Raw genomic sequence first — 1,153,433 nt, 5'->3', positions numbered from 1 at the left:
CACAATTCTCTCCATTCTAGGGTTCACCACTGGGTAGAAATAGTTAGGACCACGTTTCCATAGGAAACTGATTCTTTGGTTGGCTTATATCTTTGGCACCATTTGACATATCTTCCCATAACTTTCCAGAAAAAGTCTCATCCACATAAGCTCCTTCCTGGAAAGTTTTGGGGTGATCTATTTAGTAGGGTTTTAGAAAAAAGGAGGGTCCCAAAATGTGTTTTCCCCATGCAGTTTCCTGTACGAAAATTAGATACAGCTACAAACAAAACAGCTGAACACCAAATTTGGCAGAAAGCTAGGCTAGCTCTTCGTCCAGAAAGCCTGCTTTTTATGATTTGGTGTGAATCCGTTCAGTGGCTTTGGAGAAATTAAGATTCAAATGTAAGTACAGAGAAATTCCCACTTTCTACAGGTGGAATTTCTAAAATAGTAATGATAATGATGGTAATGATAAATCCAGCTTTACCAGTAAGGAGGATTTATCATTACCATTCTAAACATCCCAAATATGAAAAAGCTACTCCTCTCTGATCAGGAATTACCACTTAAAACTATAGAAGGGAAATTACAATGCTAGCCTATGAGAGGAGTAGGCCTCACAGTAGTGAAAAACGAAATAGGTTGCTTGTCGCTATCAGGGCATGCAAAACATAGAAGTACATTTTCTACCTTTTACTTACACAGCACCCTGCCAATAGGGCTACCTAGGGGCTACCTTACAATTGCCCTATGTGTAATAAAAGGGATGTTTAAGGCATGGCAAGTAGTTTTAAATGCCAAGTCGAGAGGTTTGAAAGGCTACTTCTGTGGGTGCCGCAATCCGTGCTGCAGGCCCACTAGTAGCATTTAATTTACAGGCCCTGGGTAAATGGTATACCACTTTACAAGGGACTCACAACAAGTAAATCAAATATACCAAACAGGTGTAAACCAATGACACCATGTTTGTAGGAGAGAGTACATGCACGTAAGCACTGGTTAGCAGTGGTAAAGTGCCCAGAGTCTGAAAGCCCACAAAAAGAAGGTTAGAAAAATCAGAGGAAGGCAAAAAGTATGGCGGTAACCCTGCAAAAGCGGCCATTTCCAACACAGGGAATTCTTTCCCACAGATAGGATCCTACCAGGTGGGAGCGCAAATGTTTCTCCCTGCCCACATGCTCGTAGGCAGGGAAACATAGAATTTCTCCCACCCAGTAGGAGCAGAAAGAAAAGCTGCTGTTGCCGGCTAGAAGCAATGCCGACTGCCGCTGCACCCGAGATGAGTGCTGGTAAGCAGCCATGGGCCTCCCCTGCTGCCTCGAATGTTAACAATGTTGTGAGGTGCCCCAGGTGTACAGTAGGGCACCTCCGTGATAAAAAAATGAAATGTCATGTTGCCAGCAGCTGTTTTGCCCCATGAAATGGGGGCTGCTTGCAGGGAGCCAGGGATGCCATAGGGGTCGTGGGGCTCCCTCCATGGCCCCCAACCTTAACAGGGCTCCTCTCAACCTTAACAATGTTGAGAGGAGCCATAGCACCAGAGCACCACAGAGGAAAATAAATAAAAATTGCAAAAAGTGTGGCTGGCTACGGCACAATCCCATTCCATGGAGCCTGCAGGGCAACAGGGGCACTGGGGCTCACCCCTGCAAGTACCAACAAAAGCTGTGGGTGTCCCGGGTGGGACTGTGACACCCACAAATAATAAACACATTTTAAAAAAGCACACAGGGGATGTAATAATAAAGGAGCACGCAGAGCCGCTCATTTATTATTCACAGTTCCTGGCAAGGAGCACTCTATAAGGCCCTTCAGGGGCTAATTTAAGTACATTTGGATGCATGGTGGCTCCCCAATCTGGGCTGGGACACCACCAGCATATTTCATAAGTGTTGTAGAAGTTGAAGGAAGTGCAGCAGCTCCCCACAGCTACTTTTGAAGAAAAAACAATGTTTTCTGGGGTCTATATAATATGACCTCAGGAAAAGTTATTGGTATTTTTAAGCCTTTCCTAAGCTGGAGCTTTTGCCTTCAGCTTCGGTGAGCAGGGACCTCTTCTTGTTAGTCTTATGGCTGAATTATATGGCCTGAGGACCTCCCAAGTATAAAATAAAAAAATAAAAAGACTGGTGCTTGTTTAATGTTGTTTTTACTATAAATGCTGCATTCAAGGGTTTATTGACAAAACCAATTGAATTGTCATTTATATAGTAACAGTAACTTTCATTAAAAACACTAAAAATGCACTGACAGGCTAAAGTAACAGTTGTAGCTAGATATTAAAAAAAACTAGAAGTTCACTGAAAAAAGAAAAGGTTAAAGTGACATTATAGTTAGGTGAAAATGTCAGTTAACATATACGATTTTAAACTGAAAAATAACACTACACTTCACTCGTTCCCTAACATGCACTCTCACCATGCTCTGTTAATTGCCTCACATATTACATTAGTTATGACTTTCTATTACAGCATTGATATTACCACTGCACTATCTGAAATTACATCATTAATAATAACACTGTGCATGACAAGAGCACGAGTTATAGATACTTGAAATAACTTTAACTAGTGAATTTCACTGTTTTTTTCAGTTTAAAATTGTACGTTTAAACTGATATTTTCCTCTAAAAATAATACTGCTTTAATCTCTGTTTTTTCACTGAATACACTCGCACACACACACACATTCTCACAGACACACACTCACTTACTTACACACATATACAAAGATTAGGAAAATGCACAATATATCACAATACGGCTTGATGTATATACCCCCAGAAAACAAGTAAACAATACTGTTATATAAACAATTCTAAACATAATGACATTACATGAGTGTGAATTCAATTAGGGAGGGAGGAAGGGGGGTAGTAGCTTTTCCTTCCAAAATTAAAATAACATGAAAACATCATAGTAAATATAGAAACATGTCTCTGTGCATATATACATATAATAAATAAATACAAATATAGTAGAATGGCCCACATGAAAAATATGAATGGGAATTTGAGGTTTTTTTTTACTATCAAAAATAGAATATTAATATATATGTAAAGATATTTCTTATAACTATGTGTGTAAAATATGTAGTTTGGGGGTATAGTTATAAATGGTGTGTGAATGGAAATAAATATATGACTAGAAACAGATTTACTTAGAAAAAACAAACTTAAATAAAAAGATGTTAAGGGAGGTTCTGATTTGCACATGGCTGAGTTCAAACTGGAATAGCATGGGGAGCAAAAAAACAATAGATTTAGGCCCAGATCTTTGTACTGGGGTGAATGTATGACATTGTTCTGCATTCTGTCCATCAATTGTTCTTTTTGCAGTTGTCACCCCTAGTGGGATGGGTATGCCCAGACGTGGGTCCCGTGCTTTCATGCCACTGGAGTCAAGCTATCCTGGCAGATGATAGGTGAGACCCCAAAACCGGTCCTAGGATGCTTGTTTCCAGTCTAGGGAGGACCTGGCCTGGCAGTTCGGGCTGGACTGTTCCCATTGGGCACAGGGTCAAGACTAATTTTCATAATGCTGGGTTCAAACTGGAATGGCATGGGGTAAAAAAACAATGGATTTAGGGCCAGATCATTGTACAGGGTTTATGTATGACATTCTGTCCATCAATTCTTCTTTTTTGGGATAAGGAAAGTTCAACATTTGTGAAAAGGTCTTTAGTCTGAATAATGCACTAGCTAAAAAAACAAGCATTTACAATGCAATGGTTTCGCCTTTTGAAAAGTTTGAGCTATTGGCATTGTAAATGACAACATTTTTATTTATGTGTTGGTTTTGAAAATAAATAAATAAATTGCATTGTCATTTACAATGCCAATAGCTTAATCTCTCGCAAATGGGGAAGGGCCATGACGAAGTTGTTGCTTTTGAGTAACTACACCGATTTTCAAGAAAATGATATAATGATACACTTAATTACATAAAATAGGGACCCGCCATTTAACGCTTTATTTTTAGCCCAAAATGATTCCAGCGCAGTACACAATTGTCAAAATAGCTGCTGACGCTCTGGTTGTTCTCATTGTTTTTACGCACTCTCGCTCTAATGGTGTTGGGAACTGCATCGTAATAATTATGTGATCTGGCGTAATTTTGGGAATTTCATACCAATTCCTGAAATGACAATGCTGTTGTTAAAATGTCGGCCGGGCCTAGTTGTTACCAATGGTCAAAATTAAGTCCAGCCTTCCCATTACTCGCTCTTTACGTGTGCCCGGAGATTTCACCAGTCGCCATCTTGTAAATGCTGGTTGACGTGGGGCAGGAGCGCAGAGTGTCGACCCATGTGTCAAGAGTTACAGTGGCCGCACACATGCAGCCTGCAAACGACGCTGTCTGGAAAAATGGTTGTCATTGAAATGGGTATCCCGCTAACTACGACCTGGCTAGCGCCTAGAGGCATTCAGCTGAACAGGCGCTTGATAAGTAAGTTGCCAGAAGTGCTCCGTGGCGTGCACCCAAAAGCACAGTTTACGAGACTGTTCCAAATGTTTTGTGGCAGGCCGGTTGTGTGGTTTGAGTTACACCCGCATTAGCGTCCCGGGGTTTCCAGGCTTCAGTGTCCGCAGGAGAGGCGGGTACTGGACCTCATAGTTACCTGTTGCTCTTGTCTAACTTTAAATTACTTGAGGGATTCCCCCAGCAAAATAAGAACTTTCTAAATAGTGCTCCAAACCGCTCTCCTGCCGCTTCTAAGCACTGTAAATAGCAGATGTTCCGGTCACCCCATGTAACAGGCTCAGTTTGCCGACCTCAGAAGGATGAGAGGCAGAGAGGCGTACCTGGGAAGTGATCCTGTGTCTAGCATGCTATGTAGAAGTTTCTGCGGCGCGGGCATTAACCCATTGAGCTCTCAGCATATTGAAGAGCTTGAGGCCTGCACATGACCAGGGCACACGTCCCCTCAGGCCGCACCAAGGGCTGCTCTGACAACAACTCGGCACTAATCCGATTAGTATCAGCAACTTAAAACCACAGGCACTCCGGGGAGAGGAGGGGGCGGCGGAGGAGGGGAGAGAGGGAAAATAAAGAGCGGGAAGGGGAGTGATAGAGAAGGAGGGAAGGAAGGGCGGAGAGAGGTTAATAAAGAGCTAGGAGACATTGTAAAAAAACAGAGGAGAGGAAGGGAGAGAGGGTAATAGAACGATGGAATGAAAGGTGCAACGAGGCTAGAAATATGGCGGGGTAGCAGAGCAACTGACATTGAACGGGAGAAAGAGATGGGATAAGGTTGAGAGAGGGACGAGAATAAATGATGAATAAAGACACCGCGGACGAGAGAAAATATGACAGAGGAGTGAAGTGACGATCTACTGGGATTTGTGGTGGGGGCACAGGAGGCGGTGGGGGGTGGGGGCAGGATGAACCGCGGATGGGCAGAAAGATGAATGAAGTGACAAAGGACCTATAGCTGATCTGGATAGAAGGCCCTTTTGAGAAGGGTACGTCTGTGGCAGCGCTCCTCAATTTAGCTCCCTGGAGCTGCGTGTCGAAATGAATTTATAGACACGTTCATAATTCGTAATGAAAGTATAATTAATAGACACAGACCGCACATGTACAATCGTAACAACTACTAACACGGACAGCGGGAGGGGGGCGGGCACACGGTGTCAGGTCCCAGTGTCCTCAGGATTGAGCAATGCTATAAAGGGTTCCACCTCTCGACAGCCCCTGGGTCTGAATGAGAACAGACTCACAGAAGTGGTCAAGCGAGGGATATCAGGAAGGACAGGAAGGGAGCAGCGGGGAGAGGAAGCTGAAATGAGAACAAGGCACTATGAGTCAAGCACACTACTAACTAATGATAATACAAGCTAGTAGATAAGGAACAGTCAACTTTTTATATGTTCTTATTTTACCTGGACGGAGAAAAGGAGTGGCTTTGCCTGGCCATCAAAGTGTAGAATTGGTATCTCTGATCTATAATACAAGAACCTGGAATTTATCTTCTTGAATCACAATCACATTGCGTAATAAACATACATAGGATATAAACGTACCAAGATAGTTACTGATTAGGCTTCAACAGAGGGCATATGGTAAATAGCCAGCCAGGCGAAGCTCAATAGCCCCTGTTGTAAGTTGCAAAAGAAAATAGAAAACAATAGTTATTCTCAAATAACTCTTCGTAGCCTTAGAGTTGGACTTCACCCCAAGACGACTTCTGCATCAGTATCTTAAAGCAACAAAGTAGATCGCTGAATGCTTCTTCAGCATAACTGGAATGTCACCCAAAATCCAGCCTGTGAGGAACCCTTAATCCAAGGTTCCTCCGCAACCAATATCCATTTGATAGATATCCACAACAGGTTATTGTGTCCTGAACCCCCTCTCAATGGGAGGAACATAAACAGTAGTTTCAAAGAAACGCTTGCAGCCCAACATGCGCAAACCACAAGTCCCACAAGTAATCCAGGCAGGAACCAACCTAGATCGTGGTGCACCCAAAACGAAATTGCACAGCAGCTGCCAGAAGTAGCAAACAGTCACAGAAAAACGCCTCCGTGGAGGCAAGTAACCAGAGCCTCAGCCGAGGACTCTCTGAGTTCAAAACAGGACCGTGGTCAGGATCGGTACAGCTCGTACCGCGCACACACAAGGAAACACAGATACAACGACGATCACCATAAAGGATACACAGGAAGCCCGGTGAAACAAGCCTACCGTGTCTTCTCTCCGGAACAAGTTTTCGATGCAGTTTAACTCCTTCAGATACCCATTTGCCTCTAGCTTGGACCCCGGGGTGAGTCTGCATCAATAAGTTAGGTGACCAGGAGTCCCGGGTTTGCCGGGATAGACCCAGGGTTTCACCAGCTGTCACTGTTGATTAATTTAGCTCATGTTCCGGTTTGTTCAAAAATAACTGACTTGAATCAGGGGGGAGGGGCAGGTTTTTAGGTGCTTAAAGGTAAGGCGAGTTGGCTGCTGTTTTCTGATCACAGTGTAATGAACCATCAGGTAAGGTTTAAAAGTTGCTTCTAATGTGGTTCTTAAGTACCTTCTTGTCTAGGTTTCTAAGTTGATGCGCGCTGTCAATTAAGTCATTTTGTGCCCCTCGACTGATGTAAAAGTGTAATCCTTCTATATTTGCTAAATCTCCTGGTTTCTGTTTTCTATTTAAAATCTGGGCACCTTATCTATAAGGAGACGTGGGGGCAGTGTCGACTTCTCAGGGCGAGCAGAGTTCAGATTGCTTTGCAATCACGTACGCCACAGCCATACGTAGCTAGTTGCCAAGGCTCAGACAAACTCACAGGCTCGCGGCTCGGAGGACTATGAGGCTCGCGGCACTCTGGATCAACTCGGGGCTGTACGGAGGAAGCTGGCGGAGCACAAGCACTCGGGGGAGGGCCGGTGGGCGCCCATGAACAAGCACCGAACTAGAGGCAGCGCGTACACGGGCGGGAGCCGGAGGCAGGCAAGAGAAACACAAACAACTTACCACAGTCATAAAATTTCAGGGGCTCCGCTAGCGAGAGAGGCCATAAGGCGAGGAGGCACAGGCTGACTGCCAGGACAGACATCTTCAGCAGAGGTAGAGGCACACTGCACGACGGCGGCGCTTGGGCTGCGGAAGTCGAGCACGGCAGAAGGAAGGGTCATGTGACAGACACGGCATGGCCTGATGGAGAGGGAGGGGCGGAGTGCAGTCACATGACAGAGGGGACGGGCTGCCTCGGATGAGTCATCGCTGGGCACGAAACGTAACACACCGAACAAAGGATGTCATTTTCTTTTACCGGAGGTTTAAATGCACCTAATGGGCTTCAGATTAAGGAGCAGGTGTCTGGGGCTCCGGACTGGGGTCTGATCCCTGCCTCGGCTACGTACAAGGAGGAGCGGCCCACCCAGCACAGTCCCTAGACCGGGGAGGGCCCAGAGCGTCACATGGCCTGCTGCCCCTCACGCGGGGGGTTGAGTCAGTCCCAGTCACAGCATTTTTACTCGTTGTGCAATACACAGCGCCGCCGAGGAAAGTGGGGAGAAGGGACCATCATGGCAGCAGAGCTGGGCGCCTCGCTCCACTTCTTGGAGCCTTGGGTAGAATATCTCATATCACTTATTAGAAGTATTTATTTTATTGTATGCTGTTTTATATAGCGCAAACTTTACCCAAAGGGGTCAGAGCGCTTTACAAAAGAACCAGGTAAGTTAGCTAAGGTACAAAAGATACACTAAACCAGGGCACAAGTCCTAAACAAGTCAGGTCCCGGCCCGGGCCGCGCTGTGATTGGCTGACGTCACGGGGGTGTCCCGGGCCGGCAGCCAATCACAGCGCGGCCCGGGAATGACGTCACGGGGGTGTCGCGGGCCGGCAGCCAATCGCAGCGCGGCCCGGGACAAAGGGGCGGGGCTTATAAAAAGCACCAGAAACGCCCCCGAATCGCGTTTTCGTGAGAAAGCGCGATTGACAGCCTCTGCCTCCCAATGGCTAGCCTCCATTTATGGAGCTAGCCAATTGGAAACAGAGGCTGTCCTAACCTCACTACTAAAAACAAAAGATTTCGACTGGGAGGGGCTTCGCCCCTCGCCAAAAGTCGAAACCTAAAAATGTTATTGTAAAAAAGAAATGGAAGTGTTTTTTCTAAATTATGTTTTTGAAAATGATGTTATCGCTTGGCACCTGTGAAACTAACCCTCAGAGAATGAATGGGCAGCTTATACTCTACACAAGGTCATTTTAGTGAAAAATTAAGATGTGCTAGAACAATGTCTTAAAGTTCTGACGTCCTGTCTGCAGTATTTGATAACTTGTTTGTTTTCTTCCTGCAGGTGGAAATACTTTGCGAACACCCCCGTTTTCGATTATTTGTGGATGGACATCAACTCTTTGATTTCTACCATCGGGTGCATACACTATCGGCAATAGACACAATCAGGATTAATGGAGACCTCCAGCTCACTAAACTTGGCTGAACTTGAGCCCAACATCAAGAAGCGTTGGTGCTCCGGGGGTGTGGCACTGCCAGAAGGAGCAGAGACAGCCAGGGGAGAACAACAGTGAACGAGCCACACTTTCCATCCCTTCCAATGAACTGATGATTAAAACTGTCCTTGATGTTACAAAGAGTGCTGAGGATTATTAACCACACAGACATGTATACCCCAACAAGACGGCATCTCAGATGGCAGCATTTCAGGCCATTCGCGAGTGATTTAGAGTCTTGGACATGGTACACAGCAACTATCGTCTTCTCAGTTTCTCAAAGATAAACTGCTAGTCCACAATCGGTTTGCCTAAAGAGTATAGTGGTAATAACTGCTGATGTAATATAACATATTTTATATTACAAGCACTCTTCCTACTTACCATGATAGCACTTAAAATTACATCAAAGGTTCCTTGTCTCTTCTCGCCATGCCTTTCATTCAAGACAGGCCTTCGTTCTCTCTTCTCCTCTCACTCTCCCCCGACTGTACATCCAAACCTTCTCTGTCTGACTGGTCCTTGCTGGGACTTATGCTTTACGAAACCAAACTATAAGCAGTCGTTGCAGGTCCTCCTTTCCTACTTTCCTTGCATTGACCATCCCTTCATTGCAGGGTCTGTCTCTCTGCTCTCATTTCTCTTCTTGCCTCCAATGTGTCCACTGCATTCTGTCTCTCTTGTCTATTATGCCTTGTTCTCCATCCATAAAAAGCTGCCTGCATCCATTCTCATCCTTTCCCCAGACTCATCACATGCCCTGCTTCCATTAATTCAGCATCCTATCCCCAGTTCATCACAGGTTTTTTCAGTATTCATCAGTTTATTCCTCTGTTAAACACAGACTTTCTTTGCTGACCCCATCCCTTCATTAATAACAGGGGGCCCGATTCCCAGAATGACCTTAAGACTCAATCCTAAACTTACTACTGTTTTGGTATTCACAGATTGCACTTACTACTTTTGGTATTCACAGAGTGAACTTACTACTTTCGGCATTCACAGAATGCACTTACTACTTTTGGTATTCACAGAATGAACTTACTCATTTCGGTATTCACAGAAGGTAGGACTCCTAACTTTAGGACTCCTAAATGCCTTCTGTGAATACCGAAAGTCCTAAAATTACGATTTTTCTCAATTTAGTAGTAGTAAAGTTAGGAGTCCTAACTTTACTACTACTAAATTGAGAAAAATCTTAATTTTAAGACTTTCGGTATTCACAGAAGGCATTTAGGAGTCCTAAAGTTAGGAGTCCTAACTTTACTACTACTAAATTGAGAAAAATACTAATTTTAAGACTTTCGGTATTCACAGAAGGCATTTAGGAGTCCTAAAGTTAGTAGTCCTAACTTTACTACTACTAAATTGAGAAAAATTGTAATTTTAGGACTTTCGGTATTCACAGAAGGCATTTAGAAGTCCTAAAGTTAGGAGTCCTAACTTTACTACTACTAAATTGAGAAAAATCCTAATTTTAAGACTTTCGGTATTCACAGAAGGCATTTAGGAGTCCTAAAGTTAGGAGTCCTAACTTCTGTGAATACCGAAATGAGTAAGTTCATACTGTGAATACCAAAAGTAGTAAGTTCATTCTGTGAATACCAAAAGTAGTAAGTGCAATCTGTGAATACCAAAACAGTAGTAAGTTTAGGATTGAGACTTAAGTTCATTCTGTGAATCGGGCCCAGGGTCTTTTTCCACATGTCCTATTCCATTATTGGCCCCAGCCTAACCATTCACTATGGGTTCTCTTTCTCTGTTCACTCTTTCTCTTCTTTCATCACAGGCTCTCTGTATCTTCTCACCCTGTCGATCCACTTATCGCATGTCCCTCCTCTTCCTGTCCCTTGCCTCTCCCGTAACTTTCCTCTCCAGGCCTGTTTCTATCACTACACTACAGTCCCTCCACTCATCACAGTCTCTCTCTACTCCCCTTCCCTTCAGTTATCAGAGGCTCTCTGTGTACCCTCACCCTGTCCCTCCACTCTTCTTACATGCTTTCCTTTTTTTTTGGTACTACACAGTATACATATTTATTACATAACATGAAAGTATTATTTCAGCATGGAAGATGACCAACAAGCACAAGTGATAGATTTTAGCCAGGGTATTTGCATAGAATGTAGATTGTTAAATGGTGTTTTGCACAGTGTACTTTATACAATTTTTAATGCTCGTTTCTTGCATAAATTATTTATATGATTGTGAGTAGAACTAGAATAATGTGCAATGTGGTTGGAAGATAATCAATATCAATTATGAATGTAGTAATGTGTGGGGTTCATTGAGTAAAAGTAAATCAACACTCAGTCAACCTGCCATTCGGTCTTAAATCCTGGAGCTGGTGATCTCTGTAGCTTGGATTATGTTGGTAAAAAACATTTTCTTATTGTTACCTGCTTCTGTATTATTAGTTTTTAGTATTTAAAATTCTGCACAGTTGCATAAATGCTGCCATTTTCTAGTTTATAAAAACACAGCCAATGTTTCGAAATGAGAATATATTCTTAAAAATAAAAAGCAGGAAACAAAAACGTTTTATCCTGATGAATGGTGCTCTGCCAACAATCAGTCTTATTGCTCCAGGATGGATATGAAGACGCATGTTTTTCTACTTGCAGTGTTATGCTAATATATCAAACTATCGACTAAAATAATATATTTGTAGCAAAAATGTGTAGAACCAAAATATTCTGAATGCAAGTATATGTAGTTAAGCATACTTTTACTATTTTACTCTACATCACCATACCTTGAATATATATCATCAAGGTACTTATATGTGGAGTTTATAGTAAACCTATGCTTACCTACATATTCTTATTTTGTCAGGACTTTGGTTGTTGTAGCACAGTATCTAAAACTTCCACTACCATACCCAGTGTTTTTGTCATCAAGAGTGAAATTCGCAATGCAAGTTTCTGGAGATATTCGCCTTACTAGGAGAACTATCGTATTATCTCATTTCATTGTTCAGTGAAGTAAATCTTATGTTCTCACTGCCAGTTGTATGTCATATGATCGAAAAAATTCTCAGGATGTTTAAGATGTCTGTGAAACTAGTTTATTCCTATGTATCTGTGTATTTCTTGGTGCTCAAACTAAGGCATGGCTTGTCAACGCAGAAATTAGAAAAACCCAGTTGGATTTTCACAATGACCACAAAAAGTTGCACGTAATCGATATTGAAATTTATTATATATCAGATTTTCTCCAATGGATTGATTTGACAGATCCTAAAAATCTGACTGGGATTTACTATTGGTTAGCTTGACAAGGCCAGTCCCGATGCAAGGTCGTAATTGACAGAAAAGAAGCACTCTTTTGTATATCCTGTTTTGATTCATCAGTGAACATTTTGATTTGCAGTGCACCCTTCAAGACGAACAGCACCGTGCACCTCTCAGGGTAGTTCATTGTGATGTAAAGTGTTCAGTTACAACTCCATACATTCAACCTATTTCATCTGGGGAGGTTGCAAAATGGTCACAGCCCACATGTAATAGAAAGGCTGTCCATGAAGTTAGTGACTAGACAGAAACGCACCCAACTTTAGCATCATTTAAAAAGTATTAGAGTTGTGAGGTATGAATGTTGAAGAAAATAGTTAAACCCATGTCTCATAACTACAAATAAATGAATAAAAAATGCCTAATTTAATTGAGGCAACATCTACCAACTTCCATCTCATAGGGAACCCTAGTCCAGAGCAATGGGGCTCTGGACTAGGGGCCATATGCATGAAAAACGCGTTTTGCGATTCTCAAATTGCAATTTTTAGGGAATTGCAATTAGAGAATCGCAAAATGCAATGTATGTAGGATTTGCTAAATATTTTGCGAATCCTACATATTCCTTATTTGCGAATTGCAAATTGAGATTTGCAAATAAGGAATACCTTCCCATTCATTCCTATGGGCTAGAAGGCCCATAGGAATGAATGGGAAGGCATTCTCAATTTGCGATTCCCAATTAGAGATTCGCAAATTGAGAATGCAATTTCAAGGTTGCAACGGTGTCTATAGGACCCCTTGTTGCACCCCTGAAATAAGCATGTGTGCACATGTGGCGCACATACATGCCCTAAGCTGGTGGTAATTTGAAGTTGGTGGTAATTTGCGATTCCTTAAGCCAAAATCGCACGACCTGGGTGCTTCCTACATTGCATTTTGCAGAGGCCGCCGCACCCTCCCGTAGGGGGGGGGAGGCTTGAAGGCCGGAGCCATAATCCTCGTGGTGCCACCAGTGGGGTAAACTGGTTCTGGGCGCCTTGATGCGCCCAGGAACCAGCGGAAGCGGGGTGCGCACCAGCCACCTGACCGGAAGTGACCTTTTGACCTGAGCGCCCCCAAAGGGCGCCCAATTGTCAACCTGGCATTATTTGAACCCCCCAATCAGGGGGACTCACCTGAGGCCTGCATGGAGGGCTCAAGAGGATTTAAGCGCCGCCGCCCTACCAGCAGAAGCACAACGCCTTCGAGGAACTGGGGGAACGGCGCAGCAGCAACAACGACTGAAGGGAAGGAGTCGAAGCGGTGAAGGACAAAGCTGAAGAAGGCGAGGCCCTGTCGGAGATCCAGGTCATCGTCGCCGAGGACGCCTCGTGGAGTACGGCGCGCCGAGCTAGCTCCCCCGAAGCAAAAATTAGCGCGAAGGTTTTCGAAGGCGCCAGATCGCATCAGGTAAAACGGCAGCAAGCTCAGAGCCCGGGGTGAGCACACGCATTTAGCTGTGCCCCAGCTGACGGCCTGACGCAGACGCGAGAAACCAAGAAGCCACACAAAAGTGCGCAGAGGCTCACGACATGTCGGAAGGCCAGCCAGACGAGATGGCAGAGGTACTGAAGAAGATCCGCGAATTATCGGCCATCCACGGTGACGACTGGCTCCACCCTCACTTGGGTAAAGGGAAGGAGAACAGACCAGTAGACCAGGCAGACGAAGAACCAGGGCCTTCCGCACCCAAGAAGCCCAAAAGCACGCTGATGGAAAGAACATCCAAGAGGAACCCTCCGAGGAAGGTGCGTCAGAAACCTCTTCCGTCGAGACCGGAGGGCAGCGACCAGGGTGAGACGACCGGCAAAAAGAAAAAGGGTGAGCATATTAGCAACATCGTAAAAGAATGCTTGAAATCGCTGGCACCGGGGTTACTTAATGGCACAGGGCAAGTATTAGCAGGGCCTAGGGGGCAGCGCGCAGAAGAAGCGGCAGGTCTGACGTGGCATATGGTCGACCCGGGGTGGGCCCGGCAGACAAGAGTGCAAGAGCAGGTAGGCTTGTCCGCCCAAGGTGAACAAATTTCCCCGCTACCCGGGTGGGGTTACGGCCCCGTTTCGGGAAGCCCACCTCCGGGCGGGCTAGTCAACGATCCTTACATCAGGCCATCCCCTGGTCCGGCGTCCCTGACTACGAAAGCCACCGGCTTAGCATGTCTCATCCCCCTTGCGGTTAAAGAGAGGATATGGCGCAAGGAATTCATAGACATATTTTCACTACTGGAAATACAGCTAGAGGGGCTCGATCTAACCACGTGCGACAGGAAGGATGAGGACAGGAGAGAAAGGCGCGGGGCCAGAAAGGAGCGCACCTTCGACAATTGGTTAGATGCATTCAGAATCATGGCATGCATTATAGTGGAAAGGTTCCCCCATTGCGCTGCTGATTTGTGGCTGTACGAGGCCAACATCCACCTAGTGCAGAGGCAGTTCCCTGGGGATGCCTGGTTAGAGTACGATAAAGGGTTTAGATTAAAAATGCAGAGGCACCCCGAAATGGAGTGGAATGAGGAGGATGTCTCGGGGTTCATCCACAAGATGCTTACAGCCAAAGAGGTTAGGGCCTGGGCGGGCAAAAGCGACCAGCCCTTTCGGAGCTCATACCAAAAGGGGAAGAATAGTACGTATCAGAGGCCGTCTACCGGGAGAGCTTACTCCCCAACCGCAACTAAGGCGATCTGTTGGAGATACGAGGCGGGGGATTGCTCATGGGGCTCTTCTTGTAAGTTCCAACACGCATGCGCCAGCTGCGGGGGCAGGCACGCTACCGTTGCATGCAAAGGTTCCAAGCACGAGTCAAAAGGGGAAAAGAAAGAGAAGAGCAAGAAGCGTTAGCCCCAATGCAGGGAGAGGAGGGGATATGGTGGACATTCGTAAATGCCAGCTGGCCAGATCCCCCATTATTACACAACAGCTGCGCAGATTGGCGAACAGATATCCGAACAGAGCAGATGCCAGGTTACTGGTGGAGGGCTTTGAGGAAGGTTTTGTTATCCCATTCCAGGGCCCACTCCCCTTAGCGGGGGCGAGCAACTTGAAGTCAGCAAGGCAACAGCCCGAGGTTGTTAGCGCTAAGATAGAGAAAGAATTGAACCTGGGTAGAGTCGAGGGCCCCCTCCCAAAGGAGTTGCACGAAGGAATAGTCGTCCCCCCGCTGGGCGTGGTCCCCAAGAAAGAAAAAGGGCAATTCAGGCTGATACACCACCTATCATTTCCGGAAGGTTCCTCCGTGAACAACGGTATTGACCCCGAAGCTTGCTCAGTGGGCTACGCGTCAGTCGACGACGCATTTGAGCTGGTGAAGGCGTCAGGCATAGGATCCCTCATGGCGAAAGCGGATATTGAATCAGCGTTCCGCCTATTGCCGGTCCACCCCTCCAGTTTTCACCTACTGGGTTTCCAATGGGGGGGAAGATGTGTTTATTGACAAAGCCATGCCCATGGGCTGCGCGATATCATGCGCCTATTTTGAGCAGTTCGCCACTTTCTTAGAATGGGCGCTTCATGACCGGCACCAGGAAGGTAGAAAACTGCACTACCTAGACGATTTCCTGTTCACAGGCCCGGCAGATTCCTCAGTGTGCGCTAGCACACTGGCAGCCTTCGAGGAATTAGCCAGGTCTCTAGGGGTCCCCCTCGCAAAGGAGAAAACGACAGGCCCGACCACGAGACTCACGTTCCTGGGCATAGAATTGGATTCTATAGCAGGAACGGCCAGGCTGCCTCCAGACAAAGTAAAGGAATTTCGCGAAGAGGTGTCGAAGCTACAGGGTCGGAAGAAAGCCATCCTGAGGGATATCCAAGGAGTGATAGGTAGACTTAACTTCGCGGCTCGGTTAATCCCTCCCGCCAGGGTATTTTCTAGGCGCCTAACAGGGCTAACGGCCGGCGTCACCCACAAACACCACCACATCCGGCTGAGTGCAGGTGTGAAACAGGACCTGCAGGTGTGGGACGAGTTCCTACAAGATTTCAATGGGGTGCGGATTTGGAAAGAGGGGTGGGTGACGGCCGAACAGATAGCTCTTTACACGGACGCGGCCGGAAGCCTGGGTTTCGGCGCGGTCCTGGGAAACAGTTAGTGCGCCAGCCAGTGGCCGGATTAGTGGCATGCGCAGGGGCTCACTAGGAACATCACGTTTCTCGAGCTGTTCCCGATAATTGTGGCACTGACCATCTGGAAAGAAAATATAAAAAACCTGAAACTCACGCTTTGGTCAGATAACATGGGAGTAGTGCAGGCCATTAACAGAGGCGCAGCGAGATGCCCTGACATGTTGAGGCTAATGCGGCGGTTAATTAAATTACAGCTGGAGGGGAATCTGGAGCTGAAGGCACGCCACGTGCCAGGGTCAGAGAACACGGCAGCAGATGCACTTTCCCGGTCACAAATGAAGCGGTTCAGAGAACTGGTACCCGGGGCGGACAGGGAGATGACCCCCTTTCCACCGTCCCTTTGGGACCTGGGGGAGTAGACTTATCCTGGCTAATAGGGCAATCACTTACCGCAGAGGCAAACAAGATACAGGACATACGCGAGCACGCTAATGAGAGTTGGGGGCATAAAATCGCTGGAAGACAGGGCGGAAACTCGCACAGCAGTCGAGAAATTCGTACAATGGTCATTCAAGTCGAAGAAAACGAGATCGTGGGCCCAGGCGCACTTGTCCGCCATCGCCCACTTTGCCAGGCTTTACACAGGCGAGGACCCCACTACCTCGGCCTATCTAAAGACAGCCCTAAAAGGCTGGAGAAGGGTTGAAGGGAAAAAGAAGGACAACAGGCGTCCCATCGATTTCGCCAAGCTGGGGCAGCTCCTAGAAACCCTTGCAGGCATAATATCAGACAAATACGAGCTGCTACTATTTAGGGCGGCATTCACCACGGCTTTCTTCGGAGCATTCCGAATCAGCGAATTAATAGCTCCCAACAAATCGGGCCCAGCGCAGCAATGCCTGCAGGCGAGGGACATCAAACCAATGGTGAAGGCTGTGGAATTAACACTGAGACAGTCCAAGACAGACAGGGCAAGGAGGGGGACGACGATACGTCTCCATTGCATCCCAGAGGCTGGGCTCTGCGCGGTATGCTGGCTATTTAAGTACATGGGGGCTCGCCCAGCTGGCGAGGGCCCCCCTCTTTATACATAAGCATGGAAGGAACCTGAGTAAGTTCCAGTTTACAGCCATAATGCGCCAAGGCCTTGGTAAAGCCGGGTATCGCGCGGCATCGTTTGCCTCTCACTCATTCAGGATCGGCGCAGCGACCTCGGCAGTGCAGCATGGCATGCCAGAGGACAGGATCCAGGCGGTGGGCAGATGGCGCTCCAGGGCGTACAAGTCGTACATACGCCCTCACCTCGTATAAGAAAAACAAAAAAAGGAAAAACCCAAGGGGGGAGAAGGGGAGGTAGTCACTTTGGGATGCCGCACGGCAGGGTGATAGCCCCCCTTAACCACACCCGGTGCGCAGAAGGCCACCTAATGGAATGCTTTCTCTCGACAGGGGGACGCCCGCGGCTGGTCTGGGTGGTGGGACATTCATTCGTGTCCCGAATGGAGTCTTGGTGGCGGCAAGTGGGTCACAGCACAAGCAGGCCCAAATCAACGTACATCCGCTGGATAGAGCAGCCAGGTATGAGATGGGAGCAGCTACTGCCGACGCTGGACGGCCTCATGGCAGATTCGGCCTGGCTGCCCAACGTCCTGATCATCCACCTTGGGGGCAACGACCTGACCCGGCTAGGGCGAAAAGCAGTCGGGCAGGCCATCCAAAAGGATCTCACCAAAGCAGCAGCGTGGCTAGGCCCCACAACGGTAGTCTGGTCCGAAATGATCAGCAGGAAACATTGGAGAGGTGCTGATTCCAACAAGGCCGTCGATAACGCAAGGAGGAAATTAAATATCGCGATGCACAAGTTTTGCTAAGCCAATGGCCTGGAAACAATCCGGCACGGCCTCATCCACCCGGGCCGCCTGGAACTTTACGGGCAAGACGGGGTGCACCTCTCCGAAAAGGGGATGAAGGTGTTCTGGGATAACTTGTGGGGTGCAATGACACTCGCAGGTTGCAATAAAAAAAAAATTAAAAAAAAAAAAATAATAAGGTGGAAAAAGGTGGGAGCCACGAACCAGGTGCAGGGGGGAGCCGCAGTAAGACGTGAGCCTCCCTGCGGCGTGGCGGAAATCCTACACTGGTTGGCTAAGAAAACACACCGGCGGGCGGTGTGTAAGAGGATGGCCACTCACTTTTTAATGCCGCACGGCAGGGTGACGTGGCGGCATAAAGGAGGGGAGTAACAGGAGGAGACGGCACTCGCGGCCCAGACCCGGCCGGACGGCAGGGCGCAAATGGTAGCGAGCTGGGGACCTAACTCCCGACAGGTAAGCTCCCCTCCGCAACACGCAGAAGGCGTGGGCAACCAACCACTGGAGCACCAATAGACTGGCAACAAACTGGTTTGTGTACAAGCCCCATTTTCGAACTAAGGAGGGCACAAAAAGACTGACACCTGTTATCACAAGATGGTGTCATAATTTGTAATATGCCATGTATGATTGATGATTACTGTTCGCAAAATGGAAGATTGCTTAAAACCAGTTTGTGTTATTAATATGTCTTTGGTTATTAATAAACTGCGGCCAACAACGACCACTACTAATACCAGTTATTGTTGGCTGACATTATTTCCCACCATTGGCAACAGCAGAATGCGGGGGCCGGTAAGTATGTATGCTTGGGTCTCCACGGAATAGGCACATGCGAGGGTTATTGCAGAGGCCGCCGCACCCTCCCGTAGGGGGGGGAGGCTTGAAGGCCGGCGCCATAATCCTCGTGGTGCCACCAGTGGGGTAAACTGGTTCTGGGCGCCTTGATGCGCCCAGGAACCAGCGGAAGCGGGGTGCGCACCAGCCACCCGACCGGAAGTGACCTTTTGACCTGAGCGCCCCCAAAGGGCACCCAATGGTCAACCTGGCGTTATTTGAACCCCCCAATCAGGGGGACTCACCTGAGGCCTGCATGGAGGGCTCAAGAGGATTTAAGCGCCGCCGCCCTCCCAGCAGAAGCACAACGCCTTCGAGGAGCTGGGAGAACGGCGCGACAGCAACAACGACTGAAGCCCACCCACCCACACCTAAGAAACAGCAAAGTCGCAGTGCTGGATAAGGGAAGGGGCGTTAGCGGAAATCCTACACTGGTTGGCTAAGAAAACACACCGGCGGGCGGTGTGTAAGAGGATGGCCACTCACTTTTGAATGCCGCACGGCAGGGTGACGTGGCGGCATAAAGGAGGGGAGTAACAGGAGGAGACGGCACTCGCGGCCCAGACCCGGCCGGACGGCAGGGCGCAAATGGTAGCGAGCTGGGGACCTAACTCCCGACAGGTAAGCTCCCCTCCGCAACACGCAGAAGGCGTGGGCAACCAACCACTGGAGCACCAATAGACTGGCAACAAACTGGTTTGTGTACAAGCACCATTTTCGAACTAAGGAGGGCACAAAAAGACTGACACCTGTTATCACAAGATGGTGTCATAATTTGTAATATGCCATGTATGATTGATGATTACTGTTCGCAAAATGGAAGATTGCTTAAAACCAGTTTGTGTTATTAATATGTCTTTGGTTATTAATAAACTGCGGCCAACAACGACCACTACTAATACCAGTTATTGTTGGCTGACATTATTTCCCACCATTGGCAACAGCAGAATGCGGGGGCCGGTAAGTATGTATGCTTGGGTCTCCACGAAATAGGCACATGCGAGGGTTATAAGGAATCGCAATTTGGGATTCCTTAAATGCATTCGCAAAATAGGGAATCGCAAATTTCATCTGCGAATTTCAGTGTTTTTGCGATCGCAATTTGGCTTCATACATATGCCCCATAGTTCCTAGCAAATGCTTGTTGTTTAATTTGCTGAAAAATGCTAAGTGTGTGCACCCTCCTTTTAGTCAGTCAGCCTCATGTCTGGAATAGCCCAGTGGCTCAGTTCCCAATATTTAAAAGTCAGTGGCAAAGAAGCTTCCTCACCTTTTCTCAGTACATCACAAAGTTGCCAAGTGACAAGTAGCTGCCCTGGCTAGCCATAGCCAAAAGCAGGCCTTCCTTCTTAAAAAAGAATCATGTGGCTATTCATTAGGGACAAGCAAAGTGCCAAGGTGCTTATATACACGCAGGATTAAAGTGCATCGTGCCTAACCTCAACAACTCCTGACGTCAACCCAGACTAATAGTGGGCCCCACCTCCTCAGTCCCTTCCTTTTGATATGAATCCTCTTCCTTGGGAAAATTGCCTTCTCTAAATTACAACAAGCTAGCACCCTGGCTAGCCACTGTTGGAACACTGGTGGGTTGCTATCTAGCCAGCCTGCTGCGATACATAGACAAAAAACAGTCATAGCAATAAAGATCAGCTCTCTGCTTCTTGCTGGGGTTGTATGACATTACAACGCATGCTTTTACTACGCATGCTTTTACATCGCAAGTTTTACAACGCATGCTGTTACAACGCATAGTGTTGAGGGGTGCTGGATAGTGAATAGTTTAATTTACTATTCTAACTCCAGGCCCCGTGGATAGTAGGAAAGGTGTTGGATAGTAAATTAAATCTATTCCCTATCCTAGAGCGCCCCCCAGCGCAATGCGTTGTAATGACATGCGTTGTAAAACTTGCGATGTAAAGGCATGCGTCGTAAAAGTTGCGTTGAAAAGGATGTTCCCCTCTTGCTGGCCTCTTATATTCAGATACTCCCAAGAGGATCACAGCAGGGGATAGAATTACCTGAATATTCAGTTTATTTGACAGGAATTCTGTTATCTGGATCTTAATAGTGGATAAGGACGAGTAAGTAGCAAAGATATGCACAATATCAGCACCCCTAAGATGACATCTAGGGCAACGAGTGCCTTTGCCATCCTACCATTTGATAATCCTATAGGGGTATAGTATAAATTAAAAATGTTTTGTAATATTGAACGTGTAGTTTGACTGATATGAATGATGTCTGACAAGAGAAAAGGATTCCCGGAAGCAGGCGTCTGAGATGGTCAGTTGTTCTTGCCATCTCTGCAAATGCTTATCTAGATCATTCCTCATGTATTTGTTGAGGAAGGAATAAATGAATCCTATTGAGGGTTTGCGTTCAGCTACCAAGGCAACCACCAAATTGCACTGTTGAAATTCAATTGCCCCTCCGGTCTTGCGAAAAAGAAAATCTCTAACTTGTAAAAACATTTAAAAAAATCGTTATGGCTAAGACCAAATTCTTCTCTAATTTCTTGAAATGGTTTTATCTACCAGAGAAAAAAGCACCACCTTGTTTAAGCCAATGTTAACCCATTTGTGACATATATTGATCGGAAATGATTCCTGGGATAATTAGATTATCCTTCAGAGGTGTGCAAAAATTAAATCAGTTTATGGACTGTAGACCAAATCTCAAAAGCATTCCACAAGGTCTTAAAAGGAACATGCTTGGAGTAGCTTAGTTCAATTTGATTCCATAAGTTCCCCCACGCCCCTACACTTATCAATAACTAAAATGGAGAGGGAAAATAGACAGCACCTGCTGGCCACAAAGTTTCTCTTGTAATAGAGGTCCAAGATTCTGTAGCACCGTAGCCCAGTAATACAACTTTAGATTAGGGAGCCCTCACCCTCCACAATCTTTAGGGAGCATCAAAAATGTTATGGCACGCCTGGGTTTGGAATACGCCCACACAAATTGGGAAATTATTTCATTTAGCTTTTTGAACCACAGATTGCCTATTCCTAATGGAATGGCCCAAAAAAATATAGAATCTTGGGAAAAAAATTATTTTAATAACATTGCATCGTCTTGCCAGGGATAAATGCAAATTATTTAGCCTCTGCAGATCTTTCTTAGATTTTTCAATCAAAGGCTCAAAATTATTTCCGATTATACAATCCACATCAGGCGTGATAGCCACTCCCAAGTATGTCACACTCGTAGCCACCTGTGAGTCCTGCCAAGATAGCGTACTATTTACCAAAAAAACAGTTTTATCCTTATTTAGCGAGTAACCCAAATTCCCCTGCTTCTTTCTTGATTTCCACCATTGCTGTAGCAGTCTTGGGCGTAATTACGGCAATGTCGTCAGCGTATGCGAGCGTTTTAGTACCCCACCGTTATATGTCATCAGGAAGATCTTTACATTGGATTCTAGCCTTCGGATAAAAGGGTCAATATAAAGACAGAACAGCAATGGGGAGCAGGGACAACCTTGCCTCATCCCTCTTAGAATTGAGAATGACTCTGAGAGTTCCTCAGCCACAAACACCCTGGCCCTTGATTTATAATATAGCGCCTTAAGTGCTTGCCTAAATTCGGGCCCTATATTTATTCATTCGAGCACTTCCCACGGGTAGCGCCAGGTGACCCTATCAAAAGTCTTCTCGGGATCTAACAAAATTAAGGTCATAGGGCCTCCTGCTACCTGAGTGGCATCGAACAACGTTATTACTCGCCAAATGTGGTCTATAGTGCTTTTCCCGGGTACAAATCCATGTTGCCGTCCACTTACTACTTTACTAATGATGGGGGACAAACAGGAAGCTAAGTTTCAGAATATATTTTAGTTTCCTCATTGATAAGCGTGATCGGTCTAAAAGACCCGAACTCCCTGACAGACTTGTTTTTTTAGGGAAAACTACTATCTTTGCTTGAGACCATGACGGAGGAGGTTTATTACCTTCAAAAATATTTTTAAACAGTCTCACTAGGCAGTCCCTAAGCTCCGATGAAAATGTTCTATGGAATCCTGTTGGAATGTCGTCTTCACCAGCGGACTTCCTGGTCACTAATGAGGAAATGGAAGTTAAAATCTCTTCCCACGGGGATCCCTTCCAGCATTGTCTGAGCTTCATCAAATTTCATGATAACACTTAGATCTAAATAATTAAAGATGTCGTCCTAATTCCTCGCACCAGTTTCCAGATACAATTTCTGGTAAAATCTTTTAAATGCAGATCTTATACCCACTGGATCAGAAATTATGCCCAGATCTGGGTCTCTAATCTCCCTGACTTCATTCTGGCCAAACTTTTGCCTGGTCCTTATAGCTAGCGTGCGCCCAACTTGTTCTCCGTATACATAAGCTTGCTTGCTACAAACAAAAAATCTGTGCTTCCTGACAATTGCCCCCTTGTGGTGTAGCATTTATTCATTTTTCTCTTCTTCCATAGCTAGTAGGGCATATAGCTCTCACATCTTTTGCTTTTCCTTCCTTACCCTAGTTAGCGAGAACTGGAGAGTTTCCTAGCTTTTAATGTGTCCCAGACTATTTCTAGTGAAGCGCTATCAAGATTTTCACTAAGGAACATACCTATCCAGGTTTTCATGTGAGTTAAATATTCGTCATTTACCAATAATGCCTGCTCAAAACTCCATTGACTGCCTTTTCTATGGGGCACACCCTCATTGATTACCAAGACTAGAGGGTTGTGGTCAGCCGACCTGGGGGAAGATTTCACTATCGCAGTCTTGAATTATAGCACGTGAAACAAAGAAAAAGTCAAGACCGGCGTGTGACTGATGGGTGAAGATAAAAAAGGTAACGCCATGTTCAGTTGGCTTCCTACTTTGCCATACGTCCATCAGGGTATGAACTTTACACATACTTTTAAGAGACCGGAATACCCTGGGCTTCCTGCCATAGTACATATATTGTTCTTCACACGACCAGCTATTAGACAAATTGATGTTCACGTCTCCGCATAGAATAATGGGAGCTGGCCAAGACACCAGTTCATTATTCAACCAATGATATAGCCCAGCATCATCTGGAATTGGTTCATATAAAGAACATAGTGTAAAAGTACAAACATTAGACTGAAATTCCATAATAGCCCATCTCCGCAGACTGTTGGTACGAATATGTGAAAAAAACTGAATCAAATCCCTTTTAGCCAAAATTGCCATCCCACAAGTCTGTGTGTTTTGATGTGTAACCTCAACCAGTTTAAAACCTAGAGTGTCCAACAAAGACAACTGTGCTCCCTTGATGTGGGTCTCTTGAAGGCATACTATAGCCGCCTCTAAAGCTTGCAATTCCAAGGTTACCCTGGCTCTCTTTTTCTTATCATTGAGGCAGCAGAAGTTCACTGTGGCGACTCTTAATTTACTCAGTGGCCCAGTTTGTAAAATTCCTTCTTACACATCACACGCTTAACAACTTGCCCCTAACCATCCACCAAAATATCTTCCTGTCCAAGGCACTGCTTTCTCTTCTATTTCATTGTGCCCAATTACCCTACCGTGTAGCAACCTTCCCGTCCCCCCCCAAACCCACCCTTCCTAAGGACACCTCCCTCCTCCCTCCACCAAATAAGCAATCGGGAATGAATGTTAGTGCCTATGCAAGAGTGCATCTCCGATTGCACCCAACCCGTGCTGAAGAAAAGAAAAGAAAGAGAAACCCTTTAACTAAATATCGCACTCTGACCGTATTAAATTATCCTTAAAGCCCACAGTGATTGTCGCCTAGCTGGCGGTTATACCACCATTCATTTAACCCGGGGACATGGAACAGGTATCCCTAACTGATTTACTACACTATATCTTATCTACTTTTCCTCCACCTATTCTTTCAGGTACTCCTGAGCACTAATTTCCGAAGTGAAGCTTTGTGTTTGTCATTTGTAAGTCACTTTTATGCAGGCATGATTTAGGAGATAAACTTCCAAGCTGTTGGAAAGGATTGAACAACTGTCGCATCCGCCACCGCCTCTCTACCGTGGCATGGGCAAAGTCTGGTCTTACAAAGAACGAAACATCCCCAAAAGCCTTCTTTGCGTTAGGATGAGCCTGATCATAAATTTCTTGCCGCAACAGAAAGTTCCCAAAATAAACCAACATAGCCCTATGTCTTTCAATATTATCAGATTGAGACTTCTTCTTCATTAGGGGGAACCTGTGGGCACGTTGAATCTCTGCGCTCCAGTCCCAATTAGTTTTCTCAGGGGAGGCACCCTTGAAGAGAGATATGATATCAGCACATACATCAGGGCTTTACACTCTCTCAGGTATCCCCAGGACTTTCAAATTGTTACGTCTCTGTCTATTTTCGTACTCTTTAAGCTTCCAGAGGACATCAAACATTGTTTCTGCCTGTGAAGCTTCTTGCAGTTTTAATGTCGTAACATCAGATTCCAGATGCTCGGTGCCTTCCTGCACCATGGTCAATCTGCTGGCAATATCTGAACAGGTTTTATTGATTTTTTCACAGTCCCATGCAGTTTTTTCGTAGCAAGCCGTGCCCGGAGACTTGAGCTCCTGGCTTCATCTTGAGCCTGCCTTATGGTTTGAAGGATTGTTGCCAGAGGTCCCTCTACCGAGGGAGATTGTGGTTGTATACCAGATGTTTTCATTATGCCTTTTTTGGTGGATCTTTCAGGTTCCCCCCAGAAAACGCGAGCTGAGACGCAGAGTAGTCCCAGTGAAGATTACTCAGTAAACCGTCCCCACTGCTGCCTTTAAAGGCTTCTCCAATTGCTCATCCTTTCCTAACCCTCCTCTTCTTCCCCCGAGATCCTCCCCCTGACTGCTTACATTTGGTTGCGAAAGTAAATTCTTCCGGGGCATTACTGGAGGAAGAATCTGAGGCTGGATCGTTGGTTAGGGAGGATGATGATTCTCCAATATTTGAGAGGTCTGATTCATCCGTCAATGAGGAAAAACTTGTCTCCGGCATCAGGAGACTTAGCTGTATGCATTGGAGGCAACTCCTTAGCCACCCTTCCCAGATCTTGCACCAGCTCTGCGGGAAACCCAGTGATGTCTTCAATGTGAGCCATTTGCTGGCCTGTAATTGCAGATTGGGTCGGGTATCACGCTTCCTTATACCCCACGCTTGCTTGCATCTGCTTGCTTCTGTCCTGGCCCCCGTTATTGATCACCTTATTGGGGCCCTCTCCTCTGATGTCTTCTGGGGTCGCCATGATAGGGGCGGTCTCTACAGGCACCCCTACACTAGTTATGGGGTTAGTTTGGGAACCATCAAGAAGGATTAAAGTCTCACGCTGCACAGGGCTGGACTTACTCGCACTCCACAAGTCCAATGATCTCCTGGGGAGGGGGCATCCGCCTTTTCCTCCCCTCCTCCCCTGGCCTGCCTGCTGTTTGAGGCTGTCCCTTGCTTAACTTCTGGTCCACTACTGTTGCCTTGCTATTGCCAGAGAACAAGGTGGAAATTAGGGATTACCCATGTGCACCAGTCTTCCCTGGTCGGATCCTTGTACCTCTCTCCAGGCTGCTAGACGTGGGCCCTCCTCTGTCCACACCTCCTTCTTGACCCCCACCCCCTCGCCTCTTTACAAGCATCCTTGGAGGAGGAGGAGGAGGAAGAGGAGGAGGAAGGAAACCCACCCTCCCGACAATCCAATATTCGGGCCGGTTGTTTGTGACCCATGGGCAGGAATCCGGATTGTTGTTGGAGCTCTGATTACTCCGCTGCAACAATGTAGCAGGGAGCATCGGAGGCGTGTGATCAGCATCAAAAGTCACGCAGCACCGGAGGAGCAGCCAGCCAGCATCCACGGTCTCTGCTTCGTCAATTGTAAGGCTCTTGGTGCGCAGCGCCTAAGCTGGAGAAACAGGTATGTTCCGGATATAATACACCGGAACAAGAGTTCTTATTTTTTGATTCTCTGGCCAATTGGGAGCTTCGCGGGTGGGAGCAATCTGGACCGTGTCTTACACAGGCGCCATCTTGCTTCCCAAAACCTTTGGTTAGGGATGGTTTCTAATGTATTGCTTTCCCTTCTTATGAATCATCACATTTTACGTTAATTTACCCTTACAAGACAACCAGATTGTCTTATTGTATGCAGTAGTCTGGTCCTCAGTTAATTAGTAGGTTTTTAACCTGCAATTTTTGTTGAGGTTACCAGGAGCCTCTCATCTTTATAATGAGGTCTCCCATTTCCCCAAAGCAGCAGAGATGGGGCCCCCACGAATGGAGCTCAAGCGTTAAATCAATCCCAAAGGCAAAGCTCTCATTGAATACTCACAGAGACTCTGCATCTAGCCACTTCCCTTTCCAGATGCTCTTTTTGGACCTCTCTTTCCCACTGCCAATTCCTTCTCTAGTTTCTTGGCAATGTTCACCACTATAACACCCTTGTTTTCTTAATGTTCAGCACACCCACACTGAAGGAAAAGTTCATGTCTCCAATACATTCTGGTCTAGGTTGTGTAACTGCAGGCAAATGCAGAATCCCCATTTTTTTTTAAAACTGGAAGACATATGTGTTGGTATGGAATTACCCCAGCATGGTAAACGAACGTGCACGCCTGCCCTGAGTCACCTGCCTGCAAGTCAATCAGTAATTCTGACTTTCTTTTGGGCCAGCACACGTGATATCCTGTGCGCGTTGAGGGCTAGGCCCGAAATTGACGATGAGCTTCAGAACATTGCTCTGAATTCAAGGAGGGTCACCAAAAGTGCACTCTCTAGTTGACACAAGGCTGTCGTCTGACTTTCTAGACATGTAGAGTGAACTGGGCAGGCAGCATACCATTCTTGAAGCCGTAGAGTTCCATTATTCAGGCCTAGAGCTGCAATTTATCAGAAATGTAGTCCAAGTTTTCTGCAGAAAAAGTACACCCTGCAAGGGAGGAGAAGCAGGTTAAAGTGTCACAAATGGAAGCCAACATGTTTTTAGTATGGAAAATGTACTTATTCAAACCAACAATATTCTTAGGTCACAAAAGAAGTAGTAGCCCAAGGCCACCTTTCTCCCAGTCATGATCGGGTACCTCAACAACTCTTTTGTACCACACCCTCAAGCTTTTTTGTCCCTATTTACTAAGGCTTTGTGCCAGGACAAAGTGATGCAAAGTGACACAAAGTGATGCAGTTTTGCAAGGGTATTTACTATTCAGTGCAAAATTAATTTTGAGCTGGAAAAGTGCCTTATTTCAAGCTCTAAAACACCTTTTGTATTACCTTGCATCACTTTGTGTCAAGCAGTGACGGCTAGTATTTGAAGGCGGTGGGGAGGCGTGTCGCAGGAAGAGGAAATGAAATGCATCTAAAAGAACACACCTGTCTGCCCCTGCCACCCGCCCGCTGGCGCCACCTCCTCCTCTCGGTCCTCTTCCCCGCTTCCGGGGCAGGAAGCAGGATGCACCCGGCACCCAGTCTCCTAATAGCCAATCACAGTGATTTGTCTGAGTGCTGCGGATCATCACTCAGCCAGAGAATGGCTGGGCATGTTCTCCATGTAAGCTGTAATGTAGCCTGCATGAAGAACATGCAAAGTGCGCATGAATGTTTGGCTGTCTGTAGAGGTCCAGCCAAACACTGATGCGCACTTTAGGGAGTGCAAACCACTCCTCCCCTCCCCTCCCGTGCTCTGTCAGCAGAGCAGCCCAGCCCGGCCCCGTCCGCAAAGCTGCCACAACAAGGCAAAAAGAAAATGATAATAACTTAGGGTTATTATCATTTTATTTTTCCTTTAGGGACACTGCTTAAAAGCAGTGAGGCAAGACACACCTCTGCCTTAGCAGAGGAGCCGCCACTGGTGTCAATGGGACATTACTGTAGCCAATCAGCACAAATAGCCATAGGTTTTGATGCAAAGCCCTCCTAAGATTGCCAGACAAGTCTATGCATCGAAAACTAGCGCCTAGTTGAAGCTGGCCTTAACGAGGAGAAGTGTGCTTAATTAAAAAAAAAGAATTTGTGAAGGATTCCAATACAAAGCCTGTGCTAGAAAGTGTGCTTTTAGTAATGAACAATGCTGCGAGACTGGGGGTTGCACAAGGCACTCTGTGTTTCAGCAGAGGGGATGACACCAGCCGCAGGCCAATCTTAGTAAATATGCTCTGTTTTCCCCCTTGTGCAATGTAGTAAATTTGGTTGAAAAATTAATTAATCTGGCCCTTCATATATCCTAGGCCACCAGTATGGTTTCATGACTTCTCTCTTAGTGGTGCTGCCCTTCATATTGATCTTGTGCGTTGGGTAAATTGTTTTACATCACATTCCTGCAAGTGTTATGACTTGGCCATGCTTATTACTTTTTAGTGGTCTAAGTCTCATCCTTAACAGATCTGTATGTCTGCACTCAGCAGGCGTCGAACCACAAATCGACAATGAACCTCTTTAAAGCACACAATCTTGATCACTCCTGCTGCTCTTGTCCATTCAGCCCACTCGCCATTACTTTTGTCCTCAGTCAACCTAACACTACAAGAATGTCTCCTGTGATTCCATCGCTATAAGGAGATTTTGAAATAAATAATCAGCAATTACACTCTGACGTCATGGGACATTTTTATTTTTATGGTAAATCCCAACTACTATTGTTCTCCATCTAGTAATTCAAAGGGTGGCACTACCTGACTTCTCCGTTGTCAATAAACATATTATGGACTTGTGATCAGTGTGAATGGCAGTAGCAGGCCACACTTATGGGCAGAGGGGCACTGCCCTCCCCCAACGTTTTTCAGACATGAATATTGCCAGTCAGGCTGAGCAAAGGTCATCCTGACAGACACTCTTCATGTTCAGGTCAGGGAGCCAGGAGCTGTTCATGCACTAAACGTGAGCTGCCTGAGCTGAACTTTGCCAGGCAGAAGACTTCACTGCCCTGTAGGTGTGACCTCCTCAACCTAGCACAGCACATGGAAGTCTTCCTCCTCATGATGAGGCGGCACGTCACAGATAGACTCTGACCTGGGCACCTCAGTTTTAAGGCCTGAAGAGCCCAAAGCTGACTGTCCATATGTGATGCTACGTCACAGAGTGGGTGGGGTCCCCCGTCTCAGTGACCTCATCCCACTCTGTGACAAGTAAAGGACTGATTCCAGCTTTCATTGGATACCCATAACAAGGTCAGGCATTGAGAGGAGGTGGTCGTCCCTGTCCTCCAGAAGCCACTGAAGCTTCCCTCCCACCACCGAGATCACTTCTGCGGTTCAGTAAGTTTATTTTATTTTATCTTGGTCCGTTTGTGCGTGTGTAGGTATGAATGTATGTGTTTTTGTGCATGTGTTGTGTGAATGGTGTGTATGTGCTTGTGAATAGTAGATGCAGTGGCTACTGCTACTTAACTGGTTGTGGGGCAGGTGGGAAGCAGAAAAAAAAATCACTTATCTGCAGACCAGCCACTGCCTCTCGGTCCTCTTTGGTCTACTGACTCCAGAACCAGGAATCAGAAAGCACACAGGCTCCCAGACTTCCCTAGCCAATCACAATGCTGCTGTCTCCAGCATGACGGCAGTGTCGTGTATGGTCTGTACGCCGTAGTTCTGTGCTCAGACAGGGGCTGGGAGCTTGTGCATACTCTCCACCCAGGCTGTGCAATACAGCCGGGTGGAAAACATACAAAAGTGTGCATGACTGTTTGCCGTCCCAAGACGGCCGGCCAAACCATCATGCTCACTCACTTAAGAGAGTGCCCACCATTCCCCCCCCCCCTGCTCTGGACAGCCCATCCCCAACCACACCTAGAACTGAGTCAGTATGGAAATTTGAATGTTAATAACATTGCGTTATTATCATAAAATGTTTCCTTTTTGAACTGCTCACAGAGCAGTTGGACGATGCTCCTCCGCCTTAGCGGAGGAGCTGCCACTGGGTAGGTGTATGTGTGCACCTGTGAATGGATGGGTATGAGTGAGTGTGAATGTCGATTGGTGAATGTAGGGTGTGTGTTTGTGTTTGGACTGTCTGCCCCCTCCCCCGCTCAAATTACTAGTCTCCACTGGTGAATGTTATGTTATGTTATGTTATGTTATGTTATGTTATGTTATGTTAAATGTATTTTTGAGCGCACAGCTGCCCCAGCGAAGGGGCGTCCTGGCGCTATATCTGAAAAAGAACATAACAAACAAGCAGAATAGGAAGCTAATAGGGCAGTGGGAAAAGATAAGTTTTCATAGCTTTCCTAAAAGCGAAAAGGTTTTCTAGAGAGCGAATGTGGACAGGAAGTGCATTCCACAGTTTGGCGGCCAACACCATAAACGATCGACCGCCCAATCTGCATTTACGAAATCGGGGAACAAGTGCCAGACTTTGGCCAGCAGAGCGCAGACTACGCGAAGGAATATAAAGAGTCAGGAGATGCTGAAGGATGGCGGGAGTGTCAGATTTCAGAATTTTAAAAGCAAAGCATAATGCTTTAAATTCGATGCGTCTGATGACTGGCAACCAGTGTAGTTTAGCAATTGTGCTGCGGACTGAGCAGACACGTGGGAGGCCTACCAGGGCCCTGGCTGCCGCATTCTGGACCCGTTGAAATCGCAGGACTTCCGCCTGGTTAACGCCCAGAAGCAATGCGCTGGCGAATTCGAGTCTAGATAGTACACTCGCTTGAACCACCATCTGGCGAGTGGGGGCATCGAAGAATTTGAGGATAGGCCTCAAACCACGTAAGATGCCGAAGCACATAGATGCCACCTTCTTAGTGTGGCACGAGAAGGTAAGTTTGGAGTCCAGCCAAACGCCAAGGTTCTTTAGTTCCGACACCGGTTTTGGGGGGGGTCCTAACTCCTTGGGCCACCAGTTTGCACCCCACAGATCTGGCTGTTTTCCCAGTACCATCACCTCGGTTTTGAGGGCGTTGAGCTGTAAGCAGTTGGCCGTTAGCCAGCTGGCAACTGCCCTCAAACCATCCGCAAAGTTGGGTGCCAGTTGGTCGGAATCTCCGTTAAGGGCCACCGCCAACTGGGTATCATCGGCGTAGGATACCATTGTGAGACCCCATCTCTTCGCAACCTCCGCTAATGGTTGAACGTAAAGGTTGAAGAGAGTGGGGCTCAACGCCGACCCCTGCGGGACTCCTTGGGTGATGGCACGGGATTTAGATCTAAATGGTGGTACAACCACCTGAAAGGAGCGTTCCGATAGGAACGACTGAAACCAGTCTAACGCACTGCCTGAAATACCAGCCTCCCTAAGCCTCTGGACAAGAATGGGATGGGATACAGTGTCAAAGGCGGCACTGAGGTCCAAAAGGACCAGTGCCGCCGTTTGACCGGCATCTAGTACAGAGCGGAGGTGTTCAACCATATATAGGAGTGCCGTCTCTGTACTGTGTCCAGGTCTAAAGCCATTCTGTGTGGGATCCAATAATTGAGCTGAGGTCAGATGTTTCGTTAAAAGATTATTCACATGGGCCTCTGTGATCTTTGCCACCCATGGAAGGAGAGAGATTGGTCGATAGCTCTCCGGCTTCAATGGATCCAGTCCTGGTTTTTTTATAATAGGCATAACACAGGCGGCTTTCCAGGCAGGCGGAACTGAACCGATAGTTAGGGATTGCTCCACAAGATGACGAATGGGAGGAAGGCAGAGGGGCGCTGAGTCCACAAACTGGGCTGGTCTTAGAGGGTCATCTGGCGAGCCAGATTTGACCTTGGCCACCAAGAGATTAAACTCTGATTCTGATGGTATGGGAAGAGTGGCCAAGCCTAGAAAAGTACGAGATGTTATGGTTGTACTATCCAGGTCAGCTTTGGGAAAAGAGCGATAGATAGCGCTAACTTTTTCCACAAAGAAACTGGCCAGACCCTCACAGTGAGCAAGGGAGCAGATCTCGTTATTAGGGAGTCTGTTCACTGTGAACTCCTTCAGGACTTTAAAAACCAGCTTGGAAGGGTTAGAGCTTGCCTGAAATTCCCGTGCATAATAATCAGCTCGGGCCCGGCAGACAGCTCTATGGTAAACCTTAACCTTCGCCAGGTAGAAGACTTTTAGGTCTTTCTCATATCTCTTCCTCCAAGCTCTTTCGGCTTGGCGACAGGTAGCTTTTAATCGCCTGAGGTCCTCCGAGTACCAAGGGTTAGACTGGGAGGAACGGTTCCTGCTCCAGGTGGCTGGTATCAGTAGGTCGAGCACTCGAACAATCCAAGCGCAAAAGGTGTGATACCCAGTTTCAACGTCGTCCGAATGAACATGGGGTGTAGTGGTCAGAGCACGATGGAAATCCTCCAATTTGAGCTTTTTCCAGGGGCGCCTGAAAGATGTTTTATCGGGCTTCCCGGTAGGGCGAGCTGCCGTAGTAATAAAAAGCTCAATGAGGTGATGATCACTCCATCCTATGGGTTTAGGGGGTGAGACCTCAGTCAATTGAAGGTTTGTGAAGACCGGATCTAAGATATGACCACCCTCATGAATCGGATGACGGACCAATTGGGTCAGCTGTACAGCTTCGAGATCGTCAAGTAGACCACTAACCGCTGGTACTTCTAAGGCGTCGAGATGGATGTTAAGATCGCCGATAATGGTGAGATTGGAGGTGAGCAGTGAGAGAGAGCTTACCAGCTCAGGAAGAGCTTTTCTAAAAGCACAATCACTCCCAGGAGGGCGGTATAGTACCAGACCTGAAAAGGTTTGGTTCGGGCTAGTGCTGATGGAGAATTGAGCACATTCAGCGCCCACCAGGTCCATAGGCTTCCAGGTGCAGGTGAAACAGGTTTTAAAAGCCATGGCGATACCTCCGCCTCTCCCCTTACGATTCAAGGTGTAAATAGCATAGCCTGGGGGAAGGGCCAGATTGATAATGGCCGAGTCCTCATCTCCTAGCCAGGTCTCCATCATAAAGAAGACATCAGGGCCTTCTAGAGAGATAGCTTCGTAAATATCTCGGTGGTGCTTAGACAGGGACCTGACATTATGGTGCCACAATTTAATGGCACTAGGGGGAGGAGGTACCTTATTCCGATGTAACATTGCCTGACTAGGGGCCTTCAGCGGAGCCGATAATTCCCAACGGCCACAAGGACAAGTATGGGGACCACACAGAGGATGTAGACCCACGTGTGGGCAGGGGGGCAGGGTATGTCTGATCAGATGTAACGATTCAGAGGAGTAATGATAAATCATTATTGCGGAGGAAATAGAGTCTTACCACAGTCCACGCGTCCTGACGCGGACGGGCGCAGACGGGCAGGACTCTGGCGTCACCGCTGCGCGAGTAGAGCGAGCATTAAGTAGGGCTCACCTGTGGTCCTAAGAAGCGCTAGAGCGCTCAACCAAGTGATGTAGGGAATACCCCCACCGAATGTCTTTATTTACGTAGATACCAAACTGCATACAGGTTTTGTGATCGTTGACTAAATAACAAATTTTGGGCTGATCTTAGGGTTCATGAAACTCAGGCATGTATTTCGTCTTTCAATTCCTGATACTAGATCACCTAAACCACCAGCATCGATGAACAGCCTCAGCATGTGCATACATCGGAACACAAATGTCTGAAAGGCAGTGTGACCCATTTCACCTTTCCAGAAGCTGCCTAGCTCCATGTCACTCAACTAACACAATGTGTCTTTTCCAGTATTTCCCATGGCTTCCATCTTATCAGAAAAATGTGGACTAGAGTTGGCGTTACAATCATTAAACCCCAGGAGAGACCATCAGAAGGCTTTTCCTTGAATGGCTCTGTTGACCAAATAAAGAACAAGACTTTCCTTTGCTTTGCCGCCCTCTCTGCGGATGGCGATTCATACATATGTTACCTTCATCGCCATGTTTTTATAATTGCTTTCCCATATTGTCAATATTCCTGACAAGCCCATCGGGGCCTGGGCAAAAACCTGCCATGATCTTCTTCAGACTTGCCATAACAGATAATGTCAATTGGAGAACACATTAAGCCTGTAATGCTCCCCTAACCATTTAGTCATATATCAATTGGAAATAGACATGTGGACCCTAGCCAGAAGGCATATACCAATAAGCTCGCTAACCGTTAACAAATGATGCCAGGTGCTTAGACACTTTTTGCCACTCAGTTCATTCATAAGCTCTTGTAAGCCTGAGTGTTGGAGCTTGAATGGATTGTTAGAAAATATACAAGGGTCCGATGGAACTGTCTGCTTTAAAGAGACAGGCAGAATAGCAGCAGCCTAGTGAGAGATAATGTTAAAGAAATTCAAAACAGGGGCACATTATTGAGAAGAGAAAAGGCAGCAGGGGGAAAGATTGTCTTATTCATGGGGATATATATTATATATGTGGAATTAAAGCTGCAAGAACTAGGCATTCGACAATTTTACAGGTATAGAGAGCTAAATAGGTGGATATTGGTATGTTTATATTTGATCCCCCTAGTATGTAGACTACACTTATAACCACTAATATCCAGAACCATGGTGCAGAACCCAAACGGGCTGCACGTCCGCAAGCTGCAATTTCCAATCCCATCATTCATTCTGCCTTCAAACTTTGTGGCCAATGTTTCATTAGGAAGAGGTGAACAAATGTCTCATGGCCAAGGCATCAGTGCATAGGGGCAGTCATGGAAATACTAGTGTTAATGTTTAATGGTGAACGTTGAACATGGCTGGCATAGCACAGTGGAAGTTGAGAAGCCTCTTTTTGGGATCACAATCAAAAGTTTGCAGAACAAAGATGGTATTCAGAGGTGCATGGCACAGCACCACTCCACCATCTAAGCGTTCAATGTGGAATCTGCCAATAGTCTACACGGCAAAGGCTTCAGGAGCAATGCACACTCCCTTCACTCTCTAAACAGGCACAGAATAAGCAGGAGCAAAACAAGTGTTCCTAACTCTCAAAGAATGGATCATACGCGTACATCATCAACAATACAAGATTTCCTGCAAATATAGAAAATGTACAGCAAGAGGTCAAGGAGCACAGCAATCCAAGCTTACCTCAGAGACAGACTGGCTGCAGCATGTGCAACAGAAAGCAGTAGGGACTACTGTGGTGGCTTCTGATCCCCAAAAGTAAATGTAGCCAGTGATGTGGGGCAGAAGGCTGCTATAAGGCTTTTCTGTCCCTGACCGTGTGCGTCAGAGGCAGGGCAGGAGCAGATGTATGCTCAAAGGTCCTCCTGCCCCAACAGAGCATGATGGAAAGAGGTTGGAGCAGAGACCACCTTGAACTGTTGAGCAGAGGCCTATTTCTTTGGCCTCATTCATCACTAGAACTCTGTCAAATTCCAGAGACCACTAGCAGGCATTTGAGCTCACAAAACCCGTTCTACTGGCAACTGGGAGTCCCTCTGCCAGCAATCGGTCACCCACAGCCAGCTGTTAAGCAAGTGTTATCGTATCTTGCTCCTTTTCTCCCTTTCTTCTCCTACATCTCCTTAGAAACTTTTATCTCTTTTTGGATCTCTCCCTTCTTATCTAAAATACTGCTGACAAGAATGAACAAGATTGCCGTTGGGAAGTGCAGGTTTATACCACCTCCTCTCACTGACAACTTCATCAACGATGGTGGCATACATGGCAGCTCACTTTCTATTGGATTCATGTGGATGTCTATCCAAATATAGAAGTATTAATTATAACTGCTTGAATAGCACCTGGTGGTTTGCTGTTACCTGACTCAATCATACAACAAGGGAGCTAGAGGTCTGCTTGCCATACATCCTCCATGCCACACAACAGGTATGGCAAGAGTAATATACCTATATTCAAATTTGTGAGCAAAGAGGCATGCTAGGCTGGGAGCGAAGCTACTACCCATAGTTGGTCCGCAGTCTGTAAGTAGAATTCACCCTCAAAATCAAGCCAATCGCCTTTCAATGCAAGGTGAGAAGATCCATTATAAGTGTTATGGAGTCATATAATCCCAATCAAGATTTGATAGTATTGAATCCAGGACCTGCAGGGTTTCTTCCAGTGCAATACCAGTATAGAATGCTTCCGCATCCATGCCAATAATTATTTATTTTTCAGGGTCATATCTCAAATCTGAAGCTCTTTGGTGTCTTTAAAGTACATGGGGGTTTGCTCTACAATTAGCCACAAGAATCAATCACATAATTTAGATACGGGATCAAGAGCAGAACTAATTTTTGATACCATTGGTCTACCTGGTGGTGGAAGAACCCCCCCCCCCCACCTTGAGTACCTTAGGGAGGATGCAGAGATAAGGGGTACGAGATGGTGGATTGCATTGGAATTTGGCCTCCTTGTTTGTTATCCAACCATTCTCTTGTCCTATGTTCACCAGGAACTTTATTTCTTTAACCACCTCTCTGGTTGGGTTCTTTGATAACTTTTTCAAATTTCTTTCCACTTACGACATGACACATAATCAGTTAGAATCGTATGAAATAAATGTTGCCGCGTATTTGTGTCCTGTAGCACAAAACGTATGAATGAACATGTGTGTCACAAATGCGGTAGGCAGTTAACTCCGTTTTTTATCATTACCTGATAAGTAGCAAAGATGCAGTCTGATCAGTATTGGTAGGCCGTTTTTCTCCGTTTTTTTTATCATGACCTGATCAGTAGCAAGAATGCAGTTTGATCAGTGTTCAGTAGGGCACATATATGTCGTGCCCATCCAGAGGAAGCAATGTTGGAGTGTCTTGCGATGAATCATGAACATTAATATGACCATTAGTACACGACTTAACATAAGACAAGTTTCTGCTAGAAGTCAAGCCTTACATAGCCATACTTCACCAGAGATGCTGACTATAACGGTGGAACAGCAAGAGAGGCAGACGCTTAGTGATGATACCACAATAACAACACAGATGATGACATTTTAAATGTCCCAATTCGATTTTAAGTTTTACTGTGATGAGTTATGACCTATCTGTCTACTATCACACAAGTGTGTGACAACAGGAGAGGTTCCACTTGGGTGTGACTGTATCGTATAACACCCGAATAATCGAGGATAAGTGACTACAAGAACTGTGCATGATTCACCAGTGTGGTCCCCACATATATTTGGCATGTGGGACTTCATGTTTTTGCCGCACTAGGTTCATGTAGAGATGATACATGACTCAATGTCTACAGGCGAAACAAAAAAGCTAAACAGTTCTTCCTCCAATTGCTCTGAAAGAAAAAAAAAACGAATTGACTATAATGATATTCATAATGTTTTATCCACAAGTGAAGACGGCGGACTGACAGGTAAGACTTATTCTTACCTGCATGCACATGACTGTGCATCAACAACTTACTATTGGGGAACCATTGCCTGCCGTGACGAAGGCCCTAGACACTCCCATGAGGGATCTTATGGAGGCCGAAACATATTGGCAAAGACGAGTTGACAGCATGCTCAAGATATAGGTTCCTGGTAGAATCCTCATATTTAATTTTTTAACCTAGCCGAGAGTACCCAAGACCAAGAGAAAGACCTGGGTTTACACTGAGGTTGTTTTAGAAAAAAGATCTGGACCTCATATATGACCGGAGAATTAATATTCTGATCCCCCTCCCCAATGAGGTTGAGACCACCCTGTTAGTATCATCTCAACATGGTAGGCTCGACTGGCCAATAATGAAGCATGCCACAAACAAGTGGGTGAGGCCATTCCATTCAAATCTTTGTGCTTTTTTGTGTTTGGTGTTCTCTTATGCACAGTTTTTCTTTTTAATTCCTGATATGAATATAGGAATATTACTCTTGCCATACCTGTTGTAGATAATCTGTTACCTGACTACCTGCCATTCTTCTCCTGTTTGTGTTGCTCACTGCATAGTGGTATCTAACGTCAGCAGTTTTCTGCAGTGCACTCCTTCATACCTGCCTTGTCCCGGAGGGCTTTCCTGCTCCAAACTCACTGCGCTGTGCCTTCACTGGTGAGCAAGTTCTCACAATGATCCCACTCTGTCCAACAGTCACTTCAGGGGGAACCATGCTGCGTAGACATCTGATTGACTTTGCTGGCGCCTTCAATGCTATGCTGTAGTGCTCTGTCTGAAGAACCGGGTTTTAGAACCCAGCGGCGCCCAAAGTCTTCGAGTTCACCTGTCTTAGAATACAGAGACACTGGATACTTCTCGGTGACGTCAAAGATCAAATTTATTGGCTGCAACCAGGAACAGAAGTCTACGAAGTACGACACAATTAGGTTTGTCAGAAACTGCTCAATTTTCGTATTGCGAGACATAGCTAAAAATCACATTCCGGACAAACACCCACTAGTTACAGTTTGTCCAATCAAAGGTAACATTACAAAAGGTATCGCATGACGACAAACCCACTTTTCAGTTGTCCAGCCCACCATCAATTACACGGAAAAGCCTAACATTCTTTCTTGAACAGGTCGGACAAACCCATAATAAAAGACCACAAGCCATACCATAAATAAGCCATAAAAGAAGGAACAGAAACAGATGAGAAGTAGGATAAGGGGTGTGTGCGTGTGCAATAAACTCAACAATGTCCTGTTCTTTGAGCTCTAATCTCGATCAACTACCGGACAAGGAACTGGCTTAGCAAGGTTAGCTTCAGGCAACAGGGTCAGTTCGCTCAGGTCATTCAGGAGTCAACTAAAGTGTACGTGTACTAAAGACTCGTTCGGCCGTAGTCATCGGCCTATCATGAGGGCAACCACAAAATGGCTGCCATGCACAAAATGGAACCCAAGGGTTCAGAACGAAATCCCTAAATACGTAGTGAATCCATCGGCCTAGCATGGCGAAAACACTCGAACTTGCCGCACTCACTAGTTACGGTTTGCTAGTATCAAATTCGCAACAAAATCATGACCTTTATGAAACGGGTTCAGAATTCACGGAAACTCATTTCTCAACCACATGCTGCTTCATCAACACTGTCTGCGGTCCTCTAGTACTCTGCCCAAAGTAGCATAGAGAGCAGGGCCTTCTCGTGCAAATTTTTCTTTTACAATTTTATTTTGCATTTTCAGAGGAAAACAAGTAAACATGACACATTGCACAGAGTTGCCAGAGGTAATAAATCAAACTCATACATGATAGGGAGAACAAATGGCATGCAACTGTATACAAAGGGAATTGTAAGCTGAAACAACTGCCACCCGTATCCCTCACACAGAGTTCGCATTTCTACAGAACCGTCATCTGATTCAGAGTAAGAGATGATGTGGATGTCAGATGCATGCATTATTTTAGACATCGACCTATTGAGCTCTCCTGTCCTTTGCTGTCAGGTAACATAGGTGGTGAAGGGGTGCCAAGTAGCATCAAATTTTGCCACCCAATGGCGGATGACAGCAGTCAATTTTTTCCATGGCATACAAACACCAAACCTTTCCCCACCATATACTTGTAGGAGAAAGTGGCTGTTTCCATAACCGTATCACACAAAGCCGTGCTGCCGGGAGAAGTTGGGATATAAGGTGGTCCTCGGAGGTCATCAAGGGAAAAAGTCTGTCAACCCTGGATTGCCCAACAGAATCGTTTGAGGTGTGACTCTGCAGTGTGCTCTCAACCCAGATTGGCTGAATTATAGGGCATGACCACCATGTATGTAAAAAGGTCCCCCTCTCTCCACAGCCCTTCCTACACAAATCAGAACTCCCAAACTTCTTGGACAAGCGAACAAGTGTTAGGTACCAGCAGGTCAGTATTTTATAGCCATTTTCTTTATAACGGCTATGGATCAACGATTGATTAGCTCTCTGCCAAATGGCCCCCAAGTGTCATCAGATATTCCCGTGGCCAAATCCCTTTCCCAGTATAGCACATAGGCATGTCTTTTGGGTGAAGTCAATTGCACTAGATATCGATATAGGCATGAGATGCCTTTGCGGTGCATGTTATTCAAGTAAAGGGACTCTTTAGGTGCAGCGTCCTGTTGAAATGCCAGACATGCATGGGGTCTGTCTGCCCAATAAAGTACTTGAGTCAATTTGAATTCCTGTCATTGGGTGAGGGCAAATTTGGGCATCAAGTCATCCCTCAATCGCAGATCGCCATTGTCAAAGAAATCCTCCAGAATGGTGGAAGGCCCCTGATTTCAGCCGAAGGAACTGGGATGAGCAGCACGTGGGAGGAAATCAGAATTATGCGCCAGAGGGGTCAGATTGAACACATACTACTGGTGCGGTGTTGTGTTAAACTGTTTGAATTCTATTTAATTGCCAGTGTGGGGAATGATTTTCACCATTAAGCCAACCTGTTTTTCTTCAGGTAGGTAAGTGAATACAAACCTCCCGAAAACCCCAGGGGAAGTATGGGTTGGGGAAGCTTCAACGTGTTTCAGAAAACCTTCAAGAAGTTGGAAGAGCATTTTAGGGGCAAAGTTAACATTATCAAGAAAGGCTGAAATTCCTCGGAAGAGTACAGAAAATGCTGAATTCTATTGTGGCCTTAAAACGTTTATCAAATGTGTAGTTTGGGGGGGATTGTGTGACTCCTTATTCAGAGATCAACTTATATGATGAACAAACATTCCTTACATACATGAAAGGTTAGTGGCAAAAAATCAGATTTCAAAGAAGCCACATTAGTAGCAGAAAGCACTGACAGTGTCAAGGATATGAAAACTCCTGGCAAACAAGTCAGTGTAATTAAAAAGGATATGAAGAGTGAAGATAAAATTGTAACCAGAGAAAAAGTGATGATATACTTGAATTCTTCAGTTGGGGTAATATTGGGTATCTTGCCAATAGCCTTCCCTGTTATATGAAATTAGTCTTACGTAGGAAGTGGGGGTAAAAGGGCATCTGGACGGTGTTTGTGGAGCCACCTTTATTAAACAAGTATGCAAATAAAATACATTGAAGGAGGTGTAAGGTCAATGATTTTCAGAGTCCAGGGTGAAGAAGAACTAAACCTCCCCAGTTGTGAACTATTTTGTTGTTGTTATTTTTATTGATTACATCAACATACAAAACAACAGTGTAGCACCCAAGATGATCCCAGTACAGTCTTTCCTCTCTTTGTTGTATCTGAAAGTTAACCCTTCCACTTCATCAGTTGTATATGGTGGTTGTTTTATTTACATTTCCCAGCGACCTCGGCCCTCTGCCTTTTACATTACGACAATAATTTCAATCCACAATACGTAAGAGTATTTTGGAATTCCATCTTCTCCCTAACTATTTAATATACAACATTTGGAGAAGGCGTCAATCGGGCCACCAAACATCTGAACCATACACTCATTTATTCCCTCCCAAAAGGGCCGTACCTCTGGGCAAGACCATAGGATATTTAAGAAGGAGCCATGAGGCAATGGTCACTGCTCTTTCACCCCATTTTCAATTGGACTATTATTGAATAGTACGACCTATGAAATATGCGTAGCTGTATTTGTCAGAAGCCTGATCATATTACCACCTCCCTTGGGGCCCTTTACCCCTCTTTGCATTCTTCCAAGGCTTCTAGATCTGCCTCCCATCTCCATTAGTGTCTGCATGTCTTCAGGTGAGATATTCATAATTGTTTTATACATTAACAGACTCTGCTTACTTCTATAGGGCTCGCTAGTTATCCTGTCTTAAAGTGGGACGCTAGTGTGTGCTTAACCTGCAAATATTTGTAATATCCTCTTTGCGGCATCTGATAGTACTGCCGAAGGGTATCAAAGGGAATCATCTCCTTACCTGACCATAGGTCTCCTAGTTTGCTTATAGCTATAGTGTCCCTTCCCATGAGTTTGTTCAGGGCTCCTACTTCTGACAGTGCATTACTGTCCCACAAAGGAGTGGCATCTGTGAGAGTTCCCTCCATCACAGAAACCTCGTCACCTCCCTCACACTGAAATCACTAGTTGTGAAATACCTCTTGATAGCCACACTATAAATGGTCATGCTGATTCCTGCTCACTGTATTCAAAAAGGATTTCCTTGATATCAAACCTGGCAGGTGAAACAAAGAATATATTTTCTTTAATGGCAAGTATCATTTAGAGGAGGGTACATGGTGGGGAAAGTATATATCCAGAGTTTTTTTTTATATAGCGTGAACTTGACCCGAAGGTACCAGGTATTACAGCTCTTTACATGAGCACCAGTTGCATTACACAAGGACAAACAAAAATATTTTTGTTAGGCACGGGTAGATTATGTGATTTGCCCAGAACCATAGGATGTTGAGCGTCATTGCCGAGACTCGAACCAGGTTCCCAAGATTGGAGGTCGACCGCCGTAGCCGTTCGACCACATCCTCTACAAAGAAAGACATTTTTATGGTGTAAACACCAAAATGATCATGGCATTGAATTATATCCTACAGTACATGACCTGGTATTGTTCGTGAAAATGTCACCATCTTCTAATGAAAGTTGTGATCAATACCCAAATGTTTTCTCTGAGAAGCTAGCAGTGGCAGCTGCAAGGGAACGGTGGGGGGCGGGGGAGGGAGGATTGAGGGGGATTAGAAAGAGAAAAAAAAGAAAAGACAAGTTTCCTGCCAAATGCTGGCGGCTACCTCTCCTCCATCCTCCTTCTGTTCCTGGCTCCCATCAGCACCCAGACTCACTAGCCAGTCATGACGCTGCTGATACCAGCATGTCAGCAGCATCGTGATTGCTCTGAGTGACCTGGTTCGGCGCTCAGACAGGCAGTGGGAGCCTGCCTGTGCAATACAGCCAAGTGGAGAACATGCTAAGTGCACGTGAAGATAAGAACTTCCATGGCAGGGTAGTCTGATTCATAATACTCTGGATCTAGATGAGCATACATCATCTTAGTGAGGAGTGAGAGATACCTGTCCATTTTCCTTTTCATTGAAGGGGTGTGATAAGCAAGATCACCCTGGGGCTATGGAAATCATTCTGGATGTGCTTTTTCATTGGGAGGATTCACAACAGAGTATAAGGTTTTAGCTTGTTGTAGGGTAATTAACCATTTAACATTCTGCCTGTGAGGCATTCTGTTTGTTATATGGACTGACCATGAACAGTTGACTTTCACTCTCTCCTCTAAAGGTTCTGAACGCAGAAAACCCCTCTTAGCTAGATGTTAATTAGGATTAATAGGTTTCCATTTCAGAATGGAATACCTGCCTGGGTTGAGAAATGTGGCAGCAGACTGTCTGTCCCATCTACCAATTTCATCAATGGAAGGAGAGGAAGGAACTTCAAGGGAGACTGTTCTAGCTGTCAATCAGAGTAGAGTATTAAACAGATACCACTGACCCATCTATGGAGTGCTGAGCTGTGGGCGTGTTGTGCAGAATTCACACTTGAAGACACAGAGACATGCACCTTACTGGAGAAATGTGGGTGGGGCTGAGAGCGGTTAAGTATGAGGCTGCAGGTAGAGAAGGTGCCCAGTTCTATTTGCATGGTTGCAATACCTGCCAGGAGTCCCAGCAACTCAAGCAATGCTGGAATACAAGGCATTAAATGAAACTCTGGGCACGGACAGGGAAATCGGTCAGAATGAGAACCAAACCAGGGAAGGAATACACGGATGGTGGTGCTGGCAGTGAAACATCGACATCGGGTGGGGTTGCAGAATTGCGAGACGCAAAGCGGTATGTTCTCTCTGATTACAGGATATGGATTATTTGTCCTTTTTTAGTTCACCGGGATTTTAAATCACTGAGATAGTGAGAGTATGAGTACTGGTCAGTCTGTCTGTCGATCTGTCCTACGCACCTCTGCTGAGTCTGTTTGAGTAAGCGTGTCTAGGACGGTACCTGAACACCATTCTGGCACTGGGTATCTACAGCTGGTGCCTGCTGTACTGTCTGCCTCTGGCAATTTCATTGGATATGCGTCCCCATGAACTCCTCCTGACCACCCTACAGTAGCCATCCAGCTGGCAGAGAGTGTGAGTGGGACTGGTAAGGAGGCACTGAACTTTAAAATATCTTGAGACTGTGGTCAGGAGGCTTCAGATAGCGCACAATATTTCCTATGCCCTTGTAAAATATCTTACTTGTCTGTTTCATCATCACCGGTGTTGTGTTTATGGTGCACCCCTGCGGTAAGTGGCACACTACTCTGACTAGTGAAAGTTCTAAACCTCTGCTACGATTGCAGGGTGTTCCTGCTAAATAACGATTCCAAATATATCATCTGGCCATATTATTGTGGGCAAAACCATTGTAACAACAAAAATATTGTGGACAAAAATATAGAAGGAAATAATTCTCTTCTTTTTAGCTTATTACAATAATATCGAAGTTCAAAATATAATTTATTACAATATTGTTTTGTATTGTGTTGTATTTTATTTATGTTAGTGTGAAATTTGTTTTCAAATTAATCTTTCATATCATAGTAATGTATAAAAAATGTCAGTTTGTTGGGTTTATTGAGAGGCTGAGTGCACATTTTTTTAAAGTACACAATAATTATTGTTGATCTATTCATTTGTTAATTATTTGATTTTTTAATTGTTAGTATATGTTTAATATTACTTTTATTTGTTTTCTTAATTTTATTTTCTATGTGACTTTTATTGTGAGATTAGGTTGGTAGTGTGTCAACTAAAATATGCATTAATTGATTATTAAATTAGGTATGCTAATTTTTAAATTGGTAAATATTTTCTATAGTTTGATAATTTTTTAATGATATAATTATTTACATGTTTTTCTTAATTATTTTATCAGTTTTTTCAGTTTGTGGGGTTTATTGGGGTTGAGTCAGTAGTGTTTTTGTTTTAAAGTATATATTAATAATTGTTAATTGTTTAAGGTATTCATTTTGTTTGTGGCCTTATAATTCGATCCTAGCAGCCTCTTGTCACTGGCTTAAGTGAAAATATTAGCGTTCATTGAAGGATCTGAATGTTTGTTGATGTGTTGGCTGTAGGCTGAGCAGGAAGATAGACATCATAAAGTGTTCTGTACAGTCTATGGGGAATTGGAGGCTTGCTCTGGCCGATTGGAGATGTCCAGAAGACAATATCTTGTTCACCCCAATAATATTGGAATCACACCCAGTGGATCCCCTTAGACCCAAAAGGTAAAGTGCCTTTTTGGAGGAAAGGAGAAATGGCAGGTTTCTCGCATCCCCTCTAATGAGTTATGCTCTGATAGGCAGGAAGTGTTGGAAGTGAGACAAACTTGTCAGAGAATCTCTTATCTGCAGTTGATAATAGAATAAAGCCTTGCTCCGATATCACAAATCAATATAAACTCACAAGGATTGGTGTTTCACAATTATATGATCACTGGTCATTTATTATACAGTATATTCCACATAACAAATGTATCAGAATGATTATGATTATTAGTAACTACTCAGCAGATAATATGCAAATTGTGACAAAGGCAGGGCCGGGCTGGGAACCGAAACTGACCCTGGCAAACTGCTCGGCCGGCACCCTATGTGGGGCGGCCGAGCTGTTGGCTAGGGCCGGTTTCAGCTGGTTTTGTTACAGGGGGGCGATATAGCCGGCCCCCCGGTAACAAAAATGGCCCCCAGGGGCCCAAAACCGGCCCTCGCCCAGGCAGCCCACCGGGAAAACGCCCAGTGCCCGCTACAGCCAGTCCAGCCCTGGACAAAGGTTAAGAAGGCCTTAATCATATTTCAACACACATTCTTAACTAATTAGACCATCCCTACCTAATGTATGTATAATGGTTTCAGCCATCCAGCCTAAATGGCTGTGTTAGTTCTCTAAGCCTAAATTATGTCAATCGATGATTTGTTTCCCTGTATAGCCTTTACTGATACTTTCAACGGGTCAGCAGTCAGAATTCAGCTTTTCAGCAGCTCGCCTCAGCAACCGGTCCCCTCCATGCACTATCAAACGAATGTAACGTTATTGCTAATGGTGGCTTATGTAGTGAGGAGGGGGCTACTCCTGCTCGGCTCCTGCTTTGCTACATAAATTTGAAAACATACAGAAGTTAATAATACTTTTCCTCTTTCAACTGCAGCACCTGCATCAGAGATATGGAAAGTTTTCTTTCTCTGTCTTGTTAATTTGATCAGTATCCTAACAAACATGGAGTTTCTTGACAAGACACATGGCGACCAAGCACACATTTGTTAGCATTACTATTCAAACAGTAAGCCCATTTTCAGGCTGAATGTCAATACTCGCATTCCCTAATTTTAAACGCAGTCATGTTTGCATGCAATCAGACCTGTTTTGCATGTAACTTGCATTATTAACATACGTCAGGATTGACAATCTCTTGCCCCCGATTAAAACTTTGACAAATGTAACTCCTTCAGGTTCTTCACACCATCAGTTTTTCATGCTGTTATTCTTCAGGAAATCAAGGGAACGCCGAGTTTCCTTCCTGGAGCGCTTCTGTTCAACAACTCTCATGTCGAAAATGACGCACAAGTCGTTTACCCCTTTCTTCGTTTGTTTCTTGATTCACACTTTTAACACCTTCTGTCATCTACTGAGCTTTTTTAATTTTGTGTGCAGAACTATTACATCACGTGAAATTCCAAACACTATAAAGATGGGAGCGAATCCAGCAAAACAACTGCACGTCAGGTATCCTACTCAGCCTGATCCAAATGGGTATATAATCTAATATTCCTGTATCTAACATTCCTGTACAGCCACGTTTAAAGGCGAAACTTATCCTGTTGTGATGCAAGATAAGTTCCTAATCTATACATGCTGGAGGGTAAGCTGTCTGTTATAACGGTGCTATTATTGTTGCACTATGTACAACCCGGGTTACATAATATTCATTTGCTGATTCTAAGGTTATTTCCGGTCTCAATAATAATAAAACTATGCTGCTTAATTTGTCAAAGCTTGCATACAAGAACTTATTAGTGTTCAACCAACAGTAAAAGTAGTTGTTTCTTAGGATGGAGGATCTAACTTGCAACCACAACACATCATTTCTCCCTCAGTTACTAGATAACTGTCTCTTCTTTCCAAAAAAAATACTTTTTCCTGAATCTCACTAAATCTGTACCATTTTTCATGACTATTCCAATTATATGTTGTCCTACAGACACCATCTGTGTACATAAGCCATCAAGACTAGTCATGTGGCCTTCTTTAAAGAAGCTAATCTCTTTGCATATGAGATAGATTCCCTGTGGACTAGAGCGTTCTTATACGTTCAAATAAACACGTTGTTCTTTTAATAAACAACATATTGAATATGGTATTCATAAAGAATAATGTAAAGATGAATTTGGCAATTGTGTATCGCCGTGTTTCTTATTTTAATACGCAACCTCCTAAATGTAAAAGTTTAATCTCTAAGGTAATAAAGCAATGTATCGACCATGTTTTTCACAAGGAGTAAATGGTGATATTCCAAACTCCTGTACATAGACTGAATTATAAGTTGTCTCATGTTTACTTTATATTTTCTAATTCTCATTCAATTTATAAGGTTCTAAATTCATGGAGAAGTTGATAAGGTTTCATGGCACTCTGTGCGATATTAATACCAGCAAAGAAGATAATGCAAATATTGTTTTGTATTGTTCCTGCTCATTTATAACGATCTAACATGTCCTTAGCAATGTTATAAGCAGATGATGCAACTGAGTATATTTTTCTTTCAGCATTCTACGGTCACCATCTATCACGCTGGGTGTTCTGCGAATATTCTCAGTGTCCATTTCTCTAATTTTCCTTGCTGCTTCTCTTCCACAATTAGCTGATTTGTGCATAAGGGACACAGAAATCCAGAATCTTAGATATATCTTAGATCTATCTTTTTCATTTGGGCTTTGAAGGGAAGCATTCACACTCATTTCTTCATGAAACGTTTCTATGTATTTTGTGATGGAGTCTAGTGAATGATAATGATTATAAATCCAGTGCAGGTGTAATGTGTCAATGCTGGAGGTGTTAATATGAACCACATCAGGTAAAACAACGAATCAGGTCTCTGTAAGTGTCGGGGTCAAGCCTGAACTTTGACGATGGTCTGAACTATAACAAATTAGAAACAAATCCAGGTTTATTCTCCCGCATCGGCACTATTCTCCTGGCATGACATATATGTATAAATCATTCAGCAAATCAATCACAGCAATACAAATGTTTGTAGGTGTTCACTGTCAGATGAGGATCTGCATCGTACGTAGAATCATGGGATCATTGATCTGCAAGCAAGTTCTTTCTAGAATTTCTCTCCCAGACACTGGTTAATGGCTCTGGAAAAAGAGGTCTTTTAGGTTCAAACTGAATGTGTGTGACATTTGAAGTGTCTCCACTGGACCCAGGATTTGATGTTCCAAGTCCTCACAGTAGACACCATCTTGCAGCGAGGTGGCTATTAGGTTACTTTGATACTCGTTCATCACACTCCTAGCGACTAAGCACAATTCTTCATGTTTACTTTGTTTTCATGCTGCTAAATCAGGATCCTCAATCTGGAACATACTTGCCATGCACCATCTTTATTAATAACACCAACATAGTTAGCCAAATCAAAAATGAGATCAATGTCAGCATTGTTCAGATGTACCTCCAGGGTTGCTTTGTGTATGTCTAAATTCAGCCCAACTAGTTCAATGTGGGCTTTATGGAACAGTTATTTCAAACCAATAATCTGCTTCCTCTATAGATAGATCATTGAGAGCAAAAGTTTACCACGCTGATACTTCTGAATCTGAATCTTGTAGGTCATGGGCACTTGGAGTACGTACACTCAGTAGGTTCTGAATGTAATGTTATTGGTGGTGCTGAAAGTGTGGCTGAAACATGTTTAGTCAATTCAGTACTCATCACTTGTTCTGTGATTGGAACATGTTTCTGTTTCTCTTCACTTCAATTTGAGGGCCTTCATACTGGGATACATTCTGTGTCATTCTGCACCATCAAAGGGCACAGTTTTCCACAGCTTTGTAAGCAGCACTGTCTGGCCGAACAGGATGGGCATATGATACGGTTTCACTAAGTTGGTGGACACCTGTTGCTTCTTTTTTCCCCTGATAACAGTGGTAGAATCACCATTCACGTTCCTTTGGCTGCTATTGCAGGGCACAGATTTCCAATAGACTGATTGAAATTCGTTTTGCTTTCCTAATCCTTCTATCACAGGTTCTCCCACCTTTGGTCACCAATCAATCAATGCAGAAGAAAAGGGGCTGTGGCAGCCTCACGTAAGTTTCACTGGATAAGGTGTAAATCCTGTAATACATATTTGGTCACTTGGATTCTCCCCTTCTGGAAGATCAGGGAAATAAATCTTTACTTTACATAACATTTCATCAGGTGTGCTGTTCAACAAAACATGTCTTGGCATTTCCCTATCTGAGTGTAGTGTATTTGTGGCTAACGCAAGCCATGTTTGCCCTGGCAAAAGTCTTAAGCGTATGCTTTGCATCACATGTGAAAATGTACCTTAGAATGTGCTCTATGTATGTTAAAGGCGCATGAATAAAAACTTATCAGACCCTATCTCTAAATTGATTTTTGTAGTACTACAAAACACACTAAAAATGCTATTCACAAACCTATGTGCGGAGTATATGCCTCTGCCGCTCCTATCTTTTTCAGTGTGGAGATTTCTGACCAGACTCCACACACACCAGTGTACGTTTTAGTATTAAATTTGGGAGGGACAGAGAGAAATGGCTGGAAAATGGGGAATACTCTCTATTAAAAGGGAGGTGAATAGGGAGGGGTAAGAAGGTTTTAAGGTAGGTCAGGGAAGGGTTTAGGGCGGGGCATATACCCACCCACAAAGGAGTAAGCCATTCCTTTCACAAACCACACCTATGAAGTTGCTACAGCCAAAAAGGACCCAAAATGGTCGTAAATTACTCCAACTCAGAGCTGAAGTACGTCCAACACCATACATGTCCAACCACTTGTATTGTGACACCCTCCCTTAGAAATTAATGGAGTTAGGGATTTAGAATAAAATACAAATTAAATAATAATCGAAATTCTTTTTCTGTAGTTTAAATTTGAAGAAGGAATATCCAACTAAAGTAACACAAAATATTTTTTGTTAAGCATTACTAATGATTAAATTGATGTATAGAATTAATTAAAAGTAATGTCATATTTTCTAAAATGATATTGTTGCATTCATTTTCAAATATATAAAAAAAGGTTATTACAATATTTTACAGTTAAATTAAAATATGTAGTATGTTTATGTATTTATTAATGTTAAATTATATGTATTTATATTTGCAACTATTTTTAATAATGTATCTCAATTCTAACATTATTTCCAGGAGGTGAGTATGCATTTAAGTCCCTGAATGCATTTTAGTCTGAGCGAGGGTATGGCAGTACCATAGGTTGGCAATGTGTAGTGTTAGACTTACTACCGTTCATTTTTGTAGTAACTTACAGTCGTAAGGTAGGCTTCACCCTCTTTTTCAGGGGCTGAATACATGTAAATCTACACTTTTGAGTAACTTTACACACGGATTTTACGAATAGCCAAAAGTAGTAATGTTACTCAAAACTGCAAGAGTAAATTTACACATGTAAATTGCTCATAAGTGTAACTTTCCTCTGTCAATAGCCTCGATGGATAGTAGCGGTTTGAGGTATTCATTACTGCATATTTTCTGAATAGCACAGCTGGAACTCACTAGAGTTGAGGAGAGAGAAACCTGCCAGTTGTTCTCCTTTGCTCCTAAAATGGCAATTTGCTTGTTGGGGCAAAGGGAATTTACTGGGTGTGACCCCAATAATACTGGGGTGAAGCCAACAAGGCACCCATGGCTGCTTAACGGATACAAGCATCTGCCCAAATCACTAGTATCACTTCCTAAGTCTTTGAGAGCAATGGTGGACAACTCTAAGGAGGCAGAGCTATATAAAATAGTAGTACTAGAGAAGGTGTGCCCTGTCCTTACTACCCATTTGAGGACAAGTGGATTCCCTTTAACCAGGGACGACAGTATATTGGTAGTTGAAAAAGACCCTGCATAAACTAATGAGGTATTTTATCCATGGTTTGAAATAGGAACTGCAGATGCAGCAGGGGGAAAATATGGTATTGTACAATGTACTTTAAATAAAGTTTCTTTTTTTTTTTAAAGATGCAAAAAGTGTCTCAGTAGTAATAATCATCTTTGGCAACCTGTATAGCAAGAAGAGATTAAAACAACATACAAAAGAACCAAAATGTACTACAGATGAATGTACTAACCTCCCTTAGATTATCCCCACACTAAAGGTACCCGTACTAATATTTTTTAAGTAAATAAAATTAGGTTCCTACCTGACCGACACAGCAGCATCCATCCGTCCTCGACCATTACTGTCCAACAACTAAAAAACTAAATGGAAAAGCAAAGAATATGTCAAGAAAAACAAAAATGGCCATAGTAGGAACTTCAAAAGTAAAATTTCGCCCATAGGAATAAATGGAAAAATGTGGGAAAAAGAACTGAGTCAGTTGCCTCATGCCTGTGAGTACCACATTCCTGTCTGCTGTGCTTCTTTAGCAGTGCATGCAATGCTGCCCACCAATGTCAACACACTCATCTTCACCCTGGGTCAAGCGTGTTCCCTCCCCCTATGCATGTAGGGCTACTTTTCCACCAGCATCCAAGGCCCAGCCGCCCTGCACAGCCAGACAGCATGGGAAGCAGATCAATCTATCTTTCTGCCACATGGCCGCTCTCCTGAATAAGAGGACTCCATGTCCTCACTGCTCACCTCATGAACTCTACCAGAGACATTCAGTGATGGACTCAACCCGTCTTCTTTAGCCCAGGCAAGTGTTCTCTCGCAATAGCCCTGGTCTTGGAAGAGCAAACTCTAATTGCAAAGACTGCATGGATTGCTACCTTCGCAATTTTTGTGTTCAATTTTTTCACCAACTGTCCGGATTCAGGCTCGACATTGGCATGGAATCAGGTGTAGGTTTAGTCGGGGCTGGAGATTGTGGGGAACAGGACATTAGAATCTGAAAAGACATGAACACTAGACTGCTAATAGACATGTACACTTCCACACTCACATCTCGGGTCTTTGTGCACTTCTGAGGCATAAAGAGTGGAGTCAATATTTGAGGCCACTTTGGCATGGAGTCAATGCCTAGCAATGTTACTTTCTAGTTTGAAGTATTTTGCATTTCTCACGCGTATTGTTTTGTTTCTTATTTTCGTTCCATTGTGTTCAGATTTTCTCCATTTCCCTCCATTAGTGTGCTTGCAATCATGCTTGATACCTTCAGGTAGCCTACCTCATTCTTACCTCCTCGGGTCCTGTCCTGGTTGGCCTGGTTGCACTGGCATCCCAAGGTTCCCATATTGTATCATGATTTGATGGGAGCTTGTCACATTAACATCTACTATTGGCAACAGTAAGCCTGAGCCTCTCTTATGCTTTGTGATCTCATTCCAGTCGGTAGCTGTGCACTTTTCTAACATCTGATTCAGTGACTTACTTCTACTCTTCCACTGAGGTTAGGCAATTCAGACTCTGCCTCTGACAAAGCCCTTTTTAAAACTAGATCCAGTCCAGTTTTTCTCTCTCACCTTTTCCCCGTTTAGCCCGACTTTACGTCCGTTTAGCGGACGTATAGTTCCTTCCAAACACCTGCTTAGGTATTCAGGGTTAGCAGGGGCTTCCAGCGGGTCTGCTCAACAGGAACCTGAATCCACCCTTCAAAATAGTGGTTATTACACGGAAGTTGCTATAAACTGGTGGGGTGTGTTTTCCCCCATACACCAGTGAGCACACTGATTTTCCTGCTGGCTATCAGCCAAACCTTGCGTGTCTTATGCCAAAACACACAAGTGCATAGTCTGCCGTCCCATCAATGCAATCTTTTGCGTTGGCTTTTTCACCCTCATCCCTGGAGCTGACATGGGAAATGTTAGGTAGAAGGTCTGGAAATGGTGCCTTTGATGTTGATGGTAACAGGAAACAGCCCTGCTGTTCCACCTGTTGGTGCAGGAATATTAAAGGTATCTTATGCACTTACAGACCAGCCCTTTAACTGTGTCAGCTGTCGCACACTCAGTGCCTATGTCACAATCATTGGGAAACGAGCTGCTTCTGCTGCGCCTGGCCAAACAAAAGCAAGAGTGGCCCATAGACTGCTTCTACGTTTTATTAAAAGAACTGGCCAGCACGTGCACTTTGCAAAATGAAAATGAAGAAAACAAAGCTTAAATTATTCACGATCCTGCGTCTGCCAAACTAGGGGACTCATCCTAAGAGAATCTCCAGTATGCTCATGCTGAGGCATCTGACTCCAGAGCATCTCACAAAGAAATGATTTTGCACATTGCCATGGAAACAGAACCATTTAATCAATTTTGCATGATCACTGGCAAAATCATATTGGCAACTGCAAAGGAAATCCTTATTCAGTCACTACAAAAATGCAGCTTGACAACCTCTCACCCACTTTTCCCATCAGCCTCCTCTCAGATCATGACAGTGCTTAATGTACAGCCTGTGCTCTCCATTCTTGAAGCAGCCATCAATGGAAATGTACAAACAGAGGCCCCTGCACGGGTAGTGTACAAAGTGAATCTATCTGAAGCCAAGCTTCAGAAATGACCCAAATGCAAAGTCCACCCTGGAGGTCACCTGGGATCGCCCTTGAAAGTCATCAAGTTCTTTGTCACCGAACCTGGCTCTGGAACACTCATTTACTCCTTTCTTCTGAGATCGCAGCAACGCGCGACGGGTAAGCTAGTAGTTCATAAACAGTATCCACACCTGTGATCTAGGTACTCTCCTGCAAGAGTAAGTCTGTAACGAGGGGCTGAGGGAGAACAGGACATGGCCCGGTATAGAGATGGAAGAGGATGGAGGAAGGAGTGAGGTCAACGCTCTAGTGGCTGGCCCGGAGGCCAAAACCTGGAAGTTGGAAGCATGACAGGTTACATGAAGGAGGATTCAAGGAGAAGGAAAAGACAACTTGGAAGATTGAGAGGAGGTGTTTGGCAGTAGAGATGGAAGGAAGTCTGTGGGTGGGAGAAGGAGATATAAGGGAGTTGCTGGTTTAGAAAGCGGCGGAGCTGGAGGTGCCTGAGGGTAGAGGAATAGAGGCAGCCTCTGCGGAGAAGGGAGGTGCAGCGTCGGAAGGCCTGACGGAGAGCTCTCACACCACAGTTGCTGTTCACGGGGGTGGCTATGTGGGCTGAATGAGCTGGAGAGGGCATGGGGAAATCTAACAGTGGAATACATACACCCTACATGGGTGAAGAGGTTGGGGAGCAACAACGACAACTGAGAAGAAGCATGGTGAAGGGAGTTTCATGGTGGTAGTAGCACCGGGTGCAATCTCCATAGTTTCAGTACTCAGTCTTTGTTCTGTTTTTCCTCCGAGGCAAAGACCTTCTGAAGGAATCAGTGGTAAACCATGAGCTGTCATCCAAGATAAGCACTGGGAGCTGAGAATCCTGGGAACCCTGTGACAAGAGCCTTTTTTCCTGACATTATATTGTCTTAATAACTTTCAATAAATAGCTCTGAAATCGCTTCCTGACTGGTGTGGTTTTTGCAGCCCTGCTACCGTGACATTATTTCATGGTTTTGGATGTCTGAAAACTAAAATCATCCCAGTACATGTTGACAGCACCGTCAGTCCTGTTGCGCTGTGCCACCAGTGTGTGCAATTTCGCTTGCGAACAAAGGTAGAAGCCACATAACAAAAGCTGAAGACATCTTTTACAACGCAACTTTTACCACGCAGTACCTTTACCACACAACTTTTACAACGCAAGTCTTTACAACGACTTGCGCAGGGGGCGCTGTAGGATAGGGAATAGTTTAATTTACTATCCAAAACCTTCCCTACTATCCGCGGGGACTGGAGTTGGAATAGTAAATTAAACTATTCACTATCCAGCGCCCCCCAACGCAAGTTGTTGTAACGACTTGTGTTGTAAAACCTGCGTAGTAAAGGCATGCGTTGTAAAAGCATGCGTAGTAACGACATACATCCCACAGAATATCAATGACTTGTCAAGCCACAGAGGAAACTAAGTCAGCTGAAACCACTCTGTAATACTTTGACTCAGACTCGTAGTTAACGGATGTTCGTTACCAGTTTGCAAGGGTGCCACAAAGCTAATCCTATTTATCTCCACAGAGAGACCATGATTTCCAATTGTAACAGAAACCACAGAAGCCCATACAGAGCGGGAAAGGGATATGGGAAGAGAGAGAAAACACTTCCTATGGAATCTGCTCTTCCTATGGAATCTGCTCAAGGAAGTCTGCAATGAAACATTACCAGATGAGAAAATGAACATTGTGAGAACTAATACAAGGCTCCTACACTTGGGGAGGGGCACCTCTGAGCACAACTTCGGGGGACTCAGACGGTCTTATTCCATATATCTGAGGATCAACATAAGTTCATTCCAAAAAGTTCATCCCAAAAGTACCATATAGTTCATCCAATGTGTGAAATTTATTAAACTTATTGCAAATTCATAGTTTAAGTGGCATCACGATGTTCAAAAGATTCTGGATGAATAATGCGATGTGACACATGTTAGCAAATCCCGATGCATTTCGGGCACCGCCCTTCCTCAGGGGATTACTCTTCAGTGTATTCTAGAGTCAATCTTCGTTTTTCTTAGACCTCTTACCGGTTTGCTCTCTGGACGCTGCTCCGGCTTTCTTCTCGCGGCTCTCGGGTTCCGTATTGAACATTGTAACATTCAAATCATATGAAATGCTTTTGTATTAATTACCTCAAGTAACAAGCCCCGTAACTCAGCCTTTTCTTCTCTAAACTTACACAATTTTCTCAATGAAAATTTAGGAAGAAAATGGTTATCATTTATTCTCTTGAAAATCCTTTCAGTTCAGTCTTTAAGTACAAATGTTATAGACTTACTAGAGATTTCAATGCACACAAGTTCAAAATGAGTTCCAGTCTTGTAAATCTAGGGAAAAATTATGAGCTGTACAATATCAACGATGAAACAGGAGAGACATAAGGTGCAAAATAAGAATGTGCATAAAAATGTTTTAGAAAATGGTACACGCACAGCAGATTAGGTACAAATATACAAGGCTTTAGAAATGGTAATGATTGTGAAAATTATCTGATTAGCCAGATGATGCAAAAAGTAGCTAGTCAAATGTTCAAATCCGGTCTTGCTACCGCAAGACACTGGACCCACAATGACCCTCTAACACCTGCCAAACACAAACTGCTTTGAGAAGCAATGAGAATTTTTTTAATCCTGCTTCCGGCGCGATTCAAGTTGGTTTAATTTTGGTTGCAGTGTTCACCTGCACTGACATCAGTTTTCCTTCGAGCCAGAATATCCTTATATCTCGCTCTCCAATTGCAGCAAGTATTTAACAAACACCTTTTGGACTTTACCCTTGACTCGACAATAATTAACTTCGCTATATTGTGTAATCGGTATACAGACATAATATCGACAACAAAAATATCGAGGTAGTTAAATATCGAGTTTAAAATATCGAGTAGACAGAATATAGATAAGACAGAATATAGACTACAAAAATATCGAATAGAAGGACAATAATATCGAATCAAAAATATAGAATGGACAGAATATCGAATGGACAGAATATAGACAACAGAAATATCGAGGGACAGAATATAGACAACAAAAGTATCGAGGGACAGAATATAGACAACAAAAATATAGATGGATAGAATATAGACAACAAAAAAATCGAATTTTAGGTAAGTAACTAAGTCAATTTATGGTATTTAATTTTTGCGTAATATAATTCTGGAGCGGGTTGTGGGTTTATAGGGGAATAGGGTGGGAAGTAATTTAATTATAAATAATTAAATAAAACATTTTTATTGCTATTTATTTAGATTTAATTGTAATTTAATTTGTAATTGGTAATTATTTAATTTTAATTGGTAATTAATTTTTATTAATTGATTAATTGATAATTATGTTAATTTTATGTATTTAATTTTTGTAGTGGGTTGTGGGTTTATTGGGGAATTGGGTGGGAAGTCATTTAATTGTAATTAATTACATTTATTATTCAGCCCTCAGCACTGCAAAAATAGACTGGGATGAGGGTCTAAAATTACAGCTGCCCTCGCTTGTCGAGACTCACAAACTTTCTGGCAGATTGTTAGACACGGCTCGGCCGAACCACTGGCAGCAGTCTAGGCCAATATAGCACCATCTGTATGGGAGGAACATTTCAAAAATTTATATGAACCACATAGCAGTGACCAGGGGACGAGTGAACCTGCAGAAGTGTCCCTCTCCATTAACAATAGTGCAATTCCCATGGATGGTTTCAGTACTGAGGAAATCACTATGGCAATCTCGTCCCTGCCTGCAGGCAAGGCGCCGGGCCTGGATAGGCTCCCAGGCGACCTTTACAAGCACGAACCTAAAATCTGGGCTCCCTATCTCGGGGTGCTATTTAATTCCATTCTGAAAGGCTTGCCAATCCCTTCGACCTGGCCAGGGGCCGAAATAGTCCCAATTTTTAAAAAGGGGTCCCCCCTCCTCCCGGCCAATTACAGGCCAATAAGCTTGATCGATGTATCCCAAAAACGCTTTTCTAAGCTACTGCTAAACCGCTTGCATGAGTGGATCAGGGACTTTAACATCCTCAGCCCCTTTCAAGCAGGCTTTAGGGAGAAGGTCTCCACTGTGGACCAGGTCTTTCGTCTTGTCCTCATTTACTGGAAAACGGTGCAGTTGGAGGGTGGCAGCCTCTACACTGTATTCGTGGACCTGAGGGCAGCGTTCGACCTGGTCCCGAGGAACAAGCTGTGGGAGGTTCTTGCTAAATTGGGGTTCCCGAAGGTCTATTGAATATGATAATCCGCCTCCATAGCACTAACTTTGCCCAGGTCAGATGTGGTAGGATGGGTGCAATGTCCGAGAGGTTCCCCGTTGGCAGGGGGGTAAGGCAGGGTTGTGTGCTTGCACCAACCCTGTTCTGCCTCTATGTCAACGGGGTAATCTCCCATCTAGCGGGTGTATCCAACTCTGACGCCCCAAAATTGGCCGCTGAAAGGGTGCCAGCCATCATGTTTGCCGACGATACACTGCTACTATCAAAGTCGGCAACGGGCATTCAGCGCATCCTCGACGGCTTTGTGGACTTCTGTGAGGCCCATGGATTAGAAATCAACGCCATCAAAACAAAATTCATGGTCCTTAACCCCCCACAGAAATTCCATTTTAGTCCAAGTATTGCACACATCAGGCTTGAAAGAGTGAAAACCTTCGAATATCTGGGCATTGTGCTAAATGACAAACTTACTTGGAGCACACACCTGGAGAAGGCAGCACTTAAATTGACCCAGCATTCGGGGGGTATAATGAAACTCTTGGCAAGCAATAAATCTTCAATTAGACCCATTGGCCCTCCAATTCAGATATACAAATCTCAGGCCAAGGGGGCTGTTATCTATGGAGCTGAACTCTGGGGCCACGATAAAACATCAATGCTCCTGAAGGTGGAAAATAAATTCATTCGCAACCTTGTTGGGCTACCACCGAGCACACCCCTCGTCCCCCTCAGGATGGACTTAGGCCTATGCCCGCTCGATGAGGATCTAGCCCTACGCCCACTGGCCTTCTGGCGTAGATTATGGACAACTCCAGAACTGGCCAGCTATAGAGACGGACTTCAGGAAGTTCTTGCTATCCCAGGTGCTGGGAAAATTAAATGGCTTAATTCCATCAAACTAGAACAGGAGGCCTTGGGTCTCCCAACAATGTGGTCTGATCCTTTGAACACATGCCATATCCTCTCTAAAAAGGAACTAGTCAAGTCATACCGTGACAGCAAACTTTTTTTGCTACTTAATCAACAAAATCTCGGGACTTTGACAGTTTCCTTTTTGTCCCACAAGGCCAACTATAACATGGAACCAACTCTGGATAAAATGTATCCCTCCATATTGAGGAAACTATACCTTCAGTGGAGACATGGGTCTCTCCCCATTAGAACTCTTACATCTAAATGGAGCGGCGATGCAAACAGCACTTGTCCAGCATGCAGAACTTTGGATGAAACTGAACTCCACATCCTTTTTTTCTGCCCTGCCTATCGAGAGATCCGAAGGTACTGGATTGCTCCCCTATGCAGGAATCTGGGATTTGCGAGGTGTCTGGCCGCCTTCAGAGTCTTAAAAACTGATTTGTCGGACCATATTGTGTTTGCCTTGGCCAAGTACTTGGGCGCTCTCTGGTCTATTAGAAGGAAATGTCTCAAAGCTCAGACTTGACTTTCAGTATACAAGGACTTTTGCTAGAGATGTTTTTATGAATTCTATAACTTGCTGTATAAATTATTTAAAATGAATCTGTTTTAAATGTATATTACAAACGTCTTTTATGGTAAGGTTTTACCGAAATAAAGATATTTTGAAATTGAATATATAAATTGGTATTTATTTTGAATAATTGTTAATTATTTTTAAATGTTTTAATAATTTATTGTTATTTGTAAATATTTTGTATTAATAGGTAATTATTGTTTAGTAATTAAATTAATTTTATTATTTTAAATTGAATAATTATTATAATATCTTAAATTGGGAATTAATTTTAATTAATCTGTAATTCGTATTAATATTTAATTTATTTTCAAATATATATGAAGTATTTACTTTCCCTACTGTTGCACTCACTGGAGTGGGAATAGTAATTTTTTCCCCTACACTATGCAACGCTTACACTACTGTTGCACTCTCTGGAGTGAGAATAGTAATTTTTACTCATATGCTATCCAACGCTTTCTCTACTGTTGCACTCTCTGGAGTGGGAATAGTAATTTTTACCCCTACACTATCCAACTCTTTCCATACTGTTGCGCTCTCTGGAGTGGGAATAGTAATTTTTACCCCTACGCTATCCAACGATTTCCTTACTGTTGTACTCACTGGAGTGGGAATAGTCATTTTTACCCCTACGCTATCCAACGTTTTCCCTACTGTTGTACTCACTGGAGTGGGAATAGTCATTTTTACCCCTATGCTATCCAATGTTTTCCCTACTGTTGCACTCTCTGGAGTGGGAATAGTAATTGTTACCCCTACGCTATCCAACGCTTTCCCTACTGTTGCACTCTCTGGAGTGGGAATAGTAATTTTTAACCTCCCACTATCCAACGCTTTCTCTACTGTTGCACTCTCTGGAGTGGGAATATTAATTCTTACCCCTACGCTATCCAACGCTTTCCCTACTGTTGCGCTCTCTGGAGTTGGAATAGTAATTTTTACCCTCCCACTATCCAACGCTTTCCCTACTGTTGCACTCTCTGGAGTTGGAATAGTAATTTTTACCCCTACGCTATCCAACGCTTTCCCTACTGTTGCACTCACTGGAGTGGGAATAGTAATTTTTACGCCTACGGTATCTAACGCTTTCCCTACTGTTGCACTCACTGGAGTGGAAATAGTAATTTTTACCCCTACGCTATCCAACGTTTTCCCTACTGTTGCGCTCTTTGGAGTGGGAATAGTTATTTTTACCCTCCCACTATCCAACGCTTTCCCTACTGTTGCACTCCCTGGAGTTGGAATAGTAATTTTTACCCCTACGCTATCCAACACTTTCTCTACTGGTGTACTCACTGGAGTGGGAATAGTAATTTTTACCCCTATGCTATCCAACGTTTTCCCTACTGTTCACTCTCTGGAGTTGGAATAGTAATTTTTACCCCTACGCTATCCAACGCTTTCCCTACTGTTGCACTCTCTGGAGTGGGAATAGTAATTTTTACCCCTTCGCTATCCAACGCTTTCCCTACTGTTGCGCTCTCTGGAGTGGGAATAGTAATTTTTACCCTCCCACTATCTAAAGCTTTCCCTACTGTTGCACTCTCTGGAGTTGGAAATGTAATTTTTACCCCTACGCTATCCAACGCTTTCCCTACTGTTGCAGTCACTGGAGTGGGAATAGTAATTTTTAAGCCTACGGTATCTAACGCTTTCCCTACTGTTGCACTCACTGGAGTGGGAATATTAATTTTTACCCCTACGCTATCCAACGCTTTCCCTACTGTTGCACTCTTTGGAGTGGGAATAGAAATTTTTATCCCTACGCTATCCAACGTTTTCACTACTGTTGCGCTCTTTGGAGTTGGAATAGTAATTTTTACCTCTACGCTATCCAATGTTTTCCCTACTGTTGCACTCACTGAAGTGGTTATATTAAATGTAACCCTCTCGCTATCCTACGGAACAAATATTGTATATGTTTTGTTAATAATATGAAGAGATATATATATATATATATATATATATATATATATATATATATATATATATATATATTCTCGCTCCAAGGTATATATATATATTGTTAACACCTTTCAGAGGAAAGATTCGAGTCGCACACACATCGCGTTTCTTTTCAGCTGCTTTATTAAAAGCTCCGTATCAGTTCCTAATGCATTTCGACCGTACAACGGTCTTCTTCAGAGGTGGAGCTTGGCGCATCTAAAGGGGCAGTGCTGCAATTACCTTGACCATATCGGTGCTTCAATTAATTGTCCAGCCCATCAATGGGCGTATTTTAAACAGCGAGCATCCTGGTCACTGTAGTTGCTTTGCCGCTGATGATGATTTCCCTTCAATGGGAGATGGATTTTGCCACGTACTTATGCTGACGCGATTCCCCAACAGTTCTTTTTCGTAACTGCTGGGACCTCTACCATAGTCCAGTCCATGGTGGCTGCCGCTACCCTGTAGCCTTGCGGCGGGAAACTCAGACGGTCAAATTCAGGCAGTTGCGGCGCTCTTCTGGGCGGTGCGGTGTTCCACGGCCAGACCAAGCCGTTATAAACTGTTAACACCTTTCAGAGGAAAGATTCGAGTCGCACACACATCGCGTTTCTTTTCAGCTGCTTTATTAAAAGCTCCGTATCAGTTCCTAATGCATTTCGACCGTACAACGGTCTTCTTCAGAGGCGGAGCTTGGCGCATCTAAAGGGGCAGTGCTGCAATTACCTTGACCATATCGGTGCTTCAATTAATTGTCCAGCCCATCAATGGGCGTATTTTAAACAGCGAGCATCCTGGTCACTGTAGTTGCTTTGCCGCCGATGATGATTTCCCTTCAATGGGAGATGGATTTTGCCACGTACTTATGCTGACGCGATTCCCCAACAGTTCTTTTTCGTAACTGCTGGGACCTCTACCATAGTATATATATATATAGAATCCAAACCTTTACTCGTCCAGATTAGAAAAAAAGGCACTGACTCCGTGGGCTTCACGAAAAGGGATTTATTCACCCTGCAGGAATGGCTTAACGCGTTTCGGCGGACACAAGCCGCCTTGGTCAAAATATATATATATATATATATATATATATGTATGATTTTTTTTTTGTTACAATAATTATTTAATAATTTTACATTTATTTAATTATTTTAAGTATGCTTAAATTAATTACATTTATTATTATATTACTTTTAAATTAATTTTAAGAAATTTAAAAAATTCGATATTTTGACAGTCTATAATATTTACAATTGATATTTTGGAGTCGATATTTTTGTACTTACCTATTTGTAGATAGGCAGTCGATATTCTGGCATTCTATATTTTTACCTCAATATTTTGGTAGGTCGAAACTTTGTCTGTCGATATTATGTCAGTGATCCTGTGTAATCATGACAGTTCTCCCCTTTATATGGTCTTCTTTAGGTTTTTCTGGGTTATCTTTATGAATTTGTTTTGCAGCCACAGGGGCTTGAAAAAGTTGCTCTGGTTCCCAAGTATTTTGCTCTACACCATAACAATTCAACTTTACCAAATATTGCAATTGCTTTATCACTATTCAAGAGTCCAAGAGGGTAATATTCCACTTCCTTTCTAAACTGGTTTTAATAAGGAAAGGTGAAAGGCTTTGTGGATTTTCATTGTCTCTGGTAAAATCAACTTCATAACCACCAGCCTAATCAACTTACTTATAGAAAAAGGTCCAATAAACTTTGTGCTGATTTTATTTTTTTTACTCTGCAATTTCATAGTTTAATATACTAAGTGGAAAGTCATACTGCATCTCCAATCTGATGCTGAAGTTCTTTTCTTCATTTTATATTTCCCTGCAGCTTCATCTTTTATTTGGCGTTCGTTAAATTGTCTATCACATACTTCTGAATGTTATTTATTCACTGAATTCTTTCTTTAATGGAAGGACAGTTAGAGCTTGTGAGAGATATATAAGTCAAGAAACATTGCATAATGTGAAATGGACTATGGCCAGTAGAGGGATGAATAGTGTTATTGAGATAACACTCAGCCAACCAAAAATAAACGAAATAGTATTTCTTAACTTGTAGTGTGGTTCCTATATTCCCAATAGCCACTGCACATTGGAATAATATATCCTATAGTTTAGCGTTAGGACTGAGGTCGACTAGGTCTCTATCGAATATATTAGACTTAATTGTGAGTGCCAGCTAGCTCAGAGGTCACTAGAAACTTTCTCGAATTCACAAGAAGGGATTAGTTTCTGACAACCACATAAACATGACAACTTTGTTTCCCCAAGATAAAACTGATCTTCAGAGTTGTGGAAACAATAGATACTTATTTCACTCAGTGAATCGTGCATGCTTTGTTTCACCAGAGTTGCAGAGAAATAGATAGACGGGCGTTTTATTAAACAGTCTTCTTTCTCAAGCATAAAAAATGAATGGCTACAATCGTAAAACTGGTTGTAAAATATAACGCATACAGTAGAAAAAGTAGAATAAAATAATACTGTAAGAGCATTGTATGGTTCCTAAACCATAGAAAAATACATACATAAATAACAGAGGTTAAAAGTAGTCAACTGGTGCTTCTAAAATACGCCTACCCCGGTGTACCTAACCTAAGCTTTAGTACGAGGGAAGAAGTAAGTGAAGTGTAGCATAAATATAGTATTCGTTTGCCAAGAATCTGTCCAAGATTTCTCTTAGGGTTTAATCAGCTCCGTACCTTAGTTTAGAATGGAGAAGGTCAGTCTCTGGACTCGATTTCCCAACAACCCGCAAGGGTAGCTTGGAAACAATGGAGCTGGATTTCTCAGCAGGAGAAAAGACAGCGTCTCTCTCAGTGCGTCTGCTGGAGGGTCGGCTTCCTTCGGCACTTACTGTAGCATGATGCGTCGGGCAAGTAGATAGTCGAACTGCTCCAAACCACAGTGTGTTTGCTAAGGCAAGTGTGGTCATATTTATACCTTGAAGTTTGGCGAGTTTGACATAAAGGTGGACATAATAACGTCATCAGAGAGTCTCAGTTCTTTGAAAACTCCATGAGTTCTTGGACAAGTCAGTTCTCGAGCAAGGGAAAGTCCCTAGCTGCTGAAGCCGAGTTTTCCAAGAAATCGTTGTAGATTTTCGGAACTAGTGGAAGTAGCCCTACCGTATTTGGACTGCATGAGATATGTCTAAATATGGTTATGATTTCTATGCCTATATAAGGATATGGTGATTTATACCTCTATAAGGGCAATATATCGGGAAAATTACAATAGGGTCCAAAAATGATACATAACACCCACTCCACGTTATCATGTTCATCTAAGTTCAAGCACTAAAATATATCATCTAGAGCAAGTGTTTACAACCCCCAAAAAATCATAAAAATGCATTTGAAATGGTTGCACACGGAAAACATGAGCATTTTGTACAGTACACATTTAAAGGCAATAATTTCATTGTAATCATATGATATGATATAATGCTAACCGAATGAATCACGAAATTTACATTTATGAAATGGCTCTACATACAGAAAAAAGGTCGAGACCATCCCATAACAGAATATATAAGCTAGTCTGATTTGTTTATTGGGTCAATATTGTTTCTAGGAGGGGGCGTGGCTAGCTACATGGCGGAGTAAGACGTGCCTCGGCAACGCTCCCGGCAGAGCTGCCTATGATCCGGCGATTTCTATGCCCTTAGCCTACAAAACTCGGAACAAAACACGGCGGAGGAGTGGGCGGAGGTAGGAGGTGCAGGCACGACCCTCCGGTTTGCCCTCCTGCTGTGGGGTGACCGACCTGCTCGAGAGCCTTCCCTCGAGACCCGAGGCGCCCAAGATGGCGGAGACGGCCGGAGCCGGGATCCGGAGCTGACGCGGCTACAGGGCTGCGACGACGACGAGCGGACCACTTCCCCTCCCGCGTGAGTGCGGTTGCTGCAGAATCGGCGACCGACGCCTGGGAGCCCCCCCGCTGACGGACCGCGGAGGCGGATTGGGGCCTGTGGAGCCGGGGACTGAAGTTGCTGGCCGCCGACCGCTCTCCCTGGAACGGGAGCCAAGTAAGAGGCGCTCGCGCCTGAGCGCAACGTTGTCCCGCCGGGGCCTGCACGGGGCTGTGGGGTGGTCGTCCCCCCCTTCCCCCCCCCCCCACCACCTCTACACACGGAGCCCTAGACGGGAATCCCGGACCCCAGTGACACACGGGCGCAATCTGTCATCTTACCTCCCTATCCCCCCTGAGACACGAGGGGACCCGGTGACGGCCTAGCTCGGGAGGAGGTGCCTGGCCCGCGACGCCTGGAGGTAGCGGTGGTGGGGGCATCGTAGCGGAGTTTGGCGAGACCCGGGGGTCAGCCTCGGGGGCAACACTGAGCCGATCTCCCGGCGGCCGGACTGCAGACATTGGGGCCCCCCCCCCCCCCCCGGGGTTCAAAATGGGTAAAGGGAACCCGCCACAGCGCTCCACCAGGCAGGGGTCCATTGAGTCCTTCACCACCACCCGGACCCCCAAGGATATAGCCGCAGGGGCGCGGGACACGCATGCGGACACCGCCATGCTCCTGGAGGCGATCCAGGCCTCCAGGACTGATATTCAGGACTCCAGAGCTGCCCTTGAAACGAAGATTGGAGAGGTGGGATCAGAAGTCCTACTGCTGCGCCAGGACCTTCGGAACTTGTCGGACCGCGTGGGCGCAACAGAGACCAGGATTACGGAGACGGAGGAATCTGTTTCCTCACTAAAGAAAGATATGGCGGAACTACAGGCCTCCCACAGACAACTACTGTGGCGGGTGGACGATGCGGAGAACAGAGCCCGCCGAAACAACCTGCGCTTCGTGGGCCTGAGGGAGGGAATCGAGAAGAACGATACGGCGGCCTTCCTCCACTCCTGGCTCAGGACCATGTTTCCACAGGCACCCTTCTCTTCGTGCTTTATGATCGAGAGAGCGCACAGGGCACTCCTGGCTAGGCCTCCGGAGGGGGCGAGACCCCGCCCGATAATTGCCCGATTTCTGAATTATGCGGACAGAGACCTTATCCTGAGGGAGGCCCGGAAAATGGGGGAACTTAAGTTTGAGAACACGGTTGTGATGATATTCCCCGATTATAGCCAGGATGTGCAGAAGCAGAGGCGCTCCTATGATACTGTAAAGGCTAAGTTGCGGTCCCTGAACATATCGTACATGCTTCTATTTCCCGCCAAACTCAAGGTTCTTTATAAGGGAAAATCGCTTTTCTTTGCTCGACCGGAGGAGGCCTGGCACTGGCTAGAGGAACGGCCCTTGCTGAGAGAGGCGGAAGAGGAGGGTCGTAGGATCCGGGAGGAGCTCGCGGCAGCTAACTTCGAACGTGCTCGCAGTGGATCGCAGCGCTCTCGCCAACAGCGAGTGGACAGGAAATCTCAACGGAACCCGTATCCATCGCGCCAGGGTGCCGCTGGTGGGAGAACGGGAGACGCAGGCGACGCAGCGGCACGGGACCCAGAAAGGGGATCAAGATTCCGGTGTCTGCTGAACGGGTCTGGCAATGGCGCGGACCACGAGGGAGAAGTGTCTGCATCGGATGCGGAAGACCGTACGGAACCGTCCCTCCACCCACTGGCCGTGGCCATCCGCGACTTGGAACAGGGTGGGCCACACGCCGTGGAAGGTACTGATCCTGAGACACAAGAGTCGCATTCCTGAGGGGCTAAGGACCTGAGATTCTGTTTTGGCAGTCCCCCTGCCGGGGACGCACAGGTACTGTTTGCTTTGCTCTGAGGGGTGGAAACACTCCGTACTGATACGTGACTTTGGACAACTAGTTACCCACTAGGTGGGTTTTGTTTGGAGGGTGGGCGACAGACCTTGCTCCCTGGTATCCTGAACCGTCGATGGTTGCACGGGCGGGATGGCCGGGTGGCGCAGGTGGGGTGGGGGTGGGGGGGATGGGGGTTTGTTTATGTTGTTTGGTTGTTCTTGGGGGGGATGTGGGGGGAGTCATGCTTAGAAGTCTGGAGAAATGTGTGGTTCCATCATTGCAAATGTGTGCCCGACAACTCGGCCCCATGTCCTGGGGTACACTTATCCTATCGCTATACACATGGCCCAAGCAGCGGAGTCTGGGAGGGCCGCACTTCTCACATCGAGCAACACAATGGCAGGTACACTAACTGAACCGTCCCGAGACGGGCCCGGGGTGAAGGTGCTCACGTGGAACGTGAACGGCCTGGGCTCCAAAATCAAGAGAGGCCTGGTCACGGCCTACATTAAACGGACAGCACCAGACATTATCTTCCTACAGGAAACGCATTTGAGAGGGAACAAGTGCGCTTTTCTGGCACGGGGCCAATACGTAGTACTAGCACACGCGGGGTACACCGCGGACTCACGGGGCACGGCCATACTCATCAGGAAAACGACCCCTTTCACCTCCACGCGCACATGGTTAGATCCCCAGGGGACGTTTGCGGGGGTGCAGGGGACCTGGAGGAGGCGCAGGTATACGCTACTGTCGGTCTACGCCCCACCCAAACTTCAGGCGCGCACAATGCAGGAGATCACTAACATACTACTGCACACGGCTGATACGGTGCAAATTATAGGTGGGGATTTCAACGATGTGATGTGCACGGCACGAGATAGGTCCGGCAACACCCATGCAGTAACAACAGACACGGCACTGGCACGTCAGATGAACACGCTTGGCCTCACTGATGTTTGGAGATGGCTCCACCCCACACAGACCGAATACTCTTTCTTCTCCGGGGCACACAAAGTCTTCTCAAGATTAGATTACATCTTCACCTCGAGGCAGGAGCTATCGTTGGGGGACCAGGCTGAGTATAGGCCAAGGGGCATTTCAGATCACTCACCTCTGCTTGCACACATAGGGCGTGATGGGGGTGGCAGACGGGCCCGCTGGTACATGTCGGCATGGGACATACAGACGCCTGAAATTCTGGGAGGTATTAGGGCGGATATCCGAGTGTATGTGGCGGAGAATGAGGGCTCAGTACAGTCCAGGGTTACATTGTGGGAGGCCATGAAAACGGTCCTGAGGGATCGCTTCCAATCTAGGGTGGGTGAGGCTCGGAGGAAGTGGGATGAGGCAATTGCAACTGGGGAGGCGAACATACTGTCTCTAGAGACCGAATACCATAGCACGGGGAGTGAGATAGACCTTAGGAAACTGCTAGACGCCCAAAAGATTCACAGGGAATTGGCAACGAACGAGGCACGCACGCAGGCATTGGCCACCCTACACCGTCTTTACGATGTGGGTGACAAATCAGGGAAACTTATGGCCTGGCTGAGTAGGCGGGAGAGAGCTGCTAGGTGGGTGGACGAGATCAGGCTCCAAGGGGGCGCGCGGGCGTCCACAGACGACTCCGTGGCGGAGGCCTTCGCGGCCTACTTTGAAAGTTTTTATCGGGCTAGAGACCTAGGGGGAGCGGAGGTAGTGCGGGCCTTTCTGGGAGATATGGAAGTCCCACAGTTGACCCCCGAGGATTGTGAGACCCTGGAGGCAGACTTATCACTTAACGAAATTACGGAGGCGCTGGCGCTTTTGAAGCCCGGGAAGGTGCCGGGCCCCAACGGTTTTCCGGCGGAGTTTTTCAAACGGACGGGAGACCTCCTCTCGCGCCACCTGCAGGGATTGTTCGTCGAGGCGTTTGATGCCGGGCGGCTCCCGCCAGATTTGACCCTAGCCACCATAGTCCCAATCTATAAGGAGGATAAACCCAGGGAGGAGTGCTCCTCCTACCGCCCAATCTCCCTCCTTAATATCGAGACTAAACTGTTGGCCACTATTTTGGCGCGACGCCTACGACAGGTCATTCCAGATCTAGTGCACCCGGACCAATCTGGGTTTCTCCCGGATAGGGCCACCAAACTCAACCTACGGCGAACCCACAATTGGCTCCAGGAGGTCTGTGACAGGGATGAACCCCACTGGTTCCTCTCCCTGGACGCGGAGAAAGCGTTCGACGCGGTACATTGGCCCTTCTTGATGGGCACGCTCGAACGCTTTGGGTTAGGGCCTAAGTTCTTAGGATGGGTGAAGCTGCTCTATTCGAACCCCAGAGCGAAGGTGAGGGTCAATGGAAGGCTATCCAGAGAGTTTGCGATAGAGCGGGGGACACGACAGGGGTGCCCGCTATCCCCACTGCTTTTCACCCTCACGATTGAAATCCTGGCGATTCGCATTCGGCGTAACCGGGACGTGAGGGGGTTTCACTGGGGGGAGTCGGACGCGGACCAGGAGAAAATCTCCCTCTACGCTGACGACGTTTTATTGTACATCACGGAGCCGACTAGGACTATCCCTGCCCTATTTAAGGAGCTGGGCGACTTCGGGGCAGTGGCCGGCCATACCATTAACTGGCACAAATCGGTCATATACGACCCGCAGGGGGCCCCTAGGGGGGAGTGCCTGCCCGAACAGCTCCTGCACACCACAGAGGGCTTCCGATATCTGGGGGTCTTCATCACCCGAGACGCCCGTCGTTCCTATACTGCTAACATTGACAGGATCCTGGTGGCCACGAAGGCGGAAATGGATCGATGGCGACAACTCCCACTCACCATCCTGGGCAGGGCCGCCCTGTATAAAATGATCCTTTTACCGAAATTCTTATACGCCCTCCAAAACGAATATTACCCGCTGCCAGCTGCAACTACACCGAAAATACACGCTGACCTCCGCTCCTTCCTGTGGCTGGGGAAACAACCGAGAGTGGCACTAACGACTTTGCAGCGGCACCAATACAGCGGGGGCATCTCGCTACCCAACTTAGAGGCATACTACTGGGCTGAACACCTGGCCCCAGTCAACGAGTGGATACATGCCCCCGCAGATCACCCGACCTATGCGCTAGAAAAATCCAAATGGGGCGCAAAGACGGTGCTACACTTCCTCTACGGGGGTAAGGGGGGACGTAGGCTTCTCCCGGCAACTAGAATCACCCTAACGGCGTGGCGTAGAGCTACGGTGAAAATGGGATGGCAAAATAGACCCACCCGACAAACCCCCCTGTGGTCCTGCAGCTGGCTGACCGAACTTCACAAACTGAGGGGATTCAAACAGTGGGATGACATTGGCATCTCTACGATCGGGGATGTCGTGGCGAGAGGGGAGCTGAAAACCTTCCAGGCACTGCAACAGGACTTTGGTCTTCATAACACACAATACTTCCGATACCTGCAATTGCGACATGCGTGGGGGGCACAGAACATCTCCCTTACTGACATTCCCCAGTATGCACCACTTGAGGGACGCCTGCTCCAGGAGCGGATACACAGAGGGGCGGTATCCATGATCTACAAAACACTGACAAACAATATGCTAGGTGACCTACAGGCTTTGAGGGAGAGATGGGAGGGTGATGTGGGCACGTTTGAAAACCTGGATTGGGAACTCATCCTCATGCACCCTAGGGAGGTGGCCATCAAATCACGGCTTCGCCTCATCCAGTTCAAGGTTCTCCACAGGGCCTACTTTGATAGGACACGACTCTTCCGGATGGGGAGGGCCGCTGATGCCTCCTGCCTGAGGTGCCAACATCCTCAGGGTGATTTTTACCATATTATTTGGGGTTGTTCCGTGATTCAGGGGTACTGGAATGAGGTCTTCACAGAATTATCAGCAGTTCTGGAGGTTGGTGTCCCCAGGGACCCTAGGCTGGCACTCCTGGACATGTCGACTGAGGTGGATGTCACACGATACTCACTTATCTTTCTGTTGTTGGCGCTGGTAGTCGCCAAGAGAGATATAGCTAGAATGTGGGGGGCACCAGGACGGCCGAATCTGGATGACTGGAGGCGAGGCTTAGACATGTACATGGCAGCTGAGAGGGTTACGTATAAAGCGAGGGGGTGCCCGAGGAAATTTCGAAAAATATGGGCCAAGTGGAGGCACTATCACGGACTCGAATAGGGGGGTGCACTGTGGAGGGGGGGGGGAGTGAGGGTTACGATATGGCCCACGGAGGTGGTCTCATGTACGAATGATTTGCACCTGTTGAACCTGGAGGACCCGGAGGGTGAGTCGAACTAATGCTTGCGGCTTCTGCCATGTGGGGTGTGGAAGACACTGAGATCCGGGGGGTGGGGTGAGGTATGGGGGACGAGCTGTTTGGGGGGGGGGGAGGTGAAGGGCGGGAAGGGGGACCTCGGATAGAGGCCTCTCAGTTGCCCGGGGATGTTCAGTGTGGAAGTTGGGAGGGGGGGTTTGGGGTGTAAAGATGGAACACGAAATGATCTTATCATGATAAATAACGTATGCTACTGTGTTCAAAAGTTGCGTATAACCGGGGGTTGCGGAATGTTGACGCCCCCCCCGGATTGCCACACTGCTTTTCTTGATGATCCGTATGATGCAACAATAAAAAGAAATTTACAAAAAAAAAATATTGTTTCTAGGAAGTAGTCAACGAATTCATGTTCTCTAAGAATAGTTCTACTTTAAGCAGATTACTTTGTGCCAAACTTCAGTCTGTTTTGGAAAAAAGTCAAATAAATCTGTAGTGGAATTAGATTTTCAAACTTTGGAAGCTTTTGTTTTGAAAAAGTGAAGGTCGAATTTCAGAGTTCCAAAAGAACGCTGTGTGATAATTTCAAAAGTTATTCTCGGTGTCAGGAGAAAACATTAAGTCATCAAGGCTGGCAAAGAAATCATCTACCACAGTAGGTGAAAGTTCGATCACTTCATTAAGAAGGTCAATTGTGCACAGATGTGAAGAATCGCCGTCAGCCACGTTAGCAATGTTCATAGCAGATGGTACCTGTGTGCCTGTTGGTCCGCGTATCTCACCTCCAGCTAGATTTGCCGGTGAGATCTCAATGAATGCCGGCATCAGGATTGGTAGCCGCTGGGGGCAACACAACACATTAGCCGTTACCCGACCCAGTAATGCATCACCATCCGTTGGCATAACCAATGGTAGTGTTAGACAGATATCCAACACAGATTCCTCTCCACAAAGCAGGCATCGTAGAACAGGTAAATGCAATCTTGCCAGATTGGTCTAAATGACAGGAACCATGTGGTATTCAGATCTTTCAAACGAGCCAAGCCAAGGATTTGTGTTATGCGTTCACGATAACTCATGGCCTGGAGCGCATCCTCCATGCTGACTTGGGTAACGCTGGTGGCTGGATTTGCAGGGGGAACAAAAATAAGATCCCTGCTACGAGTCCCAAAATGAGAGGCAGGCCGCCGAACACAGAGTGTACGAAATTAGGAAAAATGCCCAGGACTGCTTCAAAGGGTGCTAACAGTCCAGAAAAAATCGTCTTAAATACATGTGCAATACCGCTGGTATCAGACATGTTAAACATACGACCTAACATTTCTGCAAAATGTATTGGGCAGTTTGTTGATAATAATGCATGTATCTCTGCAGAAGTCCTTGTAACTTGCAGATCAGACGTCTCTTTGGACGAGGTCAGTGGCACAGTTTTATGCAAAAGAATGGCTTTCATTCTGCTTAAAGTATCAATTTGTATAGAAGAGATGTTCAGTGAAGGCCATAGTGGTGACTCCCCCTCTGTCTTGGTTTTAGGAAACAATACTTGCATACAACAAGTGACCCTGGCTGGCACCCAAACAGATAGCCTATTCCTGGCATCATTCCACAATAGCTGTGATCATTTAACATAATGTAGCTACCATTGGAAAGCTGCCTGAAAATTGGATCTATCACCGCTGTGGGCGAACCTTGCAGGTGGCAAGAAAGGTTATTGGAAGAACCTTTGCAGGCTCCATATAAATTAATACTTTGACACAATAGTGTACCGCTTAGTGAGTTTTCACAATTTTTACCACTATGAAATACCTCCTTTCCCCCACTCCAACATTTGTGTGTGTATGGTAAATCCCAGGTCGACTTAATGTATTCTTTAGCAAACCTTTCATACAGGCCTGCTGGTATGTGTTTTAAGCAATATGGAAACTGAAAAGTCGTCACTGGTATTGTGATGGTGCCATGTATTATCCTTTCAACTGATGGTTTCTCAGAAACGGTCAATGGTAATCTCTCCAGTTTTTCTATGCTCAGCACCGTATAGTCTGCTCCCTTCTGTGCCAACGAGATTTGTTTATCTGTAAGCTTAAACACAGTAAACAATGATGTAGTGTTGATTAAACGCCAAGGCACATAGCCAGATCGAAGGTTTTGCAACATCCAGCCTAACAGTACTATAGAACGTAATTGAGACTGGCCATGTTGTAACATCAGCAAGTCCTGTTCCATTATACCTATGGCAGAGGATACAATGCTGTCCAAAGAATATATCCTGGAAGACAGAGTTGTTATCCCATTGTCAACTACAGAGAGTGATTTCTCTAGGTTAATACGATCAATTTCTCGTATTCTTTCAGCTGTTTCAATTTGCGTGGCTTTCCATGCTTTATTGTATGCAGCGTATATACCAGCGTATATGAAACATTTATGACGTGGATTACGAGGTCCCAGTAAGAATTCTCGTAAATGAACGCCATCTTTAAGCAAAGATAAGTGTTGTTTTATTTCTGGAAGTGTGGATTTCTGCAGCCACTCAAGGTATAGTTGTCCTACACTATAAGTTGTTATTATCCCTGGATTTTGTCTTTGGATATATCTTGGATCTGGCCGAGTTACTCTGAACCCTTGTGTCTCAATCAGGAATCTATCTTGACAGTTATTCGTGTCTGTGGGCCAGATTAACCATTTTTTCCATTAAGGACTTGTTCAGTTTTGTTGTACAATATAATTTACGTCTATCTCCTCATCCGAAGTTAAATTACTATCAGGTGTGGGCTTAGGTATGGATGGTTTGTTTAAATCTTTTATCTTGGCCAGGCCAAGGCAAGATGTCTGTTGAACAGTGTCATTTAAGAACACTATTTGTTCTGGGATGATGCAGGCTCTAAACAATGCTTCTAAACCCTGTACCTGCCAGTCTTTTTTGCCCCAAACAGTTTTTGTCTCAATGTTGTCTTTCCAAAAGTCAAAGCCTAAGGTGGACAATTGAGCATAAAAGGCAGCAGAATAAATGTGTTTAGTATTTGTCAACATACTTTTCATGCCTGTCTTATTCACATTTTTAAAGTAAAAACTTTCTGGGTTTGTGACATTAAAACCTGTGAAATATGGACATTTTCCAATAAATGTTTTAGAACTACCTTTTGGAGGTGTTGGCCAATGTTCCCATTGATTATAAGTTAAAACATTTCTAGGGTTTGCAGATTTGTGCAAATAATGATGACCAAAATGATTAAAACAATACATTTCTCCATAATTTGATGAACCTTCTAAGTATTCATGTTTTGTAAATTTTGCTGACATTTCTAAGTCTGCCATCATGTTAATAACAGTCTCAAAGTCCCAATCATCAGAACATGTGCTGGGTGAAACGAAATCACTCAAGGAAACCTTAAATTGGTGTTGAATTTTCAGCAGCTCGACAGGGCCATAAATGTCATCATCAGTTGTATCTCACGCTATTCCACCTGGTAGAGGAACTGCTGTGATGTTCACTGATGACAGGTCTCATTGTTCACGATGAGATGATTTGTGTGGCTTCAGGAGAAAGTTGATGTTTTTACTTGCTGTGTCCATTTTAATGTGTTTTCCATCTGTCAGCTTTCCCAGACTTAAAACAAGAATGAGCCATAACAGGAGAAAAAATACATCTAACCCAATCCAAAATTCAACCCATGGTGAAACCAGATATGTTTTAGCAAGCTCTTGACCAAGTTCTGTTAATTTTTCCTTGAAGGTTTTATTTGCTGGCCTAGTTTCAGGTTCACTGGGATCCTCAGAAAAGTTATCAAAGTTCAATAAATAGCCAGAGGCAATTCTGTCAATAGTTGGTATTGCATCCGGATTCTTTGAAATCGCTGGAGTTGCTTGTTCCCTTGACATGTTTGTATAGTCAGATGCTACATCATTGTAGACGGGAGTTTCTTGATGAACTGTTATTTGAGTTTCAAGAGGCACAAGTTCCATGGCTTTGTTGCATAGTCCTTCTTTTCTCACTTTAGAATCTTCAAAGGTGATGTGTCTTTCAGTTTGAACCTCTTGGATGTAGCAAGATTTGGTCATCTGCTACATCTTGGGAGCCTACTGGGCCTACTGCTTATTATTGGCCACATGGTGTGGTTTTAGCAGGTCAATTGATACAGACCGGTTCTCCTTTCTTCCAGCAAGGGGCGGCAGTAGCACTGTTATTGATCCGTGGATTGCTAGTACAGGTACTGGTTTTCTGTAAGAAAGCCCAAATTCCTTCTCGTCCACTATTTTCTCCCTGACTAGATCCCCAACCTTTGGAATCCAGACAGGTCTTGCTGGGACAGGTGGTTTTTCTTCAGTGGTGGTTGGCTTTTCGCTGGTGTTGCTTAGACTTCTTCTTGTTTCCTTTAAGTCCTGTAAAACAGCCAAACGATCTTTGATATCAAAGGATTTTTGTTCCACCACTGAAGTGTGACAATTGAGATCTTCAACCAACATTCTAGTACCAAAAAGAATTTCATATGGAGTGATTTCACCCAGAGGATTTCATGGCAGGTTATTAAGACTACGTTGGACATTTATTAGATGTTTGACCCACCCATCACCCGAACCTAATACCTTAACTGTTATAGATTGCTTTATGTCATGTTTTTTTCTCTCCACAACCGAATTTCCCTCAGGATGGAATGTACTCGAAAACCGCAATGCAACGCCCAAACTGGCCATGGCCTCCTTGTAAGCCCTAGAGCTAAATGTAGGACCCTGGTCAGAATGTATCGTGCCGATTGCGTATGTGCCGATAAAGACTCGCAAATCTTTTATAACAGTTCGGGCATCAGCCGAGCGCTGAGGCCACATCCAAATGAATCTTGTGCATGAATCCACTGCAACTATGATGTATTTATAGTTGCCATCCCTTTGTAAGGGACCACAGTGGTCCAGGTAAACACATGCTAATGGTTTATCTGAAATTAGAAGGGGTGTCTGCGCCGGGCGTTTCACTGTTGAAACTTTCATTTTCTGGCAGATTTCACATTCCAAAACATAGTTTCTGGTTTGTTTCCTCATACGCGGCCACCAATATCGTTGTTTTAATAATGAAACTGTGGCAGAAAGACCTGCTTGTGCAGAGGCAAGACCTTCGTGTGCTGCTAAGATTAGTCCTAACCTGTGTTCCATGTTGGGTTTTGCTCTATCCCCCACTCCAGGGATTTGAGCAAACGGAACATTATTCGCATCAGTTATATAGGAGTACTTGAGTGGATAGCCTTTTGGTAGTGTTTTACCACTATCTTTTAGCGAAGCAATGACTGCTTGCATTATTACGCTGTCTATTTTCGTTTTTGAACGAGTAATTGCAGCTACGGAAGCCGTTTGCACAGCTGCCTTTACGGCTTCATCAGCCAATGAATTCCCTGCAACGTGAACACCATCAGGCTGATGACTCAGTGTATGGATCACGTGAGTCTTTCGTAGTTCTTTCTGCAAAGGAACTACCTGTTCCCAAAGCATTTTATGCTTTATTGTGCCACCTTTTGCGTCTTTAAAACCATTTTGAACCCAGTTCTCGGTGATATTCATTGTAAGACTGGATGCAGTAATACGAATCGCACACTATGAGTGTGGGGAATTCGCGATCAGTATTTTCAAGCGCCATCTTGAAAGCTTGGAGTTCAGCTCGCTGAGCTGTACAGTCTCCTAGAGATTGAGTTTTTGTGACCATAGGTCGGAATTTACCATCGCGCCAGCGACCTTTAACAATCGCGCACGCTGCACTATAAGCTTGTTTACCCCCAATCTCGGGCTGTGCTGATCCGTCTGTATATATTATACAGCCGTAATGTTCTAGAGGTAGAATTTCAGTAGGCAGAGGACATTCTTGTTCGTATTGGAGAAATTCTTGTGTCTTCAAGTAATGGTCAAAAACGTATTCAACGTCTGTTGCAGCAAGAGAATTAACCCATTGTATCCATCATGGATGTAGATCTTTTGCACTTGGAATGCTTGCCTTTGTCACTGCCTCTAAGGCAGGTACAGGTGTAACGACTTTTATGCGTTTACCCTGTGCGAGGGCTCTCTCCTTTGATACAGCAGTCTGAACCGCTTTCAGAATTTTTTCTGTTGAAGTGAATTTCATTTCAGCTTGTGTGTAGAAGTGTGATTTGTAAGCTAATGGTACCTTTTCACCTTCATTAAAGGTTAGGTATGTGAATCCGTATCTCCCTGGGATGATTCGGATTACAAGGTTGCGTACATTATCGCGTGTTTGTAAATGTTTTGTTGCCAACATGTCGGTTTGTACTGAACGCAAAATTTCTGTGTGTTTTTGAGTCCAATTAGTTGGTTTGAAATCAGGTTTGATTAGTTCGTAGAGAGATTTAACCCTTTCTGCGTAATTCAAAATGTAAGTTCTTCCGAAGTTTAGAAATCCTACAATTGACTGTAAGTTTTTCTGCGTTTTTGGTGGTTGGAGCAGCGCACATTTTTCTAAAAAGTTTGCTGCTAGGCTTTGCCTTCACTTGAAAGTTCGTATCCCAAGAATAGGACGTTTAGGTGGGCAATTCTTGATTTTTTAACGTTGAATTTATACCCTTCAGATGCAAATCCAAGTATTATGGTGTTCACCCTGTTCAAGTGTCTGTCCAAATCATCATCTGTAAGATAGATGTCATCGACATAAGATAATGCCTCATCATCATACGTTTGTAGTAACTCTGTTACTCTGGCTGAAAATAATCCAGGACTGTTCTTGAATCCCTGGGGGAGATGACAAAAGTGTTGTTCTGTCCCCATTATTGAGAAAGCGGTCAAATACTGCTTTCTGGTGCAATGTTTTGACAGAAGAAACCGTTTGAAATATCTAATGTAGTTTTATATTTTTTGCGAACAATGTTATTCATCAGTGCTGCACTGTGGGCATTTTGTAGTGCAAAAGTTTTGCAACAAGAGTTTAAATGTCTGTAGTCCAAAACTAGACGATATGTATTGTCTGGTTTGGAGACAGGAAACAAAGGATTGTTCATTGACGAAGTGCATGTTTCAATCACCCCTTACTATTCAAGTTGATCTAAGTTCTCCCTGACTTGTCTTTTAGCTTCCTGCTTTACTGGATACTGCCTCTGAGCAGTAGGTTGATTTTTCAGCTGGATTTTATGGTGAGGAGAGTCCTAATCCCATCCCACATGATTTTTATATAATGCTGGAGCCTGGGCCACAGCCCATTTCCTGGCATAGGTATATTTTTTATGAATAGGAATATGATTAGAGAAGGCTGCCAATAAACTGGATGAATTTGGACAAGCAATCGAGTACGTGAAAATGTTTATCACAAATGTGGATCAGGCTGTCCTACCCTTTTGTGACACTCAAAGGGCGTGTCACCACCTTATGATTAGTTCGAAATGCGCACCCGGAACGGAGCGTTGAAAGAGTGTATGCACGCCAAACTGAATGAGATGAGTAACTAATATTTTGAGATAAAAGAAAGGGTGTGCTTCAGGTTTCTTTTGAATTGAATAATTATTTCTTCGCCATGTGGGCACTCCCTGACAAATTCAGATGGCCAGTCTTTTTCAGCCAGAAGGATGTCAAAACCCTTAGTTTTTCCCAAAAGAGTGCTTTAATTTTTTTAGTTATGTCCCCCTCTATCAGGAGTGTTACTTCATATAACTTATGGGGTACACTAACCCTGGTGTTGGCAGTTTCAACCTGAATGTATTCATTCAGATTCACTGTCTCCAGATGATCTTTCAGGATCCTGCGAGCTATGGAGACCTCTGCTGCACTGTCCAGCATTGTCTGGGCCCACTCCCCGTTCTTGAGTTGTTTTTGGAGAATTGAGTTTTCTTATTTTTTGGAATGTGTTGATCGTCTTTGGACTTCACGCATTCTTCTTTGTGTTCTGATCGTCCTCATCTTTCGGATTTCTGCGAGGAAGTCTGAAAGGTACGAGAGGATTGTGTATCAGTATCTTGATATCTATCAGGTTTTCTTAAATTATCCCTATTTCTAAGGTTATACCTCTTTTCAGAGTGCTTCTTTTGAGGAGATCTACCTCTGGACTGTGAGCGCTTCTCTTTAGGAAGTGGCTGTCTACTATTTTACCATTTCTTTTTAGTTAGATTATTTTTGAAAAAAACTTTTTCAGGATTTTATGTTAGTTCAGGTTTTACAGGTTTCCCTCCCAAACTATCAATTTCTAGTTCTTCATAGGATTTTTCAATAATTCTGGCAAGTTCATACGGTTGCTCAGTAATATCAAGTTCTTTTAATTTTTGGCTGATTGCCACCAATGCTGCTTCACCTTTAATGTTAGCCAATAAGATAGCTGAGACCTGTTTGAAATCTTTCAGTAATTTCATACCAAGATTCAAGGCTGGTTCTGGACCATATTAATTTTGAATCTGTCTCAGACCGTCTCGTATTACCGCCATAGACGGGACACCATGTGTTTTTGTGTAGATTAAAGCAAAGACTGTACCCTAAGTGTCACAGTCCTCCAGGTGTGGTGCAATCCCCATTTGTAAACAGATTTTTAGAATCCTGTGTTTTTCATGAGGTGTACTATCCGGAAATACTGCCTCTATTTGAGTAATTTTCTGGGCTAACCAGAATGGAAATTGTTCCCTTTTTGCGGGCAATTTACCAATGACTGATTGTATAGTCTGTGGTGTGATTTTGTTTGTGTTCCCCTGATGAGGGATGTGTTTTGGAATTCTAATAGCAGGTTGGACCGTTAAGGTCCGCATGACATATTGTACCAATTGTCTATGTATTTTAATTAATTGTTTTAGCTGAGCTAACAGTTCTACACCTGACATTCTTTCTATTTTAGGATGTGGTGTATAGCCGGCCATGTTGCTCCTGATCTACCTAGTGGACCGAGCCTGGTAATGTGATTTTGATGTTGTAGGGCGCCTTTAAACCAGAGCTGATGCTCTTGGTAAGTTAGTGGAATTTCAGCGTCCTCGAAAGAAACGCATTCCGCTGGATGTTCCTCCATCTTGTAGAAGTGGAACACATGTGTTGTTGGATTTGCTTGTGGAAAGACAATCCATGAATAGAATACCTCTGTCTGCCGATATTCATGTGCCTCTATTACGAATATAACCGTACCACCTCTCGGTGATAGGCCATTTTCTATAAGCTTTATAGCTATGGCTTTTCTAACGTTTTCCGGGATGATTATAGCATCCCCGTCATCTTCATTAAACCCTGTGGTGTCTAAACCTGGTTGATGAGTTCCAGATCCAACGGCTTCGGTGTTGTCGTTATTCCACATTGTTTAATGAAAGCTTGCAGAGCAAGTTTCAAGGAAATAAAGATAAGGTGCACAATATTTTGGAACACTGTATCCTTCAACGTTGAACAAAACCAAAAACTAATACATAGGATTTTTCATCCTACTCAGTTTAAGGCGGATATTTTATCCTTTAACCCACTCCAGACGTCTATTGGAGTTTTTACAGGAAAAAGGGGTCTCTGTCAAAAGCACAACTGAGTTACTCTAGTGTCTAGCGTTAAATTAGTGCCTTACCAAACGTTGGGCGCCATGTAGTGTAGTTCCTATATTCCCAATAGGCTCTGCGCATTGGAATAATATATCCTATAGTTTAGACGTAGGACTGAGGTCGACTAGGTCTCTATCGAATATATTAGACTTAATTGTGGGTGTCAGCTGGCTCAGAGGTCACTAGAAACTTTCTCGAATTCACAAGAAGGGATTAGTTTCTGACAACCGCATAAACATGACAGCTTTGTTTCCCCAAGATAAAACTGATCTTCAGAGTCGTGGAAATAATAGATATATATTTCACTCAGTCAATCGTGCATGCTTCATTTCACCAGAGTTGCAGTGAAATAGATAGACGGGCGTTTTCAATCAAAGGATTTATTGAACAGTCTTCTTTCTCAAGCATAAGAAATTAACTGCTACAATCGTAAAACTGGTTGTAAAATATAACACATACAGTATAAAAAGTAGAATACAATAATACTGTAAGAGCATTGTATGGTTCCTAAACCATAGAAAAATACATATATAAATAACAGAGGCTAAAAGTACTCAACTGGTGCTTCTAAAATACGCCTACCCCGGTGTACCTAACCTAAGCTTAAGTACGAGGTAAGAAGTAAGTGAGGTGCAGCATAAATGTAGTATTCTTTTGCCAAGAATCTGTCCAAGATTTCCCTTAGGGTCTAATCAGCTCCATACCTTATTTCAGAATGGAGAAGATCAGTCTCGGGACTCGGTTTCCCAACAACCCGCAAGGGTAGCTTGGAAACATGGAGCTGGATTTCTCGGCAGGAAAAAAAACAGCGTCTCTCTCAATGCGTCTGCTGGAGGGTCGGCTTCCTTCGGCACTTGCTGTAGCAGGATGCATCGGGCAAGTAGATAGTTGAACTGCTCGAAACCACAGTGTGTTTGCTAAGGCAAGTGTGGGCATATTTACACCTTGAAGTTGCCGAGTTTGATGTAAAGGTGAACATAATAACGTCATCAGAGAGTCTCAGTTCTTTGAAAACTCCATGAGTTCTTGGACAAGTCAGTTCTCGAGCAAGGGAAAGTCCCTAGCTGCTGAAGCCGAGTTTTCCATGAAATCGTTGTAGATTTTCGGAACTAGTTGAAGTAGCCCTGCCGTATTTGGACTGAATGAGCTATGCCTAAATATGGTTATGATTTCTATGCCTATATAAGGATATGGTGATTTATACCTATATAAGGGCATATTGAACAGATCATTGGCTCTTATTTCAAACCATTGACATCTAGGCTTGATAGATTGGTCCCCACGATTAATAACTCAGGCCTAGGGAGACCTCAGCCGATCAGTCCATCAGGCCCTATCACTGTTAAGCCCATTCTTATTTCCAACCCTAAAATTCCACCAGTCGGCAAAAATAAACCAGCTGTACCAGCTCAGGTAACTGCAAAGCCTACCCCTGACTCTGTTTTACCTCCACCTAGGGCTGGAATAGTAGATGTTGGAAAAACCACAGTGCCGAGGGGGTCCACTGAAAACAGATCAGACTCATCGAACCGCCAACCCAGAGCTAGTAGAAATAGTTCAGAGGAGGGGACTCTATCAATTTTGCCCACCCTTGATCTTCCTCCAGAGTCCTTACCATACATTGTGGTCCTTGTTGGGGTCCCCCCATTAAGTCAGGGAAAAAGTGAGGATCACTTTGAAGTAAAAAACAAATGCATACAATGGCTTAACTCAAACAGGCCTCTCCCTTCTAACGCTTCTGGCGAAAGAAGGGTAGACTGGATTGGGACTGGGCCTAAAACTATCGCGGGAAACTGCGTTGTGATTCATTTTAGGAGCACCCTTGCAGTAGAATATATCTGCAGCAGGTCGCCATCTTGGTCAAACACCCAAATTTTCCCTCTGCACCTATCATATTTCTACCCCACCCCCATCGGAGATTTGGACAGAATAGAGGTATGCGACAGGAGGAGGGCCAGAACATTTTACCATCAAAAACTCAACAGGGAATAACATCTTGGGAGGTCTGCCAGCCATATTCGTCCTTACTTTCACAATTCCCACAAAGAAATAGGTACAGCATGTTGGAACAGGTTGATTGACGCCCTGTGTGGCAGAGTTCCTTACCCAAAATATGTAGCAGTCTGAGTATGTTAACAGGGCTATCGGTGGGTAATGGTGACAGTAGTACCCCTCAGAAGCTAACAAGTATAAGCGCAGATAGTACAGAGTTAAACCCTTGTAGGAGGGATGGGAATAAGGAGTTATAACAGCTGTCCCGGTAATGAACCAGAAGGTGATACAATTGCTCTCTTGGAACATTGCTGGGCTACAGAAAAAATTGGTCATACCAGATTGGAATAACTTCATCGACAAATTTGACATCTGCATGTTCCAAGAGACATGGAGCATGTTTCCTGTATACAAATCTGGGTATTCTACTTTTTACACCCCCGCAACAAGTTCTGGGAAGGGTAGACCAGCAGGGGGCCTCCATGTTTGGATCAAGATTGCATTAAACTAGGACATCACCATCCGCAAATCATTGACTGAGGACATTTTACATCTTTCAATCCAAGGGCAAGATAAGGACAGCAAGATAGACCTATATAATGTTTATGCAAAAGGGTCTGCTGGGGCCCAAATGTCCAACACAATAGCAGCTCTAGAGTTTGAAATAGCTAACAGTCCCACGCTTTCTAAAACCATCATAGTCGGTGATTTTAATTGCACCTTTGAACCTCTAAGTAGGAAGATTTCCTGGGAATAGAGGAGGAAGACACCAGATGGTCCATACCGGCCTCGACGTTAGCACCTATTAGAAAATGGTCCCCGAGGGCAATTCAGATCAATGCCCTGACCCTGGAACATAACCTGAGAGCGCTAAATGGTAGGACAAGCTCTGATCCAGACGGAGCAAATACCTTTAATAGGCTTAATGGCCCGTCACAAATAGATTACATTTTACTGGACATCAACCTGTGGCGAGATTTAATTGATATGGAGGTAATACCGTCCCAGGATAGTGATCATAACTAAGTATGGGCGAAATTTGCGAATTCGCGGTCCGTGAATTCATGCGAAATTGCAAAAAAAGTCAGCGAGTTCGCAAATTTTCCCACAAACTCGCGGATTTTTGTGCCATTTGCACAAATATGTGACCACGTGTGCCTGTAACTTTGCCAGCCCGCCAAAAGGCGCCGAGGTCCCTTGAGTGAGCTGGACATTATAGTGGGGACGGGCGGGAAGACGTTTCAAACCGCTAGTGTGTGGTGGATGGGGCCAAACGGGCGGGGCTTCTATGCAAGTTCACATGCATCTTGTTTATAAAGGGTCAGAGACCGAGCAGAGCAGCAGATGAGGAGAAAGCAGCCTCCTAGTCACAGGAGCCACACAGGGATGGCGCTCGGGAAACTCATGAATGCAAAAATACGTTTGGCACAGGACCCCAGAATCCTTCAGATGTCCAAGATAGCTCTGCTGCGCGTGTTGGTACAAAGCCATTCTGATCCTGCTCAGTGGGTTCAGGCGCATGCAGCTGCTGCTGCTGGACAATGTCCCATCTCATACTAAACTGCCCCGTACAGGCATATGCTGGCGCTGGGCAGTAGGGTGCAGTGGCATGCGGGTGCTCCATGCCTGGTACATGCGCATACCGGTGCCAGGGGGGACACGTTTTATTGGTGCTGTGTAGCAAGTTATGACTTTACATTTTGACTGCACCAGACAGTGGTACCACCTACACGGATCAGGAGCATCCAGGCACCAGACTTCATGGTGCAAGAGCATAATGGTGCTGTGCGGTATGGGTATATATGTACTGGGGGCAGGGGGACACTAAGCACAATGTGTGCTCACACCCAGAGGGTTCCCAGGCAATTGAGCACAAATGATTTTCACACTGAGAGGGCTCTGGGGCAGTTCAGCAGCACGAGGGCTCACACCCACTGGGCCGGGCAGTTCAGTAGCGCGTGGGCTCACAACCCCTTGGCAGCTCAGCAGCGCAGGGGCTCACACCCAAAGGGCTCCCGGGTAGTTTAGCAGCCTCACCCTCTGGTTCATCACTGCCACCCTCTGGTTCACCACTGCCACCCTCTGGTTCACCACTGTCACCCTCTGATTCATCACTGTCACCCTCTGGTTCATCACTGCCGCCCTCTGGTTCATCACAGCACCCTCTGGTTCACCACTGCCACCCTCTGGTTCATCACTGTCACCCTCTGGTTCATCACTGCCACCCTCTGGTTCATCACAGCACCCTCTGGTTCACCACTGCCACCCTCTGGTTCATCACTGCCACCCTTTGGTTCATCACTGTCACCCTCTGGTTCTTCACTGCCACCCTCTGGTTCACCACTGCCACCCTCTGGTTCATCACTGCCACCCTCTGGTTCACCACTGCCACCCTCTGGTTCATCACTGTCACCCTCTGGTTCATCACTGCCACCCTCTGGTTCACCACTGCCACCCTCTGGTTCAGCACTGTCACCCTCTGGTTCATCACTGCCACCCTCTGGTTCATCACAGCACCCTCTGGTTCACCACTGCCACCCTCTGGTTCATCACTGCCACCCTCTGGTTCATCACTGCCACCCTCTGGTTCATTACTGCCACCCTCTGGTTCCCCACTGCCACCCTCTGGTTCATCACTGCCACCCTCTGGTTCATCACTGCCACCCTCTGGTTTGCCACTGCCACCCTCTGGATCATCACTGTCACCCTCTGGTTCTTCACTGCCACCCTCTGGTTCATCACAGCACCCTCTGGTTCATCACTGCCACCCTCTGGTTCATCACTGCCACCCTCTGGTTCACGACTGCCACCCTCTGGTTCATCACTGCCATCCTCTGGTTCATCACAGCACACTCTGGTTCACCACTGTCACCCTCTGGTTCACCACTGCCACCCTCTGGTTCATTACTGCCACCCTCTGGTTCGCCACTGCCACCCTCTGGATCATCAATGCCACCCTCTGGTTCATCACTGCCACCCTCTGGTTTGCCACTGCCACCCTCTGGATCATCACTGTCACCCACTTGTTCATCCATGCCACCCTCTGGTTCATCACAGCACCCGCTGGTTCACCAGTACCACCCTCTGGTTCATCACTGCCACCCTCTGGTTCATCACTGCCACCCTCTGGTTCACGACTGCCACCCTCTGGTTGATCACTGCCATCCTCTGGTTCATCACAGCACCCTCTGGTTCATCACTGCCACCCTCTGGTTCATCAAAGCTCCCTCTGGTTCACCACTGCCACCCTCTGGTTCATCACTGCCACCCTCGGGTTAATCACAGCACCCTCTGGTTCACCACTGCCACCCTCTGGTTCACCACTGCCACCCTCTGGTTCATCACTGCCACCCTCTGGTTCATCACTGCCACCCTCTGGCTCATAACAGCACCCTCTGATTCACCACTGCCACCCTCTGGTTCCCCACTGACACCCTCTGGTTCACCACTGCCACCCTCTGGTTCATCACTGCCACCCTCTGGATCACCACTGCCACCCTCTGGTTTATCACTGTCACCCTCTGGTTCATCACTGCCACCCACTGGTTCATCACTGCCACCCTCTGGTTCATCACAGCACCCTCTGGTTCACCACTGCCACCCTCTGGTTCATCACTGCCACCCTCTGGTTCACCAAAGCTCCCTCTGGTTCACCACTGCCACCCTCTGGTTCATCACTGCCACCCTCTGGTTCATCACAGCACCCTCTGGTTCACCACTGCCACCCTCTGGTTCACCACTGCCACCCTCCGGCTCATCACTGCCACACTCTGGTTCATCACAGCACCCTCTGGTTCACCACTGCCACCCTCTGGTTCACTACTGACACCCTCTGTTTCACCACTGCCACCCTCTGGTTCATCACTGCCACCCTCTGGATCACCACTGCCACCCTCTGGTTCATCACTGTCACCCTCTGGTTCATCACTGCCACCCACTGGTTCATCACTACCACCCTCTGGTTCATCACAGCACCCTCTGGTTCACCACTGCCAACCTCTGGTTCACCACCGCCACCCTCTGGTTCATCACAGCACCCTCTGGTTCACAACTGCACCTTCTGGTTCATCACAGCACCCTCTGGTTCACCACTGTAGATTATGGGGAGAAAGCACACCTGCCCAGCCTCAACCGGGGGCTGGTTAATGTGTTACTGAATTTGAGCTTCAAGTCTGGCACCTGCTTCTTTATCTGTAAGTGCTTCCTGTTGTGGTTTATTTTTTGTTACAGCCTGGAGCATTGTGCCATACTTGTAACTATTCTCTGACCCTGCTTCGAGGGTCAGAGCAGGGTCAGAGAATAGTTGCAAGTAGGCAATAACTCTGGAGGCGCCGCTCAGGAAGCACTTACAGGGTTTCAGCAGGTGCCCAAGTTGAAGTTAATTTCTTTGTAACCATTTTGTAAATGGTTACAAAGAAATTAGCTTCAACTTGGGCACCTGCTGTAACCATGCAAGTGCTTCAGGGTCTTCAGTTTTTGAAAATGCGATTTTGCGGATTTTTCTGCAATTTCGCGAGATTCGCGGACCGCGAAATTGCAGAAAATCCGCAAATTCCGCGAACGGAACGGATTTTACGCCCATGCTTAATCATAACCCCTTCTGCATGAAGTTATGGTGGGGAACAAAAAAAGAAAACAGAATCAAAGCCCCTTTAATGCAAACTAAGGAGGTTGTTCCTTTCAATTCCAACCGCCGGCTGAAATGGGATAGGGTTCAATCCCAGGAAGGGAACCTAAGTAAGATTAGTGAGCACTTAGCAGAGACGATTGTAAACCTAGAGCAACTTGCAGCTGTAACAGAAAATTCTCAGGGCCTTTCCCTCACTTTAGTTTATAAAAACGCAATAGAGAAAGTGGGCCAATATTTCATTATACGGGGTAATAGTGGTAGACAGAACCAGACTCAGGTAAAATCAAGTAACCCCTGGTATATGTCTCAATGTAGGGGCAAAAGGAAGGCGCTAACTTCAGCCTTGCTCAAAAAGAATCCTTCACTAGTTAGAGCGGCCAGGAAGGATTATGCTAGGTCATTAGTGCTAGCTAAACGCGAATGGGAAGAACAACATTGGCAGGATCTTAAATCTTCATCCCAGAGGAAGAACTCCTCCCTATTCTGGGATTTAATCAATAAAGCCAGGAGAGGGGGAACGGAACCCATCACTAATCACATAACTGAACAACAATGGCACTCACATTTTTATGATCTGTATTGTGGAGCAGTTGTAAAAATGACTATTAAACATCTGACCCCGGGAAAGGCGGCAGGCCCTGATGGGCTTCCTGGGGATCTCCTCCTAAACGACCTTGCAACCTGGGCAAACCTCATCTCCCTAATAATGAACCTGATCTCAAGGGGCCACCCAGTTCCGGATTCTTGGAAGGGGCGGAGGTGGTAACAGTGTACAAAAAGGGGGCGAGAGATGACCCTTCCAACTACAGAGCGATCAGTCTGATAGACGTGGTCCAGAAGGTGGTTGGCAGGGTCATTATCTCTAGGGTAGGGTCTTGGTTAGAAGAGGAGAACATCCTTTCCCATTTTCAAGTGGGATTTAGGCAGAAGGTGGGCACGATGGACCAGGTCTTCCGATTCTTCACTATTTATTGGAAGGCCGTGACCATCGGGAAGGGAAGCCTGTATTTGGCGTTTATAGATCTTAAAACAGCCTTTGATCTAGTGCTACGCTCTAGATTATGGAATGTATTACAAAAGATGGGCCTCCCTATCACCCTTCTTGAATTTATCAAGAAATTACACGAGGGGAATTATGCAAGGATTAAATGGGGTACTCAGGGCCAGCTGACAGAGAGGGTGGCCGTGAGGAGAGGAGTCCATCAGGGATGTGTAATGGCGTCGACTCTGTTCTCCCTCTTTGTGAATTGGGTGGTGGACCATCTGAGGGAGGACCCAGCCGACGCCCCATCCCTGGTGGGGGAAAAAACACCTACCCTGCTCTTTACGGACGACACCCTCCTGATCTCTAAAAACCCCCGCAGGCCTTCAAAAGGTGTTGGACAGCTTTAGCTTGTTTTGTGAGGATAGAGGTCTTACTATCAACACTACCAAGACAAAGCTTATAGCCATCTCACCTTCAAAAAGATTTAAGAATAATGTCTCCCTTAATGGTACCCCATTGGAATTGGTAGACTCATTCGACTATTGGGGGGTAAGGGTTAATAGTCGGATGAATTCGAAGGACCATATGGCCAAAATGCTTTTAAATTACAAAAGAGTTACAGGAGCGATCCTACAGGAAGAGCGAGAGTCTATGAGCAAACCAGTATCCCCGGCTCTCGCTGTGTATGAAGGTCAAGCACTGCCCTCGGCAGTCTATGGATCCGAGTTGTGGGGGTTCGAGAATACAACCAACCTAGTGAGATCAGAAAATAAGTTCCTGAGTGAATTGGTGTCCCTCCTCCATCTCTACTCCGGTAAAACCCTTACGACAAGATATGGGTAGGCGTTCATTGAAACACATAGTTTGTCTGCACCCGCTACTCTTCTGGGTACGTCTTAGAAGGACTCCAGAACTTTCAAACTATGTGGCTATTTTGGATGAACTAATCTCACTCAACTCGGGCAACCAGATTAAGTGGTTGAGTAACCTTAGACAGCTGGTTTCAAACTAGGTTTGAATGAAATATGGGCTAGCCAAACACCACCCCCAAAGCAAGTAATGAAGAAACTATATTGGGACTGGGTACAGGAGGAGGACATGTGTAGAGGCAAAGGGGGTATCCTTACAGAGCGGTTCCTAGAGTTCAAACCCGTAAGGAAACTCAAACCGTTCCTTGACTTTATACAAAAAACCCTGGACAGATCACTCTATTTAAAACTAAGGTTCGGGACCCTCCCGGTGAATGAAATTACTGCAGGGTGGAAAAAGTCAAGTTCTCCAGTAAAATCTTGCCCTGGGTGTGCAGCCCCTAAGGAGTCTGTGGCTCATCTCCTTTTTGCTTGTCCAGCATACAGGGGTGCAAGAAAGACATAGTTAAAACCAATATGTAAGGAGCTGGACCTTAGGTGTCATAAGATGGCCTTGCTGGTTTTTTTCACTGATACGTCTTCCCTAGTTATGGTCTGTGGGGTAGCAAAATTCCTGGGCAGTGCCTGGCAGACTCGCCTGCGAAGGATAAAGCAAACTCCCCCATAGATGACTTTATATGGATTTATGGTACGCTGCTTTTATGTGATTATGTATTTCTGTTTTTATTGTATATACTATTTTTAAAGTAATATTTTTGTAATTTTAACGCACAGTTGTATGTAAGAATGGATTGGTGGTTTTTTTTATACTGTAAAGGATGTGTATACTTTTATGATAACATTTTATCGAATAAAGTACATACAACAACATATAAGGGCATGAATCGGGAAAATTACAATAGGGTCCTACAATGATACATAACAAACTTGTTTACAACTCTTAGTTAACTATTTCAGTTTGACCATCATAGCCTGAGCTCCAATTTTAAATGTTTACAAAAGTCTTTCCAAAATCTTGAGACAAACGGAGTTCCATGATGAGAAACCACTACAGCGGGCAACCCATGAAGGTTAACTACATGCTGTAAAAACAGAAGACTAGTCTCTGATGCTGATGACAACCCTTAAATTGGCATAAAATGAACCATCTTTGAAAAAGAATCAGCAACTACAAGAATGGCTCTGAAACCCTATCCCGTTGGAAGATCTACAAGTATCTATAATAAAATGAATGGAAATCATTTATTAAGGTTGTTTGGAGACTTCAAATGGTTGCAACAATCCCATTGGCTTGTTATGACATTCTTATTTCTGGAGAAAATGTCACAAGTAGAAACATAATCTTTTATATCTGTAGTCATCTTCTCCCACCAATGGCTGATTTCTCATCTCCAACGTAGGCCAAGATAAACATTGATTATACAAAAGTAACTGGTTTTCGATTCTACACCTCTTATCCCTAGCAGCCCAATCAACCACTTTCTCACAGGATATATCTCTTTATATTCTGTCATTAAAAGATAACATAACATTTTTTTCCTCTTGAATTATTGGATAAACCATTTGTTCTTTTTTACATCAGTTGAGATTTCTATGAGACAGCTAGTCAGCATTCTGCTTTTGGTGACACATTAAAAAAAATAACATAAATGGTTACAGTGATGCACTTGCACGTTCGTTAAGAATGACATTTTTTGATGTGGCCTGCCCATTAGCTAAATCTCTTAATGTTTGGATTAGAATCCTAATGGCAAAACACTCCGTTTTGTGTCCCAATGATGATATTTCAGAAAATAGACCAGAAAATCTGTACACTACTCTGGAAGGGCTCTGCCCCCAGGATGATTGTATTACGTAAGTTGCAGAGGGGAGTGTATGAGGAAGGACTTGGGGCCCTAGATGTCTGGCTGTATTACTGGGCGACGCAATTAATAGTGATCAACGATTGGGTCTTCTCGGTTCAGCAGGAACCCCTTTACCACGTGGATGTATATGTGATTGAACCAGGAGAGATATGAAATGGTTCTCTATCTGCGCCATGAACAGTGAAACCTGACAAGCAATTGGTAGTCAGGGCATGGAGGGAAGCAACACAATATTTAGGGTGGCGCTGTAGCCTAATGGACCGGACCGCACTATGGCACAGTGACTTATTAAAGGAAGTGGAGGGGGGCCCTAAAAGCCTTCTCAATGTGGGAACTAATTGGGATAGAATACCTAGGGGATATATGGAGAGGACAGGCTTTGATACCTGTTGCGGACCTCTGTCAGGAATACAACATGGCCGAAACTAAGCGCTGCAGATACATGCAACTGGGTCATGCTGTGAGGCGTCATCTACAGGAGGGGGAGGGTTTGCCAGGATCATCTCCACTGGAGGACCTGCTCTTGGTGGACCCAATGCCAAACACAAGTATCTCGTTGGTCTATAAGAAACTACTTAATAACTCCCCAGATATACTGTTACATTTACGTGATAAATGGTCAGAAGACCTGGGCGACATTGATGATGAGGAATGGTCTGAAGCCATACAAAGCTCCAGTCAAATTGCTACCAGTCCAACTGAGGATCTTGCACAGAGCCTATTATTCCAGGATGGTCCTCTTTAGGGCCGGAAAGGCAGTGTCCTCACAATGTCTACGTAGTTGTGGCCAGGAGGTTATATTTTTTCATATTTTATGGGCATGTCCCCACATCCAAATATTTTAGACACAAATTGCAGAGTTGTTGACCTGTGTTACATCCAACACAGTCTCGATGAATGAAAAAGAACTACTGCTGAATATATTGTGGAAGAGCCCAGGCGTACATATCAGAACATCTGGGTGACACTAGCAACTGTAGTGGCTAAGCGAAATATAGCCCGAATTTGGGGCAAGATAGAAACCCAGACCATAAGGGAATGGATGTCTGATATGGGCTGGTGTCAGAGAGCAGGGCAGGTGGTGTACCAGGAGAGGGGATGCTCAAACAAATGGGAAAAATATGGGAGGCTTGGAGGGAGTTTAGGGGATTTTGAAGACCAGAGAGGGCATGGGGTTTTAAGGGGCTAAGTGTGATGCATGTGATCTTTTAGTTTAAGTTGATTGCATGGAAGGTGAACATGATAATGTAACACATTGTGAAATGTTATACTTACTTTTGGCTCCTGATTGTCGCTTATGTTGTGCTGAATTCAGAATGTATTTATCACCCGTACATGCTGTATTACCCAAACGTCATTAAAAAGATTTTTTTTAATGTCTTGAGAGGAGCCTACTAAACTATTGCTCACCCTATACCTCCTCACGTCAGTTGAGTATTCTAGTTTTCCTGATGCCTTTTCACAGTTTTTTTCTTGCATTGCCTAATATAATGTGGATTAGAACGACAATGTAAACAGAACCCTTGCCCCTTTCTCTTCTTCCTTAGAAGAAGGTGAATGTACAATATCTAATTGCATAGCCTCAGAAGGGGGATGGGGGTGTTCTTACTACCTCGGGGTTACTCTGAAACACTTGTATACTAAAATCAGATCTCCTTTTTTAAATTGTCTATCTGAGAAACTTTTATCGGTTTTTAAAATGAAATTTCCTACACTTTTAAGGAGGGCTGGGTGATGAGACAGGATATCTTTCAATTCATCATGTAGTCCCCTCTAAAAAAACTGGTAGTTCTTTTTTCTTCAGGCCAATTCATTTTGACTATCAATTTCTAAATTCAGTCAAATACTGTAACAAACCTTTTTTTTCCTTGACTGACTATAGTCATTCATGATCAGCCCCTTGAGACAATGTTGTTCTATCAAAAATTCTCCCTAAAGCTTTCTTGAATGCATCTAGATTATACTACCCTCTGTTCTTTTCTATTAATGTCACAGACCAAACTGTAGCATGTCCTGCCTAATACGGTAAGATGAATGCAACCTTAGATTATGGTGTTGGAAAGGAACTTCTTGGCAGTTCAGGCTGTACTGTTCCCATGGGGCACAGGGTCAAGACTGATTTGCATATGGCTAGGTTCAAACTGGAATGGCATGGTGAGCAAAAAAACTGTGGCCCAGATCTCTCTACTGGGGTGAATGTATGACATTGTTCTGCATTCTGTCCATCAACTGTTGTTTTTGCATTTGTCACCCCGAGTGGGACGGGTATGCTCAGACGTGAGTCCCGTGCTCTCCATGCCACTGGAATCAAGCTATTCTGGCTGATGAGGGCTGAAAGCCCGAAACCGGTCCTAGGATGCTTGTTTCCAATCCAGGGAGGACCTGGCTTGGCAGTTCAGGCTGGACTGTTCCCATGGGGCACAGGGTCAAGATTGATTTGCATATGACTAGGTTCAATCTGGAATGGCATGGTGAGCAAAGAAATGGTGGATTCAGGCCCAGATCTCTGTACTGGGGTGAATGTATGACATTGTTCTGCATTCTGTCCATCAACTGTTGTTTTTGCGTTTGTCACCCGAGCAAGACGGGTATGCTCAGATGTGAGTCCCATGCTCTCCATGCCACTGGAATCAAGCTATCCTGGCTGTTGAGGGCTGAAAGCCCGAAACCGGTCCTAGGATTCTTATTTCCAGTCCAGGCAGGACCTGGCTTGGCAGTTCGGGCTGGACTGTTTCCATGGGACAGGGTCAAGACTGATTTGCATATGGCTAGGTTCAAACTGGAATGGCATGGTGAGCAAAAAACACTGTAGATTTAGGCCCAGATCTCTGTACTGGAGTGAATGTATGACATTGTTCTGCATTCTGTCCATCAACTGTTGTTTTTGCGTTGGAAAAGAACTGGTCTAACATAAAAATGGAAAGCAAATTGATTAAAAAAGATTTCTAGCTTTTTTGATTCGCCACTATGCTTTTCTGGAGAAATTAACGATGTAGGTACGTGGGAAACAGTCGGACCACTGGCGTTCTTAACCACACGTGTTCCGACTACACAAGCTAAACCACGCTTGCCATAACCACGTACATACCTTAACCACGAAAAGATCCATGGTAAGGTAAGTGGGGCTGAGCTGCAGTTTTCTGGGCTAGGGGTAGTTTTCAGGGCTAGGGGGTCAGGGGAAGTTTTATGGGCTGGGGGCTTGGGGTTAGTTTTCTGGGCTGCGGGGTCGGGGTAGTTGTCAGGGCTTGGGAGGGTTGGTAGTTTTTCAGGGCTGGGAGGTTCGGGCTAATCTGCAGGGCTGGGGAGTCAGGGTCGTTTTCAGGGTGGGGGTGGGGTTGGAGGTAGTTTTCAGGGCTGGGGAGGGTCAGGGCTACTTTTCAGGGTGGGGGGTCAGAGGTAGTTTGCAGGGCTGAGCATCTGGGTAGTTTTCAGGGCTGGCAGGATGTTGGGGTCCTTTGCAGGGCTGTGGGAGGCTCAGAGTAGTTTTCAGGGCTGGGGAGGTTTGGGGTCGTTTTTTTTAACTAGGGGTTAGAGTATTAGGCCTAAGGGCAGTGCAAGGGGTTGGGGTAGTTTTAGGGACAGCGTGGGTGGGAGGGGGTCGGGATAGTGTTTGTTAAGGAACAGGGTTTTAGGGCCCAGGGCAGAGGGAGGGGGAGGGAGAGGGAATGGGTAGTCGGGAGTAGTTTTAGGGCTTAGGGGAGGATGGGTGGTTTTTAGTGCTCGGGGGGATCAGGGAATTTTTCAAAACAGGGGTTTGAGTTTTAGGCCTGAGGGCAGTGGAAGGGGTTGGGGTAGTTGTATGGACCAAGCAAGGGGTGGGAGGTGGTTGAGGTAGTGTTTAAGGGTTAGGGACAGCATTGGGGTTGGGATTTGGACGTCAGGGCAGGGAGGGGGGACGGGAGGAGTTTGTAGTTTAGGGGTTGGGGAGGGGGTCGCGACTTTAGCCATGTACACCTATTTACCATTCATGCCTTTACCACGAAATTACGTGGTAAAGTCATGCGTGGTAATGGAATGCGTGGTTAAAACGCATCCGTGGTTTAGGCTACATGGTAGAGGCACGTGTGGTTGATCCAGTCTTGCCTCTATCATACAATCTGGTACAGTTACTACAATGTGAGGATACTAATCAAAGGTACTGCCTGTTCTAGTTTTGTTTTCTAAATTTTGGCATGATATTGTGGCCCCACGGCTACTCATTTGATTAATTTGATGTGACATTTTTTATATTTGGTAGTTAAGCAACTAGTTCTCACTCCTAGATTCCTCACCCCTATCCTTTCTTAAATTTTAAATTGCTTTCACAATATCATCTAGAGAAAATCTGGAGGGGTTTATGACAACTGGCAGATAAGCCAACTTGGGCTTCCCCAACGATTGTAGTCCACGGATTTTGATTTACCAGTCTTTAGGAGTACCACAAAGCTATGTCTATTCACCTCCACACTTCTAATTGTTACAGAAATCACAGCATATCATACAGAGGGGTATGGAATAGAGAGAGAAAACACTAGTATGAGGCATATCAAACTTCCTTTCAGACCGCTATGGAAGTTTGTAAAAAAGAATCTCAGATTAGTAAAGGACAATATACAATTCTCCTACCTAATTACCTGAAGTAACAGGTCCTCAAACAAAGCCCTTTCGTCTCTAAACTTAGATGCAGTTCTGAAATATAATAAACAATGATTACTAGTGTCCTTTGGAATCTATGCGGCCATGTTTTTATGTGTGATTCTGCAAATGTACTAGAAAGTTAAATGCTCAGGAGTCCAAGCTTGTTCATTCTGAAAAATCTGGGGAAATGACGATATGTACAATGACAGTGATGAAAACAGGAGAGACATCGAATGCAAAATGAGTTTGTGCCCAAATAAACAAAAACGTGATAAAAATAGAGCACGCAAATATATACATATCAATATACAAGACCTTGAAATCGTAACCAATACTAAGTACGATCTGAATGTGCAAGATAGTGCAAAAAGCAGGAAGTCAAGGTTCCAACCCGAAGTTCCTACTTCAAGATACTAAGGCCTAGAAGTATCAAGCCTTTTGCGATTCGTTAAGGCCGAAATTCGCAGAATTTCAGCCTTAAGGAATCGCAAACGGACATTTAGCATCTTTTGGGAAGTATCACACATTAGCAAAATAAGGAATCGCAAAAAATTGCGATTCCTTATTTTGCATATGCATTTAAGGAATCGCAATTTTGCGATTCCTTAAATGGCATGTATGAAACTTTTTTAAATTGCGAATTTGGGTTATGGAATCGCAAATTAACACCAATTTGAGGTTCGTGTTAATTTGCGAAATCCTTTTAAAAAACAAAATATGACTATTTTGAAGGTGGCATGTGACACACATACATGCCCATAGGGCATGTATGTGTGCCATATGCACACACATGTAAGTTTCAGGGTGCAGCATGGTGTCCATGAGACACCCCTGCACCCTTGAAATAATTCTCAAATTGCGATTAGCAAATTGCGAATTCGCAATTTGAGAATTACTGCACAATCATTCCTATGGGCCTCCTGGCCCATAGAAATGAATGGGAAAATTATTCCTTAATTTCGATTAGCAATTTGCTAATCGCAATTAAGGAATTTTAAGGAATCGCTAAAAAATAGCGAAATTCTACATACATACCATTTTGCACTTCTCAAATAGCGATTCCTTAACAATCGCTATTTGAGAAGTGCAAAATGGTTTCTTGATACATCTGCCCCTAACTCTCAGTAATCCTCTAACAACTGACAACCACTGACTGCTTTGGGAGCAAAAAGACTCTGACTCCATTTTGCTTTTGTATGATAACATCCAAGATGGCTGCTAATTCTGAAATCCTGCTTCCTCCAAGTTTGAAGTTTGTTTCGTTTGTTGTGGCATTAACCACTGAACAGGGTACCTTTCCTTGATCCTTATTATCATCACATCTAGCACTCCAATTGTAGTAAGCATTCAACAAACACCAATTTAATTTGTTATTTACTGCAAATCTAAAGTTCCTGACACCGCTATTTTGTGTAAATATCTCATTTACGTCCCAGGAATTTGAAAAAGGGCCGGGAATTATTATGTAATCCAGGGAGATTTACAAAACATAGGGGGTTTGAATACTTTATTTCTGACCCAATATTTACCAAACAACTTCACCTAGCACAAGATACACAACAATGTTCACAGCACGATAATCCACTTGTTCTCGGTGAGAAGAATGCACTTAAAATTCCTGAACCACACAGGAATGTAGTTCCCATGTATAAATAGCAAAAGTATAGGCAACATTTTAATCAACATTACAATGGAAATAACTCCAGTAGCAATACGATTTAATAGCCCTAGTGGTAAAAAAAAGTACACAGTACTACACAGTGCTGGTGCTGCTGGTCATTTTCTCAGTGTCTTCCACCAGCTCCCACCTTGTTCTCTGCCACTAGGGAGACCCACTTGAAGGCTTCTGGACTGCTTCTTGGTGCTGCCCTCCTGTGGTGGCCCCCACAGCGATTTCTTCTGGGTCCGAGGCCCAGGTGGTTCCTCCTGAGCCCTGGCTGTTCCTGGCTCCTTCCCTCCCTGTGGTGCTGGTGTTGACAGTTCGCCGGCCTTGCAAGCCAATGCCCGGAGTTGCTTTCTGGAGGGACTTGGCTGCTTCTTGAGGTACGGTGCTGGTGCTACCGCTGTGAGATTCGACAAGACACTGCCTGATCGTCTTGATACCCAGCCTACTTGTGGACTGCTCTACTGCTGGAGCCCCCAAGCTGCTCTTTTGCTGGGACCCTCACCTACTGTCGCGTCTCGTTGCCTCAGGGGCATTCCGTGTGGTGCCTCAGCTTGGGGAATCCAGTGGGTGCTGGTGCTGCATGTGCACCCTGGTGTCAGAGATGACAAATTGGAGCATTGAGCTATGGAACACTGAGAAGAAGCTGACGAACTTGGAAGACACAGTAGCAGGAATAATTTCTGCATTTTCAGGTTCCATGAGTCCTCTAAATTGCAGGACGTGTCCCAGTTCCTTCAGTTTTTTCTCTCATGGTTGTTGAGTGTTGTGATGCTTCTTCAAGCGTGGAAAGGACAACTCCGACAACGTAGGCCTTTCCAGGTAAGTTTTATTGGAGAAAGCAACCTGGCATCCGATCACCTCGACAGTGCAGAATAACTGTCAGCTATCGAGTGTCGTATGCCTGATATTCCACACAGAACACAGAGGATGAACAGAGCGTGCACAGAATCTTACAAACAGGTAAGATTCCAACATAACACATCCTCTTTCCTAGAGAATAAAAATAAAAAAATAAAAACTGAGGAAAAAGATTAACATAAATCAATACAGAATCCATCCCACTCCGAAGGGAAGAGAAAAAAAAACAAAAGAAAAACTAAGAGGTAACATAATCTTTAAGGTACGTTGGAGGTTTACATACTCTACGTCCAGCAGGCAAACTCACATCCTGAGAAGGAAGAACAACAGAATCACACACAGACTCTCGGGTACCAGAGTCACTGAAATCAGAGTCAGGCATGAACATCGCACCCGAGCAACCCTCACCCTTGGAAGCAGGAACATGAAGAGAACCACCTTTTTGATAAAGAGCAACATTCCTCAAATTCCATTTATCCCCACCTTCCACGATGAGAGAAAATGTGTTAACAGAAACGATGCGGAAAGGGCCTCTAAACTTATGCAGACCAGCTTTAGTTCTACCAGACTTAACTTTGACCCAATCGCCAATTGCAATCTTCCCAGCCACAACCACCAGAAAACTCTCACCATCAGAAAGTACCCAATCCTTCAACCAAGCAGGAACCGTTCTAGAACCCGGAGAACGCCCACGCATAACCTGGAAAGGTGAAAGATGAGTCACACTGTGAAGAGTGGTCCGGTACGACCAAATCATGTCCTGAACCAACCGTTTGGGATCTAAATTGTTGGCTAAAGCAAGTTGAATGGTACCTTTGATGAGTCTGTTGGACCTCTCGACCATACCATTTCCCATGGGATTGTACAAGGAAGTACGAGAGTGCTTGACACCACATTTCTCAAAAAAACATCTCATTTCGTTAGAGGTTAACTGGGTGCCATTGTCAGTTAAAACCATATTGGGGAAACCCTCTAGAGAAAACAGTCTCTCAAACACCTCAATAGTGGACTTAGTGGTGATATCTCTAAGAAACTCAACACAAAGCCATTTTGAGTGTACGTCAACAATAACAGCAGCAAAACGCATATCAGCAGGTAGACCAGAAAGAGGACCAATGAAATCCAAACAAAGGTTATACCAGGGTTTTCCAGGATCTGAAATGTGACCTTGACTGCTTTGAAGTCCAACTCTTAACCTCTTCTCACTCTCCTTGCAATAACAACAGTTTTCTACCCAACCGCGGATCACATCATCCATGCCTGGCCACCAAAACTCCTGCTTTATTCTCCTAATAGTCATGCCCTGACCAAGATGTCCCACATGGGCTAACTTGAAAATATGCAACCTTAAACCCACAGGTGGTACAAAACGATCTCCTCTCATTATGATCTCAGAACCAGAAAGAGACAATTCATCCAAGAGTTTCCAAAAGGGCTTGACAGCAACAGGCAAGATACTCTCTCTGGAAGCACCTCTCCTTATATGAAGAATCACTTCCTGCAAGGCAGAATCCTTCTTCATTTCAGACAACCACTGATCTTGAGAAAAAGCACCCAAGGAAGATTCGCACACATCACCAACCACAGCAACAGCCTCATCCACATTAGACCTCTCAAGATCCCGATCAATCAACTTCCAATCAACAGACAAACAAGATAAACAGTCTGCCTGAACAATAAAAACAATCTCATATAAGTATTCTTGCATTCTGGCTGCAAATCTTGCAAGTCGCGCAGAACCTTTGCCAGCACCACCACCGACAAAATCTTTAACAAAGGCTTGTGATCGGTTCTCAAAACAAACTTCACACCCCACAAATATACACGAAAATACTCAACACTCCACGCAGCAGCCAAGGCTTCTCGTTCTATGACCGAGTAGTTCCTCTCAGCTTGAGTCAAGGTCCTAGAAGCAAAAGCGATGGTTTTTTCAACTCCATGTTGAAGTTGTGAAAACACCACCCCAATCCCAGTTAAACTAGCATCTACAGTCAGGAAGGATTTGCACACAGGATCAAAAGGGGCTAAAATCCCTGCGTTGCAAATATTGTCCTTAATTCGTTGAAAAGAATCCTCTTGCAACTTTTCCCAAATAAATCTACTGCCCTTTCTCAACAACATTCTCAAAGGTTCAGACAAATTTGCGAAACCCTTGACAAATTTCGAATAGTATTCGACTAACCCTAAAAAGGATCGAAGCTGGTCTCTATCTTTAGGTGCTGGGGCTTGACTAATCGCAACCAAAAGGTTCTTCTTGGGAGCAATGCCACCAGAGGAGATAGTATAACCTAAATACTCAATACTTTCAGTTAAGAAGACACACTTATCTTTATTAACAGTCAAACCGGTATCTTCTAACTTGAAGAGGACTTGGCGTAAAGCCAAATTATGATCATTCACACTTTTCCCAGAGACAAGAATGTCGTCCTGAAAGTAGACAACCCCTGACAAACCTTTCAGCATGTTGGACATCATTTGTTGAAAAACACTCGCAGCCGAGGTGAGACCAAACGGCATACGAGTGAACTGGAACGTACCCTCGGTAGTAATAAAGGCAGTCAATGATTTGGAGTCAGGGTGTAATCTAATTTGATGGTATGCACTCCTCAAATCGATTTTGGAGAAAAATTTCCCCCCACCTACTGATTGCAACAACTCGTTGATATTGGGAAGGGGAAAGGTATCCGTTATTATTTCTTGGTTGAGAGACCTGAGGTCGATGCAAAATCTCAACCGACCATCGGATTTCAAAGTAATTACCACTGGAGAAATCCAGAGAGAAGCTTCGACAGGTTCAATGACTTTAGAAATTAACATGTCATGCAATAAATCCTTCAAACCCTGTCTAACAGAAAGGGGTACTCTCCTGAGTTTGTGTTGCACAGGAGAAGCATTGGGCTTCAAAACAATTTTATGAACATAGTCTTTGACGCATCCCAATTTATCTACAAATACTCTATGGGCAGCATTTAAAATATCTTTGACCTGAACATCACTTTCAATTACCATAACCACATCAGGTGAGTTGGGATTGATCACAATATTTAAATCGAACTGGTGCATCCAACCCAAAATTGGAGGACCTTCTCTGGCAACGTAAACCTTACCATTGATACTCCTGGATTTAAAAGCAATGGCACCAAACATGTAACCTAAAACATCAATGGGTTTACCTTGGTACCCAACAGGACTAATGTCTTTTTCGGTCAAAGAAACATCGTGCCATAAGGAAGAAAAGGTTGATTCAGGTATTATGGTAAACAAGGAGCCAGAGTCAACCATGAGTGAGACCTTATGACCACAAATAGTAAAAAGAGCGGAGGGTCTTGTTAACCTGGGAGAATCATAAGTTGCATTAGCCAGATCATACTCAAGTTGCTGAATCATTAAAACCCTGTTGCTTACTACATTCACTTTAGATTTGAGTTTGTCAAGACTATCAGACGGTTTGACTTTATCGTTACTCTCACCCTGTTTACACATTCTGAGATAGTGACCCTTGCGACCACATTTCCTACAAGTCTGGTCTAAAGCATAGCACTTTTTAAAATCACCTAAATGGAATTGGCTTCCACAACGCCAACACTCTTTGCTTTTGACCTTGGAAGGAAAGTTGTTTGGATTATTTTTGTTAAAACGTTTTGAAACTGAATTAATTACATAACCCTCTTCACAATCATCAAACTCAACACTCCCAATCTGTGAAGAAATCTTGTCTCTGCGTTCTAACTCTTTGATACACTTCTGTGACTCTTCAATAACCTTGGCCATGTCTATCGCATCTTTTAAGGAAGGATCTTTGGCAGCCCACAGCCTTTTCTGAATTTTCCTGTGTCGACATTGAACTATGAGCTGATCACGAATCAGCTCATCAGCCATGTTACCAAAGCGACATTTGATAGAAAGTTCACGTAACCTGGAAACAAAATCGTCAATACTCTCATTTTCAGCTTGTGGGTGAGTATAAAAACGGTATCTTGCCATAACTAAGTTGACCTCCTTAGCAAATCTAGTCTCGAGCCTTTTAAGGGCCTCTTTGTAAGCGTCATCCATAGGTTGACCATTGGGACCCAGAGCAACAGGTAAATACTTAAAAACTCTCTGACCTTCATTTCCATGTGTGCTTAACAAAAGTGCCTTCTTCCTTTTGGGGTGAAAGTTTTTTCCATCTAGAGCAACAATGTAATTATCCAACATTTCCACCCAGTCCTCCCAGTCTATCAAGGGTGTACCTGGAGAGGATAGAAACATTGGAGGCATAACAATATTTGAAGCCATGACAGTAAAATAAGGTTGCGGAAATAAAGAAAGGCACAAAAGTTTTAAAATCAAGACGTGCAAAGCAGAGTACAAACTTGGAATGAGAGGTGTGCAAATCACCGTGAAAGTGTCTGCAAAACAGGTGAGTAGATCACAGTAGCGATATTTTAAAACAAAAACGTGCAATCCAGTGTACAAACTTGTAATGAGAGGTGTGCAAATCACCGTGAAAGTGTCTGCAAAACAGGTGAGCAGATCACCGTAGCGATATTGACAGAGAATGGCAAGAAGAACTGCACGGCGTCAGGCTGAAGTCGTAGAAGGACAGTGGAACGCAGTGAAGAGCAGCAGCGGATGACGTGCACAATGCACAATGCCTATCAGGAGGGAGGGCGTTCCAACACGTAACAATGCCAAATGACGGTGCGTTTCAGTGACGATAGATCAGAGGCGTCACAGAGCGTCACAGAGTCAAAGCAAAACGTGAACGTGAGTAAGTAGAACAGCGTGTGCGCTTCACCCACGTCAGATGCGGTGCAGTGACGACAGATAACTGAAAGGCTTGGAATGCTGGGGGTTCAACAAGCGCAAGAGGTAAAATTTAAACGACAGTACCTTTAACGAAGGCAAAATCACTCGAAAACAGGAAGAGTCAAATTCAGGAACAGCAGGACACACAGCACTGAAGAAGATGACAAGCGATCACCAGGTTGCTTTTCAGACGGAAGGTCGAGCAGATTGCTAGACGGTGTGCCGAGTCAAACAAGTCCGTGGGAGAAGGAGAGCATCAGGAAACCGTCGCCAAAAATGTTGTGATGCTTCTTCAAGTGTGGAAAGGACAACTCCACACAGAACACAGAGGATGAACAGAGCGTGCACAGAATCTTACAAACAGGTAAGATTCCAACATAACATTGAGCCTGTCCTTCAAATTTTCCCGGGAGTTCGAATCGGCTCACCGAACGACCTCCCATTCTGCTTTCTCTCAACAGGGCCTGCTTCCTTCACCATCCGCAGGTGTGATAGCCCTCCTCCTTGAGGCCTGTGAGTGTGGCCTGTACTCCAACCAAATAACTTTCCCTGTGGAATACTCTTATGAGACCAACATGTGAGTGGGAAAAAAGGTTTCTAGCCTCACGGCTTGCCCTCCGGAGGTTGGACCTGTGCTTGGGCCTGCTGTAACTGGCTTTCATGTTAGGGATGGTCAATGGCACAGTGAAGTAATTCCAGGATCCTGCTGACTTGGAACTTTGGCTTGAGGTAATGGAAACTCAACAAACTCCTCCATGGATACCTCACCTACTCCCTTTCTCTCTTCTCCGACACTGCGGAGGCAGGAGGTGCCTTCCAGACCTCAGGACCTGAGCTGGGACACTCGACCGGATCATCGTCCTGACAGGGAAAAGTCCAGCTCCCCTCTTAAACCTTGGTGATACCTCACCAGTGTCAAGCTCTCTCCTGTAGTACTTTCTCCCCTTCCACTGGCTCTTCTCCCTGCATCCTCATGGAGCAGAGGACTCTCAAGTTTTTTTGTGCTTTTTGCCCTCTCCTCGTTCATTTCACCATGCCTCCTCATCGTTTGGCGAATCTCTCTTTTTGGTCGCTTAAATGTAAAATGGCATGATCCATTTCATTGACCGTAAAAAACTCACATTTTTAGGCTGTAAACATCTGGACATTGCTCTTCTACAGGAATGCACCTCACAGTGGAAGAATCGGCTAACCTCAAATGAGACTGGGTGAGTATGGCTCTCTTCTCTGCGGGATCTGACAAAGACCTGCCTGCATGGCTCTAGTACATCTCCCCCAGGAAAAATGACATGGTACTTCTGTTCCACAAGATGCTCTCAGTGTGCATTCTCCAATCCTGGTTGGACGACCATGGTCACTATATCTTTGCAAAAATCAGACTTGCAGATCAGACCCTGATTGTTGGCTGCATCAATGCCCCCATGGGAGCGAAATGCTCTTGGCTCTCTTGCCTTTATAGGCTCCTAACATAATTTGGCTCCCATAAGCTCATTATTGGAGGAGACCGGAACTTGATCATGTACTCCATTCTGGATAAGTCGGTTTTAACAGACATGCACCGGGATAATGGCAGGGCTGTTCTCTGAGACCTCATGGTCGGCCGCTTGATGTGTGGCGCATCCTTCATCCTACGGACAGAGACTATACTTACCTCTCTCTGGCACACGACTTGGAATCGCTACTAGACTGGTTACTGGTATTCGCTGTGGCCCTGACTGGCTCCGGTCACATCGATGCTGGTGCAGTCTCAAATCATGCTCCCATTACCATTGCTCTGGATCTTTAACTGACGCTACAGCTGTCCCACAACTGGCACATAAATACCCTGTAAATTAGATATCAAGAGGAGAAATCAAGACTTCAGGCTCTTCTTCAGGAATAACTCAAGCTTAATGTGGCTGGAGGCATCATCTTCTCACCTCCTGTGGGTTGTGGGAAAGGAGTACCTCTGGGGCATGTTGATGAGGTAGGCTGGCATTAGACACTCCGAAGCTGCTGCCCAAAAGACTACACTGGAAAATTATGTCCGCACTCTTCTGGAGGCCGTCTGTGCTTATTCTACCCTCTTGGCCCAACGGGCCATGCTGATGAAAAAACTGGAACGCAACCGCATAGGCACACTAACAGCAGAGAAGACAATGTCCCTCATATGACAAAACATGCATGAGCATGGCAAGAAGGTGGGAGGCTCCTTGGCAATGCAACTGAGACAATGGGAAGCTTAAACCGTGATTTCTTCGCACCTGTTGGATGCCGGGTCTCTTCTGACCCAGAGGCTGGACATTATGCAGGAATTCTCCACCTTCTTCATGGCACTTTACACTACAGCTTGCTTTGTTGGTACTATGTGGGAGCAGGCTTTCATGTTGGCTCTCCACCTCCCCACCCTTCCTGGAGTGATAGAAAGGTGTTGGATTCCCGAATATGCAATGGAGGTTGCAGAGGCCATCAAATCTCTATCTACGGCTAAGACCCCCAGGGAGGACTGTTTTCCCCTGGAATTCTACAAGGCTATGAGTGAACTACCGTCCTCCTTCTTACTGCAATGTCTGCTAGTTCCCTCTGCCTTCGAATTTAATAGAGCACATCTTCCTCAACTCCAAACCGGGGAAAGACCATCTCCGCTGTAGTAGCTACCGCCCCACCTTGCTACTGAACTGGTCCAAGTGATCAGGTCATTGATATGCGATAGCCAGGTGGGCTCTGTGCCCTACAGCTCTTCCGGTACCCACCTGCGCACCCTGGCGTATATCATTGGGTCTTCTCATCCAGCTCGGGATGAGCTTGCACTTGCTGCAGAGAAGGCCCTTGACTGGGTTGAACGGCCCTATCTTTTTTGTACCATGGCTCTCTTCGGTATTGGCCTCAAGTTTATCCATATGGTCCGCTGCCTTTACCAATCCCCTGTGGCCTTGATCAACTTTAACGCCCTTTTCGGATCTGGACTCCATTATCTGGGGCACCAGGCAAGGCTGTCCCCTCTCCCTCCTGGCACTGAAGCCATTAGCTGCAGTTATTAGATCCTTGGGTTTCAGGGATCCAAACGGGCAGGGAAGCTTAAAATTCTGCTGTACACAGATGATATTCTCCTGACTTTGACTGAATGAGGATGTCCATCCTGCACCTCCTGGATCTTGTGGACTCCTTTGCATACTTCTCTGGCTAAATGATCAACGGGGCCAAGAAAGAGGCCATGCCCTTGACCCCCCCAAACCACAGAACATTTTCTGCCACGGCTTCTGGCGGTATGGCTTCCGCATGGACCCTGCTACCTGGGGCCTCTTTGCATAGGGACTTTCACACTATGGTACAAAATTATATTAGTTCGCTCCAGGACTCAATGAAACAAGACTTTGCTAAATGTTTGAACCGCCACCTGTACATGTGTGGCAGTGTCCAGATGGTCAAAATGGTGACAGCCCTGTGGTTTAATTACTTCTTTGGCATGCTACCATTTCACATACCGGCTGGCCTTCTCCTGCAACTTGAATTGCTGCTCCGCAAATATGTATGGCGCTCTCTAGCTTGCCCTAGCTAAACTCTATTCTGCCATGTCATCCAGGGGGCTCCGTCTTCCCCACTTTCAATCTTACTATAGGGCCCTATCAGTTGGGCTCAGGTGACGTATCACCTCTTTCTGCATAGCAAAATTCCCCCGTGGGTTTGGATTGAAAACGCCTTCCTGATGCTACCACTGGCCTCTCTGGGCCCGATTCACAGAACTAACTTAAGACAAAATCCTAAACTTACTACCATTTTGGTATTCACAGAAGGCACTTGTCTCATTTTGGTATTTACAGAAGGTACTTACTCATTTCGGTATTCACAGAAGTTAGGAGTCCTAACTTTAGGACTCCTAAATGCCGTCTGCGAATACCGAAAGTCTTAAAGTTAGGATTTTTCTAAGTTTAAGAGTAGTAAAGTTTGGACTCCTAACTTTAGGACTCCTAAATGCCTTCTGCGAATACTGAAAGTCTTAAAGTTAGAATTTGTTTCAGTTATTCCTAAACTGAGAAAAATTCTAACTTTAAGACTTTCGGTATTCGGTGCCTTCTGTGAATACCAAAATGGCAGTAAGTTTAGGATTTTGTCTTAAGTTAATTCTGTGAATTGGGCCCTCTCTACGCGGGATCACAGGCTTCCCGAGATCCATGGAATCTCATGTTGTTGGCAATGCATGCGGTTTGGAAATCGACTCATGCCCTCTTGAAGGAAGATGAATTTCTGCACCCGAAGGGACTCCTGTGGAACAATGACTTCATCACATCAATCGCCTACCATTGTGGTGGCCCAAGTGGTCACGAGCCGGAATCTCTGAGATTTGTCATCTTCTGAGAGAGGATACCCTTCGGTCTTTTAAGAGCCTTGTTGTAGACTACCATGTCCTGCACTCTTATTTCTAGTACTACCTTCAGCTTTGACATTGCCTTAATTCTCATTTGTGCGCTGGGTCATTGCCCCTTCCTCTTCGCACCACTACTACCTGATGCTCTGGAGATCTAACAAAAACTGGTCTCTGGATTTTACGACCTGCTGGTGTCTAAACTGTTCTCTGCATCCCTAAAATGCATGCTCCAAATTAGCTGGCAGAAACACTTTGCAAGGCGAGCACTGGTCTCCAGCTAGGCTCCAGAGGGCACGGCTGGCCCCTACATCACATTGATGGCGATGTCAGACCTTGCATTGTGACATTCTTCATATCCTTTGGCCCTACCCAGTTCTTGCACTCTTCTAGGCTGGGGTCAATTGTCTCCTGCGGAACACGGGTATGCCATGCCACCCCCTCCAAACTCCTCTGGTGATCCTTCATGACGCGCAGGACCTTCCGGCACTTACCTCCCACAAGGTTCGCTAGGTGACTACGCTTCTGAATGCTACTAAGTTGTGCATCCTCTGCCGGTGGTCCACCCTGGCTGTCCTTACCCAGGAGGACTTGCTTGACAGTGTATCGATCACAGCGGCACATGAACACCTGTTATACCGCTTGAATGACCAGAAGCACCTGTTTCCAGTCATCTTGGCCCTCCTCCTTCACAGAGCTTGGTAAAGGGGTGCTGGCTCCTTCGGCCCAGCCCATTGGACATCCATTCATTATTGTTTCTTTTGTCCTCCTAGTTTCTTGTTGGGGTTTGACAGCTTGTATGTATGCCAATGTATATAGTCATGGCCCCAGCACTTTTACCCCTTCCCCTTTTCTGACCTCCCTCCTGTCTCTATCCTGCCACCCAGCCCTTTGATGACCCTAGGGTCTTGCCGCCTCTGCCATGCTTCCCTATGCCTGTGCTCTTATCTTTTCAATAAGGGCGTTTCTGTCTGGGGGGTGTCTCTCTTCCCCCCAAGTGATCATTCTCTCCCTATGGCCCTCATGCCCCTTCCATCCCAACATGCTGCTCCTTTAGTTCCTGGAGCCTGTCTGGCCTACGTCCAGTTTCCATGCCTACATACCTTCCACCTTGTTACGGTCTTTGGTGGTACCTGCATGGTCCCTGACACTCCTGATCACTGTGACTTTATTGCATTCAGGGTGACTGTATTGCATCTAATAACTGATTTTAGATGGGTTCCGTGTCCTGAAACTCAATAAGAAGATTTAAACACAAAAGGTGACTACGACTGTGTATTACCCATACTCTTGGGCCCGATTCACAGAACTAATCTGAGATAAAATCCTAAACGTACTACTTTTGGTATTCACAGAAGGCATTTAGTAGTAGTAAAGTTAGGATTTTGTCTTAAGTCTGTCTTAAGTCGGTCTTAAGTCTGTCTTAAGTCTGTCTTAAGTTAGTCTTAAGTCTGTCTTAAGTTTGTCTCACAGTACTGCAGGCGTATACACTCCGGCACCTGATGTGTCACTGCCACACAGTGCGGCCGACAATCCTCCTCCGGCCCTTGATGTGTCAGTGGCACAAAGTGCCGCAGCCAGTACTGCAACACCCACAGGTTGGGCAGAGCACACATCTGAGGATGAGGACGTGGATGGGACTGTTGTCAGAAGGATGCACTAATATCCATGTATGTATGTGTGGATGAATGTAGGCACAGTGATTCCACTCACGTCAATGATGCCCATCTAGTGGGATGCCAATCACAGTGTGCTACATTGCTGATTTTGTACCTTGTGCCGTGGACACTGCAACAGGGACACATGCATTAGTCACTTCCTGGTCCGGACATGTACTGAACCACACCCAGAGTCCCCAAGTCATAGTTGCAAGCCAGGCCAGACCACTCCGCTCACGCTCCGAGAGGGGCCCACATAGCTACCTGTCGCAGGTGTTCACGCTGGTGTTGTGCAGGTCACTGGTCTACTTGTCGGCATGTCACGGCTACTCCCTGAGGGCAGGTTTGCACACACACCACAGCCATCCGGCACAGGCGTCACAGGCCTTGTGACCACGCAAATATAATGGGCCAACAACGTCACATTCCCCTCTGCCGGTGGCGATTGGATGACGGATGCTCCACTGTGCTCAATCATAAAGGGCCCATGAGATGTTGTGCACAGGGATGGTGGCAGGCACCCGAGGCCTTGCGGCTATCACGGGCCTGCCATCACATGGCGCTGACTTGGGTTGCACAGAGTTAGTGACACTTGAGGCCTTGCGGCCGTCACAAGCCTGTCACCACATGGTGCTGACTTGAGTTGCACAGGGTTAGTGGCACTCAAGGCCTTGCAGCCATCACGGGCCTGCAACCATGTGGCGCTGACTTGGGTTGCACGGGGTTAGTGGCCCCCAAGGCCTTGCGGTCGTCACAGGGCTGCCACCATGTGGCACTTACTTGGGTTGCACAGGGTTAGTGGCACTTGAGGCCTTGCGGGCATCACGGGCCTGCCACCACATGGCACCGACTTGGGTTGCACAGGGTTAGTGGCACCGGACTAGCTGAGTGGGTGTGCAGCCTGCGATGATGACGTGTGTGCTGATATGGTCTCCGCCATTGATGACTCAGGACTCAGTGTCATGTGTGTGCCTGTTGCAATGCTGTGAGCGGGTCATCAGGAAACGCGAAAGTAGCCTAAAGACTACATTTCCCATGATCCTCTACACGCGACGTGACGTGCTCGCACTAGGCAGAAAAGGAAGACGGACCTTTTCTCCATGTCAGAAATTCTTCGTTGGTTTCGTGCCAGGAGGATGCCTTGCCTTTCTTGGGGATTTTCAGTGTGGAAGGGGAGCAGTGACCCGCTCTCCTTGAATCCTTCGCCTCGTTACCTTGCCGTTGTAAGAAGTACTCGCTTCCAATGTACCCCGGTGAGGTAGGGGTGTCTGGCACCACTAACAGGGTTCTCTTCCCTGTATCTGGATTTTCGTCCTTCTTCCAGTGCTCCTGCAGTGTCGGGTACAGCTGGGATTCTGGTGGTGTGTTCTAGGACGTCCTACGGCTTCTTGGGTAATTGGTGTGACTTTGTTTGCTCTCTGGTAATTCTCGCTTGCTTTGTATTACAAAGCCTTGGCGACAGCTCCTCAAAGGATTACTGAACTCCTAAGAATCCTTATTGAAGCCATTGAGGTCGTTTATGGCAGTGAAATGGTATCTTATGTTATTGGATGTATTGTGCACGTAGTTCCACAATTCTTAGGCTAAGGGACATGAGCTTAATGTTCCTGCTGTTTCTAATCGCTGTTCCTATTGCGTGATGTCTGGTTGATTTATGGGTGTATTGTTTTCTTGACTCCTCTTAACAGGGGTACTCGTGTGAGGTAAGGACTACCCTCGGTCCCCTGTGATGTTGTTAGGAGTACAAAAAGGGTATGTTTAGCATGGCATATTATGTATTCCCCAGGTATCACAAAACTGGTATCATGATGAAAGTAATATATGAACAGTGATAATTTATGTACTTTGTTACAGCACGCCAACACCATGCCAAGACATATAACCGTAGGAATTCTCTAGGAACCAAGCCTTGTCTTATGTTATATTTATTTACAGGTATATTACATAGGTTTCTGACTACATGTTTAACCACTGTTGGGAAATTGTTATTCATATATTGTGGAAGGAAACTGTGTGTGGATTATCTTTCTTGTTTTCTCAGATCTCCCTGCCAGCAGTGCCCTTCCTTTCCTTCCCCCACTTGATCACCTCATTGACCAGTGCCTTACGGCTACTCTGGCTTGGGGCTATTGAGAGGTGGACCATTCTCAGCTACAAACCGATCCTGAGGATATTTAACCTTGACAGTGCCCTGCTGGACCGCAGTGTAGGCCAGAGCCAACGGGCAGCGTGGGCCTACTGCCACACGGTGTCGCATCCGGGATCACAGAGTCAGTGGCACCTATTGGGCTGAGCGGGTGTGCAGCCTACGATGATGCCCTGTGCACTGATATGTCCTCTGCCATGGAGAAATCAAGGCCCAGCACCAAATGTTAGACCTGGTGGCCTGCGACGCGGGGCTGCATGATGTGGAGGGTGCCATGTCTTCATGCCCCGGGCTTGTGGCTTGCAGTGGCACGTGGTGGGACATTCGTTAGAGACGCCTGTGGCAGAAGGTCAGCAGTGAGACCTGGATGTACAGGGGCGGGCATGTTCGATGGGCAGCGGGAGGGGGTTGGGTGCCTCTGCCTGGGTGCGCAGGGGCGGGCATGTTCCAATGGGCGGCGGGAGGGGCTGGGGTGCCTCTGCCTGGGTGCGCAGGGGCGGGCATGTTCCGATGGGCGGCGGGAGGGGCTGGGGTGCCTCTGCCTGGGTGCGCAGGGGTGGGCAGGCGATGATATCTTGTGCAATTGTTTGTACTCTGCCATTCATGTATCTGGACTCTGTTTCAGATGATGGGTCTATCTCAGATGTGGAACCTGGTGAGCTGCACTACATACCGGCATGTGGTTGGAGACACACCGGTGGCAGCAGATGAGTAGTGTGGCCTGGGTGCGCAAGGGCAGCACTCTCTCTCTCTATATCCCCCTCTCTTCTTCTCTCTCTCTCTCCCTCTTCCCCCTCTCTTCTTCTCTCTCTCTTTCTCTACCTCTCTTCTTCTTTCTCCCTCTCTCCCTCTCTCCCCCTCTCTTCACTCTCTCTCTACCCCCTCTCTTCTCTCTCTCTCTCTCTCCCTCTATTCCCCTCTCTCTGTCCCTTGATGTGCCCAGGCCACCCCTTCTCATTCTGATTTTTGTCTTGCAGGCTGTGGTCTACAGATTGTCCGGAGGGGAGCTGCCATGTGTCTTCATTTCTGTTTAGTGTTTATTTTAATACATTTTAATTTGTTGCTTCGTAAGTGAATGTGTGCTGCTCATTTTTTGTGACGACACATGCATGTCACCAGGTGTGATTGTGTGACATCATGCAAATTATTTGGTACATGTTTGAGTGTAGTTGATGTGGCATGTCTGTGTTCGGGGGGTGCCAGTGATGGGGGTCCTGGGGGTGGTGGCTTTGGTTGTTGTGGCCGTCTTGGGGCTCTGAACTGCACCATCGTTGGCTCCATGGCATCTGTTGTCCTTCAGGTGTGGCTTTGGGCTTGGCTACCTTTTGTGGTGCAGGCTGTGGTTTGACTTTACACCAGGTCAGGGCTGGTGTTTCCTGGTGCTACCGCAGCTTAACGCTTGTTTTTGGTTAGCATCATGGATCTGGCATTTCGTTGTGAAAGTGGTGTTGTGTTTTGTTCGTGTGTTTTTGCACGGGAACGCCTACTCTGCATGTTATTAGGGTTAGTTGGTGGTGTCCACTGTGTAGGTAAATTTTGGGGCAGTTATCGCGGGAATACTGGCGATGTCCACAGTTTGCACAAGCTTGTCAAAGGTGTGTTAGATCAATCTCCACTTTTGATGCGGTAAGGTGGGGATAAATCGGAGTTACGTCCTTGTGAATATCCCCCTCAGAGTTACAGCCATTTGATATTCTGCCTGGAAAAAATGTTTGAGGGTTGCCTGTCTCTTGATGCAAAAGGCCTTCAGACACAGATTGTCTCGGTAGCCACTCAGGATTTTTAGTTTGTTCAGATTTTTCCGAGCATGTTTTCTTCTCTTTTTGAATTTTTATATAGCGTTGCTAACTCGACCCGGAGGTATCACAGCGCTTTACATGAGTGTTGGACAGGCCTCGTGAAAGGCTCGCTCCCTCCCCGCATGACAGAGCCTGGACACCGGCTCTCCCGGTGCCACCAGAAGAACAACCCTGACGACCCACAGAAGCAACCCGCAACCCGTCCCCTACGGGATGCCTGCTCCCGGACATCTCTGTATCACTGGCCCGGGGCACCGCCAGCACCATCGCCCGGCCCAGCCGCCATCTTGGACACTGCACCACGAGGCCGCGTGGCCTCAGCTCGACCCCAACCCTGGGCCTGGCCAGGCCCCGACATGCCGGCACCACCATCCACCCAGGAGGTGAACGGACCACTTGGCAGGTCAATGGGAGAAAGGAGTGTCGATGGCTCTCCCCCGCCAGGTGCCGATCGCCCCCAGCCTCCCCGGGCACTGGCTCCACCCCCCTGCTGGGTGTCTGGACTCCCTCATCCCGGACCTCCCGACCTCCAAGAGCGAGGGCCCGGACATCAAAGGGGGCCAGACCTATAACTGGGGCAGCTCCAGAGCAGGAAGGCAGTTGTATCCTGGAGTCGAGAGACACCTAGACGAACTCATCCTTGACGGACTGCTGGCGCTGCCGCAGCCCTGCCTTGTGAACCATCGTCCTGCCTGCTGGCGCTGCCACGGCATTCTGCAACCTTCCTCCTGCAACCTACATCATCCTCGGGACCTGCTGGCGCTGCCGCGGCCCTCTGCAACCTACACCATCGTCGGGACCTGCTGGCGCTGCCGCGGCCCTCCTCAAGTGAGACTTGTCATCCGAGCCTGCTGGCGCTGCCGCGGCCCGACCTTCCAGAACTCCGAGCTCGAGGATTGTGAGCCACCCATCATACCACCTCAATACCAGATCGGTATCAAGACTGTCCCGCTACCCCCTTTCCCTTCCAGAGACTAGAATTGAGGGGACCCTCGTGTCCTGATCTCACTGTACCGTGATACTTTGCTCCAAGAACTGCATATAAAAAGCGTTAACCTTATCCTTGTGTGGTGTCCATCTGTGGGGGGGAAGTTACTTGTCTGTACGATCGCTGGAGACGGCCCTCCCCGGAGGCCTCTCCCCTTGTCCTCGGCCGACCCTCCAGGTCCCCGTCTAACATTGGTGGCAGCGGTGGGATCCGAACCGACGCGTAATCGTACAGAGAGTAACTCACCCCATGACTCAACCACAATGACAACAAAAGAGAGCGGATCCGCAGAAAAATTCCAGATGGAGAAACTAGAAGAGTACAACCATCGAGAGCTAAAGCAATTTTGCATGGAACTGGGCATTGCTACCACCGGGCTGAGCACGAAAGAGGGCAGCCACGTAACCACCTACGAGCAACTCTTTAACCTCATGGTGTGGGAGCACCTCTCCAACAATTGCTTCGTCGAGCTCAGGCAGCACCTTCTCGACAGTAAATTGACTGAACCTCGGCAGCTCGCCGCTGAAGCTGACCGATGGGAAAGCACTCGAGTGGCCCGGAGTGGGCCAAGTGAACAAAACAGAAACAACCAAGGTCTCCATCGCCCCCAAGGAGGAGGAGGAGGCCAGGGCCGGGGCAGAGATGCCGTCCCGGCAGCTCCCGCCAGCAACACCCCGCCCCCGGCCGGTCGGGGAAACCCCCCGATGCGCCCAGGGTTCCGAGCCAACGTTACTTGCCACCGGTGCCAGCGAATCGGACACTATGCCAGCGACCCGAGCTGCCCGAAGAACCAGACTCCCGTGCCCCGCCAGGTCGCTGCCGCCGCTCTAGGAGAGGAGCAAACCTCCGAAGAGTATGAAGAGTACGAGCAGGGACAGCCCGAGCGGGAACCTGCCGCCATGATCCTGGCCTGCCTGGGGGAAAAAGACATGATCCCGCGGGCTCCCCTACCCGCCAACACCAGAAAATACAGCCAGTGGGTGAACATAAATGGGCACAAGGCCGAAGCCCTGCGCGACTCCGGGGCCAGTGTGACGGCGGTCCGCTGTTACCTGGTGACCCCGGAACAAATCCTGCCGAACGTTCTTTGCCCCGTCCGATCAGCCGACAATTCAGAGAGCCTGTGTCGGATGGCCTGCGTCCCCTTCGAATGGGGAGGAGTGTCCGGTATGCTAAAAGTGACTGTCCGCGATGATGCCCCCGTGGACTGCCTCCTGGGAAACGACCTCGAGAGTTCCCCGTGGGCGGCCGTTGAGAGAAGAGAGCACCTGGGGATGTTGGGCCTCCCGGACTGGGCGTGCGTAACAACCCGGTCCATGGCCGCCCGTGCCATCCCCAGACCCGAAGAACCCGAATGGCCAGCACCTCCTCCCCCGCTCACACCAGAGGAAGACACCCTCAGTACTGATCCCCCAGAGCAAACCCAAGAAGGGCCCACTCCGCTCCAAGATCTTCCAGAACTGGCTCAGTGGCGTCAAGAGGGTGGACCCACCCAGGAACAATTCCGGCAGGAGCAGAAGACCTGTCCCTCCCTCGAGGGACTCCGACAGCAAGCACTCGCCCAAAGCGCGAGAGACGCCGCAGGGGCCCACTGGATCTATTGGGACAATGACCTACTGTACAGCGAGCAAAGAATTGCAGAGTTGGGGGCCAGTCGGGTGCTGGTGGTGCCCCTCCGCTTCAGAGACTTCCTTTTGAACTTGGCACACGATGTCCCCCTTGCTGGGCACTTGGGGCAAGACAAAACGTATAACCGCCTGGTAACCCACTTTTACTGGCCCAAAATGCGAAATGACGTCTCCAACCACTGCCGGGCATGCCCCACCTGCCAGGCCAGCGGGAAGAGCGGCCGAAAAATCAAAGCACCCTTGCAACCATTCCCCGTCGTAACCACCCCGTTCGAAAGGGTGGGAATAGACATTGTGGTGCCCCTGGACCCCCGAACAGCACAAGGGCATCGATTCATCCTGGTCCTGGTGGACCACGCCACCCGCTATCCCGAGGCCATTCCTCTTCGGACTGTAACAGCACCAGTGGTAGGCCGAGCCCTAATGGGGATCTTCTCTCGAGTAGGATTCCCCCGGGAAGTCGTTAGCGCGGTTCGGCTTTTCCCTCATCACGTGACAGGGTTGTGGGAGGATTCAAATATGGCGTCACTCCCCACTCCCAGGCCCCAAATACGCGGTACATGAAAAGTAAGCGAAAACAAATTAGAAACACAGAAAAAATGAATACACTGTCCACCATGAATAAGCTTCACTGCACCCCTTACTGTGTAATATCTCTAGCATTTAGGGTTAATGCGGAAAGACAGATATGCAAAAGCAGCAGGAGCTGGCAGAGAGCGTGGTTAAATACAAGCGGCCATTTTTAGCAACAATGTGCATGAGCAACAATATCCCTCCAAATTGCGAGTGCGTCACATCACGTGGGTATGACCGACGCATGCGCAGACTGGATTTCTGCGAAGCGGCCATTCAGTAGTGCAAGCTTGTTATTATGGAAAAACACATAGGCAAGCCTCCTAGGGACACCCGCATGTTGGGGAAAAAGGCGAAATAAATGACGGACAGGTTGAATTAATATTATTACACGTTAGGCGAGGTTCTTGAGTAAGAGCAAGTCGCTTTACGTGCGAATCCTTGCTCCATCAATCCCCTCTTTGATGATATCTACTATCATCACTATAAAGGAAACAGATGCCAACTTCATTCTTCCAATTCGTTCATTTCTATTTCAACAAATTTATTGTTGAGCTTTCTCCCTGCATCCTTATTAGGGTGAGAGTTTTTAGCTCTCTTATAAATTTCGTTCTTCAATTCTTCTAATTCTAGCTCATCAACATTTCTCTTCACTCCTCTCTTGTTCACAGAATATCGTTTTCTGCACTTTTGACATTTGCAGCAGATAAATATAATCAGTACGACCACACCTATTCCAGCTATTGGCATCAGTATTTTCCATAAAAGATTTTTACCCAAGTTAGAAAACCAACTACCTACAGAGGAGAGACCATCAGTCAGTCTCGTCCAGGCACTATCAACCTCCAATGGTTTGAGTTCTTTTTCCAAACTAGTTATGTTTCTTACATATTTCTTTATTTCAATGCTTTTATCAGGAATGTAAGTGCAACAATGTTGCGCCTTCAACATTCGGCAGACTCCGCCTTCTTTTGCCAATAAGGTGTCAAGAGCAAGGCGATTCTGTAAAACCATTGATCTGATCGCAACCATTTCAGTATTGACCAGCAGGAATCCAGCAGCAGTGTCAGTTGATAACCGATCCACTACTGTAGACAATTTGCAGATACGGTGAGTATTCAGAACTACCCCCATTCCAGGTATCAGTGCACTAAATATATCACCTATAATTTCTCCTACACTTTCACGTTTACTACGCACTAAGCCATTAGTATCTTCATTGCTTCCAGCAGCATTGCTCACATGGTATATTTTCGGGAAAACAATGCCAAAATAGCAGCTTCCATACCAGTGATCTGGCAATTTGAAATAAGCCTTGTTTCCACATATATAATAGATTCCGGGAAACACAGGTTCTGACCCATTTTTGAAACCCCAACCTCCAATTACCTTGTAATTATGTTCACACTCGCTGGAACCGATGAATACGTTGTTATAATAACTAGTCTTTTTTCTATGAAGACAGAGTTTCCCCTTCCGTTCAAAATCCAGCAACAATGCAGGACTAGCTTCGCCTTCTGAGGTGCTTTCCATATTCTCTGCCCATCTAGGGATCCTATCCTTCTCGTCAGTGGCCTTTTTCTGAAACTTTTCTCTCCTCCTTTCTGCCATTTTCAAAAACATCTTTTCCTGCTCCGTTAGAGAACAGGTCAGATTATTTTCTCTAGCTTCATTTAAGTCTATGTCACCTATGGTCAGGAAATATTCTCCCATATAACGGGTTACCTCGCTTCTAATATGTACAATGTTTAGATTTCCTCGAACTGGAAGTTCTGAAAAGATTACGTCAGTGTTTGAGTAGTATTTATTTATTTTATTTGTGGTTTTATATAGCGCTAGAATCACTCCAACAGGCGTATCTCTGCGCTTTTGACCGGTAACTCCACGAATTTATTGATGTACTGTGAGATGTTTAGATTTGATTTTTAAATAACATGGTTTTTAGTTGCTTACGAAATGTTAGATGTTCACTACATTGTCGTAAGGTCAGAGGCAGTTTGTTCCACATCTTTGGTCCTAAAGTGGATAGAGCTCTACCTCCATGCCTAGCCTTTTTGACATGGGGGACCACAAGCAAAAGGTTGGTACTTGATCTGAGGGACCGCGCTGGGACATAAGAAACAAATCTCCGTTCGAGATAAGTAGGTCCCTGTCCGTTCAGACACTTGTGGATTAAGCAACAGATTTTAAATTTGGCCCTTTGTCTGACTGGGAGCCAATGCAGTTGTAGTAGTACTGTAAAGTGCTTCTATAGAATAAGCTTGCTAATATACTACAGGAAATTCCATAGGTCAGGGGTAAATGGTGATATGTCACGCTTTCAGCTACAGAAGTAGGTAGCTTCATGCAGACATAACAATCTTCTATTTCTATAGCTTCTACATAGTGCACTAAAAGATTAGCGAAGACATTTAACTGAGTTCTGTTTTTCATTTTGTGAAAATGCAGTCCACCCTCATCTGATGCATCTAAGTCAATTCGTTTTTGTGTCAGTACAGCAGTGTTGTCACGTCTTTCTACACTTCGTGGTGTTTCTTCAGTCTGTACAGTTTCTGTGTCTAGAGTCTCCGGGTTAGTGGGATACAAGTTAGGGTCTTTACTTATCATAAAAGGTATAAAAACTGTTAGTCCTATCCATATTATTATCAGTACGGCTATACTACAAAAACAGATCTTACAGCAGGTTTTACAACAGCTAAATTTGGATCTTCCATTTACACTCGAATCAGACATAGTTGCTTACAGGTGGTTTTCCAACCCCTCTTTGTTTCTCTTTACCAAAGGTTCTCTTAGGTTTTCTCAAGGAGGGTCTTCGTCAGAACTCCGATCAGTTATGGACTCTTCATCACTGTTTACCACTGTGGTTCGGCTCATCAATTTCTTCCAATACCAAGTAAGTCCATTCAGGGCTCCGATACAGTTTGTTTTGTTTCTTTACTCGTGAGCTTCGTCGGTTAGACTGGACTCGGGCTTCTTTTCTTTCACTGGCAGCCCTTTTTCGGTCTTCTAGTTTTTCTTCAACTGTTTTGATTCTCAGTCTCAGTCTTTTTATGTATCGGGGTTCATTCTTTTTCTTGAGCCTTTTAGTGGTCGAGGAAACTTGTCCTTCCTCGTGAACTCTCTTGTTTTCGCTTCGTTGTGGCACTCTTGTTTTGACAGTGTCTATTTCCCTTCCTGTCTGACAAGTTCCAGGTCTTTCATCAGTCTCTTCTGCCTGGTCTCTAAACTGGCCTTGTTCAGGTCTACTTTGTATCTGATCTTTAGTTTCAGGTGATCTGGACTCTGCTTCCTGAACACGTTCGTCTATTTCTATCTGTTCCTGTTCATGCATGAACTTCAGCTTTAACCACTATCTGTCCCTCTTCAGTTTCTGAAGTTTCAGGAGGAGTGTCGATGACTTGGTCTGTCCCTACTTGGCCTATTTCCTGATCAGGTTTGGTGTGTGTTTCGATGACCTGACCTTCGTCCTCTAATTCTGTCTCACCTTCACTATCCCACTCACTATCTAGGTAAGAATATTTTTGGGTTCTTATTGGGTCAAGAACTTGTTCGTCAGCAGAGAACCACTCAACGTCCTGACTTGAGCTCGGTAGTTCGATGTCAGCAAGATCTGGACTCTCTTCTGGAGTCTCCTCAGCCGCGCTACCTTCAGCTTCAGTCGCGTTTTCTCCTGTCACTGGCTTCGTATGGCTGGCATGGATCCACTTCGGCACACCCGCACACTTCACAGCAGTTGTGATCACCTGCCTCGGCTTTCCCCACTTTGGTCCAAGGCAACTCTTCCGGGTGTGTTTCTTTAACACCACCCAATCGCCAGGTTTCAAGTTATGTGCTGGGGATGTAGGCCATTCGACAGCAGTCTCTCCAATCTGGTGAGAGATAGAACGCACTTGGTCACCCAGCTGCCTGCAGTATTCTAGCACTAAATCATCAGAAATACTTAGCAGTTTGTGTCCAGGTACCCATGCCTGTCGCATTACTCTTCCCATTAGTACCTCATGGGGACTTAGGCCTGTTTTTCGATTTGGAATACTTCTCAAACTCATCAGCACAAGGGGCAAAGCTTCTATCCAGTTCATTTTGGTGGAGTCACACACTTTCGCCAGTCTGGACTTGATGGTGCCATTCACTTGTTCAACTATTCCAGAAGCCTCTGGATGGTATGCATGTTCCTGTGTTAGGACTGAGAGTGCACAATTGTCTCTTGTATCACAGAACAGTTCGAAGTTTTTGGAATAGTCAGGCATTCCCAAGGCAGGGGCGGAGCACAGGCAATTTCGCAATTTTACCCAGGCGTTCATGCTTTCATCATCCCAGCTAACTGGATCTTCCACCCCCTTCTTGGTCATTTTTATCAAGGGCTTGGCTAGAGCTGCGAATCCCACAATCCATTGCCTGCAGTACCCTACAACTCCTAGGAACATTCTTACTTCTTTCTGGGTTCTGGGTAGATCCATTGCTCGAATTATTTTGATCCTCTCTGTAGTAACTTTCCGGATCCCTTTTTCTATCTGGTGCCCCAGATATTTCACGGAATTTTTACAGAACTGCAATTTGTCTGGTGACACTTTATGTCCTCCCTTGCCTAGGTGATTCAATGGTATCAATGACACAGTCGGTTTGGCTTTTGGATGCTACCAGAAGGTCATCTATATACTGTACGAAAACAGACTCCTTTGGCAGTACTAGAGATTCAAGGCATTTCTTTAGGATCTGGTTGAAAATCGAAGGACTTTCAGTGTACCCCTGGGGGACACGATTCCAGACATAGATATGGCTGTCAAATTCAAAACTAAAAAGGAACTTGCTTTCGGGATGCAATGGGATGGAAAAGAATGCATGGCACAGGTCAATGACAGTGAACCATTCCGCATCCCAAGGAATCTGATACAGTATCACTGCGGGGTTGGGCACAATGGGACAGCAAGGTACAACAATTTGGTTTACCTTGCGCAGGTCCTGCACTACCCGGTACTTTCGCTAAGCTTTTTGATTCCAATCATGGGCGAATTACAGGGACTGCTCATTACTTCCTGTATGATGTTTGCTTCAAGCAACCTGTTTATTTCAATCGCAACTCCAGCTTTTACGTCTGCACTCATTTTGTACTGTCTGGTTCTGGGGTAAACAGCATTTGTTTTTATTGCTATTTTAACTGGGTCTACATTTGCCATTAAGCCTACATCTTTCCCAGTGAACTCCCACACTTCAGGAACCACTTTTAGCTGTAGTTCTTCAGGTAAGTCTTTAATGGACAGGAGGTTAACTTCTGTGTCTGGTTTTAGTAACATCAATTTGTACAGGCTGTCTTCATCTGGGGTCTGAATTTCGACACCGTTTGGTGTGCAAAAGATGGTGCAATTCATTTTGCACAACAAATCTCGTCCTAGCAGGTTCACAGGACTGGAGTCACAGACCACAAATCTGTGCATTTCCTTGAAATTTCCAATGGAAATCTCCATGGGTTCAGTTACTGGAGTACTGATTATTTGATTTGAAACACCCACTACTTGGATGGCTTCTCCCGAGAGGGGTAGGTTAGGAACATCCACTGTTCTAACAGTGGAACGGGTAGCACCAGTGTCCAATAGAAAGGTGACGTCTTTACCTTCAACCTTTCCTTCAATGTATGGTCCTGTCTGGTCTACCGGTAAGGAGGCGCCAAGTACGCACTCCTTGTCCTCCCCCCTCAGGCCCCGTCAGTATTGATCATCACAAAGAAAAGAATCGTTTAACAAAAACTGTGAAGCTGCTGCACTCCTTTCATTCTCTCCTTCCCACACTTCGGCCCTTTCATTCTGCTGAGCCTGATTTTTATAATTCTGTCTAGGAGCGCGAGGCAACGGAGGCTGCTTTACCTGAGGTTGGTTCTTCTGTGTCCCCTCTTTCTGCACCTGTGGATTTAAACCATTTACAGGGGCATTACCAGCCTGCAAATGTGGACATTCGTCTCTCCAATGCCCTATCTGACCGCACCCGTGACAGGGGAATTTCTTCATAGCCTCTTCCCGACTCATTTTTACCCGGGGTTTCCCTCCTCCCCCAGCAGTGGGACTTTGCGCATTATTACTATTCAATTTACTTAACTGTTTTTCTTGCTGTTCTGCCAATTTCACTTGTGCCCACATGACCTTTTCTTTAAGGGCTTTCTTTTTGTTCTCTATTTCATCTTCGCAATACTTGGCATATTTTAGGACATCATCTATGGGCTTACCTTGCCAACTGGTTTTATTATCTCGAATCCACTGTGATATCTCAGGTCTTAATCATAACACGAATCGGTAACTGAAATGGGTCATATCCTTCATGTCCACATTATCGATTCCACTGTAAGTTTTGAACACCTGTAGTAACCTCTCATAAAAGGAGTGGACGGTTTCATCGCGCTCTTGGGTAGTTCTATCTATCCGGGTCCAATCAGTTTCCTTTGCGGGCACCTTTTTCTTCAGGTATTGTATGACTTGATCATACTTTCTCATTACCTCAGGTGAGGGAGCTCCGGTTTTGGGGTCTCTCTCATATTCATCATTGGGCCAATTAATTTCAATTTTGCATTCAGTCCACAAATCTACAGGTACCACAATGTCGAAAAACCCATCCAGGTCTTTCAGAAGACATTTCTGAACTTTTATGAAACGCTCGACCTGTCTGTACCAGTCGACTGGTTTCTCCCGCAGTTTTGGAAAGTCATTAGTAAATGACACAATGTCTTGTCGGGACCAAGGGACGTGGACATATTTCCCCCCAGGTACCTCTCTCATGGGACACAATTTTTCTGCTGGACCTACTTCTTTTAGTACATATTCTGAGGTCGGGGTTTTAGCCTTATTATCCTCCCTTTTCTTTGCCCATCGGGTTTTCCATTTCTCCACGTCTCCCCATTTCTGTAGGATTTTCAGTAATTCCTTTATTTGGGTTTGTTTTCCTGACACGTTCATGTTCTCTAAGTCCCTGTCAGAAAAGTCTGCTCTGTAAGGTTTCTGAAGAACTTTGAAACGACTAACATCAATTCCCATGTCAGCGGCAGTGTCCATTAATCTCTCATGGAGCAATCTAGTGTTCCGGGTAAGGTTTTTGCTGATAAACAGTAATTCGTCTTCACTAAAGGAGTTTAACCTGTCCAATCCTATATTACCGGCCATTAGTTCCTCTATTTCTATCCTTAGTTTATAGATTTCTAAGGGTTTTGGTTGGGGTGTGTCCTTTTCTAACTCTTTGGTCCATCTATCCAACTCTTCTGGAGTTACTACAGTGGCACTCCTGACCCCTGAAGTGGTTTCAATCAGGACCTCTTTTGTTCTGGCTTGACTCCTTGCCCTTGGCACACTTGTTCCTGGTTCCCTTATGGGCAGATCCATTAAGGAAATCACAGACTCACATTCACTTTCTTGATCATCGACTATGAGCGGCTCTTTTCTCGGGGGAGGAATGGTAGGGGTTGGTACAATTGGAGTTATAATAGGAGTTCTTGGATTAGTCAGTCTATCCCCATAAAGAGGTATAGCAGGACCAATAGTTACCGGGATAGTCAATGAATCCGGACTGGGATTTATCTGGGCTATGGTCTGAATTAAATCAATTCGCTGTTTGTTCAGGGCTTCCCTTTCTCGCTCACGCAAAACCCTTTCTGAAGAATTGTCATGCATCACTTGGGGTACCAATGTAGGGTAAATATTTGGGGCAGTTGGAAGGACCAAACTTGGTCGGTCTTCCCCAAAAGGGCGATAATTTGGAATCGCAGTACTAGGTCTGCAAAACCCATGACCATCACTGGCTTTACTTTCAGTACCAGTTACGTCTGTCTCACTGGCCCTTCGATACCTGGGATATTTAGAGAACGGGTTCGGTGGACTCATAGGTTCGGACTCTGCAACATAGGGAGGGGGGTTTTTCATCAACAAATCCTCTAGGTGTTCATCTTCTGAGTCCCCCACGGTCATTAAGTGGCGGGTTTTCTCTGTACATTTCCCTTTCTCTTGTTCGAGTACCCCCATCATTGGAAACAACCCCTCAACCATCATATTCTGTCTCCACTGTTTCATTTTCTGCTCTTTGGTTTCTTTTTGGACCTTTGGATACCACTTACTCACTCCCTTATCCATTCGGGGTCTGTCTCGTTCTAGAGCTTCAATTTCCCACTCCTCTAAGGCTTCATATTGAGTTAATCTAGGTCGGGGATGCAATTCATTCATTCGGGTTCTTAAGTTAAACAGGATCCTACCATTAAAGGTACCATTAAGGGGAAATGCTAAGACCCCATCGTCTTCTGTGTACCTTACCCAGTTCTCCAACCATACACAGGTATGGTACCCTTTATCAAACATTATGAAGGAGGCGGGAGTATTTGGAGGTGGAATGATCACACCCTCCCTGGTTCGTATTGGCTTGTCTTTCTTGAAATAGTTTATAATCTTTTCGGCAAATGACAATTTTCTCTTTCCTCCGTACATATTGTAAGGTCTACCTCTTAGCATCTGCTCCTTATAAAAACCTAGATTCTGAGGATTAGGCAAGAATTCAGGATACCACATACACCTTTCCAGAGTCGCTTCTAACTCGGCTTGATTAATTTTGTTTACCTTTGTGCTTCCAATGCTAGCGCGACTTTTATTTCGCGACAACCAATCAACACAGTGATTACAAAAGCCCTTGTCCAATGGGTGCGCGGCCTTTCGCGAGACGCGGTCTCACGCTCCGGCACTCACCCCTCCCTTACAATTTCAGCTTCACTACACGCCCGCTGTCTTGACCAATACCAGCACGGCACGGAGTGACGTCAGAGCAGCCTTCCGACTGACTCCCTCCTTCACAAGGTAACGGAAACTTTGAACTTTTCTTAAAGTGCAAGTGCTGATTTTAATTGACAATATATAACGTTCGCCGCTGTGTCGGAGTGTCCTAAAAAGAAAGAAAGTTTTTCTCCCGCTACAAGCAAACCACTTCAGTCTACTTTTCATTCACTTCGGATAGACTTCACTGCCTAACCTTTCACACGAGCAATATAGAACCCGTTACTTCTCTGACTTATCCACTTATTTCCGGGATATATACTAAGTCAGGCTTTCACCAGCGGACTACCTTGCTTACCATGCAAGCTTTGGAGACCTTATGACCCCTTCCTCCTGTGACCCTTACTAGGTGATATCACAATGGAGGTTTTACACAATAGGACTCGTGGCTATCATTTATTCAAAATCACAAAAGATCCTAATTAGTGCTTCCAGTTCTACCTAACCATGCACTAATTTTTCCTCCTGACAAGCGACCTCTGTGCGAGATGGATTCTACTCACCACCCGCTATACAATTCCCCCGGGGTTTTCAGACAACATACAACAATTTACGGACAATTCTGTTAATATTACATATAACACTTAGAGCAGCAATGCAAAATCATTTACATATATAAAAAAAATTTAAAACATTTGCGCAATATTTGAAGCAATGCAATCAATATAAAATTCTTAGCAGCACATTTTTATTTTCACGGTTTATTTATTTTAACTATCTTGTCTACCTATCTTAACTAGTCCTAACCATAACTCTGCTACCAGAAAATTACTGATAGAGCGCGTAGTTCACCCGGGTCACCTTTCTACCAATTTCCACGCACTGGGCCCTGGCGTGCTTATAATGACAGTGTTTGCGTGAACCGGGTGATTTGCCACACGCTACTATGAGTAATTCGGGGGGGGTGACTCTCTCACCACTTACTATTCATGTACCTGACTTACCACAGGCACATTACTCCTGATGGGTCAGGAGCTAGCAGTGGACAAGTAGCAAGATTCCTACAAGGAGAAAAATACCTTACACATACAGTACATTTAATGACATTGGGTGATACGTAATGACCACAGACACCTGATGAGGTTTAAAGAGTTTATATGAATTTAGTTTAGAATGAGTATGCCATAAGTAACAGGCAGATACAAATTAGAACATCAATGATAAAAATCATAACAAGTGTGTAGCTATGGATTAAGGCAAGCACCATAGATTACTAAGGAATATTCAGGGTATGAGCAAATTGGAACATGCTATTCAGTACGATTTTAAGCTAAGGCAGGGGCGTGAGGCAGACCTAATAAGTGTACTTATTCTTAAACTAAGTCCTAAACCTTATGCTATTCTTACTAAATTCACAGCAACCATACTAAAGGGAAGGGATATTGGAACATGCTAAAATATGCAGTCAGTTTATTAATATCCTATAGGTAGGGGGAAAAATGGAACATTACTAATAAACAATTTGCATAAAGTTACTTTCGAAAGGGTGATAGGAGAATATCACAGGCAAGAGTACTTTATTTAGAAAAGGAAAAGTAAGAGTATAGTTAGACAGACACCCACATGTATATTTACCTAGGACAGAATGAGGAATAACCCTGGCCACGGGTCAGTTTGGGAGTGGGCAGGGACAAGGACCCTCAAAGATTCGGAAATGCCAGTAGGCGAGCAAGTACAGCTCAGGACAGTAAGGACAGGATACCCCTCAGGTTTTGGGTCAGGACTGGGCTCATCAAAGGGCACGACCAACACCTGCAGCTTCGGATGGAACGCCTGCGTTACCCCCTCTCTGCACGGAATCCGCCAGTAACCCCGATTGGGTTTTCGAATCTCCCAGCAAAGTGCTTCGCCAGCACTTAAGACTATTTCCACCCCTTGGAGTTTGTGGAAAATACGGACAGAGTGCTCCGCAGCGCTCTGTATCAATCACCTATAGAGTTCGTAGGGTCAGTGACAGGTCAGCTACTCGGACAAGTCGGATAAGCTAAGCTAAACTAGACTAGTTATACTGTTTTGGGACCCCTAGACCACCCACAAATGTTGCAAGCGACAAGGTCCCATCTTTCAATTGCTCAAGAGAGGTGGTTAGGTCATTTTCACCTCCCAAATTCTATGTTCCCATAATTAATATTCATTTTTCAGTACCCACCCCTTGCATTCCAGTTCCCAGGGTATGAGAAAGGTGTAAGACAATAGAACACACATAGGACTTATACATTTGTATCAAATGTAGTACAGCCGAATTCTCTTCCCAGAGCATGGAAGATGTTCTCAGGCGCATCTCAGCTTCAGGAGCCAGCTGGCTTGGGTTTGCTTCTGCGCGGTTCGGCTTTTCCCTCATCACGTGACAGGGTTGTGGGAGGATTCAAATATGGCGTCGCTCCCCACTCCCAGGCCCCAAATACGCGGTACATGAAAAGTAAGCGAAAACAAATTAGAAACACAGAAAAAATGAATACACTGTCTACCATGAATAAGCTTCACTGCACCCCTTACTGTGTAATATCTATAGCATTTAGGGTTAATGCGGAAAGACAGATATGCAAAAGCAGCAGGAGCTGGCAGAGAGCGTGGTTAAATACAAGCGGCCATTTTTAGCAACAATGCGCATGAGCAACAATATCCCTCCAAATTGCGAGTGCGTCACATCACGTGGGTATGACCGACGCATGCGCAGACTGGATTTCTGCGAAGCGGCCATTCAGTAGTGCAAGCTTGTTATTATGAAAAAACACATAGGCAAGCCTCCTAGGGACACCCGCATTTTGGGGAAAAAGGCGAAATAAATGACGGACAGGTTGAATTAATATTATTACACGTTAGGCGAGGTTCTTGAGTAAGAGCAAGTCGCTTTACGTGCGAATCCTTGCTCCATCAATCATGCAGCAGAGACTGGAGTTACGAGGCCTCACCATGGAGGAAAAGACGCTCAGGTTGTGTTGGCAAAGGAGTTTGAGGAGAGCGAAGGCGTCCCGACCGTATGCGCCGGAGATTCCGTTGGGAATGTTGACTGCGCTGCCGATTGGTCCCCGCTACTGGAGTGGGAGGAGCTGGGACTGCAGGTGGTGGGGGATCTGTATCTCGATGGGACGCTGGTCCCCTTCCAGACGCTGCAGGAACAGTTTGGGCTGCCGGAAGGGAGCTTCCTCTTGCATGCGGCTGTGGTAGCGGCCATGCAGAAGCACTGGAAAGGGGGGCTCATTGAACCGGAAACGACTATGGCTTGCCAGTATGTCGTGATGGCCGCAGGTACCTTTAAAGCGGTGACCTGCCTCCATAATAGGATGTTGCATGAGTGGTTGGATCCGGTACCTGGGCCTGAAATCGAAGTGGGAACTTAGCATAGGTAGGCCCATTCCGGACACGGTGTGGGGTCATATCCTTAAGCGTACGTGGAAGGGTACAAGGAACGCACGCTTTCAGCAGGTACATTTTTACGTGTTGCACAGGGCCTACCTGACCCCGGAGAAGATTAAACGGTATTTCCAGGTGCAGGAAGCGAGATGTCCGAGGTGCCTGGCACTGGAGGCTGATCTAGATCATTTGTTATGGGGCTGCCCGAAGCTGGAGATTTACTGGGCGGAGGTTGGGGAACTCCTAAATGCAGTGACCGATCGGGAGGTGGATTTTGACATGGCGGCGTGTTTGTTGCTCTGGTTCCCACACACGAAGAATACTAAGGTGACGAGTAAATTCATTGACCTGGGGCTGATACTGGCGCAGAGGGAAATCACTTGGCACTGGAAGTCCAGGGAGGGACCGTCTGTGAGGAGATGGATGAATGAACTGCTGAGGTGGTCTGAATGCGAGAGTGTGCTCCGTATGAGACAGGCAGTCAAGCTTGACAATGAAAAGAGCCTAGAAACAGCACGAGCGTGGGAGACGATAGTCCAGGCGTTGCGTGACTCCATGGTGGAGGACGAAGACTGAATTGATTGTGTATGAGGACTCCATGAGGCTTATGAGTATGGAGGTATTAATTGATCCGTAGCGGGACCCATAGTGGCGTTAGGAGCATGGCCCACATCATTAGCGGTTGCTGGGGGGGGGAGGGGATGGGGGTTGTTTTGGGATTGTTCGGGGGGGGTTAGGCACCGGGACCCAGGACGGGAGGCAGTAGTGATCCCCGGGGTTGGAACTGTCCTAGCGTGACGGGAGAACTGGATAGATGGCGGGGTAGAGACAGGGACCCATGGAACTGTTATGATAGGGGCCCACCACCAGAAGGACTGGGGGTTAGGATTGCAACATCGCCTATGTGACTGGACTGATAGGATATACTAGACGGTGTTGAGGGAGGGTTAGGTGTTTAGGGGGGTAAAATGCAGATACACAAAGCGATTATTGACCAATTGTCCCTCAGGGATGCTCACTGTGATGTTCTTGCTTGAAGTTTGGATTACTGCGCCGCCCGGCCTCCGGGATACGGGCTGAATGGCTGTGTACGATCTATGGTTTACTTGACCCATGCGGGGGGACACCATGAGTGTGCTGGTTGATTTATTATATGCAATGGTTTCTAATTCTACAATAAAAACAAATTTAAAAAAAAAAAAAAACATTTGCAGAGCAAAGAAACCAACTACGGAGCCCAAAGGATGCACTGAAAAGATTGACTGAATTTCTTTGTAATGGGGGGGAGATGTCATGTGTTCTAAGAACGGACATTGTTTTATAAGTAGCTCAGCAGCGCTAACAAACCAATCAAGGAGCCAAAAGGATGCTCACCTCATTAACAACCACTCCCCGCAACAGGACATTGTTATATAAGTAGGTCAGCGGTCTAGTTGATCCAGACAGAAGTGATATGCCAGGAACTTCCTGAGTGGATACAGGAAATAATGGTTTTCCCTCTCACTACATTGAGGGAAGCAGAGAGAATAGGATGGGTGGAGAGTAGCTCCACATCAGTAGGCCATGTATAAAAGCTGAGAAATGATCAAATAATGAGTTATTAGCCTGATGCCAGGTGCTGTCTTTTATGCAGAGTGTTATGCTTGCCAGTGTTGTGAAGAGAAACCAATCCAGAACTGGGAAATACGTACAGCCTTTCTTCCTTCCAAGATCAATATATTGTACCAAGTTGGATAACAATAAACATCTGTTATTTTAACACCAAGAGAAAATGTTTGCTTTGCAAAACAGGCGGTTATGCGGTCAGGGAAAAAAACTGAATTTCATCTTTCTCCGTGTCACTGTCCGCTTATCTGGCAAAAGTACATTCTCCATCCCGTGGGCATTTTAAGTCATGGAGTTGGGCGGCCTTCTAACAATGACAACAAATATATCAGTATGTGTTTTTGAAGCACAATGACATTGTATTGGCCGAGCAACTCATTAAACAAATACGTTTTACAACTAAATTGAATAGAACTGATAGAGGAATCTGGCTCAATCAATGGGGTTTAGACATGCAGACTGCAGAAACATCTCCACAGAAAGCACTTGGCACATTGAGATCTTAAGGGCATTCGTTTTCATGAATGCAGCTCGAAAATTCTCTCCCTGAGGCTGAAGCCTGGCACTGATAAAATGAGTAGTGTTTAGTAGACAAAGGCAACCCTATTCATACGCAACCAAGGCATATGAGAAATACAGAAAAAAACAATAGTTCTTGTGGGAAATACACAAATATATTTGGTTTCCTGATTGCATTTTTGCGTAAGCTTCTCTCTTTTAACATCCTTTACTAGCGTTATTAGACATTGTGCTTAAGTATTATCAAATATTTCTGTATTTCCCACAAGAACCATTGTTTTTCTGTATAATTCATAAAATGACTGCTCCACCAGTTTCCTGGTTGGCTTGACCGTCGCTGGTATGTCACTCCAAGACATTCACACAGCAGCGTGACCCGTCTTAATACGTCATATGGGCCAGCTCGTGGTTTGTGAACTATCGGTGCAAAACCTTTGGCACCTCTTCTTGGCAAATTTCATTACAAAGATGTTTGCTCATTGTGTAATAGAGGAGCAAATAAGCCTGACATAATTCCAAATGGACCTTGTATTGTTACATGTCAAGAAGGCTCTTGTGTCATTAGTGGAGGAACGTGTTCACAGGTTGGGCAATTTAAACTTATCATTAAATTATGGAAAGTGCTTTGCTATAGCACATGAAAATGTATTTGTTTCTAGGACTTGATCTTCGGCAACAACGCAATTCAGAGTACTGACCCACCCCCAAAGATATTTGACTTCACACTTTTCCTTTCATTTACATATTTTTTTTAAAGCATGGCATTTCTTGTATTAGGACGGACATAACTCAAAATAATATTGTGGTGCGAGTGCAGGTTCACTTCAAACAGGAGTTATGGGGATGCAGGACAGTTAACACTAGCATGGCTAATGCAAGCTCACAGTGAGACAACAAAATGTTGGTCTTTGGGAAACACAGGGCTGTCTGTTCAGTCACATGTTCCGTCCCATGATTGGAAGTCAGTGATGAGAGCTAATGAACTGTCTTTTAAATAGGTAACAGACCCGCAGGTCATACCGGTGCTGTATCTGTTAAATGTCACCCGCTGTCTTCTGTCTGGCCTACTGAGCACAGCCGGTGGTCTCGATGCTTCACGACTAAAGGCCATACCAGTAATACACGTCACGTTCACAGCCAGTGACATCATACAGGAGGCGGAAGTGATGTCACCTACCTTGTCCAGCCTCCAGTCCCCGCGCTTGGGGCTCTCCGAGGCTATGGTCTCGCAGTGAGACAGCAGCCGCAGGAAGTTGAGCTCTAGCCGAGAGCCGGCCAGGACGCCAGCGTAGCACCCGCTCTCCATCACCGGAAGCGGCCCACTAATGACACAATAGCGTCATGGCATCGGGGCAGTCCGGCAGGAGGAAGCATATGAGCATTTCCGAACTCTATACCCCGCCTCTCCTCAGGCAGCGCTTCTCTGATTGGGCCATAGATTCCATTGTCTGCGAGTCACCATTGGTAAATATAAGCGCGAAGAAGGACTTAGTGCAGACAGTTAAAACCAGTGGTGCGCGCACACTACGGAGGAACGGGGGCAAGGGAGCGCAGTAGCGCGGAACAGCGGGGCGAACACGCGCTAATGAGCGCCCTAGACACCGGTGGGAATGGGAGGAGCAAAGGCAGGACATGCACCCGCCTTTGCCCAATTGCGTGCCTTTTTAAAAAAAAAAACATGTGAAACTCAATGGCAGCCAGTGAGAGCAAAACCAAACGCACTAGCATGTGGTCAGCTTTCAAAACCCCCTTACAAGAGGTCTCGCGCTGCGTGACAGTGCAGCGCACTGCAACGCTAGGCGCGAGACCTAAAAAGGAAAGACATCGGATTTAAAGGCAGCAACATTGAACGCCCACAAAATAAAAATGTTGTGTGGCAGGAAAGGTGCACTTTTAACAGATTATCAGACTGCAGTGATCTTTTACATTTTAATTGAATATACCCACAACTTGACCTATTCAGATACTTATGTATTTTTGTAATGATGTGTACATGAATAGGTAAACGTGGAGTGGGAAGGGAACTTCTCCCAAGGGTGTGTGCTCAGATACACTGAAAACCATGTGGTTTCTTAACAGTTCAACGCGAAGTTCATGTGCAGTAATCAGATAATAATCCAGAAATTCTTTCAAAATGTATTCCAATGTTTTAATTCACATTGCATCAAGGTCAATTCGTAGCTTGATCTAGTAAGGTTTTTTTCAAATATCCAATGCATTTCGGGTCTATAGCAAGGACCCTTCATCAGGGGCCTGTGGAAAAAGAATAATACAGGACCAAAATAAATACTCACTCAATGGAGTATATTCAACAGTGATATCATCCTGTGACTAGCATGAAACAACAACATTTACGTGCAACAAAGAAAAATTGTGCTGAAAACGAAAACGTGCTAGATATGAAACCGAATGACTTGAAAAAATGACAGGTTTAAAGATGAACTACCTCGTGCAGTAAACCCGAAAATGTGCAGAAACAGAAAGAAAAAACGAGCTAGAAATCTAAAATGAAAATAGAGAGAATATCAAAAGACCCTCACAAGGGAGCCCATTTGTTGCGTGTCTAAACAACAGAAATAGACCCACCACCAAGATGTAGCGCGATCAGGTGCAAACCAGGAAACTTACATTAAAGCTGGACGCGAATCGTCTCAGTGTCAGCGTGCAAAACATCGGGGACGTAAATATTATTATTATTATTATTATTATATAGTATATATAATAGTAATTATTCTTTTTCCACAAACCCCTGATGAAGGGTCCTTGCTATAGACCCGAAATGCATTGGATATTTGAAAAAAACCCTACTAGATCAAGCTACGAATTGACCTTGATGCAATGTGAATTAAAACATTGGAATACATTTTGAAAGAATTTCTGGATTATTATCTGATTACTGCACATGAACTTCGCGTTGAACTGTTAAGAAACCACATGGTTTTCAGTATATCTGAGCGCACACCCTTGTGAGAAGTTCCCTTCCCACTCCACGTTTACCATTGTCGAAGGCACGGCTGGACTACGTGCGTCGGGTGTGGCGCCTACCCTAAACTTTGTTTATAATCTGAATATTCGTTCTAACCATTGAGTGCACCAGGATACCACCATTTGATGGTGTGTGTATGAATAGGCACATCAGCAGGGGGTGCATGAACTAATACTTGAAGGAAATATGTTAAAACGTCGCTTCCTTTCATAATATCGCATTGCATAGCTGTTTTTCCACTGAGTGGAGCACTCAGACCCTGTGTGGTTAGTTCTAGTCATTCAGCCCAGCTCCGTTTTAAATTTCTTCTTCATTGCATGGTACACAAAATAGATGGCATTTCTGTCTAATTTGGTGCAGCCTTTACTGGGACCTTTTATAAGACTTCAGATTAAGCAAACACTTAACAGCGAGGCTATATTTTAAAGTGAATATCTTGCAGCCAATGCTTTCTTACACCAGCTACATGAAACAGTGCGGTTCTATTGACTCAGCAGCTCACCCTTCTTCCCGCTCTCCTGTGTTGCCTCTTCTTTCTCACTTATCCTCCTTCCCTCAACTGTCCCAGGCACTGATTTTAGGCAAATTTATGGCGTGATAGAAGCTACTCCAGAAACCAACATGACAGCAGATTCTCGTCTTTCCTCTTTCCTGATGGCACCCTCTTTCATACCTCTTCCTTCCATTTTGTGTTCCTCAGCGCTTTGAAGTAGCTCTTTCATGTAACAAATGCAATAGAAGAAACCTTTATTCTGTAAGATTCTGATATCTCTGAATTTGATGGATAGTCTGTAGCATCCAGGGCCACTTGGATAATAAACACCTTACCAGGTTGTCATGGCATTCTGAGGCCCATCCTGTGGCCCTCAAACACCACCCGAAGGGCTTAACTGCAGACCCGTCCTTCCACCCTTCTTCCCACCCACCCTATTATACTCCAGTTATGGACGTTGGTATTGACATACACCCATCGAATGCAGATTCAGAAAACTCTTGGTCTCAGAGATGAAGTTAAAATATATTTTGGAACTTTGGGTCTGTGGAAAAAAAAAGTAGGCCGGGCTGGAGTGCTGGGCTGGTTCTCTTTAAGATGGTGCGGGGGATATGCAGTGATTGGCAAAATATATCTTTTGAAGCAGACTCTAATTTTTAAACATCCTGTCCTCCAGCTGTAAGACTTTGGTTCAGTAACCCTCTTTTTCTGCCCTCTACTTACACAGCTGGGGCTGTTTTGGCTCTAGTCCTCAGCATTTAGCAGCTTTCCATCACCACCAACTACGCTCCTGAAATCCTGGTTTGAAATAAGCCCCAAGTCTGCCATGGGCCCCGAATGATCCGAAACACTACCTGAGTCCTCTTAGATTACGACCAATAACGCCTAACAGAGCAGCTGCTAAGACAGCCTCGGGTCAGTCTTGATACTCTATAAGCTTACACTAATCAATAGTCCTGGGGTAGGAGAGTGCCAGGGCCTGCCCTTCAGCACCCTAGAAAAGATATCTGACTTGACGCCTGATGTCTCTGTTGTCTCTGAAGCCCTTCCTTCTCCTTATTGCTCCTTCCTACTCAATCTTCAAGTGTTGCCTCTGAACATCAAACTCTCTATTAGGATTGTAGAGAAGGGGTAAGATCTGTAGCCTCCATCAAACATTGATAAAGAGAATGGGAAAAGTGGAGTTAACTGTTTCCCTGGAATCTCTTTGTCTGGTCCAAGTGCCTTTCCTACCCACTGTCTCTCTGATCTCTAACTCACTGCCATACCATGAGCCCTCTTAGCCCTGATTTCTAAAACCTGGCCAAGCAATGACTCTGCTCCTTGTGACCGACTGCTTTCTCGTACACCTTCACCACTTGCTCTCTGCATGCCCTCTTTAGATCAATGTCTGTAGAAGTTTCAGTCCGTTGTGTGTGTGTTACTAGCAACCAACATTGTTTGAAATGACTGTTTTAAGCAGGTTGCATGCCACATACTGGAATATTAGTCCATTGAACTGGTGATGAGACATCTTTAGTGTTCTTTATTGTTCTGTATTAAATGATTGTGTGGGTTCTCCCAGTCCTTGGTGAACAAGGAATTACACAGTGTTCATTCATCTTTGTGGCATAGAGAGCCTTCCCTAGTGCCTTTTTCAGCACTGCATTAATGTGGTGGTGTCCCTTCTTCTGAGCAGTACTGCCATCTCCCACATCCTAGACAGCAATGCATTAAAGTAAAGTTCTACCATCTCCTCTGTCTCAGGCAATCATTTTATCTTTCTTACTGCCCTGGGGTAAACAACCTTTACAACGCAGTCAAAACACCTCAGTGCATCACAAAGCAGATTTTAAAACGCAAGTCGTTACCACGACTTGCACTGGAGGGCGCTCTAGACTAAGGAATAGTAGATTTACTTTTCCAACACCTTCCCTACTGTACGTAGGCTGGAGTTGGAATAGTAAATCATACTATTCCTAAGTCCAGCACCCTACAGCGCAAGTCATAGTAAAGACTTGCGTTGTAAAAGCTGCGTTGTGATGTACCGCGATCATTTTAATCGCGTGGTAACATCATACATCCCTTCCCTGGTACCCGCTCACCTTTAAAGTCAAATGCTTCCCTCTTCCTGTCCCCTCAAACGTTTGAGGTGGCATGTGCGCTATACAAGTAACCAACATAACAATTGTATTCCCTCTCATTCTCTCCTGTCCACCATTGCCCGTTCTCACTTCTGTTCCCCTTAACACTGTGAAGAAGACTTAGGGGTGGTCATTTATAGATTGGCAGAGAGAGTCAGCTACTACAAATTGGCAGTTTACTTCCCCAACCAAACTTGCTTTTCTCCTCCACCCAATTAGAGGTGGGATAACTTCAGAGTTAGCCCTGCCAGACTCTCATCTAGCTCTGTTGGCACAAGCCCATTGCCTTGCGGACTGTCCGTCACTGGAATGCAAGGCAGCCTTGGGCAGGGAAATAAATTAGTAACCCAGCACATAAGGAAAGAGATCACTGCACATCAGGATGACTGATTGTTCTTCAAAAACAAATTTACACTTGTAAGTTTATGTTTGATAAAAAAGAAACAGAGGTTCTGAGCTGCCCCAAAACAACATGTCAGCCTCTCAACATATCCCTCAGCCTACAGTGTAGCCATCTGTGTGGTATCCTCTCTGTAGTCTTAGAGATCCCTGCCAGGCATGAGAGAATCCCTAAATATGGGAGCGGTCCCTTCCCTGAGGGCAGGGGGAGGGAGAACCATAGCCTCTGCTGGCCTTGTGGGACGGTCCTCTGCCCATCAAGGACTAAATGAGGCTCATAGCTACCAGTCCCACCTTTCGTTTTCAGGGTGAAACCCACCAGTTCCACCTCCTGGATTTTATTCATTTGTATGGTGTTTAACACCCTTTTTAAAAAAAGATAACAGCCATTCCTCCATCCTATCTTCTCAGCCCTCGGTTGATGGATTAGCAAGTTATTCCTAGATCCAACTTCGGGTAGGGGGAAATCCAGGTTTCAGTAATGAAAAGGATCTCCCATTAATTTGATTCCATTAGGACATTAGATTCTATGGCATGTTTCACCAAAGAGCGTGCTTTTGGCATGCCACATTTAATTCCCTCCCCTCCTGCTATTATGCTAACAGGGGTGGTGGTATTAATCTTCACATGTTCATTGGCAAATGGTGGCTAAAGTAGTGGATCGCTGGCTGAGGCAAGGCAAATTATGTGATGGAAGTGATATTTTGGCACCATTTTGTGTGGTTTAGTCCTTGCTTGTGGATCTTTCTGAATGGCCTTGGTGGAAATTTGGGATTGATCTGAATTGACCCTTCCAGGCTCTGACAAGGAGGGAGGTTAGGATATTGTGGTTGTAAATTATTATGGTAAATGTCCAGAGTTCAATGTTGATGAAAGTGTGACTTTGAGTACTGTAATCAATTTTTTTAGGATGCCTTTTGTAAAGAGGGTGTTACTGAGCACTTGGTTACTGATAATAGGCCACAGATTGACCTGCATTAGGGTTTCAAATTATCTTGTCTGGTGTGGTGTGGAGCATAAAAGGAGTACTTCTTACCACCTTAATCCAATGGGCAAGTTGAGAATTTCACTTATGTTGTTAAGGAAGCTGTACAACTTCCAGCAAGTGGTGAAATAAATGGGAACAGAGCATTCCAATCTACATTACTTACATGGCCATGCTTAATTCCGTTATGGGTTTCACCATTTGCATTGTAGGGTGGATGGAAACAAGGTCTCGGCTAGCACCATGGAGGTTGAAGGAGATTGTCAAGGAACCTACACAGGAAGATCATTTTTGGGGGTAATACATAAATTTGAAGAATGTAAAAAGAGAAATATAGTTTATTTGGATGGAAAGAGAGGGCACCCATCTGAGAATCTGCTTGGAGTGTATGATTATGTAAGAAGCAGAAATCATAGGAGTTATAATAAATCACGATCTAAACTGTCTAATTCTGTATCAGTCACGAAGAATGAGCCATTTAGGTTAAAGGGGGTAATGTGTGGAATATGAGTGAGATATCTGTGTATACAGGGCACGAGTAATTTTGTACTATTTCCCCTGTTCCTGACAACGTCTTGCCATGTTTGCCTATGGATGATGGTGCTTTCTGTTCCTCTGTCCAAATGGAGTAGCTTTGGGAGACGGTGGATTTAGGCTTGTAGTAGAGTTAGGCAGTGGCGTAACGAAACTTGAGGGGGCCCCCCCTGCAAACTACATGGAGGGCCCCCCCCCACTTCCTCCGTACCATTCTAGAGCTCTCAGGCCAGAGACCCACCATACTGCAGGGGATGCGGGGCAATTGTTATGCCACTGTCACCAATACAGCCGTTATAAGTAACACTGGATGGTGGAGTTAAAGGTTGGGCTTAGTCTGCCAGCAGGCTATCATACGTGGTGGTCCATTCATTACAGGGTCCCTGCCATTGGTGGACCGGGGAAGTTTTCCCAATGTTAGGTGGGTTTTCTGATGCAGACTCCTGTCATGATATACAACACCGGGCCCACTCATAGTTCAGGTTTGACAAAAGTGCATCCACTGCTCCTTCTCGTTTCCGTTTTAAAACATTAGACAATGCGACAATGCAGTATTTCAAAATCAGATGTAACTACAAAGAGCACATTTTGATAATGCATTTTTATTAGTAGACAATAGCAATTTTAAGAGACATTGCATAGCTTCATACACACTTTGACCCCAATTCCATCACAGTCTCTAACTCTCTCTCTCTCAGTCAGTCTCTCTCGCTCAGTCAGTCAGTCTATCTCTCTCTGTCATTCAGTCTCTCTCAGTCAGTCTGTCTGACAGTCGGTCTCTCTCTCTCTGTCAGTCAGTCTCTCTCAGTCAGTCAGTCTCTCTTAGTCAGTCAGTCAGTCAGTCAGTCTGTCAGTCAGTCAGTCACTCAGTCTCTCTCTCTCTCAGTCAGTCCCTCTCTCTGTCAGTCCCTCTGTCTGTCAGTTCCTCTGTCTGTCAGTCTCTCTATCTCTCTCATTATGTCAGTCTCTCTCAGTCAGTCAGTCTCTCTCTCAGTCTCTCTCTCTCAGTCAGTCTTTCTCCCTGTCAGTCCCTCTGTCTGTCAGTTCCTCTGTCTGTCAGTCTCTCTATCAGTCCCTCTCTCGGTCAGTCTCTCTATCTCTCTCATTCTGTCAGTCTCTCTCAGTCAGTCAGTCTCTCTCTCAGTCAGTCTCTCTCTTTCTGTCAGTCAGTCTCTCCCTTTCTGTCAGTCAGTCTCTCACAGTCTCTCTCTGTCAGTTTCTCTCAGTCAGTCAGTCTCTCTCTTTCAGTCAGCCAGTCTCTCTCTATCAGTCAGTCTCTCTCTCTCTCTGCCAGTCTTTCTCTCTCTGTCAGTCTCTCTCTCTCTGTCAGTCAGTCTCTCTCTCTGTCAGAGTCTCAGTCTCTCTCTCTCTCTGTCAGTCTCTCTCTGTCAGTCAGTCTCTCTCTCTCAGTCAGTCTCTCTCTCTCTCAGTCAGTCTCTCTCTCTCTCACAGTCAGTCTCTCTCTCTCTCTCAGTCAGTCTCTCTCGGTCAGTCAGTCTCTCTCTCTTAGTCAGTCAGTCTCTCTCTTAGTCAGTCTCTCTCTTAGTCAGTATCTCTCTTAGTCAGTATCTCTCTTAGTCAGTCTCTCTCTCTGTCAGTCTCTCTCTCTGTCAGTCTCTCTGTCAGTCTCTCTCTCTCAGTCAGCCCCTCTCTCTGTCAGTCCCTCTCTCTGTCAGTCTCTCTGTCAGGCTCTCTCTCTCAGCCTCTCTCAGTCTCTCTCTCTCAGTCTCTCTCTCTCAGTCAGTCAGTCTTCCAGACAGTCTCTCTCTCTCCTCCTCTGTCAGTCTCTCCCGGTCAGTCTCTCTCTCTCTCTTAGTCAGTGACTCTTCAGTCTCTCTCTCTCTCTGTCAGTCAGTCTCTCTCTCTGTCGGTCAGTCTCTCTTTCTCTGTCAGTCTGTCAGTCTCTCTCTCTCTTTGTCAGTCTCTGTCAGTCAGTCTCTCTCTCTCAGTCAGTCTCTCTCTCTCCCAGTCAGTCTCTCTCTCTCCCAGTCAGTCAGTCTCTCTCAGTCAGTCATTCTCTCTCTGCCTCAGTCAGTCAGTCTCTCTCTCTCTGTCAGTCAGTCTCTGTCAGTCAGTCAGCCTCTCAGTCAGTCAGTCTCTCTCTCTCTCTCTGTCAGTCTCTCTCTCAGTCAGTCTCTCTCTTAATCAGTCTCTCTCAGTCAGTCAGTCTCTCTCGCAGTCAATCAGTCTATCTCTCTGTCAGTCAGTCTCTGCCTCTCTCTCTCAGTCTCTCTCTCTGTCAGTCAGTATCTCTCTACCTCAGTCAGTCAGTCTCTGTCAGTCAGTCAGTCTCTCTCTGTCTGTCAGTCAGTCTCACTCTCAATCAGTCTCTCTCTCTCTGTCAGTCAGTCAGTCAGTCACTCTCTCAGTCAGCCAGTCTCTCTCTCTCAGTCAGTTTCTCAGTCAGTCAGTCTCTCGGCCAGTCAGTATTCAGTCTCTGAGTCAGTCAGTCAGGCTCTACTCTCTCTCCACTCTCTTCACTCTCTCCATTCTCTCTCTCAACTCTGTCCACTCTATCCTTACTGGCTCTCTCTCCACTGTCTCTCCACTGTCTCTCTCTACTCTCTCTCCACTCTCTCACTATCTCTCTCTCTCTCTCCACTCTCTCTGCATTCTCTCTCCACTGTCTCCCTCCACTGTCTCACTCCACTCTCTCTCTCCTCTCTATCCACTCTCTCTCCACTCTCTCGCTCCACCCTCTCTCCCTTCTCTCTCTCTCTCTACTCTCTCTCCACTCTCTCTCTCTCTCTACTGTCTCTCTCCACTGTCTCTCTCCACTCTGTCTCTACTCTCTCTCCACTTTCTCTCTCTCCACTCTCTCTCCACTCTCCCCACTCTCTCTCTTGTCACAGGGATTCTACTCCTACACAGAACTGTGCATAGAGACTTGGAACCTCAGTGAATTAGGGTGTACCAAAACTCACCTTAGTATCCAAAATCCCCCACTAGACTAGCAATCAGTGTCTCATTGGTTCTTCCATACCCACAATGATTAGACAACCCAGAACGTGGACTTAGAACACCTCAGGTAACATGGAACACATGAACACTCTTTCGTTATACTATCACACCAGTCCAAAACGAGGAGTAAATGAAGACACGTGCAAGTTTGAAATATTTATTTCTAGTGCCGTGTTCTCAAGCACAGTATCTTAGCTAATACAAGCAAACATATTATAAGCAACAAGGTTACCAGCATAGTTACTATTCCATAAAATACAAAAGGAGAAAGCATGTTAAAATGCTAAAGGGGAGAAGGCTAAATGGCACCTCAGTCTTACCCTCCCTTGCTAGTATATTATATTATATCTACAGAAGGTCTCTTTGAGTTTACAAGGGCGACCCCATATCTCTAGTCCTAGTAGAAAGGGATCACATCATTTTCTACACCAGCTCTCTGCATGCAAATGTTCTCCAAACTGTGTGTGCATGCTCTGCGCAGTGCATTATTAAACGCACCAAAATCAGAGGTGGCCACAGCTGCATATGTGTTATGTCTAGGACATGCGAGGATCAGACCGAACTACATCCACTGTGTTGAAATAACCTTGAAGGCCTCAGCACTCACTGTTCAGACATAGCTTACCAAGCAAAGCTGATACTATAGGAAAACATGTTATTCTTCTGTGAAGCAAAATATTTTGCTAGACTCTAAACATTTATAATATTGTGTGCCATGTGCAAAAGCAGCAGAGAGTAGAAATGGTGTTTAAACTTCTAATAAGCTCATGCTAACTGAACACAGTGGAAAGGCAAAACCCATCTCCATGACACCCTCCCTTGATCCGAGAACGGATAAGATAAGAAAAGATAAGACAAGGGGCACATGTTGGAAAGCAGAGTTCAAGATCGACAGTCAGGACCAGTCTCAAATTTGTACAAGGGAAAGTCAATAGGTCTGGACCGGAGAAAAAAATTTAGAGGCTCGAAAAAAAAAAAAAATTATCCGATGTCCAATAAATGACCTCGGTCGTGGAAGAGAGAGAAGCGATGACATATCTCATCCCAACAATGAATACGCAAAATATGCAGCAACAGCCTCCAACAGGAAGTCACTGTTCTCATCTGAAAATATTTCAGCCATCCAATTCAACAAAGGGAAAGAACATACATGTTCCTCAAATACCGGAGCCTCTAGCACCATCAGAGGACAACTCGGTGGGTTTTCAATGAAGCTGTGTGCCAAGAAATCTTGCGCCGCTGCGAACACATTCCAATGACCCAGAACTCCATGCCTCACTGCAAAGGCCATAATCCCTCCACCAGAACAAAGCAATTCATGAGCAACTAAGGGGCTCTTAAGCTGATTATAATCCGCATCGGGAGACACCGCATTGCAGAGACACAAATCCAGGGCCCAGTCGAAATCGCAAGTCAGGCAATGAAAGACAGGCTGGACGCATGTAAAGTAGGAAAATCGAAACGATAATCCATAAGCCGCACTCAAAGTAGCAAGAGGCGGGGCGTGGCTAGCGGCCAAGCATGGCGGCAGCGTGAAGTGGGAGCTCCTCGCGGCATAATGGCCTTTCGTAAAATCCGATAATCTAATCCGTCACATTGCCTGCCCGAAGTGGCGGTACCTGCTCAGGAACCGAAGTAGCACCACCTGATCCGACTCTGACGAAAATCGAGTGCCGGGAACTGCACTTTCCAACTCGTGCGCAGTGAGGCCTACGGCGGACCGGCGACATCGGCCTGGCGTATTCATCGAACCCCGGCGGAAGTGTGACCTGCCCGGATTGAACTCAGTAGCGACTGCCGGCCCCTCACGGAAAGTGAAAGACACCTCAGTACAAGCACTACTAGTGAGAGTCTCTGGGGGGGTCGTTGAGACCCATGGACGAGGGCGGCTGCTCAGGGCGGCAAACACCCGCAGAGAAACCACAGCGGTGCCTGAACAGTGAAAATTTCCACACGGTGGGTGGCACCCTGGGACCCCATCAGGCGCCATTTTGAAGGTGAGGCCAGCTCGGTCGGAGGCCGATCGAGCTCCTGAGGCTGCAATCGTAGAGCGACCGTGTGCGAAAGAGACTTGCAGCGGCCACTGCTGCCGCCCATCCGACGCCTAAGCTCACGGGACAGTGAGACACGAAGCTGCTCTGCCTCGAGTCATGGCGGGCAAAGGGACCAGAAGCGCTTCGACGCAGGCAAAATTGGATAAATTTGCCTATAGCCAACACGGCCACTCACAGGTCAGTGGGCGACACTCCTCAGGCGCTACCCCGGACGTGGATGGTACCAAAAAAGTGACACTGGAAGATATTATGAAGACCCTCTCAGAGGTGCAAACAACAGTGGGCTCCATTTCCTCTGAAGTTACTCTGCTGCGGGCGGACTTCCAAAAGATGACCGAGAGGGTGTCTCAGGTCGAAGTGGTTACAAAATCACTTATTGAAGACACTTCCGAACTACAAATAGCAATGGAACGCATGGAAAAAGTCACCAAGATGCTACAAGAAAAGCTGGACGACCAGGAAGGGCGTTCCCGCAGGAACAACATACGCATTCTTGGCCTACCGGAAACAGAAGGAAAGGGAGCAATGGACCTCTATGTCGAGGACCTCATCAAAAATAAACTGCAGCCTAAAGGCCTGTCCCATTTTTTCTCCGTTGAAAAGGCACACGCGGCCTGTACTGGCTAGACTGTTTAATTTCAGGGACAGGGATGCAATCTTACAGGCGGCGAGAGTTTCACTGCCAGTCAAGCTCCAAAACTCCACTTTGGCCTTTTTTCCAGACTACACGGCAGAGGTGGCCAGGCGCTGAAAGTCCTTTACGGAGGTAAAGAAGACACTGCGAGACAAAGGCCTGCCATACTCAATGCTATTCCCAGCCAAATTGCGAATTGTAGCCGACGGAAAAGCATGGTTCTTCGATAAGCCAGAAGTGGCGCGAGACTGGCTTGATGGTTGGAGATAGGCGGGGCAACAACAGCGTCCACACAGAGAACGACCAAACCATCGTAACGACAAGCACACGGACAAACAGGACAATCGTCCTTCACAACACGCTGATGCTACGGGACTGGAATCTGACTTGGAGCGGGACCCTCTTGACTCTGGGCAGCCGGCCCCGATCTACAGGTGGACTTCATCAGAGGCAATACATACGAACTACAGGGACCTGGAGTTGGTTAAGCTGAGTAGGGTGGGCATTAGCGGATGCCTGTAGGGTACTCACCAACCCCACGAGCAAGTAAGATAGTAGGGAATGGGGTAAAGCACTCTGCCAAGTTGGGGAAGCGGGCGGGAAGCGGTCCGTGGAGCAGGGGAGCAGGGAGGGGGGACGGAAGGGGAGTTCAAATGTTAATGTTATTGTTATTTGTCATCACTTCTACTCTATGGTACGCTACAATGCCAAAAGCCACACGATTATGGTACACTACCACATGGCGCCGCATCTGTGTTGATGTCGGCCACCGCTCGTTTGCGACAATGATTACACAACCCGATGGCCCAACAGTTAAACGTTGTGCCTGCTGAGGGCGCTCCTGCGACGGCTGATGTGCCCCCCCTGCGTATGCTAACCTGGAATGTTCGGGGCTTAGGGGACAAAATTAAAAGAGGTCTGGTCTTCCAAGCAGTTAAACGTCAAGGACCTGACCTAGTGCTGCTCCAGGAGACACACCTTGCAGGGTCAACATGTAAAGCACTTAACAGACGTGGGTATGTTATGGCAGTGCATGCAGAATTCACAACGGGATCCAGGGGAACTGGGATACTTATGAAAAAATCATCCCCTATTCTGGTGGAGTGCCGCAGGGTGGACGATCAGGGCCATTTTGCGGCATTGCACGGACAATGGGAAGGAAGACCTTTGAATGTGGTCTCCGTGTATATCCCCCCGGCACTTCACTCAACGGCACTACCGGTGCTTGGTAAATTTCTCCTAGACCTCCCGGAGGGTGACACAATCCTTGGAGGAGACTTTAATGCAATAATAGACCACGCGTTAGACACCTTTCCCGTGAGAGACCGCCCGAGGGGTTCTGCCGCACTCCCTGGTTTTATAGAGGCGATGGGCCTTACGGATGTATGGCGACAGTTGAACCCAGCGGCTACCCACTACACATACTATTCTGCAGTTCACAATAGCCTTTCACGAATAGACTATTTTTTATTTCTGGGGGTAGGTCTGGGATCGATAGATAAAATAGATATCCTGCCTAGAGGTGTATCTGACCACTCCCCGATATCTCTGTCACTCACCACGCATTACTCCAAGCAATTCCACCAGACACTGATCTACCAGAGTCTTCACCACTAGAAGATTCGCTATTGACAGATTTTATGCCGCAGAGTGCAACTTCCCTTACATATAAAAAGTTAGTCAACAACCTGGCAGACCCCACATTACACCTTAAGGAGAAGTGGGTAAGGGAAATAGGAGAGGTTGATGAATCAGAATGGAATGAAGCGCTTGCCTCACCGAGGGAAGTAGGCATATCGGCGAAATTCAGATTAGTGCAACTCAAAATTCTGCACCGAGTTTACTACACTAGAACACTACTTCACAGGATACAAAGGACACCACACCTATTCTGCCTCAGGGGATGCGGGGAGGAAGGGAATCTGTATCACACCCTATGGGAATGCCCGCTGATACAAGAATACTGGAAACAAATTATGCGCACTGTCTCTCAAGCACTTAAGATATCTGTCCTGCCTGAACCTCGGAAATGTCTGTTGAACATTTGGAACCCCAATGATTTGGACAGGTATGGACTGTTGTGGGTCACGCTAGCCATTACAGTAGCCAAGAGGGACATAGCACAAAAATGGGGTGTTCCAGAACTACCTACAGCGGCTCCATGGGCCAAAAATATGGACTTGTTGATGGTAACGGAAAGGGCGGTGTGTGTGCTTAGGGCTTGCCCCCGGAAATGGAACAAGATCTGGGCTCCCTGGAACACTTATAGAGGAGAAATTTGTGAACCCTTGCCAGAAAACGAAGATCTAGAGTCTGAGGGGGAGGATGACTAGAAGGGTGGGAGTTTAGTTCTGCATGCACCGGGCTGTCACACGATTGTGGCTTAACCATGTACCGAATTGGAATTAATTGGAATGGCTGATAAATGTTGAAGTGTACAGGAGACATATTACACATGATGACAAATAGTTAGATTTTCTTTTCTTTTCTTTATTATTATCTTAAAACCTTTCACGCATTGTTGAACATGATATTGAGGGTTAGAGGGGTATACCTTATGTATAAATAAAACAGATTGGTAACGTTCCAACTACTGTACTGAGGACACTTACTGTTGCAAATCCATGTACCTGTTGAAACTACATTTACTACATATTAAGCTACGCACTATCATACTACATTACCGGTCTAATATTTCACAGAACCAAGTTGAATCCTCTTTGCAATACTGTATATGTCACTGATGCCTTCATGTCAATAAAGATTTTTAAAAAAAAAAGTAGCAAGAGGCAGCGCTCCATAGCACTCGAGCATTCGGTTGCGAAGCAGCACCAGCCGTGACTGCTCTTCTTGTAACACAGGACCTGCATCCATTTGGAATAAACAAAACAGTAAAAGAACGCCTGCAGCCAGAGTCAGCAGTATGGGAAATCCACCAAACAGGCTGTAAAAAATCGAATGACAAAATTCTGGGAACACACCAAATATAGTTTGAAAAGAAGTCACAAGGCCACTGCTTACTACTTTAAAAAAGTGTGCCAGCCCCGTGGTGGAGGATGCATTAAAGATAGTGTGAATTAACTCACCGAAATGCAAGGGCAAATCAGTATTTAATAAGGCATGTACCTCTGTGCGGGTGTTTGCCACGTGAAGGACGAATGTCTCACGAGCAGATGTGAGGGCAACTTCTTTCTGGGACAATAGAGCTTTTATACGACTCATCTTGTTGAACTCTGCTTTCAAGGTCGGAATCTTGGGCCAGATGGAAATATCAAGCTTCCCATGCGGAGGAGGATACATTTCATTTTTACAGCAAACCACACGTTCACTGACGGTAACGACATAAGCAATTCCCGCTACTAGCCCACAACAATCTTCATTATTTAAAAAGTAAATAACTCCTGTTTGCCAGTAATGTGAATGTGGGTACGATAGCAGGCACACGTGTACCTTTCAAAACATAGGCTAAATTCGGCTCATTTTGGTTACAAGAGCCATGTAATTGGATATGTCTACACATCAATGAATGATCTGGTGTTTCAGTGCAATCTTCACCATTCAAATAAACTTCTTTACCCTCCCTTAGGCATCTATAGGTAAATGGAAGCAACCAAGCTTCATGGAGATAAGCACTTCCAAGAGGCTCATATCTACCAATGGCAAAGTACTTCATACACGCCTCCAACTTGAATAGAGGAAATGGGAGAGTTATTAACCCGTGGATAAGCCACGTTGCTGAATTGACTTCAGCCACTGAAAAGGGTAAAGGTTCCAACCTCTCAATGTGTAACATAGAAAAAGATGCATCTTTCATTGACAGTAAACGTTGCTTGTCAGTCAAATTAAACGGGACAAATAATGATGACGTGTTCATGCAATGCCATGGCACCTTTCCAGCTTTCAAGGTTTGCAAAGTCCATTCAAACTGTATAATGGAACACAATTAATTTTGACCATGGTACAAAACAGACACTTCATCCTGCACAATATCAACAACAGACGATACAATATTGTCTAACCTGTAAATGCTGGAAGAGAGCGTGTCAATGCTGTTATCTACAACTGCTAGCACTTTCTCTAAATTAGCCTGATCTATGGCTCTAATGCGGGTAGCCCCCTCAATCTGGGACGTTTTCCAGACTTCGTTGTAAATAGCATATATCCAGCTTTTGGATCTGCCGTTACCAGGGCCTTTTATAAAATCATTCAGATCAATATCATCAGTCAGTTTAGATAAATGCAGGTTAACTGACGCCAAAGTGGAATGTTTGAGCCAATTCTGACATCCTTTGCCTACAGAGAATAGGTAGTCACAGAATGGCCACTTTCAAAATGAGGATCCACCCTGACCTGTGTAAAGCCATGAGCCAAACCCAGAAAACGATGCTGGCAAGAATCAGCACTTCTGTGCCAGAGCAACCAACCCTTGGGATCCAAACTGGATATGTTAAAGGAAGAATTTAGCAACAGAGTTTGTAACTCTCTGATCGAAAATTTAGTGACATTATTCCAACCGGAATATTCTTCTAATTCAGGAAAAGGAGCATTTAATTTTTTTGTAGTAGCCAATCCAAAGCATGTTTTCTGTGAAATCGTAGAATTCAAAAACAACATATGGCTCGGGATGAGGCATGCACAGTGCAAAGCCTCAGTGCCTTGCACTTGCCAGCTCTTAGAACCCCAAACAGATTTAAGATCAATGGTATCCTTCCACAACTTGTAACCCCCAACAGCTAATTGGTCTAGAAAGGACTTTGAATACAATAATTTTGTATCGGTAAGTCTAACCTTGGATATGGACTTTTCGGTCATCTTAAAATAAAATGCATTGGGATTTGACTGATTAAAATCGGTAAAATAAGTGAACCTTTTCAAAAAGGAAGCAGAACTACCTTGTAAAGGAGCTGGACAATGTTCCCATTGTGTATAATTGACAGTGTTCCTCCTGGTGTTAGCTTTATGCAGGTAGTGATTGCTAAATGTTGGTAACAATACAAATCACCGTAGTTAGCAGATTCTAAATACAAATCTTCAGCATCAAAGGCAGCATAGTATTTCAAATCAGAAACCAGAGCTTCTACGGCCTGAACATCCCAATCATCAGAACGTATATTTTGTTAAATCACATCCCCCATAGAAACTCTAAGCACATTAGGGACATTTATAACTTCAGTGGGCCTATGGATTTGAAATCGTACAGCATCCCACACAATCCCATCTAAGACAGGCCAAGCAGTTATTTTAACAAAATCCAGGTAAATCTTCAACCGGTGTGATGAAGAATGGGGAGTCAGTCTCTCTCTCAGTCTCTCTCTCTCAGTCAGTCTCTCTCCATGTCAGTCCCTCTGTCTGTCAGTCCCTCTGTCTGTCAGTCCCTCTCTCTGTCAGTCTCTCTATCTCTCTCTTTCTGTCAGTCTCTCTCTCAGTCAGTCTCTCTCTTTCTGTCAGTCAGTCTCTCCCTTTCAGTCAGTCAGTCTCTCTCTGTCAGTTTCTCTCAGTCAGTCAGTCTCAGTGAGTCAGTCTCTCTCTTTCAGTCAGCCAGTCTCTCTCTATCAGTCTCTCTCTCTCTCTCTCTCTCTCTCTCTCTCTCTGTCAGTCAGTCTCTCTCTGTCAGTCTCTCTCTCTCTGTCAGTCAGTCTCTCTTTCTGTCAGAGTCTCAGTCTGTCTCTCTCTCTCTCTCTGTCAGTCAGTTTTTCTCTCAGTCAGTTTCTCTCTCAGTCAGTCTCTCTCTCTCAATCAGTCTCTCTCAGTCAGTCAGTCTTTCTCTCTTAGTCAGGTAGTCTCTCTCTTAGTCAGTCTCTCTCTTAGTCAGTATCTCTCTTAGTCAGTCTCTCTCTCTTAGTCAGTCTCTCTCTCTGTCAGTCCCTCTCTCTGTCAGTCTCTCTCTCAGTCTCTCTCTGTCAGTCAGTCTCTCTCCCTGTCAGTCCCTCTCTCTGTCAGTCTCTCTGCCAGGCTCTCTCTCTCTCCCTCTGTCAGTCTCTCTCAGTCAGTCATTCTCTCTCTCTCGCATTCAGCCAGTTTCTCTGAGTCAGTCTCTCTCTCTCTCAGTCAGTGACTCTCTCTGTCAGTCAGTCTCTCTCTCTCTGTCAGTCAGTCTCTATCTGTGAGTCTCTCTCTCTTAGTCAGTTTCTCTCTGTCAGTCAGTCTCTATCTCTGTCGGTCAGTCTCTCTTTCTCTGTCAGTCTCTCAGTCTCTCTCTCTCTCTGTCAGTCTCTGTCAGTCAGTCTCTCTCTCTCAGTCAGTCTCTCTTTGTCTCTCTCTCTGTCAGTCAGTCTCTCTATCTCCCAGTCAGTCTCTCTCTCTCCCAGTCAGTCAGTCTCTCTCAGTCAGTCTTTCTCTCTCTACCTCAGCAGTCAGTCTCTTTCTCTGTCAGTCAGTCTCTGTCAGTCAGTCAGCCTCTCTCAGTCAGTCAGTCTCTCTCTCTCTCTCTCTCTGTCAGTCTCTCTCTCAGTCAGTCTCTCTCTCAGTCAGTCTCTGTCAGTCAGTCAGTCAGTCTCTCTCGCAGTCAATCAGTCTATCTCTCTGTCACTCAGTCTCTGCCTCTCTCAGTCTCTCTCTCTCTGTCAGTCAGTATCTCTCTACCTGAGTCAGTCAGTCTCTGTCAGTCAGTCAGTCTCTCTGTCTCTGTCAGTCAGTCTCACTCTCAATTAGTCTCTCTCTCTCTCTGTCAGTCAGTCAGTCAGTCACTCACTCTCTCAGTCAGCCAGTCTCTCTCAGTCAGTTTCTCAGTCAGTCAGTCTCTCGGTCAGTCAGTATTCAGTCTCTGAGTCAGTCAGTCAGTCAGTCTCTACTCTCTCTCAACTCTCTCCCAACTCTCTCCACTCTCTCCATTCCCTCTCTCAACTCTGTCCATTCTGTCTCTACTGTCTCTCCCTCCACTGTCTGTGTCTACTCTCTCTCCACTCTCTCACTATATCTCTCTCTCTCCACTCTCTCTCCACTGTCTCCCTCCACTGTCTCCCTCCACTCTCTCTCTCCTCTCTCGCTCCACCCTCTCTCCCTTCTCTCCCTCTCTCGACTCTCTCTCCGCTCTCTCTCTCTCTCTACTGTATCTCTCCACTGTCTCTCTCCACTCTGTCTCTACTCTCTCTCCACTTTCTCTCTTTCCACTCTCTCTCCACTCTCCCTACTCTCTCTCTCCACTGTCTCCCTCCACTCTCTCTCTACTCTCTCTCCACTCTCTCGCCACTCTCTCTCCACTCTCTCTCTCTCCATTCTCTCTCTCTACTCTCTCTCTACTCTCTCTCTACGGATTGGTGTCACTACAACGCATGCTTTTACATCGCATGCCTTTACAACGCGGTTTTTACCACGCAGTCCATTACAACGCATAATGCTTTTAGGCGCTGGATAGTGAATTATTTAATTTACTATTCCAACTCTAGTCCCCGTGGATAGCAGGGAAGGTGTTGGAAAGTAAATTAAATATATTCCTTATCCTAGACCGCCCCCCAGCGCAATGCGTTGTAATGGTTTGCGTTGTAATGGTTGTGATGTAATGGTTGTCAGACTCCACACTGCAGGATCCGGCTGATGCACATAAAACTCCACCTCCCGATCTCACCAACACACTGGCTAAAAAACACAGTGGGTTCGAGCGATAGGGCGAGGGAAAAAACAGGAGACCAAGGAAGGGAAAGGAAGGGGGCTGCTGGGAAGGGATAGCTGAAAGACAAGAAGACAAAACAATGCACAGGTTAGTACTGTTACTTCAAACCCCTGTCTCTCTGCTTCTTTTAGTACTATTTGAAAAGGGTTCACCTTTCTAGAATCAATGCTCTCTTCCACCTCCCTGTATATTCTGGTTGTGAATAGCCTCCTCCCTGTACAATGATGAGTTTGTCTGAACAGGTTTCCTAAGGATGGTAAACAACAATTAGTTCTGATACACACCTCCTGCTTTTGACGGTGTATACTGATAGTATAGAAACAGCACCTACCCCTCCTTGTTTAGAAAGAGTCTTTAAATAAACGTGTATCCTCCACCAAATACGTGTAGTCAAAACCAAAACAAAGTTATGCTCTTCCAAATAGTATTTTAGTGTCGCCCATAAATGCAAGGTTCTCTTTTAGGAACACGGCAAGACGTAGCCTCCTACTACTGTCCTCCGCTTCCTTCCAAATATCAACAAATGTCTTCAAATAAATATCACCGTTCTCCCCAACACGGCAAGATGTAGGCCTTCCCACTATCTTCCGCTTGGTTAAATGAACGCCTAAGACACTAGTGCCGTACTTCGTAGCGGCAGTGCGCGGAGGGTTCCCCACTGCACTCCGCTCTCCGGCGAGAACACTCACAGGATATAAATCACCAATGTCAGTTCTTTGGCACTCAGTTTTCCTTTCAGTAGCGTCACCGTTTACATCACCGCAGCGCGTTTAACATCACGCGCTGCGAGATTACTTACTGTACCCAAAGGCGCTTCTTCTTTCCTTGCCGCGCTTCTTCTGAGAGAAAGCTCCCAGTCCGCTGACGAGCGGCCAGATCAATCAGCGTGTGCTCAAAACAAAGATACGGGAAACTCCTTCCCCGCCGAAACTGGCAGACAACGGAACCCTCTGCAATTAGCGCGTTCCGAAAGCACTCGCGCTGGAGCCAGCAAAATACTCGGACAAAGCTTCTCAAAACACAGTCCCAAGAGAAGCCAGGAAACTAAAGTCTGGATAGCCACACAAGCACCGTAGATTACAAAATTACTAACAGGAAGCAATGGGTCCACCTGACTTTTATAGGACCCCGCCCCCTGTATAGGCATTGTGGGATTTGAAGTTCTTAGACTTTAGGTAGGCGCCTTGTTAGATCCTGACAATGGTAGTGCGTTGTAAAAAATGCGTTGTAAGTGATGTTTACCCTCTCTCTACTCTCTCTCTCCCCAATCTCTCCACTCTCTCCACTCTCTCTCTCCACTCTCTCTCTCCACTCTCTCTCTCCACTCTCTCCCCACTCTCTCTCCACTCTCTCTCCACTCTCTCTCTCCACTCTCTCTCTCCACTCTCTCTCGCTCACTCTCTCCAATGTCTATGTCCACTCTCTTTCTCCACTGTCTCTCCCCACTCTGTCCACTCTCTCTCTACTCTCTCTCCACTGTCTCTCTCCACTCTCTCTCTCTCTCTCTCTCTCTCCACTTGCTCTCTCTCTCCACTGTCTCTCTCCACTCTCTCTAAACTCTCTCCACTCTCTCCACTCTATCTCTCTCCGCTCTCTCCCACTCTCCCTCACAAAGTAGTGTGCGTTCCATTGGCGTCCGCAGAAATGTTTCCAGGGGGGGTGGACATTTTTTACTTTATCACCATCCCCCTTGCACCCTTCTCCCCTCTGACTTGCACCCTTCTCCCCCTCCCCCTTGCACCCTTCTCCCCCTCCCCCTTGTACCCTACTCCACCTCGACCTTGCACCCTTTTCTACCTTGCACCATTCTCCCCTCTGCCTTGCACCATTCTCCCCTCTGCCTTGCACCCTTCTCCCCTCTGCCTTGCACCGTTCTTCCCTCTGCGTTGCACCCTTCTCCTCTCTGCCTTGCACCCTACTCCACCTCCGCCTTGCCACTCTTTTCTACCTTGCACCATTTTCCCCTCTGCCTTGCACCCTTCTCCCCTCTGCCTTGCACCCTTCTCCTCTCTGCCTTGCACCCTTCTCCCCTCTGCCTTGCACCCTTTACACCCTCTGCCTTGCACCCTTTTCTACCTTGCACCATTCTCCCCTCTGCCTTGCACCCTTCTCCCCTCTGCCTTACATCCTTCTCCCCTCTGCCTTGTACCCTTCTTCCCTCTGCCTTTCACCCTTCTCTACCTTGCACTCTTCTCCCCTCCGCTTTGCACCCTTCTCCTCTCTGCCTTGCACCCTTCTCACCCTCTGCCTTGCACCCTTTTCTACCTTGCACCATTCTCCCCTCTGCCTTGCACCCTTCTCCTCTCTGCCTTGCACCCTTCTCCCCTTCCCAATTTCACCCTTCTCCCCCTCTGCCTTGCACCCTTCTCCCCTCTGCCTTGCACCCTTCTCCCCTCTGCCATGCACCCTTCTCACCCTCTGCCTTGTACCCTTTTCTACCTTGCACCATTCTCCCCTCTGCCTTGCACCCTTCTCCTCTCTGCCTTGCACCCTTCTCCCCTTCCCAATTTCACCCTTCTCCCCCTCTTCCTTGCACCCTTCTCCTCTCTACTTTGCACCCTTCTCCCCCTCTCCGTTGCATCCTTTTCCCCCTCCCCGTTGCACCCTTCTCCCCTCTGCCTTGCACCCTTCTCCCCTCCACCTTGCACCCTTTTCTACCTTGCACCCTTCTCCTTTCTGCCTTGCGCCCTTCTCCTCTCTGCCTTGCTCCCTTCTCCCCTCTGCCTTGCACCCTTTTCTTCTCTGCCTTGCACCCTTCTCCCCTCTGCCTTGCACCCTTCTCCCCTCTGCCTTGCACCCTTCTCCCCTCTGCCTTGCACCCTTCACCTCTCTGCCTTTGCACCCTTCTCCCCTCTGCCTTGCACCCTTCTCCTCTCTGCCTTGCACCCTTCTCTGCCTTGTACCCCTCTGCCTTGCACCCTTCTCCTCTCTGCCTTGCACCCTTCTCCTCTCTGCTTTGCACCCTTCTCTTCTCTGCCTTGCACCCTTCTCCCCTCTGCCTTGCACCCTTCTTCCCCTACGCCTTGCACCCTTCTCTACCGTGCACCCTTCTCCTCTCTGCCTTGCACCTTTCTCCCCCTCTGCCTTGCACCCTTCTCTACCTTGCACCCTTCTCCTCTCTTCCTTGCACCCTTCTCCCCTCTGCCTTGTACCCTTCCCCCCTCCGCCTTGCACCCTTCTCTACCTTGCACCCTTCTCCCCTTCACCTTGCACCCTTCTCCCCTCTGCCATGCACCCTTCTCCCCTTCTCCCCTCCGCCTTGCACCCTTCTCTACCTTGCACCCTTCTCCTCTCTGCCTTGCACCCTTCTCCTCTCTACCTTGCACCCTTCTCCCCTCTGCCTTGCACCCTTCTCCTCTCTGCCTTCCACCCTTCTCCTCTCTACCTTGCACCCTTCTCCCCTCTGCCTTGCACCCTTCTCTACCTTGCACCCTTTCCTCTCTGCCTTGCACCCTTCTCCTCTCTACCTTGCGCCCTTCTCCTCTTTGCCTTGCACCCTTCTCCCCTCTGCCTTGCACCCTGCTCTTCTCTGCCTTGCACCCTTGTCCCCTCTGCCTTGCACCCTTCTCCCCTCTGCCTTGCACCCTTCTCTACCTTGCACCCTTCTCCCCTCTGCCTTTGCACCCTTCTCCCCTCTGCCTTGCACCCTTCTCCTCTCTGCCTTGCACCCCTCTCTTCTCTGCCTTGTACCCTTCTCCCCTCTGCCTTGCACCCTCACCTCTCTGCCTTGTATCCTTCTCCTCTCTGCCTTGCACCCTCTTCTCTCTGCCTTGCACCCTTCTCTTCTCTGCCTTGCACTCTTCTCCCCTCTGCTCAGCCTTTCAACCTTCTCCCCCTTCGCCTTGCACCCTTCTCTACCTTGCACCCTTCTCTTCTCTGCCTTGCACCCTTCTCCCCCTCCGCCTTGCACCCTTCTCTACCTTGCACCCTTCTCCCATCTGCCTTGCACCCTTCTCTCCTCTACCTTGCACCGTTCTCCCCTCTGCCTTGCACCTTCTCCCCTCTGCCTTGCACCCTTCTCGCCCCCCCCTTCCACCCTCCCTGTGGACGCCCATGGCGTGTTCTAACAAGAGTGCTTACCTGAGGGCACAATTTTGCTGCCTCATCCCTTCTCATATCAGCTTTGCCCTGGAGAATGCTCTCTCTGAGGGCCCCACTCCCATCCTTGTCAGGGTCCCAAGCAGTGCTCTGTGCTGTCTCCTGCTCTTGCTCTCTGGGGCTGGGGCCCCACCCCATCCTTGTCCCTGTCTCTTCTCTTCTCTTGTGGGGTGGGCTTTGCTTATGGAGAGGAGAGAGTGGGGGCTGGGCTCTGTGCTGCCTTAGAGGAGCAGTGAAGACTGCTGTCTCTGGAGTCCCCACCCCCACCCTTGTCCCGGGCCTGCCCCGGCTCTGACTGAAGAGAAACAATGTTGATACTTTGTTTCTCTTTAGTCAGAGCGAGGGGGGCAAGGGGCTCAGAGCAGGCTGCACCTGCTTCAGACAGAGGGAGAGAGGCTTGCTTTAGCTCTCAGAAGAGCTGAGGGGCCGGCCCCCTTCATTATCTGTAGAGAGTGCCCCCCCTCCCCCCCCCCCCCCCACCACGGGGGCTGCGGGGGCGTGGAGCTAGGGAACTTTCTGCCAAGTTAATGGATTGCAATATGTTTTATAAGTTTAGGTTATGGTAACTTTAGATTTGTTTTCCTTCTTTTTATGGTAAGTGTTCCGCATGTGTGTTCCTTTTGTTATGTTTCTGTAATGGGTAAAGTGTGTGTTATGTGTTCTTAGAATCTGTGTATAGGAATGTGTGATGCTGGCAATGTGCCCTAGTAAATTGCCCTCCTAATTTCATGACCATGAGTAATGGAGCAGGGGCTGAAGCACCCAAGCTGGAGGGGATTGGAAAACCACAGGTAGTTGCACCATGGTCGAGGGCAAGAAGTGCTACTAGAAGAGTCCTGGTTCAGGAATCAAGAAAACAAAGTAGCACTGAAGACAGTGCTGGACAAGGAACGATTCCCTGTCACCTTAGCGATAACACTTGTGGTGCACATACCCTTGTAAATGGTACAAGTGTGGTCCATAAAACTCTGTTTTACAATGTTTTTATACTGCGCACTTCTCTGTTTTTGGACACCACTCTGTTCTAGTTTTCTGGGCATTGCAAAGGGGTGGGTGAGGTTGCTGTCTCCGGGGGCTATTGGAGAATCTTTCACTTTTGTGGTATTTCAAACCCTGACTCACCTGCCTCCCCTGTTCTCCCTGGTCCACCACCGGGTCTTCCGGATTGTTGTGGAGGGAACCGAGGGGTGGAGGTTACTTCCTCCATTTTCCAGCCCCACTTCCGGCCTGGCAGGGCCGACCGCCATCTTTTTGGGGTTAGCGCTCTAGTCCCTCTCCACTTCCTGCCGTAAATTCAGGAGAGGGACCGGACGCGTAGCGGACGCGCGCAGCTGGCGCTAAAGGCGCGCCTAAGGGAAGCCCGTCTGTGCCCGTCCGTGCCTGTACGGCGCCAGAGGCCAGGACGCCTGTCTCCTACAGAAGGAACTTCTTGCACTACACTATACTGGACTTATTAGCCATTGTTTCCCCAATGACCTGGGTGGTAAATCCAAGGAGTATATCTGCTCTGTGTGCAACTTCTCCCCCTATAAGGGTGGGGGGGTCAATGCGTGGTACCCAGAGAGCACATGTCAGTGAAATAGTAGAAGGACAGGCATACCATTTTGTGCTCCTCAATACCAGAATACTCATTAAAAATAAAATGGAATTTGCAGATTTTATACGTCAGTACAATCCTGATATCTGCTTTATTACGGAGACCTGGGCCAATGAGGGGTCTGACCCAGATATCAAGACTGCAATCCCGGAGGGTTTTAATATCCAAAGGCTGGATGGAATGTGTCAAAGAGGAGGGGGCTGGCCATTGTATATCGCAACACACTTGAAGCAAGCTTTAACCCTATGTTCCAGGTTAACTGCGAAGCACTTATGTTTGGGATCAATCTAAACAAATAATACACGTTTAATGGAATGCTAGTATACCGACCCCCAGGCCCAGGCAAGAGTTTTACTGATAAAATCCAGTCGTTTATGGAATCCTGTGCGACTCAGGCCAGCTTTACGCTGATAGGGGACTTCAATTATCACCTTGAGCTGACCTCTAACAAGAACTCAGGGCAGTTGGTCGACATGCTGAACAGATTAAATTTACATCAACTAATAGATGATGATGCTCCCACTCACACAGCAGGACATACGCTAGATGGAGTCATCACCAACAATACAGACCTAGTTATTGACAAGCTTCTGCCACTACTAAGGTCAGATCACAAGGCCATTTTCTTCTCAGTCACAATCGCAAGAAACAAAATAAATAGCACCAGCATTAACAGAACAATCAAATACAGGCCCTGGAAGCATACTAAAGTGGCAGCATTGTGTGAGGCCCTATCTCAATCAGCTCCTTTGCCTGAGAGTAATTTAGTCTGCGCCACTGCTAACTTCACACAATGGCTTGATGCGGCTTATTCTAAAGTGGTACCTGGAAAAATACTAAGGAGCCATAGGAAAAATCCTTCGGCTCCTTGGTTCTCACAAGCACTAAAAGCAGAACAGTTTAAGTGCAGGCTGCAGGAGCGTACTTGGAGGAGAGACTATGGGTTGGAAGAAAGAGTCAAATACAAGAAATGTCTCCTGGAGTATAAACAGCTAATCAAAACAGAAAAAATTAAATACTTCTCAGAAAAGATCAGGCTTGTGGCAAACTCCTCCAGGGAACTCTTCAAAACGGTGAAAACCCTGTCTAATTGGAACCATAGCAACGTTTTTGTACCAGATGCATCTTTCTGCAACAAACTGGCAGAGTTCTTTCTACATAAGGTCATCACTGTTGTCGGAGGGAGGGTCGGAAATGAAAGCTAGGAGGCCGTATAGGGAGAATACTTGTGTTCAAATCTTTATTAAATTAACTTTGGTACAGGACCGTTGACCAAGGACAATCAGAAAATGGGGTGGTTAGGTCTTGTTCTGTGGGTACAGTTCGTCAGGTGGATTACACCGTCCTCAGTACACAGGCTCTTCCCTTGAATCTCGTGCTCTTCCTCACTGGCAGTGGTGGTTCCCCCAGGATACTCGGAAGGAAAACAAACAATAGTGGCGGTAAGTATTCTGAGCTGTTTTAAAAACTCTGTACTACTCTTCACCTTCCTTTGGTGCTGTTTGTGCTATACAAAAAAATAACAATAGTGAGACCGGTGAGGGAGGGACATGCAGGGATGGAGGAAATAGGTCAAAGAAAAGTAATCCGACTGAGTTATTGTTCTCGGGCTCGCTTTAGAGAATAGGGTCTTAATTATTTGCCCCCCCCCCCCCCGGAAAGGGAAAGAAACACAGGCCCAACTGAAAAAAGAGTACATCTCCCAATACGTCAAAGTTGCCTTCAAATGAATCATAAAACACTAGGAGCAGTTTGTCCGCCCGGTGGCCAAGACTCAAAAATAGGAAATGCTTCTGGGTTACATGCACGCGGAGCGATTAAGTCAAGGCTCCATTTGTAACCTTCTGGGCAGTTATGAACAGTGGGTCTGCCCCGCTTTAAATAGCTGTTCCTTCTCGACCTCCCCTCCCCCTTTTTAGACAGGTCCCCCGTGAATTGTTCACTCACCGTCAGAGCCGTAACTCTCCAGAGTTGCGGCGGTAAGCTTGCGTCTCCCGGAGCTGTCCACCACTCCTTCCTCCACGTCTCTGGTTCTTCTGCGGTGGCATTGGTGGAGCAGTCAAACCGTGGACTTCCCTCCTCCGGTTCCAATGGCAGCCTCTGCTTCCTCCTGAGGTACTCTGCTTCGGCGTCTTCAGCTTCGGCGTCTTCGGCTTCCCAGACTTCCGGACTCTCCCCGCCTTCTTGTGAGAGGTTCTTTTTCCTGCGGTTGTGATTGGTCGTCTCCGATGACGCTTTCCGATTTGTCTTGCAGGGGAGAGGGTGTGAGGTGTGTTTTAACCCCGTTGTGACTGGATCCTGTCTCTTCTTTATGCGTGGGCCAAGCACCCGGGTAGGTGGCGCTGGCCCCCCATCTGGACTCTCCAAGACATTCCCCTACCCTAACTTTCCTGCTAGCAGGATACTGTTCAAGAGGATGTCTAGAGAGGAAATCAGCATACGCCTGCTCTTTGCCTTTTCTATGTCTGGCGGTGAAGTGAAATGGTTGAAGGGCCAGAAACTATCGCAGAATGCGTTCATTGTGTCCCTTGTTTCTGGCAAGCCACTCTAGAGGAGCGTGGTCTGTGTATAAGATGAATTAGTTTCCTTCCTTCTAGGTAGTATTTCAGGGATTCCACAGTCCATTTTATGGCAAGGGCTTCTTTCTCTATTACCGCGTATTTACTCTCTCTAGGGAACAGTTTTCTGCTGATATATATCACTGGTTTTTCTTGGCCTCGTGAATCTTCTTGCGATAATACCGCCCCAAGTCCTTTCTCTGAGGAGTTAGTTTGCAAAATGAATGGGCGGGTATAGTCAGGGCTTAAGAGAACAGGCTTGGTAGTAAGTAGGGTCTTTAGATGGGTGAAAGCGTGTAAGACACTTGGTGAGGGTTTTTAAAATTATTTTTCTGTATACACATCCTTCTTTAAGAGATCGGTCAAAGGGGATGCTATTTCAGATAAGTCAGGGATGAATCTCCGGTAGTACCCTAATATACCTAGGAAAGCCCGTAGATCCCTATGTGTTATGGGGAATGGTAATTTGGAAATTGTCGCTACCTTCTCCTCTAGTGGTTTGATATACCCTTCTCCTATGAGGTAACCTGGATATTTTACTGACTTGGCAGCCAGATGGCTTTTAGCAGGGTTTATGGTGAGCCCCCCCCTCTTTTCTGTGCCTGGATGGTATTCTCTAGGTGGAGTAAGTGGAGTTCCCATGTATTGCTGTAAATGACAATATCATCTATATAGGCCGAAGCATATTCCTGATGAGGTTTGAGGATTAGATTCATTAGGCATTAAAAAGTGGCCGGTGCCCCATGCAGACCAAACGGTAACATTTTAAAATGGAACAACCTTCCTGGAGTGGAGAAGGCGGTATTTTCCTTATCACACTCCCTAAGGGGAACCTTCCAGTACCCCTTACATGGGTCTAAGGTACTGATATACTTGGCCTTTCCTAATCTTTCAATCATCTCAGCTACACGGGGTAGAGGGTATGCGTCAAAGCGAGAGATCTTGTTAACCTCCCTGAAATCAATGGAAAAACGAATGGACCCATCGGGCTTAGTCACGATGACAATTGGGGAGTTCCATTCACTTTTGGAGGGCTCAATAATGCCCATCTGAAGCATTTGTAGGACCTCTGCTTCAATAGCACCCCTTCTGGCTTCCGGGATTCGGTAGGGTCTCAATTGTACTGTTTTCATGGGCTCTGTGTGAATGGCATGTTTGATGAGAGACGTTTTCCTGGGGGTTAGGGAGAACACTTCCTCAAGAGGTAGCAATCTGTCCCTCAGCTCCTCCCTTTGGGTAGGGGACAAGTTGTGGTCTATGCTCTGAATTAACAGGGGATCGCTCCCACCCTGATTGATCATGAGAGCCGGTCGTGGTCCCACCCACCTATTTAAAAGATTTACATGATAGATCTGCGTGTTTCTCTTTTCCTTGGGGTCTAACTCCAATCGGTATGTTACTAGAGTCACTTGCTCAATGACTCTGAATGGTCCCTGCCATTGGCCTAACATTTTATGTTCCGAGGTAGGTCTCATCACCAACACTAAGTCATCCACGCTTAGCTTCCTTTCTTTTGTTTTTTTATCATATTGTCTCTTCTGCTCTTCATGGGTTTGTTCCATATGGGTTTTTACTATATCTTTAATTTTGTAGAGTCTGGTTTTTAACCCCAAAACATAATCAGGTAGTGGTTTTGCTCCCCCTGGCTCCTCCTCCCATTCTTCCTTCAGCATATCCAAAAGGGTTCTGGGTTGCCGACAGTACAATAATTCGAATGTTGAGTAACCAACACTCTTCTGTGGTTTACAACAGAGAGCGAAAAGAGCTAATGGCAACTATTCCTCCCACGTTCACGCCTCAAGTTCCAGCAGTTTTTTAGGGTGGTTTTTAAGGTAGCATTGTATCTTCCACATAGACCGTCTGTTTGGAGATGGTATGCAGCTGCTTTAATCTGTTTTATGTTCAATTGTTGGCAGCCTTGCTTCATTAAATTCGATACAAAGGGGGTGCCTTGGTCGGTTATGATCTCTTTAGGAAACCTGACCCTGGAAAATATATTAATCATGGCCTTTGCAATCTGGGTTGCATTCGGTTGTCTCAATGCTACAGCTTCTGGGAATCGGGTGGCATATTCGACTATTACCAGAGCATACCTACAAACACTACAAGAAGGCAGGAGGGGCCCAATAATATCCATCCCTATCCGGTAGAACGGTTCTTCAATTAACGGGGGGGGGTGTAAAGGGACTCGCGGAGGCATGACCTGGCTGTTATTTTGGCATATAGGGCATTCCCTACAATATTTTCGGACCTGCTGGTATACTCCTGGCCAATAGAAGTGTTCCAGTATGGCCTTTTTGGTTTCGCCTCCCTCCCCCCCGAATTGACCACCCTTAGATGGCTATGGGCCAGATATAAAATCTTTTCCCTATGGGACCGCGGGACCAGTACCTGGGGTTTTGCTTCCTTCCCTCCTTTCCTATATAGTGGACCCTTATTCCTGAAAAACTGGGGACCGACTTGATCTGGGTCTTCCTGCTCTAGGGACCTATTCCAGGCTTCATACAATGTGGGGTCCTCCCTTTGTGCTGCTCTAAAGTCCCGGTCATGCTGCCATACCTTAGTGGTGGCTGTTTGCGTCAGCGCGACCAGGGCCCACTGATGTTTCTCTCTTCTTCTCTGTTTCCTGCTTTTACGGGATTTCCCACGACATAGTTCATGATCAGGTACTTGTGAGAAGAGAGCGGTTTGTCTCCATTCAGCTTCCTTAGGGACTGTGTCTAAGAGAAGTTGGTTCATGTGAGGATAGTCGGTCCCTAAAATAAACAGTTTTGGTAGTTGGGGAATGAGCCCCACTTTGAGTGGACGGTCTCTAAAGCTGGATCGTGTAGAACGAAGACTTGAGTGGTTTCATAGGGCTTCTGATCCCCGTGTATGCACTGTATGTTCACCATACCCGTATCAGACTGCACCCCTCCTGGAATAATCTGAGGTTGGATGACGCTTTGTAAGCATCCTGTGTCTATGAGAGCTTCCCTTCTTTCCCCGTTAACCCTCACGGTTCTGTGAAAGGGAGGGGTATTACTGGGGATGGGGTTACAAAAAAAGTCCTGGCGAGCCAAATGTCCATGGGCTCCTCCTTTTGGAGGCATACCCGCGCAATATGCCCTTATGCCCCACAATTAAAACACTGAGGGCCTAATACTGTTGGTGGCCGTGTCGAAGGTGGTGGGGTCCCAGTAACATAGTCCCTGGTAACATAGTTACAGTGTCTGTTTTTCTCACGGGTGGTGGTTTAGGGGTACGAGGATTATAATCCCCCCTCCCATGTTTCCAATGGCTCTCATCACGTCCTCTTTGGATGTCTTAAGCACGATAATAGGCACTTGCAATTTCCACAGCCTTTTCTAAGGTGAGGTCAGTATGCTGTCTGACCCATCGTTGTATGGGAACGTGAAGAGAGGTTAAGTACTGCTCCAGGTATACCTTTTCCATAATTTCTGATTTTGTAGAACGGTTGGGTTTTAACCATCTGTCCGCCATATCCCGAACCCTATAATTTGGGCCTGTGGTGTCTCTTAGGGTCCTTCTTTTATTTGACGCAACCAAATTCGTTAGGTCTCCTGGTCTAACTCCATACGTTCAAGGATGGTCCTCATGACATCAGAATAGGGCGTGATCCCAATGGGATTCACAGCCTGATAGGCGGCTTGGAGCTCCCCAGAAAGCAGGGGACCCAGATACTTGCCGAATTTCTTCAGGTGGATTACACCGTCGTAAGTACACAGCCTCTTCCCTTGAATCTCATGCTTATCCTCACTGGCGGTGGTGGTTCCCCCAGGATACTCGGAAGGAAAACAAACAATAGTGGCGGTAAGTATTCTGAGCTGTTTTAATCACTCTGTACTACCCTTCACCTTCCTTTGGTGCTGTTTGTGCTATACAAATAAATAACGATAGTGAGACCGGTGAGGGAGGGACATGCAGGGATGAAGGAAATAGGTCAAAGAAAAGTTATCCGACCGAGTTATTGTTCTCGGGCTCGCTTTAGAGAATAGGATCTTAATTATTTGCACCCCCCCGGAAAGAGAAAGAAACTCGGGCCCAACTGAAAAAAGAATACAACTCCCAACACAACAAAGTTGCCTTCAAATGAATCATAAAACACTAGGAGCAGTTTATCCGCCCGGTGGCCAAGACTCAAAAATAGGAAATGCTTCTGGGTTACATGCACGCAGAGCGATTAAGTCAAGGCTCCGTTTGTAACCTTCTGGGCAGTTATGAACAGTGGTCTGCCCGCTTTAAATACCCGTTCCTTCTCGGCCTCCCACCCCCCTTTTTAGACACGTCCCTGGTGAATTGTTCACTCACCGTCAGAGCCATAACTCTCCAGAGTTACGGAGGTAAGCGCGCGTCTCCCAGGGGTGTCCACCACTCCTCACTCCACGTCTCTGGTTCGGCGTTGGTGGAGCAGTCGAACCGTGGGCTTCCCTCTTCCAGTTCCAATGGCAGCCTCTGCTTCCTCCTGAGGTCCTCTGCTTTGGTGTCTTCGGCTTTGGCCTGTTCGGCGTCTTCGGCTTCCCCGACTTCCGGACTCTCCCCGCCTTCTTGTGAGAGGCTCTTTTTCTCCACCTCCTGCGGCTGTGATTGGTCATCTCCGATGACGTTTTCCGTGTCATCCTGCAGGGGAGAGGGTGTGAGGTGTGTGTTAACCCCGTCATGACTGGATCCTGTCTCTTCTTTATGCGCGGGCCAAGCACCCGGGTAGGTGGCGCTGGCCCCCCATCTGGACTCTCCCTGACAACTATCTTTCGAGCGTTCTCCTTAAACTCATGTAGATCTGATCTCTCCCCTCATCAGACTGAGGATATCACCTTAGTGACATCCTTAGGGGAAGAAGCTCCTTTGTATTTTGCAGAGTTCTCTTCTCTCTCACAGGAGAGAATTATCAGCCTTATGAGCTCCATTAAATCTGGTGTCCCCTCGACCCTTGTCCCCCCTTGATTTTCAACAAAGTGGCCAGCACAGTGGTTGGACCACTTAAGGTCCTACTGAATGAAGTGCTTAGCTCCGGGCACTATCCAAGTTGTTGGGGAAAAGCCTCTATTCTTCAATTGGTGAAGAAACCTTCCCTGGATCCAATGCTTGTATAAAGCTACCGGCCTATCTCTCGACTTCCCTTCCCGGCCAAACTCCTAGAAAAGGCTATGAACAAAGAAATTTTTGCATTTCTGGACGCGCGTCAGTTGTTAGATGCGGCCCAATATGGGTTCAGAGCTAACCACTGCACAGAATCAGCTCTGGTAGCTGCAGCAGAGGAGATAAGAATAAGAGTGGACAAAGGCGGAAGAGCAGCCCTAATTCTCCTGGATCTCTCTGTTTCCTTTGATACGGTCCACCATGCTTTACTTATAAAGCGTCTGTATGGTTTGGGTTTCAGGAAATCTGTACTAGCACTGATGAGCTCCTTTCTGGCAGATAGAACTTCACATTCTTTCTTGCTCCACGCAGGGCTCTGCCCTTAGTCCCACTCTTTTTAATGTGTATGTGACTCCCCTGGTACAATTGATTCTCAGTTTTGGCCTGATGGTACTGTCACATGCCGACGATACACAGATAGTGGTAACCATTTCATCTCAGGTTGAGAAAGACGCTGAAAATGTTTGCAGCTGTATGACAGCAATGGCGAGTTGGATGCAGACCAACTCCCTTAAATTAAACTTGGACAAAACAGAGGTATTACTCTTTGGGAGAGAGACCTCTTTCTGGAATGCATCCTGGTGGCCGGCAGAGTTGGGCAACCTGCCATAGCGGATGCAGAAGGCAAAAAAAATTGCAGTCTCTTCAGAATGCGGTAGCATGGCTACTTCTGAAAATTCCTAAATTCAAACCGGTATCCCACTTACTGCATGATCTGCACTGGCTGCCTGTTAAGAAAAGTGTGTCTTTCAAGGCACTGCCCCTTATGCACAAGGCGCTTTCTGAAACAGGCCCGTCGTACTTTCAAGAGCGGTTCTCCTGGTACGTGCTCAGCAGGTGCCTTAGATATAGCTCCACTTTTATGGTTACGGTCCCTAGAATTAAACAAGCCAACTGAGGTGGCAGAACGCTAGCCTATCAGGGAGGAAGACTATGGAACTCTCTCCCCCTGGCTCTCCGCACACAGCCGGCGCTGCAGGTGTTTAGGAAGCAACTGAAGACCTGGCTATTTCCACATTATGTCAAGGAGGTTACCTGGCGGTCTATCCTCCCCCCAACCCCATAATCCGATGACCCCCTTGTTCTTTTCCGGACGGAATCTGCTCAGCGCATAGGCACCCTCGGGTAATGCGCGCTTTATAAAATCATCTCATTAATTCATTCACTTACCAAGGTGCACTTTACAAAGGCTTTTTTATTGATTGATTGATACCTTTTACTTTACAGAAATGTACAATTAGAGATACGGGGTAATGCAGCGATTTGCACACAATAACACAACTTTTGTTCACGTGAAGGACCTGCTATTAGAACACAGGTTTCAGGTTCCAATGTCAAAAGTAGCATATATATTTTCGATTAGGAAGTAGGATGCAAGAGCCTCTGGCCAGTTAGCATGCTTCCTGTTCCAGTGCTCCACAGCCTAAGCCAGCCAACATGAATTAGTTTATGAATGTATCCATGGACTGGAACCAGCTTCTAACAGCCAATTCTGAAATGATTGGGTTTGGACTGTGGAGACAGGTGGCCTGAACAAGATCTTTCCATTGCTTCTTGTTGACATGCGCCAGTCACACTGTTTTTGGCCTGCTACAGAAAGGCAGAGCAGCAGGTTTATTTTCCATGTTCATGTACTATTGTCCACAAAAACCTATGTTAACATGTCACAGGCAGTCAAGGAATCCTGGTTGGGTCCATTCAACCTTTCATTCTTCTGAGATTGATTAATGAAGTACCATTAAATTGTATTCTACTAACATCTTTTATTCCTAATGCTTAGAATCTGGAAAACTGGTACTGTGGATTATATAAAAACAAGTAATTACTATTATTTTATATGTATATATTATTATATATAACCGGTTACGCGCACTCTGACATCCCATTTCTCTTTCCCCTTGGGTACCTTTAGCAGAAGAAAGCCAGCGTAAAAGCCCTAGCATATGTGCATTTCAAACACTCCTTTACCCAAACACCCCTATGTCTTTAAACCACTACTTGTTTACCCCACAGTCATTTGTCTTAGATCCACTCGATTTTCTTCTTCAGATGGTTCCTGTACTTCCTTAGTAGTGCTGCAATGACCAGCTGTCTAGCAAGATTGTATTAAGGATGTGCTGTTTTTCTGTGTCTTTCTCTATTGTCCCTTTGCCGTTCTAAGATTTTTTCTATTTTTCACAGGGGATTGAGACAGTCCATTACCTACTTTCTGCCCCTCCAAGGCATGCAGGAATGGGCTGTGCTGTAATTGGCTCCCCGTCTGCCGGTTTCACCAGCCCTCCTAACTTATGCCACCTGATTTAGCCACTTCTCCCTGGGCATCCTGGCCGTGCTAAATGTGTAAAAGTGTAAGTACTAGGGCCTAAGGTTTTCTTCAGAAACCCCTGGCTGGTGCTATCAAGGGTCGAGTTGTTGAATACCAAAGCTGTGTAGTCTTGATTCCATCTCATGCCTCTGAAATCCAAAATCAGCCACTGCTGCCTCTTAATCTCATTGTGGGTTCTTTTTCACCTCTGCTTTCTCCTTTTTCCATCTTTTTCTTTCTCCTTCCTTTCTTCTTTTGTGTTTTTCTCCGTCTTGCTCGAGGGTCAAAATACTTAAAAGAAAAATAAGTGCTGATCCCAAAATTGAGCGCCAGTGGGCCTACCAGCAACCACCTGCTACAATTAAGCACTGCATCCAGGTAAAGGGCGGAAGGTACAGGGTGTTTTCCAGCATGATTTTCCATGTTGGGGTCATGTTATGGCCAGGATCAAGAATCCTGTTCACTCTCCTCATCTCTCTGGAGGGGATCCATTCTATCCCCAATACACAAAAAAGGTCCAACTAATCAGCCTGCCAACTTCAGACTAATAGCCCAGATTGATGTAGATGAGAAATGCTATGCAAAAGTGCTCAATTCAGAGCTTGAAGAACGGGCTACAGCCAACGCATTAATACCGATCACACACAATCAGGCTTCAGACAAGGCAGTAGCATGGAGGATAACCTGGTGATTCTCTCTTCCCTGGTTGAGGCAGCAAATAAAAATCAGGCACCAACACTGTATGCAGCCTTTATTGATTACACCACCACACTTGATAAAGTAGACAGATTGAGGCTTATGGGAAAGCTCCATAGCTGGGCCATCCCGTCCACATTGTTGCGAGCCATCATGAGCCTATACATTAAAACCTGGGTGAGAGTCAAGGTCTTCACCAATAGAGTGACGCAACAGATCAGGACTTATCAAGGGCTGAAAGAGGGATGCATATTGGCTCCCCTGTTATTTAACCTCTACTTGGCTGACCTAAAAAACACACTAGCTGGTGTGAATGTATTTCCTCTCAAATTTGCGGGCTCTCATCTACAATGTTTGCAATATGCAGACGATACTATCTTATTTGATCACACCGCTGTTGGTCTGTAAAGATCGTTGAATGCCTTTTCTCGCTACTGTAATGAAAACTAAATTTCTATCCATGCCATGAAGACAAAAATAATGGTGTATGGGAGGAAGAAAAACAAAGTCACCTTCCATCAGACGAATATTGAGCATGTAGCCAGCTTTAATACCTTGGAGTCTACTTTAACCAGTGTGGCTTGTACTATGACTATTTCATAGGCACTGCGGTGGGAACACCAAAGAACAGCCCGCCAGGGCCGGAATGGCCATAGCGGGCACCGGGCAATCCCCCAGGGCGCGGCACGGGTGGGGGCCGGTTTTGGGTCCCTGGGGGCAATAATGGGCTTGATAATATGCTCTATGGAATTCCAATCGAAGCCCATGTTAGATGTGAAGACATCTAACATGGGCTTCGATTGGAATTCCATGGAGCATATGATCAAGCCCATTATCGCCGCTTTATCGATAAGCGGCGATAATTTTTTCGCCTTTCTTGATAATATGCCCCCAAATTTGTTTTTCTGAAAATGGACACTTACCGTATTTTCCGGCGTATAAGACGACTTTTTAACCCCTTAAAATGTTTTCAAAAGTCGGGGGTCGTCTTATACTCCGGACACCAAATTTTTATGAGTGGAAGCAACGCTCCACCGACTTTGAATTTGCACCCACGAACCCTCCAATATGGCCTCTGGGCTCTTACTCGCGCGTTCACACTCCCTGTGCCGTAGCAGGACTTTACCCGAAGGTGTCTGCCCGCTTCACAATAGGACCGGTAATGATACATGAAGAACAAATAACAAATACACGTTTACCGGTACATTAATCAAAAATTGCACATGATTCGAAAATAGTGCACAGTTACTTACAGTCCCGTAGTGCTGTAGTGCCGATGGGAGAGGGTCTCACGGGGCATTTCGGTATTTTCTTACTGCGTGTTCAGCCTAGAGACACAGCGGTATATGCGCTGATCTGGCGCCATAATCCTCACTTTCATCGGAAGGAGAGGAGCGTCACTACCGTACGTCATCTCCTGAGTTCATGGGCATTGAAAGGGGACTGCAGAAGGTTCCAGCCGGCAATACAGTACCGGAACATAATGTTTGGAAGTGTTGGAAGTGGGGGTAGTCTTATACGGCGAGTATTCTGTGAATGTGGCCTGGGATCGCTAGATCTCCAGGACTCTGGTGCGCACTACGATTATTTATTTATACAAATGAAACCATTAGTCCATGTTTTTCTTTTTTCTTAACTCAACACAAGTTTAGTCAATAAAAAACCATTCATGTCATTTTTAAACATTGCATCAAAAATCAAAAATTCAAAAATTCATACACAATTATTGAACACAAATTAATACAACACAATTACACTTATAACCCAATGCATTTCGGGGTCTACACCCCTTCGTCAGGGGTCTAAAGAAAAAGAAAAAGGAAACAAAAGAATAGGAAGCTCAATTAGTGTTGATGTTTTAAAAGAAATCTGCTGTTCAAGTTTTGAGTGATATATTAATCACCTTACCCTGGTAACTGGTTGCCTTTAGTGTATGCGTGTTGTAAAATGAAAAAATAGAATCTGGAAGATCAGGGAAACGGAAAAGAATGGTAAGTAAATTTTGTGGTGCAGTATAGGCAAATAATATTATGTGATGGTAATATTGGCGATAAATACCTGAGTTTCAGGATTGAACCAGATTATCTGTGAATAATCGAAGACATATAGGTCAGAGAGCACTCCTCTTAATGCTTGCTTAGTGCGTTTTACATTTAAAGCACATGGCTCACCTGTTCGGTTTTAATCACGTAGCCAGAATTGTGGATTCTATTGGGGTTTAAACGGATGAGAAAAAGTCTCGTAAAATAATTGACACACAGTTTGTTTATAGTAAATTGTGCTATGCAACATAATGATTTACCTGCGAGTCTAGAGTTTTGAGTTTAGGAACTCGCTTACGTCTTTTTCTTCTCACGCTAAAAAAAGGGGAAACAATGTTCGTTTTAGCGGATTGTTGGTCAAGCAAAGACTGTATCCTAGCTACCGCATTACGCGGGTTGGTATTTAAGCTTACCGGGGGGCGATGTGATCGGCTCCGTGCTAGCGTTCTTCCTGGTATGCTGTGATTGATAACGCGATAGCGTGCATAGTCCTTTTACTATGTTGAGTTAAATCACTCGATAATGAAGAGGGACTGCGGGCGAAAAAAAATTTTGGCGGCCATAACGGAATGGGATCACTCCTGACAGTTGTGTAAATGGTCATCAATAGCGCGTTAGCGCCTTATTGCTGATAATGCGGCTTATTATCGTACTGAAAGTGAAGAAATTAACTAAATTAAAATATGTGCAGTAAGCTAATGTATTTCTTATTGGAATCCTGTGTTTTCAGTACTCCAATTAGATGTTTGTGTAAAAACAGCGAAGCTGTGTTTTATAGGAAATAAGAAAAGTAAAATTAGAGGAGAGTGGAAAAATTGGAAAAAGTGAAGAAAATTATTGTTCCTGCCTTCATCTTAAACACATTAGAAACATAGGTTTCTTGTCAAATTTAAATGCCTATGAACAGCTCATATAATCTTTGCACATAATGACATTTTCAGTGCTTAAAACAATTTTTTTATGCATAATGTGTGTTATTACAACCTGTTGTGGTGTAACACTGCGTTAGTTTCTCCTTTGAGAATTTAGCTATTAATGTTTGTACATGAGATGGGATATTGTTACAAACTACTTTAAATGGCTCTATAATAGGATTCATACCTATGTAACTTAAATTGTTCGTAACCTTATTTAAGGTGGGGGGTCATAGAAAACATATCATGTCCAATTTATCATTGAGCCCATCAGGGGCCACAGTCTTAAGTTTTCGGATCCAAAAGATTTCCCTTCTGAGTAGAATTTTTGCATTGTCTTGTCCCAATCGTTGTGGAACTTGTTCGATTATCTGAAAGCGTATTTGAGCTATAGTGTGATTTTTTTCAGCCCAATGCTTCGCAAGTGGTGATGTCATATTTTTGTTGCGGATTCGGCTCTTGTGTTCTGATAAACGGATTTTCAATCTTCTATCAGTTTTACCGACATATAATAGCCCGCAGAGGCACTTGATTGAATATACGACATGTTCTGCGTTGCAGTTTGCTGAATGTCTTAATTTGATCTTCTCTCCTGTCTGTGGATGTTGCAATGCGTTCCCAGTGATTACGTTGTTGCAGTTTTTGCAATTAAAGCATTTTGTTGTACCTTTAAAGGCGAGTATAGCACGAAACCTACATTTCATCAAGAAAAGTAGGGGGTCGTCTTATACGCCGGGTCGTCTTATACGTCTTATACGCCGGAAAATACGGTACCTTATGTGCCTGACTAATGGCCTTTTTTACGACTAATCCTTTTAATTAGATTAGGGGTTTCCTTTATAAAAACAAGATTGTTGCATATACTGCATTCTACTTGTGATGTTCTATTTTATCTTATTTTGAAATATTGACTTCTAGACCATTTCAATCTGTTATAATGATGACTGATATTAGAATACTTGGGGCCTTATTTATGAGCCCTTGCGACAGTTTTGCGCTTCCGCTGCATGACGCATCTGCGCCGTAAAACATGCCCCCCTTTGCGCCCTATTTACAAAGTGACGCATCCAAGCAGATGCGTCACTTTGTAAACCCCTGCACTACATTATACCAGCATCGGGTATAATGTATGCAAGGGGGGGCGTTCCCACGCAAGTAAGCCTCATAGAAGTGACGCCGTTAAATCTATGAGATTTCATTGAGCCACTTCTAGGACGCAAATGCGTCAAACCCTTACTGCTGCTACGAGGTAATGCAGTTCTATATCCGTAGCCCTCCCCCTGCATTGCTGGAGTTGCGTTACGCTTCTGACACAACTCCAGGAATGCGTAATTTTTGCGCCCACAGATACGTCAGTAAAACTGAAGTATCTGTTATTCCTTGTGACATGATGCGTCATACAGTAAATATGATGCATCTATCATGTCGCAAGGAGGGCGGAATGAAAAGTGACGCAACGCTGTTTTAGCGCAGCGATACATCACTTTTCATAAATGAGGCCCTTGATGACTAATGATTTGGAGTAAATTAATTTGTTAATAAATCTGTATTAAATGCACATAAATTATGTTTGCCGTTTCCTGCAGAGCCATGTTGGTATTCACTGTTTATGGAAATGAATGTAAATAATAGCTCCTAGAACTCTCTACTTGTAAATGGAAAAAGGACCCTACGACCAGTGCCGGGGTTTGAATGATGATCATACCTGATGTCTGAAATTTAGGAATTCCCGCTCCAGCACAACCCCATACAATTAAAAACAAGCATGTCTTGAATTCTCATTTAAATGATTACAGATGTGGAATTTGGTACAAGAAACTTGGAATACAAACAATGAGATAACATAGAAGAAACAGGAAATAGTGAAAAAGAGGGCTAAACAAATAGACGAATACAAAGACGTAACACACTTAGAACAAGGATAAATATACTTGCTGTGTTGGGTGAGTAATCACAACACTCCTGAATTATTTACTTTGGACCAGGACGGGCAAGTCAGAGGTTTTGGTGGACTTGAGCAAACAAACTGAAGCAGAACTTTCAAAATAAAAGAAAAACTTTCCTGCAGGGAAAGTGAGAATACAAGAGAGCCAGCATCTGACACCAGCTACTGGTATTAGCCAAGTTAGCTGCCTACCCATTAAAAACAGAGGGCAGATTTGTTTTACTTTTTTTGTAAATAAATGCTGCAGCGAGAGAATAGGCCCTGAAAAGACCTGGGACATGTGGAGTAATGATTTCTCAGCCTCCTTCTGAGTCTGGGCATGGTAACTGCTGCAAGGCCAGATCAGTGGCAGTTGTGTGCAATACTGATGTCATGGAATATCTGTCATCTCTCACTCCCAGATGGATCATGTAAGTGGGTGCACTGTTCACCGTGGCCAGAGGCTCAAGGAGCAACTTTCATCAACAACAAGTTGCGAATAAACAACACTACATTGTGTAACATCTTAATTGGCACATTGCACTGAGCTGTGTACCTGAGACCAGTATAGGGAAATCTGGCAGTGCCGGATGGCCTGATCTCACAGGGTTGTGTGCGGGTCAATTTTTTGGCTGTTTGTGGGCCTCTTCGATAGTCTGTTGGGCTGGTTTTTACTGATTTTCCTGATAATAACAAACTTTACCTTTAGCAAGCTCAACTCCATGCAGTCTTCCATACCTTACAAAACACTGATCCAGTATATCTTTACAAATTCAAAACTGTCCCAATTTGCAAACATGGACCACTTTTTAGCTTTCAAATTCTCTAATGGGATAGGTACACTTTTATTTTGGTGCCCAGTATAATTTTCTGTTTCAGACCTATTCTGCCTGTTCCCCCCCCCCCCCCCCCAGAGAGTCACGGTACATAAAAGACATAAATGACACTTAGAGCCTGATGGCATGTAACCCGTTAAATTTTGATCACTGCACTCACAACTGATCAGAGAAACACTAAATACAATGCCATGCAAAACTGTAGAATTCGTGGGGGAAAAAGTAACTCTTCACTTTATAACTGATACAGTACTGCCATCTAGCGGCAATTTGTTAACATTATTATAAAAACCGCGAAAAGAATAGTAACGTGGATAAACCATTGTAGACAACTTGAAAGGCAGCAGCAGTTGACACTCTTTTAGCCACGCCCCCTCTGTCAGGCTGAGCAAAGGCCAGCCTTATAGACACTCTTTATTTTCAGGTCAGGCAGCAAGGAGCTAGACATGTGCTAAGTGGGCACACTCCTGGCTGCTGAGCTGAACTTTGCTGGGCTGAAGAAGTCACAGCTCCTGTGGGTGTGACATCTTCAGCCTAGCAAAGCACCTCAAGGCCCTCCCACTCATGAAGTCAATGATTTCCTTGGACTCGGGTGTGTAATTTCTAAACCCTGAAGTACCCAGGGCTGAGTTTCAATCACTGACAACTCTTCACAGAGTGGGGTGGGGGTCACCAGTCTCACTGACCCCATCCCACACTGTGACGAGTGAGGAACTGCTGCCTTCCCTCATTGGCTCACCTTAGGGATCTCCTGGGATCTCGGAGGCATAGCTACGCAGGTAAGTAAGATTGTATTTTTAATGGGTGGTGTGTGTGTGTGTATGAATATTTGGGAGTGAGTGATGTGAATGGATGTGTGTGTGCATATATGAATGCATGAGAGTGAGTAAGTACATGTACGTGTATGCCTCCAGCCTTCCGCCACCTGCTTCCCTCCCTGGTAAAAGCACTGGGCGATACTGCAATCTTTAGTTCAGTAAATTTACAGTGGTGCTGGAACTAGGGCTGTGAGGTTGCCCCATAACAAACTGGAAAGAGTTTAGATGACGAATAAACAATAAAGGGACTCTTCAAATGTTGTTCTTCTGGTAGCAATTGTTGTCTTTTCAAAGACAGACTGCTACATACCCCCTATAGGGCAGATTTATCAAGAAATCACACAGCGCAGCAAGCCACCTTGCTGCCATGCATTATAGGGAAAGGGCAGGAGAGCCGTTTTAACATTACATGGCGGATTCCTGTCTTTTCCTTGCGCTGCCACATAATGTGCTACCTAGCGCCAACGCAGGCACTCTTGCACCATGGTGCAAGGGTGCCTGCATTGTAAGCAGGATTGTTTATGTGCAGGATGGTACACCTTCCTGCACAAAAACAATGCCCTGAGGCATTTTCCGCTTATTATGTGTGCTGCAGAATACTGCAGAATGAAAGATCTTTCTCCATTTTACGCCTCACCTGGGACGGCGTAGCATTTTGACGCATTCTCAGGTCTCCCAGTAATTGTAAATCTGGGAATGTGGCAAAATCCATGGGTGGATGCGTGGAAACACTCATGCTCCTCCCATGGAGCACAACCCTGGGACAGAGTAACGCAACGCAGCAATTTGAGCAGCGTTGCCTTACACTAGATTTATGAAGCCACTCAGAGCCCCTCAAGGTGGCCTTGCGTTGCTTGATAAATCTAACTTAATAGTTGTGTCGCTCTTACACCCTGTTGCATAGCGCAAGGGCAACGCAACTCTTTTATAAATATGCCCCCATGCCTTTACGGTGGTGACATTACTGTAGAGGACCCCCACTTAAAACAATGTTCCATAACCACAGTAAATATATAGAATTACTTGATATTTTCATACATGCTAATATTTTCCAACACAAAAGTTGGAGATTTTGAAACAGATCAGGGAAATCTGTTTCCTCATTGACTTCTATAGAAGCAGAGTCCTTTATAGTGGGAGGCAGCTAAAGTGAGCCCACCTAAATCAGGTCTGTTAGTATGTATGTAGGGTTTTCGAGAAATGAAACCTGCTCGGATTGAACTCCTCATTGCGTGATTTATTAACTGAGTGATGTGTAAACTAACAGTACAAGACTAAAAGGGGAAAGATGAAAATTGTGTGCTGGGAGTGTTAGAGTAGGCCGCAAATGCATACGATTAATGGAGAAGATAATAGTCAAAAAGCTGCGAGTTTATTTTACACTAACTGAATAAAAAGAATAATGTTTAGTGTGCAAGAGCAAAAGCATTCATAAGGCATACGAGACACACAAGCGCCGCCACCGCCGAGAGTCACGTACGGGCAGAAAAGGCCTTACCTGATCCAGCCGCCACCGCCAAGAGTCACAAAGGCATCGGACTCTGCGCCGCCGCTCCGGGGGACTACAACTCCCGGCAGGCCTCGCGGCGGCGCGTGCAGAGTGACGAGAGACGCGCCAGAGAGCGCCAATGGGACAGATAAAGCCAGGAGAACCCCGGCAGAGCGGGGGAGAGAGACACACAAGCGCCGCCACCGCCGAGAGTCACGTACGGGCAGAAAAGGCCTTACCTGATCCAGCCGCCACCGCCAAGAGTCACAAAGGCATCGGACTCCGCGCCGCCGCTCCGGGGGACTACAACTCCCGGCAGGCCTCGCGGCGGCGCATGCAGAGTGACGAGAGACGCGCCAGAGAGCGCCAACGGGACAGATAAAGCCAGGAGAACCCCGGCAGAGCGGGGGAGAGAGACACACAAGCGCCGCCACCGCCGAGAGTCACGTACGGGCAGAAAAGGCCTTACCTGATCCAGCCACCACTGCCAAGAGTCACAAAGGCATCGGACTCCGCGCCGCTGCTCCGGGGGACTACAACTCCCGGCAGGCCTCGCGGCGGCACGTGCAGAGTGACGAGAGACGCGCCAGAGAGCGCCAACGGGACAGATAAAGCCAGGAGAACCCCGGCAGAGCGGGGGAGAGAGACACACAAGCGCCGCCACCGCCGAGAGTCACGTACGGGCAGAAAAGGCCTTACCTGATCCAGCCGCCACCGCCAAGAGTCACAAAGGCATCGGACTCAGCGCCGCCGCTCCGGGGGACTACAACTCCCGGCAGGCCTCGCGGCGGCGCGTGCAGAGTGACGAGAGACGCGCCAGAGAGCGCCAACGGGACAGATAAAGCCAGGAGAACCCCGGCAGAGCGGGGGAGAGAGACACACAAGCGCCGCCACCGCCGAGAGTCACGTAGGGCAGAAAAGGCCTTACCTGATCCAGCCGCCACCGCCAAGAGTCACAAAGGCATCGGACTCAGCGCCGCCGCTCCGGGGGACTACAACTCCCGGCAGGCCTCGCGGCGGCGCGTGCAGAGTGACGAGAGACGTGCCAGAGAGCGCCAACGGGACAGATAAAGCCAGGAGAATCCCGCGTCGCGGGACGCGAGCGGGACGCCCGGGGCTAAGCCCGGGCAAAGGGCGGGCCCTCTACGGCCCTCATCGGCAGGAGGAGGCTGGGCTGGGCCAGAAACGCTGCTGGAAAAGTGCCAAAGACGCCACTCTAAGTAAGACTTGCTTATTATTTGGCTATTTTGTTTAAACACTGGTCTTGAGTGGAATCTACTAACTATGCCTAAGAAACTAGAAGAAGTTCAGTCTAACACCATTAACAACTACCTGGTGCAGACTGTTAAAAAGATAAACATGCAAAGAAGAGAGTCTCTGGGACTGAGCCAATCCCCTGATATGCGATGTTTATCTCCTTCTGCAGCTATCTTGATTGATGACACTACCGTGCAAGAAGCTCACTGTGTGGACATTAGTAGTGGTCCTATTCCCCAAGGCTCTATTGACTTATCCATAAATGCCACCCCAGCACTTGAGGGATTAAACGAAGAAGCAGTGGGAAACACAGACATGGACACTGAACTTGAATTAGATAAACAGATTTGTGCCTCAGCGGACGAGCAGTCCCCCATAAGACACGATGCTAGGCCAAAACGTCACTGTACTAAATATCCACCAAAGTGGGTGGGGTTACGCTCAGGGGCAAAACGGAAGAGGGTTACTACCCCAAAAGCTAAGCAAGTAATTTGTGATGAGGATACACCTAAACTATCTCTTGAGGAAGCCTTTTACGAAAAAATTACTGAATTCCTTGAGATAAAAATTAATACTATCATCAAACCCCTAATATCAAAAATTGATAAATTGCAAGCAGAGGTAAAGAAGTTGGGTGGACTTCATACTTTGGTTGCTGATGGGGTAGCAAATATAACCACAATAGTTACACACCTAAGTAACAATACAGGGGGGAATGTTGCTGTTGATGATGTAACTGAACAAGTAGGTAATCAATTGCCAGAGGAGATTTTATCATCTCATTTACCAACATTGACGGTTAACAGCAAGGGTCATTTGCCAGTCAATATTCCCACAGATATAACCCCTCTGGTAAATACCCCCTCAGCACAAACGTATTCATCAGACCCCCTACAATTTTTAGTAGAAGCTACACCTGTGGTCTTAGTCTTAGCAAATGTCCCTCCATTGGAAGAGGGAATAGTGGAAAGCCCTACCTCCCTTAGTAGTAAGGCCCTGCACTGGCTGACCAGTAATACGCGGTTCGCACCAGGGGGAAAGCGTCATCTAGCTAGTGTTATCAAGTCAGTAACTAGGGTCCCCTGGTTGGGAAACCGTCCCAAAAAATTTAAAGGGGATTGTGTGGCAGTGAGTTTCTCGACAAATGATGTCGTTCCCAACATTCTCGCTAACATATTCCCTCCCCAACGCAGATGGGGCAATGTTGTTCCCTTGACTTTAAAGTTCTTTTATGGTGAACAGCAAAATGTCACTTACCCAAGGACCCCAGCCCCAGAGTGGGATAGTAACTGGGATTCGAATTTTAGATGGGACCAGGAATCAAGGCATAACATAGCAGTTTACCATCGTCATCCAGCACAGTTTAACCCGGTCACACAACCTCTGCAACTGTTCAACCGCTATGCTCCACTATCCTTTTTGGATCAAAACGATTGACTCTCCCCGAGACAAGATAATAGAGGCAAGGACCTTCAGCCCGCACTCAGTCCTTCAGCACATAGCTCCACAAGCAAAGAAGCCTGCAGAATTATGAGCTGGAATATCGCTGGACTTAGAGCCAAATTTAAAGATAAGAATTGGTTGGACGTAATTAGATCTTACGATATCCTTGCCTTCCAAGAAACATGGGAAACATCAGACAGCTTGGTTCTGGATGGTTTTTTCCATTTTACTGTTCCTGCAGACCCCAGTAATGCAGGAAGGGCAAAGGGGGGCTTGGCCATATACATTTCATTAGACCTTCGAGGAAAGCCAAGACACATTAAATCTAGCTTAACAAACTGTTTAGCGGTTGAACTATTCATACCAAATTCCTCTCCCATACTATTAGTTAACTTTTATAATTCCCCTGTCAGTCAAACTCCTAACGAGCATTTGGCAACATTAGAGGAATTTCTATCTACCCACAGTGAGAACAGTACCTATGGGTACGAGGTGATCCTCATGGGAGATTTTAACATCCATCCTTGCCATGTGGATTGCCACGTGGAATATGAGGAATTTTCCCCCTTTTCCTCCCCACCACATTTTGAACATACATTACGTGGGCAGATGTTGGAATTGCTTCTAGCCACTTTTAACCTTTATGAATCATCTTGTTGTTCTATAGGCCCAAGGTTACCGACATACGTGGGCAATTATGCAGGCACAATTATAGACTATATTTTCCTATCTTCTAGATTTTTACCTGAAGTTATCAACTATAAGATAGAAACGACAGTTTTTAGTGATCACAATCCTGTGATTTTAGAGACCATGGCCCACATGCATCATTGTTACATTTTGCACTTCCTAATTTGCGAAAAATAAGGAATCGCAAATTAAGAAGTGCAAAATGCTATGCATCATTGTTTTCGGTATTCATTTGGGATTCGGTAAAAATCGCAATTTTTACCGAATCCCAAATGAATACCGAATTCTTAAGTGCATTTTCGCAATTCCTATTGCTTCCTATGGGCCAAAAGGCCCATAGGAGTCAATGGGAAGGCATCAGCTAATTGCGAGTGGCACTTTGAAAATTTCATGGGTGCACCCGCATTTTTAGAATTCGCAACAATGTTACGAATTCTAAAATTGCTTCATGCATCCCAAAAAGCACTTTTACATTCGCAAACGGCCGATTTTAAGTAATCGCACCGTTTGCGACTACAAAAATGCTTGATGCATGTGGGCCCATATGTCAGGGAGTCTTGGGAAAAAGAAAGGCCGATACCCTATGTGTCACAGAATTAGTCCTAAAAGACCAGAATCGGAGACTGAAATGGGACCAAGTGACCCCTATTGCCTTCTTGCAGGAAACTCTGGCAAAAGTAGAGGGGGAGGTTGCAATTTGTCTGGACAATATGAACTCTGGCGCTAATATAATTGAGGCCTTTGATGCCATCTGCCGACAGGTCAATCTAGACCTGACCGTAAAGACAAAGGCAAACAGGTTCAGGGGCCCCAGATGGTTCGATTCAAACTGCTCCAAGGCTCACTCTATTCTCTTAAAGGCTTTAAAAAACAAACCTAGAGATAAAGCACAGATAGCGTTACTGAGGAGACAATATAACCACGCTATCAGAGTGAGGAAACTCGAGATAAAAAACGAGGCCTGGAGTGAATTATTATTGCCCGAAATACACCGAGATAGTGCTAAATTCTGGGCAATCATAAATCACCCATATTTCGTGGGACAAGAAAATCAGAGAGCAGATTGCATTATACCAGACGACAAATGGGTGACACATTTTAGTAACATCTATAGTCGCCCTCACACCCCCTTAGATTGCGAGATGCCATCTCTGCAATCAATAACCACAATCTCTCCCTTTACTCCAGAGGAGGTCAAGAAAGCAATTAATGACACACTCTGTAAGAAGGCACCAGGGCCCGATGGGGTCCCTGCAGATTTCTTTAAAAGTGCCCCAGAATTCAGTACCAAGATTCTTACTAATATTTTTAATGTTACTAGGGACCTTATTTTCCCCACTAGCTGGACAAAGTCTATAATAGTACCTATTTTTAAAAAAGGACAAAGGACAGACCCGGCCTGTTATAGGCCTATCTCCCTCATAGATTCAAGTGTTAAAATCTTGGGGAGAGTCCTTTTAGGAAGACTGACCCAGCTCATAGAAGGGAAGGACATTTTATCCAATGCACAGTATGGCTTCAGAGCCAAAAGAGGTACTATAGATCAATGCCTAAACCTGGAACTAATTTTAAATAAATATGTGATCGCCAAGGGGGGCTCTCTGTACATGGCCTTTATGGACCTCTCATCAGCTTTTGACCTGGTCAACAGGGCTAAGCTGTGGAGGATCCTTTTGGCCATGAGCATCAACCCCCCTTTGGTTGAGTACCTAGCAGAATTACACAGGGAGCTTAAGTCCTCGGTTAGAGTGACTAGGGAAGGAAGATGCACTTGCCACTTTAACTCAGAGAGGGGGGTTAGGCAAGGGTGTATCCTTGCCCCCCTCCTCTTCACTCTTTATATAAACGACTTGGAGAAAGTCATGGCTGCATCTCACATTGATATTCCGCGCGCAGGCGATACAAAGTTACCTGTCCTCCTGTATGCGGACGATGCAGTCCTATTAGCACGTTCCGGTGTGGCACTGAATAAACTCCTCTCATCCTTTGAAGATTTCATGACCTCGCTGGACATGAAAACTAACACAGAGAAATCCCATGTGATGATTGCAGGAGACGCAGGTAGGAAGAGAAAGACAAAAACATTTTTCTGCACAGGGAAAGAAGTTAGGAGAGTTCCATCTTTCCCATATTTAGGGGTGACCTTCGACGAAAAGGGCACTTGGGGCCCCCAGCACTCCGTTAAAAGCAACGCTGTTGCTAGAGCGGCAGCAGGGTTGCTTGGATTTTCTAAAAAATTAGGCGCCCGTCCCATGGAAAGTATTATCAAAGTCTACAAAGCAAAATGTGTGTCCATTGCCCAGTACGGCTCTGCTATTTGGGGGTATACTAGTCACGATAAAATTCAGAAAGTGGAAAACAAATTTCTGAGATCTCTGCTTTCTGTCCCCCAATCGACTCCGACTTATGCATTACATGTAGAGCTAGGTTTGGGCTACATAACGGACACCCTAAAATTAGCCCCAGTTATTGGATGGATGAAAACCTGGCTTAACCAGGAGCTCACATTAAATCATATTATTTTAAAAGACTGTTTAGCCCTGGATAGAGCCCTACACATTCCGTGGGTAAAATTTGTTCATATGCAGTTGACTCTTGCCGGACGCCCGGAGCTTTTTTCTTCACCAGACTTGATAACCCAGGATGATCTTAAAACAGTAAAAAACACCCTGACTGAGTTATATGTTCTGGAGAGGGAAGCTATAGAGCTAAGAAAACCCACGGTAAGGAAACATTGTATGTTGACATCTGTTCCAGGAATGGAACCATACCTTGTCTGGGTAACCAAACCATACCATCGTTTCCTTTTAACAAGATTTCGTTTTGATCTGATCCACTTTATTTGGGGCAATTATAAGATTTGGAGTAGACCTGATGATGCAGAACCATGTGACTGTGACCACTTTTCCACTCAGGACACAACACATTTTATTATGTTTTGTGGACATTATATCGATATTAGAAAAAAATATCTGCTTCCAATCCTGCGTAACCAAGGTTTTATTCAGGTTAAACCAGCTTTGATGTTTTTGCAACTCCTTCCAAATGTTAATGTAGCTTTCCATGTTGCTAGTTTCTTAGTTGCAGGAGCACGGATAAATAAGAAACGCACTAGACCTGTGGTACCTTACTGAATATTGAATATTGACTTCCCCTTTTATCTTTTAAAATTCCGTTTTTTGGAGGGTCTCTTTTTAACACTTTTTTAAATATCTCTTAACTTTTTTATATGTTTCACTTGTATATTGTGTTTTTAATGTTTTTTAAATATTGATTATTTGCTGAATTCTGTATTAACTTGTGCTCTGATGAATTGCTATGTAATCATGCTCGTTCTTTTATGATTTTTAATAATCGAATAAAGATAATTGACTGACTGACTGACTAGTGAGGTTTTATAAAAATGATAAATAGCACTTGTATTGGTTTTCCCTAGAAGTGTGTTTTTCTGCTCTTCAGGAAAAGGCCTGAGAGCCTTTTAGAATTTAGCATGGCATATTAGAAAGGAGAAACTGTGAACTGTCCTTCACGAGTTCCTGATGTTTGCCAAGGTTGCATGGAGGAAACAAATTAAATAATGAAACTTCCTTGCCTAGCGGTGCATGAGGACATTTGTAATACAAAGTTGATACATGAATGAGATGGAGAAAATGTACAAACCACGGAAGCCTGATATTCTATTTTCTTGGCCGGAAACTGATAATAATGAGTGAAATAGAACAATGGAACCTTCTGAAAGTTTGACACGTCAAGAGTGGTGTGATTGAACACCCCCTGATTGGACCAATGAGAATGATTTAAAACATGTGTTATGATACAATAAGGATTGGGCTTCTAGTGAATTTAGGGTATAACTACTAGTACTAAGAGGGAGGGGGTTAGGCACAATTTCCTACTTTGTGAGAGGAGAGAGCTGTGTTGCTGTTTCCTATTTCTATGGGCTGGCTGTATTTCTGCTGATCCTGACTCTTTAACTTTGCTCCTCAATTCTTCTTGGGGTGATCAGCATACTCTCATGGCCAGAGGGTAGCTTTCAGACTACTAGATCTTGTGAATTTGGGTTAGCATGATATTCTGAATTTGCATGAGTTTATTTTGCAAATTACTTAAATGTTTTTGTCTCTACACCTATCCACTCACTCATTGCGCTGACATTTGAGATGTTCTATTGATGTTCATTTGTTAATGTTCTCTCATGTGATGATCTATGATTCGAGTTGTACTGTCCTTGACGAGCATTTCAGATTTATCTTAGATAAAGCATTTTGACTTTCAAACAAAGTTTGGCCTTATTAGCGTCTTTGATTTAGCTATATTAATGTGATTATTCTTTATAAAGATATTTCTTGAGAATTCTGATGTTGTTTTGCCAATCCCTAACTATTAAATAAAGATTCATCACCAAAGGAAGAGGATAAATAAATGAGATAATTTGGTAAGTTTTGTATAAACTCTCCCAGCGTGAAAGGGACTGCTTGGTATTAAATTGGGTCCACATGTTAGGAATGTGTTAGTCTACAAATGCTGGATCATATGCATTCTTCAAGTGGGGGCTAAAATGTCAACACAGAAGAAACTGCGGGAATGTGGAAAGCAGTTCTTTTTATGTTTGTTGATGAATCTCCGAATAACATCACTGTTAAGAATTAAAGGCGGATGTATGACGTTACAACGCATACTTTTACCACGCATGCCTTTACAACGCGGTATTTACAACAAAAACCTTTACAACGCATAGTGCTTTGGGGTGCTGGAAAGTGAATAGTTTAATTTACTATTCCAACACCAGTCCCTGTGGACACTAGGGAAGGTGTTGGATAGTAAATTAAACTTATTCCCTATCCTAGAGCGCCCCCCAGCGCAATGCGTTGTAATGGTTTGCGTTGTAAAATTTGCGTCGTAAAGGCACTGCGTTGTAAAAGTTGTGTCGTAAAGGATGTTTCCCATAAAGGGCCAGATGTACAAACTTTTCTTGCGGTCGCAAACAGTCTGAATCACTGTTTGATACAGAAAAAACATGTTCTACTATGCCCTAAAGCTATTTTAGGAGTTGGTATATTTTTACTGATTCTGAAAATGGCTTTGTGGCTTTCTACCAAAAGCGCATCTTCTGAAGAGCGACACAATATGAGAAGTATCAATATTTTGTTGCTGAAACCTGATCGCAAAACTTAAAAAAATTACAGATTTCCAAGTTGGTGTAGTAATCTATTCACAAAATGTTGTAAATGTTAAAAAACGTTGGTGGGTATTAGGTAGTGTTCCAGTAGATGACTTCCAACACCAAAATAAACTTTTACAAAAAAATAAACTTTTATTTCCAGATGCAGCATAGTTTTCTTCAAGGAAAACTGGCTGCATTAAAAAAAGGTAAATTTACTTAAAGGTGATCACAAACATGGTCGTCTCCTGATCGTAGCAGGGAACCATCACTGATCACAGTGAGTTGCAATTTGTAACTTACCTCATTAGTATTCATGAGGTAGGTCAGATTGCGACCTACTCTGAATCTGATTTTAATATTAATTCATAGATCCGTTTGTAAAATTCTTTACTTATTGCAAAAATACTGCAACCATTGTTTTGTGGCCTGATTTTAGTATATCTGGTTGTAAATCTTTATAAGATAAGAACCTTGCTCAAGGTAAAATGCATATTAAATCATACTATTGACTAACAATTACCTGTCTTTTTCATAATTGTAAATATTCTATATGTTTAACACTGCGTAGCCAGAGGTTGGGCATTTCTAAAATATTCCCAAGTCACGTACTTCTGTGGCGTTTGGTCTCGTTTGCTGCAGTGCAGTCAGCTACATGGCTATTGTTTGTCATCACGGCACCACAGGAACATGCAGATAGAATGAAATATGTAGGCACATATCTGGAGCAAAGAGAAATGTATTAGAGCTTCTTGGTGCATGCACTGTCTGCAGTGATTGATATTGTTTGGGTTGGGTAAAAATATCCTATGGAATTGTAATTTGGTGGGCGGGATATCCGTCACATTTGTGACAGAGTAACCCTGTCCGCCAAGATCATAATCAGTCCCTTGTTTTTTTCTGATTTTGCTTTTATTTGAATTTATTCCTGTAATTGATGGCCTTCATTGCAATTGGTTTTCCATGTATTTCACTGATTCAATGAGACTAGTGCTGCATTTGCATTTTTCGGAATTTTCTTTACTGCACATGAATTTGTAATAAATCTTCATTCTTTTTCCTGAAGTTCTGATTTTCATCTCCATTTTTGAGTTAGCCTCTCTAATTTACTGAATTTAATTCTGTTTGAATCTTGTTTCCAGGAACACATTGCCTCCTAGTTTTTAAGGTTAACACCATCCTCAATAAATTAGGATCCAACATAATACTGATATTCCAAGTGCTAGGGAGACCACAGGAGATTATGGTCAGAATGGGTTTACAGTTTCACTTGTGATCAGGCCCCCTTCTGTGGGCGGTGGAGTGATAGGGACAACAATTATTCTTTGGTGACTGCTTTATGTTACAAATGGAAACATGAAATGTTTGCTATCATTAGTGCTGGCAGATGCATTCTTATAATCCACAGGGTTAACGGAGAACACCAATATCCGAGTACTTAGGGCTGGGACCGCTTTTGCAATTTCAGGTGCTGTAGATATATTTTTTTCTTAAATCGGCATGCTGACATGTTCATAGTGATGTGTGGCTCCAGCTAACAAGACAACTTTGGCTGTGAAGCTGGGGTTTGTGTTAAGTCACCAGATTCTGGTGTGCTGGTCTCTGATTGCAGAGATCATCTGACTCCAAAGTGTATTTTGGTAGCTGTCTGTATGGACATTTTCTTGCCCATGCTGTAACTATCAATTCAGTTGAACCTAATTATTGTGCTGACATGCTCTCTGAGTCGGATGTGTTATGTTATGTATATCTGTATAGTGTGCAACTCACCCAGGAGGGTATACTGGTGCTGAAGCAGGAGCTGTGTTGTCCAACCCAGGGTTGGGGCCAGGTGAAGAGCCAAGGCTTCAGTTTGTTGCAGAATTTAAGAGCTCAAGAGGTTTCTCTGATATGCAGGGGCAAGGCATTCCAGGCTTTAGGAGTGAGGTAGAAGGCACGACTGTTGGATCTGGTTCTGGATGTACACGATGGTGGGTGCAAGTCAATCTGACCTGAGGTGTCTGGTAGGTTTGTGGACGTTTATGTGGTTGTTGAGGTACATGTTATATATAATGTTATAAAAAAAATTTGTAGAGCGCTCAGCTGCCACAGCAAAGTGGCGTCCCGGCGCTATGTTGGAAAATAACACAACCAGATAGAAAGACCAGATAAGCAAGGGGACAGAATTAAAGTAATGGGAACAAAAAGGTTTTGATAGCTCTTCTAAAAGACAATAGATCCGGTAGGGCACAAATGTCAACGGGTAGAGTGTTCCAGAGACTCGCTGCCAGGACACCGAAGGAGCGTCCACCAATTCTGGTTTTCCTGAAGCGGGGGACACAGGCCTGGAATTGACCCGTTGAACGTAGAACTCTGGAAGGAGTATAGTAGGAGATTACCTGTGCGAGAATGGGGGGGGAAGAAGCCTTTAAGATCTTAAAAACCAGGCACAGGGCTTTGAACTTAATCCTCTGTCCGACTGGCAGCCAATGTAGGTCATAGATGGTACGTCTTTAAAGAGGACAAGGGGGAACCCATTTAATCACTCGGGACAATGGGTAGCAAGTATTTATCAAAACAACAAAAGGTCCTGAGCAAACAAGAATAAGGAAAAATTGATATATATAGATCACAATGGAACTCTATATAGTCTTAAAATTCCATGACCAGCCGGCCAAGGAATATTTATTGATTCAATTGTTTTATAATGTCAAAGTTACAGCAATTAACCCAAGCAGTAAGGGTTAAATTGGGGCACAGTCCTGTGCCATCCAAGAAAGGGGAGGGCAAGAGGGTAAAGGTAAGTGGGGAAAGTTATCAGGCAAACAAAGTGAGCTGACAGGTCACTGGCATTTAGTGTACATTTAGCAGTGTATCCTGAAGTCATTCATACACACAATAGTATTATGTAGGTACATGTATGAATTACTTTAAGGTCGACGTTTCGATCCCTAGCTCAGATATAACGGGATCATCATCAGGACAAGAAATTAATATTGCCTGAACATAATTATTAATAACACCTGTTTTGAAAGGAAAAATTGAAAAGGAAGAAAAACAAAGGTATACATAGTCATTGTTTGTACGGTCAGCGCTCACTTTGTAACAGTAGACGTTTCATTCGGAAACGCAGTGGTCAGTGTTGCCATGAGGCGTGTCTTTTCTGTGCTGAATCTCAGGAATTCATGCAATTTCTGGGATCTGTCATCCGTGATGGAGTGAGGTGTTTGTGATGGGACACACTGGAGTTGTGAGTCAAGGTGATGAGGGAATTTAAGTGAGCCGTGAGTGGGTGAGGCTTGTGTTGGTAGAAAAAATGGGCTTTGAGGGCGGACTATCAGGGCTCATGATGATTGTGGGCCTGTGGCACCTACCGAGTTGGTGACCCGGGAGGGTATTTGGCTTCAGTTCAGAAGGCCCTCTTGGCGGGGGTGCGCGAGCCAACGTGATTCTGCAGAGAATAATTGGTATTACTACCAGACTGTGAACTTAGAGGCAAAAGGGAACTTGATATTAAATGAGCCCGAGTACCTTAGTGGGTTCACTGTACTTCAAACTGAGGTTGGGTTGAAGTTCTGTCGAAGCGCTGGTTAAGGTTTAATGGCAAGCCCCAATCTGGAAATAAGGAGTTGTGTCATTTTCCTTGGAACACGCACATTTGGGGTGTTGGTCAGAGTGGGGGGTTGTTGAAAGGGTTACCTTCAGGGTTTGTTAATGAGGTTCCAAGTCTTGGGAATACTCAATTTATGAGCGTCTATGCCTCTTCAGTTGTTTGCTATTAGGCAGATCAGAGAGAGCGGGGATTAAATTAATTAATATTTACTAATGACATCAAGGAATATAAAGTACGGTGCAGTTACCATGGTTTCGAGTGCCAAAACCTAGATGTGGCATGGGTTCTAGGCGGTGAATGAAGTTGCTGGCTGATGCCTCTCAATCGAGCCTAACAGTATGGCCAATCTATATGGGGGAAAAAAAACAGTTAAATCGGGAGTGAAGTAGGGGTGGTAGAGGGTGCCGGTGGATCGCGTTATATTACCGGATGCCTACAGCGCGGATGGTACGTCTGGCAGAACAGAATTTAGGCAAGCCTACCAAAATTCTGGCAGCCGCGTTTTGCACGCGCTGGAGGCGTGTCAGTTCAGCTTGGTTAACGCCCAAAAGAAGCGAGCTGGCATAGTCCAATCTAGAGAGCACTGTAGCTTGGACAATGAGTTGCCTTGTAGGAGCATCAAAAAATTTAAAAATGGGTCTAAGGCTCTGAAGGACACCAAAACAGGTGCCAGCAACTTTTTTAGTGTGAGGGATGAAAGTCAAGTTGGAATCGAGCCAGACCCCAAGGTTCTTAGCTTCTGTCACAGGGATAGGGGCTTGACCTAGCTCCGGTGGCCACCAGCCGTCTCCCCAGAGATGAGCCTGCTTGCCCAGAACTAAGACCTCTGTCTTCGCTGCATTGAGTTGGAGACAGTTCTCCGTCATCCAACTGGCCACCTCCTTGAGGGCGGTCTGGAAATTGGGGGCATCAACCGCAGGTTCCCCATTTAGTGCAACCGCTAGCTGGGTGTCATCGGCGTACGACACCATAGTTAGACCCCATCTCTTAGCGACAGTGGCTAGCGGCTGCACGTACAGGTTAAAAAGGGTCGGGCTGAGTGCCGAACCTTGCGGGACCCCTTGGGAAATGTTGCGTGGGGCAGATTCAAAAGGAGGGGTGGATACTTTGAAGGTGCGTCCTGATAAAAAGGATCGAAACCATTCAAATGCTGTATTCTCCACCCCGGCCTCTCGCAACCGTTGAAGAAGGATGGAGTGGGAGACAGTGTCGAAAGCGGCACTGAGATCAAAAAGGATCAGTGCCGCCGTCTGTCCTGAGTCCATCATCCTCCGCAGATGCTCCACCATCGCCAACAAGGCCGTCTCTGTGCTATGACCTGCGCGGAAACCATTCTGGGATGGATCTAGAATGCCTGAGCTTTGGAGATGGCAAGACAGGATTTTGTTTGCATGTGCCTCCGCAAGTTTGGATACCCATGGGAGGAGAGAGATTGGTCGATAATGTTCAGGTTTTGATGGGTCCATAGTAGGCTTCTTTAAAATTGGGATGACCGTAGCCTGCTTCCATTTACTGGGAACAGTCCCGGACTCAAAGGATAACCCAATAAGATCATGCACTGAAGAAAAGCAGACCTCAGCGGATTCTTTGAATTGTGCAGGTCTTAGTGGATCGGCGGGGGAGCCTGATTTAATTTTTATAGCAAGAGATTTAAACTCTTCCTGAGATGGCTTAGGTATTGATGAAAGAGACCTAAAGGTCATAGGAATGCATTCTATGTTGTTAGCAGGCACAGTTTGCGGGGGGAATGTACGGTAGATCGCCTCGACTTTCTCCACAAAGAAGGCCGCCAACTCTTCACAGTGAGTCAGGGAGCGTTTTTCCATTACCGCAGTTTTTTTGCTAGTAAGATCTTTGCAGACCTTAAAAATGAGTTTTATGGGGTTGGGACTGTTCTTAAACTCAGCGGAGTAAAAGTAGCTCGAGCTTTGCAGATGGCTCGATGGTATACTTTAATACTGGCCAAGTAGGTCTGCTTAAGATCGGGCTCGTAAGTCTTAAGCCAGGCTCTTTCAGCCCTTTTACATGCCGTCTTAAGAAGCCTGAGGGAGTCGTCATACCACGGGCTAGAGGGGCCAGATCGAACTTTACTCCATCCTGCAGGGATTAAGGTGTCCAGGGCTTGGGTCAGCCACTCACAGAAATGGTCATGACCCAACGAGACATCCTTAGGAGGATTTAGTGGGTGTGATGACAGAAGCTGATGGAAGTCGACCAGTCTCAGTTTCCTCCAGGGGCACTTAAAAATCGGCGGAGTGGAGCTTTTAAAAGGAGAGATATTAGACATAAGCCGAACTTCGATCAGGTGATGATCTGTCCAGGCCATGGGTTTAGGTGGAAAAGTAATAACATTGTGGAGGTTCGTTAGAAAGGGATCCAGGATATGGCCGCCCACGTGAGTCTGATGGTTAATAAGCTGCTGTAGCTATAAGGCTTCAAGGTCTGCGAGGAAGCTACTAACTGCAGAAGAAAGAGGAGCGTCCATATGGAGATTGAGGTCACCTACAATACTAAAATTCGCCGATCTAAGGGCCAGTGAGGAAATAACCTCAGGAAGGGCGAGCCGGAAGGCGGCGTCAGGGCCAGGGGGTCTGTAAATGAGAAGTCCGGAGATGGTAAGATGAGGGTTAATGGAAATAGCAAAATGGGCGCTTTCACAGCCGGCTATAACAATAGCCTTCCATGAACATGGATAGCATGCCTTAATCACAGCCGCTATCCCGCCGCCTCTTGAATTACGATTTAGAGTGTACATGACGTAATCATCCGGTAGCGCAAGATTCATGGCTGCTGTGGCTGCGTCGTGAAACCAAGTTTCCGTTAAAAAGAAAATGTCAGGTTTTTCGTCTGTAGGTATTGTAAAAACATCTAAGTGGTGACAGACCAATGATCTGACATTAAGGTGTAGTATTTTAATTGTCATCTGACCATAAGTAACATCAGGGGGTCTGCTCCACTGAGGACCGTCTGTGGAGGCTGAGAGTCGGCGATAGGGAGGGGCAGTGGAAGCTTAAAGGAACACGTAGGGCATTTAAAAGGTCCACAGAGAGGGTCAAGCGTGCCATGAGTGCAAGAGCTTACCTTATGACGGAGACCAGGTAGGATGTCTCGGGAAAGCATCGTAAAGATGGCCAGAGAGCCCTGCCCTAGCCCTGCCTTAGCGCTGACGGGCGCAGACGGGCAGGACTCTGGCTTGACTCCGGCGCGACTCCGGCGCGACTGAGGCGCGCTCGCTGTGCGCGTCTGCTGCGCGGAGCTACGGCCGTTTATTTTTATACTCTAGCCTCTCGTCACCAGGGAGGCTAACCCTATCCAAAATGGCCACCGCCGTCTCTCCGACCGTGCCCCCGATGAGTCAGCCCTGAATCGGCCGGTCACTCAGGGGGGGAGGCAGAGGAGCAGAAATGCAGCGCTCAATACAGTGAGTCAAGTAAAGTATTTTAAGGGAGAATGCGGAAATGCCTCCACCCTCAATCGGTGGAGACAGGCAGCGCGATAATTCCGCGCGTGAAGGCGGGGGGGGATAGGACACAAAGGAGCAACACAAGAGCAAGTTTAAAATCAGCTAAACATAGGGGCCAATGTTATGCACAGCTTTGTATGTGTGCATAAGGAGTTTGGAGAGTGCACATTTGTTTTTTGTGTTTTCAGATAGTTTCATACAAAAAAACTCCCCTGAATGTGGTGTGGTTTATGGTTTCATTGATTGACTGTGATGAAATGTTCCTTGAGTCTTCGGGTGGTTTTGTTGTCATTACTCTTAAGATGTTCCCAGGGCCTCTTCCACTTGATGTTCTTCTTCGAGTTAGGGAGTTAGAGTATTGTTAACACCTGCCAGACTTGCTTGCTTTCGGGGCCACTTATGACCACATCTGTTGATGTTAAAAGGAGTTCCATGCACTATCTCTTCCAGTCGTGTAGGTCTTGTTTCTGTTGCTCCAGTGTGTGATTATCTGCTGCCTTTGAGTAGTCTATCCTTTTTGGTGTGCATCTGAATTCTGATTTCCAGAGAGCGGTTGCATTAATAAAAACATAATATTCTTCTGTCTACCTCTCTCCTACTTGGTTCTATGGTCTTGGTCCCTTTTGTGGCATGTACTGCTGCTGGGCACTTCCTCAGACGTGTCGATGAGACTTGATGTTCCATGTGACATGCAGCTCCTCTTAGTGCTTCTGTAACTCCATCGGCCTAGTCAGTGGTTAGCCAAGATTCTACCTTGCTCTCTTCTTGCAGACTGGTGTGTTTGTGTATCAGACGACGAACTTGTGTGTCATTCATTCAGTTGTGATGTCCCTTGACTGGCAAAACTTTGATCTATTGAAACCTTTTGTCTTCCCTCCACTTTGCTTTTCTCTCTGGCTCTTGTGTCTTCTTCTGTGGTGCCGGAGATGTCCTATTATTCTTGTTCTCATCTCTTGTATTGAGGTGTTATGCCTTATTTTTGGACAGCTCATTGGACCTTGCCCATGCAATGATGTCCATTAATGACCTGCTGTTGCCCATGCAATGACTCCCTTTAATGCAGCATTTGATGCAGTCTCACAACCCATCCTCATTAGGCGCCTGGATGAGATAGGCATCCAAGAACCTGCTCCTTTTTAACAGACAGAGCACAAGTTGTCAGCCTGGCAACCTACTCCTCAGAAGCCTGCAAACTCATATGTGGAGTGTCTCAAGATTCTTTGCTCAGCCCCACATTCCTCAGCGTATACATGATCCCTCTGGCCAACATCATCCATGCACACAACATCCACATACTTATGAGGGCTGATGACACTCAACTATTACTCTCCCTCTTTGAAATACCTCCAATACTGAAACAAGTACACCGCCTGCCTGTCACTAACTGGATGAAAGTCAGTTGTTTCAAACTCAACACCAACAAGACAGAAGTAATCTTTTGCAAAAACACCACACCATGGGACTTCAACGGATGGCCGACTGTCCGAACTCAGACCCAGACCCATTACCCATGCCAGGAACCTACGAATAATCCTTCACTGCAAACTGGACATGACTGCACAAGTCAACCCATCACTACATCCTGCTTCCACAACCTGAAGATGCTAGGGGAGATCTTAAATTGTTTAAATGGCCAGTCCCCTAGTCACCAGCCAGTTGTATTACGGTAACACCCTCTATGCTGGAATCACTAAGCAGCTCACTACAAGACTACAAAACATACGGAACTTAGCACCCAGACACATACTCAACCTCTCACACAGAACTTGCATCACACAACACTTCAGGGAGCTCCACTGGTTGCCAAAAAGCAAACGCACTCATTTCAAACTCCTCAAACATACACATCAAGGCACTACACAACTTAGGCCCCACCTACCTGAACAGCCACATCTCTTTCCACCAACTGCCCAGACACCTCTGCTCTGCATGACTCCTACTCTCACACATCCAACACATACACAGAACCAGATCAGGAGGATGGGTGTTCTCTTACATCGCTCCTAAAGCATGGAAGGGCCTCCTACTCCACATCAGAGCCTCCCCTCTCTTGAATTCTGCAAGAATCTGTAGATCTGCCTTTACACATTAACCAGTCTACCATAGGCAGGGCTAGGCATACATACTGGTCATCACGTGGATACCCTGCCAGATGAAAGTGCGCTTTACAAATACACATAATTTAACAATGGCTTTTTGAGGAGTTTGCATTGTGTTACTGTTGACAGGCATACCTCAATGAACACATTTGAACTGAATCCTCATTCGTAAACATATTGAAGATGCAATGTTGTACCACATTCTCCAACCTTGTAAGAAAAGCTGAGAAGTATTTATCCAGCTACTGGCATGCCAAGTGGAAAAAATGGCGTGCTTGTTCCACATTTCTTAGGTTTGAAATGCATTGACAATGCTTTTTTCAGTTTTTTTGTACCTCTCAATCTTTCTTACAGAAAATGCTCTAATTAGGCAAAGGTCATCAGGCCCCATTAGAACAATCAGAAGCTTCAGTGTTTCTTCATCTTGCGATTATCCTGTTGCTTCCAGAAAGTCATTCCGCGACTCCACCTACGTCTTCCATATTGGTTCCATATGTGTTGAATCAGCCTCTATGACCATGGTGGCACTTCGAGGTAGGGTCTTGAGTTGTGGGATGCTCTCTCTTCCGTCATGATGATGTAATGTGATGGCACTTTGCTGCTTGAATTGTTTGCTGCAGTGTGTCCTTCATGAAAATTTCTATTGGTGCCTCAATTTGCAATATCCTTTAACAGGGCTCTTTTGTTTCATGCTGTTTCACTGTTTTACAACACTTATAAGTGGTTGACAAGTGTATTCTCTTGAACTAGGATAGTATGTACACTATTATTACTTATACTTTTTGGTGTGGTTCTTTGTGACTTTTGCTTGTTGCCTGTTTCCCTAGGGATTTCAGCTTCTTTTTCAACTTCTCCTTCTCTTCACTGAAATTCCTTTCATTGACTCGCAGAAGATGAATGACTGAATCAGTCCAGCTGGTATGTGAATTTGCGACTGCCAGATTTGCAACAAGGGAAGTAGTACAATTTGTTACTCAACTTTTATTGTGTTTAAATGTTTCAAGACACATATGTCTATGGTTCTAGGTGTGACTCTTTGTTCTGCCTTTCAGTCTAATACGTGATGCAGGCAGAATTTGCCACTCTTCCTTAATCAAAACGTATTCAATTTATCAATTTTGGAAGTATGATTAGGTGATTTAGTCATGTCAGTGTTGAGGTCTGTGAATGATAGATCACTTGACTTTCCAGTGGTGAGCATTTTACTCTCTTAACAGCTCCGCATGCACATTTCTTAGTATCTGCTGTGGGAAAACTAGCGTCTGTTTGTTAGATCTGGGGGTCACTAGTTGGCAGAGGTAAGTACCTTAGACCAAGTAGGGACCCTTGCTTCTAGTCAGGGTGAAGGAATAACCCTCTGTGATAACCCCTGCTCACCCTCTAGGTAGCATGGCGCGAGCAGTCTAGGCTAAACAGAGGCAATGTGGATAACATTTGCACTTAACACAACAATAATCCCCAATCCACCACAAACTGAGACCACACCGGTAAGTATATTTTATAAAAATATATAACTTTATCTAGTTTCAGCAAGGTAAATCAAGCAGTTGCACGATAATTACTTCATTATAAAAACGTAGCACTTCATCTCAATGGTTGCACTTAATCTTTAAGGTGGTACTTGGTTTCAGGAAGTCTCATATAAATTGTCTCCAGTCTCTTGTGAATCAGTATTAACAAATATCACTTTGCCCTTATCTCAATTCAGCTCTCACAAACGAGTAAACTAAAATATGCCACTACTGTTGCTTGCAATATTCATCCTACCCGGTAATGGTCCCCAAGCGCGGGATCCGTGCCTCACCAGTTCCACAGGGGACTCCTTGTTTTCAGTCAGCGGGTCCTTGCGCCTCAGGCGCACCGCGCCGAGCAGAATGCCCTCGCTCTCAGCCCCGGCCGGTCCCCTTTCCTCTCCCGCCCGCTCTCGACAATCCAACGAGCGGCGGGGGAGGTGGTGCTGCTCACCTTGGGGGGGACGGCAGGCCAGGGGTGCGGGACGCTCCGAGATCCCTCGGCGAGGTCGGTCGATCTTCCCCGGTCCCGGCGGTGATTCCCGGCAATTCCTCGGCACCTTCCGCAGCTTCAGCGAAGGCAGCCAATCCCGTCGCGGCAAATGGGGCGAGCCTCCAGCAGCACCCGGGAGTCAGCCAATGGCAGTGCGGCTCCCGGGGCAGGCCAGCAATGACGCTCCGCTCCTTCGGCCAATCACGGCCCACCACCACTGATGACGCTGCCCCGCACGGGCCTATCCCGTCGCGGCGTTAGTGAGGGGGCTCGGCTCCCTCGACCAATGGGAGCGCGGCGGCTTCGTTCTTCGCCGCTTCAGCTCCTCAACAATCGGCAATCTTCTGGGTGTATTCCTGGCCCTGGGCCGCGATGGTGATTTGGCGGCAAAGGATTTTTGAGGGCGCAGGTCACGAATAGACCCCCCCTCTCGGCCTCACAACCCCTTGGGAGCAGACTTCACGAGGGGAGGCACCACAAGCCTCCGATCCTCGCTGGGAATGTGCCGATGAGCACAACCATCCCTTCCTCACGCTCCCCAGTCGAGTACCACACGTCCCAGGTCACCACAGCACGATCTGGCAGCTGCTTTTGGCAAAGCTTTAGGAACCTTTAACCCTGGGTTCCCAACAGGAGGCCAGCTCTTCTCAGGCCCTTGGAGACTCAAGTTGCAGACACAGCACACAGCAAAGTCTTGGCAGTTTCAAGCAGGCAGGGTCCCAGCACACAGCGAAGTCCCTTTCTCCTCCTCAGCTTCCAGTTAGACAGCAGAACAGGTCAGCCCTTAGAGCACACAGCAAGGCAATCTTCCTTCAGTTCTCCAGCCGTCCTTCTTCCAGCCGAGGTTCCTTCTTGCTTGTAGGATCTTAGAATCTAATCTTCTGTAGTCAGGGGTCCTTCCCTTATACCCCAAAAAGTCTTTGAAGCCCTTTAAAGTCTTCGTGCAAGGGGGCCCTGAGCACTGGAATGTTTCTGGTGTTCTTCTTCCTGTCAGCTTCAGGGTCAGAGGTGACAGTGGGCTGGCAGGAGAGGGAGCCAGCATGGTGGTCAGGCAGACACAGCCCGGCACTATCAGGCGCTTCTTCCTCCGCCTTCCCTGGCAACAGATGTTGCCTTTCACCCCTGGGCTGACTCCGACCCCCTCCGGGGCCCTGCAGCCCCTGTCCCACTCAGACCAGCCAGGCAATCCACAAACAGGCCCAGGCACACAGAAAGGTTTAGACAAGAGAACCGCCACTTTCTAAAAGTACTATTCTCAACCCCAGGATTTAAAAACAACCTTCACTAAAAGATGTGTTATTAAATTCTGAGTTCAGGGATATCAATCACTTATGTTCCATCTTGTTCCTAGGGGAAGATAGGCTGGGATCCAATGGGACCAGCCTCCCCCATGTTACTCTATGGAGCAAGACAGCCTTACAGCAGTGAGCACACAAAATGGCTGCTGCTCACTACCAGAGCGTGTTACCTGCACTAGTACACGCTCTACCTTATCCATACACTGCACCCGGCCCAGGGGGGGTACCTTGAGCCTTCCATAGGGGTGACTGATGTGCACAGACAGAGAAGGGTTAGGCCCAGCCAGTGGGGACACTGGCCAGGCAGACATGGCAGTCCACTGACTGCACACAGGCCCTGCGCTGGCAGGCCTGAGACACCATTTTAGGGCTACTTATGCAGGTGGCGCAATCTGCGCTGCAGGCCCACTAGTGATTCAGAAAAGGGGGGTGGTGATGAACAGAGTGTCTGAATTAAGCAGACCACTCTTACCCAGTCCAAAGATCAGGGCTTGATCCATCACCGTTATTTATCTCACTGCACCATCCCAGCTCAGAACCGGGCTATATGCAAATCAGTCTGTCCCTGGCCCAGTGCATCATGGGAACAGGGCAGACTAAACTACCAAGCCAATTCTTCACCAGAAAGGAAACAAGCTACCGGGGACCGGTTTCTGGCATTTCAGCCTTCTTCGGCCCGGCTTGCTTGAATCCTGATGGTGCAGTGAGAAAGGGACTCATGTCTGAGTATACCCTGCCACACCTATAGTGGCCAAAAACGATTCAGAAAAGGGGGGTGGTGATGAACAGAGTGTCTGAATTAAGCAGACCACTCTTACCCAGTCCAAAGATCAGGGCTTGATCCATCACCGTTATTTATCTCACTGCACCATCCCAGCTCAGAACCTGGCTATATGCAAATCAGTCTGTCCCTGGCCCAGTGCATCATGGGAACAGGGCAGACTAAACTACCAAGCCAATTCTTCACCAGAAAGGAAACAAGCTACCGGGGACCGGTTTCTGGCATTTCAGCCTTCTTCGGCCCGGCTTGCTTGAATCCTGATGGTGCAGTGAGAAAGGGACTCATGTCTGAGTATACCCTGCAACACCTATAGTGGCCAAAAACGATTCAGAAAAGGGGGGTGGTGATGAACAGAGTGTCTGAATTAAGCAGACCACTCTTACCCAGTCCAAAGATCAGGGCTTGATCCATCACCGTTATTTATCTCACTGCACCATCCCAGCTCAGAACCTGGCTATATGCAAATCAGTCTGTCCCTGGCCCAGTGCATCATGGGAACAGGGCAGACTAAACTACCAATCCAATTCTTCACCAGAAAGGAAACAAGCTACCGGGGACCGGTTTCTGGCATTTCAGCCTTCTTCGGCCCGGCTTGCTTGAATCCTGATGGTGCAGTGAGAAAGGGACTCATGTCTGAGTATACCCTGCCACACCTATAGTGGCCAAAAACGATTCAGAAAAGGGGGGTGGTGATGAACAGAGTGTCTGAATTAAGCAGACCACTCTTACCCAGTCCAAAGATCAGGGCTTGATCCATCACCGTTATTTATCTCACTGCACCATCCCAGCTCAGAACCTGGCTATATGCAAATCAGTCTGTTCCTGGCCCAGTGCATCATGGGAACAGGGCAGACTAAACTACCAAGCCAATTCTTCACCAGAAAGGAAACAAGCTACCGGGGACCGGTTTCTGGCATTTCAGCCTTCTTCGGCCCGGCTTGCTTGAATCCTGATGGTGCAGTGAGAAAGGGACTCATGTCTGAGTATACCCTGCCACACCTATAGTGGCCAAAAACGATTCAGAAAAGGGGGGTGGTGATGAACAGAGTGCTGAATTAAGTAGACCACTCTTACCCAGTCCAAAGATCAGGGCTTGATCCATCACCGTTATTTATCTCACTGCACCATCCCAGCTCAGAACCTGGCTATATGCAAATCAGTCTGTCCCTGGCCCAGTGCATCATGGGAACAGGGCAGACTAAACTACCAAGCCAATTCTTCACCAGAAAGGAAACAAGCTACCGGGGACCGGTTTCTGGCATTTCAGCCTTCTTCGGCCCGGCTTGCTTGAATCCTGATGGTGCAGTGAGAAAGGGACTCATGTCTGAGTATACCCTGCAACACCTATAGTGGCCAAAAACGATTCAGAAAAGGGGGGTGGTGATGAACAGAGAGTCTGAATTAAGCAGACCACTCTTACCCAGTCCAAAGATAAGGGCTTGATCCATCACCGTTATTTATCTCACTGCACCATCCCAGCTCAGAACCTGGCTATATGCAAATCAGTCTGTCCCTGGCACAGTGCATCATGGGAACAGGGCAGACTAAACTACCAAGCCAATTCTTCACCAGAAAGGAAACAAGCTACCGGGGACCGGTTTCTGGCATTTCAGCCTTCTTCGGCCCGGCTTGCTTGAATCCTGATGGTGCAGTGAGAAAGGGACTCATGTCTGAGTATACCCTGCCACACCTATAGTGGCCAAAAACGATTCAGAAAAGGGGGGTGGTGATGAACAGAGTGTCTGAATTAAGCAGACCACTCTTACCCAGTCCAAAGATCAGGGCTTGATCCATCACCGTTATTTATCTCACTGCACCATCCCAGCTCAGAACCTGGCTATATGCAAATCAGTCTGTCCCTGGCCCAGTGCATCATGGGAACAGGGCAGACTAAACTACCAAGCCAATTCTTCACCAGAAAGGAAACAAGCTACCGGGGACCGGTTTCTGGCATTTCAGCCTTCTTCGGCCCGTTTGCCTGAATCCTGATGGTGCAGTGAGAAAGGGACTCATGTCTGAGTATACCCTGACACACCTATAGTGGCCAAAAACGATTCAGAAAAGGGGGGTGGTGATGAACAGAGTGTCTGAATTAAGCAGACCACTCTTACCCAGTCCAAAGATCAGGGCTTGATCCATCACCGTTATTTATCTCACTGCACCATCCCAGCTCAGAACCTGGCTATATGCAAATCAGTCTGTCCCTGGCCCAGTGCATCATGGGAACAGGGCAGACTAAACTACCAAGCCAATTCTTCACCAGAAAGGAAACAAGCTACCGGGGACCGGTTTCTGGCATTATAGCCTTCTTCGGCCCGGCTTGCTTGAATCCTGATGGTGCAGTGAGAAAGGGACTCATGTCTGAGTATGCCCTGCCACACCTATAGTGGCCAAAAACGATTCAGAAAAGGGGGGTGGTGATGAACAGAGTGTCTGAATTAAGCAGACCACTCTTACCCAGTCCAAAAATCAGGGCTTGATCCATCACCGTTATTTATCTCACTGCACCATCCCAGCTCAGAACCTGGCTATATGCAAATCAGTCTGTCCCTGGCCCAGTGCATCATGGGAACATGGCAGACTAAACTACCAAGCCAATTCTTCACCAGAAAGGAAACAAGCTACCGGGGACCGGTTTCTGGCATTTCAGCCTTCTTCGGCCCGGCTTGCTTGAATCCTGATGGTGCAGTGAGAAAGGGACTCATGTCTGAGTATACCCTGCCACACCTATAGTGGCCAAAAACGATTCAGAAAAGGGGGGTGGTGATGAACAGAGTGTCTGAATTAAGCAGACCACTCTTACCCAGTCCAAAGGTCAGGGCTTGATCCATCACCGTTATTTATCTCACTGCACCATCCCAGCTCAGAACCTGGCTATATGCAAATCAGTCTGTCCCTGGCCCAGTGCATCATGGGAACAGGGCAGACTAAACTACCAAGCCAATTCTTCACCAGAAAGGAAACAAGCTACCGGGGACCGGTTTCTGGCATTTCAGCCTTCTTCGGCCCGGCTTGCTTGAATCCTGATGGTGCAGTGAGAAAGGGACTCATGTCTGAGTATACCCTGCCACACCTATAGTGGCCAAAAACGATTCAGAAAAGGGGGGTGGTGATGAACAGAGTGTCTGAATTAAGCAGACCACTCTTACCCAGTCCAAAGATCAGGGCTTGATCCATCACCGTTATTTATCTCACTGCACCATCCCAGCTCAGAACCTGGCTATATGCAAATCAGTCTGTCCCTGGCCCAGTGCATGCTCTACCTTATCCATACACTGCACCCGGCCCAGGGGGGTACCTTGAGCCTTCCATAGGGGTGACTGATGTGCACAGACAGGGAAGGGTTAGGCCCAGCCAGTGGGGACACTGGCCAGGCAGACATGGCAGTCCACTGACTGCACACAGGCCCTGCGCTGGCAGGCCTGAGACACCATTTTAGGGCTACTTATGCGGGTGGCGCAATCTGCGCTGCAGGCCCACTAGTAGCATCTGTCATCACCAGCCCTGGCACACACAGTGCACTTTACTAGGGACTTCATGGTGATACAAATATGCCAATCAGGTATACCCAATTAATATGACAATTTACAGAGGGAGCACTTACACTCTGACACTGATCAGCATTGGCAGAGTGTCCAAAGCATCTAAATCAGCAAAAACGAAATCCAGCACAGCATCAAAAATACATGAGTCAGAGGCAAAAAGATGGGGGAATAACCACGCCAAGGATGTCAAGTCTAACACGTGTCCCCTCCAGCTGAAAGTGGGGAGAACTACCCAACCTCTTGGGAGTCCTCATCACTAAGGCGGAAGAATCTGGACAGACCATCAGCATTGGCGTGTTCTGTACCAGGGCGGTGCTCCACCGTGAAGTCCATCCCCTGTAGGGAAATAGACCACCTCAACAGTTTTGGATTCTCGCCCCTCATATGCATTAACCATCTGAGGGGCCTGTGGTCGGTCTGAACACGGAAGTGAGTCCCAAACAGGTAGGGCCTCAGCTTCTTCAGAGCCCAGACCACAGCGAAAGCTTCGCTTTCGATTGCACTCCATCTCCGTTCCCTGGGGAGTAGCCTCCTACTAATGAAAGCCACTGGTTGGTCTCCACCCTCATCATTGACCTGTGAGAGTACTGCTCCCACGCCTTGCTCTGAAGCGTCAGTTTGCACAATGAACTCACTTGAAAAGTCAGGTGCCTTAAGCACCGGGGCTGTGCACATGGCAGTCTTGAGGGTGTCAAAAGCAGTTTGACAGGCCTCAGTCCAATTCACTTTCCTGGGCTGATTTCTAGATGTCAGCTCTGTCAAAGGGGCTACAATGGTGCCATAACCTTTGACAAACCGTCTGTAATACCCGGTGAGACCTAAAAAGGCTCTCACCTCAGTCTGGGTCTTGGGGGGTTCCCAAGCCAGAATGGTATCAATCTTCGCCTGTAGGGGCGCCACCTGGCCGCTCCCCACCTGGTGTCCCAAGTACACCACAGATCCCTGCCCTATCTGGCACTTACTGGCCTTGATAGTGAGGCCTGCCTTCTGCAGAGCCTTCAACACTGCGCAGAGGTGTTGCAAGTGTTCCTCCCACGTGGAGCTGAACACAGCAATGTCATCCAGGTATGCTGCGCTGAATTCCTCCAGCCCTGCTAATACCTGGTTGACCAGTCTCTGGAATGTGGCCGGGCATTTTTCAACCCAAAGGGCATGACACGAAACTGGAAGTGCCCCTCTGGCGTTGAAAATGCTGATCTTTCCTTGGCCCCCTCAGTTAAGGCAATCTGCCAGTAACCTGAAGTCAAATCAAAGGTGCTCAGGTACCGGGCAGCTCCCAACCGATCCACCAGCTCATCAGCTCTGGGGATGGGGTGCGCGTCAGTCTTGGTGACCGCATTGAGCCCACGGTAGTCCACGCAGAACCGGAGTTCTGGGGTGCCACCTGGGGTAGCAGCTTTCTTAGGCACTAAGACCACTGGGCTAGCCCAGGGGCTGCTGGAGGGCTCAATAACCCCTAGCGTCAACATCTTGGAAACTTCTTCCTTGATGCTGGCTCTGACCTTGTCAGCCACTCTGTAAAACTTCTGTTTCACAGGCAGACTGTCTCCAGTGTCCACATCATGGACGCACCACTTGGTGACACCTGGGGTCAGGGAGAACAGGGGGGCGAACTGACCCAAGACTTGGCGACAGTCCTGCTGCTGCTCTGGGGTCAGGGTGGGGGAGAGGACCACACCATCCACTGACCCATCCTGCTCCTTGACTGCCAGGAAGTCAGGGAGAGGATCACTATCCTCCTCCCCTCCAGCATCTGTAGCCATGAGCATAGTCACTTCAGTCCTCTCAAAGTGGGGTTTGAGGCGGTTCACATGTAGCACTCTCAGGGGTTGCCTGGGAGTCTTCAGGTTAACCAAATAGGTAACCTCGCTCTTGCGCTCCACCACCTCATATGGCCCAGACCACTTGTCACGGAGCGCACAAGGCTCCACTGGCGCCATCACCCACACTTTCTGACCAGGGTGGAACTCAACCAGCGAAGTGTTCTGGTCATACCACCTCTTCATTTCCTCCTGGCTAGCCTCCAGGTTCTCTTGAGCGAGCTTCCTGAAGCGCTTGGTCTGGTTGCGAATGGCCAGCACATAGCTGAACACATCCTGAGGGGTTTTCCCACAGGATTTCTCCCACCCCTCCTTCACCAGAGTAAGAGGCCCTCTGACAGGGTGGCCACACAGCAACTTAAAGGGACTGAGCCCTAAGGATTTCTGAGGCACCTCCCTGTAGGCAAACAACAGGCATGGCAACAAGACGTCCCATTTCCGCCTCATGGGCTCCTCTAGGCCCATAATCATGCCCTTCAAGGTGCGGTTGAATCTCTCAACCAGCCCATTTCCTTGAGGGTGGTAAGGAGTGGTGAATTTGTATGTCACCCCACACTCCGCCCACAGGGACTTCATATACCTAGAAATGAAGTTTGTCCCCCTGTCCGAGACTACCTCCCTGGGAAATCCCACCCGGGAAAAGATCCCCATCAGGGCACGGCCCACCACTGGGGCTGTGACTGTCCTGAGCGGGATGGCTTCCGGGTACCGAGTGGCATGGTCCACCAAGACCAGGATAAACCTGTTGCCTAGGGCTGTCTTGGGATCCAGGGGCCCCACGATGTCAATGCCCACCCGCTCAAAAGGGGTGCTCACCACGGGAAAGGGTTGGAGGGGTGCCACGCACTTCCCTCCTCTCTTGCCACTGGCCTGACAAGTCTGACAAGACTTACAAAAGGCAGCGACGTGCTTCCTCATCTGGGGCCAGTAGAAATGGGTGACAAGCCTGTGATAGGTCTTGTATTGCCCCAGATGTCCTGCGAGAGGCACGTCATGAGCCAGACCCAGTAGGAAGTTCCTGAAGCGCTCGGGCACTACCAGCACTCGGGCCGCACCGGGCTCAGCGAACTTAGGCTCACTATAAAGTAAGTCATCCTCCCAGTAGATCAAATGCTCCTTGGACCCCAGGCCTGCGGCCTGGTCAGCAGCCTGCTGCCGCACACCAATGAGAGAAGGGCACTCCTTCTGAGCCTGGCAGAATTCCTCCCTGGAGGGACCACCATCTTGCTGCCACTGGGACAGCTCAGGCAATTCCCCTAGTTTGGCCACCTGTTCCCCTGTAGGTTCCAGGGCATCCCCCTCAGGTTCTGCCTCCTCCTGGACCGTGGGAACAGTGGGGGCTGGTTTCCCGCGCCCTCTACCCTTTCCTCTCTTGGTAGGTCCCTGGGCCATTGTTCCAGGCTCCAGCTCTGCTAGACCGCCCTCTCCGGCGGTCATTGCACGGGTGGACACACAGATCCACGCAGGCAAACCCAACATCTCCAAGTGAGTCCTGTGCTCCACCTCTTTCCATGGGGAGCTCTCCAGGTCATTACCTAATAGACAATCTACAGGCAAGGCATCACTTACAACAATTTCCAAAATACCGGAGACTCCTCCCCATTCAAATGGAACTTTTGCCAACTTGCAGTAGCGCACTGAACTGTCAGCTGCCACCACAGGCCGGAGTACCTTGGGAACAATTTGCTCTTCAGACACCCACCGACACCTGACAGATGTCACGCTGGCCCCTGTGTCTCTCAGAGCCTCTACCTCCCGTCCATTGATGGTCACCTTCTGCCCGTATTTCTTAGTGTTTTAGGGCAGCAAAGTTTCCTGGGCCATCTCTTGGTCTCCTAGAGAGACAAGGGTCATCAATGCTAACCCCTTCTCCCCACTAGAAATCAAATCCCCTCCCAAAGCTACACTGGCTAACGCCGGTGCTGGCGCACCAGAGGGTGCTGGAGGTTTCTTTGGACATTTGGGGGCAATGTGCCCCACCTCCCTACACGAATAGCAAGTAGGCGGGGTCTTTTTGTCCTGTGTGCCTTTATGGGGCCAGGACTTCTTAGACTTGGGGGGTTGAGACACCTTCTCCTGGGAACCAGTTTGGGGCCCTTTAGAAGACTCCTTTTGATTACCCGTGTCCCCCCCACTCTTCTGCTGGGGACCCTGTCCACCCTTGGCTGGGGTACTTACCACCACCTTGTGGACCCTGGTGCTAGTCCACCGGTCCGCCTCTTTAGCAAGCTCACTGGGATCAGTTAACTTGCTATCCAAAAGATGCTGGCGCAGCTCGGGGACAAATAAACTACTTAAGTGCTCCCTACTAATCAAGTGACACAACCCCACATAATCAGTAACTTTGCTGCCCTTTATCCAACCTTCCAGTGCACGCGTGTACATACTCACACACTCCACCCAAGTACTTGAATCAAGTTTCTTGAAGTTCCTAAACTTCTGGCGGTACTGTTCTGCAGTGAGCCCATACCTGAGGCACAAAGCCTCCTTCATAGCGTAGTAGGCTAAAGCATCTGCTGCTTCTAAGGGTGCCAAAACATCCCTCCCAGAGGCCTCAAAATGCTTCCACAATCCTGCCCCCCAATTCTTCTCAGGCACTTCATTCATCCTTAAGGCAAGTTCATACGCTCTGAACCACGCATAAATATCCTCACCCCTCTGATAATTCTGTACCAGATCCTTTGGTATGTATACCTTACCCTCCTGTACCGGTTGTGCGCTGCCACCATTAGAACTGGACCCCCCTTGTTTTTCTTTGATGTCCAGCTCCCTCATGTTCCTCTCATGAGCCAATTGGAGTTTCTTCTCCTCCAAAGCGAGAGCATTTCTTCTCTCATCTGCTTGGGCTTTGAGTTTAAAAAGTTCAATCTCATGGGCCCTAGCTCTCTGATTATCCTCCATCTCCTCTGGAGAAATAACCCTACTGGAGTGGTCGCTGCCATTCTTAGACGCTGGCTTCCGCACTGGCAACTCACTGGGTACAAAAGCATTCTCCTGTGCGCCTCCCTCTCCAGTAACAACTTCTGGATCACCATGTTGGGCCTCCCACCAGGCCCTCAGAGCTTTCTGTAGCTCTTCCTTGTTTGCGCTGCCCTTCGCTGGGCATCCAAGCTGTTTGCAGAATGCTTTCAGTTGCTCCTTGTTATAGATGAACAACTCCTGGATTTCAAATTCCCCTTCCACTTCCACACTCACGCTTGGCGCTTTCCGAGACATGATACTTCCTGCCTTTTTCAACTAAAAAGGTTTCACTCCAAAAAGAAAAACTCTTGCGCAACCTGTGCTGCTAAACTAGACTAGTGATGTACAAGAATTCACTGCAGGTCAAGTGCAATTATTAGTTCAAAATCCCACCGCTGCCACCAATAATAGATCTGGGGGTCTCTAGTTGGCAGAGGTAAGTACATTAGACCAAGTAGGGACCCTTGCTTCTAGTCAGGGTAAAGGAATAACCCTCTGAGATAACCCCTGCTCACCCTCTAGGTAGCATGGCGCGAGCAGTCTAGGCTAAACAGAGGCAATGTGGATAACATTTGCACTTAACACAACAATAATCCCCAATCCACCACAAACTGAGACCACACCGGTAAGTATATTTTATAAAAATATATAACTTTATCTAGTTTCAGCAAGGTAAATCAAGCAGTTGCACGATAATTACTTCATTATAAAAACGTAGCACTTCATCTCAATGGTTGCACTTAATCTTTAAGGTGGTACTTGGTTTCAGGAAGTCTCATATAAATTGTCTCCAGTCTCTTGTGAATCAGTATTAACAAATATCACTTTGCCCTTATCTCAATTCAGCTCTCACAAACGAGTAAACTAAAATATGTCACTACTGTTGCTTGCAATATTCATCCTACCCGGTAATGGTCCCCAAGCGCGGGATCCGCGCCTCACCAGTTCCACGGGGGACTCCTTGTTTTCAGTCAGAGGGTCCTTGCGCCTCAGGCGCACCGCGCCGAGCAGAACGCCCTCGCTCTCAGCCCCGGCCGGTCCCCTTTCCTCTCCCGCCCGCTCTCGACAATCCAACGAGCGGCGGGGGAGGTGGTGTTGCTCACCTTGGGGGGGACGGCAGGCCAGGGGTGCGGGACGCTCCGAGATCCCTCGGCGAGGTCGGTCGATCTTCCCCGGTCCCGGCGGTGATTCCCGGCAATTCCTCGGCACCTTCCGCAGCTTCAGCGAAGGCAGCCAATCCCGTCGCGGCAAATGGGGCGAGCCTCCAGCAGCACCCGGGAGTCAACCAATGGCAGTGCGGCTCCCGGGGCAGGCCAGCAATGACGCTCCGCTCCTTTGGCCAATCACGGCCCACCACCACTGATGACGCTGCGCCGCACGGGCCTACCCAGTCGCGGCGTTAGTGAGGGGGCTCGGCTCCCTCGACCAATGGGAGCGTGGCGGCTTAGTTCTTTGCCGCTTCAGCTCCCCAACGATCGGCAATCTTCTGGGGGTATTCCTGGCCCTGGGCCGCGATGGTGATTTGGCGGCAAAGGGTTTTTGAGGGCGCAGGTCACAAATAGACCCCCCTCTCGGCCTCACAACCCCTTGGGAGCGGATTTCACGAGGGGAGGCACCACAAGCCTCGGACCCTCGCTGGTAATGTGCCGATGAGCACGCCGATCCCTTCCTCACGCTCCCCAGTCGAGTACCACACGTCCCAGGTCACCACAGCACGATCTGGCAGCTGCTTTTGGCAAAGCTTTAGGAACCTTTAACCCTGGGTTCCCAACAGGAGGCCAGCTCTTCTCAGGCCCTTGGAGATTCAAGTTGCAGACACAGCACACAGCAAAGTCTTGGCAGTTTCAAGCAAGCAGGGTCCCAGCACACAGCGAAGTCCCTTTCTCCTCCTCAGCTTCCAGTTAGACAGCAGAACAGGTCAGCCCTTAGAGCACACAGCAAGGCAATCTTCCTTCAGTTCTCCAGCCGTCCTTCTTCCAGCCGAGGTTCCTTCTTGCTTGTAGGATCTTAGAATCTAATCTTCTGTAGTCAGGGGTCCTTCCCTTATACCCCAAAAACGTCTTTGAAGCCCTTTGAAGACTTCGTGCAAGGGGGCCCTGAGCACTGGAATGTTTCTGGTGTTCTTCTTCCTGTCAGCTTCAGTGTCAGAGGTGACAGTGGGCTGGCAGGAGAGGGAGCCAGCATGGTGGTCAGGCAGACACAGCCCGGCACTATCAGGCGCTTCTTCCTCCCCCTTCCCTGGCAACAGATGTTGCCTTGCACCCCTGGGCTGACTCCGACCCCCTCCGGGACCCTGCAGCCCCTGTCCCACTCAGACCAGCCAGGCAATCCACAAACAGGCCCAGGCACACAGAAAGGTTTAGCCAAGAGAACAGCCACTTTCTAAAAGTACTGTTCTCAACCCCAGGATTTAAAAACAACCTTCACTAAAAGATGTGTTATTAAATTCTGAGTTCAGGGATATCAATCACTTATGTTCCATCTTGTTCCTATGGGAAGATAGGCTGGGATCCAATGGGACCAGCCTCCCCCATGTTACTCTATGGAGCAAGACAGCCTTACAGCAGTGAGCACACAAAATGGCTGCTGCTCACTACCAGAGCGTGTTACCTGCACTAGTACATGCTCTACCTTATCCATACACTGCACCCGGCCCAGGGGGGTACCTTGAGCCTTCCATAGGGGTGACTGATGTGCACAGACAGGGAATGGTTAGGCCCAGCCAGTGGGGACACTGGCCAGGCAGACATGGCAGTCCACTGACTGCACACAGGCCCTGCGCTGGCAGGCCTGAGACACCATTTTAGGGCTACTTATGCGGGTGGCGCAATCTGCGCTGCAGGCCCACTAGTAGCATCTGTCATCACCAGCCCTGGCACACACAGTGCACTTTACTAGGGACTTCATGGTGATACAAATATGCCAATCAGGTATACCCAATTAATATGACAATTTACAGAGGGAGCACTTACACTCTGACACTGATCAGCATTGGCAGAGTGTCCAAAGCATCTAAATCAGCAAAAACGAAATCCAGCACAGCATCAAAAATACATGAGTCAGAGGCAAAAAGATGGGGGAATAACCACGCCAAGGATGTCAGGTCTAACACTGTTGTCTTTGTATTGTATGGTTCTTCCTTTATTCATTTTCATCTTCTTGTCCTTGCGTTAATTGATGCTTGTGCCCAAGATAATCAATGAGCACTTCTCTTGTTTTGCTTTGAGTGTTTGCATTCAAGACATTTTATTTGTTGATAAACATTGGAATCTACAATCCCTGTATAAAGATCAGTCTCTAATTTCTTTATAATAGGCGACTTTTGATGCACCCTATCGCCCTATCACCTATTATAAAAAAATGATGTCAATACTCAACTTTAATAACTCATTACAGTTGTATCTTGACATCACAATGCCTGCTGCCAGCAACCCAGGGGAAAGGCAGGTCAGGTCATAGAGCACAATTTAATTCAAGCAGCTGTTTAAATAAAAATTAAAATATTGCTTTTCTCTCTTCTGTTCTGTTTTTAGGTTTTCCCTCACATCAACATTAAAACCGGCTTAAACCCCACCCATCACTTACCATTAATTACCACTGGTTGGCCCTGACGTCACTCTGGTTTTTTTCACTTCTAATTGGTCACAGCTTCTCCTTGCCTTGGCTTCCTCCTGGGGCTGCCCTGTTTTCCCTGCAGTGGAGCATGGACCAAATACAACTTCCTGTGTGCGGTCAGTGTCCTTCCACTGGATGCCCGCTCCTGCATGTACTCTTTTATTTTTTTGTGTTTAACTTTTACACATGCACTCTTATAAAGGGCATGTGCCTGCAGTCCCCCTCCCGCTACCTCCCAGTGTCTGTTGTGTTTCCTCTGCCCTCCTCCTGCTGTCTCTTCTGCTTCACACACCCCCGTCCTCATCCAGCTGTCCCTTCTGTTTCCCCCACCTCATGTACTCCTCCTGCTGGCCCTTCTGTTTCCCTCACCCCTACCCTCCTCCCGCTGACCCTTCTGTCTCTTTCTGTTGTTCATGCTTTTTTCCAAACCCTTGTGTTGCTTACTACGCCAACCCCCGTGCTGCTTTAAGACATATTGCACAGCAGCATGGGCTGCTGTGTCACATGGCTTAAAGGGAATAAATGTGCTATAATGCCATCAGCACTGGCCATGTCATATCACTTTTTTCTTACTTTAACCTATGTTGCACAGCAGCTAGTGCTGCTGTGCAACATGTACAAAAAAATTGACAGAGCCAATAGATCTCACGTAGGTGAAATCTATTGGCGTTTTCAATTCTTGTTCTAGCTTACAGTGACTGTGACTGTGTGTGATGAATTTTTTACATGAATGCATTTTTGTGTTGTTCTGTGTTCCTTGCCTGCATTTATGTAGAGCCCTTTTAGGTTGCAGCCTACCAAACAGAGCAGCTGTGTGGTATGTGAAAGACATCTTGTGGAGTTTCAGACAGCTGGCCTGGGAATGCATTTTACCTGCTGCTTGCCATTAGCTTTGTGGTTTGTAACTCATGTTTTCTTGCTTCCCATTAGCTGGCTTTATTTGCTTTAAGCTGTCCAGCTTGAGTTCGTACCTCCCCAAGCGAAAGCCATGTTTACACTGTTCTTCCACAAACTCGTTTTCTGTAATAAATAGGCCTGTAAATCATGTTCTTAATTCATCACATTTGCAGGGCATTCAAAGACTGAGATCAAATGTCAGGTACTGTCTTCCGAGGGAGCTTGTTTTTCTTGTTACTGAAACCAATCCTCCTCCTCTTGCCTTTGATTTTTTGATACATTGTACGCATATTCATGGTTTCATTTTGCCATAGAAGCATGCGAAAATTTACAGTTTGTGTTCATGCTACGTTCACTTCATTGCATGTTTGAAAAATATGTTTGTCATTATTTACTTTAAATCATGCGTTCACATTGGACTGTATGCCAAGATTGTGGTATTTTTTTAATTAGGTTCTGCCCATTTGGTTTTGACGAGGCCAGGAAATACAGATATAATTATATGTGATACGTTCAAAGAGATGGTGGCATAATGGCAAACTAGTCAGTTTCTCAACTGGGCTTGTGCCCCTGAGTGGCCAATAGGTGTCCGGTGTCTGACTCATTATATATGACAGACTCACTGCAGGCCGTTTGGCCTTTCCTCAAATCACAGATCAGTTTATGCGCCAGTGTGGCCGTGAGTACATCTAAGCAGAATGCTGCTAAACTACTGGGTTTACAGGATGATGACAGAGCATACCACAGAAAGCTGTCTTAAAGTAGTACATCAGTGTCTTCATGAAAGATGTTCCTCGCCATACAGGGGTTCCTCAAGAGAGAGTGATTTTTTTTAGGGCTGTCCACAAAGAAGCCTTGATTCTCCCATTTCCTTCTAGCCTCCTTGCAGTGATGAAGCTTCATTGCTCTTGGCAACTGCCACTGCATATGCCATGGAGCTCTCACATTTCAACAAAGGGGTGGAGGGTAGGGGACTCATACAGGTTAACAGGTCAGTTTTTAGAACAATGAAGACGTGCAGTAACCCCAAAAGGAATCCTACAGAGTTGTGCACAGTATGCTGTGATTAAAAGACATCTCCTGGAAAATGTAATATATATGCCTTCATTTATTTATCTGGAACAGGACTTGGCATTCTGAATGTAAGCGTCCCCCAGCCATTGCGTACCACCTAAGAATGGCCCTTTCTATAGTATATATATAGCCAACCAGTAACACTCAAAAGATGTATTAAAACCATTTCAGATATCAACTTCTAATACTATTTTGAGCAAAGCACCCACCAAAAACCTCACCAATCAATGATATGCCTGCATATCTAAGATCCAATTCGTTTACATATTGGTAGCCTGTTCAATTGCGTAGATACACTCACTCAATGAAAACAATCATTGGCAAAGCCAATAGGTTTTGCTTATGCGATATCTATTGACTTTGTCAATGTTTTTGTAGTCTTATTGGGCAACAGCGCTGGCTTCAGTGCAACATGGCTGAAAGTTTAAAGAAAAGCGATGTGACGCCATTAATGCTGGCTGTGTCAAACATATTTTTTTCTTTACTTTCAGCCCTGTTTGAACATGGCTAAGAAACATTGGCAAAGCCACTACATCTCACATAGGCGAAACCTATTGGCTTTGCAAATGCTTGTTGTGTCTTGTATTTACTTGGGAGTGGAAATTAAGCTGTTTTCCTTCTATCTAGTACTTTTGTACTGCTGGTGATGATTCAACACTTTCACTGGTACAATCACATTCTCTATTTATTTAATCGTGCACTTGCAGTTCTATATTCATTTGTCATGCATTTTCTGAAAATATGATGTCATTTAATTTGGCAAACACATTATGTTTTTCTTGAAGACTGATGAAATATTCAGTTCATGACCTATATGATGCCACAAGCAATTAAAGTCCACAAAATTGTTTCTTTTCTTGTTTTGTTTACACTTCTGCTTGTTTGTACTTCTCACTTTCCTTTCTGTTTACTCTGTTTGTAGTGTTATTCCTTTTATTTAGCTGTCGCGTTTGGCCCTTGTGATGGTCCCTAACTTTAAAATGGTTGTTCCACTCTTTCCTAGGGGTTGTCTGATTTCAAAATGAGGGTGCTAAACTTTGTTAAGGGCTGCCTGATCCTAAGATGGTGCCTTGCCCTTCTCTCACAAGATCTCAGTCTTCTCAAGGTTTCGCTCTCTTTGCCTATTCACCAACTCCTACTTTAAAAATGGAACACATGACTGATGAAACTCCACTGGCTTCATACATTTTATATATTGTCATTTATTATAACAGATTATAGAGTATGTACTGTTAATCTCTTTCCTTGTTTCTATTAATATGTATACATTTACTAATGTATCTATTTATTTATTCATATTTCAACATTTACAAATAATGATTTCTTATTTATCTTATTTCTTATATTATCCACTTCCATTTCTCATCATATTATTAAGTCTCTATTTGTCACTGATCTACCGTTTTATGAAATTGATATTTACTATGTATTTTAATATATAATCCAATAGAAAATTTCAACACAAAAAAAAACTCCACTGGCTGCCCTTGCTGGCCAGCACCATCTTTCAAACCAGCTGCACCATTTGCAGAGCCAGGCATATCTGATTGTTGATCTTACTATCTTCAGTGGTTCTCGGTAAACCGGAGGCCTGAACACCATTAAGCTGAATGGGATGAAAATGGAAAAAAGGAAAACAACAAGGCAACAAGCCTTCTCATTCAAGACACCCAAAATCTGGAACAACATCTCAGTATCAATCAAGACTGCTCCAACCCTGTTCCAGTTTAGAAACAAGCTTAGTACCCACATTTTTAAAGAACATCATATCAAAATGTAGCAACAGTCCACTCCTACTCTGAGATCCCAGCTACCTATCCATTCTCTAGCAGACTGTATCTTTACTTTACTTTAGACCCTGTACAGCACTCTGCTGCCATGTGGTTAGGTTTGTGCAATACTATACACATACGTTTAAAGGTAAGTACCTCATTAAATGTATGTTCAACGGGAAATGTATGCAAGTGAAAAACACTCTGTTGCAGACCACTGACCGCAGAAAGCATATTACAAAACAACTTCCACGCATCAACACTCCAAAGTGGCAATCACAAATAGCCTTTGGCTGTAGTTTTCAAATGCAAAATATTTCAGTATTCCTTCCATTGCACTGTGATGATGTAGTCTATCTTGGCAAATAAGCCAAGAAATGCCAGTCGACGAAGCAGACGATTTGAAGGGAGGACTTAGGTGACCTCCTTCTGGTGACTTCATATGACCGGGCCACGAAGCAGCGGTAAGGTGGGTGGGTGACCAGAATCACAGAGGCAGATGACCTCCTGAAGCATTCTACTAAGAAACAAGCAGAAAGAACTGACCTCATCTCCTCACACTGGAGCCTCAGTTAACGTGGAGACAGTGGCTCTATCAATGAAGTGACAAGAACTGTCTAGACGGGGAGACCTCGGGAAGTGAATCGGATCGGGTGGAAAGGCAATGCAAGGGCTAGGTCAAGGAGGATGATTAGATAGAAGTCCTCGACCTCTAGAATTTGCAAAGCATAAGTAGTTTATTTCTCATGATTTTTTTTACCAAGAATGAAATTGTATTTATTTATTTTTCAATGTTTTTTCTATAGCGTGGACCATATTACCGGGGTGTTGAAGTGATTTACAAATAAATTTGGAAGTAACCAATATAAGGCATTAAAGAAAGGTATAGCTAAAAGTGATTGCAGTAAGACCAAATGAATACGACTTCATGAGAAGAGTTGATAAAAAAAGGAGAGTCAAATGGAAAAGAACAATCACAGAGAGCTTAATCAGTGCATGAGTTATGGAGTCCTCACTCTTTAGCAGGTTAGCAAGTAGTATCTGGGGCACCCTTGTTTTAGAGGTGCTCACACGTCATCCGATTATAAGCGCCATTACACGAGCTTCCCACTCCTTTGCAGAGAATACTAAGGATATCAACGAGAGAGAAGATGACAGCTGAGACTTCACCTTTCATTAAAAAAAAACATAGGAAGTAATCAGCCGCCGCCCGTGCGGGTAAAAGCAGTGGGGCCAGGTTAGAGGGGGGATTTGACAGATGACCACGAGGAAATATTAAATAAATAATTAATTTTCCCTCATCATCATTTGTCGAACCCCCCCCCCCCCCCCCTCCTCCCTCCCCGACACACATGGCCCCACCGCTCTTACCTGCACGGGCCGCGGCTGGAAGTAATGTACATATTTCTGGAGAAATGGAGCTCCAAAGCTCCAAAGCTGGGGGCATTGACTCTTTAGACGTTCTATATATCTTCATTTTTAGAATTTCAAGAGGGAAACACTCTACACTCTTTATGCATGAACTCCTTAGACCTAAGATCCTAAGCTTTTTTGTTAGATTACTATGCAGCCCACATGAACTGCCTGTAGGTGATACAGGCTAGCTAGAGGAGGCCTCTGGCTTCAATTGGGAGCCAGTTCTGTTAAATTAGTTTGGAAGGCTGCTGGGTACATTTCCTATTACCTGAGGCTAATCATGTGCCACGTGGAGCACAGTTTGAGTGAGGATGAGGTGTTTTGGGGGATTTCAGCAAGGACTGAGTTTCAATAACACATTTCAAAAGCACTAAAGCTTGAACTGTCTCCTTAAAGTCTTCTTCTGCAATAAATTGTTTTACTCCTATCAGAAGTCTGGGTTGTAGTTGAGCTTCTTTGACAATATTGTTGGTGTGAGCTTGTAGGTTTAGGTATTTGCCTAAGATGAAACTGAAAGATTTCACAGAGTCAAGAACAGTGGGAGTGGTGCTTGGAATAGAGTTTTTTCTCTTCCCAGCTTGGATTGGGGTGGGGCAGTTGGTAGGGGAGAATTCAGATTTTATTGAATTGAGTTTCAAATGGAAAGCAAAGGTCCAGGACTAGATCATGTTTAGGACTTTAAAGAGAATCTCCACATTCTTGGGGAAGGATATGTTTACATATAGTTGAAGGTCAGCAGCATAGAGATGGTAGTTGATGTTGGGCTGACTGAGGATATGTGCTTTCCATGTACATGTTGTTTAGGGTCAGTGAGCGAAGCAAACCTTAGGGGACTCCTTGGCGCTGGTCTAAAAGATCAGGTAGAAAGTCGCTGATCTTGATTTATTGGCTATGATTTTCTCGAAATGATAAAAGCCAACTGAGGACTATCCCACTTATGCCCATCCTTTCTTTTAATATATTCAGAACGAAGTTGTGATTCTTAGTGTCGAAGGTCTCTGACAAATTTTTAAGTGAACGAGCAGGTAGGAATTACCTTCATCCAAGGTTAGCAGGATATATTCTATAATTTTTAGCGTGACTGTTTCTATATTGTGACGTACTTTGAAAGGTGGAGGGTATTGTGATCCTCATGGACTAATGTTTCCTTGTTTAGTAGAAGAGACAATTTCCCTATTTTAGACATTCACGACTACATCCTTGTTGGTGGAGAATGTAATTAAATAAATCTATTATAGAACTATTTGGGCATTAATTGGTTGTGTCAAGTTTGATAGCAAGTGGGTCCATCAAATGATTTCATGGTCACAGTCTGGAGATGATATTAAAAAATGTACTTCGTGTAATCCTATTAAAAATAACCGGTTGTTTGGAGTCATTCGTTTTCCTGGCAGTAGATCTTGGCCATTGTTGCTACAATGGACACTTCAATATTGTTTTGTTTTTGTTCTTCACAGTTATGGAAATGTTTTCACATTTCTTGGTCAGTCCTGTTTTCTCAATTTTTGGTCTCAGTTTACTCTATTTTATGCGCGTTACGCGTTTTTTAGGTGTTTTTTGCAGATTTGATCAGCGTTCTGCTGTAAAAGAATTTGACTTCAGAATTGTACTACTCAATTGCTTTCTTAACCCCTTCGATGCTCATGACGGAACGGTTCCGTCATGAGCATCGGTTGCGCTGTGCTCATGACGGAACCGTTCCGTCATGACCACACCCGCGATGGGAATGTTCTGCACCGGGGGAGAATCAGTGCCGCACGCAAGGTGTTAAGCTTCATCATATTTTCCAAATTGAAAGTAAAGTGTTGTTGTCATGAAGCCGTTTTGATGCTTTAGGGATTTTCATACCTTTGTTGTGTTAGTTCTTTTCAATACCAAGGGGTGGATTGGGTCAGTTTCATATTTTTCTTTTGCCAGGTTTCAAAAATATTATTTTAGACACTCTCAGTTTAGTCTTGAATTAATGCATTTTCACTGATCTCTCTATGTGTGCTATATCTGACTAGCACATCTTGTAGCAGTATTATGGAGTCCTAAATCACAACAAAATATGGCCTGGATACCCGTCACCCCCTCCCAACACAATCCCCAAGAATGGGAAGACGGATACAGTTCTTGAGCTTTTGGAAGGCGGGAGGGAGTTACCCTCCCGGCCGTATTTATTAAAATATGAAACAAAATTAAAACATTAAAATAACAGTTTCATATCATGTACAATTTCATTTATACATTACGATGTTTATTGGCTAACCTTAACATATCTCTAATACAAAGGTTCTCCTAGCCGATTCTAAAAACATCCTGTAAATGCATTTCTCAAAATTCAAATTGTACATCCTAACATTACGGGCCAACGGCAAGGTCGTAACCGGTGTCAGATCCCTAAACCAGACTCCCCCCCTTACTTGTGAGGGGCGGGTGCACAGAGGACTGTACCTCTGTGCCAAATTCCAATTTCCCTTGTCTTAACGGGGGCCCATACTTACTCGACGCCATCTTGGTGGTCGTCCGAGGACTCATGTGAGGTGTCTAGAAGGTAGCATAGACCCCCCTCCCACCCCACACTGCTTACCACATCCGCCGTCGCGGATGTCCTGGCCCCGGGAAATTCCAAGGAGGGGACCCGTAGCCCCTCCTCCCCAGGGAGGGGTCTTGACCGCCTTCCCTTTCGGCGGTCCCATCCTTAGAAGGGTACCGCCTCCCCGTGTGAGGGGCCAATGGCCGCCTCCCCCCGGGCGCTCCCATCCATAATGGGTGGCGCCCCACCTCTAGGGATCTTCCAATTACTGCTCACCGATCATGACCTTACCGCCCGACCAAAAATAAATACGACATTGTTTAATCTACTAAGAACGACATATACAGTTATACTAGCTTTTCAAGTATAAACTTTATCTCTACAATACACTTCTTTCATCATAGCTGCGATACTCGCCTGAGTTCGTGCTAAAAGAGCAACCATTTATTGTATATCAAAACATCAAACTTTATTAGAAACAACCTGAAAAAGAGACATCGCACTTTATTAAAAAACAACCTGAAAAAGAGATCATATCATCATCAATCGACTTTATTGCAATACAAAACGCTGTCATCAGGGGCTGGTGGGTGGGTCAAAATTGGCTCTTGTTCCGTCAAGGGCTCACGTGCAACGAGGAGGTGCAGCTTCCAAGCACAGGAACAAGAGGATGCTTCCTTGGATTGCTGCTCCATTTATTCTTCTCCGGGAGGGCGTGGACCCTCCTCCGACTGCCTACAGGGCGTGGCCAACGGTGTAGGTGTCTAGGACAGCCTCCTCTTGGGCGGGAAAAGGCGCGCCCCGGCTACGCCGCTTCGGGCATACCAGCCGTGACACGCCTCCCGCCCAAAATGGCTTCCCGGGGGGATCGAGGCACCCGACCATACGTTCGGGGGGACCGAGTGGTCGCCCCTTTCCATATGGCCTGGATACCCGTCACCCCCTCCCAACACAATCCCCAAGAATGGGAAGACGGATACAGTTCTTGAGCTTTTGGAAGGCGGGAGGGAGTTACCCTCCCGGCCGTATTTATTAAAATATGAAACAAAATTAAAACATTAAAATAACAGTTTCATATCATGTACAATTTCATTTATACATTACGATGTTTATTGGCTAACCTTAACATATCTCTAATACAAAGGTTCTCCTAGCCGATTCTAAAAACATCCTGTAAATGCATTTCTCAAAATTCAAATTGTACATCCTAACATTACGGGCCAACGGCAAGGTCGTAACCGGTGTCAGATCCCTAAACCAGACTCCCCCCCTTACTTGTGAGGGGCGGGTGCACAGAGGACTGTACCTCTGTGCCAAATTCCAATTTCCCTTGTCTTAACGGGGGCCCATACTTACTCGACGCCATCTTGGTGGTCGTCCGAGGACTCGTGTGAGGTGTCTAGAAGGTAGCGTAGACCCCCCTCCCACCCCACACTGCTTACCACATCCGCCGTTGCGGATGTCCTGGCCCCGGGAAATTCCAAGGAGGGGACCCGTAGCCCCTCCTCCCCAGGGAGGGGTCTTGACCGCCTTCCCTTTCGGCGGTCACATCCTTAGAAGGGTACCGCCGCCCCGTGTAAGGGGCCAATGGCCGCCTCCCCCCGGGCGCTCCCATCCATAATGGGTGGCGCCCCACCTCTAGGGATCTTCCAATTACTGCTCACCGATCCTGACCTTACCGCCACAGGCCGGATAGTTGACCGGCTATCTGGACCCCCCACAAAAGCTCCTACGAAAGGTCATGGCTACGTAAACTCTTTAACCAAGCTATGAAGTCTCCTATGAGTAAGACATTACCCTCCCGGGACAAATGGACCCCATCCTCCAAATACATATGGTCCCCCCGGATACATCCGTGTGGAATACAATGCAATTTACCTGTACGAAACAACCTACTCATTTTGTTATTAACCTTCTTTACCGACTGGTTCAAAGCCGACACTGAGAGGGCCCCCCGCCACACCTTCCTAGGAATCATGTGTGACCATGCAATTGTGGACCCCGGAACCCTTCTCGCCAACCAACTCACTGCGGACAAAATTGACTCGAGGAGTACTCGTCGACCAATGGTCACCAAATCATTGCCCCCAAGATGCACTATGATTACACATGGCGGTGACCTCGTCCGCCCTAACAGTCCCTCAATAAAATCTTGAAACTGGTCAATACAGAGCCCGCCCCTTCCGTGGAAGGTCACCCTGTACCCGTATTCCCCAGCCACGTGAATCATGTCACCTGCTTTGAATACGTCCGCGGCACGCCTCACGTATGAGTGGCCAACGACCCACACCACTCTTTCCTCAGCCGGTGATCTTTGACCGCTGGTCCCCAGGTGTCGGGTCAACTGCACAGTCCGCGCCGCAAAGCCTGCTCGCGAAACTGTAAACCAAACAGAAAACAAGAAGCGTGAGTTCATGACATAGGCTTCACAACATGTGCAACCGCACATACCTTTTATAACAGTTCGAGGACCAACGCCCCAACTGTTTCACCTTTTCAACACTCAGACCCCTGGCTGTAGCCTCTGTCGCAGCCCCTATCCGGAAGGAATGGGTCCCAAAATCGCTCGGGTTCTAGCCCGCTGCCGCGATTGCCATTGTTAACACCCGCTGAAATTGAAACCTAGTCAGTGGGGTGACGTCGGTGTGCCTCAGCAAGCTTCCCCCCCATGATGCCGCCCTCTGCGCTAAATACTCCTCTACGCATTTTACCGGGCACATGGGAGATCCCGGAATCCGCTGGACTACCACACTGTCCCCGATCGCTCCCTGATCGGTCTTGGACCTGGCTATAGAGACTACCATTGTCTCCCCCTGTATCCGAATGTGTTCTCGACACAGACCTCCCCCCGTATCCTGCTTGTTCCTCGCTACCAGTTCGCTTACCCGCATAGCCCCATGGAATGCTAATGCAAAAGCGGCCCGGAATAGCACCGTCTCAGATTGAGATGAACATGTCGCAGGGAGTACGGACAGTAACAAGGACAACCTTTCTAAACCTATCGGGTGCCTCTCATCCACTCTACGACCCTCAATGCGTTGCCACCCACGCAGGGCCTTTTGCACCAGAAAGGACGATGTGGGGTCCTGGATGCCATGAGCCCGTGCCATGAAAGAAATGGCGGCCCGGTGCCTATTGGCCGTAACCACTGATTTGCCTGCCTGATGTAAAGATACCAGAAATTTCAGGACATACTCCTCCTGCCCCCATTGCTCTCCCCTAGCTGACCCTAAAAAGGACCAATAAGAACGGAACGCCCCTTCATATGCCTTCCTTGTCCTGGGTGCTAGACTCTCTCCCACGAGGTTTTGTAATCCGGGGCACCGAGAGACCAGAGAGCTTCGGGAAATGGTGCCGCCACCAAGTCCGCTGTGGGCAGAAAACCCCGGAAGGCCTGCATATGGGAACGAGAGAGCGCATCAGCTGCCTGGTTTAGTACCCCTGGCACGTGTCTTGCCCTAAAGTGGACGTTTAGTCTCATACATAGCAGGACAATTTCCTTCAGCAATCTCAAAATCCATTTGCAGCGTGCTGCCTGACTATTGATACACTCAACAACGGTCATATTATCAGACCAGAACACCACAGAGCGATCCCGAAACCCCTCTGGCCAAGTTTCTAAGGCTACCAGAATAGGGAACAGCTCCAGAAACCCAATGTTAGCAGTGAGTCCATTATCGTGCCACCACTCAGGCCAGGTTCGTGCCGACCATTGAGTGCCGAATATGGCGCCAAAACCTACACTCCCAGCCGAGTCGGTCCACAACCCCAGTTCTTCCGAAGAAACTGGGGAGTCGGTCCACACGACACGACCATTGAAATCCGCCAGAAATGCCAGCCATATGCGCATATCCTGGCGAACCTCTGCTGACAGTCTTGTGCGGTGGTGCCCTTCCTTGAGGCCCACCATGGCTTGTGCGATAGAACGGGAAAAGGGGCGAGCCATCGGTATTACTCTCAGGGCAAAGTTAAGCTGACCCACAGCCTGTTGTAACTGATGGAGAGTTACTTTTCTCTCGCCGAGACATATTTTGAGCGAGGCCCTGAATTTCATCACCTTCTCTTTAGGCAAGCGGAAGCATCCCTCTACAGAATCGAGCTCAATTCCGAGAAACTCGAGTGTAGTAGATGGCCCTACCGTCTTACCTGGTGCCAGTGGCACACCAAATACCTTCATAAGATTACAGAATTCCCTCAAGGCCTGTGCACATTCCATCTCCCCGGCTGCCCCCAGAAACAGAAAATCATCAAGATAATGCATAACATGTGTAAAACCCGTGGCTCTTGTGAAAGCCCATTGCAAAAAGCTACTGAATTTCTCAAAATACGCACAAGAGATGGAGCAACCCATTGGCATACATTTATCCATGTAATATCGTCCTTGAAAGCTAAAACCTAGGAGACGCTGATCGTCTGGGTGTACCGGGAGCAACCGGAACGCTGACTCGATATCTGATTTAGCCATCAGCGCTCCGGGCCCCAGGCGACTCAAAATGGCGACGGCCTCATCAAAAGATGCGTACCGCACCGAACAAACTCCCGGGTCAATCGCATCGTTCACCGAAAGACCCCTAGGAGCCGACAAATTGTGTATTAACCTGAACTCCCCTGGGTCCTTTTTGGGGACCACTCCCAAAGGTGAACAAACAAAATCGCCAACTGGTGGTGTGTCATATGGTCCAGCAACCCGACCTCGGGCCACTTCTTTCCCAATCTTTGCCTGCACCACCGCCGTATTCTGCTGAACCGATAGTTGGTTCTTACATTGTGCTTCCCCCCGAAAATCCCCCGCCGGGATGCGGAAACCATATGAGAAACCGTCTCGCAACACCCCGGCGGAGATATGGTCAGGGTATTCGTTCAGCCAAGGGATCAGTGCCATGATATCAACAGGGGTAGGTAATGGCGCCCCTCAGTCCATTTCAGACCTGTTTGGCGCCTCCCCTACCTCCCGTATCACCAGTCTTGGCTCTGCACGTACTCTCGGGGTGCGAAGACTGTCCACACCCTGCACACTCATGCCTGAACTTGCAGGCTCCCTGTGGCCTAGAACACTTGCCTCTGTTAAAGCTCCAGCAGACCCCTTTCTTACCCGGGTTGCCATTATTCTTTGTGTTCTGATCACTGTTTTACCCGCCCGAAAGGGCGCCCCCAATGAAGGGCGGGAAGGCTCAACCTCGTTCCCGCCTAAAGATGGCGACTTCGCCGTGCTCGACCTCTCAATTTTCTGCCAGGAAATGGAGTCGAAACAATCCCACGTCAGAGATGAGTCGTGCTCCTTGGACTTACGAAATATGCTATCATAACAACACCATTGATTACCCCCGTACGTTTCATAAAATTCCATGATACGTGTCTGATAAACAGGCAATTCCACCAATAATTCAGGCCTACGTTCCCCCATAATTGCAGTGAACATTCCAAACGCTCTGGCCCAATTGGCGATCGTTTCATCTACTCTGAAACCCGCCATCTTTGCGCGCCATACACTAGGATGCAAAAACTCTTTCTGGTTTTTTACATGCTCAATCTCATAGTGATCGGTCAACAAGGAAAACATGTTCACATATTTATCCGCCCAAATCCTTTCTTTCACCTCAATCGGGATATGTTGAACGACTTTTTCCCTCCTCGAGGGGACCGATCTCTCCCCCGCCATCGGCAGTGGTTGCTTACCTGAACCGGTAGCTGTGACCGTTGTTGCTGCCGAACCCACGCCCGATACTGGTTGTTCCACGGGAACCTGCGGGGGAACAAGAGGACACGGTGCTTTCGCGGCATCCTTCGATTGCCGCAACTGCTTCATTATCGACCTGGCTTCATCAGCCGTGGCCCCCTCATTCTCTCTGCCCAACCATGCCGCCAACTGGGCAGCCAGCTCAGGAGGCATATCTTCCCCATTCACAGGAGTGACTACCACAGGGATCGGTTGTCCCGCGTTCGGGACCGGAACTGGGGCCTCGGTCGGGGTGACCGGGTTCGCTGGAGGTGGTTCGGGAACCGGGGCCTCCCCACCCGATGCCCCCCTCTTGGCTCTTCTACCTCTCCCGTTAGGGACTACTCCCGGCAATGCTGGTCCGATGACTCTCTTTGGTCCACCCGCACCATTCATTGCCGCCATCTGCTTCTTCATGTCCGCCATGTCCTTCATCAGCATACGAAGCATCTGGTCGGTTCCAACCCTCTTTCCGACCTTCTTGCCCGGCATCGTCTAGGTCCGAAAGCTTCGACTCGCTGAAAGAAGAAACACAAAAATTAAATTCTTCAAAATTGGCTCTTGTTCCGTCAAGGGCTCACGTGCAACGAGGAGGTGCAGCTTCCAAGCACAGGAACAAGAGGATGCTTCCTTGGATTGCTGCTCCATTTATTCTTCTCCGGGAGGGCGTGGACCCTCCTCCGACCGCCTACAGGGCGTGGCCAACGGTGTAGGTGTCTAGGACAGCCTCCTCTTGGGCGGGAAAAGGCGCGCCCCGGCTACGCCGCTTCGGGCATACCAGCCGTGACACGCCTCCCGCCCAAAATGGCTTCCCGGGGGGATCGAGGCACCCGACCATACGTTCGGGGGGACCGAGTGGTCGCCCCTTTACAGAATGCTGGTGTCCCACAATGGAAGTACAATGGGCACTGTCAGTGACGCACCATAAATCTACTATTGCAGGTGTCTAATCCTATCTTGTATGAGCAACAATTTGTTGTCTCACTCACACGTTCCTAATGAGAAGTGCTATACACTGCCCTGAAGAACTACACAAAGTCCAAAACAGCTACGGTAAAGCGGGAACATTACACAATCTTCCAAAATAGTTTCCACTTAAACAGTGCTGCCTGATTTAAATATCTCATTTACTAATAAATGAGAAAAGGGTGTGGTCAGGCAAGTACGCCTACATGGATTCTCAAATAAATTTTCAGACCCATTTTGTGCCCAAAATGCCTAATAAGGCTGGAGAAGTTAGAAAGGAAAGCCTGAATTCAGCCTAAAACACATAAGGTATGTATGTGAAGGCAATAAAAATAGTTAAGAATATAAATGGGCTACCGAAGTCAAGATGATGTACAGGAACAGTCTGGCAGTAATAGGGTTCCGTACTACATGGTACCATCCTTGCATACTGACCTTTTTAGAAACAACAGAGATAATCGTCCATAGCATTATCAGCATAAAATTCAGCTGAGCTTTGTGTTGGATAAGGGTGTCTTCAAGCTGTATCCTGACTTCAACCAATGCAATTTCACACATGTTCAGCAGCCTTTACTCGCACCTCATTCAGGTGTAACTTAAATGTGCTAAAAAGTGTTAGTAATGCAACCAGTGCAAAATCCTCAGGATGGTGGAGGTGTATCTTGTGGCCTTGAATCCTGAAAATCGGAGATTGTTGGCTCGTCTACAGGATCAACTGTAACCGCTTCTGCTAGAGTCCATCATGTAGAAGAGCTATGAGGTGGTGAAGTAGGTTAGAAAACGTCTGGGATGGCTTAGAATATGTGAAGAAGCTGAAAGGTTACTGATCATATCTTTGCAGTTTGGGGCGATTGGTAGATGAGGAAAGGTCTAGAGAATGTAATTATTATGAACTTATAAAGCTTCTGCAAACGAGCTTCCCATGATAAAATAGAAGGGCTCCTAGGGAAAACCCCTTTCTATTGTGGATTACTTTCCTGTATGTAAACTTCACATCAGGCCCGCCCCCTGCCTACACCACTGTGAAAACACGCCCGTGGAGTGTTTTAAGTTTAGGGATTAAGTCCCCTTGAGTCCTGAGCGTTCCTGGGGTCTCGGACCACCTCTCTGCAACGCAGCCCTGTGGCGCTTACTGGAGGTACCTGGTGGGCTAGTTGGCCCCCAGGGACCCTCAGGATTGAAGGGGAATGAACTCCTGACTCGTGCAGAAGTGGTCGCTCCCCACGCTCCCTGGTATCGTAGCATTCTGTGCATTGCTCACACTGACTGCATATTAACCTGTGCCTGAGTTAATTCATAGCGCTATACCGCATTGATTGACTGCTTATTGTCTTGTGCCATATCTATTTTGTAGCTCTATACCGCATTGACTGCTCATTGATTTGTGCCAATTTGATATCGTAGCGCTGGATTGCACTGCTTGTTTGACAATTTTTGCCTGATTGTGCCGGTGCCTCTGCCCATACCATTGCGACTTCCCAGACTGTGCCCCAATCTCGCCTAGTTTCGCTTTTGTTTCTGCTGCCATTTTGTTGTTTGTTTGCCTCCCAGCCTGTCCCTCCACCCCACTCCCGCCTCCCAGCTGCTCCTCCCTCGCTCCGCCCCCCCTCCACTATCTACATATGTCAGAGCAACAAACGCGCAGCGTTCACGCGCCCCATGCCAAAGGTAAGCCCGTCTACGCCCGTCCGCGCCTGGACCGCGCCCAGCGCCAGACCCCCTGGCCCCCGCAAAATCCACTCCACCCGCATAACGTACGCCGCCACCACCCTCTCATCACTTAACCCCGGCCAACTCCCAAACTGCTACCAAGCCGCCCCAGGACACACCCATGGACCCTTCACCTGCCACTCCTGCAAATTAGACTGCATCAGAACCCACACCAAACCCACAGACTCCAAACAGAGCTCAGACACTAACCACCTGAAGTGCAACCTGCTCAACACCCGCTCGGTCCACAGACACACCATCGAACTTAGGAACCTACTCGACACCACATCACCGGACAACGCCTTTCTTACAGAAACCTGGATGAACGCCTCCTCAGCCCCCGACATCGCCATAGCCATCCCGGACGGGTACAAGATCATCCGAAAGGACTGCATCAACCAAACAGGAGGAGGCATCGCCATCGCCATCGTCCATAAGAACACCATCCGTATCACGACCAGTTCCGATGACAACCTCACAACCGCCGAACACCTTCACTTCCAGACTCACACCGACCCTAAGACCACACTCAGAGGCACCCTCATCTATAGACCACCCGGACCCCGCACACAATTCAGCGAAGACATCACTGACTTCATCAGCCCACACACCCTCCCCTACGAGGACTACATTCTACTGGGAGACCTCAACTTCCACCTGGAATAGAACAACGACAGCAACACCACCACCCTTCTGGACAACCTCGCCAATCTCGGACTCAAACAACTTGTTGACACCCCCACTCACTATGCCGGGCACACGCTCGACCCAATCTTCACCTCCAGCAAGCACATCTCCTTTAATCACACCACAGCTCTCCATTGGACGGACCACAGCTGCGTTCACTTCAACTACAAAAAGACTACGACCCACAAACTCCCACAACCAGTTCCCCGGAGAAACTAGATAAAATTACCACCGACCCGCTCTTCACATCGCTTCACCAAAACCCTCCTGCTAAATCATCGGACTCAAACCAAGCAGCCACCAACCTCACACAATGGATCACCCACAGCGCTGACGAATTAGCACCCTTGAAAAACCTTCAAATCAAGCAAGGCAGCAAAAAAGCCCCCTGGTTTAATGACGACCTTAAGAAATCCAAGAAGATCTGTCGCACCCTCGAGAAAGCCTGGCGAAAAAACCCAACCACTGACAACCTGGCCACCTTCAAGAACGCTACCCGCAAACACCACCAACTGATCCGATCCACCAAGAAATCAGCATTCAAGGATCGACTCGACAACAACGCCCACAACAGCCAGGAACTATTCAACATAGTCAAAGAGTTTACCAACCCCACCGCCGGCACCAACGACATCACTCCCTCCCAAGACCTCTGCGACTCTCTAGCCTCGTTCTTCCACAACAAAATCGCTGACATACATAACAGCTTTGGACACCAGTCCACCCCACCCACCTCCGAACTAAAACCCCCCTCCAACAACCTCTGCGCCTGGAACCCAATCACCACTGAAGACACCATCCGCCTGATGAACACCATCCACTCAGGATCACCAACCGACCCTTGTCCCCACCACATTTTCAACAAAGCAGACTCCATTATCGCACCCCATCTCCGAGACGTCATCAACTGCTCCCTCAACTCCGCTACCTTCCCGGAAAGCTGGAAACATGCCGAACTCAGCGCCCTCCTGAAGAAACCCACAGCAGACCCCACTGAACTTAAGAACTACTGCCCCATTTCGCTCCTCCCATTCCCCGCCAAAGTCATTGAGAAAGCCGTCAACAGTCAACTCTCCGCCTTCCTCGAATCCAACAAATCCCTCGACCCTTCACAGTCCGGCTTCCGAGCCAAACACAGCACCGAGACCGCCCTCATCGCAGCAACAGACGACATTCGAACTCTACTGGACAACGGAGAAACAGCTGCCCTCATCCTACTTGACCTCTCCACAGCCTTCTACACAGTCTGTCATAGCACCCTTATACAACGCCTCAGCAACGTCGGAGTACAAGGAAAAGCATTAAACTGGATCATCTCGTTTCTCGCCGGAAGAACCCAGAGAGTACGCCTCCCCCCTTTTAGATCAGAGGCCACCGAAGTCATCTGCGGTGTACCACAAGGATCCTCACTCAGTCCCACCCTCTTCAACGTATACAGGAGTCCCCTCGCATCCATTGCGCGCCAACATAACCTCAACATTATCTCCTATGCAGATGACACCCAGCTGATCCTCTCCCTCACCAAAGACCCAAACACCGCCAAAACCAAACTACACGAAGGGATGAAAGAAGTTGCCAAGTGGATGAAGAACAGCCGTTTAAAACTGAACTCGGACAAAACGGAAGTCCTCATCTTAGGATCATCCCCCTCCGCCTGGGACGACTCATGGTGGCCACCGGCCCTAGGAACCGCACCCATACCAACGGACCACGCACGTAACCTGGGCTTCATCCTGGACTCCTCCCTCTCGATGACCAGACAAGTCAACGCCGTCTCATCATCATGCTTCAACATCCTACGTATGCTCAAAAAAATCTTCCGTTGGATCCCCACCGAAACAAGAAAGACGGTCACCCATGCACTGGTCACAAGCCGACTGGACTACGGAAACACCCTTTATGCCGGAACCACAGCCAAACTACAGAAAAAGCTCCAACGCATCCAAAACGCCTCAGCCAGACTCATCCTAGACATCCGCCGCCAAGCTCACATTTCCGGTCACCTGAAAGACCTCCACTGGCTCCCCGTTAACAAGAGAATAACGTTCCGTCTCCTCACCCACCTCGACAAAGCCCTCTACGACCTAGGACCCCAATACCTCAACACGCGCCGGTCCTTTTACACCCCCACCCGCCAACTACGATCGTCCAATCAAGCCCTCGCCGCAATTCCACGCATCCAAATATCCACCATGGGGGGAAGATCCTTCTCCTACTTAGCGGCCAAGACCTGGAATTCTCTACCCACCCACCTACGCCTTACACAGAACCACCTCTCTTTCAGAAAACAACTAAAAACTTGGTTATTCGATAAGTAAAGTCCCCCCCTCCCTCAAGAGCTATGAGACCCTCTGGGTGAGTAGTGCGCTATACAAATTTAAACTTGACTTGACTTGAATCCCCCAACTTAAAAAGCGCCATGAGGAGTGTTTGCACAGTGGTACAGGGAGGGGCGGGCCTGATGTGACAAGTGATGTCAGTGATGTCATTTGAGATGTCATCAGCGATGTCACTGACCATGTCATGAATGATGTAATATGTGACGTCATCAGCAGTGCATTGCAGGGGCACGAGTTATAGTTAGCTGAACTAACTATAACGGCAGAATTTCTATGGTTTTGTATGAGTGAAATGTCCAACTAACTATAATGTCCCTGAAACCTATGGTTTTTTCAGTGAATTTGTAAGGTTTTTTAAAATGCTAATTTCTAACTATAACATGCCTGAAACCTATGTTTTTTAAAGGGAATTTCAATGTTTTTTTTAAATGCTAATTTCTAACTATAACGTCCCTGAAACTCAGGTGCGCAACACCCATTGGACTCACTGGGCTTCAGCCCCCCCCGTCGTGTGTGGCAGCCCGAGATGAGACAGATTCCGAGCACACACACAGCCACACACAGCCACACACAGCCACACCCGGACGTTTTACAGGTCTTTAAAAGACCATTTGAATGTTAATTAGGCCTTGCTGTTGTTTCACCCCTTGTTGGAGGCCCTGCAGCTCCACTCTGCCTACTGATTAAAGGTTCAGCCCCACCAAAAAAAATCTTAGCCCCCCTCACAGGCAGGGGGGTAATTTTAATATTAACTTATGGGTTGGCAAAACACCTGCTGCAGAGTTGCTTGTGTGACTGAAAGTTTTCAGGCAACAATAAAAATGTGAAAGTCGCTCGGATGATTAATATTCCTGCTGGAGAAATGTTGAGTTTTGTCAAGTGGCAGTTCTGATTTATCATACAGTAGCACTGAGGGTTATTATGCCTGCTGCAAATAATGTGTACCGTGCAGATCACAGAACTGTATTTTATGTAGATAGCTCAGTGGGTTACTGCTTTTGTTACAGAGAGCCATTTCTTTTAACAGTTTAGAAGTTACAAATTTAATATGAAACAGTGACCTATGAACTGTCATCAAAGAGCTGCATGCAAAGTGCAAGGAATAGAGTTGGAATCTTATATTTTTCCCCAATCCTTCATTATCCTAATGTTGCTAAAATGGGTTAATTTGGGTAGAAGTACATTCTTATTAGTAAATCCAATCCCGGCCACAGTGGTATATTTTAAATCCAGAATGTGAGCTTCTTCAGACCAAACACTCTTATAATATACTACCTATTAGTGTGGATGACATGTGATTCCTACAACCTGTAATCCTCACTGTTTTATGTAACATTTCCTATAGACTGATTTACACACGTATGATTCATTGTCTCTGTATAATGTGTGTGTGATGTAAAGTGCAATGACATCCTACACTGGTATAAGTAATGCTATAAAACAAATTAAATGCATGTGAGAGAGGGGCAATGGATAGATGAGAGGCATTTTTGGAGGGTGGTAGGGAGGGAACCCATGGAGAAGAAGGTCATGGGGGGCCGCACTAAAGCCAGCCCTGTATATGTAAGGTGTAGGACCTCACTACTGACTCGTCTAAGAGCTCAGGAAAGTCAGGGCAGAATTGCAATCGTCTTTATCTGGATCGACAGAGATCCCCGGGACAAGTTGGAAATCTCCAAAAGTTGAATGAATCACACATTTTGCAGGCAGTAGAATGAGAGCGGATGAACAAGAGCCACCCAGTCTAGTGGTTAATCTGTCAGGCATAACACTATCATCAACCCAACTGACAGTTCTGGGAAAAGGATTAGGCTTTGTGCCTACACCAAGTTTGAGTAAATTTAAACTCAGTTGTGAGTGGAATGAATTAATTAAAAAAATAAAACTGGCAGTATTTTTTTTAGAACAAACCAATGATGGACACTCATAGTGGTGATACAGGCCTACATCAGAAATCAACCTTCACCCCTCCATCTGCCAACCATCGGTGGAACTCCTAGCCTTCGAAAAGGCCATCCTGAAGGAGGTAGGTGAAATCTACCATAAGATTATTCTATAACACCAGTAAAATCGAACAAGAAGCAATCCTACAATTAGCCAATGACACTAGAATCACAGTGAAACCAGCGGACAAATGTGGAGCCATCTTACTTCAAACTACAGAGGCCTACCGCAAATAATGCATGAGACTCCAGGCAGATGAGAGGAACTACCTCCACATCATAGATGATCCAACGGAACGCTTATGGGTAGTGAACGCCAGCATGGTTGGAGAAGCCACAGCACACAATTGGATTACCAAAAATGAAGGGGATTTTTTGGCTAATACCCACCTGGATACTACCTATTTTGATACTATACCCAAGATACACAAGTCATTAGAAGACCCACCTGGACGACCCATCGTTTCCGGCATAGGATCCATACTGGAACCACTCTCTAAATTTTGCGGTCGCCTTTTTACGCCCCTTGATACACGGAACAAGCATATATCTACAAGACACCAAGACAGTACTCTGTCTCCTTCAAGACCTCCAATTTGACTCAACAACCAGATTCTCATTGGGTTGGATGTGGAGAGCCTTTATACGAGCCTACCCCACAAGGACACCCTGGACATCATTGAAGAGGTCCTCTATGAACCAGAATGGACCTATCATACACCAAGACATCTGGTATAAGAGTGCTGCAAGTGGGCTTAACAGAAAACGTCTTCGGTTTTTAAGATATATTGTTCCGACAACAGCATGAGACGAGTATGGGCAATACTTTTGTCCCGAGTGTAGCGGGATTATACCTGCACCACCTCGAAAAGCACAAAATCCTATCAGGTACTAACCCACACTGCCAGCATATTCAACTTTGGAAGAGATACATTGATGATGTTCTACTGATTTGGGAGGGTGACAAGTCCAATGCCAATGAGTTCATCGAGTGGCTGAACCAACAGGACCCTTTCCTAAAGTTCACACATACCATGAGCCGATCCCAACTGATATTTTTGGACCTTAACATCTATGCTGTTGATGGCTTACTAAAGACAACCACACACATAAAACCCAATGCGAAAAACTGTTTACTCCTCTACGACAGCTTCCATTCGAGACATCTGAAGGAGAACCTCCCTTTCGGACAGTTACTCAGACTTAAGGACAAACTGCTCTGAGACTAAGGACTTAAAAGCACAAGCCAAAGGGCTATATGAGAAACTTCTCAACAGGAAATACCCCAAAAACCTGATATCCAAAGCCAAAAAGAGAGCAGAAAACAACAACAGAGAAGCGCTCCTGGAAACATATCAAAAAACAAATCAATGAAAATGAAAAAAGACATATATGAATCACAGCCTTCAACATAGCGTCCGACCGTGTCACAAAAATAGTCAAAAAACACTGGTACACCCTTAACAGTGAGAAACTGAACATCCCCACACCCATGTTCTCACACAGAAAAGGAAAAAACCTAAGAGACATCTTGGTACACACCCGCCCAAAACCCCAAACAAGAAACAATAAGACCTAACAAGTACTGAGTACCCTACAGATGGGCCACCATTCTTGCGGGAACTGCAGTGTGTGTCATCTGACCTCCACTACAAAAAAAGTAACTTTTAACAATAAGATGAGTTGGGAGTTAAGCAAATTCACTAACTGCAATACCATAGGGGTTGTGTACTTGATTACATCCACATGTAACCTACATTATGTGGGTATGCCCACCAGAAAGGTTAGCACCAGTATAGGAGAACACAGCAGCAACATCAAGTGCCACCGGGTCACCACAAAAATGGCATCACATTTCAATGAAGTGAAACACACCCCTAACGATCTACACTGGGTAGTATTAGAACATCTCAAACACATTGACAATCTAGAAAAAAGACTGCTAGAGAAAGAGCAGCAGTGGGAGTATGAATTGCACATGGACAATGAAGGACTGAATGATGATATCCTGTGGGGGCAGTTTGTTAAATGAATCAGGAATGCACCCTCTGCCAGACTTAGTAGATTGTTTGAGCATACCACTCTACTCACAATGTAACATAAGTAAAGGTCCAACTGCATGAGATACACACACCAACGTAAATCATAATGCTAATAACACATGGGTACCATTTCATCTAGAATGCCCAATTACCCAGGAAGGCCCCATCACCATTCCACTAGCGGCGGCTCTTTTGTGAACAAAAAACTACCTATCTGTGGCATTCAGACTCCAACTGACAACTACGAGTCTACTGTTCCATACATTATATCTTGCATTATTCAGCAATAAGGCACTTGTTGCGACTTCCACCTAACAAGACATGAGGTTTAGTCATTACATGATGTACATACAAACTATTCTGAGAAGAGTGCAATCCAGCTGTTAAGTCTAAGGGTCTTGCGTATACTGGTGTACTGCATTATCCAGGAATTTGACATTTTTCATGACTTCCCCTAAAACGACGTGAGGTTTAGTAATTTCATGATGTACATACAAGGTATTCTGAGAAGAGCACAGTTGAGCTGTTATGTCTAAAGTTCTTACGCATCAATCAGATGTGCCGTTGCGCTTCCAACATACTGCACAAATTACTACTCTACATTGTACTTGAGTGTCTAAATACACCCCTTGTAATTTTAACACCCTTGTTACTTTTATTTTACTTTCAGCCTTTAGTTTTCAGCCTTTTGTCCACAATACCCGACAATTTGGTCATTTGCCTAAGATGGCCCCGCTCTATTGCCTGTCATAGTGGCCATTTTGTGAGAGAGACGGTCTAGCTTTTTATGTAAGCATGACCAGGCTGATCTGGGTCTATTTCATTCGCCCAAGATGGCCCACTCCATTGGCAGTCACAGCGGCCATTTTGTGAGAGACATGGTCTATTTTTTTAAGTAAGCATGACTAAGCTGATCCAGGTCTATTTAATGGCCACAGGGAGACAGACTCGGTAAGATGCAGTCTCCAGAGGTGCCATCAGGTCATTTTCCAAGAGGAGTGCTGTGATGAAGTAAGTCCAGCCAGACCCGTTTGACCATATTTCTCATTTTTCAAAGGAAATAATAAGGTTTTTATTTTCTTTCCAGGATAAGCCAAGGCACCAGGAATTCTCTCCCTGGTTCCTATCTCATTTACCTTTGGGAAACTCTAATGACTATCTTTATGTCCCCATTATCATTTTAGGGTGCGACTACAAGCCCCTCTACCCCTGCAGATCATGAGGCATATTTCTGCCTAAACAAAAGTATGTGTCATTGATATGTAATACTATTATTTTGTTATATGTTGTATGTCACGTGGTGTCTTTTTCACGAGTGCTTTTAAACTGTAATTTGTACATAACCAAAGACATTGTGTGTGATTGATTTCTTCCACCACAGATGATCGCACAAAATAGCTGTTAAGTGCACCCACTATAGAGGAGTACATTGATCGAGATATGACGCCGCATATATAAAGGGCCTGCCAACTTGGCTGGTAGGCAGGCTTTTTAATTTTCCTTTTACTTTATTTCATACAGATACAGCGTGTCAGTGTACAATCTATATATTAAATAACAGGTGAACACACATAAGGTGTGCACCCCATTGTTTCCTATTTCACTGGATTCTTTAGGAGTGGTGCTCACGGGTCTGGCCTTCGTGTGGTCCTGAAGAAGAGCTTTAGGGGAAAGCTCGAAACATGTCGACCCAGTACTAGGGACACCATACTCATTTCAGTTAAGTCTTTCCCAAGTATTAACCCCCGATTTTAAAACATACCGACTAGGAGCAGGAATAAAATATTATCTCACTAGCTAGGTATTTTTTTTGATAGACACATTTTTATTGATTTACCTAGGTATTTTAACCTATTTTTCCCACTCCATATCACTGCACCACAAATATTTTCCCAAAACTAAGTGATCCTACGTAGTTCGCAAGTCGCAGCACGCCTCAATCCACAGCGGATTGGGAGGACCCCAATGATGAAGCATGCCACCTAGGGGTAACCCTGGTGGGTGAGGGGACTCCAGAAAAAAATGTGTCTTTCTGGAAAGAGGGTTTTTCACACATCTTCAGTGAAATCCCTGTTCTTCCTATGGTTAGGTTGCTAATTCTGGTATTCCGAATGTTGTGGAACTGAATACAGTAAGGAGGGTGAACCTAACCTTAACCTCTACCTCCCCTCGTTTTTTGATTGTGTTATTCCTTAGCTGCTGGCTAGTGCACACCAGAAAGATTATTGGTTTGAAATCTGATATACTTGTGCTACTGGTGTATGGCCCTTGCTGTGCACTTCTTATGCGGTTAATGGAAGGGTGCGCTGCTCCCGCCTTGAAATGATAAAAAGTGCCTTGTGCTAGTTGAACATGCATATTTTAATCTATCGATGGACTTGATCCAGCAGCTCATTGTTAGACTTCAGGTTAATGTACGCCATGCCGATTATAATGTTCTATGACTTTGCCTGTCGAAGGAACATGAGATCTGTGGCAACTCTAAGTGCTAATCTGATTAAATGTGTGAACATCGCCACTCTTGCAAGTTTACAAGTCTTGGTTTCAGTAAAGCACAAGTCCAGGACATCCTTACAAGTCCTCACTCCCATGGCCTGAAACTGGAGCAAAGCAAACTGAGGCGATATTCTGCCAATTTGGGACATCAACACAACAAGAGCAACCAAGATTCCTTGCGGTATGAGCATAACCTGCACAAGGCTGCTTCCCCCTTACGTGCCCAAACTGGGTTAAAATCAGTGATTCTTTTTTAATTGTTTTAAAATCTTTTTATTGGTAGTATGCATGTAAGGATTAATGTTACAAACATCAATACAATATACTGTTGCCCGGCAGTGACAGCAGCTTGGCGCAGTTCCCATCTCATGGAGCGCTGTCCTTAAGAGGTGTCATTCAGGAGTTAATCTTACAGTGTAAACTTGGCCATGTTGCTAGTGCAACCTTCTGGGGAACATTTATATCCCACCATCATAGTGGTCCGTTTGTAATTGCATACTGTAATCACATTACAACTTTTTGATTTGATGGAATTCGATGATACAAACTTCTATTGCTATTGGACAGCTTCAGGCAGAATGGGCGTCCCTCCATAGGTTGTAGTAGTGCATCTTTCTTTAGTGTTTAGGCAAGGTTCTAGCGTGGTACAGAGTCCCATATTTCAGACCCCTCTGTCGGAGATATGTCTGTGCGGGGAATCAGGGGGCCACGTGTGGAGAGGTGTATACCTAGGCTGGACTGGCAGGGGAGCCTAGCTCAGCTATGGGGCCGCCCAGGGGTCTACTGGGTCAGGGCATGGGAGTATATGTGTCCCCAAGATACTGCCTCAAAGTCCTAGAGTTAAAGTTGTTATATGCCTGCAGGGGGGGAGGTGAGGGTGCAAGGGGGGGAGGGTCCCATCAGAGGGCCATGTCATGCTGGTGGCCCAGTATCGTCCCCAGAGGAGTTAACACTGGTCCCGTTCTGGTGATCTGCCCCCAGTGCATGGTTCATCATAATACTCCAGGTCTCCAAGTCCCTGTCTGCAGTCTCATCTGTGCGAACCGATCTGAGTAGACACTCTTTCACTACCCCCCATTCACGTAAGTCCGCCCTCCATTTCTCCGGGGTGGCGGGGGTGGATCTGCTTTCCAGTGAATAGCAATGCAGCATTTCGCTAATATCAGCCCAAGCAAAGCAAATTTATTCTGTATTTGAGTTGTGGCCTTGGGGGTCGGGAAAAAGCGCCAATGAACGCTTCCACTCCCTGTTGGACCCGGCCCGTTGGGCAGGTTCACCCCTAGACTTTTTGCTTTTTCCTAGCCTGTTTATGGAACCTGGTGTTGGTAATTTTAGGCCTCTGCGCACTTTTCTCACTGTGGTACAGTGTAAAGTGCTTGAGCTCTCTGTATGTGTGGTGAGTGACCTGCCCTCCCATAGGAATGAATGGGGAATATGTATGCCCATGGTAGTTCCTGATGTGTGGGGAGTGCAGGGGCGATGTTGGTATGTATGAACTCGTGAGAGTGAATGCTGCAAAATGATGTATGCGGCATGACTGTGTCTAGTCTAGAAGTACTACTTTTGGAAGTTGGAATATTTGTGTAAGTTGGTGCTAGCGTGTGATTGGCTGGTGAGCCTGGCCCAGAGTGCCTGGACCTGCTTGTGGATTGACTGTCTGGTTTGAGGATGACAGGGGCTAGAGAGCCCAGGAGGTTGTCTGAAGTCAGCCCATGGATGAAAGGCAGCATCTGCTGCCAGGGAAGTGGGAGGAGATGGCACCTGATAGTGAAGGGCTGTTCCTGTGTAACTACAAAGCTGGCTCCACCTCCCGCTGGGCGACTGACACCTTTGTCCCTGATACTGGAGGGGACTTCCCTCTAAACCAGTCTAGCTGGTTCTCACACTGCCTGCTTCAAAGGACTTCAAAGGACTTCAAAGGATTTTCTGTGTATAAGAAGGGGCTGTGTCCCCTTCCAAAATGTTCTTGTTTTCAACTTGAATCTGCCAGGGGCTGCTGCTGCTTGAGCTCAGGGGAATCCCTGGCTCTGCCCAGCCCCTGGGCACCTGATGGACTTTCCTGGACTCCTGGGGGACCCCTCTGCCTTGCTGGGCTGATGGGGGGGACTTTGCTTTGCCCCCTGGGACTCTCTGGGACCTTTGTGCAGCATGGTGGAGCTGCACTCCTGGAAGGACCTGGGTACTTTGTGTCTAGCGCTTTGGGAGCGATTTATTGCCCCATAGCGCTTTAGAGCGCTTTATTTTGATTATGGCGCTGAGGAGCGCTTTGCCCGCCTTGGCGAGTGCCCACCTCGCTTATTCTTGACTTTTATTTAATTTCGGCTGCCCACGCCGTTATCTTTATTGCCTGCCAGCCTGCCTGACTGAAAACGGACCGCCCCCGCAGCCCGAGAGGAGTGAAGCTGCCGAGAAGTGATCACCGCCGGGCCCGGGGGAGAAGAAGAAGGACGAGTGATGGCGGCTGGTCTGCAGGGCTCCCGTGAGCGGAGGGAGCCCTGCAGCGAGAGGAGCGGCCGGCAGACACGAGCGGAGGGGGCGCGAGGCACAATGCCGGTGCCTGCCCCCACCGCGAGGCTCCCCGAATGGAGGGAGAGCCTCGAGTGCAGCTGAACTTGCAGGCGGGGCTCCGTGGTGGAAGAGGAGCCCCGCGCTGCCCAGAAGAAGAAGAAGCAGCCCGGAGGAGCCCCGCCCAGGCGAGCCCGGTGAGTTGAAGGGCTGGGGGGCTCCGTGTGGACCGGGGGAGACGGGGGCAGTGCTGTTGCTGCTCCGTGAGGGGGCAGATGGAGTTTTGTGGTGTCGGGGCACATTACCGGTGCCCGCCCCCCCCCGTGGGCTGCTAACATGTAGGGCGGCCCCAGATGGCAGCGGGCCGCCCCGCCGAAGAGAGCACTGTTGGTGTTGAGCCCTGAGAGAGGCTCGTGGGGGCATTTTGGTCTGTTGGGAGCCCGAGGGGCTCCCTGCCGCATTTCTTTTGCTCGAGTCCCCCGTGAGGGACTCCAACGACCCCCGCAGTTGAGAGAGCCTGTGTGGCTCAGAGGGGCCATATTTTGTCCAGAGCCTGTGTGGCTCCAGCGTGGCGCAGTTTGCGCCTGAGGGCTAGTGAGAGCCCTGCCGCAGTTCTGCATCCCAGCTGCCCAGCAATTAGTGGGCGGCTGCACCGTTTAGGCGCAATTTCAAGAGAGTCCCTGTGTGGGACAGAGAGGGCACAGTGGTGCCCGGCCTTCACAGTTGCCCAGCACTTTGTGGGCAGCTGCCACGTTTAGGCTTTTTTTGTACTCTGTGACTGGCGGTGCATGGCAGCGCGCCCTGACATTGGACTCAGGGCATCTTTGCCCCACAAGGCTAGTTGGCCTAGGGACTGCCACAGGTAGTGGCTTATGTAGTGTTGGAGCAATGTGATTTCTATGCTTTTTAATAGTTATTGCTTATGTGAGTTTTTGCGCTATTGATTTATTATGCACCTCTGAATGTGTTACTGCATCATGTGTCTTTCTTTCCATGCGCTGCACCTCTGAATGTTTGGTCATCATGTGTCTTCCTGCGCTGCACCCCTGAATGTATTTTATTGCATCATGTGCTTTATTCTTAACACCTCTGAATGTCTTGGGCGTCATGTGTTTTCTCTGTATTACTCCTCTGAATGTGTTTTATTGCATCATGAGTAAGATATTCTTTCTTAGACCCCTAAATGCTGAGTGATACTTAGGTGGTTGTCTTGTCTACTCCTCTGAATGTAGGTTTATTGCATCATGAGTAATGTATTCTTTCTTAGACCCCTAATGCTGTGTGATACTTAGGTGGTTCTTCTTTCTTAGTACAGGGGGTCCTAGTAAGGTCCTGGTTCCTGTTACCAGTGGTTACTGGTTGTTATCTTTGATTATTACTTGATATTCTACATTTTATCTAGAAGTGCTATATCTGAATATGACAGTGGCCCTTGTGGCCCTGTCTTGTGTACATAATCCCTGTGAATATTGCCCGTGCCAGTTGGCACCATGTATATGTGTGATTTTATCTGATGTGTTTTTACAATACAAAAGTTATTTTTATAATAACCTTGTGTGGAGTCTCTTTTGTGGTGGGCCTAGTATGTTGTCGCTGTGGTGCGCTGGCGCAAATGCTTTACACATTGCCTCCGAGTTTAGCCTTACTGCTTGTGCCAAGCTACCAAGGGGGTGAGCAGAGGTTATCTTGGCGTGTGACTTCCTTGCCCTAACTAGAATGGTGGTTTCTGCCTGGCTTTGGCGTCAGCCTTAGCCTACCAGAAATAGCCAGTTCTAACATTGGTGGCAGCGGTGGGATTTGGACTTGTGTTTGCGCAGTGCCATAGCGACAACTGGCTACATTACAAAACTCTGCAATTAGTTTTTTTCAGATAGTCACATGTATGGGATTATTGTTTTTGATTTTTTTCCTCAAGAGTGTCATTTTCAAATATGTTTCTGCGCTTTATGTTTAGTGGCAGATGAGAGAAAGTGACAGGGCGGGACGCCATTAGAAGGGGGAGGTTCCCATAGATTAGGAATCCCTTGCTGGGTCCTGTGTCCAATCCCAAATCCTGTCCCCATGTGTGTGTGTGGGTAGATAGGAGAGAGAAGGGGTGTGGAGGAGAAATGACTAGCTCAGGAGGGTGGTTGTTCCCTGAGTGTAGTGTGTGTCTGGATTCCCCAGTGTGGTAGGATCCAGTGGTGGCAGCTTTAATGTGTCCAGTGTGTTAATTCCCATTCCTCGCTCCCAGAGTTTGGTACCTGTGTCACGTGTGGTCAGGTTGAGTGATCAGGGGTGGTAGAAACTGCCTTACCAGTCCGAGGGGGGGGAGGGGGTGTGCGAATGAGTGATGTGCTGAACTGGAGGAGTTGGTGTGAGTTTTCTTTTTGTTAAAGAGCTTGCATGAGAGGTGTACCTCTGGTGGTGTGCAGGAGGTCCTGCAGAGGAACTGGACAAGAAGGTGGATGTCTGGCGGTGTGCTAGATGTCTTGCAGAGGCATTAGGGAGTGGTTCCAAAAGGAGTGGCTTGTGTATCTGATGATCCTGTAAAGGGGAAGAGGTTCATGTGTAACCCAGCTTGGTCCCAGTAGTATGGTAGGGGTGTAGAGGCTCACGCCCTGTCTCAGTGGAGGCAGAGTGAGTGTGGGACGGTGTGTCCCACGTTGGCCTGAAACCCAATCTCAGGGCCTGGAGGGTTCCCTAAGGGAGCGGCAGGTCAGGGGCCTAAGCTGTACATAGGTCATTTGAGGAGGATCTTCCTGTGTCTAGAGGACGGGGAGTGTCTGTAACCAGAACTCCGGCGGTCCTAGTGTTGGGCAGTACCGCTCCTAGTGGAGGGTGCAGAAGTCCTGGCTCGCTGAGCATTTGACCGTCTAGAGTGCTTGACCATTTGTGGGGCCTCTGGTCGTTCCCTGAGGAGGGGGGAAAGCCGGGTTGGGGTTGTGGCCTGACCTGGGAAGAGTACTGGAGGAAAGTGTGTCACTGATACGCCGCTGGCGTGTGCTCTGTCTAGCCTGGGACATACTGAGAATCACCCTGTGATAGGGAGTACTGGAGGAGAGTGTGTCGCTGATACGCCGCTGGCGTGTGCTCTGTCTAGCCTGAGACATACTGGAACTGGAAGGGGGTGCAGAGGGACGGTGTCCTTACTTCTGACCCTGGTGTAACCTGAGGGTTTAAATCTTAGGTTGGGAGATTAGGAAACTTCTAGGTCAAGAGGAATCTCTACCAAAGTGGATCAGCTGAAGAGACTGAGGGGGCTGCCCTTGCTGTGTATTCTGGGGCTCACCTGCAGTTTGTTGTTTCCACCAAGGTAGAGGAAAGGGGGCTTTGCTGTGTGCTGTGTCCCCCCACCTGCTTGAAGAGGGACTGTGCTGTGTGCTTTGTACCTCAGAAGTGGAATAGTTTCCAGGTGGTAGACCAGTGATGGAGTGAGGTCCTGATCTGGTAGGAGAATTGTGTTCTGGTGAGTGCTTCTCTGTGAGGGTGCGGAAACCCAGAAGTAGAGGTAGGGTGGGGCATTCTTGCCCGTGACCTCTGGTCTGCCTGAGGGTATGGTCCCTAGGTTGTTGGATCAGTGGTAGTTGTAGCTACACTGAGAGAGAGAGTGGAGAATGGCTATTGTATGCCAGGGGTTACTACCCCCCACTCTGTGGATTAGTTAGGACCTGTGATTTGGATGGCCTATGGCCTGGTCTTGGCTGTGGATGACTAGTGAGTACCAGTGGGGTATCCTAGTTATGTCAGAGAGTTATTGTTTGGAGGTAACCAGGTGGGTTCAGAGTGGCGTAAAACCGGAAGGTGTCCCTGCCGTGCGGGTCCGTGTCCGTGGTTTTGTCGCCCAAAGCAAGGAAGCCCATCAGTGGAGTGATTGGTCTACCCTGCGTTTTGGCTGGAAGGGGGTTGTGTTGGACCCGGCCCGTTGGGCAGGTTCACCCCTAGACTTTTTGCTTTTTCCTAGCCTGTTTATGGAACCTGGTGTTGGTAATTTTAGGCCTCTGCGCACTTTTTCACTGTGGTACAGTGTAAAGTGCTTGAGCTCTCTGTATGTGTGGTGAGTGACCTGCCCTCCCATAGGAATGAATGGGGAATATGTATGCCCATGGTAGTTCCTGATGTGTGGGGAGTGCAGGGGCGATTTTGGTATGTATGAACTCGTGAGAATGAATGCTGCAAAATGATGTATGCGGCATGACTGTGTCTAGTCTAGAAGTACTACTTTTGGAAGTTGGAATATTTGTGTAAGTTGGTGCTAGTGTGTGATTGGCTGGTGAGCCTGGCCCAGAGTGCCTGGACCTGCTTGTGGATTGACTGTCTAGTTTGAGGATGACAGGGGCTAGAGAGCCCAGGAGGTTGTCTGAAGTCAGCCCATGGATGAAAGGCAGCATCTGCTGCCAGGGAAGTGGGAGGAGATGGCACCTGATAGTGAAGGGCTGTTCCTGTGTAACTACAAAGCTGGCTCCACCTCCCGCTGGGCGACTGACACCTTTGTCCCTGATACTGGAGGGGACTTCCCTCTAAACCAGTCTAGCTGGTTCTCACACTGCCTGCTTCAAAGGACTTCAAAGGACTTCAAAGGATTTTCTGTGTATAAGAAGGGGCTGTGTCCCCTTCCAAAATGTTCTTGTTTTCAACTTGAATCTGCCAGGGGCTGCTGCTGCTTGAGCTCAGGGGAATCCCTGGCTCTGCCCAGCCCCTGGGCACCTGATGGACTTTCCTGGACTCCTGGGGGACCCCTCTGCCTTGCTGGGCTGATGGGGGGGACTTTGCTTTGCCCCCTGGGACTCTCTGGGACCTTTGTGCAGCATGGTGGAGCTGCACTCCTGGAAGGACCTGGGTACTTTATGTCTAGCGCTTTGGGAGCGATTTATTGCCCCATAGCGCTTTAGAGCGCTTTATTTTGATTATGGCGCTGAGGAGCGCTTTGCCCGCCTTGGCGAGTGCCCACCTCGCTTATTCTTGACTTTTATTTAATTTTGGCTGCCCACGCCGTTATCTTTATTGCCTGCCAGCCTGCCTGCCTGAAAACGGGCCGCCGCGCTGCCCGCGGTGACCCGGAAGTCCTTGGCCGGCCGGCCAATCGCAGCGCGGCCGGCCGGAAGTCCCGCCCCCGCAGCCCGAGAGGAGTGAAGCTGCCGAGAAGTGATCACCGCCGGGCCCGGGGGAGAAGAAGAAGGACGAGTGATGGCGGCTGGTCTGCAGGGCTCCCGTGAGCGAAGGGAGCCCTGCAGCGAGAGGAGCGGCCGGCAGACACGAGCGGAGGGGGCGCGAGGCACATTGCCGGTGCCTGCCCCCACCGCGAGGCTCCCCGAATGGAGGGAGAGCCTCGAGTGCAGCTGAACTTGCAGGTGGGGCTCCGTGGTGGAAGAGGAGCCCCCCGCTGCCCAGAAGAAGAAGAAGCAGCCCGGAGGAGCCCCGCCCAGGCGAGCCCGGTGAGTTGAAGGGCTGGGGGGCTCCGTGTGGACCGGGGGAGACGGGGGCAGTGCTGTTGCTGCTCCGTGAGGGGGCAGATGGAGTTTTGTGGTGTCGGGGCACATTACCGGTGTCCGCCCCCACCCCCGTGGGCTGCTAACATGTAGGGCGGCCCCAGATGGCAGCGGGCCGCCCCACCGAAGAGAGCACTGTTGGTGTTGAGCCCTGAGAGAGGCTCGTGGGGGCATTTTGGTCTGTTGGGAGCCCAAGGGGCTCCCTGCCGCATTTCTTTTACTCGAGTCCCCCGTGAGGGACTCCAACGACCCCCGCAGTTGAGAGAGCCTGTGTGGCTCAAAGGGGCCATATTTTGTCCAGAGCCTGTGTGGCTCCAGCGTGGCGCAGTTTGCGCCTGAGGGCTAGTGAGAGCCCTGCCGCAGTTCTGCATCCCAGTTGCCCAGCAATTAGTGGGCGGCTGCACCGTTTAGGCGCAATTTCAAAAGAGTCCCTGTGTGGGACAGAGAGGGCACAGTGGTGCCCGGCCTTCACAGTTGCCCAGCACTTTGTGGGCAGCTGCCACGTTTAGGCTTTTTTTGTACTCTGTGACTGGCGCTGCATGGCAGCGCGCCCTGACATTGGACTCAGGGCATCTTTGCCCCACAAGGCCAGTTGGCCTAGGGACTGCCACAGGTAGTGGCTTATGTAGTGTTGGCGCAATGTGATTTCTATGCTTTTTAATAGTTATTGCTTATGTGAGTTTTTGCGCTATTGATTTATTATGCACCTCTGAATGTGTTACTGCATCATGTGTCTTTCTTTCCATGCGCTGCACCTCTGAATGTTTTGTCATCATGTGTCTTCCTGCGCTGCACCCCTGAATGTATTTTATTGCATCATGTGCTTTATTCTTAACACCTCTGAATGTCTTGGGCGTCATGTGTTTTCTCTGTATTACTCCTCTGAATGTGTTTTATTGCATCATGAGTAAGATATTCTTTCTTAGACCCCTAAATGCTGAGTGATACTTAGGTGGTTGTCTTTTCTACTCCTCTGAATGTAGGTTTATGGCATCATGAGTAATGTATTCTTTCTTAGACCCCTAATGCTGTGTGATACTTAGGTGGTTCTTCTTTCTTAGTACAGGTGGTCCTAGTAAGGTCCTGGTTCCTGTTACCAGTGGTTACTGGTTGTTATCTTTGATTATTACTTGATATTCTACATTTTATCTAGAAGTGCTATATCTGAATATGACAGTGGCCCTTGTGGCCCTGTCTTGTGCACATAATCCCTGTGAATATTGCCCGTGCCAGTTGGCACCATGTATATGTGTGATTTTATCTGATGTGTTTTTACAATACAAAAGTTATTTTTATAATAACCTTGTGTGGAGTCTCTTTTGTGGTGGGCCTAGTATGTTGTCGCTGTGGTGCGCTGGCGCAAATGCTTTACACATTGCCTCCGAGTTTAGCCTTACTGCTTGTGCCAAGCTACCAAGGGGGTGAGCAGAGGTTATCTTGGCGTGTGACTTCCTTGCCCTGACTAGAATGGTGGTTTCTGCCTGGCTTTGGCGTCAGCCTTAGCCTACCAGAAATAGCCAGTTCTAACACTCCCCGTAGTTCAATGGCAGACGGAGAGTCCATTTCCTCCGTGTCTGGGACATGTCCAGTCTACCGTCCGATTTTAGGGCCTTGTATAGCCGGGATATTAATCCTCTGAAGGAGCCTGGGTCCAGGATCATGCACAGCGTGCTTGATTCCTCTGGCTCACTCGGGAACGTAGTCCAGATATCCCAGAACGTGTGGGTTATCTTTGCATATTGGAGGAAGTGACCTTTCGGGACCACGTAGTGTTCCTTGGTGTCCTGAAAGGATAAGAAGGAGTTGTTGAGGTAAAGATCTAACGCCATGACCAAGCCACCTGCATTCCAACTGGCCACATCCATAATGGATTCTATCTGGCGGTATCCCGGGAGCCCTTCCAGTGGGAGCACGCATGCAAAGGGGGCATTTCACAGCACCAGGGTCACCACCTGTTCCCAGGCCCTGGCAACCTGTTTCACTATGAATGGACAAGTCAGAGGAGTCCTGGCTTCCATCATCAAGTACTTAGGGAGGGCTGCTTCCAGACACCAGCCGGTCAACAATCTTTTTTCAGTGTTCGAGCCCTCCACGCACCTCTGTGCTGCATATTGGAGGAGACCCGCAATGTAATATAAGTGTATGTCCGGGAGCCCTAGGCCACCCTGATCCATGTCCATCTTGAGGAGGTCGAGCTTAGCTCTGCTCTGCTTGCCCGCCCAAACCAGCAAAACTAGTAGGCTATTCAGAGAGGTGAAGGTGTCATTCGGGATGTGGCAAAATGAGTTCTGGAGGGTGTATAAAAATCTGTGAAGCAGGACCATCTTCGCCAGCACTACCCGCCCCATTACTGAGAACGGTAACCGGTTCCAGAAAAGTATAGACACCTTCAGGTTGTCAAGGATTTTCCCTATGCTCAGGGAATATTGGGCTTCGGGAGAATGAGATATCTGGATCCCCAGATAGCACTAACATGGAAGAGTGACCATTTTGGCTATCGGTGGAAGTGCGGTCGCTTCAAGTCCCGACAGAACCGCCAGCGGGTACCTGATCTATTTTGCTGGATTAAATACCAGTCCGGTCACTAAACTGAAATCATCTAGGACGGTTAACAGGGCTGGAAAGGCCTCTGCCGTCTGATGCATGTACACCAGTGCGTCATATGCGTATAGGGATACAACATGGGTCTGTTTGTCTACCTCCAGGCCACAACACTCCTGGTCTGTCCGAAGACGATTTGGCTGCATAGCAATCGCAAATTGGAGCGGGGATAGGGGCCATCCCGGTCTCGTGCCCCGTTCGATGGAGATCAGTTCAGAGACCAGCCCGCCCGTACACACCCTAGCTGTGGGTCTCTGGTACATAAGTCAAACCCATGCCACGAACTCCGGGCCCCGCCCCATACTAAGCAGCACTTGCCACAGATAATCCCATTGCAGGGTATCAAAGGCTTTTTCAATGTCCAATGAAAATACTGCTGCTGGTGTCTCTGTACCTGCAACAGAGTGCATCACATGCACCAGCCTTTGTAGGTTTATGTGGGTGCCTCTGCCCAGCATGTACCCACACTGGTCCTCGTGAACAGGTGGGTCACCACACCCTATTTAGCCTAGACGCTAGCACCTTAGCTAGAATTTTGGTGTCCACTCCAAGCATAGAGAGGGGGCGGTAAGAACCTGGTGAGTTGGGGTCTCTATCTGGTTTGAGTAGCAATACTATTTGAGCTACTTTCATACAATTTGGGAGTAACCCCGTCTGTCTAGCTTCGTGCAGTGTCTCCAGCAGTCCCAGGAGGAGTTGGTCTCCATATGCCCTGTAGTACTCCACAGGGAGACCATCTGGTCCTAGGGGTTTCCCCCTGCCATGTCCTGCACAGCCTCCTGAAGGACTTCGAGATAAATCGCTGGCCCCAGCATCTCGCACTGCTCCTGAGTGAGCTGCGGCAAGGGTATACTATAGAGGAATTGCGCTAATGCAGCGTCTCCAGCCCTTTGGCCCCTGCTATATACTCCTGCTAGGTGGGCACGAAGCTGTACGTTTATGGTCGATTGGGTGTTTGTGAGGGTCCTGTCTGGCTGGCCTACAGATAATATGGTCGGGTGGGCATTCCCTCTTGAGGAGCCATGCTAGCAGCTTCCTAGTTTTATCGCATTCTTTGTGTAGGAGCTGCTGGTATACTTGTCTGACCAGACAGTCCAACCTGTCCCATAGTTCCACTACATGATCCTTCAGCTGATCTTTGTCTACCACACTAAAATTAGGGTTTGAACTCTGTAGCATGTGCAGGTCATTCTCGGCAGTTACTAAGTCTGCCTCAAGCCGATATCTCATCCCCCCCCACCTTGGATAAACATTCCTCCGGAATGTTTATCCAAGATATGTTTATCCCTTCGCCTGCCACTCCTGCAAATTTACGAGCATCAAGACCCATTCCACATCCACCAACCCCAAACACAGCTCTGACTCTAACCACCTGAAGTGCATCCTGCTGAACACCCGCTCGGTCCACAGACACGCCACCGAACTCTGGGATCTACTCGACACTACATCACCGGACGTCGCCTTCCTTACTGAAACATGGATGAACGCATCTTCAACACCCGACATCGCCATAGCCATCCCAGACGACTACAAGATTATCCGAAAAGACCGCACCATCAAAACAGGAGGAGGCATCGCCATCGTCCATAAGAACACCATCAAAATCACGACCAATTCCGACGATAACCTCACAACCGCCGAACACCTCCATTTCCAGATCCACACCGACCCTAGGACCACACTCAGAGGCACCCTCATCTACAGACCACCAGGTACCCACACACAATTCAACAAAGACATCACCGAATTCATCAGCTCACATGCCCTCACCTCCGAGAACTACATTCTACTAGGAGACCTCAACTTCCACCTGGAAAAGAAAAGCGACTGCAACACCACCACCCTTCTGGACAACCTGGCCAATCTTGGTCTCCAACAACTTGTTGACACCCCCACCCATATAGCCGGACATACGCTCGACCCCATCTTCACCTCCAGTAAGCACATCTCCTTCGATCACACCACATTTCTCCACTGGACGGACCACAGTTGCGTTCACTTCAGCTACAAAATCACCTCAACCCACAACCCCCCACAACCTATTCCCCGAAGAAAATGGAACAAAATAACCACCGAACAACTCCTCACATCACTCAACATAAACCCACCCGCCCCCTCATCGGACCCAAACCAAGCTGCCATCAAATTCAAACAATGGATCACTCACAGCGCTGACGAATTAGCACCCTTGAAAAACCATCACACCACACAAAACAGCAAAAAGGCCCCCTGGTTCAACGATGACCTTAAGAAATCCAAGAAGCTATGCCGCACTCTCGAGAAAACATGGAGAAAAAACCCAACCACCGACAACATGACCACCTTCAAAGCAGCCACCCGCAAACATCACCAGCTGATTCGATCCACCAAAAAATCAGCATTCAAGAATCGACTCGAGAACAACGCCCACAACAGCAAGGAACTATTCAACATCATCAAAGAATTCACCAACCCCACCGCAGCCTCTAACGACATCACTCCCTCCCAAGACCTCTGCGATTCATTATCCTACTTCTTCTACAACAAAATTGCCGACATACATAACAGCTTCGAAAACAGCTCCAACGAACAACCCTCTCCACCCCCCTCACAACCTAAACCGCCCTCCAACAACCTCAGTGCCTGGAACCCAATCACCACTGAAGACACCATCCGACTAATGAATTCCATCCTCTCTGGCTCGCCAACCGACCCATGTCCCCACCACATCTTCAACAAAGCAGACTCCATCATCGCTCCCCACCTTAGTGATGTCATCAACTGCTCCTTCAACTCTGCTACCTTCCCAGAAAGCTGGAAACATGCCGAAGTCAGCGCCCTCCTGAAGAAACCCACAGCAGACCCCTCGGAACTTAAAAACTACCGCCCCATCTCCCTCCTCCCATTCCCGGCCAAGGTCATCGAGAAAGCCGTCAATACCCAACTCGCCGCCTTCCTCGAATCCAACAACTCCCTCGATCCCTCACAGTCCGGCTTCCGAGCCAAACACAGCACCGAAACCGCCCTCATCGCAGCAACAGACGACATATGAACACTATTGGACAAGGGAGAAACAGTGGCCCTCATACTACTTGACCTCTCCGCCGCCTTCGACACGGTCTGTCACAGCACCCTCATACAACGCCTCAACAACATCGGCATAAAAGGAAAAGCCTTGGACTGGATCATCTCGTTCCTTGCTGGGAGAACCCAAAGAGTCCGACTTCCCCCATTCAAACAGGCCCGGACTGGCCGTTGCGGGCACCGGGCAATCCCCCGGTGGGCCGCATGGTTGGGGGCCGGTTTTGGGCCCCTGGGGCCGTTTTTGTCACAGAGCCGTTATGCTGCAAAAACAGCCCTGTAACAAAAACGGTAGTAAACCGGCCCTGACACAGAGCGCGGTCGCACCGCCCCCACCACCCTCCTCCCGGAGGGGGGGAGGGGGGGCCGGCTGAGCACTTTGCCAGGGCCGGTTCTGGTTCCCAGTCCGGCCCTGCATTCAAATCAGAGGCCACCGAAGTCATCTGCGGAGTACCACAAGGATCATCACTCAGTCCCACCCTCTTCAACGTTTACATGAGTCCACTTGCTTCCATCGCGCGTCAACACAACCTTAACATCATCTCCTACGCTGACGACACCCAGCTGATCCTTTCCCTCACCAAAGACCCCAACACCGCCAAAACCATCCTTCACAAAGGCATGAAAGAAGTAGCCACATGGATGAAAAACAGCCGCCTAAAACTTAACTCCGACAAAACGGAGGTGCTCATCCTAGGAACAGGCCCCTCTGCCTGGGACGACTCATGGTGGCCATCGGATCTGGGCTCTGCACCCATACCCACAGACCACGCACGTAACCTAGGCTTCATCCTAGACTCCTCCCTCTCGATGACAAGACAAGTCAACGCCGTCTCATCCTCCTGCTTCAACATGCTTCGTATGCTCAAAATTCCATTGGATCCCCACCGAGACAAGAAAGACCGCCACCCACGCACTGGTTACGAGTCGACTGGACTACGGAAACACCCTCTACGCCGGAATCACAGCCAAATTACAGAAAAAATTCCAACGCATCCAAAACGCATCGGCAAGACTCATTTTGGACGTCCCTCGCCAAGATCACATTACCAACCACCTGAAAGACCTCCACTGGCTTCCCGTCGACAAGAGAATAACATTCCGTCTCCTCACCCACGCGCACAAGGCCCTCTACGAACTTGGGCCCGAATGCCTCAACACTCGACTTTCCTTCTACACACCTTCCCGCCAACTAAGATCCTCCAATCAAGGCCTAGCCGCAGTTCCGCGTATCCAAAGATCCACCATGGGAGGTAGATCCTTCTCCTACCTGGCGGCCAAGACCTGGAACTCTCTCCCCACTCACCTCCGCCTTACTCAGCACCACATCTCCTTCAGAAAAGAACTTAAAACCTGGCTATTCGATAAATAATGAACCCCCTCCCCAAGCGCCTTGAGACCCTCCGGGTGAGTAGTGCGCTATATAAATCCTTGAACTTGAACCTGAACCACCTTTAATGTGTCCCACTCCGTGCCCCTGGCATCCATAGACAGCCACTTACTATCAAAGAAGTTGGTGATCAAGACCCTGAGCTCCGAGCTGAACTCTTGATCCTTCAGTGCCCTTGGCTGTAGCCTCCACAGAGGGGAAATCAGTGATTCTTAATGCAATGAGCCTCATGGCCAGCATCCGGAGCGAGCGGCACACGAAGACACTGAGGGCACCTAAATAAGATAGGGGCATTCTCAGATCCGGGAAGAAATACACATCTGGTGATGTGCTCAGAGCACAGCGGATGAACCATACTGTGGCGACATTGAGCCTCTTGGCACGTTTCACCAATCTCTCCTGTCTAGACAGGCTTGGCTGCAGGTCTAGGTTGCTCTCTTATACAGTCCTGATGAAGACTCGCTGCAACGGTTCAAACCCCTGAGTGTATAGTCGAGTCGAAACGTCGACGACTTCCCTTGATCAAGACCTGTACCTACTACTCACAGTACCATGATATTGGAATTTGCATTTAATGCACATTGACGTTTTACAGATTACTTGTAAACTCTCTATGGACAGGCTTGTTGAAACTGATCTTTGTCATCAGTATTTGAAAATGTGTTAAATTGTCTACATCTTATTCTTTGATTCACCAGCTTACCTCCCAACACCACTATTCTATCCTTTCACTTCTCCTTTTGCACACAACCTATGTTCATTTTACTAGCAATTAAGTTGCTTGTTAATAAATATCTTGAAATGTATCAGATATTGTGGTAATTGTGTTCATGTGTGGTCGGCTTACTTGTTTGGATACACAAATAAGTATTTTGTTAAGTGCACCATTTTTCTCATTTGAGGTTATTCATTAATTTAATTGCAATGGTTCAGGCAATTTAAACGCGAATTGGTTTTCCTTTTGGTCACGGACCACTGAGCTGACAGTGCATCACGTAGCAAAGGCTAAGCTTTCCCCAGGTTGTATGAGTACTGCGGTGATGGAATAGTGGTGAAATGTTGCCAAGTCCTTTTCAAACAAGCTGACCAGTACCTGCCAATTGCTTGCCCCAGCTTGGAGTGCCAGGGGGAGTCATCTTCCTTGAAGATAGTTCCCAATTGGTGTTTGAGTGTGTTTTCTGGGGCTCTCAAGACCCAGATGTTGAACTTGATTAGGTCCCCCTATAGCGCCAGATCTGGCCTGCCAAGACCAAGTTTCGGCCTAAGCCTTGCTTTTATGGCTTGTTGCGGAGCTGGCAGCACTGACTTGTTTGCTTTGGCCTTTGCTGCTACTATGAACTTATCCAGGGCACCCGCAGGGCTGCAGCACACATAGAAGTAACAAATCACCATTATTGATTGTTTATGTGTAGGAAGGAAACCCTTCCTGCACATAAACAAACATTCCATGCAATGCAGATCCCTTGCAGTATGGTGCAAGGGTGCATGCGTTGGCTCTAGGCAACTCATTTTAGAGTCAGCGATATGGAAAACACAGGGATGTGCCGTATTGTTATAAATGTGGCGCATCCCCGCGATATGGAAATGTCGGGGTGCCGTGCTGCCAAATTTGGCCCAGCTCCACGCTCCTACATTTCCTTGTACATATGCCCCTCAGTCTCTAGGTCCTGACCTTTGAAAAGTAACCTCATTCACTGCTTTCATGATTATTCTACGGCACACATATTCAAGCAATTCTTCGTCTAGCCTTATCTCCATACAAAGTCAGTCCTTTCTGGATCCCATTTTGTAGTACATCTATTTTCTTGCTGGTTCTCACCTAAAAGATGTAACTTGCTACTTCTTTCAGTCCAAATGTAAACATACTAAGAACTGCATGGGTCATGGAGTACTGTGCAAATGTTCAAATAAAATAAAACAAAATAAAATGAAGATGGGACAGTTGAGGCACATGGATGGAAATCCATAATCCATGTTTCCGACGTTTGGTGTTTGATTTGGTTACTGTAGAAACGTTTTTGAGGAGTAATGCTCAAGGAGAATCATGACCCATACTACAGTTAATTACAAACCATTAACCAGGGATCATTAGCTTGGGACATGTGTAACATGGAGTAGAAGGATATTGTGATATCACATAATCCATTCACAAAGTTACAGTCAATAGTATAGGCACAATTGTTCACACCTTTGCCTGTTTCCTACAGGTTAGGACACTGGACTGCCTTATTTGGAAACACTGATCTGATATTTAGTTATTTTTATACATAAAGGTTTTTGACATAACAATGGGTGTAAGAGGAAATTGAAGCAAAATTGAAGTAATCAGAACATCAGATCTAATATTGTAGCCAAACGTGGAAACCCCAGCAGGTGAAGTGTTGAACAACAATAGGCCACTCAACTCGCAGTAAATGTAAAACAAACAAGGATGGATCAAACAGAAAGATGCATGACGTCTGCAGAGACGATGACATATGAGGTGCAGGACAGGTGAGTCGGTATGCCCAGTACACGGACACATGCCTCCAAATCTTTTAATTAGATACTCTTCAGGGACCTTCTTATACAAATGGCTGTTGTTCATAAAATCCAACTCAAGGGTTTACTCTCCACCAGGCTTCGTAGAGGATAAATTGGACATGTTTTCAGTGCACACCATATTTTCGAGGAACAAGACGCTAATAAGCAGATGGTTTTTCTTGCTGTTCCAGCTCTTGTTAATCTGAATTAAACACCCTCAAGAGTGACCTGTTGGTGGGACGGACATGGTCAAGGGGGTCATGTCCTCCTTATTAGTTAATGTCCTTCACCGGCATACAGGCAAATAATTGAACCCCCACAGATTGCTGCTTTCAGTATGCCCAGCCCTGCTCTTTGATTAAAAGTCAAGTTGAGAGAGGAGGATGGCCACCCTTCTGGGGACGCAAGAGCCTGTGTAATGATTGGCTGCTAGAGACCTAGTGTGCTGAAAATGCTAGATACAGTCAACCGGCAATGAGCTTTACACCCAGCTGCAACCCAGCTTTCCTCACACTAGGAACTGCTGGCCAGATCTTGGCAGCCTGGTAAAGCATACTGTGGTAATGGTTTGTGAAGTATCTACAGTGTGATTTCAGGGGAACTAGCACATATCCTCTCAGTAGTGGGGGAAACCAGCGCACACAACAAGGATTATTGGAGGGTCAGGCATCCCGATTGCAAAAGTAGATATAGCAGCCATATTAAGGTCAGGCGGTGGAAAGCGAGCAAGAACAATTTGTGTGTGAATGAGACTTTTAACAGTGGATGTAGCAGCCATATTAAGGTCAGGTGGTGGAAGGTGAGCAAGAACAATTTGTGAGTATGTAAGACTTGCAAATACAGGCAATATAACTTAATCCTCGATGCTGTACTGGGGAGTACATCAGCAATGTTTTCATGGGGCTACACTGCGGATTAGGTGCAGTATTAGACTTTCTGCTTAAGGCACTTTTCCAACCTCCAAGACAAAAATTCAAGGAATCAGTAGAGCCCCGGTTTCTTTTTGCCAAGCATAACGAACCAATGGAGACCTTGCCAGGTTCGAACATCCCAGGTCATCTTCAACTAAGAATGTGCTTTTAGAAATGCTGTAAAAATATAGAACACCACTGCGGGAATAGATGCTATATTGAAACTGGAATGAAGAACAATGGCATTTAGGATAGTGTCCAGCATCAGCAAATGTAAGCTCTGGCAATGTTCTTGAAGGCTCAAGGGATAACAGAGCATATTGGTTCACTAATTAAAGAGATTATAGCATTGGAGCCTGCATGAAACTTCTGAGAATTATATAAATGATGCTAATCTGCTAGTTATTGGTTTTCCACAGAGCATGGGGGTCCTGATCTAAAGTCTCTTAGAGATCTCTTTGAAGGAACAGTAGTATTTTACACCTGAATGCTAGAAAGCAAAAAAAAGTTGATGGGTGGAATTCTTTCAAAAGTCTCAGTCAATGGCAGGGACTCAGGCTACATTTCAGTTCATCGCTTGTTTGCCCAATGCGACACTCCAGACAGGGAGTAAGAGACGCTATTCAGTCCTGGTCCAGCACCAATATGAACAGTGCAGTCTGAACTGCCAGGCCATGTACCCTCCGAAACAGAAAGCAGGCAGCACAGATTGTTATGAGCCTTGTTGGGACTCATCAGGGAGGTGCAGCTTTGATCCTGTGGCACAGAGGACACAGGACCGGAGCCTGGCTACACCATTCATACTAAGGGCACCATAGTAAAATCACAGTGATGGCCGGAATGCTTGTAAAAGTCGAACCCCTGCCAATGGCGCAGGCTGCATGTGAGTCAAATGTTTTGTGCACTACTTCCATCCATCACCATTTGTTGAGTTAATGTGGCTTTCCTGGATGTGTGTAGCACTACAGAATAAAAGTGTCTAGATTTGGAACCAATGAAGAAAGAAGTGTAGCCCCTGGAGCAGAAGAAGGTATTGTGTTTCTGAATTAGGAAATATGTTTTTGGGAATCCTGAACATGCCAGGTCTTTAGTAACAGAGTGGTAAATTATTGGAGCTGGGGTCACAATAGAGCAGGGCTGGAAAGTGAGTACTACATTAGCCTCCTGAGAAGATGCATGAAAAGTTGGCAATGATGATTTGTTAACTAGGTATTCCAAAGAAATTTGAGTTGGGAGTTTCTACCCATCCCTCTTCTTGGCCAACTTTAACAGTAGGACCACTGAGGGTACTGCAGAGGGAAAATGGGTCAAAGTTGGTCTAGTAGAAATTAGATTTGTGGAGTAAATGTCCTTGCCCCACATAAGCTGTAAATCAAGGAGGTGTTTCACAAAATGGTGGAGATTTTGTGTACTTAAATATTGGGCTGTACCAGTCTGTCTATTACATTCTTTGGAAAACAAAGATATAGTCTTTAAAAAATGGAGGTTAATGTGGATTTCTGGGGGCCAAAGTAAACATGTGGATAAAAGATGACCATTCCCGAAACTGAAATCTATTCTGGTCCGTCCCTTCATTGATTCTTCACTACCAAAAAGAACAAAATACTCCAGTCGTAAAATAAAACTTACCCGGTGCTGATCACTCCAGAGTGTACCCCTATTCACCTAATCCAGTGAACACAACCCCCTGCTCGCCTCTCTTAACTAACCCTGCCTCAACCACCATACATCTTAACTAACCCTGCCTCAACCATCATACACCCTCCAGGGTCAGTGATCAACACTACTCACCATATACTACCTGCTCCCTCATTCTTCCCTTCTGCTGGACTGTGCCCACATAACTCAAACATTCTTTTCTGTATACGTTGCCTTTACTGCTGGGATTGCACTAAATAAGTGCCCTACTTACAATCAACTACAGAAGTTAACACTGCCGTCTGTTTGACTCAACTGATGATGTATACTGGGGTTTGACCATTTACTTTCCGATTCCTTTAGTGCATGTAATAAGGAAATCATGTGTAAACTCTTGCAGCGATGTGTTCTTATATCACATGGACTTGATGTCATCTGTCAATTGTTGGAGGGGTCTTTTGGCCTGCTGAGCAGCCTTACGAAAAGTCCGACCTCACTTTCACTTCAGACTCTGCTCTTTCCCTGTGGTGTTCCAAACCTCAATATCGCCAACATAAAGAAGTGGCAACCCAATGCATTGTTTTTCTCAGCGAGAAAAACCTTTGTGATGTCCTCCAACTCTCCTTGCGAGATGAGGATTTGGGCAATTTTTTGGTATGAGGTTTAAAAAGGAGAGGGGAGCGAGTCATATTAGAAGGGGTTACCCCACTGAATTGGGGAGCTTGCTAATGTTGATTGATGTATTGGTAGTAACTCTGAAAGATGCTTTGGGGAATGTGGTTGGTATATTCTAATAAGAAAGTCAGTGTGTTTGCAAATAATGAAGTGATTTGATACAAAACACACTTGCAAACTTCCAAATGCTCATTAAAATGTCCTAATGCCCCCACTCCCTGCCCCCGAATGATGCATAGAGCTGCTGGAGTGGTGTTTCTTTAAAGAAAACAATGTTACCTTGCTAGTTCCCCATGGTATACACACAGTAAGGTTGATGGAGTTGTTTCTGGTGTTTATTTTAACTTCTGGGGCTATGTTAATGTAAACAACGGGTGTGAACAGGAAATTCCTCTCTAGGTGTTACTGTCTCAGTGGAAGTTGATTGGCCTGGACTGATGGGTCTGGTGTAAATTCCTCCAGAGTTTGGACAGAGTTCCCCTCCCTGACTTGTGGATACATTTGAGTTTCCCCCACCTGGCGGGGTTTGTGGCAACTTTATGATGGTCAATGCGATCAATTACTTTTCTGATAAAAAATATTTATTTATTTATATTCAAAGAACAGGATGTTTGAGTACCACATTGTGGTTCCTGCATGTCTATGCAAAAGGTCTATCAGGAGATGTAAGATTGGTGCTGAGCATATACATTGGAAGAGGTTATAAATGACCCTTCCCCTTGCTCCTTGAAAGGCATCTGGTTGCAATGCGTGTGCCTAGAGTGATTCAACTTGTGAACGGACAGGGTGCTTTCACTCACAGATAGCAAGATGAATCTGTGAAGGCTGTTGCCCAAGTCTGTCTGAAAAGAGGAGACATCATTCTATCTTCTGGGAAAAAAAGGGTAGGTCAGTCCTGAGAACTGGAGTCTAGCTGAACCTTTACCCAGAGGCGTCAGCAGAATCGGTATCATCATGACATGGATTTCCACCTTCATGTAAGGACAAGAATCATATCAGCGGTGAGCATCATGATGCCCACAATATGTGAGGAATTATCAATATTAGGTCAGGGCCAACATTATTCCTGGTATTTGACAAGAACAAACAAGAAACTGTATAAACCTGGCTCAATGACATGCAGCCTTGACGCTTTCAAGCCTCAAATTTCACCAAATGCCAAGTCACTTTGATTCACCCTGGACATGCCTCAATCCGAAGGAGCACATTCCAAAAACACAGACAGTTTGGTACCTGCTCTCTCTTTAAAAGAAAGTGAAACCGATTCTTCCAGAAAACATCTTCAGAACTGCCGATCAAGCTCTCATACTCTTGCATTTGGATGGTGGTAACGTCCTGTTGCATGGCCTCCACACTGGCACCCTTTAAGAGCATTTTATAGGCTGCAGCATGTGGTCTCATCCAGGGCCTGAAGAAAAATTATCACATCCCCCCCGTTCTGATGAAACTCCACTGGCTTCCCTTGCCGGCCAACACCATCTTCAAAAACCAACTATAGCAATTAACAAAGCATTCACAACCAGCACACCTGTTTACCTTGTAAATACGCTCACCATCTCAGATGGTTCTTGGCACAGCTACAGCCAAGATACCAGATGAAGGAGTGCAAAAAACAAAGCAGCAGTCATTTTCCATCGATGCACCCAGGATCTGGAGCAACTTTCCTGAACCTATCATGATCGTCACAACAATGCTACAATTTAGAAAACTGTAATTGTAATTGCATTTATATAGAGCTTACTACCCCTAACGAGGCGTCGAAGCACTTTTTCGGCAAGTATCACGCTACTCCGGGACCCATAGAGGATTACTGTTGAATTAGTATAGTGAAACATGTAAGTACATTTTAAGTGGTGGATAGGTTAGTCAGTTATTTAGATTTGGAATGATAGCAGAAGGATAGAGGAGGAAAAAAGGTTTGTATTTACATAGTGCTTGTTACCCCTGATGGATGTTAAAGCGCTTTTCTGGCAAGTAGCACACCACTTTGGAACCCATCAGGATTAGTGTTGAATCAGTATGGTGAAACATGAAAGTAATTTTAGTGGTGGATATGTTAGTCTGTTATTTGCATTGAGAAGGTTTGGCGAGGGGTAGAAAAGAGGGAAGAGTTTGAAAAGGTTTGTTTTGGGGGGATCGGTATAGTAAAAGAGTTGGGCTAGAGGGTATCTTGAGCGAAGTAAATAGGGAAGTGCATTGGAAATGCTAAATTAGAAGAAAGTGATAAATATATAGATCAGTAAGTACATTGAAAGTATAAAGATGCATGAAGGAGCTATGTATTTTGGGCAGCATTTCTGGCCCTGGCCAGTCTCAAACAGCCTCAAACAGGCAACTGCCCTTGACCTCTCTGCCCTTAACAGGCTCAAATAGGCAACTGCCCTTGTCCTCTCTGCCCTTAACAGGCTCAAACAGGCAACTGCCCTTGTCCTTTCCGCCCTTAGACTCGACGCCCTAACCCCAGCCTTTTATAGCCCTAGTAATCATGTGACCCCGTCAGCCAATAGGAACTCTAGCCCTAACACTATCCAATCACAACACTAGCCCTAAAAATCTAGAACAAATAGGAGACCAGGACCTTACAGCCAATCCTAGCCCTAGTCCAAGCACCCAATCAGTTAAAAAACCCTGAACTCTACGTCCAAAAGAGGCCCTAGCCCTACCAGTAGTCCCAGCCCAAGTCCAAGCCACCAATGGCACAGGAAGCCCTAGTCCCTACTTCCAATGGAAAGCGTAACCCTACTCTTAGTCCCACAACTAGTCCAGCAACCAATCACACCAGAAGCCCGAATAGCTACTTCCAATTAAAGGTCTAACCCTAGTCCCACCCGAGTCCCAACAATCAATAACACAGGCAACCCTAGTCCCTACTTCCAATAGAAATCCTAACCCTAGCCCTAGTCCCAACTCTACATTGATTGAATCACAGACCCAGACACCAATCACAACACTCAAATACCCAACCAATGTGGACACTAACCCTAATCCAATAGAAACATCAGATACAACCACCAATCAGTGTATACATGCACCAACTACTAGCAGACCATATAAGGCCCCAGCGACCTCAGACAAGATTTGCTGGCCAGGGAGTTGGAAGCTGCTTTTCCTGTTCAGAATCTCCTTGGAGACAGATAGGCTCAATCCACACTTTGGAATTCTGCAGGTAAAGGCCTCACTAACTTGAAATTTAACAATACTGTCTGAATACTACTTTACTCCCACTCCTGGCCAAAAAACGAAGTGCACAGTCCCTAGTAAACCCAGATTAAGCAGCTCACAGAAGCACCCTATGATGTAGAATATCCCTGTTGCTGAGGGGGGACGCAGGGGGGGGGGGGCTGGTTTCACTGGCTTGTGAACACAAAATGGTGGCTAGGGGTGCACTGTTTTAACATACACGTCTTAGCTCAGAGCAAAGGAGAAATTTGGAGGGGAAACTGAATAGCCACCAGGAATGAGACAGAAAAACTACAGTTTGGACTGCAAATTCAACAATTCAACACGTTAAATGGAAGCAATCATGGGCAGGAAAATCCACAAGTTTAAAACACAAAACAGGTGATAAAATATGCAATCACAGCCAGGTTAAAACTAAAAATTTTAAACTGTAACAATCACAGGCAAAGACAGTAATCACAGAAAGGGAACATCGTTTTTTTTTAAACTTTTGTTTTGGTGAAGAGACAGCACTAGTCTGCCTCCTTACCACTTCCTGGACCTTGGTAAGGTCGCAGTATATAGACAAAATACCAAAACATAGTTCAAAGTTAAGCAGAGTTCAGAAGTGCTTGAAAAAAACAAATTGGAAAAATTCAACCCAGAAATGTTTTGGGTGTGGTTTCAAATTTTGTAGTTTCACGGAAAACGTGATTAAGAAGAAGGTGGCAAATCCATCAAAGTATGTGAACTTAAGGATGCAATTCATTCCAAAAGGTCACCCCTATTGTTAGTAGAACAAGCATTTTCCATGCAATAGGTCTCGCATTATTAAAGTTTGAGCAGTTGGCAATGAAAATGAGGTGTTTTTTTTTGTATTTGAACGTGCATTAAGAAATTAAGTACTTATAAGCAAAGCAACCTATGAACAATTGTCAGTAATGCAAATAGATATAGCAGGTTATGCAGGTGATATTAAATATCTGGAAAAAATTGAATTAATTGTAATTTGTATACTGTAACAGTTATGCAATACTTTTAAGAATACGAAGATGATACATATTGGGTATGTTAATAGTAGTGTAATCTTTACATTAGTAAGAAATTGTTTAGTGTTATTTTTTATGCTGTTTGTTGTTAAAATATTAATTGTAATATTCATAACAAGTTGGCAGGTATGAGGGCCTGAGTGAACTTGTTCTCCCTCTACAGCAGAAAGTCACTATAACGGAGGCAGGGCTTTAAGCGGAATGAAAAGGCTTTGGGGGGGCTCTGAAAGGGCCGTGGCCGATATAATGAAGGGCGTTGCTTAAAAACCACGAACTGAAAACCAGTGCTTAACATAGTGCGTTGCCCCACTGATATTTTGCTGCTTCGTCATTCCATCCAGATACAACAAGTAACATTACACCTACAACAAGCCAGGACTGTTGGCTTTGTCAATGGTTGTTAGTTGCATTAGACAAATAAGCAACAATTATGGCTTTGATGCACATAATTTTGAAAATATAGGCATCATACTTCCCCATCAGCTTTGCATTCATTGTGATTGCCATGCGCCAAGATAACCATATTGCCCAATCAGGTTAATCCATTCAGCAAAGGCCAATAGCCCAAAAGGTGGACCCACAGAATGCACAAGATAAAGCAATCATCCCAGAATCGCAGAGAGCAGCTGTGGTTGCTTCCATTAAAGCTAATTCCAGTCTAATGATTCCCAGCATTGAGCACATATAGAATATATCGTTTTTACATGTTTTTTTTTACATTGTGCTCTTGTTGCTAACAGTAATCTAGTGATTTATATTTGAGAACAACTTGGTTTACATCAGCAGACTCCAATGCAAAGAACATGGGTATGCTATGTAGTGTGAAGGTGACGGGAAAATAGCAAGGAAGGCGCTTTGTCCTTGAGGCCTGACATTAAAAGCAATGTTGTTCCAAGTCAAAAGCAAATCTAGGACGTTTATGGGCATTCCAATATGCGTTAGACTGAAAAAGTGTTGCCAAAGTGCAAACTGGAGCTACAAACACTTTGTGCCATTAACAGAAGGCAGGGTCTCACACTGAAAGCTGCACCAAACTCTCATACTCAGGGGGGGCGTGGCTTGGCCAGCTGCAAGATGGCTGAACTCTAAATGGGCTCTGCCGGCCAAGCGCTTATATCTGAAAGAATCATGCTGGCATCATCACATTCACCGCACCACACTACCGATTCCAGACTCGGGGGAGCACCGCTCACCTACCTGTTCCACTTTGGTGCCTCTAGGTGCCCCCCCGGCCACGATCCTCTCCTCGTGGCTGGCGCTGGGCTCCTGCGCCGGGTGGCCGCCCGCGTCTCCGCAGGAGCTGCAGTTGTCTGCGGGGCCATAGAGATATCATGTACATACATATATATATATATATATATATATATATATATATACCAGCACTCTTCACCACCTCCACAGCTGCAGCGAAATGAAGAGAAGGACCCCAAGGCTGTTGGCAAGGTAAGATTTATTTTCTACCTCTCAACGGGCGACGCGTTTCGAGCATCACATGCTCTTGTTCACACATACCTGTGTTGTGAGCATAACACACTCATAGCCGCTTATATACACAGCATGACAGAAACAAAAATAAAATGTAAAAACTTGCCTTCTGATGGCTGGTTGCACACCTCTCAGGTAGCTTCATTTCTCACTTACATTACTTGGCTCCAGTTACTCCTTAGTCATGTTTCCATAGCACAGCCTGCCATGCATCACACATACACTGGGGCACTTCATTGCCTCAATGAAGATCATGTCCTTCTAATCACATTGCCAATGGGACGCAAAGCCTGGTAAAAGATTTGGATGCACAGTTCTCTCCTGTAGAGTTATAAGCAATGTTCTGAGGACCTTGCTCCCTCCCTCCACACGCAAAACCCTGGTACACGCCCTAGTACTCAGTCGCCTGGATTTCAGCAATGCCTTGCTGATCTCTGCCGAAGAGACATCGTTAAATAGTCTACAAGTCTTACAGAACACAGCAGCATGCCTTGTAACCAGTGCCCCTCCTCCACGAGTTGCACTGGCTCCCCATACTAAGAGAATACAATTTAAAATTTAATGCAAGAAAAGGTTTTGGTGCAAGTGAAAAATGGGTGCATAGCTAGAGATCAAAAGCGCATGAGTATGTAAACTAGCAACAATAGATTAGTGGTGCAACTGGGTGAATGGAAAACCTTTGAAACCACTCTGTGGTCAGACCAGCGAGCCGGTGAGACCCAAACGAAATAAAACAATTACCCTATGCACACACAATAGAGAGTACAATCAGTAGTCATATCATTGGATGAATAAAAAAATCACAAAAGGTAAGGTGGCAGAGAGTCAACAGAATCTTATGTGGACTGAAATCTTCAGTTCTTTATTTCCATGACAGAAAAACAGCAGCCAGCCGACACGTGTTTCATCGCTCGCGCGAATCTTCAGGGCTCGGACGCTACTGTATATGCAAGGAGGTCTGCCGACTGAGTAGAATTGGACAGGACTAATCATCCAATACCAGGAACATTGTGACCTGGGAGTTTTGTACTTCGTTGCGCACTTCGCGTCTATCGTTTTTACCGCGTCTTCTACACGAGAATTGGGGATTCTCCCATATAAAGTAAGAAGACGGACCGACATGACTCACAATATTTGACAGTGGGTTCACGTTTCCGTATTTGACATCCTTATCGTCACCACCTTTAAGCTCTTATTAGACCTGTCCGATTCTACTCAGTCTGCAGATGAAGTTAAATAATGTGACTTGATTGCACTTGTGCGAAACAAACTATAACACCACAGAAAAGATTATACCTACTGCCTGTTATTCTGACTAGCACGTAGGGCAGCAACAAAGGACCTCCTCTTCTGCCTGTGTTGGTTAATCTTCTGTTCGGTGCCCCAGCTGTGGCTTAGGGTCTTCATTTTTGTTTTCACAGTTTGCCTCAAGGTGTTCTTTGGCTTGCCTCACTTCTGTTTGCCTTCTGGGATCCAGTAGAGTGTTGTTCTTGTGAAGGAGTTTTGCTCTCTTATGCTAACATTTCCTAGTCATTTTTACTTAACAAGGGTGTCCATACTCTCTTGTTTGCATCTGGAGAGCAGTTCCCGATTGGAGATAGTTGACAGCCAGAAAATGTGCAGGATCCTTCTCAGCTTACCGGGGTGGAAGGCTGAGGGTTTGGTTAAATTGCTTGTCATCATTCTGACCATACAAGAATTTGTGGTCAGGTGACTAGACCAAATTTCAAGAAAAAATGCTGGATTTTTTCAGAAAACCCTCACTCACCCTAGCGGTGACATGCTTCATCATCGGGTCCACCTGGAGAGATCGAATACCTCCCCGGTGTGCTGCGACGCCAGGAGACTGCGGAGCAGGTTTTGTGAGAGTGAAGAGTGAAAAAAGTTAAGTGTGGTTAAAAATGTCTAAGGTTGTGCCAAAAAATCATTTATTAACTGGTCAACCCGACATAATAAAATTAAATTAACTATGTGCAGGGAAAACTAACCAAATAAAATATACGGGTGTTTCCCTGTTAGGGGAAGGTCAACATGTTTCTGCCCTTTGTATGTGTGAATTTACAGGGCTTTCATCAGGACCAATATGCGAGTGTTACCTTGACAGGTGTGGGCGCGCTAAGGCCCACCCTGCCAAAGGCTGTGAAAGTTAAAAATAGCACTATGTGTAAAAATTGTGCATAAAAAGTACAAACCAATAGGCTTGGGGAATTACCTCTGTTGCGAGGAACCTAGAAGTCTGTGAACAGATAATTAGACAGACAGACAAAAACACACAAAGCATAGAAACATAAAAATCAATCAATGTTGATCATTTCTCATGGCCATTACTCCAATATAGTGGATTGATACGTGCTGGCAAACCTATCAATGGCCGTGGCCGAGATGGATGAAATACGAAATAATGGTTGTGCCCAAAGCCGGAGTGATGGGCCTCAACTAGCGCAAAGAAGTGTAATCCAGCGCAATACGTTGCACATTGGTGAGGCAACAGGTATGTAAATGGAGACTTACAGTGTTAAGTCCAACCGTGTGGAAAGCCAGGCGGCTGCCCGTAATTACAAGACTACCTATAGTAGGGCGGCGGAGAAATAATCCCCGAGGTGTAAAGCGGAAAAACAGGGCTACAGTGTAAATACCGGTAGCCCTGCTGGCCGTGACTTTGAGTACTGTTAAGCACACAAAATACCGGAGCGTAAAAGTGAAACAATCCTCACTTGTACATAAAGTGAACCACGCCCCATAGATTCAGGAGGGGGGTGGGAGCGACAATGGCACACCCTGATTAGGGAAGGAAAACAAACACAAACGGAGGATTAAGAGACCTGGCAGGATCTCAAACACATAAACTTATCTTAGGAAGATGTCCAAAGAAGCGATCTTACGCCCGCAACGCTCTGCACCCTCTCGGCACCTAGCTGTCCCTCGCTGGATCTCGTGGATCCTGAGCGAAAGGCGAGCCCGGCGCTAAGAGGGAGGGTGCAGAGCGTCTGCCAATGGGAAGCGCTGAACCAAATCGAGGCTTGGAATGCAAGCCCCGTAGTCCCGCGTGCAGAAGGCTCGAGGCGGGATTCTGTTATAGAATGGAAACGAGGCTTGACAAGCAAGCCTTTGAATAAGAAGTGAAGAAGAGGCTTGGAGAGCGAGAGTCCGTCTCAGTTTCACAAAACCATGGCAAAAAGCAATAAGCAATAACAATGACAATGCCCCTAATTTGGAACAGAAATGAAAAGGTTGAATTTTCTGGCACCGCTAAATTATTATCTAAAAATAGATTTTTAGGTTAAATAGCTATCGATCTCAGCGCTGGTAGAGATGAGATATGTACCATACAAAACCAATCAAAATACTGCGGAGTGGGTGCTCATAAATGCCCATGCCATCTAAGTGCGTAGTTATAAACGCCAGGTCTTAAAAAATGTGTGAAAACCAGGCTCTAGCTACAGGTAAAAGGAAAAAGGGTACAGTAGCTGATTCATGGTAGTGCTAATGTTTTAGAACACTGGCCCAAGGTATTTGATCATTTAATCCCAGGATGTGTGTGCTGAGTCTATATACCCCGCGCTGTTCTTTCTCAAACAGGATGTTATCTCTGTTCCTGGGGTTGCTGACCTGTTCGATAACTGTCCAGGTCATGTCATTGGGGGTGTGATGTGCCTGCAAAAAATGTTCGCTGAGTTTAGTAGTCACCTTTTTACAACGAATATTGCTGCGGTGTTCGCGAATGCGTGTCTGGACTTTACGTGTTGTCATACCCACATAGCGTTTAGCACATGGGCAAGTAATCAGATATATCACATTGGCAGAGTTACAGTTGGTATGAGATTTTTGGATCCATACTTTGCCAGGTTCCAAATTGAGTTGTTTGGTGTGGGTGGTCAGATGACAAACACTACAGTCAGTACAGGGAAAATGGCCTGTAATGGGAGGTAGGTGCCAGGGTTCTGTGACAGACCTAGTGAGTGTGAATGGTAACGAGCATGATAAGGGTCTTGTATGAACCAGGGCATCTTTAAGGCTCCTGCCCTTTTTAAAGGAAAAAAGCGGTTTTTCCCAATCACTCATGTTGCTGGTGATAATTCTCCAGTTTTTATTAATAGATTTTTTGACATTATCTGAGAGCGTGCTATAGGTAGTCACACATGTGAGTGGCACATCAGTGTTTGTTTTCACGTTTTCCTCAAGGAGGGCATCGCGAGGTTGGTTACGGGCCCTGTTCTGGCCTTTGTTGAGGATTCCTTGCGGATAACCCCTTTGTTTCAATTTTTCGGTCAGATCTTTGGCCTGGGTTTTATAGTCAGTAGTATTGCTGCAATTTCTTCTCAAGCGGAGGAATTGCCCATAGGGCAGGTTTTCTCGCAGGGGTCTTGGATGGAAACTGCTGAACTCCAAAAGATTGTTCTTTGCCGTAGGATTATGATGAGTCACAGTAGTGAGAGATGTTCCCTCTATCCTTATTACTACGTCAAGGAAGACAATTGATTCTTTACTGTGATTGTGAGTAAATCTCAAATAGGGGTCAAGGGTATTGACCCAGCTCAGGAACTCAGTAAGACTGTCTTCATTCCCAGTCCACAGAAGGAGAATGTCATCAATGTACCTCCTCCATAGTCCTATGGAGGAGGCAAAAGGGTTGGTTGCAGGTAAGATGTGCTTGGTTTCAAAATCATACACGTACAACCCCGCTATGCTAGGAGCAAAGGTACTCCCCATTGAGGTCCCTGTGCATTGGAGGTACAGTTGTCCTTTGTATTCAAAATAATTTTCTCTGAGTGCCATCCTTGCACATTGTAAAATGAATTCCTTTGGCGTGGTGTACTCCCAGTTGACTGTGTCTAGTGCTTGTGCCAGTACCCGTAGTGTTTCTTCCTGGGGGATACTGGTGTAAAGACTCTCTATGTCCATGGTGACCAGTATAACAGAGTCTTGTGCAAAAGAGATGTCATTCAGTAACCTGAGGAGACTTTTTGTGTCCTGACTATAAAACCCAGGGCAAAGATCTGACCGAAAAATTGAAACAAAGGGGTTATCCGCAAGGAATCCTCAACAAAGGGCAGAACAGGGCCCGTAACCAACCTTGCGATGCCCTCCTTGAGGAAAACGTGAAAACAAACACTGATGTGCCACTCACATGTGTGACTACCTATAGCACGCTCTCAGATAATGTCAAAAAATCTATTAATAAAAACTGGAGAATTATCACCAGCAACATGAGTGATTGGGAAAAACCGCTTTTTTCCTTTAAAAAGGGCAGGAGCCTTAAAGATGCCCTGGTTCATACAAGACCCTTATCATGCTCATTACCATCCACACTCACTAGGTCTGTCACAGAACCCTGGCACCTACCTCCCATTACAGGCCATTTTCCCTGTACTGACTGTAGTGTTTGTCATCTGACCACCCACACCAAACAACTCAATTTGGAACCTGGCAAAGCATGGATCCAAAAATCTCATACCAACTGTAACTCTGCCAATGTGATATATCTGATTACTTGCCCATGTGCTAAACGCTATGTGGGTATGACAACACGTAAAGTCAAGACACGCATTGGTGAACACCGCAGCAATATTCGTTGTAAAAAGGTGACTACTAAACTCAGCGAACATTTTTTGCAGGCACATCACACCCCCAATGACATGACCTGGACAGTTATCGAACAGGTCAGCAACCCCAGGAACAGAGATAACATCCTGTTTGAGAAAGAACAGCGCTGGGTATATAGACTCAGCACACACATCCTGGGATTGAATGATCAAATACATTGGGCCAGTGTTCTAAAACATTAGCACTACCATGAATCAGCTACTGTACCCTTTTTCCTTTTACCTGTAGCTAGAGCCTGGTTTTCACACATTTTTTAAGACCTGGCGTTTATAACTACGCACTTAGATGGCATGGGCATTTATGAGCACCCACTCTGCAGTATTTTGATTGGTTTTGTATGGTACATATCTCATCTCTACCAGCGCTGAGATCGATAGCTATTTAACCTAAAAATCTATTTTTAGATAATAATTTAGCGGTGCCAGAAAATTCAACCTTTTCATTTCTGTTCCAAATTAGGGGCATTGTCATTGTTATTGCTTATTGCTTTTTGCCATGGTTTTGTGAAACTGAGACGGACTCTCGCTCTCCAAGCCTCTTCTTCACTTCTTATTCAAAGGCTTGCTTGTCAAGCCTCGTTTCCATTCTATAACAGAATCCCGCCTCGAGCCTTCTGCTCACGGGACTACGGGGCTTGCATTCCAAGCCTCGATTTGGTTCAGCGCTTCCCATTGGCAGACGCCCTGAACCCTCCCTCTTAGCGCCGGGCTCGCCCTTCGCTCAGGATCCCCGAGATCCAGCGAGGGACAGCTAGGTGCCGAGAGGGTTCAGAGCGTTGCGGGCGTAAGATCGCTTCTTTGGACATCTTCCTAAGATAAGTTTATGTGTTTGAGATCCTGCCAGGTCTCTTAATCCTCCGTTTGTGTTTGTTTTCCTTCCCTTATCAGGGTGTGCCATTGTCGCTCCCACCCCCCTCCTGAATCTATGGGGCGTGGTTCACTTTATGTACAAGTGAGGATTGTTTCACTTTTACGCTCCGGTATTTTGTGTGCTTAATAGTACTCAAAGTCACAGCCAGCAGGGCTACCGGTATTTACACTGTAGCCCTGTTTTTCCGCTTTACACCTCGGGGATTATTTCTCCGCCGCCCTACTATAGGTAGTCTTGTAATTACGGGCAGCCGCCTGGCTTCCCACACGGTTGGACTTAACACTGTAAGTCTCCATTTACATACCTGTTGCCTCACCAATGTGCAACGTATTGCGCTGGATTACACTTCTTTGCGCTAGTTGAGGCCCATCACTCCGGCTTTGGGCACAACCATTATTTCGTATTTCATCCATCTCGGCCACGGCCATTGATAGGTTTGCCAGCACGTATCACACCACTATATTGGAGTAATGGCCATGAGAAATGATCAACATTGATTGATTTTTATGTTTCTATGTTTTGTGTGTTTTTGTCGGTCTGTCTAATTATCTGTTCACAGACTTCTAGGTTCCTCGCAACAGAGGTAATTCCCCAAGCCTATTGGTTTGTACTTTTTATGCACAATTTTTACACATAGTGCTATTTTTAACTTTCACAGCCTTTGGCAGGGTGGGCCTTAGCGCGCCCACACCTGTCAAGGTAACACTCGCATATTGGTCCTGATGAAAGCCCTGTAAATTCACACATACAAAGGGCAGAAACATGTTGACCTTCCCCTAACAGGGAAGCACCAGTATATTTTATTTGGTTAGTTTTCCCTGCACATAGTTAATTTCATTTTATTATGTCGGGTTGACCAGTTAATAAATGATTTTTTGGCACAACCTTAGACATTTTTAACCATACTTAACTTTTTTCACTCTTCACTCTCACAAAACCTGCTCCGCAGTCTCCTGGCGTCGCAGCACACCGGGGAGGTATTCGATCGCTCCCGGTGGACCCGATGATGAAGCATGTCACCACTAGGGTGAGTGAGGGTTTCCTGAAAAAATCCAGCATTTTTTCTTGAAATTTGGTCTAGTCACCTGACCACTTACATCTGGCCTCATATCTTACGTGCTATAATCAGTTCTAAATGCTTCTCCGACGGACACTCTTCCTTTGTTTATTTGCTTACTGACTGGGGACTAAGAGTGCCCTTGAACCCTTTCTCTCCCTTTGTTGATTGATATCTAGCTGCACACAGCAGTGAGAGCCCCCCCTTCATATATCTATTTCTTCATAGGTACACTAAACTGTATCTAGTGATAGAAATTAAAAATAGCGATGGCAAATCTGGGAGTCACATACTCTACGGAGGAAATAGATGAACTACTGGCAGATCCAAATATATTTGCAGACCCAGCAATATCTCAAGCAGTGTCACACACGGCGGAATGGAAACAATTGACTGAACTCAAACGTGATAGAATAAGGACCATACTTCATGGTACCATACTTAAACAATACCTCACATCCAACTCAGCCCCAAAAGGGCTTTTGGTCACTAACGCTCCAAGGATATTTCTAAATGATGCAACGTTTAGAAGGGACTGGGCCATGACTGCATGGCACTGCACAAGAGATTGGCTAGTGTTGATCCAAAAAACAGCACTTCGCCTATCGGAAACTCTGCAGGTTGAGATCCAACAATCAGAAGCCCAGTTTAAAACTACGATAACTGGTTATAAGAAAAAGTTGGATGAAATCAATAGAGACCTCACAGAGTACAAGGACAATCTGATGCAGGCAAAATTGACAAAATTCCTAAAGGACCTGAAAAAATTTAAATTCGAAAGTGTTTACCCCTACTCCGACCCTAACTATAGTGTTCCAAAAAAGGACACTAATAAATCTGATGATTCAGACAGCCACTCTTCGAGTGGGAGCACCACGAGTAACCAAAGTCCTAAACAAAAAGGACGAAAAGGAGGGAGGGGAAGATTCAATTATCCGAATCAACAACCAAGATGGCAGAACTATGGTCATCCAAACAACGGCCCCACACCGTTGTTTTACCAGCAACCCCAGTTCCCGATGATGAACTGGAACCCATATATGCAACCTCTTTTTCCCCAAAACCACCCACCCATGCCTTTTTTAGGGAGAGGCGGACGGGGACGGGGACGGAGCAGAGGCAACACGCAAGTGACCTGGGACAAATCTCTCAAAGAAAGTTCTAACGCCAGAAGAGACGAAAGTCCTGGAAAAGGGTTTAGGTTTTGTCCCTACCTCACGTCCGGACAAATTCCGACTCCACTGCGAACTCGCACAATTCTTTAGAAAACTCAAATTAAAGGCGTTTTTTGAGTCAAAAGACCAGTCTTTAACAAATGAACAGGAGTTCGACACCAATTTCAGACTAAAGTCTACTTTCATGCCACCACCACATACAATACCCGCAGCAATTACTGCTTTTGAACAGGCTGTTACAAAAGACCTAGAAACCATTGAAAATCCTAAGCGGTTCAATAATTTCACGGCTGCGGAACATAAAGCCCTCAAGAACCTAAAAAACGACAAATAAATTACCATCAAACCAGCCGACAAGGGCGGCGGGATCGTAATTCAGGATACGTCTGAATATCATAAAGTGTGTTTGACACTTCTGAACGACAGAACCAATCACACGATCCTTACTACAGACCCGACCGCAGAAATGAAAGCACGAATAGCCACTTTTGTACGAGAGGCAGAGATGAATGAGCATATCTCCCCACATGAAGCGGCATACCTAATGGCAGGGGGTCCAACAATCCCCTATTTTTACACTTTGCCAAAACCACATAAAAATTTGCTACCACCTCCAGGCCGCCCCATCGTGTCTGGTATTGGTTCAGTGTTGGAACCCTAATCCACTTTTTGTGATCACTATCTGAAACCGATAGTGCAGAACTCCAGCACTTATTTGAAGGACACAAAAAGTCTCCTCAGGTTACTGAATGACATCTCTTTTGCACAAGACTCTGTTATACTGGTCACCATGGACATAGAGAGTCTTTACACCAGTATCCCCCAGGAAGAAACACTACGGGTACTGGCACAAGCACTAGACACAGTCAACTGGGAGTACACCACGCCAAAGGAATTCATTTTACAATGTGCAAGGATGGCACTCAGAGAAAATTATTTTGAATACAAAGGACAACTGTACCTCCAATGCACAGGGACCTCAATGGGGAGTACCTTTGCTCCTAGCATAGCGGGGTTGTACGTGTATGATTTTGAAACCAAGCACATCTTACCTGAAACCAACCCTTTTGCCTCCTCCATAGGACTATGGAGGAGGTACATTGATGACATTCTCCTTCTGTGGACTGGGAATGAAGACAGCCTTACTGAGTTCCTGAGCTGGGTCAATACCCTTGACCCCTATTTGAGATTTACTCACAATCACAGTAAAGAATCAATTGTCTTCCTTGACGTAGTAATAAGGATAGAGGGAACATCTCTCACTACTGTGACTTATCATAAACCTACGGCAAAGAACAATCTTTTGGAGTTCAGCAGTTTCCATCCAAGACCCCTGCGAGAAAACCTGCCCTATGGGCAATTCCTCCGCTTGAGAAGAAATTGCAGCAATACTACTGACTATAAAACCCAGGCCAAAGATCTGACCGAAAAATTGAAACAAAGGGGTTATCCGCAAGGAATCGTCAACAAAGGCCAGAACAGGGCCCGTAACCAACCTCGCGATGCCCTCCTTGAGGAAAACGTGAAAACAAACACTGATGTGCCACTCACATGTGTGACTACCTATAGCACGCTCTCAGATAATGTCAAAAAATCTATTAATAAAAACTGGAGAATTATCACCAGCAACATGAGTGATTGGGAAAAAACGCTTTTTTCCTTTAAAAAGGGCAGGAGCCTTAAAGATGCCCTGGTTCATACAAGACCCTTATCATGCTCATTACCATCCACACTCACTAGGTCTGTCACAGAACCCTGGCACCTACCTCCCATTACAGGCCATTTTCCCTGTACTGACTGTAGTGTTTGTCATCTGACCACCCACACCAAACAACTCAATTTGGAACCTGGCAAAGTATGGATCCAAAAATCTCATACCAACTGTAACTCTGCCAATGTGATATATCTGATTACTTGCCCATGTGCTAAACGCTATGTGGGTATGACAACACGTAAAGTCAAGACACGCATTGGTGAACACCGCAGCAATATTCGTTGTAAAAAGGTGACTACTAAACTCAGCGAACATTTTTTGCAGGCACATCACACCCCCAATGACATGACCTGGACAGTTATCGAACAGGTCATCAACCCCAGGAACAGAGATAACATCCTGTTTGAGAAAGAACAGCGCTGGGTATATAGACTCAGCACACACATCCTGGGATTGAATGATCAAATACCTTGGGCCAGTGTTCTAAAACATTAGCACTACCATGAATCAGCTACTGTACCCTTTTTCCTTTTACCTGTAGCTAGAGCCTGGTTTTCACACATTTTTTAAGACCTGGCGTTTATAACTACGCACTTAGATGGCATGGGCATTTATGAGCACCCACTCTGCAGTATTTTGATTGGTTTTGTATGGTACATATCTCATCTCTACCAGCGCTGAGATCGATAGCTATTTAACCTAAAAATCTATTTTTAGATAATAATTTAGCGGTGCCAGAAAATTCAACCTTTTCATTTCTGTTCCAAATTAGGGGCATTGTCATTGTTATTGCTTATTGCTTTTTGCCATGGTTTTGTGAAACTGAGATGGACTCTCGCTCTCCAAGCCTCTTCTTCACTTCTTATTCAAAGGCTTGCTCGTCAAGCCTCGTTTCCATTCTATAACAGAATCCCGCCTCGAGCCTTCTGCCCGCGGGACTACGGGGCTTGCATTCCAAGCCTCGATTTGGTTCAGCGCTTCCCATTGGCAGACGCCCTGCACCCTCCCTCTTAGCGCCGGGCTCGCCCTTCGCTCAGAATCCATGAGATCCAGCGAGGGACAGCTAGGTGCCGAGAGGGTGCAGAGCGTTGCGGGCGTAAGATCGCTTCTTTGGACATCTTCCTAAGATAAGTTTATGTGTTTGAGATCCTGCCAGGTCTCTTAATCCTCCGTTTGTGTTGGTTTTCCTTCCCTAATCAGGGTGTGCCATTGTCGCTCCCACCCCCCTCCTGAATCTATGGGGCGTGGTTCACTTTATGTACAAGTGAGGATTGTTTCACTTTTACGCTCCGGTATTTTGTGTGCTTAATAGTACTCAAAGTCACGGCCAGCAGGGCTACCGGTATTTACACTGTAGCCCTGTTTTTCCGCTTTACACCTCCGGGATTATTTCTCCGCCGCCCTACTATAGGTAGTCTTGTAATTACGGGCAGCCGCCTGGCTTCCCACACGGTTGGACTTAACACTGCAAGTCTCCATTTACATACCTGTTGCCTCACCAATGTGCAACGTATTGCGCTGGATTACACTTCTTTGCGCTAGTTGAGGCCCATCACTCCGGCTTTGGGCACAACCATTATTTCGTATTTCATCCATCTCGGCCACGGCCATTGATAGGTTTGCCAGCACGTATCACGCCACTATATTGGAGTAATGGCCATGAGAAATGATCAACATTGATTGATTTTTATGTTTCTATGTTTTGTGTGTTTTTGTCAGTCTGTCTAATTATCTGTTCACAGACTTCTAGGTTCCTCGCAACAGAGGTAATTCCCCAAGCCTATTGGTTTGTACTTTTTATGCACCATTTTTACACATAGTGCTATTTTTAACTTCACAGCCTTTGGCAGGGTGGGCCTTAGCGCGCCCACACCTGTCAAGGTAACACTCGCATAGTGGTCCTGATGAAAGCCCTGTAAATTCACACATACAAAGGGCAGAAACATGTTGGCCTTCCCGTAATAGCGAAACACCAGTATATTTTATTTGGTTAGTTTTCCCTGCACATAGTTAATTTAATGTTATTATGTCGGGTTGACCAGTTAATAAATGATTTTTTGGCACAACCTTAGACATTTTTAACCACACTTAACTTTTTTCACTCTTCACTCTCACAAAACCTGCTCCGCAGTCTCCTGGCGTCGCAGCACACCGGGGAGGTATTCGATCTCTCCCGGTGGACCCGATGATGAAGCATGTCACCACTAGGGTGAGTGTGGGTTTCCTGAAAAAATCCAGCATTTTTTCTTGAAATTTGGTCTAGTCACCTGACCACTTACATCTGGCCTCATATCTTACGTGCTATAATCAGTTCTAAATGCTTCTCCGACGGACACTCTTCCTTTGTTTATTTGCTTACTGACTGGGGACTAAGAGTGCCCTTGAACCCTTTCTCTCCCTTTGTTGATTGATGTCATACAAGAATTTGGACAGAATGCAGTTCTGGTAAACCTAATCTTGATCTTGGTGATGTACGGAGATGTGCTCCATACATTGTTCAGCATTCTGAACAAAAAAAATTTGTTGAGGCCCACTAGCACGGTATTTTTAATTCACTTACACCCACTCCACCACCACACCACTTTACACCACACAGTCTTTTCACAACAATAGTGCTCCTGCGTAGTCCGCTAGTCGCAGCACACCCCTTTTCGTAGAGAACTGGGATGGCCCCAATGATGAAGCATGTCACCGTGGGGAAACCCCGGTGAGTGAGGGGACTCTAGAAAGAAATGTTTTTTTCTTTTTTGGTCTGTACTGACATATTCTGAGCAGTGACCATAACACACAAACTAGGTCTCTGAATCCAGTACTTTGGATTCCTACATTTTTTTGCTAAGTTTATTTGGAGGCCGACCTAGGTTTGTTTATCCTCCTTCTCCCTCTGTCCTTCTACCGATCACTGCTGGCATCCACTTCCCTCTTCACGCTACAATGTTGCAGTGCGCATCTCCAGGTGCTGCCTATCATCAGTTGGTCAATCTGGTTTCTGCCTCTTCTCATAGGTATGCAAAAAGTTAGTTTGTGAACATCACGGGTGGGGGAAGAGAATCCTTCCTATGACCAGATCATTAATGGTGCAAATTCCGACAGTCTTTCAGTATTCCACAACCTTCCTTTCCCATGGCTCTGACACAGTTTGTGTGGTCATTTGCAACTTTATTATTAAAGTCTTCCATCACAATTTTGAGGTTGTGGTTCAGCACAGCTTCAAGCTCTAGTAGCATCTGTTGGTAGGCAATGCCCTTGAATGTTTCCCCTCCTCAAAGGATCATTACCTTAAAGTGGTCAATGGGCTAGCGCACCTCAGTGACCTGGTAAGCTACGCTGGGGAAGTTTAGCTTCCTGGGAAGGTTGACCAAGCAAGACCAATCAAAGGGTAGAGATCCGATGAAGTACAATCCACTAATCCTCCTGGGTAGGCACACAGCTAGCAACGTTGTCCGATAATAAACATTTGTTATAGACACAGAAGCAAGAACCGCTACATTTTCTGGGCACAAGGGACTTCCAGAATCTCTGCATGAGACATGAATCACTGCCAATAGTCAAAGCAGCAAGGAAACTACTGACCGGTTGACGGAAGTGCAAGACCAGAATTGGATCCTGGAATGTACTGACTATGCATGACACAGCTGGCTCTAATAACATCTGAGATGAGGCACTACAATCTGCACATACTTGGGGAAGAGCAAATGTAGACCACCACAGGAGAGACCGTACTGAAAGGGATGATGACCAACATCACGAAGAAGCAGCTATCACCCTGAGCAATGGGACAGAGAAATGCCTAATTGAGTGGAAACCAATCAGCAGCAGACTCATGACAGCCAGTTTAAAAGGTGGATACATCAACACCACCATAATCAAGTGCTATGCTCCAACAAAATTGGCAGAAAAGGTATAATTCAAGTTAAAGAAAAGCTAAGGTTATGGTTCTTCTGTCCCACATGGTACATATGCAGGGTTCAAAATCATAAAAATGTTACTAGTAGGCCTGCAGATCTAGCAACTAGGAAAACCTACTTGACCAAACTGTAATGTACTTAACCTCTGTCTCTGAAAGCCGAGCAAATGTGACAAGATAACAAGATTTAAATGCATCTTTATTGCTCATTCACTTTGTGAGCAAAAGATATGCCTTTAAATCTTGTCACATTTGCTCCGCTATCAGAGAAAGAGGTCATAAGTCAGTTTGTCTTTCTACTCGCTAGGAAAGGGCAAGTTGGCCCTAAAAATAGCTTGTCCTGATTAACTTTGTCTCACCATAGGGAGCGGGCGAGTGGATATTTTGAGCCATGTTACAGTTACACATGCTAATCACTTCTGAAGGTTTGCTTTATATGCTTGTAATCACATCAGGTAAAAATGAATGTCCACTGAATCTTATTCCTCTGCTGGGGCCAGTTTACGTTATCTCAAAAAGTCATTGCAACGCTCATCAATGGAATCACACTCCTTCTGCATTTAATATGGCTTCAGCTCAATCTTTAACGAACAATGACAAACAGAAATCAGCTTAGGTACTTCTCACTCCGCAGTGAGAATTACTGTTAAATCAAGAAAGGAAAAGTCAGGAGCCAAAAGTTGGAAGTCCCCTGTCAATAAGGTTGGCAAGGAAAACAAGAGTTGCCAGGGCAGAGACATACACACATAAAATAACGATTTTCTGAATAGATAAGTTAGGCAATTAAACAGTCCTCTCAAAGAATGGAGAACCCTCATGATGACAATGAAAATAGACAGCTAAGAAATATGTTGAAATCTACATAGGAAACACAAGGAGATGCTAGACGGAGCGCTGAAACTTTTTAGACACTCGCCCCCAGTCACAGATCTGGGTTGAATCCATCTTTATTTCACTTAGTCACCCCACTTCAGACCCAGCCATATGCTAATCAGTCTCTACCTTGTTCCTCATAGGAACAGTCCAGCCTGAACTGCCAAGCCAGGTCTTCCCTGGAACGGAGACAAGAATGCTGGGACCGGTTTCAGGGTAACACCCTTCATCAGCCAAGCTAGCTTGAATCCAGTGGCAAAGTGGGCATGGGAAATCTGCAAAGGGCCTGAGAATAGACAGAGGATACAGGCATATATGTTACCTGAAAAAAATGGACATCCCTGCTGCAGAGTAAAGTAAAACAGCAGGGCACATAAAAAAACAATTGCTAGACAAAATGCAACTGCCCATGAACAGCTGACCAATAAAGAGAGTCTAAGGAAGCGAAATGGCTCCTCGGGCCAACACTCCATACTGTTTTAGGCCAGTGGCTTGATTTTCAGCAAATAGTCAAGCACGTAGCCACTGTTAGACAGATAGAACTTAGAGAACTCTGAAGTCCGAAACCAGATCCCTGAAGCAGTACTGGAGCCAAGGGACTCCAACATAGTGAAGAAACAACTAGGTTATTCAATGAACGGGTATTTGCATCTGTCATTACACAAAAAGTAGCTAACATACCAGAACATATACTTTACATTTAATACGACTATACTAGGTATAACCAAATGAAGAATTACATTAAAACGTTTCACAGTTAAGTTTATTCTCACCAGTAAAAGACTATCTTCATGCCTAAGCAGGTTTTGACCATTTAAAAGAAATGCTTGTTGTTCTGAACACAAACTGCACATGTTAATGAAATTATAGCCATCCTTTCACTTTATAGCTCTACGGATACAAACTCAATACGATTTTTCCACGAAAAGGAGTTTGCGACCAGACGAAACTGCATGGAGTTGAAAAACAGTACTCTGTAAAAGAACAAATCTCTTATTGTCTAGAATATCTTTTTTCCTGTGCCAGCTCTAGCATCATAAAAGATACTGGAAACTGTAGAGCAAATAACGTTACCGCTGTTTGTCCTGTACATGATTTCCAGTAGTGTCAATTTTCGCTTTGAGAACAGAAAATCAAATACAATACAGGTTTTCATTCATCAGTAGGATTAAGAAAACATAGTTACCTTGTCTTAAAAGCAAACAAAACGTGGAAGTTTGTGTATGGGTACAATGTGCAGAAATAATTCCATGCAACATTACTGAGAAATTTATTATTCACTAATTTGCACATGTATTGTTGACTCACTTGCACAACTAAACGTAGTGCATTACGTTGGGTCAGTGACCACCACTTATAAAGAAAAGCAAACATGTTTGCAGTTCTTTCAATGGGGTAGAAATGTACATAAATTCCAGGTAAGATGTTCGAATTTCAAATACCCAAAGTACTGCAGATACACTTCCATTGAACGCTTATTTCAAAGACAAGGTCTGCAACAAAAATCACTGTTCAACAAAAGAGAGTAGCTAGCTTCATGCGATTATCGACATAAGCATGAAAATGTTCATTATAAACTTCAAGCAAAAGCATGACCCTTGAGTAGGTGTTCATATAACAATAACAAATGAAAACCAGACAGTTTTTTTTGAATGCGTGAAGGGACAGTCCTGGGTTTTCACCTTTAGTAGCACCTCTGGGGTAGCTTGGGTTCTTGCTACTGCTGGAACAGCTAATTTACTATTGTAACTCAAGTCCTAAAATGAGGTTCATTTTCATTGAACCTTCTTCACCTGTGAGGTTGTTTTTTTCTGTATACCAAGCTCAGAACATTTTGGTCTCTTGACCCAGCTCAAGTGGAACAAGGAATTATGGACAGTTGTTTAAAAGGCTTTCATGGCAGGCAAACCTTCATGTTATATACTTCAAAGCTTTTTACAATAAAGGATAGCCAATGACCGACCTCAACCCACCCTTCCCAAAACGCTGTTGGATGGACTTAAAGTGAAATACTAATGTCCTGAACATATTTCTGCACCACTTGTAGAAAGTCGTAATTTGTTTTCAAATCAGCAGAGGAACTGTTAGGCTTTGTTTTAACCAATATAGAAATGGGGCAACAATGCAATGTCATAACTTAGGTTGAGTGGGGATATCCATCTGAATCCAGCAGGCTACTTGGCTCCTCCCCAGACCATCATAAGCATAGCTGCTGATAGTTTGTCCTCAGGGTCCATTACAGCTGAGCACCGTCTGTAATTAAAAGCTGCTGCTTGGTATCCAGAGTGGTGCACTAGCAGGTCAATCATGCACCAGTTGCTGCAATCAGACATTTTCTCTCATTTCAGCGTTTTGTTTACACAAACTGTACCTTTTTGGGACTCCCCATAAACAACGCATTACCAGATTTCTGTAAAGCGCCTTTCTACAAGATACCTGATCAACACAGCTGATATACACCATTAGATAACTTGTAACAGATATCCTTTTTGTATACCTTCACTTTTATAAAGCTAAAACGATAACAAAAAAAACAATATGTAATTTAAAAACAATCTTCACTGTGCATGGAAATTTACCTTTCTTTCCAATACCTGGATGTGCTTCTGGAGCCAAGTCAAATGTTAAATGTAATGACACTTTCTATCTCATAAAGAAGGGGAAAGAGGTCCTAAAGACCCATTCTTCTGTCTTTCCTATCAAAATATTTCACACAAAAGAAGAACAGGGCTAGCCATATTTGAGTACACCAATTAGGGACAAATATGCCACTTGGAATTGGAAAGCCCTCACTCACTTAATTGTGGCATGCTTCATCACTGGACGTTGCCACACTTAAGTGGGCTACTGCCATCAATAGTAGGAGTGAGGTTTTTTTTTGGTATTACTTAGAGCGATTAATCATCGGTGGGGCATTTAGTAGGCAGCAATTGGGACAGTGGATACCCCTGAAAAATGTGGGTTTAGAGCAGCTAGCCTAATTGTGAGTGAGCAACTATAACACATTCCTTGCCACCAGGCATGTTATTTAGGATAACCACATGCTAAAGTAGGCTTTATGCACTTTTATAAAGTCTGAAACATGTAGACCAGTCCAGATGGAAGGGGACTAATAGTCCAAATCCATCATAGAGAACAACTTTGTTGTTATTCCCCTTTTTAGGTCACGCCTGAGCCAGCTCGCATGCACTGCTCTGTGAGGCTTCTAGTACGAACTTTTAGCTCGAAGCATACGCTTGTGCGTGAGCTTTATTTTTGGCTCACACGCTATTGGCCTTTGTGCACGTCTTTCTAAGGAAGACAGCATGCAATTGGCCAAAGGCAGGTGCATGTCCTGCCTTTTCTCTCCCCTGGCCTAGGGAGCCCGGGAGCGAGCAGCAGCGCGGCCGGGCGCCAGCTGCATACCTGACATTCCTTGCAGCATGCGCACACTGCGCTTGTGCTTTCTAAGCAAACCCATTTGAGCATCTAAATGTATGCAGACTGTAACTTTTACGGAGATTGTCAACGCACAAAGACAAATCTAAGCAGAAGTTTTCTCTACAAGTTTGTTTACCTTGTGCAACATCACTTTGCTTAAATGCCTTGATTTTCAACCAAATATAGTAAAGGTACTCCTTCATACGCTTTGTTGTGTTAAAAAGTGTTAGACGAAACTTTGTAAAAGTTGCGAAATATATCCTCTGCACAGTTAGGCCTGCTTTGATTTGGTGCTGAGTGTTGGAGGTCGGTGAAGTCATCTCACGACCTTCGACACCTGAAGACAGGGATTTCATTTTAAAACTGTGTTTTTGATGGTGCCAGATTGCGTCATATTTCAAAACACGAAGGCACTTATGAATGCCCCTGTTCCAAATATATTAGGTAGAAACACAACGCCCCACCCAAAAGCTTGGCGAGACCAAAATGACGCACCATTTTCTTCAAACTCGCAAATCAGTGTGCATCTTGAACTGCAAGTCTACGTGCCAGCCCGTGACAGGTGCAAATTAACTATGCACAATGTCCAACAATTAAATATACATTAACTCCTATGAAAACTACATCCGCTGTGTTCACCACTCGTCACACCCTACCTGTAGCTTAGAAGACAGGCGAGCAGATAATCTTCCCGACTCTACACCAAAACAGTTCTAGAAGCTCCTCTTTGTCTATGGAAAGACTCCTGTGCTGCATAGGTGAGGAAGCAACTTTCCACTAGAGCCTCGCCACGTGCAGTGTGCCCTCATCAGTGCTTTGTGCACGTGAGTTTCCATTTTGAGGACTGGCTCACCAGCTTCAAGCCAGCCCAAAAGATTCACCGCTTATAGGTTACACAGCTGATTTTATGGTCAATGGTCTGTGCCATGCCGGATCCTGTTAAAGGGGTGACAGAACACCAGCAAAGATCTTCAGGGCGTGTTTCTTCCTTCTCTTCGGCACCTGCAATCATTTTAGCTGTCATATCTTGTTAATGTGAAAAAAGCATGAACAGCATTGTGATGCAGTGCTGCCGGGCATACTAGGCGAGTACCGGTCAAGAATTTCCTCTCAAAGGCAGCAGCATGACTTTGCATACCCCAATAGCAGATAATGGTAACAGCCACTAGCTTTTTTAATCAATTTTGTAAGGAGAGACACCTGACCCTACCAATCATAAAACAAAAGAGTGCCCTTTTCTACAGTTAATTAAAAACAAAAAATAGGCCATTCATTGTCAGAAAGGATCTTAGGGAGTTAAAGAATTATGTACATACATCAACGCTATGTTCAATGTAATGATTTCTCCAACTGCATCTTTACAGCAATTCATTAATCGTGCATACATGATACAGGAAATAAAGTAACATGGTGGGTTTATAAACATAGATTTTCTCAGCTGTCTGTCTAACATGTAAGCAAGTACAGAGCAGAGGGAATAAAACACTTATAAGGTCCCAAAGGCGTGACCTATTGGCTATGCCAATGCTTGTTAATCTAGTCAAGGTAACCATAAATAAAGAATTGGAATTGGATTCCTGAAGATGCTTAACTTGTTTTCTGTGGCACAGAGAGACTCTTTGCTCCCTAAATAATAGCAAAAAAAACGTTCGCTCCCACGAAAGGTGGTAGTAGCAAACTTGAAATCAGGAGTTCAAGTGTGGGAATACCCAATGATGAAGCATGCTACGATTATGTGGGTGAGGGTCTTAAACTTTCCAGTGGCATATCTGTACCCAATAGGTATTTTCAGATATGATTAGGCTTGTTGTTCTGTTGAGTGTGAAGAATCATGTGAAGGCACACCAGCAATGAAACAATATCTGCTTTTTTCTTTTATAAAAAGGGACTTGCGCTGCAATGCAGAAGTTGAAAAAAAGCATTTTATGAGCGCATTTTGCTGCATTACAAAAATTAACCAGGGCAGGGTAGAAAGTTGTCACGCAATAATACCCAACATTTACATATGTGTTATTTGTATAGCACAAACCTATCCGCAAGGTTGCAAAGCGTTGTACAAAGTTAAATGTAAGGATACAGTTAGAAAGTAAGGATAGTTAAAAAGTAATTGGAGTGGTAGCTATTTTCTGGAAGCAGAAGTGCACCATTACTATATTATGATTTAGTGTTCTTTAAAGAAGTCTTTTCTAAATTGGAGCAGGGTTGGAGAGATCCAAATATATACAGCAATGATGTTTAAGATTCTGACATATAGATGGAAAAGGCCTATTGCCAAGAATTTTCTTTTTCACATTTATTTGCCCGCACTCTGATGTGGAATCCTGGCTGTGTGAAGGCCACCAGACATGGTTAGCTTGTTAGCCAGATAAGTTGGAGAACTCGTTGTGATTGCTTTATAAATGATGAAACTGATTTTGAATACTGTGTGGGCTGGACTGGGAAGCCACTGTAGTTCCATCAGGTTTGGGGTGATGTGATCATATTTTTTTTTTTTAAGGTCAAGGGTAAAATTTGTGACAAGAGTACAGGGGCAATGTAGGATCAGGAGGTCAATAGAGAAGTTAGTACGTTTTTACCACTCCCGATGCAAGACTCCGAGGGCTTCAAAAGTAGTTCAGAAGTTGCTGTCCAAAAGAACGTTTTCATTTTCTATAGTATAGAGAGAGCTGGAACCTGGCTGTTTTTGTTTTCTTTGCAAAGTGTTCCGAGATAGTGTGTTGTTTCCAGGATGAATCCAAGTGACAGGCTATGGGGTGAAAGTTGGAGTTTGAAGCTGTGAAGGATCATTTCACTGAACCAGTCTGGGATGATTTCTTTCTTGTTGTACAAGGCAAATATTAAGAATTCTGTCTTGGTGGGATTGAGTTTAAGGAAGGTGCTGCACATCTGACATATTGGTGAAATTTGATGCTGTTATCAGTGAGTAGAGCCCCAAAGGGTTCCATGTAGAGAATGAAGATGAACGGAAACAGGATGGATCCCTAAAGGACTCTGCAGGAGACAGGAATCTTCTGGGAAATTAAGGTGCCCATATGAAGAAACTGGTGGTGTAGGTTGAAAAGGTAGTAGGTGAACAATGAGGGACCTTACTGGTGAATCCAATTCGAAATTTTAGGGTGTGGGTGAGATGATAGATGGTATCAAAGGCAGCTAAGAGATCCAGCATTATCAGAAGTCAAGGACATCTTCATCTGTGCTCAACAAAGTGGTCTCAATACTGCAGAATGAGCTTAAGCCAGATTTTTAGTCATGTAGAATATAGCTGGTGGTAATGTGAGCTTGAAATTGATCATAGATCGCATTTTTAATAATCTGACCAATGAAGGGATGGTGAGTGATTGGCTGATCGTTTGAGAGGTCATCTGTTACTAGTTAAGGTTTCTTTAGGAGCGGAAGGATCTGTCCTGTGTTGGAGCTTCGGGGTGGTCGGGGGTGGGGGAACGGGAGTGAAGAAGGCATTGACAACAGTGCGCAAAAGTTGAGAGAGCTTTGATGAAGGATGAGCTTAATGCACCATCCTAATAGGTGGTGGCTTTGAGATGGAGTATATTGGGAGACCTGCAAGATATAGGGCTTCGAAGGAAGAGCAATGAGGGATGCTACGAGAAGGTGTGGGTCTGAGGAGAAGTTATCTTGGTACTGAGGATGTACCGTCAGATCCTATTTTTTTCACTGAAGAAAAAGGTTGAAGACTATATACTTGTCTGTGGAGTGTGTGATAGAACAGCCATGTAGATGGCTGATTCAGTGTTTGTCTTGAACACTTTCAGCTGGCAACTTCTTTGATGGTATAGCACTTTGGTTTAGCCACTGAGTTGTCTACATGTTGGTGGAGGCACTTTAGTGTAAGGTCATCAGGGTTTCTGCTTTTCTTCCCTGCCTGCAAACACAACATTTTTTTGTCAAAGAGGCCTTTGGAGTACCTGGTAGCTGAAGGTTTCAGTTTGCCATTGCGCTTTTTAGGGAGTGGAGGTGTTCATATATTTTTGGTTTTTTTTTTAAATGAAAAGTACATTTAGAATGATGCGGACATCAGATGTGGAATTGGCCAAGTGACAGATGAGTTCAAGCTTTAGGTGATCAATAGAGAAGTTTCTGAAGAAATTAAAGTTTAGCTCTTTTGGATCGACAAAATTAATAACCAAATAAAACAAAAAAACAAGGGTACAAATTGCCAGCCTCATAATCAAAAGTTTTTGGCTGTAGCCAAAATAATTTAACTATTGTTGGCTACTCGAGACTCTGTAATGTTAAGGAAGCACATTTAAGGTACAAGCAGCGTTGCAAACCGGATTGAACCAATAATGTGCATTAATTGATGCTACTAACTGGATGAAAATGGATTCCAACCCAAACTCTGGTGTACACAATTATATTTTGTATTTAAATTTAGGCATGATGTATTTCTGAAAAATAAATGTTATATGATGCAGAAGAAGAAGGTTATATGATCCTAGAAGAAGATTCGCAAATCTGTTTTCCACCATCTGCACTAATGCAGACGGTGGAAAAAAAGTAACATTTCTCAAATGTGCAAATAAATGGATTAACATGCGCACATTTGCATTAAAAAGAGCAGTGTAATACTACTAGACAAAATGTCTGCTCGCCAGTGGGCATGAGAGTTTGGCAGGAACATAGATTGTTATTTCACACATTTGCATTGGGATAAGAGGAGATATGCGCTAGATGTACAACCTCAATTTCATTACAATAATGCTTCGAGAATGACGGCCACAGAGGAATGCACTGACAGGAACCTGTCTCCTTTCAGAAAAACAAGTCTCATGTACTCTACTGATCATGAAAGCCCTGAGCAGCGAGGTACAAAATTACATTTCTAATCCTGCCTACAGGTAGTAGTGGAATTCAACATAGTGACATGTACAAGTCCACCAAGACCTATACATGTCAATGCACTCTAATGGGTGACAGGGAGAAGGAGCGTAAGCTTGCTAACATCAACCATCCTTGTACCTCCTCCTAGATGACTCAAGGGATCCAATGCATACTAGAGAGGTGGCAGTGCAATCACTGCTCTAACATACGATGAAGATGAGCCTGAATATGAAGGTGAACTGGCAGTCCTGCCAAGCGTCACGCAACAGGTGTGACACTCACACATTTCAGTGTGGTGATCCGCATCACCGCACTGAAATGCATGGTCACGCATTTTGCCCCCAGTGCCAGGCGCGCCACCAGCGGCGCCTGTGCCCGGGCTCTGACTGCTGCTCAAGACGTGCTGTGCTGCCTGAGTCCGAGTTCCTAAATAGTTAACTTCTCTCGGCCTCTGTGGAGTGGCTGAGAGCGATACAATGTATCTGAACTCTGCCCGGCGCCGCGGCTCGGGGCTTACTCATCACACACTGCAGGGGAGGGAGGGCAGCCCTCTCTCAGCAGACTCGATACTGCTGTCAATCACCGGCCGTGGCACCATGGGGGCCGGGATAATATCCGGAAGGGCCGGCGGTAGAGTGTGCCGTCACGTCCAGACTCGGAGGAAGTAGGCAGAAGCGGCGGGGGAATCTGCAAGCAGGAGCAGGGGACTCGGACTCACTCGGTCTACTACTTGGCAGTCCAAGTTTAAGTTAATTCTTCGTAGAGCAGACGCTCAAAAGAGCGGTAAAGAAAAACAATTTACTGCAATTAGCACGAGCCAAGCCCCACTATTGGCATGTATGCTGCCAAGTACCACGCACGCATAAAGGTGAGGCTCAGAAAACAACTTACGGGACACAGGCCTTTTGTAACCTTGCTCAGTCCTGCCGCCCGCTGCTTTTCTGCTCATGTGAAAGTTCTGCCCTCTGCAAGGTAATTTTTTCTACTTCGGCTCTCTCACGCTTTCATCAATGGTCGTCCAATGTCAGTGTGTTGAGAAGGGAGGTTCCACTGACAGGCCCTCTCACAGAATTGAAAAAACCTGTTTAAATTCAGATGAAGCCAACGTGAGCTGCTACGGCTATGCATACCACCCAGGCTCAACATAAACAACAACAGTGACTAGCTCGCCAGCAGCAGCACGTGGATCTGGCAGCGCCGACCTTGCCTCGTTTTACGACATCATACGTCATAAGGCTGCAGGCAGAAACTTTGATTTTTCTTTGCGGCGCATTCTGAAAGTAGGAGAAATGCATTACGTTCTGTGCCCTCTCTTACCCAGTGCTTCCCCTCCTATGTTAACTGCTTTGGCCCAGGGGCCTCATTTAGCACTCATTAAGGTCCTCAATCGATCCCAGGGGTCGGAGACCGATGCTCACCTGGTTGCTTTCTCCCCCCTGAATTCAATATCCATCACGGCTACATCAGGCGCTGTACGTGTGCCCAGCAAGCCCCCTGGGGGGCGGAGGGCAATGCAGCACCGAGGTCGGGAGGTAAGGGCCAGCTCCAGTTCTACAACCAACCAGTCGTCATTACAGCCTGCCAATGAGAGGCGGCTCCTTTCCCCAGCCAGGACAGATTTCACCGCATCTAACTCCAGCGGTCGGACATGGGACGAGCTGAGTCAGGAGGGGCGAGCTGAGTTAGGAGTTTCAGGAGGTTTTCTCCGCTAGTTTAGGGTAGGGGCTGAAATCAACCCCCCTCTCCAGTCTCATCGGGTCATTCTTCCCCCCTTCCCCAGGTGACTTGTCTCCCAGCCCCAGTGGTCCAGCCAGTCCCCTGCCGGCCCTGGATAAGTCAAGAGCTCACTTCTCACACCTGACTACCACGTGTTTGTTGGGGGTTGAGTGGTGGCGCGCACACAGTGTCTCTCCCGGCGCGTGCAATAATCAACAGCACGACCTGGGATCACCAGTCCAGCTTGCCACACCCCTGGTAGAGCAGTCCTCTGCAACGCGACTCCTCAGCTCTTCAGAGGATGGAGTCCTGACTCACAACTGACTGAGGCCCTGAGAGTCCGGTTTTGAGTCTGCCAAAACAACATGTGGCACGCCAGGGCAGCACTCTGAAGCTCAGAAAGAAGGTGCACGAGGTAATCAACCAATAAGTGCACCAGGCAGAGGTGGCAGTGTTTAGCTGCGCAGCAACATTTGTAAGGTTGCAGAGAGTAGTGGTAAGTAGTGGCCACGCCAATATTTTCTCAAGTTATGTTATGGTGGTGGGGCTGATAATGATTATAATTGTAGAGTTAAGAAGAGCTATCCTTGCAGTATTTGCCACTAAAAGCATAGTCAGTTGGTAAGTGTCAAGTGGGATGAGGCCTACTAATCCCTAGGTGATTTGTGGCAGAGGGTGGCTGGGCTGATGGCGTCAGAACACCAGAACTGTGTAATGGTTTAGGGTGATTTTCCTAATTTTTATACTTGCAAGGGGACTAGACTTCATTGCTTGATTTTGCTCACAAGAAGGTGTCACTCATAGTCGCTGAAATGTCACTCATAATTACACTGAGGTTATAAAAATGTCACACATAGCAATCTGAAACCTTGGCAGCTATAAACTGGTGCTTTGCCAGCACGCAGGTTCCAGCGGTTGAGCAGAATCTGCCGCTGTGCATTGTGAGGGGCCATTGGAGGAGTCCCAAATATCATGCTATAACTATTTTACACAGAGGCAGTCTCCGTTGTCAAGTTATGGTTCAGCCGCACTTTTCAATGAACGGCATTTTTGACTTGCTTATAACTTTTGACCTCAAGGAAAGATCTACACTAAACATAATAGCAGTATATATAGTTAGAGAAGGGTTTGCTACAATTCCTGAAAGCATTTGGCCACTTTGACCTATCACAGTTAGCGATATGAAAACAATTATCTTAGACTTCTGCTGTAATTTGGAAGTAACATCATTAATTGATTGGTAAAAATTTCAAGCACAGCATCTTCAATTCAGACCATAACAGGTTTGCTATGTGGATAGCCAACGTTACGAAAGCCTAGGTAGAAAAATAGAAAAACTCACTTCCAAAATGAGCAGAACCCCATTGCACACTTCTTTCCTTGTGCAGAACACAGTTTCTTATGGGCGTACTGTTCTGTACTTTAACCCCCCCCTAAAAAAAAAAACACTTTGCATACAATAAAATGTTAACATTAAGCATAAATAAGGAAGAACAGTTTTGGGGCTTTTAACTGTCGAAAGGCCACCAGTGCAACCAACAGCTCTAGCTAGTGACAAAGTGACCAGGGCACTTGTCCGTCCTGGACAAACTATCCAGAAACCGTTCACAGATACAAGTTGGAGAAAAATTGCAACATTCGGGTGAGAGTTCGAACATTACAGAACACAGTCATATGAAAACTACAATCACAGTAGTCTTAATTGGTGGCCGGACAGGCTGCAGTGAATGTCCCCACCAAAATAAGTGATATATCATAAGATTGTAGGCAAATAGCAAATGGCCAACTTGGGTACCTCAATTAACAAATTTAACTTCAAATGAATTTTATGCATGGAATGTAGTTTTCATCATTACAATGCGTCACCAAAACCTGCTTTGTCTAAACACCTACTTTAATGGCATTATTTCCAAAGCATTCACATTTTTTGAAAAATGTCCCAGGAGGCTTAAACAAAATAAATATATTTCCAAAAACAAGCAATTTTAAGAAAGTTGCATCTTTTGAAGGACAGAGTTACTAATTACAACAGGAAATGTGAAGCCCACGACTTCTCACTAAAAGCCCACCAAAACTTTTTCTATGGCAGAAAATGTCTCTTTACTATGAAACAAATTGGAGGTACCGCTCGGCTGTTATTACAAACAGAAATATGCATTATTTATTGTTACTTTACAAAGAGATCACAGATTATTGCACTTGGGCAAAAAGTGTCCATATCATGAACGTTTGTAGGCAGATTCATAGCTTGTTTCCAATGGCCAATTGCCTTCAATGTTCAGCATAACCAAAAACAGAGAAAATGCGACAGGAATAGAAATAAACTGTCTCTAGCTGGATTACTTTGGTGTGATCCAATACTAAGTCTATTATTTACTCTTGGTGAAGTCAAATGCATCAGCCAAAAAAACACCATTTTCCGTATCCACGCAACTTCAAGATTCTCTAAGCAGTCATACATATCAATGGTTAACCTACATATGACATGTTACCACTTTTGTATTCCAAGGGTTAATACATACGGGACGATGAAAATTGTGCTAATTTCTCAAAGTGGCCTGTTTAGCAGAGATAGGGACTCCTTTGTTGCACATGGTGATAAAGCAAATTGCAGATGGCTCTTTTGCTGGGTATAAAAATGATCTTCATTCGATAAGAGTTATTTTTAAAATAAAGCAAAAAAGACTCCAGATCAAACACAAGGTATGAGGTATTGAAAAGGAGACCGCTGTAGTGCTGGTAGAGTGTTGAGTCAAGTCTACACATTTGATTTGGGTGCCGAACTTAAAGGGATCTCATTCAGTTCTGTCCGCATGCAGAGATATTCCCCAATCACTGCCATAAGAGCAATACAGACTGTATTGACGAGCCACCATGTTAACGTAGCAGGAAAGTGAGAGTTGTAAATGCAGCATCCAAACAGGTGAAAAATGTGCATGGTTACTGTAAAGTCTAAACACTGCTTTCCCCGCCGTATAAAGTACAAAAGGCCAATTGCGCAAGTTAATGCATTGAGGATAAATGCCATGATAGACAGCCTCCCAGACAGTGAAGAGAAGCCCAAAATGTCATAGTTAAACATCTGGTCCAAGGATGGATTATTCTGTACGAGGCTGTCCACCAATGCGATCCAGAGTCCAAGAGAGCTGTAGTAAATCGCCTGCATGAGGATGATCTGGGATATGATGAGGACAGGATCCCAAATGTAACTCCTGAACTGTCCCACCATTGTCACTGCAGTTCTGAAGAGGCACTGGACTCGGAAGGGATTGTCCGCCAAGCCTTGCTTCATAGAAAGAAGAAAAACACATTAACAGAGTAAATGGTATCATTGTACTTGTGCTCAACGTAGATGAAAAGACACCCAACCCATTTGTCGACTTGAATCAACTGTGTCAAAATGTTACAAGTTATAATTACACTTTCAAAATCTTTGCGACATTGAATAAAATAAGTGAGTGGCTCAAACTATATAATGCACCCCACAAAAAAGTTAACATTCAATGATTTCTGTTAGGTTTTAATATGATTAGAAGAACTGTACATTATTAGCAACCGAGTGCTTATTTGGGATTGGCTACTAGCAAAAAGAGCAAACATATTAACTCATCGCAAGGAGTTGGAAATACATAAGACTTACTGTATTGCTAAGCTTTTCCATCGATAACTATATGTGTGTGTGTGTGTATATATATATATATATATATATATATATATATATATATATATATATATATATATATATATATTTTTTTTTAACAGAAGCAACGAGTAGAAAAACCACACGCTGGCGAGACTGTGTACCAGACAAATTAGTTTATTTGTCAACCCTCGGACGCGTTTCGCCTGTCCCGCAGGCTTGTTCACCGAAGTTTCATTACAAACATTCACCTTTTAAAGTGCAAGAGTGTTGGGTCACATGATCGGAACCAGGTTACAACAGTAGTAATGGAAGAAAGACTTCTAGTTACTCCCGTTACAGATTTAGTAAAATTACTGTTCAACAATTCATTGTTAATACACTCAGCAGCTTAAATATCACTTTTAAAGTGTTTTAAATTCATTGTCGCATTGTTAAAAAAGCCCGCATATGGAGAACAATTTTAACGAGAAGGAGGGCATTCCGACAAGGCGTGTGTATGCCGTCGGTTCAAGCGCTAATGTTATTTCCTCCTGAGTTTGCTAAAACTTTATTAACCCCAGGTAAAATTTCAAAGTGCTTACAATACTTGCACAATCTTGCTCGGACTTCAATACATCTGTCCTATTGGCTAACGCCCAAGTGGGCAAATAACCCCACAATTCGTGCAATCAATATATTACAATGCAACATATTTCAGAACTATACCTTATCTTTGCTGCCCGATATTACAGAGAATACAGCCCAAGTGGGCAGTTACATTTCAACTGGTTACCGGTGTTTGCCCAAAATACATGTGCCACACTTAAACCAAATTGTGCAATTAAAAACAACAACAACTTCATAGTAGGAGCGGGAATCATCAACCTGCCTCTCCCCATTTTCTAGAATTTGCACAGAACCCATAGATCAATTTCCTATGTCAATATAGACTCAATCACATCTTAGAGAGATCCCTCTCTAAAGATGTGTTTTTAAGTCCTCTTCCAGATTAAGGCCCCCAGGGGCCTTGGCATTGAGTTCCATGATGTACCTGGATTCCAAGCGCCTCAATTTTTGTAGGCGATCCCCGCCCCGTATGCTGTTCGGAATGGAGTCATATATATATATATATATACACACACATACATATACACACATACATACATACATACATGACATTCAGACACATGTTTGCCCACGGGACGCACACTCGACTCACAAAAGCAATTGTCCAAAATTGTTTTCAGTCATACAACTTGGGATCATTGCTTTTTTAAGGCGAGTCCAATGCGCAAACAGGTGTCCGGATGTGGATAGTAGAAGGGCTCCTCAAACCTTGGTGTGCACACGTGCCGTCAGGATCCCGGCTACGTGAGGATTAGGGTTGAAATGCATAATATATATGAGAAACAGAGAGAAAGGAGCTTTTTGGTGAATTTATAACAACCAGAGTATATAGGAAAGCAACTTTAGGTAATCCATCCTTACATGCTACCAGTGCTTAATTTGTAAAATATAAAGTCCAGGTGCTCAAATGTTTGTCAGAGGCCACACCCACGTTTCTTGGCTCCACCCACTGCCTCTATTGACTCCACCCACATACTCAACTGGCACTTCTAAAAGCCAGATGTAATACCCCCATCCAATTCTTGGGGGGTGTCCAGGCTGGATTGTGAAACAATATCTTTAATGCCCCCCACCCTGCTCACTGCCCAATTTGTGTATTATGTGTGTAATCCCTGGTTCTCGCAGGTGTGCAAACAAAACAGTTTTTTTCTGAGTTTGCACTGGTGACTCTTGAACCAGAAGCACATTGACTCAGCAGCTCAGCCTTCAAGGCTCCTACACTGAGAGTTAGAACACAGTTCGAACAGAACTTCAAATGCACCTACACCTGGGTTTCACGCAGAAAAAGGGTTACAACAGCACAACAATGGAGAAGAATGTACCTCGACAATCAGATTTTAACATACCATAAAATGTGCATTTTTACAACACACGTTCACCTTGGAGAAAGCCTCTTGGCGCCACTGGCAGGCATTGGATGTTTATTGATACCCAACTCAATGATACTGATTTCTTTTGATCTTTTTTCAGTTGTCATATAGTGAGAAGTGAACTTGTTCAAGGCCATTAGAGCTATTTACATAAGCACCAGATCACATTCCACAAAGTCTGTTTGTTTAGGCAGGGAAAAAAAGTGATTTGTCCAGAATCACAAAATGAGCCAACGCTGGACTCAAACCAGGTTCCCCAGTTCCAATCTAGGCAGCACAGGCCCTTTGGTCCAATCGCCTCAGAAAGATAAAAAAAAGTCTGAGAGGACACAGAGAGTACACGAGTTTCAAATCAGGCCCCTGCAGTGGATGCGCAAGTCCAGGGGGGGCACTGGGTGTAGCTATACCTCAACTGACTCAGAGAGAGCTGACTTTAGCTTCAATATTCTTGGAGCCCTGCAGTACCCAGAAAGGAGACCCACCGCGCTGTGTAAAACTCCCAAACAGAGGAATAATAAATACCTTGCCCCTCAGACTACCCCGTCCTAACTATTCAGCTGATGATGCAGGGGTCTGGGCCCCCTCACAGCACGGATCACCTTTAACTTCAAGTAACCCAGTTTAAACAGTTGCACTTCTTCCCCAAACAGCCATTTCTGCAGCAGCCTCTCAGCCTTACAGTGCCATTCCAGGGCGGGTGTGCTCTTATCCCAAAACACGTTTAGCCCATACTTTTAAGAAGACTTTAAACATTTTGGCATTGTGTTTTTCTCTGTACTTCCCCTACTATCAGTTTGTTGCTGGACAAGCGCACCTCAGCGCCGAAAAGCTCTGACCGGACTTGCTCCTCCAGATACAGGGAGAGCTCCCGGCTAAGCACCTGCAGTGCAGGTTCATCACGCCGAAAAAACCCACAAAATGCATAAATGATTAAACATAACATCAAAAGGCACGATCTGACATGAGGATGATGCACCTCAGAGATTGTCAGTAAGCTTACAGTCAAGATAACTAGTGCCGATTTCGCTTGACTCAGGATGCATTCCAATAATATAATTAAAAAAATAAGGCATGATGTTTATATTTTAAGCTGACAACATAATTTATTCAAACTATTACGATAACGTAGTAGCAGAAGACAGGATTTGAAACCACCGAGTAGCAACCAGCAAATTACGTCCTCAAATAAAGTGAGGCAAAGTTAAGGTTCCAGTAATCCTATGTAGGCACCGTGGCCTATACCCATTTCCTGCCTACTTTTGTCAGTCTCATTCCTTTTTAGTAGGCCCATCACCATCATCCTGCACCTCGGAGCCGGACCCGGAAAAGTCGTCCAGAGGCGCAACTAGAGCCAAATTTCGGGGGGGGCGGGGCTGAAACTTTAAGCAATAGGCAGAGTGGAGCTGCAGGGGTCTTAGAAGGTTTGAAACAACAACAAAGCCTCATTAACATGCAAATGGTCTTTTAAAGACGTGTGAAGTGCTCAGGTGCGGCAGTGTGTGTGCCCAGGAAGCGGTCTCATCCCGGGCTGCCACACATGAGGAGGGAGGGGGGTGGGGGGGGGGGGGGGGTGGAGGGGGTTTACAGCTGAAGCCCTTTGAGTCCAAGCGGGCACTCTTCACCGGGAAGAGTGACAGAATGGAAGTCAATAAATGATGTTTTTGGGACACGTTGTGCAGTCGTTGTAGATATAATTTGGCAAGCAGCAGGGCCAGACTGGGAACCAAAACCGGCCCTGGCAAAGTGCTCTGCCGCCGCCCACCCGGGGGGTTGTGGGTGCCGCCAAGCTCTTTCCCAGGGCCGGATTTTCGGCCGATTTTGTTACACGGCAGATTTTGCGGCCCTGTAACTAAAGCGGCCCCTAGGGGTCCCAAACTGCTCCCCACCCGTGCGGCGCACCGGGGGATTGCCCGGTGCCCGCTACGGCTAGTTCAGCAGTGACACTCGTGTCTAGACCCGACCCTGAGAAATAAGTGCCAGAAAGCATCGGCACAAATTAAGCACTGGCTTGTGCATAGCGGTGTATGGATGTTTAATGATTTTATGAAGCGTCTTATTACTGCTGTTCTTTTATGATTATTGTTGAATAATCAAATAGAGATATGATGATGAAGGTATTTGTCAGATTCACTACTGCAACAATATCTATTTTCTTTCTTTATTTATTTGAAGTTGTACATAGTCAGTGCTTTAAGCAGGCAGGTAGTCTCCAGTCCTGAGTACACAGGTATTCTAGATAGCGAGTACCTTCACTTTTATACTTCCATTTGACCCACTGTATATAGTGCACACCACATTCGGGTGACACCAGAGCCTTTTTTCAGGTTGACAGATGGAAAAACTCCCTATAGACACAGCGCACCTGGTTATGAATCGATATTAGATTACATTGTGCAAGTGTACATAAAGACAGCATATACACTAGCGCGAGGACACAGGTATGCAAGAGACGGGTGTAACTCATCATAAAAGTCAGGACTGTAGCCATTAGACGCAGCATAATAAAACTTGCGCTCACTGGAAGAAATGTTAAAATAACCCCATGACTGCCCCATGACTGCAGTCAGAGAGCCTGAAAATATTTCACCAGGGGGTCACATGAAAGGGAACCAAGAGTGAAGCAGCCAAGCCAGGTTTTCAGGATAACCGCTGCATGTTTCCCCTTCGGTCGGAGTTTACCAGGAGACGGATACGCCATAATCGACATTCCACTCAGGCAAGGACATTGAAAGGTTTGGCTGGCGTACACCTTCAAAATTCTAATTAGAAGCTGGATTTAGAAGACTCTGTGGACACATCTATTATCTTACAGAGCTGGATAATTTTTATAAAAAAATAAATAAATAAAAAAAGTCAAGAATCGTATCGCATGAAGTGATTACAGAAATCCAAATAGATCTCAGCAACAATTTACAAAGGGATCGTAAATTGGAAGACGTACACAATATGAACATCTAATCCTTTATTAGGATTACTTCATTAGAATTTTTCTTGAATCGCCAATATTTGCTTTTTTATATCCCCTGGATATTTGGGTTGTTTTATTGGAAGTTGCCCTGAAGAAGGTGGCCCTGAGCCGCCGAAACGCGTGTCGACCAAGTGCGGGGTCTCACATTGATCTTGGAGACCTGTATTCATGATTTTGAGATTGTTGTGAATGTGTGCAGATGTTGGTACTTTCTTTTTCTACCAGGGGGTTAATGAATTATGTATCAATTTGTAGCAACTTAATTTTGTATATATATCTTTGATATATATGCACTTTATTATGCTTTTCTCTGTTTAAACTATTTAAAAAAATGTTTTGTCTTTATAAAAATTGATAATTTCGTATTACATGAAGAACTGACAAAGGAATGTTAATTAATGCAAATTAATGGAACTTATATTTATAAACATGAAATAAACTATATATTTTTTGAAAGAATGCAAGTCATTGATGAGCCTCTGTCACCAAGATTTGATTAATTATTTGAAATACTGCTGTACTAGAATCATGTGGTAGGTAAGGGAAATTTGTTCTCTCTGTCATGTTCTACTTCCATTTGACCTACTGTATATAGTACACACCACATTCGGGTGACACCAGAGCCTTTTTTTTAGGTTGACAGATGGAAAAACTCCCTATAGACACAGCGCACCTGGTTATGAATCAATATTAGATTACATTGCGCAAGTGTACATAAAGACAGCATATACACTAGTGCGAGGACACAGGTATGCAAGAGACGGGTGTAACTCGTCATAAAAGTCAGGACTGTAGCCATTAGACGCAGCATAATAAAACTTGCGCTCACTGGAAGAAATGTTAAGATAACCCCATGACTGCAGTCAGAGAGCCTGAAAATATTTCACCAGGGGGTCACATGAAAGGGAACCAAGAGTGAAGCAGCCAAGCCAGGTTTTCAGGATAACCGCTGCATGTGAATTTGTCTCGTGTGATACGCAGAACATCTGGCATGGATCCAGCCGTCCTGGACCAACGCTGGACTCCATGACAGTTATAAGGGAGATGAAGTAATGGCGGTTGTGGTGGGCGTGCGCACATGGTTTTGCGGCTGCTTCACTTCTGGAGAAACAAAAAGCCCCACTGACATCCCGAGCGCCTAGAGACTATTGGGTAGCGAGCGCTAATCAATCAGTCAATATAACCTTCCTATCTTTAATGCAGAGGCCCAGTTGTTAATTTTAAACATCCTGGAACAATCATGAACACACATCTCCTGTAATGAAGTGTGGTAAGGTAAGGAGTACTTTATTTAGACAGTCAAGTCCACTAAAGTGGCAAGTGCAAGTGAAAGGTACACCAAGAGAAAGTCAGCAAGACAATACAGAAATGTAGCCAAGTTTATTAAAAAGTAAAAAAGTATATAATGTTAGAAAGGTGTCTTTAAAAATGTACCCTTTAATGGTTAATTGCGGCACCTTTAAAAGTGAGGGTATGATTAGCATAACATGATGGTCTAGCAATAGCGTGATCTCCTTTAATGAGTTACAGCCCACTGACTCTGGAATACATGTGGTTAGGAAAAGCATGTAATATTCTGCAAACCTCCACAGTGGCTGCCTGTCATGCAAGACACCTTTAGCCTGACCTGTGTTTTTTTTTGTTTTGTACTTACAGCACTTTGCATTCTGGAACTTTTAGTTTTGCTTTTGCCATTAAAAACATGGAGGCGCATCATCAAAAGTGCTGTTCGGTAAAAAGCCAGGACTGGAGAAAGGTGTTACAAGAAACCTGGAAGCACTTGGCAGCCAGGCCCGTATTATATTTGTATCATCATTGAAGTGGGTGTAACTCAGTCCTTCACAGCTAAAACAAAGCCAGTAGTGTCTTTATGGAGCTATCGAGCACACACCCACTGCTTTCTCAAGGTCTCACTGCCTGAAACACTTGCAGCCCACCTCTGGCACAATCCTAGAGGCAGCGCACAGAGTAAGGAAGCGCACTGACACTCAGCCTTCATTGCCACCTCCATCCTCAAGCAGCAGGCTCTGCTGGCCAACACACAATAAACGCTGCGGTGTGGGGAAGGGTGCACCTCCTCTCGCACAGACTGAGCGCCGTGAACCGTCTTTGTATCTACACAGGCCCATTGACAGCCAATCACCTGTGCTGCACTGGTACGTAATGTGTGCACTGGCTCTGCTACGTCATAGCACAAAATGATAAGACCATGGGTATGATGGCCCAGATACTCAGGCCAATGAACACACGTGCATAGTGCCTGGTAGCTATCATACGTGTAAATTGCCGGCCCCGTCGTTCTAAGGCAGCTAGACCTAAACCTCACTGAGAGAGCTCTGCCTCGGTGGCTGTGAACAGCGCGATTGCCTTCCCCGTCGCATTGTGCACTCTTCACCTACCTTCCCTGTCTGAGGCACCACTCTACTCTGCTCTTACCAATGTGCATTTCGGTCAATGGCAAGTACACAGAACTAGGCATTGCATCACATATCCTGTAAGATGGCCCACCCTACCGTGAACTCGCCGTCCCTATAACAAGGCAACACAGCGATACACTGTACTATGCACTTGAAGCATGTGGCGAACATCCCTGAGAGATGGAACAGCAGAACACTGTAGTATACGGTTGTAAATAGGATGGGGATAGATGACAGGATTTATCTAGTAGATTACATGTAATTTATTGTAGGACACAGCTGAGTACAAAACCTCGCCAGCTGACCAGACCATCAACTGACACTGGTAGAACACTCTGGTACAGATAATCAACTAGAAGCATCCTGTCATCTATCACCATCCTATTTACAACACATACACTCCCCCTTTCTATAGGACGGGCCACTGTGATTTCGACTCACCCTCTCCTTGACAGAGCTGTGTAACTCACCATTGGTACACAGCAGAGCACTGTACTCTGCACTCACATAACACGTAGCAGAGCGCAGTGTACTGTGAAGGCGCGTCCCTAAGACAGGGAGCGGCAGACACTATAGCATACACTCACGCTGTACCCTGAATTTACCCTCACATTACCAGAGCAGGGCAACTCATCATCGGTACACAGCAGAGCCCTGTGCAGCTCACCCTCAGATATATTGGGGCACTGTGCTACATAAGTGGGCAGCGTACGGGGCTCCACTGCTAGGCACCGTACCCTCACAGATGGGCACCATACCCTCACAGATTGGCACCATACCCTTTGCAGACATATGCGCTCACGGATTCCCAATGTCTGCCCTTGAACAGGCGCTGTAAACGCATCAATATTTGCGGAACGTGTTGTGCTTTAAAGCTGCGCGTCCGCACTGCCAGGCCCCGCTGCCGGATCTTTTGCTCTGCAGCTGGACACAGATCTCTGCACATAAATCCACTACCTGGCAGGGTCCAAACCCTAGAACACACTGATCCGACAGCATCCCGGTATGTGCACAATTCAGGGCCAGTTTGGCGCTTCCATGGGCCTCAGGGAGTCGAGTCAATGGGGGAGAGAGGCAAGCCAACCACAGAGATAGGCTTGCCAACCACCAGTGGGCGGCAGGTCTTTGGCAGCCGACCCTCGCTTTGTGCCTCTCCCCCAGTGAAGTAAGAAGATTGAGCAGAGGCGGGAGAAGACTCACAGCGGTGGGAACCCTACAGTCACCTCTGCGCCGCTTTGGTGCAGGGCAAGTCCTGGTTAGGCTCAAGCCAGGAGGTCACCAGTGCACTTCCGCCCTCCTGACCCAATCAATGAGGGGGAGGAGGGAAGAAAATAAAGACACAGAAGGCCGGACCCCGATCCAGGCTGGGAGCTGGTGAGCAGAGGGCTCGGAGGCAGGCGATCAGCCAAGTAGTCAGCTGCCCCAGTCCCAATGTGCCCTATACCTCGGGCGTCGCAGGCCTCAGTCGCTCACTGCCGCACTTCCAGGGGACCGCACTCCCTCCAACTCACCAGCAAGGGAACCCGGAAGTGTAACAAAACAGGTGCAGGGGCTCGTATCAGGCGGCAGCTTTACACAGCATGTTTTTTTCAGCCTGCATAACACAAACACAGCACACAAATCGTACAAATTAGAGGGGATGTTGTTTAAAGGGCAAAACTGCCTTGTTGTTTGCCTGCCTCTGCTCGTTTGTGCACTGTTTCATCTTTCTTCACGTCCGCTGCCTTCATTCATAACTATAACTTATGTAACTTTCATAGCAGCAATGGGGATTACGCACCATTAACAGGCCTGTATTTATTATAAAAAAATGTAAATGCCATTTTTCCAGTCAGGCTGATTTTCACGCTAGTTTTGGATGGCCATGTCGCGCTCGCTCGCCCTCACCGTGAGCAGAGCTTCTGTCCCAACGTCCCGCAGACTCCCGCTACTTTGAACGGCAGCATGCGTTCACGTTTTTTTTTTGCAGAGTTTTATACTTGACCCGAATAGGGTATCAGAGCGCTTTACATAGCACCAGGTACGTTACATGAGGGCACACACATTCATTTTTGGTAGGCATGGGGAGACCACGTGATTTGCCCAGAACCACAGGACGCAGTTCACTGGTTCTGGTGGTCAGTGGGGTGCGGCCGTGCGGCTATGCCGGGGCCTGCGTGCCGTGGCAAAAAGTGCAAAATCTGCGCACACGTTGCTGCCTCTGCCGCGCACACAGCTCCAACCCCCGCAGAAGACCAGCCCCCAGGCAAAGGCAAAGCCCTGCTGCCCAACTCAGTGATCCGCGGGGGGTAACAAACACAGCTCACGTTCTCTCTGTGCCAGTGTCATTTTAAATAAATCAATTAGCGGTGCACTTAATCTTAATCACCGGCAAGCTCCGGCTGAAATTAAGCCCTGCATGCTACCAGCTCACAAAAGGAGCATACCATACAGAGAATTATTGAGAGCCAAAATAATTTGCAGTATTCAAGAGGCATTCCTAGTAACTGAGAATGACATAACCAAGAGACTGAGAGCAAGGGGATATGATGAGGTGATCCTTCGACAAGCCAGAGAAACGGTCAGCACTAAATCAAGGACAGACTTGTTATTAACCCACAGCCTACTCCAAAAGCACATAGAGAAGAGAGGCCAACAGCAGAGGAAGTTAGTAAATCCACTGAGCAATGCAGGTTCATCACTACATACAGGAAAGAAAAGGAAAGAGAGAAGACCCCACGTGTTCCAGGGAACAGGGTACTGTAGACAATCAAAGTCAAAAGGGCTGTCCCTGGACTGGTTCAAAGATGATGATGATAACACTCACTAAGCTCTATTTAAATTACAATCCATTCACTGAGGGCATCACATTAGTATGTTCCTTGAATTACTGATCAGCTAAAATGTAACGTTCACAATCTTTTATTTAAAATTCAAATAAGATTGAATTTTAAATAAAAGATTGTGAACGTTACATTTTAGCTGACCAGTAATTCAAGGAACATACTAATGTGATGCCCTGAGTGAATGGATTGTAATTTGAATAGAGCTTAGTGAGTGTTATCATCATCTTCGAACCAGTCCAGGGATAGCCCTTTTGACTTTGATTGTCTACAGTACCCTGTTCCCTGGAACACGTGGGGTCTTCTCTCTTTCCTTTTCTTATATGTACAGCCGTGTGCTGGAGAGATCGTTTTTTTGAGGAAAACTTTACACTAAACCTAACAACGTGTAATCCAATTTGACAATAGATGCACTGAGGACCTTTGGCTTCAGTGAAGAGCAACTTAACAAAATTCTTAGCTCGAACAAAAATGGTAATTCGATAACTGTTATTCCCAATGGGGGGGGGGGATGGAATCAGTTGGTGAATCTAAAAAAGAAAGTAATTCGCACAGATCCATGTCGAATTTATGACACAATATGTAAGGGCCGGAACCATACCTATAGGGCTCCAAATAAGAAATGAGCCAGGGCTCTTTGTCAATAACCCAAAGTTTTTGGAGACATGGACATTCATCTCTAACCGATGCAGTAGAGATTGGATGCTTTTAATTATAGAAACAGCACAAAGCACCATCCTCATAGAAAAGAGAGAGATAGAGGAATTAGAAAAAATCCTCACCGATACAAATGCATTAGAAGAAGCCAAAAAAATGATAGATGAAATAAATCAAGACATGAATGGCTATTACGAATACTTAACCAATAGAAAAACCCAAAAGTTGAGAAAAGATATCAACAGGTTCAACCAGGAAGTAATATATCCATTCCTTAAGAAGGATTACTACACAGAGAAACCAGAACAGACTTGGGAAAGAGGACCAAGGGTTAGATTTCAAAAAAGAAGACCCAAACATATGAACTTTTCAGGGTCATCAGAGAGCAGGGGGGGGGGGGGGGGGGAAGAAGAAACACCACAAAGAGAGGAAGCAGCATATACTCACTCCAAAAGAGAATATTAGGATTTTTTAGAGCAGCGCCCACAAAGACCCCAACGGGGATTCTCAAACAGAGGAAGGGGATTATCAAACAGAGGAAGGGGTTCCTATACAAGGAAACCCATGATGAGAGAGCAGGATCAGGAATATCAGAACAACCCAGACCCTCAGGAATACAAAAGGACAAGGAACAAAGTGTATTGGAGATAGGGACAACCTCCATTATAAACCTATCTAGTAGAAGCTTGACTACACTAGAAGAAGAGGTGCTAAAGATGGGATTTAGTTTTGTCCCCACTGCAGGCATTAATAAATTCCAACTTGAAAAGGACTTAAGATTATTTTTCCGGAAAATTAGGCTTCGCAGGTTTTTTGAATACAGACCAGAAAGGGATCCCTCTACAGATTCAGGTTTGAGGGCAAAATCCACATTTACACCCAGCATAGGGATGGTAGATAAAAATATTGATATCTTTGAAAGTGTAGTGAAAATGGAAATTGGAAAACTATTAGAAAAGAAACATTACCAGGGAAATAACATCTCCAAAGGACAAAGGGAAGCATTAGAATCCCTGGCCCAAGACACCCATATAACCATCAAACCAGCTGACAAGAGGGGGGGGGGGGTCATGGTTCTGAACACTACAGACTACGACCAGAGAGTAATGTCTCTCTTGTCCAATAAACAACACTACACAAAAATATCCCAGACTAGCCTAAATGCTTTAAAAAGAGAGGTGGATACACTTTTATTAACTGCTAAAATGAACGGAGACATTAGTGAGGAAGAATTTAAGTTTTTACATAATGACAGTCCCAAAACACCAGCATTTTTATGGACTACCTTAAGTCCACAAAAGCATGGAGGATCCACCCCTAAGACCAATAGTAGCCTCCATTGACTCATTGTTAGAACAACTCAGCAAATATGCTGACAGGTTCTTGAAGCCCCTAGTTCAGAAGCAAAAATCCTATATAAAGGATACCTCTGATATGATAACCAGAGTGGAGGGAATGAAATTTGAAGGAGATAGTGAGTATATGGTGACTCTTGATGTAGAGTCACTCTACACGAACATACCCAAACAAGCCACCATAGAGGCAGTAAGGAATTTGCTGGAGGAAACCGATATTAGGGGTGCTAGCAAGGAGTTTATAGTGCAGTGTGTAACCATGGTACTTTTAAATAACATCTTCCTCTTCAAAAAGGAACTGTATATTCAGCGCAAGGGGACCAGTATGGGCGCAACTTGCGCACCGAGCCTAGCCTGCATTTATGTCAGTGTTTTTGAGGAAAGACATATCTACAATGAGATCTGTCCCTTTTACGAAAACATCCGTAATTGGGTGAGATTTATAGATGATATTTTCTTCATCTGGGCTGGAACAGAAGACTTACTCAAAGAATATTTATCCTGGATAAACTTAGGGGATGACTATCTAAAATTCACAGCTGTATACAGTAACCAAAAGGTAGATTTCTTAGACATTAGCATAAAAATTGAAAAGAATCAGTTAATGGTAGAACTCTTTAAAAAAAAGACGGACAGAAACACAGTACTGCACTACAAAAGCTACCACCCTAAAAGCCAGAAGGACAACATACCCTTCGGAGAATTTCTCCGATTGAGAAGAAACTGTACATCGTTAGAAGATTTCTAAAAACATGCTGAAGTAATTAAACAAAAATTTAGAGAGAGGGGCTATCCCAAAAAATTAATAAATCACTCCCTTAAAATGGCACGTTACTATAATAGAGACAGCCTATTTGAAAAGAAAGAAAAAGATTTGACCATGGACAAAATTGTCATGGTAAGTCAATTCTCAGGGATAGCCAACCAGATAGATAATGTGATAAATCACAACTGGAAGATTTTAAATGATGGATGTGAGATTAATCTTCCCAAACCACTGTATGCTTATAGAAAAAATAAAAACTTACGGTCGACATTAGTCCATACATATCGAGATGATTTGGTGGAAACACAAAGAACCCTGACAGGCAAAATAGCGGTAGGGAACAACAAATGCGGAATGTGTAGTATCTGTGACCTATGTCTGGTTACTAAGGAAGTCTGTTTGAATTCGGTTAAACACACCATCCACACACTAAATAACTGTAGGAGCAAAAACCTAGTACATCTGATTCTATGTCCCTGTGGCCAAGGATACGTAGGAGAGACTGGTAGGGAGGTCAGAGTGAGGATAGGGGAACATAGATCTGCCATTAGGACAAATAAAGAAAATGCCCCCTTAGTAAGCCACTGGAGAGAAAAAAAACATATAGAAACAGATATAAGATGGGTGGTATTAGAGAAAATTAAGGAACAAACAAACAAAGATGGGCAACAGTAAAAAAAAAGAAGGAAACAACAGGAACAATGTTTCATGATAAAGTTCAACACCATTAAATGTGGGTTGAACACGAGGGAAGACTGGGATGTGTTAATATGAGAATAGAACTACATGCAACCCAGTGAGACCCTGAACAGAACTATATGCAACTTAGTGAGACCAAGAATAGAATAATAAATGTATCTTATTTGTGATATTTTTATATGGTACGCCAGTTAATACAGATATATAAATATAGAAAGAAACAGGATAACCAATTTACTATGCTATGGCAGCTAAAATATACATGAAGTAGAGATAGTTGAGTATAGTACTGTCCCAGGATGGCTAAAACAAACTAAAGAATAGGGAATGACAGTGTATGAACGTTATCGCAGCCATAAGAAAACAGCGCACGCTCAGTTCATTTAGAATAGAATAATAAATGTAGCTCATTTGACATATTATGCTATGGCAGTCATATATATATATATATATATATATATATATATATATATTAAACAGGAGAATCAATTTACTTTACTTAAAATGCTATGGCATCCAAAATATTTATTAAGTAGAGATAAATAATCATAGTACTGTCCCAAGATGGCTAAAACAGACTAAAAAATAGGGTATGACAGCCCATGGACGTTAGTGCAACTATGAGAAAATAGCGCATGCATAGTACAACGGCGTAAATAGTGACAAAAGCAGAATGCATGCGCGGAAATATAACGTATCTTAAATAAATTAGTACAAATAGAGAAGTTGCGGGGTCTCTGCTATGGATATATAAAGCTAATAAAAATAGTTAATGCCATGTAAGATCTTGCCCCATAGGCTTGTAGTGCACTCATACGCGCCTCGGGACTTGATGACCGGGAATAGTAACAGAGCGTTTAAGTGTTTCAGAATGCCACGCTAAGATGGCCGCCATGGGTAACAGTCAAATATCAATAAATGGCGCATGCGCGGCAAGGCGGCGTAGGTCGGACAGCTGACATCAATTAAATCAAACTATCGGAAATAAAAGAAGGAAAGGGTTGTCCGCTTGCAAACGACAAGAACAAGAGATGGTACCCGAGTTCATGACGCCGGCAAGGAGGAATTAGGTGAGCCATGGGGACCAAATCTGCGTTAAAGGGAAAACTTCGTTCGATAAAGACGTTGAGGGGTAGACTCCTATATTTATAGATAAATAAAAGTAAGTTAGACCAGGGGACAAAGTATAGCGAATCATTAGAGGTCGCATTTACGCGAGTAATGCCGCAAGTCTCTTACAATGGGCACGTAAGAAACGGAGTGCCGTAATGAGTGAACAGTACAAGAGGGTGGTACGTTAGGCGGCAATACCCCCTATTATAGTGGATACAAGAGGGCGTCATATTAAAGTCCCGATAGATGTCAATATGAAGGGACTGCAGCGAAAAGAAAAATTCGAATCTGGCGCAGCAAAGTAGAATTTTAAGCCCCACGAGATTCCTTTTAATATGTAGTAGAGTGGCAATAGGGAACCAAGTATAGGACTATTAACCAAAGGGACCCGGCAGAGATAAGTAACAAGCGATCGCTTGTAACACTCAGGATTTAAGGATGTAGGGGAGCCCCGACTAGAACATAGAAAGTCAAAAAAATCTTAATAAACTTAGATGAGAAACTCCACGAATAGGTTGACAGTGGAATTAATAGACCTCATTTCCTCCTACAGAACATATCCAGTTCCATTTCCTATACTAGTGACGCATCGGACAGTCTACACCGGAAGTAAAATCTCGGGGAACAAAATACTCCCACAAATATAAGGTATGACGCACAAAGGGGAAGTAGTGAAGAGAGCAGTTAGATCCACCATATTGATAAGATGAGATCATAATAAGTCATCCTAAAAATTCTTCCAATATAGATCCTTAAAGAAAATAGAATACTGCGACGATCCATGAGCTAAGTGAAAGCCAGAAAAACACATGGAAACAATAGGACGAGAAACAATAGAAAAAGGTAATTATTTTATAATAACCAAGCAAAAAGGAAGTAATGAAAATACAACAATAGTTATATAAAATCTTCTGGGTGTCTGTCACATCTTTTTCAGACCCAATAACCAGGCTCCAATCCGGGTAATAACCGTCTATCACGGAACCTGATTAATAAGGAAGGTCTGCCTATGGTTGCATAAAGCATTATGAACATCCTATGCCAATCCTAAAGGTTAGTTTAGAAGTATATACTGGTATGAGTGATACACCCTTATGGTTGACCAACTAAAATGTAACAGAGGGTATTTATGACATACAAGATCGATGTCAACTGTACAATGTAAAGACATACATAAATAGCAGATGTGTACATCACAAGAGATATAAGATCGATGTTAACCGGACAATGTAAAGATATACATAAATAGCAGATGTGTACATCACAAGAGATATAAGATCGATGTTAACCGGACAATGTAAAGATATACATAAAGATTATAGGTGTACACCACAAGATTGCACCCTGGCCATACGAAGCATTAAGGGTGGGAGGGGAGAATCATTCCCATTATCCGTATAATGTCTAGTGCATTGTAATGGTCTGAGCATGTATTGACTGATATCTTTCTAATACACAGAAGGATACCGGTTACAAGAACATGATGACCCTTTTTGAAATTAATCTGTCCTGAAGAAGGTGTGACCACATCCACGGCCTTAAACACCGATACGCGTTGACGCCCAGTACACCATAGAATCCAAATAAAGTCTAAGGGACTGCAGCTATACCCCAATCTAGGACACTGGAAGTCACATGTGATTGTTATTAAGACTATTGGATCTGATTAATTTGTAGCAAACATCGTCCGCTTCATGGAGTATAAGGTTTTTTTTTACTTTCTCTTTTTTATTCTTGTTTATGTGAATATGCACGATTTGATTACACTTGACAATTAGGCTATAGGACTTGTGTTTTTCTACGTACATAGATACATGTTTTATTAACCTGATTTATCAACTTGCTGTACTATTGATTGTTTGATAGGATTTGTGTTTTTTTATGTATACAGATACATGTTATATTAACTTGACACATTATTGTTTTATTATATTTTACTCTATCATGAGATCTCTTAATGTGAATTGTTTTCCGAGAAATACTTTCCCTGAAATGTTAAAAAAATTTGGTGTGTCTCCGACTGGAAGGAGAATCTTATTTGAATTTTAAATAAAAGATTGTGAACGTTACATTTTAGCTGACCAGTAATTCAAGGAACATACTACTGTGATGCCCTGAGTGAATGGATTGTAATTTGAATAGAGCTTAGTGAGTGTTATCATCTTCGAACCAGTCCAGGGATAGCCCTTTTGACTTTGATCATCACTACATACAGTACAGCACATAATCAGATAAGGAAAATTCTGCACAGACACTGACACTTAAACAAGATCCTACAATAGGGATGGAAATGGAGGATATACCTGCCATAACCTAGGAGAACAAGTCTAAGACAGTATAGTTAAATACTCACATTCCTGAAAGAGTCACTTGACTTAAACCTGTGAAAGTATTCGAAAAATGCAGCAAGTGCAAGGCGTGTACACAGGGTATGAATGCCACAATACTTTACACACAGATTTAGGAGAAAAACATAACTATAAACAAAAACCTTAATTGCAAATCTGAATTTGTGGTATATGTACTACTCTGCCCTAGTGACAAAAAGTATGTAGGCAGCACTATATTGCAAGTGCATAAGAGAGTCCTACAGCACCTTCGGGCGATTAAGAACGTAGATGAGTCCTATCCTATGGCAAGGCATTTTAAACAACATCATGATTGTAATTCAAAACTTCTGTAGTATATAGTGATCGATCAGATCAAGAAATGACCCAGAGGGGGTGATAGAGAGAGCACTCAGGAAGTTGGAGTGCAGATATATTCTCAGATTGAATACAAGACAACCTGTTGGCCGAAATGTTGACGAAAAGATGTATACCTACATGTAACAATAGTAATAACTCAACCTTCCTCTGCAACTATTTTAATTTTTTTTCAACTTTTGCAGTTACAAGTAGAGAGTGGAAATATGTACATAGGGGAGTATGAGCTAACATTATGTTTGGACTTATACATTTCTTTGTATTTTTAATTTTTCAGGCCCTGGTCAGAGGTGAATGTCTCATTGGAGTGTGGATTTCCAGTTCATCGAGTGTGACGCAAAGAGCGGAGATATCGTTTCTTTTCCTTTATATTTTTCTATATGATCAGTTTTGCTTTCCCTGATTTAGTCAAGGCATTAAGAAGAGTATAATGTGTATAGTTTAATTTTAGGCTATAGTACAACTTGCATAACATGTTCATTTTGACGGAGGGGCAGAATTGAACTGCAACTGAATATTATTAGACCCAATGGGGTAGGATTGTCATTATTTTGTAGCCACACAGTATTAAATATAGCCAAAGACTTAAATGGGTTTGGTAAGACTACCCAATAGGGCATGAGATGTGAGAGAAGGCTTCAGTATTTATATTAATTGCCTTTTTTTGCACTCAATATCAAATGTATGATTATTAATTGCAATTGAATGTGATGCAATAAATTGTTATTATTTTATATTAAGATGCAATTTTTCACACTCATTGGGACAATTTTGACGCGCTTTCAGACCTAAAAAACATGTTATAACATGGCCGCCATTGTGTGCATAGAATTGATGAGATGCGCGCATATCCCTCTTCTATATCTAGTTATGTCTGCTTGAATAAATAATGCCCGGTAACTGGGAGTTAGCCTTGTGACAAAGGCTTCGCGCCGGAACGCGTAGACACTCTGTTATCGAATTGTTTTCTTGATGGAATAAACCACATTTTGATTCAAGCAAGCCCTGTGGAGTCTCGTTGCTTCCTGTCATGTACTCTGGGACGGAAGTGAGAGAGTGAGTGAGTGAGTGTTATATATATTTTTTTTGTGAATTAATATTGTGTAATACAAAAACTAATATACTTATCCACAATCTCCGGAGATAGTTGCAAATCTCACAGCAGAGTAAAAATTGCCTCATTCCTTATATGGGCTTTGTTTTGAAGGTGCAAAAAATAGAAACCACTGTTAAAAAACCCACCATTCCCTGAAATGGTACTCCACAAAACAGTATATGCTAGCAACCTTTTTTGTAGAGGACGGAAGCTACTTTTAACACTTTGAAAAGCCTCAATATTCAAAGCACAGCCTGACCATCGGGCCTTATCATCTTGAGAATAACGAGAACAAGTAATTGGCCAACACCATTAAATAAAGCAAATACCTAGTAGTGGAAAAAACCAATAGGTTTCAAGATGGGATGTTGAATACATCAAGGTGTGTAGGGGGATTATGAGAATTCCATCCTCACACGCAATGCATTTTTCCTGCAAACCAAAGTTAGAACTTCATGGGCACATTTGCTATTTCTCTAGTCACCACCCATGAGGAATATGGACTGTAGTTTATGGGGCTTGCAGTGAACCTGCTTTACTGCAAGGTGTTTGACAAGTTCCCTAGAGGTATCATATTAGCAGTAAGGTCTGTGAGAGTGGAGAGAGACAACAAATCTGCCAAAGCAAGGAGAATGTAGGATGGGGCAGGTTCTCATTCATCATTCATCATTTCTCTGATCTCAAGCTAGGCAGAAATTTAGAAGTGACTCCACTTCAGTAGGTCCTTGTTAGGGCACTGCATCTAGAAATTAACCTCACACCCTTTGCAAAACAAGTCTGGAGGTGTGAGTTAAGAGAACGATTTGAGACCCTTGCAGGAAGTTTTGCTCTTCCATTTGTTGTCAATGGATGCCTTGTCCATAGTAGGGTGCCCTGCCTACATGCATTCAGGTGTCTCCAACCATTCGATAAAAAGCTACCAGTAGCTCACAGACACATTCAGGGTAACTCACAGCCTTGAGTTCCTTATAAATAAGCACTGGGTCACATTTTCCTTTTAAATATAAAGGATGTCTGTGTTTATTTTACATTATTATCTTCAGGCTGCAGATAGCAGGGCCTGATAATGAGCAGTACTGCAGTCAGATTTATGACCCAGGGCATAAATGTGAATAACTGATGCACTGAGGTATTTAAATACTAAATAAAAGTCCTTGTCGAATCAATATTGGAGTGTAAGAAGAAAATGATGTTTCTGGATGCTTTTAAATGAGATGAATCTAAAATGAAGAGTTATCTGAATCATTAAGGTAACTCTTCATTTTAATTTTCTGCAATTCTAAATTGTCCCATTTACAAACAGCAGGCCTCTTGCTCCCAGTGGCCAGTAGACATGGTTTTATATTTATAACAGGCAAATACAGTCATTTTCTTTTTTTTAAGGGAGAAATTTAAAGTGAAGGAAAATATTTCTATGAAATATTAAGTCAATCTTTTTCTACAATTCCAATTAAGCCAATTACGTCTTAATATTTTATGAAGCATATTTCTTCATGTTAAGTTCCTCCCATTTAAACAAATGGCTGTATTTTTCTGTTATAAATATGACACCGTGTATACAGACCAATGGGTAAAACATGCCGATTTGTAAATGTGACACTTTGAAATGGGAGAAAATGTAAATAATGTGTTTTATTGAATCCATTTAAACATAAAGTTAACTCTTCAGTTTCATTTTCTTCCATGTGTCGCGTTCATACACAGCAGGCATCTTGCTCTCAGTGGCTGGGAGACAGGGTGTCATATTTATAAGTGAAAAATACAGCCATTCTTTAAGTGGGAGAAATCTAAAGTACAGAAAAAGTTCCATATTCTGAACATTTCTGCAGAATATTTGTATGCACTTTAGGTTTCTCCCACTACTACCAAATGGTTGTACGTTTGTGCTATACACGTAAAAGTGCTACATATGGCGAAATGTATGTCCTGTGAGACAGGTACATACGACACAGGCTTTCATTAACCCATACACGTATATCCCATTTATAGGCACACATGGTCATACATCCTCACAGACCAAGTTCTCACTGACACACGGCAGCCCTGTCACAGTGCACCTGGTCAAAGAATTTTGTTCAAACCATATTATCTGGCTCTATCAACGTTAAGTAATAAAGCTGGGGGTGGGGTTGTCTGGCAATACTGCTCAAGAAGCTTCTCCTTCAGTAGCTCGCAATGATATTCACTGATCTAAAGGAGCTCTCACTAAAGAAAAGGTTGGAAACCCTTGGTTTAGAGGGTTACAAAGAGTATCATTCCCAACTCAAATGCTAGAGACTAGGGGGGCATATTACATTGCTTGGAGATATCTAGGGAAAAATCTTAGCAAAACAACCAAAAAGCTGAACTCAGTATTCCTAAAGACTCATGGACACCTTTGCAGGTGATGTGACATGGTGATCAAGAACTTTTGCGTACCTTCCACAAAAGCATACTAAAGAGCTCACCCTTATGTTTTCTCAGGTCTGAAGTCCAGCCGTGTTTGTTTCAGTAATAGGACAATTTAGAGGAATTGCTGGTATCACTCTAGGAAGAACTACTTTGTAGCAGGGCTGCTGATCAGTAAAGTATGTTCAGCGTTCCACAGAAACGAACTTGAAAAAAATTGAAATGCCAGAAACTCTAGCAGATATCTGCCCAAGCAATTCAGGTCGTTTGGCTGAAATTCATTTGTATGGATCATCAGATACGTCCACCCAGAGGATAACAGCCCTTTCATCAAACTGGAAAACATGTTCTTGTGGAATTGTTCAGATGAAAGACAATTCAACTTTTAAGAGTCATTGCAGCAGACTTACAGAAAGGCCTCTCAAGATTATTTGGCTTTAGTGGCCAATGTACAAAGAATTTTTCCTCAGTGGTGCTCAGAAGAAGCACTTTCGCAATCTAAATTCCCAGTCCGGATGCACAGCATCAGTGACTGATCGAATTTTACATTCTGAAATTGTACCCACAAATGTAGCAATGCACCAGTCTGACGGAAAAGCTAAATTAATAAAAACAAAAAACGAAGGACTTAATGTTTCAATTAATCTAATGAGGCTAATAGAATTGTACCTGTTAACAGCAACCCGATACACTTCTGGATATTTTTGATATGAATCAAAGTCCTTTAACAACAGTGAGCGCTACAAAGCCTAAGAAAATCCTTAGTACGAAGACCAAAGAAACCGGAGATTTTCCAACAAGTTAGATCAGACATGCCAAAAGAAAGTAGAAGAGACATTATGCTTCAGAGGCCAAGAATACCTGTAATGCACTAAGTACCGTGTTAAAAAGGCAAAACACAGTATTTCAAACATATTAAGTGTGAGCATAATCTTTACAGAATGTCATTGTGCGTCCTAGCAGAATTACTATAAGAAATTGTTTTCTGACATCAAAATGAAAGAAATAACCCTCTACTAGCAGTTTGGACCAGGCGGCAGGGTATGCTCAGATGTGAGTCCCTTGCTTACTTTGCCACTGGATTCAAGCAAGCCGGGCTGAAGACGGCTGGAATGCCAGAAACTGGTCCTCAGAAGCTTGTTTCCGGTCCAGGGAAGACATGGCTTGGCAGTTCGGGCTGGACTGTTCCCATGAGGCACAGGGTCAGACTGATTTGCATATAGCCATGTCTGAACTGGGGTGGCAGAGTGGGCTAAAGAACGGTGATGGATTAAACCCAGATCTTTTACTGGGTGTGAATGTTTGATTGTTTCAGATGCTCCGTCCATCACCACCCCCTTTTGTACCGCTTTTGGCCTCCATAAGTGTGGCAGGGTATGCTCAGACGTGAGTCCCTTGCTCACTTTGCCACTGGATTCAAGCAAGCCGGGCTGAAGACGGCTGGAATGCCAGAAACCGGTCCTCTGAAGCTTGTTTCCGGTCCAGGGAAGACATGGCTTGGCAGTTCGGGCTGGACTGTTCCCATGAGGCACAGGGTCAGACTGATTTGCATGTAGCCATGTCTGAACTAGGGTGGCAGAGTGGGCTAAAGAACGGTGATGGATTAAACCCAGATCTTTTGATTGGGTGCGAGTGTTTGATTGATTCAGATGCTCCGTCCATCACCACCCCCTTTTGTACAGCTTTAACAAAAACAGAGGGATGAACAATTAACAAACAATATCCTTGTTTACATATGTGGGCAATCTGTTGGAAAAGGTGTATGATACAATTACAGCCCTTTTTGGAGAAGGATCCTCTTTTTGAAATGCCCCAGATAAGTTTCAGAGCAGGCCACAGCACAGTCTTGTGCCATCGGTACTGGATGGTACTTGGAAACTGGATGATGGCGGTTGTGTCCGAGTTATGATTTCAATAGGCTTCTGGCCTGGTCGCCCCCCTGCTCCTCTCCGCGCCTGCCACTGCAGCCCTGACTACCTGCTGACAGAGTTCCTTCGCCGACGCCGCCAGCAGCGCCCCAGCCGCCGCTGGGCCGCCCGCTCTGCCGGTCCTGTTCCCGCGCCTCCTGCCTGCGGCCCCGCCACACGATTGGTTAACCCCTTCCCGCCTCCCAGCGGACCCGCCCTCCCTGCTCCCCTCTTATGACGCCCCCTCAGCGGACGCGCGCAGCGGGAGCACCGATTGAGCGCCAAAGGTGCGCCAAAGGTAAACCCGTCTGCGCCCTTCCGTGCCTGGACCGCGCCCAGTGCCAGGACCCCTGGCCCCCGCAGTTCCCAGCCCACCCGCCGGACGTCCGACGCAGCCACCCTCATCGCACTCAACGACGGACGAGTCCCGGGATGCTACCGTGCCACCCCGAGACGCTCCCACGGACCCTTCTGCTGTACCGCCTGCATCCGGACCTGCCTCGCACCAGCACCCGCCAAGACGAACACCAGCAGCAACCACCTCAAGTGCATCCTGCTCAACACCCGCTCAGTCCACAGACACGCCATCGAACTCTGGAACCTCATCGACACCACTGCTCCGGACGTTGCCTTCCTCACGGAGACCTGGATGAACGCCTCCTCAGCACCCGACATTGCCATCGCCATCCCAGAGGGCTACAAGATCACCCGGAGGGACCGCACCGCCAACCAGATAGGAGGAGGCATCGCCATCATCCACAGGGACACCATCCGCATCACGACCTACACCGACGACATCCTGACTACCGCCGAACACCTACACTTCCAGATCCACACCGACCCGAAGACCACCCTCAGAGGCACCCTGATCTACCTACCCCCGGGACCACGCAACCAATTCAGCGAGGACATCGCCGACTTAGTCAGCCTGCATGCCCTCCCCTCCGCTGACTACATCCTCCTGGGGGACCTCAACTTCCACCTGGAGAACAACAACGATCGCAACACCACCACCCTGCTCGACAACCTCGCCAACCTCGGACTCAAGCAACTGGTCAACACCCCCACCCACCTCGCCGGACACACACTCGACGCCGTCTTCTCATCCAGCAAAGACATCGCCTTCAGCCACGCCACAGGACTCCACTGGACGGACCACAGCTGTGTCCACTTCACCTTCAGAAGAACGACGACCCACCACCACCAGCAACAGGTCGCCCGCAGAAGCTGGAGCAAGATCACAGCCGACCAGCTCGCCGCTTCCCTGAGCCAGCACCCTCCCGCCAGCTCAGCGAACCCCAGCCAGGCCGCCGACAACCTCACGAAGTGGATCAGCAACTGCGCGGACGAACTCGCCCCACTGAGGACCCCGCCCAGCAGACCCGGCAGCAAGAAGGCCCCGTGGTTCACCGACAAACTCAAGAGCTCCAAGAAGAACTGCCGAGCCCTCGACAAAGCCTGGAGAAGGGAGCCAACACCGGACAACATGACCACCCTCAAGCTTGCCACCCGGAAGCATCACCAACTGATCCGCGACACCAAGAAAACTGCATTCAAGGACCGGTTGGATAACAACGCACACAACAGCAAGGAACTCTTCAACATCGTGAAAGAGCTCTCCAACCCCAACGCCGGAAACAACGACATCACCCCATCGCAAGAACTCTGCAACTCCCTCGCCTCCTACTTCCACAACAAGATCGCGGACATACACAACAGCTTCAACACCCAACCGACGAACGCCACGTCCAACTCGACCGAACCACCGCCCCCCACCACCACCCTCCGCGCCTGGACTCCGATCTGCACCGAAGAAACCGTCCGCATGATGAACTCCATCCACTCCGGATCTCCAACCGACCCCTGCCCTCACCACGTCTTCAACAAGGCCGACGCCGTCACCGCACCCCACCTGCGGGACATCATCAACACCTCCTTCACCACCGCCACCTTCCCTGAGAGCTGGAAGCATGCCGAACTCAGCGCTCTACTCAAGAAACCAACAGCGGACCCCACCGAACTCAAGAATTACCGCCCCATCTCGCTGCTCCCGTTCCCAGCCAAAGTCATCGAGAAGACCGTCAACAAGCAGCTGGCCGCCTTCCTCGAGACGAACGGATCCCTCAACCCCTCACAGTCTGGCTTCCGAGCCAACCACAGCACCGAGACCGCCCTCATCGCTGCCACCGAAGACATCCGAACCCTGACGGACAACGGAGAAACAGCGGCCCTCATCCTACTAGACCTCTCCGCGGCCTTCAACACCGTCTGCCACCGCACCCTAGTGCAGCGCCTCAGCAACGTCGGAATCCAGGAGAAGGCGCTGGAACGGATCATCTCCTTCCTCGACGGAAGAACACAGAGAGTCCGTCTACCACCGTACAAGTCAGAGGCCACCGAAGTCATCTGCGGCGTCCCTCAAGGATCCTCGCTGAGCCAAACCCTCTTCAACGTCTACATGAGCCCCCTCGCGGCCATCGCACGCCAACACAACCTCAACATCATCTCCTACGCCGACGATACCCAGCTGATCCTCTCCCTGACCAACAACCCCGCCGCCAGAGCCAACCTTCACGAAGGAATGAAAGAGGTAGCCGAGTGGATGTCGACCAGCCGCCTGAAGCTGAACTCGGACAAGACGGAAGTCCTCATCCTGGGATCCTCGCCCTCCGCCTGGGACGACTCCTGGTGGCCCCCCGCCCTGGGCACCGCACCCAAACCGACAGACCACGCATGCAACCTGGGCTTCATCCTGGACACCTCCCTCTCCATGACCAAGCAAGTCAACGCCGTCTCCTCGTCATGCTTCAACACCCTGCGCATGCTACGGAAGATCTTCCGGTGGATCCCCACCGAGACCAGGAAGACTGTCACCCAGGCACTCGTCACCAGCCGACTGGACTACGGAAACGCCCTCTACGCCGGAACCACCGCCAAGCTCCAGAAGAGACTCCAACGGATCCAGAACGCCTCAGCCAGACTCATCCTCGACATCCCACGACACAGCCACATCTCCGGACACCTAAAAGACCTGCACTGGCTCCCGGTCAACAAGAGAATCACCTTCCGTCTCCTTACCCACGCACACAAAGCTCTTCACGACCAAGGCCCGCGCTACCTCAACAACCGCATCAACTTCTACGCTCCCAAACGACACCTCCGATCAGCCAGTCACGCCCTCGCTGCCGTCCCCCGCATCCGAAGAACGACAACAGGAGGAAGGTCCTTCTCCTACCTGGCCGCCAAGACCTGGAACTCCCTCCCGACCGACCTGCGCCTAACCCAAGACCACCTCGCCTTCAGGAAGAAGCTCAAGACCTGGCTGTTCGGGTAGCAGCAGCACCCCCCCCCCCCCCCTAGCGCCTTGAGACCCTCCGGGTAAGTAGAGCGCTCTATAAATGCCTATGATTGATTGATTGAATAGATCCTTAAGGGGCCTTTTTCAGCACGGACTACTTTATCTCTACTGGCAGGCTGGATGAAGCAGGTTTTTCTTGGTCAGTCTTAAATTTGTCAAGGTTGTTTCTGGAACATAAATTCCAGACTACCAGTGTGCCTCCTTTTGCAGCTCATCCCCAAAAGCTCACTGCGGGGTCCTGCGGTTGATCAATATACACCCAACCTATTTTTAATTTCTTTAAGAGCTCTTAAAATACTGCAGGGGCTTGAGTTCAACCCACTCTGTCCAACTGCCCCTTACTAACATTCTGATGCTGAAAACATTTTAAAATCTTACCAAACAAAAATACAGAAACTTTTCATCCCTAAGGGACCTCCAAAAAGGAAAAGGCCATCTGGCGACAGATTATAGATGCTCAAGCATGGGCATATGCTTATAGTAATAGTTATCACTTGAGAATCAATTCTTTAAACAAGTGAACAAATATTTTCTGCTACTAAAAATCTTGAAGAAATTGTAACCCGTTCTCGACCTGCAATTGCATACAACAATTTTATTTATTTTGAAAGTTTTATATAGCGCGAACAAGATCTTTGCAGATATCAGAGCGCTTTACAAGGACAAGGGGGTGATAGAATAATAGTATGTAATAGTTGAGGTAGTTAGGTACAAGGTGCATAGTTACATAGGTAGGTCAAAGTTGAGGTAGTGTAGGTACAAGGTGCATAGTCAAACAGATGCGCCAATAGTATAAAGGTACAAAAAGAAGGAGCATATACTTGTTTAAGCGTGCTTAAAATGCTTTTGGAGATAGCATAAAGGTAGGCATAGTTGAGGTAGGTGAGTACAGGGTGCCTAGTCACACAGGTGCATCAGTAGTACAAGAGTAGGAATAGTTGAGGTGGTGTAGGTACAGTATGCAAAGTCAAACAGGTGCGTCAACAATATAAAAATATATAAAGAGGGAAAGTATACAATCAAATAAGTCAATAATACAAGTAATACAAATAGTCCAAGGGGTCAGGCAGGTAGTACAGAGCGGATTCTTGAGAAATACAGAATAATAGATCAGGTGTATTTAGCCATGAGGATCGCTTTTACCTCTTTCTTAAAAAGTTTGTTGGAGGAGATGAGCCTGGTTTCAGGAGGGAGTGAGTTCCAGATCCTGGGCGCCATTCCTGAGAAGGAGCGTTTATAGGTTTTTTCCTTCCGAAATCTTAGAGGCTTCAGCAGAAGATTGTTTGTGCTTCTAGTAGTTCTAGAGCCACCAGAGATTGTCAGCTTTTGAGTGAGGTAGGCGGGTGAGTTCATGTGTACAGCCTTGTGTGCCATGCAGGCGATTTTCAGATGTATTCTGGCTTCAAAAAGGTAGCCAGTTCAGGGATTTAAAGTCAGGGGAAATATGAGAGTGTTTTTTTGAGCCAGTGATGAGTCTCGCTGCAGCGTTAAGGGTCGCTCTTAGGGGTGCCGTTGTAGTTAGGAGGAGCCCGCAGAGGGCGGTGCTACCGTATTCTATGTGCGGGATGACTATAGATTGCACTGCAGTTTGGAAGCCTTTGGCTGGAAGGAAGGGTTTAAGTTTTCTCAAGGTATTTATTTGGAAGTTCGCTCCTTTCGTTGCCTTGCTGATGTGCTGCTGCATGTTGAGATTGGCGTCAAGTGTTATGCCTAAAGATTTTGCTGAGTCTACGATGGTAGGTTGTACATTTAGAGCCGTTAGGTGCTTAAGCCATGTTTGAGCGGTAGAGATTTTTGCGGGAGGTGAGATCAGGAGGAACTCAGTCTTCAGCGCATTTATGGCTGCCACCATAAACCTTTTGTGCCACATGCAATCTGTCCAGAATGCTGATGCTAGGCTGATCCGACTTTGCGGATGGGTGCAGGTTCGAGTGTTTGGTCCTTGGATTTGCCGTGGCTTTGCTCTCCGAGATCTCTTCCAGAAGGAGCTGATTGAAGTACACATTTACCCCATGCGAACTGGCATACTCAATTTGGGACAATTTTAGTGGACGCCTTCATTTTTGAGGACGTGTACACTAGATGAGGAAGTGGCCTCGTTCACCTAGGATCCCCATAATTGTGGGCTTGACTTCCAAGTACCCGTGTCCTGATGAAGCCTAAAGAAATATTTGGCGGAAACGCGACCGCGACTGCGTCGACACCATTTTAAGGAGTCCCCATATATTGCTTTCTTGTGTTCTATTCCTGGCGCCTTCTTTCCTATATATATTGATGTGTGAAAAATAATGTATAACTTGGGCGCATAGAGGATCTCCTGTATAGCGTTATATCACTCTAAGGATATAGTGAATATTGTTTATCCTAATTCTTTTTCTTTGTCCTTGTTGTAGGGTACATAGTGTTTGTTTATATGTAATGTACATAAGGTATTAGTATGATGTGTGTCTATATATTGTAAATATGTATAATGTATACATTATTTTTGCTGTTGTGTGCCACCTTGTCCTGTGATGATATCTGTGTTTGTAAATTTGTGAAATTATATGCTTTGCAAATAATTGTACATTACAAGGTAATTAAATATATCTTGTGTATAAAAAGTTTTTTTGTTAAATTGATCCCTCTATAACCCCCTTTTTTCTACTTCCTCATCCTTGTGATGTCCCTAGCCCAGGTTTGGGAGGGTTATTTGGGCAGAACCCCTGCATAGTTTTTCTAGATGCTAGGCTGATCAGCAGGTGTTTAGGAAAAACTTGTGTTACAATGGTGCTCACAGCCCTGCACTAGCTCAAAACAGGATTACGTTTAAGATGATGAATAGAGTCTACAAGACTTCCTTTGCCAATATGACGGACTCAAGGGCCTCAAATTCAAGTGACAGTCCCAGGTCACTTGATAGTTTAAGTCAATAAGTGTATTTTGAATATTCTGAAAACGTTCTCAATGGCAGCAGCAAGCATGTTTATCTACTCCCACAAGCTGTACAAAAAGGGCACAATACAAACACGGTCAGGAGAAGACTTTACTTTTGTGCTCTATTTATTTCATTTTGACAGAACTTTAACTACTTTCTGAAACACAATTCTTGAGTTCTGTATCTGTTTAGTTAAGCTTGCCATATGTACACTAAATAATTTCACATAACACCCACTACTGGATGGGACAAACTGAGTGCAGATTACTACTGGACCTGCAGCAGAACATTACAGCTTGAACTGCTAAGCCACTTCCCGTGATCAGGACTACAAAGAACATTAGACACGCTTGAGCCTTATTGGAACTCATCAGTTACATGTAGACAGAGTATTATTGCACAGTGAGCTACGGAATTCACTGACAAAGCCACATTCACAGAGGCTAAGATGGGGCCATTTTGGATGGAGTATCTTCCAAAAGTAGGGGAAACGCCACAAACTCATGAGCGTCTGAATCTTCACATAACTTTCACAGGTGGGTTTCTCACCTTGTAAATACACGAACATTGCTCATATCAAAGGCATGGGCACCACACACATAGCATCCACCAGTGGGAACCCTCCACGAAAGGAAGGACTTAAGGATAAGTTTATCAAATTAGAGAGATTAAAGAAACAAGAGAACTCTAGGTGGTGGGACGGCACCACTCTCAAACAATACATTAGACTCAAACGCATACCAATAGGGCTCCGAGCCCAAATCTTTCCCACATACGATGATCTTGACACTGATTTAATGGGAAGAGACACTAACTAATAATTCCATGACGCTTATGGATATATTAATTGAAAGCGCTGATCGTAAGGTCTCTAAACTTCAGGCTGATATCTCTACACTCGAACAAGAGATTAAAGACCTAAATCTTCCCGAAGCCACTGTCAAGAACTACACAATCTTAGATGAGATTCTACTTAGACATCAGTCAGAGATCAAAAATAGAAAGGCTAGACAGCTTAGGAGAGACGAAACTGCCTACAGGGAGGGTAGAATTTTCACCTATGCCAAGAAATATAATTCTATGATTCCCAACCTCTCACAATCTAGTAGAACTAATAAGACAATGGCGGAACCCAGTTCTGTTTCCTCTAGTAACACTTCACTAAGTGCGACTAGTGTCAGTGAGACAGAAACTGACAACACAGACAGGACCTGGCAGTTCTGCTTTTTTACACGAAGTACAGTGTATCAGGAGAGGAAACAGGGGGTTACCCCAAGAGAAAAAATAGATCCAAGACCCGGAGGGGCAGAAGGGTTAAACACAAAGGAATACAAGAGGAAACTTAGATCAGGAACAGTCAAGAATTAACCGACTCTACAAACACAGAGGTTCAGGTCATTAATCTTTCCTCTCTACCCCTCATCACTGACATGACCTCTCTGCTAAGTAGGGGCCTTAATTTCAACCCCTTTGCAGTAGGAGACATTTGCAATATGAAAATTGATCTCTTTAAGTTTCAGAAACTTGAAACTTAAAAAACATTTTTCATGTACCAATATGATTAATAAAGCACCAATAAATATTCCTTTACCTGTGTATTCTGATACATTGTCAATAAAGGACATACAAGCAACACATCTTCTTTTGACTCTCACTGATCTAAAGGAAACACCATATGACACGGTCAGGCTTTTGGATGAACTAAACATTGAGTCAGACTTTAGTATTGCCAGCGGGCTCAAGTCAAAATCCAAGTGGATTCCTACCCTCCCTGGCGGCAATGCTATAGACAATTTTCACAAATGGCTGGCTGGTTCTGAAATCATTAAAAGTGAACTATAGTGACATTTGTGCAGCAAAAAAAAATTCTTTCCTGTATATTTCTGTTGGCTTTGTTCTGATGTACATTGTGTCCACACTGACACTACTGTTTATTATTCTAATGTTGTGTGCATAAGGTATTCCGTTAAGGTAGCAGAGCAGCAAGCATGTTTATCTACTCCCACAAGCTGTACAAAAAGGGCACAATACAAACACGGTCAGGAGAAGACTTTACTTTTGTGCTCTATTTATTTAATTTTGACAGAATTTTAACTATTTTCTGAAACACAATTCTTGAGTTCTGTATCTGTTTAGTTAAGCTTGGCATATGCACACTAAATAAATGCACATAACATCCACTACTGGATGGGACAAACTGAGTGCAGATTACTACTGGACCTGCAGCAGAACATTACAGCCTGAACTGCTAAGCCACTTCCCGTGATCAGGACTACAAAGAACATCAGACACGCTTGAGCCTTATTGGACCTCATCAGTTACATGTAGACAGAGTAATATTGCACAGTGAGCTACGGAATCTACTGACAAAGCCGTAATTCACGGAGGCTAATATGGGGCTATTTTGGATGGAGTATCTTCCAAAAGTAGGGGAAACGCCACAAACTCATGAGCGTCTGGATCTTCACATAACTTTCACAGATGGGTTTCTCACCTTGTAAATACACGAACATTGTTCATATCAAAGGCATGGGCAAATATGCTTTAGGTGCGGGGATCATCCAGGTACTTAAATGAGGAGGGCAAAATGAAAGTAAGGCACGGATTATTCCACGAGGAAAAATAATATTCAGAGAAGGAAAGAAGTTACTACTGCCAAACCATTTGTAAGACGCCTAATATAGGATTGGAGGTATGGATGCTCAAGAAGCCCACGGCCGACTCCACCGACCTCAAAAACTACTGGCCCATCTCGCTTCTACTCTTCGCAGTCAAAGTAGCAGAGAAAACAGGGAACGGACACAATTTATCGAAGAGGACGCCGTCCTCGACCCATCCCAATCCGGACTCCGAGCCAACAGCAGCACCACGACCACCCACTCGCTGCCACAGACGACATCCGCACCCTATTGGACCAGGGCCAATCCGCAGCCTTCATCCTCCTCGACCTGTCTACAGCATTTGACACAGTCTCTCACTGCACACTAATCCCCAGACTACATGACGCCGGCATATAAGGAACTGCCCTAGACTGGATCCGCTCGTTCCTCACCGGAAAAAGCCAAAGCATCAGACTACCGCCCTTCATTTATTCACCTCTGAGCGCGACCCCCTTTAACATTTACATGGCCCCCCTCGCAGACATTGTCAGACAACACTGGCTCAACATCTTATCCTACGCCTACATTCCAATGACATTCAGTTAAGCCACCCTATGATTTCTTCAAACTTTTTTTTATCCTTGGGTACAAAGCTTTTGCATATTACAAAGATAGGTATACACCTTGCAGTACACGAAAAGTAACATTTTTAGTCATTATTATTAGATGAGAGCTAATATAACCACCTGTTCACTTACCATGGACTCACTGAGACACACTACTGGTTTTGCATGGCAAAGCCAAACACTATATACTCACCTCAGAACCCACCTATCCCTCCAGTCACTTGCTTACTATATATTTACCTTTCACTATGTACAGCATCTGCTGTCTTTCGGCTGGGTTTGCATTATGTTGCTCATCCCACACTCTCCTTTAATTACCACTTGAGTTTTTCAGTCTGGCTAGTAGGTGTTGAAGAGAAAAATTGCACTCCCTTTTTCCTTTTCATCCTTAGAATATATGCAAGAGAAAATTGCTGGATGGGTAGAAATTTGTCGCCATGCCATCTCAGTTGGACAATAGAGGATCTGCACAAACCAAATATCACTTTTAATGCTATTAACAGCAGTGCATTTTGTAGTGCATTTCAAATCATTTGAATTAAGCCTCCTTCCAGATGAGAAAATTGGTGTGGAAGCACACTGCTTCACCTCCCAGCAGGGTCGCCCCTAAGCATCATGGTAGATGCAGTCTGACAAGCGAGTACACTTGCAAAGACTCTAGAGTGTTTCCCCAGGTGGGTGCAGATTAGAGCTGGCCATGTGTTTCTAGATTATTATCTGGGAGGTGAAGCAGTGTGCTCCCACACCAATTTTCTACTTGAAGGCTCCCTCTAGCCGCTGTGGGCTGACGAGCTCGTGGAGAGGCACATGCGCGCCTGGAGATATACTACATTCCAAGGATACTGCAGCCTGCTCAGCAACCCCAAATAATGCCTAATCACTGCTGATGACAGATAATAATATAGAAACATATGTCCAGATATGGCCAGCACTAATCTGCAACCACCTGGTGAAACACTCTAAAGACTTTGCAAGTGTACTGGCTTGTCGGACTGCATCCACCATGATGCTTAAGGGTGACCCTGCTGGGAGGTGAAGCAGTGTGCTCCCACACCAATTTTCTCCTTCCAGATGAGATAGCTGATGTTGCCTGGTGTGAATCATGTGTAACCCATCCAGAGCAATTAATTTGCACTGTGGTGCCTGAAATTCTGTATTTATAACATGAAACATACAAGTCACAGACTGTAAAAAACAAATAACAGGACTGGAGAGCTCATTCATACAAAGGGCAAATTGAGGGAGACAGTTTATTAGCTCATGACCTGATCTATGCATTCAATCAAACTACACTAATCAAAACAACGTTCCTCGGACTACTCTCAAGGAAAATGAACCCTGGGTGAGTTAATTTCCCTGAAGTTACAGTGGTGGTTGGGGAGTAAGGTCATCTTATTTTTATTATGGGATGCCTGCATTAGACAACACGCATTGCCTACACAGTCCAAACCACAACCTCATCAATTAAGCCACCAACAGAAGCAGAATGCTGTTGAACATAATCAAGCATTGCATAAAACCCCTGCCAGATCCACCTATTTCTCGCTTCACATAAAGTGCAGTCTCATCAACTCTTCTTAACTGGAAAAATACAGAAGCACTTCAATAAAAAGTCTACTTCATCTTTTATGTCCTCCCCTTCGCGCACAACCCTGCAATGGTTAACCTTCAAAGCCATTTCTTTACTAGATGTGGCTGATATAGTCAACTTGCCACTTTTTTTATGAAAATGCTGTTTTCCCCATTGCACTTCATCAAAGCTTTCTCTGGGGATGCTTCCTTACCCCAACTTCCCCATTATCAGGGCCTTTCTCACTCAAGGCATCTTCCCAGAACCTCTTAACACTGGCTGATTCGTTTAACTCCTAAAGAAACCTACTCTAGACCCTGACCACCTCGCCAACTTCTGGCCTGGTACAGACCAACCATTCATCAGTAAGATCATTGCAAAAGCAGTCTATGTTTAGCTCCAAGATCACATCAAGGGTAACCATATCCTTCACAATGACCAGCTTGGCTTCAGATCACACTACAGCAATGAGACCACCACCTTATACATCGAAAACAATGCCCTCTTTACCATAGATTAAGAGGATCGCTGCCTCCTGATATTGCTAAACATCTCAGGTGTCTTCTGCAAAGTCAAACATCCCACCCTTTATGTACCTTTGAGTCGCAAATGGGACTCTACTTGAAAGTCTCCTCTAGTTCAGATATCCAAGGCCTCAAACATTGCTTGTACATGATACAGACCTGGATGGTCAGCTTCTACTTAAATCTTCAAAACAACCAAGGCAGAATCCTATTATTTGACAGAACAATAAAGATACATTACAAACCTCTCTCAATGATATGAACCATGACAGCTTCAAACCCAAACTCTCACTGAATTCAAAGTCACTTGGGTTCAACTTGAACACTAATCTTACCACCGACGAGCACAGGTCAAAAAGGCTGCCTGGCACCAGCTCTCTCTTCCAAAGAAGGTCAAACGGTTTCATCCAGAAAGTGACTTCCGAACTCCTAACTGCTGTTAAAGCCTTCATACTCTCACATCTGATTGGCGGCAATGCAATACTCTACGGCCTCTTAGCCTCCATGCTGGCGCCACTTAAGAGCATGCTACACGCAAAAGCACAACTCATCCAGTGCTGGAAGAAATATGATCACTTTACCCCCATCTTGGCAGAACTTCATTTACTCCACTAGCTGGCCTGCACTATCTTCAAAACAACCTGCAACATTTACAAACCATCACGACCAACACCCCCGATTATCTTACAGATAAGCTCACCATTTCTGGTGGTTGTAGGCACAGTTGCAGTCAGGACACCATCAGATTGCAAACTAAGAAGTGTAAAAAAAGAAAAAACACAAGACAACAGACCTCTGCGCCCAGGATATGGAAAAACATCCTGTATCCATCAGGACTATCCCAATGCTGCTCCAATATAGCAAAGAGCTTCAAAAACCATCTTCCTCGCCTGTTGCAGGTCTTTGAACTTGCCGTTAACCATGTAAAGCGCTGGACAGGTTAGGCTAAAGAAATCCCAAATACATACATACAGCACCCCCACGCCAATTCGATTTATTTAGGAAAGAGTTGCACTCTCTCGGACTGTAGCTGGTGGCTATGCATTTTCGAGTCATAGCAGCACATCCCAGTTTCAACAACCTTTACTCACAATGGGAATTTAGATACTTAGTCTGTCGCATGACAGACACTCGATTAGAGCAAGCATGTTCGCGTGCAGAGTTCTCTGACTCGATTAATGGCCTTCGACCCCCGTTCTTCCTCGACTACTGCAATAGCCTGGTACCCACTTGCTGTCGTTCTGGCCCGAGCCGCAGCGGTGTATGCTGCGCCCCTGATCAAAGAACGCCTTCTCTCTGGTGGGCCACTGTATCTGTGAGTGCACTACCCACTCCCCGACTGTATTCTCTCCGGAAGCTAATCTGTGAGTGCACTACCCACTACCCGATTGTATTCTCTCCGGAAGCTAAGTAACAGTTACCGAGTTTAGACCTGGGTCCTCGCGGGCTGCAGGTTCCGTCGAACTCACGCAAAGCCCCCCATGTTGTCCAGGGCAAGTTCTTCTCCGTACCAGGGCGTACAGTCCAGTGAGATTGACTCCAATACAGACAACGTCCACTTGCCGCAGGATATGACGCACATGACATAACAACACACACGTACACTAGACCATGCTAGCCTGGAAGTGACGTTTCAGCGAGCTCCAGCCTCCAATCAGTTTCTGAACGCAAAGCCTCTTGGGAAGCAATGGAAAGGTGTCACAGCTTAACGGCACCATGTTACGATCAGGCGTTAACTCCCCTTTGTGGTTTAAAAAGAATGCGACGAGATTCGATTGCGCATGCCCTACGTAGTTCGCCAGCAGTAGGCCATATTGGAGCCAGGCAATGGCCATTTGAAGGATGGAATGTTATTGATCATATCTTGCCTGACTTTAATGTGGCTTTAACTTCTGCGCAGTTTTGTGTGCAGTGTCCACTTCTACGCAGTACCGGAAGTGACGCTAACAGGTGACAGCTGTCGCGGCGCCCGATGGGAGAGGCGAGTAGGGGGTACTGGAGGAACAACTGGAAGGTGCCGGGAGCGATGACTCCCCATTCGCGTGACTTCAAGCTCAGTCAGTGATCAGGACGGTGTCCGGATAAAGCGTTAGACCCTAAACCGAGGTGCCAGCCATGCGCTCCCGTAGCGGCGGTGGAGACTTGCTTGGCCCAGGTGAGAGCTGGTGGAAGGAGCAAGCTAACTAGTCTCCGCCACAAAAAGAGGCTTAAAACACCCTGGAAATGTGATTTCCCCTCATATGGCATCTCCTTTTGATTGGGTACAGTTCATGGTATGATATCTGGTGTGTATTTACCGTCCCTGTTATGGCAGTTTGCAGCTCTCCTCACTGAACTGGCCACAGATGGTGTTGTGTTCTATGCCTCATCCGGTTGTTGACTCGAAGCTCCCACGGCTTCTAGGTTACGCACTACCAAGTTTGTTTGTGTCGATGGTTGAGTTACAGCCAGTGACACTGACACCTCTTCACACTTGTGTGTATCTCGTCTGTCCTGGGTGGCAAAGCCGGAAGTCTCCCGACAGTTTGTGATCCAATAAACATACCTAACAAGTACATAAAACTCAGTGCATTTCCTGCTGGCCTCACTTGTCCCAGAGATGCATGCGACCCCTGATTCCCAACGCTCTGAAACAACAACTAAATAAAAATATAAAACGTCAAAAGGTCGCTCTTTTTGTTGCTCACGAAGTTTGCTGTGCAAAAAAGAGCACAGTCCCATAGTAAGGCCAGACTTTCACCGAGCCTTGAATAGGAACCCTCATGTTTGAAATTTGGACACCGTATACAACAACAACACATACTTCAAGTGACAAACATGTTATAGTGATCTTTTGTAATCTCAGAGTTAACATAGACACATTCATTTAGCAAGAAGCATTGTTCTTTTAGTAGCCTGTTCTTAACTTTCACTTTACAAATGCTGTTTACTTTCATTAGGGATAATACAGCACTAGCTACTCTTGATAGGTACGTATGGAAGGCATGGGAATGATATTAGGATTTTTGTTTACCATAGTAAAGTTACCAGACGAGATTAGAAATGTTGATCAAGTTTTATTTAGATAAATTTAAACGTCTGCAAAGCAATAGTTGATAAGTTTAAACAGTAACTCCTTGTTATTAGACAATTGGGTCTCCTAAACAAATACATATGTAACAGAATTATTATATGTAGTTGCGCATGATGCCCTTCATAAACAAGTGTTGCACAATTAAGGAAACATACATATCAATTATAAACTCAAATTGTGAATAACATTCAGTAACCTCGGTTGCACTCTTTTTTTTTTTTTCTTTCTTGTTATTGGTGCTTGAATTCCAACCAACCAGGTTTCCGAGTGCAGCAGAGAGTAGGTTTGAAATATGACATACATGTTGACTTTAGGGCCATTACAAAAATATATCAGCATTGAACGGGAATGGTTATATGTGAAGAGGTAAGTAAAAATGGTGTAGTTACATATGGCGACTGAGAGAAATGTCATCTTCATAGAATAGACATTGCCAGCAGCACATTGCTCTTATAAAATAATAAACAAAAACCAAAATATGCAAAACTAAGTAAATTGTCTCCTGTCAAATTATAAACATGAAGTAGGTTAGATATACGTGCTGTCAGTGTAGAACACAAATTTGCAGCAGCACAGTATTTTTCATAAAGTAATGAAAAACACATTTTCATAAGAGATCATATATTCTTATGGTACTTGTTGAACAAGAAAGCAATGTAGAGTAAGGTGGCCTGGAGTTAGGGAGCAAAGAAGGAGAGGAGGGAAATAAATATGATTGATTAAGGGAGCTTTAACATATAGCACATTTTTAGTTATGGAGAAAGAGAGGTGGGCACATATGTTTTAAACCACGAGGGAAGGCGACTCGAGCAGAGAACAGCTATAAAAAGATAATGGCAAAGAGGAAAATATTAGTACAGAGAAAAAGTATGCTGTTCCTATGGGTGTGGAAGGATGAAAGAAGTGACAGGCCATGTCTGTAATGGAGGTTTACCATAAGGCGCTAGACAGGACAAGGTAGGGAATGCTCGTCCGGGGATAGCTCCAATAAGGAGCAAGGGCCCTCACACACCCCGAGGGGTGTCATACTTAATCATAGGGTATCCCATCATTGGGCCGGCGCTGGAATGCCCAACGGGCCCCGCAGGGGGGCTCTTTGCCAGAGGTCTTCTGGGTTTGCCGTTGTGAAGCTAAATAGTATTATGTGAGGGTGCCTATGTGTAGTGAGTAGAAGTGGGAGAGTGTATTTGAAGTTCAAAAATTGCTCCTGGATTCTCCCAAAAATGTATTCTAGGAGTACCTGGGCCATGAGTAAAACAGACTAGATAGTAGTGGACTGAGGAGGGAGAATTAAACCTTTATCAGTCCTAGTGAGTTGTGCGGGGGGTCAACATATTTCTTGTCTTAATCAGTCCAGTAGGATCTAGGCAATTCTTCAGGATCTCTTTATCTGCATCTACTCTAAGGGGGCGGCAAGTGGTGTTTAGCCAAAAGGGAGCTAGGACTCACGTCCCGTTATGTCTGGATTGCACAGTAGTCCTAATATGTGAAAAAGTTATGTGAGGTATAAATATACCTTCTGGAAAGTTGTTTACCTAAAATGGGGATAGTATTGCTCCAGCAGGGTCAGGCCGGGATGTTCGCTTTTTGTTGCAAGAGGGCCCAATTTCAGTCCACGCGGTTCCTAGTGAGGGACGTACCCATTACAGTCTTTCCCTGGAGGAAAATGTAGCAGGTATAAGCTGGAGTTGAGAGAAATGGTGTGCACACACAACTTTACAACAAAGTGAGATGTCCAATTAAAGACAAATGAAAAATGTAGTAACAAAATGAGGGAATACATTACATCGTAAAGCTACAAGGTTGTTAAAATCGACAACAACTCAATTGGACAAAAACTCTGCTATAAAAGAACAACATTTATAGCAGATATACATATCGCCAAGTGTAAATGTATTTGAGCTTATATAGCGCACAGCTACCCGCAGTGGGTTTCCCGGCGCTTGCTTAGGGAACCCGTCCTGGTATTCCCCTGTGAGATAACCCCGGCAGGGTATCCACAAGGTGAAAGCCAGGCATCCCGCCGCGAGGGGCCGTTGTGGAGATTAAAATCATCTTTTCATCTTTTCTCGCAAACCGTACCCAGACGGTGAGGCTGGGAGGATTTTATTCACCTATCTCTGCTCTCCCCTGTGGAGTCCCACAAGGCTCCTCGCTAAGTCCAATGCTATTTAATATCTATGTAGCGGACTTGGCGAGGGTAATAAAGGCCTATGGGGTACGGCTTACATCTTACGCAGATGATACCCAGCTGGTCCTGGCTATCCACAGGGACAGCCTTGCTGTGGCAGCTAACTTCCAGAGAGCTATGCTTGAGGTCAGTACCTGGATGACCTCGAACTGTCTTAGGCTCAACTCGGACAAGACCGAGATTATGACCTTTGGAAAACTCTCCCCTGAATGGTCTTCCAGTTGGTGGCCGGAAAAGCTTGGCCTTCCACCTGTTCCAGTGGAAAAAGCCAGAAATCTGGGAGTGATATTTGATAGCAAGTTGGCTTTTGACCTTCACACTAACAAGGTTGTTTCGTCATCATTCTTTGTTTTGAAAAAAATAAAGAAATTACTGCCTTATCTTCCTCCCTCAGCTGGGAAGACTTTGGTCTCCACCTTAGTCTTCTCAAAAATAGATTATGGGAACGCTCTCTTTCTTCACACCCAGAAGCGTGTCATAACTAAGCTGCAATCCATTCAGAATGCGGCTGCCAGGATTCTTTTAAACATTCCTCGCCGCAAATCTACTACTCATGGCATTCGTCAGCTCCACTGGCTGAGAGTTGAGAGCCGTATAAAGTTTAAGGCCCTCTGTATTGCATATAAGGCAGTACATGGCATAGGACCCAGGTTCCTGACTGAAGCCTTTCAGCTTTATGTCCCCAGAAGGCAATTAAGATCGGCTAACATCAGTCTCCTCTCTGTGCCACGTACAAGAACGGCCACTTGGGGAGACAGGCGTTTTCTTGTAGCCACACCAAAACTTTGGAATCTTTTGCCACTTGCCATCAAAACTGCCCCTAATCTGATGAGCTTTCGCAGGCTCTTAAAAACATGGTTGTTTAACCAGTAAGAGGATAGCTGAATTTAGTAGCTCCACAGCGCCGAGACACCTCAGGGTATTTGTTGCGCTATAAAAGTTGCGTAAATAAATAAATAAATAAATTAAGCAAGCTATTGCCCAGAGTCGCAGAGTGTGAACCCGTGAGTCGAGAAGGCACCGGAGCGAGAATTATCGAGTCCGTGGAATTTTTAGCCCAAGACCCGCCGAGGCGTGGAATTGAACCGTGGTCCAGGGCCGATCTCAGCTTCCGGGTCTGCCGCCTTTAACTCCTGAGCCACAGTGCAAGGAGACAGCAACAAGTATAGTTGATTACGGGAGCATCCATAAAAAAACACCAATTTGGCCGTAGAGAAAGGGAACTGAAGGTTCGGGAAAAATTGGACTGTGAGAGCAAGTAATGGAAAACATCCATAAGGTAAAAAACCGTAGAAAGCAATAGCCTTACTAGATGCAGATTAACAGCACATGTAATAAACACAAATGTTATGCTGGTATCAGATATGGGAAATCAAATGGGTTGGCTGAAGAGCAGATACACTCCTATTCCTAGTTACTTCCAGGATGACACACATGCTTATATTTCTTATTTTCCTATGATAGGGGCATGCCATTAGAAAATGAGGTACATTTTCATTATCTTTAGACCACAGTAATGGTGATTAAAGCTGATACCCATGTCTTTACAGTGAGCTTGTTCACATTTGAGCGCCAAGTTAAGTCTCATTTTCAGAAGGGGCTGACATAGATGTGGATCCAGGGTGAATTTTAGAATTATCTGTGGCACTCTTAGAAAGATTCAGTAAATAGGCTGTGTTATTTCTCTGTGTACACTTCTCAACCTCTTAAAAGTGATAAGTAACTGGCAGCATTTTAACTTTTAACATTAAGTTCGGTAAATTCATTCATTGTTGTATATGATCGAATTGCTGTATCTTAATTTATTTAAATCCATAAAAGCATGCACCAGAATCATAAATACAATAAGAAAAAATGCATTTAAGATTGGTTGACACAAATAATCTTCCCACAAACTCCTCAATTTCTTAATAGCTTTTAAAAAACATGCAACATTAAAAATGATAAATTAGATGTTAACTGTAAAAACATGAGAGTTGGTCGAACTTGTAAAAATCCAATGGCTTTCAGGAATAGAGCAACAAAACATGATAAAATGTATTGTGTCCTGTAGAGACACATTTTTGCAGCCACAGGAATCCAGGAACCAGAGAGCATAACATATTTTAGGGGAAGCTAACCGCAGATTCAGTAGATTCAATCTAAACCTACTGAGCAAGAAACATTCCATATTATATTTGACAGTTACTAGTTAAGATTCCATCAGCTGGGTCGTAGTGAACAGAACATACCCCATATTATCAGTTTCAATAATGGTCTTCTCTCTAGACAGTGTTTTCTGTTCTAAGGAATTGTCCCTCACCCATTTACAGTCAGTCTTTAGCATAACCTCAGGGTTGTGAAATACCTCCGCCGCCCCATACATTGGAGTTTTTCCTTTATTTACCTGAGCCAATGAATTTTAAGGGCATGGTCTAGTGACAGGCAATCCCTCACGACCAGGCTGTTCAGAGTAAGGTCTTCTTTTATACATACCCTAATCCATCCAAGCAGGGGGCGAAGGACTATCAAGTCACTAAGATAATTAACTCCCAGGTCCTCATGAACAAATAGAGTCCGGGTACTCTGAGTGGCCCAAATTGGACTGCGAACATATCCAGTGGGTCACCTTGTTTTTAAGTTGAACATAAGATTCAGTCATACGTGCTTTCAAAAGCTGCACATTTCCTAAAACCAATAAGTATGAAGTTGCTTAAGGAGTTACGTCAATAGCAACCCCAATGTTTGAAAGTGGTAGGCGATCCAGGTTAGGATGGTGAGGGATAAGGTTAGGGAGCAAAGTGCCTGGACAAGTGGTCTACCTTAAAGATATACCCATGCCCAGGTCAGGATAATCCTCCTCACCCGATGTCCTTAAAAGATCCCTTTTGAGGCTGGTGCTGATAATCCTAGGAATGATTAGAATATTTTAGTTATATTAGTTAATGTTCAAATGTACTGCGATTGTCTGTTTAGCAATGCATGTCGATCTCATAAGTGATGTATATAACTGGGAATGAGAAATGACTGACAGGTTATCAATGCACATTGATCTCATAAATGCTGCTTGAAATGCCAGTGTGGACTTAATCGATTACCAGGAAATCATTCCCTCCTCTGTTGGGACGTCCTTAGAAAAAAAGACTTGACTCCGGTGTAAAGTATAAAATTAAAGGGTGTGGATTTAATAAAGCAATTTCCCCACATCCATAAGGTGTGTTAATATCTTTTGACAGAATCGGTCACAATGTTAAGGGTTGTTTTCAGAGTCTCTATTTTCCTCGCTAGTATTCTTTGCCAGCAATCAAGAATATTTCATAGTCTTTACTTCCTTGGTAAAGTTACTCCCTCTGCAAACAGGAATGTTTATTACAGTCTTTGTTGCCATGGTATGATTCTTATCCAGCCATTAGGAATGTATTACAGTCTCTGTTTCCTTGACAGAAGTTTCTCCTAGAAATCTGGACTATATTACAGTCTCTATTTCAATGGTTGGATGGTCTTCCAGCCATTGGGACTTTGTTATATTGTCAGTGTCCTTGGTTGGATTCTCTTCCAGCAGTCAGAAAGACTTTAGTCAGGACAATTCCTCTCCCCTTCCTAGGTTCCACCCCACCTCTCTGCGAGGTTTCCATTGCTTAAAGAATGGCAGTGCTGGTATTTGGTCTGCATGCCCGGGGACTGGACAGGAGATCCCGACATATAAGACTGTCTGTTCTCGCGACAGGAAGACCAAATTCCAAACCCTCTAAAATCTTCATCACCCTGGCGGGCCTCAACATCAGAAGAAGTGCTGCATTTGCCATTACAAGACACTAGGAAATAAAAGTTAGGGGGTTGGTGCAATCCTGCAGAACTACAGAGGGACTGGGAAAATGAACTTCAAAACATAATGTGGTGTGGGTGTCGGTGGGATGGCGGCTCACGGGAGGTTAGGCACAGTGCCAGGCTGACCGCGCCCAACCCCATTCCGTGCTTGGTCAAAGGCTATGCACAGCTTGACTTTTGGTGCTGCCGGGGAGTCGGGTGCAGGGCCCACGCCAAGAATGACCATAAGTCATTTGCGGTGGGGGGGTTGGCTGTTCCTTAAACCACTACTGCCATGTGCGGCAGGTGGTTGTGGATAGTAATGAGATCTTACTTTACAATTAAAAAAGCTATAAATTCACTTAAAAACCCAAAGTTAAAAGTAAGGGTATTGTTAGATATGGTAATATCTTACTTCACATTAAAAAAACAATAACTTGTTGCCCCACCAAGCTCTAATTAGATCACACAGGTTGCATCACTCATGACATATTCAATGGCAACATTAATGGCCTCACTTGCTACATTTCAAATGACCTAATTGATGACAACACTAGGCATGGCGAGGGCACAAGTTCTAGCTAGCTCAGTAAACTATAGCTGGTGAATTTCAGTAGTATGTTTTAGTTTAATATATTGCGTGTTAACTGACTTTTTTACTTAACTATAATGCCACTTTAACCTCAGTTTTTTTCAGTGAAATGTGTGTGTGTATGTTTGTATATAATATGTGTGTGTACTGGATGGAAAACAAATACTGAAGTGATGTCATAATTGGGTATGGTAAAATCTTAGCTTACATTAAAAGAAAATCATTGAAAAAACAAAGATTAAAGTGCCTTTGTAGCAAGGTGTTGAAATAATAGGAAAACTCATTTTTATAAATAGAAAACCAATACAAATTCACCAGATATAGTTTACTGAGTTAATTATAACTTGCTTCCCCTCCATGCACTGCTTATGACATTTAGTTTTTTCCAGTAAATTTCTAGAGTGGTTTGCAACATAAGCTAAGATCTTATTACCATACCCGAGTATAAGATCACTTTAACCTTTAGGTTTTTCAGTGAATTTCTTCTTTGTTCGATTAATGTAAGCAGAGTTCTTATTACTGTGCCTATCTTAAAACGTCACTTTAACCTTTTGATTTTTTTTCAATGAATCAAAGTTAAGTACACTCCTAACCCCCTTGGGAAGCCTGCAACCAACCTTCCTTTGCCTTTGGCCATCGGCAGCAAAGTATTGGCCAGAGGCCCCTACTCTGGCCGTGTGCCACAATGCGTGGCCGCAAGATCTGACCTGTGGTCTATCCCCTATGAGTCGCCAGCCTCCCGCTACACATGACCTTTGCCTTGCGCAGCAGGGGGTTTGGCCGGAGGGTCTGTCCCCAAGCTTAGCCCATGTACCCATTCCCTCCTTTTGCCACATGCAGCAGAGTTGGCCGCAGGGCCTGGTCTCTGGCCATGCACTGCACCCAACACTCTGCGGTCGCCAAACCAGCAATATTTTTTTTATGACCCTGCAAGCTTCTTCCAGGAAGCTTGGGCACTACCCCAGTACAGAGGCCCCTACTCTGGCCGTGTGCCACAATGCGTGGCCGCAAGATCTGACCTGTGGTCTATCCCCTATGAGTCGCCAGCCTCCCGCTACACATGACCTTTGCCTTGCGCAGCAGGGGGTTTGGCCGGAGGGTCTGTCCCCAAGCTTAGCCCATGTACCCATTCCCTCCTTTTGCCACATGCAGCAGAGTTGGCCGCAGGGCCTGGTCTCTGGCCATGCACTGCACCCAACACTCTGCGGTCGCCTAACCAGCAATATTTTTTTTATGACCCTGCAAGCTTCTTCCAGGAAGCTTGGGCACTACCCCAGTACTCTGTTTCAGTGAGACCAGGACCAGTCTCGCTGCCCCTAAGTGGTCGATTGGGGGAAAAACAAGCTTCTTTTGCCAGTAACAAGGCTTTATATATATATATATATATATATATATATATAAAGAAAATTGATGGCACAGGACTCCAGCAGGATCAATCGTCCGGATAAATCTAACTTTGTAATCACTTTAAGCCCAACCCAAGGTTCTCTTTAAACAATAGATTCACAAAATTACTGAACGGATATACACCAAATCACAAACGCCATGCTTTCAGGCTAAAGTTATAACTTTGTGTCAAATTTGGTATAATTCGGTTCGGCCAGTTTTTCTGCATTGGGGAACAAAGTTTCTATTGGGAATTAACATTTGAAATCAATGTTTTGGGAGTCTGTTCTTTTAAATGGCCTGCTTGACTTGTTGACGCAAAACTTCCATGAAGGCACTGAGGTGGGGCTTTTCTTTTGGAAAAGTTTTGTGCAGATTGATTAAGCTACGCCAAAGTTATGACCAAAACCAAACTGTAACAACGTTTTTCCTGTGGAATCTCTGACCTAAGTAGAACTGCACAAATGCAACTGTGTAATAGATGAAGATTTATAACGTATGTGTTTACTCCATGAAAGGACTAACATGAGGGGAAAGTTCATGTTAGCAGTGTATCAAAACTGTCGGTCATAAAAACTAAAAAAGACCTGAAAATATAAAATGATGGTCCTACCTTAACTTCTGTGTTCGCCATCAAGTGTGAAAGACTTGACATGAAACATGAGATGTAAGGAAGTTAGAATGAGTGTGTTGGTGAGTGTGCAATATTCTACATGATTCCCTCAGTACGTTAATGAGTAAGATTTCAAATACAATTGTTTATTGATGTCCGCTTTGATTTTTCTAATGATTTAAAAATATATTATTTAAAGCATCTGACATTGATGACGCAATTCATGGTATTTTTATGGTCATTAGGTGTTACTCAACATTGAGATATTCATTAAATGCTATTGTGTGATTGTACTTTGGTTATTGTAGCGACTGGCGATAATATGAGGCAAGTCAAGCACAGCTTCCTGAGTGAAGCTGTTTGTGATCTCCTCTCAATACCCATTGGAGTTTGTCCAAGTGAAGCTGAATCTCAACAAAAGGGCCCACAGGGACTAAGGCTTTGTCTATGGGGATGGGCAGGCTGTTTCATCCTGAATTGTTTTGAGGGTGATGGGCAAGAAACTTGATTTATACCCGCTGGTTTCTAGAAAATAGGACTGACCCTAATGTATCCCGTGTTGTGCAACAGGGAAGACAGCTAGTGAGGACACTAAGTCAGTTACGATGCTTAAATATATTCTTATGCATGCCTAAAACAGGCTTGTTTTATTATAGGACACACTTTTTTGTGGTTGTACTTTGTTGACAACGGAGATTTGTTTTCTTGTTAATAAACCTTTGAATCCTCAAAACGTTTATTTTTATGGTCTGTGCATTTCTTTGTAGCTCCTAGGATTGCATGCATCGTCTGCTTGTACACCTTTTACAATGTGACCTGTGAGTGATATGCGGCACATTAAAATACAGCAAGTCAAAATGGATAAATAATCCAATTTGTTTCTACCTAAAAATGTAAATTTTCTTGTATTCTTACGAATAATGTTTTATTTAATTAATGTATCTTGTTGGGAAATTTGCATCTCACCATTAGTCCCTGACCGACCTTTTTATTTCTAATGCTTTTGTGGTAACGGTTGTCCTGCAAGCTCTTCTGGTATTATTGTGTAGATCTGACCATTCCAGAGAGATTTGTGGTAAAAGTTTGAATGCGGGACTACAAGAATTCATTCATACGAAGATTGGAGTCTTACTTTTTATGGCAAGATGCAGTTCCAAATTGGTTAAAACACAGATTATCTCTACTATCTAAATACGGCTACTTTTTTTTTTGTTTCTTGTGATAACTGCAAACATATGGTCTGTGTGTTATTGCCATGGCACGATTTAAGTGAGATCTTAGGTCCCTCCTCCTTGCTTCCTAACAACTCCTAATATTAAAAGGTTGTTCTGAAGGACATCAAGTGTGTTTCGAATCACAAAGATGTGAGCAGACACAACCTTTCACTAGTTCAAACTGGCTTTTAGTGAAAGAGGACCCATGAAACCACTAAAGTTCTACCTGTCCTTGTTCTAAAAGACAGTCATGGTTGAAAGAATTGATTTAGTGCAGTTTGGTCATATCTATTCTGTAGTCTGTTCAGCTAACCAACAGCAGTACGTAATTTGCATAAGTAATTGTATGTCAGTGGTATAAGAGCTGTGCTCTGTTCTTTTTGCACCCCAAGCCCATCCGATTTTCAGAACAATATTTTTGTTGTTTATAGGGTGTGGTCAGCTTGACTTCCTCGTACAGGGTAGTCGAGAAATGTATTTTATCGAGAGTTATGTCATTAATTTCTAATTGTGAGATTTCCTTACTTTCTGCGATGCTGATTTTCAGAAAACAGTCTACAGAAGACAGGAAGGATACTGTTTAAGGCATGTACTCGCACTTTATCTTGCTTAGTCTTTTACAAATACTTAAGTCTGGCATTCATGGGAACACAAAAATGGTTTCACCTGTCTAGAAGGCAGTTCCTGTAAAAATAAGAGCTGATGGCCTTGCTTTTAGAAGAAATCCACACCTTGGCCAGTAGATTTCCATCGCCTAATCCCTAACTCTTTTTCTTTCATTATTTACAGACAGGTGTGGCTGCCGAGCCGGTACCAGGCAGTGTTACTTGTTCTTGGTAGGAAAATATGCCAGCGACCTGAAATAGTCGTGCTGTGCCTGATGTAATATATATTGTTTAAAATGTCTACAAGTTTCTTCTACATTTGTAGTGGCCAGAAATACAAAATGCCTTCGGCACCCGTCTTCGCATTAATTTCCATGCGCTTCGGATCTCTTACTGTGTTGTGGGGTGCTTGGTTGTGATGCTCTAGTCTAGGACATTATTGTATTGAATACATTCTGATCAAGTACATCAGCCACATTATGCCCAGTTGCAATACAAATAAGTTGATATTTATCAAGAGTTTTCAGATATAATTCTATTTTAGTAATTTTTCTCAGTGTGCAAAGTTTTAGCAGATGTTAGTTCTTTGTGGTAAGTGAAGGCATGATTTGAGTGTAGTTATGTGAATGACATATTATATTCACGTTTTTTAATCTATGTATTCTTAAGCTATTAATAGAAAACATGAAGCTCTACAGCTAGGGAATTGAAATTGCTGCTCATCTTCGTTGATCACCTTCCCCTGCCAGAGCTGGTTGTGCCATTTTATATTACTAACCATGTGGTGCTTCTGACTCTTGCATCTGTATCAGCAAGCAGAGTTATTTGTTGTAAGAAGCCGACTTAATGTAGAGTATACGTATAGGCTGAGAGCAAGTTCAAGATCTAAGCTCTCCATGTGCTGCTTATTGTGGAGCAAGACCAATGGTGGAACACTTGTCTTTCTACTGTCGTGGTAGGATGTATGTTTCTCAATGACTGAAGAGGGACGTTGGCTCCTTGAGAAGCGCTGGGTGTTATGAGCTTTCAGATATTGAGAGGTCACCCAGATTCAATACTTTGCTGGCTGGCATGTCAAAAAGGCTGTATGCCTAACTTGAATTGTGGAGATGCCTTGCTTAAATATTCCTCATTGTGCTTCACAGAATCTGCAGTAGCCAAGCAGGGGGACAAAGTATAAAGGAGGAATGCATGGGTGACTTGCAATCAGAAATTCTGGTGGCTACCAGAGATTTCTACTATTGATTGCACTATTTGTTTGGCTCATTGTTGGCTCTATTACGTATTTGTGTTCTGCAATGTGGAGAAAAAACAGCTAGTCTGGACAGGTTCTCGAGACGAAACTGTAGGTAGGGTCATGCGGATACATATCAGAAATCTGCTTGAGAAATCAATCACATAATAATGGGGCAGGCTAAGTACTGTCATGAAGTGAGCATGAGACTTCCTTAAATAAGATTCCTTGTTGGGATGTTAATGAAAACTCACCTGCTGGCTTATTCCCTCAGATGTGGACTTGAGCATTCCAAAGTTGTTGGCTCATAACCCCACAGTCTTGTTTGAGTGATTATGCTGACATTTTCTGAGCTTCTACTGTGGACTAAGGAGTTGTGTGGAATACTTTTTAGCCACTTGGTTGTGACTGAATTGAAGCTTCTACTTTTTTCTTCAAGGCCCTGTCAGAGTGTTGCAGGTTTTCAACCAGGCTAGCACAGGTCTATAAAAATTGATGCACACGTTGTAGTATCCTGATATGGATGCTTACTTTGTTAAAAACAAAAAAATAACTACCAGGGCTCAAATATTTCTAAGGCGGCCACTGCGGCATGAACCACCCACTGCCCCTACCAGCGCTGCTCAATGTTAGTACAAACACTACCCCCTAGCCATCACAATCTGAATAATGTGACAACTAGGACTATGCCATATCACCCAAAGAGGTAAGAATAGCATGGAATGCATTGGTATTATTGTTTTTTTAAAGGTATGTTGTAATTTTTAAGTCCTCTTATTTTCTCGGATCAGAAACTGTGAAGTACCGAAAATAAATAATACCATATAGAGCTATACTTACTGATAGCCCTCAGAATACCAATTACCAATAACCAGTCAGTTGGCAGTGAAGAAGATTCAATCGTTTATTATACAAAGACTCTGCCAAAGGAGCGTCCCGCGACCTAACCCCTCGAGGTCCGCCGAGAAGACTGCTGGCACATTATCATGACATCATATATATACTGTTACATTTCGAAACCGTTACCTAAGAAGGAAAAATACAAGTTGGTTCAGGTTGATAAAAGGAAGAACCATATATGGCACACAAAGCGGCTTCAGTTCGGCTCAGCCCATTATAGCAAGGTCGATGAGGGTGACTCCCTTTTGCCTATCATTCAGGAGGACTCGCACAGCGCCTCCTGGAATGTGCTTATCCGACCTACCCCCACCTATAACCTTGACAGGCCTAACATGCAGGAGCAGCAGTTCGTTACGGCTGTTATGCTATTTCTTGAAAGAGCAAACCTTACCGACTAAAGCGTGATGGGTTTTGCTAGTGCTACAGTCAGGCTAGGCCACAAAAATGGCGCTGGTCGGGTTAAATTATAAATCCCGTCAAAAGGTAGAAACTTATTTAGCAAGAGTAGCAGCCACTTAATATCGAATTATGTGATACCCATTGGTGCATTAGTGCTTATACTGAATTAAATAGATACATCACGCTAACTTCTAAACGTGCCCGTGTGTTTAAGACTTACTCATGAGGAATTCAGTTCCTCGACTGGCAGAGAGCGCCACCATGTGGTCAGCTGTTATAAATGAGTGCCAAGGTTAAGGATTAGGTGGTAGTGCCAAGCACCGGCAAACACCAGCACAAATTAAGTGTTATCATTTAGTGGTCACAAGCTCTCAGGCTAAGATTTTTTGACTTTGTGATTGACTTTTGATAAGTGGAATTTGCTTTCCATGTTTTAGGCCACTGTAAACAGTATGTGTACGCAGTTTGTGTCAGTATGCAGGCTATCTCAAAGCCTTAGTCTGTCTTTTTTTAAAAATTTTATGTCGTTCCTGGCAAGGTGGCAAAGGATGCAAGGTTGTACGAGATTGAATAAGGAAAAGAGAATGTTAACGTGCACTATGTGGTTATATATTTATATTAAGACACTTTTGTATTGGTTTCCCCAACTATATGTATGATAAAAATATAGATATTTTTTTTTACAGAAATGTCGGCGCTTGGTGACATATGCTGTTTTTTTCTTGTGCATGACTGAGACCCACTGCATGATGTAAGGGTGTAAGATTTTATGCTGAGTACTCTGAGCTAGTGAGATTGTGCTTTTGATTGGGACGGTAGGTACACTATTTTGGTAAAGGGTTTGGACTAAGAAGTATGGAAATATGGAGCCCATGGGTCGGCAGTATCAATGTGGATTGTGTTGTTGACAAAGAACTTAAATGCCAATGCCCCCAGAGAGATTTTTAAAATCTTTCAATCTCTGGTCGCTACTCCTAGGGCTACCAGTCCTGCTCCGGACCCTCAAACATTGCGAGGACCAAGCTGTTTTCTTCGCGTCCAAAGTGTCCAACATCTACTCTAGCTTTGTGACAACTCCATATACTCCAGACGAAATGGAGAGTGGTAATGAAAGGTCTGAGGGGGGAGCCCCTAACTTATTTGAAGATCTCAAAGCCTTTCCGCTGTTAGATCTCGCTATTGCTGAAAGGCTCCTTAACAACTTAAAATCGGGCTCTCCTCAGGATGTTGCTCCTCCGACGGTTCTTAAGCAGGTATCGGAAACAGTATGCCCGGTGATAATGCAGGTCGTCAACGCGTCTCTGGCCTCAGGAGTAGTACCCCCCAACTGGAAGAAGGCAAAGGTCCGGGCCCTGTTATAAAAACCTAATTTGGACCCGGAAGATCTGGCTAACTACAGACCTATTTCGCTGCTTCCGAGTCTCAGCAAAATAGCTGAAAAACACATTAACCAGGCCCTCTCTTCATTTGTTGAGTCTACGGGCTCATTACATTCAACCAGGACTGGATTCAGAGCCAAGCAAGGAACAGAAACAGCTCTGGTGGCGGTGGTGGAGGCGACTAGGGGTATTGTGGATTCGGGAGGCTGTGCTGCAGTGGTCCTATTGGACCTATTGGTCCTAAACTGGCAGAAAAGCACGTTAACACCACTCTTTCCAATTTTATCGAAGCGACAGGGGGCCTGGACCTATCCCAATCTGGATTCAGGCCCAACCACAGCACTGAATCGGCCCTCCTCTCTGTGACAGATCAGATCAAAATGTCACAAGACAGAGGGGGCTCCATGATTCTTGTGCTGTTGGACCTGTCCGCAGCCTTCGATACCGTGTCTCATAACACCCTGCTGAACCGGTTGCAAGGAGTAGGAATCGGAGGCGTAGCACTATCTTGGTTGGAGAGTTTTCTTTCCGGGAGATCGCAATCTATCAGCCTGGGCCCCTTTCGTTCCATCTCAAGGGGGCTCACAAAGGGGGTGCCACAGGGCTCATGCCTCAGCCCTACATTGTTTAATGTCTATGTGGCCCCCCTTGCTGAGATTGTGCGGAAATATGGGTTCATACCGGTTTCCTACGCCGACGACACCCAGCTCCTCTACCCTTTCAGCTCCCTTGGCCTCAAAACCAAGGAGAACTTAGCGGTGTCACACTGGATGGCGAGGAACTGCCTCCAGTGTAATGTAACAAAAACAGAGGTCTTGCTCTTTGGCAAAGCAAGTATCCTTTGGTCCCCTGACTGGTGGCCACTAGATCTTGGCCCAGTACCTGCACCCAAACCTCACGTTAAAAATCTCGGAGTGAAGCTGGATCAAAAATGGACCCTAAAAGAACACACAAACTACATTGCGGGTCTGTGTTTCCACACCATTGGTCTGCTCAGGCGCGTCTTTCCTTTTCTCCCTGCCACATGTAGAAAGACACTTGTACAGGCCTTGGTAACCAGTCGCCTGGACTACTGTAACGGCCTGCTAACATTAGCTAATGCAGATGCCGTAGGCCGCTTGCAGGTAGTCCAGAATACGGCAGCAAGACTGGTCATGGGTGTACCTGCCAGGACTCCTTCTAAGCCCTTGCTGAAAGAACTGCACTGGCTTCCCATACGGCAGCGCATCAATTTTAAGATCTGTTGCACGGTGCATAAATGCCTGTATGGAGCAAGTCCTAAGTACCTATCCCAGTCTCTGGAACTGTACCAGCCCAGCAGGTCCCTCCGCTCATGCAACCAAGCCCTATTAAAACCTCCCACCACAAAGAAAACTAGACAAGGAGACCGTGCTTTCTCCTCTGTTGGTCCCGCCCTCTGGAACAGTCTTCCCATTGACCTAAGAACTACCATAAACCACCTGTCCTTTAGAAAGGCACTAAAAACCCTTCTCTACCAAGAAGCATTTCTATCCATATAACTTCCCAGGCTGCTCTATCTAAATATCCCTCAGCTGGCAAAGCGCGGAGATACCCTTACGGGATTGATTCCTGCGCTATAGAAGAAACTAAAATAAATAAAATAAACAGCCTTCGACACTGTAAACCACTCTCTCCTGCTGCATCGGCTACGTCTCTGAGGGATCTCTGGATTGGCCCTTAAATGGCTCCATTCCTTTCTATCGGACAGATGCTTCTCCGTTTTTGAGGATGAGGTGTCATCGAGCCAGCTGCAACTGAGTCACGGCGTTCCCCAGGGATCATCACTCAGCCCCACGTTGTTTAACATTTACATGAGACCTTTGGCTGAGGTGGTGCTTCCCTGGGGAATCCAGCTTATCACCTACGCCGATGACACGCAGCTGGTCGTTTCTTTGGTGAGGGACGATGCCTTACATCAGGGGATCAACAATCTGACCCCGTGTCTCACCAAAGTTATGAATGGATGACCTCGTCTTTTTTAAAGCTAAATGGGGCCAAAACGGACATTATGCTGCTGGGCTACAAAGCCCCAATCAACCTGGACCCCTGGTGGCCTCATTGTCTGGGACCTCCTCCGGTGCCCAAGACCAAAATAAAAAGCTTGGGGGTCTGGCTGGACTCCGCCTTGAACTTCCAACATCAGGCTAAGAAGGTGGCCGCGACCTGCTATGGATTGATGCGAGTTCTAATAAAAAGTCCTAGATCTTCTTCCATTTGAAGCCAGATGCGTATTGGTCTAGTCGTTGATTCTTTCGCGACTGGACTATGCAAATGCTATTTATATGGGGGCACCAGCAGCTACCATAAAAATTCTACAATCTGTGCAGAATTGTGCAGCTCGCTTGCTTATGAAAGTCCCCAAATGATGTTCAGCGAAGGCCTCAATTCGGTTGCTTCATTGGCTACCAATTCAGGAAAGGATTGTGTTCAAGACTATGTGTTTGGCACATAAGTCCATCCACAATGCTGGCCCGTCCATTCTGGATTCCTTGTTTCGTCGCCATCAATCGGTTAGATCTCTTAGATCCAACCAACGAAATCTGCTGGTAGTACCCAGGGTGAAGTTGGCCCGATGGGCGGCCGCCAGCTTTCTGTTCAAGCAGCCAAAGGATGGAATAAACTCCCAGACAACATCAGGCATGAATCCAATCATCTGGCTTTCAGGAAGCGACTAAAGACATTTTTGTTTCAATAATGTCTATTAACGTCCTCTGGTCTTACGGCGCTGGGATGCTCTAGGGTAGCCATGCGCTATACAAGAAAGTACTCACTCACTCACTAGTCCCATTGGAGTCTATTTGTGCACTGACCGACAGTCATGCCCTTTCAGCTTGATTACTGCGAGAATCTATAGCTAGTAACTTAAATATTTCCTAATGAGTAATTTATCACGTGTTTGCAATGTTTTATATCTACACAGCTTGAACATTTTATTAAAAGTGACTATTTCAGGGGTGTGGAATTCCTATAGCCCAACGCCCAGGACATATTGTTTGGGGTCAACGGCAACAAGTTTTCATGTGAATTTTTGTCCTTGGTAAAAGTAGGCCCAACCCCCTGCAGCACAAACCCTTTAGCTGCCAGTTTGCAGTACCACATTATGGATCAGGGAAGGGCACTGTCTGCAGTTAAGATTTTTGCCCATATGTTAATGGTGTTCAAACTTGTATTTATGGACTATTAATTGAAAGTATTTATTAGGGTGAACGTTCTAAGTAAATGTTGTAAGCTCTGACTGCACTACTGACAGTGGTTCCTGTAAAAAAATGTGTACGCACATTTTCAAAGTTTAGCAATATGAGGCTATGTATAATGCTCCCAGAATGCTCTCTGATTTGATGCAAATATTTGCAGAAGCTTGAAAGTAAGTTTGATGATTCTTTGCTTTTAAAATAAAATGTTCACAAAAAACAAAAGCAGGAAAAAAATATTTTGCTAAACTACTGTAAAATTTCAGGTACCATTTCTTTGCTACATCATTTAGTAACCTGTTTTGACACATGCTAGAATTTACCAAAAATATTCATAATGGAAAATCAGTGTAACCAGTTTCAATAAGATTACGGGAAACAAAAATAAACAAACATTGGCAAACCAGTAGATCTGAAATTGGTGGCCAGCTTTTTAGTTTTGTCAAATTGTGACTTGTTTTGGCATGGTTTTTGTAAAATCTTATTGGTGTGGGAGCTACCGGGCCTTCACCGTTATACCAAACACTGGCAAAAGCAAAACATTTTTTGGTCTCAAAAAGCACACACTGCCACAGTAGTTACTGGCACTGAACAAAACTAATTTGTGTGCCGATATACTCCTTGTGAAAGAGCAGAATGCTGTCACTCACAGTGAAGCCAGTTGAGACAGATAGAGACAGAATTTTAATAAACGCAAAAGGTCATGGTCCATGCTAGGCCAAATTAGGGGCCCAATTGTTAAAGAAAGGCTCAAAAGTGCACCCATAGTATATGTCCTTGCATTAGGTGCAGCTATACAGCTTTCGTGAATTCCCAAGAATTTACAGAAGTAGGACAAGAAATGGTAATCCTAGAAAATATTTGTGAACTGCGTTTTAGCATGAGCAAATATGCACGTGTAAATTTGCTCATGAGAAAATCTGAGTGTTTTCAAGTTCACCTTCCCCTCCAACCACTTTTTTCACAACTCTGGAAGGAGGTTTACATCTGCCTTAGTTAAGAGTTGATTTCCAACATTTCTCAGTATGGGAAAAGATTAGAGAAGAGTTGTTGAAAACCCTTAAAACCTGCAAGTTAGTAGGTTGTCACAGACTCAAAAGGGCTTTCATCCCTGGAACTATTGCTTACCACTACCTTCAGCCCCAGTATGTAGATTGTGGAAACGTACCAACATAAGGGGATTGCATGTATTCAAACACTACTGTGGTAGGATGCCTGCCATAATCAGAGAGGCTATATCAGAGCTCCTATATAATGAGATTGCTGCCATAATATGTCGCCGCACTACATGGCAGCAAAGGGACAAGTAGATTTTGTTACAGGACAAGTAGATTTATGAAGCAACCTGCCCCATGGACAAGAAGATATTTTATTAAATTCCAAACCCCTGCTATTTTATTACAGATTTGCCACAGTTCTTAATAAATAGAACCTGTGTCCTGCCTGAATAAATACCACATCTCGATACCTTTAGTACCCCCCCTTAGAAATGTGGTTGATGATATGGGCTTGTGAGGCAGGGTAGTTATTTTTGGATACTATGATTCAACTCTACACGCTGTTCCTGTGCTTGACTAATTCGTTATTCCATTCATTTGGTGCAGCCATTCCAATAGGAATAGAGTAATAAAAGTAGAATCTCCGGTATGTGGCAATTTCTGCAATTAATCTGGTTTCCTTTTTAGGTCTCGGCTAGACAGTGCATGTGGTGTTTCTTCAATACATGTTGTTTTGTTAGTGGGCTACGAGGCCTCCCATTGCTTACCATTGGATGGCTTCAAATCCACTCAATTGCTTGCTTCCCACTGGTCAGCTTTGCGGTTGTCACTTCCCCCTTCTTGCACGTGGCCCTTTCCTGGAGCATGGCCCAAGTACGTGCTCACACTTTTGGGAGCAATTTTCTTTCTTTCAGTTCAGCCCCTCTATAGAGTGCATCTTTTCTAGCTGGGTCTGTCATCTGTTCCCTCCTGTTGTCTGTTTCCTTGGTTCTCTTCCTTCCCATTGTAGTGCCCCCACACAAGTACAATAAGTGAACCAGGAGGCAAGATTCCTTTTTCTTGTCCTCAGGCTTTTATTTTTGTTGCAGCTTTTGTATAGCGCAAAATCTGTCTGAAGGTGTTGGAGCGCTTTACACAAACACACATTTATTTGGTGTAGGCACAGGAAGATTAAGTGATTTGCCCAGAATCTCAGGATGTTGAGCCAGCGCCAAGACTCAAACCTGGCTCCCCAGTTCCACAGCCTACAGTGCCAGCTTTTATGCCACTGCCTCTCCAATTGTCAACCACACGTTTATTTGAATTGTTCCATTCGTCTCTTTCCTTGTTATTTTCTTTAATTAAGTTATGTTTCCTCAGTCTCTGTGCACTTACCGAAGCACCAGACAAATTGACTGGCAGTACTTTTGACCATACCAACATTGGAAAGAAGGTATGAACGTGCCACAGCTCTTCCATCCTTTCTGAGGCACTGGTCTGACTTTTCCCAACCCTACCCATATTTCAATAGCTAGTCTGACCAATTTAACCTGACAAGACATAATGTGGGACTGACTCCAACGTCCAGGAAATATTCCGTAGTTGGCAGTCTGTGATTAAACAATAGTTTTCACTACTGATCTCTCTTTAGATCTCAAGGGGACAGTGAGATTGCAGAGGGAACATGCATGATGCATAGGGCAACTCTACTTCACTCTATTATCTGAGTGCCTGTCTCTCCTCACACGCGAATATGTGGCCTAAACCGAGGTAGACCAGCTCAAGGGCTTTGAGTCTGTGATGCTGGCATGGAAGAGGGTGTGGCCTAATTCGAGGTAGACCAGCTCAAGGGCTTTGAGTCTGTGATGCTGGCATGGAAGGGGCGCAGTAAGAGGGGCATTAAATGAAGTAGCGCAACAAATGTTTGGAATTGGCCAAGTCATTGCTGAAGTCATATATTTTTGCACGGGAAGGCTTGCATTTGAATTCATCCCCTCCCGCCCCATCCCCCACCCCCCTTTTCTTCTTCTCCCACCTGCCACCCCGTCCCTGCTTATTCCACACAATGCCACTCCACACAATTCAACCCCCCCTGCTTGCCACATAATTCAATTCCACGTAATTTAACACAACACCACACAATTCTATGCCATGCAATTCAACAGCACTCAAATATGCACTGCATAATTCCACTCCACACAGCACATTTCAACATCTCACAATTCTACACCACACAGTCTAACTCCACATCATTCCTCTCCATGGCACATAATTCCACTTCAGATAATACCACTCTACTCCACATAATTCCACTCCACGCCACATAATTACACTCCACTTATATCCACTCCGCTCCAAAACACACAATTCCCCTCCACACACTTCCACTACACTCCATAACACATTGCAATGTTATTTATATAGTGCTTACTAACCCTGGCGAGGCATCAAATCGCTTTTCGGTGAGTAGCGCACTACTTCGGAACCCAAAAAGGATTAGTGGTGAATTAGTATAGTGAAATATGAAATTAATTTGAGCGGTGGACATGTGAGTCTGTTAGCTGGTGAAAAGGATGATGGAGGGATGGAAGAGAGAAGGTTCTAGAAAAAGTTTATTTGGAGATCATAGCAGTAGGAGGAGGTTTGGGATGATTAAATGAGAGATGGTGGTCTCTAGAATTGGATTAGGGAGAAAGATGAGGTCTCGAATGAGTCTAGGAGGGATACATGAGAGAAGGTTTTAGAAAAGCTTGTTTGGGAGATATGAATAGTAAAACAGGTTTGAGATAATGCAAGGAGCAGTAGAGGAGGGAAAAGTCTATAAAGGGTTAATTAGGGGGTTCGCAGTAGTGGAGTGGGGTTTGGGATGAGCCAGAGAGTGGCAGTAGAGGATATATTGAGAGAAGTATAGGGTAGTGCATTGGAGAGAGTAGTAAAATGAGATTTGGGATGAGTCAGGGAGTGAAGGAAGACAATATATTGAGAGAGGTTTCGGGTGAGATTTAGGGTGGTGCATTGGAGATGCTGAATTAGGAGTAAAGTAATAAATATAAAGATACATAAGCATACTGTAGGTACATATGTATAAGGAAAGTAATATATCTATATTTAAGTTGTATTTAATAAACTCAGATCTTCAAGTGTTGCTCTAATTTTAAGCTAGTTTATTTGTTTTTATAAAAATATTTCCTTTTAATAAATCAATAGTGAAGCAATTGTAGATAGTTATGATAAAAATGTACTTATTTATGCAGTGAACTATATGAAACTTAAACAGAGTAATAGAGCCATATGTAACAGTGGACATTTGTTTAGCAGACCTAACAAATATCTATATATATTTATAAATAAGTATTATACACATTTTTTATTTATTTTTTTACTTTATTTTTATTGTTGCATCAGGAAGCATAGTCAGTAAGAAAATCAGTAGCCGGCAGGGCGTCAACATTCCGCCTCTGTCCGCTGTTTGCGCAACTTTTTGGTTCCACAATCATTAGTGTGTCAAGTATATCTACAGCATGAACAAATAAACAACCCCCAAAAGGCAGCATACACCCACTCTCCCCCCCCCACTCCCCCGGACCCACCTTACATCTTCGTGGTCAAGGCTTCCTGCCCTCCCTCTAACATAGCCAGATTAGTCAATTTTCATAGGGCCCCTGTTGTTACTTCTGACAGATCCACTGTGTTCTAGGCCCTCCTGTCCCTCAGCTCTTTCCCTTATTGGCCCCCCTCCAAACCATGATATTGCCTCCATTTTGCCCACACTCTCCGGAACTTCTTGGGGCATCCTCTGGCTTTATAAGTCACTCTTTCAGCGGCCATATATAGGTCCAGGCCCCTCCTCCACTCCTCTATATCTGGCGTTTCCGCTGCCCCCCAATATTTTGCAATGTCCCTTTTTGCCACCACCAACGAGAGTACCAAGAAGATCAGCAGGGGGCGTGGTAGGTCCACCTCGGTTGTCATGCCCAGTAAAGCTAATTTAGGGTCGCGCGTCAGAGCCACTCCCAAGACCTCATCCAGCTCTGTGAATATGTGCCCCCAGTATGTTTGTAAGGCGTCACATGCCCAGATAGTGTGGAAAAAATCACCTCGTTGGTGGCGGCACCTAAGGCACACCGAATCTGCTATCCTCCCCATTTTAAGGAGGCGTACTCTGTCAAAATAAGTTCTGTGGAGCACATTCAATTTAATCGCCACCTCACGGGGATGCATGAGGACAATCTCCCAGTCCAAATCTTCCATTCCTCCCACGTCTGCCTCCCACACTCTCCGTAGCCCTGCCAAGTCGCCTAGCATGTGGTTTGTCAGGGTTTTACACGTGAGGGATACCGCCCGACCCATGACCTGTTCCTGAAGCAACCTACCCTCCAACGGTGCATAATCTGGAATATCTGTGAGCATAATGTTTTGTGCCCTCCATGCATGCCTCAACTGTGCATATTTGTAGAACTGAGTGTTGTGCAGCCCAAATTCGTCTCTAAGCATCTGAAAGGACTTTAGCTCCCCCTTGCAATCACATCCCCAATTGTTGAAATTCCTATATCATCCCACCTCCTAAAGCCTCGCAGTTTACTGAGTTCTCTCACCCATTGGCAGTGCCACAGTGGTGTCTGTCGGGTAGGCCTCTTGTCCCACCCCATGCGTCTAGTGGCCTTATTCCAAGCGTTCAGTGTGATCATCGTGGCCGGTAGAAGCGATGCCCGCACCGCCCCCCCGTATAGATAGTACAGTAGGTTTTTGGTGAACATTTTAAACCTCTCTAACGCATAGGTCGGGTGGTCCGCTGCTGCGTGTAACCAGTCATTGATTGGAGTAAGGTGTTCTGCCCAGTAGTATGCCTCTAGATTAGGAAGGGAGATCCCTCCGCTGTACTGATGGCGCTGCAGAGTTGACAGCGCCACCCTCTGTTGTTTCCCTAACCACAGGAAGGCCCGAAGGTCCGCATGAATTTTGTTCATCGTTTTAGCTGGCAGCTGGTAATACTCGTTCTGGAGCGCATACAGAAACTTCGGGAGGATAATCATTTTGTATATAGCCGCTCGGCCCAATAGGGTGAGCGGGAGCTGCCGCCATCTGTTCATCTCCGTTGTTGCACTGTCTATGATACGTGTTATATTTTTACTGAAGGAGAGTTCCCTATCCAGAGTAATGTGTATATACCCAGGTATTGGAAGCCCTCCGTGGTATGTATTAGCTGCTCCGGGAGGCACCTCCCTCGCTCCAGGCCCTGTGGATCATAGAGGACTGCTTTGTGCCAATTTATGGTGTGACCTGCCCTAGCCCCAAAGTCGTCCAGCTCCCTGAACAGTTCCGGAATTGTAGCGTCTGGCTCGGTGATATACAATAGCACGTCATCAGCGTATAAGGATATTTTTTCCTGTGCAGAATCGGAGTCTCCCCAGGAAAAGCCCCGAATCCCAGGGTTCTGTCTGACCTTCAACGCTAGGATTTCTATAGTGAGTGTGAATAGAAGGGGGGACAGCGGGCAACCCTGGCGTGTTCCCCTACCGATCTGGAATTCACAGGACAGCCTCCCGTTAACCCGGACCCGCGCCCTCGGAGCTGTGTATAGGAGCCGGACCCATTTCTGGAACTTGGGGCCAAACCCAAACCTCTGTAGTGTCGCCATTAGAAAAGGCCAGTGTACCGCATCAAAGGCCTTCTCCGCGTCCAGGGAGAGGAACCAATGGGGCGCACTCCTTCCCTGAACTTCCTGCAACCAATTATGCGTGCGGCGGAGGTTCAACTTGGTCGCCCTGTCTGGCAAGAACCGCGACTGATCCATATGTATGAGGTCTGTTATGACTGACCGCAGGCGTTTGGCTAGAATAGTGGCCAAAATCTTTACCTCCATATTAAGGAGGGAAATGGGGCGGTATGAGGCACATTCGTCTCTTGGCTTGCCCTCCTTATAGATCGGAACGATAGTGGCCAAGGCGAAGTCCGGTGGTAGGCTTCCCGCCTGGTATGTCTCTAAGAAGAGGGTTTTTAAATGGAGTTGCAGTAGATCAGTCGCCCGCTTGAAAAACTCTGCCGGAAAGCCATTCGGCCCGGGCGTCTTTCCCGGCTTCAGTGAAACTATGGCATCGGATATGTCTTCCAGAGTCGCCTCCGCCTCTAAAGCCGCGCTGGCCTCGGAGGACAGTACCGGTATTTCCATGCCACCTATGTAACGCTGAGCGTCCTCCCCCGTACCCAGGTCCTTGGCCTCATCGAAGCACTCAAAATAGGACGCAAATGCGTCTGCAATGGCCTCGTCTGTGTGTTCCTGCCTACCTTCTGCCAATGTGATCCGTTCCACCCACCTCGCCGCCCTTTCCTTCCTGCCAAGCCAAGAGTTTGCCGGACTTGTCCCCCACGTCATACAATCGGTGGAGGGTTGCCAATGATTGAGTACGTGCCTCATTAGAGACCACCTCCCTGTAATTTCTCTGTGTGTCTAACAGTTGTCTGAGTATTTTCACCTCCTTCCGCATTTGGTATTCCGCCTCTAGGGCCAAGATAGACGTTTCCATGCTATTTACCTCGGCCTGTTGTGTCCGCCGTACCTCCCCCAACCTGCTCTGTATTCGATCCCTCAGTACCGGCTTCATCGCCTCCCAGAAGGTGACCCCTGAGTCAACCGTACCTTCATTTTCGGCCACGTAGACCCTAATATCAGCTCTAATGCCACGCAGTATTTCCGGTGTTTAGAGGTCCCATGCCGCTAGGCGCCATTCAGCTCCCCCCCCCCTTCCCGTCTCCCGCCCCAACTGTACATATAGTGGAGAATGGTCTGATATTCCCCTCGCTTTATATTCCGCCATGTCACTCGAGGTAAGGTTCTGTCTGGATGTGAATATGTAGTCTAATCTTGAAAAGACCCTGTGTGCCCCTGAGTAAAGAGTATGCCGCTTGTGTAGGGTGGAGCCACCTCCAGACATCAGTGAGTCCTATGATATTCATCTATCGTGCTAAAGCTGAACGTGTCCCCACTTTACGTGCAGTCCCTGTACAATCCTGTGTTTCACACATAACATCATTAAAATCGCCACCCACTATTTGTATGGTATCCGCTGTATCCATGAGAATGGAGGTGATTGCTTTGAGGGTGCGCGCCTGGAGCTTTGGAGGTGCATATACCGAAATGATAGTGTACCTAAGTCTTTTCCATGTCCCTTGCACGCCTACATATGTCCCCTGCGGATCCAGCCAAGTGCGGGTGATACTGAATGGTGCCGTTTTTTTTATTAGGATCGCCACCCCCCTGGAATCCGATGTGTACCCTGCATGTGCTAGTACTACGTGGAGGCCTCTCGCTATAAACGCGCACCTATTGCCTCTGAGGTGAGTCTCCTGTAGAAGGATGATATCTGGCGCTACTCTCTTGAGGTAGGCATTCACCAGGCCCCTCTTGATCTTTGATCCCAGGCCATTCACATTCCATGTTAAAACGGTGACCCCTTTGTCACCCAATTGTGGGGTGTCTAGTGTACTTGCCATTGCAGAACGCGATTCTTTTCCCTGGTGAGCCCCTATGATGGAAGAGTGACATGGTGTGTCAAGGTGTGTTGCTGCTGCCCACTAACCGTCCCCCCCCTGCCTTCCCTTGTCCCTCTCTGACCCCAACTCGAGAGATTTCGATAACCTTCCCCCCTCCCCACCTCCCTCACCTTCCAGTCGCATCCCATCGTGGGACCAAACTATCCACGGGAGAAGGCCTGTCGCCCTCCCACACATCCCTCCCATCACAAACCAAAAAAAAGTAAAAGAAACTCAAAAAACTTTGAAGGGCGTGTCAAACTTGCGTGTTCCCCTTAGTCGAGCTGCAGTCTCCCTGGTCCCCGAGCACCATTGTTCATGAGTGTGAGTCCTGTGTGTCCATAGTGGGCACCTGTCCCGATGAGTCCTGCTCCAAATGTTGGATTTCTTTGACTAGCAGGTGTACTGAATCTCCCACGCCATCTTCCTCCTCTCCTCCTGAGGCACGGCCCTCTGAATCGTCCTCCTCATCTCCTTCCGAACTGATTCCATTCCGCAAGCAACTGAACCTAGAGCCAGCCACCGAGTCATTTCCCGGCGATGTTGATCTGCCTCCTCTCCTGTCACTTGTACCACAGGTTTGATACGGTGTCGCCGGTGTCTGTGTCTTCATCCTTCGCGTTTTCCGCCGCTGCTGTTTCGGAAGCTCCCAGCGCGACCTTTCCCGCAGTGATCTGTCCAGTGCTTCCCGTCCGGCAGCCTCTCTGCTATTCAGGATAGGACGTTCCTCAAGCCATTGCCACGCGTCCTCTGGGTGTGAGAAGAATATGGACTTGTCTTTGTAGAGCACCTTGAGCTTTGCGGGGAAAAGAAGCATGTATGTTATGTTCAAGGTCCTCAGTTTCGCCTTCACGGAATCGAATGAGCGGCTTTGTTTCGAGACTTCCTGGCTGTAGTCCGGGAAAATCATTATGGTCGTATTCTCCAAACTGATCTCCCCCAGCTTCCTGGCTTCTCGTAAAATCAAATCTCTGTCCGCATAGTTCATGAATCTCGCTATGACTGGTCGCGGTCTCGCCCCCTCCGGAGGATTTGCCAGAAGGGCCCTGTGCGCTCTCTCAATGATGCAGCACGTGGAGAACTGTGCTGTTGGGAAGGGGGTCTTCAACCAGGCGTGGAGGAAGGAGGACATGTTCTTCCCCTCGATTCCTTCCCTAAAGCCCACAAAGCGAAGGTTGTTGCACCGCGATCTATTTTCCGCATCATCCACCTTCCATTGCAACTGACGGTGTGAGGCCTGTAGCTTTGCCATATCCTTCGCCATATCCTTCAAGACCACTGACTCATTGTCAGTGAAATTGCTCTCCCACCCTCGCAGCTCCACCATTAAGTGAGGTGCCCCTGCCCCTGCACTCTTCAGTGTTGGTGATCGAGGCCCTCCTCCACCCGCAGGTTTCCCTGCGCCTCATCCCTGGTGGTCCAGTGGACCTCTGTCTCCTTTCTTTCTTTCTGCTCCTTCACTCGTTTTTCTCCCCTTTCTATCTTTCACCTTTCTGCACCTCTGCTCTTTTGCGCCTTATTTCTGCCCATTCTCCCTTTCTCTCCCTCTGCTCCTTCACTCGTTTTTTCCCCCTTTCTATCTTTCACCTTTCTGCACCTCTGCTCTTTTGTGCCTTATTTCTGCCCATTTTCCCTTTCTCTCCCTCTGCTCCTTCACTCGTTTTCACTCGTTTTTTACCCTTTCTATCTTTCACCTTTCTGCTCTTTTCTGCATCTCTGCTCTTTTGTGCCTTATTTCTGCTTATTTTCCCTTTTTTCTTTATCCCTTCTTTCCTCCCTTTACCTTTCCCCGCCGCTGCTGCCCCCACGGCCCCTCCCGCCCAGCACGACCGGCCCAATTCAGCTCCCCTCTCCGCCTCCCAGCTGTCCAGCCCTCCCAGACCCCTACTTAATGGCGGCCACTGCGGGGACAGGCGAGCAAGACCACTGACTCATTGTCAGTGAAATTGCTCTCCCACCCTCGCAGCTTCACCATTAAGTGAGGTGCCCCTGCCCCTGCACTCTTCAGTGTTGGTGATCGAGGCCCTCCTCCACCCGCAGGTTTCCCTGCGCCTCATCCCTGGTGGTCCAGTGGACCTCTGTCTCCTTTCTTTCTTTCTGCTCCTTCACTCGTTTTTCTCCCCTTTCTATCTTTCACCACCTCTGCTCTTTTGCGCCTTATTTCTGCCCATTCGCCCTTTCTCTCCCTCTGCTCCTTCACTCGTTTTTTTCCCCTTTCTATCTTTCACCTTTCTGCACCTCTGCTCTTTTGTGCCTTATTTCTGCCCATTTTCCCTTTCTCTCCCTCTGCTCCTTCACTCGTTTTCACTCGTTTTTTTACCCTTTCTATCTTTCACCTTTCTGCACCTCTGCTCTTTTGGGCCTTATTTCTGCCCATTCTCCCTTTCTCTCCCTCTGCTCCTTCACTCGTTTTCACTCGTTTTTTTCCCCTTTCTATCTTTCACCTTTCTGCACCTCTGCTCTTTTGCGCCTTATTTCTGCCCATTTTCCCTTTCTCTCCCTCTGCTCCTTCACTCGTTTTTTTCCCCTTTCTATCTTTCACATTTCTGCACCTCTGCTCTTTTGTGCCTTATTTCTGCCCATTTTCCCTTTCTCTCCCTCTGCTCCTTCATTCGTTTTCACTCGTTTTTTTACCCTTTCTATCTTTCACCTTTCTGCTCTTTTCTGCATCTCTGCTCTTTTGTGCCTTATTTCTGCTTATTTTCCCGTTTTTCTTAATCCCTTCTTTCCTCCCTTTTCCTTTCCCCGCCGCTGCTGCCCCCGCGGCCCCTCCCCCCCCCCCGAGCACGACCGGCCCAATCCAGCTCCCCTCCCCGCCTCCCAGCTGTCCAGCCCTCCCTGACCCCTACTTAATGGCGGCCACTGCGGGGACAGGCGAGCAAGACTACTGACTCATTGTCAGTGAAATTGCTCTCCCACCCTCGCAGCTCCACCATTAAGTGAGGTGCCCCTGCCCCTGCACTCTTCAGTGTTGGTGATCGAGGCCCTCCTCCACCCGCAGGTTTCCCTGCGCCTCATCCCTGGTGGTCCAGTGGACCTCTGTCTCCTTTCTTTCTTTCTGCTCCTTCACTCGTTTTTCTCCCCTTTCTATCTTTCACCTTTCTGCACCTCTGCTCTTTTGCGCCTTATTTCTGCCCATTCTCCCTTTCTCTCCCTCTGCTCCTTCACTCGTTTTCACTCTTTTTTTTTTACCCTTTCTATCCTTCACCTTGCTGCTCTTTCCTGCATCTCTGCTCTTTTGTGCCTTATTTCTGCTTATTTTCCCTTTTTTCTTTATCCCTTCTTTCCTCCCTTTACCTTTCCCCGCCGCTGCTGCCCCCACGGCCCCCCCGCCCCAGCACGACCGGCCCAATCCAGCTCCCCTCCCCGCCTCCCAGCTGTCCAGCCCTCCCCGACCCCTACTTAATGGCGGCCACCAGCGGGCTGCGGGCGCGCCGCTGGTGCACCGAAGGCGCGTCAAAGGCAAGCACGTCTGCGCCCGTCTGCGACCCGTCCGCAACCAGCACCAGGAACCCTGGACCTCCGCCCGCCAACGCTACGACCCAGCAGCTCTCCACGCACTCAACCCAGGCTGCAACAAGAACTGCAAGCTAGCATCACCAGCCTACACCCATGGACCCTTCAGCTGTCACCGCTGCCGGCACACCTGCAGCACTGCCAAGAACACGGATCCAGCACAACCCGCCCACAAGAACACAACCGAACCGAAGACCCTGCAATGCATCCTCCTCAACGTCCGATCCCTCCACAAACACGCAACAGAAATCTGGGATCTCCTCGACAGCACCACCCCAGACGTAGCATTCTTCACTGAAACCTGGACCAACACCACCTCGGGACCGGACATCGCCATCGCCATCCCCCAAGGATACAAGATCTCCAGGAAGGACTGCCCCATCCACCCATGAGGAGGAATCGCCATCGTCCACAAATCCAGCCTCCGCCTGAGCACACTCCCTGACGAGTCCACAGAACTGATGGAACACCTTCACTTCAAGATACTGGCCATCCCCACCGCCGCCCTCCGAGGAACCCTCATCTACCGACCCCCTGGACCCCGCGGACCCTTCGCCAACTCCATCACGGACATTATCTCCCCGCAGGCCATCGCATCCACCAACTACACCCTGCTGGGAGACCTCAACTTCCACCTCGACAATCAACTGGACCCCAACACCACATCCCTCCTGGACAACCTCCACAACATTGGACTCCGCCAGATCGTGATCGAGCCCACGCACTCAGCAGGACACACCCTCGACCCCCTCTCACTACAGGAAACTCCATCACCTTCAGCCACACCACCAAACTCCCATGGAACGACCATTGTTGCGTCCACTTCACCTTCAGAACACCCACCATCCACAGACACCAGCACCTGCTTCCACAAAGAAACTGGACCAAAATCACCGATGACCAGCTCACCTCCTCACTCAACAACTCCACCCCAACCAATGCGGAAAACGACGACCCCAACACCGCAGCCCGAACCCTGCATAGATGGATCTCAGACAGCACGAAAACCATAGCCCCCCTCAAGAAAAACAATACCCGTGCCAAGAAAGCCAGATGGTTTACCACCGAACTTCGAGAGTCCAGGCGCACATGCCGCCGCCTTGAAAAGGCCTGGAGAAACACCAAATCCATAGAAGCCCACAACAACTTCAGAGCCGCCACCAACGCCCACCATCAACTCATCAGAGAAACGAGGAAAAAAGCGATTGAAGACAGAATCTCCACCCACGCACACAACAGCAAGGAACTCTTCAGCATCATCAAGGAGTTCGCCCAACCCACCAGCGAGTCTACCGACATCCCTCCCTCACAAGACCTATGCGACAAACTCAGCATCTTTTTCCACCACAAAATCAAGGGCATCTACGACAACTTCGACGAAGACAACCAACACACTGAACCCTCACCAGACACCCGGAATCCAGCGATTGATGACTGGACAGCCCTCACCACCGAAGACACACTGAAGACAATGAAGTCAATCCACTCAGGGGCCCCCACGGACCCCTGCCCCACCACATCTTCAACAGAGCCGCCAACACCATCGCACCCATGCTCCGCCAAACCATCAACCGCTCCCTGGCGACCGCCTCGTTCCCCGACGACTGGAAACACGCCGAGGTCAACCCCCTCCTAAAGAAACCCTCAGCGGACCCCACCGACCTCAAAAACTACAGACCCATCTCCCTGCTCCCGTTCCCAGTGAAAGTCATCGAGAAAGCCATCAACAGCCAACTCGCCACATTCATTGAAGAACACAACATCCTCGACTCCTCCCAATCCGGCTTCAGAAAAAACCACAGTACGGAAACCGCCCTCCTCGCCGCAACAGACGACATCCGCACCTTACTGGACAAAGGAGAAACAGTAGCCCTCATCCTCCTCGACCTATCAGCGGCGTTCGACACAGTCTCCCACCGCACCCTAATACGCAGACTCTACGATGCAGGAATCCAGGACAAGGCCCTCGACTGGATCTGCTCCTTCCTCTCCGGCAGGACGCAGCGGGTCAGACTCCCCCCTTTCCTCTCGGACCCCACACCGATCACCTGCGGAGTCCCCCAGGGCTCCTCCCTCAGCCTGACGCTCTTCAACGTCTACATGGCTCCACTTGCCCCCATCGTCAGAACCTACGGACTCAACATCGTGTCATATGCAGACGACACCCAGCTCATCCTCTCCCTATCCAACGAGCCCAACACCGCCAGACGCAACTTTCGAGAAGGCATGGAAGCCGTCGCCAAATGGATGAAAAACAGCTTGCTTCAACTAAACACCAACAAAACAGAAGTACTCATCATGGGCCCAAACCCCGACGCCTGGAGCGACACCTGGTGGCCCACTGCCCTCGGAAACCCGCCAACCCCCACAGACCACGCACGCAACCTGGGAATCATCCTGGACTCCGAGCTCAAAATGGACCGCCAGATCAACTCTGTCTCATCTTCCTGCTTCCACACCCTCCGCCTCCTTCGTAAGACCTTCAAATGGATCCCCCTCGAACACTGAAAGACAGTCACTCACGCCCTGATCACCAGCAGACTCGACTACGGCAACGCACTCTACGCCGGAATAAACAAAAACCTCATCCGCAAGCTACAGAACATCCAGAACGCCGCCGCAAGACTGGTCCTCAACCTGCCAAAACACTGCCACATCTCCCAGCACCTGCGCACACTCCACTGGCTCCCCGTCGAGGCGAGAATCACCTTTAAGATGCTCACCCACGCACACAAGGCCCTCCACGGCACCGCACCAGCATACCTGAACAGCCGACTCAAATTCCACGCACCCCAAAGGACCCTACGATCAGCCCAGCTTTCCTACGCCGTGGTCCCCCGCACCAGAAAGACCAGATCGGGAGGCCGCTCCTTCTCCTTCCTCGCGGCCAAAGCATGGAACGCCCTTCTGCTCCACCTCAGACAGACAACATCCCTCCCCATCTTCGCAAGAAACCTCAAAACCTGGTTCTTCGACAGACCCCCTCCTCGATGGAATGGAACCTGCACCCACCCCTAGCGCCTTGAGACCCTTACGGGTGAGTAGTCTCGCTTTAACAAACTCCTGATTGATTGATTCTTCAGGGATGATATCGATGCATCGTTTTCGCTAATTCTCGTTTCCGTCGCTGCCACCCTGTCCGTCAGATTCCGAAAATCCTGACGCAGCAGTGTAACCTCGGAGCCGACTTCCCCAATCTTCACCTCCAGGGCTGCCCGAGATTCCTGGACGTCAGTTCTGGACGCCTGGATGGCCGCCATCCACATCACCTTGTCTGTCCGCGCTCCGGACAGCACCGACTGCTGCTCCGCCGCATGTCTTGGCGCCGCAAAGTTATCCATGGGGCCCTGCTTCGTGGATTTAGGGACCGGGTCTCTTTTCCCCATGACTGCCCGTTTCTCAGGAGGGGCTCCCGCAGTAGGATGCAGGCCACCGGCTTCTGGAATGCCCAAGGCGTGGTAGGGGTCAATCGGGAGGCGGCGGTTGTCCGTCCTTCAACACCGCATGGAGTGGTGTCTTGCAATATGGTGTCCCTCGGCGCCTCCCCACAGCGGAACCCTTGCCTCGTGGCTCCCCACAATACCCCGATCTCGGCCCAAGTCTCTGCACCGGTTGTGATGTGCTGGATGTGCCTCCGTGTACCGCGGTGACCGTCTCGCTTTGTCACCGGCCGCCCAAAACCTCCAACACCAGTTCCTCCCGCTGTTACTGCAGGATTCTCCTCAGCAAGGGGCCAAGCTGTTGGTGCAGCGAGTGCACAGCGCTCCGGTTGGGGGGGGGGACGGGTTTTGCCGGAGGGTGAAGTCCAGGCTCTCACCGACTGGCCGCCGTCGCTGTTGTTCGCCCCCCCCCCCGGGCGTCCACCAACCGCCGCCGCCATATTAGTACAGCTGTCTGGAGCTGCCAAGTGTGTCCCGGTCTCCCGCGCCTTGCGGTCTCTGCTGTTCGCCGCCTCCTCCCGCGAACCACACCGCCGCTCCTCCGGTCTCAGATTCCGCCGTCCCCCAGCCTCACCTCAGTGCGTGGACGGCAGCGAAGGCCCCAGCTCCTCTTCACCGGGTATTGATCTTGCCGGCCGCCATCTTGGTAAAGGCGGCCGGTCTTCGGCGGTGGCTCCGATTCTCCTGCGGGCACCCAGTAGCGGCTATACTGTACCGCTGGGTAGGGTTTCACGTTGCGGTGCCTCCGCTTGCGGGCTCTTCCTCCGTAGATCCGCGGATGAGCTCCTAGGCGCCTCTGTATCGGTCGGGCGTCACAGCCGCCATCTTGGCCTTACAGGGTTTCGCCGGTCCTGTTTTATTCTCTGTTTTCTGCCAACCCCAGCGTGGTTTCGCTACTACGGCACTCTCTCTAGTTGCCAGTGCGTCTTAGCCTCTGCTGGGTATCTTCAGTGCTTCATGGGGTACAGTTTTACGTTGAATGTCGGTGCAGCTCGGCAGGAGCTCCGGCAAGGCACGTCTTAGCCGGTCATGCTGCTGGCCACGCCCCCCTATTATACACATTTATACAAAGGAATACAAGTATCTAGATACATATAATCCAAATAAATGCTTATATACACAGGGATATGCTGTACATTTATGTTTGAATATGATGGTTATATGGGGAAGAGCCAACTCTTGAGCAGTCTTCTGAAAGATAAGATAGGTATCCGTAGATCTTATATTTGGGGGTAAAGAGTTCCATAGTATGGCTGCTTGAACAGAGAAGGATGTGCCACCTATGTTTTTTCCTTGTACGGTGGGATTTTGAGGCGAGGTGTCCATCTAGAGTGGAGATTCCTTTGTTGAATATATTTGATGAAGATGCAATGTGTTGCATGGTGAGTGTTATAAAGCAGGTTGAATGTGGATCTTCTGGCAACCGGTAACCGATGTTGGGCCTTCAAGGCAGGGGAGATGTGGGCTTATGGCTTTACATCAGGGAAGTGGAATTTGATAAAATATCTACTTTTCCATGGGGCATGTTGCTTCATAAATCTACTTGCCCCGTAAAAAATGTACACTTGTCCCTTTGGTGCCATGTAGGTCTGCTGCAAATTATGGCAGCAATTTCATTATGTAAGTGCTCTGATAATAGCCTCTCTGATTATGCCAGAGCTCATACCATAGTAAGATTTGAGTATCAGCAATCCACTTATTTTGCCACCTTTCTGCCGATCTACGTAATGGGGCTGGAGATAGCAGTAAGCAATAGTTCCCCATGGTTGAAATGCCCTTTTGAGTCTGTGCAAACCTACTAGCATGTTTTATGAGTTTTCATCAGCTAGTCTGTAATATTTTACCATACAGAGAAAGGCTGGAAAATTACTCCTGACAAGGGCAGAAGTAAAACTTCTTCCAGGGCTGTTGGGGAAAAAGTGGTTGGTGGGAAAGTGAGCTTGTTACTGCTCAACAGATTTTCGCATGAGCAAATCTACACATGCAGATTTGCTCGGGCTAAAATGCAGTTCACAAATATTTTTTAGGAGTATAATTTCCTGACCTACTCCTGTAAATTCTTGTGAATTTATGGACGCCGTATATCTGCACTTTCTTTAAGAATTGGACCCCTGTTTAGGTCCGGTGTTTACCAAAACCTTTTGTTTCAATGAAATTCTGTCTCTCTTTAGCTACCGGCTGCCTTCACTGTGAGTGACTGTATTCTGCTCTTTCTCGAGCCTGCTTAATGGCACGCAGAGTAGTTTTGTTCAGTGTCAGAAACTACTGCAGCAGTGTGTGTTTTTTTTCTTTTCTTGTGCTAATGTTTGTTATAATGATGAGGACCTGTCGGACCCCACAACAATAAAGTTGTACACAAAACATGTCTAATCGGATAGCATCCTGGAAGCATTATACGGAGACTCATGTTGTTAAGCTTTGCAAACGTGTGTACACATTTTATACTGGAACCACTGTCAGTAGTGTAGTCTGCACTCAGTATTTCCTTAGAGTGATCACCCTAATAATAAAGGCTTTCTATGAATGAACCATAAAGACAAGTTTGAAAAGCATTAATAGATGGACACAAATATTACTTTAACTGCAGACAGAACTCCTCCCTGATCCATAATGGGGTACTGTAATTTGGCAGTCTAAGCGTTTGTGCTGAAGGGGGTTTAGTCTACTTGTCCTAAGGACAAAATAAACATGGAAACCTGTTCCACTTGACCCCAAACAATATTCTATACCCCTGTTTACATGTAGGAATAGTCTAACAGCATAGTTCTGAAACAATTGTAGTCTTTTCATAGTTGTTAAAGGTGATCTGTGGTAGAGGCTAGTGGTGTAATCAAGTTTAGGCAGTACAAGAGAGATAGTAGCCTGGACCTTGTGTGGAAATCTCAGATGGGGAAGATGCGTTGCAGAGGTATGTTAATACATTTATAAAGCACTTGGGTGTCTTCATGCTGGCTCAGCATAACGCACTTGGAAATAAAAACAATATATTAGTTGTTTAAAAGCCAGGTTTTCAACAGTGTTCTGAAGACTAGTAGAGAAGGAGTGACTCTGATAGAGCACGATAAGGTATTCCAGAGTTTGGGGGCTCCTGAGGCAAAACAACTACCTCCCCATTTCTGTCTTTTAAATCCAATGGCGGGGACCTGAAGAGATCCTTTTGAGCGTAAGTCCCTTTGAATTCATACCAGGTTAGAGATTGTTTGAGGTGATCAGGGCCTGAGTTGTGAAGAGCTTTATATGTAAGATGGGGAGCTTTGAATTTGAGGTGCTTCCCTACTGGTAGCCAGTGAACTCCTTTCAAAGCCTTGAGAAACTGGCTGAAATTTTGGGATGTCCACTAGGAGTCAGGCGGCCGCATTCTGTGCACATTGCAGTCTATTTAGATATTGCTTTTTGAGATTAAGGTATAGTCCGTTGCAATAATCAAGTTTGGCTAGTATTAGTAGGGTGGCCACTGTTTTCCTTGAGTTGGGGGTATAAAAGGTAAGATTTTTAAAATAATTTTGAGCGTGTTCAAACATGAGGAGACAACTGCATTGACCGGTTTACTAAAGTTTAATTTTTACTAAAGTTTAATTTATTGTCAATCATAACTCCCAAGTTCTTTGCGCTTTGGACTGGGGATGAGTGTGCTCCTAGTTCTGTGGGCCAATAGGTAGGATTACAGAATATTGGGTTATTGCCAAAAAGGATAACCTCGGTTTTCTCTAAGTTCAGTTTGAGGCATTGTTTGCTCATCCAACTGCCAATGGCTCTCGTACAGTTATGGAATTGGAGATTAGGGTGTGTTTTTTTTATTAGAGGCTGAAAACACAATCGGTTTGTCATCTGTGTAGGACATTGGTGAGAAACCAGAGGACCTGATAAGAGAAGGTAGTTCTGTGACATATTTGTTGAAAAGTAAAGGGCAAGGTGAGGACCCTTGCAGGACCCCACAAGGAAGGGAAAAAGGTTTAGACTTAAGGTAATCCAGTATCGCGGAGTGGTCTATTCCTATCGGGAAGGATCCTAGCACGTGGGTCTGGTGCTCTCCATCCACTGGAGTCAAGCTATCCTGGCTGATGAGGGGTGAAACTCCGAAACCGGTCCTAGGATGCTTGGTTCCAGTCCAGGGAGGACCCGGCTTGGCAGTTCGGGCTGCCCATGAGGCACAGGGTCAAGACTGATTTGCATATGGCTGTGTTCACATTGGATTGGCAAAGTGAGCAAAAAAAACAATGGATTTAGGACCAGATCTCTGTACTGGGGTGAATGTATGACATTGTTCTGCATTCTGTCCATCAACTGTTCTTTTTTCATAATTCCACTTTGCATAATTCCACTCAGTGCCACACAATTCCATGCCACACATTTCAAATTCACACATTTCCACACCACACAACACGATTCCACTCCACAAAATTCTGCTAGACACCACACAAATCGATGCTGCACAATTCCACGCCAGGTAATCCCACACCACATAATTCCACTACACTACATTCCACTACACAACACATTTCTACACCATTCCACATATTTCCACCCTACAAAACATAATTCAACCCCACAACACACAATTCCACTCCATTCCATATAATTACAGCCCACATACTTTCACTCCACACCATGGTGCATACATAATTCCACTCCGCTCCATGTAACACAATTGCAATCCACATAGTTCCACTCACTGCCACACAATTCCATGCAACATAATTGAACACCTCACCACACAGTTCCACCCCACTCCACTTTAATTTCACTCCAGACCAAATAATTCCACTCCACAGGAAAAAAGGGAAAAACACAGGCAATAGTCTCAAAGGCAAGATGTATTGGCTTTATAGATGCGTGTTGTATTAACCCCTTAGCTGCGGCGGCTATTCTGCCGCAGTGCTAAGGGGAAGGGGGGCCGCGCTGCGCTCCCATGCTCGTGACGGAACCGCTCCGCCACGAGCCTCGGGTGGGCTGTTCTTGTGACGGAACGGTTCCGTCACGGCCCCGCCCGCCTAATAGAACCTTCAGCGCAGGTGTGGAATTCTCGCTGCGCAGGCGCGGCGAGCGGGCCGTGACGGAACGGTTCCGTCACCAGCACAGTCCACTAGAGGTTCGTGACGGAACGGTTCCGTCACGAGCACGCAAGGGGTTAATGTCTTTTTACGGTTGTTTGTAAAATGACAACTTTATAAAAATAAAGAACAGTTATGTTACCTATTTTATACGATACTTATGCCACTCTAAGGTTCCTTCAAAGCGCCGAAGGTGCACGATTGAATATGATATTATAATTTCCCTTTATGGCTTTGAGTTAAGTACCGTCGGACAAAGAGTCGATCGAGCAAAATGGTAAGTTTTACACTGTGTTAAGGATTCGTTGTACTCACTAAAAAGGGCCATTTCAAGTCGCTGAGTGGATGCATAAGAGTGGAAACCCCAGGGCAGAGCATCTAACTGAGATCCGATGGTGTTAAAGAAAGGATTCGGGAGTGGGCTATAGTTTGAATTAGTAAAATGAAAAGCGGAAATGCCTCATTTTGGGTAAAAGAAAATGAATATTTCCTTCAGAAAGAGCAAGTTGTTCCTCACTTCCTGTTATTTGTGTGGTGCGTGTCACTGTACAATGCCTGAGTTCATGCCCTGTCGAATGTAATCTACAGACACCAGGGCTATCGTTTTACTCTTCCATTGGCACACAAAAGCGTAATGAAAAATGCAGTGCATTCGGCAAGCTCTCTGCTTTCGTGTTCTTCGCCGTCTTCCTGCTTCACGCAAGGGCATTGCTACTCTATGACTCAACTTTTTATCTTTTAGTTTAAAAGCACATCGTGTGAATCTGCACGTACCTGCCTACTGTTTAAATTGATATACTAGCTAATACTTTTTTTCTGCGACGTTGCTGAGTTGCATCTCATCGCAACATGAGAGCAAAGCTCCTCTGATTGGAGAAAGAGGCCCAGGAAGTGTATTCCTTTTCTGGTGGGAACTTGGATTTCTGCTGTCCAATTACAGTGGTCTTGTGTTCTCGTTTGTATGTGGTATCAATGCCACCGTCTCGTGTGTTTCAGCAAACTGAGGAGGATGTAGTCTCCAGTTCATTTCTTCGTTTTAGGCATGTTGATTCTTTTTTTCATTCATAGTGTTTTTGCATTGTCTCATTGACGTCATCTATTTTTGGCTTTCTTCATGGGATTTTCGAAACCTCTTTAAAATGGCGAAGTTCATTAGAAGCCACACTTCTTTTCCTGTGGCTGGACATACTGATCTCTTTCTCTGTTACGACCAATCAAATCTGCTTTCATCCATCAGTACTCTTCTTGAAATATGCAGGGAGAAGAACACAGGCTGCGGTTCGGAAGCGGTGCCTCTGCAATGGCTTGCCGTCCATACTGTAGATCAGGTAAGGACATCCTTTTTCAACTGTCCTGGGGCATACTTTGTACCCCAACTCAGAGGTTTAGTTAAGCATCCCTTTAGGATTGTTTGGACCTTCCAGGCCTACACTGGTAGCTTTAGATATTGCAGTTGCTGAATTCTTAAGTCCTGAATGGTTAAAGTTAACAAAGGTGCACAGATGGGGTTCAAATTTGAGAATGAAGAATGTGCCGGGCGGTGTGGAAAATTAGTTCATATAGAATGGGAGATGCTCTGAGTATGCACAGTTAACTGCTGCAGTCACTTCACTCTTAGGAGGTTCATATAATATTAGATCTAAATTAATGGTCACATTTTTACTGCTGCACCCCCTCCTTGTGTAGTTATCTTCAATTCTCCATTTTAAAAGTATAACCAAATGATTGGTGCCAGTGTGGACGTATTAAAATGTAGCATCTGCAGAACGATCCTCTTTCTCAAATGTGATTGGGGGTTTGGGGGGTTATTTGGAGGCCTCCCCTAGTTTGCAGAGATCCACGGACCAAGTCCTCAATCCTCCGCAGATTAAAATAGTCTATATATATATTATATATGTGAGAAGGAGAAGGAGTGAGAAGGAGAGACTGAAAGAGGGAGAGAAGGAATGGAGAGAAGTATAGGGAGAGAGGCGAGAAGGAGAGCGAGAGAGAGAGAAAGAAATATGCTATTTCCAAGTTTCTACACATACTACTATCAGTCAAACACCCAAAACGTATCTGGACGTTGAGTTGTTCTTTCTGAAGTCCTGTTTTTTTTGGGGGGGGGGTTTCTGTTTGTTGGTCAGTTAGTCATAGATTTACTCTTATATTATGAATCGTTGTCCTGTTGCTTAGTCCACTTTCTGTTAAGCCTTTGCTGTATGGCAGACGGTGTCACATTTTCCTCTACAATGTTGTGTTGTGTTCTCTAAGCAACTTTCGTTTCATACCTCAGCAAAACATGATGGAATATCACTGTCCTAGAATGCGTGCACTATTCCTAGAAGGGAACGGTTGGGCAGTTCCTGAGGACGGGCTTGTTGTGCGGATCAATTTGATGTTGTTTTCCCAGTTACCATATAGTAAATAAACGATCCATTATTTACTACTTGGATGTGGCTCGAAGTATGCTTTGGGCATTTATCGGACAGACACACCACTCTGGTATAGAGAGGAATTAATAAAGTACTCCGTGATTGTGAGGTTCTTGTAGGTGCTTCGGCTGCAAACATGCCCAAATCATCAACCCCTCCACCATCATGCTTGCCGATCAGTGGGAAGTTCTTGTCATGCAGACGACAGTTTTCTAGAAGTTTTGTTGTTCATTCAGGTGCTGTTTTAGGAGAGGAGGTTTTCTCCTGATAACCTTTTCTTGAAAGCCGCATTTGTTCGATATTTTGCTAGTGATAGAATCATGAGTTCTAATGTTTACTATTTTGCAGAAGCCTGTAGATCACTGGAAGTAGCTTAGTCATTCTTTCCAATTTCTAGTAGTAGTATACGATCTGATAAATTTACTGGGACGCCAACTCCTAGATAGATTAGTTATGTTACACTAAGTGGATTTGTTAAGCGCTCCTATCACTATGCAAAGGTTCTCCCGCTGTCTAGAAATCTCCCAGACTAGCTGCAATAGCTTGAAACTAACAAGATTAAAAGAAAGTGGTATTACATTTATTTTTAAAGATTAAGCAGTTGGTCACTGTCCATATAAAGAGGGGAAGTTAGTTTGAGCCTTTGGCAGCCAGATATGAGAGGGAGCATCCAGCTGATCTACAATGGAAAACTCTTGGGTGTCATCCAGGTGTAGTATGGATGAGTGTAAGGCATAGGGGAGCCTAAGGAAGGAGAAGTGCATGTTTGTGCACAGTAAGCCTATGAAGAGCCCTTAGAGGAGAGGAAACCAATGCATGGGCTGAGCCACCCTGTTTTGCAGTTTTTAGGTCTCGCGACCTATCCATGCGCATGCGCATTGAGCGGAGCGAGAATTCAAGTGCTCAAAATACTCGTCAAACCAAGGGCTTTTTGGTGCGGTTTTCTTTGAGTTCACGTGAATCACGTGACCAAACAAGCACACGCATCAGCCTCCCTCCCTCCTAATTGCATTTTTTAACGGCCGCCACCACATCAAAGGGCTTCGCCCAGCGTGCGCTCTGCGGCTTCTCCTCCCCTAATTAATCATGGCTGGCCGGCCGTACTTTCAGTTTCCCGGCCGCTCTTGTTTTACTTGACATCAGCGAAGTGAGGTACAGGCCGTTGCGCGTGCACCACTCGCGTCTTTTTTTTTTTTTTTATTCTTTTCGCGTGCTTGTTGCTCATACAGCATACTTCTTGTTTTATTTTAATTAAACAAGCGTTTTCCTGGCTCAGCGTGGTGCCCACTTCATGGAAGCCGCGCTTTACCTTTCACTGACGCTCACTCTTCCTTCCCTCTCTTCGGGCTGCCTCCTCCTCCCCCTTGTCTATGTCAGGGGCGGCCACTGAGAACTCTGGCTCACCTCGCAGTCCTCTATCGACATCGCCTCCCCTGTGCAGTGTTCCGGGAAACCTCGCTCGGATGCCCGTCAGAGAAACTAGAGAAAATGAAAGGCTTCGCGTTTGATTAAAAAATAAGCTATGTGGAATCACGTTTACCTGTAACAGTTCTATATATGTATGCTTTTATTCTACCTAATTTTCATTTAGTCCATCTTGCTGCTGCCACCCTTCCATTTCTGTTGGCCCTTTGTTCTGTTTCATTCATGATCATAGCTGGAGCTTCCTTCACGTATCTCAGCCTCCCTTTCAGCTGCGTGCGCATTGTCCCCATTACTCCATTCTCCACCTATAGAATTCACTCCATGCCTCCTGGAAACTGTATGCCATCCCACGGAGTTCAAACGCTCCTCTCTCGCCCCCAAATCTTAGAGGGATCTGAAGCCAAAGGTGAGGGAAATCCAAGGGAATGCAGCTGAAACTTCTGAGTATTCTGTCTTTCACAAGTCGGCTCTGCTTCTAATCTCTGGGTTCTATCAGTTCATCTGTAGCTACTCAACACTTTTATGTATGAACAGTGCAAAGCGTGCCTAGTTAGCTTGTATAGTGTTACACCATAGAGGATGGTCTTTTGTTTTACATGCTTGTAGGTCTTCAAACATTGCCATGTCCTTGCAATTTTTAAATACTTTTGTATTTTATTTCTCACAAAATGTAATTGCGATGAAATACTATTGCAGCCTTGAAAAGGATTAAGTTCCATGTATGCCTTGGTAACATCTTTAAAGCGTATTTTGTAAAGAAATGTTCTTCCTCACCTAATTAAAAGGATCGTTTTGTCGGTTCCTGTAAATGCTTGTATTGTTCGCTCCTCCATCATGTCAGGGTTAAATAACCCGTATAAACCCTGGCTGCTTCCAAATATTCAAATCGTTAGCAGCCAGGCCTCCCGCCGCATCGGCAACCAATGCAGCCTGTTCATGCAGTGGCCCAAACTTTTTTTTTTAAAATAATTTCAGCGGAAAGCGCAATGGGGACGCAAATCCCGCCGAAATAAATTCTTTTTAAAAAAACAAAGCGCGGGGCTCCCTTGCTTCATTTACAACACCCCTGAATTCAATTAAGAGATAGACATCACCCTTGGGGGACTGTGTTTGATGAAAATACACAGGCGTGCTAATAAGAAGCATCTTAAAACCAGAGCGTTTATCAGGCAGCAGCCAGACGTGGGCACTCTAGTGGGCAGACTGCGGTGCTCTGAGGATACCTATTAAAACTCCTCCACTTCATTTAAGGATTTGGGTTTTATCATGGCAGAAAACTTGTGGGCCCACTAAACTTTACATATGGAACTGCTTAGGTCAGAGAAAATAAACCACAACAGACCTATACTGCTGCTTAGTATAAATGTAGAAAAAACAGAAGGGGGAGAGAAAAAAATTGCACCCCGGCTGATTTCCATGGAGTTTACAGGATAGAAGCGCGTGCTGCCCTTTAAACTCGAGCTTCAAGACGTCTGTGAGAAGTTGTGTGCATGGAGAGATGATTGACAAATAATTGCCTGGTTTTATTCACTTAAAAAAAAACACATATTCTAAGGTGGGTGAGTTTGCCATTTACAAATCAGTTTCCTGGAACTCTGCAGTCCTCGTTTTTAATGAAGTGTGCGCGTCCAAGCGGGCCAGGATTTTCATAAATATATCAAATGTGCCAGAGCTTTGGGGATCCCGCACAGTACGGAACCGTGCACAGTTAGAGGCACTGGTGCGATGGTTTAGCCTTGTTCCGAGATCCCGTGATGCCTGTTGGTGTTTGATTCCTGTTCTCTGTGAGAGGTCAGTCACAGGCAGGACTCAAGGGAAAGAGCTTCTTGGGGGGTTAAATGGCACCAACGGAAAGAGCAAGTCATCGCCACTAGAGATGGTAGGAAGCCGTGGCCTAGCGGAACCCTGCTTTAGCAGCTTCAGATAGAGTTTCACTGAACGTGGTGTTGTTTTATGTGTTGACAATGATAAACAAGCATTGGAATAGCCAATAGATGTTGCTTTTGGGACCTTATAAGTGTTTAGCCATGCAACAGTTGATGTTGTTGCACCAAGGATATTGTGCTGCATAACTAAATACATATAAGGTCCCAAAATGTGTCATTTACAATACCAATAGCTCAAACTTTCCTAATGCGAGACCTATTGGCAACGCCAGTGCTTGTTTTATTAGGTACTCTGGAGTACACATATAGAGGATATTTCGATAGTCCAGTCTGTTAGTAACAGAAGCTTAAATTACTCATTTTCTTGCCAGAATGGACAGTAAGATAAAGATATTCAGGATCATTTTAAGAATCCCAAAATATGATGCCGGCCCTTTCGTGACTTGGTCTTAAGGTGTTTGTCGAGAATGAACCCAAAGTTTCTTGCTGAGGGTTGGGGAGTGGGACCCAAGTCTCTGGCCAATACATGGTAGATTTTCCAAGCAGAATGACTTCTGTTTTGTCATCATTTAGCTTAAGGCAAATCTTTTTCATCCATTTGGCGACTTGTAGCCAGAGTCAGCTCTAGGGCAGTGCGACCAGTGCAACCGCACCGGGCACTGACTGCGGGTGGGAGCGTCGTGTTTGCAAGTATATTATGGTTTGAAAAGCCCTGCTGCCGTGTTCCTGGCCCCAGCAATTTTCAGGCAACAATAAAAATGTCAAGATAACTCTGTTGATTAATGTTCTTTATAGACCGAGATTGGAGGTTTGTGTAGTGGAAGTTTTGACTCATGATAAGGTAGTGTAGTGGGTTAAAATGTCTGCTGCAAAGAACGTGTACTATGGATATGACAAAGTGCTTATTATGTAAATAGGTCAGTGGGTCACTGTTTTGTCTGTCAGATCCTTTTGTTACTTGCCGTTTATAAGTTGAAATACTAACATAGAACAGTGAGCTATTAACCGTCGTCCAAGAGCTGCATGCAAACTACAGAGCATAGATTCGAGCGTGATGATTTTCCCCCCATCTTTTCATAATTCTAATGTTTGAAAAAGGGTTCATTTGAATAGAAAATTCTGATCATTAAGGAGAACCCCCCAACTATGATAACGTTTTAAATTCTGAGTTCACCTTGTAGTCCCCTGTCCTTCGTAACCTTTCCTATACACTGAATTACACACCTATGATTGACTGTCCCTGTGTAGTTTGTGAGATGTAAAGTGCTCTGAAACGGGGATGCCAACAAACATGGTCTCACTGGGCGCCACCAGCGCTAAAGCCGCCCTTGCCTGTAACTTATAAGAATAAAAATTGACTTGAGTGCCAAGGATGTTATTTGGTATTAAAATAGTAAGTTGTGTGTTGTCCATGTGAGATACAATATCCGATCCAAAGGATATGATGATTTTGGCGAGAGGGGTCATGCAGGCATTGAGGAGAGTGGAGCTCACAGAGGCACCCTGAAGTATTCCACAAACTGTCTGGGAGGTGTCTTTTTGGAAAGGTGCAAGCAAAAGGAATTGGGACCGATTTGAGAGCAATGATTTAATTCACTTAAGAGTGTCAAGGCAAATACGAAAAATGTTCAAGGACTTGAGCAATTTGGGATGTCTGACCTATCCAGTGCCACCTAGACAGATCAAGGTCACAGACGCTTGATGAACCAGAATGCAGAGTATGTTGTTCATGGCTGCTATAATAGGTTTCAGGACTGCTCAACCCACTGAAACAGCTGACTGATAGGGATCCAGCAGGCAATGGCTTTCCAAAAGTTTGAGATCCGCTTATTCACTAGCTTTTGCAGAACTATGACTAGGAAAGGATGAAATGAGAGTGGGCTATAGTTTGCCAGTGTTTTTGGTCCACCAAGAGTTTTTGGAGTAGGGGTAATACTTTGGTATGTTTCCATACTGTTGGAAAAGTTGCATAGGCCTGGGACATATTGTGGAAATTGATGAGCTAGGCCAGAGTTTCCCAAACTGTGGTCCACGGACCCCCAGGGGTCCGTGAGACATTCCCAGGGGTCCGCAGGACTCGATTACCTGTCGTAGTGAAAAATTAAACGCCCATGCGTCCTCACAGCACACAAGAGCTGTGACACAGAAGGCAGAAGGGCACAAAAACTAGTGGAACAGAGGGCAGAAAGGCACAAAAAAAACGAGTGGAACAGAAGGCAAAAGGGGCACAAAAACGAGGGAAAAACAAGTGGCACAGAAGGCAGACTGGCACAAAAAACGAATGGCACAGAGGCAAAATACAGAAATATAGGGGCAGCTAAGAACAGAAGGCAGAACGGGCAGAGAGGCACGGGGGCAGCGAGGGGAACAGAAGGGAAAACCGGGCAGAGACATGGGGCAGCGAGGGGTACAGAAGGAAAGACCGGGCAGAGAGAGCACGGGGACAGCGAGGGTAACAGAGGGAAGAAAAAGGGGCACGGACCACGTACAGGCAGCGGGGGAAGACAGACAACAGCAGTCACAGACACAACAATGAAAATACAGGCAATACAATAAAAGCAATAAAACGTTGAAAGGCACATGTGTATAGGTTACCTTTACTTGGCAGTCAGGTAAAAATAGATGCAGCCAGGATCAGCAGTAGGATTTTCGTGCTGCTGTCTGATTGCTCACTTTCCACAAGCCCTTGGGTACCACTAAACAATACACTGCTGTATGCATACATGTCCCCTTAGACCCAATTCAGGCTGTCTCCCTTTCGAAATTGCCTCTGCTTCAAAAGGCGTTTTGAAAAAGAAATTTAAATTGTACAAATTGCTTGGGGGTCCCCGGCTTCCAGTAGTGATTCAGTGGAGGTCCTCAGGAGTCAAAGTTTGGGAACCACTGAGCTAGGCCAATCTCTTATGGTTACATGAAAGGAACATACGGGCATATGCATCAAAAATCGGTAAAACAAGTCCCTATTTGCGAAAAATAAGGAATCGCAAATAAGGACTCGCATACTGCGATGCATCAATAGATTCAGTATTAAATACCGAATCGCAAAAAATTGCTAAATAAATCCGAAACTGCGATTGCGAGCCTCCAAAATAAAGATTAGCAAATACCGAATTAGCAAATACTGATTCGGTATTTGCGATTTCGGTATTAGCGAATTCACAAAAAAAAAGCTGCATCGGAAGCAGGTTGATGACATCACAATCAGGAAGTAACCCAGCCCATGCTTCATTCAGTGTCCTGAGTAGCTCAGAGGAGGAGGCAGAGCACAGGAGCTGAGGAGACATACAGTGACAGCACAAACAAGCTATTGCACTGCATTCCAGGATGGAGAAGGATGCACCCCAGGACAAGGACATGCCCAGGAAGAGGAAGAGAAAGCTTTCTGACAAAGAACTTGAACTTGTAATCGAGGAGGTGAGCAGCAAGCATGACAGGCTGTTTGGCAAGCTGTTCCTAAAGGTGCCTGAGGCAGAGAAGCGCAAGATCTGGCTGCGCAACAAGGATAGGGTAAATGCTGTAGGAGTCACCCACCGCAGCATAGATGATCTGAAAAAGAGGTGGTAAGGGCAAAGGAGAGGATTGCCGAAAGGGTGAAGGATGCAGCTGGCACAGGAGGGGGAACATCCAACGTCGCACCAAACAGCCCTTGAGGACCTCGTTGAGGGTACCATTGAGCGCAAAGCTGTTGTGGGGGTCACCCAATTGGACACTTCCGGCGCTGCTGCAGGAGAACAAGGTAAGATGCATGCTAGTTCAGATACGCAGCGTGTTGTCTACCCCTGCCCATTCCCCCAGGCCAAACACAGTGCACATGTAGCCGTGCCTAACTCATATAAGTTGAAACAATACAGAAACATTTACAAATAATGAAATAAAATAGGTATGAACAAAGTATACCTTACAAACTCCAATTGATATTGGTTTGTAGTTCTTAAATGTGAGACATGAAAGAAATGTGCAGCTGGTAATTCTTTGTATAAGTATTTAATGATGGTCCATCCAACTGCACGTCCCAGGACCTAACTCCTTATATTGAAAAAGATGTATCAATGTCAGCATGGCATCTAGGAATTTGTGGAAGAAGCGTGAAAGTGCGCTTTGCGACACGCCTCCGGCTGCTGCTATGACCCCTTGGAAGCTTCCAGACGCCAGCAGGTGCAGGCTGCATAGGACCTGGACATGGGCTGGGATGGCGTTGGTCCTACGGGTCTGGTGCTGCAGTAGTGGTTCCAGGTCAGCAATGAGGCGCATGATCATAGCCCGGTTCAGTCTGTACTTGTCGTAGATTAGTTCCTCTGTCTGGCCCAGCAATGTGATGCCCACCCTGTAAACCCTATCCTTGATCATCCTCCTGCGCTGTGCAAGAGCGTTGATTCTCCTCCTTCTAGCAAGCACTTAGGGGCAGCCATTTTGGTACACATACAGGGTCAAATAAAAAACAGAATAACTGTGGGTCAAAAAAAGTGGGTCAAAAAAAGTGTCTTAACGAAGTGTGTCTGGATGACTAAGTGCGTGCTAATGGGGTTGTTAGAACAGCACACAACAAGATATCGCACTATGTGGGAAGATATCCATCAGTTACTCGCCCTGTCATCATTTGAAACATTTCCCAAAGTGGAGAGTCTTAGTTGTTGCCACTTCAACAAGGGAAGGATGTTGTGCGGTAGGGGAGATGCTGTTTAGTAACTGAGGAGAAGTGCAAGAGTAAGTTTGTGAAAATCAAAAAAAGGGAAGAAAGTGCTCTATAATAAAATTGGATAATGAACGCTGAGACACTTTATTCTGGTACCGTTCATTTCCAAGGTTAAAAAACAAATCAGTGCAAAATAACCAGAGAGTAACCCTAATAGTCACTAGCTTATTGTGATGGTCGACATGTTTCTGCGGTAGTTTAAAGATCACTAAGTATCTCCCGCTTCTTCAGGACCTATGGTATTTGCTACTGCTCAAAGGTGCGATAAAAAGAATTTTTGATACAGATATCACCTGTTCACACCTGGTGATCCTCCTATAGGGTAAGAGGAACGTGCCACTCCTCGCCTGGCTACAGCTCAGGAAGATAGTGCACCGCTCTGCCCGTCTGTACACTCGGCAGCCGTCTGTGCTGTTTGGGGACAGGGTCTCCAGAGGCATATTTGAAGGGTTTCTGATTGTATGCACCTGTATTTTTTTTTCTTTTCTTCCTTCCAACAACTTTACCTCCAGTTTGAGATTCCCTTTATTTTTCTCATGCTAAATAGAGATTTTGGGCATTTTCGTAATTTGAGAATTTTGATGCGTATCGTTGCCACTTTTTAATATCGATTCATTATTTGCGGGGGCTGATTTCTTTCTGGGTATTACCGATTGGCTAATGTGCGATTCGGTAATTTACCGCGGGGTTATTTTGCGCTTCTTTATTTTTTGAGGAATTGGGGTTGATGCATTCGGTTTTCAGGTTTTGGTTTCGGTAACGGCCTGTTTTACCGATTCGCTATTTTACCGGAAACAATTTTGTTTGATGCATCTGCCAGGTAGTGGGGACAGGGATCGTTCTGTCATCATTACTTAATGGAATAGATGGGCACTTCCGTTTAAACCTGGGCAAACGAACGTTCTTTACCTTCCTCTATATGTAAATTACCTTTCTCACTGTCAAACATTGGACTTTATATTGTTTAAAATTGGCTTAAATACCCTTCCCAGAACGGTCAGCAGCACTGATTCTTTCAATGAGACTGCCACAGATCTATTTTGATCTAGGTATGATGGGTTCTCACAAACCTAGTGTGCCCCGCTAAAATGACTCTTTCTGATTTTATAGACAGGTGATGATGTTTTATGATGATCAGGTAATCATGTACACTTTTTTAACCAACACATGATTCTAATTTCCTTCTTAACTAATGGGAAACAGTAAGGCTGCACTTTTTCCCCCACACTAGACTTCATAACCCCTGGCTGATTATATTTTTATTTGATAAAGACAAAGTGAATTTTGGGTGTTATTTGCTGCCTGCTGTTGGACATGGTGAGAGCTAGAATAAAGGTTAACTGTATCTAAATCTGTAAAACCATAGAACTGCAACATCCATGCTTGAAGTGCTTGTGTGGTTAGCAGTCTAAGGTGCCGCGAACACCACACCACGTCTGTTGTGGGTGCTGAATCCACAAGGCGAGACCACACTTTGTTGGCCTTAAACGAAACAAAAGATTGACACTCAGTTTTTCGCAGAAGTCTATTCTGTTTATGGTTGCCATAGATTTGATATTCCGACTGCCTGGCTTGAGAGTTTTTCCGTGGGCCGGGTTAGTGGATTAGTCACATTTCATTTTGCTTTTATAATCAACCTAAATCATGTTGTACTAGGGCTGTACACCCTGTTGGTAGTAGTTTCCTCTTTATCACAATATTAATAGTATGTTCATAGAACTGTATCGAGTGTCTGTTGTATGTTTCTAGCTATGCTTATTTCAGTTGTCATATCAATTTGCATCAGATAAAAACTGGAAGAAAAAAAATGCGGAAATAAAATAACGGTTAAAAAAAAATGCTACTTGTATGTTACTAAAATGTGTTAAGGGGGTGTTCATGCACTATTAAAAGAGTATTGCACACTCCGCTAAATATCGGTACAGGAGAAAAGAGCAGATCTTAAAAAGGATCGCAAATTGGTATCGGAGCGTACAGAATGACAAGAAAATGATTAACTTCCCTAATCGTGCCTGGGAGGTGGACATTTATAATAAGTGTTGTTTTTATTGGATTTGGGGTGGATTATGATTTTTTAGCGATGTTTCACAAGCTGAAAAGACAGTAGTAAACATATGGGTTGAAAGTAAAATTACATTTTATTTTGAATATTCTAATGTCTCATAATATTTGCAGCAACATTGTAGGAAATATGCTGCGGAAGATCTTGCTTAGAGGAATTCCTTTCCTGCTTTTCTTTCTTCTATTTCTGCTGTACGTTCCTAAAGCGTTCACAGTTACCTCGCCAAGCACACCAACACCATTTATTATTTATAAGCAGTGAAAAGTCCCGGATGCTGCGGAGGTAATTCAATCGTTCATACAGCATGGAAAATTAAGGTGTGTTCGTTTATTTTCCATGTAGTTGAGTGATTGAATTACTGCAGCTGGCTCCAAAACTCGCCAAGACAGAACAACGAACCTTAGGGAGAACCTTAGGGAATGGTTAACATTCTCAGTACAGTTCCGACTAACCGCTTTTACATTTTTTTGTCGTTCAAATTGTGCTTATTATGGACAAAAACTGGCACATACATTTTGAGTGCGCTATAGAATAGATTAACCTCTCTTCCGCCCCCCAACAGCGATTAGGAGTTGAGAATACATGCCTGCCCATGAATAGGTTGAACAGTGACCTCAGCAAAGGTAAGCAAGCTCAGGTTCGTCGTACAGAAATGTTATAATTGCTGATTAACTCCTTAATATTTCTTATAAGTGATGCCTGCTGCGGAGTTGCCCAATGGCTGTTGCGGCTTGTTTGCAAATATATTATGCGTGATACTTACAGCCAGTCTTAACCGTAACGCTTTTTCTCTTGGACTTGTAGATCCACATTTCTGTTGTCTAAAATGGTGTGATTCTTAGAATACAAAGTGCTGCTGTTCGAAAAGGTAGTACTTTCTGAAGTTTTCTCGCTCATCATGTAGCCATTTTCCAGCTAAAATTCCAGACTTCTCTCTAGTTTCTTAACTTCCATTATAAAATGGAGAGGGTCCCTCTTTTCTTGTTGGTCCCCCCGCCCCTTAAAAATGTCAAAATTTCACAGACCGTGTATGTCTGAGTCAATTTAACATTGCTGCATTCGTCATGCTTGAAGTACCCATGGATTCGCGAGAACGCATTAGCTAAGTTATTAAAGTTTCCCCTCATCTGCAGTAATATTTTGTCACCAAGCACTTTCTGCACAGTGCTGGATTTGAACAAATGAGAGAAAATCTCCACTGCGAGGTTAAGTGGAAAAGATAGACACTTGAAACCAATGCATTACACAGGCCACCTTTATCCCTTCCCTCCTTGGATTTCCCTTATTAAGGTCTACACGTTCGGATTTTGTGGACATTAACACTTCATTGGCAGAAACGAAGCTTGAATTTATATTAATACTTTTTCATTTTTTTAGAGCTTTAAAGACTCCAGGCAGGGCAGGCGCACATACACAATGAGGCCAAAATCCACAATAAATGTAATAGGAGTGCAGATTCATAATATTTAATGAACACACAGTAGGTGGTAATCGGCTTCTATGGGCATACCCCAGAAAGTTATACTGACGAAGAGGCAACCATGCCCTAACAATGCTGAATAGAGGATAGATATAATTGGGTATAGATAGCTCTTTCAAGGTCATGTTGCTATGGAGAGGACTATCTAGTAAGCATAAGTAAGGGCTCTGCTGCGTACCGAGGAAACAACAAACCCTAAGAGAGTGCACAAAAGGGAAAAAAACAAACCCTAAGTGAAAAATAAGGATAAGTGGAGAGAGAGAAATTAGATGGACATCTTCAGGAGCAGCCGGTCGTTAGAAGGGGGGGAGAAAAAATTGAGAAAGAGGAAGACTCAACCTTAGTGCTGAACTTTAACTTAAACATTTCCAATGCAGTAGTCTTGTGATCTAAAGATGTTTATACTTTAAATTGAATTTTAATTGGTGTAAGACCTGGTGAACTGGGAAGAACCTCCTGTGACACTTTGTGCAGATGTCATTTCGCAGGCTGAATTCCATTAAAGCGAACCCATCTGTCCTGTCTGCTGACTTTCCTGCTCCGCATTGTTGCCTGCTGCTCTCTATTCTAGTCTTGCATACTGCCTTCCTGTTTGTGGTCATATTACTTCCTACTTCCTCATTGATTGAGTTACTGATCACGTGCTTTTACTTGCTTTTAACAGACCTCTTAAAAGGTTCTTATAAAGCAGCACCTCTTAACAATAGTCATATTTTGTATTATTTTGCTTCATTATGTACATTGAAGATCATGCCTCTTGCAAGGCCTCTCAAGAGCATCGATGGTTCTAAAATTCACTGTGTGGGTCCTCACCATCTGTAAGTCGGACTCACCGGTTCTCTTTCCCCTCCCGAACCCAAATATAAAATTCTTTTTTGACCCTGCATTCTATTTTATTTCTCCAGTGCCATAGTTGGTTGATTGGTCTATGCATTTTATTTCATCTTATTTTCCTGCATTGATTCACCACCCTCTTTCCTTGCTGAATATATGCTGCCAATGAGAAAAGGGGTTTATGAATTCCCATATTGCTTAAACACTCTCCTACAGCTTATGCAGAATGGAATGGGTCTGCAAGGCCAGAGACTGTATCCATTATGTCTTGATTAAGACCCTGTTGTAAATTAATCTGGGGTCGGAACATTTACAGACCCTTAGTTTTGGATTGTTTTTTAAAAGAAATAACAATTCTGTAGATGGGAAACTAACTTCAATGAAAACTTGTTACCAATGAACGTTGTATATTACAGCTGATAACTTTGATACCAAGAGTTGTTTTTATGTTTTCATTAGACACGTAATCACAACTCGCATGCACTGTGCTTCTCACTATGTTCTGGAGCTTCTTCTAAATTGATTTGAAATTCTTCATAATATTATCACAGCTTTGCATATGTATGCCCAACTGAGAGCTTTTTCACGTTTGTACCGTCTTATTGGGAATACATTTGTGAATACCAAGGTTAATGTTTATGGTTCTGTTGAATAACCCTGAATGAAGCATTGTTGTCTTTTCTGTGTAATGTACCCATGCTCGTCGAACATAGTTCTACATATGCACATGAATAAAATACAGCCTTACCTGTGGCTATTGCCTATAGAAGTCTGTCATGTCTGGGGGCACTATCATGTGGCGATCAATGAGAAATCAATGTTCTCTATTTCCTGTTCCAACATCTATATTGATTTCTAAAATAATTCACTGGTTGTTGGTGGTGTAATTCCTTCCCTTACAATTGTTGTTGTCTGACTTTATTGGATCCCCATGTGCCCACATAAGTGGCCCTTTCTAACTAATTTTCATTCCTTTCACTGTCCTAGAAATCTGATTCAGCCCATTGGTCAACGACTGCTTGTTCAAGCCCTAATTATATCTTGATGGATTGCATGCCTTACCGATCAGACTGTGCATACTGCAACTCCATCAGATCTGGCAGCCTCTGGGAGGATTTTTGTAGTTCCAAAGATTTTTAGAGCAGGTAGCAGATGCGGGGGGGTGGGGGGGATCACATCTCTAACTGCTGTATTCTAGGAGCTGTTGTCACTACCTCCAGATCCCCTTCCTTTCCTGCAGGTCTTTGCGGAGGTCTCTTTTTTAAACCTCTCTAACAAAAACTTAGTCTGGCCCTCATCTTTTCAGGCTAGGCTGTGTTGAATACTTATATTTGGAAATTGAGTCTGTTGATGCTTTTACTGTTGTCCTGTATTGTAGCAAAGATTTATCTAACTATTTTGCAATTTCTTTTATTCGTCGTTGTTGTTGACTCGGTAGATACCATGTTCAAGGCAGCGATCCCTAGGTTGCTGGCTTTCAGGCTACTGCAGAAGAGGGGTGGGGTAACCAATGTATAGACATTCTCCATATTCTTGAGAAGTGGATGGCCAATATCTTTGGCATTCTGTGCATTGAGACTGGCCACCATAGTTTTTTGGAAGAAGGAACATCTGTCTAACATTAGAGAATTGTTACATAGACTGTTGGACCCCCTGGAGATGGGGAAGATTTATATGACACCAGAACAGCAAGAAGAGGACTCTGAAGATGTATGGGCACCTTTCTTAACTTATTTAGCCTCTAAATGTCGGGATTGTGCATGCCCCTGATATTTGAAGTGGCTAAGATGATCTAAATATAACCCAAGACAGAATGATACTGTTTGTTGAACTGATGGGGCTACTCCCTAAGTTTGTATGATGCTTGAGCGTGACACAAATAATTTATTGGAGAGAAAGTGCATGGGATGAAGGGACTAAGGAGCAATGAGTGAGAGGTTCTTACATTTAGGATCCCTTTCTTGGTTTCTTTTTTCATGTCTGATTTCTTGTAGGTGATGATTTTGCTATGTCTTAACTTGAACTCAATTAATAGATTCATCCTTAAAAAAGCCCCAAAAAAATTTGAATTTAGCTCCTTTCAAAACAGAAAAAAAAGAAATGTGACAGACTGATTTCATAAGAGAATTTTGACACTGTCACTTTCAAGTTCCTTGGAGCTTCACCATGCTAGTGTGCTGAGCTGTACCAATCAAGACAGTTAATGTTTCCACTTTGTCGAGTCAAGATTTCGACCAATGGCACGTCTTATTTTCATGTTTTCAGATATAACGCTGTAGATCATTTTTGTTGCTTTATTCAACATTTTTTCTGTTTTCAAGGTTTTAATCTAGTTGTAAGGTTAATTTTTGCCCACTTTTTGTTTCTTATACCTTGCAAGCAGAGGGTTTCGAATCGGGCGGTAAAGTGCCTTGCAAGACCCTTTATCTTACTGCTAGGTGTGCAGTGTCTTTTCAAGAGGATCTCGTTGTACGGGCCCTGGTCTTCCTCATGGTTCCATGGGACACATGCTTGTCTTTCTCTCTCCACTGAGAGTGTGCCTTGGGAAGGAGTTGCTGTTTCTAATTTGGCTCATCGCTCCTGGGCCGAGTGTCAGAGTAGGAGCAAGATCTTAAGAGTACGCAAGAGTACAGCCCTTTGCCTCCTCCACGTGGTACTTGGGAATCATCAAGAGCCAAGCCTCTGATCTTTTCTTGAACCATTCACTTTCTGTGGTTCACTTACCTCCCAAAAATTTCCAGGAGACGGACTTCTGCTTCCAAAGACAACATAGCTTTCGTGCTGTGGACACTTTTTCTGAAAAGGGAAGAAATATACGTTATTTCAGTATGGTTGCCTCAAGCTATACTTGTGTTCTCTTTTTCGCTTCCTGTTCCTTCGTCACAGCTGAATGCTGTTTTACACCATAAAAGGAGTATCAACATGCTCAATTTATTGTGCTGGTGGGATTCTGCTTCCTGGTTACCTTGCTTCTCATTTCCATTTTTTCCATGCCCCTACAACATTGGTTCTTTTAAGGGAATTTCTTCATCTACATCTCTGGTATCCTGCCCCAGCTGGATCCCATCCTCATCAACTTCTCTCCGGTGTTAGTATATTCCTGGCTTCTCCACTGTTCTGGACTTGAAAATCTGCATGCATGCATGCATGTCTAGATTTTGTTTGCGCTACTTGGCATTTTCCTCCTTTAAGTAGCTCTTTATATATACACCTGTTGCTTCCATGTTATACTTTGAAGTGTTTAGCAACTCAGTGTGCAGGAAGGAGTTGCCCTTTACGCAGCCTCGACGGAACAGTGTGTGGCCATTGCATCCAACACTTGACATCTTTTCGATTCGTTACATGTTTCCCCCACAACCAGTGCTTAATGTGTGCCACTGGTTGCAGGTAAGGCCCTACAGCACTCATTGTTTGGGACCAGGACTTACTGTTAATTGTTGATGATGTACCACTAAGAATGTGTTTGCTTGTTTTCAGGTGAATTAATTACTAAAGGACAAGATTAGGGGTACCTTTGAGTGCCCTGACAAAGCCCCTAGACCCTCTTTTGCAAGACCTTACCGTGGCCGAAGCATGCCGGCAAAAGAGAAGTAAAAAGGATGTTCCTAGACTTAGATTCACAATAATATCCTCCAGTGTTTTTAATCTAGCCCTTTATATGCCAAAATAAGGGGAAAGCCTGAGGTTTACACAAAGGTTGTTTTTATAGAATCTTGACCCTTTGTATGACCAGAAGAATATTTATTCTGATCTCCCTTGCAATGAGGTTGAGACAACCATGAGTACTATCTTAACATGGTGATACGGACTGGCTGATGATGAAGCATGCCACAAAAAGTGGGTGAGGTCTTTCTTTCCAAATCTTTTTTCCTTCTCGTTTTCCCTTCGCTATCACTCTGCTATTCCAAGAAGAGCACATGAATAGGTACTTTGCCATACTTTAATGTGGCTTTTTGTTTTTGTGTGGAGGGTGCATGGCAACTAGACTTCGGTTGCTCTGTGTGAGTTATTTTTGTTTCTAAATTGTAGAACATTGAGGGTGAACAAAGGCTTCAGAGCCAAAGGTTATTTCAACCACCTCAGGCTATGAGAGGCCATTCTTTCTCTAATTAGAACATTCTGCCCTCATGGGACAGAATGTTCCAATAGCATTATAACCCACCGTAGCAGGGCTCGCTCCCTTGTTGAAGGCCCTCGCCTCGTGCCTTTAACGCTAGAGTGGGCGAGCCTTTAATGGCTGTTATAGCCTGCTACAGCGGGCTATAAAACTATATTACGCTGTTCTTAGTACATGGAACTTAAATGTACTCTGCTTTTTAAGGAGTTATTTAGAGCCCAGCTGATAGATTAGCCCCAATAAATATTTGTGAATTTCCTGTCCACTCAATGCCATGCTTGCCATATGTCCCCCGCCCGCACTAATTACAGTGTATACACAAAAAGGTTGGATAGTGTGTTTTGTGTATTCTGTAGAGAGCATAAACTTTCTGCGGTGAAAGGGGATATCAGTAGGACAGGTTGTTCTACATTCTTTGCTGTAAAGAAAAACTCTTGTTATCTGTCTGACCGTAGAGTAGCTCACCTTCTTATTGAAAGAACAACTGCAACATTACTTTTCGAGAACAGCTAGATCTTAGTTTCCCTTTCTTTCTATTTAATCAACTTCTGCACTTATTCACAAATCTTTAGCCTGTTTATAATTCCAATATTTCTCTGTATTGCCAAAAGGTCTTTAATATGATTTTAGGCCTATTTTTGACCTTGGGATGGCAATACAATTTCTGAAGTATCTTGCCATTTCATCAGGTCTCTTTTCCCAGTTTCAGTAAGGAAGAGGCCTACAGAGTGTTCTTTGGCGTAATACGATAAAACTTTACATTCACACCGAAAACTGAGCAACAAGATTTTTTTAAGAGAAAAGTTGTAATGGCAACTTTACCTTGGAGGTACAAGACATGCCTATCCTTAAGTAAACAAACGAGCAATCAAAGGCAGTTCTTACTAAAAAGCTTTATGTAGTGTTCTCTTATGGCGCGCAGCCCGCATGATGCCTCTATTATGTTAGTTGTCTTGCGCTGCCTGTTGCGCACAAGACTGTTCCCTAGAATGACGGTTGGTCCAAGATGACGTGTGGTGACAGTTGGATCTAACTCCTGAGGTGCTTGCACGCACTTGGAGTTTGTCTGTGGGAGATTGTATTTAGAAATAAACTTACTTCTAATACTCCACAATTTCTGCTGTTACTACATTCTCTTTGGTGACAAGTTTTCAGCAAGCTCCCACACAGCACCCACGCAGTTCAGAACGGCTTCCGAGTGGAAGATTACATGTCGAGCATCGAAAATTTGGGAGGAAAGAAGAAGGCATCGAAGAAGGCTCACTGAACATAGAACAAGCAAGTGAAATTCTTAGTGCCATGGTTTAATGCTGGTTGTCTCCACTCTCTTCTCACTAACGGCGATGCTCTCAGAAACGTCAGGAAGGGATTCTCCCGGAAGGTGTGCCGGAGTGCTCCGCCTGCAACTGACTTGCGCCTTGCTGGTAGGAGGAGTGAACACCATGTATTCCGGCAACCCTTGTCGCATCATCACCATGTGGAAAGCATTCTTCTGTCCTCAGCGGGGGCGTACACCAGCGTAACTGACAGCGAGATTTAACAGTGTATCTTTTTTTTCAGAACGCCGGGCAGCAGCCTTAGCCTTAGAGTGTGAGGTGAAATCTCGCCTCATGTTAGCTCCATGAAACCTTCTCTTCGAGGAAGATGGTAACAACCTGGTCACCCCATATAACGTGTTTCCTCAAACGCAAGCTATTCAGGTACTGCTTTATTTATGATTTATTTCACGATCCACAGTGCACACTCACCATCTCGGTGACACGCACACCTATGACTTTGATCTATGATTAAAAAAAAGCGGGCATCGGCATGCATACACGGTGACACGCACACCTGTTCATTTATAAATGAGTTTACAATCTTGGCCAATATATGACAAGCACACCTTTGCCTGTCTATTTATTCTTTACAGGGGCTTGCACAGTGACACGCATACCTAGTCCATTACTACTTGTCATCCATCCCTGGTGCCACACAACGTTTCTTGATTTCATATCGTAGTTGTCTAACTGCATTAACCCCTCATACTTTTAAAAAATGTTTTAAACTTCAGTTTGCATCTCTCTCTTCAGCATGCAGGCAGTCCAACCTCCACCACCTTTTCTTGACTCGCCAGGAGAACCACCTGTAAAATGGCGACATTGGTTAGATGCATTTGAGACCTATTTAGGGGCAATTGGCGCACACAGGTAAAGACCAGAAAGGAAGAAGTTCTTGCTTTTGCACTCACTAGGATTTGAGGGGAGAGCTACTCTCAAGCACTTACCAGAGGCAGAACCAGTAGAGGGAGAAGAACAAGATGAATATCCGAGCATAATTAGGAAACCAGCAAAGAGATATGATGTCCAGCCCAGTGTTGTAGTGTTAATCCATAAATTCTTCAAACGAGTTCAAAAGTGTGATGAAGACGTCGACCCATACATCACAGCCCTTAGAAAAATGATTGCTGATTGCGAATTTGAAAACTTCAGTGAGCAGTTGGTTCGTGACCACTTCATAAGCCAATGCTCCGACAGAACTAGCAGACAAAAGCTCCTATCGCTAGAAAACCCCTCTTTGGAAGAGTCCATACTCATCGCAAAAAGTATTGAAACATCACAAGTGTCAGTGAAGGAACTGGAAAACAAGAATTCAGAGGTTGTCACTCCAGTATTTCTTCCTAATAGCAAGACAAAAAAAGCTAACCCACAGTTTCGTTTTTTCAGAAGAACTGACATTTGTTTTAATGTGTGGTAATTCAGTGCATATAAAAAATGGTAGGCCAGGTCCAGCTAAAAATGTGGTTTGTCTGTCATGTGGTAAAGTGGGGAATTTTGATAAAGTATGCCAGGGTCATAAAAGGGAAAATGTGCGGGTTGTACATGTCAAAGACAACAGTGAAAGTGAAAAAGAAGATCCCTTAGAAGAATTAAAAGATATGATTCTTGTAGTAAAGTACAGCGCTCTCAGAACAGGTGACCCCAATGATTGTGTAGACCCCTATGTTAACGTAATAGTTGGAGAAAATAATTTACACCTTCTGGTGGATTCTCTATTCAAAGCAGATTGGGTTGAGAGGCCGTTACTTCCCCCAGATCGTTCCCCTGTTTCCTACGAAGGACGTAAAATTGATCTCCTAGGGTATTTTGAAGATGTTATGGAGTTCAAAAACAGACCTATTCATGGCAAAATATATGTCGCAATACATGGGTTGAATATTCTAGGGCGGTTCCACCACGGTTTGTTTTAAATGATGTTATGTCCAGGTGCAAAAGACCAGGTCGTAGCCATTCGTGATTCCACGCATGTGGAACAACTTCTTAACACATACCCCAAAGTCTTTTCAGGAGAATTGGTAAAAGTTATAGGCTTTGAACATAGGGTAAAGGTTAAAGAAGGTGCTACTCCAGTAAGACATAAACGGAGGAGTGTACCATTCAGAAAAGATCTGGAAAAAGAACCTGTGTCTATGCGTAAAAGAGGTGTGATCGAGCCTGTTGAATCATCCGATTGGTCATCTCCATAAGTCGTAGCGCGAAAAAAAATAACGAGTTGAGGATATGCATTGACTTGCTCAGCCTGAACAAAGAAATTTGGTTTGACTTGCACCCTCTACCTAACATCAGTGAAATGTTGGGCATGGTAGCAGGAGCCAAATTGTTTTAAAAACTCGACCTGGTGTCAGCCTATCACCAGGTTAAACTTAACAGAGACTCCGTCATCGCACAGCATTCAATTCTCCCTCAGGCACGTATCAATTCTGTCAGCTGCCATTTGTCTTGGCCACAGCAGCGTCGTTTTTTTCAGCTCCTCAAAGGTATAAAAAATGTGGCAATATTCCAAGACGATGTTCTCATATAGGCTGCCGACCAGACATGCGCGTTCTCGAAAGACTTTGTAGAGTACCTGGGTCACACGATCTCAAGCACTGGTGAAACCCCCAAACCCAGTCTTATCCAAGCCATTGTGAATGCTTCTGCCCCTAAAGACAAAACACGTGTGAAATCACTACTAGGGTTGACAGAGGTCTATTCCCGCTTCATACGCGATTATGCCACCAAAATAAGATCTATTTCCAATTTGCTCAAACATCAAACAGTGTTACTATGGGATGAAGAATGTAAATGTGCATTTGAATGGTCAAAACCCAACTCACCTCGGTCAAAGCATGAAAACCATTTAAACCATTGATACGTTGCACTTTGACTGTAGACGCAAGATGTTATGGTTTGGTTATTGTCCTAACCCAGCAAGTAGGTACAGAGGAACATACAATAGGGTTCACGTCTAGAGTACTTAGGGACACAGAGTCCACTACTCTATCATAGAGAAGGAACTTTTTCCCTGTTGGTGGGAACATTTAAGTGCTACTTATGGGGCAGGAAGTTCACCCTACAAACAGATCTCAAACCATTAGTAGCCATTTTACGGAACACCAATCATCGCAACTCAATACCACGGATAGCCCGCCTTGCATCTAAACTGCATCAATTCAACTTCGATGTCGTACACATCTCTGGAGGAAAGAATGTTAGAGCCTTCTTTTCCTAATGAGTCAGTGATGGGTGAAAAGCATATTGACGATGATGAGCATGAAGACTGCATAGTTGCAAAGGTAGAATTACAAAATGTATATTCTATTGTTGAAAGCAACTGGTATGCTGCCATGGACTCTGATGAAACAATTTAAAGTTGTAAAGCAATTCATGGTAAAAGGGTGGCCAAAAGAGAGAAATGTAAATGTTGATATTCAACCATTTGGTAAAGTATGTGTTGGGTTCTCGCTAAAAGATGGCCTTGTTTTTTTCAGACTTGATAAAATAGTCCCACCATTCGATCTTAGGAAAACACTGTTGAAAAAGGTCCATGAGGGACACCTGTGAGCTACCCTCACCAAACTTGGGATTTGTGAATACTTCTGGTGGCCATATATGGATAGAGACATTGATGCTTTGGTCCTTGAGTGTGTCATTTGTGCTGGTAGTGATCACACTACTTGCGTCCAATCCCCCCCTCACTCCCATACCTCTTCCTGAGAATCCCTGGGAGAAAGTGGGAATTGATCTTTTGGTTCCCTTCCACACCCTACCCCATCAGACACGGTTTACTATAGTATTAGTACACTATTACTCTAAATTGCCCGAAGTCCAGTTTGTACCCAAAGCTGACTCAAAAGAGATTCTCGAGTTTATGAAAGAAATCTTCATGAGGGACTGCTTTCCCAAGAGTGTCATCTCTGACAACGGGGTACAGTTGGTCTCGTCTGATGTCGAAAAATTCCTTAAAGAACCCTCTATCATCCACCTTAAAAGCTCTCTGTCATCCCCAAACTAATGGGCTGGTGAAGAGACTTAACAAAGTCATTGGGGATTGTATAATGTGGGCCATAGGACACAACAAAGCCATACCGACTGCTGTAAGAACCATGTGGTGGTTCTACAGGACCACACCCCATTCATCGACAGGTGGGTCCCCCTTTGAACTTCTCAAAGGCAGAATGCACAGTTCGGACCTTAGGCCTGCATGGATGTCAAAGTGGTTCAGGCGTAACACGTCTGCACAAGAACTTGATGTAATTGTTAGAAACAAAGTCAGCGATGTTCAATACAAGCAAAATAAATATTTTGATAACGGGAAACATGTTTCCAACAAGAAGTTTGCTGCAGGTGACGTAGTCAAAATTAGGAGACGGGGTTTTGTGAAAAGGGGTGATTCTAAGTTCAGAAAACCTGTCTCCATTGATAAAATTTGTGGCAGTGCTGTTCGAGTCAACAAGTTTAATTGGTGGAACATGAATAAGATTGTAAAGGTCGATGCTAAAGTTGGTGAGAGACCTAGGGAAGGTTCTGAGAACGCATATCACATTCTCCTGTCCCAGGATATCAAGGTTTTGATGCTCTCAACAACCCTCTTGATTCCCCCAGGAGGAGTACAAGAGTTGTCAGACTACCCCTAAGGTACAGGTGATTTCTCTGTCTCTCTCTCTCTCTTTCTCCACTTTTCTGCCTCCCTTCGTTTATCCTTTCCCTTTTAAGGAAAGGAGATATATGTAGTGGTCTCTTATCGCACGCTGCCCGCATGATGCCTCTGTTATGTTAGTTGTCTCACGCTGCCTGTTGCATGCGAGACTGTTCCCTAGAATGACGGTTGGTCCAAGATGACATGTGTGGTGACAGTTGGATCTAACTCCTGAGGTGCTTACACGCACTCTGAGTTTGTTTGTGGGAGGTTGTATTTAGAAATAATCTTACTTCTAATACTTCACATTTTCGGCAGTTACTACACATTATAAAACTTCTGTTTGATAGCCGAAGTTGTTTGCAACTTGGGGCCCCAGGTGTATTATGCTAACTTTACATCTACACCAGTACATATTATCCTCTACCCGACTACTAGACACAATGGTCACAAAGTGTATCTTGAAGTGGATAGTTTGTCTTCTGTATAATGATTCTTCTTCTATTGCCAAACATCCTTTGGTCCTAATCTTATCATGTATCGATCCTCAGGTGAATATACACTGAAGAACTCTTCAAGACGGGCTGTAGGACCACTGGTGCAATAAATCAAGAAACTGGGAGGAAAAGCTGATTGCTCACCTGGGGCACGTTCCAGCTGAAAAGAACTCTTTGAAGGACTACCTTGAATATTCTTTTGCTGAGTTTTGTGCTCTTAAGTTGCTTCTCCCATTGTTTACCTTAAATCCAGCCTGGTCCAAGTAGAGTGCACTATGATGATCCACTATATAAATAAGAAGGGAGGTATGACTGAGTGACTTCAAGTACAATACCAGTAGAGAGAAGGGTGGTACAGCTTCCACAACTCATAAGTAGATAAACTAAGAGGAGATCTAATTGGTCATCAATATATATTTTCTCTCTGACGTTATCTGCCTTTGAAGAGACCCACATTTGAATTGGCTTCCCAGTAATCCTTACATGCCTGCTCTCTGCATTCAAGTTCCCATATACCATTTCCAGAAGAAATGGGCTTTTGATAGAGCGGTCAAACAGATATATCCTTGTAAATTTGACAACTTCTGAAGGTTCTGTTTAATTTAAAACAGCTCAAGACTAAGATGATTGTCATTGCTCTTTATTGACAAGGCTGTTGGTGCGACCTTACATACATTTACATTTACACCTTTACTTTTTTAGAAATCACTCAAACATTTCCGTTCAGTTTGGATCTCCTCTACAAGTAGTCACTACTCCCTTCCATCAATGAACTATCTGTATGGTAATTTGAAGATCCTGTAAGATTACACAAATATTTTGAAGGAAGCTAAACATACAGCTATGAAAGCTTGGAATGTCTTCAAATGGAAAAGATAACTAGGTATTTGGGTAAGCAAGTTCGTATGAATATCTTCCAGTAATAGCAGACCTAGTATACTTGCATCTTTTGCTTTGTCTAGGCTCCAGTTTTTCATGTACTGGAGTACACTTTTCCTAGCCATCATCTTTTTCACAAATTGTTGACTAAGGATTTAAATTAAGGATTTTAAAAATCTTCCCATTGGAAGATCAGCTGTTTTTCGCTAATTGAATATTGTGTTTTCAGAATTAATGGGCTCCCCGTTTAATCTAATGTATAAGTCTGGCATTCAACATCTCTCATTGAAGGGGACTTTCTTAGAGGCACTTACATTAGCCAGGGAGGGTGACTGGCTTCCAAGCACTAGGCGCACATTAATCTTACTGAGGTTTTCATCAAGAGTTCTTTCCTCTGGAAGCCATTTTGGATTTTCACATAAACAAGGTTATTTACTCTATCCTCCTCACTCATCCTCCCCAGTGGAGTGCTGTCTTCATAAACTAGATGTAAGAGATCCTTTAGGTTTTTATTTCTAAAACACTAAAAAGAAGTATATATTTTTTTAACTATCGGTACATCAGAACGGGTTTGGCTTCGTCTAACAAATCCACATCTTGAAGGCTAGACTCCATATCAAACAGCTTTTATCCCCTTCTGGATCTAACACAGGCTTATTCCTTTAAAAATGGCAGCAGCTTTGTTCCTTTTATCATAAACCTCTGTATTCGTGACATTTGAAGTGCATCGGCCTGATGATCATTTCCTGCCTTTATTTAGCAAACATGTTTTGACTTAATTCTGATGCTGGAGTATGCAATGCTCCTCTTGCAGCTTGCTTGCTTAAATGATTTCCTATTGGTCATCTTTGCCCATAACCATCTCTTTTTCCCTCAGGGTTAATCTTGCTACCCTATTCTATTCCATGGGCATATCATAAAAGTTCTCACCATTCAGAAGAATATACCGATTTGTGTTCCTAGTTCTCTGCCATTGATATTTCAGTAGAATTCAATAACAAACCTCCTTGCTCCTTGTTAAACCAGAAGCATTGTTCGAAATGTATAATTGGGCTTCTTGCAGTGACATTTGGTCATATAGCACCTTATCATCATTTGCGATAAATGAGACCCTTGGAATACTAACGTGCAGTTTGAAAGTAGTGCCCATTTGCACCATTTTCTGCTTCATGCATCTTTTTTTAAAAGGGATTAAAGTGTGATCTTACAGGCCGAGGGCATTTTAGTGTAAAAGTTTTGGTTTCCTTGGATATTAAAAAGAGAGCAGAAGTTCTGAATACTCCTGTTTTCTCTAGGACATAAGGTTCTTGGATGTCACACATAGGCGGTGGAGATATTCCAATGATGGAGAACTTTATTAACTCCATTATAGACAGCCAGGATGACAAGTAAGTAAATGTTGTTGCTTCATCAAACTCTGTAGCACTGTGTTTATTAAACATGATGCCAGTTTGTTTAACCTTTACACTAAAATTGTGATTTTTAGCCCATGTTTTTATAGGGTTCATGTATATTCTTAGATACTTAGCATCCTCTCCATAACAGCCATCAGTGGCGCTGCCTATAAACAGTTTTATACCAGCCCCTCAAAGGAAGGTGAGGATGGATGTAGGCTCTAGGAAAAGATTAAATGATGGATGAAAGCATTAATGGATGACCTAGTGTAAAGATGAAATAGTGGATATCACTAGGTGGAGGGATGGGCGAAAGAATTAATGTATTGATGCATGGATGGAAGAGACGAGGAAGCTGTTCTAGGGAGGTTTAGCTCCTTTGCTTCACTTGCTTGGTGGCATCAGCGCTTTAGTTCAAAGTGGGCGACATTTAAATATTCTGGCTTACTTCCTTGTTTGGAAGGAATGTCCTAAACAAAATACTCATTTAGCATGAATTCATAAACTCAGTAACAATTTGGAAAACCTTTTCTGAATGGGTTAATTGGGGTTAGTGCATTTGAAAATGGCGTTAGTGTTTACAATCCCTCTCATTTACAGAATTGGAGGGTTTGCGATTGCTGAACACTTTGTACTGCTGGCCCATTGTATTTTGCACTCTGTTCAACTCCTTGCATGCCTTCGATGCTGCCAATGCTTCGCTCCAATTCTGATGAAGGTTTGCTTGGATTGCATACTGGTGACACAAAAAGTAGAATAAATACATTTGCAGACCTGGGCTTAAAAGTTAAGGCTCCTTTCAGCAGGGGAGGGCTCGAAGTCTCGCATGGGCTTAGTGTATTCTGGATAAACACTTTAATGGGTAAGTACATTGTAACCTTCCACTTATGTGCTAATTATTAAAAGTACTGTGTAATTTGCTCGACTGTACATGAACTGCAAAGCTTTTTAAATGATCCTATTAGTGTTAGCTGAATCTATTTAAATAGGCATGTGTGTGGTATAAGCACATTAGTTTTGGGAATCCTATTTACATTCTCTATGTAATTGTTGGCAAGTGTACCCTTTTAACCCTCACTGTAATGTGTTTATATTTTGTAGGCATAAATTAATGTGTGAAAACAAGTACCAGGATGGAACCTGATATTATTCGAATGTACTCATCCTCCCCTCCCCCTTTGGACAATGGAGCTGAAGACGAGGACGAAGATGAATTTGGAGAATTTGGTGGATTCTCTGAAGTGGAAGGCTCGTGTGTTGGATTTGCTGATTTTGACGCACCTGATTATTCTAATTCAAAGGAGGATTTTATTCCCCCAAACCACTTCATGCCCATTCAGGATTACTCCGATGTCAATAGCTATTCTTCCACCGAAACCAATGAGAACTGCTTTCCAAAATTTTCGGATTCTCCAATGGGACAGTCTGATTTATTAGAAACTGATACTTGCATTGAAGCTATCCAGTCAAGAACTTCAAATTCCCCATTTCAGGGAAAAACCAGTCCTGAATACGTAAGAAAAAAAGTACAAGAAAAAGAACAATTTGTTAAACAAGAGCATATCTCCCCAGAAGTTATTAGACCGCAGGTGAACCAGGAAATAAGTAACTGTAATGGTAATAAACTACCCTGTCCAGAGGTTCTTACAAATGGTTTTGCAGTTTTAGACTCTGTGAACCCTCAGGGAACAGAAGCTCTGGACGTTGACAGTAATGTAAAGGGAATAAAGACTATTGGCTCTCATAGTACAGAGCTGACGTTGGACTCTGTATCCAGACCAAATAAGGTGTTTGATTTGACCACTTTTTCAAGTAAAAACACTGAAGAAACAGAGGATCATGCACATTTGGAGTTGGATGATGCAGTATTGCCAAAGAGTCAAGATAACTGTTTCATAAACAGAGTGAATGATAGAAGCACTGGAATTGTGTTGAATTCCACCACTTCCGAAGATCAGTCTGAGCTGGAAGCTGCTCAGTTGTGCTTTTCTGATGCTAATGCAGTATGTCTAGAAGCAGAGCAACAAGGGGAACAGAATACTGCATCCTTGCAGTGTGAGACTTTTGTCAGCTCTAGTACACTGCCTGCAAGTTTAGGATCAGCCACAAATCATCGGTTAGAGGATATTGGAAACGCTGAAAAGAGTGACGCAGGACACAAAGTAAGGGAAGCTATCAATGTAGATGTTTCTAGGACTTGCAGTTCTACAGAAATGGTAAATGATCATAGTATAACAATCCATGAAGAACATAGACTTGAGCAGGCCAGAGACAGTGTTTGTACAAACAAAGTCAGTTTAGATGACTTTGGTGGTTTGACGAACAATGACCATAGTACTGAGTTTGCAACTTTCCCGGTCAGCAACACAAAGGATTTTGACCAAGTCAATACAATGCCTCCTTCTGTCGTTTGTGATATTCCGCAGCCTAATGGATTTATGTTTTTGGAAAGCACTTCAGAACAGTTTCCACAATTCACTAAAACTGTGGAGGAGTTTGGTGAGTTTGGAAATGTTAGCACTACTTTGGAGCCTGAATGCAAGGGCCTTGATCTCTCTAAAGAAACAAAGGCGGGCGCTTTGTCAGACCTAGATAGCACCCAAGGCAAGTTTTGTGATTTTCCAGCTAAGCCTTTTGCTGAGGTGGATAAAGATGATCTGGATTTTGGTGGTTACGACTCTGTGCCAAAAACCCAAGAGGTGAAAGATGCCTTTCAAGAGTTTGATGATTTTGCAGATTTTAGCTCAGCCAGCTATAACCAACCTGAGGGGTGGAATGCTTTTGAGGATGAACAAAAAGGGAGTACTTGGACAGCTTTTGGAGATGAGCCGGCAGTGGATTCTTTTACCTGTGAGGAGCAGCCACGGCAGCCCCATAGGACGGAGGTACCTATTGAGAATGAATCTGGCACACCCAATAAGGGCACAGTTTTGTCCAGTTCCCATAAAACAGAACTTACTGGACACGAGCAAGAAGCAGCAACTGCATTTCAGGTGATTTTTTTTCTTTTATAAGTTATGGCGTTTATATCAGACTTGTTGAGTTGCTTAGTTATTACTGTTACACCGACAAGGGAAATGTGAATATACTGTCCGAGTGATTGTAAATTATTACCTTACACAAGTTTTCAAGTCACATGTTACAGCATATTGCTTTGATTAGTTATATATTTTAGCTGTGACTAGTAAATTCGAACTGTAGTATAAAAAAGTAGTCTGATTCAGAATAATCTACTTCTTGCATAAGTGTGTCATAATGGAAACACTTTGATAACTTCTTAAACCTGTTGTCCTCACTTGCATTATTAGTTTGCATCACATTAATGATTGGGATAACTTTTTATACTTTTTTAGGGCTCCTCAAACTTGTGGACCCTTGTTTAAGAGCTCACCGTACAAGGCAATTTAAGAACTTTGTGCTGACCCTAGGTTTCTAGCTAGAACATATACTTAAGTATGAGCCAGAATATAGTGCTTGGAGTGAAAGAGAATGGGATGCGTAATAGAGAAAAAAGAGGGAGTGCAAGGGCTGCCTGCACTGTTTCCAAAGGCACTCCGATGGGAGAGTGAACTCCTGAATTATATTTTCATCACAAGGTATTGCACATTTCAAACAAGCGTAGTCAGTGGTAATCCTTTTTAACAGTTCGTTTAATCGATGAGTCACATATTACATCATAGTGACTTATTTGTAGAGCAATGTTTCAAATATGCTTTTTAAAGACATCCATTGATTAAAGCATCATCCCTATGCATTTCGGGCTGAGCCCTTCGTCAGGGGATAGCAATAGATCTGCAAATAAACATAATGGTATCAGGAAGGGGAGCTCGCAACCACGAGGTAAACAATACGGTCAGGAGAGTAAAGCAAAACCAAACATGCATATTCCTACACTGAAAGCAAAATGGAAGGGTTAAAAAGAGTCTCTGGATAGTCAGGTCAAAGGTGAGGAGGAAAAAAGAAACAATTGTGTGCTCGGTTAAAAAATGTGAGCGTGACAGTCGGAAAAAGTCAAAGAGGCTTACCCAGTGTTAAATGTAGCGGCGCACGACATGCGGGGCTGCCGAGGGTCAGTGTTTGGTTAGGAAGAACACGGAAGTAAATACGCGATCGTGGAAATGGAAAACGGACTCCCGTGAATGTTAGTGACCATGGGGACGTACCGGTGATTAAAAGGTCGTAAAGTGGAAAAATCAAAACATGACAATGGCCGTGGCCTGATACTGTACTAAACTTTGAAAGTATAAATGCGATAAACAAAACAATATGTGTGTCTGCGCATATAGACAGAAACATTATAGATCGATAGCGGCGGCATTGAAGCATGTCGTGCGCCGCTACATTTAACACTGGGTAAGCCTCTTTGACTTTTTCCGACTGTCACTCTCACGTTTTTTAACCGAGCACACAATCGTTTCTTCCCGAGTGCACGTAATTGTTGGGTATCACACACGGGAGATTGTCCCGTTTTGCCGGTTTACTCCGAGCTTTTTTCAGAGTCCAGCTTGCACTCAATGGGTGTTTGCAATAACCCTCACGTCATCGACACTCTTTTTTCCTCCTCACCTTTGACCTGACTATCCAGAGACTCTTTTTAACCCTTCCATTTTGCTTTCAGTGTAGGAATATGCATGTTTGGTTTTGCTTTACTCTCCTGACCGTATTGTTTACCTCGTGGTTGCGAGCTCCCCTTCCTGATACCATTATGTTTATTTGCAGATCTATTGCTATCCCCTGACGAAGGGCTCAGCCCGAAATGCATAGGGATGATGCTTTAATCAATGGATGTCTTTATGTATTAAATATTTATTGAGCACAGGCAAAGAAATGCACCTCCGAGACATCTGTAGGGGCCGTCTCCACTCCAGGGAGGCCTAGGTCAGCAACCCCACTGACACCCAACACGAGGCCAGCGGGAACATCATCTTGTTAACACAGCAAGCCGCCTACAACCCAGCTGGGCCGGCCGCGTCATAAGAGGTGCTACAACGGTGCAAGCTAATCAGAGCTAGCATAACTTTGAGAAACAAAGAACTGTAAACAACCCCCCTACCCTTCCCACCCCAGCCCACCCCTCTCCTTGTCCATTTCCGGGATTGCTCTATCGGCCGTGTTCTGCCACTAACAGTCAGTTGGCGCTGCGCGCGCAGGGCCCGTGCGTTTACGGGTGTGAGTATTGGGGTCTGGGAGAGGTGTTTCTGCCAGGCGTAGCAGGCGCAGGTAGCGTGGGCAGCTCACCTCCCGAAACTCCCCGGTAAGCAGGGCGAGGAATGGCCGCCAGAGTTCCGCAAATTCCGCCCCCCTCCCAGCTGCGGCCAGTGACAGTTTCTCCATCCCCAGGATCGCCCAGAGCCGGTGAAGCCACCCCAATTGCTGCGGGGCCTGAACCGCCCTCCAGTGAGCCGCAATGTTTTGGACCGCAGCCCCAAGCGCAAGCGCGATCAAGCGTCCTCTCCAGGATTTCAGAGGGTATGTGAGGGCGTTTGGGAGGCCTAGAATAATGTATGCTGGGAAGCGCGGCAGTTGCGTGTCTAGATGTGCATCTATGAGGTCCAGGATGGGGTCCCAGTAGGGGCGCAGCGCCTCACAGCTCCACAGCAGGTGTTCCAGAGTACCCAAACCCCCACACCCTCTCCAGCATCTGTCACTTATTCGGGCATCCCATTGATGTAGTCTCTCAGGGGTGTGGTACCAGTATGTGGCTACCTTAGTCAATGTCTCGGTAAGCCCGGTGTGGTGCGCCGAGTGTCTGGCCCTATGGTAAACCCCCTCCCATTCCTTCCGAGTGAGCTGTCTCCCCAGGTCCCTTTCCCACCGGACTTGTCCCGCGTTGTACGTGTGTGCCTGAGTGAGAAGGAGCTGCTGATATAGATCTGAAATCAATTTCTTGTCCGAGGTGCGTGTCAGCAGCCACCGTTCGTAGGGTGTGAGGTGCCGTTGGGCCCCGGGCTGGATCGAGGGGTGAAGCACCCAGTGGCGCACCTGCAGGTATTGCAAGCGTTCCGATTCGGCCACGCCGTAATCCGCCTTGACCTGCTGGAACGGGAGGATCCCCTTGACGTCGAACATGTGTCCCGCTGCTCTACAGGGTGTCGCCCGCCACGTCGTGAATGCTCCGGCGTCCAAGCCCGGCGAGAAGTCTGGGTTTTCAAAGATGGGAGTCATAGGTGAGGGGAAGGTGGTCAGCCCCTTGGCCACAGCCACTCTGTCCCACACTCGCAGGGCGGTACTAGTGATTTCAGAGGCGTACAGGTTAGGGGGCCGGTGTCGGCGTGGTAGGAAAGGCACGCCCTGGAGGGTACGGCCGGCCACGGCCTGGTCCAAGAAGAGCCAGTGTTTGCCGGACTCCAGCTGGAACCATTCCACAAAGGTGCGCAGCTGTGCTGCCTGGAAGTACAGGGTGAGGTCGGGCACGCCGACCCCCCCGTTCGCCGGGGGCAGAGCGGCGAGAGTGTGCTTAAACCTAGGCCGCCGGCCGTTCCAAATGAACCGCGACAGATCCGATTGGGTCTGTTGAAGCCATCCCTTCGGGGGGTTCACGGGGAGCGTCTGAAACAGATATAGGATCTGCGGCAGCAGTGTCATCTTGACTGCGGCAATTCTGCCCAGCCATGACAGCGTAAGTGACCTCCAACGCCGGAGCTGCTCCCGGAGCTTGAGTGTGAGGGCCTCGTAATTGACTCGCGCAGTGCCCCCAACAGTAGGAGCCAGGCGCACGCCTAGGTACGGGACGGTTGCGTCCGACCATTGAATCTTGAATTCCGATTTAATCTCGGCCACCACATCTGGGCTCAGGGAGATGTTCAGGGCTTCGGATTTGGCTTCGTTGATTTTAAACCCCGAGGCCAGGGCAAAGGTGTGGAGCTCCACAAAGAGAGCACGCAGGGATTGCATCGGGTCGGTAAGGGACAGCAAAACGTCGTCAGCGTACAGGCTGATCTTGTGCGTGTCGGCTCCAAATTTGATACCAGAGATGCGAGCGTGCTGCCGCACTCTTTGAGCCATCGGCTCCATATACAGTGCGAATAGGAGCGGTGACAGAGGGCAGCCTTGGCGCGTGCCTCTGCCAATGTCGAACCTCGGGGAGGTATGACCGTTCACCCTAACCGCGGCGTTGGGCCGGCGGTAGCAGTTGAAGATGCGATGGCGGAGTTTTTCCCCAAAGCCGAAGTGGCGGAGGGCCTGATCGAGGTATGGCCAATGCACTCTGTCGAAGGCTTTCTCCGCGTCAATGGTGAGGAGCATGCAGCCGGGTTTAGTGCGCGACCCGGCCTCAATGAGGTGCAGCACCCGCCTGGTGTTGTCGCTGGTCTGCCGCTGGGGGATAAAGCCCACCTGATCGGGGTCTACCAGCTGTTGCATATATGGTGCAATGCGGCTCGCTAGTATGCCAGTGTAGAGCTTCAAGTCTACGTTCAGTAGCGAAATGGGCCTGTATGAACCGCAGGCTGCCGGATCACGGCCCGGTTTGGGAATAACAGAGATAGACGCCTCCAGCAGGTCCGGGTGTATGGCACCAGGTGTGTCAAATGTGTTAAATAGGTCGCGCAGGAGAGGGGCAAGTTGCTGACAAAAGGTCTTGTAAAATGCCGCGGTATAGCCGTCGGGTCCCGGGGATTTCCCCACCTTGAGGCGGGCAATAGCCGAGATGACCTCCTCCAGGCCTATGGGCCGCTCCAGAAAGTCTGCTTGAGCTGGGGTAAGGGTGGGGAGCTCCGCGCCCTGCAAGTAGGCCGGACCGGCACTGGGGTCCAGGTGATCCGCGTCGTAGAGCGCCGCGTAAAAATTGCCGAAGGCCGCGGCAATTGCCGCGTCTTCCGTAATCTGGTCGCCATCGGCCGACAGGAGAGAGCGCACTTGTTGCCTCTGAGTCTGTGCCCGTAGCCTGCTCGCCAGAAGCCTCCCGCAATGGATGTCTTTAAAAAGCATATTTGAAACATTGCTCTACAAATAAGTCACTATGATGTAATATGTGACTCATCGATTAAACGAACTGTTAAAAAGGATTACCACTGACTACGCTTGTTTGAAATGTGCAATACCTTGTGATGAAAATATAATTCAGGAGTTCACTCTCCCATCGGAGTGCCTTTGGAAACAGTGCAGGCAGCCCTTGCACTCCCTCTTTTTTCAGTATAAGCAACAGTCCCTACTGGCCGGAAGGGACTATTTCCTGGCACCCTAAAATACGAATTACTCATCTTACATTATTCTACATTGGTGAACATTTCCTACCACGAGTACCGCCATCTCTCCAAAGCTTTTGATTTTCATGCGTAATAGAGACACATTTAAATGCCAGCCAAACTAGCTTCCAGTGATGGTCAGTGCCACCCATTAACCAGTACCAGTCTCACCCTTTTCCAACCTCTCTAAAGAACCAGCCACTCGCATCAGAGACATACCAGAATATAGGCACAACAAGCTGCTATCAGCTGCCTAGCTGTATTGCACAAGATCTCTATATGGTACCTGTGTAATTTGTGAGAGAAGCTGCCTCTGCTGTGATTGGGTTGCCTGAATACGTCTGCGCTTTGATAATAAATGCTAATGGGACCTGACCAGCACTTCCTAAAAGTAGGGTTATAGACTCTTTATGGTGTGCTCTAGCAGTGCATATTTAAATGTTCAGTGCAAGTTTTAAGTCACCATATTGGATCACATTAAACCTTCTTTTTCGCTTAGCAGTATACAGTCAGACAAGAAATACTAACTATTGTTTCTTATCTGTTGCTGAGAGTTAGGTATTGGTTATTAAATGGACTCGAATATGAGACCCCTATGTATTTTTCTAAGCCTGGCGAATTTGCGTAATTTCCAGTAAAATATTTTTTAGAAACATGCCCCAAAAAGCTTAACATTTTATCCTATGTTTTAGTGTGAAATGTGTCCTTACGCCTACGACACACTCTGTGGCAAAAAGTAGTGCAGAATTGATTATTATGTTAACAGCCGCTCATGGTCAGTTTGTTTGGGTTCTTCCTGTGCTCCAGGAATAGAATTGTTACCCAAACGTCTCAATTACACAATGTGGTATAATTCCATAATATCATGCATTTTGCGTGACAGTCATAACACAGACCTCTGGAAATTAGACTAGGTTACACCTACATAAACTACATTTATACTGACCCTAGTTCTTACAGTCTAGATCTCATAAGACTATATTCACAAGCTCAAAACTCTTATTTGAGTATCTACTGTTGCCTAAGGAGATGCGGGCAAGGATATTCCATGTGATGTTACCGTATATGACAGAGTAATGAGGAATTGGGACTTCTCGGTCTGTTAGACCCATGAGTGCCTCCTTCTGCCATCGAGGTCCTAAGGGAGAGGGACTCAAGGCTAGGTACTAGAGAAGAAACAGCGCCAGGGTAGTGAATATGCTGTCTGGATCTGTTTGCGCTGTCTAATTTACACAAGCATTGTGAATGGAACAGTATCTGCACGTGTAATAATGGCAGTTATACTTTTTATTAAATTGTGCCTACTCTTATAAACAAGGGGATTGTACCATAAATGGGACTTATCCAGCATGCCTATGCTCTATTGGCCAGTCCCAGCAGTTCTTGCCTCCCCTGCTACATATCTAAGAAGCAATAGCAGCACTTCTAGTACACTATCTTTTAAGGTTTCTTTACCTGAGCTGCTCAGCTTGCACAATAGTAGCACATTTCTGCTTGGGTTACCTCCCGGTCTCGGTGTGCGCTTATGGCAGCTTCTCCAGTGCCCTACCAGTCTACAACTGACTCTGTCGTCCTGCCCGTGCTGTCAGTTTTGTGTGTGAAATAAGGTAATTTTCGTGTGTGTGTGTGTGTGTGTGTGTGTGTGTGTGTGTGTGTTTTAAGCTCGTTCTCGTGATGCGTCTGAATGAATGAATGAATACATATTAGATTACATTATAGAGCGCACAGCTACTCAACAAGAGTGTCCTGGCTGTCCTGGTTTGTACGAATGAAGGTTACATGGCTGCGCCTGTGCTTTACCTGTTCCCTGTGAGTAGGGAAGCTTACACGTTTGCTGAACATGGTATGTAATTGTTCTCGGTTCAGGGGAAGCTAGTCCTGCATCTGGTGGGCTGTATCAGTTTTGTGTGTTTGTAAGCATGCACTCTTGCTGCCTGTGATGTACCAGCTCTGTGTAAGAGATATGCTTGCACTTCTGCTGCTTGTGCTGTTTGTTCTCTTTTGCTGCTGCCCATCCGGTGTATTATTTCTGTGTATGTGCTGGTGTGTGTGTCTTGCATTGCTGTTCCTTCTAATTCTTTGACTTATGTGAGCATTGAGCTGGTGTTACTGATAATGATGGTTCGCAGTGGTAGGTGTCTTTAAAGATAGAGAAGAGATCCTTCTTTGATTGTGAAAACCAGGTTTTACTACTACTCCCATTACTGCTTTGAACCTTTGAATTCGTAGACCCTTGGATGGCTTTTCCTTCACTTTTCTTGCAAAGTCCCATAGCAGAAATTAACATGCTCTGTTGTATTGTTCAATTTGGATTCGATTTATTTTGGAATCTGCAGACCATGATGGAAAGTTTGGATTTAAAGAAGCTTGTGTGCTGGTGCCTACCTGTTTCTGTATATCTGTGTGGCAGCTTGGACAGCAACTGCTTTGACAATCCCCCCGTGCTACCAGAGCTTCCTGCCAGACGTGACTGGCGCAGTGGCCCGCCAAAATCATTTTGGGCCCTTGGGGGTAAGACTTGTCCTCACTGCTCATCGGATGGCGGCTTTTCTTAGAAGTGAGGAACCGCATTGACTGTGTGTGCTGCGGCAGGGATTAGGCTGCTGTAATCTACATTGCAGTGTCAAACTATGATCTCCTGCTCCCCTCCTTTTACCTTCATTCGCTGGATTTAGCGGATCTCGCCAGCTGATCCCCTTGCTGCCACTGTTGGGACCTGGGAACAGACTTGCCTCCCTACTGCTCTCTTGCCTACTTGGGCAGCTAGGGGCTTATTCTTGGCTGTGCCGTGAGTGCTGGCTGGGTGCCTGATTATGTGCCTCTGGAGCTGGGGAATTCTCTTAGCATCTCCCATCTGCTGTTATCTATCACCCCTGGTGATATCAACTGACCCGGCGAATCTCTTAATTTTACTCTGCTTTGCAGAGTGATCCCCATTGTATTTGTGCCATATTTCCCAGCTGACTCTGGATGCTCTGCCTCGTGCTGAGCTTGACTACTTCCAGTGCCATTATTTGCTGATCCTCCTCCTGCCACTGCCGCACTTGCTGTCTGCATATTTCCTCCTTTCATACTTGTGCTTGGCAGTTCCTTTATGTGCTGCCTATTACTGCGGTTGGTTCTAGCGCCCTCTCCTTGGCAGGAACGGTGCACATATTCACAATGGGACAATGAGACCCGAGGCAAAAACAACTTACCTTCGAACCAGCTAGGACTCCTTGCCATAAACTCTCACCCTCTGATTCCACCAGTGCCTTGAAACATACAATGGCTGACCCTCTGTCAGATGGCATGACTACAATTATGGCTGAACTTTGAGCAGCTTTAAGTCTATTGACTCTAGATTTGACACCCTAATACGACTTTTCAGTGCCATGTCTGAAAGTCTCGATCCGCCATAATGTGAGGTGCAGAGTGCAGGATCTCAGAGATCGAGGACAGCAATTCCGATACTTGGGGGCGAGATCTTGTCGTAATAATATTCGTATAGCTGGCATATCAGAATCAACTAGAACAAAGCAATTGGATGTCTTTGTGGAACACCTTGTAGCTGAGCTTTTCAACAGGAAGTCCTTCACTGGTACCTTTGTGGTCGAAAGAGCACACTGAACATTTAGTCCCCGGCGAGTACCTAGGGTGCCGCCCGACAGATTATTACCAGGCTCCTAAATTATCGCAATACTGCATTACGGACAGCCTGGGACAGGGGTTCGCTGCAATATCGGGGAGTTGCAATTTTGCTATATCCCAACTATTCTCCAATAGTTCAAGAGGCCAGCCATAAGTTTACTGAATTTAAATGCACCCTCCAAAAGTTGGAGCTAAAATATGGGATGCTCTATCACAGGCCATAGCGGATTGAGCGGATCCATGGCCCCCGGCTTACATGGGTTCACGTGCGACTTTAACAAAACTTATAAACCACTTCTGGTCCCTCATTTATTAGATATGCTGTATCTCTTGAATGTGGCACCCTCCCTCCGACACTGCGGGATGGTGTCATTACAGTTTTACACAAGACTCCTTTCCACTGCTCTTCATATCGTCCAATTTCGCTTATAAATTTAGACACTAAAATACTGGCCACGGTCTTAGCTATTTCCCTTTCTTTATTAATGGATGATATAATTTCTCCTATGCAAATTGTGCAGCACAGTTCCACTTCAGTCAACCGTCGCACTTTATTCACAGTAATAAACGTAATCTCCCCAACCGCTCCCTCGTTAGTCGGGCTATTTGATGCTGAAAAGTCATTAGATTCATATGAATGGTCCTTTCTCCATGCCACTGTGACAAAACTGCGCATTCCAAATGGCTTTCGTAAACTGATTCGGTTGCTATACTAAAACCCTTTGTCCCGGTTGCGCCTCAATGGTAAACTCACACAACTGTTCCCCTCAACACTTGGTACCCGACAGAGTTGCCCACTTTCTCCCCTCTTGTTTATAATCTTTAGGAAAAACATCTTCATAGGGTCCTTAGATTTCCACGTTTGACACTATTATCTTCCCTTTATGCAGACGACATGATGTTGTTCATTAGTGACCATGCAACCAATTTACTTCCACTTGTGTGCAAGGAGCAGCAATAATGTGTTTTTTCTTCTCTGCATATTAACTGGAGTAAGTCAACATCGAGGAATCCTATTTCTGTTTTGCTCATTTTGCTCAATTTGAAGAGTTTGACAACAATGTAGTCGTGTTGCTGCGGTACATCAATGATGTTTTTATGGTTTGGAGAGGAAGTATTGACACAGCCAAAACCTTTGTGGGGAAACTGAATGATAACGTTAATTTGGTGTTTTCTGAGCAAATGAGCAAAACAGAAATAGAATTCCTCGATGTTAAGGTTATGATACAGGATAATACAGTGACAACATGTCTGTTCCGCAAAAAAACATCTGGGAATAGTATCCTGATGGCCAACAGTGCACACCCTCGGAACCTGGTGGACAGCATCCGATATGGGGAGCTGCTCCGGGCAAAGAGGAATTGTAGCACTGAATCAGCATTCCAAAATGAAAACGAAACAGTGTACAAAACGCTTCAAGGAGCGGGGGTACAGAAATTATACCATTGAGAAGGCCTGCACTCGTGTTGACTTAACTATTAGGAATGAACTACTCCATCCCAATAAGGTAGATGAGACAGATGATACTATCAAGATTTGTAACCACTTTTTCAGGGCAGACAAACAAGATTAAAAAGATTTAAAAAAAACACTGGCATGTTATATTTACAGATGAACATCTAAAAAAACATATCAGTAGTAATCCCGAAATTACGTTTAGAAACTGTAAATCTCCAAGAGAAGATTTGAGTCAAAATCATGTCACCAACAAAACCAAAAAGAAAGAAAAAGCAGGCTTTAGATGTTGTAGAGACTGCAAGGCTTGCAAAAAAAAGTGTGGATTGTGGTCTTTGGGAAATTCCTAATTCTGACAGAAGATTTGAGATCCGTAAAATGCTAAACTGTAACACCATGTATTGCATCTACCTATTAATTTGTCCATGCAATAAATGGTATGTAGGTAGCACCATACATTGTGCTAAGAAACGTGTGATGGAGCATGTGCATGCAATTAGAAACCACAACCCACAATATCCGGTTGCACGCCATTTCTTTGACTGTCTATTCCAAAACGAAAATCAATTGAGGATGGTGGTTATTGATATGGTGGAGTTGGGTGCGAGAGGAGGGAACAGAGCACGAACCCTTCATAAACTTGAGTCGAGATATATTATTGATTTTGATTGTATGACTCCAAATGGATTAACCTCGAGCGAAGAGTTAGCTGTGCATTTAATATAATGAATATCAAATTGAAGAAATAAGTAGATCTGCAGCCTTAGTTTTTAACATGTTTGTAATTTTATTTTAGGTTTATTGTGAGTGACCCTTAGTTTATGGCAACAATGAAATAAGGATATTGCACAATTTTTAAGTAGATACATCATATACGTGCCTTGATGTTTCTTTACTTGTCGAAATTCGCCCACTTGGGATTTATATGTTTGCTTGTTTTGAGAATAAGAGCCCACTTGAGCGTGATTTTCTACTTTAAGATGGATTGAAAAACTTTATTGAGAATTATCGTAGATACACATAAAGCGATAAAATCATAGTTGGCACAATATGTTAATATTCTGTGCAATACCATGTTCAAAATTGAAACATTGGAATAGCAATATGTACCATATGCTAAACATTGCCGCTTTCAAATAACAATTGTTTGTTTATTTTTTTGTAATGAGTGACAAACGGAACATGGCATGTTTATATATATTTTTTTGTGAAACTTATACAAATTGTTTTTATGAGTTATATAATGCAATTTGAGTAGTAAATGGGCTATATTTGTACATTTGCAATTGATTTAATGGTAATACTGCCCATTACAAAATGGCTGCCATGCTCGCTTGTTTAAGAATGCACTTTGTATATAAAAAAGCTTGTAGCATCATGGCGTTTGAAACGTGAGCAAGTCGAATGGTGAAACGCGTTGTTTCCTGCTATTAAAATTCACTTTTTGCACCAACAACCTTGTGGAGTCCGGATAGGTTGTTTTCTGATAACGGGACGTTGTGGAAAGCAAATTTTGAGCTACCGGTGGCCCTATTCCGGCCCGTCCGTGAGCTGGCCTGGCTCAGACCTCATACCGGAGCTGCTGTTATATATATATATATATATATCTATATATATATATATATATATATATACATATATCGTCCCAATCTCCAAGACTGCCAAATCATGCACAGTTCTGGAAAAACGAAGAGGGGAACCCAAAGATGGTGCCAAACAAGTGTGTTTATTTAAAGCTCAATCTCGCCCAGCATGCCCGCCATTATGCGTTTCGACAGTATCCACTGTCTTGATCACATGATGTGATCGCAAAGTTACATGGGAATTAATCCATCAAATCATTGACACAAAAGGTGGACTAAAGTGTAACCACCACATTCAAAACGTAATATTCCTTCAAAAGGGTACATGGAAACAACAAAAGGACTAAAACAATATTGTATAGCCCAATTCCATCTTAAATACAACCCATAGTGGGTGAAATAAACTGAAGTATATACATACATGTGCAAATACGCAAATAAATATACATGTATAAAAAACCTCATCAATAAATATATATATATATATATATATAATATTCCAAAGAAACTCCATGGAAGAAGGCACTGACTCGAGGAGTTTAGAAGAATCGGCATAAATTTATTCTGCAAGGTCGCCCTCAATCCAAGAGGTAAGGAGAGACACGTTTCGGATTTCTAGAATCCTTTGTCAATCTAGTTTGGCGCAAAAATACATACAAAATAAATAGCCTTCCCATTGGACCATCAGTATATATATCTTGACCCGAAGGTATTGGAGCACTTTACATGAGCACCAGTTGAGTTACACATTCAGGCACGGGGAGATTATGTGATTTGCCCAGAATCACAGGATGTGGATGCGACCCCTGAGGCTTGAACCTGGGTTTCCAGCACCAAAGGCGGCAATCTAGCCATCAGACCACATCCTCTCCCCTAGTGGTGACACAAAGCGTGGCATTCTCTTATTCTTTTATTATCCGAGATAAACATGTCTTCACATAGTAGAGCCTATGAAATGTCTGCAATAGAAAGTTGTTTCATTGTACTGGTGTTACAAAGCAGGCTCATTTAGGATCACAAATGTGATAGAGAGGAGTGGAGTAAATGTGAGCAAGAGGTAAGAGAATCTTTTTTTTTTTTTTAAATTTAAATGTAGTGTGTTTAGGAAGTAGGAGGAAGTCAGTCAAGCTCAATAGGAATGCTGTCCAAATGTTTCATTGACACAAATCTGCAGTGGTGTCCTGAGTCCTGCCAGGGTTTCTGGGTACCTTGTGAGAGATGACTCATTTAAAATTAATTCTTGAGGAAGAAAATGTGAAGGCAGCCCTGGTCGATGGGCAAATATTTCCATGTGCCAACATGTATGTGATCTGTCTGATCACCATAGTCCATCAATGTCTTCACCCAAATAAAGGCTATTCAGAAGACTACACTGCCCCATATTGACACATAAATTCCTGCAATGTGATATCCTTATCAAGTGTAATTATACTTCCTGTTTTAAAAGGAAAGGCTCTTGAAACTACCTATAAATGTTTGTTATTGGCACCCAGGTGCCCAGATTGTCCAGTCCTATTTTTTATTTAGTCTGATACCAGTGGTCCAGAGTTTGGGTTTAAAGAATGCTGGATGCCCAAAACGAGCCATCATAAAGTTTCAGTGAATTTCTGATGATGTGCCTTGAACATGCTAGCTGGAGTGTATGGATGAAGAAAATTAATGTTGTTTTGAGCCTCTACGTTCAGTCAGACGACAGTCGCAGTTTCGTGGACATTTGAGACTCACAAGTGAAATAATGAATAGGTTTGTGACAGTGTTGCATGACCTGAAAGAGAGGTGGAAGACTGTCTGTGGTGTTCCAGTGCAGCTGTGTAGTTCAGCCATTCAGCTCTTGATTAGCTTGCACTGCAAGTCAGGGGATCGAGAGTATATAAGGGAGTGTGTTGTAGTATTGCAAGGGGTGGAGAGAGAACATCTTAAATTGGGTTGAGATGTTCACAGCACCAACTAATTTCATGGAAGGAGGTTGTGAACCACTCGAACATGATGTGCAAATCACTTACTACTTCTCCATATAACACCATTGACCAGAGTTTACTTAATTCTGAAATTCATCATCCTCAGATAAAGACTCCAATGCTCCTATCTTCCTTTTGCGTCTTTTCAATATTTCTAAATAGCAAACGTGACTTGAATCAGCAGGTGTCGGAATATGTAGAGTTCCTAATGTGCTAAGTTTAAGGTATATGTGTGTATTGATTTAGACTTCACCAGCACATATTTTGAAGCATACTTTGATTTTATAAAGAATCTATAATGCAACTTTTTACAGTGTTTTCTTCCAACTCTGCCTATTCTTTGGTTTATAGATTCGGTGTTTGTACCGTTTGTTTTATTTCCACTTTTATTATTCTCATTACTAGTTGCCTTTCCTTAAAAACGATTTGTAATATTTCCAAATGCGGAGCAAGCACCCATAATACTTTAAAATAGCTTCTTCTTTTTTAATTTGCAGCGCAGTGAGTGATACTTTGGTGTTTGTTGTTATTGAAAATGTTGAAGATTGTTAGAAGAAAACATGTTCTCACTGATTATTTCCCTTAAATATACCTGTGTATTTAAATTCCCTTTCCGATTAGAAAAACCTACTGTGTGTATCATATTTCCAATTAAAATGACAAAAGTGTTCCTTTGGAGTAAACAGAACTTGTTCCCATATCCACAGAGACTGAACCTATTGTCCCCTTGAAACATACTATTGTAAAAACCCTGCATTTAGGCTGTGTTTGTGGTCGGCTAGTTGGAAGTTTGCTGTTTCCATAGTGTACACATGGGACTTGTGTGACTTCTTTTTTTAATATGGAGAGATTAAGAGTGCACAACGCTCAGTATTATTGAACTTGAAATTGCCCTACTAGAAAATGGTTGCAGTTTTCTTGAATCAAATAGATATTTTTTTACATCTTTAATAATTTAACATAAAGAGAATTTTTTTTAACTTACACAAGTTGCATTATTTTGTTCCAACTTTAGATTTAGGCCATTTTATTAAATATCTTTTATTAATTTAGAAAGATGGCAGCACATAAATAAAACACAAGGCAGTACAGCATTCCAGTATGCACATTATAGCCAGTTACTCGATCAAACTCGTGCTTAGGCAGTCCAGTTCGGTTCAGTAGATTTACACGGGTCAACACTTAAGAGCACATCCCTACCCCCAGCACAATGTTCGTTCAACTCCAGATTTCAATACACTTCTTATACTTTTTAGCTTAACAGTTCCAATCCATATCAGTTTGTATTTCGTCCAAAACTTTCAAGGTGGACGAGTGTCTAGTGTGTCAATTCAGTTCAAATACCCTATATTCGGCCAGATGAGGCCATAAAATACATATTTCAACACGATACAAACATAAAAGAAAAATAAAATAATCACAGAATGGTAATTAAAAGTCTTGTTTGTCAATGATGAGCTGCATAATTTCAGCCCATTTCATTAGGTTATTTGCTTACGTCTCGTCCGTACATGTGCTTTTTACATTCATCTTTAACGCTAGCAGCCTTCTAGTATATCTTCTTTCCAGTTGCCATAATTGGGCAGTGTGTTCTTTTTCCAATTGATTGCTATTCTGTTTTTCGCCTACACTGTCCCCAGCAATTTAAAAACAATATATATATATTCATCACTTGTCATGTGATCAAGGCTCCTGCGAGAGCTGAAACGCCTTATGCCGCCAAGCACGCAATAAAGGATTAAAATTTGCACCAGATCATGGTCCGGATACCTTGTTTGAGGAATCTAACGTGTTCCAGTTATATTTGGGGATATATAGACGCAAGAACATATATAATAAAATGAGGACAGAATACTTTGCCCTAATGTCTAAATTGAAAAAGAACAATAAAGTTATTATCAGGCCTTCAGACAAAGGAGGCAATATTGTGTTGATGTCTAAAGAAATGTACACAAAGGAGGCATACAATCAACTCAATGATAGAGACTGAGATGTAATGGGAGTGATTTGAAACAAATGTACAACTTGTTTAACAAAAAACTTTCAAGTTGGAAATCTGAAGGCCTAATAACAAGCCAAGAATTTAAGTTCTTGAAAAATGACTTTCCAGTGGTACCAACCATCTATTTTTTACCCCAAGCTTCTAAAAATCCAAATAATCCACCCGGCAGGCCGATTATTTCGGCAAGAAAAGGATGCTTGGAACAGGTCTCCCAATATGTGGATTTTTTTCTACAAAATCATGTCCAGAAGCTACCATCATATATAAGGGACACTAGTGACTTTTTACGTAAGATCAAGGACCTGAAGTGGGAATCAGGGTACCTACTCATGGCGCTAGATGTTAGCTCCTTATACACGAGCATTAATCACACTGATGGCTTGAGAGCCTTGGAACATTTTTTGGAAAGCTCCTTGGGTAATATGAGAAAGAACAAGACAATGTTATTGGAGATGGTTGAATTTTGCCTCAACAATAATATTTTTATGTTTAATAACCTTCTTTACAAACACTCAAGGGGTGTTGCGATGGGGGCCAGCTTCTCCCCCAGCTATGCCTGTCGACACATGGGCTGGTGGGAGAAGCTGGTCCTCATGGTGCAGCATCAGGGAGCCATGTCAAGTCATGTGAAAACATGGCTTAGGTTTATTGATGACTTGTTTATTATATGGGATGGAGACATGAATACGGCTAAAGAATTTGTGAAGGCTATCAATGATAACACACTTAATCTTCATTTCACTGCAAACATAAATCCAACATCAGTAAACTTCCTTGATACTGAGGTGTTTATAGAAGGTGATAAAGTTTATTTTATTTTTATTTTATTTTTTCCATTTGTATGGCGCACAGCTACCCAAAAAGGGTTTCCCTTTTAAACTCCACCGGAAAGCCACAGCAGAAAACTCCACACTTAACGCAAAAAGCTCACATGTCCAACATTGAATTCATAGCAAGGAAAATGACATACTAAAAGTCCAACTAGACAGCAAATCTAGATTCATTGAACGAGGTTACAATGAAAAAATAATCAGTACTGCTATTGACAAGTCAATGAAAAAAGATAGAGCAGATTTGCTAACAATGAAGAAAAGTAACCAAATAGGTGATGGAGATAAGACTACAACTGAAAGAAAGACAGGAAATTATGCAACACAAGACAAAACATTTAGGTTGGTGGCTCAACATAGCCAACAACATAGAAAAATAGAATCCATAATCAAGAAAAACTGGCCTTTAGTACTTAGCGACCCTGTTATAGGTCCCAGATTACCTAAAAAACCATCCATTACATATAGCAGAGGACGCTCAATGAGAGATGAACTGATAAAGACTAGCCCGGAAGTAATGGAAACAACTAATTGGCTTCAAATTCATAATGGATTCTATAATTGCAAAGTGTGCAAGGCATGTCAGTAAGGTACAAACAAAACTTCATATATTACACCCTTTGATCAAAAAGAACATAAAATTACAAAGCTATTGAATTATAAAACAGAATTTGCTGTTTGTTTTATCGTGCCCTCGTAACCTTCTGTACGTGGGGAGCACAAAGCTCCAAGTACATAAAAGGGTTTTACAACATATAAGGGCTATAAATAATCAGGATACTACCTATCCAGTAGCAAGGCATTTTAAAATTAAACACAAATCCAACAGTCGTGAGCTAAGATTTTTTGTAATTGACTGCGCTCCGGTCAGTAGGAGGGGCGGTAACAGAGAAGAAAAATTACGTCAATCAGAAACTAGATACATTTTAGAGCTCAATACAAAACAACCGTCAGTGTTGAATATGACTGAGGATTTGTCTACTTGCCTTTAACTATTTGATCAATATCAATCACATGAAATGTTTCTTCGAATGAGGTTTTATCAGCAACCAATAGTTCTTAAACTGTGTATATAGATTAAATATTCATATATTTATATATCTCTTTAGCAATTATATTTTTATGTACAAAACGTTTTTTTATACAAATTGTTCTTATACAACCGTATTATAAATCGGATCTTTTCTATTTTAGATGGAATCTTAGATTTTAGATAATTGCAAGATTACCACTAATTGGGTTGTATTAAATCCTGTGTACATATATTGCTTCTAAAGAGTAAACTACTTTTAGTCTTTATTCTATACATACATATCAGTCTTAGACCTATAATCTTGAACACAAGCAAAAACTCTTTGAAAACTGTGGTACTGATTATCTGGGATATTCATACCGAGATCACCCTCTTACATCTTTGATTGCCATATATAAAGTCAAAATCTATTCTTTAGAAAAAACTTTATTCTGCACATAGCACTTTAGTTGGGACCAATTAAACTTTAAGGCGGCTCAATAACTGGGGCTCCAGTAATCAAGCATGAACTAAAAAGTCTTTTAACAATGACTCACAATGTATTCATACAGTAAGTTAAAAACAAGGGTAAATAATACATAAGCATAATTATGATCTAATAATACCTACTTATATACAACTTAATACATCGGTTGGTGCACTGTCGAGTAACAAAGATCCCCGTTTTGATATACTACCCGATTGCAAGCTAGTTTTAATTACATTTAGATACAGTTACTTATGCGCTGTTAGAAAATAAAAAATAGTTTTGCACTTTACGCATAGCACTTTAGCACTTTCTGATATTTTAAATTCAAGCATTGGTGTTTCTTCCATTATTCAGGATGAAGAATGAGGTTTTAAATAATATAGGACACTTGGATTATTTATGTCTATATTTTAACATGAATTGCGACAAAGTAACTCTTTTATGTCTATGATTGTGAAATGATGAAAACGCAATGTCATGTTCTGATGAAATGTATTTAAACCAATGCTTATCGTTTCACTGTGTCATGTGATCAAGGCCCGAGGGAGGGGCCGAAACGCATAATTGCGCCAGAGCACTGAATAAACACTTAGCGCACGAAATTGTGGTCCGTGTCCGTTCTTCGAGGGTGATATTGACCCTGAACCGAGCGGAATTCCTTGGATATATATATATGTATATATAATCATTTTGTTTGTTTTTCGTATTTTGTATACACTCAACAGACAATTTTCCATAGTTTTATATATTAAGTTGCCCACAACTGTTTTAAGTATAATTATGAACCTGTCCCTGAACTTTCATATACATAGTTCTTGTCCAAACCATATGATTATTATCAGCCCTCTGTTCTCCACATTTACCACTTCAAGCATCAGTACCACATATATGTTTGCTAATTTCAAGGGTGTAAGGTAGGTTCTGTGCACATAATGACATTGTCAGTTTAAAACCAGTATTTTGCCCACCTCCAGTCCCTGTTTGTTATTTGCTTTGAAGTGTCTTTCACAGACATTTGCTGCACATGTTCCTCCTTTTCCTTTCTTTCTAACATCAAAGCCTTGTAGAGATTGGCCATAAGCTTTCCCCCACAGCAGTAGTCAGTAACGTTTGAAGTGTTTGCGAAGATTTTGTAGCATCTGGGGAAAGTTGTCCACAGGTGCCTTGCTAATTTGACAACTTGGTATGTTACCCTCTAACCACTCTGAAATATTCTTGCCCTCTAAAGTCACAAACGTATTATTGCTGTATAAATCTCCTGCTAATTCACACCATTCCTGCCTCCATTTTTGGATTGTTATATCTTTACCTATGTTATTGAATGTTTGCAGAAACCCATATTGGGAGTTCTGTAGCATATGGGGCATTTTTCATATCCCTTAACACTAGATGCCACACCCTTGCAAAATGCATTTTTTTTTTTTTACAAAATTAATGGTTTTATTTAGAGTCTATGCAAAACAAATGGAATGCCCAAGCTATTCAAGAGAATTTTACAACGCAAAGTTTAGGTTTACAGTTGTCATAAGATCTGCTCAAAAACCATATACAGATTCACATCTTTACAACAGTCACTGGTTACGAGACAATACAAAGTAAATCAACAGCTAAAACATTTTAAAAAATGCACCAAGCTTATGAAGTATTTAAACAAAACATTTCCAAAATGCAATGCTCCATACATTTCCTTTTGAAGGCTGCAGCGCTATTTCCTTTCATTTGACCTAGAGCGACTTCTAGATCTAGGGAATGAACGTGAAGGCTTGTGGTTACTCTCTCTGGATAAGGATCTTTCACGTCTTCGGTCTCTAGAGAGGGACCTGCTTCGGCTGCGAGAAAAGCTCCTTCGCCGTGGCGACCTACGACGAGGAAGCGGGCTTCTTCGACCTCTGTAGTCCTCTCTTGGACGTCTGCCCCCACCCCACGATGGAGGCTGACCACGGTCGTTTTGCGCCATTCGACAACTCAACTCTTAAACGGCAGCCACACAGTGTTCTTCCATCTAATTCTCTCACAGCGTCTGCTGCATCTCGTGGATCTTTAACTTCAACAAATGCAAAAACTGGTGGGTTTCGTGCCACCCACATGCTCCGGAGTGGTCCATAATACCCGAAAGCGCGCTCCAACTCTGTCTTGTTTTTGTTGTTCCCAAGGTTACCAACATAGACCTTACAGTCCAGAGGGCAAGAGTCGCGATGCATGGCCTCTCTGGAATGTAGTCCGCACTAGCTATCTTCAACTTCAGCTCCTTCGACCTCTTCTGCCGCGTCCCAATGACAAAATGGCCCAAAATTCTTAATTATATAATGTATGGGTGCTCCCCCAGACTCATGTTCCCCATCATTTATGCCTCTTATAGTGTACCTTGTGGATATGTGGCCTTCAGCAACCTCTTTTCCCAGTTATTTTGGCCATCAAACCAGTGAATGGCATTGTGCAGCAGTACTGCTACATAGCATAATAATATATGTGGAAGGCCCAACACACTCGTCTCTTAGAGTAACTTCAGTATCTCCAGTTTTACTCTAATTCTCCCTCCTGCCCATACAATATAGCTTAGGAGTACATTCAACTGTTTGAATACACTCTTAGGGATTGGGCATGTCGTGTTTACCAACATATAAAGACATCTAGAGAGGAAAATAATTTTAATCCGAGCTAACCCCTCTAGTCTGAACAGTGGGGATCTGTCCACAATTTCATGGAATGTTGGAGATCCATCACAACTCTGCCCATGTTATTATCATTCAGTTGGTGAGCTGAGTTTGAGGACACTCATATTCCAAGGTATCTACAGCTAGTTAGTTACCATTGTCTACCAAGTGTTGGTAGCCATCCACGTTCTATACCTTGCAGTGAGCTCAGAGGAAACTATTTCGATTTTTCTCAATTGATATGTAATGCTGATAACACCTCGAACTGGTATAATAATGTCATTAAAATGGGGATTTCTCCCTGTTGATTTTGAACACATAAGAAAATATCATCCGTGTACAGACACATCAAGTGTGTATGGCAGCCCAGTGTTATACCCATTCTGTTTTTTTCCTGTCTCAAGTGAAGTGCAAATAGCTATTTTGCCTAAGCAAAGAGCAATGCTGATAGGGCACAACCATGTCTTGTCCCTCTCTCCAAAATCCACTTTCATTATACCAGGCCCCTCAATACATACTCAAGCAGTGGTCTGTGCAAAGAAAAGCTTCACCAAATCCAACACTACCAAAGCCAGTGGTCTAACAGCCTTTTCCTTAGTGAATATTGTGTGGGTCAGTCGTATGTTGCGTTGTGTTCTGCCTTGCACAACCATTGACTGATCAAGATGTATTAGGTCAGGTACAAATGGTGCCAGTCTGTAAGCCATTGTTTTGCTCAACATTTTGGCATCAGTATTGGGCATGGTTCAACTACCTATGTGATATATGCTCAGTCTCGTCAGGTTTCACTATCCTAACCCCCATTTCCAACGCTTGTTCTCTCAGGCTAAGAACCACAACCAAACTCTTCTTAATATACCTCAAACCATTTATCTAACACCATACCAGACATTAGTTGATATATTTAACTGAGTAATCCACCCCTCGCCCCTCGCCCTTCAGACTTTTGCCTTTCTTCATGTCAATTAGCAATTTTTGCACCTCGCTTTTATCCAGTGACATGTTTAGCAACTCTTTCTGTTTCACACTGTTGTTAGGATCATTATCCCCTCAAGATAAGTTGTTATTCTAGCTAAATCTGGATTCAGGGTTTTACTGGACACTGACTCTAACTATTCCTGAAAGGCATGTAGTATATATTCTAATTGGTCACAACTACATCAGGCTGCACATGTAGTTTTATTATATGTGGGTGCTGCTGTTCTCTTCTAATGAGCCATACTAGTTGTTTCCCAGACTTGTCTCCCTCTACATGAAGTTTTGCCTGAATTGCATTCAGGTGTGTGTTACCAGTGTTGTCCAGTTATACTCTATTTGCTTTTAGGCTCCATTATCTGTGTCCATTTTTGAGGCTCTGATTTGCTTTGTGTCAAGTTTATGCAGTTCCTTATCTCACAATGTGTGAAGTAGTTATGCTTATATGAGAAATGTATCCACCATACACTCTCCTCTGAGGGAGACTTTCATCGCCCTCAACTCTAAACCCCAAGTTTTTAAAAATCAAATTTAATTTAAATAGGTGCATATATGGTTGACGAAAAGACCATCTCTAATGCCTTCTCTGTTCGTAGTCTCCAGGTTGGTATTTTGGCTCTTGGTCTTGCCAATTTCAGTTCCACAGCAACTTGCGTCTTCTCTGGGGAATAAAAGTGTAGGTGTGTGTGTATGTGTGTCTGTCTGTCTTTCTGTCAGTCTTAGGAGTACGTTCTAGCCCTGCCATGCTTAAACATCTATAAACTCCTGCTTTAGATATAATAATGATTTATTTAGTCATGTGGTGATCTTTGTGTCCATCCTGCATGAAGTTGAATTCTCCGTCACATATTGAAACTTTCACCAAGTTGTAAGTGAGCTTATAGAGAATTCCCGGGAAGAAGTCCCAATCATCTCTGTTGGGCATGTGCACATTTATTAATAAGACCAGCACCCCATCAAACCTTCCCAGCACCATCACAAATCGTCCCAAAAAAACCACTATTATCTCCATTTCCTTCTTTTGTAGTGTAGTTCCTATATTCCCAATAGGCTCTGCGCATTGTAATAATATATCCTATAGATTTGACGTAGGACTTAGGTCGACTAGATCCCTATCGAATATATTAGATTTAATTGTGAGTGCCAGCTAGCTCAGAGGTCACTAGAAACGTTCTCGAATAAACAAGAAGGGATTCGTTTCTGACAACTGCATAAACATGACAACTTTGTTTCCCCAAGAATTAAACTGATCTTCAGTTGTGCAAACAATAGATAGATATTTTACTCAGTCAATCGTGCATGCTTCGTTTCATCAGAGGTGCAGAGAAATAGAGAGATGGGCGTTTTCAATAACAAGATTTATTGAGCAGTCTTCTTTCTCAGGCAGGTAAAATGAACTGCAACAATCATAATACTGGTTGCAAAGTATAATGCGTACAGTAAGAAGAGTATTATAAAATAGTACTGTAAAAGCATTGTCTGGTTTCTAAACTATAGATAAATACATACATAAATAGCAAAGGCTAAAAGTACTCAACTGGTGCTTCTAAAATACGCCTTCCCCGATGTACCTAACCTAAGTTTAGTATGAGGGAAGAAGTAAGTGAGGTGTAGCATAGGTTTAGTTTTTTTGCCAAGAATCTAACCAAGATTTCTCTTAGGGTCTAATCCGCTCCGTACCTTGGTTTTAGAATGAAGGAGGTCTGGTAGCTCTGTCTCGGCACTCAATTTCCCAACATCCCGCGAGGGGAGCTTGGAAACACTGGAGCTGGATTTTGAGCACGAGAAAGGACTGTTTCTGGATCAGTGCGTCAGCTGGAGGGTCGGCTTCCTTCGTCACTTGCTGTAGCGAGCTGCGTCAGGCAAGTAGATAGTCGAGCTGCTCCGAACCACTGTGTGTTGGCTTGGGTAAGTGTAGGCATATTTATACCTTGAAGGTGCCTAGTTTGACGTAAAGTCGGAACATAATAACGTCATCAAAGAACCTCAAGGGAATGGTAGTTCTTTGAAAACTCCCTGATTTCTAGGACAAATCAATATTCAAGCAAGGGGATGTCCCTGACTGCTGAAGCCGAGTTTTCCAAGAAATCGTTGTGGCTTTTTGGAACTAGTGGAAGTAGCCATCCCTGTATTTGGACTGGATGGGTTATGTATAAATATGGGTATGATTACTATGTCTATATAAGGGCATGTGAATTATACCTATGTAAGGGCCTGAATCGGTAAATGATGCTTGGATTCTAAAATGCTGCACAACACCCACTCCACTTTATTATGTTCGATATTAATACATTTTAAGTATTTTAAACTTATCTAAAGCATGATGTGTAAAAAAAATCCCTCCCAAAATACATAAAATCCATTCGAAATGGTTGTACACGAAAGATGAGCATTTGTGCTGTACGCATTTTTAAAAAGCAATATTTTCATTCAAAGCATGTAGTGTGACATTCGAAAATGCTTATCAGAATGAGTTCTAAAATAACATTTATGAAATGGCTCTTAAATACAGAAGAAAGGTTGAGACCATTCCATGACAGAATATATAAACTGTGTAGGTTGTGGACAAGATCAAATATTGTATCTTGGAAGTGTTTAAAATAATTCTTGTTCTCTAAGAATAGTTCTACTTTAAGCAGATTACTTTGTGCCAAAAAAAGTTCAATTTTGGAAAAATTCAAATTGCAGAAAAATAGAGTTTTAAAGTTGGAAGTTTTGTTTTGAAAAGTGAAGGTCGAATACAGAGTCCCATAGAACGCTGTGTGCTAACTTCAAAAGTCATTCTCGTTGTTAGGAGAAAACATCAAAACTTCTAAGCTGGCAAAAGAAATAGTCTATCACAGTAGGTGAAAGTTGGACCGCTTCATTAAGTAAACCGATAGCACAAAAATGTGAAGCATCGCCATCAGAGTTATCCGTTTTAGCAATGTTTGTCGGAGATGGAGATGGTACCTGTGCGCCTGTCGATCCACGCATCTCACTGTCAGCAGATTGCGTCTTTGAGATCTCAATGAATGCCGTCATCAGGATTGGTAGCCACTGGGGGCAACACGATGCATGGGCCGTTACTGAACCAAGCAAGATATCAACATCCGTTGGCAGTGCTGATGGAAGTGTTAGACAGATGTCCAACACGCATTCTTCTCCACATAGCAGGCATCGTAGAACAGGTAAGATGCAATCTTGCCAGATTGGTCGGAATGATAGGAACCACGTGGTGTACAGGTCTCTTAAACGAGCCAGGCCCAGAATCTGTATCATGCGCTCACGACACTTCATTGCCAGGAGAGTTTTCTCTATGGTAATCTGGGTGTTGCTGGTGACCGGACTTGCCATATCTGAGCAGAAGGAACAAGAATAGTATTCCTACTATGAGTCCCAAAATGAGAGGCAGGCCGCCGAACACAGAGTGCACGAAGTTTGGAAAAATGCTGAGGACCGCTTCAAATGGGGCTAACCGTACCGAAAAAACTGTCTTAAATACATGTAAAATACCACTGGTATCGCACATGTTTAAGATACGACCTAACATTTCTACGAAATGTACAGGGCAGTTTGTCGATAATAAGGCATGTAGCTCTGCATAGGGCCTTGCAATTTGTAGTTTATACGTCTCTTTGGACGAGGTCAGTGGCACAGTTGTTTTTGTAAAAGAAGGGCTTTCATTCTGCTTAAAGTATCAATTCGAATAGAAGAGATGTTCATTGAAGGCCATAACGGCGACTCCCCGTCTGTCTTAGCTTTAGGAAACAATACTTGCATACAACAATTGACCCTGGCTGATAACAGTTACGAGATAGGGTATTCCTGGCAACATTCACCAACAGCTGTGATCATTCAACATTATATAGCTCCCGTTAGAAAGTTGCCTAAAAATTGGATCTATCACTGCAGCTGGAGAACCTTGCAGGTGGCAGGATAAGTTTGTCGAAGAACCATCACAGGCTCCATGAAAATTAATACCCTGACATAAGTGTACCGCTTAGTGCGCTTTTACATTGTGTACCACTAAGAAATACTTATTTTCCCCCATTCCAACATCTGTGTGTGTATGGTAATTCCCAGGTGGACTTTATGTATTCCTTACCCAACCTTTCATACACGGCAACTGGTATATGTTTCAAACAGTATTGAAAATTGTGACAGGCAGAGTGATTATCCCGTGTACTAGCCATTCTGTTGCAGGTTTTTCTGAAACAGTTAATAGTAATCTTTCCAGTTTTTCAATGCTCAGCACCGTATAGTCTGCTCCTCTTTGTGCCAGAGTGATTTGTTTATCTGTAAGGTTAAATACAGAAAACAATGACTTGGTGTTTATTAGACGCCATGGCACATATCCAGAACGAAGATTTTGCAACGTCCAGCCTAAAAGCATTACAGAACACAATTGTGACTGTCCAAGCTGTAGCATGAGCAAGTCCTGTTCCATTATGTCTATGGCAGAGGATACTATGCTGTCCAAAGAATAAATTCTGGATGACAGTGTCGTTAACCCATTGTCAACTACAGAGAGTGCTTTCTCTAAATTATTACAATCAATTTCTCGTATTCTTTCTGCAGTCTCTGTCTGTGTCGCTTTCCAAACCTCATTATAAATAGTGTGAATACCTGCATATATGAAACGTTTATGACATCGTTTCGCAGGACCTTGTAAGAAGTCCCTTAAATCAATGCCATCTTTAAATAAAGATAAGTGTTGTTTAACCTCTGTAAGTGTAGATTTTTGTAGCCACTCAAAGCACATTTTTCCTACACTATATGCTGTTACTATCCCTGGATGTTGTCTCTGGACATATCTTGGATCTGGCCTAGTTACTGAAAACCCTTGTGTCTTGTTCAGGAATCTATCTTAAATTGACCCAGTCCTGAAGGCAATAAATTAATGTAGAACTGTAAACAGCTATAGTTTGTCAGCTGATCCTTCTAATCATAACTCTAGTTATAGAGATTATTGCTCTGTTTCAGTCTGTTGCCATAAATAAAAATAGCCCATCTCACGGGCGCACCACCAATGGGACCCCTGGTGAGTACCAACCAGGGGTCCCATTGGTGGTGCGCCCGTGAGGTGTCATCTAGCTATTCACACTCTTTTTCAAATGTTGTCCTTCTAGTGGATGTCTGTACTGTGTTGTTTGGTTATTTGTTTATCAGAGATGGGCTATTTTTATTTATGGCAACAGACTGAAACAGAGCAATAATCTCTATAATTAGAGTTATGATTAGAAGGATCAGCTGACAAACTATAGCTGTTTACAGTTCTACATTAATTTATTGCCTTCAGGACTGGGTCAATTTATGATTAGTGCTTGATTGAGTGGAGGGCGACCTAGTCCTTTATGTCCCTCTCGACTCCTACTATCTGAATACAGGAATCTATCTTGACAGTTATTCGTGTCTGTGGGCCAGATTAACCATTTTTTCCAATCCGGATCAGTTCTGTTTTTTAGAAAAAAAAATTACGTCGACCCCTCCCTCTAAAGTGTTTTTACTATCAGGTGTAGGTATGGACGGTTTGTGTAAATCTTTTATCTTGCCTAGACCAAGACAGGATGTCTGTTGCACAATGTCGTTCAAAAACATTATTTTCAGGGATAATGCAGACTCTAAATAAAACTTCTATTCCCTGCACCTGCCAGTCTTTTGAGCCCCAGGCAGTTTTTGTTTCTATGTTGTCACTTCAAAAGTCGAAACCTAATTAGGACAGCTGGGCGTAAAAGGCTTCAGAATAAATTTGCTTGATATTAGTCAACATACTTTTCATTCCTGTTTTATTAACATTTTTAAAGTAAAACTTTTCCGGATTTGTGGTATTGAAACCTGAGAAGTATGGGAATTTTTCATAGAATGTTTTTGAGCTTCCTTTTGGTGGCGTTGGGCAATGTTCCCATTGATTAAAATGATAAATATTCCTAGGGTTTGCAGACTTGTGCAAGTAATGATGACCATAGTTGTTATAACAATACATTTGTGTATAATCTGATGAACCTTCGAAGTATTCATGTTCTGTAAATTTTACAGACATCTCCAAGTCTGACATCATATTATTAACAGTCTCAAAGTCCCAATCATCAGAAAATGTGCTGGGTGGAACAAAGTCACTCCAGGAAATCTTGAATTGATGTGGAATCTTCAACAGCTCTGCAGGGCCAAAGATGTCATAATCAGTTCTGTCCCATGCTATGCCACCAGGTAAAGGAACGGCTGTGACGTTCACTGATGTCAAGTCTCTTTGTTCACAATGAGAATATTTGTGTGGTCTCAGGAGCAAGTTGATGTTTTTACTTGCTGTGTTCATTTTACTATATTTTCTATTTATCAGTATCCCTAAAATTAACACCAGGATTAGCCAAAGTAGGAGAAAAAGTACACCTAGCACTATCCAAAATTCAACCCATGGTGAAACCAGATACGTTTTTTTAAGTTGCCGAAAAAGTTCTGTTACTTGTTTTTTAAATGTTTTATTTATTGGCGCCGTTTCAGGCTCACTGGGATCCTCAGAAAACGTATCAAAGTCGATGAAATAGCCAGAGGCAGTTCTGTCAATTGTTGGAATTGCATCAGGATTTTTTGAAATCACTGGGGCTAGCGGATCCTTTGTCATATTAGTATAGTCAGATGCTACATCATTGTAGACAGGAGTGTCTTGACAAACGGTTTTATTTGGGTCTCAAGAGGCGCAAGTTCCATAGCTTTATTGCTTAGTCCTTTGTTTTGTGCTCTAGAGTCTTCAAATGTGATCAGTCTCTCAGTCTGAACCTTTTGGATAGTGGCAAGATTTTATCTTCTGCTACATGTTTGGAGTCCACAGGGCCTACTACTTATTATCGGCCACATGATGTGGTTTTACCTGTTCTCCTTTCTTCCAGCAAGGGGCGGCAGTAATACTTCTTGATCCGTGGATTGCTAGCACAGGTACTGGTTTTCTGTAAGAAGGCCCAAATCCCTTCTTATCCGCCATCTTCTCTCTGAATAGATCCCCAATCTTTGGAATCCAGACAGGCCTTGCTGGGACGGGTGGTTCTCCTTCAGTGGTTGTTGGCTTCTGTATTGTGTTGCTGTGTCTTCTCCTTTTCTCATTTAAGTCCTGCAAAACAGCCATACGGTCTTTGATAGCAAAGGGTTTTTGTTTCACCACTGAAGTGTGACGATCAAGATCCTGGACAAGCATTCTAGTCCCAAAAAGGATTTCATATGGAGTGATTCCACCCAGAGAATTTCTTGGCAGATTATTTAAACTACGTTGGACACTTATTAGATGTTTGACCCACCCGTCACCCGAGCCTAATACCCTAGCTGTTCTAGATTGCTTTATGTCCTGTTTTTTTCTATCCACTACAGAATTTCCCTCAGGATGGAATTGGCTCGAATACCGCAATGCAACATCCAGATTGGCCATGGCCTCCTTGTAAGCTTTGGAGCTAAACGCAGGACCCTGGTCAGAATGTAGCGTGCCGACTGCATATGTACCAATAAAGACTCACAAATCTTTTATACCAGTTCGGGCGTCATCCGAGCGCTGAGGCCACATCCAAATGAATCTGTCCTAATAGTTATGGGACCGCATTCGTCCATAGCGACGTCTGCGGTAGAAAGGCTAATGCTATCTAAAAATGGTGTCTGTACTGGGCTGGCTACACTGTAGTCTGGTATCTGGCTGCGTTCTCTGCTGTGATCACTGTTGCATTCAGGGCAATTAATTACAAATTCATGAATGTGGGCATTCATCCCTGGCCACTAGTATGCCTCTTTTAATTCTAGAATGGATTTAGAGATCCCTTGATGTATCAGACCCTCTCCCATATGTGCTTTTTGTATTAAAGCTCCTCTACGTCTCCTGTTTGGAATTACCCTATCACCCACTCCAGGGATTCGAGCAAAAGGGACGGAGTTGGCATCAATTACGTATGCATATTCGAGTGGATAGTTTAGAGGTAACGCCGTACCGCTGCCTTTGCTTGTGGCATTGACAGCTAGCATTATTTCTCCGTCTATTTTTGTTTTCGAACGAGTGATTGCAGCTACGGAAGCCGTTTGCACAGCAGCCTTCGCGGCTTCATCAGCCAATGAATTCCCTTCAACGTGAACGCCATCACACTGATGACTCAGTGCTTGGATCACGTGAGTCTTTTGTAGTTCTTTCTGTAATAGAACTAGTTGTTCCCAAAGCAACTTATGCTTGATTGTGCCACGTTTTGCATCTTTGAAACTGTTTTGAACCCAGTTTTGCAAGTATTCATTGTAAGACTGAACGCAGTAATATGAATCACACACTATGAGTGTGGGGAATTCGCGATCGGTATTTTCAAACGGCGTCTTGAAAGCCTGTAGTTCAGCTCGCTGAGCTGTACAGTCTCCGAGAGATTGTGTTTTTCTGACCATAGGTCTGAATTTACCATCGCGCCAGCGACCTTTAACAGTCACACATGTAGCACCATAAGCTTATTTACCCCCAATTGTGGGTTGAGCTGATCCGTCTGTATAAATTATACATTCGTACTGTTCCAGAGGCAGAATCTCAGCGGGCAGAGGACATTCTTGTTTGTATTGTAGAAATTCTTGAGTTTTCAAGTAGGGGTCAAAAACGTATTTGTTGCAGCAAGAGAGTTAACCCATTGTATAAATCTTGGATGTAAAGCCTTTGCATTCGGAATGCTTGCTTTTGTCACTGCCTCTAAGGCAGGTACAGGAGTAACGACCATTATGCATTTTTCCTGTGCAAGAGCTCTCTCTTTTGCTACTGCAGTTTGAACCGCTGTCAGAATTTTTTCTGTAGAAGTGAATTTCATTTCAGTTTGTGTGTACAAGTGTGATTTGTAAGCAGTTGGTACTTTTTCACCTTCATTAAAAGTTAAGTATGTGAATCCGCATCTTCCTGGGATTATTCTGATTGCAAGGCTGCGTATGTTTACGCGTGTCTGTAAATGTGATGTTGCTAACATGTCTGTTTGCACTGAACGCAAAATTTCTGTGTGTTTTTGAGTCCAATTAGTTGTTTTGAAATCAGGTTTGATTAATTCGTAGAGAGGTTTAACCCTTTCTGCGTAGTTTAAATTGTATGTTATTCCGAAGTTCAGGAAAACCTAGAATTGACTACGTTTTTCAGCGTTTTTGGTGGTAGGAGCAGCGCACACTTTTCTAAAAAGTTGGCTTCTAGGCTTTTGCCTTCACTTGATAACTCGTATCTCAAGAAAAAGGACGTTGAGGTGGGCAATTCTTGATTCTTAAAGTTGAATTTATACTCTTCATAGGCGAATCCAAGTATAATGGTATTTACTCTGTTCAAGTGCCTTTCCAAGTCATCGTCCGTTAGATAGATGTCATCGAAATAAGATAGTGCCTCATCATCATACGTTTGTAGTAACTCTGTTACTCTGGCTGAAATAACCCTGGACTATTCTTGAATCCATGGGGGCGACGACAGAAGTGATGTTGTATCCCCATAATTGAGAAAGCGGTCAAGTTCCTGCTTTCAGGTGCAATATTTTGACAGAAGAAACCGTTAGAAATATCTAATGTGGTTTTATATTTTTTGAGCACAATGATATTCATTAGTTTTGTACTGCAAAGGTTTTGCAACAAGATTAAATGTCTGTAGTCCAAAACTAGACAATATGTATTGTCTGGTTTGGAGACAGGAAACAAAGGATTATTCATTGACGAGGTGCATGTTTCAATCACCCCTTGGTATTCAAGTTGATCTAAGTTCTCCCTGACCTGCTTTGTAGCTTCTTGCTTAACTGGATACTGCCTGTGTGCACTTGATTGAGTTTTTAACTGGATTTTATGGTGAGGAGAATCCTCATCCCATCCTACATGATTTTTATATAATGCTGGAGCCTGGGCTACAGCCCATTTTCTAGCATAGGTGTATTTTAAGTGTATTGATATGTGCTTAGAGAAGGCTGGCATAATGATGTTTTCGCCATGTGGGCAATCCCTAACAAATTTTGGTGGCCAGTCTTTTTCAGCTAGAAGAATGTCATAACCCTTTGAGAGCTTCTCCCAAAAGAGTGCTCTTATTTTCCTAGTTATGTCCCCCTCCATCCTGAGCGTTACTTCATATAAATTATGGGGTACACTAACCCTGGTATCAGCTGTTTCAACTTGAATGTACTCATTCAAGTCCACTGTCTCCAGATGATCCTTCAAGATCTTGCAAGCTATGGTGACTTCTGCTGCGCTGTCCAGCATTGTCTGGGCCCACTCCCCGTTCTTGAGTTGTGTCCTCAAGATTCTCTGCATGTCTGATTTTTAGACCTGCTACCTTCTTTTTGGTGAATTGGGTTTTCTTATTTTTTTGGGAACATGTTGATTGTCTTTGGACCTCCCGCGTTCTTCCTTGTGTTCTGACCGTCCTCTTCTTTCAGATTTCTGTGAGGAAGTCTGAAAGGTACGAGAGGAACGTGTATCAGTATCTTGATATCTATCAGGTTTTCTCAAATTATCCCTATTCCTGAGGTTATACCTCTTTTCAGAGGGATCCTTTTGAGGAGACCTTCCTCAGGACTGAGAACGCTTCTCATTAGAAGTTTGTTTAGTATTTTCCCACTTCTTTATATGAGTATTGAGAGTGTTTTTAATAAAGACCTTTTCAAGACTTTCTGTTAGTTGGGGCTCTACTGGTTTCCCACCTAAACTATCTACCTAGTTCTTCATAGGATTTTTCAATTATTCTGGCCAGTTCATATGGTTGCTCAGTTATATAAATTTTATCTATTTTTTGGCGGATCACCACGGATGCTACTTCACCTTTAATATTTGCTAATATTATAGCTGAGACCTGTTTGAAATCTTTCACAGATTTAAGCAGGTTCTGCCCCGTATTCATTTTGAATTTGTTTCAGGACATCTGGTATCACAGCCATAGACGGAACACCATGTGTTTTTGTGTAGATTGCAGCAAAGACTGTACCCCAAGTGTCGCAGTCCTCCAAGTGTGGTGCGATCCCCATTGGTAAACAAATTGTTAAAATTCTGTGTTTTTCATGAGGTGTACTGTCAGGAAATAGTACCTCGATTTGAGTAATTTGTTGAGCTATCCAGAATGGAATTTGTTCCCTTTTTGCGGGCAATTTACCAATGACTGATTGTATAGTCTGTGGTGTAATTTTATTTGTTTTCCCCTGGTGAGGGGTTTGTTGTGGAATCCTTATAGGAGGTTGGACCGTTAGAGTCCGCATGAAATATTGAACCAATTGTCTATGTATTTTAATTAGTTGTTTTAGTTGAACTAATAGTTCCGCACCTGACATTTCTTCAATGGCAGGGTGTGGTGTATAGCTGGCTACTACCGACCATGTTGCTTCTGGTCTACCTAGTGGACCGAGCCTGGTAATGTGAATTTGATGTTGTAGGGCACCTTTAAACCAGAGATGTTGCTCTTGGTAAGTTAGTGGAATTTCAATGTCCTCGAAAGGAACGTATTCTGTTGGATTATCCTCTACTTTGTAGAAGTGAAACACATGCAATACTGCATTTGCTTCAGGGAAGATCACCCATGAATAGAATACCTCTGTCTGCTGATATTTGTGTGCCTCTATGACAAAAATTACCCTACCACCTCTTGGTGATAGGCCATTTGTTATAAACTTTGTAGCAATGGTTTTCCTTAGGTTTTCCGGGATGATTATAGCTTCCGGGTCGGTTTCTTGGGAACCGGGCTGCAGCTCCACTGGTTGCGTTATTGCCAGCCGGTCCACCGTTCTAGGTGTCGGTATCAGACATTTTATTGACTGAAAGTTTGCAGAGCAAGTTTCAAGGAAACAAAGATAAGGTGCACAATATTTTGGAACACTGTATCCTTCAACGTTGAATCAAACCAAAAACTAATACATAGGATTTTCGTCCTACTCAGTAATGGTGGATATTTTATCCTTTTACCCACTTCAGATGTCTATTGGAGTATTTTACAGGAAAAAGGGGTCTCTGAGAAAAGCATGACTGAGTTACTCTGTTATCTAACGTTAAATTAGTGCCTTACCAAACGTTGGGCGCCATGTAGTGTAGTTCCTACATTCCCAATAGGATCTGCGCATTGGAATGATATAACCTATAGATTTGACGTAGGACTTAGGTCGACTAGGTCTCTATTGAATATATTAGACTTAATTTGTGAGTGCCAGCTAGCTCAGAGGACACTAGAAACTTTCTCCAATAAACAAGAAGGGATTAGTTTTTGACAACCGCATAAACATGACAACTTTGTTTCCCCAAGAATAAAACTGATCTTCAGAGTCGTGGAAACAATAGATAGATATTTTACTCAGTCAATCGTGCATGCTTCGTTTCATCAGAGGTGCAGAGAAATAGAGAGACGGGCGTTTTTAAATAAAAAGATTTATTGAGCAGTCTTCTTTCTCAGGCATGTAAAATGAACTGCTACAATCGTAATACTAGTTGCAAAGTATGATGCGTACAGTAACAAGAATATTATGAAATAATACTGTAAAAGCATTGCATGGTTTCTAAACCATAGATAAATGCAAACATAAATAACAACGGCTAAAAGTACTCAACTGGTGCTTCTAGAATACGCCTACCCCTGATGTACCTAACCTAAGTCTAGTACGAGGGAAGAAGTAAGTGAGGTGTTGCATAGGTTTAGTTTTCTTTGCCAAGAATTTAACCAAGATTTCTCTTGGGGTCTAATCCGCTCCGTACCTTGATTTTAGAATGAAGGAGGTCTGGTATCTCTGTCTCGGGACTCGATTTCCCAACACCCCGCGAGGGGAGCTTGGAAACACTGGGACTGAATTCTCAGCGCGAGAGAGGACAGCTTCTTGATCAGTGCGTCAGCTGGAGGGTCGGCTTCCTTCAGCACTTGCTGTAGCGAGCTGCGTCGGGCAAGTAGATAATCGAGCTGCTCCGAACCACCTTGTGTTTGCTAGGGCAAGTGTAGGCATATTTATACCTTGAAGGTGCCTAGTTTGACGTAAAGTCGGACATAATACCGTCATCAAAGAACCCCAAGGGAATGGTAGTTCTTTGAAAACTCCATGATTTCAAGGACAAATCAATATTCAAGCAAGGGGATGTCCCTGACTGCTGAAGCCAATTTTTCCTAGAAATCTGCCTATACTTGGACTGGATTGGTTATGTCTAAATATGGGTATGATTTCTATGTCTATATAAGGGCATGTGAATAATACCTATATAAGGGCATGAATCGGTAAATTACGCTTGGATTCTAAAATGCTACACAACACTTTGGGCCATTTAACAAAGTTATGCGTTTATCCTGATATTAAGATGTATTTGGGCTTTATTGAATCTACTTCTGCGTCTCCCTTTCAGTGTCTATTTTGAACAACACTGGTTTTGTATTATAACTAATGTTGATTACTCTCCCCATATTTAAAGGCCCGAGCTGTAGTATTATAACAAGGGAAGAGAGAGAATAGATAACCAGGATTAGCACAATCCTAAAACACACCCAAAATATGGTGCGATCTAGTACCATGGACATCCTCTCACTTGAAAGTGTGAATATTTTGGTGATAAAAACAGCTTTGTTCTCTACCTATACACAGACGGCTGTCTAGGCTCCTCCCTTCCCTCCCCTTACCTGTGTTGAAAAGAAGCCCAGTCAGCCAACGAAAAGAAAAACATGTTTCTTTAAACCAGGGTTCTCCTAAGCCTGTCCTGGATGACTGGATCCCTTCCAGATTTTTAGCATATCCCCATTTAGATAAATGTAGTTATCTTAAAAATCTGACATGGATCCGGCTCTCCAGGATTGACTTAGGAGGACCCCGTTTTAAACTGTTCCACTTTTTGTTGGCTGATTGGACTGCCCTCCCTCCAAAGCAATGGGAGGGGCCCGGACAGCCGCCTGTGTCCCAGCATCTACTAGGCAAGTGTGAGAGGGATGCTGCAGTTTTGTCACCCTGACATCAGAGGTTGATTATTCGCCCACAGCCCACCTTATTTGTCCAAAGGATTGACTTTGGGAAGTGAGCAGCCACAGAATGCTCTCTATGAAGACCTGTAATGTTAAGTATTACCAACAAAGGGAGCATTCTGATTGTCTAACCTCCTTTCAACGCTTCACTCCAAGAGCTAATTTTTAGGGCTCGCCTCTCAATGCGCAAGCATTGAGCGAGACTATAGGCGCTTAAACAAGGTTTACCTAGACTGGCGATTTGATGCTGTGACCGTGCGCTTTTAGGTCAATGCGCAAGCGCATTGACCTAAAATGCGCGTGCACATCATCAAATCGCCATCTGTTCCCCAGCAGCAGTCCTCCCACTCCTTTGAAGTGAAGCTTAGCTTCACTTCAAAGGCCCCTACTTCATCGCCGCTCTCCCAGCTCCGCCCCCTGCTGCGGCCGTATCGCATTTCTTCTCCCCCCTCCCCACAGCAATGCCCTCCATCTTGTTCAATAGGCAGAGTACATCTCCGAGGCAGGAGCTTCTCCTGAACCTTCACTAGAGTTCACTGCAGTGTGTCTGCACGTCTCAGATGCAGGCATAGTGCCACTAATCTTCGCATGAATTTAATGTACAGTCTTCAAAGCAGTGTGTCTGCACACCCGTAGGCGCGCTCTAGCATTGATCTAAAAATAATTCTGGCCCTCAAGGTCTAACTCGCCACATCAATGCCTGAGAGGTGTGAACTTCATTCAATAGAGACTGGAGTTCCCTCCCTCCAGCAGACCCCCGAACCCCCCCGGAATCCATAATGACTTGGACGGGAAGAAATATATGGCAGCCAGCAAAGGAAATCGGATTGAGAAAAGAAAATTTAAAAAAACACTAACACAATAAAGGAACCTGCAGCACTAACCAGAGCTGCCAGCATGCCACTAACTATAGCAATGTATTTTTTTAAAATAAAGTTTTATATACCATCACCTCGCCAAGGGATGCGTCCCATAACACGATGACCACGCCACGACTGACGTCATACATACATGACATAGAAATATCTCCCTCATAGGCTCAAAGCAAAGATAACACACTTCCCATGCCACGCCCACGTGCGGTAGCTTGCTACCCATAGTGTTAGAGGCTGAGAGCTCTACAAACGCCACACTACCGTGCAATACACCAAGTTCTCACTCGCCGAGCTCGTAGAAGGTTTGGCCGCTATAAATGAAACCAACATCAACAGATCGGCCTTGGGGCCAGGCAGACTGTAGAAACAGGATCCATCGCATGTTAGCTTTCATCATTTCCTTGCCTATCATTATTATAGTTATTAGAGTACGGAGGCAAGAGCAGCCTGTGAACATGAAGATGCCAAAGACAATGGTCAGAATAATTAAATCCGCCGAACCCAGATAAGTCCCAGGGCCATCGTCAGAAGGCCGCTGCAGCTTGAACCACCCATTGCCCCTCCTTGCTAATGACAGTGGCAGCACAACTAAACAGTCAGGCTCCAAGAAGTGTGACAATTCACACTGTTCCAGGCCCGGGCGGCAGGTATTAGACATTAGAAATAATAAACAACTGTTGCTGAGCTCAATACTAAATACGACACATAGCGCCACAAGTGCAGAGCCTAGGAATCCACCAGCTCAAATTAAGCATTATTCAGATGTCAATACTAAAAATAGATGTCAAATATGGTCAGACAGTCAATGCAGCCAAACAGCCTGAGTAAGAACTCCTGTCTACAGCATGAAATAAATACAACCAGTTTTACATGTAATTCGAACAGGTAAAAAAATACATTAGAATTCCCTCTTTGGTTCAAAATCTATGCACATTTATACTGCACTACTGGCTCTTTTCAAAAGCAGCAGTTACTTCAACAGGGCACTCCGAGTTCAGAACATTCTGATACGTTTTACTTCACGTTGTCTTTTAGTACTGTTCTATATTGCACCATTTCTATAGCACTTTCCCACATCTTCGTGAGGACCCAAAGTGCTTTATCAGCCGTGGGTCAGGGGATCTGATTTTTCGTACCTCCTAATAAGACACTTGCATCAGACATACGTGTGGTACAACATTATTCTGCTGGACAGTTTCTTATTGGACAAATTTGCCTAGAAATTTGCAGAGGTCGAGAGGGGACACATGGAGCGCGGAATTTGTTTTGTGTGAAAATATTCATTGGTTCCCCCCTCCCTGCCTCCAATCAGTGGTTAATCCCTCGGCTTCCTGCCAGCCCCCTCCTCCCAGGAACAAGGGGCAGGTGAGGGACTCCGGTCCAAGCCAGGAGGGCTCTCACAGTGTGGACGACCCTCGTTTTCTTTCTTTTTAGGTCTCAGGTAAACCACAGATGTGGCCTAACGACCAGAGCTGCCATCTAAGTCACGTAAATACAAAACATGTTGCATTACAAATGCTATAGGTGTCACATTCGAGAAAGTTATAACTATTGGCATTGTAAATGGCAAAGCTATCAATTTAGCTATTTTAAAAACCAACACATAAATAAAATATTTGTCATTTACAAGACCAATAGCTCCAACTTTTCTAATGCGAGACCTATTGCATTTCCAATGCTTGTTATTATTTATTGCTGATTGTTTCACCCCTATTTCATTATTTTTCCTTATAATTTGTTTTTTGCTTCATTAGGATTTCTACAGCTAGCTTTGAGCCTATTCTCCTTTGCTCTGTATATACTCCATATTAATAAATTCTATGTTCACCACAAAGTTTCTTACTTTGAGTGGAAAAAAGTATTGTGAAGGATTCATAGCTTAAACCTCTACTTTGAGGGGAAAAGCTCAGATTTTAAATATTTTTAAATGCCCGGTGTTATAGCTACATGACATGGAAGGTTATTCAAAATGGACCGAGTGGGCCTTTCATTCTTCTCATTTCAGATGGCAATGAGAAACTTGGAAGAGGGCTAGCTTGTATGTTTGAGTGTAGCATTGGCATAATAAGGCAAGATAAGATGTGAATGTCTATCCCTAGAAAATTGCCAAGAAGACAACCTTAAATTGGACTGCATAATTGAACATTGAGGATGAGAATCCTGGTCACATTCTTAAATTCAAAGTCTATTACGAAGCTACCCCGTGGTGGGGTAGGGCACCTCCGGGCACCGCACAAATGACTGCAATAGTCTAATTCACTTAACTGTTATTTAATGACTGTTAGTACATCAAAAGTTCATCACATGTTCAGCAATCCATTGGTTTCATGGCTTTTGCTATGATTCTCACAATAAATGATTCTAGAGTTACTGCATCCAATACAAGTAAATAGTAATTCTTATGTGTCCCAATGCATTTCGGGCTCTATTGTGGCCCTTCGTCAGGGGATATTCTACGAAAAGAAAAAGGGGGATAGCTATCAGCCGTAAGTATGAATTCGCCGATATTCATAAAATGTGCCAAGAGTGACTAACCATGGGTTCCAATGTAATCCAAACGTGCGTCAACCCGGCTGGTGCTTACCAAGTGAGAACATGCTGGTGACTGGAAATATAGAATCAGTGTACTCTGTGTGATTCAATAACGTGAACGAGCTGCCGAGTGAAACAAACCGTGAGCAGGCCAGATACATTTGTTTAGACCAAGTTGAAGACTCACATAAACTTGAAAGTTGCCGCTGAAACCTGTAATACATTAAGTAACGCGCCTCCGGTAAGAGTCCGGTTTTACATATATAAACGGTCGTGACTGAGGAGTCCTCAGATGAGGTACTTACTCTGGAGCTCGGTATGCCATTGTCTCTCCGTGTTGTCGGCGTGTAAAGTCTAGGATGGTGTTTGGATAAAATGTGCTGATCATGAACATAAACGACGGAATACGTCCCAAATGGCGAGCGCCATCTTGGAGTGGTGTAGTGGTATACCCATGCTGTACGAATGTAGAAGAGTGGCTAACTAGTGTGTGTCGATGTCTCAAACTAAATGGTGCAATCCTTAGTGCTATAATTAGCCCTCGGTGGGAACCAACTATAATTATCAAACAAAGCATGATTATCAAACATAGTCATCAAATAAAAATTAACAAAAACATAAACATGAACATTAGCACATGAACAAATATCAGCTGGTCATCATAACTCATAAGTAACAAAGGAATTCCATTCTATCATTCAACACATAGAGTATACGTTTTTTTCACTCGGCAGCTCTTTCACGTTATTGAATCACACAGAGTACACTGATTCTATATTTCCAGTCACCAGCATGTTCTCACTTGGTAAGCACCAGCCGGGTTGACGCACGTTTTGATTACATTGGCACCCATGGTTAGTCACTCTTGGCACATTTTATGAACATTGGCGAATTCATACTTACGGCTGATAGCTATCCCCCTTTTTCTTTTCGTACAGTATCCCCTGACGAAGGGCCACAATAGAGCCCGAAATGCATTGGGACACATAAGAATTACTATTTACTTGTATTGGATGCAGTAACTCGAGAATCATTTATTGTGAGAATCATAGCAAAAGCCATGAAACCAATGGATTGCTGAACATGTGATGAACTTTTGATGTACTAACAGTCATTAAATAACAGTTAAGTGAATTAGACTATTGCAGTCATTTGTGCGGTGCCCGGAGGTGCCCTACCCCACCACGGGGTAGCTTCGTAATAGACTTTGAATCGTATACGCTGCTTGGACAAGACAGCGATTCCTCCGTAGCACGCCACAGACCATTATTTGGAGTACAATTGATTAACATTAGGCAGTGCCAGCCCAAATTACTTTCTTTGTCAGTTCACATTCTTGAATTCCTCTGAGAACATAGGCTGACTTTTGAAGTAGTTGAATCTGGTTTAATAAATGCATGGGTATGTATAATACTGAGGCCTTTTTTTCTGCTCTCATATTCCCACCATGTTGATTTCTTTGTGCTGGGAGTGACCTTCAGCATCTTCCGCTCAGTTTTCAAGGAAGCCCCAACACCTCTTCCATTTGCTGTTTGAGGAATGCAGACATCGTCCCTTGACCACCAAACATAATTCGTCTGTTTAGATATTTTCAACATATTTCTGTCTAACAAGTTAATGTCAATAGCTATCTGGCCTCCAGTTCAAAGCATGTTTTGTATGCAGCTTTAATGATATCTGAAATACATAGGCCAATTATAATGAGCCATTGCATGAACAGGATATCTTTAGCCATGGCAGTGGGCTCTGGCAGGCAGATGGTGGATGGGGACGATCCGGAGGATCACAAATGCCATTGGTTACTTCGTTGAGCAGAACAGAGCATAAAACAGCACTTCCTCCTCACAAATTGTGTACACAATGTACCAAATACCCCATACCCTGCAATTTTTAATCTCCAGATGTTGCCTGTTCCAGGACCTGTGGATGAACATGACTACATGGCTGGGTGCTAAGCAGCTTGGTTCAGTCAGCCAGCCCCCAGTCCTACCGTGTCTTAGTATTGCCCAGTTCTGATATGTAATTTTTATGCTCATTATGTCAGTCTGATGTACACCCAGTGACATAGATGTAGATACACAAGCACAAACCTTGGCTTCGATTCCATCCACACCAAACCCACTAACTCCTCCAGGGGAACACAGAGGTCGTCACTTCTCACCTCCAAAGAGCTTTTTCATTACAAGCACCGAACACATGGGTTGTCAAAGACTCCGATCACTTCAGGACCAGCAGTTGGCACCCACAACACACCTGCAGTAGTGCCACACTGCTTCAAAGGCCCATACTTGAGAGTGCCATCCCACCCTTTCGAAGCAGAGATATTTTGACACCAGAATGTGCTGAATGACGTCTCCTCCTAAATACCGAAACAACCTCCTTGCATGGCAGGACAGCGTTTCTCTGCTGCATAGAGGTGCACCAGGATTGTCATCTACCTCAGATTCCAATACTTAGCTTTAAGCTTTCTCTTCAGTTATTTATTTTTGTTCCAAATGTGTAACAGAACTTTAAATAAACAATATTTGCTTTAAAATTCAAATGAGCGAAGAAGTACCATTAGTCCGGCTCCATCATTGTTCTTATCCCCTTCCAAGACCAGTATTCAGCCCAAACGCTCAAATGCGTCTTTTTGAAATCTCTCTCACTAATCTACAAGCCCTGAAAGTTGCCATTTGGGACTGGGTGACTACCCCAGGCTCAGGTATTTCAAAAACATTAGGATGCCCAGACCCACTGGAGCGCTGGGCTTATGCAAACTCTTCTGTCTTTTCATATACACACAGTCCTGACTAACGAAATCCTATTTTGTCTAATATGTATTCGAAATATTTTATGATTGTTACAACTTCCAGTCTAGTTCCTGTTTTTCAATATAGGTCCTAGGACATGACTTTGCTCTTTAAATACCTTCTTATTTTCCCTTTCTTCTTCTGGGTATAACAAACCTTTCTAATATTCCACTCTTAACGCCCCCTGTCTACTTATCACAAGGTCTAGAAGATCACACCATAAAATGCTGTCATGCCTTGCTTTATTAATAATGTAAAGGAAAGAACTCCGTCTATAACCTATGTGCCTTGCGAGTCTCGGTTTCTCTTGCAAACTCTGCTAAAAGCAACATGCAGCACTTCCTCTGTTAAAACCTTTGTTAGCGCTGCGTTCTTAACGTTATTTTGCAAAACACTTACCGCTTCTGCTTGTCACCATTTAATAGTCCACATTCTGTACTTCCTCTTAAGCAGCGTTTTTTAACCTTTGGAATTATGTGGAACCCCACGGAATTAATACTTGAATCCAGGGACTCTGATTCAGTCAGTTAGTCAATATAACTTTATTCGATTCATTTGAATCATAAAAGTTTGCATACATACATAAAATAATTTAAACATACATAAAAGCTTATGAAAAAGTCTGGCATAAAATACATATATATAAACTTTAGAGTTTAAAATTTTAAAACACAAACTTTGGACTCCTGTTACAATTCATAGCGTTTCCTAATTACTAAAGCAGTTCGAATGAAGTTGAGCACACCAATACAAATAGCAGCAGTAGATAGAGATTGTAAATTGTTAAAACCCTCTTTGTAAGAACAGGGACGAATCTCGCTCAACACAGGCTTAATAAAACGCGCCCTTGGGTCTTTGTAGAGCTTACAAAACAGCACAAAGTGCATCGTGCTTTGTTGGGCTGAGTTGTTGAACAGACTCTCACACCAACTTGCCTGTTTAGGAAAGGCCACAAGAACGCGCAATGTGCAAAGACAAAATCTGGTCATAAGAAAACGTGATTGTACATGAATAGTAAAGGACAAATAAAATTGCGGATGGTTTGGGCGCCCATCTACACAATTTTGTGTTCCACGATCCTGATTAGACATGCTTAATTCAGCATAATATGCATTTTTTATGATCAATTTCATATTCAAGCCAATACAATCAGGATTATCATAATAGTGCCCTAGCCGAATCTTATTAAAATTGTCTTTAACATATCGAAGCCAGGGGATAGCAAGAGGCTTTTCAAGGTTCAATCAATCTCTAGGATACTCCTTGAAAATGATAAATCCTCTCAGGTCCAAACTTTTCCCCAGAGGATCACTGGGGGGATGTTTATTCTATCTTCTACAAAATCCAACCCCACTTCTGGGTGGTAGAAAGATGTAGGGGAACTAGTCGGGATCATTAATAATCTTTTTAAGAATTTGTTTTTCAGGATTTGTATCTGAGTACTTTTATGATGCCCCATATGCCCGCCCGTATGTAGCTACTGACAGGCATTTGGATTTGTATAGGGTTATCATTTCTGCAACCAGCTTATGTCCCAATTTACAAGCAAAACGAAACAGCCCCTCTACTATTCTGCTAGTGTGTAGGACCCTAGCCGCAATCAGTTGCTCCCAACTCAGTTTATATTAAAAGCATTACCCAAGTAATTAAAATTGGCCACCTTATCAATAGTCTTTTCCTGCACCACAAATTTCCTTGTTTTGATTCGGTTAGGACCACACACCATAATAAAAGATTTACTAAAATGTTCTTTTTGGTCCTACTCCAACATGAAGTCAGTGAGAGTATTTAAGGTTTTTTGGAGGCTGTTGGCCGTCAACGCCATCAAAACAGTGTCATCAGCATATGATAACAAAGGTATTAATTTGGAAAATCTAATTGCTGCTCTAGCAAAAATGACTCCAAGCCATTTGTGTAGAAAAGGAATAACAAAGGGGCCAGTATACAACCTTGGGAACCCCCTCTGTAGAAGCAATTGACCTTGTCTTTTCACCCCCAGGACCATAACGCCTCCGAGTCATTATTGGAAGTTGGGACGCCCAACCTAAACAATGTCCATGATTTAAATTCCAAAACTATACACAAAAACAAGTGTACACCAAACAAATGTTTAATTATTGAAATATTTTCTTTAATTTGCTACCAAATACAGAAAACATTTTCACATTTAAAGTTTTGCTTCTTTATTTCTATATGCATTATTCATTTTAATATTTTTTATTATGCTAACACAGCCAGGTGCTCCCTGAATAGGCCTCGCAAAACCCTTCAGGTTTCCTTGGACCACAGGTTAACAAACACTGCTCAGTCAGTCAGTCAGTCAAAAATTACTTTATTCCGTTATTTAAAACCATAAAAGAATTCTACACAGTAAAACAAAAGTGAAAAACATAGTATGACGTTAGTTAATAACAGTAATATTGCACTGGTTACATACTCAAGGCAGACGTACAGTTTAAAAAACAACTTTAAAAAACAACTTTAAAACCCGATTGTTAAAAATGTATTGTTATGAACTAGGCCATGGGAATCACTCACTTTTTTTCCCCCTTATTCTGACTGCGTCTGTGAGGAAACTCGCTATGTTAAAGATTTCCCAGACATTAGACAGCATCTGTAAATATATTAGCGCTGGTTTCGCCTGTAAAAATCCTTTACCCTTTAAAACTGGGAGAATAAAACATTTCTGACTACCTTTTGGCTGAACCTTTTGCCCAGGACTGTGGTGTGGGCAGGGCACTTCGCCATCATTTGCCTGGGGGAGCGTGGAGCAAGTGGCAAGTTGGGGTGCTGCTTGCGTGGTCCCTGTTGTCGGTGGCGGTTGCGCGTAGGGTTGCCTTGGGCTACGGAGACTACATCTCCCAGGCTCCCCCCCGTCGCGCCCGCCAAGACCGTCATCTGGAAGCGCCCGGAGGCGCTTAAAACACTGCAGCGCCTCCCGCAGCGCGGGACGCGCGCGGGCAAAGCCCGGGACAAGGGCGGGCCCGTCTGTGACCGGAAGAGGCTATGCTGGGCCACCCCTCTTTCGTCCGGACTATTGTGTATCCAGGAGCTTGGGTTAGTGAACACGAACTCTAAGTGGAAACGTATTGGGGGCTGTTGTCACTGCCTTTTTTTCTCTTGTATCTGTTTTGAGCTATTTGTTAAAAATGAACAGGGACCAAACCAAAGGGGCTGGGGGACTAGGCGTCGTGGGGACCCTCCACGCCTTCTTTATCAGGGCCGAATAAGAACTACGCCAGGAGATAGAGAAGACCCAAAAGAGGTTGTCCCTAGATTATAATCGGGCCACTTTGGGAATACTCCAACCTGACCCCGTATTGGCAGTAGATACAGTTGAAACAAGGGAAGTCCGAAATGTTCATGAGGCCCAGATACACCAGTCAGCTTCTGCATCACCGGGTGTAGTATCGGCTGCCTCACCACTTGCGGTGGAGAATTCTTTTTCCAATCAACCTACCCCCACAAAAATTCTCACCGGTCAGCAACGACTAGCGCATGCAGGGAAAGGTGGGGCCGCGGTTAGTACTAGTGCCAAGGCGAAGAAAAGGAAGGCAGGCAGCACTCCATTCACCTCACACCAGGCTAGTAAGGTGCCAAAAACCAGAGGTACTCAGGGGAGGAAAGGGCGCTTGCTAGAGACTAACACCCCTAGCAAAAATGTCATCAAGTACGAATTCACAGTGCTCTCCTATACAGATACAGTCTGATCTGGAAGACCGCATAGTAGCCAACATTGAAGAGAAACTCCAGTCTATACTTAAACCTTTTCTTTCAAAACTTGAGGACATAGATAGCAGACTGAGTAAAATTGAGAAACCACTATCTTTGCCTCAATGCACTCTGGTGGGGGAAGGGTTAAATGGGTCAGCTGGCCGGACCAGGAAACAAGTCAAGGTACAAAACAAACCATCCACGGGCCCTGTCAGAGGGCAAATTATGGACATCCAAGCCCCCTAAGTAGAGAGATGCACTATTAACGCCACCCGTGCAGACACGAATAGTAGGTTGGAGCCAAGTAAGAGTGTACCTCGAGTTTTGGCCCAGGGATTAAACTACTGACCAAACAGAGCTAACCAGTTCAATCTACCCCATGAGGTCACTCCCTATACTGTTATTTTATCAAGCGCCCCCCCCTTGCAACAAGGTATGGAGGAACATTGGACATCCCTTAGAAATAAAGCCCTCCACCATTTGGATAATCTGGGCTTGGCAGCTGTCTGTTCAGAGATTTTAAAATGACACGCAGAATTCCCTGGATAGGGGACTCTGTGAAATTGAATAGTGGGGATTGTATGGTACTTAATTTTGGATCCCCGCAAATTGTCAATTTGATTTTGGAGAGGGGAGGGACAAAGAACCTAAGTGGTCTAGGTATTAACATTTTACCCCTAGGGTTCTTTTATCGACACAGCGCACCCACAGAAAGAAGTAGGATAGAGCTGACTGACAGAACACAAACCCAGGGCCCAAATTAATGTATTGCTCCAACACATAATAGATTTGCGGCACTCACTCATCTTGAGATAGATTGACTGGGTCCGCCTGTGCCAACAAAGATTAATATGGATAGTGGGTCAGTCCTAAACAAGGAGGTCCAAGTATTAAGCACCCCGATAAGGAACACTCATGTAGGGACAAGGATACTTAACTGAAACATCGCAGGTCCTAGTAATAAGTCCGATGACGCTAGGTGGAGGGATTGTCTAACTGAATGCGATAATATTGGGTTGCTGGAAACTTGGGATACTAACCAAATGTTTCATTTGGATGGCTATGCAGCCTATTGGTCCCAGGCAATCGCTTCCTCTATGGGGAGGGCTAAGGGCGGGTTATTGACCCTGATCTCCCTAAAAATCTAGGGCACTTACATCAAAGTGGAGACCGGCACACCTCATTGTTTGGCTGTACAAATCTTGACTAGGGATGCTGGCATTTGGCTCATTGTAAATTTTTATAATTCTTTTGAAAAATCTTTTTTAAATGAACATTTAGTCAGACTACTTGATTTCTTGGAAACATAAAGTAAAGGAAACGCAAATTGCTATTCGGTTCTTGTGCTGGGGGATTTTAATTTTCATTGCTGTAAAGGAAATTGTCATGTTTGGGACAGCTTGGGACCAATTGATCAGGAGAATATACATTTTGAGCACTCGGTACAAGGTCTTTATTTGGAGGAACTGGTGTCCGACAACGACCTGATTTACCCAAAGTTAACTGACGGGGAGTTGCTAGTTCCAACTTTTAAGGGCAAGGGCTCTGGGTCAACTATTGATTATATTTTTGTAAGCACTGTACTGGCCAATAGAGTAAGTGCCTACTGCGCATCCTGGTCTACGTTCAGTGACCACAACCCTGTCACACTGTCTCTGGTGGATGACTTAAAGAAAAAGGAAAAACCTAATAGAACAGTGGGCAACTCAGATAAACGGCCCACAGACCAAGCGCGCCGATTAAAATGGTGCCGGGTAGTGCCTCATGAGTTTCATGCTAACTTACTGGCTAAGGTTGGCCATGAAATGTCCATTTGTTTGACAGAGGGCAATGTAGATAAGGAGGTCCTGAAGGCATATTCTAAAATTTGTGCCCAGATTGATAAGGACCTTAAACTCCCTTGTAAACATCAAGCTAGGGCTGGGGAGAGATGGTTTGACCACAACTGTTCTGTAGCCCATCGGACGTTGTTTGCCGCACTGAAATCCACCCCAACGGATAAACTAGCCATATCCGGACTCAGGAAAATATCCAAATTGGCCTTGAAGAACCTGAAAAGGGAAATTAGGGAGGAGGCCTAGAATGAGCTTTTATCCATTGATGTTGTCAACAATAGCGTAAAATTTTGGGCAGTGGTCAATAGGCCCTACTTTCAGGACCCCTGTAAATGTGAGCTCGACTGTGGCATCCAGGAAAAGGTCTGGTACAATCATTTTAAACTAGTCTATGATGGGGAAGATATTAGTGTCAATGTTGATTTTAATATTGAGGACTATACCTTGTCCATTACTGAGTCAGCGGTGTTTGAGGCAATAACGCAGATGACGAGTAACAAGACCCCCGGTCCGGACGGCGTGCCGGCAGACCTTTTTAAGTCCAACATCAAGACATGGTCAAAAATGTTGTACAATGTTTTTACTAATGCCTGTCAACTGGGTCTGCCTTCAACGTGGTCGGAGTCCGGTATAGTGCCCATCTTCAAGAAAGGCAATAGAGGGAACCGCAGCTGCTATCGCCCTATATCTCTCATTGATTCTTCAGTTAAGGTACTGGGAAGGGTGGTGTTCAGTCAACTCATGGGATGGCTAGAAACAGAAACACTCTCAGCCCTGCAGTATGGTTTTAGAAAGAGCATGGGTACGACAGATCAATGTTTAAACCTACTTTTATTGATTGGAAAATACACAGTCGCCAAGAAGGGTGGACTTTTCTTGGCCTTAATGGGCCTGTCATCAGCCTTTGACCGAGTGAACAGGTACAAACTATGGACCATGCTCCTGAACTTAGGAGTTGCAAAAATATAGTCTACTTTCTCGCAGACCTACACAGGGACCTATCTGCCACTGTGAGGTATGATGAGGAGGGCAATCGTACCGAGGGAATACACATTGCTAATGTCGTCAGGCAGTGGTGCATCCTGGTGCCCCTACTTTTCACACTTTACATCAATAACTTGGATTCCACATTAAGTGTTGCATGTAAAGATATCCCCGTGCTGGGAAACGTTTGATTCCGGCACTTTTTTATGCGGACGATGCCGCTATATTAGCTAGAACTGCTGTAGGATTCCGGCACTTTTTTATGCGGACGATGCCGCTATATTAGCTAGAACTGCTGTAGGATTACAATCACTTTTAAATTCTTTCACGGCTTTCATGAGGTCCCTGGACCTTAGCGTACATTTTTCAAAATCCCACGTTATGGCAATTGGCTGCAGGACCATAAGGGTCAAAACCTTTCACTGTGAGGGGAACATTTTAACTAGGGTGTCCACGTTCCCATACCTAGGAGTTTTATATGATGACCAGGGATCCTGGGGAGCTCAAATTTTAGCTAAAAGAAACGTTATGACCAGAGCTGCATCGGCTGTTTTAAGTTTTGCCCGCAAACTGGGAGCAAGACCGTTGAAGGCCCTCCTAAAAATATATAGAGCTAAATGTGTTTCCATCTCCATGTACGGGGCTGATTTGTGGGGTATAAAGAATGTAAAGGCCATCCAGGTGGCGGAAGATAAGTTCTTATCTGTCCCGCAATCAACAGCTAGCTACATTACCCACCAGGAATGCGGAGCAGGTTTTGTTGAAGACTCAATTGCCATGGCACCACTGTTAAAATGGATTGTGACATAGCTAAACCCTGAACTAGGACTAAATCACGAAATCCTGAAAGATTGTTTGGCCCTCGATCATGGGCATCACATCCCCTGGCTCAAATATGTCAATAATTTGTCAGCAAGATTGGACAGACCTGAAATATATAAATCACCTGAAAGGTTGTTGAGGGGCAATGTAAAGTGGGTCAAAGAATCTTATATGCGAATAGCTTTAATGGCTAGAGAAGAGAGGGAGTTGGTAAAGCCGACAGTAAGGGCTCATCAACTGCGGAAGACCAACCTGACCATGGAACCATACTTGGATATCGTCACAAACCCCAATCATCGATTCCTACTGGTTAGATTCAGATTAAAACAACTTCATTTTAATACTAAATTAAACAGAAGACAAATATTTGGAGAAAAACTACTATAGGCATGCAAAGTCCTTCTCTCTTGAAAAATTCCTCTAATTCTCATGAATGTTGAGATCAGTATCAGTACTTGGTGGATGCATGTTGATTCTTATTTTGAAGAGGAGAGTTCGGCATAGAATTTAAATGTGATAAAAATATCATCACATCCACCTTGGTTTACTTTTGAGAAGGAAACAGTGTTCTAGCTCCAAGTAAGCAAGACCTCTGCTTAGACTCAAACACGCTAAAATAAGATTAGGGGAACACTTGCAATATGTCTAACCAATGACAATCACTTGGGGTAGCATTCCAACCCATCATTCTGTGACTCACTGTGCCGCCTCAGGTTGTACCCAGCCATAATCTTGACCTTGCTCACATAGTAGCAGTCCATCCGAACTACCAAGCCAGGTCCTCTGTGAACCAGAATACAAGCAACACAAGACAGGTTTCGCCCTTATTGGGGTTCTTCAGTCTGGCATAGCTTGGTTTCAGTGGCACTATGAGCACTGGACACACAATCCATAACGTTGGTGGTCGCGGAGACCCACAAGATGACTGCTGCCACTAAGATACAGTGATGCATCTGGAGTGTGTGTGTCAGCCCCTGTGGCTTGCAATGATTTTGGCCACAACAGGGGGCCTGTCCCCTAACAGTTGCAAGTATTAGTGGCAAGGAGCACAGGTGATCTGTGTAACTGCTATAGTCGGTGGAGCCCAGCAAGTACCCAAGTCAGTGCAGATTGAGCGGCATCCTGGGCCTTCCGTGAGGGATTCTGTTAGCAAGGCCAGCTGATCAGATCTGGACACAGACTGAAGGAGGAGGAAGCAGTGAGGACATGGAGTGGTAGGCGCTTGTCCCTGTGAAAGGGGTGAAAGGGTTTGTGGCTGTCTAACTGAGGCATGCCGTGCCTCCTGTTCAGGCCGAGCTACAGGAGGCTGGGTAACTGGCCCCCACGGGCGCAGCTCAAGGTTGGGAAGGTGTGTACTGGGTGGGGGTGATGTGGGAACCCAGAGGAGGGGGCCCCAGTGAGGTGGACACCCCATAGGTGACTGGGGACACCAGCAGAGGCCGGATGACTGGAACCCGTGTCCTGAGTGCCCATGTGATCACATGGATTTGCACATTTGGAGATGCTGTGCCCCAAAATCCTGAAGGTGGATGCCGGCTCTTATTCCCTCCCCCTCCCCCCACTCCAGCCAAGAAGTGGAGCTGCACAGTCATATGGAGGCAGGACTAGAAGCCCAGACAGCAACGATTCAGGCGACTGAGAGACACCAAACCTGCTCTGATGTCTAAAATTGATGCAGTGGCGTGGATATGGGCTCCTGCAGTCAAACCATAGGAAACTGGCAGACAGGGTGAAGAAGATTGAGTCCACGCTGACCCAGTTGGAGCCTACGATTGCAGACATCGCTACACATTTGCACTGTGCAGAAACACATTGAGCAGCTACAGGAGAAGGTGGAAGATGCTGAGGTATGGACCCGGTGCAATAATGTCAGGTTGGTCAGGGTTCTGGAATGTTTGGAGGGCCATAGTATGTAACTGTATTTGAAGGAGCGGCTGCTGTCAATGGTGCTGGGAAGTAAGGCCTCCACAATGTTTATGGTGAAAAGATTTCACAGGATGCGGGTAGTTCTCCAGGGGCACCACCCAGGCCAATCGTGGCCACACTGTTGAACTTCAGGGACAGAGACCATATCCTGCAAGTGTCATGTGATCAAGGCTTTTGGCAATTGGACAGTAAAACAGTGAGCATATACCCTGATTACACGACCACTGTTTCCCGGCAGAGAGAAACCTACATTTCAGTCAAACGCCAGTTACGGAAACAAAATCGAAAATGTATATTGTTTTTTCCCCCCCGAGACTGCGGGTTATTGACGACTATGGGTCAACATTTTTTGGCTTGGCTGTGGAGGACCGGGCCGGGCTTGAAGCGAGGGGCCACCCTCTACCTGATGGGTGGGAGAGGGTCTGGCCTCTGGCAAAGATGAGGCAGAATTCGAAACGTAAGTAAACGCAGGTAAGTGAGGACCAAGTGAACACTGTTGCTCCTTGGACTGTGACAGCACCTTGTGTGAGGACCCGGAGGAAGAGGAGGAGGAGGAGGAGGAGGCTGTCCCAGACTTCACCCCGATGACTTAGGATACAAAGGGCTGAGCACCTCGGGGTCTGCCAATGGCCCTCCATCGTACAGGACTAAGGCCAACTCAGAGATGTTTCGTGGCTCAGAGGGACACACAAGTGTTGTCCTAGCATTTCTCTGTGGGGCCACACTCTCCCCTACATTTATGTGTCAGTCTGTCAGAAATACTTTATTATATTATTATTAAAAGAAAATACACATTCCAGCCAAATACATAACAATAATATAATCCCACATATCAATCACAGTATTCATATCTAAAAACTTTCATAAGAAAAGCCAGTATCATATAATGGGCACTGTGCTCAAATAATAGACCAGATCCTTAATTAATATCATGTATAAAAATGTACCATAATAATCAAGAAGGGGAAACCTAATTGAGCCAGCAGACAACACAAAATTACTCTTACGGGAGAAATCTGTTCCTACGTCTAATGGCCCCCGAAACAAACCAGGGGTGATGCCAGCATTTGTAAATAGAGCAGAGTTGGCCTCACTTGGACAAACTGGCATTCTCTAAGTAAAGGGAGGATGTGCTGCCTACGCAGGGACTTATATTAGGTACAGAAAAACATTAGGTGCATGGTATCCTGTTCCGAGAAGTTATCACAGGGGCAGGGTTTTAACAATTCAGATTTTGAGTATCCTCTCGGGAATGCCAGCAGCCAGGGAACCATATTTAAACAAAATCTTGTTAAAACAAAACAGTGGTATGGTTTATTAACATAAGATAGATATGGTTGCAGCTGCGGGCCTAGGCTTGTGTGTTTCAGAGTAACATACCTTCTCACCGAGGACTTGCCTAACTCAGCCTCCTCCCTATGGCATTTCCGCCTATCAAATCTGTGATCGCAGACTTGCCCAAAGGCTTCAGGGTCAAAAACAAATCTGGGCACCCTAGTCTTTTTGTTTCTTCCCTTATATATTTAAGCCAAGGGAAATGCTGGGCTCTCTCTAGCGCCATACAATCAGAGATTATAAGTTGGTTTAGATTCGGGGTGGGGGGGGTTGTTGAGACCAGATTCTAAGCCATCGTAGCAGGGGGGAAACTGCGATCTGGTCTGCAATGTACCCCATCACAAATTCTTCATGCAGGAAATAAACAGGAGTAGCTCCAGGGACCGCAAGGAGTTTGCGCATAAAATTATTCTCTGCCACTTGTATATCCTTTACATCTTTGTAACCCCAGATATTGCATCCATACGCGGCCATGGGAATACATTTTGCAGTAAAAACTTTCAAGAGTGCGGACAGCGGTTTTGACATTTATGTGTCATCATAGTTTACTGCCGAAAATAATTGACCAGTTGTGTTTGTTGGGGCAACAGACACCTCTGGCATTGGGGAGGTGGTTCTAGTTTGGGTCCTGTGGCACAAGGTTGTTGTGTAGGAGTGTGAGGAGTGTGAGGGATGTAGGGAGAGTTTGGAGGCATGCTGGTTAGCGACAGAAGCATAGATAAGCAGCCAATGCACACAACACATGACGGAACACACAGAGCACATCCGGGAATGGCCCTTAAGATTCTTGGAATTTGATTGGCCTGGGCTTCAAATTAAACAGGGGGTAGTGTGGAAACACCAAACCAGGTCTGACCCAGATATCATCCTGTTACAAGAAACCCATCTGGGAGGTAATAACTGCAGTGTCTTACAGGGGAGGTACAAGCTACTGGTGCACGCAGGATTCTTGACATGATCCAGGGGAGTGGGAATCTTTGTCCGTAACTGGTTCAGGTTACCCATACCTGGGTTGACAGGCTGGGTTGTCAGTCGGTTGTGAGTGGCGATAGAGTGGGGAAGCCCTGTCACTGGTGTCATGGTATTTTCCTCCAGGGCCTCAAACCGATGGGCTGGAAAAAATGGGGAAGTGTGTCTCAGCAACACCAGAGGCCCTGCTGCTTGTCGGGCAAGACCGTAACTTAACACTACAGGGGGACCTGGTTAGGGTGATCCATCTGGTGAAAGACTCTGAGTGGATGCGCAATTGGCCTCCTTCCTTGACAAATTGGGAATGAATGGCGAACTTGTGGCGAGGCAAACACCCAGTGGCACGGCAATACTCCTATGCATCTAACAAAATGCGCTTACAGTCCAGGTTGGACTATTTCTTGTTGCTGTGTCACCTGTTGGGAAGATTTGGCGACACTACCCTGTTGTGGCGATGGATATCGTACCACTCGACTGTGGTTACATACTTACTGGCAGATAGCCCGGGGACAAGGGCCGAATGGAAACTTGACCCTTAAGACTTGACAGATTGGAACACTAGGAAGATGCTTACGGAGGCGACTAACACTATTTTCTGAAAAACACAGGCAAGAGGCCTCAGAGGTGGATTTCTGGGAGGTGTCTGCAACGTGATCCTAACCCCTCCAACCAGTCCATCTCGCAGTTGCCCGCCAGACCCTAAAAACCACCCAGTAAGGTTCAGGAGCGCTTGGGGAATCAATTATCCATATAAGCAGTCTGTAATAGTCTCCCATGACATGAGTGAGAGTTCCGTGTGATACACTGGATCTTCATGCCACCCCCACCCCCTAATGAAGCCAATCATTCAAGAACACCAAGTGAGAGGTCCAATAATAGAGCTGCTAGTCAGCTGCCGCCAGATCCCATCAAAGGTGAACCCGTACCTATTTGCTGCATGCTATACGTGTGACCCGGTGCTTCCGCAAGAAGGGACATATAGGGGCTTGATCGAAACCACATAATAGGGATGCTGTGGGGGGAAGTTCTGCAAGATGTATACAAACCAGGGCAGGACCATCTTTTTAAAAAGTGCACTTCTTCCCATGAGATAGAGGGGCAGGGAGGACCAGCGATCAAGATCTTTCCTCTTGCTCTACCATAGGTGTTCTGTTCTGTGACCAAACCAAGGGGGGGGGGGGCAGATGTAGATGCCAAGATAAAGAAACTCAACCTATGAAGAGGTATAGAGCCCAGCCAGCCATGATCCTGCAAGGGCCCGTCAATGGGATCTGCATGGATTTGGAGTGATTGATTTGGAGCTGGGACGTTTGGCCGTAGAGAGTGAGCATATGCAGTGCTCAAGGACCCAACAACAAGGCGTCATGCAGAAAGAAGACCACATTGTCGGCATAGAGCGAGATGCTGTCCTCCCACCCATCAACTCCCCACCAGAACTAGTAACCTAATTACAAGACAAAGTGAAAGTTTCAATACATGCACATACAGGAGTTTACACTGGCAGCTGAATTCCGAGTTTGGGCTAAACAATGCATCTCTGCAATTTTCTGTTGATGGATAACTTGCCAAAATGTATCCAGGGGCGGCCTTAGGCATGTGCAAGCTGTACACCTGCACAGGGCCGCCAAACCCCAGAGGCCGCCACGCCAATATATATCCTTAATATAATAATCCTCTGAGGATGGATACATATTTGCGTGGCGGCCCCTGGCAGGGATTTGGCGGCCTCCGGCTCTGTTCCACTTCCAAACACCCTGACCCCCGTCTTCACTGGCCTCTGCCCCTGGGTTCCTCCAGGGGCACCCTACCTACGCTCCCTGCCCAGGGCCGCCATGAGCCTAGAGCCAACCCTGATGTATCTCGCTATAATTGTTGTGGTGGGGTCGACTCAACACCGTTAAAATGATGTTGACTCCTATTATACTTTATATTATTTCTAACATTCCCATACCTATATCTCTTAAGTCCTTTCAAAAGATTAACTCTAGAGTCGCCTCATTCCTCTGTAACAGCAAAAAATCTCGTATATCGTTCCCAAGATTATCTCAATGATGGAATGGAAGTAGATGTACGTTTTTCAGATTTTTTTAAAGTATCATAAGGTGTTCTTGCTTCGTCAAGCTTCTTGATGGTTCTCAGATTCCTCTTTGGAATCTCCATTATGGGTTGACCTTGAAAAGTCCTTTCTTTCCCCTTTCTCTTTCCACAAATACTTATCTTTCATGCGCAAACCACAAACTATATCTACACCAGTTCTCAAACGCTCTTGTAAATTACTTCATTCTATACGTTATTTCACTCCTAAAGATCTTGGTACATTTCTTGACTCCACTATTTGGCACAATAATCTTATATTAATAAACAACATCTATTTATTGTAAGTCATGGAGAACTAAGGGTAAGGTAAAACCTTAATGGTATGCAGGAAAAAAGCAGAACTCCAACAAGACCGTGTCTTTTACCCACGTGGGATTTATTAACTTTTGAATGCGGACTCTGGGTGAAACTCAATGAGGGAACATGTTCTGTGCTACTACAGGAACCAGAATGCTGTAGTAACGGCCACGCCCACTGGGGAGGTTCACTGTGTATAATTAGCAGCACGCTTCACCTGGATGTTTTGCTGCATCGCTTGCCACTGAAGAAAGAGAAACCTGAAACGCATATGGCAGAGGTTGCCATTGACTTTTAAAGCTCGTCTTTGTTCATGCTCTGCTGCATATCATTAAAGAAAAGTGCTACGACAAACCTACCTGGCGGCTCTTCTTCAAGGGTAACCTTTTGTTATGGAGATATATATATATATATATATATATATATATATATATATATATATATATATATATATATATATATATATATATATATATATATATATATATATATATATTAATTAATTAAAGATGTGACTGACAGTCTTAAGCCAATAGTTGACATGTTCTTAGCTAAAGAAGCCATAGATATATATATATATATATATATATATATATATATATATATATTTTTTTTTAATTGGGACCAGACTTCTTTAGCTAAGAACATGTCAACTATTGGCTTAAGACCGTCAGTCACATCTTTAATCAGCCCACAGGAGTACATGCTTTTGCAAACTTGTGTTTGCATGCATTCTGTTGGTGACAGCCAACTTGCCTCCTTGTACGTTGGTCTTTGTAGTTTAATTTGCTTTATCCTCTTTTCTTGCCTTTAGTATTCGTAACTGTCTTTTCCTGCTACCTGTCTGTTCTTTCAGTGTTCATGCCTACTTGCCTCTTTTCTCTAATGTGTGAAGTTTTATCCACCTCTAGCCTCCTTTCCTGTCCCAGACCTAACGATTTGTGTGTTTGTCTCTTTCTGTTTTCTTTTTCGATCTCTGGTGTTCTTTCGTTTTTTAATTGCATGTTCTTTCCATCCCGTTTTTCCTTGTCTTGTGCCTTCATCATTTTGTCTGTGTTTTTTTCCAGTGATCAACCAGTTTGGTTGATTTGTTGCTTAGTATGAAGTCTGTTTCAGTCTCTCACACCTTGCCTTTAGAATCATGCAAACAGACATACAATATATAAATAGATGGTTGCATAGATAGATACCTAGATAGATAGGATTGCATGCATAGTGAAATGAAATAACGGAAATTTATAAAGCGCATAAATACCGAAAGAAGTGTCAAGGCTCTAAAGCCGGAAGCGCTTAAGAGAGACTGACCCAAAACGGGACTAATCCCTTTGAAAAGCACGGACAAGAAGTTAGAGTAAAGAGCCAGGTCTTCAATGCTTTCCGAAAACTGTTATGTTCCTCCAGATCACTGATCTCACGTGGAAGCGCATTCCAAAGCTTTGCTGCGGCCATGGAAAACGCCCTATTACCCCATTTGGTCTTACTAAATTTAGGCACACCTACAAGATTGTATTTTTTGGGAACAAGGATGGTGCACCAAAGACGAGTCCAAAAGGCTTCACGTATTTTCACAAATAGTCCTTTTATTTTTTTCAAAATTCATAAAAGGCCTCAGCCTGAGGCCTTTTATGAACTTTGAAAAAATAAAAAGGACTATTTGTGAAAATACGTGAAGCCTTTTGGACTCGTCTTTGGTGCACCATCCTTGTTCCCAAAAAAAAAAAACTTTTTTCTGTTTCGACAGTGAAGCGTCAGTGTGGCAAGCTTTGGATGTTATGTGCACAAACCAAAATTCAACGGACTGACTTTGAGGTGCTGGACCTTGGTCAGCCACACAGTTCTTTTTTTCGAAACTACAAGATTGTAGCTAGCCGAGCGAAGATGTCTGGTAGGAGTGTATCTCTGAAACATTTAGACAGCCTTTCGGACAGATGTTTTGCACTGCCCTGTGAATAATGCATAATGCCTTAAAGGTAATGCCCTTGTTAACAGGTAGCCAATGCAATTTGGAGATCCCAGCCAAGAATGATAGGTATTTGGGAATGTCAAGTATCTGTCTCGGAGCCGCATTTTGAACTAACGGAAGTTTAGCAGTTGGAGATCATGTTGATTCCAAAATAAAGTGCATTGCAGGAGTCTAGCCTAGAAGAAATCAAGGACAGAACTACCTGCGTGCAGGATTCCAGATGGCAAAAAGGAAACAATTACCTCAGTAGTCCAGAAACAAGTGGATACTGCACGATTAGCCTGAAGGTCAGATGATAAATTGGTATCCACTAGTACCCCAAGACTTTTGGTGAAGTCTGCCAGGGTAGGCAAAGCATCCAGTCTTTCTGGCCACCAGGAATTATTCCAGATGGAGGGCTGGTAACCAAAAATCAAGACCTCAGCCTCATCTCCATTCAGTCTGAGGTAATTGGTTCTTATCCAAGTCGCTACTGCTTGCATGCAATTCTTAAAGTTGGCAGCCGGGGCCTCAATGTCCTTAGTGATGGACATGATAATTTGCACGTCATCAGCAGAGGATAAGGCCTGCAATCCAAAAGACTGTAGCAGCTTAGCCAGTGAGGATACATAAAGATTAAACAATGTCGGGCTCAGGGAAGAGCCCCTGCAGTACCCTGTATGGCATAAGGATGGGATCGGAACTAAACTGGTTCATAACAACTGTCTGGGGCCTATCCTTCAAAAAAGAGGCTAACCAATCTAGTGCCAACCCGGAAAACCCCAGGTTCTGCAACATGTCTGCCAACAAAGCAGAAGAAATAGTAATCAAAGGCTGTGGAGAGATCCAACAGGATCAATGCAGCAGCCTGCCCTGCATCACCAACACGCAGATATTATCTATAGCCAAAACAGAACAGTTTCTGTCCCATGTTTAGTTCTGAAAGCAAGTTGAGAGGAATCAAACAGTTCATACTCCTCAGAAAAGCCACCAGTTGAGAATTGAGGTGCTTCTCCAAGATTTTAGATGGCGCAGGCAGAAGAGATGGGCCTATAATTTTTCAAATTAGTAGGATCCAGGTTTTCTTTTATGGAGAAGCTTGACTGCTCTTTTCCACAGTTCAGGGTAAATTTCAGAACTGATAGATATATTGATAGTGTTTGCCATAGAGATGGTTACATAGATTAATAGAGATGGTTGCATAGATAGAGATGGTTGTATAGATAGATAGAGATGGTTGCTTAGATAGATAGAGATGGTTGCATAGATAGCTAGCCAGAGAGGGTGGCATACATAGAGAATGTTGTATAGAGAGGGCTTCCGAGATGGATCGCCAGACATGTAGATCGATAGATATATAGACCGATTGATAGATGGACTGGCCGAGTGATGGCAGATAGGCAGGTAGTTAGACTGTTAGATCAGGCATCTCAGAGTGACTCGTGACCTACCAGTAGCTCTCCAACTACCTGTGAGCAGCTGTCTTGTGTGCAGCAGCCCAGACTACTAAATTTGGAGCGTTTGAGTGGTTCAATTATTATTTGTGTAGCAAAATAGCATCTATTCAAGACAAAATGTGTATATTTTCTGACCTCATAAGATGATGATTGGAGAAAAATGGTTAATTTTCTAATTTGATGTAATGATCTTATTTGAGTTGGAGAGATGTATTACTCATGTTATTATTTTGGTGCTACCGGGTTGAGGCTATGGATGTTGTGTATTACCCTTGTATAGGTATTCAAAATTGATAATGCTGTTTTACTTTATGGCAGTCAACCCTGCCTAATGCACTGATGTGATCACTGCTGACAGTCTTGGATGGTGTGCTCACTATCACATCACTTCAATCAGTAACTCAGGATGAATTTCGTTGATCATAATTAGGTCTTATTACAATAAAGGTTGGAGACCCCTGTGCTAGATACATAGACTGCTAGATAGGCAGGTAGATAGGCAATCAGACAAGTAGGGTTGTATAGATAGATAGATAGATAGATAGATAGATAGAACAGCAAATCGTAATAAACAGCACAGCTTCAATAAGTAATCTAATATTTAAATGTCTATATTACCTCAACATACAAGGTCGCTGAAAGCAAACTATAAAGCCACACAAGCGGGACATGCAGACTAAATTGTTTTACAAGTATACTTGTAGTCCTCACTTAAAATACATGCCAGGATCAAATACCGGAGTGGAGCTATAAATGCTTTTCATTGCATGCATATTAAAAAGAGGATAACCTTGTAAAGAACAGGATCAAATGGACACACACTGCTATGATGTGAGCTAGCAGTAGTCAGATAAGCAAAGGCCATTCCAAAAGAGTTTACAACAGCAGTAGCAGGAGATAGAAACTGATAACACTGTAATAGACCCTGGGCTCACTTGAAGAGCTGGTGGAAAGTGTTCTGCTATCACAAAAGTAATACTGAAGTAATAATAATGGAGAAAAAGACTGACACTGAAGGGAGCTACCGTGTGTTGAAGTGCTACTTGTACAAAGGCAACATCAATTCACCCAAAGAGAAGTTAGCCAGTGGCTGAAGTATGCTAACCCTACTGCCCTATGCTGTTCTCTGTAGTGGGAGGAAGCAAAATGTGAATGACACAGCAAACCATTAGATTAAAAGAGCTGGCCAAAAGCCTGTTTAGATAAGAGTATTCAACATATAATTTTAGTAAAATCAAAAGGTCTTGGCTTACACCAAACCTAAAAAGGAAAGATGAGATTTGAAGTAGGAGTTATATCAATAGCCAAGATGTCTAAATTATTTAATAGGGGATCGACCACCAAGAAAGCAGAAGAATGAAATGAGCTGTGCCACCACCGTGTTTTTGCCTTCCTAATGAGCGCAAAAAGCTTTGAAACCAGATAGATGTGAGGGGTTTATAGGTGTTAATTCATTAAGAGCCGCCCTTGACTTTTCCATTAACCAAGACTCAGTGATGCATACTACGTTGCAGGAATTATGAACAATAGAATTGCATAATTCGATAGTGTGTTTATGAATATGAGGAGTATTAAGTGCAATATTTAGGAAATAAGAACTGTAGGAAAAAGTGCTTTCTATGGCTTACGGAGTTTTAGTGGCACACCACAAAATGTGCCTACATATGAAAATTTGGACCGCAATCCTATTGGCTTTTGCACAGTGGATAGATATTGCTACACATCCAGTTATGTGGCTGCATTTGCTGTCTGTTGCTAAAGTCATATCTGCTTCTCATTTGGTCTTGCAACAGCACCACAGCCCCTCAATGTAGGGGACCAGCTTTAGAAATGCTTACTGTCCCTACTCACACGCCCCATGTTCTGATGTCCATTGCAGCAACCTCTTTCAGGTACAAAGGATCTGTGGTAAACATTGCTCAGCATGCACACACCCTCAACCAGGCAGACACTAGTCATGCTGTAAAGCAGTGCCTCTCTACACAACAGACGTGCATGTGTTAACATTACTATCACAGTGATACTATGAGGGCAGGGAAGTTCTGGGGATTCCCAGCCATAAATGTCCAGTACTAGGACTTCTTATATTTGCTGGTTTCAAATGAGTGGCGTTTGGGGGTCACCTAGAGCAACATAAAAGTTCATTTGACAAACTTATTTTTCAGGAAGAAGATATTTAAATGATTTCTGCTCCTGGTTTAGCTGCTGGATGTATTCTCAGTATTTTGGGCTGGCTCGGATGCCACAGATGATCCCCATAGTTGATTGTTGGACCTTGTAGTATGGTGACAGTAGCAATGGTTAGACCGCTCACCTTGGTGAACACGCTGTAAATGGTTTAAAGAGCCATCCATTGTGTAGAAAATCAGGTGCACCAAAATGCTGAGTAGTCCGAGGGAGGACGTCAACAGTGACAGGATAGCGATTTGTTAGCTTCTAGATGGACAAACCCGTGTAGAGAAGATAGAAACTAGACCTGGTTAGAGTGTTACCAACTCTGACGAGACAGGAGCCGTATGGCAGAGTGAGTGGTGCCAGATTTATCTGAAAGAGACACGTTAGTGATAGATTGCTTACCTTAGAATATCCCCAGGCGTCAGACTGGATCCGGAAAATTTTGCCTAGCAATACCCCTGTGCGCCGGCAGGCGTCGTCCGCGTCGGTCGTCTGTGTCGTTAGCGCTGGAATGACGTCGTCGGAGTACTTAGACGACTCCCATGCGCGCTGACGTCAGTTCTTCTTTTTTCCGCGCCAGCTAGCGCAGATCCGGAGAAGCTCTACCCCTTAGTCTTTTTTGACTAAACCTTTTGATCTTTTTGATCATTTCTTTCCTCGAGTCTTGACTCCTACGGTGCCGGTAGGGATGCCCGGGTTTAAACCCTGTTCCAGGTGCGACCGACTGATGTCGGTTACGGACCCCCTTCGCCAGTGCCTCAAGTGTTTAGGCCTCGACCCCGACGACCGCACCTGCTCCGACTGCCAGGCCCTGACGTCTAAGGCTAGGCGAGAGCGGTCTCGCAAGCGACTGGAGCTCCGGCAGTCTGCCCCGCGCCGCTCCAGGTCCCGGTCCCACGGGAGGTCGAGGGACCGGTCGCGGGACAGGTCGCGGGGTCGGAGCCCTCTCCGCTCCGGGAGTGGACAACGGTCGTCGGGATCCAAGTCCTCGGGTAAAAGGCATAAGAGGTCGGAGAGACATCATCGTTCCTCCGACCCACCCCGACGCTCGCACGATGCGGCCGGGGGTCCGGGTGACACCACCCGCGCGGCTCCGCCGGAGTCGCTGTCTGCCCCATACCTTCGGGTCCCTGGGCAAGACACGCCGCCTGAGGAGGTCGAGCGGTACCTCATGGCCAAGGGGTCCGCCAACTTTTCGGCCGATGTCCAGGCCACTCTGCTGGACATGCCGTTTGATGGCCGTCGCCTCTTTGGCGACAAGGCAGACCATGCGCTTGAGCGATTTAAGGACTCCAGGGCTACGGCCAAGTCCTTGGGCCTCTCGGCCCCTCGCCAGCAAACGGGTGCCTTTCGCTCCTTTCGTGGCCAAGGAAGGGGCGCCCCCACACGTGCTGCCAGCCACGCGCTGCAGAATGTCCAACAGCGAGGTGGCGGCCGTGGAAACCGCTGTGGCGGCGGTCGGGGACAACAACGCACCAGTCCACACCTTCCCCCGCAGCACCTGCCTCAAAACCCTCCTAGTCCGTGCTTTCAGGCCCATGTGACGCCAGTGGGGGGCAGGGTTCGCCATCACCTCTTCCACTGGCGCACCGTCACGTCGGACAGGTGGGTGCTGCAAATCGTCCGAAGGGGCTACTCCCTCCCCTTCGAGGCGACCCCTCCAGCCATGCCACCGCAATTCCACCGCGTGTCGGAGGATCACTTGCAACTTCTGCAAGAGGAAGTCACAGCCCTCTTGGCCAAGGGGGCCATCAAGCACGTTCCTGGGCCAGAAGTAGGGTGTGGTTGTTACTCCCAATACTTTCTGGTACCCAAGAAGGGCAAAGGGGGCCTACGCCCTATCTTGGACCTAGGTAACGTCAACGGCTTCCCCCGGAAGGAGAAGTTCAAGATGCTGACTCTGGCTCAGGTCTTAGCTGCCCTGGACCCAGGAGACTGGATGGTAGCGTTGGACTTGCAGGATGCCTATTTTCACATCCCCGTCCTGCTGGCCCACCGGCGTTACCTCAGGTTCACGGTAGCCCACGAGCACTTACAATTTACCGTGCTGCCCTTCGGCCTTACCAGCGCCTCACGGGTGTTCACCAAAGTGATGGCGGTGGTCACAGCCCATCTGCGCAGGTTAGGGGTTTCAGTCTTCCCCTACCTCGACGACTAGTTGTTGAAGGCGGGCTCGCCCCAGACAGTCGTCGGCCACCTCCAGACTACGGCCGATCTCCTGCATCTGCTGGGGTTCTCCATCAACGTGCCGAAGTCACACCTGCGTCCCTCTCTGAAGCTCCTCTTCATCGAAGCCGTTCTGGACTCGGCGCAGTTTCGGGTTTATCCACCCGAACAGTGGGTTTGGGATATTCAGACTCTGATTCCGATCCTTCAGCCTTTATCCCGGGTCTCGGTCAGGTTGACGCTGCGGCTTCTGGGGCTGATGGCCTCCTGCATCCTTCTGGTGCTTCACGCCCGGTGGCGGATGCAGGCTCTGCAGTGGGACCTGAAGTTTCAGTGGGCCCAGCATCAGGTCAACTTGTCCGACCATGTCCTGTTCTCGGAGGGCACTGCAAAACAGCTGCAGTGGTGGCTCACGGACTGCGACTTTGTCAGTGGCAGATCCCTCTCCCTACCCCACCCAGAGCACGTAGTTGTGACGGATGCGTCCCTCCAGGGCTAGGGAGGCCACATGGGAGAGGCGGAGATCAGAGGTCTCTGGTCTCTGGCGGAGTCCCGGCTCCATATCCACCTTTTGGAGCTGCGGGCGATTCGTCTTGCACTGAAGGCATTCCTCCCCTCTGTCCGGGGGAGTGTAGTGCAGGTGTTCACGGACAACACCACCGCCATGTGGTACTGCAACAAACAGGACGGGTGGGGTTGTGGACCCTCTGCCAGGAGGCTCTGTGCCTCTGGCAGTGGCTGGAACATCAGGGCGTGACCCTGGTGGTTCAACACCTGGCAGGTTCCCTGAACGCCAGGGCGGACGAACTCCGCCGACGGTGCATGATGGATCACGAATGGCGTCTGAGCTCGGACGTGGCGCAAGGCCTCTTTCAGCAGTCGGGAGAGCCTTGGTTAGATCTATTTGCCACAGAAGAGACCGCGCAATGTCATCAGTTCTGTACGTTGGAGTTTCCAAGGCGGCACTCGCTCGGGGACGCTTTTTGTCGCGAGTGGAGTTGCGGTCTATTGTACGCCTTTCCGCCTATACCACTTCTGCCCAGAGTGCTGAAGAAGATCAGGCAAGACCGGGCCCAGGTTATCCTTGTGGCTCCGGACTGCGCACGAAGATACTGGTATCCCGAGCTACTCAGCATGTCAGTCGATCCCCCAATTCGTCTGCCTCTTCGGGAGGACCTTCTGTCGCAGCAGCAGGGGACGGTCCTCCACCCGAACCTGTCCAGTCTCCACCTACAAGCTTGGAGATTGAGCGGCGACAGTTGAGGCCATTTGACTTGCCTCCCGAAGTCTGTAATGTCATTCTGGCAGCCAGGCGTCCCTCCACAAAGTCGGTATACGCCTGCAGCTTGGAACAGATTTGTGGCATGGTGCACAGCAAAGGCTGTGGATCCTCTCTCTGCCCCTCTCTCTGAGGTTCTTCTCTTCCTTCTTTCTCTTGCCCAGCAGGGCTCTGCTCTGGGCAATCTCAAGGGCTACCTTTCTGCCCTTTCCGCCTTCTTAAGGCTACTGGATCAGCCTTCTTTGTTCAAGTCCCCCATTGTCAACAGATTCCTAAAGGGCATCACTCATATGTTCCCTCTTGTTCCCTTCGTGATGCCCCAGTGAGACTTGAATCTTGTACTTGAGCCACTTCATAACTGTCCTCTCCGTCTTCTTACCTTGAAGACTGCTTTCCTGGTTGCCATCACCTCTGCCAGGAGAGTGAGTGAGCTCCAGGCTCTTTATTCTACACCTCCTTTCCTCTCTGTTCATCCGGACAAGGTTGTGTTGTGGACGAGACCTTCGTTCCTACCCAAGGTTGTCACGGCCTTCCACATTGGGCAGTCCATTACCTTGCCCACCTTCTTTCCACCTCCGCATCCCTCGAAAGAGGAAGAGAGGCTCCACCGTCTGGACCCAAAACGTGCGCTCTCTTACTATCTGGATCGCACACGCCAGTTCCGGGTGGATGACCAACTCTTCGTTGGTTACGTGGGCGCTAAGAAGGGAAAGGCGGTGCACAAGCGGACCATCTCGCGGTGGATCATCTTGTGTATCCAGGCGTGTTACTCCTTGGCAAAGAAGGATCTACGGGCTCATTCTTTTCGGGCCACGGCGACTACAACTGCCCTGGGCCGAGGAGTACCCTTGCAGGATAATTGCCAGGCAGCTATGTGGGCCTCGCTGCACACGTTTGCAAGACATTATTGCCTGGACAGCCAAGTCCGGAGGGTTGGTTTCTTTGGCCGTTCTGTCCTCCAGGACCTTCTGGTGTGATTATTGGTTCGCAGACCCACCACAGGGGTTGGTATTGCTGGGGTATCTATTCTAAGGTAAGGAATCTATCACTAACTTGTCTCTTTCAAATGCAGAAGTTACTACTTGTGTAACAATATATCTGTAAGAGACATTAGTTAGTGATAGATTCCTTACCGACCCACCCATCCTCCCCGTTCTGCGAACCGATATCTAGGGTTAAGGTCATCCCCTTTCAGGGCCCTGGTTTCATGGCACCAGTGTTGGTTCTATCATGGCTCTGCGTATCTGGCGCAGAAAAGCTGTGTATCAGAACTGACGTCAGCGCTCATGGGCGGCGTCTAAGTACTCCGACGTCATTCCGGCACTAACGACGCTGACGACTGACGCGGAGCCGCGGACGACGCCTGCCGGCGCGCAGGGGTATTGCTACGCAAAATTTTCCGGATCCAGTCTGACGCCTGGGGATATTCTAAGGTCATTAGTATAGAAGCGCTTGGCTGTGCTAGTTTCAATGTGGTTGGCGATCTCAATCTGCATTTTGACTGCACATCCCAACCTGCCATTAAGAGCTGTCTAGCCGATTTAGAAGCCTTGCAGCTCCTACAAAAAGTGTTTTCCCCTACCCATTCAGGTGGTCATACACTGGATCCGTTCTTCACCACCTTAGAGGATATAATCTTGTATCCATCCGTCCCGCTGACATGGACTGATCATATGCTGGTGAAGGCAGCCATTCCTATGGCAGACCCTATATTTGTGGCACAGAACAAAACCTCTTTTTCTCGCCAGTGGAGCAAATTAAAACTAGAAGATTTTCACTCTCTACTTGGAATGACTCCCTTACCTACCTTCTCGGATGTTGATGGAGGGTACGACTCTTTCTGCGCTTGGATTGAAACGGCCCTAGATTCCCTTATCCCCCTGGTGCGCTCCAAGTGCCGTACTAAGGCTCATAGCCCGTGGTATGATGAGACCCTGGCGTCTCTCAAGAGAGAGTGCAGGCAAGCGGAAAGGCAATGGAGGAAAGCCTACGACCCCGTGCGTAAATCCTGCTATCTCACTTTGTCCAAGGCATACCATAGAGCGGTCTGCCGAACACGTGCTGCATATTATGCGCAGGAGTTCCGGGACAGCCCTAATCCCTCTAAACTTATCTTTAAGGTTTTAAAAGAGCTGACGACTAAGAGGGCCTCTGCTGCAGAAATCTGTACAGACTCTCATTGCGAGAGTCTGGCCTCTTTCTTTGTCCAAAAGGTGCATACAATCTATCGCACCTTCCCAACTGCCGCGCATCAATTGGTCCTGGATGTCGGTTTAAAGGACAATACTCCGTCTTTGGATTTGCTGGCCCCCCTTTCTGAGGAGGGCTTCGATCTATTGAGCCAAAAAATTAAATCTGGCTCTCCAGCAGACCCTCTCATACCGACTCAGTTCAAAAACATGCTGACGTTATGTCGTGCTCCCTTGCTGGCCCTCATCAACACGTCTTTGACCTCAGGGGTGGTGCCCACCAAGTGGAAGCAAGCGGTAGTTACTCCGATCCTAAAAAAGCCTACCCTAGACCCTGTAAAACCCGAAAACTATCGTCCCATTTCACTGCTGCCGTGGCCTGCTAAAATCACCGAAGCCCATGTGAATAGGATCCTGGCTGACCATCTTGCCAAAGCTAACATCTTGGATCCCACGCAAAATGGATTTCGTGCAGGTCACAGCACGGAGACGGCCTTGTTATACATGGTTGAACATCTGCGCTCCGTGCTGGACACCGGACGAACAGCGGCACTCCTGTTGTTAGACCTGAGTGCCGCCTTCGATACGGTGTCCCACGAGATCCTATTGCGGAGGCTAGAGGAAGCTGGGGTTAGGGGCACGGCGCTAGGGTGGTTCCGTTCCTTCCTTACCAACAGATCCTTTCAGGTTGCGATACCACCTGGCAAATCCACCTCCCACCCGCTCACCTTGGGAGTCCCACAGGGTTCATCTTTGAGCCCCACTCTTTTTAACCTATACGTGAGTCCGCTGGCTGCGGTAGTCAAACGCTGGGGCCTGACAATGGTGTCCTATGCGGACGACACGCAGCTGGCGGTCACACTAAGTGGGGACTCAGCTGTGGACGCCCGCAACTTCTGTGAGGGGCTACGTGCGGTGGCCAATTGGATGAACCTAAACTGCCTCCAATTGAACACAAAGAAGACTGAGGTGATGGTGGTGGGAAAGCAACCTGGATGGTGGAACGACAACTGGTGGCCCCCGGAGTTAGGAACGATACCTTCTCCTGCCATAGAGATAAAAAACCTCGGGGTATGGCTGGACCCTACATTGAGCTTCATCTGCCAAACTAAGAGGGTGGCTGCCTCCTGTTTTGGCATACTCAGGGGCATCAGGCCGGTGCTCAAATTTTTTGATGCCCCCACTAGACAGCTTGTAGTCCAGGCTTCGATCCTATCCAGGATAGACTATGCCAGTGTCTTACTTGCTGGTGCGAACAAGGCAGAACTCATGCGGCTGCAACGTGTGCAGAATGCGGCCGCAAGAGCGGTACTGGGATTGCCCCGTTGTTGCTCGACATCTAGAGCATTGCAATCGCTCCACTGGCTGCCTGTCGCTCGTCGGATCGAGTTCAAGGTGCTTTGCCTAGCTTTTAAAATTTTGAAAGGTATGGCTCCACCGATTTTGACGGACTTACTGACCCCATATGTTCCTTCTCGATCCTTGAGATCGATGGGTCAGAATTTGTCTGTTGTTCCACGTTTTCTGCTGAGCAGGATGGGTGGCCGCTCCTTCCGGGTAGTGGCGGCCAAATTGTGGAACTCTCTGCCCAGTGAAATCCGAGCTATGGAGGATTTACTGCTATTCAGACGTGCCATCAAAACTTTTCTTTTTAACTAATTTTCCTGACTTTGCTGCATGCGCTTTGTGATGTTGTGTTTACCTTTCCTGGCGCCAGGACGCCCCTTTGCTGGGGCAGCTGTGCGCGGTATAAAAACCAATAACATAACATAACATAACGTAAGGAATCTATCACTCACTAATGTCTCTTACAGATATATCGTTACACAAGTGGTAACTTGTGCGTCCGGGGGGAAGCTGCAATGTCAAAGCACCGACAGTAAGACTTAACCACTTGATGAAGGCTACACACTGACACACATAGGAGGATTAGGACATCTCCTTGATTTAGATTTAGAAATGCAATGGCTGGGATTTATGATTTATTGGGTGTCTAACGGACAGTTTTCTTTCCCAAAAACCTTCAGTTGGGTTTTGTATTACGGATGTTGGTAGGTATTTCCTCATCTTGTTTCTATGCATCTCTTATTAGGATTTTAATGTTTTGTAATTTTGTGAATTGCAGTCCTGATGAAGCTTGCGAGCTAGCAGTGAAACGCTTTGGCTGCTTGGCTACATTTTATGAAGAAAATGTGAACAATAAAGAAATTAATTGTAATAACCTCCTCAGAAGATGTTTGAGCTTCAGTTTTGGAATTGACTGTGAAATGTAGAATTGGCTTTAAAGCGTTGCCTCTCTATGTTTTTCTGGGATATATCATTGGTTGTGATAATGTAAGGATTGTGGTTTTGACAGCTGATCCTGGAAGATGGGCAACTCCTTTTGTGTAAATAGTAGGGAAATCAACTGGCAGTGCAGTGGAATAGTCCTCAGCTGTCCATTTGGTTATTTTATGCACCATTGGGCATATTCTGTGGAAAAAGTGGGCATGTTCTGTAGAACAATGACAGACTTCCACTCTGGCACGTGCATTACCAATATTTGGTGACGCATACATTATCTATTCTATGGCATATCTATGCGTATTTGAGCATATGTCAGTAACAGGTGTGCTAATCCTTAGGCACAGATTTGTTTCTCAGACACAGTTGCCTTATTTCCTGGACAGTTCTGGTTGTCTAACCATTAGGATGGCTCCGTGAGTTATTGGCTCCCTGCATATATGTTTTCAGCACTTGCAGAACCCAAGTTTGAACCCCTGCGCTGATTCTCAGCCCGTTTCATCCTTTAAAAGCGAATACATTTTATACCATTACGTCAGATAATATTTGTACCTGCAACAGCGCTTCAAAATGGCACAATATAAAAACACATGAATTTGGGTTATTTTCGGATCCTTGTTGGCAATGTCCGTTCTAGTGAGAAATGGTCAGCAGCAAACCATGAACATTATTGCGCTGCTGTATGCTGAAAATTGCTCTTTTGTGCATATCATCACTGGCCAAATTAGTTGCATTTCCCTATAAATTTTCAGTAGAATCTTGGCCGTAAAGACGCGCAGTTTGGCCTGATCATTGGATACGCATCTCCTCAAAAGCTTTGCATCTCCAATCCAGTACAAATCTATCTGCTCATCACAGCAAATATATAACTAGGTGAATAGACTGCCCAACCTATGCACTCTTTGACGCTTCGTTCAACGTGGTTATATTTCTTATTTCCTGTTTTAAGGGGAAATTGAAGATTTTTGAGACAGCTGATTAATTGTTGGGATTTCTTTTGTCTGTAACAGACTTCCTTGATTGGTCGGCTGGAGCGAATATTCCAAGTCTGTTTTCCTTCCATCCCGGTCTCAGAAGAACAGAAAACAATCACCACTCTACAGGTATTTTTGGAAGATGGAGGAAAACAATCAAAACAGCAAGACAAATCAGGAGAGGGCCCTGTAGACAACAGGTAAGGTGGCCAATTAGAAAATTAATAGAACTATCAATTGGCAGTTGTAGCCACTCTGTCAGGACTCCGCTTGTTATTTTAAAGTAACTATCACAGTTTTCTAGTTTTTTTTTCTTTCTATCAGGGTTATCCTGAATGAAATAAGTTGAAAGACAGCCGCAAGTTGTTGCTGGTATCAGGCACAATTTTGCCCCTTTTCTGCTATAATTGGTTCGAGCATTTCCAGCTTTTTCCCAGCATTTAAATTAATCCTGCCAAAGCATTAACATTGAATTCTGTATAACATTTGACACTTTTCAGCTTAGAAACAGAACGATGTCCAAACATGCCACTGTAATTCTATCTAGAGTATTTCAGGTGCAATATCTACATGCTCCATTTATCTGCACTGAAGATGCTAGAGATGGCTGGTTAAGTTAATGACAGCTGGCAAGTTTGGCAGAGAGTATTCAGTGCACTAGAGGTCCTGGCTGTGTGTTCAATCAGGAACTAGATTTCTTCTTCATGGGATTTTTCTCTCTAGAATTCATATGCAATATAATGTCTGTAGACGATACAGGATCCTCAATTTATTTTTACAATTTGTTTATTTTAAAAATACCTCAACATAAAGAAAACATGCCCTTGCACTATTTTCATCTTATTTAACCCCTTGCATGCTGATGTCGGCCCCCATCCGTCATGCACTACGGCGCTCGTGTGCTGACGGCTGGGGGCCGTCATAAACCCGCCCACTCGCGATTTTGCCGCACAGGCGCAGAATCGCGGCAGCATGCAAGGGGTTAAATGAAACACTACCATTAAGCCACATGATTTATACATTTAATTGAAAACACAACTGATTTTACCATTTTAAACTGAAAATCACAAGGACAGTAGAGCATCTAACTTAGGTTGTGAACACAGTCGAAAGCTGGTAATACACCTTTTTAGAATTACTGAAATGCACTTTCCTTTCATGTACTTCCGGGTCAACCAAGTCGTTGATTGTTTACACTCACAGAAAAGAGCCCCTGAAGTAAATAAATTGCTTGGTTGGTCAACATTCAATTTGTGAGTTAGGTGCCCTTTAATCTGTTTTTACCTCAAGTTGTTAATGCTTATCTTCCTGTTTCCCCAGTATTGAATCTTTCATTGATTCACATACTTGAATCATTCTCAGTTCTCAAAGTGGGAGTCCCATGGTACATAGCTGGGGAATGCCTTTAAGCTTTCACTTTAGTAACATGTATTTATAATTTGAAAGTGACCAAACTTCAATCAGTCAGCAGCCTCTAGAACACTCCCCTCAGAGGCTTCGATCTCTCAGGTTTTCTACCGCACACTGTGCGAGGGAGTCTCTCCTGACTTCTTCTCAGTTCAACCTACTATTGAATCTTCAGAGAGATTTTATATAACTTTACTATTAGCAGGCTATCATCTGTTTCAATCAGACGCAATAATTCTTTATGGAGAGATGGGCAGTTCCCGACTGCTACCCGCAACTCGAGTGACACTATCGGCATGGGCATGGGCATGGGCAAGGGCGCCTAAAATTATGGGTTGGATGGCTCGGGTCACAAGGAGCACGCCGCTCTAGGAGGGGGCATGGTTTAAAGAGCTAGGGAAGCTCAGAGGATTTGGATCATGGGATCTCCTTGGGATCTCCACAGTAGGAGATGTCATAGAAAATGGCGACCTAAAAACATGGACAAAGCTCAAACAGGAGTATGAGTTGAATGAGACTCAATTTCTTAAATACACATAATTGCGCCATGTCTGGCAGAAACAGAGTTTTCCAAACTATCAACTTCCAGAGTACGCTCGCCCGGGGGGTAGGCTTCTGCAAGAGGAGCTAATTCGCAAGGCGGTCTCTTTTACTTATAAAACTATTAACAACATCCTGGATGGACTGGTGGGGCTTAGAGCAAGATAGGAGGGAGAGGTGGGACCCTTGGAGGACATAGAATGGGATGCAGCCTTAATGCACCCAAAAGAGGTAGCCATAAAGGCGAGACTTTGTCTTATCCAATTTAAGATACTACATCGCATATATTACGATCGAAATCGGCCACACAGAATGGGGTGGGCAGACTCATCACCCTGTCTGACCCGCCACGGGGCTAATAGTGACTTCTTCTACACGGTCTGGCAATACCCCGAATTGCAGATATACTTGACGCTGATACTTAAATTACTGGGGGACATTTTGGGAGTGACACTACCCATGGAGCCCTTTTTGTGATACTGGGGATACCGAACGACGTAGATATCACCAGAGCGCAACTGATTTTCGCTTTCTTGGGGCTGGTGGTTGCTAAACGGGACATAGCGCGGAAATGGGGGGTGGCAGACAAACCTACCATATAGGAAAGGGGAATGGACTTGTATATGGCGCCTGAACATGTCACATACAGCAGAGGATGTCCCAAAAAATTTCATAGGATCTGGGACCCAGGGAGACTTTACTTTGGGCTCGATATTGGGGACGACACACAACAGTCTGCAACGCACTCCACACAAGGAACTGCCATGGCGGGGTCAGGATGAGAACTGATGTTAAGCATATCACGAATGGACATTTGAACCACAACTAGATTTCTACTACACTTGTATGGTGGTCAATTGGCAACAATGGTGGTGTTTTTACGTTTACATGTATCAGCAAGGGGAAGTGAGAGTTCCTATGATATAAAAGAGATGTTTTCTTGTCAAAGACGTTTCATTTTTGTGAACATGTCCTGCAATGACTGTATTTTGTGAAATGTTCAGTTGAAAATAAATAAATAAATAATACATCTGACTCAATGTCCGAACTGGCTAAAAAATGTTTTTTTAAGACTATGTGGAAGCTTTGGTAAGAAGAGGCTTCAGTCTGAGGACCAACACAAGGACTGCATAGACCGCCTCTACCCATCCTACAAGGTAAAGGATTGTAAGATCGGACAAACTTTTCCCTCAAAAATCATAAAAGACAAAGAAGGGGTATTATTGTGGTGGCTCCAAAAGCTTACAGCCGGAGTAGGCCCTGTCTCTAGAGAAGACAGTGAGGACTTTTCTTTATCTTCCAAGAAGGTTCAAAAGAATGAATGGGAGATGGCAGAAGTTCGGTCACCTTATGAACCTGCAAAGAAGTCTTCAAAAAAAGACTCACCACAGGTTTTATAAGGAGTGCATTCCCTCTGAAAGGCCCTTTCACAAACATACGGGACATGATTTTTCCTCAGAAAAACCAGGAAAATCAAAATCTCAACTTTCTACACCTTCCCCTCAGGTTTCTAACAAGTAAAAAAAAAAAGAAAGAAAGAAATTGTCGACGAGTACACCATCGATGAAGAAATAGTCTACTGCACCGTTGGCAATGAAGGGGGCGGCTACAATGACGGTAACAACAGTGATTGTGGTCAGTTCATTGTTGACGCCCAACCCGTCGACTATTAAGTTGCTCTCTGCCTTGAGGACACCATAAACGGTCAAACCAATTTAATCTGCGGTGCCGGTCAGTACCACTGCTGGCAGCGACGTCATCGACAAAACAAGAGAAAGAACAAAAGAAATGGGGGTAAAACATATATTTGATTCCGTAGCTTACAACTCCAAGCACAGTATCACCCTTGCCACCCAGTCAGCTGCTGGATGAAGATGACTCGGGTGATGATGGTCCTTTTGGTGTGGCACATAGTCCATTGGAGCTGCATGTAAAGTATCAATAAGATGATAAAGAGGAGGAAGAGGAGTATTATGGCCTGGAATATTGCACTCTTCAGCAAGATGGCATACATTATTCAGAACAGTTTCAGCCATATCCACAGCAACAGTACCAGGAGGACGTGGTCTACGTCCCAAGGTCATTGGTGTCAGACCTACAAATTAAGTTTGCAGGTTACCACAAACAGTTTAAGCCTATAACTGCCTCACTTAGGCAGGTTACAGCACCTCCTAAAACTCCACCAGTGTAGCCTTCCACTCCCCAACTGGCATGATCCTGACAGCCGCCTCCACAAGGCATACACTACAATGCAGAACTATACCAGTGAGCGATAGCATGTCCTCAGATGAAGAAGGGAAAAAAGGGGAACTTGGAGATATCCACACTGAGTGGGATACTTATCTCATTCTGACTCAATCATTCCCAACACCACCACCCATGGATTGCTCTCTTGAGGATAATGAAGGTTTTCATAATCTCCTAGAGAGAGCAGCAAAGTGGTTTGACCTGCCAATGACTCAAAGAAATCTGACTGAATAAGCAATCTTACTGTTTCTTACACAATTTTAAAGAAACATACATTAAAAGGGTCAGAGCTATCTCGTTTGTGGATTACATATGGGAGGAAGGTATTAAGGAAATGAAAAACCTGGCCATAGTGGCTGCAGTGTTTCCACTCTTAAACAAGAAGTATAATGCCCCAGAAAAATCTCCAGCTTGCCTGATTGAACACCCTAACCCTGACTCCGTGTTCACCCTGACTGCCGAGCGCCTTTCGACAAATCCATCCGTTCCAATATCAGTGTCTGGCTGTTAGACCTGGCATCTTTGGCGTGGTTTCCCCCTATCTTTTTTTGATGCTGTGCTTGATTTCTCTTATGCTGGTTTAGATGGTTTGGACACTCTGCCACTGCTGATCAGTGACGGAGTGTAAGTGCTCCCTGTGTAAATTGTTATTATGATTGGATATACATGATTGGCATATTTGTGTCACCAAGAATTCCCTAGTAAAGTGCACTGGGTGTGCCAGGGCTGGTGATGATAAATGCTACTAGTGGGCCTGCAGCACTGATTGTGCCACCCACATGAGTAGCCCTAAAATGGTGTCCCAGGACTGCCACCGTAGTGCCTGTGTGCAATCTGTGAACTGCCATGTCCACCTGGTCAGTGTCCCCACTGACCAGGCCTAACCCTTCCCTTTCTGTGCACATTGGTCACCTCTATGGAAGGCCCAAGTTACCCCCTTGGGCAGGGAGCAGTGTATGTGAAAGGTAGAGCATGTACTTGTGCAGGTGACATGCCCTGGTAGTGAATTACAGCCATTTTCGTTTTAAACTGCTTCAAGGCTATCTTGCTCCATAGGCTATCATGGGGGATGCTGGCTACAGTGGCTACCAGCATATCTTCCCATTGGAACAAGATAGGACATAACAGTCTAGTATCCCTGAACTCAGAATTTAATAACATATCTTTTAGGAAAAGTTGTTTTTAAATCCTGTCTTTGAGAACAGCACTTTTAGAAAGTTGCTGTTCTCTTGTCTGACCTTACTGTGTGCCTTGGCCTGTTTGTGAATTGACTGTCTGGTTTGAGAGTGACAGGGGCTGGGGATTCCCCAGGAGGCTGGCTGAGTCAGCCCTAGGCTGAATGACCGCATTTGCAACTTGAGTGGTGGGAGGAGATAGCACCTGGGCCTGAATAGGGCTATGCCTGCCTTCCACAATGCTGGCTCCACCTCCTGCTGGGCAGCTGACGATCCTGCCCCTCACTCTGAAATGAAAGGAGAAGCCAGAAAAACAAAGTGCTCAAGGAACACCCAGAACTGGTTCAGACCGGGCTCAGAGCCCTCCTGCACAAAAGGGAACAAAGACTTTTAGGGGTATAAGTACAGGACTCCTGCCTACAGAAAATTAGATCATCCTGGAATCAAGAAGGAACCTCTGCCAAGGAGAAAGCTGAAACCGAAGAAGGAAGACTGTCCTGCTGTTGCTCTGCTGGAATGACCTGCTGTTGCTTTGTTGCCAAGGAGAGGGGAAGGACTTTGCTTTGTGCTGTGTCCACTTGCTTGAAGGAATCTCCACGTGCCTGAGAAGAGCTGGCTCCCTGTTTTGAAGTCCCAGGAACAAAAGGACTTCACCTCCAACTTCCCTGAACTCTACTGAGAGAGTTCTGTCCTTCCTGGAGTGTGTGGCCCATGTATGGTGTCTCTGGAAGTTGTACCTGTGTTGGGGAGCTGGAAACCAAGCTTTTAAAGACTTTCTGCATTTTTGTCGCATTGCTCGCTTGTGGAGCGCATCCCCGACCGTGCGAGGAAATTCCCGCCGCTACGAAGGCCGAGATCGGCCGTCGCATCCTTCGTTTGCGGGACGCACCAGACCGGTGCGGGAAAGATTACCGTCGCAGCGAGTGTCGTCGCAGAGCCTGTCGTCGCTGGGTGAGACCGCCGCACCGCTTGCTTGCGGACCGCATCACGTCGCTGCGAGTGTCATCGCAGAAGCCATCGCATCAAGGAGCTGAGAGAGAGAGATCATCGCTGGTCCACGCATTGTCGCCCCGGAGATCGTCGCAACTCCAAAGATCATCGCATCGTGCCTTTGCGAGAGAAAACTTCCTACGGAACCTACGCACCGGAATCCATACAAGTCTGCCTTCCTCCCCATACAGACCGGATTTGTCGCAATACGCCCGCTGCTGCAGCGGGCTTGTCGCATCGCCTCCCCAGGGTCTCAGGAGCAACGCATCGCTTGTTTTCCACCGCACCAGCTTCTGCTTTGCAACTTTGTCGCATTTAAAAGGTACTGTTGGCTAAACGTGACGCAACTGTGAACTTTTCACGCAACTGTGGATTATTTTATCGCAACCTTAAGAACTCTTTTGCAACCATAGTCTTGAACTGTATATGTTGGATTTTTATCGTTTTCGTCTTGTGTAGTTTAGATTAAATACCTTTTATTTTTCTAAACTGTTGTGGAGTCAGTTAGTGGTGTTTTCACTGTGTTACTGTGAGTGTTGGTACAAATACTTTACACATTGCTTTTGGATAAGCCTGTCTGCTTGTGCCTAGTTACCAAGGGGGTGAGCAGAGGTTATCTAAAGAGTTTCCTCCCTACCCTGACTAGAAGCAAGGGTCCTATTTGGACAGTGGTACCTACCTCTGGCAACTAGAGACCCCCAGTTCTAACACTGGCCAACATTGAAAAGCACTTCTCCTCGATGTCAGCATTAACAGTACAAGCAGTAATTCATTGGCAGTACTCAGGATAATTGACAGACAAATGTGGTCAGACATCTACCATATTTAGATCGTCTACCAGATGATGCCGAAGCCAAAAAGATTCTGCAAGAAGGAGAGCATGCCTCCTCAGAAACCATTGACTATGCCATGGAAATTGCATCCAAAGATTTTAGACAGCTAGCAGGAGTGGCAGTCTTACGGAGGAAGGGGTAGTTGAAAGGCACTTCTTTTCGACGAGAGGCGCAAAGCAAAATTCTAAACCTGCCATATGATGGGGGAAGCTCTTTCCGGTAAACACATTGATGAGGACCTCCAATCCATAAAAATGTATACAGATACCGCTAACTCGTTGGTTAATCTGTGGTACCGAAAAAATCCTTTTTGTGATGCAAAAGGAAGAGGGCAATTTGCTTACAGAGGTAGTTACCAACCATACAAGTATCCAACATACCAATTTGGGTCATAACAATTTTCACCTACAATACCAACCACAACATCCTCCTCAAGCAGCCTACACTAGACAGAACCAGAGACGAAAGCTGGGTCCACAGGGCAAGGACACAGGAATACAACAGTGACAGACTAAAGGCACCCACTACAACTCCATCTCCTCCGGTATGTCTCGGAGACAAAACATTCAGTCACCTCCTGAATGGAAGAAAATAACAGACCAGTTGGTATTGGATTTGATTACCTTTGGTCACACACTGGAATTCCACCACCTACTTCACCCCAGAAGTTCCCGCCAAAACTTGTGAATCTTCCCAGGTTAGAAGTCCAGACCATGCTCAACCAAGGGGCCATAGAACGAGTCCCTGGCAACCAGAAGGGAAAGGGTTTCTACTCTTGTTTCTTTTTGGTCAGAAAGAAGTCAAAGGAATGGAGGCAAAGCCTGGATTTAAGAATATTTAACAAATATCTCAAGAAAACAGACAATTTAAATGCTCACAATTCAAGATATCCTACAACTTCTGACCCAGGGAGATTATCTGACAACATTAGATCTCTAAGATGCTTATTTTCATGTCCCAATTCGTCTACACCATCGAAAAATGTTAAGGTTCACAGTAGCTGGCAGACATTATCAGTTCAAAGTCCTCCCATTCGGCCTGATCTGCCTGGCTCCAGTAGCAGATTTCCTAAGAAAAACACCAAGTATATCCATACCTCGACGATTGGTTGGTCTAGGCGTCTTCCTATCGATCTGCACAGAGGTCAACCAAGGCGGGCTTTCACCCTTTCAACAAACTAGGCCTTATCTTGAACCCACAAAAATCAGCCCTTCAGCCGTCCACAAGGATAACATTCCGGGGGGTGGCTACACTGGATTCAGTGCAGAACAAAGCATATTCAACTCCAGAAAGGCTAACAAGATTGCTGTGTTTGGCCTGTTTAAGGTTAATAAAAAAGTCACTTTCAGTTCACCTTTTCAAATCTCTGGTAGTCCCATGCATTCCTATGCCCTGTTCTGCCGACTCCGGATGCGGCATAAGAACTGAACAGACAGTGGATCCAAATGCAAGAGCAAACCGGCGATATCGTTAGTGTCTCCTCCAGAATATGTACAGCACTTTACTGGTGGATTCAAGAGGCAAATCTCTCCACAGGCCTAACATTCGTACCCCAAGTTTCCCGTTCATAATAGCAACAGATGCACTCTAGGAGAGCTTAAAAAGCTCAGTGACCTTGGACATTCTAAGCCTGGAACCTGCACTGGATTGCATCCATCCTCCCAGGCATGTTACACCCCTACCACTGATGGCACTGTTGAAGACAACACAGACTCAGTTCTTTGTCAGACTGGTGGATTTCTGCTTCTCCAGGACAAAAAGAATGCAAAGGTAGGCTCCAACGAGAACCACGTTTACTAATGTGCTGCAACGTCAGATTCTACTGTTCTTCAGCTCTCTTGGGCATGTACACCAAAGAACTGGTAACTTGCCTGAAAAACCTGCAAAGTTTAATACCTGCAGGAATATAGATCTTTAGGTAAACAGTGAAGAAAGGGATGATTGCCTCGGATAAGTCCTTCTGTGTTGCAAAAGTTTAGGTGGACAAGTTCTACTATGACTTTCACGGAAACATTTCTACTGACAAACATTACCGAGACTCCTCAACCACAGCAAAAAATTGTGGTCCTTACTTTCCTGCTGTTGAATCTTTATATCATAAGAGGATGTTGAAATTCAATACATCAATACATGAAAAATGAGACTGATACACTTAAGTTGGTTAGGTTTGTAAAACAGACAAAAAATCCAATTTAACGGCAATGGCAAGACCAATAAAAAGACCCTCATCCCATACTGGAAAATGCATAAAAGGAATAATAGGAGTCCCTTTGCTTTAAAGACAAGAAACGGAAACAGAATATTACCAGCTGCATCATTTGACCACCTAAGGGAAGGATTGTACCCCCGGAAATATTCTCCCTCGTCCTGCTGCCTATGATGAGTAGATCAGTGAGGGGATGTGGATTGGGAGTAATACTTCATCTGTTTTCCCTTGTTGCAGAAGATAATGAGAGATAGATGGGTACTTAATATTGTAAATAAATTGAGAACAAACTCAATGTAGTGTCCACCCTGCCCATTCACTGTTCAAGACTTAAAGATCGATTATCATGGGCCAACTGAAGCACACCTTTTAAATCCCTTTTCTGAAAGAACCTATTAGAGTTGGTTCCATAATTTCAAAGGAATTCTGCATCACATTCCTGCAGAAGTAGATGAATGTGAGAAATTGCCAAGAAATGAATGCACAGGCTTATCTGGCAAAATCACCCCTTTCGTTCTTTTCTACTGAAGTGTATCTCTTTATTTCTTCCATTTAGGGCTTGATTACGGAGTACCTTGTAAAATAACTACTCTTTTGCAAACCACTGTTCGCATCAGGTGTCAGAATTGTACATTTGTTGGATTTTACCAACATTCAGATTATTCACCCAATAAATTTCAGCAGTCCAAACCTGCCAAAATATTCAGTTTGAAAAAGGTCCGATAAATACCAGGACATTCTGACTTGGGTGCTATAAGCACCAAAATTTGCCTTTTATGGCTTAATTTTCAGGACAACAATTTTAATTGCCATTATTTGTCGCATCTGATGAATAATGATCCTCAGGATATCATTATTTATTGAGTTTGATGAATAAGGGTGCAGATACACAGGACTCTTAATACCCACATGCCTGTCAAATGTATTATTTTTCATTGTCCCTCGAACAATTATTTTTTTGAAAGCCTAAGAAAAGTTTTTACCCCATTCAGAAAGCCTTATTCTTTAGAGCTTAACGATGTCATATTAAAATGAATGGGCCTCTAATTTGTATAAGAACATTTTAGATATTGTCCTTTGTGGTATCTATTACGTCTACAAGTGGATTTCAAGTTCTCTTTCCAGGCGAACCTTAAATGCGGTTTCATAAAAGCAAGGCGCCTATTATTATATTTTTCCCTTCCTATGGTAAACTCAACTTTTCACCTAAATCATTACCTTTTTTGGCACAAACGGCCCTTCGTACAATAGAGTCTAAAAGTCCACCTTTGAAAAGGCAAGCAAATTGCAACAAACCATTTGCTATTATCACATACATGGTTTTCTCAGAGTAGACTAGGTGTACAGAATCCTGTATCATAGCATACTATTAAACAAGCATTCGCATAGCCAATAGGTCTCGCTTTTGGGACCTTATGAGTATTTAGTTATGCAGCGCAATATCCTTGGTGCAACAAGAACTGTTGCATGGCTAAACCTTGTACCTTATATGTGTTTAGCCATGCAACAGTTAATGTTGCAGTAAGGATATTGCATAACTAAATACTTATAAGGTCCCAAAGGCGAGACCTGTTGGCACATGCCGTATTCTGAGCTTCAACACAATACAGACTGTAGTTTGAATGAGTCCATTTTAAAAGCATGGTCTATCCCCAAACTTCAAATAACATGCAGTGAGGAATGGAATCTTCCAACTGAAACCGTGACCTTTGCACCCATTCAGATCATTCTATTAATTCATTGCCCCCCGGGATAGCGGGAAAGTGTTTTTTGTTAGCGACAAAAGCGAGATCTAAACGCTTATGTCCAGATTTTCAAGCCAGAGAACAATAGTTCCCGTTCTGCATCTGTTTGAAATCGATGCAGCCACCTGGATCACATCTGTTCTGAAACCTTTCCAGGTGCAGACAGCACCGTTAGTGCCAGTGTCGTCACATAAAGCAGTAGTAGAAGCAACAGTAGGGTTCTGAGCGGAAGCAATAAGGGATATAAGCCCACAGCTGTGCTGGCTGGGTTAAATGGGAACTGTGTTTAGGGCCATCAGTATTCAAATTGCATTCATACTTTGCTTTAGAGGAACTACATTTTGTTTACCCTTTTCATTTATCCACTGGAAGAAGTATAGTGGTTGTAGTTTGCATATTTCTCAATTGTCTCAACATTTGAATTGTTATGCTTCCATCACCATCCCCTTTTGTACCGCTCCTGAATAGAATCCAGCACAGTGAACAGGTTCCAGAGATTTTATGAGTGTCCCTGAAGGTTCTAAAGGTGTGCGAGTGGGTTGTATATGGGGGTTTTCCAATCTGTGGTATGAGCAGAGGGCGTTCTACTCTATCATGTAGTACAAGCCTAGGATTCAAATCCAACAAATTATTTTGGATGCACCTTTGAGGCCAGTGATCTGTTTGGTGTATTATTTAAATTGTGCATTTTTGAAGACATGTGGAATTTATACTTCAACTAATTGTGAAAATCCGCTGCACTCCTGAAGTAAACCAAAATGTTCAGTAGGGTATACCAGGAAGGTTTAAATCTTTTAGGGTGATCAGGATGCTGCCCTTACTGTCCAAGAAGGGCAGGAAGTAAAAGTACATGCAAAACCTTGTAAGCACAAGGTGGTTAACCTGAGCACTCCTATGTGCTGGATGAGCAAAAAAGGTAATCAACGGGTATAGTGATCCAAAGTTTTATTCACTTTTTCACATTGAATTAGTAGAAAATATATTCACAAGTTGTAATCCAAATGATCAAGGTGCTCCTCATGTAGAAATGACTGAAGCAAATGTTTTGTCACATCAAAGTGTCCAAAATTTCAATACAGTGGCATCATTTGCATAAATCCAATCCCCAATGCATTTCGAGCCGGTGGCTCTTCGTCAGGGGGTATATGCTGTGAACAAGTAAATAGAAGGTACATCAGTCAGGGGCCGAGAGTGTTAGAGAATAAACTTGCTAATAAGATCAGAAATGAAAACAGAAGAAAACCGGAAGAGTATATCCACATGCAGGTGCAAAAACGAAAAGTGGGTGATGCCAAAAACTCAGGTGAATTTAATAAAGAAATAGGAGAAGTTAAAGTGCGTCCTTCATCCGACTAATGCGTGAGGCTGCTGAAAAGGAAATCTAGGTAGATGGTGATATGAATGGAAAATACGTGTGCACGTGTACCCAAGTGTCACGAAGTGACCGAACATCAACAAATGTTGGTGAAAAGATACCACAACATGCTTCCGAAAGACGGAGGAAACTGACGAAACGCTGTGCGACAGAGTCACAAGGTGCGCAAATAAACGTATAACCCAGTGAGGTCCACACTAAGAAAATGCAGACTGTGAATTATACTAAGGACCGACTCGTGACCAGAAGTGCTTACCGAGGTTCTCGTGGTTAGTAGGTGCAATAACGGCTGCAAGACGCCATCGGGTGAACGCGTTAGCGATGAGTGATTCGGCGCATGCGCTTTAACGTGTAAGCTGAGTAGTAATCAAAAACGGACTCGTTCCCAAACAGTCCGGTGAATGAAAATAAACAAAGGAGTGGTTTAGTGGAAATGTAAACATAGAAAATGAAATTTAACGGAGCTGTGTGAAAAAGATGGTATGAAAAAGCAGTGTGAAGAATAATGAGGGTAAGAATTCTACGAGAAAACAGCAAAAGAAAAAAGAAAAAAGCTCGAAATAATAAGGAATAGTTGTGGAGGACAAAAATCAAGCATAAATGTGGTACTAGAAAGGGTGCAATCGAAAGAGAGAGTACAATTGAATATGTCTGGTGGGGAAAAAAAGTCAAAGAGTATAAACCATGATCTAACTTCAAAATAAAAGAAATAACAGTGCAATTCATATATGCATGCACAAAATGTTGAACAACCAGCAGGCAATATGTCGGTCCAGAGTATAAAGTTTTTCAAAGAAAGCTGCTAAATTCCAGACATTCGTTGAGTCCTTTTGGCACGGTCGTACCAAGTTTAAAAATCCAAAATAGTTCTCGTTGTAATAAGTATTTCTTGGGGTCAATGCCCTCCGGTTTGGCAACTGTTTCAAGAACCAAAAAACGAATTTGACTGTTGGTGTGGTTTTGCTGAGTAAAATGAGCGGACACACAAGATTTCAGATTTTTGTTTCTAATGTTGCTCCGATGTTCATTTAAACGTGTCTTTATCTTGCGCTCCGTTTTCCCAACATAGGGTAATCTGCATGGGCACTTTAAGAGATATACCACGTTTGTGGTGTCACAGGTTGCATTGGTTTTGAGTGAAATCTGTTTGCCAGAACTGGGATGGTTGATATTTGTCCCTGGAATGATTTTCAGTTTTCCCATACTTTCTAAATGAAACCTTATAACAGGTTCAATAAATGTTGTATAGTGCAGCGAAGGATATGTGTGGCAGATCACCACGTAGCTGCACAATTTTCTTCAACCTCCTTGTATGTAGTGGGTTGTTTGAAATACTTGAACAACCTTTTGTAGGTGAATAGCGAAAAAAAAATGCATGTGCCTCCTATCGATATAGATAACTTTGCTTTATGCTTGCCATACCACGGTGTGTGACTTTTACGGGTGACATCCTGCAAGAATCTTCCTGGAATATAAACCTTTGGGTGCCCTACTGAAGAATAAAGTAATATATCGAATATTAAAGATGCTGCTAAATAATGCACAGGGAGACGTAGTCCTAATGAGTGAATTTGATTGGGAGGAAGCACTCGTGTAACCTACGGAGGCTGCAGTTAAGTCCAGTTTCTGCCCAGTGCAGTTTTGACTCCTGCATAGTGTGCTAGTCCTTCGGTGCCAAGCTTCTTTTGCCACCTCTACTAGGAAATCTTCCTTGCTCGATAACAGTAATAAGACACCCTTATGCTTAGCCCGCGCTCCTCTGCCACCATATGCTGGCATGTCTGCAAGGGCAGACCCTACCTTGTACCTTTACCAACTGGGATGGCATCCAATAGTTGTCTCCCACTACATCCTGACCATTTCTTTTCCATCCCCGCTCCCCTCTTGGGCAGTTCCTCTCTGGGTCCTAGGATACAGTACTGCTCGATGCCACTCAGGGCCCAGGCTGGGCGCTGGCACAGGGCAGCCTGGGCGCTGGCACAGGACGGCGGCTGTGAGTTGTCGGCGGTTTGAAGCCGGGGTCTTAGGCTGCGCAGCAGGGAGAAAGTGAGCTCCGCTGTGTCTTCTGCGGGTGGGGCGGCAGTACTGGCAGCGCAAGCTGGCCTGTACTCAGTGTTTTTTTGTGCGATGTGATCCCGCAGGGAGGGGGGCTCGAAAAGCGCTGAAACTTGCAGTCTGCAGGAAGTTTTGACAAGGAAATTACCCAGAGGATGCTCGAAGCAATTTGCTGCTTGGCGCGGAGTCTGGAAATCAGGCGTGGAGTGAGAGTGCAGGGGTGTGCGCGAGGCAACAGATCTAATAAGGCGCATCTGCAACAGATAGAGTGGGAGGGGGCCCTGGTCTGACGGACACCGTGAAACTGGAACTATCACTGATGTTTGGTAATTGCAATTATATAGCGCTTACTACTTCCGTTCTCCGGTAAACCACTCCATGAATTCACTGCAGTTTTGTTGTAGCAGGTCAAATTATTAGAACATGTAACCAATCGGTAGGTGGAATAAAAAACAATCATTGGCCATAAAAAAAAAACGCGAGTGGTGACGCCACAAACATTGGCCAGCAGGGAGGAGGAGGGGGAGTGGCGTGCCTCACTGGTTAGAAGCGACAGACCCGAGAGCAGAGGACGGCCCGGGACCAGGGTTCAAATCCCGACGCGGCAGGGTCGTGGACCAGGGTCAGCGGACTCGATAATTCTCACCTCGGTGCCTACTCTAACCAGGGATCACACTCGGCAACTCTGGGCATTAGCTTGCCTCATCTCCACAACGGCCCCCCACATACGCCGGGGATGCCTGGTTCACCTTGGAGATACCCAGTAGGGACCATCTCACAGGGAAAGCCAGGACGGTTCCCTAGCGGTCTACTGCACAGAGATACTCCTTCGGGAGTCTATTCTAGCGCGTTGGAAACCCACAATTAGAAACCCTCAATTAATTAATTAATTAAAAATCCAAAGCTATTTCAAGAGGTCTTTTTGCCTATGCAGCGCATGCGCGCTACGTAGGCGATACCTAAAAAACAAACGGACCTTTGGCTGGCAAACTTAAGGCCCATTCTAGCAGAGGTTCTTAATGTTCTCATTCAAGACATTTGTAGGGAAGTCTCTTGTAGCACAGATCCTATATTTGATCTGCACTTTTCTGTTTCATCCGACTCTTAAGCTGATACCTTGGTGGGTTTTTCTGTTAGAACTTAAATTTCTTACTGATTGCATAGGACATGATAAGAAAGTGCTGTCTCAGGAATTCGTAAGGTGCTATGTCCACTTTTCAATTTAGTTACGGCCTCTATTAGAGGCACATGTTCCCTTTTGTTTCACAGTTTACAAAACAGTGGTGTTTACAGTTAAATTTACGCTGATTGATTTGACTTATTAGGTGTTTTTAAAATGCAACAGAAGGTAGAAAATGTTTGCCTTTTAGAGGTGTGTTTTATGTATTTTAGTGGATTTTCAAATTAAAAATATATTGTAAAAGTACTTGAGGGATTTCCTCCGTCTGTTTAGATATTCAATGTTTTTGGATTCAGAGAGAATACCCCTGTCGAAAAAGAAGCATTACATGTAAGGAACGTTTCCTACTACTGTTACAGACATCTAAATATATTTTAAAGTGCCATCTTTGTTACTTTCCCCACTGGTAGAAAGCCAAAGCAGTAGACTAGTGATGACATTGAGCACTATGCATGTTTTTGAATATAAAGCATGTTCAAATGTGCATTAATTCATTTGACAACTTGTTTGATCACATACTCTCGACGCACTTCTTGCTCAACCTGTCGATTTTGACTATACCTTATATTTTAGGAAGCATTCTTTGATAAACTGAAGTGTTTTCTTCAGCTAAACATGCATATGTATATGTCCTCCTAGGGGTATCCTCTCTGAAATGTTATTCCTGACTTGGTGAGATTGTTAATTAGTATAATTATGACACACATTGATTTAACATTTCTGTATTAATTATGAACTGGATATATATTCTTAGATAGACTGTTCTCTTCTTAGTATTGCCCTCATTTTCCAATTACTACAATTGTACTCTGGATTAACCAACAATATTGGGTCTCCAGGGTACCCATTGTTTATGCACGGTCTAATTAGAATGCATAATATATCACTCATATCAAAGTTATACACTTTCATTGAGTTTGTGAAGTCACATTCTGTTTGATGATTATTTAATTTGTGATTGCATATACAGGAAACAGCTGAACATGTGGATGGAGTTGCAAAATGTCCATGACGGCTACGGGTTAAGGTACCAGTGGGGTGGCTCCCATAGCAACAAAATGCTTTTGTGTTCCCTTGGAATCGACACCAGGAATATTGTAAGTGTACTAATGAAACGTCATAGCTAACATTTCAACCCCATTTTGCAGAGTCCTGGTCTATTCCTTTTTTTTTTTAACTCCATATCTCTTTATTGTAATTTTTTAATACAAGAAGTCAAGACGCGGCTGTGTCGCCACATCATTGCAACATACGTGGAGTACAGATGAGCTAGGTAAATTGCAGGAGACAAGACTCATCAAGTGCCTCACTAACCATTATTAGCAGGGCAAATTATCAGGTTGTCCATTGCATGGTAGGTCGCCAAATAGAAGAGCAAAGTACAAGAGGCCAAGAAACTAAAGGGGGCACCCGGAACATAGGTAGTGAAGTCCAGGTCAAGACTGGTAGTGTGCCGAGGTGTTTTGGCATCAGTGAGTTAGTAAGGTGTACCATCGGTGCTCCCTACAATAAGGTAATGGTGGGCCGAGTGGCTAAATAGAGCCCCAGCGGGGATGGCTCAACTTAAGAGCTGAAGCCACCAATACTCTGGCGGGTTGAAACAAGAATGCGTCTGAGGTATTGTTTCAGGGGGTCACCACACAGATTGGAATTTGGATTCTGTTCCATTTAAATTGTGGGAAAGCTGTTCCATCGCTGTGACATGCCATATACTAGACAACCACTGGGCTGCAGAGGGGAGAGTTATATTTTTCCACACTAGGGCCACAAGTTGCCTTGTGCCTTGGGCATGTAGCAAATAAGTGTCCAGCCAGCAGAGATCCTTGCTTTCAAGGCCAGGTTTTGAAACCCAAGAATGGCCGTGGTATAGGAAGGGGATAACCTACAGTGGCTTTGATATGGCTTATCACCTCCTTCTAGAAGGTAGCAATGAGGCTGCAATGCAAGACCCCCATATATGACAGAAGTCTCCTTGGTCCATTTTGCATCGTCAGCAAAGAGAGGACTTGCCAGGGTAGATAGTAGAGAGGCGGACTGGGGTGTAATACCTGTGGAACATGAGCTTATACGCCGTTTACCTGAGGGAGATGCTATGATATGTTTTGGGTATGCCGCGCCACAGTGAGTCGCATTGCTTTGGTGATGTGCCCTCCGTGGTATTGGAATGCCATGCCTACTGGTGGTAAGAGTGTGGGCAAGGGGGTGTATAGTGTTGGAGCGTGCAGTAAGTGTTAGAAATGAGGCCTTCCAAACCATCGTAGGTTCTCCCAAGCTTCTCGAAGGGAGCGGAGGCTCGCACGACCTAGGGGTAGACTGAGGGGTGTAGTGCCCAATGCCACAACTGAAAGTATTGTAGCCTAGCCGCCTGGGAAGGTTATAGTCTTCTTTGCACTGCTCGAAAGGCTCTATGGATGTTCCTGTGAAATAAATCCCGTCATGCCTACAGTCGCCATTAGTCCAGCCCTGAAAAGAGTGAGGGGGCAGCGCCGGGGATAAAGTCAGGATTGCGTGAGATTGGTGTACTGGGGAGGGAAAGGTAGTCAATCCCTTCTAATTGGCCAGTTTGTCCCATATGATAGAAATAGGGCTCTTGGGAGCACGTTTATTTTGACGACCAGGACCAGCTCCAACCATGAGAAGTGCAAGGATTTCAGTCTCTGAAGATCTTCCAAAATGGAATGGTGTAGGAGGGGGTGTCTATTCTCTTTAAAAATAGCCCGTTGATTAACTCCTTAGACCATATGTTTAACAAATAATTATATCTGTTTTAAAACACTGAAACTCCACTGTAACTGGGCAATGTTTTCGAAAACACTTGCCCTCTTTAGAATACGGGGTTTCAACTATCTTTCAAAAGGAAAAGGGTATTGTTGTTTATAAGCAGAATTGTAAAAATAAGCCTGTAAGATGTCAATCTGGTTGTGATCATTAAATTCATGATTAACAAATATCTGCAGCCAAGTGTATCAACCTGAAAGCACTTAACTGAAGACACATCTTCACTGTCGAAAAAAAACCTGGAAATATTTTAACATTACTTTTCTACAGCCATTGCCTATCTTTTCTAAAGTCTGAATAACATGATTATAAGAAACAAATGATCAATTGGATTAAATAAGTATTTCTTTAAATATCCTTTTTAAAAGGCAAAGAGGAATTCTGTTTAAAAAGGAAGCAGCCTTTTTAAAGAGGAATTTAAGGGGGCTGGTCCAAGGTGGCGCCCTTGAAGGAGCATTACCACGCCAATCACTAAGCTGCAAGCGGAACGGCGGGTTGTGCAGCACTTGTAAGGCGAGAGACAGAGACCGCCTTGTGCGGAGAAGGTGTTGTCTGTCCCGAATTGGCCGCTCCGGGCCTGACAGGCGAGTGGGGAAGGTGGAATGCCAAGCATGCGGGCCGCTACCACGATGGTGGCTTGAGTGCCCGACCTATACTGACGTGATCGTCTGAGCACAACGAACCACCAGACTGTCCCAAGGTGAAAAGGTGGAGGTGCACTGCAGATGCCTGTGGGGTTCGGGAGCTGTTCGGAGGAGGTGAGCAGTACCCAGGAGGATCAGAGGGGGTATGTTGCCCATCCTGAGGTGGCCTGAAATCTTTGTTGCAGTAGACTGGGCCTGTGGCGCCTGGAGGCCGCGACATCCGCACGCTTAGATGACTGCAGGGGTGCACCCTTCTGACTCCCAGCGTGGCCTGTGGTCCTACGAGGCACAGACGGGGGCGGCACATGACTGCCTCTGAGGTTCGGGAGCAGAGACCCCTCTTGCTCTGTTGACCGGTCGGGTGTGTTACCCGCGCCTATGGGTGCCAGAGGACGGGGGTTACCCTTGGTGGCGGCTCCCAGACAGAAATCTTACCCCCTGTATGCTGCCAACACAGAGGTGGCTTTGTCGCTCCTCTAACGTGTGTGAGGCCTGGCTGCTGGACATTGGGGAATGCTTTTGGGCAGCAGGCTAGAGACCTCTGGACTAAGTGATCATTACTGCACAGCAAACAGGATCCTTCCATTAGGAAGTTACTCTCCAAAACTCCCGCCAAAAAGCAGACCATGCAAAACTCCAGTGCACCGCCACACCGTTCCCTCCCCCCCCCCCGAATCCTCACAACCTACCAGTGTGGGAGACGAGTCGATGGCTACTCAAGGCTTCATTGAATCCCTCTTCTATACACTGCAAAATGATAGCGTGAATCTGTGCCAAGAGGTGGCCAGTGAAGATAAATAAATTTGCCAGGACGTGAACGACCTGGGACAGTGAGTGAACACGTTGAAACAAGGGGCTGATGCTAATGAGGAGGAGCTTGAAGCTTGCTGCAGCCAGATTCTCGAACTCCAGGACGAAACCCAGATCTCAATTACTATTTGGAGGACTTGGAAAACCGATCCTGCTGATCTAATATCCGTATTAAGGGGGTTCCAGTGCAGGCAGATGTGGGGAAGCTGGAAGATTATGTGCTCTGATTATTCCGTCATATCGTCCCTGACCATGCCAACAAGGAAGTATTCCTGTACCGCACTTACCAGGCTGGCCACCCTTCTGGAAAACCTGGGTTCCCGTAGAACATTCTAACAAGTCACCACAACTATCGCTAAAAGAAGTTGATTATGTCAGCAGTGTGGGTCTAACCCACATCCCGTTTTAAGGACCCAAGATCCGGCTCTACCAGGACCTCGCCTTCATTACATTTGCAACGACGCAGGGGCCTGAAACCCTTGACGTACAGACCATCGGAGGAGAGTCTCGGAGAGAGATCCACCCAGGTGACACAGCTTGCAAACAAGGGAGTGTCGACGGACTTGGTGGTCGAGTGAGGAATTGAAAGGTCCCATCCTTTCCGTGGTCACTACGCGATGGACACACTGATGTGTAGCCAGTCCTGCCAATGGACTGACCCTCTGTGCCGAGTAATGCTTGATTCCGGGGTGCAGTGCTTGTTGGTGCCCCCCTGGAGACTTGCATGGCATATCCCCCCCTTTCCCCTGTGGTGCAATTCTTCTTTCTACATATTTCCAGGGGGACGTCATTCAGGCACTCTCTGAGATTGTGGGCCGCTTGCTTTCCCTGTGCTTCTCCCTTCACAAAAAACGCTTTATGGTGGTATGCTTGTGTGCTCCTAACGATAACCAAGAATCCTTAATCAGCCAGGCGTTCGGGGACGTCCTTACTTCCGCAGACGCTAACTTCCTGATCAGGAGGTGCTTCAGTTTGCCACCAGAATCGCTTCCCAAACACTCCTTACAAAGGATAGGACCGACTGGGACATACAGCACACAAGGCTTTCAGTGGTTGAGTGAGGCGGGCTTGGTGGATGTGTGGAGACGCTTGAATCCTACAACTAGGGCCTACTCCTTTTTCTCAGCGGCACACTAATCTTCTGCTAGGATAGACTACTTCCTCACAACGGTATTCTTTTTTTTTTTTTGTGAACCTTTATTAGTAGTATTAGCATTTACAAGTATGGGCCTACAACCAACCCGGCCGGCCGCTAAGCAGAGCAAAAGTAAGGCAAGCAATATGAAAGTTCTAGCAGTTCGAAATCCGGGGTCATTAAAATACCAGGGTAGAACTTGTAATCCGGTGCACCAACTTGAAGCAGGATTTGAGAGGTTCATTTTCAAATAAGGAACTAAAAAAGGTGTCTCAGTCGCACACAGTCCTACAATACTGCGCACGAATCAGGATATCTACAAACAGTATAGGTACGACGGAAATATCGGGGGTAGGATACACAGAACATTAGAAATGCAGGCACATTCCCAGCACGTAGCAAGTCTAAACCCCACCCCTCAAAACTAAACAGATTGCAGAGACCATGAACGACGACGACACTAAAAAGTGAAGAGAGACTCAAGGGCCATAGAAACAAATACCGAACAAACACCCACCCCCCAACCCCCCACCCTGCACACCCTCAGAAGCCCATGGCCTACCCTCCCACAGCGTGCCTGTCGCCCTAATAGAGACCCGAAATATAGAAAGAGAGAGAAAAAGAGTAGATAAGCGGAGGAGGGCCCTCGATCTTGCCGCCCGACCCCGCCCCTCGCCCCTACGCCCAGGAAAATCCCAGAGACGAAGTAATACAGTAATGAGGAACATCAAGTCCCGGTCACAACAGTGATGAAATCCCGGTCAAACATACCCACTACACCGTCTGTCAATAATAAAGCCAATAGATTGTGAACCACATCATCCCTGACCCTTTCTGGCAATAGTACCGCCAGAAGTCCACTCTTCAATCGGTTCACAGAACAGCCCGGAAAGTCCAAACGATCTGGGCGGGTCGGGTCGGAGCATAGCCATGGAAAAATACAGCATCCCAAACCCATCCAAGTATCGGCAGCGAAGATCCGGTAGTATCGACGTCGTCCCCAAGAACCTCCGGAAGTTCACAAACAGTAGCACAATCCAGGAAAGGAGAGTCACACAGTCCGGCAATCGCCACGACATAGTTGGGACAGTCCGATATGGAAAATAGCATTTTATCTCCAATCGCCAGATGAACATGTGTCCCGAGGAGACAGCCACTTGTAGATCCATGTCGGCTCGAGCGGTCACGGGAACCGGGTCTTCCAGTGGCTCCCGGTACCCGGGCAGAACCGGGACTCCCTCCATGGACATAGCTGCGGGTTCATCTGCGGTCCCATGGGATCGGACTGCATCTGTTAGAGACGGCGAGATAGCGATGGCGGCCATTCTTCTACCCAGGTCCTGAGAATGCCAAATCAGGAACTCGTGCAAAACTGTTAGGGCAGCCAATACGTCCTTGGATGTGGGCTCCTGCGTATGTTGCAAGTATCCCAGCCCCCTCCGTGAAACAACTGTCCGACACGGACATGGACCGCATGGGGGCACCAGCCGCCATGTTAGTCAATGTGGCTCCGTCCCTCTTCACCTCACTCAGGGACCAGGCACCAGTGCGGGCCGCCACGGGACAGACCACCGGGGCTCAAAACAGTGAGGCAGGCTCCCCAAAGGAGAATCACCAAAAGGCTAAAATCCCTGCCGCACCCCGGGAGTCGCCCGCCTATATCGGGGGCAATCCTTGGTTATGCCTGGGCAAAGAGTTTGGGGAGGGGGCAGGAGTCATGTGCCCCCTCTGACCCCGCTTCGTCACATTACCCCTCAAGGGTCACCGTCAAGTGGACCGGGCCTTCGCCGCTATCAGTGGCCCTTCAAATCAACGGCACCCTCCGGCCGGCTCCTCACCGCCCCCCGCAGCCGTTGTTGTTGCAGTCGCGGCCGGATGCACGTCCAGGTCAACGCCCCGGTCTCTTCACCACGTGGGCCGCAGGGCAGTCGGGGACACTTCTCAGGGTCTATCGCACGCAGGAGCCGCAGGAGCAGATGGTAAGTGCTCGTTATTCTTCTCCTATTAAAGTATGCCTCCGTAGCTCAGGATAAACGCCAGGATATACGTGTAGGGCGAAAGGGTTCACGGAGCCGAGCGACTATGCGGCCATTTCGGATGCCCGCTTGGCTCCTCCCCCCACAACGGTATTCTTAATGCCTGTTGTGTCCCTCTCAGATATCGGGGTGGTAGCCCTTTCAGATCATGCCCAATCACTATTCCTCAATGCTTGTCCATTTGCAATATACGTTCACAATCATTGCGTCTTAAACCTAAACTCCTAACATATGAACCCACAATTAACGATTCGGGGCTATCTTGATTTGAATGACACCTTCCAGACACCAGTGGTTTTACTTTTGAATGCGCTCAATGCAGTGGTCAGGGGAGCATACATAACAGTAGCTGCACAACTCAACAAAGATTGTGAACACAAGCGTTCAGCACTTGAGGCTGAGGGAGCAGCACTTGAGAAGGCCCATAGAGAGACGGGCTCCCCCAAAAAAATGCAGGCAACTCACAATGGCGAGAAAGCAACTTGGGTTTCTAGACATGGATGCAGCGGAACACGCATTGCTCCGCACTGGACAGAAGCACCATGCACGGGTAACGAGGTAGGTAGAGTTCCCGCACACCGACCCATCACCGGCAGATCTCAAAAATCTCTACCTCCTTCGGCCAGGCAACAAGGGATGATGAAGAGATCGTGGAAGAATTCATCAGTTTATTCTACGCTGTACTCTACCGAAACACTCAATCCAACTCACATTGACTATTACCTGGTGCAGGCACACTTGACTAAGCTTCAGGAGAGAGAAGCGTCCCTACTGGACGGAGTCATCACTGTCCAAGAAGTTCTGGGAGCCATATTGAGACTCAAACCTGATAGGGCACCCGGTCAAGACTGGTTCACTGCTACCTTTTACAAGATATCTGCTCCCCAACTGACCCCCATGTTGACGAAGTTGTACAACTCCTTTACTTCCAAAGGCTCTATTACTGACATCATGAAATGTGCGTTACCAGCCCTCGCAAATCACTGCTCCTGCTTCTGGAAGAACTCTTAATGGTTTGGTAAGGCCTCAGGATTTAAGGGGAACCCCTGTAAGTCACTAGCCCCGCCCTAAATATCCCACAGATAAAACAGACTCCCCTGGCAGCGCTGTTTCCTTTTACTTGGGTGTCGCAAGGGATCCCATACCTATATATTCAACTCTTTTCTATCCTGGATAAAATAGCAACACACATATTATGAGGCTCTGCTTGTGGAGGCTCATTCCATGGTACAGTCTTGGTATGGGGGGTCCTATTTTATGGACCGCCCAGATAGCTGCGGTCAAGATTTCGCTGCTCCCCAAGATCCTGTACCTCATGCAGACTCTACCACTCCTGCCCCGCCAAATAGTTTACAAAAATTACGACCACTCATAGGGACCTTTGTATTGGGCAGCAAGTGCTCACGTATCTGCCTGTGGCAAAAGGGGGTCTTGGTATCCCACATTTGCTGAGATACTACCAGGTGGTGCAATTACGCTTCCTGGTGGAATGGAAGAGTTCGATAACTGAGAAGCATTGGTGACTATTAGACCAGGCAGAGGCGGGCGTCCACATTTGGAGATCCCGTGGCTCCTGCGAAAGCAATGACCCCTGGAGGTATATATCTCCCCTGTATTCCGAGGACACTTGGAATGTGGGATAAGTTGTGTGTCAGCCTTCTCCCCTCACGCCCGTTCTAAGGAACGCAGACTTTCCTCCGGCATTACATGGCATATCTTTCCTCCATTGGCATGAGGCTAACTATAAGAGTATCAGGACCTCTTGGACATTTGCGGCCTCGTTGGCACTATATCTCAATTCGCCATTGGGTGACACTCCTGCAGTTGCGTTCACACGCGATCAGACAACTTAGTTCCTTTGAGCGATGGCTCTTTTCACGGTAGGGTAATAAGCGCCTCATCTCTGATATTTACTCTTTCCTGCATGGGGACTCGAGCTCCTTCACCTCTCCTGCACAAACACGATAGGAGATGGAGCGCGAACGAAAAATCTCAGATAAGAATGGTTGGACATTCCAGAGCAAACATGAACATCTGCCTCCAGCGCATTTGGCAGAGAAACCTGTTTCAAGTTTACTCACTATTGGTATTTCACACTGGCGCTCATAGCTCGGTGGAGGTTCAGGATACGATGATCGCTGCTGGCGCCACATCGGTGGATCTAGAACTCTCACACATTTGCTATGGCACTTCCCTAAACTGCACCATTACTGGACAGACGTGCTTGTGGGCATTGATCAGATGTTTACCACAGAACTGCCCTGCTTCCAGAGTTACATTCTTTTAGACCTCCCTAACCCACTAACATATCCACTGAAGCCGAGGAGAGGAAGGGCTATTATCCTGGCACTTTGTGCCACTAAACAAGTTCTGCTATCTAAATGGGGCACAGACCTCATTCCCACCTACGTAGATTGGTTATATAAACTTTGGGACCTACTCAGTATGGAGAAGTTGACCTTGATCATGGAAAATACTATTCCAACCTTTGAACAGACTTGGTGACCATGTCTGAAATTTCTGTCTCGTACCCCTAGAGAACTTTCCTGCCCGGTGTATCTATGGGTACTTCGACCTCTGGTCACCTTGATTCCTCTCTAAGCCAAAATGGCGTCTAAACCTGGCTACTTAATGACCTGCACATATGCATCCTACTATTTTTATGTTCTTCTGTTCTCTTGTCTCCTATTGTTCCTCTTTGATCCTCCCCCTTTTCACTCTCCATCTGCCCTCTTATCCTCGTTGTCTCTCGCCGGCCACTGGTTCTAGGCGGGTGTATTGATTCTTTTGTATGTGCTAAAAACTCAATTAATAAATATTCAATCCTAAAGGAGAATTTAAGGATGAAGGCTGTCCCAGCAAGGCAGAGTAAAGTGCTCTGACAGTTCACCATATTTTTGTTTCCATTTGTGAATCGACGATCCCATTTACTGGGCTTCTGTCTTCCATGTATTTTTGCCTCCGAAGTGTTTTTGGTAAACCAGTTCTTATCTTCACTTGATTATTTCTCTGAATTAATAGTAGAGATGTGCATTTTAAGAGTATTTACTCCTACCTTCATTTATCTAGCATCATCTAAAGGTCCTTTTAGGTTTGGCTTGACAGTGCAACTGTTACTGGACTTGAGATAATCAGTAGAAAAAGAAGAAGCACTACTGAGAAGTGGGCTTTGGCACCACCCAAATGTTAGTTTGCCTAAGTACAGCATTTAATTGGGCAGAAGGTGTGTCCCTGCATATGTTTGTCTTAGGTAAAGCTTATACTCAATACCAAAGGATTGAGTTAGCTATGGTGACAACCCTATGATCAGGGCTGTAGGTCTCATCTATTTAGTATGCTAAGTTTTGACAAAGAAAACACTCATATTTATCCTGAAATGTATGTGTGGGGTGTGGGGGTGTGCGGGCCGGAATAACAGGCGTGGAGGCCGAATGTAGTGTGCTATGGTTAGCAAGGATTTTATTAGTTACAGAGGAAGTCAAATCCTTGGGCACGGTGTCCGGGTATGCTGCTTGCTGGTCCTGTTCCGGGTCCTCGAGAGGGGGTCCGAAGAGGGGAACACAGGTAGGTCTTCCTCCGCCGGGCTGGGGATCTCCTTCCTGCTGACGGGCTTCGGGGCGTTCCTCGGAGGTAAGTGAGAAAGACACAGGGCAATTAGTTCCCAAAGCACACGGAACTTAGATACCTGTCACCGGCACCGGGAGTGTAGGGAGGGAAATAGACGGTGAGGGAGGACGATAGGGTTGGGTAAGACGGGAAAGGAAAGGGAGGATTCGGAATAGAGTGGTTGTCGTGAAGGGAGGGGGGGGGTTGGTAGGTATTATACAGGGAAGGGGTGACTATATTACACAGTGCGGGTGCGCGTGATATCTGTACACGATTTACACTATTTACACTAATTACACAAGGTGGGGGAAACACGGAGAATGATAACAGATTACTCACGTGCCCCGCCGTAACTCTCATCCGAGTTACGGCCGCTTTCCAGCCACCTCCTGAGGATGCCACCAATCCTCGCACCACAATTCTTCCTCTTCTCCGCTCTCTCCTCGCGTCCGCTCTCCTACAACCTCCTCCGCTGGTCCTTCGCGTCTCGCCAACTCCTGCCACGAGTCCACCGCTGGGAACCAATCCACCTCTGTGTTGCCGGGCTTTATACGATCCCCTCGGGTCTCTGAGGAAAGGCTTCCGGGGTCAGGCAGGGTCACTTCCGGTCCTTTAGTGGCCGTTGCACTTCCGGGGTCAATCCAGGTCGTTTCCGGTCCGCTGGGCGCCGGCGATGCTGTCGGTACCTGCAGGGAGACAGAGAGAGGTGTAGCCGGTTTGGGCGGCAGGTTAGTGTTGTCGCCCCTATGGGCGTTCGTACGGGGTCGCTGCGACCTGGAGGTAAGCTCTGCCCCTTCACATCCCCTTTCCCTAGGATTGTTTCTTGTAGGGGTCAGGTTTGGTGGGTACCGGGAGAGATAGTCTGCGTTACCCTGTTCCAGCCCTTTCCGATGTAAGGTTCGGAAGCGAAAGGGTTGGAGAGAGAGGAACCACCTGAGTACTCTATCATTATTACCCCGGTTACGCGCCATCCATTCAAGAGGGGCATGATCTGTGTATAGAATGAATTCCCGCCCCTCCAGGTAATACCGGAGGCTTTCGATTGCCCATTTAATGGCGAGTGCTTCTTTTTCTACCACTGAATAATTGGTTTCACGGGGAAACAACTTCCTGCTTAGATATAGAACGGGTTTCTCCGCCCCCGATTCGTCCTTTTGCGACAACACTGCCCCCAAACCCTGGTCAGACGCGTCGGTCTGCAATATAAAGGGCTTGGAATAGTCAGGACTCATCAGCACGGGTTCTGAGGTCAGGGAATGTTTGAGGAGGTGAAAGGCCTGTAACAACAAGGGGGTTGGTTGTTTGAGGATCTCCTCCGCTTTCGTTGTTTTCTTTAGGAGATCCGTCAAGGGGGCTGCCGTATGGGAGAAGTTAGGTATAAATCTCCGGTAGTATCCCAGCATACCTAGGAATGCTCGGAGGTCTTTACGAGTTTGGGGAAAGGGAATGTCTTGGATGGTCCTGACCTTGCTGTCTTGTGGCCGAATATGTCCCTCCCCCAGCAGGTATCCTAGATACTTCACGCTTTGGGCAGCTAACGTGGTCTTGGAGGGATTTATGGTGAAGCCAGAGGCACCTAGGGAGGTTACGATTGCTCGTACATGAGACAGATGTTGCTCCCAGGTGTCACTGTAGATGACTATATCGTCTAGGTACGCACCCGAGTAGTGGGAATGGGGCTGTAGAACCTGATTCATGGCCCGTTGAAATGTTGCTGGGGCTCCATGAAGGCCAAAGGGCATAACTTTAAACTGGAACAGTCCCTCTGGGGTGGAGAATGCTGTTTTGTGTTTATCCTCGGCTCTCAAGGGAATTTGCCAGTATCCCTTGCAGAGGTCGAGGGTGCTTATATACTGGGCCCTGCCGATGCGTTCGACCATCTCGTCTACCCGAGGTAGGGGGTAGGAATCGAAGGCTGAAATTTTGTTTACCTCCCTAAAATCGATACAAAACCTGGTAGATCCATCGGGTTTTGGTACTAGGACTATGGGCGAATTCCAGTCGCTACGGGAGGGTTCAATGATGCCCATCTTTAACATTTGATTGGTTTCCTCTTTTATGACTGCTCTTCGAGCTTCTGGGACACGATACGGACGCTGCCGGAGTATTTTCCCCGGTTCTGTATGGATGGCATGCTCCACTACTGTAGTGTGTCCTGGGAGGGAGGAAAACACGGTTTGCACTGAGGACAGGGTCTGGCAGAGGTCCCGTTTCTTGCTCTCAGATAGCTCTGTATCAAAGCAGCATTCAAAGGGGAGGGGGCTAACACCAGTCAATACGGGTCGAGGACCCTCCCATTTCTTTAGGAGGTTGACATGGTATACCTGGGTGGACCCCCTGGTGCCGTCGATTTGGACTTCATATGTCACGGGAGTCACTTGTCTGGTGACGGTGAATGGCCCCTGCCATTGTCCCAGCAACTTATGGTCTGAGGAGGGAAGGAGCAACAGGACCAACTCCCCGGGAACAAAGGACCGGAGTTTGGTTCCTTTGTTGTATTGTTGTTTTTGAGACGTTTGAGCGGCCAGTAGGTTCTGTCTCACAATCTCTCGGATCTCTCCTAAATGGGTTTTCAGGTTGTTGACATATTCGGGGAGAGGACGGGTCCGATCGGGTTCGGCTTCCCAGGCCTCACGAGCCATGTCCAAAAGAGTTCGGGGGGCGCGACCATAGAGCAGTTCGTAAGGCGAATAACCTGTGCTACTTTGTGCCTTGCACCGGATGGCAAAAAGGGCCAAAGGTAACATCTCCTCCCATCTTTTGCTCTCGAGACCCAAAAGTTTTTTCAAGGTGGTCTTTAGCGTGGCGTTGTAGCGTTCCACCAAGCCGTCCGTCTGGGGGTGGTATGCTGGTGTTCTTATCTGTTTGATCCCCAGTTTGGAACAGACTTGGCGCATGAGGGAGGAGACAAAGGGGGTGCCTTGATCGGTTAAAATCTCGCGGGGAAACCCCACCCTGGAAAATATGGAAATAAGCGCTTTGGCTATGTTCTGGGTGGTTGGTTGACGGAGAGGCACTGCTTCAGGGAATCGGGTGGCGTAGTCCACCACTACTAAGGCATACCTACAGCCACTCCGGGAGGGTAACAGGGGGCCTATAATGTCCATCCCCACCCTAGTGAAGGGGATATCTATCAGAGGAAGGGGGTGTAGGGGAGCTCTCGGTGGTCGGTACCGGCTGGTTTTCTGGCACACCGGGCATTCCCGACAATAGCGCTTAATCTGCGCGTACACCCCGGGCCAGCAGAACTTCTCCAGGATCGCTTCTCCAGTCTTTTCATCACTAAAATGCCCACCTAACAGATGACTGTGCGCCAGAAACAAAACTTTCTCACGGAACAACCCCGGGATAACCAGTTGAGTATTGGCCTGGGCTCCTCCTTTGCGATACAAGAGTCCATTCCGTATGAAGAAGTAGGGACCTACGTGTAAGGGGTCTTCATCGGGGAGTGCCCGACCCCAAGCATCCTGCAACACTGGATCTTCTTGTTGGGCAGCTCTGAATTCCCGATCGGTTTCCCACGGATGAGGGTCCACCTGTGCTGGGCAGGCCAGAGCGAACCCCCTCTTTTCCTTTTTCCTTTGGGCCTTGGTCTTCCAGGGTTTGGGTATCTCGACAGCAGCAGGGGAATCACGGGAAAATGGAGCCTCTGCCCACCATTTCTTCAAAGAGTCTGTGGTGTCTTGGAGGAGATGCGGAAGACCACTATAGTCGCTCCCTAGAATTGCCTGTTCGGGTAGGTTGGGAACCAAACCGACTGTCAACAAACTTCCTGGGTCGGTAGGATGTTGTACACGTACTTGCGTGGTCGGGTAACATTTGGTGTCTCCGTGGACACATTTGATGGCCACTGACCCGGTCACGGGTCCCACGGCGTGGGGTAGTTCTTGGGGACGCAGAACACTGTGGCGACACCCGGTATCCGCAAGTGCCATCATCCTTTGTCCGTCGATCTGTACGGGACACCTGAAGGGTGGAGGGGTTGTTTCGGTGGTGAGACACACATAATTTCTCGTCAAGCCAATCTCCATGGGTTCCTCTTTCTGAGGGCATATGCGGGCGATGTGTCCATATCCACCACAATGGTAACATTGTGGTCCTGGCGGCGGTGGTCTGGGCATGACCGGATAAGGCATCAGTGGGGCTACTTCTGGTTTTCTTTGCACCGGAGGTGGTCTTGTTGGCCGGGGATGGTTGCCCCGACCTAGGTGGGTGGGGTGTTCTTCCCTCGCCCGCTGGCCTTCCTGTGCTCGATTATAGGCACTGGCTATTTCGACAGCACTGTCAAGAGTCAACCGGGCATGTTGGCGGACCCACTTCTGCGTAGCGGGATGTAGGGAAGCCAGATATTGTTCGAGGTATATCTTGGCCATTATTTCAGCCTTACTTGAGGTTGCTGGTTTGAGCCATCGGTCGGCCAAGTCTTGTATCCTGAACGACAATGCCCGGGGATTCTCTTGGGGCCCCTCCTTGGCCTGGCGGAGTCTAACCCTGTAAGTTTCGTCATCTATCCCCAGACGTTCCAAGATGCATTTTTTTATATCCGCATAGGGAGTCTGTCCCTGGATGTTGGCCTGCTGATAGGCTGCTTGCAGCTCCCCTGTTAGTAGGGGACCTAGGTAATGGCCCCACCGATCTGCAGGCCAAGCAGCGGCCTGAGCAAGCCGTTCGAAGTTGGTGAAGAAAAAGTCTGGATCTTCACCAGCCACATACTTCTGCAGGACTACCGAGGGTAATGATGCCATTGGTCTCTGCTGCCCCATGACGGTGGTCAATTTTTCCAGAGCCTGGTCCTGGGCTGTACCCTGCCCCTTCAGGACGTCGTGCAATTGGCCCCTGTCATCTTCTGCGGTCTTCAGAAACCTCTCCATCAGTTTGCCGAGGAGCTCCTGGCCCTCGGCCAGCTGTTTGACGGCGGCCTCCATGCTTCCGGGCGATCCCACTTCTGACACCACTTGTGGGGTGTGGGGGTGTGCGGGCCGGAATAACAGGCGTGGAGGCCGAATGTAGTGTGCTATGGTTAGCAAGGATTTTATTAGTTACAGAGGAAGTCAAATCCTTGGGCACGGTGTCCGGGTATGCTGCTTGCTGGTCCTGTTCCGGGTCCTCGAGAGGGGGTCCGAAGAGGGGAACACAGGTAGGTCTTCCTCCGCCGGGCTGGGGATCTCCTTCCTGCTAACGGGCTTCGGGGCGTCCCTCGGAGGTAAGTGAGAAAGACACAGGGCAATTAGTTCCCAAAGCACACGGAACTTAGATACCTGTCACCGGCACCGGGAGTGTAGGGAGGGAAATAGACGGTGAGGGAGGACGATAGGATTGGGTAAGACGGGAAAGGAAAGGGAGGATTCGGAATAGAGTGGTTGTCGTGAAGGGAGGGGGGGGGGTTGGTAGGTATTATACAGGGAAGGGGTGACTATATTACACAGTGCGGGTGCGCGTGATATCTGTACACGATTTACACTATTTACACTAATTACACAAGGTGGGGGAAACACGGAGAATGATAACAGATTACTCACGTGCCCCGCCGTAACTCTCATCCGAGTTACGGCCGCTTTCCAGCCACCTCCTGAGGATGCCACCAATCCTCGCACCACAATTCTTCCTCTTCTCCGCTCTCTCCTCGCGTCCGCTCTCCTACAACCTCCTCCGCTGGTCCTTCGCGTCTCGCCAACTCCTGCCACGAGTCCACCGCTGGGAACCAATCCACCTCTGTGTTGCCGGGCTTTATACGATCCCCTCGGGTCTCTGAGGAAAGGCTTCCGGGGTCAGGCAGGGTCACTTCCGGTCCTTTAGTGGCCGTTGCACTTCCGGGGTCAATCCAGGTCGTTTCCGGTCCGCTGGGCGCCGGCGATGCTGTCGGTACCTGCAGGGAGACAGAGAGAGGTGTAGCCGGTTTGGGCGGCAGGTTAGTGTTGTCGCCCCTATGGGCGTTCGTACGGGGTCGCTGCGACCTGGAGGTAAGCTCTGCCCCTTCACAGTATGTTATAGCATGTTGGCATTTAAGCATGGATTGTTAGGACACTATCGTAAAGCCCATGGACCTACATTGTGTTAGTTGGAATCTCACAAATTACTGTAGTAGTAAAGGAATTTGGTGTTGGACATCCACACTGACCATAGGGGTAGAGATATGCATTTGATAATCCTTGTTAACCCCTTGTAGGTGCGATTGTATATTGTTTTGCCAATTCATTTGATATGCTTGCAATTTTATGACTGGAACCTGATGGTTGCCTCATGGGAAAGCTTAAATGCAGTACAGTAGGCCATTGTCGGTTATGGTGACATTCCATTGACTAAGGCAAAATACATGATTGGTTCATTTGGAAAAGGAATGTCACATGCTTGTTAAAATTATTAGGCCTTTTTTAGGAGGGTTGTTGTTACACTTATTTAAAGCTTGTCAACAGGTATCTTGTTACATGGAACCTCGTAGATTAACTTAATGGGCAAGGTATTTGGTGGTGGATACCCCTTTTGACAAATGCTATAAGGTTGTACTACGATAATCCTTGCCAATAACTTATAGGATAGTCGGACATGTTGTCCCTGTAATAAAAAAAAGTCATAAAAATACGTATCTACATATACAGTCACGTAAATACACGGGGGTTAGCCCTCTTCTGTCAGTGCTCTTTAAGAGTGTCATTGTCGTTACTGCTGTTTCTGCCATAACTGTAGAAGAAAGTAGACCAGCCCACTTCATTTAAAGGCTCCTTTACAGTGAGTGATGCCTGATCACATGTGCACATCTGCCTAAAAATGAGTGTACTTTATTACCCTGGTTGGACAGTCTTTCTGTTTTTCGTTTTCTCCTTTTATTGGTCACTTTTGATTTCTTTCCTTCTTCTTCCCTTTTTACATTGTTTTAGTTTTTTAAGCCTCCTGCAGCTCCCCAGAGAGTTCTAACAGGCCTCTGACTTTCTGCCTCAGCTACTGTCCGTCACATCCTGTGTGGCTGCTTCTTCTAAACTGGCCATCTTGGAATGCATTGCCTCAGTGTATCATTATTTTACCCTTACAAGATGTTGCTATGTTTAAATCACTGTACGCCATCTTGGATTTGTACAATAGTGACACTATTCACAAATCTAATCTATGATGGTCGCACAGTTTGATGATTGAGTGGTCATCTCGAGTTGATATTGTGCATAGTTTATCCTTTTAATTTTTATATCCCGTTGGACCAATGCGTTGCTTCTAAACTGGTCAGCTGTGATGGAACTTTAAAGCAAACATTGCAAAACTGACGCTTTCTATTATTTTTAATATTATTGTCTACTGCAAGAATATGCATGCCATGTATAAGTGGCATTTTTTTCTAGTTTTGGTCTTTAAATTATCTTGCATATACTTGATATGTTTGCAATGGTTTTTTTAATGCAGGAATGAGTCGGTGGGTGGAAGAATGGAGGCATGAGTGCAAAGACGATTAACAGAGTACATGTATGTTGATGACTTATTGAGAGCCCAAACTTACCAGTCACAGAGGAGGATAGTATAAATTATAGGCATAACCTATTGGCATTGCAGATGCTTGTTTTATAAAGGACTTATTTCATTGTACTAGAATGTCATATAGGCCCGTTTGTTTCTGACAATGTTCATCATGGAAGGATTTTATTTAAGTATTCTTTTTTGATGACGTGATAGCAGTGATCCGTAACTGGGTGGATGTATGTATGTATGTATGCATGTATGTATTTCTAAGGATTCTGCTTCTCTGGAATAAGACTAGCACTGCAAATGTACCAGAGCTAGTGAGCTGCCTCTATTTAAAGCGTTGATACCACATCCTTAATCTCCCTATGTTCTTCAAGGATTATTCTTGGTTGATTTTGAAAGTTGTCCCTGAGACTTCAGTGTAAAGCTTTCAGTTGGGTCCTGGTCGCCTAAAATTCATGAAGCAATAACAGGAATTTCATTATAATGAGTCTGGGCCGTAAGTTTATGTACTTAAGTGATACAGAAGCCTTAACTTTCAGAAAACCTTGGAATCGTTTTGTCTCTTGATAGTACTCTGAAAACCACGAACCATTCTGCGTAACTGACCTGAAAGCATCAACACTGGAAGGGCCGTCAGCCACAAGGCCTGCAAAGTGAAAGATAACTGCACCACAGCATTTCTTGACGACACCAACAAGCACCATAGTTTAATGCGCTTCATCTTCTCTGGAGAGAATGCATATGCATATTACTCTCCTCTGTGGTTGCTTTACTGATTTTTTTCAATGGAAATAAATGGGGCATTTTTAATTGGTATCTGCCTCCTCCCCCACCCAGAGGAGAGCTATGTCTTTCTGCTGCCTAGTGAGTAAACCATACATTTTGAATCGTATGAATGACCCTTAACCCAGGGGTAGTCTACAAACACTGTATCTCTGGAACTGGGAGAATCTGACGGACATAATGGTGTATGACTGCCTTCTTTTTCCTTACTTTCACCATTTTATGATTGCAATAATTAGTTCCTTTAGAAACACCTTGAGCATTCTATATCAGTCATACATTACTGAATTGAGAATTTTGTGCAGTCTTCAGAAATAGGCAGCTTTTTGGATTTACTAGTGTAGGAGTTATATCTCCTTTCTGCACACTCGGTAGAAACTACAAAAATAGGAAATATAGACCACTCCGTTGGTCAAGATATGATTTTTTGGGCTGCCAGTATTTTTAAAGCTAGAAACCAGGCAATCATAGCTTAGGAAAACTTTTGTTGATGCCATTTTGAGAAAAAGAACCCCACACACTTCCTTGCACCTATTGTTTTCCCTCAAGGGTAAATCACAAAGCCTGTGCACCACAACCTCCGAATCTGATCCTTTTCCCTACATGTTGAGGGTTGTGCACCTTAACAATCCTCAGCATGTAGGAGATAGGATTAGATTTGACCTCAATATCATTTGTAGAAAAAATGTATGAAAGCTCAAAATTGAACTGCCTCAAATGTCAGCAAAGAGCTCAGTATTTGTTGAGAGACCCTCGGCACGTAATGGGTTAAAGTCCCTTGCCAGGTAATATAGGCAAAGACCATAATTAAAAGAATATTTATCTTGTGATATTTGAAAGACTGTAACCGAGTTCTTACTTCCTCTCCACACTACAACTGAATGGAACCTTGCTTGGCGCTTCTTTTTGGACTGCACGCTCATGTTTTTGCAGATATTGCATTTCTTCAACCCTCTATTCAAGTCTCTCCCCAGGCTTACCTTTTCAGTAGGGTGACCAAGAAAACTTTTAGTTATGTACATGCCACATCATTGCTAAATATATTTATATATACATGAAGCAGGAATAGCTGCAGGTTTTCTCAACTAAAGAAACAATTCTTCAGTAGAAGGCAACTCTAAAAGAGTGTTTAATATTGTGGTATTACATTTTCCTTGAACAAAGCATATATCGGCACTCCTCCAAAGTCGAATAGAATTGGTAAACACGCATTTCTGATAGTATAGCTGTCTTAATTGCTCTCAAATGGGTACATCATCTGTAAGGTAGTGTTCTTAAGTTAAAAAGAAACCTTGTAACAGTGAATGGATGACCATGCTTTTTTCTTGTTTCTAAGGTAATTCTAATAGTTTCTTGGTGGATTTTCTCTCAATCAGCAGCTATTTTAGATTGCTCTACTAGGAGAATGTTTTGGTAAGCCTAACATAGGTATGTAAAGGTTTTTCTGGACCGATGGTTTCCTTTCCAAGAATCCTGATAGGAATTCTGAATCACCTATCCAGTATATGAGAACTTTTTTAAACCACCCTTACCTTCAAGGAACACATTACCAAAAAACAAGATGGCCTGATATCGGCTCTCACTTATTATTCAGCTTATAGAGCGCCTTGTCACTCCAACAGAGTGTCCTCGCGCTAGAAAACCAACAACACGTCGGCCACTGGCCTGAAACCTCTCTCCATCCACCCAGCCTAAGGCCCCAAAAGAACAGGTAAAAGGCCTACATTCGGCCCCCCTGGGGGTGCTGGAAGAGCCAGGTTTTTAGTGTTTTCCGGACAGAATCTCCGACGTGCACCACCTTAGGTCAACAGGTAGATCATTCCAAGCCTTTACCGCAAGGAATCCAAAGGAGGTCTCTCCAGCCCGTACCTCCTGCACCTTATAAAGAAACTCATATCATTCCTATAAGAAAGCAAATTCAGAACTGCTGTTCAAGCTCGCTCCCGGGTCTCCCAGAACTAAACATTGGCTCCTCCTTAATGGCATCCTACATGCCACAACCAGTCTCATGCAGGCCCTAAAGAAATATGATCACATCATGCCCATCCTGATGGAACTCTTGGCTTCACTTGCTGGCCTTCACCATCTTCAACACCAGCTGCGTCATTTACAAAACCATCAAGGCCAGCACCTCTGCTTACGTTGCAGGCAAGCTAACCATCTGGTGATTGACTGCACACTAGCATCTGGACACCATCAGGCAGCAGACTCCGAGTCTGGATAATAAAAAAACAAGATAGCAGGCCTTTTTCATCTCTGCACCTAGGATTGGGAAAAACCTCTCCTAATCCATACGGCAACCACAATTCTGTCCCAATTTAGGGAAGAGTTCAAGAAGCACCTCTTTAAAAACACTGCATTACACATAGGAATAAGTGTTTCAGAATGTTCATACTAGTTTGGAATTATTCACTGGTAAGGAATTTTATGAAGATACTCGTTTTGTGGCACTAGGATGGCAAGTAAGTGGCATTTCCCTCAGTGCGGTGCGTTCCAATTTCTAGTGCAGTAGAAGGGCTTGACTGTGTTCTGCCTTCATGCTGCTTATCCTTTTGCACTCATAAAATCATGTTTTATTTCTTTTCAACTATAATCATCTAGAATAAGAGGCCTTTCTAAAAAAAATATCTCTGACATTTTTGTACTAAAACATGTACATATGTATAAAGGCATCATAGGAGTAGACAACACTTGGTTCCGTCAATTCTTGAGATTTGCAAAATCATCCAGGGTGTTACCCATGAAACAAACACTATTCCCCCAAAAATTTTACTACATATCTCAAATCAATGCCCTTATCTCACAGTATGCCCGAGGGGAGTTGTAGTTGCTGCCACATGTCAGACATCTAGATAAAGTACAGGAGACCATTATGCAACTTTTAAAGTAACAAACATCTCAACAAGCATGACATCCTGGGGTCAACATTTATGGTAGGAATTCAGGTTCCGCAGCTATGTGGTGACTATTACTCTCTGTTATATGAGGGTTTATGGGACTGATATGCGGCTGAGAGGGGGATTCTCCAGTCCTGACTAGATTTCTTTTCATCCCACTTGTCAGGACCCGAGGATGGAGTTCCGGGGCTCTTCCCTGTCTGTTCCCCAGTCTAGTTGTCTCTAGAGGGGTTCACCATACTATCTATCTTCCTGCCATCCCATGCTTTCAGCATCTCCGACCAAATCCCAGCTATTGGACGTTGCCACGCCCTTTGGGCATCCTCCTTCATCGATGCTCTTTCCTCTGCCCTGGCCCAAGCGTTCGCATCTCGCTCCCTACCACCACCTTAGGCCCCAAGCTCGTTCCCCATCAAATGGGGAATACGTCTTATTGCCAGGACCAGAGCCAAGTCTACAAATTTAGCACCCACCTTCTTAGCTTTAGGTCTGGGGAATAATCCCAGAAGGGAGACCTCTGCCATATAGGGCAATGAACGTGACAGCACCTCATTGAGCACCGCTACAATCATGAGTCAGTAATCGCATAGATTTGGACAATCCCATACCATATGCGCAAACCCCACATCCGGTACGCCATATCTTGAGCATTGCTGCCCTATGTTCCCATACATAATATTGAGTCTTGGCGGGTGAGATAGGTCATGTGCAAGAAATTGAATTGTGTAAATGTAAAGTTAGAGTTCCTAGAAATGTTCTTCGGGCTGCCCATAACTTTACCCCACTCCGCTTCGGTCAGTTCCCTGCCCAATAAAGCTCCCCTCTCGACTCCATAGTCCACATCGCAAGCATGACTGCATGTGTTCTGTTCTTGTCCGCCTCAGCCACAAAGCACATCAAGTCCCCACCAACGCGTGATAATGTAGGAACTGACCAGGGGGCAGGAGATGTGGAATAAGGTGCCTTCTTGACGTGGCTTCAACCTTCTCATTCTCTTTCTAAAATGCTTATTTTAGAGTGAGTTTTATTTACAGTGTAGAAATTTTTGGCTAATATAGCACTCAGATTTTGTACTGCACGAGTAGTACACTTTGTAAATTTTTGAGTGCATGCTTCTCAGTTTGTCCTTCAATCGCTGACATTTCTTTGGCAATGTAGAATGTCTTCTCAGACAGCTGTCACTCCCAGTATATGACTTATTTTGTTTCACTTATTTTTCTTATCTTCACTTTGTCCTCTGTTCCTACCCCCAAACCCTACAATAATGCCAATCTGATTTTTAATATAATTCTAGTGCATTACATGTCTTAAAACTAATCTTTACTCTATTCCTGAATTGACACTGTCCACCACCAAACCCTTCTACAGACACTTAGAAGAGCTTGACATATGAGGAAATATAATAAACTAGATCTCTTCCTAGCTCAACAATATACCATTGTTATGCATTTCATGGAAAGGTGTTACTGGATCTCCTCTGTCCTTTAAGGGTTCTTTCTCACAGAGGGAGTTGGCAGTTCATAGCAATTAAACTAAAAATATTATTTAGAAATATTCAGGATTGGGGAAGTAAACAGTCGTCTTGGATACATGTTCTTTGGGCTCACTACAGATTCCAGCCGATTAAAATTTTTAAAAAATAATCTCCTTCCTAGTTCTCAGAAAAGGACAGCATTGCAAGGATTAATTTGTTCTCTTATGTAAAACCAGGCAGGCACTTTGAATTAGGGCTCCCAACAGTATCATTTGGGCACTACAGCAATACCAAGAACTGCACTGGGAGCAGGCTAATTTCTTAAACCCAGTCACCTAACCTTAGTCCAACAGTCTTCAGCCATGGGTGCAGATATCTTTGTCATTTTCTTTAGATGTGGAGTAGAATCCTCCCCTCTGAGGCAAAGAACTGGGGGTCGGAAAGTAACAGTTCTGGGGCTGCACCAACAGCATATATTAATTCTTACAATAATGTAAAGAACACAGTCTTGCATCCCAGCTCTTTCCAGTTCTCTCATTGGTACTGGTGATACCTATTAGCGGGAAGGAGACTGCTTTTGCAGTTCTTTAGCCCCTTAAATGCTGAGGCTTTCAAATCCCACCACCCACCCACCCATTTATGGCATTGGATTTCCACTGTAACTTGGCCGATTTATAAAAGCAATATACCATTACTTCTGCTAGACCCTTCTAGTTGCGGGGATACGTAGGGTTTGTAGGTTGCCGAAGAACCCAAGGTGCCCAAAGCCAACATCTGAGCTGCACCTTGCAATGGTTTTTCATTGTATGCAGAATATAAACCTATTCATGTGGTCAAATATGTAGAAAATGGCTAATAAGGAAACCTACTTATTTCTGATATGGGCACCAGATATAGTTTATGAGTAGGAGTTATTTGAACATCTTTTAATTTGTGGGTACCTATGCTAGCACTTGATTCAGAGGGCATTTTTCAAAATGCCTCTTTCTTACACACTGGCTTACATTTCAAAGGCATAAATGCAGTTAATTCCAGTTGGTAATAACAAATTTGCTACTATTCTCTGTTCCCACATGTCTTTTGATAAATAATTGTGCCTCGCTTTGTGGGTAGGCCTAGTGCCCGCCACAGGAAAGAGCTTAAAATGCAACATGATTACAAAAAATGTTTCCACTGAAAACGGATCTCTTTTTTTAGAAAGTGCGTTGCTGTGGTTTGTGGGCCCTAGGTCAGCAGGCATTTAGTGAAACATAGTAAGCTTATACAATTTTGGTAACTAGACATCTAGGGAAATCCAGGGTGTGGTGCCTTGTGTGGCTCTCACTAGGTAATTTTACCCAGCAGTGCTACCAAACCTTAAACTTTGGTGGACAAAACAGAAATTTTTCTCACATTTCTGTGAGAAAGTTCTGGAATTTGAGTGGAGCCACAAATGTCCTGCCTTTCACCCTGAGCTCCTATGCGTCTTCCTATAAGAATGGTATCAGATTTGGATGGGTGGGACAAGAGACCACAGCAAAAGCACTACGTTGAGAGATGAGCAATAGGGGTAGCTGTGGTATTTGGGGTTGTGTTGTGATGTCACCAATGCAGACCTACTAACCACAGACATGTTTGAAACCTACACAACGAGGGTATTCCAGGGTGGTGAGCCTTGCATGGATCCCACAAGGTTTTCTTACCCACAATGTCCTGCAAACCGCACACTTTTCCTGAAATCATACATTTTCCTTACATTTCTGTGCAGAATCAGCATGAATCCACAAAAGTACCATCCAGCGTTAACCCACTTATGATGATTAAAACACTGCCCTCGACAGGTATTGGTCAAGCCAAGAGGAGCAGTTAACCACTTACACAGGTTAGTTTAGGCACCTCCAAAAGTGTTAGCTTCAAAGGATATATACCAATCCCAGCATCAGAATATTGAAGCCAACATTACTGAAGGTGAGTGATAAAGCCACAACTAGGCACCAACTGCTTTATCAGCCAGCTGCTTCATCGCCGATTCACACATCACACACAATACATTCATAACGCCAACACAGGCCCAATCCAACACAGCAGCAGATTTACATCATCATACCGCAGCCATTCCAATGGCGATCCAGAAGATCTAACTTTGCTGATAACAGTAAAACAAACAACCATCATGATAAAACTGAAAGCGGAAGGAGCATCAGGCCCCAATGGGCTTCCAAATGCTCTATTCAAATATGATCCCGATTTTTGGGCAAAGTATCTCACACCATTATTTAACCAAATATTCAAGGAAAAAAAGATACCGCAGTCCTGGCAGGGTAACATCTTCCACCCAATATATAAAAACGGATGTAGAATGGAACCGGGAAATTACAGTTTGATAGCCCTAATTGATGTCGAGGCAAAGCTTTTTTCATCTTGTATATTGATTCACCTTCGACAATGGATAAATAAAAACAAAATTGTTCCAAAATTCCAAACGGGTTTTATGGAAGGCACAGTTTTTACAACTAATCTGTCAGCACTGGCGCTGCTTATTGAAGGAGCAGGAAAAAAGAAGACCGGACTACTAGCTTGTTATATAGATTTGAAATCCGCGTTTGACCGCGTGCCAAGATACCGCTTGTGGAAAAAACTCAAAACATGAGGCCTCCCCCAGAAATTAATTGATATTATAATAGCTTTATATAGCGGAACGTGGGCAAAAGTAAAGCTAGGTGATAGGAGACGAATATCTGCAGAATTAAAAATAAGAAATGACCTCAAACAGGGCTGTGTGCTCTCGCCAAGCCTCTTCAGCATGTGCCTGGCAGACTTAAAAAGCCATCTGCACAATGTAAACGGACACCCACCAAAGTTAGCCAATGAATGCATCCAGTTCTTACAATATGCAGACGACATTGTGGTCTTAAGTCAAACACCGATAGGCCTCCAAAGAGTGATAACGAAATTAACTGAGTACTTTGACTTAGAAGGCCTGGAACTAAACATCAAAAAAACGAGAGTGGTGAGATTGGCGGGCACAGGCAGACGATTATTCAAATGGTACAACTAAGGACAAACATATTGAAGAAACAACATCATATAAATACTTAGGAGTCACACTAAGTAAAAACATGTCCATATTACACCAAAAAAGAAACATCAATGCGAGAGCCCAATCACTGACTTTCGCGTACAGAACACTCCAAAACAAACTTAAATGTCCGTCCTACGAACATCTTCTGAAGGTGATGGCAGCCCAAGTATTACCATCTCTGTCCTATGGGCTAGAAATATGACACGGGAAAGAAATCGACATTCTGAACACACTCAAGACAAAAATATACAAATCGGTGTTCAATCTTTACAAAGGATCAGCTCCAGCACAAATAAGATTGGAATTTGGCCTGCAAAATCAAACCTACCAAAGAAAAGCAGTCTTAGCGAAATGGTGCTGGAAGCTCAGATCAGCAGAACCAGGTTCACTAAATAATCTATGCTGGCTGGAAATCAAGAAGCAGTATGATCAATGCGGACCAAACTCTTGGGGTGAGGGTTTGTGAACAACCTTGGAAACCCTTAAAATAGAAGAAATATGGAACAGCCAACTGGAAGAAGCATCCTTTAAAAAGATCTGCAAATTAAACGCAAAAGCTCTTTCCCTGGTCGAAGATAAAAAGATCTTGGCCAAACGTCGACATGCATGGACTGTATTAAATTCATATAAACAATTAAAACCGCAACCTTATCTTGCAGCACATTTCCGTCTATCTTTAAAAATGAAATTTTTAGCTTTTAGACTCGGTGACCACTCTTGTAAAGATCTGATTCCATCTTGAAAAAATACACAACAAAAAACAAGATGTAGATTATGCGGATATCACACGGAAACCTTAAGTCACTTATTATGTATGTGCGAGTCAATAAAAGAGGAGAGAAGAACTTTGCTGAAATCAGTTCTAAATGCTCTTCAGATCCGTACCTGCAGGCAGACAATCACCAGCTGGATGGGTGCAGGCTCGAACATTTTAATATGCAGCGGCGTGAAATTTATGAAAAAAGTAGAGACTTTGCTTTCAAAGGCCGAACTAACTTAAGAGTGGGGACTGTAAAATAATGCTTTACTTTTAAAGAACCGAAAAAATAGAAATATATTTTAAGAAAATGAATTTTTTTTTTTTTTAATTGTAAATTGTATATGTATACTTTATGGTTGTGACAAACCAAATAAAGTTAATCTTGACTGACTGACTGACTGACTGACTGACATACCGCAGCCATTCAAGGGTCCGTCACATTCATATGGCACACAACTGAATCCCAAATCAAGCCACCTTTCCCAAATTCATCAACCAACTTGCATACAAACACACCACACGCAAACTTCAACATACTTCTGGCCAGACATGTTGACGGTTCTTCAACCTTCACAAATGGAAAAGTAAGTTGAACTATGTTTTTATTACCTGTTAAGTATCCGCTCCGTTCAACATTCTGCACATTACCAAACGTGTGCTTAGTAAGCCTTTACTAACGGCTCCCATGAGAGCCACATGAGCCTCAGTAAGACTTATTTCATGCACATTTAGCGCACTCACTATGTTAAATTCAACTCCTTCTAGTTTATGGATGCAAGTTAGGGGGTCTCCAAGAGTGATCTTTGAAGCTCATATTCTTGAAGGTAATGAGCATATCTACCTTGGAAACTAAGGAAAACATGCTGGTGACGACTGTCCTAAATTCCCTAAAGATCATATCCCAAACCTCAAAGAATGTTAGTTGTTGGCACTCTGGATAGTCAGTGAAAATATGATATTTTCCATCCACTGTTATGTGCTGTGACTGTAACACATTTGTAATGTCGCAAACTGAACATCTATGATCTGACGGAGGATGAACATGGGAAGCAGGACAAATTATATTACCCATACATGTAGCATTGGGTGGAGAGTTCTCTGTAATGTTATGAATTTTTGTAAAGTGTACTATCACCTGGGAAAATATCCTACCACCGACACAGAAGCAGTCCTGGATGATCCATGGACTCACCTATTTGAAGAGCTAAGTAGTCAGCCTGCAATAATACCATCTCTTACCCCTCCGGTATCTGTTTAACTTGTTCAGTCTGACCCTGTTGAAGTCTAGTGTAGGACATGAAGAACACAATATCCCCCAAGATGAAAATACCTCTTACATAGAGCAGAAGGCACAATCACTGGTGATTGTGAAGCATGCCCCCTAGCATCATAGCAAGTCTGCAGGCCATTTTGTCTTGGTGCTCCGTTTGCCTTAAGTAACAGGCTTGTGCTTCCTATTATGGTTGTATGTCTTTGCAATGCATGCCATTACCACACATATAAAACAATGCATTGACCTTTACAACATTGTGAGACACTACATGCATTTTTTGTGGTATAGCGTGAACACACACACACACACACACACACACACTCACACACTCACACACTCACACACTCTCTCACACTCACACACTCTCTCACTCTCACACTCTCACACTCTCACACTCTCACACACTCTCACACTCTCACACACTCACACACTCACACACTCACACTCTGGGGTTGCTCCAGCCATGTTTCAATAGGAAATCGATTTCTAGTTTTCCTAATAACGTGGATGCCATTTGACAAATCTTTACCAGACTTAAAAAGTGTATCCACCTCTGCTCCCTCCTAGAGAGTTTTGGGCTGATCTGTCAAGTGGGGGGGGGGCTGCAACAAATGGGGTTTCCCCATGCATGTTCCCATAGGATATTTAGACAGTTCTACAGCAGAAATGGCTGAATGTCATTTCAACAAATTTGGAAGAAAACTAGATCTTTACCCCAACATTTTGCTTTTTGTGATTTGGTGTAAATCAGTTCAGTACTTTTTTCTTCTTTTTTTATAATTATGTTGCAAATTCACAGATATCTAAAGATGCAGGAGTACTGCAAGACCAGCAGATCAAAAGATAAGATCTGATTGTCTCCCTCACTGAACAAACATGTGTGGCAGCCAGGACATTGGGACTCAGCCACTGCGTTCTAGAAAGAAAAACATAGGGGGAGGATAGTGATAGCCTGGCTCAATAAACCTTGTGCCCCTGGGGCCAGAGCAAATTTTTTTTGCAGTACTTTGGTAAAAAAAAATATTTTCAAAGGTCTTTCCCAGGGGCAGCGTGGGTTGAAAGGGGTCCCGAGACACCAAAGGATGAGGGGTGATGCTGCTGCGCATCCCCACATTGCGATGTGCCCTCCCACTCCCCCTGACCGAATGGAGCAGGCATGGAGAAGTAAGTTGCCGGCTCCAGGGCAGCACTAAGTGTGCTGCCAGACTCTACAATGCGGAAGTGGATTCCCAGCGCTGACACGTTTTTTTTTTTTAAACACATAATCACTTCAGACATGTTATATGACTTCCTTGATGACTTGATAACATCACTGATGGCATTTGAAATAACAATATTGATGACTGTGCATGGCTAGAGTGAACTTATTACCTCAGTTAACTATACCTGGTGAATTCAAGGGGTTTTTAGAGTTTAAAATGTTTTATCACAACTGACGTTTTCACCTACGACGTCATTCTAACCTTTGTGTTTTTTAATTAAATATATGTTTAGAACCTTTATGTACATACATATATATGTCTGTGTGTGTGTGTACCTGAAATATATAGTTTTCATCTTTTTAAAAAAAAAAAAATTTTGGAGGACCCACAAAACAGCCCTTCCTCTGTTATAAATTTTTTTTTTACTTCTGACTTCTAAAATTACCTATACCTCCTTTCCTTTCTTTATCTCTACCCTCTCGAACCGTAAAAGGAACCTGACCTCCCTTTAACCACCCCCTAAAATAACCCTTACCTCCCATAAAATCTACCCATCCCTTAACCCTAAATTCAACCTTGCCTTCCTTTACCTCTGCCCATGCAGTTACCTTTAAAAAAAAAAAACATGAAGAAGTTTATTTAAAAAAAACTTTTTAAAAACCTACCTAAGTGGTAAAGTTCTGCGTAGTAAAGTTAAAAACCTTTACAATGTGCTTACTTGCGTGGTAAAGACTGTATGGTAAATGTCCTGCTTATTAAAGACTCAGTTGTAAAGGATCCATCCCTCCTATTATTTGCCGTTCATCTATCTAACTGGTTACAGTGACCTCTCTATCATTTATTTACTCATTTGACTCAAAGAAGGTGATCTTCTGTAGTGTTCCTCAAGCATCTCAGCTGTCAATATATTCTTCAAGTTCATGGTCCTCAGATAGTGTTTATATGCTTTTGTTAATGTGTATTCCTTGTATACATTAATATGGGATATCACTCTGGGGTCGATTTAGAACTGGGGTGGCGAAGTGATCTAAAGAACGATGATGGATTCAACCCAGATCTGAGACTGGGGTTGAGTGTCTGAAAAGTTAAGCGCTCCGTCCATCATCTCCTTGTGTTTGCATCGATTTGGAGAGCCCCAGTGAATTCTGATATATGTGATTACTCACATTACTGCGCATATCGGAATTTAGTATTGCAGCCATTATCGCACACCCCAATCAATCACTAAAATTTGTATAGCGCGCTATTCAACCGTGAGGGTCTCAAGGCGCTTGAAGGGGGGGGGGGGGTTGCTACTGCTTGAACAGCCAGGTCTTGAGTTGTTTCCTGAAGGCGAGATGGTCGGGGTCAGCCGTAGGCGAGTGGGGAGGGAGTTCCATGTCTTGGCTGCCAGGTAGGAGAAGGATCTTCCTCCGACGGTGGATTTCCGAAATCGTGGGACAGAGGCGAGGGCGAGGCTGGCGGATCGGAGCTGGCGGGTGGGTGTGCAGAAAGTGAGGCGGCTGTTGAGGTATTTCGGGCCCGCGTCGTGAAGAGCCTTGTGTGCGTGGGTGAGGAGTGTGAACGTGATCCTCTTGCTAATGGGGAGCTAGTGCAGGTCTTTCAGGTGGGCAGAGATTTGGCTGTGGCGAGGGATGTCCAGGATGAGTCATGCTGAGGCGTTCTGAATTCGCTGGAGTCTTTTCTGGAGTTTGGCTGTGGTTCCAGCGTAGTGGGTGTTCCTGTAGTCCAGACGGCTGGTGACGAGAGCCTGGGTGACCGTCTTCCTGGTTTCGGTGGGGATACATCGGAAGATCTTTCGGAGCATGCGCTGGGTGTTGAAGCAGGTGGACGAGATGGCGTTGACTTGCTTGGTCATCGTGAGGGAGGAAACCCAGGTTGCGTGTGTGGTCCGTTGGCTTGGGTGCGGTGCCCAGGGCAGGGGGCCACCAGGAGTCGTCCCTGGCAGAAGGAGATGGTCCGAGGACGAGGACTTCCGTCTTGTCTGAGTTCAGTTTCAGACGGCTGATCTTCATCCATTCTGCGTCGTCTTTCATTCCTTCCTGGTGGCTGGCTTTGGCGGTGGCGGGGTTGTTGGTGAGGGAGAGGATCAGCTGGGTAGCGTCGGCATAGGAGATGATGTTGAGGTTGTGTTGGCGGGCGATGGCTGCGAGAGGGCTCATGTAGACGTTGAAGAGGATGGGGCTGAGAGAGGATCCTTGCGAAACGCTGCAGATGACTTCGGTGGCCGCAGATCGGAACGGGGGGAGGCGGACTCTCTGGGTTCTTCCGTCGAGGAACGAGATGATCCAATCCAGTGCCGCTCCTTGGATTCCGGTGTTGCTGAGGCGCTGTATCAGGGTGTGGTGGCATACGGTGTCGAAGGCTGCTGAGAGGTCCAGGAGGATTAGGGCAGCTGTTTCGCTGTAGTCGAGCAGGGACCTGATGTCGTTGGTGGCTGCGATGAGGGCGGTCTCGGTGCTGTGGTTTGCTCGGAAACCGGACTGTGAGGGGTCGAGGGATTTGTTGGTCTCGAGGAAGGCAGAGAGTTGTCTGTTGACTGTCTTCTCTATGTCTTCGGCTGGAAAGGGGAGGAGCGAGATGGGGTGGAAGTTCTTGAGGTCCGTGGGGTCCGCGGTGGGTTTCTTCAGGAGGGCGCTCAGCTCGGCATGTTTCCGGCTCTCCGGGAAGATGGCGGATGCGAAGGAGCTGTTGATGATGTTCCGGAGTTGGGGTGCGATGATGGAGTCAGCTTTGTTGAAGATGTGGTGAGGGCAGGGGTCGGCAGGGGATCCGGAGTGGATGGTGTTCATCAGGCGGGTGGTGTCTTCGGTGCTGACAGGGGTCCAGTGCAGATGGTGGTGGTGGGGGGCGCTGGTTCGGTGGTTGGGTGCGTGGTTTGTGCGCCGAAGCTGTTGTGTATGTCGGCGATCTTTCGGTGAAAGAACGAGGCGAGTGAGTCACAGAGGTCTTGCAAGGGTGTGATGTCTTTGTTGCAGGCGCTGGGGTTGGAGAGCTCAATAACGATGCTGAAGAGTTCCTTGCTGTTGTGGGTGTTGTTGTCCAGTCGTTCTTTGAATGCTGTCTTCTTGGTGGTGCGGATCAGCTGGTGGTGTTTGCGGGTGGCGTTCTTGAGGGCTGTCATGTGTTCTGCTGTCTGGTCGCGGCGCCAGGCTTTCTCGAGGGTGCGGCAGGTTTTCTTGGAGTTCTTGAGGTCGTTGGTGAACCAGGAGGCTTTCTTGCTGCCGGATCTGCTGGGAGGGTTCTTCAGTGGTGCGAGTTCGTCGGCGCAGTTGGTTAGCCACTTTGTGAGGTTGCGGGCTGCTTCGCTGGGGTCCGTGTGTTAGTGGTCGGGTTCTGACTGAGAGTGGTGGTGAGCTGGTCGGCGGTGACCTTGCTCCAGCTTCTGCGGGGAACCTGTTGCGGGTGGTGGTTGGTCGTGGTTCTTCTGAAGTTGAAGTGGACGCAGCTGTGATCTGTCCAGTGTAGTCCGGTGGAGTGGCTGAAGGAGATGTGTTTGCTGGAGAAGAAGATGGTGTCAAGCGTGTGGCCGGCGTAGTGGGTGGGGGTGTTTACCAGCTGCTTAATTTCGAGGTTGGCGAGGTTGTCCAGCAGGGCGGCGGTGTTGCAGTCCTTGTTGTTCTTGAGGTCCCCTAGGAGGATGTAGTCTGTGGAGGTGAGGGTGTGCGGACTGATGAATTGTGTGCGCGGTCCGGGGGGTCTGTAGATGAGGGTGCCTCTGAGTGTGGTCTTGGGGTCGGTGTGTATCTGAAAGTGAAGGTGCTCGGCGGCGGTGAGGGTGTCGTCAGTTGGTTGTGATGCGGATGGTGTTTCTGTTGACTATGGCGATGCCTCCTCCGGTTTGGTTGATGCGGTCCCTCCGGGTGATCTTGTAGCCGTCCGGGATGGCTATGGGGATGTCGGGGGCTGAGGAGGCGTTCATCCAGGTTTCCGTGAGGAAGGCGGCGTCTGGTGATGTTGTGTCGAGGAGGTTCCAGAGTTCGACGGCGTGCCTGTGGACGGAGCGGGTGTTGAGCAGGATGCACTTGAGGTGGTTGTTGCTGGTGCTCGGCTTTGCGGGTGCGGTGCTGGTTCGGAGGCAGGTGAATTGGCAGGCTTGGCATGTGAAGGGTCCGTGGGTGCGTTTCGGGCGAGCTTGGTGGCAGGCGGGGTTCCGGCCGGCGTTGAGTGCGTGGAGGGTGGCGTCGTCGTAAGTTCGTCGGGTGCGCTGGCAAAGTCGAGGACCAGGGGTTCCGGCGCTGGGCGTGGTCCAGGAGCGGACGGGTGTAGACTGGCTTGCCTTTGGCACGTCTTCGGTGCACAATCGGCGCGCCCGCTGCGCTTGACCGCTAAGCGTACGCGCGGGCTCCATATGAGGCGAAGTGGGAGGGAGGAGCAGCTGGGAGGCGGGAGCGGGGCGGCTAATGGGGTTTACAAAAGAAAAGGGAGCGGGGCCGCGAGGGATCAGCGGCGGGAAGCGGGGGAGCGGCACACCAGGGGTGAAATTCAATGAAAGGCACAAACAATCTAAGTACAGAAGGGAAAAACAAGTGCAGAATCTATTGCATAGACTATCTAATTGCAGAAGAAAATAAGCAGGTACAGTCACGAGATACCAAATGGGGGCAACAACTGCGGGGAGAGACAGAAGCGAGCAGCAGCGAGGGGCGCCGAGGCAGGGACGCTCTATAGCTGGTGAGCCGTGCGGCGTGGGGGGGGGGTCCTTTTCCTTGGGTAAATAGTTATACTTATTTATGTAGTTATCATTTTTTTCTAAAGCTCACTATTACCTCAAGATGTTTCCTGGAGCTATTGGAAATGGGTAAGACTGCTTGAGAGGACCAAAGGAGGTCCATCTAGGATGGCTGTGTAAATGAAGGTTTTGAACGTCCGTCAAAATAGAAAATGGCCATAAGTGAATGTTTAGGTAGGAAAAGGTTCGACCACCAACATGACTTCTGATGACATGAAGTTTTAAAGAATAGCGGGAGCGAAGAGATCTTTTTGAAGTGTCGTCTATAAGTTTGTCTAGTAAATAAGTGGGACGGACCCTATTTTGCGCCCTGTGGCAGATGTATAAGGTCTTAAAGAAGATGCATGTATGTACTGGTAGCCACGAAGCAAGTTCAAGTGTGTAGAAATGGAAGCCATGGCAGGAAGACCTAATATCAGTTGAGCTGTGGAAATCTCAACCAGTTGCAGTCACTTGATGGTAGATGAGGAGGCACAAGAATACAAGTATAGTAGTCCAATCTTGATAGAATAAGCAATTGCACTACTGATTGCTGTTGATTTTCTGGCTGGAAGAGAGGCACATTTCTAAATATTTTAATAAGAAGGAAGCAAGTTGAGGAGGCCACGAAAAAAAAACTAACGAGCATTTAAGATCAGCAAGAGGGAGCATATACAGATTTGAAAGGTGTAGGACTCTGCTAAGCCCTATGGCACTCAACAGATGAATATAAGAATGGCTTTGCCTGCCTTGTCCACAGTGAAACGGAGATCTTCTGTCATGACCAATTAATTCAGTTCCTGGTTCTGTGCAAAGGACAGAATCCAGACTGTTGTGGATCCAAGATTCTCTCAGTTCTTTAGAGGGCAGGAACAGAGCGTGCTGAATGTCTCAGAGGGATGGTGAGTATTTGAGAGACCTTTGGGATGTAATGTAGAGTAGGTTATCCAGTAGCTGGCTGAAACTTTCTCTACGACTGCTGGAAATATCTAAAAGGGAGGATGGGGGTCTTCAGGAGAATTCTGGTGGGATGAAAGGAAGATTTGTGAGTGTCTGTGTGAAAATAGGGAGTTAGCAATCTGAAGGCTGACTTAGCCTTAATGTCTTTGAGGGTATGTTGAGGGTGACTTGTTCAAATAATGTTAGGCTGGGCTAGAGTTGTATGAGCATGGCTTGGGGTGTCAAAAGGGGATGCTCTAAGGAAAGCTGAAAGCATAGAGGCAGAGGTTTTAAAGGGCCCAGACAAGGCTAAGGAACTGCTGGGGGTATCAAAAAGCAGACCACCAATCTCCAAGTAGTGTCTAAAGACAAGTTGGGAGTATCTGAAGACAGGCTGAAGGTCTCCGGTAAGGAACATCTTGCAGAAGGAGGGCTGAATGCTCAGGCTAGTTTTTAATGTGAGTTTCTATTTTCCGGCTTGCATATTTTGACACGCATCATTTTCAGTTGCAGAAATTAAATCCACAAAGTCAGCAAGTGGGACATTTGTGTGCATCTACATTTGTATTTTTTAATTTATCTGCAAAACTTTCGGATTGATTTCGCCTTATCTTGGGTGATCTGCGCAACTAGTCCTTTACCAACAACATAATTCTGTGATTCAGGGGTTATATTTTACTTCCGTTTCACACATCCATCTATGTAAGTCTTCACTCCTTTAGACAGTCTCTTGACTTTTGCCTTAATTGAACTAAAAAACGTAGAAGTTTTTTCTTATCTTTTGTCAAGGTATAATTGAAATTCCTATAGCAAGATTATTGTAGTATTCATTGAAAGAAACGAGCTCTGGAATAGTAAATGGAAAATGTTATATTTAAGTTCTATCTCCCAGTTCTGAGGTATATGTAGATTATCACATACACCTCGCCCCGCTGATTGCGAGCGGAGGCGACATTTCGGCAAACATTGATTTTTAAACTTGCCACTAACTTGTTTTTAAATTTATGCAGGTCCTGACATCCTTTTGCTTTCAGGGGTGAGCTGCCGGCTGGGGCTGATCGTGTTCTCGCGGGCTCCCAGCGGCAGCGGGCGCCATCTTGGCTTGGGCTTAGCTTTCCATCACAGCCCTGCCACTCCCCCGCCGCTTTGCCCCTATTTAAACAGGCAACATGAGGCAGCGCAGCGGACGAGCGCAGCGGTCGCGCCGGAGGCGCGCCGGAGTTGCGCCTGAGTTAAGCCCGTCTGCGCCCGGCCGGGGCCAGGGGCACGAGATGCTGCTGGTTTCATCTCCTATTCCCCGTCCCAGCTATGCCTTTATTGGGTTCCCGGCAGAATTAACCCCTCTACAACTACCTATCTACAACATCTCGGCCTATACACCTCCCCTCCCTACTCCCCCCCCTGGGGCAGTGTCACATCTAGCCTCACTATCTTTTACACCTCCCCCTACTCCCCCTTCACTCCCAGCCCTCCCTGCTCCTCTGTTTACCACCTCGGCTGCTCTCCTAAACACTACGTCCGCAGTAAATCATCAATACGAACTATTTGATTACATCGACTCTAACGGACCAGATCTCCTTTTTTTAACCGAGACCTGGTTCAAGACTGACTCCCTGCCCAATGGGCTTGCCGCCTTACCACCGACATATTCCGCCATTCGAGCGGATCGCCCAGAAGGCAAGCGGGGTGGAGGAGTGGCCCTAATTGCTCGTACTGATCTTAATTTTCAAATCCTCCCCTCCCCCACTATTCCTGATGTTGATTATCTTGTAGCTCGTTCCACTTCTCTCCAAGCCCCCCTCACTTTTGTCCTAATTTACCGCGCCCCCCCCAATCCACTCCTTCATTTCTTCCCAATATCCAGACCCTTTTGGCTACCCTGGTAATTAACAATTCATCTGTATTAGTTCTAGGGGATCTCAACTTTTGGCCTAATGATCCTGCCGAAAGCCCTCAATCCAAGGAGTTTACCAGCTTTGTGAACAGTCTGAATTTTGTGCCGCTTATTCACAGTTCCACCCATTCACATGGCCATATGCTAGACCAAATCTGGACATTGAATGTTCCATCCACACCCCCATCATATCCCCATGCTCATGGTCAGACCACTTCACTATTACGTTTTCCCTTGCCCTAGCGCCCCTGGTCAAACCTCCCCTTCCCAAAAACACCTGGGTTCGGAAATGGGGAAAAATAGACATGCCTTCCTTCTGCTCAGCCCTGGCCAAAACTAGCCCTGATCTATCTGGCCTTGCAGCCACCTCTCAGTTGGCCGCCATTAACAACTGGCTCACGGCGGCGGGTGATGAATTCGCCCCCCTAAAGCGGCTTTCAGTTAAACGGGCCCACGCAGCCAACCGTTGGTTTACTCCCGACCTTAAAGCAAAAAAACTAGCTGCAAGAAGGGCCGAACGAGTCTGGAGAAGAACTTATGACCCCGTTCAAAAGGCAACCTATCTGTCTGTTTTGCAAACTTGGAAAAAAATGCATTCTGGAAGCTAAAGCCGAATACTACACCAACAGGATAATGACAGCTGAGTCCCAATCGGAGGAAATGTTTTCCACTGTCCACGAACTTGCCTCATCCAGTAGAGCCACGGTTACCATCCCCCCTTCCCAGTCCCTCTGTGACTCGCTTAACGAGTTTTTTATAGACAAAGTCGTTAAAATCAAACACAACATTCCTCCGCCCTCTTCTACTTTTGTTAACCCCCCCCCCACTACTGTTAAACTGACTAACTTTCCATTATTAACCAATGACACCCTCCCTCCCCTGCTTCATCGGGTCAAATCAGGCTCTCCCCTGGACTTTGCCCCTCCTTGTATCCTCAGGGAAATCTACTTAGCCTGTCCCACTCCCCCTTTGACCCTCCTCAATGATTCACTTGCGCACGGATCTGTCCCCAGCCCACACAAATCGGCGGTTGTCATCCCAATTTTTAAAAAACTGGACGCCGATTCTTCCTCCCTCTCCAACTACCGCCCCATTTCACTCCTCCCTTACCTTGCAAAAGTTCTTGAAACCCATATCACCTCCACCTTGAGCACCCACATTGAGGCAAACCATTGCCTCTCCCCCTGTCAAGCCGGTTTCCGCCCCCTGCACTCTACAGAGAAAGTGGTCATCTCAGTCATGGAATAAGCTGCGTGAAGGTATTGACACCAACCTTCCGCAAGCCCTGATTCTCCTAGACCTATCCGCCGCTTTTGACACGGTGGACCATTCCATCCTCCTCAACCGTGTCAGGGCGGCGGGCATAGAAGGCTTAGCCTTCTCTTGGCTGGAGTCCTTTCTTGCTGGGAGAACTCAAGCGGTCCGTTTGACTGCCTTTGCTGCGGCCTCTCGCAAGGTAGAGTGCGGGGTCCCTCAGGGCTCATCACTTTCCCCTCTTTTGTTCAACCTCTACATCTTTCCCCTCATCTTTATGTTACAGCAACTGGAGGTCACCGTGTTTAACTACGCGGACGACCTCCAGCTAATCTTCAACCTGTCTCACTCACCCTCATCTGCCCTGAACGTCCAGACAGTAATGACGTTCATTCAAGACTGGATGAGCTGCAACCACCTCAAACTCAACCCGGACAAGACCGAGCTGGTCCTGACCGGAGGTGGTTGCAGTCCATGGTCCCCCTCCTTTTGGCCCCCTTCCCTTGGTGTCCCTCCACTCCCTGTGCCCAAAGTAAAAACCCTGGGAATCCTTCTTAATCCTCAACTCACCGTCCACTCACAAGTCAGTTCCGTGGTTTCTTCCTGTTTCTTTTCCCTTAGAGTAATTAGGAAAGTTTTGCGTTTTTTTTCCCCCCTCAGCTTTAAAAATAATCATGCTGGCCATGGTACTGTCCCGTATAGACTATGGCAACATAGTCTACAATGGGGCCCCTGCATACCCGATCCATTGATTACAACTGGTGCAGAACCAGGCGGCCCGCCTGATCCATGGCCTACCTAAATATCATCGAGTCACCCCACTACTCAAAACACTGCACTGGCTCCCTGTGAGAGAGCTCGCCCTGTTCAAACTCGGCTGCCTCACGTACCAGGCTAGATCGGGCACGGCTCCTGAATTCATCTGCTCTGCCATTAAGCCATACTGTCCAGGCAGAGAACTTCGCTCGGCTCATTTGGCCCTCCTTACCATCCCTCGCTATAAAAAGCAGAAGGCGGGCGGAGCGAGATTCGCTGTCCTGGCTCCAACTTTTTGGAATTCCCTCCCGGTTACCCTGCGCACCTCACCTTCTTACCCTCTGTTTCGGAAGAATCTTAAAACCTTCTTTTTCACGCAAGCCTACCTGACTTAATCTGTTTAGCTTCTGCCGCCCACTGTTCACCACTAGCGCCATGAAACCGCTGGGTAAACGAGCGCTGTACAAATGCTTTTAAATTAAAAAAAAATTCAAATTCATATCACTCCACCCTCCCAATCTTTTTCACTTTGGGTTTTTTACATTTTAGGTAGTTATTTGAAATCGAGTGTTTTTTAGTTGAACTGAGAAAGCCGTTTTTCATCAACGTCAAAGGTAAATAGTAATAACAGCAGCAGTCAAAATGATATTATTTAATTTGATTGTTCTCCAAAAGGTGGTAGACGCTGCTGTTATTACCCAACTCAGCAGCACTCCTTTTATTTCTGCAGAAAGAATGGGAAGCTGAGTAGATACACTGAGACTTAATGCTGAGACCCTTCCAGTGCATTCGGTCAGAACCTGTTCATGGGCCACTAGGCAAGCAAGGGCTACAAGACCTCAACCGTGCTGGCTTGAGGTTTTTCCCTAGTTGGCTACTTGAGATCCATTCTACTATTGCGGTGCAAAGTGAGCCAAATATACCACTACTGCACTTGGCTCAGGATAGCGAGGGCGAGCGGTCCAAGTGCTTCTCAAAGTTGGAGGGAGGTAGAGAATCTGAGGTGAAGCAATCATATTATAAGAGAATGTCCACTCTAGTGATTTTCTTTTAAGAAAGAGAAGTACTTAAATCACATCAGAACATCATATGGTACATAACGAAGAAGCAGCATTGCTGGTTGCCTACTCCAGGGTATATGGGGTTACACAAAGAAATAAACCATCTTCAAATTAGGCTGTAGGCTCGCTATGGCTGAAGTGGACCAGCTTTCCTGCAACCTGTGACAGTCGGTCAGTCCGTAACATTGGACTAGTCACGTTTTGTATGCAGGTTGCACTTATCTCTCAAAGTCTCACCAAAAGAACTGTTTATTCAATTCATTGGCTGTGACATTTAGGCATCAGTGGTACCGGATTGTGGCACGCAATAGCATTTACCAAGCATGGATGTGCATGCTGTTCTCTACAAGTGGTGAGCAGTTGTGCTTGCAGTCACTGAAGATCATTTGTGTAGCCCCACTTCCTTCTCTTTGACTAGCGAAGAATGCAGAAGTCACTGGACATGCAGCTCAAGCACTCATAGTGGGATATAAATTCCCTCCTCTCTGGTGTGAGGTCCTCTGACTTAGTGAAGACACAGTAAGCACAAGTTCTCAGTTTCCCTCTGTGGCAGTTGCATCAGCAGGTGCTAGGGTGCCTCATCTGTAATGAATTTGGTCTTGGGTGGAGGAGGTTAGGAGATCCTTAGGGTTCACTCTGTTCTGCTGTGGACATGCTCACTTGGCAAACTGCTTTTTTGGTGACGATCCTCTCCTGAACATGGCAGAAGGCTTTGTCTGATTCGAACAGGTGTGCAGTACACATACTCTCTTTCTCACATCCTAGCAGGTAAGCAGACTCCCAGGTCTTCGGTTGACTCACAGCGTCTCAAGGAAGAGATTTCAGCTTGTTGGGCGATGTCCCCTTGTCTCTGTGAGACTGTATCAGCATTGCCAGCCCTGGATCACAGCTGTTCTTTGAGTACTCTGTCCTTAGTAGGTGAAGTAGCTGAGTCGGAAACCAAGTAGGATGATTTGAGTCTAATTTCTATACTCGCAAGGCTCTTGTCCACGCTATATAAAACCTTCAAAATAAATAAATAAATACACAGTTCCCAGACATTCATTGTGTATCTACTTGGAGTGGTTTCCTTTCATAACCTCATCTGCTTTCTGCTGTGCAGTCATTTCTTTGGGTAAGGTGACAGCCGGCACATCAGATGGTGAAGATGCTGGCTAAGAACAAGAGTACCCATAAAACATGCTCTACTCCTGGCTGTCATCAGCCTTCCTGCGTCGGTCACTCAAGGAAAGGCAAATGGCCCCTGCCCTGTAAAAAAGAAAATACATCTCTACCTCCTAGTAATTGAACCTGCTGACACCCAATTCTCCTACCAGCATACAAATGGCAATTCTTGGGCAGGATTAATCAGCAATACCTGATAAATCGATCAATTAGTATTTTTGAGGGTGGCTCTGTCACCTTCTCTCCACTCTTCAGTATCTGGGCCTGCACCCTCCAGCTCAGGAATGTAGGCGATTGGTCTTTCCTCTGTCTGGAGATGCTGCATCAATTATGACACAAAGATCTCCATCTTTCACTATGCAAAACCAGGGGAAATTCCAAATGGATCCCACTGGCGACAGCATACATCCAATCACTTCAAACTGGGAGTCCTGATAATGGGCACCATAAAGGCAACACTCACTTGACATACACACAGGGTTGACAGCACATGTTCTATCCATGGCTCTTAGCAGAACTTTACACAAGCAGTCTAATAGACATTCTGCTTAGTTTTGAAACATGGAGAAAGGCCGGTACAAACACTTGTCGATCAATGGGTATGCATTTGACACACCCCACATAACCTCAGAGCCGGTCTCAGGGTCAGTCTTGGTCTTAGGCCTGCAATTGCAATCACAATTTGATGATTTCTGGGCAGGAACAGTCAGGATAACAAATTCACTTGCAGTTGGGTAACTTAGGAAAAGGATTTATGCCTATTTCTCATTTAGGGAGCATTCTCATCTCAGCACATGCATATCTGCATTGGAAGCTTGAACTACTTTAATGGATTATTTGTTATGAAGTGCTTGATCATGACCTGCATTGGCACAAACAGATGGGGACATTTGGTTTCTAAATCCAAAGCATGGAGCATTGATAACACTGCACCGAAGTGTTTAGAACGGGTACAAATAATTTGTTGTGATATCCATTATCTTCCTTTTTTGGTATGAAATGGGGAAACTAAACCTTCCATTCATATTCCAATCAAATGTTGTTTAGTGTTTAGATTATTAATCTAGTAGGATATGTCTCCAGTTTGCTCCTTTCTCTTTGCTTTTCTGGAAAGGCTTTATATTTCATGAAAAAATAGCAGCACATTAGCAGGCTTCTTCCTGTTGTAGCTTACAACCAAGTAAAGCTGGTCACATGGCTTGATCTGGACCATCCACTTTCCCAAGCTATGAGCATAGCCAGGCCTCCAAAAATCTACTCACCCACTCGCTATGACAAGTCAGCTTTCATCAGTGCAAGGTAATTTTAGGGCCTACTGGCCCATTCTGAGGAGCAGACAAATAGCAGGGGTTCTGTTAAATCACATATTGAATGAGCAATAAAGATTCCTTTAAATTTTGTTATCTTGTCACATTTGGTCTGCATTCAGAGACAGCGGTCAAAAGTCAGTTTGTCTTCTTTCTCTGACTTAAATTAGAGAATTTTGCTAAGTGAATTGTCTGACAATCGTGCTGTGCAAAGCATGTGAAATGAATGTAAGGCTTTTGTTTCTAACGCAGCATTTAAATAGCTAATAAGTGAACTGCACAAACATTTCAAAATATACTTCAGTAGTTGTCAAAGCAGATTTTTGTAATTCTGTGTGATGATGAAAATACTTTATAAGATGAAAACAAATCAGAACACTTTACTTGATGATGTGCAAATGATAAATACTTTTGTTAAAATGCAATTTCCAAACCTTTTTATGCCCTATATAATTTTCTTAGTAAAACTGCACATTAGTGGAAAAGACTGTAGCCATTTCTTTTTTTTTATTTTTTTTTTATTTTTTTTTATTTCAGTAATTGTTTATTGAAAAGAAAGCATATATACATGGTGCAGAGTGAAAAACACATGGGAATGGGAAATATGCTGTCTGTAAATATGCTGTCTGTGATTTCAAGAATCAAATCAGGTTCTGCATTAGACCCGTGTCCGCTCAAAGTTCTTATGCCAGTTATGGACACGTTGATACCGGTTATAACTCATGTTTGCAACACTATGTTTAGCTCCGGAATTTTCCCGGCTTCTCTGAAACATACGTTGGTCAAACCCCTCTTAAAGAAAGCTAATTTGAATAAAGATGACCTGAAAAACTATCGTCCGATAGCCAGTCTTCCTTTCCTGGCTAAGGTAATAGAAAAAGCCATGAATCAGCAACTGTCGGAATTTGTGGAGCAGCACCAGTTGCTCGACAACACCCAGTTCGGATTCCCCAAATGTCATGGCACGGAAACTGCCCTTCTGAAGGCTGCAGATGACATCAGAGCCATACGAGACCAGGAGGGGACAGCACTCCTGGTACTGCTGGATCTTTCGGCGGCCTTCGACACGGTCGACCACAAGATCTTAGTCGACCGTGTCGAACGACTGGGGGTCCAGAAAACTGCTCTGGACCTGCTTGTATCGTTTCTGGCCAATAGATCACAAGCAGTATCTCTAGGACCCTACCAATCATCGAAGGTGTCTCTGCCGTGTGGGGTCCCTCAAGGCTCATCCCTGAGTCCGACACTATTTAATATCTACGTGTCGGACCTTACAAATGTCATCAAAGCATTTGGGATGAGCCTGACCTCCTACGCCGATGACACCCAATTGGTACTGGCTATCAAAGGGGACGGGGAGGAAGTGGCCAATCGATTCACGAGAGGAATGATGGCAATAGGTGACTGGATGGCCACAAATTGTCTGAAACTCAATTCAGAAAAAACTGAAGTGGTCATCTTCGGTCACCTCTCCCCGGGCTGGTCACCTGTCTGGTGGCCACCATCTTTCGGTCCCCCGCCGAGTCCAGCTAGCAAAGTGAGAAATCTAGGCGTCATCTTCGATGCTGGCCTCAATTTTATGGCACATGCGAATAAAACTGCGGCTTCAGCTCATATGAAATTGAGAATGATTAGGAAAATACTACCTTTCCTACCGAACACGGCCGGGAAAACACTGGTCAGCTCACTAGTCCTGTCCTCCTTGGACTATTGTAACGCTCTATTCTTAAATGCCCAAGTCCGAGTGACAAATAAGATGCAGTCAATCCAAAATGCAGCCGCACGAATGCTGGCTGGGATCCCCAAGTTCGCACCAGTTACAAACATCATTAGGGATCTCCATTGGCTCCCGATACGCAGCCGTATCAAATTGAAATCGCTGTGTATTGTTTACAAGTCACTCAATAATCAAGGTCCCCACTTTCTCGAACAGAATCTTCTCCATCATGTCCCAACCCAATCTCTTCGTTCCTCTATTCAGAACTTCTTGGCTGTGCCTCGCACTAGAACAGTCACCTGGGGCGACAGGCGTTTCCTGGTTGCCGCCCCTAGACTCTGGAACACCCTTCCTGCACATATCCGAGCAAGTCCCTCCCTGTTCACATTCCGCAAACAGCTAAAGACGTGGTTATTTGACCAATAGCCTTGTATATCTTCTTTACCCCAGTTGCTGATCCATCCCTTAATTAGCGCCGAGACGCCCACGGGTATTCGCCGCGCTCTACAAATGTCAATAAATAAATAAATAAAATAAATAACAGTGCACTACTACATCATGCTTCAGTAATATTGTTATTAAAAGTGAGTTTTTAAACTTGAACTGAGAAATATTCCTGCCCCGCCACATTGCCATTAATGAAATAAAAAGGCAAGTCAGAGGTCATGTGTCCCCAATATGTTGGGCCAGATTCTTATTATACATAGAGCAAATGTTTGGTCTATTAAATAAAAAAAAAATGTTTTTTTGTACAGAAGATATGTTGAACTCTCATCTGAAGGTGCTCTCCTATGTCATAATGGAGAAAAAGGTGCCCCGTAAAATAAAATATTTGCCTAGGATCACACAAATTGAGCCCGGTTTACGGGCCAAGTGCATTACAATGTGGTCGAGTACATTATTCAAGTTACTAGACCTGAACTTTTATGATTTTGTGAGGACTGATAGCTAATCAGTGAGCTGCCTGGCTCACTTTTACCCTGAATTGGCCCTGACCCTTGGAAAAAGATGAGCTGATTGTCTTGAAACTTTGCTCTTGGCATATTTTGATTTGTAGAGCTGTTCGCGTAAGTCCCCACCCCAGTGATGTAGAGAAGCATTTGCTTTTCACACGTAACTGCTGAGGCTTATCCCAGGCTCATTGCACACCCCCAGGTCATGAGCCTTTTTTATTTTTAAGTTTAGAGCAATTTGCACTTACATCTAGATAACTTTTTTCCAGAAAACACATCCTCACCTTATTTGCATCCTTTTTTCACACACATTGTGGATTCCAAAGGTACTAGTGTTTGTGGATTCCCCCATAAGAAACCAAGAATATAGCCAAAATAGAACATTCTTTTTAAATGAAAAAGTAGTGCTGTGCAAGAAAGTGTAAGTCTCGTCCTCTGCATTAAAGTGGTTTAAGGAACATTTTTTAAGTATCATTGCTTTTTGTTACCATCTAACATTTACTAAGAAAACAGAATGTTTTAAATATTCTTATATAATGTTCAAGTATAAATGTTATTAGAGTCTGTATTGTGCAAAAGAATATGTCCCTCTTATGTTACGTAATGCTAAAGCTATGTTATGAATAGAAATTAATTTTGTATTGATAGAAATATGTGATGGATGTTGCGACTGAATGGATGATTTGTGTAATTTTAGGAAGACGTAGACTTGGTTGTATTTATACTTTGTCTTGAAAGGCTTAAATGAATTTGAAATAATTATTACGAATGATAAACTGTCATAAACATTTGTAAAACACCACATCATACAGTTTAGGAGAAAACCTGCATAAACCATGATATTACTTTAAAGATTCTTTTTTTTTTTTTTACAGCTGTTCACGGGCAACAAAAAGCAACCAGTTATAGTGCCCATGTATGCATCCGGACTGGTAAGTGTTGCCTTAAGTATAATTGTTTACAAAACTGTTAGTTGAATCTGCATGTATTTCTTGGCTAAGCATAGAAGGTGCAGAAAATGTTTAGTAGGAGAAACAATTATGTGTTTTACTCCTGCAGGTGCTCTGTGCTTATAATCTAGAACAAACTCCTTCTATGAAAGCGTTCACAGTTGGGTCCATAATCCATAGCCGTCTATAGACCCCTCACACATTTGATGGTGAAGTCGCAAATTATTGACAGGAGTCAGTCGGTCAATCAGCTGTCACAGTTTGCCCTACTGGATTGGTGCCTCTGTCAGTTAAGCAACATCCATTAAATTCCACATGTGACCTGAAGGCCGCACAGTTTAATCTTATTAAGATCAACTTATTCAGTAAATAAAATAACATTAAATTGAGTGCTACTAACTACGAGTATTTACACCTCTTCAAGACGGTAATACTGAGATATGATGCGCCTCTACATACAATATTGTCATCACACGGACTTCAGGATCTCTAGCCCACTATAGCCATTTCCTTTTGACAAATATCAACAACAGAGATTCTAAATTTACCCTTCCCCAATAAGAGAAAGCCATCAACTTAGTTAGTTTGCTCCCTCCGTTTACCCAATTCTTCTAATTTAGTTTTTCTACACACCGGGCCTCACTATTTAACCCCTTCCAGGCTCATGACGAGCTGGGCTCGTCATGGTGTAGCCTCCTCGCACACTGATGACGAGCCCAGCTCGTCATGTAACATGGGTTTTTAAATATCTCAGCATAGCTCCAAAATTCCACTAGCGCGGATGGGTTAGCAGGTCAGCAGAGGTCTAGTTGACAAAACCACGTGAAAAATGTACCTTTCTCACTCTCTTCCAAATTCCCAGAATTCACTATTATAGGTACTTTTTTTATACAGCCCATAGAGCAGATATTCATTATGTTTAAGTGTCTGTAGTTAAAAGGCTGAGAGATTGGTGGAGCGACATTGTATCAGTAAATTGTCATGGAGATCCATGGGCTATGGAGAGGGATTTGTCATGCTGCATTGTAATCTCTTCATAAGATAGCTAGGAAAAAATGATACTGTATAATAGCAGTGTCATACCTACACATTAAATAGGAAAAGCTCACCCATGTTTCAGTTTTATAATCTCTATGATATAGCCTCAGCCTGCATCCCAGGAAAAGCAAACTATGTATCCGGAAATCACCATACACTGTTATTTTACAAATGGTAGGTAGGCAGTGCTGGAGAAGATTGCACATACCATTACAGTATGCTGCTTTGCCAGTACTATGACTAATGCTATGAGAGACAGTGCAACCTTTCAGTTTAATGGTTAGATCTTCAATACACATAAATGAGAAAGAACACTCCAATGACGTGCAAAATATACAAACTCCCAAAAGCATTGCATCTGATCAGAACACTCTCCCTGAAGGCCATTGCAAGGATGTCACCTCCAAGTTTCACTATACATAGCCATGCCTGCCTGCTTTGCACAGGACTAAATGAGGCATTTATACGGCGCTCTTAGTGTGCCAGGGCAATTTTGCGAGTTTTTGGAGCACTGTTTATTTTTTGGCAATGCATAATCTGCTTTAACCCTGGACAGTACAGATGTTTTCATATTTAAAAGGTTAATTTGTGTGTAACACCCTCTCAAATTTCATCAGATTTTAATTTGTCAAAAGTTTTGTTTCCTGGAAACATTCAGGAATGAAGGTCATTCATTCGATATCAGCATTAGTCTGTTTTAGCAATCCCGAAGCCTGGAGATCCTCACCATCATTTCAGTGATTTTCTCCATCACAGGATCTTAATTACTAGTGACTAGCCATTCAATAGTCCCACCCCACCCACGTTGGGGATACTGTAACGCTTTATAACAAATATATCACTTTGCATTTTTTTTTTATTTGAAAACCTTGTACAACCTCTGCAGGCTATATGTACTGAACATTACTTGCTTTTATTTTCATTTTAAAAAGGACTTACTCAGATTTAAAATGATACATTTGAAAATCTAGTTGGCCGCGGTTAACTGAAATTGGGATCCAGTTAGGCAGCAGTTTATCATCATCAGTATAGAAGTTATTAAATTACACCTTTAAAGTAATCATCATTACCCTTTGTTCTTGCAGTTTGTTTTTGTTCATTTTGATGTAACCCAAGATAAACCATTATTGTGGTATTGCACCATTAGGATAGCTGCTTCTGACTCAATTTTGCTAGCACTATATTATGTCTGCTGAATGTTGGAAGAGCTTGTTAAGGCTCACCCAAAAATTCTAAATGATTGTAAGTCGTAACAGCAAGGGAAATCTTCATGAAAGGTCATTAGAGGCCATACTTCTCATTATTGTTTGGTTTTTACGCCCTTATGCAAAATCTCTTCATTTTGAAGGAATAGGAAGTTCTCTTTGAGGGAGGTGCACCACTTTCAGAATGTCTATGCCAACCTACTCGGGTTTAGATTGCCACATGGCATTCGTACAGGAGTCATGTTGCCAAACTCAGAGATGGTAGGCTACGGTGGAGTATATGACATTCAAGCCTGTATAGAGTTTGTTTGCATGTCAACTTCTTGTGAGGTCTTTTGGACGTGTGAAGATGATCCAAGAAGCAGTCCTGGGAGGGCTCAGTGATGGTGGAAATGTATCTGACCAGCTGATGAAAAGAACATTGCCCCTGGCTTCTGGTACTATAGGTGAAATTGGGAAATGTTGTTGTCCGAGGTGGCAACGATGTCTTTTCGTGGAAAAACCTGGTCACATATATTGTGTAGGATCAACTCTTATACCTCTTAAAATCTTCTTCCGGGTACATAGGTTTAAACATTTTCTACACCTTAATGTTTAGCCAATTTGATCCCAAGATTCTTCACTCAGTGCATTATCTGTCTGAATCGGAATTGAATGTGATGTTGTAGGGAAAAGGCTTCATATGTAAAATTCTTTCTGGACCCATGGGCACAACCTTTTAGTAATACGCAGCAGTCAAGAAAGGAAGTAAACATGTGTCCTGTCTTTCGTAGAACAATGCTAATAGGAGGTTGATGCTATTTGAATATTTTGCAAGGGGTTTGTTAAGAACTATGGCATTTTATAAAAGTGCAGATATTGCTTTTTTTGGGATGAATTGCAAAACTGATATATCTTGTAGGGTTTCATTGCAATTCACCATACATCTTCTTACTTCCATGTACTACCTGCTTACATACAAATTTCTATTCTGGCTGCTTTCCCTACTACTGTAACACAGATATATGTTTTAGGCCACCTGAAAATATGATATATTTCTGTTATTTTGCATTGATTTCTTTATGTACATTTTTATTTTTAGGGTATGTTGGAACCTACAAAGGAACCTTTAAAACCAGTGTCTGCTGCCGAAAAGATCACCTCAATAGGGCATACTCCCCCTGTGTCACCAGAGATAACTCCCTCTGATCAGTTGCAGGTAAAAATCAGGATTTTGTACAATGTGTTTAATGACAACGGTTTAACATTTGTATAAAACTGTTGTGCTAGCAGATTTAACATTCTCTTACATGGACTCCACTACATTTATATTCTGTTGACCATCATGAGGCTTTCATCTTTTTAGTAGTGTGGCATTTACTTATCTGTAGCCCTTTTGCTGTATTGCAGGTTTTTGTGTGGCTTGCTTTGCCACTGTTGTTTTTATTGTATTATTTCATTTTATTTCATTTCTTAAAGTACATTTATTTCATTGAATATTCATTATTGGTTTGTTTGATTTTTGATGTAACTTAATTTCCACTATTACTTTCTTCCATAGTAGGGTTGTTTACCTTCAATCTGCCATTTTTCCAGAGGCGTATAAATACAAATATAAATTTACGCATGTGCATATTTACCTCTCTACCTAGGTGCAAGTCCACATCTTTTTGCTAGTCACCATTTCTGGGTGTAGGTTTACACTAAGGGACCGATTATGATCGCGGACGGACTTGCGTCCGTCCGCGAACATTGAGGAGGAGGGGACGTCCGCATGGGCTGCGGAGTCCCCTCCTGTGCTATTTTTAACATTGCGGCGGGTGCGGCTTCAAGCTGCACCCGCGGCAATGTTAAAAATGCACGCATTGCATTTGCATGCAGAAAGAGGCAGGCACCGCGCGGTGCCTGCCGCTTTCTGCATACATATGCAGGGGGGTATCATAGGTACCCCCCATGTGCACCCCCACCCCCCTTTACCTAGGGGGCCCGCAACGGGCCCCCGCAGTGAAGTTACACATGCTTTTCCACGGCGGAAAAGCCGCCGCGGAAAAGCATGTTTGCAGGCACATACTAATCTGGCGGACGGTGTCTGAGAGACACCGTCACCAGATTAGTGCTTTTCCTCCGCGGTTGTAAGCCAACCGCGCCAACCGCGGAGGAAAAGCTGTGGACGGAAACCAGGACCCACCAGCCATCCTAATGTGGCGGTGGGTCTTTGGTGGGTCCGCTGCGGATTTTCCGCATCCTCCGGGCCGGAGGTGGCTTCCGCCGGCCCGGAGGATGCGGAAAAACCGCAATCATAATGAGCCCCTTAGTTTGTAAACTTGCATGTCTCCTTCCTCTCAATTAAAGGGGTGGAGCCTCCTACAACACAATTTACGAGTGTAAGGTTACTAGTACATTTGGGTGACGAGCTCTGCCACTGTTTTCTAGAATTAAGAAAATATTAAGGCTTGTTAGCTCATCAAATTGAATGTGTATTAAGTAATTTAAATGCATTAATGCAATGATTATTTTTTTAACAAACTTAAAAAAAACATTTTTATTGCGTAGTAAATTTGTTATTGAAATTACATTATTTGTAATTATTAACTAAAAATGTTTTTTATTAAGTTTATTGCATGTTAAAATAATAACATTAATAATTATATATAATTAACATTAAATGTACTTATATAAATAAATATTTGAAATTGTCAAAATAATTTCATTAGTTTAACATTAGTACGAGGTGTTATTTTATTTCCATTCCTCCATAGTTTTCTACGGCTGTGTGTTGAGACACCTGTCCTTGTTTGATGCTGGACGTTCTACAAAGTTTTGTCACATTGTGGCTGTACTAACTTTAGTAGTGTAGTTTCTGAATAGCAATGGTTACTCTTTTGTGGCTGTGTATACTAGCATGTCCCTCCTAAACACCTCCTTACATTTCCCTAAAACTGTCACATTTTATAGTACACATTTCCCATTTTCCAGCCACTTCCCCTTGTCCCACCCACATTTATTACAAACGCATATACCTACATGTGCTGAGATCTCTTCACTGAAATGACAGGAGATGCAGGGGTCTCCAGCCATCGGTTTATGAATGGCTTTTTATAGTATGAGAGTAGTATGACTGTAGTTCTACTTTATGTACTCCAAAATGCAGTTTGTGAATCCGTCGAGCCAGTGCCCATTCATACGCATATGTAAGTGTCTGTGCACTGAAACTCAATATTGCTATTTAACAAACCCTGTTAATGTATTGTTGGCCTTCCACAGGGTTCATCCAATCCCTACCTTAGCTGCAAAGTTTGTAATCTGTGTTTTCTAGAAGAATACGGCTCTCATCTTTGCTATTGTTGAAAAGTTGGATTGCTTTCACTTTGGGTTGATCTCACCTCATCAACGGGGCGGAGGGAGAACTTCCTGTAGTGTCACATTCTTCAAGCAGTGATTGCTTCCAGAAACCTACTAACCCGCTCTTCTCCACCATGGTAATTGCATGAAAAGCTTTGCAGCTAAGGTAGGGATAGCAAAAGCCCTCCGGAAAGGCCCACAACCGTGAATAGGCTCGGTCAAAACTTGTAGGCAAGGTCATGTTGGATGTATAAAACTTGCTTGCTTCAGTTTTTAACCATGTGCAGGGTAACCCAAGATTAAAAGATATATCTTTCAGGTATACCCTGAGACATTTATAGAATCTGGATTCTTGTTCAGATCCAGTGAGGAGAGTTTATCTTGAACTCCTAATAAGTGGTTGAGTCCATCTGATTGGTATGAACTTATTCAGATGGGGATAAGGCACCCATGATGAAGCATGCCACAAATGAAAGTCGGTGAGGTGTCTTGCCCATTATCTGCAGTTTATGTATACACCTGAAGGCAAATTAAGTGTAGCTCTATCCAGGCAGGAGCCAACATACATTTGATGTGACAATCTAGTTAGATAGTAAAGATGTGTTGAGTGTTTCCCTTTCTTTTCCCTTGTGTGATAAACATATAAATGTCCAGTGGGCCCAGCCATGTGTTCCACTGCAAGCTCTAGTTTTGGGGGGGGGGTCATGGGGGGGGGGGGGGGGGGGTCATAGGGAGGGGGGGTGAACTGAACACTGAGTGCTGTTTTGTGTAAATTGGCAATAAACAAAAAAAAATCACATTGAAACAGAACATCAAAAATTTTGAGATCAGAGAAATCCAACATTTTAGAAAATCAGTATATTGCATTCCAAAACATTATAATGCCCGGTTTTCAATTGCTTTAAAAGGGGAAATAATCACCATATTTTCTCAATTTAAGTTAGTGGTGCTGAATGAAGATGGTTGCTGCATTTCCTGAAAAAGCTATGCAGAGGGAATAGAAATTTGCCTAGCCTACGAGAAGGTAAGTTTCAATTCTATTAAGGATGCGGATGCCAGGATTATGCTCGATTCTCTCTTCGCTTTATTCCAAATTTTATCCACAGCCGCTTTTTATTAAACCAACAACCACTACATTTCCCATAACACTCAGGAAAAGAAAACAGTCTCAATCCAGTCCTTCTTCAATTTCCATGAAAGGTCTTCCATAAATCATCCTGCACTTCCTCTTTCTTCGCTGGAGGAACTCTCCCATAGTTAGGCATTCTGTTTAGTCTGGTCATTTCCTGCAATAAAGTACATCAATCGGTCATAACGTCCAGAATCCAATTGAACAAATTGAAACCAGCAAACATTGAACATTGTGCATATCACTGCAATAAACAAAGCAGAAAAGAAACTTCACATTTCCAGTCAAATTTAAATAAATTTACTTACGACCATTACGGTGAGGGATAGCAACCAACGTGCTTGCTGGGTGGGATAATCCTCGCCTCTGTGTCCTTAATATAATTGAAACTTACCTTCTCGTAGGCTAGGCAAATTTCTATTCTATGTCCGGACCGGAGGCGAGGATTATGCTCCTTCACAGCTTATTGACCACCACAGGGGCCATATTGAGCAGCGGTTTAAAATAAAATCTCTTGAAGGTCGAATCTGAAGACCAATCTGCTGCCCTCATAAGATCTTCCAAACGTACACCGAGATTAAACGCCTTGGAAGCCATCGCACCCCGAGCGGAGTGTGCACCAAATGTCCTGGTGTCAATACCAGCTTCCTGCATGACCCACCGCACCCAACGGGCTATAGTGGGAGAAGACACCGCCTTGAAAGGCTTCCTGAGGGCTATAAGGAGTTGTCGTTCGCCTGGGGGGCAAACTTCCTCTGTAGCTTCCTCATAGGCTTTTAAGCGCTGTACCACACAAAGTTTAGTGGATTCACCAAAAGCAGGATAAGAAATTGTGCGTGTTTTCGATTTCGTGCTTCTACTCACAGTAAAAGTGACCCTATCTGGGGAAAAAAACTCTGGCCGTGATATCTAGAGCACGCACATCAGATACTCTCCGACAAGACACCAAACACAATAACATGGCTAACTTAGCCGACAATTCCTTCCTGGAAAGAGAACGGTTAGGTTGCCACGACAACAATAGGTTCAAAACCAGGTTCACATCCCAAAGAAGCGAATATCGGGGTTCTGGTGGTAGCGACAACCTGATGCCCCGCAATAGTTTGCACTCGAAAGGATGCTCACCCAAGGGAGCCCCGTCCACTGGAGAGTGGCCCGCTGAAATTGCAGAACGAACAGCGTTCACCGACCTATACGCCAAACCCTTCTGAGCTACTTCTGCCAAATAATTCAGAACATGGGTTAAATCTGCGACCACGGGATCCACTTCCCGTCGCAAACACCAACATACCCATCGCGTCCATGCCGATTTCTATCGTTTAGATGTGCTATCTGCCCAGGCCCGGGACAACAAGAGTTCAGCATGTCCCGAAAGACCCGGCAGTCGCCAACGTTGCCTGTAATCCGCCATGCTATGAGCTGCAGGATGCCGTCTTCCACCAGACGGTGGGGAGTCCCTTTCGGACTCAACAGGAGATGGGTATTTGGGAGGAGTCGGATTGGAAAATCCCAAGAAAGTCCCAGCAGAACCAGAAACCAAACTTTAGACTTCCAACACGGGGTAATCAGTACCACAGACGCCAACTGTCGGCGAACCTGGGCCGTCACCCTGGTAATCATGGATAATGGGGGAAAAGCGTATCCCCTGTCCTGGCTCCAATCCTGACTGAATGCGTCACACGCTGCCGCCAGGGGCTCCGGCCTCCAACTGAAGAACCGGGGAAGCTGCCGATCGAGACGGCACGCAAAGAGGTCGACTGAGAAAGGACCCCACCTCTCTTGCAGGTGATAAAAAATCTCCTGATCCAGCTTCCAAATGCTGGAGTCCCGAAGGTAACGGGATTGCCAATCCGCCATAAGATTCTCCTTTCCTGGGAGATATTCCGCTGTCACTGATATCTGGTGCGCGCTAGGCAGAATTTCCAAACTGTTTTGCCACGATCGCCAATGCTTTGGATCATGTGCCTCCGGTGGTTTATGTATCTCACGGCTGACACATTCTCCATCTTCAACAGAACTGAGGCCTGAACCCGGTCCTTGGTCTAGCACTGAACCGCAAAGGAGCTGGCCAGAAGCAGTTGTTCTTGCTGTGACCAACTGCCGCCGGTGGAAAACTCTCCACATCGCGCACCCCAGCCTGCCCGGCTGACATCCGACTCTATCACCAAGTCTGATGCTGAGCCGAAAATTGCTCTCCCGTTCCACGCCTCCTTGTGGGAAAGCCACCATTCTAGCTCCTTGCGTACTTCTTCCGTCAGAGGTACCACCTGTGAATGTGAGACCCTTCCGCAGGTGGTGCGCCTTCAGGCGCTGCAGGGCCCGGTAATGCAGTGGCCCTGAAAGATCACCTGGATCGATGCCGAAAAGAGGCCTACCAACCGAGCTATCTGACGCCGGGAGGTTCCCTGTTTTGCCAAGGTCTGTCGGATCTCGTGCCTGATTTTGACTACCTTCCTGGAAGGTAAACTGAGTGTGGCTGAGGTGGAGTCTATCACGAACCCAAGGAAGGTGGCCTTCTGAGTGGGAACCAAGAGGGACTTCTTCTCGTTGATAAAGAACCCCAGCGACTGGAGGAGCGAAACCACTAACTCCAGATGGTCCCGCAACTGCGACGGACTCTGACTCAAGAGAAGCATATTGTCCAAGTAGACGATCAAGCGGACCGCGCGAGTCCGCAAATACTCCACCACGGGCCTGAGAACTTTGGTGAAACACCATGGGGCCGAGTAGAGACCGAAGGGAAGACAACGGAATTCATAAGCGAGTCCCCGCCTTATAAACTGCAGGAAACGTCTGTGCGGGGGAAAAATCAGAACCACCAGGTACGCGTTTTTCAGATCCAAACGTACCATCCAATCGAGTGGCTGGAGAACATCTCTGAGCAAATGAATGCCCTCCATCTTGAAATGCCTGTACACCAGCCACTCGTTGAATTCCCGAAGGTTGATCACTGGCCTCCGACCCCGTCGGTCTTGTCCACCAGAAAAATATTGCTTACGAACCTGGAAGGTAGAATTTCCGTGTGAGACACTGCTCCCTTGCGGAGCAACTCTTGCACTTCCTCGTCGATAAACCTTGCGTCTGACGCACAGAAAACTATCGGGCGAGGGGGAAGTTCCTGTCTAGGGTAACCAAAAAACTCTATCTGGAAGCCCCTGACAGTCTGAAGCACCCAAGCATCGCCCGTAAGCGCTTTCCAAGCGGGAAGAAACGCGCCAGCCTGCACCCAACCTGCAGTCGCGCAGCTGGTAGCACACTCACCATTGGCATTATTGTTGTTTCCTCTGTAGCCGCGGCCCCGGAACCGTTGACCCCTGGTGGGGTAAATGTTTGTGAAGCACTGGTCAGACTGGTATTGTCCGCGCCCGGAGCCTTGCCTCCTACCCTGGGGTTGCTGGTTTTGGCCACGGCCGGGTGGGCGGCTCCGAACCCGCCCGGCCCCGCGGAAAACCCGCGGAGTAAAGAATCGCTTAATGTTTGCCTGTGCCTTATCAAGGGACGTGAACGTAGCCACGAAATTCCACAGTTATTTTATAAATGGGTCGCCAAGCAGCCCACCTTGCGCAGATGGCTCCCACCTCGGAACCTGCCAAGTCCCCAAGCTTGGGGTCGACTTTAATCAATAAGGACCTGTGCCTCTCCGTTGAAACAGCACAGTTGGCATTACCCACAAAACATTTTGCGCGCTGAGCCCAGGCGGACAACACTTCGGGGTCGATCAGAGAACCAGAAACGCGGGCCTCCTCTGCCAAGTCCAGGATCTTGGCGAGGGGACCGGTGATGTCCAGCAACTTGTCCTGACACGCGCGCCAGGAACGATCGATGCCTTTCTTGGGATCCTTAATAAACTTGGCTAGGAAGGTCACCATCTTGCTCTCTATGTCCGGGGTAACCAACACTTTGCCCTCTAAAGTTGGCCGTGGGCACTCGGCCCTCAGTCTGCCCCGCGCCTCGTTTTCCAACGGTTTCCTGAGGCGGGAGGCCAAATACAAGGCCACTTTCTCAGCTGGGACCCACTCTGCAGAGCGGGGATGAATGATGTCATCAGGATCCAAGATGTCTGCAATTGTGGCCTTGGAAGGATCCGCGGTGCCCGAAGGCCTCCACGAACGTGACAAACCAGCCTCTTCGTCCGAACCCTCCGGGGACTCCCCTTGCTGTGTTTCGGGAGACCCAGGCGGGGGATCCTCCACTCCGGAAGCAGGAGTCTGGGGAAGAACAATGGGGTCAGTGTGCTCCAGAAACGCATGTTTGAGACGTTCTAACGCATCTGTGTCCACCCCATTAACGTACTTCTTCTTAGGTGGTGGAGAACTGTGGTCGTCTGTGGCCTGACCAGAAGCACCTGGCGTTCCAGGAGATGAAGGGGGGGGGGGGAGGGGGGCATCTTCGCACAGAGTTGTTCGATTTTGTCGTCTAAACGTTGCTCCATCGGAGTCATGAGATCAGCTAATACAGGAAGGAAAGATAATAACTAACACTTCCATTAAGTGCGCCCTGGACGCGGCAGACACTGCAGCAAGATCCATCAACACCAGTATCATGTTAAGGAGACATGCATGGCTTAGAGTCTCAGGGTTCAAACAAGAAGTACAAACATCTTTATTGAACCAACCCTTTGATCAGAAGACACTTGTCGGCTCAAGCACAGATGAGACTTTAGAAAAGATGAAAAAGGACACAGAAACGGCTAAGTCAATGGGAGCATTACAACAGCCAACACAAAGGGGTTCCTTTCGTAGATCCACCTATAGAGGGGGCTCAAAAAGTACAGGAACAAGTCAGCAATCCACCTCTTTTACACCAACGTCACCCAGAGGTAATTCAAGAGGCAGTTACAGAGGTAACAACAACAAGGGTGGAGGTCGCGGAAATAATAACAACCGCAACTCCCCAACCCCAAAACAGTGACTTAATACAACTTCCCCCAGACCACATAACACCGGTCGGGGGACGTCTAGCACAGTTCCTACCTGTCTGGGAAAACATCACATCAGACAAGTGGGTGAGACAAATTATCCAACATGGCTATTGCCTAGAACTCACAGCTACCCCACCAAACATCCCCCCCAGACAGCGTCCAATGAGTCAAGACATTGTTAAAAGAAGAAGTACTATCACTGCTACAAAAGCATGCCATAGAGAAGGTCCCAAAACATCAACAAGGGACAGGAGTATACTCTCTATACTTCCTAATCCCCAAAAAAGACGGGTCTCTAAGACCAATTTTGGACCTCAGACCTCTCAATGCATACATAAATTCGGAACATTTCCACATGGTCACGCTCCAACAAGTACTTCCTTTACTGAAGAAAGGGGACTTTCTTTCTACACTGGATCTAAAAGACGCTTACTGAGCTCGTCATGAATCAATAGAAATAATGAAAAGTCAGCATAGGAGGGGAAAACACCTAGCAGCCAAGGTGTTAAAGACTTTATTTCAGACTGTTGCAACAGACACGGACGACCACCGCTTGGGAGAGAACTGCTGTATAGTCTATTCATAATGTACCATCTGCAGCCCATATGCCTCGAACGGAATATGCTACTTACCAGTATGCATCTGTTCTTGGCATAGAGGGCTGCAGAGTGGTACATGCCCTCCCAGCCTCTCCGGAAACCTGTGTCTGTTTCAACAATATCTTATTTAGATACACTTACATGGGCATTTTCTATCTGTATTCTATCATACTACTCCATCTAACCCTACTATGGCAAAACAATCTAAGGATGGAGCTGATGCTCATGCGCACTAGCAACCAAAGGAGGAGTCCCCAAGCTACAAAAGACTCTCCAAGAGAAAAACAAGTGCAATCATCCGAGCCCAACACCAGATGGCGATCTATTCATAATGTACCACTCTGCAGCCCTCTATGCCAAGAACAGATGCATACTGGTAAGTAGCATATTCCTTATCAAAGAAACTGAAAGACATAGATAAACTCAAAGCGGAAGAGTATTTGTACTTGGTACACCTGCACTGGAGGACATTAAAAAGGCAGAACACAAAATGGAGCTGATGGTAGCAAATGTAGGGGTTTGAACAAATGAAAGGGATGAGCACAGGTAAGTAGTGGAAATACGGAGTGGGGAGCAGGTACAAGAGGGTATATGCTGTTTTGTTTTTTTTTGCTGGTGGGGAACATGGTGGCTGCATGTTAGCCGCTAGCGTCCGGAACTCTGCACTAGCCGCTACCACTATGGTCCCATGGGTGAAAGCAGCCCATGATTAATCGGAGGAGGCGCAGGGGGTTGTTACCTGCTTGCCGCCAGCTTGAGCAGAGTGCTTCCTCACTGTTCTCGTTGCTCAAGCCGGTGCCTGTTTTTGTTGTCAGCGGTGCGGCTCCTTCAGGAAGCGGTGAGGCAGGGAAGACTCTGGTACGCCGCGCTTGCTGGAGGACGCATCAGAGGCTTTCCCCTGCTTTTCAGGACTGGGGCCGGTGTTCGGTCTGCCCCATGATTGTTTTACTGTACTTTTTGCGGGGGCTGTGGAGGTGAGAGACACTGAGCGCTGGACGCCGGAGTAACCAGGGATTTGTAGAGAGGAGGCAGGGAACCGTTTTCCTACTCCCCCCGCCTGTTGTAAGCCGCACTTGAGCTTAGGAGGGGACGTAAGACAGTAGCGCGGGGCCTCCATAGGGGGGGTAATAAAGCCAGCATTACTGGCTTTTTTTCAGCGGGGGAAGGAGTTGGATAATAGCCACGAGCAGGAGCAGAGTCTGGGGCAGGAGGAGGACGGTATCAGCGGTATGGTTGGAGAGGCTGGGGAGGAGGCTGTGGGTCATTCAAGAAACAGCAGTGAAGAGGTATTAAGGGCAAGGGGACAGCTCCTTTATTAGGGCTGCATTTGGGTATGCAACAGACTCCCCTTAATACACAGGAGGTTATCTCTCCTGCTGCTGTAAGCCCTCAGATAGAAGTTGGGACAAAACAAAAGAAGCTAACAAGATGGGCCACAGGGGGCTTTAAGAAAGCTAACGTTAGTAGTAAAAAGAGTAAAAAAAACTACTCCTGCTAAAATAAATATTGGGAAGGATCCCCCAGAGGCTGTGGTATTACAAAAGCCTGCTACGGCTTGGCTCTCTTCCCCTTGTGAAGTACAGGCCTCCATAGTTGAAAGAACCAGGTTTATTAGTGATGACTCTGCCTTTCAGGTTTATCAGGTGAAAGGGAAATCCATCAAACCCAGGAAGCCAAAAAGTAAGGCGGTTAGTAGTGTGGTTAAAGTGACTCCTTCACTGCGCTCCTACTTTACGCTGGGACGCCGTGCTTGCAGGAGGGCGCATCGGAGGCTTTTCCGGGCTGGGGCCGGTGTTCGGTCTGCGGCATGAGTGCGGCATGATAGTTTTGCGTCCTTTTTGCGGGGGCTGTGGAGGGGGGAGACACTGAGCGCTGGACACTGGGGACGCCCGGGATGTGTAGAGAGGAGGCGGGGAACCGTTTTCCTACACCCCCCTCCTGTTGGAAGCCGCGCTGGAGCTTAGGCGGGGACGTAAGGCAGTAGCGCGGGCCTTCTTAGGGGGGGTAATAAAGCCAGCATTACCGGCTTTTTTCGGCAGGGGAAGGAGTTTGTTAACGGCCATGAGCAGGAGCCGGAGGAGGACGGTGTCAGCGGTAAGGTTGGAGAGGCTGGGGAGGAGGCTCTGGGTGATTCAGGAAACAGCAGTGAAGAGGTATTAAGGGTATGGGGGACAGCTCCTTTATTAGGGCTGTATTTGGGTATACAATAGACTCCCCTTAATACACAGGAGGTTCTCTCTCCCGCTGCTGTAAGCCCTCAGATAGAAGTTGGGACAAAACAAAAGAAGCTAACAAGAGGGGCCACAGGGGGCTTTAAGAAAGCTAAAGTTACTAGTAAAAAGAGTAAAAAACTATTCCTGCTAAAATAAATATTGGGAAGGATCCCCCAGAGGCTGTGGTATTACAAAACCCTGCTGCGGCTGGGCTCTCTTCCCCTTGTGAAGTTCAAACCTCCATAGTTGGAAGAACCAGGTTCATTAGTGATGACTCTGCCTTTCAGGTTTATCAGGTGAAAGGGAAATCCATCAAACCCAAGAAGCCAAAAAGTAAGGCGGTTAGTAGTGTGGTTAAAGTGACTCCCCCACTACGCTCCTACTTTAGGGTTCAGCCAGAAGTTCTGGTTATTGGTACACAACCTGGATCTCTGGGTCAGTGTACGCTAAGTTAATTCTCTTCTATGTCATCATCTACGTTAATGGCTACCTCTTCAGATATAGCGTCTTTGACAGAGTTGGAGAATGCGGTTGAATTATAAAAAGCTATAGATATAGCCGCACCAGTGGTTCTAGTCCCTAAAGCTAAGGAGTCAGAGAGTATGAGCACTCACGGAGACTGTCCACTGATCAGTGTTTCAAGTCTAATACAACCACTATCAGGAGCATCTCACAACAGTACTGTAGAAACATCAGAGAGTGGTTCCTCCCCAACACAGCCAGCACAGCCAGCCTTAATTTTGCCTGCAGGACTGGAAAATCTTTTCATGGCATTGACGGAGGACATAAAGAAAGGATTTGCAGCATCCACAGCAAATCCAGGGGAGATCAGGAATTACTGCCAATTACTGGAAAAAAAGTTGACCTTATAAACTCCAGAACTGTTACTCTAGAGAATACAGTGGGTGAAATGCAAGAAGATCTGGGTCAGGCAAAGTTGGAGATTGAACTTTTAAAATCAGAACATCGGGAACTCAGAGACAGAGTGGAAAAATTGGAGAACAACGCACGCAGGAACAATTTACGTTTACTGAATGTACCTGAAGGGAGCTGAGGATCGGATCTCCGGTCCTATATTGTTTTTCTTCTTAAGACCTCTTTACATCTCGAAGTCTCCGAGGAAGAACTTAGCCGTGACATTCAGAGGGTACATAGGGATCCCTTTTGGAGGAACCCTAATAGACCCAAGCCTAGAAAAATTCCCATTAATTTCCTCACATTTGCCTTGAAGGATAAGATCTTAAATTTAGCATTGAAATCCAAATCAGTGCGGGCAAAGGAATTCTCGTTTGAGGTTCGGTCAGACCTCTCAAGCTGCACTCTGGAGAAGCAATGGGAGCTGGGCAATAGGCTGGAAGGGTTTAAAAAGCTAGGGGCGGTAGCCCAATTAAGATTCCCTGCCTTTTTAAAGGTGATGCACAACAATAAAATGCACAACATAAGGTTGATGAAGGAAGTGGATGAGCTGCTAAACGGCCTCAGTGAGGGTAACCAATAGTTGGCCAAAATACATAGTGTAGTTAGAGCGGGGATATCTTTCCCACACAGAGAAGTTAATAGTAATCAGATTTTCTTTTTTATAAAGAGAAAAAAAGGGAAAGGAGAGATAAAGAGGAAGGGAGGAAAGGGAAGAAAAAAAAGAAAATACTGAAAGGGTGTATGGTGTGTTGGGAGTGCTTCCTTCCTGGTCGTATTAGTATAGTCGAGGCTTTCCCTGCTTTCTCTTATCTTTTGTAGCTTCTTTTCAGCTCCCCTGGGGCGTTTTTGTTTATGATTGAGTTATATTTATTAAGGTGGTGGCGGTGCAGATATCTCCAGGACGCAATTGCCTGGACTCCATCTGTCAGGATAAGTGGGGTTGGGGTTCCCAAGGAGGGGGGGGAGAGCTGGGTGGGGCACAGGGTAGGGGTTGGGATTGGGTGTAGCAGGGAAAAAAAACGGAGAAAAAAAATCTAATTTGCCGTTTGTTTTAGTTAGATGTACTCACTTTATGGTTTGGTCAAGAGCTTTGGAGCTAGGCTAAATTTATTATGGACATTGGTTATCTCATATTAAAACTTCGGTTTTTGAGCTGGGCTTCTCGATTGCTACAATATGAGTTCTATACAGATCTTGTCTTGGAATATTAATGGCCTGCGAACCAGACCTAGAAGAGATAGGATAATACAGTATCTCCAAGATTCACTGGCTCAGGTCCTTATTCTTCAGGAAACGCATCTCCTAAAGGAGGAGATATGTTCGCTTCTTAAAAGTAAAAGATGGGTAGGTTCATATAAATGCACAAACAAGACAGCTAATGTCAGAGGAGTCCTTATAATATTCAAGAAATCATCCCAAGCTCATGTTTTACAATTGGTTGACCCAGGTGGCAGATGGGTCACTGCTAAAGTTAAGATGATGGAGACCCTATATACGTTGGTCGGCTTTTATGGACCTAACCGAGATGACCCCTCAACTATTCTCTTAAGACCATCTTTTCCCATTTATTAGATTTTCCTGAGCCAATAATTATGGCCGGAGATTTTAATATAGTTCTAAATCCTGGCCTGGATAAAACCCCAAATAGCAGAGTTGTAGCCCCTTTAAAATCTTGTGTTTTCCTCCTAGAGGCAATGCAGCAATTTGCTCTTTTAGATATATGGAGAGAAAGATCAGGCCTGCAGCAGGGGGTATCATTCAGAAACTATAAATATCAGCATCAATCAAGAATTGATTATATGTTGATACGTAATTTGCTCAGGGATAGAGTTATTAACATCACTTATCTGGCGAATCATCTTTCTGATCACTCAGGGGTTCTTTTACGCCTGGATGGGTCATCAGCAGAGCCTATAAGCACATGGTCATTTGATCGTTCTTCACTTTTGATGGAGGAAGAAAACGTTTTTTTATTACTAGAAACAGAATGGTTCTTTGACGTAAACTTGGAGTCAACATCAATATTAAATGTGTGGGACTCGTTTAAAAGCTTTCTTGCTGGGTTAGATTACTAGCAGGGCAAGTTTCAGGAATAGGAAATATAAAGAGGAGGTATCCTCTATCGAGGGGAAGTTGAAAGATCTAGAAGCCGAAACATCCCCGTTAGCCTTGCCAGAAGCTCAGCAAGAGTGGAAAGTTAAACGGGATAGCTTAAAACGGCAACTAGAAAGTCTACTTAAGTCCAGGCTTATACGTAGATGGGAGGCCAGCAAAATCGTCTATTTTGAATATAGAGAAGGAGCGGGCAACCTCCTTGCCTGGAAGGCCCAGTCTGATCGGGCTAAGAATCCGATTAATGAGATCATCAGTGGAGATGAGACCTTCCGCACAGACCGGGATATCAAACAGGCCTTTCTGAGGTATTTTCAAGATATATATTGCGAGGATAAAAACTTAGATGTTGCCACTGCTCAAAACTGGTTAAGGGATATTCCTCTTCCATCTTCAGAGCAGGACCAGCAGCAATACTTAGATCAAGCCTTCACGCAAACTGATGTCAGGGAAGTCATCCAACGCACTAAGTCTGGGAAAGCGGCAGGCCCTGATGGCTGTCCTGCAGAAATCTACAAGATGTTTGGGGAAAAGATCATCCCTGTCTTAACACAGTTGTTAAATCATGTGTTGGCGGTCAGTCTAGAGCTCCCAGCTTCTTGGAACGATGCTTTAATAATTTTGATATTAAAACCCGGGAAGCCTCCGTCAAATTGTGGGTCAAATAGACCAATCTCGCTTCTTAATGTAGATTATAACATTTTCACTTCTATTTTGGCAGCGAGATTGGGTCTTATTGTGGGAGATGTCCTTCATCTAGATCAGAAAGGTTTTGTAAGGAACTAGCAGCTTTCTGATCTCACGTATAATCTTATTGGTGCCATTGATCTCGCCTCTACGTATTCCCTCCCATTGGCTGCAATGACATTAGACGCCACCGAGGCCTTCGACAGACTGAATTGGATCTACCTGTCGGAGGTCTTGAAGAAGTTTAATATAGGGGAAGGATTTTGCCATATGGTACGGTTGATCTACCAGAATCCCACAGCTAGGCTGATGGTTAATGGGAATATCACCGACTCGTTTAAGATCACAAGAGGAACCAGACAGGGCTGCCCACTCTCCCCCCTCTTATTCGATCTTTACATCGAGCCATTTTCCCAACGGCTCAGGGCAGACCCTAATATAGCGCCATTTAAGTATGAAGGGTGGCTGAGGAAGTTAGACCTGTATGCCGATGATATCCTGTTTTTTTCGGCAAACTTACAATCGGCTTTCCCAGCAGTCGTTAGCTTGGCCCGGGAGTTTGGCTCTGTATCTGGATACGAGATCAACGCTACAAAAATCGAAATCATGACCTGGAATTTGTCCGCGTCGCAGCAGGGTTACCAGCATAGCTCCAAAATGAGATATCTGGGAGTTCAGGTGGTTCAGGACATCTCACAAATAGCCGATATCAACTTAGCTACGGTGGCATGGGAGTGTAGAATGCTCATGAAATCTTGGGCTTTTCTTCCACTATCAATCTTGGGAAGAACTAACCTGGTTAAGATGACGATACTCCCAAAGATCTCTTTTCTTTTTAATTGTATCCCCCTTTATTTTGAAAAATCCATGATTGCGAAGCTTCAGAGTGACATCAATTCCTTCATCTGGGCATCCAAGACATCTAGGATTGCTTGGACGAAGCTAAGGCGGAAAAGAGAGCAGGGTGGCCTGGCCTTACCAGATCTCCAGCTATATGCTTGTGCTTTCCAGCTCTCACATTCACGTATGTTATTGAGAATGCCCGTGTATACGGAGCCTGAAGGGATATTTTTGGCTATGCTGAGGGGTGTTAACTTGCCAGAGAACAGGTTTTTGTTTAAATTTGGGGATCCAAAGTTTTTTTTTTTTTTAATTAGGCTGTAGGTTCTTCAGGGAGTAGCTAAAACATGGGCCCAAGTTAAGAGGCCAGTGTGGCTTGATTATTTTTCCAGCTTAGCTCCCCTTTGGGATTCTCCTGGAACCTCAGAATGTTTAAGGGACAGTTTGGCAAAGCCTTTGAGGGATGCAGGGCTTTCGGTCTGGGGGGACCTTCTGGTTGGAGGCGCCCTTATCCCTTGGGAACATCTCCAGGTTTAAGCATTATCAACTTGCAGGCTGGGTCCATTCTCACCTGCAGAAGCATGCCTTGGGATGTGGTAACATTTTAGAACATCAGCTTGCGACCAAGCCCCGAGGGAAGAAAGAAGTCTCCCTTTGGTACCAAACCCTGTTGGAGGAAGAAGATGGTGAATTTAAGCGTGCTGAGGAATTGTAGGGGGTTCTTTGCCCACACAAGATAGTACAAAACCTTGGCAGAAATCATGTAAGATTTTGCATGAAGCAGTGAAACCGGCTTGGCTAAAAAGAAATCACTTGTTCACCATCCACAGGGCCTATTTTACTCCCAATAAATTAACAAAATTCTCAGATGGGCCACCAGTTAGTTGTAAAAAAATGTGGCCTGGTTTCCGCCTCAGAAATTCACATGTTTATGGAATGTCCTTCTTTCGCTTCTTTCTGGCATGAGGTTGGAGATTTTTTGATAATTGTTTTTGGCCTGCTATTAATGTAGATTTGCCTTTAATAATATTTGGTCTCACAGGGGCCTGCGGGAACTCTGCTTTTTCTACTCTGTCTTGCTAGCTAGGAGGCAAATCTGCATAAAGTGGATTGAATCTAGTCCTCCCACTTTTGCGGACTGGCAGTCATCAGTTTTAGCAGTCTCCAAATTGGACCTGGCCAGACAGGAAGGTAGTAAAAAAGAAGGCATTCTGGAATCTCTTGCAACTTAGATGGGACTCTCAGATGAGGAGGTTAAATCGTGCTTTTTTTTCCCCCTAAGTCCTATGATTATGCTGTTAATACTCTTCAGGCTAAGCTTTGTGCTGCCAGATATTGTGGTGGTTTATCAGCAAAAGTTAACCAGCCTTGAGCGTGGCAGAAGAGGTATCTCAGTGGATCCTTTCAAAGCTGAAAAGCTGAATGTTTTTGATATTCTTAGGAAAGCACAATAATTTGAATACACAGGTTTGTCAATTTATTTAGCAAGTGTTCCCAGTTAAAAAAAAAAACTTACCAGAACACAGCTAGAACACACACAAGTTCATTAACCCCTCCCCTGCTGATGACGGAACCGCTCCGTCATCAGCTGCGGTGGCGCTGTGCTGATGACGGAGCAGTTCCGTCATGGCCCGCCCTACGCGCCTGTGCGGCGCGAATTCCGCGCCTTCGCTGGGCGTTCTATTGAGCGGGCGGGGCCATGACGGAACCGCTCCGTCATAAGCACAGCGCAACCGACGCTGGAGACTGAGCGGTTCCGTCACCAGCATGCGCCCGCTGCTCTTCCGTCCTGCCCCCTTAGCACTGCGGCTGAATAGCCGCTGCAGTGAAGGGGTTAAAAGACCTTTCTATTATGACACACTGTACATAGAACATGTTGGTAATTGTAAAAATAACATTTTCACAAAATGAAGTTCCTCCTCAGATAATAGACTTCCTCATCAGAGAAGCCAAAAACCTTAGGAAGAGGCCCTCTTGAACTAATTAGTTGGATTGTTTGACAGTATGTAATGACCTTCCACAGTACTAATTGCATTGATACTTTGATCACAGTATTTGGATCCTCACTAATAATCTTTGATATATATATTTTTTTTGTTACCTCTTAGTATACGCTCATGTTATTTGGTGTTGGAAGTTTATCTAAAATGTCTTACTGAAATGTCATATTGATTTATATAGCGTACTTATTACCCTAAATTGTATCCAGGAGCTTGTTGGATATATTGAAAGACCTCACTACAGGTCAAATTGCCTAACTGAGACCAGAAAGTGAATTATGGTGTCAGTCAACTACTTTTTGAGAGAACATTTTATGTCCAGTCTGTGGAATTATCCAGTAATTCCAGTATTTTTGTTTCGTCACTGTGATTTTACAAGCTCTAATCAAATAATTAAACTGGCTGATCCTTTCTTACATTGGACTGCACCCTTCCACTGGATAACACGCACTGAAATTAATCTATCAAGACTATGAATGCTACCAGTTTCTGCTTGCTTACTAGCTTCCATTCATTCCTTTATTTCTTCCTCTATTCCTTTTATTCCTCGATAGTCCGAAGTGCCAACCTGCAACTGATGCATTTTGCCTAGCAAATTATAGAAATGAATAAATAAATATCAAATTAGCTGTGAGGGGTTCGAGAAGTGGCCAGGTGCATGCAATTGCTCAACAATGGCCAAATATTTGAAAAGAGGCCTAAAATGCTATTTGCAGTTAGGATAAACTGCACCATGTGCGTTAACACAAGCTAAAAATGAGAAAAACGAAACTGCCACTTTGTGATTGAATACCTTCTCAAGCCATGAGGAAGGGAGACATGTCTTACCTGAATTAATAACGGTATATAAAGGTTTCAGAATCAAGAAATATATTGGTGAGTGAACTCTTCATTTATGATTGAAATAACATGTCTCTGCTCTGGAAAACAATATCAGAAGAACATTTTGGGATCAAAACATTTATTAGAGAATTGAGAATGCTCTACTGGAGACGCTACTTCATTGCTGCTGCTGTGAATGTCTGCCGTGAAAAAGACGTTTAAATAACAAGAAATTAGATTGCATTTAGATACAGCATAAAGGTTCAAGTTCTGTTTGGACTAGCTCATTGGCACCTTCTGAAATGTTTTAATTGAAATAAGTATAGATGCTTCAGCCACTTCAATTTTTCGGCCCAATGTTGTGTTTGACCAATCAAAAATTTGTTTTGATTGTTTATGCAGAAATTTCTGTTTTAGGTTTAGCTCATTTTTTTAAACATTTGTTTTGTCAACCATGCCTCGATCGTCCACTGTTTGCCATTTGTTCTGTGATGGTCATTGGTGCATTGCATAACCAGATTAATAGTAAGATGGTACACCGAATACACGTTCACATATTCTGATCTTTACTTTATATGGTGTCATACTTCCATATCTTAACAAGCAGAGGAATGCCATCAACTATACAATGCTGAAACTATTGCAGCTAGTGAGTGATCACTGCTCCCAAGGTGTACGTTGACCCATGTCTAACACTTTGGAGGAATAAGTGCAATTGAAAAAGCTACAGTTGTCAAAGGAATAGTGTCCTGCAAGACAAGTCCATATTGTTGTATCGTACTCATTTCTGTTACTCCGTAGAGATTCCCACACTCCCTTAGTTTATCACTCAGACTGACAAAAGATGAGATAAGTTAGTGTCCTAATTCACCATAAAAACGTGTTTTGTATTCTTAATCATGTATAATTAGGGATTAAAACCAAATAAAAGGATTTAGGCTTCCTGTACTTAATATCATTTTAAGCAAATATTCTCATGTACCGAACAAAAACATTTCACAATAAGAACTTTGGATGAGCCTGTCGAGCATAAGTAGTTGCTGGTGAATGTGCATCCCTGTTATAAAGCATACAAGCCTGGGTGGGTGACGGTTTTGCCTCCTTTTTTAACAAATCCGGCTCTCATGTCTACTTAAATCTACAGACTTATGGAGGTTGAACCAGGTTGCTCTTAAAAGTTCTGTGTGTGTTTGTGTGTGTGTTTGTGTGTGTTGTTTCTTTCCTCATTCTAGTTTCTGAAATGGGCAGATAGATTTGTAACTGTTATACGAATTAATAACTAATAATACAAAAAAACTATTTAGACTTGGACAGCAGGACCTAGAGTCCAATTCATCTAGCTGCATAAGTCTACACCCTTGAGCCTGTGCTCTCTTAGCAGTGTGTAACTTGCAGGAGCAGGGTAGATGTCTTTCTGTTACAGCAGAGAGATCTAGCTGGTCAGCCCTAGCCTGTGTTGGCAACACTGCTCACACTGGTAAGCAGGTGTTTTTCTAGATAGACACACCCCTGTGTGGAGGGTGGGACTTTCTTAGGCAGGGGCGTTAGCAAACCAAGCTCAGGTCTTGCAAAACACTGAGATACTTTAAAACAGTACCCAAAAATGGCCTTGTCTTTACTGGAAGGGAGCTAAATGTTGAAAGTCTGCATGCTTTAGGCAACACAAAAAGGATGTCTGGCCACAGTAAATTCTGAACCACCTTGGACCTGCACCCTCCTTGCTCAGCATCATGGTGATCTTGCTGGTCTCTAGAGGGTTGCATGAGACCTGACCGCAGGGCTAGAAGGCAGGTGGATTTCAAATATGTGTATTAGAAAATACCTACATGCGGCACTGCTGAAAATTGATACACCTAAGATTTTAATTCTATATTTTATTTATAATGTATTAATAGACGTCAATATTTACATTTGATATTGTCTGTGACTCATAGACTGTGTACTTTGTATACAAAGTGATAGTGGTCTTATCACCTTAGACCAGCAACTATAGTTCCAGCAGGGTTCTGAGCCACTTTTAGTCTTTGTTGTACCGGTGATTGCATTATTATTTCTTAATGGCTGCACAATAGGCTATTTTATAAATGGAGGACTTCTTACTAGTAGAGAGTCCGGCTCCTTGCACTGGACTTGATTGGAGTCTGCATCAGCATTATGGGGCCAACTGTGTTATGAATCTAAACAATTATCTCTGTGGCTGGCAGTTGCTTTTACCCATACATTGCGATCCACAACCATTCTTCACTCTGTCACCTAAACTCTGTACACTGTTAAGACCTGTTCAACCTAAAATATACCTTAGACACCCACAGCCTTCCCCTGCACATCCTTGATGATGATCAGCCCACCCTCACACCCACACCCACCTCGCTTTGTTCGCCCTAAGTTGGCAGGTTTATGCTCAGACGTGAGTCCCTTACTCACTTGGCCACTGGATTCAAGATAGCCTGGCTGATGAGCATTATGAATCCGAAACCGGTCCCAGGATGCTTGTTTCCGGTCCAGGGTAGACATGGCTTGGCAGTTCGGGCTGGACTGATCCCATGAGGCACAGGGTCAGACTGATTTGCATATGGCCATGTCTGAACTGGGGTGGCTGAGTGAGCTAAAGAATGGTGATGGATTAAACCCAGATCAGTTGACTGGGGGTGAGTGTTTGATTTGCTCAAACGCTCCGTCCATCATCCCCTTTTGTATCACCCTCACAACTGACCATTATTACAGCCTCACCAATGCCCTGCATGCATTCGTTCAAAAGCCATACCCAACACTTGCTCACCAATACCCTTGCTCGTCCAAACCCAATACCCGGTTTACCTAAACCCAACACTCTGCTCTCACTCAACCATACTCTGCTCCCCTTCAATACTATCCTCCCTACACCTGCCACCACCCTAGTCATCTGCAGCAGTACCATTCTTGCTCTCATCAATAACTTGGGTTCCGGGACCTGTTACTTTTCACCAATATCCTCAACTTTCCTATCAATATCTTGTTGCCCTCACCAGTAACTTTTTGTCCTCACCAATACCATGTTTATACCCACCAATTCCCTTCAAACCATTACCAAGCTTGATCTCACCAGTACTCTGCCCGACCTCACCAGTACCCTGCAGCCCCTCACCAAAACCAATATCCGTTATGTAGGCAAGATTATTTTCAGATGAATGTTTTAACAAACTACCTTACATATTATTATAATCTTCTCTATAATTACCTCTGGCATTTTAACCTACAGATACCAGCAAAGAATTTGCATATGCCTGGTTTAAAAGGTATGGGAAGTGAGCAAACGACTATTATTATAAAATATCTTTTCAGTATTGCCGTCACGGACAAAAAAACTTAAAAGCAACAGGATGATTTTCAAATCTAAGTAGTATTGAATATAATCAAGTTTATAGACCATAGTCTGATGTGGTAATGGAATAGTTAACTTGGAATATGCTTTCCTGTAAAAGCATTCAAAATCTAGACAGACGTCACTGCACATCATCAGTTACTTTAGGTAAACAGTGCTATGCCTAACTAAAACTGTGCAAACCCTGCTCATACACCAGCAATCATGTTCTGCATATATCCAGACGTGCTTTACTTTTCAACCGTTATTTCCTACCCCTGAAGTTCCCAAATCCATTCTGCACACGCTCAATCATGCTCTGCCCGTGCATAAGTGATAAAACGAGCAATGCAAAGGTCAAACAGCAATAACACATCAATAGAAGCGGTGATCTGAGAATGACCATGCACCTGCCTCAGTCACTACAAAGTATATGAAAAGCAAAGCACTGCAGCAAACCGATCTGTGGGTCATGGCGCCTGGGTCTCCAGATCCACAGCTAATTCCCAACAACTCAACATATTACAGTGGTTGAGGCCAACACTTTGGGTATATTCGCGATTAAGTGGATGATTTTGCCTGGGGGAAAATTGAATTTTAGCTTTACATAGTATTGCTGTATACCGTCTCTTTGGTACGTCTTTCAATGATTAAAAAGTGGTACTAATAACTGACTTGTTGAAATGTTATGGAGTTTCCAACCAGTTTCATGGTGGAGTACAGGGGTGAAGTTTCTTCATTTAGCGATACCAAAGAGGATGATGGACGGAGCGTTTGAGCAAATCAAACACTCACCCCCAGTCAACTGATCTGGGTTTAATCCATCATCATTCTTTAGCTCACTTCACCACCCCAGTTCAGACATGGCCATATGCAAATCCGTCTAACCCTGTGCGTCATGGGAACAGTCCAGCCCTGGACCGGAAGCAAGCATCCTGGGGCCAGTTTCAGGTTCATAACCCTCATCAGCCAGGCTATCTTGAATCCAGTGGCAAAGTGAGCAAGGGACCCACGTCTGGGCATACCCTGCCAACTTAGGGCGAACAAAGAGATACCAAAGGGGATGATGGACGAAGGGGCGAACAAAGCGATATCAAAGGGGATGATGGACAGAGGGGCGAACAAAGCGATACCAAAGGGGATGATGGACGGAGGGGTGAACAAAGCGATACCAAAGGAAATGATGGACGGAGGGGCGACCAAAGCGATACCAAAGGGGATGATGGAGGAAGGGGCGAACAAAGCGATACCGAAGGGGTTGAGGGGCAAACAAAGCGATACCAAAGGGGATGATGGACGGAGTATTGCTATCGGTTCCTTCATTTAGAGCAGCAATATTTGTTTTTTCTTGATGGAAAACCAGTTAGCCTTTATCTATTTTTGGTTCTCTTTGCACCGTGTGTGCTTGTTTTTTGCTGTCAGTTTGAGAGTTTCCTGAAATGAGCTTGAATAGCTGAATGTCATATGTTTATTTGTGAAATAAGAGAGCTCCTTGCTGGGATTTCATATATCCATATGCATACAGAATGTATTGTAGTTATTGATTAAATAGACAGTCTCTATCTAAAAAAGGCTGTTGTGAGGCTACTTCACACTTCCTTCATCGTACAACAGTACGTTCGGAGTATCTTGATCATGGAAGCATACGTAAGGTGACAGAAACAAAATATTGCAAATAATTCCAGCTCTACTTGATTTCACTGTGGGAAAATTAGATTGCGGAATTGCGTGTAGCAATGTTCTCAAAATTAAAAAAATTCAAATAAGTAATTTCTAATTTATAGTTTCTGCGCTCTTCTGTTAAGATTTGAATTGCAGATGGCGGCACATTTTAGAAGTTAAAATTGTACCTGACCAAGTATTTCCATTTTCTCTCCTCTAGGAATCTCTTCCACCTGTCCAGTTTGACTGGAGTACCAGTGGCCTTACTAACCCTTTAGATGGTATGTTTCTTCATTAAGCCTGTAGCTCCAGTACTAAGAAAACTTAAAAGTTCGGACAAACTTCTCTCTTCTGACTTTTATTTTCTTAAACTTAATTTCTACCTATTTTACTCTTTTCATCTATTTGCGTAGTTTTTAATGTTTTCAATAGTACTACGTTCAGATTGTACATATTATCAGAACATCGATATCTGGTGATAACTATGAAAAACAACTATTTCAAGATTTGGAATTTTTATATTGCATCTGTAGGTGGACCTAAGGCTGTGTATTTTGCTTCATAGTTACTGTGTTTGTTCACAAGACAAAGCGGCCAAAATAAAAATCGCCAAAATGTTAATGCCGTTAAAGCAATTATGTATTCTAGAATATTTCCACACTTTACCTTGTATATTAATATAGCCCTCTTTATAATTACCTCTGGCATTTTCACCTATGGATAACCACAAACATTTTGCATATGACTGGTTTAAACATTATGGGAAATAGGCAGATGACTAATAATATAAAATATATTTTCAGTATTGTTGTCTCGGCCAAAAAAATAAAAATAAAAGCAACAAGATAATTTACTAATCTAATTAGTATTGATTATAAGCAAGTTAATAGACTGCAGGCTCTGCTGTGGTTATTGAACAGTTAATATGGCATATGCTTTTCTATAAAGGCGTTCAAAATCTAGACAAATATCACTGCATGTCATCAGTTGCCTCAGTACTGTTTTTCATTTACATAATAACTATGAACTTGATAATGTGACAAAGGGAAGGGAAGCCTGGATAGAATTACGGTTTTCTTATGTCTGGTGATTTATTTCCTTTTTTTTTTATATTCCAAGTAACCTCCTTCATTGTATTTTCCTTCTAATTCCTGTTTGCATATTAAAGGGAACATCCTGTTTTATATTTTGACATTGTGAGCACAGGGAAGCATAGCTCATTATATAAAAAATCATTAAAATTGCAGTTATTATAAATTAATTGAAAGCCTGAAACAATCGAAACTTTTTCCATTGATTTTACTCCACGATAGACCATCTAGTGTGATTCACACAAAACAATATCATTGTGCTTTCATGTGAACAGTGTTGTTTCCCTTTAACAGTGCAAAGGGTGTTTAACTTTTCTTTTTCTGGTACTTCATTTGTTTAATAATAAATACTATTCCTGTGTATAATCAGTTATGTTAAATTGCTGACTTGTACATGAGAATATGTATAGTTGGCTATTAAATTAGCACTGTTTTGGGAGGTTGGAAACTTGTACCATGACCATTATGTTGTTTTTTTTCTTTCGTTGTTTTATGTACTAATGGTAACTTGCATGTTTAAACATGTCTTGCCCCCTTTCACTTGTATGTGCCTCCCTTGACTTACCTTCTTTATGGCTGCCTACCAACATGGTCACTGAATTTCAAGCTAGTGGAGGTTCCACTCTCCTGAACCTTGATTTCTTTGGGCCCGTGGATGACAGTAGCTCTAGCAGCACCACCACAATCCCAGGTCAGCAGAGTGTTCGAACCACAACTGCACTTGTCTGGCAGCTTTCCGAAAAGGTTGATCTCATGTGACTTTCCTATAAACAAGTAATTTCCTTTTTTTACATTATCTTTTGTCCATGGTGACTTTCCTAATATAGAGGAAAATTAAATGGTTTGACTAGCTTGGGTTACTGTTAATATAGGACAGCAAAGAATTTGAGTTGTAGAACTTAAATGCCAGATTGGGCCTTTTTAAGTGACAGATAATATGAACGTATAATATTTTCTAATAATCCACAATGGTTATTAAAATCATTTTCTGAGTGATGTGAAAATTGTGTTTTTATTTTTAATAATCATTTGTTGGTTGTAAAAGCTACCGTTGAAAAGAGGAAAAAAAAGTTTCAATTTCTGTTCTTATGTGGCAATACCAGAAACTGCGAAAGCAATGCCCTCAGTCACTGAATTGCATTCAAGTTTGAGAAATGTGCACACTTTTACATCCCTACCTCCCTTCCTCCACAGTAATGGTCATTCTTTATTCTTCTTTTAAGGGTTTGTTGTGATGGTTCAGATAGATGTATGCAGAAAAGAACAACTGATGGACAGAATGCAGAACAATGTCATACATTCACCCCAGTACAGAGCTCTGGGCTTAAATCCATCGTTTTTTGCTCACCATGCCATTCCTGTTTGGACCCAGCTTCCATGGGAACAGTCCAGCCCGAACTGCCAGGCCAGGTCCTCCCTGGACTGGAAACAAGCATCCTAGGACAGGTTTCAGATAGATGTATGCACAACCCCATGCCTGACTCCCATACATGTCTAACAGTGCTTTGTCTCAGCTCACATGAATCTGATACAAATAGCACTGTGAGTGTTGATTTTAGCTCACTCTGTTTGCTCAGTTCCTTTATGGAAACCAGATATTTTTTCCTTTTATCAGAATTATTTGCTTTGTTTCTGCACTGCCTCTTGCACAGTATGCCATCTATATATAGCATGTGGTCTTGTAGATAGTGTTTTCGGGGCCCTGATCGTTATCTGTTTTAAGTGGACTGACTCACAGATGCACTTATTTATTGTGATTCGGCAAAGAAGCATACTGTTACACTCTTGTCCTTGATTGCTGAGCGTCATTGCTTTGTTGCTAAGGAGCTCGCCTGTAGCCATTTAATTCTCTTCCAGTCCCATGTTAAATTCCTCTAGTTGGGAGATAAATCTCTAGCCATGGGTGCAGATACTGCCACTTTACGTTTTGACAGATTCCCTTCCGGTGTTTATGCACACTAGATCACGTACTATCCGTTGTTTTCTGCCTATCAAAATGAAGCATCCAAGTCGGCTCTTGACGATCCTATTTAAGAGTGATGCGGCCTATCGAATTTCAGAAGGAGGATGTTTTTCTGTTCTAGGAGCTAAGGACAGTCGTCATTTAAATGGGGTCCTTCACAGGTACTGTTACTTCAAGAACCCAGTCAATTTTGAGCATCAGTGTTTTAACTTTTCTGGCCTGTAAGCTTTTTGAATAAATGAATAGCTGAAGTGAATATTCATATAGTACTTCACATGGGGCTACCTTCCTCTGTGATTTTCACATAACTAGTCGTATTTCTTCATCTTGCCTACCTTAGAAAGAATTAGTTTGATATGATTAACATTTTCAGGTAGAGCCTGGGCAGCTCTTGCGCTACCCTGCGAGGCATGCTGTATTAGAGTATCCAATTAAAGCTCCACCCACTCTTAGCCCATATTTTTCATTTGCTTGTGTCTTTGTCCTTTGTAAATGCTGGCTTCTGATTCGGTAATCGGCGTGTTAGTCCCTCCTTAATACCGCCTTGTCTTCATTTGTAACCTCCCATGAGGGCTGGCCCTTTTACTTCTGTTCTTACACCATCTGTGTTATTTAGTCTGTAAACGCTATTTCTTTCGTGAGTTTTCTCCTAATGCAGGCACGACGTGCTTTGCAGCAACATTCAGCGCGACATGCACTCTTTCACTTTCCAAGTAACCGCGACAATTGCAGCCGCTTTTTTGCAGTGCCATAGGTCTCGCATTTAGGAGAGTTTCAGCTATTGGCATTGTAAATGACAATAGCTCAAACTCTCGCAAATGCGGGACCTATTGCTTTACAATTTTTTGGGGGGGTTTGTTTCCAAGCGCCCCATGCCGTACTTGAACTTCTTATAGGCCACAACTTTTTCTTTTGACGTGGCTCATCTAAAGAAAGGGGTGTGGCCTCTATTAAGTGCAAGCGCAGCATGGGGCGCTTCTAAACAAACAATATTTGCAATTCAATAGGTCTCATATTTGCGAGAATTTAAGCTATTCACATTTACAGTGCCAATAGCTCAAAGTCTCGTAAATGCGAGACCTATGACATTGCAAATGCCTGTTTGAAACATAATTTAGTTCTTTGTTAGACTAAGGAACACTGGCACTAAAAACAGCCCCTACTTCCAGATCCTGCCTTCTGAATTTGATAAATCGGAATTTTTTTATGAGACTCTGATCTTTTGAGATTAGTGGCTTTAACCAAATCGGTTTATGAATCTTCTTTATTTTGGGCCTCTACTTCAGTCGGAGAGCTTTATGCACCTTGGACGTTAAGTTTAAACTAAAAGACTGACTGCTGTTGGTTGTCACAATAAATAGCATCACAGTGGCAGCAAACAGATGATCTTAAAAACCACTATTTGTTTATGCAGTCAGTTTAAAGATTGTGAGTTGCAACTATTTTCTTGTGAAGGAAGGTCTACAAATTTCTCTGAGTCCCTCCTGTTTCCTGAAAGTTTTTTAATGAAATTGTTCTTGCTTCATTTTTAAAAAATCGTCCTTTGGACTCCAAAAAAACCTTACATAATTTTGGCTGTGAGAAAAGTTCTTGAAACTGCCTGTATTGTACAAATTACTTCCAGGCCTCAGACAGATCTGTTATTGCGGGTGACCCCTTAACAAATCTATGTTCATTTAAATGCTGTAAATGGGTTTCTGGCAGAATATTCAAAACAGCCACCTGGACCACACCGTATACTTTCTTTAAGCACTGTATGCTGGATATCACTGTAATAGGTGGTTTACATTTGTCAAACCATGCTGCGAGAAATTCTAGTATCTCTATCAGGTCTGCTGTCTTTGTCATTTAGGCTTTTAAATGTCATGTTCTCATTAAAGTGGAGAGAAGGGGCTAGGATGTTGGAGTAATACATATCTTAACACAAAGACTCTTGTGACTATACTAAAACATTGGTTTGGGAGGATAAGTAAGGAAACAGTGAATGCTGGTGAGAGGGGATCCAAATAAGTTTTGTACTATAAGCTCTGTAAAGGTTGTGGAGTACTGCGTGTGCCCTCAGGAGTTTCCATTAGTCTGAAGGAAAGAGGGCGGTAGGCCTAACAGTACAAGAACCAGTTTGGTGAGTAAATTGTACATTTTAATAGTGCTTTACTTATTAAATGACTTTATTGTATTTTACTTTACTTATTAAGTACTTTATTGTATTTTAATGACAATGTTTTTCTTAGAAAATAAAACCCTAAAAGTATAACGATTTGGCTAGATAATATCTGCAAACACTAGAAAAACATTGTATTTGTAGCCAATTTAAATCCTGTTTTATTCAAGTTTCATTTCTGCTAGTCACAAAGCTGTAGAGCAGGTAGATCATTATGATGGATATAAGTAAAGTTCAAGATGTATTCCTAAGCCTAGTATTCATGTAGGGTGCATTACAAGGTGTAATCAGTTACCACGACTTGCACTGGAGGGTGCTCTATACTAAGGAATAGTATGATTTACTATTCCAACACCTTCCCTACTGTACGTAGGCGGGAGTTGGAATAGTAAATCATACTATTTCTAAGTCCAGCACCCTACAGCGCAAGTCGTTGTAACAGCTTGCGTTGTAAAAACAGCAATGTAATGTACCGCAATCAAAATGATCGCGTGTTAACATCATACATCTGTAATCAGTGTCTGTTCAAAATATTGCAAATTCATACAGGCCATGATCACTTTATTGTTCGTGTTCAGTGGGTCAATAAACATACCTAGGGCCAGATGTACAACCCTTTTTTACCGCCGCAAACGGGAGAACCTCCCGTTAGCGGCTGCAAAAAAGGGTAAAAGCATGTTCAAATGCTATTTTGCGAGTCACTGACTCGCAAAATGGCATTTGTGACTCGCTATTAGGAAGGGGCGCCCCTTCCTAATAGCGAGTCAACATGTTATGTTCTAGTGTTTTGTGTTTTCCTTTAAAGAAAACGAGATGCATTTGAAAAAATAACTGCTTTATTAAAACAGCAGTCCCAGACACGGTGGTCTGCTGAGCCCAGCAGACCACCATCCCTGGGAGGGCCTGTCATTCCCAATGGGCTTTCAAATTGCAAGGGGCTCATTAATATTCATGAACCTCGCAATTTGCGACCCCATTGGGAATTGCTAACAGTGTAAAACACACTGTTGTACATGCAAAATAGCACCTTGCAAATTTCGAGTCGCAAATGACTCGCAATTTGAGATGCGCTATTTTGCATCTTGTACATCTGGCCCCTAGATTTTTAGGGATTTGTGAATACATATTTTATGTTCCAAAGTAACAGTGCCAGGTTTAGAAAAGGCCGTGTTGCCTTCTTTTAGTGTTTTTTCCCATCTCTTGAAGAGTTTCTGGCTTGTTTGTGGGAAAGTCATATGGTTGTTCAAGTTTGCTGTGTTCATGGGTGTTTCGCACTTCAGCAGGTTTGGAGCTTGCTTTACAGTTGGGTGTCTATCCTCGCTCTTTCTCTATTAAGGTGCTGTTTGAGTATCAATATAATTTTCTCTTACTATTAAAATCTACTACTGTGTGTGATTAATCGTAATACATTTAATTTACATCCGAATTTAACTATGCACATCGTATGAATCGAAATTGACCCAAACTCCTTTACACTCCAGCCCCGTTAAATGTTCCAAAACCAGTCTTCGTCTTTTACCTTATGTATCTTGACCCATAAGACTTGTAGGGATGTTGGTAAGTGATTAGGTGTTGTCAGACCTAACGACTGAGGTAAAAACCACCACTAATAAAATACCAACGTTGTGAAGAGCAGTAGAATATTTAACATTTTAATACCGTTTATTGCAACACAATATAATTTAAGAATGTGACGTTTTTTATCGGTGTACTTTTTATACGAGTACAACAACGATCAAATAAATACACATGCATTTTAAATTATGTTTAAAATGTATATCTTAATGGCAAATCAAATGCTTTTATCGAATTTGCTTTTTAGACTCTTTGCTTTTGGAGGCGGGTATTTTCTGAACCTTTTGCTGTTGCTTGTTGCTTACTTCTGTAAACATCGGTGGCAATTGAAAAACTAAGAAAAAGCACTTTACAGATTAGTTGAATTGGTCCTAGCAGGATGTTAAGACCAGTCATATCCACTATTCTAAGATCAAGCCATAGATGAATTGGTGACCTGATATTCTACCCTTTTCGCCCCATAACGGTCATGCTTGTTTTTTTATCCATTCATGTTAGCACCACGTTTGCTAGATTTGTACAATAGTCATAAATTGTACATTGAGATTACATGTCAATGTTTTAAAACACATACAGGTGACTCCTGGTGGCCTATCCTACTAAACGTTACTACAATACATTTTAATCTGACATTCCTGTATTGTAAAATTTCAAAATAGTTCCATTTCATAAATTATTAAAACATTTTAATTTGATAGTTTATGTCAATTGAGTTTTATATTTTCACTGGACCTTATTAATGAACCCCTTGACTGCGCAATTTAAATATATCTATAGGTCATAAAGCGTAGCCCTAGTTATGTAGAAATACTTTGCGAGCACTAGTCTTTCTATGTTTGTACAAGGCCTGTACAAACATTGGATACATTATTTGGAACATGTGTGCACAGATACCCTGGCAGTCAGTGTGTTACTGTGATTCATCATTTACTGTAGGGGTAACCTGTCTGCATATAGTAGTGCTTTGAAACGTTATACTCACCTTCGAGACCCCCACTGTTACATTGAACCACAATTTTAAATTAACCAGATGTTTACAAAAGAAAGCCTTTAGCATTTTAGCTGCATGGAGTGTATCTGATGCTAACGAAATTGCATCCTGCCATCACTGACTGTCATTTTATTCTATAAGGTGTGGATCCCGAGTTGTATGAGTTGACCACTTCAAAGATGGAAAGCTCCAACACAAGCAACAAAGTGACCGATGCATTTGCGAAACTCATGTCCACAGTAGAGAAGACAAGCACATCTACAAGGTAAATCATCATAACTAGAATTTAGAGCTAATGAGTGCGTACCTTAACACCACAAAGAAGTCATTTTAGTTATGGTCAGTCCAGTTGTCTGAAGTGCAGCCATATTGATTATGGTGGTGCTCCTTCGTGGCTCACACTGCTGCATTGTTCCAGACATAGTCTACTGCTGTTAGAATGTAAAAGAAAGCTACCAGGCTTCAGTGGGATCCTGAATTGCCTTGTATTTATTTTTTAACTTATACAAATATTTACTTCCCCCTCACAGACTCTCATTGCCCTCCTTCTTCAAACAATTGCTTTTTGCCCCACCTGTGAAATCTGCTTTTTCTTCTCCTCAGATGGCTGTCACATGCACTAATTGGCCAGCATCGCCTTGCCCCATTGCGCCGTTTTCTAAAGCAAACACCACCTTCTCAGTTGTTTGAACTTTTGGACTGATCACAGTTTGAGCCTTTATTGGCTTTAGAGCTAATGCCCTGATGTAGAATGGGGAAGGCTAATGCAGGAATTATGGTGCAATTATTGAACGCTCCCAATAGTTAAGACTTCCAAAGCTATTGACATCTACAATGAGGAAAGGCCATTTATTCTGTTTTGACTCCAACAGCATTCACTAAAATTATTAGGCCTTGCTCACAAAGTAGCTGTCATAAGAAGTCACTGTGAAGTGAGATCAGCTTAAAAAACTTTCCTAGAGACTGCCTTTAACCTTTAGTTCCCGTATCCATTTCACTAGCACCTGCTTGGTGCATGGAATACAACCTATTATGGTTTATTTCTCACCTCCAACTCAGTCTAGCTGGCTAACTTCAAATACATATTTCATTGTATTAAAGCAGCAAACTCCAGGACTTAACCGGTCTTTAAAGTCCCCTACCCGAGTTATAGGCCTTAGCTTTATGCAAGTTCCTCTAACGATTCAAAGGGACTTTAAAAATGATTTTGACAGAGGTGAATTGGTTATTATTTTTAAAACATTCCACTAATTGACAGTAGAATATTTTAAATTAAACTGGAAGTACAGAAGAAAGCCATTCATTGGAATGCTGGATAGGAAGGTCTATTCCAGCCATTATTGGCCTTCTACCACAGTGGTAGGCCTAAAGCACTGTTTGTGGCCTCTTGCTGCTCCATTGACTTCAGGAAAGCGGTCAGTCAACATTCCAGTATTCTAGTTAGGTTTAGACTTTCTCTATGAATTAAAATTCTGTGCTCAACAAGCACAATAAACTCAAATTATGCATCTCTACAATCTAGACCACTTACATTTTAGACAAGTACGTAATATGTGACTGTTCCCTTAAGCAACCTTTAAACTTCTCACACTTTAGCGGTGTCAAGATGCTCTTTGGGCAACAAAGCACACTGACTCCCTTGTGTCAAACTATTCTATCCTCTGACTTATGTCAAACTATTCTATCCGCTGAGCCATTTTTATAAAGAGTAAGTGCTTTTCACAGCAAAGTCATATTTTATTATAGCCCACTGCCGAGGACTATGCTGGTTGTGAAAGGCGTATAATGAGGGAGAGGGCCTTTAACAACCGGTATAGGCCAAGGCAGAAGGTCTGTAAGGTTATTAGAACATTCCACCACTAAGGGTAGAATGTTCTAAATTTAAAATGGAGAAAAATGAGAACTTAGATTGCAGTGTTGGTGCTCCGGGATTATACCAGCCACTATAATCCCGGATCTACTCCATTGTATTCAGTGGAGTTCTCAACATTCCAGTTTTCTAATATTCTTAAAATACATTATATTATACTTTAACTCAATGTATCGCAGCCAAATATCTCTGACGTCATCATAACTGTTGAAGACCCCGGCCAACTGTTGGCGAAATACATTCATCAATTGTGGTTTCCAAGCAGATTAGAGAACTGTATGAGTAGAAGTGTGTATGTATTCTCTATTTGTATAGCGCACACCTTTCCAAAAGGCAGCGGAGTGCAGTACAGGGCCATGGCAAGCATACAGTCAACAAGTGATAGGAGAGGTAGCTGGACTTTGGGAGCAGAAGTGTACTATTACTGTATTGTGATGTAGTGTTCTTTAAAAAGGTGCTTCTTCAACTCTTTCCTAAATCCTGATGGTTATGGGGATGTTTTTTTCCAGATTCTGGGTACATAGATGTAAGATGTTATTGCTTTCTTTTTCACAAAGGTATCTTGGCTGCGGTTGTGCCGAGATTCACCGGAGACACTGAGCTTGTCTGACAAAATAGGCAAGGGTGCTGGTCCTGATGGCTTTGTAAATGATACATCTAGTTTTGAAGATACTTAGCATCAAGGAGATTCAATAGAGCTCCAAGGCATTCTGCTACACAGCAGCTGTTGCTCTTGATTTCGGTGGCGTTGAGTTACAGTAGTTTCTCTTTACATGTATACAGCGTAGGTGAGATATTTCAAACTTTGTAGCTGCTCTTAAACTTTCAGTCTGCTTGATTGATAAATCTTTACCCCTGACACCTTTTTTTAAACACGTTATGGACTTGGCAAACATTTTTTAACTCCTAGAGATAAAGGCCCGGCTTTCTCTTGACCAATAATATACCTTTCTAGTGTACTTTTCAGTATCTGATTTCTGAAAATATGGACCATCATTGAAAAATTGCACTTTAAAAGCCAAGCAAAAAATAGTTCTTGCTACCTATTATTGTAAATGACTGCTAAAATACCAACAGTGCATGGCAACAGAATCCAACAGCCTGTGTCTCATTTAGTTCCAGTAGCACACCTGTTGAATTTACGACCATGGTTTAAAAAAAAAAAAAAAAGGTCCTTCTGATGAATACTTCTAAATGCAGATTCCTCATCTTGTGAATACCTCGACGAGTGGCTTTTGAAAGTGAGAGCACCATAGTCAGACGTAGACCATCACCAGACGACAGCGAACGTCCTAAATTCTTTGGGTTCTCTATCTGAAGTCACACTAAACTCCTTCGCAAAAGCTCTCATTCATCTGAGCCATCCTGGATATGGTTCAGTTTCCAGCCTACCCTCAGTGAGTGCAGGACATTCAGGCTATGATCCTTATGTTTCAGCCTTGGTTCTGGGTCTCGGTTAGAGTGCGTCTGAGACGTCTTGGCATCCTGCTTCTCGACTAAGCCAGATGGCACATGCAGGCTCAGCATTGGTGTCTGAAGTCTCAGTCGGCTCAGCCCCAATAGAACATGTCCGATTTAGAATCATGCTTGCCTACAGGGTCATCAGGCAGTGCTGACTGGCCGATCTGACAGGTTAATGTGCGAACCGCTTTTTGAGCTGGATGTGGGCCGGTTTTATGGTCTCCTGGGCCATTTTTTAGGGTTGATTTCCCTTATATTAAAACATACATTGCCTGCAGCAAGCTCAAATCCAAGCCTTGAAAACAGTCTTTGCAAGTTCAAAACTGCCCCACATTTCAAAAATGGGCTACTTTTTAGGCTTTCCAATTTACTAATCGGGCCGCTTTTATCTTAGTACCCGTATCTATTTTCTGCTGCAGTCTGCCCCTGGTTATATTACATTGGAGGTGACTGATCCAGAGCTGATGGTAGTGATGAACGTGTTGCTGTTGGTTTAGGGAGGTCATCTGGAAGTGGTGTAGATCAGAGGACTCCGGTCTCCAGCTGAAAACTCTGCTTGATATTCTTTTGAAGTTGCGGTCCATTTGCTTGAAGTTGAAGGCCTTCCTACCATCCATCAAATGTAGGCTGGTTCAGGTCCTCACAGACAGTGCCACCCCCATGTCGTACTTCAACAAGCAGGGCAGAGTGGGGTCCTGGGACAGGAGAGCCGTCACCTCTGAAGCTGGCGCCGTCAACGCCGGAGGAGGAACCAATCATTATCTCCAACGTCGAGCCGATATTGCTCCAACCTCGACCAGCCAGAATCCACCAGAGGCTCCACCTTCTCTGTGGAACATTCCACTTGCCCTTCCTTTGTAGCACAGACTAAGGACTATGGCCAGGGTAACGAGTTTGCTCAGCCTTATACCGATGACCATTGTCCTGCTCCAGGTGGCCCTGCTTCCCTCTTGCAGCATCCTACACTTCATAGACGCGTTATTCAGGCCTCCACAAGTCTGTTTTATCCAAACACGTTTCCCACCACTCCCCCTGACAAGGAATGTCACCACGTAGAAACATTTTACCAGAGGTTCTTTTACTCCACCAGACTAGTCCTCAACGCCAGCTGCTTGTTGTGCGGTTACTCCCAAGCTTTTGGGATTGAGTGGCTCAAGTCCTTTCAGATGTTCCTGGCGACTTTTGCCCTGTCCTGACCAGAGGCAATTCAAGATAGTTGTGATGCAGTCAAGTTCAGTTGATTGTGGCACCATTCCATCTGGCAAGCTAGAGGTCCCAGGATTGCCTTTCCACTGGGTTGACTGGCACCATCCAATCCTCACAGAAGGGCATGCCCTTTAACTGGGCTTGCCAGTTCAGAAACTAGGGTAATTCAGTTCTCTAGCAGTTTAAGGAGAGCAGGGCTATGGGTTGCTGTCTAGGCCTCTCTACCCTTCCTTGCCAACCACACCAGTTTCAGCACTCCTTTTGTGATTTGGATGAGGATCCCCTCACCACCAGCATGTCCAACTCTTTCAGGGACCCAGAAATTCGGCACACCACCTATGCAACCAAAATCAACCTGCTGCGCAGTCCACCACCCCTCTCTCTCCCAATCCTCAGTCGGACCTGCCAAACTCTTTAGCATGCCCTTGACGGGTCACAGCCACCCGGTGGGAGGCCTGACGTTTTTTTTTCTGTGTTTGCAGGAGATCATGCCATACAGACGGGTCCTGCAGATGGTTCACAGGGGGTATGCTCTCCCATTTCTTTCTTTTCCGCCGCACCTTCCACCCTCCCCCAACGACTGACGGAGGATCATCTCTCCATTTTGCAAGCCCTTTTTGCTGAAGGGTGACAGCCTGGTTGTTATTTCCATTACTTTCTGGTGCCCAAGGAGGACAGAGATCTGCCCCCTCTCAAAGCCTTCTTCCAGAATGAAAAATCCAGTGTGCTCACCCTAGCCATGGTCTTGTCTACCCTCGACCCAACAAGATGGTTTTGGACCTTTTGGATGCCTATTTCCATATTCCTGTCCTCCCTGCCGATCAGCTCTTCCTGCGGTTCGTGGTGGGAGAGGAGAATTTTCAGTTTGCTGTGCGAACCTTTGGTCTCACCAGTTCTCCTGGGGTGTACACAAAAGGGATGGTGGTGGTGGAAGCTCATCTTTGTAGGTCGGGTTGGCAGTCTTACAACTAGCTGTTGAAGGCGGTATCACACCAGATAGTTGTCAACCACCTCCAGACTACGGCGAACCTCCTGTCATTTTTGGGTTCACTATCAATGTGTCAAAGTCTCATTTGACTCCTTCTCAGACTGTCTTCTTCTAAGCCATTCTGCACACGATTCTGTTTCATGCCTTTGCCCCAGGAAAGAGAATCCATGACATTCAGGCTATGATTATGATCTTTCTGCCTCAGTCCTGAATTTTAGTGAGTTCGACTCTGAGGCTGCTGGGACTGATAGCCTCCTGCTGGTCAAGCACTCCAGGTGTCGTATACGGGCTCTGCAGAGGAAACTGAAGTCCCAGTGGGCACAACTTCAAGCGGACCTCTCAGACCACGTTCCAATTTAGGAGACTGCAAAAGGTCTGCAGTGCTGGCTACTGGACCGCGATTTGGTCAACAGCAGACTCCTTCCCCTTCTCCAACCCGAGCTGACTGTGGTGATCGATGCATCACATCTGGGTTGGGGTGGTCATTTTGAAGAGGTGGAGATTGGAGTCTCTGGCAGAGTCCTGGCTGCAGATCAACGTTCTGGAGCTAAGGGCCATCCGTTTGGTGCTGAAAACCTGCCTGCAGCTCATCAAGGGGAGACTGGTACAGGTGCTGACATACAACACCTCTACTATGTTGTACTGCAATAAACCGGGTGGGTGGGGGTTGCGGACCCTGTGCTCGGATGCCTTGCAAATGGGCAGAAACCTGGCTCGATCTATTTGCCACTGCTTAGAATGCGCAATATCAGCACTTCGCGTTGGAGTTTGCAAAGTGTCTGTGCTCTGAGATGTATTCTGCCTCAAGCGAACTCAGGACTCCTGTATGCCTCTCTGCCAATATCACTCATTCTCCACAACGCTCTCAAGAAGATCATGACAGATCGGCCCATGTCATCCTAGTGGCTCCAGATAGGGCACGGAGAGTATGCTATCCCGGACTCCTGGACTTGAGCTTATGTCTTCTCATCAGGCTGCCCGTCCGAGACTACCTGCTGTCGCAGTAATGGAAGGGTTCTGTGCCCGAAACGCAAGGCAGTGCATAAGAGAACCATTTCCCGCTGGGTCATGCTCTGCATAAAGATCTGCTAGGCATTGGCAAAAAAACATCCTTCTATGCTTATTTTACCTGGGACAATGTTGCTACCACTGTGTTAGCATGCGAAATCCCTGTTCTCCAGGTGGCTACGTGGACTTTGTTACTCCCATTCACAAAGCATTATTGCCTGGACAATCCGGTTTGCTGGGATGGCCATTTTGCCCTCTCTGTCCTTCAGGACTTTCTGGTTTGAGTCTATTCAGAGACCCACCTCCAAATATGTGTTGCTTTGGTATCTATTCAGAAGTTAAGGAACCTGCGGCTAGAAGTCTCTACAAGAAGAGCAAGTTAGTTACTTTTGGTAACACTGTTTCTGGTAGAGATAGCAAATCCTTCATTGACCCTCCCTGTTCTGTGATTGTCTCTGTTAATAAGATTGCAAGTCTAGGAATCTGCAAACACTTTATCAGTTAGCTTTTTCTTGAGCTCTGCATCTGGAGATGCAGATAGTTGTGAAAGCAGCTGACGTCAGTGGTCGGAAAAAGCTCCTATGTAGGACATGCACGTCATTTCAGGAGCAGAACGGCATCAATGCACAGAGGTACTGCTGCGAAAAGTTTGAATCCAGTGTGACAATATTCAAATTGTGAGGAATCTGTGTCTTGTTAGTCTTTACCAGAAAGAGCATAACCCAAGGTAAGTAACTTGTTCTTCTGGGCATGAGCATCCGACCTCCGAGCAGGCTACCACTTCAGGAAGATCACCTGTTGCAGCAGGTGGACATAGTCCTGTAGCAGCTGGGCCTGGGCAATCTACACCTCCATGCTTTTAGATTGACAGGGAATAGTTGAGTGCTTTCAATCTTAACCCGAAGGAGTGGATGTCCTCTTGCTGGCCAGACCTCTACCTATGAAAACTATTTACTCTGGAAACTGGGATAGGTTTGTGGCCTGTTGTATATCTCGCCATACAGATGTACTAAAGGCAAAGCTGCCAAAGGTTTTGCTTTTTGTGTTGTATTTAGCCCAGCAGGGACTTTCCATGGGCAATGTTAATGTTTACTTGTCCACTCCATTAGCTTTTTTTGGCATTTACCAGACCAACCATCTTGATGTAAATCATCTGCTGTGATATGTTTTTCATGTTTCCACCAAAGCCTTTTGTGCTGTCACAGTGGGACTTTAATATCTCACCTTTCTTATGTGTACCTCATGTGTGCTGATGAATAGATATCCCTTGCATCTAACTCTCGAAACAGTCTTTCTCGTAACAATAACTTCAGCTTGACGTGTGAGTGAGCTACAGGCTCTGTCTCCTCATCCGCTGTACACCAAACTTTTCCTGGACAAACTGGTCTTGCTGATTAGGGCGTCATTTGTGCCAATGATTGTGACACCTTTTCATGTCAGACAATCGATCACCCTTCCAGCATTCTCTGCTCTAACTCATCCCTCATGAGAGGAGAACAGGCTTCACCACTTGGACCCCAACAACAAGGCCTTGTTCTTTTTACATCAATCGTAGCAATGACCATCAGATGGATGATCACCTCTTTGTGGGGTTTCGTGGGGCAAAGAAGGGTAAGGTGGTGCAAAAGAGGACCACATAGAGGTAGATAGTTCTCTGTTTTGAGATCTGCTTCACATTAGCCAAGAATCGGCCTCTGGAAGGTCTGAGGGCTCATTCCACTAGAGCCAAGGCTGCTACCACTACGTTGGCATGCGGAGTACCTGTTTTAGACCTCTGTCAGGCCACAAAATGAGTATCCATTCATATGTTTACAATGCACTTCTGTCACATTATCCAGGTCCGGTGGGAGGGGCACTTTGCCCATTTGCTCCTCATGGACTTTTTGGTTTGAGCCATTCCACTCACCCACCACCTTAAGAGATACTGCTTTGGTATCTGCTCACAAGATGAGGAATCTGCAGGTAGAAGTATCCATCAGAACAAGTTACTTACCTTCCGTAACACTAGTTCTAGTGAATATTATATCCAACCCCAGCTTCGTCATCACACTTCCACTTTCCCGTTCTGTGGAAAAGTTTATTTTCTCCAAGAAACTTATTCCAGATCGCAGGGGTTGTGCTTGTATATGGCTCCATCTTCACTTCTGAGGCGGGACTAGGTCAACGTGAGCCGTACAACACCACCTGCTAGAGCACTGGGGCATTGCTGACAAATCTCTGGATACAGTCTGGCATCTGGGGTATTCACAAGGTGAGGAATCTGCAGTTAGTCAGAGTATCAACCAAAAAGAGAATTAATGAAGGTACGTAGCTTGTGCTTAAATTTTTTGTCCTTTCAGTTAATTTTTGTTAATTTATTATGCTTTCCTGTGCAATCTTGCCATACAAATATCTTTGGTATCTTGGGTTCCTTATTTTTCCTCCACACCATCCTGCTCAAACCCATTGAGGTGGTCTTAAGGCCATCTTTAAGAACAAAAAGCATCAACAGTTATGCCATTTAAAGGGGAGCAGTTGGCAATAGTCATTTCCCAAGCTGATCTCTTCTCAGTAACCTCTTTGGTCTCCCATTCCAATGTGTTCCAATAGTATTTCTGAATACTAATGGAGGTATTACCATGAAATAATTGGCCTTTCATCTCTGTAGATACCAATAATTGCACAATAGTTTTACATAAAACGAGGCAACTTAAACATGAAGAGCCAAAAACATGTAGAGATTGTGGGAGGCCTAAAGCGAGTCCAGAAGAGTTGGAGGATCCATTCAGGCCACACCGCCAGCCAGGAGTCAGTACATGCACACCACCATCCAAACACACCTCCAGCCAAGCGCCATCCACGCACACTGCCAGCCAACCGTCATCCACGCACACCGCCAGCCATGAGCCATCCACGCACACCGCCAGCCAAGCTCCATCCATGTACAATGCCAGCCAAATGCTACCAATGCACACAGTCAGCCAAGCAATCGCCACGCATAGTACCAGCCAAAGGCCACCCACGCACTCTGCCAGCCAAGCACCATCCCCGCACACCACCAGCCAAGCAGGGTAGGACTGGGAACAGCAACGAGCCCTGGCAGATTGCTGCTCGACTGGCCCTGGGAGAGGGGGTTGGGGGTGTGCTAGTAAAAAGCACTGCTCCCGCTTTTGTTACTGGAGCCCGATATTGCAGCACTGCTGCAAAACCGCCTCCCAGTGACAACCCCCACCCCACAGTCAGAAAACCGACACACATCCCTCCGGCCCACTGGGTAAATGTCCGGTGCCCCCTACGGCCATTCTGGACCTGCAACCAAGCACCATCCCTGCACAGAGCCATCCAATACCCAGTCCAGATAAACAGCCAGCCAATCCACTCCACGCACACCACCAGGCAAGCTCCAATCTACACACACTGTCATCAAGCGCGAGTGGGGCGTGGCTAGCCTTCTAAGATGGCGGTCATAACTTGATTGTGCTCCGGACCCTCCCGGGGGAATCATCCTCTATATCCCGAGATATTGACGGCCACTGACCTGGGGATGCAGGTATCTGGTCATCGGAGCTCCACAGTGAGGAGACGTGCCTGGAGTGGCGCTGAAGACGGCCTGCAGCCGCGGTCGCCAGCTGGGGCGTGCCCACCGCTTGCGGTCACTGGAGGCCGGGACCTAGGGTGGAGGCGAAGCAAGTTTGGTGCTACGATGTGGAGCAGCCCCCTTTGCTCGGGGACAGAAATCGGCAACTGCTGCCCCCTGGGTCGCAGCCTGTGGGAGTCCCTGCCCGCCCGGAGGTGGCCCCTCTGGAGCGGTGGCCCAGCAGAGGACTCCGGAGGTGCTATTGCCCTACTGGCCTGTGACGCGGCCGCCCGGGATAACGCGGTAAGAAGATGGCGGCGGCCCGCTAGGACGGGACGGCGGGGACTGACTCGACGAGTACGGGGGTTGCGTGGCCCTGCGGTGCCGTCCGCCTCCCGCCTGCCAAAGACTTTAACTGGAGTTGAGCTGCGCGCCCTGCCCCGGTCGTGGCTGCCGGTGGGGCCGGGTACCGGCAGAGCGACCGCGGTGTGCTGCATGTGCAGTGCTGGGCCCGCCTGCGAAAATATCTATGGCCATTGAATGAACAGCCCCCGCCTGCGCCCGTGCTCCCTCTGGGAGAATTACTAGACTGGACCTCCCGGTGGGCTGGACGAATATCACCGTGCAGAGCAGAGGGCTGAGTCACGACGAGAGAGGTGCCATATGAGAGGACCCCAGGGGCTGCAGAGTGGTGAATGACGTGGCCTTAAGGCCTCTGCCCTTGCCCACACTCTTCACCTAAGAGCCCAGAGAACCAGAAAATCACCCGGATACACTCTTTCACTGTGGCATAGACCGCAGGGATCAAGAGACACACTGCTTACTGAGCCTCATAGTACTTCTCACAGAGCTCACATGCTGGCATAGGATTGACTTGGGGCTCTTCCCCCTCCTCCCCTGCTGCAGTACAGAGACTTGCCGTGCCAACTGGTGGGGACCCCACCTCCCCCTGGTACTGGGACTATACTCTACTTCTGAGGACTGCTGTGGGGTCCTGTTGAGAGGGACCACGGTACTGCATGCGGGGTGAGAGGTGAGTGGCTCTCGGATGCCAGACGATAGCCCCATTGGATGCCCTTGAACACACTGGGCCCGCCCGCACTGGTGCTGTCCTTGAAACGCAGCGGGGCCACCCTTACAGGTGAGGTGATACCCACGAAAAAACACAGATGGTGCAACTTCCCTCCTCCGTGGATGCCCGCTAGAGGGGAATAACGCCGGGCTGGGTGGGACAGCCACGTCATGGGAAGAAACCGACCGATTCGTTGGGAGACCCACAGGGAACTGACCCGTCCTCCGGCATGTCAGGGTGGGATAGCCGGCCCCCCTCGCCTGGAAAGGCTTCTACCAAGCACGCAGAGGATGCGCTGGACAAATTAGACCTTATCCTCAAGGAGATCCGTGAATCCAGAATGGCGCTGGAATTGCAGATAGGTACCCTCACTACGGGCCTTACGCTGCTTAAGGCAGACCACAGCAAGCTAGCGGACACGGTCAAGACCCATGACCATTCCATTGCAGAGCTCATTCCAATAGTTACAGACCACTCGTCTACATTACAGCAACTGCAGCAACAAATGACAACACTTCTGGACCGGGTGGAAGATGCGGAGGGCAGAAATAGACGAAATAATATACGCGTTATTGGTCTGCCGGAGCGTAGCAAAGGAAATCGGGCAGCGGACTTTATCGAGAATTGGTTCAGAGATCAAGTAGCTCCTGAGGGGCTTTCCCCATACTTTTCCGTGGAACAAGCACACAGGATTCGGACCGGTCCACCACCTCGTCCTCTGATAGTAAAAATCCTCTATTATAGGGACCGTGATACCCTCCTACAGAAGGCGAGAGAAAAAGGATCTGATTCTAGATCAGGTTCTAGATCTGATGGTCAACATGACTCTTGCTGAGGATAGTCACCTCCCTGTTAGCGTATGCACCGTTATTTGTTATGTGCTATTTGTACACTGTTGTTGGGCACAGCAATGTTCCGCTGCTGCGCCAAGGTTAGTTAAGGTTGTTGGGTTGAGGGACTTCTGGTCGGGCTTGGTTCATACATTCTGCACATTCGGAACTCTTTTTTTACCCATACAGACATGCCGGGAAAGTTAGTGCCACTGGGATGTACAACTTAGTCACATGGAACGTACGTGGCCTAGGAGCCATCCAGAAAAAGGCATCGTATTCATGCATACCTTCTTAGACGTAAGGCACAAGTAGCATTCCTCCAAGAATCTCATTTAACTGATTCTGAAGCACAAAAAATGCGTAAAAAATGGAGGGGTCGCATTTATTCTACCAATTACTCCGCCTTCGCTAGGGGGGGCGACCATCTGGATACGCCATGGGATCCCATTCCTGGAGCTGGACAGAAGAGTAGACGATCAGGGCGGTTACGTTTTGGTGAAGGGTACTTTGGATTGCTTCTTAGTGGTCTTGGGCAGCTTTTATGCCCCTACCTTTGACCATGACCAGTTTCTGCGTAGATTGGGCACAGTGCTGGCCGACTGGGATGGCATACCCTGGATCCTGGATGGGGACTGGAATGCAGTTCTGAGCACAGCTTTAGACAGGTCCCACCCCCCTACAAAGCACAAACGCCAATAAACTAGCCGATTTCTTCACTACATGGATGGATGGTTGGACACTCTCTGACTCATGGTGACACCTACACCCGAATCATAAAGAATATTCCTTCTACTTTTCTGTACACCGCTTACACACTAGAATTGACAGGTTCCTTTGCTCCCGAACCATCATTGGTAGGATTCCCCACTCCACTTACTTGGCAAAAACATTCTCTGACCACAACCCCCTAGAACTCACGATAGGCTGGGGCCCAGTGCCCACCCCCGTTCCTACTTGGAAACGGAACCCACAGCTACTAGAGGATGGCCCGTCCGCATAACCTTCTCTAACAGTATTACTAGTTATTTGACTGACAACTGGAACACAGCCTCCTCCAACCTGGTAGACTTGGATGCCCTGAAAGTGGTAGTACGGGGAGCATTGATTGGTCAAGTAGTTTGGGCCAGACAGGAGACACACCAACGGTTGAAAACTATAGAACAACGCTTAAACATGCTGGAATTGGAAGTGTTAGTCGATCCAGGAAAGCGTGGGGAGTTACAAGATGCCCACATAGATCACGCAGAAACATTGGAAACATTGCGGATCATTGACTATAACACATTCCTACAACAGAAGCACACTGACGCAGATAAATTGGGTGCACTACTGGCCCGCATGGTTAGGGACAGGCCAGACCCGCCAGTCATAACCAGTATCCGCACCCGGGCAGTACAGATAGTTCACACACAAAGGGAAATCAACACTGCCTTTTATGAACACCTGAAAATGCCTTATGAACCCCCTGACCCGATAGACAGTTGCTCCATAGCGGCATTTTTGCAGGACCTCCCTTTTCCGGTGATCTCTGTGGCAGAAAAAAAAACACTTAATGGCACTATTACTCAAAATGAAATCCGCGCTGCCATTAAGGGGCTGAATCGCAACAAAACCCCTACGATTGATGGTCTCCCGGTAGAGTTTTTCCAGACTTACTCCGAGACCTTGGCACCCACCCTGGAGGCTGTCTATAAGGTAGCCTTTGAGGCTGGTCATTTGCCAGAATCCACTATGCAGGCCCTGGTCACTTAGATATCTAAGCCAGGCCGAGATATCTTGTAGTTCTCCAATTATAATCCCTTCTCCTTACTGTCCACTGAATAAAATGTTTTTAAGTAAAGCCCTCGCTAATCGTATCCAACCACACCTTAATAGGCTGATACATGAGGACCAATGCGGGTTCTTACCGAATCGTAGTACTTCACTGAATACTAGACGACTACACTCGGTAATGCAGGCCACCCCTAGAGACTGTCAAGCCGCAGGATGCATTGCATTGGACCTTAAGAAGGCTTTGACTCCCCCCTCCTTGGATTTTATGTTCATGACACTGCAACGATTTGGATTCCCTGACATGTTCCTTAAATGGGTCAGTTTATTGTATACATCCTCCACGGCTTGAGCACGCACTGGCCGTTTCATTTCTGGCCCATACACTATTTATAGGGGCACCAGGCAGGGATGCCTGCTATCCCCATTATTATTTGTACTCTCACTAGAGACCCTAGCACTGGCCCTCAGACAGTCAGCGGCTCAGCTCGGAATTCCAATTGCTGGAACTCCCCATCTAATATCAATCTACGCGTATGATATACTGTTATATTTACGAGATCTGACAGCAGACAATACCCCTCTCCCTGCCATTTTTGCCATTTTTGTACAGCTGTCAGGACTAGCTCTAAACCCAGAGAAATCGATTACTTATTTTTTCCAGGATTCACAACATCCACCTCACATACAGTTTGGAAATTATACAATACCTGTAGCCCCCTCCTCCTTCAAATACCTGGGCATTCAGGTCTATAGGACACAGACAGATCATATTGACGGTAATATAGTCCAAGCCATAACAGCCCTCCGCGTCAGTGCGACCTTCTGGGCTTCGCTGCCACTCTCGGTGATGGGCAGAATTGCCGTATCGAAAATGGTGATGCTGCCCGACTCCTATATTACTTTGTAAATATACCTGTGGTTCTCCCCTAATCTATTTTTGACACATCAAATGCTATGTTGATTACACTGATCTGGGGAGATGGGCGACGACGGGTCAGTCTTCTCAAACTCCAGCTGGAGAGACACAAAGGCGGCTTAGCTACTACTATGCCAGCCAACTTCAATGGCTGTCATACTGGACAGCAGGAAGAAATCTACAGGAGATTGGGTTTACGCCACAGAGAATAGATCGCGGTGAATTACACTCCTTACTCTTGCCAAGAGCCAGGATACCTCCAGACTGCCCTTCCCTATTGAGAACCGCCCGTCCATGCTGGAGGAAGGCTCTATTGTACACCAATGCAGTGATCCCCTACGCCACAAATATTCCCCTCCTGGGAATCCCTACGCCACAGGGTAGACTATCGAGGGTAAGGATACAGGACTGGACGGAAGCCGGAGTGGAGGACATAGCTGCATTCTTTGGCAACGGCACCATACTAGACAATGGCTCATTTACACGGGCCACAGGAGCACCGACGCGTTTATTCCTACTACACGCCACTGTGACGCATTACATACGGACTACCTGGGCCTCACAGAGGGAGGAACCCCCACAACATAATCTGGTACACCTTCTGTATTATATGGGACCTGGAGGCCTCTTGGTGCGGTGGTTGTATACAGGAATTAGAACATATGCTGCTATCACACTCACCTCTCTCAGGACACAATGGTCCGAGGACACTACACTGGAAATCACTGACATGGCATGGGCACGTATGTTAGAGCACCCCAGAAAGGTATCGAGCAATGCAAAACTAAAATGTATCCAGCCCATGGTCCTGCATAGATCATATCTCACACCCAAACGGATCCATTACATGTTCCCGAACTCCCCTGATGTCGGGAAGATGAGGCAGGTTCTGTAGTAGGGGATCTCTGTGTATAGTCATAATCTAGTGAATAGTCCCGCCCATGTGCGTGGACCCCGGCAATCAAAAATAATCTCTTAAGTTGTCAAAATAATGCTGAAACTGCAAAGACACTTAAGAGAGAATTTAAAGACAAATAATGCAGCCTATATCCACAGGCTACACTGTCCAGTACTTCAACTAGAAATTCCACCAAAATTCACCACACACAGCCCAGCCTGCTAGTTTCTACCATAGAGAAACCTGCCTCCCCCAGTCAAAGACTCAGGAATGATAGAGAGGAAGGTAGGGACAGACAAGCCCCATAGGCTGCCATTATGTGGCTTAAATAGGATACTGTGCCTTTAAGAGAACTTTCCAGACTTCTCCCAGTATCCCAGAATGCATAGCAGGTCCAACTTACTTTCAGTTCTTTTTTCCGGCTCCTGCTTACAGGACCCTGGCATTGAGCTCTCCTTTTTTCAAGGGTTTATTGAATTCGTTTTTGCACTTTTGACTTTTAAAAGTGTTGCAGTTACTGCTTGGTGTTCTCTTCTCACTTTTGTGCTGTTTTTTAGGCGTTTTGGGGCTCCGAAATGCCTGGCCTTTTTGTTAAGTGCCCAGCATGTGAGAGGAAGAAGGCCAAAAGCGACCCCCATGATGTCTGCATCGTGTGCCTTCCAGAAGATCATGGCCCTGAGGAGTGTGTTATCTGCCAGCAACTTTCTGCTAGGACCCTCAGGGACAGATTGAAGATCAGGCTGGCTGGCCTGGAGGATAGGCGTCAACGCGCTGCAGGTGGGTCTGGGCAGCCTGGGAGGGATCCCTCTGCCTCTGCTGAGGCCCCTGGGGGGCTCCCCGGGGGCAGGAAGTCCAGCCAACGATCCCATTCTCCGTCGACGTCGAGGGCTTCGACGACGGCGTCGAGAGGGATGACGACGGCGTGCTCCCCGTCTCCCCGGGGCTCCGGGTCGAGACGGCGTGACGGCTCGACGGCGAAGGAGAAGCCGACGTCGAAGCCGCCGTCGACGTCATCGTCTTCGTCGACGTCGAGGTCTTCATACCGACGCCGAAGGCGCAGGGACGTGTATCCAAAATCCAAAAGGTACAATTAAAGTTCTTGGACCTAGCATTTATCCTAGCGGTGAGGGCCCTCACTATGAGGTAGAAATATCCGAGATGCCCGGCTGTGTCCATATGGCAAGCAGACATGCTTCAGTGGGGAAGAGCTGAAAGGGCGTCCCTGCACAGGGAAGAGGAGAGAGGGTTGCGGAAACAACCCATTTCGCTGGAGTGGGAGGCTATGTTGATTGAGCTTGAAACACTTGATTTATCAACCCCATAACCCGTACTGCCTCCATATCACCATATCATATCATACTAGGATACCAGATAACTGCGGTCTCCTAGGCCCTCAGACCAAGATTAACACCCTCTTGCCCTAGACCAGGTTCATCCCCGGAGCAACATGTCTGTAGTAAACTACCCTGACCATTACGAACTAATAAAGAGCCCTTGACCGGGAGTTACAGGGGAGAGGGACGGGTGGAGGGAGGGAACACAGGGAGTTAAGTTTAGGTCTGTTCTGTGTATTCCCACACTGCTTTATTTCTGAGGTGACTCACGTTGCTAATAAGCTGCCTTGCTGGCACAAACGCTAATGAATCCAGGGTCCAGGACTATTTACTCATTCAGCATTCACTAAGCAATATATGTTAGTGCTAATTGTATATTAATGTATGGAAAAGAAAAAGAAAAGACAGTCTCTGATGTATTGTATGTATGCTATATAATGTGCCATGGTCAACAATAAAGTGTGTTTAAAAAAAAAAAAATCAAGCGCGAGTCCACCCACACCATTAGCCAAGTGCAGGTCCATACACAGCCAGCCAAATGTCAGTACAAGCAGACCGTCAGCCAAACTCCAGTTTACAGACACACAAACTCTCCATGGTTTCTAAAGATTTTATGTCCCAGTTTGGGTGCAGATGAGAATAAAACTATCAGTGAAACAGCCAAAATGTGGAGCGACCCTTGCCTATAGGGCTTCTCATTGGCATGCCTATAAACATTTTCCTGGTGCTCAGGGGAGGCAGAAAGGCTGTGGAATTATTTTAAGGAGTTGGGGGCATTGGCATGGAAGGGGTTAATTTTTCTGCCTTCTAAATGTTTCATATTTCTCTTTCCTTCCCCTTTTCCCAGTCTCCAGAGGATGATTTCCCATCACTATTTACCTCTCATGATAAGTGCCTACTATGGACATTTTTTCTGATATTTATTTTTCCAAGGTTTATTTTTCCTCTGTGGTTTTCTCGAAGAGAAACATTATGGTTTCTGAATAGAGAAACATTCTGTGGGGAATTCTATGCTAAGCCATTGCTGGGCCTTTCCTAATATCTTCTAGTTTGGAAGTGGCTCTAGCATTGCCAGGGGGCCAGGCAGAATTTCTTTCCCCTCCTCCTCACATCTCCCCTCTTCTGAGGCATTTTTTTCACGGGCAACATTATAGTATCAACAGTATGGTTATATCTATGTTGGAGGTACCTCAATATCAAGAACCGTTGATGGTGCTGTGAGTGGTTGTTTAACATCGGGAGGGTCCTCTTAGCGTTAGCAACTTGCTTGATGTGACTCACTCAGAGCTGTTACCTTAGTATACTGGTGTGGTGGAGGTGGCTATAGTTTTGTCCAGTGTTTCTTAGCCTTCAGGCCTTCAAAGTTGAGAGAGTCTATTGTTACACTTCATTGGCAGCTTTACCTCAGCGAAGCAAGAAAGCCAATCCCTGAATGCCGATAAGGACTCAGCCTCAAGTGGCAGCTATGATAGCACTGATAAGATTGCATATGTCTACTCCTCAGTTTAGTAATCTCGATCCAAGGCTGTGTTTTGCTCACTACAAAAGTAATGCATGCATTTATGTATTCTTTATTTACAATCAGTACATTTTGTTGCCAATTCCTTATATTATGAATTCTGCTGCTTCAGACTGGTTTAGAAAATGTTATCCCCACGTAATGACTCTCCTGCACCATCAGATGGTGCCATGTGGCTCAAGCCCCAACTCCATTTTCAGATATAATGACACCATGAGTATGTGGCCGACTTCTGTCCTGTTTTTCTGCATCAATCAACACAGTTCAATGCTTCCTATCAGTGTCTCGCCAACAACATCCTCCATTTTAGACTGTGACTAGGTCAGCTGTCTCCATAAAGGGCCTAGGGGTTTAAGACTTGTAGAGAGTGCCACAATAAGATATCTTTTCAGACCCCTACAATGACTCTTATGTGCTGTCTTGGGTGCCGATATGATGCAGAGGCCTGCAACTCTTGCGCCACTATACACTCGAAGGCTGTTACGGAGCAAGAGGCCTAGTTAAATTTGGGTAAGGCCCACAGGGAGACTCTGGAGCGGAATTCCTCCCCCCAAACTTTTCACCTTTCAGGGAATGTTCTTCGATGAAGCTATCCTGTTCCCTGGCCCGTTCAGAGTCTCAACATTTGTTTACCAATGCCAGACTCCTCCTCTACTTCAGGGACCCCCTTGGCACCTAAGCAAATAAGACCAGCGTTTCTGGGGTTTTCAGCTGAACCCACTTAGGCGAGACCTACTGGCTAGTGATGGCAAATGTTTTCAGGATGGCTCTACAACCCCCTGGGCTACTCCCCAATGAGGGGTCCACTCCTGTAGGCTACACATCTACAGTGGCTCCAACCTCAATGCCTCTTGGCACGTATGGTAGAGTCAAAACAGTCTAAGGCACTGTCCTTTATGTACTCTGACCCTACTGCATCACTGATTGTGAAGCCAAATATAAAACTGCACATGGAGCAGATTCTGGTGCAGGCCACAGAGCTGATAGGAAAAGTATAATCTCTGTGGCAAAGGTGGTCACAACTGATTTTAACAGTGAAGTGTATTTTGCACCCCTTCCTATGGCCCAAATGTTCCCCTGTTTGCGAAGAATGTTTTGTTCAGATTCAGATGCGTTGGCTATGGAGCATAAGGACTGTACGGACAGAGGATGACTCAGAGGCTAATCACCTAATGCCACCGTACAGTACTGAGCCTAAATGGCTTTGCAAAATGCCAGTGGCCACTATTTCACCAGAAGGTGATACTACCTACTGTTTTAGAAGTTTCATCTTTTTTAATAGTTGTTCAGAAGGTGGCAGAAGCCTTAGAATTGATTCTGTGAAAGTAAAACTTCACATGCTGACCGAAACCGTACCACCTTTTGCAGCAACTGAAAATCCCTTGCTTCCTTTTATTGAGGCCCTTCTCTGCTTCTACATGCATGGGAGAAACCCTTTTTGGGCCCAGCTGTCCTCTGCCAGACTGCCAAATTCCATAGGTCCTGTTCCCCATAACCCCTTACTTTATTGTCCTCTCACTCGTCAACTTGAGAGTCAGGTTTATAAATCACTGTGCCTTTCCTCCGACTCCAGTGGACAAGGAATCCAAGAAACTTGCCGCTTAGTGTTGCAACATTTTTGCTCTGGCAGAATGGCCCTCTACAGCGAATGCCATCTATCTTTCAGGCCGATTCATTCATGGCTTAAGGGAACTGGCAAAACTCACAATTATCAGCCTGTCAGACCCTATGAAAATGCTATTCTCTGAGCCGATAAATGATTGCCTGGATGCATCCTAAAGTGTGGCCGTTATTTAGCGGGCACAGTTTCTAAACCTTTGGGTATGCTGTCATGCACATCTGTGTGTTCGGATGCCTTCTACAAGCTTTTCGGGAGCTATCCAGGCTACGCTCACTGGCTTGTCTTTTTACTGCTATAGCCTATTCAGCCAAAAGGCTGACTCCTCCTTGGAATGCTTCAGGAAGGGCTACAGTGTGTGCCCTGGGCCTTGCCTCCCTATAGTAATTCCACCAACACTATCAGAATTTCTATAGGTATTCAAGGGCTGTGCAGTCTCATCCAGGGCACCTTTTTCTCATCCCGTTCAGGAACCATAGCATAGCAGAGCACAACATAGCCTCAGGGCAGGGGCTAATCTGGGATACATAGCCAAATTCTTCCCCTGAAGATATCACCTTCCGGTGGGAGGGATCATCTCCGATTTGGCCACCCATGGGGAGAAAATAACAAACCTCTGAATCATCAAGCTATCAGCCGGGGATGCAAGCTTCCTTTCCTGCCACGCTCTTCCTTCGCAGCATGCTCATCAGCTCACACCTCAATCCTAGAGGTGGGAATCCTTGCCTTGCTGGGCAATGGGGTTATAAAGGTGATGCCTCTGGAAAAGAGAGGGATGGGATTTTACTCCCTTTGCTTTTTGGTACTAAAGTGCAGAGGCCTAATGCATATCTTGAGTTTTTGCCTTCTGAACCTGTTCATCCAGCTGGAGAAACTAAAGATGATGTCTTTGTACCAGGTTCAATTACCCTTGAACTCTGGGAAATTGGTTGGTATTTCTGGACCTCCAGCACATATACTTTCACCTTTGATTTTCCCTGCCCACAGGCAGCGCTCGACATTCATGGTGCAAACACAACACTATCCACCTGTTCGAACTGGCAACCCCACATTTCTTTACGAAGATGCCAGATGTTGTTCAAGCCTTGCTGTGGCGTTTAGCAGTCCATGTATTTCCATACTTTGCAACTGGCCGGTGAAGGTGGCGCCCCTGTCACTGGTCCAGGACTATCTCCAGCAGAGCAAAGGATGACTCTCCTTTATGATCTGGGCTTCACATCAACACCCAAAAACTCCACACAGAGGCTGATTTTTATCAGGGTGGTGCTCGATACAACCCTCAGGAAGGATTTTCCTTCTTAGGGGATTGCAGATTTTCTGATGATGATTTAAATTTGTCTGATGCAACCGCGGATCCTGGTCCTACATTTCTTACGCCAGCTAGGTCTCATGACCTTGTGCACCCTTTTAATGCATCACGCAAAGTGAATGATGAGTCTCCAGTGAAGTCTGAGAAGGCAGTAGTTGCAAAACCAATGAAACCTTTCAAATATTCCATTTGGTGCATCAGGATAGGCACTGGTGGGTTTAGGTGGATGGGCCCAGGTGGATGGGCCCTTCCAGTCGTCCAAGAAGTCCCCAATTTATCTACCCACAGGCCAAGCTACCATGGTCAAGGATGCCTCCTCGTCTGGCTGGGGTGCTCATCAGGGCAGCATGAAACATGAGGCTTTTGGTCTTCATCGAAGTAGCATCTGCTCATAAATGTGCATGAGCTGTAGGTGGTCTCTTTTGACCTGAAGCTCTTTTACCCTTCCAACTTAGGGAGGGAATGTCCAGATTCTGTCAGATGACACCACTACCCTGTCCATTAAATCAGCAAGAAGGGCATTGTGTGGTCGTAGATCCTATGTTTGGTGGCGATTCGATTATTGACATAGGCACAGAAATTGAGAATATTGCCAGAGAATCTTCCCACTAGCATACCATCTCACAGCTTCTACTCAATCTGAGTGTTGAAGCCCTTAGTCATGTCTTGCTAGTGGACCACAAGTGGTAGGTTTACCGCAAAGTACCAGAGGCGATCTTCTCCAGGCTGGCATTTCCCTTTGTGGAACTCTGTCACGTCCTAGAACAGAAAGTGTCCTCGATTGTGTCAGACACTTCCCTCTGTATGGTCCCCTGGGGGATGCCATCCGAATCAGTTGGTCTCAAGCCCTGCTGTTAGCATATTTTCCAATTCTGCTACTGTTCAAAGTTCTGTGGAACATATGGGAAGATCCCACACAGCTAATTCGGACTGCTCCAGACTGGGCAAAGAGGATCTGATACAGCAATCTTTTTTCATTCTGCTGTTACCCCTCCCGCGCAGAACATACCTACTCTTGCAGCAAGATGGCCAGGTCTTCATCCCTATTTCAATGTGCTCTGACTACACGTGCGTAGTTGGAGATCTGCTAGCTAGAATCCTTTTGCCTTCCTGCTTCCTGATGATTTCACATATATCATCTTGGTGACCAAAAAACCTGCCACCATGTCCATCTTTGCTGGCTGCTGGAAGAAGTTTGTGTAGTGAAGAGATTCTTAAAAAATGAACCCTTTTACATCATGCTTTTTAACATCTTCAGATCTTGAAGTGTCTGCACAGCAGGATCTGGCTGTAGCTACATGTAAGGGCTCACTGGCTTCTCTTTTTGCACGTATGTGTTTCCTGACCAAATCTCCCTGTTTAAATCACCATTATAGGTTTATTTTGATTTGACTTGTTTTGTTTTTATAGAGCTTGAACAATTACCTAGAGGTGTCTCAGAGCTGAAGGAGGAAGGACCGAGAGAATAACATTATATTTTAGTGAAAAGACAGGTTTTTAAAAGATTTTCTGAAAGATTTGCTGCTTTACTTGCTCTCTCCCTCTAAGTTTATGGCATCTCAATTCAAGCTAATGCGCAGTTGCCCTGTTCATCTTCTTACACTGAAAAGACTTTGGTGGTGATCAATTCTACCTGCTTAGAGTGTCTAAGAACTTCATGCTCTTTCAGTGTGTCTCCCCTTCAGTTTTCTACTCAAATTTGTTGGTCCTTCGTGCCTGTGCATCCTTCTTAACAAATGTGGTATCTGTATTTCATTGGGCCAGTCTTATACCCACTCTTTCTTCCCTCTTCTATCTTCCTACCTCTACATCCGATCAAGGAGGAGGAATGTCTGCATTGGCTAAATCCTCGGTATGCAGTTTCGTGCTACATAAGCCGCACATGACGGGACAGGGTTGATGATGATTTTTTTGTGCTCTTCGCTGGTGCTAAATAGTTTAAGGTAGTGTCTAAACACACTGTTTCACAATGGGGGCATTCCCTGGACAAGAGCTGCTATACCCTTGCAAAGAAAGATCCTCTGGGTAGCATTTCATTTCTATTCACCAGGACCATGGCTTCTTCCAAAGGTCTCTCCTGAGGCATCACAATTGCCTACATCTGCATGGCAGCTACTTAATCATATTTTCATATTTTTTAAAGCAATACTGCCTCACTTCTCAGGCACGCTATGATGGGTACGTTGCCGAAGCTGTGTTGCGTACTAAAAAAACAAAGGTTAAAGTGACATTAGAGTTAGGTGTTGAAATAAGGTAAACTCTTTTTTTTTTCCAATCCGACCAGCAGATACATAGCACACATTGACATATCACCATGATCATGTTATTCAGTTGACACAGTAAGAAACATTGTTGTATTCATATAAACCGACATCGCGTACATTGTACAGGGATATACAGTCATTCCTCGTAGCTCCTTTGCCCCCCGCCTCCTGTGTCCAAGTCTTCTTAACTGTCACAGGAACGTAGAATCAATTATTCACATTCGAGGTACACTGCAGTGGGGTGACCAGTCAACAGCCAGCCATTAAGTGTTTGCATGTGTGTTCTGTAAGTATGCCGTCAGTGGCTCCCAGAAGTCTCTGGGTCTGGAAGCCATTGGTATCTTCTCAGCATAGGCCTTCAATGTAGTCTTGCAGTATGTCATGTCTGTTATCCAGTCCTTAACCCTTTCGCTGCTGATGACGAGCTCAGCTCGTCATCACCCACGGGTGTCGTGTGCTGATGACGAGCTGAGCTCGTCATAAGTGAAGCAAAAGAGCAATTTGCAGCACAGCGCAAAAATCCCCGCAGCAGCCATGTGGTTAAATCTGGGTGGTCTCTTACTGCCCCATCTAATCGCTATCCTGCGCTTCTCCAGCAGCAGCGCCACCGCCAGGAACTTTCTACGCCTGGCATGTTTAAGCTTGTGAATCCCCAGTATGCACGTCTGAGGCGTGTTTGGGATAACTTCCGCCAGCATGGTTTGTAGTCCGTCAGTACCAGTGTGCCAGTAGGCTTGTAGGTCCCGACAGGACCACGCCACATGCAAAAAATCTGCACCAGTTGAGCCACAGCGACGGCAACAGTCAGTGTTCCTGAGTCCCAAGCGGCGAAGCCTTGCAGGCGTGTAATAGGCCTGGTGTAGGAACTTAGTGTATTAATCGTAGATTACAATTGGACTTTAAGAGTATGAGCTGCGTGCAACTATATTGCCAGTCTTGTTCTTCTATTGGTGTGCCCAGCAGTTTTTCCCACCTCTCTTTCGGTGCCGTAACGTCTTCTGCCTGCTCTCGTTGGGCCGTGGTATAAAGTTGCGTTACCAAGTGAGTGCGTGATGGTGCTGTGAGCAGTGCCTGTAGTGTTGCCAATTGTTCCGGTTCCCCAGGGAACGTGCTGTATAGCGCTCTCATGGCCGCCCGAAAGCGCAAGTATGCAAAGTGTTTCATCGGAGTCTGGTGCGCACAGAGGGCAGGGTCTGTCCAATTGAGAAATGTTATGTGGGAACGCCTGTCCCATGGTTCGTAAGCCCATTTCCTCTAATAGTGTCTGCATTTTGGGTTCTTGCGTCACTGCGAACGTAGGGTGTTGGGTAATTGGGAGCGCCCGTGCATATATCGGCAATTTATACGCTCTGCGCGCCAGTGCATGCCACGCTCTCGAGTTGTTCCTCGCCGTGTGTATTGTGTCTTTAGGGGCATAACGTATAGGTTCGGAAAGTAGCGCCAGCAGCGATCCTGGGGATACGCTGTTGTGCTCTACCGCGACGTGTGTTATATAAGCATGGGGCCGTGTCCAATAATGCGCGTGTTGGGCTTGCGCACAAACGTAATATAGCTGTAGGTCGAGTGCCTCAAAGTCGCCTAGATGATATGGCTATGTCAGGATTTTCCAACTGACCCTAGCGGGACGTCCGGCCCACGTCAGCTTTTGGAGCACTGAGCGTATTTTATCGAAGAATGCAGTGGACAGCCAAATGGGGACATTCCAGAACAGATCTAGGAATCTAGGTAGGATAATCATCTTCTGAAGGGCTATTCTATCCGCCATGGAGAGGGGCAGTTTAATCCACCTCTCCACTTGCTCTTCCAATCTAGTTAGTGCCTTTCCATAGTTTTCCCTGACAACTATGTCTGGGTCCCTGAGGATCCATATCCCCAGGTACTTAACCGGGTCAGTGCTCTATTTTAAAGGATAGTCTAACTCTGGTTCAGTGGTAGTGGTGGTGAGTGGGATCACCACCGACTTGTCCCAGTTGACACTGAGGCCGGCGTACTGCTCATACTGAACATACTCTCTAATGAGCGGGTTTAGGTTCCTGCTCGAGTGTGGTGTAAAGGACCATATCATCTGCATACAATGAGATGCTAAGCGGTCGCAGGGTGAATTGCAGAGAAGGCAGCCTGTAAGAGGCTGGAGAGACTGTGGAGGGTAAACTACGGGCCCTTAGAAAAAACTAGATATAAGGAAGATCCAAAAAATTCCAGAAGGCTATTAGAAAGGCAAAAAAACAGTTTTACGCGGATTCAATCCAGCACGCAGAGCAATCGAGCAAACAGATCTTTAAGGTGGTACAGTCCTTTTTCAAACCTAAATGTATTGAGAGGGAGGTCCCCCCGTCAACCACTCTGTGCGAAAACATCTCAGAGTTCTTTGACCAGAAAATTAAACAAGTCTATGAGTCCTTTGGGCCAGAGAAAAAAACGGTGAAAACGGACCTAGCCATCAAAGAGGTGGTTGGTGAAACCTTAGCTCAATTCCAGGCGATATCCCTGAGTGCAGTCAGGCAAGAACTAAATCGCTGCAAGTCAGGTTCACCGGACGACCCATGTCCTTCTAAACTCTGGCGCACCATAGCTGATTTTGTGGCCCCCACGTTACAACAGATCTGGAATACGTCCATCGTCTCAGGGGTATTCCCGAACATTTGGAAACATGCAACCCTCCTCCCGCTTAAAAAAAACCTAATGGGGATCCTAAAGACCTCAGCAATCTACGCCAGATCTCTCTGCTAGCAGCACCGGGAAAAATGTTCGAGAAAATAATACAGCGCCAGCTGAGCAAATTCATTGAAGACAACAAGATACTGCATGAGACGCAATCAGGCTTTCGACCTGGCTTCAGCACGGAGACAGCACTAATTGAGGTGGCAGAGTCAGTAAGGTGGTCGATGGATTCAGGAAGCTCAGCGATGCTGGTACTCCTGGATCTGTCGGCCGCCTTCGACACGGTTGATCATTCTAAACTCTTGATGCGACTGGCTGAGATAGGCATCCGTGACCAGGCACTGGGGTGGATACATTCGTATCTGTCCCAGAGAACACAGAAGGTGGCGCTGGGGACTGTATCTTCAACACCCAAAGTCCTCAGTTGTGGCGTCCCTCAAGGGTCGGCACTCAGCCCCCTCTTGTTCAACATCTACCTCGCTCCACTCTTTACGCTGATTGCCAATTGGGGTGTTAAGGCAATTTCATACGCCGATGACACCCAATTGGTATTTCCGTATTCAGAGGTGTCGCAGGAGTCCTTCTCGAGTTTCAAGGGCTGTCTCCAAGATGTGGCCTGTTGAATAAATACGAATAAATTAAAACTCAACGCTAATAAAACGGAAGTGATCTTTTTTGGTAAAGGCCCCCCTCCACCCTCAGAGCTATGGTGGCCAGCGGAGATGGGACAAGCCCCCTCACCCAGCCTAACGGCAAAAAATCTGGGAGTGCGGTGGGATGACAGTCTGTCCTTTACCTCGCACATCCAACAAGTAGTCGGCTGCTGCTTGAGTAAGCTGAGGAATCTCCGCAAGATTCTGAGACTTCTACCAGAGAGTTGCCGAAAAACAATAATCCATGCCACAGTGACATCTAGGCTGGATTACGCCAACGGCCTCTATCTGGGTTTAGCAAAATACCTAATTCAAAAACTTCAGCTGGTCCAAAATGCGGCTGCGAGACTGTTAATGCGGATTCCTTTTAAGCACTCAGTCTCTCCGTATCTTCGGGCACTTCACTGGTTACCAGTTGCCAGCAGAATCAAATTCAAGGCACTCACGTTGGCCTTTAGATCTCTGTTTGGCACCTGCCCTAAGTACTTGAAAACTCGGCTCCCGAGATACTCCCAGGCCCGTGCGCTTCGCTCCAACTGCCGCGTTCGGCTTGCCGTCCCACGAGCGAAAAGGGCTCGGCTGGGGGTTCGAACTTTTTCGGCAAATGTTGCGACACTGTGGAACACCCTGCACCCAGCAATTCAGCAAGCCCCCTCTGAAATCTGCTTCAAGCAGTTGCTAAAGACCTGGCTCTTTACCCAACCGCGCTAGGCATCATCACTTCAGTCCTCTTGGTTAACTGTGTTCTTCCTAGGGCCGGGACACCTCCTCGTGAGGTAGCTGTTCGCGCTATATAAAATGCCGTATTATTATTAATTGCAAAGCAGTGTCAGAGTGCCTCTGGCGAATCTTGCAGGCCAGCGGCTCCAGTATCAGGGCAAAAAGTATGGGGGACAGCGGGCATCCCTGCCTCGTGCCTCTGGTGATGGAGAAGGGAGCTGAAGTTAGGCCGTTAATACGAATTCGCGCCTTTGGTGCCGTGTACAGCAGGGAGATCCATTTCAGGAAAGGTTCAGGAAACCCCATTTTGCCATGGCCACAAACATAAAACCCCATTCCACAGAGTCAGGTGAATGTTGCTCCTCCTAGACCTGGCCTCCAAATCCTCTGCCTTAGATGCCATCATCGCTAGTTGTTTCTCCATTCTCGTTAGCCTCGTTTCCACTTGCGGCTGAGAGTCTTTGGCCTCGGAGATCTGGCGCTCCGTCATGTCTAGGCGCTCCGCGTGTTTATCTAAGCGCTCCGACATTCTATCCACCCTGTATGTTAGAGAGTCTATCTTCCCATCAATGTTCGTTAGCGAGGTCTGTATGATATTAAACATCGACTGTATGGCTTCGTTCGTAACCACTCCTGCGTCCGATGTCTGTAGCGTGGGTGGGGCCTGCATCCTGGTGTTTTTTGGCTTGGTCAAAGGTTATCTTTGGCTGGTTGCGGTCCGGTTTTCCCATTGCTCCATCCTCGTGGCCTACGATGCGTCAGCACAGGTGGTCTCAGTGGTGGGGAGGTCTCAGAAAGGAAAAGCGTTTCCCCCGGGTCAAGATCAGTGGGTCAAACCAGGCTGCGGGGCGCGGGTAAGGCGAAGACGTAGATTAGTGCAGCACTGCTCAGCTCCCGCGGGCCTACCTTGCCAGTGTCCGATGTAATCCCGCGTGTCCCCTGCTCAGTGGCGGTTCCCGGGCTGTCCTCCGGATGGGTCGCGACCTCAGATGCGTTTTTTCCGGTCCCCGGGCCCAGCAGCTGGTTCGCGCCACTCTGCGCGGCCGCCGTGCATGGTCCGCGCCACGGGCCGCGACACACCCCAGGTCGGGACTCCAGTCTCGGTGCAACTTCAGCAGGCCTCCGACGTTAGGGGCCAGCATCCAGGGCCTCACGGTCTAGATTCGCGGGAATTTTACGAGTCGGCAGTGGGTATGGACGTCTCGCAGCTCGTTTCGCTTCGGGGTCAGATGGGGAGAGAAGGATAGTTATGCCAGGATTATCGGGGCTCGGGCGAGGAGCTCGCTCAGGCGGCGGCCATCTCACTTCGTGGCTAGCTCCGCCCCCCAATAAGGTAAACTCTAATGTTTAAAAACAACAAAAACCTCTGAAATTCCTTAATTGTAGTCCTTTCAGCTAATTGTAACTCATGCCCCCACCATACACTGTTAATGACCTTGCATATTACATCACTCATGACCTGTTATATGACCTCTCAGGTGACATCATTGATGGCATCACTGATGAGGTCTCAAAAGGCAAACATTATACGATCCTTTTGACACTGCCCTATAGGGTTTGAGGACTTGAAGTAGTTCAATACGAATACCTGTGGACACTATTCTTTTCACTTTGACGGGATTACCCTCTTGAAGTCTTAAAATGACCGCAAGAAGTGAACATTTATACATTTGTCACTTCAAAGATACCTTCCGTGACGCCCTATGGACAATGCTCTGTAATTTAGTTACTCCCATTCCTGAGTTAAGCATAATGGCATACAAATTTAGAGCATGTTTTGAACACCAGTATGAGACCAACCAACTCTAAATGGGACACCCCTACATTCTACATTATTCGGTAATCTTCACCTCCTCAAAATCTTTAGTGAATTTCTGGAAACAAACACACACAGCTTGAAAGATTTGTCTATACCACTGATTTTCAACTAGGTATCGTAGGCACGTGTCTAAATATCCATTGGTGGTGAATGTTTTATCAATCACTGGCTCTGCCTTTCCTAAAGATTTTTAGAACAAGCTATGGCTTTGAGCCACAACCTACTTTCAAACGTACTTCTTCATGCATGAGACGTGCTCAGTCTTCAATTTGTTTAACATTGAGGACTTCTTCCACACCGAACTTTGGCAATTTAATACCATGTAACTTTTAAAATGCACAATTACACTTGTGCCCAAGTCGTAGCTATTTCCATGCTCTTGACCTACAATTGTGTACTCCGTAACTCTATGCTGTTAATGACTTTGGTGTTATCACTCATGTCATTTAACATATCATGATTGGTATAATATGTAATACCATGTCTAGTGCTTGGCAGGGTTGCAAGTTACATTTAACTCAGTAAAATATAACTGAGGAATTTGAGGTATTTTCATTCTCAAACATTAGTTTTTACCTAATTTCAACACCTAACAATAACGTCAGTTTAACCTTTGTTTTTTTCCCCCCGTGAATTATTTGTTTTTTTTAAACCTCTTACTTGCATGCCAGATGTGTCTCTCTCTATTTGTAGCCCGTTTAAAAATACATTATGCCTCAAATTACTAAAACCCCTCACATAAATCCTCTGGTTTATGCCTTCATTAACATCTCAATGCTCATTTACTTCAGCCTGCTCTTCAGGAAAGTCTTTATATTCAACAGCTCCTGTTGCAATTAAAACGGTGTTCAGGAGTGCCTCACTTTTGTCTTCAATACAATATGTTAGCGCTCTAGTTGTTTATTAGAATGCTGGTGGTGCTGCAGTTGATTTCTGAGGAGTTAATTGACAGACCTCTGCTGGTGTTGGAAGTACATGCTTGACTCTGCATCTCAGAAACTTTTACTTATCTGAATCGGGAAGATATTTGAGATCTCTTGTAAAATGTGACCTAATTTTAGCTTTTGAGAGCACTTAACCTAATGTCTATGGTAAACAAAACACCTCATTTCGGAATCTGCTGTAGTATCCTCTGCAGGAAATGCTTTCAGTTTCTCACCTTTGATTCCATTACTATGGTGTTCCAGTGTGCCAAACGTATGTTATAAATTCAGAATGTTAGCTGCCTAGTTGCATTATAGACTTTTGTCTTAAACTGCAGTTCATCATCAGGGAGTTAGCTGAAAGGTTGCCTCTAGTGTTAAAATTGAATGCGTCAGTGTCTGTCTAAAAGTCAGCATGTATTTCGAAAATGGATGACAAGATATTTGCGAACTCTTAGGACGCGTCCTCATTTTCGCTTTCTGGAGCACTAACCATAATTTCTGTGACAAAAAGAACCCCTCATTTTGATCATTTCTACATAAAATCCTTTTAGGTTTTACAGCTTCAGTTTCATAAAGATGGTTTCAGGCTTGCCACACTTGTTTGTCATAAATACAGAATGTTCGCACTCTTGTTCATTAGTACACTTTGTGAAAACTTGCACCCGATTACTAGAGAGTTAACCTGTCAAACTGCTGCTGGTGATGGAAGTGCACATTTCACTCTGCATGTTTTACTGAATGAACTGAATGTTTTACTATTGAAACTCTGACCTAACCATAACTACACAGTAGCAACCGCCACTATTTAATATTAACATATATAGATATATTTATATTACTTAGTGGTGGGCGGCGAAGTCCATGTACGGTGGGCAGTTGGCCACTCACAGGGGCTTGGGCGCCAAGCCGTACGGCTAACCTCAAGCCACACACTGCCTCAAGCTATGCTCACTGAGAGAGTTGGGTGAAGAGGATGAAAAAAAATATATTCACTGAAAAACTAAAGTGATCTTATAGTTAAGTAAGGTAATAAGGTCTGAACGTAAGTTGAAATAATACCTCAGCAACTTACTGTAAAAAAAACAAGTTAGGTAAAAAATATTTCAAGTTGCGTGTAACAAAAAAAAGCTAGAAATTCACTGAAAAAAACAAAGGTTAAAGTGAGTTATACTTGGTTGTTGTACTAATATAAAAAGTAATGTTTAAAAACTGAAAAAATCATGCTGAAATTCACCTGTTATATGATAGTTATATATATTTGAAACATGCATCTGCAAGTCAACCTAGTTGCGCTCAGACTCTACCTTGCTTAAACGAACTACTGCTTTCAGTAAAAATGTCACTGTTAACGAAGATGTGCACAATAATATTTTTACCATTCTGAGATTTGTCTCTAGCACTGCACTGTTTCTATTTGTGGAGCAGTAGCTTGGATGATGACTTCAGTAATGTGATCTGTGATGCCCTCACTGTTGTCATTTAACATATCATGAGTGATGTAATATGTGAGGTCGTAAGTAGTGCATGGCGGGGACGTAAGCTATATCAAGCCCAGTAGACTATAACTAGTGAATTTCAGGCTTTTTTTCTTCAATATTTGTTTTTATATTACAACTCTTAACTATACTTTCACTTTAACCTTTGTATTTTTCAGTGAATTTCTAGTGTTTTTCTACTGTAAAGTAAGATCTTATTACTATAGCTTACTATAACATCACTTTAACCTTTGTTTACTCAGTGAAAAAAAATATATACACACACGTGCACACACACCTATTCAACTTCATCTCTTACGACCTTGTAGAATAGCGGTATACAAAACTCCTAAGAAGCCGTCCCCATTTTTTATATTTCAGTAAATATAACCTTCATTTTCAGGGAAAGAATACACAAATAAATTTAATCTCCCAGGCCGACGCGTCAACATCGTGAGACAGAGCAGTCCTATTTAAAAGTCCCTTTGCTCTTTTCGTGCTCAGTCAAACACTAGAAGGTGAACTCCTCTCCCAAACTGGTTTATGTTCTACTCCATAACGTAGAATATCGTGGTATTTTTCAATTTAAATCTTACATCCTTCAAATTCCACCATTATAACACTGCAATAAATATCATAGTACAGTCATTATAGTAACATTTCTATTCACTATGATAAATCACTTGTGCTTTTGATTTTGCAATGGTGCCCTAATCCTTCAGTATCAGAGTACAATCATTACAAAAACATTCCTATTCTGTGTGTCCTTTCTTATATTCGGTGTTTAACATTGATACTCTGATGTAAAATTTTCCAATGTGTGTTCTTCTTTCCATTAGTCTCGCCTCTCTTTAAAGTGACTTGTGCTTCACTGTTCCCTATTTTTCTAAGCATTTTCATCTCCATTTCCTCAATACTGATCAACGTATTGCACATATTATGTTAAAGACCGCACTCAAAGACATTCCTTGTTCTTATCATGGATATATAGTAGCGGAGGTGAAAGGAAAGAAGGGGAAGATAAACGTAATCCTTTTCCTAATATAATACCGTTTTTTCAGTTTTCTCTATAAAGTGACGTGCTATAAGATATTCTCTTATTTTCTGAGTTGGGGTACTGCACTTGTCTCTATAGCAGAGGTCTTCAAACTTTTTGATGCTGAGAGGCCCTGTCAAAATATTTTAGGCATAAGTACCCCCTCCTGACAAAAGGTTCTATAACCTTGTACTCCTTATTATCGACAACTATTGACAACCATAAACGCCCCCTATCCCACATCAAATCATTTTTATGGTGGCTAAATAATATCAAACGGTATTTAGAAAACCAAAGGTCAGTGAGAGTGGTCAAAGGTGTTGCTAAAAACAAAGGGTCTCATTTATGATGAATTGGCATAAGGCAGCGCCACAAGTCTTCTTGCCTCCCTGCACCATGCCAATGTGAAAGACAGGAATGCACTGTATTTATGAAACACTGTGCATTCCTGCCCTTCCCCCCTGCGTTGGTGCACAAATTGCTGCCTGACAATAACGTGGGCAAGATTGTTTTTGTGCAGGAAGGGGTACCTTCCTACACAAAAACAATTCAGAGAGGTGTTGTCCTCTTTCTATGTGTGCCACAGAATGCAGCACACATGGAGAGTGAATACGCGGAGAAATGAAAATATTTCTCCTTGTTACACCTGCTGTGGGGAGGTGTAAGATTTTGATGTTGCCTCAGATTTGCGTGATTTTGTGAATCTGGAGCAGCGTAAAAATCCATGGGTGTTGCGTGGGAACACCCACCGCAATGCCCATGGAAGTCCTCCTTGAAGCAGAGTAAGGCAACGCAGTAACTTGCGCTGCTTTGTCTTACTCGTATCTATAAGGCCCTGCAAAGCTACTCAGGATGACTTTGTGTCTCCTCATAGATATGATTCAGACGCTTGTGCTGCTGGAGCTTAAAAAAAAGTGACGCTCCGGCGGCACAAGCCTCTCATTAATCAGCCCCAAAATATTTTGTTCATTGTTTAGGTCTTTCATCATCAGGTAGTTACATATAAAGTAATGGGTAGCTTAAATGAAAAATACATTTTAAAAAGTTGTTACTCAGTGGGTAATGCACTATAGCACATTATGAAACCTCTATTAGTTAATGCACTGCGGAGGTCTGTGTGTAACCAGAGAGCCACATAATTAAATTTGGTTGGTGTAGTGGGGAATAGTGACTTGTGCATTTATAGTGCTACGAGGTCACAGCCTGTGACAGAAAGCACTGTGAATGTGTAAGTCATTATTTTATACTTGTATTACACACATTATAAGATAGACTGCTACAAAATGTGAAAATAGTTTTACAATAAAATGGTGCTTCCAAAATGTAGATGTTGGTAATACTAGACCGCAAGTAATGCAATTTCTTTTTTACATAACTGCCCTTTAAAAACCTATTCAGGTGTACTAAGCGATGTGTAAGTACAATTATGATTAAAAGCACTCACTTCACAGCCCAGTTGTTAACGCTTTGCACTACCACTCAAAAACAAATATTTGCCATCACAATGCTTGGAGTGATTGGAGCAATTAAAGCCAGTGAGGTAATTGGAATTTTTATGGTCAGTTATGTCCCCTAACGAGTACCCCATCGTCTCCATGTACGAGTTAAAGTGCATGTAACTTCCCTCCGCAACCGAATTTGAAGACGCAAATACATTTGCGTCCAACGTTAACATGTACTCTTCCAGATCCACCATGATTGGATTGATAATTCAGTTCCTAAGTATGCCGTGCCACCGTCTTTACATGGTGCACTTTCACGTTTTCCTGGCTCTGCCGAGTTAGGCCCTGATTCCTACCATTGAACCACTTTTCCCGTCTTTGTCTCCGAAAGCTGCAACGTGGAGATGACATGCATCCCTGACCTCTGCCTTACTTCCTGCCAAGCGAGCGGTGCCCGGCTCGGCCTGCTCTGCCTGCCAAAAACAGTATTTTGCCTTCAAGATATCAGCGTAGCCAGCTCAGCCTCCTCAAACACATTCCTGTCTAGTAAAATAAGTAAACAGCACCCCGGCTGCAGAGTAAAGGGTAAAGCCTTCCTGTCCTCCTCATGTAATTCATTGCTCCCGTTACCATGGTAGGCCCTGGCTCCGCGCATCTGCACCTAGACACGCATACATTCAGTGTAGCATAGCCTCTGCCCGAAAGACCTTTTCCTCCAGTATAAACATCCTCCAAACACAAGATATCAGATATGTTTTAGGAACAGGTCGATCTGACATGTCAAACTTATGTCTCTTCTACTAGTGTTAAAAGTCAGACTCTTAGTTTCCTCCAGACATACGTCAATCACACGTCATAGTAGCTGCGCGCGCATCCTGGCCATAGGTTTCAGCTGACTCTGCAAGAATTCACTAAGCATCCACCCACTTATGACACTATTCTGTGACGTTTCTAGTTCACGCCTCTGTGCACACCCATGTTCACGCCTTTTTGCTACGCACATGTGTTCTTATCATATACATTTCACTAGTCACGCCTACTGTATGCAATGCTATTGTGTCATTTTACTATATATGCCATGTACTGTGAATAAATCATTGACATCTTTCCTGACATCTTCCCTAGCATACCCGAACCCTTGTATTGATGGAATAGATCTCCATTGACTCGAGTCATTTCTGAATTAAAGCCCTTTAAGACTCAGACACCCCGGACTCTGCCTTTCATTTTATTGAGCTATTCTTGAACTTGTAATTATATGGAAAAATGATACGGTAAAATATTTACCACATAATTTGGCGCCCGAACTGGGACCCCTCCCCCACCCCACGCGCCGGAGATGCGTCGCAGGCCTAGCCCCCTGCCACGGCCGTGACGGACCCCATGCGCATCTGCAGGATTTCCTGTATCTCCCACAGGCCCACGGAGGTGACGAAGACTGCGATCGACATCCAGACGAGGCGGTGAGGAGTGCGGAGGATCCCGACCAGAGCCCAGCCGAGAGAGCAGCGTCCGAGGTGTCGAGAGGCCCTCCTGTAGTGTCGAGGCGCATGCGTAGTGCGCAGCAGAAGCGGTGACGTCAGTCCAGTCAAGTTTCCGAGGCCTTCCGTTCCCTGCTTCCCGGTGAGTACCGTTGCTGGGGACGCATCAAGACGGGTGCATTGATTTGTATCCGGTCAAGACGGGTTTGGGTACACAGACCCGGTCTGCACTGTTTTAGCAGTGTATCTGTACTGTTTAGCAGTATATCAAGTAATTCGTGTATTCAACGGTTCGATTTTGTTCTCATTATAGAATTAGTGGGTTGTCAATTTATGTTCGAAATGTTTCAACGTGTTTAATGTCGTGGTATGAGTGACTGTTTGCATATTATATTGTGTTCATTGTTTTCGTGTCCATTATAGAGGCAGCAATGCCTTTATTCTCGAAATTACGACAGATAGGGACTAGGAAAGGGATTCTTGAAGAAGCAGTTCCCATCCCACCCAGGGACACTCCTGGTCATTTTATGTACCACAAGCACGGCTTAGATGCCATATTATATCTAGATTTGTGGGTGGATTACACGAAAGACTTGTCAGAGAACCAGAGATGGCCTGTTACAGGGACATGGGATGCCGATTGCATCATGAGAGTAGAAGAAGCGTTATGGAAAAAGAAAGCTAGACAATCACAGAAAGATGCCATTGAATTGTGGCGTAAAGAATCACATAGACGGACTGAGAAAGCGTTCAGAAAAGCAGAAAAAAGTAGAGAAGATTCCGAAAAAGCCAAAGAAAAAGAACTAATAGAAGAAGGAGAACGAGTTAGAATGGAACAACACGACAGACAGAGTAATGCCATTGTGACAGGACTGTATCCAGTTCTGGCCGAGGGCCTGCCCAAGGCGACCCCGGAAATACCGAAAGATCTGCCCCCTCCATTGGTTCCGACTAAATCACGTCATAAGACCGCAGCGGACATTTTCCTTTCTTCCTATCTAGACGATGTAGCTCCCGCATATACTAATGCACCTGCCCATGTACCCGTACCACCTGCTGACGTTAACCTACCCCACGATCATCTACCCCCGGGTCCGCAACAGCAAACTCCACCCGCACCACATCCTGCTCCACATCCTGCACCTGTCCCCGCACCACCTCCGGCACATGTTGTCACTTCCCCGGTAGTTCTCCCTGGTGATATTCATCCACTTAATCCTTTTGTCCAGGGTCCAATCCCGCCACAAATACCGACCCTACAGTCAGGTTATGCTCAAGCCTCCGCCTCAGGAGGTGCTAGAGGAGGTTTCCGTACCCCGCCACAGTTACAACGTATGACAATGAGAGATTTCGCAATGTCACGAACACCTAAAGGAGCTCCAGCCGAAAAACTTCAAGAACAGCTTACTGATTGCAGATATGATACAGTGCCAGGACGAACAGGACCCATGTTATTAGCATCCCTACGTTTAAGATGTGTTACCGATTATTTAGTTTTACTGCCAGAAATGCCAGATCACCTAGACAGATTGTATCATTTTATTAGAACAGGAGAAAGACCGGAGTGTGTTGGTGAAGCCATGTCACGTCAGAAAGTTGAGAACAAAGGTTTAATCATGTGCTTTTTGGTTAATTGTTTAATTGTTTAATAAGGGAACAAGATCAGGCAGGTTTTCCACAAGATGAGATGGATAGATTGATCAGATGGAGCCAGAATATTGCTGAGGGTAAACATGATAAAGAGAAATGTGTACATGCTATGGTTAGAAAGATCCGTAAAGAAATAATAGCAATACATGCCCGTCGAGAATCTGAAGAGCCACTTGAATCAGACGATCAGGACTCCTCGCAGGAAGATGAACGAGAGAATCCAGCAGAAACCTCGCAACAGGCAGATAGAAAAATGATGGCATATGTAGGTAGAGAGAAACTCCCTATACCGTATCCTTTTGATAGGCCCTTCGATAGACCCATTCGTAAACAAGAAACGTTACCTTTGTCCGATACCAGAGCGATGTACCATTGAACACGTATTCCAGATGACTGACAAAGTACTAAAAGAAAGGATAGGTTACCAAGAACTCAATACCCTACGTGATCAGGAGCTAGCCCGGTCCGCAGTACAGTGGGCCGGGGATGACAGTATATATAAAGACGATTCAGTAGTGCAAACGTTTTTAAGTCTTACTCCAGAAGAACAGCGACTAGCTGGTATATACATGACACAACACCTTATTATACAGAATGAAAACCAAGCATCTGATCCAGGCCCGTTATACAGTTTATTGCAAGACTTACTCCTGAGAAGATGGAGAGGCCTAGGTACCGATTTAATTGAAACGATTTTAGAACAACGTCACAAATATAGAACTTTCTTGACTCCACATCTTGTTTCCGTTCCACCCCCAGTCAGGCAGCCATATCACTTAGACAAACAGAATCCTTTACGTGAAGTACATCCAGTCAGGAAAGACAATAATACCCTTGAACGTGTGTTCGTTTACACGCCCATTACTAAAATGGAATTATTGGAAATGAAGAAAATAGTGCCCAGTCACGATAAAGACCCCGCAGGTTTCCACTGTGAAATAAAAGACATGTTACTCATGGGTGACTACACCTATCCCGACATTATGAAAATATTGAAAGTGTTACTGCCTGCCGGTATTTACGAGAAACTCAAAGAAAAAGAATGGGAGGTGGGAGACAAAAAGATTGATTGGGCTGCATTAGAAAACGAAGAGACTGGTCGAACCCCAGGTGTAGGCCTTGGGGAGAAAACTAAAGCATTGCCAGGTTTATTAGTACAGGTTTTGCCTAGACTGTTAGCGACTAAAAAGGAGGATTGGGATGCAATATCAGCCTGTAAACAGAAACCCGACGAAGACACTAGTGATTTTTATTCCAGATTCGAGAAATGTTTTATTATTAATAGTGGCCTGAAAACAAGTAGTGAGTCATACCCACATCTTTTTGTGTCAAAATTAGTCGAGAATTCATTGCCTCAGGTTAAGAACCGTGTTTTGAAAGTCGAGAGCACATGGCAAGCCAATACGCCATCCCAAATGTTACAAATGTTACAATATCACCAGAACAGAATTAGAGAGGAACATGATCACGAACAGAGACGTATGAAAGACACGAAAATGAAGATGTTAGTTGCTCAGTCAGTTCCAGCAGATGGTCAGAAGAAAGGCGCGACACATTCAAGTAATTCAGCGGCTCCCGTTAAAGGGACATGCAACTATTGTAAACAACCAGGTCACTATGTAAACGATTGCGCAGTTTTGAAATATCGCCACAGGCAAAACCAAAGAGAGACCACGGCCGCCCAGACAGGATCAGGTCCAACAACATGTTCCACAAAATGTACAACCTATGCATGTTCCACAGCAGGCCGTAGCGGTACCACAGCCCCAACCCATTGCCGCGACTCAGCATGTCACACAGCAGATGTACCAGTATGCCCAATCTGATTACCCCGATTATCAACAGTACACATGAAACAGCCTAGAGAGGGAGGTTGGCTTGCCCCTTATAGAGGTTCCTGTAGATCAAGAGGGTCCTTATGTACATAGTCAGGTATTAGGGAAAGATAGAAAGTTTTTGATTGACACAGGGGCAAGCAGAACAACCATCAGTCACGAAGAGGTTCCAGGGGCACCCCTCTCAGGCTCACAGAATGTTTCCCTTGGATTTTCAGGAACGCCTATTGTTAATGAAGTATCGAAACCAGTACCCCTTGCAGTTGGTCCGTTGTCCCGAACTACTGATTTATTGCTCACAAAATCATGTCCAGAAAACTTGCTTGGCATAAAAACACTGAAAGCTCTAGGAGCTGTAATTTGTTGTTCTCCGGAAGGAGTCAGGCTGTTCCTTCGTGACTTCAAGGGCCATTATGTGTTGAGAGATTTTGATCCCAGGTTACAGAATGTTCCTGCACATTTATGGGCGAAAGGCCCTACTGATGTAGGTTGTATGCACATTACACCGTACCATGTTACACTCAAGCCAGGAGTTATACTACCACGTATCCGACAATACAAGTTACCACCAGATGCTGTAGTGGCTTTACTGAAAATCATTGACGAGCTCATTGCACAAGGAGTGGTTGTAGAAACCGACTCCAATGTTTGTAATTCTCCTATCATTCCGATTCTTAAACGTACAGATCCAAATGCACCCCCAGTTTATCGACTGATTATTGATTTACGCGAATTGAATAAATGTGTGGTACCACAGTACCCTGTGGTCCCGGATATCTCTTCCTTATTGACAGCTATTGATTCAGAGGCGACGTTCTTTACTGTAATCGACCTGAAGAACGCCTTCTTTAGTGTCCCCATTGATCCGGAAAACCAGTATCTTTTCGGATTCTGTTTAAATGGCCGAAGCTTCAAATTTGCACGCGCACCTCAAGGATTCACAGAAAGCCCCAGCATCTACAGCCAAGCACTGAAACGACAACTTGACGATATTCACATGCCTCCCACTACTGCCCTATTACAGTACGTCGATGATCTCTTGATCACCGCCCGAAGTGAACCAGAATGTGAACAAGCCTCACTGACAGTATTGTTTTTCTTGGCGGACAAGGGACACAAGGTGTCTCCTTCGAAGCTGCAATTCTGTGCCCAGCAAGTTGTGTACCTTGGGCACTTGCTGTCCAAAGAGGGGAGACAGCTGACACCAGATCGTATACAGTTAATTGCACATCTTCCACAACCCAAGACACAGAAAGAAGTACGAGCCTTTATTGGACTCACTTCTTATTGCAGACAATGGATTCCACAATATGCATTTCTAGCTAAACCACTCATACAGTTGACAACACAGGAGGCAGCGTCTTCGGCTGTCCTCCCATGGACTCAGGAACATACACAAGCTTTTGATGAATTGAAGAAAGCCCTATGTCAAGCACCTGTTTTAGCGACACCATGTTACAGCAAACCTTTTACACTTTTTGTCACAGAACGCGATGGCACAGCATTGTCGGTTCTCACTCAGCTTCAAGCAGACAAACACAGACCGTGTGCTTATTTTTCGAGCACATTAGACCCAGTAGCCCAGGCCTTGCCTACGTGCTTGAAATCAGTTGCAGCAACAGCTCTAGCAATCAGACAAAGTGATTCCATTGTATTGGGACACCAAATGACAGTACAGGTTCCACATTCTGTGGAAGTTCTCCTAAACAGAACACAGACCCAACACTTGACTATAGCACGACTGACAGGCTATGAACTGACATTATTCCAACCACACATAGAAATCAGACGTTGTAATACACTGAATCCTGCTACACTTTTACCGTCAAGCACAACAGATCCTACTCCACATGACTGCGTAGACGTAGTTGACACAGTTACGAAACCCAGACAAGACTTGACAGATGTCGCATTACCCGATCCAGACCTGACACTTTATGTGGATGGTTCATGCATGAGAACAAGTACAGGAGAGCTAGTGGCCGCATATGCAGTGACCACTGAGACGGAAGTCATAGAAACACATCGCATTGACACCCTGTCAGCCCAAGCAGCAGAGCTCATTGCTCTGACCCAAGCCTGCATACTAGCCAAGAACAAGAAAGTAAACATATACACAGATTCACGTTATGCATTCGGAGTCGTTCACGACTTCGGTGTCCTCTGGCAAGAGAGAGGTTTTCTGACCTCTCACGGAGCCAAAATCCAGCACGGTCCCCTCATTCAAGCACTGTTAGAAGCAATACATTTGCCTACAGCCATAGCCGTCATGAAGTCAAGGCACATACGAAAGTAACAAACAAGATTTCCCAGGGTAACGACTTTGCAGATCAGACAGCGAAATATACAGCACAGACTCATACACAGACGACTGATATGACAAAGACTGATGTATCACTGACACTCTGCATGACAGTAAGGGACCCCGCACTAGATGTCATTGACATACAGACACATGCTACTCCAGACGAAATCAAGAAATGGGCTGAACAAGGAGGGGTCCAGACAGATCAGGGTTGGATGACGAGGGGAAAAACCACATGGTTCCTCCCCGACTCTATGGTTCAAGTTATCATCAACACTGCACATAGCCCAGCACATTTAGGTGAAAAAGCCATGTTAGACAGTTTACAGAATCTCTGGTTCAACAAGCATTTACGAGCAGCAGCAAAACAAAGTGCGTACCTGCATGATCTGTTGTCAGTTCAATCCAGGAAAAGGGATTCCCGTAGAGCAAGGTGGATTTCATCCTCCTGACTATCCTTTTGAAGTCCTCCAGATGGATTATATCCAGATGGACAGATGCAGAGGATTCAAGTATGTCCTCGTAGTCGTATGTGCCCTATCCCGATGGACAGAAGCATATCCTGTTCCAGATTACACTGCCCCGACCACTGCCAGGCAGCTGGTTCGTGAATTTTTCCCTCGATACGGTTTGCCCCGTGTTGTGTATTCAGACAACGGTCAGCCATTCTCGTCTGAACTGATGAAGCAGATCTCGCTTCTATTGGGGTACCAGTGGAAGTTTCACTGTGTCCGGCATCCAGAGGCAGCAGGTCTCGTGGAGCGCCACAATCAGACTCTGAAAACGCGCCTTGCTAAAGTGTGTAAAGAGAAAGGCGTAGATTGCATAGTAGCATTACCAATTGCACTGTTTTACATGAGGATGGTAGCCCATTCTAGAACAGGGCTATCTCCGTATGAGGTGGTCTTCGGTAGACCTCCTAATATGTGGGGGACGCCTCTGCCGAGAAAAATCACTGATGTCGAAAGTACTATGCTGACAGATTACCTTGCTTCCTTGATGTCTGCACTACAATCTTGTGGTTCACAGGTTGCTGCAGCCTTCCCAGACAACACCGAGGTGAAGCCACATGCACTGGTCCCGGGGGATACTGTTGTTGTTCGGAACTTCGATAGGACGAGTCCTTTGGAGCCCCGCTGGAAGGAGCCGAAGATTGTTTTGTTAACAACCAGGACTGCAGTAAAGCTAGAGGGGAGGAAGGGCTGGGTGCATTCCAGTCACGTGAAGAAATTTCATGGACTTCCGCCAAACCCTGACTCCCAGAACTCTCACGTACCAAAGACAGACACTAAACTCCCTTTTCGAGAGAAAACTCCCCAAGAGGAGTACAGACAAAAACTGAGGTCTAGTAAGTCAGACAGTTTAATTGTTTAAGTCCCCTCCTGGGTGAAGCGGTTAGGCACTTTCTGACAATGTACAAGCTAGATCCTAATAGAGAGAGAGATAGACAGGAGATCATGAAAAGAAATCGTTACTGTAAAAATCTCCGTAGTAGGTGCATCTGCACCCTGATTATTATGTTTTTTCTGAGTCTTACGTTAATTGGCATCAGCTTGATGTTGTACCTGTATTTTCCGATTGCACATTCTTTTTCTAATGACACTGCAGAACACACGTTTAGTGAACTACCCCCACACGAACTGTCTTATCGACTTGCGCTGCGCAACAATACATGCATTCGTATGTTACACCATTCTCACCAGATCAACAATGCTACTAACTGTTGGATATGTGGCCGACTCCCACCCTATCAGAACTACAAGGGAGCTCTGCCCCTCTTTCCTTACCCGTTTTCACACAATGGTCCCTGTGGTGCATGGTTTAGTTTAATTATTCTGTAGATACTGATTCCATAGTTTTCCAGGGCAATTGGGTATGGGGAAATCTGAACACAGTTATGAATAAGGCATGTTTCCCAGACAAGGAGGGTCTTCCCCAAAGGACAGGGACCGACCTAGAAAATGAAGTATATGGATTAGGCAATTTTACACTCGACCTCATGATTCTAAATGTTCAGTCAGAAACTAGTCCAGACTTGCCATCTATTGTCCGTATTACCAGTCAAAGGTGAATTATGTGTCAGAAAGAATGGTTCAGTACACCTAGGTCATAGTGAGTGTACTACTGTGGTCGAATTCAGTGATAAAGGCAAGTCTACATTCAAAGCTTCCCGACATTCCTATTTCATTTGTGGTCATACAGCTTATGTACGTCTACCTCTAGACTGGGATGGTACGTGTTACATTGCATTCTTATTGCCACCTGTTTTTCTAGCCCCATCTGATTATCACAGAAATTCCCGTCTCGATCTAGTTAGGCCAAAAGAGACCTTCCATTAGTTGATTTTACTGAAACCGCATGGGAACAATATACTGATTTCAATAAAGGATTCTTTCCCTATTTAGGCACAGTGTCCAATAGTAAATTGATACGCAAATTAACCAGAATTCTCGAAGCAGTAGTGAATGAGACTACTTCAGCTTTGGGCAACTTAACAGAAGAGCAGTCTGCTATGAGACTTGTTGTTCTTCAGAACCGCCTTGTCCTTGACGTCATCCTGGCCGATAGGGGCGGGGCTTGTAGAGTCATCGGATCCAGTCGTTGCGTGTTTATTCCTAATAACGCGCCTTCGGTCTATAAGGCCATCACCAGACTTCACGAAATTGCCCATCAGATACACCAGAACCCAGGCTCCTGGACTTGGTCCGGTTGGCTCTGGAGTGTAATAACAGCCTGGGGATGGAAGCTATTGTCATTCCTAGGGATTATATTGGCCATTGTATTCAGTTGCTGTTTATGTCTTCAATGTGGGCCAGCGATTTGCGGCTTGTGCGCCACAGCTTGTGTTCCCCGCTCAAGTGTACGTTCCCATTCCCGATTAAAGAAAGAAGAACAAATGATGTTATACGAACAAATAGATGGTCTCATGAAAATAGATATATCCTAATGGGTCCGTAGGGGACAAGGAGGGAATGAGGTAATTGGAATTTTTATGGTCCGTTATGTCCCCTAACGAGTACCCCATCGTCTCCATGTACGAGTTAAAGTGCATGTAACTTCCCTCCGCAACTGGCCAGGGCGCTGCACCGCTCGGCCACTCACGACCTCAGCCCATAAAAGCCATTGGGTTACCTCCATTACTGGTTGGAAGCCACGAGACGGCCAGTGGGACCTAGCCACTCGCCTTACTCGCCCTGGGCGCATTTCACTCGCGCTGCTCACGCTACATTTTAGCGCTACTCGCGCATGTTTGATTCTTTATTTTAAAAATCTAATTTTTAATTGCGCCGCCGCCAGCCAACTAACCCCCTTTTGTTGTGCAGGTTGTTAACATCTTCATTCCGGTCAGCCACCCTTGCAGGAGATCGATTCCCGCCGGGTCGCGCTGTTTGGCCGCCATATTGGGTGAGGACGCTGAGGAGGCGAGCGGTGCAGCGCTCGGCCACTCACGACCTCAGCCCATAAAAGCCATTGGGTTACCTCCATTACTGGTTGGAAGCCACGAGACGGCCAGTGGGACCTAGCCACTCGCCTTACTCGCCCTGGGCGCATTTCACTCGCGCTGCTCACGCTGCATTTTAGCGCTACTCGCGCATGTTTGATTCTTTATTTTAAAAATCTAATTTTTAATTGCGCCGCCGCCAGCCAACTAACCCCCTTTTGTTGTGCAGGTTGTTAACATCTTCATTCCGGTCAGCCACCCTTGCAGGAGATCGATTCCCGCCGGGTCGCGCTGTTTGGCCGCCATATTGGGTGAGGACGGTGAGGAGGCGAGCGGTGCAGCGCTCGGCCACTCACGACCTCAGCCCATAAAAGACATTGGGTTACCTCCATTACTGGTTGGAAGCCACGAGACGGCCAGTGGGACCTAGCCACTCGCCTTACTCGCCCTGGGCGCATTTCACTCGCGCTGCTCACGCTGCATTTTAGCGCTACTCGCGCATGTTTGATTCTTTATTTTAAAAATCTAATTTTTAATTGCGCCGCCGCCAGCCAACTAACCCCCTTTTGTTGTGCAGGTTGTTAACATCTTCATTCCGGTCAGCCACCCTTGCAGGAGATCGATTCCCGCCGGGTCGCGCTGTTTGGCCGCCATATTGGGTGAGGACGCTGAGGAGGCGAGCGGTGCAGCGCTCGGCCACTCACGACCTCAGCCCATAAAATGGCGCACCCCTACAGGGAGCGCAGCGGATGGGCGCAGCGGGCACGCCGTCAGCGCGCCGAAGTCGCGCCTAAGTCCAGCCCGTCTGCGCCCGTCCGCGGCCGGACGGGCCCAGGGGCCAGTAGTGCTGCCACTTCCCATTTTTACTCATCCTCCGCCCTTAGGCGCCTACACGCCTCGGCCTGCCCTCTCTCCTCCGACACCTGGGCCCGCATTACCTCACTCGGCATTGCAGGCATTTCAACCCCTAAGCTTGCGCCAAAACCATCATTTCCCGTTCCGGCTCCCCCCGAGTCGTCCATCCGGGTCCTATACCTGAACACCCGCTCAATGGTTAAGCACCAAACCGACATCCTGCATCTTCTCATGTCTGAAAGCCCCGATGTCTTATTGCTATCTGAGACTTGGCTTACCGACGACTCTCTCCCAGACATCTTGGCTACGTTACCCCCTGACTACTTTTTACTGAACAACAACCGATCAGGGGGCCGTACCGGGGGAGGGGTGGCGGCGGTAATACGCAAGGATCTTAAGATTATTGCTTCTGCGGCCATGACTTTACCGGATGCAGACACCCTGGTTCTTAGCCTGGGGACCGAGGTAGGTGCAGTTACTCTTGTGCTACTATACTGTCCTCCCCATTCCATGCCGTCCTTCCCCTCATCCTTTATCGATCAGCTAACCAGTATTGCTACCTGCTCCCCCCGTATTATCATCATTGGGGACTTTAACTACTGGTTTCAACATGTGGACGCTGGCCCACATGCTTCCGAACTGTTCGAGGGTCTCTCAAACCTGAACTTTATCCAACTAGTCAGGTCTGCCACCCATAAGGGTGGCCACATCCTCGACCATGTTTGGACCCACGGAGTCACGTCCTCTTGCCCACTAATAACACCTTGTGTGTGGTCGGACCATTGCCTGATTGATACCACCTTTTCAGCGGTCGGCCAGATCAAGGTCCCCCCACGGGAGAATGGCAGGGCTCGCAAGTGGAAGGCTGTCGATTCCTCCAAACTTCTGGTTCACCTGTCCCAAACCTACCCTCTGCCACCTAACGACACTGGTACCGACGAGCTCCACGGCCTCGTGGCAGACTGGCTTACTACAGCCAGTGACATCTTTGCTCCCCTCACTAAGTTCCCCCAATCCCGGCACAGTAACTCCCACAAATGGTTTACCCCCCACCTAAAAGCCCTCCATCTGGAACTCCGCCAGTTTGAGCGCAAGTGGAGGAGAGACTACAGCCCTGTGAGCAGAGACGCCTACGTGGCTGCCCGCAATGGGTACAAACTTGCCATTCTGGCTGCCAAAAAAACCTATGCCTCTGGTAAAATCTTATCTGCCCCTGGCCAGTCTAAGGAAATTTTTAAAATCCTTAATGAATTCACTTCCGACCCCAGGACGCTTCCCACTCAGGCCCCTACACAGGAAGCATGTAATGCCCTCAGCACTTTTTTCGTTGAAAAAATCGCATTGATTAAGGACACCATCCCTGTTACGGTTCCTGGCGCTGGATCTGTTCCACCCCCCCACAACACCTTTTCTTTTACACAATTCCCTCTTCTAGACCCCACCTCTTTGGCCACTCTTGCCACCCGTATTAAGTCGGGATCCCCGGATGACTGCTGCCCCCCCTCCATTCTTAGGGACATCTGTCATACTCTACCTGACTGTATCCTCCCCCTGCTAAATTCTTCCCTTTCTTCTGGGATGGTGCCGGGCTCCTTCAAGGAGGCCGTGTTGGTGCCTCTTTTGAAGAAGCCGGGGGCTGACCCCGCTGCTCCGGCAAACTACCGCCCCATCTCTCTTTTACCTTTCTTCTCAAAAATCCTGGAAGCCCACGTCACCACCTGTCTCTCACAGTTTATCGAGAGTTCCAACTTCCTCGAGGTCAATCAAGCTGGCTTCAGACCCGGCCACTCTACGGAGACAGTGATCTTGGCCGTGCTGGATGCCCTGAGGGACGGTGTTGACAGGGGTACCCCCCAGGCCCTGGTATTGTTAGATCTGTCAGCCGCCTTCGACACGGTGGATCATAACATCCTTCTCCACCGTGTCGAGCAGGCTGGTATCCAGGGCCTGGCCCTGGCCTGGGTCAGATCCTTCCTGACGGGCAGGTCTCAGACCCTAAGCCTGGGTGCTTTTAGGGCTCCTAGAGAGCATTCGCTCTGTGGGGTCCCCCAGGGTTCTTCTCTGTCCCCTCTCCTTTTCAATCTTTATCTTCGCCCCCTTCTTTTTTCCCTAAGGCTGTGGAACGTTACCGTGTTTAATTACGCGGACGACCTGCAGCTCATCTTTTCTCTTAACTCCCCCTCTGCTATTTCTAACTTTCAGTCAGCTATGTCCCATATTCTCCAGTGGATGGGCCATAACCAGCTAAAGTTGAACCCCGGTAAGACGGAGCTCCTCCTCCCTTGTAGGAGCTCCACTTTCTGGGGGCCTCAATTCTGGCCGGTGGAATTGGGCCCTTCTCCCACCCCTGTGGCTTCGGTGAAGAGCCTAGGGGTCACTATTGACTCCGCTCTATCCCTAGGGCCGCAGGTGGGTACCGTGGTCTCCTCCTGCATCTACCAACTGCGCAGGATCAGGAAAGTGGCATATCTTCTGATGCCCTCCTGCAGGTCATCATGGCCCTCGTCCTCTCCCGCCTAGATTTTTCCAACTCGATCTACCATGGTCTGCCTAAAACATCGATGGGCAGACTACAGGTGGTCCAAAATCAGGCGGCGAGATTGGCCTTAGGGATCCCAAAGTGGCAATCTGCCAGGCCCCTTCTCGTCAAACTCCACTGGCTTCCTGTTGCTTCTAGGGCAGCCTTCAAGATCGGCTGCCTTATTTTCAAATCTTTGGCTGGCTCCTGTCCCACCTTTGTAAAATCTCTCATCCGACCCTACTGCCCGTCCCGCAATTTGAGATCTTCCCATCTTCACTTCTTGACTGTTCCCTCTTATAAGCTCTGCAGATCTGGAGGCCGGAGATTTGCATACCTGGCCCCCAAGCTCTGGAACTCTTTCCCTCTCTCCCTTAAAATTTCCAACTCTCTGACCCTTTTTCGTAAATCTTTAAAAACTTGGCTTTTTCCCCAATCTGGCTAATCTCTCTGTCCCCTCTATCTCCAACCAGCGCCAGGAAACCCATGGTGTCAGTGCGCTTTACAAGCACCCCTTACGATACGACGATACGATGCAACCGAATTTGAAGACGCAAATACATTTGCGTCCAACGTTAACATGTACTCTTCCAGATCCACCATGATTGGATTGATAATTCAGTTCCTAAGTATGCCGTGCCACCGTCTTTACATGGTGCACTTTCACGTTTTCCTGGCTCTGCCGAGTTAGGCCCTGATTCCTACCATTGAATCACTTTTCCCGTCTTTGTCTCCGAAAGCTGCAACGTGGAGATGACATGCATCCCTGACCTCTGCCTTACTTCCTGCCAAGCGAGCGGTTCCCGGCTCGGCCTGCTCTGCCTGCCAAAAACAGTATTTTGCCTTCAAGATATCAGCGTAGCCAGCTCAGCCTCCTCAAACACATTCCTGTCTAGTAAAATAAGTAAACAGCACCCCGGCTGCAGAGTAAAGGGTAAAGCCTTCCTGTCCTCCTCATGTAATTCATTGCTCCCGTTACCATGGTAGGCCCTGGCTCCGCGCATCTGCACCTAGACACGCATACATTCAGTGTAGCATAGCCTCTGCCCGAAAGACCTTTTCCTCCAGTATAAACATCCTCCAAACACAAGATATCAGATATGTTTTAGGAACAGGTCGATCTGACATGTCAAACTTATGTCTCTTCTACTAGTGTTAAAAGTCAGACTCTTAGTTTCCTCCAGACATACGTCAATCACACGTCATAGTAGCTGCGCGCGCATCCTGGCCATAGGTTTCAGCTGACTCTGCAAGAATTCACTAAGCATCCACCCACTTATGACACTATTCTGTGACGTTTCTAGTTCACGCCTCTGTGCACACCCATGTTCACGCCTTTTTGCTACGCACATGTGTTCTTATCATATACATTTCACTAGTCACGCCTACTGTATGCAATGCTATTGTGTCATTTTACTATATATGCCATGTACTGTGAATAAATCATTGACATCTTTCCTGACATCTTCCCTAGCATACCCGAACCCTTGTATTGATGGAATAGATCTCCATTGACTCGAGTCATTTCTGAATTAAAGCCCTTTAAGACTCAGACACCCCGGTCTCTGCCTTTAATTTTATTGAGCTATTCTTGAACTTGTAATTATATGGAAAAATGATACCGGCCCCCAAGCAGCCTTTACACGTGCAGATTACCTTATAGCACACATTTGCATGGAAGGAAAGTTTAGCTGTCTCCCCTGCTTCTTCCGTCCACAGTGTGGAACAGTGAAGGTTTTGGATCCTACATCTGCCCAGCCCGGATCTCAACAACAGGGAAAACAGAACAGATTGGCTGGACAGGAAAATTAACAAGAAAATTCTACAGTCACGCAGTCAATATGTACCACGTGACCACTGGATTTGTATTCCAAACAAATTTATTTTCTTTTTCACTTGGATTCCCAAAGTTTCAAAAACACAGGCACAAACAAAAAATCGTCAGAACAGTAGGTTCATGTGTACAATATCTACAAATATAGAAATTTACAAATATACAGCACTTACAACAACGAATCAAACGAAGCAAATAATAACACACCAAAAAACAGTAAAACATACAGTGATCCAATTGAATTGCAATTATATACAGTGCATGATTAGTGCATGAAAAAGGAAAGAAAACCAGTCCTTAGAACTAAAAAAACAGGGGACAGGCGGGATTGAGATGGAAAGGAGTGCCTGCCTGTCTACCAAAACCTGTGGTCGAGTATTTATATGGGGTTGCACTGCTAGGGTCCAAGGTAGTGAACTTATTTACATCCTAGCGGCACCCTTTGAAATTGCCACAGGGTGGAAGTGTCGACGCGTTTCGAACCTAGGTGTTATAGGTTCTCTTCAGGACAGGGACTGGGGACGGTGAATCTGCACAGGGGCACAAAGATTGCCGTAGTGTGGGTAAATCTCGGTAAGCAGTCAATTCTGTAATTCACGCAGTGGTGGACTGAAGACGTAATGCCCGCCGCGCGGTGCACACTCGGGGTGGTGAACAACTCACATTTTGCAGCGCAGGTGTTGTTGGCTGAGTTCAAAATAACGGTAATGGGGGCGCCTGGTCACTGAACCAAATTCAAGCCGGCAAGCGGTGTCGGTTTAACCGCGGTCCGTCGTGTAGAAGGAATCAATCAGTCGTTCCAAGCAAAGTTCAGTCTGGGAACAGGGAATTCGATTAATTAAACTTCAGCTTAAGCATTTTAAGGAATGGAATTAACAGTTCCCCGACTGTTGTCTGTTGTCTTTTTCCAAAACCAGACGTTATGGATTGCAGCCAGAAGTGAGGCCTGGGAATGCTCGTCCCCCTTCTCAGGATGCCTCAGCCCCACCCGAGGGTCGCGCCCCAGACATTGACGACCTTTGCTCTATAGAGTGATGTATACTATAGGGTATTCTCCTATCTTTCTGAATTTGCATTTCCATATTTCCCATTATTTCCTTTGTCTAATGATCTATTGTGCATGGGTCATCCTTATTCCAATGCTAATGTAGGCATATGGTCTCTTAGTTATAAGATGCTAGGTGTTTTCCTTGATTGTATTATTTGCAAGATGATCCATGCTGCAATATTCATTTATATTTCATTTTCAATAACTATCTATCGCACCTAACCCAATAATTTAATCCCTAAGAAAACTGCATAAAGTGATAGTACATACCCTATATTTAAAAAAATCAATTCTTAATTACATTAAAATGTCCACTTAAAAGTCCCATACCTTCCTGAGAAATTATATTAATCCAATGCACGTGGCCTCATACATTGCTAGTTTCTACATATAATGTGGTGTTTTGGATAAAGTGCTAGTGCATACATTGATCTTAAAACATCAGGGTAACTTCAGGGTTCAAATTTAAGGGGGCACACAAAAGATGTCTCATTAACGTTTTTCCTTTTTTTTTTCCATGATCTAAAAAAGGATTCAATTATGCAATTTCTCGCAATGATCCATGTGATTACGACCAATGCACAAACTCCATGTGGATTTCATGTTCTCTATTCCAAAGCCAGATTTAATCCCCCAATTTCATATGTGGATTTCTCTTTACTGAATGGGATTCATTATACAACTAGAGGAGAGAATATTTCCTGTGGGAATCATGCCAGAATGTTAAAGATGTAAATGGAACCTCTGTGTCCATGGAGATAATCAATTTTGATTCCTCTCTTTTCAGTTCTTTCTCTCTATTCCCTCCTCTTGTATTCTTCGGTATATGTTTGATCCCATAGTAGCCAAATCCTTCCAGGGAGAGATTATGTACATGCTCAAAATGATTAGCCATTGGATTGTTCATATTTTCATTTCTAATGGCTCTCATATGTTGCAATATTGGCAGTTTTAAGTTCTTTATAGCTACCCACATAATATTAGTTACCACTGCATTTCAATGCATATACTTCATATTCAGTTTCACATGTGATATATATTATACTAAAAATTAAATGTATCACAGAGTTCTCAAGTAGCTATAGTTCATGCCCTAAGGTAACTATAACTCGCGCCTCCGCCAGTTTTCTCATCTATAATTTTACAGCAAATGTTACAGTGATGTTATAGAAGATGTCATGAGTGATGTAATACGTGGGGTAATTAGCAGTGCACAGCGAGGGCAGGAGTGAGTTACTTGAGATGCTCGAAGTATAACTACTGAATTTCTGTGTGTAAATTCTGAACCTAATTATAACGTCCATGTAACCTTTGGTTGTTTAGTGAATTTCTAAGGTTTTTTGCATGTTATTTCCTAACTATAACATCCCTGTAACTTTTGGGTTTTTTCCAGTGAATTTCATTTTTTTTAATGTTATTTCCGAACTGTAATGTCCTTGTGGTTTTTTCAGTGAATTTATAAGTTTTTAAAAACGTAAAGTAATATTTGATTAGCCTGCATTAAAGCCAACCGCCGCCGCACACAGCCTTTGACCACGCATGCAGCCAACCTGATGCGGTGCATTGCCTTTGGCCGAGCACAGCAGTGGCTATTTCACAAGGCCTGGCCTGCAGTCAGGCGCTGTGGCCAACACTCCAAAAGCAGTCAACTTGGGAGGGGGCGCACAGCCACCCTCCTCGGGCTAATGTCTGACCCAGGGACCCCATCTCCCAGGCCTGGCTCATTTTGTAGGGGTTTGGGGGACATGTCCCTGAACTGATTTCAGGCCTCGGGGACCTCATCCCCGGGAGGCAGCTCATTTGTTTTAGCGGAGGGCTGTATGTGGCCCCCCCTCCCTAGGCCATTTTTGGTCCTGAGGACACCATCACCCGCAGCCCACTGTTTTATTTATGGGGAAGGAGGTCACCTAGTCCCTCCCCGGATGGATTTTGGCCCCAAGAACCCCAACTCCCTGGGCCCACCCATATTCTGAAGTGGGCATATAGCCCCCCTTCCAAGGCTAATTTCTGCCCTAGGGACGCCATCCCCGGGGGGGTGGGGGGGAGGGGGTGGGGGGGGGCGGGGGTGGTGCTCACAGCCCCGTGGACCTCATCTCCCGAGAGCCAGACACTGTTTGAAGGGGGAGGGGGGCTGCTGCAGGGGATGAGCACTCCATCCCCTGGTTGCCCACCCATGGCATCCACCATATCCTGGTTGAGATCCGCAGGTGGAGCCTCAAGGCCCCCGCGGCCCCAACTGGCTCCCTGCATCGAGCGGGAGCGGCATTGCTCTCGCTCACAGGGAGCAACTAAAAATGCTGCTCCCGACGGGCAGGAGCAATATTCAGATCCTACCCACTGTAATTGCGGCCAGGGGATGGGGTCCCCAGGGCCGAATGTATCCCATAAGTTGGGGCCGCATGCCCCCACCCACTTTTTTTTATGAACGTGGGGTCCCTGAGATAGGCCCAGAGGGTGGAAGGGGTGCCGCCCACCCTCCCACTTTCCAATATCGGCCAGGCCCTGGCGGATGGGGTCCCCAGGGCCAAAATAGGTCTGGGGAGGAGCAGCCACATACACCCTCTCCCCTATATTAATTTAATCAATTCTTCCCCTGGACATGTCCCACCTGGGGGCTATAAAAACAAGCCTGGGAGATTGCACTTTTTTAAAATTACATTTTGTAGTGGATTTACAAAAAAAATGTTTTCACCACTGGCCATGGGGTTCAGGGTATTTCTACCCTGCCCCCTTTTGTTTATTTTTCCATTTTTCTTGGCACTCAGGCTGAGTCCCTATTCCCAAGATGGCTGCCACCACTTTCTGGTTGAAGTGGCAGCTACCAATCAGATCTCAGCATGAGATCTGTCGGATCCACGGGCCCTCTGTGTCCCTAGATATACATAATTTTATTTTAATTACTGGAAAACTACTGAATGGATTTACACCAAATTACTAAAAGAGATCAGTCTGGACCATTCTGGAAAATTTGGTGTAATTCCGTTCATCAGTTTGGGCTATAGTCGTGTCTAAAATCCTTATGTGAAATTACTTAGGGAAAATACGTTTTGAGGCCCCCTTTTTTCTCAGCTCCCGCTCCCTAAACTATAACTACCTAAGTGAAGTGATGTCTCCCAAGCGCGCTGACATCAGTTCTTTAAGCGCCAGTACACGCTGAACCGGAAAAGGCTACCCTCAGTCACTTTTTAACTGTCTTTTTTTCTACTTTTTGTGGAGTTTTTTTGAGATCCGTCTCCTGCTGTAGCAGGGATGTCAACGAGTAAGCCTGAATTCAAGCACTGCGGCACCTGTCACCAGCAAATGTCGATGACAGACCCGCACCTTGTCTGTTTCTGGTGTGTTGAGCGCAACCACGACCCAAAGACCTGCGTTGATTGTTGCAACATTGTTAATGTTATTTATAAAAAAGATCACTAATGAACTCACACATGACCTCATCCATCACATCACTCTGGAAATACTTGGGACATCAATACATGTAGGGAATTAAATAAAAACATTGGAAGTGTTTATTTTAAAATTGCACCTTGAGAACATATATATATATATAGATATATAGTGCAACCCCATCTGCCAGTAATGATATGTGTACAAAATAGGTAATTTACATAGACGGTTTAGTCTGCAGTCATAGAATGCTTTGTGCTGACATTTCTCTACAGTTACAATTCCAATTGCATATCTTCTGTAAAATAGAGTATTTCTCAATAACGTGTATTGATTCCAAGAGCGTAAATTCCAGTCAGCTTATACTTAATCCATAGTCAGTCGTATATCATTGCTGTTCCCTCCGGTCACCCTAGACATGAGTAGATAGTTTATAAATCTCCTGGTGGATAGTGTACTCCGTGAATAATTTAGTATTAAACATAATACTTAATTTTCATTTACCTACCAAATGTTGACAAGAGGGCGTCTGGACCGACTACTTCTTCTCCTGGGTACAAGAGGGAGTTGGTCCCGACCTTCAGGGCTCATTTCAGGTCACCTACAACATTCCCAAACCTCATGTTTTCTTCTGCAGATCCATAAAGTGTTCTGATTGGGTGCTACTTTTATGCCTGGCACTAGGTGAGTGGGGGTGATTCCTGGGCACTCCCTACTTATAGGGCCAAAAAACAAAACAAGAGACAACCCTACCGATTGTGTTATTTGTTTGCTTTACTGCAAACATACCCAAGATGCCATATATCAGGGTATTTTAAAGATAGTGAACATCTTCAGCCACACACAACTTTTTTTTTCCTTCTTTTTATTGAACAGCTTGTGACCAGTGTATTCAAAGCCCCATAGCTGGGACCAATTAAGGCAATTGTATCCATATAGTAACACAAGCATTGTACATAATAAACAGCACCTCCAAACAAAATAGAAAAACAGCCTCTCAACCCTACCCCACCATTCCCAGCACTGTATTTGTTATTCTAGAACCCGTAGCATCTTGTACACCATACTTATGGCATCCCCTCCTTAGCAAGCCCATCCCTTACGCCACTTGCAGGCATCACATTATTACAGCCTGTCTACTGCAATTCAGGATTTCCAAGAACGTACATCATAAGTGGAGCCTAAAAATTATTGGGCCTCGAGGCCTCTGGTATTTCCTCTGCATAGGCCCCCAGCTGTTCTCTGCAATATACCAAGTCCCGGGCCAACTTTTTTACTGTTGCTGTAGATCTAACCCCCCAGCATTGCGCCACCGCCCCATGGCAAACAAAGTTGTGACAGCCACAATTCTCCAATTGCAAGGCTTTAGATTCCTCACCCCATCCCAATAAGCAAACATCAGGCGCACACACCACATTTTCCAATACAACCTCAGCGAGCACTACCTCCTCAATTGAATTGGTGTGTAATATAACTGGTGCAGGTATTTGAAGTGTATAATGCGAAGGTTACAGTTCGCCGTCAGGCGACCAGTCAGCTCACAGCAGAACTTTCATTGTTCCAGCGATAATGAAGCACCTAGCGCCGCAGTCCACTTTTTATATGACGCGTGTTCATTAAGAAACCGTTCTCTCAGTGACGCATTGTACCATTTAGTTATCCGACCTCTATGCTCTTCCCCTGCTCTACACCGCCTGCAGCGCCAACAGGGTTCTCGGCTCTGCTGAATAAAAAAGGATAAGCAGGGTAACTAGCTCTGACTGCCTGTCGCACCCTTACCTATGTAAACCTCAACATAAAACTATGGTCCCGTCCACCTTGCAAGTCCAGAAGCGACCGGAACCCGACCTCCTTATATAAGTCTCCCAGTTACGCGATTCCCACTGCCCCCGTACTCTCCAAGCGGCCTGCTCTTGTGTTGCGGAAATTTCCAGGTGTGCAGCAAGCGGTAACGCTGGGGCACATAGATGCCCACACAGTGCATTGAACAGGGTTGATTTCATTTCTCGGACCTCCACTTCCAGTCGACTATGCCGCCGCCACCCACAGCACCGGAAGCACAGAATCTGCCTCAATTGCAGTGTGCGGCTGGTACCGCTGCAAAAATACTAATAATGCGCAAACTGCGCCTGCGCGCACAGATAGTACATCCACATGTCGGGTGCTTCAAAGCCTCCTCTTTCAAATGGTTGGACAAGCACGTCTCACTGCATCTGGGCTTTTTGCCTCCTCAGACATAGGACAGCAGGGCAGACTGCAGTTTATTAAACAATCAATATTCAGACGAATGGGGATGTTAACAAACATATAGAGACTTTTTGGCAATATTGTCATTTTTGTGACTGCAATTCGATCTGCTAGCAAAAGAGGCAACTTAGCCCACCGCACCTCCTGTTCTGTGATCTGCGTAATGACACGGCCATAATTCATAGAGATCACCACATCCGGGTCTCTGTGCAGCCATATCCCCAAATACCTCACCGGGTCAGACGACCACGTCAGCAGAAAGTCTTATTCCACCTCATGAGTACCAGGCGTCCGCGGGAACACCATTGATTTTGCCCAGTTTATGCCTAATCCTGAATATCCCTCAAACTTGACATATTCGCGCAATAATGCCGGGAGATATGTGGCAGTCTCGCAGACGTACAGCAGCATGTCGTCTGCATACAACGAGACCACTAGTGGTCTTTTCCGAAAGCGCAGCGCCACCTGAGCATGCCCCTGGCACAGTTTAAAAGCCAACGACTCCAGCGCCAAGAGCAAAGAGCATCAGTGAAAGGGGCATCCCTGCCTCGTACCTCGACTGATAGGGAAAGCCGTCGAGACCCAGCCAGTCACACGCACCCAAGCTTCTGGGGCATTATGCAGTAGTTGAATCCATTTAAGGAAAAAAGGCGGCAGGTCCATCCTCAGCAGAACAACAAACATCTACTCCCACTGCAGAGAGTCGAACTCCTTTGCTGTGTCGAGTAGCACAGCCACTGCCTGGAAGTCTGGCTCAAAATAATGCAGCGCAGCATAGACGGTGCACAGATTATGCGTTGTCGATCTAGTGGGTTCGAATTCCGACTGGTCCGGGAGTACCAGGTTAGGCACCAGTGGCTGGAATCTACTGGCTATCATCTTCGCCAAGATTTTGGCATTGATATTTATGATAGAAAGAGGCCAGATTTACTTGCATCTATTTGCTGCCTTATCTGGTTTTAATAGCTAACAATGAGAGCCTCTTTGAGTGTGGAAGGAAGTGTTCCCATGTCATATGCCTCCGTAAAGACATCCAAAAGCCTAGGTGCCTGTTCCTCTGCATAGGCTTTATAGAACTCACTTGGGAGTCCATCAACGCCTGCGGCCTTGCACGTGGGTAGCGACATTATGGCAAGCTTGACATACTCTACATCGAAGGGCTACGTAAGATACTCCCATTGTCCGACTGACAGCCACCCAAGCACGATATCATCTAGGTAGGTGTGTATATCAGCTGCCGGTACCTGTGCCCGGTGGCCATATAGTTCTGCATAAAAATCCAGCTCCACCCCACTAATCTCAGGCGTAGTGTAATGCGCCACTCCGTCCCCGTCCAGCATTTCCGTGATGCACTCTTGACTCCTGGGTGCCGCCAACTTCTGTGCTAGCGAATGGCTGGGCCTACCCCCCTCCTAATAGTAGCGGGCCCTACTCCGTCTGGATCTATGCACCATTTCCTGGTCTACAGTTTCATTGTGCTCATTCACAAGGCCTCGGATCGCAGAAAGGGTCAGGAGTCCGCTCATATTCCCATTCCAGAGTAGATATTTCTGCAGCAAACTTACTGATTCTGCGCCGCAAGTTCTTCAGGACTCCAGCCTGCGCACCGTTGCAAACTCCCCATATTGTAACTTTAAATGCTTCCCAGAGAACCCCTGCTCTGTAATCTCCACATGAAAGGGGGCCTCTCACACTCCGGGATCCGCATCTCAAGGATAACTGAGAAGTGATCAGAGAGCGTCTTGGCAATATGGTCCGCATTGACCACCTAGGTACAAGCGACCCTAGAGACAAGCCAATAGTCTAAGTGGGACCACGCCCCATGTACAGAGATTATGAAGGTACTTTCTCATGCCCCAGGGTGCCGCAATTGCCGAATGTCATAAATGTTCCCAGCTTCCAACAACCCAATTAAGGCATCTGTCGCCTGCCGATGTTGCGCTGTCACACTTCCCACTCTGTCAACATTCACATCAAGGCAAGTATTAAAATCCCCTCCCCTGATTATTTCCACAGCATAGAACCTGGAGATACGACGCCAGACGTCAACAAAGAAGGAGGGGTCATCAACGTTTAGGCCATGTACATTGACCAGAAGGACTCCCACACTGCCTAGCTTGCCATGAACAAGCACCTGCTCATCTGTTTCAGAACTGATTACAGTAAATGGAACACCCTTCCTGAAAAGGATCATCACACCTGAGGAGTAGGAGGAAGTCACCCGCACCCCAGACCATCGTGCGCCCACATTTTTCTCAGATCTTAGCGAGGTGGGTTTCTTGTAAAAAGGCTACCTGGACATCTAACCTGTCCAGATACGCCATAACGGATTTGATTTTCTTGGGACTATTTAAGCCACGAACGTTCCGGGTAATGAATATTGTTACCACCGATATATACCACTCGGCAAAATACATGTAAAATGGTGGTGACCGACCTTGTTAATGTGCTGCAAAGTTTCAGTTACAGTGCAATAGAGGAGTGCCACACATCCCACCCCCACCAACCCTCCCACCCACTTCAGCATTCCCAACATGCTAAAGCCATCCGTTCCCTGAGTAAACATTGCCCAATAGCTGCAACAAACACATCGTAACATGTGGGTAACTCCCATGTGGGGTGCGTCAGAGTGCTACTAGCCTCCTACAAGGTTGGAGGTGGCTGATCAGGTCTAGTACCTGTGCTAGGATAATATAATCAAATGGTTAAACATATTGCATCTGAGGTGTCTCTCCTGTAAGGATGAACCCAGCTCCATAGGCCAACGTCAGAAACAGTAAAACTCAATACATGTACTAGAAACATTGCCCATATGCAGTTGCATGAAAAAAGCACTTTATGTCAAACCTGGCCACTCTACTGTTCCTCCTACTCAAGATCAGCTAAGGCCTCACTTCGACTCCGCTTCAATTTTTTCGCGTATTCCAATGCCGCCTTAGGGGTGGTGAACATTTTAAAGTCCCCCTCCTGACCGATTCTCAGATAGGCAGGGTACAACATGGCATAAGGGATACCCTCCGCTTATAGGGACTTCTTCACTGTGACAAACTCTGGTCTCGCCGCCTGTACAGAGACTGTAACGTCAGGGAAGAACGCCAACGATTTCCCTTGGTGATCAATGGCGCCTTTTTTCCCTAACCAAGCGTAAAATGGCGCCATGGTCCCTATAATTTAAGATTCCAGCAATAATGGGGCGAGATGGTGTGCCAGGTATTGGTCTCGCAGCCAGAGAGCGACAGGGCCGTTCAATGATAAACATGTTGGATAGATTCTCTGGGCCAAAAATGTCTTTGATCAAGTTCTCAACGAAGGTCTCCATCGTGCCTGTGTTAGTGGACTCAGGAAGGCCAGTAATTTGGATGTTATTAAGCCGGGACCGGGCCTCTAAATCCTCATTCTCTGCTTGTATAAGCACCAGCACTTTTTCCATGTTGAGTGTTTTACCAGAGACCTCACTACGACCATCTTCCGCGGCGGAGTCTCTTTGTTCAGTCTCCCCCATTTTTATGTTCTGCTTCTCCAGTTGCGCCGACATATGGTCCAGTCTGTGGTTCACTACTGCCATAGTCCACTCGATGGATTGGAGACTTCGCTGTACGGCCAAAAGTGTTGTTTCAAGTGTGGATGGGCTATCCCCCCGGATGTCTGCCTCCGAATCAGAGGTCGCTTTGTGCTGCGCTTTACTGGTCTTTCACGCCTCAAACATGAGGCGAGGCTGGGGCTTATCCATTTTCCCTATTATAGATGGTAGGCAAAGCAATGCTGTGACTTCAATCTGTAGATGAAGTAACGGCCGCAACTGGTGACCAAATCTTTTGCCGCTTACAACAAGCACAAGCAAACAGGCCGCTTCCCACCAAGAGGGCCCGCTGTGCTTATGCCTTCGCTACAGCAGTCAACAAACCACCCCACATGTGCTTCCAGAGGGGAGCTACTTCTGTGTACACTTCTGTGTATACTGGGGGTCTGTTGCGTTGACAATTCATAGATCCCAGAGCAAACTATTACTGTGCCACAGTCGCCAGCAAACCACCCCACATGTACTTGCAAGGGGAAAATTCTTCTATGCCAGGAGTGTACTTGGGGTACGGGGGGTGCTGCGCAGGCAGATCGCAGACCGCCGCGCAACCGCTAGAACTCTTAATCTCTCCGCCAGCCCAGTAGAGGTTTAGGAATGTAGAGGATACACACTGCCTCCAGGCCCCTAGCCGTCGCAACACAATGTTGGCAATGTAACGATAAATGCCCCACACCTAGAGTTAGCAGGAGAACTATCTTCCACCAAGGCCAGATACAGGCCACTTGCACACGCAGGCCGCAGCTCTTCACTTGCGGTTTCCACTAGTCGCGACTTGCAGGACACAGCCTCGCGCCCAGGCCAGCACCGACCCCCGCAGGCTCAGCCAAGGTCGCGCCCCCACTCACCGCAACCAGCTCCAGGCACGACAATCCTCTTGCGGAGTGAATAGGCGAATCCAGCAAACATCCGATCCGTGCCTCAACACCGCCCTTCAGGCAGATCTCAAGGTGCTGCAGCCACAGGAGCTTCGATGAGGAACCGGGCAGCACGCAGGTCAATCGCCGCCCAGCAGCTTAGTGTATGCTGCCTGCCTCAGTCTTGCTGCACACCAGTGTTGCTTACTGTTCACTGCATTACGACGGCAGCCGCCATTTTACATTTGCGCTATCTGGCCAGCTCACAGCAGATATCTGAAAGAGACACGTTAGTGATAGATTCCTTACCTTAGAATATCCCCAGGCGTCAGACTGGATCCGGAAAATTTTGCGTAGCAATACCCCTGCGCGCCGGCAGGCGTCGTCCACGGCTCCGCGTCGGTCGTCGGCGTCGTTAGCGCCGGAATGACGTCGTCGGAGTACTTAGACGCCGCCCATGCGCGCTAATGTCAGTTCTTCTTTTTTCCGCGCCAGCTAGCGCAGATCCGGAGAAGCTCTACCCCTTAGTCTTTTTTGACTAAACTTTTTGATCTTTTTGATCAGCTCTCTACTCGAGTCTTCGACTCCAACGGTGCCGGTAGGGATGCCTGGGTTCAAACCCTGTTCCAGGTGCGACCGACTGATGTCGGTTACCGACCCCCATCGCCGGTGCCTCAAGTGTTTAGGCCTCGACCACGACGACCCCACCTGCTCCGACTGCCTGGCCCTGATGTCTAAGGCTAGGCGAGAGCGGTTTCGCAAGCGACTGGAGCTCCGGCTGTCGGCCCCCGCGCCGCACCCGGTCCCACGGAAGGTCAAGGGACAGGTCGCGGGGTCGGAGCCCTTGCAGCTCCGGGAGTGGTCATCAGGATCCAAGTCCTCAGGTAAGAGGCATAAGAGGTCGGAGAGACATCATCGTTCCTCTGACCCACCCTGACGCTCGCACGATGCGCCCGGGGGTTCGGGTGACACCACCCACGCGGCTCCGCCGGAGTCGCAGTCGTTGCCGCCTGCCCCACACCTTCGGATCCCTGGGCAAGACGCGACGCCTGAGATCGAGCGGTACCTCTAAGCCTTGAGGTCCCTCCCTCCTCAGCCGGGTTCCGTGGCGCCTTCGAGCCCAACGGCCCCGGCTGGGGGGCCTAGCGGGTCGGGTGCTTCGGCTCCGACGCCGTCGGGTGCTTCGGCCCCGGCGACTTCGGTCCCGGCGCCGCAGGCCCTCTCTGGATCCGCTTCCGGATCCGGGTCATCGCCGGTCGACATCGCCGACACCGGCCCTACGGGTGTCGCCCCCGGCGCCTGCTATGGGTGCCGTCCCCGATCCTACCCCCGGTCCGGTTCTGGCGCCGGAGCGGCGCCGATGGGCGCCGCATCCGACAGCATTTCGAGATTTCTATTTCCATGAACAGGACCCATCTGTTGAGCCTGTACTACTGGAGATGGGTCACGAGGGTGATTGGGAGGGGTCTGAGGATCCTCTGGCACGGGAGTGCCAGTCACCACAGGACTGGACATATGAGCTTGGGGAGGCCAGTGGCATTGACACTTTGCCAGACACTGGATTTGTCTCCCCCCACCCCCCCACCGTGGCTACGGAGGAGGGGGCTACTTATAGTGTAGTGTTGACACGGGCAGCCAAGGCCTTAAACCTTGACCTCCCTGTCGCGGCCGTGAGGACTTACCTCCTCATAGAGGTCCTTACACCGCAGGCAAGCTCCAGTGAGCCTCTGCTGCCGTTTAATGAGGCCTTGTGTGACGTTCTTGTGGGCACTTGGTCCAAGCCCGCCACAGGTCCGCCTCTGGATAGGAACGTGGCCAGGCGCTAGGCGACCCTTGCTTTTTGTCCACCCACCCCACCCCCAAGAGCCTGGTCATCCAGGCCTCCACTTCCCAGACCGCATTCCCGACGGCTCCACCCGATCGGGAATCCAAGAGGTACGAACAGTTCGGGAAGAAGGTGTTCTCGTCCCTCAGTTTGGGACTGCGGTCAGTTAATATCGCATGCCTCTTGGGCCGCTATACCCACACCCTGTGGGACGCAGACGTGCTGCCACAAGGTCCGGGGGAGGTCCGGGCAAAACTCACCCAAACCCTTGCGGAGGGTCGAGATGCAGCGCGGTATTCCATCCGGTGTGGGCTGGATACCACAGACTCAATGGGCAGGGCGATGGCAACGACAGTGGTGGTTCGACGCCACGCCTGGTTGAGGTCCGCCACCTTTTTGGCCGATGTCCAGGCCACTCTGCTGGACATGCCGTTTGATGGCCGTCGCCTCTTTGGCGACAAGGCAGACCTGCGCTTGAGCGATTTAAGGACTCCAGGGCTACGGCCAAGTCCTTGGGCCTCTCGGCCCCTCACCAGCAAATGGGTGCTTTTCGCTCCTTTCGTGGCCAAGGAAGGGGCGCCCCCACATGTGCTGCCAGCCACGCGCCGCAGAATGTCCAACAGCGTGGTGGCGGCCGTGGAAACCGCCGTGGCGGCGGTAGGGGACAACGGCGCGGCCAGTCCACACCTTCCCCCGCAGCACCTGCCTCAAAACCCTCCTAGTCCGTGCTTTCAGGCCCATGTAACGCCAGTGGGGGGGCAAGGTTCGCCATCACCTCTTCCACTGGCACGTCGGACAGGTGGGTGCTGCAAATCGTCCGAAGGGGCTACTCCCTCCCCTTCAAGGCGACCCCTCCAGCCATGCCACCGCAATTCCACCGCGTGTCGGAGGATCACTTGAAACTTCTGCAAGTGGAAGTCACGGCCCTCTTGGCCAGGGGGGCCATCGAGCGCGTTCCTGGGCCTGAAGTAGGGCGTGGTTGTTACTCCCACTACTTTCTGGTACCCAAGAAGGGCAAAGGGGCCTACGCCCTATCTTAGATCTTCGGAACGACAACAGCTTCCTCCGGAGGGAGAAGTTCAAGATGCTGACTCTGGCTCAGGTCTTAGCTGCCCTGGACCCAGGAGACTGGATGGTAGCGTTGGACTTGCAGAACGCCTATTTTCACATCCCCATCCTGCCGGCCTACCGGCGTTACCTCAGGTTCACGGTAGGCCACGAGCACTTTCAGTTTACCGTGCTCCCCTTCGGCCTTACCAGCACCCCACGGGTGTTCACCAAAGTGATGGCGGTGGTCGCAGCCAATCTGCGCAGGTTAGGGGTTTCAGTCTTTCCCTACCTCGACGACTGGCTCGCCCCAGACAGTCGTCAACCACCTCCAGACTACGGCCGATCTCCTGCATCTGCTGGGGTTCTCCATCAACGTGCCAAAGTCACACCTGTGCCCCTCTCAGAAGCTCCTCTTCATCGGAGCGGTTCTGGACTCTGCGCAGTTTCGGGTTTATCCACCCAAACAGCAGGTTCGGGATATTCAGGCTCTGATTCCGATCTTTCAGCCTTTATCCCGGGTCTCGGTCAGGTTGACGCTGCGGCTTCTGGGGCTGATGGCCTCCTGCATCCTTCTGGTTCATCACGCCCGGTGGCGGATGCGGGCTCTGCAGTGGGATCTGAAGTTTCAGTGGGCCCAGCATCAGGAACCCCCTGTGGGACTACGGGCTCATTCGACCCGGGCCACGGCGACTACCACTGCCCTGGGCCGAGGAGTGCCCTTGCAGGATATTTGCCAGGCAGCTACGTGGGCCTTGCTGCACACGTTTGCAAGACATTATTGCCTGGACAGCCAAGTCCGGAGGGATGGCTATTTTGACCGTTCTGTCTTCCAGGATTTTCTGGTGTGAATATTGGTTCGCAGACCCACCACCAGGGTTGGTATTGCTGGGGTATCTATTCTAAGGTAAGGAATCTATCACTAACGTGTCTCTTTCAGATGCACAAGTTACTACTTGTGTAACGATATATCTGTAAGAGACATTAGTTAGTGATAGATTCCTTACCGACCCACCCATCCTCCCCGTTCTGCGAACCGAAATCTAGGGTTAAGGCCATCCCCTTTCAGGGCCCTAGATTCATGGCACCAGTGTTGGTTCTATCATGGCTCTGCGTATCCGGCGCGGAAAAGCTGTGTATCAGAACTGACGTCAGCACGCATGGCCGGCGTCTAAGTACTCCGACGACGTTATTCCGGCGCTAACGACGCCGACGACGGACGCGGAGCGGCGGACGACGCCTGCCGGCACGCAGGGGTATTGCTACGGAAAAGTCAGGTTACACAGTTCAGTTTTTAATAATTTCTAATGATCTTTTATCGTGTGTACTGTTTGTATCACACGTACATCCCACGTAGTGGTTGTTCTTGCTTTGAGGTCATTGGTGAATTTAAGTGGTTAGATCATTGATGTCATTCTTTTGTAACTATAACACCAATGAGCATTGTATTCCGTGTTATGATTTGCATTGCTTTTTTGTGAATTCTGCGTTTTGGAGCTAACTTTAAATTGCATGTTTCAGTAGTTTTTATGTTTTAATCCCGAATCTTAACTCTAGTCACCTGTTTTTTCTTTTAACATTATCTTTATTTATCATTGTTTTTTGAGTGAATTTCAGATGTTTTTATCATACACCAAATCCAAGTGTTGGGCATAGGGCCTGCTGACTAAATTCCTGCAGCTATTCAGCTCATTCTTTTGACCAAGTGCAGCAAAGTTGGGTTCCAGTCCCTTCACCCAATGCACTGCGAGCAGCGAACCCACACTTGCACAGCCTTTGAGGTTGCACAACCGAAGGCTGGAAATTTCTTTTTGGTTTCCGAATCATTACAGACCTCTTTGCCCTTTTACAGACAATGTGTTTGGTCCAAAAACCCAGTCCAGGTTGCCTTGTTATGGGTTCCTGTAGTAGTCTTTCTCTAGTTTCTCTATTTCTCTAGTTATGACTCTATGATGTCACTGCCATGGTGATGGAATGTGCATGTTTGAATACCAGGAGCAGTTATGTTTTTCCCTGGAAGCTGTGGAGATGAACAGTCATTAAACATAGTGTTTCCACACTTGCCTGCCTCAGTGTGATCACTTGAAAATTGGCAACAGGTTTGACTGTACCTCTCTCCACCCACGTGTGCTGCATCACTGTATGCTGTGTTTCTGCTTCATCTGTTCCAGTGGTTTCCTGGTTGACGTCTTTGTGCTCTTCCTCGAAGTTTTTGAAGTTACAATGGCTCACAGCTCATCACTTTTGGTTTACTGAGTGATGTTCTACAGCTTCAGCATTACTGCCCTGAAGAAGATTACGCAAAGAGGCGTGTTATTGTGGCACTCTACTGCTGGTTCTCACAAGGTCCTGTTCCTGCAGTGTATTTTTGCCTTGCAGTTGATGTTAGGGACCATGGTCAAACATCAAAAATCAAGATAAGGTGGTAGAAACAGTGAGTTTCTACCACTTTATCTTTGTGCAGGTCTCTTTGTGCTGCGCGGTGTGTTCGCCTGGCAACACGTTGAGAGATCTATCTCCTCTCTGCTCAACTTCTTGTGATGACGTAGTGAAATGCTTCTGCTGTGTTGGTGAATACATGGAGCGTGTAGTTGAGTAACGTGCAGCAAGGAGGGAGTCCTCCGTGACGTTTCCTTGTGTGACACATCTTCCTGGAAACACATTGTAGCTGCATTGATCCCTGTGCCAACCTTTCCTGGTTGAAAGTAACGCAACGTCATCACGTCGTTAAGAGGAAAGCACATTAGCAACGCCATGGTTCTAACAAGATAACAAGACGTAGCATATCGAAGCGGCCTGGTCTCTGTGGCAACCCTTCCTAGTTGAAAGCAACACAACGTTGTCACATTGTGAAGAGGAAATCGCCTTAGTATCGTTTAGATTTTTACTAGACGCATTGCGCTGATCTCCTTGGCAACCTTCCTTTTGTCGGATAAAATGCTACATCTTCACGTCTTCAAGCAGTAACTACCTTGGTGCATTGGAGTTTACTAGACACTTCGTTTTGTTCATTCTGTACATTAAGCTCTTGCGCTTATTTTTGGTCTTGTTACTTTTTCTCTGGCACAATAATAGTTAAGCAAAGCAACAAGCGTTCCCTCTTTGTACGGTACTGTGTTTGTGGTTTCTCTCTCGTAATATGCATTTTAACTTTTTTTCACAGGTAGAAACTTGTTGTCTTTTAAACTTACATTTCTAGAATACATTGTTACATATTTCAGTGTAAAATGCAACATGTTCAACCTCCTCCCCCTTTTTTACATCTTCCAGGTGATCCACCAATCAGGTGAAAAATATGGTATAGAGCATTTATTAAATATTTAGGTGCATGGGGGGGACAAGGTTCAGTGCTGAATGTAAAAGATTTATTTTGGAGCACAAACTAGGTTTTGTGGGTCAAGTTGTTCTTCATCATTTGCCTCCCCCTTGTTCTGGTGGAAGGAGAAGAGGAGTTAAACTAATTTAATCAAGCGGTAAAAACGTTGGAAAAAACAGTCTGACATTGAAGGTAGCCTTGTTGTTGCCAGACATAAGTTTTTCAAAAGAGAACATACACAAACAAGAGTATTGCATCATATGTTGCAGCTTTGCGTATGTTAGCCTCAGAATGTGAATTTGAACATTTTACTTCTCAGTTAATCAGTGATCAGAGTGTTGTTCACTCTAGAGATAAAGTTCAAGGGAAACTTAACTCTGAAAAACCCGTAGTTACAAGAAACTATTACTATTGTAAAAAGTATTGAGCTTTCTCAGAAGCCCTCAAGAGTGCTCAACCTTAAAAAAATGTTGTTGGTGCTGTCAATGAGCGTAAAGATCAAGACGTTAAGCGAAAGGGGAAAAAGACAAGTTACTTGTTGTACCTAAGGGAGGTAGTCGCCCTCCTGTCATACAGGAGAAGAAAGTTATTTACAATATGAATGAGTGTGCTAAGTGTAGGTTTCCCTCCCAATTTCTCAATTCTCTGATTTGTCTGGCTAGAAATGCTTCATGTCGGAAGTGTGGTAAACCAAGGCATTTTTCTCAAATGTGTGGTATCTTAGAGAATGTCAATGTTGTTTATTCTGAGGAAGAAAGAGTGATTCGCTGAGTGAAGTTGTAAGCTCGTTGACTGATGTCATCGTGGTAGTCAAAGATGACTCTGAAGATTGTGTCGATCCCGAGGTACTATTTTTGGTGGACTCTGGAGCACGCATTACGATGGTCAAACAAGCCTCTTCAACCACCAGATAGGAGTCCTGTTTCGTATGAAGCCAGGAAGATTGAGTTGAGAGGGTTTTTTGAGACTCCTCTTATATTCAAGGATAGATCCATTCAAGGAAAGGTCTATGTCGCAAGAAAAGGCCTAAATATTTTGGGATGGTACCGCCAGGGTTTATTTGGCATGACTCTGGGACGTCTGTGCAGGTGTCTGTGGTGGGTGATCCCATTCAAGGTGAAAGTTTCTCTATTTGGTCCCACAAATTTGAGAATGTGTTTGCTGATAATTTGGGATGCATCAAAGGGTTCAAACATTTAATCAAGGTGAAGGAACATGCTGTGCCTGTCAAGCACAAGCTTCGGAATGTACCGTTCAGGATCAGGGAGGATTTGTCTGAAGAGCTGAGATGGATGTGTGAATCAGGTGTCATCGAACCTATTGCATCGTCTCTTTGGTTGTCTCCATTGGTGGTCGCCCGCAAGAAGAATGGAAGTTTGACAGTGTGCATTGAGTTGCGCAGTATGAACAAAGAAATCTGGGTTGACTCTCACCCCCTTCCCCGGATTGATGACATCCTCTCCAAGTTCTCTGGTGCCAAGTGTTTTTCCAAAATAGATCTTGCATCTGCCTACCACCAGGTAGGATTGGATCCCACGTGTAAACATCTTACAGCTTTTGTCTCTCCTGTTGGTAATTTTCAATTTAGAAGGATGCCTTTTGGGTTGTCTTCAGCAGCCTCTATTTTTCAATGTGTAATGAAAAGAGTGTTGGAAGGGGGAAGGACACTGTTGTTTTTCAAGACAACATCTTAGTTGCGGGTAAATACAAAATGACGTGTGACAAAAATCTTAGTGAGGTTTTAAATCGATTGCAAGAGAAAGGGATTGTTGCCAACAAACTGAAGTGTGCCTTCGGTGTTGACTCCATTGAGTATTTCGGGCATCATATTTCTGGTGATGGTATTGAACCAAGAGATGGGCTCATTGAGGCTATTGTGAATGTTCCGTGCCCCACTACCAACAGGTTTCTTCTTTTTTGGGTGTGTGTGTGTGTGAGTTTTACACAAAATTTATTTCTAGCTTTGCTGCCAAAAGTGAACATTTAAGGGGCTTACTCAATAAGACAGTTACTTTTGTTTGAGATCAATTGTGCCAAGACTAATTTTGTCGCATAAAACAAGAACTAGGTTCTTGTAAGATTCTTACTTCTTTTGATCCTCATATTGACTCAGGTCATCCCTTTAAAAAGAAACCCAATGTCCACATCTCCCAATTTCAGAATCTGCGCCCTATTTCCCTTCTTCCCTTTTGTGCGAAAATCGTGGAAAAGGTGGTAAATAGGCAGCTCATGAGATATTTGAAGGAGGAATCCCTCCTCCACCCCACACAATCGGGTTTTAGAGCCGGCTACTCGACTGAGTCAGCCGTCCTCTATTCTAATGAGTGCCTTCGACAAATAGTGGATGAAGGAGAGACAGCAGCGTTGGTTTTATTAGATCTTAGTGCAGCTTTTGACACCGTGCTGCACACAACGCTGCTGTCTTGGCTCTCTGACATGGGAGTGGCGGGGCAGGCCCATGCCTGGATAAGATCTTTCCTGGCCAATAGGAGCTTTCAGATACATTGTCCCCCTTTCAAATCTTCCCTTAGGAAGGTGAGCCATGGGGTTCCCCAGGGATCGAGTTTGAGCCCCACTTTGTTTAATATCTACATGGAACCCCTGGCGCGCATAGTGGAAGCATTTGGGGTGGGCATTGTTAGCTATGCTGATGACACCCAACTGATGTTCAAGCTTACACCCGACCACAGAGGAGATGCCACTAATTTTTCTAACTGTCTGTCATCAGTGGCAGCATGGATGAACTGTAACTGCCTGCACCTTAATGGCGAAAAAACAGAATTACTGGTGGTAGGGAAATCAGCCTCAGCATGGTCACACATGGGGTGGCCTACGGAACTGGGTAGCCCTCCTCGTCCTGTGGACTCTGTACGAAATCTGGGCGTAATGCTTGACTCAGATCTTTCTTATAAATCTCATGTCAGTAAAGTGACAGGTAGGTGCTTCAGCATTCTGAAAGTTCTTCGTAAGGTTTTAGATCTCCTCCCCATTGATGCCAGAAAGACCATCGTCCATGCTCTGGTGACCCCCATCTTGATTATGGGAATGCTCTACTCTTAGGTTTGAGTAAAAAAGGCCTACATCAACTTCAGTGCGTTCAGAACGCGGCTGCACGCCTTGTGCTCAAACTTCCTCGCAGAGCATCTGGGAAGACCGCTCTAGCTAAACTCCACTGGCTCCCTGTTAAGGAGTGGATTAAATTTAAAGCCCTTTGTTTCGCGCATCTAATTGCCCAGGGCAAAGGCCCAGACTATCTGAAAAATCTTCTTACCATGCACCGCCCTATCCGGAATTTGAGATCGTCCGGTGCGATGCTGTTTAAACCCCCTAGAATCTCCATAGCCAGGATGGGTGGCTGCTCTTTTAGATATTTGGCTTCCAAATACTGGAATGAACTTCCGCTCGATCTCCGAATGGAACCTTCTGAAATCAGGTTCCGTGGAAAGCTTAAAACGCTTCTGTTCCCTCTTGTGTAACCTTCATGCCTTTCTTACCGCTCATGGCTTTCTCTTTCCACATCTACCTCTGGTGAATTAGCAGTATTCAGCGCGGGGACACACTGTCTTCTGTGTAGCCAGGCGCTTTAAAAATTGGTTTATTATTATTATTTCAAGCAGGGCAAGGAATACACTGTTGGCTTTTCCTCTTGTGCTTTATGACAGATTGAGAAAAACTATTCTGTCATCGAGAGGGGGTTGTTGGCGTGTTGTTGGGCCGTCTAGAGGTTTAAGTGCTTTTTGTGGGGGAAGACATTCAAATTGCTTACCGACCTCAAGCCTCTCATTCCCGTTCTTGATGGGAATATTGTCAAGGATCTCACACCGAGAATCGCTAGATTAAGCTAAAGCTATAAATTGCTACAGTATGATTTTGAGGTGGCACACATGTCTGGTGGAAGGAACAGAAGAGCTGATTTTCTTTCTAGATCTCCTCTGCTGCTGGATAAACTTGATCTTACTGATCAAGATGAGAATGAAGAATGCTTGTTTGCCGTGGTCGATGCTTCCTGTCTGGGTTGTTTTACTGAACATGAGTGGATTGGTGCGATGGATTCTGACTCTGTTCTTAAGAAGGTGAAGAGTCACATTGTTTCAGGGTGGCCTAAAGAAAAACACTTGGTTGGGGATTTACAACCTTTCTTTAAGATTGCTGATGAACTTACTTTGGAGGGTGGTTAGATGATCGTGCATGGAGATAAATGTGTTCCCCCTTTGACCTAATGGTGCATTGATGAAATTGGCTGTTGACTTCGTGGGTCCTTTCAATGTGTGTCCAAACAAATACAAACTTGTGTTGGTTATAGCTGAATATTTCAGCAAATGGTGGGAGGTTAATTTCATGATTGATCCTAATAGTCAAGAGGTAATGACATTTTTTCAAAGTCTCTTCGCAAGAAAAGGTTACCCTAAGAAAATGGTATCAGACAATGGGGTACGATTTACTTCTAAAGAGATGCTGATTTCTTATCCCAGTCTGGTATTGTACACCGCCGTGTGGCCTTAAATCACTCACAGGCCAATGGTTTTATTGAGCGCACTAACCGTATTTTGGTTGAATGTTTTAAGTGGGCAGTCTCTTCCAAGATTGAGACAAAGGAAGCTGTTCAAAGCATGTTATGGGCGCATCGTACCACTCCTAATCCTGTGATGAGTTCTACTGCTTTTGAGCTGCCTCGTGGAAGGGTAGCTGCTTTTCACATTTGTCCTGCTTGGATGAAGAAATGGGATTTACAATCAAAGATTGAATTTTGTCAAACTGATGTGGGGACTCTTAGCAAATCTTTTGTCTTTGAAGTGGTTGGGTTTGAATGAAGTGTCAAGGTGGGAGATTGGTCAGAATAAAGTCAACCCACAATGTGGCTAAGGGTATTTCTAAATTGTGTCCTCCTGTTAAAGTGGATGTCACTTCACGTTTTGCTGTGCGGGTCAATGGGAGGAGTTGGTGGACTCTTTCAAAGATCTACAAAGTTCCCAGAAGAGTGGTGTTGCAGTTTGGGCTTGAGTCTGGGGATGATGCTGATGCACTCCAACAATCTCATTTGGAGGGTTCTCAGCAGCCTCAGGAAAAAAGCACTCCACCGTCTTCTCTGCCTCGGTAATTGTCTCTTCTTTTTGTCCTCATTAGTGCAATATTATTAGTAAGGAGTTGTCGGGCCCCAATCTCTCTTTAGTTCCTAGACTTCACTGTCATATAACGTAACTGAGTGTATGTATCTAGACCGTTCCCCTGTAACGTTTGAAAGAGAGGAGGGTCCCCTTATTTTCATTACTTTGTAGAAGGATTTAATGCGAGGGGGGGGGAGCTAGCCATTATGGCTACTCATGCAGGCCTTCTCCTGACTTTCCATTGCTTACACATAATCATTGGACTTTTACGTAGGTTTATCTGATCCGTACCAACCATTGGGACAATATCCCTACAAACTATCCTCCAAACAATTTAGCTAGAACCTTGCTGGTAGCTTTCCCAGATGTCCCAGAACTTACATTTTTTACTAGGGGCTTTTCTTTTATCAAGTTTATATATTCTTAATATTGATGTTAACCATTCACTGTGAGTTGGTGGGACTGGACTTACCCATTTCACACAGATTTCTCTCCTTGCCAGCAGTATTAACAGGAAAAAAAGATTTTCCTGTGATATAGAAAGTTTTTCTGGTACATTTGGATTCCTTACCCCAAAGATAGTTAAATCAATACTTACATTTAGATGTCTTCCTAAAACCCCATCAAGTGTCTTGCCCACATCATTCCAGAAGCCGTCGAGAAGGGGGAACTGCCGAAACATGTGTAAGTCGTTGGCCCTTTCCAATCCGCATTTTGGGCAGACTTTCACTGTCGTCCCAGCGAATTTCGTCAGCTTTTTTGGGGTCCAGTAAGCTCAATGAGAGGTGAACAGATGGTTTCTCTTTAGGGCAGCTGATGTTACAATTGTCCAGCATTTGCTCATAGATACTTGCCATAGGTTGTTTAACTCCAGCGTCAGCAGATCTTTCCCCCATACTCTCTTCGGTATCCGAAATTCTTCTTCCCCTGCAAGGATCAAGGCCCAGTACCAAAGCGAGATTTCTTTATGTATAATATCTTTTTTCAGCATTTCTTTTTCCAGGGTTGAGTTTCCCGCTCTGACTTATTTTAGGGATTTAGCCCAGCTAGATAGCTGATAGTACTTGAATTTAGCTACTGAGCCATTAGTTTTTGAAAATAGGGTATTCCAATCCAGAAGAATGTTTTGAGACATCAGATGACCCCACTTGGTTATTCCTGCTGATTTTATCGGGTGTGCTAGTTTGTCTTTAAGACACTCTGGGGTGCCAGGGGAGTCCCATATGGGGGCCAGATCGCTATAGTAGGGAATATTTAAAGTACATCTTATGCCAAAGCAAGATTTGGCCGCAGACTTCAGCATCTTGAGTTTATTTTAATTTTTTTTAATTTAGGGTGTCCAAATTTGAATAAGAAATGGCTGGTTTTATTAGTCATTGTTTGGAAGTACAGCAGATAGTTTTCAAATGTGTTTAGCAGCTTTCTGTTTGATTTAAATTGAAAAGCTCTGCAGTACTCAGAGATCAGGGCTTGCGATTCCCCCCTGGTCTTTTTTTCTTCTTAGCTTACTCCAGGCAATTCTGGGGTTTTTTGAAGACCAGATAAAAGTTGAGATTTCACTCTGGATTTTTTTTATTGATTCTTTTTTTAATTCAAGAGGAATGGCACCGAAGGCAAAAGTACATTTTGGTAAAATTGACATTTTTATTATGTTCGATTTGCCTAGTAACGTCAAGGGGAGTCCCCCCCCCCACACACACACACACTTTCAATAACCTTTTGACTTCCTTTTCTATTCTTTGGATGTTGATGTGAGTTACCTTATCTAAGTCTTTGACTAGGTCTATACCAAGGTATCTGATTTTATCCTTATTATAAGGGCTGATGGAATTATCATTCCAGCTCATTGTTTCCGTCTTGTCTTGGTTAATTTGATAGCCAGAGATACTTCCAAAACTGGTTAAGGCCTCTTCAACTGTTGTTAGCGATCCACTGAGGTTGTCTGTAAAAATCATCAGATCGTCTGCATAGAGGGCGATCTTTTTAGACCAGTCTTGGAAGGAAAAGGGAGATATTGAAGGACCTATTCTGAGATGTTCCGCCATTGGTTCAATATAAAAGTTGAAAAGCAAGGGGGAGAGGGGGCATCCCTGCCTAGTTCCTCTCTTTATCTGTATATTAGTAGTAAGGCTGCCATTAATTAAGATTTGCGCTCTAGGAGAAGTATATATTTTTGCCACCATATTCAGGATATTTGCCCACAGGTTAAATTTTTTCAGAACTTCGCTTAAGTATACCCAGTTGACTCTATCGAACGCTTTTGCGGCGTCGATGGTGATTATTGATAGAGGAAGTTTCTCGTTGGAGGCAATGTCTATGGCGGCAAACAATTCTTGCGTTAGGTCTTGTATTTGTCTTCCGGGTATGAAGCCCTTCTGATTGTTATTTATTAAAAGCCCCGCTGTTTTCCCTAGTCTCTTCGCCATAATCTGTGTAAAGATCTTATAATCACAGTTCAGGATCGAGATTGGATGGTATGATTCGCGTTTTTTTGGGTTTTTACCCTGTTTTAGAAGGATGGTAATTGTGGCTTCGTTCCAGGAGTCTGGGAGATCGCATTTTTTCCAAGAATATTTTGTTCAGCAGTGTTGTTAAGGGTGAAAGCAATGCCTCTTTTAATTTTGTATAAAATTCGTTAGTTTGGGCATCTGGACCAGCTGCTTTGCCTTTCTTGAGGTTTTTTAATACCTCTTCTACTTCCTGAGTCGAGATTTCCGCGTTTAGTTCTTCTCTCAATTCTGGTGGTAAGGTTGGGAGATTTAGGGGGTCCAAGAAGTGTTTTATTTCTTCCATTTTGGGTTTACAATCTTCGTTGTACAGATCTGAGAAAAAAGTGAGGAATTCTTGTTTTATTACAACTTCTTCAGATCCGTTCTCTCCTGGGTTTCTAGGGTCAATACAAACAACTTTGTTCCTTGCTTGTTCTGTCTTGGTTTTCCAAGCGAGCATCTTGCCACATCCCTCCCCATATTCATAGTGGGCGAGTTTGCTGGCTTCCCATTTTTCTCTAACTTTGTTTTCTAAGATTTCTGCTTAACTATCTTTTTGACTCGATCTGTCCGCCTCTAATTGCTCTTTATGAGAGGAAGAAGTTGCTGCGGCTATTTGTAGATCCAGGTTTTTGATCTTATCTTCCAAAGTTAATATCGATTCTTTTATACCCTTTCATTTATGAGCCGCTAGACTGAGGATATGTCCCCTGATCACTGCTTTATATGCGTCCCAGGTTGTCTGTATCGAGGTGCCTTCCTTATTGTCCTCAAAGAAGAACTCGGTCCGTACTTTTAGCTGGTCAATGATCTGAGGGTCTAGAAGGATTGTGCGATCCAATGTCCATCTTGTACTTTCCTTATTAGGTTCCAGTTTCAAGGTGATCAGAACTGCTGAATGATCTGAGAGATGGGCAGGAATGTGTTCTACTTTGACTGTTTTTTCGATTAGACCATGATCTAGAAGAAAAAAGTCAATTCTTGATTGGATTGTAAGTTTTTTATTTTTGCAGGTAAAGTTATTCTGTTTGTCCCCCTTTAGTTTCCATATATCCACTAAGCACAGATCTCTTTTGTATACCCCCAACCAATCTCTCATTTTTGGCAAAGTTGTTTGTCTTCTAATGGGGAGGCGGTCTGTTTTTGGGTCGAGTATTATGTTAAAGTCTCCGCCTAGGATTATTGGTGAAGAAACCGAGAGTAGATGTGAATACAAAGTTTGCAGCGGGACTGGGTCATCCATATTTGGACCATAATAACCTGCCACGGTTAGGGCATTGTTCCGTATCCTAACTCTGGCCAGAGCCCATCTCACCTTTGGGTCAGTTTCTGATGCTTCCACTTTTGCATTCAAAGATTTTTTTAAAAGAATGGCAATGCCCTTGACAACACACTCCTGGTTAGTGCAAATATGAGTCTACCCAGTACAGTTTTTTCACAATGTCTTCCCACTCTTTTTTTAGTAGGTGTGTTTCCTGGAGGATTATAATCTCACTGTCTACCGTTTTTAAGTATTCTAATATTCTCCTTCTTCTACTCTTGATTCTTAAACCATTAACGTTCCAGGAGATAATTTTGACTTGAGTATTATCTTTATTCATTTTTATGACTATTTCTTTTTGTTTTTACGGGCCTCCGAGTACTCCTTCTGTTTTTTCTGATTGTTGCTGAGGACGTTTTTTTTTCTTTTTTCCCTAGTTTGCTCCCGTTTCCCGTGCATAATTTTTTCTTTTTTTGCTTAATTTTTTCTGTAGTGCACAAGTTAAATAGTAGATTAAAAAGTCCCCCCTTCCCTGGAGAAACCTCCCTTTTTTCTTCCTTGGGCTTGTTGATAGCCCTCTTTTGAGCTCCGTGCTTTAATAACATTTGAGCAGAGAATACATAGGCGCAATCTATTTCCTCATCGGATCACGTAACTGTTCTAGAAAATTTTCGACTTCCTTAGGGTCTCTTAAGTTATGCATTTTATTTCTCCACATTATCCGGAGAGAAGCCGGGAATTTCATCTGGACTGTAGCGCCCAGCGCTTTCAACTCCGGCATCATCTGCCCCAACTCCCACTGCCTGTCTTGTGTAACTTTTGAAATATCTGAACGAATCCTGAAGGACCAATCGTCCTTATTGTATGTTCCAGTCTTTATTGCTTGACTTAGGAGTCTTTCTTTGATAGAGTATGTTCGAAAATTGACCAGGATTTTCCTCGGATTCTTCCTTTTCTTACTTTTTCTGAATGGGTCTCTGTGTACCCTCTGAATGTCATCTTCTAGCCCGAGATCTTTGCACCATGGGAAGAACTCCTCTAGAAGTGAGATGATGAACTTTTTAATGTCTGTACCTTCTCTACCTTCCGGAACATTTAGGACTTTAAAGTTGTTACGTCTGGAGTGATTTTCCAACGTTTCCAGCTTGTCGGCGAAGATTGTATCTGTTCCTCTCAATGTTCTGAATTCCTTTTGATTGGATTCCACTCTTCTGCTTATTGAAACTACTTCAGCCTCTACTGCTGTTACTCTATCTCCTAAGGCGTTTAGTTTGGAGTCTAAGAGTTCACATGCTTCCTGGATCTTGCTTTGGTTTCCTTCTGAGACCTCGAATCTAGATTTAATTTCTTCCATCATTTTTTCTAGGAATAAGTCAGTGGGGGTTCTCATCAGGCTTGGAGTTTGGTCTGCGGTTGGGGTTTGGGTCTCCGTTTGGGCTAAGCATTGGCCTTGGGTAGTTAGGGCCGCGTCTCCTGTTAGAGACATAGTTGAACCAATTGAGGGTGTGGGTAGATTATGCGTAAGAATAGGAGAAACTCCTACCTTCTTCTGGTCAGGGTCTGATATTTTGGGTTTTGGTTCAGAGTCTCGTTTCTTCTCCTTCTCCTTCTCTTTCTCCTGTTTTTGCTCTTGTATTTTAAAGAAAGATCTTAATGAGGGAGTTATTTTGATCCTTGCACAGTTCTGTCCCTCCCGTACGTCTGCTGATCCCCCTGTTTTTAGGTCTCGGCGAGTAACGCGCTGAAATCGCGTTCTCGCCAGAGAACTATTGTCGGCGTCTCAGCAGTCTGAGAACACCGAAGTGAGACAAGACCTGGCCGTGCGCAGAGTTTCCCCATAGGATAACGTTGTGCGCGCGGCCGGGTCTTGTCTCCACAGCATCGCAGGGCAGACAGGATCGCGTCGCGCGCCTCTCTGGAATACAGGGGGAGTCTGCAGAGGGGCGTGCGGCGCTGTTCACAAACAAGCTGGCTGCCTCTTCTCTCACCCGCCCTCCCACCTTCAGCCTTCTTGGGACTAGAGGCGTTCACAGGAGAAGGCATGAAAGCAACCAGTCTCAAGCCCAAGATTATGGCTGAGCCGGGAGCGAGACACGGACAGGAAGGGTGGGAGGCTGCACATAGTGTACGGTGCAGCGCCTAAACGGGTTCCAGTAACTTACGGTGTGGCCTTGCTTCGGACGTTTTCATAGGTTGCATCACTGACGACACTGACAGCGGTCACGTGCAGCTATGCATGTCACTGCATGCAGGGTGTCACAGCAGATGCCGCTTGGGTTAGGTGAATGGGGTCTTTGTCAGCAAAGCCTTCGCGGCCGCACCATTGTAAAGCTCTTGCACCCCCCACCCCACCCCCATCCCCGTCAGTAAGTAGATGATGCAGCAATGTGCCTGTCATTACATATGTCACGTTTGTTTACGTCCGATGCTCGTCTCATGCATACGTGCACGCGCCCCTTCAGTGTCTGTACTAGTATCACAAAGTACACGTCAGCGAGACGCATATCGTCTTTTTCAGCAATCTTGTTTGGCAGTGAAGGGACAGTCATACATGCCATTACCAGTTTGCCCATTGCCAGACTTGCAGTACTGGACATTAGGCAGACTGGTGCTATGGTCCTTTGGCCACCCGCTAGAATAGTGCACTGGCTTTCACAAGGTTACCTTTGTTACTGCAGCATCTGAGCATGTGCAGGTGTTGTGTTTACTGGGGTTTTACACAGCTCTGGCAGCCTCTGCTTCAGAGGGGAGATGCTGGCCTTTTCCAGAAGCGGACAGTTAATGATCCAGACCTGTGTGTATTAATGGTGCTGCGTCACAGACTCCGCCCTCCCTGGGAGCTGAGCTCTGGCTTTGTTATGTATTTACTTAAGACCCCGATTTCTGAGCTCATTGAAAAGCGCCTCGTCTTTGTCAATTGATTGAATTCCTATGTCGTGCACACATCTGAAGGGATACCTTATGTGCAGTTTTCTGGGGCTGCACTTTGTAGCCTGAAGATTGTAGCGCCTCTTCTTTGTCTCTGTGATTGAATTCCTATCTCGTGCACACATCTGAGGGGCCCTTGTGTGCAGTTTTCTAGAACGCCCTAGGTCCGCCTGTTTGATTACTTCGTACTTGTCTCATTTCTTTACCAAAATCGCTCTTATACATTTTAGGGGCAATGAGCCTCCGATGCTGTGCTGATATTACTAACAGGTGTTTGAGAGGCAGACAGAAATGGGACGCTAACCTCTCCTCTCAACAGCTGGGTTTCCGTTTCTGAAAATCTTAAAGAGAGAGGTATATTGGTAACACATTTCTACTTGCCTTGATCCTGGCACTAAAATCTGTGTGGAGTTCCCAAATAAACACAGATTCAGATAAACCAGATTTAAGTGTTTCCAAAAAATTCAGTAAAATCGATTCTCGGAGCATGACCTTGCCTGTTTTCAGGCACTCGCACTTTGGAGGACTCTAGGCTTTGTCAGTGTTGCTTGTTTTTTGCTGTTATTGTTTTAAAGGGTACCGAGTTTGGTGTTATTTTCTACCGCCCGAGGAAACAGGGCAGGTTAACTCTAAAGAGGAGAGAAAGGCTGGAGGTGTCAATCATCGGATCGCCGAGCACACCATTAAACACGGCTTTAACTTGCGTGTTCGTACTACTTTGCTGACACATTTTTTAATTCACACAGATTTTTGCAATGCAAGAGGTGACGCATTATTAAAGTTTGAGGTATTGGCATTGGTAAATAATGCAACACCAATAGCTTTTGTTGCAGTTGGTGTTGCAATATTTAGCAATGCCAATAGCTCAAACTTAATTAACCCGAGACCTATTGCATTGCAAATGTTTGTTTTAAATGTCTTTCCTGCCTTTGCCTGTGCTTTAGGATTTTTCTTGGATTTTCTTTTGGTGCTTCGGGGTAGGACAGGGAGTTTAGTATTTGTAGCTGGATTTGTTTTAAGAAACTGCTTATTTCTTAAGCAGTATGTTGATCTCCCTTTACAGTCTGAGTTCTGTCCTGGCACCTCCGAATTTTCAGGGCCCCCTGGCCCTCCCCCCCCCCCCCCCCCCCCCCTCTTCGTTTAGTAAACAAGGACTTGCTCTAGAGCAGGAAGATTGCCCTTGTTTTCCGGTCTTTTCCCCTTCCCCTTCGTCTGCACTGGCCCGCACCCCCCCCCCCCCTCCCTCACCCCCCCTCCGCCTTCCGACCTTCCCCCTGGCTTACCTGGTTCATGTACTGTGATGTGGGACCCCCAGAGCCTTTCTTCTCCGTGTTCGCTTTCAGAGCAAATCGGACAGAGTTCTCCGCTGCTCGTCCCTCCAGGTCCAATTCACGCTTTTCTAACCCTGCTCCGGGTTCTGAACTGCTCTGTGGTCTTGCAGCGTTCTCACCGCTGTTTGCGTTGTGTGCGCTGCCGCCTCCTCCATTTCAGCGTGAGAGCAGCACAGAGCTCCCGACCGGGCTCACTGACCGGCCGCCATCTATTCTCCCTCCGGTTCTGTTGTCGGCCAGCGACTCCCTCGGTAATTGTCTCTTGAGTATGTTTCTCCACGCAGGAGTATTGTGGCACCCAAACAATTAGATATTTAATCATTCTGTATTGTTTTGGTTACTGCTCTGTAACGGATCTTTCCTTGTGTTCATTGCTTGCTTTGTTTTTTGTGTTTTTGCTCTTCATTGTTTCAGATTTTTCATTACCATGCTTCCTTTTCAATGCATGTATTATGCATTTGTTCATTTTGTGGAGATAAAAGAGATGTTGTAGTATTCTCTCTAGTTTCTCTATAGCTCTAGTTATATGACTCTGATGTCACTGCCATGGTGATGGAATGTGCATGTTTGAATACCAGGAGCAGTTATGTTGTTCCCTGGAAGCTGTGGAGATAAACGGTCATTAAACATAGTTTTTCCACACTTACCTGCCTCAGTGTGATCACTACAGTTCCCAAACCATTAGCCAAGGTTTGTAAACCTTGGACCCTACTCTCACCAAAGACCCTGGCTGGGGGTCCACAAATCCATCAGCAACATATATTTTTATTTTTTTATTTTATTAAGATTCAGAGGTGTGGGACTCCCTATGGGGCTCGTCTCCCAACTTCCTGCCCCCCTCCCTTCCTTAAGTATAGTTGTACTTTCTTTTCAGGTTTTGGTGTAATTCCATTTGTCACTTCTTTTTGTAGTCTACAGCAAAGATTCATATGAGAGTTAAAATTGGAAATGTCACTCCTCCCCTCCCCAAACCTTTTTTCTCCCCATCTCTGAGCCATATCCCACCAGCCTTATGGATCCTCATTAAACTTGCCATGCTGAGCTCAATTCTAATTAACTTTGTTTGGAGGAGAAGTCGCTTGCACGTTTGTCGATGAAATGGCTTTTTAAACACAACACTTATCTGACAACAACTACCCACTGGCTACTGCCCGTGTCTAATATATAGGAGAAAGGGAGTTTGATGCTTCATTTGTTTATCCAGACAAATACAAGACTGGGGGATGTATCCTTAATGGGTCAGGAATTCTAACTTATCCTTTCATGTATTCTACCACAACATAGTTCCTTTCCCCATTTATCACAACAGACTAAAGATTTCTTAGTACTGGTCTGGAATTCTTGTTGTGGCTGCAGCCTTAACCTGCAGACAGGTGCCCTTGCAGTGGGGATGCAACATTTATGACTTCTTGAAATGCTGGGCCCAGATCTTATCCGCATGTTGCAATTGCTGTAATGTCTCATTTTCGAGCTTCATGTGGAGGTACATAAAGTTTACAGTCCATATAGAAAACTTTTTCCTAGAGATACTGTGGTCCAGAGCTTGCCTCTTTGTAATAATTACTGTTTTTGTTTAAGAGAAGAGTTGGATATTGCATTACTCCTGTGTTTTATCTAGAGTAAAGAATTATACTATATCTGATAGACATCTAGCCGCAAATTCTTGAACTTAGAATATCCCCGGGCGTCAGACTGGATCTGGAAAACTTTCCGCAGCAGCACCTCTGCACGCCGGGGGTGGCGCAGCACGGCTTTGCCCTAACGTCGTCTACGGACGTGACATCGGCGGAGCCATATATGCCCCTCCCGGCAAGCTGACGTCAGTTTTCTTCTTTTCCGCGTCCCAACGCGGATCCTGGAAAACCAGCGGTTCCTTGGCATGTTTTTTGGGCTGTCTCGACGCCTTCGGCGTCACGGAACAGTGTGCAATGCCTTCGGGCTTTAAGGCGTGTGAGACCTGTGCGCACCAGATGTCTGTCACAGACCCAAACCCCATCTGTATGTGGTGCCTGGGAGTGCATCACAACTCCAAAGAGTGCGACGCCTGTCAACAATTGAAACCTAAGTCCTTGAGGGAGAGTCGTATGAAATTGCTGGCAGCACGGCTGTCCGGTCCTGCACCTTCGCGCCGCCGTACTCCCTCTCTGGATCAGGTCCGTTCCTGAGGTCGTTCCCGCAGACGTCATTCAGAGGCGGGTAAGCACAAACTTAAGTCACAGAGGTCTTCCTCGCATACGCATGGCGCTTGGGCCCGTTCCTCTCGCTCCTTGCCGGCACGGGTGCCCGGCAGTCATCTACTCCATACCCTCCCATCCCGGGAGTTGGAGCGACGCGGGCACAAGTGCAGGTTTATTCAAAAGCATTCCACTCTTTCTTTGGGTCACCCCCTCTCCCTGGTGCGCCGTCCGGTCCCACCGAGGTGTAAGGCACAAATTTCGGGTCCTCGACGGCGGATTCGTCCTCTACGCCGGCTGTGTGCATTGACTCTGGTTCCGAAGTCGAAACAACACCGACGGGACACGGCCCAGAGAGCCATCCCAGTCGCCCGTCCAGCCCACCCCTCCAGTCAGCGCATAGCCCTGCGCGGCTTCCTGCGCTGATGTCTGAGGCGGCGCTGGGCTCGATGCCCTGTCGACGTCTTTCCTCCCCGCATATTGCGGTTGGATCGTCGTCGGACTGCGCCCCGGGCAAGTCCCCTCTGGAGGTCGTCTATGTCGATATGACTCTGACATAACGTCAGTCGACGCCAGTGCCAGCGCCTACGCCTCCTCTTTTGCAAGAGGTTGACGTTCCTCTGTACTCCCCGGGTCAGAGGTTGTTTTGGTGCCCCATGGTGCAGGTACCTAGTGTTGCGTGGCCTTCAGATCAGCCTCAGGCTCCTCCGCTTTTGCTGTCTAGTTGACGGGTTAGTCTCCAACCGTCGATTTATTGTCGCCTCCCAGGATGGCAACTGAGGCTAGTGCTGCGTACTCACGGGCTATTCACAGGGCTGCAGCTATTCTTCTATTTCAGCCCCCTGTGGTTTCCCTGCCTTCTGATCCTTTACTGGATATTCTCCACATGGAGCCTATTGAGGTGGAGCCTTTGCTGCCCCGTGGGGGATCTTTATATGACATCCTGATTGGCACATGGGCGAGGCCCTCCTCTGGTGACCCTGTTCATCGGGCCATTGCTTGTCGACACCATCCTGCCTTGAATGATCCACTCTGCCTGTTCCTTAACCCTAGAGCTCAGGGTCTAGTTGTTCAGGCGGCTTTTGACTTGCAGCCTTCCTCCTCTTTGCGGTTGTTAACTCCCACCAGGTGGTTGGGCACATGTGGTCTACCCTGTTCCCATGATGCACTGGGCCAGGGACAGACTGATTTGCATATAGCCAGGTTCTGAGCTGGGATGGTGCAGTGAGATAAATAACGGTGATGGATCAAGCCCTGATCTTTGGACTGGGTAAGAGTGGTCTGCTTAATTCAGACTCTCTGTTCATCACCACCCCCTTTTCTGAATCGTTTTTGGCCACTATAGGTGTGGCAGGGTATACTCAGACATGAGTCCCTTTCTCACTGCACCATCAGGATTCAAGCAAGCCGGGCCGAAGACGGCTGAAATGCCAGAAACCGGTCCCCGATAGCTTGTCTCCTTTCTGGTGAAGAATTGGCTTGGTAGTTTAGTCTGCCCTGTTCCCATGATGCACTAGGCCAGGGACAGACTGATTTGCATATAGCCAGGTTCTGAGCTGGGATGGTGCAGTGAGATAAATAACGGTGATGGATCAAGCCCTGATCTTTGGACTGGGTAAGAGTGGTCTGCTTAATTCAGACACTCTGTTCATCTCCACCCCCTTTTCTGAATCGTTTCTGGCCACTATAGGTGTGGCAGGGTATACTCAGACATGAGTCCCTTTCTCACTGCACCATCAGGATTCAAGCAAGCCGGGCCGAAGAAGGCTGAAATGCCAGAAACCGGTCCACGGTAGCTTGTCTCCTTTCTGGTGAAGAATTGGCTTGGTAGTTTAGTCTGCCCTGTTCCCATGATGCACTGGGCCAGGGACAGACTGATTTGCATATAGCCAGGTTCTGAGCTGGGATGGTGCAGTGAGATAAATAACCGTGATGGATCAAGCCCTGATCTTTGGACTGGGTATGAGTGGTCTGCTTAATTCAGACACTCTGTTCATCACCACCCCTTTTCTGAATAGCAGTAGTTGCAGCACATCTCAGAAGACAACAGATACATGTCTTCCCTTACCTCGACGATTGGCTCATAAAAGCAAAATCGTTCAACCAGTGTGTCCAACACACAAAACAAACAATTCAGACATTGCACGACTTAGGGTTTACAATAAACTATACCAAGTCGCACCTAGAGCCTTCGCACGTTCATCAGTATCTAGGAGCTACCATAGACACATCTACAGCTCTAGCGTATCCAAGTCCAGCCAGGATACAGAGCATTCAGACCTTAGTCTGCTTTTTTAAACACCAGCAGTCTCTCCAAGCCAGAGTGTTCATGAGACTGATAGGCATGATGGCGTCTTGCATCTTCATAGTTCCTCACGCAAGACTGCAAATGCGCCCATTACAAGAATGTCTAGCACATCAGTGGAACCGGGCTCAAGGTCAGCTCACAAACCTGGTGTTGGTAGACAGCCGTACATATCGCTCTCTGCAATGGTGGAACACCAAAAATTTGACAAAGGGACAGCCGTTTCTAGAACCTGTTCCACAGATAGTGCTCACGATAGACGCATCCCTCACAGGATGAGGAGCCCATCTTTTGCATTATACCACACACGGCCAATGGAACAACCAACAAAAACAGTTCCATATCAACCATCTAGAGCAGCTATCAATTTTCCTAGCACTCAAAACGTTTCAGGTACAAGTACGAAACAAAGCTGTCCTAATCCGGACGGACAATATGACAGCCATGTATTATATACAAAAACATGGGGGGACACACTCTCTGCAACTGTCCCAGCTTGCACAGAACATTTGGAGATGGGCCATTCCTCAAAACATACACCTGACAGTAGAACACCTTCCAGGAATTCACAATCAGATAGCAGATCTGTTGAGTCACGAATGGGAGATACACCCACAAGTTCTTCAACCATTCTTCCAAATGTGGGGGCATCCACAGATAGATCTGTTTGCCACCCACGAAAATGCAAAATGCCCAACCTTCGCCGCCAGGTTTCCACACCCACGGTTGGAGGGGAATGCGATATGGATGAACTGGTCAGGCAGATTTGCGTACGCTTTTCCGGCTCTCCCACTCATTCCACTAGTAGTACGCAAGCTCAGACAACAGTCTCTCAAACTAATACTAGTGGCTCCCACATGGGCACGTCAGCCGTGGTTCACCACACTACTAGATCTCTCACTGGTTCCACATCAAAAATTACGGCTCACGCCATCCCTGTTAACACAGAACCATGGAGAAATAAGACACCCAGAACCAAGCCAACTGAATTTGGCGATCTGGCTCCTGAAGTCTTAGAGTTTGGTTACTTAAACCTACCACCAGACTGTATGAACATAATTAAAGCAGCTAGAAGACCCACTACCAGAGCATGTTATGCCGCTAAGTGGAAAAGATTTGCAATATATTGTAACAATAATCACATTGATCCACTGGATGTTTCCATCCAAAATATTATTTGCTACTTTCTACACCTACAAAGGTCCAATTTGGCTTATTCTTCCATATGCCTGCATCTGGCAGCAATTGCAGCCTATTTACAGAATAGGCAACGTCTATCTCTCTTTACAGTACCTGCAATCAAAGCATTTATGGAAGGATTAAAACAAATAATCCCACCTAGGTTACCACCTGCTCCAGCATGGAACCTAAACGTGGTCCTTACAAGACTTATGGGACCCCCTTTCGAGCCTTTACACAAGTGTGAATTGCAATTCCTAACATGGAAAGCTGCTTTCCTTGTTGCCATCACCTCTCTCAGAAGAGTTAGTGAAATACAAGCATTCACAATACAAGAACCATTTTTTCAGATACATCCTAACAAAGTAATTCTTAGGCCCAATCCAGCCAAAAGTTATTACTCCTTTTCACCTTAACCAATCAGTAGAGCTACCAGTGTTTTTCCAAAAACCGGACTCTGTTGCAGAAAGGGCTTTACACACCTTAGATGTTAGAAGAGCTCTGTTATACTACACAGACAAAACTAAATCCTTCAGAAAGACAAAACAACTGGCTGTACCTTTCTCTCCCCCACACAAGGGCAATCCCATATCTAAAGGAGGAATTGCCAGATGGATTGTAAAGTGTATACAAATATGCTATCAAAAAGCTAAACATACACTAACGGTTCCTCCTAGAGTGCACTCCACTCGCAAACTAGGAGACTCTATGGCTTTCTTAGGAAATATATCACTAGAGGACATATGCAAGGCAGCAACATGGTCTACAATACACACCTTCACTAAACACTATTGTGTTGATGTGCAACCAAGCAGCAAGCTGCAGTAGGCCAAGCTGTCCTTAGAACACTATTTCAGTATGCTGCAACGGATACAAGCGACCACCGCTAGGGGAGACAATGCTGCACAATCGTTGCAAAAGTATACGATCTGCAGCTCATATGCCTCGAACGGATAATGCTACTTACCAGTATGCATCTGTTCTTGGCATGTAGAGCTGCAGAGTCGTACACGCCCTCCCGCCTCCCCGGGACTTGTATCCGTTCCAGTACTCCTCTTACTTAGATGCACACGCATGGACATCCTTTCTCTTTACTTCTACTAACTCCATCAGTTCCCATCACGGCAAAAAAACAATCTGGATGGATTTGATGACCATGCGCAGTATTGTCCAAGGGAGGAGTCACCTATCTCGTGACTACAAAGTCTTCTTCCAAGAAGACAACAACCTGCAATCATCCGAGCCCAACACCAGGTGGCGATCTATTGCAAATGTGTAGGACTCTGCAGCTCTACATGCCAAGAACAGATGCATACTGGTAAGTAGCATTTTCCTTCTGCATAGGCAATGTTGCCTTGTTGGTTTGATTTTCAAAAATGTCCTGGGTTCTTTGCATAGTACCCGGATATTAGAAGTGGTTGTTCCACCATCTCAGTATTCGTTCAGTACAGCCGGATGGCTGGTTCAGTCTTCCTTTCAGTCCTCTGAATGTTTACTTTGCCCAAGAGGACTCCCCTCGCAGGGGTTGAGACTTACCCTATCTGGGGTATTTGATGGCTATTGGGTAACTGCTTTAGCCTTGGTACGCTACTATGGAGTCTTCCTCACAGACATCCTTCTGTGGGTCAGGCTGTCCTATTTTTCTGCTGTTCTGCGATCCTAATGTTAGCATAGCTCTATTGCACTTTCGGTTGCAGTTGGCTCCAGTTGTCTGTAGTACTTCTAGGCCTCTGAATGGGTTCCTTACCATGCGGCCTCTGCCTCGCCTGCCTAAACGAGGTCTTATTTCAGCGTTGCAGTGATCCTCTTGTCCATGATGGCTGCTCTTCTTTTGCCGGCCACTGTCTCTTGGTGCCCTTGTTCTGTTCAGTTCAGGCGCAGTTCTTTCACGGCTGACGCCCTGTCATCGTTCTGCGCCAGGGAAAAGCCGTTGTGCTGCACGCTTATTAGTATTGGCGCAAACTTGGAGTGCACCCTGGTATGTCTGCTATCATAGAGTGTTTGCGTTGTTGCTTCTATGGTCAGCCCGTACTGGGCTTGTCTTTGTAGGTAGCGGATTTACCATGTACGTCTCTGCTGTACATTGTCTTATGCCCTCATTTTCTGGCCACTTTCCCAACAGGAGTTTTTCCTCGTTCCCTGCTGCTCATTGTTTTATTCTTTGTCAGCATCTTAAAGATAGTTATTAATGCAGTTTGCATAAAGAGGAATAAACAATAAGCATTATCCTGGGTTGTCAGGTGTTCAACTCTTGTCATCATATTGCATTTGTTTCACTATGAGTTATCAGTTTTGTCTTATTCCAAGTTATGTCTCACCGCTAAGGGCTAATTTGAGAAATTAAGTCCTATTTGTCTTTAAACTGTCTCTTTTTTTTAAAGACCATAATCTTTATGTTACTTCTGTTTTTCTGTGTTTTGTATAAACTACCTTCATGTGCTTTACCTAGCTGATCTTAAATATTCAGACCACATGCTGTACTCATTCTGCTCATCTATTAAATCAACGTGAGTTGTCCTATCTATATCTACGTCTCATGAAGGCATGTCCTTGTCATAAATAGTGTATCTCATTTCGTAAGTCTTCTGCCTTACCTTGTTTATGTTGTTGAGATGCCATCACCTTCATGTCTACCTCTGGGTTCTACCCTAATTTTGAGAGTCCAGCTTTAACACCAGGTGCCCCTAGGGTCTACCAGTTCAGTGCTCTTACTATTTGGACTAAGATCAAGGCCAAATCAATGCCTATATTCTCTACCTCTATATTCTATTTCCTTCTTTGGCGATCTCTGCATTAAGCCCCACAATCCTACCTTTGGCTTGCAGATGCTGCTTCTGCCTGTCACTGTGATCCCGCAGTTCTGCACCATATGATAAAACTCTGCTCCACTCATTTCGATGTGAAAATCCTTCATGTAGGCTTTTAGATGTTCGCTACATTTTGTGCTCCTAATTGGATTGTATCTATTTAAAGCAGATATTCCTTGACACTCTGCTAATGTGAATTAATGCTGCCTTTTAATTCCATGTTGGATCACTTTAACACTATAGACCTGAACAGTTTGGTTTGCGATTTGTTCCGCTGATTCTTAATCGCCTGCCCTTCGTTACAGTCTAAGGAGACACCCTCTGTCAAAATTGCAGTCAATAGTCTATAATAGCTTCTTGCATTTCTGTGTGCCATGTCAGACCTTCTGCTCTAATGAATAATCTATGTCTAATAAATTGTCCCACTGATACACCAAAAGACAAAGTCCTTCAATGGAATCCAAATTACCTGACTCATAGAGGTCATCCATTCATTGTCACAATGTTAAACTCTATCCAAATATTAGCGTTTTTTTTTTGCAGGCAATTTCTTGGAATCTACCGCAGCTTCACAGTGGCAACTCCGGCACATTAACACCTGTAAACCTGATTATTTCAGGAATTGCATGTGGCAATGCATTGACATCTGTACTAGTTTTGGGAGTGGGAGACTTCTATTTATGCCACTTCTGCTATTGATTTTTGTTGTAGATTTTTTTTCTATAGTGCAAGTGTTTTCCAGGGTGTTAGCCATCTGGCCGCTTATACCCATAGCAAGGATAAGTCAATCATCCCTGATCCAGCATCAGTTAGAGATTTTTGAGAGCAAGTGGCCTAGTTTTCAACCCATGTCACATGAATGAATCAACAAGAAATAATGTTCTGTGAAGGTATGCCCTGCGATTGTCATTGCTAAATAAAAAATACGGTGGGAGCGTAACCATTTAGTAGTGTGGTGAACCACACTACTAGATGGTTACGGACTATTATCCATCCAGAAGTTTCCAGAAGGAAACTGAGCACCTTTCGGCTGCCACAGCCATAGAGCTAGTACCTGACCGTTTCTTCATATTTATGATAAATATACACACTAAGATTTATGAATGTTGTCATAGTCTCTAATTTTAACTCTGAGATCCTCCCCTCTTATGACTATGGTCCTGTTAACCAGCATAAAAAGCACAACTTTGTCAATTTGACTTTCAGTCTTGACATTAAGCCAAAGTATTCAGGTATATCCATCCGTGGTTCCATGTCTTCTTCCACATTCATTTTATATAGTAATGTATCATTTGAATATTGAGATAAAATGTGCCTTACCTGCCACACTTCCCTCATAATCCTTGCTGCTAGCAGTCCCAGTGTTAGAGTAACAAGCAATGTGACAAAGAGGGCAACATTAATTAGTGCTCATATCAATTATCCACTAGTCAGATATCTATTGGCCAGTGTGCACTTTACCTTTGGGCACTGACTATAATAACAGGATCAATTTCTGGACCCCAGTAGCAATTCCCATGCTCCTAAGTATTTTATATAAATGTCACTACTTAGCTTATCATAGACTTTTTTCTATATCAATGGAATCCACTACACCTGAAGCCTCAGTACTCAAGATGTTGTATATTAAATTAAAAGGACTGCAAGTATTTGGGGAGGTGTTTTGGTCTGGCACAAATACACGTTGGTCTGGGTGTATTAATGTATGTAATACTTGTTGCAGTTAGCTTGCTAGTATTTTATCTAACATATTGCAATTTAGATTTAACCTTGATTGAAAATTGAAAATCTCTTAAAGAGTTGGTCCATGCATGGTATGGATAGAGTTACTGTTATCGCTTCTCTCACAGGGGGTAGGTAAATAACCTTATAGTTGTTCTGGTGTGTACAACTGGTTCTGGTGTGTACAACTGTAGTAAGCTGAGTGCCAGTTATTTTTCTTACTCCACATAAACCTTAATAGGAAGAGACATTCAGTTCAGGTGTCCTACCTTTAGATAATTATTTGATGGTGCCCCAGATTTCAGAAGCTGAGGCCTGCTGGTGGCCTTTTATCACTTTTTGAGTGTCCATCATCATACGTAGTGTAAGAATGCCCCTATTCTTTTCATGTCTATCTTTGGCTCACTCATGTTGAGGGTACTGTTGTCACTCAAGAAAATTGAATTTGTTCCGTACCCATGAATGTGTGATTGTGCTTTTTTTGTATTTGCATGTCCATTATGGGGATCTTGTGCCATCTGTTGTAGCCCGGTATGCTAATAAGCAACCAGCTTTTGTCCCCTTCAGTGTGCGACTCAGTGAGGCATTCCCTGTAGCTTTAATCTCTCATGTATTCATAAGACTGTTGTAATAAGTTCTACAGATGAGTATTATATGCCTGTGAACTATATCTGGAGTGAGAGCGATCTGCATTCCTAATATTCTGAATTTATCTTCCAATATTTTTTTTATCTCCTTGTGACGGATCCTTCTGTTGTTTTTATTGCTCATACCCCGTGTAACCATTTCAAGGGCCTTGCATACAACCCCAATGTCTTTAATGAAGCCCTCGTTTTCATTTAAATAAGTCATTGCATCTTTATTTGCGGATCAGTAAGCAGTATTGCACAAGGGCAAGGGCTGTAATTGAATGAAGGAATGTGGGTTAGAGGCCTGACCCACTCTTTCATCTTTGGGAGTGAAGTATGGACTGAGAAAATCCTGCTTAGGTATTCAATACTACAGATCCTGTGGTGTGTAAGTAGTTGTCTAATTGGGTGTGCAGTTCATATACATAGGTGTAAAATGTGAATTACCTGAGATAATGTTTTGCCAAATATCTGTCAACTTTTTACATTTGCTCCTTTTCTTGAAATATTTTGCCACTTGGTATACAAGAGCCCCTACAAGTGTGTGTGTGGGTGAGGTGGGGGGGGGGGTAGGGGTAATCTGTCCAAATGCACATCTTGTGTACACTTATTGAGATGGACTGTAACATAATCCCAATCAGCCAGTAAGATCCCAGGAAAATAAAGTGTAATCTTTCACAGAACACAAGTCATAATCTTCCACAAATGGACATATGGAATTAACATTATGTAACATTTTACAAAATGCAAGGAAGAGAAATTCAGTCAAGACCCGTAACTCTTTCTCTGCTGCAAGCACTAGCCCTGAATTGTTTGGCAAAGAATAGCTAGAATATAGAAATTCAGCACTAAGGTATCTATCATCCAACTCTGAAGTTATTCACTTATTAAATAGACCAAAAGGTTTACCTGCATTTTATTATATTCACTCCACCTTTAAATTGTGAAAAAATGATTGCTCTTCATATTGTAATGTATTTACTTTGTATTCACTTTCATCCTGAAGTTATTGTTGTACAAATTTTTAACCATCAATACTTTTACCTTCTGTACTTGGAAAAAGGGATATTTCATTTCAGCAAGATAAAGCAAACGTTGGTTCAGAGGGATCTTATCAACAGTGGTCAGTATATAGGCAACATGTGTTCTTTGCTTAATGTAACAGTAGGTTTCACCTGCATTTCACATAAAAAAGATCATGAAAAACTGTACTTAGGGTAAATTAGTAAGTACACCCCAAAGATACTCCATTTGTACACGTTTCCTTTCTTAACTGCATTAAAAATTAATCACATTTTGTTTGTGCATTTTATGTGGTACATGTTTTACTAACTTTCCTTGGGGAAGAGATTCAGATTTTGTTTCCCCTTTATGTAGGCCACTCTGATGACTTTTCAGCCTTTGACACTGCATTCTCTTATCACACAGATTCTCCAAAAGATTGTGCACTAAGCAACACCTTTTTATGTGAAGTATTACACTAGGAACTAAGGTGATTGTGGGTGAAATTAAAATGTGAAAAATACATTGTTGAGCTTTTTTAAGTAATACAAAGGTTACCTGGGTTTGAAGTTGTTCCGTTCCCAAACTTCCCACAGGCCGCATCAGTTAAAGTTATTTTCTTTTTGCTTGTATCTTTTATGTCGCATAATGTATACAAATAATTAATTCTGGGTATCGATTTTTTGTAAAGAGACTGGTGCACCATTGATGAAAATTGGGACTTTTTACATCAAAACTGTTGCTTTAGGTCAATATGGAATGCAAATGTTCTAAAGAAAAAAAAAAAAAGCTAATCTTTGCTCCTCCTCTGCCTCAACCCTTCGTTCCATTCTCTAGTCTAGCCCTTTAACGTGGGTATTGATGCACTTTTTTGTTTCCACCCCTTGACAGGAAACCTAAAAAGGAAGAGCGCCTTAGTGAAGAGGCTGCAAAGGTGATTGCCAGCCTCCCTGATTTATCATTCATGCATGCTAAGGTGTTGATGTTCCCAGCCACATTAACACCTGCAACAAGCTGTCAAGAAAAGGTAGACTGATGCGGATTTGACATTTTGTGTTGACGTCTTTTGATCTGCGGGTTCATAAAAAGCAATCATGCAAAAAAATGTTCAGATTTGTTGGTAAGCAGCACTCAAAGGTATACATAGTGATGTATATTTATTTCCTATTCAAATCCTACATTTATATTAGAAAAAAAAATGTAAATAATTGGTAATATGGAAACAATTTTGAAATGTTTTCCTTTCCTCTTATGCTGGGGTACATAAATTTGTTTTTGTGAAATACACTGGTGGTGTCCTTCATAAACAATTCAAAATCTTACCAAACCCTTACTGATTGAAAAATCTTTACTGCAATGAGGTCATCTTCATAGATTGAGTTCCACTTTTCACTTCTGTCCAGATTTGCTTGTTTTTCTTTTCTAGGTGTGTTGAAATTATTCTGTTACATTCAAATGCCTGAAAGGTTCAATTTTTTATGTTTCTGTACTTTTTACAGGCACTGCAGTTACTTACTAAAATCTATATTGAACCGCATCTTTTACACCGTAGGTGTATGGTCTGTTCTTATAGCCTTGTTTGAAGGTGATTGACTAATGGCCTGCACCTGCTTCATGTATGTTACATAATAGATTATGGGCAAACGTGTGATTTGGGGCTCATTAGTATGTTTACTTTATTCAATTTGATTTAAGAAAGGAGGACCAAAATGAGATGAATGTATATTATATAACCTACTTGTTTTGATTTATTTTTGTTGTTCCACTGTACGTCTGTTTTGTTTCTTTATTGAGGATTTTGCACATTGTAAAGCGATATAATCATAGATTGCTATGGTTTAGGCTGTATATACAGTAAAACTATGGGATGTAAATGTTCCAGGAAATTCCTATGGAAAAAAGAATGAAATGTAGAAGAACCTCTAACAAGGTTAATGTGCATGCCCAAGGTCTTTTGAGATTTAAGTGTGTAAATTTCCTTTTAGCTTACACAGAAATAAAATCATTTAAATTAAGTTGTACAAGTGTGTATTCTTTTAATGCAGTTGTCCAAAAAGGATTTTCTTTCCCTGGGTGCGACCAAAAGGCTACTGAAAATGATGAACACTGTTATTTTCCCAGGTCTGGTACTTTCACTGACACAATTAGTGTATTAAATTGAATATCTTTACTTCTGGGTTTGGCATAATGGGTAGCAATTAAATATTGAAATGAAATTCAGACCCTTCATGGGTGGTGGCTTGTCAGGTTTTTTAGCAGGATATAAGCATTGAACAAGACAATAGGTCTTGTCTTTGGGACCTGTTGGCTTAGCATATTGTTTTAGTTATGAGATATTTAGGGTTGCCACCTAGCCCGTTTTTCTACCAGCGTGACCAGTATTTTAATAGGCCAGCTGGCACAAAAATTAGGAAAATCACCTAAAGGCGAAATTTTTCCCCCCTATCAGTACATACTTCAAACAGTCATTTTAATAAAACACTTTAAAATGTGTCTTAGAGATTCCTTAATGACCCCTGACTGATGAGGTAAACAAAGACAAGAAGTCCATGTTAAATATGAAACTGATGATTGTACTTAAAGCTCTGTTTAAATATCATGTCTTTGTATGCAAGAAAAATAAGCTTTTGACTTGTCCACAATGTCTTTTTGTAGATGCACGTGTTGGATTGGTTACTAAAAAAGAAGGAAATGCACAGAATTGTTATATGTTTTTTTTTTCAAGTGGGTGAGTGGAGCAAAACGGGGTTGGAAGCAACATGGGGGACGAGGGACAGAAGCACCACAGGTTGCGTGGTTGGGGGAAATAACACTTGTTGCGTAGTTGGGGGTATCAAACTGTCAAAACACAGCAACGTGTTAGTGGCATAGAGAAAGCACACAGGTGATATAAAGGAACACAGAGCATGGCGGAAGAGGGTAGAAAAGCACATGAGAGGAACAGCGAAAAAAACACAAACACGTGTGTCGACTGCTTAAACGAAAAGAAAAAGGTAGTGCTTGAAAAAGCAACCAGGAGAAGGTCACAGTAATGCGTCCATTCTCCAGGTGTGTTATAAATACAAGAAGAGGAAGGAAATCCCACACTGCTAATGAATAAGAAGCAAGCATATGACCATGACACTGAAGGCATCAAATGATATGCAATGGGCAGGCTCTAAGCCCACTGAAAGTTAACAGTATGTCTCTCAACTGACTGTGTTTGTACTGTATTGCTGATGAGGCCTAGAAAGGGAAGTGAATGGTAGCTCAATACATTAGACTTGGGCATCCTTCGTCAATTGTAAGAACAGAAAGCATTTGTGAAGATGAGTAGGTGATGTGTTTTGTTTGATTGTCCATGCATGTGTGGTACTAACAGAAGTATTTGTTTCTTCACATGTTTCTCTTCCCATGCAATAGGAGTTTCATGTCACGGACACACACATTCTACCCAGCTACAGTTGTGGAACTCCCTTCATTTCGTAAAGGCTTGATGTTGAGCTGTACTAGTTCCCCTAGTGTGGAAGACATCATGCTTTATTACTGACCATAAATCATAGGTGAAATGCTGAAATGACATGCAAATGTTAAACAAAAAAAGCACAAGTGATAAGAATTCCATGGTAACAAGGATTTGCAATGCAATAGGTTATTAGTATTAGGTTATTAATAGGTTATTAATAGCTATTGGCATTGTAAATGATACCTTTATTTATGTGTTTACAAAACCTGCAAGCGGTGCGTAAACCCTGCCTGCAGGTTTTGTAAATACATAAATAAGGCATTGCTATTTACAATGCCAATAGCTCAAACTCTCGCAAATGTGAGACCTTTGTGGCACCTGTACTTTCGATTTCAACATAGTTAGCTAAAGTGCGGGTGCCGCAATAGCTTCAAATGTAAAGAAATAGAAAAAAACATATTTTCTATTTCTTTACTATTGAAGCAATCGCGGCACTCGCGCTTCAGCTTAAAGTGTTGAAAGCTAAAGCGCGGGCGTCGCGGATATAACAAAAGTAAGTAGAAAAAAATAGCAGCTGCAAGCTTTTTTTTCTTTCTATTGATTTACTTTTGTTACAACTGCGGCACTTGTGCCTTAGCTTTGAACATCTTCAGCTAAAGCGCGGGTGCCCCAATTGCTTCAAAAGTAAACAAACTGGAAAAATATATATATTTTTTCAATTTGTTTACATTTAAAGCAATCGCAGCACAGAGGATTTAGCCTAAGATGTTTAAAGCTAAAGCGTGAGTGCCGCCAATTTAAGAAAAACATAAATAAACCTAAAAAGAAAGGCATGTTGCTGCATTTGGCCAGCAAATAACAAAAGAAAAGTGTGGCCATCATTATTCTTGTCAAGGCGTGCTGTACTGAATAAATGGAAAAAATAAGCATTGAAGGAGAGCATGTCTTGCCTGCAATAGCAGGCAGGACTAAGCTTTTGAAGAACATAGTGCTCAGAGGCTGTAATGAAAGCCTGCCAAGTAACAACACATGTAACAAGGAGTGTCCTCATGGGAGGTTACAAGAAGATAAAAAGGTAGTACTAGGGAGGGACTACTAAGCCTGTTGATCAATGAAAAGCCACCATTTACGAAGGACCAGAACAGGAACCAATTAAAAGATGTCCGGGAAGTGGGCAGTGCTTCATGCCTTATCCTGAATACAGCATGTCTCGAGCAAGTGCTGCCTAGGCTAGACCTAAAAAAGAAAATCATAAAAGAAAAAGACATAAACGTTACTCTCTCAAGAACAGTGTTCTGCGGACATCCTATTTATGATGGGGGAAAAAAGAATGACATTTGTGATAGTAGAGAATACATTGCGGAGACTGAAGCCAAACTAAAAACACTATTATTACATTACAAAAACCCATGCTGTGATGAACACACATTGGCAGCACATAGCCATCAAACAGGTAAGTTTTGATTAGCATAATGAGTTTATCACAAACCAGAACAAGATAAATGACAAGATTATCCTATTGCCCTGTGATAATAGGGCTAAAGTAAATAATCTGATTGAGATCCTAGAAACACTTGTTCAAAAAATAGTGCTGATAAGTTTATTGAGAAGACCTTAACCCCTTAGGTGCAGAGTTTAGCCTTTGTTTTAACGGTTAGGGCACTTTGCACTTGGGCCTTCACACCTTTTTCTCTTTTTTCCCCACATCTTGTAGATTTTAAAGGTACCGAGGGTTTGTGGATTCCCGTGGAAGGAACCAAGAAAATCGCAACATTTAATTTTTTGTTGTGAAAAAGTGGTGTGCAAGAAAACATATTTGTTTCTTAAAAATGGCATCAAGAACAAGCAGAACTGTAAAAGACAATACCTTTTGACCACCATTTTTGCATTTTTAGGTAATAATAAATTTTTCCAATTTTTTCATTTACAGGGTACGTGCAGGGTGAACACAAAAAGCTATATATTTCTGGAAAAACTAGATTGTTCATGGTCTCCAGAAGAAACTGTTAAAATAAAAAAATGAAAATAAGTTGGGGAAAAAATTGCAATTCGTGACATGTTGTTCTGTCATTTTGTGCCCCCATGGGCAATTTGGAAAGGAAATATACTGCTACATCAATCAGACTCTTCTGGTCACAGAGATTCATAGTGTTTAATGACTGACAAAATACATGTGATACCCAGAACCAGCAACTGAGCTGCAGCTTGTAGTGATTTTACAGTTTGTACTGACCATGCAGCAACGCATATGGTAAGAGCTGACAAATAAAACAAGCATTTGCAATGCAATAGGTCTCGGGTTAATTAAGTTTGAGCTATTGGCATTGCTAAATATTGCAACACCAACTGCAACAAAAGCTATTGGTGTTGCATTATTTAGCAATGCCAATAGCTCAAACTTTAATAATGCGAGACCTATTGCATTGCAAATGCCCCTTATCCCACGAGGATCTCACAGCGGCCAGTCCATCCCAGGCCAGGGTGCTTCAATGGCCGCCTTCATCATCTTTCAGAACAAACAACCACCTCGGCGCTGCGAGTCTGACCACTATTGTCTTCTGACAGAGCAATCAATACCATCTGCTATTTTCACCGCTGCGGCCCAGGCCCATGAATGCTTTGTGCCAGTTTCGTGAATGCTTTGTGCCACTATCACCGCTTGTGGCCTGCCGTGAATACTAGCTGCCACTTGCACCACTGCGTGAATACCTTCTGCCATTTGCACCACGGCGGCCCGGGAGCTGTCAATACTGCTTGCAGACTTCACAGCTGCGGCCCGGGGGTCAGCACGAACCCTTTTGCCAAACCCAAAACAAAATCATCGCTACCGCAATTACCGCTGCGGCCCAGAGTCCGCTGACGTCCCTGCAGGCCCGTGCAGGGATTGGCACAAGTGCTCAAGCGTCCTCCGGCAATGAAGGGGAGCGTCCAGGAGGAGCCTCGCTGGGATTGGCCCCAGCGCTGACACGTCACCGAGCGATAGCTACCCAACTGGCTTGTCTCTTGAATGAGTCAGGCTGTTTGCTGTGAAGCGCTATAGGGGGTTATTGGACTGGCGATTTCTTTGCAGGCTTTTTTTTTTTACCGCATCCGTAAATTCAAACAAAAGTAATTTGAAGGGAAATGTACTTAAAAGGGGGTGTTCTCACACGAGAAATTAATCGAGGCTAACGTAGGAACACTTGAATGTGTTCTACAACGTGTAACTGCGCTGAAGTATTTGGCAAAGTATAGGAAACTTCACGGGTGCGGCCTTGCTTTGGTTTCGGGGGCTCGAAGAAGTGGTGTGGCACCATAGAGCCGCTCGCAGAGAACCGGCGCCGCCGCTGCCGTGTCCTGCACGGATGACCTTGGGCGCTGGTATTGCGGATTCAGCACCCCCGCCTCTGTGTGATTATTAGCCCTTCCCCTAGCACCTTGAGGCACTTGTGCGGTTTTACGCTACCTCGCTCTCCATTCCCTTGGGCTGACTTTCAGTACATGAAACACATTTGTGTTTATTTTAATAAAATAAATGCAATCACTTCCACGTGGGCTGCGTTGCACATTGAGGGCCTGCGATTTGCACCATGCGGGCCTGCGATTGCTACACCATGCCCCACCAGCCTCTGCGGGGAGGAGTGGGGACAGGCCCTTGGGTAAGGTGTAGAGTCCGCGGGTGAGGCCTTCCATATGGGGGTGGGTGGTCATTGCTGTCAAAACTAAAATAGCTGTTCGGGCTGCGAAAGTGCAGCTTTCCCATTATTTACAAAATGTCCTCGTTTTCCGCCGTTGGGGTTTGAGTGAAACATTCTCGCGGCCTCGGAGGCTCCCCAAGAAGGGAGGAGGGCGCAGAAATAAGACCTGTGTGTGTGTGCGGCCATTCACACTGCGGTTTGTGGATTGTGATGTAGCGCTTGAGGCCACTAGTAAGCAAAGAAAAGATCCCTTGGAGAACCCTATCAGTATCCTAGAATGTATACATTTACATCATTATAGCCCAAGCATAAGAAATAGATATTATCACGTCATACATTTTTCTTTCAGTTATCTTTTTATTTAAAAAATTATTTTTTAAGAGATTTTTATACAGTCTGTATACAAAGTTAAAAACAGTGCATCACCACATACATCAAGATACAGTTATAATATCATTACTTCGTGTTAAAATCAATCCTATTTGTAGAAAAGGATTTCCTAGTTAAAAAGAAATTATTAGAAGAAAGGGAGATGGATCAAGAGGAAGTATTAGGAGAGAGCGAAACAGACCATATTCTTTGTCATTTAGGTACACATCAGGGAAACTAATTTTTAGAAACCACTCCAGGACACATAATTATTCTTTTATCTATGGAGTAAGCTCAATCCCTTGATTGTGTTTGCATTCGGCGTCGACGCGTTTCGATGGCTTATTTTTAATTGACCATCTTTTTCAAGACCAAAACTGATAGGCCTCTCCTGTTATTAGGCACTGGGTGGTTGCTGTTTTCAAGAAAACCTTATATCATCTTTAGCTCTTCTCTTCCATTTATCCTAGTTCCTTCTGGGCGCCACCTGAACGCGCACTATGGCTCAGAAGAAATGGACATGAGGAGCAGCCAGCTCTTGGATAGCCTCCGAGGCCGCGAGGCGCGCACCAGGGCTCAGAAGAAACCTTCGCCCAAAGCTAGCTTCCCGGTCGGAATACATTGTGGGTACCTCACTTTGGGGAGGGGCTTGTGGGAGAGGTAAGTGTTAAAGTAAGGGTTATCTTGAGGGGGGTGGTGGTATTACAAGGCTTTAAGGCAAACCCTGGTATCGAACTGTGGTAAATAAAGTATTACCCTGTCATAATTTCTATACTTAAACAAAGGGTCATGCATATAATGAGGGGCAGAGTCCGTGGTGTCCGATTCAAAAGGGCTTTATTTCAGTAACTCGAGTTAAGGGAGAATCGGGTTCCATCACCACTAAGGTTCAGGAAGGGTCTTCTGAACTTTATTCACAGAGTACAATATTTATACATTAAATTGCATAGAGAAGGAGGAGCGCTCCAGGCAGAGCAAGAGAAAGAGATAGATAAGAGCATGTGGGCGTTCATGTGGGCGTTCACTTGAGGAGTCATAGGTGAGTCATAGGTGGGTGGATACATGGAGGGGGTCTGCATGGCCAGCTGAAACCTTTACCCTACTTGTGTGCGCAACTTGAACATGACGTGCAATTGACGTGTAACTGGGGGGAACTGACTTTCGGTCTAGTAGAGAGGCCTTCAGTGTCAGGACGACCTGCACGTCTGGTATTATCTGATATCTTAGGTTTGGAGGATGTATTATCTGAAGTAAAGGTCGCTCAAGCAAAGGTTGCTCATCACCAAGAGCCAGTGCGGGCATATATTTCTTCGTTCATTGCGTGGGGGCTTTGGGCTTTCTATGGATGCGAGCTGTGCAAATCACTTAAACGGAGACAGAAAGGCTAGGCCCTATCTCTGCAGACGGGTTCTGTTTACCTTCTTCACTAGGCAGGAATGTGATTCTGTAGAGCAAGCAGATAACTGTGTGCAAAATACTGTCTTGGCACCCCGTGCTGGGCCCCTCTCAGCTTAGACAAAAGTATGCGAGAGGTCAGGGATGCGTAGCTGCAGCTTTCAGAGTGTCTGGAGGCATGAAAACCTTAATTCGGGTCCTGGCTCAAGCTGAGCCACAAAATGGGTTCATCTCGATATATTAAACGTGCACAATGCAAAAACATGGCAACGTAGGCCTCAATGCAATATTAACGTTTCTTTCATAAAAGGCTTGGTAACTGACATCCTAATGTGGGACGTAAATGCGGAGGCCTCATTATTCAGGCCACTAAGGGAAAATGCATGGATGACATGCACATACACTAAACGTGGGGTACACGCAGGGGACACATTGGCCATGTAAAATTTCTTTTTCCTCAGAACAGATTACCCGTCTCTTTGCTGTGTGGTAAAGTTTTCTTCTCTATGGCAGCATTGACTGTTTGCATAAAGTTCATTCACTGTCCACAGAGCTGCAAGGAGCCCTCGTTTAATAAATAGGCTGCATATATCTCTGTACTGAGTGGCCAGTCTGGCGCTCTATTGTGCTGTTTTAATACGAACTGCATTAGGAGCGTTTTCCTTACACTACGTGTCATCGGGTTTCCAATACATGGCTGCGTTTGGTCGGTTTAAATAAGATTACCCTTGGCGCAGAATTTTATCCTTTTTAACTATTGACGATAGTGTTTTTTTTATTTATACAGTGACTGTACGTATTTGCGGTTTTAAACTAGTTGTTGCTCTTAGCACTATATTGGAGGCACCATGTTGGGCCTGGGGCTGCTACTGCTGCCGAATGGTGTGCCATTTGAACATGGTGGTTGGTCCCTGCGTTATATTGGCTACTGGATTTAATGCACTGGCTGCTCTTGGCGCCTTGTGGCTTACTGTTTTTGGACCGTAGTTACTAGGCGCTACACGACTCTTTCAAGTCCGTGGCGGGATTGGCGCCACGCTGGGTGCCGTATAATTCAGTGTCTGCTCTTGGCGCCGCTACTAATGAAGATGGCGTGACCTGTTTTCATGAAGATGATCTGACCCGTGGAGGGGGGGGCTCCGATATTGATCCAGCAGAAAGACCGGATCATGTACTTCGACCTGGGCACCCAGATTTTAATTACCTGTGAGTTCCTCTGGTATAGGAGCATGTGCGGCACCCCTGGACGTAGCAGCACCGTACTTGCTGCTAGGAGCTTTTAAATAATGCATTTCTATTTTTGTTTACACTATTTGAAACGGTTAAGTCGGGGATGTATGAACACACATTCTGAATGCATTACCAAGATGCGCTTGGGTGAAGTTCTGCCCAGATGTTTCTTAAAATCTCGCTTTCAACGGCTTGAGCCGTGCTTGTTATGCTCAGAATATTTACAGAAAACAGCCGCTCCAGCAACGGGAAGGAGGGGGCCGTTCAGGGAAGCCGTACTTGCTGCTGGGAGCTTTTAAATAATGCATTTCTATTTTTGTTTACACTATTTGAAACGGTTAAGTCATAAATGTTAATATTCGTAGTGTTTTCCGTGCTCGGGGATGTATGAACACACATTCTGAATGCATTACCAAGATGCGCTTGGGTGAAGTTCTGCCCAGATGTTTCTTAAAATCTCGCTTTCAGCGGCTTGAGCCGTGCTTGTTATGCTCAGAATATTTACAGAAAACAGAGCTGCTCCAGCAACGGGAAGGAGGGGGCCGTTCAGGGACGCTGTTATCAGCGCTGCGCGCCTCTCTGCAGACTCCCCCTGCATTCCAGAGAGGCGCGCAACGCGATCCGGACTGCCATGCAATGCCGTGTAGACAACACCTGGTCGCGTGCACAACGTTATCCTATGGGAAAACGCTGCGCGCGGCCAGGTCTTGTCTCCCTTCGGCGTTCTCAGACTGCTGAGACGCCGACTATAGTTCTCTGGCGAGAACGCGCCTTTCAAGCACGTTATAGCCGAGACCTAAAAAGGGTATGAAGGAAAACTTTTTTTTTTTTATAATGTGAACAAGATACTGCATTTAGGAGTAGTGGTTATTTTTACACCTCTAAATTTGGGTTTACCCATACTGTCACGTGATTCAGAGGACAGTTTGCAAAATGTGGTCTTTCTGATGAATACTTCTAACCACAGATTCATCACATTTAGAATATCCCCAGGTGGCAGGCTGGATCCGGAAGATCTCAACAGCATTGCTCCCAAAGCCCCATTAGGAGGCGCCATGTGGCTCCACGTTGATTTTGTTCTGCTCCAGAAGTGACAATTGAACTGCATATAGGTGTCACCCCCTGCAGGTCGACGTCAGTTCCTTTTCTTTCATGCCTTTGTATGTGAATCTGGAGCTCGCACCCAACTTTTTCCTAGTCAGTTGTGAAGCTTTTTCTTGCAGATTTGGATTTTTTTCTAGTGTGCATGGGAACTATGTCCCCTCACAAAACTGAGTTTGTCTTGTTGGTACTGTCCCAAACAAATGTCTATGATAGATACTTAGGAGGTGTGATCTGGTGTTTAGGTTGGGGGCATGACTCCCAAGTCCTCCGAGGAGCGTGCTTTTATGAATCTGTGTGTCTTATGAATCCAAAAACTATCCAGGAACGTCAATCAAGCAGTACATTGCCAAACCCCAAAGGTAGTCTCGGAAGTCCCACTCAAAGTCATGGGTGCGGATCCGTTCCTGCTCAAGGGTCTGTTCCCATGACAAGTTCTCATCATAGTCCAAGTGTTCCAGGAAGTCAAAGCGGAAGCACAAGAAGACCAAGCTGGATTAGTCTCAGTCCTGATACTATCGGGGAGCACGTCGGGTAGCCTTGCGGTCTTGTTACCGGTCTCCCTAGGAGGAGCCGATTCCATAACTGATTTTCTGAGTATTCGGGTCTACCGGTGATGTTGCAACAGATTGAGGCGTTTAGAGGAGGCCATGTTGCCAAGCTTTGGCACTCTTCTGGCGCCCTCTGCTGTGCCTTTGGGCTCGGTTACTGCTGGCCAGTCCACTCTTAACAGCCGTCTATACCTTATGACCCCACCTCAAATAGCGCTCAGACATCAAAGCAAATTTTGAATGTGGAACCAAAATTCATGCCGGTCCCTAGAACATTGATGTCGACTTTACTGGCACCAAAGAAAAACTCTGTTCCTAAAGTCCGATCCCACTCTGAGCTGGTCCTATCCCTGCTCCGATTGAGGTTTTTTCCTTAAACCGTTACTGACGCATCCATCTCCAGTTAAGTCTGAATCAGACAGAACCATGCCTTTGTCACAGAGCTGCACCCCAGTGCCTCCAGTACTACTTTTCGGTTTCCACTCTGATCAGAGTTAACCAGCCATTGTAAATGACAGTGGAGATTATGGGAACTATTTCTTCCAGCACAATGATGATTATGACAACCAGTACAAGGATTTGCAGAAAGGCAGTGGGTTGGACACTTCCCCAGATTCTGTGTTTTGTTCTTTTGTAGGACCAGCAACACAAGAGTGCCTCCTTGCTGCTCTGATTAGACGGCCAGCGGACGTGTTGGACTTCTAGTTGCCAACTACAGGAGTCAAAACATCTTGACTAAGGTTTTGTAATCCAAACAGACCTCCTCTGAAGCTCTTACCATTCAGTTAATTCCTGACTGTCACCCTAATGGGCACCTGGTCTAAGCCTTGTTTATGCCTGCTGGTGAACCAGACAGTTGCTAGGCTACCCTGACTTCTTGACACATCACCCTACACCAGAAAGCATGGTGGCTCAGGCTTTAACAAGCAGGGTGAATCCCAATTAATTTCCTACAACTCCCCCAGACAGAGCCTAAACCTATAGAAACGTTAGGGAAGCTGATGTTTTCCTCAGCCAGTCTAGCTTTCTGGTCAGTTATTGCAAGCTGTTTGCTGGGAATATATTCCCATGCTTTAAGGGGCATGGTTGGCAAGATCTGGGCCGCATTCACAAAGGAATTTCGGGCTAACCTTGCCCAAACAATTCAGGGTGGTCACAATGCCGCCAAACGCCTCATCTGTTCATGACTAGTCACCACCAACTGTTTGGGGCAAAGCAATCGACACTAGTGTGATGCCTTAGCCTCAACAATCTCACTGCATTTGAGGCTCCTGGCAATGGAAAGGGCAACTTATCCCGCAACAGGCACCTCAGTTCTTTCAAGGTCATAGTCGAAGTTCAAGCAGACCTCGTCAAGGCCACCAAGGGCAGCGAACTTCATAGTCCTCTAGCATGAGCCTCCAAGCTGCTTTAGTTTGCCCTTTGTGGCACACGCCTACCGAGTGGGAGGCAGGATCAGAAATGTCCTCCAAAGGTGGCAAAATATAACATTCATTAGGTGGATCTTTCCTGCCATTCCTTTTAGAGCTACTGCATCTTCCACCTGCATTAGAGGAGCAGCTGTCCATCTTGATCCAAGGAATGCACGCTCTTTTGGTTAATGAAGCCATAGGGAGGATCCCAACACCATAAACAGGGACTGGTTGTTACTCTGGTTATTTTCTCGTGCCAGAGAAGAATGGAGGCATTCATACTATTTTAGATCTCCAACATCTGAATCCCTTCTTGTGGATGGATACATTCAAGATGCTCATGGTTGTCTAGGTTCTGTCTAACCTGGAGTAAAGAGGGTGACTTTGAACTGCAGCATACTTGCTGTCATGTACCTGTGTTGCAGCCCCACAGACACCACTTGTTCATAGTAGGCCAGGGGCATTTTCAGTTTGCCATGCTCCCCTTTGGCCACACCGGAGCCCCTCAGGTCTTCACAAAAGTGATGTCGGTGTTCGATGCATATCTTAGTAGGTTGGTATCTCAGTTTTCCCCCTACCTTGATAACTGGCTCCCCCCGATGAGTCATAGAGCACCTCCACATAACCGTGAACCTTCTGACATTGATTGAGTTTTTGATAAATGTCCAAAATTAACATCTGACATTTTTTGCAGAGGCTCCCTTTTATTGGAACCATTCTGGAGATGGTGCAATTTTGGGCCTTCCCTTCATCACAGTGAGTTCAGGCCTTTCGGGTTATGATCTCTATCTTTCTGCCTCGGCCCTGGGTTTTGTTGAGTGTAGCACTGAGGCTTTTGGGCCTTTAAGCATCCTGCAACCTGCTTGACTGTTCTACCAGGTGGCATATCACAAGAGGAACATCTCTGATTCCATCTGGGTTTCAGAGGAGACTACAAAAGGCCTGCTGTGGTGGCTGCTCATCTATAATTAGACCTTGCCCCACAGAGAGCTGATGATGCTGATGGATGCTTTGCTGCTGAGTTGGGGGAGAAGGGGTCCTCTAGAAGAGATGGAGATTAGAGGACTCAAAGACCCGACTTCATATCAACCTGTTGGAGTTACTGGCTATTCACCAGGCACTGAAAGCCTTCCTACCGTCCATCAAGGCGAGGTGATTCCACATCAGTCCCCAGAGGTACTCTGCCCACCCAGTGACGTCCTCCACACAACAGAGCTAGCACAGAGTACTCAATAAGTCGTCCTCTGCACAGAAGGGGTAATGACTTCGGATGACCACTTTGACTCGGAGGAAGAAAGACAAATAATCCATCAGACATGGAAATAAGCACAAAGACTGTAAGTCAAGTTAACGTATGCATTGTATTCATAGTAATCTATAGTCAGTTGTGAAATATTAAAGACTGCTGGTAAAAAGAAAGAGTTGATTTGGTTATCCATTTTTTCCCTTTTAAAGTCGGACATAATATCGCTCCAGATGGCAAGGGTGTGGATGGGTATTTTAGCAAAATGTGTTGCATTTCAAAAATCATTTTAGATTAGGGCAATTACTGCATCCAGAATTAAAGTAGGTAGATGTGCCAAAATAGAGGTAGATTTTGGTGAGAGAAATGTTTTAAACAGTACATTCAGAGACCTTTTTTCCCTTCTTCGAGTTGACACAAATAAGCATGCAATTGGGTCACTCAGTGAAAAGTTACACCCATTACAGGTTAGGGAAGAGTTACTTCTTGGGTAGGCTGCAGTACACCAGCACCAAGGTAGAGGGATTCCATGCAAGGCATTAGTAGGCAAGCACCAAGGTAGAGGGATTCCAGGGAAGGTGGCAGTAGACCAGCACCAAGGTAGAGGGATTCCAGGGAAGGCAGCAGTAGACCAGTACCAAGGTAGAGGGATTCCATGGAAGGCAGCAGTAGACCAGCACCTAGGTAGAGGAATTCCATGGAAGGCAGCACTAGACCAGCACCAAGGCAGGGGGATTCCATGTAAGGCAGCAGTAGACCAGCACCAAGGTAGAGGGATTCCAGGGAAGGCAACAGTAGACCAGCACCAAGGTAGAGGGATTCCATGGAAGGCAGCAGTAGACCAGCACCAAGGTAGAGGGAATCCAGGGAAGGAAGCATTAGACCAGCACAAAGGTAGAGGGATTCCATCTAAGGCAGCAGTAGATCAGCACCAAGGTAGAGAGATTCCAGGGAAGGCAGCAGTAGACCAGCACCAAGGTAGAGGGATTCCAGGGAAGGCAGCAGTAGACCTGCACCAAGGTAGAGGGATTCCATGGAAGGCATCAGTAGACCAGCACCAAGGTAGAGGGATTCCATCTAAGGCAGCAGTAGACCAGCACCAAGGTAGAGGGATTCCAGGGAAGGCAGCAGTAGACCAGCACCAAGGTAGAGGGATTCCATGGAAGGCAGCAGTAGACCAGCACCAAGGCAGAGGGATTCCATCTAAGGCAGCAGTAGACCAGCACCAAGGTAGAGGGATTCCAGGGAAGGCAACAGTTGACCAGCACCAAGGTAGAGGGATTCCATCGAAGGCAGCAGTAGACCAGCACCAAGGTAGAGGGATTCCAGGGAAGGAAGCATTAGACCAGCACCAAGGTAGAGGGATTCCATCTAAGGCAGCAGTAGACCAGCACCAAGGTAGAGGGATTCCAGGGAAGGCAGCAGTAGACCAGCACCAAGGTAGAGGAATTCCATGGAAGGAAGCACTAGACCAGCACCAAGGCAGAGGGATTCCATGTAAGGCAGCAGTAGACCAGCACCAAGGTAGAGGGATTCCAGGGAAGGCAACAGTAGACCAGCACCAAGGTAGAGGGATTCCATGGAAGGCAGCAGTAGACCAGCACCAAGGTAGAGGGAATCCAGGGAAGGAAGCATTAGACCAGCACCAAGGTAGAGGGATTCCATCTAAGGCAGCAGTAGATCAGCACCAAGGTAGAGGGATTCCAGGGAAGGCAGCAGTAGACCAGCACCAAGGTAGAGGGATTACAGGAAAGGCAGCAGTAGACCAGCACCAAGGTAGAGGGATTCCAGGGAAGGCAGCAGTAGACCAGCACCAAGGTAGAGGGATTCCATGGAAGGCAGCAGTAGACCAGCACCAAGGCAGAGGGATTCCATCTAAGGCAGCAGTAGACCAGCACCAAGGTAGAGGGATTCCAGGGAAGGCAACAGTTGACCAGCACCAAGGTAGAGGGATTCCATGGAAGGCATCAGTAGACCAGCACCAGGGTAGAGGGATTCCAGGGAAGGCAGCAGTAGACCAGCACCAAGGTAGAGGGATTCCATGGAAGGCAGCAGTAGACCAGCACCAAGGCTGAGGGATTCCATCTAAGGCAGCAGTAGACCAGCACCAAGGTAGAGGGATTCCAGGAAAGGCAGCAGTAGACCAGCACCAAGGTAGAGGGATTACAGGAAAGGCAGCAGTAGACCAGCACCAAGGTAGAGGGATTCCAGGGAAGGCAGCAGTAGACCAGCACCAAGGCAGAGGGATTCCATGGAAGGCATCAGTAGACCAGCACCAGGGTAGAGGGATTCCAGGGAAGGCAGCAGTAGACCAGCACCAAGGTAGAGGGATTCCATCTAAGGCAGCAGTAGACCAGCACCAAGGTCGAGGGATTCCATGGAAGGCAGCAGTAGACCAGCACCAAGGTAGAGGGATTCCAGGGAAGGAAGCATTAGACCAGCACCAAGGTAGAGGGATTCCATCGAAGGCAGCAGTAGACCAGCACCAAGGTAGAGGGATTCCAGGGAAGGCAGCAGTAGACCAGCACCAAGGTAGAGATTTTCCAGGGAAGGCAGCAGTAGACCAGCACCAAGGTAGAGGGATTCCAGGGAAGGCAGCAGTAGACCAGCACCAAGGTAGAGGGATTCCATCTAAGGCGGCAGTAGACCAGCACCAAGGTAGAGGGATTCCAGGGAAGGCATCAGTAGACCAGCACCAAGGTAGAGGGATTCCATCTAAGGCAGCAGTAGACCAGCACCAAGGTAGAGGGATTCCATCTAAGGCAGCAGTAGACCAGCACCAAGGTAGAGGGATTACAAGAAAGGCAGCAGTAGACCAGCACCAAGGTAGAGGGATTCCAGGGAAGGCAGCAGTAGACCAGCACCAAGGCAGAGGGATTCCATGGAAGGCATCAGTAGACCAGCACCAAGGTAGAGGGATTCCACGGAAGGCATCAGTAGACCAGCACCAAGGCAGAGGGATTCCATGGAAGGCATCAGTAGACCAGCACTAAGGTAGAGGGATTCCAGGGAAGGCAACAGTAGACCAGCACCAAGGTAGAGGGATTCCATGGAAGGCAGCAGTAGACCAGCACCAAGGTAGAGGGATTCCAGGGAAGGAAGCATTAGACCAGCACCAAGGTAGAGGGATTCCATCTAAGGCAGCAGTAGACCAGCACCAAGGTAGAGGGATTCCAGGGAAGGCATCAGTAGACCAGCACCAAGGTAGGAGGGATTCCATGGAAGGCATCAGTAGACCAGCACCAAGGTAGAGGGATTCCATGGAAGGCATCAGTAGACCATCACCCCAAGGTAGAGGGATTCCTGGGAAGGCAGCAGTAGACCAGCACCAAGCTAGAGGGATTCCATGTAAGGCAGCAGTAGACCAGCACCAAGGTAGAGGGATTCCAGGGAAGGCAGCAGTAGACCAGCACCAAGGTAGAGGGATTCCAGGGAAGGCAGCAGTAGACCAGCATCAAGGTAGAGGGATTCCATGTAAGGCAGCAGTAGACCAGCACCAAGGTAGAGGGATTCCATGGAAGGCAGCAGTAGACCAGCACCAAGGCAGAGGGATTCCATGGAAGGCATCAGTAGACCAGCACCAAGGTAGAGGGATTCCATGTAAGGCATCAGTAGACCAGCACCAAGGTAGAGGGATTCCATGTAAGGCATCAGTAGACCAGCACCAAGGTAGAGGGATTCCAGGGAAGGCATCAGTAGACCAGCACCAAGGTAGAGGGATTCCATGGAAGGCAGCAGTAGACCAGCACCAAAATAGAGAATTCCAGGGAAGAGCACAAAGAAGCTTCAGACACTAAAGGTGTGGCGATTCGTATTCCAAGCCCCCAAGGAGCTGACATACTGAACACAGTAACAGTAAATAGAGTAATGAAATCAGTTTTCTCTATAAACAGACAAAATAGAGATGATCGGAGTCTTTGATGATTTTTTTGGTACAATATAAGATGATCTGTAAGTGTTTTATGTTATTGTTTTATTCAGTGCAACGCAGAAAGAGAACTTGCTGCGCTCTGTGAAAGGGAGACGGCGGGAATGCGCCCTATCTATCTTGTGCACAATCAGCAGCCTAGAGCCCATTCAGGCACTCTTGCGCCAAGGCGCAAGGATGCCTGCGGTACAGAAAGGGCTGTTTTTGTGCAGAAAGGGACACCTTCCTGCTTAAAAACAATCATTAGAGGAATGTTCCTCTTTCTGGGTGTGCTGCAGATTGCAGACACTTCAAAAGAGGAAACAAGAAGAAATAAAGCTATTTCTCCTTGTTGGCCTCTAGTGGTAAGGCATATCATTCTGACACATTCCAAGGTCTACCAGTGTTGGTAAATCTGGGAATGCCTCAGAATACATGAGTTGTTAGCGGAGGAATTCCCACTCTCCACCCATGAAACGTCTCCATCACATAGAGAAACACAAGGCAGCGACTTGTGCTGTCATGAATCACTCCAGATTTACCAAGCCACGCAAGGTGGCCTTGCGTGGTTTGGTAAGTCTTATCTAGATTTTGAGTGGCGCAAGTGAGATGCGGAACTTTGATAAATATACCGCTGAGGAAAGTGGTGTGTTAAATAAAGAATTCCCTTTCACACCTTCCTCTTGTTCAAAAATAAATGATTGGGTCTTACCATAAACCACAGCTGACTAGATGTTGGCCTTGGGAGTACCAAATGGATCTCCAAAAAAGGCTAATCATCTCCCAGCAGAGAATAAAACTAGGCGTGGCATAACTCCTGTAATTCTGTGTAGTCTAATCGTGCAGAATTCCCCAACAATTCTGTGAGATTCTGCAGAGTAATAAGAAAAGAGTAATTCTCCATTAAGAGCTATTTTCATAGTGCAAAAACGCACTCTTGTGTGCAAAATGGACACAAGGATTTGTTTTGTGCTAAGAAATTACACCAAATGCAATGGAACATGAATAGGAAGCGCAACCAGCCAGTCACGTTTGCTAAATGTGTATTTGGTGTAGGATTTCCCCAAACGTACTACCAGCATTTAGCGCTAATTTAATCGCTAAAAATGCTCACTTGCATCCAAAATGGACACAAGGATGCATTTTGCTCTAAGAAAAGAGTGCTAAATGCAACAGCACATATACAGCAGTGTGAGCAGCCACTCGCTACATTTGTTGAATTATTTACGCCCAAATTACTCTAGTTACGTGAGTGGACGTAGTGGCATTATTATCGGTAATTCCACGTCACAGAGTAATCCTGAATTACCAAAATTACTCTGGCGAAATTGAATTTCTTGCCAGCCCAAAATAAAAGCGTATCCTTCCAGCATGCCCTAAACAATTCTGCCCTGACCTCTGCCCCCTCCCTTCAATGAGGCAAGCCGATTTTGTTTTAAAGAGACTAGCAGAGGGGCAACCTTGGAGACATGTTAGAACAAAGAAAATGTCTCTGGATCTGCTAGTGCTGACAGTCACAGAAACAGAAAAGCCCTCTTTTGCCTTTCTGTCCAATTCTTCCCTTATGCATGTTTCCTGTACTTCTTTTTCTTCTCCATCCAATATGTCATATAATCAATCCCTATTTACTTCTGATCATCCTTTCTCTGCTTCTCTCTTTCTTTTCCCTGCCTGTCTCAGTCTCTTCCTCCCCCACCCCCCTTTACTTCGTCCCTTTTGCCAATTTTATTGTTTCTTCCCTCTTCTGATCACCGTTCTTGCCTTCTTTGGAATCCATAAATCTCAGCCCTGTCATTTCGTTTTCTCTCAGGCAATTTATGAGCTTCAGTTCAGAGATCTTGGGGTCCCTGATCATAGTCCAAGGGGGCATAAATGCTAATAAAATAATTTACGGAGAAAAGCTCGGCCCCCCGCCACAGCTGCTAAAGCGGGTGATTCTCTAGTCTAAGCCCTTGTGCTAGAGTCTAGCAGCAGTGGCTTCGAGATAAGAGGGAGACTTGCCTTTTTGCAGTACAAATAGTCACAGAATGAGCCCGGAGAAGTGACGCAGCAGTTGGAACACCTGGCTACGAAATTAAAAAAAAAACTACAACTTGCTTAAGTCCCTTGGAATCCTTCATGAGTGCCTGACGAGTAGAAGGTGCCATCGAGAAGCGCGTGGTGGCTGAATCAAAGAGGTTATTCAGTCAGAAAGAGATTTCCCTTTGGGCCTGTTTGCCAAATCTCACACCCTTCACACTCTTACTATGATCACAATCAATGCCTTATGTACACCCCCGGTTACATTGAAGTTCGAGTACCACACCTGTATGTTATTGAAAGGTTTTTGTCACTTTGATCACCATGTCTAATCTAAAAGACATTTGCCAAATTTCATATAGGTATCAGAAGGTATAAAACCACTATCACGTGTTTTAAAATGAAAAAAAGCCCAATTAAAAACCCTTTTCAACACTTGACGAGGTACTGATCTGTTTTTTGGCCAAATCCACAATAAAAAAAACTTCATTACACAAATACATAAACATCAAACAACTGACAGGGAGAGTACAGTAGACAATCACATGTCTTTTTCAACCACTAATCTGCATAAATCATTGCTCATCACACAGAGTATCTTCAAGTGATTAATATCCACTAAGTCCTTCAATGCCAGTCAGATTTTGTCATAAATGCAGCTACTGGTTTCAGCGGATACTCAATATTTAGAGCCACTTTCTTAAGAATAGATTTCTCCCGCAGTATCTAAAAACAATTCTACCTATAGAAAAAGACATAAAGACCATAATAAGCCCAAAGTATTTATATATATATATATATATATATATATATATATATATATCGCTACACCTATTTCTCACATTTTTCTTGTCCCATTCCACATTATTCTCATATCGTCAAACATCATTTCCTCCGCACAAGAATGTCTATATATAACAGGTTTACATTTTTCACATCCTACCTAACGGGTATTCCCACCTCCATGTGCTGGGGGTTTCGCACACTTCATACTACACGCATCCGATCCTGCAATCCACCACTTTTTGTTCTTCATATATATTCACGACCTCTTGCACATCCCTGTATAGATTATTATTTTTGGAGTCACACTCTGATTCTACACTTCAACTCCTAAGAGATGATAAATCCACCCATTCAATAAAACATCTACTATAAGATGTACCAACTCACGTTTTTATTTTAGTGCCCCCCCCCCCCGATTTTTTTGCATGCTATTCTGTCTAGTCCCAATGAATGTGGACCCAAGATGATTTCTAAAACAAAACAAAGGGGGAGAATCGGGGTAATCCTGTTGTATCTTATTTTTTCTCTCATCATTTTATTCCCTTATCCCTCATTCTACCTTTCAGGGTTCTATTAACAGGATCGAATGGAATCCCTCCTTGAAGAACGGGGTAAATTTATCACCTGATGTTACTCTTTTCCCTAAAATCTATTCTGTGTTGTTGTTCTAACTGGGGACGTGGCTCTTTTCTATATATGAAGCCTAATGAAACCGAGGAAACACTTTAAGCTTTACATTCTTGTGGAGTCAGTGATTAAGTGTAAAACATTCATGGGGTAAAGAAGTAAATAAGGGTTTTGTTTAATTTTTGTATATAGTGAACGTGATTGGACCTCCTCCTGTTTCATAATACTCCCTATGTTCCTTACTTCATATTAAAAAAAAAACACCCATGTGGGTTTATCGGACTTAAAATAAGTTATTCCGCTATTTCATCTTCCGTTATTCAGTACCTTGCATCCTATATCCTCCATTTGCGTTATTCTCAAAAGAGGTACCCAAATAAATCCCGCCCCATTCTTATTTTATTTAATTAAACCGACAATCGCCCTTTCCTTCCACGTGTCGGGACACGTTAATTTGTCCTCGTTCAATCATGTAAAAACGATGTCCCTGCTGTTCTAGCTGGGCTCTATATACTTACACTTCCTAGGGCATGGTTTACTCACTCCTACACTGTGGGCAGAGTCCTTTAATTGGCTCTGCCATCCTTGACTAGTTCATCTTTCCTTTCCCCATAACATCTGAAGTAGATCTTTCCCTCATATATTAGTATAACGAGGATGTCACTGTAACCGTTCTTGTTTAACAATGAATCCCCCTTTTTAACGCTCTCCATTCATATAGTGTCTACTTTAATGTCCATACTATTTACATAAATCATCCCACCCGGGACCATTATGCAGGGCAGTCGGCACTGTAGTGAGTTCTTTGTCATCACATCATCCAAACTGCAGTTTCCAATAATTCTACCTGTTTCCATGATTTTTTGATAATCCTACAATTAAGTTTTTGTGTAAGGGATCCCCCCATATGATATACAAGGGTCTTCTGTCACATTGCGCCGAATGTTGCTAAGATGTATCTACAGTTTCCCTTCCATCAATGTAGGGCACAATCTTGTTCATCAAATGCATGCTTTATTCCTTTAGGAACTACTAGTCCTTCAAGGATATTCAATCCTGTATAACTCTCAAAGATTGCAGACCCATTGGGGATATTCTGCACCGTGTGTGACACAGAACCCCTGTCAAGGACAATGTCTCCTCAACCTTCCCATTCAGCTGGTCCATTCTTATGTCTATACCCTGTTCTATCTATGCAATGAATTTCTCCCATTCCTCTCTGGAATTCAACCCATTTCTGATTGTATTCAGCCTGGAAATGTGCTACTGTTCTCTTAACCCCTTCCACGCTCATGACGAGCTGGGCTCGTCATGGTGTAGCCTCCTCGCACGCTCATGACGAGCCCAGCTCGTCATGTAACATGGGTTTTTTAAAATCTCAGCATACGGCCGTAATTACTATCGCGCCCATGAGGTTAATTTATGCTCATCATCTAAGCAACCCCCTCTCCTGTTCACTGTTCCCCCCCTCACCCCCCCCCAATTGAACCAATTGAATTTCATGTGTCCAAGACCTTTTTTGAGAAAGTGATCAACAAGTGGGGCATACAGTTTAGATGTTTGAATCGCTGACATGCTCTTGTACTCTAAGCCTTAATTCTCTGCTTGTTTTCCCCACATATCCTTGCCCACAGGGACCTCTAAGGAAATATGCCACATTGGGTTTTATATCATTTTTAAACAGATGTGATAGTGGTTTTATACTTTCTGATACCTATATGAATTTTGACAAGTGTCTTTTAGATAAGACATGGTGATTTATTTATAAATAAAGTGACAAAACCTTTCAATAACATACAGGTGTGGTATTCGAACTTCAATGTAACCAGGGGAGTATATAAAGTGTTGGTTGCGATCATTGTATTAGTGTGGGTGAGGTTTCACAAACCGGCCCAACGGGAAATCTCTTTCTGATTTAATAGTCTAGCATGGTGCCCTGTTGCCTTGGGAGAGTGGGGCCCTTCTCTGCTTACATTAAATCAAAGAGACTCCAGGGAGTGCTACTGCTTTGAGTGGAAAACAAGGAGAAGAGATTAAGAGTGGGCAAAGGAGAAAGGCAGAAGCCTTATCAGTGTAATAGGTGGCTTCCGGTTTGGAGGAGGGCAGCAGAAGTGGGTAAAACAGCACAAATACACTGCAGCCTCATGGGCCATTAAAGAACCACTGGGGGAGTCTTTGGCTCTGGCACCATGCGTGCTGCACAGAGCCCAAAATGAGCAGTTATACAGGAGTTATTGTCAAAAGTGGGTAACATGAGAAGTGCTCCCAAGAGAAAGGATCAGAGGTCTGCCAAGAATGCCCAGTTGCGCAATGAAGGCGCACTTTGAGTAGTGAAGGGCAGACAGTTTAGGGAAAGGGGTGAAGATGAGGTACAGTGCCCTAATGGGAAGCCTCTTGGTAAGCACTGCTACACCAGATACAATTGAAGGACACAGAACTTCAGGACATGGGCTAAGATGGGATCGTTTGTAGCAACAATGCTAGTTAAACAAGCAATGACAAAGCCAATACGTTTTGCCTATGCAAGATCTATTGGCTTTGTCAATGTTTTAATATGGCTTAAAGTAAATAAAAATAAGAAAGTGCTATGACGCGGCCAATATTGACCATGTCATTGCGCTTTTTTAAAATCTTTCCTTTAAGCCATATTGGCAGCAAACAACATGCGGGAGGAGGGTGGGGGAGTGTGGGACAATAAACAGTGGGAGGTGGCTGGGAGACCATGGTCAGTGGAGGAGGGCAGGGGTGGGTAAATGGGGGAAAAAAGCGTGATGACACTGCCAACGCAGACCATGTCATACTATTTCAATTAACTTGTGTGTGCGCGCATTATTTTAATCAGCAGGAGAAATTTAAAATAGACTTTTTTTCCCTCTTAACAAATGGAGTGACCCTTACCAAGAAGTGTTGGACTCTCTGAATGCTTTAAACATTGACTTGGTGCGATGCCAAGTAATGGCTTGCAAGAGATGGGTATGAACGTGATACATATTAGAATGCTGCTTTGCAAGAGTTGAGCGAGATGGAGAGAATGTGATGATGCTTAGAGTGTTGGTATGTGAGCCTGGCAATTATTTGCAGATGGTTTTAGGATAAATCCATGGCAAAAATCTGTGCCCTTTTGGACGTGTTATGAGCTACAGTACTGCGTGTCCAGGGCAGTCTTGTGAGAACGGACAGACACCTACCTCTCCCCTTACATCTGTTACATCTATCCCACTTAATGGTTAGTTCCTCGCTCCCTGTATCTCCAGAGCATGTAAAAATGGGGGGTATTCCTTATCTGTTCCTAGACGCAAGCTCCCATGTGTTCAACATGTTGATGTGGCTAGGACCGACAGCTACAATAAAGTTGCCAACAAGTAGTACTAAATACTCGCATATCTGCTTACCTTCTGTAAAACGTGGTAAGGTAAACAAGGGTACCCCAATATTGGAACCTGGGGTGAATTCATGTTTTGGAAGACAATGGTTGCTATGTGGCCAAAATGGTCCAACCTTAGAAACACTGGTTGTATCAGAAATGAGAACACTAGTGAGTTGAGGAAAAGCAGTTAATGCCAAAGAGAGCAATGACATTTGTAGCCAGGGACACATTCAATTCAAAAGAATATTTGTTATTTATTTTTTCAATATGCAAAAAGATATAGTTCAGGTACTCACACTAAAAAAGTGACAAGCGTGATGTGATAAGTGAGAGGGACTTTAAAATATATAAATCGCATTGACAACAACCGAGAAAACTCCTTATGAACAAATTGTACAAACTGCATGGATTTCTTGTTGTAGGGGACCAACAGCGTTTTGATCTCAGTGACTTGAGATCATCTTCAGGACATAGCAAATGTGAGCAAGCTGAATCTATAGGAAACATTACAAGGTATGTTAATGTATAATCCCAGGAGTTTCTTTCTTATTATATTATTAATGATTAAGCTAAAGCATGTGAGGTAGTGCTCCCATTGAGAGATAATGCTAAATGATGCTAAACACTTGGTTAAATAGTGCCATTCGTAAATCTGGAAAACAATTACTATGTCAGACAGAAGTATTAATTACAGTGGGGGCAAAGCAAGAAATTGTGTCCAAAATCGTTTATAGGCCCGATGTGATATAAGCGCATAGTTAAAGATAAAACATCATGAGGTGAGAAAAAGGAAAATCATGCCCCAACGCGAGTTGAAAGACAAGCAGAGTAGGCGCTAATTACGGAGAACATGAGACTTACTCTGAGACTGGGAGAAGCCAGTGAGAATGTAGAAGAATAGTATAGTCAGGACGCAATTAAATAACAAATGTTATTTTGAATTGAATGTGTACCTGGCTACACATGGCATTGCTCTCTTTGGAATTAACTGCTTTTCCTCAACTGAGACCTAGTGTTCTCATTTCTGACAACCAGTGTGTCTAAGCTTGGACCATTTTGGCCACATAGCAACCATTGTCTTCCAAAACATTACCTTCTGTAAAAGGCTCAGTCTGTCCACCACAGCCATCACTGAATACCACGAAGTCTTCCAATGATAAAAGAAAATAGAACGGATGCAACCATTGAGAAACGCAAACTGGTGCCCGTAAATAATATTTTCCAATTGCAAGAAACGCACAACACTGTTCCCAGTTGCAGACAATGTTCCACCCTGCAGAAATGTAGCTTTCCAATCAAAGGAAACCAGACAACGAGTATAGCAACGAAACGAGGACCTTGTTCTACTACCCCAGACAATCATCCAGGCTAATGGAAGAGCACATTTACAGCCAATGAGAGGATCAGAGGAATGACTATTAGAGAAAATAAAAGAACCCAAACATACATGTAAAAATGTGGCCACATCTAGAATATCAAATAACTTAATATTAGCACACAATTAGTAATCAATCTGGAAGGCAGCATCTAAATAATGGTGTAACCAATTCCAATACCCGCTACACAAACTCCTGCCGACAATTATGCAGGAAAGTATCTTGGTCCATATTTTTAGCGTGGGGACACAGAAAACGTGTATAAACAATGATTTGCAATATGAAGAAGTTGGTACTCGGTTTTTTGGAATCGCAGAAGCCTTCTCAAGCTGCTGTATGACTCGCCTACAGCAGGTCTCTCAGACCATGTCTTACATTGTGCATCTGCTTCGAGATGAAGACTTGAACAGCATAAGAAAGATCTCCTTCATCCCAACATGACCACAACAGATGTGTTGTCTTCCTTAGTATTTGCTGATATATGTGAATAAATACTGCTACTGTAACATTTACAGGTGGATACAGGTTATTTTCTCACAACTTGTAGAAGAGCTCTGAAGTTGCCCCAAATCAGGCTTGTGTGAGTATCATAGCCGGGGAAGTGTTAATGGTGCAGCCTCAGTTATGTATTTCTACTTTTATTGTAGGGGGAAAAAACAAAGAGCACAAGGCGGGAAGGGCTGTTTGGAGGGCAACAAGCAGCACAGGGTGGGGGAGTTTGGGGCTGCGGGGCTGAGATGATGGAGAGGAATGCAGACACATCCAGTATAAGAGTGCATGTGCAAAAGTAGAAAAGGAGTACCCGTAGGATACTGTGGCCAGTGGAAGGACACTGGCCACAAGAAGCAGTACTTGGTCCAAGCACCATGGCATGGATGAAGACTTGTAGCCATGGAGGAAGCCAGATGTGAGGAAAAGGTGCTGACAAATAGGAAGCAAGAAAGAGTGACGTGGGAGCCAGCCAATGGTTAAGTAAGGGTAAGTAATGGGCAGGCAATAAGCCCCTTTTCAGATTTTTTTGTTTACAAAAGATTTCTCAAGTGCTGTACAGGCTAAATAAAGAAAAAGGAAGGGATCCTCACACAGATAAGGTTAATCTCTGGAAGAACCGACAGGGCTGCGCTATCCTGGGTCTTGGGCTATAGAATTGAATCACAGACAACCTCCTGAGACTTTTAAGGATGTTTGGTTGCCGACTTTTGAGCAAGCACTCCCTCTAGCAAAACATAAAACAACCAGGAGGATTCGGCCTCATGCTCCTCCGGCTTTACTAGACATGGTGGAGTGCCTGGAGACGTTAAAATAAAGACTTCGCTGCAGGCAAAAAATTGATTTAAAAAAGTTGGCAACAATATAATTAATGAGAAAACAGTCAAAGAAGTGGTGCTGAATACCTCTTCCCATGATGCTAAAATATATGTCCTAGAATATCATTCACAGCAAATGAAGGAAAAATGGGAAGCCCTGGAAAATAGGTCTATCATTGTGAACTCAATAGGCTGGAGCATTAACGAGGGAGCAAAGGCTAATAACTCGGAGGGGAATCTAACATCATTATTCCCACCTTTTCTTTTTAACAGTAAAAGATAGAAAGGGAACACAGGATAAGGTGAAAAGGAATCAGAACTGGACACACATGTTCTACTCACGTTCCAAGCCTCCATTATAAAGGAATAAATACTGAAATGCTTCAGAACTGGAAGAAGGATTTCTGTTTCCAATGAGTTAGTAGTCTTTCAGAACCTTTCAACCTATCACTTTGGGCAAGCAAAAAGACCTTTAAGTGTTAACTAATAAACAGAACACCAACCCAATACACTAGGGGCCATATTCATGACCTAGTTTGAGTCGCTCTTGCACTATGCAAGGTGGTGTTAAGAGCGAAGCAAAGCCAAAGTCATATATTTGAAGCCACGCCAAGGCTTAAAAAATGTGGAGTAATGCAACACAGCGCAAATCCCAGCATTGCATTACTCTGCACAAGGGAGGCATTCCATGGGCTTTGTGTGAGTATTCCCAGGCAACCCCCATGATTTTTATGCGCATCCCAGATCACAAAACTTGGTAAACCTGGGAATGTGCAAATAAGATACGCCTCCCCAGGTGAAGCGTAGTGAGTGCAGCACACAGAAAAAGGGAAAACGACACTCAGCATTGTTTTGTGCAGAAAAGTGCACCTTTCTTCCCAATCCTGTCTACAGCACAGGAACCCTTGCACGATGGTGCAAGGGTGTCTGCGTTGGCGCTAGGCTGCCAAAACCGTGCCAGTGCAAGGGCAAAGGACAGGAATGTGCCGTATTGGATAAATAAGGCACATCCCTGCCCTTTCCCTATGAAACAGGGCAGCGCAGCAAGGTGACTTCCTGCACTACAAGGGTCATAAATAATGCACAAAATATGGACCTTTGCATTAGGGCTAGCATTTGAAATAAAGCACCCAGGTGGCTTATATTTGTTCATTAGAAGAATAGGTCAACATTGTGAAGAAGACCATTGTTGAGGACTGGTAAGAGGAACTGAAGCTGAAGGGATCCTTAGAGCCATGGGCAGCATCTGAAAGGAGAGGATTCATATGAGGTTTTAGGTGGAGATGAGATGAAAATACTGTTACACAGGAAAAAGGGAAGGGTTATACGAAGTAATATATCCATAATGTTATTGGGGAGATAGAGGTGGATTGTGATGGGAGACGTGCATCATATTAACTAGTGGGTATGGATAATACCTGAGACTGGAAAGAATCTATTGTTTCTGGGTGTCATGGTCGAAGGTAGAACGCTGGACCGGAGATGGAGGGGAGAGAGGGCCCCTCAGAAGGGATTGTTATGAAAAGATGGTAGCACCATGAGGATTTGTGGGTTTCAAGGTAAACGTATTTCTGATTTCCTTATAATTCTGTTATTTCATGGTTGGGAAAGGGGAAAGAATTGGAGAAGGAGAGGGCAAAGAGGGAGGGCAAAATGGCAGTGGTGGCCGCTAACTTGGAATGTTTTTGAAAATGTTTACGATTACCACATTCATTGTGAACAGCAGTGATGTCCCATCAGATGCTGTTCAAGGAGACTAGTGGTGAGCAAGGGTTACACCCATGAGGGATGGCATCACTTGCCTCTGATGTCTGGGAGTGCATCCTACTATGGGTCTTCAAGCTGGGCCAGATATACCCCCATCAGCACTTGACTTAGTAGGAGCAACAGGCTTTTCAGGGAGGTTTTGAGGGGGTGCATCGGGTTCAGTACTCACCAAACACCTATCAGCGCAACACATGATTATCCAACCCAATGCTCTTCTTTAGAAAATAAATTACTTAAATGCACACAAAAATGAGCTACTACCACATATAGACGCTAATCCTCTGGAGGGGGCCTTTGTACTCAGAGTTTAATATTCCCTTCTCCTTCCACCTTCCTCGTAACTCTGTAAGAATGGTGTGGCAAGTTTCAGGCACAGGCGCATTGCTACCCCACTGGTGTTTAGAGTTTGTGCACTCAGATTTATAGTTTCTCCCCCATACCTCAATATTTCCAATTCAAGTCTTTTAGTCGTCTGCGGGACTTCTTCTGAGAGTATGGTGAGTTGGACAGGGTCAGAGGTCACAGGGCCACTATTGGAACTTCTCAGGCAGCAGGGTGGCCCCAGTTCCATTCTCCATGGTGACAAAGCCACTTCATCCTCTTTGGGGAACATTGTCATGAAAACAGCAATGCAATCAGCTCGGGCACATGTTTTTCAGTGCCATGGTCCTGCCACTTCGGAATCACAGTGACGCAGTCTGCTTTGGGCACACTTCAGGAGAGTTCCACAGCAATGCCACTTTGAACAAGTTACTTACCCTTGGTAACACCTTATTGGCGCAGATTCCTAACCTTAGAATTGTCCCAAGATGTCAGACTGGAGCTGGAATATTTTTTTGAGCACTACCCTTACACGCCAGTAGGTGGCGTCGTCTGCAACAGACGAGATGTATGTGGTGCTTTTAAAGGCACCACCCCAGCATGCTGACACCAGTTACTTTTCATGGCGTTCCACACCCAAAGCGCAGAGCTAGGAAGTACACTGACCACTGGTGTGAAAATCTAAGGCCCTGAAAGGGAGAAAGCTCTGGTCCCTAGAAATCTGTTCGGAAAGCAGGGAGGATGGGTGGGTTAGTAAGGATGTCTTATCTTAGAATAGATACCCCAGCAGTAACTCCCCAGAGCTGGGTCTGCGGACCAATTTCCACATGAGGAAGTCCTGCAAGACCAAACGGGCAAAGTGCCCACCTCTACGGAGCTGACTTTCCAGACAGCAGTGTTTAGTAAACGTGTGCAAGGGAGCCCATGTTGCTGCCTGACAGATGTCCAGGACCGAAATGCAGTGGTTGCATCCTTAGCTCTGATAGAACGAGCACGCAACCCCTCAGGGGGTGGCCTCTTAGCCAATGCATTGCAGATTTTGATACAGAGTGCGATCCACCGTGAGATGATCCGCTTCTGTATGGCCTGTCTTTTCTTCACTACTACATGCCCCACGAAGAGTTGTTTGTCCACCTGGAACTCTTTTGTGCGGTCAAGGTAGAACGACAATGAACTTTTTGGATTCAGATGAAGTCGCTCCTCTTTTTTGGAGGGATGAGGCGGGGCATAAAAGTAGGCCGAGTGATGGATTGGCCTACTTGAAATGCAGTTACCACTTTTGGAAGAAAGAAAGCTCTTCTACGAAGCACCAATTTATCTGAGTAGATGTTAAGATAAGGAAGCTTGGATGACAAGGCCAGAAGCTCAGTGACCCTCTGGCAAATGTTTTAAACCTATTCTATGTACAGTAGGCGATTTGAAGAGGGGTGGCTGATCAGGCAACCACAGAAAATCTGAAATGGGGGAGAAATAGCCTTACAGAGTGTCAGAGCAGAGCCCTGCTGGGCAGGAAAAAGATAAAAAGGAGAACCTGAGAAACAGGGGCAGGAAGAGGATTGATTTGTCTTTCTGTACACCATGCCACAAACTTTCCCCAACAGCAGGCCTAAACGGTCTTGGTTGAGGGCTGCCTGGCTGCCAAGATAGCGTTCCAGACTTCAGGGGGAAGGTCCAAAGCAGTCAACTGTCATACCTCAAACTCCACGCAAGATTGCGGAGCATTGAGATGTTGGGATGGAGAACCCTCCCCTGCTGCTGCAACAGAAGATCCTCCTCAACAGCTCGGGATACCAGACTATCACTGCTAGAGCCGCAAGGATGATTTGGGCCAATCATTTCTCATCTTCTTGAGAACTCTTGGCAGAAGCGGTATGGGTAAAAAGGCATACAGAAGGCTTTAGCTCCACTCTGAACAAAAAGTGTCTGAGTGAGAGCCGCCTTGAAAACTCCATCACGCAGAACTTCTGATATTGCATGTTCTCGCCGGTGGTGAACAGATCTACCCACTGCTGAAAGAGATCTTGCACCACCTCCAGAATGAGATGCCATTCGTGATTTACAAGGCATCTGTAGCTGAATTCAACTACTCTGGCATTCAGAGAACCAGCCAGATGTGGAACCACCAGGGATATGCCCCACTGTTCCGGCCATGTCCAGAGACGCAGGGCCTCTTGACACAAGGTCCACGACCCCACACCACCCTGCTTGTTGTAGTACCAAATGGCAGTGGTTTTGTCCGTGAACAGTTGTGCCAGCCTTTCCTGGATGGAGAGTAGAAAGGCTGTCAGTGCCATTCGGATAGCTGGTAGCTCCAACAGGTTAATCTGGAGTTCAGATTCCGCCAGAGACCACAGTCCTCTGATCTCCACCTCTCCCAGATGGCTGCCCTATCCCAGGTGTGACGCATCTGTCACTGCTGTCAGATCTGGTTTGGGAAGGGAGAGGGGTCTGCCACTGACCCAATCTTGGTGTGTTAACCATCACTGCAGATCTTTCACAGTTCCCTCCGCGATCTAAACCTTGTCACAGAGATTCTCCTGATGCTGCACCCAGAGGAACTTCAGGTCTCACTGCAGAGCCTGCATATGACAACAGGCATGTGTCACCAGCAAGATGCAGGAGGCCATGAGGCCCAGCAGCCTCAAAGTGTTGCAACAAAATCTGGGATAGAGGCTGAAACATCGTATCATAAACCTGAATATCCTGGACTCACCTTCAGGGAGGTTAGGCCCGAAACTGCACTGCGTCCAAAACAGCTCCAATGAAAGGGAGCATCTAAGGGAGAGACAGGTGTGACTTCTGCATGTTGATAGCGAATGCAGGAAGTCATAGTCTGGAGGTGGGAGATGACAGCCTGGGGCGAGCCCACCTCAAACAGCTAGTGGTCAAGATACAGAAAGACTGGCACTTCTGAACTCTGCAGATAAGCTGCAAACACCTCCATCACCTTGGTGAACACCCGAGGGGCACTGCTGAAGCCAAAGTGAACACATAGAATTGAAAGTACTCGTGGACTACTGTGGACGGCAGCTAACGCCTGTACACAGGCAGGACAGCAATATGGAAATATTGCTAGTCCATTGCTTCCATCCAGTCTCCTGGATTCAAGACAGATACAACCTGAGCAAGAGTGAGCATTTTGAACTTTTCCATCTTGAAGAAGGAATTGAGAGAGTGCAGGTCGAGAATAGGACGAATGCCTCTGTCCTTCTTGGGCACCAGAAAGTAGCAGGAATAAGAGAATAAGACCACAGCCCACTCCTGGGGTTGGCACTCACTCTATGGATCCTTTGGCTGTCACTTCCTGGCAGAGATAGGTGATCCTCTATCAGCCTGTCGTAGGTAGGTGGCATAGAGCGTGGGGCAGGGATGAGGCCCTTTGGTCAATCTTCCAAACCCACCTGTCTGATGTTATGACTGCCAGTGGTGCAGGTGATCCTGCTGCCCTCTGGGTGCCCATGATTGTAAACGGGAAGACTAGGAGGATTTGGAGGCTGAAGCTGCTGGGTGAGGGGGGGGGGTGTACTGACTCGCCTACTGGCCACTTGGCCCACAGGGCCAGTAGGTACTGCGTCCACACCCACCCAGAGGCTGGAAAGCATTCGCGTTGTGGTGGCTGGGCGGGTAAGGACAATACTGTGTTACCCTTCCATGGCCATCAATGGAGCAAAAGGCGGTTTGAGGGTGACGTGGGACCATGAAAAGGCCCAAGGACCTGGCTGTGGCCCTGCTGTCCTTAAAGTGCTCCAGCGCTGAATCCTCCTTGTTTGCGATGAGATGGAGTGATCAAAGGCCATGTCCATAAGTCTGGACATCCCCACAAAAGCCAGTAGTCCTCAACTAGGCGTGACATCACAGGACCAGTGTCGACAAAATGGCTATGCCCAGTGAGTAGTGGGATCTAATCCACATCTAATGGTGAACACAGCTGCATCCCTCCAGTCGGCTACAGCCTGGGAGAGCTTGGCCCAGACTTCCAACAGGACCGTAGGCAGCACCTGCGCAACTGTATCCCACAGGGTGTGGGAATTGCAGCCCACAAGGCATGCGGTGTTCACTGACCACAATGCCAGGCTGGTGGAAGAAAACATTTTCTTGCCTAAATTGTCTAGCCTCTTGGACTCCTGATCTGGTGGAGGGGTTGGAAATGTACCAAGATTTACATGCGAATTGGAGGCTTGGACCACCAGGTATTCCGTGAGGAATTTGACGTCCCCTAGAGTGGACGGTCCCGGCAGGCAATTGTCCTGTTCACAGGAGCCCCTGTGTTGGGCTTGGACCAGGTCACAAGCAGGACATCAGGAAGTGCTCCGTTAAATTGAAGCGGTTCAGAAGGGGACACTCCTGGGGCCGTATTACAGTGTGTGTACTGGGGATGCAACCAGCATTTGCACCCGCCGTGCGTCCCCGGGGCACTTTGGTATTATAGAAGGGGATGGAGATGCGTGTACGTCCCCTTCTATAATACCCTTCAGCGCTGGCGTACTTGAAGCGCCAGCGCTATCAATGGAGGGCTTTCCCCCATTTGCATAGGGGCATGTCCTATGCAAATGAGGGGATTCCTTTGACTGCGCACGCGCCATATTACAGACACAGTCAAAGAAGCCCTCAGGAGGCGCACTGACAGTGCACCATTTAAAAGGTGGCGCACTGCCAGAGCGCCTCGTGACAGCAGCCCTCTGCAGGGAGTAAAAGGGGCCCCATTGACACCCCAGACAACCCCTTGCAGGCGAGTGCAGTCTCTGACTACAACCGCCTGGAAGGGGATCTCTAAACCATTTGAAAGTGCAGGCGGGTGCCGCCTACACTGTAAAAACACGGAGCAGCTGCTCCGTGTTTTCACATGAATGCGCTGCCCCCAGGGCAGCACAATAGGCGGCTGCCCTGAGGGCAGCACATACACCATAATGGGGCGCATTATCACTGTTTACGCCCGGCACACCTTTTGAAAGGTGCGCCGGGCGCAAACAGTGATAATGTGTAATACATACCCTGGTTGAAGCACTTCAACTTGCAGGTCAAATCAAGCAATGATGAGAATAAACCAAAAGGTAGTAAGAAAAACGATGCACAGAAACTGAAACCATACATCCAGAAACATACAATATCTGAAATAAGCAAACATAAAGAGACAGTAAAGGCCTCTAACAAAATGAAAATGAAAGCTGGTATGGTCTCTTATCTGAAAAAAAAGCTCCAACTATATGTTTATAATGAGGTTTCCTGAGTTGGATAAATCGTCCCAAACTTCTCATCTGGGCACGTAATTAATTAAGTAATTCATTAGAATAACTGATATTACAGGAATAGGTACTGGCAGCAGTGAAATGTATAAAAACTAATAAAGCTGTCACTCCTTATGGCTTCTTTGGCATATATTTACCACAATAGTGTTAAGGATGCTCAGTGCCATTCAACACCTTGAGCAAAGGTAGTTGCTGAAACAATACTCTCCATGATGTCTAAACTGTGTAAAGACTAGCAGGGGAGAACATCATATAAGCCCACCGCATTGTTAGAGCTGCATGTAAAGATTTATCTCAAGGTCCTTTGCAGCAAGACTGCAAAAGGTTCTTATACGACTTAGAGTATCTAATCAAACTGGTAAATCCAAGATAGTCAGGCCTTTGGTAAACCTAGAGGAATTGTGTACATCATCTAGTCAAAATAACTGCTATTCCTGTAGTACTGGCCTCACTTGGTGTCAAGAAGGACCAAGTAGTGGTAATTTCTCCTTAAAATGTTTGTCAAGGTAAGGTTAAGCCCTCTTTTTTGTAAAATTATTGAGTTGAGCTAGAAGGGTCCCATAACCTAGGTAGCAGATCACAGACACCTTCAGACTAAAAGAGGGGAGGGTGGCTTTTCTTTATCACTACTCTTATCTTTTCTCTTAGATGAGCCTATGGTAGCCAAAAGTGTAGAAAAAGGGTATTTTTGAACCTGCAGATTACTCATCTATTGAATATTCCAGGTGCTAGACTAGATTAAGAAACTTTTCCATAGCTCTTACACTGATTCTTTATAGCCAACATGATATCCCTGAAATAATTCAGCATCCACCCCGGTGTGCCAATATCATTTTTCTTTTTCTGTGTGGATGCAAAGCTTGCTCCTTAACATTTCTGTCAGAAGTGTGTTATGTCTTCCACTAAACACTCATGCTTCAAACCCTGCAGGGCTTGTGAGGGTCAGGTGTTTTCGTTCCAGGGAAGGCATGGCTTGGCAGTTCGGGCTGGACTGTTCCCATGAGGCACAGGGTCAGACTGATTTGCATATGGCCATGTCTGAACTGGGGTGGCAAAGTGGGCTAAAGAACGGTGATGGATTAAACCCAGATCTGTTGACTAGGTGTGAGTGTTTGATTGGTTCAGATACTCCGTCCATCACCACCCCCTTTTGTACCGCTTTGTTCACCATACGTTAGCAGGGTATGCTCAGACGTGAGTCCCTTGCTCACTTTGCCACTGGATTCAAGCAAGCCGGGCTGAAGACGGCTGAAATGCCAGAAACCGGTCCTCGGAAGCTTGTTTCCGTTCCAGGGAAGGCATGGCTTGGCAGTTCGGGCTGGACTGTTCCCATGAGGCACAGGGTCAGACTGATTTACATATGGCCATGTCTGAACTGGGGTGGCGAAGTGGGCTAAAGAACGGTGATGGATTAAACCCAGATCTGTTGACTGGGTGTGAGTGGTTCAGATACTCCGTCCATCACCACCCTCTTTTGTACCGTTTCTTTGTAACCCTCATGACATCTGCCTTTGGTGTCCAGGCTCAGACCACAACTAAAGATCATGTGAGTCCTTTCACAGCATGCATCCTAAAATCATCAAGGAGAGGTAAACATAGCTCTTCGTGGCTAGAGAAGGCATGATCGTCAGGGCAAATTATGCTTTCTGCTAAATTCAAGGTCACCTGGGTTCCAGGCGACTACATTGAGGGTGTAGAGACATAAGCATATGAATAAAAGACACAGTATTAAACATAGGCCAGGAAAGTCCCCAGACACTCTCTGATCCCAGTCTTTGTCTGAGCCTGAATTAGTAGGCAAGAAAGTGTTCTCTGTGGGCAGTTTAGCATTTTAATCCCTCAATTCCACCTGCCTTTTGGGACACAGCAACCACCATGCCTTATAAGACATGACAAAACTAGTTACCAACAAGTTGCCAGAACACCTACAAGGTCACTATACTGAGCTAGTACGTGATGGCAAGGCAGCTTCCCCGCAGATTGTTCTATATGTCTTGAATTTAGCAGAAATCGTTTGCCAAAGCAACTGGAGCAATGGGATCCTTGGTAATGCACAGATGTCGTGCCTGGCTCAAAACTGTTGGCTTCTCCTGTATTGTTCAGACCTCTCTCATGGACTTGCCCTTCAAGCTGTTAGGAGAGAAGGTCGATTTCACCTCAGAGTGCTTAAATGTAAGCCATGCTACTGCATGCCCCCTTAGATTGCAGTCCGTTCAATGTGATTGTAGGCAGTTTTGCAGGTTTCTGATGTTTGGGCAAGGATTCAGTTTTCGCTGCTGCCAGTCTCAAACACCCCAGCAGCATCAGTTCCAGAAACTTTTGCCCCATGAGTATAGCGGCAGGGGCCACCCGATACAACAGCCAGCCATATCCTCCTCCTTCTCTGCCCCCAACTCTAGTTTCTCCTTGTCAACCCATTTGGGACTGGTTGGAGGCCAGTGTTGGATAGAAATCAAGCCCTTATTCTGATGGATACATCTGCCAGTGGATTCCTCACCTTGTGATTACCCCCCTGCGTCAGCAACGTTCGGAAAATTATTTTGTAGCACGCCGGCGTGGACGACGTCACAGGAGCACGGCATCCCGCGCGTCTCTGACTGATGTCACCGACTCCTTATTAGGCCTACGTCGGCGTGATGACATCAGTTCCCTTTTTTCCGCGTTGTCGACGCTAACGGTTTCTTGAGATCTTCTGTGTTACGGATAGTTACTTTGTTACTATTGTGGACTTTTGTTTTGTGTCTGCTTGGTTTTGCTGTCTTCCATCGAGATGTCAACGAAGAAGACAGGATTCAAGCTATGCGATTCATGTGGGAGGATGATGTCCATCACCGATCCTCATTGAGAATGTCTATGGTGTCTGGGTTTGGATCACGACGTCAAAGGTTGTCGATCCTGTTCAAAAATGAACCCAAAGGCTCTTCGGAAACGGGAGGCGAAACTTCTAGTTGTCAAAATGAAGGGTAAGGACGCCAAGAGGACTTCGATGTCAAGATCAAGACGTTCGAGGTCGAGGTCGAGGTCCCGATCTAAAAAGAAGCGCAAGAGAAAGAAGCACAGTTTGAGACACCATTCCGGCAGGGAGTCGGATTCCAAAAAGAAGTGATCTTCTTGAAGACATCATAAGGAAACGATTTCTCCCTCTCCAGTTCGTACTCCTGAAGGTGAGGCCACGCCTTTACAGTCTCTGGAGCCTACAACAGCTCTGGTATCGAATCCGTATCGGTCTCCTGTGCATGATGGAGAAAAAGTTCCTCAGGGATTGACGATTCCGGTACGACGTCCCGAAGAACAAGAGGAACAGGAGGAGTCGAATTCGGTGCAGCCTCCTCGGGAGAAGCCGGTAGGCTCGTACCCTCAGTTTCCTGGTCCTGGTCAGGACCCATCACATTTTCTAAACGCAATGTATGGCGGTTATGCGAGAGCAATGTTCCCCTCTGGTGCACCTGCTGGTTCCATGGGTCCATTGGCTTATAATCTAGGTGTGCCTCAGGCAAATGCTCCGGCTCCTTTCCTGCAGTTTATGCCGACGCCGACTCCACCATGGCATCTCTCGGCGCCACCGAGGTCGTCGATTCCATACACGGCTTCACCGGCTCCGGAGCGACCACGTGATCCAATTCGAAGTTTGACGCCGGTTCCAGCTTCTCATTCGAATCCGGCTCCATCGGAGTCGTTACCGGACCCGACGACGTCAGTTCGAATAGAGTGGTCGGGGCGTAGAGCGCAGCGCCTTTTGGAGGAAAGAAATTTTGGAGAAGCTGAGTTTGAAGAGGGCGAGCTTCAGGATCAGGAGGATTATTTTGAAGAATTGCATGATGCAAGTGGACTGGAACTTTCACCAGAATGGGAGGTGCCCACGGTATCTGATGCTCCTTCTAAGGATGTGGCGCCTTACAATGTGGTGAATAAGAAGGCTGCGGAGCTTTTGAATTTGACTTTACCATCTGTGGAGTGCAAGTCGAACATCCTTACAGAAGTTTTCCATTCTCCATCCTCGGTGGTTGAGCCTACTCTTCCATTTACTGAGGCTCTTACTGATCCCATATTGGAGGTATGGAGTAGACCACTTACTGCTCCTGCAGTGTCAAATACAGTAGCAAGGTGTTATAGAGTGGCGTTTGGTGGTTCAGGCTGCTTGCTCGAAAAGATCTGCAGGTGCTTTTCCCCAGGTTCCTGGAGATAAAGACTCTAAGAAGCAGGATCAGAATGCTAAGGAGGTGTTTTCGTCAGGCAATATGGCCCTAAAGTCTACTAATGCTACTTGTCTGCTAGGCAGATATGTCCATGCTTTGATGGATACAGTGAAACAGCTATTGCCTAAGCTTTCTGAGGAGGATAGAAAGAATTTGAAAATGAAGTAATATCTGACACGTAGGCGGCATCTCTGCAGGTCATACAAAGTGGTATGGACACAGCAGATTCAGTGGCTAGGATCATGGGGTCTTCGGTCACCACTAGAAGAGCTGCTTGGCTAAAAACTTCAGAGTTTTCTGTGGATGTTCAGGCTGCTCTGATGGATTTGCCTTTTGATGGCTCTGGCCTTTTTGGAAAGAAAGCTGATGCTGCTTTGGAAAGGTTTAAGGATAGCAGAGCAACGGCAAGATCTTTGGGTTTGCAGACTAGAGGCTCTGTCTTCAAAAGGTACAAGGGTTTTGGAAGGTCTACTTTTCATTCCTTTAAGCGAACCTAGCAGCAACAGCAGCAACAGAATCCTTTGTACAGGTCCTACAGAGGCAGACAAAGGGGTCGTTCTCGTGGACGTCAAGCCTCCTCCTCCTCCACTTCCTCCTCTACTACCCACCCTCCACCTACAACAGCAAAGCAGCCCTAGATCCGCCATTCCGGATCATGCGGGTCCTGTGGGGGGTCGGCTTACTTATTTTCTACGGGATTGGGAATCGGTTACATCAGATCTTTGGGTTCTCAATCTCGTAGAGAATGGGTATGCTCTTCCCTTTCGGGAATTTCCCCCAAATTACCCTCCTTGCCAAGGTTTTTGCTCGGAGGACCACCTGTTGCTCCTTCAGGAAGAAGTGAAGGCACTATTCAAAAAGGGTGCGATAGAGGTGGTTCCAGAGCAGGAAAGGGGTCAGGGGTGCTACTCCCGGTATTTCTTGATTCACAAAAAGGATGGCAGACTTCGTCCACTCCTGGATCTCAGGATCTTGTACTTTTACCTAAAGCAGGAAAAGTTCAATATGATCACCCTTGCGCAGGTTCTTCAAGCGCTGATGGAAGAAGACTGGATGGTGTTGATCGACTTGCAGGATGCTTATTTCCATATATCCATTCTGAAGTCGAACAGGAAGTATCTCCGCTTCATGGTGGGATCGCAGCACTATCAGTTTGCGGTTCTACCGTTTGGTCTTACTACTGCACCTCGAGTCTTCACCACGGTGATGGCTGCGGTGGCTGCACATCTCAGAAGGTCAGGGATTATAGTATTCCCTTATCTGGACGATTGGCTGACCAAAGCACAATCTCCGCAGGTAGTGCTCCATCATCTGCAAGAGACAACTCAGTTGTTGCACAGGTTGGGTTTTTCGATAAATGTACCCAAATCTCACCTCGTGCCCTCCCAGCGCAACCTATTCATAGGTGCGGTAACGGACACAACTGTGTTTCGTGCATTCCCTCCACCTCAAAGGATTCACGACATACAGGAAATTATTCCTTTATTTCGCAATGGAGCGGTTATTCCAGTCCTGATGGTCCTTCGTCTGCTCGGTCTGATGGCTTCTTGCATTCTGTTGGTCAACCATGCACGCTGGCACATGAGGGGACGCCAGTGGTGCCTCCGCAGGCAGTGGTATCAGCACCAAGGGGATCTCAGGGAGTCGGTAAGGATCTCCAGAGAAGCTGCGGCAGATCTGTCTTGGTGGGGAGTGGAAGGCAATCTGTCTCAAGGAAAGCCTTTTCAAACTCCTCCATCGGTGGCCACAGTGATAACGGATGCATCCACTCTAGGGTGGGGTGCTCATCTGGGGGATCTGGAGGTCAAGGGTCTTTGGTCTCCAGAGGAAAGGTTTCTTCACATCAACCTTTTGGAATTGAGGGCAATACGTCTGGCACTCAAGGCTTTCCTCCCCTCCCTTCACGGTCGGTCGGTCGCGGTGACGGACAACACCACCGCGATGTGGTATGTCAACAAACAGGGAGGAGTGGGGTCACAGTGTCTCTGCAGAGAGGCTCTGCGCCTCTGGTCCTGGGTTCAGGAACATCAGATTTGTCTAGTGGCAAATCATCTGGCCGGAGTACTGAACGTTAGTGCAGACAATCTCAGTCGGCAGTTCTCAGCCGACTACAAGTGGAGGCTTCATCCGGAGGTAGTTCGTCATGTCTTTCGGACATGGAGAACGCCTCTGGTGGACCTGTTTGCCAATCACGAGAACGTACACTGCTCGTTATTCTGCAGCCTCCAGTATCCGATGCAGGGAGCCTTGGGGGACGCGTTTCAGTTGAGTTGGGACTCACAACTCCTCTACGCATTTCGTCCCATACCCTTGATTCCTCTGGTTCTGAGGAAGATACATCAAGACCGTTCCCAAGATATATTGATCGCCCCGGATTGGCCAAGAAGGGTGTGGTACACAGATCTTCCCCACCTCTCCTCGTGCCCTCCGATCCGTCTCCCTCTCAGGGCAGACCTCCTCTCTCAGATGGAATGGCAGGTTCTACACCCCCACCTCCAGACCTTACACCTTCATGCCTGGAGATTGAACTGGGCAAACTGAATTCCTTTTCTCTCCCACCTGATGTGTTGGATGTCATTTTATCGGCCAGGCGTGACTCCACCAAGTCCATCTATTCTTATAGGTGGTCTAAATTTGTATCATGGTGTGGACAGAATTCTGTTGATCCTTTGAGAGCTCGGTTGTCAGAAATACTTCAATTTGCTCTTTCATTGGCGCAGCAGGGTTTTGCTGTAGCTACGGTAAAAGGTTATTTATCAGCTTTATCAGCTTTTATCTGTTTACCGGATCAACCATCTTTGTTTAAATCTCCCGTTGTATTGAGATTTTTAAAGGGTTTAACAAATAAGTTTCCTTCTACTCCCTTTATTGTACCTCAATGGGACTTGAACCTAGTTCTTACATATTTAATGGGTTCTCCATTTGAACCTGTTGGACCTGGCCTCGTGGCGTGGTTCCCCCCGTTCTTCAGCTCCCCGTCAGCCCAGCCCCGTACCCAGAAACCCCTGGTTGCCCTGCCCATGTCCGTCCAAACACCAACAACCAGCATCGGCCTGTCCCCGGCCACCTTCCCAGCCCCGAGCGACCCGAACCCGCAAGGCCACATAGGCCCACCGGCAGCCATTTTCCCTTCCCGAGATCCCTGACTCCCTGGGCTTAGCATGACCCCAGCCCCAGCGAAGCTTAGGCTCCAGACACGCCATCCCCCGTTGGGAGGGTGAGGGCTACCCTAGTGAGAGAAGACAGGGAGTTTTGATGGCACCTCCGGCCTCCCCTGAGAGACTGGTTTCTGTCACACCTCTGGCCTTCCCCTGGGGGCCGGTTTCGATTGCATCTCTGGCCTCCCCGAGTGCTGGCTCCAGGCCTGCTGGGCGTCTGGGAATTCCCGGACGCATCCTCAAAGGGATCAAAGAGCCAACCGCCGGACCTCATCAACGGCCCGCCCCCATGGCCTCGGACCTCCGCCTGCGAGGGTCCGGACATCAAAGGGCCACTGGACTATATCAAGGCCCGCCCCAGAACTAGCGGGCAGTTGTATCCTGGACAAGAAAGCCCTGCTAATCTGATCGCGGCTGCCCTTGGGGAAAACTGAACTTCGAAACTCTTCGAGCCCTGCTGACGCTGTCGCGGCTCATCCTTGGAACTGGAACATCGGAGCCCTGCTGACCTCTTCGCGGCTCAAGCTTGAACCCTAAGACCTTCAACGAACATCCTGAGCCCTGCTGACGTGGTCGCGGCTCCTCACGAACTACCCTCCGGATCAAGCCCTGCTGACTCCGTCGCGGCTCGAGGAGTACTCTGGTCCGGCTGGATTATCGACGCTTCCAACACAAACTGAGTCATCCTCAAGTGAGTAGGACAACTAGTGCGACTACCATCATCCGTAACCCCCAGCTCGAGGATTGAGAGCTGTGCCAAGGGTACGCTACGTACTAAAAAAACTGAAAAAACAAAGTGTAACAATGGGTCAACAAGAAAATTGTGCAGCTATCTAAATGACTGTGTGTGTATTGAAAGAACACAATCCCTGAATCCAAGGTATTCTTGGTGAAAAATATGTTCCCATCAGATACCCGACCTGTACCGCCCTACATCACTTGGGATCCTTCACCCGAAGGAAGTGGAAAGAACCACTTAGGATTAGGTAGATTGTGGCCTAATCAAATGTGAAGGAATACAGGATGTATGAGTATAAACTATGTGGTGGTATCAGGGGGCACAAGAAAATATACAGATAAGCAGTGCAGTAAGTGCTCGCTGTAGCATGTGATAGTGAAAAAATTAATTAATATTGGGTTGTGGGAGTGGAAAAAGAGTTTATTAGGGTCCTACCCACACCCAAGGTTAAAAAACAGTGCAAGTAGTATTAACAAATAACTACTTAGGTCTTATCTAGGTCGACATGTTTCTGCAGTTTCTTTGGCTCAAAAGATACCAGTCTGCTTCATCAGGACCTTGTTGTTAATAGAGTGCTACTGCTAATTTAAAGTGCAAAGTGTGTATAAAAAATCATATCACCTGAGAACACCGGTTGAAATGATCCATTCGGTCAACAAAAGACAAACACACATGTAAATACAAAATACACACAGTTAGTGACGATAGCTGCAAATGCACAGAGATACTCTCGTGATGTTCATTTATATGCCAATCATTTATGGTCAGTGGTTGTAACAGCAATCAACTCATTGAACCAGGTGCACAAATCCTGGACTTCACCCAAGTTATAAACACTCACCCATAATCTGGGGAATGGACTCTCCACCTCACCCGGCAACAGCTCAGGTACAAATGGAGCACCGCTCTAATGAATGTGAACAGAAAGAAAAAATGAAAGAGGAAGAGTTCGCTAGAACTCAGTCTGAAAACACATATTCCCTCAGCCGTTAAGGGTTACAGCCAGAAGTCAAGGGAGGTATACAATGTTGTTAGGGATGCAGCCTCTCAGTGTTCCCAGTATAACTCAGCCGTGGGCTTAAGGGAGGTCAAACTAGTCTCTTTGCTCGGTTTGCAAGGAATTGCACAACCGGGCGTGTTATGCCTCTTGAAGAGTCAAGCCGCTTTGAGCATGTAAGGGGCGATCTCGATCTTATCTATAGTGGAACCAGCACATTCCCAACTTTCCTTCGTGCCTGCCCTGCGTGTTATGCCTCTTGAAGAGTCAAGCCGCTTTGGGCATGTAAGGGGCGATCTCGATCTTATCTATAGTGGAACCAGTACATTCCCAACTTTCCTTCGTGCCTGCCCTGCGTGTTATGCCTCTTGAAGAGTCAAGCCGCTTTGAGCATGTAAGGGTCGATCTCGATCTTATCTATAGTGGAACCAGCACATTCCCAACTTTCCTTCGTGCCTGCCCTGCCCCGCTTACCTGTCCGTCGGTACTCCGCGCCTTCCTCTAGGCTGACTGTGGGAGGTACCGACTGGACAGGAGGCGGGATATTTAACCGGCTTGTAATTGGCCACAGAAGCGACACGTGTTCTGCATGATAACGCGCGTCATGGAGCGCGCGGCAAGGAACTACGATATGCATGGGAAATGTAGTCTGTGATCCCGCGCGGGATCTTTACCCACCTTCTCTATTTGTCAGTGAGGAGACACGTGGGGCACGTAGTAGCGCGCGACTTGGAACGCGCATCAGAACTACAGAATTCATGGGAGTTGTAGTTTATTTACAATTCTAAGCCCCTGTTGTTCAAAAACGAGCTGTTTCATTGGACCTGCACATGTATCATCCTATCACACCCTAGTGAATTGTGGAAATACATATGTATGGGCAAAAATATCACTCATAAGGGGCCATTCTTATTGATTTGTAGTTTAAGCCATTAATGCAATATAGTCCCTAAGTGAAGTTTCTACTCAATGGTAGAAAAGCTGTTGGAAAAAGCTGGTAGTGAGTGTATTTTGGAAACAAAAGTAAATTCTGCACCGAGTTGATATTGTGGAAACGAAAGTAAATTCTGCACTGAGTTGATATTACAGAGAAAAATCTGGTTAATAGGTGCAGAACTTGTATTCTATACATCGTGACTTAAAGAGACATCCACTGGATGTCTTCATTCAGACCCGTGATATCGGTTTGAAGTTTGTGCACCCATCTCTGTTCTCTCCGATGTAGAAAAGTGCTGATGTCTGGTATATGTTTAGGGATCATAGGCTGTTCTAGCACGGTCTATTGTAAATCTGTAGAAGCATGTTGTGCCTCTAAGAAGTGTTTTGTCATGCGAGTTGTTTGTTTGTTGCAGCGTATTGAACTCTTATGCTCTGAGATCCTAGTCTTCACTTTTCTCGTGGTCATACCCACATACTTTTTCTCGCAGGGACAACTGATTAGGTAAATGAGGTTGGAACTATTACAATTTGTGAACCTCCGCTGTTCCCACGGATATTCCGTCCCAATGTTGAGTGTTGTGGATTTCCGGGTCTGAGGGCATGCTGCACATTGTCCGCAAGGGTGATGTCCAGTTACAGCTGGCATGTCCCACAGAGTGCCTATATTTTTGGGGATTTCGGTCTTAGGTCTTGTATGGACCAGTTTGTCCCTGAGATTAGGTCCCCTTTTGAAGGCAAATAGGGGAACGGGCAGTGTGTCTTTTCCCGTATTCAGAATGCCCCAGTGTTTCTTAATGATGCTGGTTATTTGGTTAGATAGTGTACCAAATGTTGTCACACATGTCATTCTTTCTGTTTTCTCTTTAGGCGGCACTATTTCCAATAAACTCGCTCTGTTGTTATTTTGTGCTCTTTTCTTGGAACGGTTTATCAGTTGTTTTGGGTAATCTTTCTCTAAGAGATCTTTTCTTAGGTTTTTGGCATGGGTTTCAAAAGATTTTTTGTCTGAGCAGTTTCTATGTATGCGCAGAAACTGCCCATATGGCAGATTATCCCGAAGGGACTTTGGGTGGCAGCTATGGTAATTCAGCAGTGAGTTTCGAGCCATGGGCTTGAGTCCCTCCACTGTGCCGATGATCATCAGGTCCAAGAAGGCCAGTCTATGTGTGTTGAATTCCATGGTAAATTTCAGGTACCGATTTCTTTGGTTCAACCATTCATGGAATTCTTTGAATTGGGTTTCTGTCCCACGCCACACCACCAGGATGTCATCGATGTATTGTGTGGATAAAATTAATACCTAGTCACTTTGAATAAGAATGTACTTACGTCTCGTCTAACATTTGGAAGAAATATCTAGTTATATGACAACAGGATACCGACATAACTTGAAGGAAATGAGAACGCCCTGAAGAAGTTCTGTTGTACAGAACGAAACGTTTCGGCTGGCTGTGGTACATAAACTTAAGGAAAATAAAAGCATTTGAATATACACCAAGATTCAGCGCTTCAATAAGGACTGTGATATGATTTGATTGGACTTATTGTGCAAGTGGTGCTGTGCCAAACTTTGGAATATTCTCCACTACTCTCTACTACTTACTCTCTCCTACTCCACTACTCTCAAATACTCACTCTCTACTACTCATTCTCTACTACTCTACTACTCTCTACTACTCTCTCTACTACTCATTCCCTACTACTCACTATATACTACTCTCTACTACTCACTCTCTACTATTCACTCTTTACTACTCACTCTCTACTACTCTCTACTACTCACTCTCTACTTCTCACTCTCTACTACTCTCTACTACTCACTCTCTACTACTCTCTCTCTACTACTCACTCTCTACTACTCACTCTACTACTCACTCTCTACTACTCACTCTCTACTACTCATCTCTACTACTCACTCTACTACTCACTCTACTACTCACTCTACTACTCACTCTACTACTCACTCTCTACTACTCTCTACTATTCTCTCTCTGCTACTCACTCTCTACTACTCTCTACTACTCACTCTCTACTACTCTCTACTACTCACTCTTTACTACTCTCTACTACTCACTCTCTACTGCTCTCTACTACTCACTCTACTACTTACTCTCTACTACTCTCTACTACTCACTCTCTACTACTCTCTACTACTCACTCTACTATTCACTCTACTACTCTCTACTACTCACTCTCTGCTACTCTCTCTACTACTCTCTACTACTCTCTACTACTCACTCTCTACCTCTCTACCTTTCTCTACTTCTCTCTCTACTAGTCTCTACCTCTCTACCGCTACCTCTCTACTACTCACTCTTTACTACTCTCTACTACTCACTCTCTACTACTTACTCTACTACTCACTCTCTACTACTCTCTACTATTTTCTCTCTCTGCTACTCACTCTCTACTACTCTCTACTACTCACTCTCTACTACTCTCTACTACTCACTCTTTACTACTCTCTACTACTCACTCTCTACTGCTCTCTACTACTTCTGAAGTGTTGACAGCCAATCAGATCAGATGTGTGGTTAGGCTCCGCCCAGATATATATATTTTTTGAACCTAAATTACTCAAAATCCACTGGAGCGCATATCTTGAGACGTAGCAAAGGCACATCGGGCTACCAGTCCCTACAATTTTGCCAAGTTTTGTGGAAATCCATTCAGCCGTTCGGGCTAAAAGTGAGTCCAACCGCCCTATGGAAATTAACATGGGGAAAACACTTTTTGGGACCCCCCTTTTTATCTCGGCCCCCGCTTGACGAATCCCCCCCAAACTTTCAGGGAAAGAGCGGAGCGCAGCGAGGCAAATTTAAGGAAAATTACAGGCAGATTCCTCAACCGGCGCCAAAGTTATTCCCAATAGAATGTTGCGGATTTCCTATAGAAAACAATCCTAACTATAACTACCTACTGGCAACCGCCAGTAGGTAATATATATATATATATATATATATATATATATATATATATATATATATATATATATATTTATTTGTATATACATTGTGTTTTTCATGCATTGTCTTCACACTATGTGGGTTATCTTGAATATTATGTACTGTGTACACTGTATATGTATATATCTACTGTCATTGGTCCGTCCGGGTGCCTCGAAGGCACAGAAAAAAAGGAGGAACTGATGTCATCACACCGACGTAGGCCTAATAAGGAGTCGGTGACGTCAGTCGAAGTTGCACGCGATGTCGTGCTCCTGTGATGCCATCCACGCCGGCGTGCTACAAAAGAATTTTCCGAACGTTGCTGACGCAGGGGGATAATCACAAGGTGAGGAATCCACAGGCAGATACTGTATCCACCAGAAAAATCTATACCAAAGATAAGTAACTTCTTTAGGCATAGCCCATGCAACCTAAAAACAGACATGGCCACTTCCAAACGTCACAACGATTTCTTGGAAAACCAGCTTAAGCCGTTAGGTACTTCTTGAATATTGATTTCTCCAAGAACTCAGTTAGTTTTACAATGGACAACTATTCCCCAGGGGTTCATTCATGACATTCATATGCCCAACTTTACGTCAAACATGGCATTCCTAAACACCTTCAAGGTATAAATATACCTTCACTTGCTATGGCAAAGCACAGTGGTTCGGAGCAGTTCGACGACTTACTTGCCCGACGCAGCTTGCTACAGCAAGTACTGAAGGAAGCCGACTCTCCAGCTGACACACTGATCAGGAAGCTGCCCTCCTCTGCTGAGAAATCCAGCTCCAGTGTTGGAAAATTGAGCCCCGAGACAGAGATACTAGGCCTCCTTCATTCTAAGGTATGGAGCTGATTAGAACCTAGAGAAACCTTTGGTAGATTCTTGGCAAAACTAAACCTATGCTAAAGACCATATTTACTTCCTCTCTCGTACTAGACCTAGGTTAGGTACATTGGGGTAGGCATATTTTAGAAGCACCAGTTGAGTTTTTTAGCCTGTGTTATTTATGTATGTATTTTTATAAGGCTTAGAAACCATACAATGCTATTACAGTATTATTTTATAACACTATTCTCGCTGTACGCATTATATTTTGCATTCTTTCTAACGATTCTAGGAGTTCACCTCTCTTGCATAAGAAAGAAGAAACTCTTTTATTGAAAACACCTGTCTCACTATTTTTCTGCAAACTCTGTAGAAACAAAGCATGCACGATTGACTAAGTGAAATACTTATCTATTGTTTCCACTACTCTGAGAGATATGTTCTTATTCTTGGGGAAACAAAGTTGTCATGTTTATGTAGTTGTCAGAAACTAATTCCCACTTGTGAATTGGAGAAAGTTTCTAGTGACCTCTGAGCTAGCTGGCACTCACAATTAAGTTTAGTATATTCAATAGAGACCTATTGACCTAAGTCCTACGTCAAATCTATAGGATATATTTCAATGCGCAGAGCCTATTGGGAATATAGGAACTACAGTACATGGAGCCCAATGTTTGGTAAGGCACTAATTTAACGCTAAATATTAAAGTAACTCACTTGTGCTTTTCTCAGAGACCCCTTTTTCCGTAATACTCCAATAGATGTCTGGAGTGGGTAAAAGGATAATATCCGACATAGCTGAGTCGGACGAAAAATCCTATGAATTAGCTTTTTCGTTTGTTCAACGTTGAAGGATACAGTGTTCCAAAATATTGTGCACCTTATCTTTGTTTCCTTGAAACTTGCTCTGCAAACTTTCAGTCAACAAAATGACGGATAAGGACACTGAGAACGGTGGAGCTGCGGCTGATCCAGCTGTTGTAGCTTTTAACATAACAGGTTTCCTAGAAACCGTCGATGATGCTATATTCATTCCTTCAAATTTAAGGAGAGCCATCACTATAAAACGTATAAAAAATGGCCTATCAGAGAGAGGTGGTAGGGCAGTTTTTGTGATAGAGGCACACGAATATCACCAGACAGAGTTATTCTACCCATGGATAATCTTCCCTGAAGCAGATCCAAGAACACATGAGTTTCACTTCTACAAAGAAGATGAACCACTAGCGGAATACATTCCTTTCGAGGATATAGAAATTCCACTAACTTACCAAGAACATGCACTCTGGTTTAAAGGCGCCCTAAAACATATAAATCACATTACCAGGCTCGGTCCACTAGGTAGACCAGGAGGTACAGACCTGACCCTGACATTGAAGCAATGTCAGACGATGAATTAGTTAGTAATATACAAAATCTAATAGAATTATATAATTAAAAGGTCTTTACTAAAAACACTCCTGCTCCTCTTGAGAAGAAGTGGGAAAATAGCAAACAAACTTATAAAGAGAAGCGTTCTCAATCCAGAGGTAGGTCTACTCAAAAGAAGCCCTCTGAAAGGAGGTATAACCTCAGGAATAGGGATAATTTGAGAAAACCTGATAGATATTAACATACTGATACATGTTCCTCTCGTACCTTTCAGACTTCGTCACAGAAATCCTAAAGAGGAGGACGGTCAGAACACAGGGAAGAACGCATGAAGTCCAAAGACGATCAACACGTTCAGAAAAACTAGACATCTCAATTTACCAAAAAGAAGGTAGCAGGTCTAAAAATCCGACATGCAGAGGATCTTGAGGACACAACTCAAGAACGGGGAATGGGCTCAGACAATGTTGGACAGCGTAGCAGAAGTCACCATAGCTCGCAAGAACTTGAAGGATCATCTGGAGACAGTGGACTTGAATGAATTCATTGAAGTTGAAACTGCAGATACCAGGGTTGGTTGTCCACACAAGTTATATGAAATAACACTCCGGATAGAGGGGTACATACCAAGAAAAGTGAGAGCACTCTTTTGGGAGTGACTTTCCAAGGGTTATGACATTCTTCTAGCTGAACAAGACTGGCCACCAGAATTTGTCAGGGAGTACCCACATGGCGAAGAAATCATTATGCAAGCTTTCTCCAACCACATTCCAATTCATTTCAAATATACTTATGCCAGGAAATGGGCAGTTGCCCAGGCTCCTGCATTATACCTCTACATTATACAAAAATCATGTAGGATGGGATGAGGATTCCCCTCCATAAAATCCAGTTAAAAAATCAACCAACTGCACAAAGGCAGTACCCAGTTAAGCAAGAAGCTAAAAAATAGGTCAGGGAGATCTTAGACCAACTTGAATACCAAGGGGTGATTGAAACATGCACCTCATCCATGAACTAGTCTTTGTTTCCTGTCTCCAAATCAGACAATACATATCGTCTAGTATTAGATTACAGCCACTTCAATTTTTGTTGCAAATTTTTTGCAGTACAAAATGCACATAGCGCATCTTTTTTTATTTTTTTATTTCCACAGTTGTATCAAGTGACAAAACCAATTAAGTTCATACAGTTATTATACATACTTCATGACACAAATGAAATATAGATCGAGAAATTCTTGTCATTTAAACAATCAATAACATTTCTTATTCATGTCTCCTCGAAATATTTTTTGATGGGAGCCCAAATTAACAAGCCTTACCGTTTTTTCCTAGCACCTTTTAATGCATACAGACACTTTATTTTCAAATATATTATATAGTTTTGCTCTCCAAAATTCAAATGTTGGTGCTTCCGGTTGTAACCAATCAGTTGCAATACATAAACGTGCCACAGTAGTGGCAAGAAATAAAAAATATTTATGTTTATAAAGTACTGTGCCCTCTCCAACAGCTTGTCCTCCTCCTAATATAATAAGAGCAGGAGATAATTTAACCGGATTATAGAGAACCATGGAGAGAAAACTTTCTATACTAGTTAAAAAGTGCGTTAATTTAGGACATTTTAAAAAAATATGCAATATATCTGCATCCGCCCCGCCGCAGCGGAACCATTTACCATCATATAATGGTCCCCAAGTTGCCATCTTTTTAGGAGTATAATAAAGTCTAAACAAAGTCTTGTAAACTTGGGTCTTTAAATTAGACGAAAGACAGACCTCCTTAGCCATCAATATAGTGTCAAGAAGATCAACTTCTGGCTCGCCTAATTGGTTCTGCCAGTAAATATCATATTTCTGTAAATCATCCATTCTATACTCCATCAAAATCTGATATAAAATACCAATCTTTTTCCTGAGGCGGATTGCTTCTACTAATTTATTAGGAGCGGATTTAATTTGCTTTCTTAAACAAAAATCTCGAATTTGAAGATATTTAAAAAAAGAAAATTGGGGTAACCCATACTTAACAGCTAGTGTTCCAAATGCAACTAGTGTCCCATCAGTTTCATATAACTTCCCAATTTTACATATACCTTTCTTTGACCACTGCTTAGCCATTCCATCCCAAAAAACCGAAGGAAGTAATTTAACTGCATTAAATGGAGTATAGTATGTTATCTTCTCAAACTTAATGATCTTGAATACCTTTCTCCATACTTTAAAGGCAGAATCCAGTACCTTAAAACGCGTATGTTTGTAATAATTTCCTTCCAGCTCTTTTAATAGGCACCCCTTTGCATGTTCCCCTAATAACAAAAAAAATATCGAAGGAGCTTCCGCTAATTCGTCAATTGGGTCCCCTGTCAACATAAATCTCATTCTTTGCAAAAAACATACATAATAATAAAATATGAAGTCCGGTATCCCACGCCCGCCCCTTTCAATCGGCATCGTCATCCATTTCATAGCCTGTCTAGATTTCCCCGGGGCCCATAAAAACTTTGGGGCAGATTTATGAGGCCCTTGCGCCACGTTTACGCCGCTGTAGCGTCACGCAAGGCAGCGTAAACGTGGCGCATCTCTACGAGGCATTTACAACGTGACGCATCTATGGAGATGCGTCACGGTGTAAGGCCCTGCGCCACATGAAACCTGCATCAGGTTTCATGTAGGCGTTCCGGTGCAGGAGGGGGCGTTCCGTCGCAGGAACGCCCCTGGAAAGTGACTCAGTGAAATCTACAAGATTTCACGGAGTCACTTTCTACGTCAATTCCTTACGCCTGCTTGAAGCAGGCGTAAGGGTGATGCACCATGCAATGTAGGGGTGGCCCCTGTGCATTGCAGGAGTCATGTCGCACTTGCGACATGACTCCAGCAATGTGCCGCCCGTACGCCGAAAGATGCGTCACGCATCTTCCCTGCCTTGCACCAAGGTGCGCCGCATTGTAAATGCGGCGCACCATGGGTGGCGGAGCTGTGGCGCACATTAACTGGCGCATCCCTGGGGATGCGCCAGTTAACATAAATCTGCCCCTTTGAGCATAATGATTGAAGTTGTTGTATAGACTTCAATGGGAATTCCAATGGAATACTACGAAATAAATATAATATCTTAGCTAAAACCTTCATTTTGATAATATTCCCTCTACCTATTATAGATAACTGTAACCGCCCCCACCTATCAAGTGATCGTTTTATTTGCTGTACCGTCTCTTCCCAGTTAGTATCTATTATCTCTTGCATCTGATTTTTAATTTTAATGCCTAGATAAGTAACTTCGGATGTAATCCTAGGATCATTAAAGTGTATATTCTTTGTACATAGCACTTGAGTTTTTGATGAATTTAGCTTGTATCCCGAAATGGCTCCAAAATCGCTAGCTAGGCGTTCAATGTCTACAATTGCTCCCGCAGGGTCAACCGTAGAATTGGCAATATCATCTGCATATGCGAATACTGAGTGTGTTATATTTTTAACAATAAATGGTTTAATACGAGGTGAGTTTACCAAATTAGTAATAAATGAGTTTATAAACAAAGCAAAAAGAAGTGGGGAACATGGGCAACCTTGTCGTGCGCCTCTAGTTATTAAAATCTTCTCCGATCTCCTGCCCATAACCACTATTCTCGCATTCGGTGATTTATATAAAACCTGTATTGCTATCATAAATTCCTTTGCAAATCCCATCTTTGTCATCGTGTCCCACAAATATTGCCATTCAACGCGATCGAATGCCTTCTCAGCGTCTAGTAATATCAATGCCAAGTCTCTGTTTTCTACCTGTGCTATATCAAATGAGGTAATAACATAGCGCATCTTTAATGAGTAACATTGTTTGTAAAAAATATAACACCACATTAGATATTTCTAACGGTTTCTTCTGTCTAAACATTGCACCAGAATGTAGGTATTCCACTTTCTCAATTATGGGGACACAGCGTCACTTCTGTCGTCTCCCTCAGGGATTCAAGAATAGTACGGGGTTATTCTCAGCAAGAGTAACAGAGTTACTACAAACTTATGATGATGAAGCATTATCATATGTCGATAACATCCATCTAACAGACAATGACTTGGACAGGTACTTGAACAGGGTGAATACAATTATATTGGGATTCGCCATCAGAAGGGTACAAATTCAATTTTACAAAATATAGAATTGCCTATTTAAGCGTCCTCTTTCTAGGATATGAACTTTCAAGTGAAGGCAAAAGCCTGGCAGCAAACTTTCTATAAAAATGTGCGCTGCTCCAACCTCCAAAAATGCTGAAAAACTTATTGTCAATTTTAGGTTTCCTAAATTTCGGAAAAACATACATTCTAAACTACGCAGAAAGGGTTAAACCTATCTACGAATGAATCAAACCTGATTTCAAGGGGGCGTGGCTTATCAAGCCAACATGGTGGACGTGTGCTAAGTGAGCTCCGTCCAGCCCACACTACATCCTGCATTTATCCTGACACCCCACGACCATCACGGAATCCTGGAACCGCTTTTGGAACACTAACCACTTGCGGCTGTCCACGGGAGTGAAATTACGGCACCCGAGACAACTTGGAGCTGGGAGCCGGGGGGCGGTGGCGGAGTGGCGACCTTGCCAGTGGATGCTGATACGGGCCTGAGGCTTCCCGGCAGCATCTCGTACAGGCCTCGCCGTTGGAGAGACGCGGCGGGGGAGAGGCATATAGCAGCTGCCTCGGGACGAGCTTTCCGGTGAGTGGGGCGCTCCATACTAACGGAGGCAGCGGCGATTGTGTGCAGGCGAAGTGAGCGCTCGGGGGGCTCCTGTACTGCGTCCCCTCCCCCCGGATCATAGTACCATCCTGGGTTCGGCGGTCAGGTCGGTCCGCGGGGGGGGACAACCTGAGGCCTTGGTGTGTTTCTGCCTCTGCGCCGGACGCCTTGCTCGCCTTTCAAAGCCCCACCCTTCCCCCCGTCCTTGAATACGCTTGGCTGTGACGTCGGAGTGGCGGTCTTGCTCGTGGATGTGGGTACAGGCCTGAGGCATCCTGGCAGCATAGCGGGTGGGCATCGGTGATCACCGCGATCGGAGGCACCCCGCAGCCCTGTCACTATCGGTACGGGCCTGAAGGAGGAGGCGCGGAGGCAGTGCCGGGCGGCATGAGAGCGGTGGGCTGCTGAGCGGCTGGTGCAGGGACCAACGGCTGCACACCAGAGAACCATATACAGGAGGTAGGTACCTCGAGTGCGGAGGGGCCTGGGTGGCGAGGACTGAGTGGACTGTTGGAGTGAGGGAAAGCAACCCCGCCCTTGCCACCCCCCATCCAGTACCCTTGGGCCAGAAGGTGGGATCGGCGGCACGGTCGTGCCACAGGGGGGCGAGTGGGACCGCCCCGGCGTTCCTGAGTTTCTGCCCTTGGGGTGTCCATGTCACCAGTCTGTAGGACCGCTGGGCCCTGACGATACCTTTTGCTGCTGATCTGCACAGCCGAAGGCCTGCTCACAATATCACAACAGTGGTTGGTCGAACCACGTGCACCGCAACGGGGGACTCTCACATGGCGGTGGTCTCCTGGGGAGGGCCCTGGGCCAGTGGTGACTCTCAGCCAGTAACAGTGTGCAGCCTGGTCTGGAGTGTACTTGCGCTGCAGGAGCTGCAGCGCCAGTGCCTGGCCTGCCCCGGCTCGACTCTACGGGGTGCTTGCGGGCAGCGGAGGTGACGAGATACAAGGGCAGTGGTGGCTCGACCAGGCATGGGCCCACTGATAAGTTCACCGGCCCGGGAGTGATAGCTGGGGCCACGGGGGCCAACAAGATGCTGTCCCGGAAAATGTAGCCCTGATGGTGCCAATACTCAATCTCTGGACATGTTGGATGCCATAATTGGGGCAATAGGTTCTGATGTCATGTTACTGCGCCAGGACCTGCGGAACGCAGTGTCCCGTATCATGGAAGCAGAGACCCGCATCTCGGGTGTGGAGGATGATGTTACGGCTCTGAAGCAAAAGGTGGTGAGCATGGAGAAAATACAGTAGGGACTGGCTCTTCAGGCTGAGGATGCCAAAGGACGGACCCGGAGAAAAAATCTACGATTTGTGGGATTTCCGGAGGTATGCGAAAACGGCAACATAGAACGCCTCCTCACACAATGGCTTAAAAGCTGGCTTCCTCCGTAGGCCATGTCCAGGTGCTTCGTTGTGGAATGGGCCCATAGAGCGCTTATTCAAAAGCCACTGCCGATGTTAGCGAAACTATTGAACTATCTGGACCGGGATACGGTAGTAGAATGATGGAGTAGGCACAGTACGTTGCACTTGCCATGTAGATATACAGGGAGGTAACAGGGTAACACAAAGGACATATTCCATATCTATGCACTGGTAAACTGTTAGACACAAATAGATCACTATCGGAAACAAGTTAAAGGTTAGGACATTTCAGCTATGTAGACTAATTAAGGAAGGATTGACCTCTGTAACTGTGGAAATAGGGATGTTAATTGTGAAGTTGAATGACATACGTACCGCACTGATGTAGAGACATAAGTGAGTGTTCTGAAAAGAAGGACCCACACTGTAATGTATCATGCTGACATTGTGTAATGTACTTGTTTGTTACTTGAAAACTATAAACAGAATTGTAAAAAAAAAACTATCTGTACCGGGATGCTATTCTGAAGCAGTCCCGAGCCAAACAACCTCTGCTCTACAGGTACAGCAACAGCGCCAATCATTCATGGCCGCAAAGGCCAGACTACGAGACCTTAAGCTCCCGTACGCACCCCTGTTTCTGGCTCACCTGCGGGTGTTGTACTGCTCCCACACACACTTTTTTGATACTCCGGAGAAGGTGTTCAAATGGACGGATAAAACGGTTCACATAATGGTGCACATGCCGCCAGGGAGGGAGTCGGATTCTTCGTTGAATGAGGTGGCGCCGCGGGGACCCCGTGGCCAGCAACGAAGGGGAGATAGTAGATCTCGATCCCGGCGGCGCTCCATGTCCTATGGAGCCTCCTCCCGAGAGGGCCTTACTCCCGGGTAACAGACATTGAAATCTTAAACCTCTGCGGTCATGGTAATATGGTGGTGTTCTTTCAGCGGATTTGGAGAATATTTTGTCCTATATATGTACTGGGGGTGTCACGTTGTGGGCTGAATCCAAACCTGTCTGGTAACGGTGGGGGACACGCCCGGAAGGTATGGTCTGTAAGTTGGGGATCAATTGGCAGGGGCGGCCCTTGTCCCCCTCTTGGGGACTGGGAGCCAACCCTGCTCCGACATATACTTCAGCATTTATGAGGTATGGGGTGGGGGGTTTGTTATGGGGGGTCATTTTAGGGTACGAGTTGCATGTTCACAAGGGTTCACTCCGCTATACGCACGCACCGCAGCAGCCCTACGCCCCTGCTATGGTTCTCTCCGTTCCCTTATGGCTGAGAGGTTGGAGCGGGATCAGGTGTCTCCCCGGGTTCTCTTCGCATAGTCAGCTGGAATGTGCATAGGGCCCTGGACAAAATTAAACAAGGAGCGATACTCTGCTATGCAAAGAAGGCCAGGGCCGATGTCCTCTTGTTGCAGGAAACCCACTTAATGGGTACGAAGGCCCTCTGTCTACAGCAGCATGGATTCCAACAGGTCTTTCATGCTGGGTTTATGTGGGGCTCAAGAGGAGTAGCAGTCCTGGTTCACCGCAGGGGCTCATACGTACATGTTAAGCACTGGGCAGATACACAGGGGTGCTGCATGTTTATCCATGGCACAGTGAGTAATGATCCTCTGATACTTGGGTGTGTGTATGCCCCCCTCCTCTACAATAGTCATTCATGGAAAGGCTGCTTACCCTATGGGCCGATATGCCAAATGGGATATCTGTGATAGGTGGGGACTGGAATGAGGTCATGTATGGGGTCAGGGACAGGCGCATGGGGGGAAGGTTTGGGCGGTGGTCAGCCCACGAAATTGCAATCTCTGGTGATGAGCCTTGACTGGGCGGATACATGGCAGTATATACATTGAGATGGGCAGGAATACACCTACCTCTCGGCGGTACATAAGTCCTTCTCCAGAATCGACTACATATTTGCTCCCCGAGTGATGTCTGGGAGGGTGGTGTCTACTGAGATTCTTCCCCGTGGTCTTTCGGATCACTTCCCGGTGTCCGTTGAGCTTCAAATAGGTAGGAGGTGACAGCCATTTTGTTGATGCCTCTCGGTGTGGCATCTACAGAGTGATGAATACAGAAAGCATACGCTTGAGGCTATCGCACACTATCTCCTTATCAATGATGAGTCTGTCTCTAGTGCCGGGATATTGTGGGAGGCAGTGAAACCTACTCTGAGAGGAGTGGACAGAGCCTGGTGCGTGGAGGCCCATCAGAAGCGCAGAGAGGAATTGGTACGGGCAGAGGCAGAGGTAGAGAGGCTAGAGCACCTGGGACGGGAGGTCGGGGACAAGCGTCTGCCAGTGCGGCGTCTGCTACTGGCGCAACAGTCATGTGCTGCTCTTCTGTTGGATGAGGCCTGACAGGTCTGGCTGGCGACGCGGAGTAGGGTATGGCAATGGGGGACAAGTCCAGAAAGACACTACATAGGCTCTGCATGGGCGCTTTCCACTCCCAGGTCCTTCCGGGTGTTACGGACCCTAAGGTCATAGCGGAGAGTTTTGCATCATACTATGCGGGTCTCTATCCCCCCCAGGAGTGCTTGCCGGAATCTACAGTAGATAAATTTATAGCAAACTTGCTGCCTAAAGCAGTGTGGGACGAGGTATGGGATCGGCTGGAGCTCCCTCTGACAGATGAGGAGTTGGGCGCGGCCCTGGGTGAGCTCAACTCTGGGAAGGCTCCTGGACTTAATGTGTTCCCTAGCAAATTCTTTAAACGGTACAATGTACAGCTGGCTCCGTACTACCGGGCGGCCCTGGAGGAGGCTAGGGAGGTGGACCGGCTCCACCCGTACTGGAGGCATGCGGAAGTGGGGGTGTCACACAAGCCTGGCCAACCCCTGGAGCAACACGCCTCCTACCACCCTATTTCCCTTCTGAAATGTGGAGGCCAAGGTTCTGGCCAAGGCATTGGCTAATCGCATCTTGCCCCTTATTTCGGCGCTTGTGCATCCAGATCAGGCCGGGTTTATGCCCCGGAGGGCCACCAGGCATAACATAAGGCGGCGCATGCGGCAATGGCGGCGATTCGTCAGACTGGAGAGCCGGCGGCCCTCCTTCTGGCAGACATGGACAGGGCGTTTGATTCCCTGAGTTAGGTATACTTATTTGCACTGTTACATAGACTCAATTTTGGCCCACGCTTCATGTCATACCTGATGCTCCTATACACAGATTTGACGGGCTCTGTGCAGGTGGCAGGAGCGGTCTCTTTCAGCTTCTGTATTGGACGCGGCACCAGGCAGGGGTGCCCCCTATCGCCGTATCTATTTGCCTTGGCTATGGAGCCACTGGCGGCGTGGGTGCGCATCAACGCACAGTTCCAGGGGTTTGAGTGGCCTCCGGGGTTGTCGGATTGGCTCGCACTGTATGCGGATTATATCCTCTTCTTCCTCACAGCCCTCGACAGATCGGGACCACGGCTTCTTGAGATAATGCAGATCTTTGGGGAAACTTCAGGGCTTTATATGAACCCCCGCAAATCTACGCTGTGGGTTCTGGGAGACAGGGCAAGAGTGGGCGAGTGGGAATCTACAATCCAGGTGGCAGTGGGGGGCCTTAAATATCTGGGTCTGTTCCTCTCGGAGGTCCCCGCCATCTCCTGGAACCGGAACCTGGTGCAAATACGGGAGCGGGTCCGAGTAGATATTAAACTCTGGTCACGCATGCCGTTGACAATATATGGCAGATCGGCAATTTTTAAAATGGTAGCGCTTCCTCGGCTGCTGTACCAGCTGCAGAATCACCCATACCCAACCTCACCCAGATGGTTCCGGTTGAACTCTGTGCTTGGGCAGTTCCTGTGGGCCGGGGGAGCGGTGTGGGTGGCGTTGCGCACCTGCTTCCTGTCCACCTACTGCGGAGGACTCACAACATCAGATATACTTTCATACTACCAGGCTTCACATCTACTGGTGACAGGGATGACCCAGCATATGCCTTGGAGCATCAACTCATGGGTCCACACACGCTCCACACTCTCCTTTACTCGGCGCCATTGCGGGGCGCGCTGCCGCCGGCCACGCGGGTGGTGTTCCAAACTTGGAGGCAGGCGTTAAAGCGTATGGGATGGTGGAATACCCTGACCCGAGAAACCCCCCTATGGCACAACGGGCGCCTGCCCGACCTGGCGGTTCTCCGGGGCTTCAGGGGTTGGGATGCCATAGAAATCTCGACCCTGGGGGATGTCATGAAGGATACTTCACTTTAGTCCTTTCGGGATATGAGGGAGGAATTCTGTATGCCCCGGTCTCAGTTTTATCGATACCTCCAGTTCCGCCATGCACTGTCCTCAGCTTGGGGGATCTGGAGGCTCTCCCCGAATTTAGTCCATTGGAGGCGAAGGTCTTCATGGGTGATCTGGAGACCAAGAAGATCTCTTGGATTTACCATCCCTGGTTACTCACTGCTTGCCCACACTTCAGAAGCTTCGGGGAGTTTGGGAGCAAGACGTGGGTACTCTTGAGGAGGAAGATTGGAGGGAGGCCCTGACTGCGCCATGAGGAGCTGCCATAGCGATGCGTCTCTGCCTCATTCAATTTAAGTTCCTACATAGGGTATACTTCACCCGAACTCGCTTGTGGAGGGCAGAATTGATTGCCTCTCCGGAGTGTCTTCGATGTGGCAGGGAGGAAGGCACGTTTCTGCACACTGTCTGGTAGTGTTTATCCCTTGACCGATTTTAGAGGGGGGTGTTTTCCTGCATATCTGAGGTTTTGGGGTGTGAACTTCCACGCACGCCACAGTCAGCCTTGCTGCACGTAATGGAGGGCATTGGAGGCAATGTTTACAAAAGACATCTTATGGAATTGGGTCTTACACTGGCGAAACAAGACATAGCCAGGGCGTGGAAGGACCCACGGGCCCCTTCGATGGCAGCGTGGAAGAATGGACTGGAATTCTGTATGGGGTTGGAACAGCTAATTTTTGTTGCCAGGGGTTGTCTACGTAAACATTACAAAATATGGAAACGATGGGCGTACTATAGGGGATTGTCTTCGAAGATCTTCCAGTGCAGTAATTACAGGCTCCCATGGTCTTGTTTTGGTGCAATGCGTGGAGGGATCGGTGTGTGTGTGTTTATGCTTATTTTTCTTTTTTTTATATGTAAGAAGCGTGGGCAGAACCAGGTGGACAATGTGTGCTTCGTGGGGGGGGGTGAGGGAGGGGTGGGAGTGGGGGGGGGGGTCGTGCTCCAGATGTACCTTAATAGCAATGTTGAAAAGTTGATTGCTTTCCTGTTTTGGTAAAGTGATACTGCAGTTGTCTCTGGGGTACAGAACCCTGCAATGTATGAGCAAACTGACAATAAAATATGTTTTAAAAAAAAAAATGATTTCAAAACAGTTAATTGGACACAAAAACACACTGAAATTTTGAGTTCACTCTAAACAGACATGTTAGCAACAAAACATTTGCAAACACGCGTAAACGTATGCAATTTAGTGACCCGAATCATTCCAGGACAATGCGGATTCACCTACTTAACTTTTAACGAAGGTGAATAAGTACTAATAGCTTACAAATCACACTTGTACACACAAGCAGAAATGAAATTCACTTCAACAGAAATAATTCTGACAGCAGTTCAAACTGCAGTAGCAAAAGAGAGAGCCCTCGCACAGGGTAAACGAATGATGGTCTTTACACCTGTACCTGCCTTAGAGGCAGTGACAAAAGCGAGAATTCCAAATTCTAAAGCTTTACATCCACAAGATGGATACAATGGGTTAATTCTCTTGCTGCAACAGACGTTGAATACGTTTTGATCCTTATTTGAAAACACAAGTATTTATACAATATGAACAAGAATGTCCTCTGTCCTCTGCCTATTGAAATTTTACCTCTAGAGCAGTATGAATGTATGATTTATACTTTACGGATCAGCTCAACCCGCTACGGGGGTAAACAAGCCAATAGTGCAGCGTGCACGATGGTTAAAGGTCTCTGGCGCAATGGCAAATTCAGACCAATGGTCACTAAAACTCAATCTCTAGGAGATTATACAGCTCAGCGAGCTGAACTACAAGCATTCAAGATGGCACTTGAAAATACAGATCGCGAATTCCCCTCACTCATAGTGTGCGATTTGTATTATTGTGTTCAATCATACAATGAATACTTGCAAAACGGTTACAAAGATGCAAAAGGTGACACAATCAAAATAGCTTTGGGAACAAGTAGTTCAGTTACAACAAGGACTACAAAACACTCACGTGATATATACACTGAGTCATCAACGTGAAGCGTTCACGTTGCAGGGAATTCATTGGCTGATGAAGCCGCAAAGGCAGCTGTGCAAACGGCTTCCGTAGCTGCAATCACTCGTTCAAAAACGAAAATAGACTGCAAAATAATGCTAGCCGTCAATGCCACAAGCAAAGACAGTGGTAAAACATTACCAAAAGGCTTTCCACTCAATGCATAACTGATGCAAATAATGTTCCGTTTGCTCAAATACCTGGAGTGGGGGATAAGGTAATTCCAATCATGGAACATAGATTAGGACTAATTTTAGCAGCACATGAAGGGCTTGCCTCTGCACATGCAGGTGTTTCCGCCACAGTTTCATTATTAAAACAGATACTGGTGGCCGCGCATGAGGAAACAGACCAGAAACTATGTTTTGGTATGTGAAATCTGCCAAAAGAGGAAAGTCTCTACAAGGACAGGTCCTGCGCAGACGCCCCCGTTAATTTCAGATAAACCATTGGCTTGCGTTTACCTGGACCACTGCAGTCCCTTACAGAGGGATGGTAACTATAAATATATTATGGTCGCAGTGGATTCATGTTCAAGGTTCATTTGGATGTGGCCTCAGTGCTCGGCTGACGGTCGAACTGTTATAAAAGAATTGCGAGTCTTTATCGGCACATACGCAGTCGGCACGCTACGTTCTGACCAGGGTTCTGCGTTTAGCTCTCGAGCTTACAAGAAGGCCATGGCCAAATTGGGCATTGCAGTGCGGTACTCTAGTCCATTCCATCCTGAGGGAAATTCGGTAGTGGAGCGAAAGACCGTGACATAAAGCAATCTATACCAGCTAGGGTATTAGGTTTGCGTGACGGGTGGGTCAAACATCTAATAAGTGTCCAACGTAGCCTTAACAATCTACCAATAAGTTCTCTAGGGCTATCACTCTATATGAAGTCCTTTTTGGGACCAGAAGGATAGTATCGGACCTTGATTGTCAGACTTCAGTGGTAGACCAAAAACCCTTTGATATCAAAGACCATTTGGCTGTTTTACAGGACTTAAATGAAATAAGAACGAAACAAAGTAACGTGTTCCTGAAGGCAACAACCACTGAAGAGAAACCGACCGTCCCAGCAAAGCCTGTCTGGATTCCTAAGCTTGGGGATCTAGTCAGAGAGAAGATCGCGGACAAGAAGGAATTTGGGCCTTCTTACAGACAACCAGTACCGGTGCTAGAAATCCACAGATCAAGAACAGTATTACTGCTGCCTCTTGCTGGTAAAAAGGAGAACAGGTTTGTGTCCATCGACCTGGTCAAATCGCATCATGTGGCCGATCATAAGCAGTAGGCCAAGTGGACTCCGCCAATGTAGCAGACACCCGAATCAGGCTACTATCCAAGAGGTTCAAACTGAGACACTCATCACCTTTGAGGAATCTGCAGTGCGAAATGAAGGACTAAGCAACAAAGCTATGGAACTTGTACCTCTTGAAACCCAAATAACAGTTCATCAAGAAACACCTGTATACAATGAAGTAGCATCCGACTACACAAATGTAACACGTAATCAAGTGGTTCCGGTGATTTCAACGAATCAGGATGCGATCCCAACAATTGACATAACTGCCTCTGGCTATTTCAATAAGTTGGATATGTTTTCCGAGGATCCCAGCGAACCTGAAACGACGCCAGTAAAAAGAACTTTGAAAGAACAAGCAAAATAACTTTTTCATCACTTGGAAAAGACTTATCTGATTTCACTTTGGATTGTGTTGGGTGTGCTTTTTCTTCTACTTTGGTTGAATCTGGTAATAACTTTGGGAATGCTGATAAATGAAAGATATGTTAAAAAGGACACAGCACGTAAGAACATCAATTTACTACTGAAGCCACACAAATCATCCTATCATGAACAAAGACACTTGTCATTAGTGAACATCACAGCCGTTCCTATACCATGGGGTATAGCTTGGGTAAGAACTGATTATGATATTTTTGGCCCTGCGGAGCTGTTGAAGATTCCTCACCAGTTCAAGATTTCCTTGAATGACTTTGTTTCATCTAGTACCTTTTCTGATGATTGGGACTTCGAGACTGTTAATAATATGATGTCAGACTTAGAAATGTCTGCAGTTTTTACAAATCATGAATACTTAGAAGGTTCGTCAGATTATGAAAAAATATATTGTCATAATCCCTATGGTCATCATTTCTTACACAAAACTGCAAACCCTAGAAATGTATTGATGTATAACCAATGGGAACATTGTCCTACGCCACCAAAAGGTAGCTCAAAAACATTTTTGGGAAAATGTCCATACTTTTCAGGTTTCAATACTTCCAATCCAGAAATGTATTACTTTAAAAATGTTAATAAGACAGGATTGAAAAGTATGTTGACAAATACAAAGCAAATTTATTCTGCAGCCTTTTATGCTCAGCTGTCTTCCCTAAGTTTCGATTTTTGGAAAGACAACATTGAGACAAAAACTGTCAGGGGGACAAAGGATTGGCAAGTGCAGGGGATAGAAGCTTTATTTAGAGCCTGCATTATCCCAGAGCAAATTATGTTTTTGAATGACACTGTCCAACAGACATCTTGTCTTGGATTAGCCAAAATAAAAGATCTAAAAAATCTGTCCATACCTAAACCTATACCTGTTAGCGAGTACACTTCAGAGGGGGAGGTCGACGTACATACTATTTTGCATCACCTCAGAAAAGATCCAGATTGGAAAAAATTGTAAATCTGTCAAGATAGATTGCTGAATAAAACACGGGGGTTCACATTCACTAGGCCAGATCCAAGATATGTTCAGAGACAGCATCCAGGAATATTAACAACATACAGTATAGGGAAACTGTGCCTTGAATGGCTACACAGATCTACACTAAAAGATGTTAAACAACACTTATCTTTACTTAAAGATGGCGCTGATCTTAGGGAATTCTTGCTAGGACCACGAAAACCGCGTCATAAATGTTTTATATATGTTGGTATCTATGCTGCTTATAATGAAGCATGGAAGATTACGCAAGCAGAGACTGCAAAAAGAATACAAGAAATTGATTGTATTAATTTAGAGAATGGAAAGGGGCGACCACTCGGTCCCCCCGAACGTATGGCAGAGTACCTCGATCCCCCCGGGAAGCCATTTTGGGCGGGAGGCGCGTCTCGGCTGGTATGCCCGAAGCGGCGTAGCCGGGGCGCGCTCTTTCCCGCCCTAGAGTGGGCTGGCCTAGACACTGACGTGGCTGGCCACGCCCTCGGGGCAGGCAGGGGCGGGTTTACGCCCGCCCTGAAGACGGATAAAAGGGACGCAAGACCAGAAGGCATCCTCTTGTTCCTGTGCTCTGAAGCTGCACCTCCTCGCTGCACGTGAGCTCGAGACGGAACGAAGAGCCAATTTTTGAGCGTTGTAATCTTTCTTTTGTCTTACAGATACTCTGTCGGTGAAATGCCCAAGAAAGGCGGGAAGAGAATGACGACTGAACAGATGGTTCGGGTCCTCATGAAGGAGATGACTGAGCTGAAGAAGCGGGTGGCGGAGAGAGACGGGGAAGGGGGGCCGGAGCGTCCGTCGGCTGGAGCAGCTCCAGGAGGAAGAGCCAAGAGGCCAAGGAGGGGACCAGCTGGGGGAGACGCCCCGGTTCCCTGTACCCCGCTCGAAGCGCCAACCCCAGTACCGGCAGAGGGGAATCCGATTCCTGTGGTGGTCACCCCGGTGTCCAATGAGGATATGCCGCCCGAGCTGGCAGCACAACTTGCAGCGTGGTTGGGCGACAGTAGTGAGGGCGCCACGGCTGCCGAGGCCCAGGCGCTGATGAAGCAATTGCGCGAGAAACGGGATGCGGCCAAGGTGTCCGCGCCGGCTGCAGTAGTTGACAAGCCACAAGGGACGATTGCGACCGCGGATGCAGCGTCCGGTGCAGGTAAGCGGCCATTGCCGATTGCGAGGGATGAGTCAGCACCCTCTCGTAGAGAAAGGTTGGGTCAACATGTGCCTTTGGCAATTAAGGAGAAGATTTGGGCGGGGGAATATGTGAACATCTTCTCGTTGCTTGTTGATCATTATGAGGTGGAGCATGTTAAGGGTCAGAAAGATCTTATGCATCCGAGTGTTTGGCGCGCAAAAATGGCCGCCTTTAAAGTAAATGAGACTATCGCCAATTGGGGCAATGCATGGGGAATTTTTACGTCGATCTTGGGGGAACGTAGGCCCGAGTTGCTTGCCGAGTTGCCGACCTATCAGTCACGAATCATGGGGTACTCGACATCACACCAGGGTAACCATTGGTTCTGCTACGATAATCTTTTTAGAAAGGCTAAAGAGCATAATAAAAGCTTAACCTGGGATTGTTATGATTCTTTGACATGGGATAAAATGAAGGAGACAGGTATGTTGAAAATGCCATTGGTAGGAAGTAATGTTGGCGAATCCTCCCGCCAATATGGGGGGACGCCCTTTCGGTCAGGTACGAGTACCGACGATTACTCGAGACCTGCCGGCAATACAGGAAAAAGGGGGTTCTGCTTCAATTTCAACAGAGGTAAATGTACCAGGCCCCAGGGATCGTGTAAATTTAAACATGAATGTAGTGGGTGCGGGTCGTCCCATCCTGAGTCCATGTGCAGAGCCAAAACAGGTGATAACGGGGGGAGAGGAGGCGCCAAACAGGTCTAACGTAGTCCGAGGGGCGCCTTTACCTACCCCGATTGATACCTTGGCGATGATTCCCTGGCTCAGTGAATACCCGGATCGTACTTCTGCTGGGGTGCTGCGGAACGGATTTTCGTATGGTTTCCGCATCCCGGTAGGGGACTTTCAGGGTGTGGAGAAGTGTAAAAATCAACTTTCCGTCCTGCAGCATACGACCGTGGTTCAGGATAAGATCCGGAAAGAGGTTACTCGAGGTCGGGTCGCCGGCCCGTTTAGTGTATCCCCGGTACAGAATTTTGTTTGTTCTCCTTTAGGGGTGGTCCCCAAGAAGGACCCAGGTGAGTTCCGACTGATTCATAATTTGTCAGCTCCACGTGGTCTTTCTGTAAACGATGCAATAGATCCAGAAGTGTGTTCGGTGCGGTACGCATCCTTCGATGAGGCCGTAGCCATTTTGAATCGCCTGGGGCCCGGGGCGCTGATGGCGAAGTCAGATATCGAGTCAGCGTTCCGGTTGCTCCCGGTACACCCAGACGACCAGCGTCTCCTGGGTTTCATGTTTCAGGGTTATTATTACATGGATAGGTGTATGCCGATGGGGTGCTCTATATCTTGTGCCTATTTCGAGAAATTTAGTAGTTTTCTACAATGGGTCTTCACAAAGAAGACGGGTTTCCAACATGTAATGCATTACCTTGATGATTTTCTGTTCCTTGGGGCAGTCGGGGATAGCGAATGTGGCCGGGCCTTGGCCGAATTTTGTGTACTAATGAAGCAGTTTGGTGTGCCATTGGCACCAGGTAAGACGGTGGGTCCTGCGACTTGCCTCGAGTTTCTGGGGATCGAGTTAGACTCCAGAGAGGGTTGTTTTCGTTTGCCAACTGACAAAGTCTGGAAGTTCAGGGCAGCCCTGCAAGTGTGTCTAAATGGATCTAAAGTTACGCTGCATCAATTACAGCAGTTGGTGGGACAGTTGAATTTTGCCCTGAGAGTTATACCGATGGCCCGCCCCTTTTCCCGTTCAATTGCCCAAGCTATGGTCGGCCTAAAGGAGGGCCATCATCGCACGAGATTATCGGCTGAGGTCCGCCAGGACGTGCGTATTTGGTTAGCATTTCTGGCGGACTTTAATGGTCGAGTCATCTGGAACAAACCAGCCGTGTCCTCTGAGGAGCTGGGGCTATGGACAGATTCAGCAGGTAGCATAGGTTTTGGTGCCATCTTCGGCACAAAATGGTCGGCACAAAGGTGGCCGACATGGTGGCATGACAATGGTCTGACAAGTAATATTGCTTTCCTGGAACTTTTCCCCATTTTGGTGGCCCTAAGAACCTGGCCAGAAGGGTTCAAAGATCACTCTGTGATATTTTGGTCTGACAATATGACCGTGGTCGAGTGCATCAATAGTCAGGCAGCACGATGTAAACTGATTTTAAGACTGCTCAAAGAAATTGTTTTACTGTGTATGCAACTGAATGTGCTATTCAGAGCAAAACATGTCCCAGGGGTAATGAATCAGGCGGCTGATGCACTGTCTCGTTTTCATATGCAGGCTTTCTCGGGTTTCCTTCCCTCAGCGGACCCAGAGCCGGCACCCTTTCCCGAAGCTCTCTGGTCTCTCGGTGCCCCGAACTTCGTCACCTCGTGGGAGAGAGTCTAGCACCAAGGACGAGGAAGGCATATGAAGGGGCGTTTCGGTCCTATTTAGCCTTTTTGGGGACTGATAGAGAGAGGCTTTGGGCCCACGAGGAATGGGTAGTGAATTTTCTGATGTCCCTACGTAGGGCTGGGAAATCGGTGGCTACGGCCCAGAGGCATCGTGCTGCTATTTCCTTTGTTGCCAGGGCTCATAGTATCCAGGACCCGACGGCGTCTTTCGTTGTACAGAAAGCGCTGCGTGGGTGGCAACGCCTTGAGGGTCGCAGAGTAGATGAGAGGCGCCCGATAGGTTTGGATACGTTGGCCCAGTTGTTGGCTACACTCCCTGCCACATGTTCATCTCAGTTTGAGGCGGTGTTGTTCCGAGCCGCTTTTACGCTAGCATTTCACGGGGCGATGCGGGTAAGCGAACTGGTGGCAAGGAACAAACAGGATGTGGCAGGGGGTTTGTGCCAAGAACACGTTCAGATCAGAGGAGAGGCAATGACTGTCTCCTTTGTCAGGTCCAAGACCGATCAAGACGGGATGGGTGACTGCATAATCATACGCAGGATTCCCGGGTCCTCCATGTGTCCGGTAAAGTGTTTAGAAGATTACCTAGCACGAAGGGTGGCATTATGGGGGGGGACCTTGTTGAGACACGCGGACGCCACCCCACTGACGAAATTTCAGTTTCAGCGGGTGCTTGCGATGTCAATTGCCGCTGCGGGCTTGAACCCGGGCGAGTTTGGCACACATTCCTTTCGGATAGGGGCTGCTACGGAAGCTACAGCCAGGGGTCTTAATGTTGAACAAGTGAAACGAGTGGGGCGTTGGTCCTCCAATTGTTATAAGAGGTATGTGCGGTTGCACATGTTGTAAAGCTGTAATGATGTACTCACGCCTCTTGTTTTTGTTTGGTTTTCAGTTGCGCAAGCCTACGAGGCGGGGCGGACTATGCAGTCGACCCAACACCGGGCCAGCGGTCAGACATCACCGGCTGTGAAAAAGGAGGTGTGGGTCGTGGGCCACTCATACGTGAGGCGTGCCGCGGACGTATTCAAAGCAGGTGACATGATTCACGTAGCTGGGGAATACGGGTACAGGGTGTCCTTCTACGGAAGAGGCGGTCTCTGTATTGACCAGTTTCAAGCATTTTTTGAGGATTTGTTAGGGCGGACGAGGTCACCGCCGTCTATAGTCATAGTACATTTAGGGGGCAATGATTTGGTCACCACCGGTAGACGACTTCTCCTGGAGGCAATGCTTTCCACTGTAAGTTGGTTGGCGAGGAGAGTTCCGGGGTGCACAATTGCGTGGTCCCATATGATCCCACGAAAGGTGTGGCGGGGGGCTATTTCTATTCCTGCTTTGAATCAGTCTGTTAGAAAGCTTAATAACAAAGTGAGTAGGTTGTTCCGTTCCGGGACATTGCATTCTATTCCGCATGGCTGTATTAATGATGACAGTATGTATTCGGGGGATGGTGTGCATTTGTCTCGGGTGGGGAATGAGTTACTCATAGGAGATTTCTTAGCATGGTTAAAAACGTTAAAGCATGACCTTTAGGTAGGAGCTTTTTGGGGGGTCCGGATAGCCGGTCAACTATCCGGCCTGTGGCGGTAAGGTCATGATCGGTGAGCAGTAATTGGAAGATCCCTATGAGTGGGCGTCACCCAACAAGGATGGGAGCGCTCGGGAGAGGTGGCCTTTGGCCCCTCAACGGGGAGGCGGTCCCTTCTAAGGATGGGTCGCCGAAAGAAAAGGAAAGGCGGTCAAGGCCCCTTCCTGTGTAGGAGGGGTTACAGCCCCCTCCTGGGGAATTTCCCGGGGCCAGTGACGTCTGCGACGGCAGATGTGGTAAGTTGTGTGGGGTTTGGGGGGAGGTCTACGCTACCTTCTAGATAACTCACACGAGTCCTCGAACGACCTTTAAGTGGCGTCGAGTTTATTGGGGCCCCCGTCAAGTCAAGGGAAATTGGTAGTTGCACTTGAGGTACGCCTCAGTGCTGTCGCCCCTCCCAAGTGGGGGGGGGTATTTCTGGTTAGGGATCTTGACACCGGTTACGACCTTGCCGTTGGCCCTTAAACGTTAGGATGTACAATTTCAAAATTTCAAGAAAATGTTTTGTAGGTTGTTAGTTCGGCTAGGAGAACCTCTGTATTAGAGAATCTGTTAAGGTTAGCCAAACATCGCAACGTGGTAATGAAATTGTACATTAATATGAAACTGTTTAATGTTTAATTTTTTGTTTTAATAAATACGGCCGGGGAGGGTCACTCCCTCCCTCTTCCAAAAACTTCAAGAACTGTTTCCGGTTTCCCTCCTTTGGGGATTGTGTTGAGAGGGGGTGGCGGGTATCTCAGCCATATGGAAAGGGGCGACCACTCGGTCCCCCCGAACGTATGGCAGAGTACCTCGATCCCCCCGGGAAGCCATTTTGGGCGGGAGGCGCGTCTCGGCTGGTATGCCCGAAGCGGCGTAGCCGGGGCGCGCTCTTTCCCGCCCTAGAGTGGGCTGGCCTAGACACTGACGCGGCTGGCCACGCCCTCGGGGCAGGCAGGGGCGGGTTTACGCCCGCCCTGAAGACGGATAAAAGGGACGCAAGACCAGAAGGCATCCTCTTGTTCCTGTGCTCTGAAGCTGCACCTCCTCGCTGCACGTGAGCTCGAGACGGAACGAAGAGCCAATTTTTGACCCACCCACCAGCCCCTGAAGACAGCCAGTTGTTTGTAATAAAATGGATCGATAATTCTATTTCGTTTACAGGTTGTGGTATTATCGTGTTGAGTGTGTAATAAAGTTGGTCGATTTTATGTATGTTTTGTGATTAAAGAAATTCGGTTTTTAGTGTCCATTTATAAGCATGCTTATTTTGGTCATAGTGGCCAATGTATTGTTGGTTTAGTTAGCATTGTCGTATTTATTTTGGTCGGGCGGTAAGGTCATGATCGGTGAGCAGTAATTGGAAGATCCCTATGAGTGGGCGTCACCCAACACGGATGGGAGCGCTCGGGAGAGGTGGCCTTTGGCCCCTCAACGGGGAGGCGGTCCCTTCTAAGGATGGGTCGCCGAAAGAAAAGGAAAGGCGGTCAAGGCCCCTTCCTGTGTAGGAGGGGTTACAGCCCCCTCCTGGGGAATTTCCCGGGGCCAGTGACGTCTGCGACGGCAGATGTGGTAAGTTGTGTGGGGTTTGGGGGGAGGTCTACGCTACCTTCTAGATAACTCACACGAGTCCTCGAACGACCTTTAAGTGGCGTCGAGTTTATTGGGGCCCCCGTCAAGTCAAGGGAAATTGGTAGTTGCACTTGAGGTACGCCTCAGTGCTGTCGCCCCTCCCAAGTGGGGGGGGGGGGTATTTCTGGTTAGGGATCTTGACACCGGTTACGACCTTGCCGTTGGCCCTTAAACGTTAGGATGTACAATTTCAAAATTTCAAGAAAATGTTTTGTAGGTTGTTAGTTCGGCTAGGAGAACCTCTGTATTAGAGAATCTGTTAAGGTTAGCCAAACATCGCAATGTGGTAATGAAATTGTACATTAATATGAAACTGTTTAATGTTTAATTTTTTGTTTTAATAAATACGGCCGGGGAGGGTCACTCCCTCCCTCTTCCAAAAACTTCAAGAACTGTTTCCGGTTTCCCTCCTTTGGGGATTGTGTTGAGAGGGGGTGGCGGGTATCTCAGCCATATGGAAAGGGGCGACCACTCGGTCCCCCCGAACGTATGGCAGAGTACCTCGATCCCCCCGGGAAGCCATTTTGGGCGGGAGGCGCGTCTCGGCTGGTATGCCCGAAGCGGCGTAGCCGGGGCGCGCTCTTTCCCGCCCTAGAGTGGGCTGGCCTAGACACTGACGCGGCTGGCCACGCCCTCGGGGCAGGCAGGGGCGGGTTTACGCCCGCCCTGAAGACGGATAAAAGGGACGCAAGACCAGAAGGCATCCTCTTGTTCCTGTGCTCTGAAGCTGCACCTCCTCGCTGCACGTGAGCTCGAGACGGAACGAAGAGCCAATTTTTGACCCACCCACCAGCCCCTGAAGACAGCCAGTTGTTTGTAATAAAATGGATCGATAATTCTATTTCGTTTACAGGTTGTGGTATTATCGTGTTGAGTGTGTAATAAAGTTGGTCGATTTTATGTATGTTTTGTGATTAAAGAAATTCGGTTTTTAGTGTCCATTTATAAGCATGCTTATTTTGGTCATAGTGGCCAATGTATTGTTGGTTTAGTTAGCATTGTTGTATTTATTTTGGTCGGGCGGTAAGGTCATGATCGGTGAGCAGTAATTGGAAGATCCCTATGAGTGGGCGTCACCCAACAAGGATGGGAGCGCTCGGGAGAGGTGGCCTTTGGCCCCTCAACGGGGAGGCGGTCCCTTCTAAGGATGGGTCGCCGAAAGAAAAGGAAAGGCGGTCAAGGCCCCTTCCTGTGTAGGAGGGGTTACAGCCCCCTCCTGGGGAATTTCCCGGGGCCAGTGACGTCTGCGACGGCAGATGTGGTAAGTTGTGTGGGGTTTGGGGGGAGGTCTACGCTACCTTCTAGATAACTCACACGAGTCCTCGAACGACCTTTAAGTGGCGTCGAGTTTATTGGGGCCCCCGTCAAGTCAAGGGAAATTGGTAGTTGCACTTGAGGTACGCCTCAGTGCTGTCGCCCCTCCCAAGTGGGGGGGGGTATTTCTGGTTAGGGATCTTGACACCGGTTACGACCTTGCCGTTGGCCCTTAAACGTTAGGATGTACAATTTCAAAATTTCAAGAAAATGTTTTGTAGGTTGTTAGTTCGGCTAGGAGAACCTCTGTATTAGAGAATCTGTTAAGGTTAGCCAAACATCGCAATGTGGTAATGAAATTGTACATTAATATGAAACTGTTTAATGTTTAATTTTTTGTTTTAATAAATACGGCCGGGGAGGGTCACTCCCTCCCTCTTCCAAAAACTTCAAGAACTGTTTCCGGTTTCCCTCCTTTGGGGATTGTGTTGAGAGGGGGTGGCGGGTATCTCAGCCATAAACCCTCTCTGTAGTTGACAATGGGTTAGCAACTCTGTCGTCCAAGAGATATTCTTTGGACAGCACAGTATCCTCTGCCATAGACATAATGGAACAGGACTTGGTGAACTTGATGAACACCAATGTCATAATGTGAACACGAATGGCTAATAACCACTACTTGGCCACGGATGAACAGGATTGTTACCCTGATGCGCAGGGTGGAGCTTACCAATGATGTATGCATTACAGTGTCTTGTCTTCTATCCCTTAAAGTGCTTTTATGCAAGGCCTCTCATCTATTTGCCTTACATACATTGTTTGAGGATGTGTCAAGTAAACGTATTGTGTTATTAAAATCAATAAAGAAAATTAAAGAACATACAAAACTCTGAAAGCAAGAGTGGGAGAAATACATGCGGTTTGAATTAGGATCCACCCACTACCAGTTTGCAGTCCTCCCATTTGGACTGACATTGGCACCCCCTAGTCTTTACCAAGGTGATGGAAGTAGCAGTGACACATCTCAGATGATCAGGAATTCCAATATTGCCATTCTTGGAAAACAAACTCCCGAAGGTCTAGTCCCCAGAGATGATGCTCTGGTACTTGCAGAAGATGGCATCAACACTGTTCATCCTGGGTTTTTCGGTCAATATGCCCAAATATCACCTGGAGACCTCTCAGTCCCTCCTGTTGTAGGAATGTAGTATTCATTATTTTTTACAGGGACATTACTGGTGCAGTAACTCAATGATATCACTAGTATGTTATGTGCCAAGGCTTAGTGAATTGAATGGTGTGGGGAAACATAGAATGTAGAACTTTGGGTGAGGCCGGAATGTAAAGATTGCAGTTGACCTTCTGCGTTTGAGGTGGCTAGGACCTTTCTCCTATCATATGCATGTTTAAAGAAACCGTCTTTGGATCAACTCTCTGATGTGGCTGGATCTAATTTACTTTATTTGGCAATGATTTGAACCCTGAGGCACCTTCAGACTTCTCAACAGCTTCCGCGTGTGACAACGTCTGGTACTGATCCAGAGAAACGGCCTGCTATGCCTTATTTAGGGGCATATCAGCAAGGGCCGGAGTTAAAATTATCGCCGCTTTAGCGTGGCGATAATTTTAACACCCTATAACCAAGGACACGCTAACGCGTGAATCCATGCTTCTTCGCCCTTTCACTTATCGCCCAGCTTTGCATCTCTAATGAGATGCAAAGTGGGCGTTCCTCCCTAGAATAACGGGAGAAATGTCGCTAAGCGACATTTCTCCTATTATCAAGCCTCACGCAAAGAAGCATAGCGACAAGAAAAGTAGCGATAACCTCTGTTATCGCTACTTTCCTTGCACCTGCTTTGAAACTGGCTTAGCCATGATATCCTATGGAAGGTGGATATCATGGTTAAGTATGTGTAGCCCTATCAGCAAGCTATGGCCAAAAGTTGTGCGATTATCGATGGATTTCCAGCGATAATCGCACAGTTTGCAGCTTGCGCTCTGAATTTTATCGCTTTGGAGATAAGCGTTGCTGATAGCACGCTATCTCCGCGATAAAATTCAGAGTTGGCCTGCGATAATTATCCTCATGCTAAGAGCGCTGAGCGATAATTATCACCAGCCCTTGCTGATATGCCCCTTAGTTATGTGGGGCGAGATAAGTCAACGGAGAGTATTTTCATAATAGAGGAAACGTCCAGGTTTACTAACAAGGTACTGTGTTTTTTTACTATAAGAGCTGCCTGATACTGGTTGTATTTGACACGCGACTGGCACCGGTTGACCTACATATTTCAAAAGTCAACCATTATTGCACGCAGTACCTGTTTGCTTTGAGCCACATTGTGCTTGCCTCAATAATAACTTGAAAATTACCCAGCGCGCAATCATTGCATGCGACCACCCTTTGCTTCTTGGTCTGTCCACTTTGTTTCTGCCTCGCAATCACATAACAGATCACAGAAGGATAAAGGCCTAATTCCTATTGAAACAGATGCAGAGTGACATCCAGCAGCCACTTAGGCGGTTGGGAAGTGATCCATTGATCTCAATGTTACTTGAGACATATCCTGTGTGGTGATTACCGTTGTACAATATCCGTCAAGGTATTGATAAATACTAATAATAAGGGCAGCTCAGTGACTGGCACATCTTTTGTAAGGAGAGTAGCTCGGTGACAGGTGCACCTTTCCCATATTTGTAATGTTCAATTATATAACGTGGGACTTTACTTTCATTCATCAATTGTTTTGTGGGCATACTTCGAATACAGAGACCAGCTCGGTGACAGGCACACCTTTCTCATACTTGTAATCTTCAGTACGCGCCTGCCTGACATCCATCTTTGTTTTTCACGGTGATAGGCACACCCTTGTGGTAGTCGTTATCTTCGCTTCACTCTGTGACAAGCACACATATTTCATATTTGGAAATCATCATAACCTGTCTGTCATCCATCACATGTTCACGGTGATAGGCACACACTTGTAGTAGTGGTTAGCTTTGCTTATCTTTTGTCATACTGATGCTGTGTGTAGCACCGCCTCCCTGCTCAGTGATGGGCACATTTTGTCATCATGATGTGAAGTTGACATCACACTGATGAGCACATAGTAAAGTGGAAATAACTAGCTACACTGTACTTTTTGTTGTGATCTTGGGGGGTTCACTGTAGAGGGAATGTATATATAGGAACTAAATATATAACTAAATATATGTTATTCATAAGCTTTATTCATTCTTTCTACATTTTACAGATGAAAAATATTACACCCCCCCAGGCTTTCTTATCCCCAGGAGAGCCACCTCTTAGGTGGTTAAAGTGGAAAACAAATATGCATAAGATCGGAGAAACGTTCCAGTCACCTCAAACACAGGAGGTTAACTGAAACCCTTTCATTTGAGCCTCACCCAAAGTTCTACATTCTCTGTTTCCCCACACCATTCTACTCACTAAGCCGTAGCATACAATATACTACATAGAGTTACTACACACCTCCTTCCCTTTGGCATGGCAAAAAAAGAATCTCCAGGAGATGTTACAATACTTCTTGGCCTTCTGGGCCTACACAATTTAACAGTAAAGAAGCTTTTCTTTCAGTACTTAAAACACCACACACACACAAATGTGATAAGAAAATACTTTTTTCGACTTACATTTTTTAGGCCTAGCAGACCTAAATAATGTAAGTATAACTTACGTGAGAAGTTTGAGGAGGTTAGCGGCCACTTGTAAGTTTGAGGAAAAGTTAGAAGAGCGTATCCGTGACCAGTTCATGCTTAGTTGCAATATTGAGAAAGTGAGGGATGAGGCGTGACAGAAAGACTATTCCAAGCTTGATGAAGTACTTATGATCCCCGAAAAAATCGAACATTCACTAGCTTGTGTTGATGTTATTAGAAAGCTCCAATTGAAAAAATTCATGTATTCCACAAATTTGTGTTTAGGGATGACAAATCCATTTCTTCAAAGAAATTTGCTGGGGGAAAGTGATTTAAGTGTGCTGCTTTCGGCCATTTGGCCAATGGCAGGAGCTGCCCAGCTGTTGTACCATCTCTAAGAAACCTTTTAGTGGAAGGTGCAGTGCTTCCTATCTTTTGGCCAATAATAAGAATAGCCCACACTGTATACCAAGTATCATCTATGTGCCCTGGTAAGAAAATTTGCCAAAGTTGCAGGTCTCAGAGTAAGGCTAAGACAAAGAAAGTGAAAGAAGTGATTGTTTATGATGAAGATGATGATGATGAGGTTGATTATGATTATTACATTGTGGGGAGGTTGTCCTTCAAGTTGGACAACAGGGCACAAGCGGTCCTGTTGACAAAGTAAATGTTCACTGGGAATGTGTGGATATGCTCTTTGATTCTGGTGCTAAGATTTCTATAATACCTAAAGACATTTATACACACAAACTCTGTGGGAAAGTCAAACTCTACAAACCCTTTAGCTAATGGTGGACAACCTATTAAGTTTCTAGGTTAATTCAATGGCAAACTGGGATACAAAGGGCGTCTCACTGCTTGGAAGATATATGTTTCATGTAGGGGAGACAGCATTATCAGTTGCTTTCACCAGAGAGATTTAAGAGTTATGTTAGATCCCAATAGTGAACCAAGTATAATTCAGAAACAACTGCCGGATGTAATGGATGGATTGAAAAGTAATGAGACTGGGGTGCGATCGGAACTAGGACATAATTCAAAGAAGTTTTTGATGAAAGGTTGGGATGTTTGACTAATTAAGAGCATTAGATCATTGTGAAGAATGGTGTTTCCCATGTGGCATGTAAAGCGCATAGCATGCCTTTAGCTTTGAAACAGAGTATGCATTAAGAACTCAAAAAAATTAGAGGATGAAGACATAGTTGTTAAGACTGAGGCCACATGATGGTTACGCCAGTAGTTATAGCACGCAAGGCCTTGTGTGATATACACTAGTATGTTGATCTGAGGGCTCTTAATGGAGATGTAGTGCTTGATAAGTACCCGCTCCCAAATATATCAGAAATGTTTACGCAGCTGGGGGGAGCTAGCATTTCTCAACTTTAGCCATCAAGGCGGCATACCACCAATTTAAGTTGGATGGTGATTCTAAGGATCTGACCACATTTATCACACCTTTTGGACTGTTCAAATTTACAAGATTAACATTTGGTCTCCATTCCACAGCAGCAGTTTTTCAGAGAACAATAGAGGATGTGTTAGATGGGGTTCCTGGGGTGAAGATCTATCTGGATGATATTCTGATTTATGGCTCCAACTGAGCATGATCTTACACTAATGTTGGTCTTAGAAAGGTTTAGGTTGAGAATCAACTACTCTAGACACAGATTGACCAGAGAGAGAGTGAGACCTAACGAACAATTGGTTGAGACCATGGATGACATTCATGTTCCTGAGGATAAGGAGGAGCCGTTAACCTTTTTAGGCATGGCAGACTATTACAATAAATGTGTGCCTTCTTTTGCCATCCGCATGCATAATTTGAGAGTGCTATTAAAAAGGGTGTTGTGAAAAAGAGTTTTGGGGTGTTCAGTCTGAACTTAGTAAAGCCTTGTCTTTTCAAAGTTTTGATATCCATGATGCCAGCTGATTACAGATGGGGTGGGAGCCGTACTGACACAATCTAGGAAAGGCGTGGAAAGAACAATCATGTTTATTTCAAGAAGTTTGGGATGGCAAGAGAACAAATATTCTGTAATCGAGCATGAGGCTCTTTGTATTTACTGGGCCAAAAAGAAACGTAAGAAATGTCTCTGGGTAATTGAGTTTGAATTGAGGATGATTGATCATAAACCTCTCAAAGAGATATTTCATAAGAAAAATCTAGATGCCGTTTCTGGTAGCATTTGTAAATGGATGGTGGATCTATAGGATTTCAACCTAATGGCAGTGTATATCCCTGGAGTGGAGAACAGGCTTGCAGAATGTCTGTCACGGTTGAGTCCAAAATTAAAAGAACATGAACCTGATGTAGTTGATGAATTCGGATCTTTAATGATACACAGCTTGCGAAGTCACTGATTGTGTGGTCAGTGAAGGTGAGTGGAGATGTTGCTTGAATGAGGATCTAGCCTTGAAGAAAAAAAAAGTTGGCCAGGAAAGTTTGAACCTCAAAGGTTTTGAGAGAAGAGGGTGAAGAATGAGTTATCAGAGAATAATGATTTACTTTGGAGAGGTACTAAGCTAGTACCTCCAGGTCCAGGTCAAGTCGGAAGGAAACTCATACAGTTAAGTCACCATAGCCATTTGGGGATTTTAGAAACCAAGAGACTCAGACTGCACTTCTATGGCCCGATGTGGACATACAAGTTAAGAGGTGTGGCAGAGAATGTTTGGAGTTTTGCGGTAGTGACAAGAGTTGCAAGACTAAAGTGTAGCCCATGGTGGTAAAGGATGCTCCTGTGAGAGCATGGCAGGAAGTAGATCTTGATATTCTGTGACCAGTTACAAGCAAAACTGGTCCCTTTTATGTGTTGATACTAATGGACATGTTCTTGTTCTGGCCAGAGATTTGCATTATGCAAAGTGTGGAAACTAGTTGAGTGGTTGCTTTTCTGAAGGATATTTTCAGCAGGGAGGGTTTTCCAGATATGTTGATGGACAACAGTGAAGACAAGAACACTGGAGGGAATGGGCTTACGAAAAGTCCTGCATACGTGCCCCTAAGTAGGATTGATCAAACAAGAAGTATGCAGTTCCTTTAGCGGGGTGGTTGGAAAGAAAAGGCTCTAGGTTGTTGCAGAAGAAGGGGAGCAAGGGCCCCTCACACACCCCAGAGCGTATCATGCTTCATCATCAAGCAGCTTCTCGTTAGACAGGCGCTGAAATGCCCAAAGGGCCCTGTGGGAGGCTCTTATCCGGACCTCTTTTCTTTTTGCCGATGTGAGTTGAGTAGAGTGGTGGGACGTGGGATAAACGGAGTCTGAGTAGAAGTTGAGGGAGGGTGTGTCAATAAAAATAACTAGAGGATTCCCCAAAAATTCTTTATTCTGTGGGTTCCGATATTATGATTCTAAAACAAAGTCAAGGTGAGAGCAGGGTATAATGAGCCTCTAAGGCCCTAGTTAGTGTGTGTGAAAAGGTCAACATGTTTCATGCCTATTTTTGTCCATAGGATCACAGCATTTCATCAGGACCGGGAGATCCTTATCTACTCATGTAGGGATGGTAGATTTGTGCTTGTTGTGAAATACCATACCCTAAAACAATGTAAACTTATAATATAAAATACCTTCTGTAGAAACCTAGAGAGAAAGAGAAGCAACAGAAAATAAGAAACACAAAGTTAACTAGCACATTTAGTTGTCAACCAGGGTATGCAGAGGCTGGCTGGTGCAATAATTTATCAATCAGTGATCACAGGAGCTGCCAACAGCCACAATAAATAGTAAAAACCACAATACGAGCCAATAATACACCCATGCAAGTTGATTTGGATCGTGGATGTAGGGTTGGATAAAAAAAGACTATTGACACAAGATGTCTTACAACATTTCCGTGCATGCCAACCAGTAAAGCGCCAAAACGGGGTCCGGAAACCAGCCTGGTAACCCATGATAGCAACTTACCTAAAAGTGAGGTCTACTGCCATCAGTTGTAAAGGCTAAGACAAACGCTTATTGGTGAACGTGTTAGGCAAAATACCATGATCAACTGTATCAGTACAGAACATTGTCCTGTGTTTGAGCCATGCAGGGAAGGCAGGGGTTGGGGGAAGAGGAGGGCCGAGAAGTGCTGATGACATGGGCCCTTGGTAATTGGTGGTGGGCACTGCCGCTTAGGCTTGGGAGAGTCTGCTCTGCGTTCCTGCCTAAGCCGGGTTCAGAATGCTGACTCACTTGCTGGAGCCAAGGGCCTTGATTAATTTTGCGCCTTTTGGAATAGACACTTATCTATCCTACGACAGGGCAGGTATTTGGATTTAGAATCCTTATAGAATGAAACACAAGTGTGCTGTTGATTCCCCCCATCCCCCAGTTCAAGCCCCTTTTGAAGTTGAGAATATCCAATCTGAGCGCCCTGAAGAAGGTGTTACCAATATTGTGATGGTCACCTAAACAAACGTCGGTGCTGGCTACAGCAGGAACTTTAGGATATTATGCCTAAATGGATATAACTATTCTAGGATATACTATGTTATAAAAGCAGGATATGCTGACAGCTATCTACTATCTTTGCATTTCCTATCGAATTGAACGTGATGTAGTACTTAGTTGTTTATGTATTTAAAGACATTGTGTCTTGAATCACAGAACATTCATATTTTTTAAATTGCACTATTGTATGTTTAAAATTCGAGTGTTATCTTCTGTTCCTGTGTATGTCATCTTTTTGTATGTATTTCAGTGTGTTGGATGATAGAGGTATGTGTAGGAGTTGAGTGACTGTGGATTTAAGTGGATGAGGTGTGTTTGTTTGATGGGGATGCGAGATTTAGATTTGAATTTGTTTCTGGCCATTGTTGTGTTGAAAACAGAATGAAATATATATCATAATCTACTTATTACGTGATTAATACTTTATGTATAAGCAATTTGAATCATATTCTTTTTATTAAATATATTTATACCTAGTTTAATATAGTGTATTCATGTGATTAGCTGGGTAAAATATGGGGAATGAGTATCCCCGATAAAGGTGAGATTTTCCACCTCATTTATGAGTTTGGGGAAAGTAGTTTTCTTATATTACATTAGGTTTGGGAGAGTGTCTGTAGCGGTCGCAGACAATTGAGTGCTGTACCATTAAAGCCCCAGAGGGAATTGCCGGAATGACGACTTGCATCGATAACAGATGGCCCGGTAAGAAGCAATTGCACTTGGGTAAAGGAGGTGCCTCAGCATGGCGCAGTGAGGCATAATCCAGGTTAAGGTTATGCATAATGGTTGGGGGGACCACAGGCCGCCGTAGGGGTCACAGAGCCTTGCAGGCAGAAGGAATGGAAGTAAGCGGGATGCTAGGTCACAGCTCACAGGCGGGGGACATGGAAGAGGTTCTAGTTTTGAAGGGAATAAACCATTAAAAAATTCTTTCTATAATCCCAAGACTAATGTAATGGTAGAGAGTGTTAAGATCATTTGAGCAGGGGCAGACCGCAGTTTGGTTTACAGACAGCCTTAAAAAACTGCGGCAGGAATGTAGACAGGCAGAGAGAAAGTGGAGGCATGCATACTTGGATAGGGATAAGCTGAAATGGAAAATCAAGCGAGGGGAATACAAGAAGGAGATTCACAGAGCTAAGGTGGATCATTTCTCGAGGATGATCCTTGAGGCCCCAAATAGCTCCCGTAGTATCTTTAATATCCTGAACAATCTTATCAGTCCAGAGTGTGTGAAGAACGATTTCCCCCTTCACAGGAGCTCTGCAAGAATGTAGCTAGATTCTTTCAGGATAAAATCAAATTGATTATTGATGATTTGGGAGTGAGGCCTCAACCATCACTGGTAACGACTGACGGTGGCAGCCTGCTGACGTCCGATACTTTGTCTGCATTGGGAGGAGTTGAGCCCCTTGCAGAATTTGCACAGATGTCAGCGGAAGAGTTTAGGAAAGTGGCCCTTGGTATAACATCTGGGTCCCAGCTGGACCCGCTCCAATTAAAAATCTGGAAGGAGTACGAGCTGGAGCTCTTCCCGACGCTCAGGTGAGTTTGTAGCCAGTCTCTTGCTACGGGTAGGGTTCCATCGCAATGGAAACAAGCAATAGTGACCCCTTTACTAAAAAAGCCCTCCCTTGATCCGGACTCTCTTAAGAACTTTAGGCCGATTTCGCTAATACCCTATCCAGCTAAGATTGTAGAGCGGATGGTGGCAGGTACCCTCTCTAAACATCTCGAACGGCACAAGCTCTTGGACGAAGCGCAATTTGGCTTTCGTCCAGCTCATGGCACGGAGACGGCCCTGGTGACCGTACTGGACGAGCTTCGTTGACGGGCAGGCAGGGGTTTTGATCCTGCTGACCTGTCTGCCGCCTTCGACACGGTGAACCATGATATTCTGCTGGGCAGGCTGAGAGATGTTGGAGTTGTGGGGAATGCCCTACGATGGTTTGAGTCCTTTCTTCAAGGCAGGGAACAGGCTGTATCCCTTCCACCCTTCAAATCGGCCTTTTCCAATGTCTCGCATGGCGTTCCACAGGGCTCGGCAGTTAGCCCAGTTCTCTTCAACATCTATATGAAGCCCTTAATAGCGGTCATCAAACATTTTAAGATCGAAATTGTCAACTATGCTGATGACACACAGCTGATTCTGTCCTTGGAGGGGAATGATCTTACCCCCTTGGAGGAATTCCACAGCTGCATGCGAGCCACTGCAGAATGGCTGGAAGCCAATTCGCTGCAATTTAACTCTGGGAAGACGAGGTGCTTTATTGCGCTCGGCCTAGGATAAGTTCTTCCTTACCTGACAACTTTTGGCCGAAGGACTTCACCTCATTGGCTCAGCCGTTGAGGGCAGTTCGGAACCTGGGGGTCATGATTAAAAGTGATCTTTCCTTGGAGGCGCAGGTCTCTAAGGTGGTAGCCAGCTGTATGGCAATTATTCGCCCTCTGAGAAAAATCCTGCCCTTGTTACCACCTACGGCACGGATAGAGGTGGTACGTTGCACTGTGTTAAGCAGGTTAGATTACTGCAACGCCCTTCTGCTGGAGTCCCAGAGCTATCTTTTGGACAGGCTTCAGAGACTTCAGTCTGCAGCTGCCAAACTGGCCTTAGGCTGGCCTCCGAGATCCTCTTCTGCTATGGCTTTGGCGCAGCTACATTGGCTCCCAGTGAGGGAGAGGGTGACCTTTAAGTCCTTGTGTCTGCCCTTCAAAGCCCTTCATGGGTTGGGTCCGGCTTGCCTCCAACGGACGTTTTCATGGTATGTGCCGGCCCGTAATCTGCGCTCCTCCCTGGCCAGGGTGGTGGCAGTACCCAGGTTTAAAAGATCTAGAGCTGGAGGCAGATCATTTAGGGTGGCTGCGGCAAAGCTGTTGAATTCTTTGCCCATGGAATTTAGGCATATTGATGATCTACCTGCTTTTAGAAGGCAGCTAAAAACTTGGCTTTTTCCACGCTTGCCTTACTCTTCAACCGCCTCCTTAATCTTCAGCCGCCTCCAACTGCCCTTCCTCTCTGCTTTTGCTACTGCCACCGCCAGGATGCCTCTTGAGGTGATAGCGCGCTCTACAAGTACAATAAATAAAATTAAAAAAAATAAGAGTCCATCCTGGTATGCAAGGCACATATTACAGACTGAAAAAAGATGTGATGGAGAGAGTTGAGGTTTTATCGCCTTACACCACACAAGTTACTGGTAGGGTGCTCTTTGAGTTGTTTCAAGGTAGAAGACCCAACACCATGGTGTCGCCTTCATGGATAAGGGATGATAAAGAAAGTGTGTGCAAGAATAGTGATTGGCAGAGACATCAGCATGTGAAAGTGTGGAAGAGTAAACAAAGGTTTGATGAGCACAAAGTGGTGTGTTCCACTGTTGTGTGTGTTGGAGATGTGGTAAAGGTGAGACTTCCACAGAAAAGTGGGACCTCAAAATTCTCCTCACCTTTCCGGGTTGTGGATGTATTTCCTAATTTGGTTAAACTAAACGAGAACTGCATTTGGAATTTAAGTAGAATTGTGGCGATATGTACAAATGTGAAGAAAAAAAACGGTAGTTCCAATGATAATAGTAAAGACTGGAAGCCATAACGTAGTGGACGAAATAGAGTCCCTCCCAAGATCATGAGGGATTAGGTTTAAAAGGAAATAAGACAAAGGAAATCTTGTTTGGTATGTAATAGTTATATTGACTTTGTAGGTTATGGTTTAATGGGTAGAGTTCTTGTAGTTTGTATGTAATGCTTTATTTAAATAAAAGAAAAACTAAAGGGAAGGTGTGTAGTAACACATTGTTATATGTAGTATATTATGTGCTAAGGCTTAGTGAGTAGAATGGTGTGGGTAAACACAGAACGTCGAACTTTGGGTGAGGCTGGAATGTAAGGGTGTCAGTTGACCTACTGCGTTTGTGGCGGTTGGCATGTTTCTTCTATCTAATGCATATTTAATTACACCTTCTTTGGATCACTCTTTCATGTGGCTGGATCTTATTTACTTCAACTGGGTACTACATCTCTATGAGCCTCCCTGCCTCCTCGAAGGATTAGAGGCATCCAATCTTTGATTCTGTTGTTTAAGGAATTGGCTAAATTCCAGTCCTGTTGGTCTTGCAAATGACCTGAGTTTGAGTGGCAACCTCCTGCCCTTCTTGTTCCGGTGGCTCCCCCCCCCCTCCCTCGCCCTACTCTGTGGACCCAGCTACCTTGTGGTTTGGATTTTTGCATGTCCTGCCATTTTGTGTTAATGCCATCGGTGCCCGTTACCCAGGCCCTCCATCCTAGCAGCTTCAATCTGATTCAACATCCCGCTGGACTATGCCCTATGTCGCCTGACTGACCTTTATCCTGAGTTGACCGCCCCCATGGGTCTCATACACCCCTCACATCTTGCTTAGTCACTGCAACACTGTATGTTATGTTTGCTGATCTCCTAGCAGGTTGGTTTTGACTTTCACATAGACTTTTAGCTCCCCTGAAGTACTTTCCCCTTTACAGGTTCTACCTGGCCTGATCTTCCTCTCACCCCTTTTTACTTCCCCCTCCACCTTCTATTCCCTATATGGCATGTATATGGTATTCTATGCTATTGTAACTCTTGTTACTGTGTAACACTGTTTTTTTATTCCTATGTGAAACTAGGCTTCTGTAACTGATGTCATTTTGTATCTACCTAATACTCATGTAAAGTGCTCTGATACCTTAGAGTCTAGCCAGCGCTATATAAAACTCTGCAAATAAAAATAAAATAAAATAAAAATAGATCTGCTGGTTTCGTGTTTCTTTCTGTTCATGCATGCTGATACCCTGCTACGAGTTAAATTCAAAGAAGATTATCTCCAGGTTTTCAGTGGGAAACTTGGATGTTTGAAGGGATATTGTCATAAGATTAAACTCATTCCAGGTTCAGTTCCTGTTTCTAGCAAAGTGCACGGTGTCCCGTTTGCTGAGAAAGAAGAAATGTGTTGTGAATTTGAGAAACTCAAGTTTAAAGGAATTATTGAGGAAGTTGAAGGGACGTCATGGTTGGCTCCAGTCGTGGTTGCAAAGAACCGGATGGTTCGCTGAGACTATGTGTGGACCTTAGGCAGCTTAACAAATGTGTCTTGGTTGACAAATATCCCCATCCTAACATTTCTGATTTGTTGATGTTGGTGAGCAAGGCTAAAGTTTTTAGAACCATCGATTTAACTTCTGCATACCATCAGATTTTGTTGGCTGAATCATCACAGGAGCTCATTGCCTTTGTCACACCTATTGGTACTTCTAGATAGTTCAGGTTATCTTTTGGTTTAGTTTCGGCAGCCTCTGTCTTTCAATGTGCCATGGAAAACGTTTTGCAAAATGTAGCAGGTTTCTGTGTATATTAGGACGATGTACTTGTATATGGATGTGAGGAGTTGTGAACATGATAGAAGAGTTAGACAAGACCTAGACAGGCTTAATGCACATAATCTCAGCATTAAGTTGGAGAAGTGCAAATTTGGTCTCAGTGAAATTGATAATTTGGGTCATATCATTACTGCTGATGGTGTGACTCCTACAGCAGAACTCGTAGACACTATAAAAAAACATGGTTTCCCCAACTTCTAAGGAGGAACTTATGAATTTTTTAGCAATGGCTGAATATTATAATAAGGTTATTAAAATGTTTACAAGTGTCAGTTTCAACATGGGAAACTTGTTAATAGGAAGTTTGCATGGAGTGAAGATTGTGAAAGAATTCTGTGGTATTAAACCTAAATTCTCTCAAGCTCCCAAATTTAGGAATTTTGACCCCAATAAACCTACTGTAATTGCCACTCTCTGTTGTTGCCGTACGCCAGTGACCCCAACGTTACGCTGCACGAGGAGCGAGGAGAAGCAGCGGCCGTGGGCTGAAGTGACCCGCTAAAATCGCGGTAGAATCGCGGCGGAGAGCCCAACGTTACACTGCGCTACGAGGAGCGAGGAGAAGCGGCGGCGGCGGGCTGAGGCGACCCGCTGAACTGCGAAATTGCGGCAGGGTCGCGGCGGAGCCTGCGAGCTGAGTGTAAATCCCTTTCTGCGAGGGGGGCAAGTGGAAAGTGAAAAGGAGTGTGGAGCGTGGTGACAGGAGAGCGCCTGTGTGACCCGTGAGTCCAGGCAGCGCCCCCACCCCCCTTCGCGTGAGACCTGGCGAGGCCTCTTGTAGCAAAGTAGCTGCAGCTGGGAGAGTTTCGAGAATTGACTGACATCCCCCCCCCACGCCTGATATAAAAGGTGGCTAAGAGAGTAGCTTGCTTGTAATTAGCAACAGGAGAAAGCCTTTCGTCACTTCTTCACTAAATCCTACGAACCCTCATATAAGCTAAAGCTGAGGGTGTGGAGGTAGGAATTTTGAACAATTTGGTGCATATTCTAATCACCCATGGACAAATAACATTTCAAGGAGGAGTTGAGAAGTTGAGAAGGGCATGGGTCACGAGAAAAGGTTCAAGGCACAACAGAGGTAAGTGGAAGTAAATTTTATATTAAAACTAGAGATCTATCTAAACTAAATTGTTTTGACTAGAAGCGCCTAAGGGAAGTGCTCAAAGACTAAAATGGCCCCACAGAAAAATAAAAGCACAGTAGGAGCAATAAGGAAAACTAAATCTAACAGCGATGATAGACAAGAGGACCAAGAGAGTTTGACATCACCAGGAGTCAAGGAAAAATCTAAGCGTTTGCAAAGGACCAAAGAGAAAACCCCCAATGAAGCCCCACAGGGAGGAAATAAGGGGAGCGTAGCGTCCCATACAATCAAAGAATTTGTGGGAAAGCATTTTAAAAAGGTTTTCTCGCCGGCTAAAGTCTTTTCCACCGAAGAAGAGGAGGATCTATGGAAAGAGGGCACGTCCTTGATATTTGACGACGGTTTGGTAAACTCCATAGGTCTGGTTGACCGCTCAGTGCAGTCCCTATTAATTCAAAATGGGACAATGTCACCACGACTTTCTTCTTCCCCGCAATTATTAAAACCGACATCGGAGGAGTTAGTTAGCTTGGGCACAAGGCATACTGATGAAAGATCCCCAAGCCCAGTCGGAAGTTTTGCGGGTTCAGAAAAGCTGTTTTTTTCAAGAGACAATGACCTTGTAGAAATGGATAAAAATGTTGACACAAATGGTGAAAACCAGCACTCAGAGATAAATTTGGAAACATCAGAAACTCCAGCATCTTCAATCTTGGAACTGATGATAATGGTGCAAAAATCACTACAAGGACTATTAGAAGTAACAATGTTAAACCATGATGTTCTGAAAAGCCAAAAAATGCACCTGTCTAAAATTGAGGGGGAATTACATGGCATTAGGGAACAAATGCCCGTAATGCTAAGACCCGTCGTAGAACCGGGGGTTACGGGTCAAGGGAGGGAAGGGGGTGAGGAAGTTGGAATTATAAATCCCCAATCAGCAAGTCAAGTTGAAATAGCCCACTTGAGGGAACAACAAGTCTATGTGTCAAGATGGCCAATGCTGGTAAAAAGAAGAGGTGAGCATAGGAACTATTGCGTATCAAAGAGAGGAAAAGTGGTAAGAAGGGGAGGGAAAGAAAAGATGAGTAAAAGTGTGACAAAACATTTTCAAGAAAGGTATGAGGTAACAGAAGCAGTAGGAAAAGATCCCAAGTCCCAGACTCATAAAAAGATTAATGAATCCAGATTAATTGGAACAAGCTCAAAAATTTGTGGCAGGAAGTTAGCAAATGAGGGAAGCAGTGGTAAGAAGCAATCGCACCAGGAAAAGGTGGAAAAGAATATAAGACAGACGGCCACTGAGCAAATGAGTACACCCGCCCGGAAGGTCCCAGCAAAAAAGAAGGTATATTGGGAAAGTAGCCCGGTGGAGGTTCGAAAAATTTACAATGAACAAAAACAGGGGAAAACTAAGTTGGGAGAAGAAATGGATAAAGGAAACAAGTTACTCTACTTTGAACAAGTAAAATTGGGAAGGGGTGGAAAAAAGTAAAAAAGAGCGCCCATCTAAATAGGTCTCACCTCCTTAACATTTTTGCGCACTGCCCAAATTTAAAAAGCATAGGCACAGAGGATCTGAGACAGGTGGGGTTTCAGGCAAATATTGATGGTAGGGAAGTTACTAAGGTACAGTTTTATTCTGCTCTGGCCCTAACGGCAATAATAAATGCAGAGCAGGAGATCCGAAAAGAGGGGATCAGGCTAGTGCCCAAAGAAGAGTTAGTACAAGATCGGATAGTGCCTCAGCAAAGATCTTTCCTAAAGCACCATGCGGGGTTACTTAAGAGACAAGTGAAGCTACCAGGAAGGGATAGGGAACAAGGGCGGGAAAATCTTAATATAGTGATAAATAATTCAGACCTAGTGGAGTCTTGTAAAAATTGGAGCAATATTGAAAGTCCGGCAGGCCCCTCACAAAGTTATAGGGAGGAATCTGTAATCTATGACCACCTAAGTGATGTAGAATAGGTTAAGGGGCAGCCACGGAGCACATGCATGGTCTCTTGGAACATAAATGGGATGGGTACCCAAGTAAAACGGGAAGCTTTGAATGATCTCGCAAAAAAGTGTGAAATTATTTGTATACAAGAGACCTGGCTCTGTGGTGAACCCCCGGTTGTGGAAGGGTTTGAACAAATTTATCGCCCAGCAGAAAAATCTACTTCGGGCCGCCCATCCGGTGGCTTGTTGACTTTGATCTCAACTTGTTTACTACGTACGGCCCATCAGATACCCATGACATCCAAGTGGCTCTTGGTTTGTAGAATTCAAACATCAATTATTGATAAAAAATATGAAAATATGTTGATTCTAAATGTATATATACAGTGGAGTTCACGAAAGGAATATGGAGTCGAATTGTTATATTTTAAGATTGATATGGATACACTATGTGATAAGTATGGAAATGACTTGTTATTGTTATTGGGGGATTTTAATCACAAACTAAACCCAAAATTGTCAGATCTGTTGTATACAGAAATCCTAGAGGCATGTGAAGTAAAAAAAGCCGTATTTCTGGAAAATAAAATACCACCTAACGCAGCCAACTTGGGCAATTTTTTGGCAACAAAAAGTTTATTTTGTCTAAATGGAAGGACAGCTCAGAATTGCCCGGCGAAGAAAACTTTTAAATATGGATCTCAAAATTGCCCGATAGATTATATTTTTATGTTGGCTTGGAATTTTGAGTTGGTAAAACTTTTCAGGATAGTCCCTGCGGATTGCAGCGATCACAAAATGTTAAAACTAGAGCTTGTAAGTGCTCAACATACAGTATGCGATAGAGTTATGCCCCAAGAGATGGATTATCCTAAGCGGATAACCACTAGGTTAACAGAAAAATATATCAAGAGGCTAACTAGTCTACAACATAAGGTGCAACTAGGTCTCTTGTGCGGCCAAAATTTATGTTGGTACATTGAGAAAATAACTCAAGTAGTGAAAAGCATAAGTGTAGAATTAAGGCACGGCGAAAGCACCAATAAGAACAATGGAAGGGCACAAGCAAAGCAAGGATCTTGGTTTAACCAGGACTGCTTACTAAAGAAAAGAGAAGTTAGTAGAGAAGAACGTAGCCTACGGAAAAAGTTTGAGAAATCAAGGGCGGATAACCTAGTAAAAATAAAAAGAGATTATATCGCCCTAATCCGCAATGCTAAAAGATCCCATAAAGAAATGTGTTGGAGCAAGCTATTAGAAGCAATCGAAACCAAGAACACACGGCAGTTCTGGAAGCTAATTCAGTCAGCAACGGGACCTTCGGTTGCTCCTATGTCTTGCGTAGTGGAAGAAGAGGCGTGGGCAGAGTACATAGAGCAATTATACGCCCCTGGGAGGGGGACTGGAAATGAGGTACCAGGGGATTGGAAAGGCCTAGTAGAGGACCTAAAACAAGAATGCTCAATAATGAATGTCCATAAGATAATAAGGACACTAAATTTAACTAGAGCTGCCGGCCCAGACAATTTACCAGCCCTGATATTAAACTTAAACCAGACCTGGTGGACGGAATTCTTTGCGAAGATGTTTACCTTAATTTTAGATCAAGGGATTATGCCTCCAAACTGGAAGGGAGCAATAATAAGACCACTACATAAGAAGGGGGATGTATATGCTGCGAAGAATTATAGACTAATAAACCTATTGGATATAGGTGAAAAAATGTTTTCTAAAATAATCCTTGGAAAGCTAAAAGTTTGGGTGGAACATAGGTCCATCGTCCCCGTTGAACATGGTGGCTTCAAAGAAGGCCATTCGACGATAGATCATTGTTTTGCACTGTGGGCATTGGCTAGGAAATCGATGGAACAAAATGGCAAATTATTTTGCTGTTTCGTCGATTTCCGGGCGGCGTTCGACACAGTGGACGGAAATAGCCTCTGGGAAGTATTAGAAAACTATGGAATGCCACAGGGTATATTAAACATCTTAAAAGATTTACATAGTGGCAATTGGGCCCAGGTCATTAAAGACACAAGGGGCTCATTAACACATAAAAACCCAGTAAGGAACGGTTTGAGACAAGGGTGCGTTTTGGCACCCTTGCTTTTTTTTCAATTTTCTTGGCGAATCTCCCCGCCGCCCTGGAAGTTGAAAGAAGTGCGAGTCCACGTATGAATTGCAATAAAGTGTCATGCCTTTTATATGCCGATGACCTTGTGATCTTGGATCAAACCGAAATGGGCCTCCAAAGGAAATTAAATGTTTTTAAAGAATATTGTGATAAAAAGTTTTTAACTGTAAATATGGAAAAAACTAAGATCCTATGCTTTGGAAAGAGGGTAAATAATTTTAATTGGTTTTTAGGACAGGAAAAACTAGACGTAGTAGGTGAATACAAATATTTAGGCCTCTGGTTTAATAGCTCACTAAAGTGGAAGCACAAACGGCTAAGGCTTATTCCTCGGTCTGAAAAAATTCAATAAAGATTACGGTGACATGTCACACAGACCGCTTTTAAAGGCATTTGAAGTGATGATCCCCCCACAAGTGCTTTATGGTGCAGAGGTGCTTTACCTGAGTGGTAAAAGAGGGTGGGACTGGGAAGAAGGTAACATTTTGAAAATGTTGTTGGCCTTACCAAATAGCTCCATGATCCAAGCTATCAGAATGGCGGTGGGATTGACATCATTGGATGTAAAGACTCAAACGTCCTTAATAAGATTTTGGAACCGACAGGAGTCTGGTGGTGAAGAGAAGGTATCGATTTGGTGTAGAGACGAAATTCAAGCGAGCAGCTTACGCTGGGCGCGAGATGTGAAGAAAACTCTCCAGTTGGTAGCTGCGCGCTTGAAATTGAGCCTCTCTCCACCATTGTGGAATATAGTCTGCACTAAAAAAATGCTTAGAGACAAAGGGCTTGAATTTTCAAGATCACAAGACATGGATTATCTGAGGTTAAAAAAATCAGTGAATTGGGTAAGGAATGAATGGGAAAAGGAGGTCCGGTTCCCATATTTGGATTTACTGCCCAAAAGATGGCTAAGACACGAAATCTTAAAGGCTCGGGTGGGCCTAAACCCATGGAAGATTGAAAGAAAAATAAGAATGGCCCTGATCCACCCGGATGGAACCTGTAAATGTGGCCTAGGAGTAAGAAATGATATTTTACATATATTGTTTGATTGTACATGGATTTTAGCAATTCGGAAAACCTTTTTACGTCCAATTTTTTTAAAATATCAGGTCATCTCCCGTGCAGATGCCATTGACCTCCTTACAGAAATGTCTTTCTTGGATATTACAATTGCATTGGGGAAATTTCTGAAAGCAACAAGAGAATATATAACGGAGGTAGCAAAGGAGGGCGGGAGAGATTAAAAAGGTACAGTGTTTCCCAATTTTATGCTATGGTTTTACAAGTGTTGTAAATGTGTAAAATGAATTGTAGTTTTAAAGATCTTTTATCACTATGTGTAATCCATTGTCTATGTATGGTTTATAGACTATTGTCTAAATAAACTTTGTTATCAACAACACTGATGCAAGCCAAGGGTCTGGGTGCTGTCTTACATCAAGGAGGCTCTGGTCCTGACAGTACATGTATGTTTATCTCAAGGATCCTCAAAGGAGCGGAATGTAGATCCTCAGTCATTGAGAGAGAGGCTCTTGCAGTTCATTGGGATGTTAAGAAATGTTTTAAATAAATTGTGGGGCACCACGTTGATGATCAAAACGGATCACATACCATTGTGGGGAGTCTTTACTAATAAAGGGATTGATTTCATTTCTCCTAGAATATCTAAAGAGGTTGTGAGTCGCAATTTTAGTGTGACGTATATTTCTGGTTCTGAAAACGTCATAGCAGACACTTTATCAAGGTTGATCCCTTAAGGAAATTTGGAGCAAGAGAGTGACGTTTCATCTGATAAATCCAAGGCTTTTGTGTGTGAAGTTGATTATGAAATCATTTCACAAAAACAGTGGTGAGATACTGAAGGAGGATGAGGTACTTCAAGATGTCATGAATCTCATATGTGTTGGATGGGGTCATAAGTAACAAGGAAGGTTACACTGTGACGACTTTTGGACCAATTAGATACAAGTGATGGTATGTTATAGAGAGGAAATAGTTTGATTCCTCCTTTTAAACTGCTTTGCTGGATCAAAAGCACAGATGTTATCTAGGTATTTCAAAAACCAAGGCGAGGTTGCGCACAACTTATTGGTGGCTGGCATGGATTTCCAATTGGAGTGTTTGGTGAGAGAATGTGTACATTGTGCTTTAAGTGAGAAGAGTAGGAAAATGAGAAACTCAACCCATGATTATCAGAACACGCACAAGTGGACTGTGGATAGATATTGCCTTAGACATTCTGGGTCCTATACATGGAGATGGTCAAGATAACTATGTCATTGTGGTGATGGATTTATTGTCTGGGTGGCCTGATATAAACTTCTGTAAGGGTGACACGAGAACTGTGATACATTTTTTGAAAGAGCTGTTTGCTAGGGAAAGTTTACCAGAAATCCCTTTAACAGATAATGGGGTGCAGTTAGTCTCAAAAGAGATGGAAGATTTTCTACATGGGTGTGGGATATCACATAAAAATGGGCTCTTTGTCATCCGGAGTCCAATGGGACTGTAGAAAGGTTCAACAGAGTCCTGAAAGAAACCATCTCATTGCCGAAGAATAACTGTTTTAATTGGAAAGAATAGGTTTCTAAAAGAGTTCCCATGTATAGATTCTCATCGAACAACTACTGGAAAGTCCCCATTTTTCTTTTTCATGGAAGACAACCGGATACATTTTTGGAACCTACTTGGGTTAATACATTTCTTTCTGGTAGGCGTGTCAATACTGACAGTGGGAGTTGGAAAAAACAGGAGGATGAGAAGTGCAAGAATAGCAAAATAAATTACGATGTGAGACATGCTGTCAAAGTCACAAAAGTTGCTGTGGGTGAGTTTGCGATGATTAAAAAAACCTGGATGGAACGTAACCGATTCTAAATTTTCTAAACCTTTGAAAGTGATCAACATTTTTAATAATGCAATTAAAACTTCCGATCATAAAATTTGGAATGTTGGTAGCTTGGTTGTGTGCAGGGGAAAGATGTTGGAGGATGCGTTAAGTCAATCTAATAATAAAGGTGAAGATTAGTGTGTTGATAATGATGTAATCTGCAAGGTAAATAATGTTGATACCCTTGTGGAAATAGAGTAGGAAAACCCGTGCTCCCTTGCATTTGCATGACTTAGTTCTTTAGTCCTCTTTATATTCAAATTTAGCTTATACCAATTTTATGACATGTCTTTAGATTGTATATAGGCTGTTTATATGCCTTTCCTTCGCCATCTTTCACTTATGCTTGTTTCAAGGTTTTAGTTACCGGTTTTGTTTCTTTATTAGTGAGGGAGATGTGTTGTAATATGCATTACCACATCTTGTTTCTGGAATACATGGAGGTTCTAGGAATGGGAGCGAACAGATCCTGGGACAAGAAGAGATGGGTGGCTGAGCTGTACTTCCTTCCTACGTACTCATTATATATATTTGTGAAGAACCCGTGGTGTCATCTGCTTACTGAAAAATTCAACAAGGATTCATTGTTTTAATTGTTACACCCTCTACTAAAAATATATGAAAGAAAAATTAAAAGTTCCTGGACCAGTTGACCACCAGCTTCTTTTCTCCTTGCCGAATAGCTGAAAAGTGAAAAGGATTAAACAATTCTTGCCAAAATAAAGATCATCTCGAGGCGCATTAGTGCATAATTTGGGATTTAGAGATAGGACAATTGAAGTAATATTGGCTTGTGTTGCTGTTTTAGTGCAGCCGCAACCGACTTCAGCACCAGGATATATTATTTTCCCCATGCACACTAAGTTTAAAATTGAAAACACTATTTTTAATATTTGTGCCGCTACATAAATACCTTTCACATATGAACGTGAAACAAAACGGAGCTTTCATAGGTAAAGCTGAACGAAGAGTTCGCCAGTTATTTGTAAATGTTCTTTCTTTTTCTGTTTAAATGTTTTGGAGCATGCCTTGCTTAAAATAAGAGAAACATTTCATTTTTGTCTAACCCCTCTGTGAGCAATTATTGATCATTTTCACAACTATCATGACCACGATGCCTTCCTGCGGGAGGCAAAAGGGCCCCACGCCTTATGACAACTACGGGTTACTCTTCCCTAACTTTACACAGGTGGTTCAGAACCAAAATAAGTGTAAATGCTTCTTACACATACCACAGAGTGAATACCTTTGCTCAGTAAACTATGCGTGCTGCTGACATATGCTGTTATCTGCAGGTGCTGAATTTGAATCCTGGCGAGACTGGCTCAACGTTCTATTCTTCTGAGAGCTGTAAACGGAGTACCAGTAAATTGGGTATTAGTAATACAATTAAGTTATATACAGCACTTAGAAATGTCACAACTGCATTAATAAGTGCTAGGCAAGAAACAAATTGTTGGAGCTGTTTTACATACATTGCCAAAATAGAAGGTTGCCCTAGGTACAGGAATTGAGGAGACCGACAGGAAAAACAATCATAATAACATCCTTACATCAAAAAACACGTGTGTGCAACACAAAACAAGATCTAAAAATCTTCCATCAACGGTGCTATACTCTATTTGAAAGAATTACAAACTTGATAGCGTAATGCTGGCAGGGGGATAGAATGATGAGAAACATTGTCAGTAAATAGTGGAATTTTCCCCAAAATATGGCATTTCTTGGAAGGAAATCCAGGAACAGTTTTGGCCTATTTACTAATAGGTCGTTTTTTTAAAATCAGAATCGTAGAGGGTCGTAATTGTTCGAAGTGATGTATACTAAAGAGGTAGGCCGCAAATTACTGCTTGCTATTATTAGACACAAATAAGATTGCGATCCTCAAAAGTTGCACCAGCTCCTGTGGGGAAAGGTATATAGAATTTTCCCACATTGATTTATGTATGAACAAATCTGCTTACAAGTATGGTTTGTGGGCGCTCCATTATCTGTCCAACTGTTAAAGGTGACATCTCCATAAATCTGCATGTTTGTTGATACTGCAAATTCGTAGTTCGTTTCCCACACCAAATACACTTTTAGATTTCCTCCTGTAAGGATCCAAGATCCTTAGCCAGTTATACCTGTAGATGTAACTCAATACCATATAAAATCACCTTGTATTTTTTGTATTAAGATTTCAAGATTTTTATTTTGGGTGATCGGTCTTTTTTAAAAACAAAAACCATTACACCAAATAACAGTTTTTAAATAATACTACTACATATATACACATAGAATAGCTTGCTTAATCATACAAAAATAATCAATACGTTACTTTTATGCATCTAATATTTAAAATTTCGTTTTTAGAGAATCTTTTTCACTCTCTTGTGATTTCAACTGATTTCCTTTAAATACACGTTTAAAAATTTTACCCCTCTACATGCCAGTGGGATTGAGGTTCCGCCTAGCCAGGCAATTACTGCTTCTCTGCATGAGCGTATATTCAATTTGTTCAGTAGAGATTTTAAAAGTGCTATTTTTTGTATTAAATTTTATGGGGGGGAGAGAACATGTGTGTTTCCAAGTGAAGGTAGTAGTGTGATCATTGGTAAGGCAATCAGTATACGAAAGACTTAACTTTAGTCTAAGGCAGTCAAGATTTCAGACAATTTAAAGGTAACAATGAGGGAACGGTACTCCTTAAAATATACTATATTACTAAGGATACTCTGGGGCATACTTTGTGAGTCCCCAAAAATGCCTAAATCGTATTCAAATCATAGCAGGAGTAGATTTCAAACTTTTTAAATAACAGGCAAATCGACTTCTGAATTTTCTCACTTTGTCAATGGCTTGCCCAGATAAGCGTGGCCAATATATCAGTTTCTAAAACGTAGTGTGGTAAAGTAAGCAACTTTTTTAATAGGGTTTTATCTAGATGCTAAGGATTTGAATTTTCTGATATATTAGCACAATCACTCTAGAGTACAAATCCCTAATTTAGTCAACCCTAATAAATTGGTTACTTTTATTCCAGTGCTCACCAACCTCTTCAAATTTTGAAACACATTTCGTTTTCAAGGCATGCCATATTGTACCTGTACTATACCTGTAACAGTTCTGAACATGACAGCTGCTGTGAAAGGTTAAACTTTGCACTACTTCTACATGTTTAGGAGCGCACTTTCTTTCTCTAGGGTCCTGGAAAAGCCTAAAAATTCACCATGGTGATGATGTGTGTGTGATTGTAGATGTTAAGGATAAACATCTAACATTTTAGAACAGCACCATTTTCATTCACAGGTAACGTAAAAAGTGCAATTTATTTTTCCAGTAGATAATAAATATTGGTCCATTAAAACTATATCCTGGGAACATTTGTCAGGCATACTGGTACAAATAAGTTAGCAAAGTTGACATGTTAGCTGGCCTAGGAAGTAATTGACAAACGCATAAAGTCCAGTTTATATTTTAATTTTATTGTATAATATAAAACTACAAAAGACCGGTCATTTTTCATGTACATTTGTCCAATTATTTTGATTACAGTCCATACCTACACGTGAATAAAGATTTCACGTTTCAGTTGTCTGCAATATTGCATAGAAAAGGCACAGCTCTAAGGTCTGTGGGGGAAAATGCATCCTTCCTTTTTGACATCAACTAACACTTAACAGTCGTGCATTGAACAGTTAGCATACACTGCTCTTTTCTAGGAATCTTTGCAGTTACATGTACTTATAACAATAAAAATGTAGCAGAACAGTGTTTGAGGTTCCAGTATGTATTACGATCAGAAACATTTTAGTAAATAATGTTTGCAGAGAATATTGCAAACACTGTGTTGTAAAAAAAATGAAATTTCATGAGATGATCAAAAGGTATGATTTGTAGAGACTAGCCATATTTTTTGTTTTATTTAAAAATTATAAGGTGGGCTCTTAGGCCTGCAAAATTTAATTGAAGGCCATTCACAATTTCAAATTAGTGGAAAACCAATTAAGAAAAGAAAGCCACCATGAAGATGGAAACAAGGAGCGTTTACTCACAGGACAGAAATTTGCAAATGATCTTGTTTTTTTCAGAAAGTCCTGCATGGACTGAAAAACAAATGTGATTGTCAAAGTCCAATTAATACATTGATCTTTTATACTTCACCCTGGTACCGGCTCTTGCTTACACATAGCCAAAGGGATGCTGCTCCTACATGTCATTTAATTTGGGTTGTACTTTCCAATGTGTTTCTTGCATTTTGTTACATGTACAAATTGGCATTTGTTTAGACCATGAGTCCTTCACACAACAATGTAAATTAAACTGTAACCTCAAACAAACTGCAGTAGGTTCCATAATACATCTGTAGATGGTAAACATTTAACAGTTAAACACCTAGTACTTATTTCAAACCAACAGACTCCCATGAAAAAGCGAGAAATTCGGCACATTGCCCATCTCACTAAGAAAAAGGAGGCAGTTTTGTTTTCTTTCTTTTTGTAAAGGAGCCTCTTCTGCCCATCTTCCATTCAGACTTGTATTCCTACAAAGCACTGCATTCCTATCATACATTCTATACACATTACAATCCAGATGTTAGCGGCACAAAAATAAATATATTTACAAAAAAGGGAAAAGGAATAAATAACTTAGGAAAATAAAAATCACTTCAAATCCAAAGCGCCTCTATTCTGCTCTTTTCTTGTCACTTCATTGCACATCAATGTTTAGCCATGTACAGCCACATCAGTATGCATGGTTTGTTCTAAGGTTTTTCTTTAATTTCTTGCTGTCCTGCACTCTACACAGATGTAGCGTACATCACAGCAGGGGATAACACAGGAATATAATTGAAAAACATGATGTACCTTTAAACGAACCATGGCCTTCTGTGATTTTATAACCCCAAATTACTCTTCTCTTTCTAAGAAAGAGAAGCTTAATAAAAAGGTATCAAAATTATATTTGATACAGTACAAAATCAGGGTAGGCTGCTTCCCCCTTTCAATAACATGCTGACTGCTCCTAAATTACATTTATTTTTAACTATAAAGAATATATTTAGGTACTACAGAATCAGAGCATTTAGTTCAAGCAGTTTATTCGGTAAAAAATTGAAATCTGCCTTTTTGGTTAAGCAAAATAGGTTATCGCGTACATTCCCATCTATTTCTTACCAATGAAGATAACATGTAAGTTTGTGTCAATGGTACTTCTCAAATGCTGAAGGACTAAACGAACATCAATTGGGGGCTTTATTCTGGACAGTGATGGATTCCCAACACCAGTACATTGTTTGTCACAAATTAGTGTTTCACTATTGTGGCAGTTTTAATTTTGCAACATTAAGGGCCGAATAGTGCTCTAAAGTTGAAACTTTCAAAGCAGGTATTGTCCTATAGTGTGGTCTAGAACCATATTCTTAGGAATAAACAGCAACTCAGCATTTCAAGATGAAGCAGTTCTACAAATTACAGAATAGTGGTCCCGCTGATTCCAATCTATATTGTAAAACACACAATGTCTTCAGTATTTAGATCAATGCCAAAAAACTGTGCGTTCGCCTATATCGACTTGTTTTAAAAGGATTACACCTTGAAAAATTCTTATTAAAATAATTTAGCTATAATTGAGGACAGGAAACTTTGAATAGGTGTTAATTATGTTATGTAAGCAATAGTTTACGTCATGAGACATTTGCCAGAAGGGTTTGTTTTTAGAAATATAGGTGTATGTGGGCGTGAAGAGGCATGTACATGTATGCATATAAACACACACAACCTAGCCCCACAGATTAAAAAAAAATACACCATACCCCAGCACGTGCATATGTCATCCTGCCTCCAAAAATCATGTATTAGGTGACGGAAATCTAAGGCATTCTTCCATTCATTAGCAAAGGAGAAACAAATATAAACAGTGGTTTCAAAAGAAAAGTGCTACAAAAATGGTAGCAGAGTAGTTTAACTTCAGTTTGTACTATAAAGTTGTTTTTAAAAGCAGTTGCCTTGTCGTTGATGTTCAGTGTACAAGGCACATAAACTCACCTGCAAAGGAGCATTTGTATAACCTTCAAAAGCAGAGGAGGTGTGTATGTGTGTATATATATATATATATATATATATATATATATATATATATATATATATACACACATATATATACATATATAGAGAGAGGAAGAGAGAGAGAGAGAGGAGATATGTGAGGACTTAGAATGCGACAGAGTACTCAGAGTCTGCGATACTCTGGACCACGAGACACATTATCCATTAGGTATTTTTAATAGAGTAGAAAAAAAGTTTTAAACTTTCTTCTGGGTGCAATCTGCAACAAATCCATGATTTAAGTAATTCCACTGAGTCAGGATACAAGTCATGGGCATGAATTACTGCCATAAGTAACACGTTTTGAAACCACTGTTTATGTACTAACAGCCGCACACACAATATATACAGTATATTTATATATGCTTGTTTGGCTTATGCCGTGCTGGTTTATTCATGTGCAGTAGTTATAAACAAAAGTATTTATCTAGAACCAGATCAAAGATTTCAAATCCATTCAGTGTGATAAAATCTGAGTAACTAAGCCTTGCCAGTATTGCTTCAGTTTTCTACTGTGAAGTGATCCTAAAATTAAATATTTGCATCATTAATCAGTGTTTTCTCAAGTCAGTTCCCCTCTACTGTGGTAGTATCTATCACCTTTGTACTTTAGTAATAACTATCTGAATCTGTATTTCTAAATAACATGTTGGGCCACATTTATTTTAACCAGCACGGCATAAATATAATATTATATATATATATATATATATATATATATATATATATATATATATATATATATATATATATATATATATATATATACATATACATATATATATATATATATATATATATACATACACACACATATATATGTATGTGTGTGTGTGTATATTTACTCCTGATCGAAACATGTCTCTCTCAATCCAACCAATTAGTGACTCTTGTGTTCTACATATCTTGTCTATACGTGTATTGCTCTGTATGTTAGTACACATGCTGAAAGACACACACAGGACCACACAGGTTTAGAAAAAGAAACTAGCAGACCTATCATACGTAAAGTGCCTTCCTGGAACAATGTCTTCTTCAACACAGATAGACCCAATTTTATCCATGGCAAGAAGCGAGCAGAATTCACTCAATATTGCCAAATGTCGTGCAATATAATTTAAAATGTCTTAAATAAATTATTATAAAAGTTATTCCTAAAGAAGCCATATGCATTCCAACTGTATAGTTGCACTTAACAGCAAAAGTACCATTAAAAAGCTAAAATGACAGCGCAGTTCCAGCAACAGGCATAATACATTGCAAATATTTTTAAATTAAACATATACCCCTTTGAAAATAAAAACCTATGTGCACAGCAATGGATAACTTTGCAGATGCGATGGAGAAAGACATGCATAGAAAGCTGTCCGCAGATTCATTACAGAAATGTTCAAAACGAATGGAGAGTATAAACAGGAACTGTGGATTAAAAAAATCATTAGCGTGGCCGAATTGCAAAATGAAATAGCTCCATTTGCAGGAGACAAAGAAACACAAGTAATAATAAAAACGAATCTAAACAGACAAGAAGCAAATTTGTCAGGGGTGTAATACTTTTGGTGCCCACTTTTAGCACCTTTTTTAATCAGTGAAATGAAATGCTTTCTTAAAGGAACAAACTGACATTCTTTGGAATAAAGAGTTTTTTGCATGGGGCTTTAGCATTTTGTTTTTAAATATATGAAATGTGGCGACAGTCATCTGCATTGTCTCGCTATAAATCCGCTGTCAATGCAATCCACTTGGGACAATGTTGAACATACAGAAGGGTGAGTGGCAGAATTCAAGTGGCAATAACATGTAAGGAAGCCATCTTAATTCGTACTTTAGTAATAATGTAGTTGGCTTACCAGTCATCTTCGTAGTGCAGGAGGTAGAGAAACTGGCAGACTAAGTTGGCTCGGCTGTCTTACAGAATGTAAATTTCTGCCTGTTTTTCTACGGGAGACTATTTGAAAAGTTTAAAAAACTGACAGGATTTATTATTAAGAAAAGAGGATTTTTTTCCTTCTGGCGAAACACTGGGCAATTGCCTTAGTCATTCACATGTACCTTATGTGAAGAGCATGACTTTATAACACAAATAATGTTCTATGAACTTCTTACGGACGCAACACCAATTCTGGGCGGGCAGTCCTACTGAACAAGAAAACAAGCCCTGTAAAAAACCATGGCAAAAACACTGATGTAAAAACTTTTGTTGCACAGTAAGCATTTGGGAATCTAGTAAGTCTACATTTTGAGTGAGCTGGTTGAGGACTGGGACGAGTTTATTTCGAATTCTCCCACACTCATAGGTCATCCGAGAATGTCATGCCTTCCTAACCTTGGTGTGAAGTTGATGTACAGTAAGAGGTTTATATAACTTAGATCTTGTGTGCAAAAAAGTTAAGGCACCAGGTATCAGGGCTTCTCCAACCGATTTAAATGGCTGGAGTTTCTCTTTAACTCAAAGATGCCCAAATGACAAAACAACAAAAGTATTGAAAACGTAGAGTGAACATTATGGGTGGGGGGGGGGGGGGGTGAGGTGTCAATCAAGCGATGTGGGGAGTGACTTACTGGCTGCCATATCAAAAGCCTCAGATATTCTTTTTCATTGTCTTCAGTTTAAATGCCATTGCAGATAGAGGGCTTGGGTAAGAGGTTTGGGGAATAACTGGGCCCAGCTGCAAAGTGTTGAATTCTCTAACGATGAAGTTACCCTGAGGACCTCCAGCACGGGCAAGACAACAGCACCTTCACGGGACAATGGCCAACTTCCCACAGTCACTACAATCCTCCAAACTTCACACTTTCCCCAACTGTATCAAATACTTTTGTAGATGATCCATCAAGGATTTTTGATAAGTCCCTTTACCCACAATTCCCTTGTACTCCCAAGCAAGAGAAAGGTGACCAGTAACAGCTCCTTGCAAAGGATACATTTCCCCACTAGCCAGTGATCACATTTTGTAACTGAATTACTGAGACGAGCAGAGGGGAATACAAGATAATACTAATATTTGAAACTGCCCATCTAATGAGAATCTCAGACATTGATTTTGAGATATGAATATTATAGTAGGAGTGGACACTGCTATACGGGTTTGATAGCTGTGGCTAATGCAAGATTAATGGCTTCAAATGCGATTTGGATGGTTTTTATGTAATAGTGTTGGGATTTCAGATAGTGGAACACCGTAATGACATCACAAATGGAGAAACCAGAAAATCCATAGGAGACTTTACGACCTAATGCTATGTTTTGCAGCTATTTCCTGCTGACATCTTTACAGGCTTGCTTGTAAGTAGCAGTGAGCCCAGGAAAACAGTTCAGACAAAGGTGTTGGCATCAAGGACTAAAACCACTTGTAAATGCATGTACTGTCTTCTCAGCCCTTGCTTAAAGCACTTTGTGTTCCAGGAAATGCGATGGTAAAGCGGTTTTATCCAATATCTTCCAATGCACTATATGCATAGAAAACTTTACAACTTTATATAAAAGTACAGCATTTCTTGTAGGATTGGAGTAAGCAGGAATTCATTGAGAACACCCATCAAAATAGCTCCTTTGAGAGTACAAACAGAATTTGTTTTTAGAAAAAAACACAATTGCATAAACTGCAGAATCTGTACAAAAATATCAAATGCATTTGGGCGGCAATCTCTATACAGCCACGTAGAGGCAATACTTTGAGTAGAGGCACAGCTATTGCCTCCAAAAAGACCAAATTGCTATATCAACTTATGCTGCAATACCAAAATTATTTAAAAAAGGGGAGGGTTAGCTCTATGATAAAACAAGTTACTTTTACCAAAAAAACCTTTTACAAAAAAGAAGAAGACATGCAATAAACTGCTTTCTCAAACATAATCCTTGTGCTTGGCATTTACAATTAATTTATGTCATTATAACATAGTTACTTTGTTTACAATACATAATCTTTCCTATACTGGGATACTAGATCTCAAAGAACCACTCAAAATGCCTCGACAGTGGTCATACAGGGATGAAGGCACTCCAACTCTCCCGGAAAAAAATTTGTGTTCATGTTTTTTTTTTTTTAATGACAAACAAAGATGCATGCACAGCGCTGTGAATTTTTTGAAAGGGGACAGGGAGGATTGTAAAAATACTACAAAATGTCTATCAAGGTGCATAAAAAGTCACGCTGCTAAGACCCAACAAGCACCTCCATTATATGATCTAGTTCGGTTAGGTCCATTTTGAAAGGCTGGCTCGGGGTGACTGGTTGAGTCGTGTACGGGGCTAAAGTCTTAAGAAGATCATCTGCAGAGACAGGAGATATTTTTGAGACTGGCCCAGAGGCAGATGAGCAAGGGTCAAAATCATACATAGATGTGTCAATGTCAGCAAACAAAATATCATCCAAGGTCAAGTCTGTAAGAAAGCCAGTGGAAGCATTTATCTCAAAATTTCCAGGCAAGGAGTCCATTAGTTTTGATTCACTTGCTTTGCCTTCGTGGAGTCCCTCAATCTTTTGAATACTAGGCTCGTTGGAGTTACCTTTAGAAACTGCGGCTGCCTCGGTAGAGGTAGGTGTTGTTGGACAAAGCTCTTCAATTTCGTCCAGGGCGGAAGAGAAACTGTCTTTTAAAGGTTGAATTGGCGGCTGTGGTAGTTTAGTTGGGCTATCGCTTTCGGAAGCCTGAGAAGTGCAAAAAGTGTCATCCTCAAGCAAAGAGGCTGGGGTGAGGCAGGATTCTAGTGGCGTAGTGTTTGTTAAGTCAATTGGATGAACCGGGTGGCAAGCAAGATGGCTGAAAGCAGGCTGTGCCTCTTGATAGCTGTCACCAAGAGAATCAGCAGGCTGCGAAGTGGCGATGAATACAGGCCTCAAGCTGCCTTCCTGTTTCAATTCCTCTTGAATTCGTCTTAACATGTTGTTAATTAAAACAGTTTTTTGTAGGCGTGGTTCTGTTAATGGCCTGTGGTTATAAAGTTTCATAAGGGAAATGTTGAAGATAGTCTGGCGCTGTAGAGTGTAGGACACCTTAGAAGGACCGTCAACTGAAGACACCACTTTGCCTTCCAGCCCATCTTCATGCTCATCAAACTTCCGCTTTCCTCCTTTACCCAACATAAATCTGAAATAGAAAAAAATTGTTCAGATCTGTTTGTGGAACACAATTTTTTTGGAAGAATTAATATTTACACATCACAAAACTGAGGGCTTACACAGGGGTGGGGAGGGGTCTGTGTGTGTGTGTGTTAAGATAAGATGGAAGATGGATTTAAATATAAGTTCAACAGCATCAAATTAAAGATATCCTGATTATATCATCAGGGGTACAATATCAATCTGAAGAGATCATGTTTTAATAGTGGAAAATGTAAAACAGGGACAAACACACACACAAGGAACTCACAACAGCCAGCTCACTCTGTAGTAACAATATTACAACTTAACATCAACAAATAATGCATGAACCAACTGCATAACACACTAGACAAAAACCCTACAGTAAGCATTGTTAAAGGGGCAGCGTGGGAACTAACAAAACATCATAATCTCAGTTACCTCAGACACATACTACAGGCTGGGCATGCACAAATTTTCCCAGATGGAATGCACTGAAGCTGAATTGGTAAAGATCTCCACCTAGAGACACCAAACACTATTAACCAAAGTAGCATACACACTAGCAGACACAAACTTTAAAGCAGCATCATTCACACACCCAAACTACTGATTACCAAACTCAAACAACCCCAAATCAGACTCTGGTCTGTGATGGAATTGTCAAGACCAAAGCGTGAATATAGTTGAATTCTGATAATGCAGTGCAGTCATACAAAAGGTAGAATATGTAGTATTCACATCTTTGTTCTCTGGAACAGAACACACCCACACTTGTCTGACAGGCCTTTTCTGGTAATAAATTCCGGTCCAAAATGTTACCGCCTAAAAACTATACATCACAGTTTATACCATGCAAATGCATTTACAAGAGAAAAGGATTCCTCCGAAGCGAATATCTTGAAATATTAAAAGATAAAAATTATGGACCCAAATGTTATGCTTTACCCAAACGACAATTCAATGTAAACTAGGGACAAAAACACAAAAAGGGATTTGCCTCAAGTTATATTTGCAAAAAATACAAACTTGATAAGAAGGCATTTAAAAAGAAACGTAAATCGATGTATGGAGCTACCGTTACCCCACTACCATATATTAGGGCACCAGCTTTAGATCCTTCACCTAGGCGTTTGGTACAGCAGTTGGTCAGGCAGAAATTGAGCCAAAATAGTTATGCAGGATCAGTAAAGACATAAGGCAAATGATGTACTGCGGATTGACGTTATGAGAACACAGCTGCTCAACCAAAATAACAGCTTAGCAGCTAAGAAGAAAAAGTATTTCTAGTTTTTAGGTCTCGGACCGACGGCTGGCTTGCCAGCCGGAAGTCTGAGAATTAATGTCTTTCAGTGGGTGCTTAAACCCGCCTCTGTCCTCGTCTCTCCTCCATTGGCTGGCTTCCTAAACGGAGGCCAGCCATTGGAGGAGAGAGGCGTCCCTCCAAAGAAGCTTCGTCTCTTTTGGATTCGGGGGCGTGTTCGTGCTGTTTCCACTTTTAAGCCACGCCCCCGAATTCGAAATTTTCGGAAGCTTGCGGCGGCTATTTTTTTTTTTTTTAGCTTCGTTGTGAGGAATTGTACTTCCTCGTTGTGCTTGTGTCTCTCTGGAGGGAGCGGCCGCCGACCTCTGCACCATGAGCAGCCACAAGCAGGACGGGGAGCACCTGAGCAGCGTCGAGGAGGAGGTGAGGCGCCCTCCGCTGCTTGTCGAGGAGGAGGTGAGGCGCCCTCGGGTGCTTGTGTGAGCCGCCGGGGCCGTGCTCTGGTGACCCTTTGCTTTGAGCTCTTTTGTGGCCGGCGCAGCGCTATTTTACTTAACTTGATGAGCTCTTCCGTGTTTAGACCATGGGAGCAAGAGCTGCCACTTACTCTTCCTCTGCCATTGTTTCCCGGTCGGGTCTGCTTCCTCTTTCCTCCTGGAGCCCTTCGCCGCTCCCTTCGCCTCAGTTATTTCCATCGGGCACCTGTGCACCGTTGAGGTCCGGACTAGGGGCGCTCGCTCACCCCTTACACCTGGCATGGGGGCAGCTCAGCCACTTTGGCTTATGCTCGCCGCCGGCCGTCCTTCCGCACAGCTGGCTTGACCTCTCGGCGCTCGGGTAGGAGCTTCACTTGTGCCCTCAGGCTGCTGCTGCTGACCTGCACCAGTCACGGCGAAGAGCCCGTGTTTCCTACATAGTGGGACAATTGCCCCATTCTGCTCTGTTCATGAGTGTTCATCTAGTTGACTTGGGGCAGGAACACAGCAGTACTACGGGTGTGTTCGCTGCTGTCATTTCGCTAGTTGGGAACTGAGGGCTTGCCCCACCCTTGGTTTTCATGTAACCCTACAGCATGCGCTGCTCTGTGGACCACTTCCTCAGTGGTCGTGTGCGGGGATAACTCCGTGGTCAGCTCATAGCCTCGCATGAGGGCAGTCGGATGGATAAACTAGTGTTATTTTTAAGCGGTTACTTATTTACTCCTTTAAACGTGGTGGTGGCCGGGTGGGTGTCGGCACTCGTCTCAGTGTGTATTTGACAGTTTTTGTGTTCGCTGCAGCGCGATTTGTGCGGGGCTAGGTAATAGGACTCAGTCATGGAACGCTCGCGCGCCTATGAGGGGCCGCGAGGCAGCGCGCGCTGGGCACCATTCACTAATGAGGGCGCAGCTGTGGGCGCTGGGCTCCGGCCGAGCCTCTCTGCCCCTGTCGACCGGTGAGGCTCTTGCCTGCCTGAGGTGGGAGTGTTGCTCACAGGCCGCCTCGCAGCGCCGAAAGCAAGGGCATGCCCTTCCCGCAGGTCACCGAGCCAGGAAGCCGCTGCCAGGCAGGCTCTGAGGTTAGCGTTTCCTCATGGATGCAGTGCCCCGAAACCCGCTGAGGTGGCCCTCTCTCTTGACACTCATGAGCATCTCTCTCGGAAAGGTCCACTCTTTAATGTGTTGTGGTTATTTTGCTATGAGGTGCATTAGCCGTGGGAGTCTGGGGGTGTGGGTTTACAATATCCGAGCCTCGACGGCCCCTACAGCGCTCTCGGCTCTAGAAGCCATGAGAATTTCTTGGCAGGTGAGCGGCCCAGATGGGATCCGTCAGCTTTTAAGAGTTGTTTAGGGTAAGGAGCAGGATGTTACTGGAATGTAAGGGAACTGCCAGTCCATCTACGGCTGTCGTGAAGCACATGGCTTTCTCAGTACAGTCGGTTTGCTTCTGCACACTACCACCCGCCCCCACCCCTCGACTACTTGTGAACACCAGAGTCGATTACTTAGACTTTCCCTAAGGAAAAGGTTGCACTCCCTGCCCCCAAGTCCTGCAAAACGCAGTGTAGTTATCCGTTCTCCAGGCTCCGAAATCTAACCTGTCCGCATCCATTCTCCAAGACACTCACCCTAGAAAGAAGGCTAAAAGAGTACACACACTTCTCGCAGCCAAGTATGGCACGTCTATAACTTCTCTGCCAGTTAACATGGCCTTAATGTTCGTTTGTTATCACAAATGAGGATGCAAAGTGATGACTAGCAGCCATTATTTTTTTTATTCACGTTATTTGCTAACGGAATGCTTCTTAGTTTTTTTTAAATTTGAATTGTTTTATTGTGGATTAAGACAATCGCAATATTGAATAGGCTGCCAGTTCATTAACCACAACATCACAGAGGAGGCTTCTCCAACATTAAATAAATTAAAAACATGGCTTGTCACTCGTCGCTAAAGGCACAGTCTCAAGGAGAGCTATATAATCATCCTTCACACATGCAGAATTGTAAAACTGTGAAGCAATTGGATGTGTGTATATAGCATAACATCCCACATCCTAGGTAGAAGAGACCTAATACGCTTTAGCTTTCTCCACTTTGGGAAGTTAATTAATCTTTGTTGTAAAGGGGACTTGTGACCAGTTTATGCTGAGTAAAGCTTTAAGCTAGGGGTGTATTTTCGATTACGTTGTGAAGCTTGTTCTCGAGGCAGAGGACTTTAAAAAAGAGGAAAACAGGGTATCCTTTAAACCGGAAGCAAGTGCAGCAGCTTCCTGGCTTCAGAAACGTGATATATCCAGTTCCTATATGACCCTTAAAAGCAACATTGTGTGCTTTTCAATTGTTTTAATAGCCCAACAAAGACCAAAATAAAGACTGCAGTAGTTCCGTTTTCACAACATATTGGCTGCTTTTGCTTGGGTGTGACATTATGTTGGCAGGTAGGACAGTACCATCCTAAATTATTTTCTAGAAAAAACTGAACCTTTTACTTGCGTGTCAAAGAATAAATGATTATCTTACTAGATGCCAATTATTTTTTCCTTTTGAAGCAGGCATTGGAATATTCCCCATGGAGCTAGGCCAATTTGATTCCTGACATCTTCTGGTGTCTTTCCCTGACAATAAAATACGCTTTGCAAGCGTTTAGTCGCGAAACATTATGCAACCTCACTGTGCTTGCTCTCCTGTGTGTGGCTCTGGGTGTGTGTGTGTGTGTGGCTGTGTGTGTGTGGCTCTGTGTGTGTGTGGCTCTGGGTGTGTGTGTGGCTCTGGGTGGGGGTGTGTGTGTGGCTCTGGGTGGGGGTGTGTGTGTGGCTCTGGGTGGGTTTGTGTGTGGCTCTGGGGGTGTGTGTGTGTGTGTGGCTCTGGGTGTGTGTGTGTGTGGCTCTGGGTGTGTGTGTGTGTGGCTCTGGTTGTGTGTGTGTGTGGCTCTGGCTGTGTGTGTGTGTGTGTGTGTGGCTCTGTGTGTGTGCATCGCCATGTGCTTGCTCTCCTGTGTGTGGCTCTGGGTGTGTGTGGCTCTGGGTGTGTGTGCGGGTGGCTGTGTGTGTGTGGCTCTGGGTGTGTGTGTTGCTCTGGGTGTGTGTGTGGCTCTGGGTGGGTGTGTGTGTGGCTCTGGGTGGGTTTGTGTGTGGCTCTGGGGGTGTGTGTGTGTGTGTGGCTCTGGGTGTGTGTGTGTGTGGCTCTGGTTGTGTGTGTGTGTGTGGCTCTGGCTGTGTGTGTGTGTGGCTCTGGGTGGGTGTGTGTGTGGCTGTGGGTGTGAGTGTGGCTCTGGGTGTGTTTGTGTGGCTCTGGGTGTGTGGCTCTGGGTGTGTGTGTACTCTCTGTGTGTGTGTGTGGCTCTGTGTGTGTGTGTGTATCGCCATGTGTGGGTGGCTCTGTATGTGTGTGTGGGTGGCTTTGTGTGTGTGGCTTTGTGTGGGTGTAAATGCAATAGATCATGCATTTGCGAGCTATTAAGCTATTGGCATTGTAAATGACAATGCCATTTATTTAACGATTAAGCTATTGGCAATGTAAATGACAATGCCATTTATTTATGATAAAAAAAATTATGAGCAATGGCAATAGCTCTACCTTTAATAATGCAGAGATCATTGCATTGTAAATGCTTGTTGAATTTGTTTCTATAAGCGAATGTTCTTCGTACAGCTTTTTCTTTCATTCTAACAAGGTTTGCACTACATAAAAGCCCATACATACTATAGTAAAACAATCATTCCGAGTGCTGTACAGATCCCAACTCGAGTGCAAAGAGGCACTTGAACTGGGAGTCTGTGTTCTCAGGTAATGACTACCGATTCCCAGTTTTCCTTGTTTCTCCGGAAAATACCTGACAAAATGAATCTAAGGAAAAATACAAAAGTTACACAATCATTATCAACTCCTCGAATGTTCATAAACAATATTTTATGTCCTGCTTAAAAGCGCACATCTTCAGCTTTTGCAAACGTTTTATACCTGCCTTTGAAATCAAGAGGGATTACCTGCTTTCTTCTCCTCTAATACAGGACACATATGATATATACTCCTTCCTTCTGGCCCTAATGCCACTGGGGTTCATCCAATGTGGAGGGGCCTTTTTCTTTTTTAGCTTTTAGCCCATTTTAAACCTCCCATCCTTGAGTCTACCTGCACTTTGCTATCTTCTATTATGTATGGATTCCTTCTTGGTCCTCTGCCCATGAAAGCAGCTCATCTCGCCATTACTTCCGTGGTTCCTACGCTTATGGAAGTATATAAACAAAGACTTCTTTCTGATCTGGTCTCATCCTGTTGAAAATAGGCTGTAGGCTACCCTCTTAAGTCAAAGAAACTGGTACTGATCCTTCTATTTTGATAAATTTTTTTTTTTTTCTTCCAAACAATGTTGTTGCATTTTCACGATGAAGCCAAACAGTACAGAAAACAAATAAACACCAGACAAGTAAGACACGGGAAGAAAGGAAGTGAGAAGCACTTTCAGGAGAATTTGAAAACGGTCTTTCCAATGCATAGAATACCAGATTATAAGCCCCTATTACAAACCCCAGCATACCCTGACTGGACTACTTCCGTTTTCCGCCAAGCTTACTGAAGCTGCAGTCAGCAATCGTTTTACCTGATAATCCATGCTTTACTAGATCCACCGAGGCTGGCTGCTGTCCATCTAATAGAACTAAATCCGTGGTTACAGCTTTTTTGGACTATATGCAAGAACTCTGGATGACAGGGGTCAGGCAGTTCTAATTCTTCATGACCTTTGGTCAGTGTTTGATGTGGTCTGGCCCCCATTCTATTGCCTAGGTGCACAGACATTGTGGTGGGAGGTCTTGCCCTGGGCTGCTAATCCTCCTTAACATCCTGTTGGGGACAGGCTGTTTCTCCAATTAAATCTGGATTTCATCAGCTTCCATGTTAGGGCCCTGAGAGGTCTTCCTTGACCTCTACGCTTTTCAGTGTGCTTACGAGGAATCTATCGTAGCGGAGCGCTTACAGGAAATGTGGATTGAATCTGGAGCCAGGAGAGAATCACCGCTGCGTCTACATGAGTCCAGGGGCTGGCGTTACTCATGTAGGCGACAGACTCCTTGTAAGCACACGAATACGACAATAGCAATGTGTTACCGGATACTTATTTCCTTCCTGAATGTGACGTACTGGGCACGCATCCCGTTACATCCCTGAATAACTCTAGGCCCATTCCGCCTTACCTCTCATCCCCTTGAGGACATAATTCAACCACAGCCCCATCACGGTGCTACGCCCTGCTTGTTGTGCTTACCTCCAACCACAAGCAAGCACTTGTGTAAATATTATAGCCTGGTCCTGATGATGGCCTGAATTTTTATAAACCGAAACGCCATCCACTTTGCAGCGCAATTCAAGACGTTACTCTTACGGTCCCCCAAAAACAGTTTTCTGTGAATTAATGTATAATATACGGGTACCAATAAGAGTTCATTGTATATAGTACTGGTTCTTAATGCTGTCTCCCGCTGTTCATACCCCTTCACTTGTCACTTATGCCGTTCACCTTCTCACAAGCACTTGTGCACAGTTTTGTGCAGGTTACATGACATTTAATGTAACATAATGCTTTTGTTTTGTTCCTTCAATGAAATATATTAAGAAAAAAAAATTGCGCATTTATTGTTTCCTTGTCTCCATTTGTTTTCTTCCCCTCCCTATCTTTTAGTGTTCCCTGCAACATGTTTTGTGCTTATTTCTTTTTCTGATTGTCAACTAAATAATGCCTGTTGATACATTGTTGTATGTTACATACTAACTTACCCAGGTCTAATCTAGGTTTATGGGTATACTCCTGTCGTTTGTTTCTGCAGCTGTATCATTGAGCAGTGTGCTAGCCTTGGTCTCTCTGTGGCTCTTAGGGTTTTTGGCTGGAATTCGGTGCTTGCTTCGCAGCTTTCAGCGATATGATCTTTTCGGAAGCAGAGGTTACAGACCTAGTGCGAGTCCTTCCGTGCAATCTTATGGCACTATGGGCAAAATTCAAAGGGAGTATTCCCCATCTCTCTTGACGATACAGGGTCCCTATGTGCATAATCTCTAAACCACCTGGTTGAGCTTCTCCGGTAGTAATCCTGTTGAAGGATTGGGTTTTACTTGATCTTATCCAAAGTTCTTGGCGTCCTTCGTTAGTTTGCTGGTTTTGTAACAAATTCTCAGTTTTGCTCAATATTTTGTCAGTAGATCTTCTCGGTCCCTCTGGAGCTCTTCAGCTTGCTTCCTGACCCAAAGGTGAGAAAAAAATAATCTGAAGATAGCAATCACACACAAGGGGCTTTCAAGGGCCCTATGTCTGACATCATGGGGACAGGACAAGACACAAAATGGTCAGCAATGTCGATGGAACAAGCATTTGCAAAGCAATAGGTCTCGCATTTACGCGAGTTTGAGTTACTGATATTGCAAATGACAATGCCTTTTATTTTTATTTTTAAAACATAAATAAAAGGCATTGTCATTTACAATGCCAATAGGTTAAACTCACGTAAATGCCAGACCTATTGCATTGTAAATGCTTGACAGAATTAAGGAGACGGAAGGGCAGGACCACAATATGATATAAGGAGAAAAAGGAGCAGGAAGAATGCCTACAGAAAAGCGAGAGAGTACGAACGCCCAACTAGGGAGAAGGGGAGCACGTTGAAAGATGAAGACAGAAATTGGAAGCAGAGGTGCAGGGGCAGAAGAGAAAGTCGTCCGGGAGGAGATCCCATGTTATAGCATAAGGAAATATATCTTTATCTCAAAGTTGTAACAGGACCTGTGGGTGCGCTTCCACAAAGACGTGATGGAGAAAGAAATAGACAATATGCAGGATAGCAAGCCCTATGGAAGCAGAGGCAAAATGAAAGGTCTAACAGAGTGCTGGGGACGGCAGCACTTGACCAGAAATACTTAATGCTGGGGAAACTAATTTGCACCCTAAATCTCGAATGCAGTCCCTCCTCGATTTTGCCAAAAACAAAGCAGGACTTAAAAAAGAATTGTAACAAAACAACTTACTACAATTATCGTTCCAAATTTTTCACTCCAACCTGCTTTGTACAGTAAGAAACCATGGTGAGGAACACTTCAACTGAGAGATGGATTTTTTTTGGGGGGAGGGGCACAAAACAGTCCTATCTACTTCATACCATGAATCCACCCTTAATATGGTATTTCCCATCTATTTAATCTATGCATGAACCATGCCTTCCGTCCCCCTACTTTGATTACTGTCTTCCATATCCAGCCCATAAAATGCCCCCACTCATCCCTTCAAATAATAATGCATCTTACCCACCCCTCCAAGTATGGTGCAACAGAGCACTGCCCTCCACAGATAATACACCCTATTAGCTCCTTCCAATTAGAGTAGACCAAACCTATTCTATATTAGATGCTTTGTCTCCTAAGCTGAAAAGTTCCACACTTTCCTTGTAAAGAATCCTTCCTTCCCCCCAAAACAACTGAAGAAAAACACAGAAGGAGAAGGGTGGAAGTTACAGGAAAAATAAATTCGCTTATACAAATCCCAGTAGCGCCTCCTACAGCATTGTTCTGAAAGTCCACATATTTTCAAAGGTAATACCACCAGGTGCAGTATGCAGCATTAACACCTGATTCCGAGTTCCATGCCTCAAAACAAGGTAATTCCGATTCAGGTGTAAACTCCAGCTTGTTCCCGGATCAGGACTGCCAGCCTGCTTAGTCTTTTCGATCCTTCCCCAAAACAGCCTAACAACAATACATGTTATGAGAAAGTAGTATCACAAATTAAGCACCGCATCTTTATCACTGTACCCATAGCGCGGCGTCTTGAAGGTGGGGGCCCTGGGCAATTGCCCCCTTTGCCAATACTTTAAACCGACTTTACTGGTAAAACAAAAGAAAGCTGTGCCACTCACAGGTCGGACACAAGCTTTGGCAAATCACAAATTTGAGCCGTGTCTGCTGTTTGCTGGGATATTCCTTGCAAGTGTCAGACTCTGTTCCGACCACACTGGACTTTGAAAGCGACCGCATGCAAGAGAAGCTTGATGACCCGATATAGGTAAACCAACTTCAGGAGACGAGGTTAAAGGTCGTGAAGAAGCCCATCGTGTACTTCCACAGAGCCCAATCTTAACAGGCTACGCCTCACCTGTGAGATTTGGAGAGCATCTGTGTCCAGTGGCAGTGTTTTACCAGCAGGGATTTAATGATGGGCCCCTGCAGAGCCGGGGGGTCCTGCCTGCTGAGGCAGCTGCTGCCTGTTTATTTTTGCACACTACACTATAAATAGGAAAAGCCACGGATCAGGCAAATTGTATGGTTTCCCCCACACAATGCAGCAGTTGAAAACTGTGTGCGGCGCCCCTTCACAGCGCTTGTTTTTTTTTTACTTTAACATTGAGCGCGGTGTCCTTGAAATGGGCGCCGCGCTAAGTGTTAACTTCTTCCATGCATCAGACGGCCCCTGGCCGTCTGATGCCACGTGGTCGTGTGCGGAGGACGTCCGGGGCCGTTCGTTCCACGCACGTGTGGAATTCGCCCACACGGCCGGGCAATTCCAGTTGCATCAAAGCGGCTAAAGTTAAAAAAAATTTAAGTTACCGAGCACGGTGTCCTTGCCGCGCTCAGTTTGAAAGTAAAAAAAGGGGGAGCGTGGTGTCCCTTGCGGGCGCCGCGCTCATTAAAAGAATAAGAATGAAAAGCATACAATTCAAAGTGAGTGCGGTGTCCCTTGCGGGCGCTGCGCTCATTAAAGGAATAATAACAAAAAGCTTACAATTTAGAGCACATAGCGCTGCAGCTGTCATTGTCTTCATCACTGTCCACTTTCAAAATAGTGCTGACCCACCAGATAACGCCCACCATGTAACAAGCGGAGTAAAAGATCCAGTCGGGATGGGCCGTCTCAAAAGGAGGCAGGGCGGTAACAAGGAGGGACTAAGAAGCCTCCTTTTCAATCGGAATCCTGCATTGACCATGCACGATGACTTAAACCAATCCAAATGATGGCGGTGGCTACAAGTCTCTTTGTGAAATGTTATTGATTGCTATACGCCTCGCAGAGCGGAGCGCATGCGCACTCCAACGCTAGGCGAGACCTAAACACAGGTGGACAACAAAGAGACAACTGTGCACCTCACTACTAGATGGCAGAATAACGCACAGCATGCAAATCCCAAAAATATTTGCACAGCAAAACTTTACATGCCAAATTCTAAGCTTACATGCTTAAGCCCATATCCTTAAACCCTATATCCTTAAATCTATACCAAGACCCTAAACTCCTAACCTTAACCCCATAGCTTGTAAATATTACACCTCAAACCCTTAACCCTATACCCAATACTAATAACTAATATAGTTTGAGAACAAACACTTTAGGTAGTGTTCCTTTTTGAAATATTTGTTTTTAGAATAATATAGAAGTGTTATTTTTGGAAGGGTTGAGGCAATACCCAGCACAACTGACTATACCAAACTCAGTGGATAATGTTACCACCTATATCTCACGATCAGGTAAAGGCCAAGTAACAGTTCAACCTGTGGAATATATAAATACTATTGACATCTTCATTCAAAACTTACTACACAAAAACGGGGAGAATGCACACGCTCTGCTGCATCTATCCTTACGTGGAACTCATTTCTGAAAACAAGTTACAGTTGTACAGACCTTTTTGTGTAGAATAAATCTTTATACCAACATTCGTAATTCAATCGGCAATGATATTTGACAAAGGATAGTAGAAATTATTGAAGCAAGGCCAGTATTTATAAATAACTGCGGTTCAGTCAAACAGAGTTTTATTTGAAAAACATTTATGTATTTTAAAAAACTCTTCCCAAAAAATTGGAGAGTGATTTTCAAATAAGAAGGAAAGATTGAATAGACCCCAGGTGTAAAGAAAAACCAAAACCGAAACAAAGAACGGTGAGGGAGAAGGTGAATGTCAGCGGTGTATTGGTTGCTTTATATCCAAAGACAGCAGTTTATATTCAGTACAATGAAGGACACAGGAAATTAATCATTGTATCACAGATTTAGAAACCAGTCTGTCTTTGTACGTGTCTCGATGGCGATTCGACCCTTAAAAGAATACACGGGTCTCATCAGGCCTGAAACGACCTAGGGTCTGAGAAAGGAATGAATAAAGGTGGTTAGGAGGCTGGTGAAATTAGAATGAGCTAAATAGTGGAAAACTAAAGGAATACATACTGGCTGGTTAATGTAGGGAGTCAGATCTGCAAAATGAGGACCCACTCAAGAGTTGAAAACAATTATAGTGCCAGGTTGATAAAGGCGGCACCTATTCTGGACTTGTGAGGGGCTAAAGTCCCTTTATTATATTCCTTTAAAATTCCCAACACGTAGTGAAAAGGATGCAAGTGCGGCCTACATATTACCTGTGAATAATATTACATCAATGTTGTTTTTCCTAAGACTTTAAGTTGTACGAAGCATTTGTGGCTTTCCCTGGGGTGGCGGAAAGGGGGATTCTGAATTACTTGCTTCATAAGTAATGTGGTGGTGTGGCTCACTGGTTAGAGGCGGCAGACCCGGAAGCAGAGAACAGCTTGGGACCAGGGTTCAATTCCCGATGCGGCAGGGTTGTGGACCAGGGTCAACGGACTCGATAATTCTCGCCACGGTGCCTACTCTAAACAGGGATCACACTCGGCAACTCTGGGCATTAAGCTTGCCTCATCTCTACAACGGCCCCCCACTGACGCCGGGGATGCCTGGCTTCACCTTGGAGATACCCAGAAGGGACCTTCTCACAGGGAAAGCCAGGACGGGTTCCCCAGCGGTCTTCAGCGCCAGGACACCCCGAGATGGGGTAACAGTGCGCTTTACAAGTATCATCATTACATTTTTTATAAAAGCAGTAAATAGCACTTCTGCCAGCCTCGAGGAAGTTTCAATTTGTGGATGTACATTCATAGATACTGTCTCTGAAAAGTGTCGACAATTATAAGCTTGGTTGCTGTACGCTGTTAAGTGCACATCCTCACTTGTGTTGACGTTAGAGTTTCTACTAAAAAAATATTATCTGATCTAATTAACACCCAAACAAACAACTGGGACTGACAACTTCCATGCTGTGCTTCTAACACCTATAGTCTACTCGGGTCTTATAAGCGATCGTCCTCGACACAAAAGCTGGCAAAACTAATAATGCAAGCATTGGCAAAGCCAGTAGGTCTCGCCTATGAAGAGCTATTGGTTTTGCCAATCTGTTTTAGCCACGTTGTAAACCAACGTGGCTGCTGTCCAGCATGATTAAGTTACTGGTGTAGAGTGGAATGGCAAAGAGAAGAGTGGAAGTGACATTGAATATAGTGGAGTGGCACAGCGTGGAGTGGGGCACCGTAGAGTGGCATATAGTGGAGTGGCATAGAGTTGACTGGTGTACAGTGCCTTAGCATAGAGTGCTGGCAGTGTAGAGTGCAGTGGCATAGAATTCAGTATTGCAATGTAGAGTGGCATAGAGTGCAGTGTTGCAGAGTAGAGTGAAGTGGTGTTGAGTGACGTAGAGTGCATTGGTGTGGCATGGCGTTGAGTAGAGCGACAGCGTGCAGAGGCTTTGAGTACAGTAGTGCAGAGTAGAATGCAGTGGCATAAAGTAGAATGGACTGGTGCAGAGTGCATTGGCAATAGAGTATAGTGGCATAGGGTGCAGCAGCACACAATGCAGCGGTGTAGATTAAAATGCAGTGGTGCAGAGTGGAGTGGTGAAGAGTGTAGTAGTGTAGAGTAGACTGGCAGAGTGTGGTGTGTCGAATAGAATTGTGTAGAATGCAGTAGGGTAGAGTGGCTTAGGGTGGTGCAGAGTAGAGTGACTTAGAGTGATACAGAGTGCAGTGGCATAAAGTACATTGGCGTAGGGTGCAGTAGTGCAGGGTAGAGTGGTTTAAAGTTTAGTGGCATTGATTGGAGTGGTGTAGAGTGCAAGGCCATTCAGTAGATTGATTCAGAATAAAGTTAAGTGATGCAGGGTAGTGTGCAGTATCATAGAGTGTAATGGCGTAGAGTAAAATGGTGTACAGTGCAGTATCATAGAGTGCAGAGTAGATTAGACTAGTGTTAGTGGATTGTCGTAAAGTACAGGTGGGTTGAGTGGAGTAATGTAGAGTAGAGTGCATTGGCGTAATGTATTGGCATAGAGATCAGTGGCGTAGAGTGGAGTGGTGTAAAGCGGAGTAGTGCAGAGTAGAGTAGAGTGGAGTGGCCTAGACTAGGGTGGTGTAGAATGCAGTGGTGTAGAGTGGCATAGAGTACATTTGCATAGAGTAAATTGATGCAAAGTAGAGAGGAGTGCAGTGGGGTAGAGTGGAGTGGTGCTGGGTGAAATAGAGTGCAGTGGAGTGGAGTGATGTAAAGTGGAGTGCAGTGGTGTGGAGTGGAGAAGAGTAGACTGGAGTAGCATAGAGTGGAATATGCATGGTGTAGTAGCACTCTGCCATTCCAGATATCACATTTTCAATAGAATTGACCATTACGTTTGCACAGACATACAGTTTCCTAATAAAACTATACAGCGCACAAACAATGTGTGGAAATTGTATCACGTAGCATCACAAGGTGTATTGATTTGTTTTGATCATATTAAAGTATTTGCTTCTAATACACTTCGGTACGTATTAACAAAAAACGGGCCTCACTTGTGCTGTCCTAATTCGGATATGTTGTGAAATACTTGCAGTTTATTTAAATGTTGTTGTATACTACAAAAAAATATTTTTCTACCCCCGGTATCCAGCAAGATTGCAATATAAATCCTCTCACTCTGAAGTTGGATAAAGAAAAGTAAACACTAAGCTCTCCCTGAAGACCGAGTCTGTCATTTGACCTCTGTCTTTGCCCAGCAAATGTGACCAGATGAGAACAAGATTTTCAGGCCTGTTTACAGAAATGAGCACACTCATAGAAGAAAACAAGGGGAGTTGGTGTGAAAAGACTTTGCTCTGTGGAAGTGACAAACTCACCCTGAACAGCCTAAAACAAATAAAGCCAGCAAATAGAAAGTCAGAAAATGTGAGTTACAAACCACAAAGCCAATGGTAAGCAATGGGCGGAGAGCATTACCAGGGAAGCTTTCAAATGTCCTCAAGATGCCTGTGCTGTCTGGTAGGCTTCAACCTAAAAAGCACTGGTTCTACGAGTTATAGGTCTAATTTTCTACTTCTGGCTCTTTACAAACCGGTTGCAACATGGAAAAATTGTCAAAACAACCATTGACAGAAGCGAACGACAACTTCCTGTGATTTTCCCAAAAGCATTTCAGAGACTGCACCTGATGCGTAAAACGATTCCGAATTTCCTGTGAACACGACTGGCCGTCTAGACTTGGGGGCAATTTATCTATTGCTCGTCATCAAAATATTTCTGAAACACTTAAAAAACAGTTTTCGGTATTTTGCCTTGGGTTTCAGCGGACGTGTACAGCTTCTGCCCTCTGAGTGGCCTGCTATGGCCCCAGGTAGTAGGCTTTATTGGGAAGATCTCCACAAAGGTGGCAACAGCCACCAATCTCCCATTACAGGATGGAAATACCTGCACTGAAGGGGCAGGCCGGGCAGCTTTTTGAACGACAATTTCAGAAGTGTATTATTCCATCTATCAAAGAAAGCAACCTCACGGCCATAAAAACATACGTACATTAATATCTCCTCGCCCCAGTAGGGCCGGTCTTTGGTATATGTATGTATGTATGTGTATTATATATATATATATATATATATATATATATATATATATATATATATATATTTTACATGTCATTTATTTTACAACTCTGCCTTTTTTCAGTAAGTTGAGAAGAGGGCGATCACAGCAATTCAAATTATTTTGTCAGAAAAAAAAATAATAGGTGAGCTAGGCCCAGGGTGGATACCATTGGACGGGCGCACATAGCTGTCTGCAATTCGATAAACTCCAGTGATTTCGCGTGAAATTATTTTAATCATATTTTTTTGTTTACAAGCTAGAAGCACAATAACACCTTAATTAAACCCCTTTGCTCCTCTCCAACCTCTCTTTCGCCACTTTCCACCAGCACCAACAACCTGGCATCAGCTCAAGCGAGCTAGTAGGTGGGTGATTCAGGTGAGCTGTGCATGGCTCGGAGAGTAGAGTTTTGTGTTCAGAGGCTTGTCGCTGCTCCGCTTTAATCAGCCAGGGCCTAACGTGTGAACACACCCTGGGCTCCCAGCTGCCTCATTTTATTCACTAGCAGCAGCGTGTGTGCCAAATTTCTGGCTGCCCAGGGCACAATCTAAGGAAAGGCCGGCTCTGTTAAACAGGCCTAGGGCAAGGAAAACTCTGAGCAATGCCGAGCACACTTGATGGGACATTATGAGTTGTTCTCATGCAATGCCTACAGATCTAAGCTCGCTAAACAGACCGGGGTGCCAAGGAAGGCCAGACTGGCATGCTTTGCAAACCGTGTTTTTTTTACAGTTTTATATAGAGCGAACTTGAGCAGAATCGGGTACCAGGGCGCTTTACATGGCACCAGTTGCATTACATGAGAGCACATTCATTTTTGGTAGGCACGGGGCTATTAAGTGATTTGCCCAGAATCACAGGATGTTCAGCGTCATTGCCAAGACTCAAACCCAGTTCCCCAGATTCGAGGTCGACCGCCCCAGCCGTTACACCAACTCCTCTCCCAAAGGCTAATAGAATGCAAGGAGAAGTTTTTTAAATTGTTTATGAAAAAGCAAACCTACTATTTGGAAGTTAACTTTACCACACTGGCTGAAGAATCCTGTAGTGTAGAAAGGTTTTTTTTGTTTCTAGGGTGAGCCTCAGACAGAAGGAGATCCAAATAAGTTCTCGGTCTTTGGCAAGTGAACACCCTGTGGAGTTAATGGAAATAGTTGTCTTTCCAAGCGCTACACCGTCTCTGGTTAGGGGCTGCCCTCCCCTCTCTGCGTGCTCTCCAGATGAGGATGCGGCACTACAGACTCTGTGCTCAGAGAACACTGAACACTGTGGAGAAGCCTGGGCATGCATGACGGAAGGTATGTGTGCTTGCATATTATATTTATACATACATATACACATATATAATATAACCATACCAAAACACATACATACATACATACATACACACATATATACACATACATACACACACACACAAACACAATACATATGGCTGAAGCCTGCACATGGGTTTCCAAAATGCTCCAGTTGCAGAGCGTGCAAGTTTGGGGTTAACACTACTCATTTTCGTACTCCATTCAGTACTCAAGATGTGGCAATTTCTGGAAGCTATGATTGCAGAACGGAGGATGCTGTGTTTGTCCTGACGTGCACGTGTGGATTGAATTTCGTTGGGAGTACCATACTACAGGTACACCTCAGGAGTTTGCAGCATCTTCGATTTATTCTGCACACTGACCCAGCCTACCCAGTGGCACGCCATTTTAAGAGATGTCATAATAATGATGTGTCCTGCCTAAAGTACTTTGTGGTAGGAGCTATCCCCAAACCACGAAGGGGTGGGAATCGTGAGCGCCAGTTGCGTCAACTTGAAACTAAGATGATATTAAAATTCGACAGCAAATGGCCTAATGTGTTAAACACTACTGAGGAATTGCATAATTTTTTGTAGATATTGAGGTTCCCTGGTAGCTACTGAAGGAGTTGGTTTTATTGTGAGTCTTTTTAAGGTATTGCTGGCTTCGGGATTTATTTTGAATTTCTCTGCATGATATATAGGTTTCCTAATATCATAGCATCTAACAAAATGGGAAAAGAATATGAATTATTATGATGAGTTTCTATTGGCAAAAATTTCTATACAGATTGGACAGCAAATTTGATGTAAATAATTATATGTATTTCACCTCCTTTTTTCGCACTTATTTTACCGATATGATAATGTGTTAAAATGCTATTTATATTTGTAACAATTTGTTTCCAATATTGTGGTTCATTATTGTTGAGGATATTGATAGATGTTATTTATGATACGGTTTGCACTTTTCATAAGCTATTTGCACAGATTTTTGCAGTTTTTTGCACAGTAACTTTATAAATTTTTGCTAGCTTTTGCACATGAACTCCATTAATACTGAATAACTTTTATATGACATCAGATAATAAAGGATATAGGGGTGTTATTAGATTTTCTGTATTTATACAGCAATAAACCCTTCATTAGCGGATTTTAAGAAATATTATGTAATATGAAATGATTTGCAGTAGACAACAATATGTATTTAAACAGTTATATACTATCTTGTCATGTTTGAGGTAGTAGATGTTGGTTCTAAATTAATGCATACATTGTATCTATATTTAAGCCTCTCCTTTTTTTATTAGAATGATTATTTGTATTTAAACATTGTATTCATTATAACATTGCTGCTATACTTATATCTATTTTATGGATGTATTCAGCAAATAAGTAAATATACACAAGTATATAGTCGTATTTGTGGAGTTTACAAAGTATGTTCTCACTTTCTGTGGGTGTGCACTTTAAAGCATTTAAAAATGGAAAAGGTTGCTGTGACCGTTGTGTGATCAAGGACTTTCGTGCCCGAAAGGCGTCATTTGTAATACTTGGCAAAAAGAAAGTAACATCTTGCCGTACTCCAGTGGTCTGTTCTCCTTCTTCGCTGGTTCTGTAGAGCTGGTCCGGAGATTTGCTGATATATATAAAAATAAATATGTAATTCGCCCTCCTGTTTGTAATCGATCTATTCCTGAGGTGCTTCCTACTTTCTTTGCCAGATATCTCTCAGGTAAAGAAAAACAACTTGAGGTGGTCCAAGAACGTTTTCTTGGCTGCTGGGCACATTCATTCAATATTGGGATATCAACTTTATTGTGATATTACATATTTCATATCATACTTTATTTTAAGTAGGTTTCAGGTTCTATTTTATGTAGCAAACATTTAGTTGATAGCTCCCAACACTTTTTTTGAAACAACCTTTCATCAAGGAAAAATGTTTAGTTTTGATTAGCTTTCAAGGGCTTGCCCCAGACACACTTACCAGCGAGTTGGACTGTCACACCATAACGATGCTTCGGTTGTTGGTAAATCATTTCTTGTGAACCTTTTTCATGTAGTGTGGCGTGTGTGCGGCTAAAGTTTTGTTGGGTGTGTTCCTGGGGCTTGTTGTGTAACTTGGCCCTGCTAACCGGGCTCAAAGACTATTCGGGCCAGTCCCTTAACAACCCCGACAATGTTCTACATCTCAAAACCAGGTATCTCTATACTCACAGAAGCCCACAGCCTTTAGGGAAATGAGCAACTCCCTTGGTTCTCCATATTATCGATCATCTCTCTAACTCTGGCTTCTAAAGATGAATATAATGAAAGGGTGCAAAATAGCCTGCTTGTGCTTGTAGTTAAATGTATTGATTAGTAAACGGGAGCAGCAAGGCCAGCCTCTCCATACAGTACTCCTATGCAGAGTTATAAGAACAAACCATCATCAAGCCCAAAACAAGCCGAACTATCAAGTGCCTTCTACCTGCCACCCTTGCTGTAACAGCATGCACCAAGGATAAAAACAAACAGCATATGCCATTGACAATAAAATGAAGAGAGAGTGTTACCAAAGGCTGAAAAAGCATTATGTCAAACTAGAGAGCCTGGGATCAATCCTGGCTTCCCTGCTTGACCAAATTGTGTGAGCCAAGGTGAATATTTTAGTTCGCCAATCCTCCGTTTATCATTCTCACATAAGAGAGCACCTTCAGATGCATGTATTTAGGAAGTGAGATCTATAGCAAACCTTTTTCAATTTGATTTAGTCAACTATACTGTTGCTCCATCTACACTAAGAATCCAAACCACACATAGGGTGCACATGACAAAGGATTTGCCTTTTAGTTCACTAACGGGCGGGGGGGGCAGGAAAGCTTCTGTAGAGGTTTAAAAACTGTCACTTTTAATAAATGCCTCTCAATGTAAAGATATAATCTGATGTGCCAAGGTGAAACGCTCCGATGCGTTCAGAATTACACATTTTTGAATTTTGAAGAGATTTTATCAAAGGTTGTACATGATATTTGTTGCAAGATTTACATGGCAAAATTTTTCACAGCTCGGCTCGAGCCCAGGCTCTGAGAGACCAGTCAGGCCCTTGGCTGGCTCTCCCTATGATTTAGCAGGCTTGCCCACATCTAGTGTGGTAACCCCAACTACCAATGCTACATAGTCTTGAATCCACCTCAGGCCTCTTTAATCTTCTACCGGACACTCCCTGCCTTTTTGCTCATTATATGAGGTTTCTGCTTCCTCCCCTTGTGATGGTTTTGATGTCTTTCTCTTTATTTCCCCTTTGTGTGTTTTTTCCCCGTCTTGCTCTCAGAAAATATCTGATGAGGAAAAATAAGGGCCGCCCCCATAAAAAGTGAGAGCCAGTGAGCCCCACCAGCTCAAATGAATCACTGATCCATACATAGTTGTGAATGTCCACAGACTGGCCTCCAGAAATATCTGCCATGGTGTTCACTCGCTTTGCTTAAAGTTACATTCGGGTGACGGTACTATAGGGCGGTGCAATAGGAAAATTGCCCAGGGTTAGACAATTGTCAGAAACATAATTCTACCCCTCTTTTCACTAAAATTGACATTTCCCCACATCTTTTGTGAAAAGTGGTATTGTTGCATTCGTGCTTTTAGCCTGGGTCACCCAAGCATGAGTCTAGAAGAGGAGGGTCGTGAGTGAAAGAGCACAGCAACACTCCTATTCCACTAAAGGTACCTTGTGGCCGAAGAAAAGAAGTCACCTGAAAATATGGAAGGTAATACAGAGCCTGGTGCCTCTTTGAAGCAGTATGGAGGTCGCGCATGCTGGCAAGAGCAACCCTCGGCCTGTTCACAGTGCCATTTATGATTTCTTGGTAAATTTGAACTAAAGAGGGATGAGGGATACGAGAAAGCCCCAGTTTGGCGGGAAGCAGGCCTGAGAGGTGTGGCGCGGCAGCCAGGGCGACTGACTCCGGAATCTGGGGATCACGGTTCGATCCCGGGGGCCGGCGCAGATTAACCCAGCACCATGTGACTCTGGGCAATAGCTTGCTTAATCTTCCCGACGGCCCCCAGCGCCTAGAGACCCTAACGGGTGATGGTTCGCGCTTTACAAATGTGGATTATTATTATTATTATTATCACCGCCTACCATTTGTGTGCAGTCTCTTACTGGCATGTGCAGGGTACCAGGCCAGCTACGGCGTCATCCAAATACAGTTCTCTGAGCTCGAGATGGTCTGTGAGAGAAGCCTGGGGCGCAGACCCCTCTACAAAACAGAATTTCATAGTACTGATACGTGCAAGATGTACAACATTTCCCGCAAAATTTCACATTTATGCAGCCTAATCTCAGACGGTCTGGTGTCTTGAAATTCTTCCTGGGAAGAGTGCCTCTATTCAGGAATTGTGGGCCTCACCAGTGCTGAGCACCGGCAGTTTTGTAAAGGAGGCCTCGAAACGGGTCTTTATTGGGCTTCGTTTTGTGCCCTGGCACAGGAGGTCCGTTTTTTTCCCTACTGCAGTGACAGCAGGCACATCGATGTGTGCTGCTCCTTTCTTGAGAAGTTACGGCATGACGTCATGCCAGGTGAGCGTTGTAGGGGAAGGGAAATCCCTTAAAGAGTCATTTTTAAGCATGGGCGAAAAATCCGTTCCGCTCGCGGATTTTGCGGATTTTCGGTAAATTCGCAATCCGCAAACTCTCGCGAATTTACCAAACATCCGCAAATTCGCACGCAGCGGATTTTTTTTCTTGGTGATACAATATTGCGGCGTGCGGCGTTCACTTACCGTCATTCAGCGTTTGCCGAGTTGTTTTTCTCGATATTTTGCGAGTGCTGCGCCATTTTGGATCTTGCTGCGGGATCCCGCGGGAGTTTGGCGATGCATCGCGAGAGTTCGCAATTGCGAACATGTAGGTGCGGCGGGCAGCAACAATCTCGCACTCGCGAGATTACAAAATTTGCAATTCTGCACAAGAAATCCACTAGCAAGCAGCATAGACCTTCTGAAAATGATGATTTTTATCAGAATAACTCCTCAGGTTGACATTTGCCTGCACTTTTTTGGATTTGAGGCCTTTTGACTTTCATTGGATCACTTTTGGATTAGAAATCAACAAAGTTTGTTTGGGGCATTACAGTTGCTGTTCTGCAGAAAAACAAGTTTTGCAAAACTGAAAGCACTCAGCAGGTGCAAAAGTTCACTCATCATTAGTAACCATTCCCTGTAGTACTTCCTGAGGGCCCCTTCCAGAGTTCAGTTGCCTATGTTTGTTTGGGGCATTACAGTTGCTGTTCTGCAGAAAAACGAGTTTTGCAAAATTGAAAGCACTCAGCAGGTGCAAAAGTTCAAACTCATCATTAGTAATAGTAACCATTCCCTGTAGTGCTTCCTGACTGGGGCCCCTCCCGAGTTCAGTTGCTAGTTGCAACAATTCTATGACCCTGCTCTGACCCTCACAGCAGGCTCGTAGAATAGCTACAAGTAGGCCACAAAGGTCCTGGAAAAAAAATTGCACTGCAACAGAAAGCAAATTACAGATAAGGAAGCAGGTGCCAGACTGGAATTTTAAAACAGTGACACATTAATAAATCAACCCCAAATTAATTCATGTCAGTTGAAGCAGGGCAGGTGTGCTTGCTTTTCCCCCCCATAATCTACAGTGATGATGAACCAGAGGGTGGCATTGATGTACCAGAGGGTGGCATGGGTGAAACAGAGGGTGGCAGTGGTGAAACAGAGGGTGCTGGGAACCTGTGATGATGAACCAGACGTAGAAACAACATAGTCGCGACCGTTGCGAGCCGACAAGTAAGTTCGTAATTGCGAACTGGTACAAAACCCTTGCGAACTGGCAGAAACCCTTGCAAACACAAAAAAAAATTAAAAATCCGCAAATTCGCGAGAATTCGCGGATTTTGCGGATTGCGAGTTCGCAAATACGCAAATTCGCGAACGCCAGATTCGCAAAATTCGCCCATGCTTAGTAATTTTCTCTCAGGAATTCTCTTCTCTTTTTGAAACTCAGGAGAAGCAACATTGTTGTGTGTCACCAAGGCTTTAAGTGGAAGCTTTTTCAATATTATATACTAGCCATAGTTGCTGCTTATTTATCAAAAAGCAACTAACAACCATTGACAAAGCCAACAGTCCTGACTTGTTGTAGGTATGATAATTGTTGAATCATATCTTGATGCAATGACAGAAGCAGCAAAATACAAATCGGGCGGCACACTACGCTAAGCACAGATTTTTAGCTTAGGTGTTTTTAAGAAACGCCCTTAATTACATTGGCCACGCCCCTTAGAGAGTCCCCCCAGTTTTTTCATCCCATGTAAAGCTCTGCCTCTAGTACAGATCACGTGGAAGGCCGCGCTGTGTTGCCTTCGCTCTGTAGCACAGCGATAATCGTCCCGCTAAAAGTGCTGTTTCAGTGCGAGTTCCGGCAGCAGGTGTGCATCTTCCATCGTTACAGCAGATGCAGTGACACCGGCGGTGGGGTGGGGGAATGGGTGGGTACTGAACCCTGTTACTGTTTTATTTTACAATTCAAACAGCAAACAGGGCTCCATTCCTTCCTTGTACAGGGTCCACGACACACTGGATACGCTACTGCATGGTACAGAACAGAATAATTATCGCGCTGTGCATTTTGCTTCACTGTTGTTGAAAAACAGCGCTCCGGATTTTCACACAGTGCTGCTCGAGCCCTAGCAAAGTTACTCTCCAGTGTCCACTAGATCGCATCTACCACAAATGTTAATAGAGAGCATAATACAGCAGCTCCCCCCCCACAACATGCCCATTTCAATGTCTACTGCAGCGCCTAGAGGCGGGAGCGATGGATTTACATTAATCTTTAAACAGTGCAGATTTACACAATCACGATTATAGAATGTTACAGATAAGATCATATGGGCACTCTTAGTTGGAAAGGACTAGTGCCAACTAATTGACCTAATTAGGTCAAACCATTAACACCCCTCCCCCCAAAAAGATCTAGAAGAGAAAAAAAAGATCTGCAAAAGCTAAACGTATCAAAGCTGGCTCCCAGCTTAAGTTTTTCTTTCTCTAAATACAAATAGACACGCGTGAGCAGGACCAAATGTTCTGAGCAGAATCGAGCACGGCAACATTTTTAGGTCGAGCTGGTGTAGCAGCGTGAAGCGCTGCATCCAGCGAAGCATCTTTTGTTGTCCACTTCATGGGAAGGTGAGACAGATGATGTGCATGCGCAACCCCTCGGCGCTTTCACCTTGTGGGCGCGCACGCCCAGCCCGGTGCCGTGCACATCTCCTGTCTCACATTCACAGTAAGTCAGCCTCTCGCCTCTCTCAATCGCGCGCGCACACACACACAGCTACACCCACGCATGCGCACACACATGCACACACACACACACGCACACACACACCCCCCTACAACTAAGCCCCACCCCCCCACTCACCGGGCTACGGGCTCCTTCACGCGGGGCTTCCCTGACTTGCATTGGCGGCCTCTGCTCCTCCTACGTGCGGGGTAACGTGCCTACAGCTTTTAACAGCCTCGCCTAGGGCGGGACTTCCGCCTTCTGCCCTTCTCGTCCAGTCACTTTGTGGGCGCGTGCTTCCCGCAGAAGGCGGAAGTCCTGCCCCATGGGAGGCTGTGAAAAGCAGTAGGAGGCATATCTCTCTTCCAAGTCCTGGTTTTTAATGCTGCTCTGTAATGAGTCTGACAAACTAAGACCGCATCCTTTAACCTTGGCCTGTTAGACAATGCTGCACGCAAACTCTTGCTGAATAGGATTGCCATGCAGCGCTTCGTTTCCTACTTTCTTTTTGGCGTGGGAGGTAAGCTCTAAATGTTAGATACAAAAGCAGCATGTTGTTACGTATTCTTGTCCGTACCAGCTTTTATTAAATTGTCGTGCGTTCGCTGTCTGCATTCTGCTTGCTTGTATATTTATCTGGCTTTCTTTGAACACATCGCTAAAGTTAATTTTTTGGGAGAGCCTTTCCCGAACTTCTTGTTGACTTTGCAGCGTTTGATTTTGAGGCTCATACCCGCTGCTTTTGCTTGCCCACATCGCAGCATTTTATTTTCAGTTTGTGTAGCCACATCGCAGCATTTGATTCGCTGCCTTTGCTTTCCCACATCGCAGCGTTTTCTTTTGAGTTTGTGTAGCCATGGTAGAGTTTTATTTTACGTTTGTGCAGTGTTATATGTATGAGTTTTAATATTACCAAGTCTGTGAACAAAATACAAACAAAAGCAGCATGTTGATATATATTTTTGTCTGTCACAGCTTTTGTTAAATTGTTGTGCGTTCGCTGTCTGCATTCTGGTTGCTTTTATATTTTGAGTTTGTGTGGTGTTATATGTATCTGTTTCAATATTACCATGTCTGTGAACAAAATGCCCATACCTGTTCCCTTGCCACAAAGCCATCTCCGCATGCCCACTTTTCTGTGATGATGTAATAATAGAACAGAGCAATTCGTTTTTGGTGTGTGCCCCCCCATCCGCAAACATAGTGTGGGGGGATGCATTGTGTAGAACTTGTTAACAATGAGATGGCTTCAGGCGTCCGTAAAGTGCACTGTTTGTAATGATGGCAAACTTTAATGTTATTAACCCTTGTGCAAGCAAGGAAAATACCTCCAAACCCGATGTTTCCCTCAACATGTAACCATTCCTAGGCCATTGTGACACTGCTCCTACTGCACTATTAACAGTTTTGTTCTTAATTGCGGTCTGTTTCAGTACCTGACCGCCCGTTCACTGATGGGTTAAAAAGGGGTACAGCCCTCGTGCTATTTAAGTTACAGTTTTTACAGGAAAAGCCTTTTGAGGCTGCATATGATGGAATATCTCTGTGTGTCTAAAAGTCATACAAACACATTGCCTATTGAAAGGGGCAGGGATATTAACTAATTTGCCCACAATCAGAGGTCGGTGAGCCAACACCGTGACTCTAACATGTTCTCTAGCTTCTTCCTCTGCAGCTCTGGTCATTTCGCCACATCCTTGTGTTTGAATCTGTCCGCTTCCACTTTCGTTTTATTCACGCTATTCTTTCCCCCCTTCATTTCCTCCTTCTGGTCTTTATTTTTCTTTAATTTTTTTTCCTTCCCTTCTTACTTTACTGCACCACTTTCTGTTTTATTCTTTTCTTCCAACTCTCCCCGCTTATTTATATCTTAATCTGTTCATTGCTTTCTTCATTTCCTACCTTCAGTTTCAGTTTTCGGGCTCTTTCTTTCCCATACCTCATTTTCTTTTACCCTCTCTTTCTTTTTTCCCTTTCCTAACATTCTTCCTTCATTCCTGCATCGTCCTACCTGTCTTTCGTAACAACCTCTAGCTTTTCCTCCTATTGCACGTCTTCATTTTCTTATGCTTTATTCTCCATAATTTCTCTTTCTCTCGCCACCTCACTCTCTCTACAAGGAGTCATCTCAGGAAAACGTATATTTGTCTTTTGGATGGATGTTTTAGCTAATCAAAACTAATCCGAGCCACTGCGAACAGTGACTTGAAACAGTGGGCTGATGTGCCAGGCGCGCTGCTGGAGGCCGCCTTGATATCGGCAGTCGGTCGAGCAGTGCCGCTGTGACCACCTAGTGTCGCAGCTTGGGCTCCGATAACGCCACTGCGTATCTCGCCTACTTGGAAAAACGGGTACAGAAGGCAGCAGCCAGGAGCATGTCCCGGTATATATGATACTGTGGACTCTGAGAGGCCAAGTCACGGCTGATGGCATTTATCTTGACATGTGACACGGACCCATGCTGTAAGGCACAGTGAAGACACAGCCTCAAAGTGACAGCACCCTCTTATGTTAGGATCTCGGTAGAGCAGTGTCTCACCCAAACACATGTTTAGAGTGGACTTTTTTTGTTTTTGCAGTTTTATATAGCGGGGAGTTTGAAGGATTTGCCCAAAATCACAGGGTGCTTCAGCCTCCCACCAGACTCGAACCTGGTTCCCCAGCTTGTAAGTCAGCTTCTCTAGCCGTTAAGCCACATATTTAAATACTGAACCAAATATTTGCCTCCTAGTACATTATTCCCATTTTCCCTCTCCCCCTTGCACCAATCTCCCCTCTGCCTTGCACCCGTCTCCTCTCTGCCTTGCACCCTTCTCCCCTTCCCCATTGCACACTTCTCCCCCTCCGACTTGCACCCTTCTTCCCTCCGACTTGCACCCTTCTCGCTCTCTGCCTTGAACCCTTCTCACCCTCTACCTTGCACCCTTCTCGCCCTCTGCCTTGCACCCTTCTCGCCCTCTGCCTTGCACCCTTCTTGCCCTCTACCTTGCGCCTTTCTCGCCCTCTACCTTGCACCCTTCTCCCCTTCCCCATTGCACACTTCTCCCCTTCCCCATTGCACACTTCTCCCCCTCTGACTTGCACCCTTCTCCCCTCCGACTTGCACCCTTCTCGCCCTCTGCCTTGCACCGTTCTCGCCCTCTGCCTTGCACCCTTCTCGCCCTCTGCCTTGCACCCTTCTCGCCCTCTGCCTTGCACCCTTCTCGCCCTATGCCTTGCACCCTTCTCGCCCTCTGCCTTGCACCCTTCTCGGCCTCCCCCTTGCACCCTTCTCGGCCTCCCCCTTGCACCCTTCTCGGCCTCCCCCCTTGCACCCTTCTCGGCCTCCCCCCTTGCACCCTTCTCGGCCTCCCCCTTGCACCCTTCTCGGCCTCCCCCTGCACCCTTCTCGCCCTCCCCTTGCACCCTTCTCCCCCTCCGCCTTTTACCCTTCTCCACCTCTGCCTTGTTGTGGTATGTTGTAAAGTCCGAGCCCCTCCACACTCTATCTATCTATCTATCGCCCTCACTCTATCTATCGCCCTCACTCTATCTATCACCCTCACTCTATCTATCTATCACCCTCACTCTATCTATCTATCGCCCTCACTCTATCTATTGCCCTCCCTCTATCTATCGCCTCTATCTATCTATCGCCCTCACTCTATCTATCGCCCTCACTCTATCTATCTATCGCCCTCACTCTATCTATCTATCGCCCTCACTCTATCTATCTATTGCACTCTATCGCCCTCACTCTATCTATCGCCCTCACTCTATCTATCTATCGCACTCTATCTATCGCCCTTACTCTATCTATTGACCTCCCTCTATCGCCTCTATCTATCGCTATCTATCTATGTATCGCCCTCACTTTATTTATCTATCTATGGCCCTCACTCTATCTATCTATCTATCTATCTATCTATCTATCTATCTATCTATCTATCTATCTATCTATCTATCACTATCTATCTAAAGCCCTCACTCTATCTATTGCCCTCCCTCTATCTATCGCCTCTATCTATCTATCGCACTCGCTCTATCTATCTATCACATCACCACTGCATCACTCAGGGGAACCACAACATCACTACGCGCTACCACAGCATCACTGAACGCCACAGCATCACTTGTCGCCACCACAACATCACTCAGCGCTACCACAGCATCAATCTGTGCAACCATTCAACAACAACTGGTTCAAATATGTTCTCTCAATGTTTCAAGCTTATTACAAATGTCACAAAAAGATGTTAATATTTCACTTCTGTTCTTGGATTTTCGTCACAATAAAATACACTGAACATAATCTTCACAAACGTTATTTACAAGAGTTTAAGCTATTCCCATTATAAATTACAATACATTTTATTTAAGTATTAATTATTTTTTAAAATGAAAAGCCATTGTTATTTGTAATATCAACACATCTAAGTCACGTAAATACAACACATATTGCATTACAAATGCTATAGGTGTCACATTTGCGAAAGTTAAAACTATTGGCATTGTAAATGAAAAAGCTATTAATTTCGCTATTTTCAAAAACACATAAATAAAAAATGTGTCATTTACAATACCAACAGCTCAAACTTTCCTAATGCGAGACCTATTGCATTGCAAATGCTTGTTAAGTCTGCAACTCCCTCTTCTGTTGTTTGGTAAATACAGACCTGGAAACCTTCACGTCTCCCGTCCACTTATTTTATTAAAGGATTCATCAGCCACTGAACGAAGGCGGATTGCTTCGACTCGGGACCAGGTCTCCAGCGGTGGGCACCAATGCTGCACCAGTTCGAACAAACTTTTGCACTCAATATAACTGGCACAAAAAGCCAATTTATGAATGTATCAGATGGTGCGAATAGATTTACCAGTCATCACAGCGGTTAGCAATGATGCCACAGGACTCTTGTGCATTCAAGGAAAATGAGACCCCTAAATCTGGTGGGGTAGCAAAATGTAGCAAGGGTCTCCAGGCCCTGGAACCGTGAGCCACTGCCCCTGCATCACTATTAGTAGCTAGGCCTAGTGTTTCATTTGAGCCGGTGGTTCCCGGTGCTTAGCACCGGCATTAATTGTCAACATTGGCACTTATGACAGTCTGCCACATGGTGGCGCTGTTTGTCCAATTTAGAAATGAGCAGTACAACAGTTGCTTAATTCAATATAGATTAGAAATTACTAATACCTACTAAACCATTCTTATAGCTTTGGGGTCTAGAATAATATGAATTGTCACACTTGGAGTGTGATGGCTAGTAGTTGTGCTGGTACCTCCATTGGCCGTGCTGGCAGGAGCACTGGGTGGTGCAAAGGGCAGTGGCCTAGTGACAAGGTCCCTGGCAGTTATGTTTCTTTACAAATAAAACATGAGAAGATGATGGACGGAGCGCTGAAACTTTTCAAAAACTCACCCCCAGTCACAGATCTTGGTTGAAGCCCTCATTGTTCTTTAGCTCACTTCGCCCCCCCAGTTCAGACCCAGCTATATGCAAATCAGTCTTGACCCGGTTTCTTATGGGAATAGTCCAGCCCGAACTGCCAAGCTAGGTCTCCCCCGGGACCGGAAACAGGCATCCTGGTACCGAAGCTGCCCCTAGGATGCTTCAGTCCAGGGAGGACCTTGCCTGGTAGTTCAGGCTGGACTGTTACCATAGGGATCAGGGTCAAGACTGATACATATGGCGGGGCTCAAACTGGAATGGCATGGGGAGTAACAAAATAATGGATTTATGCCCAGATTTCTGCATTGGGGTGAATGTATGACATTGTTCTGCATTCTCTCCATCAATTGTTCTTTTTGAATTTTTACAAATTAAGCACTGGCTAGGCCCCCTGGTGCAATGTACCTTATTGCATTAGGATGCGGTCGAAGTTTGATGCTTTTCTGCGCTTCTTCGGCTGCTTGAAGACGTTTGCAATCCGTATTCCCTTTTTCATTTCAGTAGTAAAACTTTCTTTTAAATGAAAAAAGAGAAGCACCAGCTAATATTTTATTAAACAATGGAATTTGATTTATGGTGTGAACAAACATTGAGTGTGAAAGAGGCAGGTTTATGGCTTTGCGGAATTCTCTGTATAGTTTCAAAGGGCAAGGCGTTAAATAAAAGTGGTGGTCGGGGAAACATACAAGAACCAACATACACACGTCAAACTATGATAAAGAGCTCTGTAATTTACAATCTCTGCAGCAACAAAATAACGAGTAAAAAATGATACTCCAGCTTACTCATGAAATTTAAAAAAACATAAAAGTCCCTATTCAAGAGCGCTCGGGTTTCGTAGTTCCAGGCGTGGAGTAGTTCATCCAGGCCAGGTTTTTCCTTTGCAGCGAGAATTCGTAGTCCTGTCGAGTACCTTATAAAATAATTTCTGCATATCCACGAATGAAAGCAAAATCCTGGAAAAGGGATGAGTAACACACACAGAGACCTCAGAAACTTGAGGGCTGTACCCTAGGAACACACTTTTCTTTTTAAATGATGGGGGTCCAGAAGGAACTGAAATATTCCGGGGCCTGGTTTGGAAGGCTGCCATGCTGGGAAGTTCGAACATACGTCCGTGACAGGGCTTTAAATGGAGCGTGTCCTACCAGTGCTCAGTGCAAGCAGTAATTAAAATCGGACTTGGAAACGGGTCTACACTGGTCCCATTTCACGTTCTCGTTCTTAACTTTCTCAACAATTACTGTACAAACCCTCAAGGTATTTCAAGTCATTGATGCAACCCCCCTTAACATCTCGCGCTTTATGTCATTTCGCATTTCCTAAGAGTATTTTCTTTTTTCCAATGCGATTCTGTAATTTCGTTTTTCATGCAAAATAAGACTCGTCGTGTATATTTCAAACTGTGAAATGGTCACCTCGAGGGTTCCTGGATGATCGTTGGCCACGCCCTTTTTGGAGAACTTTCCCGCCCCCCCCGCCTTTAATCTATTTACAACACTGCTCCATATATATTATCACCATGCCACCTGAGATATGAATCAGTCCGACATTTTGATATCGAATGCACTTTACGTCAGGCAGCAATCACAGTTTTTGGTTAATGGGAGCCATGCTGTGAATTAAACTTCGATTCTGCCCTCACACGATATAAAATGCCAGTTGGGTGAGGGTACCCCGGCCTAGAAAGCACAGCCACCATCACAGTGGAAGGCCCAGCTTCAAACAATAAGTCACCTCGGTGCAGAAATATGTAAATACTTTCTTTTTTTAAAGTTTTTTAAAACAAATTTCTCAGGTTTTCAGGAAAAATTGTCAGGGAGAGGATAGTGGAATAGGGACTTTTGCAGAGGCCGCCGCACCCCCCCCGAAGGGGGGGGGGAGGCTCAAGGGCCGGCGCCTTAACCCACGCCGAGCCCCAGTGGAGGAACCGGTTCTGGGCGCCCAGAAGCGGCAGGAAGGCTCAACACCTCACAGGGGAACATCCTGTTGGCACCAAGCAACCCCCGGCCAATAGGGGGTGACAGCATGGTACAAACCCCCCAATGGGGGACCAGCTGCACGGAACGGACAAGCAGATGGGGGGGATATAAGCCACCGCTTCCCCCAGATAGCTCCTAATTTTCGTGGAGCGGGGGAAGCGGCGCACCTGAATTTTTGGACCCACCCACCCACACCTAGGAACCAGCAGTTGTCGCAGTGCTGGACAGCAACACAAGCATTGGCGGAAATTGTTACAACGGATGGCTAAGGAGACACACCAACAGGGCGGTGTGTAGAAGTAGGCCACTCATTTTGGGATGCCGCACGGCAGGGTGAGGTGGCCGGGCCAAGGAGGGGAGTAGCTAACGGAGACGGCGCTCGCGGCCCAGACCCGGCCGGACGGCAGGGCACAAAAAGGTAGCGAGTTGGGCCTAACTCCTTGGAGAAGCTACCCCTCCCTACACGCAAAGGGCGTGGGTGACCAGCTAAATGGTGGTCCCAGAGGTAACACGACAATGAGGACTACCAAGGATCAACGAAAGAACTGGTTTGGTAGGCGTGCCATCTACGAACTGAATGTACCACGATATGATCTGCACAATATGATGCAAGGAAGGAAAAGTGTCCAGTCAAAAAAGACTGTATTATACAGAGCCGAAATTGTAAACAAAGAAATGTGCCGGGCCCAAATTTTTTCTTTAATTAAGCACTGACGGTGAAACAAAACATTTAATTTAATTTAATTTAATTTAATTTTAATTTAAAAAGAACTTATAGAGCGCACGTACACTGAGTCAGTTTCATGGCGCTGGCGAGGTCCCTAGAAGGATGAAATAAAAGAGCTAGTGATGATAGGATAGCTAGGTGCCAAAAGCCTGCTGGAATAAAAATGTTTTTAGTGACCTCAGGAACTCCATGTAGGAGGAAGAAAGTCTTAAAGACAAGGGGAGGCCGTTCCAGAAGGTGGGAGCAAGCACAGCAAACTTCTGCCCTCCTGCCCGCTTCTTTTTAAACCGGGGCGTGGTCAGTAAGGCTAAACTAGAGGAGCGGAGGTCTCTAGAAGGAACATAGAGAGAAATAGCCGAATTAATAAAGGCCGGGGCTGTACCTGCTCTTGCTTGAAAAGTCAAGCACCCCAGCTTAAACCTGGCTCGTTCTTTTATCGGGAGCCAATGTAAGCTCTTGAGTAGGGGAGTTGAGTGATGGGACTTAGACAGGCCAAAAACCAGGCGGGCCGCCTGGTTTTGTATTAACTGTAAGCGCTGCAAGGCATACGCAGGGGCTCCATTGTAAATGATGTTTCCATAGTCAATTTTTGACAAGACCATGGCCATCAGGATTAGCTTTAAAGCAGAAGTGGAAAAAAATCTGGCTATTTTCCGGATAAGTCGAAGTGTAAAGAAACAAGAAGAAACCACCGAATTAATGTGTGAGTGAAGGGTTAATTGATTGTTGAGAATGATCCCAAGGGTTTTAACTGAACAAGAAGGGGAAGGAGGGGGTCCAAGTGAGGGGGGCCAGAACGAAGGAGACCAGGGATTGGCAGCACCGCCCGTCGCCACAAGTTCCGTTTTATCCGGATTAAGTTTTAACTGGTTGGTGTTCATCCAATCTCGGATAAATAGCATGACGGACTGGAAACTGCCAACCCCTGAGGGAGAGGAAAGGTCAAAAATGAGTTGGAGATCATCTGCATAGTTATATACAGTGACCTCCAAGTTCTGTAAAGCAAAAACCAAGGGGAAGATGTAGAGATTAAAAAGTAAGGGGGAAAGAGCAGAGCCCTGAGGGACACCACAGGTGACCGTACATGGAGAGGCCGAGAAGGTGCCGAGATGGACTGTCTGATTACGGTCCTTCAGGAATGACTCGACCCAGGCAAATGCAAGCCCCTCGATCCCCGCCGCCCTGACCCGTGACAACAAGATGTTATGGTCCACGGTGTCAAAGGCGGCGGAGAGGTCCAAAAGGACCAGAATCTTGGGGGTGTTGGCGTCGAGTCCCTCCCTAAGTTGGTCCATGACCGAAATCACCACCTTCTCGGTAGAGTGTCGAGGTCGGAAGCCAGCTTGGCATGGGGCCAGATAATTGCTGTCCTCAACAAAGGAGCTCAGAATTTGAGACACGTGCGTCTCCGCCACCTTGCCCAAGTAGGGAAGCAGGGATATGGGGCGGTAATTGACCAGAGAGGCAGGGTCAGCCCCAGGCTTCTTTAAAATGGGGATGATGGTGGCTGATTTAAAAGCAGTAGGGACTAGGCCTAGGCTGAAGGTATTGTTTAAAACGGTAAGGGCAGGGACGGGACAGGCCAAAAACACCTGGGCCAGCAAGCGGGCTGGGCACGTGTCAGAAGGAGACCCAGATTTTACACGCTTAAGTAGTGGGGAAAGGGACTCACTGGTTAGCAGCGGAATAGAAGTCAGGCACTGGGTGTTCTGTGGCGGGGAGCAATCTGGTGAGGAGTTAGGCAAACACGAGCTTCTAGAACCGAACATGTAAACGAGACCCTCACCAGGGCATTGGAAAAGTAGTAAATGCAGTCAGAGGGGGCCGTACACTTGAGGAAATCGAAACACTTCTATTATCGCCAAACAACGCAGAGCTCTGAGGTAAGCTCAATAACGCTTGCAGAGCTTCCTACTGTGGAGCCTAGTTTAATTTTTATTATTTGCTATTACCTCTTCAATGAAGAGCTTAAGAATTTACAAAAGCATATTAGTACCCCTTGAAGTTCGTAAAAATATATGCAGATGATAAAACACATTTGAACCTCTTGGTGGCATCTTACGTAAACGAGGCTGCTGCCACATTAACTATTCAATTTTGTGACTTTGCTGATTAAATTTACTATAGAGCATGGCTACCAAAGCAGTGGGAATCTGCTATAGAAACCTTGTCACGGCGATGTGACAATAGTAATCTGTATAAGATAGAACAAATCAGTTATATAGCAGAACTCCTAGACAAATTTAAAAATCTTTCTGGATAACTGTGACTCCAGTAGACAGAACCATAAAATAAGATATAATGGGGGCGTCTCAGCACGAGAAAGAATTTCTCCTGGGGTAAAAAAACATGGAATTCCTTCCAATGGCAGAAGCATTATGGAGCACAAAACAGTATTAGAATTTGAAGACACTCGACAGAAACACAGAAAGAACCCAAGCGTAAGTTTGGGGTGCAAGCATTACTCCAGGTTAAACAAAGTAAAGGATAAGTGCCTCTGATATTGGTTGCAGATGAATGTTTCCACAGGAATGCGCGTGGCCACTAGAGCTAGGCACAGAAGCCTGCCAACAGCAGGGGGCCCATCCCCACCTGGGTAGTTACTTTGCCCCACATGGCGCGGCCTAATAAGGTCACAGGAAGGAGTCCAGACGGTAGGCAGGTTGAGCATACCGTAAACCACAGTCCAGCCTCGACAAGGAGGCTCAAGCATCCTGTGAGCCTGGGCAAATCACTTAGTCTCCCGGGCAAAAGGGAATGATTGTGGCACTGGGTGCGAGGGGCCCCGAGCGCAGATCCTGTGCCACCTCGGCGTGGGAAAGGGGGCCAGCCTCACAAATAAAGGAGAAAGCACAGCCGAGCACAAGGACACAAGGCCGGTCCAGAATATGTATGGCGGTTTTCACCTTGGGTTGCCGTTGTCGCCCAGAACCTTTTGGCCACACCGAGTGTGGGTGGCGGAAGGAAGGATGGGAGTCAGTGAGGTGCCGTCCGGTGACGCAGTTGCGCATGTAAGCCACAATAATCATGGGAGCTGGGGGGAGCCGCAGGAAGACGTGCGCCTCCCTGCGGCGTGGCGGAAATTGTTACAACGGATGGCTAAGGAGACACACCAACAGGGCGGTGTGTAGAAGTAGGCCACTCATTTTGGGATGCCGCACGGCAGGGTGAGGTGGCCGGGCCAAGGAGGGCTAAGGAGACACACCAACAGGGCGGTGTGTAGAAGTAGGCCACTCATTTTGGGATGCCGCACGGCAGGGTGAGGTGGCCGGGCCAAGGAGGGGAGTAGCGAACGGAGACGGCGCTCGCGGCCCAGACCCACCCACACCTAGGAACCAGCAGTTGTCGCAGTGCTGGACAGCAACACAAGCAGTGGCGGAAATTGTTACAACGGATGGCTAAGGAGACACACCAACAGGGCGGTGTGTAGAAGTAGGCCACTCATTTTGGGATGCCGCACGGCAGGGTGAGGTGGCCGGGCCAAGGAGGGGAGTAGCGAACGGAGACGGCGCTCGCGGCCCAGACCCGGCCGGACGGCAGGGCACAAAAAGGTAGCGAGTTGGGCCTAACTCCTTGGAGAAGCTACCCCTCCCTACACGCAAAGGGCGTGGGTGACCAGCCAAATGGTGGTCCCAGAGGTAACACGACAATGAGGACTACCAAGGATCAACGAAAGAACTGGTTTGGTAGGCGTGCCATCTACGAACTGAATGTACCACGATATGATCTGCACAACATGATGATTGACATGTTTATGACCCAGATATGATTTATGACAATGAAGACGACATGTATGATTTATGACCCTGATATGAGTTATGACAATGATGATGACATGTATGATTTATGACCCAGATATGATTTATGAAAATGATGACATGTATGAATTATGACCCAGATATGCGTTATGACCACGGCGATGGCATGTATGATTTATGACCCAGATGTTGTATGCCATGTTTATGACCCAGATATAATTTATGGGATATTGTGTTGACATGTATATGACCCAGATATGATTTATGATCCCAATAAAACTGCGGCCAACAACCACCACAACAACAACGACCTGGTTGGCTAAGTGATTGGGATGACATGGGTATTGGTCTTGGGGTAGATACTTCCCACGGTATGGGGGAGTGCGGGGGTTATTAGAATTAAAACTGAGCTGCTGACTACAACATAGCGGACAAAATATCATTACAACATCAAAACGCAAAGCTTGCACCCAGACAGCTGTCTCAAAAGCCAAGCAGTAAGGACAAGGAAAATTATTGTCTCACACATTCACAGGCTATATTAACACCTATAAACCATAGGGAAAATCTAATTGAACACAAATCCGGACAAAAATCTAAGTCGTATTATTGGGAGCCTAATTTACAAGTCGCAAGTGCACTAGATAAGGAATCGCAGTCATTTTGTACGAGATTCTTGTGAAAGTGTTTGGAGGAGGCCTAGTTGCGTTCTTTGATAACGCACACGGTGGATATTTACATCTAGGATCTGCTTGATTTCAGCATCTCTTTGGATTCACGAAGAGACTCACAAGTGGGCAAGTGCTTAATTTGGAAACAAATAAGTGCCAGGACCCTCCTTACGCGGCCACTGCAGGCTGCATCACCCATTGCCCTTGTCAGAGCTGCCAATGTCAGTACCAACACAACCACCAACCACCACACTCCTACAAGCATGACAATTCAGACTATTACAGGTCGCCAAAGCTTTAAGAATCGCAAGGGAGGCAGGTATTAGTAATTGTGATTATCAGATGAATTGAGGAGCAGCTGTCGTTGTGCTCAACACTAAATTTAACAAACAGTTCCACCATGAGGCAGACTATTATAAGTGCTGGCACCGATAATTAAGTGCCAATGCAGAACTCTGGAGACCACCGGCTCGAATTAAGCACTGAAGTGGGCCCAGAAATCTACACAAAACGTTGATTTTAATGGGCCTGTATGTTAAACTTTCACAACTTTTGTTCCCTTTTTACAGCATCTTCTGCCACTCAAGTGTGCAGAATAGGTGTTAAATCCCACAGCGTAGGAATGTGAACAGTCGCAAAGCTACTACATTGTGGATGTGCACCTAACCCCAATGCCACCACCTCAAAAAATGTTTACTTAGGGCATGTAAAAATACAAATCATTAGTGGGTTTTCTGTGTGAGAATGTAGGATTTATGTTAGGACACATCCTGAATGAGTGAATATGGTTTGTGAATTAGATGCTAAATCCACATTTTTGCAGAAGTAGAGTTTACAACTTCAGAAACGTTTGTGAAGGAGATCTTTCATGTTTATTATGTGTTGCTATTTTATTCAGACTGAGCATCTGCAGGACAGAGGCGATGACGTTTTGCAGATCCTCACTGAAATCTGATCAGCAAGAAGGGCAACAGAGATTGGTGCATTTTAAGTCATTTCACGTGTTATACTTTGACAAAACTGTGTGAAAATATAAGAACGCCTCTGTGGTGAGGAGAAAACGTTTCTCGCGACTCCTGCTTCATTAGACCAGAGCTTAATTTCATTTCCTGAGGATTCAACGCCACTTTAAAAGTGTTTTTTTATACTGCGGGCTGGTCAAGGTATTCAATTTTACAGCATATGAATTTACTACAAACACCTTTTTACATGATCTGCTGCCACAGGTGTATCTGTTGTAATAACATATATTGTACCACCCAACTAAATGGTACTCATATTATAAAACTGAGAAGCCTGAAAGACTGTTGGCCCGGCATGAGATTAGAGCCTCACGTACAAAGAATCTATTTGGTAAAAGCGGTCGCAAATTGAGCATCGACTTTAACTGAATTATTTTTGATTTTGCATCCTGACCTATGTACTGATAGGTCGGTTCACAAAATACAGAATCATAGTGGGTCGCCATTCTAACTACCTCTACCCTGCCAAGTCTCCCAGGTCCATAGCTGACGTGCTCCTCCAGTCCAGGTTTTTTCTTTGAATTTTGGGACTTGCGTTCGTGCTTATTTTGTTGTAAAAACAGGTCTACAAGTTCCAGAATTTAAACACAAAACCTGGACTGAAACAGCGCATCACACATGGACCCGGAAAATATTCATAAGGTTAGTCACAAATTGCGACCCACTACGATTGATCACCTGGTTTGTGATTTCTTTTAAATAAAGCAATTTTTTATAATAAAAAAGTGCAACCCATTTTCCTTTTAAAAAAGGAAAATCACACAACCTTTTTTAGGAGTAGGTTGTGATTCCATTTAACACAGCCAACTTCTATCACAGCCAACTCGTAAAAAATATTTGTTGTCAATACTCACAAAAGAGGAAGGGGTCCATTGGTGACTCCTTCCTGTTTGCAAATGAATTACCACCTCCTTTGAGTTGGTGGTAAAATATTGCTTTGCCACCAGATTTCTGTGGCAAAACATTAATCCATAAGGAATCAGCATTTGGAAGATACAAGCTACACAGGCCCCTTCCAAATTCAGATTCAGATTGCTCACTGTTTCTTAAATCCATATAACTGTTCTGAAAACCTTTTATGAATTGTTAATTGCGTTTAGTATATTGGAAACATTGTTTCAGTGGTCGCAAGCCCATCAACTGACCGAATCATCTTCTGGTTTGTAACCCTTAAAATAATTTGTACGAAAGGCCCTGTGTTCAGTAAAGCATTCATTACTTACAAATTCCTAAATCAAGGACATTAACCAAATCAGCTACTCTAACCGTAAAAAACTGAAACAGCCTGCTCGGAATTAGAGTGTGTGACCTACAGCAGGTGCATTCACATACTGAGTTATTCTAAGCCCCTAAAACAGTTTTAAGGTAAGATACAACCCAGAAAAACCTCTGTGCATAAGTTGCTGTGGTTCTTTTAAGGTGTTAATGCAGGAGGCTGATGGGGTCCTTATTTCTTCACAGCACTGCTACTCAGTTTTATAAGGTTACTATTATTGTACAGTACACCAGGTGCATTTGTAGAGTTTCACACCTCTGATGAAGCACAAGTGAAAGACATGTATGACACTACAAAATGGGGCAGAGCTGGGTTGGAAGGCGTTGCAGTGCAGCATGGCATGTGGCGTTATGCCTGAGGAACCAGAGATGGTGCACTTGGGAAAAGCAATGAGAGAGCGAGGGCACACACTTTTGCATTAATCAATTGGTTTGAATTATTCTGTTAGTTTCCATAGAATCCTCGCCGAGAGCACAATTCCAGGAAAGACTGTCCATTTGGGAACTCTGGCATTGCCCTGGTGGGTTGCAAGGTAGGGAGCTGCTTCCGGGTGGGATTCTGCCATGATCCAGTCATGAACGCACCTGGCTAACATATTTGAAAAACTGTACTTTCATTTTTAACATTTGGACCAATTTTTTCAATAGATTTGTTTGGGGAAGGACTTGTGAACCGCCCCTTCTCCGTGCCACACATACGCACTTACCCACCCCTCCACAGAGATAGGCTGGCCCACCACGCTCAATCACACAAGACATTGGCTGGTTTGAACGTGTTAGCTAGCTTGATTTTGGTTCCCAGTCCAGCCCCGATTAGGCCTCACTGCTAAGTCTAGCTGCAGATCTTGTCCCCTGGTTCTTTTCAGCCATTCTAGTGCCTCAGTGAGTGAGGGTGCACAAATGCACTGAAGCATCGGTCAAGAAAGAGAATGTTCGTTCCATAGTTTCTTACAAAGTGATTGAGAAGGTTTGCCCAGTTACCGCTGCTTGTGGTGTGGAACAGAGTGCTTATTGATGTGACTTGGCTTTACTGGTGCATTCGGGAAAGGTTGCTTCATTTTTAAAGTGAGAAGTTGGCTAAAGTGACTGTTACCGTACACGGACACCATTGCACAGTAGGTCAAGATCCGCATCTATCTCAGATTTTCAGGATGGCCAATGACTGGGTAGATGAGGGCCCTTCAGATGGATAGGGCCCGATTCTGGTTTGAAGTTGTCTTGGCATCTAAGCTTTGAGAACCGCCAAAGGTATTGGCTCTGCGGACTAGGTACTCGAGGAAGTGGAAATGTACAGCCTTATAAGGCAGGCAGGCTGTTTTAAAGGATCATTGGGGCACATGCATCAACCTATTTAGGAAGTGCAAACGGTGCGAATCGGTAAATTCGGCCGTTTGCACTTCCTAAATATGTGTTTGGGATGCATCAAGCATTTTTGAGTAATTCGGTATTTTTACCGAATTCCAAAAATGCGATTGCTTTTAAGGAATTGCAAATTTGCGATTCCTTAAAAGCTATGCATCATTTTAAAAAAAAATGCGAGTATTCAAATTGGAAGTGCAAATTACCACGAGGTTCAACCTCGTGGTAATTTGCGAAATTGTTTAAAAATGCTTAAAAATGCATTTTTTAAACTGTCCAGTTACAGACACACATGTCCTTAGGACATGTGTGTGTGAAACATGCACTTTCAAATGCATTTCAGGGGTGCAGGGGGGGGTCCTTTGGACCCCCCCCTGCACCCATGAAATTTTCTAAGTGCCACTCGCAATTTGCTACTGCCTTCCAATTGACTACATTGATTCCTATGGGCCTCTAGGCCCATAGGAATCAATGTAATGCCATTCCTTAATTGCACTTCGCAATTAAGGAATCGCAATTTCCGAAAATTAAGAAATCCTAAAAACTTTTAGGATTTCTTGATGCATAGCATTTTGCATTTCCTAAATAGCGATTCCTTAATTTTCGCTTTTTAAGAAATGCAAAATCCTAGATTGATGCATGTGGGGGAAAGTGCTTCCCAGAGGTTAGTTGTGGCACCATGCATCAGAGTTGCTGCTTGTTTGTCATTCAGCTTCCTGCTGCATTCTGTACCACTTTTAGTGGGGATGACAGACTTTTCTTTTTGAGAACCTTTATAATCCCATTAAAATACATGGGAATCTGCAATCCCTGTATAAACAGCAGTCACTAAATGCTTATAATGGACGTTCTATGCTGCACCAAGTTGCAGATTATGAAGCCAATACATCAGAACTCGACTATTATAAGTTAATACAGTCAAATTCTGACGTCAAAATGCCTGCTGCCAGAGCCAAGGTGAAAGGCAGATCAGGTAAAAGAGCACAACTGGAACAGCTGTTTAAAGCAACGAAAGCGTAATGTTTATTTTCTTTCTTCTTCTCTATTTTAATAGCTTACAATGCCAAGCCGAGAGAATAGGTTTATTTTTTGCACTCCTTAGATAGAGAAAGCTAGAATCTTTCTGCATATTTCTAAACATTCCGAGCTATCGGAGCATTTTTTTGAACGACTTTTATTGAATTGTTTCTAATATCTCTTTGCAACAAATATTCAACATGTTTTTGATGTAATTATTTGTGCACTAAATGTTTTATTTTTAAAGTTTGTAAATATGCTCACACTTTCTTATTAAAGGTACGCCCTAAGGTTTTAAGCGGTGTCTGAGTGATGGTGTGACCGTGTATTATATGAGATAAATTGCCCCTTGGCATACATACTGCAAGGCACCTTGGAATTCCATAACCTTTTAAAGGAACTTGGTCTTGGTTCTCGTTCCTCTATATGGTTATGGAACTCCTAGTGACTTGCAATATCCTTATAATGTACGGCAGGGGGGCACTTTATCCCTTACATCTTAGTCAATATGCAACAGCACTACAGCTTGGAATGCAATTTTGAGGTCCTCTTTTGCAATGAATTTACAGTGTCTGAGTAGTTTCAGTTTGTAAAAAGCATTTTAGCTAAATGTGACATGAACATTTTAAATGGTCCACCTCTGTGAATGAGTATCATATGGATGTCATGGAAAATGGTGAAATACTGGAAGAGGTGGAATAGGAGGAGCATGAGTAGTTGGTGAACCGTTTAAGGAATATTCATCTGGTCTTGGGAGAGTTATACAATGATAACACGGGCTTCTGAAGTCGTCAGAGGGGGAAGACAAAGTGGCCTGATCTAGGAAGTTTCTCAGATTCTAACCAAACCAAATTGATAACACATCCTTTCAACTGTTGAGATTCAGGGGTCTTTTTGCAACAGCTGAAGGAAACTAAAGACTGAACATGACTCATGTACATCTTGGTGGCACAGTAAATACAGCCAGGTGCTCCATAAATATTTGCAACTGAACTGTTAGAAACCATGTTGTCTGGTTAGAGGATTGCTTGAGTGTACCACAGAGAAGGTAGAGATTTAATGATGAAAGCTTCAAAAGAGGTTGAGTGCAGTGACCGACTGCAAGGTCATGAGCCATGCAGAACCTTGGTTTTCTACACAAGGGCTGCTTGGACCTATGATTAAAAAATGTGGAGGCGGGAGCTTGAAAGAGGAACAGATCTCCAAATCTTAAGGTCCAAAGTGCACGTACAAGTGGTAATGTAGCCTTTATACGCCATTATGACCCAATGTATGTATTATTTTGATGAATGTTGAAAAGTTAATATATTGTGGAACAAGCAGAGAAAAGTCCTCCTGTGGTTGCGACAGTGCATGGATTTACACTGTGTGCTTTAATGATCCTGAGGATCAAAGTGCTAATTCTGCGCAAGGTAAATACCAAAACAAAGCTTGTGCATATCCAACCCAGCATGGACCTTATCATGCCAGAGGGTCAATCCCACAGCTTCTTGAGATTTCACCCAGAATTGTGTTCACCAGCCAGGCATCGATTTGTTGGGTCTCTTGGATCCACTGACGATAACTATCATGGCTTGAGCTATTGTTACAGGGAAAGTTACAAGGGTCCCCAGTCTTCTGGGCACCAATGCAGTAGCACTGGTACATTACTGTACTGGATTTTCTGCACTGCCAGTTATAGACTTTGCAACACTGGGTCTGGTGTGTCATTTCAGGCACAAAGACATCCGAGAATGGAGGAAAAGCAATGCCTATCAACTAATTTTTAAACTGGGCTTCTCCAATGCAGTGAGTGGATTTGCCATTTTTGTTGGCGATACTGAATCCCAAATAAAATTAGGGCACCCACTTGGGGCTTATGGGCAACACTTGCTGACAGAGACAGCACCATTCCAAGGACCGTATCATTCCAAACAGGAAACCAGCCGTCGCTTACAAATCCCGGATGTAAGGCCACAAAGTGATGGCTAGGTGTGGGCCGCCACAGTCACCAGTGGTTACGGACTGTTACAGGGCGGGATAGAATTAGTATAAATATGCACCACTGAAAAGAAAGAAAAAAAAGTGGTCCCTTTTAAAGGAATCTTTTTTTTTTTTTAAATGCAGTACTTTCATTGCGCTAAGCTAGCACAAACGCAAGCAAACAAGAATCCATACTGCTAGGACATGCCAGCTATCCCCATACGGTCATGCATAGCGACTTCCATGTACCCATCTAGCTGATCTTGGCTAGCGATACACATACTATTAGAACTTCACTTTACCTGCATTGCACAGCTGCAAAGGGTCTTTTGCAACCAGATATGAACACAAGCATCAATGCACCCACACAGAGGGATTCAACCCCAAAATCTCGCTATTTAAAAAACATACACTTCACTGAAGGAGGGAGGTATTCAATATGATGTGTCACAAGGATTATCTGGATGCACAAGCCACCAAGAGAAGGGGGTGGTCTGAAAGATGGAACATCAAGAGACCAAGGGCCAGATTTAGAGTTTGGCAAACAGGTTACTCCGCCACAAACGTGATGGCTATCCCATCCACCTTGTTACAAGTGCCACTGGATATAAACCACTTAATAAACCACTTAATAAGGTGGACAGGATTATCTGTCATATTTGTATCAAATGATGCTGTCTGTTGAACTCTACATCTGGCCTCTAGCCACTTCCTATACTGCTCAGTGGTCCTCTTGCTTCTCCCCCATAGCCTTTCCAAAGAGATACCACCTGCCAAACTTTGTACCTGCAGGTAAGGATACGAATCCACAACTAATTAGCCACCTTAAGCACTTGCAGAAACAAGAAGCTATGGCAGATGACTGGAATGCTATCCTTCCAGAACCAAAGAATTTCCACCTGGTTCCCACCACCCCTGTAGTGTACATAGGGACCTGCCAGGCATCACAGAATGTCTTCGAAGTAGAGACATAAAAGTTTTTAAGTCAAAGAAGCAATCGTTTTTTCTAACCAACAGTTTTAGGCTTTTTTTCCGGTTGTAAACAGGGCTGTTCCATCCAGTCAATCAAATGCAGATACTCACGCTATACGAGTACATTTCTGCCTTTTTTATAGGTCGGATACAACAATCGAAGGGCGAAAAGTGACCAGTTTACATTTACAAAGTTTCATCATATTGCCCTCCATGCGCAGCGTTTTAGTAATCTGCTCACTTTTCTTCCTGAAAACATGGAAATAAAGCATGAATCCTTATTCACCACTAACCCTATACTTCCCATCTACTGGTAAAAAGAACATATAGAGGTGCAAGATCAGGTTGTTTAAAAATCATCATACAATACTTGAGGAACAACACTAGACATTGAAAGATTTTGCCTCTGTGCTTTTCAGAAGGCTGAAATCATTCAGACTTCTAAAGGTTTTTTGGGCTGCAGTGTCACTGCTGATCTCCCTTTGAAAAAGCTCTCAAAACCACCAGCTTTAACAAACAAGTATTGGAAAAGTCAATAAGTCTGGCCTTGTTGTGGGAACTTAGGCAAACAGGTTTTGTGCGTGTCGATATTGTTATAATAAAACCAAACCTATTGGTTTTGCCAAAGCTTGTGCATCAATGCAGGTGGAGAACTCAGGTGTGAACATTAACTGACAATGCTAACAGGTCTGTGCTGGCTGCCAGACTTCTGGCTTTTTTGATGTTTGTTTTGCTTTTTTCATGGTTTTTGATAAGCTTTATTGCTGGGGTAGCTACAGGTCCCTCGTCCATCTAAAAAAAAAAAAGAATTGTCTAAAAGCAAACATTTTTGGTCTTAAAAAGCACACATTGTTATAGTGGTCCCTGGCAAGAACTACTTTGATATGGATGTGCTCCTTATGGAAGGGCTGAATACCATCACTAACTGTGAAGTTAACCAATGGCTGAAGAGGTGTGCTGATCCACTGCACCATGTTGTATGCTATAGTGAGGGCAAGAAAAATGTGAGTGATACAGTAACAGAGCAATGGATGAAGAGGGTTGGCTGAAACCCTCTGTAAGTATGTATGTTATAATACTGTGTAGAAAAAAATCAAAAGGTCTTGGCTAACACCCGACATAAAAATGCGAATCTTAATGAAAAATTCAAAAAAGAGCCCACTGCAGTGAAACAGCGAAACAAAAAGTGTAATGTGTAACGATTTAGTCTAATTTTGAGATGTAAAATGGTTCTTCACAGTGATGACAGCCTGCACTGTGTGGGAAACTCAAATGTGGGAAAATGTGGCACAGGTTTGTTATTGTGAGAATGTATTCACCTGCAGTATTAGGGTGAGGATGGAGTACATGATCACTCCGTGCTCCTCACCGCCATCGAAATGGTCAGTAGGGGCCTAGCAGCTTGATTCATCATAGTGCCGTTTTGCGAGTTTTAAATAGCGAATCATAAGGAATCGCTATTTCAGACTCGCAAAACGGCATTCATGTAGGAATCGCAAAAACAAAAGCGATTCCTACATATTCCTTATTTGCGATTAGCAAATTGCTAATCGCAAATAAGGAATAACTCCCCATTCATTCCTATGGGCCCGCTATTTACCACGAGGTTTGACCTCGCGGTAAATAGCGGGCCGAAATTGCGAATTCGCAGTTTAAAAATGGATGATGAATTGCATTTAAGTAATCTCAAATAGAGATTCCTTAAATGCAATTCATCGCAAAATAGCGATATCGCTATTACCGATTTTTGCATTTGGGATGATGAATCCCAAATGCAAAAATAGAGCTCGCAAAGGGCCAGATTCTCAGAATCTGGCCCTTTGCGAGCCCATTTCAGCTTGATGAATCAGGCTGTAGGTTCCCTTAGACCAGAAGGTGTTGGAGTGGTACATGGTCCAATAATCATTTGAGGGTATTGATTTTGGATGAGTTAAGGTTGAGATGGTTGTCTGGCAAATAATAGTCCCTTTTTTTAGGCTTTAGCCCAGGGTTTCTGATTAATCCAGCTTTAGGGTAGTCTGAGTGCCATCAACACCACTGTAGGTTCAACCATGCAGCCCTGCTCTGCATGGCAGACATGTGAACATTTGCTTTTAAGCCCTTTATCAAGGAATTTAGAAGTCTTGAAATTATGGTGAGTATTTCAGATAACTACCACCTGGTTAAGTGATTTTTTAGAAAGAAGTATTGAGGCACTAAAACAAACCCCATCGCCAACTAAGGCCACATTTTTTGGCCAGCCATACTTTACACAGAAAAGTGGTATTGAAAATAAGTGTTTTTAAGCTTTTGTTTTGTTCTCAAATCCAAAATGACTTTGCATGCTCAAAAGTAACTTCTTCAAGGGCACGATTTTCCATGAAACCAAAATAATAAAACATAGAAAAGAAAAAAAAAATGTCAAGGTTACATCATTTTCATACCTCAAAGGCTGTTTTCTGAAAGTCTCTTACCTAGTACAAATTTTGTCAATGAAAGCAAAACAAACACTTTATAGAAAAACAGTAGACCAAGTCACTTCAAGGAGACAACATTGTATTTTGAAGGTTGAGGAAACAAATTGAAAGTGTATGTGTATGTTCTCACTTCCAACGTAGACGTTACAGTCTATTTGAAAACAATAATAGGGTCTACCCTTTCTGTACTGAAAAATGTTGTACAAAAAAGAGAATGGTTTATCATTTACAAATATTAGGTGAAGGTGCTTTTTTTCCAGGGACAGCAATGTGTCCTCATTTTCCACGCATTTTTTATCTACAATCAGAGTCTTTTCAGTGGGTCTTTACTTGATATAGTCTTTTTGGAGGATATTCTGTTGTCAGTCTCCTTCCCTCTGGCTATGTTCTGTTACTTACAAAGACAAATAAAACATGTGACCTCCTTCTGAGGCCTGGTTTATATAGGCTCTGCCCCTTCCAACTTACAGGGTATTTATTTCTCACATGGTATTCACCAGTGACACCCTTAAGCCCATTCAGTCTCTTTTTTTGTTGCCTGTTTCACTCCGCCTCCTAGCGGGAAAGTGTTTAAAACACACACCCACTCTTTTTGCTATCTTGTCATGGCTTCCTCTCAGACCAGATTTCTTGTCTTATGGATATGAGGGCCATGAATCTGCCAGGAGCTGCTGGATGTTAGCATTCCAGCCACCACACGGGTATGGTCCCAGTGATCTGTGAAATGCGGCACTCATTTTTAGTGTGCTATATGCTGCACTACATTCCACGACTTGTGTGGCTGCCACGCTGTGCTGTGTGCCTCAGATCTGGTGCTGCAGACAGTTGTCTTTGGCCTCTGTTTTTGTGTCTCCAGGTTGCTCTATTCCCCAACTGTCTTAGGCGAGACCCCTGGAATTATGGAGCGGTGAATGATCAAATTATAAAGCAGGATTGACTAAATTATGCAGCAAGAAAAGGCAAAATATGTGGCGCAATGCAGCACATTTTGTGATTGCATTACCTCATTATTTTGTCATCATTACATGTTAGCATGATCTGGCCAAAGGTTTCATGAGTATCAGTTTGACTCTCAACGCAACAATAAGCAACAGAAAGATGACCAGTCAAATTTAGCAAATTGCCTACCACTGCGCTGCAACACGTGTTGCCGAGTTTTTTTGTAACTTTTGACCAATTTGAACTAGAAATATTTTTTGGTTAAAATATGCAGATTATAGAGCAGATGATGGATCAGAATTCTCTATATTCTGGAGGGAACAGCTATAAAAGCATGCAGGATATGTGTGAAACACAAATTAAATACATACAAATGATTAAAAGCACGCAAATAAAATAATCAGATTTGGGAAATTAATGACGAGCAATCTAAATGAAACAGGTTGGAATGAACAAAACCGAAATTAAAACATAGGCGGGTGCTAATTCCTCACTCTACTTAAATAAACTTAAAAGCATCAACCTCCTGGAGCGGACCGCACCTTTAATAAACAGAATCACATGTCCACACATTTGATCATCTGGTAAAGCCAGTAAAAAAATTATATGCTCACATACAAATTTGTAGATTCCTAAGCCTTAAAAACGGTATGAGGATTTTTTTGGTACATATTTTATAATATTCACAAAAGAAGAAAAACAGTGCCCTAGTTTGAGTGGAGGATGGATTATGTGGCATATGCGGCAAAACCATAATTATGTCGAAAATGCAGTGGTGAAAAATGTGTACTTCCAGTGGCTCTGGTTTTAGGGCCTCTCTGCAGCAGTAGAGACCACTAAGAAAATCTATGTCCGGGGAAGGGGGCACCACAACACAAAATGAAAAAGAAAATTCAAGAATTCTTCTAGAAGACAGGCGATTGTTGTTCCATCCCAAAGCCAACTGAAACACTACAAACTCCATGGGATTCACCCACAATGCACCGCATGTCACCAGATACACAGTTTGTCAGATTGGTAAACTTGAATAAATTATGCTGGATAGCGGTGCCAGTATTTCTTATGAATGAAACATGATGGATGGATGCAGTCTCCTCACCTAAAAAACCTACAGCAGACTAGCGCCTTATACACATGTCAGATGTTTGTAGACTAACCAAACAACAGAAAGAAATAACAAATTTAATATGAACTCTAATTTCTTGATGATAATCTTGCAGCCTTTAGAAGGTATCGCTGCAATGTGCAACTTTAATGTGTGCAAAAAATAATGTTAAATTCACCTGACTCCCGCTACCAGTTAACTCTACTGTAAATCACAAGATTAACAGAGCTTCCCTCTAAGGGTATAGAAATATCCATCATGTTGCTCGAAGGTAGCTTATCTGGGCAATATTCCATCAAAGCCGCGAGAGAGCAGCTGCAAAGAAACGGCCTGTACAATGTACTTCTCTGAAGCAGGATTCCAGGAAGAACCTCGACAGCACAGGACACGTCATTCCTTTTATGCCAAATGAGCGTGAAAGAAAGCTTCACCAAGCAGAAGAAAGAGCGCAAGACACAGGGGCATGGACGAGTTCGGTTCTTTTATTAAAGTGGAAACCGAAAAAAGACAAACTGGGCAAATAGTATAGAAATTTATCCCAACAGCCGAGAACATGGACGTACTCTCATGCCCATGAAACCTCACGGCGGCTGCCAGCAGTCAAAAGAGCGACAGTTAACACAATGATTTGAGCAGTAGAGGGCTCCGGGGAGTCTAGGCACTAGAGAATCTTCAGAGGGAGCCTTTTCAACTGGTAAAAGATTCGATTCTGGCTGAGAACGTGAATGTTCAAGGTGACTTTTGCACAAACCTGGGCTAGGTCGAGGTAAGTGAGAAACCGCTCACTGCAGAGTACATTCCTGGGTGGGTGATTTTATTCGCGAAAATAAAACTCCAAATCTTCATGGATCTTAAATTGCTTTAGACACAGAAGTTCCATTCGTTGGTCAGTGTGAAGAGAGGCAGTTGACTGGCACAACCAGAATCCAAGAAGTGTAAAAAAGAAAAAAAAAAGATAAGAGGATGTTTTTTTAATCTATGTCCCCAGGACCTGGAAAACATCTTCAAACCCTTCAGAACCACTGCTGCAATTTAGGAAAGAGCTGAAGAGCCACCTCTTAAAAGAACACTACATAACAAGGGGACAGTCTCTCCTCTCACTGGTGGCTGCGCTCTCTGGTGCAATCGTCAGATGCCACACCACGTTCATGCCGAAGGGCGGGCCGGGATCTGCTGGTGCACTGTGGTCATTGAGTGGAGTAGAGCGGCTGTGTTCAGCCCTTCTCCTTTCACCTGTGCTCGCCATGTCTACCTCATTGTTGTGCGTACACCGTCCGCGCTGCGGCTTGGTGAGGCGGGATTTAGCGTTCTCCAGAGGAGGTGGACCGGTGGATCCAGCAGCGGTTCTGTCGCTATGTCGGAGAAGCATCGCCCACCCCACCTCCCACTGTCGGTCACTGCTCCCCCTCCCCGTGTCGGTAGCCTCAAAAAGGTCAAAAATAAAAACAATAATAAAACATGTTTATTACCATTTCATTTTTGCTCTCGGAGGCAAGGCTTGGGCATGGAGCCATTGCTGGAGGGCGGGGGTGAGTAACACATGCGCACTAGAGCCATCTCCAAACCAAACTCCATTGCTGGGTTGGAAACAGCAAGCACAGGCTCCCAGTCTCCCTGGGAGCGCAAATAGAGGGCGCTCAGGCCAATCCTGACGCTGCTCTCATGACACAAGGGAAGCGTTAGGACTGGCTGCAGTGGAGTATGTGCTGCTTGCAGTGGAGCCTGAAGATTGGAAGAGCGGTGATGCGGCAAGTACATTCTTATTTGAATTTATTGATTTTTGTCGTCCTCCATTGTCTGTCAACGCCCCGCCTCTATCCTGACACCAGCCGCCACTGGGTGGACCAGAGGCACATACAACTGGACACTGCCCGGCACATTTGGCAACCCAGCAGCCCCGGCGCACCTTCCCCTGCTCTTTACACAGCCTGCTGCAGGGGAGGAGTGCTCGAGCCAAGCCAGATTGCAAGGCTGGTGAGTGGTTGTCGGTTTAGCCCCCGTGTACGCGGAAGTAGTCCAGCTTGGCGTGCTTGTGTCCCGGTGAGCTCCCCCTGCACCAGCACCCGCAGCTCCCTGCAGGGCTGCTTGTTGTTGCTGCACCCTTCCTCTTCCACCATTAGTCTGTAACCACCCTTCTATCATGAGTAAAGTCACTGTCAGCTCGGTTTCTTTTCTGCTCTAATCAGCCATCCATGACCTTTGGTGCGTCGTGCTCCCTGTTTGCTGGATTCAAGATCTGGAAGCTGCATCTCAAAATTATACCAAAAACAGCGCATAACTGAAGCAATACAACATGCAAACCAGCGTGCTTGTGTCCCCCGGCATCTTGTGGCAAGCACTTCTCAGAGGGTGAGAGGTGGCGCTTGGTAGTATTATTCTTCACTCAGGGTGCCCAATAAGCGCCAATCTGGACTGATTGGTTTAGTGAAGCGAGATATTAAGTCACAGCAACCCACAAATTATAACTCGGGTGCCATGAAGATACTCGCTATTCGCCCTGGAAAGTTACTAGACATCAGATATCCTCTGTGTGCCTTCTCTAACCCTCTACGGGCTTATGAATAATCGATTCAGCAACTGAAATGCGCACAAGAAGCTCATCCCTCCTGAAAAGTCGTGGGGCAAGAGTATAAAGAGTAGCTTGGGTCAAAGGTATCTAGGGCATACAAAAAAACAGGGGGAACTTCCTTCACACAGTTTGGGCCGTGTGTCATCTTTTTTTAAATCCTCTATCATAGATCTTAATCAGACCATGGAGGGTCAAGCATCATCTCCCGTAGGAATAGGGTCCTACTACAAAGCATGAAAGAGTCAATTTGCAGACCCATGGTGCTCTAGCCCCTTTTGGGGATTATTTTACACAAAGGACACCCGCAAAAGCCTAGTTTCAACGCCAATTTTGCACCCTCTATGATGCAGTATGCCAGCCAAAATGATAAAACCCTCGACGTTGGTAGCGGAAATTGCATATTCCAACTAGAGGAGGGTAACCGTTGCCCCCTTCCAGCACAGGAAAGGGCCAAGGAAAGGACCCCAAGTACTTACGCAGTTGCTCTAAGTATGAATTTAACAAGGGAATTTCCCTAAAAACAGCTCCATCTTTCACTGCCATGAAGGAAAGCCACTAAGTCATTAATCCAGAGGCAGAGGATCAGCTGCCAAAACTTCCATGGCCCTGATCTCCTGAAGTCAAAATAGTATCAGGCACAAATATGCAAAACCCCACAAATGTCTTTAGTGCTGAAGACAGATCTCCTCCAGGGCTCCAAGGAACTTTCGTCCTTCTGCAGTGCTAACAACGACCAAACTGTGACCAATGGGGATATAGACATTCTCTGTTCCCCTTGTGCGGCCACCGGAGTGCTTGCCCAAGCCTCAAAACCGGTGTCATATACACTTCTAGTCCCAGTGACTACAACAAGAAATCATCTCGCCAAGCTGAAAGAACACTATAACGGGGATGACCAGATTTTCGATATAAAGGAACCATCGGACCGCTGTCTCCCCACACACCAATCAACATCTGACTGATGCAACTGAAGGTCCCTATGACCAAGTGTTCACCGGCGGCCGTCAATTTACCAGTCCCCTAGCCTTCAAGGCCACGTCGTCTTCTGGAAACAGTCTACATAAGAAAGGTTATCCAGATCAGTCCGGCCAAGGCCTTCAGAGAAGCAACTCTTTGAAGGTGGATGGAGTCCCAGGAGTCAACGCACTGACCTGGCGGCCTGCCATTGATAATACACTGACAACCATGGGTGAGGCTGCCATCATGCACACAGATAAATTGGACAACCAAATAATAATTTTACCATCACTGGCGAACTACGTCCAAGCCATCATCAATCGACTACAGAATTTAATGTCTCTCATTAGGGGAGCTCAGCAACTGGCAGACAAATCATTCACCAGATTACTGCTCTCTACCGCTAGACAACATTGTGACGCTATCAGGGAGAATGTTGGAGCTAGTAAACAAGTGCAATGCAAGCAAGCTCAACCTCAGGCAAATTCGTACTCTGGAAACAGCGGACATTAACAGCAAGGGAGCGTCTCACCCAAGTATTGAGCCTTCACCACACCAAGTACTGAACCTTCATCCGATCAGGCACAAGAAGACTGTCTCCTGCAAACCTCCAAATCTCAGGCACCCCTAGCTAAAGAGGATGTAGCAAATTCCTCAGCTAATGAAGCTTTAAGCTCGAACATCAGTAATCCATTCGCAAATACGCTGTCGAAGAAGAACAGGAGACATCTAAGAAAGCTCAAAAGACAAAAATATCAGACAAAAGTAGATCAAAAGACTTAACCCATATTTTCCAACTTATTGCAGGGAAACAAGGCAGTAAATAGAGTCAACAGAGGAAAAATCGCTGCGTAAGGGTAATAACTCTCCAATTGGAACGCAACACTCTTCCGAGGATTTAAATATCACCCCCAGGGCCCAGTGGCCTCCCCATCCGGATATTTAAATAGTCAATTCAGGAATGGACCTCCCTACTAAGTCCTTTCTTTAAGCATTCCATCAAGTCGAGTGATGTACCACACAGTTGGAGAGTCTCCATACTAACTCCAATCCACAGAAAAGGTCTGAGCCATCGAACAGCAATTTTAGGATTATAGCCTTACTTGACAGTGATTGGAAATGCTTTGCAAACATTCTTAACAACAAATTAGAAGAATGGGTGGATAACAAGGCCTTAATTCCCATCACTTAATCTGGCTTCAGGCGAGGCCATGGAACTGAAGACAAGTTGATCCTTTTTTTCTTCCTTCATAGAGACCTCTTCCTTCAAAGTCGCCCCGCCCCGTACATAGCATCTATCGATTTTACCACTGCGATCGACAAAGTGGACAGAGTGAAACTATGGCAGAAAGCGCACAGCTGGCGTAGCCCAGAAAACATACTGAGAGCCATTAACAGTCTTTACACCAAAACCTGGGTGAGAATGAAAACATCGACAAACAGGGTCCCCACGCATAAGATCTAGACCAACACTGCTGTAAACCCGTTTTACACCAGTGTTGGACCAGATCAAATGCATGGAGCCTCTTAGCCCCGCTTCCATTTAATCTTTATTGGCTGACATAAATGATGCATTAGCAGAAACTTGTGCCTTTACCCCTGTATTTGCGGCTTCTATGTTTATTGCCTTCAATACACCGCTGATACGCTAATATTTGATCATAAAGCAGTGGGGCTTCAATGATCCCTGGAAGCACTAGCCCAATACTGCAAGGAAAACACATTTTTTGTTAATCACTCCAAAACTAACGTCATGGTATGTGGAACTAAATGCATCATGAGATCCAACAAATTGAAATTTGTCATGGTTGGCGTACAGTTGGGACTAGTGCCAACCCGCAAGTACGTGGGCATTCATTTTAACCAGCATGGTTTATCAGCAACACAGCTTTATAAATCTTAAAGATAGCACCTTGTCCATGATAATGAGCTTCAAGAAATTGGTGGACAAGATGAGAGGCCCAGATCTTACAGGCGTCTGTAAATTTGCCGAAGCCAAGTTTATGTGAATAAAGGTAGGACACACACTACCAAATTGCACAGCTGTCGAGCTGTCGAAAATTCTTGAAGATCATTCTAAAGACATCACACAAACCAGAACTGAACTGAACTGAACATGATGGACTCTGATGACTTTTCCAAAATGTTGGAGGGCATTAATATCTAGTTGAACAAGTAACACAAGAAATCTCAGAGAGAAAAATACGCAAATATAAGGGCGATACCATAAACTACAAACTAGGAGAAGCCTATTCATGGGCAGAAGTCAACACAAAGCGCAGACCGAACGGACCATACAGCCAGCATACTGAAACCGACAACATCTTCGGATAGCGACACTCGATCTAGACCACCTCCACGGACAACGTCCTTACAACCTGTTGTTATCACTGATACAGATGAACCACAATCTTCTGGTGTCTGTTTTGTAGAGGCAGGCACAAGGACGACCCAAGAGGAGCCAAAGAAAAAGAAAATACCGAGATGAAAAGTCTTCCAACAATCAGCAAGCGAACCAAAGGAAAGAAAACTTCGATTCTGACAATTTGATCATCAATATTTCTTCTTATACGCTTGGTCTCATCGAAGAAAAGACTCCACAAAAAGGTACATCCTTTGTACCTACATGTCACTATAACCTTCTTGAACTTGAAATCAGCTTGTTCAGACTCAAGCGCAATCTGCGCCTTAGGAACTTCTTTGAGAATGTTGTACAACAACGGGAGACTGATAGTGAAGACATCTTAATGGGGCTGAGACCGAGGAGCATTTTCATGGCTCCTGTTAGCAACAAAAGCCTTGATACATTTGAATCTTTGGTCAAACAGTTATTCAACTTTCAGAAAAAATCCAAACATCGCAATTTGTCTGTCACAGAAATAGACGTGTTGAGAAAATTAGCAGAGAATGCCACCATCACCTGTCAAAATGCTGGCGGGGGGGGGATTCTTGTGATAATGGACACAAGTTTTTACAGACAACAGGTTTTTGATCATGTCATAGATCCAGATTCATATATGAGGTTGGAACACAACCCCGCTGACCTATTCTTACACATTTTGAAAGGTCTCATCAAGAAAGCCACAGATGATGGGATGATCACCGAAACTGCCAGTAGATACCTCATACAATCCAATGCTAAGCCACCAGTTATATATATGTTACCTAAAGTTCACAAAGACATTCACCAACCTTCTTTCAGACCCATTGTTTCCACAGGAGGTAGTCTCCATGAACAAGTTAGCAAACTGTTGGATAGATGCCTACAACCTTTTGTTCAAAAGATGAAGACCAATATCAGAGACACTACCGATTTCATTTCCAAAATTGAAAAAGTCACACTCCAGGAAAAAGAAGAATTTTGGCTATGTACCGTTGATGTCAAAGCACTCTATACAGCTATTCCACACAATCTCAGTATTGCAGCCATTGAAGATATACTGGTAAATTCTAGTTTGGATTCTGACATGCAACTTTTTCTTATGGAATTGCTCAATTTAACACTCTACCATAGCTATTTTAAGAGTTCTTACAGCTCACCGGGACTTCAATGGGCAATTACGCCGCCCCAACGTATGCGAATATTTTCATGCATAAATTTGAGGAAGATCACATTTTGGGTACCAACACTTGGAAGGAGCACGCTTCCATCTTTTGTAGATATATAGATGATATTTTCATCTTATATAGAGGAACACAATATGAACTGAAAGATGCTTTGAATGCATTAAATGGAATCAGTGAACGGATACAATTCACTTTTGAGTGGCACCGAGACACCATGACATTTCTGGATGTTTAAATCAATCGAGTTCTTAATAAACTAGAGACTAACATTTTTCGTAAAAGTACGGACAGGAACAACATCCTACATTTCAACAGCTTCCACCAGAAGTCTCTAAAGAACCACTTACCATACTCCCAGTTGTTACGTGTCAAACGCATCGTGTCTCAACCCGAAATCTATATTCCGCAAACTGAAGCCATGCTGATGATATTCACTCAACGAGTATATCCCCCCAACATCTTGGAACAAGCTAGAGCTCACAGCACTTTAAAAACTTGGACATAGTTACTCACCAACACTCAAAAGCCTGTCCAACACCGGATGGTGGTGGTATCTACATTTTCGACTATGAGCTATCGTTTCAAACAGACCATCAAGAAACACTGCCCCCCCTGACAGACCTTCACTCAGAGGGTGGGTTACAGAGTATGATAAATACATGATAGCAGAAAAAGAGGTGTTTAAAGCGAGAGAAATGGGACAAAATGTGGGGTAAGTGGAACGCCTATCAAGGTGACCTATGTGTTCCCCCATCAATAGAAATGGAACTGCAACGCACAGAACTGCGACGTCTGAATGCACCCCGATTGCAATTGATGCCTTTCCCTGATGACTTCTATGTATTATGGAATATGCCGAATATCATTCATTTCTATATGTGATTTGTTATTGTCAAAACCAATAAAAACTTTTTTTTAAAAGAAACACTGGCCCATAATAGCCATGGAACCTGATTTCATGGGACTCTTTGCTGAGAAACCCATTTTTTCTATCAACAGAGGCAGGAACGTGAAAGATCTTTTGACTCTACTATCACAAGACACTTGTCGCATGACATACAAAGGAACGACACCCTGCTAGAATTGCAGTAATTGCAACAATATCATAAGAGGATCATGGATGACTCACCCAATGATGGGTACGAAAATCAACCTAAATGTCAATGCACCTTGCAACACAACAAACGTGGTATATCTTTTAAAATGCCCCTGTGGCCTGGTTTATGTGGCAAAACTGAGAGGAAAGTGAAAGTATTATATAGCGCGAACTAGACGAGAGACATCGGGTGTCAGAGCGCTTTACATGAGCACCAGTTTCGTTACATGAGGACACATTCATATTTTTGTAGGCACAGGGAGATTAAGTGATTTGCCCAGAATCACAGGATGTTGAGCGTCGTTGCCGAGACTCGATCCCGGTTTCAAAGCTTCGAGGTTGACAGCTCTAGCCGCAAGGCTACATTCTCTCCCCTAAGCTTTTACTCTTCTGTTCCGGCACCACAAAAAGTGAATGAGTAAATAACATGTGAAGCAAGTAAAACTACAAATATTCTAGTGAAATAGACTATGTAGTTAAAGTTATCACATGTTCATTTTCAATTTGATGCTTGATATATTTTATCATTAAACTCAAATGAAGGACTGTAAATACAGGCAACTATGTTTCTATCACCACCACCCCAATCCCTACCAGACACAGTGGTTGGTGTGGAATCATTCTGAAACTCATTAAGTGAACAATGTAGCTTGTCTGCCAATGTTTAAAAAAACACTTTTGTTAAAAGTAGCTCATTTTGACTTTAAAGAGAAGGTCATATTGGGGGTAGGTACCGTTTACAATAATAATCTGCATATCTATTTGTCAACCTTGCCCCTTTCGTTTTAGGGGTAGAAATAGGTTGGAGTTAGAATTGGAAGATTCTCTCTTTGTGGCACCAATGGATTGTGCAAAACACCCTCCTTTGTACTTAGAAGGCCAGGCAAAGTAGTCTACAGCTCTAAAAACCAATACAGTGGGTACCAGTGGATAAAAACAAAAAAATACTGTGCACAATTACAAGCTGACCTGTCATCCTTTATACCATGTGTCACATCACAAAAAGGCCTCCAAGCTTCAAATGCAACCTTATAATATGTAGATTAAAGATGGCATAGGGTTAGGGTTTTTAAACAAATTTTTATTGATTATCTCTTCTGCATCAGCTTAGTCCATAATCACAAGGCAATTTGTTTAATTTAACGTTAGTTTTCTCATATTTTTCCTTTACCACAGAGATAATCGACTGGTATGTTCAAGCAACAATATATTGACAAAAATAACTAAACCCCTCCCCCCCCCTTCCCTCAAGTCACCCTGTTAGTAAGTCTCTCGCATCATGCTGGGTCAAGTGTAGTATCAGTTCCCTTGTTGTGCGTGCAGGGTGAGTTGATGTCTGTTAAGTATGACGTTCAGCAGTCTTGTGGCGGTTGGCAATTATGCACAAGCTATTTGTTGTTGTTGATGTGTTTATATGAGGAGCGCTCATTTTTAGCCGGCTTTTCTTTTTTCGTCTGGGGGCTCTGGTTCTGGGTATTCTAGGTCATGTACCAGGGTCTCCCAGGCTCTAGCTATCTCTACGTGCCTTAGCCCTCTTTTGGCTTCCCGCACCAGTACTCAGCCTTCACAACCCGCCAACTTCAGGAGTTCCTTACGCCAGGCTGTTATCCTAGGGCCTCCTCTCGCCTTCCAGTTCTTGGTTATCTGCCGTTTAGCCAGAATGTATGCAAGGTTTTGAAATCTGCTGGTGACCTTAGTTTTAGTCGAGTGGGGAAATCAGCCCAGTAGGCAGTGGGCCGGAGTGCCTGTTAGTTCTTTATTGATGACCTCGCTCACTGAAAGCACTACTTGTGTCCAGAATTCCTGCAATTGAGGACAATCCCAGAACATATGCTTTATGTGGGCCTGGGGCGCGTCACATCTTGGGCAGGCTGCATCCGCCAAATGAAAATATCTACTTATGCCTTTGGGGGTCAGGTATGCCCTATGCATGACCTAATAGTTTATCAATTAGAAGTGTGCGTTTCTGGATACTTTTGGTGTCCCAGCCAGTATGTTATCCCATTCCTTGGCTGGTATGGGCATACCCAATTCTCCCTCCCACTGGAGAAGAAGTTTCTCCAGTGGTCGTAGTTCATCTGTGCGCAGCGCTCTGTATAGGCATGACACTGCTTTGATAGCACCCGCTGATAGGGCAATATAATAGCAGGTTTGTTGTGGCGAGAGTTCCACAGACCTCGTCCGCCAGTGCTTGCGAACGGCTGTCGTTAGTGCTCTATGGCATAGGGTTAGGTTATGTACTCCATATTAGTGGGGCGATTACGCAATGAGGTATATACATTGTATTGTTTCAGCCACAGACCTGTCCAAATAAAACGGTCTTTTACTCTCTCAAGGAGAACTTTGTGCTTTCTGCTCGGTCTTGCCCGATACTCACAGCTAAATCAGCCAGGATGACTCAGTCCGTCAATGCTTTGATACTGGCCTGAAGTTCCCATTAGAGACAATCAGTTGATTTATAAAAATAAGCTCTATAAGTAAAAGCCCTAAATCTGAAAAAGGCTGTCCTAACACTTAAAGAGCGGCAAGAGGGGTCGGAAGCAACAGGTACCTTCATCACCTTGAACTGAGGTCCATGTTTTTAGGCCGACTACCATACCACAACTGCTTAATATATTTCACTAAATAGAAATCTTTTTATTTGGAGAAAAGGAAACGGAACACTCACAGGATATAAGAATTTAAAGTCCAAAACACTGCAAAAAAAGGGGAGTTGGAGGGACAGGCTGGATCATGTACAAGCCCAATGGTTTAACAAGACCCCCCCATTCCCCCCCCCCCCCCCCCGAAAATAGATATACTTTGAAACTTTGCCTTGGGGACACACTGGTTTGCACCCTAGTTGTGAGAAGACATACTCTTCCTTGCACCAAGCAAAATGGCCACATTGCCACTGTTCTACAAGAGAAACATTCAACGGACACAGAATTACAAATGTGCAACACAATGTGACCATTTTTGCCTTAGAATATGACCAACAATTGGTCCTGGACTACTCATCCTCTTAAAGAATATGCCATTAACGGGGACAAAGTATCCAGCCACTGCAGCAGAAAATGTATTTTGTTGCAACACAGAGGAAAGTATTTTGTGTTAGCACAAGTGGATTACATGTTGGGTACCAGCGGTATGGCGCATTGCTGTTATTCAAGCAATGTAGGCTAATTTCATGTTCACACTCTAATTGAGAAGGAAGTCTGGAGGCAGACGTGGGAGCTGTGAGTGAGGGTGCGCTGGTAGCTAAGAGGAGCATTGAGGAAGGTTAGATAAGTGATGTTTAATTTGCTCTGAATAGATTATCTGGGACCCTGAGGTGGTGCAAGTGGTCAACACAGAGGAGAATGTGGCTTGTGATGGGTACCCTCTTCCCACATAGTTACAAAAGAAGTTGGCTACAGACCATCCTTATAGCGCGACAACTAGAATATCACAGTCCAAAAAGCTAGTTTCGGCTAGGCTGCTCTGTGGTGAGGGTGGGCTACTGCCATAGTGATGGGAAGGCCACAGAGCTTAGGGTCTGCACTAACGCATTTCAACACCTATTTACTTCCTTCTTAGACTCCTAATTGTGTTGGTACTCTGTACATTCTTACTAAAGTGAATGGTGCTATATTACTGTATTATTTAATATATGTTAATGATTGTGGGGCAGTGGAACCAAAGAGCATTGTAGAGAAGGCCTGGACTGACAGTGGGTTGAGGTAGGAGGTTTTCTCCTATGCAAGAAACAGGTAAGTGACACTTGCAATCTATCCCTCTCCCTCAATCATCTTCAGGTGTGTGGGGGTGGTGGTGGGATGGCCCAAGGCTAAAAACATTAAAAAGGAATCGAGTCATAAAACTATGTGACAGAGGAAGCAACTGTTCACATGTTGCAAAAACATGGTTAGATTGATATTGGCAGGGCAGGACGGGTCGACAAGTCAGCCACTGCATAAAGCAGCAAAATCAGGCGCAAGAGACCGGCCATCTATTCCAACTTTATTTTGGGTGGTGTTGGACGAGGAAAGGGTACATTTATTCCTAACACCCACAAGAAGAACAGCTATACCTGCTTATCCCTGTATGATGTATGCCTCTAGCTGATGCCACCGTGGCTTTACAAAGCTGCCCACACCCCTAAATTCAGAGCTAAAAAGTAAGATGCTGCTCCACGCGATGAGTGCATTGGCGAAAACTCTTAGTGCCTTTAGTGTTGTTCAAATATCTTACCAGAAGTAGAAACAGATTCCACATTGATTATTAAAGCTATAATATTACATAAAATTAACCATCATAGATTATAAATTAGACTAAAACGCAGCATCGCATTATGAAAAGGATGTAATCGTGGACAGTTGGTTGTTTCCCCTGCTGGATAGAGATTAAGAGCAGGAACGTGATAAGGAGGCACTTCCACAAGCATCTGTTTTTTTGCAACCAGGATGACAACAAATATATAATATTCTTGTTAGATAACTTCAAGCTGGTACAAGAAAATGAACCTTAAACCCTTGGTTAGCGCGCAGCCTTATTCTAGTCAGTGTCACAAAATATACTTCTTTCTTTCAGCTGTTTACTCTCTCAATTGAAACATGGTTGATGCTCCTTAATGGTAAGGCAATGTCCAGGCAAGGACGTCATCAACTTACATGCCAGCTGTGAACACCAACACTACACTGACGCAGAGGCCTAGGCCCTCTACAGCATGGTAAAAGAAGGGCAGAGGAGAAAGACTGAGGTGGAAACGCAAAGTTGAGGCGACGTGGATTTCCTAAATAGGAGTGGAAAAACAAATAGCTGTGGTAGCTCTAAACTCTAAACTGGAAGGAGCCTGGCCCAGGGAACAGTAACCCCTGAGCTGGTGCAGTTTGGCAAGACACTTTCCCATACTGTTTCCACACAACTACTTATCTCAACTTGTTCATTCAAAGCCAATTATCACAACCCTTCAGGATTCGAGGAGGAGCATTTATCTTGTGGCAAAAGGCAACGGGAACATATATGTGGTTAGATGCGGTAAACCCACAGACATTACCACTTCATTGTTGGGTCCAGCCGCTTATCAACTGAGGAGCATGAAATGCATGACGGGGTCTGGTTTGATTGTACCCCAGGACTAACATTTCAGATGTCGACATGTTGAGTAATTCCCAACTCAGACTGAAACGTGTTATGATCCGCCTCCTCTAGACTGAAACGTTTTATGACCCGCCTCCTCGTTAATCACAGACGGTGGAACTTACTTATTGTTGGTATGGTCTACCACCATACAACTGATAACTCACAGGGGGGGGGTTTTACTTCAAAATACCACTCGGTTAAGTTGGAGTACATAATTGGTGTACACAAAGTATACGAATCTTAGTTATAGGCCTGGACTATTACTTTCTGATTAACCTGCTCTCTGCAGGAGACCTGCCCTCCTTTAACCGGACCACAGAACATATGATTTTAGGAAGGAAACCCACGCAAAATAATATTTACTGTTGTGCTGCGCTGCTTTTTTGTTCAAATGCAATAGAATGTTTTAGAAGAAATGTTTTTTTAACTTGTGAATAGAGGTGGAATCGCAATAACCTGAACTACAAACTAATTCGTTTTGGTTACCAACCGCACCCTCAAAATCAATGCAGTGCTTTTTTGTTTCCTTAAGGTTTTAGTAGTAATCTCAAGAATTCACAGGTTGAATAACTTTAGTCATCAAAGTCCAAAGGTTGAACAGAAAGGGGAGCGTCAGTGCGGCCGTAAGAGCCCTGGCAGGGTCCGACACACTGTGCAGCTTCACCAAAACCGAACACTGCACAGAGTGATCAAAGAAACCACTTCGGTGTCCCTCCCACAACAAAACGCAGAATTCTACACTCAAAACAAGAGGACAAAGTAGCTTATTTTAGGTGTGAAGGTCAAGCTGACAGAGCAACACAACACCAGAGATAAAACCAGCTGAAGATACTGAAACTACATATACCTTTCAACACAAAAAAAACATTATTTACTTCCTTGCACACTGAGAAAAATACAAAAATGAGAAAGTGTTGGCAGATATGGTGGAGCTTAAATTTACTAAAATCTACTAAAGTAAATCTTAAATCCTAGTATAAAAACCGGATTATCATTGTCTGTATTGGAATAAACATCCCCCCAAAGGATTCACTTTCAGAGCTCAGATAGGTGCTATGAAACTCCTTCAGTTATGTACATTCCAACTGCAGTATAGAAGCCAAATGACAGGTTTTTTGTTTGTTTTACAAGGATGATGAAATTGTGGACAAGTTCTAAACTGCTTTCCATATGGCCGAATTACAGCTGCATTTTAAACAAGGAACACAGGAACTAACTTCTCTGTCTTCTGGTCTGTGTTTTTGTAAATAAAAGATCATCAGAGGTAAGGACATTTTTATGGCAACATATTCGCTTTTGTCCACGCTATACCTCCTTACATGAAATATATTATCTGTTTAAACATAATTTGAGCCCAGTAGTTTTTTAATCTGACTTGCATGAAACTGATCTCCATATCTTTTGCCAAAAACTACTAACTGCTTTTTGTTGTGCTTAATTTGCTTTTACTCTTCATGTCTGCAAAGAAAATGAGACAGCAAGACACTCAGGTTTTAAACGGTTTGTGGGAAGGATTAAGATGGACCATGTATTATAAGTAAGGCTCCAAGTGTTCCGTTTTTACTGATTTTTACAGATAAATACAGACAGAAAACAATATGTTTTCTGCCTATATTTATATTTAAAAGCGGAAAAATACAGAAAATAGTGCTCCTTGTGAGGGACTTTCCATGCTGTCCTTCATGAATACCAAGCCAACAGCGGAGCAGATAAAAAGCATGTTGAGTTACGGGCATTAGTTAACATATATTTGTATATAATGCAATATATACATGTGGGTGTAGTGTTTTGTTATATTTGTCAGCTTAATTTGCAAAAACTCGACAGGCATCGAAGTATGAGTGCATGTTTAACAGTTAAATAAATGTGGATATTTACCATTTTAAGAATGTTTATTCTTAGGACGCAAAATAAATATGGATAAATACAAATAAGATGGCCAAAAAATAAATATGGATAAATGCAGACGGAAAGGTTAAAAAAAATACCATAAATCCGGGAGCCCTAATTATAAGGAATAAATTACCCTCTTTACCATACATTAAAAGGATGTTGCAAGTCACATCGGAGTTACAACTTAGCAAAAGATCAAAGATGGGATTGCAAGTGTTCTTAACATGAAAAGTATGCTTACAGTATATGAGGGCAAACACCGGAGAATTAAATATGTGATGTGCTAGGCAAAACAAAGTCATTAAGACGTTAAAGGTTCTGGAATGATACTTTTTTTCAATAAATCTTAGGAGTGTCAGAGCCAAGGCATGTTTCTTTTTAATGTTTAACGTGCTAGCAGAGTGCACCGTAGTCGCAGGACAACGGTAAAGCAAACTCATTTTTTTTTAGAAAAAGAGTAAATTAATAGGTATAGCTGAAATAGATCGTCCAGACATTAGAAAACTTTTTCAACAATCAAGAGAAACCAACCAGCTATGTTTCTAAAACTACTGATAACAACTGGCATGGTTCACAGTGGTATTTTATTTTGGACCATAAACGCATGTTTATGATCAAACTACCTCAATTTACACCTCCCAGAAATTCACAAAAGAATTCTGGGCAGGCGTAAACAGATTTACTACTGTAGATTTATCAGCCAAGAATGCAGAGAAAAACATGGTAATAAATCCCATTGAGGTGTGGGAAGTGAGCTTAAGCGCGGTTTGCCGTGTATGTTTGTGAATGTTCACAAATATGCATGTTTGAGGGTGTTCATGAACTCCAATGTGAGCCTTCTCATTCGAGAAATTACTGGAAATGTATTCCAGTCAAGGGCTGGAATAACTTCCACTCCAGGATGGGAAAAGAGACAAATCACCTCCAGATTTTGAAGGGGGGATCCAATGACAGAGCTTTCTCGACAGGGAAAAAAGTTTCCCCCAGAAAAAATAAAAACAAGCATTTGCAATGCAATAGGTCTCTCATTTATGCGAGTTTAAGCTACTGGCATTGTAAATGACAATGCCTTTTATTTATGTTTAGTTTTTTTTTTTTAAATAAAAGGCATTGTCATTTACAATGCCAGTAGCTTAAACTCGAGTAAATGCGAGACCTATTGCATTGCAAATGCTTGTCTGCAGTGGGACGTGAACAGGTGATGTGGCATTGGAATATCATCTGGGTGGAAAGCAGCAACCAACCCCCCTATAAGGTGTGGCAAATTGAACATCTATTAGCCTGTTCTTACTGTTAATTGCCTGTATGGAGAAGACATTCATTCCACACCTGCACGAAAACTGTGTTCCTTACAGAAACACATGCAACGCCCTCCCAAGAAGAGGTATAAAAGAAAAACAACTTTTCAACATGTGTGCATTTTCAAAATGTTAGTTAGTGAGACACAGGCATGAGTGTCTTTCCGTAAATGTGGATATCATTGTTGTTCCTTACAAAGAATGAATACTGTTGAATAAATTGAGGCGGTGTGAAATTGGAAACATATATTTTTTTCTTTTAATCCACAATTGGTGGCAGCGTCATGGGGAAGCAAACAGTGCAGTTCTCTGTCTGCGGGGTGTAATGCTAGATATATTTTTTTAGGCGGATTGGAGATTAATGGAGGCATGCATCAGGTGATGCATTGGCATTAATGAAGAACACAGCCTCAGCTCGGCGATCCACAAATGCAGGGCCATGTGCGAGGGCAGGGGCGCACCAGGCTTCCTTCTGCTGGGGGTGGGCGGTGGGTCTGGCCTCAGCGGGGAGTGTGTCTGCACAGCCTTGTACCTGCCTACCAGAGTGAGCAGTGTGTGATGCACATCTCCGGTCCGGGAGCGTGGTACACATGCACATCGCCTGTCCGGGCTTGTACACATCTCCTGTCTCCCTTGGGAAGCTAAACCAACAACAATAGATCTCGCCAAGGCGAGCAACGCATGCGCTGCGTCGCTAGGCGAGATCTAACACATGGGCATTTGTCCAGAGGTCTCTATTTCCCGTACCTAAATCTGCGGTATGTAGACTTCACCACAGGGTGAAACAGGAGCCTGTGAGAGGCGTTAGTTACATGACTTACTGAGCAGTACACCAGGAAGTATGCACCTCGTGCATCTTACCAGGCATTCTACTGGGAATACTGGGGGAAAAACTAAAAACTACATTTAGCGGGAGAAGTAAATCAATTTTTTTCCTGTTTCGGACCTGTAGTCTTTCATGCTTGTATTTAGCAAGTCTAAAGAATACCGGATAGAGGATTCCAGTTAGGATTCTCAAGTGGCTTCAAGGTGACGTATGGTTTTAAAAGAATTGTGGGAAAAACAAACAAACGCCTAACTGTTTAGGTTTGTTGTAGGTTAAAGAAAGGCACACAAACATACCTGATAGAACTTTAATTGATATAAAGAAGGAAAAAAGTGGTTCCTCCTGAAGAAGACAGCATCAAGCAAGGGTAAGTTTTGTGCACCTAGCAGTAAATATTGTTGGTGTACAGGGAGGTGGGTATTGGTAATAAGGGAATCTGGGAAAAACACTGTGTTGCATGCTAAAGCGCAGCAGCTATGGACAAAAATCCACACCTCGAGTCACAAAGTTAGACCCTATGGAGTTTTAATCTCTTATCACCAGCACCCACCGCCCACTACTCCATATTCACTTCTAGATGCAGAAAACAAGTTCTTGCTTGACGAAGAGGTTACTTATAAGAGCCGATTTATAGTTGCCTGGTAATCCTGTTCTGGCCGAGATCTCCTGCACAAACAGGATTCCAAGTGTCTGGTATTTATGGGAACATATCTATCTGCAAAACGCAGCTGGATATATGGCCAGAAAACAGGGTGGAATTTAGGGGAAACATGCAGCAAGACGTGTGGTAATCCCTCTTTGCCTGTTATTACGCACAGACTCACGTAAAACATCCTGGACACAAATAGAAACGGGGCATTTAGCGAAACCAGGCTTTTTAATTAACGCGAGATCGCTTGTCAAAAACAATGTAGCCTTCAGGGATTTTGTTCTCGCTAGAGACCCCCCTTGGGTCTTCATTACGGAGACCTGGGGCTCTGAAATGGCGGGTCCCGACCTGGTGGACGCTATCCCTGAAGGATATGCTCTGTCCAGGCTCGATCGCGAGCAACGGAGAGGGGGTGGTCTCGGGATTCTCTGCAAAGAGAATTTTATTTGCCGTATTGACCCGCTAACATGCCCCTCGGATAAGTTGGAGGCCCTGTATTTTTCTATACAGCCGAACTCCACTACATCCTTTTCTGGCATTCTATGTTACAGGCCCCCTGGCCCTCGATCCACGTTCACCAATGATTTGCTTCTATTATTAGAGCCCTTTGTAAATAGAGCATGCTTCACTCTTCTAGGTGACTTCAACGTTCACCTTGAAAAGGTTGAGGATACCGACACAACTTCCCTTGTGGAAGGTCTGCATGCATATGGCTTTACCCACCTGGTGACCAGTGCGACTCATCTAGCTGGTCATACGCTAGATGGTATTTTCACGAACGATGATAGGTTCACCAAAGAGACCCCCGTCCATCTCTTGTGGTCTGACCACTTAGCTGTCCCTTTCATCCTAAATAGGTCCGTGACAGTTGCATCCGGAGGAAACTCATGGGAGATCAGGAGAGACTTTAGAGAGGTCAACAATGATACATAGGCCCCGCTGTTTCCTACGGTCAGTACCTGTTCGAGTTTAGACCCGGATGTGGCTGCTCAGTGTTGGTCGAATGGGCTGGGGAGAGCGATAGACATCTTGGCACCCCCTAAAAGGCACTTTACTGCCAGAAAAACTCCATCGGCCCCCTGGTACTCTGAACGACTCCGAAGGCTGCGGCAGATTTGCAGACAAAAGGAGAGGGCCCGGCTTGCTGCGCCCGATGTTTTGAATAAATCACAGCACAAATCGGCGCTCAAGGATTATAAGAAAGCCATAATGGAAGAAAAAAGGAACTATTTTAATAAGATCACAGTCGGGCCGAGATCAGCTAGGGAGCTCTTTAAAACCATACAGTCCCTTTCGGTCCCCAAGGCAGCTAACTCTGTGATTGAATCAAAGTTGTTATGTAACAACATTGCAGACTTCTTTTTAACCAAAATAGCTGATATTCACTCCTCATTGGATATCCTTAACCAAAAACTGAATAGGGAAGCTGACCCCCTTGCCCTTACACTTTACTCCGATGATACGAACACAGATGGAGGTTCCAGCCCCACTCCCCTTTTTCTGAAATTTCCCGCGCTGTCCTGGGAGGAATTAAATTGCATCCTTGACGCTATCAAATCCTGCTCTCCTCTGGACCCCTGCCCTTTGAAAACCCTAAAGGCCTGTAGAGGCATCTTATTACCGTCCCTTCTCAATATCTTAAACAGCGCTATCACAGAGGGGATTTTCCCCCAAGTGTGGAAACTCGCTGTGGTTAAACCACTTCTTAAGAAGGCCTCTCTGAACCCTGAGGTGCTAAAAAACTTCCGGCCAATTTCACTACCAGCACCGGCAAAAATTCTTGAAGCTCATTTAAACCGGCATCTGACAGCATTTCTGAAAGGGAGAATTGCCTGGATTCCTCTCAGCATGGATTCCGCGCATCCCTCAGTACGGAGACTGCTCTCACGGTGGTAGTAAATAATATTAGATCTGAGGTGGAGAAGGGCCAGACCACTTTGTTGGTCCTGCTGGATTTACCAGCAGCCTTCGATACCCTGTCCCCCTCTATCCTGGTGGATAGACTGAGGGAGATAGGGGTAGCGGGCAGTGCGTTGAATCTTTTGGCCTCTTTTCTGAGCCAGAGACAGCAAAAAGTGAAATTGGGTGATTTTATGTCCCCCACTATGGCGGTGCAATGTGGAGTCCCACAGGGCTCGGCGCTTAGCCCGGTTTTGTTTATTGTATATGTGACCCCCCTCGCCAAAATAATACGAGAATTTGGATCAGGTGTTATCTTAAGCCGATGACACGCAGATCATTGTCTCGACAAAGCAGTCTGGGCAAGACTGTGCCGCAAAATTTAGGACCTGTATGGAATCAGTATCATCATGGATGATAAGGAATTTTCTTAAGCTTAATGGTGAGAAAACAGAGGTGCTGGTAATTGGTAGGAATCAAGATCTGTGGAATGAGGAGTGGTGGCCCGCTTCCTTGGGCGAATGTCCTCGCCCTGCCAAATTCGTTAAGAATTTAGGCGTTATCATAGATCCTACCATGTCATTTGATCGACAGGTCAATAAAACGATTGGCACCTGCTGTACCATTATTCGGCCCTTGAAGAAGATAGCTCCTTTTCTTTCCCCTGAGGCGCGAAAACAATCTACGGTCGCCCTAGTATTATCCAGGATCGACTATTGTAACGCTCTTTATGGCGGTATAAATCAGAAGGAGATTAAAAAATTACAGGTAATCCAAAATGCGGCTGCCAGATTAGTTATGAATCTGCCCAGGAGATCATCAGCGACGGCGGCAAGAAGGGAACTGCACTGGCTGCCCATTCAGGTGAGAATCTCATTTAAGATCCTTTGTTTCGCTCACAGTGTATTCTTCGGATCAGGCTCAGAAGGGGTCAAATCCTTATTGAAATCTCCCAGCAGATCCCTTCAATCTGCCACTATAAATGTACTCATAGTTCCGAGGGTTAATAAGGTGAGATGGGGCGGTAGAGCTTTTTCCTCGCTCACTCCAAAATTATGGAACTCACTCCCGCCCGAAATTGCTAGACAGCCGTCTTTGACAGTTTTTCGTAAACTTATTAAAAAAGTGGCTGTTCTCCTTACCTTATTAGCCCCGATTCTCCTAGTCTTTCCACTCTCTCATGTTCTGCCAGTGGTTATGTTTATGCTGTTTCCATCTGATAGCGCCTTGATGCCCTTTTGGGGGCTAAGTTTCCTCTTTAGCGCTTTACAAATACTCCATTATTATTATTATTATTCCCCCTTTTCAGATGTTAAAACTTGGAATCTACCTAGTATGGCAAGTTGAATCTGGGGGCTGTTCTGAAGCATCTTGGTACCAGGCCCTTCAGTGGTACACAAGCTGGAGTTCCTGGCAGACTGTCACAGTAGTCGGCAATGAAAAAGGTTTGAACAAACTTGCACCGACGTTGCTATATCTTACTTTTACTTTGTCTTTCCTAGACTGCCTTGCCTTTCTTAACGCATGCCACGACAACTCAGGTGTAATTGGTGCTGAATATGGGGTTTGGAACACCATCGTTTACAAGAGAAAGCGACAACAGGGAAGTTTTCACATGGAAAAGTATTTCCCTGCAAAGAAAAAAAAAATTAAAAAACAAAATTTCACAAATAACGCCAACCCAAATCACCCTTTCGAATTTGGTAAGTAATGAACAGAGCGCTCCGTCTTGGAGAGTGTCTTGACTAAGAAGTCGGTTTCTTCCTCCGTAGCATGAATCACACTGAATGACACTATAAAAGGTGGAAGTATCGTTAGGCGTGATGCTTTAGCTGGGACTGGCAGCACTACATCCTATGCATCCAAAGGGTCTGGGCTTTGTGCAGGGACTCCCTGTGGCTCTGTATCATGGGACTAATGATCTGTCTGCATCATCTGAATGTGTGGATGATGGTGTTAGAGGTGGTGCAATGTCAAGTGGCATAAGGCTAGCGGCCTTACGCTCCATACTCTTCTTCTTTGGAAGAGGCTGTGGCAGTTCAAGGTCTTGCCTTTTCCTTTTGGAGACCTTTTCGGGCAAATATTCCTGCTCCAGTAAATGTTTTTTAGTGATTTGTTCGTATCCGTAGTGGATGGTTTTACTTTTCTTGGGCATCATGCCCTTATCAGTGTTTTTTTCCTGTGCTCTACTAGAGTGTGGGATGTTGATGACGATGGTTACATTGGAGTCAATGTATGGCTCTACTCCAATGGTTTTTTCAGTTGGCTTATGGCTTCGCTCTGACTGGGTTTGCTGCGTCGATGCCGTACATTTGGTCAGCTCCGATGGCTTTGTTGACCCCGAAGAAGGCCGGGGCTTCGAAAGTTTTAATCAGTACCACAGGATACACAAGGATTGATTACTTTGTTGGCACAGACTGCTGCTATGGCTGCAAGGGATTTATGTCCCTTCCATGTCTGTTGTATCTTTTCCCTGTTGCTTTTAATATTTGTATGGAACAATTTCAGTCAAGTACATAAAAACCAAAAAACGTAATCTAACTTTAATTTATATAGTAGGTCAATTCAAGTACCATGAGAGATCGTAATTAATCGGAAAAATCCATTTGGTTATATCAAAGTAGTTTGTTTATTGGTTCCAGAAGTGATTCTTCCAACTTAGAATCACTTGTATTCAAACACACCATCCAACACATGTTTCACTCTTTTTTTGACTTGCAAGCCTGTGGCTCTTTCAAGGCCCTAGTGATATCCATCAAGCTGTATTTGAACTCCAATATGGCTTGACGTATAGAGTATCACTAGTGACCAGGGACTACAACAGATCGCAGTAAATATGTGACGGATGAGGCTCCTTACATGAATTAACTGAAAACATCCCCTAATAGAACATAGCTTACATGACGTAACCACTGGTATCATTTCAACAACATATGCCTTGAAAAATATTAAAAACAACAGGGGTGAAAATGCAACAGAAATGAGAACATCTAGACGTGGATCAAATACATAAAAATCTAAACACCTTAAAAGTATCATAAATTACGATATCTCATGGTACTTTCCTTGATCTACTAAATAACTACATGAATTGAGCAAGTCAGTGGTCTCCCATTCTGCAAAAAGCCCATCGATACAACTTCATTGAACAGGGATGTGTCAATAGTAAGGTTCAAACCCTAACTTTAATTTATTTTTTACTTGTTTTCGGTCAGCTCAACGATTTAACCCAAATGGGAATCCAAATCATTGTCACTCCACCAATTATCGTCTCCCATTATCTGAGTGTGAGCCCCCCTCTTTAAAGGACCCCCCCAAGTCTGCCTGTTTTGTCATTACTTATGGCCCAATAGGGATGTAGGGGCCTGGTGCCAAGTACTTTTTTTCCCAAATGCTAACCAGCCAAGGTTATCAAGCTCCTGGAGACAAACACTGTGGGGCAACTGATGAGCATCAATACTGTTTTGCGCCACAGATGTTCATTGCGGCATGGGGCCATTAGTGCCATTTATGCTGGTGTTATTGAGTGCCATTGATGCTTAGCACCAATGATGTTCACTGCTGCCTGGAGTCAATGATGCTTCTTCATGGCTGGTTACACTGACACGAATCCGCCATCTTCAACACCATCTCCCCCACAATCCGTTTTGCTGGAATGAGTGAGATTGGTATGCAGGGCCTCCTTGCCTTACAGAGGTGGGCTCATCTCAGTGATCATTACCAGAGAGTAAAATTTGCCTCCTTGATGTCAGAAAGTTTCCCTATAATGTTGTAAGTTTCTCCGGGCTCATTATTGAGCCAGACTCTTTTTAATATATACATAAACTTTGTTGTTGAAATATGTAAATTCCATTGGGTAGTAACTGATGATGTAAGTTCATGATACCCAGGTTTTCATGTGCCTTGACAGAGAAAAGAACCAGGCCTGTATGTCATAGAAAGTTTAGCAAAGACAGTGAACTGAATGGTGAAGAACTTGCTGAAACTTCTCACCAGTAAGACAGAGGTACTGGTTTTAAGGAAGGACAAATAGATTTGGTTGGACACTTGGTTGTTTTCAGATGTTGGTCCCATTCTTACCCCTAAATCTGTGGCTACACATTTAGGGGTTTAATTAGATGACAGGCTGCATTTCATCAGCAAATTAATAACATACTATTTAACTGCTTTTTCCATCTCAAAATGCTGAAGAAAATGTTTCCATCCTCCGCTTCACGGCCTGACGCTTGCAGCTCAAGAACTAACTCTATCCAGCATCAACTATTGTAATAGTCTTTCCTTAGGGGTTTCCTAAATAGAGATCAAGAATCTCCAACTGATCCAGAAATTAGCAGCTTGTGTTATATCCAAACGGAAAACACAGTCCCATATCGTCACGTACAGACGGGCACTTCATTGGCTCCCAGTGGATTAAAGAATCAGATTTTAGGCATTATGTTTGATACGCCAAGTGGTATGTAAAAAAAGGCAACTACTAATCTGCAGGACAAAATTCATGAAAGTCATCCGATTTAGCCTCTTCATTCTGCATTAGAACATAACCTTAACTGTCTCCGTTTTAGGTTATATCAGAGCAAAGTTTGTACTTATCTGACAGCCAAATCCTGGACACCTCTCTTGAAATCCAACTCTTGGTATTTTCCATTTAGGAACGCTCTAAAAACTATCTTGTTTAAGTAATATGCCAGTGGTATATCATGATTCAAAATCGATTAGCACAAGAATACACCACAGGGCAACAGTCGTGCTCTATACGAACTAGTAACATAGCATAACAAACCACACTGCCATCCTCCAACATCTGCTGTCCTTTCACAACAAAATACCACCAAACTACTGCTGGTATCCCTCTTATAACCCCTCCCCCAGGGGGGCGGACACTCCTCTCTAGCACCACACTGCCAATTCCCATCACCTCACCACAATGCTCCCAACATTCAGTTATCACACACTCATGCACCACAGTACCATTCCACACCACCACTCTTGCACTCTACAGAACCTCACTAAAACTCTCCAGAACTGTGCCTCCCTCCTACATCACTACCATAGTCCCACAACCATTCATAGTAGACATATTTATGCTCAGAACAAGACAGCCTTTCATAATGCCCAATGCTCAATTAATACATGCATATTTTGTCACCATTAAGTTACTCAACATATCTTAATTCCTCTTTGGATTCAGTATGAAAGGAAACAAATGCTTATAGGTCGTTTGACCTCCACTTACTTTACTTTGAGGCCAGTCTGCTCCTTGGCCTTTTTGGGCACCAAGCCGAATCGGGTGAAGAAAGCGCAGGAGACGGCAGGTGAAGGATGTGCTGCCTACATCTTGCCAGATGTTCTTTGAAGTACAGATGTGTGAGCTCAGAAGGCCTGTGAATACAAATATGTAAAAACAAAATTTACACACAAAAAACAACTTAATATTCTGACTGCAAATTCCCCCGCCCCCAAATAAAACCATGACCAATTTTTGAAATATATTAGTTTAAATCATTTCTAATACGTCCACTGTATTCACCTCGACCTGACTGAGCCCTTCACTAAACTACTCCACTTGTTTTGGGGTTTAGGTACGATACGATTTCTTCTCGTTTGAAATTTTCATGAATACCTGGACCTTGAAATGTGTCATCTTACATAACAGGGAAAAAGGGTCTCCCCCGCCCCCTCCCCATCTCAGACGATTTTCAAGGAAAATAAACTCACATAAAGACCGTTTTAAAACTAGGAGAACAGGTGAAGATACAACCTGTAACCTGCCCATTCCAACTCATGTGTCGAAACTGAAAGTGACTATTTTCCCAAATATATACTTTTTAAAATGCACAGGGGAACTCAACCTCGACTTTATTGTGTTACTCGGAAACGCACTGCAAAGGCAGTGGAGGTAACAACTTCTTATAGCATAAAAGAGGGGGACGAAGCAAGAGTCCGCTTTCATCCAAAAGAAGTGCTTTAGGTCTGGCGCTACCAAAGGGGATAATGGACGGAGCGCTTGAGCAAATCAAACACTCGCCCCCAGTCAACTGATCTGGGTTTAATCCATTATCAGTCTTTAGCTGACTCCGTCATCCCAAACGCTCCGTTCATCATCCCCTTTGGTATCGCTTAGGTCTGGCGCAGTCAAGACATTAGTCATGAACACTGTACAGAGAATGGGCTTTGCATCAACCATCCATTGAATTATTTTACACATTTATAAAGCACAGCTCTACCAAATTGGAGTTAGTGCGCTTTAGAGGAACCCTGAAACAGCTAGAGACCTGAAACAAAAACTAATAAGTATGGCAGACACCTGAGCTGCAGACAGCTGATTGGTGACAAAAACAGGAATGGAAAGGGGGCAGGACAGATGGAGATGTGATGAGGGATGAAGGTGGGTTGACCAGTAGGTCCCAAGGGGTCGATTAAGGGACAAAGAGGAGGAAGATCTTTAAAGTGGACAGGATGAGCAAGGGTTGAAAAGAAAGGATGACATTTCGGAGGGTGAATGAGGAAGCGAGTGGTATGGAAGGAAGGCTACAGGGAATGGGGGCAATTGGCGGGAAATTAAAGAGTAGTGTTACTAGTAGAAATAACATACAAACACATGAGTTGTTCTGTTTTTTCCCGGACAGTCTTTTATGCATCTCCATTCTACCGGCAGAGAGTCTGGCACATGCTAAACTAGCAAACATTATCTTTTTGGAGATCTCTCTCACTTCAAACTACTTTGAGAAACTGGATCTTCCCTCACACAGAATATATTGACTGAGTACTGCATGAACTATCACAATATTCTAAAGATGATCAATACATTGGCATCAGGATAGATCAGCAGGAGGGACCAGATTCCGGGACCTACAAAAAGACGTCTACATTTTTGAATCTCAGTTCTCCATTTGAGAAACATTTCTTTTAGGCGTTCTAAATCTATTGGATTGGGGCAATTATATGGACTGTAAACATTTTTCCATTTCAAAATCATTTCTTTGGGGTCCAATGGGATTCAATAGCTGACTCATGCACCGTTGTGTGACCCACCACCAATGGCAGCCGACCCCAGGGAGATCAGGAGTGACCCACGCCAATCAGACAATTACTTGTATGCTGGTTGAATTGGACAGACTGACATTCTGGCTTTGGTCCTACCCAAACTGGGAGGTCGCAGCAATACTGCAGGAAGGGTTTAAGCAGGGATTTCATTTGGGGTTTCAGGGTCCTAGAGTGCGGCGGTGGGTAGACAATCTAAAATCAGTCAGGGAATACCCACAGATTAAGAAGGAAATATTGCAGAAAGAAGTGTGGGAGGGTAGGATGGCTGATCCTTTTGACGAATGGCTTATGGAGAATCTGATTGTGTCCCCCATAGGCGTGGTTCACAAGAAGGAACATGGTCAGTTCCGGTTGATCCAGCATTTGTCTTGGCCATAAGGGTAATCAGTGAATGACTTTATTAATGAGGAGTTGGCTTCAGTGTCCTTATTCATCAGTGGACGCTTCTATTGCACTGGAGGAGCAGGCACACAAATGGCAAAATGTGATGTAAAATTGGCTTTCTGCTTGCTACGACACACTCCGAGGATTTTCAGTTACTGGGTATTCCATTTTGGGGCAATGATATATGGACAAAGCCCTCCCAATAGGATGTTCTATCTCATGCACTTTGAGCGGTTTAGCGCCTTTCTGCAATGGTTATTTATTTAGGTGGTGCACTGGGCACATGTGAGTGACCCACTATTTGGAGGATATCTTCTTTGTCACGAACTCTGGCTCTGTGGACTGCCAGTGTTTGCTGGTAGGTTTTCATGAACTCATAGAGGACATTGAGGTTCCATTGGCACCTGAGAAAACAGTGTGACCACAGAAAACACCTTAATTCTTGGGAATTGAGCTTGACCCTGAGGTCATGGAGGCTTATTTGTCACTGGGAAAAAAATTGCTGATGCAGGTATTGTTGGACACAATGCTTGCAAAGGCTAAAGTCATGGTCAGGGAGGTGCAGCTACTTTTTTATCATCTACATTTTGCAGGTATGGTGGTACGAGCAGGCAGGACCTTCTACAGGAGACTTGGTTTTCTCTGGGCTATCTTTGCCACACCATCATGTGCGCCCGTCAGCAGGTGTGAGAGAGGATTTGCAAATGTGCCGCTTCTTTTTGGATCCATTCAATGGCAGCTCCATGGATACTCTGAGAGGGAAATCCAGATCTTTTTAGATGCGGCAGGGGGAATAGGGTTTGGATTGTACAGGTAGGGATGGTGGTGCATGGAGGAATGGCTTGAAAGTCGGAAGCACGGGGGATGCAGCATTGCCGTCCTCGAGTTGTTTTCTTTGATGGTAGCGGTCACTGAGCGATTTGGTGTTGCAGAGGACGGTTCTGTTTTGCATTGACAATATGGCTGTAGTGCAAGTGGTAAACAGACAGTCGGTACAGGACAGGCAGGTGCTAAAGTTACTGCCGGTTTTTGTGCTAACGTGCTTACAGCATGATATTTTGTTTACAGCAAAACATGTGCAAGGTGTGGACAATATCCTAAACAAAAGAGGGCCTCTGAAAAAATGATTGGGAGAAGGCAGTACTGATTTTGCCTACTCCACACGTTTCATATAGGTAGAACTCATTATTTAATTCAATAATTTAGATTTATGAATCAGACTTTCTCAACATTCATTTATTGTTAAAGAAGCTACTTCTTTTCATAGTACATTTAGTTTTTATATTTTACAAAGCAAAAGTACAAGGTCATAGTTCATATCACAATAGTATAAATTTACAAAATCAGTTTTCAGAAAAATATACTTGAGAGTATTTCACATAAAGATAAATTCATGACAGGACATCCAAAACTTCACATTTACTAAAATATCTCTTCCATACTATGATCTATCATACTTCATTCACTCTACCTAACTCACACCAAGACACATTAAAAACATGACATTATAGCTAACAAGGGGGGTATGAATCCACCTCCGCAGTTCGAAAATGGACCAGAGGTAGATGGAAACGACAGTCCTCCTGCCAGAGCATCCATTAGAGGTTTTTACCCAGTAGCATGAGGTAAGAAATTGCGTGGGTGACACTCACGGGTGAAGTTTTCAGGTATGTCCACTGTGTTCCGGTGACTGCATTCCAGCTGTTGACAATTCTGAGGAAAGCCGTTGCTATGCTGGGATAAGTGACCACAGATTACGGCACCCACTCTTCCTTTACTGCTGTTTTCATTTTCAGGTTTGGTTTAGGGGCCGGCTTGGCAGTTTGGATCGTCGGGCATTCGTTCGTGAAATGGGCCGACAGGGAAGCTGGGACGAGTTCTTGGGGGGTGTAACCTGGGGTTTTCTTTAAATGCTCTTTCTGTGGCTTGGCATGGTAAAGGGGGTATGCAGTGGAGAGAGATTCTGCCTACCTTGAATAAGTAGTTGCAAAGGACTGTCCTGGCATTTTGTTAATATATTTGAGCGAAAATTATATGGTTGTGGCGAAAGGTCTGGTATTTCTTCGAGCTATGAAGAAGGTCCTGAGGAAGATAAAAGCAGAGTGGGTAGGGTGTTTTGTGGCATAGACTGAGTTAATTCCCTGGAGAATTGGAGAGGTGCAAGCAAGTCGGCAGTGATGGACAAGGCAAGGAGAAAAATGAACAGGGAAATGTGGCCTCCAGGTAGGACTTGAGCCAGGCCTAGACTGTACCTTGGATGCCCATGTCCCATAATCTGTCCTAGAGAATGGAGTGGGAGACTGTATCGAAAGCCGATGACAAGTCAAGATGGACAACCATGGCTACCAAATCCTGATCGAGATTACACAATAGGAAGTTAAATTTAGTAGACGTTAATAGAGTCACTTTTAAACGGGAGGGGAAGTTAAAAGTGGTAACAATCGCAGGAGTGCAGTAGGTCATGATGTAGATCCTTGTTGGGTACGTTATGTGGGGGGTGGGACCTAAGGGGTGGAGGTAGGAAAACTGTATAGTGAGGTTTTGGTCTTGTATGGTGGCATGCATAGGAAATTCTTTGTGATGCGCACCCGTTTCAATAAAGCAGACTTAAAAATTTGCAAACATTCGTGACAAGAATTTTCAATTCTATTAAGGACTAGGAGGCGAGGATTATGCTTAGTCTCATTTCTTTACTGACACATAGCAGCCAATCACATTACAGTAAAGAAAAAACAGAAACAGGGCAACCATAGAGTACACCCATAGTATATAAACAGTCTCAGAGGTAACCACTTCCTCTTTCTTTGTCCAAAATCCAGAAGGAATAACTAATTAAACATCAGAAAACTAAGGAGAAAGTCATTCGAAAGGACCAAAATCCGAACGGGGAGGCGGAGGAACTTCCAAAAGCCACAGGAACAGAAGCAGGCCAACGAGGAGAAGAAACTCGCAGCAGAACGTCCACAAGGGCGGAGCCGGAGGAACCTCACTTGGGATCAGAGCCTGAAAAGAGACACAAAGCCGTAATACACATCCTGTGTAATCATGAGCAAATAAAGGGTGGGTAGAGAAAAAATCAAAGCATTCATCACATTTCATTAGGAAAGATCCATGAAGCATTGCATAATAACAATATAATAGAAACATGCATATACAACGGGTGGGATAATCCTCGCCTCCTAGTCCTTAATAGAATTGAAAATTATTGTCACGAATGTTTGCAAATTTTTAATTCTATGTCAGGACAGGAGGCTCCGATTATGCTTTTTTAAAGCTGATCCACCACCACAGAAGCAACACTATCGATCGGCTTAAAGTAAAAAGTCTTAAACACAGAAGCAGATGACCAATCTGCAGCCTTCATGATATCAAACAGAGTAACACCCATGGAATAAGCTTTGGACGCCATCGCTCCAAGTGCAGAGTGTGCGCCAAACACAGAAACATCAATTCCAGCTTCAGACATAAGTCCCCGCACCCAGCGCGCTAAGGTAGCTGGAGAGACAGGGCGAAAAGGCTTTTGTAATGCAATCAGCAGTTGACCCTGCATGTCTGAGCGCAAAGAAGCGGTACTCACCTCATAGTCCTTCAGGCATTGAACCACACAAAGGTTGGGGTGAGAAGGGAAAGCAGGATAAGAAATTGAAGGTGTATTAGATTTGGTGCGTCTGGAGAGACGAAAGGAAACTCCTTCAGGAGTGAAGGTGCGACCCGCCAGATCCAAAGCGTGTACGTCCGACACGCGCTTACATGAAACCAAACATAGCAACATAGTCAATTTAGCAGATAGTTGCTTGCGAGATAAGGAAGTATTGGAAGGCCAGGCCTCCAAAAATCTGAGGACAACTGAAACATCCCACAAGGTAACATACTTAGGAGTGGGAGGTTTCGCAAAACGAACTCCTTTAAGTAACCTGGAAACAAAAGGATGCTCACCCGCGGGTTTCCCATCTATGTGGGCATGACCCGCCGAGATAGCCGACCGGAAACCGTTGATAGTCGAATAGGCCAGACCAGAGGTGGCTAAGGAGGCCAAGAAATTAACAATCATGCTGATATCTGCTGAAACGGGATCAACTTGTTGTTGTGAACACCAATCACACCAACGCTTCCAAGACCCCTTATACCGTTTGTGAGTATTGGGAGCCCATGCTTCACCAAGGAGCTTGGAAGCGTCGCTTGAAAGGCCTGGGAGCGACCAGCGATCCCCGAGATCCTCCACGCGAGAAGGGGGAGGGAGCCTGAGAGGATCAGGGGATGAGGACTTCCGAGAGGGTCCAACAGGAGATTCCACAATGGGGGAAGGAGAAACGGTGGAGCCGAACACATTTCTAGAAGGACCGGAAACCACGCTTGAGCCCTCCAGAGAGGGGCAATCAGAATCAGATCCGTCTGAAATCGTTTGGAGTAGGCCAATACCCTGGGAATCATTAGAAACGGAGGGAATGCATAGCAGAGGGTCGATGGCCACAGCTGGAGAAAGGCATCCGTGGCCAGAGCCTGAGGGTCCGGTCTCCAACTGTAAAAATGCGGAAGTTGCGCATTGAGGCGTGAGGCAAAGAGATCTAGTTGGCAAGGACCCCAACGCCGATGGAGAGCACGGAAGACCCGAGGATGCAGCCTCCAATCGCTGTAATCCCGGAGATGCCTGGAGTGCCAGTCCGCTATCTGATTGTGGCATCCCGGAAGGTACTCCGCAATAACAGTGATCTTCTTCTGCAGACAGAAGTGCCAAAAATCTTTGGCGATCTCCGCTAGGATTCTGGACCTGGTCCCGCCTAGTTTGTTCACATAGCGGACTGCCGATATATTGTCCATCCGGAGAAGGACACAACAACTGGTCTGCAGGGGGGAAAAACATTTGATCGCAAAAGAACCCGCTAGGAGTTCCAGACAGTTGATATGAAGCTTCAATTCCTGAGGGGACCAACGACCCCCGGTCGAGACCGAGCCGCAACGGGCTCCCCAGCCCCACCGACTGGCATCGGATTCTATCACCAGATCCGGAGACACACCGAAGAGGGCTCGGCCGTTCCAGGCCTCCATGTGGTCCAACCACCACTGCATCTCCCACCGGACCTCCTCCGTAAGAGGAATCTGATCGGAATATCCGAGGCCTTTCCGGAGATGAAGAATTTTCAGGCGCTGCATTGCCCTGTAATGCAGGGGACCCGGAAAAATCGCTTGAATGGATGACGCCAGAAGACCGACTACACGTGCCAACGACCTCAACGACACAGTCGGTCTGGAAATAACAGACGTCAACTCTCTCTTGATATAACGCATCTTTTGGTTGGGCAAGAGAAGTTGACAAGTTACCGAGTCGATCTGGAAACCCAGGAAATCGATACGCTGGGCTGGAACCAACACCGATTTCTGGACATTGATTAGAAAACCCAGAGACTGTAAAAGAGTGATGGACAATTCCAGATGTTGAAGAAGTTTGAGTGGACAATCCGCCATAAGGAGAATATCGTCCAGATAAATAATCAACCTGACACCCAGCGACCGAAGATGTTCCACAACTGGTCTCAACAGCTTCGTGAAGCACCATGGTGCCGACGAAAGACCGAACGGGAGAGCCTGATACTCGTACCAGACTCCCTGCCAGAGGAACTGGAGAAAACGGCGATGTGGTTTGTAAATCGGAACCGCGAGATAAGCATCTTTGAGGTCCAGTCTGACCATCCAATCCCCTTCTCGAAGGAGATCCCTCAACAGATGGATGCCCTCCATCTTGAAATGTCGATAGACGACTCCGCCGTTGAAGTCTTTCAGGTTGAGAACAAGACGAGCACCGCCCCCTTTTTTCTCGACCAGAAAGACAGAACTGGCAAACCCCTTCGGATGACGGGTGGTTGGAATCACCGCTCCTTTTTTGAGAAGAGAGTCTATCTCCTCGGAGAGACAAACCTGATCCTGAAGAGAAAAACGCAGACAAGGAGGGGGATAAGTCTGATGCATCGGGCGATAGAATTCTATTCTGAACCCCTGAACAGTTTGTAGCACCCAAGCATCGCCGGAGAGCATGCGCCAATTCTGCAGGAAAAACTGAATGCGACCCCCCAACATCACATCGCATGCATGAATCAGGCTCACCTGTAGAGTGGGAATCTTGGTATTGTCCCTGATGACCACCGGAACGTCCTTTGCCGTACTGGCCTTTTCCTTTTCTGGAAGGATAGAAGTTGGCTCTCGATGAATAACCTGCGTCGTAGGAGCCTCTGTGTTGAGAGGAATTGCCTCTCTGGGACTGATTGGCAGAGCCACGGCCGAACGAGCGTCCCCTACCTCGTCCGGCCTTTCCAAAAACCGGACGCATGGCTCGCCGCAAGGAGGCCTGCGCCTTGTCGATGCCACTGAAGGTGGAAACAAAGCGCGTAAGTTCTTTAAGGAATGGCTGACCAAACAGGAGGCCGTCCGCCTCCGGGCCCGACTCAGAAGTGGCCAATTCAGAGAGTCTAGGGTCTAGCTTTAACAATATGGACCTGCGACGTTCCGCAGACATTGCACAATTTGCATTACCCAATTGGCAAATCGCCCGTTGCGCCCATTCGATCATCTCCTTAGGGTTCACCAGGGCAGAAGCTTCTTGTGCTCTGAAACCAAGGTCCAAAATCTTAGTGAGAGGCCCAAGCAGGTCTAACATTTTATCTTGACAAGACCGCCAAGATCTATCAAGGCCCTTCTTCGGGTCCTTGGCATATTTTTTCAAATACGTGACCATCATGGGATCAACGTCTGGTGTCTCGGCCAAGTGAGCAGACAAATCAGGCCTCGGGCACTCTGAGCGCAACCGGGCACGAACGGAAGCCTCAAAAGGTTGGCGGATATGCGCCTCAATGTAGGCCGCTACAGCTGGAGAGGGCACCCATGAGGAAGAGTTTGGATGGAATATGTCTGCAGGCTCGAAGTTGAGCACCGAAGGACACTCGGGAGCGTCAACAAAATGTTCTTTACAGACCCGTTTCTTAGGTGGAGGAGAAACATGGTCTGAAGATGCTGAAGATAGCACATTGTCTGAATCAGCCTCATGAAGACCAGCAGTTGAGGATGGCGCAGCTGCTAAACTTTTTGCCAGACGCTGAAAGTCAGTCTTGTGAGGGTTAACAGGCGACTTCGCCGTCTTCTTGGAAGCAGGCAACCAGCCCTGCTGTTGAGCATAGAGACTGAGATGACGTTTCAAAGGGTTAATAGCACGTACTAGTGCTTTGTTAACGGACTGTTGAACACCCTTGTCTAATTGTTCAACTAAGTCCTGTTCCAAGGAGCCTTCCTCCTCATCAGCATAGTAGTAGTCGTCTTCCACGTCATCAAAATATTCAGCCATTCTACACCAAGGTAGAGGTAAAAGCCCACAAGACGACTAGAAATATGGAGTGTTGGAAACACCAGTCAAGGGGGAGTGTATAACCCCAAAGCAGGCTTAAAAGCAGGAAAAACCTGCCTTGGTAGCAAATAGAACGTGGAGGGAGCCAAAGCCTGCACCAAACAACACTCTAGGCAGAGCCTATGCCAAGAAAAACACTACCAAAGTCCTAAAAGACCTCAGCGTCGGACGGGGTTAACTGCACTGACAGGCCGTGGGCAAAACGTCAACAAACGCCGTCATTAAACCAGCTGAAGAGAAAACAGCCGGAAATGGGACAGCGCGCATGCGCGACTGTCGCCTGCCAGTGAGAACCGTCGAAGAGCGCTCGCGCTCTCAAAACAAACGGAACCCCTGCTCCCGCTCCACAAGCAGCGCGCGAGCAGCTAGGAAGCGCTCGGCGACCCAACGGAGGTGAGACACACGCTCCGGTAAACAAATAAACTGCACGCTTGAAGCGGCGAAAAGACGCGAATAAACAACAACGGAGCCCAAGCCCCAGACGCGCGACACACAGCGCAATGTCAAAGCACAAAGCGGCAATAAGCAACAAGGCACAATAACAGTATAACGCCAAGCAATGAAATATAAAGTAATTAAGATAATGCACTTAACTGGCTGCGGAGCAGCAAAGAAAGAGGAAGTGGTTACCTCTGAGACTGTTTATATACTATGGGTGTACTCTATGGTTGCCCTGTTTCTGTTTTTTCTTTACTGTAATGTGATTGGCTGCTATGTGTCAGTAAAGAAATGAGACTAAGCATAATCGGAGCCTCCTGTCCTGACATAGAATTTTTCACACACACTAAAGTGTCATCGGTCTGCGCTGCGCCCCCTTTCACCTAATGATTTAATGCTTCACTCAATTACAATCAAGCAGCCGTGGAGGAAGGAGAGGATATACCTGCACATTGCGTTCACATTTTCTAGATAAATGGAGACTTCCAACTTACCGGTCAGTCACTTTCTGAAAGAAATTAATTTACAATTTAGAGTGGTAAAAGTTGATCGTCTTTTCAGCCTTGAAAACGTTCTTTCTGGTGCTTTCAGTTCCATGAACCTCTTTTATGTCTTACATTTGAAAGAACATGGTGTACTGGCATTTTTTTTTATGTACCCTCGGTTGAAGATTCTTAGACCGGGCACATAAAGGGTCTCTGTGGCCTGAATGATGGCCTTGGAGGATCGCTTCAGGAGGCCCGGATTTACAACCTCTGCAGGCTGAAGTTCAGTGAAGCCAGCTAAAAGTCGTAGCAGACTCCAGGAAGTTTCCTTGCTTTCTTTTTCCAAGGATGGTTGGTGGGGGGAGACAGCGATTCCAGGGTAGGAAAAAAAACAGAAGAGTTGGTCCTGTAGTAAAAGGGTTGCTCTGCTGCCAGTGGGCTTTACCAGCCAGTAATGCGCATGTTCCTTGTTGAACATGTAGGTTTTGAATTTGCACCAGTTTACTTACATGTCCATTCTAGAATCTCGAAAAACAGCCACTATTCCATAGATGTCATTCATCAACTGCTACCGTGCCTTCTCAGTTGGTCATTTGGTACTCCGACCACTGGCCTTGCTACATTTCTCGAACAAAGGTTGCACCTTTCTCAGAGAAATATAGTGGACCCTTGTTTATGTTTCCAGAATATAGAATGTCCCAGGGATAATACTGGATTAAGATTTTTGGAAAGTACACTGTATTTATTTATTTATTTAACATTCCAGTTCTGCTTCAGTTTAGTAATAACTTTGAGACCGTTTAGATAATTTAAAAATACCTTTGAAATTATTTTGTCTTGAAAAATTCAGATTTATGTTTACCTTTCAAATGAACAAAATAGTGGTTTTTGCCAACTACTCCGTCACTAAAACATGATGAGGTGTTTTTTTTAATGTAAAGGCCAGCATAAAGATATGGTGGTGGGCAAAAAAGACAACTCTACTATTTCTACCTCAGATTTAAAATTGTGCCTCAAATCTGGAACCACACACATTGTTACCCATGTTTATTAGCATGCGCAATTTCCAAATAAGATGGGGAGTTTGCAAATTAAGATGTACGCTGGAACCAGTCATATAGACATTAATCCCAACTGCCTGGAAAACAACTCATTCAAGGTAAAACCTATATTATCAAGTGCAATGGTACGATTTCCTCAGGTGTTTTTTGCGCCCCGTTTTAAAAATCCTGGTTAACTCTGCATTTTCCCCGCTTAGCTTATTCTAGCCCTTGGACAGCAAATAAGAGGTATGCTGTGAGGCACTAAGGTTGGTACCCACCCCAGTGAGGTTGATAGAGGTCAAAGGTTATTTGATGTCACTTCCTCTTCCCCTTCCCCTGGCATTTGGGTGTCCGAAAGCCCTTGTGCACAAGGTACAGACATCCAAACAGGTCGACAACATTCTTGGAAGCATGTTTAAGAGAGAAGTTAAAAATACATGTACTTACGCGATAGAAAACAAGCATTAGTCGCAGGAAGAGTTTTAACCCAAGTCAAACGCTGAGCACACAAGGGCCCAGGTCCCTGCAGCGACACCCACGTTAATTGGGCAAGTCAGACAAAAATCGTCTCTCACAAATAAGCAGCGTAATTACGCAGCCAGTTAACAGTGTGGCAGCGGCCAACGTGTTCCAGCGATATTTTCAAACTGTAACCCGATACTACTGTTTCCATCCTCGTGCCGGGCCTGCACTCCCTTGTTGCATACTGAACTATTTGAGGCCCACAGGGCACACGGCAGGCTCTTGCTGTTTATTAACGTCAAGCAGAGGCTGGGCTTTCGACTACGCGCTGCGCGTGCACCGCCACCCACACCACTGCCATGATGACATCACGGCTCCTGCAAAACACGCAGGCCGCCGAAAGGGAAACGCCGCAGACGTCGAACAACGTCAACAAGGCAGCGAAGAAAGCTGGGCCAACAAACATCCACGAACTCGACAAAACACGAATAGGATGAGCGTAAGAAAAAATACGCGCAAGCTTCCAAGTCTCGCAAAAGGCTGAGAGAAGTCTAAGTTAAATGAGAAACAGAACCGAGCGCTGTCAGTATATGACATCTGTCAAGAGTGGCCTTAATTTCCTTTCAGCAAGAAAAAAAGCCAAACGCCCCTATGAATCAATTTTATATTTAAACGCTCTTGGCGAGAAAGAGAGTGTTGAACTTCGGAGCTTGCATACGAAAAGCATTTGTGTATGTGTGCATAATAGCTCTTGAGATGTTAGTCGAACGTCCACAAAATTTTCCAAAGTTCACTTCTGTCCACTTTTGATTTTTTTTCCGGCCAAATTTTGTGCAGTTCTTGAGGTGGGGCACAGGCTGGCTCTAAAACTCGTCTACATTTTTACTCCAAACAGATAACACTAACATCATTATGCCCTTCAATACAGGAAATTAACACATTTACTCCATACTTGGCCTTTAGGTAGGACTTGTTCTTGGGTACGGCCTTTTTAGGGACTGGCTACAGTTGTCTGCTTTACTTGCATGACAAGGCCCTACCACCACTGCATACAATACAAATCACAAAGCACCGACTACACAACATATCACACAATACAGAAATGGGCTTTGGAGCAGTGCCCGTTAGCAGCTTTGAAAACCCGATCAGTCGACACTTCAATCAATATCTGAAAATGAATAAAACACTGTTAGTTGATAGGGGTGTATGTATGGTGAGAACACCTCAGCCTCACTTGGGAGGATAGGAGTTGGGAGGAAATGGTGAGGTCACACACTACTAATCATACTAGTCGCCAAGACAATATCTAGAAATCGGACTTAGATTCTTTAATTCAACATGGTCAATTCCAGAATTCCTGCCAATCTCACACCACAACACCCTAGTTGAAATAAAAATAAATAAAATGTCGGGGGGGGGAATAAAAAAAATCAACACACAAAGTCGCTGAAGGGAGACAAGAACATTTATCATATTTATCATAATTAACCCGCTCAAATGTTTGGACAAAAACAAATACAGTTAAACTTAATTGTGAATACTAAAAATCTCTGAAATTCTCCGGTTATGGTAACCACCAGAACTGTAACACAACCACAGCCAAACTAACAGAAATAAGAATGGATTCGGCATACACTAGGAAGACAGTGGTGTCTTTCTGGACTTCTGTTGCCTCTGTCTGCATTCTCTTGCTTCTTTCTGCGCCTTTATTCCTCTTTTCCACATGTCCCACCTCTGTAGGCATTTATAAATAAATAAATAGTTAGAAATTAGCATTTAAAAAACCTTTTAATTCACTGAAAAAACCTCAGGTTTCAAGGACATTATATTTAGAAATTATCATTTAAAAAGCCTTTGAAACTCACTGAAAAACCATAAGTTTCAGGGACATTATAGTTAGAAATTAGCATTTAAAAAACTTTAGAAATTAATTGAAAAAACCACAGGTTTCAGTCACGTTGTAGTTAGTTGGACATTTCAGACATACAAAACCAGTGAAATTCGGCCATTATAGTTTGTTCAGCTAACTATAACTCGCGCCCCCGCAATCCACTGCTGATGACGTCACATATTACATCACTCATGACATGATCAGTAACATCACTGATGACATCTCAAATGACATCACTGATGACATCATCCTGTGATAATCTGATGCACCTTCTCACACCCTAATATAACCTTTGATACACCCACTCTAAAATCGCCGTCCTCTCCACCATCACAGCTGCCGACCCCCAATGACTGCTGAAGGCAAAGTCACATAGTAGTATCCCACAGGCCTTTCTTTTCCAGCTGTGTCAGCACCCCATTGGCAACACCACATCATTTGCAATGTAATTTTGCTCTGAAGCCGATGGAAAGGCAGTTTGGAGTCAGGCAGTCCTCATACTGGAGCAGTACACAATGTCTCTTTTAATTTCTTGAAACATTTTACAAGTTCATTAGTCATAGCATCTGCATTCAGGTACCCACTGGTGGCAATAGCCCATTATCCCCAGTAAGGACATCCTTCCTTTCTTGGCGGACAGGAGCTGAATGCCCTGAATCAATTTTATTCTGTCAGGCGGCATGTACCTTTGAATATCTCATAACCTAGGTAAGTCACCTCGTTTTGGCAGCACTGGAATTTTGACAATGAAGTTTTGTGTCCTCTATCCTGGAAGTGGTTCAGCAGAGCTACAGTGTCTTTTTCACAGGCTTCAAGGGATGAAAATGTCACAAGCAGGCCATCATCTTTCTGCAAGACGATGCTACCACCTTCCAGGCATAGTCATGCCTGCGCATTGACATTGGGACTCACAGTGAAGGAAGTGTACTGGGTATCAATTACCGTGATGTCAAAGAGGCTCTCACTCTGTGAATGGACTTCAATGCTAAAACCCACTGAGGAGAGAAAAATACTCTGCCTCTACTGGTATAAATGATAATATAGTTCTGGTGTCCGGGACAACAGGCTCTAAGGCACAGCTCTTCAAACTGTGGGGCGCGCCGCCCTGTTGGGGGGTGCGTGGATGGGTTCCCAGGGGGGCGCAAAGGCCTCTCCAAGCACATGTAAATGAAGACGCCTGGAAGTGCAGTGATGTTTATTTGCTGCATTTCCAGGTTGTCATCATTTACTCAGAGTGCCGTGGGGCCAGAGGTCAGCAGGTGTGCTGCTGGGGGCTTGGCTGGGCAGTGTCTGGCTTATTAGGACTCCAGCACACCGAGTTTTTCACAGGTCTTTAAAGACCATTTGCATACCGTTGGAAACTGGTTACCAAAGTACACACAGATAAGTGCTGAAAATAGGAATTTAGGTGACTGTTTATTTTTGTACTGTCTGCAGCATCAAAATAATGAGCTGGCAACCCTAATAATAAGACTGGAAGTTTGTTGCAGGATCAGCTTTATAGAGTCCGGAGTGGAGTGCTACTGGCCACTCTAGTTGTTTCATTTGCCGATTGATGGTGATCACACAGTATGTCCGTTTATAGATTACACATAGTTTGTAGATTACACATAGCTGGTACTCTAGTTTGGTCGAGTAAGATGTGCAGGAGAGGACGATCTGGTGGCCTAGTGAACCAATACGTCCACTGTAATGACCCGTGTTTGAATTTATGGTCACAGGTTCAAATCCCGGCAGGTCCACTCAGCCTTTCATCTGTCGGAGGTCGATAAAATTAGTACCAAATGAGTTGGGCTACAATAAACATCTGTTATTCAGCGCCAAGATGCCCACGGGTGAATGTGCGCTTTCAAATACACGTTATGTTTGCACGGAATCATTCTGTTGCGTATTAGTTTGAAACAGATGCCTTGGGGTGCTCGAGGGCGGCTGCTTCTCCCTTCAATAGTTAAATAGTTGTTTGTGAAAGGAGTCTGTTGATTGGCTTCTAATGTGATTTTGGACTGTCGTGGAGAAACATCTGTCTGTAGGCGGAGATTACTGAAAATGAAATCCGGTAGATTCTTTGTGGGATCTAGCTGTGTTTCACCCTTGATTTCCTGATTATTCCATAATAGCAACAGTTTAACTTGGATCTTAAACCCTACACTGCTGTCAATAATATGCTGAGTTACTTCAAGTGTCTGGGAATGCACCCTGTATTCAGACAACTCACTCCTCATTCTCACCCTTCACTTTCACGCTTACCCTGCACTCACAGCGCATAGTTATGGTTTTCCTGCATTTGCCACATAATCCATCATCTGCTGCATAATTTGCAGATTAAAAAATGCTGCAACACATGTTACCTCACAGTGGAAGGCCCTTTCTAAAGGTTGACAGGTCACCTTTCCGATGCTTATTGGTATATGTGGGTGTTTATGTGGCACTTATGAGGGGCAATAAAGGCTAGGACAATGTTAACAAGTGTAAAAATAGCAAAATAGTGCAGTAATGCTATCACAAAATATGCAGCATAATTCGCCTTTGCTTGCTGCAGAATTTAGTCAACCATCCTTCATAATTTGGCCTTCTCCTGCCGCATAATTCCAATGGCCCTGTTTATAGTGCTATGAGGTCCCAGCCTGTGGCAGAAAGCACTGTGAATATGTAAATCATTAATTTATAACAGTATTTACATACTCTAAACTAGGCTGCTGCAAAATGATTCAGTGATTGAGATTAAACAAGTTCTTTCAAAATATACTTTTTAGTAATAAATAATCAAACTGTATCTAATGCAGACATTTTTGTTAATGTCTCCACTATTCCAGATCCCAGCTGATAACTCCTTTACATTACATCTTAAAAAGAATAGATCTTTGCCACAATAAAGCTTTAAGCAATTCCACTGGAATTATTCATCAGAAGAGGACAAAATTATGCCGCAGGTTTGACTAAATTATGGTGAGCGGACCTTTCCCCGCTCACCACTCCCTACACGAGAATGTTGCTGACAAGGATGAGGACGGATTGTTTTTTCCGCCTACTAACCTTTCCCACTGTAAACGATTGGTCACCTACCCCGGTGGTCTGTCCTTGTGACAATGTTTCCAAGCAGTCCAACATTCACGTTATCCTATTCTGCAAATTTTATGACTATGGTAGACGGAAATATCTTTCTCCGCTCCTCAAACACTGGGGCCTAAGACAGTGCCGACCAGCCTTACTAAAGCTGTACATGCTCGAAGATGAACTCACAATCAATGCAGCTAGTAGCTTTCTGAAATATGCAGTAAGGTGTAGAGCATCCATGAACTAACTGTCTTTGACCCCCACCAGCTAATCTTTGCACAATTTTTCACAAATCTAACGTTTTTTAACATGTTTTTTAACAATGTAGTATGTCTTTTTTTGATGGTAGTTCATATTCATTTTTATGCTGTATCATATGTGCTTTTATGATTTTCTTTGAAAAAAATCGAATAAAGCTTTATTGACTTGACTTGACTTGACTAAATTATGCAGCAAGAAAAGGTAAATTATGTGGCTAAACATTTTGTGGTTAGTATTACTTCATTACCTTGTCATTTTAAGTCACAGTAACGCTGTCAGGGGAAATATTTCACCTCATTAGTACCAGTTTAACACGCAAATACAGCAGGAAGCAACTACAAGATTATCAGTCAATTTGCAAAGGGCCTTCAATTGCTCCAGAACACTGTGTCACACTTTAAGTAACTTTTGTTCCGTTTGAGCTAGATTCAAGTTTTTTGTTGTTGAAATCTACAGATTATGTAGCAAATGCAGTAAGCTGATAATTATGAGGAAAGCGCTGCTGCTGCAGAAACTCATAATTCCAGTGGCCCTGGCTTTAAGTGACTCAATCATTGAATGGCTGGTAAGAAGGCTGGTTTCTTTTTTAACTTTCTGCACTACCACCACACACTTCCATTTCAGGCACAGGCATCTCAAAGTCAGTATTAGCCATTCATGGAAAGTTTTTTTTGTGAAAGCTCAGTCCATTGGGTGCCAGGTAAAGGACAACAGGGTTGCATTCAGATGCAGAGCCCTAATCCTCTTGATCCTTGGGGTCTCACAGAAATGGTCTAGGAGACAGATCAAGATTCATAGATATTGTCAAAGAGAAGGCCCAGAATAGGGCGCACTGTATGCAGACTCATTTTTATGTTTACAAATGACCAGAGACTGTTTCTTCAGAGTGATACCCCAAAGAAGGGGACAATATAAGTGTTTTTGTTTTTTAAAAGGGACATTCATTAGTGAAGCTGGTACTGCTGCCAAGTTTTTTAGTGGCCACCACTGCTGGTTATCATAAAGGAGTAGATGCAGCAGGACTGGGGACCAGGAATTTGGGGGCCTACTGCATCACAATGATGACTGTCTACCTTTAAAAAGGGGGCATCAGAGCTTATTGTCCTTTCAAGCATTAGGACAGAGGTTATGATCCTTCATGGTGGAGAAGAAGTAAAAGAGGCAGAGGAGATAGCCTGCTATTCAGGACTGCAGTTATCATTAGTGCAGCATGTACAGTTGCATTGGGGTCAGAGAGTGTGAGGGGCTCACAACACCCCAATTATGGGGATCAGTTTGTTTGGGATATCTGTTTTTGTTTGATACATTTGCTGTTTTATAAGTCTCATAGTTGGTGCAGTTCATAAACTGTAGAAAAAGTATTCCTGAAATCATCTCATAATCCCCGCTCCCTGCACACAGCCATGTCCCTCCCGCTCCCCCAATCCTTGCCATAAAGTTTTGGAGGGGGGCCCAAGCTCAAAACATTTTGCTTAGGGTGGCTCAGAGTAAAAAAGTTTGAAGACCTCTGCTCTAAAGGAACCACAAGTTCATAAGGTTAGGTAATCACTTTATGGGGAAAGCATGTTTCCACCATCCTTTTTTTTCATACAACTTTATGGGGAAGGTTTTTTTCCAAACCTCTCAAGTCCCTAATTCTAGAATCTTATTGTTAGTGATTAGCACAGCCATTTCCCTTTCATATTTATCAAACTGCAGTCTAACAGCATCATTCATCATCTCTCAACACATTCATAAGTGCCCTACAGGGGGTGCATACAACAGAGTGCACACAACAGAGAATCAATACTGAAGCTGCCAGCAGTAAGTGCTCTAATCCTCTTGATCCTTGGGGTCTCACAGAAATGGTCTAGGAGACAGATCAAGATTCATAGATATTGTCAAAGAGAAGGCCCAGAATAGGGCGCACTGTATGCAGACTCATTTTTATGTTTACAAATGACCAGAGACTGTTTCTTCAGAGTGATACCCCAAAGAAGGGGACAATATAAGTGTTTTTGTTTTTTAAAAGGAACATTCATTAGTGAAGCTGGTACTGCTGCCAAGTTTTTTAGTGGCCACCACTGCTGGTTATCATAAAGGAGTAGATGCAGCAGGACTGGGGACCAGGAATTTGGGGGCCTACTGCATCACAATGATGACTGTCTACCTTTAAAAAGGGGGCATCAGAGCTTATTGTCCTTTCAAGCATTAGGACAGAGGTTATGATCCTTCATGGTGGAGAAGAAGTAAAAGAGGCAGAGGAGATAGCCTGCTATTCAGGACTGCAGTTATCATTAGTGCAGCATGTACAGTTGCATTGGGGTCAGAGAGTGTGAGGGGCTCACAACACCCCAATTATGGGGATCAGTTTGTTTGGGATATCTGTTTTTGTTTGATACATTTGCTGTTTTATAAGTCTCATATTTGGTGCAGTTCATAAACTGTAGAAAAAGTATTCCTGAAATCATCTCATAATCCCCGCTCCCTGCACACAGCCATGTCCCTCCCGCTCCCCCAATCCTTGCCATAAAGTTTTGGAGGGGGGCCCAAGCTCAAAACATTTTGCTTAGGGTGGCTCAGAGTAAAAAAGTTTGAAGACCTCTGCTCTAAAGGAACCACAAGTTCATAAGGTTAGGTAATCACTTTATGGGGAAAGCATGTTTCCACCATCCTTTTTTTTCATACAACTTTATGGGGAAGGTTTTTTTCCAAACCTCTCAAGTCCCTAATTCTAGAATCTTATTGTTAGTGATTAGCACAGCCATTTCCCTTTCATATTTATCAAACTGCAGTCTAACAGCATCATTCATCATCTCTCAACACATTCATAAGTGCCCTACAGGGGGTGCATACAACAGAGTGCACACAACAGAGAATCAATACTGAAGCTGCCAGCAGTAAGTGCTCTGTTCTAACCTATCTTTAGGTATTTGTGAGTAAATTCCATTCATTCAAAAAACATACTGCTGCAAAGATCCTTTTCCGAAGGGGCTATATATTGCCAGCAAATTGGTGGGGTGCATCCATATTAAAACTGTGAAATGTATCTCTTCATTTCCCACCTTAGTGGAAACATGAGATTCTCCTTGGGCGTGTCTGATACCTTCATCTTGAAACACTGGGCAACAATAACACTGATACCCTACACTTATCTACTCTGGTATCTACGCTGCGCCTTTTTATAGTGTTATTTAGCAGGATAAACCCACCCTGCATACCTCCTATAAAGGGTATTATTTCTCAAGAAAATAGTGATATCCCCATCTGCTCCTAATAGAATATGCAATACTTACTTTAGCTAATGTTACCTAAAACAGATCTGTGGTGTCTAATATAGTTCCAGGAAGGTTTAATCAAGGCCATAATTTCATTGTAACAACTATGTAAATTCTTCAAAATATTAAATGTAGTTAAAGTACTAATGAGGATATACTGAATATCATTAACATGAATCTCTAAGAATCACCCTGTACAAGCACTTGAACATGAAGATTCATATCAGTAATGTGTGCAAGGGAGCTAACCACCTTCTGAGGATACTCAGGAATCAAACCTTTCCTACCACAAGCTGACTTCAAGCAAGTGGTTCAAGCGCATGTTTTGCCGAGGCTCGACTATGGCAGTGCTAAGTTCTGTGGCCTCCCCAAATATACCTTGGCCCCACTAAGGGCATCATTGAAAGCGGCGGCCAGATTGGTTACGGGCACCAAGCGAAAGGCACACATCTCCCCAGTCTTAAAATCTCTAAACTGGCTGCCCTATGAAGCAAGAATTCAGCAAAAGATTGCCTGCCTATCTCACAAAGCCCTCCACTTCAAAACCCCCAACTATCTAGCGCAAAAACTAGAACTATACAGTGGGGTAGACCGTCTAAGAGTGCTAACTCTCTCCTCCTGAAACCTCAGATCTTTCGCAAAAAGAGAACATACCAACGGGCTTTCTCCGGCTTTGCACCGAAAATCTCTCCCACCTGAAATTCATAGAATCTCCTCCAAGGTTGCTTTCAAATTGGAAGCAAAAAGATTCCTCATGAATAAGTTCTTACTTTAATAAGAGGTGCGATTGTGTGCTCTAATGCATTGGACATACTCCAGAGTTAGATGTTAATCTTGTATGTTATTTTTAAAAAAATGTTTTGTTTTGTCTTTTCTCTTCCTCTCTTGTTGACTCATTTGCTCCCCTCCTATGTCGCTATGTATCAGTTACTAGCCCATTCTTTGCTGACCCCAGGATGTGTAATCGGCCTTGTTATGTGAGCCCTATTTGATTCATTGTTTGTTTTATATTCCCATTTGACTCATGTACTGAACTGTTACCTTCCTTTCCCTTAAACTGTAAAGCGCTCTAATATCCCTCGGGATCAAGTTTGCGCTATATAAAACTTTAAAAATAAAAAAACAATATATATATAACCTTCCGTCTGAAGGTGTCCTCGCCTCTGACCAGAGCCTTTACTGAAAGCTTCCTGCGAGAACAGGCAAAATGCTCCCTGCTTTTTCCTGGCATTGGAACCCAGCGGCAGGATCAACTGCCTGGCCATGGTGGACTAGCTGCAGGGGGGCTCCGGAAGGGGCTAGTATCTAGAACTATTAAAAATTAATGGGGTAGCCCAGTATCTTACAGAACATGGAGAACGTGAACAGTATATGCTAATGGTTGGTTCTGTCGAGAAAGGTAGAATTGCCTTCAAACTTTTTGTTTGTCCTGACCACTACGAATACTAATCAATGGTATACAGTCAACACTGAATACCATACAAACACAAGAAATAATAATACTGATATTATACACTCAAAATGTGATTGATATATTAACAGTCATATATCTTGCACAACACTACATATACAAATATGTAAAAACACAAGACAGTTTAACAACATACACCATTACATACATAAATATGTGCCATATAATTACATTAAACACAATCCAAACGTTTAACATTCCCAATACATATAGAAGTAAACACCTAATTCAGCATCCATAAAGACTTAGCATATATATGAACACATTTAGCCTCATTTTTTAGCATGGCTATGTGATGTACTAGTACGGAATACCTGATCTGTATGTCGACGTTTTAAGCCCTATTCAAAGACTGCAAATATAAAACATTTACTCAAGAAGATGAGGACTTTATGTGCCAGATTTATTTAGCATGTATACAATACTTCTATAAATAAATACAAATAATCTACTAAAGCCTGAGCAGTGTATGTTTTTAAGACCTCTGAGTGGTGTAAGGCTTGATCCACTTCTCTTTAACCTGGTATTCTTCAGGAGACATAGGTAAATCTCAAGCTTCATTCTGGGATGCAAATACAGTAGACAAGTTGGACTCTCTATTAAATAGCTCCAGGTGTCTAATGTATGAAACAATGACCCTACATGTTTATACCACACAGTTTACATTTGTAGGTCATTGCACAATTTCACTGACCTAGCCTGTGTCCTTCGCACACTGGATTCCCTTCCTGGTTCATTGTTTTTGTTCATCAGTACCTCCTTATATTATGTGGGTCACTTGCAAAGTGTCCACTCTCCCTGTACCAGTGTTTGCTTTGCACCACTCAACAGGCAACACACCGCTGTTGATGCCGCACTGCACCCAAGATTCAAGATAAGGGCAACTTTACCGACGTCTGTGCTCCCAGGCGTCTCCCCTTTAGCCAGCCGCGGCAGGTAAGAGCTGTGGGGCGGTAGGGCCAGGTGAGGAGGGGATTTCGAGAGACGACCACGAGGGGAAATTAAATAAATAATTAATTTTCCCTTGTGGTCGTCTCTCGTAATCCCCCCTCACCTGGCCCTACCGCCCCACCGCTCTTACCTGTAGCGGCCACGGCTGACTTTAGCGCACATGGGTACCACACTCCTCTCCCTCCATAATTCCACTTTCTCCCTAACCCAATGCAGGACATCGGAGGTTCCCCAGCAGCACTTCCTCTCATCTTGGGAGTGGCAAAAAAGTAAGGAGTTATCCCATGTGAAATTGACTTGTATGCAATCATCACACACAGCCCTTCCATGCTCTCCTAATGCTCTGCTCACTGACAGTCACTAACAACAAAGCGTTGCATCTATGCAGTGACATGCCGATTTAGAAACGTAAAAATAGTTGCCTTGCGAGAGGCACACAATGACACTGGATCACTCGGGGTACAAAGGGCCAACCCCTGAGATCTGGGTGGCTTCCACCACTTGGGTGACTGCAACTTACTACAGGCGTAGTAAAGCAGTGTTACACAAGAACAAGACATTCTTTTGAGGGTTACCAACCTGCATGTAGAGCGTGAAATCATTTCACTGAAAAGCCACAACTTTTCGTGTACTTTTTTTTACAAGTGTGATAACGTTCTTCAACCTGTTGGACAAATAAGAGACGATTTAGGGACAGAATTCAAAGATAACAAAAGTAATTGACTCCTTGTCTACCCCTACAATGCGTCCCGCAATACACCTACTGCAATTTCCTTACAAAGGCCTATTTTAGTCCAAGAAAGATCAATAAAATATACTCAGGGGCACCCTCTGAATGCTTTAGATGGAGATTTACACAAGTTGCGTTCTTCCACATGATGCGGGCATGCCTGAAGATATAAGATATGGAAGGGTGTTACACATACACCAACACACAGCTCTGTACAGCGTAGAGGGAAGTATTTTGGGACTTTTCCGTCGCCCAAAAGGGCGAAAAGCCGAGTCAAATTTCCTAAACATAGCATTACTATTAGCAAGGAGGTCAATGACAATGGCTTGGAAGGGACAAAAAAAAAACATCCTTGCCAGATGGCATTAAGGAATTTAACTTTGAGCTAAGGCAGAAAGTCCCACATTACACAGAGAAGAGACGAGAGGGTAGAGAGAGCAACCCAGAGCTAGCTAATGGGCCGACCTCCTTCAAAAGCTCTTGAATGAAAATAAGGATAACAAGCTGCCTTGACTTCCAGCAAATAACTCGTCATCAGTAGCATACAGGGACTGCACCATAACTGGACAACTGAGAACAATAATATTCAGCCTCTCCATGTTCCAGGATTTTATCATGTAGAATGAGTACACATCCCTTTAATAGACATTTATGACCGCTTTATTAAACACCCTCTACCGCTTACCCAGATAATGATAACCACACCTGCAATTTAAGTTCCATAAAGTAAGCTGATTGAGTTTAAAATGTACACGACATAAATGAGAGGGTGTGGCGCAGCGGCCAGGATGCAACTCGGGAGCTTGGGATCCAGGTTCGAGTCTCAGCACAACATCCTGTGATTCAGGGAAAATCACTGAATCTCCCAGTGCCCATGGACAACGCCTGGATACCCTCACTGGTGATACGCCGCGCTATATAAGTCTACAAACTTAACATATGTATTACTGCGAAGAACAAGGATATGAACACACTATAAAATACCTGCACTGTATTGTACGTATACACCTAAACAGATGTATACTGCAAATAAACAAATTGTAAAAACCGAGAAAAAAAAACAAATTAAAAAACTCTAAAAGCTTTCTCGTAATGCAAGGCATATGACACTTACATAAATGCAATTGTTTCACTTTTCCTATTGATAACATTATATCAGCTACTGATTCCTATGATGCAATGTTCTTTCTCTTGCAGAACTGGGCTGAAGAATGAATTGCTTGTTTAAGTAATGAAGAGTACCTCTGAGTGACTGACAGATGCACTTATACTGCACCTTTCAAAGATAACTGCACCTAGGTGCTGCTCTCTTTAACCTAGTGCGGTATTACTGGTCCATGCAGACATTTCAATGTGGGACGAAACAAAGGTGACAAGGTGCTGTATGCGGCTATCTAAAGAGGAAGACGGTGCAACTGATGCCAGGCTTCAGCAGCCTCAGACAGTTGCATGTCCGTCTTCTTCACAAATTGTGCAGAACAGTCTGGCCCCTTATGAGTTGTCCGGAGCAATATCCTCAGGAGAGGGGGCGATGCCACTCTGGGTTACCGAGTGGTCCAATATTTCTGGACTAGAACATTTCTGGGTCTAAAAACTCTGGAGTGGTTGTACCTGGTGCTGCTATGCACCCAAGGAAACCAGGGAAGGACATGCAGGGCCGAGGCACAGCACCGCCCCACCCACCTAAGGCACCAGAGGGACAGCAGAAAATGCTCCGCCCATGAGGAAAGCCCATGAGGAAATGGAGAATGTCAGGCAGAGTGGAGCAGCCAATGGTCCCATGAACCAGTTCTCTCTCCCAACCAATGTCTACAAAAACAAGAAACTTTTTTATTTTAAGCCGTGCCTGTTCCTTAAAGGAATACGGGCTGCTTTTGATGGAAAGCAAACACAAGAATGGCGATCTTCCCTTCCTTGAAGGCCACCATGCCTGTCTCAGCAGCCAATCACAGTGGGTCGCAATGGGCCACAAAAAGTCAGTGATTATAGTTTGTAAGTGCAACAGACCTCTAGGATCATGATCACCAGATATCCAGGATGAATATATCACTCGTCTTACATCGGTTGAAGACTGAATTTGTGAAAGGCGAGTGGTGGACTTCAAGAAATACTCTGGGTTAGCAGCTAAGAAAGGTATAACAGGTATCACTGTGAAGGCCACGACTCCTCGGATGGATAAATGGAGTCAAATAGATGGTAAAAAGGGTGGTGGGGCAGAGATGAAACCACAGGTTAACATTCCGTGTTTTGGAATGACACTAGCAGAGTTTTCCCATAGTTTTCCATCATTCAGGAATTATCTAAACCAATTCAAGACTCTTCTTGCAATTGTTTCTGTTAATGGCGCTTCAGCAGAAGGGGTCAAGATTGACGGTATCAAAGACTACATACAGAGCAGTGACAGATGAGGATGTCCTGCCGCCTGTACCACTCACCAGGTACATAATCCCAAGCTTGAATCATGGCAGTCTCCAGGCTACGATGTGGCCCAATCCCGTTGTTTTTCAAAGACAATGTTCTTAGTATCCAAATCTTTCTGAAAAAGAGTACTTCTGGTTTTTCATCCACAATGGGCATCCATACGATGGGCCCATTAACCAGATGGATAAACAGGTTCTTTTTAAATAATGGAGTGAACTTAATCGGACCAACATCAATTGCAAATGGGTTTCAATGATTTACAGGATCATCCATCTGGGGATGGAAATAACTGACGTGTTGAAAGCTTGGGTCCCACATGGAGAAAAACAGGGAGTGGGTTGAGATTATGAAAGATACTGGAATACACAAACGTCGGTTCACATTTCTTGTTGTGAGCTTAAGTAGACAAAAGTCAAAAGAAATGTCCTCTATGCGAAAAATGGAACACACCAATCATGGACACTTCACATAATCATACTGCATCATTGGAGCATAAATGTTACAAACACAAATCTTAATAGCACAAAATGTTATTTAAAAACTAAAATGCATTTATGCTCTGATGATGCAGTATGATTATGTGAAGTGTGCATGATTGGGGTGTTCCATTTTTTGCCAAAGAGGACATTTCTTTTGACTTTTGTCTACTTGGTGCTCCACCTCTGTTGCTTATAGGGAGCCCCTCTCTCTTGTTAAGAGTGATCTTAAGGAGGCCAATGTAAACTCAGACAGCTCCTGTTTTGAAGCAGGTCGTTCCATAATGCTGCCAAGGTGGTAGCAGCGCCTGAATCAGGGGGCTTTCATATCTCCGCCTTCAGCAGTAATACTAATAGTGGAATGGTCCTCCTCCCCCACCCGCCAGGATGCATTATCCAATCAAGCATATCCCCAGGAAAATTCCACCAGAAAAGTCATGGATACACAGCCTTGCACCATTTCTTCTAAAATTAACTCCCCGTCTTAACACGATCGGTAAACAGGATTGTTGAATGGAGGTTCATGCGTGGTCACACTGATGCGCTGTTACATTGTCAGCCACAGAACTTGCCATCAAATTGATCACATGATCACAGACAAGCAAGATGGAACCAAGCAACCCATTTCCAGGGGAGCAGCAAAGGCAGAGCTGAGACATTAATGAAGGCACAGAAACGACATGAAAAAATGGAGCGAGAATGGATAAGATGTCTAATTTGGACCTTACCATTTAGAATTGCACACTGCTTGTAATACGGTCTTGGAATTGATGTGAGGGGCTGAACACTAGATTTCTAGCAGAAGCAGCAGCATACTTTGGCACTGGAAAAAAAGCATTTTTTTGTGCACCAATTGATGGTCACATAATAAATAACCTGTGCAGCCCAAAACAAAGCCTCTCCCAAAACACATTGTTCATCCACACAGAATTATCCGTCAGTCTGCAGCTGATCTCTTTCTTTCCGCTCCATCCAACAGAACAGTAGCATCATTTGTATTTAACCCACACCTATTGTTGGCGCGCCTGGGAGCAGGGCAGCAGTGACAAGCAGCTAGCCAGACTCCAGACATGCCAGATGGGCCCTGAGGAGAAAGGCCGCCTCCGTCAGCTGCTGTGGCCAGCCTCCCTGCGGAAGCCTTTCCTTTTCCACATGCTGAGGTGCGGGCCCACCGCACTCCACCCTTCCCGCGCCTCTGGCATCGCTAAGGCGGGAGGCCTGCTGACTGACCCTGCAATCAGAGCAGGTGCAGAGGCAGGCATCACTGGGGGAGATAGGAACAAGAAAGGCGAAGGCCGCCAACCGAAGTGCTAGCCACCATGCACAAATGTACCTACACACATGGCAACAATGCGCCATGTTGCAACAACAGTATCTGTGTACTTCGGGTTTTCTTATTGGAGGCAGCAAAAAACAAATAAAGACGGTGTGTGTGCGTTGCAACCCGCTAGAGAGACCCACACCACACAGAAGGCCTGCCCTAGGCCTTGGCATTCCTAAGCGGTCAGCCTAGCGAAATTCTTTGGGGGCACCTCACCAAAATATAGCAGGTGCCGCCATTGTTGCCACCCCAGTGGGCACACCACCAACCCCTTCCAGTGGCAAGCCTTGAATTAAAGTTGGTTGAAGGAGAACAATGGTCATGCCAGGCTAATGTCACACGGGAGGAAACGCGCAGGAGCGCCCTACAACGCCTCAAAGAAATGACATTTTGTAAACATGTGCCACTGCCACGCGCGTCTATCTGCACGACCTTTGACCTCTTCCTCGGTGCCGTGCAGCCCTCTGGTACCAAAGCCGCCAGTGATAATTTCAACAGAAACAACTTTTCAATGCACCGACAAAACGCATGTCACGGGCTGCAAAGCGTCATCATTAGAAGGGGGGGGGGGGACAAAAAATCCGAGCTGGGCACAGCGGCAGATGGCGAGGCCTAACCCCGCCACCTCCACCCCCCGCGGCAGAACGGAGCGGGCAGGAACATTTGGATACCCTTTGTTCGCCCGTCTGTATATTTTTTTCCTTTCTCCACGAACAAGCAGCTGAATAGGTCTGACCGAGACATGAATCTCGCAGCAAAAGAAAGTCCTCCCGTGCAGACTTTTTTTTCCCACCCCGTTTCTTTTAATAACTTCTTGGCTGCGACCCTTGTTTTCAACCAATATTTGCACTATCTCGTCCCAAAAGGTAAGTTGTTTTTCCCTTCACAGTACAGGACGGTCATAAACACGGTCTTTAAAAAAAATACCAGTGTGTAGATATGTTTTTGGCAGCGCCCTCGCTTGCCGTCGCAGCCCTGAGGTATCGGGTTGCTGCAGCAGTCCGGCGGACCCAGCCATTTAGCGAGTTAAAAGCACGCTCTTGCAGGCCAATCCGGAAATGTTCCAGGTCGGACTCAAAAACGACTTTATTAGAACTTAAAAGCATTCTAAACCCTGTCAATTAAACACATTTACACGAGCGGTTTGAAGATAGGCTATCTTTGCCAAGAAGCATAAATGTTATTGCACTTATAATGTCTAGATTAGAAGCTGCTCGAAAACCATCACAGCTCCTATATTTAAGGCAGTCATTCCGATATTCTTGCAAATTATGATTCGAGCGTGAACTCCCCAGCGCCCGATTCTTATGCAAAAGTGGGGTGGTATAAGCAAGTGCACGCGGGGCATACTTCCCTGAACAGTTTCCACCAGTTAAGTTATCCAGCAATTAGTGTGGGGAAATAACAGGACCTGTGAGGAATTCGCTGAGTTTCCTTTAGGCAAATTATACGAAATTAACCCCCCCCCCCCAAAAAAAAACACTACATTATGCAAATTTGCCAATGCTGCATGTTTTTTAGCACAACATGTAGATGCAAGGTTGAGTTTCTCCCCGGGACTTATTTTGAGCAAAAACACACTTAATCACATGTGAGGTAAATAGACAATCGCGTTAGATTAGTTGTGTTGTTCCCGTGCTCCAGCGATATGATTTTTGCACCAACGCAAGCGCAATTAAGAGTCAAGATGTACAGCACGCCCCCTAATAAGCATGATGCAAAATACCGTAAAGTAAGTGAAACTGTGACGTAATCTAAATTCCACCCAGGCCTAACCACCAGAGCACATACTGAGACTTGACATGGTATTACCGAGTTGTACTCCTTCGGAGGTATGAAATTTACCAGGATACTGCATTGTCGGACTGGGACAGAAGATAAACCGGAGCACCAAATTAAAAGTGGCCCCCATTAGTGAATTGTAAAGAAAAATGTGGCCCACATTTACAAATCAGTGCAGCCTTGAACTATGGAAGAGTGCATGGATTTGAGCTTTCTGCAGGCTAGGTTTGTTTTAAAATCAACAGTACAATTCGGCCCAGTAGAGCATAAAATAGGCCCCCACAAGCAGCCAAAAGGGCCCACACCCTGACTTGTTGGACCAGCCCTTTCGACACTGCCTGATAGCCCTATACGACCCTGGGATGCTGTAGTGGTGCATTCAGTAAATGTCACCCCGGGCTCTATTGGGATCTACCAAGTGAACCTTTACCACCCAATACTGCCCAAGCATCAAAATGAGCGCCTTGGAATAGGCCTTCATTCTGAAAAAACACCTGCGCATGATAGGGACAGAGATCGGGCTCCACTGAGAGCGTTACCTATTCACAAAAGGAGAATTTGCTTCAAAGAGTGCTCACATCCACAACAGATGAGCAATTTAAGAACCAGCAAAGTAATACAATTCTAACAAAAATATTTAGCGAAAAAAATAGATATCGCATGAGTAAAATAATCTGGATACCCAGAAGAAAACTGACGTAAAGTTCATGCGCACAAGTGTGAATTTCATAGGTGGGTTGTATCCTACCAATGTGTAGGTTACACACTCATGCAGATTACAAAAAAGGTAGCAAACGACTGGAGCGCGAACAGTGGTAGGCAATTCAGTTGATAAACACAGAAATTGGCATTTTACAAGGCACATTTAACTTTTCCTAAAACAGAAGCTCTTTTTGCTTCTGTTTTTCCTGGTAGTAATATATAATATTGTGTTATTTCAACCCTTCAAGTCACTGTGGATTTGTGTATTAAAATGTTTCCTAGAACAGAAAATAGTTTTGCCTTTTGGGAGAAAAAAAATATACATTTAATTTACTCCTCTTTTTTCCCTACTTGGCCAAAGTCAAAGAGAGGAGTGTGAATTAGAAAAAAATGAGTAAATTAAAAAGAGGTGTCAGCAGCACTTTCAAATGGAGTTTTTTTATATCTCGTGGAGATGTTCAAAAGCCACTACTTCTCATCTAACATTTGGTTAAAAAAACTATTTTGACGGTCATGCAACAATTCTGCTGGTGTGAACAGGGCAAGCTTAGAGGATACAAACTAAACAGATTTGCCCAGAAAACAATGCCAGCCTTCCTCAGCATCAAGGAACCTGGACAAGTAATCTTTTTAGGTGTACAGGTCAGATGAGATGCACACTCACCTGCATCCAAAAGGGGATGCGGTTTGGGAATAAAGGCTCAATACTTCTGAGCGCTTAATGCATCGGAGCCCAGGGCGTAAATGGTCTACATAAATAACTTCACATTACAAAATGAGGTGAGGCTTATGTAGAACCTCATTAAACTTTCCCAAAGCTGTAACAGACCTAAGTTCTGGCATTTATGCATGAATAATTATCATTGTAAATAAAAATGTTCACCTACTCGTCAGTGTGCTACAATAATAATTTTATTTCCCAAAGTCTCCCTACTCTGCACTTTTGTAATCAAATGCCTCTTAACCGCAGCAAAATGTATATATATATATATATTAAAAAAAATTGAAAACACCGTAATCGCGACCCTTCAAGATGAACTTAAGTTACCTCTCGCACCTAGGCCACAGGCCACACACCCCGGTGCTCTCCTGACCAAGAAACTCATAGAAATGACCTACCATCTCTTCTTTTTTATTGATGAACAAGAGGATCAGTCCCTTAGTCGAAGGTCTTGTCAGGAAGACACAGGTTGGCAACTTCTAAAGGGCTGATCAGGGGTCTTCCTGCCAGTGACTGCTTACTCTTTAAAAGCACCAACACCCCTGCCTCTTAAGGTGCCCCCGGTTTAATAAAAATATACTGCCTGGCGCAGCCCTCAAAAGGATGCCGGATTCAGCGTTTGAGGAGGACTAAGGAGAACATGTGGTGGTAGGCGGAGAAAAATCAAGGAAGAGAAGAGGACCCCGCGACCACCCTTCAAATGCGATTGGCCAGAGTCCGTACCACAAACCAGCAGCAGGAGGCGCATGTCTGCCCGCTCATGGGGTGTATTTTATGCAAACAAAGAGAAGACAATAAAATTACTTTAGGGGTACAGCTTATATGCAGCATGAAAGAAGGGACGCACTCATTTTCACAAGCTAGTTTTTGGGGGAGGGTGGTGGGGGTCATCTCCCAAACTCAATGGTGAGACGGTTTGGTTATTGGTTCCCGATTCCATCATCTGGACCAATATGTTTGAGAGCATGTCTTTAAAGGTTTTTTGTCTGAAAATTGATACTTTTTCTTGGAAGATTTATTGTTAAAAAGTAGTAAGCTCTGCCCAGAATTAGTCTTTGCAGGAATGATGAAGAAGTGAACATAACAGAACTTCTGACATTGCAATAGTCTCAACACTGTGTCTTAAACCGAGGGCAACAATGAACAAAGGTTTTACAGCAGTTTTCCCAAACAGTTGGTGGGACGTGAGTCAATTTTAGTAAGTCCGAGTAAGACATAAAGATGCCTTTCAACTATTTATCTTGTAACATTTGCTGGGCTTCTAAGTCAAAGGCCAAATGTCAGGCTATTCTGACAAATTCCTGCTTATGTTTTTTAACATGGGGATTGGTGTTTGCAAACTTCTCTTACTTTACAGTCAGAGATAGCGAAGTGTGCTACAATATTGGGTACAGGGAGTGGGAAAGGGAAAGGCTGCAAGTTTTGTTTATAACACACAACAAAATGTTAGACCTATAAATGAACTGTACACATTTAGTAGTCAGGTAAGGAAAAATTGAAGCCCTTTTTTTGTAATTCTGAAGTGTGATGGAAACAAAGATTTTATTAGGAGCAAAACAAATCAAGACACTTTACTTGGTAATGCACAAATGATAAATATTCACTGAAACCAGCTTTTCAAACATTATTATTTGTGTGCAATATATTTTTATCAATAACACTGTGTATCTGTGCAAATTTAGTGGCCATTTCAATTGAAAATGTGCAGTCTGTAAATGACAGTGTGCTACCACAGGATGCTTCAGTTTCTAAAAAACAAGCATTTGCAATGCAATAGGTCTCGCAGTGACGCAAGTTTAAGCTATTGGCATTGAAAATGACAATGCCTTTTTTTATGTTTTTAAAATGAAAACAAAAATAAAAGGCATTATTATTTGCAATGTCAATAGCTCAAACTCGCGTAAATGCGAGAACTATTGCATTGCAAATGCTTGTTACACTTGCTAACACGGTCTATGCATTGGTTGCACCTCATTAGTACCAAATAAACACCCAAATATTGTAAAAAGCAACATAAAGGTGACAAGGCACCTTTGCCAAGGGCCTTCCACTACATAGGAACACATGTTGGTGTGATTTAGCAATCTTTGAGCCGTTTGAGCTAGAAACAATTTTATTTGAGTTAGAATCTACATATTATGTAGCAGATGATGGATTATCTGGCAAATGCTGCAAATCCAAAATTACGCAAAAAACGCAGTGGTCTCACAATCGCATAATTCTAGTGATCCTGATTATGGGACATGTAGTTTACCCTTTCCGGTTCAAAGTACGGGCTGAAGTCTCAGCATACAAAGTGCGGTTAGCTACATAGCTCAAATAGGCACTTCCAAGCTGAGCTCAGTCCTCTCACTTTGGAGCTCAGCTTTGTCTCCAACACCAGGAGCGCCAGTCTGGAGTTATACTTCTGGGCAGGTCCACTCACTGCATGAGGGAAGGATTCCCGAGACCGTTTGACTGGAAAAGCCCTATGGGCCTGCACAGCGCTCTGGCCCGTAGTCTCACAGCCAAGATCTCTCTCTCTGCACCAAGGACTTCTAAGAACACGAGAACTGAGACATCCCCTGTGAGAGGTCATATGCTGGACACCCCCAACACAGACTTCTCTCCAGCGGGGAAAGGGCTTTGAGACCTGTACCCGCGGAGGCTGGAAGAATGTGGTACATTACAGATGCTCTGAGTAGAGCTGTACCTCCTTGCACCAGGGCACCCTGAATTTCTTCTGTGACATGCCCTGCCCTCCAGAGACTCGCGGATTGGACGTTTGCGAAACACTGGGGGCGCTAGCAGAATGTGTCACTGTGCAGATCATCGGAGATCACGCTGCAGCAATGCCTAGCGCCTTAAACAAGCTGTCTTTGCGTGCACATCTTCTGTCCAAGCAGGCACAGCGAGCAGGAGACAGGGAGGGACAGGAGATGTGCACGCGTGCGAGCACCATTGAATGAAAGTGGGAAAGTGAAAGCGCAAGCGCGTGTCCCAGGTTGGGCCGGGACAGCAAATAGGAACGGCATTGAATGAAAGTGGGAACGTAAAAATGCGTGCACATTGCCTGTCCAGGCACGTGCGCGCACGCCTGTCCGGGTGCGTGCACATCGCCTGTCCCCCTTCGCTAGCAAAACCAACGACAGTAGGTCTCGCCAAGGCGAGCAACCGATACGCTGCCTCGCTAGGCGAGACCTAAAAATTATATATATATATATATGGCACGTGAACAAGGGCTTCAGGGCTTGAAACGCGTTGTGTTGATAAATAAAAGAAGATTCTTGCCCAGAAAAGACTGTGGGGTTTGTGTCTCTTTCCTCGCCGTACCGCCGCTGGCGGGATTCGGAAATGTCTGGAGAAGTATGTGTATATATCAACCAAATCCTGAGTTTGAAAAAGCGAACTCCTTCACCAGGAACGGACCACCACAAAAGGTTTTAAGTTTCAGTGCAGTTTATTGAAGCCTCTCACAACATGACGCGTTTCAGCCGGGTTGCCCCGGCCTTGATCACATGACGTGCCAGGAAAAAACACCACCCATAAATACTATGAGACATTTTAAAACCCTCCCATTATTAGCATGGAAAGGGTAAAAAGACTAACAGTCATTTATAAAGTGCATAATGCAGTCGTGCATATTCAAGTCCTGAAATCTTATCAAAACCAATGGTTCAACAATTAAAATTATACATTGTTAAACAAGGTTTAAATATTTCTACAAAAATTTAGAAAACAGGATTTTACAAAAATATTTCATTATAATCAGGAAAAAACCCGGGGCAAGTGCCTATATATATAAAAAAAATCACCTGTCTCATGTCCATGAAATTTAGGCAAAAGGTTTTTGTACTAAATATTGGGTTAGAGTTTGGGAAGCACTGCTAAATAAGGGGTTTTCAATGTATCGTTTCCCGCACCCGGAGAACCCACATCGTGATACCTCCTCCTCGACCCCGGTAACAAGCCAAATCCCTTGTGAGCACAGGCATTATCCGCCTCCTCACCGACATTCCGGCCCACGGAAAGCAGGCCCCTGATATAGCACCGGATGGTGCCGATAATCTCTGCAGATTCTTTATCTCGCATACACACCCGACCAGGACCGGGTTGGAATTATCACCGGTCTCCCGATACCGACAGACCACATCTACCCTCAGCCCTGAAGAGTCACAGGTTCACCCCGGATTGACGAAACACGTGTCGGCTGGTTCTTGTTCAAATTGGTTCCCTTATGGTTAAGAGGAACCCTGACTAAGTCATTAAAAAACACACAGAAAGAAGACTTGTGTGCGATCTTATCCTTTCTCTTAATACTAAGATTAATATCATCATCAAACACAGGTTGTGTGCGCTTGACTCTGCATTAAGGGTTTTCAATGTATGTTTAGCTATTTATGGCAACATTTTAGCTGCAGGGCAAGGATAGAGCTGTACAAGAGTGGCTGTGAAGACTGTTTCGGGGACAGAGAACATTCAAAATAGAGAGCAAAATTCAAAATAGAGAGCAAAGTGATGGGGCAGAGATGAAATCACACAAGAGCAGATAGTACTTTTCTATGGATTCGATGCTCCACTCAGTGGGCATGATATTCAATATTCTGGGCATGTTGGTTTAGAAGCCCAAGCTTTTTAGAATATGTTCTGCAGTCTCATTTGAATTGGACGATTAACCGATCTTCTCATGATATGCTGACGCCTCCCACACCTCAGCAAGTTTCTCTTTTAAGAAAGATATAGGGGACCGTGATCGGATAGAATGATCATAACTCAAGGAGCTATGGTTTGTAAAGATCAGCAACCAGTCTAGGAGCTGAGAGCTCTCTTGTTTTGCAGTGTTCAATAGTATGCACTCAAAGTCACTCAAATAGTGGGAGAGCGAAAGTGAGAAACTAACAGTGCTTCACTGTGACGTCATTGTGGTACAAGCCTTGGCCAGAGTGATGAGCCTTAGCTGAAATCCATGGTGAGTTCACTTAAATGCTAAATGGTTCAAAGATTAAAACGAGAAGAATAGAACTCAACACACCCGAACAAAAGTCACTGAGTGTCTGTGGAGATGCAGAGCCTCAAGTTACAAGGGCACCTTCTGGTTGGCCAGGTCTTCGGTTCTAGCTGTAGGAACGAAGTTTGGGGGTCAGGTGAAAAAGAGGGTATTTGGAGAACCTGAGGACTAAAGGCTCTGAAACAAAACAAAAAGGTCTTCCTAGCCATGGAAGCAAGATCGCTAAAGTGTTGGTCCATGTAGGAGAGTAGGATCGGCTTCTTAAAGTTACCTCCACATTTTGCTGATGTTTCACTGTTTTCGACTTAGATTGACTGGGATCCTGCTATCCATGACCCCAGTCTAGCTGCTTTCTGCTCTAAATTGATTGCATGTACTTTAGGTACACTCCAGATTGGATTCTGGGGTACCCTTATAAGTCTCTAATATATGGTATACTATGTACCCATGGCATAGGTACCCCAGAGGCCTCCCAGGGGCTGCAGCATGTATTATGCCACCCCTGGGAGACCATTCAAAATGGCACTACAGGTCTGCTACAGCAGCCTGAGTAAGGTGGTGCATGCACCCCTTACTTAGATATAGGTTCACTATATCTATTCTAAATCACTGAACATATAAAGGTTCACTATATCTATTCTAAATCACTGCACATATAAACCTATCAGTCACCCCTGGGGCAGGCCTTATCAATCCTGAAGGCAGGCTGCTGGGTTTTATGTGAGAGCTTGCCCATGCATGAGCAGAGCCCCTCTGCAGCCTTCGGAACCTATTTTCCGGAGTTGTTTGTGATGCAGCCAACCATATATATTTAAGTGCACTATAACCTTGCGATTAATGATAACTTTAAAACGGCTGGATAGAAATATGTTGTGTTTGGTGTCAAACACCTTGGAATCATACCTCCCTGCCAGAGGTATGATTCCACCCTCCTAGAGAGACATATGTGACATACCGGGCTACCCGGTACCAGCTTTCTTGACCTGGGCATCACAAAATGGATGCTGCCAGCCACATACATGAGTCTCCCCTACTGCTGTTGAGCCAAGCTCGAGCAGGGGAAGGCTTGACAATAGGTTTCCTGTCACAGGGAGGTGTGACCACCTCCCAGACAGGCTTTAGTGTAATGGGGCTGGGTGGGTGCACTCAGAGTGCTTTGAAGTCTGCACTGGGGGCACATTTGGTGTCCCTGTGCATAATCCAGCTCAAACCGGTTGCAGGAGCCATTTGCTCCTGTTCTGGCACGCAACTGGACAAAGGACATGGGTGTAGCCACCCCTGTCTTGACCCTCCCATAGGTGGGTCCCCAGAGTTTGTCCCACCCCTTCCTTGGGTGTAAAGTAGGAACCCCTGACTACAGGACTTTAGAATTTACCTGGACTAATCTCTGCTATAGAAACCAAGTACTTCGACGATCTGTTTGATGCTGGACAACTGAGGAATCTCCCTTAGAGTAAAGGAGTTACTCCCCTGCAAGGCAGGCACCTAAACGCATCTGACCGGTTTGCATCTCCCGAACTCCTCTGGGGTTGATCTGCACTCTCAACAATTCTGAGGCCTGTATCCCTTGTGTCGATTGTGCTACCCGAACCCCTGTGCACCAAGTACTTTTGCAGCAGCATATGCTTTTCGGCGATCCCCGAGACTGTGCTTTGGGCTATTTGTAGTCCTGACCCCGAGCAGTAATTGCACTGAAGATTTCCGGCCTACACTCCACGAGTGTTCCATGGGCTGGTATTTAGTGATTCAGATCGAGGCCCCTTTGCGATCCCTGGTCCGTTGGCCTGTGGGTCCCTGTGAAGGTAACTTTGACCTTCTGTGGGCTTCCATGGTTGCTCCAGACGTGCCCTGACTCTCCATAGGTTGGAAAGTCCCCAGGACCTTGCTGGCCCTCACCGAAGCATCTTTCCTCTGCCACCATGGGTTGCAGTTGCCAAGGCTAGTTGGTGTTCAATCCGGACACTGACCCCCCAGCACTTGACATCCTTCATGGGACAGCTCACCTCCGGACTTTGGTCGTCTTCTCCTGATCCCTGTGACTGCAGAGTCAAGCTTCACCTCTTCTCACCTGAAGCACCCGACATCGATGGGCATTCGTCTACCGTACCCTGAAGTGACCCAGACTCTGCCCCCTCTGCTTTCAGGTTCTTCTCACCTCGGATCCAGGCTTGGATTCCACCGGACACTTTTCATCTTCCCGGCAGCAACACTTTTCCGTATCACGCCATTGAAAACAACGAAGGTTTCTGACATCTATGCACCCGGCTCCTCTGGGATAGGCAACACAGGTATCTCAGTACTCTCAAGGGTGCTGGCCTTAGAACCTTCTATGTTTGAAAGGGTTTGCTTAAAGTCCTCTCCAAAGTGTCCTTAATCTTTAAAATTCCAACCACGACTTACCAATAGGATTGTACGGAGCTCGCCCTGTTTTCACACACTGCACCCGTCCTCTGTGGGTCCCCTGTGTCACTACCTTGGGTGGTTTCTTGGGGTAAATAAACAAAGAGAGGAGTACCACCATAGAGAATCAAGAAAAATTCCTAATGGGGTGTGTAAATGACAAAAGGAAAGAATGTATCCTTTTGTTAAAAACCCCTCACTCACCAACCTAGTGGTGACATGCTTCATCATCGGGGTCCACCCTAGTGGCCTAGCATCACCAGAGTGTGTTACAACACCTGAATTACAGTGGAGCTGGTTGTGGGTGTAAGTGCAAAAAAAGTGTGTTAAAAATTGTCCTGGTTTAACTTAATGGGAAGATAAATTTTATTTACAAGCAACTGGACAATGTTAAAAAAGTGTGGTGAGATACTATGAGGGTAGTTACGGCCAAAAGTATCTCTGTATGTGATCTGGTCTACATGTTTATCCTTAGATGGGATATACCAGATTTTCGTCACCACTAGGTTGGTGAGTGAGGGGTTTTTAACAAAAGGATAAATTCTTTCCTTTTGTCATTTAAACACCCCATTATGAATTTTTCTTGATTCTCTATGGTGGTACTCCTCTCTTTGTTTATTTAGTCCTTAATCAGGGGAACAGGAGTACTCTCCGTTCACTCATGGTGAACACGATCCCTTGCTCTCCCTTTTGTTAGCCTATGGTTTCTTGGGGTCCCAGTGATTCTACGTGCTCTAGGCACTGTGTCTAGTCAAGTCGTGGTTGTTATACCACTTTACTAGTATATGGTTTGGTCTCCTCTGGAGCCCACTGTGCATTGTGCTATTTACTGCTGTTCTAGTGATTTAATATTGTGTACTTTGTTCTCTAATCTCATAAAGAGGTTAGTAGAGAGTGTTTAGTAATAAATACATATATTTTATATATCCCTTGAGTGGTTCTCCTTTCATTTGGTCATTCAGGAGGTTCTAATCTGGTAAAACAAGCTGCTTTAGATTCCATCGAGACTTAGCCTGAAGGCTGCTCTCCACAGCTACCACTAGGATAGCTTTAAAAAAAGGTAGTCTTTAACCTAATCATCAATTTTTTTTTTTTTTTTTTTTAAATATATTTTTATTGCAGGAATCAGTAAATCAATACAGTAGCGACCAGCATTGTATCATAAGCAACATATACAGAATAAAGCCCACCGACCCCCCTCCGTAAAGTCTGTACACAGCCAACTAGCCCATAACCCTGGGGTTGGGCGGCGAGATGCAACAGGGGTCAGTAGAATGCTGGAGCTGGTCCGGAGAACACACTGTCCGTCATCTGCTTTTCTAAACAAACCTAAAACCCCCCAAAATAAACCCCCCCCTCGAAATACCCATTAACTGTGAAAACCCCCCCCCCCCCCCCCACCATCAGCGCCAGGGAGCTCATCAACATAGGATCCACTACTTGACCCACGGGGAAGGTAATAGTACTGTCAATGCTGACGTTCATCGGGACTCGGGGCGAGTCGCTTCTTCACTTTCGGAGTCGCTGGGGGCACAATAATCCCTGAGGGCCTGCACCAGCGTTTCCCACTCCAACGCGGCCTCCTGCGCCTTCTCATTACCCTGTCTCCAAGCCAGCTGGTATCTTAGCGCGCTCTCACCCGCCGCCCATTTCAAAAGCTCACTGTGCCATCTGCCACCTGCCGGACCAGCTCGTGCCTTCCAGTTCCTGGTCACCTCTCGCTTAGCAAGTAGGAGCCCCAGGTCGATAAATTTACTGGAGATTTTATTCCGGGGGGTATGGGGGAACCAGTGCAAGAGCCCTACCGCCACATCGAATGATAAGTGCCTCCCCGTCACCTCCTCCAGAGTCGTCGCTATCTCCTGCCAGTAGGACGTCAGTCCCGGACAGGCCCATAACATGTGCAGGAGGTCCGCCTCCTGAGCCGGGCACCTAGGACATTCCGCTGAAGCCGTGGCAAAATAACGCCTGATCTTTACCGGGGTCAGGTACGCTCTATGGAGGACATAATAGTGGACCAGTTGGAAACGGGCGCTACGTGTACCCTTCCAGGCACGTCTCACCAATTGGGCCCAGGTCGTCTCCGGGATGTCCTCTTCCCAGCGGGACTTCAATGTGGTGAGAGGAACCAACCCCTCGGTAATCAACCTGCCGTAGAGGCAAGTGACCGCCTTCACCGTGCCCGCCGACATCATCACGTATTGGCACACCTGAGACAATTGGGGTTCCTCCAGCCCGTTCTGCCAGTGCGCCTGGATCGCTCGCACAATGGCCGAGTGCAGCAGAAACTCGCCCCGGGGGATCCCAAAGCAGTCAATGAGATCCTGAAAGGACAGGAGCGCTCCGTCCTCGTACAGGTCCCCGACGAGCTGTAAACCGGAATCCTCCCAGTCCGCCAATCGTGACCAATCCCCTCCGTGGGGGAGGGCCGTCAGCATCCCCAACGGTATTTCAGGCGCATATGGCGTCCGTAGGTGGCCTCTGGCGTGAGCCCGATTCCAACATAGTCGGATAGTCCGCTCCTCCATCGACAAGTCCCGTAGGACCAAGCGTTGTCGCAGCGCGATAAAGGAGAGGACGTGCCTGGCCATACCCGTCCCTCTACCGTCTTCCGGGCCTCTGAATTCCCTGGCTATCTCCTGGGCGAAGGTCTGGAGCTGCGCCGCCAGATAGTACTTCTCGAAGTCCGGCACAGCGAGCCCCCCCTCGTCCTTCGGCCTCATCAGGGTATTGAGGGCCACCCGTCGCCGGCCCGTTCCCCAGAGGAACCCGACCACCATAGAACGTAAGCGACGAAACGTGGCCGGTGGGACCCAGATCGGCAAAGTTCGGAAGTAATACAATAGCCGGGGGAGCGCCACCATTTTGAGCAGGGCGATACGTCCCGCCACTGAGAGCGGCAGCGTGGCCCAAAAGTCCATGCAACCTCGGAGTGCTCGAATACAACGGGCAATGTTCCCATCTAGGAGGTCGGGTTGGTCGTGGTAAACAAATACCCCAAGGTATTTAAAGCAGTCGGGCTCCCATCTGATCTCCCTACTTAGCGCAGGGGCGGGGGTACCCCTGCGCATCGGAAAGAGACAGGTCTTAGACCAATTCACTCGGAGGCCTGAGACCGCTCCGAACTCCGTTAGCGCCAATTCCGCTCCCCGCAAAGCGTCGACCGGATCCTCCAGGAAGAGCAACAGGTCGTCCGCATATAGCGAGACATAATGCGGGCCCGCTGCCGTCCATAATCCCGTATAATAGGCTCCCGAGCGAAGGTGCATCGCCAGTGGCTCCACCGCTAGTGCAAAAAGAAGCGGGGATAAAGAGCACCCCTGCCGCGTGCCACGTTCCACCGGATATCGCGATGAAATCAAAGGGCCCGATCTAACCCTGGCCGAAGCGGAAGCATAGAGGACCGCAGTCCATTTGACAAATCCCTCCCCGAGGCCGAATCTCCGCAACACCGTGCATAGGTAGTCCCACTCTAGGCTATCAAAAGCCTTCTCCAGGTCCACCGACAAGACTACCGGGGACGGGGCATCCACAAGTGGTTCCCCAAGCAATCGGATCAACCTTCGGATGTTCATAGTCGTATTCCGCCGTGGGATGAAGCCGGCCTGGTCCTCATGTACTAGGGAACTCATATGTCCCAGCAGCCTCGAGGCCAAGATGCTGCTCAATATTTTGTAGTCTACCGTCAACATTGATAAGGGACGGTAGGACCCCGGGTCAGATGAGTCTCGGCCCGGTTTGAGGAGAGGAACCACCAACGCTTCACACATCGAGCCAGGGAGTCGACCCAACCTCTTCGCCTCCCTGTAGACCACCAGCAACCGAGGGGCCAAGAGGTCAGCGTAAGCTGCATAGAACTCCACCGGAAGGCCATCTAGGCCCGGGGTCTTGTTCCTCGCCATCCGTTTGATGGCCCCGCGGATCTCCCCCAAGTCGATATCAGAGCCCAGGGTTTCCGCCACTTCCTGTCCCACTGTGCGGAGTTCCAGTGGGCGAAGATAGTTATCAAGCCGGTCTGGGTCACGTGCGGAGCGACTGCGATATAAACTTTCGTAGTAATGCCGGAAGCAACTAAGAATCTCCGGCTGGGTGCATACCTCGGTCCCATCTGCCCTACGCATATTTGTCGTCGTCTGGGACTGGCGCGTAGGGTTGGCCAACCACGCCAGCAACGCACTCGACCTGTCTCCCTCCGAAATAGACCGGACCGTATAGGCCTTATAATCAAAACAGCGGAGCCGTTCGACCTCCACCGCTACCCTCTCCCTCGCCTCTACCGTTTGTGTTTGCAATTCCGGGTGTCCGGGGCGGCTAACTTCAAGCTCGCGGAGTGCCCGGTCCGCTGTGTCTAAATCAGCCAGGATAACACGCCTCATGCCCACCTTCTTAGAGATACAGTAGCCCCTCACCACTACCTTAAAAGCGTCCCATTCGAACGCCCTAGTACTCGCGGAACCGCCGTTGGACTCAAAATAATCCGAGATTCTCTCCCCTAGGTCCGCCTTGAAGACATTGTCCTCGAGGATCTCGGGGCGCATCTTCCAGGTGGGTACCGCCGGCGTCCCAGGAAACCAGCGAATGTCCAGCAGGAGGGGGTTATGGTCCGAGATGGTCCTCGATAAGTACTCTGAACGGACCGCTGCCGAAACTAGTTCGGGCGAACCAAGAAAGCCATCTAGCCTGACATGCAGCTCATGGAGGCTCGAGAAGTATGAATAATCCCTAGACGCGGGGTGATGCGCCCTCCAAACGTCTGTCAAACCCCAGCGGGTCTGCCAATCTTGACGACCCTTAGCCGTGCGACGGACCGGGGAATCGGGGAGCGGGGGATGCGAGCGGTCCAAGTCCACATCTACCACGGAGTTGAAGTCTCCCCCCAGCAGGAGGGGCCCGGCGAAAAAGTGGGCCAACGAGCCCGATAACCTGGAAAGGAAGGCAGTCTGGTCTACATTAGGAGCGTACACACAGCAAACGTTCAGGTCCCTCCCTCCTAGAGTGCCTCAGATGGCCACGAAACGCCCCTCTGGGTCCAACACTGTCCTCGTGACCTGGAAGGGGACCCCTGCCCTGATCCATATTAGCGCCCCCCTGGCATAAGCAGAGTACGCCGTGGAAAAGACCTGCCCTCGCCATCTACGCTGAAGCGCCGCCCCTTCCGCCTTGTTCAGATGCGTTTCCTGCAGCAGCGCCATTTGCACTCCCCTACGCACTAAATAAGCATGGACCTTGTGACGCCTGGACATAGTGTGAAGCCCCCTCACGTTCCAAGTAACACATTTCAAGTTAGCAACATCAGCCATTGTCCCAGAGTGTTCTTGCACAGTCTCCCCGTTCGGGTCCCCACAAAGAAAAAGCCTCAATCCTCCCAGCGCTGATGGCGGCCATTTTCCCCAACCAAAACCAAACCACCCAAAAACCAACAAAGCCCCCCCCCAACCACCCCAGAACAGGACCCAAACTGCGCCATCTAGATCCCATCCAAACCTTGACGTGTATCAACCCCAGAACCCCCACTAGTCCTACGGTCGCCACCGTAGGAAGGCCTTATGGGCCAGGTGCGGGCTGGGCGGAGGCAGCGGGCCCTCGTCGCCCAGGCTACCAGGACTATAGCAAGCCCCCCCCAGTGTCAAAACCTTCCGGGGCAAGAGCAGAGGCCCCCCAACCCTCTCTCCTTCGTTGTCAGCAATAAAGGACGGCAACCGCCTCCCCCCTGCCGGGCCCCCACCCAAAACAAGGCAGCGTACCCCGTTACCCTTGTCCATCCAGAAGGTCCTCCACCGATTTCGGTGTGATCACCGGTGTATGGGTACTGTCTGCCACTGAATCCTCCGAGTCCGATGGTGCCCCCTGAGCACCCGGGTTTTCTTCCTCCTCGATGGCTTCGTCTCTTGCTCCCGACAGTTCCGACAGAACTTCCAACACTCCCCTCCGTTCCGATGATGTCTCCGCAGTCGAGGGCCCTCCAGTGCGGCCGCGGCGATTCCTGACCCTCTTGGATCGCCTCCGTTGTTCCGGCTCATCCGCCTGTTGGGTCGAGGAGCCAAAACCATCTTTCCCTGTCCGGTACAGTTCGAGCCAGTCACAGACCTCCTCCGGGGTGTCGAAGAACTGGGTTTTGTCGTCGACAATGACGCGGAGCTTTGCAGGATATAGGAGTGAATATTGAATGCCCTCACTCCTGAGTTCGCGCTTAACCGCTAGGAAGGAGAACCGCTTGCGCTGCGTCTCGTAGGTGTAGTCAGGGAAGATGTTCACCTGACTGTTCGCAACGTGGAACGGGCCATTGTGCCTGGCGGCATTGAGGATCAAGTCCCTGTCCCGAAAATGTAGCAACCGCGCCACCACCGGCCTCGGGGTACGTCCCTGCTGTAGGGGCCGTGCTGGGACTCTGTGGGCCCGTTCCAGAGTGTAGAAGGAGGACAGACCCTCCGGGACCACCGTGTCTCGGAGCCAGGTCTCCAAGTATCGCACCATATCGCCATCCTCGATTTTTTCCGGCAGGCCCACCACTCGGATGTTATTCCTCCTGTTGCGGCCTTCCGCATCCTCCGCCCTCCGTTCGAGGGTCTCGATTCGGGCTAAGGCGTCCTTTATCGTCGCAGCCAAGGTTCTCTGCGCCGGTTCCAAAGTTTTCACCGTGCCCTCCACCTCCTTGACCCGGTCTGAGAGTTTGCCATGGTCCGCCCTAAGGAGGCCCAGGCCCGTCGCCACCTGAGCAATGTCCTGTTGGAGGGCCGACCGCGTAGCCTCTATCGCCTCCAGTACACGGTCGAACTGTTGTTGCAGTGGTGCGCTACCAGATCTTTTCGGGTCCCCATGCTCTTCCTTGTCCTGGGCTTCAGAGTCCGAGGTGGTCTGGTTGGATCCCTTGGCTCCTTTAGGTTTCCCCATGCTGCCAGGGGCTCTCCGTGAGGGTCCCGGAGTAGGCGTCTCCGTGCACAGGTGTCGATCACGACCTTCCCAGGTGTTCGTTCTCACGTCGGGTATGGGCGATCTCCTTCTCCAGAGCCTGTGGAGACTCCGCCGATTCGGCTCACGCCACCGCCACGGCGTCCGAGGGCACCGATGAGGGGGCGGAGACAACCGTCGCCGGGTCGGGCAGACCCGTTCACCCACTATAGCTCCGGGGTGAGGGCCACCAACTCCCTCGGTTGATCTGTGGCGCCAGAGTGTCGCGCCTCCCATGTAGTTGGACTGGCCAGGAAATCGTAGCTAGTTGCGGAGTCGCGATGTGGACCACCGCCTGGAGCAGAGGGCACCCGCACCCGGTGCCCTCCAGTGCGCGGGCACCCGTCTGGCCGTCCACCCAAGTATGAACCCGGTGCAAAAGGTCCAATCCTGTGAATGTCCAATGTCCAGAACAGCCGAGGATGGTGAAGCCGGGCGCCAGTCGACACCCGCGACACCTCTTCAACTCAGTAGTTTCGATCAAGGGGACAAAGGAGTCCGGGCGCCATGTTGGGTCGCACTCCGCAACTCCGCAAACTTCGGCATTTCTTCGGAGCAACCCTCGTCCAAACTCCACCAAGGCCCCCAGCAGGGTGTCGTCGCCTCGCTCAGCCGAATGCGGGGTCTGGGGTGCCCCGCAGCCTCCGATTTTCAGGATAATCTCGGGCTTAGTCCCGGAGCCGAGCTCTCAGGCGACCATCGCCATCGGCGCCCAAGCCACGCCCCCTTAACCTAATCATCAATAAGGGTTGTTTGGACTGGTACAAGGTGCCCACTTTAATTAGTGGTCAGCATATACCATGCCAACTTCTCAGAGTCCATGTTTCCTACATTAGGTGGAGCAACTGATGAAAACAAAAGTGAAAGGTCTAGGACTCGTTGGCAGGGGGAGTGAGGGGAGGGTCCAGTGGTGCGGACCGCCACTTTTTAGGATCACAGAATGACGAGAAGTTTGAGCAATGGGTCGTCAGGTTTATCAGTCTAACACATTCTGCTCAATGACATAGCTAAAACGACTCTAGAGACCCACATTGTATGGATATTACACAACAACCTTTTGAAGCCTTTGCACAATATTATAGTGATGTGCCATGATGCTGTCACTGGATGGCAACACCTTCCAGAAAGATACAAACTTTATACTCAGCATAAACCTATGCTTGACTCGTATGGAGAATTGCGGTTGCATACGAAGAGAGAGACAAAGTGTTGTGATGTATGGTACTGCACTCTATTCGGCAATCATTCCCCTGCTTGCGGCCTTCCCTCAGATGCTATAATCACCCATGTCAACTACCAGTGTGGAGTGTCCCACCCTTGGTTTATCAACTGTGCCCACCTTCCAAGTGCTGCATTAGGCACCCAGCACAAACGTTAACTGCCTATTTAGCTCCTCCAAACCCCAGAATAATTCCTGAATTAGAGATTAAAATGTGGGTAATGCTTCAGACATAGACCTTATTTCCCGTCACAAAGCACTACAGAGCCTTGTGTAAGGGTAGCCAGCTACTCCATCGGGCCAGAGTTACTTCTAGTGCTAGTTGTAAGTGTTGCATTAGTATGTCATGAACCATCATTAGAGTTGGTATGAAGATTATCTGTGTGCAGATTCTAGTATACAGTTAAACACCAACTGTTGTGATCGATGTAGATGGTTTGTCTATCCATAAGTGGGAGAGGTGTGGCGCCGCAGCTAGGGCGACTTACTCCGGAATCTGGGGATCACGGTTCGATCCCCGGCACCGGCGGCAGATTAGCCCAGCACCATGTGACTCTGGGCAATAGCTTGCTTAACCCCTTGGCTGCGGCGGTAATTCCGCCTCAGCACTAGGGGGAGGGGGGGCCCCGCGGCGCCACCATGCTCGTGACGGGACCACTCCGTCACGAGCCGCGGTGGCGCTGTGCTTGTGACGGAATGGTTCCGTCACGGCCCCGCCCGCCTAATAGAACCTTCAGCGCAGGCGGAATCAGCGCCGCGCAGGCGTGGCGGCCGCGCCGTGACGGAACCATTCCGTCACCAGCACAGCAGCACCGTGGCTCGTGACGAATGGTTACGTCACGAGCATGCAAGGTGTTAATCTTCCAGAGTGCCCCCAGCGCCTAGAGACCCTTACGGTGACTTGGCTCCCACCATGAAGCTGCACAACTCGAACAAAGGAAGCAGACCAGGACCTTGAAGGAAAGTCCATCTTTAGAGATAGGGTCACACTAGAGCACCGAAGGACTGCACTGTGCTCCGACTATAAGGCCAGCTTCCGTAACACCGGCCCATGGTGCTCCCTCAGTCTAAAAACAAATCCAAGCCTCGAGAATGAAAGTTAACAATCTGAAGTTGGTGGAGAATGAAGGCTGTGTGACATGGATATAACGGAGTTCTCCGCCATCTGGATCAAAGCTGCAAGCCGTGATTTGCCAAGGAATTCCCTTGGGTGACAAAGGATTTCTTCGCGAGTTGCGCTTGCGATTGTTGCCAAAAGAACGGTCTGAAGAAACCCCTTACAGACTTTGCAGGAAAGTGGAAATTTGGATGGAACATTGGACTAGGGGGGGGTGGGCGGGCGGAGAGACGGATCATATGGTGCTAAATGCAGTAGGGACTCCTTGGGTGAATTTATGAAAAGAGGAGGAGCATGGGGAGAGAGGAGAAATGGAAGGTGAGATTTCTCGGGCACCAATAAAAGTAAAATGGTGGACTTGTGTAATGTTGTGAGAGTGGAACTCGAAAGCTCTCCTTTGCAGCACAATTATCACAGACTCAGTCGCACACAAAGTTAAAATTCGTGATTAGAAGGTTCGCACGTGCTCGGGTGCAAGCTCGTGGTTGTGACCCAGCTTTCGTGGCCTGAAGCAGGTTCTGTTAATACCTTTTATTAAATGGCAACGCAGCCGTCCAGGGCTGGAGCGAATCCCCTTCAGAGCCAACCCGGGCAAACGTGTCCTTGACCGAAACATCTGCATCCGATACAGCCGAGGAGTTTCTTCAGTTCGGCCCACGGAAAGAAAGCTGAGTTGGTGAGTTTCACAATGACCCACCGTGGCAGGAAAACGAAACAAGCTGCTGGAGCAAAGCAGTGCTATCTTTTTAAAAAATATATTTTTATAGGAGTTTTTCACTTTTACAACATATGACATATAACATGTAAACTTCGCAGTCCTTCGCCCAAAATACGATGGTGGAACGACTTTGACCCGTGCTGCACCAGCGCTACTCAAAATTGATGTTAAATGAAAAAAAAAAGTTGCACACCGAAAAATAAACTTCATGGCGGTAGTGCATTAGGTCCAGCCATGTTTAACACTGGTTTGTACATACTTTTTTCATTTACTTCATTTTTTCTTATAAAATGAGACATACGATCAAATGAAGGAAAAGCAATCTACCTATGCTATTTTGTAAAACATAAAAAAGCCATAGTAGGACGCATACATCCTGACCACATACTGCATTTTGGATTAAAAATACGATTAGGCTTAGTGATAACAAGAAGGAATTATTGCCTATTTGACAACACACCTTGAAGGCCACCCGACACCTCCCACCAATCCCACGTTTTTCGTTGTCCCAAAGACTTCAGTGCCTTGTGAAATTTTCCACTTTGATAACCGGAATGCCCTCTGTCTGCATGGTTTAAAAACCATAAGTAGAGGCAGCATTTTACATCAACTCAAACCTAAATTTGTCTTACAATGTAAAGAGGATTTTAACCTCACATAGATGAAACTTTTCACCATTATTTCGGCGCTCCGTTGGCTTGAGCCCTCTCTTCCTGGACAGCCCCTCTGTCAGCCCTGCATTCAGGGGCGCACACCTCCCTTCAAACATTCATAACAGAGTCAGACACATTCGGGTCAGAAATATTTAGAACAAGCACCCGCAGTCTGCATGTGGAATAGAGATACAAGGAAAAACGACTGCATTTCCCTCACCTGTATGGGCCATACAACCCGGCATGATACGTCTGATGTTAATGGCCTGTGGTTGAGATGTGTGTGATCTGAGTCACAGGTGAGAATCATGGCGGCTGACTCTGCTTCTTTGAACTGATGACTAATGGTGAGGAGGCACTCAGAGCAACAAATGTTGTGCGACCGGTACCACTGAAGAACAAGATTTTATCAGTTAAGCACAACCTTACATATTAACCCCGTGCTCTTGACGAGCAAAGCTAGTCACGCAGCACGGTGGCGCTGTGCTCATGACGAGCTGAGCTCGTCACGACCACACCCGTTTCTGTGGAACGTTCAGCACAGCGGGGGAATTAGCCCCGCGTGCGAGCGTTGTGGCCGTTATGACGAGCTCAGCTCGTCGTGAGCACGCGGCCACCGTGGCTCATGGCGAGCTCAGCTCGTCATGAGTATAGCAGGTGTTAAAGAGGGAGCTGTAAGGAGCTACATCAAATCTTGTATATTGTGCATTTTGCTTGGCTGTCAGGATTAGGTCAATCAGTTTTTATTTATTGAGCACTGCTAATCGCCCGGGGGTATCCAGGCACTAGGATCTCGCAGGTCTAAGTTGAAGAGCCAGGTCTTGAGTTCCTTTCTGAATTTCGCTGGAGAGGGTGTTGTTCGCAGGTGGAGGGGTAGGTCATTCCAGGACTTGGGAGTGTGGTTGGAGAACGAACAACCTCTACTGAAGCTTCGGTGAATGCGGGGTGTGTGAGCGAGGGAGCTGGAGCACATGTGTCTGGGGACTTGGTGGAAGTTCAGGCGGTGGTTGCGGAGACGTTTTAAGGCATGGGCAAAGTGGGCTCTGACCCAGGGCCCCAGCCTTTCAGGGGGCCTCCTGAATGATCTGGCTCTGATCTCCTGCCCTGATGACCTTTAATAATTTGAAAACATGCATTATTTTAAATACCATTTTCTTTTAATTTGTTTTTAATACAGGTAACATGTGGGAGTCTATTCCAGACATTTTGTAGAGAAATGTTGCATTTATGTTTTTCGACTCCATGCATTATCTATAAAAAAAAGTTATTTTTATATCAAAACAGGACCTCACATAAGCGAAATGGATTGTAGATCGTAGAGATTATGTGAAATAATATTGGTGAGCTGCCACTATATTACAATAATGAAAACACACATCACTATCCCTGAATATTAGATGGAAACACATTTAGAATTTGGACCAATTAGCCTGTCTGGTGTCAGTAAACTTGTAAAAGAGGTTATGAGAAAGGTGAAATTGGATGATAAATGTAAAGCTGATCTGAACAGACCCCCCAACCCCCCAAAAATGTGTTTGGCCCAGGGCCCCCAAAATCCTTAAAATGTCCCTGGGTGGTTGATGTATGCTGGCCCTTGGTCACGGAGGGCCTTGTAGGTGTGTGTCAGCATCTTGAACTGGCATTTCTTCTGGACGGGGAGTCAGTGGAGGTTCTTGAGGTGGGGTGATGTGGGTCCATTTGTGGAGGTTGGGTGGTGATTCCGGCATAGAGTGTATTTCCGTAGTCCAACTGGCTGGTGACAAGGGCTTGGTTGACATTTGTTTTTGGTGTTAACAAGAATTCATCTGAATATTTTTCAATCTAATTTTAATTTACCCAATCCTGAACCCTTAATACTCCTTACTACCATTCCCTTAACCAGTAGCATAATACAAAATGATGCCCCCCACCCCAAGGAAAATTTGAGGAGGGGCCTATTGGACTCCGATATCTCACGGATATGCATTGATTTTTGGCTGAATGGGGTTCTCCTGCAGTACTGAAGGGCCACCAAAGGGTTGCTCCTCCTGCACCGAAGGGGGTCAATGGGCCCATGTTACGCCCCTACCCAGAACACTAAAACCTCCTTATTACGCCTAAATAAAGCCCACCACTAATACATAAAACACTTACAATTTTGCCATGTCCCATTACATTTTAATTTATTTATTAAATAACTTTAAATTATGTTAATAAATTAATTTAAACATATGTATTAACTTTAATTTCTCAATTATTTTACACAAACACATTTTAAATAAAGCTTAAAGTCATTTTAGCATTTATAATGTGTATATTTAAGTCTAAATGTGTACATGTTCATATGCATATACACATGACTTTTCATATAGGGGGCTTTAAACTTAAAAAAAAATAAGTTACCTCCAATGCAAAGTACTGAAAACGTACTTGTGATGTAAAGACTCCCTGTGTACGTAAATGACAAACTATGCCAAATCTACAAGGCCAAGGTAGCATTCATAATCGCTGGTCTTGTACTCTATAGTGGGATACAGACAGCTGTGTTCAGCAGACGAGGGTGACATGCACAATTTATTCACATGCATCTCACCACTGAATCAGCTCAATACACATGCATTCAAGCCCCAAAGGATAGTTAATTTAAAGGCCAGGCAGGGTGAGCTCCTGACGTACACGCCCCAGGCAGACACTGTCACTACAACTTTACTAAAAATATTAGCGAGGGCTGGTGCAGGGATTGGTCTGATCTTGATACTTCAGGCCAGGAATTATTTGTTTCCTTCGTTGCTTGGAACAAGATTGGCTTGGTTCATGCGGAGGTATTTTTTTTTATGTTTTGTTTCCTCGCGAGCACAATTACCAAGGATTCCTGCACAGAGGAGAAAGTGGAACCTGCCAGCCCTTGTGTCGTCTTTCGACGAGCTACGTGGGTAGATGGAGACACAAACAAACGGAAGCGGCCGAAATAAAGAGGCTGGGCTGCATGAAATCACAGAACAACTAGTAAACTTCAAGCAGGCCGAACACAGATATGCTAATTCTCTGAGACTGCTGAATTGGCGCTGCTCGCCGCGGCCAGTTTAGTGATGTTTTAAAAAGTATAATTCGCCACAATTTTAGATCATAAGGGAAGACATAAATACAGCAGTTTGGAAGGCTCTAGACTCACTCTTGTGATTTAGGGGCAAATCAATGTATCTCCCAGTGCCTAAAATAGTAAATATGTTGAAACGGAAATACATAACAAGCATTAGCAAATGCAACAGGCCCAAACATTTAGGGCCTCATTCCTATGTTGGGGGCCTGCCACGAACAGGCAGTCGATGGCGGGCTCACCAACATCCAGCATAGCGGTCCGACCGCCGCATTATGATGCAGTCAGTTAGAGTACAGCGGGCTGAGGGACCACCCGAAGACTTTGAAAGGATCAAGGAGGCCACAGGAGCATCGGTCGGAGAATAATCCCTACAATGGGGGCGGTGCCTGCGGATACACCGCTGTACAGATTACAATGTTTCTTTTCCCTCTGCCTTTACATGGCGGTCCAACCGCTATGTTAAGGTAGACAGAAAGGGAGTTTGGGGGGCCCTGCTCGGGATCCCGTCCTCTGTGGGCCTCCGCTATGGGACCTGGGGGGCACATGTGGTGCCCCCCCAAACATCCAGGCACGGTGTGCCTGGCACCACATGGTGGTGCCTGGCACTCAACGCATGGATGCTTGAAAACATCAATTGTGGCTTGTGCTGCGGCCCTATTTCGGGCCGAAGCACAAGCCACAATTGAAAAAGTAATGTTTCTGACTGCCTTCGCGGCAGTCAGATCGTTATAAGGCAGGTGGAGCTGCCGACTACATGTCAGGTGGTCTCCATCCCGATACAATGGTCTGACCGCCGTCCTAATGAGAGCCTTAGTAACCATTGGCTTTGCCAACGGTTTTTAGCCACGCTGAACAGCATCCAGAACGCTAAAGTTTAAAAATAAAAAAACAAAAAGCTGCCCATGTCCTTTTGTAACAGGACGCCAGAGCGGACCTACAAAATGACACTGGATTTTTTTTTTTTAATGATGCCAATACAAGGTAGGATCGGTGACTAGAAATAAAATAAAAGACGCAAAAGCATTTTTGTTTTTATAAAAGCAGGCAGAGGGAACAGAAGCAACAAGGGGCAGAAGCAACAGGGATGGAATGAACATGGAACGCAGAAGCAATGCAGCAGATGGAGTCCTCCGGAAGCAGCATAGGACACTGAAGCAACATGGGTAAAAGAAAGCAAAGCGGAGAGTACAAGTGGGGAAAGCAACATAGAGGGAATGGGATACAATGGGGAGAATTACACAGGTGAGCGCAACAGCGAGTGGCCAATTGAAGGGTTGGGTAAAAGCACATGGGGTGAGAACTACACAAGGAAGACAGCTCAAAGACACATGCATTCCTATGGCACGCTAAACACAAAAGAGAAAAGTAGTCCTCAAAAAACAAGCATTAGGAGCAGGGATGGCAGCCAATCAAAGAGATGGCAAGGAGGCTCAGTTCCTTCGGAAGGACAAAGCCAAGACTGACAAGCTTGGATACAAATAAGAAGAAAGCAACTTATAGTGACAGGAAAGCCAAGCAGTGGGTGGGCTGCAAGCCTCTATATAATCTTGGAAAGCTACAATTTGTCTCACAACCGGCCGCGCCTGCATAGTTTGGTAAGCCCGACCTAAAATGTAATAAAACTGTAATTCCCTACTTGATGTACATAATCTTGTATATCCTCCCCTTCACCCTCGTTAACGTACAGTGCGGAGTTTCTCCCTAGCTAGGTTCAAGCTACATTAACACTGAGACACTTACATGCATCATTGTTATTGGTGATACACTCAGAAAGCTCAGGCGGTTTTGGTGAACAATTCTGAAGTTATAAACCCTTTTCTTAAAATTCTTCTTATCACCTGTCTGAAGTTGCACAACTTAAAACGTGCATCTACATAAATGATGTGAACTGTAAGGATGTAACTTGATCATATCTTAGAGAATATATGGATATAGGGATACCGTATGTGCCTTAAAAGATGTACTTTGACAAATCACGCGCAATTCATTCATATTGATATATGGTCATACCTGGAAGCCTATACAGTTTGATGTGTGATATCCCATACGCTTGTGAGACATTTCTGCGGGTGGAGACCTAGTCCTGAGATCCCGGGACATAGTTTCAAGTCCCAGGAGAGAAAACTCTGTATCGACATCTAAAAGGTGGAAGGCAATGAGTATTTATCGAGCCATCAATTAGGTTTGTGTTGCACGCAGGGATGACTGGGGCAACAGTTCGACCTAAATGCTTACCTCTCAAGTGCATTTTTTAAATATATACATAATGGTCTAAAGGTCAATTTTTTGTCTCTCTACAAGCATTGGAAGCATGGACTATGTTGTGCTCAATAAAATGGCAAAAAAGGTGTTTAAAGAATCTTGGCATTTAAAGCACATGATGAATGACCACCATAGTGCACAGTCTGCCATCAGTAGAGCTTCGTGGCGCTATCGGGGGATAGTTTTAAACAGTGCTTTCATTAGACTTATAAAAGTTCAGGTACTACCCCAGAGTACCTGCTTGCCCCTGAGAAGTGCTGGTACTATACCCTGAAAACTATAGCACCAGTGCTGAGAAGTGCAGGTACTCTCCCTTTCAAATTCAAAGAGTGTAGGTACTCACCTCCTGCCTACTTAATTAAAGCACTGGTTTTGAGGGAAGTTGAGGGGAGCAAGGGCAGGTGTGTGGGAAACGCTGGACGTGCACCTCTGATGTGAAGCGGGGACGTAAAGGCACGTCTTGCTGGAGCGGTAGATATGCGGCTTTAAAGACGGATAGGGGGGGGGGGGGGGGGGGAGGAATGTTCAGTAAATTAAATTATGCCAGTCGCGTGCCACATGGGAACTGACATCCGTTTCCGAGTATTTAATAAGAACACTGCAGCCCGGCTGCTTCTCACAACCTCGAGATCATTCTGAGAAGGCAATGTGCTTAATCCAGCCCTCTCTTTGATGCTCTGCTCTGTGCCCACAAACCACGCAGTCTATCGCGAGAGTTAAGGCCGCGAGCCATCCCTCGCGCTGGTGATTACAGCATCTTCGCATTTAATTGACACAATGCTCCGCACGAGCTTCAATTTGTTAATGAACGCTTCATTATGGAAATGTCATCCAAATGAGCTACAAAAAGACGGGCACCCTCTGTTAACCAGCCTGGACGTGCTGAGGCACAGCTGCCTGACCCCTGACCTTGGTCCGTCGTCGACGCCACCCTTCTACGGCGATCAAGGAATGCATATACAGGTATCAACCCCCTCAACAACGTTCTACAGGTGATGCAGGGGCACGGACATAGGGAGGGGGTGGTGGGCAGTCGGAGGGCTTAAAAGGCTCAAACATTACCCTGCGTCAACATTCTACAGGTAAGGCAGAAACAAGGATCAGGGCCTAAGATGTGACCCTGTACCCACTTCCGGTATCAGATGTAAGATACAGACAGGAGAGACTCATATGTACCCAACACCAAGGCCCTGAAGGTGATCCAGGCTGCAAGGCCACCAGCGTTACCAGACACCAGCATCCTACAGGTAGTACTCACATCAGGCATTCTTTCGTTGCCCCGCACCAGCATCCTGCAGGTGATACAGGAATCAGGGCCTCAAGCCTTGCCACACACCAGCATCCTACAGGTAATACTCAACCCAGGCATTAATTTGTTTCCCCGCACCAGCGTACTGCAGGTGATACGGGCCTCAAGCATTACCACACACCAGCATCCTACAGGAAGTACTCACATCAGGCATTCATTCATTCATTTCGCCGCACCAGCATCCTGTAGGTGATATTGGAATCAGGGGCTCAGACACTATCGATTAGAGACACGGGCATCACAGGACACAAACTGATGCAGGTACAGATATCCGAGGAGCACATCTTCACTACACCAAAGTCATACAGGTGAAACGTCCAAGGCTCAAACGTGACCCTGCATCAATGTTATACAGGTGGTGCAGGCAGCACAGGCTCAACCACCTCCCAGCATCAATGTCTTTCGGGTGGCTCAGGCATCAAGGGCTCAAACGTACAACTGTGCCGATGTCCTACAGGTGCTGCAGGGATACAGGCATCAGAGGCTCAAACAAACGTACCCTGCATCAACCGTCTACAGGTAAGGCAGGGATACAAGTATGAGGTGCTCAAATGTGACCCCAATCCCACTTCCGGAATGAAATGTAAGCAACAGCCATCAGAGGCTCATCTTCACCCTACACCAACGTCCTGAAGGTGATGAAGGCATCAGGGCCTCAAACATTACCTCGCGCCAACATCCTACAGATAGTACTTGCACCATGCATTCAATCGTTACCCTGTACCGACGTGCTACAGGTGATACGGGAATCAGGGGCTGAGGCATTACCACTCAGATACAGGCCAACGTCCTACAGGCGAATCTTCACTGCACCAAAGTCATGCAGGTGAGGCAGGAAACAAGCATCAGGGTTCAAACACCTTGCACCAAAAACCTACAGGTGAAGCAGGGCCACAGGGATCATTGGTTCAAACGCTACTACGCACCATTGTCTTACAGGTGATGCAGGGTTCGAGGTTACTCGTGCTGTTATGACTTATGTAAAGGTCACTGAAACTCTACCTGCCCATAATCAACCCTGCCTATGAGCAGTGAATACTCTGTTACAAGGAGAAATACTGCATGACAATCACAAAACACAGCTACATAAACAAAAAGCTCAGCTGGAGCAGAGTAACTCCCAGAAACCATTGCAAATAGTTGGGGTTCTGAATCCCTCATTGGTATGGAGAAGAGAATTCTCGGACGCAGCCGGATCTGAACGTAGAGGGCAAACACGAGAAGCAGTTGTTGGCCAGAATATCGAATGTTAAATTTTGTGCTGCCAAAATATTGTAGGACAAAAAGCAACAGACAAAGTATGGATAAGTTAAATATATTCAGGCAAGTAGAGAGTTACTAATCTTAAATCCATATCTATGTACTTTCAAGATCGATACACACAATATAATCTCTCTGTAATATTATATATATATATATATATATATATATATATATATATATATATATATATATATATATATATATATATATATATTTCCCTTCAGTTCCTCGCTCATGAAAAACACACTGGCATGGAATCCAGTTACTGCTGGTGCTTATAAATTTATTTCTGCTCACTGCATGTCATGACGCGTTTCGGTCACCACATGTGACATATATGCAAGGTGCATTTATGTAGAATGAAGTATAGTAAACCTATATTAACCTCTACATCACAGATATTTGTGCTATATTTTAGTAGCATGATATGCACAATTCAATATCCTGATACAATACCTTACGAGCATACCCAACTAATGATGGGGATCCCAAAGGAACCAAGTGATCTCGTTCTGCTATAAAAGTAGAGGGGAGCAGGAGTAGTCAAGAGGGGGGGTGCCTGTAGCCTTCACTAACACACAGATCCTGCATTTGGGGAGCTTCACCAATATGCAAGTTCGCTGTAGAGGCTAGAGCCAGTTGAAGGCGAGCACCAGTGAGCAGGACACTCAGTATATACAGACATATTCATTGCAGGCAAAGAAAAGGACGGACTACATGGGGTTGCGTGTCATAATATTGAGGTGATGGATGCCAATCTGCAGATATATCGACTCCACAATGTTGACTACCAACAAACCATCAAGGTTAGCACATTTAGGGAAGTAGAGATGTGCTACTCTCAACTCTACTTCAGATCACCTTGACGAGACAATTGTAGTCAAAATTGTGGTGTTGATACAAGTGAAAGTTTATATCTAATTGTCAACATAATTGTGGAACACCACTCGTGGGTCTGGGGAAACTAATTTACTTTTAAATTCTAGGACTCAATGCTCACCGCCTAATTTTCTCACTGGTCCCAGGTATAAAGTTCACGTCATTAGTCAGTAATTTCCAAGGAACAGCCAGAGGGAAAAGCAGTCCCACATCTTGCACCAGTGTATGTCCAAGGGGAAGAGACGCCACCTGAGCATCACTGCAAATCAATCTGAGAACATTTATATTTTTAGCCGCACTGTCCTATATTTGCTACTCATCCTTTATTCAGCTTATTTTGCTCACTCTGATCCACTGCAGGTAAAGAAAGACACTGCCCTGCTAGCTGTTGCTTCCATAAAGATTGTGTCATATGAAGGATTGCTTCTTTAAATGAGGAACCCCCAAGGTATGCTGTAGTTTCTCTCTTTTACCTACAAAGCACTAAGGCAAATTCTCCCAACTTCCAGACATGAACAGCCTGGACAACTTGACACTTCTCAACATTCAGAAGCACTGGTGTCCCTACCCAAAGAGGAATTTTTGGTCGAATAAGAGCCCACAGATAGCAAGTTTACTACAATGTCAGAATTTGTATTTTCTAGGTTTAAATTCTATTGCCCGGGGACGGCTGGTCTGAGTCACTTTCGTTATCTCTGGGAAAAAGGAGCTCCCAATCCTTTGGCCCTCCAGAACAAACAATGATAAAGAATGGAGTTTTATTTGATCACTTTTAGATAGTTACACTGGCTATGGCTGTATGCATGGGATATGGAAATAGTGTACAGGGAGGGACACCGACGTTGCTGTCCTAGAAGGTGCTGCAATATACATGTCCTTTTGCCAGTTCCGGGGATGATCAGCAACTTCTTTCTGATACGGGGGACAAATGCTTTCGTGCCACCAACTTTAAAGAGATGAGAAGGGTTTGCTCTATTAGGGCATAACTGAACGAAGGGGGTTCATCTTCTCAGGGGTTCTTCTATTCCTTCTGGCTTAATGAATAACGAGGACCTGAAGGATACATATCTCTTGGTACCAACTTTGTCACTGCGTAGGTGTACATGAGAATGGGATTGTATCGCTTTGGGCGTGTGATAAAGACAAAAGTGAAATTTACAACCAACTATTGCAGAAAGTGCAATGTCTCGGACTTTCAAAGAAGTTGTGCACCCCAAGACAAAGCAAGATAATTAATTAGATGAAGTACATTTTCAAGCTAGACCATTACTCCGTGGCAGGGTCTGTGAACTAACTGTAGGTAGCTAGTGGAGTCAGTAAAGCCAGGTTCCTGGCTCTGCTACCTCAAAGGGCAAAGCAGAAGCAAAATACACCACATCTCTGGGTGGGGCCTACTTATTCAACATTTGCTACCTTTTTATCCGTATGCAAGGGAAGAATGTTTTGTTCTTCCACAAAGATCCATGGAATCAAAGATTCGTTTTTTGCTAGCCACTATATACCATACTAGAGTGAAAAGTTAGGAAGTTTTACTGCAGAACAAGATGTAGAGACCTATCAAAATAAATTAGTTATTTACAAATCAGTTACTTACAGATGCTTACAGGTTCCTTTCAGGGAATGGTTTGGTGAAGAACAGAGTATGCCGCTATGTCCTTTTAAGACTGGACAATGAAACAAATGTCAGATGTCTTGTCTATGAATATGGTCGATTTAGTAATATTTGTCATTTTTGACTGGTCTTTTCAAAGCTCTAGCTCATTGAAATTATAGGTTTCTGCAATAAAAGGAGCAATGTGTTTCTGGTAAATGTTTGATTTTCGTATGAGTTTCTTGCAGGTGGACATCTTGGAACGCCACACAATCTGCAGCAGCGGATGTGCTTCATCTGGAGAATGGATACAAAGGAGCCAACCCTTCTGGGGTTTATTAAGTCAAGGATAGGAAGACCAGAGTAGGTGTTTTCTGCCATTATAAGTAAATCAGAGGTTCATTTTAGTAATTTCGAGGTAGGGAATTCTTTGTGGGCGACCCTGTTTTCGTCAAACTTGGCACCCTCATTTTCATGAACGGTAGACTTTCCAGAATAACTTGCTTCTTTTCCAGGTGATCTAGATCTAAGCAGGGTGGGATTGGGGGCGGGGAACTACAAGATTCTGCAGAACAGATCTGCACAACATCAATACCTTACAGGATTTCAGAACATGGGTATCCAAAGCCTTTTAGAGAAACCATCAATCATGAGAAATTCCTGGTCTACGTAATCAATTTATAGATACGATTAATATTTCTGGGATTCTATGTGTATTGAGAGAGACATACTCTGTACACCATTCCAAATACTGGTAGTTTATTTACTGCTTTATTTGCTTAGCGGTTATAGAGATTAACACGTTGTTAATGCAAAAGAGATCAGCAACTTCTGACGATTGTTCCTTGGTTTATAGAGACCTGGCGGGAAAAACATTTTTAGCCTGGGCAGCTGTCTGTTCCATTGAAATGCAGGTGCACCTTGGGTCCTAATATTCCTTGCTGTTGCATGTGAGTACTGGTCTGAGATTTTAGCTACTTGCCTAGACTAAAAAATCTACATTGTACTGAAATTTTAACAAGATTGAGCTTCTCCTGTTCCTAAGTTCAGGTCATAAGGTCTTCAGGCGTGAGGTTTTTAGAAGTGGATAACCATTTTTTTTAAATTCAACAACTCTTCTTTTTTATGTCGCAAGGCCTACCAAGCCGATGTCAGCAATTATATCTTGCCCCCTCTTTCCTCATAACGAGAAGCAGTGACATTAAATTCCTTAAAAGTTGCTTCAACTATTGATTTCAAGCTGAAATCCCCGCAATGCTCAATTTCTTGAAAGACACCTTTTTATCAGGGTCTTTTCCCCACTTTCCCCTGTCTTGCTAAACCGATTACAGCGGAGGCAGAAACTGAGTGACTTATTAGCACCTATTCTGCTGGAGGCGCTATAGTATCTAGAGCAGTGGACGTGTCTGGGAGACCGAAGACTATTTGCAGGGATGGAGACTGGCCTTGTGAATGTGAAGTGAGAATGTTTACCATAAACTTGTGATTTGTTTCATAATATGGGATTGGTGTGTTTTGTACTTGCAACAGCAGAGTATCTTGTTGTTCTATAAAATGGAGACGCTTCTTCACTCATGTGGGTGGAGACTAAGAAGCCCACATCATCTCTCCCAGTACCTCCCATACAAAGCTTGTGCCTCAATTATGGATTAGTGTGAAAGGTGGGTAAAGTTGTTGTATCAAAGGGGAGTCTGTATATGTGGACTCTGCTTTCGTTCCCAAGTTGCCTTCAGATGCTCAGAGCTGCCGACTTAGGAGCTGGGGAACCAGGTTTGAGTCTTGGCGTTGGCTCAACATTCTGTGATTCTGGGCAATCCACTTATTTTCCCAGTGCCTACCAAAAATGAATGAGTCCCTGTGTAATGTAACTAGTGCTCATGTAAAGCGCTCAAATACCTTCGGATCGAGTACACGCTTTTTAAAACTGCAAACATAAAAAAATAAGAACAGGACGAGGTGGCGTAAGCAATTGGTATTCTACCACGTTCTGCATCCTTACAGGGGTCAGACAGGAGACGGGGTTTTGACCTGCTTAATGGAAAAGTAATTAGCATTTCTTGTTACATCGTATAACTGTGATGAAGGTTGCATTTTCCCTTTGCTGCTAGATCTAAAGCAATATATGGGCTACTTAGGTCATTAAAATAATCCAACCTTCCAGGTACTCTTGTATTGTAAAAGTATGTATATAGTGCTTACAATTCGAACCGAGGCATTGAAGTGCTTTTTCTGTGAGAAGCAAGCTACTCCCAAACCCAAGATTAGTAGTTAGGAGGCTAGTACAATTTGTTTTTCTTGTGTATTTTTTGTGTTAGGTTTGTGCTCTTGATTTCATGTGTGTTTAGTAGAGTTTGTAGTGTGGATAGAATAATAGAAATGGATTTGAAAAAGTGGCGTTTGGAGTAGGGAAGTAGTACGTCTTTTGTAAGTGATGGTCATGCTGGTTAGTTGGGTGGCATGGCTAAAAAGGAGGGGTTAACGTTTTTAAAGGATGCTTGGGAGTTTATAGTAGTGAGAAATGCTTGAGTGAGAGAAAGATGGGGGATGGGAAGTGTATATTTTTTAATTTTTAGTAGCAGACTGTAAACAATGTATATGAATGTATGCAGGGCCGGACTGGGAACAGAAACTGGCCCTGGCAAACTGCTCAGCTGCCTCCCTTGGGGTGAGGGGGAGTACAGCCGAGCAGTTTGCGGGTGCCTGTTTTGGCCAATTTTATTACCGGGGGCCGATATTGCTGACCCCCCCGGTAACAAAAACAGCCCCCCAGGGGCCCAAAACCGGCCCCCACCCTAGCGACCTACCGGGAAAATGCCCGGTGCCCGCTATGGCCAGTCCGCCCCTGTATGTATGTGTGTATAAACACACACAAGATGCTTGGTAAAGTTATGTCTGCTTGACTAAACCCCTCTATATAAATACCCATATATACACTCAAGTGGCAATATTTACATGCATTGCTGTTCACATTTATCTTGTGGTACATTTTTTATGGTTTCATTAACTTACATATACATAAATATACACATGCCACCTATTATTAGTAGCAGGTATAATCCTCTATATATGCATATATATGTAGACAAAAGCAGACATTTTGACATGGTCTGATATACACATGTATCTTGTGGAGTAATATATAGATTTCCCCCTTATATAATTGTATTGTCTTATATCAGGAGGCACAGTTTGAGGTACACTGAGATGTACATGTATAACAACATCTTGTTTCCATCCTGCAAGATGTTTATCATGTCTGAGTATTCTTATTCTATTGTGGTATATTCTTGAGTTGTGAGTATAGTCATTGTGTTCGGAACAGCTAGCGCTTGATTCATCTTCTAAAGTGGAAATGGTTGCTTGTGGATCTAATGTTTAAGGGTATGGAATTCCATAATTTGGATGCTTGAACAGAGAAAGATGTTCCTCCTATGCCTTTTTTCTTGTATGTAGGAATTAAGAGTCAGGGAGATGTATTGAGCATAGGTTCCTTTGTTGTATGTATTTTTTTTATTTTCTTCCTGCCATGTATTGCTTTCTGTGTGATACAAAGCAGCTTGAAAGAGGACCGTCTTGCAACTAGTAACCAGGGTAGTGCCCTCAAAGCACGGGAGATGTGAGCTTGTGACTTTCCATGTAGGAAGAGTATAGTAGCAGCGTTCATAAGCCAAAGTTGAGCCATCATACAGACCATTAGTGTAGTCCAGTTTTGATAGGACAAGATAGATTGTAGCTTGAACTTTATGTGGTAATGCAAGGTGCAGGAAGACGTGTGTCATTGTCTTCTTTGTGAGAAAGCTTGATTTGGCTACCTTATCTACTTGTTGATTCATTGACAGTTAGGCATCCACAATAATTGCAAGTTTTTTTTACCTCCTTATATATTTTTGGAGGTGGTCCAAATTATCACTTAATTTGGCCCTTCGATCTGCATAATCCTAGTAGCAATGACAAGGATAAAGATCTACAGAGTGGTTTGGGGGCATCACTATGAAGATTAAATTTATATTTCAGAGGGCACCATGAAAATTTTTCCATATTTCATGTTTCCCTGTGAAGTATGGGTTTTATACCACTGTATTTAATTCAATTAAATTCGCACAAACATTTTCTCACAAGAAGTACATTCATTTTGGTTCTTCGTGGCAGGTTTCAAGTAGATCTGTCACTTGGGGGACTAACATTACAGGGGGTGTTTGGAATCCAGTATCAGTTCCCATTTTAACTTCAATGGAACACTTTGCTCCTTGAAACAGAAAAAAGAGCTACGTGGAATTACACCAAACTGGACATGCAAACAGAACTTTACTCAAGTAAGTAAATTTAGTTGGAACGGTGTAAATCTGACCAGTAGTTTGCGATTAAAGCATTTTGAAAGTGTACAGTTTGGGCATTTTAGAGATATCCGAACCACTGATTTACTAATCCAAGTATAAAAATAAAGGTGCACCACTGGACCAGGGAACTTTTCTCCCGGCATTGATTGAGATTCACAAAACTGTCCTGTTCAGTTTGCTTGGCAGCCACACAGAAACATGTCAGTTTCGGCTACCATTACGCAGCATGGTGCACTATGCACCAAGGTGGGGAAAATGGGGGGGGGGGGCGTGGCTAGCCGAGCAGCGAGATGGCCGCTCTCTGAGTGAGCTCCGCCGGCTACTTTTATTAATCCTTACCTGATCCTGTTCCTGGTGACTGCAGTCCCCCATTCCTTCGGGGTTCTGCTCCTGAGACCCTGAGGTTCCTCCGGTCCGAGTTTCGACCGCGGAGGCGGCTGCCCTTGGAAGCGAGACTGATCGCCGTTCTCGCCGGCCGGCGGGCGGATCCTTTCCCCAGCCGGAAGTGCCTGCTCCTGGGCGCCGCGGAACACGGTGGGCCGAGGCTGCAGAGGCCCCAGCAGTTCGTGGCCATACTGCGGAGGAGAAATATCGCGCTGCTGCCAGGGGCGCTGCCGGAAAAGTATTGACGCCGATCTCCCGCTGCAACCGACGGCGGCTCCATCCGACGCGAGGCTGCGGGAAGATAGCGGAGGCCGGAGCGGCTGTACAGGTGCTGTTGCGCGGCAGTGGTGGAATCCTGCGGCCGCCGGGGGCTGCGCGGATACGAGCGGCGCCCGGTGGGGACGGAGTAGCCGAGCCTGCACCACCCTCATTATTGAAGTGCGAGAGCGGAGGTGAGCGGGTGCTAATGCGGAGCTGGGAGGTTCGAATGGTGAAACGTGCTGGTGGACAGCTGCGCATGGCCCTCCTGCTGCTCTGTGACACGGCCAAACTCAACACCGCATGATTGATGCACCGACTGGCCGCCTTGTTCCCCCGGAACCCTTGAGCTGCACCTTCTTGGGTGTTTAGGTGGGTCCCAGAAAACACTGCCAGTGCCCGCCATTTTGGACCGCGTGGAGGCCCGAACTACGCGCGTGAGTGCTTAGAGCGGATTCTGTTTCATGCTGAGCTCACATAGACACGTCTAGAGTGCACTGGCAACGCCTAGGCGGCTGCGCCCACACAGGACACTTGCTAGCTGGAACGCAGTACAGTGCTGCCCAACTGTGTGGCCGGTGGCTTATTCTGTTCGTGAAGATGGGGAAAAATGAAGCCAAGCAACCAAAGCTGAGCTTTGATAATAGAAAAACGCCAAAGACCACGCCAGTGGAGTCGGATGGGGGCGCAACGTCTTCGCAAGGGGGTGCCCAGGACATAGATTTCGGAGCCCTCATCATGGAGGTGAGAACCAGCTTGAAGAGCATAGACGCTAAGCTTGATAATATGGCGGCGCAACTTGAAGCCGTGAAGACGAAAGTGGACACTCACGAGAAGAGGCTGGACTGTCTCGAGAATAGACAAACGGAGTGTTGTGAATTCCAGCAACAAGCCAAGAAACACATCACGGCGCTGGAGCGGGAAATGGATAGCTTGCGCGCCAAGTCGGACGATTTGGAAGCACGTTCCAGAAGATCCAACGTCCGCATTACAGGCATTCCAGAGACTACAAACATCGGGAAGATGGAATCGTATGTATCAGACCTACTCCATGAATTGTTCGATCCAGATCTGTCCCCGGTCTTCACGGTGGAGAGGGCGCACAGATCCCTTGGGAAAAAGCCCCCGGTGGGAGCCCCACCGCGCCCAATCCTGGCCAAATTGCTCAACTACCAGGACAGAGATGTCATTCTACGCCTGGCGAGAGAGAAAGGTACAATCACGCATCAGGGAAACCACATTTCCTTCTACCCGGATTTCACCCCGCTGGTGCAAGCGGCACGAAAGGAATTCCTACCGGCGAAGAAGGTCCTACTGCAAGCTGGAGTGCTATACTCGCTCCTATACCCGGCGAAATTGAAGGTTCAGCACGAAAACACCTCTCACTTCTTCACTGACGCCAAATCGGCCCTCAAGTTTGCCAAACACATATGCGCTGGTGCCAGGAGAAAATCGCCACGACTGGAGGACGCCTCGGAGCAACTCAGTGACAATGACTGAAACCTACACAACGTTCATCCGGCACGGCGACCGACATGCTTGTTACACTGGGGCTGGGAGGCCTGGAACAATCTTTCGTACAGGTATGCCCCTGCTGAACTGCCTTCTTTTGGGTAAGTCATTGGGCCGCCTTTGTGCCACCTTTTGCAGCTAACTCCGTGCCTCTGCTGGGACATTTGTTGACTTTGGCACTGGTGGATTACTGGATGGGGGACGCTGTCAGGTCCCAGGGACATGGCAATTTGACTGTAGCCACCCCGTGTATGCGGGGGAGTAGGCCGAGCACACCACGCCTCATGGGGTGCCTCCCTTTGTTGTTGCTGTTGGGGTACTTCCACGCATTGCGTGTAGACTTTTGGGGTACATCACGACCTGATTGGGGGGTTGCTGAGGGTGGGGGGTGGATGGGAGTTATTCCAAAGTTGCGAGTTCTTGTTTGTCTTAGGTGCAATGTACTACTACAATTGACTATGTATTCGCGTGCTATGTCTGCAGTTGGGGCGGCTGGATGCCTGAGAAGCCTTATAGGGCGGAGAGGAGGGGTGGGGGCTGATTGTAGGTGTGTACTTTGATGGGAGGTATCAAACTCTGGACTTGGAACATTAGAGGCCTGGGGGACTACAAGAAAGCCCGCTTACTGCATGGAATGTTGTCCAGACACAATGTAGATGTATGCTTCCTTCAAGAAACTCATCTGAATGTCGCCCCCTCAGCTCGACTGAAAAATTCCAGATGGGCGCATGTTTATTCTTCCATCTACTCGAATTATGCGAGAGGAGTCGCCATACTCATTCGTAGGGGGTTGGATTGGCGGGAGTACTCCCAGGTGCGAGATGAGGAGGGTAGGTATGTTTTGCTGCATGGGTCATTACAGGGGCGACAAATTGTCCTAGCTGCACTCTATGGCCCCAATGTGGACGATCCGGATTTTTTCAGAAATGTTTGGGCGAAAATTGTGTTACTGGACTGTCAGTCGGTGGTGTTGGGAGGGGACTTTAACACTGTGTTGAATGATGACATGGATCGCAGAGGCGTAAGCAGGCCGCAACACACTAGAACGCGCCAGGCGATATCTGATATCATGAGCGAGGGACTGCTGTCTGATGTATGGCGTGCTAGACACCCGGATGCGAAAGTGGGGACCTGTTACACCTGTCATAAAGATGCGTGGTCGCGGCTGGACTTCTGGCTGGTGTCTCCCGAAGTCGCGACATGGGTTTCAAAGGTTGATATCATGGCTAGATCTTTGTCCGACCATGCCCCATGCATGTTGGAACTACGCCCCCCGGGAGCTCCACGTAGGGCATTCCAGTGGCGCCTCCCTCCACACGTGCTCACAGACCCTGTGTTTGTAGAGGAGATAAGAGACGACATAAACAATTACTTTGCTGAAAATGCGGGGTCTGCCACATCTGAGGCCATCGTGTGGGATGCATTTAAGGCTGTCATCAGAGGTCAATGTATAGCGCGCAAGGCAGGGGTGCTGCGTACCATCAGGGACGAGCTGGCTAAAATTGAGGGGGAGCTGAAAGCCCTAGATGTTGCGTTTAGTGCTCAACCGTCGTTAGAGACTGCAGGCGCTCTAAAAGCCAAACTGCTGGCCTTTAACGAGGAGGCGGAGCGAGAGGTGAAGTTTCTAGGGAAACAAGCAGAAGCGCGCAGGTATGGGGAGGGTGATAGGCCAAGCAGGACCCTTGCCAGACTGATTAATCCCCGCGCACAATCACATTTTATACACACTATTTATGATGCCACCGGGCGCCTGGTGATGGGCCAGGAGGCGGTGCTAAAAGCCTTCGCAGACTTCTATGCTACCCTGTACACCTCGCGACAACCCACTGCGCCGGCGTCGCTGCGAGACTTTCTTGACTCCATAGCACTTGTATGGTTCAACAACAACCATAGGCAATACATGGACCTCACTGTCACAGTACAAGACATAGCCCAGGTGATTAAGAGTATGCCGGCAAATAAGGCGCCTGGCCCTGATGGCCTGACCACCTCCTTCTATAAAACGTATGTTACTGAACTGGCGCCGAGGCTACATTCTGTTTTTGTCGAGGCTCTCGAATTGAATTCCCTCCCTGACTCCATGCGTGAGGCTCTCATTATCACACTCCTCAAGCCAGATAAGGATGAACAGCAACTGGACTCCTATAGACCCCTTTCCCTTATAAACGTTGATGCTAAAATATACGCAAAGGTCATCGCGGATAGGTTACAGCCGATGTTGCCTATGATAGCGCTCCCAGATCAATCAGGCTTCATTCCTGGGCGCGCGACATCGCACAACCTTAGAACGATCTTTTCGGTTCTTCACTATTTACACCCGTCAGTGCAGGCAGCAGTGGTGTTTCTGGACGCCACCAAAGCCTTCGATTCATTAGAATGGCCCTACCTCTTCAGTGTATTGAGGCGGATGGGTTTCAGCCAGAACTTCATGACCCTGATAAAGCTTCTTTACATGGAACCAAGAGCCCGGGTGAGCGTCAATGGTCTAGTCTCCGAGTCATTCAGTATTACACGGGGCACTAGGCAAGGCTGTCCTCTATCGCCGCTCCTTTTTGCGATTGCGATGGAGCCGCTGGCGGCCAGAGTCAGACAACACCATACCGCCAGGGGCATCGGATTCAGTGCTAGAAGCCTACTAATCTCGCTATATGCGGACGATGTAACCTTGTACGTCCTGAATCCTAAAGAGAACCTGAGCCCACTACTCCGGGAATTTGTACGATTTGAAGGATTGGCGGGGATATCCATTAACTGGACGAAGTCAGTGGCCTTCCCCCTGACGGAGAGCACTGAACGCCCTGCTCCTGACTACCCCCTCAGGTGGGAAACGGAAACTGTCAAATATTTGGGCATCTGGATCAGCAGGGATGTTCAGGAGTTGTGGTTGATGAATTTTGGCAGAGCGGTGGACTGGTTGGAGAGGAGGGTTGAGATCTGGAATAAACTACCGCTGTCCCTGGTAGCGAGAATTGCGTTGGCTAAAATGGTGGTCCTCCCTAAATTTTTATACCTGTTCGTAAATGTGCCACTGCCTATGACAGCTTGCTTTCACGCCCGAGTCCGCTCACTGCTGCTTAAACTAGTGTGGGCTGGAGGTCAGGCTAGAATCTCCTGGGACCTACTCACGCTTCCGCTACGACAAGGGGGACTAGGTGCCCCGGATTTGAAACTCTACGCACTATGTGCACAAGCCCAGTTCCTGCATTTCTGGGCATTCCCTACACCTTACCAGCCACATGTGGCGGTGGAATTAGCCGTGGTCGCCCCCTTGCCATTACGAGTGGCACTGTACGGTAAAGTTACATGCCCGTCGCGCGAGGTGGACACGGTAGAGATGGTCCGCTGGACCTGGCGTGAACTTCAAAAGAGAGCCGGTCTCTCCCTGCTTTATGCACCAGCCATCCCCCTGAGAGGCAACCCGATGCTGCCGTGTCTGACAGCCAGAGGCGACGTCCTCACTATCCTGGGGAATCGGCTACTTACCTTTGCGGACTTGTATCCAGATGGTACTTTTTTCGAGCTGCCTGCCGAGGGAACTGACCGGTCCTGTCCATTTAATGACAAATTGCTATTTCATTCCCTTAGGGAGTCTTGCAAGAAGATGGGGCCGTGCTTCCCGGAGGAACCCTGCACACTTGCCGCCCTCCAGAACTTGCTTTCGCGACCTTCCCCCAAAAAGCTGGTGTCCAGGTTATATACTTGCATGCAGGAACAGGCCCCGGTGACAGTAGCCACGGCCAAAACCGCCTGGGCTGCGGACCTGAGGGACGAGCTACCAGACGACGCCTGGGAATATTGCTGCGCGCAACTTACAGCCCTGTCCCCTAATTATCGTCTGAGGCTCATCCACTTTAAATTCCTACATAGATACTACCGCACTCCGACTCTCCTACACCGAATGGGCGTCCGTGAGGATGCCAACTGCTGGAGATGTGGAAATGACGAAGCGTCCTTTCTTCATATGGCCTGGAACTGCCCCAAGCTGACTGCATACTGGTCAGAGGTCTTCACGGCCATAAATCAAATCACCCGAAGGGAGGACTCGCCTTCCCCGCTGCTAGGTCTGCTGGGGTATGTTAAGGACACCGAGCCCTGCGACAGGAAACTGCATGCCTTACTCCTTTTATATGCCAAGAGACAGATCGCACTACACTGGGGCAGACCAGCCCCCCCCTCTCTTGAGAGCTGGATCAGGGACGTGACTTACGGCCACACGCAGTTAACGCATTATTGGGAGTCTATGCCTACCGCTTCCAGACCCACTGACATATGGGGCCCGTTTATACAGTGGGCCACGGCGCGCAAGAGCTCTGACTCCCTGGGTACCTCCAGAGATACGAGTGTTTCAGACGACATGGGCTGAAGGTGTGCAATGCGTAAGTTAGTTATGGTGGTCCCGCAGTCCCGCGCTTACACTGACATGCCCTGACCGGACGCACGCTATGCGACTGCTGCCCACGCTGACCCGAATCGAGTCCCTGGCCGCCCTGCGCTCAACTAGCAGTCTTGTGTTCTAGCCTCTGTCCCTGGCCCCCTCCCCCCCGCATCGCCCATACTCCCCTAGTCTGTACACAACCGGACCGGGTATCCTTACATTCTCGCCCTGAATGTGGCTAGCCCACTACCTGCAGGACCTGAGGCTGGCCCATATGACCTTGTTGTAGGCTGTCGTGTTGTGTGGATGGTTTGTCCATGTACTTGCACCTCTGTTTGTAGTGTTTGGTTTGCCTTGCTGGGGGGGTTTGTTGGGAAAAAAATGGTGCTGACAGACGCATCCTTTTACCGAACTGCTGTGACGGGGGATTAACCGCTCCTTACTTAGGGGCAACCTCGTTGATCTCCAATATCTGTCAAGTGTCGACAGCACTATGAGAAAAGTAAGACCATTTAATTGCTGAAGTTGTACTGCGTATGCTTAAAATTCTATTGTGCCTCATGATTCCATCTGTATGTTTTACCCGGCTGGGTGAAGGACCCCGGTCTGTATCTAAGTGATCTCTGTATGAACTTCCTGATAGCGGCCTGCCTCCGGGTTGTTGGCGTGACGCAGTGTACATCTTCCTTCTCCTTTGTAACAAATAAATGTCTTACACCAAAAAAAAAAAAAAAAAAAAAAAAAAAAAAAAAAAAAAAAAAAAGGTGGGGAAAATGGGGGAAAGAGTGAACCTACCCTGCCTCTCCACCAGAGGGCCATGTGGAGGGACCACAAAAGGATCTCGCCCACTGCTATAAAATAAATATCAACACATTATTTTGATCATATAAATAAATGAACCCTATGCTGGAAAAAAATGTCAATGCACTTCAACTGCACATGGACAACGGCCATGCGCCGTTGTTGGCCGCATGCATCAGGTTGGAAACAGGGCCAGTCTGCCTTCCAGTTACAGTTGCCAACGTCAGATGCGGATAGCTGAAGACGACATACAGCAAAGCACGGCCTCCTGCTAAATATTGTAACCTTGTGGCAATCACCTGCTGTGTGCAATACATGTGCAGCAGGAATTGGCAACAAGTTACGGGTTAGGTGTATGGCAGGTGTTTCACCGCCTGCAGAGATCTGGGTGCAGGACCTGGGCATAGGCGAGTTCAACTGTACACAACTTAAGGCAATGTGCAGGAGGTCCTGGCTGTCCACAATAAAAAGAAAAAAAAGTGGAGTCATAGTTAGCCTTGGTTGTAACATTACCAAATGTTTAAAAAGGGTAATCAAAAGTACTGGAAAAAACAAACAAAGCAAAGTTATGGTTGTGAATTAAAACTAAAAACCACTTTAAATTCGCATGTTAAGGTTAGGACGACATTTCCTGACTTGCACAAAACACATGCAAACCGTAATGGGGGTAGGGGAAACATCCTTTACAACGCAACTTTTACCACACAGTGCCTTTACGACGCAACTTTTACAACGCAAACCATTACAACGCATTGCGCTGGGGCGCGCTCTAGGATAGGGAATAAGTTTAATTTACTATCCAACACCTTCCCTAGTGTCCACGGAGACTGGAGTTGGAATAGTAAATTAAACTATTCACTATCCAGCACCCCAAAGCGCTATGCATTGTAAAGGTTTTCGTTGTAAAAACCGCGTTGTAAAGGCATGCGTGGTAAAAGCATGCGTTGTAATGTCATACATCCGGGGGTAGGGGTTGGGTTGTCGAAAAAGTGATCGTTCCCATGTTAACTTCAGTAGGATTTTTTGCTCCTCGTCGCATAAGAGCTGAACAATATTGGCATGTAAAATAGAATTTACTCAAGGAAGTGCCTGTACTTGTTTTGGTGTAAACCTATTCAGTAGCTCAAGAAATTAGCATTTAAAAAGTGTTACGATCTGGGCACGAAGAGGTTACATTTGAGATATACACACACACACACACACACACACACACACACACACACATATATATATATATATACACACACACCCACACACATACATACATACACACACACACATCTATCTTCTGTTCCGTCCCATAATTGATTTGTAGGCCTTGAACTTAAACTGGGGAAAACAGAACTGGTCAAAAATGAGTACATTGATACTAAACGTATTTCCGCCAATTAGCAAAAAGGTGGATGTTTAAGGATGCCACTTCATTTTCAGGTGTAGAACGTGGGAGTAAAATGTGGGCAAAATGAATCCTTCTATCTTTGGCGATAAAAGGGTGGAAACAATCATATTACTACAGTTTTGTACCATTGTCTTTTTTACTGAATTACAAACACCAGCCAGAACTATGAGTCTCGCAAATACAGAGTAATTGCAGCGTTCACAGTCTAACCCGATGCATTACCCATTAGAAGTGCTTCCGACACACTTCTATATGATGGACTGGCTCAAATAAGCCTGTGTGAATGTCAGCCTGATATTTTCAAAATCTGCCAAGCAAGTCCCCAGCCATCGCACCTTTGCCAGAGGGATAGCTCAGTAGGTTAATGTGCTTGTTGCAGTGCCCACAGAGTAGCTCACAAACAGCTCAGGTTTGAACCATGAGGGGCCGGAGCAGGACAGCATTACTCATAGGCTGAGGACAGAAAGCAAAGCCATGAACAGCAGTACTGTTCAAAACTTCACAAAGAGCAGATACACTACAAAGAACATTTTTTAGGGCAACAGTTCTTGTGTGTGTTGATGAGATCATAGTACAGTGCTTCACTTAAAAATATACTACTAAATAAATCAAGGAGCTCAAAAGTTACCAACACTGCTAAGTCTTCATTCTACCTCTTGCCTATTTCTTCCACCACTAGTCACATCCTCTTGTGTCATCTCATTCGTACAGGTGTTTTCATCAAATAAGTTCTAGTCCCTAAAAACGAGTGACAGTGCCCACCACCTGCAACAACTGGCACAAACTAAGCACAATTGTAAAGCTTACCTGTACCCAGGGCCACTAGAATTATGCGGCTTTGGGGCTGCGACGATTTTCACACAATTGCAGATTTGACTCATTTGACACAAAATACATCTGCTGCATAATTTGCAGAATTTAACTAAACAAATGTTGCTTCTAGCTCAAACAGTTAAAAAGCTATTAAACATGCAGTGGCACTGGTTGCTGCGCAGTGGAAGGCCCTTTGCAAACAGACTGGTCACCTTTCTGTTGCTTATTGCCATACGAGTGTTAAACTTGCACTAAAGTTTAAAATGATAAAACAATAAAGTAATACTATTGCTGCATAATTTGCTTTTTCTTGCCGAATAATTTACTCAACCCTGCTGCATAATTTGGCCCTCTCCTGCTGCATAATTCCAGCGGCACTGCCGGTACCTCACCACATTAGACACCAAGCCCCCCTCCCCAAAACCATTACACGTAGATTTCTTATTTCCTACATTTGCAAATTAAGTCAAGTGATAGGACTGAAAACCTGAGGCAGCCAGAAGACGACTTCTGGTGGGCTCTGGAGGAAAATGACATTACTTCTGCCTCTGAAATTATAGAATTTACTCATAGATAGCAGCGCTGCTACATAGTGACTCCTGGAACACAATTTATCGAAGTCACATGCCCAATATTTCCACCCCACCCTCATAAGCCACATTTCAAATCTCAGTTCCCAGCGCTCAGTAAATGCTGTAATTTTTCTGCAGAGTGCCAAGGGCTGCCCAGTGAAGTACACAGGAGGCCCAACAGAAACACCGCACAATGCCATAGTTGAACACCCGTGGTATTTTCTCGGTTGGCTGGAAGCTAGGGGGTGCTTTCTGTGATAGCCCAGCCATGAAAGCTCCGTTAGTTCATTCTGCTCCTCGCCTCCTGCAGTGTGGGGATGGTTTTAACATTTTTGCGGAAGTTTTTCTGCCCGGCCCCGCCCACGACTTTTCTGTAGTGGCTCCTTACCTTGGACAACCCTGCACCTGCAGGCGCGCGCCAGAGAAGGCCATCCTCACGCGCACTCTGAGCAAGGTCCTCGTGCGGCAGGCACATATTTAGCGCAAGCATTGCATGGGAAAGGAATGCAGGATGCTGTAACCGAGGCGGGCTGGGCCCCAGCCGCACGCGGCACAGGCACAGTGTCCTAATAAGAGTGGCGCGAGCTCGTTTAACCACTAGTGCACCGCCATCCTTTTCACATATCTAGTGCATCACAAAACGCCGGCATCTATGAGGGTGGCAGGATTCAGAATTACCGAGTTCTACCCAAATTTAAGCATAACGGAGCAATTAATGGCCGGGGGATTAAAGCACACACAGCTCACCAGTTCAATTGGTCTATACCAGGGGCGTTCAACGCCAGTCCAGAAGGAACGCTGCAGGTGGAATTTTCAGGATTTACACTCAAAGTACTTTTTATACCGCTGATATCAATGGAAATGATTAAGATAATGTTAGTTCTGACAAGGTGACAAAGACATCCAGCCCAAGCGTCAAGGGTCGAATTGGCTACAGGGGGACTTTGGCATTTCCCTGAAGTGTTACAAAATATGGGGGACGCTTTCAGGGGCTGCCATGATCCAGTTATGAACAACTGATTTAATGTGCCTGGTTTGGGCCCTTAATTTGTACTTGGCGGAAGAACATACCCTAGAGCAGCAACCCATACTGTATACCTGCTGTGCCCTCCCACAGAGAGCACTGGGGGACCGTTATAAACGTTTTTACAAGGGCTGTTTTTTGTTCTCAGTCCAGCCCTAAATGTGTCCAAACACCTGTATGCAATCAGCTGGACCTAGAAACATGATGTTGCCAATGGTCAATTGAAAATTCCACCAGGGAAATCTGGTAGTAAAGTATCATTTTAGAGATATATTGGTGGTTATAATAGTTCCAGGCGATTGTACTATGGATTATCGAGGCTAGGAATATCGGAATACAAATAGCGTGTCCAGCAGTGGTTCTCAACCCTTTGACTTCTGTGGACTCCCACTTATTGAAATCCGGGGCCCCAACTATGTCTTTAATGGAAGCCAGGTCCGCGGATCAAGTAATTTCGACGATTTGAAACTCAAAACAATACACAAAATTACTGAAATAAGCAATCAAACAAATTCTGAAGTAATGTGAAATATTTCCCCTAATTCACACATTAAACATTGTAAATGTTAATTGGGGAAGGTAGGGGATTTTCTCAATTCACATTGGGCCACCCATTGCCCATCATATATTCTGTATGATGCATTTCTATGAAACAATCGGAGGACACCAACTTAATTCTAAGCCTCTTGTTTCAAATCCATTCACATTTGTGGACAATTAAAAAAAAAAAACAATTACTTTTTTTAATATACACTTTAAAAATCTCTTAATATTAATTAATTTCTAAGCAGCCCCAGACCCCCACAGGTTAAGAACCACTGGTGATCCCCACCTGGAGGCTCGGCTCTGATGCTGGATGACTGCGTTCCATCAGGCAGTATCCGGACATATTGATGATTTTTTTCAGGAAAAAGCTGGGACCTCCTCTTTTCCATTGGTTGAATAGGAAACTTTTAAGGTTGTCAAAGGGGTTTATGTATTAAAACCATGGTGGGTGTCCTTAGGGTGCTTAAGTGGGACATCCTAAAAGTTGAATTGACCTTATCTGAGTTAGAACGAGCAGTTGTGCTCTCCCCGTACAGAGTGGATGAGTTGCGGGAGCCACAAACTAAATACATTGACACAATCGAAATGCGTCGCTGCCATTACTAAGCTGCCTATATGGCCAGAACCCACAACGAGAGAGACCAGTCTTATTGTTTACTGGCACGCTGGGTCTCGCCCCCCCCGCTTACCTGATTCTACCCCACTGACAATATCACTCTCCTCGGGGCAACGTCTCGTACCCAGGCAGCTATCAATGCTGACTGGTACGAGTACTATAGGTCCAATATGCTGCTCCACCAATGCTGGCTGATGCTCGGTTTGATTATTTTGTATCCCAACTTCCACTTCTTCGCCTAACACCAGAAGCCCGGAGGTCACTTGCCTCACTCATTACGTCCTCAGAGATCCTCTCAATCCTAAAAGACCTGCGCCTCATGGGAAGTTCCTTTGTACGGATGGCCTACCGGCTGAATTCCTTACGCAGTTTGCTCCCCAATTGGCACCCCAATTACTCATCCTATAGGGAGCCGTCTTTTCTAAAGGGCGCACTTCCCTCTACTCTTAATACCGCACTTATCTCTACCCCACAGATTTAGAGTAAGATCAACAAATCTTTATTTTAAATACAGACTATAAAATCTTAACTAAATTACTACCTGCCCCTTACTACCAGACTTAATTCTTTAAGACTAGGCCGAAAAACCTCTCTGAATCTTCGCAGGCTATGGCATATTAAGAACGATTCAGCAACTCCTTTTCCCAGTGCTGACTGCATTTAATTGGATTTGGATAAAGCCTATGATTTCCTGCACTAGGACTATATGCATAAAGTGCTGGGGTTATTCGGGATAGGACCGTACTGATGGAAATAGATACACATTCTATACTCTATCCCTTCAGCTTGGGTGAAGACTGGGAAGTGTATATTGGCACTATGCAGGTAGAGGCACCAGACAGGGCTGCCCAATATCACAGTTCTTATTTGGCATGCCCACGGAGCCTTCAGTGGTCCGGCTTAGTCTTCTCGGGCGACCTGGGGATACCAGTACATGGCACCACGCACATATTGTCCCTGTATGCTGACAATCTCCTCTTGTATGTCTGCGACACTGACATATTCAACATCACACATATTTTCTCATTGTTTGCCTACATATCTGGTCTCAAGGGAACCAGGGCTGAATTGGGTATATTTCCCTTACATCATACAATACAACCTCTACATCCCTATTAGATCTCAGCACACAATTAGCAACCACTATGTTTCATACTTGGGTATCAATGAATAATCCTAAACCTGAGGATCTATGTGACGGAAACCTGGACGACCCGTTGCAAGCACTCGGAGCACAAATAACTTTCTGGTCATCCCTGCTCGTCGGTGTTTGGTCATGTTGCCCTGGTGAAAGTGGTTGTGTTACCCTATCTCTTATTATTTTGCTAACCTTGCTCTCCTCCTCTCTAGTTCTCTCTCTTTAGGTGCCTAGACTCCTTCTAGGTTACGTTAAAATGGGGGTCAGGGCGACGTGGGGTGTCACTTGCTCCACTGACAATCCTGGTAGATGCAGGAGGGCTTCCTCTCCCAGATTTCGTCTAACAACAGAGGGTCTGGCTCAAAATGCAACAAAAGCATTGCCTGTTCTGATGATTATTTGAAGAACAAATCACTGAAGTGACAACAACCAAATTAATGTCACCCTTACACAAAAAAATTCTACCAAAATATATATTTTTATTTTTAATTTCAAGAATGTTTTACATCCATTTTATCACGTGTAACATGTATCACAATTCAAGATTACACAAATACACCACAACCAATTTGAAACAAAAACACACATGTAATGACTAAGTTATTACAACATTAATGGACAAAATAAAGAAACGACTCTCTTACAGACAACACATGACATATAACACACAATCATTTGTTTACACAATTTTTGTACATCAAAAAAACAGTGTGAGTTCTTAAAAAAAAGAAAAATTGAGAGAAAAGTATCTGCACTGTACCAATTAATGGACACAATTTTTTAACAATTTTTTGACCAGGCAGAAAAAAATATATTATTAACCACACTTGTTTTTCCAAAAACAACAGACAGGTCGGCGTGTTTCGAAACCCACTGATTGTAGACTGGGGGTTCTCTTCAGGGCCCAGCATTCTTTGGCGAAATCTGCCGATTTTGCATTAGGGCTCAAACAAGTAATATCATGTGAATGTTTAATGTGTTCCGATATATCTTCAATGCTGCTCTTGAGGAGATAGGGGAGGGTTCACCTTTGGGCATATGTCATATGTGTTGTCTGTAAGAGTAGTTTTTTGATGTTGCCCATTAATGTTGTAATGACTTAGAGTCATTAAATGTGTGTTGTTTCAAATTGTTTGTGGTGTATTTGTGTAATCTTGAATTGTGATACATGTTATATGTGATAAAATGGATGTAAAACATTCTTGAAATTAGAAATATAAATATATATTATTTTGGTCGAATTTTTTGTATAAGGGTGACATTAATTTGGTTGTTGTCACATCAGTGATTTGTTCTTCAAATAATCATCAATACAGGCAAGGTGTTTGTTGCGGTTTTTTTTTCTCCCAGATTTTGAGTGTTACTATTTAGCTGAACAGTTGCAGTGGACAACCTGCTGGCCCTTTGGTCATTCCCTCTAAGAAACAGGGCTTTCACCGGCTGACTAAAGGGAAGCTATTTTGAATTATCTTCTGTTTCCTTTTGCTTGTCTGCCTCCCCCGGGCACAAACCTCTTACGATTGGAAAGGAATGGTCTGGCCAGGACCAATAAATTAACTGGCACATCAAAACCTTTTGCCCCTGCTATTCCCCTGTTGTCCTTGCCCACAGGGAAAATGTGGATGGGTCGTTTATGACCTTCTCTTAACAAAGGTATCCTACCACCCTGAGAACATAGATTTAAAATGATGGCCTAGTCCTGAACTTTTGATGAAGTTATTGAGTATTTTTATTGTGGACAATCACACTCCCTATTGGTGTCATACTTCATCATCAGGTTGCACCGTGGTCCCTATAAACCAGGATGGGCTCAACCATCTTCCAGGGAGCACTTTGGCTAAAGCTCTAAATCTAACAGGGAAAACACACAAAAAATACCTAGTTGTTGCCCCAGTATCCCTTTATTTTGGGTACCACTGGCATGATTAAAAATATATATTTAAAATTTGAGTGTAGTGGGGAGAGATTACTGTCCCTATACCCTATTTAAAATTTGAGTTAAGTGGGGAGAGATTACTGTCCCTATACCCTACAGAAAAGTCTGTTTCAGCCCCTTATTACAGCCCTCACCGGGTCCCGAGCTTTCATCAGCACTGAAAATTAAACCCCTTTTTCTCAATTTTACTGTCACGGTTTTGTGCAGGCTGTTTGTGTCTCTTTTAATGTTTATTGATAGTCAGGCGTGTAGGACATGAACATACAATCAAGATGAGTGGCTGGCCTCATTGCCTGGCCTCAAGTTAGGAGGCAATCCTTTGTGCCTTGCATCCAAGGTGTCTCCAATTATCTTATACAGGCTAGTGGGACACATCCTGTAGTCACACTCGCTCTAAGGGATGATTGTCGCTGGCAACCTGTCTTGCCACCAAAAAAATGTGTGCCAGTAGCAAACCTGGCATGCAGTAGGAATTTCTACCACAGGTCGTCTCTTCCATAATGATGAGATCATCGATTTTCCTGCACTAGTTACGGAATACGATCTTCCACCCGGGAAGTTCCTTACTTATGAATGTATTCTCCAACCCCTTCAAACATCATTTAACAAATGATTCCATATACCCTCAACATACCAGATACTATACACAGCAGGAATGTGAGAGAAACTGATTCAATGGCTTTACAAAGCCGGGCCAACAGGTCCCGCCTATCACTTCGAACCGCATGGGAGACAGGCCTTGCCAGACTCTTTCACAACACTGAGTGGGCCAAGATACTAGCATACGCTCACAGTATCCAGAGGGGCTCAATTCAAATAGATACAACATAATATTTTTAATAGGGACTACAACAATCCGACCACCCAAAATAAAATCTTTCCTGGATCCAATGCATGCTGTTCCTGATGCTCCCTCTAGATGCAGACTATCCCCATAGGCTAAGGTCCTGCCCCTTGTTGTAGACTTACTGGTCTTGAAAATTACAAGTGCTCGGTACTGCAACCGTCCCCCCCCCTCCACCCCCCCCCCCCGATGACCACTTCGCCTGATGGGGTACTTCTGGGATTATTCCCTTGTCCTAAACTGGAAAGGCCAGTGCATAGATTCCTGGAGTTGGCCCTACTTTTAGCAAAACATACCATTACCATTCATTGGAAACTACATATGGTCCCTTCCCTGCCGGCATGGGCTAGGGCAGTGGCCTCTTGGGAGTCAGATTTAAAGTACACTGCTTCACAGGGAGAGGGCAGGCCTACAAACGTACTTTATTTCCCAGACCTGAGATATGCTCATAGATCAATTCAAAAGGCATCACCAAAGGGGACACCCCGCCACCCTGATATCTCCCTGACAAATATAGAGATATACACTGCCCACTAATATTTCAGTTCTGGAAACGATAAGGAAGAATTGGGACACCATACTGGGCGATCTATTACAGATACAATTACAGAGAATTAGGATGCAAGCCGTTTGCAGAATTACACTTAGGAGGTGAAGGTACCTCACAGTTTACACCTTTAACTCAGACAGCAGTAGCAGGGAGGGAAAGTTGGGTATGTCATGTTTTTATTTCTTATTTATATCCAGTCAAGGGCATAACGTTTTCACTGTAGATCGCAGCAGTGATATTTCGCGGGTGGGATGGTATTCAGGAACTGTGAATTGTGAGAAATGTTGACATGATGACTACAATATGCGTATACTCCTGTATCATGCATATTGCCTTGTACTTAATAAAAAATGATGGGAAAAAAAATAACCACTGATGCACAGAATACAGAGGAGCAAAATATCAAAAGTTAAGTGCATACTGAGGAAGTATAGATTTATTATTCTTAACTCCAAATCTATGCATGCTTAAGATATATATATATATATATACACACACACACACACACACACACAACACAAGGGATTCTGTAGTCCCGTAATATTCACCTGTCTCCAATTTCTTTATAAACAGCAATTTGTGAGGTACCCAGTCAACAATTATAAAGAAAAGACGTCAGATACTATAATCTGACATCACAATGCCGGCTGCCAGAGCTGACAAGCAGAGAGAAAATGTTTATTTTTGGCACACCATAGATAGAGAAAAGCTAGAAACTTTCTGCATGTTTCTAAACATTCCGAGCTATTGTAGCTTTTTTTGTAAACTGACTTGTATTGAATTGTTTCTATTATCTGTTTGCAACAAATATCTAACAGGTTCACTAGAGGTTCTATTTTTATTCTTCATGACTGCAAACATGCTTTCTCCTTTTGGGCAGCCAGGTAACTCGCTCTTATGCCCATTCGGAAATGCTTGCTCTTAAGCCCCTTTCCCTTCCCTGCCATCATTCCCTTCCCCCGGAAGCTTTTCATTGCTCACCGGTATGCTGTTGTTTCTCTCGTACTAATGAGGCTTGTTCCCCTGATTCCCCCATAATGCACCCATTGGCTAGCACCCCCTTTATGCCAACCTACAGCTCGGAAATGGGTTTTCTTATCAATGCCAGGTCATTGATAAAAAATAACATCGCTTTTCATGAGTTTGTTACTGACAGAAGCCCTTCCTGGGTGTTCATCACCGAAACTTGGGCGTCTGATTCATCTGGCCCCCAGCTTTTGTTTGCTATCCCTGAGGGATATGCTTTACAAAGACTGGACAGACTAGGACGCAGGGGTGGTGGGCTGGCAATCCTGTTTAAAGTCTCGTCTGTCTGTCGTACTAAAACTCTCTCTGCGCCCTCAGACCTCTTCCAGGCCATTCATTTTGCCATCTCTTCCTCTCCCTCTGTGTCCTTCACAGGTCTCCTTATCTACAGACCACCCGGCCCCAGATCCATTCTTTAGCTCTAATCTATTTAAAATCTTGGAACCCTACTTTGGCAAACCCCATCTTACGATTCTGGGAGACCTTAACTTTCATCTAGATGATCTTCGCTCAAAAGACACCCTCTCCCTGGTGGACCCCCTGGCCACATGTGGACTGCAGCAGCTGGTTGATAGCCCTACCCACCTGGCTGGCCACATCCTTGATGGGGTGTTCTCCAATGACCCTAGACTATCTGTAGGCCCCCCTATTCCTCTGGTCTGGTCAGACCACCTAGCGGTTCCCTTAGAACTTAAAACCTTTTCCCCTTCTCTACATCAACGAAGTTCTACTAATAAAATACTTAAGCGGAACTATAAGGGTATTACTAATGACTCTCTTGCCCCCCTTATAGTGCAGGCTCCTATTTCCCCCTCGAAGGATGCCAGTAATGCTGCACTGGATTTTGCTAATTCTATCTTCAGAGCGGTTGATTTATTAGCCCCTGCCTCTCTACGCTATTCAGCTAGACGGAAACCTTCTGCTCACAGATAGAGAAAAGCACAAGCTGTTACTTGGAGAATATAAGACCAAGGTCATCATAGAAAAGCAGGACTACTTCTCCAGGCTTACATCGTCCCTCACGTCCCCTAGGGAACTATTCAAGATTGTAGATTCCTTGTGTTCGCTACAAACGCCTGATCCCATCATAGGTTCCCAAAAGCTGTGCGACAAGATTGCTCACTTCTTTCATGCTAAAATCGCCGACATCTCTCTCACTCTGGAAGCACAGAGAGACCTTATGTGTTCCCGTCCTCTCCCGTCTCAACCGGTCCTAGAATCTTGGGCCAAGGACCCCTCTAAGACTCTGACCAACTTCCCGCCCCTTACTCTCGACCAACTAGACTCCCTGCTAAACAGAACAAAGTCAGGTTCTCCTATGGACCCCTGCCCTTTGAAGGTTCTAAAAGACTGCAGGGAAATCCTGTTGCCCCCGCTTCTTGAGGTAATGAACCAGGCTATGGCCCAGGGCCTTTTCCCTGCTTCCTGGAAACAGGCCATAGTCAAGCCATTGCTTAAAAAACCTACTCTGGATCCGGACACCCTTAAGAACTTCCGGACGATTTCCTTACTGCCTGCTCCAGCAAAAATGTTGGAATTACACCTCAATCATCATCTGACTGCTTTCCTAGATGCCTCTGGGTTCCTGGACCAGTCTCAACATGGCTTTCGAGTCGGCCCTCACAGTAGTGACAGACAATATACGATCAAAGGTCAACCAAGGCCAGACCACTCTTCTGGTCCTCTTGGACCTGACCGCCGCCTTTGATACCCTATCTCCCTCGACTTTAACTGCTCGTCTGAGGGAGATAGGGGTGGAGGGTCCAGCATTGAGCTTGCTGTCCTCTTTCCTTGATCAGAGAGAACAGAGGGTCAAGCTAAGAGAGTTCCTCTCCCCTGCTAAGCCTGTGCAATGTGGGGTTCCACAGGGGTGGGCCTTGAGTCCGACCCTCTTTAACATTTATGTGGCCCCACTTGCTAGACTAGTAAGAGCTCAGGGGATGGAGGTGGTGTCATACGCCGATGATACCCAGATCATTGTGTCCCTCACTCGGTGAGTACCTCCGCGCTCAGCTTCAGGAACTGCATGCAAGCTGTCTCCGACTGGATGATTCTAAACGCCCTGAAGCTGAACGGAGAGAAAACAGAGGTCTTGATCTTCGGTAAAGATCAAAACAGTTGGTCTAATGAATAGTGGCCTCCCTCTCTCGGAGCCTGTCCCGTACCGTCAAATTCCGCCCGGAATCTTGGCGTGATTTTTGATACCTCTCTAGACATGTCACTACAGGTCAATAGAACTGTTTCTACCTGTTGGGGAGTGATCAAAGTACTTAGAAAAATCGCCCACTATCTTTCTCCTCAAGCTCGCAAACAGACCGTGGTGGCCTTAGTTACATCACGGCTGGACTATTGTAATGCCCTTTATGCAGGCATCAATAAAGGCCTCATCCAACGCCTCCAGACCATGGCTGCCAGATTTGTTCTGGACGTCCCTAACACCGCTTCTGTCTCTCTTGCACGGAAGAGTCTTCACTGGCTCCCGATCCAGTCTAGAGTCTCTTTTAAAATCCTATGCCTAGTTTTCAGTGCCCTATCCGGCGGCAGCTCTGAGGCCATAAGCTCCCTTCCGAGTCCCTACACCTCTAGCAGAAACCTTCGCTCTGCCAATAAGAACCTTCTCACCGTCCCGCGGACAAACAAGGTCAGATGGGGCGGAAGAGCCTTTTCATCTGTGGCCCCTAAATTATGGAATGCCCTCCCCTCTGAGATCAAATCCCAACCCACCATGGTTCTCTTTAAGAAAGCTTTAAAGACGTGGTGTTTCATCAAGGCCTACCATTAATCATGCTCTCTGACCGTATCATTTCATTTGGTTAGGCGCCTTGACGCCCTCTGGGGCTAAGTTGCGCGATATAAATCTGGCTTCATTCATATGAAAGAACTATGCACCAAGGTTTTAATTGGTTTGTGGAAAAGATGATGGTGTGACCATGTATTATATGGGATAAATTAGCCCCTGCTGTACATGATAAGGAAGTCACCTCGGCATTCCTTAACCTTATAAAGTAACTCTGCCTTTGGTCTCATCACTCTATATAGTTACAGAACTCCTTGGTAACTTGCAATACCCTTATCATGTATGGCAGGGGGTACGTTATCCCTTATATCTCATCAAGGTACATATATGTTGAGTTAGGTATAGAAAACATACTCTCATACCTGTCGATATTGTGTCCATGATATTTGGTGCCATCAAGAGTCTTATCTCCATATTATGGGCACCCAAGTCCTGCCTGCAATGGTATGAATAAGAGCTTCAGAAATCTCCAAAGACAGTGAATTGAGGAAAATCCCCTTGCCACATGCAATGGACTGTCTTGGACTTTTCCACAATACAATCTCCATATGCACTTCTAAAAAGAAAAGATCAACCCTATAGCTTTATCTATAAATGTAAAGAACAATATGTCAACACTCCTGCAAATAGGGAGAGGAATGGGATTATTCCACTTTACTTAAAACCAAATTAAGTGAAAACTGGAAAGATTTTCAGAGATCACTGGCTTGTCTACGACTGGCCTTTGAAAGAACTTCATAGTTGCCCCTCAGGCAAGGGGGCGTGGGGTCTTTTTGCTTTGCTGCAGTGAGGGCGGTGTATTGTCGACACTGCCGGAAAACCTCGTTCTGGAGCAGGTGGAGTCACCGGCCATTGAAGTTTTTCAGAAGAATTGTGAATTATTTAAGGGGGGCTGCGGGGGACGTCGGTGTTGCTGCTCAATCTCTCTGCATGTGGAGTGACATGATAAGCAGCTGCAAGAAGTGGTGACGTGCAGTATCGCATATCTTAGATATTACACACACAGACAAGTTTATGTGGCGCAAAATTAAGTGAGGCTGCAAAACTGACGTTTGAAAACGAGACATGCCCATGCCAGTCACAGGGAAGGAATGTTTACAAATGCGCAACCTGCCAAGCGATTCACTCCAGCAATTAAATGAAACAAAATAGGATAGCGTGCCTGTCCAGAAACACGGCAAGCACCGCAGCTTCAGAACTGGAAGACTCGAGCTGCGGCTACAGTGCCAGAAAAAACTGCCCCAGGCCATGAAAACCAGTCAGACCAGATGTAGCAGGCGGACCGCTTGCTTTCTATCTGTCCTCCACACTTGCACCGAGCCACACAGTTTACTCGCAGTCAAGTGGGCGTTCCCGCCGCGCGCCTACGCCGCCGTCTGCGTGCCTCCACGGCACGGCGTTCGATTTTGAGGCAGCCCCCTCTGACAACGCGCGAGCCCCACATTTCAGTTAACCCCGGAAGCTTGAAGATATGGAAGCAATGTGGACTGCTGGAGAGGCAGAAGCATTCACAAGCGGTGTCTGGGCACCCCCGCGGCCCGGCACAATTGGTTTATGCCGCGGATTAAAATCATAGGCAGAAGAAAAAGAGGTTGAATGTTAGTTAATCCCAGCAGGTAATATTAATCGTACAGAAAAATGAAATGATTGGCTTTCAAACATCCAATGATTCAAAGCAGACGAGCTTGGAGGGGGGTTAGCCCCCTTTTCCCGTGCGTTTTTGTTTATCTAAAAGCGCCAATTTGTTACAAATGTTGTCAAATATGCATCTTTAACATGTTTATGTATAGTAAGGAAGCACCCTGTAATGAGGGCCTGCTGAAAAGAGGCTTGCATGCCGGATGGAGCTGACGCCACCTTTCATCATAGGACGCCCCCCAAATAACCACACTGGAATTCAGAAGGCGAATGAGCTAAAAAGACGCCTTTACCTTTAGGGTTTATCTTGTCACGTTTGCTGTGACAGCCAACCATGCTTATGTTTTTTTAGCATGGAGATTGGTGTTTACTTTTCTTTCTCTGGCTTCAAGGTTAGAGGATTTTGCAAAGTGAACTATTTGGCAATCTTGCTGGGGTACAGGCAGTGTTAAAATGAAAGCTATAGGATGTCAGTTTTTTTCTGACAGATTTGAATACTGTAAATTAATTGTACAAATATTTCAAATTCTATATCAGCAGTTAGGAAAGCACAGATGAAGCAACATTTTGTAATTGCAAAATGTGATGAAAAAAAGATTTGAATAGGATCACAACAAGCCAAGACACTTTACTTAACTATGTGCAGATGCTAAATGTTTCCTGAAACCATAGCTCCACATATTATTTGCGTATTTTATAGTTTCATCAGAAAAACTGCATGTCAGTAAGAATTTTGTGTCCATATCAATGGAAAATCTACTGTCTAAATGACAATGTACTACTACACCATGCTATACTAATGTAGTGGCAACAGTGTGCTCTACAGTGCACCACCGGCTATATACTACACCCATACAACATTCTTCATGTGACACATGGATTTTTCACAATCCCTAGGACCTCAGTAATGCAACATTAATGGCAGCACCCTCACTCAAAATGATTTCAGTACCCCTGCCCTTTCACCCTTCCAAGGTGAATAAAAGTAGTTCCATTCATTTTGGTAAGATAGCAAATAATATGCAGTAGAACAACGTTTTGCCATTTACTAGTCAACCCTTGATCTTTTTCAGCCCTGGGACAATGAGAGCAAGTAGGAGGAGCCGCTGACCACTTTTCTAGATGCACATTAGCTGGTGGGTGACTTCACTGCAATATATCTGCACATCCTTCGTGCATTTGGGTGATGGTGGGGGTGTTTTTTCGCTAAGGTTGGAAGCTTGTAGAGCTAACTGATGTAAGATTTCATGAGTTTTTCTAGTCAATACATGATGTTTGGGACTGGTTGTCCAAATTTCATCTCTGGATGTTGGAAACTGTTCGCCCAAATTGCCAGGGACAGATATGCTAGGCTCAAGTTGCTTGAAGCGGTGGTGGGTTTGTTGGTGTTTAGACGCACACAGAGGGTTCTGTGATACATCAGTCATGGTCCTTTGGTCAGGCAGGATCACCAGAGGAACAGGGTGGTATGTTCGTAGGCAGGACCGGGGCAGCGAAGGACATGCTCCCTAGAGGCGAGGAGAAAACTTGTACAGCAGTAGAAAGTAAAGCGATGGATGAGCCGATGAGAGGATCATGACCTCTAGAGAATAGTCCAGTAACTCACCGGTAAACGTCACTTATAAATGGGAAAGGGAATAGTGAGCATGATGGACTAGGTTAAACACTAGGGCGCTTATGCCAGTGTGTAAGATTATGGCGCCACAGGTGTGGTTCTTGCTGGTTCTTTTTTGTTATCAAAGAGCATCTCTGGTTCCTTCACTATCTTCCCCAAAGGCGGTACAGATGCCATAACAATTTAAAAAATATCCTGAGGATGGCATTGTTGGAAACTTTCCTTCTGCAATTTTTTGTGCTGAAACTCTGTGTAAGTGCAGAGACAAATGACACTGTGTCACATAGAAAGAACCTCTTGAAAATGTGTGGAAAAGTAAGGAGAAACAGACGGAACACTGCAGTCTAAACCACAAGTGTTCAGACTCCGCAAGCTAAACCACGCTTGCCTTAACCACGCATGTGTGTGGTTAAGGCAATGCGTGATCTAGCTGCATTGGATGGAAGCAGGGAGAGATCCATGGAGAGGTAAGTGGGGCTGGTGGTGGGTAGGGGGTAGTTTTGTGGGCTATGGGGTGGGTCGGGGTAGTTTTGTAGTCTGGGGGGATCGGGTCATTTTCTGGGCTGGAGTGAGTTGGAGGTAGTTTTCTGGGCTGGGGTGGATCGGGGTAGTTTTTTGGGCTGGGGGTTTAGGGCTAGTATATAGGGCTGGGGTGGGGCTAGTTTTCAGGGATAGGGGTGTCAGGTGTAGTTTTCAGGGTTGGATGTGTCAGGGGTAGTTTCCTAGGCTGGAGGGATCAGGGGTAGTTTTCAAAGCTGGGGGGTCAGGGGCCCTTTTCAGGGCTGGGTGGGTTGGAGTATTTTTTAGGGCTGGGGAGAGTCGGGAAGATTTTTTAATTAGGGTTTAGGGTATTAGGCCTCAGGGCAGAGGGAGGGGAATGGGTAGTTTTATGGGCTTAGGGGAGGGCGGGCAGTTTTTAGGGCTGGGTCAGGTTTAGGGACAGGGTTTTAGGTCTCAGGGCCAGTCTGGGGAGTTTGTATCTTGGGGCAGTGGTGAGTGGGGCTCGTGGCCTTAGCCACGTATACCTCTTTACCATTCATGCCTTTACCACAAAATTACATGGTAAAGGCATACGTGGTAAAGGAATGCATGGTTAAGACGCGGTTGTTATTTAGACCGCATTGTTTAGACATGCATGGTTAAGGAATTTGTGGTTCAAACATACAAGCAAAAGTGAGTGTTACCAGGCAGGAACTAGGCAAATACCCAAGGAGTAAACATAAACCTTCACCTGCAAAAGACACACAAAGTAGCATGACTTTACATTGAATAGAATACTACCAACAAATTATAACAAGCACAAACATTAGGCAAAAGCTGAGGCGAGAGACACTCCATGAATCTTCGTAGCTTAATACGTGTAACAATTATGAAAAGTACATATTATGCTATATACTATTGAGCTGTCGCGTGTGTGAACATGGCTAGCTGCACATGGTTATGCCTCAAGTACGAAAGACACAAGACACCACTCAACAGCTAGAGAGACTTTTGTATCACACAGACGCTGTGTTCTTTGCGCTGGGGATGTTGCCATTGCTGCAAAACGTTGTTTAGCATAATGCAGTTCTAAATGTGTGAGCATCCATAAGGACCTCAGCTGCTTTTGAATAAGCACTGCAGTGCAATAACCTTAGTTTATCTGCTGTTTGTCTTGCATTTCATCAGAGTAAAAAAACAGCAGATACTAGCTACTTTTTCAAGAAAGTGCCCAAAAAGTGTGTGGTTGGCAACCCACGAGGGAATTCTTCCTAAAAATGACAGAAGCAGATAGTTGTTGCCTTGTCAATGACACTGTGCAGCTTGGGTTGCCACCTATCCAGTATTTTACTGATATGGCTGGTATCTTCAGGTCATGGCCGGTATAAACATTTTAAAAAAAAGAACAAGTCTGTACTTTTTCCTCCTTTGAAATATGAGCCTACAGCAGAAACCCAAGAAGAGAGATCGTAAAAGTATATTAAAGCTGGCTAACCTATTCTGAAATGAGTCTTAAAACAAAAAGAAATACAGAATAACCACGATAAACCAATAATAAAGAGACTTTTTAACACATTTCTACACTAGAACCAACCCCTGGCCCTTATAGATTCTCATAACATGAACAACAGGCTTGTCAACCTCATGTGAAGTTAGACGTTACATACTACCAAAACACGGACTCATTTGCAATTGCATCCACTGAACTAATATCAACATCAGCTCGAAAGTCATTCTACAATTAATTTGAAGCAACATGTAAGAATTGCATTTAAAAATTAGTAAGTTATCAATTATTGTTTCAGTTGAAATTATTTGTGGAGAAGTGTGGCTCAGGGGTTAGAGGCGGCAGACCCGGAAGCTGAGATCGGCCCTGGACCAGGGTTCAATTCCCCGCCTCGGCGGGTCTTGGGCTCAAAAATTCCATGGACTCGATAATTCTCGCTCCGGTGCCTTCTCGACTCACGGGTTCACACTCTGCGACTCTGGGCAATAGCTTGCTTAATCTCCACAACGGCCCCTCGCGGCGGGATGCCTGGCTTTCACCTTGTGGATACCCTGCCGGGGTTATCTCACAGGGGAATACCAGGACGGGTTCCCTAAGCAAGCGCCGGGAAACCCTTTGTGGGTAGCTGTGCGCTATATGAGCTCAAATACATTTACATACATTTACATTTGTGGATCTGTTGTTTTTACGGAAACGTTGCCAGTATGGTTAGTATTTATGTTTTTGGTCTCTGAAGCATACTGATTTAGCTACTGTAGGGCAGGTCTATTGCTTCCAATACATAACAAATACTAGAGTGGACTTTGTGGCAGCCCCTTGCTCGCGATTGGGTGGATTTGCAGTCTATTTATTGTCTGCTTTTGATTCAATGGCTTTCCATTCTATTCTTGTGTTGGTCCCACCTAGGAGCATTTCAGTCTCACAATGTTCAGATTGGATGAAATGTTTCCTTCCAGGCCACATTGGACTTTTTTTTATTATTTGTTTTGGGCAGTCCAAGGGAGCACTTGTGCTTCTTTGTTCTCTCCCCCGTTCCCTCTTTAGGTATAGAAAATTATTCAGCCATTTATAGCCGACACATCTTGGCTTTGCCAGTGCTTGTTTTCTTTATTTTCAACCATGGTTGTGGTTCTACAATGGCATCGGATTTTATGGAACTTTTCTTTGAAAAGAAAAAAAAAGTTGGGTGTCTTTGCAAACAACAAAGCATATGTAAAAATGGATTGTTTTCTTGACGTGAATAATCCGAGTCACCAAAATATATGTTCACCCAAATTCAGCTTGTGGAAGCTAAAATACAATGTGGCTGGACACTGAAAATGTTTCTTCTCAGAATCATAGTTTGTAGACTTTTTGTATCAACAAGTTCCACTTAAACCTGGGGCAATCTTCAAGAAAGGCCCATTTTCTACAGTTGTAGATTTAGGGGTTGTAACTTGAATTGGAGTTTAGGAGATTTTTGGATGTTGGGGAAATCATGTAATTATTTGAAAGACCCACAAAGGTTCGAGTTTGTAGATATTCATACACATTTGGAATGCCATTTCTTACCCAAGAAATACATGCAAAGTTATTTGGAACAAATTTGCGATAAGTATGTTTCCAGGGAAGAAAAAAAAGACGCAAAAGTCCCTTATTTCGTTGGTTGTATAATAAGGAGTTCCAAATAGGAGTGTTTTCGAGAAAGACATGCCAAGTTGTCATCCTGCAGATACAAAGGGAAAGTGGAGACTTGCTAATGTATTGGTGCTGGGTCCACCAAGTTGGTCGGAACCAATCTGAAAAGGCATCTTATGCCTACACACAGGTAACATATGTTGTATGAGAAGTGTATTTAAAGCTCAATTGCCATCAGAGTGGCAATATAATTAATTGCCTGGAACGACAAGTGGACCTGCATGCTATGTTGCAGAAGTGTATGTATGGCCTATGTTGGAACAGTTTGGCAACATCCACAGCTGAAAGTGCCACATAAAAAATAAAAATTAAATTAAAAAAACACACTCTTTCTGAGCCCACGCCATCAAGCTGTGCAACTCTGACACCCCCAGAAAAGGAAACTAGAAAACCATCTATCTTTTCAGAAAGCCATACAAACTTGGCTCTTTGAAGCCCTAAGTGTTACCCAAGTACACTCGAAGAAAAATACCAACCAACCACCAAACATGTGAACATAAATGAAAAACAAGAGACGCACAAACTCAGAAACTTTCAGGTAACATAAACCTGCATGTAGCACAACCATGGATACTTTTACCCAAGATCTTATGTTGACAACTTCATAGACCTATCTGAGTTGCAAAGCTACTTCTTGGAGAAACCCTTAGAAAAAATATAGAAACAGAGGTATCAGATATCCAACGTGTTCCTTAATTTTACATACGGAACAGAGTTTCAGTCTGAGGATCCTACGCTCCTGTCAGGGCTAGTATTATGCAGTTCTGTCACTTATGCATGCTTGCATACAAAAAACAAAATGCTAACTTTTGGAACGCAACCATAAAATGAGCGGTACACACAGCTGCATAAAGAAGAAAATGCCATCTTTGATAACACCGAGAGAATACACTGTTCCTGGCCCTGTGCCCACTGCCAGCCAGCCTCAGTTTAAAATGGACCTTGCCCTCCGCCTCTTTCTTTACTGCAGTAAGTGATCTTTGGACTTGGCAACCAAGAGGTTGAGGTTTCTGGCACAGACTCTTTTTTTCGCCAATTAGCTGTGGCAACCAAGTAAGACTCCTCCTTTTACAGGCTTTCAAGAAAGCACAACTCTGAAAATGAGAAGCACACCTAAAACAAAGCAATCAAAAACACAGTCATTTAAACCTTAGGCATTTTGGACACATCCACAGTAGTGTTACAGTGCAGAAGCCGGATGAGTAAAAATATAGATATGTTGGAACGGGAGGAAGCCTTTCATGCACAACCTAAATGCTGTAACCCCAGGATGAGGTATTTAATGGAAGCAGTAATATTTACTGCAAGTTTGTGGAACAAAATTAGTAAATACAGTCAGAACCCGAGCCAACCACACTGATTGGCATACAGGTTAACCACCTGCTTAAACCAGTTACCATGCAATATAACTTGTTAAAGTTTACCAACACATTTATTTTTAGCAAGTTTGACCTGATAATCTCTGTAGGGAGGAGTACTGTTGGGTACAGTGTTTACAGCGGAACTCGGACCTCTGATACATTCCAAAATAACAAGGCAAACTTTGGGGTACACGCCAGTGTTTTTGCGGTACAGTCCTTAACTCCCCATTAATCAGCCTACGCACAAGATGAAAAAGGGAAGCTCCCCCCCAAAATTTTAAAAGTAAAATACGTATGTTTTAGATGTTTTGAGTAGTGGCTTTTATGTTACTTTGAATAGGTATTGGGTAGTTATTTTGTATGTGCTGTGATCGAGTGGCTATTTTGTGATGACAAAGTTTAGTTTTGCGTGCATTTATGAACATAAAGCACAAAACAGACAAGAACTGCGTACTTGAAAAAGCGTATCTTACTCCGTGCAACAGATTCTAGCACTGAGTGGGGATATGCCAGCACCAAACACAAGTACACATCTGGAACAAGATGGCTTAATCCGTTGGGCGCTCGCCGCTGACCAGTGCGGTTCTCTGAGGGTTAGGACTTGGACTGTCGACAAGGCTCACTCACCCTGCCATCCTTTGGAGGTCAGCATATTAACTGCTAGTAAATTGGATAACAGTAACACCGGCTATTTATAGCACTTAGGCACAGCAGAACTGCAGTATGAAGTGCCACATAAAGAAAATAATTATTATAATTATTGGGCTCCAGCCGAAACCATGGCGAGCCTAATGAGCTACTGCCTACTGGACACACAAGTTCCCAAGCGTCCAGAAGGCAACATGGTACGTGCAAAACAATAACTTTATATAAATGCTTTCGTATAATGTAAAAAAAAAAAAAAATCTAAAGACCCGTCTCAACGTCACAATACAACGTTTGAGTGTAAACTACACGATCGTGCAAGCACTGCTGAGTGATGTTTGCAACACCCCGTACCAAAGAAAACGTGCTCGATTAAAGTCACGCCAACATGAAACAGAATGCATTCCGTACTTTACCTCCAGTGTGCACTACTTTTACCAACAGATTTGTATGCCCACGTTCTTAATGAAGTCAAAAGTAGCTGTTTCTCCCAGCGTTGTGTTAATATTGACCAGGTTTATAAAACGTACCCTATCAAAAGTTTTCTTGCTGTGTAAATACACAGGTGATCCAAACCAACCCGATACTCCTACTTTCATCCGCCATGAAGGATGAGTGCGCAGTTGTACCTGCGCAGGTGTGAACCTGTTACCGACTGAGCTACCTCGGCAGCTTCCGACGACTGAAGACATTTCCAAGACAGTGTCGCACACGGGCGTGATGTGTATGTTATTTATTTCGTTTTTTAAAGCCAAACCTGTCAATTAAAACAATAGCATGTGTTAGGCCTCCGTTATTTCCACTAATTATAGAAAGTGCCAGCCTGAATCTCGTGGGGCGCCTGTCTGGACAACACAGAGGTGCCCTGGGATGCGCGCTCGGGGGTACCCGTCTGGCATCGCCGCCGCGAGGCCAGGGCTCCCAGGGGGGCACTAATACAGGCTGGAGCGGCCAGATCCCCACCAAGGCGGAAAACTGCCCCCAAGGCCACGACGAGGGGATTGCCTACTGCCAGGGTAATGACTGCTCAACACACACCGCTGTTCAGACACCAGAATCCGTCTAACATTAGAACATCCAAACAGAGAAGGAGAGGGGCGTATCGCAGGCTCCTGTAGCCCTGCGGCGGTGGGGGAGGGTGGGGGCCTCAGTGGGCCCCCTAAGCCTTCAAGGGGGCATTGTTCAGTGACTATCTGTGCAATACGGGATCTCGGGGCTCCCTCATCACATTCTGCAAGGGTGCTCCATCATTTTGCGATACACCACTGTATTGTACTGCAGCATTTATATAGCGTTTGCTACAGTGGCTAAGGCAGAGGAGCATCACCCCACCAAAATGATAACAAGAAGTTATTATCATTTTATGTGTCTTTGCGACTCCGGGCGGGGCGGAACGGTCTTGCCGTATAAGGAGCACGAATGGTTCGTACTCCCTCCCTGCATGCGCATGACGCTTTGACCGGCCATAGCTGGTATGTTCTTCATTGGGCTGTGTTGCACAGCCCCGTGGAGAACATGCCCAGCCTCCCAGGCACCGCTGAGCGGCCAAACAGGCCGCTCAGACCAATCAGCAGCGTTGTGATTGGCTGGCAGAGTCAGAAGCCTGGGTGCTTCCGGTGCAGGCTGCAGGTGGAGGCGGCAAAGCAGGTAAGTTTATGTTTATTAATTTTTTAATCCCGCCTCACCACCCCCGTTCAGAGGCAGCCACCTCTGGCTTACTACCCCTATATGGGGCGCAGAAGCGCATGTGCTTAAGGCCAAGTACACTAAGCACATGGAACACAATTCAGAGGTAAAGCATGGGTACAAGGTTGCCTCAATTTAAACAAAAAGCAAGAAACTATAAGCCAGGGCTCCCACAAGCACCAGGCCGGGATGCCTCTGCTAGATAGATTTCAAGTGTGTGGAGCGAAAGAAGCTCCACTGTGCACGAGAGGTGGGCTTGTCAACCAGTTTAATGCTACACAAAGGGATGAAAGAGGTAGCCGAATGGATGAAGAACAGCCACCTGAAACTGAACTCGGACAAGACGGAAGTCCTCATCCTGGGATCTTCACCCTCCGCCTGGGACGACTCCTGGTGGCCCCCCGCCCTAGGCAGCACACCCAAAACAACAGACCACGCACGCAACCTGGGCGTCATCCTGGACTCCTCCCTCTCCATGACCAGACAAGTCAACGCCGTCTCCTCGACGTGCTTCAACATCCTGCGCATGCTACGAAAGATCTTCCGGTGGATCCCCACCGAGACCAGGAAGACGGTCACCCAGGCCCTCGTCACCAGCCGTCTGGACTACGGCAACTCCCTCGACGCCGGAACCACCGCCAAACTCCAGAAGAGGCTTCAGCAGATCCAAAACGCCTCAGCACGACTCATCCTGGACATCCCCCGTCGCAACCACATCTCCGGACACCTGAGAGACCTGCACTCGCTCCCGGTCAACAAGAGAATCACCTTCAGTCTCCTCACCCACGCACACAAAGCCCTACACAATCAAGGCCCAGGATACCTCAACAGCCGCCTCAACTTCTACGCTCCCAAACGCCAGCTTCGTTCGACCGGCCATGCCCTCGCCGCCGTCCCCCGCATCCGAAGAGCCACCACAGGGGGAAGGTCCTTCTCCTACCTCGCCTCCAAGACTTGGAACTCCCTCCCGACCCACCTCCGCCTGACCCAGGACCACCTCGCCTTCAGGAAGCAGCTCAAGACCTAGCTGTTCGAGCAGTAGCGGACCCCCCTCCCCTAGCGCCTTGAGATCCTCCGGGTGAATAGTGCGCTATATAAATGCCTTGATTGATTGAATGCTAAAATACACTCTGGTTTTCAGAGCGACCACAAAATATGCATCTTGGCCAGGGTCATCTTAGCGCATGGTACGCTGGGAAGATGCCCGGGAGTCACACGAGCAAAGGGCCCCATGCTAATCTATGCACAGACCAGAATTTAACCAGGGGCAGCTCATCCACAGTGTGTTTGTGTAGGCAGGGCCCAGTGCACTGCTTTGGCCAGGGTCATATAATGCTGTTAATACAGCACTGATATGTACTAACAGCCATGCCCATGTACAGGATTGTATCAGCAGCCCTACAGTCTCCTTTGAAATTCATTAGCAGTCATTTTGTCTCTTGTGCATTCACAGTGGATCTCCGAAAACAACATTTTACTGCCTGCTGGGCTCACAAGGGCAGAATACTAAGTTTAAAGATTCTACTGTAAAAGTATTATATCCAGAATACAGAACACAACAATGTCTTGAAGTAGCTATAAAAGGTAAATAGAGCTTTGCTATTCTCAATTCCACATCTCCAGATCTTAATGATATCTGTATCATCAAGGTACTTATTTTGCGGACTTAAGAATGGTACTGTATACCTTATCAATGCCTATATTTTCAGGTTACGTACTAGATGTGGAGTTAAAAAGGGTACATTTATACTTATGATCATAGAATCATGGTAATCACAGTATTCTACAATCAATATTTTTGAATCACAATATTTTTGTTATTGATAGTCAGACCTCCAAGTGCCCAGATGGCCTACTTGGAGTAGTGATCCAAAGTAATTACATAATGTGACACGAAATTGTTAAACAAATTACATCCAACATTAAAATAGGCAAATCCCTTCAAACCAGATACACAAGAAAGAAAAAAATCTATAATTGTATTTTGTGGGAAGATGACAACAAGAAAAATAGTACATTATGTTAACACCGAATTGTGCTGCACCACTTACAGGCCACCAGAAAGGTTGAAAAAACACCACAGTTTCTTTTAATTTTATCAAGGTGTGGTAGACGTGGCACTGTGTTTATTTGAACATTGGCAGAGCTTTAATATGTAACCATTGGTGCCAAACAGCAGGTGCTCTTCTGAAAAAAAAATTTGTGGTCACACTATGCTTGTGCTTTGGTCTGGAGTATGTATGATCTATTGGTTAGGGGCTGTTTGGGATGGTATTTAGATTCTAATAGAGAGTATTTATTTTCTACTGAACATGTGACTGGATGGTTGTAATTCCCAGGTCTTTCCTTTCCCCCCATCATTTGCGTATTTTTCTGCCAGTCAGGTTAATCCAGCAACAATCTTTTTTAGGTGTAGCCTGCACAGCGCTTGTGCTGTGCTTGAGAAATCTATTGTGTTAGCACTGGAGGTCTCTAGTTGGCAGAGGTAGGTACCGCTGTCAAAATAGGGACCCATGCTTCTAGTCAGGGTAAGGAGGATACACTCTTTAGATAACCCCTGCTCACCCTCTTGGTAGCTTGGCACGAGCAGTCAGGCTTATCAAAGGCAATGTGCTAAGTATTTGTGCCAACACTCACAGTAACATTGTGAAAACACCACAAACTGACTCCACAACAGTTTAGAAAAATAAAAGGTATTTAATCTAAACTACACAAGACCAAAACGACAAAAATCCAACATACACAGTTCAAGAATATGGTTTCAAATGAGTTCTTAAGGTTGCGTTAAAATAATCCACAGCTGCGCCATGTTTTAGCCAACAGTACTTTTAGATGCAACAAGTTCCAAGTGAAAGCTGTAGCGGTGAAAAGCAAGCGATGCGTCACTCCTGAGACCCTGGGGAGGCGATGCGACAACCCCACTGAACATAGCAGGCGTGTTGCGATGACTCCGGTCTGTATGGGGAGGGATGCGATACCTTGCGTGGATTCCGGTGCACAGGTTTCGGTGGAAGCAGCCCACAAAAGGTACGATGTGACGATCTTTGGGGCGGCAACGATCTCCGGTGCGGCGACGATGCATGGCTCAGCGTCGATCTTCTCCTCTCACGGCCCCTCGATGCGATGGCTCTGCAACGACTCACGCAGCGACGTGAAGCGGTCCGCAAGCAAGCAGTGTGACGATCTCACCCAGTGACGACAGGCTCTGCGATGATACTCGCAGCAATGGTAATCTTCCCACACCGGAATGGTGCGTCTCGCAAGCGAAGGATGCGACGACTCTGGCAGCGGCAACAGCGCTGCGCTGCGACTGTCTCTGCCTTCGCGGTGGCGGGAATTTCCTCGCACTGACGGGGGATGCGCTCCGCAAGCGAGCAATGCGTTAAAAATGGCAGAAAGTCCTTAAAATCTTGGTTTCCAGCTTCCCAACACAGGTACAACTTCCAGAGGCACCACAACTGGTCCAAACACTCTGGGAAGGACAGAACTCTCTCAGTTGAGTTCAGGGAAGCTGGGGGTTAAGTCCTTTCGTTCCTGGGACTTCTTAACAAGGAGCCAGATCTTCTTCAGGCCCTTGGAGATTCCTTCAAGCAAGGGGACACAGCACAAAGCAAAGTCCTTCCCCTCTCCTTGGCAGCAAAGCAACTGCAGGTCAGTCCAGCAAAGCAACAGCAGGACAGTCTTCCTTCTTCAGTCTTCCAGCTTTCTCTTTGGCAGAGGTTCCTTCTTGATTCCAGGATGATCTAAATTTCTGTAGTCTGGGGTCCTGTACTTATATCCCAAAAAGTCTTTGTTCCCTTTGTGCAGGAGTCCTCTGAGCCCGGTCTGAACCAGTTCTGGGTGTTCCTTGAGCACTTTGTTTTCCTGGCTTCTCCTTTCCTTTCAGAGTGCAGAGCAGAAACATCAGACACCCCACAGGAGGTGGAGCCAGCATTGTGGAGGGAAAGCACAGCCCTGGAGCACTTTGTTGACATGATTCCTTCTCTCCTTTCACAGTGCAGGGCAGAGACATCAGACGCACCACAGGGGGTGGAGCCAGCACTGGGGGGGGGGGGGGGGCAGACACAGTCTTATTCAGGTCCCAGGTGCAACTCCTCCCTCCCAACTAGATGCAGATCCCTCTATTCACCACTGGGCGAACTCATTCCGTCTCCTGGAATCCCCCAGCCCTGTCACTCACAAACCAGACAGACCATTCACAAACAGCCAAAGGCACACAGAAAGGTCAGACAAGAAAGCAGTCACTTTGAATCACAGGATTTAAAAAACATATTTCCTAAAAGATGTGTTTTTAAATTCTGAGTTCAGGGATACCAAACTTTCAATTTCTATCTTGCTCCTATGGGAATATATGCAGGTAAACATTATACACAGCATTCCCCATTATAGCCTATGGGCAAGATAGCCTTTCAATAGTGAAAAACGAAAATGGATGTAATTCACTACCAGAGCATGTCACCCACACTAGTACATGCTCTACCTTTCACATACACTGCACCCTGCCCAGGGGGATACCTAGGGCCTTCCATAGGGGTGTCCAATGTGTACAGAAAGGGAAGGGTTAGGCCTGGCCAGTGTGGACACTGGTCAGGTCAGCATGGCAGTTAGCAACTGCACACAGGCACTGCGGTGGCAGGCCTGAGACACAATTGTAGGGCTACTCCTGTGGGTGGCACAACAAGTGCTGCAGATCCCTCTAGTAGCATTTGAATCACCAGCCCTGGCACACTCAGTGCACCTTACTAAGGACTTCCTGGTAAAACAAATATGCCAATCATGGATAACCAATCACAATAACAATTTACACAGAGAGCATATGCACTTTAGCACTGATCAGCAGTGGTAAAGTGTCCAGAGTCCTATTGCCAACAACCACAGGTCGGGAAAAATAAAGGAGGAAGAAGCAAAAAGTTTGGGGATAACCCTGCAAAAAGGGCCATTTCCAACACATTGTTTTTAATATAAACTTAAAAGGGACTTGCATCGGGCCTCCTCTCTTTCCTGGCTTCTCATTGAATCTAGTGCGTGTCACTTAGCTTTTCTCCATTTCTATTGGCTGTAGCATATTTTCCTGCATTTACCAATGCTTGTTCTTTGCCTGCTTCTCAACATTTTCTGGCACCGAATTACTGTTAACATCCAATTTGCTCCAACTAAATTTCCATAAAGTTGTGCCTTTTACTCTTGCAGCATATTTTATTTAACAATTTATCACCCAGCAAAATTAAGTGATTTGCATAGAATCACAAGATGTCGCACAGGGCTGCCGAAAATTTTACTGGAATCCCCAATTCTTGAGTCTGTAGCTCTGACCCGTGCCACATCTCCTCAACTCCTGTGTTATCTGTCAGGGAGCGCTTTCCTTCTCCCAGAAAGATAATTGATGAAAACAGCTCTTTATTCATTATATAGGCAAAGCTGATGCATTACAAATGATTGTTTAACATGGCGAGCCGGAGTGGTTCACCTCACAATATTTTGTCAATAAATAACACCTAAAAACAAAATATAATTAAACAACACCACATACTCAAAGCAATATGGTTACGATGCTCATTGTCGTACGTGTCAAAGTGGAAAAGGTAATTTGATATGTATCCTAATCTATAAAATAATTACATCTCTTCATTAAGAGTGAGGGAATGAGCATTGCATTTGGTGTACGAGTTATGGTTTGCATGGCTGTAGTAGAGAGTTATGGATTGTGGTCCTAACCATAGCTGGTCAATTTCTGTGGTAACGTTATTAAATTGATTATCTGTAGGTGTATGCAAATCGACAAACACAAGGTGCAAAAGGATTCGTCATTTTTAATGTTAGCAACTCAACAGTTTATGTAATACATTAACAGGAGTGCTCAACCATAAGGCAACAATAACAAAAAAACAAAGTCTGACAATTTAGCCAGGTACTCTACCACTCTCTCTTGGCTCCATTTATGCCCACACCATGGCTACCTTAAGAGACAATAAGGCCACCATCCATCCATACGGCTTCTGCACCTACTCAACGCCAGGTCAGAGGCCTTTTCTACATCAGGTTTACCTGTTTCCATATGCGCCCTAAAATGTGTTAATATGAACAATAAGAAACTGAAGAACTCATGGAAGCATCAGCGAGACCTTAACACGAGTCCCATAACCCTTAAATTGTAATAGGTTCAGGATTCTGTAATCACTTAAGTATTAAGTAAAATGTGAAATCTAGGACTTTGCTTTCTGACCAGGTGGAGTTGAATTATGTTATTTTTGTAGAACGACAGACCAAATAGACAGTCAGTTTGGACCCAAAAACCTCACGGAGAGTACTCTGAATGCACTGGTGTTCATGTACAGTTGGTGTAAAGTTAAGGAGGTATTGGGACAGAAGTGGGTGAGCATTGACCAGACTAAACCATAAGGATGCTTCTTACGATCCGAGGTAACTTGACAAGCATGCAGCGAATATCCGCTTCAGAAACGTGTATTTGCAAAGCACACTTCCATCCAATTCCTAGGTTAATTATTAATTAATTAATTGTGGGTTTGTAATGCGCTAGAATCGTTTCCCGAAGGAGTATCTCTGCGCAGTAGACCGCTGGGGGACCCGTCCTGGCTTTCCCTGTGAGATGGTCTCTACTGGGTATCTCCAAGGTGAAACCAGGCATCCCCGGCGTATGTGGGAGGCCGTTGTGGAGATGAGGCAAGCTAATGCCCAGAGTTGCCGAGTGTGATCCCTGGTTAGAGTAGGCACAGAGATGAGAATTATCGAGTCCGCTGACCCTGGTCCATGACCCTGCCGCGTCGGGTATTGAACTCTGGTCCCGGGCCGTCCTCTGCTCTCTGGTCTGCCGCCTCTAACCAGTGAGCCACACCACTCCACCTGGTCTCTTGGTACTTAAATAATAAGAGGTTTGAATTTACCCAACTCAAGCCTAGGAGGGATGACAGTTGAATGAACCTGACACGCTTCGAACCGGTGACCATGCGGTCCACCACAGATACCCCAAGGCGATGCACAACCCCTTTGGCCACCAATCCGGCACATAAATACAGCAGCACAACTAATGTTATTATAGCTTTAAATTCACAGATGCTAAAGGTGTGCATTTAACTACTGCGCTTTTTAACTACGTAGATTTGTTTTAAATGGCTTAGGCAATATTTACCATTTCACTTATTTTAGTTTTATGTCAGTGTATTGGTATCATGTTTGATCCACAGGCCTCACTTGCTGAATAACAGCGTGAGTCATGGGCACAAAACAGTTAATTAAGCATCAGAGTGGCTACTGGGAAACAGGTGCATGCAACTCACTGGGTCAGTGTTGAAGCTCTACATTTCTGAGCGTGACACACTTCCTGCTGCATGGAAGCTGGTGACAGTCACGAGTGCTTGCAGACTGGGGCAATACACACGAAAGAACCAAACCAGAAGCTTTTTCTGTGTTATGTGTGGATAAAGGAATATTTATTTGACACCAAGTTCTTGCTTACAAAAATGAATGTACCCGCACCTACCCTCTTTAATGGAGGTAAATGCTACCCGTATATTTATTTTTTAATATTTAAAGTCCATGCTACTTGGACTGGCCAGGAACTCTGATTTTTTTGCGTTTTGTGATAAAATATTTGGAAGTCTTAAAAAAACTCTGTATGTGCGTTAGGGCTTGTAGTCTCAATTTGGAACCCCGGGGACTTCCTGCATGACCTGACTCAGCGTAGACTGGAAGTCCAACTGTCCAAGATGGCAGCTTTCGGTTAGAAATAAGTTTTAAAGTAGATACAATATCTCACGTGGGTGTGATTTAAAAATAAAACAAAAGAATAGCCATAAGCATTCCACATGTATAGAGACCGAAGGCACCACACATAAACGTGGGGTGGAAAGCCCGTTTTAGTGTCCCATTTGCTGAATTGCAGTGTGTAGTATCTTGGTTATGTAATTATCCTGTTACTTTCTCCCTAGCTGCTCAGCTAGTGTGAAAGTGCTACATGGAATGTTGGTCTGATGGACATGAATGCAATGTTTGGCTGCCTGTGAGGTGAAGTGTGACAGTTGGAGTACAGGCTGAGCAGCAGGCAGGCTGCTCCTGGTGGGGCTACTCTACATGAACTTAAAAAGCTGCAACTAAGATTAAGTAAACATACTTAAAGTACATGTCGACTACTGGACTTCATCTTTACACAGTGCACGGATCCTAGTTCTCGCTCACTAAAATACCGATCCTTACAATTCATCTGACACTTTGAAGAAACCTTAAAGCTAGCTAAAGAGAATGGGGTTGTTTCAAGTCAAATGTTTTGCACACTGGAGAAAACAGCCTGGAGGACTCATTCCATGCAATTAAACGGCCCAAGAGACTTCATCCTCAAAATCTTTAATGTGACTAAAAATCAACGAATTTTCAAAAACTAAAATCAGTCAGTGCAAATTGACCGTCAAGAAGAAGCTTTATCTTGAGACGTCCAAAATCGTATGCACCACAAGTGTGCCCAAATATTACAACAAGCAGTTTTACTGCGATAACTGTAAAATAGTGCATCAACTGACCTGTTCTGCGCAGAACACTTACCTAAATAAGAACTTGACCATTGTTTGTCTACATCAATGAGTTTTGTACCACGTAAGAAGTGAGCGCCCCGCAAAGGCATTGCAAACAGCGTGCCTTTGAAGAAAACATCTCTCAACTGCATAATCTTACAGAAACTATATACGACTGATTCCTTAACTATATGGAAGGCTACTGACCCGACAGATCGCTTACCCCCTATTATTATGAAAATGTGCCCAAACATTCAGCCACCTATCGAATGGACCCCGGGAGTTGGGGACTCGACAAAGGTAACAACCACTTTTTTTTAATTAACTTTGCGGGGAAATTTAGCAGGGCAGTATCGAAAACCATCCTGGTACCACAAAGATATTCTCATTTGCATACCCAAAAAGAGGTGTCCTCATCTCCTCAGAAGGATATCTTCATCTCCTTGGAGTGTTATCCTCATCCTCACACACTCAGAGAGGTATCCTCACAGCCTCAGAGAGGTATCTTTATCTCCTTGGAGTGTTATCTTCATCCTCCTACCCTCACAGAGGTGTCCTCATGCCCTCACAGAGGTATTTTCTTCCGATTTCCGACAGAAAGCCCTACTCAAGAAGGGAGGTTTGAGGTTGAGATGAGATCTTTTCCCTACCACAGAGGCCAAAGGCATGCACGGCTAGGCCTCCCAAGTCAGCAAACTAAGTGCTCATGTTTAATGAGTACCCTCTACTAGCCTGAACCCCCATGGTTTCATCATTCTGCCCTCTTTTGTGACCCGTGTCATCTTCTGATCGTTGGTGTTTGGACTATTGATTCCATTCTGCTATAAGGGCCTAGGCGGGTATGAAACGTGTGCTACCTGTAATTTAGTCAATACATCAGACCTCTACTAGAAACCAATCAACAAGAAATTTGGGGTATTAGTTATTTATTAAGAATTGGTAAGCACTGTAAGCGTGCACTGAAACAACTGTTTCAGACGTACCAGGAATTCTATCTGTTAAAAGTGACCATGCGAGGTAGAGTGTTTTAAGCAATTAACTGTGATGAAATGCATCCATTGGTATGTACTGGACTTCGGTATTTAAAAAACGAACAGATTAATGTATCCCTTGCTGATCTATCCATGTATTTCTTGAAATGTTGGGTCTTCTTTATCCGTTATAAAGAAGGCATGTACAATGTGACCTCTAGTGCTGGCACACCTTGTATGCAAATTACCTCCCACCCAACATTATGCGAAAAGCATTGATTTCTGATGGAAGCAAGGGGGTACCTTCAAAACATCAATACAATTTCCGTGATTTCACATGAATCTTTATCCACATAACCCAGATACAATTAAATTTCGGGTTTAAACAAATGCTTATAAAGTCCAGACGCCACCAAAAAGAACCTTAAGGGTTAATCGGTTTTCACCAGCCTGTGAAAATAAACCTGAAAAGTGTCCCCACACCCTGGCACTTAGGCCACAACTCAATCTTCTAACCTTGCAGATACCCCTTAAACACTCATTTCTAGCCCGCAAAGAGAACTCTTCCACGGTCTCCATGTTCACTCCAAGATGATCTCCGCCTTTGGATATCCACCTTGGTTGGGTGTAACTGCGCCACACATTACCAACATAGCCTACAGCTGACAAGATAGAACATTGTTATGAATGTGCACAGCGGAGATTAGTTTGGAAAATGCAGGTTAAAGGCTCTACTTCCAATAGGACCCTCATGGCGTTCCAACTTTTCAAGATGGATCAAATATGTACAAATGGGAAGCGTAGTAATGCCAGATCTGGAATCTGTGAATACCATTTGGACCTGCTACAGAAATTACAACTGTGAAAACTAAGTAGGACATATTTTCCAAAATTGCATATTTAGAGTTAGGGGCCGGAATATGGCAGCCCCAAAAGGAAAGTTAGGAAGTGCTGGTCTGAACTTAAAGAACTCCCACAAATGTGTACCTTTGTAGCTGTTAACAAACCTTTCCAAAGCTATCTTTCACATCCAATGTGCTCTTCTATAGACCAAGACAAATAAAGCAGGTTAAAGTGTGCAAATTATGTGTGAAAAGAAGCTAACACATTCTATGATATGGCCTGGAAGAAGGCATTGCATCATATAGAAAATTGTTTTCCATGAAGGGAAAAAAAACGTACAGTGCATCTTAACTCGAATTGTACAATTATAAAATTCGCTAGGTAAGGCCTAAACACACATCTGTGGATTTAAACAGATTTCGGTTTTATAGATCAAAGATTTTTGTGAATGCTTAAAAAGTGGTAACTAAGAAAATGTGGGGCATAACCTACAATTCCTAAAAGGACTACTTTGTGAATCAGCCATGCAGTCAGTTTTCAAATATTTTATCAGGCTATTTTCAATATACTGTTGTGCACCGACTAAACTGAGGACTCCTTACAGAATATATCATATATGCACACCATGCAAACAGCACCCACTAGGACCCTTTTCCATACATGTTAGAATTCAGTTTCTTGCCACGTCCTTTTCTGGACCACACAACTTCGTAAAATCGTACAGACTAGAATTATTCAATAGTTTTCAAACCACTATAAATTCTAGCAAAACCCCATCAATATGGCTTCTTGCAGTTAAAGAAAGGGCATGCCTCTTATCCTTAAAAAAATACTCACATTAAAAGCCTTGTGTACTTATTATAGTGGCTCAGTCATGCCACAAATCACCCCAGGAAGCATTTGTGAGTTTGGACATTTGGAGAAGGCCAGGGCATCTCTTTGGACTTGTTTCTTTGGCCATGTGCAAAATGACCTGAATAAGGCAATCTCTTGCCCAAGTCCTGAAAGCCACCAAACCACTTACGGGAGAGCCCTTGCTCTTCTGTTCATATACACTGTGGCATGGGCATGTATAACTAGCAGAGGTCAAACAATAAAACTCGAGAGCTACCAGTCTGACTCTTGAGTGGAGTTCATAAGGAGTCTGAGTTATTTCTTGTGCTGCACTAACTTGTGAAAATTTGAAGGCAGCTTTGGGACACTCTAGAGCAAGCAAATGTTCTGACGTGAATTTGGAGATTCACACGCGAGTTTAGGTACAGGTGCAAAGGGCTGCATGGTGCACTTATTAAATAAATGTAACACTCCTTGACAACTCAAAGCAATGATACACGCGTTTTCTGAGAGTTTTTTCCTCCAGTATTCCTAATTTGGACCTTAGTAGTGCCAAAATACCTTTCTGTGAGGGTGAATGGTTATGCTGTGTCACGGGCAAGGTGATCTCTAGCTGTGATGTTCTGTACATCTTGTAACTTCACATTAGTACGTACAAGAATGATTAATAACCTTGATGAACCATCTGGGACATAGATGTAACACAAAAGCCAAATCATGCCCTTTTGCACTGTATTTATAACACACGTATTACCCATTACTTCATGTACGACAAGGACAACAGCCTTTAATGTTGTGGGTGCATGCCCTACACTACACAAGACTATTCAAACTGATGTGGAATCTTGGTAGCCAAGTGACATAGGTTAAAGCCTAAAAGTTGTGTTGGCCTGCTGTGCAGTGGATACATTTCACTTATAAGGAACAGTAGTATTGGTGGGGACTCGTATCAAGTTGACAGCCGGACATTTTAGTTGTAGAAGTATTTGTACAGCTAAAAACTGAGCGCTATGTCCCTAGGAAAAATTGGCTATATGTCCCCAAACAAGTGAATTTAGTGGAAATTGCTAAGAATCGGTTACAAATGTATTTGACTGGATTCAGTTGTGTGTGCATACACAGATAAATATATACGTACATCTATACAGATGTCGAAATAAACTATTTAACCTCTGCATTGTACTAATAAATGTATGCATTAAAGTTTTTTGGCACACTGATACAAATAACATGATTGAGCCACGTGTATCTTCACTAGCGTAAGCACTACTGGAATAAAGTTCCAGCTGCCGCTTAGGGTTTTGCCAGTGGTGTCATTAACTTTTTATCGTGTTAAGTGCCTTATAGGTGCATTTGATGAGGTCCACTTATTTCTGGGTTAGTCAAATAGGAAGGTTCAGTGATATAAAAGATCACACCCAAAACATGCACTGACGAATGATGAGGTTTACTTTCAGTAAAGCCCACGCAGCATTCCATTCTTCAGAGGCGGATGCAGTAGTACCTTTAAATTACACCATAACACTTTTTATTAACAATGATTAGAAATGACAGAAGTGTGGCGTCAAGCAGTATATAAAAACAAGTTATTTTACTATGCCATAGTTGGTTTGAATAGAAACTGAATGTAACTGGTCAACTGGAATTTCTACCAGGAAACAACTTCAATTTTTTAACCGACTGGCGCCGGTGCCTTTCGCCACCGTGCTCAGCTAAGAACGGCCCTGTACACTTTTCTCCAGAGAACGGCAGTATGGGCTAGACACTATCCTGAGAATTGGGTAGGAGCGGGAATCCCCCGGAGCCGTGCCCGTCCTCGCCTTCAGCACCAGACAGCCGGTCAGTGTGGAGACCTACTGGGAGATGGACACGGACAGGATGCTACCTCAGACGGCCTCCCACCAGACAGGGCGCCACCGTGGCCAAAGCAGGGGGCTCTCATTGAGCCGTCCGAGGGACATGGAGGGGGCAGTCTTCCACGGCACGCTGCCCCATGGCCCTGAGTGACAATACACACCTGCTAAGGGGGAACGGAGGCTGCACGCAGCCAGCTACATAGAATTAAAAAAAAACACACACAGCAGCCGCTCCGCCTCGGACACTCGTGACGGCTGCTCTACTCACTTGATTTATTGCGGGCTGAGCAGACCGCAGTACCTTCTGTATCGCGCTATTCGGCAAAGAAAAAAGTCATGGTGATAGAGCGAGGCGCAGCCGCTGGCGCCCGAGGGTTTCCCTTTAAACTGAAGTTTCCCAGAAGCGGAGTAACTCGGCCCCTTTGATAGCGTCCTGCAGCAGAGGGGACGGTTCTGTATAAAAGATGGCCAAGTTGGGGCGATTCTGCCAAAGTCCCCAATCCAACCTGCAACACCCCGACCGATTAACCCCAACGGATCAACTGAGTTATCACAATATAACGGGTCATCTCCCTGGGTCGGTATATTTCCCCAGCTCGGTGGATCGCGATCCCTGCTGCCTACAGACAGACAGGTCGGTCACAAGCTGCACAGGAGCGCACAGACATAAAACATGTTGACATCTCCCCCCAGCCCTCCCTCCACGCGAGTTTCTGTCATAGCAAGGGATGGCGAGCCGAACTTACCGCATGCAGCCTGCACCTGAGCGCTAGCGCATGGGGCCGGACAGATGGACGGGCGTCCCCTCACGCCTCGGGCGGCGGCAGCTCCATGGGACTCGGGGGCCGCTGCCCGCCGGCTGCCGCTCAAGCCTCCCCGGCGCCGCTGGGCAGGGCTGCGCGCAGCATCGTACAATGGAGGAGGAGAGCGAGGAGGAGGCGGAGCGGGGGGCGGCGGCGGCCTGCGGCGAGCAGCGCGCCCCGCACTTGCCATGAACAGAATGACGCCCAGGCAGCAGCTCCGCTCTGCCCCCGGGCGCCCCGCGTCAAAGGCCCTCCCTGTTTCTTTTTCCCAGTGTCTGTTCTTCCCTCCCCCTCGCAGCCACCGCCGCCTCCTCCTGCTGCTGCCGGCCTGTCCCCCTGCCCCCGCCCCTCGCGCTGTGCAAGCCGCAGCTCCAGCGGAGGCTGGTGCACGGGCAGCTCCGGCCCCTCCGCCAAGGAGCCGCCGCTGACCAATGGCGGCCGCAGGGGCCTCCCCTCGCTCCCTGGGCGCGCGCGGCCCCGGGCTCACATATCACTTGACTCCTCTCCCAGGAGGTCGGATATGCTAATGCAGGGCCGCCGCTGCAGAGTGTGGCAGCAGCGGCTTTAACGCCCTCCGAGTTGTTAGCTTAACCCTTAGGAGCCACCGAGGCACCTCGTTAAGAAGTGCCGGCTACTGTTCCGAGGGTGCCTGGAGCCGCAGCCACTTCTCCTCAGCCCGGACTTTTTCAAAAGTGTGTAAACACAGGCGCCGGGGCAGACGTGCTCTGTGTGGGATCCGCCACCATTCTAAAGTGGGATAGTTAAAGGTCAGTTTTAAAGTGCTTGGAAGTATCCCACCAAAGGTACTGACGTTGTACTGAGAAGTGGCTCCGTTGTCATGAAATGTACAGCTACTCCACTGAACTGAGCCAGTTCCTCCCTTCCCATTAAAAGTAGGTACATGTTTGAGAAGTGCCCGGCTATCTTATTTTGCAGTACAGGAACTCTGGTAGCACGTGCCGCTACTGCGTCATGTTGAGCAGGTTTGCGAGAGCCCTGCTCCTTTTAAAGAACGTCAGGTGCATGTACTGTACCACTGGACGTATAGCTCCTCAAACTAAAAGTGCAGAAGTTGGTCAGGTGCACGTACTATACCTCTAGAAGTATAGCTCCTCGGCCAGCTGTCTGTGTTGTAACACTGAAAGTATAGCTCCTCAATCGAAAAGTGCCGAAGTTTTCCAGGCGCTCGGACTGTACAACTGAAAGTATAGCTCCGCACAGAGAAGTGCCGAAGTTGACTAGGTGCATATAATGTACCTCGGGAAGTATAGCTCCTCAATTGAAAAGTGCCGAAGTTGGTCAGGTACATCTACTGTACAGAAAGAAGCAGACCTCATTCGAGAAGTGCCAAAGGTAGCCTGGTGCATTTACTGTACCAATGAAAGTATAGCTCCTCAACTGAAACGTGCTAACTTGAGCATTACGTGCGTAGCATCCGCGCTAGGAAGCACCCTTGCAACATTGTCGAGAATTGACACTTAGGTCTGTTTAACATACACCATTTGTTGTGAAATACCACCTCTGCCCCACTCACTGAAAGTACTGCAGCTGTGCTGAACAGCGCCAAGAAGAATGTAGGTGGTTTTCATAAAAACTCATGGGATGTGCAGCACATCATGTGCTGCAGTAGCGTGAATAGGACGGATCAGCTTTGCACGTCAGTAGTGCTGTGGATTCGCTGCGAAGTGCCGGTGCTGCTGAGAAGTGACATCACTGTCCCACGGAAGGTGCAAGATCCCCACTGAGAAGTGACAGTACTAAACTAAGAAAAGACACCAGCTCTGCTGACCAGTAGCAATATCGACCCATTATTAAGCCAGCTGCTTTGCAGAGACATTATAAGACAAGAAAAAAAGTGACCATTTGCCCAGAGCCCACACCTTCCATGGGGACCTGGGAAACGTCTTCTCTCTAGCTCTACTTTTAACGTGTAATGCAGGTGTTTGCTATTATTGGACTTGTATTGGCAGAGCGTGGATAACAACATCAAAAGTTGTACCGAACATGGGCAATACAATATATCTTGCCTTGGGGTCTCGAAAATCATTAAAGCGGCACTGCAGCTTTGCAGATACGAGGCTGTACTGTGACTGTCCTTGTAAAAGGCCAACCCATCTGCTGAGAATTAATGACACTGTCCCAAAAGTTCATCAGCGCCGCAGTAACATTCCACCACCTGTTCTGAGTACAGTAACCTTGTTGCAAAGTACTGCCCACAGTTTATGCAAAGAAGCCTGAGCCAGAAGTCCCGTTAAATTACAGAAACTCAGCTGTAAAGTGCCTTTGAAATCTAGACGTGCTTAATTTGTGATTCCCTCAATAGGCTACTGTCGTGCCTGACTTATTTGTTTAATGTCTGGGCCTGGTTCGCAGATAAACACAACCGTGAAATGCATATCAAAACAAACAGCGAACTTCACGACACCTGCCCGTTTCCAAAGATGCCCGCCCTGCACCAGACCTACAATGGCATCTGTCAGTAGTGACTCTGCTGTCAAACTAACTTTTCAAGCCTCGTGAGCGTCTAAGGCTGGGAGTGGCGAGGCAGAGGGGGCTTGGGGTCTTGCCAATTCGGGTAGCTCCGAGAGGCAACCAAGGGTGACAAAAGCTAGTCTCTTCGTTTACAGCACAACAGGAAAAAAAAGGCGAGCCCCGCTGACTTGGAGCAGCAGCAACCGCAAATATGACAGCTATTCGAGGTATTCGACAACTCGGGGCTGGTCAACAAGTCCCGGGCCGGGCGGCGCGCGCGCGTGTGTTCGTTAAACAGCGCTCGAGCGCCAGCAGCTGCTGTTTTGTTTCGCTGGAGGAGCCCGGGCTGCGCCTCGAGGAGGAGGAAGGGTCTCTGGGCGCGCCGTGGGCAGGAACAGAAGCAGCCGCGAGTCACCATCCCGCCCCCAGCTCGCTTTCTGAAAAGTGTGAAACACCCCTTCAGCGCGAGCTGTGCCCCCGCTGCAGTGTGTCGACGCCCCCCACGCAGCATCGGGCAAACAAGCGTTCGAACACACCGCGAACAGGAAGCATGACTGGACAACTTTATGTTCGTGACTAGACACGTCAGTATCATTTTACTGCTGACGTCGAACACTATTCTTGCATGCTCTCAGATGTGAACGACGAGTTTCATTCATCTTACTCCATCCACACAACACCCCTCCCATCCACCCATCAAAATAAAGATGTCTTGATTTACGAGTGCCTGTTCATGTGAATCTGCACTTTGAAATCCATTCATGCACATCTAATGTTACACTTGGTCTATGCAGGGAATCTGCTTGTGTGTGGGGAGGCGGTGGTTGTGGGAGGACAAGGGATTTTTTTGTGGGAATTCTCAACGTTTTCTTTGCCTATTCCTACTTTGGAAATGCATGCAAATGTTTGTCAATGACAAGAGTAATGTGTTTCTAGGTTTGGAGTGGGAAGGGAATACCTGTAAAATTGGTGGGCTTGTAAGGGAAGGTTGGGTTCTCCTTGGGGAAATATATATTGCCGGTGAAGAGAAAAATGAAAAAAGTTAAAAAGTGCAATTGCATTCAGGCATGGCAATTTTTGCATGTGTGGTATTATAAGCAGTAAAATTACGCATGCTTAAAGAAGAATTCTATAAAGTGTCCCAGACGTACTCCTGGCAACTTTTTAGAATTCCTGAAATTCTTAAATCCGCATCCAAATATAAGTAAGTGCAAACCTACAAGTGTATTCAAATTTCTTTGTGAACTGGGGCCCAATTTTTTTTTGATATGTTGGTTATTTATCACTTTATGTCACTTTAAAGTCACCAAAAATCACTGAATGAGAAAGGGGAGATGGGAAGGGCAGGACAAGACAAATACTATGAGATAAGATGTTAATCTTAGAATATTGTAGGCAGAAATAGCATCAAACATAGTGTGTTGTGTCCTAAATATTGTTTACAAAAATGTTGTTCCATCATGTGTATATTTTCTCTGATAATCTCTACTGGGCTGACATTTTTGCAGATAATATTTTAAACATATGTACGTCTCATCTTAAAGGTTTATGGGTCCCCGAGCAAGACACATCTTAGAGACTCTGTTCAGAAAAACCTTGAATTTTGACACCAATTTCCTGTTAATTCAAGCCCCATGAGACCAAACACTATTGAATTGTACGTAAACAGTTGAGATGGATAAATAGACACAAGTGTATTAAAGAGAAAATCCATTTTCCTGGGCCCCTTACAAGGCGAGGACCCTGGGCAATGATCCACTTTGCCGATGCCTTCAAACATATCTTTTATTTATGTCAGACGATTTAATGACCAATATATTCTGATTCTACACAGAGTAAGGAGCCCTGTGGATGGAATGTTCTTAAACGTTCCTCCCCATAGTGCTTTTGAAGATATAAAAGGCCACAGGTTTAATACAAATTTGAATTCGTTTCCAGTGAATGCATGTAAAATCAGAAATTAACTACGTTCAATTTCTCCTCGGCGAATTATTCTTTGCAACATTATAACACTTCCACCTGAAAACCTTCTCTTCCAAGAAAAATGTATTCATTTTGAGGGTCAGGAGCACTGGGGATATAGTTCAATTTCCCAGGCAGTTTAAGGAGGGTGTTTAATCCATGTTATTTTAAAGAGTGATGTGACACTGGAACCAGGGACACAAGGACATTAACCTGGAGCAGTGGCCATCAACTGGGGTCACAACAAAGTGAGCTGGTCCAAGAGAACTCTGTTGGCAAAAATGTAACCTACGAGAGACCTTCATGCTCTCAATGTTATTCCTTGTGCATCAGTGGTGGCTGCCACAAACAAAGGGTGGTGAAGCGAGAGGTGGGAACGTGGGAGGAGGAGCGCAGGGAAGTTAAGAAATAAATAATATTTAAAAAAAAGAACTTACCATATGCTGCCGGCTGCCTCCTGCGTCGTGCCTCCTGTGCTCTTCCTTGTCCCACCAGGCCCTGGGACAGACTCCCTGTGCAATCCCGGTGCTGCTCTCATGCTATGAGCAAACACAACAGGTGATGGACCGAATGTGGATCAATGTCACACACTCAACCCAGTCCAAAGATCTGGGCCCAAATCCATCGTTTTTTTGCACTCCACACCACCCTGGGTTAGACAATGGCGATATGCAAATCAGCTCTGACCCTGTGCCCCATGGGAACAGTCCAGTCCGAACTACAAAAGCCATGTCCTTCCCAGAACGGAATCAAGCATCCGAGGACCGGACCGGTTTCGAGGTAACACCTCTCATCAGCCCGGCTAGCTTGACTCCAGTGGTGTGGAGTGCCTGGGACCCACGTCTGGGCATCCCCAGCGCACTTAGGGCGGAATATGCAAACACAACAGGTGATGGACCGAATGTGGATCAATGTCACACACTCAACCCAGTCCAAAGATCTGGGCCCAAATCCATCGTTTTTTTGCACTCCACACCACCCTGGGTTAGACAATGGCGATATGCAAATCAGCTCTGACCCTGTGCCCCATGGGAACAGTCCAGTCCGAACTACAAAAGCCATGTCCTTCCCAGAACGGAATCAAGCATCCGAGGACCGGACCGGTTTCGAGGTAACACCTCATCAGCCCGGCTAGCTTGACTCCAGTGGTGTGGAGTGCCTGGGACCCACGTCTGGGCATCCCCAGCGCACTTAGAGCGGAATATGCAAACACAACAGGTGATGGACCGAATGTGGATCAATGTCACACACTCAACCCAGTCCAAAGATCTGGGCCCAAATCCATCGTTTTTTTGCACTCCACACCACCCTGGGTTAGACAATGGCGATATGCAAATCAGCTCTGACTCTGTGCCCCATGGGAACAGTCCAGTCCGAACTACAAAAGCCATGTCCTTCCCAGAACGGAATCAAGCATCCGAGGACCGGACCGGTTTCGAGGTAACACCTCTCATCAGCCCGGCTAGCTTGACTCCAGTGCTGTGGAGTGCCTGGGACCCACGTCTGGGCATCCCCAGCGCACTTAGGGCGGAATATGCAAACACAACAGGTGATGGACCGAATGTGGACCAATGTCACACACTCAACCCACTCCAAAGATCTGGGCCCAAATCCATCGTTTTTTTGCACTCCACACCACCCTGGGTTAGACAATGGCGATATGCAAACCAGCTCTGACCCTGTGCCCCATGGGAACAGTCCAGTCCGAACTACAAAAGCCATGTCCTTCCCAGAACGGAATCAAGCATCCGAGGACCGGACCGGTTTCGAGGTAACACCTCTCATCAGCCCGGCTAGCTTGACTCCAGTGGTGTGGAGTGCCTGGGACCCACGTCTGGGCATCCCCAGCGCACTTAGGGCGGAATATGCAAACACAACAGGTGATGGACCGAATGTGGATCAATGTCACACACTCAACCCAGTCCAAAGATCTGGGCCCAAATCCATCGTTTTTTTGCACTTCACACCACCCTGGGTTAGACAATGGCGATATGCAAATCAGCTCTGACCCTGTGCCCCACGGGAACAGTCCAGTCTGAACTACAAAAGCCATGTCCTTCCCAGAACGGAATCAAGCATCCGAGGACCGGACCGGTTTCGAGGTAACACCTCTCATCAGCCCGGCTAGCTTGACTCCAGTGGTGTGGAGTGCCTGGGACCCACGTCTGGGCATCCCCAGCGCACTTAGGGCGGAATATGCAAACACAACAGGTGATGGACTGAATGTGGATCAATGTCACACACTCAACCCAGTCCAAAGATCTGGGCCCAAATCCATCGTTTTTTTGCACTCCACACCACCCTGGGTTAGACAATGGCTATATGCAAATCAGCTCTGACCCTGTGCCCCATGGGAACAGTCCAGTCCGAACTACAAAAGCCATGTCCTTCCCAGAACGGAATCAAGCATCCGAGGACCGGACCGGTTTCGAGGTAACACCTCTCATCAGCCCGGCTAGCTTGACTCCAGTGGTGTGGAGTGCCTGGGACCCACGTCTGTGCATCCCCAGCGCACTTAGGGCGGAATATGCAAACACAACAAGTGATGGATCGAATGTGGATCAATGTCACACACTCAACCCAGTCCAAAGATCTGGGCCCAAATCCATCGTTTTTTTGCACTCCACACCACCCTGGGTTAGACAATGGCGATATGCAAATCAGCTCTGACCCTGTGCCCCATGGGAACAGTCCAGTCCGAACTACAAAAGCCATGTCCTTCCCAGAACGGAATCAAGCATCCGAGGACCGGACCGGTTTCGAGGTAACACCTCTCATCAGCCCGGCTAGCTTGACTCCAGTGGTGTGGAGTGCCTGGGACCCACGTCTGGGCATCCCCAGCGCACGTAGGGCGGAATATGCAAACACAACAGGTGATGGACCGAATGTGGATCAATGTCACACACTCAACCCAGTCCAAAGATCTGGGCCCAAATCCATCGTTTTTTTGCACTCCACACCACCCTGGGTTAGACAATGGCGATATGCAAATCAGCTCTGACCCTGTGCCCTATCGGAACAGTCCAGTCCGAACTACAAAAGCCATGTCCTTCCCAGAACGGAATCCAGCATCCGAGGACCGGACCGGTTTCGAGGTAACACCTCTCATCAGCCCGGCTAGCTTGACTCCAGTGGTGTGGAGTGCCTGGGACCCACGTCTGGGCATCCCCAGCGCACTTAGGGCGGAATATGCAAACACAACAGGTGATGGACCGAATGTGGATCAATGTCACACACTCAACCCAGTCCAAAGATCTGGGCCCAAATCCATCGTTTTTTTTGCACTCCACACCACCCTGTAGTGCGCTGGGGATGCCCAGACGTGGGTCCCAGGCACTCCACACCACTAGAGTCAAGCTAGCCGGGCTGATGAGAGGTGTTACCTCGAAACCGGTCCGGTCCTTGGATGCTTGATTCCGTTCTGGGAAGGACATGGCTTTTGTAGTTCGGACTGGACTGTTCCCATGGGGCACAGGGTCAGAGCTGATTTGCATATCGCCATTGTCTAACCCAGGGTGGTGTGGAGTGCAAAAAACGATGGATTTGGGCCCAGATCTTTGGACTGGGTTGAGTGTGTGACATTGATCCACATTCGGTCCATCACCTGTTGTGTTTGCATATTCCGCCCTAAGTGTGCTGGGGATGCCCAGACGTGGGTCCCAGGCACTCCACACCACTGGAGTCAAGCTAGCCGGGCTGATGAGAGGTGTTACCTCGAAACCGGTCCGGTCCTCGGATGCTTGATTCCGTTCTGGGAAGGACATGGCTTTTGTAGTTCGGACTGGACTGTTCCCATGGGGCACAGGGTCAGAGCTGATTTGCATATCGCCATTGTCTAACCCAGGGTGGTGTGGAGTGCAAAAAAACGATGGATTTGGGCCCAGATCTTTGGACTGGGTTGAGTGTGTGACATTGATCCACATTCGGTCCATCACCTGTTGTGTTTGCCTATTCCGCCCTAAGTGCACTGGGGATGCCCAGACGTGGGTCCCAGGCACTCCACACCACTGGAGTCAAGCTAGCCGGGCTGATGAGAGGTGTTACCTCGAAACCGGTCCAGTCCTCGGTTGCTTGATTCCGTTCTGGGAAGGACATGGCTTTTGTAGTTCGGACTGGACTGTTCCCATGGGGCACAGGGTCAGAGCTGATTTGCATATCGCCATTGTCTAACCCAGGGTGGTGTGGAGTGCAAAAAAACGATGGATTTGGGCCCAGATCTTTGGACTGGGTTGAGTGTGTGACATTGATCCACATTCGGTCCATCACCTGTTGTGTTTGCCTATTCCACCCTAAGTGCGCTGGGGATGCCCAGACGTGGGTCCCAGGCCCTCCACACCACTGGAGTCAAGCTAGCCGGGCTGATGAGAGGTGTTACCTCGAATCCGGTCCTCGGATGCTTGATTCCGTTCTGGGAAGGACATGGCTTTTGTAGTTCGGACTGGACTGTTCCCGTGGGGCACAGGGTCAGAGCTGATTTGCATATCGCCATTGTCTAACCCAGGGTGGTGTGGAGTGCAAAAAAACGATGCATTTGGGCCCAGATCTTTGGACTGGGTTGAGTGTGTGACATTGATCCACATTCGGTCCATCACCTGTTGTGTTTGCCTTATGCTATGAGAGCAGCACAGGGATTGGCCTGGGCGGGCTGAGAAGACGCTCCACTCAGGACAGTGAGTCTGTGGGGTTTCTCCAGCACGGCTGTTCAATGCAGCTGGGTCAGAGAAACCCAGTGGCGTAGCAAGGTCAGGTGGTACCCGGTGCAGAATTTCTTGTCACCCCCGATTTACAAAATAGCAAAAACACATATTTGTGCCGTTTTGTCAAGCCGGGGGTGACAAGTGTTATCGCTGAGGGGGGGTGACAAAATGGCAAAAATATGTGTTTAAAACACATATTTTTGCCATTTTGTCTTACCCCTTAGTGATAACACCCGGGGCAGCCCGCACCCACCTTATCCCCCACCCTACGCCCCTGGAGAAACCTAACTGTGCATGTGTGTGTGCCGGCCTGAGACGGCCGGCCAAACACACATGAGCACTTAGAACTTAGTGCACATAACACTCTTCCTTCCCCCTACTGTGTCCCACCCCTCCCTACACACGCTGGCTCAGAGCCGGCACATATAAAAAAAAATCGATGCTAGATAATCTTTTTTTCTTCACCTGCTGGCTCAGAGCCAGCCAGTGGGGCGACGCTCCTCCGCCATTGAGCAGGACCGCAGCTGTTTATCATGCTGCTCCAGGTTAATAAAAGATTGATATTTCAGTGTCCTCCTGTAAGGACTGGATAAACAAGGGAGAAATCACATAGTTTAGAGGAGAATGAGTGACATTCCAGTGGTCTTGTAGACACAGGTCTATTTCAGTTGAACTAAGCTATAAAAGTAAGTTCTAGTGACATGTACGACCATTTGCTTTTGCGACTTGCAAATTGTGAAAAATTGCGAGTCTCAAAAGCAAATGTACAACAGTGTCAGAGAGACAGTTAGCGATTCCCAATGGGGTCGCAAAGCGAGGATCATGAATTTTAATAAGCCACTCGCAATTTGCGACTCCATTAGGAATGGCTGGCTCTTCCACTGAAGGTGGCCTGCTGGGCTCAGCAGACCTCCATGTCTGGGACTGCTTTCAATAAAGCAGTTAAAAAAAAAATGCAGCCTGTTTTCCTTAGAGGAAAACGGGATGTATTTAACCCCTTCGCTGCGGGGTAGGGGTGCCGCGCGCGGTGCAGGTGTGCTCATGACGAGCTCAGCTCGTCATGAGGCACAGTGCAGCTGCACTCATGACGAACTGAGCTTGTCAGGGCCACACCCGTTTTCGAACGTTCAGCACAGCGGGGAAATTATCCCCGCATGCAAACGTTCCAACAGCCGTGACGACCTCAGCTTGTGACGAGGCAGCTGCACTTTGCCTCATGACGAGCTGAGCTCGTCATGAGCATAGAAGAGGTTAAAGAAAAATAATGAAACGTTTTAGTTTCATTTTTAGGGGCAGGTAGTGGTCCCTGGGACCACTGCCTGCCCTTAAAAAATATTTTTTTAGCCAGTCACAAAGGGGAAGGGGTCCCCTAGGGACCCCTCCCCATTCACGACTCCATTACCACCCTCTTGCAGAGGGCGGTAATTTGCGAGTGTTTGCGTTCGCAAAACATTTTTACTTAGGGGAGAGACTAGCTATTAGCAAGGGACGCCCTTGGCTTGGCCTTTCCTAATACCGACTGTCAATTCCGAATTTGCGAGTCGCAAATAAATTGTGACTCATTAATTAGGAATTGTACATGGCCCTGTAACATTTTGCATGCGCAAACAGGTCGCAAAACCGCTTGCGCATGCAATTTAGGGTCGTACATCTGGTCCCTAGTGAAGCATACCTTCAAGGTTGTAGCTGTGGATAGAGTTAACAATGATGAACAGAAAAAAGTGAGGTATGTTTTACCCGTTATGCAAAGTGCATATGTGTATATATCTATGTGAGCACATATAAGTAGCATGTATGCAGATGTGTGGTGCAACATGGTATTTATTATCATTGTTGAGTGGGAGGGGTACCATGATTTACTTGAGGGGTTAAATTCAAGCAGTGAGGTAAACTCACAATGAAGAGGCCTCCTGAGTATTATCAGAGTTGTTTTTCAGCACAAGGTCATAGTAACATGCAGTAGGTGAGGCAGTAAAGAGTATTGTTCTCTGGCTAATTGTATGGTGGTAATAAGAGAGAATCCGACCATTACACTGTAGTAATACATGTGTGTGTATATGCTTTTATTAGTACAGTTGCTCTAACCAAATGTTGTTAGGCCACATTTACTTTCATTGGCTTAAATGTATGTCATGCCTAAAAATAATGCAGCCCAATAAATATATGTTATTAGGAGTGAGAGTAGTGTATACAGACTCAAACACTTATCACTACAGTGCCGCAACGGTGAATGCTATGTTCATGCCATTGTATTGCTAGTAGAGCTGTATCTTTTTTGTCTTCTGGATCTAAGTCGTACCCTAGATCATCGCTGTTTTACGCTATGGACCTATGCAATGATATTGTTTTCTGTGTTTATAACTACAGCCTTTTTAAAGAACAGTATGATATAAACTATACATACAGATATGCAGAGGGTAATATGTTAATATTTATTACAAATATTAAGGGAGGAGAGTACGGTGACTACATCTGGCAGTCGTCTCCTTGTTCATTGAAAAGGCATTTTTTATTTGCCCCGATCGGAGAGGGCGTGAAAAAAGATGTTGTTTCCCATTTTTGCCCCCAAAGGAAATTTTGCTTGCTCCCTTAGCCCAAACCTCTGAACAGATTTACAACAAACTTGGCATGAAAGTAGATGTTTATTATAGAAGCCAAGGGATATAGAAGCCAAGTGGTCTTTAAAGGGTTAACATTTTTGTACATTCGGATGTTTGGGATCCCCGGATCCTCAGTAAATTCAAGAAATGAAAGGAATCCATTTGGTTGTGGGAGCCTATTGGGATATTGCATATTAATTCCTCCTTCGTAAGGTTGCTTAATATATCTATTTGGTCGGAACCCATAAAAGTATTGTCTCTTACAAAGAAAAGTATTAAAGAAACCTTTCTCCAGCATAGACTGGATTGTCGATTGGTGGACGAACAGAATAAATCAACGGTCGCCTTGTATAAATCCTTGAATTTGGAGGAGGGAGGAAATAATTACTTATCATATGCGACCAATGTACAGCAAAGTTTCGTACTGAAAGGAATGAGATGTGGTATTGTAGACCATCTAGTTGCCTTCCCAACTATGAAGTCCCACCCACCTGATGTGGCTTCTTGCCCCAGTGACAATATAAGTAAACAAAGCACTTTGCACTTTCTATTGTTTTGTCCAGTTTATCAAAATTTTAGGTGTTTTTACCTCAAACCTCTGTTTGTTGCACTGAACATTAAGTCACTCAAAGTAGCAGTGACATTTTTGGCAACATTAGATGATTCTTTTCTTTGCTACAATGTTGCTCTATTTATTCTGAAATCGATTCATGCGAGGAAAAGTATCATGCTACATGTGCAACAAATTGAATGAATTTTACAACTGTAATTGTATGCTGTATCAAATGTTTTACTTATTTTAGATTTGCTATTTTCTTTGACTTTTATGGCTGTTTTCCTTTGTTAGCCGAATAAATAAAGATCTCAAAAGGATGTGGGAGCCTTTTCTCCCATCATCCCTTTCAAATATGCAGTTCCAGACTTGATACAATGGACTGTGGATCTGATCAATCTGATTGGCTGCTGCAAGAGAAAAAATACTCTTGCTGCAGCCATTTCAGTGTGTAGGGCAAGGTTTCAAAGCCATGTAAGGGAGAAAGGCTAAATACCATGTGCACTAGGGGCCTGTCTGCAGACTATGCCCTGGGGACTATATCTCGTTCAGTTTGCCAGGGGCCATGCACAGTGTGGGGTTGGCTGCCCACAGCAGGTTGTTTGCAGTCTGGCCGGAGGCCAGACCTTGCAGCCAACCCCTGCTGCAGATGTCCGACGGTCGAGAACTGCAGAGGTTGGCTACCCTCAACAGGTTGTGCACAGGGCCTGACTGGAGCCAACCATGTAGCCCACGCACACTGTGCAGAAGCTGACCTCCTGCGGAAGGTTGGTTGCAGGATCTGGTAGCAGGCAAAGGCCTGAGGGCAATGTATGCTACGACCGGCTGAAGGCTGTGCGCATCAGGGATGCTGCCTGCAGCATTTGAGCACAGGGCCAGTCCAGAGGCAACTCTGTCACATACAAAAGAGACAGCATATATGTTTTATCTTTTTTTAAGCCATTAAAGTTGGTTCTGAAAATCATTTTTTCATGCTATTTGAATTTTTTTTTGTTTTATTTTTTGGGTGGCAACAAAACAAGAGTGCAATTGGAGCAATGGGATAAGAACTGGGTTAAAATGTTTCTTGCATATCTGCTAGTGGAGAAGCACTTTGTTTTTTCGACAAGATTACACTGCTGCACACATAAAAATGCAAGCTGAGCGTTGCAAAGCAGAGACCAATCTTCTCTTGCTCCTGCTGTGGGACATGTTCTGGCAACCCCTCTCCAGGAGTGATGTTGTGTTGTAATGTTGACAAACAAGAAAAAATCCCTCCCTAGTTGTCGTGTCGCACGACCCAGGAAACCACACAGGACACGATGGTGATCATCAGGTATCGCTTTATTTCTATATCTGCATCGTGCATAGATCGTGACCTCTTGCCCGAGTTCCAGCAGAATGTTCCCTGTCCCCTTGTCCCCTCCCCTCACCGGATGTGGTGTCCGGTGTCCCCTGTCCCCTTGTCCCGGGGTCCTAGTGCCCTTATCTCTGGCACGACATCTCACCCTTGTTGCAAAACAAACATTTCTCATTTGGCCGAGAGAGAGAGAGAAAGAGAGAGCGAGAGAGAGATCTCTGATAGAAAAATGTCCATGGCCTCCATCTCTTTACATCTCCTCAATTAGTCTTTGTGTCTTCCTGCATTCTCGACTTGGTCGCTGTTCTCTGATGTTCTCTCGGACTTCTTCTCTTTGGGTGTCTTCTTTCAGCTCTTTCTTTGGTACTTCCTCTTCTTTTGTTTTTAGTTCTCTAAAATGCGAGCTGTTTCTAGTGATGTGGTACTGACCAGCTGACGCCGTTATCATTGGCCCCTTGACTTCCGTCACTGTCATTGGTTCTCTGGAGAATGCGCTGTCAGATTTTTTCACTTGCCTTTGTTTTACCAATACAGTGTCTCCTTCCTTTAATTTGGTGCTCGTTGCGTGTCTTCTCTGGTCAGCGTAGGTCTTCATTTTTGCTTTCTCTGCTTGATCTCTTGCAGCTATGTCCTTTCCTTCCGCTCGCTCCACCTCTTTCAATTGTGGCAGTCTTGTTCTGCTTGAGCGCCCTAACACCAGTTCAGCAGGACATTTTCCAGTGGAACTGTGAGGGGTGTTCCGATAATCCCTCAACACCTGACATAGTGCTTGTCCAGTTGAGATCTGTGTCAGTTTCGATCTCTGTATCGCCTTCTTGATCGTTCCCATGAACCGTTCTGCCATTCCTTTGGCTTGTGGCCACAGGGGTGTTATTCTTCTATGGTGAATCCCGAGATATGCCATAAACCTTTTGAATTCCTCACTAGAGAATGGCAGGCCATTGTCTGTTTTCAGTGTCTGTGGCGAGCCCCATGCTGCAAAGATGTCATCTAAGACGGGCAGTGTTGCGTTTGCCGATGTTGACGCCACTGGTCTCACTATGGGGAATCTGGAGAACTCGTCGATTATCACCAGCAGGGAGTTTCCTGTTTCCAGAGGGCCATAGAAGTCTGCCGCCAGCTCCGTCCACACCGCCGTTGGGAGTTGTGACATTTGCAGTGGTTCCGGCTTTGATGAGGGACCTGTTATTTGGCAGATGTGACAGTGCATCATAACTTCTTCAACCATGTTTTCCAATCCTGGAAACCATACCTTTTCTCGCAACATTTTTTTTGTTGCTACAATTCCGCGATGTGACTCATGTGCGAGTTCTACTGTCCTTTTTCTCAGCGTCCGGGGCATTACTATTCGGGTGCCTCTCATCACTATCATTGCCATTTTCGGACAGCTCCTCACTTATCTTTTTGAATGCCAGCAGTTCTTCTCTTTCTACCCCATTTTCACGCTGCTGTTGCTGTTTATGTGTCTCCATCTTTGTTTCGTTATTTTCGTTGTTGCCTGCATGGTGGGGTCTTGCTTTGTTTCTTGTTCCAGTTCTTCCATTGTTATGGTTGCTGGTGTCTTTAGCTTCAGTGCAAAATTCAAGTATTCCTCTGCCATCGTTGTCGCTTGTGATGCTTGTGGCAGGGGGTGTCTTGAGACATAGTCAGCTGGATGTGCTCCTTTCCTGGCTTGTGGAGTATTTTAAAGTTATAGTCCATGAGTCTGATCCCCCACCTCTCTATCCTCGGTGGTATTTTTGCATTTGGATTGCCATATATTGTTATGAGTGCTTGATGGTCTGTGATGATCATAAATGGTTTTCCGTAGACAAACATGTGGTAGTGTTCGCATGCCCACACTACTGCCAAGCTTTCTTTTTCTGGCTGGGAGTATCCTTTTTCCACATCCGACAGACTCTTGCTTCCATATGCCACTATGTGTCTTGGGGAGTCTCTTCCTGGTTGATGTTGTGCCAGTATTGCCCCTAGTCCCACTGGACTTGCATCCACCGTTAGTTCGTTGCACAGTCTTGGGTCAAAATATGCTAGGTGATCCACTGCCGTCACAGCACCTCTTATTTCTCCGAACGCTTTGCTACATTCCTCGGTCCATGTGAAACTTTGCCCTTGTTTTGTTAGTTCTCTTAGGGGTGCGCTTAAAGTTGCAAAGTCTTGAATATATCTTGCGCAGTAACTGGCAAGACCAAGAAACAACCTTACTTCTGCTACATCCTTTGGTTTCTTTGCCTTTTCCAGTGATTTTACTTTGCTGCGATCCGGTCGCATTCCTTTTTTTGAGAAAATGTGGCCAAAGAATACCAGTTCGTCACGCTCTAGCTCACATTTGTCCTCGTTCAGCGTCAGACCTGCCTGCTCTAGTTGAGAGCATACTTCCCTCAGAGCCTTGTCGTGCTCCTCATCTGATTTTCCGAACACTAGAATGTCATCGCTATGATTTAAGCTGTTCTTTACTGGCCTTATTATTTGCCGTATTGTTTCTTGGAATATTTCTGCGGCTGATGAGATTCCAAAACTCAGACGTTTCTATCTGAAGAGACCTAGGTGGGTGGAGAACGTTGTGATATATCGAGATTAAGGATCTAGTTCTAGTTGGTGGTATCCCTTACACAAATCCAATTTAGAAAAACGCCTTGTGCCTGTGAGGCAGCTAATCATGTCATCTAGATGTTGTCCCGGATGCCTCTCACGTTCGATGGCTTTATTGGGTATCCTCATGTCAACACATATTCTTATTTTTGATGTGTCTTTCTTTGGGACGGCCACAATGGGTGACACCCAGGGTGTTGGTCCTTCTGCTGGCTCTATTATGTCCTGTTTCAGTAGTGCTTCCAGCTCCTCTTCTACCTGTGGCTGCAGGTGTATTAGTACTCTTCTATGATGTTGCGCTATTGGCCTTACTGTCTCGTCAATATGCAACGTTATTTGTCGCCCCTTTAGTTTTCCTAGTCCTTGCAGTAGCATGGGGTATTCTTTCAAGATGCTTTTTTTTTTCCAGACATGCTGTAGGTCATTTCTTGGAGACCCATCATCTGAGCCGTGATATATCCTTAGAGTGGTTCAATAGTGAGTAAATACTACCGCATTTGCCCTTGAGAGTTTAGAACTCTGCCAGTCAGCGGAAATCTCTTCAGCACTGAGGGAGCTGAGAACGAGTGTTCGTTTCCTTCCCTGACGAGTTCCCGTAGCGTTGAGCAGAGCGAGTGCGAGAGGACTACGAGTACAGGCTTCTGAGTCTTGTCCGAGCAGTTCCATTGACATTTCAGACGGAGCCTGCATCAAGACTTGAACAGGACTACAGAGTGATGCAGTAAGCCGCTTCAGCTACTTAAAATACAGTAAGACTCCAGCTGCCACGTCACTGTGTAAACTAACTGGCCTTGGCAATTTCCTCCCTTCATTGCGCTTTTCCTACTCTTACCTTCCCCTCTGTTCCTCCCTTCTTCCTATTTGCGCACTTCTGAAGGATTCCTTGGTTCCAAGACATTATGTGTATATAGTTCCAGTGCGCCTATCTACCAAGCGATAGAGGAAACATTTAAAGACAGCATTTGGAAGTCAAAAGGTACAAAGAAGGGCATAATATTCAAAGTGGAGTTAACTGTTAATTTAGATAGTTAGTAATGTAGTGTTTCTCTTTTAGAAAGAACTTCCAGTCATTAAAATCACATATAGAAGAGAGGCGAAGGCTCCGAAGACAGCTGGTAGGATAAGTACTAATTAGAGAATAGCAGTTAGAGGTATATTGGCATGCTGTTGTTGTTCTCAATCCCCTACCCCTCTTTTGTGCATTAGACACCCATGCAGTACAGTCAGAAGAAACTGAAAAGAAGATTCCAGATTCTGACCAGGGTGCTCAGCGGACGGAGTGTCTCTTCCTTCAATCCACTTCCCCTTTTCCCCCTGATTGGTTGAGGAGCTTTTAGCTGCGACACCAGTTAGCGGGCGATTGGGATTAGCGTCTGTTCTGCCTATGCAAAGCACCTGGAGCCGTGACAGATACATACTCTGTCTTTTTTATCTTGTTTTTGTCCACAAGGCATATTCTTTCTCTGTCTTCACTTTCATCGGCTGATTCAGTGGTGACGTCCGACATGAGGTACAAGCGTTCTGTCTTTTCTTCTTCCTCCTCTACACCTGACTCGATGGAGGAACTCCTTGGTCCTGTCTCAACGTGTCTGACGTGTCTGCTTGTTGTCATACATGGCCTTCCTGATCTTCCTCTGTCATTTCTGAAATTCATCCCTTGACACACGCTGACATAATGATATCTTCCGTTGCACTTCTGACATGTCTGGCCAAATGCCGGGCATGGGCCTCTATGCAGAAACTCAAGTCTGCATCTGTAGCATGTTCCTTCCGGTTGCTTCTTCACCGTTTGTTCGGTTCTGTCTTTTTTCCAACCACCCGAGCGGTTGTTATTCGTTATGCGTTGAACTTGTTCCACATTTAGTGTCTTTCCTCGCTCCATTTCCTTTGCATGTGCTGTTGCTCTGGCCTCAGCTCTTGCCAATGATAGGATGTTTTCTAGGGATGTTGGTTCTTTTAGAACCCTCGCACGGAACTCTGTATCACGGCAACCTCAATGATGCGTAGCTGTATCGCCTGTTCATTATCGAATTTGTCAAATTCACAGTGTGTTACGAGTTTCCTAAGCCTTGTTGCAAAATCCTCTAATGATTCATCCAGTTGTTGAAATGCAATCATGAAGCTGTATCGGTTAAAGTCCACATTTCTTTGCGGATCAAATTTGTTTGTAAAGCACGCTTTTAGTTTGTCATAGGTGGTAGTCTCCTCTTTTGGCAGTGTCACTAGTAAATCTTCAACTTCATCCCCTACTAAATTCAGAAATAGCCCTAGCTGTTTGGCCTTTGTCACATCGGTCGCTTCGACGTATCTTTCGAAACGTCTGACCCATTTTTCCCATCTGATTCCTGTTTGTGGCTCTGACAAACTAAATGGTAGCAGTCTTCTGTATTGTGCGCTTGGTTTCGGGTCTGCCATTCTGCCCTTTTGTTCTTGTCTTGCCTGTTCTTCTTTCTCTTATTTATTTATCCTTATCACCTTTTGTTTTTCTTTATTATCTTCTTTTTCTGTGCTTTGTTGTTTTATTTCTTCTTTATATGCTCGTTAAGTCTCTTATTTCTTCATTTGTACTTTGTTTATTTGTTATCACCTTTTTTCCTTATATTTACTTTGTTGCTGTTTATTTGATCCTTATTCTTCTTCAATTTGCCCCTTTTGCCTTTATTTCTCCTTTATTCTCCTTTATTGCTCCTTATTTTGGTCATTTTTCTCTTAAATTCACTCTTTTTGCTAGCTTTCGACTTCGCCTGACCTCAAAATGGCCACCTGGTTGATCTTGCCTGACATCAAAATGTCCGCAGAGATTCTCGCGAGACTTCTTGTCCAATCGGGGGGCTGCCTGACTTAAAAATGACCGCCCGCTTTTCCTGCTCAGTGATTGGTTCTCGCCCCTGATCCTAAAATGGCCACAGAGACTCTCACGAGAGCTCACGCCAATTTCCTTTCAATTTGTTTTCATCTCGCGCTCATTACACGGTGCTTACCGGAGCTCGCAGTCGTCTTTTTCCAGCGATCGGGGTGGGCTCCCGCGTCGTTGCTCTTCGTCTGGGGGCACTTTTTCCGTTCTTTCCTGCACAATGCGATCCATGGTGGGCTCTTGGTTTAAAATCGCGATAACCTTCCGATGGGCACAGCGTCCAGTCCGTGCCACCCTCGTCGCCAGATGTCGTGTTGCACGACCCAGGAAACCACACAGGACACGGTGGGGATCATCAGGTATGCCTTTATTTCTATATCTGCATCGTGCATAGATCGTGACCTCTTGCCCTGAGGTCCAGCAGCAGAATGTCCCCTGTTCACTTGCCCCCTCCCCTCACCGGATGTGGTGTCCGGTTTCCCCTGTCCCCTGCCCCTTGCCCCGGGGTCCTAGTGCCCTTATCTCTGGGCACGACATCAGTTCACCATGTCATATATTTATGGAACAGTGGTACGAAACAAAAATGTTCCAGGAAAAATAAAGCACTCACACCTTTCTTTAGTTTTTGTTTGTTGATATTGAGTTCAAAAACACTATTTAGTAGGGCATTATTCAACATCCATATCAAAAGTCATCAAATTGCTTTTTACTATCACTAGTAATTAAATTGAGTTAAGCCGTATAAGTGGAAGAAGCCGTCACTAGTGAGCATATAGTGAGCAATCGGGGAAGTAGGTTTTTTGAAAATCTTTTATTTATCATTTTGTTAATTAGCAAAGTGATATACAACATACAAGAAATCCCAGCCTCACTTTTGATAAGATCAGTCGGTGTACAAGTTCGATCAATTTGGTTGACATTACATTTTTTTAAGGAGGGATGAAAGACACAGGCACATCATTCTTTTTCCATTTTAGTCAGTCCATCCATACTCAGTCACGTCATCCATCTCAACACTCGCACCCTCTCGGCTCCAACTTCTCACACGCTTCTCATTCTGATTGCTCACCCTCTGATGAGCTATTTGGGTATTTAACAATGTATTATGCTCATTTGGGATATCTTCCAGTTGATTGTTCATCTCCTCTCAGAGCCCCAAGTCCTGACCTGGGTATCCATCTACTCTCATCTCACGCAGTCGGCGTTCCTCTGCCACATATGGACGTCATTTAAGGGTTTGCCAGGGTGGCAGCTGCGTCCCCTGACTTACCTCTTGCAACCCGCAGCACTGCTTTTGCGATCTCTGGCCTCAAAGTTGGCAAAAGCAGCGCCAATCACAGAATATAAACAGTGTTTTGATGAACACTGTTTAGTTTCGGCGGATCCCACTGATAGATTACACTTTAAGTCGAGTGAACACTCTTTATATTACAAAACAATTGTAAACAAATTAAAAATGCACCTTTTTTTAACACTGTTTTCACAGTGCATTGTTGTGAATATGTGAAAAAATATGCTCCTGAGCGAAGCGTCACTTCTGAACTGAGCAATTGTGATTGTTCCTTAGAAGCGATGATGTGAAATCATATTACTAATAATATGGATAAAAGCAAGCCAACAACATGGTTCATATGCGATTTTTAGTCTCTGTGGATTAGTACTAATGTGCCTGGCCACTACTGTTGTATTTAAATCTCTTTTTGTGTGCATCTCACTGTGATTTAGCTATATTCTTTCTGTGTGAGTTATGCACTAGGCTTCAGTGATGCCAATTATTATGATTTCATCAGGTTAAAGGGCTTGTGGTATACTTTCTTAGGATTTAGGGTCAAACTTCACATGATGTTCTGTGATGTCATTTAGCATTTTGGTGAATCAACATTCCTCTGCAAGAGTCCATTCATGCAGATCAACAAACCCAGGACTGGCATCTTGGGGTGACCGGGAAGAGCCAATCTATAGCTATTCTTCTTTTAGCTAGGAGCCATTCTAGAGCTGCAAATCTAGTTTGGGTTTTGTGTCCTGGCCGGGGGAGTGAACCCCAATAAGAACTATTTGACGCTTAACTGAACTGCTGTCCCGCCCCTAAGCTTTGCCCTCACTGTGACCCAATAGTCCTTCAAGTTACCACCTGTCTTGGTCATATGCAAAATATTGCAGTCCTCGTGTTACACCTCACAAAAGCCTCAGCCCTTGTGGGGAAGATTCTGTGCATTCTCTGAGGCATGAGGTAGATGTGGTGTCACTCTGTGGAGTAGTTGATAATTAGTCCAGTTTGGTATCATTCAAATAATTGCATACCTTGAAAAAATAGTCTCACTGGAAATTATATACCTTTTGCTAGATTTCAGGTCCAATACTGTTTGGGTAAGAATGGAAGACAATTAAATATTACAGTCTAATTGTTAAAATAGGATTTGGTGGTCCCCGGCCATGGATAAAGGAAAGGAAAGTCCTGAAGGCAGTGAAAAATGATTCCTAGATATTGAATCATGCCCGTTTCCCCATGTGGTAGTGTGAACGTGTTTCAACCTGTATTGTTTTCATGGGTATCCTCAGGAGTGGTACCTGGAGTGAAAGTGCATTATTGTGGCAACCTAAGGTGTGCCCTTTACCTTCAGTGGCACCTGGCAGTGGTATGCTTATGTTATGTTTGAGTCTAAAAATGTGAATGGACACAAATGTGAATTAAAAATGAAAATAACCTGCAAGCATTTAGTTTAAAAGAATGCTGTTGATATATAAAATAATTTTTCTCTGTATATTCTAAGGTGCTTCTGCTTCTTTAGAGCTTGTTGTGCCAAATCTGTTATATTGTTGGCCTTTTATGAAAAGTGAAAAGTTTACTAACCAATTTCCTCTTAAAATAACAAAGTCAAACTCATATTTGAGGAAGAAAAAAGGGGGTTGCTCTATTACCAGTTGATAAACTGTGTTAATCTATCATAGGTTATGTGATGTGATTATGTCATGGGTGATGGCCTATGCAATGCTGACTGGCCTCCAGCCAGGCCCTGCATCCGAACCCCTGATGGGTATGGCATTTGGTCAAGCCCCATGTGCTATCAACCCCCCACTGTGCACAGCGTTCAGTTTAGCACAGTGACGGGTTAGCCACAAGGCCTGTCAGTGGCCCTGTGGCCCTACACACACACGCATATTATCTATCTATCTATCTATCTATCTATCTATCTATCTATCTATCTATCTATCTATCTATCTATCTATCTATCTATCTATCTATCTATCTATCTATCTATCTATGGAAAAAAAGCAGAGAATTCTGAGTAGTTCCCTCCTAAGTTTAGGTGGAGAGCAGCTCCTGAATAGAGCACCCTACAACACCAGTGATACTCTGTATTTGCTCACTTTAAATGTCTGCTTTTCTATCAAAGTTTTAAAGCATAGGAGTAGCAAATTGCCTTCAATGCCGTGACAGAAAGGGACAAAGTCTTTTGCCATCTCTACAGCAAAGTCCATAGGATTAGCACAGTGCTATCACGCCGAGCTGTAAAAAGACAACAGCCTTCTACCACTCCAGGTGCCGAATTAGATTGATAAAATACCATCCAAACAGAGCTGCAAGTGGTGCTCTCCACCTAAACTTAGGACCTGCCCAGAATTCTATATCAGGACCGGAGGCTACTGATTATGATTACTCAATTTCTTTACTGAAAACACAGCAGCCAATAAAAATAAAACTACATATGTAAAAAACATCAATACCCATGAGGCATTGAACCATGCCTCCTTTGTCACAGCCAATCACTGCATCTTAAAGTATACAAAGTAGAGCAGCACCAAACTGGCTTCCTCTTTCTTTGCTGCTCCGCAGCCCAGATAAGCGCCTCTCTACCTTGTATACTTTGCACTGTTACTGTATGTGATATACTTTGCTGAATAATTGATATTCGTTTTATTGCTCGATTTTCGTGTTGATATACACGGTTGTGGTGTTTTGTTTCTAGCTTGTCGGGATTTGCCTGGTGTCTTACGCGTGTCTTTTTAAGCCTGAAGGGAAATCCCTGGAAACAGACCATATAAGTCCTCACACCATTCTCTCATTCTTTCATACCGGATTCTTATTGAGTCAGCTTCTATTCCCAATATATTTTCAGACTAGAATGTAGCGCTTACAGTGTTTTTATTAATATAAAACGTTCTTTAACATTTAAAATTTCTGAAGAATTCCTGAAAGAACATACATAAAAAATACCTGAATGAAATTTTTTTTACGTACAGTTTGAACAATACATTTCATTTCATAGCATTAAAAAGTACATTGCATATACATTTCTGCAAACGAAACCAAAGAATAAAATTATAAACCATAAATCACTGTAGTTACCCCTGCTCTCTAAGCAAATCTAATGCTCTATTTCAAACTTCCTTAGATCCAATAGCCCTATATATTTTATATGGGACACTAAATACAAGAATTTCCTTGTATCTACAGGTTCCCAGGCTTTATTTGGATTCTCTGTTTAGCATAGGCGTCGACGCGTTTCGGTGGTTTGAACCAATAGATGTGGTGCCACCTTCTTCAGGACAGTTTTTCTTATGAGGTTACTTCTTAAAATTGATATGATTGTTTCTGTATATGCAAATGAATTAAAAAGATATTTAGCTAAATCACACTTTTCATTTTATCAACCTCAAAAAAACAGCTTTTGACTTTTCTGAAAATAAGGTCATTTGAGACAATCTTAAACTATGCAGAGCTTTACATTATAGCAGCAAAACATTAGTTGGTACTTTCTAACTTTGTCCCTAGACAAAATACATATAATGTCCATTACAGAGATTACCGTTATACATCATACTCGATCTTCACACTTTTGCTAGACACTTTCAAGGAGCACGACTTTATCAACCTATTTTCTTGTACATATTCCATTCCTGAGTAATTAGCTAAGCACAGACTCTATGCTATGCGATACATTTCAGTCTGAAAACACAGCTAGTACTTTTATTGGTTCACACTCATACACCACATTTATGCACTTCATTCTATTCTTTTTTACTGACCATTCCCAAATCTAATGATGCTTTATACTGCGTAAACTTCCACGTGTATTTTGTAAACAGGATGATATTCCCAGGGTGAATTGTTGCTCTATGTCTATTACGGGAGAGAAATATTTATTATTATTTTGTTTCTCATACTCTCCACTAGTCATCTGTCTATCTTTTCCTTCTCCTGTTTACCTTTCATAGAACTGTCGTACAGATATAGTTTCTTCTTTTAACCACATTGGCTGTTCATATCTCCATGGAACTTGTCTTTCTCCTCCCCGTGTATCTGTTGTATAAATATATTATGGGGAGATTGCATCAGTCGCTATCCCTACGTACTAATCTTCTCATCTCTCTTGGTATATTCCACTCTCGCTTACCTCGTATTATGATAAGTGGAGTTTCAGGGATACTATTGCGAAGCAGAAGGTCACATTGATATTTGACAGGCTTTATTCTATCATATTCCTTGCCCCAGTGATACCGGTCATTTGAGATTTCTGTAAGTAAAATTTAAAACAAAGGGGATTCAATTTGTTCCTTCGGATGATTGTCTCCCTACTAATTTAGCTGGTTATGTACTGGTGGTAAGCTATGTATCCTACATATATTTTGCAAGTGGGGTTTTCCTCAGCAGGACATCTTACAGAACTCCTGGGTATTAACTTGCCCCAGCAGTTTGAATGTTATCTTTTACTCAACAAAATATCTTATACAGCTTCTGAGTATTAGTTTTCCCTGCATATGGTTCTGTCTTAGCCCCCTTTAACGGTAACTTCCTCGTTTAGTCCAGAATTTCAGTGCCACCCCAGTTAGTATTGCCGAGGTCCCTTTCTCACCTTTTAGATACGCGACCGCCTCACTCTGCTCCTCGTTTCTCGATCAGTCCGCGTGGCTACTTTGGATGATTTATTTATACTCTAGTAAATTACTCCTAATTAATTCTAATTAGTTATTTAGTCACTTTGCACATGACTAGCGGCCATCTTGGAAAAGGTTTTCTCTCCAAGAACTCCAGACTCGATATAACGAGCATAACCTATTCGTGCCCGAATAGCGTATGCTCATTATATCGAGTCCGGAGTTCTTGGAGAGAAAACATGTGCCAAGATGGCCGCCAGTCATGCGCATAGTGGTTATGTGTCGTGAGAAGGGGCAACAGGAGGTAAACTAATTAGAATTAATTAGGAGTAATTTACTAGAGTATAAATTAATCGTCGACAGTAGGTTCAACAGCTCACGCAACAGCAAAAGCAGATGGCGGCGCGGCTGGAGGATCAGGAAGGGAGGGCCCGATGGAACAACCTCCGAGTGGTAGGCGTGCCAGAAAAAATGGAAGGGGCCAGCGTTGAGCTATTCCTGGAGGACCTCATCATGAACACTCTGAAACCCAAGAGGCTATCTAAGTTTTTTGTTAATAAACAAGCACACAGGGCCCCAGTCCCCCCGCCGCGCCCGGGGCTCCCTCCGCGCACCATCATCGCACGAGTACTCAACTACAGTGACCGGTATGCAATCCTACAGGCAGCACGACGGCTTGGAGACTTGCGAGTGTAGGATGCCACAATAGGTTTTTTCCCTGACTTTACGCTCAAGGTCCAGCAGGTCCAGCAGGAGCGCAGATCGTTTGACGCAGTCAAGAGGAAGCTACGGGAGTGCGACCTCCGCTACATGATGTTCTTCCCGGCACGGCTCAAGGTTTTGGCGGAGGGAAAATCCTTCTTCTTCACCACCCCGGAGGAGGCGCATACCTGGCTGGAAGAGCGCGGACTGCGGCGGAGGGGCCCAGATGGTGAGGGTAGCTGGCCCCTCGATCTCCGGCCTCATCAGTGGAATTGTCGGGGGGAGCGCGGCAGCACCGGGAGAATCCACCTACACGGGCTCAGAGAAGGTCCCACAGCCTCTCGCAATCACCGGACCTGGAGTGAGGGGACGGACTATGTCAACTCGGACTGGCAGGATCTTATGGACATGTAATGTATGAAACCACTGTAATGTTTGTTGAGACTATGGGTGTTCCTCTTACTGATATACTGATTTGGGGAGGTGAGGAATTGATGTGAGCAGGGGTCCTGTGCGGATCGATAACGACTGGACTGGTGCACCTGAGACGGCTGCTCGCTCTCGCTATGGCGGGGGACATTGCCCATATTACGGTGGGGCTGCTCACCCATTCTGGACCATTGACTATGGCGATGACGTTCGTTACACCATTTATTGTATGTTAAGGGGGGGTTAGAGGGGAAAACCCCGGAGGGTGGACTTGGTTGCACCACTCACCCCTAAGGTTATCGTTACTAGGGCTACAGGTGCTCTGCTTATTGGGGATGTCTGGCGCGGTTGGCCGGAGTGGCAGTGTAGTAGGGTGGGGGGCTGTTAAAGGGGAGAACGGGGGGTTCAGTTATGTTGCCTGTTTTTGGTTTTTGTATTCTATCACGGTTCTAATTCCATCAACACATTCAAGTGGTGGGTGGGAGGGGAATGGAGGGAGGGGACGGCTCTTCCTCAAGACGCTATGGCAGACGATATGGCAGACACACACTCACCTAAGACGCAACACATAGACATCTTATCCTGGAATGTGAACGGCCTGCAAAATAAAATCAAGCGGACGGTTATTCTACAAAACCTTCGTAGACATGTCCCAGATGTCGTCCTCCTACAGGAGACGCATCTGTTTGGGAATCACTGTAAGGCCCTAGATAGATTCAGCTACACATTGCACGCGCACTCTGGCTTTACGACAGGCTCGAGAGGTGTGGGCATACTTAATAAAAATTCATTGCCACTGGTTCTGGGGCGCAGCTGGTCTGATCCCCTGGGTCGTTATACGGCGCTGTCTGCGCAGTGGGTGGGTCGCCCTCTGAACTTCTGCTCACTATACATACCTCCGAAGCTACACGCGTCCACCCTACCAGATGTCGGGAAGTTGTTACTGGCACTGCCTCCGGGGACGTTGGTGTTGGGCGGGGACATGAATGATGTGATAGCCAGGGACTTGGATAGGTCGTCGCCCCCACTGGGAGGGGAGGGGATACACCACCTCAGGGACTTTACGCAGGCTCTGGGTTTACTTGATCTATGGAGGACACACAACCCACACCTCGGACAGTACATGCACCTTTCAGCGGCCCATGGCTACATTCTTACACGTACAGACTGCATGAATCTATTTCGAGGTGGACACATTAAGGCTAGAGGAATTTCAGACCACGCGCCGGTGGGGGTCCAGTTGTCGGGTCCCACACGGGACTGGAGTGTCCCCCCCTCGACTTGACCCCTTTCTTTTTAAGGATTGGGACTTTCAGAAGCGATTCAAGGAGAGAGTTGGTCAATACTTTGGCGATAACGTAGGCTCAGTGGATTCCCCAGGGATAGTCTGGGAAGCGTATAAAACTGTAGCCAGGGATTATGCACAAGCTGAAGTGGGACGGAGGCGTAAGGAGAAGCATGCATAGGTGGAGCGCCTGGAAGCGGAACTTCTGGCGCTGGACAGTGCGACGGGGCTTCTCCCAGAACAGGACCGGGTTAGACTGCATAAGGCGCGCCTCCTCAGCAAAGAGATAAGGGATATCCAGACGGAACAAGCACGGGCGCATGCGCTGGCCATTCAACGCAGAGTATATGACCTGGGTGACAAGGCGAACAAAATGATCGCCTGGTTGGAGAGGAGAGATCAGGACCGCAGTTGAGTGCCGAGCATAGAGCACCCGGATGGGTCGGTGAGTACCACGAGCAGGGCCATAGCGGAGGACTGTGCGCGCTATTATGAGGCGGTCTACCGATCGCATACGCCTCGTGATGACCAGGAATGTCATGACTTCCTGGCCCCCCCTGCAGCTCCCGGTGCTTGAGCCCACTGATAGAGATGCGCTGGAGGTGGACATTATGGTCAAGGAAGTGGAGGACGCCATGGGGGACCTGCAGACAGGGAAGGCTCCCGAGCCCAACGGTTTTCTGGCGGAAGCATTCGGTTGTGTGGCTAGTCACGTCGCACCGCATATGTGTAATATGTTCCATGAGGCTCGGGACACGGGGCAACTTCAGAGAGATCTGCGATTGGCCACGATCGTGGTGATTCATAAAGCGGGGAAACCACAGGGTGAATGCAGCTCATATAGGCCTATCTCCCTCCTTAACTATGAGACGAAGGTCCTGGGGAAGATCCTTGCTACACGCCTGGGAGCAGTGATCCAATCACTGGTCCACCCGGACCAGTCGGGCTTCATGCCCCATCGAAGCACGAGACTCAATCTGCGCCGTCTATTGAGGTTCCGTGATTCTGAACCCGTTCAATAAAGGTCGTTGTATCGTGACGATTTTGGTAACAGCGGACCGCAAATGACGAGTGCGGCATGTACGAGTGTTTTCGTCATGATCGATTGATGGATACACTGTGTATTCAGGGATTTCGTTCGAACCTACGGGTTCCATTGTGTGTACGGCAGCCATTTTGTGGTTGCCCTCACATAGGCCGATGACTACGGCCGAGCGAGTCCTTGGGACACGTACACCTTTAGTTGACTTCTGTGTGACCTGAGCAAGCTGACTCCATTGCCCGAAGCTAACCTTGTTGAGCCAGTTCCTTGTTAGGCAGCAGGTCAAGATAGAGATCAAAGAGCAGGACATTGCTGAGTTTATGGTACAAGCACACACCCTTCTATCTTGCTTCTCATCTGTTTCTGTTCCTTCCTTTATGGCTTATTTTATGGCTTGGGTTGAGGTCTTTTATTATGGGTTTGTCCGGCCTGTCCGAGCAGGAATGTTGGATTTTGCCTTGTCATTTCTGGTGGGCTGGACAACTGAAAGTGGGCTTGTCGTTATGCGATACCTTCTGAAATGTCATTGTATGATTGGACAGTTCATAAGTAATTGATGCTAGCCAGGAATGTGATTTTTGGCATAAAAGACGATGTCTCGCTTTACTAAATTGTGCAGTCTCTAGCGAACCACCCGTGTTGTGCTTCGTAGACCTCTGTTCCTGGTTGCAGCCAATAAATTTGGTCTTTGACGCCACCTAGAAGTGTCCCGTGTCTCTGTATGCCAAGACAGCTGAACTCGAAGACTTCGGGCGTTTCCCCTGGCGCCGCTGGGTTCTAAAAACCCGGTTCTTCAGTTGGCGCCCAACGTGGGGCGACTTCAGCGGTACCGGTCCAAGCCTGAAGATCGTGAGGAGCTTTGTGTGAAAATTCTAGAGGAAGGCCTGCCACTTCATCGACCCCTGTATGTCGTCGTGGTCCGAAAGTCTTTGCTGCTAGGTTCCCCGCTTTCCGACGGCTACAAAGGACTGCTGCCCTGACTGTCGCCCTGTCTTGGAAGCCTTTTTGGGTCTTCAGGCGACGTCATCGATATTTCAGTTAAGTATGAGTGGAGCGTCTCCAGGTCCTTGGATTTGTTTTGGGTATCCCCTTGGGTTCTTTGATTTGGGACTTGCAAGCTCCAAAGCCGAGGGACTTGGGTATTCGCGAGGTTATCGTGTTCGATATTCCCTTGAAGTTTGAAGCTAGACTAGTGAGCGAAGATGCCTGGTCTTAGCAGACTTGGAAAGATATTTTGTTGTGGTTGTATTAGCGATTTCCGATTGGAGGACTCGTGTCCGGTGCCTCCGATTGGAACTCCGACCTATGAGCTCTATTTAAAACATGGCGTGGGCCCTATCACGTATAATGAAGTATGGATTAGATATACTAGGAAGGACGGTGTCCTAAAGTGGCCCCAATATGGTAGTTATGACACAGAGATTTTAGATAATTTAGAAGTTAAACTTTTCAAGAAGAAAGCCTGGCCGGCAATATTTGACTCTTTCCACCTATGGCGAAAGGAAGCCAAACAGAAAGAAATTTAATCAGCGAAGAGAAATAAAAGAGAGAAAGGTATTTTGATAATGCAAGCTGCTATACAGTTTAGAGATAACGAAGAACAAGCGAGTGAGCAGTTGCACAGGCAACGTAAAATGGCGATTGATAAGTGTTATCCAGCTTTGCCACCTCCTCATCAGCAAGATGCAGCGAAGGACCTTGAGAAAGTTCCTTTGATGTCACATTTGTTGAGTTCGCCACCCCCTTATGTGCAGAGTGCTACAGCACCTCCGCAACCTTTAGTTGCGCAACCTCCGGTTGCTTTGCCTCCTGTTATTGCACAACTGCCAGCTCCTCTTCAGTTGGCTCCTATTCCTTTGGTGCAGCCTTCTCAAGGGTTGCCGACTTTACTACCTGCTTCGTCTCCAACTCCTACTCCTGTATCGTCTACTCCTTCTGATACTACTCCTATGCATACTTTGTCTCATCCCGTTTTTCCTCCTGTTCTTTCATCAACTCCACTTTCTGTTCGACAAAGAATGACCGATACTGTTACTGGTCTCTTTTCTCCTCTTTTTGGGTCGTTGGGTATGACCCCTGTTGCAGAGCGTAAGCAATTGCGTAGCTAATTGCCTGGTCCTGATGAGCGGTCAGTATTGGATCACTTAGCGCGTAAATGGGTTACTTATCCTTTGAGGTATAACTTTGAGTCTGTTATGGATGTCTTCCGTCAATGGGAAGCACCAAAGCAGAGATATGTTTTCGGGACAATGTGTACTTTCCTTCGTGAAGAATGGGAAGATGGTGATTTGGGACAGACTCCGCCTGAGTTGTTCCGTGTACAGTCTGAGTTTGCGAAGGGAACTATAGTGGTATCGACGTTGTAAGAGCAGTTGCGACATTGTTGTCGTTTAGGAGTGAGTCTCCTTCTCAGCCGTTGTTTGAGCCTGATCCTTCTGTTAGGAGAAAAGCGCGACAATATCCAATGAGAGAGGTTCCTCCGGTGTGGAAAGCAGCAGTGCCCTCTGGTGCGGGTAATACTCCACCAGGTGTGCCGGCTCATTTTCAGCGTGTTTGGGTACATGTTCCATGGAAGCGAGCTGAAGTTTTGGCCCTTAAGCAGACTTTGCCTGATCCACGTAAATATCCTGCAGGGTACTATAAGGAATTATCTCAGACTGCAGACTCATGCATGATGAATTTAGCCGATATAGATATGTTGTTTGGAAATGTAGTTCCACAGCCTTTATGAGGACTGATTCGTCATACGGATCATGCGCAAGAGTTAGGTGATACATGGGCTAATATTGGTGCCTCAGATGGCCGACAAGTAGGTGGAGCTAAACCTGAGCCTTTAGTTGCAGAACTTCCTGGTAGGATTATTAATTATATGAAGACTTTGATGCCTGCTATGCGTGTCAACTGGGACAAATTGTCTGCATGTAAGCAGAAGAAAGACGAAAGTGTGTCTGACTTCTTCACTAGGTTTGAAGAGACGTTTATCGACCATAGTGGTCAGGACATGAGTACGGAAGGTGGTCAACGGTTGTTTGTTGATAAGTTTGTGCATAATTTGCTTCCCGAGTTGTGCACGAAGTGGAAGGATTCTGAGAGTTCTTGGGCTGTCTCTTCGTCAGCGCAGATATTAGCTACTGCCCAATACTACGAGAATAGAGATAAGGGAGAGAAAGATAGAGCTGACAAGAAGACTAAAGAGTTAAAGACGAAGGTTCTTTTGCAGCAAGCGTATCCGCCTCGTAATAATCAGCGTGATTATCAGCAAACTCAGCAGTATCAGAGAAACTCGCAAAGGTTCGAGTCTTCTCAACAGCGTTTTCCTGTAGGCCCTAATCAGTGTGCGTATTGTAAAGAAGAGGGTCATTTCAAGAATAGTTGTCCGGTTCTGTTACAGCGCACGAATGGTGCTTCTGGGATGAGAGGTCGAGGTGTTCAGCAAGCTCCTAGAGGTGGAGGACGTGGTGTGTTCTCCCAAAATGCGCGTTCCTTGCCCCCACAGAATTCAATGAATAGTTTTGATCAGCAGAATGGTGTGTCTGGTAGGACGGCTCAGTACTATGCGGATGACTACTATGTCGAAGGTGAGAATATGGATGGTAATGATTGCTAGGACAGCCATAGACAAAGAGAGGGAGTTGTTTCAGTTCCAGTAGATCAGAGTGGACCTTATGTTGAAGTGATTGCATCAGGTGTGTCAGAGCCTTTTCTGTTGGATACTGGTGCTGCGAAGAGTTCTCTCATGCACTCTAAACTCCCTGGCGCACCTTTGCCTGGCTTAACAAATGTTTCAGTAGGTTTTTCTGGCGCCCCGGTTAGTAATCCGATTTCTAGTCCTTTGTCTCTTTCTGTTGGACCGTGTGAATTTGAAGCACCCCTTATTCTGACGACAGGTTGTGTTGAGAACTTGTTGGGATTAGATTTGTTGAAAAGATTGTATGCGACATTACATTGTTCTCCTTCAGGAGTACAGCTTACATTAGGTAAGAGAGTGATCTCTCCGATGTATTTGTCTAAAGATCGACTTCCAGCTGAATTGTCTTCTCTCCCTGATACTCTTTGGGCTACTGGTCTTAATGATGTGGGTCTTTTGGAGATCCCGCCATATGTTGTGACGCTGAAAGCGAATGCTAGATTGCCACGTATTCCCCAATATCGGATTTCCAGTGATGGTGAAAGAGCACTTTTAGCAATCATCTATGATCTGATTGAGAAAGGTGTGATTGAAGAAACGAGAGGTAATGTGTGCAATAGTCCGGTTTTGAAATGTACTGATTCCTCACAAGCGCCAGTATATAGGTTTGTGATCGATCTTCGCGAGGTGAATAAGATCTTAGTTCCGCAATTTCCTGTTGTACCAGATATTACTGCTTAACTGACTTTGATTCCAGCTTCTGCTACCTGGTTTTCGGTGATTTACTTGAAGAATGATTTCTTCAGCATCCCGATTGCCGAGGAGAGTAGGGATATTTTTGGCTTCTCTTTATGAGGCCGAAGTTTTCGGTTCAAGCGCGCTCCTCAAGGCTATTGTGAGAGTCCATCGATCTATAGTCAGGCTTTGAAAACACAACTTGATACGATTGTCTTACCTGATGGTGCTGCCCTTATTCAGTATGTCGACGATTTGTTAGCTGCTGCTGACAATGAAAAGATTTGTAAAGAGGCTACTTTGTCGTTGTTACGTCATTTGTCTGACTTCCATCATAAGGTGTCTCTTTCGAAGTTGCAATATTGTCGACAAGAGGTAACCTACTTAGGTCACCTCTTATCGAAGGAGGGAAGAAGATTGAACCCAGAAAGAATTCAAGCAATTGCGAAAATGAGTGTGCCTACGACACCGAGAGAAGGGCGTGCTTTTCTGGGTATTACATCGTACTGTAGACAGTGGATTCCGAATTTTTCACTTCTTGCAAAACCTTTGATAGCTCTTACTGTTAAGGATACTCCAAATCCTATTCCTTGGACTGACGAATGTCAGAAAAGTTTTTCAGAATTGCGTGATGCGTTGTGTTCGGCTCCTGTGTTGGGTACTCCCGACTACAGTAAGCCTTTTATACTCTATGTCCACGAGAGAGAGGGATGTGCATAGTCAGTTTTGACTCAGCAGTTTGGTGATAAGCAACGTCCATGTGTGTATTTTTCGTCGACTTTGGATCCGGTAGCTAGAGCGTTGCCGAGTTGTTTGAGAGCTACAGCAGCAGCAGCTGTCTCTATTCGACAGTCTGCTGGCTTGGTGATGGATAATACATTGATTGTAATGGTTCCACATGCAGTGGATACTTTATTGAACAGGACCAAGACACAGCACTTAACTAGTGCTCGGTTGTCAGGTTATGAATTGACATCTTAGCGAGTCATGTGCATATAAGGAGATGCAACACGTTGAATCCAGCTACGTTGTTGCCGATTTCAGTTGAGACAGATGTTTCTGAACAGCATGATTGCTTCCTTAGGACAGAGGAAGAAACTAAAGGGAGGATAGACCTTAGGGATACTCCTCTTGCAGAGTGTGATGGTACTTTATGGGTTGATGGTTCGTGCTTCAAGCTTCCGAATGGTGATACGACTGCGGCATATGCTGTTACGACTTTGCATACGATTGTTGAAGCTGCACGTATCCCACATAATTTAGCGCAAGCAGCAGAGTTGATTGCATTGACAAGAGCGTGTGTGTTGTCGAAAGGGAAACGAGTGACTGTGTATACCGATAGCCAGTATGCGTTTGGTGTGGCTCATAGTTTTGGACGATTGTGGAAAGACCGTGGGTTCCTGACTTCGCATGGGACTAAGATTCAGCATGGTCAGTTGGTGAATGAGCTCCTTGAGTCACTTACTTTGCCGTTGCAAGTTGCGATCGTGAAATGCAGTGCGCATAAGAAAGTTACTGATGATGTTGGTCGTGGTAATGCGTGTGCAGATGAAGTCGCGAAAGAAACTGCGAGAGATGTGATGAGTCTAATGTATGTTGCGGATCCGGCGAGATGGGTTCCGGATAGAAGTATGTGTGAAGATACGATAGAGAGCGTGAAGTCCATTCAAGCTGAAGCTACAGAGAAAGAGTTGAATGAATGGAGAGAAAGCAAGGGTAAATTGGATTCAAATGGTTGTTGGGTTGAGTTGTCAGAGCATCAGCGATGGTTGTTACCTGACGCGTATGTTCTTCCAGTGGTTACGATGGCGCATGGAATAGCTCATAACAGTGTGAAAGGGATTTGTAAGTTGTTGGCTCCAGTATGGCAAAATGCTGGAATTCCTAAGTGTGCAGAGAACTTGGTTAAGAATTGTATGGTTTGTCTGATGTACAATCCTGGTAAGGGAACTCCAACTCCAGCTGGTCATTTTACGCCTCCGACGTATCCGTTTGAGGCTTTGCAGCTAGATTTCATCCACATGGAGAGGTGCAACAACTTAAAGTATGTGCTCGTTGTTGTTTGTGCCTTTTTGCGATGGGTAGAAGCATACCCCTTGAAAGATAATACTGCCTTGTCCACAGCTAAAACCCTTGTCAAGGAATTCTTCGCTAGGTTTGGATTGCCGAGAATGGTTTGGAGTGACAATGGGAGTGAATTTGTGGGTCAAGTGATGAAGAGAGTGTGTGATGGGTTAGGAATCCGCCAGAAATTTCATGCTGCAAATCACCCCCAATCAGCTGGCTTGGTAGAATGCTATAATGGCACCCTTAAGCTGAAACTGGCCAAGATTCAGGTGAGCTCCGGTCTACAATGGGCTGATGCCTTGCCATTAGCACTTTTGTCGATGAGAATGACTGTACATTCACAAATGGGACTTAGTCCTTATGAGATAGTTTTTGGTCGCCCGGCAAATATATGGGGAGTGCCGCGGCCGACCAAATTTATTGTATTGCTTGATTACCTTTACGAATTGACGGCTAAATTACGTGTTTTGCATCAACAGGTTCATGATACATTGCCACAAGCATCTGAAGATCTAGGACATGCTATCGAACCTGGCTCGTGGATCTTTGTGAAAAACTTCCAGCGGACCAAGAACGATCAGCCCCGCTGGAACAGACCTTACTTTGTGCTACTGTCCACGCGATCAGCAGTGCGAGTGCGCGGTAAAAAGAACTGGATCCACGGCGCACATTGTAAGAGAGCCCCTTTGCCTCTGCCGTACGACCAGTGGGTCCAGAATGGTATTCCAGACTCTGAAACTGAAACCGTGCCTCGTTTTCTGCCTTTTAGCAATGCACGTTTGATTGGGACAAATTCTGAACGAGAAAGCGACGATCTTCTGCAAGAAGCTGTGCCTCCGTCAGTTCGTTTGGACACTTCCGAACCTGAACTTTTGTTTCATGATCAGACATTGTCTGGCAAAGGCCGTTATAATTTGCGACCAAGAGTCGTGGGACTAATAAAAAAATTAATTCTTTCTTTGCTATTTTTAAGGTTAAGCTCTCCTCCGAGGAACTGTTTTGATTTTTGTTTTTCGAACCGCCATCTGGGTTCAGCTGTAAGGTCGTGGTGCAAAGACTTTGGAGTGCAAGCCGAAGACACTAGGTCGACGGTTCTGGTTGATCTTAGGGCGTTCCCTGGGCTGACAGACGCATTCCTTAGCACGGAACACCCTACCGCCGCGAACAGCACGATTAGAGGATGGAGTTTTTCGAGATGGAGAGACCTGTTGAAAGAATGAGCTTCAAGAGCAGAATGTGTAAAGTGATGAACAGAAAATGTTTTTTAATATTATATTTGTTGATGTTGTTTAGTTTAATGATCTTTCTGATGGGATACATTATATTTTCTTTCAAAGTGACATTTACACCCACTACACAACCTATGCCTCCTTCTACTGTTTCCTTGCATTCTTTTCACCCTCTGTCTGAACATGAGTCCATTAGGAGAATGGAATTCATCAATAATTCCTTTGTTCAGCTTCTGCACCAACACCAGTTAGTAGTGAACACAACTAATTGTTGGGTGTGTGGCCTTATGCCTCATTCTACCGATAAAGGTATTCCTTACCTGGTTCTGCCTTTTAGCTACAATGGTTCTGTGTGGGCATACAGAAAGATGTTCATCTATGCTTGTGAAGTTTACCCCCTACGTTCTGTGAAGGATAGTCCAAAGAATAGTGCTCTAGTCAAGGCTATAGTCGATATGATTAGAGGAATTAGTTCCTATGAGACTATCCCGAAAGATGAGACACTAGCATACATTGGATGGAACGTTACTGGATATGGAGTTAGTCTGAGTGAGAACCAGCGAGCGAAAAGATCCTCTCCGATTTGGATTGTACCCCATCAGGGTTATTATTGTCTGCAAGGTAATGGCGAGAATCCGAGAGCTCAGTTAGGGAAGAGTGTTTGCACTGAGATGTATGTTTTTGCTTCTCAGACTTTCCCATCATTTTTAACAGATAAGGGTACCTACTTTGTCTGCGAGATAGAGCGTACACATGGTTGCCCCCTGATTTCTCGGGCACATGTTTAGTTCCTGTTGCCTCCTACATATACAGCTGTGGCAGATTACCACAAGACGAGAGTTGTTAGAGGTGTCTTCAGTAAGGAAGGTACTGCAGGACAAGAATTGGGAGATTTCTTGAAGGGTTTTCTGCCATTTTGGGGACCTATGGCTAACAGCAGGAACATTCGACAACTGACGAGAGTGGTTGAGTCCACCATAGTTGAGACTGCCGGTGCCCTTAGTAACTTGACTGCTGAGCTCCAGTCGGATCGCCTTATGACTCTTCAGAACAGAGTTGCGTTAGATGTCATACTTGCAGATAGAGGAGGGGTATGTAAATTGATTCAATCGAGCTGCTGCGTTTTCATTCCAGACAACGCTCCAACAGTTTACCAAGCCATTTCCAAGCTACATAAGATCTCCGAGTCTGTACATGTGGACGAAGGAGATTGGTCGTTAATGGGATGGTTTTGGGGATTGTTATCCACCTGGGGATGGAAGATTCTGATGGTCATTGGGATGATCTTAGCTATCCTTTTCCTGTTCTGTCTTTGCGTACAGTGTGCTCCTGCGATATGTGGCCATTGTGCTACTTCCTGTGCAAGGAGACCTGTCCAGAGAGAGTTGCTAAGTAATAGGATGATGCTACAGCAACATCTTGATGATCTGATGAATATAGACCTGGATTCAGACTGACGTGAGTTTGGGTTTATTGCCTATGTAAGGGCAAAAGGAGGGTCTGAGGTCCCGTGATTCTGAACCCGTTCAATAAAGGTCGTTGTATCGTGACGATTTTGGTATCAGCGGACCGCAAATGACGAGTGCGGCATGTACGAGTGTTTTCGTCATGATCGATTGATGGATACACTGTGTATTCAGGGATTTCGTTCGAACCTACGGGTTCCATTTTGTGTATGGCAGCCATTTTGTGGTTGCCCTCACATAGGCCGATGACTACGGCCGAGCGAGTCCTTGGGACAAGTACACCTTTAGTTGACTTCTGTGTGACCTGAACAAGCTGACTCCATTGCCCGAAGCTAACCTTGTTGAGCCAGTTCCTTGTTAGGCAGCTGGTCAAGATAGAGATCAAAGAGCAGGACATTGCTGAGTTTATGGTACACGCACACACCCTTCTATCTTGCTTCTCATCTGTTTCTGTTCCTTCCTTTATGGCTTATTTTATGGCTTGGGTTGAGGTCTTTTATTATGGGTTTGTCCGGCCTGTCCGAACAGGAATGTTGGATTTTGCCTTGTCATTTCTGGTGGGCTGGACAACTGAAAGTGGGCTTGTCGTTATGCGATACCTTCTGAAATGTCATTGTATGATTGGACAGTTCGTAAGTAATTGATGCTAGCCAGGAATGTGATTTTTGGCATAAAAGACGATGTCTCGCTTTACTAAATTGCGCAGTCTCTAGCGAACCACCCGTGTTGTGCTTCATAGACCTCTGTTCCTGGTTGCAGCCAATAAATTTGGTCTTTAACATCACCTAGAAGTGTCCCGTGTCTCTGTATGCCAACACAGGTGAACTGGAAGACTTCGGGCGTTTCCCCTGGCGCCGCTGGGTTCTAAAAACCCGGTTCTTCACTATTTGGGGTTCTACAGACGGCCGCCGTGCCCAGTGGGGTTCTGGCGTCCCTGCTATCCCTAGACGCCCAAATGGCCTTTGACAGTATCGAATGGCGCTATCTCTATGCAGTACTGGAGAAACTTCGTTTTTGGGACAATTTCTGCTCCTGGGTGAAACTGCTGTACACAGGACCGCTGGCGCGAGTCCGAGTTATTGAGGCCATGTCCTGTGAGTTCCGATTGGGGCGCGGCACGAGACACGGCTGTCCCCTATCCCCGACCCTCTTTGCCTTGGCACTAGAGCCACTGGCGCCCTGGGTGCGGACGGATCCTGGGGTGTGGGGGATAACAATGAAAGGCAGTTGGGAAGAACGTATATCGCTCTATGCAGACGATATACTGCTATACACCCGTAGACCGGTGGAATCGATACAACGACTGATGGCTATGCTAGGCACCTTTGGGGAATACTCCGGGTACCGCGTCAATTGGAGCAAATCCGTAGGTTATGTGTTGACAGGGCCCCAACCGCCCGCAGTGGACGGCTACGAAGGTCTGGTCTGGCGGGAGTCGTTCCTCTACTTAGGGATATGGATTACACCGTCTGCCCCAGAGTTTCTTCGTCTCAATGTGCAGACACAACTTGACCGCTTGCACATTGACGTACAACACTGGCGGACTCTCCCGGTCTCCCTGATGGGCAGAGCTGTGCTATTTAAAATGATGGCCTTACCACGATTATTGTACGTGCTCCAGAGCTCCCTCTTCCTGATCCCGGATCATGTCTTCAAAACGGTGGAGGCCGAGCAGCGGTCCCTCTGTGGAGTGGGGGGTGTCCGCGGATTGCCCTTCATAAACTACAGCGCGGTCCATATGAGGGTGGACTGGCAGTACCTGATATCCGCTTATATTACTGGGCAACACAGCTGGCTAACGTTAACGGGTGGGTATTTGCCCCGCTGGAGGAACCGGCGTATCGGGTGGACCGCATGACCCTGGGCGCGAGTACTTACTTGGCAGCCCTCTACTCCAGGCCTCGGCGTAGCCAGCCTTTGCCCCCCCAGACCGCGGTGGTGGTCCAGATATGGAAGCGAGCAACGAAACTACTTGGTTGGGAAGGGAGGCTCACGGCTCAGACGCCCTTATGGAAGGGCGACTTCCTTAGGGAAGTCGTACGACTCCGCGAACTACGCCAATGGAGCCTAATAGGCATAGATCCGTTGGGAGATGTCTGGAGGGGGCAAAGTGACGGAATTCGCGGCCCTTCAGTCGGAATTTCATATGGGGAATGGTGAATTCCTCCATTATCAACAATTTAAACATGCTATATACTCACATCTATCACCAGGGGACAGCTACCTGAGTACGCCACACTCTAAGACAGGCTGCTATTAGATCCAATGATTGATAAGGCTATATCACTCACATATAAGAAACTCATTAATAATATTCCAGACACTCGGTCCACTGCGGGAAAAATGGGAAACCGATTTGGGCTTGTTAGAAGACGATGATTGGAATGAGGCCCTGCAGTGCCCCCAGAGAAGTGGCAATTCGAGCGAGATTCTGCTTGGTGCAGCTCTGCACTCTTCACAGGTCCTACACCCCATGCACGGTGCAGTTCAAAATGGGATACGCAAATTCACACTTTTGCCTGAGAGGGTGCGGGGAGGAAGGCACATTCTTCCACATCCTTTGGAATTGCCCTAAAATTCGTTCATACTGGGCTCGACTGTAGGACATTATGGAAGAAGTGGTAGGGGCGGAGGTGCCGCTGGAGGCTAGGTGGCATATTCTGGGAGTCACAGGAGAGGTAACATGGCCCAAGGGAGATAAGATGTGGTTGGCCTTCGCAAGCATAGTGGCAAAGAGGAATATAACATGTCTCTGGGGAAGTGACCTGGTGCCGACGATAGAGGGATGGGAGCGAGATATGGATTGGTGCCAGAGGGCGGAAAAGGTCATATACAATAGTCGGGGTTGCCCTAAAAAATGGGAAAAGATTTGGCAGGCCTGGAGGAGGTACAGAGGGGAGTGGATGGACGACTTGAAGGATGAGTAATGGGGCCTTTCCCCCTACGGGATGCTGCCCACGGAATGCGAACTCTGGGAGGTGGTGGACCTAGGCTCGGATTTGTTCTCCACTTCTGATGGGGGGGGGGCAGGAAAGAGGGGGCGGGTAAGAGGGAGGGAGACTTGGAGGGTGTAGGAAGGGCCGAAGGATGGGGTCGGGCTATTGGACGCACTAGATTCAAGGTAGACCATCACTATACCCACTAATAACTGCTATGATGTGATGTTTCGCTAATGTAAGCCCTACTGCACTTTCACTGCTCCATGATGTGTCTTATGATGGAACTGTTTTTCAATAAAAAGATGTTTAAAAAAAAAAGGGGGGCTAAAACAAAACCATATGCAGGGAAAGCTAATACTCAGAAGCCTTGTAAGATATTTTGTCGAGTAAAAGATAACATGCAAAATGCTGGGGCAAGATAATACCCGGGAGTTCTGTAATATGTCCTGCTGAGGAAAACCCACTTGTAAAATATATGTAGGATACATAGCTTACCACCAGAACATAACCAGCTAACTTAGTAGGGAGACAATCATCCAAAGGAACAAATTGAATCCCCTTTGTTTTAAATTTTACCTACAGAAATCTCAAATGACCGGTATCACTGGGGCAAGGAATATGATAGAATAAAGCCCGTCAAAAAGAAATGTGACCTTCTGCTTCGCAATAGTATCCCTGAAACTCCACTTATCATAATACGAGGTAAGCGAGAGTGGAATATACCAAGAGAGATGAGAAGATTGAGGCAAGATGGCGGTCTAAGCGTTAGACCGATTGCAGCACTTTACTGAGCTCCGATGGATTCTGAATGACCGAATGACTGAAGCAGGGTTTCCGAATTGAGGATTAAGCTACCGAGTTACGGAGAGTGATGGGGAAAACCTCTGGCCAGGCTCCTGCTAATGAACAAACACGCTGATTTACTGGTTTGCTGATACACTGACTACGAGTGATCACGGCTCCTCAGCTCCGAGGCTTTATGATATAAACCCACAAGGCACATGTTTCACGAGGACTGGTATAATGATACATTGTTACAATGCAAGTAAAAGTCATCAGCAGCGTCTAAATTTACTCGCGCTTGTTTGGTGGTCTCTGGTTTCTCTGCACGGCGTTTCCGAGGGATTTGGACCGGCGCTGGCAGCGGCACTTCAGGGGGTGTGTCAGACTCTGCGATCTTCGCGGCGAAGTGCCGGTTCTACGGTGTGTGGCTTTGTCTGGCGAGTGCGGCGGTGTGTGAGTGGAAGAACGCCGAGGGAGACAAAAACAGCAGCAATGCAGCCAAAGAGTGCCTCAGCTGCTGCAACCAGAGCCCGGATCGCAAAGGCAGCAAGGGTGCTTCGCAAGGAAGCAGAAAGGCAACAACGAGAAGGCTTATTGGACGGGGAAGACTCTGATCACTTACAGGTAAAAGCAGCGACTGTAAGAACAAAGAAGCAAGCGATTGTGTCCCCAGTTAACACCTCAAAGCAAGAAATCCTAGCAAAACGCAGAAATTTAAGTAATACGGGAGGGAGGTCTGTGCTTGATTTACTATTAAAAAAAACACCGATTCAAACTAGCTCACAGAATGAGGTTGAGCTTGTGTCTACCCCACCAATGAATGACGAGCAGAATAACTTAACCACTTTACAACCAAATAACACACAAGATTTAGATGAAGGATTGTCTGACCCCTCAAACGCTCCTGCCACCTCTTTGTCTGCAGCTAGTACGGAAGACCTGAGTTATTGATATTAATGTTAATAATTCTGTGGCTACCGAGATTCCTAATTCCGGACAAACTGATGCATCAATAGTGGGAGCAGGAAATGGCGAGAAGCAAATTAGGGAGGGCCGGGCAATGTCATTCTCGGGCCCCGGTGGCAATATTTTAGGTGTACAAAATGTTCAGGCTAATCTGACTGCAGAAGCAACACTAATCACTAATCAGAATGTGTCTATAACATCAGCACTAACTCCACGCTTAATAGCCCAGGAAGAGATATCATGTGCATCCCCACAACCAACCTCTGAGCAGATTATAACAAGGGAAGGTATTAATGATTTATTACCGAGTACAGTTCTGCTACAAACTGGGCAAACTGGACAACAACCGGAGGGGGAAAAAGACCTCAGTGAGTTCTACTCCTTTTCCGACGAAACCGGGGAGGCTGAAGTAGATGTACTAGGGGAGTGGTCAGAGAGTTTTGAATCTACGGAGGGCGAGGATGATGATGAGGAATCAGAACCGCATCTATATCCCTCAGAAGACAGCTACGGAGAGGGAAGACAGAATCTCAATACTGTAAAGACTAAGCCTAAAACTAGTGCTAGAACCACACAGAATAAATCAGTTAAAGGTCATCTTGAGTCTAATCAAGGCGCCAGCTTAGACACTCCAGAGATAACTCCCACGGCAGTGGAGACCATTTTACAAGCAATAGCAGCCCATAAGGAAGAGACTGCTCTAGATAGTAGAAGATCTTGCGCAGCATTGCGTAAAATGCAGGGGGTTGTCAAGAAACTCTCTAAAACATGTAATCATATTGGCGAAAGAGTAACAGAAATGGAACTACGGGTGATGTCAGCAGAGAAAGATTCTTCAGAAAATCTTGAGAAAATCAAGCTTCAGGAGGCAGAGTTGATGGATATTAAATGGAAGCTTGAAGATTTCGAAAACAGACAACGTTGCAATAATCTCCGCATCCTAGTAGGTACCGGAGAAAATAGAAGGGGAGAATGTGCGAGCTTTCATTACCATACTTTTCAGCGAGTCTATGCCTGAAATACAGAACTGGAACTGGGAACTGGAAATCCAACGGGCTCATCGAGTCCCATTTAATCCACCACCGAAGCCAGGGATATACCCACGTGTTATTTTAGTATATTTTGGCAATTTTCTACTTCGGCAGGCAGTGGCGGAGAAAGCGAGACCAGATCGCAAATTAACTTTTAGTGATTTTTCCTTTTTTTCAAGACGTGATTTTTGTCACGCAACCGTCGAAAGATGATGGTGGTTGCGACTGCTGATTAAACCATTTCAGGAAAAGGGTGCTCTGGCTTTCTTGAACAACCCTGCTAGACTTAAGATTATTCATGGTGGTCAGACAAAGTTTTTTCAGTCTGAGATAAAAGCAAAAGCGTATCTAGACGAAATATCTTAGACAGTTTTGGTTATAATTCACTGATAACTGCAGCAATAATCTACATATTAAATGTAAATGTAAATGTACAGGTATTTATATAGCGCAAACCACCCACATCGCAGGCATCTAAGAGCTTGCTTAGGGAACCCGTCCTGGTATTCTCCTGTGAGATAACCCCGGCAGGGTATCCACAAGGTGAAAGCCAGGCATCCCGCCGCGAGGGGCCGTTGTGGAGATTAAGCAAGCTATTGCCTAGAGTCGCAGAGTGTGAACCCGTGAGTCGAGTAGGCACCGAAGCGAGAATTATCGAGTCCGTGGAATTATTGAGCCCAAGCCCCGTCGAGGCGGGGAATTGAACCCTGGTCCAGGGCCGATCTCAGCTTCCGGGTCTGCCGCCTCTAACACCTGAGCCACACTTCTCCACAACATAATCTACATATACGCAGGGAGGGAAAGAATGAGATTTCAGTATTTCTTTGTGCTTCTTTCTGATAGCTCTTTTGATACTTTAAAAAAAAATTGTTTGCTTTAAATTAGGCAGAAGCCTGATTAGGTGTAGATTAGATGTGGATGACAGGATGGTCACAGTTATGACATATGATATATGATATATATGATATATAATGCCATTTTTTCTTGTTTATGCTAAGCTTTAATCTTATTCACTTAAAAAGTTTTCTTTGTTATTTATGGCAAGGAGCGGTAGCTCAGTAGAAGTGCAGCAACTTCATCACACAGACTCTGGTAGAGTCTGAATGCCTGTGTAAGGGGGGGGAAAGGGAAAAGGTGAGGGGTTGTGGGCGGGTCTGGGGGAGGGACAGTGGGAAGGGAGGAGGGGGTGGAGAAAGAGGGGTAGGCGGAAAATGAGTAAAACAAACCAGGTTTAATAGCAGGAATAAAATTAACTTTTGAGAAGATACAGCAGGACACAGATATGGAGTATTATTTGAGCAATGCTATTAGTCTACTTTACCACATCAACAATGGGTAAGCTTAGTATACAATCCTGGAATGTAGGAGGGTTACTGTCTAGAGATAAACGCCTTAGGTTAGAGGAATTAGGAAAATTACATCCTGTAGACATTTTGTGTATACAGGAGACGCATATTCCTTGGAGTAAAAGAGCGTTATTAAGACTTAAGGGATATAATTTAGTGGTAGCTTCATCTCAATCGACCAATGTTAGGGGTGTGGCAATTTTTGTTAAAAACTGCTATGGACAAGGAACACGCTTTTTATCTGATGCACATGGAAGGTGGGCGATCGCTAAATTAGCAAATGGAATCATTATATGCACTGTTTATGGATCAAACCAGGACGATCCTACAATTTTTGAAACTTTGGAAACAGAACTAGCTATGTGGCAAGGTCCGCTAATTCTTTGTGGCGATTTTAACATCTCCCTGATACCACCCTTATCGGCGTATTCATCTAAACTGAAATATACGAGCCGGAAACCGAAGGTTTATCGCGCTGTTAGTAGTTTAATATGCAGCCTTGGCCTAACTGACATATGGCTGCAAAATAATCCAATTGACCCTGGCTATACTTACTACTCTCATCCTCACCAAAAACATGTACGAATAGATTATATCTTCACTTCCAGAGACTTAGCACCTTCTTCACATATAAATAAATTCCCAAAAATAATTTCGGATCATAATCCCTTAATATTACTAATTGTTTATGATACTAATCTCACTCAAAACACATTATGGTCTTTTGATAGGAAACTGCTATCTAACAAAGAATATATTGATCATATCAAAATCTGGACTGAGGAATTCTTTAATATGAATCGCTTTAGTGCATCAAGAAACACCGTATGGGATACTTATAAAGCTGCATTGAGGGGGGAGACTATCAGCTACCAAAACAAAATCAGAAAAAAGGAAAAAAAGGAATATGAAATAAGAATAGCAGCTCTAGCTAAAGCTGAGGAAGAACATACTGTCAAAATCATACAAAAATAAGATATTAGTCACGTGATGATGCAGGTAGCAGTACTGAAATCAGAATTAAATTCTAAACTTAGCCAGAAAGCTGCCCAAACATATCAATCACACAGGAAACAAGTATACGAAAGTGGAGAGAAAGTGGGTAGACAACTGGCACTTAGTACACGACAAAAAACCACAAGAAAAGATATTATTGCTATAATAGAAAATGGGCAGACCTTTACTCATGCAGTTGAATTTAACTCTCAGTTTCAGAGGTACTATCAGAAATTGTATACAGAGGAAGCTTTAATCTCCGAGGAGGATATAAAAGATTATTTAGATAGTTTTCTTGTTAATCCTGAGGCCACGAAATTACTAGATGACGCTACAAAGGATGATCTTGAAAGAAAAATTACACTCACAGAGGTGGGTGCCGCATTATCATTATTGGCATCCGGCAAAGCAGGAGGCCCCGATGAAATACCGATTGAGTTATTTAATCTTCTCAGTCATCAATTAGTTCCTATTTTGCATGATCTATTCCTTGGGATACAGTGTAATGGTGTACCTCCAATCTCCTGGGAGGAGGCTAATATAATCGTTTTTCCAAAAAAGGGAAAATCCCCTGAATAGCTCACCTCATATCGCCCCATATCTCTAATCAATTCGGACTCTAAATTATATGCAAAGGTACTAGCGCTCAGACTCAGCAGTGTCGTTGAACATCTCGTGTCCCCGAAGCAACATGGCTTCATTCCTGGGAAAGGAACCACAGAAGATATCCGCAGGGCAATTGCTTAATTTGACGCCATGGCTGCCAAAGGGGGACGAATGTCGATGATCCTGCTTGATGCTGAGAAAGCTTTTGATCGTGTCACTTGGAACTTTCTCTGGGAAGTTATGATACGTAATAAGTTTGGCCCTAAATTTATTAACTCTATTAAATCAATGTATCATTGCCCCAAAGAAAAAGTTTTGGCAGCAGGGTGATTTTCTGGATATATTAATATAACTAGAGGTACTAGACAAGGGTGCCCATGCTCACCCCTACTATTTGCATTATATATTAATCCTCTTATTTTGAAATTGCTAGAAAGTACTAATATTAAACCTGTTATTAGTCATCATTTTGAAACAAAAGCACTGGCCTACGCCGATGATATCACGATTATTACACCTGAACCGATAGAGGCTATTCGTGAAATAGAGGAAGTCACTTCTGAATTTGGGCGCTGTTCAGGATACTCTCTTAATAAAGGAAAAACGATTATTATAAGTACAGATAATACAACCTGTATGGACCAACGGAGAACTGAAAAAGCTACATATCTGGGAATTGAACTTTGCGCAAACACTAAGTTAATCACAAAAATCAATATTGATCCATTACTAATTAAGATCAAGAACGACTTTGAAAGGGTTAACAGTCTTCATCTTTCCATTATAGGAAGAGCTAATTATGTCAAAATGAATACGCTACCTAGATGCCTCTATTTGTTTCGGGCAATTCCATTAGCCATTAAACATGAAACATTAATACTGATTAACTCACTTATATCCAAGTTTGTGTGGCAAAATGGGAAGATTAGGAGATCCCTTGTATCATTATCACTTCCTCTTGATAAAGGCGGCCTTACTATACCCAATATGATACTATATTACTGAGCAGCACAGATAAAACAACTTACACCTATGATTAGAGGCTATAATTTAGAGAACTCAGAAGGCTCTGAAGAAATACCTTCAATATATGAGCTTCTTGTAGGTCAGGAGGATAAGGGCTTACTATTACGAAAGACCGAGACAAGAAATTATAAAGATTTTAAAGGAGAAATTATGGTTAATGCATGGAAAACCTGGAATAAAATTGCTAAATATATGCAAATTGAGAAAATTAATCGATATACACCGCTTTGGCACTCTATTGTCATTCAAGGACAGGACCTCACTGGCGTCTTAAAGCAATGGGATAAGCGGGGAATTAGAACAATTGGTGAGTTTTTAATAAATGATTTTGACACCACCTTTCCTGATCTAAAAGTAAAATATAATTTACCCAATGGAGATTTTTTAAAATTTGCACAGATATTTGCTAAATTAAAGGCCAAAGAGTCCCTAATTTGTCTATCTAAAATTGAAATCATGGATGTAATACCTAGATCAAATACTAGAATTGGAACCTTATATAACATTCTTTTAAGCATGAAGAATGATGATCTTGATAAAACGGAAAGAAAGTGGGCCTTAAAATTAAATAATCCTAATGTAGACATCAATAAAGTATTAAATATGAGTCAAAAATTACTGATGGCGAGTAATCTTAAAGCACAACTCTATAAAACAGTTTTTGACCTCTACTTCACCCCCGCAAAACTGTTTATGTGGGGTAAACGTTAGAATGATCTATGTCCTAGATGTACTCAAGGGCCAGCAACTCTCACTCACATGTGCAAGCGAGCACTTGGGCAGTGTGTCATCTCACTGCTGAGACACCTACTCGAGGAGAATTGAATTGCCGATTTTTATTGAAGTGAAAGTTTTAAAATTGTATTGTGTAATTTAGTTGATCTAGCGCATTTTTAAAACACAAATATTGTTATCAGCACACTTGCCTGCTACCTGCACTCACTGTAGCATACACGCGCTCGATACCTGCCGATTCAGGGCAAGGCACCGAGCTTCAGGGAATCTGTGGCGGCCATCTTGGGGCGGGACAGAGCGGCGAGAGCGCTCTAGTGTGAGGGATAAAAGGAGCCCTCAGACAGAGTTTTCCGACCTAGCGAGCACTTGGGCAGTGTGTCATCTCACTGCTGAGACACCTACTCAAGGAGAATTGAATTGCCGATTTTTATTGAAGTGAAAGTTTTAAAATTGTATTGTGTAATTTAGTTGAACTAGCGCATTTTTAAAACACAAATATTGTTATCAGCACACTTGCCTGCTACCTGCACTCACTGTAGCATACACGCGCTCGATACCTGCCGATTCAGGGCAAGGCACCGAGCTTCAGGGAATCTATGGCGGCCATCTTGGGGCGGGACAGAGCGGCGAGAGCGCTCTAGTGTGAGGGATAAAAGGAGCCCTCAGACAGAGTTTTCCGACCTAGCGAGCACTTGGGCAGTGTGTCATCTCACTGCTGAGACACCTACTCGAGGAGAATTGAATTGCCGATTTTTATTGAAGTGAAAGTTTTAAAATTGTATTGTGTAATTTAGTTGAACTAGCGCATTTTTAAAACACAAATATTGTTATCAGCACACTTGCCTGCTACCTGCACTCACTGTAGCATACACGCGCTCGATACCTGCCGATTCAGGGCAAATCACCGAACTTCAGGGAATCTGTGGCGGCCATCTTGGGGCGGGACAGAGCGGCGAGAGCGCTCTAGTGTGAGGGATAAAAGGAGCCCTCAGACAGAGTTTTCCGACCTAGCGAGCACTTGGGCAGTGTGTCATCTCACTGCTGAGACACCTACTCGAGGAGAATTGAATTGCCGATTTTTATTGAAGTGAAAGTTTTAAAATTGTATTGTGTAATTTAGTTGAACTAGCGCATTTTTAAAACACAAATATTGTTATCAGCACACTTGCCTGCTACCTGCACTCACTGTAGCATACACGCGCTCGATACCTGCCGATTCAGGGCAAGGCACCGAGCTTCAGGGAATCTGTGGCGGCCATCTTGGGGCGGGACAGAGCGGCGAGAGCGCTCTAGTGTGAGGGATAAAAGGAGCCCTCAGACAGAGTTTTCCGACCTAGCGAGCACTTGGGCAGTGTGTCATCTCACTGCTGAGACACCTACTCGAGGAGAATTGAATTGCCGATTTTTATTGAAGTGAAAGTTTTAAAATTGTATTGTGTAATTTAGTTGAACTAGCGCATTTTTAAAACACAAATATTGTTATCAGCACACTTGCCTGCTACCTGCACTCACTGTAGCATACACGCGCTCGATACCTGCCGATTCAGGGCAAGGCACCGAGCTTCAGGGAATCTGTGGCGGCCATCTTGGGGCGGGACAGAGCGGCGAGAGCGCTCTAGTGTGAGGGATAAAAGGAGCCCTCAGACAGAGTTTTCCGACCTAGCGAGCACTTGGGCAGTGTGTCATCTCACTGCTGAGACACCTACTCGAGGAGAATTGAATTGCCGATTTTTATTGAAGTGAAAGTTTTTAAATTGTATTGTGTAATTTAGTTGAACTAGCGCATTTTTAAAACACAAATATTGTTATCAGCACACTTGCCTGCTACCTGCACTCACTGTAGCATACACGCGCTCGATACCTGCCGATTCAGGGCAAGGCACCGAGCTTCAGGGAATCTGTGGCGGCCATCTTGGGGCGGGACAGAGCGGCGAGAGCGCTCTAGTGTGAGGGATAAAAGGAGCCCTCAGACAGAGTTTTCCGACCTAGCGAGCACTTGGGCAGTGTGTCATCTCACTGCTGAGACACCTACTCGAGGAGAATTGAATTGCCGATTTTTATTGAAGTGAAAGTTTTAAAATTGTATTGTGTAATTTAGTTGAACTAGCACATTTTTAAAACACAAATATTGTTATCAGCACACTTGCCTGCTACCTGCACTCACTGTAGCATACACGCGCTCGATACCTGCCGATTCAGGGCAAGGCACCGAGCTTCAGGGAATCTGTGGCGGCCATCTTGGGGCGGGACAGAGCGGCGAGAGCGCTCTAGTGTGAGGGATAAAAGGAGCCCTCAGACAGAGTTTTCCGACCTAGCGAGCACTTGGGCAGTGTGTCATCTCACTGCTGAGACACCTACTCGAGGAGAATTGAATTGCCGATTTTTATTGAAGTGAAAGTTTTAAAATTGTATTGTGTAATTTAGTTGAACTAGCGCATTTTTAAAACACAAATATTGTTATCAGCACACTTGCCTGCTACCTGCACTCACTGTAGCATACACGCTCTCGATACCTGCCGATTCAGGGCAAGGCACCGAGCTTCAGGGAATCTGTGGCGGCCATCTTGGGGCGGGACAGAGCGGCGAGAGCGCTCTAGTGTGAGGGATAAAAGGAGCCCTCAGACAGAGTTTTCCGACCTAGCGAGCACTTGGGCAGTGTGTCATCTCACTGCTGAGACACCTACTCGAGGAGAATTGAATTGCCGATTTTTATTGAAGTGAAAGTTCTAAAATTGTATTGTGTAATTTAGTTGAACTAGCACATTTTTAAAACACAAATATTGTTATCAGCACACTTGCCTGCTACCTGCACTCACTGTAGCATACACGCGCTCGATACCTGCCGATTCAGGGCAAGGCACCGAGCTTCAGGGAATCTGTGGCGGCCATCTTGGGGCGGGACAGAGCGGCGAGAGCGCTCTAGTGTGAGGGATAAAAGGAGCCCTCAGACAGAGTTTTCCGACCTAGCGAGCACTTGGGCAGCGTGTTATCTCACTGCTGAGACACCTACTCGAGGAGAATTGAATTGCCGATTTTTATTGAAGTGAAAGTTTTAAAATTGTATTGTGTAATTTAGTTGAACTAGCACATTTTTAAAACACAAATATTGTTATCAGCACACTTGCCTGCTACCTGCACTCACTGTAGCATACACGCGCTCGATACCTCCCGATTCAGGGCAAGGCACCGAGCTTCAGGGAATCTGTGGCGGCCATCTTGGGGCGGGACAGAGCGGCGAGAGCGCTCTAGTGTGAGGGATAAAAGGAAACAGCCCTACTCCGCGATAGCGGACGCGTTTTTAGCGGACGCGCCTCGTCTTCGCCGGAGTCTAGCCAGAGTCAGCCCGTCTGTGCCCGTCCGGGCCAGGACGGGACATAGGGCATAAATCTGCGTCCTTCCTACATTACAGGTATGATTACAGGCGCTCTACTTAGGGCGTTACGCCCCAGTAGTCATGACAACTGCATAATCTTAAATCCGCTACGAGCTGGTGCACAAGCATGCCCGAAATGTACTTTTACTCTGACTAACTACCAGCCCTATCCCGATACCCCACAGGGTACTGTTTTTAAATTCTATCAACGTAGTGAGAGTTCTAATGATTTTATCTTTTACCTGATAAATTGTCGCTCACTACCCCAGCACAAATTAGATATTTTCCACCTATTGACTGAAAATAAGCCCTGCGCCATATTTTTAACTGAGACGTGGCTTCATGATGGATCGGGCCCTGATGTTGCAACCGCCCTCCCCCCGAGCTATGCTATTGCTAGGAGAGACCGGGTAGGCCAGACAGGAGGGGGTATTGCTATTATTTACAGCAGAGATTATGTGTGCAACTTTGAACCTGCAGTTATCCCGAATTGCGAAGCAGCATCTTTCAAAATTACCCTCAGTCCCAATTTTACCTTTTCCGGCTTATTGTTATATCGACCGCCAGGAAATAATCCCTCCTGGTCAGCAAATTTGGCTGATTACATCCTACCTCTCCAGCTGAAAGCCCAAAATTTCACTTTATTAGGAGATTTGAATCTTCATCTAGATGATGATAACAACAAGACCTGCAAAAACCTAATAGATGACCTTATGGTGTTAGATATGACGTTACGAAACAGTGGTCCAACTCACAAAGCTGGACACTTGTTAGACCCCATAATATCAAATCTGAAAGAACTTACATGGCTTAACACCACGCCTGTTCTCTGGTCAGATCATTTTCTACAAAGTTTCGTTATCTCACTTAAACCCAAAAAAGGTCCAAATATGACCCCTTTAGAATATTTTAGAAGAAACTGGAAATCCCTTAATTTAGAGGATCTTAATAATGCTTTGAAGGAAGATCACCCATGTTTAGATGGAGATATGGATAGCATCGCAGAGTCAGCACAAACGTGGTTAACTGGTGCTGTTGACACCTGTCTGCCTTTAGCCCGTTGCAAAGGGAAAGTACATCGCCCTCCCGCTCCCTGGTTCACAGAAGCCCTGAAGAAAGAAAAATCTACCTGCAGAACTCTAGAGAGGCAGTGGCGAAAAAACTACGAACTCTACCAAAAAGAAGTCTACCGAAAAGCCAGAAATTGTTACCATCAGCATGCATGAAAGCTAAAGCATGCTATGTTACCAACACTATTAACATGGCCGAAAATAAATCCCAGACTCTCTTTAATATGGTAAAAGAGTTAGCTGGTGAGAACTCTAGAGCAGAACCTACCCCTCTCAATACCCAACAATGCCAGGACTTGGCTTCTTTCTTCACGAATAAGATTGAGAATATTGTCTCTAATATTAAAAATGACAGCAGGACCACAGACAAGGAAGGAACCACTGCCCTAGTCCCTAGAGTAAAATGTCATCTCGAAGCCTGGCCTCCCATTAAATTGGACACACTGAAGGAACTATTAAAATCGATTAAATCGGGTTCCCCACGTGACCCTATTCCTATCAGTATCATAAAAAATTTAGAGGACCCTGCTTTGACTTCCATAGCAGAGATATTGAATGTCTCCATAGAGCGGGCCACAGTTCCTGCTCTATGGAAACACGCTATGGTCAGCCCTCTACTTAAAAAACCAGGCGCAGACTCCATGATACTGGCCAATTACCGGCCAATCTCATTACTGCCTGCTTTTTCTAAAATCTTAGAGAGGCATATTCATAAGGCACTTTCAACCTATGTAGAAAAAAATGAGCTCCTGCATTTGTCCCAATCTGGTTTTAGGAGTGGCTTTTCTACTGAGACGGCTCTGCTCGGGGTCACAGAAAAGATCAGAGAGCTTATGGATGACGGCCAAACAGTAGCACTGGTCTTGCTAGATCTGAGTGCGGCTTTCGACACCATCTCTCACTCCATACTGCTTGACAGGCTGGGGGAGAATGGTGTCGGGGGCAAAGCTCTTGAATGGATTAGATCCTACTTATCCCTCCGCACATTCCAGATCTCCTCTTCGGAGGCATGCTCTGAAGTATTCCACTCTCCTCATGGGGTGCCACAGGGATCAATTCTGAGCCCTCTGTTTTTCAATTTGTATCTACGACCACTGGCCAATCTTGTAGAACACTTTGGTCTTAGTTTAATGACCTATGCAGATGACTCGCAAGTCCTGTTTTCACTCTCCAAATCCGACTTGTTTGTCCCCTCTGCATTAAAAGTGGGCCTCCAAGAAATATTTAGTTGGATGTCAGCCAACCAACTCCAATTAAATGGAGATAAGACAGAGGTCCTTCTGCTAGGAAATAGTAAAGACCTCTGGAACGACTCACATTGGCCATCGTCATTAGGCAAACTTCCACCTTCAGCCTCTCAGGTTAGAAACCTTGGAGTCATCATTGATGACAGTCTATCTATGACTCAACAAGCAAACAAAGTGGCAGGTATATGCTTTACCATTCTTAAATGGTTACGAAAAATAGTATGGATGTTGCCGCCCACTACCCAGAAGACCGTGGGCAATGCCTTAGTGACATCTCGGCTTGATTACGGTAACATCTTATATCTGGGCTCAAACAAGGCAGTGATAAAGCGTCTGCAATTAGTGCAGAACGCTGCGGCCAGACTGCTCTGCAAAATCCCTAGATCCGCCAGGATCACTAAACATCTTAGGGAGCTGCATTGGCTTAGGGTTGAAAATCGTATTCGGTTTAAGGCCCTGAGTTATTTATTTAAAATCAAAGCTGGCACTGCCCCTAAATATCTACAGGCCCTTGCTAAACCCTACCTCCCAAATCGCAGTCTTCGTTCAGGCACAGCTGCAAACTTTGTGGTACCAAGGTTCAAACGGGCCAGAATAGGCGGGAGATCTTTTTCCTACCTGGGCCCAACGCTGTGGAACTCACTGCCTATTCATATACGCAAGGAGGAAAGCTATATGAATTTCAGGAAAAGTGTAAAAACTTGGCTATTCAATAAATAAATGCTTTGACTGCTCTCTCTCCAGTGGTATTGTGTTCTTGCGAGTCCGGCGCCGGGAAACCCTTTGTGGGTAGCTGTGCGCCTTACAAGTGCTATAAAATAAATAAATAAATAAATGTTCTACACTTGTCCCGATTTGATCCTAATTAAAAATATGATAATTTCCTTTTGGGAAGAAATATTTAGGCACAAAATACCAGAATCAGAAACTTTATTTTTACTCGGCCTTGACCATTCTTTAAATCTAACGGAATCTGAAGAAAGACTAATCTTTATTGGTATGGCAGTATTTAGGATAATCTTATCTGCAAGATGGAAAGATGAAGATCCTCCAAGTTTCCAGATGTGGCTAGCGCGCTTTTTGGCAGTTTATAGATATGAAATTGCTATATTTGAAACAAGAGGAATACACTCTATGCTACGCGGGTAAACACTTTGGCGTCCAATAATTGAATGGAAAAATTGTATTCTCCCCAGCAGTATTGGCTGACTTTGAAAAATGTTTGCAAGTGATCTTAGGTTTTATTTGTCTGGTGTTGTATTTAATTTTGATCTCTTATCCCATCTTCCTTGTTTCATCATGATCTTTGAATCACTCCTTGAATTTTAATACCTGCTGTTTGTTTGTATTACCTGTCTTATGTACTTGTATTTTATGTTACATTATTGTAAAATGATTCCTGTATTTTGCCTGGTATAAATAAATAAAATAAAAAAATAAAAAAAAGAGATGAGAAGATTAGTACGTAGAGATAGCGACTGATGCAATCTCCCCATAATATATTTATACAACAGATACACTGGGAGGAGAAAGACAAGTTCCATGGAGATATGAACAGCCAATGTGGTTAAAAGAAGAAACTATATCTGTACGACAGTTCTATGAAAGGTAAACAGGAGAAGGAAAAGATAGACAGATGAATAGTGGAGAGGATGAGAAACAAAATAATAATAATTATTTCTCTCCCGTAATAGACATAGAGCAACAATTCACCCTGGGAATATCATCCTGTTTACAAAATACACGTGGAAGTGTACGCAGTATAAAGCATCATTAGATTTGGGAAAGGTCAGTAAAAAAGAATAGAATGAAGTGCATAAATGTGGTGTATGAGTGTGAACCGATAAAAGTACTAGTTGTGTTTTCAGACTGAAATGTATCGCATAGAGTCTGTGCTTAGCTAATTACTCAGGAATGGAATATGTACATGAAAATAGGTTGACAAAGTCGTGCTCCTTGAAAGTGTCTAGCAAAAGTGTGAAGATCGAGTATGATGTTTAATGGAAGTCTCGGTAATGGACATTACATGTATTTTGTCTAGGGACAAAGTTAGAAAGTACCAACTAATGTTTTGCTGCTATAACGTAAAGCTCTGCATAGTTTAAGATAGTCTCAAATTACCTTATTTTCAGAAAAGTCAAAAGCAGTGTTTTTGAGGTTGATAAAATGAAAAGTGTGATTTAGCTAAATATCTTTTTAATTAGTTTTTTGCATATACAGAAACAATCATATCAATTTTAAGAAGTAACCCCATAAGAAACAGTGTCCTGAAGAAGGTGGCACCACATCTATTGGTTCAAACCACCGAAACGCGTCGACGCCTATGCTAAACAAGGAATACAAATAAAGCCTGGGAACCTCTAGATACAAGGGAATTCCTGTATTGAGTGTCCCGTATAAAATAAATAGGGCTATTGGATCTAAGGAAGTTTGAAATAGAGCATTAGATTTGCTTAGAGAGCAGGGGTAACTACAGTGGTTTATGGTTTATAATTTTATGTTTTGGTTTAGTTTGCAGAAATGTATATGCAATGTACTTTTTAATGGTATGAAATGTATTGTTCAAACTGTATGTACATTTTTTTAAACTCAAGTATTTTTATGTATGTTCTTACGGGAATTCTTCCGAAATTTTAAATGTTAAAGAACGTTTTATATTAATAAAAACACTGTAAGCGCTACACTCTAGTCTGAAAATATATAGGGAATAGCAGCTGACTCAATAAGAATCCGGTATGAAAGAATGAGAGAATGGTGTAAGGACTTATATGGTCTGTTTCCAGGGATTTTCCTTCAGGCTTAAATTGTCTCAAGTACCCTGTTCCCTGGAACTAGAGGGGTCATCCCTCTTCCCTTTACTAACGCGCGTCTTTGACACTGCGCGCCTTCAGGTTCTCTGATACCGGAGCACGGCTACTTCGAGCCCGCTCCGCTTCGTTAGTTCCCCCTTCAAGCGTGTGTTGCGCTTTAGCTGTCCCCAGTGTCCCGCTTCTGCTGCCGGCAGCCTTGTCTGCTTTCCGATCGCGGCTCGCAATCAGGAGGGGTCTGGCCCCCCCGCTGGCAGTGAGACGCACGTCGGAGCCTTCACGGGCATCCAGTGTGCGTCTCCAGGGCACGCGCACGTCTCTACGCATGCGCAGCACTTCTTATTGCCGATCACGACCCTCTGCCCCGGGCTGAATAAGGGAACATCACGCGGCAGGCCAGGAGCCAGTTTGGGCCTCTGTGAACCAATAAGGTAGAGTTTTTGGTCTGAAAACCCTCACACTTGTGGCAGGCATTAACCCTTGCAGTTCCAGGGCTCCTGGAAGACATACTTTTTGGTGCCCCTTCTTTTCACACAGATAGGGGTTTATCTCCTCCATTAGTCCTAGAGTGGGGCTATTTATTCCTTGATTGAGTGACTTTGATATTGTTTAATGGCTCCTGCGCGCCGGCACTACTCCCAACCGACGCCCTTTATTTCTGGGCTGATAATTGAGCTTCTCTCTGGGGATTTCTGATTGGAATTTTACATTCCACTAAAGAGAATGTCAGAGTGCGAATTCTACCAGGAGGAGGTTGCTGCGTGCGATGAGCAGGTTGATGATGAGTATTATGAAGAAGAGTCCATGGAGGACATTATTGACAAAAAACTCGATGCGAAGCTAGATAAGGCCCTGTCTTCCGCCCTGTTGCCTCTAGCTCAGATATTGGAACTACTGGTTCCTTCTGCCCCTACCCCCCCCCCCCTTCCTTCCACTGGGTCTGCCTCGGCCCCGGGGCCCCCTTCGTTTGAGCCCACTGGTTCCTCTTGGGCCCCATGCACACACCTATTCTAAATGATATAAGTCCAAGGAAAGCTCCAAAGATGGCGCTCCTGCCCCTCCTCTGCCACAGTCCTCTCCTATCCCTGTTCTCGATACCACTACTGATACCGATACAGACACGGATTCGTCCCATGCTTCTAGACCTCGCAAGTGTGCGAAAAAGCGTAAGCACGCTTCCTCTCCTGTTCACCCTTCTCCCTTCATGGTCGATCCTAGGTCCTCTGATTGGGTCCCTCCCCCGGCTGTAGCTGAATACATGCAAGCACATCTACGCAAGGGTTTTGATAAAGAGGTCAGAGCTCGTCTGAAATCGGAATGCCCACGCCCAGATTTAGCTAATAAGGTGGCTCTGACTCCGGACATAGACTCTTCAATGACCACCTTCTTGAAGAAGTACAAAAAGGACTCTAAGAAGGGGATTGATTGCGACCTTCGGGCTTGCCAAGTTAAGGTCCCTGACCTGTCAGGCCCTTTTGCAAAATTCCGGGGTTGGGCCCTCCTGGCACAGGAGACGGCACCACAATTCACCCTGAGGTCCTGGCTGGATGTGCGCAGAGGGCGATTTGCATGCTCAGAAATGCTAACTGCGCTTTGGGGTCCGAATGGCGCAAGTCTGTTTTACTCAGGATTGACCCCCAATTGGTGGAATTAGCCTCATCGGAACCCGGCCCTTTGGCAGAGGGTCAACTGTTTGGCGACAAATTTGTAAAAGGTATTGCAAAATTTGTGATTACCTTCGCCTCACTTGATAAATCTCAATCTTCACTCAAGAGGGTTCTCCAACAGGTCTCTGCTAGGGCCGGCCGCGGCAGAGGACGCTCGACCGGCCGCTACACGAACCCAAGTCCTCAGAGAGGATTCGCACCCAGGCGTAGAGTTTACACCCAGGAGCCCAAGCAGGCCGGCTTCTACCCCTCCAGATCACGTGGATACAGGGGTCGCTTTAACCAGGGTGTCAACCGAGGATACAAAAACTTCGACTCACAGTCATCTGGTAAGTCCTGTATGTCCGTTAATTTCCCTGGAGGGAAGGCTGTTGCATTTTTTGGTCAATTGGACGAGTCTCACAGCAGATGTGTGGGTCCTTCAGACCGTTCAGGGCTACCAGATAGAACTGATGGATTCTCCATGTCAGGTGTTTCGCACTTGTCCTCTCCTTTTTTCCCTTCAATAACAGATTTTTATAGACTCGGAACTAAAAGAGCTTTTGGCCAAAAGGGCTATTGCCGTAGGACCCTTTATACCAGAAGGATTTTGCAGCAACGTCTTTTTGGTTCAGAAGAAAGGCGAAGGCCAACGCCTTGTTTTGAACCTGAGAGATTTCAACCCTTATGTAGTCCACAGACACTTAAAGATGGAGGGCGTCCATCTTTTGAGAGATCTCCTGCTGGAGAACGATTGGATGGTCCGATTGGACCTGAAAAATGCTTATCTTACGATACCAGTTTGCCCCTTCTTGCAATTTCAGTGGAAATGGCAATGGTACCGATATCGCACTCTTCCCTTCGGTCTGTCTTCGGCTCCATGGGTATTCACCAAACTCCTGAGACCAGTGGTTTCCCACCTTCGGGAAATGGGGGTTCGTCTCATTGTGTACTTAGACAACATGGTAATTCTGGCGCAGGACCAGACTCTTCTTCTCACTCACTTGGGGTGGACGATGTCCCTGTTACAGAATCTGGGTTTTATCATCAACCTTAAGAAGCCAATGATGGTCCCGAGTCAGCAGATAGAATTCCTGGGATTACTGATAGATTCAGTCTCTGCCCAGCTCCTTCTTCCCGTGAACAAGATCAGGTCCTTAAAACGAGAGATCAAATCCACCTTGTCCAAACAAATGATTTCCCTCAGGGTTCTGGCGAGAATTGTGGGCCTGTTGGGGTCCTCGATACAAGCCATTTCCCCGGGTCCCTTGCATTACCGGGCACTTCAGAGACTCAAGATCTTCTATATTGATAAGAGGTTTCATTACGATCACCTCATTTCCCTATCTCTGGAGGCTCGAGAGGAGCTGTGTTGGTGGTTGCAGCACATGACTGCCTGGAATGGAAAGGCAATCATCGGCGCAGCCCCTCACGTGGTGGTCGAATCAGACGCCAGCCGATGGGGTTGAGGCGCTCGCTGTGGAGAATTTGCCACAGGCGGACGCTGGTCAGCAGACGAACTAAAGTTGCACATAAATTGCCTCGAGTTGCTGGCCGGCTCCTTCGCCATCAGGTCAATCTCACCCCTGAAGAGCAATTGTTGCATCCTTCTTCGGATGGACAATGTCTCAGCAGTGAGATATATCAATCGTCTCGGGGGAACGAGGTGCCGTATGCTAGTCAGCATAGTGAAGGAGTTCTGGCATTTTTGCCTGGACCACAAGATCTCTGATGTAGCATAGTATCTTCCGGGGAAGGTCAATCAAGTGGTGGACTAGAATTTCAGGTTCCTCAGCGATTACAGCGATTGGAGACTTCACCCCTCTCTGTTTGCTCAGATCATGGATATGCGAGGCCCTTGCCAGATAGACCTGTTTGCCTCTCGCCTCAATGCCCAACTTCCCCTGTTCCTTAGTTGGAGACCACATCCGATGTCAATGGGAACGGACACGTTCCTTCACCATTGGGGGCAACAGAGGAACTTTGCCTTCCCTCCGTTTGCCTTGATCCAGAGAGTGGCGGCCTTTGTCCGTCGGCAGACGGCTTCAATAGTGTTGGTGACGCCTTTGTGGAAGACTCAGTTGTGGTTTCCCACACTATTGGAATTGTCTGTGGATCTTCCGTTTCAACTTCGGGTGTTCCCGACTCTTCTCCAGGACCCAGTGGGAGCATGTCATCCACTGGTCCTGCAGAACCAGTTAACGCTGATGGTGTGGGTGCTCTCAGGAGACATGAGAGCATTGCAAGCCTTTTGACAGGTGGTTGCCAGCTTTATGCAAAAGGCTTGGGCTCCATCCACCCGAAAGCGATATTCAGCTTCCTGGAAGAGATGGATGGGTTGGCGCCTTCAATGGCAGGCTGATCCCGTGGGATCAGATGTGACTGAGATTTTAAACTTCCTTTCTGAATATGCAGAATCAGGCCTTGCTTACAGATCAGTTATTAATTTCAGGTCCGCTATTTCAGCAGGTCCTGATCATGTTGATGGTAAGCCCGTGGGGATGCATCCTCTGGTTTGATAATTACTTAAAGGTGGTCAGGTGGCTAATCCACCTCGCCCCAGGTATTCGACTTTATGGGATGTTTCCAAGGTCCTTGCCTTTCTGGAATCTTGGCCAAATAACGCTGATCTGTCTCTAAAACAACTTTCTGCCAAACTTACCATGTTGCTATGCCTAATTTCCTCATTTCCTGCCGGAGAGTGTCTGATGTACGGGCCTTAGATCTGGCTGGTAGAATGTTTTCTCCACAGCGTGTCTCTTTTTTGATCACGAGACGGACGACGACTATGTCACGTTCCCTCATAATAACAAGTTATGTGTCTAACAACGTTTGAAATGTTATGAAGAGCGCACGACTGTACACAGGTCTGATCTGATGGGTCAGTTGTTAATTTCAGTTCAGAAGCCCTTCAAACCAGTCTCTGCTGCCACCTTAGCTAGGTGGGTTAGATGGGTGATGTCGGAAGCAGGTATTGATATTTCTGTATATGGTGCCCACTCTGCGAGAGGAGCTATGGCTTCCAAGGCCTATATGTTGGGATCTTGTTTGGAGGACAACCTTAAAGCAGCTGACTGGTCTTCAGATTCTATGTTTAAAATTTTCTATAATAAGCCTATTTCTCATGTTTCTGATGCTGTGATTGATGAGCTTTGAACCAGCATAATCAGAAGCCTCCGGTCCTGATATAGAATACATCATTTTCCAGCTATAGCAACAAGAATTTTAGATTCTATTAAGGACACGGAGGCGAGGATTATCCCACCCATTGGGACAGTTTATTTCACCTGTTAAGTTGTTGAAGGTTATGTTTATAACAATGTTATATGTCCACCCTATGAGAAGTGAAGTTTGGGTTCCCCTTTCTCAACCTTGTTTCTGTTTTAGGAAATGATTCCAAAAGGAATTAACTGGTTACTCCGGATGGCGATGCATCGTCCTCGTGACACAAGCTGATGACTTCACGTGCTGTGGATTAAATTCTCCATTGAGAATTCATAAAGGAACTGTTCATCTCTCCGTTGAGAGTTTAAGACTTTGGTTTTGGTTCGTACTTATGGACTTAGTTCGCGCAAAGAAAGAGGAAGCCAGTTTGGTGCCTCTCTACTTTGTATACTTTAAGATGGAGTAATTGGCTGTGACAAAGGAGGCATGGTTCAAAGCCTTTTGGGTATTGATGTTTTTTACATATGTAGTTTTATTTTCATTGGCTGCTGTGTTTGCAGTAAAGAAATTGAGTAAGCATAATCCTCGCCTCCGTGTCCTTAATAGAATCTAAAATTCTTGTTGCGATAGCTGGAAAATTTTGTATTCTCTGCTTCCTTTTTTGCTTAATTTATGCAGCACTCTATGCCTGAAACTGTATTGTTTTGACTTCTACTGGGTACTCCCTTGTGACCAAACAAAGCTAAACCTCTCTGGAGAGCTATAATGATAGTGAAATACTTGTCAGGGGATGCTGTTATTCATTTAAGGTTGGCTTAGATGGTATTTTGCCAATCCAAAGCTGTAATACTGTGCCTGAAGTGGTAGAAGGCTCGCAATAACCCACTCACTATCAAACAATAGTTTTATCTTTCCTTAAACTATTAAAGTTGCTTTGAAAAGAACCAGTACTTGTGTGTTGGATACAGCAGTTCCCTTCATGAATGTTAATACCATTCCTGTATCTTGTTCCAGGACTAACATCTGGATCCTGCTTCTTGGAGACCTAATACTATTTTCATCCACATGTGGTTTCTGACCTATGATTCAGCCCAGAAAAATATCCCATAGTTCTCCAATGTCGGTCCTGGCGGGCTGGATCTATGCCAGATTTTTAATATAACTACATTTATCTAAATGTGGGTATGCTAAAAATCTGGCATGGATCAAGCCCTCCAGGACCGACATTGGAGAACCCTGTAATACCATATTCCTTTTTTCTTAATGGACTGGTTACCTGGGCAGGTTAGCCCTTTATCTGCAGAGCAGCAAATGTAAATCCCATTGATCATAAGTCTCTCACACACTAGGGCTGAGAAAATGCTCACCAAGACACTTCTTCATTGGGTGGCTAGAACTGCAGTTTTGAAAGTGGCATTCTTTCTGAAAGGGAACTGTAATCCTGCCAGTGCCTATAGTCAGTTTTTGATAAGCACTGTCATTTTGGAGCCAGTACCTTGATTTGCATCAACTTGAAATGAAGTTCCGCAGCTCAGAGTAAGACGGCGTACAAGCACACCACTTTCTCCTGCGTCCTAGAACAAGCCTAGAACTAAAGAGAAACACTAATGATGTGTCATGACTGGAAGATGGGTAGCGGAACTGACCTGAGAAAAGTTCCTCTGACCATATTGGCAAGCACAAGGTCCTCCGACTGAGACCTGCATAGAAGATGACCCAGTTTGCCACCACAGTGCCATGATAACCCCCAAACCAGATAGCCCTAGCCTAACTCTGAGAAGACGATTAAGGATTTGCAAAAGGCACTAAAAACTGTGCCATTTGGTAAGCATATACTACCCCTCCGTCTACTCTTCAGTACACCTTCCCTACAGTCTGGTAGAAAGTATTTGGGTCCATGGACCAGGGAAGGACAGAGACTGTGATGTAAAGATAGTAAGTGAAGGACTTATACAATTTGTGGATGCTAAGCTTGTATTGCCCTTTCTTGATTGAAAGATGGAGATTATGGCTTTCCTTTTCTCCCCTAAACTCCTAGGATGTTTTCTGTTGGATAGAGCTTTTCAGCTACACCGTTAGTTCCCTAGACTAAATTATAGTTCCCATGTAATTGCAGCTGGAAGATCTGTGACACTCCAACTTACATTGCCCTTTGTCCTAGTTCCACTGGATATTTGTAGCCATAACCAACCATGTAGGAGGCACAGACCCCAAAGATTTTAGGGGTGCGAAACACAAGCTCCGTTCCATATCCCATTTGATGACCACTTGGAGCCATAACTGCTTCCCTGAGCTGTGTTTTGTAAACATTTAATGTAGCACCACAGTCCCCGTGCTGCAACACATGGGACACCCCAATTAACCCTCCAGTCTGTATAGCCACCCCATAGACCTGCTTACAGTTTAGTTGGGGTGTGCATTATTGGCTCATTGAACTATCAACCTTACATCCAAGACTATGGAGGATAGTAGTGCATGAAAGATTCATTGTAGCATTTTGTCGGCCCCCTATACTTCACAGTCTGAAGTGAATGAATTCGAATTTGGTAACACTTCACAGTACCTGAGAAAATCTGAAGTCTGTCAAGTGTTAGAGTTCACTTTCGAATGACATTGAAGTTCCTTGCCGCATAAGCACTTTGATTGCATTTGAGATTGTGACTAGTCTCGGGACCGTTTGGTTGTTGCATCTTACTTTAACTCCTCTACATTCTTATGTGTAAATACAAATATATTACTTTTGGAAAGTTATAGCTCAGATTGGCTTGTGTGTAATTGCTGTTCCATACTGTGTCTTAGTACCAAATCTACAGCTAGTGCTAAAGTAATCTTTCACTGTTCAACCTTGCTACCCTCGGAAAATCATTTATACAAGGAGAGTCTTTGATATCTATTCGGAAAGCTAGAATCCTACGTCATGGAATGGCTTGGTAAACAACAATATCAAATATGAATATTGACTATTATCCACTTTCTGCCACACAACCCAGAAAAACCGGGACCACACTCACAAATCAGGTGTTAAACATCTACATGCAGTGGCGGCTCCTCTGCTAAGGTGGAGTAGCGTCGCCCCACTACCTTTAGAGCAGTGAAATGGGGTAAAATAAAACAATAATAACAAGGTTATTACCATTTTATTTTTGGTTTCTGCGGGCTTGGTTAGGGCGGGGTGGGGCTGGTGGCTCAGGGTGGGAGGAGGAGTGGACTATGCACACTAAGTGCGCATGACTGTATGGCGCTAGGCTGGCCAAGCAGTCCTGCGTACTTTGCATATTCCCTACCAGGCTGTAATGGAACGTCTGGTAGGGAATATGCACAGGCTTCCTGCCCTATTATGAGCACCGATCCACGGCGCATTGCAGCGTTGTGATTGGCTCAGGGGAACCTGTGTGCCCGGGAGCGTCTGCAGCTTCTTCCGGACTGGAGTCAGAAAGAGCACAGAAGTGGAGGAGCGATGCAGCCGGTGGAGAAAAGGTAGGTGCGTTTTTAATATTTTCATGCTCCCCAATGTTGTTGTCTTCCCCCTTGTGCCCCAACCCCATTCCCTACCAGCTGCCGCTGTCTATTGGATATCTATTTGGAGTGTTATGGAATTGGCCAATATCCACTTTGTGTCTGAGAAAGAAAATATCATACAAATATTGTCTTAACATTTCTGAAGACGTGAATCAGTAATTTAACAGGCATGAACTGAACTTTGATTTTTCATATTATTCATTGGAGAGCAGTAGTCATGTTTTTGTAGAAACTCTAAACGTATTAACAGAAATCCTATAGTCAGTATTTCCTTATTTTTGTGTTGCTGATTTATGGTAGATTGTATTCAGCAGATACACCTTATTGTTGTGCCCCATGACTGCGTCTTGCAAGCATCCCAAGTTAAGAATATGACTTGTAACTGTTCAGTAAATAATGCAGAGCCCAGAGATGGAGAGGAGCACCTAGAGACCCCGGTCGTACAATGTGTGCTGTATAAATGTCAGCATTCATTCACTCACAAACACAGTCATAGATATGAATCAGTAGCTGGTAGTAATGCACTCTTGGTACCTACAGAATATGAATATCTATCTCCCAACACGCTAATAGTTCAAAGACACATCAACATTCAGTCAAACACAAGATAATCAATCGTAGGCACAATGGCTGCTTTACTCAAGAAGAATACTGGTGTGTTGTTGATAAATATATGACAGAATACTCAAAGTTTGCAAACACCCAAAAATGTTTTTCACAGTATATACAGATTTTCCTTATCTAGTCACATCCTAAAAACGGCTGGATTTATTACCAGGGTTGGGGTAAATACCTTCGCAGGGTGGAAATGGGACACCTTCAAAAGTGGCCTGGATGCAAACAATATGGTTCTTCCAAGTGAAACTATATTTTATTTGTGGAGAAGAAAAGAAGAAAAAAGTTAACAAGTGTATTTGCATTCCCTCAGGGATTTTCTCATGAACATATGTAAACATGTATAATTTCTCATGCAAATTATAATCCACAAATGCGTTCAGTATGATCCTGGAAAAAAATCCATCCTCCTGGAAGCCCTGGTGAATTCTAAAACCACTGTAAATCCGCTTTAAACGTACAAGAAAAACAACATGAGTAGATTTACAATTTGTATTTGTAAATTGGGCCCAATGTGTTTTCAACGCTGGGTGGGAGTCATAGGCAAAGAAATGAAACCTGGAGATGCTGCTTGCAATGCAGGACCAGCTTGTGGATTTAAGGCCCCAGGTGATGTACATACAGCTCTTTCGTCATTAGAATGTCATTTTATTGGTGCAGTGGCAATTTGCCCCACCAACAAAGCTGAGGATTAGAACATTTCGAAGAGAGAGTGGGAGAATAAAGTTTAGCAATAAAAATAGAGGAAGCTACAAGTTTGAGATAAGGTAAAGGTTAAAGGTAAAATATAATAAGTATATATCGAGGATCAAGGAGACGAAGAAGAAAAGGAGGAAGAGACAAATTAGAACAAGGTGGATATCAGTGAAGAGAGATATAAGAAACAAGCTATGCTTCTAAGCTTCGCAGGCTGTCACCCAGTATATATGCATTCCTGCAAGAAGCTGTGGGCCGTATGCGGGTCTGGATAGAGGACCTGTTTTATAGGTGGCTGGCAACAAAAATTCCTCATATCTGTGGTGGAAGTGCTATACCTAGTGGAAAATCCTCCAACAGAGAATCCCCCGAAACATGATTTACCAGTTCAACTTTGACTCACTCTTTAGCTCCTGATTTACTAAGGCAAAGATTGAATGGGATAATTCACATTTATGGAAGACTAAAATAAAGGGCGCTATTGGTCAACATGCGAACTGTATCTGAAAAGCACCCTGTACAAATGTAGCAAACTCATGAGCCTGGTACCTATGAGGAAGCTTTGAGACTCATGATCAACCCTCTGTCACTGAAAGTATATTATCAGACAGACATTTTTTACCACATTTTTAAAATTGTAAAGAAAGGAAAATATACTGGTTTTAGGGATCTGATTACAGAAGATATATTTTTTTTATTGAACGTTTGTATAGTAACAATGGATTTTTATTAATAAACGAATAAATAGCAACTTCATATTTAAATAAAAGAATTACACCACTTGAAAATTACATAAGGAAAGCAAAAAAGTGGTGGTTGGAATACTTGAAATAATCTCAAGCATTGTAAATTATCTGGCCGCATACTAGTCCATCAAACATAAAATTAGAGCTTGTAGCAATTTGCCGATTTTTGGTGCTTCTAAGAACACAGAGAGTGGACTTGCCATTAAAAGGAAACGTTAATAAATTTGCAAATGTTAGGTTTTCACTTTCTGAAACTTTGATATATCCAAGGCCTGAAATACAAAGGGTTCAGCAGGCACCTGCATGTAAGAAACAAAATTACAAACTTCTGAAATAGAAGAAATTTCAACTAATACAAGAGATAAGCAAGGCAGAAAATAATTAACTAAAAAGGGGAATGCAATACTTGATCAATTATTATTTAATGTTTAAAAATTTTTTTTTTTTAAATAATTCAACACGGATTGTCAACAGCCCTAATATCATGACACCAGAGAAAATATTAAAAGAAGGCAGATATATTCGATATTGCGTAACTGCAAACACACTTTTGGCGTTTAAATGAAAAATCACTGAAGAAAAACGAAATCTCTAATGTAGTCTGCTGAATGCAAGCAATGACCGCAAAACGAGAGACAGCAATATTTTCTTACCAGCTGAAATAAAATGAAAGGAAATAGCTTTTGACAAGTGCAGCCCCTGGGTATTTGCAAGAGTAATTAAAGAAAACTCTGCTACATTTGTGGCCTAGAAGTTTGATTCAAATTGAGCACGTATGTTACACTTGCTGCTATAAGTAACCTCACACAAAGGATGGTATTTAAATAAGACAACCACTGTGCACGATCACGCAAGATCTGAAACTATATATGTTGTAAATGTTATTATACCTTGCTTACGAAAACCTCACAGTGGTTTACTTTCTGTGTTGAAAGTGGCACATTGCATGCTTTACACTTTGAGAGCAGAGCGTCAGTAGCTAGGGCACAGCTTTCCAAACTTTTAATGTTGGTGAGACACTTTTTGGAGATGCATCATTTTGTGACACAGTGAAGCAGTGTTGCGAGTGAGCGAGACCTCGCTTTGTCTCCCTCCCTCTGTCTCCCTCCCTCTGTCTCCCTCCCTCTGTCTGTCTCCCTCTTTCTCTGTCTCCCTCTTTCTCTGTCTCCCTCTGTCTCCCTCTCCCTCTGTCTCCCTCTCCCTCTGTCTCCCTCCCTCTGTCTCCCTCTCCTTCCCTCTGTCTCACTCTGCCTCCCTCCCGCTATCTCCCTCTCTCTGTCTCCCTCTCTCTCTGTCTCCTCCCGCTCCCTCCCTCTGTCACCCTCTGTCTCCCTCTCTCCCTCTCTGTCCCGCCCTCTCCCTCTCTGTCTCGCTGACCCTGTCTCTGCCTGTCTCTGCCTCGGTCTGTCTGTCCCTGTCTTTGCCTCTATCTGTCTGTCTGTCCCTGTCTCCTTCCCTTTGTCTCCCTCTCCGTCTCTCTGTCTCTGTCTGTCTGCCCCGTCTCTGTCTCTGCCTCTATCTGTCTCTGTCTGTCCCTGTCCCTGTCTGTCTCTGTCTCCGTCTCCCTCCCTCTTTCTGTCTCTCTCTCTTTGTCTCCCTCTCTCTCTGTGTCTCTCTCTCTCTCTCTGTCTCCCTCCCTGTCTCTCTCTGTCTCCCTCCCTCTCTTTATCTCTCTCTCCTTCCTTCCCTCTCTCTCTCCCTCTCTCTCTCTCTCTCTCTGTCTCCCTCTCTCTCTGTCTCCCTCAGTCTCCCTCCCTCTTGTCTGTCTCCCTCTTGCCTGTCTCCGTCTGTCTCTATCTCTGTCTGTCTCTGTCTCCCTCCCTCCCTCTTTCTGTCTCTGTCTCCTCCCTTTCTCTCTCTCTCTCTCCCTCCCTGTCTCCCTCTGTCTCTCTCCCTCTCTCTATCTCTCTCTCCCTCCCTCTCTCTCCCTCCCCCTCTCTCTCTGTCTCCCTCTGTCTCACTCACTCTGTCTGTCTCCCTCTCTCTCTCTGTCTCCCTCTCTCTGTCTCCATCCGTCTCCCTCCCTCTCTCTCCCTCTTGTCTCTCTCTCTCTTGCCTGTCTCCCTCTTGCCTGTCTCCCTCTTGCCTGTCTCCCTCTTTCCTGTCTCCCTCTTGCCTGGCTCCCTCTTGTCTCTCTCCCTCTTGTGTGTCTCCCTCTTGTCTGTCTTCCTTTTGTCTGTCTCCCTCCCTCTGTCTCCCTCTCTCTGTCTCCCTCCCTCTGTCTCCCTCTCTCTCTGTCTCCCATGGTTTCCCTCTCTCTTTGTCTCTCTCCCTCTGCCTCTGTCTGTCTCCCTCCCTCTGTTGCCCTCCTCCCTCTGACTGTCGCCCTCTGCCTCCCTCGCTGTCTCCCTCTGTCTCCTTCCCTGTCTCCTTCCCTCTGTCTCCGTCCCTCTGTGTCTGTTTTCCTCCCTCTGTCTCCCTCCTCCCTCTGTCTGTCTCCCCTGCCTGTCACCCTCTGCCTCCCTCCCTTGTTCTCTCTCTCTCTGTTTCCCTCCCTCTGTCTCTCCCTCTGTCTCCCTCTGTCTCCCTCCCTCTGTCTTCCTCACTCTGTGTGTCACCCTCTGTCACCTCACCCCAGCTTCCCGGGCACACACACAGCCGCACCCAAGCACTTCACAGGTCTTTAAAAGACCATATACGAGAGTGTCTATGAATGCCTCTTAATTAGCAGCAGTTATGTGCTAAGTGCCCGCGACACACCCACCATTTGCAGGCGACACAGTACTGTTGGGACACACAGTTTGGAAAGCTCTGAGCTAGGGTGACCAGAATTTGAGACAGCTTCACGGCACACACACAGCTGCACCCGAGCACTTCACAGGTTTTTAAAAGACCATTTGCATGTTAATGAGGCCTTGCAGTTGTTTCACCCCTTCTACGAGCCCCTGCAGCTCCACTCTGCCAATTGCTTAAAGATTCAGCCCCCCCCAAAAATTTCTTAGCCTCCCCCCACCCGAAATTTGGCCCTAGTTGCGCCTCTGATAAGAACATACATAAGATACTATTTTTAAACCCAGTACCTTGCATGTGAAATAAATTGCTTTCTTGGAACAACTGCTAACTATCCCCGCTTTGTAAAACATAAAAAACACCTCCCTCCTTTTTTAGTCGACCCTCTCCAAAAACCGGGACATGAGGTACATTTCTCAAATTCTTCCCCGACAGCTGGTGAAAAACGGAGACCGTCCTGGCAAATCTGGGATGCCTGGTCACCCTATCAGTGGCGTAAAAATGAAATGGTGGTTCCTCCAAACTTCAGTGGCGTAGTAATAGAGATGTCGGACCCGGGCGGCAAGAGTATTGGGGGCAGTGGCCAACCCTGCCCCCCGCTCTTACCGGGCAGCAAACACAGGATTTGTTCGCCAGTGCCTACCTCTCCCCACCTGCTTTGCGGCAAAAGGCCTAGCTTTGCCACTGGCGAAATGTGATGATGCAGATGGGCCCGAGTCCTCCGTATCTCACAGATCAATATCTGCCTTCATTGGTCTTGGGCTCAACGGGGGACCCCTGAAGGGTTGGGGGCCGGTAATGGAATTGGACCCCTTCTGTGCCGCAGGGGCTACAGGGACTTGCCTTTCACCTCTGCAGACGGTACAGTACTCATGTTGGAAAGAGGAGGGAACGCCAGTGGGAGGTGTTGGAGAGCGGGAAGAAGCTGTATATTTTTTTGGTAATTTTTAAATGGGCAGTGTGTTAGCAAAGGAGGTAGTGAAGATCATCAGTAGACGTGGCCGAGATTTAAATTATGCCGGTGAACTACACATCATGTCAGGAATTTTGCTTTATGCTAGTTATGCAAAATTCCCAAAATTATGCCATCACACCACTTTGCATAATTATGCACCATTTGCTGTAGAAATTTATCTTGAATGGTGCCATTTGTGGTAAAACATTTAATTCAAATGCACAGGAACAACAGAATGCAGGCGTCTGTTGTCTGTGATGCAATGTTTGAATGTCTTCCCTCCATAAATTGACCAAACATTTGCTTGGAAATATAGCGCAAAATGACGGATTTTCATTTCACGAATTATGCGTAATCTTGCAAATATTTTGCATGATTACGCATAAGGAAATTACACAAATTTTACTAGGTTTTCTGTTTTTTTTAGTTTATTATTGGAATCTGGGACGCATGATCAAAAGGGAAGGGGTAGGGTGGCAAAATATCAATTTGCAATAGTTAAAGGCCAGGACCTGAACCGAAAGGGACAGAGGATGAGGAGGTCATTCCTGTTGTATGTTGCCTTTTGCCTGGGCAAATGATTGATAGTGTGGGTTTTTTACATTTCTACAATTGTAGATGAGATATATATCAATAACCAACTTTTCCACTTTGAAGTAACAAATTGCATTATAGTCAACTCAGGAGGCACAAAGGAAGATAAATGTCTTCAAAGTAACTGTATTGTATTGACACTCATTATCTTGCTTTAACCCAGTAAAATGGAGGGTCTCAGCTTTTATCTCTCAGTCCTACCCTGTTCAATCTTTATATCACGCTTGATCACACTGCTAATCACTTTTGTTAAATATTTTGTTTTCTGTATTATGTCAGATGCCGATGACACCTAGATTGCAGTATCTTTAAGCAACGGTCAGGGTACTCCCATGAATTTTCAGTCTGGCTGGCTGGAGGTTGCATCCTGGATGAACTCGACTCACTGAAACCGAAGAATGATAAGGCACAGGCACTCATCTTTGGTGTCCTGCTCTCACTCTGGACTTTGGCCTGGGTGCTACTTGAGTTAGGCATCCTACCTTCTCCCTCTGCTTATGCTCACAATCTTGGAGTCATTTTCACTAACTCCTTACCTTTTTAGGCCATAGTTAAAAGGTTGCCACCACCAGTTTCTTTAACTTTTGTAAGGTTGTTCCTCTTTTCCCAGCTTCCCTAAAATGTAAATTGGTCATCCTAGCCTTCATCATGTCTAACTTAGATTTATGTAATTTCCTCTGCTTGGGTCTTCTTACCTGCTTGGCTCACTGCCTCCACACACTTCATTCCTAGACTCTCTCCTTGGTCATCCATTTCATGACAATTATCATTCTTTTACTGGTTACCTGCGGTGAAAAGTTAAATGCTCACATCCACTTATACTGACATGTATACATAAATGCATGCAGAGAAGCACACGAACAGCTGCATTCAGTGTGTCTTGCTCTGGCTGCCTACCTCATGGTGGTTGACTATTAGAGGCCCTGAGCTGTCAATCACATTGTAAGTATGAGGCAGGTCATACCTTTGGAGCATTGATGGAGGGTGCTCTGCTAGAGAGCTGCAGGTTATGATTTCAGGCCCAGACTCTCTAATACTTATTCACTCACCTGGGTGAGCCACCTCTCTTGTATTCTCTGAAGATATGAGTTGGTTGCCCTGGTAGGTGAGGCCGTCCGAATCCGAGTATGTCCTTGCAGTTATTTTCATATACACGAGAATGTTGGAAAATCACAGAATGAGTTGCACATGCCATCAGCTACACTTATAGCTACAGTTCATGGATTAAATAGCCCTTGGGGGCGTGGCTAAGCGCGCGATGCATCAAGACGTGCGAGGGTAGAGCTCCGGCGTGAGCTCCCTTTCCCGGGGCAATTATCCTGCTTTTGCCCCGCACCAGTGTGCCACAAACTCAGAGGCCGATAAAAGAACCCACGACCTCCCTTTCAGCCAAGTGCGGCGCTGCTGGGACCCGCCGAACCGCAGCGGGAAATCTGGTCGGAGGCGAGGCGGGAGCCTGCAAGCCGAGCCGGTGAGGCGCCCCTACGAAAGACCGTGGCTTGCGCCGGAAGTGCAGGCCCTGTGGAGGAAGACATCGGAAGGCGTATGCGGCGCCCCCTGGATTGGGTGCCGGTCCCGGGCGGGGGACCTGCGGACAGAGGTGCGTGCAGGTCGGGGAGGAACACGCCTGCTGGTGAGAAGAAGCCCCGGGTGTTGGTCCGACGCGCCGCACTTTGGCCTGTAAGGCGCCCGACTGTGGGGACATCTACTGCTCGTGAGTCAGGTGCGCTGCATTTGGGGGACGCAGCAATGAGCTGGTGAGAAGACCCTGGCCTGAGGGGGCCGCTACCCGGCCGGACCCTGGCTCAACCATAAAGATACAGTGGACATTGGGGCTTGCGGCCCTGACGCCGGGGTGCCACGGAGCTGGAGGCTATCTGGGGCGCCATCTTGGAGCGGGCTGGGGCGAGGAATTACGAGGCCCACAGTCGGGTGGTAATGCCCACTCCGGGTCCGGAGTGAGACCAGCTGGTTGTTGGGGGATCCCCCCCAGGCGGGCTGCGGTGGTGACTCCTGGAGAGTGGCCTCAGACAGACACTGCGGGCCCGGAGGACGGCCCGCCGTAGGCAGAGAGGAACACTAGAGCGTCGGTGTTGCCGCTGGGACTTGTACTAGAGCCGAGATACAGGCCTCCCCGAGGCGCGCTCGCCGCCGGGAGCGGCAGCCAACCCTGAATCACAGAGAAACGACCTGGGGCCCTACACGGATGGCGCTGTGGAGCCGGCTGCCGGCGCTCTGCCACCACTGCTGCAATTGAGTGTTTTCTGAGGATTGGAATTCACGGGGGCAAGGCGAACAGCCCTCACTGGACATATCACAGGGCGTCGGCCCTATACAACTGCACCGAGGAGACTCACCCGCCTGCCCATGTCTAGAGGAGTCAAAACACGCACGGGCAGGACGGGAGGGGCGCAATCCAGAGACAGGATGAGCAAGCCCTTGAAGCAAGGGGAAGCTGACCTAGTGTCGGCCAAGCTGGACACTGTATTGGCAGCGATGGAAAGAATGGAGGAGTTGCTATTGTCCACACGCACATCCCTGGAAGCGAAAATAGACGGAGTCGCCATTGACCTCACACACCTCAGAGCCGACCACAGGAAGCTCGCAGACCGCACCTCTGCCTTGGAGACCTCTGTGTCGGATGTAGAGCCTCGAGTTACTCAATCTGAGAAACAAGTGAGAGACCTTCTCAATAGGGTCGAATTCCTGGAGGACCGAGCGGAGGACGCGGAAGGACGGGCGAGACGCAACAACATACGGGTAGTGGGAGTGCCGGAGAAATGGGAGGGGAGAGACCCCACGGCGACTGTGGAGAACTGGCTGCGTGCCCTGCTGCCGGAGGGGACATTGTCGCCCCACTTCGTGATAGAGCGAGCACACCGCGTCCCGACACAGCCTCTCCCGACGGGCTCGAACCCCCGCCCGCTGCTGATCCGAGGCGCAACAGGGGCCCCAGACGGAGGAGTAGAAACAAATCACCACTGGCGCCTGAGAACCGCGTGCTGCCGGGCGCTGGCCCGCCGGAGGAAGAGATGCACCGGGAGCAATTTGATGCGCTTCGAGTGGTTGCGGAGATCAGCGGCTCACCGGCCGCGCGGTCTCCCCTGGAGACGGACCCCGGTGCCACGCAAAGCGAGGAGGAGGCAATATATGGGATATTGGACTCGCAGCAATCATCGGATCTTCCGGACACCACACCCCAGACGGTGGACCTGTTTGGCTGAGGAACCAGTACACTACCACCTCCCTCCTGTCTACTCCTACTCACCCCTCCCCCGCTGCTAGACCAGACGCTGATCATTGAGAACGCGACACCTGACCACTAGAAACTGGCGGCCTGCGGACATGGGGACTCCGTGCCGCGATTTCCATGCAGGAGGAATCAGTTACCAACAGAGAGACACAGTGAGTACCACCCCATACCATATAATGGAGGGCAGATGAGCTGGCGGCCGGCTGCAGTGACATTGGTAAACAACGGGCCTGTCTTGCTACCCCGCTTAGAGTGCCGGGTGCCGCCTGGACTCCGGTCCCTTGCGTGGGGGACTGACATACACTGGGGTTGAGGTGCCGCGGAATACTTACATCCTACTAACACCTACCTGGCCCAACGCACGGCCTTCTGTCACTGACAATTGCCTCCCCGGGGGGGAAACTGTTCACTCACGTCTGCTGCCTGATGCTGAACTTCTTGATCTGCTAAGCGGAAAGCAAGCCCCCTAGACTTGAATGTTGGTTATCTTACTTGAGTGTTTGGACAGCTGCACGTTTGGCAGCCGCCCTTTTGGTATTCTATCCTGTATTTGTTCCCCAAGTTCCACTGATATAGATACGCTTATTACAGACATGCTGTACCTTTATTTCCCAAAAACAGGTGATTGTGTTTAGCAGGCATAGCAGGAGACACTTAGACTACTTTAATGACAGAGTCCAAGATATGCAGGTGGAACGTTCGAGGCATGCACACACCCTCTCGAAGGTATCAGATATACTCATACCTGAAAAGACATAAAGTCAAGATAGCGCTCCTGCAGGAGACCCACTTGAATGACACTGAGGCACACATGCTGAGGCGCAGATGGCGGGGGCAACTCTACGCCACAGGTTACTCCTCGTACGCCAGAGGAGGGCTCATATGGATCCGGCCTGGGACCCCCCTTGAAGTAGACCATTCTCACGTAGACCGAGAGGGACACTTGGTGATAATACAGGGCAGATTAGACGGGCGCCCCATTGTGTTGGCATCGATATATGCTCCCAATGTAGACCAACAGACGTTTCTCGCGGACCTATCTGAGGTCCTTTTCCCATGGCAAGGTCTCCCTTGGATCTTAGGTGGAGACTATAATTGCATATTAGACGCCACGCAAGACCCCTCATTCCCACCTCTCCCGGGGGCGCCCATAATAGGGGCCATGAAAGCATTCAATTCCTGGGCGACCCAATGGGAGCTACACGACGTTTGGCATAGTCGACACCCTGACACCCGAATATATTCCTTTTATTCGAGCGCACACGACCTACATGTGCGACTAGACAGGTTCATGCTCACGGCCGACTTGATACCGCAGGTGACAGATGCACATTACATGGGTCGCACTCATTCGGACCACAATCCACACATCCTAAGCTTTGCGTGGACACGCGCACATCCGCCCATGCCTACCTGGAGACTGCAACCAGACCTACTGTTAGACGCCCCGTTACGGGACTCCCTGTCCGCACATTTAGGGCATTACTTCGAGGACAACGCGGGCACGGCATCCACCCCCCAGGTGGAGTGGGATGCACTCAAGGTAGTAATTTGGGGACACTGCCTGGGCACACAGGTAAATCTTCGGAGGCAGTTGGAGAGAGACTAAACAAGGATGGAGACTGAACTATTGCGAAGGGAGCAAGCTGCAGCCGAGGGTGGGGAAGGTGACTCGCAAGAGTTCAGGGAAGAACATGAGCAGTTACTAGAGAGGCTACGATGCCTTAATTATGCGGCTCATTCGGCACGCACGCACCACAGGGGAGACAAGCCGAGCAAATTAATAACCTGGCTAATTAGCAGAGAAGATCGGACACGCCCGGTGACGGCAATACAGACGGATGAGGGAGACATACTTTATACACAGCATGAAATCCATGACGCCTTTACCGCCCATTATAGCATGCTATATTGTTCCTACTTACAGGCCCCTATCCACGACATTGTAGACTACTTGGCGGCCACACAATTACCGTCGTTAAGCGATGCACAACGTACAGAATTGGCGACGCCTGTCACGGCAGACGAGCTCCGAGAGGTCATAGCTGCACTCTCCAATGGCAAATCCCCAGGCCCGGATGGTCTGCCAGCGGAGTTTTATAAGGCGTTCTCGGCTCTGCTCATCCCGGAATTGATCAGGATGTACACGACGGCGCTAGACGACTCATCACTCCCACCCACTCTTAACGAGGCTACCTTGATCTCCCTCCTTAAACCTGGCAGGGATGGAAAGAAGATGGGGTCATATCGACCTCTTGCTCTCCTCAATACCGATTATAAAATGTTAGCGTCTACCCTGGCGCAGAGATTGGCCCCTCTCACACCGACTCTGGTACACACAGCCCAAATTGGTTTTGTGCCCACACGCAGCACTTCTTATAACATTCGCCGGTTATTTAGGGTACAGGCATACGCCACGACCCATTGGCCGAGATCGGGGTCCTTGGTGCTTGACCTGGAGAAGGCCTTCGACTCCGTGGAATGGCCATATCTTAGGGAGGTGATGCTGAAGTTCGGATTGGGAGAAGACTTTACAGACCTGGTTAGTAGGTTTGTTGTCCGCAGCCCTAAGAGTGTGAAGGGGCACGCGACAGGGCTACCCACTGTCGCCATTGCTTTTCTCCCTGGCGATTGAACCACTGGCGGTGCTACTGAGAAGTCGAGGTGACACATGGGGTATCCCATTAGTGGACGGGACCCATGCCATTTCATTGTACGCAGATGACTTGCTGCTCTATATAAATGATCTCACACAGTTGCCGCAGGGACTCGCAGACACGCTGCAAGACTTTGCAGCCCTTTCGGGACTTAAAGTCAACTGGAGCAAATCCGGTGTGTATCCCTTCAATCCCGGCATGCAAGACTGTGAGGTACAACTCGGCGGGGAGCGGCTGACCTGGCACGTCACCACGTTCCGCTACCTCGGGATACACATTTACCGTACCCCGGAAGATATACTGGAGGACAACCTGGTCAGGGCCATTTATTCCCTACGGGCTCAGATGTCCTTTTGGAGAACACTCCCCCTGAATGTACCAAGCCGGTTAACCCTAACAAAGATGATCGTGTTACCCCGACTCCTATACTATTATTCCAATCTACCAATATATGTACCCAACCGCATTTTCCGGGAGCTGGAATCTATGACACGGGGGCTCATCTGGAACGCAGGACGGCCCAGAGTGGCATTGCAAAAGCTCTATGCCCCTTCCAAAGCGGGGGGCTTGGCGGTCCCTGACCAGGAGCCGCGCAGTTGCAATGGGTGGTCGGCTGGCTAGCCGGAAGAAATCTCGAGGACACGTCCTCCATTGGTCCGGCCCTGACACACACGCAAGATTTCGCGCTGTTCCACCCCCTGACCAGGGCCCCTTGCCCGGCACAGCTGCATTTAGCTGTTGGGTATCGATGTTATAAGCGATGCTTGTGGCTCACGAGAGCAGTAACGCCCTATGCCCCGCCCTTCCACTATTGGGAACCCCCAGTAATAGAGGGACCGTATCGGTACCCATGATGGAGCACTGGGTGCAGGCAGGGATTGAAACGATAATTGACTTATATACAGATGGCGCTCTACTTACGTTTGATGGCCTACGGGCGGATGCAGGCATACCAGCAGGACAGTTCTTGTTACATGCCTCCATAGTACGCACCTGTACGGCGACGTGGGGAGACATGACGGAAGAACCGCAGACTCCCCTCCTAATACAATACTTACACATCATGGGAGGTGGGACACATGTGATACACTGGTTAACACAAGCACTGTTGACGCACACTGTTTGTAGCGTTCAGTCATTGCGAGAGAAATGGACAACAGATAAAGGCAGGGACTGGTCAGACAAGGAATGGGAGAGGATCCTGGAGGGACCGAGCAACATCCCCCGTAACTCCCGGTTCAAGGTCAATCAGCTCTACATTGTACATAGAGCATATCTGTCGCCGGACAGAATAAACAAATACTTTGATACCGATGCATCGGAATGCCCGCGTTGCTCCCTGGTAGGTGCGGATATACTCCACATGCTCTGGACCTGCCCCAGATTGCACGCTTATTGGTTGGCAGTGACGACACTACTGACTGAGGGGGCCGGAGCGGAACTACCTCACACGTGGGAGGCCTGTTTACTTGGGTTATTTAGGAGAACGAAGCACAACAAAGTCCACTCAAGGTTCTGGGACCTAGGCCTTATCACCGCCAAGCGACTAATCACCAAGCGTTGGAAACACACTGATCCACCACAACCCCGACATTGGTACACCTCTTTTCACAAGTGGGCGATGGCGGAGGAGGTGACCCTGCGTAGAGAGGAAACAGCAGGCCTTAGAGCCATACCTATAGCGCAGCTGTGGGGAGATATCCTGCAGACTTTCCGCCAGGCATACACCGACCAGGACAACGCTCATACACCGCCCAAATCTGCCGGTCCTCCCATGATAGCAACGCCATAGAGGCAGAGGGCCAGAATGCATGATGCGACAGGGAAGAGCACAGGTGTGCTGCATTCATGACGCAACTGACTGCCCTTCGCTGCCATCCTGGGCTGAAAGAGCCCCCCCGGATGCACCGCCCAGCGGAGCCACCGCGCTCTGCTCCTGCCCCGGAGTGAGCCGCCCTCCCTGGTTGCTAAGTATCAGCCCGTACAGGTGCACGATTCCGCCCACACCGTGACGCACAGACACAGCACTCGCCCTCACACCCCACCAGACATGTCTCGATAGCGTATCCCCTCCGCTCTTTCCGTCCCCTCTTTCAGGACCCTTTTCTTTTTTCCCTTTTGACTTACTTGTTCTCCAACATGACAGGGAGCCTCACCCCGAGTTTCCTCCTATGTCATACTTCCCCTTCCCGTTTGCCCAGTTCCTATTCCTGATCCACCTCCCAAGTTACCCCAGTTGGACGATAAGCAAAGAATTGACATCAGGACGTCATGGCTGCCCCGGTGGACGAACATTAAGACAGACGCGAGATGTCACTAGCAGTGACTATTGGCACACGAGACAGAGGTCACAGGGACATCCCACATACTGGCTTTACAAGACGCATCTGTAACAAAAACACATAGTGTGGCGTGGACGGCCCGAGACGCCTGTCTATAGGAGTACCTATATAATGCCACACTCCCGTTATAGTTGGGAATGCAGCCACCGCTATGTTTCATTACCGGACACGTTAGCGCATCGCTCATAGAGGTATAAATAAACAGTAATTGTTGAGAATCAGACAGGATGGAAACATCAGCCTCGTTATAACTGGCACAACACTCAATGGAGATAATGAGCCTGAGCTCATATTGAAAAAATGAGGAGTTGCTGTATTACACTTATGATTCCTTACTTCCAGCACTGATATCTAGGACATGAGACTATTACACTATGTAATATTGATGTTGTATACGCTTGTTATGGTGCCTAGTATGATATAACCTCCAACTGTCTTACTTGAATGGTTGTAATATGTGATATTCTTATGCTATGTCCTCAATAAAACATATTCAAACAAAAAAAATGGCTTAAAATAGCCCTTTTTTAGTTTTTACTCTTGCTCTGAATTATGGACCATGTGGTTGCGCATCATACAGTTTCTCTTTCCCAACTTCATTATATCCAGTCTTTTGCCACATGAGCCCCATGCCAGATTATTGAAGAATACCAAATATATTGAGTACAATTCCTGATTATGTATTTTACTCTTTTTGGAGCTCTTCAAAGCATTATACCTTAGGTTGTATTAAAGCAGTTAAAGTTTCAATTTTTCAAAAATCATGTGTGCACATGATCAGTAATAGTCTCTCTATAAGGGATCATCTTCACTCTGTGCGCAGTCAACTTTTGCCCCTACAAAACCACAATGGAAAATCAAAAGTCCACTAGAAGGGGACTTCCTTACAATTAGGTCAGCGAATCACTTATAGCTGCAGTTCATATCTTAAATAGCCTTTTCTTTATGTCTAGTCTTGCACTGGATTATAGAGCATGTAGTCGGGCATCACACAGATCATTTTACCCAGAGGAACTTTCCCTTCCTTTGGAAGGTGACCGTTTCAAAATGTATTGCAATGTAGTCTGGATTGAAGTTGGCAACAATTACATTGTGTTTGCATATTTTTTGATTATTTAATTTAAACATTACCTCACCAAGGGATATAATCTATTAACTGAATACTTTTATGCCTGTGTTAAAACAGTCTAAAAAAGATGCATATTAATTTGGGTGTTTTCTGCCTAATACAAAAGCCTTATCAGTATCTTTACATTTCATTGTTTAATTGGTTTTAAACATTTATGTTTGGAGACCACTAATACAGTGCAAATATCGCATGGATTGGATCTTGTGTTGTTAGGTGATATAGTAGATATAGTTCATTTATTATAGTCCAATGTTTAGCTGCTGTCACAAAGAGTATAGGGTGAGGGCTGTGCTCAAACTAAAATTAGATAACATCTCTTGCCTTGTGTATCTACCATGTTCAGGCAACTTTGCACCTGAATTTTATTTGTGATAAAATAACATGCAGATAATGTGGTAAAATAATTATAATTATCAATAAAAAATCTAAAACAGTCTATTTTACTGTTCCACTAATTTTATTTTTAAATCCATATTTGTTCTCATGTATCTGTGACAAGCAGAAACCAAGATTCGCTGGTAACAGAGCATTCTAATGTATTGATGACCTCTATTTTTTTTTTTTTATTAAGATCACTCTTACTGTTTATTTTTTGCCTTTCTGCAGCAAGCATCGAGTTAGCAATATTGACCATACTTTGTATTGAGCACTAGCCCCGGCAACCTCCAAACCTATTGGTGCTGCAAAATAACTTTGCTCAGAGCCGGCTCTAGGGCGGTGCAATCGGTACCATCGCACCGGGCGCTGACTTGGGGTGGAGGCGCCATGTTTATTGTTTTAGGGGCAGATGGTGCCCTGAACTGAGTTCCAGCAATAACAATTTCAAGATAACTCATCTGATTACTGTTCTTTCTGGAGAGAGACCGGGGCTTTGTCTAGGAAATGTTGACTTGTAGTGCAGAAGGTTAATATGTCTGCTGATAATAACGTGTCCCATTCATATCACAAAGTGCATAAAATGTAAATTGGTCAATGGGCAACTGCTTTTGTCAGAGTGACCCTTTTGTTACTTGTATAAGTTAAAATCCTAATTTATTAACTGTCATCAAAGAGCTGAATGTAAACTGCAAGGAATGTACTAAGAGCTACGTGTGTTTTTTTTGGCAGTCTTTTGTAATCCTAATATTGCAAAAAGGGTTCATTTATGTAGAAACCAATTCCTATTAATTACGAAAATTCCCAACATTGGTGTAACATTTAAAAAAATAATTGGATTTTTCCAGACCAAGGACTCAAACTATACTGCCTACCAGAATGGATAACATTTTACTCCTACACCTTGTAGGCCTTTGTTTAATGTTACTTTCCTATACACTCATTTACACATGTATGATGGTCTCTGTGCAATGTGTGTGTGAATGTAAAGTGTTCTGACACATCTGTGGCGGAGGTGGTCATTGGGGGGCGCCAAAAAACATTGTCGTACAGGGCGCCACCCATGCTAAAGCCGGCCCTGATTAGTTACATCTTACAAAAGTGCTTCAATGCCCAAAAGTATATATATATATATTTTTTTTTAATTTTTGAAAACCTTTATTGTGCATGAAAAAGGAGGACAAATACGGGCCTACAACCGTCAGGCCGGCCACGAAACAGTTGAGCACGAGAGCAAACAATTCAGACCCCCCAGCGGTATCAGGCAGTATAGCAACAAGAAATAACAGTTACACAAAATTGAATCATGCCACCAAGGAGAAGGAGCAGTGAAGGTTAATTTAAAAATTTTTAAAACATAAATCGGTAAAAATTAAGTCAAGGAGAACTGAGTCCATACAGTCCGCTTACAGCACATGCAGGCAGCAATAAACATGGCAGTAGTGATAACACCCAACAGTTTGGCGGCACAGTTCTAAACAACAGGAGCATCAGTCCGCATATGCATACCACCCACAGCGCCACCCACTCCTTACAAACCCCCATTACAGACCCAGAACAAAAGGAAAGAGAAAATTATAAAGAGATCATAAATAGGCACCATAGAAAGTAACGAAACTAAAACATACCCCCCCACCCTACACACATGCAGAGGCTATGGCCTGCCCCCCCCCCCAGCAGAGTGTCTGTCGCCCCATAAACCCGAAATGTAGCAAGAAAAGAGAAAAGGGGAGAGAAAGGAAGAGAGAGTAAAGTCCAAGATCGGAAGAAAGGCATAAAAGAAAAAGCGTCACATTTGACATATAGGGAGGAAGACAAGTGTGCAAACTAGTCTATGACCCCCCAAAAATGAAAAAGGTGGGGAGGAGCCAACAATTATCAAGCTCTCTAGGCTCGCGAGCAAGGCAATGGTTAATATCCCAAACGGAGCTTCAAAATGAAAAGACCTCACAACAGGTATAAACAAGTAGCCCACCTCCAGACCCCCGTGTCGCCCAGGACCAAGATCTTAACCACAAAGACTAGCAAGAGGATTTTAGTACTGCGGTCGTGAAAGAAAGAAAACATCCCTTCCCCGGCGTGCAATGCACAGCAAATACCATGACAGGCCAAGTTGTCACCAGTTAGTAAGCAAGCCAGCGTATTAGTATCCTCAGCCCTGGCCAGAGCGCCGAAATATCTCCACACATGTCCGCCGCCATACACTCCTCACCGGCCAGACAAAGGAACAAAATGGCCTCCTCCAGCAGAGAAGGCGAAGAGGAGGAAGGTACGAGTGCCCCCAGTCGACATCACTAGCAGTATACAAATGATGGGGCGCCCCCCCCCCTTTGTTAGATGACTCACACACTGCCGTCGCGGAGGAAAAGTCACAATGTGGGCAGGGAGGGAAGCCATCGCCCGGAGGGTCTCTGGGAGGTGCAACAGTGTTAAGCCGGTGGCAACAGTAGCAGGCAAAGAATCGAGGGGCGGCTTCGCAACAGTAGCCTCGCCAGAAGTGAAACAAGCAACTGTATCTCCAAGGTCCGATCGACTCTTCACAGCCCCGCAGTGTGACATTGTCTCCTGAACAGGGTTAATCACCGGCAACAGGGGGACAAGCAATCGCAGTTGTGTCAGACCTTCCGCAGCTCCCACTATCCGCTGTTCCAAAATGTAGGTTTGCCTCCGCCATGTCTCCTGGGCGTCCAGCAAGGCAGTCAGGACATCACTGCGGGTCGGTTCCCGTCCCATCGCTGGCTGACTCATGCAGGATGGGCGCACCCCCCCGTTGAACACCTGATTAGGCATAGACAGGATCCTTCCCGTTGAGGACGAGGAGTCCGCCATCTTCCCTCCACACGGGAGGGGACGTCTTGGTCACCTCCGCAGCAGGCCCACGGTAGCAACAGGGGGGCGATCACACAGGCGGGAGATAGGAAAGCGGGAGTCCCCGACAAACAGGCAGCACACAGGTCAGGGCCGAGGCGGAACGAGCGCTGTCCATATAGCTAGCGACTTGGACGAGTTGAGTCAGGGCAGGCACCCCAAGATGGACTCCGTGCAGTCCCCAGGCTCACCGGGGAGAAGGTAGTGTGGGTCGGATTCCCATGGATCGCGTGAGCAGGGCGATCTGGCCAAGAGCCTTACCAGTTCAAAAGGGCGACGTGTCTCGCCTCCGCGGTCAGGAATATTCTCGTCCCAGTTAGAGTCTCGGGAGCGTGATCGGCTGACGGCGCCCGGCCATTTCAGATCTGCGGTCGGCTCCAGGTCCCGGGACAGCTTCAGAGGCTGGGAAACAGCGTGAGTTCGCCGCGTAGGCGAACGGCGGAGGTCTCAAAAGAGCACCGGTGGCGTCAGCGTTCTCGTGCCCGTAATTAGGCACGGGATAATCAGGATGTGTGGCAGGATTTCGGTGCAGGATCGGACGGTTCGCGGAGCCTGTAGCTCACACGTCCGTCCCGGTCGCCATCTTGGCTCCTCCCCCCCCAAAAGTATATTTTTGAAAACGTTTCAGAATTTTAAAAGGCAATTGCATTCTGTAACTAGTGAAACTCTCCAAGCTTTTGAGAGGTGCCTAAAGATAATAAAGACCTTTAATGAAAGACTCCAAAGCAGCAAATTAGACCTTAAGAATTGGGCCTACATATCCGAAAAGAAAATATAATCAAGAGCTAGATATGTACAAAGTCGCAAAGTTAACTGTCAAAAAATTGAGAACCCTGCACACAGAGGTAAAAGCTGCCTCATTGAAAGTTAATTGCAATTACATTTTAGGAACCACACTTTAAAAGGATGCATTCCAACTCCTTGACATCATGGATCTGACCAACAAGGCACCATGAGTACATAGGGTCCACTTTAGAAAAAACCCAAATAAACAAGCCATTGTGCAATCTGGTCAATTTGTCCCAATGAATCACATATGGTTAGAGATCAATCAAATATTTATAGTAAGAGACCTGAATTGAGCTGACTTTTATAGTTATTGTGTTATTTAGATTTTTAGCCCAGATGCCCCTGAAGAAGGGTCTATGACCCGGAATGCATTGGGCACGGCCGGGTTGAATAATCGGATATTTCAAACAATGGATGACTAATCATTTGAAGTCACTAATGGGATTAACGTTGGACATGAGAGGTTAATTGGGAAAGCGTGTGAATAAACACGGTCAAAACCAGAAAACTGCTGAGCAAAGTTGTTTTTTATTCGAAAATTATAATGGTTTACAAAACCATCGCATTTTGAAAGCTAAGTACGACCAGAGTTGGCAAGTGGGGATCCACTTCCTACATATCGCTTCCTTGTTATTACAGTGCAAGAGAGAAGATGTTGGGGGGGAGAGTGTGTGAGAAAGATACAATTTAAAAAAATCACTTACCGGTCCGCTGGCCGAATGCCTCTGTCCACTCGTCTTCTTCCTGGCTTCGTCACTGCCATCAGGAAGCACCCAGGCTCTCAGACTCCACATAGCCAATCACAACGCTGCAATGCAGCGTTGTAATTGGTCTGAGCGCCCTGGCTTGCCGCTCAGATGGGGAATGTAAGCCTGGGCATGTTTGCCATCCAGGCTGTAATGCTGCCTGGGTTGAGACCATGCAAAGTGCGCATGAATGTTTGCCCGGCCAAACAATCATGCGCAGTTAGGAGGGTACCACCACTCCCTCCTGTGCTGCCCAGCATAGCCCTGCCCAACAAAACTGCCTCAGCATGGAAAATAAAGTAATAATAAAATTGTTTTATTATAGTTTATTTTTCCTTTTTTGCAGTGCTGAATGGTAGTGGAGCGATGCTTCTCTACCTTAGCAGAGGAACCGCCCCTGCGTGTGGGAACACAGCATAAATACGAGAGAACATGTCACATATTAAAATCAGAAGAAAACATAATAACTGATACTGCTGTACATCCTCCACCCCCATCTCAAACCTAGACTAACCGAGATGAAAGTCGATGGTAAGGAAGTTAAAAGGGATAACCTTGATGCAAAAAAGTATTAGGCAATGCAAATCTGTTCACTAAGGAAAACTCTCTGTCAGCAAAACAAGCTCTTTCAGAAGACACTTTTTGAAGTAGAGGTGGAAGGGATACAAATGAAACATTGGTAAATTGATCATCCCATTCTGGTTCTGGATAGTTTTTAGGGGGACAGTGTCGACATTTTAGGGTTCAGGGCGGGGGTTAGGGATTGTGATAGAATTTAGGATTTAGCGGGGGCAGAGCCGATTTCAGGGTTTAGGGGATAGTTTAGTATGCAGGGCTTGGGGGCCATTTTAGGTTTCAGGGTGGGGGGCAGGGTTATTTTTTGGGATATGGGGAGGGCGGAGGTAAAAATGTTTCTAGGGATGGGGGAGTGAGGTACTTTAGAAACTCAGGCCAGGTGAAGGGGTCGGGGTATTACATTCTTAACCATGAATATGTATTTACCAAAAATGCATTAACAAAACATGATTCTTTGTAAAGGCATACGTGGTAAAGGCATATTCGTGATAAAGAATTTCGTTGTTAAGACTGCGTGGTTCCAGCATGAGTGATAAACGCATTTGTGGTTCAATCATACAACCGAAGGGAAGAAACCAAATTAAAGCAGAGATATTAAAAGGAGAATAGGATTGGAACAAATATTGCATTACCAATTGAAATTACAGAATTGGATTCTCAGATTCACAAAATTGGGAATAATCAATATTTTCTCACTGTAGTGTTCAAACTTATATTCTTATAACATTCATGTCATAATTTGAGAAATTGATAAATATCTCTTGGGGATTACTATAATTCAAATCAGTGACGAGCACCTAGAAAAAACATTTTGATAATAGAATTAAGGGACAATAGTAAGAACCTTCTGACAATAAGGCACCAGAACCACATGGCTTCTCGAAATAATTGTATGAAATATATATAGAAGACATATATACAGTCCTTGCCAACTTATCTAACTACATTAGACATGCTGGTAAAACCCCAGAGCCTTGAAACGTTGCCAATATATGTTTGTTCCCTAAACCTGGTCAAGACAAAGAACAATGTGACTCATATCCTCCATTCTCCCTCCTCAATGCAAACTTTAAAATATATGCATCAATTTCTGCCAATTGTTAAAAAAGAACACTTAGAGAAATCATAAACGAAGAAAATCATGCCTCTATTTGATTAAAAAAACGTACACAATCATATAGGTGATTTAATTTAGCACTAGATATTGTAGAAGCAAATCAACTACAATGCTCTGCTATCCTTATCAATGCTGAGAAAGCATTCAGTAGGTTTTGCTGGAAACGTTTGTGGTCAATGAAGAGGAACATGTCCTTTCTCTTATTGGTTATACTGGCAATTCAACTGCTCTACCAGAATCCTGGCACATCTGCAAAATTAACTGAACTGTATCACCATTATTTTTGATTAAGCAAGGGGTAAGGCAAGGTTGTCCCCTGAGGCATTTGCTGTTTGCGATTAACTTTAAATGGCTATTTGTAAAAATCCACTATAATGAAGTAATCTATTGAACAAACCTAAATGGATGGGAACCTACGTTAGCTGTGTATGCTGAAGACTTGTTCGTATATAGACATGATCTCCTGACCAAACATCTGAGCAGGTGCAATCCATCATCTAGGAATGTTCTAAAGTTTCAAGTTATAAGATGTACAGTAATAGACAGAGTTACTAGCAATTAGTTGCTCCCTGTAGGACGCAATCTTGTTTACTTAATTCCTGCCGGACAAGGTGAAGTCACTTGCGGTGGGAATTTTAAGAAAAAGGAAAAAAAAATTCTAGATCAAATTTTGAAATCAAATTTGCTGAAATAACAGGAGAACTTGAAGGTTTGAGAAATTTACGGATGACATTGAAAGACAGATTTAATTATATTACATTTTCCAGCCTACCTGAAGTTCTGTTTTTTTATGAAATCTATTATTGCTCTAGTTCCCAACATTTTTTCAATAAATTCTGATCAGCTAGTTCATATGAAGTATAATCACAAGACATGCCTGCTATACATTGTATTGGAAACAACTACAGGGAGTTTTGGGAAACACCGAATCTTGAAAAATACTATGCAGTGATTATTATGAAATGAATGTAGGCTTTTATTATGGAAGTTAATATATGTTCCTCACTCAGCACCCTAATTGAAAAAACAAATCAGAAGGACCATATATATTAGTTTAGAACACCTAAAGTTCTTTAAGCAGGTTAAATTGAATGCTTTTTTAACAGCTGTTAACCTATGGGTTTCTCTGTACAATCAAACACGAAACATAAGTTTTCACACTGCACATCAATGTGAAACAACGCTATGATGCCATCTAGGCTTAAAAACATATCCTACTGGAATAAACTCTCTATGAGAGGGGTAACTCAAGTAAGTCATCACTGGGTTAATAATGAAGTTAAAACATTCAATGTAGCACTAGCTATTCACATTTTGCAATAGCACTACATATTTTTTGTTAGGGTTGCTATGGAGTGCAAAATAAAAACAGAGGAAGATACTCAGAAACATTTGATTACCAACAAACATATTTTATAATGTTGGAACGAAGCACTAATGGATGTGAACTCTGGAATTTGGCAAGAGCTTCTTGCCAACTACATCAACAATTAAACAGTTCAGCAGTGATGCACAACCAATACCTCACAATGCAAAGTGCTGCCTCTATTATACTCCAGCTACTGCGCTTAAAGTGAAGTATAGACAAAGTTGTAACTCGCAGGAAGGTTCTCTTCATCATGTGTTTGCGGACTGTCTTCGATTGCCTAAATTATCTAAATCCTGATATGAAATTCTATGTAAACTAAATGCTATATTTTATTCTAAGCATGCTGCAAGGTAGAAAATGATCTGAATGAACTGCTTGATATAAGGAGCATTATAAAATCAAGTAAAAATAAAATAAAAATATAATATATGATTGATAGATTGGTGTACCCTGTGAATGAAAATATACCCAGAATATCTAGAAGAGGTAGTATCATCCCTTGTAAAACACTGGGTGAATACAAGCCTATGACAGTACTTAGGAGGCACATTCGTAATCTGTGAGAATACAAAAAAAACAAATGCATTCTGCACTGTACATGATAATTGGTAGGATCTGTGGTTAATTTCTGTAGTGCACTATATTAAGCACACCAGAAGTTACAAGCTAAAGTTTTTTAAAATACTTTTTCAATGAATGCTCTAGTTTAAGTCAAAGACCAAAAGACTCAAATAAACTTGTACATTTGCTACATTCAGCTTATCATTTGATAGGTTACATTTGAACTTACCATTCTTTAGATACTTGGGCTAAAACATTACCTCTGGATTTTGTTACAGATACTTTTAGATAATTGTCTATGGTGCATCTTTTTCAGTTCTGTCCAGTGCCTAACCTGAGCTGTTGGTTATAGGTGGGGCCACCAGCACTTATTTTTGGGGATCAACCCTTATTTTTCTTCATCAGACTTAGACACAGAGAGAGAAAACATAAAAAGGGAAATAAGGAGAAAGAGAAAGGTGAAAAAATTGTGGAAACCGAGAATGCAGTGATAAAAGAGAAACTGCAAGAATGAGATAAAGGGGTAGGGATTGTGTGGGGGTGGATGAAGGAGGCGAGTGGTGGAATCAAGACTAAGCTACCTTGGTATTCAGCACCCCAACATTCAATAGAATTGACTTCAGGTGTATGAGCAAAACTCTGGGGCTCGGCACCTATTCTTTTTCAAATTAAGTACGGACTGCAGCTATTACCTAGCATGTATTTTGCACACTTAAGGTGCCAGGTTATGGTTGGAATAGGCGTTTCGATATTTGGATAAAAGGTGGCATTATTATTTCCAAATTCGAATGGCGTCTTATTTATTTTCTTCTTAAAACTATTATCGTGTGATTGTGAAAGAGTTAATATATGTGGGTATAGGTTTAGACGTTTATACACAATAAAACAGTGAAAACTATCCGTAGTGATATTGGTAGGTGAAAGGTCATCCAAAGTAAAAATATGCATACATAAAAGTAATGCAGTGATGTGACTCGAGAAATATACAACCTAAAGAAAAGTCAATATAAATTACTACCAATCAAGCTAGTGATGAAGATAAACAGTTATATCCACTAGAAATTGATACTAAGAGCTAAACTGATATGCACAGTCAACTATTACACATAACATATAACTAACAGTAGTGCTAGACGAAGGCTGTTTCCTGAACGAAGCTGTGAAGTGCTACTCCTGCACCACCCTCCTACCTGCATCCTTCCCTCTCTTTAGGAGATTGTCAAAGGGAAGTGTGTAAAATGTACAATTAAAAGAACAAATAAAAGAAAAAATAAACGATCTGGAGATGGAAAAAAGACTAACAAGTCCTTTTTTTTGCCAACTTTATTTTTAATATTTTGTATATTTCACTTGGATTCATGTCCTAATTACGTATAGGAACAGACAAGATAATTTTAGATTTTTTTTAAGTAACTTCATTAAAGTTGGACTTCCGGCAAAGTTATGCTCATTTTCGGAGTGCTTTTACCTGGCCATGCCCTCTCGCCCTGTGCTGCTGCACTGTAACAAACCCAAGGGCGAAATATGTCCGCAGTTGTACTTAAGCCTAATTTTTAAATGTGTGCTTTCCATCTCTGCTTAGTTTTACAGAGTTTACGTAGAGTTGGTCTTAAGTAGCCCCTCATGCTAGATCAATCTTTGTATGTTTGGCAAATGAATCTGTCTCCCTTCCAAGTGCTTCCTAAGAAGGTAGGGTTTTTGCTTTATTTAAAGGTAAATTCTATCAAATAAGCTTTGTTTGGTTTTCCAAGAAACACCAAAGCGTACAAATACAAAAACCTGTGAATCATTCAAAGTCTAAAATGCAATTCATGCAATATAAATGGTGAAGTGAGTAGAGGGGACCACAGGTACAGTGGTATTCTTCTGACATAGTGTGTGTGCAAATCTAGAAGAGCACTAATGTAGCCTTACTTAACATAGTAAGCGTACAGAACTATAATCTAATTTAAGCAAGTCACACAAAACCCAACTAACAGAATTCAATCCTTAAAGGTAAATTAAATTTAGAGGCCTGAATATATGGGGTATACGTGCCATGAATACATGGTACTATAAGCAGACTGTGATCTAATATATGTTTCTACCTTGGCACATTCATAGGATCGTTTATTTCGCACATTATATACGAATGCTGACACACAACTGAACCTAGGAGAGTATTCTTGCCACTATTCGCTGTACACAAGTGTTTCCTTTCACTTTGTGGAACTTGGCGTTCTCTGCAGCGTCCCTCCCAGACTTTTTGCCTTCATCGCTCCTGTTTTGCTGAATTTATTTTTGTTGGCTTTAGGACTCTGCACACTTTACCACAGCTAACCAATGCCAAACTGTTTGTGCTCTCCTCAAAACATGGTTGAATTGGCCCAGTAATGGGGTATACCATATACCCAAGGCTGGTAAATTAGATGCTACTAGTGAGCCTGAAGCATTTATTGTGCCACCCACTTAAGAACCCCTTTAAACCTGTCTAAGGCCTGCAATTGTAGTCTGTGTGCAAAGGTTTAAACTGCCATTTTGACCTGGCAAAATAAACCATTTGCCTGGCCTACACCTTCCTTTTTCATACATATGTCAAACCTAGGGTAGGCCATAAACAGCCAATGGGGCAGGGTGCATGGAATTTAAACAGTGGGACATGTAATTTTAAGTTTTACATGTCCTGGTAGTGAAAAACTCTCAAAATCGTTTGTCACAATTGCAAGCCCTAACTCTCCCATAGGATAACATTTGGTTGCCTAATTACATTTAATACGTGATAACTTTTATTTGGGAGCAGGTCGAAATATCATGTTTGGTGTCAGATGAATTGTAATTTAAAACTCTCTTTAACAGAAAAGTAGGATTTTAAGTCATAATTCTGAAAATGATACTTTAGGAGCGTTGGCATTTTCAGGCCCTAACCATTTAGTGCCTGCAACCTGTTCCTGGGTCACATGACTAAGTGTAGTTGGCAGTTGGTCTTTGTGTATTTCTATCAGACCACCACAAAATAGAGGGTGTGGGTGTTGGCAGGATGGGCCATCTTTGCCTTACAATGGGGGCAGAGCTATCACCTGTCACACTTGCACTTAAAAGACACTGCCTCAGCTCACAAAGGACATCACACTAACTTATTTTGCCTGCAGACTGACTGGGACCAGAAGAGGGAAGCAGGAAATTCCAGTCACTTCTACAGGTTGGAGACCCCAGACGGTTTTCCACTTCAAAGTGGGCACTTGGTATAAGAAGCGGACCATTAGTAGCCATCTGGACTTGTCGATGTTACAGGATAAGAACTGCCCTGCTGTCAGGGATCCCAATGATTAATGTATGTATTTCTCCCTGATGCAGTGTGTAATTGAAAACTAGGACGTCTCTTTTACATCTAGAGACACAGCATCACTTAAAGGTATATCTCCATTGTTTATATCTATCTGGCATTTGTGATACCGTTATATACGGTACTCCCTGGTGGCTCTGTTTGACATCATACAGATCCCCCCCCCATTTTTGTATACGGCTTGTGATTTGACACCTACGCATCCTTACTAGATTACTACTATACTTCTCTATGCATTGATGATGCTATTTTATATTATATAGCCGATTTTTTCATATTCTAGGCGCAGCCACATTCTGAAGTCTGCTGAGAGTTTCTGTGTACCCTACCGCTTTTTTAACACCTACAGGTAGGCACCTGGACTATTAGTATATGCGCTCACTTTACTTAAGTCTTTACTCAAGTGTTCATGTCATTCTAGTTGCCACATTGAAATCAGCTTTTCCAACAGCTTTGACACCACTTGCTGTTTTCAATTTTAATTCCGGCATTAGAACAAGTACTCTGTCAGGGCTCTCAACAAAAGACGATTCTTGTTGGTTTAGTCCCTCACTTCATGAGAAATGTTCTTTATTAATGTGACCGGACACGCCTTCTTTGTATTCCTCTTATGATATAACAGTGTAATTCCCCTCCTCGTCCTTTTATAACTTCAGGATAATTAGGGATCTTCAATGGACCCTCAATAACAATAACTCATTAATTCCATTTTTTATACAGATTCTTTGCCCCATCCTCTAATTCCACCGTCCTGATGAAGACCCTCTAGCAAGGTCAAAATCACACCTGCATCTACTTGGGTCGAAACGTCGACACTCCCTCTTCTGTTCAGCCTCTTCCCAGACATATCATTTGTAATTTTATTTCTGAGGCATGATTGTTTAATTGATTGATGAATCTTTCTCTATTGTGTTTACCGATTATGATTTCTGGTTTATTTAGATCCAATTGATTTGTACTACAATTCCTATACCTTCACTATCCCAACACTACCCTTCCCTGTCCTACCATCTAGGGGCATTGTATATGTTTAAATTGTGTATTTATTTTTATGAATAATTTTATATGACACGTTGTGATTAAAAACAATGTTGCTATAATTTTCATTGTATTCATTCAAGTGATTTTGATTGACTAACTTTCTGGGACCACTTTGTTTGCACCAACCATTCACCCAGGTCCCAGGGACTTGCTGGGTTAACCCGTGTTTTTACAGCACTTCCTGTACAGGTTGTTTCCTGTGAGGTTTTCTTGGAGATTTATTCTCCTTTTATTATTGTCGAGAGGGAATTACTATCATATTCTGAGGAATACATTACACAACTTATAGCGGACCCAGCTAACACCTTCCTCCCCACAAATGTACCAACAATTGACTTTACACTTAAAGATAAGATAGCAAGCCTAGAAAGGTTGGAGAAAAAACTAATCCGAACGCGGTGGGATGGCCATCTGTTCACCCGTTACCTTCAAGAGAATATAATCCCAGTGGGCCTCCAAATTAAGATCGAGCCCGCCATCTTTGTTGAAGTCTCAAAGTTTAAAGAAGGCTTTAGCTAGGTTGCCAACAATTGCTCCCGGCACTGGATGGTGCTGGGAGTTGAGACTGCGGGAGAACAAGTACCGTCCATATCCAAAGAAATAGCAGCACTCAAAGCTGAAATCAATGGTGACAAAGCCTTGACCAACACCAAGGAGGCCCTTACAACACTGGAAGCCACATTAAAGGATTTTGAATTGACAACACAAAATAAGAAACTTGAAAAATTGGCCAGGGACCTCAGACTTTACGATAAGAAAAAGACCTACCCCTATTTACAGGAGGATTATTATCAACAAGATTCTGAAGGTCATTTCACCAATAGGGGCCCGGGGCAGACACGGGGAGGCGCAATTACAAGACCTTCTCCGACTCCTCTTACAGCTCCGACAGAGATTGTGATCAACCTGGACCCAGCCACTCACATACTGGACAAGAATACAACTACCAACCTCGCCAGCAATCTTTTTTAGAACAGGGACAGGGGCAATGGCAGCCTCCCAGGAATCGAGGCCACAATTGGTCCAGAGGTTACCAACGAGGACAACAATTGGGGAACCAGAACTGGGATGGAGGCCGAGGCAGGCCCCAGAAACAAGTGCGCTTCCAGCCGGAACAGCACGGCGAGATCTCCACTTGTCGCAATGTGTACCGATGGTGAGTCCACCTAACCCGGTTATTAACATCTCCAACTATCAGCTCTCTAAGGATGAACTCAGTGTTCTGTGCAAGGGACTCTCCTATGTACCAACCAACATCCCTGACCAATTCACCATCAGGTCAGAACTTTTCAAGTTCTTCAGAAAGGTCCGACTTAAATACTTTTTTCGAAATAAGGCACCTTTCCAGTCTAAATCTTACACTTGTTTGAGAATTCCCTCCACTTTCGTGCCACCTTCAAACACCATGTCACATAAAATCCTAGCTTATGAAGCGGTGGTGTTGCGTGATGTTAATCAGATTCTGGAGCAACGCTGGTACCATCCTTTTAATATCAATAAGGAAGAAAATATTATTATTATTATTAAAACCATTTATTAAGCGCCTGGTTTCCCAAAAACAGTGTGTCCCCGCGCTGAATACTGCACAAAAAAGCTAAGTGGACGAGACAGAGGTGAAACATTTGAGGAGCAGAAGTGGCACAGGGGTTAAGCCTGGGGGAAAAGGAAAGTTTAAAGTTTTCTTCGGAACATACTCTCGGAGGGTTCCATCAGGAGGCCGAGCGGGAGATCGTTCCAACATTTAGCCGCTAAAAATCTGAACGAACGTCCGCCCATCCTGGCTCTGGTGATTTTAGGAAGTTTAAACATCATCCTGCCGGCCGATCTCAGGTCTCTAGTGGGGCGGTGTATCGTCAGAAGGTTTTGGAGATAGGCCGGGCCTTTGCCTTGAGCGATACGATGAGCGAAACAGAGGGACTTAAATTTAATACGCTCTTTTATAGGTAGCCAATGGAGTTTGGATAGAGCAGATTTACCTGATGCTCTGCGGGGAAGTTTAAGTACTAGGCGAGCTGCGGCATTCTGAGCACATTGAAGTTGGTATAATCCTTTTTGGCTCAACCCTAAAAGCAAAGCATTTCCGAAGTCAAAGTGGGGGGTTACCAAGGCATGGACAATAGTCTTTCTAGAGTCGATTGGTAAGAGGTCCAGAATCTTACAGAGAGCTTTCAGTATACTGAAGCATCTGGCTGTAACTTTGTTCACATGGGTTTTGTAGGAAAGATCAGAGTCCAATGTTATGCCCAAATTGCGCACTGACTCCACAGGACGAGGGGGACTGCCCAGTTCCATAGGCCACCACATATGCGACCATACTGAAGCTGATTTCCCTACTACCAGCAACTCGGTTTTATCGCCATTAAGGCGTAGACAGTTGTGGTTCATCCAAGCTGCTACCGATGATAGGCAGCTCGAGAAGTTGATGGCATCTTCTCTACACTCAGGCGTGAGCTTAAGCAGCAGTTGTGTGTCGTCAGCGTAGCTGACAATGCCCACCCCAAAACTCTCAACTATGCAGGCCAGGGGTGCCATATAAATGTTAAACAAAGTAGGGCTCAAACTCGAGCCCTGTGGAACCCCATGGTCTACATTTCTGCGAGAAGATTTAAAGGGGGGGCAATGCATTTGGAAGCTCCTGTTAGTCAAGAAAGACTCTAACCAAGCCAGGGCCAGTCCCTTCACTCCGATGTCCGCCAGCTGAGACAGCAGCGTTGAGTGCAGCACGGTGTCAAACACAGCACTTAGATCTAATAAAACCAGCGCTGCTGTCTCTCCATCATCCACTATACTCCTCAAGCCTTCGGTGGAAAAAAGTAGGGCTGATTCTGTGGAGTGTCCCGCTTTAAAGCCCGATTGAGTGGGGTGCAGGAGAGAGTGTTCCTCCAAGTAGCTCATGAGCTGCTTATTTACCACCTTCTCCACGATTTTAGCGCAAAAAGGGAGGAGGGAGATGGGGCGGAAGTTCTGAAACTGGGTGATGTGAATATTGTTTTTTTTTTTTTAGGGGGATTACCTGAGCAGTTTTCCACGCGTCTAGTACCTGACATTCTTGGAAGGAGAGCGACACAATAAGACTAATCTGATCTATTATTGTGGGCTCCAATACTCCTTTAAAGCGAGCCGGGGGACAGGCATCGCTGGGTGAGCCAGATTGAATGCTGTTGGCAATGCTTACTAGATCTTGTTTCTCAGGTGTGACAAAACAAGAGAGACAGGGGGTCTCTGTGTGGATGTTTATGACTTCTGCGTGTTTAAACAGCTGGATGTCATCTTTCGTAAAGGTGGCGTGGATTTTATCAAACTTACCTATAAAAAAGTCTGCAATGGAATCGCACAGCTCTTCTGAATAGGTATCTTGGGCGTCCAGCCTGGTAGGGATCGTAAGCTCTCTGTAGATGGTAAAGAGTTCTTTAGTACGTTTCTTAGCTGAATCGATTCTGTTTTTGAGGTAGCAGCTTTTTTCTGCCCTCAACATTTTCTTATAAATATTGAGTTCTTTTTTGTAGTGCAGTTTATCCTCAGGGTTATACTGTAATCTCCACCTTCGTTCTAGGTTTTTACATCTGGATCTGGCCAGTTTGAGTGTTTCCGAGAACCAGGGGGCGGTTTTCGATTGCCTAGCATGGGGCTTGGTTGTCCACGGAACAATCTCGTCGAAAAATCAGCCCTTCGATCGCTTGGTAACAACAGGGATATTATAATCAAGCCTGCTGACAAGGGCGGTGCCATTGTGGTCCAGGACACACAAAACTACAAAAAGGAGATCTATAAACAACTCAACAATGGTATCCGCTACAAAAAATTGAATACTGATCCATCTCTGGCACTTGCATCCGAGATTCTAACTTTGACCAAGATGGGTCTGGACGAAGGATTTCTTAGTGAATTGGAGTTCAATTATCTCAACCAACAGACCCCAAGACTACCAACGATATATACCCTCCCAAAGATCCACAAGGATTTGAGAGACCCACCGGGTAGACCCATTGTGTCCGGTTGTGGGTCGGTGGTGGAACCACTGGGTCGGTATATCGATTATTTTCTCAAACCTTTGGCTGAGGCGACTTCCACCTACCTCCGTGATACGATGCACACAATAAGCATTGTGGATGGGCTACCCTATGAAGCTGACAAACAAATGCTGGTGACTTGTGATATTACATCTTTATACACGAGTATCCCACAAGAGGAGGCCATCACTATCATGACACGCTATCTCAATCAAAGGACAGCCCCTATGCCTGTGCCGACAGATTTCATAATAGGACTACTCAGACTGGCAATGATGAAGAACTTTTTCATGTTTCAAGATCAGTTCTACCTGCAAACTAAGGGCGTAGCCATGGGGGCTACTTTTGCCCCAGACCTGGCAATTCTTTTTATGGCGGCCTTTGAAGAAGACAACATCCTAAATGACCGGAACCCACACAAAAACCATCTTGGATTGTGGGTCCGGTACATAGATGATATTCTATGTATATGGAATGGGACCACCACTGAGTTATCGGCCTTTCAAGTTTGGCTGGACCTACAGTCCACAGACATCAAATTTACTTTCAAGTCTGATTCAACCAGTGTTGATTTCCTGGATCTCACAATCTACAATGATGATGGAACTCTGAAGACAACTCTGTTTCGTAAACCAACTGAGCGCAATTCGCTCCTTCAATATGGAAGCCACCACCCGCGGTCTCTCCGAGACAATTTGCCCATCGACCAGTTCCTGCGAATTCGCAGGAACTGCTCCGAAAAAACACACTACATGGAACAGGCAGACGATCTAATGAGTAGACTGATACAAAGAGGGTATTCACGACGCCTAGTAAAAAGAGCTAAAAAATGGGCTTGGTATAATCCGAGAGAATGCCTCTTACAGCCCAAGATGAACTCTGACCAACAGAACAATCGGATGGTATGTGTAACCACTTTCAGAACAGAGAGCACAAGATCAAGAAAATTATAAATAAACATTGGTCTTTGATATCGGATGATATTGGATACCCGTCACTACCTTTGCATGCCTTTAAAAGGGGTAAAAACATCAGTGACCATGTTATCAGATCATTTCTTCCACCACCAAAACCGACAACTGTTCTATCACTCTGGAATCTTCCCCCTGTTACGGGACATCATAAGTGCACTAGGTGCAAAGCGTGTGACAGTACAATCCAAACTAAGGTCTTGGAATATAAGGGTCACAAGATCCCTTTGAAAACATTGACAAACTGCAACACCCAGAATGTGATCTATGCTATCATTTGTGATTGTGATTTTATTTACATAGGCCAAACGCAACAGAAAGCAAAAGTCAGGATTTTGCAACACACTAGCCAAATTAGGTGTGAGGTAATGGGAGCCCCCCCTAGTTGAGCACTTCAAGACTAAACAACACTCACCAGACAGTCTTAGGTGGGTTATTTTGGAGAAGGTCACATTGGGCCCCAGGGGTGGCAGCCTTTCTAATATCCTTAACATCCGTGAGGCGAAATGGATGTTTCTCTTTGATTCTGTGAGGTCAGGACTCAATGAAACAGAAAGTAAGTTTGCACAAATGGCTAATCTGGGACTTCCATCACCCACTTTATAGTGTACGGTTCAGGCATCTGTGATTATAGTGTAATCTATATTCCATACGGCTCTTTACCATCATGTTTGAGAGGTACGCCGTATCTGCCCTCCGATTTATCCACTTTATAGTGTACCATTTGGACATTTATGATAATGGTATAATCTGTATCTCACACGGCCTTTACCATCGTGTCTGATAGGTACGCCGTATCTGTCCCTCATTCTGTAATTTGGTTAAACATATTTATCAAGTAGGTGCCTAGTTCTACTTGTGAACTGCTATGACTAACCTTTGATTGTATTCATACCGATGGTCACTGTTTGTTCTGTAGCATCAATCTTGCAACAATGAATGTGTTCTGTGACTATACTGTTTCTACTGAGGATTTGTCTTTTATTAATGATGTATTATGCATTGACTTCGACCCATCACATAAATTAATGCTAGCCAGCATCTGATAAAGTTTATATTTTCAGTGACTGCAATATACTTGGGCGGTCCGTATTACAGCTGGTCTGACATAAATTCCGAAATCTTAATGATTCCCCTTGTAATAATTGTAGGGCTCCACTTTTGCGACCGTCGACATTTAGAATTCATAGGATCCCGTGATAGTATTATAACGAGTGATCCGCCGTCTGTATACACCACTTCAAAATCAGTCCGTTTTCTATTATTATGATACCACGCAGGTCATGTGACCAGGACGTTTCCCGGAACTCAAAATATAACGCTTTGTGGCGTCTGCCCATACCGAGGACTTCTGCTCTCAGCTATCCCGCGTACTGCAGTACATACAGGTATGTGTAGCGTGGTTTTCACCTACTATTCCAGATTTCCCATATGCGTTGTGGGAACTAACGAGTACTTACTGGTTCTGTTAATTCGCAGACCTGTTTGCTGTGTACATTATATATTATATTATACTACGTCTGCCGATCTATTTTCCTATCAACGCTGTATCCCCAGAGACTATTGCACCGGAACCCCACTCGCATAAGACGCCTGTCTATGTGATCCCAGGTATGTGCCTTTGACTGGCTGATCAATTAGCGGCAATCGTTGGACCATTACACTATGCACCTCTTTTAGGTGACCAGAGACAATAATGTCTGTATCTCTCCCCTGTACAGTGTCCGACTGATCAGCTGGACATCCTGTCCAACTTCAGTGACATAACATCGTTTCACGATACGACGCTTAGGTAGGTGCTGTGTTATTTCTTCCACCCAACCTCTCGCACTCTCTTGATAAACCGAGTACTTAAAGGGGCTTTGTTACTATTTTTTAGATGCAGCTGCTATATGCGCCGTATATTCCACCTCTAACTTAAAGCCATCTTCTACCAGCTGAGTATTATTATATCGGAACCCCACTCTATCAAGGTGTCCACCCATGTGACCACAGGTATGGGCCGCTATATACATAGTGTGCCTCAAATGTACTATGCAATTGTCCTTCGTGATCCCAATGATTAATGGATATATTTCTCCCCGATGCAGTGTGTAATTGAAAACTAGGACGTCTCTTTTACATCTAGAGACACAGCATCACTTAAAGGTATATCTCCATTGTTTATATCTATCTGGCATTTGTGGTACCATTATATACGGTACTCCCTGGTGGCTCTGTTTGACATCACACAGATCCCCCCCCATTTTTGTATACGGCTTGTGATTTGACACCTACGCAACCTTACTAGATTACTACTATACTTCTCTATGCATTGATGATGCTATTTCATATTATATAGCCGATTTTTTCATATTCTAGGCGCAGCCACATTCTGAAGTCTGTTGAGAGTTTCTGAGTACCCTACCGCTTTTTTAACAACTACAGGTAGGCACCTGGACTATTAGTATATGCGCTCACTTTACTTAAGTCTTTACTCAAGTGTTCATGTCATTCTAGTTGCCACATTGAAATCAGCTTTTCCAACGGCTTTGACACCACTTGCTGTTTTCAATTTTAATTCCGGCATTAGAACAAGTACTCTGTCAGGGCTCCCAACAAATGACGATTCTTGTTGGATTAGTCCCTCACTTCATGAGAAATGTTCTTTATTAATGTCACCGGACACGCCTTCTTTGTATTCCTCTTATGATATAACAGTGTAATTCCCCTCCTCGTCCTTTTATAACTTCAGGATAATTAGGGATCTTCAATGGACCCTCAATAACAATAACTCATTAATTCCATTTTTTATACAGATTCTTTGCCCCATCCTCCTCGTTCCACCGTCCTGATGAAGACCCTCTAGCAAGGTCAAAATCACACCTGCATCTACTTGGGTCGAAACGTCGACACTCCCTCTTCTGTTCAGCCTCTTCCCAGACATATCATTTGTGATTTTATTTCTGAGGCATGATTGTTTAATTGATGAATCTTTCTCTATTGTGTTTACCGATTATGATTTCTGGTTTATTTAGATCCAATTGATTTGTACTACAATTCCTATACCTTCACTATCCCAACACTACCCTTCCCTGTCCTACCCTCTAGGGGCATTGTATATGTTTAAATTGTGTATTTATTTTTATGAATAATTTTATATGACACGTTGTGATTAAAAACAATGTTGCAATAATTTTCATTGTATTCATTCAAGTGATTTTGATTGACTAACTTTCTGGGACCACTTTGTTTGCACCAACCATTCACTCAGGTCCCAGGGACTTGCTGGGTTAACCCGTGTTTTTACAGCACTGTTGTGAGAGGACAACCCTGCTTCTTGAGACCTGCCCTGCTGTCTGAGAAGGACGTCTGGACCTGTACCCTTCATACCAGGCTTAAGTAACTCCAAGGGTCAGCTGAGTGACCTGTTCTGAGCTACAGGGAGACAACAAGTTCCAGAGACCTCTCTGCAACTGCCCAGCAGACCTGCTGTATTGGAGCCACAACGGTACCTGCCTGAACCCTGCTGAGCTCTGCTGGAGTGATTACCTGATCACCAAGAGGTGCCCCTCAGGTCCCGGACCATCGGTCTGCCATCTTTTGATTTCTTCCTAAAAGAAAAGGAGACATTCTGAAGTTTTGGGCTCTTTCCGACCGTGAATGGGACCATTCGTCAGGCCCATAGCCAGAAGTATATTTTATGAGGGGCCTGGCCCCCAGCTATGACCAAACATTAACGCTGTGCTCTGTAGATGCATTCTATCCCAAATACTGATTGCACTACTAAATACCGACCCCTAGAATATTGGCATACGAGAATATCAAGGGCAGAATTTTTAAAGGTAAGTGCCTATAGGAAAGTATAGATTTACTACTCCTAAGCCCACATTTACATACCTATTACGTAGGTACATATATGCGGAGTAAGGTATAGCCTTATAGTTCATATGCCTATTTGCGATTTGCATAATGAAATCTATAGCTCAGTGTCCCTTGACTTGGTAATGATTGCCCCTTGCCCTACATGCATGTCGTAATCTCGCTCCAGCTCGTCAATGAATTTTAGAAAAGCCCAGCCACCAAACTATTGTCTTCTGGTGTTTACTTCTCTCCTGGATGCATGTGTTGATTTAGTGGATAAAACGTGCACTTGGGATAGAAAACAACATATTGCGCACAAGAAAACGCCTCGGTGTAGGCCCTCGATCGATTATTTGTATAAAAATAAAAATGATGGCAGCAGCACACTGCTACCCTTCGTGCACACTGTCTTTACGGTGTCTCCGAGCTTGTATGCACCCACCAACCACCCATTTGCATGCCTCACCACTCTAGGTATATGCCAGCCACCACTGGTGACTGACCTATTGCCCACGAAAGGACAGGCTACTTAAGATACAAGCAAAGATCAAGACTGCCTTGCAAATTGACCGATGTGGGTATCTGTGGTACTTAGGCCAGAGCTTAGTTGGCACTGAGTGAAACCTTGCAGGACCAAGCATTTTTGAAAACAAGGTACCTAGTGAAGTCTAGTGTAGTGTAGTTTGTGTGGATCCCAATACTTGTTGTTAACCAGAATGCCATGCAAACACCAAACTTTAGCTAAATCACAGATTATCGTCATATTTTTGTGAAGGGAAGTTAAGGAATCTGTGAGTATCCATAAAATTCCTACCGTCCAGCGTTCCCACACTTCTCTCAATAAAACCACTACCCCAAAAGTTCACCAAATAATATGTATTTAGTACATTAATTACATAGGACCTCATACCAGCTATTTATTTGATATGGCCATAAATTAAATAAAGCAAAAGTTGAATTTGAAAGGAGTCAATACATTTCAAAAAGCAGATTCCAACTACACATATCTTAAATTACAATTAGGGCTCCCAGTTTTATCGTTTTTATTTTTTTCACATTTCCGTCTGTATTTATCCATATTTATTTTTGGGCCATTTTATTTGTATTTGTCTATATTTATTTTGTTTTTTGCGTATAAATGAAGTTGTAAAACTGTACCTTTCCATATTTATTTAACTGATCAACGCGCACTCATACTTTGATGTCTGTCATGTTTTAGCTAGTTAAGCTACCAAATATTACATAACAATACATCCACTGGTAAATACTAGCATTATACCACAACTTTATATTGACACAAGCCTTTATTAAAAGAAATTTCATCTTGTTTTTTAATTTCCTATGCCGTCCATCTGCTCAACTGTTGAGCTATAATTCATGAAAGTCAGCAGGAGAGTCACTTTAAAGCAGCTCAATTTTCTGTATTTATCCACTTTTGAAAATAAATGTAGGCAGAAGACACATTGTTTTCTGTCTGTATTTATCTGTAAAAATCCGTAAAAACGGAAAACAGGGAGCCCTAATTACAATATTGAAAAATCTGAAAAAGCTATTATGAAGACAACTACACCACAATAAATGTTTTTCTTATTTGCCTACTCCCTAATGTAATACTAATATACTGTTCATATAATATTTGTACACTGTTTGTGTGCTGCTTGGTTGTAAGGCAGCCAGCCCAAAGTAACAATCAACCTCTGGTGGAAAATTCCACTAGTTTACCAAGCGCACTCCTATATGTTTAAAGTATAACCAATGTGAACAATTGATAACCTATAATATTTCAATGTTATCACTCGAAGAGAAAATTCAAAGAAAGAAATTCTTTTTCAAAACGTAGTTTTATATAATCTTTTGCTTGTAAATCTTGTTCATTTCAACATATTCATTTTGAAATCAATACACAATCTGAAAATTAACAAGTAAATGTCATCACATTATAAATTTGTTGTAATAACTCTGATGTTGAAAAACTTTTTGATGAAGGTGAAGACATAGTTGAGAAATAGGCCCAATGCATTTCGGGGGGTTCCCTTCTTCAGGGGCACTGTAAGAATGAGACAACGTATCAATAATCCGTGTTAACATTTCATTTGTTTACAAAGAACTTCAACTAACATCTCATTAAATAATTTGCGAAGGCAGTTCATGAAAAACACTGAAGCTAGATATATGTGTTCTGGCTTCTAATTTGAACAGTTGATTACATGAGTGATATAAACATCGGACAATTGATCCAGGTCAAAAAATAGAAAGAGAAAAGAGGTAAAAACTAAACTGGAGAAAACTTCTCTACCACTATCAATGTGTCTTGCGCTACAGTGTTAATTTACAAAATTCAGGGCGCAACAAGGGATAAACTCGATGTTGATGGTAAGTGTGCCACCATACTGCGTATGTTGTAGGGGCAAAAATAGTAACGAAGGTACTCACATCTCAACTCCTCAATGTCATTTATCAGAATTCAAGTGCTCCAACATGTAAAGTTGATAAATCTCAATCTCTCAGCTGCGAACGTAAACGACAAGATATATATGTATCACAACCTAGACATCAATTTGTTCAGAAGCCTGATGGGGAATCTATTCCTCTAACTGTTCACTTACTTGATACTAAGTAGCTGTGACTGAAAGAAATAAGTCTAAGTGGAAAGACAATAATCACTCGTGCGTGAGCACCGAAGCCATCTGTGCTCGAGCACGTACCGGCACCTGCGGGGAATGCTTCTTGATATTTCACTATCTAAGATGCAAAAAAGCAAGGGTATATTAGAAAATTCCTGTCTTGCCAGCAAAATTGATATTCTCAAAAAATTCATGACTCAGTAAAGGACTGGAAAATTACTACACCACACGTATCAACAACAGCGTTCTTGAATACTGTTTGAACTTAACCAATACAATAACACATCTTAATTGCATGCATTAACACTAGCCACTGCCCAAAATAAACTGAGCCACCTTCTTATGCTACTAAGAGAATCTGATCTCCACATATCTCATATCTCGGTGACCAATGGAACGCATATAGGTTAGAATTTTCTGCCGATTCTGCAACTTTCTCTATGCATCCACCCACTTGTGACGTTTTATGTTACGTTTCTCTGACATATCCAGTGCACGCCCATGTGTACGCCTTCTTACACGCCTCCTGTTACGTACATGTGTTCTTATCTCTCTCTTTTCACCTGTTACGCCTACTGTATTGGCTCCAATTGTACTGTTTTACTATATATAATGTGTACTGTTAATAAAAAGTTGAATGTCCCTTCCTGAACCTTAGAGGTGATGGAACATGATGCTCCATCCTTGAGGATTATTCCATTAAAGCCCGTATGACTCAGATTCCACGGACTTTGCCTCTCATTTGAATGAGCTGTCTTGTATTGATAATTATATGGAAAAATGATTAGGTAAAATTTATTTACCACATAATTTGGCGCCCGAACAGGGACCCCCCTTCCCCACTCGCCGGTGAAGTCGCGCGGCCTTTGACCCCTTCTACAGCCCCGACGGAAACCGTGCACGTTTGCGGGTTTTCCTGCTATCTTCCCTCGGGCCCACGAGGGAGACGGAGACTTCGGTCCGGCGTTCAGACGAGGCGGTGAGGAATGCGGAGGATCCCGACCAGAGCCCCTAGCCGAGAGAGCAAAGTCTGAGGTGTCCGGAGGCCCACCTGTTCCGAAGTGCATGCGTAGGAGAATCGTCACCTGACGCAGTCCAGTCCAGTCCAGTTTCCGAGGCCTTCAGTTTCTGCTTCCCAGTGAGTACCGTTATTGGGAATGCATCTAGACGGGTTCATTAATTTAGTCCCGGTCAAGACAGGTCTGGGTACACAGTCCTGGTCCGTACGTGTTCACTTAGGTGGATACGGTCCGACGTGTCTCTTTATGGGACCGGTCTGTACTGTTTTAGCAGTGCATCTAGTAATCCAGTGATTCAGTATTCTAGTGTTGCAACTCGAGTTTCAGTCTCACTTTTATGTGTTCTCTATGTATCAGGTAACATGTTTTTAATGTGTTTTAATGTTGTGGTATGAATGACTGTTTTGCTATTCATTACTGTGTTTTACTGTGTCCACGATTAAAGTAATCCGACCATGCCGCTGTTCTCAAAATTACGTCAGATAGGAACCAGGAAAGGGATATTAGAAGAAGCAGTTCCTGTCCCGCCTAGGGACACTCCTGGACATTTTATGTATAATAAACATGGCTTAGATGCCATACTGTACCTAGAATTATGGGCAGACTACACTAAGGGTCTGGAAGAAAAGTATAGATGGCCTGTCTCAGGGACATGGGATGCTGATTGCATCATGAGAGTAGAAGAAGCATTGTGGAAAAAGAAAGCCAGACAATCCCAGAAAGATGCCATAGAATTATGGCGTAAAGAAGCTCATAGACGAAATGAAAAGGAAATCAGAAAAGCCGAAAGAAGTAGAGAAGAATCTGAAAAAGCTAGAGAGAAAGAGTTAATAGAAAAAGGAGAACGAGTCAGAATAGAACAACAAGACAGACAGAGAAATGCCCTTATTACAGGACTGTATCCGGTTCTAGCCGAGGGCCTGCCCAAGGCGACCCCGGAAGTACCACGTAACTTGCCACCACCATTGGTCCCGACTAAACTCCGTCACAAACAGACCGCAGCAGACATTTTCCTTTCTTCCTATTTAGATGATGTAGCTCCAGCATATACCAATGTACCCATACCACCCGTTAATAATGCACAGCAGCCTGTTCCGGCTGTTCAAGCCACGACCCCTCCACGCCAAGACTCGCTTCCCGCGCCTGTTGTCACTTCCCCTTCTGCTGCTACTGGCCCTCCCACTATTGGTCCTCACAATCCTTTTTCGACTGATGCAACCCAGAGTCCAACCCCATCACATGTACCTTTTCCACCCGCCATGACGTCAGGTCATGCCCACGCTTCTGCTTCAGGAGGTGCCGCAGGAGGCCACCTTCACACCCCGCCCCAAGTACAACGAATGACAATCAGAGAATTAGCAACGCAGTGTACTCCGAAAGCGATGCCACATGAAAAGCTTAAACAGTATATTACGGATTGTAGATATGATCCAGTACCTGGCAAGAAAGGAGACATGATGTTAGCCTCGTTACGTCTACGACGTGTTACAGATTATTTGTTGCTATTACCAGAAATGCCAGACCATCTAGACAAAATATATCATTTTATTAGAACTGGGGAGAGACCGGAATGTATTCGTGAGGCCATGGCATATCAGAAAGTTGAGACACAAGGGTTAATATTAAGATTCTTAATTAATGGTTTGATAAGGGAACAAGATCGGCCAGGTGTTGTTCAGGAAGAGATGGATGTACTGACCAAATGGAGTCAAAATATTGCAGATTGTAAACATGATAAACAAACTTGTATAGATGCCATGTCCAGAAAGATCCGTAAAGAAATAGTAGCAATACATAGCAGACAGAAGGCTGAACAGGAAGCCGAGTCAGACAAGAATGAATCCTCGGAGGAGGAAGAAATAGAGACTCCAGTAGAGAATTCAGACAGGATAGCGTACGTAGGTAGAGTGAAACTCCCTAAACAGTATTCTTTGGATAGACCTTTTGACAGACCCGTTCGTCTAGAAAACAAGAAACGTTTCCTTTCCCCGATACCAGAGCAATGTTCTCTTGAACATTTGTTCCAAGCCACTGATAAAATCCTAAAAGAAAGAATAGGTTACAACGAACTTAGTACAATGCGTGAACAAGAACTAGCACGGTCCGCAGTACAGTGGGCTGATAATAGCAGTGTATATAAAGATGATTCAGTAGCGCAAACATTTTTGAGTCTTACTCCAACTGAACAACGTTTAGCTGGTATATACATGATCCAGCATATCATTATGCTATATGAGAGTCAGCATTCTGATCCTGGTCCCCTATACAATATATTGGATGAATTACTCCTGAATAGATGGAGAGGCCTAGGTACTGATTTGATTAATGTGATCCTTGAACAACGTCATAAATACAGAACATTTTTGACTCCACATTTTGTTCCCGTTCCACCTCCAGTAAACCATCCTTTTCACATAGACAGACAACATCCCTTACGAGAAGTTCATCCCGTACAGACGACTCCAGGGGGTGCGCTTCAACGCGTATTTGTATACACGCCCTTAAGTAAAATGGAATTATTGGAAATGAAGAAAATAGTGCCCAGTCATGATAAAGATCCAGCAGGGTTCCACCGTGAATTAAAAGACATGTTACTCATGGGAGATTACACATATCCCGATATTATGAAAATGTTAAAAGTATTGTTACCGGCAGGTATTTACGAGAAACTCAAAGAAAAAGAATGGGAGGTGGGAGATAAAAAGATTAACTGGACTGAATTAGAAGACGAAGAAACGAGACGTACCCCAGGTTTAGGTCTTGGGGACAAAACCAAAGAATTACCAGGATTATTAGTACAGGTTTTGCCGAGGTTACTGACAACCAAAAAGGAAGACTGGGATGCAATCTCAGCCTGCAAACAGAAACAAGACGAAGACACTAGTGATTTTTATTCCAGATTCGAGAAATGTTTTATCATTAATAGTGGCCTGAAAACAAGTAGCGAGTCGTATCCACATCTTTTTGTGACCAAATTAGTTGAGAATTCCTTATCCCAGGTTAAGAATAGAGTCCTGAAAGTCGAGAGCACATGGCAAGCAAATACACCTTCCCAAATGTTACAAATGTTACAGTACCACCAGAACCGAATTAGAGAGGAACACGAACATGAACAGAGACGTATGAAAGACACGAAAATGAAAGTACTAGTAGCCCAGACTGTTCCAGCAGACGGTCAAAGAAAGGGTACAGCACCTCCAGGTCAGTCTGCAGCTCCCGTTAAAGGGAATTGCAATTACTGCAAACAGCCAGGTCACTATATTAATGAATGTTTGGTTTTGAAGCACAATATTGCTACCGGTAAAACGAAAGAGAGACCGCGTCCTCCTAGACAGGAACACGTTCCACAGCATGTCGCACAGAATACACAACAGTCACCACAGCAAGCTTCACAGACAGTAGCTGTACCCCAACCCCAACTGCAACCACAGCCTATTGCTGCCACTCAACATGTCACGCAACAAATGTATCAGTATGCACAGTCAGATTACCCCGATTACCAGCAGTATACATGAAACAGCCTAGAGAGGGAGGTTGGCTTGCCTCTTATTGAGGTTCCTGTAGATCAAGATGGTCCCTATGTACATAGTCAGGTATTAGGGAAAGACAGAAAATTTTTGATTGACACAGGGGCAAGTAGAACGACCATCAGTCATGACGAAGTTCCAGGGGCACCCCTCTCAGGCTCACAGAATGTTTCCCTGGGTTTTTCAGGAAAGCCTATTGTTAATGAAGTATCAAAGCCAGTTTCTCTTGAAGTTGGTCCATTGTCCCGAACTACTGACCTTTTACTTACGAAAGCATGCCCTGAAAATCTGCTTGGTATTAAAACGTTGAAAGCCTTAGGAGCTGTAATATGTTGTTCTCCGGAAGGAGTGAGATTGTTCTTACGTGACTTTAAGGGTCACTATGTGTTACGTGATTTTGATCCAAGATTGAAAAATGTACCAGCACATTTATGGGCAAAAGGTCCAACTGATGTAGGATGTATGCACATCACACCTTATCGTGTCACTCTCAAGCAAGGTGTTGTACTGCCCCGAATCAGACAATACAAATTGCCCCCAGAGGCTGTAGTTGCATTATTGAAAATCATTGACGAATTGATTGCTCAAGGAGTAGTTATAGAAACTGATTCCAATGTATGTAATTCCCCAATCATCCCGATTCTTAAACGAACAGACCCAAATGCACCTCCAGTCTACAGACTGGTGATCGATCTTCGCGAGCTAAATAAATGCATCGTTCCCCAGTACCCAGTAGTACCAGACATATCCTCTTTGTTGACTGCCATTGATTCTGAAGCTGCGTTCTTTACTGTAATTGATCTTAAGAACGTCTTCTTTAGTGTCCCCATTCACCCGGAAAGCCAATTTTTGTTCGGATTCTCATTAAATGGCCGAAGTTTTAAATTTGCACGTGCACCTCAAGGGTTCACGGAAAGTCCCAGTATTTACAGTCAAGCCCTGAAAAGACAACTAGACAGTATTCACATGCCTGCTGACACTGCTCTGCTCCAATATGTAGATGACTTATTGATAACTGCACGGACCGAACGTGATTGCGAGCACGCGTCACTAATTGTCTTATGCTTCTTGGCCGAAAAGGGGCATAAAGTGTCCCCTTCGAAGCTACAATTCTGTGCCCAGCAAGTGGTATACCTTGGGCACTTGCTGTCCAAATGGGGGAGACAACTGACACCAGAACGTATCCAGTTAATTGCACATCTGCCACAACCCAAGACACAAAAGGAGGTAAGGGCCTTCATTGGCCTCACCTCGTACTGCAGACAATGGATTCCCCAGTATGCATTTCTAGCTAAACCACTTATACAGTTGACAACACAGGAGGCAGCGACTTCAACTGTCCTCCCTTGGACTCAGGAACACACACAAGCTTTTGACGAGTTAAAGAAAGCCTTATGTCAAGCACCTGTTTTAGCGACACCATGTTACAGCAAGTCTTTTACACTTTTTGTTACAGAACGCGATGGCACAGCATTATCTGTTCTCACACAAGATCAAGCAGGACACCATAAGCCTTGTGCTTATTTTTCGAGTACATTGGATCCAGTAGCCCAGGCTCTGCCTGCGTGCCTCAAATCAGTTGCAGCGACAGCTCTAGCAATCAGACAAAGCGATTCAATAGTATTAGGACATCCCCTGACAGTACAAGTTCCACATTCCGTGGAAGTTCTTTTGAACCGAACCCAGACTCAGCATCTGACCATAGCAAGACTGACTGGATACGAATTGACATTGTTTAAACCACACATAGAAATCAGACGCTGCAACATACTAAATCCTGCCACATTGTTACCCGCGAGCACGATTGACCCGACACCACATGACTGCGTAGAAGTCATCAATACAGTAACGAAGCCCAGACAAGACTTGACAGACATTGCATTACCCGATCCAGACCTGACACTTTACGTGGATGGTTCATGTATGAGAACAAGCACAGGAGAGTTAGTGGCCGCCTATGCGGTGACCACTGAAACTGAAGTCTTAGAAACACATCGCATTGACACACTGTCTGCCCAAGCAGCAGAGCTCATCGCTCTGACCCAAGCCTGCATACTAGCCAAGAACAAGAAAGTAAACATATACACAGATTCACAGTATGCATTCGGAGTCGTTCACGACTTCGGTGTTCTTTGGGAAGAAAGAGGTTTTTTAACTTCTCACGGTACCAAGATCCAACATGGTCCCCTTATTCAAGCTCTGTTAGAAGCAATACACTTGCCTACAGCCATAGCCGTTATGAAATGCAAAGCACATACAAAAGTCACCGACACTATTTCCCAGGGTAACGATCTGGCAGACCGAACAGCCAAACTCACAGCTCAGACAGACATCCCAACGGACATGACAAAGACTGACGTAATATCACAGACACATTGTATGACAGTGAAGGATCCCATTCTAGACGTGCTCGACATACAGACACATGCTACTCCCGATGAAATAAAGAAATGGACTGAACAAGGAGGGATCCAGACAGATCAGGGATGGATGACGAAGGGAAGAGCCACATGGTTCCTCCCCGACTCTATGGTTCAAGTTATTTTAATACAGCACATAGTCCAGCACACTTAGGAGAAAAAGCCATGTTAGACAGCATTCAAAACCTCTGGTTCAACAAACATTTACGAGCAGCAGCAAAACAGAAAGTGCGTACTTGCATGATCTGTTGTCAGTTCAATCCAGGCAAAGGTGTTCCCGTGGAACAAGGTGGTTTCCACCCTCCCGATCATCCTTTTGAAGTCCTCCAGATGGATTATATCCAGATGGACCGATGTAGAGGATTCAAATATGTCCTTGTAGTTGTATGTGCCCTTTCCAGATGGACAGAAGCATATCCAGTCCCAGATTACACTGCCGCGACCACTGCCAAGCAGCTGGTTCGTGAATTTTTCCCGCGATACGGCTTGCCCCGTGTCGTTTACTCAGATAATAGACAGCCATTCTCGTCCGAGCTCATGAAACAGGTTTCACTCCTGTTAGGTTACCAGTGGAAGTTCCACTGCGTACGACATCCTGAAGCAGCTGGTTTGGTCGAAAGACACAATCAGACCCTGAAAACCCGATTAGCCAAAATATGTGCAGAGAAAGGTTTAGATTGGATCGTAGCATTGCCAGTTGCACTCTTCTATATGCGTATGGTAGCCCATTCTAGGACAGGATTGTCTCCTTATGAAATAGTTTTTGGGCGGCCTCCCAATATGTGGGGTACGCCTGTGCCAAAGAAAATCACAGATGTTGACAGTACAATGCTGACAGATTACTTGGCCTCCTTGATGTCTGCACTACAATCTTGTCGTTCACAGGTCGCCGCTGCCTTCCCAGACAACACCCAAGTGAAACCGCATGAAGTGGTCCCCGGCGAGCACGTCCTCGTGAGGAATTTCGATAGGAAAAGTCAGCTGGAGCCGAGGTGGAGACAGCCTAAGTTGGTTTTGATGACGACGAGGACTGCGGTCAAGCTGGAAGGAAGAAAAGGCTGGGTGCATTCCAGCCACATAAAGAAGGTTCATGGACTGTGTCCAGATACTGTGATTAAGGACTGCCCCCTCCCGGACATTGACTCTAAACTTCCCCTGTTAGAGAAAACTCCCCAAGAGGAGTATCATTTAAAGCTGAGGTCTAGTAAGTCAGACAGCGTTTAATTGTTTAAGTCCCCCCCCTGGGTGAAGCGGTTAGACAGGTTTCTGACATGAATAAGATAGACCCAAGTAGTCAGAGAGATAGGCGTAACAAGAAAAGAAAAAAGCACTGTAAAGTTTTGCACATCGGATGCATAATCGCCTTATTTTCCATGTTTCTTCTGAGTCTTACGATAATATGCATAAGTTTAATGTTACATGTCTTTTTCCCTCTTGATTCACATGTACATGCTTCCTCTAATGACACTGTGGAGCACACTTTCAGCGACCTGCCTCCCCACGAACTTTCCTATCGATTAGCAATGCGCAACAATACATTCATCCGTATGTTACATCATACTCACCAGACCAGCAATGCCACTAATTGTTGGGTATGTGGCCGACTCCCTCCCTACCAGAAATACAAGGGAGCTCTGCCTCTCTTTCCTTACCCGTTCACACATAATGGTTCATGTGGTGCATGGTTTACTTTAATGTCTTCCCTAGATAGTAAGTCCAAGGTTTCCCAAGGTAATTGGATATGGGGGAACCTGAATACAGTCATGAATAAAATATGTTTCCCAGACCAAGAAGGTCTTCCCAAAAGGACAGGGACCGATCTAGAAAATGAAGTGTATGGATTAGGTAATTTTACACTTAACCTCATGATCCTGAATGTGCAGTCTGAGACTAATTCGGACTTGCCGTCTATTTCAGTTTTACCAGTGAAAGGTGAATTATGCGTCAGAAAGAATGGTTCAGTACATCTAGGACACAGTGATTGTAATACTGTGGTCGAATTCAGTGATAAAGGAAAGTCTACTTTCAAAGCCTCACGCTATTCTTATTTTATTTGTGGACATACAGCTTATGTTCATCTGCCCCCTGATTGGGATGGGACGTGTTATATTGCGTTCCTATTGCCACCTGTTTTCCTAGCCCCGCCTGATTATCATCGAAATTCACGTCTTGTGAATATTAGACATAGAAGAGACCTACCTCCTGTTATTGATGATTCTGGTTCTCCATGGGATTATGTTAAAGGATATTTCTGGTTCATAGGTCCTGTCCAGAACAGTAAAATAATACGCAGGTTAACGAGAACACTTGAAGTGGTAGTGAACGAAACTACTTTTGCTTTAGGTAACCTAACCGAAGAGCAATCTGCTATGAGAATTGTTGTTCTTCAAAATCGGCTTGTCCTTGACGTCATCCTGGCCGATAGGGGCGGGGCTTGTAGAGTCATCGGATCCAGTTGTTGCGTTTTTATTCCAAATAACGCGCCATCCGTGTATAAGGCTATTACTAGGCTTCATGAAATAGCTCACCTGATCCACCAGAATCCAGGCACCTGGACTTGGTCCGGTTGGCTCTGGAGTGTGATATCCGCTTGGGGATGGAAATTGTTATCATTCCTAGGTATAATATTGGTCATAGTCTTCAGTTGTTGTCTATGTCTGCAATGTGGGCCAGCGATTTGCGGCTTGTGCGCCACAGCCTGTATTCCAGGTCCAAGTTCCCGTTCCCGAATGATAAAAGATGAACAAATGATGTTATATGAACAGATAGATGGTCTCATGAATATAGATATATCCTAAAGGGTGAAGTAGGGGCCAAGGAGGGAATGAGGTAATAGAAATGTTCAGGTAGCCAAAGTGTCCCCCTACCCGCACCCTATCAATGCACCCATGTTCCTTGTATGTCGTGTAACTTCTTTTCTGTTCATGCTAGAGAGACGCAAATACATTTGCGTCCAACGTTAACATGTCAGCTATCCAGCCATGCATAAATATCCTGTCAATTAGGTTTCTAGACCTACGGTGCCAACGTCTTTACATGGTACACTTTCACGTTTTCGTCCACGTTTTCTGGCCCAGTCGAGTTAGGCCCTTAAACGAGGCCTCGAGTCTCCTCTCTCCTGTCTCTGAAAGCTGTATGCATCCCTGACCCTTGCCTTACTTCCTGCCTCAGACGAGCGGTGCCCGGCTCGGCCTGGTTCGCTTGCCAAGATGATGTTTTACCTACAAGTTATCTGTCCAGCCTCCTCGAAAACACATTCCAGTCTAGTGAAATAGGTAAACATATTCCCGGCTGCAGAGCAAAGGGCCCTGCCTTCCTGTCTCCATGCAAGTAATTTACTGTTCCCGTTACCATGGTAGGCCCATGGCCCCCGCACTCTACATGAAGATCCCTTTGCACGCACTCGCATTCAGTGTTGAACGGCCCTTGCCCGGGAGACCTTTTACTCCAGATACTACATCCTCACAACATACGATATCCGATATGCTGTAGGTACAGGTCGTTTTGACACCCCAGACATTAGTCTCCTCTACTCGTGCAAAGGTCAAAGCCCCCAGTTCTCTCCGGTTACACGTCATGCTCAGCTGCGCGCGCATATAGGTTAGAAGTTTCTGCCGATTCTGCAACTTTCTCTATGCATCCACCCACTTGTGACGTTTTATGTTACGTTTCTCTGACATATCCAGTGCACGCCCATGTGTACGCCTTCTTACACGCCTCCTGTTACGTACATGTGTTCTTATCTCTCTCTTTTCACCTGTTACGCCTACTGTATTGGCTCCAATTGTACTGTTTTACTATATATAATGTGTACTGTTAATAAAAAGTTGAATGTCCCTTCCTGAACCTTAGAGGTGATGGAACATGATGCTCCATCCTTGAGGATTATTCCATTAAAGCCCGTATGACTCAGATTCCACGGACTCTGCCTCTCATTTGAATGAGCTGTCTTGTATTGATAATTATATGGAAAAATGATTAGGTAAAATTTATTTACCACAGACAGTCGCACCCTCAAGCTCAATCTTTGACTTACAATACACAGATTGGAAATAGCCCAACCTGCAAACTCCTTTTGATTACTGGGTAAGGTAAACTTTGTTTCTAGCAGAAACAGATCAAAAATTACTAAAAATGTTGCAACGTGTGCTTTAGTGCATTGGAAGGTCCGTCACAAAGGTTGAATGGCCACCTTTTAGTTACGCAGAGCTGTATTTTGATGTGGAACCGGCACTAATGAAGTGAAGCCTTTGCCCAGACAGTGCTAAAGTGTAAACAGTGACGAATTAATGAATTCATACTATAAAAAAAATTGGTGCATTAAGCCGCAACATTTGTGTTTTCTTACCACATAAATTAGTCAACATGACACCGAATGTAGGCCTCAGCTGCTGCCTCATTCCAGTTGGACTCTCTGTACCGCAGATAGATTTTCACGGAGTTCACTTTAGACAATCCTCTCACTTTCCAAAGGAAGAAGAGTAAACAACATTTTCATGTTAAAAGAAGCAATTTTTCAGAAGACTAACTGACATTAAAAATATATTGGAACACCCAGCAAAAATAACAAGACAAAACAACACTTAGATATTTATTGCTCATTCACGGTCTGAACTCTTGCACCTATAAAGTGTGCCAGCTGCCTCACTCCCTTTGGGAGCCAAAGATTATTCTGTGCTGGCCTGACCCTCAAGTGCCCCCCGTGGCTACTGACCTGCCATTTGTACCAAGATCTTGTGGACTAGGCCGGCCACCAAAGCAAAGCTCTAGATGACCCGCAACATAAGATCTGCACTTCGCGCTACAGCATCGACAGTTCATGGTGACCACCAATGCAAAGCTCCAGCAACAACTGTTTATGATGCCCAACGAGATCTTCAGGCTACACTGATGACCATCTGTGATGCCCGGCCTACTCTTGACGCGACAGCAATGATCATCCGCAATGGTCTCCCTGCTCTATGCCGCCTCCTCCACAGTGAATGGAACTCTTCGCGCTGGGTTTTAGAAGGTAACTTTTTCTGCTGGACAAACTAGGTCCCTATAACCAACGTGCACTACATTGCAGTTGGCCTGGTTGTGATTTTCGCCCGGTCTCGCACGACAAGATAACTGTGAATGGTGCTTTGAGGTGTGATGCTTACCGTAACTCTTTGATACTGTATGTCTCTGGTACTCCTTATTAGAGTTTTGTCATTTTGGTGTGAAATAATTGATCATATTTCATTCTATTTTTCTAAATTGGTGTGGGATTTTCTTGTGTTGTCTTTTCGCTTTATTAGTTTTTGATTACTGCATAAATACTTTACATATTACCTCTACGTTAAGTCTGACTGCGTTTTATCAAGCTACCAGTTGATTAAGCATAGGTTAGTTTAGTGATTTTTCGTGGTTCCCCCTGACAAGAATTGTGGTGGTTCCTTGAAAAAGGCTCACACCCCACTCAACTGACAACCCAATTTCTCACACTATGATTATGGACTCATTGGTTTTATTATTGTTTGATTTATAAGTTGCTACCTATTCTTTTTGTCCTGAAAAAGACTTATTCTTAGCCAGATTGTGGGTCGAAACAGCCCATTACTCTGTCACTTATTAAAAAGTGGACAATATACCCCTGAACTTTCATATTGTCTTGGTTCTAGATACATTTGTCCACATGACCATTTCAGACTGTATATATTTTTGGTGCACGTATCTCTTTTTTCACTGCTCATTTGCACTGCGTTGCACTAGGTGCATCTATTATCAATCTTGTCTGTTAAATTCATGCTTATTGTGCCCATAATATATATGTTTATGGAATTTCTTAATTGTATTGCTTTTTTAGTGACAATGAGGGGTTCATAATAGCACTCATGAAGGCTCCCCACATTTCCATTTGTCCCCTAGTTTGTTCTGCCACTAGGAAAGGCAGCCTGAGGTGGGGCTTGGTGGGCAGGCACAACTTTGCCTGTACAATCTACCTTCTCTATCAGAAGTCTCACTGCAGCTGGTAGCTGATTTGGGGCTTCTTCCTCCTGTGGATGAGGTCACAGAGTGGGATGGAGGGACCTCTCAAAACAGGCAGTGTTGCCAGTACAAGGTGCCTCGTCGTCACCACTTGCTTAAAATTATTAGGGATGAGTAGTGATGTAATTTTCTTATTACAGATGTTTTCCGATATCAAAACATGCCTGTAACAAAAAGTTAAAGTATGGGTATATTTTTGTTAGATTGCAGTTTCCCAAATAATTGTATATTTAAAAAGTACACACATTAAGCCTACTTCAGAATAAAATTAAAACAATTCGGACTACATAGCTACATTTATAAAAGACAAAGTAATGTTGTTGCCTGGTACAACATTTTAGAAGGACGTATATGCATAGCTAGTCAAAACATAAAAAGACTTAGAGCCTGATTGACAAAAAATCTTATGCACATCTAGTTGATGTAGCATAACAGCCTCAGCTGCCAACTTTGTAGTTGGGGAAGCAGGTTCGAGTCTCAGCGTTGGCTCGACATCCTGTGATTCTAGGCAAATCAATTAATAATACCCTGTGCCTACAAAAACATGAATGTGTTCTTGTGAAATGTAATTGGTGCTCTTGTAAAACGCTCCAATGCCTTTGGGTGGAGTTCGTGCTATATAAAACAGCAAAAAATAAATAAAAAAAGAACCTAAACGTGTGTGCGCTAAGCTGATGCATGTGTGAGGGACTTACACATGATGTCATCCCGAGAAATGTGCATGATTGTTGCACTCATATCAGTCGTGTGGGATTTTCAGCCTGGGTCTTTATTCTTCAAAACGCCAGGGATAGTGCAAGGGATGTCACTAGTTGTTTGTCCATCTTGATCACAGGGCGTGGCATCACATGACCTTTAAAAAAATTCAAGTGAGGATTTCTTCAAACTGGGAAATGTGTTAGTGATTTGTAGCACACGTTTTAGTTAAGACTATTGATTCCATCTGAATTTGATCCTCATTATATTCCTGTTCTCCCAGAAAAATAGTCCTTCAGCCAGACGTCTTCAAAATTCTTAATGCTGCGTCCTGTAGTAAATGTCCTCTCCACTGTTCTTCTCTGGCTAGACTGTACTATGTTATCTATGACATCATAGAATGCCAGGGTGTCCCTCTAGATCACTGTGTCTTTCTATTTCTTACTGTGGCAGTTGGTTATCTCAGGCTGAGCTGCTAACAGCTGGCTCCTGGTGGGGTTTCCCTTACAACTTAACTTGTCTATCTAACCTGGAAGGAACATGCAATAAAGGATCTTAACATACTAAGCGGACTCTGCATCTTCCTTTACCACACGTCCCCCCTGTAAAACACAATCGTTCTGCTAATTTGGGAATGTTTAAATATGTCCAAACATATTTAGACATTGCAGTTAAGCTCTGTTACCCTGTTTTTCACATACTCCCAGTCAGGATATAAATGACAGAAGTTGTTGGTGATGGCTCATTACAAGGTGGCTTACTGCTGCTCATGTTTTTAACACTTAAAACCAAGTATGATGCTTCTCTTGGCCAGAGCCTGCCCCCCCCCCCCTCCCCCCCCCCTTGAGATCACTTAAGGCTTCTCCAGGGGGGCCAAACCCCCAGTTTGAAGACCTCTGCCTGAAGCAGTAGAAGTAAAATACCATTTGAAACAGCACATTCATGGCTAGCCTGCAACTCATTTGTCAATATATACTATAGAGGTATCCTGTCAGTACAACCACAGGAGTAAAAAGAGGCTTCCTATATTCACATGCAGCTTTCCGGAGCTCATGCACCTAAGGTAAATGCAGGCTGCACAACAGCACTGCCACCAAAACATAACTAATGTTAAAAAATAGAAGACAATGTATACACAAGAAATGCAGGATCTGCTGTTCAAACAAAAGAATGTATTTGCATAACTACGCTGGCATACTAAGATAGAAACAAGTTTGTACATGTTGAATTAAGTTTGACTGTTGCTTGTTTGCAGCGTGAGAGAGAAACATGATTCCTTTTTTGATATTATATTTTCGTACATAATTTGAAATTGCTCAACGAAGGCATTTTTAAAGACACTTAGAAATGCAGTAACACAGCCATTGGCAAAAGGGCAGTGTCTGAGGTTCCAAAGGACAAGCCGTGGTAATGGTGTAGTGACCCAGGTTGACATGCATGATTCACGGCTATCGAACAGAGAGCGGCCAGTCAACAACCACAAACTCCCAAGTCGCAGGTAATTCCTCACCCTAGTAACACACATAAAGATGCGCCTGTCAAGGTCACAACTAAGTATGTTTCTAGGATAGGATTGGAGTGGTAGCAACCCCATATTTCGTGTGGTTGGAGGGACTCGGGCCACATGTACTAAGATTAGTATTTGCGATTTACCAAATAGCAAATTTTTGTAATTTGCTATTTGGGAATCAGACAAACACTAATATACTAAAGTGTGTTTTACCTTTTTTGAGATTCCCAGTGGGTTGCAAATAGACCTACCTCATGAATATTAACGAGGTAGGTATTAGTTTGCGACCCATTGGGAATCGCAAAAATCACAGGGTGGTGACCTGCTGGGGCTTTTAACCACATGCGCGCTGCTCTTATTCTGCTGGGATGCTGACTTTTTAAAAAACGCACTTTACATGACGAGCTGGGCTCGTCATCAGTGTGCGAGGAGGCTACACCATGACGAGCCCAGCTCGTCATCAGCCTCGAAGGGGTTAAATAAAGCTTTTTTAAAAAAAAAATACAGCTCATTTTTGTTAAAGGAAAATGGGATGCGTTTTAAAAAAATTAAAAGTTTTCTTTTAATTTTTTAACAGTAGGCAGTAGTCTGTTGGACCACTACCTGCTTCTAAAAAGTATTTATCAACCATTCTCAAAGGGGATGGGGTCCCTCAGGTAACCCTCCCATTTGCTAATGAGGTGAAGAGCGAATGCATTGCGACTGCATTTCGATCGCAAAACATTTGTATATACCATTCAGATTCGGTTTTAGGAAGGGAGGCCCTAAACATACCCCTTCCAAATATCGAATCACAAACACAAATTGCGATTCAGTAATGTGTTATGGAGTGGTGTGGCTCACTGGTTAGGTGTGTAGGTATCAACCCAGGCGGTAACAAATAAAACTTGCCCAAATAATAGTGATAGGACGCAACAACCTACTTCCGTGAAAAAGACAGTTTATTTTAATAAAACAGAATATATAGAGGACCACAAAAGCAATTGTCTATAAATTAAAAGAATTTGAAGGGGATTACAATACACATGAGCAAATAGGGAGATACAATAAAAGCAAATAGGACAAATAATCACAATTTCATAAAAAACAGAGTATCAGTTCTTGAATTAATAAAAAAATATGTTGTCGACGCGCGTTTCGGCGACCAGCGCCTTCTTCAAGACAAACAGATTTTCAATCACCTAAATATAAAAGCATAATTACTGATCCAGAAATACATTCATTTACTTAATAAAACAAAGAGACAGTGACTCATATTTATAGTTAAATACAGTAATCAGAACAACCATCATATTGTGACATTCTCTGTAAACTGTCCAAACAGAACAAATAGGGCAGTGGAAGTAGGTGGAAGCAGGTAGCGAGCCAGACAAGTAAGCAAATAATGCCCCAAATAGGGGAAAAAAGGAAAAATTATGACTTAGGTGCTCATTTAGGGAGATTAGCGTGGAGTTGGATATCAAGAAATAAGACAGTAATGATATACTTAAAATGAACAATTGGTAGTAGACGGATCCACAGAGATACATTTAAATTTTCGGGTGTAAACAGAGTATAGGGAGAAAACAAAGACTGTGGTTCATTTGTATCTCAGTTTATTCAGACTGATAGCTGTAAGTCAATTATTCATATTGGTATATATATATATATAAAAAAAAATAAACATATGCTGAAGTGTTTCCTAATAGATTATGCTAAATGCTACACACAATATATTGATCTGATTAACTACCTATAAGTTCAGGTAATAACAAACAAGTACAGAACTATACTCCCTATTGGCAGCTTCAGCCCCTTTGCTCTCCGGCTCAGCCACTCATCAAGCTTCCATCCTTGAACAATGGCTGGTGTCGGCTTGTAACTCTGTAGCTCCACTAAAAACCATAAAAGCTATGCGCCCTCATGACGCTCAGCGATGGTTCACTGATCAGTTAAAACTTGACAAACTGGCCCTTCCCCAGGCTGAGCGCCGATGGCGTCATAACTATGATCCCCTTCTCAAAATTGAATTTATGAACCATCTAAAAACCTATAAATCCTCTATTCTCGAGGCCAAAACTACATATTTTCCCCGCAAAATTATGGAGTCTGCCTCTAAGGCAAAAGATATATTTTCGATCGTCAATGAGCTTTCCCTTCCGGACCGTGTCACTCTTCCCCCTGTGCCCACTCAGGCTCTATGTGATGCTTTAAACACTTATTTCCAGGACAAAATCACCACCATTAAAAATAATATTTCTCCGCCCTCCTCGTCCTTCTCATTCTTGTTTTTTTTTTTTTTTTGAAAATTTCTTTATTGGCAGGATAAACGAAGGTATAACAATCAGAGCATAACAGTTCTGTACTTAAGTCTCTTATTTGTACCATATGACCGCTCTGTCAGGATATACACATTTCCATTTTACTATATGTTACTGTAACACCCCAACTAAACTCCCCCCTCCCTTGCCCTCCCCCCCCTTCAGGCACTTCCTCTTCACTTTTATACCAGCCCTTGATGTCAGACATTCCTACACGTGTGCATGGCGGTTATAACAGTATCCCTGTTGTATGCGCACTAGGGGCTCGTGGGGTTGGGCACTGTTGTGTGAGTGCCATCTGCGGTCGTGCACCTCTATATTCGCGCGATGAGTCCCACCTGTTGGTTGCCGCCGCTTATGTGTCAGTCTATGAAGTGGAACGACCCTCATTCCTGGTGTCCCAAGTCTATGGTGTGTTCTGAATCCGAGTCGTTCCCCGACTCCAATGACCCCAACAAAGCATTCCAGTCTAGGGAAATGGGGAGCTTCCCAAGCCCTCTGCGTTCTTCGCGCTGCAACGACGTACTTTCAGCCTTTCCCCACCGCACTAGCTCCGCCCTCCACATCTCAGGGTCTGGTGGCTTGGGGGACTTCCACCTCATGGTGATAGCACGCTTCGCTAAGATCATGGCTAAGTCTGTGAACCGTGTACCTACGCTCTTTCTCCGCTCCACAGGGCCCAGTCCCAGGAGGGTATATTCCAATGTGTTGTATGGTTTGGAAGGGACCAGCCTGGCTAAATCAGACTGCACTGAGGCCCAGTAGTACCCCAGTTTAGGGCAATCCCATAGCATATGAACCAGTCGGGCATCTTCCCCCCCACATCTTGGGCATGTATCAGGAGTGTTTGGGAACATAGTGTGCAGGCGGTGAGGTGTCAGATATGCCCGATGGAGGAGCATGAGCTGTATGAATTTAAACTTCTGGTTCCTCGATACCTTTTTGGGGTATCTCAATATCCTGTCCCATTCCGTATCCCTGAGTGTTCGCCCAATGTCGTGTTCCCACTCATCTCGTAATGGTTGTAGTGATATGGCCCTGCCCTCCCTTATGCCATGTGATATCCACCTGGTCAGGTGGCTGCCAGTCCCCATTAGATACTGCATCGTGATTAGCGGGTTCGTGGGTGGCTCCGTCCCGTCGGGGGCCCATGCCTGTGCTATGTAACATTTCACACCTGCGTGTAGCAAGAATAACCTCCCAGGTGAGTGGTGTGTAATGCGAAAGTCCTCAAAAGCCATCATCTTGCCATCGTTAAAGAAATCCCCCACCTGGGTCACTCCCAAGTCGTGCCAATCTGTAAGCAAGTGGTTTGATAGTGTTCGTAGCCCAGCTGGTAACCCTAGTAATGGTATCGTAGGGGCGTAAGTTGACGTGGGAGATGTGTATTTCACAGCCCGCCTCCAGTGTTCAATCGCTATGCGGAGAAGGGGGGGTGTGGATCTCGGGATCCCCGCCTTCGGGAGCAATAGGGCGTGGACCCTCCCTCTATTCCATTCTGAGTCGGCCATATCGATTTCGTGCAAGTTGCGTCCTGCCAGCCAGTAGGCAAGCCATTGCAGTTGACATGCAAAGTTATATGCCCGGAGGTCCGGGACCCCCATACCACCCGCTGACGTGGGAAGCTGCAATTTCTTTAGGCTGATACGCCGCCTCCCGGTGCCCCAGACCAATTCCGTCAACAGGGTGTCAAGTGTTTTGAATACCGCGGCTGGAATTTTCAGCGGTATTCCGGTAAAATAGTACAGCAAACGTGGCAGGACCACCATCTTGGTAATAGTCACCCTGCCCGCCACCGCTAACGGGAGCGTAATCCAAAATCGCACCTGTGCCCTCAGCTTCGCAATCGCCCTTCCCACGTTGCCCTCTAGCAGGTCCCTTGGGTCTCTATACACTTGTAACCCTAGGTAGCGGAAAGTGTGCTCCGCCACCTGGAAAGAGTAAGGTGCAAAGGGAAGATGAGTTTCCATCCTGGTTGCAGAGAAGAAAAACCCATATGACTTGGGTTCGCTAATCGTAAGGCCCGACATGGTGCTAAAGGTATTAAATATTTCGGGCACCGGGTCTAAGTCCCCTCCCAGGTCTCCGAAATAGAGTATAATATCGTCCGCGTACGCTGATACCACATGCGTCGTCTCACCCCTTCGTACACCTCTGTGCTGCGCGGACTTCCGGAGTCTGCATAGTAGAGGCTCTAGCGCTAGTATGAACAGCAGCGGGGATAATGGGCATCCCTGCCTGGTACCCTTGGCCACTGCCAACTGCGCCGATATGCACCTATTTGTGCGGACCCGTGCAGTTGGATATGTGTATAGTAGCTTCACCCAACTAATGTACTCGATCGGTAGCCCAAAACATTCGAGTACCGCAAACATGTAGTCCCACTTGATGGAGTCGAAGGCTTGCTTCAGGTCTAGTGATACACAGCCCTCCGTCCCCGGCCCTCCCGGTGTACCCAGCATGATTTGGCTGAGGCGCCGCAGGTTCATAGCAGTGCTTCTGCCCGGAACAAAGCCACACTGGTCTGGGTGTATGAGCGACGGAATGTATTGAGTCAGTCTGCTCGCTAGTAGTTTACTTAATATTTTGTAATCCGTGTTTAGTAGTGATAACGGTCTGTAATTTGCCATGCATTGGCCGTCCCTATCCGGTTTCAGCAGTGATACTATTAGTGCTTGTAGCGTGGTCTGTGGGAGACCCCGGGACTTAAGTGCCTCCCTATAAACCTCCAGTAGTCGTGGTGCCAGAAGATCTATGAAGGCTCCATAGAATTCCACTGGTAGGCCGTCCGTGCCCGGGGCTTTGTTCCGTGGAAGGGCGCGGATGGCCTGTCTAATTTCTGCCACTGTGATGGGCCTCGCCAACTCTTTCCTCTGTCTCTCCTCCAGTTTTGGGATTGCCAACCCCCTCATGAAGTCCCCGAGGGCTCCATCTACCATAGGGTCGTGCGGGCCGTATACCGTCCCATAGTAGTCTTGAAACGCAGCGTTTACGCTCAGTTGTGTTGTGGCCATGGTCCCCCTCTGGTCAAGTACCTCCATTATTGGCAAGTGTATCGGGTCGTCTTTTACCAGCCGGGCTAATAAAGGTCCCGCCTTGTCTGCCTGTGCATGTTGTCTACTCGTATACTCTCGGTAGTCAAGGATACGCAGCTCCTCTAACAGTTCTGCATGTTGAATGTGTGCTTCCTGTAGGGGCGTGAAAGGCACATTCGTGCCGGCAGCTTCACTCTCCAGTGGCGCCAGTCTTCCCTCTACCTCCCGGAGTTTGTCCATCACAATGTGCCTCATGCCCACCCGTGTGCTCATCGCTTCCCCCCGAATCGTGACCTTGAAAGCATCCCACTCCACCTGGCGGGCGCTCGCTGACCCCCTGTTTATGTCAAAGTAAGTTACAATGGCCATCTCTAGTGATGCGCGGAAAGTCGAGTCCTCTAATAGGTCCGGGTTAAGGCGCCAAGTTGGTATGGGAGTTGGGATCCTACCCCACTGAAAAGTGACTTCCACCGGACTGTGGTCTGAGAAAGTTTTCCCCATGTGTTCCGCCGTTAGAATCGACCCCAGGAGTGGCGTGGTGCAGAACACATGATCTATTCTGGTGTGTAACTTATGCGGTGGTGAATAGAATGTATATTCCCTGTCCAATATGTGCCTGCCACGCCATGCATCTGTTAATTGCCAACACTCTGCCCACTGCGCTAGCGCCTCAGCCTGTTTCCTACTTTCTGTGGCCTGTAATGGTGGGTGCGATCTATCCATTGAGACATCTAGCACTGCATTAAAATCCCCTCCCAGTAACCAGGGAAAATCGGCCCAATCAGCCAGCACTCCGCTGAGCGTCACCAGGAACGCTGATTGGTTCGAGTTCGGCGCATAAACACTCCCCAGCACAACAGGGCAACCATCCAACAACCCCCGGACAAACACATATCTGCCATTCGTATCCGCCCTCAGCTCCACCAGTTTGAAGGGGACCGAGTTCCTCAGCCATACAGCTGCCCCTCTCGAAAATGCTGAGTAAGAGGTGGCGAACAATTGACCCTTCCACTTCTTAAGCAATTTCCCACTTTCTGAGGTCGTTAAGTGGGTTTCCTGAAGGCAGGCAATATTGACCTTCCTGCGATTCAGTTGAGCTAAGATTCTATGCCTTTTGTGGACTGACCCCATGCCACGAACATTCCAAGTGCACAATTTATAGTCATTAAGGGTCCCCATCCCTAGTGGCAGCAGGTGTAGTCGATGGATTCCGCACCATGGAGCGGGTATAATTAAACAACCCTGAGTCTCGTGCCCGTACAAGAAACAACCCCGTAACTCCCAGGTCCCCGAACAAAACCTTCCGGGGTCCAAACAGTAGAGCCCAACGTGGGCTTGTCTTACGGTTAAACATGTCTATACGGTGGGGGTCTGGGGCCTCTTACACCAGTCCAGAGTCAGTTGGTAGCACTCCATCGCACCAAGAGCAAAGAAGGCCCCCCCCTCCCCCCGATCGCCTCACAGATAGTTCATACATTACCATCCGACTTGTCGCCTAGTCCCAGTCACAGGTCATGTGCTTCTTGTGCCGTGATCTTGGGAAACAGCTGCAGGCTATCGGCGGACCCTGACACCTCCGTGTGGGTGGTAGAGCGGCTGGCCGAGGCGGCAGGGTCCCGGGCGTCGTGTTCAGCCAAGGCGGCAGATGTCAGATGGACCGGCCCCTCGGTCTTGGCCGATGACGGTCCCCCAGAGTCCGCGTGCCGGTGCATGTGTTCCTTGGTCGCTCCCCGCTGGTGTCGGCCTCCTTGGTGCGATGATCCCCCGCCGTGGTCCACCCCAAAGGCATCCTGCGAGTTCGGGGGTGTCAGTGTTACCTCGATCCATTCCGCCGCCTCCTCCGGTGATTCGAAAAAGTAGGATCTATTGTTATAAAGCACCTTGAGTCGTGCCGGAAACAGCAGTGCGTACTTCAGATCTCTGTCCCGCAGCATGCGCTTAACTCCCAGGAACGTCGAGCGGGCCCTCTGCACCGCCGGGGTGAAATCTGGATACACAGAGATAGTCTTGTCCTCAAAGCGCAATGGGGCTTTCTCCCTTGCGGCCCTCAGGACCGAGTCACGGTCCTTGTAGTGTAGCAGGCGGGCAATTAAAGGGCGCGGTGACGCTCCCAGTTTAGGTGGCCTTGCCGGCATCCGGTGCGCTCTCTCCACGCTATACAGTGGCGTGAGGTCTTGGGGATCCACTATCTTTTTTAGCCAGTCCTCCACGAATTGGGTAGGGTCTTTCCCTTCGCTTTTCTCTGGAATACCCAGTATGCGCACGTTATTGCGGCGGGCCCGCCCTTCCGCATCATCCAGCTTGTCCCAGATCGATTGGATCTGCTTGTCCATTTGCTCTAGTTTCGTAGAATGGGAAGTGTGTTGTGGTATGAGGTCGTCTAGCGCTATTTTGTGCTCTTTGACTTTCTCCGCCAGCTTTGTGTGGTCCGCCTTGAGCAGTGAGAGGCTCGTCGCCATGCTGTCCATTCGGGGGAATCATCTCCGCGTTCGAGGACGCCAGCGGGTCCTCCGAGCCTGTGGACTGAAGATCAGCTCCAGCTCCGTGGTCCTGCGCCTTGGTCCTGTTCCTGCCCATATTGCGCGCTGGATGCGTCCCCAGTGCTATCGGTCTGGGCCAGTGGCGAGGGTTCCCCCCGCCGAGTGGTATGCCGGTGTCCCCCACGTACAGTCGCCAGGGAGGGGTCACCCGTCGTCGCTCCTCCACGTCCGGCGTGTGCAGGAGGCCTCACCAGCTCCCCCCCCCGGGGCCCGGCAGTCTCAGTCTAGGGGGTTCAGGAATGGCGGCCAAACAGCTCTCCCAGGAGCTGGCACCTCTTACCCTTATTGCTCCAGGAAAGGGGGGAGGTGGGGGGGTCACTCGAGGCTAAATGGTGTCTGAGGCGGGGTGCCTAATATCCCGCTGCCGCCCCGTACCCTGTACCCTGTACCTTCCGGCCGACGGCCCAAATCAGCTGACAGTGTCCTCGTGGTGCCGGGGGCGGAGGGGGGGGCCCTCTGTCCGGCCCGCTATCGACAATGACCTGCGCAGTCCCTCCGGGTAGCGGCACTCTGAGCAGGGCAGTCCTGGTAGCGTTTCCAGGGGGTCCGTTGTGCGTGGCGGGGATAGACGCGCTCAGGCCGTGAACCAACGCGGTCAGCGCCGCTCTCTCACCCGGCAGACAGGGCGGAGCGGCAGTCCCCGCAGGCAGCGCCCTCACCAGCTTCGGTCTCCCAGGGTGATCGGCAGGTTGCTGTCAAGTGTCCCTCACATGAGTCTTCCGCCGGCGTGTTCCGGCTCACCGCCCCTCTGCGTCCCAGGTTGCACCCGCAGCAGCCCTAGCCGGCTCCGGTCACCCCCACACTCCAGACCGCCGCTTCACCTCGAGGGCCAGGCCGCTCCCGAATCACCGCCGGTAGGCAGCTGTCCGCAGTCCTCCACAGCCGCTGATCGGCGTCGGGGGTCCGCACCGCCTCCCGGGACCGGGGGGTGTATCTTGGCAATCGGGGGGGGGGGGGGGGTAGGGGGGTACAGGATATTCCGCTAGTTTAGGTGATTATGGACGGAGCCTCTTTAGAGCACGTCCGCCATGTTCGGTCCTTGGCCACGCCCCTCTTCTCATTCTTGTTACCCCCCAATAATTCCCAGCAACTGGATGCTTTCCCCCCTATCACCATTACTGAGTTCCAGAAACTCTTGCACAAAGTTAGCTCCGGGTCTCCCAATGATTGCTGCCCTCCCCATATTCTCAAAGAAATTTTCTTGGCCTGTCCTGACCCTGCTTTGGCACTTCTTAACACCTCGTTGGCCACTGGAGTAGTCCCTGACTCCTTTAAACAGGCAGTGGTGCTACCAATTCTAAAGAAAGCCAATGCAGACCCTTCGGTCCTGAGTAATTACAGGCCTATCTCCCTGCTCCCCTACCTAGGAAAGATCTTGGAGACCTATGTGACACGCTGCTTGAGCGCCTTCATTGAGAGTTCATCTTTTTTGGACCCTCAACAGGCTGGCTTCCGCCCCCTTCACTCCATTGAGGCGGTTATTGCTGCCGTCAACGAACCTGGGCTGATAATAACATCCCTCAAGCCCTCGTCCTGTTAGATCTGTCGGCGGCTTTTGACACGGTCGATCACTCTATACTGATCGACCGTGTCACTAACGCCGGCATTCAGGGAGTTGCCCTTGATTGGGTCCGATCTTTCCTTGACAGGCGCTCCCAAGCAGTTCATCTCTCCACCTTTTCTGCTCCTCTTTCTTCTCTTTCCTGTGGAGTCCCCCAGGGCTCAGCACTATCCCCCCTTCTTTTTAATTTATATATGCAACCCCTTATGGTTTCTCTCCGCAAATCCTCTGCAACAATTTTTAACTTTGCAGATGATTTGCAGTTGATTTTTCCTATTGATACCTCTTCCTCTTCCCTCACTAACTTCCAAACCACCATGCTATACATCTCTGATTGGATGGCTCACAGCCAGCTCAAGCTAAATCCTACCAAGACGGAACTTGTGCTGGTGGGCGGGCCGACCAATCCTTGGAATGATAGCTTCTGGCCCCACTCACTCGGCGTCTCCCCCCGCCCTGTCAACTCTGTGAAAAGCCTCGGAGTTGTCATCTCTGGTGATTTATCCATGAAGTCTCAGATCTCTGCGGTTACATCATCCTGTTTTTTCCATCTGCGCAGGATACGCAAGATCTGTAGATTCCTCACCAGATATGCACTCATTTTAGTGGTCTTGGCTCTTGTCATCTCCAGGGTTGACTTTGCTAACATCTTATACGTGGGGATTCCCGCTTACCAGCCCCCGAGGCTTCAACTGATACAAAATCAGGCAGCCCGCTTGGTTTTCCCTCAGCCCAAGCACCAGCACGTTTCGCCACTATTACGGAGCCTTCACTGGCTTCCTGTGGCCAAACATTGCACCTTTAAACTCGGATGCACTATTTTCAAAGCCCTGTATAATCTTGCACCTGCTTTTATCTCCTCCAATTTAAAGCGGTACATACCAACACGTAACTTACGTTCTTCCGCTGATAATCTCCTGTGCATCCCCCAAGTCCATCGTAAGAAACATGGTGGTCTCCGGTTTTCTTTTTTAGCCCCCTCATTTTGGAACCCCCTTCCTTCTTCCTTCCGTCACTGCCCTTCCTATGAATGCTTTCGCAAGACATTGAAGACGTTCCTCTTCAAAGCTGCATTTGAGTAATCTTTGGCCCTCGCCCGTCGCATCTGTTATGAGCGCCAAGAACCGTTTCGGTGAACTTGCGCGGTATAAGAATTTTTAACATTCTTGCTAGGAGTAATTGACTGTCCTTTGTAAACCATGAGAAATGCCAGGCCCTTCAAACTTTATTATAGTAAAGCGCCAAACAAACCAGTCAGCACAATATACTAGGAGACATTATTCTTTCTCCTAATCTTGCTGCGATGATATCACTGCCCTTTGCATTAATATCATTTACTGCTTTGAATCAATAGCATCTTTCCATCTTTCACAGGTTTTTCCCTTATGTGTGAGAAGTCGTGTCAAACAAAACTAATTGTGTCCATGTATTAGCTCACAAGTAAGTATATCTGTACTTGTTTGTTATTACCTGAACTTATAGGTAGTTAATCAGATCAATATATTGTGTGTAGCATTTAGCATAATCTATTAGGAAACACTTCAGCATATGTTTAATTAAAAAAAAAAAAAAAAATATATATATATATATATATATATATATATATATATATATATATATATATATATATACCAATATGGATAATTGACTTACAGCTATCAGTCTGAATAAACTGAGATACAAATGAACCACAGTCTTTGTTTTCTCCCTATACTCTGTTTACACCCGAAAATTTAAATGTATCTCTGTGGATCCGTCCACTACCAATTGTTCATTTTAAGTATATCATTACTGTCTTATTTCTTGATATCCAACTCCACGCTAATCTCCCTAAATGAGCACCTAAGTCATAATTTTTCCTTTTTTTCCCTATTTGGGGCTTTATTTGCTTACTTGTCTGGCTCGCTGCCTGCTTCCACCTACTTCCACTGCCCTATTTGTTCTGTTTGAACAGTTTACAGAGAATGTCACAATATGATGGTTGTTCTGATTACTGTATTTAACTATAAATATGAGTCACTGTCTCTTTGTTTTATTAAGTAAATGAATGTATTTCTAGATCAGTAATTATGCTTTTATATTTAGGTGATTGAAAATCTGTTTGTCTTGAAGAAAGCGCTGGTCGCCGAAACGCGCGTCGACAACATATTTTTTAATTAATTCAAGAACTGATACTCGTTTTTTTATGAAATTGTGATTATTTGTCCTATTTGCTTTTATTGTATCTCCCTATTTGCTCATGTGTATTGTAATCCCCTTCAAATTATTTTAATTTATAGACAATTGCTTTTGTGGTCCTCTATATATTCTGTTTTATTAAAATAAACTGTCTTTTTCACGGAAGTAGGTTGTTGCGTCCTATCACTATTATGTGGGCAAGTTTTATTTGTTACCGCCTGAGTTGATACCTACACACTGCCTTTTCCCTGACCTAGGGGTCTCACTATCTTCATACAGGGAACCCTTGTTTGTTACAAGTGTCACTGGTTAGAGGTGGCAGACCCGAAAGCAGAAAACGGCCCGGGACCAGGGTTCAATTCCCAACGCGGCAGGGTCGTGGACCAGGGTCAGCGGACTCGATAATTCTCGCTTCGGTGCCTACTCTAACCAGGGATCACACTCAGCAACTCTGAGCATTAGCTTGCCTCATCTCTACAACGGCCCCCCACATTCGCCGGGGATGCCTGGTTTCACCTTGGAGATACCCAGTAGGGACCATCTCACAGGGATAGCCAGGACGGGTTCCCCAGCGGTCTACAGCGCCACAACGCCTCAGGGCAGCAGTGCGCTTTACAAGACCACATACATTACAATCCCAATTTTTATTTTGTACATTTATAAAAGCATTTTTGTGGTCAGAAACAGCCCAATCGGCCATTTCCGACAGCAAAAATGCTTTGTACATGCGCCCCTTGTTTTCCACAAGGAAAACATATTTCTCATCGAGGAAATAAATTACATATGTAAATGTGCATTTGCATCACAATTACGTATACAAGGTTGTCTACCTGCTGACCTGCTAGACATTCGCCATGCATTAATATTGTACTGCATGGTACTCTAGGAACTTTATGAATTGTATATTTCCAGGAGTAAATCCAGCAATTTGCTTAAAATGTGGGCGTAATGAGCCCATGCCAAAGTGAATGAGCGCGATCAGGTGATTCGGAACCTTTTTGCTCTGAAGAGGTTATAATCAAGGAGTGGACACTCTTAATAGCTTCAGCCTTCACCAACGAATTGAAGCACCCACCCACATGGCCAATCATACGCTAGACGGAATCTTTACAAACAAGACAGAGCTGGAAACAGATTAAATCCTGCCACTTCCATGGTCAGATCATAAGGCCATTTTCTTTTCAGTCACGCGGCCCATGCAAAAGAGCTGTACTAAATAGCACAATCAGAATCATTAAATACAGATCCTGGAAGAACATCAAGGTGGAAACCATACAGGACATCCTCTCCAAATCAGCTCCCATTCCAGGTAGCAACTTAGAATGTGCAGCAAATAACTATACGCGCTGGTTGGACGTGGCATGTCTCAAAGGGGTAGACCGGAAAACGCTGAAGAGCTATAGAAAAAATCCATCAGCTTCATGGTTCTTACCGGTACTGAAAGCTTAAATGCAGGCATCAGGAGAGCATCTGGAAGAAAGACTATTCTTCGGATGAAAAAATCAAATAGAAAATATTTCTTCTGGAGTATAAACTAAACCAGCTGCTGAGCTCCGTGCATTACCCAAATATTTGGAAAAAAGCTTTCATTCTTCCCATGGTGAAGAAGCCCTCCCTAGATTCTAAGCTGGTGGAAAGCTACAGACCCATCTCCTTTCTTCCGTCTCCTGCAAAGATTCTAGAGCGGTTATGAACGATGAAATCCTTACTTTTTTGGGCAGCTATCAGTTTCTTGACCCTTCTCAATATGGTTTTATAGCAAACCATTGTACGGAATCAGCACTGATGGCTGCATGGGAGGAAATAAGATGAAGGGTGGAAAAGAGGGCAGAGCGGCATTGATTCTACTGAATCTCTCTGCCGCCTTTAACACGGTACACCATGCACTACTTATCAAACGCCAGCCCTCTCTAGGTTTTAAAAGTACCGCATTGACACTATTGAGGTCCTTCCTAGAAGACAGAAAACAATGGGTAGAGATGGGAGAGTCAAAGTCCAGCCCTTTCTTCCTTCTGTTTGGTGTCGCAGGGTTCTCGCTCAGTCCCACCCTTTTTAATGTGCCTGTCACCCCCCTGGTAAATCTTATCCATAGCATCAGCCTGGCCATACTGTCCTACGCGGACAACACACAGATAGTAGTATTTATTTAATCACAGGTGGAGAAAGCTGCAAATAACTTTTGCAGATGCATGGCTGAAGTCGTGAGTTTGATGCAGAGAAACTGTCTCAAGCTGAACTCGTTTCATCAAAAAGGGGAAAGGATCACTTGTCCTGCGAAAAACTCAATCTGCAGGTTGGCAACTGGGTGTCTCCCAATAAAATGACCCTCATACACGTGTGTTTCTCTCTTGTTTGTTATCGTTAGCGGTATATGAGGTGTCCCCGCTTGTATCACACGTGCGTGCGTAATCACAGGGTCAAGTCATTTGTGTGCACCCTCCACCAGGAGGTTTTACCTTAAGTTTTAAGGCAGTAGTGATCGTGGAAAAAAGTGATTAGGATAGTTATAAGTGATTTAAAAAATAGTCCAGATATCCAAGAACGAAAAATTTATTAAATTGGAATCGGGCTATTGTTAAAAAGAAGTCGGTTCGTGCAGCTCTGGAATTTGTTATGAATTCTAGCGCACTTAATGGTCTGCTAAAATGGTCGACATGTTTCAGCCATAGATGACAATTTGTCAGACAGCTTTCTTCAGGACCAGGGTGAGGTACAAATCGAACAGGCTCCTAGATACTGCCCGTGTGTAGTTTCTGTGACTTCTGTGTCCCTGCAGTAATAAACCTTTGGTCTTTGACGCCACCATCGAGAAGCCCGTGTTTCTGTTTATTTGTGCACCGAGACAGGTAGAACTCCGGGGTCTTCGGGTGTTATCCCTGACACCTCTGGACGGAACCAAAAAGTCCAGAACTCCAATTGGCGCCCAACGTGGGGCGACGCCATTCGGTACCGGTCCAAAAGCCTGAAGAGTTCGAGAAGCTTCGTGTGAAGATTCCAGAGGGAGGCGCCCCACTTCATCGATCCCGGCATATCGCAAAAGTGGCCCGACGTTCTCTTCCACGAGGGTTCCCGTTCGGACGGCTGCAGTGGTCCGCTGCCTTGACTGTCGCCCTGTCTTGGACCCGAGGTGCAGACCTTAGTACGGCGAGACGTGACAGGTTTCTCCTTGGTGACGTCTTCAGTGCCTCAGTTAAGTATTAAGTGGTTGCTAGTAGGTTACTTCGTAAGGGTTGCTCCTGCTTGGATAATCCTTTTAGTTCTTGGTTTGGTTTGGTTTCGTAAGGTTATCACTGGATGTTCTAGTTACGATAATCTTTTGGTTTAGTTTGGGTATCGATACATTTGTTCGCTTTGGTAGGCCTAAGTTCTTGGTTCGAGCGCGCACCTTTGTTTGTGTTTTGTCTGTTCTGTGTTCCGGATTATAAAATGGTAAGTCGGAAAAATTGTATGTTGTCGTGTTTTGGTTGCAATAGTGATTCCCGGTTGGAGGACTCATGTCTGGTTCCTCCGATTGGAACTCCTCTTTATGATCTGTATTGTAAGTTTGGAGTGGGTCCTATATCTTATAATGAGGTGTGGATCCGATATACAGAGAAAGACGGTGTCCTTAGTTGGCCACTGCATGGTAGTTTTCAACCCGAAATTCTTGATAATTTAGAAGTGAAATTGTTTAAGAAGAAAGCCCGGCCGGCAATGTTTGATTCTTTCCGTTATTGGCGAAAAGAATCTAAACAGAGAGAAACTAAGAAGTTGGAAAAAGAACAGAAAGAACAAGAGTTGACTTTAGAACAGTCTGCTAAGCAGCTGCAACTCAACGAATCTGAGAAAGCGATGGAAGTGACCAATAGAGAGCGTAATCTAGCGATAGACAAGTGCTATCCTGCCTTGCCATCGAGTACAGCTAAGATAGTAGAGGACCCCGAAAAGGATCCCCTGTTGTCTTACTTGTTAAGGTCACCCCCACCATATGCACAGGGTGCTACAGCTCCACCCTTACCGAATGTTCAATTACCGGTTGCTGGACAGCCTGGTATTCCTGCTCCTGCTCCCCTGAATCAAGCTCCTGTACTTCCTGTGGTCAATGTTAATGTACCTCCGGTACCTCCTCTTCCAGGGTTGCCGGCTCCTTTGCCTATGCCTGTACCGCTCACACCTGTTGTTTCACAAGCTACTTTGCCTACTACTCCTACTGTTTCTGTTTTATCTGTTCCAACTGCTACTCTACTTACGGCTTCTGCTAGCATTATGACTCCGCTTTCTATTCGTCGGAGAATCACTGATTCTGTCTCTAATATTCTATCTCCCTTCTATAAAACTTTAATTAAGACTCCTGCCTCTGACTCTGTTCAGAGACGCAGTCAGCTTCCCAGTACTGAAGAACGGGGAATATTAGATTCCACAGCTCTTAGATGGGTTTCGAAAAGTGGAAAATATAGTACTAGAGATGTATTAGATACATTTATGCAATGGAATGAACCGACACAGCGATATGTGTTTGATGAAATGTGCTCCCTTTTGCGTGAGGAATTGGAAGAAGATGACTCTGAATCAAATCTAGGCGAATTAATTCATGTCCAGAAAGAATTTGCTGCAAGTATGATAGTTGGTCAGAATATAAAGGAAGCGATGGAATTGATTTTAAGTTATAGGAATGATCCATCCCTTCGTTCACCAAGAGAGTTAGAGAAACGTAGCACGAAACAAGGTCGCCAATATCCTATGAGGGAGGTTCCTCCAATATGGCGCGAAGCTGTACAAGCTGATGCAGGGAATGGTATTCCTGCCGCTCTGGCCCAATTCCAGAGAGTGTGGATACACATTCCATGGAAGCGAGCCGAAGTGTTAGCAGTGAAACAGGCCTTGCCTGATCCGCGTAAGAATCCAGCCGGATACTACAAAGAGTTAGCGCAGACTGTTGAAGCGTGCGTAATGAATTTAGCGGACATTGACATGTTATTTGGCAATGTAGTTCCTCAACCAATTTGGGCTAAAATTTGTAAAGAGAATCATCCAGTTGCCCTAGGTGGTGATTGGGCAGCTATAATAGCGGCGGATGGTCAACAAATAGGTGGTTCAAAACCAGAACCCCTAATTGCTGATTTGCCTGGTAGAATAATCGATTTAATGAAGACTCTGATGCCAGCATTGCGCGTTAACTGGGACAAGTTGTCCGCATGCAGGCAGAAGAAGGACGAAAGTGTCTCCGACTTTTTCACAAGGTTTGAAGAAACTTTCGTAGATCACAGTGGTCAGGATATGAGCACAGAAGGAGGACAGAGACTATTTGTTGATAAATTTGTGCACAATCTGTTACCAGAACTCAGTAATAAATTGAAAGATTCTGAAAGTGCGTGGGCTGTCTCTACGACTGCGCAAATACTTGCAACTGCTCAGTACTATGAAAATAGGGATAAAGAAGAAAAAGAAAAGTCAGATAAGAAAACGAAAGATTTAAAAACAAAAGTTATTTTGCAGCAGGCATATCCGCACCGCACGAATCAGAATAATCAGACTAACACACAGCAAGGGCCATATCAGAGGACAGATTATGGTTCTCAGAGACCGCAATATCAATGGAATCAGTGTGCTTACTGCAAGAAAGAAGGTCATTATAAGAATGAGTGTCCAGTATTAGCACAGAACAATGCTGCAGCAGCTCAGAGAGGTCGTGGTGGTTCTATGCAAAATTCTAGAGGTCGAGGACGAGGTGCTATGCCTCTACAGACGAATGATCGCCCTTCTAATTATTTTGATCAGCGAAATGGACAGTTTGCCCAACAAAATAGATCTCAACAGTATCACGTTGAAGACTACTGTGAAGTTAGTGAGGAGTTTCAGCAAAATGAGTACTAGGACAGCCATGGACAAAGAGAGGGAGTAGTATCAGTTCCAGTAGATCAGAGTGGGCCTTATGTCGCAGTAGCAACATCAGGTGTAGTCGAACCGTTTCTGTTGGATACTGGTGCAGCAAAAAGTTCTATCATACATGCGAAACTCCCTGGCGCACCTTTGTCTGGCTTAACAAATGTTTCTGTAGGTTTTTCAGGCGCCCCTGTTTACAGCCCTGTATCTGGTCCTTTGTCTATTTCTGTTGGACCCCGTCAAATAAAAGCACCCTTGATTTTGACGACTGGTTGTAATGAAAATCTGCTTGGTTTAGACTTGTTGAAACGCCTATATGCGACATTGTACTGTTCTCCTTCAGGAGTACAGCTTACATTAGGTAAGAGAATCATCTCTCCGATGTACTTGTCAATGGATGCGCTCCCACCAGAGCTGCGTTCTCTCCCTGATTCTCTTTGGGCGACTGGTCCTAACGATGTAGGTCTTTTAGAAATTCCACCATATGTAGTCACTTTGAAAGCGAATGTCAAATTTCCACGAATACCACAATATAAGATTTCTAGTGAAGGTGAACGTGCGCTTTTATTGATTGTGCAAGATTTGATCAAGAAAGACGTAGTAGAAGAAACTAGAGGAAATGTCTGTAACAGTCCTGTACTACCAATCCTGAAACGAACTGATCCTTCAAAGCCTCCAGTCTATAGGTTTGTAATCGATCTTAGAGAGGTTAACAAAATTGTGATTCCACAGTTTCCTGTGGTTCCAGACATAACTGCATTGTTAACATTGATTCCTGCTACAGCCACATGATTTTCAGTTATCGACTTGAAGAATGCCTTTTTCAGCATTCCGATAGCCGAGGAAAGCAGAGATATTTTCGGCTTCTCTCTAGGAGGTCGAAGCTTCAGGTTTAAACGTGCTCCACAAGGCTATTGTGAGAGCCCATCCATTTACAGCCAGGCATTAAAAAGTCAGTTAGATTCCTTTGTACTTCCTCCTGGTTCTGCTTTAGTGCAATATGTCGATGATCTTCTAGTGGCTGCCGATGACAAGGAAACTTGCAAAGCAGCTACAATTTCCTTATTGCATCATTTGTCTAGTTTGAATCACAAGGTGTCACCCTCGAAAATGCAATACTGTTGTCAAGAAGTGACCTACCTAGGTCATCTCTTGTCAAAGGAGGGAAGAAAGTTGACCCCAGAGAGAATAAAAGCAATTACGCAGATGAATGTTCCTAGCACACAGAGAGAAGTACGTGCCTTTTTAGGTATTACCTCATACTGTAGGCAATGGATCCCAAATTTTTCTCTTTTGGCAAAACCATTGGTGGCTTTGACTGGGAAAGGTGTTCCGAGTCCGGTGCCATGGTCTGCCGAATGTCAGCAGAGTTTTTCTGAGTTACAAAATGCACTGTGTTCAGCTCCTGTATTGGGTACACCCGACTACAGCAAGCCATTCACGCTCTATGTTCATGAGAGAGAAGGTTGCGCGTTGAATGTTCTGATGCAAAGATTTGGTGATAAACAACGCCCTTGTGCGTATTTTTCATCAACATTAGATCCGGTAGCCAGAGCGTTGCCTAGTTGCTTGAGAGCTACAGCAGCAGCTGCAGCGTCCATTCGACAATCTGCTGGTTTGGTGATGAACAACATGCTAGTGGTTATGGTTCCTCATGCTGTGGACACACTCATGAACCGAACCAAGACACAACACCTTACCAGTGCTAGATTATCAGGCTACGAGCTGACACTGCTAGCGAGTCATATTCAGATCAAAAGATGCAATGTATTGAATCCAGCAACATTGTTGCCGACTAGTCAGGAGTCGAGTGATTCGGAACCACATGACTGTTGTTTCAGAACCGAGGAAGAGACAAAAGGACGAATTGATCTTAAAGACACTCCGTTACCAGATCCAGATGGCACGTTGTATGTTGACGGGTCATGTTTTAAATTGGAGAATGGTGATGTGACAGCTGCCTATGCAGTAACGACTTTGAGTACGATTGTGGAGACTGCAAGAGTGAGTCAGAATTCTGCCCAAGCTGCAGAATTGATCGCACTGACGAGAGCGTGTGTTTTAGCTAAGGGAAAGAGAGTGAATGTGTTCACAGATAGTCAGTACGCGTTCGGCGTGGCCCATAGTTTTGGCCGTTTGTGGAAAGAGAGAGGTTTCATTACGTCCCATGGGACTAAGATTCAACATGGTCAGCTAGTTAATGACTTGTTGGAATCTCTAACCTTGCCGACTGAAGTTGCGATTGTGAAGTGCAGTGCTCATCGAGCAATCACAGATGATGTTGGTCGTGGGAATGCTTTTGCTGATGAGATCGCTAAACAGACAGCTAGAAATACGATGAGTAGAATGTATGTTGCAACGTCTGCAAGATGGATTACTGAGTCTGGAATGTGTGAGGATACAGTGGAAAGTGTGAAAGAAATTCAGAAAGAGGCGACTGAGGAGGAGAAGCTTGCATGGAAAGAGACTACGGGTAAATTGGCTTTGAATGGGTGTTGGATCGACTTGTCAGAACAGCAGCGTTGGATGTTGCCTGATGTGTATGTGCTTGCGGTGGTAACGATGGCGCATGGAGCAGCGCACATCAGTTCTAAAGGAATTTGTAAGATGTTGGCTCCAGTCTGGAAGAATGATGGGATTAGTAAGTGTGCAGAGAGAGTGGTGAGAAATTGCATGATATGCCTGATGCATAATCCTGGCAAGGGAATCCCCACACCCGCTGGTCATTTCGCTCCTCCTTCTTGCCCCTTTGAAGTGATTCAGTTAGACTTCATTCACATGGATCGTTGCAATAATCTAAAGTACGTCCTAGTGGTAGTCTGTGCTTTTTCCAGATGGATCGAAGCATATCCACTGAAGGACAACACTGCCTTGTCCACTGCCAAAATCCTTCTCAAAGAATACTTCCCCAGGTTTGGAATGCCACGGATTGTATGGTCAGATAACGGAAGTGAATTCGTAGGGAAAGTTATGCAGAGTGTGTGTGCCGGTTTAGGAATAAGACAAAAGTTCCACAGTGCGAATCACCCCCAGTCTGCTGGTTTAGTTGAGGGTTACAATGGCACCCTCAAGCTGAAACTTGCCAAGATACAGGCCTCCACGGGTTTGTCTTGGCCAGATGCACTGCCTTTGGCTCTGCTATCCACAAGAGCGACTGTGCATTCTAGAGTAGGGCTTAGTCCTTATGAAATTGTATTTGGTCGTCCTGCAAATGTTTGGGGGGTACCTAGACCGAAGGAGTTTAAGCAGCTGGAATACCCAATGGTAATTGATTACCTTTTCGACTTGACTGCTAAATTGAGTCTTATTCACCAACAGGTTTTCGATGCATTTCCAAAGCCACCGGAGAGTCCAGGTCATCAGCTGAAACCAGGTGACCAAGTGGTCATAAGAAACTTTGGACGGACGAGAAATCTCCAACCCAAATTCGTCGGACCATTCCAAGTCCTGTTGGCGACTAGGACTGCTATACGTGTGGCTGGCCGAAAGAACTGGATCCATGAAACGCACGCCAAGCGTGTACCCCTGCCGCTTCCTTATGACAACTGGGTGAAGAAAGGAATCAGTGCCTCTGAAACTGAACAAGTCCCCAGGTTCATCCTTTTCAGCGATGCAGAACTGATCACTGATTCACCGAACTCTGACTCCCCTTCTGAAACTGCTCCTTTAAACTCTGAACATTTGTCCTCTGCATCAAAAGAACATTTGCCATCTGCGAACCTGAACATTGCAACCCCTGCTGAAAATACACTGTTTCCGGATCAAACAGTTCCTGGAAAATTGAGATACAACTTACGATCTCACATAAAGGACAAATAAAGCAGGAAACTGCCTATTTTACACATTTGAATTTTGATACATTGCCTCCAGCCAGGAAGTTTGCTAATACTTTGTATTGTTATGTTGTTTTAAATTGCCTTGCCGTCTGGGTAGCCGTAGGGTCGTGGCTGTGTGCCTAGTTGAATCTGCGGGGGTCAGACACAAGGTCGATCTTTCTGTTAGTTCTGGGAACTCCCAGGGCTGATAGAGGCATTTTCATCTACGTACACATCATCAGTGGTCGCGAGCGGTCGTAGAAGATGGAGCTTCCTGAGCTGCACCGAGAGAATGTAATTTATGTTCGCAGAAATAGACTTTACAAAATTCTTCATAGCAAATGCTTTCTGATGCAATGTGCAATTACGTTTTTGATTGTTTTAATAACGTTGGTGGGTGGAATCGTCTTTGGTATGCATTTAATTTTTACACCGGTAACAACTACAGTACCTCCCCTTGATCCTGTTTCTTCTACTGTTGCTTCTTATCATTCTTTTCACTCGTTTCCTGAACATGAACAAGCTCGACGCTCAGAATTCATTAATAACACTTTTGTACAGCTCTTGCATCAACACCAACTGGTAGTTAACACAACAGACTGCTGGGTGTGTGGTTTGATACCCCACACTATGGATAAAGGCATCCCTTATCTAGTCTTGCCTTTTAGCTATAATGGATCATTTCAGGCCTTTCAAACCATTTTTGTCTATGCCCTTGAGACCTATCCTCCGTGTCCACCACGTTCCACTAAATATAACTCTGCCAATAAAGCTTTAGTCAAGGGAATCATTGACATGATTAAAGACTTCAATAACACCCCATCTTACCCTAGAGATGAATTACGGGTATATTTGAGTTGGAATTCAACAGAGTATCGCATTAGTTTGGGTGAAAGCAGGCGTAAGAGCTCTCCGCTCCAATCTGGGTCGTACCTCACCGAGGTCAAGTCTGTTTGCAAGGAAATGGGAGAAATCCGAGAGCTCAGCTAGGGAAGTGACTGCGTTGAGACTTACGTGTTTCCGTCTAACTCTTCCCCTGCCTTTCTTACTGCTAGGGGTACCTACTTCATTTGTCAAGATAGAGCATATACATGGCTGCCTGCTGACTTCTCAGGTTCATGTTATATTGCTCGACTGTTGCCTCCAACATACACTGCTTCCCCAGATTATCACAAGACCAGAGTAGCAAGAGGTGTTTTCAGCAAGGAAGATACCGCTGGTCAGGAAGCTGGTGACTTCTTCAAAGGTTTCCTTCCGTTTTGGGGGCCTATGGCCAATAGTAGAAATCTACGTCAGCTAACATGGGTAGTTGAATCTACTATTACAGAAACTGCTGGTGCCCTTAGTAATTTAACTTATTTCGAAGAACAGTGGTCCTAAGGAATCAAGATATAACAAAAAATAGCAATATAGACTACAATAAGTACTATATTTTTGAAACACGTCCAGCCGGGCGTAAGTTTATTCATAAGATAACATGAAGTTGTGTTGGCCCAAGAGGAGGCCAAAAATAGTGGCAAGATAGGGTACAGTCCTGTACCTATCCCGAAAGGTTAAGAAAAGATAAACCAGGAAGAGGGAGATAGAACAAGGAAAAAACTTTTCAGGCAAAGCAAAGAGTTTTTGAGCCAAAAGGTGACTTGTAGTTACAGTAAATACAGTTGCAACAAATTCACCCTGCAGTTTATCTTTTCTTAACCTTTCGGGATAGGTACAGGACTGTACCCTATCTTGCCACTATTTTTGGCCTCCTCTTGGGCCAACACAACTTCATGTTATCTTATGAATAAACTTACGCCCGGCTGGACGTGTTTCAAAAATATAGTACTTATTGTAGTCTATATTGCTATTTTTTGTTATATCTTGATTCCTTAGGACCCCTGTTCTTCGAAATAAGTTAAGTAACCCACGGTCCGAAGGTCCCCTACTGGGTTCCCTTGTGTCCTAAAAACAACTTAGTAATTTAACAGCTGAGCTTCAGGCGGATCGTCTCATGATGTTGCAGAACCGTATGGTTCTAGACGTAATACTTGCAGATCGAGGTGGGGTATGCAGAATGATCCAATCGAGCTGCTGTGTTTTTATTCCCAATAATGCTCCGACTGTATATGAAGCGATCTCTAAGCTTCATAAGATTTCCGACTCTATTCACGTAGACAAGGGAAACTGGTCCTTAATGGAGTGGCTTTGGACCCTATTATCAGTGTGGGGATGGAACGTTCTGATGGTCGTTGGTATCATCCTAGTATTCCTGTTCTCGTGCTGCCTTATCATCCAATGTGGTCCTGCTTTGTGTAGTCTCTGTGCTGCAACCTGTTTCAGAAAACCACCTGCGTTTGGAGACAAGGTACGAGAAAGGATGATGATGCAACAACATGTCACTGACCTAATGAACATCGAAATAGACTCTGACTTAGACTGAGTAATTGCCTATGTAAGGGCAAAAGGAGGGTCTGAGGTTCCGTGACGATTTGAACCCATGTTTTCAAACATTGTCGTAAATACATAATTTTGGTATCAGTGAACCGCAAATGATCCATTTAGCATATCCTGGTGTTTTCGCTATGCTACGAGCAAGAGCACTCCTGTTATGAACACATTTCTGGTTTACCCATGGCATCCATCTTAGATTACGGCAGCCATTTTGTTTTCTTGCCCTCACATAGTCAATGGACACGCAGTGACCTCTTTCACTTAAGGACACGTAAGCTTTAGCCGGCGATTCACCTTACTAGTGACACGTGCACCTTAGGACAGAAACGCTGTGGCCGCATGACTCGACAGAAACTGCCTCCCCAGCCTGAGGCCAGTCCTGCCATACGGGTTCTCGTGTTCATTGGCCTGATCATGATTAGGCGGCCGAAGCAGGTAGCCTTGCCCATTTACGACCCACAAACATCTCTTATCCTGCTTTTCTATCTTCTGCACCTGGCTCTGCTCCTTTCCTTCTGGGCCTTTATTAGGGGGAGGTAACAAAATTTACGATGAGGCGGTCCGGTTCTTGAATGAAAAGTTGACATGGGATTATGATGGAACAGTGGGAACCCCTCGTTCGTAATGTTTTGACATCAGATTTTGTTGACGATTCTTGTGTAACGCCAAATATTTATTGTTTAGGACATTAAGGTTCAGAAAGGTACTAGCATGTAAAGAATTTGCCCCAAGCTGAAAATTTAGTATTTAAGGAGCAACCCACTTTGTACAAATCGAACAGGCTCCTAGATACTGCCCGTGTGTAGTTTCTGTGACTTCTGTGTCCCTGCAGTAATAAACCTTTAGTCTTTGACGCTACCATCGAGAAGCCCGTGTTTCTGTTTATTTGTGCACCGAGACAGGTCGAACTCCGGGGTCTTCGGGTGTTATCCCTGACACCTCTGGACGGAACCAAAAAGTCCAGAACTCCAAGGGAGTGAAAGTGATAAATAATAAGTGAGAGAATAGGTAAATTTTAACCTGATTCTTCAAGTGTTGAGAGGTCTCATTGTACCTGTAAAGGAAAAACACACACACAAAATACAAACCGAATGGGAGAATGGGGAAAGGGGGAGAAAAGAACTTGGTAAAGTACAAATATGTACACATTCAAAATCGTTTGATTTCGAATAAAGAAACTGTAAAATGGCAATACTTAGCGCAGAATCACTCTCATTTCAGGCGTCAACTCATCCATTCTCATGCCTTATCAGCGTGAGGTGATTATGCTATACTGTTCATAGGTGCTCTTAACTGTGACCGGTAATTGGTGTTTCTAACATTTCTCATGGTGGAATGCTCATGCTTATTTTAGGGCACGTCGTGATCTTAATATGGTGTAGTAAGGTGTTAAAAGTGCTCGTTGTGGCTTTCTCGTTGTGTTCATTATGAATATATAGTTTTCATAAGTCACGTGCATGGTGGTTTATCTATGCAGAAACTACACTCTTTTCTTGCTCTCGTTCTCAAGCTGAACTCGGACAAAACTGAGGTTCTGCTCTTTGGGAAAGAGACCTCCCTTTGGGATGCATCCTGGGGCCCTCTGAACTGGGCATTTTACCTATGCATGCACAAGAAACCTGGGAGTCATTTTTAACACCAAACTGTGTTTCTCTGCTTAAATTAATGCGGTGATCTCAGCTGCTTTTTTTATGCAGCGGGTTCTCAAAATATTTCTACCCTTTATTCCGTCTGACTAACAGAAAACGGTAATGCTGGCCATCATTGCCTCTAAAATGGATTACTGCAATGCCCTTTACCTAGGCACCTACCAATACCTGATAAAAAATATTGCAGTCTTTGCAAATGCTGTAGCAAGAACTCTGCTGCGGATCCCCAACTTTAAACCAGTCTCTCACTTATTGCGTGGCCTTCACTGGCTGCCGGTGGATAAGAGGATTTCCTTCAAGGCTCTGTGTTTAGGCACTTCATAGTACCGGTCCATCTTTTTTCCAGGAGCGTTTCTCCTGGTATACACCTAGCAGAAACCTCAGATCTAGTGCTGCGCATATGGTCAAAGTCCCAAGAGTCAACAGAGCATACTGGGGTGGTAGAACACTTGCATATCAGGGTGGAAAGCTATGGAACTCCCTGACTCTTGCACTTCACTGGCAACCCAATCTGCAGCTTTTTAGAAGGCAGCTGAAGGCCTGGCTGTTCCCACTCTAAATAACTGAGTCACTCATGTTACCCACTCAGCCTGATGCCTCTTTTTCGGCTCCTGATCCGTTCAGCGCTAAGGCACCCCTGGGTAGTGCGCGCTTTAAAAAAATATTTCCATTCATTCAGTCAAGGCCACTGGAATTATGTGATATTGTGGCCATGGCATCTTCAGCATAATTATGGTTTGCTGTATTTGCCACATAATCAATCACTGCTGCATTATATGTAGCTTTAAAAAAGAATTCTAGCTCACACTCACTAGAAATGTGGTGAAGTGTTACTACGCAGTGGAAGGCCCTTTCGCAAGGGTTGACATGTCCTCTTTTCTATTGCTTATTGCTTTGGGTGTTAAACTGGTATTATTGAGGTGAAACATTAGGCCAGACAGTATCTACCTGGGTAAAAATGACAAAAATAATGAACCAATACTATCATAAAGTACTCAACATTATGCCGCATTATTTGCCTTTTCTTGCTGCATAACGTAGTCAAACCTGCTGCATAATTGCCCCCAGTGTGTCTATGATTCGCATTGATCTGATAGCCAAGAAAATCAACCACGTGCTTATCTCTCACAGGCTCAGAAAGGCATTTTGACAGAGTGCTCTGGATGTGACACTCAGCTTATTTGACGTTGGACCAATCACATTAGACAACATTGAACAACTGACTGCTACAGCTGCCTCCTTATGCCATACCTTTTCATTTTGAGCATTGAGAATTTTGCTCGAGGGGTCAGACAAACAAATATGTTTATTGATCATGACATAGGAAATTAAAGATTAAAGTGGTACTACCTAGAGGTTAATCACTACTAGTTACCACATTTACTCCTTTGGGATAATCAAAGAAGTGAGAGCGAACGCTGAATGATTTAAATAGTTATCACGAATTAAGGTCCACAAAGAGAAGATGATGGTGATATCTTGAAAGTGTGTCACGCCTCTTGTTCAAAAAGAGCCACACCATTAAAAACAGCAAAAGCTGCATCACTCATAACTTAGGCACTCCCATTCTTAGAATCGTGAATATTTGAGCAGAATGTTGGTAGAAAATGTATTTAGATATATGTTCTATATCTATGAACAAGTCACGTTTTGTTTTTCATCAAGGAGAGCCTGAAAATGATTGCAGAATAATTTGGACGGTAGCTGCTAATGAAAGCATGTGCTTTAGCTCATGCACGGGGGTTGGAAGGGGGGGGGCTGTTATGGTTATCATTGTCATTATTATTGACTCAGTGGATCCTTCTCCGATCATTACAATGCGATCATTCAAAAACTCCAGTGAGAAATGCATTGATAGTGAGTAATATTGATAAATGTATCAAGACTATCAATTCAGAGGGAGGAGCTACGACACCAACCAAGATGGCCGCATAGTCTCCCGGCTCCGCTGACCTCCGTCCTACGCTCGCTTATCCTGTCGAATATCCTGATCTCCTGCCCCGGATTCGTGTGGGTGAACTAGTCGGCACCCCGATGGTGTGACCACGGCATTTTTCTGATGTTCTGGGGTGAAGTAACATCGAAAATGGTTTGAGGCCTAACTCAGACTGGAAGCCGGGGTCTCGCTTGCTGGTCTACCCGGGTCCGAAGTGAACAACAACGGACTGAGGAGAGTGATTGGGTCCGGTCCTTGGAACTTTTGAAAATTTCTCTGGACTACTTCGCAACCATCTGCTGCCTGGTGCTGTACCTGAGGTGAGGTGACGGGTGGTGCGCGGTGCTGCGTCGCGGGGGGCCCCGGCCCGGCACTAGCACTGCTGGTGCCCCGGGGTGGGGGTCCCGCCGCGCGTTGCTGCGTACTGCTGGCCCGTCCCTCACGGCTTGATTCCGCTCCGGCGTATCCTGCCCCGGAGGAGGTGCCTCTCCGTGGGGATCGTTATGCCTGCGGACGTGTTGAACTTGGCGGAGCGGGCTCAATGTGGCACTTCCTTGCGGATGGTAATGGCGGAACTTGCGGCACTTCGCGCGACGATGAGGGCCCAGGTCAACCGTTTGCTGTCGGCAGCAGATGGGATCATAGGACCGGGAGCAAGCCCTGATTTGATTTTTGAGACCCAGCAGCCGACTTGCCTCCTGTTGGGCGCCCTAGTGGCGCGTCTGGACCCGGTGCTGGACGCGGTGCCTGCCCCCGAAGAAATGGAACTCATCGTGTGTGCTGAGATTGATGACTCTCTTAACTTCTCGGAAACATCGGTCCTACAGTTGTCGGAACATTTCACTGCTTCCCCCATCTTGGACACTGTTGGCCTACACTACAATCTGTATAGGAACGAGTCGCACCCCCTCCCCAATCGGTTTTCCAACATGGCGGATGTAATGATGCTTGGCGTCGGAGACGGGGAGGGACATCGTTTGTGCAAGCCGTGTGCGTTGGGATCTGCTATTCCTATCCCATTTGCTGGCCCAAGCTTTGGCTGCTACTGTGTGACTCTTGACTTTCTGGAGATGGGGCTTTACTTATCCGAGGGACTCGGCAACTTTGATAGACGGGGCCAAGGCTGAAACTGTGGGTTGCATTGTTTACAAATGATCTATTGGTAGCGGGACTGCTTCGCTAACGGACGGATTCCGGGGCGGGGGATTTGTGGTTCCCCCCGGGGTATTTTCGTAGGGTGGTCAACTTTATTCGTGCTGGCTTAGGGAGGCCCCCTTTGTTAGAGCGGGGGGGAGAGACCGGGAGCACAGAGACTATCGCCCTCCTCCACTTCCCCGTTGGGTGGGGTTTCCTTTCTTTCTTCTTTTTCTCTGTTTTTTCTATATTTCGGGCTTGGTTCTCGGGCGACAGGCACACTGCTGGTGGGGGGAGGGGGGGGCCGTAGTCATATGCAGGGGTGCAGGGTGGGGGATTGGGGGAGGGGATTTTGCCTTTTTATTTTTTTGTTTCTATGGCCTTTGTTCTCTTCTCTTATCATTCTTTGTCTTTTTCTTTTTCTGGGTCAGTGCAGTGGGTTTCCTATGGTATTGATCACTGCTTATTCATCTGTGCCTCAATTTTCGTGGTGTTCTCTGGGTCTTAGGGCAGGTGACTAGCAGGCGCGAATTGACCGCAATATTCTTTCATATCCTGAACCGTGTGTTTTAGCGCCATTGATTTGACTGATTGCATTTTACTGTTGACATGTTTACTATTCTGCCTGCCTTTCTTGCTGCTGGGACATTGTTCGGCACCTGATCCTTCCATCTTATATTATAAAATGAAAACCTTTTATATCCTGTTTTTCTAATTGTGCGTTCCAGTGACCAAGAGTACGTTAGTATGGTGATTCTGCTCCCCGAGGTGCTGCATGTGATTTAAAAACTTGTTCTTTGCCAATCTAACTGCTTAGCGGCCAGCCCCGGGGGTTGTAGGCCCATGCTTGTATTTGGTTGAACTGTCAATAAAGGTTTTCAAAAAAAAAAAAAAAAAAAAAAAAAAGACTATCAATTCAATATCAAAGCAGGATGCGATTTTATCCTCAGTGGGGGTAAGTGCAGTGATGCTGTAACTCCCATATCTTTAGGATTCTGATGTGCACGGATATTATACTCTTTAACAGTAACATACCATGTTGAATCGATTCTGGATTTGCTTTTTATAAATCGATAGCATGCTGCTAAAAGGCTGCCTGCTCGGACGAGTATGCATTCAGGTTCCTTCATAGAGACTTTAGCATGGCATGTCTAGCAATAGAGTGATTAATGACTGTTTGCATTATTTCATGAAAGTCCCATAGGTACGCATGCCTTGCCTACGTTTTTGGGATTCAATATTTGTGAACGTCTGGGCTTCACAGGCAGTCGCACATGCCTTTTTGCCCTCACACTAGGTGGAAAGCTGCTGAAAATCCCCAGGCGTAGAGTGAGAAGATTGGCAATATTCAATTATTTATTGTAAGTGTAAGTGTTTATACACACAGCCTTCCAATCACTTCAAGGCACCATGCATTTATTGTGCATGTTTGTTATTGCTTTATATAGTCTTAAATTGTCCTTTACATTTAAATTATATTCTTCATAATGGGATGTGGCTAGCAAGATGGCCGATTGAGGGTAAATTTGTGCACTCCGTCTCCTCACTGATTTATCTTATAAAGTCCAGAACATCAGAGAGCTACCAACCTCAAGATCACATCCAACCTAAAAAAACACTGTACATAACAAAATGTGACTGCTCAGACCACAGAGAACCACTTTGTTACCTGATCTCAGGCCTTGGCTGGCTTTATCCTCAAGGTATACCCTCTGCCCTCGACATTTCCCCTTGGTGATTTGCTAGGACAAGAAGCGTGATGTGACTTGGTGAAGCGATGGGCCACTGTGGCACTGTGGCAGCCTCGGGAGTGGGCCTAGTGAGGCTGATAGGCAGGAAAGGGAGTCCAATCTTTGGACAACATTAAGATGATGCAAAGATCCGTGCAAGGCTGTGAGTGTGCCCCATAAACAGGAGAAGGTTGAAGGAATATAGCCATTCACTGGGTGCAGATGTGGCTTCGGGCTAGTGGACTGAAAGACACTCCTTGGGGCGAGAGCTGATGGACCCTCAGCAACGTGGACCTCTCAGTGACATTGTGACCTGGTGAGTGGAGTGGTTGACATCCGAGGAGCCTAGTGTCTCTGTAGGAGCCCTAGGAGCGCTTGGTGGTCTTTAGCTTGTTTAGGAGTTCCGAAGCCAAATGGAAATACAGCTGAGGTGAGGAGTGCTGCTTGGATAAGTCAGGAGCAGAATGATTACAACATTGACTATAGAAGTGCGGAACCTGGGCTGACACAAAGACACCCTGCAATGGTAACTAGAGCAATCTGGTAGTTGTGTTGCCTATTTTGGAGGATGCTTGTTGGCTGGGCCTACGTCTGCATTGTGATTCCTGTTGCTCAGGTGGGGCTGATTGGTGATGTAGCGGCTGTCCCCTTAGGCTTACATGGTAACAGCACCCGAATGAACATCTGCGTTGCATCAACACCAAAGATATATCATTGCAAGCTGAGTTGTAATAAGGAGGCCACTGCTCTACCTGTGACATTTTTTTGACACAACCTGCCAAATCATTAAGATAAACACCTGGCTCTCACACATTATGTGCTACACTAAACTCTTAAAGCAAGATCTTTCGCCCTAACAGAATGGTGGTTACCACTGATGAGACACACTCATAAAATGATGAAAGAGACAGCAAAAACACACACACAGGCAAACAAGATTACACAGTATAGGTCTGTACAAGAGGGCCTGATGGAAGTCACAGCAATTCCACATATGAAAGAAACTGCTGGCCTGACAAAAACCTACATCTTTAGATCTATTGGCGGCAAGAAGAAACCCCCAGGCTGTCTTGGAAGACAGACTTGTCTCAACTGAGATTAAGCTAATTAGAGCCAACCTTCATAATGTATTGGACAGGACAAAACCCACTGAAGGTTTGGCTGAGGCCCTTACTACTGATAAGGTTGAAACGCGCTCTTCTGTTATAAAATCTCAAGAACCTACAAAACTGTTGAATGTAATACTGGAAGACACTAAGGTTGTTCCCGCCACAAAATCTTAATTTCTTAGGTTTTGCTGAAAGAGAAGGGGGTCCATCTGTAGAACTATTTTTTTAAGTGGATACTTATTTTGAAGACCTATCCAAACGTGTCTCTTATGAGAATGCACAAAGGGCTCTTGTACCTCCACCAAGACCATGGTTGCCACTAAGAGCTATGATTGCTATATTCCTACGCAATCAATTATTTTTTCTCACTAAATATTCCGAATGTGCAACGTCAAAGAAAATCCTTCAAAGGAATGAAACACAGGCTCTCTGAAGCTGACCTGAGATACATGCCTCTTTTGGGATCAAAATAAAAGATGGAAAATCCCATTCTTTCAAGTTTGCGGAGACAGCCTCCTGCTGGATTTATGGATGGTGAGAGACTCAACACACTCACAAATCAACCATGAACAACAATAGTAGAGGAACCAGGAAATCTCACCGTTTGGAACAAAGCACTAATCCGAATCATGATGGTGATACTGAAAAACTGTTGTAGACCAGAATAAAGGTTATGAAGATTGCTGTTTGGCATTGGTCTTTTGAGTGAGTAGGAATCCTCCTATTGTCTGGTGACTTATGAGATCCCGACGCTGCAACAATTATGGAGCCTTGGATATGGAAAAGGCCTGAGATATATATAAAATTCCTCGTGGTACTTTCTGGTCATACTAAGTCCTTTCTACCTGGATTGTAGGGCCCTGCTATTATTACAAACTGTTGCTGGTGTTTGTTTTTCTGTGATGGGGCAAAGTGCATGGGATAATGACATCCCAGGTGATATGTGGACACTTGACTAATTTTCTTCCTATATTTCATTTGTTATTCTCAGGATCCGGGAAGGGACAGCTGAGTTTAATGTTTTGAGATATGCTTTAAATGCAGTGGTTGCAGTTACATATTCGACATGCAAGTTGAGATGCGATTGGGAGATACGCCGGCCTTGGGTAAAATGGCTGAGACTAGAAATACTTGCTTTGCTATTCAGATACAGGAAAAGACAAAGAGTATGAATAGTAACGTGGAATGTATGGGGACTAAATAACTTTAAAAATGTTCATGAAGTGCTCACATACCTCAAAATGGGAAAAGTGTTTCTCCAGGAGACTCATCTCAATGTTCCAGAACATGGGCAAATGGCAAAAAACATGGAGAGGGGAATTGTATTACTGCTGATACTCTACTTATTCTACAGGGGTTTCGATACGGAGAGACAGTGAGGTTCCCTGTTAAAAAGCGGTTGGCGCTCCAGGAACCGGATATGTAGTGATCCATGGTGTCTTGGAAGGACAGGAGATAGGTCTCTTAGATGTGAATGCTCCTAATGTACATGATATATTAATTCTTCCCAGGTTGTTGGCGGCATCTGCCACTTGGTTGACCTCTCCATGGGATGGGCAGTGGATTTCGACAGAAGAATAGGTGATACCCTAACAGATATCCTCTTCCACCAGTTGGCACATGTACAGCACTATCTAAAGCTGATGGACGGTGACAGTACTGTAGCATTGCTCGTTACAGAGAAAGTTTTAGATATGTGGAGAAGTGTGGCTCAATGGTTAGAGCGGCAGACCCTGATGCAGAGGTCTAGCCCGGGACCAGGGTTCAATTCCCGCCTTGGCGGGTCTTGGGCTCAATTTCCGCGGACCTGATAATTCTCGCCTCGTGCCTATTCTAATCATGGGTTCCACTCTGCAACTCTGGGCAATAGCTTGCTTAATCTCCACAACGGTCCCAACAATGCTAGGATGCCTGGCTTCACCTTGGGGGTGCCCAGGAGTGGGCACTTCACAGGGAAAAGCCAGGAAGGGTATCACAGCAGTATGCGTACAAGCGCCTGGGGTACCCCTTCGGGGGTCGATTCGGTGTGCTGTACATTTACATTTGTAATTTATGTTTTGAGTCTTTGAAAGGTATATTTGTGGCTTCTACGTACTGAGTTGGATTAGGTTATCATACGCCAGACCTTAAGCATAATATCGGACAAGCAGATGCTTGGACTTGGCACCTATCAGGGTTGACCATAATTGCCGCTCTTGTTTCTCTTTATCTTTGAGCCGTTATCCCGCATCATGAGATACTGTATGATGCAGTGGGGAATACAAACAAGTGAAATAAGTGTCAAGGTGTTTCAATATTTTATCTTGGTGATTCAGAAAACAATTCCCACGCATGTTTGAAGTCATAGGGGAAAACAGAGCCCTTACTGGATTCAATTTAAATTGGTCAAAGTCCTACTTTTTTCAATGGGAACACGAGCTAATAGGAATCTGGCAGTGATTCTAAGTCTTTTCCAGGGCAGATGGGGATTTAAGATATGGTGCACACAGCTGGCACATGACAAAAACCTATATAATGCTGAATTCTGGACACATAATATCTGACATTCGGATCTCTATCACTTTCTAGTCAAAGTGGATCTCTCTTTTATTTACACACCAGTGGCCGCTGGCAGCTACTGAGGGTGAGGGGGCAAGCAAACAAACGAAAAAAAAATGAAAAACACTGACCGGTTGCGGACATCGATGTCCCTCTCACTCTGACCTCGTCTCCTCATACTGCAGAGCAAGCCCCAGCAAACTCCCTCAAATAATGCGGGCCTGCTCACGTGCTGTTAACCGGCATGAGAGCAGTGACCTGATTGGTGAAAGCGGCCTTCCTCTGTGCTCCCGAAAGTACTGGATGCCTGCACTTGCTCTCCACCTAGCTTTCTTAAGAGAGCTGGGTTGAGAGGTTTAAAGTGTGCATGTGTGGCTGGCCATCTCAAGACGACTGGCCAAAGACACATGCACCCTTTCAACAAGTGCAGTGGCAGCCTTCTGCCCGCCACTCACTCAGCTGGTCCGCCACATCCTGATGCTCGGTATGATAAAATATAAAAAGGTAATCAATTACCATTTTATTTTTTATCTCTGGGGTATCGGGGGGCACGTAAGTGGGGCGATGCTCCTCCGCTCCAATGGAGGAGTCGCCCCAGCCACACAATGGCATTAATAAAGAAGGTAGCGTTGCCCCGCTGCTTATATGTATTTCAAGAGGTGTTCTGTCTTTTATCAGGAACTGGGTAGCTTATGATCGTCATTGAGGTAGGTCGGTACATGTTCTAGAGTTAAGCACACAAAACTTGCTGTATGAAAAGCGCGGGTTAGCAGTACCAGATCTAGAGTTTTATAATCCTGCATCCCAACTGCAACATCTCCCTGAATGGTTAAATCACACCCCAAATAGAGCGTAATTAGCTGAGCGGAAGCCATACTAGCATGGATCCGACATATCGGTTTCAAGCCACAGTTATAAGCTCAAGGGAAGACCTACATATAGGAATATGGGTGACTAAATGTGTCTTGAAGAAAACAACTTTTGCATTACACGCACCTCCGTGGAGACTGAAAGAATTTCTTAAGTAATGTCTTGAGGCTAAACCAGCTAGATGAGTGGACAATGGGTTCACTTCTATTCGTGGCAAGGAAGGCAAGCTACTCCTTTTAACAAAGCCACAACATCTTCAGTGGTTCGACATAAACACTTATAGGCAGGGCTTTAAGTGGGGGAGGGGGTCTGTGGAGGTCTGAGTCCCCCCAGTTTTTTTGGGGGGGGCCTCGAAAGGGGGCTCTATTTTCGGGCCTCAAAGGTCAAAGGTAGGGTGACCAGACATCCCAGTTTTTGTTTGGTGTTACTAGTGTGGGTAACATGTCTTGATAGTGAAATACTGCCAATTTCGTTTTTCACTATTGAAAGGCTATCTTGCTCATAGGATAACATGGGGAATGCTGTGTAACATGTTTACATGCATATCTTCCCATAACGGCAAGATAGACATTTGGAATATGTTATCCCTGAACTCAGAATGTAATAACACATCCTTTAGTGAAGATGGTTTTTAAATTCTACGTTTGGAAATAGCACTTTTAGAAAGGGGCTATTTTCCTGTTCAACCTTTCTGTGTGCCTCTGCCTGGTTGTGTATTGACTGTCTGGTTTGTTAGTGACAGGGGCTTATACTTAATAAATATACTTTTTTGCCTATTTTATTATCCTTTGCTGGATGCGACTTCATGATTTTCTTAAGCACACGATACTAGTTATCTTGATTTAGACCACGCCCCTACTCAAATAGGCCACACCCCTTTAAGAAATTTGTCACGCCCCTTTTAGAGCACCACCTGTTTTTTTCCCACTTAAAGCCCTGCTTATAGGTTAGATTGTACAAAGCAGCCAGGGACACACAGCAAGCGTTTCCCGGTACACCCCTGAAATTTGAAATAATGAAAGAAATTATAGGGCTTATTTCCAAAACCCTTGAACCGCGGGTGCGTCACTTTTAATATGGGAAAAAGTAACGTACTGGCAGCGCAAGGGGCTTGTAAATAAGCCCCCATGTGTCTTTAGTGCAGGGTGGGCGCCCATTGTCCTTCATATACAAGGCACTACTCGGGATAGAACTAATACAACTCTGACGATAAAAAAAAACAAGAAAGGTACTGTCATCTGCAAATCACTGATTGGGATAGAAATCTGAGATATAAAAAAAACTCTACAAGTAACACCAGACTTTGCCGCATACATATATACATTAACTTACCTTAGCCCCAAGAACCTCCATAAAATATATCCGATAGGTCCAATAAGATGTCCAAGGAACACAATAGATGAAATGTATCTGCTGCACAAGATTTGCAGTATAGGAATTCGTACTGACAGAGGTGACCTGCCTGCAGTAAGCAGAAGGCAGTATGATAAATATGAATCTCCAAGAATGGATTTTAGACCTGCACCCAAACCCTCTGAAAAAAAATGTAGGATATCATTTTTGTGCTTTGGGCTACTCATTTGTAAAAAGTAGTATCACAATTCATTCGCTGTAGAGGAAGGACCCTGTATTTGAAGTGTGAACGCTGTAGCAATTATTTGCTGGTCAAGGATCTCCGCTTGTCCCCGGTCAAGGCTCAGTCTAAGTTAATGGGAGATATACATCACTGCAGGGGACTGTGTGATCTATTGAAAGGCCCATCTGAGGAGTCGAACATTATTTAATCCTATGCTGCTATCAAAGGAAGCTAGTTTTCATTTCAGATGTACAAGAGGTTCACCAGCCTTTGCTGCCTGAGTGAACCCTAAGCTTATTGTCTTATTAGTGGATAGACTGCAACCTTAATATTGCTAATGATGATTTAAAGCTTTTGCATTTTTTGTTTATAATAGTAATACAATATATTAATATAAAAGTTAATTCTTCATAGCTCTTACATATTGAATATGGCTGATTTGCTTCTCTCATTTTGTCAAGAAGCTTTTTCAAGGTTTTTTTAAAGTCTTTCACCATCAAAATTCTCTTTCTGTGATATGCACCCATACATGTATTGCAGGCATGGCCAGCACAGGTAAGAGCGTGGGGGGTGGAGTGGGGCGGGGCGGTGGTGGGGTGGGGCAGGGCGGTGGGGTGATGCGGGATCGTGGTGAGGGGAAGTCGACAGGCGACAGGGTAGGTAAAATAAAATAAAAAACATAAAGAAAACCACTTACCTTGAGCTTGCGATGTTGCTAGTGCAAGGTACGTGGTTATATTAGTTAATTAATTGTTTTACCAATCCCGTCGTCTGTCGACTCCCCCCCGTCCCCCCCCCCCCCACCGCTCTTACCTGTGGCAGCCGCGCCTAATGTATTGGCTATTGATGTGATTGAGTTCTGTATGGCTGTACCTGGACCGCAAAATCTTGATTTCTTCTAGGTTTCATGTAGAACTAGTATTGTAGTATTGTCACAGCGAGGATTCTCAGTATAGAGCTGCCCGGTTACCACCCTATGACCAAGAGCACCAGATGTGGCAGCAGCAGCTGATTGTTCTCCCTTATTTTCTGTAAGAGAGGAAAACACATTGGCTACTGAGGGATATAAAGCTTATTAAAGAAAATAAAAAAACAGCAAAGAATTATACAAGAGTGTATAAAATGATTAAAAACATTCACAATAATCGGACACACGTGTTGAAGAAATGCCATAATTACCGCACATATACATACATCTGTACTAAATGCAGAAACAAAAATAAGCACTGGCATAGCCAAGATGTTTCGCCTTTGGGACCATAAGTGCTTAGCTACGCAGCACCTTATCCTGGGTGCTGGGCCTCCAAGGATTGAAGAGCAATTTCACAACCATCTAAACGGAGACATTGGAGGTGATGAGACATTGCTTGAGTTTTTAGTTTGTAGGGAGCTTGAAAGACATAATAAAGCGCATCAGCGCCTTGTCTCGGTAGTAAGCGCTATATAATTCCAATATAATACAGTTACAAAGAAAAACACTGCGGATAGCTTTGTCTGTCATACAACTTTTTAATTTTGTTTTCAAGAATTAAAAACTTTGGAATGTGTATGCGTTACCTTTGGAATTACATACCGATGTATAGTGGAATTCTCCAGACGTAGCATTATTTTCCCAGCAGTTTTTCAATGGCATGAAACCACCGCTGGGGTGTTACAGTCTCCCAACTTGAGACACCCAATGATATTCTTCCCAAAATGTGTGGTGGCAAACTGGGATGTAACTTAGCCTGAAGTCACACCTGGGGTCAGCGTGAACAACTCAGTTCATGAGCTGCTTCAGTCCCAGGCAATCCCCCCCTCTCAGGGCAACTACAGGAAAACAAGTGAGAAGAAGTGCCTGCACTTGCAGCTTCCTACGCAACAGTATAACGTGCAGGGCAAGTGAGGAAAAAGGCCAAGAGGCCTGCGTTAGCGACCACCAAGAAATATTGGGGATTCCCTGTTCGGTAGAGGGAAAAGAAAAAAATAGAATTGGAATGTGAGTGCAAGGGAGAGGACAAAAAAAATTACCATTACAAATATTGTAAAACTTAATTTGCCACACAGACCACTTTATGTGTTTAATAGAATGAAAATCTTCAGATTAGACCTAATTGGAATTAGCAGTTTATGTTTCAGGAAGCAAGGTACAAGAAACAGCATAAAGCTCATACAAAAGAACTGACAGGACCCCCCCCCCCCCTTCGCACCTGCCATGCCAGGAAGCAGTAGAAAGCAACAGCACAAACAGCGGGCCACTTGCACGCTGCTACCACTGCGCCAGTCGTGGTCCCCCACAGTTTATTAGGGTCCTGATTAAATTGTCGTATTTGTAATTGTTTCTTTAGGAAGAGATATTTCAGTTGGAGTATCATGGCTGGCGTCAGAAATTTCCAGAGCTTTGGCTCCAGTGCTCAGAGAACTCTGTCCCTTTGCTTCAGTCTTTGGACCTTTGGTTGGTAGATGGTCAGACCATTGCCTAAATGGAGACCCATGGTGTATAGCTCCCAATTGCATGTAGCCTACTCCCTTGATTGCAAACGTTTTGTTGTCGGTGCACAGAAATTTGAGGCAGTGGCATGCTTGTAGCATAGGTTTGATTTTCTGTATGTTGTAGCTTGTCAATGAGTTTCGTGAGCGAGCTCAGATAGACTAAATTGCAATAGTCCGATCAGGCTATGTCTAAGGGTCCGGTAAATTCCACTCAATACACCATTCAATGAGCCGTACAAACTCTGGAGCAGTGGCAGTTGGACGTTGGTACCCTCTACAAACATTTATTTGTGGGATGAAAACAAATTTGAGTAAAAAATGACTTGATGTTCAGACTATGGGACTATTGGTTATTCTTTCCCCCATCCCTTCTTTTCCAGAGCTTTTTACACCATACAGAATCAAACTCCACCCAATGAATATCTACAAAAGCTGTTGCATCTACCAAAATGTCTGCCACATTTACAACATCTTTCTCAGCCTTCTAGGTTTGCTCTTATTTCTAACCAACACATGGTTCTTCAGTCTCTTCTTCATCTTTGATACATGAACACAACCCATTTTGAATTATGGTCTATCTGGATTCCACACAACCAGAGGTACTTTGACCACCCTCATCTGTATGGAGATCTACTAACAATCTGTAATGAGAGAGGTTCCACCAAAGTCATTAGGCTGCTATGGCATTTCATATTCTAGACAACTAAATCTTGAATGAGATACTCACCAAAATAAACTAGGCACCAAAGCGTAGGCCCTCAAATGGTACAGCTCCTTTATATCTGAAAGATGTGTAACAATGCATACAAGGGCGACCCAGTGCCCTCTAGAACCCTGAATGATTCCCTCTGCTATCCAGTATAACCTCGTTTGCAGACGTTAGGTCTTTCCTTGGTTGCTGACCATTTGAAATCTCTCTCCAAATTTCTTTTAGGAGACTCACCTCCTCTGCTTCCATCCCTTGGCATCAATGTTTGAAGTGACCAGAGCTGGAGGTAATAATAGAAAATCTGTTGCCACTGAGACAATATTTTAGAATATGATATTTAGGACACACAATTTAAAAATTCAGGCAAATCAGTAATGGTTGTATATTAGAATGTCATATACAGAAAAATATTCTGACATAAACACTAAGTTCTAAACATTGCATTAAAAATATTGTCTCATTGGGTGTAGATTTCCTAATATTAACTCCAGTGGGTCAATAGTTTTGAAAACAATATTTAGTGATATCAGACATTATTTTGACTATCATTTTCTGCTTCCACACCTCTATCATAGTGACCTCATACTTTTTTTTTTTTTTTTAAACCTTTATTTGGAGACAAGCATAAGACAGCAGTGGTACAGTCATAATCCATATAAATAGTAAAAGACAGTGCAATGTGGCAATATGATCGAAATGTCCAGGTTTCATGTCAAGGCATAGTACAGTGCAGACAGTAATGGAAAAGACATACATCAACAGTAAACGTGCATCGCGGGGCATATCCAAACAGAGCAGCAGGTGATGGCAGGGGTATAAAGCCGTAACACACAGTCAGGAAGGTAGGGAGACAAATACCGACCCAGTGGACGACCAACCACCATTCATCATGTGGTCAGAGGAGAACCCCCCCCAACCACCAGAAAGACAGCAGTCACTGGCTTTACATATCTAACACAGGGGCTTCACAGTATAACATTCATAATCAGCACAGCTAACCAACCCCTACCCGGTCTTCACTCTCAGAGTCAGACTCCTGCACTGTCCTAGTAAGGAGGTACACCTGTAACGGGCTCCAAAAGTCCTTGGGCCTACATCGAACGGGCATCAGCTCCGCATACACGTTGTATTGGTCCTGACAATAAGTGAGATCACGTAACCAATCTTTGAATTGTGGCACCCTGCCTCGCCCCCAACAGCAAGCCACTCTCCGTTTGGCCAGTAATAAGGCCACATCCACAAATCTACGGTGGATGGCAGGCACCTCCTTAGTATACCCCAATAGGAGGACCATGGGGTCAAACAACACCCCATCCTCGGTCATAACCTGAATAGCAGCATGGACCTGCACCCAGTACTCCAGAACGGCCGCACACTCCCACGCCAGGTGCAGGAAATCGGCACCTACTGCCCGGCAACGGGTACATCTATCGTCCTCTGACAATCGAAACCGAAGTTTCCTGGCCGGGGTATAATAAAACCTCTGGATGAATTTGTAGTGTATAATTTTCAAACGGCAACTGGAGGAGATATTAGCAGTAACACCACAACAGTACTTCCACTGTTCGTCAGAAATAGTAATGCCTAGTTCAGCGTCCCATTGCTCCCGCACCCTACTATCCGGGGCAGCACGCTGCCGTCTAATGGCACCATATAGCTTCGAAACCAAATGCCGCCCATCGGAGACTAACAGTACATGGAGTGGTAAGGTCACATCCGGCTCCCTAGGGAATTCCGGCAGTAAGGTACGCAGGCCCTGTCGCAGACGGACATAATAAAACAGCTCCAAAGGGGAACAGACTACATCATCAAAAAACTGGTCCCGGGTGCGGAAAGTGCCCTCGTGGAAAAGGCTTCCCCAAGTAAGTGCCCCAAGACGTTTGCATAGGCGCTGAAACCCTGTCTCCTGTAGTAGGGACAAAGCCAGATGATAAGCCAGGGGCAGTGCAGGTGAGTAGAGAAAGGAAAGACCCAGTAGTCGCGCCACACGTTTCCAAGCATCCACAGTGCCTGTCACCGTTGTCTGGTGGGTGTCCACATCGTCCACATTGCCAAGCACCATACCTTCTAACGGGAGAGGATGGGCGACCCATTGTTCAGCCGCAAGTTGTGGCATAAACGGTATGGGACGCATCCAGTGGTATGCATAGTGTGTCTGAGCGCTGAGGTAGTAAATTTCAAAGTCAGGGACATCAAAGCCTCCATCGACATAGGGCAACGTTAAGGTAGCCCACGCCACCCTCGGCTGTTTACCCCCCCAGAACAAACTAATGAGCTCTGAGCGGAGCCGTTTGAAAAATAAAGCTCCAGGGTGATATGGAATATTCTGGAAAGGATACAGAAAACGGGGTAAGACTACCATTTTGATCAGGGACGCCCGACCCGCCATGGACAGCGGTAATGACATCCATCTCGTGATGTTATCCGCCAATTTAGTGATAGCTACGCCATAGTTAAGCCTAATAGTCTCCTCTCTACACAAAGAGACCACAATACCCAGGTATCGCAGCTCCGAGTCACACCACTTCAAAGGGTAGTCCAACGGAAATCGCTGAACCGCCGCAGTGAGCGGAAAGAATTGGGATTTCTGCCAGTTGATATGTATCCCAGAAACACCCCCAAAGGCAACTAGCTCTCGCAAAAGCGCATTAAGATTAGTCTGTGGATCCTTCACATAAAGTGTGACATCATCAGCGTACAAAGAGATTCCCACTTGGCGTTGGAAACAATTAAATGCACTCTGTTGGTGCAGCTGGCGGATGCGGCAGGCAAGGGGCTCTATGGCAATGGCAAACAGGAGGGGAGAAAGGGGACATCCCTGCCTGGTCCCTCTTGTGATAGGGAACTGGGGGGAAAGCACACCGTTCACTACCACTCTCACGACCGGGTCAGTATACAGCAGTTTGACCCAGGAGATAAAGATCCGAGGAAACCCCATCCTGCATAAAACATCAATAAGGTAACCCCACTCCACTGAATCAAACGCCTTAGTGGCATCCAGGAAAACGGCGGATACCGGGAGCTCCGGAGCAATGGTCGGAATAAGGGAAAACAAAGTACGAAGATTATGGGAAGTCGCCCGGCCAGGCACGAACCCGGACTGATCAGGCAAGACAATAACAGGCGTGAGCTCAGAAAGCCGAACCGCCAACACTTTCGCCAGAATCTTGACATCACAATTAAGCAATGAAAGGGGCCTATAGGAACCCACGTCTCGGGGATCTTTACCCGGTTTAAGCAACGAGGTGATAGCAACTTCCCTCATAGAACCCGGCAGCCTTCCTACCTCCAGGGACTCCTCAAAAACCTCGCGAAGAACAGGAGCCATAATATCCACGTAACATTTATAGAATTCGGCAGGAAGGCCGTCCAGCCCCGTGGCCTTCCCATTGTTCAAGGACATGATGGCACCCCTGATCTCCTCCACCTCAAGAGGCCTACCCAGGAACGCCCTGTGATCGTCCGACAGCCAGCAAAGCGCCAGATCATCAAGGAATCCGCCATAACGCACATCATTCGATTGCTGTGTAGTGTACAAGTGGGTGTAATGGTGAATAAATGTCTCCTGAATCTCTTTCGTGTCTCTACAGTGAGTGCCATCCGGCAAGTCCAGTTCCAACACGTCCGAGCTATATCTCTGATGCCTAGTAAGTGCAGCAAGAACCTTCCCAGGTCTCTCCCCCTCACAGTATCTCCTAGCCGTCCAATACTTCCCCCTATGCTTAGCCTCCCTGGCAGCCTCCTCCTCATACTCTGATAGCTTACTCCGAAACCGACCCAAGAGGTCGGGATCAGAACCAGCCTGCAATCTGCGTTCCAATTGTCGTAAATCAGCCTCTAAGCCCTCAAGAGTTCGAACAATAGATTTAAGCATCCCACAACTCTTGGAGATAGTGACACCCCGGATCGTGACCTTAAACGCCTCCCATATCACCTCCACACTATCAACAGATCCTTTATTCCTAGGAAAGAAAGCTTCCAACTCCTCGCCAAGGTCCGCCTTAAAAACAGGGTCCAATAGTGCAGTTGGAAAAAGCCGCCAGGGTGGGCGCGGCCTGTGCAACCCGGGCACCGAGAGCACCACTCTAACTGGGCAATGGTCAGAGTACGTCCTAGCCAAGTGTACCGCCTCCCGCAACCCCGCTACCAGCCCTCTGGAAAGGAAGACATAGTCCAGTCACGCCCATGAGCGAGCCTGGGCTGTGAAGTGTGTGCCCTCTCTATCAGTCGGGTGAGCATACCTCCAGCTGTCGATCAGCCCTGCCTCCTCCACAATGCCCCGTAAAACATCCCTGGCTTGTGTATTGTACTGAGGACTACCCTCCGATCTATCCTCCAGAGCCTGCATTGCTAGATTGAAATCCCCCCCCATACAATATGCGAGGCCTCCACAGCAAGAACGTGGCCCCAAAGGGTAAGAAAAAAGGCAGGCGTATCAACGTTAGGTGCATAACAGTTCACGAAGAGCACAGTGACCTGCCCGAGCCTCCCCCATAGCAACACATACCTCCCCTCAGGATCCACTCGTGACCCCAATTCTTGAAAGGAGAGCGATTTCTTAATAAGAATAACAGTTCCACGAGCATATGAGGAATACGATGCAAATGACCTCACTGTAGCCCACCTCCCACCAAATGTAGGAGCAGGCACACGCCGCAGATGCATCTCCTGCAGGAAAGCCACTTGTATTGCATGTCTATCCAAATACTGTATTACATTTCGACATTTCCTGGCATCATTAAGCCCACGCACATTCCAAGACAAAATCGATATCTTATCCACAGTATCAATCGACATTACCCATGATCAAGGTGCCACGGGGCACACAGACACAGTGCACTGTCCCTGACCCTCAGCGCAGGGCAGCGAAATGTCATTATCGCACACCACGGCCACTTCAACAACCGCACTCCACATTCATCCCAGCTATCTCCAATCCAAAAAACCAGATACCCCCCCCCAGTTCCATACAACAACAACCGTGCAACAGGCACGCCGGCAGTACAAAGTGTAACGCGTAGCACACACACCCTGCCCCCTCTGCACCAACCATAGGCGTCCCAAGAATAGCCCGTCCCTGTCCACCCTCTCCTCTGCAACAATGGCAACCATGCGCGGGCAAGCCAGTCGTTCCTCCATACGCAATAGAACAGCACAGGCCCGAAACGGCCGAGGACAAATTAGAGCAGTGGACACAGGCCAGTGTCAGGACAAGCACACAGCTGTAGCCAAGCTCGCCACCATCACAAGAAGCAGGCAGAACACGCGCTGCCAACACAGCCCCCCCCCATCCCCACCCTCCTGATCAACCCCCAACTATCAGGACTCCCAGATACCCTCCCCCCCCATTCATCCGTCCATTCAACCAACAAAACAGTCGCACCAAGAAACTGAAAAATAGTGGGGCATTCCCGATGGGGTGTCCACCAGAGGTGCACATCACCACTCCCACACACCACGCCGCTCTCCGAACCACAGGGCTCACACACAGCCCAGGCGTAGTGTGGGGGTGGGTGCCCGGAGCACAGCAATGTCATCAGCCACCGCTCCCCTACTGACCCCCAATAGCGGCCACTAAGACCGAACCAGTGACCATCACGTCCATCTCCAACAGTACAAGGCCGGAAGTGTCTAGGCCACAGAAGCAGTTATACAACTGTCCGCACAAAATGCGCGGCAATGTCGCCGCGCTGAAAAACAGAACCCATATTCAAGCGTCCTCCTCCTTTCCCGCCGATCGGTGTGCCTCCTGTTCCCTCTCGTCCTGTCGGTTCTGCGCAGATCGCTCCCTCCTGAGGCGCTTCACAAAGTCCTCCGCATGCTGCGGGTTCGTAAAGAAATGCTGCTTTGCCTGATGGGTCACCCTCAGCTTAGCAGGATAAAGCAAAGCATAGTCCACTTGCAGTTCCCGAAGTTTTTTCTTGACTGCCAGGAATTTACGACGTTGGTCTTGCACCATCGGCGTGAAGTCAGGGTAAATGGTGAAGTTGACCCCCTCAAAGGAGAGCGTGCGATTAGTGCGAGCCGCCTGGAGGGCAGTGTCTTGGTCCCGATAGTTCAGGAGACGCGCAATGATGGGGCGCGGGGCAGCCCCTGAGGCCGGTCGCGGCCCAAGGGAACGGTGCGCTCGTTCCACAATGAACTGCGCAGAGAAAGGCTCCGCTCCAATAGCACCAACCAGGAGTCTCTCCACATATGTCTCCATTTTCCCCACATTCGTCGTCTCCGGTACACCTACCACGCGTATGTTGTTGCGCCGACTCCTCGCCTCCAACTCCTCATTCTTAGCGGCTATCACCCTCAGGATATTGTCCATTCTCGCCAACTGGGTGGTATGAGTGGCGGCAGTATCGTCGTGATCAGAGATGCGCTGCTCCGCCGAGGTTAGGCGCTCCTCGTGCACATCCAGTTTCTGTACCACTGCATCCATGCGCGATGAAAGTTTGTCCACTTTGTCCACAATAGTGGCAAATCCCTGCCTCATCTCCTGCATCATCTGCTGAAAGTCCGGGGTGGGAGGTAGTAGCCCAGCATCAGCGACAGGCAGGGGGGGAGACTGCGAGCTCCCGGCCTCCTGCACCAGGCGTGTACCCCTCCTGGCCGCTACCGAGTCGAAGGACAGCTTGGGCTGCTTATTGTCCGGTTTCCCCATAATAATCCGCTCCTCCTAGCGTGGGGCAGTCACGTCACAGGCAACTTCCTAGCGAATACAAAATCACCACAGCCGGGGGCGCGAGCAGGCGCGAACACCCCGCCACTCCCGCCTCAGTAATGGCCGCCGGACACCTCGGGCCTAAGACGTGGTCCCCTCGTGTTTCACCGTCAGGACTCGGTGTGTCTCCCGCACCACTTCTCCACGCGAGAGACCGCAGGTCACAGGTAGCGGTCACAATCGCTCGCTGCGGTGGAGTGCTCAGCAGAGTACCCAGCCACCAACAGAGTGCAGAGGGGGGAGGGAGCAAGGCCTACACCCCACGTGCGAAGCCGCGGTTTGGAGTAGACAGAGATGCCGGGCCTCGGAGCACCCGACTTCCGGAGCCTCAGGCGGGGAAAACTTCAAGCCCCCGTAACTTCAGTCAGCAGGCTCCGATCATCACAGGAGTTGGACCAAGTGTGGACAACAGCTACACCAGCCAGAATCCGGGGTCAGATCAGGGATCAGCGATGGCCAAGAGGATCAATACACAGATAAAAGCTCCGGGCGGCAGGAGCCTCACGGCAGTGCGGCCATTCTGCAGTGCGCCCACTAGCGCCCCCCATAGTGACCTCATACTTTCTACCCAAATTAATGGGGGGGGTGGGGGGGTGCTTAATTAGGCGGCCAGCACTATTAAAGGTTGGGGTGCGAATACCAAGGTTGCGTGGCCTTGATTCCACCTCATGCCTCTTTCATCTACCATCTTTCACTCCCTGCCCCCTTCATCTCACTCTTTCAGTCTTTCAGATTTCTTTGTTTTTTTTTTGTCACTATTTTATTATCTTTCCTCCTTTTGTGTTGAAGTCTGAGGAGGAGAAAAAAAGAGCCCATCCCCAAAAATGAGGGCTGGTGGGCCGCACTTGCAACCACTGTCTCAAAAAAAGTACTGGGGACGCCTCAGCTTAAATGAGCAAGCAGAACTCATTTTGGAAGTTCCTTCATGTTCTCTTCTTTATACAAACAATACTTATTGCTAAGTCTGCAGTCTTGGCCTGAGCTACTAAATTGGGATAGATGGCAGCCTTCCCAAAATATCATTAATTACCTTGAAACGATCCAGGAGTACAGAATCCAGATTATCTTCAGTCGACAGAGGTGTGAGAATATCTGACCTGGACTTAAATTCTCCAATGCTCCTCCTTGGCGGATGATCTAAGCTTGTCCATAAATCAGTCCATGGCTCTGGGTTTCATTAGAAGATGCAGCATCACGTTGTTCTGCAGGTTGTATTTACTGATTTATTTGATCATTTTACCAGGTATACGATGCAAGCTGTTGGTTGGGAGCCAAGAGGTTTGAGGCGGAATGAAAAATGGATGAGTAAAATAACGGAGTTGTAAATAACTATTACACATGTCAAATGTATTTTCCTATGTACTAAAACTGGATGAAAATGTCTATTATTAGGTCCTTTCTGAAACCAGGTATTCTGGCTTCAGTGCTGAGGTCAGGTTGATGCTTGTCCCTGGTCCAAGTGATCTGTGGGGTTTTCTTTTGCAGTGTTTTAGCTGAAAGTAATATGATTTGCTGTAGATTTTAGATTTCGTGGAGGTCTGTAATGTTTTGTCAATTTGCTACGGAATTTTGGGCTGTGGGATGAATAGTTCATTTGAATATGGAAATTCTGTACATACCTGTAGTTCAAAAAAGGGATCTGACAATGTTTTTACAGATGTAGAGTGACTTAAATGCTAATGGAATGGTGTACACCAGGGTACAACCTTCTGAGCGACATCATTTCAGCTTTGAAGTACTGTACAAACTCCTTTGGCACCAGATGACCAATCCCCCAACCCTCATTGTGGCTGTATTTCATCAAGCATCCTCAGTGTTTATATATCCACAATTTGCAAACAGCTCAACCAGCAAACTGCTTTCATTGTGCAGGTAAGCAAAAAAAGGGCTGACCTCTAGGTCGCTGTGATATTGTATAGTTATATGCTTCCATATATAACTTCTATGGCCCACAATTATACTAAAGCAATAATACACAGCAGTCAGTAACAAATTGTAACTTATACCTATTAAATTCACATAATACATATCTGCTATGAGGGTTGTCCATCACCAGCACTGTACAGCCCAATAAGCTAAGCACCAAATGAGCAGGCATAGAATTAGTGAAGAGACCCATCACACATTACTGGACAGTTTTGGAGGACTTCAATATAGTCCATTCACTGCAGTTCCCAAATATCTATTCAAACTGACATCTAACACAGACATTCAAATAAGGGCTGATAATAACAATTCCCATCCAACAGATCCCTACACTTCTCTCTCCCTCCAACCATGCAAGCTCAATACCACAACTAGCCACAACTTATCAGAATAGACAACCCAGTGCAGTAACCTGCTACACAGATTATATCATATGAAATACCATAAAGGGAACTGTAGAGAAGTGCAAAGCTAACAGCATACTGAAAACCATAAAACTGCATGTCTTCTCTTGCACATCATCATCCACCACACAGCTCTGTGCTGCGCACCATAACAGGATAACTGCACCTCAGTGGTCATCACGCAGCATGGAAACCCTTCCCACATCCATCCAACTACACTCCCTGCATGGTGTAGCATGCTACTTATGTAGACACGTGCTTTATCACCCCACATAGGGTTAGTAAGTGCTTTATAAGTGCTGCAATACAATATATTGCTCTCAGCAAAGAGTGTGCCTTGCTTTATGTGGTTCTTGTGCACCACCCTTCCAAAGTACATGATATTTCTCTTCAATCTGTGTGTATTCCAAAGATAGTGCCATCACAGGTTTCTGTGCTGTATGAATATAATAGTGGGGATCAGAAGTGAAACACTAAGGGCCTGGTTTAGAGTGTGGAAAATAGGATTACACCAACACAAAGGTGACAGATATCTCATTCACCTTATTACAAGTGCATTATAACATATGGCACTGGTAATAAGGTGGATGTGATATCAGTCATGTTTGCAATGGGATAACTCATCCACAAACTAAGTCAGACCTTGTTTGACACCACGCATGTCCCTGTGGTGCCCATAATTGTTACTTGGATTCAATCTAGTTTTTTCTATGGTTGCACTAACGTCTTCCTCCATTTCCCATGCTTGCCCTCTTGTGAGATCTGATTTTGCTACCACTTCCTATTCAGTCATGTCACTCAATGTCTGCATAGCTCTTCCAGTGGTCCTCCTAGGTTACCCTATTTGTGCAAGTCTTTGCTTGACTCATCTTGGTACCATAAATCTACTGTGTTGTGCTCTTAGGAGAGTTGATAGGGTAGCTTGGTAGTGCCCAATGGGCTGGTCTGACAGGTCATTGTGTGGGATGTTTTTTTTCTATTTGTGGGCCTGTTTTATGCTCTGGTGGGAAGGGTTTTACTGTTGATTTCACTGATATTAAAACAAACATTAACTGCAGCAAGCTCACATCCATGCAGTCTTCTATACCATGCAAAACACGTACACAGTGTGTCTTTCAAAGTGCAAAACTGCCCAAATTAGCAAACTTGGGTCACTTTTGTAGGTATCCAATTCACTAATGGGACACTTTTATTTATTTTGATGGCCAGGCCTATTTTTTGTCCCAGTCTAATACTGGCTGTCAGTGACATGTTTGGACAGTTGCGGAGAAATATTGGAAAAACTCCAAACATAGGAGCCAATAAGTGAGATGTTTCCACAGCATTTACTTTATAATCTAACTTCCTGATTTGGACTGGTTGGCCACTATTTATTTCATTCAGTTTCACCCTGATTCTCTCCCTTAACATGCTGCACACAGAGTGAGACTTTTACATATGCCATTGACTGCCATGCCTTCCGCTTTGCAATCACAATTGATAAATGTTGATAGAAAGATTTGTCCTTGTGACTCACAAAATTGTAGGACTAAGTCCCTCATTATGAGGAGACACCTAATTCAGATGGGTCTGGTGACATACGTCCGGTCTCAACAAATATATGAGATTTTTACTTTCACTAAAAAATAGGGATGAAAGTCCTCACCAAAATAAGGCACCAATTCCTCGGGTAATTATTCGTTTCTTAGTGGCCCTACAGGGGCTATATTTCAATGGAATGGATTTTCTCCTCTTCAGACTTAATGGTACCCCTGGAATCAGTAACTCCAGGGTTTTGGAATTAGCAGCACATGTCCAGGTGTAGAACCAGAATATTGTGTCAAAAATATGGGCTGCAAAAATATTGCCCTTTTAGAGTTAATAATAGTAAATAATGATAAATGATATTGAAGGCAAAATATTTATGTCAAATTATATTTTTTTATATTATGTTATGAAACACTGTCCTTTTTTGCCACTCACAAATAGGGCCAAAGTGTTTTGTTAACTTTTCTGGAATTTTCTGCCATGAATTTGGTGGGATGGTAACTGCGCTGTTTGGCTCTATGGGTGCAATCAATGGCATGACCAACTGACGTTTTGCCTCTGACCAGGTAGGCATGACAGGTATGCATTTGTGCTACTGTAAAGCAGTGTCCATACACCTCAACACAGTGCTCTTTTTGAGTGCATTTGCTTGTGTGGTGTAATTTGGCCATGGTAGCTCCTAAGCGTTTGTAGTCCTGTTCCAGTCAGACATTATCATTGTGGAATAATGATGCTCATAATTGGATATGTGTTAAATTATGTCTATCTTTTTTGTGTAGCAATGGAGGTAGAATTGGGGTGCATTTTTTGCCTCAACCACTGGTACATTAGCGCAAATATTCCACCTTTCCATACCTTTTTGACCATTTGCTCTTTTCCATTTATTTAATTGGATTGGTTGTGTTTGCAGTCTTTTAGGACCTGATTACGAGTATAGGTGGTATTTACCGCACATGATAATTAACGATACCATGGGGTTGGTTATTTATTGATTGCAAAAAATACCACCTGTTACGAGCTGTTGGGGAAGAACATGCAGATTTTGCTGTTTAACATACCAAATTCTGCATGATAAGCTAAATACTGCATAGTTTTCCCTCGTTAAATTTTGTAAAGTTTGAAATTTACTTTTAGTAGTTGTCCCCATAGTACAATTCCTGCTATTTTAAGTGGCACTGCTAGAGAGTCTTTTAAGCACTCTGGTGACCCTGGAGAGTCCCATATTGGTGCTTTTGTACTATAATACGGTATATTTATGGCACTTCTTATTTGGAACCCGAGTCTAGCAGCGTTGCATAAAATCTCACATTTTATTATTTTGAAAAATTTCGGATGTCCGAATTTAAACAGGAAATGGTCTGTTTTCTCAGTCATATTTTGCAAGAAACTTGGATATTCTTGATGTTTCCTCAGTAATGATCTAAAATTCTTGAATTGGAAGGATCTATAATATTCGAATAAATCGGGGCTGGCTATTCCTCCTTGATCTTTCTTTCTCCTAAGTTTACTCCAGGGACAACTACTAAAAGGAAATGAGATAATCCCATGGAACTCGCTATATGATGGTAAGATATCAAAATTCAAATATTACCAACTATCAAATTGGGCTAAATCGCTACAAGAGAAAATACGGGAAACAAGACACTTGAAAATGAAATGATAAGAACTACAGCAATAAGAAAAGAAGTATCAAAGTGGTATTGGTCACTTATTGAATCAGGAGAGGAAGACTTCATAATCCCGGAAAAAATGTGGAGGAAAGACATACCCGCTCAAGAGATAGATCTACAACTGGTATGGCAAGAATCTATGGGAAAATGCTGGTCCTGTGTAAAGTCAGCACCATTAAGAAGGAACCATCTGTTTACAGTACACCGTGCTTATTGGACCCCAAAGAAACTGTCTAAATTCAAAGGATCCAATGCTAAGCTGTGCCCAAAGTGCGGAGAAGTAAGAGCGGACGACATTCATATGTTTGAAAAATGTCCCGCAGTAACAAGCTACTGGGAAGAGATTGGTAAGACAATGAACTTGATACTAGGAACCAACATAACTGTAAGTACCACTCTAATATTCTTTGGGATATATAACAACACAGGTGCTGACAGAAATAAATTAAATAAAAAACAGGAAAGTTTACTTTTTGTATTAATATTATTAGCCCGGAGAGAAATTTGCATTAACTGGGTTAAATCGGTTTCCCCAAGTTATACAAACTGGTTAAATTATGCCATTAAAATCAACAACTTTGATAGAAACATGGGATATACGAAGAGAACGAATTTTTGGGAAATTTGGGAGCAGTACTTTCAAAGTAATTAAAATCTTCTAACAGATCATGAACAATAAGTCCAATGATTAACGCGATAATCTATAATACCAGGCAGAAATGATTTTTGCCGAGTAGCCAAATTGGCTAGCTCACATCCCACTAACCAATGGTATTATTGGAAAAGATAAAGGGTAAGTGGAGAAAAATTGATGAATCAAATCAGTGAAAGGGATACTCCCCAAATAAGCACTTCCGGAAAGTGATGGGGCTGTGAAGGCAAAGTTCCAAAAAAGATCATTAGTACTCCAGAAACCTCCTTATCTATATAATCGCAAAATGAGGATAAAAAAAAAAGTTTGAAATTTAACCAACGTTGAGCTATTTAAAGCACCCAATAATGCAGTAAATAACTAACAACTCGTAATTCCGATCCACGTGTAAACGGGTTTATACACGCAGGTCGGAATATTTTGACCACCTCATAATCAGGGCCCTAAAGTTTTAGCAATGACAATTTCTAAGATTATGCATTCCCTTCAGCCTTGATTATACAACTTACTTGATCATAATGTAGCCAGATCTTAGATTTACAGTTCTTCAAAAACTGTTTTTGTCTAAACAATTCAGAAGAAGAAGCATCATCTGGAATTATGCAATTTTTCCGAAAATCTACTCTACCAATGGATGTATAATCCTGATAGAATCCTTAACAAACTAGGAATGTCGGAAGACAGGAAAAATATTATGGACTATAATCTATTTAAAAGACAGGCCAAAGAAGCAGCTTTTTTCTGCTTTGTTAAAAACATTGGGAACCCTCCAAGGATATGGACTATAACCTATTTAAAAGAAAGGTAAAAAGAAACAGCTTCTTTTCTGCTTTGTTAGAAAACATTGTTAACCTTCCAATGATCCAAAGGGGGAAATACTACTTCCGTTTGTTTTTCTGTCTGAGCGCTCAGGATTATATGAAAACCTGTCTAAAACAGACTAGTAGGAAAAAATTTATGAGGATCAGGTTCCTACTTCTGCCAATTGCAGGGATATAGGCAGGTTGGAACATTCCTAACAATTTTATATGAAAATGTTGCAGACAGGGCCGGATTGGCCGTAGCGGGCACCGGGCAAACCCCCCGTGCGCCGCAGGGGTGGGGGGCCAGTTTGAGGCCCCAGGGGTCCGTTTTTGTTACAGGGTCGTTTTTGCAGCAAAGCTGCAAAATCGGCCCTGTAACAAAATCGGGCAAAAACCGGCCCTCGCAAAGAGCTCGGCGGCACCCACAACCCCCTGGTGGGAGGGGGGGCGGCGGAGCACTTTGCCAGTGCCGGTTTTGTTTCCCAGTCCGGCCCTGATTGCAGAATGTATGGGTAAGTGCCGTATTCCTAACACCCATAATCCATTGCTGTCTCATTTGACAATACATCTTAGAGACATTGTCAGAATCCTGGTCAGAGAGCCACAAGGCAAGCTGGGTGCAACTATGGGGATTGAGGCCTTTTACTCCCGATGTCCTGGGGCCTGACCTATTTGGATCATGAGCATCTGAGCCAAGTACCCCTTCAGCACTTGACTTGAGAGGTAGAGAGGTGGGGGGGTTCGAGCATTCCAAGGCTTCTCGGGGGAGGATGACACGGGGGTGCACGCAGGCTCACAACTCAAAAACAGCAATAAATGGTTGTCCAGTCAAATACATCCTTTTATGACAAAAGTAGAAATCCATATAACAAAACAAAGTGAAATATGGCATTCACAAACAATGCACACAGGTAACCAAGGTCAAAGCTTCGGTGACTCTATAGGTGGTGCCTGAGTCCCACTACCCCCTCTCACTAGCGGTTATTCCTCATTAATATATGCAACATTCAGGTTAAGACGCACTAGTAGTAAAGTCTCAGGAGTCCAGTCTTGCACTGCATTGCAGGCAATTTTCCCAGGGCTAGTCTTACTTGCATCAGAAGGACATGCACGACTTAAGTCTCTGAGTGCACCACGCTCTTGGAAGCGGAACCTGCAGCAGCTGTCTCCAGGGAGTACTACACATTGGAATTAAAGGGGCAGCAGTCAGGGTGCCCTCTAGTTACTTACATGCGGTCCTGGGGGGGTGGGGGGGGCAGCGGCCAAATGTCCTCAGCACTTCTCCAATGCTGGTATGTTTCCTTGGGTTTCCTTGGGTTTTTCCTAAAGGTGGGAAGAGGGATTGGGTGCTCTTGGTGCAGATCCTCAGTTAAGGATTCGGCCTGCCCAGGTTACCACAGTGGACTCATTCTCTCGACGACAATCTCAACCAGACCACACTTTTTGCCTTTTTCCTGGTGGCCCCACCTGGCATATGCAAAAAACACAGTTGATGGACAGAATGCAGAACAATGTCTTACATTCACCCCAGTACAAAGATCTGGGCCTAAATCCATCGTTTTTTTGCACTCCACACCACCCTAGGTCAGACAATGGCTATATGCAAATCAGCCTTGACCCTGTGCCTCATGGGAACAGTCCATCCCGTAATACAAAGCCATGTCTTTCCTGGACTGGAATCAAGCATCCAAGGACCGGTTTCTGGCTATCAGCCTTCTTCAGCCTGGATAGCTTGACTCCAGTGATGTGGAGAGCCTGGGACTCACGTCTGAGCATACCCAGCCCACTCGGGGTGAAAATTGCAAAAAACACAGTTGATGGACAAAATGCAGAACAATGTCTTACATTCACCCCAGTACAAAGATCCGGGCCTAAATTCATCGTTTTTTTGCACTCCACACCACCCTAGGTCAGACAATGGCTATATGCAAATCAGCCTTGACCCTGTGCCTCAAGGGAACAGTCCAGCCCGAACTACCAAGCCATGTCTTTCCTGGACCGGAATCAAGCTACCAAGGACCGGTTTCTGGCTATCAGCCTTCTTCAGCCTGGATAGCTTGACTCCAGTGATGTGGAGAGCCTGGGACTCAGGTCTGAGCATACCCAGCCCACTCGGGGTGAAAATTGCAAAAAACACAGTTGATGGACAGAATGCAGAACAATGTCTTACATTCAACCCAGTACAAAGATCTGGGCCTAAATCCATCGTTTTTTTGCACTCCACACCACCCTAGGTCAAACAATGGCTATATGCAAATCAGCCTTGACCCTGTGCCATATGGCATCAGGGTCCTCACTTCAACCCAAGGGATGTGGCCCAATCGGTGTGGCAGCAATCTTCAAGGCGGCCCCACCTGGCATACAGGTTACCAACTTCATTCCGTACACGGGATACGGCCCGATCGGCATGACAGTAATCTTCACGATGGCTCCACCTGCAATACGGGTTCTGCAGCTTCACTCTGCACACCAGACTTTGAACCGATCAGTGCAGAAGCAGTTTCCTCACACCTCGCTTCAGAGATCCAATCAGCAGGATCTTGCACTGGACCTCGATCCCTCCAGAGCTCTCCTCTTCCTCTCAGGCACATTGGTTTTGACAAGCAGGCAGGCACATGTACTCCAGGGGCAGGTGGTCTCCAGTCCTGGTCACAGACAGAACTCTTGCAGAGCTTCTCCTCCTCGCACGGCCCAAATGACTGGTTGACAGTTGACACTTTTGGTGGCCTCGAGCTCCTATTCTCCTAGTCTGCTTCTAGACACCAAAAGTGATTTAGGGTCCAAGTCTTTGATATTTATGTTGGAGATCGGCTTCCTTTTGAAGTGCCCTCTCCTCTGCCCTCTCTTTCCTCCAGAAAGCAGTCTGTCACAGCAGGAGTGACTCCAAATTGGATAGCTCCACAACACAGGGCATGGGAGTGATTAGAGGTTTATAACAGGATGTCAGTTACTGTATCAAGAGGGTACACCAGGGCCTCAGCCCTACTCTTTCTGATTCTTTTATCAGCCCTATCCCCATCCTGAGATGTGCCCAGGCCCCTTTCCAGTGACTTCACTCTGAATCAAAGAGCACCATTTGAAGTGTTCCGATGAATCTGGCTCTCCCTTCCTCCAGTGTGTCCCACCCAGCTCACAGGAATGCAACAATCCACAAATCTGTCTGGGGGGATTGCTCTATCCTCTCATGCTCCTCCAGTTAATCCTGGGACTCCCAAAATGGAACTCATAATCTTGCATGGATTGTACATTTCACATTTTACCCATGCACTCTGCACATCTTCCATTTAGTGTGTCATTCACAGGACCACATACACCCAGTACATGCATATAACACACACGCATTGTCCAGCACTGCATCATTCAGGCAATGTACCCTTCACAGTCACACTTACACCCTGCCCATGTATATAACACACATGAACTGCGGAGCACTATATACCAATCCCATGTAGGCCAAGGGTGAGTTAAGCACACAGCAGCAGAACAGTTATGCTTCCACCACTGCTCTTGTGCTGTTTAACTCCTGGAAAAGGCAGCACCTTTTCAACACTATGAGGGTAGCACGTCAGGCTCCTCTCCTGGTCCAAACAGGCCACGATCAGTGAGACAGGCCTATGTCATAGCACACATGCATGATCTATGCCCGCCCATGACAACAAAAATCAGCCCCAGGGATCCAGACATGATTGCATTTGGGGGCACTCAGGGCAGGGGTTTAAGTCCATCCCCATGCAAGGGTCTTTTCTGTCCCAGTAAACATCTTACTACTATGTTTTAAACCGATCTGGTTCTCTAAACCAGTGTTGCTCAAATGACAGACGTGGCCCTCCTGACAGTGTCATCTTAATGATTTTGGGAGTCCAGGCAAGGCATACTTTAGGGGTTCCTGTCTGGAACAGATGTGCTTTTTTAGCACCTTTTCTGCTGATTGAAGCCCCATGACGCCAAATCATATTGACACAACAATATAGTAAAGGTTGAGATGGAGAAATAAACATGTGAGATAGAGAGAACATTCACGTTCACAGGGGGTCCCTTAGAAGGTGAGGGCCTTGGGCTATTGCCCACTTTGCCCATGCCTTAAAACATCTCTGTCTCCTGACCTTTGCATGTGGAATCCTGGTCAACAGCAGCACTAGGCTGCTGTTTGCTCCACTGAGCACTAACATTAAAAAGATGTTAAATAAACGGGCTAACATCTATTCAAAGGATAATTGAAGATAGAGAACGTAAGTAACTAGAATGTCCTGCATGCTTAACTTTAGGAACACCTTCATTTTTAAAGCCATTTTCAGCAGACGTAGAAATATGATGAAGTCTCTTCAAAATTAAAAAAAGTGTATGCAGTTGATTAACATGCACCTTAGTACATAATATCAGTGCCTTGACGATTATGTTTTTTTAAGGTCATCAAGTAGGAATGTTTTTAAAGTGATAGATTTAAGACATGAATTTAGCAATATTCATGTATCTCCCCATCCTAACAACAACGCCAATAGTGAACTAAGAGACAAGTCAGTTATATGACAAGACAGGGGCCCCTAACTATCATCTTCATTCTGTTTTTTCACTCAGCTAGCGCCATGACGCCCGATGGGGCAAGCAAATTCTTTACAAACCTACTTAACATAACATAACATACGCACCTTTGGTTCGACATGGTTGCTATTATACAAAAACAACATTATCGTTTATTAAATCAAACATAGAAGAAGATTTTTGTGCATTCTGCAATTTAGCCACTGGATGCACATGCTTTGCTTCTCCTGCAGCCATCTTACCCCCACCCCTAACCACCACCTTGTTGGAATCAGTGTGGCCCTCGGTCACACCACAGACCAAACTTTTTGGCTCCTGGAAAAATGTTTTTAAGTATCCATGCTCTAAATCAAACGTTAGGTATTCTCATAAGATGCCTAACTCAAGCTGCACCCCAGCTGCTCCCAGTCGAAAGACGGAAGGAAAAAGAATCCTTCCTGTCATACCAAGTATCCAAGACCACCCTTTTAATTTAAAGAAACAGATTGCTAGGGTAGGTAAAAATTGTCTGTGGTTCTGTGTATAGGCTCACATTGTAAGGACTGGGAAGAGGAAGACAGATGAGGAGGGAATGTTTAGTGCTAGAGTTCAGTGTAGTGTTAAGTTTAATGTAAGAGTTAGTGTTACAGTAAGTTGAGGAAAATGTGCATCAACTACTTTTTAATCTAAAGTTCTGTGTCTTAGTTTATGGGCACCCTGTTCCTATATGTACTCTGAGAATATAGGTGCATGGCATAACTACCAAACTTCCCAGGTCCATGCGTAATGTGCTGCTCCAGTCAAGTTTTTTTTTTAATTCTGAGATTCAAAGAAAAAAACCTGGATTTGAGTAACACACCACACATGGATCTAGGAAAATGGGCAGGGCTGCATGTATGACTGTAGTTATGTGTGTTGTGGGTCTTTGTGCTGTGTGTACATGTGCCATAAAAATGCTAAATCTACTGGCGTTGGCAATGTTACTTGAGTTCAAAATCCCTTAAAAATAAACAGAAGACAAGAGGCGTTTGACAAAAAGGGAACAGTTTGTTTAAATAAACATTACAGCCAGGAGACCAGTTACAACCACAAGGTCTGAGGCCTGTCTAAATTTACAACAGTATGAGTCCTTCTTTTATACAAAACATGATGGGTTATAAACATTTCTGGCATACCACATATGGTGAGCAATGTTGGTTGCTTTTGGAGAAGTAAACTAGTTGTCTAATGGTTACCACAGTTGGGCCTCGCCCTCGCGTTGACTCAATGTGGCCAGTGGATAACGCGCCCAGATGTCCGTTGTGAGGAGCGCATAATCACTGCGTTTGCTAGATCCTGATTGGCTGTGTGTTCCTAACTCATGTGGCTTCTGACTTTTTATGGTGTTTTAGGAGCGTGTTTACTCCCTCAGACCATGTGTGTTTTATTGGGGAATCTCCCTTGACACTTGTAAAGTCGCTGCACCTATCCATGGGATTGATCAAGAGATTCCTGCCCGATTGTTTGCCTGCCAACTACGCACCATCCCAACTGTGACCTATCAATCAGCACTCCTGGACCTTGGTCCTAGAACCTGCAAGACTACATATTTGTGAGTTGAGGTTGATGTGGTTTTAACAATGGACTATTCTGTTATTAAGGATGAAATTTCATTTTCATCGATAAATACATTGATTTAGATTTTAACATTCCATCTCTAGTTAATTCTTCAACTACACTACCTGACTCATGCTTTTTGACAGTTACTTTATTTTGGGCCTGTTGCTCCTTATGCTTGCTTTTGACAACAACTGCCTTCCTATTTACCTGCATTCTTACCAGTTTGAGGACTGTGTTTTTACAGCAGATGATCCCCAATTGTTTAACCCCACATACTAATAGCAACATATTGATAACTGGCAACAGTGATTTATACAAACCGGATATCCATCGTGGGAGCCAGGAGAACCAATTTGAAAACCACTCCGGCTCAAGGTCAACTCCTTCTTCATGCATGTTTCTTTGTAGATTGTGAAGTGCTTGAATGGCAAGCGTCAGTGTCTCATTGTCCATGTCATTCTCTGGGACCAACGTTCAGCAAGCTGCCTTGATCTTGACACAGACCCCTCCCTCAATTGTGATTATTAAGTCCAATACATATTGATGCTGCATTACCATGAGGCGGATTGCTTGCATTTCTTCTTTGATAGAATTGAAGCCGAGCTCAGAGCTGTTTATCATTTTGAGAATCTCCCACAGGGTTATTTGTAACCAGCGGGCACTAGCTTTTGTTTGCAGGGTGAAGAAGGGTATTGACCCCCTGCCCCCAGCTATGCTTCCATGAACAGACTGGAATGTCTTTGATTGTGCCCTGCCAAAATAGTCCACAGCTTTCCTTTCACGAGGTTGGTGCAGCAAGGTTGTCTTTTTCCTTAACGGTTGCTAGTACAAATCTGATAACTCTTCTCCAGGAATGACAAGGGTCAGTGTGTACATGGTGACCAGCGAACACTGTCCCCTCCATCCGGGAACAAGCTTAATGTAGGCGTTCTTGCCGCACTGCCAGTAGTAGTCCATCAGCGTGGAGGTGCCCCATTGCATATCCAGAAAATATAATATCACTCAGCAGTTAGCCTTCTTGCCTATTGGAGCTGTTCCACTTCCTCTGAAACATAAGGAATACAGTGTTAGTGTCCGTACAATCAGAGTTTGCCCTTTCCCCTCTAGCCAAGTGTATCCACCCACCTCGATGTCCCATATTTCCTGACATGGGATGGTCATGCTTTCATACAACCCTCCCCCATGTGACCCATTCCACTTTTAATCCCAGAGTTGTATGGCCCTACAGAGGAATTCCATGTCAGGAGACCATTTGTTGTTTAAGAAGACCACTCTGGTTACACTAAGAGCCACTCTTGGTCCACTGATGGAAGCGGGGGCAGACATTTTTGTGCACTGAGTTGGAGGTTTTGCCACCCTCAAAAATCTTTTCTCTGGGAAATATTCGGGCCATGTGATATCTTCCCCTATGTGGCCCTTCCTACACATCCTGTGGAGCTTGGTTTGGGTATCAGTGGGTGCAGTTAAGATGTATAAAGCTTTTGGGTTGGTATCATATCGGGGTATTTTTACAAATATCATGTCTGGTTCTATCTTGATGAGTTAGATCATGGCCCTTATTCTACATAGGTAGATGTGTATAAGGCAATTTGCAAGTAAAGCCTGTCTGCGCCTATAGAATGTGGGATTAATGAACAGACATAACATGACATGGCTGAAGATTGGGAGACGACTGTGGTCATGTGCTGGTACCATGAGTAATGCAGAGGGGGTGGGTTGCAGTGCAAGTGGGATGCTGGTGTTCTGTTTAGTGGAATTGTAGGTAACTTATGAGTTCCCTAAGCAGGTGCTGGAGTTCCCTTTTAGGGAACTTCTTTTGACTCTGCAGTTCCTCTGTAGTACTCAAGCGTGGGACTATCCATAGTAGGCAGATCGTACAAACCCATATAAATATACATAACTTTTGTTGCGACTCTGCAGGTCTAGGTATGGTTCTCGTAGGAGTTGTCTTGCCCCTTCAGTGACTGTGTTCCTTCTGATCAGTTCATGAACGTTCGCAGTTTTTAGTTCTAAGGTGATATTGTCATGGAAGGGCTCGACTGCACATTGGCCGTGGGTATTAAGTATTCCCATTGCTGAGGGCCCATGGTTTTTCCCTCCTTCCATTTGCACAAGTATTGTTCCTTTTTTTCCTTGGGTCGTGAGGGGTTGATACCTGTTTCTGAATAAGAACTTTGTTGACTGTTAACCAGCTTAGTTGCATATGCTCCAGTCACAGCGGTTTTGGAGAACCTGTATTTTGCCATAGGGATGTGATCTCATCAACCTACTAGTTGCGATCTGGTGAGGTATCGGAAGGTGACCCTTATCGGATGCGTCTTTCAGTGATTGGGAAGTAAGGGTGATTACTATAAATATTAATAATGAAACCGATCTTAATTGTTAAACCATTGAGCCACCTGCCCCATTATCCCACTAGGGTGGTTTCTGATCTTTTCTGACAGTTTTGGCTGTGGGTGGTTAAATCAGTGTTAGGTATGTTGTGGATTGGTCAAACACTCGGAGAATGAGTCTCAAAGGGATATTTTAACGACCGCCACAATTCTATTCCCCAACTATTCCATATCAATAACACAATGAACTGGGGGTCTCACAAAAGTGCCACCAAATGCCAAAGAACAAAAAGAAGAAAAGTGAAAGAACAGGAGTATTGTGAAGAACAGGGGACCCATGAGCAGAGCTTGGATTCCCATAAATTGTCTCTGTGATCAGTATTATCATCTGGTCATCCACCCAGTTGAATGATATGCCTCTTGATCCTAGAGACTATCTACTTGGGAAAACTCTCTCAATTAGTCCAACATGGAAGGGCCGGACACAGTGAAAAAACAGATCATTTGATTTTTCAATTGGTGATCACACAGAACTTGTGCAGTACATGAAATAGTGAGTGCAATATTTTAAAATAGTGTTGTTAGGAGAAAAACAAGATTTATTATAAATATCCCCTCACACTCCAAATAAAAACAGTGCAAAAAGCAGTGTTAACAAATTTCTGCTAGCTATTAATGTCGACATGTTTCAGCCATGTGGGTAAAAATAGCCAAGGCTTTTTTCAGGACCTACGTTCATCAAGGTTTGCTACTGCATCAACACACCAACAGAAAAACCTCTAAAGTGTCAAAAGTAAAAATATAATAAGTGTCACCACAAAAAGGTTGGAATCAATACAACCTTTCCTTTACAGATCCTCCGCTTCAAGGGATGCAGATGGCACCTAAATAAAAAAACAAATAAACACCACCAATATTCCTAGTTAATTAACTTATATAAGGACCAACAGGCCTCTATTTACTTTATTTTACTTGACTGCCCAGTCCATTGTCCTGTAGTCTCAGTAGTCATAAATTTATTGCTGCTCACCCGTCTTGATCGGGGACTGGACCTCACCTCACTTGGAACCTTACTCAGGAATACGAGGCCCCGTTCTGAGAAAGAAAGAAGGATAAGGCAGTGATAGAGAGGCAGTCCTAACCACAGTCAGTACCTCTCCTCGCAAACAACCTCACCTCTCCTGTCTTATTCATTTTAGATCTCTATGCTTGAGAAATATACACCATCGTTCTGCAAAAATAATCCTTCCTTCCAAAGCACTTATAGTACAAATGTCTTGCTTGGTATCTTGTTCTGAAGCAGTCTCTCTGATGCTCAAATAGAGTTATGCCTCAGGCGTTTCCACTATTTAGATAGTATCCTGCCTCTGATCTACCAAAACAGCATCATGCAGAAAGGATTTCTTCTTTATTAGTTATCTAAACAGAACCTTTATTCACATGCACTTCAGCTATTTACAGCATCGTCTACCCTTTCCCCAGAGTGGAGCAGGAACAAGTGAGACCAACAGATAGAAATAAATTACCGCTAAAGTAACATGGGAAACTAAATAGAAGAGGACGTTCTCCTACCTGTCCGTTGTTGCCTCCAGCGTCTTCTGAGTAAAGGGTGGAGGTAACGATCGGTACAGGAACTTGCTTAGATACTACGTCCCCAATGGCCGCACCTGTTTCTCATTGTCAAGAAACAAGGCGCGTACTGATATCATCACTAAAAACTACAAAGTGACGTCATCGGAACGAAGACTGTAGTTCCGTTAATCTTTACAAACCTTAGTTGATTAGTTAAAATGATGCACCTTGAATGAACTACAAAGGGACACTCCCATTACCTAGGAACTACACAATGACATCATCAGACTCGTAGTTCCATAGCTATTCTCAACCCTTTCGTGACAGAATCAACCCAAGTGCCCAAACGCCCTAACGGTCACACCTATAATTGATATGTCAAGATCTACTCGCTCCCATTGTGTGATCATACTCTTTTCGCGCTTTTATTCTACTAGCACCCCTGGGACGCTATCCATATTGTAACAGCATTCCGTGCAGGACTACAAGGTGACATCCTGGCTCCAGGAACCTGTAGTTCTATCGGTAACGAGGTTCCAATACAGCTTACGTCTGTGCCGCACCTACTCACAAGCACCTCGATGTAAAACTAGAACGGGTATTCTAAAGGAAGGTGTACCCTCAAAAGTCATGTCTACAATGGACCATTAAGCTTACATAATCCATTGGTGGTAGCTTCAGCATTAATCCTACTGTGGGGCTACACAAACTACTCTATAACCAGGCCTGTTACAGATGGTGCTCATCATAACTTCAACAACTTAGAAGCTGCACTGCATCTATGCCAAACACTCTTAATTAGTTGCAGTCTGATACCAAACCAGCCTGTGTTGGATTTTAAATGTAGTTGTTTTAACTATCCTGAGTACATTGTTAAGCCACAGAAGTTGAAAAAACATATACCGTCCTTGCCCTATAGACTAGTCCACGTATATCATCATTCAGACCTCTTACATTGCTGTGGAGTCTTAACACCCATTTCTGTTCTTTGATGAACAAGTATCTGGAGACATCACTGATGTGCGCTGGTATAAAAGGTTTCTCCAGCACTGTCCAATTAAAATCTTCTGCTCCATGATTTTTTTCAACAAAGTGCCTGGTTTGTCTCGTTGTAGTTTTTTTGCCCCTGAAAGTGCTTTTATGTTCAAGCATTCGAGCCTTAACTTTCCGGGTAGTCATTCCGACGTATTAGATTAGGTAGGGGCATGTTAGCAAATAGATCAAGTTATCGCTATTACAATTTGTGAAATTAGATTGGACCCATGGTCTGTTCGTTCCTATATCTACAGTCTTTGAGTGTTTTGTCTGGGGACAGATTTAACACACCCCACATGGGTGATGTCCTTCAACTGCCAGCAGATCCCATAGTGTTCCTACCGTCCTCTTGGGTGTAGATTTGGGACGTGTATGTATCATCCTATTTCGTAAATTGCCTGCTCTTTTAAAGGCAAACAGAGGAGAAGCAATCTTTTCATTACAGCAGTTCAAAATACGCCAGTGCCTCTAAACACTTTTTTGTATACTGTTAGCCATCGTGCTAAATGTATTCACAAACGTCAGGCCATCAAGAGCTGGTTTGTTAACTGGAGGTTCAAGAAGGGCTTCTCAATGATTATTCGTGGGCCGTTTTAATGAACGTTTGATAAGTTTCCAGGGATAATGTCTTGCTATCAATTGCTCAGTCAGAATTTCAGCATGGTCTTTAAATTAACTTGCATTGAGCAGTTTCTTTGTACCCGAAGAAATTGCCCAGAGGGCAAATTATCCCTTAAAGCTTTCGGATGTTGACTGTCATATCTCAATAGAGAATTGCGTGACATTGGTTTTCTGTATAATTCACTCTCTAAGCCAGATGGAGTAGAGAAAATGGACAGATCTAAATTGTCTTGTCAATTTCAACCGTACGTTTCAAGAATTCATTCCTTGTATTTAACCATTGGTGGAAAAGAAGTACTGAGTCTCGATCACCCCGCCATACTAACAACACATCATCGATATAACGCTTCCATAAGCGAATCGCCGGTGAAAAAGGGTTGGCAGATGTAAGGATGTGTTGTTGTTCAAATTAATGTACATACAAATTCGCCAGGCTTGGCACAAAAACACTGCCCATGCTAGTCCCCAAGATTTGTAGGTAAATTGGGTCTTCAAATTTGAAGAAATGATCTTTTACAGCCAGCCGGGCAAGTGACATAATAAAATGTACCAGAGCAAAAGAGTTCAAGTTAGTTTCGTCCAGGATGGACGCGATTGTGTCCAGGGCCTTGTCCTAGGGAATTGAGGTGTACAATGATTCGACATCGAAGGAGACTAGAAAGTCTCTCTCCGTGTCAAATTCAATCTGAGGTAGTAATCGTAGTACATCTTTCGTATCTTGAAGATACGTGAGCATCTTCTGTACGATAGGCTTCAAAAAGTGATCCAGGAAGGGAGATAAAGGTTCCAAAATGGAACCTTGGACAGAAATGATTGGCCTACCAGGAGGTGGACTTTGGGATTTGTGTACCTTCGGTAAGATGTAGAAATATGGCATTATAGGATGCTTAGTCTGGAGAAATTGGGCTTTACGTACTGTTACTCATACCTCGTTCAAGGCTTCTTCGACCATGTCACTGATTACCTTCCTCAGTTTCTCAGTAGGATCTTCTGTCAATGACTGATAGGATCTTCTATCACTTAACTGTCGAAGGCATTTGGTCCTATAATCAGCCATGTCTAAAATGACAATTGAACCGCCTTTATCGGCATGTTTGGTCGTAATTTCGTGATCTTGTGATAAGGTTTGTAGGGCTTGTTGTTCAGGCTGTGGCAAATTCCTATATGAACTGTGCTTGTTTTTGCATAATTTCAATATGTCCTCTTGGACTTCTTTTTCGAAAGTCAATACCTGAGATGGTATGGTGTGTACAGGAGGAGTAAACGTTGACCGTTTCTTAAGGCCGGTGTTTCTTTCTCCTGAGTCGTATTCCAATGATTATTTGCCTTTGAAAAAGTAGTGTAGTCTAATTTTCTAAATTCGCACTGGATTTGAAAAGGATCTCCCTCAAAGGTGGTAACGAGTCCAGACCTCTATTGAGAACAAGTTCCTCATCCTTAGTAAGGGTCCTGTTGCTCAGATTCACTACAAGACTATGTCTGTGCTGCTCCCCGGTTGTACGGAATTCTTTTTCGTGTGACTCCGAGTCCCTGTGTGTGTGCCTGCAGACTGGTCTCAATGTAGCAGAGCATGTGGGTTCCTTCTTCTGCCTCTCGATCTCTGTGGGCCAAACCCTAAAAAAGACTGGTTATTATAATCAGGTTGATACCAATTGAAGAAACAAAAGATCTGTTTTTTCAGTGTCCGGCCCTCCCATGTTGGCCTAATTGAGAGAGTTTTTCCAAGAAGATAGTCTCTATGATCAAGAGGCATATCATTCAACTGGGTGGATGACCAGATGATAATACTGATCACGGAGACAATTGATGGGAATCCAAGCTCGGCTCAAGGGTCCCCTGTTCTTCACAATACTCCTGTTTTTTCACTTTTCTTCTTTTTGTTCTTTGGCATTTGGTGGCACTTTTGTGAGACCATGTAAACAACAAAGGAGTGACTCCAAAAGTTAGAAATGTAAGAAAAGCACGTGGGTGTGTAAAAGAAAAGAAATCACAGTGAGGCACTACCACCGCTCATTCAGGCGGTGGTAGTGCCTTACGAAGGTGGAAATACGGGGAGTCTCCGGAAAGCAGATTTTTCCGGTGTGAAGAATACCCGCCCCACCGACCTATGAAGTGAAGACAAATGTGCTTTCACATTACACCATCCTGGAAATACCAGGGTAATCCGGTAAACAACCGTGAGTTCTTTCTTGTTCTAGTGCACTGAGGTTAGGGTACACCTTAGCGTGTGTATACCGCCCAGTGTCACAGTTTTGGTCCTGAGGAAAGCTCGGCTAAAGAGGCCGCTATGAGCAGAAACATGTCGACCATTTGAACCAAAAAACAGGACTTTTTGACTCAAACTAAAAGTCAAACCTGTCCGTCAATCCCTTTTAATTACTGTGCATGCTTCAACCTTTATTAAAATTGAGTTTAGGTTGGAACGCGCACTTTTTTATTCTGACACTGTAAAATTCACTATCACTTTTTTGGCACTGCTTTTATTTCTAGTAACCAGCTCCACTGCAGTTGCAGGTGTAGCAGCACACCAGGTATGCACTTGGCATACCTGGTGAACAACCCGATGATGAAGCATGTCACCCAATAGTTGGGTGAATGAGGGTTTTATATAAAAATCACTGTGATTTCTTTTCTTTTACACACCCACGTGCTTTTCTTACATTTCTAACTTTTGGAGTCACTCCTTTGTTGTTTACATGATATTTTGACTGGGGTGTAGGAGTGTCCCTGAACCCTTCCACTCCTGTTGTTTCTACACACTTTTGTGAGACCCCCAGTTCATTGTGTTATTGATGTTGTGGATTGGTCTCATGAGTTCAGGGAGAGAAATAGGATTGTGGCTTTTAGTAGGGGGTACTATGGACATCACTAGTTTTTCCAAAAACGCCTTGCCCGGTACGTGCATAAGAGCACGATTGCTGTGCGGCCCCTTCCTGAGACTATTTTTCTGCTGTGGGCTACCTGTTTTGATATTACCACCAGTTGCCCTTGATGTGAGTTTAGTGTTCTGTGCACAGAAATGTGGGAAGAGAGGGCGTGTTGCTGGTGCTTGCAACACCCCCCAGGAACAGTATTTTTATATTTGTGAACCCCCATGTTCCCGGCGTGCGGTGTGCTACGTGTCCTCCGTAGCGGCATCAAACACATGGCTTTGGCTGATCTCAACCCTGCTGTTTTATCTACAATCTTCTTCTTGGGCTAATTTTGGGAGATTTTTCTTTTAGTTTAGGCATTTCCTTGAGTCACACAATTCATTGTTTCCCTTGGCCCGCGGAGAGGGTCAGAGGCTGCTCTGTTACCCCTTTCTCCTCCATACTGTCTCATGGGTTTGGAAGTCAGGTCGAACTGTTTTCCTGGATTGTGCCTGCAAGGGTGGATCAATGTGACTGGACTATGCATGCAATGGAGGTGAGCCTGGAAGGGCATTCCATGGGGAGAAGGGTAGAGACTTGGAAGCCTCTGCCCTTGCACCCCCCTCGTACAACACCCCACTTTCTATCAGCGTTCTGTTAGACATGCTGTTGCTATCTTTTGGCTGGGGTATCTTGAGCTTCTCAAATTAAATACAGTTTTTAATTTCCTAACGATATTGTTGCTCATCTTGTCGATCTCCGGCAGGGGGAAAAGTTGAGTGAAGCCCTAACTGAAGTTTTGAACTCGTCATCACGCGGAGGCCTCTTTTCTTATTGACTCTTGCGTGTGGGAGCTGTGGAGATTTAGGGTCTTTTCATCCCAGGTGCAAGACGAATATTGTACCCATCACCGAGGATGGCTTCGTTCATATCCGAAAGAGAGGCTTCCATTGATTCAAAGGCTTCTAGAACATTTGTGGGGGCTATCATGCCATGAAGGAACTGTTAAGCATGGACATGATGCCTGAAAATGGGGACCTTCTGGCTTGGTGATTGGAATGGGTCCCATTAGACTTTGGCTGGGTGGCATAGATGTGTAATTTTTAAGCAGTTTTCTAAATGCTGTCCTTCCCCCTCGTCAGACTGCCCTGCCCCTGGGGCGTGGCCAGTGAACCCTTCCCCGCGGAGATGAGCGGCAGGTGGGTAAGTACCAGGTTGTCTTGTTCCCTTATTTCTTGGTCAGCTCCTCTCCTTTGTCAGCCAGACAGTGTGGCTCTGAGCCCTGATAGTAGCCTTTCATATATCTCTGATTCTTCCCACTGCTGCCCCACGTACCTGGCCCTGCTTCCTTCTCACACCTCTCTTCCTCCCTCCACCTGGCCTGTTTCTTTTGCTCTGAACTACGAGCTGCATTAGATGTCCTGGCTTCACCTTGAAATTCTCACTCCGTTTCCTCCTCGGCTAACAGGGCAATCTCTGCAGCTCCACCCTCATCATTGGTTCCCGGAGGACTGTAGCTCCCTTCCTTTCCTCTCCCAAGCTCACTGAGTGTAACGACTGGATTTTCGGACCAGATAGGATCAGCTCACCAAGACACCACCAACCCAGCCGAAACGTAACCACCTCCCTCCTCAGGACCCATCTATCCAGGCACCTGGGTACCTACCTGAGGATGGGGAATTAGCAATATACAAGCTCATATCATCAAAAACACCACTAAATCTATGGGGATTACTAGGAATACTCACTGATTACTAAGGACGTCCATGCCCTACACCACACTCATACCTTATAGTCTTGCGGCAACTCAGACCCAGACTATGCTACCCTCCTACTCATAGTGAAGGGGGCAGTTCCAATTACTTACCATTACACACTGATCACAATCAGTGCTCACGCAAGCCCATCTATCTTTAGAGTCCCGTAAGACTGTTCTCTATCTTTAGAGTCCCGTAAGACTGTTCTCTATCTTTAGAGTCCCGTAAGACTGTTCTCTATCTTTAGAGTCCCGTAAGACTGTTCTCTATCTTTAGAGTCCCTTAAGACTGTTCCTTTTAAACAAGCCACAATCCTGTGGGTATACACACCAGTTTCCCCCCCTGGTGCTCTCATTAACGCCGCCTTACAACGGCGATCACTTTCCTATGAATACCTTCAGCTCTCTCTCTCTCTATTGGGAAGTTTCTCTCATATATCTAATACCTACTGGGAATGTCTCATATATTTTATGTGGTACACAAGGATGGCCAAATTACAATATGCAAAGGTTATTATCAAATACAAGTGCTCCTCTACTCCCTTTTAATCCATCAGTTACCATTACAGTATCTGGCTAGAAGAAAGGTTAACTTTATTATAAATAATAACATCTGCACAGCTGTTCATTAAGAACTGGGGTTCCTTTATTCACTAATAACATCAACAATATAATACTGCACTACAACACATAGCCTGAAAAGTAAAAGGGGAATAGACACATACACAGAACTGTGGGGTCTCTTTATTATAATGGAAAGCTTTATTACTATAACACATCCACATGTAATTGACAGGGACTGTAGAAAGCTAAAGAGGGAATGGATTACACTGCACACCGCTGAAAGAAAAAGGATTAGCAATACAGTAGGGGAATCTAGCCTAGGAAATAAAGGACAAGATTAATGTTTATGGGCAGTAATATAACAGGACAGATATCACCTGATTAGTATGAAGTCTTGCTCTAGCTGTCATCTGGGTTCCTCTCTCGTCTGTGCCTTAGCTCATCTCAGATTCTCCCCTGCACTCTTGGACACGCATCTGCGCTGATCACTCTGCACTGGATTCCTCTCCCCCACGAACTGTCTTCACCTTCCAGCTTCAGTCTAATGATAAATTTTCTGCCGCTCTGATAACCGTTCGCTCCACTAGCTTCTTCACTCTGTCTGATTATCCCAGCTCCAATGTCCAACTCACTCCAGCTGCTCCCACAGACTAATCCACAATATAACTTCAGTCTCTTCCAAAAGGCATCACTTCAGACTTCAGATTATCACAACTCCTTCTGATAAGTAACTGCTTCTGACTGCTTTCTTCAGCTCCAAACATCATCTGCCTTCTCTCTGTTCCAAACACCAACTCACTTCTCTCTCCAGCTTCAACTGACTTCTCTCCCTCCAAGCATTAACTGACTTCTCTCTGTTCCAAGAACCGACTGACTGACACTCCTCCTCTTCTGCACTTCGTTAATATGGAATGCTCTCCTCTAGTGGAAAGTTCCAGCCAGTAGCCTCCTCCCACCAGGTCCATGCACCAGGCTCCCTGCTCCAGACACCCTCACAGTGATCAGCTGCTTGTTTCGTCTAGAGACTTGAGCCCAGGGACACTTCTTGACAAGATTCAGCTCTGGCCGGTTCTCTCTAGTTTGCAAAGAGCGAACAACACCTCATAACTAAAACATCACCTTTACCCTGCAAGCATCTCAGTCTGCAGGGACAGAAAGCAAAATGGAGTCTCTCTAGTTCTGGGCTTTGTAGGCCCGAAAAGGATGAAATAATACTTAGCTCTGTCAGAGTACATACACAAAGCATACCAATATGTAATATAAAGTCAGGACTACAGGATCCACCCTCTACTATAGGTAGGATGATGAAAGGACACATAATTATGTCAAAGCCAATAGGCAATAGATGGATTAGAGTCAAGAATAAGGGATCTATCATCATATAAAGCAGCTATCCTCTAGTTTATGCTTCTAGGTCTGGAAAAAGGCCTGAAAAGGACCAACACAAGGCAAGAATAGGGATTCAGGATGGTAGCAAGCTTAAAGTCACCATCACTCAGAAATAGAGCCAAAAACACGGTCACTACACTGAGTCACTATCGAGAACCATCACACACTTTCCTGACACTCGTTTATGCTTGCCTGGACCAGTGGGAGTGTGTGTTTTAGTTGCATTTGTGGTGTCATGCGTGAAGCACAGTGGATCGTGAGCCAAGCTTTTGGGGACCTTCCTAGGGACTTGATTTTGCTGGAGGTATCTGGTCTCACTAGCTTTTGGTTTTTTGGGCTTAGACCTAACTGTCCTTTTTTCGGTAGGGGGCTCGTCAGCTTCTACTATTGTTGGAGTTGAATATCCTAATGCTGGGGGGGAGCTGATGTGAGTACAACCATCCCTGTATATTGTTGGCAAGGTGTAGATACCTTGCTCACTATTGGCATTGTGGGGCTATCAGTTTAACCTTTTTCAAAGATGAACCATAATTCTAACATTGACTCTCCTTTGTCTCTCTTTTGTCCTGCATATTTAGTCTTTATATGTGTTTTAGTATGTTCAATTATATTTGTGTCAAATGTTCCCCCCTTAGGCCAGAGAAATGTGTGTCCCTTTGTTTGTAAATGCCACTCTTGGCAAAACTTATTAATTCTCTTTATCTGTTTGGGAAACATATTTTCCATATGCTTCATTGGGGAATCCATGGCAATTTGAGTCATTTGGAGAAATACAGGTCAAAGGACGTTTTGTAGCTTTGTTTGTCTAAGTGTAGGGGCAATCGTACGTGGTGCACTCTTGCAAATTACGTACTAGGAGCTTAGCACTTTTAAAATATTTACATCAAACAGTTCGACTGAACAGTTCAATAAAAATAAGATAAAAAAATATATAGTTTTACTACATAGGAAGAATATGCAATATGTTAGAAGAGCATCTACACAATCTCAGATTTTTCACGCAATATAGTTTGCAATAAACAATCAATACCACATCATCACATACATAATACAGTTCAATAATGGTTGACAGAAAAAAATACTTTGTTAAAACAATTGTGCACATATTATCTTCTAAAAAGAGCAGACTTGTGTGGAACAAGTTGCTAAATGAGCTGGGTACTCTGCCAATATCCACTCCTAAACAAAGGTGATAATCGTAGAAACCATATTGCTATAAATCAGAAATCACCAGCCACTCTAGGCCAAACACAAGTTATTCCCAGTGTCTTGCCCAAATTTCACCCTGTTAAATGCCCGGGGTCCAAGCTAGAGGTACTTCTCACACTCCTTCCAGATTCTAAAGGTGTTATCAGGGACTGTCGTCACCTTAACTAGCGTACTCAGCTATCCAAATAAAGGTGACTTCCACGGCAGCACCTCAAATACCGCCATACGACGGATTCAGTTAGGACACATATAATAGGTCAGTGGCACAAGCGCTTAGGTTATATTTTTACGCTTCTCCCTAGTTTACCACACGCCAAATGTTTTAGACTATGTTTCAGACGTAATCTCTTACCCTCTGGGACGGTGGCTTCAAGTCTTACCTCCTCCTCTGGGATTCTGCAGAACTTCTAATCAATTGCCGTGTTGACCCACCTTTCTTGTTGCACAATCGTGAATCTCTCCGAGGCAGGGTCTCTTTCCTTGCGCTGCAGTCGGGTTCAAGGTCCCAGTCCCTCCTGGCTGGCTCGCCAAAATGTTACTTGAGTTCAAAATCCCCTAAAAAATACAGAAGATAAGAGGAGTTCGGCAAAACAGGAACAGTTTGTTTAATTAAGTATTACATCCTGGTGAACAGTTACAGGCACAAGGCCTGAGGACTGTCTCTATTTACAATCAGTATGTGTCCTTCTTTTATACAAAACTTGAGGAGTAGTAAACATTTCTGGCTTATCATATATGGTGAGGAATGTTGGCTGCTGCCTTTGGAGTCATAAACGAATTGTCTAATGGTTACCATCGGTGGGTCACGACCTCACATGTACACAATGCGGCCAGTGGATAACGTGTTCATATGTCCGGCATAGGGAACGCGTGATCACTGCGTGTGCTAAATCCTGATTGGCTATGTGTTCCCAACTCATGTGGAATCTGACTTTTTATGATGTTTTAGGAGCATCTGTACCCCCTCCAGCCATGCGTGGAGGGGGTACAGATGACCTTTGTAATGTCCCTGCACCTATCCATGGGATTGATCAAGAGCTTCCTGCCTGAGTGTTTGCCTGCCAGCTACACACCCTCCCACCTGTGACCAATCAACCAGCAATCCAGAGCTTTGGTCTCAGAACCTGTTTGACTACATATTTGCGAGTCAAGGTTGGTGTGGAGTTCACAACAGGTGATTTTGTTATTAAGGACGAGATTTAATTTTCATCGATGAATGCATTGATTTCTATATTAACATTAGTGTTTGCTTTTCATGACAAAAACGGAATAAAACAAATTTTTGATGGATACATATACTTAGGCTGTGGGCTAGCAAAGTTGCTGTAGGCCCTTATGCAAGCATATAAAGAGGACCCCCCCTTTGGGTAGTAACAAGATCAATCATTCAGCTGTTGAAAGCCCCTCGCAGCCATGGGTGCTGGTGCCACTGCACTGCACTGCAGCCCCCTGGATTGCTACGCCCCTGCATTTAAGTAGAAAACAGACGGAAAAAGGCTACAGGGATTTTGAGTGATACTGATTACATGTTGGATAAGATAGCTGTGCATTATGAGACATGAAAACATAAACTTGGGACATCTTCATGGAAAGAAAGAGTATGTTGATGACTACCAACTGACATTGGATATGAACTTAGCAAAATAGTGTCACGATTTTTAGTGGAGTAATTAAAGCACATAGATGTGCAAAATGATTCAGAGGTATTTTGTAGAGGTGTGCGAAACTGTATTTTTTTGCTAACCTTTTAACAAATTATGTAAAATGACACCATTCGCCGAAATGTGGTTTGCTGTAGTTTTACGGAAAAATTTCACTCAAGATATTAACCGCAGACTGGTTCAAACAGAAAATGTCTCTTCAGGAGACATTCTGCGCAAACAATTCTCCTGTTGATAAACGTTCCGCAAAATTGCACAATGTGAAATTTTGAGACATTTTTGGTACATTTTGCTAGTAATTTAAATTTTGCAAAGGCCTAGCATTTTGCAGAATGTGATGTGAAGAATAGAGTAGATTTGTTGCACCTCATTTTTTTAATCTAACCAGTAAACAATGCAAGATTACTATAAACGTGCATGAAATAATTACAAGGGTGATGGTGATGGAATCTCTAACTTTAATTTTTATTAACTGTGTCACTATAGAAGTAACTTTTCTTGTTATCAGTTTTGCTGATGGCTTTCGATTTTAAACATCTGAGAGGACCCAGTTGTTTTTTTTTCCCTAAGGCCTGGCTGTGACATCTGGGGTTGCCACTGCAGCAGCCAGACTCAAGCTTTGATACCTACTTCACGTGACCAGCATACATGACCATTAATCCACGCGATACGGGTACTAATTCTGAGCTTTAATATGCAGACTAGGTTCACTGGTATGAATAGCGATGTAAGTAATTTTTGGTGTTGGCTACAGCCCCAAATATAATCCCTGAAAGTTCTAATCTTTAATAGTCTAGTTATACTATGGGGCAATAAAGCTTAAAGACCTTCCATTAAAGTAATTGAACATAATTGTTAGCCATTAGGGCCAAGTGCGGTGGTGTGCTCAGGATGGCATGCAATGACCGATATTTAATCAATCTGAAAGTTTCATTACAATAGTCATTTTTCAATAAAAGCAGTAAATCCAGTAATTTATAGTTGGAGATAATAATGTATCTTGGGAACAGAGCTGCATGTAAAATTCAGCTGCACTGCTCTCAAAGCAGAAGAGAAACCAGAAGGCATAGAGAGAACATCATGTGATGATAGATCGCTGCAGCTATCCAATCAAGTACCACACAGAAAACCATCAGTGTCGGGGGCGGACTGTGCTATCCACACCCGCGGCCGCCTCACACAGCTTGTCTATCAATAGTTGTGACTTAATTCTGACTCAGAAATGTATAACACCTGAATATCCTGACCTGATTCACAAAACATTTCTGTGAGTGGTTTCCTAGGAGTAAGACAAACCCTCTCACAGAAATCGTGCATAAGCAAATTTTATTCCTGGCACTATATGAGTAATTAACACCTAAGCCTGGGCTTTAATTCAGACCCAGGGAAAACACAGAAGATGTAGGAAAAGGAGAAGCACTGCAAAACACTGGAGGTAATGCTACTATCTAATAGAAACATTCAAACACATAGAAATGATTAATATCACGTTTGAAGCATGTAAAAGTTGGCATAATATGACCCACAATGTGAGCCAGACTGGACTCCAGGCTGGCCTGTTGAGAGGTGAAGAGGTACAGCAAAAAGTGCAGTCTTTACATAGGTACCAGCGATTGAGATAAACAGTTAGGAGCCCAAAAGAGAACGACAAAATAACAAAGTTTGCTCACTGAAGGAATTTCGGATGACATTCTGGACGAATTTGAGAAACCCAACAAGACGCAGAGTTGCCAGGGGACTTTCTGCTGCAAGTGCTTGTTCTTTTGGACTTGGTCTGCCAGTTCTGACCCAGAGGTTCCTGTCTAGATCACCATCTTTATTTGGGAAACCTAGGTTTGAGAACACAGGAAAGGCGTCCTCTTGGTTTGAGACAAGCTCCATAGCAAAGATGGCACTGGGAAACTGGACATCTCAGATGCCATGTTTTTGCTGTTTGATTGCTATGGCCTTTCTGACCTCAATACCAGGACTTCCGATGCAACCTGGGGAGACTGATGCTTGACAGAGGTACAGTCACATAAATGAATATTTAACAGTCCCAGTCCTCCTTTTCTTAAATCCCTGATGATTTTATTACAAGCCAATGTATGCCCTTTGCCCTCCAATTCTTTTGGCCTGAGTTTTTCCCAGTTTGTTTGTTGGAAGTCTGTGGAATACTTTCTAACAGGAAGTTATATTTAGGCATGAGTATCATGTTTAATAGGTTAGTTCTACCAGTTAGTGTTAAAGGGATCCTACCTCATTTGTGCAAAAGTAATTTTATGTCCATATTGACTCTGTCGATATTTACTTGCCGCAGATGTTCTAGCTTAGGCACTAACATCACCCTAAGGTTCTCACTTTGTTCTTAAGTGATGATAAGGTATAATCAGCATTGCAGACCATTGTTTCTGGTTTATATTTGTTAACATTGTTAATGGAGATGTTTGAATATCCTACAATAACCTGATCTAGTTTTTGGAGGCTCCCCGAATAGCTAGATGTAAATGTTAGCAGATTATCACCATATAGTTACATTCTAGCTCAATAGCACTTATACATAAATGGTATTTTCTGCTTAGACACTCTTATTTTTGCAGCAAGATATTCTATTTATAGATTGAAGGGCAAGCACATTAGTGGACAACCTTCTCTCGTGCCTCGTTTGATTTGCAATGTACGAAACAAGTTCTGGCTTGCTATGACTCTTACATAAGCGTTAGTGTAACATGACCTGGCGGGTTTGATACATTTAGGGCTAAGTCCAAATTTGGCCAAGACCTTCCACAGTAAAATCCAATTGACCTGAAAAAATGCGTTACCACTTCTATCTTGTTACTTTCACGGGGTACATCTCTATCATTGCTATCACAGACATTGCCAGGTTGCTGAGGTGTCTGTGTAGGATAAACCTATTTTATCCTTCTGTATTAACTTGTGCCTTCTTGAACTCAATCTCACTGTTAATATTCTTGCAAAGAGTTTTTGATCAAGACTCAGCAGTGACCTCACTCTATGTCAGTAGCTGTTTAATTCCCTTTTAGTTAATTTATTAACGGGCATTTCATGTCCTTTTACCCTTTTTTAATGACTTTATACTGGCTTCTTGTAGCATTGTTTTTTGTACACTGTTATGATTGTATTATAAATGTGCTTATAAGATATCTTGCATATCGAATAAAAGCTTATGACTGACTCTATGTTTCTCACATTTTGTTGCATCTTTACCTTGTTGAAGAATTCAACAAATTATGGCCTTGGCTCAAGAAAAGAGGCAAATATGCATACTCCATACCTACCTGAACAGGGTAATGAAGAAAGAGGCCATCTAACCAATGGTCAGTTTTGTACAATTCAGCTGGTAGTCTGTTTGATCCTCCTGCCTTGCCAGATTTTAACTCCCTAATTGACTGACTTACTTCAACCACAGTTATACTCCTTTCCATTATCACCATAGCTTCTGAAGTGCATGAAGGGATTTCTAAATCTTCCAGACAGTTGTCAATTCCTTGGCTATTCATTTTTGAGTCTTCCTAATGCAAAGTTTGAAAAAAGAAACAAAATACATTTGATATTTCTTCTCCTTCCTCAGTGGTTTTATCCTGATCATTACAGTATAGCATGTAAATTAAACTATTGAATTATTTTAATCTGACTTTTCAAGTCAATACTCCTCCAAATATATGGCCATGCACATAATTTTCCAGTTTTCCAACTTCTCACTTTTGCACTTTTACCTGAAGTTCTACCCTGAGTGAAGCTTGTTGATTTTATTTGTAGGCTTCCTTTAGGGATCATTAGCACTAACTCTATTTCCTTGATCTTTTTTATTAGATGTTCAAAAAATAATTTCGAGGGGGCGTGGTCTGACCAGCGATGTGGTAGGATGTGTCTCCGGGGAGCTCCCGGCATCTGCCACCAACATAAGCAATCGTAGCGGAGCTGGGGGCCATCGCTACTTTCCTGGAGGTGGACACTGACCAGTGTGACCTGGGGCATCTGTAGTGGGTTGCTTTGGCGGCCTGCAGAGACGACGGGGACAGACGGCGGGAGCCCCCATCTTGTGGAGCCCGCGCAGAGACCCGTCCCGCGGATTGCTGACACCAAGGGGTTCGCTGGATCCTGTGGTGCGATCTCCCGTTGGCGGCGGAGAGAACTGCGGTGGCTGGGAGGGTACGGCACGGAGACGGGTGACAGGATCGCCGCCGCTGGACCTCTGGTGCTGGCTCCGGTGCTGACGGAGGACCCGGGGCCTGTGGGGAAGTGGCGATCTGGTCTGGAGGGTGGAGGCCCCGAGCAGTGCTGACGGCCCTCTTCCCCCAGCCCAGGAGAGATTGAGAAGGAGCAGACCGGTGGAGGTGGGGACCCTGCACGTTGGCGCCTGCAGCGACCTGAGCGGCTGGCTGCGGAGGTTCCCGGTGGCTTGTGGCTGGGCCGCCGGCGCTGTTGGGGAGGAGGCTGGGCTGCATCGGCCCGGAGGAGTGATCGGAGGGGACCCCGGCGGTGGGGCCCTTCGCTGCGAAGCGGACTCTACCCCCTGTGTCTGCGGCCCTGCAGGTGAGCGACAGCATTAGTAGCGCTCCCCCTGCCATTTCGCCTTTTTGTATCGGAAGGCCTGCCAACCCTGGCTCCTGAGTGTCCCGGCCCGCCCCAGTTTGACCTGTGCCTGGATTGGGGAGCCCATCCCCCGGTCTGCTACTCTCTGGAGGGCCTGGAAAGCGCTTGAGAGGGGCCAACACGGACAGAATACTGCGGGGAAGCGAGGTGGGAGTTGCACGGTGGCGCCGGTGCTGGTGGGGTAGGATGCTAGGCTACATCGGCCCGGAGGAGTGATCAGAAGAGACCCCGGCGGTGGGGTCCTTCGCCGCGAAGCGGACTTTGCCCCCTGTAACTGCGGACCCTGCAGGTGAGCGGCAGCGTTTGGAGCGCTCCCCCGCCACTTTGCCTTCAGGTATTGGAAGGCCTGCCAACTCTGGCTCCTGAGTGTCCCGGCCCCCCTGTTTGACTTGTGCCTGGATCGGGGAGCCCATCCTCCGGTCTGCTACTCCCGGGGGGTTCTGGAAAGCATCTGAGAGGGGCCGACACGGACGGACTACTGCGGGGATGCAAGGTGGGAGCTGCGTGGTGGTGCCCTCGGCTGCCATTCTGTGACTGCCCTCCGGAGAGGCTTGACAGTGCTGGCTGAGCCCCTCTGGTGCCCTGCCCCTGCCGCAGAAAGCAGGCGGACCTGATACTAGGGGCCCTGCGTGTGGTGGGTGATACCGCCGCCGGTGGGGGGTGAGGTGAGGCCGGTGCTGCTTTTCCTCCCATTTTAGAGTATGCCCCCCTTACATGTCCCCCTGCATTCCTGATGGGGACCGCGAAAACTGACATTCTGCCTGAGCTCTGGTGCCTAGCGCGGTTTGTCTGGCTTGTGTGAGTACCGACCACTACACGGTGGGAGATACTCAGCGGGGTGCCCTGAGACTACGGTCGGGCTACGCATTGGGGAGCGATCAGCTTGCACCTGTACCAGGATTGCAGCCCTTGGCATTGTTAGATACACACTTCAGCGGCGGGGAGTGGGGGACTTATATTCCTGTCTACCCTGCATCTTATCTACATAGAGCGCTTTACCGGGCAGCCTGTGAAGCGCTTTGGAACTGGCGATGACTCTAGAGGGGTAAGGCTGAAGAGGCGGCCCCCAGGGAAAACACTGTGGTAGCGATGTGGGGGAAGGCGGGGGCGACGCTCCTGTGGAAGAGGCGCCGCGGGCCGACGGGGATTCGATGCCAGTGATGCAGGCATTTATGTTCATGTCAGAGCTCAAGATGGAAATTGGCTCCCTACGCTCTGAGGTGCACACCTGCGTGCGGGAGTTTCGCCGAGAGGTCACGGATCTGGGAGATTGCGTGGACGGGCTGGAAAAGACGGTGGATGCTCGTACAGAGGTCCAAGAGCACCTGTAGCAACGACTGGCAGTGCTGGAGGAGCAAAACATAGAGCTGCAGGTGAAGCAGGAGGATTTGGAGAACCGGAGCCACCGGAATAATCTTCGCATCTGGGGGGTTCCTCTCGGGGAAGAGGGGAAGGACATCCTGACATACGTGGCACAACTCCTCCATGAAGTCTGGGACGATGAAGATGCCTCTCCGCCAGCATTGGATCGGGCTCACCGGGTCCCCGGGCCCGCGGGGAGGGCCGGACTTATCCCTGACATCTTGACTAGGGTCCACTTTTTCACGAAGAAGGAGGCCTTCCTGCGGGCAGCAAGGGGCAAGCCAGACCTTAGCTTCAGGGGCCATAAGATTCAGATCTTCCAAGATCTGGCACCCAACACCCTGCGACGTCGGCGGGCCTTCAAGCCGGGGACTGCGAAGCTGCAAGCCATGGGCATCCCCTATCAGTGGGGCCATCCTTTTGCACTCATTTTCCAATGGGAGAACAAGCAGAAGATGGTGATACAGACCTATGCGGAGGCGGCGTAACTGCTTCGACTGCCGGCATCCCCGCCGTCCAGCCCGTCTCGCCCGCGAAGAAAGGAGCTGATCCCGGCCAAGCCATCCTGGACTGCGGTTCAGCACCATCGCCGATTGCCCCGCGTGGATGGGCAGACTACTTCACAGTCCAAACAAGACATCATAGCGCACATTAAGTCCCTTGAGGGAGATTGTGAGGAGACCGCCTCGCATCCTTCAACACCATGAACATCTGGGCAGACACCTGACATGCACCTGGGCGCACGACCCCGTAGCTTCAGTGCTCCCCTCACTAGCTTTGCTACCTGTTGTGACACTGTGATTCTTGCCCTAGCTCCTGGTCAATGGGGGTGGGGGTGTCGTGATCTTCCCGATAGACAACCTGGGTTCTTGCTGAAGACCTTCCTCGGACTGCCCCTGAGGGAGTGACATCCCTGAGAGTATCCAAACCCTTGGGTGTAGGATGCCCTGCCCATGGGGTAGTTTAGCGCGGCCCCGTTGGCTGCTCCAGTTCTACACTGTTCTGTGGCCTAGCTGGCCACCTTTCTGTTTCTTGCTCTTTCCCCTCTTTCTCTGTCTATCTCTGGTTTTCTTCCCTCTTTCTCTTCCCTTCTATGTGTGCGTCGGGTGAGGGACTTTGTGGCAGTGGCGCTCTTCGTGTGATGGGATGGATGACTCTGCATGCATCTGTGTGCGGTTGAGGGGATGGGATAGAGGGGCGTGGATGAGCCCCGTCTGGATTCTGATATGACTACTAACTTACCCAGTCCCTTGAAGGTCTTGACGCTTAATATCAAACTCCCCCAATAAACGGCGGCAAACGTGGCGCTATCTTTTGCAGCAGAGTCCAGACATCATATTTTTGCAGGAAACTCATCTCCTACAGGCTGACATAGGGCGCATGGTGCACCCTAGGTACCCCCTCCAGTTTTGGGCTACGGCAGACACCAAGACAGCGGGTGTAGTGATATTGTGCAGAGCTGGAATCAGGCGGAGAGAGACCAAACTCTTTAGGAGCGGGGATAGACGCATTCTTAGAGTGAGTTTGGAGATTGGGCGGCGCACCTTCACTTTATGTACAGGCCAATCTCACTTCTCCCTCTCTACAGTAAACTATTGGAAAAACACATCAACACCCACCTTTCCAACTTTTTCGAATCTTCCAACTGTCTGGACCCCACACAATCGGGATTCCGTCCTAAATACAGCACAGAGTCCGCCCTGGTCAATGTGATCGATGAAATTCGTATGCAGGCGGACGCTGGTCGAGCGGTAATTCTCATACTGCTCGACCTCTCCGCCGCATTCGATACCGTCTCACATCAGATCTTGCTTGGTAGATTAGAAGTAGTTAGAATCCAGGACACGGCACTAGACTGTATAAGGGACTTCCTTAGTGGCAGAACAAAAACGGTTCATCTCGGACAGCTCTGAAACCACCTCAGTGACCAAAGGAGTACCACAAGGCTCCTGCCTCAGCCCCTTGCTTTTCAATATTTATGTAGCCCCTCTCGCCGCACTCCTCAGGAAAAGCGGGTTCATCCCAATTACGTATGCGGATGACACGCAGCTCCTCCTCACCTTCGACAAAGACACCCCGAACATTAAAAACACTTTCCTCGAAGGAATGAGGACAATAACAACCTGGATGAGCAGAAACTTCCTGCAACTAAATGCAGGCAAGACCAAGATAATGCTCTTCAGAGAAGCAGTCTTCTACTTGGTCCCCCAGTTGGTGGCCGGAAGAAATGGGCAAGGCACCATCACCCAAGCTAGTTGTTAAAAACCTTGGAGCTCTAATCGACAGTAAACTCAACTTCGATGAACATATAGCCACCACAAAACGAGCCTGCTTTTTACGCACTCAGCCTTCTCCGCAAAGTTTTTCACTTTCTCCCCACGTCCACCCGAAAAATCTGGTTCATGCCCTGGTTCCCAGCCGTGTAGACTTTTGTAACGCCCTGCTCATCGCTGCCAAAGAATCTGCCCTAGACAGCCTTCAGGTGGTGCAGAACACTGCGGCCCGCCTAGTAATCAGCTCACCGTACCGCACCCCCTCACTGCCCCTGCTCCGTAAACTCCACTGGCTACCTATATGCATGAGAATCAAATTCAAAATCTGTTGCCTTGTGTTTAAGGGCCTTAACCAGCTGGGTCCCTTATACTTGACCAACAAAACTGACCAGACACTCACCTTCGCGCACTCTCCGCTCGCAGGGGAAAGGCCTTCTCTCCATCCCACAAATAAAAAAACTAGATTGGGAGGCAAATCATTCTCCCATCTGGCGCCCCAATTCTGGAATCAGCTCCCATTGGACATTCGTCTCTGTACTAACTACCTTAGCTTCAGAAAAAAACTAAAAACCTCACTCTTCAGCTAATATTCCCCCACTGCTTTTCCTGCTGCGTCCATAGCGCGGAGATACCCCATGTGGGGTGATTCAGGCGCTCTACAAATGATATAAATAAAATCAAAATAAATGTAATGTATATGCACCCAACCAGATGCAAGATCGCAACCTCCGGTCTCTGCTGAAAGAGCATGTCCCACAAGGGGACCCTGCGCTGATTTTCAGGGGGACTTTAACCTGGTCTGGGATCCGGAGGAGGACCGCAGTGATGCCTCGTTTAGCGGGGCTGGGGCCATGTCCTCAGCGCTGCGTGCGCAGATAACGGAACTGGGACTGTTCGATGCTTGGCCCTACCATTCCCAGGGATTGAGGGATTTCTCGTTCTATTCCCACGCCCACCGCTCATACTCCTGTATTGATTACTTATTTCTTTCCCACACCCTGATACGGGACATGTTGGGAGCCTCCATGTCCGATATTTCCATTTCGGAACATGCCCATGTCGAGTTGCTCCTGCAGGACCCGGCCGCTTGCCCTGCTCGTGAAACGAAGTGGCGCCTGCCGCCAGGTATCCTCCGGGATGCGGCAGATGTAGAAAGCATTAGAACAGCCGTAGACTCCTATTTTGCTAGCAACGATCTACCGGCGACGCCCTTCCCGGTGGTGTGGGACGCCTTCAAGGCCATGATTCGCGGCCATATCACTTCTCTCTCGATCGCACGGGCGCTGGAGGCTCGGTCTTTGGAGGATAGCCTGGCCAAGGATATAAAGCTAAAGGAATGCATGCAGGGCTGTGCCTCTTTGAACAGGCCTCTGGCCTCAAGATCAATGATAGCAAGTCCTGGGCCCTTAACCTCACTATCCCACAGGAAGAGATCCCCCCTGGAGAAAATGGTGCCATACCAGTGGGCCTCCCAACACATTCGCTACCTTGGCCTTCGGGTGACTCCATCTCTAGACACTTGGGCGCAGGTCAACTGGCAGGAATGCCGAAGGGCGGTTCTTGAGGACCTAGGTAAGTGGAGACCTCTAGTGTTGTCGTGGCTGGGCAGGCTTAATGCCATCAAGATGTTAATTCTTCCCAAAATATTATATCTATTACAGTGCCTTCCCACGCCTATCCCGCTGCGTTGTATACGGGGCCTCCAGCGCGACATTACAAACTTTATCTGGTGAGGGAAATAACCTCGATTTTCACAGAAGCTTCTGATGGAGACACAAGATGGGGGGATTAGCCTGCCACAACCTAGTGGACTATTACTGGGCTGCGCATCTCCGATTTGTGGTGGAATGGGGTGACAGAAAGTGAGAAGGGATGGTTACATATGGATCGGGCAGTGGCGGGACGAACCATATGGGACCTTGTGTGGCATCAACGGGCGGCACGCTCAAAGAATGCATATGTGGGGGTACCCACAAGAACGGTCCTGGGTATATGGGATAAAGTAGCCTTCCGCAAAGGCCTCACAACCTTCGCTTCACCGCACACCCCGATAGAGGGGAATCCCTCTTTCTCACCTGCGTACCACTCGCGTGCCTTCGCCAAGTGGACGCAAGGAGATTGTAGATGGGTCACTGACCTGTTCGAGGGAGGTAAGCTTAAGACCTTTCCTCAGTGCAGGGAGGAGTTTTGTGTCCCGTCTACAGCGGGGCTGCAATATGCCCAATTGAGACACTGGGTGTCCGAGGAGGAAATGTATCAGGCGGCTACACTCGCCTTCACCCCCTTTGAGAAATTGGCCCCAAACCCTGTGGAATCAAAGGGGCTGGTTTCCCGGATTTATCAGATTCTTCAGCATCCACAGACGCTGCCCTCTCACCCTTATTAGCGCAATTGGCAATTAGTGTCAGACACAGACATCACCGCCGCGCAGTGGGGTAGATTATGGCAGGATATTCCCAAAATATATCGTAGCATTCCGCAACGGGAAAACGCCTATAAACTCATGACTCAATGGTACTACACGCCCCAATGCTTGCACAAGATGTTTCCTACATCCTCTCCCCTATGCTGGAGGTGCCGGTCTGCTTCTGGGGACTTTATTCATATTTGGTGGACATGCCCATCGCTAACTCTATTTTGGAAAGAGGTCCTAAGCCACATCAGGGGGGTGTTGGGGTTCCCCTTGCCTGAGGTCGCGAGCACAATCCTGCTAGGCATCGAACCTGCTAGCCTGAAGGCGCTCACCCGGAGTGATTGGATCTTGACGCTCCAAATGTTAGGAGCGGCCAAGCAGCTAATAGCCCTGTATTGGAAAAAAGCTGAAGCTCCTCCAATCGCATCCTGGTTTGTGCGTTTATGGCATGTTGTAACGATGGAGCTCTTCACAGCGCCACTGCAGGCACTTGACACGCGTTTCAAGACTGTTTGGCAACCCTTATTTACCTACCTCTCTTCTGTTGAACATGCGCTCTACATGCCCACCAAACTCAGGACGCTGCACCTTTTCAAAGATGCTATTGCTCCCGCCGATCCGAATAGACTGCTGCCATAGCTGCCCTCCTGCATTGCGACTTCGGCGCTTCCGGCATCAGGCTGCCCCCCCTCTGCGCACAATGTCCCCACTTTTGCTGCGCTGTCTCCCCTCTCCTTTTCTCCCTTATCCTTTTCTTCCTTCTCTTTGTTCTTTTTTAGGTTCCTGGGTGCTATTGGGCCACTTGTCGAGTTTGGGCCAGTAGCCTGTTAGTAATGAAGATAGGTCTTGATGGGCCTAACCTTGCCACAGGAATAGATGACTCTATGCTATACACTAAGGAACGCGGCCGGCCCCTCAGGGGGTTGTAGGCTTTTATCTGTGTGCAATATAACCTACTATATAGAATCTTAATGTTGTCATTCACACGGCCTGCCCTTGATAGGGTTGTAGGCTTAGCGCTGTGTTATAAATAGCATTGTGGTATATGTTTTCGACAGAAAATAAAAAAAAATTGAAACAAAAAATAAATTCTTATACTTTTCTCGTTTGATACTATAGGAAGTTATAACACCTCTGATTTGCTACATCCTTGTTTACCTCCATAAATTCAGCAGTAATCTGCTTCATGTATAGCTCAAAATCTAGTTTACTTTAAGCAAAAGTTTTATATCCATTGTTCAACTGGTAAGTGCAATACAACTTCTTTCAACTCTTAAAGGCAATGGAACAGCAGCATGGTCAGATGAATGCATATGAAGGAGGTCAGTCTCGCTAACTTGTTCCTTCACTTTTTTATCGACAAGAAAGTAGAGGAACTTCACCCAAGTACCATACTTTCCAAAAAACATTATAATCTCTACATGCCCCTATCTGGTGGCCAGAAGATAGCCAGTTGCAGAAGTTGCCTGCATCTGAGAGCATTTTCATCATGCATCCAAACGGAATAATTGTTTTTCGGCTCCCTCTACTACATTGTTTTTCTTTACTTTGGTATACCCTCCCACTTTCACAGGGTTCAATTATTTGAAATGTTTTACCTTATCTCTGCAGTGGCTGCCTGAGTTGAGGGATGGATAGCGGGTGTCTCGACTGACGCTACTATGGCTTGGCAGATAGAGCTACTGTGACATGTGTTTGTGCTCCACATTTTGTTTACTTCTCAGCAGTGTCAGTCAGGAGGAAATAAAAGTGAGCATATCTTTTTCTTCCAACAGTTCACTGTATGGGACATTCTGACCCAACTCCAGTGGCAGGCGGGAAGTACGGGTTGAAAAGAGGCCTGCCCCTGAAGGTAGCAGAATATAGGTGTTGTGCAGGATAGGTTGAGTGAGAGAAGGCTCTCAGGTCCAGTCTAAAACTACATTGCAGCAGCCAAATAATGTGCATAATGATCTTAGGGAGGCTCCTAGAATTACCAAATATTCCTTAAAATGGTGTTGTAGATAGAGACCTCACTAAAGAAAGTGGAGTAAAAAGTGAGGGAGAAATTGGAGGGAGATGGAAAAGCAGCCATTGATGAGAGCCAACCTAGGAGAATCAAAGGGAACGCACAAGCGAGCACACAAACCTGAGGTCTGGAGCTGAAAATGTTACTCTCAATTTGTACGACACCTTTGGCAAGATTGTATTTCAATCCTATTAATAGGAATTCCATTGCTAAAATGATAGAGAAGGAAGATGATTTAAGTCAACAAGAGACCCTTAATTAATCAATCTTGGAAACAGTGGCTAGGGAAGTGACATCAGAGATAGCTTGAAAGATACTGGTGTTAAACCCCGGTCAATAGAAGATCAAATACCAGGTGCAGCTACTGAAGGAAGGGAAAGTCCTGCCTCCAACAAATTGGGCATTGCTAAAGGGTGGCAGGTAAAGGCAGTGAGGCTATGAAACAGACATAAATACATTACTGGTAGTGTGAGGCAATTAAACTGTGCCCTAGAACACAAAAAAAAGTTCACAATGAAGGGACGATCCCCAAATATAAACAGGTTAATATTTATAAAGGGATAGACAATAACCTGGTAGTATTTAACAGACAAAACAACTAACAAAAAAACAGGGCTGTCTTCCATGCCCACCTCCAATTAATACAGTGCTCTTACTGAGTAAACTGATGAGAGGCCATAGGATCAATGGGTTTCAGAGAAGGGGGCGGAAAAACAGCAAGCAAGGCAGGCGCTTTTAAGCAGGGAAGAGTTGATGATGAGTGGGTCAATACAAGCCAAGTAATACATCCCTTAGAAATAGTGCTGGAGAAAGCCTTCAAATATATTTGAACGGATATTAAACAGGTGTGAAAAACCAAAACAAACATAAGCATACCAGCAGCTTTTTCAGGATTGACTAAAACGTTGTCGGATCTATATTCTAAAATCAAGAGATTAGAAGTCATGGCTTCTAATGCTAAGCATTGGATTGAAACAAACATACAGGAAATCAC

General features: G+C 45.3%; 3 protein-coding genes, 1 long non-coding RNA gene and 2 pseudogenes across 8 annotated transcripts; 2 read left to right on the top strand and 4 right to left on the bottom strand.

Annotated features, from left to right (window-relative positions):
- Positions 1-289,102: 289,102 nt before the first annotated feature.
- SYS1 (SYS1 golgi trafficking protein) lies at positions 289,103-326,963 on the bottom strand. 2 transcript variants are annotated; one of them, XM_086927606.1, is made up of 2 exons: positions 326,755-326,963; positions 289,103-290,508 (listed from the first exon to the last, which is right to left on the bottom strand). In XM_086927606.1, the coding sequence occupies exons 1-2, from the start codon at positions 326,918-326,920 to the stop codon at positions 289,985-289,987; spliced, it is 690 nt and encodes a 229-aa protein (XP_086783732.1). In that variant the 5' UTR covers positions 326,921-326,963; the 3' UTR covers positions 289,103-289,984. The 2 variants fall into 2 exon arrangements, with proteins under 2 accessions (XP_086783732.1, XP_086783733.1); XM_086927607.1 differs by having other exon boundaries at positions 289,103-290,512; positions 326,755-326,909.
- Positions 326,964-327,260: 297 nt separating this feature from the next.
- AFTPH (aftiphilin) lies at positions 327,261-658,850 on the top strand. Of its 2 annotated transcripts, XM_086927602.1 has the most exons (10): positions 327,261-327,488; positions 395,151-397,042; positions 467,404-467,567; positions 484,091-484,217; positions 529,660-529,716; positions 533,059-533,175; positions 556,762-556,822; positions 558,240-558,323; positions 564,464-564,587; positions 657,727-658,850. In XM_086927602.1, the coding sequence occupies exons 2-10, from the start codon at positions 395,183-395,185 to the stop codon at positions 657,869-657,871; spliced, it is 2,739 nt and encodes a 912-aa protein (XP_086783728.1). In that variant the 5' UTR covers positions 327,261-327,488; positions 395,151-395,182; the 3' UTR covers positions 657,872-658,850. The 2 variants fall into 2 exon arrangements, with proteins under 2 accessions (XP_086783728.1, XP_086783729.1); XM_086927603.1 differs by lacking the exon at positions 558,240-558,323.
- Positions 416,608-417,442, bottom strand: LOC147709014 (serine/arginine-rich splicing factor 3 pseudogene; annotated as a pseudogene).
- Positions 536,397-945,852, bottom strand: SERTAD2 (SERTA domain containing 2). 3 transcript variants are annotated; one of them, XM_086927605.1, is made up of 3 exons: positions 945,587-945,852; positions 836,802-836,947; positions 536,397-536,584 (listed from the first exon to the last, which is right to left on the bottom strand). In XM_086927605.1, the coding sequence occupies exons 1-3, from the start codon at positions 945,831-945,833 to the stop codon at positions 536,483-536,485; spliced, it is 495 nt and encodes a 164-aa protein (XP_086783731.1). In that variant the 5' UTR covers positions 945,834-945,852; the 3' UTR covers positions 536,397-536,482. The 3 variants fall into 3 exon arrangements, 2 of the variants coding, with proteins under 2 accessions (XP_086783731.1, XP_086783730.1); XR_015296669.1 differs by lacking the exon at positions 536,397-536,584 and adding an exon at positions 759,448-763,003 and having other exon boundaries at positions 945,587-945,842; XM_086927604.1 differs by lacking the exons at positions 536,397-536,584; positions 945,587-945,852 and adding an exon at positions 761,925-763,003 and having other exon boundaries at positions 836,802-836,939.
- Positions 537,740-539,145, bottom strand: LOC147709013 (uncharacterized; annotated as a pseudogene).
- On the top strand, positions 922,718-1,007,485 carry LOC147709010 (uncharacterized). The gene is made up of 4 exons (XR_015296670.1): positions 922,718-922,821; positions 1,000,802-1,000,895; positions 1,000,982-1,001,075; positions 1,007,128-1,007,485. It is a non-coding gene; the product is annotated as an uncharacterized LOC147709010 (long non-coding RNA).
- Positions 1,007,486-1,153,433: the final 145,948 nt, after the last annotated feature.

Source organism: Lissotriton vulgaris, chromosome 6 (assembly GCF_964263255.1).
Source record: "Lissotriton vulgaris chromosome 6, aLisVul1.2, whole genome shotgun sequence".
NCBI lineage: Eukaryota > Metazoa > Chordata > Amphibia > Caudata > Salamandridae > Lissotriton > Lissotriton vulgaris.
This window is presented reverse-complemented; position numbering and strand designations above follow the sequence as displayed.

Bases quoted from the DNA above. Each gene is read 5' to 3' on its own strand.
- SERTAD2 (XM_086927604.1), bottom strand. From the start codon at position 762,999: ATGTTGGGTAAAGGAGGAAAGCGGAAGTTTGATGAGCATGAAGATGGG.
- AFTPH (XM_086927602.1), top strand. From the start codon at position 395,183: ATGGAACCTGATATTATTCGAATGTACTCATCCTCCCCTCCCCCTTTG. The intron at 484,218-529,659 runs GTAAGTGTACTA...TTTTTTTTACAG, and splicing joins GAATCGACACCAGGAATATT to CTGTTCACGGGCAACAAAAA. The intron at 529,717-533,058 runs GTAAGTGTTGCC...TTTTATTTTTAG, and splicing joins CCATGTATGCATCCGGACTG to GGTATGTTGGAACCTACAAA.
- SYS1 (XM_086927606.1), bottom strand. From the start codon at position 326,920: ATGTCATGTGCGTCATATCCTGCGGCAAGTGGACGTTGTCTGTATTGG. The intron at 290,509-326,754 runs GTAACTGTTACT...CTATGAAGCAAG, and splicing joins AGGACCCAGGTCTAAACTCG to GCTTGGCGGACAATCCCTTC.